Source organism: Schistocerca nitens, chromosome 3 (genome assembly GCF_023898315.1).
Source record: "Schistocerca nitens isolate TAMUIC-IGC-003100 chromosome 3, iqSchNite1.1, whole genome shotgun sequence".
NCBI classification, from domain to species: Eukaryota; Metazoa; Arthropoda; class Insecta; order Orthoptera; family Acrididae; genus Schistocerca; species Schistocerca nitens.
Window position 1 is genome coordinate 194,145,533 of NC_064616.1, and position 1,153,433 is coordinate 195,298,965.

At 43.4% G+C, this 1,153,433-nt stretch overlaps 4 protein-coding genes, 1 non-coding gene and 2 pseudogenes across 9 annotated transcripts; 3 read left to right on the forward strand and 4 right to left on the reverse strand.

Moving 5' to 3' along the window:
* Positions 1 to 7,270: 7,270 nt before the first annotated feature.
* Positions 7,271 to 146,282, forward strand: LOC126248141 (RNA-binding protein Ro60-like). 5 transcript variants are annotated; one of them, XM_049948839.1, is made up of 12 exons: positions 7,271 to 7,419; positions 7,794 to 7,896; positions 14,440 to 14,503; positions 41,330 to 41,518; positions 57,461 to 57,647; positions 69,625 to 69,777; positions 78,457 to 78,668; positions 84,109 to 84,314; positions 101,730 to 101,829; positions 114,590 to 114,829; positions 118,523 to 118,695; positions 145,283 to 146,282. In XM_049948839.1, the coding sequence occupies exons 3-12, from the start codon at positions 14,480 to 14,482 to the stop codon at positions 145,413 to 145,415; spliced, it is 1,617 nt and encodes a 538-aa protein (XP_049804796.1). In that variant the 5' UTR covers positions 7,271 to 7,419; positions 7,794 to 7,896; positions 14,440 to 14,479; the 3' UTR covers positions 145,416 to 146,282. The 5 variants fall into 5 exon arrangements, with proteins under 5 accessions (XP_049804796.1, XP_049804797.1, XP_049804794.1 ...); XM_049948837.1 differs by lacking the exon at positions 7,271 to 7,419 and adding an exon at positions 7,447 to 7,635; XM_049948840.1 differs by lacking the exon at positions 7,794 to 7,896 and having other exon boundaries at positions 7,275 to 7,419.
* A 16,289-nt stretch (positions 146,283 to 162,571) lies between these two features.
* Positions 162,572 to 211,845, reverse strand: LOC126248142 (high affinity copper uptake protein 1-like). Its single transcript, XM_049948842.1, has 6 exons — positions 211,781 to 211,845; positions 186,943 to 187,197; positions 174,311 to 174,447; positions 174,135 to 174,233; positions 171,869 to 171,898; positions 162,572 to 164,080 (listed from the first exon to the last, which is right to left on the reverse strand). Exons 1-6 carry the CDS (start codon positions 211,793 to 211,795, stop codon positions 163,879 to 163,881), a joined length of 738 nt encoding a protein of 245 aa, XP_049804799.1. The 5' UTR covers positions 211,796 to 211,845; the 3' UTR covers positions 162,572 to 163,878.
* A 166,534-nt stretch (positions 211,846 to 378,379) lies between these two features.
* On the forward strand, positions 378,380 to 380,541 carry LOC126249548 (peroxisomal biogenesis factor 3). The gene is made up of 2 exons (XM_049951213.1): positions 378,380 to 378,514; positions 378,629 to 380,541. Exon 2 carries the CDS (start codon positions 378,747 to 378,749, stop codon positions 379,800 to 379,802), a length of 1,056 nt encoding a protein of 351 aa, XP_049807170.1. The 5' UTR covers positions 378,380 to 378,514; positions 378,629 to 378,746; the 3' UTR covers positions 379,803 to 380,541.
* Positions 380,542 to 412,455: 31,914 nt separating this feature from the next.
* LOC126249144 (calcium/calmodulin-dependent protein kinase type 1-like) lies at positions 412,456 to 893,917 on the reverse strand. Its single transcript, XM_049950797.1, has 8 exons — positions 893,679 to 893,917; positions 492,021 to 492,095; positions 480,337 to 480,475; positions 473,450 to 473,573; positions 466,747 to 466,887; positions 446,929 to 447,055; positions 443,650 to 443,737; positions 412,456 to 417,124 (listed from the first exon to the last, which is right to left on the reverse strand). The coding sequence occupies exons 1-8, from the start codon at positions 893,915 to 893,917 to the stop codon at positions 416,990 to 416,992; spliced, it is 1,068 nt and encodes a 355-aa protein (XP_049806754.1). The 3' UTR covers positions 412,456 to 416,989.
* Positions 893,918 to 936,545: 42,628 nt separating this feature from the next.
* Positions 936,546 to 936,663, forward strand: LOC126250174 (5S ribosomal RNA; annotated as a pseudogene).
* A 105,271-nt stretch (positions 936,664 to 1,041,934) lies between these two features.
* Positions 1,041,935 to 1,042,008, reverse strand: Trnar-ucu (transfer RNA arginine (anticodon UCU)). The gene has a single exon. It is a non-coding gene; the product is annotated as a tRNA-Arg (tRNA).
* Positions 1,042,009 to 1,051,511: 9,503 nt separating this feature from the next.
* On the reverse strand, positions 1,051,512 to 1,051,629 carry LOC126250452 (5S ribosomal RNA; annotated as a pseudogene).
* Between the last annotated feature and the right edge of the window lie 101,804 nt (positions 1,051,630 to 1,153,433).

The window sequence follows — 1,153,433 nt, forward strand, 5'->3', positions numbered from 1 at the left end:
AAGACTGGAGACTTGTTCTTAAGGTTTTGGAACACACACTATAATCAAACAGTAGGATACAGTTCCACACATTAGAATTCACTTACCTCCAGCATAGTGCAATGTGCTGATGACAAAGTGCAACAATACAACTCCCCTCTACACATGATTAGGGAGCTTGCAGTTATGAGAATTCGACAATCAGTGTGTTAGATGTTTTGGTCAGTTACGAGCCACATGTGTATAGTGCATCTGGAATGTGGCCTATATTGCAGTAAACATATCACTATACGAACATGACTAGATCTGCGTGTTGGTCCGCCAATCAGCTTACATTTTGGTTCTTTACTATAGGAGGTGGAGTGCCTTGCAAATGGCCAAATTGTGGAAAAATAGTAGACTGCGTTGGGGCGGCCATGACATCTGTGTACATGTTTTGCATACCATGTTACGCAGATGACACATGAAGACGTGCTGAGTAGCAGTGTTGACCAGCATCGTGGAGAGGCCACCTTGTGTTGCTTTAAAAGCAGTCCTGTTTATCTTAGTCTCACAGGACTGGGTTATTTAGTAATTATTGGAACTTATTGCAACATTTCTCTCTCGTTAGGAGTTTTAACTGCTGCCAGTTACAGCTCTGTCAGAAATATCCATGGACTATGTCTGTTGGTAGGTCAGGGTGGGTTGCACTGTTCTTCAGTAATATACATAGTATACATAACTTTGACATCTGTATTACTTATTAAAATGCTTGCTTATCATATTATAAGCAAGGTCTCTACAAAAATTCAAGCAAAATAAAACTGCATAACACATAACATTATTCACTCATTGCAAACACAATGAGGCTTCGAATTAAATATTGCTGCATCTAAATTGTCTGTATAGATTATTAAAATACACACAGTCTGCAACCTTACCGAAATATGTGAGACCTCCATGAAAATTCGAGCAACAATAAAGTTGTATTATATGTAATTCTGACTTCTGAAAATTTGTTTAAGGACTGGCTCACCAGTCGTATTGATAAATTTCATTTGCAGGTACATATCATCCACCATGGGATATTGGAACGAGTAGATAGCATATTCTTCTATAAATAATTAAAAACCAATATTTACTTGTGAAATATGTATTAGAAATTAAGAATATGTAGTTGTCTAAACTGAGTTTTACTTTAAATACTATTCCACAAACTCAGAAAAACGCGAAATTACGTCGTCTGCTGTCATCACGTTTGTTCCTGTCACCGACAGATGGGTGAATGGTAGAAAACGACCCTAATTCGATCATTTTAACACGACTTTCTTACTGTCAGAAACAGATGGCTGCACTCTAGAAAATGAGCATTGCACTAATAAAAAAGATAATAGTTTGTTCTATGTACAACGCTCAGTTTAAGATGCAACAGAAATTTAAATTAATCATTTTACACATCGATGATGCTTCTCGAATCCCTTGTATTCATTTTTGCCTGCTTGTTTTACTGCATTTTTATATTTTCCCCTTTAATCAATTAAATTCAATATTTCCTCTGTTACCCGAGGATTTTTACTAGCCCTCGTCGTTTCACCTACTTGATCCTCTGCTGCCTTCACTATTTCATCTCTCAAAGCTGCCCATTCTTCTTATACTGTATTTCTTTCCCCCATTCTTGTCGATCGTTCCCTAATGCCCACTCTGAAACTCTCTACAACCTCTGGTTCTTTCAGTTTATCCAGGTCCCATCTCCTTAAATTCCCACCTTTTTGCAGTTTCTTCAGTTTTAACCTACGGTTCATAAGTAGTAGATTGTGGTCAGAGTCCACATCTACCCCTGGATATGTCTTACAATTTAAAACTTGGTTCCTAAATCTCTGTCTTACGATTATATAATCTATTTGAAACCTTCCAGTGTCTCCAGGCCTCTCCCCATGTGTACAACCTTCTTTCATGATTCTTAAACCAAGCGTTAGCTATGATTAAGTTATGCTCTGTGCAAAATTCTACCAGTCGACTTCCTCTTTCATTCCTTACCCCCATTCCATATTCACCTACTACTTTTCCATCTCGTCCTTTTCCTACTATCGAATTCCAGTCACCTATGACTATTAAATTTTCATCTCCCTTCACTATCTGAATAATTTTTTGTCTCATCATACATTTCATCAATCTCTTCATCATCTGAGGAGCTAGTTGGCATATAAACTTGTACTACTCTGGTAGGTGTGGCCTTTGTTTCTATCTTGGCTACAATAATGTGTTCACTATGCTGTTCAGAGTAACTTACCCGCACTCCTATTTTTTATATTCGTTCTTAAACCTACTCCTGCATTACCCCAATTTGCCACCGAACTTCACTGATTCCCATTATATATAACTTTAACCTGTCCATTTCCCTTTTTAAATTTTATAAACTACCTGCCCGATAAAGGGATCTGACATTCCACGTTATGATAGAACGCCACTTTTCTTTCTCTTGATAACGACATCCTCCTGAGTATCCTGGAAATCCGAATGGGGGACGATTTTACCTCAGGAATATTTTACCCAAGAGGACGCCATCATCATATAACCATACAGTAAAGCTGCATGCCCTCGGGAAAAGTTACAGCTGCCTTGCCTTCAGCCATTCACAGTACCAGCACAGCAAGGCCGTTTTGGTTAATGTTACAAGGCCAGATCAGTCAATTACCCAGACTGTTGCCCCTACAACTATTGAAAAGGATGCTGCCCCTCTTCAGGAACAACACATTTGTCTGGCCTCTCAACAGGTACTCCTCCGTTGTGGTTGCACCTACGGTATGGCTATGTGTATTGCTGAGGCACGCAAGCCTCCGCACCATCGGCAAGGTTCATAAAAAGAATAATAGATGTTAACATCTATCCCACTGTCCACTTTAGAGAGGGAACATTTCCAGATGTCTTAAACTGACAATTGTCTTGCCCATATACGAAAAAGGATAAAGAAATTCTCTCCAAAAATCACTGTTCCATAGCAATAGTACTAACAATTTCGAAAGTTATTGAAGCATTAACGAACGATCAGTTAAATTATTTTTTTGAATGTAACAACCTACTCAACAAAGCTCAGTATGGGTTCTGAAGTGGACTATCAACAATTAAGGCAGTACAAGAAGTTGTATTATCAGTACTGCATGGATTTGAAAACAGGCATCACAGCTATGCCACTCTAGTAGATCTCACATAGCGTTTTGATTAAGAAACTTGAAACCTATGGAATGACTAAAATGGGTCTAGCATTACTGAAATCATGTTTGGCAATTAGAAACCAGATGTTTGTTGTAACTTCAAATAATAAATCTGACCTTCTGAAAGTAAAATATGGGGTCCGACAAGGATTTGTGCAGGGATCTTGCACATTTATTGTCTATGTGAATGACCTCTGTAACTTACTACCCTATAAATCTTTAGTTTATGCTGATGGTACAAATTTATCATATCATGTAATGATGTGATTGCTGTCAAACAAATGAACAATGCTATGACAGAAAAGGCAAGTAAGTGGTTCCAGAAAAACATGATGACATGCAATAATTGTAAAACTGAATGTATCCTCTTTTCTCTTAGAAATATTATTAATGGTCATAACTTATTCAGTACAGTTGTTAGGCTTCTGCCTTGATAGGAAATTGTACTGGAACACCCACACAGAAAAGCTCTCCAGTAAACTGGCAGAAGCATTAAAGCTCTCAAGGAAACTGAAGGATTGTGTGGTTCAAATGGCTCTGAGCACTATGGGACTTAAAATCTGTTGTCATCAGTCCCCTAGAACTTAGAACTACTTAAACCTAACTAACCTAAGGACATCACACACATCCATGCCCGAGGCAGGATTCGAACCTGTGACTGTAGCGGTCACGCGGTTCCAGATTGAAGCGCCTAGAACCGCAGAGCCACACCGGCCGGCAAGGATTGTGTGAATAAAGAGCTCATGCTTATGGCATACTATGCCTTTTTTAATATGCAATTACATTATGAGATACTTCTTTGGGGAAACTATGTTGGGGAAAAAGAGGTCTTTATCTGGCACAAGACTAGCGCAATTGAATTACATGTAAATAAATTTAAAATGGTGGTAGAGACATGGCCGAAAGAAAAAGCACTTTATAACACAAATTAATTTGTATGTACTGAAAAGATGATGAACTTTTATTAAAGTGATTGTGAATACAGTCTTATACAGGGTGTTACAAAAAGGTGCGGCCAAACTTTCAGGAAACATTCCTCACACACAAAGAAAGAAAATATGTTATGTGGACATGTGTCCGGAAACGCTTACTTTCCATGTTAGAGCTCATTTTATTACTTCTCTTCAAATCACATTAATCATGGAATGGAAACACACAGCAACAGAACGTACCAGTGTGACTTAAAACACTTTGTTACAGGAAATGTTCAAAATGTCCTTCGTTAGCGAGGATACATGCATCCACCCTCCGTCGCATGGAATCCCTGATGCGCTGATGCAGCCCTGGAGAATGACGTATTGTATCACAGCCGTCCACAATAGGAGCACGAAGAGTCTACATTTGGTACCGGGGTTGCGTAGACAAGAGCTTTCAAATGCCCCCATAAATGAAAGTCAAGAGGGTTGAGGTCAGGAGAGCGTGGAGGCCATGGAATTGGTCCGCCTCTACCATTCCATCGGTCACCGAATCTGTTGTTGAGAAGCGTACGAACACTTCGACTGAAATGTGCAGGAGCTCAATCGTGCATGAACCACATGTTGTATTGTACTTGTAAAGGCACATGTTCTAGCAGCACAGGTAGAGTATCCCGTATGAAATCATGATAACGTGCTCCATTGAGCGTAGGTGGAAGAACATAGGGCCCAATCAACACATCACCAACAATGCCTGCCCAAACGTTCACAGAAAATCTGTGTTGATGACGTGATTGCACAATTGCGTGCGGATTCTCGTCAGCCCACACACGTTGATTGTGAAAATTTACAATTTGATCACGTTGGAATGAAGCCTCATCCGTAAAGAGAACACTTGCGCTGAAATGAGGATTGACACATTGTTGGATGAACCATTCGCAGAAGTGTACCCGTGGAGGCCAATCAGCTGCTGATAGTGCCTGCACACGCTGTACACGGTACGGAAACAACTGGTTTTCCCGTAGCACTCTCCATACAGTGACATGGTCAACGTTACCTTGTACAGCAGCAACTTCTCTGACGCTGACATTAGGGTTATCGTCAACTGCACGAAGAATTGCCTCGTCCATTGCAGGTGTCCTCGTCTTTCTAGGCCTTCCCCAGTCGCGAGTCATAGGCTGGAATGTTCCGTGCTCCCTAAGACGCCGATCAATTGCTTCGAACGTCTTCCTGTCGGGACACCTTCGTTCTGGAAATCTGTCTCGATACGAACGTACCGCGCCACGGCTATTGCCCCGTGCTAATCCATACATCAAATGGGCGTCTGCCAACTCCGCATTTTTAAACATTGCACTGACTGCAAAACCACGTTCGTGATGAACACTAACCTGTTGATGCTACGTACTGATGTGCTTGATGCTAGTACTGTAGAGCAATGAGTCGCATGTCAACACAAGCACCGAAGTCAACATTACTTTCCTTCAATTGGGCCAACTGGCGGTGAATCGAGGAAGTACAGTACATACTGACGAAACTAAAATGAGCTCTAACATGGAAATGAAGCGTTTCCGGACACATGTCCACATAACATTTTTTCTTTATTTGTGTGTGAGGAATGTTTCCTGAAAGTTTGGCCGTACCTTTTTGTAACACCCTGTATGTAGCCTACATAATGTATGTAACAAGACATGTGATAATCTAAATCTAATTATGTGGTAAGCAACATCTATGAAATATTATTTAAAAATTTTAGCCTTTGTATAATTATGTGGTACTGGCGATGCCTTATACAATGTCACAGTTGTCCTGAGTCAAATCAATTTCGATTTCAGTTTCAACCGAGTCTGCTCTTACTGCTTCTCTATTGCAAACGCAGTACTCTCCTGCTCCGTTTGTGCCAGTGGGTCCGCTTCTCGTGACACCTAGTGGTCATTTCCGCATTGTATAGGGGTGTCCGGATACTTACGGAACTTGTGCTTTCCATAATGAGATTTTCACTCTGCAGCGGAGTGTGCGCTGATATGAAACTTCCTGGCAGATTAAAACTGTGTGCCCGACCGAGACTCGAACTCGGGACCTTTGCCTTTCGCGGGCAAGTGCTCTACCATCTGTCCTTCTGTAAAGTTTGGAAGCTAGGAGGCGAGATACTGGCAGAAGTAAAGCTGTGAGTACCGGGCGTGAGTCGTGCTTCGGTAGGTCAGATGGTAGAGCACTTGCCCACGAAAGGCAAAGGTCCCGAGTTCGAGTCTCGGTCGGGCACACAGTTTTAATCTGCCAGGAAGTTTCTTGTGCTTTCCATGTTTGGACCTTGTCGAAGTTCATGAGCAATATGGCATCAGATGCAGTCACAGAGCTACGAATTCTGCATTCCAGCTGGCACGGCTGCGGAATAACGCGAAAAACTGGAGAAATGAGGACTACCTAGGTTCAGTTCTAAGCTGTTAAAAGTTGACTCTACCAGCCACTGTAAGAGTGGTTTCCCACATCCATATAATCACATATTGGCCCTGGGCTGCACTTCTCCCAACCGACTCAAAAAATAGCTCTCCAAACTACAGTTTGTTCTGCTTTGCCAGTCGACTTAAGAAATCTAGTGTAATTCCACATTATTGAGGCAAAAATGTTGTATTCATATTAACGAAACAAAAGATGTTTTTTGCATGCGGGTATACTATTGAAATATATTTATCGTTTAGATACCCAAGAAATCTGCTATAAAACAAAAAGCAGGTAATTATCAATGTTTGGAGGTACCAGTAAAATACGTTTTGTGTATTTCATGTCAAATTTTGTTCTTGGCGCACGACTCGTTAAACTCACCGAATCATTTGTATAAAAATTGGCTATTTTCAATCTTGCGCTCTTGGAAACATTTTTGTTGACACCTGTGACTGCAGGTACAAAAGGTGAATGGAATTTCTATCACATTAACACGATAAAGGATATCGAATGCAGAGAAAATCGGAACAACTGATGAGATAACTGTACGCCAAAATGTGTACGTTGTTCACATTTTGGACTGTATAATAATACAGTTGCTGGAAGAAAAGCTCTCAATATTTTATGAGATACAGGCACCGAATTTTCTGGAGGAAGCTTCCAATAATAAACGCCAGCATCTTCTGATATGTATTACTAGGAAATCGAAAGACACTAAATTGCAGTGCATTCTTGTTTGTGTACAGGAGGCCGCGGTGCATTCGTCTTGCGTCCGAACAATACGCGAATACCAAAGCGGCACTAAATGCCGTTAGCATGACACACCGGTATACAGTTAACGACGACTCGGCGATCCAGAAGTAAATATCTGTTCTCGTGGACTAATCTTTGAAGAAGTAAGGGTACATAACTTTTCAGATATTTCGTGTTTTATTTCGTCGGTTTCTTCGGGTAGTGTTTAAATGCTCAAGTAACTGTTGAAAGGCAGAGTAACGAAAGAATATCGCTGTTTCTCGTTTCGTGCGTGCTGGAGGTTCTTGCTGTTGAAGGTTTATTGGTTTAAGGCAGTGTGTGTGAGTGTGCGTGTGCATGTAGCGTGTTTGAATCATATGGTAAATAAACAAAAATTATCTTCCGCAAATAGTGTTGTTACTAAGCTCTTTGTTATGATGTTCATATGGATTTTTTTTCTTTTTGCTGTAATTACTAAAAACTTTTTTTTATCGAGTGTATCCGAATAATACAGTGCGACAATTTTGTATATTTTAAGTGACAGTTCGAAGCATTGCTGTCAGTAAAAATTAGAATGAAGCTGCTGTTGAGGAGGCATAGAAACCAGGCATTACGTGTATCACAAACCTTATACTAAGCGGGTGAGTAATCGGGAGTATTTAAATCTGTTTTATCCACGAACCGGCAACACCATTATTTGGTGGATTAACTATACGTGTTTGTTTCTAATTAACACAATAAAAGTTACCCATCTTAACTCAATAATGCGTTTTGAAAACTCTGATGATTTCATATTTGACGTTGATAGACGGCAGAAGCATTGCTTGCGGCATTAGTGAGGGCACAGTTCCTTATAGCCTATAGAGTCCTGAGCGGTTTCCTGGACAACACTGTAAACAGTATATTTAATGAGTTATAAGATTTTTAGCAGTAGCTTAGTTATAGAATAGATATGTAACGACCACAGTGTCACCGATCACAACGTCTGTACAATCATCCTCCTTCACCCGTTCTCATGACGTCAGCGGAGCAGTATATTCGCAACCCCCCCCTTCCCCCTCCCCCTCCCCCCCCCCCCCCACACACACGCCGCCACCACCACCACAGGCCAAGTCAAATTTGGGGAAGATGAAGGGGGGGGGGGGGGAGGAGAAAGATATAGAGACAAAGTTCAATTTACAAATAACAATCGTAAATTACTAGTAACAAAAGCAACCCAATTTTAATTTAGACATAATTGCATATTTAATTTACAAGGCTGCTTTTTACAGTTTAAAAATTCATATACTGAGTAGAAACTCTGTTTCCTCAGAAATGCCGTAAAGTTATATTTAACCATATTTTTATGCCGTTGCAGGTTTAATTCACTAGGTAGACTACTGAATAATTTAACCGTTATCTGTGAAACACTTCCCTTATACAGAACTGTTTTTACGCCCTTGTGAGATGTGGGTATTACTGATGTCTCTTGTGTTGTGGCTATGGATATGCATATTTTGCCATAGATGACCTGGAATGTTTAAGAAATACTTATTTGCAAATGGGATACACTCGTGTGTGAAGCTTTGACAGGCTTATTTTCAGCTGTATGGAATGTGGTCTACATGTTTTCAGTTTCTTTAGGTTACAAATAACCCTGATTGCACTTTCTGCATCCTAAAGACTTTTATTCTGGTGACTAAGTTTTTCCAGAAGATTAGCCCATACCAGAGTAATGAATGGAAGTATGCATAATATGCCTGAATGACTGCTGATCTGCTTGTACGTTGGCATAACACATGAAGAACATAAGAATTTGAAAGTATTTTTTTCTGAGCTCTTTCACATGACAGTTCCAATTTAAATTGTCTTGCAACCACATACCTGACACTTTAGTTTCAGTAAATGCTTTCAATAATGTGTTGTCAAGATATGGTACTGTATGAAACTCTTGTTCAAGTGGAGAAGAGTGGAAATTCATAAGACAGTTTTTTTCTTTATTTGTTATTACCTTTGTTGTTGTTGTGGTCTTCAGTCCTGAGACTGGTTTGATGCAGCTCTCCATGCTACTCTATCCTGTGCAAGCTTCTTCATCTCCCAGTACCTACTGCAACCTACATCCTTCTGAATCTGCTTAGTGTATTCATCTCTTGGTCTCCCTCTACGATTTTTACCCTCCACGCTGCCCTCCAATGCTAAATTTGTGATCCCTTGATGCCTCAAAACATGTCCTACCAACCGATCCCTCCTTCTAGTCAAGTTGTGCCACAAACTTCTCTTCTCCCCAATCCTATTCAACACCTCCTCATTAGTTACGTGATCTACCCACCTTATCTTCAGCATTCTTCTGTAGCACCACATTTCGAAAGCTTCTATTCTCTTCTTGTCCAAGCTGGTTATTGTCCATGTTTCACTTCCATACATGGCTACACTCCATACAAATACTTTCAGAAACGACTTCCTGACACTTAAATCTATATTTGATGTTAACAAATTTCTCTTCTTCAGAAACGATTTCCTTGCCATTGCCAGTCTACATTTTATATCCTCTCTACTTCGACCATCATCAGTTATTTTACTCCCTAAATAGCAAAACTCCTTTACTACTTTAAGTGTCTCATTTCCTAATCTAATCCCCTCAGCATCACCCGATTTAATTTGACTACATTCTATTATCCTCGTTTTGCTTTTGTTGATGTTCATCTTATATCCTCCTTTCAAGACACTGTCCATTCCGTTCAACTGCTCTTCCAAGTCCTTTGCTGTCTCTGACAGAATTACAATGTCATTGGCGAACCTCAAAGTTTTTAATTCTTCTCCATGAATTTTAATACCTACTCCGAATTTTTCTTTTGTTTCCTTTACTGCTTGCTCAATATACAGATTGAATAACATCGGGGAGAGGCTACAACCCTGTCTCACTCCTTTCCCAACCACTGCTTCCCTTTCATGCCCCTCGACTCTTATAACTGCCATCTGGTTTCTGTACAAATTGTAAATAGCCTTTCGCTCCCTGTATTTTACCCCTGCCACCTTTAGAATTTGAAAGAGAGTATTCCAGTTAACGTTGTCAAAAGCTTTCTCTAAGTCTACAAATGCTAGAAACGTAGGTTTGCCTTTTCTTAATCTTTCTTCTAAGATAAGTCGTAAGGTTAGTATTGCCTCACGTGTTCCAACATTTCTACGGAATCCAAACAGATCTTCCCCGAGGTCCGCTTCTACCAGTTTTTCCATTCGTCTGTAAAGAATTCGTGTTAGTATTTTACAGCTGTGGCTTATTAAACTGATAGTTCGGTAATTTTCACATCTGTCAACACCTGCTTTCTTTGGTATTGGAATTATTATATTCTTCTTGAAGTCTGTGGGTATTTCGCCTGTCTCATACATCTTGCTCACCAGATGGTAGAGTTTTGTCATGTCTGGCTCTCCCAAGGCCATCAGTAGTTCTAGTGGAATGTTGTCTACTCCCGGGGCCTTGTTTCGACTCAGGTCTTTAAGTGCTCTGTCAAACTCTTCACGCAGTATCTTATCTCCCATTTCATCTTCATCTACATCCTCTTCCATTTCCATAATACTGTCCTCAAGTACATCGTCCTTGTATAAACCCTCTATATACTCCTTCCACCTTTCTGCCTTCCCTTCTTTGCTTAGAACTGGTTTTCCATCTGAGCTCTCGATATTCATCGAAGTGGTTCTCTTCTCTCCAAAGGTCTCTTTAATTTTCCTGTAGGCAGTATCTATCTTACCCCTAGTGAGACAAGCCTCTACATCCTTAAATTTGTCCTCTAGCCATCGCTGCTTAGCCATTTTGCACTTTCTGTCGATCTCATTTTTGAGACGTTTGTATTCCCTTTGGCCTGCTTCATTTACTGCATTTTTATATTTTCTCCTTTCATCAATTAAATTCAATATTTCTTCTGTTACCCAAGGATTTCTATTAGCCCTCGTCTTTTTACCTACTTGATCCTCTGCTGCCTTCACTACTTCATCCCTCAGAGCTACCCATTTTTCTTCTACTGTATTTCTTTCCCCCATTGCTGTCAATTGTTCTCTTATGCTCTCCCTGAAACTCTCTACAACCTCTGGTTCTTTCAGTTTATCCAGGTCCCATCTCCTTAAATTCCCACCTTTTTGCAGTTTCTTCAGTTTCAATCTGCAGTTCATAACCAGTAGATTGTGGTCAGAATCCACATCTGCCCCTGGAAATGTCTTACAATTTAAAACCTGGTTCCTAAATCTCTGTCTTACCATTATATAATCTATCTGAAACCTGTCAGTATCTCCTGGCTTCTTCCATGTATACAGCCTCCTTTCATGATTCTTGAACCAAGTGTTAGCTATGATTAAGTTATGCTCTGTGCAAAATTCTACAAGGCGGCTTCCTCTTTCATTTCTTCCCCCCAATCCATATTCACCTACTATGTTTCCTTCTCTCCCTTTTCCTACTGACGAATTCCAGTCACCCATGACTATTAAATTTTCGTCTCCCTTCACTACCTGAATAATTTCTTTTATCTCGTCATACATTTCATCAATTTCTTCATCATCTGCAGAGCTAGTTGGCATATAAACTTGTACTACTGTAGTAGGCATGGGCTTTGTGTCTATCTTGGCCACAATAATGCGTTCACTATGCTGTTTGTAGTAGCTAACCCGCACTCCTATCTTTTTATTCATTATTAAACCTACTCCTGCATTACCCCTATTTGATTTTGTATTTATAACCCTGTAATCACCTGACCAAAAATCTTGTTCCTCCTGCCACCGAACTTCACTAATTCCCACTATATCTAACTTTAACCTATCCATTTCCCTTTTTAAATTTTCTAACCTACCTGCCCGATTAAGGGATCTGACATTCCACGCTCCGATCCGTAGAACGCCAGTTTTCTTTCTCCTGATAACGACGTCTTCTTGAGTAGTCCCCGCCCGGAGATCCGAATGGGGGACTATTTTACCTCCGGAATATTTTACCCAAGAGGACGCCATCATCATGTAATCATACAGTAAAGCTGCATGTCCTCGGGAAAAATTACGGCTGTAGTTTCCCCTTGCTTTCAGCCGTTCGCAGTACCAGCACAGCAAGGCCGTTTTGGTTAATGTTACAAGGCCAGATCAGTCAATCATCCCGACTGTTGCCCCTGCAACTACTGAAAAGGCTGCTGCCCCTCTTCAGGAACCACATGTTTGTCTGGCCTCTCAACAGATACCCCTACGTTGTGGTTGCACCTACGGTACGGCCATCTGTATCGCTGAGGCACGCAAGCCTCCCCACCAACGGCAAGGTCCATGGTTCATGGGGGAAGTGTTATTACCTTATTTTGTTATTACCTTATTTTGTTGAAACCAGCTAGTAACAAGGGACACTGAAGAATCTATTTCTACCTGCATAAAGACTTTGTCAGCATTATTGAAATGCAGTGTCATCATCAAATATGATTTGTTTTTTCACTGTAGTAGTCATGTAAATCATCAGTGTAAAGGAGGAACAGTAGAAGTCCTAGGACAAAGCATCATGGCACACCATACTCTGTTGGTGATTTATTGGATAGATGTGTTGTTGTAATGACATTTTCCATGCCTTTAAGTCACCATTTGCTGCCTGTCTTCTAGGTAAGATTTTAGCCGCTGATATTATTCGTGCTCCGACTGATCTGTAGTGTAGCAGAAGGCCTCTGTTAGGTTGTTGGAAGATGATGATTTGGTGGAGAGTTGACAAAAAGTTAGTTCAGAAAACTTATGTTAGGTAACAGGTAAGTTTCAGAAGAGTATTTCTCTGTATATTAAGTGCATATATAGCACATAAAATATGAAAAATGAAAGGGGTAATTAACTTTTCATGTACATCTTCTTAAAGAGTCCTTGACTTTACTAAATTTAATGATTTTTCTTCCATATTGGAAAAGTTAACTGCTTTTTACTTTCCAGATACAAACTTTTTGGTGTCTGAATCAAATCTCAGTTGTCCAGAATATTGTAATAGGATTTTTTATTGCTATCTAGTTGAACTGTAAACAGAGTACTAAAGTTATTATTTCTATAATGCTTTGGGCCTCCAGTAGTGGGACAAATCTGTGGAGCAGTTGGATAATCTTTATTTTCTTCTATATGACGTGCCTCTCCCCAGCAGTTTCTACGTGAATGTATGACGAACGGATTAGTTTATCTGTTAACAAGCTTGCATAAAATTTTTGAGTTACTACATAATGTGGGTTTGACAGCTGGATTAAAATTTTGTGAATGAATGTAGGAATTATTATTCCTAAACAACCATTCAAGTGATTCCTTTAGCTGAAGTGTAGCATATCAGGATATTATAGAACCACACAACCAGCCAGTTGATTTCAATTGGAGTGGAAGAAAAATACTGCTCAGATAGCACCATGAGCTTGAAAATCAATGAAGTGCTCTGTGGGCTTGAAGAATGGGAAACAATTTTTTTGAAAATCCATATAACAAGTGTCCTATAACTTATTCTAAGGTTTGTGATATAGGTTATGAGATCTTACACATGATGATAATGACTGATAATATTCAGTCCTGAAGGATGTATCATCTGTCTAGAAGTCACACACAAATATTCTGAAAATATAAAATTAGTTTTTGTAAAAATTGGAAATGCTATGAAGTATATTCATCAATAATAGTAGTAGTAGAAGTAGAATTTTATTATTGAAGGAATGATAGTGAATTAGTTTTGTTGCACTCTCATAAGTAAAGAAAGAGAATTCCTGCATGTTCAGTAAATCTTTGTAATTTGAATGAAGTGTAATGGAATGGGCTGTCAAACAAGAGAAGACAGACGAAATCTCATCAGTCAGTTTCTTTGATTTCCACATTCATTGACCACACTTCTTTTATTGGTAATTCAAATAGTGATCTCACTCAGCATAAGAGTTGCGACACATTGTTTAATGAGGAACGATTGAAACTAATTTGTAAGTTGATCATCTGCCTTAATCACGAGTGTTGTGTTGTTTGTTGTTGTACAAATGGTGCTGATATCTTAGATAACTGTAGAAAACTCGTGCAATATAATAGAAATATGTACCCCTTCTTGCTGCACCTCATGTGCACATATCATGTCAGTAAGTTTATGCAGTTTATTCTTCTTGAGTGATGTTTCTTTCTGTCATTATTTTCCCCATGATCAAAATCACTATGATAAAAATCTTACTTTCTATAATAATTCATCTCTGTTGCAGATGGTCCTTGATGGATGTACACTTATTAGCACTTTGATGGATGAAAGTAACTAATCTCACAGAGGTGAGTGGAATCTCTCATGTGTGTGTGTGTGTGTGTGTGTGTGTGTGTGTGTGTGTGTGTGTGTGTGAGTGTGTGAGAGAGAGAGAGAGAGCACTGTGCACATCAGTATTAGCGACTTCATGCCCTGTTCCTGAGTTTATGCCTTAATCTCTCATACCTTCTTCTCACTGATCCTAAGTGCAGTTCACGATAGAGACAGCAGAATTATGGGACAGTCTTCCTCTAACATCTGTTCTCAGAATTTACCGAATTGCTATTCTTCCAAAGCTTCCTATTTGTGTTTCCTGGCCATCTATACAACACATTCATATTATTTTGCTCTGCTAGCAGTGCATCACTGAATTATACAGTGCTTGCTGGAATACCTACTTGATGAGGTTACCACATGCTCTGTAATTGAGTTGTTTGAGGGAGAAAATGGTAAAAGCCGAAATAGGATTTGGAGATACAGAGGTTTAAAGTTTGCAATTAATCCACAAATCTGAATAATTTTAATCTAACATCCATTTTGTGCTAGATAGGCTTTTGACATCTATAGTCTTCTATACAGACATAAAAAGAACAAGAAGCAGATAACACAAGAAATACACACATTGCTGTAGTGGAGATACCATTGTGTTACCCAAATCACATACATTGACAACAAAACACAATGACAGATAATCATATGAGAACATTTACACAGAGTTTCCAGAAGAATTAACTGTACAGCTTGTTGCTTGAAAGTACTTATCACTCTCATCACATGTGTGCCCATTGTCCAAATATTTTGGGTTTAGTGACAAGAAAAATCCATGATAAAAAGGAGGGATGTAATCTGAGAGGGACTGAATGGCAGCAGCTGGATGCAGCATATTTTAATCAAGAAGTGAGAACTAGGTTTTGCCTTCCATGTTTTCTGAAACTTAATTTGCTCCAGATTTCATGACAATGTCTCACTGATGAATAAAGAGGGTGGGTATATAGAAGTCAGCTGCATGCTTTCATTTGGGTGACAGCCACATCAATTCTGGACATCAGAGTCACCAATTTAACAGAATGTTTTGAATGTTTGCCTCACATTGCTTTCACCTGTTTTCTCAAATGATTTAAGGGGACAGTGGCAATTAGGTCCTACATCATTTTTATTAATAATTTTTCCACAATGAGATACTTATTCTTCATCTGTATTACACATCTTCTGCTTAAACTTCCATGTGCGGTGCATCTCAGCATTTTTCTAGAAGATCTCTTAGTCTGTTCTGTCCCTTCATGACAGGCAACTGAGACAGTGACGGACTGGTCGATATTAAAGCCAATTTGAAATCTTTTGCAGATTGTCATAATACCAACAAAGATTATTACTATTAATGTTATTATTATTATTATTATTATTACCTGTAAAAATATAAATGAACTATGCATATACACACATGATGAAACCTTCAACAACAGCCATTCAATAATAACCTCATATTTCATGCATTTCTGAAACATTATGGTATGTGCATGCACTTACCATTATCATCATGAAACATACTAAGTACAACAGATTTGCAAATTTACATACCTCTTGAGTCATCTCAGTGCCATTGGGATTGTACTCAGGATCCTGGTAAGAGACATGAGGACTGCTAAGAACATAATCCCTTTTTTTTTTTTTTTTTTTTTTTTTTTTTTTTTTTTTTTTTTTTGTGGTAACTCATCAAATGTGGCCATAATCTTGGAAAACATATGTGGGTCCCTCCTAGCACCAGCCATTTTGCCTGTAGGTTGCCATTGTGATTCTGCGGCAGGCAGCCATTGGCATTTAACATGAACCAACACCCAAACATCTATAGAGTGAAATTAGAACTTTCTCCTCATGTATTATACTCTTTTCTTCTTAGGTCGTGATGATTGCCCTATAACTCAAAAAACACAGCAATAGTGCTTAGCAGTTTTTGTAATGGCTGTCATGCTCTTTCCCGTAATCCCCAGCACCCCTTCCCCCCCCCCCCCTCCCAAATAAAAATATATGTTCTGTATTTGCATTCCCTACATCTACATCATCACTCTGCAATTCACAGTTAAGTACCTGGCAGACGGTTCATCAAACCACCTTCAGGCCTTCGTACCTTTCTGCTCTTGAACACCATGCAGGGAAAAAAGGAAAACACTTAAGTCTTTCCTTGCGAACTCTGATTTTTCTTATTTCATTATGATGATCATTTCTCCATATGTAAGTGTGCACCAACAAAATATTTTTACACTCTGAAGAGAAAGTTGGTCAGCAGCAAAAAATGCATTTGTTTTAATGATTGCCACCCCAATTCGCATATAATATCCAGACCACTCTCAACGCTATTTTGTCATAATACAAAATTACCTGCCCTTCTTTGAACGTTTTCGATGTCCTCCATCAGTCCTATCTGATGTGGATCCCACATCCCACAACAATACTCCAGAAGGACGGGCAAGTGTTGTGTAGGCAGTCTCTTTAGTAGACCTGTTGCATTTTCAAAATGTTCTGCCAATAAATCACAGCCTTTCATTTGCTTTCCCCAAAACGTTATTTGTATAATTATTCCAATTTAAATGTTTCATAATCGTAATCCGTAAGTATTTAGTTGAGCTTACAGCCTACAGATTTGTGTGATTTATCATGTAACTGAAACTTAGTGGATTCCTTTTTGTACTCATGTGGATGATTTCACACTTTTTGTTACTACAGATTTCACATCACCACCTAGTGCTACTCTTAGATAATTAAATAATCTGACAAGCTTTCATAATTTACCATTAATATTTAATCATATATTAGTGGTTTCCCTGTCTTGTTTATGTGCACAATCCTACAGTCATCCACATTTAGAAAGGGCTGTCATTTAATGCACCAACTGGAAATACTGCCAGTCGTTTTGTATTCTATTAGTATCATCCAGCAATGACACTTTTTTTTTTTTTTTTGCAGTGAGCAGAATTATCAGTGAACAGTTGCTATCTTAATCTTATCCAGTTATTTATTTTATTGTACCAGTACTTGTACTGATAATGTAAGCAGTTGTGTTATGCTACCAGGCCCCCCAACCCCCACCCCCCCCTCCCACCCCCAAACCACCCCCGCCTATCCATTCCATGGGTACACTGTTTTTATTTCTTTGATTGCTGCTAGTTTCAGGGTCACAGCCTCATTCTTAAGTACTGATTCACGTTCATATCAGCCAACCTGCTCATGTTAGTCTGTGTGTGTAACATCTGTCTGCAGACTTATTTTAAATGTGGGCAGTACTGTTGCCTGATTGCATTGTGATGGCTTGGCTCATTTGAATGAGATTGAACATGTGAATGGGGCTGTGACACCAAAATTAGGAGTTGATAAAGAAATAAAATGAAAGTGTAGTTGTGGAACAGTTATTTTCAGGAGAAAATCACCAATGGACCCCCACACTAGAAATTCTTATAACATACTGATCTATATTAGTAAATGGCTAATTCAGTTCATGGCATGTGATCTCAGTTGTTTGTTGCTATCTAATGGCTTCCAGGGGTAACAAGAAATTTAAATTTCGATATTTCATATTATAACCAAGTGAATTAAAATCAAAATTGCTCTCATAACCTATAATCTTATGCTAAAGATTTAATGCAGTGACAGATATTGTGGTTACAAACTGTGTGTGTGTGTGTGTGTGTGTGTGTGTGTGTGTGTGTGTCACATACTACTACTACTACTACTACTACTGTGACTACCATTGACAGACAGAGCAAGGAGGACATCAAAAGCAGACTAGCACTGGCAAAAAGGGTATTCCTGGCTAAGAGAAGTCTACTAGTATCAAACATAGGTCTTAATGTGAGGAAGAAATTTCTGAAAATGTACATTTGGAGCACAGCGTTGTACGGTAGTGAAACACGGACTGTGGAAAAACCAGAACAGAAGAGAATTGAAGCATTTGCAATGTGGTGCTACAGACGAATGTTGAATATTAGGTGGACTGATAAGGAAAGGAATGAGGAAGTTCTGCACTGAATCAGAGAGGAAAGGAATATGTGTAAAACACTGACAAGGAGAAGGGACAGGATGATAGGACAGCTCCTAAGACATCAGGGAATGACTTCCATGGTACTAGAAGGGAGCTATAGAGGGCAAAAACTGTAGAAGAAGACAGAGACTGGAATACATCCAGCAAATAAATTGAGGATGTAGGTTGCTACTCTGAGATGAGGAGGTTGGCACAGGAGAGGAATTCATGGCAGGCTGCATCAAACCAGTCGGAAGACTGATGACTGAACAAAATCCACACATACCAATGAATGTTCCTGCAAAATTACATCGTTGCAAGGCTTAGAGTTCAGGAGATACTATGTCATAAAGATCAAGATGTATGAAAAACTAACTTTTGCCTAAAATGGAGCTTAAATTACCCAGCCTTTATTCATCCAGTGTTTTGTAATGAGGGCACTTAGGTACTACCAGCAAACTTTTCCTCACTTACATGCTTAACATAAAATATTTTAACATATTCTTCCATTTGACTGACAAAGTCTTCCATTTGTAGGGTGTGCGGCCATCCAACCTTGGCATATAGTAATTCCCTGGATCGCTAAAAACTTTGATGTTTTTCGAGTCATCCTCATCAGGGAATTGTTGCAAAATTTACACAAAAGACAAGTTAGGAAAGCTAATACATAATAATTACAAGCCCAGTGTAACATCAGGAACAGAAGTACATGCTCAGTACAAGTACTTACAATATGCTTAGAAAAAAATGGAAATGAACATTTGGCGTCATGACCAGGAGGCCCCTTGTGGGGCTGGTCTGGCTGCCTTGGTGCAGGTCTTATTACATTCGACACCATATTGGGTGACCTGCGCGCCATATGGGGATGAAATGATGATGAAGACAACACAACACTCAGTCCCTGAGCAGAGAAAGTCTCCGACCCAGCCAGGAATCGAACCCGGGCCCGTAGGACGGCAATCCGTCATGCTGTTTAATTACTTGGAGGAGGGAGGGGGGAGAGGTGTGCAGGAAACGAGGCAGGGATTGGGTAGGTATGGAGAACCAAGGAATTTGAAGAAAGGGCAGCATGGAGGGATGGAGGGAAACAAAGAAGGAAGGGGGGGGGGGAGCAAATGTTGCTCCAATTGTACATTTTCAGCATTTTCACTAACTTTGTATAACAAACATAATGACATTAAAATTACATTATAACAGAAATGATGACAGTCTCTCTCTCTCTCCCTCCCTCCCTCCCTCCCTCCCTCCCTCCCTCCCTCCCTCCCTCCCTCCCTCCCTCCCCCCTCCCTCTCCCCCCTCTCCCCCCTCCCCCCCTCCCCCCTCCCCCCCTCCTCCTCTCCCCCACCCAGTACATTATCATGTTTCGAAGTAGACCATAATGCTGAAACCTCTTGAATGTGTTTACAAGTATAAAAGTATCATTAAAGCACATTACTGGTGGGGAAGGGTGAAGACCTGTAAGGGGGAATGGAAAGTGGAATATGCAAATACATAACATTTTTCAAATACAATTTGGCACTAAATAACATTACTCAAATATATATTATTTAAAGAGGAAACATTTTATGCATGACCCAGATATGAGAGGAAAGAAATGTATACAACGTTCCTCTTCAAATAGTGTGTGTATGAATAATGTTGTGTAGTTGCTTGTTGTATTTTAATATTGTCATGTATTTGCATATTGCTCAATTAACTTTTCATTTCACCATCCTTCTCTTCCCCACATCCCTCTCCCACCTCCTTCCTAGTAATATGCTCTGACAATCCTATACTTGTAAACATATTCATGAGGTTTTGACATAATTGTCCACTTTAGAACAGAGTGTTGTAATGTAAAAAAAAGTCATTATGTGCTAATATAATTTGAAATATCATTATGTGTATTATACCAAAAGAATGCGAATAGATACTACTAGAGTAACATTTCCCCTCCCCTCTTTGTTCCCTTCCGTACCTTCATGCCACCCTTCCCTCTGCCCCCAACTCATTCAACATCTGTCCCCTTCCATGCCCTCACCTTGTAATATGCTTTAATGACACTGTTATACTTGTGGACATATTGAAGAGGTTTCAGCATAATGATCTACTTTGAAAGATAATAATGTACTGGTGGTGGGGGGGGGGTGGGGGGGGAGAGAGAGAGAGAGAGAGAGAGAGAGAACTGTCGTCACTTCTGTTACAATGTAATTTTAATGTCATTATGTTTGTTATATGAAGCTAGTGAAAATGTACCATTGGAGCAACATTTCCTACTCCCTCCCCCCTTTCCTTCCTTGTTCTCCCCCCTATCCCTTCATGCTGCCCTTCCTTCCAGTTCCTTAGTTTTCCGCCCCTCCACAACCCCTGCCCGTTTCCCTTTACACCTCCCTCCCCCCCCCCCCTTCAAGTAATTCAACATGACTCATGAATCCACCTGCCCCCTAGCCTGCCCTTGCCCTCCTCCTCACCCTGACAGCCACTCCCCCTTGTTCCTATCCATCCCCTGTCCACTCTTGACACAGTAGAAAAATTACTGTTTTGTGATAGCTTTTTGTTTTTGATATGACCAATCTGTGGCCTCAGTAGATTGAAGCTCGCTTGCTTTGTTTGGAAAACTGTAACTAAAAACTTGTAATGTCTTTCTTTATAATCGTTGCAATGCTTTCTCGCTGGAGGGAATATTTGAACATTGTGCCTAGCTGCGCAATGTGCTGTATGATCTTTATATATGTCCCACGACTGGTTTTGACTCACAACATATTCTGTGTTTTATTTTTTCATTGACAATATGATACTTGACTAGAAGAAGGGATCGGTTGGTAGGACATGTTCTGAGGCATCAAGGGATCACTAATTTAGTATTGGAGGGCAGCGTGGAGGATAAAAATAGTAGAGGGAGACCAAGAGATGAATACACTAAGCAGATTCAGAAGGATGTAGGCTGCAGTACGTACTGGGAGATGAAACAGCTTGCACAGGATAGAGTATCAAGGAGAGCTGCATCAAACCAGTCTCAGGACTGAAGACCACAACAACAACAACAACATGATACTTATTGTAAACAAAAAATCCAGATGTAATGTTGTAGGGATGTTTACATTGTTTTGTGTGTTATAAAAGCTTTGTCTTGGTTTGTCTTGATCTTTGACATCACCACCATCTGCCACCAAGCTGATATAATACACTCCTAGAGTCTGTTGTCTTCAGTCTGGCATTCAAAGTTTCCAAATAACATTTTTTGCAACTACACATAATGGCAGTTAAAGATGGAATTGTACATTTTCCTTTTATTGCTACTGGGAGCTCCAATGTTAGGCGGGTGATGGAGCCCCTTAGGGATATGGCAGCTAAGGACGGGAAGAAAGCCAATGTGCACTCCGAGTGCATACTGGGGAGAGTCATCCAAGATGTGGAAAGGGTCCTTCCAGATGCCATGAAGGGTACAGGGTGCAGCTAACTGCAGGTGGTGGTGGCTCATGTCTGCACTAATGACGTGTGTCGCTATGGATCGGAAGAGATTCTCTCTGGTTTCCGGCGGCTATCTGAGTTGGTGAAGACTGCCAGTCTTGCTAGCAAAGGCAGAGCTCGCCATCTTCAACATTGTCGACAGGACCGATTGTGGACCTTTGGTACGGAGCCGAGTGGAGGGTCTGAATCGGGGCTCAGACGGTTCTGCGACCGTGTAGGCTGCAGATTCCTTGGCTTGCACCATAGGGTGGTGGTGTTTCGGGTTCTGCTAAATAGGTCAGGTGTCTACTACTCACAGTAGGCGGCTACACGGATAGCAGTGGCTGTGTGGCGTGGACTGGGTGATTTTTTTAGCTTAGACAGTCTCGGGAAAGATCAAAAAGGGCTCCAGTCTCAAAGGGTATAGGACAAAGAAACGACGAGAATCGACCAAGCAGTAGTCGGTATTGTAGTTGTAAATTGTTGTAGCTGTGTTGGAAAAGTACCAGAGCTTCAAGCGCTGATAAAAATCACTGGCACTGAAATCGTTTTAGGAGTAGAAAGCTGGCTAAAGCCAGAGATAAATTCTGCCGAAATTTTACAGAGGCGCAAACTGTGTTCCGAAAGGATAGATTAAATAAAGTAGGTGGTGGTGTGTTTGTGTCTATTGGTAGTAGTTTATCTTGTAGTGAAGTTGAAATAGGTAGTTCCTGCGAATTACTATGGGTAGAGGTTATACTTAACAGCTGTACCAAAATAATAATTGGCTCCTTCTACCGACCCCCTGACTCAGATGATATAATAGCTGAACGGTTCAAAGAAAACTTGAATCTCATTACAAATAAGTACCCCACTCATAGAGTTATAATCGGTGGAGACTTCAATCTATCCTCAATTTGTTGGCGAAAATACATGTTCAAAGCCAGTGGTAGACAGAAAACATCTTCCGAAATTGTACTAAATGCTTTCTCTGAGAATTACTTTGAGCAGTTAGTTCTTGAGCCCACACAAATTGTAAATGGTTGCGAAAACACACTTGACCTCTTAGCCGCAAATAATCTTGATCTAATAGAGATTGTCATGACGGATACAGGGATTAGTGAACACAAGGTCATTGTAGTGAGGCTCAAAACCGTATCAACCAAAACCACTAAAAATAAATGCAGAATATATCTATTTAAAACAGCAGATAAAAATTTGCTTGATGCCTTCCTAAGAGAGTGTCTCAATTCCTTCCAACTAATTATGTAAGTGTAGACCAGATATGGCTCAAATTCAAAGATGCAGTATCAACAGCAATAGATTCATTCATACCACGTAAGTTAATGAGAGACGGGACTGATCCACCATGGTACACAAAACATGTCAGAAGCAACGAAAAAAGCATGCCAAATTCAGAAGAATGCAAAATCCCCAAGACTGCCTTAGTTTCACGGAAGCTCAAAATTTAGTGCGGACATCAATTCGAGATGCTTTTAAGTTTCCACAATGAAACATTGTCTCAAAATATGGTAGAAAACCCAAAGAAATTCTGGTTGTATGTAAAGTACACTAGTGGCAAAAAAACAGTCAATACCATCATTGCGCAATTGCGATGGAAATGTTACCGATGATGGTGCCACTAAAGTGGAGTTACTAAATACAGTTTTCCGCAATTCCTTCACAAAAGAAGATGAAGTAAATGTTCCAGAATTCAAAATCAGAACAGCTGTTAGCATGAGTGACATAACATCTTAGGTGTTGCAAAACAACTCAAATCACTTAATAAAGGCAAGTCTTCCGGTACAGATGGTATATCAAACAGGCTCCTTTCAGAGTATGCAGACACAATAGCGCCTTTCTTAGCAATCATGTACAACCGCTCACTTGACAAAAGGTCTGTTCCTAAAGACTGGAAAGTAGCACAGGTCACATCAATATTCAAGAAAGGAAATAGGAGTAACCCATTGAATTACAGACCCATATCACACCTCAACTTGCAGTAGGATTTTGGAGCATATACTGTACTCGAACATTATGAATCACCGTGAAGAAAATGACGTATTGATGCATAACCAACACAGATTCAGAAAATATTGTTCTTGTGCAACACAGCTAGTTCTTTATTCCTATGAAGTAATGAGTGCTGTCGACAAGGGATCTCAGATCGATTCCATATTCCTAGATTTCCAGAAGTTTTTTGATACCGTTCCTCACAAGCGACTGTTAATCAAATTGTGTGCATGTGGTGTATTGTCTCAGTTGTGTGACTGGATTCATGATTTCCTCTCAGAGAGGTTACAGTTCGTAGTGATAGACGGTAAATCATCGAGTAGAACAGAAGTGATATCTAGCGTTGCACAAGGTAGTGTCATAGGTCCTCTGCTGTTCCTGATTTACATAAATGAACTAGGTGATAATCTGAGCAGCCCCCTTAGATTGTTTGCAGATGACGCTGTAATTTACCATCTAGTAAAATCATCAGATGGTAAATTCCAATTACAAAATGATCTAGAGCGAATTTCTGTATTGTGCGAAAAGTGGCAATTAGCACTAAACAAAGAAAAGTGTGAGGTCATCCACATGGGTACAAAAAGAAATCCAATAAATGTTGGGTATACAATAATTCGCACAAATCTAAGGCCTGTCAATTTGACTAAATACTTAGGAATTACAATTACGAGCAACTTAAATTGGAAAGACCACATAGATAATATTGTAGGGAAGACAAAACAAAGACTGGGCTTTGTTGGCAGGACACTTAAAAGATGCGACAAACCCACTAAAGAGACACTTGTCCGTCCTCTGCTGGAATATTGCTGCATTGTGTGGGATCCTTACCAGGTAGGATTGACGGAGGACATCGAAAAAGTGCAAAGAAGGGCAGCTCGTTTCATGTTATTGCACAATAGGGGTGAGAGTGTCACTGATATGATACGCGAGTTGAGGTGGCAGTCACTGAAACAAAGGCGGTTTCCTTTGCGGCGAGATCTATTTACGAAATTTCAATCACCAACTTTCTCTTCCGAATGCAAAAATATTTTGTTGACACCCACCTACGTAGGGAGAAATGATCATAAGAGAAATCAGAGCTCTAACGGAAAGGTTTAGGTGTTCCTTTTTCCCACACGCCATTCGAGAGTGGGATGGCAGAGAAGTGGTATTACCTTTTCTAATTTGTGTTTTGTGTAAACTATGCCACATTTGTCATATGATGATGATGATGATGATGATGAGGATGATGACTCAAAACAGATCACAAATAAAGTTCTTAGTGATCAAGCATTTCCATGGAATTGCTACATGCCATTTAACATATTAACTCGTTGGTAAAATAATCAGACGTTCGAGCTGTTGTATACATGGGAGTTCAATTCTTTAAAGAAACAGGTTTTACTGATCATGATCTATTATTGAACCAGTCACATATGGATGAAGATCCTCTGTATGATTGTATTTCGGTTATTAGGCAAATGCCTTTCTGGAATCTAGGAAGACAGAATCTACCGTTTGCAATATATCGCATATGGAAAAAGAAAGCATTCTTTCACACAAGTTGTTTTTCTAGAAACTGCGTATTCTTTCAAAGATGCTCCTTTGATTGAGGATTGTCGTTATGTTAGAGATTTTATGCCGTGGGATTCTGCAATAGACAGATGATGATGATTTTGTTGTCTGTAATAGCACACTTCAATTCTTTGACACTTTGTCTACAGAAGGGAACTTCTGCCTGTACACTAGTAAATTCATATGGTGACATGTACTATTGGGAGTTTGTTGGATTATATCCACTAAAATGCTCTGTAGATGGCTATTTATAGCTGAAATCTATATATGCAAGAAGAATAAAAGAACCAATGTGATTGCAACTGATTTATGTATTCATATCCTTCCTTATTTATGGAGGGTGCTAATTCTGCAGCATAATCAAAAGAAATCTACAAGCCTTATTAGCTTTTTGTAGTCTGAATATTTTTTTTAGTTACATGAATGCTTGTTTCTATATCTCTCACTTTTGAGTTTATGGTCCAGTAAAACACTGTTTTTGTAATAGTATCCTGTTGTGTGAATGAATTTTTAATGTAAAATTTAATATTTTACTTTCTGTCTGTTGTCATTAGTCTTTCTTCCCAGGCGCTAGATTTATTTCTGTTGTTGTGCCTCTCACATATGCTAGTGCAGTACATTTATTGAGCAATTCTAAATTTCATTATGATTTGGATTTCACATTCAATTGTAGCCAGTGCAAAGATCAGAGAAATGCATGTGCTTACCTTTCTGACAGTCTTTTTTTCTAGAGTAGTCCTATGATATGCCAGCCAATCATTGGTTTAATGACACGTTTTCTTCAGTGTGGTATTGGTTTGTTTTAAACAGTGTCAAGAGGCTAGTCAGTCATCTCCAGTATGAGCTTCATAATGATTTGTAAGTTGACATCTTTATCACAGTTAGATACGAAGTATAATACAGAGTTTGGGGAAAACTCTACTAACATATTGTGCATTCTGTAGCTACAGGGGGGAAAAAAGATTAGGGAGGTATATGATGCAGATACACTAAGCACCAGCCTAGAAGATGAAGAGACAGCTGCACAGGAGGGAAGAGTGGAGCTGGAAGTAGACAATGAAACCAATGAGGCAAGAAAACCAACACTACAAGAGGTCTCCCAGGCTGTGCACAAGTCAAAAAACAATCGAGCCCCTGGGGAAGACAGCATAATTGCTGAATTAATAAAAACTGGTGGTGAGGCTGTAATAAAGGAACTGCACAAATTAATATCAGATATATGGGAAACAGAAACTATGCTAGATAATTGGAAAATTGGAATAATAGTCCCCATTTATAAGAAAGGGGACAGAACAGCATGTGAAAACTATAGAGGTGTAACACTCCTAAGTACAGCTTATAAGATCTTCACAAGTATATTAAACGAAAGGATACGGAAGTGTGCAGAAGGCATACTAGGGGAATATCAGTGTGGCTTTCGACCGGGCAGAGGAACAACTGATCAAATATTTGTGATAAGGCAAATGATGGAAAAGTTCTATGAATATGATATAGATCTGCATTTCTTATTCATCGATTTCAAACAAGCCTTTGACAGCATAAATCGGCAAGAACTATACAGAGTACTGAAAGAAGTTGGTATATGTGCTAAATTAATAAGACTAATCAGAATGACAATGACAGAGACAAGAGCAAAAGTAAAGGTCCTTAGCAGAACAAGTGAAAGCTTTGACTTTAATAAAGGTGTGAAGCAAGGGGATAGTCTCTCCACTGTCCTATTCAACATTGCCCTGCATAGTGCAGTAAATAAAATCAACAAAAGAGGCACCATATTTATGAAAACTAGCCACCAGATATGTGCATACGCTGATGACATTGCTATAGTAGGAAGAAATACTAATACACTCCTAGAAACATACCGGGCAATGGAAACAGAAGCCTTAAAAATTGGCCTCATAGTAAATGTAAACAAAACAAAATATATGGTAATGTCACAATCTGAGGCCAGAAGAACCCCTAAAAACCTAAACATCAATGGGAAATGCTTCAATGGAGTGTCCTGTTTTAACTACTTGGGAGCCCTAATAACAAATGATAACAGTATTGGAAAGGCTATAAGGGAAAGAATACAAGCAGGAAACAGAGCTTACTTTGCAAATATGCAGCTTTTCAAAAGTAGCCTTGTTACAAGAAAAACTAAATTGCTAATATATAATTCCCTAGTCTGCCCAGTTATCACATATGGCTCAGAGGTATGGACGTTGACACAACACGATAAAAATGCTCTAAGAAGCATTGAGCGGAAAATACTACGCAAAATCTATGGGCCAATAAGGGAGGAAGAAGGCTGGAGAATACGCTGTTGTTGTTGTTGTGGTCTTCAGTCCTGAGACTGGTTTGATGCAGCTCTCCATGCTACTCTATCCTGTGCAAGCTTCTTCATCTCCCAGTACCTACTGCAACCTACATCCTTCTGAATCTGCTTAGTGTATTCATCTCTTGGTCTCCCTCTACGATTTTTACCCTCCACGCTGCCCTCCAATGCTAAATTTGTGATCCCTTGATGCCTCAAAACATGTCCTACCAACCGATCCCTTCTTCTAGTCAAGTTGTGCCACAAACTCCTCTTCTCCCCAATCCTATTCAATACCTCCTCATTAGTTACGTGATCTACCCACCTTATCTTCAGCATTCTTCTGTAGCACCACATTTCGAAAGCTTCTATTCTCTTCTTGTCCAAACTAGTTATCGTCCATGTCTCACTTCCATACATGGCTACACTCCATACAAATACTTTCAGAAACGACTTCCTGACACCTAAATCTATACTCGATGTTAACAAATTTCTCTTCTTGAGAAACGCTTTCCTTGCCATTGCCAGTCTACATTTTATATCCTCTCTACTTCGACCATCATTGGTTATTTTACTCCCTAAATAGCAAAACTCCTTTACTACTTTAAGTGTCTCATTTCCTAATCTAATTCCCTCAGCATCACCCGACTTAATTTGACTACATTCCATTATCCTCGTTTTGCTTTTGTTGATGTTCATCTTATATCCTCCTTTCAAGACACTGTCCATTCCGTTCAACTGCTCTTCCAAGTCCTTTGCTGTCTCTGACAGAATTACAATGTCATCGGCGAACCTCAAAGTTTTTACTTCTTCTCCATGAATTTTAATACCTACTCCAAATTTTTCTTTTGTTTCCGTTACTGCTTGCTCAATATACAGATTGAATAACATCGGGGAGAGGCTACAACCCTGTCTCACTCCTTTCCCAACCACTGCTTCCCTTTCATGCCCCTCGACTCTTATAACTGCCATCTGGTTTCTGTACAAATTGTAAATAGCCTTTCGCTCCCTGTATTTTACCCCTGCCACCTTCAGAATTTGAAAGAGAGTATTCCAGTCAACATTGTCAAAAGCTTTCTCTAAGTCTACAAATGCTAGAAACGTAGGTTTGCCTTTTCTTAATCTTTCTTCCAAGATAAGTCGTAAGGTCAGTATTGCCTCACGTGTTCCAACATTTCTACGGAATCCAAACTGATCTTCCCCGAGGTCGGCTTCTACCAGTTTTTCCATTCGTCTGTAAAGAATTCGCGTTAGTATTTTGCAGCTGTGACTTATTAAACTGATAGTTCGGTAATTTTCACATCTGTCAACACCTGCTTTCTTTGGGATTGGAATTATTATATTCTTCTTGAAGTCTGAGGGTATTTCGCCTGTCTCATACATCGTGCTCACCAGATGGTAGAGTTTTGTCATGACTGGTTCTCCCGAGGCCATCAGTAGTTCTAGTGGAATGTTGTCTACTCCCGGGGCCTTGTTTCGACTCAGGTCTTTCAGTGCTCTGTCAAACTCTCCACGCAGTATCTTATCTCCCATTTCGTCTTCATCTACATCCTCTTCCATTTCCATAATATTGTCCTCAAGTACATCTCCCTTGTATAAACCCTCTATATACTCCTTCCACCTTTCTGCCTTCCCTTCTTTGCTTAGAACTGGGTTTCCATCTGAGCTCTTGATACTCATACAAGTGGTTCTCTTCTCTGCAAAGGTCTCTTTAATTTTCCTGTAGGCAGTATCTATCTTACCCCTAGTGAGACAAGCCTCTACATCGTTACATTTGTCCTCTAGCCACCCCTGCTTAGCCATTTTGCACTTCCTGTCGATTTCATTTTTGAGACGTTTGTATTCATTTTTGCCTGCTTCATTTACTGCATTTTTATATTTTCTCCTTTCATCAATTAAATTCAATATTTCTTCTGTTACCCAAGGATTTCTATTAGCCCTCGTCTTTTTACCTACTTGATCGTCTGCTGCCTTCACCACTTCATCCCTCAGAGCTACCCATTCTTCTTCTACTGTATTTCTTTCCCTCATTCCTGTCAATTGTTCCCTTATGCTCTCCCTGAAACTCTCTACAACCTCTGGTTCTTTCAGTTTATCCAGGTCCCATCTCCTTAAATTCCCACCTTTTTGCAGTTTCTTCAGTTTCAATCTGCAGTTCATAACCAGTAGATTGTGGTCAGAATCCACATCTGCCCCTGGAAATGTCTTACAATTTAAAACCTGGTTCCTAAATCTCTGTCTTACCATTATATAATCTATCTGAAACCTGTCAGTATCTCCTGGCTTCTTCCATGTATACAGCCTCCTTTCATGATTCTTGAACCAAGTGTTAGCTATGATTAAGTTATGCTCTGTGCAAAATTCTACAAGGCGGCTTCCTCTTTCATTCCTTCCCCCCAATCCATATTCACCTACTATGTTTCCTTCTCTCCCTTTTCCTACTGACGAATTCCAGTCACCCATGACTATTAAATTTTCGTCTCCCTTCACTACCTGAATAATTTCTTTTATCTCGTCATACATTTCATCTATTTCTTCATCACCTGCAGAGCTAGTTGGCATATAAACTTGTACTACTGTAGTAGGCATGGGCTTTGTGTCTATCTTGGCCACAATAATGCGTTCACTATGCTGTTTGTAGTAGCTAACCCGCACTCCTATTTTTTTATTCATTATTAAACCTACTCCTGCATTACCCCTATTTGATTTTGTACTTATAACCCTGTAATCACCTGACCAAAAGTCTTGTTCCTCCTGCCACCGAACTTCGCTAATTCCCACTATATCTAACTTTAACCTATCCATTTCCCTTTTCAAATTTTCTAACCTACCTGCCCGATTAAGTGATCTGACATTCCACGCTCCGATCCGTAGAACGCCAGTTTTCTTTCTCCTGATAATGACGTCCTCTTGAGGAGTCCCCGCCCGGAGATCCGAATGGGGGACTATTTTACCTCCGGAATATTTTACCCAAGAGGACGCCATCATCATTTAATCATACAGTAGAGCTGCATGTCCTCGGGAAAAATTACGGCTGTAGTTTCCCCTTGCTTTCAGCCGTTCGCAGTACCAGCACAGCAAGGCCGTTTTGGTTAATGTTACAAGGCCAGATCAGTCAATCATCCCGACTGTTGCCCCTGCAACTACTGAAAAGGCTGCTGCCCCTCTTCAGGAACCACATGTTTGTCTGGCCTCTCAACAGAGACTCCTCCGTTGTGGTTGCACCTACGGTACGGCCACCTGTATCGCTGAGGCACGCAAGCCTCCCCACCAACGGCAAGGTCCATGGTTCATGGGGGGGGGGGGGGGGAGAATACGCTACAATGCTGAATTACAGGAGTTAATACAAGGCAGGGACATAGTAAAATTTGTTAAATCACAGCGAATACGATGGCTAGGACACTTGGAGAGAATGGCAGAGGATAGAATTCCAAAGAAAATGATGAAAGGTATGATCCATTCAGTTAGGCGAAAAGGGAGACCTAGAAGAAGATGGATCGATGAGGTAATAATGGATATCAGCAATATGGGAGTCCGGGGGTGGAAAAAAGCAGCAAATAACCGAGAAGTGTGGAGGAAGATTGTTGAAGAAGCCAAGGCTCACCAAGGGCTGTAGAGCTACTGAAGAAGAAGGTATATGATGCACAGTCAAAGGAACCACACTCCTAATTATTGAAAAACTTACAACTATTGACAGACCTCGCACCACCCCAGAATGTGGTGATGAAAAGCTACAATAAATTAAAAGGCAAGAGAATTTTAAACATGAAACCAAGTTCATTGAAAATAAAACACTACACAACACCTTGCTTCATAGTTAGTTATTTGTATATTCCAGGGATCATAATTGCAACCCATTACTATGATATGGAAAGAGTTCATTTTACATATTCTCAGTGGAAAATATGACAAAATGCTGACAGTTTGCACGATTTGTGAAGGTTTTGTAATTTTTTAATAATTTTTTTTTTTGCATGCATACAGTGCCGTATCTGTATTAAATGATCTTAAAAAGCATGTGCACACGCTCTCTCTCTCTCTCTCTCTCTCTCTCTCTCTAACACTGATGTTAAAGTACTGGTGCTTCTCGTTTGCTGTAGTTTTATGCCAAAGAAGCTCTAATCAAGCTCAGTAAAGTTGTTCTGTCTGAAGATTGGCCTTGTACACCACAGAACTTTATTAGGCTCGGTGTTATTGGATGTGGTATACTCTTACTTCCTTCCAACTTTTGAACTGACCTACCCAGCCAGTTATGTAGGGTCTCTGTCCTAAAAGTTGGTAGGTGCATTTCCTCTGGTGTTTCAGTAGGTATTTGTGATGTAATTTGGGCAATGTGTAGCTGGAGTCAGTTCAAACAAATACTGCTCATCACATTTTTCATGCAACGCAAAGCGTCGGTTCATTTACTGTTCCAAAGAAAATTATTTTCAAAGCAAAATTTTACATGCTTACTCAATAGGAAAGTCTTAAATTAGTCCAGTGCTATTTTCGTGTTAGCGATGTGTATGAACAGCGACAGTAACCTTAAGTAAGAATAACCAGTTCTTCAGCAGTGACTGAGCAGTGCTGCTGCATGGTGAGAAGTCAGGGCAGTGCTGTTGCTGCTGGGGTGCTGATTATTCTGTGTTTTACTGTCACTGTACATACATATTGATGAATATCACACTAGACTAATTTGAGGCTGCTCTGTTGAATAGGCATCTAAAATTCCACTTTAAAAATAGTTTTGTTCATAACTGGAAACAAATTGACACTGAGTCGACACTGCACATCTCATGAGAGATGTGGTGAGCAATATTTGTTTTGGCTAACTCCAGCTACACACTGCTAAAACACCAGAGAAAATGAGCCTGACAATTCTTAGGAGAGAGACCCTGTATACCTGGTCGAGATAATCACCTTCTTTCATATTCCATATCACAATATAAAGTATATAGTTTTCTTTTCTGGTGTTGCTCATGACTTGGTGCAAGCCTTTCAGGTGACACCACGCACTTGTCTTGTCAGCTGTCTTAACTTTAACTGTACCCTGCATGTAATTTACGTAAGCTACAAAGATGAAGGCATTAAATTTTAGATGATATTACAAAGTTGGAACCAAATTTGAGTCCAAATCTGAAGGCAGGGTCACAGTGAAGTTCAACACTTAGAACCAGAAGTATGTATATTATTGACAAATATACAGCTGGAACAGAACTGATCTTGTATGCAAAGAATGCAGCTATTTATACAAGCACTAAATGGATGATAGTATTTATACAACCATCGAATATTGGTGATATACAAACATTACAAATGTTAGAGATTTCAAGAATCCTCCAGAAATAATAAATACGAAATAGTGACTAATTGCTGGTGATCAGGTTTGAACTGACATACAACACACCAGTCAACGATGCTAACCATTGCACCCCACTGCCTGCACGAGAGCTCACTGCATTGCTCCCTCTACTGGAGAAACAGCGACCCGCTGTTTCAGAAGTTCTCTTTGGAGCCAACTACATCATCCTGAATTTAGATAGTCAGTGGTCCTCTGTTTGGTAACACTGGTGGATCCCTGTATTCTGGTTTTGTGGTTATATCATCTTAAATATGATGAACGTCAAAAGTAGCCTCTCCTGGCAAAGCTTCACATCTGTCAAGTGGGTATTCAGTTTACTTGAACCTCCCATTGTTGATATGTGCCTCTGGGCTGTAGCAGGGTCATGGACATTAGCTAGACCCAGGGTGCTCCATGCTGCCTTCTGTGACATCACTGGTGCCCACTTCAATGGCATTTATGGTAATTCTTTTGTTGCACACCCACCGCACCTGCTTCAACCTCCTGATGACCAGACCCCAAGCCGTGCTTAGCTGTAGGCCATCACCATTGTTGAGGGTGTTGTCACAAATTTTTATCTTGAGCACTTGTTTGATTATGCAGTGCCAGAAACTACTAGTCCGTGTGATAATTGATATCTCTTCAAATGCAATAAGACGTCTGATTTCTAGAGCATGGTCCGCTACCACTGATTTTTCAGGGTACTGAAGGTGAAAGCTTCTCATGTTCTACACAGTGCTGTTCTATAATATGCGCAGTCTGTCCAACATAAAACTGTTGGCACCCATATGGTATTTTTATACTCCTGATATTCTGAGGCCTACATTCTCTTTCACAGGCCTCATAAGTTGTTGAATTTTTGTTGTAGTCCTGAATACAGAATTGATTTTATGCATCTTTAAGAGCCGGCTAATCTTTCCTGTTACTGAGCCATAGAACAGCAAAAACACAAGCGTCTGAGTCCTTCTTGGGGTCCTTCTGCTTCTGTGTTTTCAGAGAGATGGCTTATGAAATCTGGTGGTTACCGTAGCCATTTTCCTGGAATACTTTCCGTAAGTGGCTTAGTTCTGTCAGCAGGTTTTCAGCATCTGAGATGGGTTCTGCTTGATGTACCAAGGTCCTTAGAACAGAAACTTTCCGCGACTGATGGTGATAGCTGTTAACGTGCGGATATCACTTTGTGTGGGTGGGTATCTGGTGAACACTGTGACTGAGATGCCCATTTGCTTTACATCAGATGAGGTGGTCAAGGAAAGGAAAGGCACCACCAGTCTCTACCTCCATTATAAATTTAATGTTGTTATGGATATTGTTGATGGCATCCAAGAATTCTCCCAGTTTTTCACATCCATGAGACCAGACGATGTGCATGTCATCGACATAACAATAAAAGTAGGCTTTGCAGGAGCCATGACCAGGGCGATATCCTCAAAGTGCTCCATAAACAGGTTGGCCATAACTGGAGCTATTGGGCTCCCAATTAAGACACCATCTGTCTGATTCATCGTTCATTGTCTGGCATCATGGACACGAAAAACTGGGAGAATTCTTGGGTCACATCAACAATATACATAACAACATTAAGTTCACCATGGAAGTAGAGACCGATGGTGCCTTGCTTTTCCTTAATGTCCTTATATGCCATAAAGCAAATGGGTTTCTGAGCCACAGTGTTAACCAGAAACCACCTGCACAAACCAATATCTACATGCTAACAGCTATCACCATCCATCACAGAAAGGTTCTGTTCTGAGGACCTTGGTGCATTGAATAGAAGCCGTCTCAGATGCTGAAAACCTGTCAAAGGAATTGAGTCACTTAGGGAAAGTATTCAAGAAAAATGGCTACAACAGCTGCCAGATTTTGCAAGCCATCTTTCTGAAAGCATGGAAGCAGAAGGACCCAGAGGAGGACTCAAATGAGCTTATGTTTTTGCCTTTCTATGGCTCGGTAACAAAAAAGATTAGTTAGCTCCTAAAGAGGAATAAAATAAATTCTGTCTTCAGGGCTCCAACAAAAATTCGACAACTCATGAGGCCTGTGAAAACGATGTATCCCTCAGAGTATGTATGAAATTCACATGGGTGTTGCAGTTTTATGTTGGACAGACCGTGCATATTATTAAACAGCACTGTGTAGAACACTAGATGCTTTCACCTTCAGTACCCTGAGAAATCAACGGTAACGGAGTATGCTCTAGAAAATGGACATCTTGTTGTATCTGAAGAGATATCAGTTATTACGTGGACTAGTTGTTTCTGGGACTGCGTAATTAAACAAGTGCTTGACATAAAAATTTATGACAACACCCTCAATAATAACTATGGCCTACAGCTAAGTGCAGCTTGGGACCTGGCCATCGGAAAGTTGAAGCAGGTGTGGTGGGCGCGCAACAAAAACATTACCCTATATGGCATTGGAGCGGGCACCAGTGACATCATAGAAGGCAGTGTGGCTACATAAGGACAGTAGCAGCAACCAAAAAACAGTATCCACTTGACAATGGCTGAGGAGTACTCAGGCAGAAACTCATGCATTTTAAACTTCTTGATGTGGCTGGAAGCTTGAGAGACTTTTATCAGCACATCTTCCGCAAAACTGTGCATTCAACAATTATTTTTATTTCATATTTATCATTTCTGGAAGGTTCTTGAAATGCCTTACATTTGTATATCTGGAATATTCAGTGGTTGTATGTTGTATGAATACAAGCACTACGTCATTCCTAAGGTCTATATAGTCAGGAAACAGATGGATTCCAGAAGAGGAGTAAGTGAGCTGCATATCAGGCATCAAAGAGTATTTTCCAGGATCCAACAAAATGTCTGAAAGGATTCGACGCAGTTGCCAAGTACAGCAGTTGGGATGAGACGATGTGTTTGGCAGTGTATACTTTCACTTGGAGAGCACAGACCAGTATTGCTTAGAGAATAACAAAGAGCAGCTCAGGCAAATTCAAGGCCAATTTGGAGAAAACATTTACTGGCAATCAACAGCAAGTCCACTTAGCACAAGAGCAAGTGAAGAACACAGCCCAATGTCATGGTAAAATTTCATAGTTATACATACAGAATGTTTTGGATCTTTACAACATTGTGAATCCGAATATTACAGAAGCTATCAGAACCTCACATTTAATTAAGAGTTGTAGAAGACATGTAAAGGGTGTCATTATAACAGAAGAGTTCATTAAGTGGTGCGGACGCATTGAGAAAATGAACCACAAATGAGTCAGATGAAGGAGTTATAATTGACTCCCAAAAGTGGTACCTACGGCAGTTGTGGCCACAATTATCAATTATAGCTTGACACCTTAGCCCTCTCTCCAGTAAATCATCCCTGTTTCAAACCTCTAAATATCGTTTGACCCACTTCGCAATGAATGTCTTTGAATTTCTAAGAACTTTAGCAGCAGCTCCATATGAAAGCTTTGATCCCTTTGGATGATTTACAAGAAACACTGCCTCGTGATGCTTCAGATATTTTGCACTCATTTTAAACTGCAATCGACAAAACAAAATATTCAACTCTGACACTGTTTATCTATACACTGTGCAAAATCGCATTGATTACAGACCCGAGACCACTACCAGAGGTATTGACACTTCCTTGTGGAGCTGACTGTATGTGGCCAACTCAGACTTACACCACTACTGTCAAACAACCACCCATAATCCATCCAATGTACGTACAAGGAGCTTTTCCATGGAGTAAAATCCCCTGCAGAAGAGCAGACTTTGAAGTATAAAGTACAACAACATGCTAGTTTATTTTCACTGTGGATGCCTTGGACTCATTGTGTGCTGTTACAGAGAAAGATGGCTATTATGCTGCAATATGTCAACTATCACAATAGTCCTGTTCACTCCAGTGAATTGTAGATGATTATAATAGACCTGTGGGATGGAGCTGATCGCAGTACCCTGGAGGTGGTCACTCCCCAAGACTGTTGTCATTCCCCATCACCATGCAGAGGTACCAGCAGCATGTCTAGCCACCGAATTCAGGAAGCAATTCTAAGTGAAGCAACCAGCAATGGAGGTTAGGCCACCACAAGTGAAAATCCTCCATAAACAACAGTTACCGAGGTGACAGGGAATTTCATCAATGGCCAACCACTCCTGGTGCTAATTGACCCACAGGCTTCATTTTGTGTAATATCAAATATTTATCATCACCAGCTAAAGAAGACTGTGTTTCAGAATACAAAAGCAATTATGTTGAAGGTAGCGAATGGCAAATACGTTCAGCCAACGGGAACATATATTGCAAAAATAACTGTCAGTGACAGAAGAAAGCCCTTCAGATTTGTCATTTTAACAGAATGTAGTCATGATATCATTATCTCATGCAACTTCTTGCAGGAATCTCAAGCAAAACATGGACTGTGGAAGGTCAGAGTTCCAGATTTACAAAGTTATTTCAACAAACCAACGTAATAAAGATTTTACTGGGTGATTGTTTGCCGTTGAAGATGTTGTTATCCCGCCGTCATTAACAAGACAAGTTTCAGTCATCAGTCATGATGCACAGTTAAACTGTGAAGCTTTCATCAATTTCAAAAAGCTACTCTGGCTCACAAAAGAAATCTATATTCCAGTGACAGTCGTAGGCATTGTTGGTGGTTGGGTTTGAGCTGGCGACCTGCAGCACACCAGCCAGCGACACTAACTGCTACACCACATTGTGTACACCAGAGGTCATAGCAATATAACATTTGGCTCCTTACAGTGAAATTAAGGCCACAGTGTCATAGATCCAATAATTCGCCCTTGCCATAGATTGATGTGTTGTACTTGGATATTATAGCAGTTACTGTTTGTTCTATAGAACTAAATGGACTTGGCAAACATAATGAAAAAGTAGTTTAGATTGTTCTCTTCTGAATCCTGAAAGTCCATTTTGATTGTAATGAATGGAAGAACTTTTAAGTTTCCACCTTTTGTAATTACAATTACACATAAAGCAAAAGTTGCTGAGCCAAACAATTTGGACAATTGAGTAATCTAAAAGCAGCTGCTGTAAAGAGCTTAGTGTTGGATCCCTGCAAAAGAATGTATTTTACATGTTGTTATGCCCAATTAAAGTGCTTTCATGATTTGAATGCAATACTCACAGTCATAAAAGTATTTATCGATTTAATTTGTTACAGAGGTCTAAGTCTAGAGGGAAATATGGAGAACAGTACAGCAGAAAGGATTTGGAAGAAGCTGTATGAATGGTGTTAAAGGATGGCTGGTCAGTTTACAGACACAGTAAAGATTTTGGCATACTTAACAACACCATAAAGGATAGACTAAGAGTTTGTGCTGATCCTGCATACTGCGCTGTCTTGAAAAAGGGCACTCCTTCTTTTTAACAAAGGAAGAGGAAACTAAATTGGTGAAGAATGCAATTGAAATGCAAGAACTGGGCTTCGGATTGTCGGCGAGTGATATGTGTTATTACGCTCACAAATTAGCATCAAAGAGACCTCAAGGGAACCTATTTGGGGAAGAAAGACACAAGGCAGGATGGAACTGATGGAGTTCATTTGAGAAACTGTATGGCTTATGTTTACATCAGCCAGAAAATCTATCATATCAGAGGGCCACAGCTTCGAATCATTCTAATTTGAACAATTTTTATGATGTGCTAAGTTCTGTGTATGGGAAAACAGGGCTGTGGACGAAGCCAAAGCTAATTTGGAATCTAGATGAAATGGGATTTCCTATGGTGAATAAGCTGAGCTAAATTGTTTCACCAAAAGGAGCAGAACATTTCCACCAGCAGACGACTACTGAAAAGGGGGAGACCACAACGGTTGTGATTGCTGCCAATGCTATAGAACAAACAGTGCCGCTTATGTTTATTTCCAAGGGGATTCGTGTCACTTGGAGCTTGAAGGAAAATGCTCCTCCACTGAGCCAGGCAGCAGTGTCAAAAAATGGCTGGATAAATTTGGAAATTTTCTTGGAGTTCTTGAAGCACTTCATTAACCACATTCCTCCCACTCATTTCTAGCCATGTCTCTCCAGAAGCTCTAAAATTCAGACAAGAAATTGGCATTATTTTTGTTACCTTTCCATGACATACTTCTCAGATTTTACAGCCATGCGATGTGCCCATGTTTGGTCCTCTAAAAAAGGCTTGAAAAAGGAATGTGAGAGACTTTATGAAAACTTCTTGTTACAGGCCTACAAGGACAGACTTTTACCATCTGTTCAAGAAGTCCATGGACAAAACTATAGCTCCAGCCACCATCAAGAGTGATTTTCCCAAAATTGGAATTTTTCCCATGAATAGAGATGCCATTCCGGATGTTGCTTTGAAGGTTTCCCAAGTTCAAGAGACCATTAATGATGTGCAAGTAGAGCTACCTGAAAGAACAGTAGATGGATGCATATCAGCAGAGGAAGAAGGAGGTGTTAATAATGTGCCCTGTGAGATAGAAAGGTCAACAGATCAAACTGAAAATATCCAGGAGGAAATTAACAGGCCTCTTCCAAAATCCGTAAAATCATGGAAAAAGAGAAAACGTGCAGCTGCTTCAACCAGAGTTATTGCTGATAAAGGCATGTTGGTTGCAACAGGCCTAAAGACTCCAGAAAAAAGGGAATCAGATTGAGAAAAGTCCAAATAAAAGGGGAATTTTTCAGCAGAGAAGCAACAAGGAAAAGTGAGCACCTCAAAAACTAGAATGGGAAAACAGCAAGCATGTGCACAAGTAGTGTCTTCAACAAGATGATGTATGCCTGTACGGAGAAGATTAATAAGAAATGTAGGAAAGGATGGCAATATTTGTTCGTCACGTAGTTGAAATTACGAAGATGATAATGATGGCCAAGAGTGGATTTGTTGTTGAAGTGCGAGTGCTGATTTCATCAGTCTTACCAAAGACTGAAAGAGTACAGTTCACAATACCGTTCATGCACTGAGGCTGATTCTGATTAACTAGAATCACATTTCAGATTTTAAGAACTAACTTCAATTACATTTCCGATTTTAAGGTTTTGTATGGCTGCAGTAATTAATTTTGTTAATTTTATTATTCACTTTTATGTTAAATTATGTAATTAATTAACAACATTACCTTTGATTACATCACTTATAATACTTTGGTGATAGTGAATACAGTACATGTGAAGTATATGAAGTTTTTGTTTACATTAAATGATGTTCTAAAGATACAAAAGTTTTTTTTAGAATTATAACTGCTACTGTGAAATTACTCAAGTGGTCTTGCAAAATTGCCTGAGTTCTTATTAATACAGTAAATTAGCACTATTTTCATAAAGCTTTTTTTGTATCTGAAATTCAGCTTTCAATACTTAACATTTATACCAACGAATTATACTACTTTAACTTATCATTTGATACAAAAATTCCATTTTTAATATATTTCTTTTAAATACTAGAGACAAAAAACCTTAATACTGTGAAATTAGCCGAGTTTGCCCTAATCTAAATATGGTATAGCTGAAAGTGAAATGATACTACAATGGACACTGTAAAACAGTGCTACAAAGATTGAACTGAAGGAGAAATCAACTCTGACAGGGCACAAATTGTGGAACAAAACATTCCTCTCTCTGCAAGGAATCTGTACTATTATGTGATGTTGAGCCATCATATGGTAAACATATAGAATGAAATTGGAATTGTAGCCAGTCACAGTTCAATCACTTCAACAAAGTTAGATCTGTTGCATGAATCCTGGCACAAGGTCAACAATAAGGCAAATGATGAAGTTAAAACACAGTGTTATGCAGTAAACTACTTCCTGTCATGTGGTATATCCATGTCTCGTGCCCAGAATCAATCTGCTTCATCTGGAGGAGGAGGAGGAGGAGGAGGAGGAGGAGGAGGGGGTGGGGGTGTGTGGGGTGGTGTGTGTGTGTGGGGGTGGGGGGGGGGTTGGATCGACTAAAAATCTGCAATGCATCATCAGTTAGATTTGTGCAGGATACAACTAATAGAGAGCATGCTATCTTTTCATGCAAAAATTGTTTATCTATATCTTGCCAGGCAAATGCTGTGATGATTCATTCAACAAGGCTGTACTGAATTCCCCCCCCCCCACCCCCCCATTCTTGTCTATCTCAGTAGTACAGCCTATCTAATTACAGCACACAATTGAAGTATTATGTTCTACTCTCTTCTACCCACATGAAGAATTTTCTTTAACTTTCAAGTTCATCGATATTCAAGTTTTTTCCATAAATTTAAGTCCATTGTTTGGCTGTTAGACTAAAAAAAAACTCTCTGTGTTCAAGGAAATGGCGGTATCAGCGGAAACACGACTGAAAAGGTTCTTACACTATGGATCTGAACTTCCATGTTATGAAGCTGGTGCATGGAAAATAAATATTGCCTCCCCAAACTATGAAGCAGTGGAACTGACATCAGTTGATTCTCTAATTTCTGAAGGGAAAGGAAATGATGTAGTAAAACACATAATTGAGGTAAGAAGAATAATTTGTGGAAGTTGAAATTAATTTGTATTAATGTTTACATCATGTTAGTGGTTCCTGTGCTAAAATATCTATGGAAATAAGGTGAAGGAATGAATATGTAAGGAGGAATAATGAAGGATTAAGAAAAAATATTGATATTTTAGATGACTGATCAGAGCAGGGTATGTTGGTTAGCATGTTCATAGCTGTTGTTTCATTCTGTTCTTTTTCAGTCTTGTCTTCATATCTCCTTCCTTTTTATCCAACTTTTTTCCAACTTGTTTCACATTTTATTCAGCATCATTATTGCATGGGCAGAAATAATTAAGTCTTGTAAACAATGCCAAAGACACAGACACACTTCACTCATCTTGTTAGAGATGTGACTATTCACGTGAGCTCGGTTTCACTTCTCCTAATTTGACTATCTAGTTTTCAAGAATATGGAGGCAATTGTTAGTTGACTTCACTCACAGTCAACTCAGGTGCTAATATAAGATGTGTTAAGTCAGTTCCAGAGAACTATGGAAGGAAATGAAACTTCCTGGTGGGTTAAAACTATGTGTCAGACGAAGACTCAAACTCAGGACCTTTGCCTTTCGGGGGCATTTGCTCTACCAATTGAGCTACCCAAGCATGACTCGATTATCCATCCTCACGATGTTACTTCCACCAGTGCTTGGGAGGACAGGGTGTGAGTTGTGCTTGGATAGCTCTGTTGTTAGAGCACTTGCCCATGAAAGGCAAAAGTTCTAAGTTCGTCTCAGTCTAGCACACAATTTTAATCTGCCAGGAAGTTTCATATCAGCACGCACTCCGCTGCAGAGTGAAAATCTCTTTCTGGAACTATGGAAGGTTTTGTGACCCAAATAAAGCAGCAGCCAAGAGAAGCATACCGGAGAAGTCCAAAAAGATTATATGCCAGTATGGCATGAGGAGACAAGCAGACTTGCTGCTGAATTTGATTGAACAAACTCCTATGAAACAGTACCAAAGCTTCAGAAATCACCGAATCATGCCAGGAAAGCTAAATAGGTGAAAACTGATGTGAGTATAAATTTCAGCCATTCCAGCAGGACAACTGGGCTCCTGGTCAACACGACTGAGGAAGTGACCATTCAAATACTATTGAGTTTCCAGAAAATCTGTCTTGCTTTCTTTTTCAACTGCATTATCATAATCACATCGACTGTTGCAAGTCTAAAATTATTACATATCTGAAACAGCGGAAAGACTCTGACCTTTCACAAGCTTCAAACTAATCATATTGCTCGTCCTCACCCACTCATGAAAGGTTGATTGTACACAGAATAATGGCTGAAATGTTAAACCCAGTATATCAAGCTGGATCACACCAGTGTTGTTGCTGCACTGATCAGGTCCACCCTTTAACCAATTATGAGGAAACTGGATTTGACAAGAAACAAACAGTCATGGTTTTTCTAGACTGGCTGCTGTGTGTGACAGTCTGGGGAAGAGTACTTTTAATGAAACGGTCCCATACACAGACTAATTCCCTTACTGGATAGTATGCTGAATGACAGCCTGTCAGAAACTTCCTGGCAGATTGAAACTGTGTGGCCGACTGAGACTCGAACTCGGGACCTTTGCCTTTCACGGGCAAGGTAGGAGACGAGATACTGGCAGAAGTAAAGCTCTGAGGACCGGGTGTGAGTCGTGCTTCGGTAGCTCAGATGGTAGAGCACTTGCCTGCGAAAGGCAAAGTTCCCGAGTTCGAGTCTCAGTTGGCCACACAGTTTTAATCTGCCAGGAAGTTTCATATCAAAACACACTCCGCTGCAGAGTGAAAATATCATTCTGGAAGCCTGTCAGAAGTTCACTCCTACCACAGGCAGAGTACATTCCACAAATAGAACGACGGTCTGGCTTTGAGTTTAGCACTGCGCCCCCCCCCCCCCCCCCCCCCAAACCACCCAACCATCAGGGACACCAGTCCTCACTTCTGAGCCGGAGAAGTGTAAGTCTTCTTTGGCTCCTCTCGCCAGGAAGGGATCCCTGGGGTCACTCCCTTCCCAGGTTTCTGCTAGTGGGAACGATAATGCCCGCCAGTGGCTGAAGTGCCCAAAAGCTTCATGATCCTCCTCAGTCCCAGAGACTGATTCAGTGAAGCCCTCCCAGCAAGAGAAACCCAAGGAGCAGAAAGCAGAGAGTCAAGTCCAAAAAGAAGACCCCTAAGACCAAGGAAATTGCCGTGGCACCCATACCACCGCTACCTACAAGCTCTGCATCTGGAGATGAGGTGGAGATTCTGGTGTCCGCTGATGACCTAGATCTCGCCGGCCGGACCCGCAGACACAATGGATATAGACTGCTCAGGCAATAAGTCGGTGGCAGGAGGTGACCCTGAGGCGTCAACTGCCTCATTGAATGTTCCATGCCGTCCCAGTCTCACGATGTCATCCTCCAGTGGAATTGCGGTGGTGTTTTCCACCACCTGTCTGAGCTATGCCAACTGTTAAGCTTTACACCTGCTTTCTGCATTGCCCCCCCCTCCCCCCCCCCTCCTCGCCCGCAGGAAACCTGGTTCCCTGCAATGCGGACCCCTGCCCTCCGTGGCTGTAAGGGATATTACAGGAACTGTAGCAACTATAATCGAGTGTCAGGTGGAGTTCGCGTTTATGTCCTAAACTCAGTCTGTAGTGCAACTGTGCCCCCTTCAAACCCCTCTTGAAGCCATGGCTGTCGGAATAAGGACGACATGGGAAATAACTGTCTGCAATGTATATCTTGCTCCAGATGGTGCAGTACCCCTAAATGCACAGATTGATCAACTCCCTAATCCTTTCCTACTTTGGGGAGATTTTAACGCCCATAACCCCTTGTGGAGTGGCACCATGGTTACTGGCTGCGGCAGAGATGTTGAAACTTTACTGTCTCAGTTCGACCTCTGCCTCTTAAGTACTTGGGCCGCCACACATTTCAGTGTGGCTCCTGGTAGCTACTTGGCCATTGATTTATCTGTTTGCAGCCCAGGGCATCTATCCACTGGAGAGCACATGATAACCTGTATGATAGTGACCACTTCCCCATCTTCCTGTCACCGCCCTGGCATCAGGTCCATGGACGCTTGACCAGATGGGCTTTAAACAAGGTAGACTGGGAAACTTTCACCTCTACAGTCACCATTTACTCTCCCCCACATGGTGACATTGATGTGATGGTTGAGCAAGGTGACTACAGCAATCATTAATCCGGCGGAAAACACGATCCCTCACTCTTTAGAGTGCCCCCGGCAAAAGGCAGTCCCTCGGTGGTCGCCGGAAGTTGCTGAGGCAATTCAGCATCAGCCTGCTCTACAGTGGCATAAGTGGCACCCTTCTCTGGAGCACATCATAGCCTTTAAGTACCTCCACACCTGCATCCGGCATCTTATCAAAAGATGGAAGCAGGAGTGTTGGGAGAGATACGTCTCGACCATTGGATGCCATACGTCACCTTCTCGAGGCTGGACGAAGATCAGATGTCTTCTTGGCTACCAGACTCCAACAGGTGTCCCTGGCATTAACATCAATGGCGTGTTGTCTACCGACGCAAACGCGATTGCTGAGCACTATGCTTGAGCTTCTGCGTCTGAGAACTACACCCCAGACTTTCGCACCCTCAAACGGCAGGCAGATGGAAAGGAAAGTCCTCTTGTTCGCTATACACCATTGTGTACCCTATAACACCCCATTTACAGTGTGGAAGCTCCTCAGTGCCCTTGCATATTGTCCCAACACAGCTCCTGGGCTAGATCAGATCCACGGTCAGATGACTAAACATCTCTCATCTGACTACAAGCGACATCTCCTTGTCATCTTCAACTGGATCTGGTGCAATGGCATCTTTCCATCGCAGTGGCAGGACAGCACCATCGTTCCGGTGCTTAAACCTGGTAAAAACCCACTTGATGTGGATAGCTATCAGCCCATCAGCCTCACCCAAGTTCTTTGTAAGCTGCTGGAACGTATGATGTGTCGGCGGTTGGGTTGGGTCCAGGAGTCATTTGGCCTACTGGCTCCATGTCAGGGCGGCTTCTGCCAGGGTCACTCTACCACTGATAATCTTGTGTCCCTCGAGTCTGCCATCCGAACAGCCTTTTCGAGACGCCGACATCTGGTTGCCATCTTTTTTGATTTATGAAAAGTGTATGACACCACCTGGCAACATCATATCTGTGCCACATTATACGAGTGGGGTCTCAGAGGCCCGCACCTGATTTTTATGCAAAATTTTCTGTCGCTTCGTACTTTCCATCTCCAAGATGGTGCCTCCCATAGTTTGCCCCATATCCAGGAGAATGGGGTCCCGTAGGGCTCCGTATTGTGTGTATCTCTATTTTTAGTGGCCATTAATGGACAAGCAGCAGCTGTAGGGCCGTCCACTCGCCGTCTCTGTACGCAGATGACTTCTACATTTCGTACTGCACCACCAGTACTGGTGTTGCTGAGTGGTGCCTACAGGGAGCCATTCACAAGGTGCAGTCATGGGCTCTTGCCCACAGTTTCCAGTTTTCGGCCGCTAAGTCGCGTGTCATGCACTTGTGTCGGCATCGTACTGTTCATCTAGAACCAGAACTTTACCTTCATGACGATCCACTCATTGTAGTAGAGACATATTGATTGTTAGTAATGGTTTTTGATGCTCGATTGACTTGACTTCCTCACCTCTGTCAGCTTAAGCAGAAGCGCTGGCAGCACCTCAGTGCCCTCTGCTGCCTGAGCAACACAAACTGGGGTGCAGATTGCTCTACGCTGCTGCAGCTCTACAGAGACCTTGTTCAATCCCGCCTTGACTATGGGAGTCTGGTTTATGATTCGGCGGCATCCTCAGCGCTGCGTTTGCTCAGGCCAGTGCACCACTGCGGTGTTCGCATAGCGACAGGAGCTTTTAGGATAAGTCTGGTGACCAGCGTCCTGTTGGAGGCTGGAGTCCCTCCATTGCAGGTTTGGCATGCGCAATTGTTCTCCACGTTACACATGTTCGTAGTTCTCCTGCACATTCGAATTACCATCTCCTTTTCCTGCCCATGGCGGTTCATCTCCCACATTGGCGACCCAGGTCAGGGCTTACAATTGCAGTTCATGTGCGACCCCTTCTCTCCGAACTGGAGTCCTTGCCTTTAACACCTATACTTGAGGTTCATTCACGAACACCTCCTTGGTGTGCATCTAGTCCGTTGCTTCGTCTGGACCTTTCACATGGCCCTAAGGACTCAGTTAACCCTGCGACTCTCCGCTGTCACTTCCTCTCGATTCTCAACATGTACCAGGGCTGTAAAGTGGTTTACACCTATGGCTCAATGGCTGATGGTCATGTTGGCTTTGCCTATGTTCATGGAGGACATACAGAACAGCACTTCTTGCCAGGTGGCTGAAGATTTTTCACTGTCAGAGTTGAGTGGAGAGGAACTTCTTGTAGGTGTAGGAAACATGCATCAGTCCTCAGCAGTTAGGAGACCTAAGTCAGTTACAAAGTGTAACAGAAAGAAGAAGGTTCTGTTGCTAGGTAGTTCACACGGTAGAGGTGTGGGCCAGCAGTTGCAGGAAGTGTTGGGGAGTGAGTACCAGGTCGCCAGGATTGTGAAGCGTAGTGCAGGATTGGCTCAGGTGACTGACAGCATAGGGGAGTTATGTAGGAATTTTACAAACAAGGATCAGGTAGTGATGGTGGGTGGAGCAGGGAATACTCTTGATAGGGACGGGGAATATGATGTAGGTGGTGACCTTGTAAACATAGCTACTCAGACTGGTGGCACTGACGTGCATTTCGTGCAACTGTTTCGGCGTCATGATCGGCATCATCTTAATTCGGCTGTTGGGCACGTTAACATGGGGCTGGAGAAGGCACTGATGGCAGAGGGCATGGGTCACATTGCGGTGGTGCCAGTTCAGTCTATCAGTAGATCAGGTTTCACTAGGCAGGTGTGCACCTTAAGTGATAAGGGAAGGGTAGGCTGGCAAAGCTTATAGGTGACAGTGTAGTGGATGGCGGTGGGATCACTCATGGAAAAATTCCTGTAGTAGTTGGTGTTAGAGCTGCACCTCTTTTTGATTGAAGTCAGCTGATAGGTATACCTGCTTAAAGGAAGTTCCTCTAACTAAGGAATCACCTTCAGAGGACATCATGTTTCCAAGTAGAGAAGGAATTAGCATATTTCATCAAAATATAAGAGGTATTAGAGATAAAGTTAGTGAACTGCTTATAGATGTTGACTCCGAAATTGTTGGTATATCGAAGCACCACTTAAATTATTTGACAATTCAGAGACTTCCTTTACTGGAATACAGATTAGCTGGCTGTTTTTCAAGGAGTTCCTTATGAAGTGGGGGAGTGGCCATGTACGTAAAAAAAAAAAAAAAAAAAAAAAAACAAACAGTATTCCATTTGAGTCTATAGACATATCACAGCACTGCACTGAACAGATATTTGAATTTTGTGCAGGAGCAGTTGAATTTAGTGAAACTAAACTTCTAATTGTTGTTGTTTATAGGTCCCCTAACTCTGGCATCAGAGCATTTCTGCTCAAGCTAGAGAAGGTTCTTGATTCACTTTATAGGAAATACCAAAAATTAGTTATATGTGGTGACTACAATATTAATTTTGTGTATGATTGTACAAGAAAAAGGACGTTGGTAGATCTCCTAAATTCATATGATCTGACATAGACTGTGTTTCTTCCAACTAGGGTGCAGGGGAACAGTAGCACAGCCATAGACAATATTTTTATGCATTCTTCATTACTAGATGGGCATTCTTTTAGTAAAAGGGTGAATGGCCTTTCAGACCATGATGCACAAATTTTAACTCTAAAAGGCTTTTGTACTCAAACAAATGTCACATACAGACTATGTAGGAAAGTTAATCCAATGGAAATAGAGTGTTCTTTAAAACACGCCAAGGAACAAGAGTGGCAGGATGTTTATAGTGCCAGTAACATAGGTGACAAATATAATGCTTTCCTGAACACATTTCTTTTGCTCTTTGAGAGTTGCTTTCCATTATAACATTCTAAATGGGGTACTAGCAGTAAAAAGGCAGCCTGGGTGGCTGACTAGTGGAATAAGGACGTCATGTAGAACAAAGTGGGAATTATATCAGAATGTTAGAAGTAGTCACAATCAAACTACAGTAACCCATTACAAACAGTACTGTAAGGTGCATAAAACTGTTATTAGGAAGGCAAAGAGTATGTGGTATGCAAATAGAATAGCTATTTTACAGGATAAAATTAAAACCATATGGTCAGTTGTAAAGGAAATGTCTGGTTAGCAGCACAAGGTCGACGATATAAAATCAGTTCGTAGTAAAAATATTTCTGTTACAGATAAATCAGATATATGTATAGTATTTAACAATCATTTTCTGAGCATTGCTGGTGAATTAAATAAAAATTTAGTTTCTACAGGGAATCATATAACACTCTTGGCAAATGCCTTTCTGAGATTGCTGTCTGAAATACTCCTCTGTGATACAGACAAGGGGGAGATTGAATCAATGATTAAATCACTGAAGACTCTCGTGGATATAATGGAGTGCCTAGCAGAATATTAAAGTACTATGCTGCACATGTTAGCACCGTACATAGCCATATTTGTAACTTTTCTTTTACGAATGGTCAGTTATCTGAATGATAAAAGTACTCAATAGTAAAGCCGCTTTATAAAAAGGGAGAAAGGGACAATGAAGACAATTTTAGACCTCTTTCTATGCCATCATTGTTTGCTAAAGTTATTGAAAAGGCTGTGTATGTAAGGATAATTGATCATTTTAAATCACACAATTTGATCAAATGTACAGTTCGGCTTTAGAAGTCAGTTTAACAACTGAAAATGCTATATTCTCTCTTCTCTGTGAGGTACTGGATGGGCTAAACAAAAGGTTTCGAACATTAGGAATATTTTTTGATTTAACTAAGGTGTTTTATTGTGTTGCTCCAAAAATATTGCTCCAGAAGTTGGACAATATGGAATACGGGGAGTAGCTCACAATTGGTTCACCTCTTACTTCAACAACAGACAACAAAAGGTCATTATTCAGTGTTGAGAATGGCTGTTATGTGGAGTCTGAGGGGGGAGGGGGGGTATGGTCAAATTGGGGGGGTGCCCCAGGATCAGTGTTGGGGCCACTCCTGTTCCTTATTTATATAAATGATATGCCTTTAAGTATTATGGGTAACTCTAAAATATTTCTGTTTGCTGATGACACTAGCAAGGTAGTAAAGGTTGTTGTGTGCAATATTGGCTCAGTTTCAAATAGTGCAGTTCATGACATAAGTTCATGGCTTGTAGAAAATAAACTAACGCTAAATCACAGTAAGACTCAGTTTTTACAGTTTCTAACACACAATTCAACAAAACCTGTTATTTTAATTTCACCGCATGGGCATATGATTAGTGAAACTGAGCAGTTCAAATTTCTAGGTGTTATGTTGTGGAAAGACCACATTCAGGATCTTGTTCAAAGACTTAATGCTGCCATTTTTACTATTCAAACGGTATCTGGAGCAAGTAATCATTCGACACAAAAATTAGTCTACTTTGCTTATTTTCATTCGCTTATGTTATATGGTATTATATTTTGGGGTAACTCTTCCTATTCTGAAAGGATATTTTTGGCTCAGAAATGGGCGGTTTGGGCAATAAGTGGTGTAAGTTTGCAAAGCTCTTGTTGACCCCTGTTCGCTAGTCTGGGTATTTTGACTGTCGTTTCTTGTTAACAATATCAGTTTATTCCCAAGAAGAAGCAACTTTCACTCAGTTAATACTTGGCAGAAATCCAACCTGCATTTGGATCGGACTTCCTTAACTCTTAGGCAGAAAGGTGTGCAGTATACTGCTGCATCCATTTTCAATAAGCTACCGCCAGAATTAAAAAATCTCAGCAGTAATCCATGTGCTTTCAAATCGAAACTGAAGAGTCTCCTCATGGGTCACTGCTTCTATTCTGTTGAGGAGTTCCTTGAAAAATTAAGCTGATTCTTATGTTAGATTGTTGATTGCATTTACTTCATCTTATGGCTTTTTGGGTTCATAAACATTTTATTTTTATTGGTTATTAGTTTTGTGTTGTAATTTCATGTACTGACACGTTCCATGACCTTGGTGATTTGCTCCTCAAGTTGGTCCTATGGAACTTGACGTGTAAATAAATAAGAGTGCTGGTACTTCAATAGTGGCAACTATTTATTTACAGCTTGTACAAAATAGATACGTGTTTCAAAGTTTTACTGACCTTCAGAGTAGTTACCAGCATTGTGTATAACCCGTTGCCAGCGATGTGGAAGTCGTAGGATACTCTTAGCAGTGCCAGTTGTGTTGACAGTTCGAGCAGCGCGGTCCATTGCCTGACAAATTTGTAGCAGTTCTGAAGCAAATGCCGTGAACTGTTTCCTTCAGTTTAGAAATACAGTTGAACTCACGAGGGCTTAAGTCAGGGGAGTGCAGTAGGTGGTATAGCACTTAGCAGACCCATCAAACAAACAAATCAGTAACAGTTTGCACTGTACGTGCTTGAGAATTGTTCTGCAAAATGATGGTCATGTCCTGCGGAAAGTGTCTTCACTTCCGTCTCTAAGCTGGTTGTAGGTTGTGTTCCGAAAATGAACAGCATAGAGACAGAAATGTTGACACTTTCTGCAGTTGGGCAATAGACTGCGCCGCTTGAACTGTCAACACAACTGGCACTGCTAAGAGTATTCTACGACTTCCACATCGCTGGCAACGGATTATACACAATGCTGGTGACTACTTTGAAGGTCAGTAAAACTTTGAAACCTGTATTTATTTTCTACGAACTGTAAATAAATAGTTGCCACTGTTAAAGTTCCAACCCTCATAAATAAAAAATAAATAAATAAATAAATAAATGGAGACAAGGGTCTTGAGCGAGACTGTGTGAAAGTCTGAGAGGTTGCAGTATGAACATGGACCTGCTGGGAGCCATAGCCGGCAGTGGTTGTGGTCTTGGATGGATACTTGGATCTTGGATGGATACTTGGATCCTGGAAAGATCATATTTGGAGTGTAGTGTAATTTAGTTGTCACAGCTGTAGCTGTTTTTGATGTTGCATGAAGCGCCCTTGTCTGGCTGCTGCTTCAAATGACTGGCTACTCCCATGACAATTAACAACCCCTTGCGTCCACCCTGGTGTATCCTCGTCTACATACGTAGTCTGCAGGCCACCATATTTTGTATGGCTGAGGGTACCATGTACCACCACTAGTTATTTCCTTTCTTATTCCACTTGCAAATGGAGCAAGGGAAAAATGACTGTATATGTGCTTCTGTATTAACCATAATTTCTCTTATCTTGCCTTTGTGGTCCTTACGCGAAATGTTTATTAGCAGCGGTAAAATCATTCTGCAGTCAGGTGCAATGGCCTTGAGTGGGTGGGTATGGTAATGCAAATGTTGTGTAACGACTGAGCTCCCTTCATCCGATACAGCGGAACAAAAAGGGTATGATGTCTGTGCCCATGCAGCAACTCAGCTGCTTTAGACTTTCACACAGCATAAAAAAGACAAGTGGTATGTCATTCCTTTGGCGAAAGGTAGAGTTTCACACAGCATAAAAAAGACCAGTGGTATGTCATTCCTTTGGCGAAAGGAATAGAGCTCGCCTAATGTGAACATCAGGGCAATATCAAGTATGATGATTTGTATTTGCTTTGGCAATGATCATCACTAGTGCCCAGATTGTAGCTGCTGATGACATCTGTACAAGGTATAGCAAGTTGGAGAACACTCATAACAAGCAACCACATAGCCATCTCCAATGGGCCTGCATAGTCAATCTGCAGGCAGCCCCGTGGCTGATTGGTAGTGGGCTATGAAGACAAATGTCATGACAGATCCATCTGGTTTCATGTGCATGTCTGGTAGGTTTGCTGCTGTCCAGAAAGCAGAATTAGTGACATGTGGTCCAGGACCAGATTGAATTTTTTCTCTATATAATACAATAATGATTATTTTGCTACAGTAAATAATAGCCAGTGCCTCATTTTGTGTTTAGCTGTAACGCCTCTGTGTCACTGTTACAATTTTTGATGTGTGTGCATTCGGTTGTTCTATTTATTTGGGGAAATTATGGTAAAACAGTGCTTCTTGTAAATTGTGAAGCATCTGTCAGCAGGAGTGAATATTTTCCTAGCGTAAATGTGGCCAGACAAAGAGTAGGCATTAAACACTTTCTCATTTTCAAGAAAGTCTGCCCAACATGTGATAAACCACTAAAATTTTACTCCGTATTTTCATGCTAATTGAGGGCGTTATAATATTTGTGTGGCTTTTGGTATAAAATTGCCACAATAATTGCCCAAGAACAACTGGAACTCCTTCGGATCTTTGGGATAGGGAGACTAACAGTTGTTCAGTTTCAACTGAGATGAGCCTGAAACCATCTTTGCTGTCTTTGTAGCCAAGATATTGCAAAGTTGATTGGAAAAAATACACTTACTTAATTTACATTTGAATCCACTAACTAAATAGCTCATTTAGTATTGCTGAGCTGTTGCTCTTGGGTAGATCAAGTACCTATTATGTCATTTACATATTTCACAGCTTGTGGTACCTCCTGTGTAGGCTGGTCTGCTGTGGGTGTACTTGCAACACCAAAAGGTAATCATTTCCTCTGATGAACTGATTAAGGTAAAATGCTTTCATTCTACATCTGAGGGTAATTGCAGAGAAGTGTCAGTTAAAGTTATCTTAGATTAGAACCACTCCCCTGATAACTTAGCTAGTAGCTCTTCTGAATGCGAGATTGTATAAACATCTATATTAGAGTGAGCATTGATAGATGCTTTAAAATTGTCACAAATCTGAATTGTGCCATTTGACTTTTTAATTACTGCCATGGGCCTCTCCCATTGCTTAGGAGCAGTTATCATCACAACATCTGATGTCACTAAATGACTGAGTTCCATATTGACTATTTCCTTTGCAATAAAAGCCAGCATTATCTTAGACAGCAACACTCAATCACACAGAGTTCCAAGTCAGTGCCGGTCTGGAAAGCAAAATAACAATTGTATCAGAAAATCAATATACAGAGGCTTCAGTAACAAGATACGAAGTTCCAATCCACCTGCCGGGCTGCGTGTTCATTTACTGTGCGGGGCAATGGCCGTTCCCATGTGACATGTTTGCCACGACCCCTGAAGACACAGCAGTGGAGAGCAAAACTATGTGTCACACATATAATGTCGCTGTTACTCTTAAAGTCTTTCTATATGTCTGGAGTACTGGGCTACTAGAGTTCCTTCCTTCTTCCAGTTTCAGCATTGCTAGATCTTCTGTTGTTCAAATCTTTTTTTATTTTATTCTTTGCTGAGATTTACTTTAGTAATAAGTGTCCCCATAATTAAAAGTCCAGTGTACATTTTGTATTACTCTGTATCTTTGATGGTGGTGTGATTCGTGCTGACACAGAAGTAAGCTGTGCAAATCTTATGGGTAGAAACCTCCTACATACAGCTTGAAGAAAAGAAGTGATTTATATTTGCTGAATGCAAGTTTTGTAATTACAAGCTTAAAATTTGGGACCTATTCAATATTCCTCAGAGTTAGGTCATTCGACACTGTTAATTGTGATGAGGAATGCTAAGCTTCGAAGCCTCCTTACTGTTCTTAGAAAATTGCAGGTTGTAATTCAGCACAAGGTTAACGTCCTTCCCCTTAGAAAGTTATTTGTGAGGAGGAAGAGGAGGAGGAGGAGAAGAAGAATTAGTAAAGTTTATTCATGTTTAGATCACTTTTACAATGATACTGGACATGTCATGGTGTTACAGTTTATGCACAAGGAAAAAATATTAATATATTCAAGCATTTACATACTTGCAGCTCTAGTCTTGCTAGGATGGGACAGGTAGTTAGCCATCCACATTGTACAGTTATGTGACACATCAGATCAGATAAAGGCAGTAGCCAATCACCTCCATAATTAGTCCACTTTAAAAGTAGTGTTCGATCAACCTCAATCACTGCTTTCTTGGACTTGGCTTTATAACTTTCACATTAATTTTTGTTGCAGATCCTAAAACATTTAATTCTTGTGACTATATGACAGTATGCCTTTATAGCCAGAGTGATTCAGTAAACTACTTCATCATGTATGAAATTTTCACTTTGCAGCGGATTGTGCACTGATATGAAACTTCGTGGCTCATTAAAAATTGTGTGCCAGACTGAGACTCAAACTCGGGACCTTTGCCTGTCAGGGGCAAGTGCTCTACCAGGCTGTGGCTAATTATGTCTCCACAGTATGCTTTCTTCCAGGAGTACTAGTCTTGCAAGTTCGCAGGAGAGCTTATGTGAAGTTTGGATGATAGGAAATGAGGTACTGGTGGAAGTAAAGCTGTGAGGATGGCTCGTGAGCCATGCTTGGGTAACACAGTCAGTAGAGCACTTGCCTGTGAATGGCAAAGGTCCAGAGTTCGAGTCTTGGTCCAGCACAAAGTTTTAATCTACCAGGAAGTTTTACGTCGTCATGATACAATGTATAAAATGACTAGGACATGTCATTGCAGCTGCATCTGTGCTATTAGATTCTTGTCTCTCCACTAGTTACATGATAGGGACTTCTTGACATTCCTTGTGTTGATTAAGTGATAGAATTAAACAGGCAGGAGATAAAGTACTTCATTGCTGGAAGTATTTGATTTTAATTTTATCTCTGGTAGTCCCTTTTATATATTAGTCTACACTACTTGATGTTGTTATGTCAGGGATATTCTCAAGATATAGAAATTCACAGTTAATATTTTTGTCAAGCCAACATTTGGCTTGCATGAACTAAACTCGTGTGTCACATTTTTTAAACTCTTCCTCCCCCCCCCCCCCACCTCCCCCCACATAAATAATTAAAATTAAGAAATGCATCACATAGATGCAAAATGTAGATTTTTTTATCTGATTGTGATTTGTGAGAATTTGTGCCAATTTACTGTAAATCTACTGAAGTCCCTTCATTGCTTCTTTTATGGGAGCTTGAACCTTGGAGCATTTTCATTGAATTTTAATTTTACACGAGTAAAGTTTTTTTGTTTGTCAGCTTGTTCACATTTCTGTTTCAGCTGTTCTGCTTGCATCATTTTTCACTTAAAGATGGTTTACTGGTTTATTTTACTGTTATTTTAAAGATTGCTTGACTATCTTTGCTGTTAGCAGTGTATTTGAGTCACGCTATGTTTTTCTACTTCAGCTTTCCCCCCCATACTGATTATTCTTTATGAAGAAATAATAAGCAGCCAATCAGTTTCAATACAGAGGTTTATTTAAACCCCTTGACCATGGTTTCAACATTTATAAAAAACATCTTCAGAAGGAAATTTGTGACAACCTAAACAAGTTAAAAGTGAATAAATGTTCAGTTGTATATCCACAGGAACAATAGTAACTCATTACGGATACAAAAATTATTTGTACATACTGGGTGACATGTTGTAGCAGAGTTGCATATAAAAATAGCCAAAAGGTGTCATTAAAATATAAAGTTTCATCTCTATAATATTAAAAATATGCTCAACGTGGTGGTTGTCTTTGAGTAGTACCTCACCAATGTACAACTTATGCACTAGCACTGCGTGCATAACACTTGGGCTAAGGAAAGCTTCTGATGAGAGAAGGGCACTAGTAGTATGCACAAGGAGGGTTCTCATTAGTGATTGTACATTAATGTGCTAAACTTGCTTAAAAATTATGACGTTAAAAACTAGATTGTGTTTAGCTATGTACATATGGAAAATTAACAAAGTGGCAATAAATAATAAGTTACCATCAAGAAAAGGTTATTGTAGTAAATCAAATTGCATAAAACGTGAGATAATGTAAATAATATACAGTACAATTAGACCAGGTGGGAGGGGGAAGATAATGCAAATGTGTATAACTAAAAAATACAGCATATCTGAGAAATTGTGACCATAAAAATCTCAAGAAATACATTAATGTCATAATAAAGAAGAAGCAGAGCATCACCACCATGAACAGATGAGAAAAATGACATATCCAACAGTCATATGGAAGATTGGGTCACTTCTCTTTTACATTAACAAAAATGGGGGTCTGAAAATATCTAGAAAATTTCTATTTTTGAGTTGCACCTGTTCATTTAAAATGGATCCATATTTGTGAGCAAACTGTTTAAAAATTTCTAATACTTCTAAGATGTCAAATCTGTATCTTTACTTTCCCTATACAATGTATTTCTTGAGGTTTTTATGTTCACAATTTATCAGATATGCTGTATTTTTTAGTTGTACACATTTGTACCATTTCCCTCCCTCTAGCCCCCATTTTCTTCCCCTCCTCCCCTTTCCCCTCCCTCACTGGTCTTATTGTATTGGATATTATTTACATTATCTCACAGTTTCTGTAATTTGTTTGAACTACAGTAATCGTTTCTTGATGGTAGGTTATTATTTATTGCCATTTTGTTAATTTCACATACCTACATAACTACGTATGATCTGATTTTAAATGTCATAATTTTAATTTTAACAATTTAAGCAAGTTTAGCATAATCATGTTCATTCACTAATGTGCATTCTCCTGGTGGATATTACTAGTGCCCCTTCTTAAATAAGCTTTCCATTTTACAACTAATTTCCTGCTTATTATTTCTTCATGAAGATTTCACACTACAGTTGTCACTCCAACTACGTACACAATTTTAAAATTTGTTATATAACTCTTTACTCTCTGTGAAATTTTCAGATTCGCGTAAGTTGTCTTTATTTCTAGTATATAGTTTTTTAATACTACATCCTTTTTTTTAAATGCCTGGATATATCAGTGTGTTGGTAGCATATGCTATTCTAAGACATGTTATTAGTATCGCATATGAACTGTGAAAAAATGCCTAAGGTTTCCTGAAGTAACTGTGTGGTATGCAAGTGTTTTTGCCTCATACTTTTTCAACAAAAGGCTATTTGTCTTGTTATATTTCAGGCTTACAATGGTGGTTACTCCGCTGAACCAGAAGCCATCTTGTTTGCATTGGTGTTATGCATGAAGCAGAGTCAGTCATTAGAAGTCCGCCGAGCAGCCTATGCTGCTATTGAAACAGTGTATAAGACACCAAAGTCATTTTTTGCTTTTGTGAAGTACATAACTGATTTGTCGAAACCAACAACAGGTAAATACAACTATTGCCATCTATGAATTGGGTATATTTTAAGAGTTGGCATCCCAGGAAAGAAAACTGAAGAATTAGAAAGAAGGCAATATTGAAATTTCTGTTTGCTGGACTGGGCTCGATTTCAGATCCTTGTCTTTCACTAGAAATATTCATAATGCTTAAGGTATCCACGCACAACTCATGGCTTACCTTATCAGCTTCAGTTCTGCCTGTACTTGCACATACTTTCATAAGTTTTTAGAAGCTCTGCTGTGTACATAGCAGGGCTAGCAGAATTGAAACTGTGATGGCAGGTTGTATGTCATGCCTAAATAACTCAGACGGCAAGAGGGCATTCCTGGCCAACAGAAGTATCAAATATCAGCCTTAAACTGTGGAAGAAATTTCGGAGAATACACCTTTGGAGCAGAGCATTGTATAGTCGTGAATAATGGACTGTGGGAAAAATAGAAAAGAAGAGCCTTGAGACTTGTTTGAGATGTGGTGCTATAGAAAGATGATTAAAAATTTGATGGACTGATAAGATAAGAAATGAGGCGGTTCTTCGCAGAATTTGGGGGACTTTGCCAAACACTGACAGTAAGAAAAGAGAGAATGATAGGACATGGGTTAAGTCTTCAGGGAATAACTTCCATGGTACCAGACAGAGCTTTAGAGAGTAAAAACTGTAGGGGAGGACAGAGATTTGAATACATCCAACAAATAATTGAGGACGTAGCATGCAAGTGCTACTTTATGATGAAGTGGCTGGCATGAGAGGAATACATAGTGGGCCACATCGAACCAATCACAAGACTGATTACTCAAAAAGGAGCAGCAGCTCCCTCAGCTGCAGAGTGAAAGAATCATTTGAGAAGGCTGTATCATTTATTACCATGTGAATATGCGTAAAGGCATTATTTCTTCTGTTGTTTGTTGTCATGGTCTCTGGATATGTTATATGTTAATTTCTATTCAGCATAAGACAGTGTGGGAAGGAAAATACACTCTTAAGACAAAAGAACAAGACACAACCAAGGAATTTTCTGAATGGGACAGACCTCAGTAGATGTGATGTACTTGTACAGACAAACAAACGATTTCAGAAAAAATGGACGATTTATTCAAGAGAAAGAGCGTCACAAATCGAGCAAGTCAATAATGCGTTGGTCCACCTCTGGCCATTATGCAAACAGTTGATTGATGAGTTGTTGGATACCCTCCTGAGGGATATCGTGCCAAATTTTGTCCAATTGGCACGTTATATCATCAAAATCCTGAGCTGGTTGGAGGACCCCGCTGATAATGTTCCAAATGTTCTTCGTGATGGATACATCTGGTGGACTTGCTGGCCAGTGTATGGTTTGGCAAGGATGAAAACAAGCACTAGAAACTCTCAGCATGTGCAGGCAAGCTCTATTGTGCTTAACCCTTTCGCAAGTGCATTTTTTGTAGCAACTGAGCGAAGATAATTTTTTTGCTGTCCTGCTGGAATTTTGATCAACTGACTATATTTATTTTTTGGTGGTACATATATCACCACGGTACCTTTGTGAGGTATTAAAACTATGGTAGTAAATGGATTTCCCCCTTCCCTATTGTGAGCTGTTGTGTGCAGCCATTACACGTAAAAAAAAAAAAATAATGAACAGTGTTATCTGTTTTTATTTTATGCTTTATTTTACTTTATTTAAAAAAGTACTTGTTACTGATACTAAAGTTTACTTAGCACAGTCTGAAAACAATCCTTGAAATTTTATCATGCAATAAAGGTATGAGCTGACATAGGTCACAGTATTGTATATTGCAGAAGGGAAGCAATGTGTTCTGACAACAGTAGTGATCCCATGATAAACAGAAACTGATTGTTGTAACAGTTTCCATACACCTGGTGCAGTGTACTACCACAAGATGTCAGGCATAGGCAGAGGTGGTAAGATGTATTCCCAAGAGCTTTGGGATACCCCTAAGTTGTATGCTTTGCAAGAATCACAAATGACAGATTAATTTTGTGGTAAGTATACTTCCCAAGCCCCTTCCATAAACTACTTTGGTGGTAACCCTACTTCCCAGTAACCATTAAATCACCATCTGATGGGATATAAACTTCCTACAGTCCTGAAGGCTATATTGCACAATAAACAGCTCTACACCTGGTGCAGCGGACTGCCACTAGATACCAGGAGCATACAGAAGTGGTAACACATATTCCCTTAAATGCTATAAAGAAATACATTTAGTATATCCTCCACAGCCCACAAAAGGGTTAAATGTATGTCCAGTATGGCTAGCCGTGAAGAGCTACAAAATGAGGCATAGAAAATCATCAACAAACCATGATGCTGTAAGGACGCCAGAGGATGATAACCAAATGGGTCCTGCTATGAAATGAAATGACACCTCGTACCATCACACCTGGTTGTCAGGCCATATGGAGGGCAACAGTCAGGATGATATCCCACTGCTGTCTGGGGCATCCCCAGACACGTCTTTAGCCTAGAATATCATTGACTGGAGTAGAATTGCCTTTAGTGATGATTCCCACTTCGAATTGCGCTCCCATCATCAGCAAAGATTCTATTGACCAGTGTCAAGCTGAGTAACTGCTTGCATAAGGGGCAGAGATGGACCAACACGTTATTGACTTGCCCAATTTGTGAAGCTCTTTCGCTTGAATAAATCATCCAATTTTTCTAAAATTGTAATCATTTGTTTGTCTGCACATATTTATCATCCCCCATGTGGCTCGCCACTCTTTGGCAGGTTTGCTCTTGGCTACCATGGCACATCCTTTGCAGCATCTTTTCCCTTCCATGCTGCAAGTGGATCCTCTTGCTATTCTTTTTCCCCTCCCTTGGGGAACATGTCTGGGATCTTATTGGAAATGTGTTGTGTATTTTTAGTTGCCAATATCAGAACAGTTTCTTCAGTTTTTAGTTTCTTCGTTCCCCTTCTCCTATCCTTCCTCCACTTCAGTGTTGGAGTTCCTCTTTTTCTTCTTCCTCCCTGTGTGCTTCTGAAGGCTGGCCCACACGTCTGACACTTAATTGGTGACCCAGCTATGGGTTGACAGGTAGGGATTGCACGTACCCCCTGGTACAGGCCAGGCCCAGGGAGGGGTGATAGCATGAGCTGCTACCGTCCCAAATTGGCAGTTGGTCCCTCTGTCAGGTGTTCGTGAGGTGTGACCTGAGGTGTGAACAATCGCCTAAGGCAGGTGCACCCCCTCTGAGGGTGGGCCCCCAGTTGGAAGGAGCAAGCCATCAGAGATGTTGGCAGTAATGGGCATTTTCTTGCAATGAGCCAATCATCATCTTCACAGTTAACGTGTACTAAATGTAAACGCAGTCCTTTGCTATGGTAAATCCATTTATTATTCAGAAAGGTGTTTATGCAGTTGCTGGCCCTGTGAAATCCTGCTCTCATTCATGCAATGGCACTCTGCTTTTGGAAACAACTTGTGATTCTCAAGCACAACAACTGCTTGCAGTTTTGCTCCTCCACAGCTATCATGTTTGTGTCAAGTCCCATTGAACACTGAATTCTTCCCGTGATGTTATTTACACTAGGCTGCTCGATGATCTGACCGAGGTGGAAATCCAAATGTATCTCTCTGATCAGGGTGTCATTGCAATCCATCAGGTGTTGAAAAAGGTAGATGCATCCTTAGTGCCCACATTCACTCTTTTTCTGACTTTAGATAGAGTCATGCTTCCGTCAAAGATCAAATTAGGCTACGAAGTTATCACAGTCCAACTGTACATTGTGAACCTGATGCGCTACAGTGTCATTGTTACAACCACACTTGAATGTCCTGTCGACACCTGGCCAAATCTGTAACCTGTGGTAGGGATGCTCATGCGGGTGATTGTCCACCTCCTTCTCCTCACTGTACCAATTGCAATGGCAAACATGCTGCCTCCTCCCGAGATTGTCCCATATATCTCGATGAGTGGGCCATCCAGGAGATCCGGGTGAAGCAAATAGTACTTTACCTGGTCGCTTACAAGTTGTTCGCTAGTCAGAAACCCTGCGTTCTACCATCTGGCACTTACAGTACTGTTCTTGCTACATCTTGCTCCATGAAGGACATGGCCACACAGACATACTTCATCAAATTCAGCACCGTGGTTGTAAAATCGCCAGTGTCACAGTAGCATCCCCGTCTCCTCTTCCAGCTATGCAGCAAGCCACCAGACTTTCACCTCATGGGCCGAAGTCACGTGCTTCACAACCGGCAGGCCAGAAAAAACAGAAGGAATACTCCCACGAAGACTTCTTATGTCCCTCCAGGCAACAAACATCTGAGTCTTCCTCTGCCAACCAGAGAGGCTCCACAAAATTGAACAAAGGCAAATGGTCTTCTGATTTGCCAACTTGGAGAGCCACTTCGATGGTGTCGCCATGTAATACCCTCGCCCAGCTGACCAGTGTGCCCCGCTAACTGTTCTTCTGACCTGGACTCCACACACTCACAGAAGGAGAATGCCAACACCTCTGTAGATCTCATCGAGCAGGATCCTCCAGCCTCCGTGCCCTTTAGCGGTGAGTCTTTGAAGGGTGGCACTTGGCAGCTGCCAAGGTGATACCTCTTCATTTTTTCCCTCCTCCCCTTTCCTCATCATGACTCTTCTCCAATGAAAAGTTCATGGTCTTTGATCCCACAAAGAGGGCTTACGGCTGCTCCAGGAATCACAGCGTACACTTGTTCTCTGGCTCCAGGAAACAAAATTGCATCCTCACAACTGCTTTGAGCTCTCGCCTTTCTTCCTGGTTCACCTTGACCTTCCCCTGAGGATGGCATTCCATCTTCTGCAGGAGTAATGCTGCTCATCCGGGATGACATTCATAGTCAAACCATCTCACTGAACACCTGGCTGCAAGCTGCCGCAGTCCACATTTTCCTACCTTACTTGACCTTTTCCTGTTGTACTATTTACATCCCTCCATCATTTGGTGTCACCAGGGCAGACTTCATCAAGCTTACTGGGCATCTCCTTTGCTCCTTTCTGCTGCTTGACAACTTTAATGCACACCATCCCCTTTGAGGTTCTCCAAAAAACTGTCTGAGAGGGACCCTCCTGGCTGACCTTCTCGATCAACTTAACCTCATCTGCCTTAACACGGGAGCACCCATATTCTTTTCAGAATCCACACACACACACACACACACACACACACACACACACCTACTCCCATTAGGACCTCTCCTTCTGCACTATCCAGCTTGCCCATTGTCTCGAGTGGCCCTTTCTCTCTGACACATACTCAAGCAACCATTTCCGTGTGCTATCAGTTTGCTGACTCCTACCCCCACCTAAGTGCACACCGAAATGGCAGCTTTCTAAGGCTGACTAGAGGCTTTACTCCCCCCTGGCGACCTTCGATGAACAGTTGTGATGACCAGGTGTAATATCTTATAAACATTATTGTTACTGCTGCAGAACGTTCCATTCCTTACACTTCCTCTTTACCACTCCATGTCCCGTTCCCTTGGTGGACTGAGGCGTGCCGCGATGCAATTTGCACGGAGACACGCTCTCCGCATTTTTAACCATCATCCTATGATGGCAAACTGTATTTATTATAAACAGTTGCTTGCACAGTGCTGTTACATTCTTTGGAATAGCAAAAAAGCTAGCTGGATTTCCTTTGCTAGTTCTTTTAACAGTTCCGCTTCCACTTCCTCTTCCATCATGTGGGCCAACCTCCGATGGCTCTATGGGACTAAGGTCCATTCCCCAATTTCTGGCCTGACCATAGTAGGTGATGTTATAGTTTACCCTATTGCTACTTCCAACACCTTGGACTGCTTTTTTGCGGAGATTTCGAGCTCCACCCACTATCACGCTGCCTCCCTCCTTCGGAAACAAGTGGAGGCAGCTCGGACAATACCCTACTCTTCTCGGAATCATGAGGGCTACAATGCCAACTTTTTTTATGAGGGAGATAGATCATGCTCTCACTTCATCCCAATCCTCGGCACCAGGGCCAGACGACATTCACATTCAGATGTTTCAGAACCTTTCTCTTGTGGGCAAGCACTTTCTCCTCCATAAGTACAATCGCATCTGGGCAGAGGACACGCTTCCCAGACTCTGGCATGAAGCCCATGTCATACCCATACCTAAGCCTGATAAGGACAAACACCTTCCTTCTAATTATTGCTCCATTTTCTCAAGCCTGCTAAGGACAAACACCTTCCTTCTAATTATTGCTCCATTTTCTCAACACTGTGTTTGCAAGGTGATGGAACATATGATTCATGCCTGGCTGGGGATGGTGGTTTGAGTCTCACAATTTGCTGACCACCGCACAGTGTGGATTTCAAGTGCACCATTCTGCAGTTGGCCATCTTGTAACTTTGTCAACCTGTATCACGAATGATTTTCTTTGGAAATACCAGACTGTGGCTGTGTTTTTCTATTAGGAGAAAGCCCAAGACACCTGCTGGAGGACTGGTATTCTCAGTACTCTCTACATGTGGGAGTTCTGTGGCCGTATGCTCCATTTCCTTCAGGAACTTTTAAAAGACTGATTTTTCAAGGTAAATGTGGATTCTGCCTAGTCAAACACCTTTATCCAGGAAAATGGTGTCCCTCAGGGTTCCGTCCTGAGTGTCATCCTCTTTGCTTTCGCCATTAACCTTATTACGGCCTGTTTCTTGCCAGGCATCTCTGGCTACCTTTTCATTGACAATTTTGCAATCTATTGCAGTTCTCCACAGACTTGTCTCCTTGAGCGGCATCTTCAGCAATGTCTCGAGCGTCTTTACTCGTGGAGCATCAACAATGGCTTTTGCTTTTCTGATGAGACCATTTGTATGAATTTCTGGCAGCACAATTGGTTTCTTCCACTATCTTTACATCTAGGGCCTTTTGCTATTCTCTTTGTTGAAATTACGAAATTCCTGGGGCTCATGCTCGATTAGTCCTCCCACATCTTACTTGGCCGCCTGCTGTACGCGGTACCTCAATGTCCTACGTGTCCTCATCGGTACTTCCTGGGGAGCGGATCGCACAACTGTCCTCTATTTTTACCAGTGTGTTACCTGTTGAAACTAGACTATGAGTGTTTGGTTTATGCATGTGCACGTCCATCCCTCTTACACTATCCACCATTGTGTCATCAGTTTGGCCACTGGCACCTTTTACACTAGCCTGTTTAAGAGTCTGTATGTAGAATCTGCTGAACTGCCTCTGTCATACTGCCATGACTTTTTTCTCAGCAGATATGCATGCTGTTTGTCTGCCATGCCTGGCCACCCGTCCTATGCCTTCTTCTTCGATGACTCTTTTGATCAGCAGTATGGGGCGCGTCCCTCTTCTCTCTTACCTCCTGGAGTTCGCTTTCAGCTCTTGCTCCATCAGCTTAACTTCATGCTACCTGCCGCTTTCCTGTTGGGTGTGAACCCTTCATCACCTTGGTTTCGTGCGGCGGCCTGTTTTCACATTGGCCTTCATTTGCTTCCTAAGGACACTACTCCAGCCTCACTGTATCGCTCCAAGTTTCATGACCTTCACATGGAACTTCCCAATAGTATCTTTGCATACACTGATGCTCTCGGAGTGATTGTGGTGTCGGGTGTGCCATCGTCATTGGCACCGACTATTTTTGGTATCGGCTTCCAGAACACTACTCAGTATTTACAGCAGATCTCTTTGTCCTGTATCAGGCCACACAGTACATCCAGAGACACAAGCTTTTCAATTGCGTCATCTGCTCTGACTCTGTCTGTGCTCTTCAGAGCCTCTGTGTGCTGTACTCCATCCATCCCATAGTGCAACGCATCCAGGAAAGCTGTCACTTGCTCACTCTTGCTGGAGCTACTGTGAAGTTCATGTGGGTTCCTGGTCACATCAGTCGATTGGAAATGAGGCCGCTGATGTTGCTGCCAAGGCTGCAGTCCTCGTACCTCAGCCAGCTAGTTCTTCCATTCCTTCCGATGATCTCTGTGTTGCCATGTGTCAGCAAGTGGTGTCACTTTGGCATCACCACTGGTCCTTCCTTCATGGGAACAAGTTTGTGTGAATTAAGCTCTTCCCAGCAGCTTGTACGACCTCATCTCGGCCATCATTTTAGCTAAGTTGCATATTGGGCACTGTCTTTTTTAACCATTGCCATTTGTTAGGTGGTGCTACCCCACCACTTTGTGCTCATTGTCCTGAAACTTTGATGGTCACCATTTCCTGCGAGAATGCCATTTTTTTAACCACTTACATTCTCATTTATGTTTGCTGTCTGAGTTATCAGCTGTTTTAGTGAACGACACATGGACTGTCGACCGCATTCTACTTTTTATCTGTCATAGCAATATGGTGAAGGACATTTAACCTTTAGTTCAGGAGCTCCATTTGTCTATGGCATAGTTCATGGACCTTTCTCAAGTCCCTGTTTTTAGCTGTCTTTCCTTCTGTCGATTGGGCTTAAAGTGTAGTCACTTTTAACTCCTGTTTCTTTATGTTCTACTGTTTTAACATGGGTGCATATGACTGTAGTTGTTTTTGCATCCTAAAACAGACCGAAACAAAACATTTACATCACATCAACACATTTCCATCCCATTCGTATAATTCCTTTGTGGTGCCTTATATTTTTGTTTTGCAGCGTATTTATTTTACTTTTTGTTAAATGGCAATAGAAACTCTTGAACGGAATAAAATGTAAAATAAAGCAAACACAACCACTTACGTATAGCTGACTAATGTGTGTGGCATTGAAACAGTCAGCAAAAAACTATTTATACTACAGGGTGTATACGACCCGGGACAACCGGGAGATCCGGGAAAAACCCGGGAATTTTTTCATCCGGGAGAATACCGGGAAAAACCTGGGAATTTTTTAGAATTCCGGGATTTTGTTTTAGTTTTCAGTTAAATTTTTGTTATTTTGACTGGTAAGAAATAATATTCAAACAAAGGATATTACTGTATCCCGCTACTGCAGAATAACACTGCAGCAATAAAACGTGAACGAGAGAAAAAAACTAAAATAAAACATAAGTTGCAAAGGAAATGCGCCATTTACAACAAAACACAGTCTTCACACAAGCAGCAAAATGTGTCAAAGGCTTTAGGAAGACTATGCAATCCTTAATAAGAGCAAATTGCCTCCAATGAGCGACGCCACAACTGTTTACATTGGATTCGTGTGAGCAGTTGCGTATGGGCCCATGCACATGCACAGTTGAGTCGCGTACCTGTAGTACCTTCTCCCACTTCTGGCTACAAAAGTGTGGCTGTTAGCTGTATAAGCAGTAGCAAGATGCTACTCGGAAAAATTTTACTGTCGCGCGCAAGCTGCCATATTCGCTGGGAGCGAACCGGGGTATCTGCCCCGGGCGGCAATTTCAGTCAAGCATTAATCACCTTGCAGAATAATGAAGTTATTTTTGTCGGTTTGCTAAAGAAATGTGGTTTTTATTAATCTTTTCCGCTGAGGCAGTCAATTTATTTGTAACGAAATGTTTAATTCCACACTATTGCCTAGTTTCAACTGTTCTCTGCATTTCAAAAGACCATTTTTTCTTCTTCTTGCAAGTATGGCATTATGCCATAATAAAGAACCGAAAATGAAATGATACAGTACTGGTACTCCAAGAAAATTTACAACCGAATCTGGATGTACGGATGTGCACTTTACACTGAATTATGCACGTTATTATGGTTCACGTAATTCCGATGCTCTTCAAATATCCTCTGATGTCTTGTTTCTTTTATGACATGACGTAAGATCTTTTAATGTTTTACACATACGAACATACGGGCCTCTTGTGTCATCGTAGCTGTGCAAACGCTGTGACACCCGTTATCTGGCGCTCTCTGGCAACTGCTGAATCGAACCTCTTTCTCACAGGTCGTGGGAAAATGTTGCGAATGACTCATTGAAAAGCGTTTCTTTCAAAGTAAATTTCCTTTCACCCAAGATGAACTATGTGCGATGAATTTTTTTAATCACAGAGCATTTGACTCTCATTTAAAAATCAACTCTTTGAGGATGACCATTTAGAAAATTTTCGAGCCCAGAAGATCGGACATTTATGTCGTTATTACAAATTTTACTGGCACATTTGTGTGATGTATCTTAAAGTGTAACACGCGCAAAGAAGATCAACATTATACGTGAAAGTTTACCTTCTCTTGCAGCTTATTAATCGTTGATACCAATATTGTATGTGAAAACTTTGCTTTTCTTGTAGCAACACTATGTATATTAATGTAAATCATTAACTTTTCCTATTTGTGTGTACGCGCTACTTAACAGTGATAATGCTATTGGCTGACGACATGACGTGTCCTATGCTTTGAATATCCGCTGTATCGGTTGGCGAGATCACGTGACGTGAGCTACGATTGGCTTACAGAAGCGCGTTGCAATCTCGATAAATTGATAAGTTTTACAGTTCCAAGGAAAAGTATACTGTCACTTAACATGGAAAGTGTATTTTCACCCGGGAGAAAGCGAATTTTTAACCGGGAAATCCGGGAATATTTTTTCCTTGTCCACGTATATACCCTGTACTAGTTTTCGAGCTTTTGTTCTTTCTCTAGTGGAAGTAAACACACAATCACACAAATACACATGCCTGTGGGTACAGTGAGACTGACATGAATATTAATAGAAGTTGCTTGGGCAGAGTGAGATGGGGAGGGGCTAGAGGAGGACGCACAAAGCAACAAAGCAAGGAGGGGGTAGTGGGGTAGAGTCAGGCAGGTCTTTACACACATGACTCAGCATCTGCATAAGAAGAAGAAGAAGAAGAAGAAAGTAGTTCAAGGGGTAGAGCATATAAGAGGTTGGGAGGGGAAAGGGTGGGGAGGAAAGGATAGCAAGATGGTGATGAGGAGGGTGGGGGTGGAATTGAGTGAGTGAGAGAGAGAGAGAGAGAGAGAGAGAGAGAGAGAGAAAATTTAGGAGGAGGAGGAGAGTGTTTGGAGAAGTCAGTACACGATCTGGATCGAGAATGAGTGGTGTGAACAGAAGAGAGAAGGGAGAAGGTAAGGTGTGGCAGAGGGAAACTGTCAACTGAGGTTTGCGCCGATGGGGATTGCTTTTTGTTAATACAAGTAAATTATTTGTCATGGACTAAACTGAGAAAGTAATGTGTGTCTACGTATGCATAGCATGATTTAGGTTAGTAATCAATCAGCATTCCATGTAGACTGATAATTTCATAAGTTGTGTGTCAATGACATTGGTTGTACTACTCAGCAAAAAGTGGTGAACAAGGACTGATGCACTGAGTAACTAACATCTCTTTTTGTTACTAGTTCTCTGTGGCAAAAACTATAGCCAATATACAGCTTTTGAGTGGTTTTTGGTAGTACTCAGCATCAGAATATATTTGCCCCTTTGAAATTATGGAAGAAGTAACGGTAATCACTCTCCCTCCCTTCCTCCCTTGAGGAATGTGGAGGAGCATAAGAGCATATCTGTGAAAGTACCTGAGGTGTTCTTGTTAGTTTCTCTCCAGTACACTGTGTTATGAAAATGCAACTTTGGTTTCTCTTATTTCATTTCTAATGTGGAAATTATTACCACTTTTATGGTTGTGCTATTATTGATATTGTGGTATGGGAGTTTCATTGGCCAATTTGACCTAGCAAGAAGAATGCATGGCCTATATGATATACATGATACTTCATAAAAATCCAGAGAAAATAGAAATGGAAACAGTTACAGTGAGAGAGACCTGTGAGTTATGTGTGGAGTCTAAGTGTGTTTTTACACAGTTCTGGGTTTGGCATTTAGAGTTGTTCAGTATTATGCCACAGAACTTCCTATCTTCACTGACACAAGCAGTCATTTGTTTTTAACATGTTCCAAAGAAAGAATTTTTGCATTGTCCGTATAACTGTATGTTCTTAGATGGTATAAATTGTTTATTATATTTAAAAATCTAGCACCTCGTATGTGCTTGTTGTCATACACAGATCTTTTTTGACTGTCTGAAAGGCGCTTGCATTCTTAGGCTTATTTTCCACTTTCTTTTAAGGCTGGGGAAGAGGGCTACGCCGTGCAGTTAATAACTGGTATTTACATCAAGAACCACAGAAAATGGCTGAAAATGTTACTCGTTTTGTAGGAATGCATAGCTGGACACACAAGGATATTCTAAAATTGGCTCATACATGTTCTAAAAATCCAGGTAAGTTACACTTTCTGTGATGAGTGTAGATAGATAACTTTTTTGAAACAATGCCTGTTTTGTAGACTCTGCTGTTTTTTTATATATGAAAGTCACTTAAATTAAGGTAAACAGGTTCAAAGCACCTGATTTTGAGAACCAGCATGTTGCTATGTGGAAATGCTAATAAAGCCACACTGAAAAGTAAGATAGCTGAAGGTTGAAAAAGACTTGAACTAAGGTAACTTTTGCCATCATTGTCATCAGAGTACAGAGGACACTACAGAAGTGTTGCAGGACAGCCATATTTATTTTCCATCACATCATCTCACATTTTGAAATTGCTCATCATAATGTGTCTGCACAAGTGCCTCAGTAGAATAAAATGGCTATTCTTTTGTGAAGTTGTTGCAGGTAGAAACCAGTTAAATGGGACAAGATTAGCACTCTAAGGAGAGTATTGCAGAAGCCTCTTATAACCAAATAGGATTTGGACACTCATTCAGTAGTATTTGCCACCATATGCTTGTGCAACCATCCTGATATAGGTTTTGCTGTGGTTTCCCAAAATCAATTGAGACAAATTTCAGGACGATTCCTTTGAAAAGGGCACTCGGATTACGTAAACATGTAGTAGGATAAGCTTCATCTGTCAATTGCCAATGAAGGGCATTAAACAAGAATAAGAAGCATCTGAATATAACATCCGGTTGTCAAATGTCGTATCAGATTCCTGAAGGACATTTCATACACTGAAACAGGCCCAGCATCATGTACACAGCACAGAGTCACACTTACAACATGTGAATGTAGAGCAGAAAATGATCAGCTAAGTAGATCCACCCAGTACAAGAACAGATCTGACTCTAGTCAGAGCATAAAATGACTATAGTCAGTTCTGTTCCTGTGCTGGGCAGACCTGCTTAGCAGATCATTTACTGTTCTACATCCTCATGCTTTAGTGCTTGTAAGGTCCTTCATATATTTGATAAGATATTTGATGACCAGATATTATATCCAGACATACCTTATTCTTGTTTAATACTCTTCAGCAGCAGTTGGCAGATGAATCTTATCCTACTACGTTTTTATATAATCTGATGATGCTTTGAGCAAAATGCATCATTGTTATTAATAAAAACAAATTTGCAACTGAGGCTGTTTTTATTGAAAAATATTCGTAACTTTTTTGCTGCATCAGACAGCCAAAATGAAGTAGAACCAATATTAACATCGCCAAAGTCTCCCTTCCAGTGGGGAAAAAATTCACCATTTTCTGCCTGACACACTTGTAATTACTGCCTGCGAGAGATGCCACCTCATGTTGAAACCATAACATTTTTGTTGCTGCTTGGTTAGAATGTTCCGTTAATGAATCCAGGTTTAACATGTATAACAGTGCCATTCTTGAAATGTTCGATTTTTAAATCTTTTGAGTGTGCCTTTGCACCACAAGGAACATTACGCTGTTCATTCCTCTGTCAAGAAGGGTTATATCCTTAAGGGGGGGAAAAACAGTATTGTCTTGCAGAATGATGTGCAAATATACCTAAGGATTACCTTATCTGATGAGAGGACATACACTGATCTTTCTCTTCAAATCCCCACAATCAGCAGCAGTACTCTTGTATGCTCAATGAAGGTTCACCTGAGCTGGGTGAGGCTAATGCTACCGCTCTGAATAGCTCATTTATAGCAGAAAAAATATGTATAATCTTCTCACAACACTATAGAAATTTTCTTAGATCACTGTTAGCCATTGAGAGAGAATCTGTACCAAAACTGCTTATCAGGTTTGTTCTTTCGCTAGATCTTTTGATGAATGAATGACTGTCAAAACTGATAAGAGCAGCTCAATCTCTTGGCTGCAATTTGTCTATGAACAGCTCCAAGATGTAAAGAAGGAAGAATTAAAATGTCTAACTGGAGAACTTCAGAAGACTTTCCTATTACCCCTGGTACAGTATGTTTGTTGTAAATATAACTGCCTTATTAGGAATACAACAGAGATTACTGAAGAGTTAATTTTAAATTAAATAAACAGTAACAGTTACTGCATGTATAATAAACAGTGTGATTCGTTTGCACATATAACTGCATTACAAAAATTAGCATAAGCATTTTTCTTCAGTAACTGTGTAAGTAAGAAGTTAATATTAGGAAGACCTAGAGAATTGTGCCAAGAAGCCATACCTGATCTAAATTATCCTTAAATGTATTAACATAGTGTTCTATTTAAGGTGGAAAAATATTATGCTCAAGTCAGCAGCTTTTGGTGTACAGGCAGTTAGAAAGTTATTTCCAGTTTTGTAAAATTTTAAATATTGTGTACCAGTAGCTGCAGAGCATATTTGATAGCTTCGTGCAGTTGGCAAAATGGAAATTCTGTGTGGCTCCCCATCGGGTAGATTGTTCGCCTGGTGCAAGTCTTTTGGGTTGACGCTACTTCGGTGGCTTCCATGCCAATGGGGATGAAATGATAATGATAAGGACAACACAATACCCAGTCCCTGAATGGAGAAAATCTCCGACCCAGCCGGGAATCAAACTCAGGCCGATGGTATGACATTCCATCGCGCTGACCACTCAGCTACCAGCGGCAGACATGCAGTTGGTAATAGTATACTTTGAAAATTGTCACACTTAAGATTATTTTGTTTCCTCTGTCAGAATGAATGACTTAAGTAGCTCACCTGTAATGCTCAATTGGTGAGAAGTTGACTTCTCATTTCAACGCACTCTCTAGTCAACCATGCAGTTAAGTGTTACCTAACAAACAACATTATCATCTTCCTCACAGATGAGGAATGAGGAATGAGTTGTTAAGAAACCTAACAACACTGGGATGACAGTGAAGTAACCTGGTTGCTGCCTCAGCACACTCTTTTTGGCCTCTTCTCAAACATTTTTTATCAGTTTGATCCAGAAGACTTGCATAGTATTTTCTAGCTATTATTTTCACATCATAAAACTAACAATAAATCAGTATACAGAGTTTGTTGAATTTTGTTCAAAACCATCCAAATGTCTATCTCGAGGCCTTAGTCTCGCTTCAACGCGGGGTCGGCCATGTTACTATTGATTTGGCAGTGTTAGTTGCAGACGGTGATCAGATACCCTTCCTGCCACCACCCCGAATGCCCCGGGACGGAATTAGTGAACCCCAACTGTCTGCATCTAGTGTAAGCCATGTAATAGTGCAAACATTTTCAAACGTCTGCGAGCCATGTAACTGAGGTGGAACTTAGGGACCATCTCGGTATTCATCAAGCAGGATGTGGAAAACTGCCTAAAAACCACATCCAGGATGGCCAGCATACCGGCTCTCGTCATTAATCCGCCAGGCGGATTCGATCCGGGGCCGGCGCGCCTACCTGAGACCAGGAAGCAGCGCATTAGCGCTCTTGACTACCCAGGCGGGTTTTAAAACCACCCAAATATTGCCGAGAAACTTGTTTTCATATTGGTTTTTGTTAGAATTAAACAAATGTCTGTCCTTTAGCCATCTAAATTTGGTTTTGTTACCAGTTTGTTAAGCAAGCAACTCTCCTTAATCGTCAAAGAGCAGTAAAACTGTTGGAGTTGTGAAAAAATAAAGCTTTTTGGCCAAGATGGGTCTCCCTTGACTTGGAGTACAGGGTGGCTTGTAGGAGAGGCAACATTGCACAAAGACTACAAATCTACATCTACATGATTACTCTGCAATTCACATTTAAGTGCTTGGCAGTAGAAATATTGATGAACTAAAACGCACATAAAAACCTCACCCATAAATTCTACTGTGACATAAATATTAATTTTTTAATAGCCTACTCTCCAAAGAAAAACTGCTAAACATTTATTAAATACAGGATTGAGCATTTTGTCAGTGCTTTAACTTTAGATTTCCACAGAAAACTGTAAGTAGTAAAGGGACGGCTTGTTACACTAACTAGATCACAACAAGGATAAGTAGTTCCCATAAAGTATGTGATGCGCACAATATGTAAATAGGCCATTACATCAAAAGATCTACAGGTTTACCACGAAAACATACTATTGTATTAAATAATTTTGTCACATTATAACAACATTCAAGTTCAAATCCAAAAGCTAGGTTGTCAATGAATTACAACATTTAGCTCTGGAAAACATGTTTATTATGAACACCAATGCGAGAACCTGATCTCCTGGGATGAGAGTGTTGCTATTTATAGAAACATTGAATATTCCAGAATATACAAACATAAGACATTTCGAGAACCTTCCAGAAATGCAAAACAATAAATAAAAGAATAATTACTGGTGGTCGGATTTGAACTGGTGACCCAATGCACACCAGCCAGCAATTCTAACCACTATGCCACACTGCATGCACCACAGCTCACAGCAATGCTTTTGTTCATGGAGAAACAGTATTCCATTATTTCAGAAGTTCTCATTGGAGCTGATTACAGCACCCTGTATGTAAATCCTGTCAGTGTTCCTCTTTATGGCGACACTGACACAGCCTCACATTCTGGTTGTGTTGTCACATCCTCTTCACTATCATGAGCAATGGAGGTAACCTCTCCCATTAAAGCTTTATGATTGTCAAGTGAGTCTTCAGTTTCCTTGAATGAGAAGCCGCCTCATTGATCTGCGCCTCAGGACTGTAGTAGGGCTTCGTATGGAGGACACGGATGATGTCTCTGTGCTTTTGTCTTGATGCAGTGTCATAATCCTTGACTTTGTATGTTGTATGTTACGTTTAACAAATGATGAAGGATATGATACAGCTCAAAATAATGCTTTAGTAACTGTTCTGATAGTCCCACTTTCCCCAAACTGTAAAAAATCCATACAAAGGTCCTGGGCTGTATCTCACTGGCTGGTGCTTTGTGTTATACGAGGGCTATCCACAAAGTACATTACATTTGGAATTAAAAATAAATAAAGTATTGGAATTTTTTTTATTATATACAGATGAAAGCCACACTTAAATACTACTGTTCTACATAGTTGCCATTTAAATTAAGGCACTTATCGTAGCGCTGGACGAGCTTGGAAATTCCTTCGTCGTAAAATTCGCCCGCCTGCGCCTTCAACCACGTGGTTACCTCTTCTTGGAGCTGTGTGTCGTCATCAAAACGCTGCATAGCCAACCACTTCTTCATTGCTGGGAATAAGTGGAAGTCGCTCGGTGCCAGATCAGGACTGTACGGCGGATGAGGAAACAACTCCCACTTAAAAGATTCTAGAACTTCACGAGTGGCATTTGCCGTGTGGGCCCGGGCGTTGTCGTGAATCAGCAAGATCTTTGAGCCCAACATTCCCCTGCACTTGTTTTGTATTGCTCTTCTGAGGTTGTGCAGAGTTTGGCAATACCTTTGAGAGTTTATTGTAGTGCCTCTTTCCAGGAAATCCACAAAAATCACACCTTTTCTGTCCCAAAAGACAGTCGCCATCACCTTCCTTGCCGACATTGTCTGCATGCATTTTTTGGGTTTTTGGGGGGAATTTGTGTGCCCCCACTGCATTGACTGCAATTTTGTCTCGCAGTTCACATGCTTAACCCATGTTTCGTCACCAGTAATGATGCAATCGAGTAATGAGTCGCCATCTTTCTCGTAAACATCCAAAAACGTTAACGCTGCAGCCATTCGCTGATTTTTGTGAATCTCTGTCAAGATTTTTGGTATCCATCTTGCACAAAACTTGTGGTAACCAAGCTTTTCGGTAATGATTTTGTGCAACAAACTTCGTGAAATTTGTGGAAAACTCATAGAGAGTTCCGTTATTGTGAAATTACGGTTTTCACTCTTCGTCGTGAACGTTAGTTCGGCCATTTTTAAATTTTATGACCCATTGATGCACTCCACCTTCAGTGGTTATGTTGTCCCCATACACTTCACAAAGCTACCGATAGATTTCTATCGGTGTACAGTTTTTTGCAGTCAGAAACCTTATTACAGCACGCACTTCACACTTCGCGGCATTTTCAATTAACGCTGACATTTCAAACTGTCACAGTAACTCAACGGAGTACATCACGAACCTCTCACTAGCACGGCAGGATGCCGACTGAGCGGCGGAATGCCATGACACCAAGATGGCCACGCTAGCCCCACCCCTAACGGACACATACGAAAACGTAATGTACTTTGTGGATAGCCCTCGTAGCACTCTTGGTCTGATGGCCTGAAGCACGCCAGCTAGCAACCCAAACTGCTTTGTCACATTGCATGCACCACAGCTCACAATCATATTATAAGACTTGATAAAAGAAAGCAAAACAGTGATTTCATACATCGTTTTTACTTTGTCAGATGAGCTATTTGTTAGCTTATAAAAAAGCAAAACTGTTGATATAACAAATATTTTATAACTACTTTTCTGCCATTGAGAAAACTACCTAAGAATATAATTTTAAAGTGAAATGTGTTCGTAGGCAATATGGAACAAAATCGTGTCCCAGATCAATGTTTAAACTAACACTGCCATCAGAGGTGATCTTTCATGTACTATGTGAACTGAAAAACAATTCATTCATCATGGTTCGTTGATTGGTTGATTTGGGGGAACGAGACCAAACTGCGAGGTCATAGGTCTCATCAGATTAGGGAGGGATGGGGAAGGAAGTCGGCCATGCCCTTTCAAAGGAACCATCCTGGTATTTGCCTGAAGCAGTTTAAGGAAATCACAGAAAACCTAAATCAGGATGGCCTGATGTGGGATTGAACCGTCATCCTCCCAAATGCGAGCCCAGTGTGCTAACCACTGCACCACTTCGCTTGGTCATTCAGCATGTGTTGATGACATTGATGTGGTAATTTTGAAGAATTGTGCTTAGAATAGAATGTAACAAAATATTACTGCAATTGTAAAACTCTTCACTGCAAGCAGATCTTCTCTTGAGCCATTGAAAATGTCTAAAATCATTCATATTTACAGGTGGACACTGTTAATTACTATCATCTATTTGGTACTGCAGTATTACGTTTAATGTTGTAGAGAATATTAAATTGTTGTTGTTGTTGTTGTTGTTGTTGTTGTGGTGTTGGTGGTCTTCAGTCCTGAGACTGGTTTGATGCAGCTCTCCATGCTACTCTATCCTGTGCCAGCTTCTTCGTCTCCCAGTACCTACTGCAACCTACATCCTTCTGAATCTGCTTAGTGTATTCATCTCTTGGTCTCCCTCTACGATTTTTACCCTCCACGCTGCCCTCCAATACTAAATTGGTGATCCCTTGATGCCTCAAAACATGTCCTACCAACCGATCCTTTCTTATGGTCAAGTTGTGCCACAAACTTCTCTTCTCCCCAATCCTATGCAATACTTCCTCATTAGTTATGTGATCTACCCATCTAATCTTCAGCATTCTTCTGTAGTACCACATTTCGAAAGTGCCAGTCTACATTTTATATCCTCTCTACTTCGACCATCATCAGATATTTTGCTCCCCAAATAACAAAACTCCTTTACTACTTTAAGTGTCTCATTTCCTAATCTAATTCCCTCAGCATCACCCGACTAATTCGACTACATTCCATTATCCTTGTTTTGCTTTTGTTGATGTTCATCTTATATCCTCCTTTCAAGATGCTATCCATTCCATTCAACTGCTCTTCCAAGTCCTTTGCTGTCTCTGACAGAATTACAATGTCATCGGCGAACCTCAAAGTTTTTATTTCTTCTCCATGGAAACTGATTTCGTTTATGCATAAGAGTGATATACTATCTGGATCAGCATGTATTCAGAAGTGCAGGATCATGAGACAGTATCTACAAATGCCTCAACAGTACGTTAAATCGGACTGACAAAAATTAACAAAAGGAATTTTTTCCAAAAGGCTTTTTATGTGGTTTATTACAAAAGTTATGTCCCTAAAAGAGAACATAATTGTATGTAGAGCCTCACTAAAAGTGAATCAGTTTATTTCTTAGCAATAAAATACACTTGGCATCAGTTATGTTCCTTTAAGTGTAAACATTTTTAGTTAGCCTTTTTTACCGTGACTGTTATTGATATTGAATGAAACAAGTTTACTGTTACCAGTTTATTTATTTCCATGTGTGTTTCGGAGGCTAACTGATCAGATTACAAAGCAGTAACTGAATTACTGTAAAGAGGAATATGCAGTCGAGTATGGGGTGCTCTGTATATGCGAGTGTGAATGTGGGATGCATGAAAGACAATCTTCTTCATTGAGCATACAAAAGCTTTCAATAGTGGAGAGTCATAGCAATCTGTAAATTTTCACAAATCAACTAAATAGTTGGGCACACCATAATCTGCCAATTATAAATAACAGAAGTAATGTGAGTGTAAATTTTCATATGCATCAGAATAAGAATCCACATAAACCTGTTGTTTTAATGAATGATGTGTCAGTGTAAAGCAACTCGAAAATTTAATTATTACGTTTGTGGTTGCAATATGACCTGCAGTGGATTAAACTGGAAGAGTATATTAACTCTGAAACCATGTACCAGTGTGGAAGCAGTTACGTGTTTATATGCTAGCATTGAGCCCAAAACATCTTTTGCCTAGCTGTTCGTATTGGTATATTTTACAAAAATGGAATAAATTTTGCAATCTTAAAATTATTTGTTCCAGATTGTGTTGTCTGTCATGTGAAAGTATTTGTTTAAAACAGTTAGTGACATTTATTTATACATTAGGATTAATTTTGGTTTGGTAACATATGTCATTTATGTCACCTTGTTTCTTTGTTTAGCCCAAAATGCTGTCATCAGTTATGTGATAAATGGTATTGAGACAGCTCAGAAATTATTTAATGATAAGCCAGAGGCACAAGCAATAATTGAGTACCTGAAAAATGTTGAGAATCTTAAACATAGCACAAATTCCACTACAGCGTCATTACTTATATCAGCACATTCATTTTCATTTGAATGTGTGCCATCAGGCCTCTATAGATCGAAAGAAGTGAGTATTTGATGATACGTCAGTATGTTTAAATTAAATAATGAACAAGTAAGTTTAATTATGGGACTGAAGTTCTTTAACGTGGCATCATATTTGTTAAGATTTGCATGATTTCATTATATGAAAGCAATTTTTCTGCTGGTAGCATTATCTTTTATTGAAACAAGTGAGGTTGATAACACTGTTCTTGCTTCATATGCTTGTAATTAAAGTTGCTTTGGTGAAATTTTGGAACCAGGCCAGCATTTTTTGTGATAAGTATGAATAGTAGTAGTAGTACTAGTAGTAGTTGTTGTAGCAGTAGCAATAGCAGCCTGTTTGATGGAAAGTATTGCAGTCTGTAGCCAAAGACCTTTGTGATCCCATTCCTAAAGCTAAGGAAGACTTCTGTCTCTTAAAGTTCATTACTTTAATAAAATGCATGGGGAAGACTTGGAGATGAATGAACTCTCATCTAATATGGATTCTGCAAACTAAAGGACTGATCATCTACTTCCACAGTGCATTCTGGAGTTAATGTTCAACACTTGATTACCCATCCCAGTAGTAGTTATAGCATAAATGTTTGCAGTTGCAGTAAATATCATGACAACAACAATAAAGTTTTGTTCCATGTATGGTGAACTGTGTGACTTTACTGTAATGTACACCGATGAGATCTAAATGGGGGTCAGTGCTAGATGTTCAGTCATATTTTCTAGACATAACATTTGTATTTGCATTCCTTTCAAATGTACACTAAAATGCAGAAATGTATGCAGTCTATACAAATTTACATTGAAGTGCAGAGGTTTGTGTATTTTGGGACATTGGGGCAGATGAAGGTTCACCTAAATAATAAGTATCGCATCTGTTCTGATTTTTTGAATTCCCTGCAGGGTGTCATACAAATATACCTGGCAGAGGAAGTTGTACTATACAGTTAGATCACTGTTACACATTTATAATGACTAGAAAACTAATACTCATTCTGCTGGATAACAGGTATGTGGTGGTCAAAGGGAAGGATTTAGTTCACTCACTGGTCAAAGAGGCATATGAGTGCATTATTTTAGCAATATATACCATCCCGCTGAATCAATCTCCATGCTTTGGTGAGGGAGGTTCATTTTGTCAGTGGGAACTGGAGTGGCTGAATGTACACACAAAATTGTCATATACTCAACTGTCGGGTTCTTCAGAACCTCCTACCAACCTCAGGTGGAAAGAAGCCACCCTAACAAGACTGAGAATAGGGCATTACCCACAAAAAAAGCATTACTGCATTCTACAACAAGACTGACTAGCTTTTGATGCTTGTAGTGCAGTAGTTTTTTATGCCATTTTTTTAGTAACTACAGTCTACATATTGGCAAGATGCTATTGCCTGTTTTAATACAGGATGTGCCCTCTATATGGGTGGAGAAGTGGTTGTGGTGCAGATTATAAGGTCCTGTGTAGCAACAGAAGGGTAGATTTTTTTATGTATTGCAGCAGGGTTGCTGACTAGTCCATGCAACCAGTCAGTTAGCCCCCCCCCTTTTTTTTAAGCAGTTATATTTCATCTTCCTCCTCCTCCTCCTCCTCCTCCTCCGGAATGAATTTGGATATGGTGTTGTAATTCCTTTTTCGTGCATGATGTGTGTTGTATTTCTTTTTTCATGCATGTTGTCTGTTTATATTTTAAATATCTTGTAGACCTGACCATTTTAGCAAGAACACTGATAAACTTTGATTTTGTCCATAATGGATACAAGGCCATAGTTGTTACAATCAATGTTAAACTGTCGGCAGTTGGTTGATCCAACATTGTAACATTGACACTGATAAAATTGTTGAGCATCCAGAAACAATAAGCCAACCAATACCACTTGAGCTGGCACAGATGTGTTTTGTTAATATAATCTAATTCAGTGTTGTTATTCTGGATTTTTATCTGGTTTACCTATTTTACCTAAGTTTTGTTGTGTCTTCTCATGCTACTTAACTTAATATGAGGATCACTTGTCAGTCTCTGCTCTTCCGTCAAAAATAAACGACTGAATCACAGATAAGCAGTTTTGACAACAAAATTGTACAAAACAGAATTGTTATCTGTATCATAAAAATTTGATATTGTGTATAGTAGTAAAATGTTAAAGAAACTTGACCAATTCTTGAGCAAGTGTATTGTTAGAAAATAAATTTTGAATAAGTATAAAATAACTCTTATTTAAGTCAGAACTTATGCAATCCACATGCACAGTTCTTCTGATGACAATTATAAAATTGTTTGTAGCTTCAAACAGTTCTTTTTGCAAAGGTGAGTTTGTAAAAAAGGGATGGTTACACTTTCTCACAGACATTGGGGCCATTAGAGACTGAACACAAACATCACTTGGACGAGGAGGGAAAACCACTGACTAATGTCTTTTTTAAAGACTTGTCTTGGATTTAAGGAAACCACAGGAAACATAAACTCTTTTTCTCAACCTTATTTCAGAAACTTGTACATCTTTTAGACAATTAATGACTGTGAGAATGTCACTCTTTTGTTGTTTGCCCCACAACTATGTTACTGAGCATTCTTAAGCTGCTTTCACACTTGCCGTTTAGTCACATAATTGATTTGCTGAAATGTGTGACTACCATGTGATTGGACTGCTAGGCATGCAATCAATCTGCATTACTGAATCTCTATGGCAAGAGCTATGTACTTGCACAAGACAGATGCAGAATGAATTCTGATGAGAAACTGTTGCTTTTTGCAGTTTTACTGAAAATAAAATAGAAAAATGTACAGTGCAATGAAGGTATTGGAATCATTCATTCATAATAACCTGTGAAAAACATGGGAATGCTTTTACTGACTGGTATCCAGGAGTGGCTCAAGTCTCACCCTTGCAGCTTTACTTCGTCTGGTGCCTTTTTCATACTTTCTGAACTTTACAGAAGCCATTTGTCCAAATGTACTGTATTTACCTGATTGTAAGACAAAGTTTTTTCCCAAATTCATCATTCAAAAAATACAGGGTCGCCTTATACCGTATTCGCAGATTAAATTATTACTGCTGAGGTCAGCATTTGTGCATTTTAGTAGTGTGCATAGGAGTAGTCTTACATTTATTGTGGTCGCCATACATTTAGAGAAGAAGCTTTGGCTATTGAGGTCATGTGCAGATTTATTTTGAAGATCTCTGAAGGACAGGGCTCAGCAAACGATACTCACGTTCCAATAGGCTCAATATTTCCCAGCACACTGAAGCATTTGATACAATATGGACGTTACGTGACACTGACTTGCGCAGCATTAGTGCAAGAGATACACAAGAAAGTATGGACTTGCCACCACAACAGTCTATAGCTCTGTTTCAAATTTGGAATTTTTGTGAAACGTAGGAGGAAATAGCATTAAATTCTACCACCTTACAAACTTTTGTTGTGTTTGAACAGATTCGCAATAAACATTCTCATACATGTATGGATACTGTATATAAACAATAATGCCACTTTTTAAATAAAGGTAACATTCAAAAACAGAAATGTTGTACTTAAAAAAGTGATTCAGAACCCATACCAATATTTTATTTGGATATGAGCTTTAGAACATGATGGTGACATCCAATTGAAACAAGAAGGAAAATTAATCCAGACTGAAATATCTAACAATGGAAATAAATCATATTAACTGACTGTAATTGTTATTGGGAGAATAAATTACAGTGGCAAAACCTGTGGTGGAGATAGTACAAACAGACATCACTAAATCACTGGACGAGTAAAAGCTTGAGAATGGAACTGATTTGTAATTGTGATCTTTTATTTATGTGGTAGTTGGTATTGTTGCATATTACCTGCACATTAGAAGGTATTGCAGTCTGTTTTTCACAGTTGCTCAAGCTCAATGCTATGAAAGGTTTGGATGGGGAACAGTGACAACAGCTCAGGTGAAAGCTATGGTGATTGAGGTGAGGGGAGCACTGAGTGAACAGCAACTTTTGTCATGTTGCCAACCATAGGAATCTATACCACGTATTTTGGCTTCTTATTAACATCTGCCAGATTTAAACTGCAATTTGCCTGAATCCATTTGTTGTTAAAACTGAATTGACTTTGAAGTTGGGAAAATACTCAACAATAGTATTCTTTTCTGCAGGAGATGGTAAAAGTCTAAATACGGGCCAGTGGCATGCTTATGTGTTTCTTGCTGCAATGTTGTCAACTCTGTGACGAATGTCAAAAATGAAAGGGAGGTGTGTCAGCTGGTTCTACACAGCCAATGAGAGAGCAGCCGGCAGGTGATACATTTGGATGTAAGATACATTGAACCAGTCCCATGTCAGTATAGAAGAGAAATCCGATATTTATTCTCAGGCCCCACCATAACGACAGCCTCAGAAATAGCAATATTCTGAAGAAACACACAAATATTTGTGACAATGAAGGCATAAATTTCACAGCTGTGCTATTGGGAGGATGATGATGATGATGATGATTGATGATGATGATAACTAAAAATAGTGATACCACAAACTACAGGGTTAATAAACAAAAAGGTAGGATAGGAAATGGTCTGAAAATTAATGTAAACCAACTTTTTTATTTATTTTATTTCTCCTAGTTTTATCAACATGTAGACAATAAATGACATAAGTTTAGAATAGGAATAATGTTGACTTTTTGGCAGATACTTTGTAAATAGAACTATAATTTTGATTAGTCATAATATGTTAAAAATAAATTTTTCTCAAGGAGCCTATTAAAAAAAGGGGGGGGAAGTCTTTTATATTCAGGTCATCTTATACTGAGGTTAATACAGTTTTTCCTTAAAGATTGCTAATCCAGCAAGGTATGTGGCAGAACTTCTGTGAAGTGGGGAAATTGGGAAAGAAGTACTGGCAGAAATAAACCAGTGAGGGTGATCATGAGTCATGCCCAGATAGCTCAGTTGACAGGAGCATTGTCCGTGAAAGACAAGGTTCTGGGGTCAAGTCCCAGTCTGGTGCAAGTTTTAATCTGCTAGGAAATTTCATAACCAACCAGTTCTCAGCCTGTTCATATCAGATGCTGAAATGTGGCTTTCTGATGACAGGTTATTCTTGTGGTAACCTTCACAAAGTCATGACCTATAGTCACCAAACAGACAAATTGTGTTCTTATAGCCACAGAAAACAATGATGTTGCCTGCAAAGCAGTTATTGCACCATTAAAAGAGTAGCTGAAACAGAAGATGCTGACTACATGTTGTATTCTGAACAATTCCTTGAATGCAGTTCTAGTATGGTGTTTGAACATTTTAAAATTGTACATTGAGCATCTGAATTGACCTGTGATGGGTATGTTATGAAGGCATGTCTGTATTGTGTAAATTGATAAATTGACTTTGTTAACTAATGTGAGCATCATCAGTATTTTACAACTGAATTTGCCATTTAAACTTGATCACACAGTTTGATCTACAGGTCTTGTTGAACATTTACAGATTTGGCATGTGTTAATACCAAAGATGTCTGTGGTGACCATATTGAAGGTTCTGCGACGTTTGTCAAGATATCGGTTACTTCGACGAAAGTCAGTGATTGTTCCACTTATTGTGGATCGTTTAAAGGAGGAAGAGGCCATTATAGAGGAGAAAGTACAGCCTGTGGAAATCTTGCTCTACTTAAAAAAGTATGAGTCGTCATCTAGGTAAGTCAGTAGTGTTAATTTTTTACTTATCATATATATTAATAAATTTAGAAGCAAAACTGAAAGCACCAAGAACATAGAGGGATCCATATTCTTAATCATCATATAGTGGGTACCTAGCGTATAGTAACATAGATAATGAGAAATAAGCGCTTAACTCCAACACAAAAATCACTTATGTGATAAATTGTGAATAACTGGAATGTTTCATGCATAGTGTGATTGTTTCATGCTTCTGTTTATCCAAGTAACATTTAATAAAATGTGAAGATTTAAAACTGATGTCCATATAATAATCAATTTGTTTCTTTCCATTTCAATGGAAATCAAAAGGGTTTTGCAAGAATGAGATTGAAAAAATCTCTAAGAAATAATGTTCTGGACAACCATGAACCATGACAGAGGCAATCTTTAATGAAGGACACCAAAAGTTGAGAGACTATCATTTGTGAACTTTGTAGAGATAGTGGAGGTTCCTGGTCAAATACTTTATAACTTTGTGTCAAATGTTTCATTGGATAATTGTAATTAAAAGTTGAACACACACTTGATATCACATTTGCTCCTATTAATTTTAAGAGTGACTTGAAAATTCAGTTGTTGTTTGAGCATCTTAAGTGAAATTAAAATGGTTTTGCTTGTTATTGTTGATGAGATATGGATAAATCAGAAAAGAAAACATTTTAGTGCAGTAGACTGGGAAGTATGAACAAACATCGGAGAACATAAAAGCAGCAAAGTTGATGGCCCTTTATTGTTTAATTTCCATTTTATCAATATGAATTTCTTATATTGATTTTAAAACAGATGAGTGGTGTACCATATTTTCAAAACATTTGTGGTTTTCTGTAAAATTCAGATAAATTCACAGAAAATTAATGTTATAGTGTACTTGATTCCAAAATTGAAAAGAAAAAAAACTTCAAAAAATCTAGATGGTATTATAATTTTTGTAGACCATGAAGCAAATAAGTTGACAGCTAAACCTAGAATTGTGAGAGTATAGCTCACTAGTCACCACAACCAATAAAACATGTTTTTGTATCAGTTTAAATTCATGTAAGGTGGAAGGATCTTCTGAAACTTATTATAGTAACACACACAACTGAGAAAGTAAGTAACAATAACAACACTTTAATGTAGAAACCAAAGAGATATTCTATACACCATCCTTGAACATTGCTAGGTCAGTACCAGATAGATAAACAGTGATCCACGAGCGGAGAGAAGCTAATGCATGCAACATTACAGAATGAGACAGATGCCACTCCACTCCAGAGTTAAATACAAAAGCATTAGATGATGGTGTGTAGTGGCATTGGATGGCAGACACACTCACCACTCTTGATGCACACCTGCCAGTGCTGTCTAAAAGTGCCACCGCTTGGTGTCCACGCTTTGCCGCCATGCGCCAGTGCAGGCAGATTAAATAACATGTTACGGGCCGGCACCATGTGTCTTGATGAGCTTTGACAGAGGGTGAGGTGCCAGTATGATTCACGTGATAACCACGGGTTACGGCAGTCCTCGCCTGTTGTCAGGGCACGTGTGAGCCAGTACCATCCCAGCATCCCTTCCCTGTTGTGGGGGATGGCGCTCTGTGCTCGGAAGTGCTTCTGTAGTGCCACCGGAGGGTGCCGTCTGTGCCACAAAGAGCTCTCTGTCAGCTTCCATTGGAGAATAGATCCGGAAGTGACCCAGACATGATGGCGTCACTGTGGGCAGGTGCTCGTGGGAGATACGCCGACTGCTGGGGGCACGGATGCTGGTACTGGAATATGTGCAGGTATGTTGGGGATGGGGCGGGGGCGGCTCCTGATGAAGGGTCCATGTCTCCAGCGGCTGCTGTGTGTGCCCATCCGTGTCCTGATTCTAATGAGCTGGTGGAGGGTGAGCACTGCGTAGTAGCATACAGGAGCAAAAACAGTGGAAGGGGCACAGAAAGAAGGCGGAGACAACGAAGGAGGCCCAGGTGCAGGAAGAGCAGATGAACTTGGAGGTGTGCATGGAGGCAGAAAAGGCAGGTTCCCCACTTGGTGATAGAGTTGACTGTGGTGTCATGTCACCAATCTGTCAGTCACCTGCAGCATCACGATATGCCAACGTCACTGGCTGCTGATGACTGCCGGGACCAGCACTCCCAGCGACCAAACACACATCCCGGACCGGAGTCCCAGGCATGTAACATGCTGTCAGAGGCCCCTTGTGCTGCCTCAGAGTAGAGGACAGGAGATTCAGCACTGTACATAGCTGACAGCCGTGTAGGAGCTCCTCCAGGCTCTTCTTGCTCATAAGCGTGGACCTGTAGGAACTCTGAAAATCATGTGAGGGCTTCATCCACAGAGGCATCATTACTTCTTCAGTTGCCTTTTAAAAGTGCAGATGAAGCAGTCTGCCTCCATGTTCAATGTTGTATACTGTGGTAAGCACAAAAATTGTGAAAAGTCTGAGAGAGGAGTTGAGGACTGTTATCAGATACCAGGGTGTGGACCAGGTCTTCAGTGGAGGTCAGAGTAAAGTCCACACCATTGCATCCCCTGTAGTGGTGCAGCTGTTGACTGTATACGGGAAGCGGGAGTAGGCATTAATGGCGACCAACCAATAAGCATTTAAGAAGGGCCTGGAGAATGGACACATTCCCACAGCTGTGGTGACTCAAGTCACGGCAAGTAACATTGACAGGTAGAGGCCTGATGGTCGGCACGTGTAGAGCAAGCAGTTATTAAATGTTCAATCTCATTATCATGTCCAGGCCAGTAGACATGGTGATGAATCAGCATCTTCCTGCAGGAGACGCCCATGGATCCTGATGCAGAAGGTGAAGAATGTCACAACTGAGAGCTGCCGGAATGAGGAACAGCATTTTTTTGTGAACAACAAAAGGACACTGTCGAAGAGCATGAGTCTGTATTGTACCAAAAATTAATTGCAGATAAGATTGTATATACTGGGGTGGGGGGGAGAAAGTCACTTAGGCCACCATTGCTGAACGTTTCGTCGCAATTGATGAGGAACAGGGTTAGAAGTGTCAGCGTGAGCGATGCAAGAACTGGTAGCAGGGAATCCATCCACAGTACTGCCAGCTTTCTTGTCGAGGTAAAAACAAAGTACTCTCTCTTGATTAAAACCAGGGTCAGGTCCCACTGACAGACCCAGGAGAGCACCTGTGTTTTAATGCTGTGTCATAGAATGGAAATGAATCTTGTAATTTTAACTACTAAGGAGCAGGGCCCACTGTTGCTGTCTGTGAGCTACCTTATATGCCAGGTGTGGCACAGGTCTAAAGCAGGCATGTGATCAGTCACCAAGTGATAACACCATAGAGAAACACATGAAACTTCTTCATAGCATAAATGATAGCAAGAGACTTCTCTTCTGTTTGAGAATAATTATTCTATGCATCTTCATCACTAAAGCAATAGGCTTTTCTTAAACATCAGTATGATATTGAGACAAAATGGCTCCCATGCCATACTACAGTGTGTCTGTTGCAACTAAAAGCTGGAGTCCCGTCTGATAGGTGGCCAAGCACAGGGCAGAATGGGAACCAGCAGGGGTCCACTCAAATGCTGCACCTTTCTTAAGCAGCTGATTTAGAGGCTAGGAAACTGAAGTTGCCTGCAGAAGGAACTTGTGGTAATAACATGACTTATCCTAAGAATGCTTGAAGTTCTTCACATTCAAAGTGTGTGGGAAGGTCGCAGTAGCCATGATGTGACTGTCAGTCAGCTGAATCCCCCGATGAGAAATAATATGTGCCAACTATTCTATAGAGAATTGGAAGAAATGTGATTTTCCAAATTGCACTTAAGACAAATGTCACAAGATCTGAAACAAAAGGCAAAGGTTGCAAAAATGATCCCCGGTAGAGGAACCTGTAATACCTATGTCACTGAGATATCTGATACAACAAGGAATGTGTTGAGTAGGCAGTCCTAACAAGGGAACCTCCCCATCGTACCCCCCTCAGATTTAGTTATAAGTTGGCACAGTGGAGAGGCCTTGAAAAACTGAACACAGATCAGTCGAGAAAACAGGAAGAAGTTCTGTCGAACTATGAAAAAAATAAGCAAAATATACAAACTGAGTAGTCCATGCGCAAGATAGGCAACATCAAGGAGAGTGTGAGCTCAGGAGTGCCGTGGACCCGTGGTTAGCGTGAGCAGCTGCGGAGCGAGAGGTCCTTGGTTCAAGTCTTCCCTTGAGTGAAAGTTTACTTCTTTTTATTTTCGCAGAGTTACAATCTGTTCGTTCGTTCATTGACGTCTCTGTTCACTGTAATAAGTTTAGTGTCTGTGTTTTGTGACCGCACTGCAAAACCGTGTGATTAGTAGACGAAAGGACGTGCCTCTCCAATGGGAGCAGAAAACATTTGATCACAAGGTCATAGGTCAACCGATTCCTCCACAGGAAAACACGTCTGATATATTCTATACGACACTGGTGACAACATGTGCGTCACATGACAGGAATATATTGTCGACCCACCTAACTTGTATGCTTGGCGAATGGGTAAAAAGATTCTTCTACCTTGCCCGATTTAGGTTTTCTTGTGGATGTGATAATCACTCCCAAAAAAGTGATGAAAACATAAGAGTTTGTCATATAATAATTGTCTGAAAATAAAAGATTAAACTTTTCACTCGAGGGAAGACTTGAACCAAGGACTTCTCGTTCCGCAGCTGTTCACGCTAACCACGGGACCACGGCGCTCCTGAGCCCACACTATCCTTGATGTTGCCTATCTTGCCATGGACTACTCAGTTTGTATATTTTGCTTATATTTTTCGTAGTTCCACACAACTTCTTCCTGTTTTCTCGATTGATCTGTGTTCAGTTTTTCAGGGCCTATCCACTGGGCCAACTTACAACTAAATCTGAGGGGGCTGCGATGGGGACGTTCCCTTGTAAGTAATGTTGAAAAATGGCAGGTGCATTTTAAACACCAAAAACCAATCGGTTGTAGCTGTAGATGGCGTACTGAGTATTTGTAACAAGGAGGTGACGTGTTTTCTCATCAAGTGTCATCGATAAATACGCTTCCAACAAATCTGGTTTGGAAAAATGTTGTCTACCCACAAGCTTCATCAGAAGTTCATCCGGGTGGAGGATGGAGTATGTATCAACCATGGACTGGAAGTTAAGTCACCATAAAGTCACCACAAAGACGCAGTTTGTGCATCTGCTTCTTGATAATGACATATGGTGTAGTCCACTGAGTGGGCAAAATTGGTTCCATGACACCTTAAGCTGTCAATCCGTGTAATTCTTCCATCACTTGAGCATGAAGTGCAAATGGTACGGGCCAGACACAGAAAAAATGGGGATGGGTAACAGATTTGAATGTAATGTGCTCTATGTAGTCAGAAGGTTACCAAGTCTGAGTGAAAAAAGGGCAGAATATTCTTTGCATAAATAATCCAACTCTTGATATGGTACAAGATGTGGCCCTAAATGAATGGAATCTGAGACCAAAAACCAAAATCCAGGGAAATTTCCAAACCGAACAAATTTTCTGTAAATGCTGTGTTCACTACCAGAAATGTTACTGGCCGAGCCACCACTTTGTATATTTCCACAGTAAACTGACCAAGAAGATGAATCAGCTTTCTATTGTACAGTTACAATAGACAGCATGAAGTAGCTGACTGTGGAGTTCCCTAAGGAGTAGATAAGTGGTAGAATTCAGGAGCGGGGCTGCTGCGCCAATATCCACCTGAAGACGTAAGAGTGTCTCATCGATATGTGCATCAGTGGACAGTTTGTTTGAAACAGTTGTAATATCTTGACACACATGACTAACAGTGTAGATATACATAGGTTGAGATGTGTGAAGCACTGTGGAAGGAGACTGAGTATTGCACACAGTTGCAATGTAATATTTCTTATAACATATATACAGCATGACATGCAACACTGTGCACAAGCTGGCCACTCACATTGAACAAAACAAGGAGGACAGGAGCTTGTGGAAAATTTTCCACCATGGTAGTGTTTGTGCAGAACATAGCAGCAAAGCATGCTGCACTGCCGCAACCACCTCTTCTGAGGGCATGCAAGAACATGTATGGCTGTTGCTGTTAGAGTTGACTGTGGCTGTGTCGGCCCAAGAATCTAATTGATGGCCAGTGGGATGAGAAACTCCAAATGTTTGTGCTATCTTGAGTACTACTTCTAAAGAGGGATCCTCAAATTGCAATGCCCTTTGTGGAACCTCTTTATCTGGGACTGCCCACATGACAGCACCTAAAACCATACTATCTGTGTAAGATTCCTGAGATTTACCAGTAACAGACCTACACCTGTGACTTAACCCCTGCAGTTGCACAGTCCAAATGTGATAGGATTGATGAGATTGCTTTGTGCACTGATAAAACTCCACTCTTACAGAAAGAATGTGAGTATACTTGCGATTTAAGAATGCAGCAACCAACACATTTTGTCGGATGATAGAGATTCCAGAACCTGAAGGGGGCCTAACTTCCCTAAGAAGTGATGCATGTGCAGGGAGAACCCAGACACAAAAAGAGCTTTAATGGAGTCAGTGTCATTACCTTGAGGGCCATGAAGGATTGCCATAGATGTTTTTCATGTGATTGCCAGTATTCGGCAATAGCAGGGTAGGCAGGGAACCGAGGTGGGTAGGCTGGTAAAGTCTGAGGTCTCGTTATCAGCCCCATCAAAACCCTGTCCAGCATGATCGTGTGTTCCTCTTGCTGCATTTCTATGTGACATTGATTTTCCATTTACTGTTGCTGTAACTTTTGTAGAATGACCTCCAAACATGCACATGCATACATTGCCATTATTTTGCACAAAACACATGAAAAATGAGCCTAACTCATCACTATTTTTGTGCTAACACTTAAAGGGTAGGAACCAAAACCATGCTCAATACATCGTTTTGGTACATTGCCAGGTCAGTACCAGACAGACAAACAGTGATCTGTGAGCAGAGAGAGATAAGCTAGCTCACAAAACATTACAGAATGAGACGTAAGCACTCCACTTTGCAGTTAAATAGAAAAGCATTAGATGTTTCTGCATGGTGGCGTAAGACAGTGGATGCACACACTGCTCTTGATGCATGCGTGTCAAATTGAACACTGCTATGCACATGCAGTCAGCTGGTAGGTGTGTGGCCACAACAGTCTCTTTGGAGTGTTAAAAGGGCAAATAGTATGTTTTGAGAAACTCTGATTTACACCAACATTAAGCTACTTCTGGAGCTTATCAGATTTGTAACCAGTTTCCCCAAGATAAAAATTAACTTCTGTTTGAGATGACCTGAGAAATTAAAGAATTATTTTATTATTTTGTTTATTTTAAAGTAACTTTAAGGATGAAGGCCACATGCTTCCAGTTGAGAAGTTAATAGTTGTAGGATTTTTCTCCTCTGGTATTCTCTGATGTCATCATCAACCATCAAAAATAGAGTTCATAGATTTACTTACTTGGAATGTGCTTCACTCACTCACTCACTTGATTTTTTTTCCTGAATGCATATGCACTGGTTTCTGTATCTTCCACAAAATAATTTCTACTTTCTTTAACTCTCTCCATCCATGACAACAAAGCCACAATTCTGAGCACTGAGTTGCTATCAAAACACCAGAAAAGGAAAACTCCTACCTGTTGGTACACCTAGAAATTCAGTTATTGTTGATGAAAATAAATGTTAGTGACTACTTGCTGATCCACATATGCACAGGAACATATCATTTTTGCATTTTTTCATGCAGGTACTACTCTCAAATGTGTAGTGGGCTGCCTGTGATGTAATAGTTAAAGAGCATACAGTGCACTATCCAGTTCATTTATATGTATAACATATAACATATGTATAACATTAGTATGTGGCACCTTTTTTGGCCTGATGACAGTAGCATTGCATCAGGCGATGGCTCCTAGAAGTACCTAAAGTGCGATGGAGCAGTCCTGATTCATGATCTCTAAGCTGCCACTTACAACTCCCAGAGATAGGTTGTATGTGGCTCCAAGGTGTCCCAATGTGCCCAATAGGGCTTAGGTCAAGTGACCTGAGGATACCACTCAAGGCGCGTCATGTGTTTGAAGTGTATATAAAACTATTATGACAGAATTTCAGAGTGATAGAGTTGTACATTATCTTGCAGAAGGTAAAATTCACCTTGGAATGCTGTATCAGAGAAATGGGCACACATTACTGGACAATATGTTCCTGTATCAATTGCTGGTGATAGACAATGTCAGCTGTGTCAAGGCCCCCCATTTCATTCCTTGTAAATGTCCGTCACACAAGAATACTGGCACTACGTAAACAGTGTTTGGCCATCAAGCCAAATAGAAAAAATGTGCTCTGTTGTTCACAAGTGAATCATTGTGTTGTGTGGAATTTGGCATACCTGTACCTGTCACTGTCACTGGCATGAACCTATACATACTGCAGCTCATCATATAGTTGACGTTTTACATGGGTAAGAGTAAGTTTTGTACTCCATAGTGAAGAGGGGGTTCTGGATGGTATCACTATTCACTGTTTGTGTTGTTGCTATAGTTTAGCACTGAATAGGTGAACAATCTGCTGAACTCTGGACTGGCAATCTGCTATAGCAGTCCACAATAACCGAAGGCAGGCTCTGTCATTAAAACATAATTGCTCAGAGCAGTTGACTGGAAGTGGTGTTCTTCCCTGTACTAGGATTTTAAAATATAATAATAATAATAATAATAATAATAATAATACCAATATTGACCTACTCATTTGGAGTAGTGAAATGGAGTAACACAGACCTTGAAGCACTCAATACACTTACACGATCACAATGCCACAAATATAGAATACATCACATACATTCAGCAACAGAAAGATTCACATTAAGCAGAAAGGAAGGAGGAAGGGGATTCATCAACATAAAAAAACCTACATTATGGACAGGTAGACAATTTAAGAAAATTCTTTCTAGAATGAGCAGAAACCAGCAAAGTACACAAAGCAATCACTCATATAAATACATCGGCTACACTACCGCAATTTCATAATCACTTCTACAACCCTTTAGATCACATAACATTAACAGATACGAAGAAAGTAAATTGGAAAAAGAAAACACTGCATGGCAAGCACCCGTATCATCTAACACAGCCACACATCGATCAAGACGCATCCAACACATGGCTAAGAAAAGGCAATATATACAGTGAGACGGAAGGCTTCATGATTGCAATACAGGATCAAACAATAAACACCAGATATTACAGCAAGCATATTATTAAAGATCCCAATACCACAACAGATAAATGCAGACTTTGCAAACAACAAATAGAAACAGTAGATCACATCACAAGTGGATGTAAAATACTAGCAAATACAGAATACCCCAGAAGACATGACAATGTAGCAAAAATAATACATAAACAGCTTGCCTTACAACATAAACTTATAAAACAACACGTTCCCACATACAAGTATGCACCACAAAATGTACTGGAGAATGATGAATACAAATTATACTGGAACAGAACCATTATAACAGATAAAACAACACCACATAACAAACCCGACATCATACTCACGAATAAAAAGAAGAAATTAACACAACTAATCGAAATATACATACCCAATACAACAAATATACAAAAGAAAACAGGAGAAAAAATTGAAAAATACATCCAACTGGCTGAGGAAGTCAAGGACATGTGGCATCAGGATAAAGTTGACATTATACCAATTATACTATCAACTACAGGAGTCATACCACACAATATCCACCAGTACATCAATGCAATACAGCTACATCCAAACTTATATATACAATTACAGAAATCCGTAATTATTGATACATGTTCAATTACCCGAAAGTTCCTAAATGCAATATAACATATACCGTACAGTTAAAAGGAAGTGACGCTTGATCAAGGTCCGTGCCACTTTCCATTTTTAACCAGACTTAACGTCTGAGAAAGTAAAGAAATAATAATAATAATAATAGACAGTTGGGCATAGAAAGTGGTGGTGATATCGGCCTCCCATGCCCATTTGCATAATACAGGATGATCAATTCTTAACCCATCCATCTGGTGGGGAATTTTTTCTCCCACTGGTTGCCAGCCAGGAGCGGCACTGATGAGGAGTACATTTTCCCTCCACTGCGAGGTCATTGTTTGTGTAGAAATCTTGGGCAGGTAGCACGTGTTCATTATACAACACAATACAGTGTGTTGTGTGTAAATGTTTCAAGTAAAAGGGGAGAAATGTAAGTATTCTATTCACCAAAGAATATTCATGTGTGATAATTTATGTGACAACCGTACTATATTTACTATCCGCACCACAGGCACGGCAGCCAGACTTGCCAGCAGGCCACGTGCCGTGAAACCAGTTGCGTTAGCAATTGATTGCTGCTGCAACAAAAGCTGTTTCATGGTGCATTCATAGACACAATCCTCCGATAATGTGCATTATTGAGATTCCTTCACAAGACTGTAGAAGGATTATAATTTATATGTGCTGTATCATAGATAGTTTCAGACAATATATTGCCTAAATTAAATATGCCTCACAGAGAATCAAAAAGCAATCACAGTAATTACTAGCCACAGACACCATCTGCAGCTATTCTATGGTAACCAGCATCTGGAATAGCAGAGCAATATGGCAACAGTGAATAGAACAGATGGAATGATTAAGCTCATTCTCTGAGTGGTTGTTGTTATATAACTGTCCTGTAAACAACAAACTGTCAATTACTTTATTCTTCTGGTTCCAGTATTTTATTTTCTCATTACGTACACACATAAACCACCGAAATTCACTGTTAATTTTTAATATGTTTTGCCAAATTCATTGTAAATTTTTTACAGCATTTGCTATTAATTTCTTTAGCAAATTCACCATTAACTTTTTACCAAATTCACTGTTGGTTTTTTGCCAGTTTTGGTGCTATTTTCATCGTGGAATCAAAATTTATGTGGGAAAGGCACTGTCATTCCAAGATTATATACGAATTCAACCTTCAGGAGATTTGAAGTTGGAATGCAGTTTCAACAGTCAATAAGTATTCATTACGAATGTTAGTAAATTGCCATCCGCAGATGTATAACATTTTGATACTGCAAAATTACAAATTTCTCGAAATCTCATAAAAATTACCAATTTCACATTATTTTGCTAAAAACAGATAATTTCATGTTATCGTTTTCATGAAATTTGCGTGGCTATAGTAATCACATTATGTTACAAAAGAATGCTTTATCATCATTTAAAAATTCTTCAACTGAATAACAATTTTTTTTCATTTAAAACCTACTGTGGAATTGTTTCTCTTTTGGCATATTATAAATTTTCATGGCCATGTCCTGTTGGCTCTGGCCATCTAGTTTTAATCTATGAGAGGGAAACCTGAAATCATCTTTGTTTCTATTGTCATACACATTGTGGGAGTTCCCTGTAAATAATTCTAAATTGTTATATATGAAAATAAATTACTCATTAATGTAAATAAACACAATATTCGAAATACTTACAACCCTAAATAGTGGACACGTGAATCCTTAAGGTTACTGTTAAATGTATTACTAATAATAATTCTATGCTGTAATAATATTGTATTTATCTACTTACATTTCCCCAAAAGATAATGTCATATTTTACAACAGACTCGATGTATCTGTGGTAAACTATTTTTATTGCACAAGACAGTATCATTATTGTTGTTGGTGTTGTGGTGGTGGTGGTGGTGGTGGTGGTGGTGGTGGTGGTGGTTTGATGCAGCTCTCCCTGCTACTCTATGCTGTGCAAGCTTCTTCGTTTCCAAGTAACTGCTACACCCTACATCCTTCTGAATCTGCCTCACAACATGTCCTTCCCACCTATCCCTTCTTCTAGACAATTGGTGCCACAAATTCCTCTTCTCCCCAGTTGTGTTCAGTACCTCCTCATTAGTTATGTGATCTACCCATCTAATCTTCAGGATTCTTCTGAAGCACCACATTTTGAAAGCTTCTGTTCTTTTCTTGTCTAAACTATTTATCATCCATGTTTCACTTCCATACATGGCCACACTCCATAAAAATACTTTCAGAAACAACTTCCTGACACTTAAATCTATACTCGATGGTAACAAATTTATCTTCTTCAGAAATGCTTTTCTTGTGATTGCCAGTCTACATTTTATATCCTCCCTACTTCGATCGTCATCAGTTATTTTGCTCCCCAAATAGCAAAACTAATCTACTACTTTAAGAGACTCATTTCCTAATCTAATTCCCTCAGCATCACCAGATTTAATTAGATTACATTCCATTGTCCTCCTTTTTCTTTTGTTGATGTTCATCTTATATCCTCCTTTCAACGCACTGTCCATTCTGTTCAACTGCTCTTCCAGGTCCTTTGCTGTGTCTGACAGAATTACTGTGTCATCAGCAAACCTCAAAGTTTTTATTTCTTCTCCATGGATTTTAATTCCTACACCAAATTTTTCCTTTGTTTCCTTTACTGCTTGCTCAATATACAGATTGAATAACAATGGGGATAGGCTACAAACCTGTCTCACTCCCTTCTCAACCACTGCTTCCATTTCATGCCCCTCAACTTATAACTGCACAATTTGTAAATAGCATTTCACTCCCTGTATTTGAACCCTGCCACCTTCAGAATTTGAAAGAGAGTATTCTAGTCAATGTTGTCAAAAGCTTTCTCTGAGTCTACAAATGCTAGAAATGTAGGTTTGCTTTTCCTTAATCTACCTTCTAAGATAATTCGTTGAGTCTGTATTGACTCATGTGTTCCAACATTTCTACGGAATCCAAACTGATCTTCCCCAAGGACAGCTTCTACCAATTTTTCCATTCATCTGTAAAGAATTTGTGTCAGTATTTTGCAGCCGTGTCAACACTTCTTTGGGATTGGAATTATTATTTTCTTCTTGAAGTCTGAGGGTATTTCGCCTGTCTCATACATCTTGCTCACCAAATGGTAGAGTTTTGTCAGGGCTGGCTCTCCCAAGGCTATCAGTAGTTCTAATGGAATGTTGTCTACTCTCGAGGCCTTGTTTCGACTTAGGTCTTTCAGTGCTCTGTCAAATTCTTATGCAGTATCATATCTCCCATGTCATCTTCACCTACATCCTCTTCCATTTCCATAATATTGCCCTCAAGTACATTGCCCTTGTATAGACCCTCTACATACTCCTTCCACCTTTCTGCTTTCCCTTTTTTGCTTAGAACTGGTTTTCCATCTGAGCTCTCGATATTCATCCAAGTGGTTCTCTTCTCTCCAAAGGTCACTTTAATTTTCCTGTAGACAATATCTATCATACCCTCTAGTGATATATGCCTCTACATCCTTACATTTGTCCTCTAGCCATCCCTGCTTAGCCATTTTGCACTTCCCTTTGATCTCATTTTTGAGACATTTGTATTCCTCTTTGCCTGTTTCATTTACTGTGTTTTTATATTTCTCTTTTCATCAATTAAATTAAATATTTCTTCTGTTACCCAAGGATTTCGGCTAGCCCTTGTCTTTTTCCCTACTTCATTCTCTGCTGCCTTCACTATTTCATCTCTCAAAGCTACCCATTCTCCTTCTACTGTATTTCATTCCCCTGTTCTTGTCAATCGTTCCCTAATTCCCACTCTGAAACTCTCTACAACCTTTGGCTCTTTCAGTTTATCCAGTCCCATCTCCTTAAATTCCCGCCTTTTTGCAGTTTCTTCAGTTTTAATCTATAGTTAATAACCAATATATTGTGGTCAGAATCCACATCTACCCCTGGAAGTGTCTTACAATTTAAAACCTGGTTCCTAAATCTCTTTCTTACCTTCATACAATCTATCTGAAACCTGCCAGTGTCACCAGGCCTCATCCATGTGTACAACATTCTTTCATGATTATTAAACCAAGTGTTAGCTATGATTAAATTATGCTCTGTGCAAAATTCTACCAGGCGGCTTCCTCTTTCATTCCTTAACCCCATTCCATATTCACCTACTACTTTTCCTTCTCTTTGTTTTCCTACTATCGAATTACAGCCCCCCATGACTATTAAATTTTCATCACCTTTCACTATCTGAATGATTTCTTTTATCTCATTATACATTTCCTCAATCTCTTCTTCATCTGCGGAGCTAGTTGGCACATAAACTTGTACTACTGTGGTAGGCATGGGCTTTGTGTCGATCTTTGCTACAATAATGTGTTCACTATGCTGTTGGTAGCAGCTTACCCATGTTCCTATTTTTTTTTTTTATTCATTATTAAACCTACTCCTGCATTACCCCTATTTGATTATGTATTTATAACACTGTATTCACCTGACCAGAAGTCTTGATCCTCCTGCCATCAAAATTCACTAATTCCCATTATATCTGACTTTAACCTATCCATTTCCCTTTTTAAATTTTCTAACCAACCTGTCTGATTAAGGGACCTGACATTCCACACTCCGATCCATAGAACACCAGTTTCATTTCTCCTGATAACAACGTCCTGCTGAGTAGTCCCCGCCTGGAGATCCAAATGGGAGACTATTTTACCTCCGGAATATTTTACCCAAGAGGAAACCATCATCGTATAATCGTATAGTAAAGCCGTATGCCCTCGGTAAAAATTATAGCTGTAGTTTCCCCATTCTTTCAGCCATTTGCAGTACCAGTACAATAAGGCCAATTTGGTTAATGTTACAAGGCCAGATCAGTCAATCATCCAGACTGTTGCTCCTGCAACTACTGAAAAGGCTGCTGCCCCTCTTCAGGAACCACATGTTTGTCTGGCCACTCAACAGATACCCCTACATTGTGGTTGCACGTATGGTACAGCTATCTGTATCGCTGAGGCACACAAGCCTCCCCACTAACGGCAAGGTCCATGGTTCATGGGGGATTGAAAATGCAAAAATGTTTAACTAGATTGCCAAGTAGTTTATGTGAAGATTACAATAATTTTTTTCCTTAAATGTGTTCCCAGGAATTTGGTGGAATCTGCTTCCTTATGTTCTGATTTTTATGGGTAATTTGCGAGTTACTTTGACGGTTTGGTTTGAAATTACGTTAGTTTAGTCTTTGACTTGTTTAACTTTAATCCATTTAGATCAAACCAATGTTTTAATCTGTTTAGGGTTTTTGTTCCATAGTTTCACTTTCAGTGAATACAGATGTACCATCTGAAAATAAAACTGAGTGTGAAGTTATATTTAAGGGCAGATAAACTATGTACATTAGAACAGGATTGTAACTGAAATGGAACTGCTTGTGAAATAACTTTCCAGTGTGAAATATAATTCCTTTGCATGGTGTGACAGCTGCCCTTTGCTTTGAGTGTGTTAAATATGATTTAAACCATTTCAAAGCACAGTCATAGATGACAAATCTATGTAATTTATGGAGCTGTAGGCAGTGATTCACAGAGCCATATCCCTTTGTAAGGTCACAGAAACTTTCTGTGATCTTTTGAGACTTGTCCAAAGATAATCAGTATAATCACATTGTTTGTATAAATTTCTTGATGACACACATTGTAGCCTTGCCTTTCTATAAATCAAACTGATTTAGTGTGGTGATAAATTTTTGTATGAAATTTTGGATCTGGGTTGCAGCAGTGTTTTCAAACACTTTGTTAAAGTTGTTTGTTTGATAATAATGGTTACTCTTTCTTTTGGTATAATTGGTTTATTATTTGTGCTGTTGCTGGGGGTAGATGTTTCTCTTGATTAATTTTTCCTATTCCTCATATAATTGCTTTAACATACTGATTGAGAGAAGATTTACTGTTTGTTTCCTACATCTCACTCTTAGCCTCTCTTGAAGAGCAGCTGTACTGCTGCATACTTTAGTGCATCTGATTCCTGATGATATACTAGAAACACCTTTAATTACTGTAGCAGGTATTTCATCACATACAGATGAATTTTAAACATCGTGCTTAGTTGCTGTCTATTTCATGATATAAACATATAAAATTTAAATTTTTTAAAATATACTTTTCTACTACTTTAGGTGTCATTATTTCAAATTTAGATAGTGCCCTACTGTTATCTTGATCTAAACCAAAGGGATGTGCATTGCCTAGGTACCCACTTACATCAGCATGTGATTTTTATTCATTTATTTTTTTAAAAACATCATTGATATTCTTATATTTTTGGGGGATTTATAATGGTGGTGTTACTGAACTTAGTTTTGGAGATGTATGGATTCCCAACTATGATACTAAGTTCAAATTTTATAACTGACCATAATGCTTTTGATTTTTTGATGCGTGGTTCAGAATGAATCTTTTGTGTGTAATTTCTTTTGCCAACTTTACCACCCTTCTCATTTGAACTTTATAGTTATATTTATAACTTTGTAGGTACAATTTATAAAGTTTGCATTTGTATTGCTTTTTCGTTCATTGTGTGATTGCCTTTTTCAAGAACTTGACACTTGTATGCCAGTGCCAGTTTGCTTGCCATTTTTATGGCAGATTATAGGGAGAAATATTTTGCAAAAGTCTTTCAGGAGGTTCATATATTCTTTGTTGAAGTGTCATTTGATGCACATTTTCGTAATGCCTCAGCCACCACTAATACAATATTGTCAGAGATCCATAAATTAAAGCAGAACTTTCTTGTATAATCAAATGTATAATTTGTCAGAATGATATCTGTACATGTTGCAGTTCACACTTTCTCTATTGTGAATTATGTGAAGTTTAACTTGAAATCGTATAATTGAATCATATCACTAAATTCTTTGTATTCACTGAATGCATTTATTAAGTTTATGTTAAAATTGGCACCTATCATAATCCTTCTGTTTTATCTTTTGTGAGTTTACATAAGACACTCCTGGGTTTAAAAAGAGATAGCTTAGTTATTTCTTTGTCTGGGATTCTATGTATTGAAATCATTAGAATATTGTGACCAGCAAATTCTACACAGTAATTTTCAAATGTGCTTTCATCATTTAGAAAATTAAAATTCTCTGTTACCTTATTTATTAAAGAATGTTTATTGGGAATTCATGAGCTCTGGAGTGTTCTCTCAGCAAACTAGGAGCTACCTTTAACTCAACTGCCAAGTTGTGTTGTGCAGTGGTTAAGACACTGGACTTACATTGTAAAAGAGTGGTGTTTGAATTCGCTTGCAACCATATAAGTATAGGTTTATTGTGGCTCTGCAAAATCTGTTCAGGTGAGTGTTGAGATGGATTCTAGAAAAAGGACACAACCAATTTTCTTCCCTTGTCCTTGCCCTATCTGGGCTTGAGCAGATCTGTCTGACAGGATGTTCAAACCTAGTCGTCATTTCTTTTAATTCATTTCCATTCTAAGTAATTAATGCTGTATGATCATAGTTGCTCTCTATAAAAAGTCAATAATTGATGATACTTTGCTGTGTTTATTCTTAATGAAGCATTGATTGTTCTGTCATGATGATGTACATTATTTTTCTTTAGGTTGAGATTTATTGACAGATCAAGACCAGTTAAGCCCCCACCACCAGTCAACCCTGCTGTTGTAGATGCGGCTAATGCACTTTTGAATACATCAGTCAGTGTGAGTAACCTGTGTAACTTTAAGAGATTCAAAACTAATTCAGAAATTAATATTCCTCCATTTATGGTCATAATATGTTGAAGATAGGTAAAATAACTCAACATGCCAGAGCAACATGTGGCTGTAAAGCACAGTATCCATACACATGTTATTTTGGTTGAGACAGCAACTTTCTTTTTTGTCTATCATAGCTGCCTAATACAATACCAGCCATGCCATTTATTTTTAACCTGTGGCAGAGTTGTCACTTGCAATTTCAGAAATCTAAAAACCAATTTTATTGTCCTGTGTTTGAACAGTTGTATTGGCAACTTTTCTTTATGACTTAACTGAGCAGTATAAAGCAAAAATTTAATATGCTTTACATTTTTATTTTAATTTATGTGTAAAACATATGTAAAACCAGTTGTGTGAATTGTACCTCATGTCAGAAATTATTGAATACATGATATTGCTTGGTTGTTGTATCACATGACAGAAAATCATGACATCTCTGTGCTCATAATATTTCTAATTACTGTCTATAGAGCCCGTTTTATGCTACAATAAACTAATGGTGCATGACATCTTTTAAAGGTGAACAGAGGATAAATGTACCCTCCTCACCACCATATACCAACCTGCTCAATCTACTCCCCCTCTGACTGCCAACATTCCAAATTCATTGCCAATGTGCATTAACAGCGGTACTAGCCTCAATGTGGGTTTGATAGCTTCTCTTTTGTTATGATTTTAGAGGTATCCATGTCCTGCTAGCATTTGAGTAAATATTATTTTGTTGTCAAGAACAACCATAGGTTGTTATGAAGAAATGTATTGCTGTGAGGGCTATATTTATGCACAGGCTACCGAGGCTGCAGCGTAGGGGCTTACACCACAAGGAGGCCTGCACTACAGAAATTTAAAATAAAAATTTTGTTTTAATACTGTAGTGCAGACCCTCTTATAATTAAAAAAGACATAGACATAACTGTTTTGTATGGGCTTATTCAGCTAAATTACTCAGTGGACAGAGATATGAATTAAGTTAACATTCACTTATGATATCACATTTCCTCTCACCTAATTCCCACTGGTACACTGTCAAATGTGTGGCACTCCAATTTGAAAAGTCTCTAACACTTTGGAAAAAAAAAGTGGTTACCCGAATTTTGGCAGTTTTATGTGAGGTTGGTTCTGTAAAAAATCAATTTCTTCCGTACTGTTCTACACCCAAACATGGACTCCTTTTCTCTCTCTCTCTCTCTCTCTCTCTCTCTCTCTCTCTCTCTCTCTCTCTCTCAAAACAAAAAAAAAAAAAAAAAACAAAAAAAAAAAAAAACTTTAAGGTAACTTCATTCATTAACAAGTTATCATTAGAAATGTAAAAGATACTTTAAAATTCATAGTATCTGACAGTACCTTACTGACTCATGACACCGTAGCAGGGACATGCAGCCACCGTGAACAATTCAAACCAAATGTGTTTTTAAAAAGAGTTAAGATGGTATTTTTATAAGAAACATTTTTGTCATAATAATTATATTACTACTAGTTTACTCTAGTTAAAATATGTTACTTTAAAACTGTTACACTAATGTTTGCCAGGACATGAATCTCACTTCTTGTTTTCCTTTTAAAAAATATAGTTGTTCATAACTATGTTAATAAATAGTGTTGAATACTATACTTACTTCAGTTCCTTTCATTTCTAATCTCAGAAATTAACTAAATTATACAATTTCACAGTAAAGTTTCATAAATAATAAACCTTGAAGATTGTGTAATAGGCTTTTAATTTGAAAATTTCTCTGAAATGCTATGTTTTGCATGTTATGTATCGTAAACATTGCCCTGGTTCGGCACACATCATGTATTCAGCCTAGTGTTCTTCAGATCCTAAATGTGGTCCTTATTGCAGTACTAATTTTATAATTGATGTGCTGTTGTTAAGTGTGTTAACTAAAAGGCAAAAAATTGTTCAGAAAGCCACTATTTGCGGCATTGTCAAGGTCCATTATGTGATGTAGAATCCACTCTTCACACCATTAGTAATGAATTTATCCTTTAAGAGCCTTTTCGCTTTTACATGTGTTTGATTGGAGAGTGTGGGGCGTGTCAGCAAGATAAGAACATTGCTGTAAGTATCTGTACAGAGCTGGAAGACTTCAAAGTAATTCTCTGCCCTCAAATGCCTTGAGTCGTTACCTGGTTGCACATTAGAAACATTGTAACATCAGATTTATGATGAAAGTAAAGGTTGATGGAGTGATCCCAATTCTGGGTATCCAGGTTGGAAGAATAGATGGCACGTTGGGCCACAGAATTTAGCAAAAGGAGACACACACACGGAATTATATCTGCATGCAGATACGTGCCACCATCTGGTGCAGAGGGATGAAGTGCTCAAGACACTGGTACTAATAGCTCATACCCCATCACAAAGCCTCCCATGAGAAACAGATAATCAGAAAATGGTGTTCCAGAAAGACGTCTGCCCTGAGTTGCGGATTTAACTAGCCTTACACTCCACAACAACTGCATAATCTACAGACAAGAAGAAGAATTAGGAAAAGAAGTTTCTGTAGCCTTTCTTCCGTATATTGGCACTTTATCAGAGAAAATTGGACAGATTCTCAGACAACACAAAGTTACAACAGTCTTTTGTCTCCTAAGTAAGAAAGACCGATGACCTCACAGTTTGGTCTCCTCCCCCAATCTCCTAAGTAAAACTAGACCACTGCTAGAGAGTGTAAAGCATGATCTCATGCTCTTTAAGGCAAGGATGTACCAAACCCTTGCCAATGTGGGAAGCAATACAGTAGTGTCAATTATTTGAACGTCGGTCAACCAAACGATCGCTTAACAGAACTGTTACTTTCTCACATGTGCCGCCCTCCCTCCGCTACAGTCAGCTCTCCCCACCCCCTACACTGCAGAAATGCTGAGTGACCAACAATAGTAATCATTGGCACTCTGTTACAATCGCTTGTATCAACTTTGCCGGGTAAAGTGAACTTGTGATATAAATACAAGGAGAACAACTGTCTGCTGATTCATCAGCAGCAGAGTCCACCCTAATAGCTGAGTGGTCAGCACTACAGGGTGCCGTGCAAAGGGGCCGGGTGGAAAATAACAAACAGACTGATATGTCTGCTGGCTGGAGTGGCCTTGCGGTTCTAGGTGCTACAATCTAGAGCTGAGCGACCACTACGGTCGCAGGTTCAAATCCTGCCTCGGTCATGGATGTGTGTGATGTCCTTAGGTTAGTTAGGTTTAATTAGTTCTAATTTCTAGGCGACTGATGACCTCAGAAGTTAAGTCGCATAGTGCTCAGAGCCATTTGAACCATTTTTGATATGTCTGAAGTGCTCAATATGCTGAAAGAACTCAGTTGTCTTGAATGTAATGAAGAAGACAGTAAAGAATTGATGAGTGTCAACAGTGTAGAGCCAAGGAACCAAATCATGCAAGATAGCAAAATTGTAAACTTGATCACTGATAAAGCTACTGTGGCCACCATCTCAACAACTGGTGGTCCTGTAGATGAAGAATACAATATACTGGCTGCTTGTGAAGCATTTACATTTTTAGCTGCTGCCGTAGATGGTTTGAAGTTCAAGATGAAAGTGACCAGCATCAGATACCTGTCCTGAAGAAAGTGATGTTACTTAACTGCTCATAAGTGGGGATGCTTGCTTAGACAGACCAAACTTAAGGACTTTTTTAAGATTTAATTTTATGCATATGTAATGTACATGCAAAATGCATTTATAGCACATATTTTCTGTTTATTAGGCTGTAGTATTGTTCTCATAATAAGAGATTATGTTATAAATATATGTTGTTTTTATTGGTAATTTGGTAAACAAAAGTATAGAGTCAGATTATGGGAATAAACTAGTTTTCCGAACACCCATGTCCCCTCCCCCCTCCCCCCCTCCCCCCCAATTAGTTTGGGTAATTGACACTGTATTGTATATAGGTCAAATGATCAACACAGTTGAAGGCTGCTGCTGTGAACATCAGTGGCATACCTGTTTACTACAGCCTAACAAATTGGCAGTTGCAGAGCACTGTTTATCTGAAATATACACTATGGAATCTGGAGATTTTGGCATGAAGAACCAAATATTGAGACTCACCATAAAGCGGAGATGCTGAGTTGCAGATAGGCACAACAAAAAGATTCTCACAATTATAGCTTTCAGCCATTAAGGTCTTTGTCAACAATAGACACATGCACTCACACTGCGTGCACGTGTGTGTGTGTGTGTGTGTGTGTGTGTGTGTGTGTTGTTGATAAAGACCTTAATGGCCGAAAGCTATAATTGTGAGAATCTTCACACTTGAAGCTTTTGGCCAATGGCCTTTGTCAACAATAGACACACACACACACACACACACACACACACACACACACACACACACGCAACTCATAGGACGTGTGTGAGTTGCGTTTGCATGAGTGTGTGTGTGTGTGTGTGTTGTTGACAAAGGCCATTGGCCAAAAGCTTTAAATGTGAAAATCTTTTTGTTGTGCCTATCTGCGACACAGCATCTCCACTATATGATGTGTAGCAACTTTCCTTCTCTAATATTGTTACATTCCCTCCTGGATTTTCTATTGTTTGAAATATTGGGACAGTTCATAAAATAAGCCACCAAAATAAATGACAAGAACAAACTGGTAAAATTGTGACTGCAGCTACTTTCTCAGTAAGGCCTGGGAACCCACTCTCATTATGATTAGAGAGAACAAGAAGTTTTTCAGAAGACACAATGAGATGACTTGAGAGGTGGGTGGAGTACAAACAGCCACGCCGCTGATACCATCTCCACAGCTGCTGCCACAGGCATGCAACTTTGGGCACGGATGATGTATGGAACGCTACTCCAGAGACCCAGGGGCAGTGGATATAACTCAGCTGCATGTCCTCATGAGGTCACTTCGTCGGTGCACCTGATGATAGCGACAGGGTTGCTCGTGGAAATATTGTGCCCATTTTATAGTGAGAAGTGGCAGTACATCCATGGACTGTTCTGTCAACATGTGATTGATTCACTTTTAGCTCATATAGCTGCTGTGTCTTGCAAATGGCTACTACTCTGGATGAAACCAAGTAGTCATAATAATGTGACTATAATGTAAATGTACAATAATAGAATTATGGAAACTTCAAAATCAGATCTCTTAATGTCATTAACAATTATTTGTTAAAGAATTATGTTAATTAATAACTAATTGAAGAATCAACTGCTCTAAAAAGCAGCTATATTTGCTAAAATAGATCACTGCATCTGTATCAAAATAAAATAACTTTGTTTCTCCATTAGCTACAGTAAATTGGTTGCTGCCATGTTTTCAACCACCTCTCATTTTAGGCTGATTAAAATTAAATGTTGGTTTTCATTGGTTTGTCACTGCTTGAGTGCAAAGGCTGCTGTGGAAGGGAGCGGGTCAGTTCAGTGGCGTAGATGTGATTTTTTTTTTTTATAGGTAAATCTAGTTTTATTCCCTTGATCACAAGTATTAAAGATACTTGTGGTCTTTAATAGGCTGTGAACAGGGATGAACATTCTGTCTGTGTATCTACCAGTTGCCATGTGGCTACAAAATCCAGAATTTTTATTCTACAAACCACACTAGAATATCCTCATATCATATACTTTAATGGAATAGACAAAAAGTCATACATTGTTTAATTTGGGTGTAACATTCAATCATTGTCTGTTATATTGTAACATTTAAGATGTCACGGTAATGAAATGTCATACTTGATAAGGAAATGTCAGATGTTAATAATGTGACTAAAGAGAAGTCTAACCAAAATGCAGTACACGTCACTCATAAATCAATGAAAATTGAAGTGAGGAGTTTATTTTGGCCTAAACAAACAAAAAGTCATTTTGGAAAACAGCTTAATTGGTGAACTGTCTCACTACAAAAAATGCTATAAACACACTAGAAAGAAAATTCCATTTTGTAAACTTTATTTCTGTTGACCAACGCAGGCCACTAAACTCGTAATTTATGGTGTATTTTATCCAGCAGCGATCACTTTTTCACAGCAGTCAGTGTTGTAATAATGTTCAAGAGCAGTATTAGTATGAGTACCATAATATTACCGTTTTTCACAAATGAAGCATTCATTTCAATATCAGTGTCTTAACCACCTTTCATCTCATATCACTAACAGCTTCACAACTGGAAGTGTCTGGTGATATGCTGTCACTAAATGGTCTTGTGAGACATGACGGTGTTGCAGGTATTACGAAAGTGAGAAGCACTGAACACTCACTTTAATTTCTTGGCAAGGATAATACTGCCTTAGTGCATGCAGATTGGCATGGTTTTGGTAAACACTTTCACTTTCAAGTGCCATGGTGACATAAGATGTTTTTAATAATGACTTTGTCATCCATTCACGTACTATATGGAATTCAAATATTCAGTTGAAGCTGGTGCACTTGACAATAGTCAGAGATACATGAACTTAATTATGTTTGTATTGAGCAGCATAGAAATCTATCATATTCCTTACACATAAAAATATAACCACGTGTAAACATTTGTACCAGACAATTTGTGTTGGTCATTTGGAAGAATATCCATTTTTCTTTCCTAAAGCATCAATATATATAATGCAAACAATCATGTGACTATGTTTCCCTCCATATTCACAGGCAGACGTTAGATGTACTAAGAGATAGGGACTTCGGTGGCCACTGAACTGGACAGCTGTGATCAGTACATCTAGTGGAGTGGAGGTACTGACTCATGGCAGAATGTGCAGTGGCTCTGTCAAGTTAAGAGACCATAATTAATATTGTAGACAAATTAGAATCTTTCCAACAGTGATAGAAGTTGTTATCTTCTTTTCAGGAAGTTTACCTACACTACATGATCAAAAGTATCCGGACACCTGGCTGAAAATGACTTAAAAGTTCATGGCTCCCTCCATCGGTAATGCTGAAATTCAATATGGTGTTGGCCCACCCTTAGCCATGTTGACAGCTTCCACTCTCGCAGGCATATATCCATTCAGGTGCTGGAAGGTTTCTTGGGGAATGGCAAGCCCATTCTTCATGGAGTGCTGCCCTGAGTAGAGGTATCGACATTGGTAGGTGAGCCTTGGCACGAAGTCGGCGTTCCAAAACATCCCATAAGTGTTCTATAGGGTTCAGGTCAGGACACTGTGCAGGCCAGTCCATTACAGGGATGTTATTGTCGTGTAACCACTCCACCACAGGCCGTGCATTATGAACAGGTGCTCGATTGTGTTGAAAGATGCAATCACCAGCCCCGAATTGCTCTTCAACAGTGGGAAGCAAGAAGGTGCTTAAAACTTCAATGTAGGCCTGTGCTGTGATAGTGCCATGCATAACAAGGGGTGCAAGACCCCTCCATGAAGAACACCACTGCCTCAGAATTTTACTGTTGGCACTACACACGCTGGCAGATGACGTTCACCGGGCGTTCGCCATACCAACACCCTGCCATCGGGTCGCCACATTGTGTACTGTGATCTGTCACTCCACACAAGGTTTTTCCACTGTTCAATCGACCAATGTTTACTCCCCTTACACCAAGCGAGGCGTCATTTGGCATTTACCGACATGATGTGTGGCTTATGAGCATCCGCTCGACCATGAAATCCAAGTTTTCTCGCGTCCCGCCTAACTGTCATAGTACTTGCAATGGATCCTGTGTGATGGTCTGGATAGATGTCTGCCTATTACACATTATGACCCTCTTTAACTGTTGGCGGTCTCTGTCAGTCAACAGAAAAGGTCGGCCTGTACACTTTTGTGCTGTATGTGTCCCTTCATTTTTTCTGCTTTACTATCACATCGGAAACAGTGGACCTGGGGATATTTAGGAGTGTGGAAATCTTGCGTACAGAAATATGATACAAGTGACACCCAATCACCTGACCACGTTCGAAGTCCGTGAGTTCCGCGGAGCGCTCCATTCTGCTCTCTCATGATGCCTAATGACTACTGAGGTGGCTGATATGGAGTATCTGGCAGTAGGAGGCAGCATAATGCACCTAATATGAACAATGTATGTTTTTGGGGATGTTCGGCTACTTTTGATCACATAGTGTATATTATTCTCCTAATTAGTTTCTAAGACACCAGTCATTTATAGAAAAGTGATTCCGTAAGTATTTTTTAACTATGCCATATGAAATTTTGATGTACATGCTTTGAGAGTAAAGGAGACCACTAACTGAAAAGCAGAAGCATTGAGTCGCTGGAAGGGACACACGCAACAAGAAAAGAAAACTTGATAGTTCTCGGAATAAATGTGAGTACAAGTACGCACCCCCCCCCCCCCTCTACACACACACACACACACACACACACACACACACACACACACACACAGAGAGAGAGAGAGAGAGAGAGAGAGAGAGAGAGAGAGAGAGAGAGAGAGAGAGTCATGTGTCCAGCCGGTACTATATACGGTGTCCCATTTATCTTGACCACCCTAAATAACTGTTTGTCTAGATGCAAATTATAAAATGTTTCAAGCAAATGTTCTTTAGCCATCAGGCAGACATCAATCAACATGATTGCCTTCGTTGTTGCTTTGTTTTTTACAAAGATATGAACAGCGGTATGACTTGTTTAAGTGGTTCCCTGTATATTTTATTCAGTAATTAATTTCCTCTCCTAAAGACCTATTGAAAAATGTATCACAGTGTAACATTCACTGAAACACAACGTTATTAATTACATAACACAACATTGACTTTAACCCCGGGATCACAAACTCGTCCACTTTCTGGAGTTGTCAGAAAACAAATGAAAACCAAGTACAAACATAACACAAAATTGACTTTGACTCTCCTGTACCATTGCGCAGGAGTAGAACATTGAAAGGTGCTTAAAGTGGTGACCCTGGATACCGATACACTGGTGCACTAGTTGAATGAAAGAATTATTTACTGCTTCCAGTGTTACCTGCTGAAGAGAATTAAAAGCAAGCACGATACGTTCCTGGATGTCCTCTGGAGTTGTTGGAATATCACGATGGACAACGTCTTTAATGCATCCCCAAAGAAAAAAGTCCAGAGGATTTAAATCAGGAGACCTAGCAGGCCAAGTAACTGTTCCTCCTCAACCAATCCCTCTTGCAGGATACCTTCGGTTCAGAACACGACGTGCATGCAAGACAATATGTGCTGGACATCCATCGTGTTGATACCACATAAGCATTCTGGTTCTTAGGGGCACTTCATCCAGAAGAAGAGGAAGAATTCGCCTGAGGAAGTTGGCATACACTGTGCCGTTTATACTACTATTGATGAAATAAGGGCCAATAATTGTAGTACCAAGCATCCCACACCAGATGTTAACTCTCCATTGACGCTGATGTTCCACCTGTCTAAGCCATCGGGGGCTGTCGCTGGACCAATAATGTAGGTTTCTTGTATTTAGCTGTCCTTTGTTTGAGAAGGAACATTCATTAGTAAATAGAACATTGGAGAAGTAGTTCGGGTTGGCAAGGATTTGCTGCTGTGCCCACTGGCAGAACTGTACACGATTCTGGAAATCATTCCCATGCAATTCTTGTTGTAGGTGTACATGGTAAGGATGGAACTGGTGACGTGTAAGAATATGATATACACTGGTTTTAGGAAAGCCAATCTCGTGTTCAAGCTGTCATGTGCTCACGTGTGGATTCATAGCAACGGAAGCGAGAACAGTAACTCCAGCAGCTTCTTCTGTGCGAGTGCTATGACGATTGCATTGTCGTGGGTTGAAACTTCCCGTTTCCTGAAGCATCGCAACAAGATGAGAAAACATCCGTCGGGAAGGTGGGTTCTTGTCACGATATCGCTCTCTGTAGAGTTCCGCTGCCTGTGTAGCATTTTGCCTACCTTCAACAACAAACAATAAAAGAAACATTATGTTGATGCAGTTTGTAGGAAGGACAGCCTTTACTGTATGCCTACTCTACACAACAGACTTTAAAAGGACTAAACTACTGTACTAAATAGAAGAAAACAGTATTGCAGTTACTGTTCTGCTAACTTACATTCCCCATAGATGAGTAGCATTTCTACCTTCTATTCATTGGTGTACATTCTACTCACACAACTCTTCAACTGACAATGGTTGACGGAATGACGGGTGTGCATTCTACTTATGTTTACATTTGTCCTCTATCAACGCCAGCTCGTGGATGTGTTCCATTACCCCAAGTACCTGCACTAAGGGCTGGTAGCGTCAATGTCAGTGTTCTGTAATTTAATTAATAATGTTGTGTTTCAGTGACTGGTACACTGTGATACATTTTTGAATAGGTCTTTAGGAGAGGAAATGAATTACTGAATAAAAAATACAGGGTGCCATTTAAAAAAGTCATACCGCTGTTCATGTCTTTGTAAAAAACAAAGCTACAACGAAGGCAATCGTGCTGATTGATGTCCCCCTGATGGCTAAAGAGCATTAGTTTGAAACATTTTGTAATTTGCATCTGGACAAACAGTTATTTAAGGTGGTCAAGATAAATGGGACTCTCTCTCTCACTCTCTCTCTCTCTCTCATGCACATGTGTGTGTACTTGTATTTCTGCTTGTAGTCTATAATGCTTCTGCTTTTCGGTGAGTGGTCTCCTTTGCTCCTGAAGTAGTTACATTCTGCCAGAACTTTCCTAGTACAAGAATTTTGATGTACTATTGATGTGATGTAGTATTGTCGCTTAACTAGCTTTATCGAGGGACTGTGTTAGTGGAATTAATCAACAGTTGGCGTCAACAGCACTCTCTCTCTCTCTCTCTCTCTCTCTCTCTCTCTCTCTCATATTAACTTTTTAGTCAAACTACCCATACCACCACCTCTTCAGATACACAGTGTTGCACGTGAAACAACATATACAGGGTGTTTAAAAAATGACCGGTATATTTGAAACGGCAATAAAAACTAAACGAGCAGCGATAGAAATACACAGTTTGTTGCAATATGCTTGGGACAACAGTACATTTTCAGGCGGACAAACTTTCGAAATTACAGTAGTTACAATTTTCAACAACAGATGGCGCTGCAAGTGATGTGAAAGATACAGAAGACAACGCAGTCTGTGGGTGCGCCATTCTGTACGTCGTCTTTCTGCTGTAAGCGTGTGCTGTTCACAACGTGCAAGTGTGCTGTAGACAACATGGTGTATTCCTTAGAATATAGGATTTTTCTGGTGTTGGAATTCCACCGCCTAGAACACAGTGTTGTTGCAACAAGACGACGTTTTCAACGGAGGTTTAATGTAACCAAAGGACCGAAAAGCGATACAATAAAGGATCTGTTTGAAAAATTTCAATGGACTGGGAACGTGACGGATGAACGTGCTGGAAAGGTAGGGCGACCACGTACGGCAACCACAGAGGGCAACGCGCAGCTAGTGCAGCAGGTGATCCAACAGCGGCCGCGGGTTTCCGTTCGCCGTGTTGCAGCTGCGGTCCAAATGACGCCAACGTCCACGTATCGTCTCATGCGCCAGAGTTTACACCTCTATCCATACAAAATTCAAACGCGGCAACCCCTCAGCACCGCTACCATTGCTGCACGAGAGACATTCGCTAACGATATAGTGCACAGGATTGATGACGGCGATATGCATGTGGGCAGCATTTGGTTTACTGACGAAGCTTATTTTTACCTGGACGGCTTCGTCAATAAACAGAACTGGCGCATATGGGGAACCGAAAAGCCCCATGTTGCAGTCCCATCGTCCCTGCATCCTCAAAAAGTACTGGTCTGGGCCGCCATTTCTTCCAAAGGAATCATTGGCCCATTTTTCAGATCCGAAACGATTACTGCATCACACTATCTGGACATTCGTCGTGAATTTGTGGCGGTACAAACTGCCTTAGACGACACTGCGAACACCTCGTGGTTTATGCAAGATGGTGCCCGGCTACATCGCACGGCCGACGTCTTTAATTTCCTGAATGAATATTTCGATGATCGTGTGATTGCTTTGGGCTATCCGAAACATACAGGAGGCGGCGTGGATTGGCCTCCCTATTCGCCAGACATGAACCCCTGTGACTTCTTTCTGTGAGGACACTTGAAAGACCAGGTGTACCGCCAGAATCCAGAAACAATTGAACAGCTGAAGCAGTACATCTCATCTGCATGTGAAGCCATTCCGCCAGACACATTGTCAAAGGTTTCGGGTAATTTCATTCAGAGACTACGCCATATTATTGCTACGCATGGTGGATATGTGGAAAATATCGTACTATAGAGTTTCCCAGACCGCAGCGCCATCTGTTGTTGAAAATTGTAACTACTGTAATTTCGAAAGTTTGTCTGCCTGAAAATGTACTGGTGTCCCAAGCATATTGCAACAAACGGTGTATTTCTATCGCTGCTCGTTTAGTTTTTATTGCCGTTTCAAATATACCGGTCATTTTTGAAACACCCTGTACCTTTTCTAATACAATCTGTATAAAATTGAAAGAGCACGGGGATATTGGCATGTTGCTTGATTTGTTGCTTACTGTACCTATATGACTTTATTTGATGAAAGAAACATCATTTCATTGTAAATAATATATTTGTTACTTGTTACGGTGGTAAGTGCACTTCATAGACAGTTTTCCTAAAAGTATTTTCTCCATTAACTAACTTGTATTACTTTTATGTTTACCAGGATCTAATTTACTTCTGTTTGTATCTAAACTAAAATTTAATTATATTTTGCAACCTTTAAAAGAATACAAAAAGATGTGTACTTTTTGTGATTATTTTTTGAAAAATGTTTCAGCTTCTTAAACCAACTGGCTTGAAGTATATAATAGCAGTCAACAATGGATTTGATATGATACTGACAAAGTGTTGGCAGTGTCGTGAATTGACATGTTGTATGGCTGCACTCCTGATAACATATTGTATTTACAAAACGGAGACAGATGCTACTGTTCTTATATATTCAGCATCAGATATGGAGGAAGTGCCATTGGATAAATCACTGTCTTTCAATGAAACAATTTCAACAATGAGAGCGGTAAGATTGAATTGACTGAACGTGATACCAAGGATCAAAAAGTAGTGTATACGCTTTAGGAAGTTTAATATCTTAAGAATGAGTTTAGACTTTATATTGAATACTAGTGTGTTGATTTCATAACTGCACGTTCAGATAAAGGCTAAAGACTTATATTCATCTCAGACGCAATAAATAATGTGTTCAGAAAAGTTAAAAGTATAAAAGTTCTCAGAAAGGCATGATGTTGTCTTGTCTTAAATGTTATTTAATGTCAAACGATGGAAAATCACAATAGGATAACAACAGTATTATGAAAAGGATAGATTGTTACTCACCATATAGAAGAGATGCTATTTGGTGATATATACATGGTCATGTGATTTATGCTGAAAGTATTCTGATTCAAAGTTATTGATCATCTGTCCATGCAGGTGTAGCTACTTTCACTGCCAATTGAATGTAATTGATTTTTGAAGCTGATAGAAATATCGTACTGTAAACCATTGTCTTACAGTGCACCAGACCATTAAGTAGTAGGTAGTCACATATTTAAATATGTCTGCTTGTGTCTGTATATGTGTGGATGGATATGTGTGTGTGCGCACGAGTGTATACCCGTCCTTTTTTCCCCCTAAGGTAAGTCTTTCCGCTCCCGGGATTGGAATGACTCCTTACCCTCTCCCTTAAAACCCACATCCTTTCGTCTTTCCCTCTCCTTCCCTCTTTCCTGATGAGGCAACAGTTTGTTGCGAAAGCTTGAATTTTGTGTGTATGTTTGTGTTTGTTTGTGTGTCTGTCGACCTGCCAGCACTTTCATTTGGTAAGTCACATCATCTTTGTGGGTGTGTACCTAATGCTTAACAATTCCTATTCTGGACACATTGCTGTGCAGACTTGATTTGTGTAAGAATTAAAAGTATGTGGAACAAGTATGGGGTCAACTCTGTATATGATGGTGATGGCGATGGTGATGGTTGGTTGGTTGGTTGGCTGATTTGGGGGAGGAGACCAAACAGTGAGGTCATTGGTACCAACAAGTTAGGGGAGGATGGGAAAGGAAGTGGGCTTTGCATTTTCACAGGTACCATTTGCCTGAAGCGATTTAGGGAAATCACAGAAAACCTAAATCAGTATGGCCAGATGCAGGTTTGAACTGTCAACTTGAATTCGAGTCCAGTGCGCTAACCAGTGTGCCACTTTACTCGGCTGTGATGAATCTAGTGAATCAGCAGTTGTAAAAGGAACTCTTCCAAGAACCATTAAGTAGTGTCAGTGTAGAAATGTAATACAGACATTGTACTGCTTATGAATATTGCAGGTAGGGCAGAGACATGTCAAAGAAAAGTCTGAGCAGAGAAATTAGTTTTATAGTAATACAGAAAAATGTTGGAAAGCAAATAAGACTGCTATAAGAATTGTCTGAGAAGTAAAGGTTCAGTGGTTTCTGTTCATGGGAAAATAGTTTTATTTGATAAAATTTTCATAACAGTTTTCTGCCGTTGTCCAGATACATGTATAGCCTGAGCTCTGGCTTTTATATACCAGTGTTCCCACCTGTCACCAAAATAACATTTTACTCAATGTTTTATCTCGTTATTATCATGAAAAATGTTGCTCTATAAAATATGAATTCTGTAAATTACCTTGATGAAGTGGAATGCAGTTACTGGTATAGTACTTCAAAAAATTCGGATGTGCTGATGGGTCTGTGGAGATAAAATGAAAAATAGCATTCATATTAAACTACTATGAGAATAATGTGACAGTTAATAAAATTACATTTTCCTTTACAAATGTCTTTTATTTCAGTTGAAAGCTAAGTTTTCTGAAGCAAGATATTGCCAAGAATTTTGATGCAACTACATTATGAACATATCTATGTGAAGAATATAGTCTTCTAATATCATCGATATGATTCTGACATTTGTCTTCCTACCTGGCCATACTGTGGCAGCTGAGCATAATGCAGTTGACTTGACCATTTACATTTTGTAGATTTAGTTTTGTGCAGAATATCACCAGGGGAAAAATGTTCTTGACGTCTGTCATGCTCTATAAGTTCCACTTGTCATCTTTGTTTTACCTTATGAACATTAACCATGAATGAGAGCATTTCAAACTCCAAGACATTAGATAGAGGCAGATTAATGTCATCATATTCTGAAACTGTAAGGTGTGCTGCACAGTAATTCTTTACAGCAAATATTTTGCAAAAATATCAGGGATATAGAAATAAATACTGTAGATAAGGAAGAAAGATGGTACTCCAGTCTGCCAGTGTATTAAGACTTTGGTAATCAGCTTTAAATTTGTGATCTTGTGTTCTAAAGACTTTGACTGCCAGAAATCCCAAGTCGGGTATGCCTTGTGTATTCACCAGACAGCAGCTTCTCAAGACCTGGAGTTGTAGCCACAAGAGAACTGCTTTACAGCATCAACATTGTGCTCAGGAAGGGCAGTCCCTGGTTACAAGCTTCAGGTTTGCTGTTGTCTTGTCAGTCAGAGGCAGGTGGTAACCATTCATACAATCACCCTTCCACAGGCGTCTTCTCTTGAACTGTCCAATGGAAATTCTGTATGATGTCAGGTATCACGTGACAACTGAAATAGGATGGAATATAGGGAAGGCCATCCTCAGAAACCGGCACAGCTATCCAGAGTTAGGTTTTCCAGGGTTTCACTGCCTCACTTAAATAGAATGAGGATGTGTGCTTTCTACTTAGCCAAATTCTAACTGCCTGATGCTTCTTCCAATGTGCACATTTCATGCTGCATCGTGCAGTCATCTCATAGGTTTGCCTTTCCTCTGTGTACTATCATATTTCTCTCCCTCATAACACGTCTTTTTCTAAAGTGTGGCTCACTCTACAATGATTCATTATGTGTACTAAAATGTGAGTTACAGTTGTTGTTGTGGTAGAAATGTGTCAATGTAGTCATTATTAGTGAAGTTATGGCACCACTACATGTGTTAACTTTGATCCTCTTCATATTTATGAAGACAAGCAATTTTTTTTATGGTTATTACATATTGTGTATTACACTGTTTTGTTTTGTTGTATGGGGAGAAAAATAACTTACAGCAAAAGTAAATAGGATATAGAATATAAATTGCAGTAGTAAGAAAATATTATCTGGAAAAGAGAAATACATTATCATTGAATATAAACTGAAGTGTTACAAAATCTTTCTGAAAGTATTTGTCTTGGAGCCTTACAAGGAAGTGAAATGTGGTAAGATAACAGAAACTCTTTCAGCTGTGGTTGTACAAAAGAATGCTGAAGAAAGGACTTATTTTCGGGGGGGGGGGGGGGGGTGTCGGGGGTCGACAGCGAGAGAGAGAGAGAGAGAGAGAGAGAGAGAGAGAGAGAGAGAGAGAGAGAGTGGGGGAGAGGAGGGGGGGTTAGTTGTAGAGGGATATGCTAAAGATACAGTATATACATAATAGACTACCATCGAGAGCTCCATCAAACCAGTCATCTGATTGAAGACAATGTGATCAATGGTAATTTAACGTGCGGAACCCATGTTCTTTGTGTTTGGAAATAAATAAAAAGTTTTTAATTGTTCAGTAATTTTTACATTAAATACTGAAATAATTCTTACTGATATATGCTTTTACTGATGCATTGTCTAATCACATTTTCATTTTTATGTAACATTAAGAAAGCTTTATGAAGTATTCCAATTGTGCAATATTTTTGTTTCTAGCGTTGTTCTGCTGCTAAAGTGAATATGGCACAACCTGTAATGTGGGCACAGAAAAACAAAAAGGCGGTTGATGTGTTTGTTGTTATAACAAATAACAACAATGAAACAAGTTCTGCTTCTTTACCAACATGCTTAAATCAGTATAGAACTGAAATGAATCTTCCTCAAACAAAGTAAGTCCAAATAAACTGAAACATCTATTTACATTACATTCCTCTTTTTTGATAACATATCTGTGTTAAGTTGATGGCCAAATTCTGTGAACTTGTCTGGAGTTAGTTACACTATGTCACCAAAAGTATCTAGATACTTATTGCTCTCCATCAAGAGGTGTGAGACCTCCTTTTGCTGTTCAGTTCAATCTTTAATCCTGGAGCAGAACTTCACACTAAAATCTAGTTTGCTGAAGCATGTTTGAATAGGGGTTGCACATTTTGGGCAAATTTATCCACCCCACAACATGTACTGTAGTCCAGCAAGATGTTACGTAGGGCTCAAGCCATGCCTGTTAGCAGCCCGCATGATTTTTCCCACACAATGAGGAAAGGATCATTGCTTTGCAGATAGAAGAATTGTCATTCTGAAAAAGTCCCTCTGTCATTACTAGTGCTTAAAATGTTTAGAAAAAAACTGTGTTCCTTTTTCCATCAACCAAATTGATAGTCCCAACTCACACCAGGTAAAACAGCCCTAGGCCATCACGCCAGGTTTACTAAATTTCACTGTTCACTCAAACATCCACTAGGTGCACATATGCTTGTGTGACTGCCACGTTTATACTGCAGATACATAAAACCTTGTTCTCGTTATTTGATGAATAAATGGTAGCTTTAAGCAATGTTGTATATCTTTCTATTGTGATCAGTGACTTCTGGACAACAGTGTGACCATCTGATGAGTCCTTTTGTCCTTTGAGGGCTCATTCTGTTACCTTTGTACCAGATCTACAAGGGTTGTCTTCTGCAACAAATGACATACCTGAAAATTTTAAATGAAATTAGCTTTTGTCTAGCTCATATATTAGGATACTCTGTGCTTTTATGTGCACATCTTCACTATAGATGTTGAGTCTGGTTCATACCAGAACTGGTAGGAGTCCAGTACATTGGCAGCTTTTCGTTGTCATGAATTGAGTATTACCATGTAGTAAGTGTTGAGAGTGGCCTTTTAAACTTTCTTTAATGAGATTCCCATTTGCAGGAATGCCACTTCTCAAAACAGAACTACATGTAATGGCCACTTCTCAGATGTCATTATAGCTGCTTCACCAGCTGGTAAATGACATCAGTCAGCTATTCTCTGAGCCCATCTTCTTAAATAGAACTGCCACAGTGTGTTATGTTAATTATTGCTCCACAAAATGTTTTTCTCTCTCCTAGTTGATTGGCATCACTGCATATACAATAAGAGACAACACCCAACATTTACCAGTGTTATTTGGTGTGTTTATGAATACTTAGTCACAAGTTCCCATACATCACATTGAATATTCATGGCACCTGGAGAATATCCTAACATTATGCAGTTCCTCAGTGAGAACTGCAGTGGATGATTGAAAGTTTGCCTACTCGTTGCAATCGTGGACAGGTCACACAAATAATTGACCTGGATATAATTAGGTGAATTAAAATTGTGGCCTTGATTCATTATGCCTGTTTCAGGAATTCATCTGCTCGTCTTGGAAATTCATGAACTCTGTGGAATGAATTATCTGTTCTGGTCTGTCATATCATCTTAACAGACTGCTAATGCATCTTGATGGTACACATGGTGGATAATGTCACTATATCTAGCATACTTTTTGCGTGTTGTCAGAGTCCCTTTAATAAAGTAGTAATCTACTGCAACATTTTTACTTGAGATGGACTATATTTGATGAAATCTTTGTCATCAGACATCATCGTCATCATCTCACTTCTGCTAACTTTTCAGGAAAGATGAAAAACATGTTACATGAAATCTTTGTGCTTTATATTACTGATACTTTTGTCACATGATCTGTGTTGTCAGCTGTGTAATTTCACATCCAGTAGACAAGACAAACACATTGTGTGCAGAATAAAGGAACTTATATTTTGGAAATGTTTGGATTTACTATTGAATCTGATACTATTCCAGTGGTTACTTGATAGACTGGTTATATTTCATCATGTTGAAGCTGAATCCAAAATGTATTCATTTAAACAAAGAATATTACATAGGTTGCATATTTTTTATGAAACCACTAAAATGGAATCCAGACAATTCTTGAACATTTATGAAAAACAAGTTACAATCTTTCTCAACAGAATGAGTATTGTTCCTGCAATAACCAGCCCTCAAATACATAACACTTAGCATTCATCCATTGGGTTGTAGAGACCCTCTTCTTCTATCTCACTGTAATCACATTCTTCTGTTGACTCGGTGATCTGATGAGAAAGCTCAGATCATTACAGTCTTTTTGGTCACCACCATAATGTTTGTTTGTGTGTGTGTGTGGGGGGGGGGGGGGGGGGTACTAGTCTGAACCAACATCAGATTTATGGAAAAGTTTGCCTCTTATCTTCACAGTTTCTCTTGAATGAGTGAAAATTATTCATTTAATTCTTTAAATTTGTAGTTTAAAGATTGTCCCAGTGTTCGTTATGTACAAAATGAGTACATTTGTCATGTGGGCAACACACAGTGGTTCATTGGTAGTTTATGTGCAGATCCCATATGACAACATCCTTTTGCATAGGTAAACAGGACTGGTGAAGCACACCTGCCTTGTGGTAGTAAAGTCTGTGAGGTTTGGCTGCGCATTCACTCTTTAAAACTTGTAGTGCCACTGTCCTGGATGTTTCATGTGCTTACCCTGACTTTTCCAAGAATGCTAAGAAAAGCATCCCTGTAAACTGTGACAGTTATTTTGGTTACCTTACTGAGACTGTGAATAGCTTTAGACTTACAACTTTCTGGAGGCAGAATTTCAAAATAAAATAATTGTTTGATTTTATCCTTATTGTTGTAAAACAAATACTGAAACGGCTTCGTATCGTGCATCATCAATAAATGCCACTAGAAAGAAGTATGTGTCTTATCATAGTGCCTGCATTTGGGGAACTGCAGAAATGAAGTGGTACAGTACCTATAAATAATGAATGTGAAATGCTATCAGTATAAAAATACCAGCAGTAAAAGTAAACAGACCTAACAGACTTAGTAACTTAACAAATGTGACAGAAACTATCCATCTTAATTTTAACTCGACTCTTTTTGTGGCAGCAACATTTCTCTCTCTTACTTCTCCTTTTTGGAGTATATGGAATTACTGTAATAGCCATAGATCCTTTTCTACATAAAACTACAGACGTAAGGCAGCAGATCACCTCGAGACTCAAATCAAAGTACGAGAGCAGAAGCTGGCAAAAGGAAATGTGATGTCTATTTGATAGAGCTTATTAAAAGGAAATGATTTTCTGACATTCACAGACCATTGGAATTGTCAGGGTTTGCATTTAACCTATGATTTTCATACAGCAAAATAACAAATAATTGTAGATGTGTGAACGTTATTCATACATTTACTGATAGATTGTACTACAGGGACAACAAAATGGCATAAAAATAGTTTTTGTAAAAATTGGAAATGTTGGGATTTCAGAATAAAATCTTCTCGGTTTTGAAGACACATCAATTCGAATAAATTGACACAGCATGAAATACGATAAGACTTTATTCAGATATGCCACTTCGAAAGACTCCATTGGCATTTCAAGTTGAACACCTCAGATATAGAATGTTTTATTGTAGAAACTGTGTGGTATGGCATTTCAGCATGTGAAATATGTCCGCCCCCGGTAACTGAGTGGTCAGCGCGACAGACTGTCAATCCAAAGGGCCCGGGTTCGATTCCCGGCTGGGTCGGAGATTTTCTCCGCCCAGGGACTGGGTGTTGTGTTGTCCTAATCATCATCATTTCATCCCCATCGACGCGCAAGTCGCCGAAGTGGCGTCAAATCGAAAGACTTGCACCAGGCGAAAGGTCTACCCGACGGGAGGAGCATGTGAAATATGGATATTGTGTGACTGTAATTAACACTCCAGTAAAGTCAATTTCAACTAATGGATGTCAAGTATCAATTATTCACAAGCGAGAAAAGTACTGTGGTCAGCTTCATTGCAAAGCTGAAATTAATTCTTTCAACTTCTGATGCCCAATCCTCTATTAGTCCCTCTCCTTTTCCACCCCCCTCTCCGTCCATCTCCTTTTCCAACCCCTCTCCGTCCATCTCCTTTTCCAACCCCTCTCTGTCCATCTCCTTTTCCAACCCCTCTCTGTCCATCTCCTTTTCCAACCCCTCTCTGTCCATCTCCTTTTCCAACCCCTCTCTGTCCATCTCCTTTTCCAACCCCTCTCTGTCCATCTCCTTTTCCAACCCCTCTCTGTCCATCTCCTTTTCCAACCCCTCTCTGTCCATCTCCTTTTCCAACCCCTCTCCGTCCATCTCCTTTTCCAACCCCTCTCCGTCCATCTCCTTTTCCAACCCCTCTCCGTCCATCTCCTTTTCCAACCCCTCTCAGTCCATCTCCTTTTCCACCCCCTCTCCTCTGCCCCTCTCCTTTTTCACCCCCTCTCCTTTTCCACCCCCTCTCCTTTTCCACCCCCTCTCCTTTTCCACCCCCTCTCCTTTTCCACCCCCTCTCCTTTTCCACCCCCTCTCCTTTTCCACCCCCTCTCCTTTTCCACCCCCTCTCCTTTTCCACCCCCTCTCCTTTTCCACCCCCTCTCCTTTTCCACCCCCCTCTCCTTTTCCACCCCCTCTCCTTTTCCACCCCCTCTCCTTTTCCACCCCCTCTCCTTTTCCACCCCCTCTCATTTTCCACCCCCTCTCATTTTCCACCCCCTCTCCTTTTCCACCCCCTCTCCTTTTCCACCCCCTCTCATTTTCCACCCCCTCTCCTTTTCCACCCCCTCTCCTTTTCCACCCCCTCTCCTTTTCCACCCCCTCTCCTTTTCCACCCCCTCTCCTTTTCCACCCCCTCTCCTCCGCCCCTCTCCTTTTCCACCCCCTCTCCTCCGCCCCTCTCCTTTTCCACCCCCTCTCCTCCGCCCCTCTCCTTTTCCACCCCCTCTCCTCCGCCCATCTCCTTATCCACGCCCTCTCCTCCGCCCCTCTCCTTTTCCACCCCCTCTCCTCCGCCCCTCTCCTTTTCCACCCCCTCTCCTCGGCCCCTCTCCTCTTCCACACCCTCTCCTCTTCCACTCCCTCTCCTCTTCCACTCCCTCTCCTCGGCTCCTCTCCTCTTCCACGCCCTCTCCTCGGCCCCTCTCCTTTTGCAGCCCCTCTCCTCGGCCCCTCTCCTTTTCTCCCCCCTCTCCTCGGCCCCTCTCCTTTTCTCCCCCCTCTCCTCGGCCCCTCTCCTTTTCCACCCCCTCTCCTCGGCCCCTCTCCTTTTCTCCCCCCTCTCCTCGGCCCCTCTCCTTTTCCACCCCCTCTCCTTTTCCACGCCCTCTCCTCCGCCCCTCTCCTTTTGCACCCCCTCTCCTCCGCCCCTCTCCTTTTGCACCCCCTCCTCTGCCCCTCTCCTCTGCCCACAATGTTTAGCAAATTTGGTTGAAAATGTTCCAGGGGTTTAGGATAAGGTTTACACCCATGGCTTTGCCTGTGCGTATTAGTGTCACGTATATTTCAAATACATTTAGTAAATTTCACACATAGTTGTTTGCATATATTCACCTACTTACCTAGTGAGTTGCACAATGCAGTTTAATTTTGTGCGTCTCATAGTTTCATCTGTCATGAACACTCGTCATACTATGATATAATTTTACCAATACATTCAGTGGTATGTTTGAATACTGTTGTACCAGATGAAAATACACTCACCGGACAATGGTGGGTTCTTTGTTTTTCTCCAGGCGGAGACTGAGTGGATACTACGTCTCATAAAATATTAGTTCACTTTATTCCAGTATTGATAAGAAAATTTACTTAACTTTTCACAGGGGGTGTCAAGGGGATTTACAACTTTTTCTGAAGATAGACATATTGTATGATACAGACAAATTACAAGTCTCTCACCCAGAGTACATTTTACAATAAAGTTCACATTGAGTTCTGCCTAACACATTGAACACACAGCTGGCCTACTAGAAGACAATGCTGTTGCCTTAGTCGATGATCTCGGACTGTGGCAAGAACTGTCCTGTACTCGGCCATAAGTAGAAATGCAGATGTGGCAGTGTAGCAAAATGTTTGTGGACATGACTATATGCTGGTGCTGCTCATTTGTCAGAGGGGCTTGCAGCGAATATTGTTTCTTGTGGTCGCATTGCGAGATATCAGCTTTGCTTTGACACCTCATTCTTCAGATGACACCACAAATACTGCCTGAAAAATGTGTGGCGAATACAGTTAGTAGCAAAGAAGGAAAAAATTGAAATGTTGTGCTTTGCGTAGCAGTTTCACTGCATGAACAGCAAAAATTTAGTAAGTGATAAACTTTCTCCTTTTGTCGTTTTGCGTGTTGTCAGCGAGTAGTAGTTTAGTAAAGGTTTGAAATTATATGTCTAGTTAATTGCAAGGTTCTAAGTGCTCTCATTCTCAAGTACTGGGAGAATAAAGTATGGGTATTTGTGCATCATATGTTACATACCCCCCCCCCCCCCCCCCACCTGCAAATCCCTTTGGTATGTAAATAGTTCTTACCCCACAGCAATTCTTTCCAGTCAGTCAATGATGTGTGTACAAAGTTTGGTTGAAGCAGTTCCAGTGGTTTACAGGGACATGTGGTATGCACGTATATACATATATAAATACACATGTACATCCATTTTTGTTATATGTTTGGATTAGTGAAGTGAATGTTTGTATGCAAGGAATCCATAGGTGATTGTTGAGATGGAGAGAACAGGAAGAGTGAACGTAGTACCAGATAGCTACAAAACCCCCTAATTGGAAACTTGAGAAAATATATCCCATTGCTAGCTCATTTTAATTGTTTTTAATTGGATTTAAAAGTACATAACTTTCATGTGGTGTGTTGAGAAATTGTGAAGAAGCAACTGATGGATGATAAATTTTTTTTATTCCCCACTTACTTTACATGAATCATATCCATGTTTCCTGTGGACAGAGGTCTCTAGAGTATTATGTGAAATACAATTTTCTTTATTTATTGTGTTTTTATAAATCCAGGTAGCGAGTGAAATGCAACAATGTGGAATGTGTCCAATTGTACTATGCTGAATTATAACTTACATGACAATAATGATACAATGGAAATAAACTGTAAGTTCCAGAATATATACTGAATAAATGGAAAATTGTGTATCATTATGGGATGATGAGTAACATATACAGGGTGCAAAGTTATGCTATATTTTATAATAAATAGTTACATGAATACAAAAACCAAATTTTCACTTGGCTAAGTGTGGTAAGAGTTAGAACCTGACATATACTTTAGAAGATACTAAAGATGAAACATACACTATGTGATCAAAGTATCCGGACACCCCCAAAAGCAAACGTTATTGCTATTAGGTGCACTGTGCTGCCACCTACTGCCAGATACTCCATATCAGCAACGTCATTAGTCATTAGACATCGTGAGAGAGCAGAATGGGTGCCTCACGGACTTCGAACGTGATCAGGTGAGTGGGTGTCACTTGTGTCATATGTCTGTATGTGGGATTTCCAAACTCCTAATCATCGATAGGTCCACTGTTTCCAATTTGATAGTAAAGTGGTAATGTGAAGGGACATGTGCAGCACAAAAGCGTACAAGCCGACCTCGTCTGTTGACTGACAGAGACCACCGACATTTGAAGAGGGTCGTAATGTGTATTAGGCAGACATCAATTCAGACCATCACACAGGACTTCCAAACAGCATCAGGGTCCACTGCAAGTGCTATGGCATTTAGTCTGGAGGTGAGAAAACTTCGGTTTCACAGTCAAGCAGCTGCTCACAAGCCACACATAATGCCGGTAAATGTCAAATGACGCCTCTCTCGGTGTAAAGAGCGTAAATATTGGACGATTGAACAGTGAAAAAAATGTTGTGTGGAGTGATGATTCATGGTACTCGATGTGGCGATCTGATGGCAGAGTGTTGGTATGGCGAATGCCTGGTGAACATCATCTGCCAGAGTGTGTAGTGCCAACAGTAAAATTCTGAGCGGTGGTGTTATGGTGTGGTCATGTTTTTCATGGATGGGGCTTGTACCCCTTGATGTTTTGCATGGCACTATCACAACACAGGCCTACATTGATGTTTTAAGCACCTTCTTGCTTACATCTATTGAAGAGCAATTCGGAGATGGCAGTTGCATCTTTCAACACGATCGAGCACCTGTTCATAATGCACGGCCTGTGACAGAGTGGTTATGCAACAATAACATCCCTGTAATGGACTGGCCTGCACGGTGTCTTGACCTGAATCCCATAGAACACCTTTTGGATGCTTTGGAATGCCGACTTTGTGCCAGGCCTCACCGACCAACATCGATACCTCTCCTTAGTGCAGCTCTCCATGAAAAATGGGCTGCCATTCCCCAAGAAATCTTGCAGCACATGATTGAAGATATGCCTATGAGAGTGGAAGCTGTCATCAATACTAAGGGTCGGCCAACACAATATTGAATTCCAACACTACCGATGGAATGAGCCACGAACTTGTAAGTTGGGTTGGGTTGATTTGGGGGAAGGGACCAAACAGTGATGTCAGCCATGCCCTGTCAAAGGAATCATCCCGGTATTTGCCTGAAGCAATTTAGAGAAATCACGGGAAACCTAAATCACGATGGCCGGATGCGGGATTGAACGATCATACTCCCGAATGAGAGTCCAGTGTGCTAACCACTGCGCTACCTCGCACGGTAACTTGTAAGTCATTTACAGCCAGGTGTCAGGACACTTTTGATCACATAGTGTATGATAAGGACTTTCGCATCCCGTGTGGAAGGCGGCGTGTGGGTAGGAGCAGGAAAAGGTAATACACGTCAGTACTGCAAGAAAGTAAAAGTGGTTTACTGGTGCATGAATATTTACAGAGGTGTACATAACTTAGTATGTAGGTGCGAATCTGAAGCGAAGTGTCCCGGCCGTCTGCTCTTGATGAAATGGGGCAGAATCTGTAGCGGAGCTCGTAGACCTTCACAGCACCGGCTAGAGGGCGCTGTCGTCAGTGTCTGTCATAGTGCCAACCTAATAACTTGCACCTAAGCTGTGGCATCATTGCTATCGATACTACATCCCTCCCCCCTGAAGTGACGCACGGTCGTTGAGTATGGCTTCCGACGGCAAGTGGAGGGACACAGGGGCGGCGCATTTTAGGGGGTGGACAGCGGAACTGCCAGGGCACACTGTCCACCTGCGACCCCAAATTGCTCGCAAGGGGACGAGGAAAACAACCGGTGGATAACCTGCCCAGGCCGCACACCACCACTGGGTATGCTCGGATGAAGAGGCGGAGCAACGACCTCCATTGGCGGCGGCGGCATGACAGCAGCCTCAGCATCCATCGGTTCTGGCACCGCAGAGGAACGCAGCGGCGCCAGGGAGAGGCACCCGTCCAGTGCAGGTGAACGGACCGGCAGTGGCAATGACGGCAGGTGCGCCTGTGGAGGCGCGAGCGGCAGAGGTGCCGTCGGTGGAGTCGCGGGCTGAGGCGGCTGGAGCCGGGAAGCCTCCAATTCTGCCGGAAAACAACCAGCGGCAGAAAACCGAGGGTAGCACAAACTAATCTGGTTCCGGTGTCGCTTGACAGTGCCGGAGGGACCAGAAATGAGAAATAAGGCATGGCCAAGCTGGCAAAGAATGCGCCCCTGCTCTCAGCATAGCCTGCAAGAGAAAACGTGATAGAACACCAAATCATGCAGCGCCATGCCAGAACGAGGCGAAGCAGTTGGAGTGCACGACAGCAGGTGCAATAGCTGCGGGAGTGACCGATGGGCATGGCCATGTAGCAATTCCACTGGGGAATGGGTGCCATGCGGCTTAGAGTGGTAGGAAGCAAGGAAAGTCCAGAGCGTGCGCTCGCGAGAGTGCGTGGCGCACAACTTGCTCATCTGCGACTTAAACGCACCCACAAAGCGTTCAGCCTCGCCGTTCAACTGGGGGTGGAACGGGGCTGAGGTCAGATGGCGAATGCCGTTAGCAACACAGAATGCTTCAGACTCTGAGGACATGAATTGGGGGCCATCGTCTGGGACAATAAATTCAGGAAGGCCCTCAATGCAGAAAATAGACATCAAAGCTCGAACGGTACTCGCAGATGTAGAAGGAGACATAGGGACAACAAAAGGGAAGTTGCTGTACGTATCAATAACTATCAACCAGCGGGTGTCCCAGAATGGACCCAGTAAATAAATATGAATGTGCTGCCAAGGCGCAGTAGGAGTCAGTCTCGCAAAGAAGCACTGGCAGGGAGCAGATTGATGCTCCACAGAAGAGCGACAATCGGCAAGCAAATTCTCAATTTGTGTATCAATGCCGACCCAAGAGCAGTGACGACGCGCTAATTGCTTCATCCGCATTATACCCCAATGACCAGCGTGCAGTAAGCGGAGGATTTCCGACTGCAACAAATGAGGTACAACCACACTAGACTGAGCATTGTCAGATCGTAACAAGATAACACTGTGGCGTATAGACAAGTTGTGACGGTGCGCAAAGTAATGCTATACAAGGGGATCTCGCATTTGCGTAGCAGATTGAGGCCATTGAGTACGAATATACTGCAAAAGAATCTGCAAAGAAGCATCAGCAGCTGTCACAGAAGCAATGCGACGAAAATCTACCGGAAAACCATCAATTAATTCCTTATCTTGCGAATCAATAAACATGCAGGACAGTTTGGAAGAATCAAACACTTCGTCAGGACCAATAGGCAGACGAGACAAAGCATCAGCATTGCCATGCTGGGCCGTAGGCCGAAACAAGATTTCATAATTGTAGTTAGAGAAAAACAGGCCAGAACTGGCTTTGACGCGTGAAACAACGATGTCAAAGGCGTATGGTCGGTGACCAAATAGAACTTTCGACCGTACAAAAAAATCATGAAACTTTGTCACTCCATAGACAATAGCTAAAGCTTCTTTCTCAATTAGAGAATAGTTTTGCTGGGCAGAATTGAGCAACTTAGATGCAAAAGCGATTGGGCGATCGACAGAATTAATTCGGTGTGAGAGAACTGCGCCAATGCCGTGAGAAGACGCATCGACAGCCAAAACAACTGGTTTGGAGGGTTCGAACAGAATCAAACAGTGACCACTCAGCAAAGCAGATTTGAGCTTATGGAAAGGCACTGCAATCTGCCCTGCATTTGGTATAAACCGGATGTACTAAGTGATTTTGCCCAACACAGACTGACGTTCTTTCAAGTTGCTGGGTGCTGGCAAGTCTCTAATCGCACTGAGATGTGACTGCAAGGGGTGGATACCCTGTCCATTAATCATATGTCCTAAATACTGAATCTCAGTTTGAAAAAATTTGCACTTGTCTTGTTACACTTTAGTCCTGCCAGCAAAAGTACAGTAAATAAGGCACGCAAATTCTGCAAATGTTTGTCAGGGGTGCGACCTGATACGACTATATCGTCCAAATAATTGGAACAACCAGGGACAGTGGCACACAACTGCTGCAAATAAGACTGAAAAATAGTAGTAGCCAAAGCACAACCAAACGGAAGACAGCGAAACTTGAACAATCCAAGGTGGGTGTTGCTCACAAAATAGTGCTGCGACTGTTCGTCAAGCGGAATCTGAAAGTATGTGTCCCGCAAGTCAATCGTGGAAAAGAATTTTCCCGCACCAAGCTTACCAAAGATGTCTTCAGGACGCGGTAAGGGAAATGTAGCTACCACTGTCTGGGGATTTACTGTAGACTTAAAGTCAGCACAAATACGGAGACGACCGTTTGGTTTTTTCACACACACTATAGGTGAAGCCCATGGCGAAGCATAAATAGGTTCAATGACACCAATGTCTTGCAAATGCGTAAGTTCAGCAGCTACGGCGTCACGCAGTGTGTGTGGTACCGGGCGTGCGTGCCGGAAAATAGGCATGGCATTGTCTTTAACTACAACATGCACTGTGAAGTCTGTGGCACAACCAAGGCCATCAGAAAAGAGTTCAGCAAAATCATTGCATAGGGCGGCAACACTGTCTGCATGGTCACTAGCATTGATGCAAAGTACAGTCCTGAATCGCGAGGCCAGAAAGTTCAATTGCGTCCATGCCAAAAATGTTCGTAGCATCACTAGAGCGGAGCACATGAAAGACACTGTACAGGTCATTGCACCATACGTGGCTGTCAAACTACACATGCCGAGCACTGGGATTTCCTGTCCAGTAAATGCAGTCAGCGTGGAATGTGAATGACGTAGTGGGGGCGAACCAAGCAAGTTATATGTCGATTTGTTCAGTAAAGAAACTGACACACCAGTGTCCAGCTGCAAGCGAACAGAACGTCCACAAATGTGCAAAGTCACAAAAAGTTTCCTCGCATCACGCTGAGTGTGAGAGGAAGTGTCTGGCAAAACTTGATTCACATGACGAGCTGTTGAAGCATAGGAAGCAGAAGGCTTTGAATAAATGGCATTAAAGTCCATAGGCTGATGTCAATCACGATCTTGGCGGTTGCCGTAGTGGTGACGCCTGTGCGAGTCACGTGAATGGGAGACAAGTTGTGAATTAGTGTTTCTCTTACTACACACAGCTTGCACATGTCCTGTCTTACTACAAAAGTAACACTGTCCTTAATGGGATGGCCAACCATCCCGTGGGTGGGCACAAAAGCAGTTCGGACATGATTTCAGTTTCTGAGTAGGTGCCTGGCTTGAAACGTGTTTACATGTGCGCAAGCGGTGCGACGTGGCTGGCCATGAGGGAGGGCGCGTGTTTTGCCGCGCTAACAGTACACGCACCCAGGGTCACGTCGAACACGGAAGTAGCCATGTCTAATGTATCCTGTCTGTTTAGCAAGTCCACTACTTCCTGCAAAGACAGGTTTTTAAATTTGAGGATTTGTTCGCGGATGCGGTTGATCCGCCACATTCTGCGCAATAGTGTCTCTAATCATTATATCTGCATATCAGCATCCACATGAGCAATTAAAGTCACAATCAGAATTTAGTCCCTGGAGGTCCGCTAACCAAGATTTATTCGACTGAGTAGGGCCACGCCAGAGACGAAAGAATTTGTAACGTGCAGCTACAACATTTAAACTGTCACGGGAGTGGGAGTTCAAAGCATCAATCACTTCGTCGTACGTTTTAGTTTCTGGGCGGGTGGTGGGAAACAATTTCACAAGCACAAGGTATAGCACAACACCAACGTTGTCAATCAAAAAAGCAAGGCGCTCTGTTCCTGGTATGTTGTAAGCTGCGAAGTGTGCCTCGAACTGGGCAATGTATTCTGGCCAGCGTTCAACGTCAGAATTGAAGGCACGAAATGGCGTCGGCGACGGCATTGGCACGGGCGGTGGTGTCGGAGGCGCTGAAGTAGCTGCAGTTTGTAGTGTGACCAGTCCAAAAAAAAAAAAAAAAAACTAAAGCAGTACCGAGCAAAAAAGGAAATGATAGGAAATGAAAGGAAAAAAAAAATTAATCCCGATTGTCGCCACCTTTTGTATCCCACCTGGAAGGCGGTGCTTGGGCAGGAGCAGGAAAAGATAAAACACGTAGGCACTGCAAGAAAGTAAAAGTGGTTTACTGGTGCATGAATATTTACAGAGGCATACATAACTTAGTACATAGGTGCGAAGCTGAAGCGAAATGTCCCGGCCGTCAGCTCTTGATGAAATGGGGCAGAATCTGTAGCGGAGCTCGTAGACCTCCACAGCACCGGCTAGAGGGCGCTGTCGTCAGTGTCTGTCGTAGTGCCAACTTAATAACTTGCACCTAAGCCGTGGCATCATTGCTATCGATACCACAAGGACATTGTAAGTTGCACTGTCCTTGAGAGGGGCAACATGTTGCTCTATGACACAAAATTAATGAATACTAGTTCCAAAACAATTGTAATATTAGCAATGACGAGAAAGGTGATAAACATGTCACAGACTGCTGTATGCTGTTGCTAGTGCATGTGAGTGTTATCGGCATGGGTCAACCACTAGAGACCTCCTGTAGGAAGTGTGCTTGTGGCATGGTCTCTGCTGCCCTGCCTACTGGTGACTTGTGCCTATATATGCACAGGGCAGCAGTGACTCCATCTCGCTATGTTCTCTTAGTTTGTATCATGCATATCAGTTGCTCTGTATATTACTTACGTTGCACCTTCTGCATGATTCTTTTGTCTTGTTCCGCTATTGTTCAGAGGTTTATGAGTAAAGCCATATTTGTATTACTTGGATCAGTTTCACGTATTACTTCATTACTACACGATTCAGGGCGAGTTTGGAATGGTTTTTCTGTGTGCAGTCTTTAAGTGCAATTTCCTGATGTCCGGTCATTATGGGCGCCATCCTACTGGCCGTGATTGGCCAGCTTACTTCTTCTGTATTACTAGTATGCTGATGAGGTGTAAGCAGCCTGTGGAGGCTAGCAGTACACTCAATAAATTTACCCTTTTCGAAGATTATACCTCAATTCTCATTGACGAATTGCCAGAAAATAGTCCCAAACAACGTTTTCACTGGAATATTAAACTGGTTTTCATCAAACAATCTCTCATTTAATTGTGAGCCTCCATGGGCTGCTTACACCACATCGGCCTATTAGCAATAAGGCAGAAGTACAAACATTACACAGGGTTTTAAGTTTTACCTGGTCAGTTTTATACAGTTGGTGTCTACCAGATCTTATAAGATATCGTAAATGGTGCTAACAGACCTGGCTCATTCAGCAGTCGTACTGTGTACATTTTACATGCATTTTTGGGTGTACTCAATTTTGTTGTAACAATCCACCATTGTGGTTTGACTTTTAATGTAGATAACATGCCAAAAGCTAGAACTTCGTATTGTCCATCTATATTGTGGAAATATAGTACTATAATCCTGGAGGCGCATCTATACTGATGTGAAACCAGTAATTGTGAATAAAGCACCCTCGTACAGCTGTGCGGCTTTTGGAAACACTTCATCATTCTTGACTTTTTAATTGTTGTAATTTTTATGATAATTTGACAATTGAGTGTCGAGTGTCATTATTGTCATTCGTAATATGGACTGACCAACTACATTTGCTGTCTATACAAGAACCTAAGGATGTTGTATCCTCCACTTTGTGTATGGATTGATCTCTACACTTTGTCACTTTCTTCATGTAATGGGTTTTATCTGCATTGAGTGAGAGACAGTTTTAAGAAAATCAGTTTAATATTTTAATGAAAACTGTGTTCAGGACTATTTTCTGGCAATTCATCAATGAGAATCGTCATATCTGCAAAAAAAGGGTAGATTTGTGCTTCTTATTGGAACAAAGTGGAGCTCATTAATGAAAATAAGAAATAACAGTGGACCTAAAATAGTCTTGTGATCCATCACAACTTAAGGTGTCCCTCTCAGATGATGCTGTTCTCCAGATTAGCCCTTCAGTACTGCAGTCTGCTTTCAACATCAGACTTTCAAGAGATCGCACAAAAATACCTACTGGTGGACATTTTTTTTGTTAATAGCTTCCAAAACTTGATTTTAAAAGAGAATATTGCTTGTTTGGTAGAAAGACTAGCACAAACCCTCAGCTGACTTGGCGAGGATGTTGTCGATATTTAGATGATTGACATCATTCTGTGCGTGAGTTTTTCAACTATTTTTGAAAATACAATTAAAAGGAAAGCTGGGCGATAGATTGTGACATTACTTTTATCACCATTTTTAAATAATGGTATCACTACAGTCAGTTTTAGTCTCAGACAATTCCTTCTTGCAGAGGTGTATTGGATGTTTTACAGAATACTGGATTTACATATTTAGAACAGTATTTAAATATTTTGCTAGCAATATTATCCACACCAACAGATTTTTTATTTTTTGTTGACTTAATTACTCTTTCTGTCTCATATACTGTAACATAAGGGAGAGATATCTGCAGTGTTCTGTTCCTAATAGCTTGCTGTAGCACCACCATTGCTTCATCCACAGATCCTTTACAGCCAGCCTTCTGTGCTGCTGTCAAAAAATGTTTGCTTAATATTTCTGCAACCACTTCAGGTTTGTTTACAATGTTGTCACCTTTTTTTTAAAAAAAATTTCTGAGAGTGTCATGTTCCCAGTTTTTCTGCCAGTTTCCTGCTTTATCACATTCCAAATGGTTTTTATGTTGTTTCCTGATTTCTCAGCTTCAGATTTTGTGCACATACTTTTAGACTTGTTAACTACCTTTTTTAAGGCAACACAGTAAAGTTTGTTGTTCTGCTGTATTTTTGGGTCATTGCAAGTTCTGAGACAATTGTATAGCATCTCTTCTTTCTGCAGGATGTTTTATTCCTGCAGTGAGCCATGTTTTCTTGTCAGTCTTTATACAGCTGTTTCTGATTTCTTTTATACTATACTTTTTATTTACATCTGTTTCATTGAAAACTGGACTTCAGTCTACCTCTTTCTGGTTGTAATTGAAATTTTTAAGGGTCTCATCATTTATTCCAAGAATGTACAGAACTGTTGCACAGATTGATGTCTGTTACTATAAGCAATTGACTGTCGTGGTCAGAAAGGGCATTAACAAGTGAATGTACACTGACACTGTTGATCTTGACCTGTCTATAAATACACTGATGGAAAAAAAATATCACAACACCGAGTAGGAATTGTGACACAAACAAAAGTTGGTAGGCATGTTTCTACATTTGAAAGATGATGTCTATTCAAATTTCACACCAATTGCATATGAGTGATGCTAGTAGTGCCACTATGAGGATACAAATCAGGTTTGCATTAAATACATGCTGTAACGGTCGTGAGTATTATCTACCTTTGAGATTGGACACGGTGAGCTGATGTTAGTCAAAAATATCTTTGGCGTTATAAAGACGCCATTATCAACACCTCACTGAGTTTGAATGAGGTCGTGTAATAATGCTAAGAGAAGCTTGATGTTCCATATGTGCAACACTACAGAAAAAGACTTGGCAGTGGTGGTCACGAGAATGTACGGTTGCAAGAAGGCCAGGCTCTGGATGGCCGCATTGCACTACTGAAAGGGAAGACCACCATGTTTGGTGTATGGCTTTGGCATGTCATACTGCATCTGCAGCACCAATCTGAACAGCACTGGCACCACAATGACACAACAAACTGTTACAAATTGGTTACTTCGAGGGCAGACGCGAGCCAGATACCCTGTAGCATGTGTTTCACTGACCCCAAACCACCGTAACTTGCGGCTTCATTAGTGTCAAGCGAGAGCTCATTGGAGGGCGGGGTGGAGATCAGTTATGTTTCCTGATGAAAGCTGGTTCTGCCTCAGTGCCATGGTGGCACTGTTGAGGGCCTGCAACCAACTGGTCTGTGTGCTACACACACCAGACCTACACCTGGACTTGGGGTTTGGAGGTGTGACTTTGTGTGACAGTAGGACAACTCTCGTCGTAATCCCACACATCCTGACTGCAAATTTGTATGTCAGTCTGTGATTTGAGCCATTGTGGTGCCTTTCATGAACAGCATTCCTAGGAGTGTTTTCCAACAGATAGGAGTGTTTTCCAACAGGATCACACGCACACACATCCCACTGTTGTAACCCAACATGCTCTGCAGTGTGTCAACATGTTGCATGCTCAGTCACCATATCTGTCTCCAATCGAGCACATATCGGACCTCACGGGTTGGCAACTCCAGCGCTATCCACACACAGTATTAACCGTCCCTGTATTGACCGATGAGGTGCAATGGACTTGGAACTCCATTCCACAAACTGACATCTGTAGAACACAATGCGTGCAGATCTACATACTTGCATTCAACACTCTGGTGGTTCCACCAGTTATTAATGTACCAGTATTTCACATTTGCAATGGCGTATCTTGCACTTACATTAACCTCTGATCTTCCAACTTAATCACTTAAGTATATTCCCTAGAAAAATGTATTCCCAACGTTTCATTACTGCTATTAATTACTTTTTGGTATTGTGATTTTTCCCCCCATCAGCATATAGTATGTCAGATTGTGACAGAATCAATTACCCCTGTTGTAAAATCTACTACTGTCCTGAAAAGTCTCGTGGTTGTAGTCGAGAGCAATTGGATCCTCCTCCTTACTGCTGGTATCTTTGTTGCACAGTTCACTTCAGAGGGAACCTAGCTTGGCCTCTCCTTTTCTGTTTAAGTGCAGTGTGTGGCTTGTGTGGTTATCACAGTTCATAGTAGTTAGGTCTAGCAGATTTACATAGTTAAACTTATTGCACAGTTTTTTAGCTCAGAGTTGTAGTATTGAATTTCTTTATTCACACACCACCACTGTGAAAGATCAAGTCGCACTGAATCATTTGTGATGACAATGTTCATCACTGCACTGAAAGCCGCACCAGGTTTTATGCAAGATCATAGTTTTAGCAACATTTTGAATTTTCTCTTGTGACAGACATACAAGGTGACACAATGGTAAAATACTTGAGTCATTTTAATGAGGAATGATGAGGAATGATGTGAAAACCATATAAATCATGTCAGGTAGATCCTGAGATGGTTTTTTGCTGCTAGGATGACATAAAGCTCTAATCTGCCTCTTTCCTCTGTCATAACTCCATCTGAAGAATGGTAAGCTTACCATATGCCCTCACACAGACTCAGAATCAGAGTTCAGTGGATATTTTGGCAAAAAAAAGTTCTTGCAATTCATAACTATTATATACAATAGAACGCTGGTCAGTGACTTTGATACATTTACTATCTCAATTGTCGAAATGATAAATTAATGATGCCTAAAGCGAAAAAGCTTTTGAGAAAACTTCTCCCAAACTAAGGCTTTCTTTTCTAAGGAAACAAGGAACAGTTTCAAAATATGAGTATAGTTTTTTTTCCAGAATGAGATTTTCACTCTGCAGCGGAGTGTGCGCTGATATGAAACTTCCTGGCAGATTAAAACTGTGTGCCCGACCGAGACTCGAACTCGGGACCTTTGCCTTTCGCGGGCAAGTGCTCTACCAACTGAGCTACCGAAGCACGACTCACGCCCGGCCTCACAGCTTTACTTCTGCCAGTATCTCGTCTCCTACCTTCCAAACTTTACAGAAGCTCTCCTGCGAACCTTGCAGAACTAGCACTCCTGAAAGAAAGGATATTGCGGAGACATGGCTTAGCCACAGCCTGGGGGATGTTTCCAGAATGAGATTTTCACTCTGCAGCGGAGTGTGCGCTGATATGAAACTTCCTGGCAGATTAAAACTGTGTGCCCGACCGAGACTCGAACTCGGGACCTTTGCCTTTCGCGGGCAAGTGCTCTACCAACTGAGCTACCGAAGCACGACTCACGCCCGGCCTCACAGCTTTACTTCTGCCAGTATCTCGTCTCCTACCTTCCAAACTTTACAGAAGCTCTCCTGCGAACCTTGCAGAACTAGCACTCCTGAAAGAAAGGATATTGCGGAGACATGGCTTAGCCACAGCCTGGGGGATGTTTCCAGAATGAGATTTTCACTCTGCAGCGGAGTGTGCGCTGATATGAAACTTCCTGGCAGATTAAAACTGTGTGCCCGACCGAGACTCGAACTCGGGACCTTTGCCTTTCGCGGGCAAGTGCTCTACCAACTGAGCTACCGAAGCACGACTCACGCCCGGCCTCACAGCTTTACTTCTGCCAGTATCTCGTCTCCTACCTTCCAAACTTTACAGAAGCTCTCCTGCGAACCTTGCAGAACTAGCACTCCTGAAAGAAAGGATATTGCGGAGACATGGCTTAGCCACAGCCTGGGGGATGTTTCCAGAATGAGATTTTCACTCTGCAGCGGAGTGTGCGCTGATATGAAACTTCCTGGCAGATTAAAACTGTGTGCCCGACCGAGACTCGAACTCGGGACCTTTGCCTTTCGCGGGCAAGTGCTCTACCAACTGAGCTACCGAAGCACGACTCACGCCCGGCCTCACAGCTTTACTTCTGCCAGTATCTCGTCTCCTACCTTCCAAACTTTACAGAAGCTCTCCTGCGAACCTTGCAGAACTAGCACTCCTGAAAGAAAGGATATTGCGGAGACATGGCTTAGCCACAGCCTGGGGGATGTTTCCAGAATGAGATTTTCACTCTGCAGCGGAGTGTGCGCTGATATGAAACTTCCTGGCAGATTAAAACTGTGTGCCCGACCGAGACTCGAACTCGGGACCTTTGCCTTTCGCGGGCAAGTGCTCTACCAACTGAGCTACCGAAGCACGACTCACGCCCGGCCTCACAGCTTTACTTCTGCCAGTATCTCGTCTCCTACCTTCCAAACTTTACAGAAGCTCTCCTGCGAACCTTGCAGAACTAGCACTCCTGAAAGAAAGGATATTGCGGAGACATGGCTTAGCCACAGCCTGGGGGATGTTTCCAGAATGAGATTTTCACTCTGCAGCGGAGTGTGCGCTGATATGAAACTTCCTGGCAGATTAAAACTGTGTGCCCGACCGAGACTCGAACTCGGGACCTTTGCCTTTCGCGGGCAAGTGCTCTACCAACTGAGCTACCGAAGCACGACTCACGCCCGGCCTCACAGCTTTACTTCTGCCAGTATCTCGTCTCCTACCTTCCAAACTTTACAGAAGCTCTCCTGCGAACCTTGCAGAACTAGCACTCCTGAAAGAAAGGATATTGCGGAGACATGGCTTAGCCACAGCCTGGGGGATGTTTCCAGAATGAGATTTTCACTCTGCAGCGGAGTGTGCGCTGATATGAAACTTCCTGGCAGATTAAAACTGTGTGCCCGACCGAGACTCGAACTCGGGACCTTTGCCTTTCGCGGGCAAGTGCTCTACCAACTGAGCTACCGAAGCACGACTCACGCCCGGCCTCACAGCTTTACTTCTGCCAGTATCTCGTCTCCTACCTTCCAAACTTTACAGAAGCTCTCCTGCGAACCTTGCAGAACTAGCACTCCTGAAAGAAAGGATATTGCGGAGACATGGCTTAGCCACAGCCTGGGGGATGTTTCCAGAATGAGATTTTCACTCTGCAGCGGAGTGTGCGCTGATATGAAACTTCCTGGCAGATTAAAACTGTGTGCCCGACCGAGACTCGAACTCGGGACCTTTGCCTTTCGCGGGCAAGTGCTCTACCAACTGAGCTACCGAAGCACGACTCACGCCCGGCCTCACAGCTTTACTTCTGCCAGTATCGGGCGTGAGTCGTGCTTCGGTAGCTCAGTTGGTAGAGCACTTGCCCGCGAAAGGCAAAGGTCCCGAGTTCGAGTCTCGGTCGGGCACACAGTTTTAATCTGCCAGGAAGTTTCATATCAGCGCACACTCCGCTGCAGAGTGAAAATCTCATTCTGGAAACATCCCCCAGGCTGTGGCTAAGCCATGTCTCCGCAATATCCTTTCTTTCAGGAGTGCTAGTTCTGCAAGGTTCGCAGGAGAGCTTCTGTAAAGTTTGGAAGGTAGGAGACGAGATACTGGCAGAAGTAAAGCTGTGAGGCCGGGCGTGAGTCGTGCTTCGGTAGCTCAGTTGGTAGAGCACTTGCCCGCGAAAGGCAAAGGTCCCGAGTTCGAGTCTCGGTCGGGCACACAGTTTTAATCTGCCAGGAAGTTTCATATCAGCGCACACTCCGCTGCAGAGTGAAAATCTCATTCTGGAAACATCCCCCAGGCTGTGGCTAAGCCATGTCTCCGCAATATCCTTTCTTTCAGGAGTGCTAGTTCTGCAAGGTTCGCAGGAGAGCTTCTGTAAAGTTTGGAAGGTAGGAGACAAGATACTGGCAGAAGTAAAGCTGTGAGGCCGGGCGTGAGTCGTGCTTCGGTAGCTCAGTTGGTAGAGCACTTGCCCGCGAAAGGCAAAGGTCCCGAGTTCGAGTCTCGGTCGGGCACACAGTTTTAATCTGCCAGGAAGTTTCATATCAGCGCACACTCCGCTGCAGAGTGAAAATCTCATTCTGGAAACATCCCCCAGGCTGTGGCTAAGCCATGTCTCCGCAATATCCTTTCTTTCAGGAGTGCTAGTTCTGCAAGGTTCGCAGGAGAGCTTCTGTAAAGTTTGGAAGGTAGGAGACGAGATACTGGCAGAAGTAAAGCTGTGAGGCCGGGCGTGAGTCGTGCTTCGGTAGCTCAGTTGGTAGAGCACTTGCCCGCGAAAGGCAAAGGTCCCGAGTTCGAGTCTCGGTCGGGCACACAGTTTTAATCTGCCAGGAAGTTTCATATCAGCGCACACTCCACTGCAGAGTGAAAATCTCATTCTGGAAACATCCCCCAGGCTGTGGCTAAGCCATGTCTCCGCAATATCCTTTCTTTCAGGAGTGCTAGTTCTGCAAGGTTCGCAGGAGAGCTTCTGTAAAGTTTGGAAGGTAGGAGACGAGATACTGGCAGAAGTAAAGCTGTGAGGCCGGGCGTGAGTCGTGCTTCGGTAGCTCAGTTGGTAGAGCACTTGCCCGCGAAAGGCAAAGGTCCCGAGTTCGAGTCTCGGTCGGGCACACAGTTTTAATCTGCCAGGAAGTTTCATATCAGCGCACACTCCGCTGCAGAGTGAAAATCTCATTCTGGAAACATCCCCCAGGCTGTGGCTAAGCCATGTCTCCGCAATATCCTTTCTTTCAGGAGTGCTAGTTCTGCAAGGTTCGCAGGAGAGCTTCTGTAAAGTTTGGAAGGTAGGAGACGAGATACTGGCAGAAGTAAAGCTGTGAGGCCGGGCGTGAGTCGTGCTTCGGTAGCTCAGTTGGTAGAGCACTTGCCCGCGAAAGGCAAAGGTCCCGAGTTCGAGTCTCGGTCGGGCACACAGTTTTAATCTGCCAGGAAGTTTCATATCAGCGCACACTCCGCTGCAGAGTGAAAATCTCATTCTGGAAACATCCCCCAGGCTGTGGCTAAGCCATGTCTCCGCAATATCCTTTCTTTCAGGAGTGCTAGTTCTGCAAGGTTCGCAGGAGAGCTTCTGTAAAGTTTGGAAGGTAGGAGACGAGATACTGGCAGAAGTAAAGCTGTGAGGCCGGGCGTGAGTCGTGCTTCGGTAGCTCAGTTGGTAGAGCACTTGCCCGCGAAAGGCAAAGGTCCCGAGTTCGAGTCTCGGTCGGGCACACAGTTTTAATCTGCCAGGAAGTTTCATATCAGCGCACACTCCGCTGCAGAGTGAAAATCTCATTCTGGAAACATCCCCCAGGCTGTGGCTAAGCCATGTCTCCGCAATATCCTTTCTTTCAGGAGTGCTAGTTCTGCAAGGTTCGCAGGAGAGCTTCTGTAAAGTTTGGAAGGTAGGAGACGAGATACTGGCAGAAGTAAAGCTGTGAGGCCGGGCGTGAGTCGTGCTTCGGTAGCTCAGTTGGTAGAGCACTTGCCCGCGAAAGGCAAAGGTCCCGAGTTCGAGTCTCGGTCGGGCACACAGTTTTAATCTGCCAGGAAGTTTCATATCAGCGCACACTCCGCTGCAGAGTGAAAATCTCATTCTGGAAACATCCCCCAGGCTGTGGCTAAGCCATGTCTCCGCAATATCCTTTCTTTCAGGAGTGCTAGTTCTGCAAGGTTCGCAGGAGAGCTTCTGTAAAGTTTGGAAGGTAGGAGACGAGATACTGGCAGAAGTAAAGCTGTGAGGCCGGGCGTGAGTCGTGCTTCGGTAGCTCAGTTGGTAGAGCACTTGCCCGCGAAAGGCAAAGGTCCCGAGTTCGAGTCTCGGTCGGGCACACAGTTTTAATCTGCCAGGAAGTTTCATATCAGCGCACACTCCGCTGCAGAGTGAAAATCTCATTCTGGAAACATCCCCCAGGCTGTGGCTAAGCCATGTCTCCGCAATATCCTTTCTTTCAGGAGTGCTAGTTCTGCAAGGTTCGCAGGAGAGCTTCTGTAAAGTTTGGAAGGTAGGAGACGAGATACTGGCAGAAGTAAAGCTGTGAGGCCGGGCGTGAGTCGTGCTTCGGTAGCTCAGTTGGTAGAGCACTTGCCCGCGAAAGGCAAAGGTCCCGAGTTCGAGTCTCGGTCGGGCACACAGTTTTAATCTGCCAGGAAGTTTCATATCAGCGCACACTCCGCTGCAGAGTGAAAATCTCATTCTGGAAACATCCCCCAGGCTGTGGCTAAGCCATGTCTCCGCAATATCCTTTCTTTCAGGAGTGCTAGTTCTGCAAGGTTCGCAGGAGAGCTTCTGTAAAGTTTGGAAGGTAGGAGACGAGATACTGGCAGAAGTAAAGCTGTGAGGCCGGGCGTGAGTCGTGCTTCGGTAGCTCAGTTGGTAGAGCACTTGCCCGCGAAAGGCAAAGGTCCCGAGTTCGAGTCTCGGTCGGGCACACAGTTGTAATCTGCCAGGAAGTTTCATATCAGCGCACACTCCGCTGCAGAGTGAAAATCTCATTCTGGAAACATCCCCCAGGCTGTGGCTAAGCCATGTCTCCGCAATATCCTTTCTTTCAGGAGTGCTAGTTCTGCAAGGTTCGCAGGAGAGCTTCTGTAAAGTTTGGAAGGTAGGAGACGAGATACTGGCAGAAGTAAAGCTGTGAGGCCGGGCGTGAGTCGTGCTTCGGTAGCTCAGTTGGTAGAGCACTTGCCCGCGAAAGGCAAAGGTCCCGAGTTCGAGTCTCGGTCGGGCACACAGTTTTAATCTGCCAGGAAGTTTCATATCAGCGCACACTCCGCTGCAGAGTGAAAATCTCATTCTGGAAACATCCCCCAGGCTGTGGCTAAGCCATGTCTCCGCAATATCCTTTCTTTCAGGAGTGCTAGTTCTGCAAGGTTCGCAGGAGAGCTTCTGTAAAGTTTGGAAGGTAGGAGACGAGATACTGGCAGAAGTAAAGCTGTGAGGCCGGGCGTGAGTCGTGCTTCGGTAGCTCAGTTGGTAGAGCACTTGCCCGCGAAAGGCAAAGGTCCCGAGTTCGAGTCTCGGTCGGGCACACAGTTTTGATCTGCCAGGAAGTTTCATATCAGCGCACACTCCGCTGCAGAGTGAAAATCTCATTCTGGAAACATCCCCCAGGCTGTGGCTAAGCCATGTCTCCGCAATATCCTTTCTTTCAGGAGTGCTAGTTCTGCAAGGTTCGCAGGAGAGCTTCTGTAAAGTTTGGAAGGTAGGAGACGAGATACTGGCAGAAGTAAAGCTGTGAGGCCGGGCGTGAGTCGTGCTTCGGTAGCTCAGTTGGTAGAGCACTTGCCCGCGAAAGGCAAAGGTCCCGAGTTCGAGTCTCGGTCGGGCACACAGTTTTAATCTGCCAGGAAGTTTCATATCAGCGCACACTCCGCTGCAGAGTGAAAATCTCATTCTGGAAACATCCCCCAGGCTGTGGCTAAGCCATGTCTCCGCAATATCCTTTCTTTCAGGAGTGCTAGTTCTGCAAGGTTCGCAGGAGAGCTTCTGTAAAGTTTGGAAGGTAGGAGACGAGATACTGGCAGAAGTAAAGCTGTGAGGCCGGGCGTGAGTCGTGCTTCGGTAGCTCAGTTGGTAGAGCACTTGCCCGCGAAAGGCAAAGGTCCCGAGTTCGAGTCTCGGTCGGGCACACAGTTTTAATCTGCCAGGAAGTTTCATAGTTTTTTTTCCCCACTTATTGATGTGTGCATCACAATCCTTGGAATTTGGTATCCTGAATGAGAGCACTGCCTAGCCGATCTGTCTCCTTGTAATTAGATCAGTTAGTGAAATGATTTAACTTTAAGTCAAGAACTGCACTGGTTTTAGTAGCAGATTAAATACAGAAATATCTAGGGTAGGAAAAAATCGTTTTACTTCATGGTTAAACTCAGTGCTATTTTTTTTGTGATGTTTGGTGCTATTTATTTGGCACATTCTTTTTGTCAGTTTCTTCATTCTTTTACCAATTGTTTCTTTTATAATGATACATTTTTCCAATTTCAGTGTGATTTTTTTTCCCCCTAATTTCGATGTTGTCGTTTTGCCAATTTCGGTGTTTTCGTTTTGCCAATTTCAGTGTTGTCGTTTTGCTAATTTCAGTGCTATTTTTCCCTAGTGTTCCCCCCCTCCCACCAAATCCAGTGTTTTTGTCAGCTTCGGGGTTATTTGTTTGCTAATTTTGATGTTATGTTATGTTTTTCACATTTCTGTGCTTATGTTTTTACAATTTTTGGTGCTAGTTTTGTCAATTTTCATCTTACTTTCTCCCAGACTCTATGTTATTTTTTGTCATATTTGATGTTAGTTTTTTGACTGCCAGATTCAGTGTCACCTGTTTGACAGATTCAGTCTTACTATTTTTGCCAGATTTGGTGTATCTTTTGCTAAATTATATATATTTTTTGTGATATTCAGTTTTTTGCCAATTGTATTGTTCTATTTTGCCAATTTCGGTGCGCGTATTGCCAACTTCGGTGTTTTTGCCAATTCTGATGTTGTTATTGGCAATTTCGGTGGTATTTTTGACATCACAACTTAGTTCGTTAAGTGGGAAATGAACTGTCATTTTAGGATTAGCCTATGCCTTGAGGTAAAAAGAAGGCAAAATTCAGTTTAAAGATTCAGTAACTATAAGTTGTGAATATTGGCAAACTCCTCAGATTTGTAACTTTTTTTATGTGGAAAAGGACAAATTTAATGATATTTTGTGAAAATTGCCAATTTCGCATTAGCTTTTTTCACAAAATATGAGAAATTAAAAAAATTAGAAATAACCAATAACTAAAAAGTTCACTAAAGAATGTCTGTGATAATGTTCTATTAAGATTGTTAAGGAGAATTATAATTTTAGTTATAAATTTGAAAAAGGAATGTATTGTACATCAGTTATTGTGTTACAGGTATATTGCGGTTGGACTAGATATGTGTGGATTGAATTGTATTGACCCAGGAGATCCTGGTATGTTGGAGATCAAAGGATTTGATGAAAAGGTGCCCACTATAATTGAAGCATTTTCAAGAGGAGCATTTTAGTTTTGTTTATTGCGAGTGAAATCTGACACAAGATTAGAGTGACAGTTTGTGATACAAATAAAGTTTAACTTCTGCTCTCTCTCTCTCTCTCTCTCTCTCTCTCTCTCTTTCTTTCTCAGAAGAAATGTGTATTTTGATTGGATTCACTTATGAGCAATGTTATTCTTCACTTGAATTGTTTTCTATTTTGATAACAGCTTTTGGCATGGCTTGTTATTTTATTTATTACATTAATTGTTGATGTTTAATATTTTTTCTAATTGCTGCACGTTATGTATTTAGTTTAATCGTGTAACACAAATCCAGGTTTATGAAGTAGTGTTTGAGAGATTTTAAGCAAACACCATTATCATAAACATATTGCTCGCTAAATTCATATGTCTATACTGCTTTCTAGATTTAAGAAAGAGACAAGTTAGTGATCAACAGCAACAGTAAGAATGATTTTTGTCATTCTTATTCAGCTGAACTTTTTTTACTTTGTTTTCTATGTGTGGTTAAATTAACCAAATGATTTACACTAGACTGGGAAGTTGAAGAAATGCTAGAGAATTAATTTGATTTCAGAAAAGTTAGAATTACTGAAGAAGTAATAGCAGCTGTGAAATGTAATTCTGAAGAATGAACTGAGAAAAAACTCGTACATTTAGCAATTGTAGGTCAGGACGTAGCTACTGACAGTATAAAATTGAACAGAATATTTTCTGACTTATAAAGCTAAGACAACTTGTAAATAAAAGTTGGGAAGCTGCAGAAACCCAACATTTTTGTTGAGATGTGAAAAATTGTCACCTTTGTTTCAACTTCAAAACTGTAAACAAATTGAAGGAAAAGGCCAAAATAAATCTGAAATTTCATAATATAGAACAAATATACTACATTTTCAGACAACATTAAAATCATTCATCTCTCTCTATGACGTTTGAACATGTCTATTGTGAAAGTCAGAGACAGTCCTGAAAAAATTTAAATGTGGAGTTGTAGAAGGAATGTTTCAAAATAAATTTATAAGATGTGGAATGAAGAGACAATAAGAAGGGCATGTATGAGGAGAATCATCAGTAAACATTTTACAAGAAAACAAGAAAGAGAGAGTGCTAGAAGTGTAAACAATTGGTTTAAGAAGAGAAGAGGTAAAAACATCTCGGAATATCAAACTGCAGAGTTTTTTAATGTAAAACTTTGTATAGTCAGTGTACAGGCTGACATTACATTAACTTCAGGCATCCTTGCATTGGAAGATAGTTAAAAAAACAGCAGTCGTATTGGAAGAGTTCTCACACAGTGGAAGGGAAAGAGGGATTAGAACTTGGTGTGTGTAACACAGGCAAGGAAAGACTATTGTGTGATGTTCTTTACTGATGAACATTTATGTAGGGCAAACTAAAACTATAATGACACAGTTCTCATAATAATCATATTAATACAGCGTATAGCATAAATAATGCATTCCCACTTTTCCGATATGACGAAACTGGATGAATAGGCAATAAAATGCTGGACTTAAAATTAGTGGGCCATTTAGGTACACGTTTTATGTAGTTTGTTTAAATAATTCCAGGAAATTGAACCGTTTCTTCCTCACCTTGATGAAGCCTCTCCTCTGTCTAAGGAGGAGGTATTGGTTGAAAAAAGTTTTCCCCTAAATGATTTAATGAGATGATTCCACAGGTATTTTGTTTCTTTCAGATGTCTTCAGTGTGTGCATAAGCATATGTATGTGTGGGGGGGGGGGGAGGGCGGGGGGGGGGGTGTATGTGTTTGTTTTTCATCATTAGTATCACCAGTCCACTGAGGTAACATCTCATATCTTTCCAACAGAGGATTCAGTGTGAGTTTAATCTTATAGCTTTACTAGCACTGTTAAAAATACGAAACAGACATATAGAGTGTGTGTGTGTGTGTGTGTGTGTGTGTGTGTGTGTGCGCGCGCGCAGAAAAAAAAATTGGATTAGATAGAGAGATTAAGAAAGTGGAAGCACTTAAAATAATTGTGAAAGGAATGAAGGAAAAATAAATCTCTTAAAATCAGTAGCAGGTGCAGTGCAAAAAAAGCAAAATACTCAATTGATAAGGATATAGCTCAAATATAAATGGTCTTAAGTGATACTGATGTAATGTAATCTGTGGAATTTTTAGTAGCAAGTCAGTACTAAAATTTTGTTGGCAACTTAATGTAGATGCAAATGATAGCTTGCTACATTAGGAAACATTCTGCAAGGTAGTGCACATTATCTGATTCTTTTCATCTGATAACAATCCCACCAAATTTTTCAATTTTAAGGCATCTCCCTTTCCCTTCCAGTCGTTGTTCATCTTTCAGTTTTAATATGTAATGTGTCGTACTTAAAAGTTGATGTAATGCAGAAGTCTAGAGAAAATGTGGGGATGTTGGTGTGAAAGTCAGCTAGTTGAATGAAGTAGTTAATAGCTTTTAATTCATAGCAGGGCTCTCAAAATGTTATGCCTTACCGTCTCTTAAGCACTGATGACATCCAAAAATTGATTATACTTAGTGCTTGAAATAACCGTATAGTATCCAAAAGAAGCAGCATCTTTAGCTCATGATAGTACTGAACTGATGCCTGGTTTAAAGTAAACAGCTTTACACACACACACACACACACACACACACACACACACACACAAATGTGTTTGAATATCCCAGAGGACAGATTGTTGTGTAATGCATGTGTGCACCGCCAGTCGGGGTGTCCGAGCAGTTCTAGGCGCTACAGTCTGGAACCGAGCGACCACTACGGTTGCAAGTTCTAATCCTGCCTCGGGCAGGGATATGTGTGATGTCCTTAGGTTAGTTAGGTGTAATTAGTTCTAAGTTCTAGGGGACTGATGACCTCAGAAGTTAAGTCCCATAGTGCTCAGAGCCATTTAAACCATTTTGCATGCGTGCACCCCCCCCCCCCCCCCACTCCCACCCCCGTACACACACACACACACACACACACACACACACACACTATTCAGTGAAATTGAAATTGTACCATGGTATATATCTTTTGTAAAAATGTCACTGTAAGTCATTTACTGAAGTATAATAAGCATATTGAAATTGGTGGCATAACGTATTTAATCTATTTGCTTCTAAGCCGAATGTATCTACCTCATTGTACATTAAGTGTCAGTGGTATAATCAGTAAAATGTATTTTGTAATATTTTTAACATTGGATGTAGTTTGCAACCAGAATAATGTTGGATGTGTAAAACTGCAACATTATATCGTATGATTTGCATACACGTTACAGGGTGCTAGAGGTCAAAATAATTTACTTTAGTTTCTTGCTTTTCTGTTGGTATTTTTGCCACTAAAATATTTTCTTTTCTGCAGTTGTGTGTTACACCCCTGTCTCCATAGCTATTTGTAGCCCAAACATTTCTGCGAATGCAATGGTTTAATTGTGGAAATTTTTTTAAAATTTTAGATCTTTATTTCATAATCAATTAAGATAGAAAGTGATTTTAAAATCTATTCAGAAGTTTCATTCATTTAGTCAAGAAACCCACATGCACATATTTGAGTCTCGGTGGACAGGTTCACTCTCTACAATGGTTTGTAACTGGTCATAAAAATAAATGGTCTTTATAATTCCTATGTATCGTCAGATCTCAGAACTGAGGGAAAAACATTTTGGATCATAAATTCCAAGCATTTTCTGTATAATTGTCAAACCCAAATAAGTAATGTCTATAATATCATTTACAATAATTTCAGTTAACATACAAATCGATGCAAAATTCTTTTATCTAATGTTATAAAATCCCTGTATGTAATCTAATAATATAAATGAGTCTAAACAGAAGACTTGCAAAGTGGTTTAACATTTTCTCTCTGTCTCTTCCATCTACTGAGGGTTTAGAAAATCTTTAGTGATGAATGTCAGCAGTTGTATCAAAAAGTCACTGTCAGTAAGTATTGAACTCCAAGCCAAGAAAATATAAGAAAACATCACGCAATATAATTTTATAATTGCTTTGCAAAGCTGTTACACTGATTCGCTTAGGTATTCCACTAGTTGCTAAAAACTCAATGTACAGGTACTTTCTTCTTCTTCTTCTTCTTCTTCTTCTTCTATTTCAGTGCAGTTGGCTTACATAGCTGCAAATTTCTGAAACAAGTTAGTTGTCAAGACTAAGACTATATTGTATATAATTGGTAGAGATAAAAAGTGGGGATGGAGGAATGAGATTATGCAGCAAGATGGAAGAGAGAGATGGTGTTTTAGCCACTGTAGTAGGGCAGCTTATTTGCATATGCAACTGTAATTCATCCTAACATTAGTGTTATCTAAAAAATACAAGTCTTATCAAAGTGTTCTGCAGGTTCTTTAACTGTGTTGAAACAAGATGCATATTCTGAAACACCTTCCACTGAAAAGTAGTACCATAAAATTTGGAACTTCTATAAACATCCAATGATGATTTCCAATAAAAGATGAATAATGTGTTGTCATTTTGACACTTAATATTATTCTATTATGATTCTACCTCTTTTTTAAAAAAATTTGGTGTTAGTTTGATTGCATTCTTGCACAAGTTTGCTGTCATTATCTCATTTTATCGATTTTTGTATCCTAAAAACAAAGTCATCCTGTCAAAACAAAAGTAACATAATTTTAAGATTTTGCTCAAATCTCATAAGCTGTTATCAGGTGACATGTTGACAGATTCACTAAAACTGTCCAGATGTATTATTGGTATTTTGTAAATAAATAGAGAAAACTATAAAATTCCTTTAGTTACTTTTCAGCATGGAAGGCACTTAACCATTTATTCAAGCACTGATGAGGCTGCTAAATACTCCCAATGTTCACTCATCTCCTTACAGCAACATCATTAGTGTTCTCATTTACAATCTCATATTTCAGAATTACTAAAATTGCATGGGAACCTTGCATTATTACTGTTTAATTCAGTACTGTAAGAATCAGCAGACTACTCTCCAAAAAGGAATTTTATATGAGTACATTTTGAATCCTTTCCCACTTAAAATAATAGCATTGATCTTCCTTGTTTATTATTGCCTTTTTATTGAACATCACAATGTAAATACATGGTAAGTGTTTAATTTTTCCCATCTGTACAGCTGGTGATAAGCTTACCAGCATAGTACAACAGTTTCTGATTTATCTGTACCAACTTTGCTGCATCCTGCAGTATTGTTTTCTTGGAGTTGAAATCACTGCTGCAAAATAATTTTAAAAATCCATTATGATTTGAAATACACTTTGATTTCCACACAGATTTTATTAGAACAATGCTTAAGTCACTCAGTGGTAGTTAGAACTTGAAATTTTTTCCACATTTTCTTTGATCTCAGACATGTTTTGGTTCCACATGCTTTGAATTCAGTAAATCAGTACAATCTAATCAACATTGTTTTAATTTTTCAAAAATTTTCTAATAAGTTTGCAGGATGTTCCCCACAGTCTGTTTTTCTCTAAAGCTTAAGCCCATAAATTTGTATTCTAATAAGAGGAACATGTTGTGAACCTGTGTGTCATTAATTGTATGCCTCTCTTGTTCTCAACAACACTGATAAAATATCAGCAGACTGCATTGCTGAAAAGCATATATGAAATGTAAACAAGGGAATAAGTGAGAATTACCTGAATACATTTATAATTTCTAATACACTACCTATATCTTAATAACCTTTTTAGTTCAAAACAAAGTGTTTTTGAACACCTGCCATTCTTTTCTCTGTATTTTCTTTTTCTCTATTAAAGCACTGTGTTGTAGTCATTCAAAATTTATCTGTTATAGGAAGCTGACATAAAAAAAAAAAACAATGTGACTCTGACTGTCCCTTAAAATTCTGTTCAGAAAGCTTACATTCTGAAAATAGTTTTTACTTACTTAAGTAATGACCAAAGTGCTGTTGTATTATACATCGAAAGTATTGAGTAGCACAACTTTGATCACAAAACTCCATTTGAAGACAGCTGATCAATGAAGTGTGTGCTCCTAATATAGACTGCATTGTAAAACCTTCCTAGAGTTTTTTTACTCATATTATTGTAATGAGAACTATAACAACTACAGTTGATATTGTTGAATGTTTTATTTTGATGAAGTGTATGGTTGAACATAATTAATAGTTTGTCTCTTCATTTTGCATTTTGACTAATAAAATATCTCTGACTAGATTACTTTTTTAGTGGTGTTTTAAAGGAGCAAGAAATATTGATGAAACAAATGTCATGTCAACAAAGAGAGTGATCATAATGAGAGTTAATTGCTTTCTTATAATAACGTTTTAAGTGTGAATACTGATGCACATAGCTAAGGAAATCACGTGGGGTAAGCAAGTTACATATTTGCTCCTAATTTGTTAAGTTATATGGAATTTAGACACAGTGTGTTAAGGTATCTATAGGTCCTTAAGGTATAGATGTTTCTGTTTTCCTTTCTATGTTGTGGGTCCTACACTAAGTATGCTGGGCTTGTAACGTAACTACTTTACACATTACTCATTTTTGGTTTAAAAAACTTTTGTGATGAAACTTACTTTGAACAGAATTTTGTAAACTACTTTTTATTCAGTACAAAAATTACTGTCGGTAAAATTTATTTTGATGAAGTTGTTGTATTTGATTTACTGTATTATGAAATTGTATTTTAATTACCAAACTATTCAAAGCTTCCTTACAAATGAGCTTTAGTTTTAGTAAAATGGTTGAAATTTGTCAGTGCCGTCCATATTATGACACTTTTCTGTGGTCATATATTTCTAGAGATATTAGTGGTTAACTAATTAGATAACATTTAAAAAAAATTGTAATAAGGATGTGTAAATAGTGGTGTTCCCACTATATTGTGACTCATTCACATTTTCTTGCAATGTTACATGGCACAAGAAATTGATTAGACTGCTATATAGTGGCATGAATTTGGATCATAATATTATGTAATACAGTTTGTATGTTTTATTTGCTTCACCACTTTGGTTCCTCATATTATGTGTTACTTGCCAGTTATGAATTATGAATGCAATCTGATTAGCTATAATCAATACTGGCATTCTGAAAATATTAATGTGTGTAGTTAGGTCATATTATTGATATAATTTCAATAAGAACTACTTATTTTTTTATGTATATATTTGTATACTTCTAAATTTAATATGTAGTGGTTTTGAAGATTTTTGGACATTACATATTTCGGAATAGAGAATTTTGCAGACAGTGACATAGTATCTGTTTCATTGCAGTGTAACTGTGTAAAAGAGGTAGGATTTTAAACATCCGTTTGTATACATAAAACTGTTTTGCCATCTGTTGGAAATGATCTTCACTGTGTGAGTCTAGTTACAAAGCCTGATGGACGATATAACATCCGAATGCATTTGGCAGTCAGGCAGTACTTATTAAAAATAGTGGAAAATCTTTTTTATATAAGTAGTATTTATTAATTTTAATATATAACTTCGTGCAATTTTTTTTGAGTGAGTGGGAGAAAGCAAAGTGGAACACTGTTATTAATGCTATGCCTATTGGAACAGTGTGATGTTAGAATGTCTTCATGACTTCTTTTTCTACTATAGTGGAGGTGAAAGAAATATTATTTCTTATTGTATTAATGCAAGAAACTGATGTCTGCCTACTACAAAAGAAGATAATTACCTTGTACCAGGCTGTAAGCAATGAAGTTCTCAAGTAGAGAATACCATTTGTGTTCTTGTTTGAATTTGCCAACATATATTTTGATGAACATGGATATTGGTGTTTCTAGAGAATTTGTGTGTGTGCTTATCATATTGTTTGAACAAAATTTGCCTGCTTTTTATTAAAAGATATTGTTTACAAGTGTATTGACTCTTAATGTAAAGCAATAAACTGTTTCAATTTGTTTAAAACAAGACCCCATATTCAAAACAGCAGGACCCTTTAGAAATGGTCTTTTCACAAACTAGTCATCTGTGATGTTAAACTAGAGTTGTCTTCAACCAATAGGTTGATTTGGGCATCCTAGTGCTTCTCTAGGCATGGTCCAGTTGGTGACAGTATACTCTTGTTTTTCTGTACCCTTTGAACTGGCTACCCCTGACAGTTATAGAAGGACCTACTGTAAAGTGGATTCTGAGCTGCAGTGCAACTTGGGGTATTTTGCATTTATAAATCCTTGCCATTGGTAAAAGGCTGTTAAATTTTTGGTGCACCTTTTAAATATCAAAAAAGTGAATTTCTTGTTTTGGTTCATGTCACATATTTTGTATTGATGATATATTTTATTAGAAACTGAGGTGCCCTTAATGTATTTGCTGCTGCATAGCTCTTTAATACAACAGTAAACAGGTAGGTGGTTTTGCTGAAATTTACTCACATGTTACTGTGAAAGTTCCTGTAACATTCTTCTAGTCAATTAGGTGAATTGTCAAAATAGAATTGACAACTCTGTAAGAATTCTGAAAACATAAGATAAATTTAAGGTGCCAAAGAAACCTTTGCAATTTTATTGTCGGGCTGCCCTTATTTTGCAGCAGCTCAGATAATGTGTTGGTTGACATTCTTGTTTTGTGGTTCGCTATTTTATGGCTTTTTTTGCCGTGCTGGAAAGAGCATTGTGCTATCAGAAACACTACAAAGGAATAAGAACAAATTGAAACATCTGATTCCTAACTAGTATTTGTCACAAAAACACAATTTGTAATTTTCATTCTATTTTATATGGTAATATGCATGTAGAAATAAAAGGAAAATTAATCAAAAAATGTTTAGCTGGTTGGCAAAGAGACAATATTACAAAATAATCCATGAAGAAGGAGAGTACTGCACTGCACTGCACTGCACTGCACTACACTCCTTGCCATAAATGAGTATGAGAGTTTCCCATCCCATTGACCACAAGCTCATAAGGGATTGGGCAAGCTTTTCAGCTGTTATTTTCAGAGGAACCATGCCACATTTACCATAAAGGATTTAGACACACCATCATAAACCAAAATCTGGGTGATTGGACAGTGATTTAACCACCACCGTCCTGAAATTTTCTTCAGTGTCCTTACCATGGACATTATTTTGTGTACTATTCAGTCACTTAAAGCAATGGTTGCAACATGTCCAATGTAACCAAACAAACAAGTGATCATTTCCTTGGAAGTGCTTAGTGAACAAACCACTTTTTTTTTTATTTCAGTTCATCTTGGAACATCCAAAACAATTGATAGCTGCTGCTTTTCCTGCTAAAACAAATGTATCCAAAATTTTTCTCCAGATATGTTGCTCAACACACGCCTCCCCCCCATCCCCCCACCCCCCCACCTCTCTCTCTCTCTCTCTCTCTCTCTCTCTCTCTCTCTCTCTCTCACACACACACACACACACACACACACACACACACACACAGTAATTCCTGAGTCAATTTTTTTGTGTATTTACTTATAATTGACATGATCCTGTTTTTGGGCTTCATCCAAATTGTGGAGACTGTCAGGAATAGTTCTTCATGCAGAACTGAGTAAACTGCAATCTTTTTGTAAGCCAAATAATAATCTCTTGTCTCACAGTAAGTCACATACCAATCCTCATCAATTTTTTTGCCAACAGCATCAGTATGTTTTGCATCGACAGTGAAAGACTGTAAACCAATTGCAGTCTTTCCGAAGGTGATTGATTACCAATAGTTGAATTAAAAATTTGAGGTATGGTTGCTATAATGGTTGATAGTCTATGAACATTTGTCATTACCCCTGTCTGATTATTTAGTGGACATTGATGACTCTCTCAACCTTAAAGGCTGCAAGATTATCTTCAGTTGATTGCCACTTAAACTGTTGCCATGCTACTTGGCTTTTATGACAGAATGGCAGTTTTTTTTTTCTCCAACTATGTTCAAGCTGTTTCCTCTGGGAACCAGTACTTTTTTGAGGTGAGGGAATGCTGGATAAATCAGTGATATGATCGACCCAGTCTGGGTTGCTGTCTTGATGCTGGAAAATAGACAATTGGATGTACAGCACCAAGTTTGCTCTGTTGGTCACCTTTCATGGTGGCTTCCATTCCAGGACTGCTCTGTGTAGTAGATGGGCCCAGAGTGTTAACTGGTCACGGGAATGACTGAGTTACTTCCCAGTGAACAGAATTTACAAGGCTGGAGATCAGCTTTAAAGGTGTATGGCAGCAGATTCTGAACTGCAAGAGGCTGCTATTGTTTATTATATACAGCTCATCAGACGTGAAGTCCTATACAACATGACTCCTTAGGCAAGTAGGTAATGAGCTTCATAGGATGTTGAAAGTGTGAACTGCAGAGTAGAAGGGGTGTCATAACATAAAAGCTTTTTGCAACTGTACGGTAAATAGTATTGTGAACTTTCGTAGTGTGTGAACTAGAGCAGCAACTACTTAGAAGTCTAACCAGAAGCAACAGCTGAAGATTTATATTTATCACAAACAATAACTTCATTTTTAGCCTTCTTCCCAGTAAAGTGATGTCTCCTGCAGAAAAGTTAAAGTTTTAAAGTCCAGTCAATAACGAGGACATTATAGATTGAGCAAAAGATTGGATACAGCAGGGAAGGAAATTACCTGTACTTTTTTCATGGAAACTGTCCCTGCATTTGCCTCACCCAATTTTTGGAAAATTGGGATTTGAAATTCGCTCCTCCTGAATGCAAACACTACACCACTTCACTCAGTCCTGCCTGTGAAGGGTATTACCTCTTTGTACAGGTGTGCTAGCACATTTACATTGTGTTTCCTGCAAACTCAAACACAATATTCTTCCTTGCACCAGGAGTTTCATTTCCTTTAAATGGCTTTTGAACCAATTAAAATTTCATGGGAGCTGTTTTAGTTTTGTGTGTGTGTGTGTGTGTGTGTGTGTGTGTGTGTGTGTGTGTGTGTGTGTGTGTGTGTCAGGAATACAATAGAAGATTAATGGTGAGCTTTGAGAGATGAAATAGTAAAGGCAGCAGAGTATCAAATAGAAGAGACACAGTTGAAATCCTTTGGTAACCCATCAGATACTGAATTTGACAAAAAGAGGAAAACATAAAAATGCAGATGAAGAGAATAAAGTCACATGAAAAAATGATACTGACAAAGTGCAAAATGGCTAGAGAGGAAGAAACACACACACACACACACACACACACACACACACACACACACCTGTAGAAGCACCAAGCACACGTGACTATGAGAAAGACTGATACTGCATATAGGAAAATTAAAGGAACAATTTGGGAAAGAGAAGCAACTGCATGAATATCAAGAGCTCAGATGGCAAGCCAGAATTAAGCAAATCAGGAAAAGGTGAAATGAATATATAGAAGGGTTACACAAAGAGAAGAAACAACATTGATGAAGTAAATGAACATGAGATGGGAGATAAGACACAGCAAGCAAACTTTGATACAGCACTGAAAGACCCAAGTCAAAATAAGACACTTGAAGTAGAACACATTCTCTCAGAATTACTGAGATCCTTGGGAGAATGTATCTTGAGCAAACTATTCCACCTGCCATGCAAGATTTGAGACAGATGAAATACTCTGACCTCAGGAGAATGTAATAATTCCAGTTTCAAAAAAGGCAATTGTTAACACAAATGAATCGTTAGTTAACAAGTCATTGTTGAAAAATAGTGATACATATTATTCACAGGACTAGTAGAAACTGGCTTTGAGGTAGATCAGCCTGATTTCTAGAGAAATGTAGGAAAACATCTGGCAGTACTGACTGTATGAATTATCCTCGAAGAATGGCAAACCTACATTTATAGCATTAGCAGATTTAGAGAAAGCTTTTGACAATGTTTGCTGGAATACACACTTTGAAATTCTGAAGGCAGCAGAGATAAAATACAATGAGTGAAAGGTTATCTACAACTTGTACAGAAACCAGACTGCAGTTATAAGACTAGGGGCATGAAAGGGAAGCAGTAGTTGAGATGGGAGCAAGACATAATTGTAGCCTATCCCTGATATTATTCAAACAGTACATTTGGGAAGCAGTAAAGGTAACTAGGGAGAATATTTGGAAATGGAATTAAAGTTTAGGGAGAGGAAATAAAAACTTCAAGATTTGTCAATGACATTGTAATTCCGTCAATCAAGAAGGGAATTAGATCATTTAAACAGAACAGGTATCTTGGAAAGAGGTATGAGATGAGAATTTGGCATCAACAAAAATAAAATAAGGATAATGAAGTGTAGTCAAATTAAATCGGATTATGCGTAAGGAATTGGATTAGGAATAAGTGTTAACAATTGTTTTCTGAATGTATTTGAAGTGTATTCCTGCGAAAGTGAAACATGGATGATAAACAGTTCAGACAATAAGAGGAGGCTGTGGCACTACAGAAGACTGGTCAAGATAGGCAGTAGGTCAGATGAAGAGGTAAATTGGAGAGAAAAGTGTTATGATAAAACTTGACTAAAAGAAGTGCTCAATTGATTGGACACAGCCTAAGGCATCAAGGAATTGTCAGTTTGTTAGTGAAGAGAAGAGGGGTGGTGGAAGGTGTAAGACAAAAGTTTGATTGCAGTAAGCAGGTTCAAATGGATGTAGGCTGCAGTAGCTATGCAGAAATGAAGGGGGCTGCATAGGATAGATTAGCATGGAAAGCTGCATCAAACCTGTCTTTAAACTGAAGACCACAACAACAACAACAAAGCATCTGTAGCCAGCTCATCTGACTTATCGGATTAAAATTATGGTTGGTTGGCCAAATGGCTTTCTATCCACACCTCACATTTAGCTCTTGGTGACATTGAGGGTTAACCATCACAGACACACTAATCAATTTGTTGTCACCTGCTGGATAGGTACACTGGACCTGCTGTACACTAATGATATGGGGTAGCTTTGTTGGCTGTTCAGTGAAGACTATGTAATCTATGGCAGGTGCATTACTAAATGAAGGTATTAATATTTGAATCACTCTTCTGTGTGTCTGTTGAGATGCTAACTTGGTGTGTCATATTCTTCACTATACCCATGAATGACTTTGGAAAGTTGTGCTGCTGACTACTTAAAATTTCTGGATCTCCTCCTCCTCCTCCTCCTCCTCCTCCTCCTCCAAGGAAAATGGAAAATCCTAACTCCATACAGTATGGCTTCCACCAGAATTAATGTGATGTGGAACTGGACTTGAGCCAATTTTAGTAACAGTTTCGACAATTTCTTGACCCTGTTTGATAGCCAAGTGTGTGCAAAATACTGTCACTCAAAACCACTAAATGGGCATTGTAGATGTGGCTGTTCTTTTAATCTTCTTAATGCATTTGGAAGGACATGTGTATCAAAAATTAGGGCAGATACTGCCATCTTCTGCTAACTATTAATCTTTTTCATAATTTTTCACATAATTTGTGACACACTCAGTGTCAATACTTCCTGTGTTTCATGGATGACTACATCCCTAGATGTCTACTCATTTCCTATTTCTTAAACATTCTGCAACAGTGTAACCTAATGTAATATGCCTGTTTCCAATAGTATAGACCCATTTCTCAGCTATTTTAGTGACTACAGAGTACCTACTATTCTGCACAATATAGGTAAGAACTTTTCTGACATACCACCTTTCCTTACCCACAAGCCGACACTTTGTTCTGTTACTGTTACCGTGTATTATTTTTGCTTGCATGTGTTTAGGGGCCGGCCGGTGTGGCCGTGCAGTTCTAGGTGCTTCAGTCTGGAACCGCGTGATCGCTGCGGTCGCAGGTTCGAATCCTGCCTCAGGCATGGATGTGTGTGATGTCCTTAGGTTAGTTAGGTTTAAGTAGTTCTAAGTTCTAGGGGACTGATGACCTAAGATGTTAAGTCCCATAGTGCTCAGAGCCATTTGAACCATTTTTGTGTTTAGGGGGGCTGAACTGCTGTCTTGTGTTATAGGGCTTGTGTGTTAGTGCTACCACCTGAACCCTTGAGACAAAGTTTATACAGGTTTGTACCATTCTGGGCAGTGAAGTCAAGATCCCATTCCCTGTGACACATTTTCTCATCACACAATGGTTACTGAAGCATATGCAGAGTCTAAGGTAATGAGGACTGGCAGCACTGGTCACCGTTTTGCACAGATGTCATGTCACATGTAAGTTGTCAAATGCTATGGACAAGGCATGAGTAACCACATTTAATGTAGTAAACTGCTTTCTCTTAGAATTAGCAATAAAATTCCTGTTGAAGTAATAAGCTCAGACTGACAGAAAATGAATTACATAATTTACAACCATGCCACCACACATTTCCAAATATCCTGAAATATAATAGTGGCCATCTGTTTGGATAATATGGTGATATGACAGTTACATTTTATGTAGAAGTATGATAAAAGTTGCAGAAACAATTGAAATTCATGGTATTATATTCAGCAGATAATATGGGCAAAGGGTAACATAACTACAATACTCAATTAGACCAATTCTGAGTGTGTTAAAACAATGTGCATGTTAGTTGTGCTTTCAGGAAGACTGCCATACTGAGGCAATTCAAAATTTTGATACATTTTAGGCACACTGATTCATTAAAACTAGGAATATTTCCTTAAATATTATGCCTAGAATAAAATGTGCATTAAATGCGAATAATAAAAAGTTACATGAATGGAAGACAGATTTGGATAGTAGACCAATATTTTTATCATACTCACAGAAAGAGGAGAGCTACCACAACTGAGCAACCAATCCGGAAACAGACCACAGTAATTAAGTGAACATTTCCTCATTTAGTCAGTTACTGAATTTTGTGTTTTTATGAAGAAAAAAAAATACAATAGGGTGTTTTGTCATCAGAAGCTAAGGATAAGACCTGTGCGCAGTAATCAACAGTGTTTGTTAATATTTATTAGTAACATAACAATGAGGATGCTTATCACTTTTGATAGTCACACACTGCTGCAAGTTACACAAAACTGTGTGATGCTGTTATGTGTATTTATTGGAAATGCCACAGTGGACTACAAGCTAAATATTATCATTATTTTCAGCATGATACTCGTATTTCCATGCAGTAGCATCTGAAATGTATGGGAGGATGTCAATGTAACTTCATACATGTCATTTGCATATCTGTTAATGGAATATACTATAATTGCAATTCTCTGTTACAGGTCGAACTAGCACCGATGTGCATTAGCGGTGTTCGTGTTTAGTGTTGTTGCTGGCCTGCTAGGGTATGTAAGAATTGAACGATACAGATTCCGCATACTCATGTGAAACGTTATCAGGAGCCTCACTGTGGGTCTCCATTAGGGCAGCTGGTGGAATCCTGCAATATCTTTATTAGTGGAGCATTCAGATGAGACAGTGGTCCAATGTCGGACTGTGTGGGAATGTGAGTGCAAGCACAATTGTCCTCAAGGTTTCAGCTGATTATGTCCAACCGTGACAAGGGAGAATCACTGTATTTTGCACCCTTTCATATCTGCACCTCCCATCCAAAAACAACAGTCTCACTACAACATTCTGTCATCCTGCACCATCGGTCATAGACTACCAGCAGCCAAACTAGGGAAATTGTCCCAAGTGTAGGCCGCTGTTAACACCACAACACACATGTAGCATTTGCAGTGGCTGGGAAGCATGGACTGCTGATGAATGGCATGCATTGTTGTTGCGGTTCCGCACTATCCTGGATGATCGTCTTCGGTGAGTACAGTGACGACCGTGGAAGAAGTCCCAGTGTTGTTACGCCTGCATCATGGTGTGCGGAGCCATCAGGTATGACTTCAGGTCATGGCTGGATACTTATTTTTTCAGGCTGTGTGATATGTTTTCAATCTTGTACTTTTATAGAAGATATATTTGTATTGTAGCAGTTACACCATTGTGCACTTCTGTCACACTTTGTAAATCTATTTAAACTTTAGTTATGAAGGTGTTTTCATTGTTTGTGGGGAAAAATGATGTTCACATTGCTCTGTCTGCAGCACTATACCAGTGCTCACCATGTCTGCACACGCATTTAGTGTCCATTGGAGAACACCCTCTTCTTTCCCATCTGAAAGCCACATGAAAAATGTCGAGACTTACTTCCTGCTTAGTCATGATAGTCATTCCCTTTTATGAACCGGTAAGTATGCACTATCTCCCAGACATTAAAAAAAAAAAAAAAAAAAAAAAAAAAAACAGTACTGTTTCAGATGTTTACACAAGTGATAAATATGTTGCATCAATTTTTACTTTCTATGTGACAGGGACTGTTGAAATTCCTATTTCCGTCGCAATTGAAAAAATTAAAAACAGGCATTTATGGAAAGTAGAGAAAACATTCCAATTGCTTCAAAGAAGCTTGTGTCCAGGTCTTTCTCAAATTAATTGATCAAATTAATTGATGGTATTACTACTTCCAAAAGGGATAGGAGGCAAGATGTTTACAAGAATATGGAAGACAAATCTGATGGCAATAATGTTAATGACCTAATTTGTGAACATTTACTTCTGGTAAAACTAATCCAGACAGTTATCATCCCTATATGTGAACCTACTATGCTCTCTCACATAACATGACAAGGTGATAAGATGGCTTTGGCCAGAACTTACCTTCACGAAGTGAAATGCCTCATATACTTATAGAAACACTGAAAGTAAAAACAAGTAATCTTAGTGTTTTGAACTTATATGTTCTTTCTTTATGGAGGTCAGAGGGATTGGTTGGTGAATGTTAGAAACCAGAGGATGCAAGTCACTTGGATTCACATTTGAGGAGGACTTACATGTGAGAGTGAGGGAGGACAAAAATGAAGAAGAGGTCATGGAGAGAGTAGAGCGTCGAAAATTTACACTGGTAAGCCCTGTGCCAGTTTCAATTCAGAGATAATAGAAGGGACAAAGTAAGCAGTAAAAGTGGATTAAAAAGACTAATGAAAAATGGAATAAATAATGCAATTAAGTAATACCAGAGAAGGCAAAAAAGAGAAAATGTAAACCATTTTAAAAACGAGACAGCTGGAAGATTAAAAATATAAGTAAATAATTTAGTAAATAACTAAATTATCAACTGTTGAGGTCGAGGAGGGCTTGTTAGTGGTGGTTAAGTTCATCTTTTGATCCCAGCATGCTACTACAAGAGTCAAGATCCATTAATGCACCACCCTTTCACCAGAGGAAAAAATTTCATTACTTAATTACAAAAACAATACCTTATTTGGTATAAGAACACAATTTATTGTCAAAAGAAATTTAAAAATATTTTTAAAAATCTTCGTGTTCTTTATTACTGGTCTCAAACAGTTATGTTTCACAGTGTAATGTACACTATTGTCAGATCTTTTATACATGTATGAATACATTAACAAGTCATATTGGTAACAACTGGCTTTTTTTCAGTTTCATATTCTCTCCATATTATGGAGATGGTTCAAGTGCCAGTATCTGATGTGGCACAAACATTATGCAAATCAAAAACAAGCAAACAAATATTTAGGATGGAATGTCATTTCAACGTGATTCTGTGTTGTAAAAAATGAAATTTTCATGTCATTCCAGCTCTCACGATTTAATTAAAAAAAAAAAACTGAATGTCTACTCACACTGAATACATAACGATTAACAACAGGAAATGTTACATGGAAGCCATTGTGTACATTATTATCAATTTTATTTGAGTTTTTCAATGTAAGGCACATTATTTAATATTTCTACCATAACTGACAGATAATTTTGCAGAAGAGTACCACAGAAAATTATTATTACCCAGCAACATTTTTCATGCTTCGATGTATAAGTCAGAAGTAGCTTTGGTTAAATATTGTAACATCAATGTTAGGCTCAGAGAGTGCCTGCACATATTTACTCCCCATAGAACTATACAGTGAAAACACTAATATATTTTCCGGATTTTGTAAGGTGTCTAGTCACTACAGAAAATTGATGCTTTTCTTTTATGCAAACTGAAAGTAACTATAACATCATCACAAAACAGCTGACAGATCTGAATAAAACATAACAAAATGAGAGAGAGCGAATAACTTGCCATATTTGTATGTATAGTTTTCATCATTTGATCACTTATTTAAGAAAACTGATAAACTTATTTCAATTTTGAAGCCAAAATAAAAACTTCCTTTCATACTATTAAGAAATACAAACTAAATTGCCAACAAAATTATTCTCGGAATGTACTACTTCATTACTACAAAATTCCAGTCCACAAACAATTGCTCTAAATAAATGTTCATTGTTTCCCTGATTTTAATACAGTACATTATTAAAATATGCTGTAAAATAATCACTGACCGTGTCAATGTGACGCAATAAAAATATTAGCAGCTCTTACTAACTGTTAAAATTTTACCAAAGAATTGTACACTTAAATCTGCGACTTTAGAGTCATGAAGGCATCAAAAATATAAAAAATATATATTGGACTAAGGTAATGCTACATGCAGTCCATCTCAAGCTTTAACATAATTCCTGAACAAGACAACACTCAACAACAATTAAGCTGAAATATATCCATCATAGTCATAATTTACACTTAAGCAAATAAATATCTGTCAATGACAGTGTTCAGTTACATCGACAATTGCTGATTTCTTCCAACCAAACAAAAAATATCCTAGTGCAGCACCAATAACAACAGCCATGCATAGCCATACATTGTAGGTCATGAATATCAGCATCAGGAAGTAACTCAGGATGATTTGCACTACATGGAGAAAGGTCTGGAAGAAGTGCATTGAACTGAACATGTTGCGTCTGTAACAGAAGCATATCAACAGATGTAGTATCAACTCTCTAGTACACAATTTTTGTTCAGAAATAACATTAACAATTATCCTAAGATAATGGACACAAGGCAAATGCTTAGTGGTTTATCTCCTCCCATTACGATAAGTACTTACAGCAATTCACCAGCAAAGAGTTATGAACAATATGTATGGTGTCTCTCCTAAGAGTCATTAGGTGATTCCTCTAGCATTTTGGCACATATTTACAATTTCATTTTTGCAATGTATAGCTGGAGTCAGCCCAAACAAATATCTGTGAGCTTCCCTGGCCAATGGTGAGTGCTACCACCATTCAACAGCAGCACTATTTTTCCTGTTTTACCATCCCTGTAAATAAACACTGATAAAACAAATATCACACTAGACTAATTTGGGACTGTTCTATTGAATGTGTGTGTGAAATTCAGCTCCAAAAATCATTTTTGTTTGTAATGGGAAACAAACTGATGTTTTCCATTGCCACTGGGCATTGCATGAAAGATGTGATGAGCCGTATTTGCTTGTGCTGACTCCAGCTACTCACTGCCAAAATAAAATTGCAAATAGCTGCAAAAAAAAAAAAATATAGAAAATGCACCTGATGACTCTTTGAAGGAACACCCTGTGTGAGCGTGTCACTTAAAAGAACTAAAAGAAAAATCAGCAGTTCAATGTATTTCTTTATAAAATGAGAATATTCACATCATGCTTGCAAGATGACATCAGCATGAGGTGGGTTTTGAGAGTTTTTAGCAGTGGATCTTGTGAGTCATGTGTCATTCTGGTGCATCGTACAGCACTGATAATAGGAACATAAGTTTGCAAAAATGGTCTGCAAATAAAGTTCAAATTAAAATTGTAGGTGTTTGGTGAATCCTCTTCCCCTACAAAATACAATATCCATTACATGGATGTTAAAATGCAGGGCAAAGATGATGTGACTTACCAAATGACAGTGCTGACAGGTCGACAGACACACAAACGTACACACAAAATTCAAGCTTTCGCAACAAACTGTTGCCTCATCAGGAAAGAGGGGATTGGATTGGAATGACTCCTTACCCTCTCCCTTAAAACCCACATCCTTTCGTCTTTCCCTCTCCTTCCCTCTTTCCTGATGAGGCAACAGTTTGTTGCGAAAGCTTGAATTTTGTGTGTATGTTTATGTGTCTGTCGACCTGCCAGCACTGTCATTTGGTAAGTCACATCATCTATATATATATATATATATATATATATATATATATATATATAAACTGCCCTGCATTTTAACATCCATGTAATAGATATTGTATTTTGTAGGGGAAGAGGATTCACCAAACACCTACAATTTTAATTTGAACTTTATTTGCAGACCATTTTTGCAAACTTATGTTCCTATTATCAGTGCTGTACGATGCACCAGAATGACACATGACTCACAAGATCCACTGCTAAAAACTCTCAAAACCCACCTCATGCTGATGTCATCTTGCAAGCATGATGTGAATGCAGTGACACATATCACCAGCATGACGCTATGTGAAAGCATTCACCACATGGAAATGGCTCATGAAGAATGCTATTGTCCATGGATCGACATGTAAGTAAATAAAATAAGTAACACCTGAATGGCTTACAAATAGTTCACAGATCTTTACAAAAACTAAGCATCAATACTAAATCAGAAAAGCCATTGAAGTCTGCATTTCCTACAACGATGCAGTACTCAGTCCCTGCTTCCCAGCTTTATTGTTAAAGCTTTAAGGAAAGTGAAACACAGTACTACTAACTGTTAAAAAATTATTGAGCATTTCACCCACAGAAAGGAGGGGGAGGAGGTTATACAAAAAAAATTACAGAACAAAACTAATCACAATATAGTTAAGTGATTTTTCTATTAAGGAAGAGAACTTTCAAGACATTATTAATGCAAAAACAAAATGTTCTTCAACAAAATGCATCTCTAAGATTAAGGACTAAATTTATTAAAGAATCTTAAGCAGATAAGCAACAATGAAGCATCAGCAGTGGGGAAAATTAGGGAAAATTCGAAAGCATTTGAAATCTGGTGCTATAAACAGACATTAATTATACAGGCAAATTACTTTGCGAAGGTATTTTTACATAAAACAGACCCCAATATGAGATGGTAAAGGTGATTATTACACTACTTCCCATTAAAATTGCTACACCACGAAGATGACATGCCACAGACATGAAATTTAACTGACAGGAAGAAGATGCTGTGATATGCAAATGATTAGCTTTTCAGAGCATTCACACAAGGTTGGCACCGGTGGCGACACCTACAACGTGCTGACATGAGGAAAGTTTCCAACCGATTTCTCATACACAAACAGCTGTTGACCAGCGTTGCGTGGTAAAACGTCGTCGTGATGCCTCGTGTAAGGAGGAGAAATGTGTACCATCACGTTTCCGACTTTGATAAAGGTCGGATTGTAGCCTATTGCAGTTGCGGTTTATCGTACTGCGACATTACTGCTCGCGTTCGTCGATATCCAATGACTGTTAGCAGAGTATGGACTTGGTGGGTTCAGGAGGGTAATACGGAACACCGTGCTGGACCCCAACGGCCTTGTATCACTAGCAGTCGAGATGACAGGCACCTTATCCGCATGGATGTAACGTATCGTGCAGCCATGTCTCGATCCCTGAGTCAACAGATGGGGATGTTTGCAAGACGACAACCATCTGCACGAACAATTCGATGACTTTTGCAGCAGCATGGACTATCAGTTCAGAGACCATGGCTGCGGTTACCCTTGCTGTTGCACATACTGAGAAATTTATACAGGTTAACAAGATGTCCTCCATTTCTCATAAAATGCACACACAATTTCAGAAGATTTAGATAATGCTTAATTTTTTTAATAGTGGAATTACAACTGATCATATGCATTAATTATGAATTAGGCTCATGCTTTCACTGTGAACTAAGAAAATTAACTAAGATGACATGATCCACAACTTTAACTATACCTGAAATGCAGATACATTGTTTCCTGCTACAATTTACACTACAGTATTACGGAAGTTACAGAAATTTATTTTCATGGACTCAATCATCGGTAGTTATACAGGGACTCGCATTCGGGAGGACGACGGTTCAATCCCGTGTCCGGCCATCCTGATTTAGGTTTTCCGTGATTTCCCTAAATCGCTTCAGGCAAATGCCGGGATGGTTCCTTTGAAAGGGCACGGCCGATTTCCTTCCCCATCCTTCCCTCACCCGAGCTTGCGCTCCGTCTCGAATGACCTCGTTGTCGACGGGACGTTAAACACTAATATCCTCCCTCTAGTTATACAGAAATTTCAACTTGCCTAAACTTAAGAAACCATTCATGATATGAAAAAATATTATCTCAATGAAAGTGGTTCTGCGCAAGTCCAGAGCGTTATTTAAGGTGACTAGTATAATCAATTAATAATATGCACACTAATGGCAGATCCAAACCACTGGCAGCAGTGATGCTAAAGAATCTTCAAAACCAATATAATGAGCAGCACAGGAAAAGGAGAACACTGCCTTTTCCCTTAAAAATGAGCTTTGGTTTCAAGGAAACTAAATATCTCCACTTTCTGTTTTCAAGTTCCACACTGAGCATCCTCTAGACAACCTTCACTTGAGATACTCTCTATAATAGCAGAGTTAAGTTTTGTGCCTGCCTTCCTTCATGTACTGCTAATTTTATTTCTATGGTCCTCTTTGAGCAATAAATAACCAACCAACCACATTCACATGTCGTTATGTACCAATGGTTTAATTATACCACTCAAATTTACTTATAATTTTTCAATGGTATTTCAAGTGTAAATGTGACTAAGTAAGTAAGTATGAAAAACTTCAATATTCAACCATCTGTTGGTCCAATAATTTTTTCTATCATTCACTGCCTCTTTCACCTATGGCAATGGCTCATGAGAATAAGAAATACTAAGTTGTGCCATAGTTTGGTGTCCATGCTAAATTGTGGATCCCATTATAATTAGCTGAACAAATCAGTTCAATGGTTGGAGAAAGCCAAGGACCTACCAAATACGGCTATGCCTAACAATGAATGTCCACCCAATCGTCAAGTTTAAGGTCAGTTTAACCACTGGAGATATGAAGAGTGTAATTTGAGTTTAATACTTAATACCTGAAAAATCTTGTTCATTTTTAATCACTAGACCATCTGTCATCTGCACAGGCAAGTGGTGAATACTAAAGGGTTTCCAATTTAAAATTATGGGTGTGGAAAACCATGTAAAAAGCATACCTGGGGTGACTGCAGTGCCAACCAAGTGCCACAGACTTCACTGTGCCAAAACGGGGGAGCAGCTACATTAAATTAAATCTGAATCATATATCCTGGTAGTAAATATGTCCAGTCCAGTAGTACAGGAAAAAAGAAAGCAAATCAGCCAAAAGTAATTTTATCTTATGCATAAGTAAATATTGGTAGTTTAGAACTACATAAAATTATACCAACAAATGGGAGTTTCAGTAAGATATGACCTGTGATCCAGAAAAAAAAAGAGTAACAAACTCAGTAACTTAATAGGCTACCAACCAGTTCGCACAGAGTATATTACACCAAAATGTGGTAACTTCCACAGAACAATAGCGTATCAGACCACTATTACCAATGTAAATACACAAACATGGCGTATGCTTATACCAGTCTGTCATAAGTTTTTATTAGCTACACAATGAAAGGGTTTTTATGAAATATGACTATTTAATTTCATTTTTAAGATGCCAAAACTTCTACATGGATGTGAACAATCCTTCAACAAACATTTTAAAGAAAAAAGTACAAGTTCAAAAAAGCGATTTACATGGTACCTTATACTACATGAATATCCCTAATATTTCATAAACTACCCAAGCTATTAAGCAAGCCTTTCTGAAAAGTGGTTATACACAACTAAAGTTTTTTTTAATTTTTTGTATATTTAATGCTTGTGATTTTATCTACAGAGTTACTGAAGCAAAAATAGCATTTTGAAAACTGTTATGTAATAGTTTTTGAAAGTCCTCTAAAAGAAGAGTGTAGTAATAGGATGTTTTTATGAAGTAATGGGACAAAACCTGCACTATGCCAGGAGTCTTTGACTACACATTTATCAAATTTCTCACCTATTTAGTGAACGTTTCACGGCAAATTTTGATGCACTATATCATTAGTTGTTTAGCTCAGGGTCACTTTAAGTGACAAACAAAATACAAAGATCCACCAAAAAGAAGGAAAAACATAGTTAACCCAGTGTCTCAGTACATAAAAAATTACACAATCACACAGCAAAATGCCAACCCACCGCCGGCTGGAGTGACCGGGCGGTTCTAGGTGCTACAGTCTGGAACCGCGCGACCGCTGCGGTCGCAGGTTCGAATGCTGCCTCGGGCATGGATGTGTGTGATGTCCTTAGGTTAGTTAGGTTTAAGTAGTTCTAGGGGACTGATGACCACAGAAGTTAAGTCCCATAGTGCTCAGAGCCATTTGAACCATTTTTGAGCCAACCCACCTGTGTACTATCACCTGCTGAACACTGTTTTTATAACAAATTGATTACAAAGAATTGGAATGGTCCACATTCCTAAGGCATCCTACTGCTGGCGGTCCTGAAGTATAAATTTTGTAAGGTGATTCCCTATGCAAACAGGCTACAAAAATTACATGAACTATATAGTAGTAGCCACCCTTGGCACTCTAGAAATCTGCCATGCAGCCCAAGCTAAATAATTTTACGATACCCAATGACAGTCAGAGGATCAAAACTGGTCAATAATTCAGATATATTTCATCAACAGCTCTTAGCGGTTCTGAAATATAACTTTTTCAATCATCATAATGTGCTTGATTGCATACATATACAGCTATGAAAGCAACAGTGGCTTAACACACAGTTTTGCATCACTACGTTTTTGGTTTTCTGCAGCTATTACCTGATACTCAAATAATAGTCGACTATGATTGTTTGTGCCTAGATGACAGCACTTGATCAGGTAATTGACTATCAATGCTTGTTCCTATTAAAACCAATAAATGACAGCACCTGATCAGGTGGAGGGGGGAGGGGGAGTGGAACAATAATCTGTGTACAATGGTCAGTATCTACGTCAACTGGAATATTGTGAACCAAAATTCTGAAATGACACCATAGAAGATAATCAGGTGGCTTGAACAGGTGGCTTTGTGTCTGATGAATGTCGGGACCACGCACTTGGTCTACTTCTGCCTATCTAGTAGTACTCAGCAAATGTGGTGGTAGGGTGTTGGTGAGCTGCCACACTGAGGTGTGCACAAGTAACAGTCATACTGCTGTCATACTGTTGCATATGAAAATCCATTTTTCTAACTGGGCAGTATGTTCTGAAAGTTAGCAATAAAGCAGTCAAGTGGGGTGTCAAGAAGTACACTGCAATAAGGCTGCCCTTGACAGTGTTGGGCCATATTGTTAGAGATACCCACCCCCCCTCCCCCCCTTTCCCAATCCATCCACTCCTCCAAGCACAGTAGAATGCTTTCAATGAAATCCATTGCCGGCCGCTGTGACTGAGGGGTTCTAGATGCTTCAGTCCGGAACCGCGCTGCTGCTATGGTCACAGGTTCAAATCCTGCCTCGGGCATGGATGTGTGTGATGTCTTTAGGTTAGTTATGTTTAAGTAGTTCTAATTGTAAGTCTAGGGGACAGACGACCTCAGATGTTAAGTCCCATAGTGTTTAGAGCCATTTGAGCCTTTTGAAATCCATTATCGAGTTAAGACAGTTCTCTAGGTAGATTTTGATTTTCTTCACATAGCTTTGAAATGTAATTTCAAAATATGACTCAATTTATTTGATCAGAGCGGAATCCAAGGGAAGGAAATCTGCAATATCTTTTACAGAATATGCCTGTTCACCTCAAACAGTTCACACACATATTCTAGGGTCTTGTCTGTGGTATCAGAACAAGACCAGCCCATGTGAAAAGAAAAGAAACGAAAAGAAAGAAGGAAGGAAGATTTAAGTTTAATGTCCCATCAACAAAAAGGTCATTAGAGACTGAGCAAAAACTTAGATTGGGGACAAGACAGGAAGGAAAGCAGTCATGTCTTTTTCAACAAACCATCTGGCATTTGTCTCAAGATATTTACGGAAACTGGAAAATCGAAAACTGGATGGCTGGGTAGGAATTGAACTGCTGTCCTCCTGAATTCAAGTCCATTGTGCTAACACTGTGCCACCTCGCTTGGTGAGAGTTGAGGGAACACCAATCTCTAGTGCCAGTAATTTCATCATTAAATGTGGTTTTAACCATCAGCTAATTTTACCTGAATACATGTACTGACACTCATTGCAGTTCTACAATTTGTAATGACTATACGCAGTATATATGCCTTTCTTTATTTTAAAGACAATTACACTCACTGTCAAAATGTACATTCGCATTTTGCACATTAGTATTTCCTCATAATTTTGATTGTATAATTTCATATTATGAGTTTCCCAAGTCATCAAGAGAGTAAGAGTGCAAATTAATATGGCTTCACACATGAAGACAACTACAATAATTATTAGTTCACTTCCTGAGTAAAATACACTCAGAAAATGACAAACTCTGCAACTTAAGAAGTGTTAATAAAATCACTGTCACAGAGAAACAATGCAGTTTTAAAGAGTCCTAAGTTATAACTGAACAGATTATATACTCAACAAGTGTAAGCGAGAAATGGTGAGCAAAATAAGGAAGAAACAAAAACAACAACTACAAAGAAAATAGTGTGCAAATAAAGTTAACCAAACTTACGGTTGCTTATGTATAACTTCTCCTACGACGCTGCAGCCATGAAAGAGAGTAAAATAAAAGAAAGTTAGTTTACTGAAAAAACATTAATTTCATGATTTTAGAGTAAGTTTATGATTACTACTAACCAATATTTTACTACTACTAATACTTAAAAATATTTATACTAAAAAAATAAAAACACAATTACTTGGTGAATTGAAGACTGTCACATGGTTAACAGCACTGCAAACACATCAGTTGGCATATGTTTGTCAAATTCACATTTTTTATACAAGAAAAAACCACAAAACTAAAACATAAAAAGAGAAAGCTAAGTCCCACAGAACCAAGAGAGAAATTACAGAAAAATACTTTAGTTATAAAGGGTTCAAGTGAGTGATAGTGATTTTTGTGTGTGTGTGTGTGTGTGTGTGTGTGTGTGTGTGTGTGGTGCACTGCTAGCAGAAATAAATATTATTTCATTTAACAATGTAGGAAAAGACATATTGCTACTTACCCTAAAAAAGACATGTCACATAAAGCTTTTGGCCACAGCCTTCACCAGTAAAACATACACAAACACACCCATGTACGCATGCACGCACACACACACACACACACACACACACACACACACACAAGCAAGCACACCTTATGCACACAAGATTAACAACTCCAGCATCTTGGGCCAGAATGCAACATCAAGTGGGATGCAAGCAGCAATCTGGAGGGAGTGGGGAAGGGGAAGGAATAGTAGTATATGGGTGGGAAGATAAGACGAATGCTGTCTGGTAGCGTGTGCAGTACCTAGACTGCCAACAGTGCAGCATCAGGAGGGTTGTGGGGCAGGGAGGTGGGGAAAAAGGAGTGGCGCAAGGAAAGACAGGTGGATGTGTTGGCAGAGGGCTGTAAATAAACAGGGTGGGAGATGAGAATGGGGAGGAGATGATAGGACAGAGGGTGGTGGGAACTGTTGGGTGGAGGGTATGGGGACAGTACGTTACCATAGATTGAGGCTGGGATAATTAAGGATCCAGATGGCTTGGGTATGGAAGCAGCCATGGAAATCAAGAGTGTTATGTTCAGCTGTAAACTGTGCCACAGTGTGGTCTACTTTGTTCTGGGCCACAGTTTGGCGATGGCCATTCATCCTGGTGGACAGCTGGTTGGCACTCATACCAACATAAAAAGCTGTGCAATGATTGCAACAGCTGGTAAATGACTTGACTGCCTTCACAGGTGGTCTGGCCCCTCATGGGAAAGGATAAACCTGTGACAGGACTGGAAGAAGAAGAGCTGAGTGGGTGGATTGGGCAGGTTTTGCACCTGGGTCTTCCACAGAAATATGATCCTTGTGACAAGGGGCTGGGATTGGGAGTGGCATAGGGATGGACTACGATGTTGTGGAGGTTCGTTGGGCAATGGAACACCAATTTAGGAGAGGTTGGAAGTATCTCTGGTAGGATGTCCCTCATGTCAGGGCACAATGATAGGTAATCAAGGCCCTGACGAAGGACGTGGTTCAGTTGTTCCAATCTGTGGTGATACTGGGTGATGAAGGAGAGACTCCTTTGTGGCTGGTTCTTGGGGGTGATGGGATGATTCAGGGCGTGAGGGGAAATGGCACGTGAGATCTGTCTGCCAACTAAGTCTGGGTGATAGTACCTGTCTGTGTAGGCTTTGGTGAGACCCCTCAGCAAACTGAGCAAGGGTGTGTTTGTCAATGCAAATATGCCATTCCTGGGTAGCCAGGCTAAATGGGAAGGATTTTTTGGTGTGAAAGGGATGACAGCTGTCAAAATGCAGGTACTGTTGGTGGTTGGTGGGTTATATGAGGACAGAGGTGTGAATTGAGCCATCAGAGAGGCATGTCAACATCTAGGAAGGTTGAGGAGGACCACATGAAGTGGATGGGAGAGAAGGTGTTGTTGTGGAGGAACGAAGATATGGTATCTTGGTCCTGAGTCCAGATCATGAAGATATTAATGAACCTGATCCAGACTAGGGATTTGGTGTTTTGGGAGGCTAGGAATGTCTCCTCTAGATGGCCATAAAAAGGTTGGCATAGGAGGGTACCATGTGGGTACCCATGGCTTTGCTGCAGATTTGTTTATACCTTCCCTCTGTGGCCAAAATGTTTATGTGAGTGTCTTAATTGTGCCTGTCTGCAACTTGACATGTCTCCTTTATGTCCTTTTCCTAAATTGTTGATATTCCTACCTGGAGTTTCCATTGTTTGGTTATTATTTCATTTATAATTTTAATTATACATATATATAGTACTTACTCAACTACTTGATTGTCTTCTGAAACCACATTTTTTTCTGCTGGAACGGAAACAGATCTATATTGCAAACCCGTGTAAGTCTTCCAAAACAGGTATTCTCTAAAAGAAGAAGGCAGTATCAGTATCTATGTTATAATATCTTATGTCAACCAATTTATGGTAGTTGGAGGGAGTACCTGTAATACTTCAGTCCTTCATATAGTGCAGCCATACAGAGAATTCCTATCATAGAACCTATAAGGCCATTCACAGAACTTACTTTCCAGCTATCAAAAAGAACAGTTTCACAGTAGCCTGTGTGGAAGGTCATTGCCTGTAAGAAAATTTTTTGCCTTACTTCATACTGTAGTTAAAGAACACATTGACCTAAATTATGACAATACTAAGATTATGGAAATATTACTGAAATTATTAAATTATAACAAAAAATGTGAGGTCCTTGAAAAAATCCCTGAAAAATGGGAGTTTCTTTACATACACTTCTGGCCCTTTTTGTTCAAATAATATATCTTTAAGTACAGAACAGGAAAGACTTACTTCTTTTTTTTTTATTATTATTTAATTTTTGCTGTACTTGTATGGAAGACAATTTAGACAATGATTTATTATGATCCAAAATGTGTCAATGTTATAAAGCCAATATCTCAGAAAAAAGTTCTTTATGACTGAAGGAACTGCCAGATAGACATTGCAACTCATATTCAAAATGAATTTTGTCCTCTTAATCCCGTGAAGGGAGTAAGTAAATGGTCCAAGTTTTTTATGGGTGTACGAGATCCATTCAAAAAATACCGGAACTTTGTCCACAAAATTTTTCTACTCATACCTGTTACTTATTATGCATGGTCTCCTTTGAAATACTCACCTCCACAACTGATATGCCACTCCCAAAACCATTTCTCAGTCTTGGTATGCCTCTTGCTGGATACTATCTGCGAATTTTCTTTTATCTCGTCTATCATTGCAAATCTTTATCCTTTGAAAGGGGGTTTTCAACTTTGGAAATAAAAAAAAAATTCTGCAGAGTCCAGGTCTGGAGAGTACGGAGGATGAGGCAGCATGGTGATTTCATTTTTTATGCAATTGTCTCACCACATTCCAGGCCATTTCCTTTTCACATTTTCTTGCATGCTTCGCAACACATCCCAATAGTATCATCAGTTAATAGATTGTCCCTGTGGCATGAATTCATGATGAACTAATCCTAAAGAAAACTATCAGCATGGCTTTGACATTGGACCTGACCTGACAAGCATTTTTGGCCTTGGAGAGTTTTTCCGAACCCATTGTGAAGATTGGGCCTTGATCTCAATATTGTAACCATAAACTCACCACATCTCATCACCAGGTACAATTCTCTTATGGAACATCCTCATTTGCATGATAGAAGAGCTCTTCACAGATTGTGAGGCAAAAGTCTTTCTGGTCTCGACTCAAGACCTGTGGGATGAACTTGGCGGCAACACAATGAATTCCAAGATGCTGTGTCATGATTTCACGACACGATCCAATTGAAATGTTACATTCTTCTACAATCTTTCTGACAATCAGTCTTCAATTAGCATGCACGTTCCTGACATGAGCGTCGTTGGTAGACATCAAAGAGCATCCAAAACAAGTGTCACCTTATCTTCTGTCTGGCCATTTTTAAACTATGTGAACCATTTGTAACACTGACAAGGGAACCTCCCCATCGCACCCCCCTCAGATTTAGTTATAAGTTGGCACAGTGGATAGGCCTTGAAAAACTGAACACAGATCAATCGAGAAAACAGGAAGAAGTTTTGTGGAACTATGAAAAAAATAAGCAAAATATACAAAGTGAGTAGACCATGCGTAAGATAGGCAACATCAAGGATAGCGTGAGCTCCGGAGTGCCGTGGTCCCGTGGTTAGCGTGAGCAGCTCTGAAACATGAGGTCCTTGGTTCAAGTCTTCCCTCGGGTGAAAGTTTTACTTTCTTTGTTTTCGCAAATTTATGATCTGTCCGCTCGTTCATTGACGTCTCTGTTCACTGTAATAAGTTTAGCGTCTGAGTTTTGCGACCACACCGCAAAACTGTGCGATTAGTAGACGAAAGGACGTGCCTCTCCAATGGGAAATGAAAACATTTGATCGCGAGGTCATAGGTCAACCGATTCCTCCACAGGAAAACACATCTGATAAATTCTATACGACACTGGTGACCGCATGTGCGTCACATGACAGGAATATGTTGTCCACCCACCTAACTTGTACACTTGGCGAATGGGTAAAAAGATTCTTCTACCTTGCCCGATTTAGGTTTCCTTGTGGATGTGATAATCACTCCCAAAAAAGTGATGAAAACATAAGAGTTTGTCACATACACTGAAAATAAAAAATTAAAATTTTCACGCGATGTAAATCTTGAACCAAGGACCTCTTGTTCCGCAGCTGCTCATGCTAACCATGGGACCACGGCGCTGCTGAACTCCCACTATCTCTGATGTTGCCTATCTTTCGAATGGATTACTCAGTTTGTATATTTTGCTTATTTTTTCATAGTTCCACACAACTTCTTCCTGTTTTCTTGATAGATCTGTGTTCAGTATTTCAAGGCCTATCCACTGTGCCAACTTATAACTAAATCTGAGGGAAGTGTGATGGGGAGGTTCCCTTGTGAGTATGGCTTAAGTACTCATCACTGTGGGCTTCCTGCATCAGGTGCTGGTGTTACATGAAAGCACTGTGAACCACTGATTCCAGATCTATCAAATGTTCTTTGGTGGATTGCAGTGCCTGAAAGACACTTTGAAACCATGGTAAATGTCCTCTAGCTTCCAGATAGGAAGTCATTGGTTGACATTCTTTCAAATAATTTACACTACCTGATTGTTAGGGAGACAAGTCAATAATTAGTAAAGATTTGTGGGTCTTTTCCCAGTTTCAGGATAGGAATAGTAATTCTCCTCCACTATTGGGGTAGGGGGAATCCCTCTTTTGAACAAATAATATTTAAAAACATGAGGAGGTGTTTTATGCTGTTTCGCTAAGTTGTTTAAGTATTTAACTGTGGATTTTATCATGTCCTGAGGCTGCATCTTGATACTCTGCTAATGCACTAGTGAAACTCGCCTTCACTATATAGAACACTGTATGATTCAAGACCTTCTGCATGGAAGAATAATTAGTTTTGCTCCACCAGATTTTTCTATGTCACAAAATTTGGATGGTAGTTACTGCATGCAGACACTTCAGCAAAGTGTACTGCAATGACTGTGGAATCAATACACATGTCATCATTGAGGAATATGGGAGGAACTACAGTGAATGGTTAATGGCTGCAAATGCAGTGGAGTTTAGTCCATACTTGAGATGATGAGGTGGAGACCCTCAGATGATACATAACATTCCTAACACTCCTGCTTTCTCATTTTTATTAAAAACCATGCCTTTGCTCAAAGTCTCTTGAATGCTATTAAATGGTCCATAGAATGATGGTGATTGTGTCATTGAAGGACACTTCTATGCTCTCTGATAGCTGTAGCTATTCTTCAGACCACTATGGCACAAGTTTCTGTCATTGGGGGCCTGAAGACTAGGGTATCGTTGCTTCCACAGCATGTATGATCTTGTCAATAGCATCTTGTACAACTCCTTTGATATTCTCTTCTTGACTGGCTTTGAAAGAAGCTTTGGAGGTGAAAGCTTGCCAGTTGGTTTTCTGAAGGATGGAAGGAAGAAAGATTAGAGTCTGTTGACAAAGCAGACGAGACATCTCCAGCTGCGTGATGTCCCTTTCCCCAACTGAAATACAGGCACTGACATGTGACTAGGGCAAGGAGTTTGTGTTTGCAACTTTCTCATTGCACTAGGTGTGGATTTTGTGATAGTGTTTACAAAGTTTAATGTAATGTTGACTTGGTGGAGTCATCCAGACTTTTTCTTAGCATCTTGATATGACAGACAGTCAGGTGTTTTATATTCCTGGATTTTCTTTTCCCTTCTTGAAAACTGAACATAATGACAAACAAGGGTGGTGGAAGGTGGGGAGTGGGGCTGTTCTTGGCAGTTTACACATGTAGGGAGTTGTTCACAGGATCTGCCCACATGCACTGTCCTTCTGAACATCCCACAAGTAGCATCTTCAGTAAGGAGGGAGGACGTGGGTCCAAACCTCTGGCATCTAAAACATCTCATAGGATGAGGAATATAGGGTTTGACATCACATCTCCAAAACATGACCCCAATTTTCTCAGGTAAAATATTTCCATTGAGGTCTAGGATGAAAGCTTCATGTCCACCCTATTATCTTAAGGTCCTCTCTGAATGTGATAAACAAAATTCACTCCACACCACTCTAGGTTAGTGTGCAATTCATCTGTTTGTGATATTAGGTGGAATATGAGACCTCAAATTCATACAGTTTGTTACGATGAGAGGTGTAACTGGTGTATCACCAAGATTGTGACAAGCCTGAAGTGTCTATGGTTGGTTAGCATTCAAAGTTTTTATCAACAGAGACCCTTTCCTCATTTTCTGTTTTGCAGCAACTTCTCTGAACATATCCTCAACATTTCCAATGAAAAACTATGGCTTCACTGTTGCAAAAGATTCACCACCAGTTCTAGAGCATACCAAGAATTTGGCGAACATTCTGCCTCCATTTCTCCTTACCTGATGCTCATCCCCAAGCATGGCCAAAGGTGGAAACACTATGGAATTGTGTCTCCACCAAAATCTTGTTTTCTTTCTGTGGAGATGACCATGTCATCACAGAGTAGTGTAGAGTCTTACCTGTTTTACTGCAGATTGTCTGGCTGTATGCCACTCGCTCTGATTGGAGGCTCTCCGCACGGATTGCACCCTAACATGGCAAAGGCTATCTGGCTTAGCAGCCTTTGCCCAGAATCCCAGTGCCCTGAATTGGTTAGGTAATTACTTAATTACTACTAGGCACACATAGGAAAGCAGCAATTTTTGCATCAGCAGTGTGGTTGGTGTGTGGGGGGGGGGGGGGGGGTTACAACTGTGAGCTCCCCTCACAATGTAGAGACTACTGCATTGGATTTTGAAAGCGAACATAAATGCACACTAATTGTAGGTGCAGAGGATCACAGCACATGGTGGATAGATTATGCACCACGTAAGGTGGCTCTTTGGTAAAGAGTCAGACCACAAATTCAATGGCATTGGGTTCAATCCCCTGTCAATTGTAGGATTTCTATCTGTCACTTATCAACATCTACATCTACATGACTACTCTGTAGTTCAAAATTACATGCCTGGAAGAGGGTTCATCAAACACCTTGAAGCTATTTCTCAACTGTTTCACTCTCTAACAGCATGTGGGAAAAACAAATTCTTAAATCTTTCTGTAGGAGTTCGGATTTCTCTTATTTTATTGTAATTATCATTTCTACCTATGGAGGTGGGCACCAATGAAGTATTTTCACATTCGAAGGAGAATGTTGGTGATTGAAATTTTACAATAAGATCACGCTGCAAAGAAAAACGCCTTTACTTACTCATTGCCACTTTAACTCACTTATCGTACCTGTGGCACTCTCTCCCATATTGCAAAATACAAAATGATTTGCCCTTCTTTGAATTTTTTGAATGCTGTTCCTCAATCCTATCAGATGCAAATCCCACACCGCACAGCAATGTGCCAGAAGAGGACTGACATGTGTAGTGTAGGCAGTTCTTTAGTAGACCTGTTGCATCTTCTCTAAGCATTCTGTCAATAAATCACAGTCTTTGGTTCACTTTCCCCACAGCATTATCTATGTGACTGTTCCAGTTGAAGTTATTTGTAACCGAAATCCCTACGTATTTAGTTGAATTCACAGCCCTCAGATTTGTGTGATTTATCATGTAATTGAAATTTAGCAGTTCCTTTTAGGACTCACATGTTTATCACTTCTTTCACCTCTGGCAATGTCTGTTCATGAGAAAAATGCTGAGTTACACCATGATTGAGAACCCACGTTATACTGTAGGTCCTCCTATAACTGGCTAGGTAAGTCAGTTCAAAGGTCAAAGGAAGGCAACAGCATACCACCTCCAACAGGACCATGCCTAGTAAAGTGCAGTCATGTTTGAAACAAGCTTCAGATTGATGACTGCTTTACTTTTATGGCATCCTTCCCCAACGGCCCACACTTTATGTGAAATTTAGAAGAGTGAAGGCCAGATCTTAAAAGTTGACCATAAGAAATTAACCCTAGCAATACTAATGCATATTCAATAATGCAGACGGTCAATTGGGGAGGGGGGGGATTGGGAAGGGGTGAGGAGAGTCACTTTATGACATCACAAAAAAGTTTAGAGAATAAAAATTTTGTTAGCTGTTTTATACTTTTATTAACAACATACTTTTTAGAGAGATACTGATGTGTAAGTGGGGTCCAGAATCTGAAAATATTGACTATGACATTTGTTGTGAAAGTCGCATCTACTAGCACTACCACTAAAACTTTTGTATTAAATTTAACTGAAAAAAATTTAAAATTGTTACAGAATTTCGTAGAAGAATTAATTAGAAACAATAAATAAACAAAGGTCATCTACCCATAATGCTGGTGTGATCATATGTCCCACCATTTCTAGTAAGCCATTTATTGCAATCAGAAAAGGTGTGGCACTTAAAACCAATCCCTGTTGACTCCATTTTTCTGTACATATTGTTTAGTAAGTACTGTGCCCACTCTGACTCTAAATGGTCTAAGTGATTAAAAACATTTGTATAAAACAAGATCAACTTTCCTCATCAACACCACTCATGCAGAGTTGATAAAATGTGACGCTGTCACATTATGTCGTATGTGTTGTGTAAATCAAAAAATATTATGATTAAATATCAGTGGTGCACAAAGGTATCTCTAAATGTAAATACCCCAATCATATGAAATGTTCAGTGGTAGTTTGAGATCAGAATCCATGCTGGACTGGGAAAGGAGATTTCTAGATTCCAAACAACAACAATAAAGCCATGGATGAACCATCCTTTCTGATAGTTTATCCTAGTTATTTGTTAGGTTGATCAACCTGTAAGTATTTCTATTTTTTGGGCCTCAACCTGGTTTTGGTATAGGTATTGTGATACTCACTTTCCACAGGGAGAGAAATTTTCCCTCTTGCCATATCTTGTTTAAAAATTTTAGAACAGAGTTTTTACTATTTTCACCACAATACTGAAGATTTTCACTATGGATATCATCTGATCCTGGAGCTGTAGCTCTACATTGTTTTAAAGGATTATTTAGTTCCCAGGCATTAAAGTGTGCATTGTTGGTTTCCAGGTCTGTTGAGACAAAATGTATGGTATTACGTTCTGTTAAAAGGTGATGTTGAGTGAAATTTGATGGTAATTCTCAGATGACAACATTTATACATAATACCTTGCTAAAAGTTCAGCAATGTCAGAGGAACTGGTGTTAATTTCTCCTATGTTGAGAATTTCCTGAAGTCTATTAGTATACCGAAGTCCACTAATCTGCTGCAAGTGGACCACGCTTGTGAAGTTTGGGTATGCAATCCCACGGAAGAAACACATTGTTCCCAACATTATACCTTGCACCTGATATTTTGAATAAAATTAAATTTTTAGTAGAGAGATGGCATCTATGTTATCGTAGAGCCCTTTGTTGCTCTGTGATGGCATCTGGGATCTCTTTGCACCACCATGGAACAGGTTTCCAAACAGGACAAACTGAAAATAGTGATATTACTGTGTCTGTAACTTGAATGACCATTTCTGTTGTGTCTTCCACTACTTTAACGAATCTCTTCTCTATATTTATTGTGATCTACACTTTAGCAGTGAAGGTATTCCAACTGGCTCTTCACATGACCAACATGGTAAGCAGTTGTTGTGTTGTAGATTTGGTACCACTAAAACATCACAAAGGTCATCATGAACATTCCATTGGATCATAGGTGGGAAGATAGAACTGCAGACTGTCAAGCCTGTTTGCAGAGTAGGAGCCATATTCGGTGCCAAAATTTGTTGGGGCTCCCAAATTTATTAGACAGAGATCATCAAGTTTTGATGATAATCTCTCTAGTAGTTACCCTATACTAGTCATTATCTCAGCGCCCCATATGTGTTCATGGGAATTAAAATTTCCCAGTAAATGAAAGGTGGGGTAACCCACTCAAACAGGTCTTCCATCTTCCTGTAAGTAATGTCTCAGTCAGGGGGACTTTAGATATTACAGATAGTAATCATTATGCTCACTTGTATTCTAATGGCTACTGCTTTGAGTGTACCATTTATAGATATTTGTTCATTCAAGGTGTTTGATTTAATTTGTGAGCAAACACCTCCGAATGCTCATTCCGTGTTTATTCTATTTTTGGCCATGTACATGATATCCTCCTCTAAGTGCAGGAAGATGGTCTTCTAAAAATCACGATTCCTGTACTCCTATACATACTGTGGGAAAGTTAGTGGTTAACTGTCTACTTTCTTCCAGGGGGTGATAGTAGCTAGTGAAATTCTATTGTAAAATCACTGAAAAGGCCTCAGAGTAGTAAGTGAAGATGAAAGTAATGATATAAGTTGATCTGCACAGTTTAACAATCCTTCCTGTGAGGTTGTCCATACATTCTTCTACTGGCAAGGAGATTTCCAGTTTGATAAGTACCAATGAATTAGTTCTTTCTTTTGTTCTTTTCTTGTCTTGTGTTTTCCCTTCTTCTTCCATTTTAGGTGAGAAGATGATTAGACAGTTATTCAGTCCAACATATTTGCCTCTTTTAACCACTGACAAGTATTTGACTTTTTATCTGTTATATTTTGGGAAGGAAGAAGATTTTGTGGAGTGGGTCTTCCTCTCTCATGCTGTCAGAGGGATATGAAGTGTCTCCTGTTGTGTCTACTGGGATGCTACTATTGGCTCTGTAAGATTTCAAATCAAGAAGGGTGGAGATCTATTTCAGATATTTTTTCATTCTGGTTGGATGTTCTTGGTTTACAGTAGGTGGCAGATTTGGTTTTGAAAAAACCTGAGGCATACGAGGTTAAAACTGTCACTTCTGCATTGTTTGTCATCAAATCGGTGAACGGGGACGATGGTGTTTCATACAATATACACAGAAGCAGTTGTTTGCAAGGATTGTCTCTGTGAAGTGATCTTTCACAGTTTCTGCATTTTGAGTCTGCCATGCAGCAAGATGACATGTCCAAAAGATAAGCAATGGGCAGTGGGATGCAATGTTTCAAGTCACACCTATACACTATACCCAACTTTTCTGGGATGACATTTCCTTCAAAAGCTAATATGAAGGCACCTGTATCTATTTTGTTCTCTCTTGGACCTTTTCGTAGATGTCAGACAAAATGTATGCCTTGTCATTCTAGGTTAGCTTGTATCACAGCATCTGCCCAGTGTGTAAGGCCTGTATGAAAGATAACTCCTTGTGCCAAATTCTAAGTTTTACATGGAGTAACAGTCTTTCACCTGTGTGAAGTGCTCATGATTATGCAGCACAGGAGGGTTTAATCACTAGTGACCCATTTTGCATTTTTTCCAGTGTGTCTACTTCTTCAAATTTATATTCTGCTGGTGCCACAAAAAATAATGGTTTTGTCACTGTAGCAGTATTTCTATCTGTTCTAGTACACACAAGGTATTGAATAAACTGTTCTGCTCCCAGTCTTCTGGCTTGTCCCTTTTCCCATGGGAGTAGCCAGGGTAGGGAAAGCAGTTTAATTTTAGCAATCCACATCAAAATATCTATAATTATCTGTTGACACAGCCAGATCAGTACAGTCATTATGCCGGTTTAGTCTGATGCATTTTGTGTGCAATATTTCCACCCTGATGCTACCTGCTCAAATCAAAGGTTCACCCCACAGCCCCACCCAGCCACAGCAATGGTCATCTGGCATGATGGTCATTGCTGGGAGTCATGGTCCATCAAGATGACAGACACCTATTACTTGGAATGTGTGGCAAGCTAGCAGCTCAGGCATCAGAAGTGAGGTGCCTGTGTTTTCAGGAGGCTGCACCAAGAAGATACACAATGACCCTACCACGTCAGGTTGGCTACCACATTGCCTTTTAAGCATATCTATGAGATTACGTAGTTTTTGTGTGCATTTGGCACTATTTAAGATATCCTTCCTCAATTGGTCCACATGGCAGAGAAAATTTAGAAAAATGGAGGTCAAACATGAAAGGGGATCAAAAATTACTTCAGCCAAAAAATTTGATGCAAAGTAAATGGCTTAAGATGTAAATGGAACACAGTAGAACCTAGAGAAATAGGTAGATTAACATCAAAGATTGCCACCATGGATTAGAGAGTAAGAGAAGTAAGGACATTATGAGATGGAAGATAGCAGCACAAGAAAGGAAGCAGGTGTTGCAACAGCTTGGGGACCCATCCTCACCAAGACAGCACTCAGGTGCATGTCTAGATACAAGGAAAATCAGGTATCTGTTATGCTCAAGGTAGCTTCAAAATGTACAATGTGACCATCCACTGTTACTCTTCACATACAAACTACTGTCACCATCTCCTGAAGGAAATTTAGTTGCATTTGGTAAGAGATGTTCATACTGAAACTATCTTTTTTATAGTAAGTAAGTAACTGATCAGCTTCAACTTTTTTCCTAATGTTGTTATGGTCTGTGTCTACTAATATACACTGATGAGCCAAAACATTATGACCATTGCCCATCGTGAGGTTGTATGCTGCCTGGTGGCACTGAGGTGACATAGTATGAGTGGTATATTAGCAGAGCAGAGACAAATGGGGAATGATTCCAGCGATGATTAGTGGTGCAAATGCAGAAATCCACCAACTTAAGTGACTCTGACAAAAGCCAGTTTGTTGTGGCCCAGTGCCTGGGAACGAGCATCTAGGAAAAGGCGAAGCTGGTTGGCTGTTCACGTCCTACTGTTGTGAGCATCTGTGGATATTGTTTGAAGAATGCTGAAAATATGAGTAGGCGACGAGAAGTTGGACGTCCATACCTCATAACAAAACATAGGGATCAGAGGCTTACCCACTCTCTAAAGCAGGACAGGCGGTGATATGTGGCAGATCTGACAACAGAGGACAGTGCTGGAACAGACACAAGTGTTCCGGAGCACACCATTCAGTGCACAGTGCTGACATGGTGTTCCACAGCACAGGACTTCTACATGTTCCCATGCTGACCCAACATCATCAGTTTTGATTACAATGGGTATGGGATCACTGAGATTGGACCACGGATCAATGGAATTATGTCGACTGGTCAGATGAATTCCATTTATTGTTAAACCAGGTCAATGGTTGTGTACATCATCCAGGCGAACGGCTGCTCAAAACATGCAGTATGCCACAGATGCAGGCTGGTGGGAGCAATATAATGTTATGGAGGACATTAACCTTGGCTTCCATGGGACCTGTGGTAGTAACTGAAGGCACCATGACAGCTGTAGACTACATGAACATTATTAGGGATGCTTGATTTCCCCAACAGTGGTGGCATCTTCCAGCAGGATAAATTTCCATGTCACAAGGCCAGAATGGTGCTGCAGTGGTTTGAGGAACATGATAGTGAACTCAAGTTGATGTCTTGGCCATCAAATTTGGCTTATCTAAATCTGATGAAACCCAACTGGGATGCTATCAGGCACCAGCTCCATGTCCACAAATCAACTGTCCATAAATTACGGGAAGTGTGTGACCTGTGCATAGGCATCTTGTGCCACAAAACTCTGGAAACCTATCAAGTAGTTGTCAGATCCATGGCGCACACAAAATCACTGCTGAATTGAATTCCAGAGGTGGCCAACACACTTTTAAGTAGATTGTCATAATGTTTTGGTTCATTTGTTTATTTCACCAGTATTCATAACCAATTCCACAAAACAGTAAATATTAACCTGCACATCATACAGATATTGTGCAGTTGAGGTACAAGAATATGGGGTTTATGAGATTCTCTGCTTGTAAGAAGTTTTCTAATGGTGCAACAAGAGAAACTCACCCCAAGAGTGAGAGAATGGAAAAGAATTAGAACAATACACAAAACTGTCTTCAAAAATCATTCAAATAATGTTTGTCTGGTTCAGGGTGCGATTTGTGCTTTTACCAGTGGGGGGGATGTCTTAGGGAGTTATTAGAATTATATATGTTACTAGCTTGGACCGTGGCATTACGCATGGTTAAACAGCTACTTATAAATAGATGTTAATGCCGAAACTCACTATTCACGCGTATGCACTATCAGAAAAGCCATCCCTTGTTATATCTTTAAAAGTACATTATAGGTAAAGCTTATTTACAAAATCATCTATATACAGGTATACGAGGGGAATTCAAAAAGTAGAGGCACATTTGTGAAAAGCTGTACTTATTCTGATGATAGAAAACTGAAACATATTAATAATATTATTAGTAACACTTATTAAAAACTTTCAGTGTTCGGCTCCACAAATTTAAATTATATGTAAAGTTTTACTCCAGTGCGTGGGAAATAAACATCCCAGGTTGGGAAGCATAAACTAAAACCAGAGGAGGGGATGGTCTGATGCAGAGGGGGGGAAATCCCCCCCATCCCCCACCTGCAAATTGCACACTGGTCTGGTTGGACAAGTGGATGGATTGTTTTGATGAACCCATATGAATATGCCATAAAGGATTGTTCACAACATTCAATAAAATCCTTAACAAAAATAAAGTGTATTTTCAACCTTTTTTTAATAACTAAAAAACACACACAAAAGCAAATATAATTTATGTGAATGATACTGCCACTGGAAAGTGATAAACTGGAGATCTGGCTAATGAAATAAATCTAATAAATTTGCATTTGAAAATTTAAACAATATTATTTACTCACCATCATGGAATGCCCATGCATGTTGCCACATGCATCATGACCAGCATGGTCTGGGAGATCATGGCTGGCATGTATATGGCTTGTATCAACATTGTGATCATGTACCATCACATCCATCTGGGTAGGAACTACTGGAGAATCATGTCCAACATGCCCTGCATGACTTCCCATGCTGTGATTCATCATAGGGTGAGCACTGTGATTCATCATATGGTGTGCACTGTGATCCATCATATCGTGTCCACTGTGGTCCATCTGAAAGATTAATAGTATTTATTTTTTATGTATGTACACACCAGAATTGTAATTTCAAATATGAGGAATTACACAATCTACCAGCAGTTTAAGATACACATTGCCAAGTATTTGGCTGCACCTAGTAAGTAGCCATATTGCACTCACTGCATTCACTTTGGGTTCATTCATAATGACACTGAAATGGGAGATGACAGAATAATGACATACTGAATTCAGTTTTCTGGAGATGTTTCACAGCATGAGATCATAATATGGTTTCTCTTTTCAACCACTTCATGAGTGCTGAAATGGTGGATATTGAGACTAATGACCACAGAATATAAAGGTAAATGTTTAAGATTCTATACATATCAAGTGAAAGAAATTGATCCTCACTAGGTAAGAGTATCGTAGGGTGATATTGCAACAATGTATTCCAAGCAGTTGGAAAAAGTAGCAGAGCATTCCCTTTTTCATGAAAATAGATCAGACAGATACAATTAACTATAGGCCTATATCACTGGCATCAATATGTTGCAGATTTATGGTACACTTTTTGTGCTTGTTAACTATAACTTTTTAGAGACCAAAAATACCTGTAGGACCAACATGGCTTCTGCAATTTGTAGTCTTGTCAAACTCAGCTGGCTCTGTTCAATGAGATTTAGAAGGAAGTAGATAATGATGCCAAAGCAGTTGCTTTGTGATTGGATTTAGTGCTTCCTTGCAGTTATAACACAACATGGCAAACTTAGCAGAGAGCAATCAGTGGATGTGAAAGTGACTGTGCACATTGTAAGGAAGTGTTATAGGATAACAACTAGTCACTATATAAATATATGTTATTTGGTGGATAATGTCAGAGGCTTCAAGAGGCTATTCATGGATGATGCTGTTGTGGACTATATAGGAAAGCTGCAATGCCAGAAAAGTATAGTGAACTGCAGGTACACAAATAATTAGTCTAAAATGCATGAACAGATGGAAAGACCCATGCCAGTTTTATTCAGCAATCAATCACTGATTGAGGAACTCTTTTTGACCATTTCTTGAGTACTGCTCATTAGTCTGAGATGCTTATCAGATAGGATTGACACAGGAAACACAGAACATATGAAGAATGGCAGCATCACAGAGGTCCTTACAAAACTCCAGAGGCAGATGACACAAGCAGCTTTGGCAGTTCTGTCAGTGGATCAGTAACACCTTGACATAATTTTTCAAGCAAGTGGGAGTCATCTTTAGTTGAAAAAGGCATGATTATAATTATACTCACTCAAAAAATTCAGTTCAGCAATGGATAGTATGCTGCATGGTGACAAACAGTTCTACCTTTTGCTCAACCTGGAGAAATGTAAAATTTGATGAAACAGTCTTCATTCGCTGGTGGACATAATATAATTTTTAGTAGGGATGTTTATAGTTTTATCTATAACACCAGCAGAAAGATAATTTTATGCAGAGACTAATACTGATTTTTCCATGAGTAAAACAGCAGCTTTTAACTTATATCCTCACAGTTTATTAAATTTTTCATGCTGAATGGATAATGCTCATGATACTGTATGGACCACTTATTCACAAAAATAATACTTTTATCAGTGAAAATACAGTGCAGAAGTGTTACAGAGTGGGGTCAGAACACTTAATAACATGAAACAACCCAGAAGTGTACTAACACATGGGTAAGATGAAATATCATTTCAGCTAATGGAAATCAACTATCATACATTAGTGCTGTGCAATGTCATCAGTAAAATGTGTCTTCTCAGATGTAATCATTTTTTTGACCAGTTAAAATGCTTAATAACAAAACAAATTTGTAAAACAGGTACCAGTAGTTTAGGTCTATAAAAATTCTGGGTATGAAAGAGCAGACACGCACACTTGTACATCCACATTCATATTCTGCAAACAGCTGAAGTATGAGGCAGAGGATACTACCCATTGTACCAGTTATTAGGCCTTCTTCCCATTCAATTCACATATGAAGCACAGGATATCAAATGGAATGATCATATAGGCTCAGTCATATGCAAAGCAAATGACAAACTTTGGTTTATTGGTAGAATATTAGGGAAATGCAGTCTGTCTACAAAGGAGATTGTTTGCAAATCACTTGTGTGACCCATCCTAGAATATTAGTCAAGTGTGTGGGATCTGCACCAAATAATGCCTCTGTCAGTGCTTAATTAACCTAATCTTATCCTCACGATCCCTTTGAGAGCAATACATAGGGGGGGGGGGGGGGGGGGGGGGGTTGTAGTATATTCCTAGAGTCATCTGGTTTTCAAAACTCTGTAAAAAGGCTTTCCTCGGATAATTTGTGTCTATCATCAAGTGCATGCCAGTTTGGTTTCTTCTGCATCTCTCTGACAGGTCGAAAAAACCTCTGACCCTGTACATTGTCCTTTTCTGTTTACTATCCCGTGTTAGTCCTATTTGGTATGGGTCCCAGACACTTGAACAATATTCTAGGATGGCTCACCCAAGTGATTTGTAAGCAATTTCCTTTGCAGACTGACTGCATTTCCTTAATATTCTACCAATAAACTGAACTTTGGCACCTGCTTTGCCTATGGTTGAGCTTATATGATCATTCAATTTCAGTTCATACAAAGTGTTTACAGCCAGGTATTCGTATGAGATGATCAATTACAACTGTGGCTCATTGACACTGCAGTCATAGGATACAACATTTTTTTTCATTTTGTTGAGTGCACAATTTACCTTTTCAAACATTTAAAGCAAGTTGTTGATCTTCGCACAGCTTTGAAATCTTATCAAGATCTGACTGAATATTTAGGTACATTTTGCAGACAGTGCTTCATTGTGGATAAATGGATCATCTATGACAAGTCTGAAGTTAGTATTAATATTATCTGGAAAGTAATTAATGCACAACAAACAGCAACGGTCCCAACACAGTTCCCTTGGGCACACCTGAAGTTACTTCTGTATCTGTCGATGACTCTCCAGACAAGATAAAATGCTGCAACCTCCCCACCAGAAGATTCTCAATTCAGAAACAAATTTTGTTGATGTTACACATGATCACACTTTTGATAATAACGATAGATGTGGTACCTAGTCAAATGCCTTTTTGAAATCAAGAAATACTGCATCTACCTGACTGCCTTGATCCACGACTGTCAGGACGCCATATGAGAAAAGTGCAGGTCGGGTTGGGTTTCATGTGTAAATGTCAAGGATACTGGACAGTAGCTTTGTGGATCACTTCTGCTACCCTTCTTGTGGATGGGTGTGCTTGTTCTTTCTTCCATCTACTGAGCACAGTTTTTATATATATATATATATATATAGGGAAACATTCCACGTGGGAAAAATATATCTAAAAACAAAGATGATGTGACTTACCAAACGAAAGCGCTGGCACGTCGATAGACACACAAACAAACACAAACATACACACATCCTTTCATCTTTCCCTCTCCTTCCCCTCTTTCCTGATGAGGAAACAGTTTGTTGTGAAAGCTTGAATTTTGTGTGTGTGTGTGTGTGTTTGTGTTTGTTTGTGTGTCTATCAACTTGCCACCGCTTTCGTTCGGTAAGTCACATCATCTTTGTTTTTAGATATATTTTTCCCACGTGGAATGTTTCCCTTGTTGATAAGAGATGGACTAGGTCAGCCACAAATTCAGTATAAAATACAATACAGATTCCAACAGGCCCAAAAGTTTTATTCAGTTTTAATGATTTCAGTTGTTTCTCAATGCTACTGACACTAATATCTATTTCAGTCATCTCTGCAGTCATGTCAGAATGAAATTGGGGTAATAACCGTGGATTTTCATTGGTAAAAAAACATTAGGAAACAGAGTTCAGTGTTTCTGATTTTGCTTCGCTACCTTCAGTTTCAGTTCCTGTCTGACCTATGAGTGCCTGAACATTAACTCTGGGACTATTAACTGCTTTTACATGTGATAAGAATTTCTTTGGGTTTTGTGTGTTGTAATATTCTGTCACAGTAGCTGTCCTTTTTCAGTAGTTGCAGGGGCAGCAGTATGGATGAATGACTGATCTGACCTTGTAACATCAACCAAAACAGCCTCACTGTGCTGGTACTGCGAACAGCTGAAAGTAAGGGGAAACTACAGCCGTAATTTGTCCTGAGTGCATGCAGCTCTACTGTATGATTAAATGATTATGGCATCCTCTTGGGTTAAACATTCCAGAGGTAAAATAGTCCCCCATTTGGATATCCGTGTGGGGACTACTCACCAGGATGTCGTTATCAGCAGAAACAAAACTGGTGTTCTACGGATCAGAGTGAGAAATGTCAGACTCCTTGACCAGACAGGTAGGTTAGAACATTTTAAAAGGGGAATGGATGGGTTAAAATTAGGTATAGTGGGGGTTAGTGAAGTTCTGTGGCAGGAGGAATAGGAGTTCTGGTTAGATGAATACAGGGTTATAAATAAAAAAATCAAATAGGGGTAATGCAGGAGTAAGTTTAATAAGAAAATAGGAACATGGATAAGCTACTATGAACAGCACAGTGAATGCATTATTGTAGCCAAGATAGACACCATGACCACACCCACCACAGTATTCCAAGTTTACATACCACCTAATTCTGCAGATGATGAAGAGATTGAAGATACGTATGATGAGATAAAAGAAATTATACAGATAGTTAAAGGATATGAAAATTTAATACTCATGGGGGACTGGAATTTGACTGTAGGAAAAGGGAGAGAAAGAAAAATAGTATATGCATATGGACTGGAGGAAAGGAATGAAAGAGGGAGCTGCCTAGTAGAACATTGCACAAAGCAGAATTTAATCATCACTAACACTTGGGATGAAGTGAAATAACTAGAGGTTGTTGAGAGTTTCATAGAGGCCATTACGGAATGATTGAAAAGAACAGAGAAAAGAAATACAGTAGAAGAATAATGGGTAGCTTTGAGAGATGAAACAGTGAAGGTGATACAGGATCATGTAGATAAAAAGATGAGGGATAGTACAAATCCTTGGGTAACAAAATATATATTGACTTTAACTGATAAAGGAGAAAATATAAAAATGCACTAAATGAAGCAGGTGAAATGGAATACAAACGTCTAAAAATGGAGATTGACAGTAAGTGCAAAATGGCTAAGCAGGAATGGCTAGGGGACAAATGTAAGGATTTGGAAGCATATACCACTAGAGGAAAGATAGACACTACCTACACAAAAATTAGAGAGACCTTTGGAGATAAGAGAGCCACCTGTATGAATATCAAGAGCTCAGAAGGAGAACCAGTCCTAAAAGAGGGGAAAGCAGAAAGGTAGAAGGAGTATATAGAGGGTCTATACAAGGGAGATGTACTTGATGGCAATATTATAGAAACAGAAGAGGATGTAGATGAAAATGACACTGGAGATATGATACTGCGTGAAGAGTTTGACAGAGCACTAAAAGACAGAAGTCGAAAAAGACTCCGAGAGCAGACAACATTCTGTTAGAACTACTGATGGCCTTGGGACAGACAGCCATGACAAAACTATTCCATCTGGCGAGCAAGATGTATGATATATGTGAAATACCCTTAGACTTCAAGAAGAATATAAAAATTCCAATTCCAAAGAAATCAGGTGCTGACACATGTCAATATTACCAAACTATCAGTTAAATAAGCCATGGTTGCAAAATAATAACAAGAATGTTTTACAGAAGAATGGAAGAACTAGTACAAACTTACATCATAGAAGATCACTTTTGGATTCTGGAGAACTTTAGGAACACGAGAGGCAATAGTGACCCTACAACTTCTCATAGAAGATAGGTTAAGTAATGGCAAACCAACATTAATAGCATTTATACATTTAGAGAAAGCTTTGGACAATGTTGACTGGAATTCTGAAGGTAGCATGGGTAAAATACAGGGAGCGAAGACTATTTACAACTTGTACAGAAACCAGATGGCAGTTATAAGACTCGGGGGGCATGAAAGGAAAGCAGTGGTTGAGATGGGAGTGAACAGGGTTGTAGCCTATCCCCAATGTTATTCAATCTGTACACTGAGCAGGCAGTAAAGGAAACAACAACAAAATTTAGAGTAGGTATTAAAGTTCAGGGAGTGGAAATAAAAACTTTGTGGTTTGTTGATGACACTGTAATTCTGTCACAGACAGCAAATGACTTGGAAGAGTAGCTGAAGGGAATGGGCAGTAACTTGAAAGGAGGATATAAGATGAACATCAACAAAAGCAAAATGATGATACTGGAATGTGGTTGAATTAGATCAGGTGATGCTGAGAGAATTAGATTAGGAAATGAAACACCTAAAGCAGTAGATGAGTTTTGCTATTTGGGCTGCAAAATAACTGATGATGGCCAAAGTACAGAGGATATAAAATGTAGACTGGCAATGGCAAGAAAAGCATTTTTGAAGAAGAAACATTTGTTAACATCAAGCATAGATTTAAGTGTCAGTATGTCTTTTCTGAAAGTATTTGTATGAAATGTAGCCATGTATGGAAGTGAAACATGGATGATAAACAGTTTATACAAGAAGAGAATAGAAGCTTCTCAAATGTGGTGTTACAGAAGAATGCTGAAGATTAGATGGGTAGATCATGTCACTAATGAGGAGGTACTGGATAGAATTAGGAAGCAAAGAAATCTATGGTGCAACCTGACTAGAAGAAGGGATTGGGTGATAGGACACATTCTGAGACATCAAGGGATCACCAGTTTAGTTCTGGATGGAAGTGTTGGGAGTAAAAATCGTAGAGGGAGACCAAGAGATGAATACGGTAAACAGATTCAGTAGGATGTAGGTTGCAGTAGTTACTCAGCGAAGAAGGGGCTTCCACAGGATAGAGTAGCATGGAGAACTGCATCAAACCAGTCTTTGGATTGAAGATCACAACAACAACAACAGTTGTCAGAGGGTTTACATATTGGCATCTTGACAGCCAAACACATTTCATTCAGCACCTCCCCATGCTTTGTTTTACATCTTCTGTGCACTAGTCTGTTTCTTTTGGTTTCTTTTTCTTTACAGTGATCGTATACTATGGATGGTCCCTCCAACCATAAACTATTCTGCCAGGTACATACCTATCAAGTGCATGGTCAACTATTCTTCTAAACTTAAGCAACAGTTTTTATACATGCTCTTCTCCAGATCTATATGATTTAAGTTCTTTATTAAGATACAACACTACTGTCTCTTATCTAGTTTCAGCACATATGCTGCACACGAGCTGTTATGCTGTCAGTCTCTCAAATCTGTTTCCAGAAATGATTAACATAAAATGTAAATTATATATTTTGTGTGTGGGGTACTTGCAGTATCAAATAAGTTGAGGACATTAGGTGCCTTCTGTGACTGAACATTAGAATTTTATATTGTGAACTACACTATACTCTGCTAAGCTGGAATACAAATTGTACAAACAAAACAGGAAGCAGAAAGTTGGTTTCAAGTACCAAAAGACTTGGTTGGTGTAAAGTGGTGGTGCCAGTGAGTTCTGTGTTTCTTTATATACACCAACCATCTGACAAAAAACATGACACGTGATTTAAAAAAATCTTTATCTCTGTTGATAACGTAGGTGACATTGTGAAATAGTTTTAATGTAATGCAGCTTGTTGGAATTACCACATTCTAATTAGTACTGCTGTCATCATCACAACTGCCACTGTTAGTGTTAATGACACTGAAAAACAAATGCTTGCTTACTTGCCTAATTTTTCCTCTATGTCTTATGATTTCTCGTTCACTCACAAAGGATATCTTTAGTCTAGAAAAGGGCCATTTGAACTTTATGTGGAGTTCTGTTCAAACATATCTGAATTCTAATGCTGTCATCTCAACATATATTACATCCTGAGATTCATGGTAATTAATACTGACTTTAAAAATGATCTGCAGAACTCGCTTTGTGATATATTACACAAAACAGCAATTTGCACTTGCATAGAAAGTTATGCAGTGTAATGAATCAAATAAGACCAAATTAAATATTTTGGTGGATGCACATAAATTACAACTAATCTAGCATTTCTGTATGTGTGTGTGAGTGTTTTTAAAAAAGTCAGAATTCTTTGAAATATATGTTGATAATATTTACACTTGAAATCTCCTGCCTGGCTTGTAAATGCGATTATTACATACTTCTTGAAGTCTGAAGGTATTTTGTATGTCACATCTAGTATAATTGGGGGGGGGGGGGGGCAGTTTTGTCATGGCTAGCTCTCCCAGGGATATCAATAATTATGAGGAAATTTTGATTTAGGTCTTTCTGTGCTCTGTCAAATTCTTCTCGCAATATCATAATATCATATCTCCCATCTCATTTTAAATTAATTCCTCCTCCATTTCCATAATTTTGTCTTCAAGTTCGTTTCTTTTATGTAGCCCTTCTATACAGGATGAGTCAAACAGGACTTTACAGCTTTGGAATGATATAAAAATTTATTGAGACAACCTACAGAATCAGTAGACATAGTATACATAGTATACATCAGTAGACATAGTATAGCAAACAGCCTCAAGTTTCACATAAAAAGGTCAGGTGTTATTTTTCTTTGATGTGACTATCATTTGTGATGTGGCAAATATCCCACCGCTAATCAATTTCTTCTTCCCGCACTTGTTTCAGCAAATCGGAAATAACTTGTGCATTGGCAACGTGGTTTCGATTTTTCAGGTTGGCTAAATAGTTTGGTAGGGGAGGAACATACACACAGTCTTTAATGAAACCCAAGGGAAAGAAATCCAGTGGTGTCAAGTCTCAGGAGCAAAGTGGCCACGTGACTGGCCCTTCACATCCAATCCACCAACCCTGGAAGGGATTATTAAGGGAACCTTTAACTTCCATGAGGAAATGAGGTAGTGCACTGTTTTTCTGGTGGTAACCAGCCCATCTTGGTCTTCTTCATCAATCTGTGGAATTAAAAACTTTTCAAGCATACTCAGATACACAATACCAGTGACAGTTATGTCACAGTTAACAACCTGTCAAAGTTCTTGTGCCAAGAGAAAATTGTAGGCCTGCTTGGAGGTTCTTTAGCATATTTGGTACAAAATTTATGGCTAATAGTTGTTGCAGAGATCGTTTCATGAAACCAAAACACAAAGTGAGCATCCTCTGCACCAGTGAAAGTAGCCATTTTAACTCTGGAAAACACTGGAGCTCCTGGTGGCAGGATGAGGTACTGATGCACTATGTGAATGAAACTTGAGGTTGTTTTCTACAAAATGACACATCTACCGATTCTAAAGATATCTCAATAAATTTCTACATCATTCCAAATTTGTAAAGTCCTTTTTGATTCATGCTGTATATTCCTTCCACCTTCCAAGCCTTCACTTACTTACTTTGTACTGTACAGCCATAGGAGCTTTGATATTCCTACACCTTTTTTTACTCCAAAAGTTTCTTTAATTCTGCTATAGGCAACATTTACCTTTCCCATCATCATGCATGCTTTTACAACTTTGCATCTCTTCTTTTGTCATTCCTACTTTGCCATTTTGAACTTTCTGTCTATCTCATTTTTAGACATCTGGATTCCCTTTTGCCTACTTTATGGGGTGCGTTTTTGTATTTTCTCCTTTCATCAATCAAATACCATGTCTTGTGCATTATCTAAGGTGGTCCAAATCCACACTAGTTTCTGAAAATTACTTGGAGAAATGCATAAAACACACGTTGCTGTCTTACAATATATTTATTCACTACCAGTTTTGATCATTGTTCATCTTCACACATGAAAAATATCTACTGTGACAACCTCACGTCATACCTGCTATTTAACCAGAAAAGTATACACCACTGCTAACTTGAAAATGTTAAAATGATACTTGACGGCATAGTACCAGCTTACACAATATTGATGCTGTTGACAGTTACCTGAAAAAAAAATTCTGAAAATTATTTGAAATTTAAAGTCTGTTTTCTAATTATGTGGCTTACATTTATATAATTAATATTAAATCTTCTAGGGTCTCCTGATCGTTTCCAGGTACATAATGTCCTTTTATTATTCTTATATCAGATTTTAGCAATGACTGCTCTATGCAAAATTCTACCAGTCAGCTACCCCCCTGATCCCTTTCCTCCACTGTACGTGCTTGGGCATTGTCCTGCAAAATGATGGTGAGGTCCTGCAGAAAGTGGCAACACTTCTGTCTCTAAGCTGGTTGTAAGTTGTGTTCCAAAAATGAACAACATTGAGAAAGAAGTGGTGACACTTTCTGCAGGATCTGAACATCATTTTACAGGACAGTGTGTGGATGCAAGCTGTTACTGATTGGTTTGACTGATGGGGCTGCTAAGTGCTATACCACCTACTGTACTCCCCTGCCTTTAGCTCTCGTGAGTTCAACTCAATTTCTAAACCAAAGGAAACACTTCATGGCATTCACTTCAGAGCTGCTACAAATTCGTTGGGCAATAGACCGCACTGCTCAGACTGTCAACACAACTGGCACTGTTCAGAGTATCCTACAACTTCCACATCACTGGCAGCGGGTTATACACAATGCTGGTGACTACTCTGAAGGTCAGTAAAATTTTGAAACACTTATCTATTTTGTACGAGCTGTAAATAAATAGTTGCCACTATTATAGTTCCAACCCTCGTGTGTATTTTGTGTGTGTGTGTGTGTGTGTGTGTGTGTGTGTGTGTGTGTGTGTGAGAGAGAGAGAGAGAGAGAGAGAGAGAGAGAGAGAGAAATATATGTAATATGTGTACTTCACTCCGAGTCCCAGGCTTTGAGATATGTATCCGGCACTAGGAGTATTCTCACAGTGGAAGCATCCAAAGGGGCTTTCTTGCTTCACACTTGACCCTGTGGCTATAGTCTTAACTCATTGACACATGCTTCAGTAATACATGCTACCAGCATTCTGTATGGCCCATACACTGGTTCAACAGTTACATGTACATAAATTATTCTCACTTTGCTGTGACACTTCTCTCATAACTCCAAAAATGTTGTTCATAGTAAAAATAACTAACATGTCTTAACATTATTTGGTCTTAAGTGAAAAGTATTTTGGCTCTGTTTCCAACAAATGCTTAGTTACCATGCACCCCACATAGGGACCACATGTTAGCTAAACTTTGTATCCACACGCAAATCAATGTTTCCACAAATAACTTACGAAGCTACGTAACAGCTGCGCCGTCAGCAGGAAAAGCCTCAATCGAGAAAGTCTTATACCTTTATTTTCATATTTCCAAAAGGAAACTGATGAAAACTGTAAGAACAGAAAATGAAGTCAGAACAAAAATATCTGAACGTGGTAGTTGCTTGCTTTAGTAAGGTTTAGGTTAAATCATTATGTCATCAGCAACACTGCTACATTGCTTGAAATATCGATCAGATTCAATAAAGAGTAACTCTTAGCAGACATAGATGAGAGAGTGAGCTACCGTAATGATACACACAGCTGAAAGTCTCCAGCTACCACACTGTACTCACATCAGAGGTTTGTTTTCTGGCAAAATGAGTCAACAAAGAGACTGCAGGACCACAAGTTTAAGCCTACCATCAAACATTTCAGTGCAGTTATACCCCTCTATGTCCAGTTTAAAGAGGTTAGTTTTTAGGAGGAAGTGTCACGGAAGTATAACACACAGACAATGCTTTGGAAACCTAATAAACTAACTGGCAGGGACCACTGAACACTGAACTGTATTGTACAAACCCATTATCAGACATCCTTATCATCAATTACAGAGGAATATTATTGGCACTTAGGAGTGGAAATAGTGGCAGTTCAATCTGCTGAATGGGAATAAGATTTGTTTTCATTACAATGCTGCTGCCCAACAGCCACTGACTACAACAAAGTCATTTAGAGATATGCACACATTCTTTTTGTTGTTCTGGGAGACTGTTTTATGCATGAGTTAAGGTATATGATGTGGCACTATGGAACTGAAATGGGCATGTGTCATCCTGGTATCTGCCTGGCAAATGTTATTTATGTATATGTATTGTGGCAGTGCTATTTGTTGGAGCTATTCTGTCTCTCCTTTCCGTGGTCTGGGTTTAGACAGTAACTACTATATATTCAAAATGAACAAGTGTCTGTGGGTATCTTTTAAATGCTTTGAGTGCTACCCATATTATGGAAACCATCTGAAATATGTTCTTCCCTACATCATGACACAGTTTCAGCCATGGAGGACTGCATCACAGCTCAAATAACTATGGGACAATTTTATGGACATGTTCTCTCAAAGTTCTGACCTGACCATCTTTGGGATGAACTGGTGTAGTAGTTGTGTGCCAACTATGTTAGCCAACAATAAATATTCATCTTCCTTCAGATATAATTAAATGTACTAGAATCTCATGAAGACCCTTCCACAAAGATTAAAATCATCAGTAACAGCAAATAGACATTTGTTACATTTGTCGTTTATTCAGAATTTCAGATGGTAGACATCTGATGCATTCTGGCCACGTAGTATATGGGGAAAGTACTTTAAAAATGCATTCATGAAATAAATAAAAGCTGGTAAGTTATTTATTGCATTATTTGTCAAGTGAAAATTTTTAAAGCAATAAATGTTCCAATTTTGATAAAAAACACTACTAAACAGGAGTAGAATAACCAGTTTAGTAGAAGTGTAAAGCCTCAATGAATGAATGAATGATGATGATGGTCACCCAACAGTATGGTCATCAGTGCCTTGATGAAGTGTCAGCTGGCCATTCACCTTGAGAGATTAAAGCTGTCCCCATATGCAGAGTTGCTTATAATGCATGGAAGTCCATCTAGCAGTTATGAAAAACTGTTGTCATATTGCACTAAACTATTACACTGAAAACTGATTAATAAAAATGCTGAACTGCCTGTGCAAGCTATCCATCCAAAGCATGCTGACCTCCCCTCCCCAATACTTTAGCGATGAGACCCAACAGTTCACAAAATTTCAAAACTCGTGTTACACTGTGTGAGTGTCTATGAGGATTGAGGGCAGATCTCCAACCAAACTGAGAGTTGTCCTATCATCAGTAAATAAAACACTCATAGCCAAATCAGGCTGAACTAAAAGTGGCACACGAAAACTTCGCAGACTCGTGGATTCTCCTGTCAAAGGAGGAAACCATACGTCAGTGAACAATGGCCTTTGTGCAGTCAGGTGAGCAGCACTTCCTTCCATCAGTGTGCTTGACATGATGTCAACCATGCCTGCACGGTTGATTTGAGCAACTGCAGTTTGTTGTTCACCACTTTCAACCATTCGATTTCCCACTGACCCATGATTCTTCTGTCAGGTAATGAGTTCATGGTGTGAAGGGGATGGCACATCAACACACAACACCATCCCTGCACACTTCTTTGGCTGCACTGTCAACTGTGGCATTTCCCTGTATCCCAATGTGGCCAGGTACCCAGCAGAAGACTACCTCTTTGCCTCAGTGTTGGATCTGTTTTGAGGTGTCATGGACAATCTGAATCAAATGGTCCACTGGATAAATTCAGCGGACAGCTTGTAGTGTACTGAGTGAGTCAGAGTAGATGAGGAGCTTCATACCATGATGCCTTTGAATCTACTCCATTGCCATCATAATGCCATATAACTCCACAACATAATTTGTGAAGTGTTCTGGAAGATGTACTTGGAAAGCTCTATCAGGGAAAACAGCTGAAGAACCAAGTGCATTCCCTTGCTGGAAGCCAAAATGATAAAATCATGGTATGAACATAAAATGGGGAAAAAAAACAGATTGTAAAAATATCGTCTGGAGTACAAACTTTCTTGTACTGTGTACTGTGGGCCTCTGAAGACACAAAGGCAGGAATTGGTTCCATTCCTGGCTGCGTATTCCGAGGCCTCATATATCTAGATCTGTGAGACAGTTTGTAGCATGTATCCAAAAATGAGATGGTCACATGGGACCAATTCCTGAACTACCGCTCAATGTTGGGATGTGCCACCACACTAAGTGCTAATGACTGAGGTAATGCTAATATTTTCAAGGCTTTTTGAGCCAGAAGGAGTTGGTGTCAAATCAAGAGGTGTGGTTCACTAGCCTCTGCACACAGACTCTGAACTGAGCTGGTCTAATAGGCTCCAGTCGATATCTGAATGCCTCATGGAGGCCAGCATCTAACATCTTGAGATAGGAAGTAGGTGCTGATCCACCCAGTCTTCCATAATCTAATCTTGATCTGACAAACACCCTATAAAACCACACGAGGAGAGACATGTCAGCTCCCCACACCTTCCTTTGGAGAGATTTCAAAATATTCAATGATATAATGTTCTTTGTTTGCATGTCTTTCAAGTGTGGGAGCAAGGTGAATTTTGTGTCAAACAGTAGGCCTAAAATGGCACATTGTCCTTAAAATATAAAATACTGTTCCCACTGGGATCTCTGATTGTTTAAGACTTAGACAAGCATGGTTAAAATTGACACAAAGTCTTCTCTGACGAGAACCTAAAACCAGTTTTACTGGCCCGAGTTTCTAGCCTCCTGATGGTCAGCTTTAGTTGCCTCATTGTCATTTTAAGATCAGAGAAGGAGTAGAAGATATCAAAGTTACTCACATACAAATAAAATTTAAGAGGGCTCCTGAGTGCAGAGGAAATGCCACTGATAGCGATTGCAAACAATGCCTTGGGGCTCCACATTCTCCTGAATAAAAAGGTCAGACAAGGCATCAACAACTTGACATTGAAAGCACCCGTCCTCGAGAAAGGATTGGATAAGAAGTGGCAGATGTCCAGTTAGTCCCCATTCATGAAGTTTGTGAAGAATGTTGTAGTCTAAGTGGTGTTCAGGTAAAAAAATAAAAAAATAAAATAAAATAAAAAATAGCCAAATAGTTTTGGTGTAAGAAGGACTCTTCTATCACTGTCTCCAGTAGAATTTAAGCTGTCAAGGGTGGAACAGTAGTGCCTGAAACCACACTGGGAGTGGCACGGATTGTAATAAAGCAGGATTTGCTCACACCATCCTACTTTATGTACATTCATAATTAATAAGTTAAAACATGTACAAAACTTTTTTTGCTAATATTTTTATTCAAATATCAATGGTAATGTTACAATAGTAAGAACATATTAAACAAAATTAATATTTTGTGTGCCTGTAATATACTTCAGAACTGCTTAGATGGTTGTTAATGAACTGCCATTATTAGTAAAGATTTCTAAGAGTCACTTGTGTAAAGACCAGCAGAAAACATGACATTTAATGTTCTTTTGCTTGATTTGTAATTTTACTTTTCCCTTACCTGTTAGAAACATTTAAACTGTGTGAGACCTGGTCATCATCTATAGGAAATCAGTGAGATTAAAATAGGTAGAATTTTACATGTGAAACAACAATGTAACTGTTTGACTTTTCATTTAGTTGGATGTAGAATCCTGTCACACAAGTTTTCCGGTGGTGAACCAGTGTGTATACAGCTATGAGTGCATATACTTTTACAGATAGGTGCCAAAATGTGACAGGCTGCCCTCGGGATTGAGGAGCCAGATGGTGGCAGTTGACCATGATCTCTGAAGTCTTACCCACACAACTGGTAAGGTATACAATCTGGTAAATATCAGATTTGGTACAATCCTTGCCCAATTTCCATAACTGAATCAATATTAGGACGTTTCAAGTGGTGGGGTACTGTTCACCAAACTAGATCTAACTGAAACAAAATAGGAGCTTGTCTTTGGCTCCAGGGCACAGATGATGCAACATGGCATAATGAACCTGATCTGGTTCCAGAGCAGTGTCTCTGGCTGCAAACAGAGTTGATCCCAATTCCCACTTGGAGAATGGAAGATTGTATGCCTCCTCATTACACAAGGAGAAGTGGGGACTCATCCACTCCAAAGTCCTATAGAACTCAGGACTTCGTCCGGACAGTGCAGTGGCGGTAAAAAAGTGTTCAGCTGAAACTAGAGACATATCTTTAGGTGTGTCCACCAAGATGCCATATATTAACAAGGCTGTTAGGGTACATGTACTGTCCTTGCCTGAAATCCACATTACTGATTCCCAAAGTCTTGCAGTTGAATGGACAGATTATTGAAAATTACAAATGCCTACCAGGAGTTCCTCTTCCATGCCCTTGCAGACCTAAAGACATGAGGACTTTGTGTAGCTGGATGGTGTTTGAATGTCCACAAGCTGCATGCCTGGCTCTGAACCTGAGTGACATTCTTCATTCCATTAAGGAACAGGCCAGCATCTGAGGTAGTTGCTAGTTTAGGAAATGCAGCAGCTTGGTGGGTTACCATCTCCTGGGCAAATTCCTGTTGTTCAAAGATAGCCTACAGATAGTATCACAACCAATTTGCCCTTTGAAGCATCAATATTTATGTTCTCCTATTGACCACTGTCTAAGTCAGCAGTTGGATCCAAACCAGAAAGTGATTGTTGGAATGCATGTGGCCACTTCCCAATGAACTGACTCATCAATAGCTAGGGAGGAAAAACAAAGGTCAGTGGCTGAAGATGACCCTGTAGGAGGAGAAAAGGGCAAGGGAGTGCCTGGAAGAGCTCAATCAGTGGATCTATATCAAATGGATCATGTGGTGGAAGATATCAAGAACACACTGTGATCCTAGGTGTTGTGAGATCTTCCACTAGAACTGCTTGTATGGCCATGGTAAGAGGGACAGCAGAGGAGTGGCATCTGTCATTGATGAAACCAGCCACCCCACTTTTAGCCCTGTCTCCAGTAAGATCATCCTTCACTAGGGGTGGCTGTGTTGGTGACTTTAAAATGAGTTTCTTCTAAGCAGATGCAAAACAGTCTCTCCTGAGTCATGAGCTGCAATTCTTCCAAGTGTGATCAGTACCCATTTTTAAGTTACACTGCAATACAGAAGTCACTGTAGGAGCCTTTGATTAGCACAGGTTGTCCTTGTCCGCTTCCTTCAGCAGCAGTGACTTACCCAAGAGATCAGGGGGAACATTAGATGGTGCCCAGCTCTCTGGTTCCTCCATATGGATATCAGTATTCTCGACTGTAAAATCACCATTGCAAAGAGAGAGTGCTTGCCAAACCAATGGTTTCGCTGCCACTTTCTTTGATTTTGAATGACTTTTTCCTTACTTATGGGAGGAGAGGGTTGACTGGGTAGAGGAGATGGCTTAGTGGGCCTCTGATAGTGTGCAAATGGCATGCGGCTGAGATTCCAAGTCCATCATTGATGACTTCCAAATGGTTTCAAGGTCAAGTATAGCTAGACAGATACATTGACAAAAGCATGGCTTTGTACTTGAAGCTGTGGTCTGGGTTTATATTGAGGCATCTTACTTGGTGACTGCTCCTTAAGGGCTGGAGCATAAGTAGCAGTAGTAAACGCCAAAGGTTGTATAGTATTGACAGCTTTTTTTAGTGTCACAATAAGGTATGCGTCTCACTACTAATAAACTACTGAATTTCTCATTTTCTTGTTATAAAGACTGCACTTCCTGCACCATACTGAGTGATCCCTGAAGCAGTTTATACAATTTTTAGGAAGCATACAAGACTCGCCTGACTCATGAGCTGAGCCTCTACAATTTCCACACTTAGTCTTACTATTACATGCCATAGTGGTATGACCAAATCTTTGTTATTTACAGCATCACACTGGGTTGTATTGGCTTGGGAGCAAACAATCAAAGCTTAAGATGGATAGAGTCTGCAAGAATATGTTCGTTTAGTTTGAAAGGGTTGAAGGTTAGAATAAATGGTTCAGATTTTTCGAATGTGCCATTTACTCTTCTTAGTTCTGCAATTCCATGACAGCAAAGTTTTTCCATTCTTCACATAATTCCTCAGGGCCCATCTCCATTGTACTGGAAGCAGATAACCATGCCTTTACAGAAGCCAAGGGTGTTATGCAATTCAATCACAACAGGGCAGTCACCTAAGAAGTTTAGGTACTTGATGTGACATGTCAATTGCAACTAGAATTGTGCCATTAAAAAGTCTTGCACTTTTTAAGGACCCAGAAATACCCTCCAACCCCTTGAGAATATAGGAAGGGGGAGATCTTCTCAGAAGTTCCTTCCGATCTCTGGATTATGAAGAAAGTGTTATGGCAGACTAGTGCTTGATTACTACAATTCTGAGACTACTTCTCATGCAGACTGACCATCCGAGCTCTCTCTGTTGGGTGGTTGTAGGTACTACCTGGTGTAACACCAACCTCCTAAGGAGCAGACCTGAACTGAGGTCACTCCATACATATCCCACATGCTTCTATGGAGACAAATGTCAACCCACACAAAACTCTGCATGCCTGAGTAACCATTATGCAACTGGAGAGCAACAGGTGCCCCAAAGGTTGCCTGCTTGTGACTGTTTTACCTCAACAGCCATTCACCCTATCAGCATATCAGCATGTAGCACACCTTGAGGTTGAAATCTTTTTATAGTAGCTGGTGAAGCCAAGGCAACACACAATGTTCCACCGCCATGTGTAAGGATGGTCTCTGAAGCATGCCCAGAGTTTATGGCGAAGAAATCCAGCAGTGCCAGTCAGTCACCAGCTCAGGAAACCCAGGCTCACTATGCTTGTACCCAACCGCTGCCGGCAGAGCTTCCTGTGATAGGAACCAGTCCTCCCTCCCCTAAGTTGTAAGACACTCTTCGTCAGGCTCCTCCATGAGGTCTGTCCAACTGGATTATCTCTCCTAGTAGCTATGCTAATGCTGTCATAGCCCTCAGCGTCACTGTGGCGCACAAACTTCCTGCTCGGTACTGAAGGTACCTATGATAAAGCTGTGTCCCCAAGGAGGGGCCTTCCTTTGCTGACAAAAGTTACTTTGATGATGCAATATACGTATTATCTGAAAAGCTCTTTTTTCATGTTTCGGTTTCAGTATAGAGCCAATAGCTTTGTGTTCCTGTCTCTTTCTGAGTTTACCATCTATTGAACCAGTCCAAACAAGTACTTAAAAACACAAAATGGATTTGCTAATAACCTCTCTGTATACTTGTGTGTGCATTTATGAGTGGAACTGTGTCCATTTCTGTGTAGAACTTCACTGATAGGAAAGAATAACTATCTACACCCACTTTAACATGTACATAATCAAATATTTACAATCCATTTTGCCACCATATATCTAAAAGACAGATTAATTTGCAAATGGAAACTATAAAGATCTATTTCTGTTTCTTGTACACTAAATAGAAGGCAATTGGCATATTTGTAGGACAATAGTGGACCTAATAAACTTTGGAGAACCCTTTACATCTGATACCTTAAAACTGTATTTTGCCTCCAATAATTTAGTTCCCAAGCAAAACAATCTGTAAATTTATTTTGTTAAAATGACACAAACCTATCATTCACAAAATCATTAACTTCACATAATATGAAAATTTTGGTATTTGCTTACTTAGATGCCTTTTATGCAGCAAAAATACCACAATTATTCAATTTGTTACTTGTTACTTACATACTTTACAGAAAATGGTTTTAAGAATGGCTTATTTTACACTATGGAAGAATGATATAAACTACTAATGTTTTGTTTATTCCAGTTGAATTTTACTTATGACAAAACAATTGGAATGTATTCTGTGGTAAATAACTACACCATGAGTGCTTTTCACTGTTGATTGACATACTCTTAAGTGATTTAATCCACAGCTAATATGCTCAAACCCCATTATTATTGATAAAATAATAACCCTAAGGTTGGTTTGATGCAGTTCTCCATTCCTGATGTTTGCCAGCTATCCCCTGCATTTCATTATAACTGGTGCATCCCACATAATTTATGTGACATAAATAACAGGCTACATTATATGCTGATATCTAGGCCTGCCCCTCCTGTGAGTCTTTCCTTTCACCATCTCCCCAGCTACAGTTCTCAGCAACCACTCATGTCATAAGTGCCCAAACATTATACCTATGGATTTCATTATGTTCCTGACTAGATATTCTCTCCCTTGATTCATTGGAGGCCATCTTATTTCATTTAATCAATCAAACTGATCTTCATTAATTCCCTGTAACACCACATTTCAATGGCTTTTCATCATTTCATTTCTGTCTTCCCATTGTCCACATTTTGTGCACACACCGAGCTAGCTTGTCATGAACCATTTTAGTTCTTTAGGTTTGTATTTTTGGATGTTAGCAAGTTTTTATTTTTATAGAAAGCCCTTTTGTCTGATGCAATCCTTGCTACTGTCTTTTCTACATCCTCCTCCTTGATGTATTCTACTACGCAGACAGCAAAATGCATCCATGTCTTCAAGTGTCTTTACATTTAGACATGCAACACTTCCACCTGCTTTGCATACTAATAATTTAGTTTCCTTCTTGTCTATGTGCATGTCATAGCTATCAGAAAACCCTCAAACCAATCCACTAAATGCTCAATTCCTGTTCACTATCAGTGCTTGTTGGACTCTCATCGGCAAACTGTTATGTTAGTTTTTCTGTTCCTGACCATTTCAGACATCTGAATCGGTCCTTTTCTTCCCTTGCTGTCTCTTCAGTTCACAAACTGAATATCAGAGGGTGACAATGATCAACTCTGCATTACAACTCTCCTGATTTTAGCCTCGTGTACCAATCAAAAAGTACTGACCACTTCAGTCTGACTCACATAAAGAGAATGCATTATCGCATCACTGTAGTTTGATGCTATAGGGCCTAAGAATAAAAATTTATCTCCATTTTCAATCATCAAAATCTACATATACAATGCAAGTCTTCTGTTTTTCCCTAAATCTGTCCTTTGTTATTAACCACAACGCAAAAACAGATTCTCGAGTGCACTTTTTTCACTAAAACTGAACTGGTCCTCTCCTAATTTAATTTCAGTTTTCCCTTCCATTTTCTGATGAAGTACTCACACAATTATTTTTATGTATGTTGTACTGGAACAACTGTGTGATTATTTTTACATTTATTACTTCTGCTTCCTTTGAAAGCATAATAATTATAATCTTCAGCATCTGCTGGAAATTTCCCAATTAATTTCATACAACTCTGGATAGTACCTGCTCTGCCCTTCTGCCTGATGCCGATTAAAGTTCTGCTAATATATCATCAATGCGTGGACATCTGTTCCTTCCAAGTTTGTGAATGGCTGTCTGCAATTAAAAAAGAAGTATTGAACCTCCCCTATCTTCTTCTTGCACTATGTCCTCTAAAGTTTCTCTAAGTAGTTTTTTATCTTCTTGCCTTTTTTCTTCCATTACACAATCACATTTCCTCCTCTAATCATTATGACTTGTTCATTGCTCCCTAAAGTGATTTATTATTAGTCTGTGCACAGCATTCAGGTTACCCTGTTTCAATCTGATATCTATCTCATGGCATGTTTCCCCCAACCACTCTCCTTTAGGTTTCAGGTTTTCTACATTTCCAGATGATTTCATTTTTAAATGATATACTGTTGCAGTTCACTAACAATATTTTTAACAATATTATCAGAAGGAAAGTTTCTACTCACCATATAGCTGAGATACTGAGTCACAGATAGGGACAACAAAAAGATTTTCACACTTAAAGCTTTCAGCCAATGGCCTTTGTCAACAATAGACACACATACACACAAACATACTCACGCAAACACACCTCATAGGACGTGTGTGAGAGTTGCATTTGCATGAGTGTGTGTGTGTGTGTGTGTGTGTGTGTGTGTGTGTGTGTGTGTCTATTGTTGACAAATGCCATTGGCCAAAAGCTTTAAGTGTGAAAATCTTTTTGTTGTGCCTATCTGCGACTCGGAATCTCTGCTATATGGTGAGTAGCAACTTTCCTTCTGATAATATTGTTAAATTCCGTCCTGGATTTTCCATTTTTTGATTCTAACAATATTTTTACATTTTCTTAATTTCTTTATTAATACTAATATCCCATCTGTTCCAAGTGGTTGCTGGTTTTCTGCTTTTTCAACTGCAATACTACTTATGCGGCATTTGCAACACCACTTTCAAGGCCATTCCATCACACTAGTAACTCCTTGAAGTGGTACTAACGATTTTAACACATATTCTTCCAAAGTAATTCGAGTTTTAGTTCCCGCAATTTGTCTGCACCCCAACATTTCAGCTTCTCTCTAACTTCTTGCATTTCATTAGTATTAGGTTACAGTCCCTATCAATGTCAGCACCTGGATAACTCTTGCAGTCCTTAGGTTGATTTCTGAGACTTTTCTGTCAAAATATAGTAAAACCTGGTGGAATCTTTGATCTGTGGCACCTTCCACACATATGTCCTCCTCAAAGTCTTCCTGGTAAGTATGTTCACAGCAACTAACTGGTCCCAAGCACAGAATTCAATTTAACTTTTGCCCTTCTCATTCCACCCACTAAGCCTAAACTCTAATTATTTGCTGATCCCTACTTTCATCGACAAATGCATTTCAGTTCCCATCATAAATAAATTCTCATCTTTGATAATATTAATCAACTTGTTAAGTATGACAAATACTTAAATTTCTAAGTCATTCATATAAATGGCTGGCATTTATATTTGTGTATGATTACCATGACTATTGGATGTCCCGAAATTTCCTGAAAACAAGATATGCAGGTGAGTTTTTCTTAAGTTTAGGAAGTAGGAGGCAGGTGCTGGCAGAAATGATGCTGTAAGTGTGGGTCATGAGTCTTGTGCAGTCAGTATCTGACCCAACATAAATAATTATATGATCCATATGGCAAAAATCTGCCTCTCCTGTCCATCCCATCTCACAAATTACTAAAAAAATTGATCTGTATCCTTTTCAAAACAACAAATCCCCAAGGATAGATGGTATTTCCAGAGAAATGCTAACTGATGGGTGAGGAAGGCATGCGTGCTTTACATTTAATATGTAATATGCTGTGAATTGGCAGGAGCCAATTCACGGGGTTTGGAGGAAGCCGAAAGGCACGTGTTTAAGCTCACGCAGGCTGGCGTGAGGTCTGGAACAGGTAAAGTAATTATACTATCAAGAAAAGTACGTAGCTGCTGGAATACTTAACTTTAATCCATAATTGGTGAACATCGGTCTGACTGTACATGCATCCCAAGATAAATAACAAATGATAATGGCGCCTTGCTAGGTCGTAGCAAATGACGTAGCTGAAGGCTATGCTAACTATCGTCTCGGCAAATGAGAGCGTAATTTGTCAGTGAACCATTGCTAGCAAAGTCTGGCTGTACAACTGGGGCGAGTGCTAGGAAGGCTCTCTAGACCTGCCGTGTGGCGGCGCTCAGTCTGCAATCACTGATAGTGGCGACACGCGGGTCCGACGTATACTAACGGACCGCGGCCGATTTAAAGGCTACCACCTACCAAGTGTGGTGTCTGGCAGTGACACCACATAATACAGTGTGAAAAATTGGAGAATGGCCTAAGGACTGTTCTAACTCTCCTTCGCCAAAAGGGCTCAGTTAGGGACTGCTCCAATTACACAACTATAGCATTAATATCACATGCTAGCAAAGTCCTCCCGCACATAATGAACTAATGATATAGACACACACATTTAGGGAAATGAGTGTAGTATCATCTGCAAAGTTTAGACTGTTGATTTTCGTGCTGTCAACTGAAATTCTACCATCCCGGCCACCAGTGCTCTCTTGATGACATACTCTGCATAGATGTTATAGAGAAGAACATTACACTTAGAAGGAATCCATCATGATATTTTAGCAGAGAACTGCATGTACGAGGCAAAGATATTTTAGAGATTTCCCGTTGCTTTCCATGTTGCAGTATTGCAGCTGTTAATGGCTCCTGATCAAGCCTGCAAGTAGAATCACAATTTCTATCTCCTAGATTTCTGCCAAATATACTGGAGGAACTGCAGAATTTGCCCATGTTGAAATATTAGTACTTCTAGCCACACCAGGTAGACTAAGGATTTCACAGTGTTGTTACTACCCTTTACTGATCCTTTAGCCTGGGTTTCATCCCATGTGAGAGGTCATGTTGGCAGGTTTATATGATCTTTATTTGTTGTATTATGTAAATAACCTTTTATTATCAATGCACCAATTTCTCTACTGATAAATAGTTTTTAATTTTGTTTCCAGTTTGTTTATTCAAATACTTTTAAATGACTGCACAAATTAATTAAAACTACATCACATTTCAAATTTGCATCTGGAGCTTTATAAACTTCAATCCAATCTGTCATTTTTTCTAAAACATATGTCTGGTATTGTTAATTAGTCTCACTGAGTTTCAAGATGTTTCTATGAACATTTATCTTCTTATTTTGAGTTTTATGAGTATCTACATAAACTTTATTAATGTAAGTTTTACTGTTTTACTCTCTGAATGTTGAAAAATTTACTAAGAAGTTAAAATTATAAGATGCAAGTACTGTCTTTAAAATTAAGAGTAGAGTTAATGTCACACTGATGGTGAGGTCATTAGAGAATGGTTAACAGCTTGTATAAGAAGGGGATGAGTAAGGAAATCTGCCATACCCTTTTCAAAGAGTGTCCCAAATGTAAAACCAAAATCTTGACAACTGTGTCATATTGCTCAGTAATATTGTTTGTATTACTACTTCTATCTGATATTTTAGTTAATCTAAACTATTGTCGATTAATAATGTCCTATCATATAACAAATGATCAAGATCTCCAATAAACCACTCAAAATTTCCTTTGAGGAATCTGTATAAAATTGAAATTATGCATAACTTACTTTTTTCAGTAGCATCTCAATAACAATAATGCTATCTGTGTACGGGTCTGTCACTTGCTGTGTCTGTGAATCAGAATAGCATGAAATCTGAGTTGTGTAACTGCGGTTTATTCATCTCGTGACGTACATTTCCAATCCATTTGGTTTGCGTAAAGGAGACATGTCAAAAATTTATAATACAGGTACAATGATTTTTACACAAATAAATAATAGCACTAAAATAATGACATTGTAATGATATTTCTTGGAATATATAACACATTGTATTCAGCTTAAATTTCCAGCACATCCTGCATGAATTCATCCACTGAATAATAACATTTCTGTGTCAGTGCCCCATATACCTTTTCTTTTAAGTGGACCAAATTTCCTCTGCATTAACTTGTTCTCTTTAAATTTATTACAAATTTTCATTCCCCTGTATTGAGGTCCCTGGGCATACAGTTTGAGGAGGTGGGTGGGGAGCATAAAATTTTCTTTATTTCTAGTATCATGTGAATGAACAAAATGGTTTCCCTCAAATAATTCATGTCTGGTATACAAAAAGATAATAACCTCATATATATATATATATATATATATATATATATATATATATATATATATATATATATATATATAGGGAAACATTTCACGTGGGGAAAATGTATCTAAAAACAAGGATGATGTGACTTACCGAACGAAAGCGCTGGCAGGACGATAGACACACAAACAAACACAAACACACACACAAAATTCAAGCTTTTGCAACAAAGTGTTGCCTCATCAGGAAAGAGGGGAAGGAGAGGGAAAGACGAAAGGATGTGGGTTTTAAGGGAGAGGGTAAGGAGTCATTCCAATCCCGGGTAGCGGAAAGACTTACCTTAGGGGGAAAAAAGGACAGGTATACACTCGCACACACGCACATATCCATCCACACATATAAGACACAAGCATGTGTGGATGGATATGTGTGTGTGTGTGTGCGAGTGTATACCTGTCCTTTTTTCCCCCTAAGGTAAGTCTTTCCGCTCCCGGGATTGGAATGACTCCTTACCCTCTCCCTTAAAACCCACATCCTTTCGTCTTTCCCTCTCCTTCCCCTCTTTCCTGATGAGGCAACACTTTGTTGCGAAAGCTTGAATTTGGGTGTGTGTTTGTGTTTGTTTGTGTGTCTATCGACCTGCCAGCGCTTTCGTTCAGTAAGTCACATCATCTTTGTTTTTATATATATATATATATATATATATATATATATATATATATATATATATATAGGGCTGGCAGAATTAATATTTTAAGTTTTCTATATAATGGATGTCATGGTCCTTTAGGATTTGCAAAGCACATATTTCGAATAATTTTTTTATGCATTTTTAGTATCCGTACTACATTCGTCGACTTACCCCCAAAAATAATACCTTACCTAATAATGGTTTCAAAGTAGCTCATATATGCTACTTTTCCTGTGTCCATGTCAGTTGCAGTTAATAGTATTTGCATCGCAAATGCAAAGCTGCTCAGTTTGTTTAATAAGTATTCAACGTGTGCCTGCCAGCTCATTTTTTATCTACATTTAAACCTAAGAATTTGAATGAGTCAGCTTGTTCTATATCTTTGTTGTTGTGAACAAACTTAATCTGCTCATATTTTGAGTATTTGTTTTTTAATTGCACCACATGAGTATTAGATACGTTTAGATTCAACCCATTTAGTTGAAACCAAGTTTCTAAGATACTGAGGGTACTAATCACAGGTTTGGGATTTTTTTCCAATTCCTGATTTTCAACTAAGGCAGAAGTATCATCTGCAAACAACACTGATGGGGAGCTGATATTTAATGGTAAGTCGTTAACATAGAAGAGAAATAGGACTGGGCCTAATATAGAGCCTTGTGAAACACTCTGGAATCTTAAATCGCAACAGACAACTTATTAGCAAAGAATGAAACTGTGGCTAAAGTCATTATTCTTAGTTGTGAATATAAAAAACATACATTATGGGCTGTGTAAATATTGAACATGTTGACAATGTATTCATGATGGAAATATAATGGTCTTTTAAACAACATACCTGACCTTGCTTGCTTAAGTGTTTATGGAGACAAAATATGGTCATCAGTGTCTCCTAGGGTTATGCCACTAAATCAACTGGCACAAGAGGTGACATGCATAACTATTTCTTTTTAATTTGGTTTAGCTTTTTGAAGGGTTTTGTACCGTGTTAAACAAAATAAATACAACTAAAATGCTTCAAAAACCGCATAGTCAGTAATGGCTATGTGATCACCAGCATACTTCAGCCACCTTGGCTCTGTTATTTTTGAGTTGCTGGGTTGTACTTGAAATTTAAGTGCAGATAAAATTTAATACTATGTTTCTGGTGACAGAGATTAACATCTGATGAAACCTGGTACTTCCATAAACAAGTGATGAAGTTCTGTGAACTGCGAAGTGCTTAGAAAGTAAACATTGTTCAGAGGAGGACATGGCCCAAGACAGTTTCTGGAACATATACCAACTGTGTCAAGTATTTGTCTCTTTCTGAAGCTAGAAGCTATTGTGCACCACAATTCAAATTTCCACCTGTGGGCAAATCAAGTAACTGTTTTTAGAGGTTCTGGACACACTATTAGGTAAATACTGGCCTAGTCACAAAGTTTTGCCTCTTTTATTCTTTTCACATATAAACTGACTGACTTATGACTGTAAACATTCCACTGCAGAAGAACGTAGGGTACTGGCCAGCAAGAAGCTGTAAAGCAAACTTCTTGTCTCAATAAGTTATTGAAGTTAGGGATGCTACAGTTTCAAGCCCATCTCATACTCATCAATGTGGGTTGAAGACAATGAGGCAATCTCTCATTGCATACTTGAGAAAGGTCCTTATGAAGGTGGTATTATGTTGCTTTTCTCAACCCTGTAATGAAAAACAAAACTGTTTTCACATTGTGTGACTGTTCTTGCACAGCATATTGTTTAGTTTGTTGTGTTACAGTTGTGTATGTGATGAAAGGGAGGAAGATCATAAACTCTGTACTGGCACATAGTCATAATTGGCAATTCCATGTGATGGACAAATCTCTTCCACTTGTCTGTACGTTCCATTACCACTGCAGAGAGCTTTGTAATTTAGCTGTGAATTTTGGCACACATTTCAATGATCACAAATTGTATGCTGCCACCTCTCCTCCCCTTGCAGGTTACATACTAATGGCACTTAATTAACTACCAAGATAAGAAGTGGTTACATGCAGATTTAGAGGCAGGACACTAGCGTTATGCGATAACATCTGCTACACAGATGGATTGTTCTGCTGTCAAGTGCACACAAACTATTAAATTATGGGTGGTCAGAACCAGGAGCTAAGGACTGTCACTTCAATCAAGAAGTACTTTGAGCTATCTGACATTCAACATCTAACAGTGTTGTCTTCAAGACATCTAGAGTTCATAGTGTGGCTCTATACATGAAAGATCTTTAAGAAATTACCAGCAGATATAGGAAAAGATATTGGAAATCTCTGGACACCGAAAAGAACATTAAAATGTATATCTTACTAGCCACTTATTCGACAGCTCACCTGATTACTTAGGTTCAGAAAATGTCTGTTATCAGGCAGATAGCTGATGCTTGGTAAAATTTTTGATGACACTACTATTACCTTACTCTTCACAAGCACTAATAGTAAGAAAAACAAGGCGAAAAATTCTCAACCTGGCATCAAAGAAAGATGTTTATTAGATCAAAACTGTACTCATTTTTTGAAGAGGTTCCCTATTAGGACGAGGCAGGGTATCTCAAATGTTCATAAATTTTGGATAAAGTACTCTACTTTGGTTTCTCCATCTGAAAAAAATGCGCACAACAAGACTACTTTAAAAAGCAGTGAAGCTTGAACTTTCTGCGGGTAAAGCTGACTTACATTACTGTGCAACAAGAATAACCAAAACAAAAACAAAAATTCATCTATTTAAATGCAACCTCTAAGCTAGGCTTAACATTAATCACCTCATTCTTGTAATAGCAGTTTGGTGATACTTGTCAACATAATGTACAAAATTAGCTTCTCTTTGTTCCGTACATCTACAAACATACTCCGCAAGCCACCATACGGTGTAAGGCGGATTGTATCTTGTGACATTTTTAGCCAATCCCTTTTCTGTTCCACTTGCAAATGGAGAGAGGGAGAAACGACTTTCGATATACTTCCGTACGAATCTTACGCTAAATGTACTACTTTGGCAGCAGCAGTCAGCCGCAAATGCCGGTTCTCTAAATTTTCTCAATACTGTTCCGTGAAAAGATCATCCGGCGATTCCCATTAAAGTTCACAGAGCATTTCCGTAATCGCGTTGATCGGACCTATGGGTGAGAAATCTAGCAGCACGCCTCTGAGTTGCTTCCATGACTTCCTTTAATCTGATCCAGTGGGGATCCACAACATTCGAGTAGTACTGAAGAAAGGGTCTCACAAGTGTTCTGAACGTGGTCTGCTTTATAGATGGGTACACTTTCCTCGAATTCTTCCACTAAAGCGGAGTGGAGCATTCGCCTACCCTACTATCGACCTTACGTGCTCGTTCCCTTTCATATTGCTTTGCAAACTCTTTATATTTAATTGACACGACTGTCAAACAGCACACCACTAAAGCTGTCTTTGAATACGGTATTACTGAAATGTTTGTTTTACTCATTCGCATTAGCTTACTTTCACCCACATTAAAAGCAATTCATCACAACTAATACAAATTCCTTAACGACATCCTCACTCGGTCTATAGTCACTCAAGTGATAATAGCATTATCAGGAAACAGATCAGATCACTGCCTACTTGATCCAATAGTTCTTTTATGTTCATGCTGAACAGGAATGGTCGTACATACTTCCTTGGGGTACTCGTAACGCCACAGTTGTCTCCGATGAACACGAACAGTCCACGATAATGTACTAGGTGCTATTACTCACGAGGTCTTCGAGCCAGTTAAACATTAGTGAACCTATTCTGTATGCTCGGGCTTTTCTTAACATTTACTGTGTTGTACAACGTCGAACGCCATAAGAAAACCTAAGAATATTGACTGTGTTGTCATGTATGCACCTTACGTGCCCATCCTATTTCATGTTGCTTTGCAACATTATGCCTAGATATTTCAAAGAGACGACTGTGTCAAACACTGCACCACTAATGCTGTAGTCAGACACTATGGGATTGTTTTTACTACTCGTCTGCATTAACTTACATTTTCACACACTTAGAACAAGCTGCCATTCGTCACAACAAATAGAAATTATATCCAAGTCATCTCGTACTCTCCTGCAGTCACTCAAAGAAGTAACTTTCCCGTACACTGTAGCGACATCAGCAACCATCACCGAGTGAGTTTGCGCAGTTGTTAGCACAATGGACTCCCATTCACGAGGACGACGTTTCAACTCCACGTCCGGACATCCACATTTAGGTTTTCCGTGATTTCCCCCAAGATGCTCCAGGCAAATGCCGGGATGGTTCCTTTGAAAGAGCACGGCCGATTTCCTTCCCCATTCTTGAGACAATCCGAGCTTGTGCTCCGTCTCTAACGCGATGTCAACGGGACATACAAACCCAATCTCCCTTTCTTTTCCATCAACAAGTCGAAGATTGCTGCTCGTCCGTCAGATAGCTTATGTATAAGGAGAGAAAAGTGGTCCCATCACAATTTCCTGCGGCACTACTGGAGATATCTTTTTGCCTGATGAACACTCGCCGTCCAGGACAATGTACTGGGTTCTATTACTTATAAAGTCTTATCCACTCACATATATGAGCATTCCGTGTGCTCGGACCTTTGTTAACAGTCTGCAGTGAGGCACTGTGTCAAACGCTTTCCGGAAATATTGGAATGCCTGTTGCCCATCATCCGTAGTCTGCAGGATATGTGAGGAAAAGGCAAGCTGAGTTTCACACAAGCGATGCTTTCTAACTCTATGTTAATCTGTGGGTATAATCTTTTCTCCCTCCAGGGAATTTATTCGAACTCAGAATACGCTCAAGAATTCTGCAGCAAACACACGTTACGGATATTGGTCTGTAATTCTGCGGTCCGTTATTTTATCCTTCTTATATACGAGAGTCATCTGCGTCTTTTCCCAGTCGCTTGGGACTTCTCGCTGCAAGAAATTCACGATAAATGCAGTATACGTAAGGCGACAATGCAAAAGAGTACTCGCTGTAAATCCGAATTGTGATTCCATCTGGGCATGTTTTCAACTCTTCCAGTAGCTTCACTGCCAGGAATGTCTACTTCTACGTCCTCCATACGGGAGTTCGTGCGGCGATCGAACGACCGTATGTCTGTACAATCCTCCTGCGTGAATGACGCAAGATGCTGAACTTCAGTATTCCTTTTGCTGTCTTACGCTGCCACGCCATCCTGGTCTACAAGTGACATAATAGAAGCCTCCGACCTGCTAAATGATTTTACGAAGGACCAAAATTTTCTACGATTCTCGGCAACATCTTTTGCTATCGTAAGACGAGGGTGTTGTACGCTTTGCGTATCGACTTTTTTTTAGAAGCACGAATTTCTACTGTCTTATTTGGGCATTCTTTTTTGAACTGGAAGTGCAACACTCTGTTTCTTACTCAGCATATACTTATCGAGAGCGCGATTTACAATCGGTTTAAATTTTGCCCATAATTTCTTGGAACCCTGAACATCTCTGAATATTCCCTTCGGAACACAATTAATTAATTAATAAACTAATTAATTAAAGATACTAAAACCTGATATCAACACTAAGCCGCCCTTCCCATGTGTAGTTTGTCACATCATAGTCATGAAATTAAGACGTGGATGTATCTCTGTGTGCACGGAGTTTACACAGGTCCTCCCGTTTCCCAAGATATATTTCATTACTATTACCTTTATCAGCACGAATCTGCTGTTTGCCACTAGTACCACTTCACGTTCTAGATGTCACTGGTAGCCGGTCCTTTGCGGCCGCCCTATTATAAACTTGGTATCGGTACTTCTGCCGCCAATCTCCTTTGCAGCAGGTGACAGGCTCCTAACGGCTATTAGGAGTAAAATATGCAATCGGCTTATCTGAAGGATGAAAGGTGTGCAGTAGAGTGCCGTGCGACCGATGCTCCACTTTCATGTCGGCCGTGTCAAGGTTGCGAACATAGCGTGCAATAAGCACTGTTTTGTTTTGCATTCATTCTTCTCTAGCTCGGTGGTATGATCAAGGATGCGAACATAGTGTACATTAAGAAGTGTCTTTTTTTTGGCTTCGTTCTTCTCTTGCTCCGTGATACGATCATTTTCGCAAACCTATATGAATAACATCAGAAACTACAACTTTCATATCTCCAGTTTTCTGTCAATTTATTTCAACTGAACACTGGAAGGAGTGCCCACGACTATTACTCGGCACAACAGTTACCGCGTACACTCTGACCTTCCCATTTAAGTACAATGATCAGCCAAAACATTACGGTGTTCGTCCACTTCTGGAAGGCAATTCAGCAGTGATTCTGCGTACCATGGTTAGCAAAAGAAATTAACACAGGAGTGAAACTGACCTAGTGTGCTTTCCTTAGGTTTCATCACATCAGTGTGTATAACCAGTTTTATTTTATGGCAGTGAGGCGTGGACCTTTCCAAAACTGAGGATTTTTCTCAGCGGGCAACGGGGGTGCCTGACGGAAATCAGTGGAAGAGACAGGTTAACAAAAGATAGAGCAGGGAATAATCTGAAGTTGATGATGCAATTACAACTGTGATGAAAATGAAATGAGCAGGCGGGACATGGAGCCACGCAAATCGATGATAGATGGACCAGGGAAGTGCTGCTCGATTCCAAGAGAGGAGACTGACCGAGGTGACGACCTGATAAAAGGTGGCCAAAAAACATTACAAATCACGTAAGAGTAACATGGATAGGCATAGCGTAAGAATTGGTGGTGGTGGTGATTAGATAAGTCAGCTTAACAAGAGGAGGAAACATAACTAATTCATTAGTACAAACGTAATTATAGACAGGTCTAGTTTTATTTTGTTCACAATACATACAGACTGATGAGCCAAAACATTATGACCACTGCCCACTGCGAGGTTGTACGCTGCCTGGTGGCGCTGCGTGCACATGGCGTGGTAAGGGAAGTACACTACTGGCCATTAAAATTGCTACACCAAGAAGAAATTCAGATGATAAACGGGTATTCATTGGACAAATATATTATACTAGAACTGACATGTGATTACATTTTCACGCAATTTGGGTGCATAGATCCTGAGAAATCAGTACCCAGAACAACCACCTCCGGCCGTAATAATGGCCTTGATACGCCTGGGCATTGAGTCAAACAGAGCTTCGATGGCGTGTATCGTTACAGCTACCCATGCAGCTTCAACACGATACCACAGTTCATCAAGAGTAGTGACTGGCGTATTGTACCGAGACAGTTGCTCGGCCACCATTGACCAGACGTATTCAATTGGCGAGAGATCTGGAGAATGAGCTGGCCAGGACAGCAGTCGAACATTTTCTGTATCCAGAAAGGTCCGTACAGGACCTGCAACATGTGGTCGTGCATTATCCTGCTGAAATGTAGGGTTTCGCAGGGATCGAATGAAGGGTAGAGCCACGGGTCGTAACACATCTGAAATGTAACGTCCACTGTTCAAAGTGCCGTCAATGCGAACAAGAGGTGACCGAGACGTGTAACCAATGGCACCCCATACCATCACGCCGGGTGATACGCCAGTATGGCGATGACGAATACACGCTTCCAACGTGCGTTCACCGCGATGTCGCCAAACACGAATGCGACCATCATGATGCTGTAAATAGAATCTGGATTCATCCGAAAAAATGACGTTTTGCCTTTCGTGACCCAGGTTCGTCGTTGAGTACACCATCGCAGGCGCTCCTGTCTGTGATGCAGCGTCAAGGGTAACCGCAGCCATGGTCACCGAGCTGATAGTCCATGCTGCTGCAAACGTCGTCGAACTGTTCGTGCAGATGGTTGTTGTCTTGCAAACGTCCCCATCTGTTGACTCAGGGATCGAGACGTGGCTGCACGATCCGTTACAGCCATGCAGATAAGATGCCTGTCATCTCGACTGCTAGTGATACGAGGCCGTTGGGATCCAGCACTGCGTTCCGTATTACCCTCCTGAACCCACCAATTCCATATTCTGCTAACAGTCCTTGGATCTCGATCAACGCGAGCAGCAATGTCGCGATACAGTAAAGTGCAATCGCGATAGGCTACAATCCGACCTTTATCAAAGTCGGAAACGTGATGGTACGCATTTCTCCTCCTTACACGAGGCATCACAACAACGTTTCACCAGGCAACGCCGGTCAACTGCTGTTTTGTGTATGAGAAATCGGTTGGAAACTTTCATCATGTCAGCACGTTGTAGGTGTCGCCACCGGCGCCAACCGTGTGTGAATGCTCTGAAAAGCTAATCATTTGCATATCACAGCATCTTCTTCATGTCTGTTAAATTTCGCGTCTGTAGGACGTCATCTTCGTGGTGTAGCAATTTTCATGGCCAGTAGTGTATATGAACGGAGCAGAGACGGGTGGGAATCACTCTAGCGACGATAGGTGGTGCAAATGCGGAAATCCGCCGACTTAAGCGACTTTGACGAAAGCCAGATTGTTGTGGCCCAGTGCCTGGGAGAGAGGATGTCGGAAACGGCCAAGCTGGTCCGCTGTTCACGTGCTACTGTCGTGAGCATCTATGGAAAGTGGTTGAAGAATGCTGAAACCACGAGTAGGTGACAAGAAGTTGGACGTCCGTACCTCATCACAGACAGTCCCGGATCTAAGGAGAGGGGGAGACCGTGGTATCTGCCGCGGGCGGCAATTACAGGGGGGCGCCAAATTCATATTCTTGAGGAAAAAAACCTTGCTTCACTAAGCGCCTTGCATCCAGCGCACGTTGGTCTTTCGATTATTCATATGAGTTTGAAACGCATCCCTGTTGGTTTTTGAACACATTCTAAGTTGATTTCTGAACGAATCATAAGTCGATTTTTGAATTCATGCATGATGTACGTAATGTCTCTGCCATGGGAATCCCCGTCGCATCTAGAAGTAAAAAAAACTTTCCCGCAGACGAAAGGGGATGGGGCTATACGAGCTGAGCCGAATAAACCCGAACTCACGAATGCCAATCGCTGTTTGTGTATGTGGTTGATAGTGTGTGCGAATGATCAGCGTTGTTATTATTAGCGAAATCCATAGCTTCAGACTACAAGACTGGAAATAAACGGCTAACTGGAATAACAGGTAAGAAAGATTACATATTATCTGCTAGGTGTATCCAAGGAAATGAAATTTTGACAGAAAATTTTTGCCAGATCGCTACACCACTAAGGGCCAGTTGGAATCGCTCTACAATGCCGCAAACTCTTCCATTTTCGACACGTTCTTATGTCTTCCACATTTCTTGTCAATAAGAAACACCGCCTCTGTCTTTTATTTCAGTCGTACTGTGTGTTGTGAGAGCAACAGTAGCATAATTTATGCATGTGATGTCCAGCTTTCAATCAGAGCCAATGGATTGAGACGTGTTAATGTCAGTTTAGCACCTGATACGGACCTCGAAGTCATGGTAGAAAAACAAAATGTATGACTGTGTAGACAGCTGGAGTCATACACTGCTCCGATATGTTACAGCATAAACACAAATGTATCAAACAACAGCAAAAACAACAACAACACAGGGACCCTCTCTTGCACTTATAGTCTGTGGGATATGGTTCTCCTACAGTACAAGCGAAACAAAGACTGCGTTTTGTTGGCAGAACACTTAGAAGATGCGACAAACCCACTAAAGAGACAGCCTACATTACACTTGTCCGTCCTCTGCTGGAATATTGCTGCACGGTATGGGATCCTTACCAGGTAGGATTGACGGAGGACATCGAAAAAGTGCAAAGAAGGGCAGCTCGTTTCGTGTTATCGCGCAATAGGGGTGAGAGTGTCACCGATATGATACGCGAGTTGGGGTGGCAGTCACTGAAGCAAAGGCGGTTTCCTTTGCGGCGAGATCTATTTACGAAATTTCAATCACCAACTTTCTCTTCCGAATGCGAAAATATTTGTTGACACTCACCTACGTAGGGAGAAATGATCATCATGATAAAATAACAGAAATCAGAGCTCGAACGGAAAGGTTTAGGTATCCCTTTTTCCCACGCGCCATTCGAGAGTGGAATAGTAGAGTAGTAGTATGAAAATGGTTCGATGAACCCTGTGCCAGGCACTTAAGTGTGAATTGCAGAGTAACCATGTAGATGTAGAAACTTTACATTTGTCTGTGGTAGCGACTTCGATCACTGAGAGGACCAATACATGCAAATTTAATAGGATCGCCACATAATGGTCAATGCCAGCACGCAGACGGTATTTGTTGGGAGAGATGCGGTAATATCTTATCGTGTTCTCTATTAGATGACGTTAGCAAAGTTTTTATAGTTTGTACTTTTTCTCTGTTGGATGGTACAAAATGACGATGATAGAGAGAATGTTTGGGTGACAGACATTAATGCATCCTGAGGCATGCAGATCTCCTTCCGACTGCAGTACCTGTAAGTAGTTTGGAAACGCACTGCATGCAGTAGCAAAATCCTCATCCTTCTCCACATCATATGGGGATGATGTGGAGTCTTCTTAATTTTACCGACAAGAAACACCACAATAACTGCTCGTACTGTCTTTTCTACTACCTCGTGTTGCAGGAGAAAGTTTCGTTTGGCGCTGGCCTTACACATCGTACACGGTTGGCGGAGTTACGACGACATATTCCCGGCCGAGCGGTTCTAGGCGCTACAGTCAAGAACCGCGCGACCGCTACGGTCTCAGGTTCGAATCCTGCCTCGTGCATAGATGTGTGTGATATCCTTGGGTTAGTTAGGTTTAAGTAGTTCTAAGTTCTAGGGGACTGATGACCTCAGAAGTTAAGTCCCATAGCGCTCAGAGCCATTTGAACCATTTGAACATTTTCCCATTTTCACTATTTCCACGGTCCTATCGCATTGATTCAGCTCATCCTGTTTCTCCACATGACGCAGAAGGTCTTAGATATAGCGCTCTCCGACTTCCGTTCAGTGCCGACTTAAACTGGAACGATCACATGGTCAAAGTTGTAGGGGGAGGGGGGGGGGAGAGGAGAGGCTGCCGAACAGTTACCTGATGCAAATGGACTGCCTAAAATACCACACCGGAGTTTTGCTGTATGGGATCCTGAGAAGATAGGTTCGAAGAAGATGACTCGTTTCGAGATATGTGAGTGGCACAGATGTGATTTACCAGTGGCCGTATAATCGGTAAAAGATATCTCCATAGGACCGAACACAAGTATGTGGTTGAGTGGATAGACTTGATTCCAAATCGCAGATAGCATTTCTAGCAGAAAGCGTAACACTATAAGGGGCTCCTGTGTGTGCCTGTAGAACTAAGACAGCATTTTATGCAGCCTGACGGTAACCTAGTCGTTGTGATCGTGTTTATAGTAGCATGGTCCTTATGCGAAAAGTAAAGGGTGTTTCAAAAATGACCGGTATATTTGAAACGGCAATAAAAACTAAACGAGCAGCGATAGAAATACACCGTTTGTTGCAATATGCTTGGGACAACAGTACATTTTCAGGCGGACAAACTTTCGAAATTACAGTAGTTACAATTTTCAACAACAGATGGCGCTGCAAGTGATGTGAAAGATATAGACGACAACGCAGTCTGTGGGTGCGCCATTCTGTACGTCGTCTTTCTGCTGTAAGCGTGTGCTGTTCACAACGTGCAAGTGTGCTGTAGACAACATGGTTTATTCCTTAGAACAGAGGATTTTTCTGGTGTTGGAATTCCACCGCCTAGAACACAGTGTTGTTGCAACAAGACGAAGTTTTCAACGGAGGTTTAATGTAACCAAAGGACCGAAAAGCGATACAATAAAGGATCTGTTTGAAAAATTTCAACGGACTGGGAACGTGACGGATGAACGTGCTGGAAAGGTAGGGCGACCGCGTACGGCAACCACAGAGGGCACCGCGCAGCTAGTGCAGCAGGTGATCCAACAGCGGCCTCGGGTTTCCGTTCGCCGTGTTGCAGCTGCGGTCCAAATGACGCCAACGTCCACGTATCGTCTCATGCGCCAGAGTTTACACCTCTATCCATACAAAATTCAAACGCGGCAACTCCTCAGCGCCGCTACCATTGCTGCACGAGAGACATTCGCTAACGATATAGTGCACAGGATTGATGACGGCGATATGCATGTGGGCAGCATTTGGTTTACTGACGAAGCTTATTTTTACCTGGACGGCTTCGTCAATAAACAGAACTGGCGCATATGGGGAACCGAAAGGCCCCATGTTGCAGTCCCATCGTCCCTGCATCCTCAAAAAGTACTGGTCTGGGCCGCCATGTCTTCCAAAGGAATCATTGGCCCATTTTTCAGATCCGAAACGATTACTGCATCACGCTATCTGGACATTCTTCGTGAATTTGTGGCGGTACAAACTGCCTTAGACGACACTGCGAACACCTCGTGGTTTATGCAAGATGGTGCCCGGCCACATCGCACGGCCGACGTCTTTAATTTCCTGAATGAATATTTCGATGATCGTGTGATTGCTTTGGGCTATCCGAAACATACAGGAGACGGCGTGGATTGGCCTCCGTATTCGCCAGACATGAACCCCTGTGACTTCTTTTTGTGGGGACACTTGAAAGACCAGGTGTACCGCCAGAATCCAGAAACAATTGAACAGCTGAAGCAGTACATCTCATCTGCATGTGAAGTCATTCCGCCAGACACGTTGTCAAAGGTTTCGGGTAATTTCATTCAGAGACTACGCCATATTATTGCTACGCATGGTGGATATGTGGAAAATATCGTACTATAGAGTTTCCCAGACCGCAGCGCCATCTGTTGTTGAAAATTATAACTACTGTAATTTCGAAAGTTTGTCTGCCTGAAAATGTACTGTTGTCCCAAGCATATTGCAACAAACGGTGTATTTCTATCGCTGCTCGTTTAGTTTTTATTGCCGTTTCAAATATACCGGTCATTTTTGAAACACCCTGTATGTAGACGTCGGTGGAATCCTTCTGCAGTCAACTTCAAATGTCGGTTCTCAATAGTGTTCCTCAAAATGTCTTCCCTCCAGGGATTCCCATTTGAGCTACCAAGAGAGTGTAATCTAACTGGCGAAAAAGAAAAATTATTCGCCATGCAAAATGACTCTTATGATCAACTTAATTAATTAGATTACAAATTTGATACCAATTACTTTCTGCCTGGCGGGTAGAAGTGATGGCTAGGGTACTACGGATATGATTCTCGAGTTGGAGCAGTAATCAGGCGTTTTTTTCGCTGCGGCAATGTCTTAACGAAATTTCAATCTCTCACCTACACAGGGGTAGATGACCATCGTAATACACTACTGGCCATTAAAATTGCTACACCAAGAAGAAATTCAGATGATAAACGCGTATTCATTGGACAAATATGTTATACTAGAACTGACATGGGATTACATTTTCACGCAATTTGGGTGCATAGATCCTGAGAAATCAGTACCCAGAACAACCAGCTCTGGCCGTAATAACGGCCTTGATACGCCTGGGCATTGAGTCAAACAGAGCTTGGATGGCGTGTACCGGTACAGCTGCCCATGCAACTTCAACACGATACCACAGTTCTTCAAGAGTAGTGACTGGCGTATTGTCACGAGCCAGTTGCTCAGCCACCATTGACCAGACGTATTCAATTGGTGAGAGATCTGGAGAATGTGCTGGACAGGGCAGCAGTCGAACATTTTCTGTATCCAGAAAGGCCCGTACAGGACCTGCAACATGTGGTCGTGCATTATCCTGCTGAAATGTAGGGTTTCGCAGGGATCGAATCAAGGGTAGAGCCACGGGTCGTAACACATCTGAAATGTAACGTCCACTGTTCGAAGTGCCGTCAATGCGAACAAGAGGTGACCGAGACGTGTAACCAATGTCAGCCCATACCATCACGCCGGGTGATACGCCAGTATGGCGATGACGAATATACGCTTCCAATGTGCGTTCACCGCGATGTCGCCAAACACGAATGCGACCATCATGATGCTGTAAACAGAACCTGGATTCATACGAAAAAATGACGTTTTGCCATTCGTGTACCCAGGTTCGTCGTTCAGTACACCATCGCAGGCGCTCCTGTCTGTGATGCAGCGTCAAGGGTAACCGCAGCCATGGTCTCCGAGCTGATAGTCCATGCTGCTGCAAACGTCGTCGAACTGTTCGTGCAGATGGTTGTCTTGCAAACGTCCCCATCTGTTGACTCAGGGGTCGAGACGTGGCTGCACGATCCGTTACAGCCATGCAGATAAGATGCCTGTCATCTCGACTGCTAGTGATACGAGGCCCTTGGGATCCAGCACGGCGTTCCCTATTACCCTCCTGAACCCACCGATTCCACATTCTGCTAACAGTCATTGGATCTGGACCAACGAGAGCAGCAATGTCGCGATACGATAAACCGCAATCGCGATAGGCTACAATCCGACCTTTATCAAAGTCGGAAACGTGATGGTACGCATTTCTCCTCCTTACACGAGGCATCACAACAACGTTTCACCAGGCAACGCCGGTCAACCGCTGTTTGTGTATGAGAAATCGGTTGGAAACTTTCATCATGTCAGCACGTTGTAGGTGTCGCCACCGACGCCAACCTCGTGTGAATGCTCTGAAAAGCTAATCATTTGCATATCACAGCATCTTCTTCCTGTCGGTTAAATTTCGCGTTTGTAGCATGTGTTCTTCGTGGTGTAGCAATTTTATTGGCCAGTATTGTAAAATCAGATGTACTACAGAATTTGTAAAGTGATATGTAATATAAACCAGATATTTACAACTCCTCTGTGGTGTTACCTTAAGAGACTTCGTATGTGGCGGGTATTTGGTTACTTTAAGAGAGAGTTCGAAAGTGAGGTGTCCGCTTGCAGCATGCTCTTAGCACTCCGTCATGAGCCAAAAATTAGTTTAATGTTCTAGCCCTGTGATGCACGACGTAACAGATAAGAAAAGTTTTTTTTTTTTTTGCCTGATGATAGAATACATGGAGGAAATATAGCCTATGCCATACTGTTTAGGATTTTCACAACAAGTAACAATACTTCAGCAGTGTGAAAAAGTGTCTATGCCCAATTTCTTCTGTCTTTGAAAATAAGTTGTATAGAAGGGAGAAATCCATATTTCGCGTGAGAAATTCGAGGTGTATGGTCAACATCACTGTCTCGGATTGGGTAAAGTGGATTTTTTTAAACGGGGGTGGGGGGGGGGGTCAGTGTCGGGATGGAACTGGTTAGAACTACTGTATACATCCAAGCCGCAAGTGTTCGTTTCGCAGTGCGTCATGGCTGGCTGCAGGGGTGATCGTGAAGGGTCGGCAATCAGACGTAACAGATTAGATCAGCCAGTGAAGGCCGGTTAGGTACAAAGAATGTGCCGACCTGTCTGCTTTTGCCTGCTGTAGCGTGGGGGCTAGCGAAGTGACCAGTGTGCTGGTAAGTGAGGACAGAAACGGACGTGTGTGTTGCATGCGAGAATATTCAAATGACTTGTGTTTGTGCTGGACGTATTGATAACATCTGAATTCCTACCACTCCAATTATCCCCGGATGCCTTCCGGGGGTGGTGCGCTCCGTCTGCGGTTGCGGCTGTGGCGGTAGTTTTCACCGATTTCTGAGCGCTGGCGCCGGCAGTGTATGAGGGGATTAGCGCACTGCGTGTGAGTGCGTGGGATGTGCGAGTGTTTAAACAATCTCCGACATGTAGCAATGACAACTACAGCTACGGGCTGGATCATGGTTTAAGTGTATCGTGTTTAGTGCTTCTCAAAGCATCGCAGTGGGCTCTGTCTTGCATTGGTATTTGCTCTTGTCTGTATCGTAACACGCAGTAGGTCCTTCCTCCTTCTGACTGAATGGAGAGAACCAATTTAGGAATTCTATAGTGCTTTAAAAACCCAATCACGACATCAAATTCCCGACTGATAGCCGTCTCTGACGTCTAGCCATGATAACTTATTACTAAGGATTGGATTGCGGTTTATGTGTGTCATGTTTAGTGCTTCTCAATACAAAAAAATGGCTCTGAGCACTATGGGACTCAACTTCTGCGGTCATAAGTCCCCTAGAACTTAGAACTACTTAAACCTAACTAACCTAAGGACATCACACACATCCATGACCGAGGCAGGATTCGAACCTGCGACCGTAGCGGTCTCGCGGTTACAGACTGCAGCGCCTAGAATCGCTCGGCCACCCCGGCCGGCCTTCTCAATACATCGCAGTGGTATTTGTTTTTGTTACTATCCTATCACACGATAGACCCTTTCCTCCCTCCTCCTTCGTCCTGGTGTAACTTCGAAAACCAGTCAACTTAGAAATTCTATAGTACTTTTAAAAAAGAAAATACACTTAGCAGACCTATAGTGGTTGGAAACTCCCTAACTGTGACGGTCTAAATTCACATCGAAATTAGAAATTCCAACTACCATTTCCTACATCACTGCTTCCAATCCTGATGTCAAATAATAACAAAAAAAAAAAAGGTTCAAATGGCTCTGAGCACTATGGGACTTAACATCTGAGGTCATCAGTCCTCTAGAACTTACAACTACTTAAACCTAACTAACCTAAGAACATCTCACACATCCATGCCCGAGGCAGGATTCGAACCTGCGACCGTAGCAGTCTCGTGGTTCCGGACTGAAGAGCCTAGAACCGCTTGGCCACTGCAGCCGCAAGCGTTAATAAATTCATCAAGTTCATTAATTAGTCAATAAAATTGATATCAAAAGTGTGCTTATATTGGTGAGGTGCGTTCCCAGGGGGTGGGTTAGGAGGAGGAAGACGAGAAGGGGGATGGGGGGGGGGGGGCTGACATAGAACACCACTTAACTGAACATTAGGTTAAGGAAGGATTACCCCAGGGGGTCAAAATACCCTTAGTAGAAAAATAGGTTAAGGACCTGTCAATCAAAAGAGAACAATAGGTTTGCCCCTGATGTAGGCAACCTGCACTATCAAATCGCCCTTGCAGCCCCCTTATTCCACTACTCTCGGTGACTACTGCAATGACATATGCATTTGGGTAAAAATTCTTCTTCTTTAAATAATTTAAAGGCGCTGCAGTCTGGAACCGCAAGACCGCTACGGTCGCAGGTTCGAATCCTGCCTCGGGCATGGATGTTTGTGATGTCCTTAGGTTAGTTAGGTTTAACTAGTTCTAAGTTCTAGGGGACTAATAACCTCAGCAGTTGAGTCCCATAGTGCTCAGAGTCATTTTTTTTTAATAATTTAAATTATATTATCAATAAATTGCTAATCGGTTTTACTGCGAATGATTTCACTCTCAATTTTTAAAAAAGACAACTCATTCAGTTCTGCACATCTAGGAGTACTACACCAATGATAAGTATAACAAATGGTGAGTAAATAATACAAGTAAATAGTGTGGTAACTTCAAAATTCTTAAAGTTCAAAAATGGCTCTGAGCACTATGGGAATTAACATCTGAGGTAATCAGTCCCTTAGAACTTAGAACTACTTAAACCTAACTAACCTAAGGACATCACACACATCCATGCCCGAGGCAGGATTCGAACCTGCGACTGTAGTGGTCGCGCGGTTCCAGACTGTAGCGCCGAGAACCGCTCGACCACTTCGGCCGGCAAAATTCTTAAAGTGTCAATACTGATGAGAATTGAAACTGGAAAAAGCACATTTTGGGCCTCCTAAAATAGCTTAGTTCAGCCACATTTGCATTTAAAATCATCAGAATCATTGCCAATCTTGGGGAGAAACAAATTAGTAAGCTAAAATATTTCGCATATTTTTATTCAATAATGTTATATCGATAATTTTCTGGGATAACTAGTCTTGAAGAAAGTCTTCATCGCTCAGAAACGTTCTGTAAGAACAATTTGTGGTGCTCACCCACGAACATTTTGTAGACATCTGTTTAAGGCGTTGAGCATTCTGACTACTGCTTCACAGTATATTTATTCCCACATGGAGTTTGTTGTAAATACTCCAGCGCAGTTCAAAAGGAACAATGATGTACGTATTTACAATAACAGAAGAAAAAAATGATATTTATTACGCCACATTAAGGGTGTGGTGGTGGTGGTGGTGGTGGTTAGTGTTTAACGTCCCGTCGACAACAAGGTCATTAGAGACGGAGCGCAAGCTCGGGTTAGGGAAGGATTGGGAAGGAAATCGGCCGTGCCCTTTCAAAGGAACCATCCCGGCATTTGCCTGAAACGATTTAGGGAAATCACGGAAAACCTAAATCAGGATGGCTGGAGACGGGATTGGACCGTCGTCCTCCCGAATGCGAGTCCAGTGTGCTAACCACTGCGCCACCTCGCTCGGTACATTAAGGTTGTCTTTAGCACAAAATGGGGTGCACAATGCTGCAATCCCAATTTCCATCACGTAACAAGTGATATAAAATGTCTAACAGACAACGAAGTAATATCTGAAAATAAACTGAAGAAGTTCCTCGTTGACAAATATTCTGTAGAAGAATTTCTATTAATGTAATGAATAAAAGTCCGTGGAAGAGTATTATTAAATCACATCTGTATATTTTTAAAAAAATTATAAATGTTCAGCACGTACCCATATTTACAAATTAATTTGTGACGTGAATGTAAAATTATTCGTTCGACAGCATTACGATTTATCGTGCAAATGATCCATGGAACACGAAACTAACTTACATACACTGAAGAGTCAATGAAACAGCTGCACCCACCTAATAACGTGTAGGGCCCCCAAGAGTACGCAGAAGTGCCCCAACACGACGTGGCATGGACTAGACTAATGTCTCAAGTAGTGCTGGAGGGAACTGACACCACGAATCCTGCAGGGCTGTCCAGAAATCCATAAGAGTACGACGGGGTGGAGATCTCTTCTGAACAGCACATTGCAAGGAATACCAGATATGCTCAATAATGTTCATGTATGGGGAGTTTGGGGGCCAGCGGAAGTGTTTAAACTCGGAAGAGTGTTCCTGGAGACACTCTGTAGCAATTCTGGACGTGTAGGGTATCGCATTGTCCTGCTGGAATTGCCCAAGTCCGTCAGAATGCACACTGGACATTAATGGATGTAGGTGATCAGACAGGATGCTTACGTTCGTGTCACCTGTGAAGTCGTGTCTAGACGTATCAAGGTCCCATATCACTCCAACTGCACACGCCCCACATAATTACACAGCCTCCACCAGCTTGAACAGTCCCGTGCTGACATGCAGGGTCCGTGGATTCATGAGGTTGTCTCCATACCCGTACACGTCCATCCGCTCGATACAATTTGAAACGAGACTCGTCCGACTAGACAACATGTTTCCAGTCATCAACAGTCCAATGTCGGTGCTGACGGGCACAGCTTTGTGTCATGCAGCCATCAAGGGTACACGAGTGGGCCTTCGGCTCCGAAAGCCCATATCGATGATGTTTCGTTGAATGGTTCGCATGCCGATAATTGTTGATGGCCCAGCATTGAAATCTGCAGCAATTTGCGGAAGGGTTGCACTTCTGTCACGCCGAACGATTCTCTTCATTCGTCGTTGGCCCCGTTCTTGCAGGATCTTTTTCCGGCCGCAGCGATGTCGGAGGTTTGATGTTTTACTTTATTCATGTTATTCACAGGATACTAGTGAAATGGTCGTACGCGAAAATCCCCACTTCATCGCTACCTCGGAGATGCTGTGTCCCAGCGTTCGTGCGCCAACTATAACACCACGTTCAAACTCACTTAAATCTTGATAACCTGCCATTGTCGCAACAGTAACCGATCTAACAACTCCGCCAGACATTTTTTCGTCTTATATAGGCGTTGTCGACCGCACCGCCGGAGTCTGCCTGTTCACATATCTCTGTATTTGAATACGCATGCCTTTACCAGTTTCCTTGGCGTTTCAATGCATATTTTCCACAATATTTCCACTTTGAAAGTAAGACCTTTAAATTTGCTTTCTCACATTACATGGCACGTTTCGGATTCGAAAACCTACTTTAGCTTCACAGTTCATCATTAAATAATATTAATCATTAGCCTGTCAGCTGACAGTGTTATTTTGCTCGCCCTGAAAGAGTAAGCTCCGTTGGATTTCCACTCATCCACCAAGCGACATTCACAGCAGGTGATCCATAAAACATCAAGGGCACTAGATGCACTTAATTTAAGTCACTTCAAGTCTCATTCTGACATCACATGAAAAGTCAAATACGAAAATAATCAACTAAAGACAACATACCTCCTTCCACAGTACACTTTAATAATGCAGCCATCTGAGATGCGTGACGTTGCTTGTAAGCACGAATTCCCACAGCGACTGACTTGGTCTCATTTATCACATTATAACTCGTATACGACCCCAGTGCTGTGCTGGTAGGTTCCAAACAACGCTGGCGGGCGCGACAGGATGCGGCCGTCCCCATTGTAGAGCTCATCCGGCTAGAGGCTAAGGCCTCTAAGGTAATGTAAAAATCTATCTTATCTTTCCCAGCTGGGACTCAAACAGTCGTCAGTTTTTGTCATGGCAGAGGATAGTACTCCAGTGAAGCTGGGATGAAGTTTAAGCCTCTACTTTAATAATTACACATACTGGAATTTCTCTAAAAGTAGGTGGTTGTAATTTATCGTCTCAAAACTAGTCTATAGAAACGCACCGTACCTTAGAGCATTATAGATGCAAAGGTGAAAATTTTTACAGCTCCATTAACTTAGTGGTTGAACGTAGTGCCGAAATTTCTGAGTTGTAAGTTAATTTAAAGCGATAATTAATCTGCAACGGTTTTTATTTTACTGCTAATTTTTTCTCTTAATAGGTTCGAAAATAACAAAGATGTCTTGAAATAGCTTTCAGAGTAACGTTTTGAGAATTATACCTACTATTCAAATTTTAAGTTTGTTGATTTTGTTTGTAGCGCACCTCAAAATTACGAAAAGGGTTGAATTATTCGGAATTTACTATACCGACTGGCCAAATTTAAACAGACGCAAAATATCCAAGATTGGCGATCTTTTATAGAAGCTCGAAATTTAGCACGGACTTCAATGCGACATGCTTAAAATATTTTCCACAATAAAACTGTCTCGAAACCTGGCAGAAAATCCAAAGAGATTCTGGTCGTATGCGAAGTATGCTAGCAGCAAGATACAATCAATGCCTTCTCTGCGCGATAGCAATGGAGATACTATCGAAGACAGTGCTTCCAAAGCAGAGTTACTAAACACAGCCTTCCGAAATGCCTTGATAAAAGAAGATGAAGTAAATATTCCAGAATTCGAATCAAGAACAGCTACCAACATAAGTAACGTAGAAGTACGTAAATATCCTTTGAGTAGTGAAGCAACTTAAATCACTTAATAAAAGCAAGTCTTCTGGTCCAGATTGTGTACTAATTAGGTTCCTTTCAGAGGAAGGTGATGCAATATCCCCATACTTATCAATCATATAGAACTGTAGCTCGACGAGAGATCCGTACCCAAAGACTGGAAAGTTGCACAGGTCACACCAATATGCAAGAAGGGTAGTCGGAGTAATCCACTGAATTACAGGCCCATATCATTAACGTCGATATGTAGCAGGATTTTAGAACATATATTGTGTTCGAACATTATGAATTACCTCGAAGAAAACGGTCTATTGACACACAGTCAATTTGGATTTAGAAAACATCGTTCTCGTGAAACACAGCTAGCTCTTTACTCGCATGAAGTGTTGAGTGCTATTGACAAGAGATTTCAGATTGATTCCGTATTTCTGGATTTCCGGAAGGCTTTTGACACTATACCACATAAGCGGCTTGTAGTGAAATTGCGTGCTTATGGAATATCGTCTCAGTTATGTGACTGGGTTCGTGATTTCCTGTCAGAGAGGTCACAGTTCGTCGTAATTGACGGAAAGTCATCGAGTAAAATAGAAGTGATTTCTGACGTTCCCCAAGGTAGTGTTACAGGCCCTTTGCTGTTCCTTGTCTACATAAACGATTTGGGAGGCAATCTGAACAGCCGTCTTAGGTTGTTTGCAGATGACGCTGTCATTTATCGACTAGTAAAGTCATCAGAAGATCAAAACAAAGCCGCGCGGAGGCGCCATGTCACGGATTGAGGAGGTTCGAGTCCTCCCTCAGTCATGGGTGTGGTGTGTGGTTCTTAGCATAAGTTAGTTTAAGAAGTGTGTAAGTCTAGGGACTAATGACCCCAACAGTTAGGTCCCTTAGGAATTCACACATCAAAACAAATTGCAAAACAATTTAGAAAAGATATCTGTATGGTGCGAAAATTGCCAATTGACCCTCCGTAACGAAAAGTTTGAGGTCACCCACATGAGTGCTAAAAGGAATCCGTTAAACTTCGGTTAGACGATAAATCAGTCAAATCTAAAGGCCGTAAATTCAACTAAACACCTAAGAATTACAATTACGAACAACTTCAACTGGAAGGAACACACATAAAATGTTGTGGAGAAGGCTAACCAAAGACTGCGTTTTATTGGCAAGACACTTAAAAATGTAACAGACCTAGACTGCCTACACTACGCTTGTCCGTCCTCTTTTAGAATACTGCTGCGCGGTGTGGGATCCCTCCCGGATAGGATTGACGAAGAACATCGAAAAAGTTCAAAGAAGGGCAGCACGTTTTGCATTATCGCGAAATAGGGGAGAGAGTGTCACTGAAATGATACAGGATTTGGGGTGGATACGATTTAGACAAAGGCGTCTTTCGTTGCGGCGGAATCTTCTAAAGAAATTCCAATCAGCAACTTTCTCCTCCGAATGCGAAAATATTTTGTTAACTCCGATCTACATAGGGAGTAACGATCACAATGAAAAAATACGGGAAATCAGAGCTCGTACGGAAAGATGTAAGTGTTCGTTCTTTGGGCGCGCTATATGAGACTGGAATAATAGGGAATTGCGAAGGTGGTTTGATGAACCCTCTGCCAGGCATTTAAATGTGATTTGCAGAGTACCCATGTAGATGTATCTGTAGATGTAGAAATCTCACTATTCTTTAGTTCTGCATCAGTCTGAACAGAATGAGTGCCCTTGTCATACCTTGCACAGGCAGCCGCCTGCAGTGTGGGGAAGCCCGCTCTCTCGGCGCTCAAGGTTAAATTTCATCTTGGCAGTGAGCAGGAAGTGGCACTTGCTTCCCCCGCACGCTGTTTCGTCTCTGGCATAGAGCAGTGGACACAGGACTCATCCACAGTAACGAAACGCCGCACAAAATCAGTTAATTCCTTGTCAAACGCTCCAGACATAGCTGAAAAATTATTCTCTGCATTCCCTCTTGAACAGCACTTAAACATGTGGAATCTATCTTATACAATGTTACCTCACAGTCAGTTATTTGCACGATATGTACAATTACAGCCAGTTTTCGGCCAGTTTCAATACACTGAACAGATTCGGATGAGTTTAAACAGTCCAAAACACAAAAATTAAAGACAGCAAGGTGTTCCATGTTATTCATCAGAATAAAACACACGAATGTTTTAAAAATCCATTTAAGAAAAAACTGTTCTACAGATCACGTTGGCACTACTGCGAGAAATGTTCTGACATAACAAAAACAAAACTTCATTAACAACACCATATCTGTCTATGAGAAATTTTCAACTTGCCCTCGGATTTGTCAATAGTGCATAATTGTAAAAGCCCTGTGTACATCAACAGTTAACGGTTGACCTGTGATACCAGAAAAACAGAGATATGACGTAGAAATTGCTGGGAAGTCATCTCTAGAACCCGCCTTCCATCTATTTCCACGTGTCAAGAAACTTGTGGGTGTAAAAAGTTTAGAGTTTACGGCAGCTATACGTCAGTATTTTACCGACATCCAGAATCGAACTTTGGGGGTGAAAATTGCGTACTGGAAAAGTGTTGGACCAAGTGCATTAACGCAAAAGGGAACTAAGTCGAAAGTGAGCGCGTTTTTGAACTGAATACCAGTTTTTCACCGACAGACTGATAGCTCTTCACCTACGCTCTAACATGTCTTCTAACTCTTCGCAGGTCTTCCTGTTTCACAACTGTCGTTGCTGTTTCCGATACGGTTACTCCAAATATGTCAGTAGTTTCCAATGCCGGATGCCCTTCCGGATACCAACGATAGCACTGATATCCATGAGACAGGAGTGGGGAGTAGTACGGGCTACTAGCCGTCTGTAAGCTGTATTTTGCTAAGTTTCATACTTTTAACTGTTCCCTTTTGTGTCTGGTGTAGTTAAACTTTAGTATGTATTCCACTAGCTTATGATATCTTAAATATTTTAAATAATGAAGATTAGAGTTTAACTTCCTGTTGGCGAAGAGGTTACTACAAATGAAGCATAAACTCTCACTAGCGAAGGAAAGCGACCTTGCCTTTTCAAAGGAATCATCCCAGCATTTGCCTTAAGCGATTTGGAGAAAATCGCTGGAAACATAAATCTGGATGAGCTCCTTATTACGAGTTCACTGCGCCATCTCGTTCGGTACTACCTTTAGTATGTTTCGACTGCTTTCGCTTCTTGCGATGGCTGCTAACGGGCATCTGAATCTGGTAAACGAACACAGCAAGTAACACACAATTTATGCTTGCGGAATCCAGGTCAATTCCTACACAGAAGTCGTTGTGTCGCCAAGAAACTTATCGTAAACGGCCACAAAATGTGTGGAATTTTTTTTTTTTTCGTTTTCTTCTCACGTTGGCTCAGAGATCTACGATAAACTGTTGTTTCAAGAGGGAGAAAATTCTTATACATATTCGACATAGAATCTAAGGCATACCTCACTCGGTGAAGTGGCCTTTCATTTATCAAGTAACGTCTTCTCAATTACAAACTCATTTTAGTTTGTGTCAATTTTGTTTCTGTGCGATTATTTGAAATAATAACCATGTTGTGGTCTTTCACAATGGCTCAATTTTTTAAGACAGAGTCGAGTATTTCAGCTTCAACCTTCATTTTCAATTTTGGTGCGTCGTGATCCACGAACATCTGGACAGACTTTTTCCTTCTTTTTTTAGGGTGGAGGGGGGCGGAGAGGGCGGGGCATGTCAGCAGGCGCGATCTATCTTTCGAATTCACTGACCGATTCTCACAGCTGACTTTAGACTTATATTGCCTTGTTTTCCCTTTCTATGTGGAGTGTTTCCAAATGCAGAAAGCCCACTAAGATATCCACCGAAGTTCGTACTGTAGAACGGCTGAGCGATTTACGTAAGAACGTTTCTTACCGAGCATTACGAGACCACCAACGAGATCACAGTCCCAGCAAACAGTTCTGTGAAAGTTCCACTCAGGGCCGTTTGAGAAAGTATCACGGAACTAACGCGAGCAAGTTAACGACACGGGAAAGCGGGTGCCGTTCACACCGGCGGAAAGACAAAGCCATGCTCGCGCTTATACTGTCCTTCGGACAGTAACTCTTGGTGCCCGACACAGACCACACTAACTCCGTCAGCCGACTAATCAGTTTAACTTACTACCCCAGAAACATACGAAGCAGATAATCCAAATTTCATTCTTTCGAACCTTGATAAGCTGGTGAGATCTTGAACAATACTGAAGAGTGCTTTGCGCATATTCTGCAAGTGAAAAATACACAATGGATGCGAGTCCACGTTATTCTTTATGGTGGTAGTGAAGCTCAGTGGGACACTGTCACAAGACGGGAATTGATAACGACAAATTACGTAAAGGGAATGATCACTAGTCCGCAGCTCGTGGTCGTGCGGTAGCGTTCTCGCTTCCCGCGCCCGGGTTCCCGGGTTCGATTCCCGGCGGGGTCAGGGATTTTCTCTGCCTCGTGATGACTGGGTGTTGTGTGCTGTCCTTAGGTTGGTTAGGTTTAAGTAGTTCTAAGTTCTAGGGGACTGATGACCATAGATGTTAAGTCCCATAGTGCTCAGAGCCATTTGAACCATTTGTCTACAGTCAATATTTGAAGGTTAACAAATTCATTATACAAAGCAAGAATATCGTATTCCTATTTAAACAACCAGTTATAAAAGGGGATTTTGAGCGGCGAGGACGAACTGACGGAGAGGGGCCCTGAAGAGCTAACGAACAATTTCTAGAGAACTAGTATGCATTCTATGGAGGAGTGAACTGTAGTGGACAAGACGCTGTCGTTCCGTGCGTGGTGGCCATATTGTTCGTCAAGACAACAGCAGTACAGTTCTCCTTAGGCGTTGTTTGTTTCTTATCACAACAGGTATCGTCGTCCTTCCACGACGTCGCGGTGGTGCATATCGTTTTGTAATGCTGATGCTCCGCTGGGTTATGCCCTTCCTGCTTTACTCAGAGCTTAGTGGGCTTGAAGAAGGATGACTTGAGTAACTGTAACGTCTATTATTGGGTGTTATTCTGTAACGTGGCGAAAGGATCATTTTAGACTTCCTGTGGGAAACTAGTGGACTATTATTCAAGTACAGCTACATTTTTCGGGGTATGAAGTTTCAGTGTCGTTTGCATACGAAGCAATTTCTCCTCCAACCTGTTTGGTACTTCGTGTAAACCGTATAACACATACGTTTTTCATAATGCTGTTGGACGAAATTTGTGTTGATTCGTAAAAAGATATTAATTTCTGCTGACTGACAGAACAGATCGTGGATTGTTCTAAACGATCTCTTGCATTTGCATCGACAATTAACTTGCCAGCGTCCTAGACTCTGCGGAAATCTTAGTTCCGAAGCCAGCGTGCGATGTCTGTGGCCGCAGACCACACTTTTGAGCCATATGACCTTGTGGCAGGCTAGTTGTATACACTTACTTGTTTTTGTCCTTTTAAAACAGGAGACAGTAGAAATAACTGTTTGCAACCTTTGGTTGGAGTGCTTAATCCAAGTAAGACGTTTGTTAATTTCTAGTCCCAAGTAAGTTATCGAGTCACAAAGTAAACCCCTTCCGCCAGTGGAGAGAATTGGCGGGCAGAGTAATTTGATATTATTTGGAAAACAGATGGCTGGAAATTTGTTCTACCTAATTTTTGTCATCCAACTGGTGGACTATTATTCAAGTACAGCTCGATTTTTCGGCGTATGAAGTTTCAGTGTCGTTTGCATACGAAGCAATTTCACCTCCAACCTGTTTGGTACTTCGTGTAGACCGTATACCACACGATCTAACACTGAACCTTGTGGTAAACTTGTCATAAATGGTCGTTTCTGACTGGACTGCAATGCGTTTCTGATAAAGATCTTCCATTCTGAAAGGATGGAACGTATAATCAGATATGACATACCGAAGGCAACAAAATTTACTTATAATAGAGTCGACGAAAGATGATACCTGGCAGCTGTCAGCGCAGTTGTCAGCTTTCAACTGCGAAACGCAAACAGCTATAGACGTAAACAACAGTCGACTATAGATCTGCGACCACATCGAGGCATTGCCATAGAGACATACAGGTTGTTTATCAATTCATGTTACACACTTCTAGAAGTTGTAGAGGGGACTTAGTAGATCAAGTTTTTCATAGGAAGCCATGTCTGGAAACGTCATCCAACGATGCTATAGAGTGTCAAAGTTATAGGCGCCGGCGTCTACACAGGGCGATTCCGTGATGATGTTACAAACTTTCTAGGATTATGGAAAAGGACAAATGTATAGATCTGAGGTAAGGGATCCTTGTACCGGAAACGAACGAGTCGAACGTTATGAGCAAAAACCGTTCTGATACCTCAGACAGTAGAATACGTGTACTGGTACAGTTGTTGTTGAAATTGTAGGGTAGGCAACTATCAGTGGAGGTAGTACGGACCGAAACAAGGAAAAAATTTACACTAAACATGGGCTCTAAAATGCATACCTTGAGAGATATGAGCACTTGTTCAACAGAGGAGATGTGTTCACAATAGCAAAGATGAACAACTGCTTATAGGTATTCAGGTATGTATTTTAGAGGCCATGTTTACTCGACATTTTTTCCTTGACTTGGTCTATACTACCACCTCTGAAAGTTGCCTACCCTACAACCTTAGCAATAACAGTATCAGTACATACATTTCACACTCAAGAGGTATTACAACGGTTTTCGCTTATAACTTTTGAAAAATGGTTCAAATGGCTCTGAGCACTATGGGACTTAACTTCTAAGTTATCAGCCCCCTAGAAATTAGAACTACTTAAACCTAACTAACCTAAATACATCACACACATCCACGCCCGAAGCAGGATTCGAACCTGCGACCGAAGCGGTCGCGCGGTTTCAGACTGTAGCGCCTAGAACCGCTCGGCCACCCCGTCCGGCAATATAACTTTCGAGTCGTTCGTTTCCGGTACAAGGATCCTTACCCGAAACTGATACATTTATCCTTCTCCATCTCCTCAGAAACATCATAATGGAATCGCCCTGTATGTGCAGGGTGGGACAAATAAAAAGTGGCCCAGACTACTGGATAAGACTGGACGTGAATGTATGTATACAACCGCATCCCAGCAGGTTGGAGCTACCCATACAACCGACCGAACCTTGGGAAACATTTACACAATCTTCAAGCCTGACAGAGCTGTTAGCAGGGGTCGCGGCTCAAGCTGGCCACCCAGGTCACCTGACCAGTCAATGTGAGATTACTTTATGTGGCGAGCCCTCAAGTCTATGTTGTATCGCAACAACCTCATAGTCTTCAAGAACTGTAGCACAGCAATTCCAGCACTCCAGCTTCATCCGCTTTCAGCAACTTGCTGACCAGGGCCCAAAAGTGCCAATAGATGAATGGTGGTCACTTTCAACATCTGCTATAGTCATTTTAGCACTGTATTTCCTTTCCTCTGTTGTGTTTCTTTGTACCCTGGAACTCTGTCCTTCGGCCACTTTCATTAGCACAACCCTGTACATACATCTACAGGTGCCGGCGCCTATAACTTAGACGTTCGGTAGTGTCGCTGGATGACGTTTCCGGACATGAATTCCTATGTAAACTTGATCTACTAACAAGGATTGGTCTTGAGTGGTGCGATCGACTTTTTGAAACTATCCACACGGTAATGTAGGTTAAGATCCCCGGTGTCACGCACTGCAGCCATTCACCCTGGCGTGCCCTCGTTTGCGAGTAAATGGCGAAAACAAGAATTGGGAATTTTGTGTGACTGTAAATAGCGTCAAAAGTTGAATTATATACGCTGATCGCAGAGTATAATGGATAGGATAACAGCTTCGCATGTAGGAGGGTGTGTGTTCGAATCTCGTCGTGTAAAGTAATTAATTTTTGTGTTTTTAAATCTTCATCGAAATTACTTTGATCTTCATTTTTATTCAGTTACTTGATTTAAATGTAATTTTTAGTTCCATTCCTTTGTCACATAATTTTAATAATAATATCAGCTTCTTCATTTGCTCTCGTTTTTCTTCCTATTATTCATTGTCCACTTTAAAACTTTGTTCGATTTTCGCTACTGCCCTTATCCCGGTTCAAAATGGCTCTGAGCACTATGGGACTCAACTGCTGTGGTTATCAGTCCCCTAGAACTTAGAACTACTTAAACCTAACTAACCTAAGGACATCACACACATCCATGCCCGAGGCAGGATTCGAACCTGCGACCGTAGCAGTCTCACGGTTCCGGACTGCGCGCCTAGAACCGCGAGACCACCGCGGCCGGCCCCTTATCCCGCATTGTGCGCATGGTCGGCAGGGTTAAGTACGGATATGGCATGGTTAAATTGAAGGGGTGGCCGGATGCCCTTCCTGCCGCCACCCCATACCCCCCGGGACGGAATTAGTGTACCCCAGCTGTCTGCGTTGAGTGTAAATCGTGAAAGAGTGCGAATGTGTTTCAAACGCCGGCCGAAGTGGCCGTGCGGTTAAAGGCGCTGCAGTCTGGAACCGCAAGACCGCTACGGTCGCAGGTTCGAATCCTGCCTCGGGCATGGATGTTTGTGATATCCTTAGGTTAGTTAGGTTTAACTAGTTCTAAGTTCTAGGGGACTAATGACCTCAGCAGTTGAGTCCCATAGTGCTCAGAGCCATTTGAACCATTTTTTTGTGTTTCAAATGTCTGCCAGTCATGTAACTGAGGCGGGACGTGGGGACCAGTCCGGTATTCACCTAGTAAGATGTGGAAAACCGACTAAAAACCACATCCAGGCTGGCCGGCACACCGGCAGTCGTCGTTAATCCTCCGGGCGGATTCGATCCGGGGCCAGCGCGCCCACCCGAGTCCATGAAGCAGCGCGTTAGCGCTCTCGGCTACCCTGGCGGGTACTTTAACCCTTTGTTCATGTGTTTGAAAATAATTTTATGTATTAATTTCTTTTGTTTTATCACCCCGTTTTTTCGTCGACACTATTGCTTTCATTATATATAATTTTCATTTTGCTTGAATTTCATTTTACTTATAAACCTGTTTTTCATTTAAATTTTCATCTGCGTTGTTTTGTCCATAGTGCAGTAGGTATTTAGGTTATGTTTTAAATGTCTGTACGACGATTACTGTGGAAAAAAAATTGCACCTCTGGTAACAAAAATACGTTTTTCACACCACTGCACAAATATAAATACATTATTACGTCTTTTGTATTGTAACCGATTGATCGGAATTTTCAAATAATTGTATATTATAATAGATAAATATAATTAAATTCATATTCACAAATATTGCGATTGGAAAAGGAATGATATAAAGAAGAAATGAAACAAATAAAAATGTTCATACAGTGATTAAAATGATGTGACAAAGAAATATACACAAAAATTACATTTAAACCAATTAATTGAACAAAAATATGCAGCGAAGTAATTTCTATAAAGATTTAAAAAAAATTAGCGCATTATATAAAATTCGAACCCACAACCTCGTATATGCGAAGCTGTTGTCTTATCCATTATACCACGCAACCTGCCTGCATAACGCAACTTTTTTAACTCTGTTGAGTAGTACACCAAATTCTGAATTCTTTTTTCGTCACTTACTCACAAACAAGGGACCGCCAGGGTGAATAGGCTGCAGTGTGTGATACCAGGGACTTAACGTACATCACCGTACAGTTAGTTTCAAAAAGTCAATCGCACCGCAGGGACCTCTCCTTGTCCCCTCTACAACCTCTGGAAATGTTTACCATGAACTGTTAAACAATCTCTATACAAACTCGCGTTACGTGACCGGTTGAGGACGACGCACAAAGCAGCTGCGTCAAGCCCCAATGCAACTGTCAGGGATGTTCTTTTGGCGATGCTACTACAGCTAGAATATGAGCCCACACTGGCTGGAACGTTCACACGCTAACTGCTTGGTTGGTTGGTGGTTACAGAACCAAACAGCGAGGTTATCAGTCTCTCGGTCAACAGGTAGTTAGTGACGATCGCCAAAAATTTGATCAGATTATGAAAGTATACTATAGGGTAAAATCAAGGCATTTAAAGCAACATTGAGGCCAGAGCTGAGAAATGATTTACGCCAGAGTAAAGGTAAATGAGTTCAGACGATTTCTCTGTATGCTTGTTCTTTTTGGACTATTCTTGCAGATACGGTCTGCTCAAGATGGGGATTATTGGATTGTTTGAATTCTCGGCGCGGAACTACACTGCCTAGGTATCTTAACAATGGAATTCAGGGTAATAGAATTTAAGGAGGTTTTTGTTCAAACCTGTTAAAATGGCAACCGGATAGTAGCCTTCTGAGAAGAGTAGATTTTTTTGAAATGGTCTGTCCAGGGGAAATGGGGTTTTCTTCAGTTAAGTACCGAAAATACATGTTAGAAAGGCCATTACTGACAGGAGGAAGTGTTTGCTGAGGAGGTCAAGATGGGAGAGGGGCTTGGTCTACGCCTGGCTGTTTGTGGTAACCCTAGCACTTGATTACACAGCACTGCCAACGGGCCTAAATGTGTTTGGTCGGGCTTCTCGCACTCACTCGTCCGATTACTATTATCTACTATCACTGATTATGGTAATTTACATTAAATCTGTTTTTCATGCTTTGCATATACCAAAACATTTCTCACCGCGGAATGGTTTGTTCTGTCTGGAGGAGTCTTTTTGCTGCTCGGTTCTGGTCGGATTTTTGCCTCACTTCTCCGTACTATCTGGCAGACAGGTTGCCCAAATGTTGGCACAGACGGCACGTCCTGCGTTTGGTGTCCATCTCATCCGAGGAGACAGGGGGCTGTTCCCAAGCTCCAAGTTTATGGCTAAGACTGACCACAGGTGTGAAGTGTCGTCGCCTGATAAACAAAGTAAGAGCCCACGGAATATCAGACCAGCTGTGTGGCTGGATTGAAGAGTTTTTAGCAAACAGAACACAGCATGTTGTTATCAATGGAGAGACGTCTACAGACGTTAAGGTAACCTCTGGCGTGCCACAGGGGAGTGTTATGGGACCATTGCTTTTCACAATATATATAAATGACCTAGTAGATAGTGTCGGAAGTTGCATGCGGCTTTTCGCGGATGATGCTGTAGTATACAGAGAAGTTGCAGCATTAGAAAATTGTAGCGAAATGCAGGAAGATCTGCAGCGGATAGGCACTTGGTGCAGGGAGTGGCAACTGTCCCTTAACATAGACAAATGTAATGTATTGCGAATACATAGAAAGAAGGATCCTTTATTGTATGATTATATGATAGCGGAACAAACACTGGTAGCAGTTACTTCTGTAAAATATCTGGGAGTATGCGTGCGGAACGATTTGAAGTGGAATGATCATATAAAATTAATTGTTGGTAAGGCGGGTACCAGGTTGAGATTCATTGGGAGAGTGCTTAGAAAATGTAGTCCATCAACAAAGGAGATGGCTTACAAAACACTCGTTCGACCTATACTTGAGTATTGCTCATCAGTGTGGGATCCGTACCAGATCGGGTTGACGGAGGAGATAGAGAAGATCCAAAGAAGAGCGGCGCGTTTCGTCACAGGGTTATTTGGTAACCGTGATAGCGTTACGGAGATGTTTAATAAACTCAAGTGGCAGACTCTGCAAGAAAGGCGCTCTGCATCGCGGTGTAGCTTGCTGTCCAGGTTTCGAGAGGGTGCGTTTCTGGATGAGGTATCTAATATATTGCTTCCCCCTACTTATACCTCCCGAGGAGATCACGAATGTAAAATTAGAGAGATTAGAGCGCGCACGGAGGCTTTCAGACAGTCGTTCTTCCCGCGAACCATACGCGACTGGAACAGGAAAGGGAGGTAATGACAGTGGCACGTAAAGTGCCCTCCGCCAAACACCGTTGGGTGGCTTGCGGAGTATAAATGTAGATGTAGATGTAAAATATTCGACTGTCAAAGCGACTCCTTCCGTTACCAACTGCTGAATTTTCTTCTTGTGACTTCCCACCACGATATGGTATCTACGCCGGTTGGTGACTGCTGTGCATTTCCCAAACTTTTGACTGCATGTAGGATAATAACTTGACGTTTTCAAGAATGGTCTTGACTTTTATGGCTTATTTTAGAGAGGCTGTCGTAAAGCTCCAACTTTGGTCACGGTGTCATTTTGGAAATGCTGCACGTAGTGGAGCAGCCGCAAATTGGCAGACTTTCTGCAGTATCGAGTATGACATTCGGGGGTTGCGTGCTAGCCGCATATTGAGCTCGAGGTTGTTGAAGTGAGTCGTGATTGCATTCAGTTACTGGGACAACTGGCTGGAAGACAAGTCACACTGACTGAAGAAACGACAATGTGGAGTCACCTGGAAAACAATCTATGAAAGATGCAGCAAATACAAGATGTTTCAGAAGTGGTCAGTATTCAGGGATACGACAGGAATGATAGTTCGAAATAAATAAGTCAAGGCAGCATGAGCTCTAAAGCGCATACCTTAAGAGCTATGAGCAATTCTTGATTTTCGATACTGTGAAACAAATGTCTTCTTCTGCATGCTCTTTGCTTTCCATATTTTTGGAAGTGGTAGTATGGAGCAAAACAAGAAAAAAGTGTCCACTAAACATGTGCTCTAAAATGCATACCTTAAGGGCTACGAGAACTTTTTCATCTTCGTTACTTTGAATCACAGCTCTTATAATGAACAAGTGCTCATAATTTTTAAGGTATGCATTTTAGAGCACATGTTTACCGGACATTTCTTCTTGTTTTGGCCCTACTACCACTTCCCAAAATCTGGAAAGCAAAGAGCTTGCAGTAGAAGAGATTTGTTTCACAGTGTCGAAGATCAAGAATTGACCATAGCTATTGAAGTACGCGTTTTAGAGTCCATGATTACCTGACTTTTTTTGTTTCCTATGATTATTTCTGTCATATCCATGAATTTTAATCATCAATTCTGAAACGCCCGGTATAGCGGAAAAAAAGTCTTCAAAATTTCACGATTCAACTTTCAGGGGGAACTACAGCAATTCTTCAGCGCCCCTCCTATTGCTTTCATAGGAAAATTCGAGACAGAATTAATGACAGCCCAAAAATGTACATACACGTAATCATTCTCCCACGCTCCAACTATGGATGGAGTGGGAGAAACGTTAGTAACTGGTACAGTAGAAAGTATCTTTTGCCACATACTTTCTGGTACATTTACATTATAGCTGGTTAACTCGCGATCAGTCGGAGTAGGGTGCTCTCTCCAGGTACCTCTGGTACTGCTCGCAGGAGGCGCCAAGCCAGTCACAGCAAATAGAGCAGAGCTGGCCCGCGAATACAGAGGGCGCCCCGAATCAATAAACAAGAGAAAAAATGGCCACGTTCATTTGATAAAAATCAGCGATGGAATTACACATTTAATGCTGAGATACACTTTACGTGTCACAAAGAATAGCATTTTCACAGAGAATACTATGCATTTGTAATTACGAAATATACACTACTGGCCATTAAAATTGCTACACCCAGAAGAAACGCAGATGATAAACGGGTATTCATTGGACAAATATAGTGTACTAGAACTGACATGTGATTACATTTACACGCAATTTGGATGCATAGATCCTGAGAAATCAGTACCCTAAACAACCACCTCTGGCCGTAATAACGACCTTGATACGCCTGGGCGTTGAGTCAAACACAGCTTGGATGGCGTGTACAGGTATAGCTGCCCATGCAGCTTCAACACAATACCATAGTTCATCAAGAGTAGTGACTGGCGTATTGTGACGAGCCAGTTGCTCGGCCACCATTTACCAGACGTATTCAATTGGTGAGAGATCTGGAGAATGTGCTGGCCAGGCCAGCCAGCAGTCGAACATTTTCTGTATCCAGAAAGGTCTGTACAGGACCTGCAACATGCGGCCGTGCATTATCCTGCTGAAATGTAGGGTTACGCAGGGATCGAATGAAGGGTAGAGCCACGGGTCGTAACATATCTGAAATGTAACGTCCACTGTTCAAAGTGCCGTCAATGCGAACAAGAGGTGACCGAGAAGTGTAACCAATGGCACCCCATACCATCACGACGGGTTATACGCCAGTATGGCGATGACGAATACACGCTTCCAATGTGCGTTCACCGCGATTTCGCCGATCACGGATGCGACCATCATGATGCTGTAAACAGAACCTGGATTCATCCGAAAAAATAACGTTTTGCCATTCGTGCACCCAGGTTCGTCGTTGAGTACACCATCGCAGGCGCTCCTGTCCGTGGTGCAGCATCAAGGGTAACCGCAGCCATGGTCTACGAGCTGATAGTCCATGCTGCTGCAAACGTCGTCGAACTGTTCGTGTAGATGGTTGTTGTCTAGCAAACGTCCCCATCCCTCAGGGATCGAGACGTGGCTGCACGATCCGTTACAGCCGTGCGGATAAGATACCTGTCATCTCGACTGCTAGTGATACGAGGCCATTGGGATTCAGCACGGCGTTCCGTATTACCCTCCTGAACCCATCGATTCCATATTCTGCTAACAGTCATTGGATATCGATCAACGCGAGCAGCAATGTCGCGATACGATAAACCGCAATCGCGATAGGCTACAATACGACCTTTATCAAAGCCGGAAACGTGATGGTACGCATTTCTCCTCCTTACACGAGGCATCACAACGTTTCACCAGGCAACGCCGGTCAACTGCTGTTCGTGTATGAGAAGTCGGTTGGAAACTTTCCTCATGTCAGCACGTTGTAGGTGTCGCCACCGGCTCCAGCCTTGTGTGAATGCTCTGAAAAGCTAATCATTTGCATATCACAGCATCTTCTTCCTGTCGCTTAAATTTCGCGTCTGTAGCACGTCATCCCCGTGGTGTAGCAATTTTAATGGACAGTAGTGTATTATGTTTATGTATGGGTAAGCAGTGTGATTGAATTCAAATCGTTATCACCTGATTTATTAATTAGAAAAAACTAAGTTGCACCGTGCTATAGAGTCCACGTTAGAAAGGATAACTCCGTCAGTTCTAAGTAGAGTTGCCACCCGTCCCGGACTGTAAGGGATTTCCCGCATTTGAGGGTTAAAAAAATTATCCCCTAGTATATACTTCCAGCAAATGTATCCTATTCGTGTAACTCATTTGTCGAAATTACAGAGATGTTAGGTCTGTAAGTCGTTGATCAATATACTGTAGTACGCATTTAGCACATATGCCAAAATCATGGTACATTACATTACATATTTATTATTAGACAATGCACTGAACTCTGAATATGCCTTTTTTAAACTGTGAGTTATAAACTTAACGAAACAGTTTATGTATTACTAAACAATTACAAATTTGAAAAAAATGATAAATTAATGAACGTTTCTATATTTAAACGAGCCAAAACTAACTGATCTTCGAACCAACAGAATTAGACGTAGACAACAGGTGTTAATCGTCGACACTCGACAGTAGTTGTTTGTTGCACGAAACCGGTTAAGCAGTAATGTCCAATTCACCTTCTAAGCAAGTAACACGGCTGTGCGTTTATTTAGAAAGATGGAAAAATAAATACCTTCGGCGTGTGTGGATAACAGTTCTTCCAAGGCGAAATGTGTAAGTTCTAACGTATAGTTACAGTTGTCAGGAATTTTTTGAAATTGCTAAGAATGGCAAGAAACTTAGCTAAAGGAAAAGAAAAAGGTAAATACGATTTTGGCATGTTAATCTCTTGGTGGAATGATATATGTAATGTTGAACGTCTTGTAAGTGTTTAAACAAGCTCTGTCAATATATTGTGCTGCATTTTGTTCCCTTACTAAAATAACTGCTAATCGGTGTAAAACATTGGAGTCATCATTGGCGTCCCTCATTGGAATGGTATCTAAGTTGGTAACGTTGGTTATAAGTGCGGTAGATGGCGAGTTGTCTACTACAGCACTATGGTGTTCAAGCCAATCTTCAGGATGAGGAAATCTTTACGTTTTTATATCAAAATGGAGAACAGATGTGTAGCTGTTGGATTAAAAAGCGAAGACTGAAAGAAGTCTTTTTCCCCTGTGTCGATTATTTATGAGTCACTGCAAGATAAATATCAGTAAAATGTTGTCTTCTGATATAAATGATGAAAATGTTTTTGTTGTTACATAGATGAGCATGACTTCTTTGTTCTTTAGTTTTTCTTGTTTTCCCCGTCAAAACTAACAATATTACAAGCACTTTAAATTCAATCGCGTTCTACAAGCCTTATCATACACTTATACCCGTTTCGTCCTCTTCGAAAACAAAACCTGCTCATATCCTACCTAAAACGAATTCAGTTTTTTACATTATTCACTGTTTATGAATTTGGACCTTTCACTCTGATTCACCCAAAAGAGAACAGTAAATCTTGAACAATTTTCATCTTCTCTGTACTTCTAATCCTTCTGAAGCACACCCAAGTCTGTAAAAGCATCGGAAACTTCTAATGAAAACCAAAGATGGTCCGTTTTTAAGTTGCCTGCTCATTTGCTTGGTTCATTGTTTTCTGTTGTGTTGATTAGGCATCTGACTATTCCTAGACAGTATTACTGGACAAAACTTACTCCTGAGGTACACGAATCACTGCAATATACTTCCATAACCGTGTGCCTATGTGACATATGCCCTCTCAATCTGCTACTGCCACTCTTTCAGTATACTCTCCATAAACCTATCTAGATGAAAAATGATCTTGAAATTAAACATTTTTCAAATACAGCTGTATTTATTATATACCTTAGGTTCTTGAAAAGTGTCCCTATATCGATCTATAGTTCAGTCCGACTACACCATTCACAATGCCACTGACATCCATTGTCCTTTAGGATTCCGTTTAGGTCGCCGGAGAGAAAAAATAATCATATTGCGCCATATTAATCGAAAAATGAATACGTCGTACCACTGTACTGGGGCTGAGGCTCTACTCTTAACTTCTTCGCTTCGTGAGCCGATCTCGCCGACTACCTACGCGTCTTTTCTGCAGGGCAGATGCCACTCCCAAGCCGATGGGGCCATCCCCGCGTCACTTGAGATCTTGGGTCTATCAGGGATGGCTTACGGTAAGATTCAGTACCTCGTACTAGAATCGATATCTGTACCCTTACAAGCTCCATCTACCTACCTGAACTTCTCGCGCTTCCTGTGCAATAGGAGGAAGTATGAGTCTTAGACTGAAATGGCGTAACACCTTCGGCTCCGGAAAATCCGCACTAATTCAGATTTGACTAACATTGCTAACGTGTTCCGCAGCAAGGTTAAACGGCAGATGTTGGGAAATTACACCGGACGAGACCACGGCACATTTAGCACAAAGAGGATTCTACACGCTGCCGAGGATGCCACTTGCAAAACAGAACCAACAATGGTTAAGTGTAACGATATACTACACTACTGGCCATTAAAATTGCTACACCAAGAAGAAATGCAGATGATAAACGGGTATTCATTGGACAAATATTTTATACTAGACCTCACATGTGATTACATTTTCACGCAGTTTGGGTGCATAGATCCTGAGAAATCAGTACCCAGAACAACCACCTCTGGCCGTAATAACGGCCTTGATACGCCTGGGCATTGAGTCAACTCGATACTACAGTTCATCAAGAGTAGTGACTGGCGTATTGTGACGAGCCAGTTGCTCGGCCACCATTGACCAGACGTTTTCAATTGGTGAGAGATCTGGAGAATGTGCTGGCTAGGGCAGCAGTCTAACATTTTCTGTATCCAGAAAGGCCCGTACAGGACCTGCAACATGCGGTCGTGCATTATCCTGCTGAAATGCAGCGTTTCGCAGGGATCCAATGATGGATAGAGCCACGGGTCGTAACACATCTGAAATGTAACGTCCACTGTTCAAAGTGCCGTCAATGCGAACAAGAGGTGACCGAGAAGTGTAACCAATGGCACCCCATTCCATCACGCCGGTTGATACGCCAGTATGGAGATGACGAATACACGCTTCCAACGTGCGTTCACCGCGATGTCGCCAAACACGGATGCGACCATTACAGAACCTGGATTCATTCGAAAAAATGACGCTTTGCCATTCGTGCATCCAGGTTCGTCGTTCAGTACACCATCGCAGGCGCTCCTGTCTGTGATGCAGCGTCAAGGGTAACCGCAGCCATGGTTTCCGAGCTGATAGTCCATGCTGCTGCAAAAGGCGTCGAACTGTTCGTGCAGATGGTTGTTGTCTAGCAAATGTCCCCATCTGTTGACTCAGGGATCGAGACGTGGCTGTACGATCAGTTACAGCGATGCGGATAAGATGCCCGTCATCCCGACTGCTAGTGATACGAGGCCGTTGGGATCCAGCACGGCGTTCCGTATTACCCTCCTGAACCCACCGATTCCATATTCTGCTAACAGTCATTGGATCTCGACCAACGCGAGCAGCAATGTCGCGATACGATAAACCGCAATTGCGATAGGCTACAATCCGACCTTTATCAAAGTCGGAAACGTGATGGTACGCATTTCTCCTCTTTACACGAGGCATCACAACAACGTTTCACCAGGCAACGCCGGTCAACTGCGGTTTGTGTATGAGAAATCGGTTGGAAACTTTCCTCATGTCAGCACGTTGTAGGTGTCACCACCGGCGCCAACCTTGCGTGAATGCCCTGAAAAGCTAATAATTTGCATACCACAGCATCTTCTTCCTGTCGGTTAAATTTCGCGTCTGTAGCACGTCATCTTCGTGGTGTAGTAATTTTAATGGCCAGCAATGTACGAGGGTCAGTCAAAAAGTAATGCCTCCTATTTTTTTTGTACGTTTAATTGTCAGGAAATTTAAATGCTATTACATAGGTTGAAAACCACAACATTGAGGATCATTTTGTCATTTTTCAATGTAATCTCCGCCCATCTCTACAGTTTTGGTCCATCTTTGAACAAGGGCATGTATCCCAGCACGGTAAAAATCACAGCTCTGCTTCCTAAGCCATTGACGCACGGATGTTTTGACGGCCTCCTCATCTTCAAAATGAATCCCACGATGAGCTTCTTTTAGTGGCCCGAACAGATGGAAGTCTGATGGTGCCAGGTCAGGGCTGTATGGGGGATGAGGCAAAACTTCCCATCCAATTTTGACAATCTCGTCAGAGGTGTGACGACTGCTGTGTGGTCTTGCATTGTCATGCAAAAGAAGAACATCTGCCATTGATTTTGTTGGGCGAACTCGCTGAAGACGTGCTTTAAGTTTTTTGAGGGTTGTGACGTATTGAACAGAATTTATTGTGCATCCCTGCTCCAAAAAATCAACCAGAATCACACCCTCTGTATCCCAGAAAACTGTTGCCATAACTTTCCCTGCCGATCGCACAGTTTTGAATTTTTTCTTCCTCGGCGAGCTTGTGTGACGCCACTCCATTGACTGCCTCTTTGATTCGGGTTCAAAAAAAATGCACCCATGTTTCGTCCCCGGTCACAATTTTTTTCAGAAACTCATCTCCCTCCAAACGGAAGCGCTGCAAGTGTTGGGAGGCTATTGTTTTCCTTGCCTCTTTATTCTGATCGGTTAACATACTTGGAACCCACCGTGCACAAACTTTTGAGTACCCCAATTGTTTAATAATCGTGATCACACTGCCTTTACTAAGAGAAATAATGCGACACACTTCATCTGCAGTCACCCGACGGTCACCACGAATGATGTCATCAACTTGCTGAATGTTGTGTGGAGTCACTGCACTCACCGGCCTGCCGCTCCGCTTTTCGTCAGTCAACGGTGTTTGCCCTTCAGCTTCCTTACAACGACGAACCCATCGTCTAACAGTGCTGACATCCACTGTCACAACACCATACACCTTCTTCAGTCTTTCATGAATGCGTATGGGCGTTTCACCTTCTGCATTCAAGAATTCAATCACACAACGCTGTCTCAAACGAACATCGATGTCGGCCATCTTACAAACTTCTGCTGTGCTGCCACCTGTTGACACAGAAAGTTACTACTGCAGTGGATTGCAGAAGAAGGTTTGAGGAATGGCGCCAAATTCAAATTTTTCACTTAACTTAATTTCTTTAAGTAGAAAAAAAATGGGAGGCATTACTTTTTGACCGACCCTCGTATATGACTCTTTTAACACTGGAATGTAACTAGTGTAGAGTCCAACAAGTTTCAGACGACTAGCTTCTCCGGAATAGGATTTTAATGAGGCAATTGAAGTGATTTACGTCAGCCAAGTTTGTGTGTACTGCGCCTGTTTCAGAATTTGGACAGAAAATATGATAACGTTTTTGATATTTTACTGATTCTGGTTGGGCAAATAGGGTAAACAATCCAGTGTAGTTTCAAGTATGCTATACGATGAATAGATTTACTCATTACAGCGGTTGGACAAAAATATGGAAAAACAGCGAGAAATGGGTACTGGAACATAAATGCAGATGCTAGCCATTAGCCAAGCCTGCGGGTTGAGCTGTTGTGTTGGACCACGAAAGGCACCCGTGTACTGTCCTCAATAGACTGCAACTGTCAGTCGTGGTCATAATGGTGTTCTGTGTAGTTATGCGTGCATTATGTCGGAATTAAGTGAATTCGAACGTGCGCATATTGTTGGTGCTCGTATGGTGGACGGTGGGCGCTTCCGTAGTGTGGTGTTTCAAGAGGCACCGTATCGAAGAGTTACACCGCATACAAGGAAAGCAGACAATAACCGCTACGTCACAACGCGGACAAAACTGTGTGTGTGTGTGGGGGGGGGGGGGGGGGTTGGTTTTTTTTTTGTTATGGTTTTAGGGCGCAAAACTTCTACGGTCATTAGCGCCCAGTCTGTGACTTAGGAAAAGGCAGAAATGGGAACAAAACTCAAAAAATTGGAGAAACTAAAAACCGAAGGAAAGCTGAAAAAACCACTATAGAAGGGGGTTGGTTGTCCCCAAAAATAGCTTCAAATGACTGTCGTCATCCCACTGGCACTAATAAACTCGAAAACGCGATCGGCTGAGCGCGTGTCATCTGCTAAAATGGAAGATATATCAGGCGACAGCTGTAGACGGACGCGTAACGGAGTAAAAGAGGGGCACTCAAGTAAAAGGTGTCTTACCGTCCACAGCTGAGAGCAGTGGGGACAGAGTGGGGGAGGATCACCACTTAAAAGATGTCGATGGCTAAAATGACAGTGCCCTATCCGGAGTCTAGTTAAAATTACCTCCTCCCGACGACGCGATCGGGAGGAAGAGGTCCAAGCACAGGGAAGAGCTTTCACGTCCCGCAATTTATTATTGGCAAGCGTCGATCAATGTGCGTGTCATAAGAGAGTAACACGACGACAAAAAAACATTCCGTAGATCGGCGAAGGAAATCGTGCGAATAGCTGGCCGAAGAAGAGAGACTGCAGCCTTGGCCGCTATATCGGCCGTCCCATTTCCACAGATACCAACGTGTCCTGGGATCCAGAGGAACGCCACAGAGACGCCCTCCAAGTGGAGCAAGTGGAGGCAGTCCTGAATCCGGTGGAACAGAGGGTGGACAGGATACAGAGCTTGGAGACTGAGGAGAGAGCTGAGAGAATCTGAACAGATAACATACTGTATCCGCTGATGGCGACGGATGTATTGGACAGCCTGGAGAACAGCGTAAAGCTCCGCAGTATAAACCGAACACTGGTCGGGAAGTCGAAATCGATTTGGGGTGTCGCCAACAATATAGGCACTCCGTACACCTAACGATGTTTTCGAGCCATCAGTGTAAATAAATGTGGCTTCCTTCATTTGTGCACATAGAGCAGCAAATGCCCGACGATAAACAAGTGAAAGGGTACCATCCTTGGGAAACTGACAAAGGTTACGGAGCAGGCAGGTCCGGGGACGGAGCCAAGGCGATGCTGTACCCCAAGTTGTCAAGAAGGTTTTAGGAAAGCGGAAGGAAAGAGAATGGAGCAGTTGACGGAAGCGGACTCCCGGTGGTAGTAGGGAGGAAGGGCGGCCAGCATAACCTAAATCCAAGGAGGCGTCGAAAAAAATGTTATTGGCCGGATTAGCAGGCATGGAAGACAAATGGCTAGCATAACGACTAAGAAGGACTGCTCGCCGATTGGACAGCGGAGGTTCAGCAGTCTCAGCATAAAGGCTTTCCACAGGGCTGGTGTAAAAAGCTCCAGACACTCAACGTGATCCACGGTGGTGGATAGAGTCGAGACGCCGAAGAATAGACGGCCGAGCAGAGGAGTAAACAATGCTTCCATAGTCCAATTTCGAGCGCACTAAGGCGCGATAGAGGCGGAGAAGGACCACTCGGTCCGCTCCCCAGGAGGTACCATTCAGGACACGGAGGATGTTCAGGGATCGCAGACAGCGAGCCGAAAGATAGGAAACGTGGGAGGACCAGCACAGTTTTCTGTCAAACATAAGACCCAAGAATTTAGCGACGTCCGAAAACGGAAGGTTGACAGGTCCTAGATGTAAGGAAAGTGGAAGAAACTCCGTACGACGCCAAAAATTAACACAAACGGTCTTACTGGGAGAAAAGCGGAAACCGGTTTCGATGCTCCAAGAGTGGAGGCGATCGAGACATCCTTGTAGACGTCGTTCAAGAAGGCTGGTCCGTTGAGAGCTGTAGTAGATCGCAAAATCGTCCACAAAGAGGGAGCCCGAGGCATCAGGAAGGAGACAATCCAGAATTGGATTTATGGCAATGGCAAACAGTACAACACTTAGCACGGAGCCCTGGGGTACCCCGTTTTCTAGGTAGAAAGTACGGGAGACAGTAGTGTTCACCCGCACTCTAAATGTGCGCTCTGCCATAAATTCGCGAAGAAAAAGGGGCAGCCGACCTTGAAAGCCCCAAGAGAACAGTGTGCGGAGGATGCCTGTCCTCCAACAGGTATCGTATGCTCTCTCCAGATCAAAATATATTGCTACTGTTTGGCGTTTCCGGAGAAAATTGTTCATGATATAAGTGGAGAGAGCAACAAGATGGTCAACTGCAGAACGATGCATTCGGAAACGGCATTGGCCAGGTGTTAAAAGACTGCGGGACTCCAGCCACCATGCTAAACGGCAATTCACCATACGCTCCAAAACCTTACATACACTACTCGTGAGAGAAATGGGGCGATAGCTGGAGGGGAGATGTTTGTCCTTTCCAGGTTTCGGAACAGGAACGACGATAGCTTCCCGCCATCGTCTGGGAAAAGTACTGTCGGTCCAAATTCGATTATAAAGGCGAAGGAGGTAACGCAGACTATGGGTTGATAAATGCAACATTTGGATGTGGATACCATCCGGTCCTGGGGCGGAGGAGCGAGAAGAAGAGAGTGCATGTTGAAGTTCCCGCATGGAGAAAACAGTATTATAGCTTTCGCGATTTTGAGAGGAGAAAGCACGAGGCTGCACTTCCGCTGCACGTTTCTTCGGGAGAAACGCTGGCGGGTAATTTGAAGAGCTCGAAATCCCAGCTAGTGTTGACCCAATGAGTTCGAAATTGCGACGGGGTCCACTAATGTATCATGCGCGACAGTGAGCCCAGAGAATGGGGAGAAACTAGGCGCGCCTGATAACCGTCGAATCCGACTCCAAACTTCCGAGGAGGGAGTGAAGGTGTTAAATGAGCTAATAAAGAATTTCCAGCTTGCCTTCTTGCTATCGCGGATGACGCGACGGCATCGCGCACGGAACTGCTTATAGCGGATACAGTTGGCCAAAGTAGGATGGTGGCGGAAAACACGAAGAGCACGTCGTCGCTCACGTATTGCGTCACGGCATGCCTCGTTCCACCAAGGAACTGGGGGGGGCGCCGGGGCAATTCGGAGGTGCGTGGTATTGAACGTTCCGCAGCTGTAAGAATAACGTCTGTAATATGTGTGACCTCATCATCGACGCTAGGAAAGTGACGGTCATCGAATGTCGCTAGAGACGTAAAAAGTGTCCAATCGGCTTGGGCAAACTTCCAGCGTCGCGGGCGCATATACGGCAGTTGAGGCTGCAGTCTAAGGACACATGGAAAGTGGTCACTCGAGTGTGTATCATCAAGGGCGAACCATTCAAAGCGCGGAGCTAGCGGAACAGTACCGACCGAAAGGTCCAAATGAGAGAAATTTGTCATGGAGGCAGACAAAAATGTAGGGATCCCAGTGTTGAGGCAAACTAGATCCGCTTGGTGGAAGACTTCTATCAATAGTGAGCCACGCGGACAAGCATGTGGAGATCCCCAAAGTGGGTGGTGGGCATTGAAGTCCCCAACCAGCAAATAGGGGAGTGGAAGCTGACCAAGAAGATGGAGGAGATCAGCTCGTGCCATTGGTGTGGACGATGGAATGTATACAATACTAAGAGAGAAGGTGTATCCAGAAAGGGAAAGACGGACAGCGACAGCTTGGAAGGAAGTGTTTAAGGGGATTGGGTGATAATGGAGAGTATCATGGAGAAGAATCATAAGTCCTCCATGTGCTGGAGTGCCTTCAACAATGGGGAGATCAAATCAGACGGACTGAAAATGGGGGAGAACAAAGCGGTCATGGGGACGCAGCTTTGTTTCCTGAAGACAGAAGATGACCGGCGAGTAGGATCGTAAGAGGATCGACAATTCATCCCGATTGGCTCGAATGCCGCGGATATTCCAGTGGATAATGGACATAGGGTGAACAGAAAATGGAGGAATGTGACCAAGGTTGCCGTCAACTCAACGACTGCTCAGAGCTTGCGACCGACAGCATGGAACGGCATTCAGCCGAAGGCAGAAGATCCTGATCCATAGGTTGTTCAGGAGCAGCTCCTACCACCAGCGATCGGCCGGTTGATCGGCCGCCAGCAGTGCGCCTCGGCGACACAGAAGACGGCCGAGGGCGGTTACCGCCAGGTGGTGCTGTGGATGAGACATGCTTTGGCGGAGAAGGAGAGGAACTGGGTTTCTTATTAGCCTTCTTGGAAACATGATGTTTAGATGAAGGAGGAACCGATGGTTGTGAAGTTGGGGTACGTAAAAAATCTTCGCGAGTATGCTCTTTTTTCGAAGTCTTGGTGTCTGACTTTTGGGCTCGAGATTTAGCAGAACCCGATGAAGGGTGAGCCGTAGAGTGAGCAGGCGAAAGTAGTGAGGTTGAACGGGCGATCTTTGTGCTGGCCGATCTGACGTCCGTGGCACTAAAGGTAAGATCACAAGTCTGCGTGGCCGCCTCCTTTGTTGGCCGAGGAGAGGCAAGGACAGTGCTGTATTTTCCTGTCTGAGGCTTTCGATTGGCGAATAATTTTCGAGCCTCAAAGGTCGACACCTTTTCCGTCACTCTGATTTCCTGAATGAGCTTTTCGTCTTTAAAAATGGGGCAATCTCGAGAGGAAGCAGTGTGGTCACCCATACAGTTGATGCAACGAGGGGATGGAGGTGGACAAGCACCCTCATGGGCATCCTTGCCACACGTAACACATTTGGCCGGATTGGAACAGGACTGGCTGGTGTGATTGAACCGCTGACACCGATAGCAATGCGTAGGGTTTGGGATGTAAGGGCGAACGGAAATTATCTCATAGCCCGCTTTTAATTTGTTGGGAGTTGAACTTTGCCAAATGTCAAAAAGACAGTTCGGGTTCGAATGATGTTCGTGTCAACCCTTTTCATGACTCTAAGAACAGCCGTTACGCCCTGGTCAGACAGGTAGTGTTGAATTTGCTCGTCGGACAATCCGTCGAGGGAGCGTGTATAAACGACCCCACGTAAGCAATTTAAAGTGCGGTGCGCTTCCACCCGGACAGGGAAGGCGTGTAGCAGTGAAGTACGCAGCAATTTTTGTGCCTGGAGGGCACTGACTGTTTCTAACAACAAGGTGCCATTTCGTAATCGGGAACAAGACTTTACAGGACCTGCAATTGCGTCGACACCTTTCTGAATAATGAAGGGGTTGACTGTGGAGAAGTCGTGACCTTCGTCAGACCGAGAAACAACAAGGAACTGAGGCAACGATGGAAGGATTATCTGTGGCTGAGATTCATTGAACTTACGCTTGTGAGCAGACATAGTAGAAGGTGATGAAACCATTGCGAAAGTATCCCCCATGATTACCGGCGGCTCCGATGGCGCACTCCTTCCTTGTGGGGGCCCTCTCTGAGGGCACTCCCACCTTAAGTGATTGTTCAAACCTCAGGTCACACCTCCCAAGAAACGGAAGGAGGGACCAATCGGCACTTTCGGAAGGTATCAGCTCGGGTAATCACCCCTCCCTGGGCCTGGCCGTTACCAGGGGGTACGGACGTGTCCTACCTGTCTACCCGGGGTGGGGAATTACGTGTTACCCCCTCACCGGCTACGCATGGAAATGCGTGGGTCGGCCTTCAGACACGCACAGGGAGGAAGAAAGAGAAAGGGAAAAAATAAGGGAAAAGAAAGAAGAGAGGTCTCAAACGCCACAGCGGAGAAAAGGGTAAAGAGAAGAGGTAAGGAAAAGAGAAGGACAAAGGAAGGACGAAGACTTGCAAGTAGAGAAAGCAAAGAATGTGTTACATTTTCGAGTGTCCGTCTCCGGACGTAGGCACAAAACATACTCCCAGAGGGGGAGAAAGGGAAGGAAAGAGGCGGAGGTGAGGGGGGGGGGCGAAGATGGGGGATGGGGAAGGATGTGGAAAGGGAAGGTATGCAGCCCGGAAAGGAAGGTAGGCCACATTAGCTCAGGGTCCCTTGCTCGCTACGCACGTATCCACAAGAGAGTTGTGGACCCCCTGGGGGGTGGTGGTGGTGGGGGGGGGGGGGGGGGGGGAGCGGGTGTTGAGTAACCGTGATGGACGGTCATTGAAGCGGACTGTGACAAAAGAGGTCCATAGCTGCAAAAGGCACTACAGTTCGGAATGTCGCACTCACGAACCCGTCAGCACCAAAACACGAAGAGAGTCCCATAAGCTGGAAACTGCACTGCAAGCTGAAATTCCAAAAAACTCATAAGTGACGCAAATGCCCGTGAAAAAGAAAAAAAACCACGGTGCCAAAGCCATAAAACCTACACAATGGCCGAGCGGTTCTAGGCGCTACAGTCTGGAACCGCGCGACCGCTACGGTCGCAGGTTCGAATCCTGCATCGGACGTGGATGTGTGTGTTGTCCTTAGGTTAATTGGGTTTAAGTAGTTCTAAGTTCTGGGGGAGTGATGACCTCAGAAGTTAAGTCCCATAGTGCTCAGAGCCATTTGAACCTACACTATCGAGCAACAGAAGAAAATCATTGGGACGGGTAAGTCTTGTTTCAATACTGTTTCCAACTTTTGGTCGAGTTTATGTCTAATGAGTGAAACATGGCGCGGGTTCGGCGATGATTTGGGCAGCGTTATCGTGGTATTACATGGGTCCTCATGGTTACTTTGCAAGGTCCCCTATTTTTTATTACATATTCGAGTAGTACGTAAAGAAATACGAATGTTTTCGCTGGACCACTTTTTTCGCTTTCTGATAGATAGCGCTGTAATAGTCACAAACGTATAAGTACGTAATATCACGTAACTTCCCGCCAGTGCGGACGGTATATGCTTCGTGATACATTACCCGTGTTAAAAGAGCCGGCCGCGGTGGTCTCGCGGTTCTAGGCGCGCAGTCCGGAACCGTGCGACTGCTACGGTCGCAGGTTCGAATCCTGCCTCGGGCATGGATGTTTGTGATGTCCTTAGGTTAGTTAGGTTTAAGTAGTTCTAAGTTCTAGGGGACTAATGACCACAGCAGTTGAGTCCCATAGTGCTCAGAGCCATTTTTGAACCGTGTTAAAATGGACCGTTTACCAATTGCAGAAAAGGTCGATATCGTGTTGATGTATGGCTATTGTGATCAAAATGCCCAACGGGCGTGTGCTATGTATGCTGCTCAGTATCCTGGACGACATCATCCAGGTGTCGGACCGTTCGCCCGATAGTTACGTTATTTAAGGAAACAGGAAGTGTTCAGCCACATGTGAAACGTCAACCACGACCTTCAACAAATGATGATGCCCAAGTAGCTGTTTTAGCTGCTGTCGGCTAATCCGCACATCAGTAGCAGACATATAGCGCGAGAATTGGCAATCTCAAAAACGTCGGCGTTGAAAATGCTACATCAACATCGATTGCACCCGTACCATATTTCTATCCACCAGGAATTGCATGGCGACGACTTTGAACTCGTGTACAGTCCTGCCATTGGGCACAAGAGAAATTACGGGACGATGACAGATTTTTTGCATGCGTTCTATTTAGCGACGAAGCGTCATTCACCAACAGGGCAACGTAAATCGGCATAATATGCATTATTGGGCAACGGAAAATCCACGATGGCTGCGACAAGTGGAACACCAGCGACCTTGAGGGGTTAATTTATGGTGCGGCATTATGGGAGGAAGGATAATTGGCCCCCATTTTATCGATGGCAATCTCAATGGTGCAATGTATGCTGATTTCCTACGTAATGTTCTACCGATGTTATTACAAGATGTTTCACAGCATGACAGAATGGCGATGTACTTCCAACATGATGGATGTCCGGCACATAGATCGCGTGCGGTTGAAGCGGTATTGAATAGCATATTTCATGACACGTGGTTGGTTGGTTGGTTGGTTTGGGGAAGGAGACCAGGCAGCGTGGTCATCGGTCTCATCGGATTAGGGAAGGATTGGGAAGGAAGTCGGCCGTGCCCTTTCAGAGGAACCATCCCGGCATTTGCCTGGAGTGATTTAGGGAAATCACGGAAAACCTAAATCAGGATGGCCGGACGTGGGATTGAACCGTCGTCCTCCCGAATGCGAGTCCAGTGTCTAACCACTGCGCCACCCCGCTCGGTCATGACACGTGGATTGGTCGTCGAAGCACCATACCATGGCCCGCACGTTCACCGGATCTGACGTCCCCGGATTTCTTTCTGTGGGGAAAGTTGAAGGATATTTGCTATCGTGATCCACCGACAACGCCTGACAGCATGCGTCAGGCATTGTCAATGCATGTGCGAACATTACGGAAGGCGATCTACTCGCTGTTGAGAGGAATGTCGTTACACGTATTGCCAAATGCATTGAGGTTGACGGACATCATTTTGAGCATTTATTGCATTAATGTGGTATTTACAGATAATCACGCTGTAACAGCATGCGTTCTCAGAAATGATAAGTTCACAAAGGTACATGTATCACATTGGAACAACCAAAAGAAAATGTTCAAACGTACCTACGTTCTGTATTTTAATTTAAAAAACCTACCTGTTACCAACTGTTCGTCTAAAATTGTGAGCCATATGTTTGTGACTATTACAGCTCCATCTGTCACAAAGCGAAAAAAGTGGTCCAACTAAAACATTCATATTTCTTTACGTACTACACGAATATGTAATAAAAAATAGGGGTTCCTATTTTAAAAACGCACTTGATATCCGTTTGATCTATGGCAGCGCCATCTAGCGGGCCAACCATAGCGCCACCTGGTTTTCCCCTTCAAGCTAGACAAGTTTCGTTCTTTGTAGTTTTTTCGATTGACGCTTATTTCGTGAGATATTTGGCCCGATCACGATCAATGGACCACCCTGTATATCAACGGGTTTCCTACAACGTACTAGGCACGGTAATTTGTTGTGTTTTGGCGTTCCCATATTTTTGTCCAACTCATCTATCTTATCAAACAACAGTGATAGCCGAAAACTCACTGTAACGCGCGTTGCAGCACAGCGGAAAGACGAATTTCGCGAGTAGGGGTCCCCCCTGCCTTCCGCTTGCAACAGAGCGGGCACACGGTGAGTGGCCACGTCAGGGACTGCAGACATGCACATTCATCCGACAATACGTTCAGCTAACCCATTTCCACAATCTAAAAACGGTGGTCAGAAAACGAAATATGTGTTTCTAGATCTACGCGCCACGACTCACAACTGCGTCTCGATTGTCTCATATGTTTCTATCTATCCGACACGTTGCTGCAGAATTACCCCCGCCATCGCACCATTTAGGAACAGAGTACGAGAAGAAAGAGCGGAAAACGTAATTGCGTATCATGTACCAAAGAGTTTAGCGCACAGCCGTAGTCAGAGGGCACAATCCTCCAACTACATAAATCATCATTGTGAAAAATGTGAGGGCAGACAACACGATCGGATTGCAGAGTCAGCGTGTATTAGGTTAAGTGTTACTGATTGCGCCAAGGCGCAGTTTGTTTGGTGTTGGAACTTTGGACACTCATCTGAGCGAGATTGGTGGACTATCGGTCGAGTCTTTCGCGTTGTGTAAATAAAAGTCCTGTTAGGCGGCTTAACGGCAGTCTGAGAGAACTATTTACAAAATACCAATGAACGCGACGTGACAGATAATGTAGAGCGCGGCTCTTGAAGGATTAAAAATTCCTGAGAATCAAAGCTAACGGGAAAGAAGACAATCTCTGGTGAAGAGCGGTGTGCTCACAAAACCTGCTACAGATCTGATTACGTTCTGTAATACCTAAAACTATTTATTTTCTCGTTACGTAGGCAATAGTAATCTCAACTAAACAGTTTTGCAAGAAGAATTAGCGATTCTCGACAAATTTCATCGTACCTGCTTATTTATATGCCACACAAAAGTATACTGGAACACACCGTGTCAATATCCGTTCATAGTCTTTGCCAAACAACCGTGTCACGTTTGCCCATTGCCTGCTATATCAGACCCAGAGCACTTATCGGAGCGGGACTGCTACGGTCGCAGGTTCGAATCCTGCCTCGGGCATGGGTGTGTGTGATGTCCTTAGGTTAGTTAGGTTTAAGTAGTTCTAAGTTCTAGGGGACTTATGACCTAAGATGTTGAGTCCCATAGTGCTCAGAGCCATTTGAACCATTTTGAACTTATCGGAAACTGCAGTTTCTGAGTCAGTTAGCTGCCCCTGATACCGCTTCAAGCCCGTAGCGAGTCAAAAAGAAAAAACGTACTCGCCTTCGATTCTTGAATTCTCGCCGCTGTATTACCGAACACAGAGTGGGGCAGAGCAGTTTGCTTATTCGAATTTGGAGCCCTGAAGCGACGGTTCCTCCGAAGAGATTGGGGGTAGGTACAGTCGTCAGGGTGGGGCATAAAGTACTAACTCCGCTTGGTGGCGGTGGACTAAACTGTGACTTTCCGACAACAGTGATTTCTATGAATGCTACTTTTCGGTAACTGCGATTCTTGGCTGCTATTTTCGGTGTTTAGAATCGCATTTAACGAAGTCACAACTTGTATCCCTCCGCTCTCTACCAATGCTATTTCTGCAACTTACGCGATTTCTACGATTTATCACCGCAGGGCGCGTACATACTAAGGCAACGAACGACCGCGTTTCTTAGTGTGTGCGGACGGAAAAGTGCAGTACTTGAAAATGCACACAAAAGTTTAGCGTATCTGTTTACTGCAGCGTTGAAAAAAAATATGTCTTGTAAATACACTGTTATTAAACATTTGGCGAAAACATTTTATATCAATCTGCGCTACACAAACAATACGCAGAAAGATTTGACAACTACGTCAACGATGTGATATGGAATTCGCTTGAAAATGGCAATGCAGCCGAAATATGCTTATCGCCTAACTTACGACTCCTGAATAAAGCTTCATAAAATAGCAACATCCTGGTATAATAGTGTATATATAAAATGTTTATACAAGATATTTACTACGCTGCAGGCTCTGAGGAATATATCTGGCAGAAGTTACATAGTGGACTCCTGACTGCATTTTTAGCAGTTTATGTGCGGTGTATGTGGGCACTAATGAGCCAAAATATTACGACCAACCGCTTAATAGCTTGTTTGTCCGTCTTTGGAACAAAATACATCACTGGTTCTGCGTATCAGGGATCCGACAGTTTGTTGGCAGGTGTAAGCCGGCCGGAGTGGCCGAGCGGTTCTAGGCGCTACAGTCTGGAACCGCGCGACTGCTACGGTCGCAGGTTCGAATCCTGCCTCGGGCATGGATGTGAGTGATGTCCTTGGGTTAGTTAGGTTTAAGTAGTTCTAAGTTCTAGGGGACTGATGACCTCAGATATTAAGTCCCATAGTGCTCAGAGCCATTGAACCATTAAATGTCTATGCATAGTTCTTGTAAATTCGCGTAAATAACGGGCCGCTGATCTGTGTACGCAGTGATGGCGCCCGATAGCGACCTAGTTGGGTTGCATAGGATTTGGTCGCCGAGACATCAATGTGATTTCACTATAATGCACCTCAAACCACTGTAGCAAGGTTCTGTCTCCCACATACGGACAATTATACTGCTGAAAGATGAGATCAAGCATGAAGGGATGCAGGTGGTTCACAGCTGTCAGCGGGTCTTTGGTTACTAACACCAGTCCCATGAAGCGCAGGAGAGTGTCTCCCATAGCATAATACTGCTCCCACCAGCCTGAGTTCGTGGCGCGCTGCATGTTTCGAATCTCCGTTCATATCGATTACGGCGTTTGTGGAGATGATCATCGATCTAGTGTAGCAAAAATGTGACTCATCCGATGAGCCGACACGTTTCCATCGATCGACGGTCGAATTCCCATGGTCCCGTGCCCACTGCAATCGTAATTGACGATGTTGTTGGGTCAACATGTGAACACGTAGGCGGTCTGCTACGGAGCTCCATGTTCAACAATGTACGATGAACGGTGTGCTCCGAAACACTCGTACGTGCACCAGCATTGTGCTCTTTCGGCAGAGGTGCCACAGATCGCCAGATTCTACTTTACAGAGCAGACAAGCCTCCGAACCCCACGTTCTCTGAAGAGTTGTGGACGTCTAACCATTTAGCGCTTAGTGGTAGTTTCAGTGTCCTTCTGCTTCTTTCCGTTGATGATCACGACAGTAGCACGAGAACATTTGACCAGCTTCGCCGCCGGCCGTTGTGGCCGAGCAACTCTAGGCGCTTCAGTCTGGAACCGCGCGACCGCTACGGTCGCAGGTTCGAATCCTGCCTCGGGCATGGATGTGTGTGATGTCTTTCGGTTAGTTAGGTTTTAGTAGTTCTAAGTTCCAGGGGACTGATGACCTCAGATGTGGGCAGTGGTCATAATGTTTTGGATTAGTAGTGTATAATACGCAACAAAATATCATCGGAGCCTTGTCCATTACGTAATATATGCTGTCTGAAATTATCTTGCCGTTTTAGTTTTTGTGATGATATGTGTTTAAGCGTGGCACAAATGTAAACTTTAGACTACGATCTGATTCTATATATTAACACAACCTTTATTTGGCTTTGACATTCGTTGGCCTCACCAATTTACAAACGAATTATTACCTTTCAACCTAACCTTGACCTCGGGCTTTGATACGAACGGAGGGGGAGATGGTGTCCAATATCACACTCTAGCCAAACGTATCAGTGCTGCTGCCAGATAGGACAACAGATATAAATTTTTTCTCAGAACAAATTAGCTTCCTGGTTCATTTCTTCGAACATAAGTAGGTTATACATTCATAGCGGAAGACTTGTTCTTAGATAGAAGTACGAACTTCGGCCAACAGATGACACACGGCGTAGAATATGAACTGCCCTATTAGTTGCTGTTTGCGACTATTAGTTGCGACTTGTCACTGAAATTGCAGCCAGGCTCGATAGCAAGATGCAAGGTTCAAAAAAAGCAGTACGAACTTCGGCCAACAGATGACACCCGGCTTTGAATGTTAAATGCTACTTGCGACTTCTAGTTGTGACTGAAATCGCAGCCAGATTCTGTAAAGATGTTACTGTGATACGTGGACTTCTCACTCACAGCGATTTGTAACAGATAAGCGACTTTTTGCCCATTCCTGCGCTTGGTTTAGTTAGCATTATGGAGTGGAAGAATGTTGGGCGCTCGTTCGCTGTCGAGGCATAATTTCCTAACAGTCGCGCAATCATCGCCACGCAAAGTGGATTCCGTATCCATTTAGGCCGGCCGTTGTGGCCGCGCGGTTCTAGGCGCTTCAGTCCGGAACCGCGCTGCTGCTACGGCCGCAGGTTCGAAACCTGCCCCGGACATGGATGTGTGTGATGTCCTTAGGTTAGTTAGGTTTAAGTAGTTCTAAGTCTAGGGGACTGATGACCTCAGATGTTAAGTCCCCTAGTGCTTAGAGACATTTGAACCATTTTGTATCCGTTTATATATTGCGCACTGTCGTCGCGTTTCTGGCCGGCAGTCGATCGTTTCGCGGGTAAACAACTTCATGGAAACTCGTGATAAGAGGGGAAAAAATTGGTCTTCCACGAATTGCAATGTCACCACAAAACACTGACATGGTAAGGCTTTCTGTTTTGCGATCCCCTCAGCGCTCTGACAGCGAACATAGAGCTGCTGTTTAATTGTCTGCTCGTTCTTTGAAGCGAATCTTTCATGAAGAACTAATGCTTCATCCCTACAAATTGGCTGTGGTGCAGAAAATTAATCCACGCGATTTCGCTGCTCGAGAAAATGCATGTGAGTCGCTCCTTGGAATGCCTCAGAACACACTTGTTTTCTTCGCTGATGAGGCTTATTTCCATCCTTGGAGTCTGTAAATAAGCATAACACGCGCTGTTTGAGCCCTTAAGCCCTCAGACAACTTCATCGGCGTCCCCTACGTTCACAACATTTAACTCTTTGGTGTGCACTATCTGGAGTTGGAATAATTGGTCCATAGGTTTTTGAAGAAAACGAACGGGCAGTTTCGGTGACTTCTGACCGTCATGTTCACATGATTCAAGAGTTTCTCCTGCCAACAATCAACAAGATAGATGTGGGAGATGCATGGTACCAGCGGGACGTTGTCATGGCACACACAGCGCGTGTGTCGATGATTCCTTTTGTGGCAACACTTCCGAGGACGCATCATCTCCTTGAGGAGCGATCTGCGCCGGCAACCACGGTCACCTGATTTGACCCACTGCGACAATTTTTTATGGGGCTATCTAAAATCACCTGAAGATCAACATTCGTTGAGCTGACGCAGATATACTTGTCGATATGCTGGAAAAATCTGAATGAAACTTTCGCGTTCGATTAACACAGTGTATTGAGAATAATGGACGCCATCTGACGATATGATCTCAAAAACCGTATAAACATAAAATTTAAATATTGCACTTAATGTTGTTCAAAGAGTTAAATATATATCTGGATTACCTCTTTTTAAATTGAACTTCTATATAAACATGTCGCTCTGGCCCAACCTGCACTTGCACTTTGCACGAGCACTATAGGAAAAATAGTGGCAGCAACACACTATGCTCTATATATAATATTATGAGGAATGCAGCCAAATCTCATTTTCACCCTCTGAAAAAAAGGTGCAGTTAGCGCAGCAGTCACTGCCATACACAAACATGGTGAGGGCATTTGATTACGACCACCTACACAATGCCCCCAGTGAGGATACTACGCACTTTGGATCTATTGCCTCATGGGGTCGTCCCTAATCACAGGAACGCCCTTCCAGGAACTGAAGCAAAAACTGTGACTCATCAGACCAGCAATCACACTGGCATGATCCTTGCGTTTCCTGAGTCTTTGTAGCTGATGAATTCTCTAGATTCGTGAGTGAGTCAGCATCCGCTTGCGCGAATAGTCCACACGTTCCAGTTTCGATGATTGGATCTCGAGAAAGCATTTTGGACGGGCCACAGTTGTAACGGATCACCAGCTACAAGTGGTAGTCCAAGTTTTAATTATCGCCTAAAAGATAATGTTACGATTTTTTGTTTCATGTTTTGTTAGGTACATATATATACAGCCTTGGTATAGGGATGGCGGTTATCGCTGAAACAACTGGTTTTCTGTTATATCGATGTTTTTCAATGCTAGTTTAACCTGGCTGTTAAAACCGCTAAAAATAACCAGTTTCTGAAATAATCGAATTTCGGTTCTTTATCGCTATTATTTCCTGTAATAAACGCAGAAATCGAACACAGACTGAAAAATTTTGGCTCTCAGTTTGAAGATATATACAGAATCAAAATATTACATTAATAAAAGAAAACTTGGTTCGTTCACCGATAGCTGCTTTTCTTTAAAAGTGATACAAGATTGACTACTACAAAAACCACCAGTATTCTCCCAAATTATTCTTGAAATTCTGCTCAAAAATCATGTTGTAATCGGAGATCATATCACCGTTTGGGTATTACGAACGATCAGTGTTAAAAGGTGAAAAATGAGGCAGAAGAGAGGTCATCAGTCCGTAGACTTACACATTACTTAAACTAACTTATGTTAAGAACAACACACACACCCATGCCTGAGCGAGGACTCGAACCTATGTCGGGAGGGCACATTGTATTTACATGGTAACAGGTACATTACTGTCTCAGCGATAGTGTACCAATTCTTATGCCTCATGTTTGTTGCTCGTTGCTGTCTGCATTGTTATTCAAATAGCACTAATCCTTTTTCCGCGTTTATAAAACAAAATATTTCAAGGTAATGGAAATCTTATAAATAAAAATTCCTTGTTTTAAAAAAGTCTCATTTAAAAACCAACGGTACCGACCGCCCGCCGTGTCGTCCTCAGACCATAGGCGTCACTGGATGCGGATATGGTACCGTTGGGCCTTGATGGCCTGTTCCGGAGGGTTTAATTTTAGTTTTTCATTTAAAAACCAAAAATTTTAGCACTTCTGCTATGGCTAATTGATATTTCGCTTTTTTAATCCAGTTATTAGTATAATATAAAAAACATTATTACAACCGAGACCAAACAAATACCGAAAAACACCGGTTGATCAAAACCAGTGCCAGTATCGGTTTTAACTGGTCAGTTTTTTTTCATTTCTACCCTGGTGCACACTGAAATCTCCGCCCACAGTACCGTAGCACGCCGCTAGATAAAAACAAACCTCGAGGAATACCGAAGAACACTGGTTATACACAACTAAAATACCAGTAGAGGTTTTACTCGGTCGATTTTTCTCATCCCTACCCTAGTGCAAACTGAAATGTCCGCTCCACAATACCATATCACACCGCTAGAGCAAAAAGAAATAACGAAAAATGCCTGTTATTCAGACCTAAAACACCGGTATCGGTTTAAACCGTTCGGTTTTTCCCATCCCTACGCTGATGCACATTGATATATCTGCGCCACAGTAGCGTAGCACGCCGCTAAAACAAAAAGAAATACCGAAAAACACAGATTATGCAGAACTATTCTTGTATGTACACCACATATAACAATTTCCCTGCCATTCGGACAGTTCCTTCGTGGTCCGTCATCTTTTTTCCTTAGAATGCAGTAAAAAGAAAGAACTAACAATAGAGGGAATGGAAAGGGTAGAAAGAAGAAAGAAAAAATACTTCATTGCAACAAAAATATGTAGATGTAGATATGAATAAGGCGACAAGTTCAGTCTTCAAGTATGCAGTCACTTTTTCTAGATAAAAAAAATGAAATGAGCGTGTGGCATTGTTGGCCGAGAGGGCCCCATGCGGGGACGTTCGGCCGCGGAGTGCAAGTCTTATTTCAGTCGACGCCACATTGGGCGACTTGCGTTCCGGTGATGAGGATGAAATGATGATGAGGACAACCCAACACTCAGTCCACGAGCGGACAAAATCTCCAACCCAGCAGGGAATCTAACCCGGGCGCGCTGCATGGGAGGCAAGCACGTTATCACTTTTTTCCCCATTTTGTTCGTTGTTGATCGTTGTGTTTCGTCGTTGTGGACGTCACATGACATCCGTTAAAGTTCGTTTGTTGATCATTCCACTCAGTTTCTTATTACAGAGGCTAACCGGCTCTCTGACCGAACACGCTGAGCTACCGTGCCGGCACCCAGCTAAGCAGGCGGACACTTTTTCACGATGGTGACCGTACAGTACTGTTCCGTCTAGCCCTTTCCAATCGCCGTACCGTCAGACTTTTCGACAATTAATCATTCCACCAAATAAAGCATGAACAGCCGCTATGCTCAAAAATAGTAAGCAAAACATACGAAACAAATAAGAGGCAGTAATGGAGTAGGCGACAAATTACTTCACAAATTTGATAGCAATGAACTCGTGGTAATAATGGGAATGGAATACAGGAATCACAAAACTTGAGTGACAATACCCGAAAGGAATAAGATTAGGGTTTAACGGCCATCGACAAAGAGGTCGTTATAGATAAAACACAAGCTAGGATTGGGGAAGAATAGGGAACGGCATCGGCCGTGTCATTTTCAAAGGAATCATTCAACCATTTACCTTCAGCGAGTTACAGAAACCACGGAGAAGGAAGACCTTGTTCACAGTGTACAAGATTTAACCACATCGTTTCTTCTGTGGTCAGTTAAGTCTGCAGTTGCTATGTAGAAAACAAAAAAGGGCGTATCTCTTGTTGGGAGTATTACAGGAGAGAGGAGAGTATATTCTTTACGATCGCCACTCTCCTGCCGGCCGGAGTGGCCGAGCGGTTCTAGGCGCTACAGTCTGGAACTGCGTGATCGCTACGGTCGCAGGGTCGAATCCTGCCTCAGGCATGGATGTGTGTGATGTCCTTAGGTTAGTTTAGTTTAACTAGTTCTAAGTTCTAGGGGACTTATGACGTAAGAAGTTAAGTCCCATAGTGCTCAGAGCGCGGCACATGCAAGGGGCGATAAGAAAGTTTCCCTTCGCAGGCCATACGGTCCAGTATCGGTATGCCAATCAAGCAAAATCGCCCTGAGCATTGAAGCAATCATCCTACCGACGCATCAGGTCGCTCGTTTGGTAAAACAGTGTCCTGCTGCGTGAAGAAGATCGTAACTGCCACCTGCACACACTCGTCCGATAGGAATTGCGGGCCTTTCAAGGCCCTTTTTTAAGAGACCGAAGGCGTGATAACCGTATGGGGAGAGATAAACTACAGAGTAGGTGTTCAAGTGTCTCCTATCTGAGTTGGCGTAAATTTTGCGTTACGACATTTTCAATATGGGAAAGTGCATCATCAAGAAGGAGCAGCACCCTTTCTCCACAACGGTGGTTTTCGGCAGACAAGCTGCTCCACACACATTCTTCATTCTCCGAAGGATTTCTGCCAGTGTTTGGTCTTCGGCTGCCAAGATAAGAATAACAGGACCTTAGTCCTATTTAGTAACAACGTCACCATAGTGCACGTTTCTGCGGTGGTTACATACACATATCGGAGTCGCGATACGTTGCATATACGCTGCAGCAATGCCCTAAAACGGAAACTTTTCGTCTACATCTGTACTCTGCGAACCACTGGAGACATGGCAGAGGGCACGTCCCACTGTACCAGTTATATGGCCGGCTGCAGTGGCCAAGCGGTTCTAGGCGCTTCAGTCTGGAACCGCGCGACCGCTACGGTCGCAGGTTCGAATCCTGCCTCGGCCATGGATGTGTGTGATGTCCTTAGGTTAGTTAGGTTTAAGTAGTTCTAAGTTATAGGGGACTGATGACCTCAGATGTTAAGTCCCATGGTGCTCAGAGCCATTTGAACCATTTTGAACCAGTTATATGGGATCTTTTCCGTTCCATTCACGTATGGAACGCGACATTGTTTAAATGCCTCTGCGTGTGCTGTAATTATCTAATCTTATCCTCACGGTACCTACAGGAGTGATACGTAGAAGATGGTTGTACATTCCTAGAGTCGTAACTTAAGGTAAGGGGACCGTATTTCGAATAGTTTCCCAATTTCTGATAGGGGGACTTTTCATATAATAAGGTGCTGCTCTCTACTCTAAGTCATTTCAATTAGTTTCTAGTAGCGGGCAGTTATTCATTTGTACTTTGTGATCCAGTGGAGCTTGAAGCGTCAAGCGTGTTTTGTTCACTTCCGAGTTTTTACACGTAAGGTAAGGTTTTATGATATTTTATTTGATATGTCCAAGCAATGGATTACTGTAATATGAATGTGTATAAGTGAAATTACGATCACATAACCTACAACTTCGAATTGGTTGCATTAAATGCAAGGTTGTAACATTCCTAATTTCTGATACTGGCGTTGCTTATTTTCGGATATACGAAATTAGGAACTATTGTCTGTGGTATTTAAAGCATTGAGTTTTTACCATAAAAAGTAATTACTACTACGGGACGTATGCTTTAAATGAGAACTAACGTATAAGTCTCTGAAATTAAAGGGCGTCGAAAATTTTTATATTAAGGAGATTTGCAAATTTTTTTATTAGAATCCTGTTTAATGTACACATGTTTATAACGTATTTAGCTTATGATATTCTCCACTGATTGATTTTGCCTGATTTTCTTGTCCTTGAGGTGTCATATTGTAGATAGCACCTGAATTTAGGAAACGTTGGTCAGAAGAATCTATGGGCAAAGCTGTTGAAACAGTAAAGAGTAAGCAAATGGGCTTCCAAAAAGCATCCAAATATTTTAACGTCCTACGGTCTACACTAGAAAATTGCGTGAACTGTAAGAGCAAAGACATTCAGTATTTATTAATGACAAAGATTGGCAGGAAGTGTGCTCCAAGAGAAGTTAAAAGACGAACTAGTTTTCTACTGCAAAATTATGGATAAGCGTTGCTATGGACGTCGAATGAAGAAGTTGAGACAGCTAGCTTCTCAGTTGGTGGTTGCTAATGACCTCGATAGTCTTTTTCATCCTGAAAAGGGCCTTGCCGGCAAAAAATGGCTCCGGAACATCATGGGAAGACACCCAGAATTACCTTACCTAACTCCGCAGTCGGTCTCCTGAGCAAGGGCGAAACATTTCACGAAAGAAAACGATTATTTGTTTTTCAATATTCTAAAACCGGAGCTTGAAAAAGTGAAGTTCGATCCGTTGAAAGTGTATAGCGTAGATGAGACAGGGCTGGCTATAGTCTAGGGGTCACGCTCTAGTCATCAGCATTAAAAGGAAAAACAAATCGCAAAGTTGTCTTCTGCAGGAAGAAGTAAACTGATTACCCCTGGTACGTGTATGAATGCTGGCGGAAACTTTCTCCCACCTTTAATAGTCTTTCCCAGAAAGAATATGAAGGCCCAGTTATTAGAGGTGCTCCACCAGGCACGATCGTAGCTTGCCATCCGACCGGTTGGATACAGCTTCCAATATCCACAGAATGGCTGCGGCATTTCATTGAGAGCGTTCGGCGATCAATAGAGGACACAGCTATTTTGATACTCGATGGTCATCATTCTCACACCCGGAATACGGAAGTGATATATCTTGCTACACAGCATAGTGTGATATAGTGTCAAATGGTTCAAATGGCTCTGAGCACTATGGGACTTAACATCGGAGGTCATCAGTCCCCTAGAACTTAGAACTACTTAAACCTAACTAACCTAAGGACATCACACACATCCATGCCCGAGGTAGGATTCGAACCTGCGACCGTAGTGGTCGCGCGGTTCCAGACTGGAGCGCCTAGAAACGTTCGGCCACTTCGGCCGGCCTGATATAGTGTCTCTTCCTCCACACGCGACATATTGAAATGAGATTGAAACTTGGTTAGCTGCACGTCCTTTCAGGCGCTTGACTATGTAACAAGTGAGTGAGCTTACGGGGAGAGCTTATAAAAAATGGTTCAAATGGCTCAGAGCACTATGGGACTTAACAACTATGGTCATCAGTCCCCTAGAACTTAGAACTACTTAAACCTAACTAACCTAAGGACATCACACACATCCATGCCCAAGGCAGGATTCGAACCTGCGACCGTAGCAGTCGCGCGGTTCCGGACTGGGCGCCTAGAACCGCGAGACCACCGCGGCCGGCTGGAGAGCTTATATCAGAGTCCCAACAACGGAAGTCGCTTTGAATGGGTCCAGAAAAAGTGGCATATCACCTTTCAACTCTAAAATATTTGGACCCAGCGACTTCCTCTATTACGCAACTTTCTTCAACAACCTGTGCAGCTGAAATCCCTGCACCTTCTGTCAAACCACAGATTCACGTGCCAGAACTACAAGCTCCATCATCCTTTGCTAACCCTTCACCAAATGGAAACTACAGATTTGTTTCTCCTCTCGAAATCAGTCTCCCACCTGCTCTGTCCAGAAGTTCAAATTCTAGCAGAGGAGGTAAAATTGCTGTGTTTACAAACTGCAGCTACAAACTTTATTGGAGAAGTCTAAAGAAAGAAGAATGAAGTTAAACGTTTCCTTTACACGTTCCAAAGAAAGAACTTAAAAAAAGACATACGACAGTGAAACTGTCTTCCCAATCGTCCGGAAAGAAGGATAAGATGAAATGTGATACCGACCCCGATGACTCTTCCTCCAAATTAGTCTTGGTTACTAAAGATGACGAAGATAGAACAGATTAGAAATGCCTCTACTGCTCTCAGCCCTACAAAAATTATCAGCACGGCGAGAAGTGGATTAGACGCATAAAATGTCTCCTGTGGGCTCACGAATTGTGTGCCGGAAGGAAAAAAGATGTATGTGATAGATGTTGCTCTAAATAACGTAAGGTGCCAGTTAATGCTTTTTAAATAAAGTTGTTTCTTTTTATATTGCAAAAACCCATGTATTTTTATTAATATTTACCATCCCAAATTTGGGAGCACTACCATCCGAAAACGGAAACCCTTTCTCCGATGTTGTAAAAGAAAAACTTTTTAAATTCCATTAAATTAGTTAATAATGTTTAAAAAATACAAGAATTTTAAACACAGAGCCTCGAAGGACATGTAACAGAGAGTTCAAAAACGAATTCTCATTTTCTGTAAAATATTGTTGCCAAATTTCATAAAATTGTAATATGGCTTCCTTACCTTAAATCTGGTTTTTGAAACTTTGTTAACAGACTTCCTCAGGATAGTTTCCGCCTGTCTTGAAGAGTGTACCAGTTCATATCTTTCGACATCTCAGTGATATTCTCTCGCACCATTCGTGCTGCCTCTCTGTATACGCTCAATATGCCCTGCTGGCCCTATTTGATACGGAACCCACTCACTTGAGCAATATTCTATGATGGGTTCCACCAGTGATTTGTAAGCACTGTCTTTTGTAGACTGATTGCATTTCCCTAATATTCTACCAATAAACCGAAGTTTGTTATCTACTTTAACCAAGAATCAACCTGTGCGATCGCCGCGCGGGATTAGCCGAGCGGTCTAGGGCGCTGCAGTCATGGACTGTGCGGCTGGTCCCGGCGGAGGTTCGAGTCCTCCCTCGGGCATGGGTGTGTGTGTTTGTCCTTAGGATAATTTAGGTTAAGTAGCGTGTAAGCTTAGGGACTGATGACCTTAGCAGTTAAGTCCCATAAGATTTCACACACATTTTTTGAACCTGTGCGATCATTCCAAAAAAAAATGGTTCAAATGGTTCTGAGCACTATGGGACTCAACTGCTGAGGTCATTAGTCCCCTAGAACTTAGAACTAGTTAAACCTAACTAACCTAAGGACATCACAAACATCCATGCCCGAGGCAGGATTCGAACCTGGGACCGTAGCGGTCTTGCGGTTCCACACTGCAGCGCCTTTAACCGCACGGCCACTTCGGCCGGCTGCGATCATTCCACTTCATGTCCCTACTAAGCGTTACACCCAACTATTTATATGAGTGTATAGACTCCAACTGTGATTCAATGCTATTATATTCATAGGATATGTTTCTTTCGTTTAGTGAAGTGCACAATTTTACATTTTTGAACATTTAAAGAAAGTTGCCAAACACTGCACTATTTTGAAATCTTATCAGGATCTGACAGAATATTTGAGCAGCTTAGTTCGGACTGTACTTCATTGTAGATAACTGCATCATCTGCGAAATGTCTCAGGTTACTATTAATATTGCCCACAAGATTATTAACATACAATATAAACAGCAGCGGACCCAACAATTCCCTGGGGTACACCCGACGTTATTTCTACATCTGTCGAATACTCTCCATGCAAGACAACATGCTGCTAATCCTCAATCAAGTCACAAATTTCTTCTGACATCCCATATGACCGTACTTTTGATAATAAGCGTAGGTGTGGAACTGAGCAAATGATTTTCGGAAATCGAAAAACACTCCATCTACCTGACTGCCTTGGTCCGTGGTTCTCAGAATGTCATTTGAGAAAAGTGCGAGTTGGGCTTCACATGATCTATTTTCGAAATCCATTCTGGTTGGCATGGAAGAGATCGCTGTGTTCGAGATACCTCATTATGTGTGAGCTCATATTATGTTATCAGATTCTCAACAAATGGATGTCAAGAATATTGAACGGTAGTTTTGTGGATCCCTTCTGGTGCCTTTCTTGTACACAGGTAAGACCTGGGCTTCATTCCAGCTACTGGGCATGGTTTTTTGTTGGAAGGATCTACGATATACTGTACTTAACAGAGGGCTAACTCAGCCGCGAGATGAGTATAGAATCTGATAGGGATTCCATCGGGCCCTGGGGCTATGTTCGAATTCGTTTCGCTAAAAAAAATTACGGAAATCTTTGAGATCTAAATATTCTTAATATGTGCCCCCACAGCAAATCCGTTCGTTTTATACATCAGACACAAACATACCAAATTATTAACGGTTTTTCTTGGTTCATGTTTAACGTAACTCTTCTGCACTAAGTCAACGAAAAAGCCAAACGGTCCAAAATATCATGCCGCTTATTTCCAAGATTAGATGAAAACTGAAGCAGCAGAATTACATTGTAAAACTCTGTTGTGCTTTTCGAAGTCTATTTCCTTCGTCGTAACTGTTCTACATAAATGAACTCGCAGAAAGTGCTCTTAGTCCACGTATCAGCGAAAACTAAGTATATTTTTACGGCACGTTTATCGCCCTGTTCCCAAATCTGTTGTGTAGTCCCAAGCTGCAGTCCACAACGCACAGTTTTCATTTGACGCTAGCAGTTTTCTCCCGATACGGGACTATCAGTTGAGTGCTCAGAAGATGGGGGTAACAGCACAGCTCTTTCCGGCCTACGGCAGCAGCTTCTACACCAAACGCAGATAAACGGGCATGAGGTTACGCAAGCAGCAACACAAGCTGAAGGGTCGCTAGTATTATCTGTTAAAACTGCTTAAAACAGCAAAGCAGGACGACCTTCAATTACGAACTCACGAAACACATTCCAACGCGTATCAATTGACGTTTGATGGTTATAGATTATGCACTAGAAATTTCATTAATCGTTTCGGCCCGGGTGGCAGAGCGGTTCTAGGCGCTACAGTCTGGAACCGCGCGACCGCTACGCCGCAGGTTCGAATTCTGCCTCGGGCATGGATGTGTGTCATGCCCTTAGGTTAGTTGGGTTTAAGTAGTTCTAAGTTCTAGGGGACTGATGACCTCAGAAGTTAAGTCCGATAGTGCTCAGAGCCATTTGAACTATTTGTTTCGGCCAGAATAGATAGGGAAAATCTATGTAGTTTCCATCGTAGATATGCTACAGTTTCCCCAACGTCTACTTATAATCTTACAATCTTGTCAACGTAGCAGAGGGTAGTCTCCTCTGCGTCAACATTACATGGCGTGTTTTTATCTCTAGCGACTTGGGACTGGACTCGCAGTCGGGAGGACGTCGGTTCAAATCCCCGTCTTGCTCTCCACATTTATGTTAACCGCGGTTTCTCTAAGTCGCATAAGGGTATTTCCCCTGAAAAGGACACGCCTGATTTCCTTCCTTCCGAACATGTGCTCTGCCTGTAATGATCTTGTCGTTGATAGGACGTCGAATGTAACTCTTTCTCCTGTCAGATTCCCTACAACTTTCAAGAACTGTATTAACTAATCCTATCCATACTCTCACCGTGTGAGTAGTTTTCATATACGTCAGATACTCAAAGTAAAAACTTTGTGCGTATATTCTGAATGTGATGATCATCAGTCTATTTAACAGATATCAAACTGTGCAAAGAAACGAGGCGATTGTATCCTGCGGACTGAAGTGCAAAGCGCGTACGGTTTTCTACAGGCAAAGAACGTTATCCCAATCCATCGCAGAATAATTGTTCTTTACGCCGAAAGTTTTCCAGCTGATAACGTTTTACCGCATTGGCTATCAATGGAAGACGTTCAGCTTTCCTTTATTTTGTTTCCATTACTGTACATTTTAGACCGTGAAGTTATTTTCGAGCATACGCGTTAGGCACAACCCATCAGAATGGACGTCCGTTGGTCAGAGTTACACACAGTGGTGCAGTCGTAGACTGTTCACAATAACTGACTTTACTGTCAAAAGCATGGTAACAAATACACATATTACAGTAATTGTGCAGCGCACCACTTAGAACTGTATGGACGTACTAGACAACGTATAGCGACATATCGACATGATCTGTTCATGAATTTTCCATCATCAATCGAGCCACCTAAGGTAATGGACTCATTAGCAAGGGACCAGGTTCATGTAGCTATCTGGCCCTCCTGATTCACGTCTCCCGTGGTTCACGCCAAACTAATGCCGAGATTGTTCTTTCAACAAGGCCATGGCTAACTTTCCTCCTCACCTTTGTGCAACTGCGCTAGCGCTCCATCTCTAACCACATCGACGAGGAAAAAGGAAGATTGGAATTTAAGCTCTCGGCGACGTCGAGGTCAGCAGAGGAGGGGGAAACTACCGACAGTGACCTTCGCAACGGAATACCTGTTTACGTAATATTTACGGAAACTACTGAAAATTAAAATCAGGTGGGGCGGCCGGAAATTTAAACCCCGCTGCTCGAGTCTAGTATCTTAACCACCGCGCCATCTGACGACGACAAGACCTTATACCTTACTCCTTTCTGGTTTCCTTGCTTCCGTCATCATGTTTCCCGAGCCCACATCTGACGTCTTCGGAGTTCCACCTCTTTACGAAGATGAGGGATTCGGCTGTTAAACCATCACGGGATTATAAGGGCCTCTTGATGTTCTCAAAGGCTGAGCGAATCACCAAGCGGTTGCATGATATGTGAAAGGACTTCATAACCTGGCGTAAAGATACAATAATTGTATCGAAACATATAAGAAGTGGTCTTGTGTAGCATTGTTCGTAAATTGAGTGACAAACTTTTTTTGTATCCGAAATATTTTGAAAGTTAGCTTTTGATATCTTCTACGTTACATTTTAAAATGAAAGTTTGCCTTCTGTAATTGATTTCTCGGGCGTTCTGATTCCTGTAGCTAAGTGCAACATATGTGTTGTTCTCTATTTAATGCCCGTTCATTAATTTTTCCATGCTAATGGCGGGCCGGCCGCGGTGGTCTAGCGGTTCTAGGCGCTCAGTCCGGAACCGCGCGACTGCTACGGTCGCAGGTTCGAATCCTGCCTCGGGCATGGATGTGTGCGATGCCTTTAGGTTAGTTAGGTTTAAGTAGTTCTAAGTTCTAGGGGACTGATGACCACAGATGTTAAGTCCCATAGTGCTCAGAGCCATTTTGCTAATGGCGGCTGAGCTTTTTTTCTGTGGACTGAATTACAGCTTTATTCCTTCTAAGACTCGTTCCGGGATTTAGCTCATCTTCAGTTGGCGCGATACATTTATGTGCTAGTCAGTGTAACTTCTTTAGAGATTGTAGCAGCCCTGTGCAGAATAATTCATTCAGCTGCCACGTTTTGCGAGTTGTAATTTCAGCTAACAGGTTGACTTGCTTTTGTTCTACAATATGTGGCTCCTTTTTCGTTTTTATATCCGCAGCACAAACACTTAGGTCACTGAGGTAGCGCAGCATTTATCTTGAGGCACACAAATACTTTTGTTTGTATCTGAAGTTACATCAAAAGTCAAGTTACAACTTTCTTACACATTCCAAAATTACTTCTTCAATCAGTTTTGTTTTAGACTCAATAATGCTGACCTTGATGCATACTTCTGGATGATGAAAAATGGTTAATATTCTACGTATATTCAGTAAGTCTTCCCCCATGAACCATGGACCTTGCCGTTGGTGGGGAGGCTTGCGTGCCTCAGCGATACAGATGGCCGTACCGTAGGTGCAACCACAACGGAGGGGTATCTGTTGAGAGGCCAGACAAACATGTGGTTCCTGAAGAGGGGCAGCAGCCTTTTCAGTAGTTGCAGGGGCAACAGTCTGGATAATTGACTGATCTGGCCTTGTAACATTAACCAAAACGGCCTTGCTGTGCTGGTACTGCGAACGGCTGAAAGCAAGGGGAAACTACAGCCGAAATTTTTCCCGAGGACATGCAGCTTTTCTGTATGATTAAATGATGATGACGTCCTCTTGGGTAAAATATTCCGGAGGTAAAATAGTCCCCCATTCGGATCTCCGGGCGGGGACTACTCAAGAGGACGTCGTTATCAGGAGAAAGAAAACTGGCATTCTACGGATCGGAGCGTGGAATGTCAGATCCCGTAATCGGGCAGGTAGGTTAGAAAATTTAAAAAGGGAAATGGATAGGTTAAAGTTAGATATAGTGGGAATTAGTGAAGTTCGGTGGCAGGAGGAACAAGACTTTTGGTCAGGTGATTACAGGGTTATAAATACAAAATCAAATAGGGGTAATGCAGGAGTAGGTTTAATAATGAATAAAAAAATAGGAGTGCGGGTTAGCTACTACAAACAGCATAGTGAACGCATTATTGTGGCCAAGATAGACACAAAGCCCATGCCTACTACAGTACTACAAGTTTATATGCCAACTAGCTCTGCAGATGATGAAGAAATTGATGAAATGTATGACGAGATAAAAGAAATTATTCAGGTAGTGAAGGGAGACGAAAATTTAATAGTCATGGGTGACTGGAATTCGTCAGTAGGAAAAGGGAGAGAAGGAAACGTAGTAGGTGAATATGGACTGGGGGGAAGAAATGAAAGAGGAAGCCGCCTTGTAGAATTTTGCACAGAGCATAACTTAATCATAGCTAATACTTGGTTCAAGAATCATAAAAGAAGGTTGTATACCTGGAAGAATCCTGGAGATACTAATAGGTATCAGATAGATTATATAATGGTAAGACAGAGATTTAGGAACCAGGTTTTAAATTGTAAGACATTTCCAGGGGCAGATGTGGATTCTGACCACAATCTATTGGTTATGAACTGCAGATTGAAACTGAAGAAACTGCAAAAAGGTGGGAATTTAAGGAGATGGGACCTGGATAAACTGAAAGAACCAGAGGTTGTAGAGAGTTTCAGGGAGAGCATAAGGGAACAATTGACAGGAATGGGGGAAAGAAATACAGTAGAAGAAGAATGGGTAGCTCTGAGGGATGAAGTAGTGAAGGCAGCAGAGGATCAAGTAGGTAAAAAGACGAGGGCTAATAGAAATCCTTGGGTAACAGAAGAAATATTGAATGTAATTGATGAAAGGAGAAAATATAAAAATGCAGTAAATGAAGCAGGCAAAAGGGAATACAAACGTCTCAAAAATGAGATCGACAGAAAGTGCAAAATGGCTAAGCAGGGATGGCTAGAGGACAAATGTAAGGATGTAGAGGCTTGTCTCACTAGGGGTAAGATAGATACTGCCTACAGGAAAATTAAAGAGACCTTTGGAGAGAAGAGAACCACTTGTATGAATATCAAGAGCTCAGATGGCAACCCAGTTCTAAGCAAAGAAGGGAAGGCAGAAAGGTGGAAGGAGTATATAGAGGGTTTATACAAGGGCGATGTACTTGAGGACAATATTATGGAAATGGAAGAGGATGTAGATGAAATGGGAGATAAGATACTGCGTGAAGAGTTTGACAGAGCACTGAAAGACCTGAGTCGAAACAAGGCCCCGGGAGTAGACAACATTCCATTAGAACTACTGATGGCCTTGGGAGAGCCATTCCTGACAAAACTCTACCATCTGGTGAGCAAGATGTATGAGACAGGCGAAATACCCACAGACTTCAAGAAGAATATAATAATTCCAATACCAAAGAAAGCAGGTGTTGACAGATGTGAAAATTACCGAACTATCAGTTTAATAAGTCACAGCTGCAAAATACTAACGAGAATTCTTTACAGACGAATGGAAAAACTGGTAGAAGCGGACCTCGGGGAAGATCAGTTTGGATTCCGTAGAAATGTTGGAACACGTGAGGCAATACTAACCTTACGACTTATCTTAGAAGAAAGATTAAGAAAAGGGAAACCTACGTTTCTAGCATTTGTAGACTTAGAGAAAGCTTTTGACAACGTTAACTGGAATACTCTCTTTCAAATTCTGAAGGTGGCAGGGGTAAAATACAGGGAGCGAAAGGCTATTTACAATTTGTACAGAAACCAGATGGCAGTTACAAGAGTCGAGGGGCATGAAATGGAAGCAGTGGTTGGGAAAGGAGTGAGACAGGGTTGTAGCCTCTCCCCGATGTTATTCAATCTGTATATTGAGCAAGCAGTAAAGGAAACAAAAGAAAAATTCGGAGTAGGTATTAATATTCATGGAGAAGAAGTAAAAACTTTGAGGTTCGCCGATGACATTGTAATTCTGTCAGAGACAGCAAAGGACTTTGAAGAGCAGTTGAACGGAATGGATGGTGTCTTGAAGGGAGGATATAAGATGAACATCAACAAAAGCAAAACGAGGATAATGGAATGTAGTCAAATTAAATCGGGTGATGCTGAGGGGATTAGATTAGGAAATGAGACACTTAAAGTAGTAAAGGAGTTTTGCTATTTAGGGAGTAAAATAACTGATGATGGTCGAAGTAGAGAGGATATAAAATGTAGACTGGCAATGGCAAGGAAATCGTTTCTGAAGAAGAGAAATTTGTTAACATCGAGTATAGATTTAAGTGTCAGGAAGTCGTTTCTAAAAATATTTGTATGGAGTGTAGCCATGTATGGAAGTGAAACATGGATGATAACCAGTTTGGACAAGAAGAGAATAGAAGCTTTCGAAATGTGGTGCTACAGAAGAATGCTGAAGATAAGGTGGGTAGATCACGTAACTAATGAGGACGTATTGAATAGGACTGGGGAGAAGAGAAGTTTGTGGCACAACTTGACTAGAAGAAGGGATCGGTTGGTAGGACATGTTTTGAGGCATCAAGGGATCACAAATTTAGCATTGGAGGGCAGCGTGGAGGGTAAAGATCGTAGAGGGAGACCAAGAGATCAATACACTAAGCAGATTCAGAAGGATGTAAGTTGCAGTAGGTACTGGGAGATGAAGAAGCTTGCACAGGATAGAGTAGCATGGAGAGCTGCATCAAACCAGTCTCAGGACTGAAGACCACAACAACAACAACATTCAGTAAGTAGTCGCACTACGTAATTTTACGGTTAGCTTTATTAAAAAAAAAAAAAAAGACTATATTACCAACTGACATCAATGGTTACCTACCTAGTGGAGTATTGACAGACCAGCATTGACAGAATGATAAATTATATTAATTGTTACTATATTGATACGTATTTCACATACAAGTAGTGATGTCACATATTTACACACATTTAATAGATGACTACCATTTTAGAACGACTAAAAGCAGTAAGTAAACGACATGGTCTTTAGAGTTACTAATTGTCTTGTTGGGAAGATCTGAAAATTATGATCTTTTATTTAGTGTTACTATTATGCTTTTTCCAGGCCTGTAATTTATGTGCAGGTTTTACAACAAATTTATTGAAAATGTTAGAAATATTTTGATGGATAACTCTGTCCAATAATTTAAGGTGTCATTTGGTGATGTGCACTTTTGAGAATAATCTATTTCATTGAGTGGGCATACGTCGACTGCTCTACGTGCACAAAAATATTTAAAAAAATACGTTGGCGAAGACGAATACAATGTGACATAGCACATATCCAACAAAGGCAAGAAAATAAACCTACTCGAAGAAATAGAACTTCGTTTCCACAAGTCCACATCCCCCAATGTCAGCGTAAATGATCAAAAAGTGCTTCCCAAAAAAATGTTTCTAAGAAATTTCCATGAATTACTTACAGAACCTAGGCAAGTACAGTCCTGAAGAAACGGAACAGTATTAAGAAACAAAAACGCATAATTTTCTGTTCTGCTTCCCATTGTGACAATTTAGTAACTGAATACTGTAAATGTATTACTTATCGCTCTATTCATTTTAAAATGTCAGCACAATGTGACGAACTACTAACTGTGTGCCTGTCACTTCAGTAACATTCAATAAAGTTATTCTGTCAAATGTAATCGGTCACTAATCCAATAGGTGGGTAACCATTCATATTAACTGCTATTAGCAATTTTACATTATTAAAAGAAACAAGAAAAAACCAACTACCAGTAAAATAACAGTGCGACTTACCACAGAACGTAAACTGTATAGTTCGCAGTTTATTTTTTTATCATAGAGAGACACGTATCAAGTTTTAAGGCCAACAATATTAGTCTATAAACACGATACACTTCAGAAGCAATTCTGGAATGTGTAAGAGAACTGGCTGGCCAGTGTGGCCGAGCGGTTCTCGGTGCTTCAGTCCGGAACCGCGCGACTGCTACGGTCGCAGGTTCGAATCCTGCCTCGGGCATGGATGTGTGTGATGTCCATAGGTTGGTTAGGTTTAAGTAGTTCTAAGTTCTAGGGGACTGATGACCTCAGAAGTTAAGTCCCATAGTGCTCAGAGCCATTTGAACCTGTCGTCCGATATAAACAAACATATTACTCGGCCACATGACGAATGCTGTGCTGCATCAGGGAAACCGAATATTTTTGTGTTATGCGTATGAAGGCGGAAAACGAGCTACAAATCATACAACAAAGGTAAGTGCACCTAACCATTAATTTGAATTATGAGGGCGTGTTGAAAAGTAATTCCTCCTAATTTTTAAGTAAAAACTTAGGGCTTTTTAAATAAAACAAGCGTTATAATACATATTTGTTTTTCATGTACACATATTTATTTGTCAACATAGACATACTGGCGACGAACACATTTCTCTCAACGAGATACCAGTTTATTAATACCGTCATTGTAGAATGTTCGAATTTTCGACGGAGCCACAACCTCACCTCTGCTTGCAGCGCTTCATCACTATCAAAGTGAAGTCATCGGAGGTGCTCTTGAAGAAACACATGAAAATCGGATGCGGCCAAGTCAGGGCAGTGGGGAAGACTAGTGAACCCAAGGCCTTCGGGCTGTTGATGTCGCAGCGCTCGTCTGTGTTCCAGTACTGTCATGCTGAAGGAGAGAGAGCTCCATGTGTCGGCGAACTCTTCAAATTCGAAGCTCGATTACAGCACGCTGCTTTTCACACAGCCGGCCGGTGTAGCCGAGCGGTTCTAGGCGCTCCAGTCTGGAACCGCGCGACCGCTACAGTCGCAGGTTGGAATCCTGCCTCGGGCATGGTTGTGTGTGATGTCCTTAGGTTGGTTCGGTTTAAGTAGTTCTAAGTTCTAGGGGACTGATGATCTCAGAAGTTAAGTCCCATAGTGTTCAGAGCCATTTTCACACACAGGAACATACACTACTGGCCACAAAAAATTGCTACACCACGAAGATGACGTGCTACAGACGCGAAATTTAACCGACAGGAAGAAGATGCTGTGATATGCAAATGATTAGTTTTTCAGAGCATTCACACGAGGTTGGCGTCCGTGGCGACACCTACAACGTGCTGACATGAGGAAAGTTTCCAACCGATTTCTCATACACAAACAGCAGTTGACGGCGTTCCCTAGTGAAACGTTGTAGTGATGCCTCGTATAAGGAGGAGAAATGCGTACCATCACGTTTCCGACTTTGATAAAGATCGGATTGTAGCCTATCGCGATTGCAGTTTATCGTATCGGGACAATGCTGATCGCGTTGATCGAGATCCAATGACTGTTAGCACAATATGGAATCCGTGGGTTCAGAAGGGTAATACGGAACGCCGTGCTGGATCCCAACGGCCTCGTATCACTAGCACTCTAGATGACAGGCATCTTATCCGCATGACTGTAAGTGATCGTGCAGCCACGTCTCGATCCCTGAGTCAACAGAAGGGGACGTTTGCTAGACAACAACCATCTGCACGAACAGTTTGCAGCAGCATGGACTATCAGCTCGGAGACCATGGCTGCGGTTACCCTTGACGCTGCATCACAGACAGGAGCGCCTGCGATTGTGTACTCAACGACGAACATGGGTGCACGAATGGCAAAACGTCATTTTTTCGGATGAATCGAGGTTCTGTTTACAGCAACATGATGGTCGCATCCGTGTTTGGCGACATCGTGGTTAACGCACATTGGAAACGTGTATTCGTCATCGCCATACTGGCGTGTCACCTGGCGTGATGGTGTGGGGTGCCATTGGTTACACGTCTCGGTCACCTCTTGTTCGCATTCACGGCACCTTGAACAGTGGACGTTACATTTCAGATGTGTTACGACCCGTGGCTCTACCCTTCATTCGAACCCTGCGAAACCCTACACTTCAGCACGATAATGCACGACCGCATGTTGCAGGTCCTGCACAGACCTTTCTGGATACAGAAAATGTTCGAATGCTGTCCTGGCCAGCACATTCTCCAGATCGCTCACCAATTGAAAACGTCTGGTCAATGGTGCCCGAGCAACTGGCTCGTCACAATACGCCAGCCACTACTCTTGGTGAACTGTGGTATCGTGCTGAAGCTGCATGGGCAGCAGTACCTGTACACGCCATCCAAGCTCTGTTTAACTCAATGCCCAGGCGGATCAAGGCCGTTATTACGGCCAGAGGTGGTTGTTCTGGGTACTGATTTCTCAGGATGTATGCACCGAAATTGCCTTAAAATGTAATGGTTCAAATGGCTCTCAGCACTATGGGACTCAACTGCTGTGGTCATAAGTCCCCTAGAACTTAGAACTACTTAAACCTAACTAACCTAAGGACATCACACACATCCATGCCCGAGGCAGGATTCGAACCTGCGACCGTAGCAGTCGCACGGTTCCGGACTGCGCGCCTAGAACCGCGAGACCTTAAAATGTAACCACATGTCAGTTCTAGTATAATATATTTGTCCAATAAATATCCGTTTATCATCTGCATTTCTTCTTGGTGTAGCAATTACGTCACACACCGCCATGTTAGACACTAGAAACCGGGGCCCTCTTGAGACAGTGGACTGCACATATGTAGACACGAAGAATAAAGACACAGAAAGTTAATAACGTTTGTTTTATTTAAGTAGCTGCGCGTTTGCAAATAAAAAAAAATTCGGAAGAATTACTTTTTCAGCACGCCCTGATAAATGTAGCACTTTGAAAACGTGGCAGTTACGAATTATTCTGCACAGGGCTGCTGTAGCGCTCCAAATGCAATTACACTAACGTATAAATGTGTTATGCCGGCTGAAAGAGCGATGAAAACCCGAAACGCGTTTTAGCAGAATTAATGCTACACAAAAAGTGGCTGGTCGTCGTATTTCTTCAGTTAGTGCCCATTCGATAGACATCCATAATCTTAACGTAAAGAGCAGGCACATGAGTTTCATTTAAAGCGGGCCTCGTAAAACAGCGCTACGGCCGCACCTGTCTAATATTAACGCTCCCAGTTCTGCTGCGAATGGTTCTGACGGGCGAGGAGGAAGTGGACAATGATGGCTGCAAGAGGACGCCGTTAGAGCTGGACCAAAGACCTTGTAAAAAATAACTAGACTCGCTTATGACGCTGCAGTCGCGGGATAATTTGAACCTTCGGCTGGACGCCATTGTAGTGGTTGTAGTCTGATGTGTTGTGTAGTATTGTTGTTTATGAAGACCCTGATCCAACGTTGTATATTTGTTGGGGAGTACATACAGTATTTGTTACTCGTAATTCTACTGTCTGTACGTTCCAATCAAAAGAAGTACAATGGTGAAGAGTTGTGCAGCGATTAATTGTACAAATAAATTCGAGAAAGGAACGAATATTACATTTCACAGGTATGTGGATATTTTAAGTTGTTTTGTATGTCAGTGCACTTGCTTAATAAATGTTTTTGTAACACGGTATTAGCATAATGTCTGTGCGTCTATTTGCAGGTTTCCTTTCTCAAAACCACAGCTGTTACAAAAATGGTTACACGCTGTCAGGAGGCAAGATTTCCGACCGACAGAATAACTTCTTATATGTTCTGATCATTTTGAAGAAAGTTGGCTGATCGGTAGTGTTTTCATGGTCTAGGTTAGGTTGAAACTTGATAATTTGGCCGTGAGTTGCCAAAGCACTATGCCATATATAACGCACTTCTCGTCATAAAATCTAAAGCAAGGTAGAGTCAGAAAATATATATTAACACAGTGGGCAAATCTTCGAGTATTTTGATGCCTTTTTCGTACATCTATCGTAAATGAACTACGAAAAATGCTAGGGGTCCAGTATATAACTTTTAGCAACGGCAGATTTCATGTAGTACGTAAGATAAATTCATAAACAGTGACTAGTTGCTGTTTCTTCATAAATTAAAAAGTATATTGTAGTAACGTATTTAAATGAGGCATTATGTTTGTGACCTAACTCAAGGGAAGCCATTTTATAACCAAAAGCGACGAATAAACATTCGAACTCCGCGCGTCAGTTTACCACTCTAATGGCCGCCGCCCAGCTATTCAATTTGTCCGCTCCTCACAGTCGACCACTCGTGCGGTTGTGGGGGCCTGAGCTGGACTTGCATTATCAGACTCCAAGCATTTTGCTGACAGTACCACTTGGACTAACGCTCTGCATTACGAGTACTGTGGCGTCTACGCACTTTCCCAAAAAAGAAAAAGTGGAGAAGCCAGTTATTCAATGCTGAATGGGAACAGTCTTACTTTTCGTATCGTTCAAAGGTTAAGCAAAGGTCTTAATATACCATTGCGCTTATCAGTGAAAAACGTTTATTGGAACTTCATTACAACACCAGCCACAACCACACCATATACTCGTTTTTTGACGAACGACGGTGAATGCTTACTGAACTGTAGGTGGCCATTGGGGAAAAAAACTGAGTTAACCGTAAGAAGAGTGGTGACGAAATCTTTTATTGTTGACACCACAAATTCTTTGAATTCTTTAAGTGTCTTAATGTAAGAGAAGAATCATTTGGTAACAGAAGTGGCGGACAAGAATGATGCTACGAAACTAAAATTAATCCTATGGAAAAATCAGCTTCGAGTTCATGACATGAAACATTTACCATAACTCAAGGCAGTCAAAAAAATGGCTCTGAGCACTATGGGACTTAACTCCTAAGGTCATTAGTCTCCTAGAACTTAGAACTACTTAAACCTAACTAACGTAGGGACATCACACACATCCATGCCCAAGGCAGGATTCGAACCTACGTCCGTAGCGGTCGCGCGGTTCCAGACTGTAGCGCTCGGCCACCTCGGCCGGCTCAAGGCAGTCAGTTATGGACCAGACATGACCGAATACGTTTCAGTAATTGAAACATTTCATTACGAGTTAAAAAAAATGGAAGACACTGCACGACCATAGATGGACTTCGATTTATTTGTCAGACCATTTTCGTTTTTCGCTGCTAATGTACCTAGCTCAACTAACTGCTTATCTAATCCAGGAACTTACAAGACTTATATAAGATGTTGGCAACGGCCTTGCCGCAGTGGATACACCGGTTCCCGTGAGATCACCCAAGTTAAGCGCTGTTGGGCGTGGCCGGCACTTGGATGGGTGACCATCCTGCCGCCATGCGCTGTTGCCATTTTTCGGGGTGCTCTCAGCCTCGTGATGCCAATTGAGGAGCTACTCGATCGAATAGTAGCGGGTTCGGTCAAGAATACCATCATAACGACCGGGAGAGCGGTGTGCTGACCCCTCGCTCCTCATATCCGCATCCTCAACTGAGGATGACACGGCGGTCGGATGGCAACGAGTGGCCGGAAGACGGAGTGCTTTATATAAGATGTTACCCCAAAAGCAATATCGTCGACTGCACAGACAAGCCGATAAAGTTATTTCAATTTTTGGTTCAACATGTGTGTGAACATTCTTTCTTCTCTTATGAAATTGGCTACGTCCCACCAATGCTTGGGTTTAACATATTATAACCTGCAAAAGCCCATGCGTGTGACTATACCACGAACCATAGTTCCAGAATTTTTTACATCTTCTAAAATCGAAATGTGTATAAGTTCATAAACATCACATTTTACTGTTAAATGCCTGTACGTAATGCTTTTTGTAGCTCTGCACAGAGTAATAGCAGTATCTGATGTATTTATTCAATAGAGTAATAAAAGTAACTGCCCTGACAGAAAAAATAAAAAGTTAAAAGTAGACATATGTGATAAATGCCTGCTGATAGAAGTATACTGCGTATTCGTCTTTTATAAGTAGGTCCACTGTGTTGCAAACACGTATTCATAAGATTCCACGTTTGCACCCTGCAGCTTATAGCCGTCTCACTCACACCTGGTCGCGACCACGAAAACCGATTGCGCTCGTGGAGCTCGAGCGCGCTCGATAAGCGCAGATATTGGCCAGGCCTGAGTTAGTTAGAGTCTTTAGCAGTAGTAGCACATGCTAGTCAGCTCCAACGTATTATTGCTTTAACGCAGAATCACAACTTCCGAATTATTTTATTGTTACACTGTGTAATCATTCCTTTAGTTTTGCTCGTTATTAGGATATTTAGAATAGTTAATAAAGCGATTTCATGTTGTTACCCAAACTTAAAATTGTGTGAATTATAGAAGAATGCTTTTTATTTAACATTTGTGTTCAAGTGTGCAGTATTGGACTGTAGTCCCACATTTTACACCACTCTTACCAACTTTTGTTATGTACAAGCGATTAATTCTAAATTATTAGGGATGGTATTGCATACATTACATTTCACTGCAAACGAATATACGCTTGTGACAACGTAAAGAGCGGCGAAAACTTAAAAAAGCGAAGGAAGCTCAAAGCTTTGTATTCTTCACTACATATATACAGATTTTAAATGCTAGTGCCTTGTAGATACAACTACTCTCTTGTATCACCGGCTGTTCGTTTCAATTGCATGTGATTGTCACACCCTATCCTCTTCTCGATGTCTCCCAAATAATTCTTCCTAGGCCATCCTCTTTCTTTCTTTCCCAGAACTTCCCCTTCAAGAACGTTACTGATGGAAGCATTGTCCCTGATGACATGTTCAGTAATTATTACTTTTCTCTTTTCCATTTCCTGTCCTCGTCGACTTCCCTTAAGACTTGCAAGTTGGTTTCCTTTCCATCCATCTCGTTCTTGTCATTTTACGCTACAACCACATACCGTTCACGTCGATTTCTTTCCAATTTTCCCAGAGTCCAGATTTCACTTCCATAGAGCAGTGTACCCCACGGAAATGATTTTGCGAGGAATCATTTGACATGTATATTCATATGTTTGCTGTTTAAAATGTTGTTCTTAGTCATCAACCCCTGTTTTGCCAATGCAATCCTCTTTACTTCCATTAAGCATCTACTGTCGTCTGATTATACTATCGAGAAGAAATTGTTTCACCTGATCAATTTTTATATTGGTTTTAATTTCTTCCATATTCTTAATACTGCTATTACTTTCGTTTTCCGTTTGTTCACTTTTAATTTCCATACTTATCAGGACTTGCAGCGTTCTGCTCATTCCTTTTCGGAGTCTGCAACTATTACGATAACATCAGCAAATCTGATACAATTTATGCTCTCACAACGCCCGTTTGTTCTCTCTGTCTTCTCCTTCAAGATCTGAGTATCTTCATCTATGAACGCATTAAATAAATGCGGAGATAGTGGACATAATTGTCTAACTCGTTTTCTAACCCTGGCCTCTTCCTCTATCACCATTAAAAATCTTTAGGGTATCCGAAGTAGAACGCAACCATGGTAGTTGACATAAATGAGGTATTCTTCACTAGAAGACAATAAAAAGGCTTTGCAATAAGGCGGACTGCCATTTACGAACTTTTAAGTAGGTCTTAGCAAGGCATTCCCATAAAAAGCGCAGAGGGAAATGTGCCTGATAATGAAATTTACGCCTCCTGTGGTAAAAACGGAATTTTTTAAATTATTCCTTGTATTCACAATGATATTGGCCTCTCAGTTTCACGGAGTGTCTTGTGTAATTAAATCAACTTTATTTATAGTCTGCCAAATGTTTTGAAGCGCCTGTGTAAATAAATCCAGCAATGGTGTTGCCCATCTCGACTATGAGTAACCCCAGTATCCAACGACATCACAAATTTTCTATCTGCCATGGCGCACTTAAGTACATCAGTGGGTTGATATAGAAGTGTAGAGGGCTTAGTATCAGATTTACGTGAAAATTTGAAACTGTTATAATGACGGCGTAAGCAAAAGGGGGAAAGCCAAGGATATAAAATTCTCAACATACAATGTTAATCCGTGTGTTGAATGTTAAGAGAAACAGTTCTTCGCTTTATCAGTTAACTGGGCAGAGGGTATTTGCAGCCAAATGAAGTTAATGCATTACATAAAGGTAAGGAATACTGACCCACGTGCCGCCCTTGGCCACACCACATCATTTCGGCTCCGAACGTCTGCTAAAATTAAAACATTATCAGTCACGGTAATGGACTCTTAGATACTATGGAAACTACAACAGTAACATCAGATCTCAAGTTGATCAAAACCCGGCAACCACCTACCTTCTTTACAGATAACAGGGAAATCATTTACCTACCTTCTGAAAGCCTGTAATAATGAAAATCGCTGTGCCGATGTTACTATCAAGCAATTAAAAAAAATGAGAATTAGGGAACAAAAATGACATGTGACTGTTTCACAGACGTAACCCTTATTTATTATTATTATTATTATTATTATTATGAAGAAGTCATTATGTGCTTTCACTGCAGAACGAATACTGAAACACTGTCCTACCCTCGTAAAAGATTTTGCTAGTCTCTCTTCGTTTTCCCAGATCACTCTGAATATTGTCAAGGTATCTTCTAGGTAGACATCCAAAAGATCGTCTTCCAGTAGAAAGCTCTTCGGTCAGCCTCTGGACGGTCCTTTTTGGTTGTGCTCTAATGACGTGTCCTATCCATTGCAATCTTTTTGCTTTAATTTTGGGCACTGTATCTGGTTCGAGGTATAAATTACAATCATCATGCAGTAGTCTCAAACTGTTATTACTGGTGTCTCTTCAATCCAAATAATTTTCTTAAGATTTTGCGTTCAAATATTCTTAATTAGCTTTATCTAGTTCCGGGTTCAGTACCATAGGCTAAAAAGGGTACTTTCGTAGAAAGTAATTGGATTTGAAAAATCGTCTATTTTTAGAGTACTGCTGGAAAGGAAGGACGAATATTGGGGTTTAACGTACTACTAACGCCACATTACAAATAGAGCTCAAGTCAGATAGGAGGAAGGTTCCTCTTCAATGGAACCATTCCAGCATTCGCCTTAAACGGATAAGGGAATTCGTGTAGAAATTATATCTGCATGGCCGGACCGAGATTTCAACTCCGCCCCTCCAGAATGCGAGTCCATATTCTTAATCATTTCACCACCTCGATCGATGCTACAGAAAAAGTGGATTTCCATTATCGTTTGACAATATTAATAATCCACTACTTTAAATATCTGCATGGCCGGTCCGAGATTTCAACTCCGCCCCTCCAGAATGCGAGTCCATATTCTTAATCATTTCACCACCTCGATCGATGCTACAGAAAAAGTGGATTTCCATTATCGTTTGACAATATTAATAATCCACTACTTTAAATATAATACTTTTACGGAAAATGTTTAACCGTAAAAAACTGTCAATGCCTATATTAGATACGGAACGCTAGCTCAGTGGGAGAGACTTGGCAGCACGTATCAACATTCGCTTGAAGTGACTTAGACAAACCAGTAGTCTTGATGGCCTGATGGAAATGGTCGCAAGGAAATTTACAGTCCTCTCTTCCTGAACACGAGTTCAGTAAGTTAAACACTGCTGCAACTCTTTCCGAAAGAAGACTAGATCTAGTGTCCACAGCCGAAGAGAAGAATGTGGACTCTAACAAACACTATTGTTCATTTGTAAGAGTGTGACGAAAGCTCTCAGATTTGATCACTTATGATTTCTGTCTGTTACCAGATCAAAGGAAATTTCTCGCTGGGAAAGGTTTTGAGTCCAATAAAGACCTTATGGCAGCTGTAGGTGATACGCCGCGAACCTTCCAGAATAGCTCTCCTGGGAAGCAATACACCCTCTATGTAAGCCGTTGGACAAAATTTATTTTTTATTTTATCATCTTGCGGAGGCTGGAAGCTCATTTTGTTGGTTTGCCATATTTGCGAATTAAAGTTGAGTGTTTTTAACTCGTCTGCTGCGAAACACCTTTTTTCTTTCTTCGTTCTACAGCCTAACATGTTTCGACAGCAACGTTATCATGTTCAGTGTGTCGTTTTATTTGAGTAAAATATACAAAACATACGGATGATTTTCTATTTTGCGCCTAAACAACTGTGCATTTTCATTTTGTTATGATTGCTCACATGAGACAGCATTAATTTTAATGGCAGAATTGTAGAGGCAGGCTTCCTTTTATACGTTTTACGGCTTGACAATTTATGATCTGCAAAGTATTCTGAAGAATATGTTTCTTTATTGAGAAATACATAGTACGACTGTGAACTCATGTACAGAACGTCCATTTTTTTTCTCTCTAGAAAGGTATACGCAAATAATTACCCTTTGAGCAAAGAAACATTGTTTCGACTACTTGGCAGATAATATGCTATCAAGCCATAAAACCTATAAAATCTGGCCTACCTGTACAGCTCCATCTTTAAAATCAACGCTAACATGAGCAGTAATAAACTTAATAAAAATGTACATTGTATAGTTTTCACGCGTGAAACAGAACACCAACCAAAAGTTTTGTATAATAAAATGGTTCAAATGGCTCTGAGCACTATGGGACTTAACATCTGAGGTCATCAGTCCCATAGGACTTAGAACTACTTAAACCTAACTAACCTAAGGACATCACACACATCCATGCCCGAGGCAGGATTCGAACCTGCGACCGTAGCGGTCTCGCGGTTCCAAACCGACGCGCCTAGAACCGCTTGGCCACACCGGCCGGCTTTTGTATAATACTTAAAAGAATTAAAACGAGACCCGCCGAAGATGACAGGTGTCGAAACAAGTTTGGATAATAAAGAATAGAAAGGAAAAACGTGATTTGCAGGAAGCAAAGTTTAAAGATCGAAATTTATATTTTTTACCTAAAGCTACAATCTTTGGCCTACAGAACGATTTCACTTTGTCATTGGACCAAAAAGAAGGGGGGGGGGGGGGGGAGCGGCGGTTTGGAAAACAAACGGGTTGGAATAGCTGTCCTAGGTTTCTGACCCACCGGTTCTCTGGACCAATCAAGAGTTCGTCATTTTCACCGCTACACCACATTGCCGGAGAAGCATATGGAGGAAGTTGCTAAATGTGCTACTTGGTAAAAGATGAATACGTGAAGAACAGCTATTTGGCCGTTATCAGTGTGCTTGCGCACGGTAAAGTATGTGGGCCGAGGCGGTAGGCCGTCAGCAGCAGGCGAGCCACGGCACGTCCGCAATAATCCGGGGGCAGCGCGCACTCCATCGCTATGCAAAGCCTCTCCGGCACGCAGCTGTCGCCGGCCCTGCTACGCAATACAGAGTTGCCTTCTTCCGGACTACCTGCTACAAAATCGCAAAAAGCTTTCAGCTGCACTGTATCAGCAAGCAGGTCTCCAGCTCTGTAATTTCTAAAGCTTAAGTTTCACTTGTTTCTCGCCAGACCTTCGCTCATTTCCACTGTTGCAGTACTTACGAAACTACAGGCTGATCAAAAAGTCGGTATAAATTTGAAAACTGAATAAATCACGGAATAATGTAGATAGAGAGGTACAAACTGACACACATGCTTGGAATGACATGAGATTTTATTAGAACCAAAAAAATACAAAAGTTCAAAAAATGTCAGACAGATGGCGCTTCGTCTGATCAGAATAGCAATAATTAGCATAACAAAGACAAAGTAAAGATGATGTTCTTTACAGGAAATGCTCAATATGTCCACCATCATTCCTCAACAATAGCTATAGTCGAGGAATAATGTGAACAGCACTGTAAAGCATCTCCGGAGTTATGGTGAGGCACTGGTGTCGGATGTTGTCTTTCAGCATCCCTAGAGATGTCGGTCGATCACGATACACTTGCGACTTCAGGTAACCCCAAAGCCAATAATCGCACGGACTGAGTTCTGGGCACCTGGGAGGCCAAGCATGACGAAAGTGGCGGCTGAGCACACGATCATCACCAAACGACGCGCGCAAGAGATCTTTCACGCGTCTAGCAATATGGAGTGGAGCGCCATCCTGCATAAACATCGTACGTTCCAGCAGGTGTTTATCAGCCAGGCTGGGGATGATACGATTCTGTAACATATCGGCGTACCTCTCACCCGTCACGGTAGCAGTTACCAGCTGTCCAGCGCCATCTGTCGGACAGTTTGTGAACTTTTTTTTCCTAATTAAACCCCATGTAATTCCAAGCATGTGTGTCAATTTTTACCTCTCTGTCTACATTATTCCGTGGTTTATTGTTGTTGTCAAATTTATACTGACTTTTTGATCACCCGGTATTTTGGAAAAGTATTCTTATTAACATACAGGAGAAAAGTGACCCCACTATTGCTCAAATAGTCAATGGCAATCGCATCCGTTCCGCAGTACAAAATTGCAAAAACGCAACTAATCGGAGCTCCGTTACTTTTCATCAACTGGGATGATTACTCTCAAGTTTATCAATGGGGATACAAGCAGAAGCTGAAACATATGTACGCCTACACAGGGCGCTGCTGAAATACCACATTCTATTGTATTGTATGTTAACCGGGGACCTAGACACGACGGAGAGGCTCCGTCCCCGCCGCAGCCGCAGTGGTCCACAACCCCACGACGACTACCGCAGTCCACTTCAACCCTCCGCCGCCCCACACCGAACCCAGGATTATTGTGAGGTTCGGCCCCCGGTGGACCCCCCAGGGAACGTCTCACACCAGACGAGTGTAACCCCTTTGTTTGCGTGATAGAGTAATGGTGGTGTACGCGTACGTGGAGAACTTGTTAGCGCAGCAATCGCCGACATAGTGTAACTGAGGCGGAATAAGGGGAACCAGACCGCATTAGCCGAGGCAGATGGAAAACCGCCTACAAACCATCCACAGACTGGCCGGGTCACCGGACCTCGACACAAATCCGTCGGACGGATTCGTGCCGGGGACCAAGCGCTCCTTCCCGCCCGGAAAGCCGTGCGTTAGACCGCACAGCCAACCGGGCGGGACATACCACACAGGCACTTTTTCTCGGACACAGTTTGTTCGATCTCCAATCTTTTTCGAGTAAAGTGTGTTTACGGGTGAAGAGAATGATTAACGTTACATTCCCAGGAAGCTGTTGTAAAATGGAGAAACTAGCTCAGCTCCAGAATTTCAAATGAAAATATTGGATAGAATTAGGACCGTTGAAAGAGCTCTCAAAACTGAATGTTTTTAAGATAATTCTCATATATTTTTCCGTCTCAACTGCACATTTTTAATTAGCTACCTGTTACGATCACACGGGATCATCTTTAGATCTAAGTAGTTGCGTCAGCAACCCGTCGTGTCTACTCAGAAACACATAGCAAATGATCCAGTGCGATCGAAACATATAATCTAATTAAAAATGTGCAACTGAGACGGAACTATAAATGACAATTATCTTAATTATCTGCACGGTTGCTAACTCAAAACGATTATGTCGGGTATTATGAAACAACGTTTCTGCTTAATAACTTCTGTATTTTGCAAAGTTTCAGCGACATACTAAATAAGACTCTTCCTGGAATTGACAAGTTGAACAATACTTAAAAGAGGAAAATTTTTGATTGTTAAGAGATTTTTTTTCCAGCGAGGGAACAATTTTACACTTTTTATTTTGGATAACTTTTATGTAAGATTTAACACTCGTGACAAATTGATAGAAAATATCAGACATTACTTAATGGAATTTAGCCGAATAAAACGAAGTGAAAACTACGACGGCGCGCTGAGAAGTAATACCTCCGAGTTTTTTATGTGAAAACTCCCAACTTTTTAAACAAAACAAACGTTATTAATATTCTAAATATTTATTCTTCGTGTCTACCACTACAGGGCCCCGAACTGCAGCGTGTAACATGGCGGTGTGTAATGTAACTACACTATATGATCAAAAGTATCCGGACACCTGGCTGAAAATTGCTTACAAGTTCGTGGCACAATCCATCGGTAATGGTGGAATTCAATGTGGTGTTGTCCCACCCTTAGCCTTGATGACAGCTTCCATCCTCACAGGCGTACCTTCAATCATGTGCTGGAAGGTGTCTTGGGGAATGGCAGCTCATTCTTCGCGGAGTGCTGAACTGAGGAGAGGTAGCGATGTCGGTCGGTGAGGCCTGGCACCAAGTCGGCGTTCCAAAACATCCCAAAGGTGTTCTATAGGATTCAGGCCAGGACTCTGTGCAGGCCAGTCCATTAAAGGGATGTTATTGTCGTGTAACCACTCCGCCACGGGCCGTGTATTATGAACAGGTTCTAGATCGTGTTGAAAGATGCAATCGCCATCCCCGAACTGCTCTTCAACAGTGGGAACCAAGAAGGTTCTTAAAACATCAGTGTAGGCCTGTGCTGTGATAGTGCCCCGAAAAATAACAAGGGGTGCAAGACCGCTCCATGAAAAACACGACCGCACCATAACGCCACCGCCTCCGAAATTTACTTTTAGCACTACACACGTTGGCAGATGACGTTCACCGGGCTTTCGCCACACTCACACCCTGCCATCGGATCGCCACGTTGTGTACCGTGATTCGTCACTCCACACAACATTGTTCTACTGTTCAATCGCCCATTGTTTACGCTCCTTACATCAAGCGAGGCGTCGTTTGGCATTTACCGGCGTGATGTGTGGCTAATGAGCAGTCGCTCGACCATGAAATCCAAGTTTTCTCACCTCCCGCGTAAGTTTGAAATTCCTGTGCGATGGCCTGGATAGATGTCTGCCTATTACGCATTACGACCCTATTCAGCTGTCGGCGGTCTCTGTCAGTTTACAGACGAGGTCGGCCTGTTCGCTTTTGTGCTGTACGTGTCCTTCACGTTTCCACTTCACTATCACATCGGAAACAGTGGACCTAGGGATGTTTAGGAGTGTGGAAATCTCGCGTACAGACGTATGACGCAAGTGACACCCAATCACCTGATCACGTTCGAAGTCCGTGAGTTCCGCGGAGCGCCCCATTTTGCTTTCTCGCGATGTCTAATGACTACTGAGGTCGCTGATACGGAGTACCTGGGAGTAGGTGGCAGCACAATGCACCTAATACGAAAAACGTATGTTTCTGGGGGTGTCCGGATACCTTTGATCACATAGGGTATGTCGGTGTGTGAGATACAGCGTGTTGTAATCGAGTTTCTAACCGCAGAAGAGTTCATAGACCCTGTCCTTCAGAATGACAATGCCAGACCACACTCGAGCGCTGCGAGACACCTGTAACAATCCGACGCCTTGTCTTCACTGTCATCGATCATCCTCCATACAGTTCCCACTTTTCCCCATTCGATTTTCATCTGTTTCCAGAACTTAACGAACATCTAAGAGGGTTCACTTTGACAGTGATGAAGCGGTGCAAGCAGAGGTGAGTTTGTGGCTCCGTCAATAAAAGTCACACATTCTACAGAGACGGTATTAACAAACTGGTCTCTCGTTGGGAGAAATGTGTTCGTCGCCAGGGTGACTATGGTTCAAATGGTTCTGAGCACTATGGGACTTAACATCTGTGGTCATCGGTCCCCTAGAACTTAGAACTACTTAAACCTAACTAACCTAAGGACACCACGCACATCCATGCCCGAGGCAGGATTCGAACCAGGGTGACTATGTTGAGATAAAAAATCGTAGGCATGAAGAATAAAGACGTAGAATGTTAATGGCGTTTATTAAGAGTTATCACATAAAAAAACTGAATGCATTACTTTTCGGAACGTCCTCGTAGATTAGGAAACTAGACACGAAGTACAGTGCTCTGCAAAACCTAACGACGGGATAGATAAAGTAACATAACAGTAACATACTAACTACTCGGTTGAAATTATTGAAAGGGTGGGAGCATGCTGCCAGAGATCTCTCAGTCGAGCACAGAAAGTTGGACACATGGCAGTGTGACTAAATCACCAAATAAGACTAGCCCAGTAACACGAGGCAGTTGGGAAGGGAAAATGGTGTGCGTTAATCAGCATGCAGTTACAGTGCACTGTGGTAGCGATCTTCATTACAACAAGATCTGGAGACATTTGTATGACTTCACACGGGGAAGAATCATCAGGAAACTAGAAGATGGACGAAGTGTGACGAGTGTATCCCAGAGTTTAATATTGCTCACAGCAGTGGTTCAATTACATGGAGAATGTTCCTAACCACAGGCACTGCTGTCCGAAGAAGAGGAGGTGGTCGGCCACGATCAACTACAGCAGCAGATGACCGCTACATTGTGCAACAGCTGAGAAGGGACGAACGTCAAAACGCAGGTGCAGCTGCAACTACACTACTGGCCATTAAAATTGCTACACCACGAAGATGACGTGCTACAGACGCGAAATTTAACCGACAGGAAGAAGATGCTGTGATACGCAAATGATTAGCTTTTCAGAGCATTCACACAAAGTTGGCGCCGGTGGCGACACGTACAACGTGCTGACTTGAGGGAAGTTTCCAACCGATTTCTCATACACAAATAGCTGTTGACCGGCGTTGCCCGTTGAAACGTTGTTGTGATGCCTCGTGTAAGGAGGAGAAATGCGTACCATCACGTTTTCGACTTTGATATAGGTCGGATTGTAGCCTATCGCGATTGCGGTTTATCGTATCGCGACATTGCTGATCGCGTTCGTCGAGATCCAATGACTGTTAGCAGAATATGGAATCGGTGGGTTCAGGAGGGTAATACGGAACGTCGTGCTGGATCCCAACGACCTCGTATCACTAACAGTCGAGATGACAGGCATCTTATCCGCATGGCTGTAACGGATCGTGCAGCCACGTCTCGATCCCTGAGTCAACAGATGGGGACGTTTGCAACACAACAACCATCTGCAAGAACAGTTCGACAACGTTTGCACTAGCATGGACTATCAGCTCGGAGACCATGGCTGCGGTCACCCTTGACGCTGCATCACAGACAGGAGCGCCTGTGATAGTGTACTCATAACGACGAACCTGGGTGCACGAATGGCAAAACGTCATTTTTTCGGATGAATCCAGGTTCTGTTTACATATCATGATGGTCGCATCCGTGTTTGGCTACATCGCGGTAAACGCAAATTGGAAGCGTGTATTCGTCATCGCCATGCTGGCGTATAACCCGGCGTGATGGTATGGGATGCCATTGGTTACACGTCTCGGTCACCTCTTGTTCGCATTGACGGCACTTTGAATAGTGGACGTTACATTTCAGATGTGTTACGACCCGTGTCTCTACCCTTCATTCGATCCCTGCGGAACCCTACATTTCAGCAGGATAATGCAGGACCGCATGTTGCAGGTCCTGTACGGGCCTTTCTGGATACAGAAAATGTTCGACTGCTGCCCTGGCCAGCACATTCTCCAGATCTCTCACCAACTGAAAAAGTCTGGTCAATGGTGGCCGAGCAACTGTCTCGTCACAATACGCCAGTCACTACTCGTGATGAACTGTGGTATCGTGTTGAAGCTGCATGGGCAGCTGTTCCTGTACACGCCATCCAAGCTCTGTTTGACTCAATGCCCAGGCGTATCAAGGCCGTTATCACGGCCACAGGTGGTTGTTCTGGGTACTGTTTTCTCAGGATCTATGCACCCAAATTGCGTGAAAATGTAATCACATGTCAGTTCTAGTATACTATATTTGTCCAATGAATACCCTTTTATCATCTGCATTTCTTCTGGGTGTAGCAATTTTAATGGCCAGTAGTGTACATTTACGAGGAGTAAAAAAATGGTTCAAATGGCTCTGAGCACTATGGGACTTAACTGCTGAGGTCATCAGTCCCCTAGAACTTAGAACTACTTAAACCTAACTAACCTAAGGACATCACACACATCCATGCCCGAGGCAGGATTCGAACCTGCGACCGTAGCGGTCGCGCGGTTCCAGACTGAAGCGCCTAGAACCGTCCGGCCACCCCGGCCGGCTTACCAGCACTGCACGGCACGCAATGTCACGTTCCACAGCGGCACTGCGAATGCATGGGGATAGCCTTTCCGCCCGACGACCAGTATATTGTCTTCCGTTGACACCCGCACATCAGCGAATGAGAGCCGATTCAGTTTGAGTAATGATTCTGGGCATACCCTTATATGTCGAGAGGTGGAAGCACGTAATGCACCCAGGAATATCGTCCAACATGATCGTTCTGGTTATCCAGGTGTTATGGTGTGGGAGTCATAATGATGCATAGGTATATTGACATCCAAATCTTTAAACACGGTACACTGGCCGGCCAATATTGTTGTGGTACTGTACTCCTTCCCAAAGTGCGCGTTTTCAGGGTTGCATTCGGCCCTGACTTCATTTTTGTGGATGACAGTGCGCGACCACATCGTACAGCGCAGGTGGAGGAGCCCTTGGAGCGAGAGGATATTCGCTGAATGGACTGGCCTGCCCGCTTCCCCCACTTAAATCCCATTAAGCACGAGTGGGATGCGCTGGGGAGACGTATTGCACCACGTCCACATGCACCGGCGACCATCCGGCAGTTGTAGGAGTGGAACGCCCTACCACAAGGACTTACCAACATTCTGGAAAACAGAACACAGCATGTTGTTCTCAATGGAGAGACGTCTACAGACGTTAAAGTAACCTCTGGCGTGCCACGGGGGAGTGTTATGGGACCATTGCTTTTCACAATATATATAAATGACCTAGTAGGTAGTGTCGGAAGTTCCATGCGGCTTTTCGCGGATGATGCTGTAGTATACAGAGAAGTTGCAGCATTAGAAAATTGCACCGAAATGCAGGAAGATATGTAGCGGATAGGCACTTGGTGCAGGGAGTGGCAACTGACCCTTAACATAGACAAATGTAATGTATTCCGAATACATAGAAAGAAGGATCCTTTATTGTATGATTATATGATAGCGGAACAAACACTGGTAGTAGTTACTTCTGCAAAATATCTGGGAGTATGCGTACGGAATGATTTGAAGTGGAATGATCATGTAAAATTAATTGTTGGTAAGGCGGGTGGCAGATTGAGATTCATTGGGAGAGTCCTTAGAAAATGTAGTCCAATAAAGGAGGTGGCTTACAAAACACTCGTTCGACCTATACTTGAGTTTTGCTCATCAGTGTGGGATCCGTACCAGATCGGGTTGACAGAGGAGATAGAGAAGATCCAAAGAAGAGTGGCACGTTTCGTCACAGGGTTATTTGGTAAGCGTGATAGCGTTACGGAGATGTTTAGCAAACTCAAGTGGCAGACTCTGCAAGAGAAGCGCTCTGCATCGCGGTGTAGCTTGCTGTCCACGTTTCGGGAGGGTGCGTTTCTGGATGAGGTATCGAATATATTGCTTCACCTTACTTATACCTCCCGAGGAGATCACGAATGTAAAATTAGGAAGACTCGAGCACGCACGGAGGCTTTCCGGCAGTCGTTCTTCCCGCGAACCATACGCGACTGGAACAGGAAAGAGAGGTAATGACAGTGGCACGTAAAGTGCCCTCCGGCACACACCGTTGGGTGGCTTGCGGAGTATAAATGTAGATTGTAGAATGTGGCCAGCATGGGAGCACATCGCACAGCATGCATTGTCATCCTCGGTGGTTACAGGGCCTAGTAAGAACCATATCCCACCTTTTGTAATGTCCAGAGAACCATCATGAATCGCGGTGACTTCCCTGTAATTAGTATCTTTGAATAAAATTGTCATTTCTGCCCGTCTCATTTATATTTTTCAGTTACCTTCTGTACTATACTGTAAAAGTTCTTTCTATATTTGGTCCAAGTTCCATTGGGCTATGTTACTTGGCAGTGACATATGGTGCGAAACTTACTTTCATCCTTACGTTTTGCACAGAAAATAGGACGAGGAAATCCACCTTATGCAAAACATCTTTTCAGTTTCGTTTTACCCAGACAGGTTTCAGCAATTTTTGCACTATCTTCAGTGGTTTTTTATTATTTTCTTACTGTAAAATTGTTACATATTAACATTTAGAGAAACATTTGGAACAAAATAGTTACAACTGTGAATGAATAACTGTAAAATATTATACATAATTTGTTTACAGTTCGCAGCTAAGATATGTATTAACGACCTGATGTACTGTATGTTGTTTATTACATTATGTCTAAAGTTCTAGCTATAGTTTAATTGGCAAAAGAGTGGATGTATGTGTTAATTTACATACCTTACATTAAGCTATTGAGTATTTATGTTGGTAGCTAGTCTGCTACACAAACTAAAACTTGTCATCTGCAAACAGCAAAACGTAATTTTTATTTTTCTGTTTATTATGCATTTACGAACGGAAATGAGTATATATCACCTTTTTTGTGTGTAACTTAAAGCTTTGACGTTTTAGTGTTTTCTCTTATGTCAACGCGTGAGTTACACACAAAAAAACTTGATATATACTCATTTCCGTTCGTTAATGCGTAATAAACAGAAACATAAAAATTATGTTTTGCTGTTTGCAGATGACGGCTTTGACGTTGTAGCGTTTTCTCATATTTCAACGCCTAAGTTACAACAAACGTGATATATACTCATTTCCGTTCGTAAATGCATAATAAACAGAAAAATAAAAATTATGTTTTGCTGTTTACAGATGGCAATTTGTAGATTGTGTAGCAGACTCGCTACAAACATAAAGACCCAATAGCTTCCTGTTAGGTATGTAAATGAACGCATACATCCAGTCTTTTGGCAAATAAGCTATAACTATAACTTTAGACATAATGTAATAAACAATATACACTGCATCAGGTCGTCAAAAAAAAATGGTTCAAATGGCTCTGAGCACTATGGGACTCAACTGCTGTGGTCATTAGTCCCCTAGAACTTAGAACTACTTAAACCTAACTAACCTAAGGACATCACACACATCCATGCCCGAGGCAGGATTCGAACCTGCGACCGCAGCAGTCGCACGGTTCCGGACTGCACGCCTAGAACCGCGAGACCACCGCGGCCGGCATCAGGTCGTCAATACATATTTAAACTGTGAACTGTAAACAAATGATGTATGATTTTTACAACAATTATTCATTCACAATTGTAAATATTTTGTGCCAAATGTTTCTCTAAATGTTAATATGTAACAACAATTTTACAGTAAGAAAATAAAAAACAACTGAAGATAGCAGAAATAGTGCTGAAACATGTCTGGGTAAAACGAAACTGAATACGTTTCTTGCATAAGGCGGATTTCCTCGTCCTATTTTCATAGCAAGCACGGATATAAGAATAACTGCAACACTACAAGACGATTATTTTGCACAGAATTGTAGTCTATGAGTTTGGTTATTTGGGCAGCACAGTAACTGATGGCCGATGTGGAGAGGACATTAAATGCAGGCTGGTAACGGCAAAAAAAGCATTAGTAAGAAAGAGATATCTGTTAACGCTGAATGTACAATTAAGTGTCTGGAAATCTTTTCTGAAGGTATTTGTCTTGAGTGTAACCTTGTAGGGATGTGAAACATGGACGGTGAACAGTTCAGACAAGAAGAGAACAGAAGCTTGTGAAATTTCATGCTACAGAAAAATGATAGATAAATCGAGTAATCAAAGAGGATGTTCTGATGTGAATTGTGGAATAAAGAAGTGTATGTCACAATTCGACACATACTGAGACATCAACGAACAGTCAGTTCGCTACTGGAGGGAGAGGCAGGGTATAAAAATTGAAGAGGGGGATCTGAGTATGAATGCAAGAGAGTAGCTTCAAACGCATGTGGTTTACAGTAGTTACACAGAGAGAAATAGGACTGCACATGACAGTAGCGTGGATAGCCGAATCAAACCAGTCTTCCGACTGAAGACTCCAAGAAAAAAAAAAAATGGTTCAAATGGCTCTGAGCACTATGGGACTTAACATCTATGGTCATCAGTCCCCTAGAACTTAGAAATACTTAAACCTAACTAACCTAAGGACATCACACAACACCCAGTCGTCACGAGGCAGAGAAAATCCCTGACCCCGCCGGGAATCGAACCCGGGAACCCGGGCGCGGGAAGCGAGAACGCTACCGCACGACCACGAGCTGCGGACGACTCCAAGAACAACGCATCATATTTTGCAGTTTCGATTTACGCTAATACGTGTTCACGTTTTCCGCGTTGTTCCAAGAACGACAGAGCCCACCTTTGTGCATCCGCGAGCAATCGGCGTATCTGCTGGTTACTATGTTTAATATCTCTCGTTATAGCATGCTGCCGATACAAAATGTCTTTGATGTAAGGTTCACCATTCTACTTGCCGTTATAGGATTTCCTAAAACACATTTTATACGGAAAAGCTGGGACGCACCGTCTCCGCGAAAAAGCGCTTGTACAGTAGGTTTGAAGTACCCAGTATACCGCATTCAATCACAAAATGTTATCTATGTTAAGCACTATGCCATTTCAAATTCTGTGGATACAAGTATCTTCATGTATTTCTTTTCTCACAGCGTCTACGTGTATCTTTTGATACTATTTCTTGTATCAGTTCAGCAACGAAACATAGCTCCTGAAACAGAGAAAATTGTATAAACTTATTTTGCGGATGGAGGTTGTGTTTAAACATACGTTTTGATTGTTCATCGTGTAAAAACCATTTCATCCCACTTTGCGTGGTTGTACAGCAACCTTACTATTCCTAATATTTAAAGATACACGCTACGTCGTATCATCCCTGTTTGTACAAGATGAGCTACTTTAGAACTATGATGCATCGTGTATCACTGAAATTCCACTTAGCCCAGAATCTATTACAGAGGAACTGGAAAACTTTAAATATGTCGCTTTTTGTAATAGCTATAGCCTCTCCATCATTGACAAGTTATACACACAAAAAACATCGCCATGCGACCGAGAAACAACTCTCAGCCCCGCACCTCAAAATTACAGGTTTGCTACGCTTCCATTTTTAGGTATTGTGTCCTGTGCTATAGCTAAACTCTTTCGTAATTAAAATATAAGAATAGTGTATACCACTCATAATAAAATACAATATCAATACATCCACAATGAGCGTCCCCAGAAAGGTAAATATGTTGCCTCTGACATATATATATGCTCGAGTGCTGCGAATGTCAAGCAGCTTACATTGGCCACACGGGATGGGCTTTTGAAATCGATTTCAAGGAGCATTTACTCACTCAAAAGAGGCAGGTTAAGTACAATTCCGTCTTCGCGGAGCACCTTAAATACGGTGGCCACCTACACACGGGAACTTCAAGGTTTTACACCATGCTCCCGAAGGAAAGAGACCCAATCTGCTTGAAGAGATCGAAATTGTTAAACATTCACACGCTAAGGAGGATATTTTACCCGATGAGTTATCCGGCGAAAATCAGGTTTTCTATGATTACATGTTTCCCATTTTTGAACAATATACTAGTTTTTAGCTTTTCGTTATCAGGGCCATGATCGCTAGTCAAGTGTATGCCATTGTATTTTTTCTTCTTAGCGTTTTTATCTTTTAGCCTTATATTTGTAGTGCAACTTTCATTTTGTTGCTCTACATATTTTACTACATTATTATTTTACACTTCTTTCAGAATAAGGGTTTTCTATGTCTCTGTACATAGTTTTCGGTCTAGAACGTCCTGCGTTGTGTATATTCCCATATGCTCTATTATGTTTTTATACCTCAATTTGTCCTTTACTAGTTGAATTTTATGCCGTTATGACACTGTACACCCGACGGCAGCGCCGCATGGCGCCTGTCATTACTACTAGCCCAATATTTTGGTTCAGCTCGTATCAGTCCTAAGTATGTACACTGTAGTGTACGCCTTTGTTTACATTTTGAGGGGTGAGGTGTTGCTCTGCGCTGCCATCGCCTACATGAGGTAATAAACATTTTTCGGTTCGTCCGTCATTCTCTACTCACGTTTGATCCCGGTGCTCTTAGTTATTAATTTTTAATATTTTTCTGTATAGGCTGCCTTTTAGTAAGTTTTATTCGGTATCATACCTTTTTTGACAATGCTTTTTGGCAGAAAATTGATTTTTTAACATAAGTTACGTTACGTTTCTCTATGTAATTTTATTCGGTCGGTGTTTGAAACTTATTTTATTTTATAGTAGTCCAGAACAGGGTCATGCCGGATTAATTGTAATGTCGTACTCCCATATTTTCAGACAATCTGACGATGCCCTATCCAAGCGAGACACGTCGTTCTTAGTTCATAAAGAACACTGTGCAACCTAGGACTGCTTTTTAAATAGTATTCGACCTGTGATTATGGATACTGAAAATAGTGCGCGCGGAAGAAACTCCGTTAATATCCACACTGCCTAATCATTATATTGAACCTGAACATTGTGACCTAACCTACTTCATGGGTGTTCGCAAGACACAAAATATTGAGGCAGGCCCTTTTCTCTATTCAGTGTAGTGTAAGTTGTCTATATCGCATGTATGACTGATGAGTGGTTGTCAAGTGCAGTGTTTTCTATGGCTTTTACAAGCGTTAGAAATGGAAGAAAACAAGTGGATAACACTCCACCACAACAGTCCTCTACACTCAAATGTCTCCAAGGAGATCGCCGACCTTTCACACTCTCATCATGTGCACAGACGATCATAACCACAATCACATCCTTTTTCTGCAACGAACATTGCGCAGTGATTTCCTATTTACTAACAAGTTTTCAGAGACAGATGGCAGTTTATTTTTAACTTGCTTAAAGTGATACTGCAATACGTTTCGAGATATAACATCAGCTAAAAATGGCAATACGAAAACAGATTTTAAAGTAGTTGTATTCTGTCTTGGCACTGCTGTGGAATGCTCTGATGAACAGAGGAGCTACCTTTAAGCTCTGTGTACTTAGGATGAATGTGTTTGTACTGACATTTTTCATTTTGACGATATAAATCGACTTGTTGCAGTATTAAAAAATTTAAGCAAGCCAACAAAAACTGACTGATATCAATCCATTAAAAACCTTTGCAAATTTTAACCAACAGTCTGGTGGGACAACAGCCAGAATGGCTTTCAATTTATCTAAGACTTCATCCCGAGTGGCGTGAGGTCGGGAAATTAGGGCCTGTACACAGCACGGCTTCTTCCAAAGTGGCACAGAAAACTGTTGTCAGACGCCATCGGCCGAATCACCCGATAACATTGGTAGACATGGTCATAGTGCATCCGATTTCACTCAGTTTTTAGCGGGATCGAGGAGGTTAAACTACTCCAACCTATACCTGTCTCGTAAAGAACGTGCAAGTATTGTACGCTGTTTCCTCAGTTAGAGGAATACGTAGACAAGTTTTACGTATATGAGACGAGGGAAATGTTCTATTACACAATCAATGATTTGTAGAGGCACTGAAAATGACTATCATTCAGCATACGTATGATACAATAAGATACCCGGAACATCTAAAGCACTGAACAGCGGAAAAACACACAAAAAATATTGGCAAAAGACCTTATAACAAAGCCACAACGCTACTGGCATAAAAGCATCAGTAAGCGGTAATAATAATTCGCAGACAGTTAATGCCCACCTAGCACAACCCAAAAAGAACCACTACAGTAACTTTAAGCATAAGATACGTCTCTCACTTGCACATATTTTTTGAGGTTATAATTTACGCCTTAAATTTCCGATAAAGATTTCAGTCCATAGATTTCGAACTATATCCCGGTTATATTTTTCATCCTCAGGATGCCACAAACTGCTCCTCTGACTAAACTTGACAATGTCTCAGTCCATATTTCGTGTCGTGTCGGCCGATATGACCGAAGAAAACAAACTGATTTAAATTTCACAGATTGTTGTCCTAAGTCTGTAAGTTCGGGTGATGAGATCGGCTACACTGTGACCACGCACATAGTGATGAAATGTTTGAAAAGATCAGCCGTCTTCGACCGACGACGGTCATTGGCTGAATCCGTCGATGTCGGTACAACTTTGGCCGCAGCCTTTCCGTTGGCGGCCACACACCAGATGTGAAAATTATTTACAACACCCAGGATCCGAACCAGCTATGTAAGAGATGAGCGCCGCCGCTCTAGTGTTTATCATCAACGCTGGCTGCACACACCGCATGTTACAGTATGAGAAATTTAAGGCGGATAACGGAAGTTATAACAACCTAGTTTAACACTAAATTACATTATTACTACTTCCTCGTCTGATACTGCAATTTTATTTTCCTTTTTATCATGTTAACAGATTTGCACACATTTTATCCATGTCACTGCCTTTTTACCTTCACCTACAAATATTTCGTTCCCATTTATATTTATTACACATGCGTTTCTTCATCGCCTCATTCCCGGCGAAAAGTGTTCTGTTTTCTTGTTTGTTCGTACCCTGTACGATGCCTCTGAATAACCTTTTTCCACTGTATACCCAATAGTCTAGTTTATCTATTATGAGGCAGAACTGCTAGCTTCTACGCACACAATTTGTTGACAAGTCATTTTCTTTCCAAATATATTGCAGATTACCCCTTGGGCCTCACCTAGATGAAAAAAAGCATCTGCCGTTTCCTTCCTATCACTGGTTTGTCTGATAGGTTTGGTAAGCAAGTTACGAAACAGTACATTCAATAACAGGCGCTGTAATCACCTAGCCAAGGTTAACCTTGGCACGAACACTTGTCTACACGTAAACCAGACGCGGTCGCAAATTTTACTGCACGCGCTCTTCCTCATAATACACTTGAGCCAAGAACTGTGACACCGAAACGGCGAGTGCAAAATTACGTTGTGAAGCTACGAAGAAGGGAGGGCTCAACGAAAGTTGATATGGAATTGACGACGTAAACCTTTGAGCTAACAATTTAAGAATTATGTTGTTTTCTCACTAACAGTAAATAATTATTGTCTGCTAATAACAGATGTCTTGATGAAAGTGACAAGAACTGTCGGAGAGTAAGTGTGAAGGGAGGGGGAGGAAGTTGGCCTACAAGCAGAAGCTATCAGTTTTCACAAAATCAGGGAAAAGCAGCAGTCATTACAAATACCACACACGGCATAACTTTTTCAAAAGTGTTAAGGTGTATGAGAGAGCCAAAACTGTACTCAATTCGAAGATTTGTTTGAACAACGCGGTACTTAACTGAGCATGTTCTTATTGGAAGTGGTATGCCTTTGGCTTCCTCTTACCTTTCGATCTGACTGATCCATCGAGTTATACTGAGATCTACAGCTTAGTGTAGACTCAGAGACCACGGTGCAGCTTGGCTTTTTAGCATGTAAAAATCAGTCAGGGGCGAAAGAAGAGTTAAGCGACATAAGTTCTAGGATTGACTGAGGATAAAACAGACCTCTGGATTTGTGACATGACACTTACCCACTGAACCACAAAAGCACGGAATCGCATAACATGTTTCTATGTAACATATTTGGGTGGGGCACTGAAAGGGCAGTAACAACAATAATTAAAAGCTCCATACTGTGAACGATGTAGGTCCACGCAGTAAGCATGAAAACAGAGCCCATAACAATATTTTTCTTGCTGAAAGAGTGATAAATTGTTTCCAGTATGGTACTGCGTTAAAAACATTTTAGGCACACCAAAACATCGTATGATGGAAAAGAAAAGCAATGACCTAGAATTCAGGTAAGTCGGATTGTTCGCCCGAGAAAGGTTGGATGGTCGTACTGAATGATTGCTGGCCCGTTGGTCGTGAGTTATTTGCTATCTACGCATGTTGGTAGCGGCGGTATCCACGGATGGTTACATGGAATGAGCATCAAGAAGCATGTTTTATCCTGTAATCGAGGGTACTGCTCTCTTCGCTTCTTCTCACAAGTCGCCATTGTTAAAGACGCTTGCGAAGGTGACGCTAAAGATGAGTGGATATATAAAACAAGAGTTTAGTTACGACGGTAGATTCTGCTTTGGATTTATGATGGTGGTTTTCAAGTGGGCATTCGGCCACGAGAGCGGCAATTATGAGACTATCAGGTATCGACGTGCAGGACCAAATCTGGGCAACTGGTCTGGGTAGCAATAGCCTACAATCACCGTACACCACTAGTTGTTTGTCAGAGGAACAACCAACACTGCAAAATGCATCCGTAACAAAAAAATGGTTCAAATGGCTCTGAGCACTATGCGACTTAACTTCTGAGGTCATCAGTCGCCTAGAACTTAGAACTAATTAAACCTAACTAACCTAAGGACATCACACACATCCATGCCCGAGGCAGGATTCGAACCTGCGACCGTAGCAGTCTCGCGGTTCCGGACGGAAGCGCCTAGAACCGCACGGCCACCGCGGCCGGCGCATCCATAACATTTTCAACACTGTTCTGTTGTCTTTCAAATCACATGAGAAAAATGTGAGACCCGAGTCCGGCCATCCTCGTTTAGGTTTCCCGTGATTTCCCTATATCAATTCAGGCAAATGCCGGCATGGGTCCTTTGAAAGGGCACAGCCGACTTCCTTCCCCATCCTTCCCTAATCCGATGGCACCGATGACCTCGCTATTTGGTCCCATCCCCCAAATCAACCAACCAAAAATGTGCGTTTCCAGCAGCACAGCACCCACTTCTCGCGTTACCCCGGGCGCTCTTTAAGATATTAAAGACTGGTCCCGTACTGAGCACGTGAGCGCGTAACTACACGGCGTCTGCTCCTGTATGCATTACTGGCAACGCCCCTTGACCATTTGCTACAGACAGTGTAAATAAGGCGCAACACGATCTACCTAACTTATCTGACACACACTATGAAAAATGCAGAACATCTCGGGCAAACATGCTTAGAAAAATCCAGGGGCCCCATATATCGATCCTGTGGAAATAGTGACGATAAAATTAGAATAGTAACTGCTCGCGCACAGTTATACAAATCATTCTTCTCACGTTTTACCAGTGAATGGGAGAGAGAAACCTTAATACAATGACGTAAAAAATAGCAACACCAAAACATTATTAATGTACAGTAGTGAAATTTCGGGAATGCATTTGTCTACGTAAGATTTAGGTGATAAACACAAGATCACAGGTTAATGTAATGTAAGTGCGAGATAAGCCATTGCAAATGTGAAATGCTGATAAATTAACAAATGGCGTAGCCACCATGTTGTTAAATGCAAGCATGCAAACGTGAATGCATTGCGTTGTACAGGTGGCGGCCGTCAGTTTGTGGGATGGAGTTCCATGCCTGCTGCGCTTGGTCGGTCAACACAGGGATGATTAATGCGGATAGTGGATGACGCTGGGGTTGTCATCCGATGTCCCATATGTGCTCCATTGGAGACGGATCTGCTGATCGAGCAGGCGAAGGCAACTTAACACCAGAGCACGTTCGGTTCCAGCAGCTGTATGTGGGCGAGCGTTATCCTGTTGGAACGCACAATGACAGCACGACAGGTCGAATCACCAGATTAACTTAGTTTTGCAGTCAATACGAAATCGCATCCCAGACCACAGCTCCAGGTGTAGGTCCAGTGAGTCTAGCAGACAGACTGGTTGCAAGGTCTCAACTGACCTCCTAGCCAACAAACGGCCATCACTGGCACCGAGGCAGAACCAGCTTTCATCAGAAAACACGACAGACCTCCCTCCTGCCCTCCAATGAGCTCCCACTTGAGACCAGTGGTCTGGCGCTGGCGCTGGTTTGGAGTCGGTGGGATGCACGCTACATGGCGTCTGGCTCGGAGCTGTTCGTGAAGTAACAGATTCGTAACAATTCGTTGTATTACTGTGGTGCCAACTGGTGCTGCAGATGCTCTATGATGCGCCAGACCCATTCGCCGAACACGATGGGCTTCTCTCTCGATAGTGCCAATTGACCGTCCGGAGCCCAGTCTTCTTGCGACTGTACATTCTCGTGACCACAGCCGCCAGCAATTATGTACAGTTCCTGCAAAGTCTCTCTGTAATATCACTGAAGGAACAACTAGCTTCGTGTAGCCCTACTACACGACCTTATTCGAACCAAGTGAGGAGTTGAGAATGGCGTCTTCTTGACTAACATCAACTCGCTGCGTCCACTCTCAAAGGTATCTAACATTCACAACGGTTACTGCGTGTATTCAAAACCTGATTTGTGCCCTCACAGTGCTGTTGCGAGCTCCAGTCTTATGCGACTGGTGCGAAATTTGAATAGACGTCATCTTTCAGATGTAGAAACACGCCCACCAATTTTCGTTTATTTTGCACAACTCCTTCTTGGTGTCGTGATTTTTTTCCAGCAGTCTATTTAGTACTATTCCACAACTCTTAAGTGATCCTAAGAGTGTAGATTTTAATTGCAGGACTACATTGTAGCCAGACGAAGTTATACAATATACTGAAATTACTGTATAAGACAATTGTCCATGTGTATAGCCCACTGTTTGTAACGACACAGTTTACAAATTTTACAGCATGTGAGAAATTTGTCACAGTAGCTCCAAGATGTTCATTGTCCTATTTATACTGATGTACGATAACTGCAACGGCGATAAACAGTTTCTCGTTAAATAAGCAACATAAACGCTTTTTCGTTGAGTCTCGCGTCTACATAGTAAACAGCGTTCACGGAATAAACTTTATGTCTAGCTCTACAGCCTTCTCTCTTCGTGCATTCCTGCTCGCCTAGCTGAGGTCGATAACGCATGCTTGAACGGTGGCGCTCAACTTAAGAGGTAGCCGGTTCGAATTATGGTTGTGGAAGAAATTACCATCAGTATTTGGCCGTCAACAGGGAGACGAATGGCAGCATAATATTCCTGATCGCCAAACTTTGCACCAATGTCCCGGTTAAATTGCAAATTTCTCCGCGGTGTCTCAAAGAGTGGTGGTATGTACCGCTGCATGTTGTGCATAGAACCAAGCATGTTCCGAAACTATCCCTGACGAATGGCATTTCTTAATCTTACAGGGTTAAAAATTTATCGACAACTGGACAAGAGTAACGACACCCTAAAAATGTTAAGGTGACTTACAGTATGTCGCGTCTGAGTGAGCAGAAGCGGTATCTGCCTTTGAGAAGTAGTGGTGAATATTTTGTGCAGTATGTGGACAGGCATTGCCCTGTCGTATATCTCCTGGAAGGCTCAGAAGGAAGTGTGACGCTTCATGCTCTAACGTGGCTGTCGCAGCAGTTGCTGACCAGACTATTAAATACAAACCATGACCATAATGTCTCGCGATCTTAGAGTCCGACGCTGGAGAGAATACATTCAGTCAAAAGCATAATCAAGACTGAAGTGAAACTCACTAAGAAAGACTGTTGCAAATCCGCGGGTCCTTGTTTATACTGAGACCGTTGTGCTGGAGTTGACTTTGGGCCGGCCGTGGTGGCTGAGCGGTTCTAGGCGCTACAGTCTGGAAACGCGCGACCGCTACGGTCGCAGGTTCGAATCCTGCCTCGGGCATGGCTGTATGTGATGTCCTTAGGTTAGTTAGGTTTAAGTAGTTCTAAGCTCTAGGGGACTGATGACTTCAGATGTTAAGTCCCATAGTGCTCAGAGCCATTTGGACCATTTTTCGACTTTGGATAGCGGAGTGTAACAAGCACCGGTGAACTAAGGGGGAAGATGACATCTGTAACAGCCCCCCTCATTGTGCCTACAAATTGAAGCTCCACTGTATTTAGTGCCTTCCAGCAAGGTACGTCATAGTGTACTAGACTAAAGTGTGTGTGTTCCACAGCTGTATTTATGGCTTCAAGATATATCACTGTTGGAGCGTTGAGGCGCTTGCTGATATACGTTTTACGATTTGAGTGGCTACATTCACGATGGTAGTCTATACGTCCTGTTCAGATTCCGTAGCTTACGGCCAAACACACACAGCGAGCGCGCCTGTTATCGAGAGGCGCTCATTGCGAGTCGGCTACAGTGCGGTAAACATGGGTAGTGGGCAGATAGAAAGCTAGGAATATTTGTGTTTGGTCAAACTGATAGTCCCTACCAACTTATTCAAATTGTCAGAACATTTGTTCAGACGTGGCAAACGCAGAATAGTTGTGGCTGAAGCTGAAAGATCCGGGTAAGCACGTTCCAATTAATGTTACAGACGGCAAAGACCGACCGTGGTTTAATGGTGCTAATCTGAGAATGTTGCGGAAACAGACTGTTACACGCTTACAACAAAAGAGAATGCAGGCAAACTGACAAAAGTTAATAGCAATTAGGGCACCTGTAAGAAGGGCAATGCGTGAAGCCTATATTAATTTACACTGCCAGACCCTGGAGGAAGGTGTCAGAAACTGCTAAGATGATCTGGTCATACATAAAACGACAGGATCTAAACCTTTCAACCAGTATCTTAAGCATCGGTCTGGTGTTTAAACTCAAAACAGCAGACAAAAGCTGAAACTTTGATCCCTGCGGACCTGGAACACAGTGATTCTGATGAATAAGGGATTCCTGTAAACCTTTAGAAAACTCAAATAGGGCCGGCCGAAGTGGCCGTGCGGTTAAAGGCGCTGCAGTCTGGAACCGCAAGACCGCTACGGTCGCAGGTTCGAATCCTGCCTCGGGCATGGATGTTTGTGATGTCCTTAGGTTACTTAGGTTTAACTAGTTCTAAGTTCTAGGGGACTAATGACCTCAGCAGTTGAGTCCCATAGTGCTCAGAGCCATTTGAACCATTTTGAACCAAAACTCAAATATTAAATTCCACATTTAAAAATGCTTTCAGGCTTGAGGATACAGTACCAATGTTCCGCAGCTGCATAGACTCAGCTATGAGATATCGCCGGTACTGGAAAACGAAATTACTTAAAGCTAACAAATCACCAGACCTCGATGGAAATCAGTTGAGGTTTACAATGAATACGGCGTTGCACTAGTAGGTTTCCTAGCCCACATCTAACGCATTGGATTTGCATCCTGTGTGCGTTGGGTTGTAATCACTGTTCGACCATTCAGATTTTGAGTTCCTGTGGTTTATACACGACTGATTAACGATTCAGAAAGTACAAGTGTTTACATAAAGGTGTTACAACTATTAAAATATAAAACTGATTGACAGACCAATAATCCGCCACAGATGTATTTAAGTCGATTAGAAACCCACATAACCGTTTTCGCAACTTTTAAGTTCCATCTTCTGGTGTGTGTGTGTGTGTGTGTGTGTGTGTGTGTGTGTGTGTGTGTGTATGGTATACGGATTAGTTACAGAATGCCGCGTAGTAACAGCTGGCGTGGCTAGACAGTTCTCAGCGCTCCTCAATTGATGAAAACCATCAATGATGAATGTCATGTGTGTGTTAAAATCACGAACTGATACTGCTTCACCGATTAAAATATGTTCTTGTCGGACTATTTCAAGCAACAGACAATGCCCCTCATAAATGTTATCGAGAAAAGTATTTGATCCGAACTGATGAAACTAAACACAGAAATGGTTTCTTCGTAAAGGAGACGACCTATTTTCTCCTCGATTCTTGACCACTTTGAGTTTGTCAGATATCTAACAACCACATCGTTGACGGCATGTTAGTCCCTATATTTCTTCCTTGACCATGTGGCGTGCTTTTACTTCAATAAGCCATAGGCTCTTACACACAATGTTAACCGCTAGCAGACAACTACAAAGGGTCACCGCGACTCCACTGAAAAAATTTAATAAGTTGTTCAGGTATAATTTCAGATTTTTGTATAACTTATCCATCATCTCAGATGGTTCGTCTCAGAGTAAAGTTTGTGATTTACTCAGTTTGCTCCTCGGTTAACTATACTGATGACCCAAAACATTATGACCACTGCCCACCGCGACGTTCGATGCCGTCTCTGGCGGTGCTGCAGGCATGTGACGCTGTTACAAAAGCACGTAAACGGAGCAGACGTGGACGATGCCGCCCTAGCGAAGATACTGGCTGCATATGATCGAATGTTCACGTGCTACTGTCGTGATCATCTACGAACTGTGGAACTGCCACTAAGCGCTAAAAGGTTGGACGTCCACGACTCTTCACAGAACGTGGGGTACTGTGGCTTGTCTGCTCTGTAAAGTAGGATAGATGGTGATCTGTAGCATCTCTGTCGAAATAGCACAATGCTGATGCACACATACGTGTTTCGGAGCACATGGTTCATCGTACATTGTTGAACACTGAGCACCGCAACACAACACAACACAACACAACACACCTACGTGTTTATATGTTGACCCGAAGACATCGCCAATTACGATTGCAGTAGGCACGGGACTATCGATCATGAAAACATGTCGGCTCTTCTGGTGAGTAATATTTTTGCTGCACTGGGTAGACGGTCGTCTCCACAGTCAGTCATCGAGGTGAACGGAGGTTCGAAACGTGCAACGAGTTACGGACGCAGACTGTTGGGAGCAATATTCTGCCATGGGAGACACTCCTGCGCTTGCATGGGACGTATGGTAGTAATCTAAGGCACGCTGACAGCTGCGAACCAACGGCATCCCTTCATGCTTGATGTCTTCCCTTAGGGCGACGTCACATTTTTCAGTTGTATAACTGTCTCGGAGCCAGAACCACGCTACAGTGGTTTGAGGAGCATTATAGCGAATTCACGGCGATGTCTCGGCGACCAAATTCGCCTGATGTAAATCCTATGGAAGCCATCTGGATCGCTATCATCGCGTAAGCGGATCAGCGGCCCGTTATTTTCGAATTACATGACCTGTGCAGAGACATCTAATGCCACATACCTCCACAAACCTCCCAACGAACTGTCTGACCCCTGTTACTCAGAATCAGTGACATATTTCGTTCCATTGACGGACGAACTGGCTGTTAAGCAGGGGCATAATGTTTTGGCTCATCAGTGTATGTTTCTGTGAAAATAACACCGAAAAAGCAGGGCCATTATCTTCCATGCTAACACAGAAGGATCAGGTTTCCCCGTAGGCACCTACATTGATGAGCCAAACCATTATGTCCACCAGCCACCTCAAGAGTGAATAACACCTGGTGACGTCGTGGGCACATGATGTGGTAAGGAAAGTATCCAGGTGGATCAGAAACGAATGGGGTATTATCATGGCGACGATAATGGCTGCAAATGCGGAATCCAATGAGCTAAGAGACTTTGACAAAGGTCAAACTGTTACGGTGCGGCGAGTGGGAAACAGCATCTCGCGGCATATATGGTCAGCTGTTAGTGCTACTGGCGTAAGCACATACGGAAGATTGAGATTTTCACTCTGCAACGGAGTGTGCGCTGATACGAACTTCCTGGCACATTAAAACTGTGTGCAGGAGCGAGACTCGAACTCGGGACCTTTGCCTTTAGCGGGCAAGCGCTCTACCATCTGAGCTACCCGAACACGACTCACGCCCCGTCCTCAGTTTGGAAAGTAGGAGACGCGGTACTGGCGGAAGTAAAGCTGCGAGGACGGGGCGTGAGTCGTGCTTGGGTAGCTCAGATAGTAGAGCATTTGCCCGCGAAAGGCAACTGTCCCGAGTTCGAGTCTCGGTCCGGCGCACAGTTTTAATCTGCCAGGAAGTTTCGCCTACGGAAGATGGCTGTAAGATAAAAGAACGGACGCGCAAAATTACAGAGCAATATCCCTAACATCGGTTTCATGCAGAATCTTTGAACATATTCTCAGTTCGAATATCACATTTCTTGTGGGTCAAGAAGATTATGTCCATGAATCTGCACGGTTTTAGAAAGCATCGCTCGTGCGAAAGTCAGCTTTCCCTTTTCTCACATGATATGCTGCGAACTATGGATGAAGGACAACAGGTGGATTGCATATTTCTAGATTTCCGGAAAGCAAATGACACTGTGCCCCACTGCAGACAGTTAACGAAGGTACGAGTATATGGAATAGGGTCCAGATATGTGAGTGGCTCGAAGACTTAAGTCACTGAACCCAGTGTGTTGTCGTCGACGCCGGGGGTTCATAAGACATAAGGGCATCGTCAGGACTGTCCCACGGAAGTAGGGACCGACCGCTGAGGTTTTCTATATACATAATTGACCTGGCAGACAGGATTGTCGACAACCTGTGGTTGTTTACTCGTGCTGTGGTGTACGGGAAGGTGTCGAAATTGAGTAGGAAGATAAGACGACTTAGACAAAATTTCTAGTTGGTGTGATGAATGGAAGCTTGCACTAAATGTAGGAAAATGTAAGTTAACGCAGATGAGTAGGAAAAACAAATCCAGTGTTAGATTGCAGCATTAGTAGTGTGCTGCTTGACACAGTCACGTCTAATAAATATCTAGGTGTGACATTGGAAAGAAGTATGAAATGGAATGAACATATAAGGATTGTAGTAGGGAAGGTGAATAATAGTTGTCGGTTTAATGGGGCAATTTTAGGTAAGTGTGGTTCATCTGCAAAAGACACCGCATACCTGACACTTGTGCGACCTACTGTTGAGAGCTGTTGGTGTTTTGGATCCACACCAGGTCCGATTAAAGGAAGATATCGAAGCAATTAATAGGTGGGCTGCTAGATTAGTTACCGATGGTTGGAGAAATACGGAAATAGTTCGAACATGCTTCATGAACTCAAATGGCAATCCCTGGAGGGAAGGCGACATTCTTTTCGAGGAGCACTATTGAGAAAATTAAGAGAACCGACATTTGAGGCAGACTGCAGAACGATTCTACTGCCATCTACGTACACCATGTGATCAAAAATATCCGGACACCCCCAAAAACATGTATTTCACATTATGTGCACTGTGATGCTACCTACTCCTAGATACTCCCTATCAGCGACCTCAGTCATTAGACATCGTCAGAGAGTAGAATAGAATGCTCCGCGGAACTCGCGAACTTCGAACGTGGTTAGGTGATTGGGTGTCGCTTGCGTCATACGTCTGTACGCGACATTTCCACACTCCTAAACATCCCTAGGTCCACTGTTTCCGATGTGATAGTGAAATGGAAACGTGAAGGGACACGAACAGCACAAAAGCGTACAGGCCGACCTCGTCTGTAGACAGAGACCGCCGACAGTTGAAGAGGGTCGTAATGCGTAATAGGCAGACATCTACCCAGACGACCACACAGGAATTCCAAACTGCAACAGGATCCATAGCAAGTATTATGACAGTTAGGCGGGAGGTGAGAAAACTTGGATTTCATGGTCGATCGGCTGATCATAAGGCACACATCACGCCGGTAAATGCCAAACGACGCCTCGCTTGGTGTAAGGAGCGTAAACATTGGACGATTGAACAATGGAAAAAGTGTGGAGTGACGAGTCACGGTACACAATGTGGCGATCCGATGGCAGGGTGTGGGTATGGGGAATGCCCGGTGAACGTCATCTGCCAGCGTGTGTAGTGCCAATAGTAAAATTCGGAGGCGCTGGTGTTATGGTGTGGTCGTGTTTTTCATGGCGGGAGCTTGCACCCCTTGTTTTGCGTGGAAATATCACAGCACAGGCCTACACTGATGTTTCAAGCACCTTCTTGCTTCCCACTGTTGAAGAGCAATTCGGGGATGGTGATTGCATCTTTCAACACGATCGAGCACCTGTGACGGAGTGGTTACAAGACAATAACATCCCTGTAATGGACTGGCCTGTACAGAGTCCTGACCTGAATCCTATAGAACACGTTTGGGATGTTTTGGAACGCCGACTTCGTGTCAGGCCTCACCGACAGACATCAGTACCTCTCCTCAGTGCAGCACTCCGTGAAGATTGGACTTCATTCCCCAAGAAACCTTCCAGCACATGATTGAACGTACGCCTGTGAGGATGGAAGCTGTCATCAAGGCTAAGGGTGGGCCAACACCATATTGAATTCCAGCATTACCGATGGATTGTGCCACGAACGTGTAAGTCATTTTCAGCCAGGTGGCCGGATACTTTTGATCACATAGTGTACTTTTGTGTAAGGACTACGAAGATAAGATTACAGAGATTAAATCTCGTACAGAGGCATATACAGTCGTTTTCGCTCGCTCTAGTTCAGAGTGCAGCAGGAACTGAAGTGACTAGTAGTGGTACAGGATACTCTCCGCCACGTACCATAAGGTGGCTTGCGAAGTATGTATGAAGATGTAGAAAAGAGTACAGGACAATGTGTTGGACGTCTACGACTTACCACAGAACGTGAAGGTCGAAGACTTATCCGATCTGTGAAGCAGGTAGGTGGCTATCTGACGTCGTCTACAATGCTGGTGCAGGAACAAGTGTTTCGAATCACATCATTCAGTGCATAATGTTGAACATGGGGCTCTGCAGCAGGCGGCCCTTATGTGTGCCTACGATGACCGAATGGCATCGCCAGTTAGTGTAGCACTGGGAACGGGATAATAGAGATTGGACTGTCAATCATCTTGTCGGCTGTATCCCGTTTCTTTTTACACAATATAGCTGGCCGCCACCCAGGCAAACGGCTACTCGAAACGTGCACCGCGTCACGGAAGCTGGCTAATTGGGGCAGTATTATGCTATGGGGCAGTCATCTGGGCTTCCCTGGGGCCTGTGGGTAGTAATCGAAGGCACTATGACAGCTGTGGACTACGTGAACATCGTTTTGGACCACCTTCGCCCCTTCATGCTCGAGGTCTTGAACGGGCGGTGGCATCTTCCAGGACAACTGCCCGTGCCACAAGGCCATACTCGTGCGACATTGGTTTGAGGAGCATGATACTGAACTCGCGTTGACGGCTTGGCCATCAAATTCGCCTGATATGACCCCCTCGGTACACATCTAGGACGTCATTGTGAGCTGGCTCTGCATCCACAAACTACAGACTCGTGTTTTTCGGGAATTGTGTGTACATACCTGGTGGCACCTACCTGCGGAAACCTACAAAGCACTTGGCGAATAAATGCCACGCAGGATAGTTGCTGTATTTCGTTCTGCAGATCGTCAGCACGGTATCGAGGAGGTGGTCGTAACGCTTTTACTGCTCGTATGTAGAGGAGCAAAATTACTGTGATGCAGTTACCATCGCTGTGAGAAGAGGTCACCGTAGCGTCGTTGTGCTGCTCCTCCACTGCGTTTAATGAACACACAAAAGAGGCACACCGGCCAACATTACATTAGGAAACCTATTCATAATGCTGTGCATCACTGTTAGCATACAACTAGCACTGCCGGAAAAACAAACCGTGAACGGAATCGAGCAGCAGTCAATGCAAACTTTATGGCGAAGAGTAAAGCGAGGATTATTGTTGACCGGAAGAACCGTGAATGAAAGGAAGAAGTCTGTTTCCAAACAAGACAAGAACATACTAGACAAAGAATAACGTAGATATTTCCACTTTCGTGCACTATTTTCAATGGAATACAGATCCAAAGATCAGTGAGGGTAAGATTCCTTATACCGAAAGAATCAGAAAATTTCCACGCCAACCTTTAAAGTTTTGTCGGAGGCGTTCGGGTTCATCCTGTTAATAAATATCAGAGATATCAGTTTTGTCAGCAGTTCCACCTAGCTATGAGCATGCCAGTCTCTTAACAGCCCTATCGGTGACATGAAGACGCCTTGTCTATATCTGTATTGGGTGGGCACGGTTATCAGATTAAACGCTGAAGTGTGATACGAGTGTCAAATGAAACTATATGGTTCCAGAGACCTTCCAAGGATCAAACATCTGTGATGCATATTTATGCAGACTGAAGAGACGAATGAAAGTTTTTACCGAGGCTAGGATTCGAACCTGGGTCTCCTGCTCCCTATTCAGATGCGCTAACCATTACGCTGCCGTGGCACAGTGGCTTTTCACAACTGCGCTGACTACCCCCCTCAATCCAAATTACCATTTACGCCTCCTCTCACTTATTCCCCCTAAACTAAAAATATATATATATATATGGTTCTGAGCACTATGGGACTTAACATGTCATCAGTCCCCTAGAACTTAGAACTACTTAAACCTAACTAACCTAAGGACATCACACACATCCATACCCGAGGCAGGATTCGAACCTGCGACCGTAGCAGTCGCGCGGTTCCGGACTGCGCCCCTAGAACCGCTAGACCACCGCGGCCGGCCCCCTAAACTCTAACAGCATTTTAGTCTCTCCAGTTGTATTGCAATAGCACCTGTGCAACGAACGGAATGGGGGATCCTACCTGAAACCCGGACATAGGTGCTTTAATCAAACTAAACTCTTTCCAGGTCCCGGCCTTTGTACAAATTTTCATTCGTCTCTTCGGTATGCTTATATACACTACTGGCCATTAAAATTGCTACACCAAGAAGAAACGCAGATGATAAACGGGTATTGATTGGACAAATATATTATACTAGAACTGACATGTGATTACATTTCCACGCAATTTGCGTGCATAGATCCTGAGAAATCAGTACCCTAAACAACCACCTCTGGCCGTAATAACGACCTTGATACGCCTGGGCGTTGAGTCAAACACAGCTTGGATGGCGTGTACAGGTATAGCTGCCCATGCAGCTTCAACACGATACCACAGTTCAAGAGTAGTGACTGGCGTATTGTACCGAGACAGTTGCTCGGTCACCATTGACCAGATGTTTTCAATTGGTGAGAGATCTGGAGAATGTGCTGGCCAGGGCAGCAGTCTAACATTTTCTGTATCCAGAAAGGTCTGTACAGGACCTGCAACATGCGGCCGTGCATTATCCTGCTGAAATATAGGGTTACGCAGGGATCGAATGAAGGGTAGAGCCACGGGTCGTAACATATCTGAAATGTAACGTCCACTGTTCAAAGTGCCGTCAATGCGAACAAGAGGTGACCGAGAAGTGTAACCAATGGCACCCCATACCATCACGCCGGGTTATACGCCAGTATGGCGATGACGAATACACGCTTCCAATGTGCGTTCACTGCGATGTCGCCAAACACGGATGCCACCATCATGATGCTGTAAACAGAATCTGGATTCATCCGAAAAAATTTCGTTTTGCCATTCGTGCTCCCAGGTTCGTCGTTGAGTACACCATCGCAGGCGCTCCTGTCTGTGATGCAGCGTCAAGAGTAACCGCAGCCATGGTCTCAGAGCTGATAGTCCATGCTACTGCAAACGTCGTCGAACTGTTCGTGCAGATGGTTGTTGCCTTGCAAACGTCCCCATCTGTTGACTCCTGGATCGAGAAGTGGCTGCACGATCTGTCACAGCCATGCGGATAAGATGCCTGTCATCTCGACTGCTAGTGGTACGAGGCCCTTGGGATCCAGCACGGCGTTCCGTATTACCCTCCTGAACCCGCCCATTCCATATTCTGCTAACAGTCATTGGATCTCGACCAACGCGAGCAGCAGTGTCGCGATACGATAAACCGCAATCGTGATAGGCTACAGTCCGTCCTTTATCAAAGTCGGAAACGTGATGGTACGCATTTCTTCTCCTTACACGAGGCATCACAACAACGTTTCACCAGGCAACGCCGGTCAACTACTGTTTGTGTATGAGAAATCGGTTGGAAACATTCCTGGTCTCAGCACGTTGTAGGTGTCGCCACCGGCGCCAACTTTGTGTGAATGCTCTGAAAAGCTAATCATTTGCGTATCACAGCATCTTCTTCCTGTAGGTTAAATTTCGCGTCTGTAGCACGTCATCTTCGTGGTGTAGCAATTTTAATGGCCAGTAGTGTACATCAGATGTTTGAGACTTGTTAACATCTCTGGAACCATACAGTTTAATTTGATTAAAGCACGGTGGGCTGAGGTGTGAATGGGAATTTGGATTCAGGAGGGAGACTTGCTCGGTTAGTTTCATTCGTCGCTTCAGTCTTCATACATACATACGATTCAGATTTGACCTGATAAAAAGAATAGAAGCAGATTCTGAGGTTAGCGTGTTTGACGTTATACTGGAAAGTTGTGTATTTTCTTTGATGACCAAATGGAACATTGCCGCGATTGTTGCCTAATGTATGTATTCGGCATATAGCGCCGACTGTTAGTATCAATCTCTCGAAGCGTCTTCTGCAGTGCGGTGGCCACTGAAAACGCTGGCTAATACAGCTTGACTGGCAATGTAGCAGCGCGCCACACGGAGAATTTTTTCCGCCCTCGCACATGGCGTCCCTTTAGAAAGAGCGATTTCAATCCTTTAGGGAGCGAAAGGCTATTTACAATTTGTACACAAACCAGATGGCTGTTATAAGAGTCGAGGGGCATGAAAGGGAAGCAGTGGTTGGGAAGGGAGTGAGACAGGGCTGTAGCCCATCCTCGATGTTATTCAATTGCTATATTGAGCAAGCAGTAAAGGAAACAAAAGAAAAATTCGGAGTAGGTATTAATGTCCATGGAGGAGAAATAAAAACTTTGAGGTTCGCCGATGACATTGTAATTCAGTCAGACAGCAAAGGACTTGGAAGAGCAGTTGAACGGAATGGACAGTGTCTTGAAAGGAGGGTATAAGATGAACATCAACAATAGCAAAAAGTCGGGTGATGCTGAGGGAATTAGATTAGGAAATGAGACACTTAAAGTAGTAAAGTAGTTTTGCTATTTGGGGAGCAAAATAACTGATGATGGTCGAAGTAGAGAGGATATAAAATGTAGACTGGCAATGGCATGGAAAGAGTTTCTGAAGAAGAGAAATTTGTTAACATCGAGTATTGTTTTAAGTGTCAGGAAGTCGTTTCTGAAAGTATTTGTATGGAGTGTAGCCATGTGTGGAAGTGAAACATGGACGATAAATAGTTTGGACAAGAAGAGAATATAAGATTTCGAAATGTGGTGCTACAGTAGAATGCTGAAGATTATATGGGTAGATGACATAACTATGGAGGAGGTATTGAATAGAATTGGGGAGAAGAGGAGTTTGTGGCACAACTTCACAAGAAGAAGGGACCGGTTGGTAGGACATGTTCTGAGGCATCAAGGGATCACAAATTTAGCATTGGAGGGCAGCGTGGAGGGTAAAAATCGTAGAGGGAGACCAAGAGATGAATACACTAAGCAGATTCAGAAGGATCTAGGTTGCAGTAAGTACTGGGAGATGAAGAAGCTTGCACAAGATAGAGTAGCATGGAGAGCTGCATCAAACCAGTCTCAGGACTGAAGACCACAACAAGAACAACAGTCGCTAAAAGCTTCTCACATTTTTCGTTTGTTTTCCTATACTTATGTGATCTTCAGATTTGTCTACATCTATACTCTAAAAATCAATAAAGTGTTTTGTGTAGGTCACTTTTCTTGTACCATATGTTATGGTTTCCTCTAGTTCAGTTTACAGAGGAAATGTCGGAAGAAAAACACTGTATGGCTATGTGAGTGCTCAAGAGTCAAAATTCATAAACTTCACGAGGCCTGAAGAAATGGTCAGGAGGCTGCTTCATAATATTTTCAGATTACATCCAGATACCAGATTAACTACGTTACTAAATTGGTTTTCACAAAATAATAAGCATATTTGAGTATCCAAAAACACTGATAATAAAACATTGTTTTGGCAATGCACAAGTCACTCAAACATTTGACCATACAGGCTGCCCTTCTTTGCATAATGTCATCGAGCAGTGTTAGCTCCTATCAATCGTAGGCACTCCAGCAATATTCTTGTATAGGTCGTACTACATATTCACATTCACACTCTTTCGAAGACACGTTACAGTTTATCATCCAATAAATGAAACAGCCTGCCTTTTACTTCTTGTACGATCCCTACCAACAATCATTTCATTTCATAATCCCTAACATTCCAAGTTCCACGTTGGTACACAGGGTGAATACAACATTTACTGGATATATAGAAATAAATGTTTAAAATTTCAAAATTCTTGTCTTCACAGATACTGACAAAAATGTACACAATTTTCAGGAAATGCAATTTTTTCTCTTATGACATCTCTTCAGAAGGCCCCAGATTTGTACTCAGGAGTACTCTTTTCCTCCAAGGCTTCCCTTCTGGTTTTGTTTTTTCTGCCTTCTTTCCTTTAACAGGTCTTAGATGACTTTCCAGCTGCAGAGAGGCGTTGTAAATCTTTTTCTTAAGACGTCTTGATTTAAATTTCCTATCATAAAGTCCATTCTCTCTAATACCTTCATCCTATACTCCCGTTATTAATACAAGAACTGCATCGACCAGAATTTTCTCGGGTTCTCGACAGCAAATTTCGCTGTGGAATGACTGTGGAAGTTGTATGCTTCGCGCATTGGTCTTCTTTCGAACGCACGGATTTCTACTAACTTTTGCCTATCAACATTTGTGCGCTCTTTTTTTTTAACCGAGGATGCCACAGTCTGTTTCCTCGGCATTTTTCGGCGCACACACACACACACACACACACACACACACACACACACACACACACACACACACCCCTTGTGAGACTGTACAATCTGCTTCGATAAGTGGCCCTGTCTGCAGTTGCATGCACCTCACACAGAGACACCATATATCTTGGTAAATGTGGTGCCTTGTCACAGTGACTGGATTCAGGAACACCAGTATCCAATTCATGGACAGATCGCTATTTACAGTGTCGTGTGATCCTCGTCCTCCGTCCAGCTAGCGTGCCCCATGCATAAATTACAGCTTGGGCAATACTGAAGAAAAGACACTCGTAAAGTACAATATACACTCGAAGACGAAATAACGAACCACTAAGGAATAATTCGAATGGAATGGAATATGTAAATGTGATGTACTTCTATAGACAAACAAATGTAAATTTTTCAAATGACTTATTCAAGTGTACATGCTTCGCAAATTGAGCAAGTCAGTAACAAGTTGGTCCACCTCTAGCCCTTATCCAAGCAATTATTCGGCTTGGCATGACTGATAGTTGTCGGATGTCCTCCTGAGGGATAAAGTGCAAATTCTGTCCAACTGGCGCGTTAGAAGGTCAAAATCCCGACATGGTTGGAGGGCCCGGCGATAATGCACCAAACGTTCTCAGCTATGGAGATATACAGCGACCTTGCTGGCCAAGCTAGTGTTTGACAAGCACCAAGACAAGCAGCAGAAACACTCACTGTGTGCGGGCGGGCATTATCTTGCTGAAATGTAGGCTCAGGATGGCCTGCCATGAAGGACAAGAAGACGGTCCTGCTATGAAAAGAAATGGCACCCCAGACCTTTACTCCTGGTGGTATGGTGGGCGAGAGTCAGATTGGTATCCCACCGCTTCCCAGGGCGTCTCCAGCCTGGAGTAGAACTGTCTCAGTGATGAGCCCTGGTGACGCTCCGGGCAGCGGTGGGGTATCAACCACACTGTCGCCTGTCACGAGTGACGGTCTAGAGTGCGAGTCCATTTCATAGCACGATCCCTTTGGTAGTCATCCACGGTATCCTTACAGCGCAGCGGTATGTCGACGATATTCTGTCCCCCGTTTTGTTGCTCTTCATGGCAAGCCACCCTGGGCTTACACTGCAGAAATATAATGCCCGACCGCACACGGTGAGAGTTTCTGCTGCTTGACTTTGCGCTTGTCGAACCCTACCTTAGCCAGTAAGATCACCTGATCTCTCCCCAACTGAGGATGGTTGGAACATTATGGGCAGGGCACTCCAACCAGCTCGGAATTTGCACAATCTACCGCGTCAGTTCGACAGAATTTGGCTTGATATCCCTCAGGAGGACATCCAACGATTCTACCAATCAGTGCCAAGTTGAATAACTGCTCGCATAAGAAGCAGAGGTGGACCAAAGCGTTATTGACCCGATCAGCTTATGAAGCTCTTTCTCTTGAATAAATCACCCTATTTATCTGAAATTGCAATAATTTGTCTGTACATGTACATCACTCCTACAGATTTCCATCCCATTAGGGTAATTCCTTCGTGTTAGTCAATTTTTTTTTGTCTTAATGTAAAATTACATATACCGGGTGATCAAAAAGTCAGTATAAATTTGAAAACTTAATAAACCACGGAATAATGTAGATAGAGAGGTAAAAATTGACACAAATGCTTGGAATGACATGGGGTTTTATTAGAACAAAAAAAAAGTTCACAAAATGTCCGACAGATGGCGCTGGACAGCTGGTAACTGCTACTGTGACGGGTGAGAAGTACGCCGATATGTTACAGAATCGCATCATCCCCAGCCTGGCTGATAAACACCTGCCGGAACGTACGATGTTCATGCAGGATGGCGCTCCACTCCATATTGCTAGACGCGTGACAGATCTCTTGCGCGCGTCGTTTGGTGATTATCGTGTGCTCAGCCGCCACTTTCGTCATGCTTGGCCTCCCAGGTCCCCAGACCTCAGTCCGTGCGATTATTGGCTTTGGGGTTACCTGAAGTCGCAAGTGTATCGTGATCGATCGACATCTCTAAGGATGCTGAAAGACAACATCCGATGCCAATGCCTCACCATAACTCCGGACATGCGTTACAGTGCTGTTCACAACATTATTCCTCGACTACAGCTATTGTTGAGGAATGATGGTGGACATATTGAGCATTTACTGTAAAGAACATCATCTTTGCTTTGTCTTACTTCGTTATGCTAATTATTGGTATTCTGATCAGATGAAGCGCCATGTGTAGGACATTTTTTGAACGTCTGTATTTTTTTGGTTCTAATAAAACCCCATGTCATTCCAAGGATGTGTGTCAATTTGTACCCCTCTATCTACATTATTCCGTGATTTATTCAGTTTTCAAATTTATACTGATTTTTTGATCACCTGGTACACTTCAATTTAAGAATATGTATATGTGATAACTGTATATTGTGCGTTGCTCATCGGACTGCTTTCAGAAAAAACCCAAAGTTTCGCGTTGAATTTTACAGCCTACGCAGTGGTTGGAAATCTGCTATTTTCCATATCTTTCCCAGATGAAAAGGAAGATTACTTTTTGATAAATTCCTACTTAAAATCATACCTGCTCGCTCCTCACTTCAGGCCTTAAAAATAATTATGAAATGCCCAGTAGATCTATGCACACATCCTCAAGCTGCCACTAATTTTGTGAGCATTCACAGACAGATTGGAGGAAGGCTGATAAGCACCGTTCACCGCTACAGACTCAGTGACATGTCGGCGCGTTCTCCCCCCCCCCCCCCCCCCGCCCTCAGTATTTGATTAGTGTCATCCTATCGCTCATCGAATTTTTGGTCAACAGACTGATCTGTCACGTAGCCTGAAATTTTCGCTCCCCTAATATGCAACGCATTCATTAAAAGTACAAGGTAAACTCAGAAAAACTGTATTACACAACAGACAAATCTTCGACAAATGTTTTGATGCGTTTTGTGTACGTACTGGGTGTCCCAGGAGGAATGGTCAGTATTCAAGGATATGATAGGAACGATCGATCACCCCTGATGCAAAAGTGTCAAGTAAACATGGGCTCTAAACAGCATACCTTAAGAGCTGTGAGCACTTCTTCGATACTGTGAAATAGATCTCTTCTAATGCAAGCTCTTTCTTTCCATATTTTGAGAGTAGGTAGTATGGGCAAAAACAAGAAAAAATTGTCAAGTAAACTTTGGCCCCAAAATACACACCTTAAAGGTAAAACTTCAACAGAACAGATGTTTCACAGTGGCGAAGATGACAAAGTGCTCATAGCTATTAAGATATGTACTTTACGGCCCATGTTTACTGGACTTTCGTTCAAGTGTTGGTCCATACTACCACCTTTAAAAATATGTAAAGCAAAGAGCATCGTTCACAGTATCAAAGGATAGTGCTCATATTTCTTAAGGGATATCTTTTACAGCCCATGTTTAGAAGACTTTTTTTTGCTTCCTATGATTGTTCCTGTCATATCTCTGAATATTGGTCATTCCTCCTAGGGCACCCTGTATACTGGTATTGTTCATAAACTATGAAGATATGCAGGATTGGGAGGGGGGGGGGGAATTAAGAGGGAGAGTTAATGGAGAGTATAATCTGATACAACTCTTAAATTATGAAAGGCACAGCTGTGACTGTCTAATTGCATATCACATTTTGTGAAATTATTAAAATGTTGTACCATGTGCCACTTCATACATTAACAACTCACTTTTTGCGAAACACATACAAATCAACTGGTTTTCCCAGCCTTCGACAATAAGGAATGTACTTGTACAGTGAAGACTGTAACTTTCGAGAGGGGCAAGAAGCTGATGGTCCACACAGTAATATAGTAAGAGAATAAGAAGTTCCTCATATAAAGACAATTACAGAATGTCACATTTCTCAGTGCCTAGACTCTAAATAAAGCAAAATATACTATTCACATGCAATGAGAATAAAATTCCTCTAATAATGCTTGTATTATAATAACGCAAATTTTTCTTCACATGAAACCACAGAAGGAACTGAAATATGAGTAATGCTATTGACGGTGATATTGGCGAAGTCCAGTTGACACAATGTAGCACTTATTTATAACAGAGGAGAACGAAAATTTGTGAACATATGCTCATAGTTTACTGTACAAACTGTCGATATTTTCTTCTACCCACTCACGCAAAACATATGCTAACTGTACGTCTTTTTACATAAACCTGTGTGAACTAGTAATTAAGATATCACCCAAGTTCTACTCCCAATTATGACTAAATCTGGATCAAAAACTGCAGTAGTAAATCTAGGTTTCAACACATGAGAACCATACATTGGAAATATCAACAATAACTTAGCTGCACAACAATAAAATTACGCACCTAGGCATCTCGTTTTCCTATTCTTATCACAAAAAGACACGCGCGGAAAGTAATAACATCACTGAAAGATACGTGGATCGTCCGTTTGGTTTTTATAAATTGTCAGTGAATAACGATTCACAAAACTCCCATATTTACACTAAATGCATTTCTGTAATTAAGAACGAACCGATGAGGTACTGTTGTCGGCAACATAAAAATCTGTGGCATCGTCTCATCAGGTTATGAACAGTGGATCAAACATTAAGTAAAAATTACAATGAACTCGCCTTTAAATGCAATGAATTCAGCACGTCCTGGCTAACTCTGGCAGCCACACGAGGCAACGATGCATGTAAGGCACTTGTCACAAACTAAACTACGCTCACTCCTCTTCACATTATTTCCCCCACCTGGTAACCATCGCTCACCACAGATCACAATACACTTATCGATATCTATGACTGATAGGGTCGACTGAATGGAATATCGATTAAGGAAGATAATCACTGGTTTAAAGTCGATTCAAACCGCACGGTAACGGATCCGAATACAACGGTGGACAACGCAGAGCCAAATAGAGGTAGCTCGAGCGACACTTTAAGGTGCTAAGCGCAACGGAACGTTACGTCAAAACATTCCACAACGCGTGTCCAATGGCAGCATTCACACAAGCCACCAGCGGCACGGAGCGGGACATTATTGTCAACGTGCCTCGGGAAGAAACTTTTTTGACTTTGGCGTTGCTGCGGCGGAAAGGTGTCGTATGGAAACATCGGAAGTTACCCTATTTTCACTGCCCTTTCATTCATTTTTTTAAAAGTGTTTTTGTGCTTTTGCGTCTTCCTAGTCTCTATTTCATTCTTTTGCTTTGTTTTTGTGACAAATTGCAAATATTCCATGATGACTTGATAATTTTACCGCAGAGTGTTCTTGTGCAATACTGGCCAGATATTTGAAAGTGAAAAATGATATAGGTTGTACAATAACTGAGCAGAGCTGATGCCTAGACTGTGTATAAATAACAGCAATAAAAGCAATTTCCATCACATAACCTTTTTTGTGAAAAATCAGCTCTATTGAACGAGAAAATAGTTTCTTCTGACATCTGTTACACAGGGAAAAAACCGCAATGGATAAGGTAAACAGGCTTTGTATATTACCTTATAAATATGATTTGATGTGTTTGTATGTATATATTTTCGCTAGCAAATAAAAGTCGATGTTTTGAAATATTAATCCACTTATCAGCAACTTACCATACGAACATGAACATCCATAATGAAGTTTGTTTTGACCATTAACATTTTTATCGGTTGTTGTTCATTAATTTCAATACTATAACTTACTGGTTTTTCGTATAACTGATGGCATAGCTCTTAAATAACATATACCATGCATACATCTATCTCTGGTGGTTAGGTCTGAAATCAACTTCACCTCACAGAGAAGGAAGCAGTTTCTTTCATTATGTGCTATATGAAGTGGTACCGACAGTTCCAGTTTTTTGCATTTATGGTTCACACTGTGCACTGATTCTAACATATTTATGAACTGTTGTTTTACTGTTACAAATGCAGTAGTACAGTTAACCTAATATCTCCGAAATTCCTAATATTAATGCAATGATTGTCGGTTCTATATGTGGATAAGTGAAACATATTGGCAGTTCTTATTACAAGCAACAGAATTACAGTTCTTCAGCGAATACCTGTTTTTGGTGCATTCCGAGTCTCTTACTTCACCAATTTTACATGAGTAGAAGACAAAATATCAGTTGGCAGGCAGCTTTCGTTTTCTGACGATTCCTCAATAATATATGTGAGATGTTTTAATATGCTTTGAGAAAAGCATATTCGTGCCATCAGCTGTACAACTGTATGTTTGTTCTCTACCAGTTAGGATTATTACAATCTTTTCTTGGGAGAAAACGGTAAGGTACCAAAAAAGAAGAATATAGAATGTGCACAAGCCTAATAGAAAATGAATTAAAAGACGTCATTTTTAAAACCATAGGACTTAAATCTACATCAGTGGATCAAACATACATTTTCGTCATACAAGAACCAACCAAGGTAGAACATACACACTGATGAGCAAAACATTATGACTATATGCTTAATAGCTTATTTCTCCGTCTTTTGAACCAAATGCATCACTGGTTCTGCGTATTAGGGATCCGAAAGGTTGTTGATAATGTAATTCGCCTGTGATGACGCCTGATAGCGACTCAGATGGCTATCATAGGACTTACATTAGGCAAATTTGGTCACTGAGACATTGTGAGTTCACTAATGCTCCTCAAACCACTGTAGTACGGTTCTGGCTCTGAGAGAGACAGACAATTATACTGCTGAAAGATGATATCACCATCAGGGAAGACACCTAGCATGAATGGACACAGGTGGTTCACAGGTGTCAGTGTGTCTTCGATTACTACCACAGGTCCCATGCAACGCAGGAGAATTCTCCCATAGCATAATGCTGCTCCAGCCTGCGTCAGAGGCGTTCTGCGCGTTTCGAGTCGCTGTTCGCCTCGATGACGGTGTTTATGGAGACAACCATCGACCTGCAATCGTAATTTAAAATTTCGTGAGTCAACATGTGAACACGTAGGTGCAGTCTGCTGTACAGCTCCATGTTCAACAATGTATGATGAACGGTGTGCTCCAAAACAGTTGTGTGTGCACCCCAGCATTGTGCTCTTTTGGCAGACATGCCACAGGTCAATCTATCTCACTTCACAGAGCAGACAAGAATCTCAGCCCCATGTTCTGTGAAGTCATGAACGTCCAAGTATGTAGCACCTAGTGACAGTTTCACTATCCTACCTCTTTCTGTAGATGCTCATGTCAGTAGTACATTGACATTCGACCAACTTCGCCATTTTCGAGATACTCGTTCACAGGATCTGTGTGACTTTTGTCAAAGTCATGCTCTCAATGAATTTCCCCATTTGCGGCTCATGTCTTCTGTAGGATGATCCTCCCTTACATAGTTTTGTTATCACATCATGTGCCTCCAATGTAATGCCGCAAGGTGGCATCCAATGTCGTAGTGGGCAGTAGTTGTAAGTTTGAGCTGATCAGTGTATAACTGTCATAATACTGTCTTAATGCAGTTCACATAAAAGTGCTGTGCCTTGGCACAGTTACAGTAGTGAACAGTTCGTGATAATTCCACTGATACAAATACTATGTGACTGTCAAAGAGATCAACTTGAAATGCATACAAAGTATGAATACCAAGGGAGTGTCTTACACCAGTAAAAGGCCTGGTGCGCTGACGTTTTGGACTGGAAATTAACACCATGTGACCATACCATCTCAGCTTAAGAGAACACTTGGCTGCCCATGTTCTAGCATTCTGAAAGTAGCTGCTAAGACGTGTGATACACTTGCCAAGTCCCATACCACTTGCTTAAACTAATTTTAATTGCTTTCCTTATTTTCTGTTGTTGCTACAATTTACTTCTTTTCATATAATTCATGCAATTAAAGAGGTGAATATAATAAGCAAATTCAAAATAATGTGGGTTGCAGTAGTTATTTGTAAATGGAAAAGATTTGATTATGTGCTATACTTCTGATAAATTTTCTTCTTTGTATTTAACTCTGTGGAAACTATACCGTACACTGACAGCATTTCTGTGGGGAAATAAAAATGAGAACTACTAAAGGAATACTTGACTGAATTATGCAGCCTCCCTTCTCAGTGTTTTACAATATTTATTCTATCACCATTGTACGATAAGTAAATGCCTTATTCCAAAAGTTGGATGAGTATCACAAAGACAGAAGGGCACAGACATGACCCTATAATGGTTGTAATATAGATTTCATTTTAGACTGCACAAATCTTAGTCGTTCTAACTTCATCGGGATGAAGGTGTTAATGAACTACCCTTACCAGTGATAGACACACAGAAAATACGAGAGTTCTGTGGCATGCACCAAGTGCTAACAGAAAAGTGTGTATGAAATTTGAAGGTTTTTACTTGGTTTAGACAGTCATAGAACATTAATTTATGCGTGTTAAAATATCTGTGTGAATGTATTTAATGCAACTGTCAATGTACCAGTAACAGAAGGTACATTAATTTTGCGAGAAAATCTTCATTACTCAATAAATTTCTCAATATTCAATGCACAATGACAATTAACTTGGTCACGTACTTTACAACATATGGTGACTACTGCTTAAGCTTGAGTCTACTTCTGCAATGAGGTGAAACACGTATTACGAAAATAGCAACTGCGCCCTCTCATTGTCAGGCGAAAGTTCTTAAGCACAACTGAGACGTAATTAGCACCATATTTTTCCATTTAATAGGAGTCAGCCATTTTAGTACACAGTGCTTCATATTTTGTTGAGTGCATATGGATAACTGACGGATCAAAATTAGGAAAAATTCGCCTTTATAGCCACGAACACAAAATCATATTCCACTCGAGCATAGAGTTCCATGTCAGCTGTACCTTTCGTCTTGGAACAGGTGCCCCTTATGAGGGGTCCTCAATAGTTTTTCATCCAGGATTACACCTACATATTTCACTATCCCCTTCACTGGTAGTGTTTCATCGAGAAGCTTGAGATTCCAATGTGTGTGTTGGGTCTGCTTCCTCGTAAATGGTACTAAAACAGCCTTTTTAGAACTGGCCCTTAGATCCTGTTCCCTGCACCAATTTTGTATAATGTTCAATGCTCCTCTTGCCACAGCTCTGATTGTACTTGAAAATTTGCCAAGTATTACTATGACAAGATTGGTTGCGTATCCCTGGCAAAATTACTGTGTAGAGCTTAATTCTACAATGAGTTCATTTAGCACGAGGTTCCTCAGTAGAGGGGACAAGACACCTCCTTGTGGACACCCTCTGGTGGTGTTTATTACCATTTTGTCTTGCATCACGGGGGCTCCTAACTTTCTATCACTAAGTATGTCTCTAATCCACCTGCAAATGGTGGTCTCCAAGCCATGCATCTCTGCTGCCTTAACCATGCATTCGAAGGTCTTGTTGCTAAAAGCCCCTCCGATGTCCAAGAAGATGCAGACGGCTATTTCCTGAAGGTATAGCGCTTTCTCCACCTTCCCAACAAGTTGCTGGAATGCAGCTTCACAAGATTTTTTTGGTTGGTATGCATGTTGGTTTATGTGTAGAGGGACCCTAGTTAACCTCTCCCTAACATGCACGTTGACCAGTTTTTCTAATGTTTCAAGAAGAAAGGACAGACTGATTGGTCTCGTGTCCTTGGCCTTGGTACTATCAGTTCTCCCTGGCTTTGGAATGAAGACATCCTTCATTGCCCTCCAGATGTTAGGAATGATTCCTGCTACTAGGTTAACCCTAAATAACCTGCATAGGAACCTTAAGTTTTCTCCTGCTTGTTTGCAGCCAGGTGACTTGAACTGTTGGAATGTTCCCACTGCATTTTACTATGGTCAGTACATTCACTGGCAGATTTCCAGTTCTCCCTTCGAATTCATGAAAACAGATATCTCACAGGGATCTCATCCTGGTCTATATTGACTGGCAGAGTTCATTGAGGAAAATGAGTCTTGAGTAGTTCCAATGTTTCATGTGCTGTCCTTGTGTACTCCCCATTCTCTTTCCTTAAAGTTTCTCCTGGATTAGTTGGTGTCCTAGTGAGGATTTTGTGACATCTGGCCTAAACAGCCATACCCTCTACCTCCTCACAGCATAGCTTCCAGGACGCCTGCTTTGCTTGCTTCATTGCAAGATTGTATTTGACAACGGCCTCCTGATATTCTGCCCATTGTCCTTTCCTTCTTGCAAGCTTAAACAGTCTTCGTATCTGTTTCCCCTGTCATTCCAGGTTCTTGTTCCACCAAGATACATTCCTATTCATGCACTTCTTGGTGATTGAGCAGTTATCATGGTATGAGGTCATGATGGCAGAGGTCACTATCTCTGCTACCTCCTCAAATTCTACCGGATTTCTTATCGAAATACTGACTTCCGATTTGCTTGTGTCAAGGTCATTCCAATATGCCTCCCAGTCCGTTTTCCTGGGATTCCTGTAGGACATGATCTGTCTAATGCCCATTTCAACCTCATACTTAATATACATGTGGTCTGACGAGGAAGACTATAAAGCCACATGCCACTGTTTCACATAACTACTCATTAAAGTATAACCAAAGTTTGTCAATTACCTCTTTCCTTCTCATATTCATAAATGTAGGTTCCTTGCCCTTATTGAGAATCTCTACGTTATTAGCTAGAAGAAATTCTAAAAGGTTCTCACCTCTACTGTTGGTGTTGGTGATGCCCCATACTAAGTTGTGGGCATTAGCATTGCATTGAACCAATAGTTTCCCTGTTGTGTACAGTCTTCCGTCAGTCTCCTCACGTCCTGAGAAGGAGCAGCACTGTCCTCATGAGGAAGGTATACAGGGGCCATTACAAACTCCATCGTGATAGCTTCCTCAGGTTGCTGCATCCTGATGGTCACTAAGTCCCTAGAACAAAAGTCCACCATCACCATGAAGGGGATTCCATTTTTTACATAAATGCACATTCTGGAGTTTCTTATATTTCTAGCATAAACCAGCTTACCTCCAGTGTCGCTGAGGCCTGATGCACACCCTTTACATAAGTAGGGTTCCTGAATCAGGGCCACGCCCACTTTTTGTCTTCCCAGAAGACGACTCATTGCAGCAGTGGCCCCTTTACTGTGTTGCAGATTTATCTGCAGCACATTCAGTCTATATTTTGCAGCCATTGTCGCTTCTGATGTCTTTGATTGCCCTGACAGCAACCTGCGAGAACCTCAAGAATAGTCTCAGGTCCTGTGCCTGCATTGTCTTCAGGGACTTCTCTCTGACTTCCACCACAAGCGTTTGGCCGGTTGATTATCTTCCAATCCTCTGTCGAGACTTTTGGGTTTTGAGACCCTATTTTCTTAGTCTCTGGAGATGTATTCTTAAGGAGTTTTGGCACCCAGATTAATATCTTTGCGGTGTTAGAGCTCAGCCGCTGTCTTTACCAGCAGCTTCATATCCTCCCACGGTGATATTAGGGGCACCTCTTCCTTAAGCCAGTCCACTGTACCAACCTCCTCACAGACAAAGATAAGAGCACTGTGATCCAGATACTCTCCTGAATTTGGGTCCTGGACCAGCATCACCCCCAATCTTCTCAGAGAGCCATCTGCATGAGCTGCTCCTGCTGTGAGGTGATCTTGACCAGTGGATAGCCTTGCTGGATAACTGCCATCCTAAAAACCGAGACTGCAGTGCTATAGGTGTGTTTCCCTATTTCTTGCCTCGGATTTTTCTGGATACGCTTGTCCTGAGAAGTGGGAGTCTGATTCCTCGCTTGTTATCTTACTGCCTGCAACGATGTAGAAGAGGTTTGTACACACCCTTCACCCTGGAACAGTCTTTTCTTGGGGGACTTGGGCTCAAGTCCTTTTAGTTTCCTCCACTTTTATTTAGGAAGCCACTCTTTTCATTCCTTTATCTTCATTTTCTAAGAAGTTTTCTCCTCTGAGCACAATACAAGTCTTTTGATCTTAATCTGGCCCAACTTCTTAGTAACCATTACCACTTCTCGAACATGTCTGTCCTCTTCAGCTGAGGGGAGGTTTTCCATCAGTTCCAGCCCTGATGTTTGGGCGTTTGAGGTATCAACTTGCCTCTCAGTATTGCCATTTTCTTTAGTGTCCATTTTGGTCCCACGGGATTTGGGATCTCATCAGTCCATACCACAGAAACCCCACACAGTGCAAGGCTAATTACTCAGGGAGGTCGTCCAGTACCCCTGAGGCTCTGTTCATGACACATCTTCGCATTTGCCACACACCCCTTGGCATGGATCACATCACATCTTGAGTTGGATATAGAGGGGTTGGGAAAGGACAAGGACAAGGAATGGATGTGGGAGGACAGGTCGTTGTGGGACACACTTAGTCTGGTCCATCAGCCAAGACCTTACCGACCACAGGTTCCCACAGCTAACATAGCCCTCAGTTTCATGAGAACACAAAGCCTCCCCACCCATACTGACAATGATACTTCAAGGTGGTGTCCCTCAAAGAGGATGATTACATCAGCCATTACAATGCATTTATAAAAGATTTTAAAATCATTGCTAGATACAGAACACCTTATAGAAATAACTAACAGGAAGAAATAAACGAATGTGCACTCAGGTAACAAAAGTCATGGGATATGCGATATGAATATCTATATATGGGGGTAGTATCGTATACACAAGGTGTAAAAGAGCAGTTCATTGGCAGAACTCTCATTTGTACTCAGGTGATTCATGTGAAAAGTTTTCAAATGTGATCATGGGCACATGACAGGAATTAACAGACTTTGAATGTGGAATAGGAGTTGGAGCTGGAGACATGGGACATTCCATTTCAGAAATGTTAGAGAATTCAATATTCCTAAATTCACGGTGTCAAGAGTGTGCTGCAAATACCAAATTTCAGTCATTGCTTATCTCCATGTACAGTGAAGTGACCAGTATTGGTAGAGTTGTTAGTGTTAACAGACAAGCAACACTGCATGAAATAACCAGAGAAATCAATGTGGGATGCACAATGAATTTATCCATTAAGACAGTGTAGCGAAATATGGCGTTAATAGGCTATAGCAGCAGATGACCAACACGAGTGTCTTTGCTAGCCGCACATCACCTGCAGCACCTGGGCTGGGCTCGTGACCATGTTGGTTGGACCCTAGTTGACTGGAAAACCGTGATCCAGTCAGAGAGTCAGTTGGTACAATATGATGGTAGGATTTGAGCATGGCAAAGACCGCACAAAGGTACAGACCCAAGTTGTCAACCAGGAAATGTGCAAGCTGGTGGTGGCTTCATAAGGCTGTGGACTGTGTTTATGTAGAATGGACTGGGTCCTCAGGTCCAACTGAGGCAATCATTGGCTGGAAATGGTTGTTTGGCTACTTTTACACCATTTGTAGCCATTCATGATGGACTTCATGATCTCAAGCAATGATGGAATTTTTAGCGATGGCAATGCGCCATGTCACCAGGCTATTGTTTGTGACTGGTTTGAAGAACATTCTGGACAATTTGAGTGAATGATATGGCCACCCAGACTGTCCAACAAGTATCCCATCGAACATTTATGGGACATAATCGAGAGATCAGTTGATGCACAAAATCCTGCACCAGCAACACTTTTGCAATCGTGAACAGCTATAGAGGCAGCATGGCTCAGTATTTCTGCAAGTGACTTCAAACGACTTGAGTCTATACCACGTCCAGTTGCTGCACGATGCCAGGCAAAAGGTGGTCTGGCACGATTTTAGGAGTTATCCCATGACTTTTTGTCACCTCAGTGTATAAGAATATCAATAGCATCATAATGCATGTGGGAGTGCAACCAGTAGCTATGTCTATTATCTGTTTGTTAAAATACACTAACGTGGTTAAAGAAGGTATAGATCAGATAAAGGGACAGAGAGAGACCATAAGCAGCCAGTGCATTTACAGGTAAGGTAAGTTCACATGAGCAGTTAATTTAATAAAATTCCAGTGAAATTCTCAGACCAATTTTTATTCCACAAATCGTTTGGTCAGTCAAGATTTCCTCCAGATGTAATTTAAAATGACTAAAAATCTCAATTTGCTACAGTAAGCCCATGTAGTACCTTTCATCTAACAATTACAAATACCCTTTCCTGTGTCCTATTGTGTGTTCAGAAGACTTCAGAGGAATACCTAAAACTGAATTACTAGCTTGTGGATATGCTCTTGAAACCTAGTCTTAACCTGTCCTCTCTTTGACCTACAGAGAATTTATTACATTGCTCACAACTGTGTTTATCAATGGATTGTTAACCACTTCAGTTTACATACAGTGGATCTTGCATAGAATTGTCCGCATTTTCCCATTTCAAATTTAGGTTCTTCTGGAGGTACAAAGTGCAATAATAGATCTATTAGTCCCTGACTTTTTCCTAGAACTCACCATATGTGATTAGTTTTATAGAAACAGATAAAAAAATATGCTCCATTGGTTGCTACTGGGTGTGGGATATAACATCATGCAATCTTATTTCACACGCATACAAATTTTTCACCTACTCCATAAAGGTTTTCATTGTGTAAATTTACAAATGTTTTCCTTCTAAAGGTATATATCAGTAACAGTTACCAGTAACTGCTCTCTTTTAAATTTACTACTCATGTACATGTGGTGTAAGATTACATAGCATGTGATACATATATCCTTTAGGCATTTAATTGCCTTTGGTGACAATGTCACTAAGATGAGAAAACAGTTCCAATTATTGATTACCATCTTTTGAAGGTAAGTTTTAAAATGGTTCCCATCTGTTAATTTTAGAAATGATATTGAGTTATTGTTTCAGTATAATATTCACATTGACTGGTATATTTATTTTAGGTGTAGTTTACAATACTCATCAGTTATCAAAAAATAGTGTCATATGATTTTTGTCACTGAGATACCCTCAGTGTTTCCTTTCCTTATAATATATTTACTGTTGTTGCATATAAGAATTATCTATACACCATTGATGATGGACTTATAACTGTACTTTTGTAACCAATGAAGAGATCTTAGGTGACTTGATGAGTCACTTGTTTACCTAGCAGTGTGGCTTACCCTATAGTACTTAAGAATTGGAGTCTCAGTATGAGGTAGTTTAGGTACAAGTTTTTATCTTTGGTTGTATGAACCTCAGCTTAATGTAATACCACTAGTTTTACACAAAATTTGTCATATGATTGTTTCATGTGTGTTGTCGACAGTTATGTCCTCTCAAAAGAATTGTAGTAAAAATAGAAATGCATGTTACCTCACTACCAAGGTACTGCAATTATTGACTGGTCAATAAAGGTCTATGCTTTTAGCAGTATATATTTAAGGTACAGGTCATTTGTTACTTAAGGGTTATGTCACCTCTCACCAGAGGTCTTAGTTTTACATACACGATGCTATGATTTGCTCATCCTGAAATTGAGATATTACGCAGCTTTGAGGTCCAAGTACTATGTAAACAGGTATTAACCAATTAAATTCTAGACACATGATTTAAGGTGTAGATCATAGTGTACTTGGGATTGCACCATCCATTACTCAAGGTCTAGGTTCTGTGCCATCTGTCAGCTGAAGTCTGTTTGACAAGTGTATGTCATCTGATATTGAGATTTCAGAACGTACCACTTCAGGTTGTTCATTAGAAGTTACATGGCAGGGTCTAAGACTTAAATTCCTTGGGATTACATTTATTTGTGCTTTTTTAATGGAACATGCTATTAAACAATAAATGAATTGTGTATGCTACCTTCTCTGCCTCATGTGTAAACTAATACCCATGAAATATAGACAGATATGTTCAGGGGTGTGACCACTGAGATCATTATGTAGAGCTTTTCCTATCAGCTAAACGTACTCGCAAGGTCCTAATAGTACTTTAATAAGATTTGGTAGTCACTTAACACAACTGTAAAGTTTGATAGATTGAATGTTGCACCACTTCTCATACTTTTATTCCCTCTGTCCAGCTACATACATAGTAACTTCATCTGCAGTTATCATATACTATAATAGTCCTTTAATTTGACATCCTTCACAGTGTTTAGTTCAGATGAATGCCCTCTTTTTTATTTTTGTAACACCAAAGTCAATATAATGCACTGTAACAGGTTGTTGTTGTTGTAGTTGTTCAGAGAATGGGTGACATGTTATATAATTATGACTGTAATCTTTGACCAGACCAAAGAATATTTGTAACCTCTTAGGTATTCATGGGCTGTCTCATGCCAGTGAAACACCTGGCTGTGCTGATGTTCTGGACTAGAAACCAGCATCATGTGGCCAGCTGTTGTACGACCCTGGTTGCAGTGGCAGATGAACAGCTGACACAGAACTCTATGCTCAAGTGGAATATGATTTTGTATTCGTGGCTATAAAGGAGTATTTTCCTCATTTTGTTCCTTCTGTTATCCATATGCACTTGTGGCGACTATCTACGAGTGAGATACCTTCGCCATAGCAGGCTCTCTGACCCATGTGGACTTATTGTGCGTCGCCATAGCCGGCCGCGGTGGTCTAGCGGTTCTAGGCGCTCAGTCTGGAACCGCGCGACTGCTACGGTCGCAGGTTCGAATCCTGCCTAGGGCATGGATGTGTGTGGTGTCCTTAGGTTAGTTAGGTTTAAGTAGTTCTAAGTTCTAGGGGACTGATGACCACAGATGTTAAGTCCCATAGTGCTCAGAGCCATTTGAACCATTTTTTTGCGCCGCCATATTGCTTCCCATTCTGTTGTGTGCTGCCGACTGTATAAAACGTTGTAAATATTCTTGCATAATAAAGTTGTATTAATGCATGTCGGTGTGTTATTCAATGATCGCCGCCGCTCCGCACATCAGGAATAACCACGTTGGTGACCCCGCTCTGTTTTAGTTCAATTCGCGAGTGCTATTAACAGTGATTTGTATTGTGCTACGAACAATGTTTCAACAACCGTTCAGTCCCTGTGATGTGACTTCTCAGACGCAGTTTTTCAAAGCGGAAAATGAATCCATTCCGGAAATCACGCTGCAGTTTGTGCCAAAGTGAACTCCGCTGTGAACCGGATTTTTACCTAAGGGGCCCCGAGGTAAACTCAACGGTTCCCGTTTGGCCGCCGCAGCACGTTCCCGCGCCTACGGCTGCCTCACGACCGTCGGACTGCATTCTGCTTATCGACGCCCCAGCACCTGCCGTTCCTGCTCATCTGCTGCAGCCACACATGACGCCTGCTCCACAGCCACAGACTACGCAACTTTCCACGGACATCTTACAACCGCTCAGGTATGATGCAGCCGCGTCTCCCGCGCCGCGCGCCATCCCGGCTCCTGTTCGTCTTCCGCACGTTTTCCCGACGGTTTCGTCCGTCTCTGCCGCGTCGGTTTCAACCGCGCCCGCTACCCTCCCGAACCCGTTGTTAACAGCTCCGGCATGCGTACCGCCCGCGCCCGCCGCGGCACCGGCCGCCCCATCCGCGCCGGTCCACAACGTTTTATCGACTTCCGCGTCGGGTTCTTTCGCTTGGCAAACACCGGTCGCGTGCTCACCAGTCCGAACTGCACCTGTTCCCACGGTACTGGAGAGTCTTCCGCACCCAACCGTGCCCCCACCAGCCGGGGCCCCAGCAAGTGTACCGGCCAACACTATACAACCGAACTCACATGTCAAGACTGAACTCTCTTCTTGCACTCCTGCTGCTTGTAAATCGTTTGGTTTTGTCCCTAATAACCAGATTAGTACAGCTACTGTGTGCCAGTCTCCTGGTGCCTACAATCCCGATTTGGCACCACTCTACACTGCTACACCGTCTGCACCTCTCAGCTTAGCAGTCCTGAGGTCACCTTCTTAGGTCACACAGTCACGGCCGATGGTGTCTGCCCTACCTCCTCTCGGGTTGAACTCATACTTAGCCTCCCTTCCCCAGAGGACTTCGCTGAACTTCGCCGTTTTCTAGGCATGGTGAACTTCTACAGGCGCCACCTGCCCCATGCTGCGTCTATCCAGATCCCTCTGACCGACGCTCTGGCGGGTAAGGATACTAAAGGCAAACGCAAACTCGTTTGGACACTGGAGATGGCAGATTCATTCAAAAATCTCAAAACCGCCCTTTCTAAAGCTGTCACACTCGCTCACCCCGCTCCCGACGCACCAATATCTATTACAGCTGATGCGAGCGACACTGCAATTGGTGCGGTCCTTCAGCAACATATATTGGATACCCCCCAACCCCTCCATTTCTTCTCCAAGAAATTAACCAAATCCCAGTCCAAATGGTCCGCTTTCGACCGTGAACTCCTCGCCCTGTAGGAGGCGGTCAAATATTTCAGAGCCGATGTCGAGGGTCGCCCGTTCACGATTTATACAGATCACAGACCCTTGGCAGATGCAATCCGTAACCCCTCACGCGATCTCCCCCCACGATGCTTCCACCATATGGATTTCATATCCCAATATTCTACTGATGCACAATATATCCGAGGCGCTGACAATGTAGTCGCTGACTACCTGTCTCGCGTCAACATCATCACTACCCCACTTGACCTTACTGACCTGGCCAGCCGGCAAACCGAAGACCCCGATATTCGTGCCTTGTAACAAGCCACAACCTCTTCCCTCAAACTGGAACAACGTGCATTCCCCGGCACCACAGAACTAGTCTGGTGCGATGTTTCCACTGGTAGCCCCCCCGCCCTCTCGTAGCCACAGCTCTCCGCCACTCTGTTTTTGATGCACTCCACAACCTAGCTCACCCAGGCATCAAAGCGTCCACCAGATTGGTCACGGAAAGGTACGTCTGGCCCGGTGTTAAACATGATTGTAGGATGTGGGCTCGTGCCTGCATACCATGTCAGAGCTAGTGGGCCGCCATGCACTTCCTCCACCAGGCACTTTCGACATACCTAAAGGACGTCTGCGACATGCCCATATTGATATTGTAGGTCCCCTCCCTCCCTCCAAGGGCTTTCGATATATCATGTCCATTATTGATAGGGTCACTAGATGGGTCGAGGCAGTCCCTTTGGAAGATATTTCGGCTGAGTCTGTGGCTCGGGCCTTCATTGCCACTTGGATTTCCCGATTCGGAAGCCCTACCTCACTGACCACCAACCAAGGTAGGCAGTTTGAATCACAGCTGTTCGCCTCCCTCTGTTCGTACTGTGGTGTCGCAAAGTTTCACACAACCGCTTATCACCCCCAGGCCAATGGACTTGTGGAGCGCTGGCACTGCACGCTTAAAGCCGCACTTATGTGCCACGGTGGCCAGTGGTCTGAATCTCTCCCCTGGGTATTGCTAGGCCTCCGCACCGCTTACAAAGAGGACTTGCAAGCCTTCCCCGCTGAGATCCTTTACGGGGAGCCTCTGGTTTTACAAGCCGAGTTCGTCGAGGATACGCCGCTACCAAGCTTTTCCGATCTTCCACCACTCGTCGAGAGCGTCCGAGGGCACATCGCGCTCATCAAACCTCCCTTGCCATCTGCCCACTGTAAGCCTCGTGTGTTCGTGCATAAGGAACTGGCCACATGTGAATTTATCATGTTACGTGATGACACAGTACGGACAACCCTACAGCCTCCCTACACTGGTCCGTTTAAAGTTCTGTCCCGAGGCCCTTCCACATTGTCGATACTTAACAACGGCAAACCAATAACTGTTTCACTCCACCGGGTGAAACCTCCCCCCCTTTCTTCCCCTGTGCAGCCTACATCACGGGCCGGATGACCCTTCGTTCCACCCCGTTGGCACAGGGATTATGTCCTAGCTTCAGTCGAGCTTGCTACCCCCAAGTGTTGTGCGTGTGATTTCACCATGGACAAGTGCTTTTGTGACCATCAAGTGTCCCACCCCCACCGGGCTGGCACAGGACTTGGCGCACCACCGTGCTCCGCACTGCAAGGGGGGGGGGGGCTCTGTGGAGACTATCGACACTACGAGTGAGATATCTTCGCCATAGCAGGCTCTCTGACCCATTTGGACTTATTGTGCACCGCCATATTGCTTCCAATTCTGTTGTGTGCTGCCGACTGTATAAGATGTTGTAAATATTCTCGCATAATAAAGTTGTATTAATGCATGTTGGTGTGTTATTCAATGATTGCCGCCGCTCCGCACATCAGGAATAACCACACACTCAACAAAATAGGAAGCACTGTGTACTAAAATGGCTGACTCCTATTAAATGGAAAAATATGGTGCTAATTACATTTCAGTTGTGCTTAAGAACTTTCGCCTGACAGAATGAAAGTGTACAGTTGCTATTTTTGTAATCTGTCACCTCATTGCAGAAGTAGACTCAAGCTTAAGCAGTAGTCATACATTATAACAGGTTATTTACGTTGTTCAGAGGAGGACACAATCATAAACTTACAAAAAACATCTAGACCGCTAAGGGGTGCTAGTGTAGTGTTCGCATATTGAACAGGAAGGGAGCAGACACTTGCAAGGCAACAGTGAGTAAACTTGGTTCAATCGTGTGCAGCTTTAAATTGCAATAACAAGAATGGAAGGAAAAACTAAAATGTGAAAGAATGTTACATTACACAGGTTAGTCATTCCAGGTAGTTTCTTTCTAATACTACTTCTGCAAAACTTTTCTGAAAACTAATAATTATACTTTACACAGCTGATACGATATAAATGCTTATTTCTTTAGGTTCCCTCATTCTGATTATTGTCTCAATCAGAAATGGATAGTTGCGTCTTGCGGAGAGATTTTTGACCCACAGCAAATCATTCACTGTTTTCTGATCATTTTGAAGAGAGTCGCTATATTGCAAATCATGTGAATAGAAGACAACTAAATGACGATACTATAAGAATAAGTTAAAGACAGTGACTAACATGTCCTAAAGACAGACGCTGAAAGTTGTCAGTTGGCAAATATTTTGGAACAACTGAAAGTGAAAAAGTTTGTTAACGATAAAATGATATAATTAACGCCATTAATAGTGACATGTTGTTGGAAATACTAGATTGTAGCAAAATCTGAGCACAACAGTATCCTGAAAAGTTAAAACCATTTACTATAACTTTAAACTTTTAAACTCCAGCTACCTACTTGTATGTTCACAGTACATTTATTATTGCCAGATGAATGCACATTACGTAGATGATACAACTCTATTAAACATTTGCTGGGATTTACAGCAGAAAGCTTCGAAATTATAAAAGCACATCCCCAGATGTATTTTGTGCGTTAATGTTTGATGAAATGTCAATGGAGTGTACTGAGTGAGATGGCACTGAATTTGTGGGCTGTGTTAATTTTGGGTGTGTTCCAACAGCATTAGCAATAGAGGAAGCTGAATGTAAAGAGGGTTTTGTTGTTGTGCCAGTCGGTGTCATTGACCATTGGACAACCCCTATACGGTACTTCTTGACGGTGTTTCTGCCTGGGAGAAGACCATTATTGAAATGGTCATTACAGTGTTACCTGACGAAAATGTGGCTGTATAACTGTCACTTGCGATGGCCTTTCAACAAATATTGCAATGGCCAAGGAGCTAGATGTAACTATTGCAGCTCATCCTGTTTCAGGTAATAATGTACATATTATTTTTGATCCATGGCGTATGTTAAAGTTAGAGATTTGTTTGCTACATTTAAGAATTAGGTTGATGGGAGTGGAAGAAAAGTATGCTGAGAATACAATGAAAAGCTTCATTCCATACAAGAAAATGAGGGGCTTCATCTTGCAAATAAACTCAAATTGTTACATCTTAATTTTGGCCAGCAAAAGATGAAAATAAATCTAGCTGTTCAAGTTTTCATTGCTTCAGTTAGCAGGTTCGTTACTCGTTTACTACCAAACGTCAGTTCTGGTAGTGTTTTTGTAATGGACAATGCGCCATACCATTTTGAATAATTAAGGCACCAATGGCTACTGCAAGGAGAGATGAAATAGTCAGCTCGTTGAAAAATAATGAAATAGGCTTTGAACAGAATATGCAGAAAGTGGAACATCTGGAATTAGTGAAATGATACAAGCCACAGAAGACGCATTATGTGATCGATACATTAGCAGAGAACTACAGCCACAAAGTTACACGTCTTCCACCATACCACTGCCATTACAAAGCAAATGAACTCATTTGGTCTCAAATGAAAGCAGATGTTGCGGAGCGAAACAAAACCTTTACGTTGCAAGACACAGAGAGGCTGGTAAATGAGGCTGTCACACGAATAACTACAGAAAATTGGAAGGACGTCGTGGACCACGTGTGGAAAGAGATTACAAGGTGAAACATAGAGGAAGGTGTAAGAGAAGTATCTGTTCATAATATTGTAATTTATTTATTAGGTGATGAGGACAGCAACAGTGAAGATACTGAAGACTATGTGGTCGTGACGAGAGAGAGCCAATCAGATGACAGTGATATTGGGGGTTTCCATTCTCCTGCACGAAAAATAGAGGTAACGTTCTTACTCGATATTTTACACACAACATTTGTGCAGTTTGCTTTACCTTGTTAATTTTGAAAATCTGATTGTGTGTAATTTTTATTTTGGCTGGGACCATAGTCATGGTAACTTTTTTAATGATGTTACTGCATTTGACAGTAATAATTTTTATTTTATTGTTATATGATCCTGAGTTTGGCCATAGGCCATTTTCAAGTACAGTAACATTTTTATATGTCAAAATATATCAAACTGGTATAAAATACTGAACCATATAGCAATAAAATAAAAATTGTTGCAGTCAAATGGCTGCAACATCATTAAAGAAAATATTTGTATGTGTGTTTATATAAGGTGACACACTGGTAGCGCATGTGAAAAAATATCGATCAGCAGAATGCTGCCCCTACATGAATGCTGCAATCTGACACAGCATTTTGTTACGTTCTGAAGGAGCTGAGTGCTGCCGCGGGACCGAAGAGTGGGACGGGAGGTCTGTCGTGCAGCCTTGGACCTAACAAAAGCTTTTGATGTTATCGATCATTCTGTTCCTGAGAAACCTTGAATTGTGAGGGGTGAGATGTGCGCCAAATCAGTGGATTAAATCATATTTGGAATACCGCTCTCAGGTAACTATAATTAAGTACATGGAAGGAAATGAGCTCTAGGTACGTCTTTCAGAACCATGTGGATTAAGTCATGGTGTTCCACAGAGCTCTGTTTTCGGTCCCTTTCTTTTTTGTGTACTTTAATCATTTCCCATTACACAATAGAGATTCTGAATTTCCACACAGAGGAAAATAAAAATGCAGCACAACCAGTAATATGTATAGATAACCAAAACATTAGTGCTGTCACCAAAACTAAATTTCTGGGGATTCATATCCAGGAAAATCTTAGCTGGAGCTGTCATATCACACCCCTAAATTCAAAACTAGCAAAAATGAGCTATGTAGTAAGAATTCTTTGCAACAATACTAGTGCAGAAACAGTTTTGGGTCTATGCTTTGCTCGTGTACATTCAATACTGAAAATCAGGAAGATTTTCTGGGGAATTGTACAAGAGGCCATAAAGTTTTCAGAAAACAAAAGATAATTACAAGAATAATGAAACAAGTGAACAGCAGGAAACGATGCAAACATTTCTTTAAAGATCTAAAGATTTTACCCCTCCCCTGCTTTTATATACTGGAAGCAGTCATCCATGTCAAGAAACGTATACTGAGAAAAGAAAGCATTTTTTCTCACAACAAAAGTTTCCATGATAATAGTACCAGGTTAGACAGTGACATACATGTTAGTCATTGTAACACCATATTATACCCGAAAGGTGTATACCATGCAGGAACAAAACTATACAACAGATTGCCAAGACACACAAAATCTCTTCCTGAACTACAGAACTTAGTCTGTGGCAGCCTACCTTCTGCAAAACTGCTACTACTCAATTTCACAGTATTTTACACGAGACAAAATGTAATTTATAACTTTAATTGTACAAATAAGTCACAAATATAAGTATCTAACAAAATTTGTAATTATTAATTCTGTAGATACAATATTGTATAAAATTTTAAATGATGTATGTTTGATGTTTGTAAAATCAATAGCTGAAAAGGGTTTCTGTGTTATATTCTATGACAGATACATGTACTAAAAAAGGGATTATATGGACAAATAAACAAACTAGTAATTTCACTGTGTTCATGATGGCATTTGATCTAGGTATAATTCGAAAACCACCTATCTTACTTGTTATCCAATGCAAAGTAATATTATAAATGAAAGTTATAAATGTGCAACTAGTTGTGCATGTGTTCGAACTTTAAATTGCATTATGAACTATTTTGTTCTTGATATGGACTGAAAACCAATACTAACTAAACAAAATATTCATGCTTGATTGAAACTCAACCACACTACAATTTTAGTCATTATCAGTTCGCAAATCTGAACTTGAAATTACATGACAAATATTTCTGTACTGGACTGAGACTCCCATCCAGCAACCTTTCTCTGTTAACCATCAACGAAAAATGTTAAATATGGTTTCATTCCCCAGTAATAAACTTTAAATGGCATAATGTATGCGTTGGACGTCGTTTCGCTGGCCGGTGTGGTCGAGCGGTTCTAGGCGCTTCAGTCTGGAACTGCGAGACCGCTACGGTCGCAGGTTCGAATCCTGCCTTGGGCATAGATGTGTGTGATGTCCTTAGGTTAGTTAGGTTTAAGTAGTTCTAAGATCTAGGGGACTGATGACCTCAGATGTTAATTCCCATAGTGCTCACAGCCATTTTGACGTCGTTTCGACCTAAGCACCTAATCTGTTTGTTATGTAAGCACAATCAAATGCCAGATCTGAATTTTCTCGGCTGTTGACACACGTTTGAAATCGCAACGACGTGACAAATGAATAATTTCTACTTTTAGGATTCGAACCTTTCGCTGGTGTCTTCTAGCCACGAATTAAATATAGGCATTAAATATAGATTTCTTTCACCAATGGTGAGACGTTTATGTCTGAACTAGAAATGACGTGACGAAGAGTGCAGTGCTGACTGGGAATTGAACCCTGCACATGTCGTCATTGAATACACACAGACACGTTAACTATCGAATTGTTTTTCGCCAGTAGCTATGAGTGGCGTGTGTGAACTTGAAATAATGTGAGAAAAAGGTCTATCTCTCCGGGTGTCGAAACTCACATACTGTTATCGAACACGACTAAGGTGAGATCAAAAAATCAAAGTAATTTTCCAACAACAATTAGGTGTGCTCATGCTAAAGCCTAAAAGGAAATTATAAAAATTTTGTGTCGAGCTGGGATTCATAGCCTGACACACGCTGTATATGGAGACCTTGAGGAGTTTGGAATCTTGAGCAAACAGTGAACTGATGGCACTCTAACACAAAGGGATCAAATCCTGCGAAAGGGAAGATCTAAGTTCTAATCCCAATCTGGAGCCAATATATTCACCATCTGAAGCTGAAAGAAAAGATAGAATAAGTGGCCTGTGACCTTACATTGAGTTTGATTTTTTAACTAAAATAAAAATACTAGTTTAAGAAAGGTTACTGGTGACAGTTTCTACATGCTACCACTTACGCCTCTGTCATGGTGTAATATAACCTCTAGTCAGTAGGGAAGGGACATCACGTTTAATGTGAATTTGGTACTGTGGTGAAATTATATGTTCTTCATATGGTATAGGTAGGGGTAAATAGGATCTACTAGTGCTTATTAAAAACGATCGCTCTAAGTGGCAATTGAACCAAGACCCTATGTATATGAACCTCGTGTCAAGCCCCAAGACCACTGAACTCTATATAAGATTGGATCATAATTTTGTTGTAGCACAAGTGCACCACCTTAATATTGCGTTTAACAATGGCGTGACTGTTTAGTTTCCACATTAGCTGGACAATGTTCAATGTTTTTCTATTTTTCTTCTGAAGGTGGAAAATTTTTCTCGAATGATTTTACTTTGTGATGAAAGTTGTATGAACTGTAGACATTTTTGAGTGTGTAGAACAGTTTAAAAACGGAGGAGCCTCAGTAACTGATTAGCAACGTTCTCGCTGGCCATCTAAAGTGTCAACTCCTTCGCTTGAAACTGGCAATGACGACATCATTCATGAATACTGACACATTACAATAGAACATACGGCAAAAGCAGTTCCAGTAGATGCCAGCATAGTTCATACCGTTATCAGTAGCAAGCTCAAGTACATCACCACAAGTGCAAGGTGGGTTCTGAAACAGTTAATGCAACAACACAAGGAACCAAGATTCAAAGTGTGAAGACTTGAAATAACGCTATGAATGAGATTTTAATGTATGATGAAACTTTTCAACATTTTGAACCAGAATCCAAAAGACGAAGTATGTAACAAGAATTTGTGGGGAATATTGCTCAAAAAACAAGATACTTTGCATCAGGTATTAAAAAATTAGTTCATGATTGGGACAAACTTGTTAATATTGGTGGAGATTATGTTGAGAATTCGTAAGTCTCATCTTGTAAAAATACACTTTTTCTGTATCAGTCTGTCCTTTTAATAACTGAATGTTTCTCATATTAAACGATCTACATGGTTTTAAAAGAAAAAGCATAGGTTCATGCCATGTGATTTCAATGTTATAATTGAGCACCAATGTTAAGAATGAAATCATATTGCACAATACCGCGTATCAAATCTTCTTACATGACGTTCTAATGGTGCATAATGCCCAAAACTCATAAAAATATAAATTTTTGGCAAATGGAATAGTTGTTGTTGTTGTTAGCGACTGAATAATTTACATGGTGGATGGCTGTGCACAAGTTTGTTGGTTTGCCCTTAGATATAGCTGGAGATCATCAGTGTATAAGTGATATTTACAGTCGGAGAGAACAGTTGAGATGTCCTTAACATATGAGCCTAGCAGCAAGCTCAATACTGAGGGATTCCTCCATTGTGACCTTTTTGTTCCAATCATTGCACTTTGCTGGCGAATTGTAAGGTACGAGTGGAACCATTCTACAGCATTTGAAGAAAAGTTTGGGTTTTTGAGTTTAGGAAGTAAAATGTCAAAGTCCACGGTGTTGAATGCTTTGCTGAAATCTAAAAAGCACAATAATCGCCTCCTGTTTGTCCATGGCTTGTTTTAAATCAGTCACTTTTATAACCGCAGTCGACATGCTGCGATTTTGCCGGAGACCAGACTGGCATTTATCTAAAAGGTTATGTGACGTTAAATAATTAGTGGGCTGTCCGTGAACTATATATTCTGAATCCTTGAATAGGGCTGATAGAATGGAAATGGGCCTGTAGTAGAAGACAGATGCCTTCTTTGGTAATGATTTTATAAGTCCTTGCTTACATTCTGCAAGGTGCAAGAGGTTTGAAGTATTGTTAAAAATTTCCGTTATTCTGGGCAGCAATGGACCAAAAATGGTTTAAATGGCTCTAATCACTGTAACACCTGAGGTCATCAGTCCCCTAGCCTTAGTACTACTTAAACCTAACTAACCTAATGACATCACACACATCCATGCCCGAGGCAGGATTCGAACCTGCGACTGTAACAGCAGCGCGGTTCTTTACTGAAGTGCCTAGAACCGCTCGGCCACCGCAGTAATGGAACGACTAGAAAATTGATCATTTGCACTGTAATATTATCGTGTGCTGCAACTGCAGAACGAATTCACGCAATTGACTTCCTGCCCACATTAGGGCTTAGTCTGAAGAGAGAATTTCTTGAATCACTGATGCATTACGGGAATCGATAGTTTGTGCCCTTGCATTTTGGTCAACTATTTAGGTCTTCAATAGCAAGTAGAGGTTTAGTGGCAAATTTTGGTTTGCCTGTTCCTGGGCCTTGTAGATTTTTCCACAGTACAGCAAGTCTGTCAAAGTCCTATGTTAGCGAGTGGGCATACCTGAGTTTTGCATTCCTGGCAGATTGACTTACACGCTTTCATAACTGCTTGTATGTGATGTGATTATCAGATGCTGGGTGTCGCTTGTATTTCCTGTGCACTGCGTCTCTGACACTCATGATGTGTTTCAGATGAACTGTGAGTCAGGGCGCAAGTTTTCTCATTACTCTTACTGTTTCTATGGCAGCATCTTTAGTGGATAAGTTACTGAGTCTCTCAGTGAAATTAGAGACTTTGTTATTTATGTCGACGTTATTTCCTGCTTTTGTCTGGCAACAAATGTGTGTCCACTGTAAGCTCAGACAATTTGATGCGCATAATATTTCTAAAGGTCGACGTTTGCGGTTTATTCTATGGGCACTGTAGTGAGTAATTCAAAAATATTAGGTCATGAGCAGATAGGCCTGGTGCAGAAATCTGATCACTGCATATTACTGTTTGGTGATCTGCTTGTGAATATCGATGAACTATGAGTATTAGTTGCATTGTGAGTAGGTCCAAGTGGAATGAGCTGTGAGGTTTGAGCCGGCCGAAGTGGCCGCGCGGTTAAAGGCGCTGCAGTCTGGAACCGCAAGACCGCTACGGTCGCAGGTTCGAATCCTGCCTCGGGCATGGATGTTTGTGATGTCCTTAGGTTAGTTAGGTTTAACTAGTTCTAAGTTCTAGGGGACTAATGACCTCAGCAGTTGAGTCCCATAGTACTCAGAGCCATTTGAACCATTTGTGAGGTTTGAGCAGAAAAGTATGTGAGTGAATTTTGGTAGAGAAGGACTATTGTTCAGAAAATTTATGTTGATATCTCTGTCTAGAATTACGTGTTCGTATGAAGGTTCAAGATTTGACAGTGCAGACTGAAAATTGGAGAGCTGTCCAACTTTAGGTGGATTGTGTATATTACACAGGTGAGACACTTTCTATTCAAAGGTTTAATTTCAAAGAACATGTATTCAGGCTGTTTGTTCTTGTAATTAGACAAGAGTATGAGCTATGGGTACAAATTTGCCTGAACATATGCTACCACACCGACACATCTCTTGCATCTGCATTGTTTCATAGAAACGTACCCATCTAGACTTAAAGAACTGGAGGGGATGCTAGGCTGCAGATACGCCTCTGACAGGAATATGATGTGAAATCTGAGGTTCTGAAATGTCCAGCAGAACTGTCAGATAGGCTTGAAAGGAAGCACTGCACATTTGTGTGGGCCATCTGTAGCGTAGAGGTGGAAGTGGTGGTTGTCCTAGAGAAAGACATGGGCAAGGGCCTTGCAGAATGCTGGGAGGAGTGGGAAGAGGGGAGTGTGGAGCTGGGCACAGGTGTGTATGGCCACAGAGACAGAGCGGGAGATTCAAGGTCGGGCAGACTTGTTGACACCAAGCGTGACATAGAGGATGGCACAGCAAGACCACAAAACAAGCAGAGTACTAGGGTATTTCTGTCAGTAAGAAACACTGCCTCTGTCTTTCATTTCAACCATCCTGTGGGAGAAGCTTAACTTCCACCATGTCCATGTTTCTGTGAGAGCTGACATTTTAATTTTGTCTTACTGCCTGACACAGACCTCAGTCATGGTGGAAAAACAAAATGTATGGATGTGTACACAACTGTAGTCATACATTGCTTGGATGTGTTACAGCAGAAAAACAATGTATCAAACTGCTTATGAAACAATAACACAGTAACCCCAGTTTGTAATTTTACTGCATTGGATGTTATAAAAATGATAGATATGTAATGTCTCTTGCAGCGGTCTCTCCGCGATATTTACAGAAATTTTATAAATCATATAACTCAGTACATATCTCGAAATATCTCTTCTTATCTTACCGATTATCAAGGCAAAGTAGTTTCATGCCCAATTATTCCTTGGAGCGTCCATTTACTCCATGGAATAGCTTCTCTGCTATCTATGTTTTCTCTTAGGAAAAAGAATAGGGGACTTCTTGCCGATTAGTCGTAAAAGAAGGATGTATATGTATGCATTGTTGAGCTAGTCGCCATCTTGATGAGATTCTGTATGAGAAGGAATTTAATACATGAACTAAACTAAAGTAAGTGTGTTCGCGTATTATTTAACGGATTATTATTATTGACAGTGTCTGCTTACTACGCTGTGTTGCACGGAATCAGTGGGGAACGTCTGATTTACACTGGACGAACCTGCCGTTTTGTATGCTCAAGATATCCAGTTACTTCAAATAAATAGGCTAACACGGTCTTACCAGTAGATCTCCGGAAAGTTAATAATTATTACAAATGTTTCCAGGAGATCGACTGACAATTTTCGTCGCACCGAGACTTCGAAATTGCTTCACTGCCTTATGGAATTTAAGTTAAGCTTAATTTAATCAGGATAGAACAGTATTGAACTGTGTGAATGTGATAAGCCTGCTTTGTCAATGAAAATTCCCTTAATATACGCATGTTTTTACTATCCTGATCAGTGAAGCTAAATCAGGCCGGTGTGAGAGAGGTTTTTAAATTTTAGATCCCATACAAAATATATTAAATTTGGCTTCACTGTGACAGGACTCATTTTTGAGCATTACTTAAATATTGTGTGAATTTTATGTTGCATGTGCATGAGACAAAAGAAGAAGAGGCCTGTTCCAGAAGTCACAATTTCGCCACAACCTACGAGAATGTCGTTCAGGCCAGACAATATACAATTAAATTTTTGTAGATAGAAATTTATAATAACTATTTAAATGTCTTTCGGTTTGAATCAGATTGATTGGGTTGAGCTTTAGATACGAAGTGTTTATTAGAAGTGAGTATTATGCAAAGTTTAGGTCAGTGACATTAACTCAGATGCGAGTGACTTTATATGTTTGTTGTTTTGTGTATTAATGGTTCTTACTAGGGCGGCTTATAAAATGGCAATGCAACAGCAGAGCGAATCACAACAGCCCTCAGCTGTTTCTGAGGTTAGTGAAACATTAGATGCTAGCTTAACTGAAGTAGTGCCTAGCGGCAGCATTAGTCAGGCCCCACAACAAAGCTTAAGTGTTTCGATGTCATCTGAGCAGGACGAAATTGATTGTAATCATGCAGCAGTTAACACTGTTAGCCAAAAATGTAACAGACTTAACTAAAGCCCAAATAGAGACTAAAAGGGAATTAACTAAAGCGCAAATAGAGACTAAAAGGGGAATAAATGAACAATTAGCAGCCAATAAAGTGGAATTAAATATTAAATTAGTAGAGAGTTTCCAGAAACTTGATGATAAATTAAATAAAACTGCGGAAGACTTGAAAATTCAGAATGAAAAGACAGAATTAAAATTAGCTGCTCAAATTGAGCAAGTCACTCAGCAGTGTAATGAAAATGCGAAGAAGTTACGCCTAGAGCTAACTGAGTATGTTGCTACTAAGCTTGATACTATTAAAGAGCAGGTCGAGTCAATCCCACAGATAGTTCAGGCACAAGAACAGATGCAATGTTCTATCGCGGTAATTCCGGTATTAGTTGAAGTTCAAGATGAGTTAAAGCAACAAGTAAACGAGATGTCAGCAGATATGCAGGATTTGAGACAATCACAAGACAAGATCCCAAAAGACATCCAAAATTTGGATAAATCCATAAATAACATAAAGGAGAGACAAGACGAGGTTGATCATAAGGTAAACATTCTCGCGGGAAAATTCTCACAGTTAAGTTTAGAAAGGAAAAGCATTTCTTCAGACAATATTGAACATACGGTCAGAGCAGCTATACAATCTATGACCGAGAGTTCTGAAGAAAATTTATTTAATAAAAGTTTTCGAGAAGCCAAAGACCAACTAGGCGAAGAACTTAAACAATGGAAAGAAAACATTGAGAGATCCTTAAATCTATCTCGAAGATTTGTGTTCCACGCGAGGAAATGAACCCATGACAAGATCTATCAATGAAGCTACATTATTTACCCGATCAAGTACAGGCAGGGACATTAATGCACACGTTCGTTTTTGCAATCAACATCAATCACAACACTATGAGGGTAGTCATAATGCCTGTAATTGTAAAAGCAATACTGAGGAGAAAATGCTGAAACAACGCCAATTCCAGATCTACAACCCAGATAAGAAAAATGTTCATCCCGTAGTGTTTATAAGAAGTTTTAGGGGAGTATTGCCAAAAATTTGGAGTGAGTGGCAAAAGGTTAGATTCGTGACCGGTTATATTCAGTGGTCAGGAGCTATATGGGCATCTGATATGATATCAACTTGGGACACACATGAAGATTTTGAACGAGCATTTTTATCCAAATACTGGTCCGAAGGAGTACAAGAACGTTTAAGGCAGGAGGTATTATACCCGGAACCTTTTTCTTTTTCACATGGGTCTTCAAAGAAATACTTTGAAAAATATATAAACAAATCGCGGTATTGGGATAAGCCTATGCCTCTACAAGACGTGATTGGCATATTAAAATCTCGACTTCCGGCCTGCATGAGAAATAGAATGCTGTATATTAATGAGCATGACCTTGACTCTTTCATGACTACGCTTGACACTATAGATATGATCGAGGAAGATGAACATCGGCCAAGACAACCGGTTATGCAGAGGAGAGCGATTGAGGCGCCAAATGCAAACCGGAATGGAAACGGATTTAATAATTATTATACTAGGAATAGTCAGAGATTCAACGGAAACAATTGCAACGGAAATGGAAATTTCAATAACTGTGCTGCGAGAGGCAGATTCAGAGACAATCGAACAGGTCGCAGATACAACCCAATGTTTGGAAATGCAAGAGATTATCAGAACCAGCAGTTTTTAAATAATAATAATGCATACAGAAATTCTGACACTTGATTTGAAGCAAATAACACAACCAGTCATCAACAACAACCAGTCATAACAGAAGTAGTAGATGGTTCAAGAGGAAATAATAATCGACATTTAAACTGAAGAGGGCCGCTTTATGCTCCGTAAAGTCGGCCGGGGCATACAAAAGGGGCAAACCTGTTTTAAACGAAATTAATTCCGTGGCAATGTTGAGATATAATGAAGGCGAATTAATGACAGATGAATTGACAATAGACTTAGAGGCCTGTGTAGTCGAAGATAAAAAGGTTCCTGTGTCTGAGATCATCACAGAAGTGGGAGGAATTTTAACCAATGTTGTATTGGACACAGCTTCATCTACAGACGTAGTATCCGGAACTTTGTTTTGCAGAATTAGAAAAATTAAGAAAATCCCTGTCCTACCAGTACAAAATTGCCGAGTTATAGGTGCAGTGGGAGCAAAATCCAGGAACATCAAGATACAAACGCTTATAGAGATAAAATTGGGAAATGTAGCTAAACAATGCACATTCCTTGTAGTGGAAAAGTTGTTAGTAGATTGTATTCTTGGCATTGGAACTTTGCAAGCCTGCAATTGCAAGTTGGACTTGGTAGAAGGAAAGGTGCATTTTAAAATCGAAGATCAATTTGTTACACTGATCTTACTGAGAAAGGAGGCAGTGTATGAGCGATATTTCCGTGGTGCTGCTGTGCAGTTGATTTGTGCTGAAAATAATAATATGTGCCGACGACCGATCAAGTCAATTCAAGAAGAGGATTTCAGACAAACAGTCGAACAGAAGATTGCTGAGTCAGATTGCCTAACGGATAGTCAGAGGGAACAATTATTCAATATATTAACAGAATATGAGTCAGTTTTGGATGAAAAGCCCGGAATTATTAGAGGATATGTTTGTACATTACAGATTAAGCCCCATAAGACATTTTGCCGCACACACTATCCCATTCCCTGGCGATTAAAACAACCAGTTCAGGAAGAGATACAAAAAATGTTAAACTGGAATCTTATTGAACCGTTGAACAGCCCATATTGTTCTTCGTTGCTTGTTGTACCAAAGCCAGAAGGAAAAGTTCGATTGGTATTAGATGCAAGGGAAATTAACAAAATTATAGTACCTGTGTGCACTAATACAGAAATTTCAAGATGTATCCTATTTAACCAGTATTGATTTGAGAAATTCGTTCTGGCAAGTCCAGTTAGACAAGGACTCAAGAAAATATACTGCTTTTATATATGGAGGGAGAAGCTATCAGTTCAAGGTCGTTTCGTTTGGTCTCAATATCAGCTCTGGAGTTTTTATTTCTGCGTTGGACTATGCCCTAGGACCAGAACTATGTAGTCGAATAACAATTTTTGTGGACGATCTATTAAAATTTTTGTGGACGATCTATTAATTGCCTCTAAAACTGGGGAGGAACATGTACAACTTATTAGGAGGATTTTTGCTGTGTTCAAACAAACTGATATAACTGCAAATCTAAAAAATCCCAATTTTCTCTACAGAGAATTAAATTCTTAGGACATATGATTAATGCAAAAGGAATTCTTCCAACAGAAGCGAAGATTAGTGCGATAAAAAATTTTCCAATTCCAAGAAACAGAAGACAACTGAAAGGCTTTATAGGCTTGGCTTCATTTTTTCGTCGATTTATTAAAACTCAAGCAATGAACTCTGAAGCACTAAACCAGCTCCTGAGGAAAGATGTACCATGGCAATGGTCTAATAATTGTGAAAAGGCTTTTCGTGAAATTAAGGATCAACTGATAAATGCTCCGTTATTATACCACCCTGATATGAATATTGGATTCTGTGATGTGTTTACAAAATATGTTAAACTATATCCTATAAAATCAGCAACTGCAAGAGCTGCCGCAGTAAAGTTTGTAAATGACTACATTCCTCATGCAGGGATTCCAAAATCTATAATCTCCGACAATGCGAAGATATTTACTGGATATTTATAGAGAAAATTAGTATCACAACTAGGAATAAAACAGATATTTACATCTTGCTATCATCCACAAGGGAATTTAATTGAACGGGTTTTTTCGAGAACCAAACAGATTCATGAGAACATACTGTCATGATAAACAAACTACCTGTATAAACTATTTGACCGAGTTTGAGCAGATTTATAATAATTTACCTCATAGTTCTACAAACTTTACCCCAAATGAACTGATGTTCAGAGATAACGAAAGAAACTTTTGGGTAGATAACTTGCCTAAACTCGAGGATACAAAAATGTCATGGGAAGAAAAAATTCGCAATGCTCTCATTAATATTACAGAGAAAGCAAGACAGCGAAAGGAAATTCATGACAGAAACATCAAACGGATTCAGACTTTCAATATCGGACAAAAAATTCTTTTAAGAAGACACATCAAGTCATCAAGGTTGAAGAAGACCATCAGAAAATGGAATCTAATTTATACAGGTCCATATATAATAGTTGATATACCAAATCCTGGTGCGTATTTATTAGCCTATCCGGATTCTGGAAGAATAAAAGGATTATTTCCCCATGTAGACCTAAAGAGGTACTTTTAAGAAAAGTGTTACAAATTAAATGAAAAGTCTGTATGAAGTATTTGGGTGTTAAAAATGAAGTGCGAAGGACAGTATGCCTCAGCTACTGTGATAGGTTAAATGACAGCATGCCAAGCATCTGTGATAGTTCAATGAACAGTAAGCGATTGCTTCTGTGATAGTATAGAAATATTTAGAAAAGTAAGTGGAACTGTAGCTATTGTTGCTGTGAAGACTTACGGTTTATCCGTCTACACGTTGATCACCAAAGAAGCTTGTGCGTGTGAAATAATATACATTCAGGGTGTGTTAATCTCCAGAGAGAATAAGTTTACTGAAACTATATGGTCGAATACGGCGCTTGCGTGTGAAGTTAGTGTTTGTAAACTGACAGTTCACAGGAGAACAAATGAACCGCGTTAGGAAATTAGAATCGATTGCTACTGTCCACAGATATAAAGACTCACTGTTTTTTTTTTTTTTTTTTTTTTTGTCGCGAGCTAAATTCTATTCAAGAGAATTTAATTAACCAGCTTAGTGTGTGTTTATAAAATTAGAGTTAATAAGAAAGTTCTTCATTGAATTTATAATAATGTGTCCTTTTCCAGTTGGATTTGTTTATTGTTATATTGCATTCATATATTTTCATGAGAAAATGCGGCATTTGGAGTATAAAAGAGAAAAATTAATTTCAGCTGGAGAGGTCATGCAGTAAGACTTAATCAAACGTTTTCTTTCAGCAAAATTTCATTTTAATCATGTATCAGTAAGATATAATTTTTTTTGGAAATTGTCTCCAATAATAAAGTTTTTAACATTCTGACATGCTATCCACATCCGTACTTGAAAGCAAATTAGGAAAGATTCAGATCTACTTCCGCCTGGAAAAGCCAACGAAAAATAAATAAATAAATAAATAATTAAAACCAGGATTAGAACCTTTTGGCTTACTCAAGAAGATGGATGAAATTATCCATGTTTTCAAAATTGTTTTCCGATCTGGAGTTGTGATATTGTGCAACTACAGTATCGATTAAGACACCTAAGTGTGGAAAGTATAAGACGAATGGATTTTCCCATTCCTCAGATGGAAGATTGGATGGATCAGGTCCATATTTGAGTTCAAAATGAATCTGGAGAAATTCAAATAACCATTCTCTTCCAGGAATCTTTAATAGTTGACCATTCCTTAGACGAATTTCGATTGTTTCATGCCACAATCCTGAGTACCTGTTCCTGAGGTTCCTTCTGGTTTCTCAAATCAGTTACGTCTCCTGTCCGGTACGCCAATGCGACGCCTGTCCTCCGTGCTGTGTCCCATGTTCCTGTTTGATCAGTTTCACCGCTGTTCAGCAAGACATCGATGAAGAAAATTTTTCAGAAGATTGTAAAAAAAATTTGCATGTGTAAAGTTTTTTTTGGCTATGAGGCAGATTTTATCTTTCCTATGAATTCTAGATAACTCTCAAATTTCTACATTATTCTGTCTTTCCTATCATCTGTGATACCTAGTTGGGGTCTAAGCCTCCAGGTTTTCCAGGGTTTCCCTGTCAAGGCCAGTTCCTGAATAGGTAGACCTGATTAACAACTATATAAGTCCATCTTCCCTGGTTGTGTACGTGAGATGTGGGTATGCCCCAGTACACGTCAAAGTAACAACTAGGTATCTAGTAACGAAGATTCAAAATCTCTTTCAATTCTTGTAATCAAAAAATTCTTACTAACTTCTTAAAATTTATAGGAACGTATGTTCCACAAATTCTAACGAGTTAGCTAAGCCAATAGTTAGCTCGCAAAGTGGATACATATCAACTTTACTCGCTGCGAGGGGTGATGTAATGTCTCTTGCAGCGGTCTCCTCGCGATATTTACAGAAATTTTATAAATCATATAACTCAGTACATATCTCGAAATATCTCTTCTTATCTTACCGATTATCAAGGCAAAGTAGTTTCATGCCCAATTATTCCGTGGAGCGTCCATTTACTCCATGGAATAGCTTCTCTGCTATCTATGTTTTCTCTTAGGAAAAAGAATAGGGGACTTCTTGCCGATTAGTCGTAAAAGAAGGATGTATATGTATGTATTGTTGAGCTAGTCGCCATCTTGATGAGATTCTGTATGAGAAGGAATTTAATACATGAACTAAACTAAAGTAAGTGTGTTCGTGTATTATTTAACGGATTATTATTATTGACAGTGTCTGCTTACTACGCTGTGTTGCACGGAATCAGTGGGGAACGTCTGATTTACACTGGACGAACCTGCCGTTTTGTATGCTCAAGATATCCAGTTACTTCAAATAAATAGGCTAACACGGTCTTACCAGTAGATCTCCGGAAAGTTAATAATTATTACAAATGTTTCCAGGAGATCGACTGACAATTTTCGTCGCACCGAGACTTCGAAATTGCTTCACTGCCTTATGGAATTTAAGTTAAGCTTAATTTAATCAGGATAGAACAGTATTGAACTGTGTGAATGTGATAAGCCTGCTTTGTCAATGAAAATTCCCTTAATATACGCATGTTTTTACTATCCTGATCAGTGAAGCTAAATCAGGCCGGTGTGAGAGAGGTTTTTAAATTTTAGATCCCATACAAAATATATTAAAGATAGATAGATAGATAGTGCTGTCAACGAAGTCTCTGATACCACTACACTGTTGTATCTCTAGCATAGTAATTATAGGAATAAGATAAAGGAGATCAGAAGTTGTGCAGTGTGATATTTATAGGCCGTCATTCAATATTGATGAACTGTAGGTATTATGCTTCTGAATTTCTTTGTGAAGTCAGCCTTTACTCTGCATGCTTGTGAATTTCCTCTTGTACTTTAGTGTGCTATTTTTCTCATTGTGGTAGCTGTCTACCTAGTCAATAACGGTTGGAGGACTAGATAGCATTCTAGGTAATGGAACAAAGCTGTCAGAACGTGATGGAATTTAGAGAGAATAAATGGGCCTCATTCTTCTGTGAGGTTTGTGCGCCTATAAATTGGAGTGACATCTTACTAGGTATACTAAATTTACATTTACTTCCATATGCTTACTTTGCAAGATATCATACGGTGTGTTGCAGAGGGTTCATTGTATCACTGCAAGTCATTCCCTTCCATATTCCACTCGCGAATAGAGCGAGGGAAAAAGGACTGCCTACATGCCTCCTTATGAACATTAATTTCTCGTATATTCATGAACCGTACACTACGTGATCAAAAGTATCCTGCCACCTCGCTGAAAATGACTTAAAAGTGGCGCCCTCCATCGGTAATGCCGGAATTCAATATGGTGTTTGCTCACCCTCACCTTGACGACAGCTTCCACTCTCGCAGACATACGTTCAATCAGGTGCTATAAGGTTTCCTGGGAATGGCAGCCGTTCTTCACGGATTGCTGCACAGAGGAGAGGTATCCATGTCGGTCGGAGAAGCCTGGCACCAAGTCGGCATTCCAAAACAGCCCAAAGGTGTTCTATAGGCTTCAGATCAGGACTCTTGGCAGGCCAGTCCATTACAGGGATGTTATTGTCGTGTAACGATTCCACCACAGGCCGTGCATTATGAACAGATGCTCGATCGTGTTGAAAGATGCAATCGCCATCCCCAAATCGCTCTTAAACAGTGGGAAACAAGAAGATGCTTAAAAATCAATGTAGGTCTGGGCTGTGATAGTGCCACGCAAAACAAGAGGTGCAAGTCCTCTATCAAAAACACGACCACACCATAACACCACCGCCTCCGAATTTTACTGTTGATACTACACACTCTGGCAGATGACGTTCACCAGGCATTCGCCATATCCACGCCCTGCTATAGGATCGCCACATTATGTACCGTGATTCTGCATTCCACACAGCGTTTTCCACTGTTTAATCGTCCAATGTTACGCCCTTTACACCAAGCGAGGCGTCATTTGGCATTTACCGACATGATGTGTGGCTTATGTGCAGCCGCTCGACCATAAAATAAAAGTTTTCTCACCTCCCACCTAACTGCCATAGTACTTGCAGTAGATCCTGATGTCGTTTGGAACTCCTATGTGATGGTCTTGATAGATGTCTGCCTGTTACACACGACCCTCTTAACTGTCGACAGTCTGTCAGTCAACAGACGAGGTCGGCCTGTACCCTTTTGTGCTGTACGTGGTACGGGTCCCTTGATGTTTCCACTTCACTATCACATCGGAAACAGTGGACCTAGGAGTGTTTAAGAGTGTGGAAATCTCGCGTACAGACGTATGACAGAATTGACACCAAATCACCTGAACACGTTCGAAGTTCGTGAGCTCTGCGGAAGGTCCCCATTCTGCTCTCTCGCGATGTATAATGACTACTGAGGTCGCTGATATGGAGTAACTGGCAGTAGGTGGCAGCATAATGCACCGAGTATGAAAAACGTATGTTTTTGGCGGTTTCCGGATACTTTTGAGCACACAGTGTATGTTGGTGGCGGTAGAGTCTTTATGCGGTCAGCTTCAGAAGTTGGTTCTCATTAGTGTTCCTCGAAAAGAACGTCTTCCGTCCAGGGATTCCCATTCGAGATACCTGGCGAGCGTAAGCCGATAGCTGGAACAAAATTACTCATTACGCAAAGTGATTCATGATTAGTTTCATTAATAAATGACGTTCTGTCAGCAGGTGGAAGCGAGGGCTAGAGTACCACGGATATGATTCGGGAGTTGGAGCGGTAATCAGACGGTTTTTCTTTGTGGAGAAATCTTTTAATCAATCAATTTCAATCTCCGATCTTCACAGTGAGAGTTGACCATCGTAATAAAATCAGCTATACTACCGAATTTAGAATGTGATACGTAGTATAAACCTGATATTTACAATTTATCTGTGCTGCTACCTTAAGAGACTTCGTATGTGACAAAGAATTTCGTTACTTCAAGAGGTTTCAAAAGTGAGGCAGCAGTCTGTGACAGAGTGCGCAGTAGAGCGAAAAATAAGTTTAATATTCTAGTCCTGTGAAGCAGGAAGTAACAGACGTTAAGCTGATTAGAACATATTTCTTTTACCTGATGAGAGAATACTTAGAGAAAATATAGCCTATGCCATATTATTACAGGATTTTCACAAGATGTAACAATACTTCAGTGATGCGAAAACACGTGTATACCCTGATTTCTTCTGTCTTGGAAATAAGTCATATAAAAGTGAGAAATTAAAGTTTATGTTCAAAAACATGTCTGTTTCAGAATGGGTAAAGCGGGTTTTTTAACCTGAAATGGGGGGAGGGGTGTGTTTGTCGAAGTTGAATTGTTTAGAACTACTGAACACATCCAAGCTGTACCTGCTTCTCTCGGAATGTCTGCAGCCAGGGACCGACCAGAAGTGGCAGCTTAACCTGGTGCGACCGATGGGTACAAAGAAAGTATTCAGGCTACCGGCTAGTGCGACTCTTGTTCGCGGCCACAGGATCTAATGAAGTAACCAGTATACCAGGCGAGCGGCGACAGATATTGGAAATGACGTGTGCTGCTTGAGAAGATTCAATATAATGGGTGTTTGCACTGGACGATTATTACTCCCATGTAAATCGATAGGTTGATCTCCGACCTCTGTCAGTTTGGATGCCGGGAAAGGGCGTGCAGCTGCCAATGTGCGTGCGGGTTCCTCCTGATTGGCGCCCGAGCGACTACAGTGTCCCAGCCGGCGGCGTAGCTGCAGCTCTTAGCAATCTGTGCATAGTGTGATCTTAGTATTCACAAGTGTGTGTGTGTGTGTGTGTGTGTGTGTGTGTGTGTTAGTACGATTTTTTCACCAGATATGTTTAGTGGAAACGTTTAGGTGGAGGATGTTTATGTTGTCAAAGGTCAGTGCATAGACGACCTCAGATATATTTGGCACTATAATCTATTTGTGATGGAAATTTGATTACTTGATTTTTAAAACGTTTGTGTGTGATCTGCACACGTTGAAAATATGTTATTATTACAAAGAAGTATCATTGTAAGGCGTTGGTGAGTGTTAAGTGATCCATTTGATTTCTGTGAATTGATAAACAATTAATTTGATGGGTTAGCGCAAATGGACTATTTCCCTCTATTTTTGAACGAAATTGCGTCGGCTCTTGCTTTGTTCCCAGCATTAGCCAATTGGAAAACTGTATTCTGAGGAGTGATTTGGGGGGGGGGGGGAGAGAGAGAGAGAGAGAGAGAGAGAGAGAGAGTATGTATCTGGAATATCTAGATCAACAGAATGCCACCACTTGATGCTATGTTTGGGGTCACAAAATCAGAGGCGGCTGACATCTGATCTGGTCCATGGTCAGTGACTAGTAACATAATGTGTAATTAAAACTTTGTTCGGTTTTAGACCTCCGTGGCGGCGACTGGACGACACACACACACACACACACACACACACACACACACACACACACACACCGGTTTTAGACCTCCGTGGCGGCGACTGGACGACACACACACACACACACACACACACACACACACACAAAGTGCAGTGTCGGCTTTGTCTTCTATATCTTGTCTTGGAGGCCTTCCTGAGGTTATTGTCTCAGACAATGGACCACAATTCACATCATCAGATTCCCAACAATTTTGTGCTGCCAATGGCATACAACATGTGACGAATATCTTTTCAATCTCACTCTAACAGTGAAGCTGAATGATTTGTTTGAATATTCGAAAGTCACATGGAGAAATGTTCGTCCCACACATGGGAGCAGGCATTGAAAATTTTTGTCCTCTTTACGACTCCTTACCATGTGACAGGAAGTCACTGGTAAAATTGTGACATGGTCATAGACACTGTGCCCTGTTGCATCTCCTGAGCGTGTGGCAGAAAAAATTCGTTCCTTCAGGTCAAAGTTTCAACCACAAGATGAAGTCTTCTGCAAAGTTTACGAAAATAACAGCGCTGGGAGCACGGAGTCATTACTGAAGCTATCGAACATTCTTACATCATCCAAGGTTCTGCTGAACTGCAGTGCCCCCACCAAAACCTGGTGCAGCATCCTTCTGAGTAGGTAATGATTTTGGTGCAGAACGATTGTCCACAGAACCAGCATGTTGCTGAGGCTCGCACCAGCTGTCGCTTCTGTCTCTCTGCCAATTGTTGCTGGCACCATCCACTGTGGTACCTACGGAGGTCGACACTCTGCCGATGTTATTGCTGTTGATGTCATTGACATCGTATCTGTTCCACAGTGAGAGCTGATGTCCATGAAAACACTGTCCCAGAAGGTCATCAAACCATCCTAGATCACTTTGCCGTTTAACCGACAACAGATCCTGCATCTCTGGATCATGGCATGCACCATATGGCAGGTTTTACGGCCTGTGTTCCCTGTCACTTGCGAGGTGGATCCTGGGATGTGGGTAGAGAGCTACTGTTAGCTACAGTTACACTCCTTGTTTCCTCATCTGCATTCACATCCACATTCAGTCCTCCCCCCTGCCATTGTCATATGCATCCTCCATACATATAGATGGCGAGGAGGTTGGTGGGAGGGGTGGGGGGAAGAATGTTGTCCTAAGAGTGGGGTGCCAAAGGATGTTTGGCACCTCGCAAAGAAACCACAGAAAAGTATAGTCACTGCATGGTGCACTGATGAATGAGACACCCCAGTGTGGCCACGCCTGCTGCAACTTTGTTACATTGCTGCAATTTACGGTCTACGTACAGGTGAGCAGAACAACACTCAGCCTATTTCTGTCAATGATTAAGAGGACAGCACTGCCTTAGATAGGCCACCAGTGTAATAAATGTCTTAGGTAGCATTTATGTTATCATGGTCGATTATTCTTCATGTAAAGGGCCTTGTAAATCTGTCTGTGTCAAGTGATTCTTTAATATTCAGAGGCAGTTGCAAATAATCAGACAGGCCACACACAATGAGCTCATAGCAGCAATTAGGTCACTGAAGAGACCTTCATGTGATTTTGATGATATTCTGGACTGTTATGAGCCAAATGGGATATTATATTGTAGAACCACTGAAGCAGATTATTAATCACGCTTTTTCCACTGGTATATTTCCAAATCTCCTTAAGGTTGTGAAGGCAACCACCCTTCTACAAAAAAAGAGCCACAGACAATTACAGGCATGTAGCTCTTGTTAGCGGCTTATCAGAGATCTTTGAGAAGCTCTTTTACAAGGGATTGCTAGAGTTTATTAACAAAAACTTTCTGCTGTAAAATCATCAGCATGGTTTCAGGCAATCAAAATTCACAACCACAGCAGTCTGTGAATTCCTGCATGCTCTCCTAAACGCTATAATGAAAAGCAAATGCTGCTTGACTCTTCTTGGATCTGTCCAAAAAAAGGGAATTAGAGGTATTTCAAAAGAGTGGGTTATGTCAGATCTTACTGACAACAAGAAGTTTTCTTAAACAGGATAAAATCACTGGAAACATAAGAACATCGTCATATGCATCAGAAAAAGCTTTCGTTCATAGATGACCTGAATGAAACTGTACATGCCAAACGAAAAACTGTATTTCCTGACGCCACCAGTATTTTCATTACAGGATTAAACCAAAAACACCTTCAGAAATCTACACACACATCATTTCTGGGTCTAACAAAAAGGTCTGAAAGAAATAAACTTACCACAAACACAAAAAACCGGGAGCCATGAACTTTCATTTATCGCACCATAAGCAACAAAATGGTCACTCACTGAAAATAAATAACAAAAGTTTCAAATGTTTTGGATGAAACAAGCTTTATTCTGTAGAGAGCGACCTAAAATGGAACACACACATTCAAGTTCTTACAGCTAAACTGTCATTAATGTTATATGCTATAGATAATTAACACATGCTGTAATAGAGAAACAGCAATACAGGTACATCATGCACATTTCCAGTCAGCAATCAAATATGGAATAATGTTCTGGGGGAATGCATCTTGTTTTCAATCCATATTCAAAGCCCAAAAACGAGCTATCAGAATCACATGCAACATAAAGAAACAAGACCTGTATCGCCCTCTTTTCGAAACATTAAAGATACTGAACATTCCATGCCTATACATGTTTGAAAGGACAGTCTTTACAATAGAATATTTAGGAACCACCAAAGCATCTCAGTAAAACAGCTCTGTGCAAAATCATGGAACAAGAAATGGCAATAACATCTATGTCTCCTATCCCACTTCAACCTATCAGAAAAGTGTTCTTCAAAGAGGTATGCAATTATATAATCACCTTAGTAATATCATCAAATTATTAAAGGAAGAAAGCATGTCCTAAAAAAGCTTAAATCATTTCTGATGGATCACAGAATCTACCCGGTAAATGAATTCCTCACCAATTGAAGTGAAATCTTATAATGTAAAATTATCTAATGTAATGCAGCAATCACAAGGTGTAACAAATCATGCTTATTGTATGTATGATGTTGTATTAACATAGTCATTTGCATTTACATCAGACTTGCCCAAAGCAGTCACTTGTGATAAATTCTGTTACTTGTATGCATGTGTGTGATAAATCAAAATAAAAAGTTAAGAAAATCTTCATACATATGTTGTAATAAATTGAACTAATATTGTAAGTGTTCTAATTCCACTCAGTCTCCTCCTGGAGATTAAGGCCTAGTAAAACTGCCAAAAACTAAATCATACAAAAGATGTAATTCATCATACCTGTCACCCAGCAACTAAGTTCTCAGTCACAAAAATATCTTATGATCATATGCTCCTGATGTTTCAGAAGTGTTATAAAGTATGATGCAAGCCTTTGTTAGGCTTTTCCTTCTTCACAAAATTATTGGAATATCTTATGGGATGTGGTATGACACTGGTCAACAGTTATTTTGTTGCCAATTAATTGATAGTGAATTTAGGATAACTTTATGGCCCTGAATTCGAATTTTCACTCGTTTTGCTAGATTGGTTCTATTTATTGTGGTAATGTACAATATGTAGATAAACAAACAATTAAAAATTCAAAATATTAACTGAGATACATATGTACATAGCCAAATGAAAATGAGAGAAGCATATGAAAAGGATCACAGAAATGCAGTTTCATTGTTGATTCAGCATGTAATAGAAGAAGAAAGGAAAAAACACTCTTTTAAAAACATTACAATTAGCATATGCAAAAATTCTGCTTGTGTGATTTTCTCTTGTATTGATTGTCAGAACAGTTGTGCTGAATATTCCAGTGGTAGTCTGCCCTCATGTGCTTGTCCCATCTACCTTGATATCATTCTTCCATCACTTGAAAATCTTGATGGAATCTTTCACCTGGCTCCTCACCGTAGTCACCAAGATTGTCCAGAAATCTATAAAGATGGATGTGGAGATAGTTGATCTTAATGCTCATATTAGACCCCAAGCTTTTGAAGTTTCTGAGCATGTTTTGCACCAGTTCCACATAATTACGTGCTTTGTGGTTACCCAAGAAATTCTTGACAAGAGAAAAAACTGCTAAAGGCAGATGCTTCAATGCAATTAATAACTTTAATGAATTCCTAAACATGTATAAGCTTCCGAATTTAGGGACCATCAAATATATCAGCTTTTAATTTTTCGTTACTGACTCTAGGGGATGATTTGCATATATAATTGAAACAGTTAATATTTTTGTCCAATGCTTTCACATATTGCTTCATTAGACCAAACTTGATGTGAAGTGGTACAAGAATAATTTTCTCTGTCAACTAATGCAACTAATAGTTCTCTTAGGATATTAGCTGCTCCTACAGTAAAGCTATCTCTTGATGGCCATGAGACTTTTCCCAGTGATCGTGCTTTGCTGTCCAAGCAAAAAGTTAACCATTTTTAAATCAACACAGATATTGGTGGAACTATAACGAAGTTTCTGGAGAATCCTCTGGGTATTTTCATACACCTCATGAAGTTTTGTCGAGTGCTCAATTGGAATGGATGCATAGCAGCTACCATTATGCAGCAACACACATTTTAGGTGTCTGGTAGAGCAATCGATAAAAAGCCCCCAGTCTTGATGTTGATATTTTGGTAGTCCCACTTTTAGTAGTAAACCAGTGTTGTCACTGCAGTAAAAAAGTGCATCATCTTGACTGTAGAATGGAAGTAGATCTTCTCCTCTTGTCCAGTAAGGTGTGATTTTAGTTCCTGGTTGTAGACAATTCTTCTCATTTAGTCTAGATGCCAAGAGCTGAGAATAGTTTTTAGAAGACATTGGAAAAATAACAAACATTATGGTGGTTTTTTGTCTGTTGCCACACCATTGTCACTCCATATGTTGAAACATCTTTGTTTGCCATTAGTCCACAGTCGTAAAGACTCGTCACAGCTTTTTCAAACTTTGAGGAGCCCAGTGTTTATCTTGGTCTCCCAGAATGTGTTCTCCACAAATATAGCAGATCACATCAACAGAGTTCAAACAACCTCTATGCGAAGAACTCGTGTTCATCTATGAAAAAAACGAAATAAAATAATTATATTTTCAAAAATATATTATTACAAATATGATCAGGTGGAACAATATGTATCACAATACGATTTATAACTTCCATGTAACTAACAATGTAATAACTAATCGTGAGATACCTTTTTCTTGATACAATGAACGAGAAATTCTCTTCACTAACAAAAACCTTTTTTTTTGGGGGGGGGGGGGGGGGGGTGATCCGACGTCAAACGGGCTGACTTTTTGGAGCAGAACAGGCACCATAGGACATTTTAATTTCCACTGTATATACTTGAACAAATAAATTCATAGAACTTTGTCAGCATGACCAGGAAGGACTCATGATTCACACTCACAGCAGTGGAAGTTCAAAAACATAACAATATTTTTTACATGTGAAATTTTTTTCACTTACTATTGGCTGCATTTGTTGCTATAGGTACACTTTTATTCATAAGTAAGAGAGATTCTTCGATTAATTTCGCACAGGATACATACAGGTGTATGAAACTCTAGAATTTTTCAAATCTATTACAAACTGTGGTAAAAATTGTGATAATCAACTATAAAATTTGAGTTTTTTCTAAACATGAAGTTTAAAATGCAACAGCTCATTCATTTTTTCATAAATTAAATAAAGTCTAGAGTGCTAATGGCAGTGTGAGGTCACTTCATTATACTGAAGATTCAATGAACGTATCCAAGCCCCTTCATAGTATGGCGTGGTACCTCAGGGAGCGCTGATTAAGTATGTCGTCTGCATAACTCATATTTAACATTTTACTTAATGTGGTGACTTAATTTTATGCAACCATCTTACGTATTATATGCAAACAAATTTCAGAAATGGAGGAGAAACGGGAATGGATGAATCAGGATACAGAACATTTTATTGAAGCCGTGGAGAGCTACCGCGAAATACGGAACGTGCATAACCGAGACTTTAAGGATAGAGTGAAGAAGATGAGCGCATTAAATGAAATCTCGTCGATATTCGACACATCTATAAAAGAAGTACACAGAAAGTAGCATAACTTGAAGACACAACCCCTTTTCCACCTGCATCCACTAGCTTGTCGTTTTAGGAGTCTAGAAAGAGACGATGTGTAATTATTAAATGTTCTATTTACTTAGCTTGTCACTTTTCATCTTATGAGCATTAGAAAAAAAGGCATTTTTATAAGCATATCATTCTGTAAAATGCAGTTTATTTCAATAAAAATTTAATTTCATTGTTGTGTTTCACATACCTTCAAATTTTCCCTTTTCAAGACGTTAAAAAAGGCTCTACATACATTGGGTACGATCAGAGAAATCGTGCTGACGAGAATATGAAACAGTATATTAGGGACTTGTATGAGTCTCCTACAAAGAAAATATTTCAAAATTCAAACTTTTTTTGGTTGTATGTTCCACATAAATAAATGAAATGCCTATTTTATTCGTAGCTCACCGGTAGCTATAAAACATAGAGTGACTAGCAAACGTTCCTTTGCTGAAATAGCAGTACCGAAGTTAGTGTCTCGTTTATATATGACGGGCGCTATTAACATCAACAAATACTCAGATCATTTGAGGACATTCTGCAAAAGTTTTCAAAAGTATCCAGGCTCTCGATACTAAGTTCTTGCAAAAGGCTATTATAGGCACCATCTTGCGATCTTCTCATTATCTACTCTCTAACCCAAATACTTCTTTTTCTTTTTACGTTTTGCGTTACAATTACAAGAGCTGTAGCATATCTCACACGCCTACTTGTCATTTTACATTTCGGCTGACACTCGTAGTGGTACTGAAAGCATATGTAAACAGTATCAGCAAGTTGTTGATGCAAGTTCCCTACCAACGAACTTGCGGAAGAATCTTGCTTAATTCTTGCGCTGCTGTGTAAACACAGCTGCAAGCGGCTAGCAATAACTTCTGCAAGAGACTTGCTAGTGTTAACCCAGCTTAACGCATGACACCCTCTGTGAATCTCTTTCTCTTTGGATTGGTATTATCCTTCCCGAAACAGAGTGGTGTATCTCCGTGAGTGAAACTGTCTGAACAGGTTGTTGTTTGAATTTCGTAAAGTGTGTAGTCATATCTGCGAAGGCAGTGTGTTGCATGTGTGTTGTGTTTATAGAAACGTTTTTGAGAAGTGACATACTTCGTGGTAATTCTTGTTTGTGTATCTAGTTTATAGAACGGATGAAATCAATGTGTAGCATTGTGTACGTGCGATATTTATCCACGTCTACGTGTATTTTGATTGCTCGTGTTGTTTCAGGTGTTTCGACACGGCCTGCTTCCCGGACGAAGTCGTACCGAAAATGTTCACTGTTTTCTTCGTCTGCAAAGAGTAAATTACATGGAATAATTATTACCACTTCTGGGAAACTGCCATTATGTCATCTGTGCTGTCCTTCTTGTGGCGCCACAAACGAAAATTTCTGATTGGAGGTGCCGTAATTGGTAGTGCAGTATTAGCAACCCGTTATTGTGTACGTAGTATTCTTAATTTGCAGGAGGCCAAAGCAAGAGAGTTAATAGAACAGTCAAAAAAGCGTCAGCACTTTGAAAATACTGAGCGCACCTGCACTGAGACAATCAGTTCCTTAATTTCATCATTTCATGATTCTGTCGATCGCATTCTGGACAGTCAAGGAATTGTCAACAAGCTTAAAACTTCCCCAGCCAATAAAATTGAGTTGTGGGAAGAACTTAAAATTTTTGTCTTTGCTCGAGTATGTCTTATTGTATATGGCGCCGTAATATTAAATATTATTTTACGCGTGCAAATAAATGTGATTGGGGGATATTTGTACCGAAGTGCAACGAACAAACTTGAGTTTCCTTTGTCGGGGAGCCTGCAAGAAGAGTATTTGTCATTGTGCCGAAATTTCTTAAACAATGGAATGGAAGAACTTGGTAACTTGATAGTACAGAAAGTGAAGGATGTAGTCGGCCCAGTAACTTTGGATAAAAAAGTTGACGTTGAACAGATACGGCGATGGCTGTGGACTATCCAGTCGGCTATTGAGATTGAGCGCAGTGATCCAGTATTATGTCACCTTGGTTCATCTTTAAAGACAACTCAGGAGGCAGAGGTTTTCCAAGAAATGTTAAACGATACAATTGATATCATATCAAGTAGTGATGTGCATACACTGTCATCAAATCTAGTATGGGAAGGATTTCAATATAGTATTGAAAGAATCAGAGAAAGCTTTGAACCAGTGACTCAGACGCCTTTCGGTAACAAAGGTTTTCAACAATTATTTGTCACTAAGCCAAGGATTGGGTTTTTTAAACCAATGGCTAATGCGCTCGCAAGTATCAACAGTGTAACTCTAGCCCCAAGTTCCTCAGATGCATCTAACAGCTTCATGCATTTTCTCATGAGTGATGAGGGTCTGAAGATTTTTGGAGCAAATGTGTACGAAGCATTCTGTGAGCCATAAATCTATTTGCATCTAAAGATTAGAGTGAGGTTTACAAACTTAAGAAAAAAAGTGTTGTAGATGCTGGACTACATAGAATCAGAGAAAACATTGACTGAGACATTTTTCGGTGACAAGGAGTATCCAACACTCGTTACTTGCTAAAGCAAGTGTTGCTGCATTTCAAAACCTATGGCTAAAGTGCTGGCAAGTGTGAATGGAGTAACTGTTATGTCAAGTTCATCAAATGTGGATGAAGCATTCTGTGAGCCCCACACACATTTTTCATCTAGTCTTATGTGAGAATATAAACTAGTGTGAGGTTTATAGACTTCAGAAGAAAGTGTTATAGATGGGGAAGTACATAAAAGGTTAGCGAAGATTTAAAAAAAAAATCAAATATGTACTTGCTTTAAACATATGAATAAGATAGCTATTAAGTGTCTTGTGACAAAACATGAAGTTCCTTGGGAATGTAACAGCTCTATGTATGTGTCGTGAGGGTTGTGCATGTGAGTTGCTGTATATGGGATATTTTAGGTCCTCTCTTATGAGGTAGCTGTGATAAATGAAGACAATTTTTTTGTTCTGTGTGTGGATTGATGTTATCCTGGTCAATAGCTACAATGAGCACAGTGAGCCTATTTTTATTAAGGGAAGAATTTGTTTGTGAGTGGAGAAATTTGGAAGACATGTAGGCTAGTGTACTTGTTTTTATCTAAATGTTATTTACTTTGTATGGAAAGTAAAGATGGTCAAAAGAAAATATGCTATTTATTTCTGCACTTCTATGTACTGTGTGAGATAGTCATTTGTCAGGAGTGGGCAGATAAGTGATGGAAACTAATTTTGTCTTATTTATTGTATAAGTTAGATGTATTTGTGACAAAATGCTGTGTAAGTTTTGCACCTATAGCAAAGAAGAGTGATGGCTGCTCACATCCAATTTGAAGAATTACATTCTCATTTGGCTATGGTGATAATACTGCCATTCTACCGTTTTCCTGTCGAGTTAAGAGACTGTAGATAAATTACATGGTTGTTCATAGGCCGGTAGTTTGGCTGCCAACATAGGTGCCGAATAGTGAAAATAGCCAGAGTTGTGTTGTGGAAGCCATTTTCATTTTTTGAAAACACTCTTAAGTGCTACACCATAAAACTGTTATGAGTACTTGTTAAGATCAAAACCTCCAATTCCAGGCATTAAATACAGACAGATTAGAACACGTGAAAGAAGGAATTGTTTGGGAGGAATAAATATTTGTAGAAGTGCAGCTGGTGTGATCAGATAGTTGTGGTGGTTTATCGTAGAAGTTATTTTGGTTTGTTGTAAATAGAAGCAAAATTGTTTTCTTGGCTGTCTAAGTTGAAAAGGTATAGGAAGACAGAATTTAAATCCCCTCTGTAGGGTGAGTCCACCCGATCTGGATCTGCATTTGGGATTTTGTACACTTATTTTACATTTGCTAGATAAAGGTGTAGGTTAGGTTGGAAGGTGACAATTTGGTTGCGAGTTGGCGAGGCCAGTGAATGTGCAAGCAGAAAATATGGTTGTGGTAACAAATTGACTGGTAACAAAACTCAATGTTTACATCTGTGCCATTGTGAAAAATGAAAGGCAGGGTCCAATACATATCTTTTACCCTTAATATTAAAAGTTTTATAAGTAACAGAGGAACAATTTTGTGTTCGTTGTTCTCACTGTTAAATTACTAGTAAATTGGTCATTCAGCGTCAAGCGGCCTCAATTTAAGTGAAGTCCCCATTCCACCCTCTCCAGTTTTGATGAAATTTTTTTAGGATGTACGTATGCATCCTAAATCACACCATACCGAATTACATAAAGATTAGTATGGTGGGGCACTAGCTATGATTTTGTGAAGGCCAGTTTTTCTGTATCGAGACAGATATATATAAATTACCAAGTTTGTTTTACTGTTGCTCTTGATGAGAAGGGACTCGCATGCCAAAGCTTGCTGATTCTGCACAACTTTTTAGGTATAACCGCCTAGTTGCTGAATGTGTGCCTGTGTACAGCAGATTTGTTATGGTTTGCTCATAAATCGTGTGACAAATTGGGATCATATTTTGGCAGCTTGTATCATATGGAAAAAAATGACTTTTTGTCAGTAAATGCAATTTACTGATGGTTTTGACAATTGCAACTTTTCTTTCAGTTCTTTAATCAGCATCCTATGATCTAAGCATTCAGAGCATGTCTTACTTATGCTGGGTGTTTGAAAATGTTTTGGGTCAAAGCTCCCAGCGCAGTAGTGTTATGTGGAATTGCTTCTTGAGTTTCACTTTTCTTTGATTTTGCATAACCACTGGCACCCCTCTCTGAGAGCCTTTGGAAATTGAGGACACATCCCAGTAGCAGTTAGGCTTGCGTTGATGAATTCTGATGAATGTACTTTCTCTGCTTAATCTTCTGATAGGAATGAATCTGACTCATGGTTTCTTTATTTTCTGCAATGAATTGGGCATATTTTCTGACTAGTTAGGTTTAACATTGCTCTGTGTGATAGCTTTCACGTGATAAGCTGCTACCAAAGTAACGTCCCATAAGCCCATTTTCACAGAATGATTCTATACCCCTGACAGATTGCAACAGAATTTCTGTAAATTCGACTGTTGTCAGCTGAAATGCAAAACAAATTCTACACTGCATCTCAATATTTAGTTGAATATCCATCAAGCTACTGTTTGATTCTCACTTCCACTTGACTCTTGTTTTTAAATGTTAAATGTAAAATTGCTGGATATTTTCACCTTTAGTTGCATGTACATAGATGGTGAAAAGTGTTGTGGTGAATTCGAAACTAGTACAGAAACAACCTAGATGAATAGATACATGTTTCTAAAAGTCAAAGGCTACGTAAATTAATTATTTCGAGAAAAATTAAGACAACTGATAATCGATTACACATCATTTTAAAATGTGCATATTTCAAAAGTTCGCTCATTCTTCGCTCGTAATAGCAGTCAAAGTGTGTTTTTTGACTTCTTTATTATTGTTGAACTGGTTTGTCCCAAAAATGAAATAAGTATCTGCCTAAATGACATATCAGTGATGACCTATAATTTTTCAGTTTGAACATTTTGTTACCTATCAACTTGCACTTGAGAATGGTCATAAAGTCAAAATCATGATTGTATAAAATAAGTGAATAGTAATTTTCAATTAAATGGCAGAAATTTATTTTAAAAAGCTATTCATGACTGCGGTCTCCCTCAAAGAAAATGTCAGTTGAGTATTAATGTCATTGAGCACTGGTCCATATAGTATGACGTGTTTACCAAGAGAAGGCAATATATCAACTACACTCTTTTTAATACGTCTACTACAACATATATCTACAAATCTGGACAACTGTCAGGAAAAGAACTCTCGTATTATGAAAGTGGGTTAAAATGGTGAAGTGAAAAGACAAGAAATTGTCAGTAGGAAACTGGAAGTCCAAATGCTAGATTTAGATATTACAAAGGCAAATACAGGCGTGTTGTCCCACTAAATTGCCTTGTCAGTGCAAAAATGACTTACATAAATAGCATTATTAGAGGTGTTAAAAAAAACTGAAATCATTTAAACTGAATGAGATGGTAGACCCAGTGCAGTACCTGTGAGGTCATAAATAGAATCTGGAAAATAATTATTACAATCCATCACCATAATTTACACCAAACCCATTCATGAGTAAAAGGGGTGGGGGAGCTGTGTAATGATCTCCACATTGATGGAACATCAAACTGTAATCTTACGTCCTTATAAACCAAATTTTGCAAAACCAAACTTGCTCTTTACACATGATACTATAGAAACCTTGAATGAAGAAATGGGCGCACGTAGATTTGTGATGAAATGAGAAGATTTAGTGCATGTCTAATGTTGTGTATTATCTGTGAACCAACTTGACAATTTAGGAAAATTTACCTTTCAGTGCATTGTTGACAGACTGATCACTTTGAGTAGCTGAAGAAACATGATAGTAGAACAGTAAAGGTAAGGTGTGTCGCATTTTGTGAATTCTTTTTCTTTTTGGCAGTCATGTTTTACTTCTTCAGTAAAGATGTGGAGGCAGCTTACTGCAACATTTTATCTTCCTCTTTCAAGTTCCTAAAAGACATAATGTTAAAGTGATGTGCAATTTTTGTGCACTTTATATAAAAAGAATTGTTATAAATATACCACATCAAAACACCGAAGACCAGTTTTATTTGTGGGACAACTTGGTCAGTATTTGATAGATACTACTCGACCACAATATAATTGCTCTTGGCCAATATCGGAAACACATAGTGATGTCACAGAAAAAAAAGTACAGTGGCTACTAAGGGAAACACATCATGCTGTCAATGCTTCAAAGTCAGTTCTGCATATACTATCAACTTTGATTAAGTGCTGGCTCACAATAAGCTAAGTGCCCTGAGGTCGAGGTGCATTAATATTGTGCTCAACTAATACAGCCTTCATGGACAAGAGTTTCTGATCTGCAAACTGGTCACTGTCTGTCCTTAAGACATACTTTATTGTTAGAAGTACTATAGTAATGTGAACGAAAAAGATGGATGGTTATGCAATGTACGGTGGCAAGGAGCAATGTGCCAAGTAACACTGCAGCCAAAAGCATCTTTCATCATCTGGCTGTAGCATGCATTTCATGGGATGTTGAACATTTAGCATTGATTCTCTAGTTTAGGTATGATAAAGCTATTTAACCACTGTAGTATTCATTGTGGGTGGCATAAAGCAAATATGACACATATTATGTTAAGAAGTGAAGGGTATAGTTTTCTGAGCATACGCATTGGTGTAGGGACAGTCAGAAGTAGAAACAGTGTCCCAATGCGGAGCTTACCCCAGCATTGCCACTTACTATGGTAGGCAATGCCCGGAGCTTGTGATGTGGGACAGAGACAAAGAACACATTGTGGACGTGTCTTTTGACCTGTACGTGACTATAAGAAGGGGCATGTCTCTGTAACCTGTAGTTACCTTAAAGGTAACTAAGTAATGACACCATTTGCGTTGGTTGTATGTCTCTAGTGTTGAATCCTGATTGTGCTATATATCATCATGCACAGCAATCTCTCATTGGAACATCTAGCCACTGATGAACTGCTGCCCCAGTGCACTAAAGGAAATTGTAAAAAATAGTCTTCTCAAAGAACACACCATCAAAAGAAAATGGACCACAGTGTAATATCAACTATCAAGGGGAATTTTACTTCTTTTTAAAAAAAGAGAGTATAGGTTTGTCTCAAGTCTCTGAAACTCGTTGAAAATGTGAAAATTCTGACATATAGTTTTCTTAAACTATTTACCAGGTGTTAGAAAAAGAGGTCCATTGTGTAATATAATGCGGAACAACTGTTAACAGCATGTATCCTTAATAAGGATATACAGGAGATGAGCTAAAGAATGTGTAGAGAAGGAGTAAGGCTGGTACACATTTTGTGTGAAGGGTGCACAGTGAACTTAAGAAAACACCTGTCTTTGTGTCAACACTGAACACAGCAATATGTTGATTTAGGATTATTTTACTTTAGAGTGTTACACCAGACATGTAAGGAAATGAAAATGATTTATATCCTATAACTCATCAGTATTTGATGTGTATGTGTAAATAATGTGTGATGTGTATGATAATGGGATAATCTAAAAGAAGAGGTATAGAGAATAAGTGGCAGGATAATGAAGATCAGAAAACTGTGAAATGTGTGTGTGTGTGTGTGTGTGTGTGTGTGTGTGTGTGTGTGTGTGTGTGTGTGTAAATGTTCTGAATATGAGAATACATCAGTTACGCCATTTTTGAGAGACGAAGCCAAAAGGCTTATGGTGGTCAGTATATTATTAATTGGATGCAGTAAAGGAATGTGAAGTGTGCATTTTATATAAATGTCAACTAATAGGAATGACTCAATCTGTGAGTTGTGGTGCAAGAGTGTTTTATCCAACTTGGTTTCTTAGGAACTGCAAAAAGTGGCAGCTGACCGGGCTCTGGTGTAGCTGGGACAGACCTAGGTAACCAACAGTGGATCAATAACCAGCTTTCAGCACAGGAACTAGTCTCGGGAAGGATGGATATAAAAGACAATGACCCAGCAAGACAAACAGACTACATATTGGAACTTGGAACATTGGAATGCTGACAGAAAAGGTAGAGGAGATAGTGGATATGATGGAAAGGAGAAAGCTACATATCTGAGGCATGGGAGAGGCAAGATAAAAACTGGATGGCAGTACAGAACTGAGGGAAGGTTACAAATTGTATTGTGGTTTGGATGGAGGAGGGGGAGGACAAGAGTGAGTGGGAATTGTTGTGAGGGATAATCTAAAAGAAGAGAGAATAAGTGGCAGGATATTGAAGATCAGAAAAATGTCAAAGGGAAGAGGTATGGAGGTGATTCAGATGTATGCACCTCAAGTGGACTGCACATCTCAACAAGAGGACTTTGAGGAAGAAGCACAAAAGCAGTTGAATGAACAAAGGATAATAGTCATGGGAGACATGAATGCACATGTACGAAGTGAAAGACAAGGGTATGAAAATGTGGTGAAAGCAGAAGGATGGGGTATTAGAAATGAAGAGAGATTGCTGGAATTCTGAAAGAAGAATGGTTTAGTGATAGGTAACTCTCGGTTTCAGAAGGGTGAAAGTCACAAAGTAATATGATGCAGCAGGAATCTAACTCATAAATTGTTGGTGGACTGCATGCGTATGATTGGGAAATGAAGAGGAGTGCAACAGATATATAGGTACCATCATCTGAGGCATTGGATGGAGACTGTCAGCTACTGATGATGAGCATAAGAACCATGAAGTATGGAAACTGAAGGAAAAGGAAGTCAAGGAAAAATACCTGGAGATTATAAGTGAATGGTTACCAAAGGATGAATCAAACAGGAGAAGAGGAGTGGGGACAATTTAAAAGTGGTATGGTAAAAGCTGCAGCAGTTTTATGCGGAAGGACAGGTGGCAGAAAATGGAGGACGCACCATGGTGGAATGAAAAGAGCCACAGAGGTAGTGGGAAAGAAGAATGAGGCCTTCAAACTATGGTCCTGAGAAAGAACCAAATTAGCAATAGAGGAGTATAAGGAAAAGGAGGCAAATAAGACAGTTGCTGAGGAGAGAATAAAATGGATGAAAGAAAGGACAACATGATGGAGGAAGATAGCAGAGGAAGTGAGAAAGTACCACATGGAATGGTCAAAAGTAAGAGGAAAGGTTTGAGAAAGGATGTAACAATGATGGATAGGAATGGGAAAGAGGTTAATAACAAAGAGATACTGAAGATAGTGTGGAAGAACAACAATCCTGAATTTGATGTAGGGCGGCAGTGAGGTGGGTGGACTGCTGTGGCCTGTTGTGGGGTTGTGCACCACTGAGGGCTGCAGCGGGATGAAGCCTCTCCGTTGTTTCTAGGTTCCCAGTAGTTTAATACACAAGCTGTGCTTCTTGCATAGGCTGTTGATTATTCTATTTTGGCTTCATTCTCGGCCAGTTTTGACCTGTTGGCCATTATCAAGTGAGCTTGAAACACATTGAATCTTTATAGACTGAAATAAAGATCAACACAAAAACAGAGTAACATTTATATTAATTGTGGTATTTTGTATTGATCTTGAACCAACAGCTTATGCAATCTGTTACAAGAGACTTTGCATTTAATAATTCCCAAACTTAGCAAAAGTATCCTCCTGGCCATCATCTTTTTTCAGTACCAGCGTTGTTAACTTCAGCTCTCTAATGAGCATGGTGAGATATGCTTGTGCACCATATGTAAAAGATGATAATGTATAACTTACTGGAAATGACCAGCAGATTATACATGAGAGGTGTCGGTTGAATGATGCTACTTGAATGTCTGAATCTAATCAGATGCAGACCTGTCGTCAGCAGCACATTTTATTAGAATGATATTTACAGGAAAATCACAGTTTGCCTATGATGGGATATTTCCAGTACTAGCAACTGGGGGCAGATGACGACCCACACAGACCTGGAAGCCATAAGCAGATTTCCCCATCATTGTGTAGAGGGGAGTAGTTAGTACTGTTTATGATGAATATCTTTATCACAGCCTTGAATTATTTATTGTATGTGGATTTGCAATGGATATTTGTTTTTACTTCTTAGGATGTGGAATCAGTAGACAGAATTCAGTTAGCATTCAGACAAAGCATTAATTGCAAACAGGATGGCTTTTCACCAAAATATTTTGTCATTTCACTTCCTTTATTTCCACAAAGAGTGTAAGCTTCATATTAAATTTGTTTTTGAAGAGACAGCTGTTCAGTATAGATAGTAGTTTGAATGTGTTGAAGTACCATCATGGAATGACTATTGGGTATTTCTCCTAAGTTGTCAAGTGAATTTTCTCTGACATTTAGGCAGCTTGAAATCCTCCACTCTATAGAGTGGTCAGCCCAAACTGATAGTGCTTATCATGTTTCATGTGGTACCCAGTCCTGACCTACTGCATGTAATTTTAGAATTGAAAAGTCACCTATGTCACATTCTTTGATTGTATGAGGTGTGTTGTGTGATAATAAAGATTTGATTTGAAAGGACCCACCTATTTGCGGAGTATAAATGTAGATGTAGAGAGATTCCAGCGCACACAGAGGCTTTCCGGCAGTCGCTCTTCCTGCGAACCATATGCGACTGGAATAGGAAAGGGAGGTAATGATAGTGGCACGTAAAGTGCCCTCCGCCACACACCGTTGGGTGGCTTGCGGAGTATAAATGTGGATGTAGATGTATTGTGAGGAGAAGGGAGCATCAGGGAGAACAGAAGGTTAAAGACCGTACTAATGTAAGCAACATGTCTGCTTCAGTCCAGAGGTCATAGAAAGAGGAAGAGAATTAAGAACTGGGAGGAAAAGGAGATCTGGAAAAAGAAAGAAAAGACTGAGACATGAAGACAGAAAAAGCTATTGAGTAAATAAATTCAGAAAGATGCCCACAGGCAAAGAAAAGAATGGAGATTAAATTGAAGAGGGAGGTACTATCCGAATACATGTTGAAGCATAAGTTCCCATCTCTGAATTTCAGGGAAACTAGAGCTCGTCAAGAAGCTCCAAAAGGCCTGTATAGTGAACAGGCACTCAAGTCTTTTGAGTCGTACTGTAGAGCATACTCAGAAACTCAGTACTGGATTTCCACAAGGTGGACAGTTCTGTGGTCATTCCTATATAAAGAGACATACACCGAACCTCGTGCAAGGTTTCGTGTGTTCATATCAGATTTATCGGTGGTAGGACTGGAGTACATGGTAATGGGTGGGTGCAAAGGATCAGATTTAGAAAGTGAGTGACTGCAGGGGTAAGAATCTTGGGGAAGGAGTAATGACCAGGGAATGTCATATGGTATTGCAAGGGCATTAGTATTCAGGAGGGCAACAGTGGATACTGTGGGAAGGATGTCATTACGAGATGATCTGATTTCAGGGTTTGACTTGATTAAGTCATGGACTTGGAGGAGTAATTTTTTGAGCCCTGGGTGGTACTGACAAGGAAACCTCCCCATCGCACCCCCCCCCCCCCCCCTCAGATTTAGTTATAAGTTGTCACAGTGGATAGGCCTTGAAAAACTGAACACAGATCAATCAAGAAAACAGGAAGAAGTTGTGTGGAACTAGGAAAAAAATAAGCAAAATATACAAACTGAGTAGGCCATGCTGAAGATAGGCAACACAAGGACAGTGTGCGATCAGGAGCGCCGTGGTCCCGTGGTTAGTGTAAGCAGCTGTGGAACGAGAGGTCCTTGGTTCAAGTCTTCCGTTGAGTGAAAAGTTTAATTTCTTTATTTTCGCAGTTACGATCTGTCCATTCGTTCATTGACGTCTCTGTTCACTGTAATAAGATTAGTGTCTGTGTTTTGCGACCGCACCACAAAACCGTGCGATTAGTAGACGAAAGGACGTGCCTCTCCAATGGGAGCAGAAAACATTTGATCACAAGGTCATAGGTCAACCGATTCCTCCACAGGAAAAATGTCTGGTATATTCTATACGACACTGGTGACGACATGTGCATCACATGACAGGAATATGTTGTCGACCCACCTAACTTGTACACTTGGCGAATGGGTAAAAAGATTCTTCTACCTTGTCCGATTTAAGTTTTCTTGTGCTGAACCAGCACAGAAAATAGGCAAAATTAGCCCTCTGCCCCCAAGTGTCTTAAAAAGTAAAACACAACAAACCATTCAGAGGAAGCCCTTGACACCAAAATTTAATTATTGCTATTGAAAGAAAAGGATGTACTTTTAATGATGATGACTCACTCATCTGTCTCTAGAGACTTGAAGGTTGCATTTCAGCAAGGCTTCGCAGAAGTTAAGACACGGCATCAACCTGGTGGCAGCTGGTTTACACACAATTGGAGCTTTAATAATACATTGTGATTCCCACAAAAGAGTTGTCTGTTTCCAAGCAATCATCATAAATGAGCACAAAACATGTTCTGTAATTCTAAAACAAATTGGATTCAGTTAGATCTATAGGTGACAAAAGCTGCCCTTTGCCCTTGAATTGTACAGTTCCTGTAAGGAAGCCTTCGCCTTGGATGTTCAGCAGAACAAACTAACGGAATTATGTACAACCAACTAGCAGTCTAGGATTGGATGAAAAGTGTCACTCACCATACCACTAATTCAATGTCTAAATATTCTCGGGTTGACTTAAAAGTCTGCCTGTTACAAGCCAAAATTAGTGTCACTGTGCAATTGGAGTCAGACATACAACTCATTGGTTTAAATGTCAAACATCTGCACAGAACCTCACAGCCATTCAGAGTAAGGATATGAAGAACAATTTTTGTCAGCAAGAAGAGGTCATGAGAAGTTTTTTGCAGTCAATTGATTGTTCCACCATCTTTACAAAGATATGGAAAGACATTAGGAAGATTTCTGGCAAATATGCCTGGTAGGTAAAAGCTGCATTACTGCAGCAGGGTAGTCTCCAAACAGCATCTGGAGACATCACTTAGATTAAGGTGCAATAATTCATTTCAGTATCTCCAACAAAATACTTGGATCCAATTTGATCTCTTTCACACATTAATTCTGAGAGATGGTTAGAACATCAATTTTTCAAAAGAACTGAAGAATACAGTTCCCATGTCTCAATCTAGATTGTTTTGTATGTTGCCTAATGACTGCCTTTAGGACTGACAGAATTTGACAGATTATTATTAGTCGCAGTATCATCCTGGCTGATTTTAATCAACAGAGTGTGACTGGAGTCTTTTCAGATGTGTGGAGGGAGGCATTCTTGAAAACAAGGAAGGATTTTCCCTTGTTATGCAGTTATCATAATGCCACTCTTACAAAAATGTCGTCAGTATGGACAAAAGTAAAGGTGAGGTAGTCACTTATGTAAATTACACATATCAGTCTAATCCAGTCACAGGAGGAGATGGCATAGTGGTGAAGATAATGGGCCTGAATTTGTGAGAAGCAGAGTTTCAACCCTTGCCTGGCCACACAGAAAAGTTGTTCTCTGGTTTCTCGAAACTGGTTAAGGTGAATATAGGGATTGTCCTTTAAAAAGTGGCATGTCTTGGTATCTGTAACAAATCATTTCTTGGCATTGCCCATCGGCTAGTGCCGGTTTCTATTGTGAATGACATTTGCTTTTCCAGTTTCTGCAGAAATGGGGAGGGGGGGGGGGGGTGAGCGGCAGGTGGGTGGGCTATTCCCCAGCATAGAGATAGAGCCAGAGCCAGTTTTCACTCAATTCAGCTAAATGGTGGTGGTCTAGCATGACCTAGCTGTTTTCAGAGGTGCATTGTGTTCAAAGAATGGTTGGCATTTCCTACTACCTTTTGGGAACAAACTTCTAAATGTGTGGGTGGGCAGCAGCACCTTACAGAATGGCTAATCGTAGTGCTACCTTCTGCTCTAGAGGCCGATTGGCCACAAGGCCTGTATGTTAAAACAACTTCACAGAGCAGTTTGGAGCTAGGAAAATCAAGGAGTTAGACAGCAGCCTTTGTGGGGCATTCAAAGCTAGTTTTCTGCCCTCTGGTGTGGAGGTGATATTGCAGTGTGTATTACAGAAGTCAGTAGCCTGTGACCAATACAGTTCTTCTCACTGTGCAGGAAGTTTCAAAGGTGTGTTCCCATGTGCAGGCTTAGTCAATTGCTTCTTTCGTTTTTTTTTTTTTTTTTTTTTTTCTCAAACTGAGTGTTACTTTCATGAAGAGGCCATCTAGCAGATCATGAAGCAACTAGCTTACTGGAGGCGATGTATGATAACAATGAAGCATACTTGGTGAGGGTTATTAGAGGATTAAGTTGAGCTCCATCAGAAATTTAAAGTGTGGACCTCCTACGTGTATCTTGATCCTTTTTAGCTTTAGATTGATATCCCGTGTTGTTTGTAGAGGAGATGCTAGAAACTGGTTAGAGATGGTGCAGTGGCTATTTTTGATGCTTGTTTTCCAATTCCTTGGTCATATCTGTGAGTTTTATTGAAAGTAATTGAACTGCCACAGACCACTGGTTAGTAGTACTGTTTTATGGTTCAGAGTGAGGCTGACGATCATTAGTGAGCATGATGGTTTATATGTAGCTGTGCACAGTAGTCGTCTCCAGCCACCAGCAAATGTTTCAGAGGAAGTCTACAGAGTAATATATTGCGTGATTTCTCTTGTGCACAGCATGCTGCTAAGAGTGTATGGTATCTGGCAGCGACCATGAGTGAGTGAGACTTAACAAGGTGCTACCAAAGCTACAAGATGACAGATGAGAAGGAATGTTTCATACCGTCCTCGCACTTGTCCTACCTGGGCACTCTAACCTCAGCTACAGCAGAATCCAAGTAACTACTTAGTGGCTTCCAGTGTGTGTGTGTGTGTGTGTGTGTGTGTGTGTGTGTGTGTAGCATTCAACCATCAATACTTTCACTCTGCTGAAGTTGCCATTACAATAAGGTTTTCAATGTAGACAACTACTTGTAGGTACTTCTTTTATATAAATAAGTTCTGTGTTATTTCTTGGAGGAATAATGTCATAAGACAAATTATTTGCTGGGTATTGTATTAGTGACACTGTGTCATATACATGGTGATGCTCCATGACATGTCTTAAGCATAAATGTGTTTGCTGTAGCAATTATTGGTGTATTTTCCATGTCTCGATCACTTATACAATGCTTGGTGTTTGTGAGCAAATTTTTTATGTTCTGCAATTCTTCCACTCTTACAGTGATGACTTTTAATTATTGCTGTGTCCTTTTTATTGTATTTGTAATCCAAATGAGTGACTGTCCTTGTAACGTCCTATATTTGTCACACACAGCAGGTATGAAGTACTAAAGACACTGACTATGTTGAAGTGCTCCAGACACAGGTTATGGTGAGGTGACCAAATGACACTACCCCAGTCGTACAAGGTTTTTGGCCATCCAGGCTTTTATATGGATGGATGATTTGAGGCTGATGTTGACATTTATGTCCTACGATCTTCAGTAATGCTCACCATGAGATGATTAAGCTTGTCACAGGAACATACAAGGCAAGCATCATTTATGGACTGCGTGGTGAAGCTAATTAAGTGCTAATTGCCACCCATTAACATCTCATGGTGATGGATGAACACAGCCTATTATTAACCCAACAGCCAGTGGCATTCCATATCATTGTTCACAGACCGGTGTAATAAAACTACACCACAAGCAACCTGGCCTTTTAAGATTCAAATAACTAGGAAGCAGCAGAGTGCACAGTAGATCAGCTATGTTAATCAGAGAGGAGCACTCTAGTCCTCGTAGATAGGAGAGAGAGAAAATGTTAATATGGCATCATTTAATTGTGGGCGTGTCCATGGTAAGATCCCAGAACTGGTCTTGCTTATTAAAGGCACCACTAGGAACAGCAAACTGGCTGAAATTGGAAATGAATAGCACAGAAATATACACTGAAGAGCCAAATAAACTGCAACACCTGCCTAATATCGTGTATGGTCCCCGTGAGCACGCAGAAGTGCCACGACATGACATGGACTCGACTAATATATGAAGTAGTGCTGGAGGGAACTGACACCATGAATCCTCCAGGGCTGTCCATAAATCCGCAAGAGTACGAGGGGGTGGAGATCTCTTCTGAGCAGCACATTGCACGGCATCCCAGATAGGCTCAATAATGTTAATGTCTGGGGAGTTTGGTGGCTAGCGGAAGTGTTTGAACTCAGTGTTTCTGGAGCCACTCTGTACCAATTCTGGATGTGAGGGGTATCACATTGTCCTGCTGGAATTGCCCAAGTTTGTCGGAAGGCAGAATGGACATGAATGGATGCAGGTAATCAGACAGGATGTTTACATACGTGTCACCTGTGAGAGTCTTATCTAGACGTATCAGTGGTCCCCCGTCACTCCAATGGCACATGCCCCACACCATTACAGAGGCTCCACCAGCTTGAACAGTCCCCTGCTGACATGCAGGGTCCATGGATTCATCAGGTTGTGTCCATACCAGTACACATCCATCCATTTGATACAATTTGAAATGAGACTCATCTGACCAGGCACCAAGTTTCGAGCCGTCAACAGCCCAATGTCTGTGTTGATGGGCCCAGGTGAGGCGTAAAGCTCTGTGTTGTGCAGTCATCAAGGGTACACAAGTGGGCCTTCGGCCCCGAAAGCCCATACTGATGATGTTTTGTTGAATGGTTCACACTGACACTTGTTGATGGCCCAGCATTGAAATCTGTAGTCATTGGTCTACTCTTGCAGGATTTTTTTTGGCTACAGCAATGTTGGAGGTTTGATGTTTTACTGTATTCCTGATATTCACGGTACACTTGTGTAATGGTCCTATGCAAAAATCCCCACTTCATTGCTACCTCTGAGATGCTGTGTTCCATTGCTTGTGCACCGAATGTAACACCTCATTCAAACTCACTCAAATCTTGATAACTGGCCATTGTAGCAACAGTAACTGATCTGACTTCTGTGCCACACACTTTTTGTCTTATATAGGCATTGTCTACTGCAGTGCCATATTCTGCCTGTTTACATATCTTTGTATTTGAATACACATGCCTGTACCAGTTTCCTTGGTGCTTCAGTGTATATTGCAAGAGAAGTTAGATGATGAGGATGATAGCATATTTATTGCCATAAAGAACTCAGTAGTATGTAATAAGGTTATAATAGATTCCAAATGTGAAATAATGTGGGTGTAGATAAACTTCAAAGGTGAGTCAAATGTGGCAAAGGTATGCTCCACCTCTCTCAGAAGCTGTAGTGGCCAATTACTTCACTTGGAATATCTTGTTAGTTTCCTGTTCATGCTATTGTAATAGGAAGAGTCTTCAGTTCACCTCCTGTAGAATGAGAAAAGTCATGCAATTAAAACTGGTGCCAGGGACAGAGTGTTGTGGAATTCCTTTCTGACAATTACTTTGAGCAGCCAGCTAGATAATCCTTTGAAACAGTTAACGTAGCTAAAATAAGGCTGATACAATGTTGTAACCAAGTAATGCATGAAACTGATCCAAGCATCACAAATATCGATTTACTTACAGACATCTGAACAATAAGAAAAATAAACATGTTGCGAATGCACACATAACAAGACCCAGAACAAATGATGTGAGCGACACAACTGGCAGAACACAGAGAGGGAGTCAGTCAGCACTGCTCACGCATATAAATGCGTGAGCCACCAGCAAAGACTGCGCTGCATGCACGCCTTCCACAGGCAGCCTCCAGTGGCCAACCCACAAATTTACTACAAAAATTAAGAGCTTCATCACATATATAAGCTGCATGAAGTCCCAATGAGAATAAAGAGAGCAATGTGAAATTCATTAACTGAATTTGAAAGAAAATTTTTTACAGACGAGCTGACGAAAAATCTTAACTAGTTTTGGTCTTTCTTACAATTAGTAAATAGATCAAAACCACAAATTCAGTCAGTCATATGACCATACTGACACCAGAACAGTAGATGAAGGGTAGGATGTCAAAATACTGAGTTAAGTCTTCTGAAATTTCTTTCTTATTAAAGATTTCAATATAGTTTCTTCTTTAAACCATGACACAAATGTTGAAATGGCAGATTTTGAGATAAGTGGTCACAGAATAGAAAAGCAACTAAAACCACTTAACAGAGGAATGACATCTGGACCTGATTTTTAAGATAGCTGTATGATTCTTTCTGGAGTATTGAATAATTCCAGGCTATTCAAGAAAAATGCAGGTAATTTCTGTTTTCAGTAATGGTTTTGGGACAGATGCACATGAGGCACTGAGAACCATAAGTGCCTAAAGCACACCGTAATCAGTCCCACATTTAAGGAAATCTCAAAGAAACAGAGTCAGATAGTGCAGTGGTTAGCACAGTGGACTCACATTCGGGAGTACAAAGATTCAAATCTGCATCCAGCCATCCTGATTTAGGTTTTCTGTGATTTCCCTAAATTGCTTAAGGCAAGTGCCCTTCCCTTCTCCATCTTTCTCTAATCTGAGCTTGTGCGCCTTCTCCAATGATCTCATTCCCGACGGGATGTTAAATACTAATCTTTTCCAATATCAACGAAACTGACAAGACAGCTTTTTGTGAATGTTCATGTATACAATGTGAGCCTATAACACAGATAATCTCGACTCACCATAAGACCAGAAATTGTCAGGCACATGAATAAATGCTCCAGTCTCACCAGTGACGATGATGTGCTTTAGTCCCTTATGGTTCTCAGCACCCCATATAATTATAGGTCCATTTTTATGACATAATTCTGTTGGATAATTAAGAAACATGTTGTTGCTCATGTATTATGTCTTTGCTGGAGAGAATGAAAATCTCCATATAAATCAAAAGGAATTTTGCATACAGAGATTTCATGAAATTCCACACGCACTTGTTGTCACAGCTGCACCCAGATTAATGCTGTGTTACTTGGATTCTGGAAGGCATTTGAAACAGTTTTGCACTGCTGCCTAGTGAACAGAATATAAGCTTATTGATTGTCGGTCCAGACTTACAATTGGATTCAGAGCTGCCTAGCAGGTAGAACTCATCATTCATAATGGGATGAAATTGAGATGACACCCAGTGTACTATTATATGGCAGTTGCTGTTTAGTGTATACAGAAATGTGTATAAATGATCTAGTGGATGATGTCCTCATCTCTGTGGGGGGTGTTTGTAGACAATGCTGTTGTCTATAAGAAAGTTGTGATGCCAGAAAACTGTAGAAACCGCAGGGTATAGGTGATTGGGGCAAGGACTGGCAGTTGGCCCTCAATGTAAATAAATGTAACATATTGCACATAAATTGACAGAGCCATTATTGTTTGATTACGCTATTTGTGATAAATCACTGGAGGAAATAAAACTGTAAAATACCTAGGACAAACCACCTAAGGTGATCCAAAGCTGAATTACCACATAAAAGTAACTGTGAGGAAGGCAGATGCCAGGCAGAAATTAATTGGAAGAATAGTCAGGAAATGTAATTCACTCACTAGTGAAGTGGCTTAAAAAAAACTTATCTGACCAAATATTGGGTATTACTTATCAGTCTGGGATTCTTACCAGATAGGATTAATAGATAATAGAAAAGAGAGAGAGAATATCTAAAGATGAGTGGTGCATTTTGACATATTACATTTTAGTAAAAGAGGTTTGTGTCAAATTCCAGTGGCAAATGCTACATGAGAGATGTGCACCAGGGAGAAGTTTGCTGTTAAATACTGAGGACGCATCTTCTAAGGAGAATTAGAGAACACATTATTTCCTCCGACATACATTTCACAAAATAAATACAATGAGAAATTAAATTTCGTACAGAGGCTTACCAATTATTGTTGTAATAGGAATACCCTCTGCCAGAGTATAAATGTAAATAAAGGGGCAATAGGTGCAAATCATGTTATTATTCTTAACTGAAGATGGAGTTTTTCAGCAGACTGATTGACAACAAGGCCAAAAACTATTTTAAAGACTCTGGGTACATGAAAAAGAGAAGAGAGGGATATAATCTTTCAAGTCCATACCTTTTTAACATTATAGCTGAACTCCACACTTGTGGATTATTTTGATGGCTCTACACTTTGGGAATCCCACATCTTTTCTCTGTTATAGTTTCAATGTGTTCTCATGGTTGACTTGCATAATGAATTCAACGTATCTGATACAGAATTGTATGTGATCTTGAAACCAATTGTGAAGATTACATTTGATTGGGCTGTGAAATTCCTCATATACTTCAACTCCATGAGTGCTTTTCCAGGCACCCATCACATTTATCCAGGAGATAAGCAACCAAAAATAATGCATGGTATTTTTCTCTTCTGTCAGTGATAAAGGAAGAGTATACCAATGTACTAGGTACAAGAACAAACAGGAATTTAGTGAAAAGGGGCTGCAGGTTAAGCTGTTGGAAAAATACCTGCATGGGAATCTCTGCAGCACTGTGTGTCATTTCCAAATGCTGTCACTTTGCTATTGAGGCATGGGATCATGATTCAGTGGGAGGAAGCATGGATTAGGTAAATGGACAAAAGGTTGCAGTTCCTGAGGTCAAAGTGCCTCCCTCACTGTGCCTTCTCATGGCCACTGAGATGAGATAAAGTAAATTTATTGCACCTATGGATATAAAACTGACTTAAGACAAATTTGTTCTGTCTCCATTAAGGGGACCCATCAGCTAGTGACACTTCGGGTGTACAGAGGTCTATATGCTACATTTTAACTGATCATGTTTAAGATTGTGACAAGAGGGCAGAAACTAGGTTATGGTCTGACGTGCCCTACACTTTATCTAATGAGAGACAAATGCGGTATGATTTTTAAGATTCTATGTTACATCTGAAATACTCCTAAATTGTAACACTTATGTGTTTCCAGAGAAATATTTACATGAGCTTTATCAGTTTTGCTGTGACCCTTAACGATGTGTAGTCCACTGTAAGAAACCTCACCTGTTTCTCCTTATTTGTGGATCTTTCTTTCTTGTTTCTGCAGCACGCAGCACTTACAGAGTAATTTCAACTGATGGTTGAGAGATGAGTCAGAATTTTAATTCACAAAAATCCCATTTTTTTCTTATTCATTTAGTTTGTCTTATACAGACACACATCACATCACACCACTCCCAGTTTTATTCATTTGTGAAAGAAATTTAAGTCGCTGAGAGATAAAATTTTATATTGATGTATCATCACTTGTGATGTGTGTGATTTCAGTGTGTGCGAGTCCATACAGTTCACAGGCCCACTGAAGGCCACATGGGTTGGCCCCCTGGTGTGCCACCAAAGAGATCACAAACAAGTGCTCAGCCTATTGTTTATGTAATATTACTATTGTTCAGAGCTATGCACAACCTATAGCTTACATGTTGCTCTATAAAGTAGTATGTTCCATACATTGTATTTGTTCCTGCTATAACAAACTTGGTGGTGAGTGAGGGTTACAGTTTCTCTGTGAGTTAGTGTCAGTGCTAAATCACCCGACAAACATATTGATGGAAGAAATACTCTAATGTCTCATTGTCCAGCAGCAAACTTTTGTGGAAAAACAGCAGGCTGTCGCCACTGCTCTCGATCAAATGGCATCATGTGTTCACGACAGGTTACTGTCCTGTCAGTGCGACCATCACCTTTTCTGGCATATGATGATTCAGCTGAAGATTGGGACACCTACGAGACAAGGTTATTGCCAACATTTCCAGGCTTTTTGTGTGGGCAATGCAAACCTGTGGCCGAGCAGTTCTACACACTTCAATCCAGAACTGTGCTGCTGCTATGGTCGCACGTTCGAATCCTGCTTCGGGCATGGATGTGTGTGATGTCCTTAGGTTAGTCAGGTTTAATTAGTTCTAAGTCTAGGGGATTGATGACCTCAGATGTTAAGTCCCATAGTGCTTAGAGCCATTTGAACCATTTTTTTGAGCAAATCTGTGTCAGGCTTTCTTTCTTTCTTGGTTTTTGATGCACATGTACTAGTTGTCATGCCAACTTGGGCATTTGCAAGAACCGGCCAGCTTATCATTTGATGAAATGTGCAAGCATCTCTCAATGTATTACCGTGACAGAATACGTGTTACTGAAATGCTTGTAGAATTTTACCATTGTCAGAAACACCCAAACCATTCTTAAAAAGCCTGGGCAGCAGAATTACATGGGTTGAGCTGTCGTCATAAATTTGTCAATAGTACCCATCACAAATTGTATGCTGATCACATGGTGTGTGCTGTTATTAGTCTGGCCCCAGATAGGGAAGTCTGGAAAAAAAGCATATATGTGAGAATCTGACGCTTACAGTTGTGCTCAATGTAGCACAGTCATTTGAAGTGTCATGGGTTGCAGGCCATCAGATTGCTGTGTGCAGGGAGGTATTGGGAGTTGTTCAGTTAACCTATGTTAGTCTCACTGCAAGTGTTCAGGATGACAGGGAACCCATTGCAGCAGTGCAACCTTCAACTTGGTGTCACATGGAGCAGTGTCAGTTACGGCAACAGCAGCAACAGGCCATGTGATAGCAGTGTTCATGTGCCCCCTTTCTGTCTTACTTGAACTGCTTCATCCAATACAAGCAAGCTGTGTACAGTAAGCATTGCATGCTTTGCAACAAGTGTCAAAAGAAAGGACATGTTGCATCAGTGTGTAACTCTTCTTCAAACATGGTGGACACAGTAATACTGATGGACATAAACAGTATCTATATGACTGTTTCTCTGAACAAATTTTTTATTGACTTTTATGTGTTTAATAAATCACTAAAAATGCAAGTGTAGACAGGAGCTACAATGACTTTAGTAAATGTGCAGATGTACACAGACTTAGGCTCCCCTCCCCACACACAGATTTCATGGAAGTTGGTTAGCTACAATGAACAGCAGATTCCGATCCTCGGTCAGTTCTCCACTTGTGTATCTTACAAATCTGTTGTTCATTCTCTCATCTTCCTTGTTGTGGATCATTCCCATACCACAGACCTGTTCAGGTTAGATGCACTTAACGCTTTTGGTTTCTCCATCGTTGATGAGGTAAATTTAATGTCAGATCAAGTTCCGTATCAGCAACTGAAGTCCCTCTGCTGTGAGTTTTTGTATCTGTTTCCCCTAAGCTAGCTTGTGCTACCAGTTTTCAGGCCCACATTACTATGAAAGTGTCTGCTCGTCCTTATTTATTTCAGGCACAATGGGTGCCTGTCACGTTGCATGACCATTTGATGTCGCTCTGTGTTGTTCAGCCTATTTCGTGCTGTGAATGGGCTGTACCACTGGTTATCGTTAAGAAGCCAATGATAAGCTTCGTCTCTATGGAAACTTCAGTGTCACGATTAATGCAGTGTCTGTGATAGATACATACCCTTTGCCCCACTCTGACAAGTTGCTCACAAAATTTTCAGGTGCCACTACTTTTCCAAGATTGATTTGGATCTCCAGCTCCTATTGGATGAGGCCACTGGATGCCTTCTCAATGTCAATGCACCTTTTGGCCTATACGAGTATCAACACTTGCCTTTTGGCATTGCAGGTGCACCTGTTGTTGTTCAGCATTTTGTAGAACAGCTGACAGCCTCTGTACTCAGCTGCATCAATTATATCAAAGATACAATTGTTTTGCGTTCTTACACTGAAGACCACCTTAGCAGTCTCTGATCGTTGTTTTCTGTTTTGCAGTCTGCGGGTGTCAAGTGCAGTCCTGCCAAATCTCACTTTTTTCAGCCATCAGTTGAGTACCTAGGTTTTGAGGATTCTCCCACAGGGGTCAGTTGTGGCATCACCATGTTCTGCTTTGCCGTGGCCAACCTCTCTTAAAGAACTGCAGGCGTTTCTAGGCAAAGTTGTTTTCTACCATAAGTTTGTACTGGATGCATCCATTGTTGCTCAGCCACTGCATGTGCTTTTCTGTAAAAGTGTGCTGTTTCTTTTGGTCCCCAGTTTGTGACAGAGTGTTCACTTTGCTTAAATTTAAGCATCAACATCTCGTGTTGGCTACAGATGCCTCTCAGCATGGCCTCAGTGCAGTGTTGGTGTACAAATATGTGAATGGGTCTGAATGACCCATTGCTTACACTTCTAAGACTAACTTCCACCCAGCAGTGGTATTCTCAGACTGAAAAAGAGGCTTTAGTGATTGTGTTTGCCCTCAAGAAATTTCATGTCTTCTTGTATGGTTCAAAGTTCCATTTAATCATAGATCACAAGCTGTTGGATGCTCTTTTTAGCCCTTTGGCTTCCGTGCCAGTCAGGGAAGCGCATTGTTTGCAGTGGTGGGCTCTCTTCCTCCCCCATTATCATTATCAAATCCATTACTGGCCAATGGCGTAACACGTGAAGCAGATGCCTTATCTCGCCTTTCGGTCAGGCTGGGCCCAGTATTTTATCAGGATGAGTTGCTTTGTTTCTAATTAGATACGAAGAACCAGTATGCGGTCGATGGTTTTCCCATCACTAGTGCCATGATAGCATTGGTCGTTGCTGTGCATTCTGTACTTAGTCGCTTCCTCACTTTTGTGCAGCACGGTTGGCCAGAAACACTCCTCCTCCATGCCTTGGATCCCTTGCATAATTATTTCTGCCTCCAGCAGCCCCTTCCTGTGTCTGATGGAGAGGAAACTGCTTCCCCGGTTGAGAGTCCTGCTTCATCAAGCCATAGTGTACTGCAGCTTCTGCATGTATGTCGTTGGGAACCTCTTGCACCAAAGCTTTGGACCGCCAGCATGTGTATTGGCTAGTCATAGATGGGGACTTACATGGCTTATTGCTGCCTGCACTCACTGTTCTCGGCAACAGGTGGTATTGCAGTACTCTCTTTCCCCCTGGCCATCACTGCAGCACCCATGGAAGCATCTTCATGTTGATTTTGCTGGGCCCTTCATAAATCAGTATTGGCTCACTGTAGTTGATGCTTGTTCCAAGTTACCCTATGTGGCCAGTTGTCTGTCTCTGTACATGTCCACAGCAGCCACTATTTCAGCCCTGTCTAAGATTGAGGGACTTCTGTATACCATGGTTACCGATAACTGCCCCCAGTTTGTTTCTCAAGAATTTGCATCTTCTTGTCAGGCTAGTGGTGTTCAACACCTCACAGCTCCCCCATTTTATCCTCAATCTAATGGTTCAAACATTTAAAACTGAGATGCGGAAGTATGTATCTGGCACATTCGCTGAAGCTGCTTCAGACTGTACATTTGAGTTCATACCATTCCACTCCAGTGTGGAACAAGAGCCCAGCGGAGCTGCTACAGGGATACCAACCACGGACACTCCTTCACCTGCTGCATCCAATGCCGCATCTGCTGGTTCCATGACAGTTCTGGTTGGGCACGCCTGTTTGGCCTCACTGTTTCGGCCACTGGCCGAACTGGGTTCCTACCATCATCAAGCATCACCAGGGTTGGCACCTGTGCATCATTTGCACTCCTGATGGGCAGATGTCCCATCACTTTGACCAGCTACAACCGCGCACAGTGGGGCCTGTACTGGAGGGCCCACTGCCTCCCCCACCACCACCTATGCCTCTTACAGTGTCGCAAATTGTCCAGTCCATGCCATAGTGCGGCACCTGATACCACTGCTGCTGCCTCCATTGCTGGGTGTTGTGAGGCCATTGTCTCCAATGCCTTTGCTGACGCCGACCGCTGACCTTGACGAGTACATTTCTATGGAGATGCCATCCCCAGTTCTGCCTATTTCCTCTCACGAGTGGGGGGACAGAACACCAACTCACCCCCTCATCACTGCTGCCCCTACTCGCTGATGCCTGAGTGCCACATGCTGCAGCAGCTGCCGTCATTGGGCAATAGAAGGGATGTCAGTGCCTTCATTGGTGTTTTGTGCGACTCATAATATGTGCCTTGCGAGATCAGTGTTGTTTGGAAAAACATAAAAAGCAGCAAGAGCAACAAAAGATGTGTGATGAACAATTAAAGAAGACATAAAACCTTTTTCAACTCGGATTTAGTCACTAGTCAATGGAAAATCAAACTTGTACATCTCCAAGAACATCTGCCACCCATCCAATGGCTGTGGACGCATAGAAATTCCTTGCAAGTGTTATGAACAACTGGCCAGGATCAAGAAACAGCTACTTTTGAGGGTGCAGAGGAAAGAGAGACCGAGACCAAAGTCCTATTACTACATCAAAACATAGTCCATCTAGCAGTACAATACCAGGATGACATTGGCTTGTGGAAAAAATATCACCAATAAAACAAGAGATTTCTGGTGTACTAGAGATACTAACGAATGTCAACACTTTGAGTGCGATTCTTGTGTTTCAAGCTGACAACATGAGAATAGGAAACGATTTTTTGTTCCTCAGTTTGTTTTTTTCTGAAACACTTTAGTAATGGTAAAATTAAATGAGACTGGTTCATGTATTCTCGCTCTAAAAGAAAAGTATACTGTTTTCCGTGTGCTCTTTTTGGTGAAGCTCAAAGCCAACCACACTTTCAAACTGGCTTTTTTGATTGGAAAAGTGCATCGCATAGAGTTCAGTCGTATGAGAATAATGCAACATGCCAATTATGTGTACAGACACTGCTTGGTAGATGACATATTCATGGAAAAATTGACACCTCATTGGAAATTACATTTGACAAAGAAAGAGAATATTGGATGAAGGTCTTACTAAGAGATGATAAAATTTTTATCATCCCGTGGATTAGCATTTCGTGGTGATAATGAAAGTCTTGGTTCTTATCATAATGGCAACTGTCTGGGAATTTTAGAGTTAATTGTGGAGTATGATTCAGTCCTTATTTTAAATTTAGCCAAATATGGTAATGCAGGCAACAGAAAACAATCATATTTGTCTCCAGTGATTGCTAGGAATTTATTGATATATTGGGAAATTAAAATTCATCACTAATTAAATTATTGAAGCCAAATATTTCTCAATCTGTGTCAACTCGACACCAAAAATATATATCAAACTGATCAGTTGACTGTAGTGCTGAAGCATGTTACATCAAACAGAACAGTAGCAGAATGTTTTCCTACATTTATTCCTATAGAAAGTCAAAAAGGGGAAGAACTAGCCACCACAATTGTAAAATTTTTGAACTGATATAACATTAATAAAAAAAAAAATTTGAGAGGTCGGTCTTACAATAATGCGTCAAATCTGTCTGGTTGTTACAATGGTCTACAGGCACATGTTAAAAAAATAAATCACCTTGCACACTGTTCCTTGTGCAGCACACTCACTGAATTTGATTGGAGTGTGTGTGTGCTGTGGAGAACTGTGCTGGAGCAATCTCATTCTTCAGATTTGTACAGGCACTACACAACTTTTTTCATTGTCAACACATCACTGGGCAATTATGCTCAAACTTCTTGAAAACAGTGATGAACATAAGCAATACTCATCATTAGTTCTGAACAGTGTGTCCAACACATGGTGGCATGCAAGGGGCAATGTGACTGAGGCTTTGGCAAATGGTTACAACCATTTCCAGAAAGCTTTTCAGTCCATTGCTGACAATGAGACTTGGAAATCACAAGTGGTTCATGAAGCCAGATATCTATTACAGGATTTGGGGAGGGGAGGGGAGGGGGGGAAGGAGAGGAGAGAAAATGCTATAAAGGCAGTATTTGGGGCTGCCATACTAGATGAAATAACTGGTGTCAGATATCTATACAAAAAACAACTATTGAACTTCAAATGGCAGTCACTTGTTTAAAATCACTTTTCAAATTTTTACTTTCACAGCAAGAATTATTTGACAATTATGAGATGAAGGCAAATGAGAAAACTGATACCCTACAGAGTGATGAAAATGAGTGTGTACGAAGAAGGAAAAGGCATCATGATGATGGATCTGCAGAAGATGCTGTACACAGAGGAAAAGAGAAGTCAAAAATTGAAACATATTTGCCTGTACTAGATATGCTATGTACAGAATTTTTGTGGTGACTAGAAGCTTACGGGGAAGTTGGTTCTCTGTTTGGATTTGTAACAAATTTCTCAACAAAGTTGAATTAGTGAAGCTTATACAAAGTTTAGGAAACATTACTCTGAGAACATTGAGTGTGAGTTTATAGACAAGATGATGCAGTAAGTACTTCATCTTACAATTGGAGGATGCTGGAGTAGATAAAACTGTGTCACAAAGGAATCGTATAAGCTGATTTTTGGTAATATGGCACAATAAACTTTTCCAAATGTAATGACAGCATTGCAAATACAATTATAGAAGTCTGATGATTACAAATGTCAAGGCTGAATGTAACATTTTAAAATTAAAACTGATCAGAAACTGTCTTTGTTCATCAATGTCTCAGTACAATTTAAATTCACTGGTGATAATGATGAGTGAAAATGATGTACTGGAAAAGGTCAACTTTCAAGATGTTTTAAACGATTTTGTATCAAAAAAACTTAGAAGAGTTAATATTTAAACATATTGTACTTTGTGTATTTTTTTATTAAATCATTTCACATTTTCCTTTCATTTGTCTCAAATTATTTTATTGAATAAGGTGATGTCATATGTTCATAATGTTGTGTGTGTAAAAAAAAAAAATTATGGCTAAAGTTGCACTGTGGTAGAAAAAATTTATTTTAGAAAGTTAGAAAAGGGTAAAGGGGCCCTGAGACATGAAATGTCCAGATATGGTTAGTATGTATCTGACTCTGACATTTACTATTTGCACCCTATGAACTAATTCTGTGCCAAATTTTAATCTGAAGCTGTCAACCTCTTGACCTCTCATGGTGCCATATCACGGTGTGGTGTGATCAGTATTTATACAATTTCCGTAATGTTTTCCTCCCGTTCTATGGAATTTACCTGAAATGTAATGAAAACAATGATCACTCAGGGATTCGAATTAAATTATTAGGGGAATTGTATGTGACAGGTCTTAAAGTTCTGAGACAGGGCTTGTTCTTTAAAAGGATTCACTTTGTTTTAGATATGAGAACTCCTGTCTGCTACAGCCCTGGAGGGGAGGGGGGTGAGGAACTATTCAATCTGGAATTAATTGTGACTGCACTTTATGGATCTTCACATCAGAGTTAATTAGTGGTCTTAACCATCATCCACTGTAAAGAAAGCAGGATGACTACACATGCATATTTAATCAGACCTAAACTTATTTACTGTACTGAGGATGTGAGCTACTTTTGCAACTAAGCAATGAGTTTCCTTACTCCTTCCCATATTACAATCATTGTACCGTGCTAACATAGGGTATCTGATATTTGGTTATATCTTAAGTCTTTCAGAATCTGAGAAACTGTGTGGCAAATATTGGTCTTTAACGGTGGTTGAAACATGAACATCATGTCCTCTCAGAGGGATTGATTTTAGGCAGGATTCAAATATACAAGGAAAGGTGGCAGTTTTCAGCACGTGCTGCTATGGGATTTTCATGCCCAACAGAAAAGTAGTAGATGGGCTCAAGAAATAAGATTCTGCGTTTGACTAAGGTAATAACTGGAATTACGATGAAATCCAGACCATTAGCTGCTTATAGGCGTTGATAAATATCAACGGGGACAGTTGAAAATGTGTGCCCTGACTGAGACTCGAACCCTGCTTACATGGCAAATGCTCTATCCGACTGAGCCATTGAGGACACAGAGGATAGTGCAACTGCAGGGACTTCTCTCTGGCATGCTCACCGTGAGACCAACATTTCCAACTTACTGTCCACACTCTACATTTGTAGTGCCCCTGGCTGCTATACTCAATACTCACGGCAGTCAATCTACCGATTCCTGTAAGAGTTTGAGCAATGTGAGTGTATATGCACTGAAGAAGATCATTTGCTGGTAAGGCTTATCTACATGAAGATGGTATCTGTGCTTTCGGACATGAAAGAACAGATACCATCTTCATATATTCATAAAGTTAATAACAACCTCATTTCAACCTTGATGACATGGTATTTGACATACCCTTATATAGGCCTGTACCAATTATTGAATTTGGTATAATAATTCTCTTTTATTGTAATTACATTTCATGTTACTGTGCACATTTAAACACTAATCATTTTACGTAAATCTACACCACCATCACCACAAGTTTCTGGAGGGAAGAGAGTAAGAATACTGTCATTGTCATTCGTTTACCCACATGATTTCAGTTTCTTGAATGCCCACTCTTATGGCTTGTTGATACTAAATTATGACATTAACTTGAAAATGGATATTAAAGAATGTTGCCAACTGCTCAGATAATTTTTGTTTCATTCACATTTGAAAGCATTCTTCTGTAAATTTTCATAATGCAGGTTATGTGCAACTACAGGCATAAACTGTTCATATAATTACCAGATACTATATCAACATATGAACATGTTTCTTTTGGATTTGTTTAAATATATATACCAGAAATGTCATAGGCAGCTCTTTCATTTTCTCTATTCAGTTACAATATACAACCTACAATGTAAAATTGATAAGGTGATAAAAATTTAAAAAGTCATCTAGCTTTGTAATTAAAGATAGCTCTCAGTTTGTTGACCTGCATATGAGATTTTGTATTTTATTCTTACTCTGTGTTGGTGTAAAGCAGACAAAAAGTGTTTACTTATCAAAGTGTATGATATGAATATTATTTAAAATTAATAACAAAAACATTTAGATGCATTTTCATGGAACTTGGCATTGTTACATTCACATTGCAGAATGTTTACTCTGTAGCAGTACTTTACTAATAATGATAAATTAAATAATTTCTACATAGACTGTCTTTTGGCATTCAGCTGTATGACAAATTTTTGTGCTAAATTTTTTAGCAAATAGCCTTCATGTGTGAAATAGGAAGTTGACCAGTTTTGGAAAAACAAAAATAAATTAAAAAAATACTTTTTGCACCACTCCTGTGGTGTAAATGATCTGAGTGTTCGTGTTATGGTGTAGTTTATTTTATTTTAGTTTCTGTTGTTTGGAATATAGCTCACAGTTTATGCAAGTAGTATTGTTACATGTAAGCAAATGTGAATACCATAGTGATGCCCAAACATATCCTATAAGTAGGTTATTACTGATGATGGTTGGCTGTTCACGTTCCACATAGAAGCAGTTTATGTAAATTCTCTTGGAGCTGCTAGACTCACAACACCATTGGAGACCCTCTACAGCTTTTTGTAAGAAAGAGGAGAAACCTATGCAAAGCTTTGATTTGGTTCACGAGGCATGCTCATAAGGCAAAAGTGATCATGAAAGGTAGGATAAAGTTCAGCAAACTGTTAAATTTGTCACATGCAATAAGTGTAAATTAACTGATTTTTCAATGCTAATATATTCCTTTGCGCACACCACAAGATGGAAGATTTCACTTTATCAAACCTATTGGGTGTCTGGGTGGGTCTAAAGCTAGTATGAGTCCTGTTTTCTGTTGTGTGTTTCTATGTTCCATGCATTGATCTGCTATAGGTGAATGGTTGCCTTTCCTTAATGTTACATATTTCTCAATCCAGGAATTTCCATTATTGTCATCTAATGTGTGGCTAAATGAATGAGCAGTGAGCAGTTTTAGATTAGTTATTGATGTCTGTATGTCATTATTTGTATAATTTAGTAGTTGTTGCACTGAGTACTTTTCTAGGTTATAAAATTTAGAAATTAATCTTGCATGTCAAAACATTCTTGATTACTGACAATCTTTCTTCTTGCATACCATCCACATTTTGAATAGGAAAGGGAAGGGGGTATGGATCTGTTACTTTGAACCTCACACCATATGGTGGTTTGTGGTGTGCAGATTGGCCACAAGATAAACACCAGAAAGAAGCCATGCCTTCAAGGTGATCGCCGCATCACCCGGTGGGATCCTGTGGCTGCTCTGCCTGATAAGAGTGAGTGCTCCACTGAGAATGGCAGTTCTCGCTGGTGCTCTGTATGATCTGAATAACAAGCCGGCTACCTTGTGATGACAACTACCACTTTGAAGCTGGATTACTCTTGGACTGTGTGATACTGTATTTCTTGTTCACCATTTTCTTTCACAATTAAATATGGAACAAAAAGTGTTAGTAAGTGTATACTTCAATACTAGGGAGAACAGGCTTTGTCTTCTTGTCCAGTGAAGTTGAAACACACACATTTTTTCTTTCTATTGCAGCAAACAGCACATTTGCAATATTAGGTCTACAATACCTCACATCCACAAAGAAAACAAGATTTAATTTTGTTTCTGTGTGATCATTTGGCCTACATGAATGGGAAATATTTGTATAGATTAGTGGTGCCTCCATACGCTAAAAGTTAGCGTTGTTGGTTGCTGATGTGAAGGTTAAAAGTTTGATTTCGGGTGCTTGTCTTACATTTTTCTACCTTAGGAAAAGTTGAAAGTGTTCACCCTTCCTCATAAAAACAAATGCTATGGTACTCAAGAAAGTAAGTGATGAAATTGTTTTGCTAGTTATTGACAATATATTAAATCGAAAGGCTTGCACCTGGCAGTAAGCCTTGCAACATTTATTGGCTTTACCGAGTGCAGTACTTTTACTGCATATTAATGGCTACCAAGAGGAAAGCTTTGAGTTTAGAATATATCCCAGAAAATAAACTGCAATATTATAGAGAAAAATCTGTTATTCACTTAGCAAAAAATCTTTAGGTAGTACTGTTGGCATATTTGTTTCATTAAGAGCTGTTTCTGTACATTAACTATGTACTGTTCACCTGTTGACTGTTACATACAGGAGTTTTAGAATAAAGGGAAGATACAACTGGGGGCAATCAAAGCAAGAGCAACACATTACTTTGTTGAATAAAAACAGTTCATTTGAGTGTGTTTTTTGATGATAATCTAAACTTCTATTAGTTCTGTCATTACATTTTTCTAAATTAGTTTTATTCATATTAATATTACATTGAAGAAAAAGTGTTTTGTGTGGGTTATAGTATACAAATGGAAATTATGGTTGTACAAAACAATCCAATAGATGTTCTACCAGGAGAGCATTTATAACACTAACATTATGTTGTCAAACAATGGAACTGCAGCTAGGAATATCAACAATGCAGGAAAAGATAGATTGCTACTTACTGTAAAGCAGACATGTTAAGTTGCAGACAGGCACAAATAGACACTGACTCAAAACTTTTGGCCACACCCTTCATCAGCAAAAGAGACACACACACCATTCATACACATAAGTACACACACACCAGACGACCACCAACTCTGGCAGTTTGGCCAGAATGTAACTGTCGTGTGGAGCAGAAGTGTGAAGGGGAAGGGATAGTAGTGTATGGGTTGGGGGACAAAGGATGTGTGTGTGCTGGGACTAGTATGCCAACAGGTGCAGCGTCACGATGTTGTGGGGCAAGGAGGTGGGGGGGGGGGGGGGGGGGAAGTAATGAAAAAGGAGAGGAATGGGGAAAGATGGGCAGGTCTGTTTGCAGAGGGTGGCAAACAAAGAGGATGGGAGACAAGAATGAGGAGATGATAGGACAGATGGGGTGGAAACTGTTGAGGGGAGAGTGTGAGTGCAGTATGTTACCGTAGTTTGAGACCAGGATAAATATGGGAGTGGAGAACAGTTTGTAAGGGTAACTCCCATCTCCATGGTTCAGAAAAGCTGGTGGTGGAGAGGAGACTACATATGGCTTGGCTACTGAAGCAGCCACTGAAATTAAGCGTGTTTTGTTCAGCTGCGTGCTGTGCCACAGGGTGGTCTACTTTGCTCTTGGCCACAATTGAGCAATGGTTGTTCATCCTGGTGGGCAGCTGGTTGGTTGTCATACTAATATACAAAGCTGTGCAATGATTGCAGCAGAACTTATCCCTACAATACATTCTCCACTCCCGTAAGTATCCCGGCCTCACCTATGGTAACATACTGTCCCCACACTTTTCACCCAACAGTTCCAGCCCTGTCCTATCATCTACTCCCCATTCTTCTCTCCAACCTCTTTGTCTGCTGCCTTCTGTCAATGCACCTGCCCATCTTTCCCCAATCATCTTCCTTTTCAATTCTTTTTTCCCATCTCCCTGCCCCACAACCTCCCGACACTGTGCCTGTTGGCATTCTAGTCCTTGCTAAGTCCACCAGATAGTGTTCCTCTCTTGCCCACCCACACACTACCATCCCTTCTCCTCCCCTTTCCCTGCCCCCTCCAGATTGCTGTTTCCATCCCACAGGATAGTTGCATTCTGGCCCGAGTTGCTGGACGTGTACGTGAGGTGTGCTTGCCTGTGTGTATGGATGGTGTGTGTGTTCTTTTGCTGATGAAGGCTGTGGCTGAAAGATTTGTCTAAGTGTCTTTTAATTGAGCCGGTCTGCAACTTAACATGTCTTCTTTCTGGTAAGCATCAATCTATCTTTTCCTACATTGTTAATGTTGTATTTTGATTTACACATGTGCTCAAGATAGTACACCATTACTTTTTCCTTGAGGTGCTTTAAGGGATTCAATAATATTCTGCAATATTTCTTTAGAAGCAGCCAAGAGGAATTCTCATCCATCTTTTCATATCTGTATGTGTGAAAAATGTCAGTTTGAATTGTGATTTAGAATCTAAATTAAGCAGAAGACTTTCATGTTAGTGGGTGGAAGAGCCAGTTGTCTGGTCAAAGAAAATGATGTGCATATCACCTCTGACATGACTGCACCATGTTTTGTGCATCCAAAATACATACATTAATGAAATATCTCTGAGTTATTATGTAATTCTTCCTTGAGGTGTGTAAAACTGTATTTCATTAGGTATCAAAATAGTTTAAAGATAATGCTGGTTTTATGGAAACTTTATAAGCAATTTAATACACACAAATTATCACATGGGTAGTTTACATACAATGTAGTAGTACATCAACTTCAGTTAAAATACATGAAACATACTCATTAGTCCTGATCATTATTGTTTTAAATATATACATACATCTCAAGTCAGTAATGAACTAGAGGAATAGCACAGCCCCCTTGGAATTCCATGCTTTGATTTAAAGAATCAGTTTGATATTTTTTTTTGTTTCCTTTTTTTAAAGTTTATTATTGTTGGGGGTAGCTACAATACAAGATTCCTGTGACATAAGCATCATGTTCGATATGTGGATAACAATTAATTTCTAATAAATCTGGCATATTGAAGTAATGTCTAACACTAGTTTCAGTTGAAACAATGAGAACTTTAATACTGAATTTGAAGATATCAAAAACAGAGTGAAATCAGATGAGACGATTAAATTTATTTATTTAAATCTCAAATTGTATCAGTAAACATATTTTGTTCCTCACAAATTTCACCTTTTTGATGCAGATTGTCATTTTCCATGCTCCTACTTCTTTTTTCTTACCCTTCATCATTTTGTCTTTATTCTTTTATGTTAAATTATCTTTATTGAAGATATAGCCTTCAGCACATTCTTTAACTAGCATAAAAATATATGTTTATTCCGTCTTTGACTGAAATCAGGATAACAGTACAATTCAAGTCCACCTAAAAGAATGTTGTAGTATGCTAAAGCACTGATGTATGATTAAGTTTGTGTCATGACACGACTTACAATTTGCGCAGTAGAGTCACAGAAATCTTCAGATCAAACTAAACTCAGTGCTGCAAACTGCATATAAAATAAATTCCACAGTATTTTCTCTGTGGTTTGTTTCATCAGATATATATTCTTATTATAAGGTACACACAGACAAAAATGGAACATATTCATAATCTTGGTGGATAACATGTATTTTTATGTTGTTGTATGGTTATGGTAAGTATTAAATAGCCTAACCAAGAAAAAATTGTAACTTTATGCCCTTAAAAGTAAACAAAAGTAAGGATAAATATGAATGATAACATTAAAAGTGCACATATCTTTCTCTACCAGCAGCTTTGTAAATGAATTAGTGGACTGAATGTCTGAGTGCTTTGCATAGTCATGTTCTGTCTCTTATTCTGTAACTGTAATAATCAAAACCTCTACATACAGGGTAAGGCCATTAATAATATATACATTGGGTAATAAAATATGCAGACAATATAACATCATAAAATGGATATATACTACATTTTTAAATGCTTAAACCTTGTTGTAATGTCACTAAAGACAAGTACATGGTCTAGAGATATGAAGAGTTAGATTTTTTTTTTTTTTTTTTTCAAATTTGAAATTCTCAAGAAGCAGCTCTAGATTTATCTGCTTCTACTAATACCAACATCCTTGTACTGCAACCTTTTCAGTTGCAATGGAAATAAAAATGAGTGTGTGAACACACATTTCAAAAATAGGTAAAGTCTTTTACTCTGTTTAGAAGTGGTAGTTGTATATTACTTTATTCTGAATCTTCAGCTAATAGTTACCTATATGCGGGTACAGATTATCTGATGTACATTATTAATTTGAGTAACTCAGACACACCTCTGAATGGAGTTGCATATTATATGCAAGAATAGAACTACATTTGAGATTGAAACAATGCTTTAGACCATGAGGTTTCCCACACTCTTGACAGTCAGAGAGAGGATAATTACCTGTCTAACACACACTTTTGGCTCTTGTTCTTAAGTTTGAAGCAAGATAACTTTTTTGTAAATGTGGAACATACAGTGCTTAGAAGCACAATTGTTTGTGCAATGTTTAAAAAAATGTTGTTTCATACATGAAGATACCCCAAAAAAATGGAAACTGATGACTTCCTAACATCACCCAATTAGCAGTGAATTTATAGTAAAAGGTGTATGTCTTCTTCTCTTTATTGATTTACTAACACAGATATCATTAATGGTAGAGCACAGCCAGATAAAATCTCATTGCAAATGTGCTCACCTCAAACCACTTATTTTAAGTTAGAGCACATGAACTCTGGAAATACAGAATAAAGAAACGTTCAAAGTGGACATTGTAAGTGATTTTACAGTCAGATTGATTGTGCAACTAATAAAATGTTACTGAACTCAAATGAATTCAAGCAGCCAACAACGTAAAGTGGAAGAAAATATAATAGATAATCCTCCACACATGCTCACATGCTATGAGAATGTTTAATAGTAGAGAGAGAGAGAGAGAGAGAGAGAGAGAGAGAGAGAGAGAGAGAGAGAGAGAGCAAGCAATTTACAGCAGCCTGTGAATCAAGGCAAACATATCTTACACCAAACACCTTAAATTTTAATTAATAATGATACTAGATGTTCTCACTTTATGAACAACTTGCCTTTGAAAGTTTCTCTATTTCACAAATAATGAAGTTTGCTACAGTAAACATTTGTTCCTACTATTCCCAGCACGTTACTCTTTTTATGTTATTTTATAATTACTATAATTCTCCAACTCAATTATAACATGAGGCATTTTCAAAAGAAAGAGCTGCCACCACCTGTCAAGCTCACATGGTCAAGATTTCCATTAACCTGTTTCATATTAAAAGACAAGTAAATTCAGAAACTGTTATACAATCCTTAATTACCACTAATAACTACTTATACCACTAGAGCTACTGCTACTACTAGGCCAATGACAATACAGTTAGTTCCCTAAATGAAGTAAAAAATAATTTTTGGTTAGTTGTAATATGCCTGCAGCAGTGTACTGTATAGTATGTTTCCTTTACACTGTGTATATCCACTGGAGCATTTGTTCCTGGAATAATCCATTCCCTCTCTCTTAATAGTGAAAGCAGCGATACCCTTCTGTGCTACCTATGCCAATAGCTGCTGGAGAGTTCAGCTGGAAATGTTGGCTGTCCTTTGAAGGTTAGGGCACTATTTAATGTATACACAAAAATAAGTAGAATATGTCGAAATTCAATGTAAACGTTATGCACAGATATAAATATTTTGATTTTTGTAACTGGCATGCAAGGAGGTGTGGGTGGCTCCAGGCCATTACAGTTGCTTGTAACATAACAGTGTACATAAATGGAAGTTTTATTGTATATCAATCATTTTACATTGTATTTAAGAAGTAAATAAGTTGCTAGCTTGTTAATGATTTGTCACTATTGTCATTAAAGTAAATGAGGATTGTTTATACCAGTAATGAGAAAAAGATATTCAAGTTTTATTCAGTTGAGGTAGTCTTCAGCAGTATTATGCAGCACTGACATTACAATTAAGAGTATGACACAACAGTTAAGTAATCTACTAACTCAGTTTTTGGTGAATCTGATTGTTTCAAATGTAAACAGGCTTACCATACTTAAATTTTGTGTTCATGAGAAAGTAGCAGTTACTTTATCATACTTTCAGTGAGGGACTGACTATTCAAGCCATATCCACCATCTCCACTTCTTTTACAGCTATTCAGTAGACAACACACAACATTCAGACAAATTAATATTGTCTGTGTCAACCCTAAAGTCAGAAAGAATCTACATAAGTTCCAATACCAACACGTCATAAAGTTTGCCTTTTCATTTCAATACGCCACAAATAGGTTGACTGACTGACTGACTGGGAGAGCAAGCAGTGCTGCTGATTAACATATGTGGCATGCCAACCTTAAAAAGCCATAATGACTGTGATTGTAAGTGCAAAAATTTTGGAGAACACAATGTTATCAGCCTTTCCCAGTCGCACAAACCATTCCATCCTTATATTTGACCAATTCTTTCAGAATTTATACCAATATACACAATTTTCTTTAATATTTCATTGTTTCTAAAGGAAAAATGATCAGCTGAAAGTTCTGTTCATGCATTTTTGACATTTGGATATGACGACAGTTTATGTTCAAATTTATCAGAAGAAGTTATGTTAAACTTATGCACTATTTTGAAAGAAACTCTTCTTGTGACCCAAATTTACCACATCTACATCACTATGATACATATCAGCCACTGTCAAGAAATATACCACATAGGAGCACATTTATTTCATCAGTACATTGCGACTGAAAAGAAACTTTGAGTAATTTAATTTTACACTTCTTTCATAAAGAGTTCCATCACAGCAAGCTAGCAATTTGCTTTTAAGTAAAGCATTATTTTGTGCTTTTTCTTTCAAGGTATATGAGCCAGCAGCCACATGAGTGACATGATAAGGAAAATATATATATATATATAAATAAAAACAGGACAGAAATTTTAATTTTTTTCAGATGTGCACTAAAATCAAGTAAATACTAATATCATACTGATTTGTTATGAGATTTGTTAATGTAATTGCCACAGATCAGAATTTCAGATCTTTGTCGCACAAATTCAGAAATTTGAATTGCCCACTTAAGAGACTATTCAGAAAGAAAAGCACCAATATACATTTGGAGTGTAAACTAGAACAGTTCAAGGCCTTGAAACAGATATTCCAATGTTGTACAACAAAGACAGGACATGCTAGTCATTTCGAGGAGAGCCATTAAGGCTTTCACTGAGGCAGGTTCGAGCTGGCACAGGGCTGCGTCCAGAGCTACTTCCACTCAGAGCCATCCGCTGCATTTGACGGATCACCGTGGCTGCGTGATATGCTTGCTGAAACACAAATTTCTCCATTCAGTACATGTAAATGTTATAATTTCCTCTCGTATGCAGTGCGTAAATGGAGAAACATATTTTCAACTGAGAAACTAAAATATCTCGAGTGGGGAAAAATAACTGGACTTCTGCTTCACATGAGAAATCTTTTGGAATTAATGACTGCACATTGTGTAGCTCATGTATGCCACATCAACACTGAAGGTAACATGCTTACCATGTCTCTACTGAATAGATGGACCTATAGCATAAAACAAAAAACTGGCAGGAAAAATTGGGCTGTACTTCATCTAAATTAAAATTCTGCTGCTTCCTATATTTGGAGGTATGGAATTTCTGTTGTGTTAATGTTGATTTGACTGTATAAAAATAAAAAAATTAATCTCTGCCACTGTAGTTTAATTTATTTACTTGACAACTATTTTTGGATGGCTACCTTCCATGATCAGATGTCTATCCAACAAGAAGAAACATAGAAAATATTTGGTGTTACATTAGATCAAATTAATACATCATAATTGTGTTTTATATTAGTCATATTTAATGATAATGTCAATAGTTACAAAATTCCTTTCTGTTTGCTAGGCACCTGATGATGGAGGCTAGTTTTCAGAAACTGGTTGTGAAGTGAATAAATAGAAGTCCAGTGATAGAGGTTGATCAAATATTTTTTCTTACTCAGTAGCTGCCAAGAATCATGAATAAACACATTCAATGACAGTACAGGAGGAAACTGTTGTCCTTTCTAAAATATTGGTGGATGGGACACAAATGAACAGAAAATAATTTAAACTTTCCACTTTTTATGAAAGGCACTGGAGAAGACTACAAATTTCTAACAAGTTTGCAGGTACAGGTATGATAACTCTACTCTTTGCAAGTTGACTTACTTTCCATTTCCCAGTACTAGTACAAAGAAATAAAATTTAATGTCTTACCAGTATGTAATTACTTTTATATCTTGATAAAAATTCATTGGTTAAGTTAAAACTGTTGAAAAACTTATACTGATATCACATAAAAAATGATTTTCTCATGTATAAAATTATTTCTGAAAAAATCGAGAACCATTTTTTCAAACAAGGAAAACTCCAGGATGGAATAATGACAAATATTTTACTAGTGTTTTTCATTTGTCTCTGTCTGCAACTCAATGCCTCATCAGTTTTTTGTTTGAAATATAAAACAAAGAAGGAAGGAAAGTGAGGATTTAATGACCTGGTGATGATAAGATCATCCAAGATAGCTGACAGACTCTGATTGGACAAGGATGGGACAGAGTATTGCTCATGACCTTTTCAAAGTAACCATGTGAGCATTCCCTGTATTTTCTAAAGAATGTAAAGACGATCTTGAGGAAAATTGGAAAATATCATGCTCTTATGGAAGAAATGAGTGTTAGTTCCACAAGGTATGCAAGGGAAGTTCTTTGAAGTTAGGGAGGTAGAAGATTAGGTACTGGTGGAAGTAGGGCTATGAATGTGGGTCATGATTGTGCTTCAATAGCTCAGACAGTAATGCAAAGGTCCCAGATTTGAGTCTAAGTCTAGCACAAAGTTTTAATCTGCCAGGAAGTTTCACTTTTTGTGCTGTCACTTTTTGTGGTGACGGTTAAATAGGCTGCTGGCAATACTCAATTATGGATTATACCTCCCTACTTGAAAACTGCAAATGAAAGGATTTTTAATGTGGTGCACTAGCAATTGTTGACACCTGATTTGTGGCACTGGAAGCTCCAATTGAAGAAAGAAAGATTATTGTTTACTGTCTCATTGGTGGTGTCATCAGAGACAGAGCACAAGCATAGATTTTGGAAGGATGGGGAAGAAAACTGATCATGACCTTCTGAAGGAATTTTAGTGTTTGACAGTGATTCACATTACCTGCCTAGCTTGGGTATTCATAGGGTGAACATGTCAGAGATACTCAGGCTCCAGCGACAACCACGGCTTGCACCCGCGTGAGGCATAGCCACCTCGGAGAGCACTTGAGGTGGCACAACCCTCTGATGAGTACTGCTAAATACTGCATCCCAGCTTTGCTGCCCAGTCTCTCACTAATCACTGAAGCCTTTACTCATATGCCATTTGATAGTAGAGTCATGACCTTGCCTGATTTACTTTAGTGATTTGACGATTTGGATTGCTCTCTGGATTGATGTGTATGCTTACGATGACTTTGCTATACATTGGACTTGGTTTGGTTATCTGTTCATTTCATGATGTCTGTTGTCATTTACCTCTGGAACCAGCTGTTACATTCTGCCAGTCTCTATGTTACCACCAATGTGGATTATCTTAAACTGCGTTTTACCTACACAGAGTAGGATAGAAGAATGTCTACAAGGACTTTCTCACTGAGCAGCTATTCCAGCGTGGCATGGACCCCAAGTTTCTGAAGCTGCTAAAAATTAAATGGCCTTGACCATATTGCTTCGGCGGATAAAAAGTAAAACACGGTATACAGCCCATGCATCGTTTGCTAAAACAGCTGATAAATCAGATGGCAAACCCAAGATGGAACGCAAATTAATAAAAAAAAAAAAAAGGGCATTCCAGCAGGTAGCGGCGGACTGTTAAAATTTGGGCACAATGCGTAAAAAGTGGTGGGGCAGTGCCACTGAGCAAATGACAATAGCTAAAAAGGCAGTGCCCAATACGCAGCCAAGTTATAATAATCTCCTCTTGGTGGGAGGGCCGAGAGGAGGTCATCCGAGGCAGTGGGAGAGGCATAATATGCTGAAGCTTATTCCCGTGAAGGGATGACCATTGGCGATGCCAAAGGTGTCCACCTCCTGACAGAATGCAATGCAGAGATCATCGGAGGGAATAGAGGTACTCGCGGGTTGAGGTAAGAGGACTGCAGCCTTGGCAGCAGCGTCAGCAGCCTCGTTTCCTGGCAGACCGCCATGACCAGGGACTCACAGAAACATGACATTGGATCCACCAAGTGTGAGCAAGTGACAGTTTTCCTGTACCCACTGCACTAAGTGGTGAGCAGTGTACAGTGCACAGAGACTTTGGAGGGCACTGAGTGAGTCTGAGCAGAGAACACAATTGGAAAGGCTGTGTCATCAGATGTACTCTGCAGCCTGATACAAGGTGAAAAGCTTGATTGTAAATACTGAGGAGTGCGCTGGAAGCTGATATCAAAAGACACGGGTGCCAAAGGCTGGAGTAGTGTCCTTAGGAAGTGAATGAAGGCCAAGGTTTACATTGGCCACTCACAAAGCCAAGGCAGTGAAGGGTTCACACCCACGGGGAAAGTTGCAGGCAGTGTGAAGTTAAGCCACTGTAGCAAGTGGCGAAAGCAGACTCCAGGAGGTAACAGAGAAGAGGGACGAGCCCCATACTGATGATTGAAGGAATCATCAAAGAAGGAGGCATAGGAAAGGGGGGCCACACATAGCAGACAAATGGCATGCATTCCTGCTAAGGAGAAAGTCACGGCGGTAGGACAGTGGTAGTTCAGCAGCTTCGGCATACAGACTCTCAACCGAGCTGGTGTAAAAGTCGCCCGTAACCAAATGGATACCACGATTATGGATAGTGTTGATACGGAGCGAAAGGAACGGGCGTGCAGATGCATAACCAAAGCATCCATAGTCAAGTTTCGAATGGACAAGGGACCGGTACAAACGGAGGAGGGTGGTGTGATCAGCACCCCAAGAAGTACCATTGAGGACATGTAGGACGTTGAGGGACTGTGAACAGTGGGCTGCCAGGCAAGAGACATGGGAGGACCAAGAGAGTTTCCAATCAAGCATGAGCCCCAGGAATTTCATAGTGTCAATTAATGGAAGGGCAACAGGCCCAAGATCTAGAGATGGTGGGAGAAACCATTTGTGTTGCCAGAAATTCATACAGATGGTTTTGTCATAGGAAAAGTGAAAGCCATTGGCAATGCTCCAGGAGTGAGGGTGATCAAGACAGCACTGAAGACGCTGCTCAGTGAGGCAGGTCCATGGAGAACTGCTCAGTGAGGCAGGTCCATGGAGAACTGCAATAGATGTCAAAATCATAAAAAAAGGGAACTGGAGATGCCTGGTGGGAGACAGCTCATGATAGGGTTAATAGCAATAGCAAAGAGGATGATGCTCAGGACGGAACCCTAAGGCACACCATTTTCCTGAATAAAGGTGTCTGACAAAGCAGAACCTACACGCACCTTGAAAACTTGGTCTTGTAAAAATGCCTGAAGAAAACAGGGCAGACGCCCATAGAAGCCCCACCTGTAAAGAGTACGGAGGATACCAGTTCTCCAGCAGGTGTCGTAGGCCTTCTCCAAATTGAAAAACGTGGCCACAGTCTGGGATTTCTGCAGAAAACCATTCATGACATGGGTGGTCAAACTAACAAGATGGTCAACTGCAGAACACTGCTCTTGAAATCCACACTGTGCATTCGTGAGTAAATGGTGAGATTCAAATCACCACAGCTGGGCATTAATCATACATTCCATCACCTTGCAAACAAAGGTCGTAAGAGAGATGGGGCACTAGTTAGAAGGAAGGTTTTTGTCCTTACCGGGCTTAGGTATGGGTATGATTATGGCTTCACGCCAGTGTCCAGGAAATGTGCCCTCAGCCCAGATGCAATTGTATGTGTTAAGCAGAAAGTGCTTTCCTGCAAGACAGAGGTGCTGCAACATCTGAATGTGGGTAGTATCTGGCCCTGGGGTGGAGGACTGGGATGAACTGAGAGCATGATCTAGGTCCCTCATAGTGAAGATGGCATTGTAGCACTCACGATTTGGAGAAGAGAAGGGTATCACCCGAGTCTCCTTCACTCGTTTCCTATTTATAAAGGCAGGGTGATAGTGGGAAGAGCTCAAAACTTCCACAAAATGGCAGCCCAAAGTGTTGGAGGTAGCAACAGGATCCACGATGACAGCACCACCTACTGTCAGGCCGGAAATGGATATTGGTTCCAGAGAGCTGGCCCACACAACAGAGGAAGGTGTGGAACTGTTAAAAGAACTAGTGAACGATATCCATCTAGCTCTTTTGCTATCCCCAAAGAACTCGACGACACTTTGCATGCATCTGTTTACAATGAATGCTGTTTTCCAGCAGAGGGTGGTGGTTAAAAATGAGGAGAGCACGTCTCCATGCACAAATTGTATCGCAGCACACCTCAGTCTACCAAGGGACTGGGACATGATGTGGTAAAGAGGAAGTGCGAGGAATGGAATGTTCTGAAGCAGTAAGGATAACGTCTGTGAGATAGTCTACCTGGTCATCACAACTGAGTAAATCTTGTTCTGCGAAGGTCACCAGGGAGGAGTATCAGCCTTAGTAAACTGCCATTTGGGCATACATGTGGATGGGGTAGGAGTCAGCAGATGGAGAGCACACGGGAAATGGTCGCTCTAGTAGGGATCAGAAAGAACGGACCACTCAAGATGATGGGCAAGCTGGGCAGTGCAAAAGGACAGGTCCAAATGGGAATAAGGAGTCAGAAAGGAAAGTGGGTGCACCAGTGTTAAGGCAGAAGAGGTTGAGTTGGTTAAGAATGTCAGCCAAGAGGGCACCTCTCTGGCAGGTCCTGGGAGAACCCCAAAGGGGATGATGCACATTAAAGTCACCGAGTAGCAAAAATGGTGGAGGTAGCCGCCCAATAAGCTGAAGGAAGATAAATGGCACAAAGGGAAAAAGTCAGGTGGGGAAGAAAGAGGCAAACAGCAACAGCTTGAAGACAGGTAGTCAGGGATACGGGTTGACTATGAAGGTCATCCCACCTAAGCAGCATGATGCCCCCATGAGATAGGATGCCAACCTCAGGTGGAAGGCCAAAACGAATCAGTTCAGCTCACATTCAAAACTTCCCTATAAAACAGTGCAGTGGTTGCAAGTGTGAGCACTGGTCATAAGTAACTATGAGATCAATTATTGGCCCACCATGCAGCACTCCATACTGAAGCACTTTCTCAATTTCCATGCAGCCAAGATGGCGAGTTTGGTAGGCACAAGCCACTGTTTTCTGCATTAGATGCAAATCAGCAATACACTCTTAATGAATTTCCAATTACAGTGTATGAAGTAGCAACAGAAACAGCCTGTGATCTGCTCCTCTGCAAGATTTTGTGTGCTGTGTGGTGGGGTTGGCTGAAGCACTTGCCTAAGGACACCAGCCTGGAATGGCACACCCATCTTTCCTTACAGTAAAGGCTTAACAGCACTGAGGGGGTCAGTTTGTTGGCTAGGGACTATGCCGAATGCCAAGTGGTAGTACCTTCCATGCTCTGCCCCCACGTAATGAAGCTGCTCCACACTGCAAAATAGGGAATGTGCAGAACGTAGGCAATAGAATGGCATCATGAGCATAGGCCTCGGGTTGATACCACAATTGAACCTGCCATGCCCGCACCGACAACTAGTTGGCCATAGCACAGCGTTTCAACCCTTGGTTATATCCTGACCACCACTGGCAAGAGTGCATGTTAATTTCACCAATCCCTTCCGGGGTTGTTGGAAGCTGAGTAGATGGTCAGGACATTCAAGATGCATATGTGAAAGCTACTGATGACAGTTTCACCAAGGATGTACTCACCAGCTTCCTCACCACCTACTGGTCCATCCCTGTGAATGGATGTAGCCCAGATGAAATTGCACACGGATGCAGGCCCTTCACCCCATTTGAGTATCTGGCTCAGTGGGACCACTGCCCACATGTGCAGTCATATTACCACGTGGACTCCCACGTCTGGGCTTTTAGTTTCAACAAGAATCCTGGGTGGACCCAATCACTGGCAGTAAGGGGAGGCAGATGTTTGAGGTTGAGGCCAGGCAGGAGCAGCTGGTTTGGCACTGGAATCACCTCTGACTGCCATATGATGTACTGCCACCCCTTTCCCCTCCACTGCCACCAGGTGTGTTATCTGCAAGCACTCCAGAGAGAAGCCAGCCCATGAGCCTTCCTCTTACCACTACACCCTCTGCCCTCAGGTGTCAAAAGGAGGTAGACAATGACCAGCAATGGAAGCTGATGGATGTCAAACCCCTACACTGCTCCCGACTCCAACCCCCACCACCATTGCCCACCTTCCTTACCATCAACTGAGGTTGAACATTATTGGCCAACAGTGCCCATGGGGACTGAACCATTGGTTCCATCTCCACCACATCCACTCTCCTGCAGGCTGGCCCAAGCTGCACCACGGACTCCATTAATCAGCCTGGACTCCCACAAATGCCACCACCTTCCATCCCAGGCAGTCACAATGGGGCCTACTGCAGGAACCTTTGGTGGGAATTCCTGCATATCTCTCTCTTCCCCCCTCCTTCCTTGGTGATGTCAGCACAGGCCAGGCTACCCGAGTGTCTACAGGGAGAACCCATCAGATATATTCGGGCTCCAGGTGACAGCACAGCTTGTGCCTGCATGAAGTGCAGCTGCCATGGCAACACATGAGATGGCACCACTCTCTGATGAGGGTTTACCACTAAATACTGCAGTCCGATTATTGCTGCCCAGTCCCTCACCAGTCACTTAAGCCTTTAGTTACATACCATAGAGTAGTAGATTTTCGACCTTGCCTGATTTATGCTTGTGATTTGGATAGCTCTCTGGATTCTTGTACATGCTTAAGATGACTTTGCTGTGCTCTGGACTTGTTTTGGTTATTCATTCACTTCATGATCTTCACTGTCATTTAGCCCCAGAACCACTTTTTTCGTGCCATCAGTCTATACATTACCACCAGTGAAAACTATAACTGTGTTCTACCTATGCACAGCAAGACAGAAGAAGCATTCTGACATTCATGTTGGCCAATCTAGGGAAACTGGAAAACCTAAATCGAGATGGTTCGACACAGATCTCAGGCCCTGTCCTCAGTCTAACCTCATTTGGTCACCTTTGATTGGGGGCACTAGGTTGCAAGATCTGAATTGTCAACAAACAAGCAATTTCAATTGATTGGAGTATAGCAGTGATGATGAATGATACAGACATTAGATGCTTATTAAATGGACAGCACTGGAAATTTATATGACAGAGATAAATTGATAAAAAATTACTGGGTAAAATTAAGTGGAAAACGATCTGAGAAATCATTAAGCCCTTATTTGATGGAGAAATACATCCATGGTAGAGGCAGGCAACCATTCAGATTTGGCAAAACTTTGAAATATACACTCCTGGAAATTGAAATAAGAACACCGTGAATTCATTGTCCCAGGAAGGGGAAACTTTATTGACACATTCCTGGGGTCAGATACATCACATGATCACACTGACAGAACCACAGGCACATAGACACAGGCAACAGAGCATGCACAATGTCGGCACTAGTACAGTGTATATCCACCTTTCGCAGCAATGCAGGCTGCTATTCTCCCATGGAGACGATCGTAGAGATGCTGGATGTAGTCCTGTGGAACGGCTTGCCATGCCATTTCCACCTGGCGCCTCAGTTGGACCAGCGTTCGTGCCGGACGTGCAGACCGCGTGAGACGACGCTTCATCCAGTCCCAAACATGCTCAATGGGGGACAGATCCGGAGATCTTGCTGGCCAGGGTAGTTGACTTACACCTTCTAGAGCACGTTGGGTGGCACGGGATACATGCGGACGTGCATTGTCCTGTTGGAACAGCAAGTTCCCTTGCCGGTCTAGGAATGGTAGAACGATGGGTTCGATGACGGTTTGGATGTACCGTGCACTATTCAGTGTCCCCTCGACGATCACCAGTGGTGTACGGCCAGTGTAGGAAATCGCTCCCCACACCATGATGCCGGGTGTTGGCCCTGTGTGCCTCGGTCGTATGCAGTCCTGATTGTGGCGCCCACCTGCACGGCGCCAAACACGCATACGACCATCATTGGCACCAAGGCAGAAGCGACTCTCATCGCTGAAGACGACACGTCTCCATTCGTCCCTCCATTCACGCCTGTCGCGACACCACTGGAGGCGGGCTGCACGATGTTGGGGCGTGAGCGGAAGACGGCCTAACGGTGTGCGGGACCATAGCCCAGCTTCATGGAGACGGTTGCGAATGGTCCTCGCCGATACCCCAGGAGCAACAGTGTCCCTAATTTGCTGGGAAGTGGCGGTGCGGTCCCCTACGGCACTGCATAGGATCCTACGGTCTTGGCGTGCATCCGTGCGTCGCTGCGGTCCGGTCCCAGGTCGACGGGCACGTGCACCTTCCGCCGACCACTGGCGACAACATCGATGTACTGTGGAGACCTCACGCCCCACATGTTGAGCAATTCGGCGGTACGTCCACCCGGCCTCCCGCATGCCCACTATACGCCCTCGCTCAAAGTCTGTCAACTGCACATACGGTTCACGTCCACGCTGTCGCGGCATGCTACCAGTGTTAAAGACTGCGATGGAGCTCCGTATGCCACGGCAAACTGGCTGACACTGACGGCGGCGGTGCACAAACGCTGCGCAGCTAGTGCCATTCGACGGCCAACACCGCGGTTCCTGGTGTGTCCGCTGTGCCGTGTGTGTGATTATTGCTTGTACAGCCCTCTCGCAGTGTCCGGAGCAAGTATGGTGGGTCTGACACACCGGTGTCAATGTGTTCTTTTTTCCATTTCCAGGAGTGTAGAAAGGTCTTGATTCTTTATTGAGTGTTACATGCTTCAAAATTTCATCATCAGGCTGAAGATTAAAATCAGACTTTATACAAAGCTCATGAAAGTAAGCACATAGACCAAATACAATACAGATCTCATCTTATGTAGGCATATTTGACAGTGCCATTGTTTATTTGAATAGAATCAGTGCCAACTTACTTTAATGAGCTTTGTATTAAATTTGATTTTAATCTTCAGTCTGCTGATGAAATTTTGAAATGCATAATGCTTAATGAAGAGTTGTTTGATCAAGACCTTTCTGTATTTCAAAGTTGTGCAAAAATAAGAAAAGTCAGATGGTGCAGTGAAGGGATGGATTATTATATTACAGGAACATGAAATGATGAAACTGACATAATAAGTTATTACTATTATTAAAGAAAGGAAACTGTTAGTAGTACTAGTACTACTCCATCATTGCAGCTACTGAAGTGCCTTAGCCTCTCCAATTTATTGCCTTCTCTTCTGTTTTGAGAAAGGCAGCCAACACATAGTTGATTCATCTTGCACTTATTTTAACTTATTTCTGATGGATCACTGTCTCTTCTTCAATATTCTCTTAGGCATCGCGATACCTACCACTCTCTTCATACATCGCAAACAATTTATTTCTACAATTTAATAAATTAACTACATCTTTACCTTGAAAAGAAGATAAACTGGAGGAAATGAAGTTATATGACTATAATATTGCCTTGAGATGATGCTACAGATCATGGAAAAAAAATTTTAAAGCAATGTTTTAATTTTATTTTAAGTGAAACAGGAAGTGTGAGTGAAACAGAAAGTGTGAGTAGTAATTACTTGTATGGTTGGTATATAAATAAAAAGCATTAAGGAAGATAGAGTTGAAATTCTGAACTTGAAAAAGTCATTCAACTGTGTGCCATTGTTCAGATTGTTTGTAAAATTGAAAACGTCTGTGTCACTCCATAATAACTAAAATAACAGCTCCACTTAAATTCATAAATTTAATGCACATTTTCCCACATTTGCAGTACATTTTGATGCTATGTGAACACATTAGTCATATGGTATGGTAAGTAAAACTGAATTTCATAATCATACAATGTGAATAAATTGTTTATAGACACACACTTATCTCCTGCACAAAAGAGAATTATTTTTACCTCTGCAAATTACAATAAAGTGAGACAAATATTTCTTTCACTATTAGTTCATGGTACATCTCTTGTTAAGGCTTGACACATATCAGCTCTTACAGCCACAGATAGCATATTTTGTTTTGTGGTAGTACTCTTTCCAGTGGAAATGGTACACACCGACTGACAACTACAACTGGGCTAGGAAAATCTCTAAAATATTCATGCATATTATTTTATTTTAATGAGCATGCAGCTTTGGCTTGACAGGCTATTATACTATGCTTCAAAAAGCTTGATATTTCATTAATGAGTCTAAGTAGATTTGGCACCAAGCTTAAAATTATTCACTGTTATTTATACCAAATATTTAGGAACTAAGAATTGTCCTGTTAGAATTTTCCAAAGGTAATACATTTTTATTATTGTATTCTGATATTTGCAGGGGTTTCATTTTACTACTTGTTTGGCTGCTTTTTAGAAAATGTTTTGAAAGAAGCTTTTTGTATTTAGGAGATACAGTAATTCCTTTACGTTCTACAAATCTAGACCTAAGATCCTCCATACAACAAGTTTACTATTATTGCTGGTAGCATTAGCAAGGTACTGCAGAAAACAGTGAACTCCAGTATTTATTTCAACAGTGATGTCATGCAAGATAGATGAAAAATGATTATGCTATATTCTTCATAAAACATTATAAAATACCAGAAGCTGAATAGCCTTCTATAGGATCTTCCCTGTTCTCCTTCATATGATTAGTGGGATCCTTAAATCAAATTTTAAATATTTATGTGGAAAGTAATCATATTTCCACTATTTTCTCCAGACTGTGAGGATATGCTGGAAGTCAAGTCACATTTTGTAAGGAATCTCTACTACAGCCCTCTCTAGGTATGGCCTCACAATTCCTTTTATTTCATTGAGATGAAGGACGTGAGAGAAGAGAGATTTCAAATTTTGTGTTACTGATAAACATTATGCAGAATTCCTGGTTTGATTTATTTGTCTTGATTAAAAAGATGGTATTTCCAATTGTTATTTATACTGATACCATAACTTCTTATTCATATTCAGATAAGAGAGTAGCAAAATAAGGCATTGTACCTTCTGTTCTGCTTAGGGATATTGAAGTAAAATTAAATTTCAGTGACTTGCATGATGTAGCGAATTGGCTCTAGTACAGAGATGCACTGATGTACGAGGAAGTATATCTACCATAGAAATGCATATGCGTAACAGTTTAATGATTGATGGCATGAAGTACACTATGTGATCAGTAGTATCCAGACACCTGGGTGAAAATGACTTACAAGTTCGTGGCGCCCTCCATTGGTAATGCTGGAATTCAATATGTTGTTGGCCTACCTTTAGCCTTGATGACAGCTTCCACTCTCGCAGGCATACGTTCAATCAGGTGCGGAAAGGTTTCTTGGGGAATGGCAGCCAATTCTTCCCAGAGTGCTGCACTGAGGAGAGGTATCAATGTCGGTCGGTGAGGCCTGACACGAAATCGGCATTCCAAAACATCCCAAAGATGTTCTACAGGATTCAGGCCAGGACTCTGCACAGGCCAGTCCATTATAGGGATGTTATTGTCATGCAACCACTCTGCCACAGGCCATGCATTATAAAAAGGTGTTCGATCGTGTTTAAAGATGCAAACACCATACCCGAATTGCTCTTCAACAGTGGGAAGCGAGGAGGTGCTTAAAACATCAATGTAGGTCTGTGCTGTGATACTGCCACACACAACAAGGGGTGCAAGCACCCTCCATGAAAAACATGACCACATCATAACACCACCACCTCCAAATTTTACTGTGAGCACTACACACACTGGCAGATGTTCACTGGGCATTCGCCATACTCACATACTGAAATCGGATTGCCATATTGTGTACTGTGATTTGTCGCTTCACATAACATTTTTACACTGTTCAATCATCCAATGTTTACATTCCTTACACCAAGCGAGGCATCATTTGGTATTTACCAGCTTATGAGCAGCCGCTTGACCATGAAATCCTCGTTTTCTCACCTCCTGCCTAACTGTCATAGTACTTACAGTGGATCCTGATGCAATTTGGAATTCCTGTGTGATGGTCTGGATATATGTATGCCTATTACACATTACGGCCCTCTTCAACTGTTGGCATTACTGTCAGTCAACAGACAGTACGCTTTTGTGCTGTTCATGTCGCTTCACGTTTCCACTTCACTATCAAATCAGAAACAGTAGACGTAGGGATGTTTAGCAGTGTGGAAATCTCATGTACAGACATATGACACAAGCAACACCCAGTCACCTGCCCATGTTCGAAGCCCTGAGTTGTGTGGAGTGCCCCATTCTGCTCTCTCACGATGTCTAAAGACTACTGAGGTCACTGATATGGAGTACCTGGCAGCAGGTGGCAGCACAATGCACCTAATATGAAAAATTTACGTTTTTGAGGGTGTCTGGATACTTTTGATCACATACTGTATGTGAGAAATCAGAAATAGTAACTAAAACAAATGTCATACAGTTGACAGTCCAAAATCCTCCATGAGAAAGCCATCACGGAGGAGGAGACATATTTTGTCAACATGGGGACGCACATAAAAGTACTTTTAATGTATATCAATATCTGTGTAAATGTAGTTTAGCAGTCTATACTGCACAAAATCCACAGCCACTCATAAAAATCATCGAGCATAGACAACCTGATTTAGCTAACCTGTCCACCTCAAATATTCCCAGGACTGCTTAAGATATCATAATTCTTTTTCATTGAGGTGAATTTTAAGAAAAATCCTCACTAAATAAAAAATAGACTTGTCACAGTTATATTAATTACAGAGATATTAATATCAACTTAACTTTCTCAAATGGAACTATTACAATTTCTGCTGCTGCTATTTTAGATCTCATACAGGTGGATTCAATTGTTTTTTACTCTCCAACAGCCAACAATCTGAAGAGTCAAATTACAAATTAGGAACAGATGGGAAATGTTTAATTTAGTACTGATTATAGTTGCAGGTAGTTGGACACAACAGTTATTGGAAGGCAAAGGACATGGCCAGTTAACTATGGTAACAGTTCTGCTCATATCTGCCATAACACTGAAAACAAAGTGAATGTCATTGCTGTACACTGAGGTGAAAAAAGCCATGTGACAGCAATATGAATGTATACAGGTATCACATACACGAGGTATAAAAGGGCAGTGCATAGGCAGAGCTGTTACTTGTACTCAAATGATTCATGTGGAAAGGTTTCTGATGTGATTATGGTTGCCCAACAGGAATTAACAGACTTTGAACACAGAATGGTATGTGGGGCTAGAAACATGGGACATTCCATTTTGGATATCATTAGGGAATTCAATATTCTAGGATGCAAGGTGTCAAGACTGTCCTGAGAATACCAAATTTCAGGCATGACCTCTCACCATGTACATGATGGTTGGTTGGTTTGTGTGGGTTGAAGGGACCAGACTACAAAGGCCATCTGTTCCTTTTTCCATGACCATGAAACACCCACAAGAAGAAAAACAAGCAACGGAGATGACAAGGGATGACACAGAACAAGGAAGACACAGAGTCATAGACAAACACCAGAAAAAGAGGAATTAAAAACACACATAGTGTTACAGTGGTTGGCCAACCATGGAAACAAAAAAAGGAAAAGCCAACCACCAAGAGACACACTAAAAAAACCCCAATCTAAAACCGTGGGCCAAAGGCCAAACTTAACACACACAAGAAACAAACCTACAGATTGAGAAAAAAAAGGCCCCCTTCATGAATAAAACTCAAAACTAAGCCCACAATTGCAGTGTCATCTATTAAAAGTGCCAGGAAGCATATCAGGCAGTGCAAACGTCTGCCTGAGCGCAGTTAAAAGTGGACAGTCCAACAAAATGTGGAACACTGTCAACGCCGAACCACAGCGACAGAGAGGTGGGTCCTTGCGTGTGGCCAATGTGTAGCCGGCAGAGTACAACGGAGTCCTTGCGAGAGGCCCACAAGGAGGAGCGCCACACACAGGTAGTCTCCTTGACGACCCGAAGTTTGTTTGGTGGACGCAGGGTACCAAGGACCTTCTGCCGCAAAACTGACTGGAGATCACACTCTGAAAAGCCAATCTCCAGGGCTGGTGCACAGACAGCCTGTTTGGCCAGCCTGTCAACCCATTCATTACCTGGATGCCGACATGACTTGGGGTCCACACAAAAACCACGGAGTTGCCGCAACAGGGAAGAGTATGGAGGGACTCCTGGACAGTCATCACCAGACGAGAGTGAGGAAAACACAGGCCGATAGCTCGGTAACTGCTCAGGGAGTCACTACAGATGACGAAGGACTCACCTGGGCAGGAGCGGACATACTCAAGGGCGCGAGAGATGGCTACCAGCTCCACAGTGAAAACATGGCAGCCATTCAGCAGTGAGTATTGTTCAGAGTGATCCCCGAGAGTGAAAGTATAACCAACTCGACCAGCAACCATCGAACCGTCAGTCTAGACTATGGTGGATCCAGAAAATGCAGCAAGGATGAAAGAAATCAGCAGCGGAGGGCCTCAGGAGGGACTGAGTCTTTCAAACCTTGCGCAGCTGAAGGCATGGACGGGGCACAAACCATGGGGAATACAGACATGGGCCCGGAAAAGAGGTGGCAGAGGGAAAAGCTCAAGCCCAGAGAGAAGAGACTGGATGCTAACCGCAATCGAACACCCTGACTGGGGCCGCAGTTTGGGAAGATGGACGACTGAGTTGGGCAACAGGAGACGGTAATTTGGATGCCCGGGCAAGCTACAAACATGTGCAGCATAGGTGGCCAGTAGTCTTTGGCACTGGATCCACAACAGAGGGACACCAGCCTCCACAAGTATGCTGTAAAGGGCTTGTGCAGAAAGCTCCAGTTGCAAGTCGGATCCTGCAGTGAAGCAGGGGGTCAAGCAACCGCAACATGGAAGATGATGCCAAACTGTAAGCCAGGCTCCCATGATCGAGACGGGACTGAATCAATGCCCGATACAGTTGTAAAAGGGTAGGCCGATCAGGACCCCAGCTGGTGTGACTGAAGCAACGAAGAGTGTTAAGATGGTGCCAGCATGTTCGTTTAAGCTGCCAAATATAAGGGAGCCAAGTCAACCAGGTATCAAAAAGCAAGCCTGAAAACTGATTCATCTCCAGCACAGCAAGAGGTTCCCCGTCAAGATAAAGCCGTGGCTCAGGGTGAACAGTGCGATGCCGGCAGAAATGCATGATGTAAGTCTTGGTGGCGGAAAACTGGAAGCCGTACATTACGGCCCAAGCCTGTACCTTGTGGATAGTGCCCCGCAGCTGCCGTTCAGCAACTGCAATGCCAGTGGAGCTGTACTACAGGCAAAAGTCATCAGCATACAAAGAAGCTGATACGGATGTTCCCACAGCTGCAGCTAGCCCATTGATAGCGACTAAAAAGAAGCAGACTCTCAGGACAGAGCCTTGCTGGATGGAGGAACTATGGGTGGGATCAACTTGCACGTGGAAGGAATGAAGCAAAAGAAAATTTTGAATAAAAATTGAGTGGGCCCGTAAGACCCCACCCATGAAGTGTGGTGAGGATTTGATGTCGCCATGCCGTGTCGTATGCCTTCTGCATGTCAAAAAGATGGCAACCAGGTGCTGGCAGCAGGCAAAGGTCATACAGATGGCAGACCAGATTATCGGTGCCAGAGCAGCCCTTATGGAACCCACCCTGAGACAGAGCCAGAAGGCCCCAAGACTCAAGTATCCAACTCAACCTTCGGCTCACCATGCATTTGAGCAACTTGCACAGAACATTGGTGAGGCTAATGAGGCAGTAGCTGTCCACCTCCAGTGTGTTCTTGCCAGGTTTCAACACTGGTATGATGATGCTTTCCTGCCATTGTGATGGGAACTCACCCTCAACCCAGATATGGTTGAAAAGGTTGAGTGTTGCTGGCAGTCCACCAAGAGGTGTTTGAGCGTATGACAGTGGAAGCGATCCGGCCCAGGAGCTATATCAGGGCAAGTGGCTAGGGCACTTTGGAATTCCCACTCACTGAATGAAAGGCTCCAACGTTCCGACCGATCTTTCAGAGAGTGGAAGGCCAATGGGTAATTCATAGAAGTGGAACTCTGAGCATAATGCTCTGCTAAGAGTTCTGCAATTGTGTCTGATTCAGTAGAGACTGCTCCATTCAGGGAAAGCCCAGGTACATTGACGGGGAACTGATATCCATAGAGTCACCTAATCTTAGTCCAAACCTGCGATGGAGAGGTGCGGATGCCAATGGTGAAGACATACCTTTCCCAGCACTCCTACGTCCATTGGTGAATAAGGAGTCAGGCTCGGGCATAGAGCCGCTTAAAGGTAAGGAGGTGTTCCAGTGATGGGTGCCACTTATGATGGTGGAGGGCCCGCCTGCAATCTCTAATCGCCTCAGCGATCTCCGGGGCCACCAAGGTACAGTCCTCCACTGAGGGGACCCGGAAGAACAGGGAATTGCATATTCCGCTGCAGAAACGATGCCGGTGGTTATCGTGTGAACCACCACATCAATGGCATCAGGAGAAAGAGGCTCAATAGTTGCAATGGATGCGAATGATTCCTAGTCAGCCTTACTCAAAGCCCATCTGGGGAGGCGCCCAGAAGAGTGACACTGTGGTAGTGACAGAAAGATCAGAAAGTGGTCACTACCACACAAGTCATCATGCACACTCCATTGGACAAACAGTAGAAGGCCAGGGCTGCAGACCGAAAGGTCGATGGCTTAGTACGTGCCATGTGCCACACTGAAATGTGTGGACGCACCGGACAAAATGGACACCTCGTCGCTTTAAGTTGGCACGCAGCTTGTCATCAGACTGTAAAAGAAGGCAGCTTGTCATCAGACTGTAAAAGAAGATCCCTGTGGAAGATAATACCCTGGACCATATTTGAGCTCTTATGTGGCGTGATAGTAACAGAGACATCCCCCAGCTTTTCACAAGCGAGTAATGCTCGTGACTGGGCAGAGCATGCTGTTTTTATCAAAACTGACCCAGAGCGCATTTTGGACAAGCCTTCCACATCCCCAAACTTGTCTTCTAAATGCTTTACAAAGAACTGAGGCTTCATGGATACAAAGGATTCCCCATCAGCTTGCGTACATACTAGGTACCAGTGAGAATAAGATTCGCCACCATCCTTAGCCTTCCACTCATTCCATGGTGTGGCCAAGGAGGGGAACGGTTTGGGGTCATACTTCTGTGTGTTGAATTGAGCCCTGGAATTCTTAGAGACTGCTGGTGGCTGGCCACCAGCAAGAGATGATGTACCATGCTTCATTGTATGTCATCCGCCCTGATGCCACCCACTCCAACCAAGGGTCCTCCCCATGGGTGCCACCCAGCCTCAGCAAGGGCCACCTAGCAGGATGGCCATTGCTGGGAGTCCCGATGCCCCAGGGTGATGGGCATCCTACTCCTTGGCATACATGGAGAGTTAACAGCGCAGGCATCAGCAGAGCGATCCCTGTGTTGTCAGGGGGCTACAACCAACAGGGTACATGGTGGCTCCACCACAACGGACTGGCTACCGTGCTGGATATGAAGTGCAAAGAAGTCCATGGACACCATCGGCACAGAAAGTGACATTGCATAGTGCATGGTGGAAACCACACCCAGGAATGTATCCTCGCCCAAGAGATGCAGAATGAGTGGGACTGCAATGTGACGACAAGAAAGGGGGCTAAAGATCTCAATGCACTATGGACACAATGTGCCATGTAAGGTGACCTTTCCCAATTGGCTCACTCTTCAGGAAAATTTGGAAATATGGAGGTCAAACCCAACAGGGGCCATTACATAAAGGCCGAAAGGTGTGAGACTCCTTTTAGTTGCCTCTTACGACAGGCAGGAATAGCGCGGGCCTATTCTAACCCCCGGACCCACGGGGGGGGGGGGGGGTCACCATGTACAATGCAGTGGCTGATGGACTTCACTTAATGACTGAGGGCAGCAGCGTTTCCATAGTGTTGTCAGCGCTAACAGACAAGGAACACTGCATGAAATAACCATAGAAATCAATGTGGAATGTATGACAAACATATCCGAAAGGACAGTGCAGTGAAATTTGGCATTAATGGGCTATGGCAGCCAATGGCCGATATGAGTGCCTTTGCTAACAGCACGACATCACCTGCAGTGCCGCTCCTGGGCTCATGACCATATTGGTTGGACCACTGATGACTGGAAAACTGTGGCCTGGTCTGTTCTGATTTCAGTTGGTGAGACTTGGTAGGATTAAAGCATGGCACAGACCCTGCAAAGCCAAAGTTGTCAACAAGGCACTGTGCAAGCTGGTGATGGCTTCATAATGATGTGGGCTGTGTTTACATGGGATGGACAGGATCCTGGTTCCTAGTCTCATCTATTGCCCAGTCTCCACCTCGTTCCTGCTGTGCTCTATACTCCTGCAGCTGTGGCCAGTACCTTTCTCGAGGGTGGCCCTGCCTGGTTCCAAGCTGACAATGAGGCTACTGTCTGTCCGTGCCACACCTCATTTCGTCCGACACCCATTTGTTACCCAGCTCCTGCAGTGCCCGATATTGCTCTGCATGTCAGCCACCATTGGCCCTTCTCCCGAAGTTAGCATCACCTGTACATCTGTTTGTGATGAAGTTTGATTCCACACACTGCAGTTTCAGGTATTGTCTGCCACTGTTATCTTGCCCAGCCACCATGCCCCCTCCCTTCAGCCATGCCCAATGCAGCCCTGCCACTCTGCGCCTTCACCAGGAGGATGCAGCTGTGGCCAGCTTTCCTCACAAGTGTGACACAGCCCAAGACACATAATCCATCTCCTCTTAGACCTATTCATTCTTGCTACACATGACCTTATGTGCCACCTGTTTGCAAACCCATCAGCATGAGCCTGACATTGCTCCTGTCATCCTACACCTATGCCATGAGGACACACCCATGGCTGGCTTCCCTCTTGAGGGTGCTACACCATGTCTTCCAGCACCCAGGTCCCCTCTTCAGTTACCTCCCACCACACCCAACACTGCACTGCACCCACAACGCCACAGCCGTGGCTCCGATGCTGCTTGGTTTTTGCATCTTTGCAGCCAAGACTGCCTCCTTTTCCAGGGTGGTTGTATACTTCACCGTTGATGAGTGTGCAGTCTGCAGTCCCAGTGTCATCCTCTGGCTACAGTTGAACCCGATATCCCCCTCCCATGGTAGAGCCCGACACTGCCCACTAGTACACACCACAGCTACTAGCTGATGCAGCCGTGGTTGACTTCTTTCGCTTGAGGACAGTGTAGCACTATATGACTCTTCTTCTGGGTAAAACACGTTGTCCTCTGTGGCATATATTCTTTCTATACTCCTGTGCACACCACAGCAGTGGTCTCCTCGCTGCCGTGGGCCACCTTTTGGCTCCCATTTTTCCTTTGTGTTCTCATGCCTGTTGTAGCAATGACCTTCGTCATCCTTAGCATCTCTCCAGCCAGCATCTTTCACTGACAACTTTTATGCTGCTCTGGTCTTTCCTCTGTTTTTACATTTTTCGGGGCATCTCTCCACCCACTGGGCTCCATCCCACATTAATGTGCACCACCGTGCTCAGCACACCTCGAGATCTCCTCCTGGGCTCCATATGTGTCTTATTGTGCTTACAGCATCCATCGCTCCCCTACACTCTCACAGCTGGTGACCACTATCCACAGGTTCGTCAGTTCCCGCTGACTCCACATCTGTTGTCAGCACCACTCCACTCTTGGAATTGCATTTGTCTCTTCCAGTGCTTCTGGCACATCCACTCGTGTTACCCCATGACTGCCAGCAACTTCACACCTCATGTGAGGGCGCCATCTGGTCACCAGGCTCGCTTCCATGGACCACAGGATGGCTCACACCTAGTTGAATTCTGTGCTGCTGTTAACTCTCCTGCATTTTCTCTTCACAGCACTGCCCCTGTTGGTCACACCCTGGACAGCAACTGCTTCACAACATCCAGTCCTGGGTTCCTGGGCTGGGGTTGCAGGTTATCTGAACTCTCCATCCCAGTGTACCTCCCACGTCACCCGAGGGAAGCTCTGATGCAGGATCTGCAGCTTTCATTGAGTTGGCTTCACCATCCCCTTGCTAACGGGCAAGTGATGGTGTATACAGGCTGCAGGCTGTCTATATTATGCTTCCAGCACCGTGTCTTCACCTTGAGGTTTGCCTACCCTTGGCCTACAGGCATCTCTCCTCTGGAGATGTGATACCATATAGAAATAGACTGTTGATACACCGACTGATACAGACACAACCATGGGGCATCAGCCATACTTCTGAGCAGTGTGTGCATCAGGAAAATGGTGGCGCTGAGATTGAGGAACCAAGTTCTGTCCGCATGTCATGTCGTTACAGAGATCCTTTCACCTGCTGGATATTTGAGGTGGAATGCAACCTCCAGCACCATTATTAAAGTGTTCACTCAATTTCAGACCAGGACCCAGCTTCACCTTGTAGCCCATCAGTGGAAACTTGGTGAGGCCAGCCTGAAAGCTCTCAACTACTACACACCATCTCCATGCTTTTCCACAGTAAGTTGCACATCGCTCCAAATGCCAGTGGGGATAAGAATCCCCATTGGAATTATTATGCCAGTGGACTTTGTATGTTACTCTTAAGTGATCATTAATAATCTATCAGTTGTTAGCCCAAACCTAACTTTATTGTGAACTTGTGCTGTGTATAAATGTATTCTTTAAGTTCAACATGGGAATTATCACTCACTTAAGTGACCCACAACCAGTTTCAACAGTCATGATTTGAATGGATTTGTTAAACAGGAAACTGAGACACAAAGAATGGTGAGTAATAACGTCAACTTCGTATGAACATGAAAACTAACGTGAGTTTATTTTAAAGATACATATACTTTTTAAAATTTCAACATCAGTAATCATAACTATAAGGAAATCACAAAAGAAAACATTTTAATAAAATTTAATTTATGTCATCAAGTTTTCAAAACATCCACTGTCTACTGCAATATATGTCTGCCATTCCTGCAGGAATCCAGTGTTTTAAATCCTCTCAGTTTATTGGAACTTGTGCATGGATTTCATCTTTGAGTGTATGCCACAGAAAAGAATTCCAGCAGTGTCTAATCAGCTGAATATGTAGGCAAACTGATAATGCCTTATCCAACAACTAGAAAAGAGTTGGATGAGCACTTTCCTTGGCATAAGATAGTAGTGATCCAGGTACCCATCATACTGGTATCTATGTAATTTAAAGAGAATTCCTTCAGGAAAGCTGTTAACATGTCAGTAAGAAATTGTACATATCTGTTATCTGCAGAGGTTTCTTCAATGAAGTGAGGCCCAATTGCATAATCACCTACAACCCATCACCAAATTTTCACACTCCACTGAAACTAATGTACTGTCCCAGTCAGTGCAGATTCTCTGTAGCCTCAAAATACATACTGTTTTTCTAACATTCAGCTTTCCAAGATTTGTAAACATCACTTCATGAGTAAAGAGGATACTCTGAAGACAGAATCAACTATTCTAATGTTGTCTCAAAGCTGAGTGACATAATTCCACATGTCTTCTGAAACTTGCTGTTTAATCACATGTTGAAGTTACACAGGTTACAGATGGATGCTATTTGCATGCAAAATGCAATAAATGCTGGAGAAACATATTCTGGAAGCACTAGTAATCTCTCTGGAACTAACATACTGATTATGAGGAACAGCTTCCAGGACATCTGCTTCATTTGCTTTGCTTGTTGCAGGCTTGCTCCTTACCCTCTGCATAGCATTAAAGTGCCCTTACAACAAAATCATCTTGCACATTTACTTAATTATCATTCTTGTTGGACACTATCTGCCAGGATACCTTATGACTAAAATGTTCTCTTTCTGTTCCTTCTGCACTCTCTGTAAAGAACTACAATATTTAATTGCCCTTGACTTGAGAAAATCAAATTAACCAGCACTCAATACATGTGAACTATGTAGAATAAAATGCTAAATATCCTGTGTGATTCTTTTAATATGAAAACTGTGGTAGTGCAACACAATTTCCTCCTTATCCCATGTGACATATTTCCCTCTTTAGGTACAAAATTGTAAACACTCACATATAACAACAATTGGTTTGGTGTTCACAACAGAAAAAATCCTAAACCTTAAATTTTGTAATTTATCTGAAACTACTTATGGGATTTCAGAGTAGAAGGTGGCTGAATTTGGCTATTTGAGACAGATACTGCAATCAGCAGAAATTACTGTACAGTCATTTGAAAAAGCAAAGTGGTTATCAATATGGCTATGATGAGAGACTATACATTGTTTGGAGAGAATTTTGTTACAGTTCAGGTGGGTGAAAACAGAAGTACAATCTCTTTGATGGTTACAGAAGTATCTGAGGTGAACAACTTAGCTAGATCACCTTGTTTACTGGTGACATGCTGTGCCCTATTCCTAAGAATTCTCAGTAACAAAATACTATGGGATTCACCACTGAGGCCATTTTAATTCTTTCTTTCAGCACCAACACTTGAAAACTTGGCTCAGGGGAGACCACTCTACTATGGTAACTTTCACTTTCCACTCCAAGGCCTTAACTTCAAACTCTCTTCTGTTTGTTTTCATGGTTTAATTTGGTCTTAAGTTTTTCATTATAGGAGCCATATCTAATTTTGCACATATTCCCCTCTTCTAATTGTATGTACTGTTAGATCTTTTTTCCCAAGCAAAATATTACTATTTTTTTTAGAAACTAATATCTCACTTTTTGAAATCTTCTGTTGGGCTTATGTTCTGATACTCAGCTAGGAGTAATAGTTTTAGAGGGCAGTGGTGCAGAGTAAGTTCCACTGCTGAAGTCATCATTTTATAAGCAACTACCAATCATATCTATTGTCTTTCCTATCCATATGTTGTTACTGTTTGTATTTTTACTTGGAAACATTCTCACTTAGATCAGATATGCAGACCATTATCTCCTCTACAGTAGTTTTTTTATATATCATGTTTTGCACACTGTTGTCACTTCTCTTCACATTTGACAATAGCTTCTGTGTGTGCCCAGTGTCCTGAATGGCTTTCCAATCTGGTTTTATTTTTACAAGTCCACACACCTTTTCTTTTCTCCTCATTTCTCTCTGATAAAGAAGGAAATAAAGTTTATGGTTTCGGAAGTTTGATGATCAACCTTACTTTATAAATGAGCAGATAATTTTTAACTCTTATTTGTAGAAAGAGAGATGTATTTATTTTATGTCTGAGTGATAAATAAAGTGTCTGAAACCAGAGTTATATTAACAGTCACCAAATTTGTATTCATTTTGGTTTTAGTATAAAATTCATTGGTTCAAACTAAATTTTAAAAAAATCTATGTCTCCCACACACTAAGCAACAGACTGCACACCAAATACGTCAGAGTAGCATTATTTAGTGTCTGAAATCGTAGACCATGCTGAAACTAATAGACTAATGTATGACTTCATGTGATAGTTCTCTAATATATGACTGAGAGAACATGTAATCATATTCACATATGATTTGTATTAAGGACAACCACAGTTTATATTATTTGGGCTCAATTTGTCAAGCATACATGTTTAACTGGACCTCAATTTGACACATTTTCTTGCTTTGTAAAAACAATGGCATTGTTAATGTCTGACAATTTAGGAATATCAGTAAATGACTACATATTAAATAACAAAAGAAAGTTTGATCTAGATACATTAAAAAGCTGTATTGCAAATTGGTATGTGACACTTTGTAGTAGTGCATACCTATTGTGTACTTGTGAGGAGTTATTAACATATTAATGAAGAATGAACTATAAACAAAAGAGAGGTCAGAAGGTGAGAGAAGAGGAGAGAGAGAGAGAGAGAGAGAGAGAGAGAGAGAGAGAGAGAGAGACTGGGGTACAGAGGGCACACATTGTGAAATTTATGAGGAGTGTGTCTGAGACACTGAACACTAAATTTTCAAACTCTAAGTATGTGAAATTTTTCTGCATTATAGAATCCAACTAATTTGTACACACTTATGTCAATCACATAAATTCAGAATAGCACACTAAGGTTTCTTCTGTTTCTTAAAGTAAGATCCATGAGCATTGAGCAGAAGACAATGCTTTTTATCTCACTTTTACATCACATTAACTATGGAAACAGTTGCCTACAAACTACAAATCATATAGGAGCCCATAATGTCAAAAGAAAAGTCCTTGCAGGATCAAACATAAAACACACTAGGTTTCAAAAACAAAAACAAATGCGCACACGCCCACACACGCCCACACACACACACACACACACACACACACACACACAAAGAAAATAAATGCCATGCCAGAGAAAAATATGCAAACACCACAAAATCCATGCGCTGGCATGTGATGTGTTATAGGTTTCATAAATATTTCACCCAAATGAAAAAATGCACCAACTAAATTATTCTATCCTTAAAAATTCCAGGTAAATGTTATTCTCATTGGACAACTGAGGAAGGGTTTTTTAAAGAACTAGACACACTGCTAATATTCATACTAAAGTATTTCTTTGGTTAAAAGAATTGAAGAGTGACAATTAAATGTTCCATTTATGTGAAATACAGCTAATAAAATCTTTATAATGCAGGGGAAGTATGCAGTTACAGGCAATGAAGCCAAAATATGTAATGGATACATAAAAGTAGCATTCAGGTTTATGCATTCCATTAAATGCCAACACTGACAACAGAAAACAATAATATTATCCATGTCAACAGCCATAAAATTAAATTAGAAAGCTTGAAACATCCAATGAATTGGCTCATACACGGAGTACCTTCCTCTTCCCCCTCGACTTCCTCCTCAATAGTGGGACATTTGTGTGCTTCATCAACTTCCATGCTACTAGAATTATTAAGAGCTAATCTCTGCATCTTGTGGACCATAGCAATAGCGTTCATCAATTGCTGTGAAAGAAACATACATAAACTCTCAACTAATTACACATGTACAATAGGTTTAGTGTCTTCTGTGATTGTGACCTTCTATTTTACAGTGAGCAGCTGCTGTAAGGGTACTGTTAAGCTATCCACAGAAACTACAAACTCCCTGAAATTTTTTGCACAAGTAATTAGTAAAAGAATAAAAATAAAAATACTATGGAATACATTTCTACTTTTACTATATGATTAAATGTAAACCAAAACTGTAGTTTACCTATCATAAGAAATATTTTTGAAATTAATTATTCATGGAACAAGAGAAAGCGTATTACTATTTTTGTATGGTTTGAGATTAATTACTCACAGACAACAGTACTGTTTGAATTATTAAGAAGTTTGTAATTAAAAGAGGAGGGTCACAATAAAATATATATATTTTGTGACCAGGTTACTATTACTTCACTAATTGTTACATCTTCTCTTGAAAACAAAGTGCTTTTGCTTTATTACAGTAAATTTTTAAGTATAGTGATTCCATAGTCACTTTTTCACAAATGTTGTTGTACTAATAATTTTTTTTTTAAAAAAGAGGCATACATAGAATATAAGAATCATTCCACAACTGTATTGTATAATGACTGTTATTACTAACTGCATCTCATTACTATATCAGGCTCTTAAGTTTACAATTTCTGTAAATATACCACTTTAACACAAACACTGGCACAATTACTATAGCTACATCCATAACATATACACATAGAATTGGATATATAGATTTGTAATAGTATAAAATGATTAATTTAAGAACAACTGTGTTTAACAGATGTCTAAATAGTTTACTGACAAGACTTAAACATTGCATTAGACATACTATTTGTACTCACCTTCCATCGTGATTTAGCAAAATTCTTCTTCAGCTGCTCTGATACAGTTCCATGAATGTTCTTGTTGCTTGCAGCATTGCCAGATATCCTAAAAATTTTACAGTTTTAATGAAAATTATCAACATTTGATTACAATTGATGAAACTACGATTTTTAAACTAACCAAAAGAAAGACAACATATCAGACAAATGTAACTTATGGTATCAGTTGTGACTAAATGTTGCCACTCATGCTTTCAGAATTAGAAGTTCCTTCAGGAGCTAGAGTGAAAGAGAGATGACAGAATATCATGTAGAGTGGCAGCATAAGACAACATAGGCCATAGGATTCAGCATTTATTCCATAAAAAATCAACCATCATATCAAGATCTCCACATTCTCTGCCTGACACAGCCCTTTTATGCTGTTATTTTGTACTGTACACTAATGTTCATTTTGTCTGAAGGTCATTCCACTGTCAGAGAGATAAGTAAGCACCTGAAAGTATATTAACTCAAGAATGATGGTACATTTGTATGCAGTCTTGTCATTTATTTAAAACCACCTAACTAACCAGCTTCTGTCATTTGTTAAATAATGATAAGCCTGCACAAAAAATATTTTATATGAAAAGTACTTTGTTGTCACAACCTTGAGTAAAATATACTATGTGATCTAAAGTATTGACTCATTTTTGAGGTAATACTAATTGTAATTATTTTATTAGCAGCAGGCCATTACAGCAGTGGACAATATCGCACATAGCACAATACAACTGATGATTTAAAAAACAATACACTACTTATTAACATTGCAGTATTATATTACATTTGATAAATTGCTTTATATTATAGAATGGGTCTGCAAATAACCAGTTATGCAGTGTTTGTTTGAACATATGTTCTGCTAAATCTTTTATGTGTTGTGAAAGCTTGTTTAATAATTTGTACTCCAGCAGTTTGTAACTGTTAATTGATCTTTAGAGTGTGTGGTATGGAGTATAAATGAATCTATTGCTTCTTGTGTTCTAACAATGTACATTTTCTCTGCATCTTACTTCTGTTAAATTCTTCTTTATACAATTTAAAACATAGTTTGTATACATAAGTTTATTACTGGTGTGAGTTTTTCTTCACAAAACAGTGTGCCTTATATGAAGAACCAATGAGTGCCAAAATTGCTTTCTTCTGCAGTATTAAGATGTTTTTCACGCAACTAGAGTTTCTCCATAAAATAATACCATATGATAATGTACTATGGAAAAATGAAAAATAGGACGTTCTAGCACATATTTCAGGTACATAATACATAAACTGCCTTAACAAATAAATACTCTAGACAACTTACAACTAGTATATTTTATATGTTGACATCGAGATAATTTATCATCTACATATACCTCCAAGAACTTAACAAAACCTGGTTTGTCTGATGGAAACTTGTCTTTTAGACTAAAAACTATCTACTGAGTCTTATTTTTGTTCAGTGAGAATCCATTTTCTTTATTAAAAAAAGGAAAGAAGATTAGTGTTTAAAGGCCCTTCAACATTGGGGTCATTAAAGACTGAGCACAAGTTCATGTTGAAAAAGGACAAGGAGGATTGTTTATACCAAAAAATATCTGAACAACTGTCTTTGCAACAAGAGTTTTAAGGCTTTTGAAATCATCGCTACTGTGAAGAAAAGTTTTATCATTTACATATAGTTCTCTACTGGATTTAATAAATGATGGCAGGTCATTAATTATTAGGAACAAGGAAGGCTCCAGTACTATGGAAATTAATGCACAACTTGTTTCCCTTTTTGTATATTGGAACTACCACAGGCAGTTTAAGCTCATCAGGAAAATATCCTTAAGATATAGACTTGTTTATAGAATATGTTAAGGGATACAAAAGCATGGGTGTCCCCACAAACAGCAACACAATCACCACCACTTCTAGGAATCTGAATATTTTCCTGTGAAAATTGTAGAAAAAAAAATTTATTGATTGCTGAAGTCACAATATTTCCCATTAGGCTCATCAGTATTAAAGCTACTGTTCAGCAGTCACTGATAATCGTTGCTAGAAATGTGTGATAACTCTGTAATGAATAAAAAGCCTGTATACAGATTCCAGAAGTCAACAAGTGCCCCCTCGTCATCCCTTCCCCTTTCAGACACTTAAGTATGCAATACAATCTATTGCTTTCTGCAGTAGGTGGCAACATCAGTTGCATATATATCTACATATGGTGAGGACATCTGAAATTTACTTCCAGTTGCCCAAGTAATACACTGAAATTGTGTAAGTCATCTAAAAGTCAACTGAATAGATAACCTCAGATGCTAACAAACAAGTAAGTCATTTGCAGTATACAGAACGGCCTACTCCATCCCATGTATCTTGTAATGATTAACTTATTCAAGGAAAATAACAAGTTTCTACATAAGAGCATGAAATATGAGATGTAAATATTGATATGATCTGTTCCATTGTCAACAACATATTAACTGTGATGAAACACAAGAATTTGAGGAAAATTATTACAATGTAAATTTGTTCTTCTAAAGTTCATAATATTGGTGCACCACAAGATTTGGATCTATCATTATCCATCTGAATCCCAGTAGCAAAACACTTTAAAAAAAAAAAAAAAAAAAAAAAACACACACACACACACATATGTGTGTGTGTGCGCGCGAGTGTATACCTGTCCTTTTTTCCCCCAAGGTAAGTCTTTCCGCTCCCGGGATTGGAATGACTCCTTACCCTCTCCCTTAAAAACCCACATCCTTTCGTCTTTCCCTCTCCTTCCGTCTTTCCTGATGAAGCAACAGTTTGTTGTGAAAGCTTGAATTTCGTGTGTGTGTTTGCGTTTGTTTGTGTGTCTATCGACCTGCCAGCACTTTTGTTCGGTAAGTCACATCATCTTTGTTTTTAGATATATTTTTCCCACGTGGAATGTTTCCCTCTATTATATTCGTATCGTAAATACATGATGTGGTTTACAAATTGTAGAAGTAGCTTTGTTGCAGGTCAGAGCTTTCATGAATTCCTGTGTACAAAAGCTTTAAACGTCAAGCCAATCAAGCAAGACACCTTTGCCTCACAATCAAATAGCTCAAATATCACACTGTCAGTTTCATTTTTGTATGTTACATTCAAAGGGCTTTTTCAAAAGACACAAAGAAGTAAAACATGTGTTAACATAAGTTACTTTACAAGGCAAACACCTCTCTGCTGGCAACATGAAGTGATTAAGAATTTTGATGAAATATAATTGCATCATACAAAAGGTTTTAAATTTACACTTACCATGGGTGTTTGAGAGCTTGCCGACATGTATATCGTTTTTCAACATCCACGCACATTAACTGCCTGATGAAATCTTTTGCTGAATCACTTATGTCATCCCAGTATGGAGAATCAAACTCAAATTCACCTGTAAAGAATAGTATTTCCTGTAAGCAATGTCATTAAAGATTCCTGTTATGTTACTGATCATCATTTTGTTATTCTGTTGGTATTAAACTGTGGTCTTGATTAAGGAACCAGCCAGTTTTCACTACAAGTGACAACAGGGAAACTGAAAATATAAATGAGAATTGCTAGTTGGCAGTTTTTAACATCTTATATAATAATAATGGCTGTTAATATAATCACATATTTATGCAGAACCTGAATTGAAACACTATTGTCAACCTCCAGTGTGAGAAATAGCATATAAAGGTCAAGTTCTGCCACAATATTTTCAAGAAGTTCACATCAATCACATCTCTGGCAGTCACATGGTGAGTGCTACAACAAACACATGTGGCACAACTGCTCAGACCAAGACACTGAGTACTCTTCCTGTAACTAGAATAGGCAACTGAAGAACAGGCAGGGCCCAGCATCATGGGGAAACAATACAGCCATACATAAAAAAAATGTTTTGGCCCTATGCCACACTATAAATTCAAATATGACAGACGCCAACAAAATCTGACGGTTGACTTGTCACAGAAGACATGTACCACGCTCTTCCAGTGAAAGATTTCACATTGGCAGAAGAATTAATCAAGTGGTGCCAGAAAATCAAGGAAATGCAGAAGAAGAGAGTTGGATGAAAGAGGTAAGACCAATTGCTGAATGCAGAAAGACCACCATGAGCTCATCTCTCTCATATGGCAGATGGTAAGAGACAAGAATGAGTAATGTACAGCAGCCAGAAATGCCAGCCCAAGTACACGAGAGACATCAGCCATGAATGGCATCCCCATACATCAAAAGATAACAGAAAATGTTGAAGAAGAGGTGTATTGATCTTTGACATCAATCTACATATACATCTACATCTACAACATGTGAAAAAAGTATGCGGACACCTGGCTGAAAATGACTTACAAGTGCGTGGCACCCTCCATCGGTAATGCTGGAATTCAATATGGTGTTGGCCCACCCTTGGCCTTGACAACATCTTCCACTCTTGCAGGCATATATTCAATCACGTGCTGGAAGGTTTCTTGGGGAATAGAAGCCCATTCTTCATGGAGTGCTGCACTGAGGAGAGGTATCGATGTTGGTCGGTGAGGCCTGGCACGAAGTCAGCGCTCCAAAAACATCCCAAAGGTGTTCTATAGGATTCAGATCAAGACTCTGTCCAGGCTAGTCCATTACAGGGATGTTATTGTCATGTAACCATTCTGCCACAGGCCGTGCATTATGAAGAGGTGCTCGATGGTGTTCAAAGATGCTGTCACCATCTCCGGATTGCTCTTCAACAGTGGGAAGCAAGAAGGTGCTTAAAACATCAATGTAGGCCTGTGCTGTGATGTTGCCACACAAAACAAGGGGTGAAAGCCCCCTCCATGAAAAACATGACCACACCATAACACCACAGCCTCTGAATTTTACTGTTGGCACTACACACAGTGGCACATGATGTTTACCAGGCATTCACCTTACCCACACCCTGCCATCGGATTGCCACATTGTGTACCATGATTTGTCACTCCACACAACGTTTTTCCACTGTTCAGTCATCCAATGTTTATGCTCCTTACACCAAGCGAGGTGTCATTTGGCATTTACCAGTGTGATGTGTGGCTTATGAGCAGCTGCTCGACCGTGATATCCAAGTTTTCTCACCTTCTGCCTAACTGTCATAGTACTTGCAGTGGATCCTGATGCAGTTTGGAATTCATGGTGATGGTCTGGATAGATGTATGCCTATTACACATTGCGACCCTCTTCAACTGTCTGCGGTCTCTGTCAGCCAGCAGACGATGTTGGCCTGAACACTTTTGTGCTGTACATGTCCCTTCGCGTTTTCATTTCACTATCACATCAGAAACAGTGGACCTAAGGGTGTTTAGGAGTGTGGAAACCTCGCATACAAGTGTATAACATAAGTGACACACAATTACCTGACCACGTTCGAAGACTGTTGAATTCCTTGGAGTGCCCCATTCTGTTCTCACAGAATGTCTAATGAGTACTGAAGTTGCTGTTATGGAGTACCTGGCAGTAGGTGGCAGCACAATGCACCTAATATGAAAAACATATGTTATTGGGGGTGTCCGGATACTTTTGATCACATAGTGTATGTACATACTCCACAAGCCACTGTATGGTGTGTGGTGGAGGCTACTCCATACCACTACTAGTCATTTCCTTTCCTGTTCCACTTGCAAATAGAGCGAGTGAAAAATTACTATCTACATGCCTCCATAAGAGCCCTAGTTTCTCTTTTCTTTTCTTCATGGCCCTTCATGACATGTACAATGGTGGCCGAAGGATCACTCTGCAGTCAGCTTCAAATAACATTTCTCCAAAATTTTCTCAATAGTGTTTCCTCAAAAAGAGCATTGCTTTCCCTCTAGGGATTCCCATTTGAACTGCTGAAGCATCTCTGTATCACTTGTGTGTTGTTTGAATCATCATTGATGGCCAACCTACCTGGGCGCTAGTCAAATCAGGAACTTTGTAATATTGGATGCTTAATATTGTCAGATAAAGAAGATTATGTTTTGTGATACTAAAGCAATTGTGCTGAAGGTCCAAAATGGAAAATATGTCCAGCTGACAGGTGCATGTATTGCACAAATAACTCTCAGCCTTTTAAATTTGTTGTTTTAGGGGAACATAGTCATGATGTTATTCTTGGATGGAATTGCAGGCATCATAAGCAGTCATAGACTGTGGAAGATAAAGAGCTAGATATTGATGAAGCTATTCCAACAAGCACACACACAATGAAGATTGCTCTGGATGGTTGTTTATCACTGGAAACTGTGTTATTTTGCAGTCGTAAATAACACTGGCTTCTGTCATCCTTTGAGATACTCAGTTAAACTGCAAAGCTTTTGTCAATTGCAAAAGGCTGTTCAGGCTCACAAAAGGAATATGCATGGCAGTGACTTTCAGAAGCATTGAAGGTAGTCACTGGGAAATCTGAATCACTGTCATGAGCAGTCAAAATTTAGCCCTAAAGGAACGTGCGTAGAGACTACGGAACTAGTCCAGGAAGGGTATTTTGGTGTCACTGACAAAGAATCATGCTCCACAACAACAATATAGGGGAAGAAGCTACTACTCAGCTGCCAATAGGATTTGGCCTGGCCAAGGAACCATATCAGTGAGTGGTAGCCATTCTGTGTCAATTTTTCATATGCTTTCATATCGACAGTGGATATTGGAGAAAAGACAGACCAAGAGTCCCATGATAGAACACCGTATCAACACTGGGGATCATCCACCAATTTGCCAGCACTCATAGGGTGCCACCAACTGAACAACAGATGATCCGGGAGGAAGTGGAGAAAATGCTGCAAGATAACATCTTTGAACCTCCAGAGCATCTTTCTGCGATCTTTGTGAAGAAGAAGAATGGCACATGGCATTTCTGCATTGACTACCAATGACTGAATAAAATCAAGAAGAAAGATGCCCATCCACTGGCATGCTCTGGCTGCAACCTAGGATGCTTGAAAGGTGCAAAGTATTACTCCACCAAGGACATGGAGACAGGTTACTGGCAAATTGAGATGGTACGCCTTACTGGGTAAAGACTGCCTTCAGAACTCCTGAAGGCCTCTATGAGTTTAAACATGATGCTGTTTGGACTATGTAATGGTCCAGCCACCTTTGAATGCATGATGGAAAGTGGCTTTGATACCTTTAATGGGTGGAGTGTTTTGCTGTTTGGAATACAGTATTTTTTAAGACATTTGAAAAACGCCTAAGCCGTCTGATAACTGTGTTGAAGTGTCTTCAGACTGCTGGTCTCTGCCTGATTCTGTAAAAGTGCCTCTTCATTGACCAACAGACAAAAATCTTGGGGTACCTACTGAATGGTGGAGGAGCCCATCCTGATCCAGAGAAAGAAAATAAGAACATTCACAAATTTTCTGACTCGGCACATTCATGACATGAGAAGTTTTCTTGGAATGTGCTCATACTACCATCAATTAATAATGGACTTCTGTACCAAGTCATGTCTATTACAAGAAGTATTCCATGAGGGGGGGCGGGGGTTAAGAATTTTCCTGTAATGAGAAGTAAGAAAGATCTTTTCTGGTGCTTAAGGAGGTGCTAACATCATCTCCAGTCCTAGGATTATGTGTTGAGAATGTCAAGACAGAACATCACATGGATGGTAATGGTTTTGAAATGGGGGCAGTTCTAATGCAAATTCAGGAAGGTGCTGAAGATGAAATGTTACCAGAGATTAACTGTTCTACAATTGAGAAAGAGTGCCTTGCAGTGTTTGGCCCATCAACAATTTCTGGCCACATTTATTTGACAAACTATACATCACTGTGACACACCACCATCCTCTCCTGGCTGACTAGCCTGAAGGGTCCATTGGTTAACTGGCAAGATGGGCACTTTGGTTCTGGAGTATTACATGTCTGTGGTATACAAAAGTGGACACAAACACAAGGACACCAACTGCCTTTCATGGAATCCTTTGGTGGAACACAGCAATGTGGATGAAATCTCAGCCATCGCTACATTAAATCACACTGCTGCTGAACAGATTACACAAGGAGAATTCCAATTAATAAACAGGGGACCTGTGATACAACGGGGCATAAATGGTCTCCAACCTCTAGGCACCTGTTATTCATTAAGACTCTAAGCAGAATCAGATTTGAGTATCATCTCTAGCAATGTGTTAGACATTATGTAAGCCACTGTAGGATATGCAAATGATGGAAGCACATGCCACAGTTACATCCAGAGCACCTGGTACCAGTATCACCTGCAGCAGCACCATTCTACCAAACTGGTATTGACCTCCCAGGGAGATTCACAAAGTCAGCAAATGGGAACTGGTAGATAATAGTCTGCACTGACTACTTCAAACTGCTATGCTGTTACTAAAGCTGTTCTGACTGCTGTAGCTATGGAAATTGCAAAGTTACATGTAGAAGACATCATTTTGAAGTGTGGAATGCCTTGTGTGATACCAATTGTAGAAAAGTTTTCCATTCAAAACTAGTATCAGAGTTAATTTCATGTTTAGACATTACTCACAGGATGACAGCTGGCTACCACACACAGACGAATGGCCTCAAAGAAAACATTAATAAGACACTGACTGATACACTCTTGATGTATGTTGACAATGACCAGAGAAATCAGTATACAATACTGCCCACTCAGACATTTGCAAAGCAAAGTACTACAGGCTTCACACCATTCTTTCTGGTCCATGGTGATGAGACTGAAACGACAATGGATGCACTTTCCCACTTCAACTGAGGATGACTAAATGACACACCTCATCACTAGCTCCAAAGACGCAAGACAACTAGCTCACATATGGGCCCTGGACATCCAGGAGAGTGACAAGGAGTAGTACAATACCAAGCAATGACCAGTGAGATACAGCCATGAAGGCCTGTTTTGGATTTTTATGCCTGTGCAGAAAGTATGACTATCAGAAAAGTTACTAAGGTGCTACTTTGGACCGTACCATATCCTTTGTCACTCGTCAGACATGACATAAGAAGTCGAGGATTATCACCAGTCATCAAGAAGACAAAATTTAAGAGACACCATCAATGTACTTGATATGAAACCCTACTACTACAGACTAGAGGCACAGGCTGGCTACGGGAAAGTGAAAGAAACTGAAGGCCCACTCAACTATTGCAAAGCTTTGATGAGAGGGGCTCCTTTAAATGCTCAACACAATTAAGAGGTTATAACAACATGACCAAAATGTGAAGATCCACCAGTGCCACCATGGAGAGGACCACTGAGAAGATGTAGGTCCAGCATGCTGTTGACAGCTTCAATAAGATTTTCTGAAACAGCAGTTTACTGTTTACTGTTTCTCCACAAGAGGGAGCAATGCTGTGAGATATGTTGCACAAAGTGTGGCATACTGGTTAGCATCATGCTATTTGGTTGCCATGCTGTGGTCACTAGTTCAAACCTCATCACCAGCAATTATTCATTATTTAGGCTTTACTGTTTTTGGAATGATCATGAAATATCCTATGTTTGTATGTTATGGAATATTCAATGTTTGTATAAACAAGTGCATTCTTTGTTCAGGAGAGCAGTTCTGTTCTGGATGTATGTTGGAGGCAGTAATAAATACACTTTTAGTACTAAGTGTTGTACTTCACTGATGACCCTGCATTTGGATTTGGACTTGATTGTGGTTTTCATGTGTAAGTGTTATTAGAACACTCCACTCATCCACATTTCTTCTAGACACCTTTCGTTCTATGCACTTTGAGAGACACAGTTAAATCTAACAGAGATTTACTCCAAGAAATAGGTGTCATTACACCTATCTCAGCAAGCAGTGTGTGAAAACACTAATGGTATCTTTTAATGGATATCTTGTAAACACCATGAGCTGCATCTGAAATCTTTAATAGCCAAACTAGTATTAGGGTGTAAAACCCGTCATCAGTGGCATTTCACAGTACACAGGTTTTAGTGTATATTACCACTGTCAGATCTTAAATGGTAACATTTCTTGATCTCATTGCACACAAATTTGTGCTTTCAACATTGCAGCGCAGTCAGTAATCGCGATAATCTAATACATAAGAAACTATCAGCATCGATTGCAGTAATGAAACCAACCTTTACCTAGGTTTCAGCCCAAATAATTGAGCCTTCTTCAGAAGATATACCTGAATCTATAATTTGTCTAAGAGGGCATGGTCTAGAAATAAAACTAAAACAGCCTGAATAGGCATAGTCACAATTTAAAAATGCGGTACGTAAGTACTACGTCAACACCAAGACATAACTTAAGCTCTGGCGTGTGCCTTGTCTCCTTGGACGCTGTGCGATGGACCTCAGGAGTTCATGTGAAACTAAGTAGGACTAGATAACACGCTGCAAATCAACATGGCGGGGAACATTGCGCATGTCTGACTGAGACCATGGTGATGAAGTGGCATTATTCATTCACTCACTCATTATTTTTAGTAATAATATAAAAAATCACTCTTGATAATATTCTTCATTCATTGTGTGTCAGCAATAAGAAGTATACCTACATCAACTGATAAAAAACACCTACTCGACCATCTGTGTACAGGTTAACCGAGATTATTTCATTATGGCATTTACATACTACAGTTTGGCTGCTTTATGTCCTATGTCATCTTTCATTATAATGATGGGTGCATTATGCAGCATTCATTGTGAAAGGGCCAATATATTCTAATAGTGTAAGTCGGGGTAGTGGGTTCGAACTAATATAAATCCATGCATAGTTTGTTACATTTTAGTCATAACCTGGTGCAGAGGCTTTATGCTTAAGATTTTCAACATTTCTATAAGTTATTTGTTTTACGATATAACTGCATTGGTCTTTTATTTTTGACAGTCATGGTCTCAGTTAGACATGCACAATGTTCCCCATCATGTTGATTTTCAGCACATTATCTAGTCCTAGTTAATTTCACATGAACTCCTGAGGCCCACTGCACAGCGTCCATGGAGATGAGGCGCACGCCAGAGCCTAAGTCAAGTCTTGGTGTTGTCGTAGTACTTATGTACCGCATTTTTAAAATGTGACTACACCTATTCAAGCTGTTTTAGTTTTATTTCTAGACCATGCCCTCTTAGACAAATTATAGATTCAGGTATATCTTCTGAAGAAGGCTCAATTATCTGGGCTGAAACCTAGGTAAAGTTTGGTTTCATTATCCCAATCGAGGCTGATAGTTTCTTATATAGCACACAAATTTTATATAATTTAAACATGGAACAGACAGTTCCACATTTGCATGACATGACAGTTGCATCCAAAGTGACCATGAAATGTCACTGAGGTCTGACAACAGTAATGTACACAACAACCTGCATACTGTGAGATGCCCCCGATAATGGGTTCTACATTTACATACATCCTCTGCAAGCCACTATATGGTGCATGGTGGAGGTTACCTTATACTGTTACTAGTCATTTCCTTTTCTGTTCCACTAGCAATCTGAATGAAGGAAAAAAACGACCATCTGTATGCTTCCGTATGACACAGAAATTAAGATAAGAGAAATCAGGGTGATTTCTCTTATCTTAATTTCTTGGTCCTTACATGAAATTTACGTTGCCAGCAGTATAATTGTGCTGCTGTCAGAATCAAATGTCAGTTCTACAAATTTTCTCAACAGTGTTTTGCAGAAAGAATATTGTATTCCCTGCAGGCATTGCCATTTGAATTCACAAAGCATCTCCATAATACTTACTTGTTGACTGAACCTACTGGTAACAAATCTAGCAGCACACCTCTGAATTGCTTCAATGTCCTCTTGACCTAGTGAGGATTCCAAACACACTAGCAGTGCTCAAGAATGGATCATACTTGTGTTCTATATGTGGTCTTCTTTATAGTTGAGCTACACTTTCCCAAAATAATTCCAATAAACCAAAGTTGACCATCAGCCTTCCCTACTACTGCTCTAACATGCTCATTCCATTTCATATTGTCTTGCAGTATTATGCCTGGATATTTCATCAATGTGACTGCGTCAAGCAGCCCACTACTAATAATGTATTTGAGGGTCAAAGACTTGTTTTTCCTACTCATCTGCATTAACTTACATTTTTCTACATTTAAAGAAAGCTGCCATTTTTCACACCAACTAGAAATTTTGTCTTTCTCCTACAGTCACTCAACAACGATACCTTCCCACAGACCACAGCAAAGTATCTCAGACTGCTGCTCACCCTCTCTGTTAGATCAGTTATGTATATAGAGAATAACAACATCCTATCACACTTTCTTGGGACACTCCTGGTGATTCCCTTGTCACTGTGAACTATTGCTATTCAGGAAAATGTACTGGATTCTACTTCTTAAAAAGTCTTGGAATCACACCCATATCTGGGAATCTATTCCATGTGCTTGAACCTTCGTTAACAGCATGCAATGGGGCAATGTGCCAAGTGCTTTCCAGAAACCCAGGAATATTGCATCTGCCTGTTGCTTTTCATCCATGGTTCACAGGATATATGTGAGAAGATGGAAAGCTGAGTTTTGTACAAATGATTCTTTCTAAATGTGTGGTGATTTCTGGGCAGCTATACTGCCTCAAGGAAAGTCATTACATTCAGACTCAGAATATGTTAAAGAAACCTGCAGCAAACCAATGTTAAGGACACTGGCCTGCAACTTTCTGGGTCTGTTCTTTTGCCCTTCTCATATACCGGTGTCACCTATACTTTTCTCCAGTTACATTGGACTTTGCACTGGGTGAGAGGTTCTCAATAAATGCACGCTACGTAAGCGAACAATGCTTAAGAGTACTCTCTGGAAAACCATACTGGGAATCCATTTGGACCTGGCAACTTATTTGTTTTCAGCTCTTTCAGTTGTTTCTCTAAGCCAGGTATGCCTATTACTATGTCCTATGTGCACCAATCAAACAACACTATGTCTGTATGATCCTCCTGTGTGAATTATTTCCTATGTGCAAAATTTAAAACTTTAATTTTCCTTTTGACTTCTTCTGTTGCCACATCAGTCTAATCAATAAGTGAATTTGGCCTATTTAGCTATTTTATGTAAGACCAGAATTTTCTTGGGTTCTAGGAAAATCATTCTTTTTAGGTGTGGTGACAGAAGTAGTTGTATGATTCACACAGCAGTCTTTTTACAGATCCATGAGTTTCTACTAACTTTTGCCTGTTGCCATTTGTGCATTCTTTTTTGAACCAATAGTACAACAGTCTCTGCTTCTTCACCATTTTCCTAGTTTTGTTATTAAACCATGGTGAGTCTTTTTCATCCTTAATCCACTTACTCATTATATGCTTCTCCAGAGCATGCTCTACAATAAGTTTAAACTTTGTCAATAATTCCTCTATGTCCATCATATTCGAACTAAATGACATCCATTGTCTAAGTTGGATGCTAACAACTACTTATCTGCTCGTTCTAGCAAAAATACCCTCCTGCCCTTCTTGATAGGTTTATTAACTCTAGTAACCATCATCACTGTGATGTCTTCATGATCACTAATCCCTGTCTCCCTGCTTACACTGTTTATAAGGGTGGGCCTGTTTATAGCTACAAGGTCTAAAATATTTCCTTTGCATGTAGGCAGTTGAACTAGCTTCTCAAGAATGAAAAGCAAAAATGTCTTCAAAACTACTTTACGAGACTGTTTGTCCATACCACCTTCAATGGATCCGTAGAAGTCTCTGTCTATACTCAGAAGGTTAAAGTCACCTCCAACTAATATTGTACGATCTGGGTATTTCCTTGCTAAGGAGCATAGACATTCTGTGAATGATTTTAAAACTGTCACAGCAGAATCAGGTGGCACATAAAAACATTTTACCATTTACTTGAGTTCACCTAGGTCTGTACTCATGTCCATAAAAATTCACAGTTTTGATCTTGATAGGCACATATGTTTGTCGAGTGCAATGAATACTCCTCCTCATAGGACACCTAATCTGTCCTTTCAATATATGTTCCATGACTTCCTAAGTATTTCAGAGTTTTCTACACCCTAATACCAATTTGGCCATTAAAACATTCATGGTATACAGATTGTTGTGTATATGACTGGTGTCAGATCTTAAACAGTGACTCTTCTCTGTCACATAGGACACAACTGTCATACAATGTGAACATAGAACTGTCTGTTCCATATTTATATTACACACTAAGATGACAAAAGTCATGGGGTAACGAAATGCAATTATACAGATGACGGTAGTATTGCGTACACAAGGTATAAATGGGCAGTGCATTGGTGGAGCTGTACTCAGGTGACTCATGTGAAAAGGTTTCCAATATGATTATGGCCACACGACGGGAATTAACAAAATTTGAATGTGGAATGGTAGTTGGAACTAGGTGCCTCAGACATTCCATTTTGGAAATTATCAGGGAATTCAATTTTCTGCAAGCCACAGCATCATGAGTGTGACGAGAATACCAAATTTTAGCCATTACCTCTCATCACAGACAACACAGTGGCCAACAGCCTCCATTTAATGACTAAAAGTAGCAGCATTTGATAGAGTAGCCAAGCAACACTGCATGAAATAACCACAGAAATCAGTGTGGGACATAAGACAAATGTATCCATTAGGACAGTGTGGCAAAATTTGATGTTAATGGGCTTTGGCAGCAAACAACAAATGTGAGTGCCTTTGCTAACAACATGGAATTGCCTGTAGTGCCTCTCCTGGGCTCATGACCATATCGGTAGACCCCAGATGACTGGAAAACTGTGGTCTGGTCAGATGAGTCCTGATTTCATTTGGTAAGAGCTGATGATAGAGTTTGTCTGTGGCACAGACCCTATAAAGCCATGGATCCACGTCAACGAGGCACTGTGTAAGCTTCTGGTGGTTTCATAATGGTGTGGACTGTGTTTACATGAAATGGACTGGATCCTCTGGTCCCACTGAACTGATTGTTGACTGGAAATTTTTATGTTCGGTCACTTTGAGACCATTTGCAGCCATTCATGACCTTCATCTCCCCAAATAACGTTCCAAATTTTATGGATGGCAATGTGACATGTCATCAGGCCACAATTTTCACAATTAGTTTAAAGGACATTCTGGACAATTTGAGTGAATGGTTTGGCCACCAAGATTGCCCTACATGAATCCCATCAAACATTTATGGAACATAATCAAGAGGTCAATTCATGCATAAAATCTTGCACCTGCAACACTTTTGCAATTATGGACAGCTATAGAGGCAACATGGCTCAGTATTTCTGCAGGGGACTTCCAACGACATTGAGTTGAAGAGGAAATTAAAAGAGCTGAAGAGGAAATTAAAACACACAAAAGTAAAAAGAACAAGATCTTAATGGCTCAGAGAGGGAACAAAATAGATGTAAAGTAGGCCCACTTACTATCCTGCAAGTCAACATTTGGAGCATTAGGAACAAGCTGTTAGAGCTGGAACATTTTTGTAAAATAAAAGAATGTGATGTACTGTGTATCTCAGAATGTTGGCTTACAAAATATGAAGTAGATTTGTTCATACCTAACGAGTACATTCTGGCAGGTATAATGTGTAGAAACGAGGGAAAAAATGGAGGGGCCATAATATTTATCAGACAATGTATACAATTCTCTAAAATAGGATAGGCCAAAATATTGTAATTGTTAGTTTGTATAGATCTCCAAATGGTGATGTTAACTTATTTTTCGAGAAATTTGAATAGATGATGAGAAAAATCTTAAAACTCAAAACAAATGTAGCGATATGTGGTGGTTTCAACATTGACTTGCTAGACACAGAGGAACTCAACACAAAAACATTCTTAAACCTACTCAAATTATTGAGTCTATATTATACTAACAATAGCCCGACAGATGGAAATGCCTGTTTGGACAATAAGTTAATTTTTCAAGAGACCTATAAAGTGTAAGCATTGCAGAGGAACGTTTTGCAGATCATGGTCCACTGTTCCTAACCTAACAGTAATACACAGTCAGATAACAATTATAAAGTTGCAGATAAGAAGCCAAGCATGACATGGGTTAGAAGTCAGAAAGAAGAATATGTTAAGTTATTCACAGACTTTCTCAGAAAGGTAAACTGGGACTTTGTTTATGAATATGGCACAGACCAATCAACTGTTGAAACTCTATTTAATAATTTGCTTAAGACATATACAGACTTATGATACCCTTGCTCACCAATGAAAAGAAACAGTACTAAACCAAACAGAACAGGTAAAAAGCTTAAATGGTACACTGATGACCTTGCTAGTATCTAGGAAGAGATGCTTTCACTGTACAAAACACATATAAACAATGGCAAATGTGGGACAGAACAAAATGATACTTATTATAAAGACTACCTGAAATGTAAGAAAACATTACGAAGCCAAACAAGCTGCCTATGAAAATTACATAGAAGGAGCCCCAAACAAATGCAAGGCTGCTTGGGATATTGTAAAATAAGAACATAGTTCTACCCAAACACAAGATGTTCTACTTGAGCCAGAAGAGCTCAATAAATATTTTACAACTGCAGTAAATGAATGAAAATCAAAAATTAAACAGCCAGACATATCACCAATTGATATACTTGCTGATCAGCCACCTAAAAGGGCATGAATTTCACTGGGACCCCGTCACACCCACAGATATAATAAATATTGTTAGAAAATTTTCGAACTTGAAAAGCATGGACTACAACTGGCTATCTAGCTACATAAGAAAAAGGACACTACACCTCATTTGCAATCCATTTGGTTTTATTATGAATAAATGATTAGAAATTCATGTTTTCCCTGAACAGGTCAAAATTTCCAAAGTTATACCCATATACAAAAAGGGGGAAAAACAACTTCCTGAAAACTATAGACCAGTGTCTATTGTACCAATCTTCTCCAAAACATTTGAGGCAATGTCCCACAAACAGTTAAGCAACTATTTTGAAAAGTATGACCTTCTCTATAATAGACAGCACTGTTTTCGACAAGGGAAAAATACCACCTCTGCAGTCCTTGAAATAGTTAATCAGCCAGTAACTGCATTTGAAAATAAACAAACAGTCTCACTTTGTGATCTGTGATCCCCTTTGACATCCTACTAGCCAAACTAAAGTATTATGGTATAAATAATACAGAGTTAGAAATAATCAAGTCTTATCTAAATAACAGGAGACAATTTGTGTCAATTCAAAATAGACACTCTTCTATGAATAGTGTCGCATCTGGTGTACCTCAGGGCTCTGTCCTTGGTCCTTTCTTATTCACTGTTGCAATTAATGATTTGCGATCTCATTTTGGGCCTGAGTCAGTTATCTGCTATGCGGATGACACAATGTTAATCAGCACAGATTGAGATTTATCAAAGCTACACCAGAAGTCACAGGACACTTTCACCTTAACACTAAACTGGTTCTCGGCTAACAAACTTCTACGTAATCCAGAGAAAACTCAGCATCAGTAATTGTGACAGGCTAAAGAGGTAGAAGCAAAATCCATAAAACTGCTTTGAATACACATTGATTCCAAACTTAACTGGCAACCCACATCAACCAGGTCTGCAAAAGTTATCAAGGGTGTCCTATCTCACCTGGAAACTTTCTGATCTAGTGAGTAACAATTATCTCAGAACAGCTTATTTTGGACTTTTTCAGTCTCATATATCTTACGGGCTGTTACTATGGGGCCACTCATGTCATGTCAGTGATGTACTACTGATGCAGAAAAAGGTGCTACGAATAATGTGCAAGGGAACACTGCTGTCCCTTATTCATCACGATGAAAATAATGACAGTGATAAATCTTTATATTTATGCATCAATGATATATGCCAAACAGCAAAGAACAGAATTGAACACCAGAGAGAAACAAAGAGAATATTGACATTCCTAGACATGGGCTGACAAAAACAGACAACTCTCACAAAGTGGACTGTTTGAAATTATTTAACAAATTACCACATACTGCACTCAATACACCTTTCAATAATTTTAAAAGTAAACTGCACAAATGGTAAATAGACAATCCATACTAAAGTCTTAGAGAATTCTTGGATACTTGCAACATAGAAATTGAGTTTTAAGTCTACGATTACAATACTGTACAACTGTTTAATGTAACATAAATAATTTGTACTTTTAATGTAAATGCTAACAAACATAGTAACTTCTTATGTATCTTGACATCATTATAAAGCCTATTTCACTACATGTCATCAACGGCAATTAAAGAATCTGACTACACCAGGCAAAAAGGAGGGCCGACATGATATTAGGAGTTTTGAATGACTTTTATCACCTCAGGTACAGAAGTTGGGTCCAGTGTGACCAATGTGTCTGTTTGACAGCAGTAATTTACAAAACCAATGAACTGTGAATGCCACTGATGATGGATTCTACACCCAAACACTGATTTGGCTATTCAACTTTTTAAAATTTTTTTCATAGATGTCCTTTAACAAACATTTACAAGCTACAGAGAACCAAGTATTCGAGGTCTTTACTAATGGCAGCACATGAATCTGAAGTGATTTGAAGGCAACTATCAATGCACAATCATAAATTCATCTGAAATCAATCCAGTTTCCTGAAGCAGTACTGGCGAGACTGGCTTGGAGCCAGTACTTTTCCAAAATAGACCTTGTGTAACCATACTTGCAGTTGCTACTAGATGCACAGATGTAACACTTATTAGTGGTGAACATACCCTTTGCTATATATCAGTATAATCACTTACCTTTTGGCACACACTGTGCACTGGCCATATTCCAGTATTATACTGAGCACTTGATACAGCTTATGCCTAAAATTGCACTAATTACGTACACAATATTTTTGGAACAGCTGTAACATGGAAACAGCACATGCAAAACTTTCAGATGCTGTTCACCTGTTTTTCTTTTTTTATATGGTTTATGTTGTTGGCTCAACAAGCATAGCAATGGTAGTCTCAAGTCTATGTCAGACCATCTGGAAGCAATCATCAAATTACCAATGTCCAAAAGCCTCAAGTAATTGCTATCTTTTAAGGAAAAAGTCAACTACTGTGGCAAATTTATACCCAAGGCAGATCAAATTGCATATCTGCTAAAAATACGTCAGATGTGTGTGAAGTTTGAGTGGTTTGATGCATGTCAGCAGTTGCTGTCTCAAATTAAAAAAAATTAAATTAGCTTTGAATCTGCTCCCTGTCTGGCAATTTTCAACCAAGGCACATGCCTCATGCTAGGGACCAATGTGGCATAATACAGTACTGGTGCTGTGCTGCATATTTGCTGATCTCCTCTTCACAATCATCACCTTCTCATATGGGCTCATTGTTGATATGATGCTGGACCCCTTTGGCAGAGCTGGACCATTTCCCAGTTGGTCACAGTATCACCCAGGTCACTACAATCCTATGTAGCATATAAAGGGCGAGATCTTTACTACAACTGCATATCAGCACTGACAGCAGGTCAGAGACAAACATGCTGTTAAGCATAAGTAATACAATATCGTCTTTTGAGACACACTATTAAACAGCAAACATAATCCTAGATATTAACTCACTGCACTTTATAAATTTCATGACCACATGGCAATACGTAACTTACTGTTATTGTATTAAGCCAATCACTATTCCATACACAGTGCAATGATCTTGTTTTACTATGGATTTGATTTGTATTACTACTCTGACCTGTGTATCAATGTCTTTAGCAGACTTGGCCTGCTATTTAGTTTTTGCTTTCGAACTGGGCTTAACATCCCACAGTTTTGATGTTTGCAGTATCCTCACAGTTTAAAGCAAGTGCCTGAATGCAGTTCCTTCTTAATGTAAATCAATTTTTTTAGTGTTTTACTTACGTGGTATGAAGGTTTTTGACCTTGCATTTGCAAATGCTGTTATAGATCTAGAAGCAGAGTAACATGTAAGTAAAATACAAAAGCCACAAATACCAAAATGTACTAATAATAACATTTTTAGAACAAAATCTGAAATGCACTTACATAACTCTGAATGCTCCAGCACAGCTGAAGCTGCTGAAATGTGGAAAATGCAAGAAATAGAAGTTAAGAAGCTACATGGAGTCTTTCAAAAAGTTTGGGAAACAGAATCAGTACCAGAAGATTGGAAAACAGCATAAATTCATACAACCCACAAAAACGAAATAAAACTGACCCCAACAACAATAAAGGAATCATAGAATGCATGTTTTCACAGCCAGTATTTTCAATACTACTGAATTTGTTTTATGGGCATTACACCACTGTCCAAGGCAGAGAATTATGTCTTGGACCACAGCGCAGTCCCCATAAAACGAATATCAACCATAATTATAGAGGAAATTCCTTCCTTCTACGGACTTACAAAATTCTTTCATGAGCATTACAAAACAGACTGGAAAGCCAGCTGGGTTGACAGTTAGGAGAGTCCTTAGGAGGGTTTAGAAAAGGACAATCCTGTGCAGAAAAAATTTTAAATCTGGAATTTATAATGAGGTATAGAAGAACGAGAGGGAAAAAGCATTTATACAACATCTGCAGACTTCAAAAACGCATATGATTTGACTGAAAGGCTATTAAACACCTTAAAATAGTTTAGGGGTGACATCAACTTAGACAATCATAAAAGACAGACAAACAAATACAAAATGCGAAATTAAATTTTTAGATGAAACCTCACAGGCTTTCAAGACCAAAATTGGTGTAAGTCAAGGAGATGGATTGTCCCCACTGCTGTTCAGTTGTGCACTAGAATAGGTAATCAGGGAATGGAGGGAAAGAACAGAAAAAGAAGGAATTTAAAAAATAAAAATTGGGAGAAAAGGGGATAATCTGAGAATTGATTGATTGGCTTTTGCATATTATCTTACAGTCTTAGCTGCATCTATAGAAGTTGCAACAAGACAGCTTCGAAGCAAGCCATTGTGTATCTTTTGATAAATCAGATCACGAGCATGTGTTGAAAAGTAATGCCTCCACATTTTTTACGTGAAAACTCAGTTTTTTTTAAAACAAAACAAATGTTATTAACATTCTATGTCTTTATTCTTTATGTCTACATATTTGCAGCCCTCTTAAACTAGAGGGCTCCGAATAGTAGCATGTGACATGGAGGTGCTAAATGTAACAATGTCAGAGCATGAGAAACAGCTCACTGTAACTGAGTTTAGAATTCAAAGAGTTCATCCACACTTGAAGCATCCTCTCCTTCAGCATGACAATAGCAGACTACACATGAGCAGTGTGACATCAGCAGCAAGCCGACACCTTCGGTTCACTGTCACTGCTCATCCTCAGTATAGTCCTGACTTGACCCCAACTGATTTTCATCTGTTTCCAGAACTTAAAGAACCCCCTAAAGGACTTCATTTTGATAGTGATGAAGTTGTGCAAGCAGGCGTTAGGTTCTAGTTCCATCAACAAATTCAAACATTCTACAGTGACAGTATCAACAAACTGTTTCTCATTGGGAGAAATGTGTGTGCTGCCTGGGTGACTATGTTGAGAAATAAATATGTAGACATGAAAATAAAGACATAGAATTTTGATAACATTTGTCTTATTTAAAAAGCTTTAAGAGTTTCCACATAAAAAATTCAGAGGCATTACTTTTCAACATGCCCTTGTATATGAGAGCTGCAAAGGAATCTCCAAAACTACATGGAAACCGATTATAGAAGAACAACAAAGCTTACAAAATTTAAATTTCTAGGTGAAATAACACAACCAAATGCTTTGGTCAAAGAAGCTAACTTATCAAGGGCAAAGAAAATGGATGTGGCTTTTCAATTAACAAAAAGTCCATGTAACAAGAGATATATTTCAATAAATGCAGAACTCTGGCACTACAACACTGTCAATAGACCAGGATGCTTTTATGCTTCAGACTGTCTTTCATTAAATACAGCCAAATAATTAGGTGAAATAGAAAAGAAGGAAAGGAAAATAATTAGGAAAAGTGTAGGACTAAAATATGACAATGGGACACAGAAATTAAGAAGCAATAAAGAAGTTTATGAAATTATAGAACCAGTATTAGACACAATGAGGATAAGAAGAGTTGTACTCTATGGAAAACTAAAAAGGCTCCATGAAAAAAGAATTATCTTTTTTCACAGACACCCAAAAATTTAAATCACATGGATCAAAGAACTTAAAGCAGACCTGAGGGAAATGCAAATAATGGAGGCAGAAATTGGAGAAAAGTAAACAATTTCAAAGGCTTCTGCAAGGAAACAAAGAAAAAGACATGTAAAAAATGGACAAAACCAAGAAGAGAAAAACACAGGGAAAGAATGAAAACCTACTGAAAAGAAAAAGGAAGAAAAGAAAGAAAGAAGAAATAAGTTATTTCATGTGGTCCTCAGTAGTCCAAACCAATATAAAACAACAACAACAACAACAACAACAATAATAATAATTATTATTATTATTGTTATTTAGGAATAAGAGATACCATCAAATGACATAGAGACTGAAATTAACTACATCGATGTTCAACATTCTGTGTAATTCTACATACAAGAGGTAAACAATGGAATGTTTTTAAAGCATAAATGAGGATACTTTTAGGTTTACAGCTTATGCTGGCCTGGAAAATATCCCAACTCCTCATTTTCCTGCTTACATACCGAAGTTACTCAATTCATTTTTTCTCTTCCTACTCCAGTCCCTTCTTTTCACAATGTCCCTTCCAAGTAACCTTCCTGTCATTATTCCCTCTTCAGTCCATTGATTACTGCTTTTGCATAGTGTTTCTCCACTTACTCTGTTGGTTGGTACTCATCTTTCCAGTAACTGTAGACACACCCAAGTAAAAGATTTTCATTACTACTACACTTTCACTTACAATTTGACACACAACATTTTCCTTCCTGTACATTTCTCCAATTGCATCTGTTTCTGTCCCCCTTTGCATTCGGACTTTAAATGTGAATAAAATTATGGAAAATACAAGATTGGCCATGAATAAATCACCAATCGCCTAACAGAAGACACACTGAAATTAAATGCACAAACACACACACACACACACACACACACACAAACATAAAATGTGATTCATCCATATAAACATAGTAAGAACATATGATTTGTACCACAATACAAAGTGAAGTAACTTTTATAATCTGACACACACTTATCCATCAGACAGAAAAAAATAAGAATTCCCATGTGACTCTTCTCAATTCAGGAGTATTACCTTTGAGAATCTGTGCAAATAAATTTGCATCATTTTCATCATAAAATGGTGGATAGCCACAGAGTAGAATGTATGAAATTACACCTATACTCCACACATCTACAGCTTTCCCGTAGGGTTTCTGAGCCAGAACTTCAGGAGCTGAAACAAGAACAACAATTATTACAATCTACTTATAATATGATAAATCATATCTTTATACAAGTCCTGCTTAGAAATCAGGTTGAACTTTTTTTGTAATGTAGATGGGCTTTGTGGTGTGCACATACCAGCACCTATCACCACCACTAAAACTGCCACTGTTGGTACACATAGTAGTTATAATACAGTAGCACTAAGGTGGCCTTACTAAGATGTAAACAGGTTTTACATTCTATTTTTGACACTCTCATTTATGAAGTAAAGCAATGGAAACTCCAGGTAGGAATATCAGTAATGTAGGGAAAGATAGATTGCTGGCCTGAGCTGCTGGAAGTGGTGGTCATGTGTGCGTGAGGTGTGCTAGGTGCTATGTATGAATGGTGAGTGTTTCTCTTTTGCTTCTGAAGGCTGTGGCTGAAAGCTTTGTGTAAGTGTCTTTTATTTAATCCGTCTCCAACTTAATATGCCTTCTTTACGGTAACTGTCATTTATAACTTAGACATAAGGATACACAAATTTTCATGTTCCTGAAACTGCAATATGTACATCCAGAAACTGATTTAACAACCTGCTGTCTTTTAGATTAACAGATTAAACCTTCAATTCTCCACATAACTTCTCATTCACCTGGTAATCATCTTTCCTATCAAGAATATGTCTCAATTTAGAACAAAGTGTCCCTAACTATTTCAGTTCAGAATAATTATTATAAAATCCTTAAGAAATTACTTTAGTGGATCAGTGCTTTCTCTTTCTGGCGTTGTTCTCCTTTAATAGGTAATAAATTAAGAAAACTAGTTAATATGTCAAAATGTCAGCATATTCATTAGACATTAAAGAATGGCACTGTTAAACTTGAAGAAAGGTGACAGGGCAGATGCCAGTAATTAAAAAACTGAAACTTCCTGGCAGAGTAAAACTATGTGCCAGACCACGACTCAAACTCAGGACCTTTGCCTTTTACAGGAATGTGCTCTACCAACTGAGCTACCCAAGCATGAATCATGACCAGTCCTCACAGCTTTCCTTATGCCAGTACATCACCTCCTACCTTCTAAACTTTGTAGAAGTCCTCCTGTGAAACAGAGTCATGGCTTAGCTAAAATATGGGAGTGGGGGGGGGGGGTTGTTTCCAGAATGAAGCTTTAACTCTACAGCAGAGTGTGTGCTGATATGAAATTTCCTGGCAAGTTAAAGAGCACTTGCCCATGAAACGCATATTTCCTGAGTTCAATTCTCAGCCTGGCACATAGTTTTAATTTGCCAGAAAGTTTCATATCACTGCACACTCTGCTTCAGACTGAAGGTTTCATTCTCAATTACAAAATTGATTTTCTGTCCCATGGGACAACAAAAAGGTTATCCCAACCCAGGATACTCACCTGCCACCCGCAACTCATGGTGATTGGTTAAGACTGAGTCCAAAGCATGTTCTCAATATGACTGAAGTTGGGGGGAGGGGCTCACAAACACCCTCATATCTGCGCATTATTCATTATACTCTCCTAACAACACAATTGGGGAGTAATGTGGTGGTGCAGGTGAACAAACAGATGTACATATTATCTATCTGCACAATTTGCTACTGAGAGAAAATAACAGACATATCAAAGGCTCCATCTGACTCTTATAAACATGCCCCATGTAAGTTGGATGCACTGCCTGAAGTGATTTTCTATTTACTTTTATCCTGCCATCAACACCTACCAACATGTGCCAGAACTAATGCGCCCCAGGGGTGATATTTTTCCATGCCCCTAGTACCAACTGGAGGTGTCCCTATGTTAATCTCCGTGTTCTGTATTCACTGAAGTCAGAGACAAGCTGTTATTATGTTTCTATATTACTTAAAGCAAATACCAGAATTGTCCCTCTGAAATAAACATAGCCATTTTCCTTCCATGTCCTTCCTCAACCTGAGATTTGGCTCTGTCTCTGGTAGCTTTGTCTTCAACAGGAAGTTAAACTCTAAACAATTTTTTAATAAATATATTAATGGTGCAAATTTACATGATGGTGTGTAAAAAGCACAGAGCCTCCATAATCTCTGAGATGGTGTGTCACATGCACCAGGCACCTAGGGTGTGGCTGCAATCAAGTGAACTGGTACTGCATTCTTATTGCATCATGCACTTAACTTTTGTTTATGGACAGTACAAGGTCTGATACCATCACATCCTTGAGACACACCAAACTGTTCCTTTGCCATTATGTTCTCTCTCTATCTCTCTCTAACATAGCAGCTATCTGTAATTCAACTATTGAAGAATTCATCCTTTCTCTTACCAAATACTGCAATAATAAAAAAGAAACTATCACTAGCTGCTGAATTCTGTGACATGCGGAAAGGAAACAACTGTATAAATCATAATACACTACCTGATGAAAAATGTGAAGCACCCAGAAGAGAGTAGGAAATAAAATGAAACTTCATGAGTTGGGAGGTTATGTGATGTTATTTCAGTGATTACAAAATCAAGTCAAATTTAGAAAGAACTTGGGAATATGAGTATACTTATCAGTATGACATTGCACCTCCTCTGATCTGGATACAGGTACGAATTCTGGGAAGAGTGTTATAGAGTAATTGTATCCTGTCCAGAGGCAAGCGGGGACTTTTGTAACTGGTTCTTAACATCCCTGATGCTGTCACTACAATGGAGTTGATGCCCGAGCTAGTCTGTTCTATTGGGGACAGATCTAGGGATCTTGCTGGCCACAGAAGTAACTCAACATGATGCAGACAGTTCATAGACACACATGTCGTGTGGACAACCATTGTCCTGTTGAAAAATGACACCATGATACTGGTGCATGAGATTTAACATGAGGAAGTAGGATGTCCTTGATGTAATGTTGTGTCACCACAGTTCCCCCAATCACTACCAGCTGTGACCTGAAGTCATAACCAATGGTGCCCCACACCATGACACTAGGAGTAACACCACTGTGCCTCTCCAACACATGTGAAGAATGTCACCACCATTTTTTATGGCAACAGCCATCTTTGGTACTGAAGAACTGTGATTCATCACTGAACACAATGTGACACCATTCCCCAACAGTCCATGCTTCTGGGATGGCTGATACAGGTGTGAAGGGGTTACAGTGTGCTTGGTGAACAATACAGTGATCTTTCCTTGTGACGCTCAGATGTAGTTGACCAGAAACTTGACAATAAGTACACCTGTCCCCACATTCCAATGCAGACCAACACTGGGCCACTGTCACATTAAAATGCCCCACAAATCTTGACATTGCACAATTCAACCATCTGGCAAAATGGAGACCCACAATGAAGCCAATTTCAAACTATCAGATGCTGATATTGCTGCCATGAGTACATGGCATCTACACATCCTTCACAGTGATCATTCAAATATGACGCTGCTCATGCACCTTATACAACTACTAGGTCTGGTAACACCAAACATGAACAACACTAATGCACTCAAGTGGCCGTTCTATCAGTCACAGAGAACTGCAACTCTAATCATATACATGGTATGTACATGTGTGAAGTTTCACTGCCATCTGACCACAACTTTTGGGTACTTAGCTTTTGTTTGCTAGGCAGTGTATTTTGGTAGTAAAATCAAAATTTTATGGAATTCATGTTGTACCAAGCAACTGGTTAATATTATACTTAGCAAAGAAACTGCAGAATTTGTCTGAATTTGAAGGTAGTGTGAGGTGGAGATGTTGGGGTGAAGATCATTGTGAAATTGTGCACCATTTATTTTTGAGTCCACCACTTTTTTCTTGTACAACAGAAGCATCTATACTTGTATATATATTAATCATTGGTGGCTGTTTATGCAGATGAAACTTGTGCTATAGTTTAGAAAGATGTGAGTAAATAATATTTTTAAAATAATTATTGACTACAGTCATGGGAACGGTCCAGTCATTAATTTAGAACAGGACAGTGTACACATTTCTGTACAACAGTGATGACACATATGCAGTACATGGTGAAGTGTTAGTAGGACTTGTCAATATGGTTTGAAATGCAGCACACTGCCTAGCAAGGCACCAATGTGACCGACACACAGGTTGCATCTGCATGCCGGATTAACAACTGTTGATGCTGCACACAGCCTGAGTGTGGTTTTTAGTCAGTTTTACACACCTGCTGACAAGTTTCTCATGTCTGCATTACAGGAAAATTAAAAAAAAATGATAAAACAGGAATCTAAGTTCATTCTGCTGCCCTTGCGTAGTGGATGGGGAAAGATACTTCATACAAACATTAGCAGTTTTCCGATGTATTGCATTCACATAATGAGCAAGGGTGAAGGGTTTATCCATATGCCTCCAAAGGACTCTAATATCTCTTGTATTATTCTCATGATCATTACACGATGTATACAATAGTAGCAGCAGAGTTGTCACACCATCTTCCTTCAACATACACTTTCTAAATTTATCCAACAAAATCTTGTGAGAACAGTGTTTTCTTTCTTCCGAAGATCCCCATTCAGATTCTCTGAGCAACTTTGTTAAACATCTGTATGTGGTTTACCTCTGAATTAATTTAATGTCTAGTTTCATGCTTACTTAACAGGGACTCAAGATACTGGAGCAGTACTCCTAGAATTGCTCACACAAGCTTTTTTACGGCATTTCTCTTATAGATGCAGCACAGTTTTGTCAGCATCCTTCAGCCATAAGAACTTCTTCTGCAAATTCACACACACACACACACACACACACACACACACACACACAGAGAGAGAGAGAGAGAGAGAGAGAGAGAGAGAGAGAGAGAGAGAGAGAGTCACAGTCTGCCCCGGGCCCCAGTCTATTTAAGGCTAGCCAAGCTATGTCCAACCTCAGTTCTCTATGTGTATGGCTACAGCTCTTTGTGTACGTAATTGGTTCTTGCTGAATGTTACTTAAATACTGTGTTTAAGTTGTTCATGGTTCTGTGGAATAAAGCTGTATTCAGTCTACTGGTCATGTTGCACTTGTAAGTAACAACAGGATACTAGAAGGTTATTTCTTTTGTTATTGGCATTATATTTTATTTATCTACATTTAAAGGAAACTTTCATCCTTCATATCAAGTGTAAATTCTGTCCAAGTCTTTCTGCATTCCCTTACAATCATCCAACAATAATATTTTCCTGCAGACAATAGTATCGTAAGTGAAGAATCTGAAAGTGATGCTGAATCTATCTGATAAATTGTTAATGTCTAGTGAAAATATTAGTCAACCAATATAACATACTGGGTTGTACTGATAAAAATAATCATCAAGCTAATGGTACATCTGTCTGATTGTAACTTGGTTATTAGTTGACAACTTGGTGATCTTCATCTGTGTGTCTGTTTGTAAGATATGCTCTGGGAATAAGGCAAACTCTGTTTCACATGAACTCTTTTAATCCATGCACATTCTTTGAGTAAAGCTTTTTTCCATACTGGAACATCATACTTTTTGAGCTTAAAATATTCTCTATGATCCATCTGGATGTTGGAACTATTGACCTGAAATTCTGTGTATTAATTCTCTTAGCTTATTTTTTAAACAAGAGCAATGTGCACACCTTTATAGTCAAACAGAAATATATGTTATGTGAGAGATTCCTTATAAATTCTGATTCCTTATAAATTCTGCTCAGACCCAGCCCCTCGTTTGCTTTGAGTTGTCTTAACTGTTTTTCTATACCAGGTTACTTATTTCAGTATATCTCAATTTAGAATGGATGCAGCATCCAAACACTGGTATGGTTATTTTCTCCTTAGTGGAGGCTATTTCTCTTTCTGTCTTGTTTCACTCAATTTTCTGTGGTATGCCACTTGCACCAGTGGACTCATAACCAATGTCAGAGTAGTTGTTGACAGAACAATATTGTCAACTTGTGCCAAATGTAGCTTGTGATTGTATACAATCTTTTTGGTAGAATTTTAGACTTTTTAATTTTCATGCTACTGTATTCCTTATTCCCTGAAGTTAGCAGAGCAATGTAGAACCAGATTACCTCCATGACACACCTCACTCCCATCCTTGGATCTGCATATGCACATGTCTTAGGGCTTTTTGTTTTCTTCACTTCTCTCCCCTTGCAATACATATTTCTCATTCTTTTTTCCTTCATAATATTCTCATATATTGTAGTCTATCTGTGTAAGCTGCATTCTGGCTTCTGTTTCTACCAGGTTGCTTGTATCTGCTTTGTAATTAGCTTACATGGAAAATGCCCTTTAAATAATGTTTTCCTTTTGGAGTGAAACCACAGCTCTAAACAATAAACACTGTTCCTAGGTTTATCAAACTATTCTCTTTTATGTTTGTTTCATTAATTCTTTCTCTGAGTTATAAGTTTGTTTCAAATACACAATGTTGTCCTTCAATTTTCTTTTTTATGCAGTCCTATATCTATAATTGGTTTCAGGTTAAAAAGCATCTTATGTAATAATAATTAACTGGTGCCTGTGAACATGAAGCATCAAAAGAGTTTAAGATCATAATGCTTAAGACTAAGTGATGTGGTAAACCAAAGGCTCTAAGTGCTGGGTCAGCAGTCAACATTTAACAATATCAGTGCATACTTACCAACATATCCAGGTGTGCCACATGCAGTAGCCATAATTCCAGAATCCTCCATCTTTGATAGTCCAAAGTCACTTATCATAATTTTGCTGTCTTCATCTGGACTGTAGTATAGCAAATTTTCAGGCTGCAACATAACAAACTTTTTATTCTGGATAAGAGATTCTACCATAATGGAATTGTAAAGTGGATTTGAGATAATTACTTTGATATTATAGCAAACATAATACCAATTTTTTAAAGTTATTGTAAGTTACGATGATTTGTATGATTAATGGTAGTACAGTGTCTGAAACTACATCCAGAAAAGCTAAATGACTTTTTTCTGTCTTTACATCATCATCAGTTATTGTTTGCATCCTAAATAAAGGGTGGTAGAAAGGGCAATATTTAGTATGTCGTCAATATTGATATCACAGATGGAGCGTGAGCTCAAGCGGACAGTTGGGGAAGGGACTGGACCACAGGAAGGCTCTAAAATTGCCACTATTATAGTATAAAACATAGTTGGTGCACTAGAAGATGTACCCCAAGAACTGAATTTCACAGGAGGCACAGGGGATTGGTAGTTAGGGTACCTACAAGGTAATCATGAGTACATCTGTTTATAATATTAAAATACTTATAAATGTGAAACATTTTTGAACTTTATAATCCAAAGGTAATCATCATATGATTATACTTAGCCTGAATCTAGCTAAATGATCAACAACCTATGAAATTAAAATTCTATCAAACATTTGGCATTTCTATACACACAAAACTACCCATGTTCAGGAGTTGCTTCATGTTGACCTACCAGTAAGATGAACATTTGCTCTGGAATTTCTTGCATGCATGAAAGTGGACAATAAACAGTCATGAACATTCTGTGGACATATGAAGCCAGCCTCCATCTCCAAGGCCATGTCAATACACAGAACTGCAGACCACCACCAATGGAAAATCCACTTACACATCTATCAGTACCATTTCATTCTGTAAAGGTAGCTGTGGTGTGGGTTGACAGCATCGTTTGTAGTAGGGCCATTTTTTTTTTAATTTTATTTATTTATTTATTTATTTATTTTTTTTGAGGATGTGGTTCCTGTGAGTCCTGTTTTCCATACAGTCACTGGTAAATGCTATGAGAATCTTTATCAAACAATGGAAAATCCAGAATGCAATAATGAAAATATTGTGAAAAGACTGCATTTCACCATATAGTGGACAACTGAGTTGCAGACTGGCATGACAAGAATACTGCTAAACACGTAAGCTTCAGCCAAAAGGCCTTTTTCTGTATTAAAGAACACATACCGACATTCATGCAAACACACCTCACATACACACATGACCACTGTCTCTGGCATCTGAAGCCAGAGTCCTGCATATGTTGTTAATGTTATGTAGACATCACCTATCATCAGTTAAGATGGCAAATAGCACAGCAAATAACAACAGAGAGACCACTGTACAAGCATTCTGAGGATTCTTTAAATGTTTGTGTAGTTGAAGACATGGACCACAGATAGACAGCAATGAGAATAGTATTTCATACAAAATTTGAGATGAAGTGTTTAAAGCCATTTGAGCAACAAAAATGGGAAGGCAGTAGGTTCAGTAGAAATAATGGTAGTTCAATAGAAATTACTAAAGCTGGAGGAAAATTTAGTCAGAAGAAATGCTGCAAAAGTGGAACAATACTTCATGCCTTACATCTTTGTCTGGAATTAATAGATACTGAGGATGTTTTTGTTCTGTTTCTCAAGGGAAGTCAGTACAGACATTGAAACAAAGGTAATGACTCACTCTACATTAATACACTGAAGAACATGCACATCAAGTCTACAGCTTCCATCAAACTTCATCATGATAGTGAGAAATTCAGAACTGTAAGAGGAGTCAGGCAGGATGACCCCATATCAAGAAAAGTATTATCAGCAGTCCTAGAGGAAATTTTCAGATTATTCAGCTGGGAACGTGGAGGAGAAATGTGTTAATGGAACAAAACTGAACCATCTTTGTTTTGCTGATGACATTGTGTAAGAAAATAGTACAAAGTAACAATGAAGTCACAGAAATAGATGTGTTTTTACATTTAAGGCAGTTATAGACAGTTACTGGATGGACAAGAAAATATATAAACAGAGAAAGGAAAAGCAGCCTGGAGGGCCTTTTGGAAAACTAAATCAATTTTCAAAACTAACCTTCTGGTGTCTCTAAAAGGTTACTTTGAAATCATTGTGTATTACCTGTTTTAACCTGTGCCATTGGGACATGAACATTTAATACAAAAACCATCCAAAACCTAATGTTTACTCTGTGAGCAATGGTGAGATGCATCTCAATAATTGCTAGGACAGGAAAAAAAAAAAAAAAAAAAAAAAAAAAAACTGGAGCAGGGAACTGAGTGGAATGTATGTATGTATGTATGTATGTATGTATATATGTATGTAAGTATGGATGTATGATGTAATTATGACCACAATGAACATGAAGTGGAGATGCACAGGACATGTAATCAGGTGAACAAGATAGTTGATGGGCCAACAAAGTAATCTGCTGGATTCCATGATAAAAAAATTGAAGACAATGACCTTATGGAAGTTTGGTAGATGATATTAGAAAATATCCAAAAGCAAAATATAGAGGAGACAGGAGCAGTAGATGACAAGAGGTGGTGGTGGTTTCGTCATATTCAACATACGATTTCAAGCTAATAACACAGAGTAACTTCATTCTCATTTTCATTTAGGGAAATTAATCAAGAAGAATGACGGTACAAAACCAAGAAAATTCTGTTATTCACTCACGAATTATTGTGAATTATGAACATCATATTGCAATCTATGTGACTCATATTTCTTGCATGTAAAATGACTTGTCACATCTGCCTAAATACGTCCAGTGCCTGCCTTAATGCAAATGCCAGCTGATTATTTACAAACACATTTTCACACATCCGAATGAGATGATGTCAGTTGCAGCACAGCTTACACTGGCTCTATGCATAGTATCATCCAAACTGAGATAGTAACAATGCTGACTACATAAAGCTGCTGGCTCCCGTATTACAACCAGAATGGCCACTCCTATACACACTATACACAGGACCTTGGTATACAAAAACATGCTCAACTCATATATGATAAAGCACTGCTGCAGCACATTCCCATGGAGAAGATCATAGAACACTGTGTCTACCAGAATTGTGATATGTTCTGTCTCAAAAATGCCTTTATATCAACTGATATTTTGGGCCTTAGGTATAAGTGAACAATAAAAACTAGCACAGATGGTTGGTTGATTGATTGGGGGTTAAGGTACTAAACAGCAAGGTCATCAGTCCCTCGATCCAAGAGTGGGGCATCCAGAAGTAGAGACATTCACTGAGAATGTCATCTGATCTGTTCAGAAGAGTCATAAGAAATGTCAATAACAAAAGCAAGATGAAGGAGATAGGGAAGTCAGCTGGTGGGTGGCTGCATGTTATAGGAAACATTCCACCCGCGACTGTCCCACCCCTGATCCATTGGAGTTAAGAGTAAAGTGTGACAGAATGGAAAACTGGGTGCAGCAGAAAGGAGGCAAACCACATCTAAAAGCGATTAAAACAGAATAAAAGAGTGATGACAGCTTAGCCTTGTCAAGGAGGCAGGATCAGGGATCTCTCAGACCCAGTTTACAGTGGGAGATTCACCATGCTGAACCACTCTCCCCCTTATCTGGAGGTAGATTAAAACCTTATAACTGAGAATAAAAACGACTTTCACAGACAAAACTGAGAAGCAGTTCAACCATCCGTGAACTGGGTACCAGTATTAGAGGCAATGAATCTGGAAGTACATACTTAGCATGCAGGGCCAAAAGGAAGGAGCATTCCGCCAAGATATGAAAAGGCTCCACAACCACAATGTGATGATGGTTCGTTACACAAAAGAAAAGTCAGAAGACTATAGGTTAGCTTGATATGACCGATGTGGAGATGACATGGGACTATGAATTCCTTCTGGGGGAAGTGCAAGGAAGAGCACCAAGCTGCAGGAGTATCCTTGACTGTGCCAAGTTTATTAGATGGCGCAGTAGCCCACCACACATCTTTTCCATTTCCAAGCAAGCCGTTATCTCATGTGCACCTGCAAACCCGAACCTGAAGTCAGTAAAGCAAATGAAGAGTGAATAAGTGCTCCTCTACCCAAATGGTTGGGCAGTTCATTCCCTGGGATATGCACATGGCTTAAGACCCAGAAAAAGACAACCGAGTAGTCAGCATGATGACAGTCAGTGAGAAGATCACGAATAGCAGAGACCAAAGTGTGGCAAGAATGCCAGTGGTCAACAGCCAGGAGACTGCTCATTGAGTCAGTACACATTAAAACACAGTCAAGGGAGACCCATTTAATAAAATGGAGGGCTCTCCTAATGACTGTCAGCTCTGCTGTGAAAACACAACGTGTTTCTGACAATGAATTTTGTTCCACACTGGCAGGAGATGTAAAATCATGTCCCACCTGATCCACAGTTTTAGAACCATTGATGTAGAAGCTGGCAGAACCTGGGAACTCCTGAAGAACTGGACATAACAGATGTCAAAATATCATGGTACGACCAAGACTTTAGGATCTTGGAAGAGATCAGTCTTAATCCATGGCCTGGGCACCATCCATGATGGGTGTGTAAGAAGACGTGGGGAGCACAGTGCACAGAGGGGGACAGATATCTTGGCAGAGGGAAGCGAGGCGCATTCCAACCAGTAATCTCCCTGAAGACAGGAATCAGGACTATGACACCCCTTGTCTGTAAAGAAAATGGGATACATGGAATGACCAGAGAATTATTGCATGATGACTGCATATTGGAGACTAAGAACTGGTACCATCAAATCTGAAGAACAACGATCCCCACTTCAGAAAGAATACTGTCTATCGAACTAGTTCCAAAGGCACCAGTGACCAGACAAATGCCACAATAGTGGACAGGGTCTAACCGTTTCAAAGCTGAAGGAGCTGCTGAGCAACCATAGTCCAGTTGGGATGAAACCAGGGCCTTGCCAATATGGATAACAGTGGCACAATCTGCACCACATGATGTGTGGGCAAGGAAGCAGAGAACATTAAGTTTCCACAAGCAGTTCAGGTTATGAATATGGGGCAGCCAAGTTGGCTTTATAACAGAAAGGAGTCTCAAGAAACGGGACTGTGTTACATTGTCCAGGTGCTGGGTAGCTAAGTAGAGCTCTGGGTGTAGATGAATTGAGGTACGACGGCAGAAATGCATTACCCTCGTTTTCGTAGGAGGGAATTGGAAACTGTGGGAAAGAGCTCACACAGAGGCCCACTGGATGGCACCTCTGAGCTGGTGTTCAGCAGAGGCTACCGAGTGGGAGCTGCACCAGCCGCAAAAATCGTCGACATACAATGCAGTCGTGCCCAGCGACCCAACAGATGCCACAGCCTATTGATGACGATAAGGAAGAGAGTGACACTCAACACAGAGCCCTGTGGGACGCCGTTTTCTTGGTCCTGTAGCGAGATGAGTGAAATGCCTAGCGGGATACGAACTGACGAATAAAAATTGATAGGGGGTCTTCAAAGCCCCATTCATGGAGGGTGAATAAAATGTTATGATATCAAGTAGTGTCGTCCACCTTATGCAGGTCAAAAAAGGCTGCAATATGTTGGCATTTAGTAAAACCTGTCGGATAGCTGTTTACAACTTATGCAGATGGTCGGTTGTGGATTCCGCTTCCAGAAACCACACTGATAGGGGGACGAAAAGCCTCAGGATTCGAGAACCCAGCATAATTTGTGGGCCACCATACTTTCAAGCAACTTACACAATACATGGGTCAGGCTAATCGGTCAGTAACTACCCAGAAACGTTGGGTTCTTGTCTGGCTCAATGATTGGGACAACTATGCCATCTCACCAATGTGGGCGGTAGGCGCCTTGAAGCCAAAGAAGGTTGAAGCCCCTGAAGAGATGTTGCCTTTGGACAACATTCAAGTGTTGGATCATCTGGCTGTGAACTGAATTATGGCCAGGGGTGTGTGTCATGGGATGAGACACAGGGCCTGAAGTAGTTCCTTGTCAGTGAAGGGTTCATTGTAGGATTCAGCTTGACAGAGAGTGAAACATAAGGGGATGTCTCCAATTTGTAGCTTCTGCAGTAGAAAGATAGCTGGATAGAAAGAGGTTGCCGAAGCGGTCGCGAAGTGGGTCGCAAGCTGTTCTGCAAGACGCGATGAATCGGTACTAAGACCATCTTGCACGACGAGATCCGGAAGAGCTGTTCAACGCTGGTGGCCCATACGACCACAGAGTTTGGTCCACACCTCAAATCAAGAGGCATATATCCCCAGAAAAGAGACGTAGCGCTCCAAGCAGTCCTTTTTTTTTTCTTTGTTTGATTAGACAGTAAGAAGTCGCCTGAAAGTGGTCTGTGAAGACTGTCGTGTGAATCGTTGTTGGCGTCAGAAAATGCTCAAAAACACACATTTTTTTCACGTAAATAGACATTGAAATTTGGAAAAGATCATTTTTTTAACTAATATACTACTGCCAAAAGTTTCTAAAAAAGCGCAAATTATGTTTCCAGTTGACGATATAATACGAAATTTTCTAGATGTGTTCTGCATCACTCCAACAATCTAATGATTTTGAGCTTCCCATTCATCCTGCGAAAGGTTGGTGTTTCCGACTGCAATCGCGCATCCATACTACTCCTTGACTCTCAATTCCTGTAGCTAGCGGTCTGCAGAGAAATGTCTTGCAACACGGTAACAATTTCTGATTTTAACTTTTACTCAACCTGTCCAATTATTATACTTACCCAAACCTTATTGTATACAGCAACTAAAATGGATTGCAATACAATCAAATTTCAACCTTGAAAAAATATATAAATACCTTCAAATCTCTATGTACTACGCCCTGTTCATGCATGTAGTCAACAGCTTCCAAAACTTGTCGTATAAGATCCGACGCATCTTTCTCCGTGTAAGATCCTTTCTCCACTATACGATCAAATAGCTCCCCACCAGTAACGCTGAAAGAGAGAGAGAGAAAAAATAAGTTTATTAGTTGCGAAAGTGCGTGAGTCGTATGAGAGACTACATCAGAATTTTCAAGCATCATCTTTCGCAAGCATTAAAACAAAGTATTAAATGTCAATGACAGTACTACAAAAGTGATTTATCCTATCTAACTACTACTATACTGAAGAAATGCATCTTGTTCCATCCGCAAAATCTAAAATTATTAGCCTATCGTACAATGGTGCAAATGTAACAATTATCCTCATTGCAATTTTCCGTAAGCTCATAAACACAACGAAAACACAGTTATTTGGAAATACACAGGGTGGTCCATTGATCGTCACCGGGCCGAATATCTCACGAAATAAGCGTCAATCGAAAAAACTACAAAGAACAAAACTTGTCTAGCTTGAAGGGGGAAACCAGATGGCGCTATGGTTGGCCCGCTAGATGGCGCTGCCATAGGTCAAACGGATATCAACTGCGTTTTTTTAAATAGGAACCCCTACTTTTTATTACATATTCGTGTAGTACGTAAAGAAATATGAATGTTTTAGCTGGACCACTTTTTTCGCTTTGTGACAGATGGCGCTGTAATAGTCACAAACATATGACTCAAAATTTTAGACGAACAGTTGGTAACAGGTAGGTCTTTTAAATTAAAATACAGAACGTAGGTACGTTTGAACATTTTCTTTCGGTTGTTCCAATGTGATACATGTACCTTTGTGAACTTATCATTTCTGAGAACGCATGCTCTTACAGCGTGATTACCTGTAAATACCACATTAATGCAATAAATGCTCAAAATGATGTCCGTCAACCTCAATGCATTTGGCAATACGTGTAACGACATTCCTCTCAACAGCGAGTAGTTCGCCTTCCGTAATGTTCGCACATGCATTGATAATGCGCTGACGCATGTTGTCAGGCGTTGTCGGTGGATCACGATAGCAAATATCCTTCAACTTTCCCCACAGAAAGAAATCCGGGGACGTCAGATCCGGTGAACGTGCGGGTCATGGTATGGTGCTTCGACGACCAATCCACCTGTCATGAAATTCAATACCGCTTCAACAGCACGCGAGCTATGTGCCGGACATCCATCATGTTGGAAGTACATCGCCATTCTGTCATGCGGTGAAACATCTTGTAGTAACATCGGTAGAACATTACGTAGGAAATCAGCATACATTGCACCATTTTGATTGACATCGATAAAATGGGGGCCAATTATCCTTCCTCCCATAATGCCGCACCAAACATTAACCCGCCAAGGTCGCTGATGTTCCACTTGTCGCAGCCATCGTGGATTTTCCGTTACCCAATAGTCCATATTATGCCGGTTTACGTTACCGCTGTTAGCGAAAGACGCTTCGTCGCTAAATAGAATGCGTGCAAACAATCTGTCATCGTCCCGTGATTTCTCTTGTGCCCAGTGGCAGAACTGTACACGACGTTCAAAGTCGTCACCATGCGATTCCTGGTGCATAGAAATATGGTACGGGTGCAATCGATGTTGATGTAGCATTCTCAACACCGACGTTTTTGAGATTCCCGATTCTCGCGCAATTTGTCTGCTACTGATGTGCGGCTTAGCCGCGACAGCAGCTAAAACACCTACTTGGGCATCATCATTTGTTGCAGGTCGTGGTTGACGTTTCACATGTGGTTGCACACTTCCTGTTTCCTTAGATAACGTAACTACCCGGCGAACGGTCCGGACACTTGGCTGATGTCGTCCAAGATACCGAGCAGCATACATAGCACACGCCCGTTGGGCATTTTGACCACAATAGCCACACATCAACACGATATCGACCTTTTGCGCAATTGGTAAACGGCCCACTTTAACACGGGTAATGTATCACTAAGCAAATACCGTCAGCACTGGCGGAATGTTACGTGATATCACGTACTTATACATTTGTGACTGTTACAGCGCCATCTATCACAAAGCGAAAAAAGTGGTCCAACTAAAACATTCATATTTCCTTACGTACTACACGAATATGTAATAATAAAATGGGGGTTCCTATTTAAAAAAATTCAGTTGATATCCGTTTGACCTATGGCAGCGCCATCTAGCGGGCCAACCATAGCCCCATCTGGTTTCCCCCTTCAAGCTAGACAAGTTTCGTTGTTTGTAATTTTTTCGTTTGACGCTTATTTCGTGAGATATTTGGCCCGGTCACGATCAATGGACCACCCTGTATATTGTCGCACACATGGCAGTCATTGAACTTCACTGAATGGAAAGTGTCGCAACATGAACATCTCACTAAATCTTACCATACTGTTACTCCAGTGTTTCATTGTCCGTGGGATAATATTTTATCCCGCCGGGAGACGATCTATCATTCCCTGTTTTGAAGAACTTGGTCGGCCGCTGACGAGACCACAACCGCATTCACTCTTGCATTCCCTCGTCTGACTGAAACCGACGTCTACGCATGTCTTTCTTCAGGTCGCCAAAGATGTGACAATCACACGCTGAAATATCCAGGCTCTACAGAGAATGTTGCAGTGTTTCCCAACCACATCGCTGAAGTCTAGCCTTCATCCGATTGGCAGTGTGCGGGCGTGCGTCATCATACAACAGGATGTTTCCGTCGGACAGCACTCCTGAACGTTTTGACTTTATGGCGCCTCGCAGTTTCTGCAAAGTGTCCTCATAGCGCTATGCATTGACTGTGGTTCCAAGCTCGACGAACCCGACGAGCAGAGGGTCCTTGCAGTCGAAGGAGGTCATCATGACCCTACAAAACCTTGAGTGAATAGCTTTGGACTTCTTTGGCGGTGGAGATGAGGGATGTTTCCACTGTCGGCTATGCCGTTTGCTGTCGGAATCCTGTCTCTTGACGATAACGTCCGCCCTTTCACTGCCAATCGGGCAAATGCTACCCTTCAACGATTTTGTTGAGAAACATTGCAACATCCTCCGACCAGCCCGGATCTCTCACTGTGTGATTTTCACACGTTTGGCGGCCTGAAGAAAGACATGAATGGACTTCAGCTTCAGTACAAGAGTGTAGCGGTTGTGGATCCGTCATCGGCCAACCGAATTCTACGAAACAGGAATTGATCGTCTCGTCCTGCAATAGGATAAATAAATGTCTTACGTGTGTGGTGATTACTTTTGAATGGAACCATTTCCTGATTCTGTGGTGGCGGGTGTGCGGTTTTCATTTGACTGCCTCCCGGACAATGATTGCAAAACGAGTGGAGAAGAGTTGGACTCAGCACGGCAGTATGGAAAGAACAGTAGCCACCAGTCCTTCCAGAGAGACTACACCAAGAAAATATACACTACTGGCCATTAAAATTGCTACACCACGAATAAATGCAGATGATAAACGGGTATTCGCTGGACAAATATATTGTACTGGAACTGACATGTGATTACATTTTCACGCAATTTGGGTGCGTAGATCCTGAGAAATCAGTATCCAGAACAACCACCTCTGGCCGTAATAACGGGCTTGATACGCCTGGGCATTGAGTCAAACAGAGCTTGGATGGCGTGTACAGGTACAGCTGCCCATGCAGCTTCAACACGATACCACAGTTCATCAAGAGTAGTGACTGGAGTATTGTGACGAGCCAGTTGCTCGGCGGCCATGGACCACACGTTTTCAATTGGTGAGAGTTCTGGAGAATGTGCTGGCCAGGGCAGCAGTCGAACATTTTCTGTATCCAGAAAGGCCCGTACAGGACCTGCAACATGCGGTCATGCATTATCCTGCTGAAATGTAGGGATTCGCAGGGATCGAATGAAGGGTAGAGCCACGGGTCGTAACACATCGGAAATGTAACATCCACTGTTCAAAGTGCCGTCAATGCGAACAAGAGGTGACCGAGACGTGTAGCCAATGGCACCCCATACCATCGCGCCGGGTGATACGCCAGTATGGCGATGACGAATACACGCTTGCAATGTGCGTTCACCGCGATGTCGCCAAACACGGATGCGACCATCACGATGCAGTAAACAGAACCTGTATTGATCCGAAAAAATGACGTTTTGCCATTCGTGCACCCAGGTTCATCGTTGAGTACACCATCGCAGGCGCTCCTGTCTGTGATGCAGCGTCAAGAGTAACCGCAGCCATGGTCTCCTACCTGATAGTCCATGCTGCTGCAAACGTCGTCGAACTGTTAGTGCAGATCGTTGTTGTCTTGCAAACGTCCCCATCTGTTGACTCAGGGATCGAGACGTGGCTGCACGATCCGTTACAGCCATGCGGATAAGATGCCTGTCATCTCGACTGCTAATGATACGAGGCCGTTGGGATCCAGCCTGGCGTTCCGTATTACCCTCCTGAAACCACCGATTCCATGTTCTGCTAACAGTCATTAGATCTCGACCAACGCTAGCAGCAATATCGCGATACGATAAACCGCAATCGCGATAGGCTACAATCCGACCTTTATCCAAGTCGGAAACGTGATGGTACGCATTTCTCCTCCTTACACGAGGCATCACAACAACGTTTCACCAGGCAACGCCGGTCAACTGCTGTTTGTGTATGAGATATCGGTTGGAAACTTTCCTCATGTCAGCACGTTGTAGGTGTCGCCACCGGCGCCAACCTTGTGTGAATGCTCTGAAAAGCTAATAATTTTCATATCACAGCATCTTCTTCCTGTCGGTTAAATTTCGCGTCTGTAGCATTTCATCTTCGTGGAGTAGGAATTTTAATGGCCAGTAGTGTACAATTGTTCGACCGGCTGTGACTGACTGATTGATGGATGGATGACACGTGGAATCCGGGAAGAGGTTACAGACAGTGCGTCACCACGAAATTGCGGGAACATATTGCAGGAAACTGGGTTGAGACCTCGACCTATCAGTCATCGTTTACCCCTGACTCTGTACTTCATACAACAGAGACTTGCGTGGTGTAGATCAGTGTCCAATTTTTTAGCTTACCTGGGTCACAATGGAAGAAGACGAGTATTTTTGGGTCACAAATAGTACACTTAACACTAACTTAACCAGCCGGCCGAAGTGGCCGTGCGGTTAAAGGCGCTGCAGTCTGGAACCGCAAGACCGCTACGGTCGCAGGTTCGAATCCTGCCTCGGGCATGGATGTTTGTGATGTCCTTAGGTTAGTTAGGTTTAACTAGTTCTAAGTTCTAGGGGACTAATGACCTCAGCAGTTGAGTCCCATAGTGCTCAGAGCCATTTGAGCCACTAACTTAACCGCTGAGGGGAAAAACAGGTTTGACGAATGAGAGAATAGTATCATAACTTTATATCATTTTGTTTTTTAACTGATCGTGTGAGAGATGTTCACTTCCTGTGCCACAGTGACAATGATTCTCTAGACGCATACCTCTCGACAACTGGAATCATGGCATGGGGAGTTATTGCGTATAACATTTGATGAGGAGAGGGTGAACACCTGCCTGCATGCGCCAAGAATGGTAAGCCCTCTTGTCATACCCTTCGGGACCAGGCCATCAAATGGCATACTACAGCAGAAGAATACAAACCCCACACTGCAGTTCACCCCACAATTGCCTTGAGGAATGTGTGGATCCTTGACTGACCTGTCCGGTACCGTGATTCACCGCCCATAGAACATGTCTGGGATCGATGGAAGGATGTAACTTTTATAATAGCCTCCAGCCAGCAGTCTTCAAGAACTGACACAAAATTTGTTTCTGGCATGGAAACAAATTCCTAGTGATGACATTCGGACGCTGTTTGATTCAGTGCACAATGAACACGAGTGTGTTCTTTCCTGATAATACTGAAAATTTTTTCAACACGATGAGTATACTGAGAAACGCTTCCACAGAATGTTCTGAGTGAACACGTGTAGAACTGCCACTTTATGGTAGTCAAACGCCCGCCCGTTTGGCCGTGCGGTCTAACGCTCGGCTTTCCGGGCGGGAAGGAGCGCCTGGTCCCCGGCACGAATCCGCCCGGCGGATTTGTGTCGAGGTCCGGTGAACCGGCCAGTCTGTGGATGGTTTTTAGGCGGTTTTCCAGCTGCCTCGGCGAATGCGGGCTGGTTCCCCTTATTCTGCCTCAGTTACACTATGTCGACGATTGCTGCGCAAACAAGTTTTCCACGTACGCGTACACCACCATTACTCTACCATAAAAACATAGGGGTTACACTCGTCTAGTGTGAGACGTTCCCTGGGGGGTCCACCGGGGGCCGAACTGCGGTAGTCGTCGTGGGGTTGTGGACCACTGCGGCTGCGGCGGGGACGGAGCCTCTCCGTCGTTTCTAGGTCCCCGGTTAACATACAATGGTAGTCAACACGAGCGTCAGAAGTGTTTACATACGGTGGAAAAGCGGAGGTAGTACGTGTAAGACACACTTCCTTTGTCGTAGAAAATATTCGCATATAACTCAAATTAAAAATTTTAAAACTCCCGATACAAAAAACCTTTGAAAAGTAAAAAACAAGTATGTATTGCCCCTTTAAGTTTAATATAAGTAGTAATATTTTTTGATCCAAGCCTCATCACGTCAGGGGGTCCCAAGTAAATTAAAAACGGTAAGTTAACAGCAGCTATCCTTTCTAGAATAGCATACTTTCATTGTTGATTGGTATAAGCCTCTTCTGTTTGGTGTCATCTATTCCAGTCCTGCGTGTCCCGCATCCATAGCTAGTGAAGTTCTAATTACGTATTATGTAACATATGAAAACCAATCTGTCTTTAATTAGGCTAACATCGTTAAATAATAGAGTTACCTGTTTATTTCAAATCATATTTTTACATAATTACGCACGAACTTAGTTTCATGCACTAATCTATCTTAGGAGACCTCTGTCCTACAGTGGTTTAATGATGGCGTACTAACCCACGCTTCATTAAACCGACCGAGCGAGTTGGCGCAGTGGTTAGCACACTGGGCTCGCATTTGGGAGGACGACGGTTCAAACCCGCGTCCGGCTACCATGGTTTAGGTTTTCCGTGATTTTCCTAAATCGCTCCAGGTAAATGCTGGGATAGTTCCTTTCAAAGGGCACGGCCGATTTCCTTCCCCCATCCTTGACAATCCAAGCTTGTGCCCCGTCTCTAATGACCTCGATGTCAAATGGTTCAAATGGCTCTTAGCACTATGGGACTTAACATCTGAGGTCATCAGTCCCATAGAACTTAGAACTACTTAAACCTAACTAACCTAAGGACATCACACACATCCATGCCCGAGGCAGGATTCGAGCCTGCGACCGTAGCAGTCGCGCGGTTCCAGACTGTAGCGCCTAGAACCGCTCGGCCACTTCGGTCGGCTTGTTCAGAGTGGTATCAGAAACACCTCGTAGAAGTTACGTGAAGAAATTCTGTGTTTCCGAAGTGAAACACGTAAGAATCACGTTTCAGCTTCCTTGATGTAGTTCTGGTACTCTGTTGCGTAAGTTATACACAGAATACACGAGCAACAGCCTTTAATTCTTGATAGCATTTTGAAAGGCTCGCTTGCAATGTACCATACTGCATCCACATGTTTTACAAATGCGACGTGTGCTGCGATCTGTTGACTTCACTTGTAAGTTGTAACCATTGTTTATGTACGAAAGGACGCGCATATAACGTTCCCGAAGAGTGCGTGCGTTCTCTTTAGGGTTGGTTGGTTGGTTTGGGGGAGGGGACCAAACAGGGAGGTCACCGCTCCCATCCTCTTTAGGGTTGGTTGGTTGGTTGCTTTGGGGTAGGGGACCAAACAGGGAGGTCACCGCTCCCATCGGATTAGGGAATGGTGGGGAAGGAAGTTGGCCAATTGGAATGAGGATGTCCGGACGCGAGTTCAAACAGTCGTCCCCCGAATGCGAATCCAGTGTGCTAACCACTACGCCATCCCGCTTAGTCTCTCTTCGGGGCACAACTGCAAATTTATACCTCTTGAATGCGTTGTGGAGTCCGAATGATAGGTTTTGTTTCTGAATGACTTCAAATTAAGTACGAAAATCGGACAGGAAGCTCATCTAAACTTGAGAGCTGCTCAACGAGCCAGAAAACGAATATAAAATAGAAAAAGCAAAAACAAAGGTTACCGCTGCTCTTGGTACGAAGGAGTCTGATTTAAAAGGAAAACACTGAAAGCTAGGATTAGAGATCATAGGTTTTTGCGTTTACAGAGGACTGAATGCAGTGCACTAAGTGTGGGAGATGGTGACACGAACGGCACTCTTCATTTGAGAGTGATATTGCGTTCGTTTGTGACATTTGCAAAGTGCGTACTCTTAAACGCAGGTATTTTTGAAAAGTTCAATAAAACCATTACCTTTCTCCGGCAGTAGTTTTCTGAACACGTAGATTTCGTGTTACTAAATATAAACCTAAAATGATTTCGTTTTCCTACTAACAACCCAGATATTTATGGCTATGCCGGCCAGAGTGGCCGAGCGGTTCTAGGCACTACGATCTGGAACCACGCGACTGCTACGGTCGCAGGCTCGAACCCTGCCTCGGTCATGGATGTGTGTGATGACCTTAGGTTAGTTAGGTTTAAGTAGTAATAAGTTCTAGGGGACTGATGACCTCAGAAGTTATGTCCCATAGTGCTTAGAGCCATTTGAACCATTTTTTTATGGCTATTCCATAACTGCGCACTCTTGGGTATGGTTCTCCTAATCTGTTTTTATTTTAAAATTAAAGGTGTAATAATACCATTTTTTACTTTTTAGAGGTTTTTGTTTTTTTCTAAATTTTTAATTGAAGTTTTATTTCATGCTTTCTAAAGTTTACATTTTATTACTGGACACGGAAGGATCGACACTCTCTCTACATTCATACAAATACTTTCCGGGTCGAAACACGAAATTATGGGCTGTGTTTTCATAAATATTATTACGGCTGCAGGATTTTGGTAATGCAATATCGCACGTGTGGTTTCCAGTTTCAACCTGAATCTATTATTCTGACTTTTTTCTTTTCTTTGATATTTTGTCACTTACGCAGTATTTCTTTTTTTTTTTTTAATTCACCCATACATTCACAGACTATGTTCCAGTATATACTCAGCTAATTTAGATAACAAAAGCAATAAGCAGGGCTGATAATTTTAAATCAAGTCTGAAGAAAGTGGCTGCCATTCCGCTCTCTTCCAATAGGCTGCCTGAACTATAAGGGCAAAATTATTTCATTTATTACTGAATTGTAGATATAAAAGAGCACTACTAAAAACTCTGCGAAAGCATATGTTTATTTTTTACAGTTGAGTCACAATCACCTTTTTCCTGCTTTGTAGACGCTGAAACGGGGAACTTCAAAACACGAAATCGTCTTTGCTGGTCAACCGTAAAAGATAAACATATGTCCTCGCGAACTCTTATCTAGATCTTTTTGAGCTCTAAAGTCTGGTACTACGTACATTGATGTAGCTCTTATGTATTACTTAGCGTATATCAAGAGAGCGCGCTGGCGAGAAACATTTTTACTTAGTTTAGCTGACTAAGTTTGAACAGTTGAACAGATTTTCATTGAACATTGAACCATTCCGATTAAACCAGCTTAAAAAACTGCATTAAAACTGGATCTTTCGTTTGAGAGCAGAGATGCCACCAACAGACACACTCTGAACTACTAGTAACGGCTCTGATAATAATTGTCCTTCTTCATGGAGGAGCTTTAGTTAACGCATTTTATAATATATCTGTTCTACATTGTATACCTGGGTTGTGTTCTCATTGCACCTCAACTACCACTTGATATAAAACAATGTCTATACGAGAAGTATATTTGTACCTTGTGTTTGTGTAAATCTCAGTTCAGTTGCAACTGATTTTTAATGTGAACCCCATAAACCATTAAGAAATAGATACATTGGAAAGAGAAAGTAAGAATTCAAAGACCTCTTAAAAACTGTTTAACCACATGTACAGTTATCTACTTTATACAATCTTCTTACTGTTCGCTTCTAATGATTAAACCCTTTTATTTACTTTAGGTGTCTACCCCCATAAGATATTTCCATATAACAACAGGGAAGAAAATATGCAAACGAAGCCAAAACTCTTCTTTTCAGGTAAACACAATCAGAGACGCTTCTACAGGTAAAACACGGTGAACTGAGTTTCCTGATTTTTTTGTCTATGTGTAGACTATTACAACATGTTATACAAAAGGAAAACAAGGAGTTTCACACACTGTTTTTCATTTAGTATATGACCATTAATGTCTACTTCTGGTGCTAGCAGGTCATGCTTGTTTGAAACCGCGTAAGGTGAGTCTTTTTGAGATTAAGACATAAAACTGTTGGTTGTCAATAACGTCTAGATCTGTTCAACTAAGGTTGAGTTTGGATACTTGATTAGTAAGCTTGCGTCATCGACAAGTTTTAGATCTTTTGGATCTCTCCTTACATTCAGTGGATCATCATTTATGCAGTTTAAGAACAAGAGTGTTAACAGTACTGATCCTTGTGGAACTCGACTTATATTCTCGCATTCTGAGATTAGTTTCACGCCTGTGACACAGTCAATGAATGAGACTTTTTGCTTTCTGGAGTGATGGTAAGATTCCATCCATGAAAGAGGGTTGCCACAACACTTCAATTTACCAAGTATAATTTCGTGATACAATCTTAGCATGACGCTGCCCCTGACCAGAACAAGGGTGCCGCCATTTTAGTCACTTTCCACAATACTAGAGTATATGTGACGTGCGTCGTGGGCGCATCAGATGAACAGACGATGAAAATCACTCTCCAGACTAAACTGCTATTGATATGGCAAAATGACATCGTTCTAGGTTCGCTCGCTGTGGACGAGACACTCACTGTAGAGTCAAGCGATGCCTTTGTGTGCCACAAATCGACGAGCATACAGAGCGACCTATCATAGGTGACAATTCACGGTCTTATGAGAGATGCGTACATCAGAGCCTGCCGAGGGGTTCCAGTAATGGCAGGTGCTTTGTGGGTTGGATGTCTTCAGGAATTTTAGGCAAGGTAACGATCTTGGTGCAGGATTGTAGTTCGTGGTCGACCTTCCCCTTACTGTCGTTGGATGTTCCCTCCTTCCTGGAATTTTCTCCATAACTGTGAAAGCAACTGTACGAACGATCTCTCCACGTGCTGGTTTACCCTGTACGCCCCATGTTTCCATGTTAGCTGCTACAGTTCAGTGCAAATAACGGCGTCATGATGCAACGTTTCCCGGTGGATCTCAGACTGCTTGTCTTGTGGGTAGAAATGCAGTGTGTTTCACCAAATTCTTCAGAATCAAGTGTGGAAAGTTTGTTGGTACATCAGACTGGCTCGTCTCTCGTGCTAGGAGTCTGGCTGTAATATCGAATGTAATGGTGAGAATGGATTCATTGTAGTGTGCAGCGTGGTTCAGAACTCTGTAAAAATCATCCATACGTTCAAGAGTTCAGAGAAGAGAGATTACCATTTATGGACCTACTTTACGAGAAGAGGGAACTGAAATAATAAACATAATACTTTCGACTGAGCAGAAACACTGTGGGTTGAAAAAAAAATCTTTCAGTCTAGATGTTATTTGTGCTAGCTACTGAATTTAGCAAGGATCCCTTACGTTTACCAAGCGCTTCCACTGGTGTAAATATTCTGTTTCTTTACTTACAGCTCCATGATAAGGTACACCTTATGCTTGTCTTCAAATGTTTCCAGCAGCTGGACGATGTTTGGATGCTTCAACCTGGAACAGAGAACCGTACGTTAAAACCATTTGCTATACATAAGCTTCGTAGAAAAACAGCAGATAGGGAATACTCGGTTCATAAGTAAGTTATTTCGTCATTTACAAACCAAAACTTTTGCAGGTTTCAAGAAGATAGAAGGTGTATATCAATGAGAGCTTAGGGAAACTCATTTTATGTAACACATTAAATACTGAAACAATTTATGATCACATTACATACAGTAGCCGCCGAAAGATACTTCCAGGTACAGTGTAGGAGACGTCGTGCAAATTAAAATCCAAATTTATGTGGAAGGTGGGTGTAGACCATGGTACCTTTCAATTAGGAGCAGTTCTGCTCAGCAAATATGCCGTACCAAGTCGGTGAACATCAGAAGTAACAGAACAAGAAGGAGAACCAGTTAGATTCAAACTCCTTACTTCTTCTTATTTTCTTTCATGAATTTATGGAGGCAATTTGAAATAAGAGGAGACGAAATACGAGAAATTTGATTTTGACCTAAAGCCCCATTTTTCATCAACACCCTTTACCTAAAACGAGCTACAGTGAGCAGGTTTCCAACAGAAATGGAAAATAGTGAGCAATCTACGTCGGATTGTCACATCCATGGTAGAACGCAAAATTGGTGCCCATTTCTTTTAATCTGTACAGTAGTACCGTAACGGTTTAGAGTTTCAAAATCGGTTCAAATGGCTCTAAGCACTGTGGGACTTAACATCTGAGGTCATCAGTCCCCTAGGAGTTAAAACTACTTAAACCTAACTAACCTAAGGACATCACACACAGCCGAAAGGTGTGCCGTGCGGTTTTAGGCGCTTCAGTCTGGAACCGTGTGACCGCTACGGTCGGAGGTTCGAATTCTGCCTCGGGCATGGATGTGTGTGATGTCCTTAGGTTAGGTAGGTTTAAGTAGTTCTAAGTTCTAGGGGACTGATGACCACAGATGTTAAGTCCCATAGTGCTCAGAGCCATTTTGACATCACACACATCCATGCCCGAGGCAGGATTCGAACCTGCGACCGTAGCAGCAGCGCGCTTCCAGACTAAAGGGCCTAGAACTGCTCGGCCACAGCGGCCGGCTTAGAGTTTCACTGTAATCTTATACCCAAGTGTGTACTTCATATAATGAAAAAAAATTGCTTTTCTTGTTACATACATTCATGTCCGAAGGAGCTTTACATCAATATTCTTAACAAGTCTTGTAATATTGTATTTATCCGCCGAAACCAGGCAGCGCCTTTCATTAAAATTTCCTCCCATGTATGGGAATAACGTAACGCGTGTACGAGTACAGGCTGCGACACAGGAGCGACGATATATGGAAGTATTTTAAAATTTTAAACCAATTTCTCCCCATCCATAGCTACGCCGCATGTTGCACATGAAAAGAAAGGAAACTTAGAGTTAAATATTCTGGAAACGTCAAGGTCATTCGAGGCCTTAGCATTAGGGTCTGCCGGCCGGGGTGGCCGAGCGGTTCTAGGCGCTACAGTCTGGAACCGCGCGACCGCTACGGTCGCAGGTTCGAATCCTGCCTTGGCCACGGATGTGTGTGATGACCTTAAGTTAATTAGGTTTAAGTAGTTCTAAGTTCTGATGACCTCTGTTGTTAAGTCCCATAGTGCTCAGAGCCATTTGAACCAACCATTAGGGTCTTCGGTCGCATAGTAGAGTGCAGGCTAAAAGAGACCTCGTACATGGCGAACTATACTCTTAGAGAAATTAAGCGTCTGAACATTTCTACTGGGAGTATCCAGTGAAAATGGAATGTGAAGTGGGGTCATAGAAACTGTTCAGCAACGGTGTCGTGGAGGTAATAACAGGCGTGATACTATCGAATCAAAACAGCAACTCTCTAAGTCGTCCGATACCTGAGGTCTCGTAGGATAGTGGGAGTCCTTAAGGGATGAATGGCACGCTAAATAGTCTCATCAGATGTTCGTCCAATAGTGATAATGACTTGCTCTACGAAGGAAAATATGAATTGATCATGAGGTTTTGTTAGGATTGCAGTATCCAGTTAAAACTGTTGGAAGACTTTTATGCCTTTAATTAGAATCAGGTTCATGCATTCCGTAATCCTGATACTGTGTAGCATCGCAATTTATTTCTTTGCTTTTGTTATTTTATGCGATATTTTTTCAGGTTTTATGAGGACTTCACGTTTATTTGCATTAGTGAAAGTTATGAAACATTATATTTCTCCAGGAAATAATTCAAATGAGAAGAGCTTTGTTTCATTCATTTGAGAAAGTGGTGTTATTCTTCGAATTTAAGATATTTAAACCTCGAGCGGGTGCGCCAATCGTTTTGCTAGAGTAGGCGCGTGAGGTATTCAGTACCCCACTTTCTGTGACAACTTATAATTTCCTTAAAGCACTCCGTCTTCAGGCCACGAGTGGCCTACCGGGACCATCCTACCGCCGTGTCATCCTCAGGAGAGGATGCGGATAGGAGGGGCGTGGGGTCAGCACACCGCTCTCCCGGTCGTAAGATGGTATTCTTGACCGAAGACGCTACTATTCGGTCGAGTAGCTCCTCAATTGGCATCACGAGGCTGAGTGCACCCCGAAAAACGGCAACAGCGCATGGCGGCCCGGATGGTCACCCATCCAAGTGCCGACCACGCCCGACACCGCCTAACTTCGGTGATCTCACGGGAACCGGTGTATCCACTGCGGCAAGGACGTTGACTTATAATTTCCTTATGAATCGGTTAAACATTTATATGTTGCAGTAATACTATTATATATTTGTTTCAAAAGATTTAATCAGCACCCAGAATTAATGATACAAATACATAGCACAGGGAAGAAAAATTACTGACCTATATTTCGATCCTTGTAATAAATAGCGTCGTGATAAGGTTGCTTTTGCAGTTCAGTCCTTTGCTTAGATAAAGTGAAAATTGCACACACGTTGAAAATTGTCAGAAAGGAATAAGCGAGAGCGTAGGGTACGGCGTGGCCCACTACCGTTTTCACTTACGAAACAACCCAATACTGAGGGCTTCTGAGTAGCTGCCACACCGCAGGGCTCCGCTTTACGCTACAGCACTACGGAATTCCTCGATGGGGTACTCAATACTCCAGTGCGTCCGCTCGAAGGTTAAGTTTGAAGTTCGTTATAAGCTCGCACAGGTGCGAAATTCACATTGCCACAGGTTAGCAGATGGTGTTAACTTCGCAAACCCACTTTTAAAATTTTATCCAAATGGCAACGTAATAAAACTATTTTCACTTGAGCTCCTCAATAAGCTATTTTCTTTGTAATGACGATCTTTCACGTCACGTTAATTAAGAAACTTAAAAGTGACCACACCCTTAACTACGAAACTACCGTACAAACTAAATTACGATATACAGCAACCTGAAACAACGTGAAGCACTTATGAACTGAAAGTTTGACTTCGATTCACTATAGATGGTCGTGCCGGATGCATTATGCTCTTGCCTCTCTATAGCTTGAGAACCAGATCACTCTGCCAGTTATCAGGGGTCCATAGTTCAATGTCCAATACCAAGTACGGTGCAACTTTATCTTATTTTATATACATAGCGCTCCCAAAGATATTAATAACGTTCTGCTACGACCAGCCTGTAATGGAACTCAGAACTTTTGGAATTGTCACCATGCACGTATTCGTCTAGCTACACTACTGGCCATTAAAATTGCTACACCAAGAAGAAATGGAGGTGATATTCATTGGAGAAATATATTATACTACAACTGACATGTGATTACATTTTCACGCAATTTGGCTGCATAGATTCTGAGAAATCAGTACCCAGAACAACCACCTCTGACCATAATAATGGCCTTCATACGCCTGGGCATTGTGTCAAACAGAGCTTGGATGGCGTGTACAGGTACAGCTGCCCATTCAGCTTCAACACGATACCACAGTTCATCAAGAGTAGTGACTGGCGTATTGTGACGACCCAGTTGCTCTGCCACTATTCACCAGACGTTTGCAATTAGTGAGAGATCTGGAGAATGTGCTGGCCAGGGCAGCAGTCGAACATTTTCTGTATCCAGAAAGGTCCGTACAGGTCCTGCAACACGCGGTCATGCATTATCCTGAGGAAATGTAGGGTTTCGCAGGGATAGAATGAAGGGTAGAGCCACGGGTCGTAACACATCTGAAATGTAACGTCCACTGTTCAAAGTGACGTCAATGCGAACAAGAGGTGACCAAAACGTGTAACCAATGGCACCCCATACCAACACACCGGGTGATACGCCAGTATGACGATGACGAATAAACGCTTCCAATGTGCGTTCACCGCGATGTCGGCAAACGCGGATGCGACCATCATGATGCTGTAAACAGAACCTGGATTTATCCGAAAAAATGACGTTTTGCCATTCGTGCACCCAGGTTCGTCGTTGAATACACCATCGCAGGCGCTCCTGTCTGTGATGCAGCGTCAAGGGTAACCGCAGCCATGGTCTCCGAGCTGATAGTCCATGCTGCTGCTAACGTCGTCGAACTGTTCGTGCAGATGGTTGTTGTCTGGCAAACGTCCCCGTCTGTTGACTCAGGGATCGAGACGTGGCTGCACGATCCGTTACAGCCATGCGGAAAAGATGTCTATCATCTCGGCTGCTAGTGAAACGAGGCCGTTGGGATCCAGCACGGCGTTCCGTATTACCTTCCTGAAACCACGGATTCAATATCCTGCTAAGAGTCATTGGATCTCGACCAACGCGAGCAGCAATGTCACGATACTGTAAACCGCAATCGCGATAGGCTACAATCCGACCTTTAGCAAAGTCGGCATCATGATAGTACGCATTTCTCCTCCTTACACGAGGCATCACAACAACGTTTCACCAGGCAACGCCGGTCAACTGCTGTTCGTGTATGAGAAATCGGTTGGAAACTTTCCGCATGTCAGCACGTTATACGTGTCGCCACCGGCGCCAACTTTGTGTGAATGCTGTGAACAGCTAATCATTTGCATATCACAGCATCTTCTTCCTGTCGGTTAAATTTCTCGTCTGTAGCACGTCATCTTCGTGGTGTAGCAATTTTAATGGCCAGTAGAGTATATATGAGAAAAAGGGTATGTATACTTCACATTGGTTACGCGTGCGAAATGTTCTCCCAAAATAATGCTTTCTGGAATCCTAATCATGAAGGTTTTTTTTTTTTCCCTTCAACAGTCGTGGGTTTCTGCAAGTCACCACTGGCGAAATAAGCGTATTTGACTATCGTGAATCTAAAAGCTGATAAGAATTTTGGCTGAAGCAAAAGTCACTTCGAAGCTGGCATGTCCATGTGAGTACTGGTGAGGCTGGTTTAGGCGGCTGGTGGTGGTGTGCTGACGTGGGCTGCCGGCGTACCTGAGGCGGCGTTCAATGAGCTCACTCCAGCCGAATGTGGCACAAGGACGGCGCTCCAGCGGAAGGTGACTGGCCCCGTAATGGGCAGGTGCTCGCGTCATGCCGAGCCTACGGACTGGGAGCGCCCGTTTCCTCTGCCACACGCCACCTGAGGCCATTCGGCGAATTATTTCTGTTGCTGTGCTTCTGATTAATTATTCAGAGCCCTGGCAACGGAAAGCTACCTTTCACACGCACCAGCTGATGGCTAACGCGTCTGACAATCACCTTACGAGACTTTATGATCAGTCTTCCATTTCATTCTACAGTGGTCAGACAGAACCGCCTACTTACACTTTTAGCCGTTAAAGTTGAAACACCTGGAAGTACAGCAAATAACGAAATTTTACATCTGCATCTTCACTCTGAAAACCACTGAAGTGCAGAGGGAACGTCTCAATGTAGCAGTTATTAGGGTTTCCCGTTCCGTTCACATATGGATCGCATGAAAAATGATTGTTTAAATGCCTCTGTGCATACTGTAATTAATCTAATCCTGTCCTCACGATCCCTACGGTAGCGATATGTTGAGGATTGCAGTATATTCTTAGACTCATCATTTAAAGCTGGGTTTTGAAACTTTGTAAGTAAGCTTTCTCGGGATAGTTTGCGTCTATCTTCAAGAGTCTGCTAGTTCAGTTTCTTCAGCCTGTCTGTGATACTCTGCCGCAAGTCAAACAAACCTCTGACCATTCGCTTAGCCCTCGCCGGCCGGGGTGGCCGAGCGGTTCTAGGCACTTCAGTCCGGAACCGCGCGACTCCTACGGTCGCAGGTTCGAGTCCCGCCTCGGGCATGGATGTGTGTAATGTCCTTAGGTTAGTTAGGTTTAACTAGTTCTAAGTTCTAGGGGACTGATGACCTCAGATGTTAAGTCCCATAGTGCTCAGAGCCATTTGAACCATTTTGAGCTTAGTCCTCTTTTACACGTTCAATAACCCCTGCTAGTCCTATTTGGAACGAGTCCCACACATTTTAGCAATTTTCAAGAACGGGTCGCACGGGTGATTTGTAAGCAAGCTCCTTTGTAGACTGCATTTCCCCAGCATTCTACCAATAAACCGTAGTCTGCTACCTGCTTTACTCGCGGCTGAACCTAAGTGATCGTTCCATTTAATGTCCCTACAAACTGTTACACCTAGATATTTGTTCGAGTTTAACAACTCGAACTGTAACTCGTCCATCCTGTGGATAGGGTACTAAGATTTTTCATTTTGTGAAGTGTACAATTTTATATTTTTGAACATTTAAATCAAGTTGCCAATCTTTTTACCATTTTGAAATCTTACCAACGTTTTACTGAATATTTGTGCAGCTTCTTTCAGACTGTACTTCATTGTAGATAGCTCCATCATCTGAGAAAAGTCTGAGATTCATATACAAGATGGGCTGGCCGCTGTGGCCGAGCGGTTCTAGGCGCTTCAGTCTGGAACCGCGCGACCGCTACGGTCGCAGGTTCGAATCCTGCCTCGGGCTTGGATGTGTGTGATGTCCTTAGGTTAGTTGGATTTAAGTAGTTCTAAGTTCTAGGGGACTGATGACCTCAGAATTTAAGTCCCATAGTGCTCAGAGCCATTTGAACCATTTTTTTATACGACATGAACAGCAAGGGACCCAACACACTTCCCCGGGGTGCACTCCAAGTTACAGCTACACGTATCGACGACACGCTATCCAAGGTAACTTGCTGCGTCCTCCCTTAAAAAAAGTTCTCAATCCGGTCACAAATTTCGCTTCATACACCATACGATAGCACTTCTTGACAATAAGCGTAGATGTGGTACCTAGTAAAATGCTTTTTGGAAATCGAGAAATACTGCATCTATCTGACTTCCTTGATCCATGACTTTCAGTACGTCATCTGGGGAAAGTGCGCCATCCGTCCAGAGCAATGGCCACCTGGTTTGGTAGCCAGTTCCAGAAGCACCGCCGGCCGAAGTGGCCGTGCGGTTAAAGGCGCTGCAGTCTGGAACCGCAAGACCGCTACGGTCGCAGGTTCGAATCCTGCCTCGGGCATGGATGTTTGTGATGTCCTTAGGTTAGTTAGGTTTAACTAGTTCTAAGTTCTAGGGGACTAATGACCTCAGCAGTTGAGTCCCATAGTGCTCAGAGCCATTTGAACCATTTGAACCAGAAGCACCAATGCCCCCAAAAGGACAGGTAAGTATCCTCGCGCGCGCGTGGAGAGAACAGCTCAGGTGTCAATAGTGTAGCGGATACATAACGGATGCCCGTCCACCTGCAAAGTCTTGCAAGGCATGAACCGTTGTCTTGTTCCTGTTGTTACGGTCCTTAGGTGTTTCATCACATGCTGTCGCTAAAACTTCGCAATATTTCGAGCCAGCATCTGCTATTACTCAAATGGTTCAAATGGCTCTGAGCAGTATGGGACTTAACATCTGAGGTCATCAGTCCCCTATCACTTAGAGCTACTTAAACCTAACTAACCTAAGGACATCACAAACATCCATGCCCGAGGCAGGATTCGAACCTGCGACCGTAGCGGTCACGTGGTTCCAAACTGAAGCGCCTAGAACCGCACGGCCACACCGGCCGGCTGCTATTACTATTCATAGTCGATGCCTATAGAAAGCTCAGTAGGATGCTAAATTTCATTGCGAAATGGAGTGCTCAGATACCGAACAACGTTCTCCCGCACTGGCATATGGACACACTGGGCTCCCATGTGCAAATCCACAAAGTCGTGTTCTACAACCGACAAGATTTTATCGCGTCAGGTGTCAGATACCCCGTCTTCCTGAGAGTATATCGAAAGTTTCTTTTAAATAAATGATCAGCTGCCCAGATGTGGACATCCTATTTGGTAACCATGTCCGAGAAAGACAAAACAATAACGAGGATCCAGGTGTAGTGTCAGTCTATTCCGTGCCCGGTAAAACCTTTTTCTTGAGCTTCTTAATTAGTAGTAGCCTGAAGTTTTGTGGAGATAGTGTTTTGCACCCCTCTCAACGTCCAAACAATACTACACTAATGGCCATTAAAAGTGCTACACCAAGAAGAAATGCAGATGATGAAAGGGTATTCATTGGACAAATATATTATACTAGAACTGACATGTGATTACATTTTCACGCAGTTTGGGTGCATAGATCCAGAGAAATCAGTACCCAGAACAACCACCTCTGGCCGTAATAATGGCCTTGATACGCCTGGGAATTGAGTGAAACAGAGATTGGATGGCGTGTACAGGTACAGCTGCCCATGCAGCTTCAACACGATACCACAGTTCATCAAGAGTAGTGACTGGCGTATTGTGACGAGCCAGTTGCTCGGCCACCATTGACCAGACGTTTTCAATTGGTGAGAGATCTAAAGAATGTGCTGGCCAGGGCAGCAGTCGAACATTTTCTGTATCCAGAAAGGCCCGTACAGGACCTGCAACATGCGGTCGTGCATTATCCTGCTGAAATGTAGGGTTTCGCAGGGATCGAATGAAGGGTAGAGCCACGGGTCGCAACACATCTGAAATGTAACGTCCACTGTTCAAAGTGCCGTCAATGCGAACAAGAGGTGACCGAGACGTGTAATCAATGGATCCCCATACCATCACGCCGGGTGATACGCCAGTATGGCGATGACGAATACACGCTTGCAATGTGCGGTCACCGCGATATCGCCAAACACGGATGCGACCATCATGATGTTGTAAACAGAACCTGGATTTATCCGAAGAAATGACGTTTTGCCATTCGTGCACCCAGGTTCATCGTTGAGTACACCATCGCAGGCGCTCCTGTCTGTGATGCAGCGTCAAGAGTAACCGCAGCCATGGTCTCCGAGCTGATAGTCCATGCTGCTGCTAACGTCGTCGAACTGTTCGCGCAAATGGTTGTTGTCTTGCAAACGTCCCAATCTGTTGACTCGAGACGTGGTTGCACGATCCGTTACAGCCATGCGGATAAGATGTCTGTCATCTCGACTGCTAGAGATACGAGGCCGTTGGGATCCAGCACGGTGTTCCGTATTACCCTCCTGAAACCACGGATTCCATATTCTGCTAACAGTCATTGGATCTCGACCAACGCGAGCAGCAATGTCGCGATACGATAAACCGAAATCGCGATAGGCTACAATCCGACCTTTATCAAAGTCGGAAACGTGATTGTACGCATTTCTCCTCCTTACACGAGGCATCACAACAACGTTTCACCATGCAACGCCGGTCAACTGCTGTTTGTGTATGAGAAATCGGTTGGAAACTTTCCTCATGTCAGTACGTTGCAGGTGTCGCCACCGGCGCCAACCTTGTGTGAATGCTCTGAAAAGCTAATCATTTGCATATCACAGCATCTTCTTCCTGTCGGTTAAATTTCGCGTCTGTAGCACGTCATCTTCGTGGTGTAGCAATTTTAATGGCCAGTAGTGTAGGTCTAGGAGCAATGTAGTAACTATTACTGACTGTTGTGGTGCCCGATTCTTTTTTGTGAAATGAGTGAACCATCAGTTTTTGGTAGATTTCTGGCGCTACCTACGACTCGTCGGGGAAGGATGTTTACCAGCCACAGTGGGACAAGAATAACATTCACAGGTGCTCGATGGAGCATAAACTACAGGAATGGTAGCTACACTATCTGGGAAAGGCGGCACGTGTTCCACATAAGGTGTAAAAAAGAAAATTAGGTTTCACTTCCCGTCGACGAATAGGTCATTAGAAAGGAAACACAAACAGGTAGGGGGTGGGGGAGGGAAACCGTCCTGCAGTTTGCAAAGGAACCATCTCGGTATATGTCTTAAGCGATTTAGGGAAGACGACGAAAAGCCTAAATCTAGATGAGCGGACATTGATCTAAATCGCCGTCCTCCTGAATGCGAGTCCAGTGTCTTACCACTGCGCCACGTCCCTCGATCATACCGCGGCAATGTGCTCAGTGCAGTTGGATAATACCACCCCTCTCTGCAACCTCAAGGTGACAAGTTTTCGCTCTGTCAGTGAAAACTGGTGTCTGTGTCGAAAGAAGTGCAATTTAACGTAGTCTCCTTTTACATCAATGAACTTTTCCCAACATATGTCTAGTGAATAGTTGCCATTTCCGAAGCTACAGATCTTGAAGGCCTACAAAGAACCCATGTGCAGATGTCATAACCTGTTCACTGCATTTAAAACAATCTGTTCAAAAATGGCTCTGAGCACTATGGGACTCAACTGCTGTGGTTATCAGTTCCCTAGTACTCAGAACTACTTAAACCTAACTAACCTAAGGACATCACACACATCCATGCCCGAGGCAGGATTCGAACCTGCGACCGTAGCAGTCGCACGGTTCCGGACTGCGCGCCTAGAACCGCGAGACCACCGCGGCCGGCCTAAAACAATTTGTGTCTACAAATTTCTTTAGGTGTGGTGGTAGTTGAAAGTCAGAGGACACTACTGACTGGTCGTTTCAACAATTCGTACTTTAAATTCTATGTCGAAGAACCTCCAGAATAGATTGAACTGATGGGATCTTTTTGTTCTTTTTTTAATCGAAAACTATTCTTATTTTTTCCATGGAGGTCCAAAAGGCTCGTATGGTACTCTCAAAGTTTTGTTTTAGCATTTGTTGTATCATCAGTAAGAAGTCGGTTTTCTATCCCCGATGGAAGACGATACAGACAGGAAAGGTACAGATTGTATTTAAGCACAGACTTAATGCTTCTGTGTCCAAGCTGCTTGCTGGGATAGCTCCAAACGAGTCAGTCGCTCAGAGCCAGAGGTTCACCTGGCCGATTAAATATAACTGCGCAGCCAGAGGCAGGCCGTTCAATTACTTAACGTGAAGCTGTCTGTCATGCACTATATTGATCTGCTACTTTCGACTTGCTGTTTTCTTTGGATTTACTGTGATTGCGTTCTGGCTGGATTACTGAGCGCACGATAGGTTTGGCTCGTGACTTCTGATGTAATTAGGCTCGCAACTTAGCTGTCACATTGCTTGCCCCTTCTATCCGGTACCGTCCGGGACCTCCTACTGATGACAGCTTCGCTAACCCAAATATGACTTCCGTTCTTCGACTTTATGGGCGCTCAACGGCGAGGGTGACTCGTTACGAACGATATACTCTGTTGTATCTAGAGAGAGATAGTAAACGCTTTCAAGCATCCCAAGAAACAACAGCCAAAACATTTGCAGCAGACGAAATGGACGGCGCATTCGCTGGTAAAGGGCACCAGTTACCATCCATCGCTTCGACTGCCGTTTCGTTTCTGGCCTGAAATGGTGAGCCCATTTCTCATCAGCAGAAGCAAATGCGTGTACTAAACTACTGCGTGCTTTTGAAACCGTGCGTATTTGACAGACTAATTTGTTTTACAATTTCTTTCCATCAGCATTCAACATATGCGGCACGTAGCTTACACAACGCTTTCTCAAGGAGAATTCTTTGTGTAAAATTTACCGTACTCTTTCTTATAATATGCATGTGTTTCAGCTATCTCGTGCATCTCCAACTGCCTTGGGCGTTCGATCAGTTAATTGTGAGCAGGAAGTGTTAAGCAGTAGACGTGCGACCGTAGCGTGTCAACGTTTTGTGTCACAAATAGCCATTCCAAATCAAGTATTCAAAAGATCTCCAGGTCCAATGTGTGCAAAATTTGTCTCGCACACCTTGACTCCTGTAGGAAAAAAAGACGCGTGGATGCCTGCCACAGCTTGATTTAAATGAAAAAAATTGAGAAAAAAGTCAAATGGTTTCTGAAATGATTTGTCTAAAAGTAAGAAATAAAACAGATTCGACACAGATTTGACGAGCCTCTAAATGATGGTCTACATCATTTACAGCAACTAGCCTCTAGCACTCTTTCATATTCTAAGATTCAAAGTCAAACAATGAACTTTAAATTGTCAGTCGGCACCACGTTTGATGCAGAGGATGTCGAGCGTTATTCAAAGGCAGTTCAAATGTTTCTGTAATCCATTTTATTTTTTAGTTTTAGACAAATTATTCACATAACATTTGACTTTTTTTCAATTTTCTTTATTTTTTCGTTTTGTACAGAAACCATGAAATAAAATATCTTATTTTTGACATCTCATTTGCTTCCCTAGCTGATGCTGCTCTCGCACCCCTCTAAATTTAGTACTTAATTTTAAGGAAACCATTTAGACAGTTAAATATAATAAATATAGTAACTACGTAAGTTTTTATGCGCTGAACTGCTAGGCCCTGAAGAGATCAACTTTTTGACACTTCATTTACATTGCTAAGTATTTCAATTTTGCCTCAAGTCACTAATGAAGTTTTTATTAATTTCACCGATTAATTTCAAGTAATTAGATCATTCTTTGCACAAATTGACCTCCCGTGGCTCAATTTGATCCCCCATTTGTCCATTTTCCAATCTTCCTTTGGCTGTGAAAATTTGGACAAAAATACATTGTGTAATTTCTAGGGAGCCTCGTTTTTGCTCCGCTCAAACATTAGACCAAAAACATTGGCAGTTCTTTTCTGGAAGAAAAAAAAAAAAACATCACGGGTGATGAGACTTCGTGTTATTGTTACCAACCTACCACAAAACGATGAAGTGCAGACTGTGTCCCTGAGGGCTCACCAAGACCTATGTAGGTGCAAGTGTGACGCGTGAGTTGAACAACATCCCAAAGCAGGACTTTTCGAACAGTTCCACATGGTTGCACGAACATGTGCGTTGTGCTCGAATGGGGAAAACACTGTAGAGCACTCGGCGCATTTTAACCATCATCTTAACTTTTCTCCTTTTTTTTGTTAACCCAGCCTTCTAATATTCTGGATCCTCCTCTTCCACGTGGTCCCATTATTGTCCTCGGCAATGCTATTGTAAGTAGTCTGCACTCTGACATTCTTGCTATCTTATCAGCGCAGTTCAAGCTTATTTTCTTTAGCATTTCGGCAATCTTACGGCATTCCTAGAAATTCCCCGATCACAGATCCAAAAATTTTTCCTGATTTATTCTTTCGATTATTAATAGTTTTTCTTCAACTTTATTTCTGTGCATTAAAGCTTCACGCTTATATAATATCACTGATAAGATCATTCACTTATAAAGGCGAATTTTGAAGTTAATACTAAATGATCTTTCCGTTAGGATAGCGATACAGCTGCAAAGTGTTTCTTTAGTTGATGCTAGATGAGTATGTACCTCTATTTCCGTTCTGTTGTCATTACTAAAAACAATCTCTAGTTATTTGAAGCGGTCAACTGTCTTGAAAGTGAACTCATTTACACTACTGGCCATTCAAATTGCTACACCACGAAGATGACGTGCTACAGACGCGAAATTTAACCGACAGGAAGAAGATGCTGTGATATGCAAATGATTAGCTTTCCAGAGCATTCACACAAGGTTGGCACCGGTGGCGACGCCTACAACGTGCTGACATGAAGAAAGTTTACAACCGATTTCTCATATACAAACAGCAGTTGACCAGCGTTGCCTGGTGAAACGTTGTTTTGATGCCTCGTGTAAGGAGGAGAAATGCGTACCATCACGTTTCCGACTCTGATAAAGGTCGGATTGTAGCCTATCGCGATTTCGGTTTATCGTATCGCGACATTGCTGCTTGCGTTGGTCGAGATCCAATGACTGTTAGCAGAATATGGAATCGGTAGGTTCAGGAGGGTAATACGGAACGCCGTGCTGCATCCCAATGGCCTCGTATCACTAGCAGTCGAGATGACAGGCAGATTATCCGCATGGATGTAACGGATAGTGCAGCCACGTCTCGAGCCCTGAATCAACAGATGGGGATGTTTGCAAGACAACAACCATCCGCACGAACAGTTAGACGACGTTTGCAGCAGCATGGACTATCAGCTCGGACACCATGGCTGCGGTTACCCTTGATGCTGCATCACAGACACGAGCGCCTGCGATGGTGTACTAGACGACGAACCTGGGTGCACGAATGGCAAAACGTCATTTTTTCGGATGAATCCAGGTTCTGTTTACAGCATCACGATGTTAGCATCCGTGTTTGGCGACATCGCGGTGAACGCACATTGGAGGCGTGTATTCGTCATCGCCATACTGGGGTATCACCCAGCGTGATGGTATGGGGTGCCATTGGTTACACGTCTCGGTCACCTCTTGTTCGCACTGACGGCACTTTGAACAGTGGACGTTACATTTCAGATGTGTTACGATCCGTGGCTCTACCCTTCATACGATCCCTGTGAAACCCTACATTTCAGCAGGATAATGCACGAACGCATGTTGCAGGTCCTGTACGGGCCTTTCTGGATACAGAAAATGTTCGACTGCTGTCCTGGCCAGCACATTCTCCAGATCTCTCACCAACTGAAAACGTCTGGTCAATGGTGGCCGAGCAACTGGCTCGTCACTTGATGAACTGTGGTATCGTGTTGAAGCTACATGGGCAGCTGTACCTGTACACGCCATCCAAGCTCTGTTTGACTCACTTCCCACGGGTATCAAGGCCATTATTACGGCCAGAGGTGGTTGTTCTGGGTACTGATTTCTCAGGATCTATGCACCCAAACTGCGTGAAAATGTAATCACATGTCAGTTCTAGTATAATATATTTGTCCAATGAATACCCGTTTATCATCTGCATTTCTTCTTGGTGTAACAATTTTAATGGCCAGTAGTGTACATTCAATGGTGCATTTTCTTACTTGTGACCAGATATTGTTTTTTTTTTCTTCAATAACACATAATTCTGTTTTCTCGGCCTTTTTATGGTAGTTTTGCATGTTAGGTGGGAAGGGCCCGGGAATCCAAATTTTGACTCACTCAGAATCTTATATTGGTAGACATCCTCAACAATGGTTAAGAACGATGGCCGGTGTGGCCGTGCGGTCCTAGGCGCCTCAGTCTGGAACCGCGTTACCGCTACGGTCGCAGGTTCGAATCCTGCCTCGGGCTTGGATGTCTGTGATGTGCTTAGGTTAGTTAGGTTTAAGTAGTTCTAAGTTCTAGGGGACTGATGACCACAGATGTTAAGTACCATAGTGCTCAGAGCCATTTGAACCATTTTTTTTTAGAACGCCTCTGTCAACAGCTCGTAAAAAACGTGGAGTGTCTGCGCGTCAACTTCGACCAGAAGTTAGCGGTAATCGACCTTCTCCGTCCTGAATTACAAGAGTTTTTCGTTTTAATGTACCTTTACATAATGAAGACAGTAAACCCATGCGCCACAGTGCGTGCTGTCAGACTGGGAAAAATTTATGGATAATGAAAGTCGAAGGCCAGCAATAGTTCACTTTGAATACGTACTTCCGGTGTGTTACACAGTTTTAGAAAAAATATTAATAGTTTAAGATGGGTAGGCAATGTTGAAGAAGACTAGTACTAAACCCAACTCTTGCATCTATCGCGAATCTCTCGCCCAACACAAAGTCCCAAGCGACTGAGATAAAGCGCTTTTGACTTCAGTATGTAAGAATGGTAAAAGATCGGACCCTCAAAATAAAAGGCCAATATTCCTAACTTCTGTTTGCTGCAGAATACTTGAACACATCTTCAGATCAAATATAATAAACTTTCTTGAGACTGAGATGCTTATGTCCACAAATTAGCACGGTTTTAGGAAGCATCGCTCGTTCGAAGCTCAGCTTGCTCTTTTCTCACATGATACACTGCGAACTATGGATGAAGCGCATCTGGCAGATTCCATATTTCTAGATTTCCGGAAAGCATTTGACCGGTATCCCATTGTAGGCTGTTAACGAGGGTACGAGCATATGGAATAAGTTCACATATATGAGAGTGACTGAAGTACTTCTTAAATGATAGAGCCGGCCGGAGTGGCCGAGCGGTTAAAGGCGCTACAGTCTGGAACCGCACGACCGCTACGGTCGCAGGTTCGAATCCTGCCTCGGGCATGGATGTGTGTGATGTCCTTAGGTTAGTTAGGTTTAAGTAGTTCTAAGTTCTAGGGGACTTATGACCACAGCAGTTGAGTCCCATAGTGCTCAGAGCCATTTGAACCATTTTTTTTTAAATGATAGAACCCAGTATATTGTCCTCGACAGCGAGGGTTCATCAGATACAAGGGTATCGTCAGGAGAGCCTCAAGGAAGTGTGGTAGGACCGCGATTGTTCTCTACATACACTCTGTGATCAAAAGTATCCGGACACCCCTAAAAACATACGTTTTTCATATTAGGTGCATTGTGCTGCCACCTACTGCCATGTACTCCATATCAGCGACCTCAGTAGTTAGTAGACATTGTGGGAGAGCAGAATGGGGCGCTCCGCGGAACTCACGGACTTCGAACGTGGTCAGGTGATTGTGTAATACGTCTGTACGCGAGATTTCCACTCTCAGAAACATCCCTAGGTCCACTGTTTCCGATGTGATAGTGAAGTGGAAACGTGAAGGGACACATACAGCACAAAAGCGTACAAGCCGACCTCGTCTGTTGACTGACACCCCGACAGTAGAAATGGTTCAAATGGCTCTGAGCACTATTGCACTTAACTTCTGAGGTCATCAGTCCCCTAGGACTTAGAACTACTTAAACCTAACTAACCTAAGGACATCACACACATCCATGCCCGAGGCAGGATTCGAACCTGCAACCGTAGTGGTCGCGCGGTTCCAGACTGTAGCGCCTAGAACCGCTCGGCCACCCAGGCCGGCCGACAGTTGAAGAGGGTCGTAATGTGTAATAGGCAGACATCTATCCAGACCATCACACAGGGATTCCTATTACAGTTAGGCGGGTAGTGAGAAAACTAGGATTTGAAGGTCGAGCGGCTGCTCATAAGCCACACATCACGCCGATAAACGCCAAACGACGCCTCGCTTGGTGTAAGAAGCGTTAACATTGGACGACTGAACACTGGAACAACGTTGTGTGGAGTGACGAATCTGGGTATACAATGTGCCGATCCGATGGCAGGGTGTGGGTATGGCGAATGCCCGGTGAACGTCTTCTGCAAGCGTGTGTAGTCTCAACAGTAAAATTCGGAGGCGGTGGTGTTATGGTGTGGTCGTGTTTTTCGTGGAGGGGTCTTGCACCCTTTGTTGTTTTGCGTGGCACTATCACAGCACAGGACTACATTGATGTTTTAAGCACCTTCTTGCTTCGCACTGTTGAAGAGCAATTTGGGGATGGCGATTGCATCTTTCAACACGATCGAGCACCTGTTCATAATGCACGGCCTGTGGTGGTCACACGACAATAACATGCCTGTAATGGACTGGCCTGCACAGAGTCCTGACCTCAATCCTATAGAACACCTTTGGGATGTTTTGGAACGCCGACTTCGTGCCAGACCTCACCGACCGACATCGATACCTCTCCTCAGTGCAGCACTCCGTGAAGAATGGGCTGCCATTCCCCAAGAAACCTTCCAGCACCTGTTTGAACGTATGCCTGCGAGAGTGGAAGCTGTCTTCAAGGCTAAGGGTGGGCCAACACCATATTGAATTCCAGCATTACCGATGGAGGGCCCCACGAAATTGCAAGTCATTTTCAGCCAAGTGTCCGGATAATTTTGATCATATAGTGTACATAAATGATTTGGGGTGGGCAGCAATCTGCGGTTGTTTGCTGATGATGCCGTTGTGTACGGTAAGGTGTCAAAGTTGAGTGACTGTAGGAAATACAAGACGACTTAGACAAAATTTCCATTTTGTATGATGAATGGCAGCTAGCCCTAAATGTGGAAAAATGTAAATGAGTAGGAAAATCAAATCTGTAATATTCGGATACAGTATTACGAGTGACCTACTTGACACAGTCTGGGCGTAACGTTGCAAATGGTAGGCGGTGGAAAGGGCAGGTGTGAACTGTGGTAAGGAAGGCGAATGATATACTTCGGTTTATTGGGAGAATTTTAGGAAAGAGTTAGTGGTTCACGCGTAAAGGAGACCGCATATAGGACGGAGGTGCAACCCATTCTTGAGTACTGCTTGTTTGGGATACGTACCAGGTCGGATTGAAGGAAGACATCGAAACGATTCAGAGGCGGGCTGCTATCTTTGTTACGATACGTTCGAACAACATTGAAATGTTGCGGAGGTTCTTCGGGAACTCAAATGGGAATCCCTGGAGGGAAGACGACGTTCTTCTCGAGAAACAATATTGAGAAAATTTAGAGAACCGGCATTTGCAGCTGCCTGGCGAACGATTCTACTGCCGTCAACATACATTGCGTGTAAGCACCACGAAGATAAGACACTAGAAATTTAGGATCATATGGCGGCACACAGACAGTCGTTTTCCCCTCGCTCTATTTGCGAGTGGAACAGAAAAGGAAATGACAAGTAGTGGTACAGGGTACCCTTCGCCACGCACCGTACGTTGGCTTGCGCAGTAGCTATATAGATGTAGAACTTGCTGTGATAAACCTTCGTGAATCGTTAGAGACGGAGCTCAAACATGGGTTGAGAGAAAATAAGGAACGAAATCAGCTGTGGCCTTTACATTTGCCTTAGGCGTTTTATAGGACCTACAGGAAATATAGTCCGCCCCCGGTAGCTGAGTGGTCAGCGCGACGGAATGTCATACCTAACGGCCCGGGTTCGATTCCCGGCTGGCTCAAAACTGGCTCTGAGCACTATGTGACTTAACTTCTGAGGTCATCAGTCGCCTAGAACTTAGAACTGAGTAAACCAAACTAACCTAAGGACTTCACACACAACCATGCCAGAGGCAGGATTCGAATCTGCGACCGTAGCGGTCGCTCGGCTCTAGACTGTAGCGCCTAGAACCGCACGGCCACTCCAGCCGGCGATTCCCAGCTGGGTTGGAGATTTTCTCCACTCAGGGACTGGGTGTTGTGTTGCCCTTATCATCATCATTTCATCCCCATCGACACGCAAGTCGCCGAAGTGGCGTCAACTCGAAAGACTTACACCAGGCGAACGGTCTACCCGACGGGAGGCCCTAGCCACACGGCATTTTCATTTCCATTTACAGGAAATATAAATGGAGAGGGCACTACAGAGAAATGAGAAATGAAGCCCGCCCGGTTGGCTGTGCGGTCTAACGCACGGCTTTCCGGGCGGGAGGGAGCGCCTGGTCCCCGGCACTAATCCGCCCGGCGGATTTGTGTCGAGGTCCGGTGAACCGGCCAGTCTGTGGATGGTTTTTAGGCGGTTTTCCATCTGCCTCGGCGAATGCGGGCTGGTTCCCTTAATTCCGCCTCAGTTACACTATGTCGGCGATTGCTGCGCAAACAAGTTTTCCACGTACGCGTACACCACCATTACTCTACCATAAAAACATAGGGGTTACACTCGTCTGGTGTGAGACGTTCGCTGGGGGGGGGGGGGGGGTGAAGTGGACTGCGGTAGTCGTCGTGGGGTTGTGGACCACTGCAGCTGCGGCGGGGACGGAGCCTCTCTGTTGTTTCTAGGTCCCCGGTTAACATACAGTACAACGCAGTACAGTACAGAGAAATGAAACCAGCTCCTCCCTAAAATGAGCACAGTGAGTCAACACTCTCTCGGTGCTTGAATGGAGCAGCTTGCCATCAGTTTCTGCTTACCGCACCTGCGTAACTGCTGGCCGCATTACGAAAAGCTGTGCACACCAACTTCTAGCGTAGACGAGATGCTACCCAAGCTCACTTCTGTGCTGATGTGCGAGCAGCGATGTCCACTTTGAGGACGTTGGGTAAGTCGAGCAAGAATTCTTGAGGGTAAAATGTTCGCCTGACTTAACGACCTTTAATTTTTCTTTTCTTTGGAAAGGGGGGGGGGGGGTCAGAAGTGTGGCAGTGCCCAGTGATGTGTTTCACGATAAGAAGCATAACCTTGTCTTGCTCAACTGATTTGAACAAACATTATTGCAAAGGTAATGAGGCCCAAGGCAGACTTGCCTGAACAAATGTTTTGGACATATTCAAACACGCCTTTAATGACACTTTTTTGTTAACTCATTCTCAAAACTGAAGGTTCATGTGCACAGTTCATAAACGTCGCGTTAAAAGGTATTTGTTCTGTGACTTTTTGTCAACAAGTACCATTCAGAGTTCTGTTAAATGCTGTGTTGCGTCCTTAATAACGTCGGAAAACGTTTCACATGAACCACCTGAGTATAAATAACAGCTCCACCAATGCACTGCCCTTCTATATCTTATGTAGGCGTTACTAAAATGGCTCTGAGCCCTATGGGACTCAACTGCTGAGGTCATTAGTCCCCTAGAACTTAGAACTAGTTAAACCTAATTAACCTAAGGACAACACACACATCCATGCCCGAGGCAGAATTCGAACCTGCGACCGTAGCGGTCTCGCGGTTCCAGACTGCAGCGCCTAGGCATTACTACCACCATCTGTACATGGGCATGTCGCTACCCCACTGACTTTGACACCTGAATGTTTTTCTCTTCTCCTTGTTCTTCCAATCGAAGAAGACGAGCAGGAAGAATTTTTGTCACTGACCCTCTCTAAAACACCGCGTTTCTCTAATTCTGCCACGACGATCACAACAAGAGTTGTCTGCGTTGGAGGAAGTAATGTATTTATTAACTCATACTGAAATGTGGAAAATGTTATCTCAATCTTGATAGCTAAGCTGTCCATCACGCAAAAAGCTAGAAGTCTCTCTCACTGTAATTTGTTAGGCTTTCCCGAAAGGCTTTCGAAACCGGTGGCTGTTCTATGGATTTGATCCCCTCTCCCAATCCCCGCCCCACCTTTCTCTCTCTCTCTCTCTCTCTCTCTCTCTCTCTCTCTCTCTCTCTCTCTCTCTCTCTGGGTCGACAGTTGTAAGAGTTTGTAGAGAAATACTGAAGACCTGGTCGAAATAGGGTTTTCCAGGTTACCTCCTCCGCGGAAGAACGGCTCTTCCTTAGGATGCATGTCGCATAGTTATACAGTGAGTGCCAAGAGGAATGGTCAGTATTCAGTGATATGACAGGAACGAGCATACGAAGCAAGAAAGTCTAGTGAAAATGGACTCTGAAGTGCATATCTGAAGAGCTATGGGCATTCGCTACTTTGACACACATCCCTTCTACTGAAGAAGTGCTCATAACTCTTAAGATACGCATTTTCACGTCCATGTTTACTGCAGGTTTTTGCTTCGAATGATCGTCCCTTTCATATCCCTAAATGTTGATCATTACTCATGGAACACACTGTATTTGTGAGGCGTTCCAAATTAAACTGCCTTAGTCAGGTACTCGTGCATAAGTGACTACTGTGTCCAATCCCCGATCGTGCAGTCGACGATATAGGGTCTTTTCATCTATCACAGAGTTTCAAGTTGATGGTCAAATGCCAATCTTTATATCAAAAACTTATCAACAAGTGTCTTGCTGCTTTACGTAACAATTTTCTAACGATGCGGCCCCTTTGTATACACGTTACTGCCTCTGGATCACGGGGTGCCGGGTTCGATTCCCGGGGGCATCGGGGATTTTTCTCGGCCCGGGGTGTTGTCCTCATCATCTCATCATCATTTCGGACAGTGGGGAGCCTGGAGACGGAAAGATTGGGAAGTTATACGGGCACTGATGACCACGATGTTTAGCGCCCCACAAACCAATGTCGTCATCGTCGTCGTCGTTTACAGCTACATCGTCCGCGCACTTATATGTACATATACTTTGACTATCATAAAACATTTTATCATTTTTTTGATGTCCCGCAGCGCTATTCCTACGTCCATAGTAAGCTGTGTGCAATTCGACTAGCTGTTAATGGAAATACCGGCGTGGGACGATGTCTTTTGCATGGTGTAGCGAGTAAATCTAGCCGTGAATTCGAATTTGATAAGCTAACATGTCGTTCACATTTTTCTATTTACAGCACCTTGTCCTTCGTTATCATCTGAATGAAACGTGGTAACTAGGGCGCGTTATTCTCCAGAGTAAAATGCAGGAGCGCCGTGAAGGATGCAGGGACGTTGGAAGGGGCAGCGTACGTGAGCTGCATACACAATCTCGAGGTCGGCTGCGTTTATTGATTCGTCCAAGTGAAGAGTAATCGCCGCAGATGCGATGTTGTTCTCAGTCTCCGAGGGAGAGCCTGACACGTTAAGTAGGTGGTCGGCGCGAGTGGCATGCAATCCAGGTTACAAGTACGAGCAAGGACCAGACTCTCGAAAGTTGAGTGAGCGTTGTTGACAATTATCTGCATTTAAACAGTCCGCAGCCCGTGGTCTTCCGGTAGCGTTCTCGTTTCCTGCGCACGGGGTCCCGGGTTCGATTCCCGGCGGGATCAGGGATTTTCTGTGGCTCGTGATGACTGGGTGTTGTGTGTATTTCATCATCGTTGACTCTCAAGTCGCTGAAGTGGCGTCAACTAAAAAGGACTTGCAATACGGCGGCCGAACTTCCCCGCATGGGGCTTCCTGGCCAACAATTCCATACGATTTTCTTTTTTTAATTTAAATAAAGCAGTCATCAACCAGAAGAATGATTTGAACGCCACAAAGCATTGGAAAACGCACTATTGGAAGTTATATGCTGTACCCTTAACTTCATCGAATTTGTCAATCGGCTCGTCGAGATTGTGAGGACACAATGGGAGTACTGTGGATTCGAACCGCGACCTAATGATACATTTTCCATAGATTTATTTTTCCTGGCAAAATTAGAACCGTAACACTGAGACGGATCCTTTACCTCAATCTAATTTACGTTTGTGCTGTTGTATGTCATTCCACCACTCGCTTCGTGTCTGCAAAGACACAAGGAAGGGAGTCGTTTTATTATCGATATTTATAGTGAAATAAGTGCACCTGTGTCCTTCGTGTATCCCTTTAGTATTATTTAATCCTGTATGTGTAATTGAGATGGGTGAATGTGAGCTCAATAACGGTGACTGGCGTCTGATGTCTGCTACAGCAATTTTTTCAGTAGTAGTAGTACTAGTAGTAGTAGTAGTAGCTTAGGTGGAAAAGCAGAGAGGTTTAACTTGACAATCAGGATAGGTGTCTGAGCAGGTATTCACGGTTAAGAGGGCAAGGGGGTCTCGTGGTCATCTCTGTTCCCCCAGTACGGGTAATAGCGAAAGGAGTTACCGTTCGGCGACCGGAGTGGCCGTGCGGTTCTAGGCGCTACAGTCTGGAACCGAGCGACCTCTACGGTCGCTGTTTCGAATCCTGCCTCGGGCATGAATGTATCTGATGTCCTTAGGTTAGTTAGGTTTAATTAGTTCTAAGTTCTAGGCGACTGATGACCTCTGAAGTTAAGTCACATAGTGCTCAGAGCCATTTGAACCATTTTGAAGTTACCGTTCGTCGAGGACGAACGCTGAGACTGGGTAAGAACAAACGTATCTTGGGACAGTCTGTGTATAAGGTATTTGAATGTACTTAGCGTTTGATTATTCCAGCACTTTGTGTTTTAGGAGGAAATCATGATAGCTATGATAAGAGAAATTTTGGGTGCGGATATACCGTTATCCTTGCGCTTTTGCGAGGAAGTACTTTGCCTACGAGTGAGTTGCCTATCACGTGGTGTACAGTGCAAAAAAAACTTTATTTTCCGGTACAGATAGTAAGATGGAATTGCTTTCCATGTCTTAAGTTAATTAGAGCAGCATAAATGTGTAGCCCGCATCTCGTGGTCGTGCGGTAGTGTTCTCGCTTCCCACGCCCGGGTTCCCGGGTTCGATTCCCGGCGGGGTCAGGGATTTTCTCTGCCTCGTGATGGCTGGGTGTTGTGTGCTGTCCTTAGGTTAGTTAGGTTTAAGTAGTTCTAAGTTCTAGGGGACTTATGACCACAGCAGTTGAGTCACATAGTGCTCAGAGCCATTTGAATAAATGTGTAAAATGCGGGACCGAATTTCATATTTCTCTTGGATTTTGGAAACTTGAAAGATGCTGGTTTTGTTCAGTTAGGACACCACACCACCAGTGGTAGAAATCAAGTTCATTCTTCCATGGATCATTAATAAATGCTTACAACTTCAGTGGTTATATATACGTGCAGATTTCCAAATCTAATTTCGCTCGCGGAAGAGACGCAGTTTCTTTGTATACACAACCGTGTGTTCAGCTATGTGTTATTCGTAGTGCACTGAAACGTAGTTTTTACTGATCAATGAACAGACTCAAATTCGTAGAATAGAACGAATACCTTCATGTGTGGATCATTTTTCTTCATTTTTGTGCTGAGAAATGCACAATTTTTCGCGGCTTAGCACATGTTCAAGGTTGTGTCAAGACTTGTCTGTGGAGTACGCTCTGGGCACCATAATGATTATCGATAGTGGAGATTTAATCAAATGGTTCAAATGGCTCTGAGCACTATGGGACTTAACATCTATGGTCATCAGTCCCCTAGAACTTAGAACTACTTAAACCTAACTAACCTAAGGACAGCACACAACACCCAGCCATCACGAGGCAGAGAAAATCCCTGACCCCGCCGGGAATCGAACCCGGGAACCCGGGCGTGGGAAGCGAGAACGCTACCGCACGACCACGAGATGCGGGCAGTGGAGATTTACTTTCGTCTCTGTTTCTTTGATGAAAGGATGAACGTAAAAGTGCGAGATTTCTGTCTGAAACGAGGCGTTCTTTCGTGAACCGATCCCATCCTTTTCCCAAACACTATTCAGTGTTGATATAATGCTGAATTTAATTTTCTTGAAAGTGGGGACCATGCGTATGTATTATGTTCGTGAGTGTAGTTTCATTGTGTATATTCAAAATGTATTAACCCTATTTGATAAATAAATCATTCGTGTGGAATGTTAAAAAAAACAAAGATTCATATATTTCAGTCCCATCATATCCTCAATGTATTCACGAAATAATAAGATCAACTCGTCATGAGTTAAGTTAGATGTGATACTCTGACCGTTCTGTTCAATGATACAAGCGAAATTAAGTTTTTTTTTTTTTTTTAAATCCTATGGGACTTAACTGCTAAGGTCATCAGTCCCTAAGCTTACATACTATTTAACCTAAATTATCCTAAGGACAAACACACACACCCATGCACGAGGGAGGACTTGAACCTCCGCGCGGGACCAGCCGCACAGTCCATGACTTCAGCGGCCTGACCGCTCGGCTAATCCCGCGCGGCGAAATTAAGTTATCCGTTACATTTTTATTGTAGGGGGGGTGGGGGTGGGTGGGTGGGGGGTGCATAACGTGATTTGAATCACGATATGTGTGCCATAAAGGCGAATAAGGAATAAAAATAATTAATGGAAATACATTAACAATTTGTTTTATGGTAGTCCGCCTCCGCAGGTGAGTGGATAGTGCAGCTCACAGCCGTGTGGAGGATACGGGTTCGATTCCCGCTACTACCAGAGATTTTTCTTTCGTGGGACGACAGGCATTGGGATGCACTCAGCCTGTGATGCCAGCTGAGGCGCTACTTGACCGAATAGCAGCGACTCCAGGTCACGAGAACTGACTATAGCCGGTAAAGAGTGTTGGTGACCCATGCCACTCCATATCGTATCCAATTACGCTACTGGAAGAGGATGACACGGCGGTCCGTCGGTACCGATGGGCCCGACAGCGTATGTGGACGGACGGTTGTTTTGCTGCAAGGCAGATACGTTTGATATCGCAACACTTGCCTAAATTACTCTAATACAGGTACCCTGTACGTGCCTCCCCGTGCCAGCATTAATCGTTCAGAGAAGCAACCATTTCACACCCACTGTTATTCCTAACCTGACACTCCACACATCCTAGCGGTACATTAATTGTTGTACATATAGCGTAATGGATTTTATGTTTTGTGAGGAATCTCACGGCATAGTTAAACGTACCCGGACGTAAGCTTTGACCAACGAAATAATAATGTGGCGCTTGACGTCATCCGTCCGCAAACACAGATAGGACAGAACGCTGATTATATTTACTTTGCTTCTGTATATTTTTTTCAACGTGGCGAATTCGTACAGTTTAAAGTGCAGCGCACTATCTTGCGACACAGGGAGTTGAGCTACGCCAGAGTCGAATTCGCACTGTGGGACTAACGACTGTCGGCCTAGAACGCCGGCCAGCTTGACTGTGATTTGTTGCGGTTTTCTGCCCTCGCTGAGGCAATGATAGGATCATCCTAAATCTCCGACTCAGGAAATACGATACACACACTTAAAGTACTTGTACGATAACATACGGAACGAACTTTACAAAAAAATGGTTCAAATGGCTCTGAGCACTATGGGACTTAACTTATGTGGTCATCAGTCCCCTAGAACTTAGAACTACTTAAACCTAACTAACCTAAGGACATCACACACACCCATGCCCGAAGCAGGATTCGAATCTGCGACCGTAGCGGTCGCGCGATTCCACACTGTAGCGCCTAGAACCGCTCGGCCACCCCGGCCGGCGAAGTTTACACGATTAATTCATATGGCGCACACTTTTCTCCCTTATGTTAACGGCAAATAGGGCAATAGGAAGGGCATACAGCTACAAAGTTGAAACAAAATAATTCTGCCGAACAACGAAAAAAGCGAACCCCGTACGACGGGATAAACGCTACGAAAGAGAGATTATTTATTTGGAGTAGACTGACTGGTCTGTCTATGTAAGATTGGGAGGGGATGGTTTGGTTTTAATTGGTGAAACCAATGAATATGATGTCAGGATAATAAATACAGGCCGGCCGTAGTGGCCGAGAGGTTCTAGGCGCTACATTTTGGAACCGCGCGACCGCTACGGTCACAGGTTCGAATCCTGCCTCGGGCATGGATGTGTGTGATGTCCTTAGATTAGTAGGTTTAAGTAGTTCTACGTTCTAGGGGACTGATGACCTCAGGAGTTAAGTCCCATAGTGTTCAGAGCCATTTGAACCATTTAATAACTACAACTGCTTTTATGGTCGGGGTTTTATGCGTACCGAACTTCAACGAGTAGTTTATGTCCGGCCTTTTTATGACTTCACGGGTCAAAGCAGATGGGCAGCATCAGACGCTTCCATGTTCCCGCAGCAATGGCTGTACACCTCTGGTGTTTTGGTGAGACAGCACCAATCAGTGCAGGATATACCCAGTACATTCTGTTGCCGTTTCTACTGAGGTAAACCAGACGATTCCCTTGCACGCAAGCCTGCCGTAGTGGCCGAGCGGTTCCATGCGCTTCAGTTTGGAACCGCGCGTCCGCTGCGGTCGCAGGTTCGAATCCTGCCTCGGGCATGGATGTGTGTGATGTCCTTAGGTTAGTTAGGTTTAAGTAGTTCTAAGTTCTAGGGGATTGATGACCTCAGAAGTTAAGTCCCATAGTGCTCAGAGCCATTTGAACCATTTTGAACCTTGCACGCACTTGTCTTCTTACCAAATGCAATCCTCGTTTTGATCGTCAACTTTCCCGTCACCTGTCGAGTGTGTGTGGGTCGTGGTGGACAGCCGCACGTCCACCATATGTAACCAGCAATATTCCCCGGCCACTCGTAAGATCAGGTGGATCACTTGCCCCAAAGTGACATTTAACACCTTTGTCATATAACTGAGAAAGGGCTCGCAGCAACAAGTCACTATTTAGGCTCCACGTTTATATCTTCACCTTTTAGCGTTTTTCGTATTTTCACAACCGTCTACTGTAGGTGCACACTTAGCCTGTCACATAAAACGAATAAGAGTCCCGTGTAGAGGAGGCCGCTAATGTGGATGCGCTCGACTCTGCAGTAGCCGGTTCGTATCCTAGTGGTGGAACGAATTTTCTTCGCCAGCGTGTGGCTGGGAAGGGTAAAAGAAGTGTTTGCATATATTTATTGATCGTTAGACTTTGTGTCAATGTCCTGCACTGCATTTCAAATCTATACGTAATACCTCGTGGAGAGCGCACACGGAGGTGACAATTGTCGTGTGACAGCTATCTGCAGAAATTCAGATGGCGGTAGTATCGCCTACACAAAGTTTAAAAACGCACTGCATTGGCGGAGCTGTCATTTGTACTCATGTGATTCATGTGAAACAGTTTCCGACGTGATTATGTCCGCACCACATTGCCTGCAGCTCCTGTCCTGGGCTCGTGACCATATCAGTTGGGCCCTCGACGACTGGAAAACCGTAGCCTGGTCACATGAGCTCCGATTTCAGTTGGTAAGAGCTGACGGTAGGGTTCGTCGGAGACTTTTTTGGAGGCTACCCGGTCAGGCTGAACGCCTTACACACACTGTCCAGCGAGTGCAGCAAGGTGGAGGTTCCCTGCTGTTTTGGGATGGCATTACGGGGCGCCGACGTACGCCGCTGGTGGTCATGGAAGGCGCGGTAATGGCTGTACGATACGTGAATGCCATCCTCCGACCGATAGTGCAACCATATCGGCAGCATATTGGCGAGGCATTTGTCTTCATGGACGACAATTCGCGCACCCATCGTGCACGTCTTGTGAATGACTTCCTTCAGGATAACGACAACGCTCGACTTGAGTGTCCAGCCAGCATGTTCTCCAGACGTGAACCCTATCGAACATGCCTGGTATAATTACTTTTGAATACATTATGGGAGTGGCAGTGAACAATGTGTTACAAATATTTACTATTAAAAACAGTCTTGATCACGATTTGTTTATCAAGGTGACCAGTTTCGACCACTACTGTCGTCATCTTCAGACCATTGAGTAGGAACCTCTTTGTGTTGGAGAATTCTCCAACAGATAGAGGTTCCTACTCAATGGTCTGAAGATGACCACAGTAGTGGTCGAAACTGGTCACCTTGATAAATAAATCGTGATCAAGACTGTTTTTAATAGTAAATATGCCTGGTATAGATTGAAATGGGCTGTTTATGGACGACGTGAGCTACCAACCACTCTGAGGGATCTACAACGAATCGTCGTTGAGGAGTGGGACAATTTGGATCAACAGTAACTTGATGAACTTGGGGATAGTATGCCATGACGAATACAGGCATGCATCAATGCAAGAGGACGTGCTACTGGGTATTAGAGGTACAGGTGTGTACAACAATCTGGACCACCTCCTCTGAAGGTCTCGCCTCACTGTATGGTGGTACAATATGTAATGTATGGTTTCCTTGAACAATAAAAAGGGCGAAAATGATGTTTATGTTGATCTCGATTCCAATTTTCTGTACAGGTTCCGGAACTGTTGGAACCGAGGTGATTATATATATATATATATATATATATATATATATATATATATATATATATATATATATGACAGAGAGAGGGGGGGAAGAGAGATAAGGATCAGCTAAATCGATAAATATGTTAAACTTTGTTAAGTAGTCAACAGATTTCCTATGAATGCAATAGGAAGTTAATATGGATAAACTTAAGTGCAGTGCTCTAATGTGATTTTGCAATTAAGGTAGTTTTACAACATTTTTTTTGACTTTGGTGTGGAAACTCCTAATGTAATATTTGTTTAAAACTTTTTGAAACATTTTACCTTGTTTCTATTGGAAAATCAGCGGCTATGACAAATGTTACATTTTTATTATAAAACAGTCCCAACCGCATATAGATGTTTATTTATTTACTGGAGACCGATTTCGACCACTGTTCTGGTAATCATTAGCAGTGGTTATGTGCCTCCTAGAATGGCGCCCGCTCCTCGCTAGCTTCACCAGGTTCCCATGGAGTAAGCGGTCTATTGATGACCACAACAGTGGACGAAACCGATCACCAGTAAATAAGCAAACCTCTTTATGCGGTTGGGACTGTTTTATTATAAAAAAGTTTAGTAATATTTGTTGTTGCTTCTTACTGTAAAGGTTGTTCACATGACGGTAAACGATGTCAGTAATGGTATCAGTAGGAAGAGGGTAAAAACTGGCAGAAATGGTTCAAATGGCTCTGAGCGCTATGGGACTTAACATCTAAGGTCATCAGTCCCCTAGAACTTAGAACTACTTAAACCTAACTAACCTAAGGACATCACACACATCCATGCCCGAGGCAGGATTCGAACCTGCGACCGTAGCGGTCGCGCGGTTCCAGACTGAAGCGCCTAGAACCGATCGGCCACTCCGGCCGGCCGGCAGAAATGGCTTTGACAGGAGTGGCACTCTTTCCAGCGCTTTAACCACTTATCCACAAAACGCCATTGGTAGACATTTGGATATGATAATGGGTTTGGCAAGGTCGTGAGCCCCACATGCGAGGAGCCAAGCCGCCTAGTACAAGTCTTCTTGATTGGCGCCACTTCGGCGACTTGCGTGTCGATGAAGATGATACGATGGTGAAAACAACACAACACCCAGTCCCCGAGCGGAGAAATTCTCCAGCCGGCCTGGAAGCGAACCCGGGCCACTCGCATGGCATTCCGGAGGCGGACCACGTTTGGATGAATATACGTTGTTCAAAATGGAGTGTATAAGAATAACACAAACAAAAGAATGTTCAAATGTGTGTGAAATCTTATGGGACTTAACTGCTAAGGTCATCAGTCAAAAAATGGTTCAAATGGCTCTGAGCACTATGGGACTTAACATCTGTGGTCATCAGTCCCCTAGAACTTAGAACTACTTAAACCTAACTAACCTAAGGACATCACACACATCCATGCCCGAGGCAGGATTCGAACCTGCGACCGTAGCAGTCCCGCGGTTCCGGACTGAGCGCCTAGAACCGCGAGACCACCGCGGCCGGCGCGGTCATCAGTCCCTAAGCTTACACACTACTTAACCTAGCGGAGCCTCCGCCGGGACCAGCCGCACAGTCCATGACTGCAGCGCTTCAGACCGCTCGGCTAATCCCGCGTGGCAAGAATAACACATGAAGAATATGAATGTTGCTGGTACAGTGCATCTTATTAAGCATCAACATGGCGCCAAACCAGAAGCTATGTAGTATATTTTGACGTGCGTTTAAGTGGTAAGCTCCAAAATGAGTAAATAACATGATCTTTGGTCGGAAACAGAGAAACATACGTAACGTCATTTTGTTTTGTCAAAATTTTCTGTACTTCTAACTGTATTGTGTATCATTCTACAAAGCAAAAATAGAATTTTATTTTCATGTTCGTAATACAGGGTGGGGCAAATAAAAGTGGTCCGGATGAGTGGATAGGACAGGACGTGAATGTATGCATATAACTACGCCCCGTCAAGCGCGCACCACTTGTACGCCCGCAACTTGATGCACACCGGCTCAGAGCGTAGAGCGGGCTGTGTTAGTGTGAGTGGAGCAGTGCAAAGAAGACGCCGGTACTCACAATGGAGCAGCGGATGTTCGTTGTGGAAAGTTACGTGACAACAAAGTCGTGGAAACAGTGTGGTTAGTTGTTTGCTGAGAAGCTTAAGTGACAGAGAAGAGTGCCTTGCAACGCTTAGTCCAAAATTGGCGTCAGGCAGGATCCGTTTTGAACAAGTCAAAAAACATTCCGAAACGTGCTCGCAGACCGAAAATGTGACTGCATTTCACCAGAAAATGCTTCAGAGTCCTAACAAACCAACCTGACACCTGTCGCAAAAGACCAGCTTATCACATCGATCGTGTGGATAAATTCTCCACCTGGATCTGAAGTCTGGTCGCGGCCACAGCTGGACACCCAAATCACCTGACAGTGTACGATTATGTGTACATTAAGCCAAAACGCTGCTTTGTGTAGCAGTTGTTATTACTGTGAAGCCGGCCGCGTAGGCCGAGTAGTTCTAGGAGCTGCAGTCCGGAACCGCGCCACTGCTACGGTCGCAGGTTCGAATCCTGACTCGGGCATGGATGTGTGTGATGTCCTTAGATTAGTTATGTTTAAGTAGTTATAAGTTCTAGGGGACTGATGATCTCAGATGTTAAGTCCCTTAGTGCTCAGAGCCATTATTGTGAATTTATTTTCATTGGCTATAGGCCTATTTCGGCTCAAAGGCCATTTTCAAGCGCTCTGCAACATATAGTACGGTGTTTATATCATATATCTGTGAGTTTAAGTAATAAATAAAGACACAAATTAACTAAGGAAATACGAAACTACCAGTGCATTCGAGCGGTCAAAGGCGCTGCAGTTATAGACTGTGCTGCTGGTCCCGGCGGAGGTTCGAGTCCTCTCTCGGGTATGGGTGTGTGTGTGTATTTGTCCTTAGGATAATTTAGGTTAAGTAGTTTGTAAGCTTAGGGACTGATGACCTTAGCAGTTAAGTGCCATAACATTTCACATACATTTTTACCAGTGCATTCATACCTTGACGTATACAAAATTAATTGTAATGACTGCGGAAAATTCTATATAGGCCAAACAGGCAGAAATTTCCAAATTAGATACCGAGAACATATCAGAAACAGTTACACAAACACATCTACATTATTTAACCATGTAAAAACTGAAACTCACAACATAGACCAGATTGAAAATTAGATGCATATTCTCCACATAACACCAAAAGGCTCAATATTAAACTTTCTGGAAGAGATAGAAATCTATATACACACCCGCAAATGTCCAGAAATAATTGTAAACGAACGAATCGATTTAAAACATAAAAACTATTTTGATAATTTTATTGAAAGTATTGACCACGAATAATTTCATAAAACGAACACCAATACACAGCTGCAAAGATTTTACTATCACACAACTCCGCAGATTCATAAAAAAAATCTGTAACCATGTAGCGTCGCTGACATAACTCGAAGCTGTCAAACTTACAAAATTTTATCAAGATTTTAAGGATACTGGCCAACAAAGAAAAATTACACTGCTGAGACATTACTCAGCGAGTAATTTATAATTTCGCCTGTGCTTTGCTTAAAAATGCACAAAGTAAGATATCTGACAGCAAGAGCGTCAACGACGTAATATGGAAGTAAGTCTTACACCAAACGTACAAAGTAATTATTTATTACGTAAACTCACAGCTACATGATCTAAATACCGTACCATATGTTGCAGAGTGCTTAAAAATGGCCAATAGCCAATTAAAATAAATTCTCAATAATAAGAACTGCTACACAAAGTAGCGTTTTAGCTTAATGTACACATAATGTTCTTACAAGACATATACACTCCTGGAAATGGAAAAAAGAACACATTGACACCGGTGTGTCAGACCCACCATACTTGCTCCGGACACTGCGAGAGGGCTGTACAAGCAATGATCACACGCACGGCACAGCGGACACACCAGGAACCGCGGTGTTGGCCGTCGAATGGCGCTAGCTGCGCAGCATTTGTGCACCGCCGCCGTCAGTGTCAGCCAGTTTGCCGTGGCATACGGAGCTTCATCGCAGTCTTTAACACTGGTAGCATGCCGCGACAGCGTGGACGTGAACCGTATGTGCAGTTGACGGACTTTGAGCGAGGGCGTATAGTGGGCATGCGGGAGGCCGGGTGGACGTACCGCCGAATTGCTCAACACGTGGGGCGTGAGGTCTCCACAGTACATCGATGTTGTCGCCAGTGGTTGGCGGAAGGTGCACGTGCCCGTCGACCTGGGACCGGACCGCAGCGACGCACGGATGCACGCCAAGACCGTAGGATCCTACGCAGTGCCGTAGGGGACCGCACCGCCACTTCCCAGCAAATTAGGGACACTGTTGCTCCTGGGGTATCGGCGAGGACCATTCGCAACCGTCTCCATGAAGCTGGACTACGGTCCCGCACACCGTTAGGCCGTCTTCCGCTCACGCCTCAACATCGTGCAGCCCGCCTCCAGTGGCGTCGCGACAGGCGTGAATGGAGGGACGAATGGAGACGTGTCGTCTTCAGCGATGAGAGTCGCTTCTGCCTTGGTGCCAATGATGGTCGTATGCGTGTTTGGCGCCGTGCAGGTGAGCGCCACAATCAGGACTGCATACGACCGAGGCACACCGGGCCAACACCCGGCATCATGGTGTGGGGAGCGATCTCCTACACTGGCCGTACACCACTGGTGATCGTCGAGGGGACACTGAATAGTGCACGGTACATCCAACCGTCATCGAACCCATCGTTCTACCATTCCTAGACCGGCAAGGGAACTTGCTGTTCCAACAGGACAATGCACGTCCGCATGTATCCCGTGCCACCCAACGTGCTCTAGAAGGTGTAAGTCAACTACCCTGGCCAGCAAGATCTCCGGATCTGTCCCCCATTGAGCATGTTTGGGACTGGATGAAGCGTCGTCTCACGCGGTCTGCACGTCCAGCACGAACGCTGATCCAACTGAGGCGCCAGGTGGAAATGGCATGGCAAGCCGTTCCACAGGACTACATCCAGCATCTCTACGATCGTCTCCATGGGAGAATAGCAGCCTGCATTGCTGCGAAAGGAGGATATACACTGTACTAGTGCCGACATTGTGCATGCTCTGTTGCCTGTGTCTATGTGCCTGTGGTTCTGTCAGTGTGATCATGTGATGTATCTGACCCCAGGAATGTGTCAATAAAGTTTCCCCTTCCTGGGACAATGAATTCACGGTGTTCTTATTTCAATTTCCAGGAGTGTATAACGCTGCAGGCCCAGGGGAATTTAAAATAGTGTGCGATTACTTTGTGTGGGGAGCCCTAATGTCTAAGGTGTATCGCAACTAACCTCAGTCTTCAAGAACTGCAGCAGAACATTTCAGATGAGGTAGCAGCAATTGCAGCAGTCCAGCTCCGATCCGCCTTCAGCAACTTGCTGACCGGGGCCCAGAAGTGCCAAGAGATGAATGGTGGTCACTTTAAACATCTGCTATAGTCAGGTTACTATTGTATTTCCTTTCCTCTGTTGTGTTTCTTTGTACTCTGGAACTCTGTTCATCTCCAGGCGACTTTTATTTGCCCCACCCTATGTTTCCATTTGACGCCTGACACTAATTTAAGATTTGGTAAAATTCTGGCTGATGGAGAACAATGGGTGGCACAGCCGCAATGTGAGAACTGAAACGCGTAGATCTCCAATAATTAACAAGGCAGCTTTTGACAAACTTTTCACGTTGTGGAGTTGATATTTCAGTTGGACACATGGTTTCGCAGTCATAAATTGTATGACGGAAGACTTCTTTATGAACACAAATTGGACTCGCATTCGGAAGACTTGACTTGACATCCTCGCCAAACCGTGCCGCTTTAGGTTTTCCGTTTGTTGTTGTTGTTGTTGTTGTTGTGGTCTTCAGTTCTGAGACTGGTTTGATACAGGTCTCCATGCTAATTTATCCTGTGCAAGCTTCTTCATCTCCCCGTACCTACTGCAGCCTACATCCTTCTGAATCTGCTTAGTGTATTCATGTCTTGGTCTCCCTCTACGATTTTTACCCTCTACGCTGCCCTCCAATACTAAATTGGTGATCCCTCGATGCCTCAGAACATGTCCTACCAACCGATCCCTTCTTCTAGTCAAGTTGTGCCACAAACTCCTCTTCTCCCCAATTCTGTTCAGTACTTCCTCATTAGTTATGTGATCTACCCATCTAATCTTCAGCATTCTTCAGTAGCACCCCACATTTCGAAAGCTTCTATTCTCTTCTTGTCCAAACTATTTATCGTCCATGTTTCACTTCCACACATGGCTACACTCCACACAAATACGAGGCCTGTTCAGAAAGTAAGCTCCGATTGATTGCCAAATTGAAACCACAGTGAACATCAGAAATGTTTTACTTGTAACAATTAGCTACACCTTTCAGCTACTTCTCTACGTAGTCGCCGTTCTGACTTAGACTTTTGTCATAGCGTTGTACCAACTTTTCAATAGCCTCATCGTAGAAGGCAGCCGCCAGTGCTTTCCGCCAATTCTCCACGCTGGCCTACACCTCGTTGTCTGTGTCAAAATGTTGTCTTCAAAGACAGCGGTTCATGTGACCAGAGATGAAACTCAGGGGGAGACAATTGCGGACTGTATTGTGGGTAATCTCACATTTCCATTTGAAAACGATGCAGGAGCATCTTCGTTGCCCCTGCAGAATGCGGCTGAGAATTGTCTTGAAGAAGAAACAGCACGACAGTTATGTAATGTTAGCTGCATAGCTTCAGGCGAAATTTCTCACCAGGCCCTCGTACTTGGCGGCAGACACTATTTTCTAGACATCTTTACGCACTCACTGCGAGCTCAGAAATGAGAAGAGCGACGTGATGCTAACTGGGGTTATACTAGAGACACTACCCAACACACATCTGTGCAAAGCTTTATCGGATTTTCATAGTCGTTTCCATTTCGCGACCGATCGGAGCTTACTTTCTGAACGCCCCTCGTACTTTCAGAAACGACTTCCTGACACTTAAATCTACACTCGATGTTTTCCGTAGTATTCGCAAACTATCGGGACGTTTCCTTGGGCCGGCCGCGGTGGCCGTGCGGTTCTGGCGCTGCAGTCCGGAACCGCGGGACTGCTACGGTCGCAGGTTCGAATCCTGCCTCGGTCATGGGTGTGTGTGATGTCCTTAGGTTAGTTAGGTTTAAGTAGTTCTAAGTTCTAGGGGACTTATGACCTAAGATGTTGAGTCCCATAGTGCTCAGAGCCATTTAGCTATTTCGTCTCCTTGGACAAATCCACGCAAAATTCTCCTCCCCCTCAGGAACACCCATCTTTGTCCATCTAAGCTAGTGCTCCGTCTCTAATTAACTCATTGTCGACGGAATATTAACTCACCTACCTTTCCTCCTCCCATTTTGACAGAGGAACGCACCCAGCACGCTTAATTTCCTGCGTTACTGTTTCGTCTGAAGTGTGAGACTGTCGCCCTTTTCTTTCTGTTATCGCGGTAAATTACTCTACAAGAATTTAATAACTTTCCTTTATTGGCGCTTTATGAAACTTTCCACGAGAATGCCATTTTCTCTCTGGAAATTCTATTCTCTGTGATAATGCGAGGTGAGAAAAGACAAATTTCATTTATCCCAATTAAAAGCTTTTTCGGAGTGGCTTTTCTTTTCCTAACACAAAGCAGTCTACAGAAGCGTTGGACCACAATAATGGCAATCAAGGTCATGACCTATATTACTTCAATCAAAGAAACAAGTTCGAACAATTACACTCCTGGAAATTGAAATAAGAACACCGTGAATTCATTGTCCCAGGAAGGGAAAACTTTATTGACACATTCCTGGGGTCAGATACATCACATGATCACACTGACAGAACCACAGGCACATAGACACAGGCAACAGAGCATGCACAATGTCGGCACTAGTACAGTGTATATCCACCTTTCGCAGCAATGCAGGCTGCTATTCTCCCATGGAGACGATCGTAGAGATGCTGGATGTAGTCCTGTGGAACGGCTTGCCATGCCATTTCCACCTGGCGCCTCAGTTGGACCAGCGTTCGTGCTGGACGTGCAGACCGCGTGAGACGACGCTTCATCCAGTCCCAAACATGCTCAATGGGGGACAGATCCGGAGATCTTGCTGGCCAGGGTAGTTGACTTACACCTTCTAGAGCACGTTGGGTGGCACGGGATACATGCGGACGTGCATTGTCCTGTTGGAACAGCAAGTTCCCTTGCCGGTCTAGGAATGGTAGAACGATGGGTTCGATGACGGTTTGGATGTACCGTGCACTATTCAGTGTCCCCTCGACGATCACCAGTGGTGTACGGCCAGTGTAGGAGATCGCTCCCCACACCATGATGCCGGGTGTTGGCCCTGTGTGCCTCGGTCGTATGCAGTCCTGATTGTGGCGCTCACCTGCACGGCGCCAAACACGCATACGACCATCATTGGCACCAAGGCAGAAGCTACTCTCATCGCTGAAGACGACACGTCTCCATTCGTCCCTCCATTCACGTCTGTCGCGACACCACTGGAGGCGGGCTGCACGATGTTGGGGCGTGAGCGGAAGACGGCCTAACGGTGTGCGGGACCGTAGCCCAGCTTCATGGAGACGGTTGCGAATGGTCCTCGCCGATACCCCAGGAGCAACAGTGTCCCTAATTTGCTGGGAAGTGGCGGTGCGGTCCCCTACGGCACTGCGTAGGATCCTACGGTCTTGGCGTGCATCCGTGCGTCGCTGCGGTCCGGTCCCAGGTCGACGGGCACGTGCACCTTCCGCCGACCACTGGCGACAACATCGATGTACTGTGGAGACCTCACGCCCCACGTGTTGAGCAATTCGGCGGTACGTCCACCCGGCCTCCCGCATGCCCACTATACGCCCTCGCTCAAAGTCCGTCAACTGCACATACGGTTCACGTCCACGCTGTCGCGGCATGCTGCCAGTGTTAAAGACTGCGATGGAGCTCCGTATGCCACGGCAAACTGGCTGACACTGACGGCGGCGGTGCACAAATGCTGCGCAGCTAGCGCCATTCGACGGCCAACACCGCGGTTCCTGGTGTGTCCGCTGTGCCGTGCGTGTGATCATTGCTTGTACAGCCCTCTCGCAGTGTCTGGAGCAAGCATAGTGGGTCTGACACACCGGTGTCAATGTGTTCTTTTTTCCATTTCCAGGAGTGTATATGGGCAAAAAATGTAACAAACACCTCCTCTAGCAGGAAAATATTTTAGCAGATGATTTTCCACTGTAACAGAAGGGAGTTTTTGAATCTTGCTACAGAAACACTAAATTATCTGACCGATATGAGAAAATGATTTCTTGTGGGCAGCCCGGATTGTGTATCAGAATACATTTTGTAGTGGGACAGTGAATACGAGTACTAAAATAAATCGAACATATATTAAATTGGCGACAGCGTTCCTTGGTGTGTCGGTCAAACTGCAGAACCCGATCAGTGTCAGCAAGTAGTTGAAATATTGAGTGCCTACCGAAAAATAATCGACATTCTCGTTAGAAACTTTTGAATTTCCGTCAATCATTTACAAAGTTTGCTGGTTTCGCTGCTTCGCGAAATAAATGCAACGGTAGTCACAAATGATATCTATCGTAGTTATAGCAATCTCAACCAGAGTCACTCCTCTGTCTCTACGTAATGTAGAACGACTTTGGCAGAGCCGGTAAAGGACTTGCAAGAGCAGTTGAACAGAACGGGGGTATTGAAAAGAGGTTATGCACGGTCCGGTCACATTAACGTAACCACCGCTTATGTTCGACGTCAACGTGCCCACGGCAGGTGGCAGTACTAACAAAGGAGGGTATATACACTACTGGCCATTAAAATTGGTACACCAAGAAGAAATGTAGACAATAAACGGGTATTCATTGGACGAATATACTATACTAGAACTGACATGTGATTACATTCTCACGCAATTTGGGTGCATAGATCCTGAGAAATCAGTACACAGAACAACAAACTCTCGCCGTAATAACTGCCTTGATACGGCTGGGCATTGAGTCAAACAGAGCTTGGATGGCGTGTACAGGTACAGCTACCCATGCAGCTGCAACACGATACCACAGTTCATCAACAGTAGTGACTGGCGTATTGCGACAAGCCAGTTGCTCGGCCACCATTGACCAGACGTTTTCAATTGGTGAGAGCTCTGGAGAATGTGCTGGCCAGGGCAGAAGTTGAACATTTTCTGTATCCAGAAACATGCGGACGTGCATTATCGTGCTGAAATGTAGGGTTTCGCAGGGATCGAATGAAGGGTATAGCCACGGGTCGTAACACATCTGAAATGTAACATCCACTGTTCAAACAGCAGTCAATGCGAACAAGAGGTGACCGACACGTGTAACCAATGGCATACCATACTATCGCGCAGGGTAATACGCCAGTATGGCAATGACGAATACACGCTTCCAATATGCGTTCACCGCGATGTCGCCAAACACGGATGCGACCATCATGATGCTGTAAACAGTTTTGCCATTCGTGCACCCAGGTCGGTCGTTGAGTACACCATCGCAGGCGCTCCTGTCTTTGATGCAGCGTCAAGGGTAATCGCAGCCATGGTCTCCGACCTGATAGTCCATGCTGCTGCAAACGTCGTCGAACTGTTCGTGCAGATGGTTGTTGTCTTGCGAACGTCCCCATCTGTTGAATCAGGGATCGAGACGTGGCTGCACGATCCGTTACAGCCATGCGGATAAGATGCCTGTCTTCTCGACTGCTAGTGATACGAGGCCGTTAGGATCCAGCACGGCGATCCGTATTACCCTCCTGAACCCACCGATTCCATATTCTGCTAACAGTCATTGGATCTCGACCAACGCGAGCAGCAATGTCGCGATACGATAAACCGAAATCGCGATAGGCTACAATCCGACCTTTATCAAAGTCGGAAACGTGATGGTACGCATTTCTCCTCCTTACACGAGGCGTCACAACAATGTTTCACCAGGCAACGCCGGTCAACTGCTATTTGTGTATGAGAAATCGGTTGGAAACTTTCGTCATGTCAGCACGTTGTAGGTGTCGCCACTGGCGCCAACCTTGTGAGAATTCTCTGAAAAGCTAAACATTTGCATATCACAGCATCTTCTTCCTGTCGGTTAAATTTCGCGTCTGTAGCACGTCATCTTCGTGGTGTAGCAATTTTAATGGCCAGTAGTGTATGTTCCGATACCTACTGCTCTCTGGGTCTCGTGGACGGACAGAGCAAACTAGTTTTCATTTTCACACGTTCACTGTTTCGGAAATCTATGTTGATTCCTGCAGGAGACTTTCGGTTTCGAGAAATATCATGATGTTTATAAAACATTTTCCATCATCAATGGCGCAATAAATCACTTGATAAGATATGATACCGAAGTCGGGTTCATGATGCTGGGCATCCGTGACAGTCTGGTAACTAAGAACTATACACCATCGTTACGATCTCATTTCTGGTTAAATAATGACGATGAAGATTTATTCCTGACTGGCTACCTCCAGGACCAGCGTCATCGCACTGGCTTGCTTTGGTGAGTGCAGAGTCCTGCAACCGCGAGGCAATCCGCGTGGCCCGCACTCGCCTTTGGTGCGCGATTGAAAGCGCAAGTAAGATTCGCGAACGTTGGCGGAAGTTGCCGAAGATTATCGACGGTGATGACAGTCATGTGAGCGCATGCACACGCGGTTGGCGCAGCCGCGTGAGCCACGCGTATTTCACGCGTGCACTCACTTTCACACATGCTGCGAATTTACAGTGTGCACATACACGATGGGCTTCGCTTAGCACCAGACTTGTGCGAAATTTATGCGAATGACGAATAATGAATACAGATAGAAATTGCTATTCGTTATTCGTGAATAACAAATACTATCCGAAACATTATTCACAAACACAAATAAAAACGCTTTATTCGTCTTCTGTGAATAAAAAGAATTAAGGGTAGTAAATGAATTTGAAATCCAATTCCATTTGTAGCTCCAATTCTTTGTCATTCATTAAATGAATGTACTTTTCGTTTGTTTTAAATTAGTTTTCAGAAAAACTTTTTTTTTTAAAAAAACGTCTCATCAGAAACTTTATTCAATTTACAGAGCTTTACCGTTACCACACTAAAGAAGATACGTTCTACATATGCAGTACACTCCTGAATTCGTGTTTAATGATGACTACATGACTTTCAGCTCATACTCTTCTTCAGCAAAAATTGAGAAATCATTAAATCTGCTATAGTTTTTGGCAAATAATTCGTTGTTATTCGACTTTAACATCAATTCTCAAATCGCATTCCTAAGAAAATCTTCTTTTTACGTCGTAATATCATTCGAGATTCGTGACCCGATTTCCATGACATTTGGCTATTATACCGGGTGATCAAAAAGTCAGTATAAATTTGAAAACTTAATAAACCACGGAATAATGTAGATAGAGAGGTAAAAATTGACACACATGCTTTGAATGACATGGGGTTTTATTAGAAAAAAAAAACCATATTGCTAGACGCGTGAAAGATCTCTTGCGCGCGTCGTTTGGTGATGATCGTGTGCTCAGCCGCCACTTCCGTCATGCTTGGCCTCCCAGGTCCCCAGACCTCAGTCCGTGCGATTATTGGCTTTGGGGTTACCTGAAGTCGCGGTGTATCGTGATCGACCGACATCTCTAGGGATGCTGATAGACAACATTCGACGCCAATGCCTCACCATAACTCCGGACATGCTTTACAGTGCTGTTCACAACATTATTCCTCTACTACAGCTATTGTTGAGGAATGATGGTGGACATACGGAGCATTTCCTGTAAAGAACATCATCTTTGCTTTATCTTACTTTTTTATGCTAATTATTGCTATTCTGATCAGATGAAGCGCCATCTGTCGGACATTTTTTGAACGTTTGTATTTTTTTGGTCCTAATAAAACTCTACGTCATTCCAAGCATGTGTGTCAATTTGTACCTCTCTATCTACATTATTCCGTGATTTATTCAGTTTTCAAATTTGTACTGACTTTTTGATCACCCGGTATGTCTGAAGTCTGTTGTACACCTCCTTTGGTCATAGACGGCAATAAAGGTGGACTACTTGTTTTAAATCGCGGGTAAGACTTTACTGTAATTATTGCAGTTTGAATAGGAAGGCGAAAAAGTGTTACAATCGTCTCTTGACACTATCACGATACACAAGTTGCAGGTGTGTTGCAATATTATGAACTCTTTTACATGCTCGAATCCAGTTTTGAATCTCAAAGCTCTATGTAACTGCATAAACAGATATCGGATCGAAAGACTATTTGATATTCTGATGACAAGCTCACTCAGAGTTAATCCTGAAACACTTTAGATGCCTCTGGACGTCCAGCAGCATTCCATAAACGTTTTAAGAGATTTTAATTTTAAGTCTGGTGACGTTAAACGTTAGCAACAACTGAGTTCTTGCTTGGTTCACTCATTTTGTAACACTGCAACGTGCATATCCGATAGTGTTAGCTATCCAAGAAAGGTTTTGAAGATCTAGAGATTTTGTCGGCTGCATTATCATCGTTAGCTGCTTCCTTAGAGTTCTTGCGCCATTTAGCAGTGGTATGGGGAGGCGTATTGGTAGGTGCAGAGACGGATGAAAGGGGCCGAGTCCTTAGTGAAGTAAAGCTGCAACGCACTAGACAGACCTTCTGCGGCAGCCAATAATAATAAAAAAATAAGTCGCGCATTGTAGCCCGCCTACTGGGCCGCTGCTACTGCCAGCTGGCTCCGCGTTGCCGGTCGTGAGCAGGTTGTCTCGTGGGGAACTTATATGGCTGCCTTCAGTGTCCGTGCACCTGTCGAACCCGGCAGACCTTCCTTCCATCCTGAGATAAATTTCATGGGAATTTTCGACAGCTTGTATGACTTCGGAGAATTTCCAGTTTTGGAGGGATGTACAATATGTCTTCAAATGTACAGTCACCTCTTTATGGCACATTATTTTGTAAAACACGGCATGCATTTATTACGGGAATTGTAAATTCCTCTCGAACATCCATTGGGCGATGAAAAATTCTCCGTTCTCCATTTATTTGCAAGAGTGTATTCTACGAGGGTCACTCCAAAAGAAATGCACACTATTTTTGTAAAAATACAGTTTACATTCTGCATGTGTGAAAGTTTTACAGTGTGTAGATACATCCTTCTCAATTTTCAAATTTAGTTCAACCTGTTCCCGTGAGTGGCGCCGTCACAACATATCTTCAAGATGGCTGCTACACTTGACGTTCGTCAGAAGCAACGTGCTGTCATAGAATTCCTGTGCTGTGAAAATGAGACAGTGGGAAACATCCACAAGAGGTTGAACAATGTGTATGGAGCTGCTGCTGTCGATCGCAGTACAGTTAGTCGATGGGCAAGCAGGTTACGTGATGAAAGCGGGCACGGCAATATTGAAGAGTGTCCTCGCAGCGGCAGGCCTCGTACTGCACACACTCCAGACAATGTGCACAGAGTTAACGAATTGGTGACTGATGACAGACGCATCACAGTGAACGAATTGTCACGCTACGTTGGGATAGGGGAAGGAAGTGTTTGCGGAATACTGAAAGTGTTGGCGTTAAAAAAGGTATGTGCCAGGTGGGTTCCCAGGATGTTGACAGTGGCTCACAAAGAAACAAGAAAAACGGTATGCAGCGAACTTTGGGAACAGTACGAGAATGGTGGAGATGAATTTCATTGAAGAATTGTGACAGGTGATAAAACATGGCTCCATCATTTTTCACCAGAGACGAAGAGGCAATCAGTGGAGTGGCATCATGCAAATTCACCCAAGAAAGAAAAAAAAATTCAAAACCACGCCTTCTGCTGGAAAAGTTATGGCTACAGTGTTTTTAGATTCCGAAGGACTTTTGCTTATGGACATCATGCTGAGTGGAACCACCATAAATTCTGATGCATATGTGACGACACTGAAGAAACTTCAAGCTCGACTGAGTCGTGTTCGACCACATCGCCAAAAGCAGGATGTTTTGCTGTTGCACGACAATGCAAGGCCACATGTCAGTCAAAAAACCATGGAAAGGATCACAAAACTCGGATGGACAACACTGAAACACCCGCCTTACAGTCCTGACTTGACTCCATGTGACTATCATCTCTTTGGGAAACTGAAAGGCTCTCTTCGTGGAATACGGTATGAAGATGATGACTCCCTTGTGCACGCAACAGGTTGGTCCAGAATTTTACCATGCGGGTATACAGTCGCTGGTTCCAAGATGGCGTAAGGCATCTACATCTACATCCATACTCCGCAAGGCACCTGACGGTGTGTGAGGAGGGTACCCTGACTACCTCTATCGGTTCTTCCTTCTATTCCAGTCTCGTATTGTTCGTGGAAAGAAGGATTGTCTGTATGCTTCTGTGTGGGCTCAAATCTCTCTGATTTTATCCTTATGGTCTCTTAGCGAGATATACGTAGGAGGGAGCAATATACTGCTGGACTCTTCAGTGAAGGTATGTTCTCGAAACTTTAACAAAAGCCCGTACCGAGCTACTGAGCGTCTCTCCTGCCGAGTCTTCCACTGGAGTTTATCTATCATCCCCGTAACGCTTTCGCGATTACTAAATGATCCTGTAACGAAGCGCGCTGCTCTCCGTTGGATCTTCTCTATCTCTTCCATCAACCCTATCTGGTACGGATCCCACACCGCTGAGCAGTATTCAAGCAGTGGGCCAACAAGCGTACTGTAACCTACTTCCTTTGTTTTCGGATTGCATTTCCTTAGGATTCTTCCAATGAATCCCAGTCTGGCATCTGCTTTACCGACGATCAACTTTATATGATCATTCCATTTTAAATCACTCCTAATGCGTACTCCCAGATAATTTATGGAATTAACTGCTTCCAGTTGCTGACCTGCTATTTTGTGGCTAAATGATAAAGGATCTATCTTTCTATGTATTCGCAGCACATTACACTTGTCTACATTGAGATTCAGTTACCATTCCCTGCACCATGCGTCAATTCGCTGCAGATCCTCCTGCATTTCTGTACAATTTTCCATTGTTACAACCTCTCGATACACCACAGCATCATCCGCAAAAAGCCTCAGTGAACTTCCGATGTCATCCACCAGGTCATTTATGTATATTGTGAACAGCAACGGTCCCATGACACTCCCCTGTGGCACACCTGAAATCACTCTTACTTCGGAAGACTTCTCTCCATTGAGAATGACATGCTGCGTTCTGTTATCTAGGAACTCTTCAATCCAATCACACAATTGGTCTGATAGTCCATATGCTCTTACTTTGTTCATTAAACGACTGTGGGGAACTGTATCGAATGCCTTGCGGAAGTCAAGAAACACGGCATCTACCTGTGAACCCGTGTCTATGGCCCTCTGAGTCTCGTGGACGAACAGCGCGAACTGGGTTTCACACGACCGTCTTTTTCGAAACCCATGCTGATTCCTACAGAGTAGATTTCTAGTCTCCAGGAAAGTCATTATACTCGAACATAATACGTGTTCCAAAATTCTACAACTGATCGACGTTAGAGATATAGGTCTACAGTTCTGCACATCTGTTCGACGTCCCTTCTTGAAAACGGGGATGACCTGTGCCCTTTTCCAATCCTTTGAGAGGGATGGAAATTATGTGGAGAAATGAAAATATTGTTACTAAAAAATGTATCTACACACTGTAAAACTTTCAAACATGTAGAATAAAAGATGGATTAAAAAAATAGCGTTCATATCTTTGGGAGTGACCCTCGTATAAATCGCCTAGTCCGGGACAGACGGATTTGAAAGTTTCTTTCAGTGTCTACTAAACTCCTGCTTCCATAATAACATAAGGAAGAATTCAATATTCGGATATAACAAATGCCTCGACTCCGACAATGACGCATGGCATCCGCACTCCCTTCTTTCATATGGGATTTTTCTCTGACATTTGTAAATTTTTACTAACGAGGTTTTCATGCAAAACTGATTACATAAAAACAGGTGAGTCACTATACTTACCGTATACTCCAACACCTACACTACTGGCCATTAAAATTGCTACACCACGAAGATGACGTGCTACAGACGCGAAATTTAACCGATAGGAAGAAGATGCTGTGATATGCAAATGATTAGCTTTTCAGAGCATTCACACAAGGTTGGCGACGGTGGCGACACCTACAACGTGCTGACATCAGGAAAGTTTCCAACCGATTTCTCATACACAAACAGCAGTTGACCGGCATTCCCTGGTGAAACGTTGTTGTGATGCCTCGCGTAAGGAGGAGCAATGCGTACCGTCACGTCTCCGAATTTGTAAAGGTCGGATTGTAGCCTATCGCGATTTCGGTTTCTCGTATCGCGACATTGCTGCTCGCGTTGGTCGAGATCCAATGACTATTAGCAGAATATGGAATCTGTGGGTTCAAGAGGGTAATACGGAACGGCGTGCTGGATCCCAACGGCCTCGTATCACTAGCAGTCGAGATGACAGGCATCTTATCCGCACGGCTGTAACGGATCGTGCAGCCGCGTCTCGAGCCCTGAGTCAACAAATCGGGACGTTTACAAGACAACAACCATCTGCACGAACAGTTCGACGACGTTTGCAGCAGCTAGGAGACCATGGCTGCGGTTACCCTTGACGCTGCATCACAGACAGGAGCGCCTGCGATGGTGTACTCAACGACGAACTTGGGTGCACGAATGGCAAAATGTCATTTTTTCGGATGAATCCAGGTTCTGTTTACAGCATCATGATGGTCGCATCCGTGTTTGGCGACATCGCGGGGAACGCACATTGGAAGCGTGTATTCGTCATCGCCATACTGGCGTATCATCCGGCGTGATTGATGGTATGGGGTGCCATTGGTTACACGTCTCGGTCACCTCTTGTTCGCATTGACAGCACTTTGAATAGTGGACGTTACAATTCAGATGGGTTACGACCCGTGGCTCTACCCTTGATTCATCCCTGCGAAATCCTACATTTCTGCAGAATAATGCACGACCGCATGTTGCTGGTCCTGTACGGGCCTTTTTGGATACAGAAAATGTTCGACTGCTGCCCTGGCCAGCACATTCTCCAGATCTCTCACCAACTGAAAACGTCTGGTCAATGGAGGATGAGCAACTGGCCCGTCACAATACACCAGTCACTACTCTTGATGAACTGTGGTATCGTGTTGAAGCAGCATGGGCAGCTGTACCTGTACACGCCATCCAAGCTCTGTTTGACTCAATGCCCTGGCGTATCAAGGCCGTTATTACGCCCAGAGGCGGTTGTTCTGAGTACTGATTTCCCAGGATCTATGCACCCAAATTGCGTGACAATGTAATCACATGTCAGTTCTAGTATAATATATTTGTCCAATGGATACCCGTTTATCATCTGCATTTCTTCTTGGTGTAGCAATTTTAATGGCCAGTAGTGTATGTAAGTGAACTTATAATTCGTAGCGCATAAAGCAAGTAAAACGACTGACAAATATTTTCTATAATTATACCAAAGTACGTTCATATTGAGGAAAAACTGCAGAACATATTCGATGTCCATCTCGACTGACCGTCAGCTGGCTGATTAAATTGGCTGCTTAACATTGTGATTGCCTACTGCGTTATAGCCGAACTGCTGAGGCCATCCGCCTATATGCACTTTTATGTTTCATTTGTTACGCTGTGAATCAATATTACAACATTATTGACTTACGTTCTTGGTATTAGTTCCCACAGTGAACACCAGACACAGGGTGCCCATGTAGCACTTGAAGTGGTTGCCATGGCTCCACACACATTTTTAGACGAATAAATGGCTGACATTCGTTTCATGTACAACTGTACTAATGGCAATGCACAGGGGCAGCACGATTGCATCGCAGAGCATATTCTCGGAGAAGACAGCCAGTCAGCCGTGTTCACTAGGTCCCATCAGCATCTGCACGAGACCAGTTTGCTTACACCCACCATGCCTCATTAAGGTAGAGCAACAACAGTCACGAAACCACGAATGAAGAAGCCTGTATTACAAGTGAACGCAATGCCAGGAGCGATAGTACGAGGATTGTTGCAGCGGAAGGCGTTTCGGCCTCCACAATGTGACGGATATTACATGAAGGGCAGTTGTATCCATACCTCGTACCAAGTGTTCAAGCTCTGGTCGCACCTGACTTTCCAGGGCGGGTTGCCTTCTGCCGAAGGATTCTTACACAAAGTGGGAATTATCCACATTTCCTCGTGAATGTGTTATTTACTAACAAAGCATGCTTTACACAAAACAGTATTATGAACAGTCACAACACACATATTTCAGCTTATGAGAATCCACATGCTACCGCTGAGACTCCACAACCGCGGAGATTTGTTTTTCCATTTAAGCTAGGGCAGATGTCGTTGTGACCGATTAATAGGGCCTCATTTCCCACCTAGTCAACTTACTGGTCGTGTTTATCTTCATTTCCTGCAACACAAGCTAATTGAATATCTGGATGATGTCCCTTATGCGCAAAGGATGCTTATGTGGTACATGCATGATGATGCCCTGGAACACTTTAATGTGACTTATTTGATTACTAATCTTCGAAAACAAGTGTATCGGTCGTGGCTCGCCAATACTATAGCCAAAAAAATGGCTCTGAGCACTATGGGACTTAACTTCTGAGGTCATCAGTCCCCTAGAACTTAGAACTACTTAAACCTAACTAACCTAAGGACATCACACACATCCATGCCCGAGGCAGGATTCGAACCTGCGACCGTAGCGGTCGCGCGAGTCCAGACTGTAGCGCCTAGAACCGCTCGGCCACCCCGGCCGGCTACTATAGCCACCCAGATCTCCTGACTTGAACCTGTTGAATTTTATTGTAAGGGGATATTTAAAAGCTTTGATGTACTGCAGCACTGTTGATTGTGTCGATGAACTCGAGGAACACATTGTGGATGGTTGTCAAAGCATTTGAAATTTGCCTGGGAGTTTTGAACAAGTACAGGCATTGATGGTGAGACATGCTGAAGCCTGCCTTTATATGAATGATGGCCTCTTCAAGTGCATATCTGCTGTTTGGATCCTCAGGGAAGTTGTTATAAATGACGTATAAGTACTGCCAGTCTTTCACGATGATTCCGTACTTATACTCCGTATCATACGTTTTTAATCATAATTCTCTGACCATGTTATAGACCATTCTTTGATTTAAATTCTGAGGAAGACACTCCTAGCAGTGTTGAAACCCGATTAATCCATTAAAAATAGTGACCGAGGGCTGTTTTCTTTCAATTGTTTCAATTGTGTTGTTATAAGATGTTTATGTACTTAGTCGTAATACATCACATCCAGGAAACTACTGGTTTCCGTACCTATGTTGGTTACCATTATTTATTTGTGATAATGGTAGAAGCCGAAGAAATGAATTAAAATTTGTGCCACAGCAAGGACTTAAACCGAGATCTCCTGTGTAGTTTTTTTTTTTCCTCTCTCTCTTTCCATTTAGTTCGGTATTGTTCGTTGCGTTTGGTCTGGGCGGACGGCACAAAACAGCCGTTCAAGCTGATCGTTGATCCCTTAACTCACTTCTTTTTTTTTATTAAAGAGGCCGAGCAGCCCTCTGACCGAACACGCTGAGCTAACGTGCCGGCTTGTATACTATAGCACAGTCTAACATAACAGTCGCGACACTTCGCCTAGATTTTGTTGCCTTCAGCGCCAGCAGCGCCCCAAGCGGGCGGTAGGTTGGACTGTGAGTTCGGCGCGATCGTGAAATCGAATAGTGACTGTTTATTTTGATTTACACAATGGTTTCTACCATCGGGAGCGTTTGTAGCGCAATAAATCGCAGCAGCAATAGGAAGAAGACACCACAGCTGTCTTTTTCAGGTTTCCTGAGGATCCTGAGAGGTATATACCATCATGTTACTAAAGTGTATCGTCAGGATTCACTTGCAAACTATATGTGTATAAATGATGAATGTTTCGTTTTAGGAGCAAAAAATGGCTAGTTAATAGCAGACGAGAAGACCTTATGAAGAAAGACCCGGTTTACCTGTGTAATAATATTAGGTTTTGTTCGCTACATTTCGAACAAAACCAGTTCATGAACGCAGACAATAACAAACTCGTGTGGAATGCAGTACTCACACTATTTGACATTCCAAATAAGGCACCTCAACTGACGATGAAGAGGAAACTGCCACAAAGGTTCGACAGTCAATCTAAAGCTGTAAAACAGTCCTATGACACAGAAGCAGCCAGTTCAACTCTCCATGTATTAGTGCCAGATTCGTGAGAATCATCAACACAGACCTGCTTTGACGATGAAGTGGTTAGATTAAGTGCAGCTGTTCGTGTCTTACAAAAGCGTGTGTAGTGTCAGAATGTGCAGATCGCTAGACTTCGAGCGAAACTATTATGGGACAAGGAAAGTGCCTACAGACAGACTGTTTGAAAATTATTCAAATATTTGGTTTTGCGTGAAATGTAATATAATCAGCTCATTATAATGTTTTCAGCATATCTCTCCCACTCTTTGTTAGTTGCTTGTCCCACTTAGAATAATATAAAGATGAAGGTCGTACTTGTGGCAACAGGCGACAATGACAAACACAGTAGGCCTACAGAACGATAAACGAGCTGTCCATCGCTTTTGCATGTAGAGGTACATGTCTGTGCTTCTTACATGTGATTCTGTGTGTTTATATTCTTTTGATATCGACGTGGTAAGCTGCAATTCTGTCCAATGTCACAAGTGTTTCTTCACGAATGTGTTGTAGCGTGCCACTATATTCATGGTTTTTGTCCATACTTGCGCTTATTTTAGAATCATTTTTAGAAACATATATGCCTTCTGATACTACACAAACTCTTGGAGGCAAGAAACTAACTCGAATAATTCGGAAATAACGTAGGAAATGGATGCAAACAAACATTATGCTTACGACGCATCTGACGTTCACCTTACCTGCCGCTTGGAGCGCTAGTGTCGCTCCACCTGTCAAACGGCAACAACTTTTACAGCAGTGAGTGTCGCGACTGTTATATTAGACTGTGACTATAGTCTGGGAGACGAGTCTTTGGTATCGACAGCTCGGTAGCGTCTTTCCGTTGCCTAGCGACCGCAGGCAGGCAGCCAATGACGGCCTGACTTTGAGCGGGTAGCAAGGGCCACGTTGCCGCTATGAAACCCGGTCGCGCGCGCTTATGAAACTTACCAGTGTCTCGCGTGCAGGCGGTCCGGTCGTTCATCGTTTGTCTGAAGTTGAATTCGCAGTTTATTTCGTTTTTGTTGTTTTTAGTGTTTCTTTGTTTATGTTTCGTTGTAAACAATGTCAAGTGCGGCGGGTAGTACCATCCCAACACAAGAAGTGAAACGAAGGAAGAAAAGTGTGCTACACACCCAGGCCCGTGAATTCGTGTGCTCTGTGAGGGATTACTTTGAGAAAGAAAAGGAAAAAGGTGGGCCCTTAATTCCTGTTGTTCAGGTTGTGAAGAGAACTGCAGCAGCATTGAAAATAAGTAAGAACACTGTTGTAAAGATAGGAAAAGAACAGTATAGTGTAGATTGTGACGAGAATGGCACAACAAAGCTGCACACACCAGGAAAGAAGCGACCGAGAAATAAGCAGGTGACAGCTTTGGACGATTTTCAGAAAGACGCTATTCGTCGTCATATATACAGCTATTATAAGAGAAGGGAACATCCCACTCTACCTAAATTACAGGTGTCGCTTCAGAAAGACGATCTTTTTAAAGGGAGCAAATTTTCATTGCGTACAGTGTTGAAAGACATAGGCTTCAGCTATTCACTGTTTAACGGACGCAAAATATTAATGGAAAGGACAGATGTAGTTGCATGGCGGTGCAGATTTCTGCGCAGGATCATGGGCGTGGAATTCGAAAGTATAGTGTGGTTAGATGAAACTTGGGTCAATGCCAGCCATTCTTTACGTAGAGGCTGGAATGATGGAACGCCCGAGGGGACAATGGCAGTGCCTGTTGGCAAAGGAGGGCGTATTATTGTCTTACATGCAGGAACATCGAAAGGTTTAGTGCCAAACTGCTTGAAAATGTTTCGGTCAAAAAAGACGGGAGATTACCATGAAGAAGTGAACAGTGTAGTATTTCAAGAATGGTTCGAGACATCGCTTATGACGAATCTGACAAGTCCATCAGTGATTGTTATGGACAATGCGCCTTATCATTCCGTTGTTCACGATAAGGCACCAACCTTGGCAACAAAAAAAGACGATATCATTCAGTGGTTGAAACGGCGAAAAGTAGATTTCAGAGAAGATTTAGGGAAGTCGGAACTGCTCGAAATTGTGGCACAAAAGAAACCCCAATTTCCAACATATGTAATTGACGAGATTGCTAAAAGGGACGGGCATGAAATCGTTCGGCTTCCTCCATAACACTGTCACTTCAATGCAATTGAAGGAGTGTGGGCGCAGATAAAAAATTACATTGCTGCAAACAATAAAAAATTCACGATCTCTGAAGTGGAAACTCTCCTTCCAGCAGCTATCAATAAAGTGATAAGCGAGACGTGGGCTAAAATTGTAAACAGCACTGCAAGTGCCATCAGAGAGGCGGCCAAAACCGAAGGGGTTGTGTAAGAATGCATCGAAAATTGAATTATACATCTGGGAGAGAGCAGTGATAGTTCGAGTAGTGCTGAGGGAGACAAATCAGATTCTAACAGTGATGTGAGTGGTGTTTTTCCATTACAGTAACTAAAACGTATTCAGGAATGTAAGGAGGGAGTTTGCTATCGATCTACAACCAGATCATCATATTGTGCGTACTTTCTTCAGATTATAACTCTTAATACACTGACCAATTATTCTGTAGCTTGTAGTAGAACAAATTAATAATGCTAATACTTAACAATGGAAGCCAAAACTGCTAATGTTCAACAACTTGCGAAAATAGTTTTCATTTCAGTTGTGAAGTTTAACAAATAACTTTATTATGTTTCAGCATCTTAGATACTTGTACTAAATAGCTCTTATCAGTTTTCGAGTTAATATATTTCAAGCATCAACTTTAAATAAATTCACGCGTACCAATACGACTTGTATTTTGTCTCGGTTTTATTTCTGCTGCTAGAGAATTCGTGTAGCAGACAGGGCGCCGCGTGCTGTGAGCCACGTTCGGCAACAGCGCCGTCTGCCCGCCGGAACTGTCAGTACCAATCACTCGTCTCACGGACTATTGGCAGATGTGCTAGCCAGTACATCACCATAGCAGTACAGTTTGCATACCTGCACCGACTATTCTAGTCCAATGCAAGGTTCAAGTCTTGGCCATGGCACAAATTTTAATTCACTTTTTCAGCTTCTGTCGTTATTGTAGATCAAGTTGAGACTCATATGTCAAGAAAAATTTAAATGTATTAGATTATTTGCTTGTTACATTTACCTCTACTCTACCTTTTTGTTTGTACCTATAATAGCCAAACATTCTGTTTCACATAAGAGAAACATATAGTTTACAGTCATTTATGACGGGTACAACAATAAATGGAAGTTACGAGAAGATATATTTAAACCGTGAGAGCTAGCAGCAATGGACATGAGAGGAAGGGTGGTAGAGGAACGTGATAAAACACAAGTAATGAAGATGGAGGCAAAAAAGTGACATGACTCGTTGAGAAACAACTCTAGTTAATTTCTGTAAAGTCGGTACTGCCATTAGACAACAGTCTAATGGCGGTACTGACTTTAAAGAATTATATTATGACTGTGGTCCCGCATTATGAAAAAATTATTAAACTCTAGTTAATTCGAAGCGTAATATCACAAGATAATTTAATGTCTCTTGGCGTAATTAATACAATCATCATCTTCTTCTTCTTCTTCTTCTTCTTCTTCTATTTCATGGTGGGCGTCGGCTCGTTCAGAAACCAAAGGAATTTAACAAAACTATTTCTCCATCTCTTCATTGGTTGTCTTCTACGAGGATGGTTTGAAAAGTATCCCGTCTTCCACAGTGGTCAAATGTAACGCTTGCCATGGCAGTTACTTAGGTGGCATCCTTTTGATGTGGTCACACCATTTTTTTTGTAGTCTAATTTTTTTTATCACTGCTGTTTTTACGTCCAATTTGTCTTATGTCTTCACTTTGCACTCTGTGCCTTCACATTAGTGCAAGAAGTGACCTCAGAAACTTTATCTCAGCTTCTTCAGTTTTTTTCCCGTCCTTTCCTTAGAACCCAGTTTTTAACTACTACACATAAGAGAAGGCCTAGCCACCAAGTTGTGTAGTCTTAGTGGTACCTCTTTCCTTGTAATTCTGTCAAGATACCTCTTTACACAAACATTTATAACCTTATATTTCCGTATACCTTGAACCATATATGAATTAGTTTTGTGTATTGATATCTCTGGCCCGAGATATTTAAACGAATTTACGTGTTCTATTATCTTGTTATCTATGGCTATTTTTGCTCTTCTCACGTGTTTCCTTTCTATTGCCAACAATTTTGTTTTATTTACAGATATAACCATTCGATAATTTAGTAAAACGTTATTCAATTCAAAAAGACTTTCTGGTAAGGCGATTTCACTGTCCGCTAGGAGAACATGGTTGTCCGCAAATAAAATACAGTGTTAATAAATTTGCTTCTTCGTGGGTTCATCTTTTCGTTTTTTTTTTTTTTAATTCCATTTTTCTAATACTCTTTTATATATATATATATATATATATATATATATATATATATATATATATATATATATATATATATATACGAGTATATAGTCAGGGTGAGAGACCACACCCTTGTTTTATTAGTCCCTGGTTTACAGTTAATGAATTTAGGGGTACACTGTAGTCAGGAATTATTTCCCATAATTTCATCCTTCCTTCTTTATTGGAGAATTTCTCGCAGTCGAGAAGAGCAGAAATAATGGCTTGTTGAACTCTCTTTTCTAGCATTTGTTTTAAAACAAATTGTACAGCCGCAAAGGAGCTGCCTTTACGAAAGCGTTTTTACTCCTATCATAAAAACGTATCTGTAATTGGATGGAGTTTCCCTTTAATGATAGATGAACAGATTTTTCAGACAGCAATCGTCCACAGAGACACACTGCGGATGCATTTCAGTCTGACATTGTTTACTGACGCTCTGCTCTTTGATACGTGGATGACGACAATCGAAAACAGATAAGACGTTACTAAAAGTAATGTAAACACGTGTTATTTGGCCGTGGGGCAACGGTCGTCACTACCAACGTCTTTCCGCGTAGGGTAACATTTTTGCGTATACTGATTGGCGTCATGGTGCGCATGGCTGCGCGCCTTCAGTTACGATACTCAGCCTGATGACGTAATCACACGTCTTGACGTGCCAAGACGGTTCTGCAGAGTTTGCCAGTTTTGTGAATAAGAGGTGGTCTGTTGTCGACACTGGTTGGAAACTGTTATCGTCGAATCAGAATATGTATGAATTTAAGCCGAACCGACTGGGGAACGCAATGCACGTTGTGGGTGTTCTAGTGACCGATCGAGGGTTCAAGAGGAACATCCACATGTTCTTCGTGTGTGATTTTACAGGCTAGGTACTGTTTGCATCAAATGGCCGGATCATTATTAAAAAGAGAAATTAAAAATACACTACACGAACAGTCGCTTTTGGTGAATATTTCGGCTATTTTTATGTATTTCTGGCACTGTCAGTCGCTTTTGGTGAATATTTCGGCTATTTTTTATGTATTTCCGACACTGTCAGTCTTGGGGCGATCTGCGATGTATGGTAACTGAAGAAAACGTCAGAACCCAAGATAACTGAAAAAGCATTTTACTGGACGATCGGTTTCGACAAAGCCATGCTGTCATCATCGGAACTTACGTTTTTGAATCCGATGATGACAGCATGGCTCTGTCGAAACCGGTCAGCCATTAAAATGCATTTTTAGTGATCTTGGCTTGTAAGTTTTCTTCAGTTACCATTTCGATTAGCTTGATATGACCCGACTATGAGCCCAAGAGAAATAAATTAGCGTTATCATTAATAACCACTACATGCGTGGCCTGCTGAATACGCATCCAAAGTCGTACCGGCGTAGAATCGGTTTCCAATTGATAAAAGTGCATAGTTCCGTCATTCCGAAAAGCACTACTCCAAAGACGGTTGAAACGTCTGTTTTGTTATACAGTATAATTGTTTTAGTGTTACACAATATCGCGGTCTAACACCGATAAATGTGTTGCCTTACATCTACATCTATACATCCCGAGAAACTACGAGACTGGACAAGGAGACAGCATGTAGAATATTGGGATAAAGTCCAAAAGCAAAAACATGACAAGTATTGGAGCCGAAGCCATGTTCTAAGAGAAGTCTCTCAATCCTGGGCTTGAACAGGAGAGATATGAAACTCATGGTTGGACTATTGACAGGCAATGGGAATTTCGAAAAACACCTACATACGATGGGGATAATAGAAGTAGACCCCCAATGTAGGCTGTGTGGTGTGCGCGAGGAAACCGCATCACATTTCATCTTCGAATGCGAGGCACTGGAGATTAAAATACATAGAATATTCGGATCAACCAGACCTGAAGTTACTGTGTTTAGCAAAGAACTGGTAAAGGATCTCCTTGCACTGTTCAAGTGCAATGGTTGTCTCCACGAGAGACACAGGGAACGATACCGCACAATAAACCCTGTTTCGGTGAAGACAGCAGCGGGCTCGACCAACGTTGTTTTTGCTTCCCTGATAAAATCAAATCAATACATCCTGAGCCATTGGACAGTGGATGGTGGTGGGTACATCATACTAGTATTACTAGTTTTCTTTCCCACTCCATTCGCGACGTGAGCAACGGAAAACTGACGCTCTATATGCCTCTATTCGTGCCATAAACTGTCTCATATTATTCTCATGATTCCTACGCAAAACAGGCGATGGTGGCACCATAATTGTCGCTCAGTCTTCTTCGATTACAAATTCTCCAAAGTTGTCCAACAGCTTATCGCGAGGACTACGTCGTCTTTTTCCCAGAACTAGGGACTGGACAAAAACGCAACACAGTACCTTGCCTAATACGGTGTACCAAACCCGTCGGCGCTCAAAACAGCTTCACTCGTATCGGAACTGATTGCAAAATGGTGGCACGATCAGGTAACTTTGATGGAAGTGGATAGCAATCCCGCATCCTTCTCTTCCAAGTGCACTACTGGCCATTAAAATTGATACACCAAGAAGAAATGCAGATGATAAACGGGTATTCATTGGACAAATATATTATACTAGAACTGACATATGACTACATTTTCACGCAATTTGTGTGCTTAGATCCTGAGAAATCAGTATCCAGAACAACCACCTCTGGCCGTTATAACGGCCTTGACACGTCTGGGCATTGAATCAAACAGAGCTTGGATAGCGTGTACAGGTACAGCTGCCCATGCAGCTTCAACACGACACCACAGTTCATCAAGAGTAGTGACTGGCGTATTGTGACGAGTCAGTTGCTCGGCCACCATTGACCAGACTTTTCAGTTGGTGAGAGAGCTGGAGAATGTGCTGGCCAGAGCAGTAGTCAAACATTTTCTGTATCCAGAAAGGCCCGTACAGGACCTGCAACATGCGGTCGTGCATTATCCTGCTGAATTGTAGGGTTTCGCAGGGATCGAATGAAGGATAGAGCCACGGGTCGTATCACATCTGAAATGTAACGTCCACTGTTCAAAGAGCCGTCAATGCGAACAAGAGGTGACCGAGACGTGTAACCAATGGCACCCCATACCATCACGTCAGGTGATACGCCAGTATGACGATCACGAATACACGCTTCCAATGTGCGTTCACTGCGATGTCGCCAAACACGGATGCGACCATCATGATGCTGTAAACAGAACCTGGGTTCATCCGAAAAAATGAAGTTTTGCCATTCGTGCACCCAGGTTCGTCGTTGAGTACACCATCGCAGGCGCTCCTGTCGGTGATACAGCGTCAAGGGTAACCGCAGCTGTGGTCTCCGAGCTGATAGTCCATGCTGCTGCAAACGTCGTCGAACTGTTCGTACAGATGTTTGTCGTCTTGCAAACGTCCCCATCTGTTGACTCAGGGATCGAGACGTGGCTGCAAGATCCGTTACAGCCATTTGGATAAGATGCCTGTCATCTCGACTGCTAGTGATACGAGGCCGTTGGGATACAGTACGGCGTTCCGTATTACCCTCCTGAACCCACCGATTCCATATTGTGCTAACAGTCATTGAATCTCGACCAACGCGAGAAGCAATGTCGCGAAACGAGAAACCGAAATCGCGACAGGCTACAATCCGACCTTTATCAAAGTCGGAAACGTGATGGTACGCATTTCTCCTTCTTACACGAGGCATCAAAACAACTGCTGTTTGTATATGAGAAATCGGTTGGAAACTTTCTTCGTGTCAGCACATTGTAGGTGTCGGCACCGGCGCCAACCTTGTGTGAATACTCTGAAAAGCTAATCATTTGCATATCACAGCATCTTCTTCATGTCGGTTAAATTTCGCGTCTGTAGCACGTCATCTTCGTTGTGTAGCTATTTTTGTGGCCAGTAGTGTAGATCGCAAAGGCTCATTAATGTTCAGGTGCGTTGTGACCGTGATGGTCAGGGGAGATGCGACAATTCATCCCCGCGCTCACCAAATCTGTCCTGGGTGATGAGAGCAGTGTCATCAAGAGCTCCGTTGTCTTGCAACACAGCAGCAGCATTGTGGAACAACTGGACCTAGTCATCCAAAATGGTCAGATAGTCCTTGGAATTAACACGATCTTGCAGAATACCCATGGAACCCATGGAATACCACGGTATGGATGCCGAAATCACCATCAAACCACCCATCCGTGTTTCACCCTTGGGATGTCAACTCGGCGAGAAGTTGGCGACAGTATGAAACAAGACTCATCCGACCAAATGACTTTCTTCCATTGCTCCACAGTCGATGTTTTACTGATTCGGCACCCCCTGTACTGTTACGGGCATTTGCCAGCTCGTCTGCAATTCCCTGCTTATGGAGCTCCCTTCGTGTTGTTTAATTGCTGACTGGGTCGACGGATGTGACAGTCAGTTCTTCAGAGACTTTTGCAGCTATCGTCCTCTATGTTTCGTCACAATATTCTTGAAGGAGCATCCATCTCGGTCACTCAACATACTCTTTCGTCCACGTTGTAAGCTAGTGAATGTTTTTTTTTTTCTCGCTTTCCTGTGTGCTTTATAGATCTTCGACACGGTGCCTCCTGAAACATCGAACATTTCGGTTCCCTTTGTTAAGAAATCACCCCCATACGAGCACCAACAATTTGCCGACGTGCGAATTAAATTAGCTCTAACATAATGCACTCACAAGAACAAAGAACGCTGTTCTCATCACAACTGACAAAAAAAAAAAAAGGTTCAAATGGCTCTGAGCACTATGGGACTTAACATCTGAGGTTATCAGTCCCCTAGAACTTAGAACTACTTAAACGTAACTAACCTAAGGACATCACACACATCCATGCCCGAGGCAGGATTCGAACCTGCGACCGTAGCAGTCGCGCGGTTCCGGAATGAAGCGCCTAGAACCGCTTGGCCACAGCGGCCGGCCCCAAGGACATCACACACATCCATGCCCGAGACAGGATTCGAACCTGCGACCGTAGCGGTCGCGCGGTTCCAGACTGTAGCGCCTAGAACCTCTCGGCCACACGGCCGGCAACAACTGACACATGCAAAATATTGAGAAAACTGAACGGGTGACATTCGTGGCCACATAAATCAGCGCAAACTGCAGGCCTAGTTAGCGTCTGCATTTATGTTCAAGGTTGTATTTCCCACGGTGTTGCCACATTTGTATCTAACCCGTGTATCTGTTAACAGGCTGTTACGGTCTCACCAGCGCGACTCTGCTTCCTTCGATGTGTCTAGTCACGCCTGCTTCATAAGGAAACGAAACACAGGAATGATACTCGTAGAATTGCCCGCAATAGCGTCTTCTAAGCAATTTCCTTTACAGATGCACAGAATTTTCCCAGAACGCTTCCAAAACATCTAACTCGTCCATCCGCTTTCCGTAAAACTGATTTTACGCGATCGTCCTATTTCATGTCACTTCTTAGTATTATTCCTAAATACTTCTACGATGTGACGTGCTTAACATGTTCGCCACTGATTCTGTAAACAGATACTATTGAGTTCCTTCCCTTTGATGCAGGCATTATCTTACATTTATACACATCTGAAGAGCGCTGTCATTCATTACACTCAGTGGAATTTTTCCCGAAGTCCAAATCTCACAATCGTGCAATAGAGTTACTTTCGCCGGCCGCGGTGGTCTAGCGGTTCTGGCGCTGCAGTCCGGACCCGCGGGACTGCTACGGTCGCAGGTTCGAATCCCGCCTCGGGCATGGGTGTGTGTGATGTCCTTAGGTTAGTTAGGTTTAAGTAGTTCTAAGTTCTAGGGGACTTATGACCTAAGATGTTGAGTCCCATAGTGCTCAGAGCCATTTTTTGAGAGTTACTTTCCTGTATACACCACCATCATCGGCGAAGAATCTGATAGTGCTGCTGATCATATCCGCTTAGTAGTTTATAAATATCTAGAACATTAGAGGTCCTACTACGTTCTCTTGGGGTACCCCGAGGTTACATAGTTTCTATGTAACATTCGGCGTCCAGTAAAACGTAGTGGAACTGTTAGTCAAATATTTCTGAACCAAGTACACATATGCGAAGATACTTTGCATAATCGTACCTTGATTAATGGTCAAACACTACACAGTTGGCTTCGACAAATCACTTTAGATACACTGTATGATAGATACACTATTTGATCAAAAGTATACGGACACCTGGCTGAAAATGATTTACAAGTTCGTGGCGCCCTCCATCGGTAATGCCGGATTTCAATATGTTGTTGGCCCACCCTTAGCCTTGATGACAGCTTCACTTCTCAGAGGCATACGTACAATCAGGTGCTGCAAGGTTTCTTGGGAATGGCTTCTTCACGGAGTGCTGCACTGAGGAGAGGTATCGACGTCGCTCGGTGAGGCTTGGCACGAAGTCAGCGTTCCAAAACATCCCAAAGATGTTCTATACGATTCAGGTCAGGATTCTGTGCTGGCTAGTCCATTACACGGATGTTATTGGTTCCGAGCACTATGGGACTCAACTGCTGAGGTCATTAGTCCCCTAGAACTTAGAACTAGTTAAACCTAACTAACCTAAGGACATCACACACATCCATGCCCGAGGCAGGATTCGAACCTGCGACCGTAGCGGTCTCGCGGTTCCAGACTGCAGCGCCAGAACCGCGCGGCCACTTCGGCCGGCGGATGTTATTGTCGTGTAACCACTCCGCCACAGGCCGTGCATTATGAACACGTGCTCGATCGTGCTGAAAGATGCAATCGCCATCCCCAAATTGCTCTTCAACAGTGGGAAGCAAGAAGGTACTTAAAACATCGATGTAGGCCTGTGCTGTGACACTGCCACGCAAAACAAGGGGTGCAAGCCCCCTCCATGAAAAACGGGACCACACCATAACACCACCTTCTCCGAACTTAACGGCCGGCGGGTGTGGCCGTGCGGTTCTAGGCGCTACAGTCTGGAACCGAGCGACCGCTACGGTCGCAGGTTCGAATCCTGCCTCGGGCATGGATGTGTGTGATGTCCTTAGGTTAGTTAGGTTTAATTAGTTCTACGTTCTAGGCGACTGATGACCTCAGAAGTTAAGTTCCATAGTGCTCAGAGCCATTTGAACCGAATTTTACTGTTAGCACTACACACGCTGGCAGGTGACGTTCACCGTGCATTCGCCATACCCACGTCCTGCAATTGCATCGCCTCATTGTGTACCGTAATTCCTCACAACGTTTGTCCACTGTTCATTCGTCCAAAGTTTACGCTCCTTACACCAAGCGAGGCGTCGTTTGGCATTTACTGGCGTGATGTGTGGCTTACGAGGAGCCGCTCGACAACGAAATCCAAGTTTTTCTCACTTTCTGCCTAACTGTCATAGTACTTGCAGTGGATCCTGATGCAGTTTGGTATTCCCGTGTGATGGGCTGGATAGATGCCTATTACACATTACGATCCTCTTCAACTGTCGACGGTCACTCTCATTCAACAGACGAGGTCGGGCTGTACGCTTTTGTGCTGTACGTGTCCCTTCACTTTCTTACTTCACTATCACATCGGAAACAGTGGACCTAAGGATGTTTAGGAGTGTGGAAATCTCGCGTACTGACATATGACACAAGTGACACCCAATCACCTGACTACGTTCGAAGTACGTGAGTTCCGCGGGGTGCATCATTCTGCTCTCTCACGATGTCTACTGACTACTGAGGTCGCTGATATGAGTACCTGGCAGTAGGTGGCAGCAAAATGCACCTAATATGAAAAACGTGTGTGTGTGTGTGTGTGTGTGTGTGTGTGTGTGTGTGTGTGTGTGTGTGTGTGTGAAAGCTTATGGGACTTATCTGCTAAGGTCATCAGTCCATAAGCTTACACACTACTTAGGACTACTAAGGACAAACACACACACCCATGCCCGAGGGAGGACTCGAACCTCCGCCGGGACCAGCCGCACAGTCCATGAGTGCAGCGACTTAGACCGCTCGGCTAATCCGGAAAAACGTATGTTTTTAGGGGTGTCTGGGTACTTTTGATCACATAGTGTACCAATAATCACACTACTAGCAAGATTATACAGTCAGCAAGAAACCACAAAGATGGGGTAGAGATTAAGTTTTTAAGAGCAACTTACGTTACGTTAAAATTAAAGGTATAAAAATGTGTAGATATCCTGAATTCACACTCGATGGGGACGAGACAAATTAGTATTTATGGAAACTGCAGTATCAAGAATGATGCATGTGACTGAAATAAGCATTATATCACAGATTAAGTATATATCGGTGACACCTGTTTAGTATTACAGATTTGTACGTAATTTCGGACTCTGAGAACACAATGTGGTACAAAGCGCTCTGTCGCTCTACCTTCAGAATTTGGGCCTTCTAAATTTAGTGACAAGGAAACAAACAGGGCCTGAATGTGTTACTGGGGAATCATCCTCCACGTAGTTTGTTTGAGAGTCCATAGTGCTTGCTGCAGTACAGTGCGGAATAATTTTCCGGCTAACCATATCTCAGATATTTTCGATGGGCAAAACAGAGGCGAAAGGTTTTGCGAAGGAAGCGGAGGTAATTACCATCTTCCAAAGGCTTAAAAATCCGACCCCACACGGGGCGAGCCAGTGTGTTGTTGAAATATGGAATGTAGAGCTGCCTTCACAAAGAAAGAGAACTCAAAGGTATTCTTATCACCAGTGCAGCTCTCTACAGACAGCGGTGTATGTCGAGAGAAGCAGATACGCTTTCGCTGCAGCGATCGAGCTGCGAGTAACGTCTGCAAACGTTTCGTTACGTTCATCCGGTCACGATGACTATCATGCAGTGCTGTGGCCACACTGCGTCATCCACCTAATATCTCGTCGCTTCGATAAGCTGAATGACACCTATACGAAATACAAAGTTCCGCTTTCGGCACCGCGAATCCAGAGGTTGTGTTGTTGTTGTGGTCTTCAGTCCTGAGACTGGTTTGATGCAGCTCTCCATGTTACTCTATCCTATCGGCCGGCCGCGGTGGTCTCGCGGTTCTAGGCGCGCAGTCCGGAACCGTGCGACTGCTACGGTCGCAGGTTCGAATCCTGCCTCGGGCATGGATGTGTGTGATGTCCTTAGGTTAGTTAGGTTTAAGTAGTTCTAGGTTCTAGGGGACTGATAACCACAGCAGTTGAGTCCCATAGTGCTCAGAGCCATTTGAACGATTTGAACTCTATCCTATCCAGAGGTCTTAGCAAATAATTCACATGGTAATGACTTTTGGCCGTCCGTAGTAAATAATTAATCGGCCTAGTATTTTCATATTTGTCACTGAAGCCTTCGTTACGTCAGTTCAGTACAACTGTTACATCGCTCTCTAGATCTGTACTTAGGACTCTGTTTAATTCTTTGTCGTGTATGACCATCCCAGCTTTGTTTGCCGGTACTGGTTAGGGATCAAGTTACTGCAGTCATAACGTTCGCTCTCTATTGCGTTTTCGGCCATCGACTTTGCGTCCATTTCGTTTTCCACACATTACATGGTTCGTGGCATTCTTCTTCAACGTTACAACTTTCACAAACTTTGATGAGGAACAACTACGGAAATGAAATTAAATGATGGCATGACATTATTAGCCAGAAGACCCCGTCTGGGGTAGTTCGGCAGCCTGGTTTCTACGACTTTGACACCACACAAGCGACTTGCGCGTCTATGATGATCAGATGATGATGATAATGCGAAACCCAGTCCACGAATGAAAAAAAACCCGTAGGATCTAGAGACAGCTAAGCTAACCACTTTTTTTTCGTCCTATCAATCTGTTCCTTCCTCAATTTTCGTCTGCAGCTTTGAGTGGATATCACGTGGCAACTCGAACTCCATCGATTAGAGCATGAACTGTGAAAGCAGCTACGGAATTCACAACGGAGTAACGCATCGTTTTAAGACTGAAGTTTAAAACAGACTGGTAAATATTTGGTAGTTTGATGAAGCAAGAGCCCAAAGCTTTAAAAATATTTCGAACATTATAGATACAACTATACCTGTCAATATATTAATTAAAGAATGACATGATGGACATCATGGAACCACCAAAACATGCTGTAATATATATTTATTCATGGGCAACCTGTTCCGTCAAACGAACATATTCAAGTCGCCTATGAGGATGTACTGATTTGGTGCGATTGAAATGCTGACGGTTCGTCATTTTCAGGTAAACATATCGTATTCCATGGCGTTAATTAGCAGTATTACAAGCAAGCACAACTGGCCGAATCCCATTTCATGGCTGCAGGAACGACTGTTACAGACGAAAGGAAATGACATCCGAACGCTGCCAGTTGTGTTTCTACCGTGAAATCTGATCCAATATTGCTAGCGTACGCTTTGTCATTCACTATGCACGCTTGAAACCTGGAAACCGATGAAACTGCAGTTACTACTAGGGTAACACTAAGTGGTCCTGATTATATTCAAAAATACTAAATATTTACTTGCGGTGTCCTGTTTGTTGTAATATTCATCGAAAATCACCTGCACAAGATTGACTCACACTGCCAACGTAACTGTACGTTTTCGGAAGACGACGTGATCTTATTACACTCCTGGAAATGGAAAAAAGAACACATTGACACCGGTGTGTCAGACCCACCATACTTGCTCCGGACACTGCGAGAGGGCTGTGCAAGCAATGATCACACGCACGGCACAGCGGACACACCAGGACCGGCGGTGTTGGCCGTCGAATGGCGCTAGCTGCGCAGCATTTGTGCACCGCCGCCGTCAGTGTCAACCAGTTTGCCGTGGCATACGGAGCCCCATCGCAGTCTTTAACACTGGTAGCATGCCGCGACAGCGTGGACGTGAACCGTATGTGCAGTTGACGGACTTTGAGCGAGGGTGTATAGTGGGCATGCGGGAGGCCGGGTGGACGTACCGCCGAATTGCTCAACACGTGGGGCGTGAGGTCTCTACAGTACATCGATGTTGTCGCCAGTGGTCGGCGGAAGGTGCACGTGCCCGTCGACCTGGGACCGGACCGCAGCGACGCACGGATGCACGCCAAGACCGTAGGATCCTACGCAGTGCCGTAGGGGACCGCACCGCCACTTCCCAGCAAATTAGGGACACTGTTGCTCCTGGGGTATCGGCGAGGACCATTCGCAACCGTCTCCATGAAGCTGGGCTACGGTCCCGCACAGCGTTAGGCCGTCTTCCGCTCACGCCCCAACATCGTGCAGCCCGCCTCCAGTGGTGTCGCGACAGGCGTGAATGGAGGGACGAATGGAGACGTGTCGTCTTCAGCGATGAGAGTCGCTTCTGCCTTGGTGCCAATGATGGTCGTATGCGTGTTTGGCGCCGTGCAGGTGAGCGCCACAATCAGGACTGCACACGACCGAGGCACACAGGGCCAACACCCGGCATCATGGTGTGGGGAGCGATCTCCTACACTGGCCGTACACCACTGGTGATCGTCGAGGGGACACTGAATAGTGCACGGTACATCCAAACCGTCATCGAACCCATCGTTCTACCATTCCTAGACCGGCAAGGGAACTTGCTGTTCCAACAGGACAATGCACGTCCGCATGTATCCCGTGCCACCCAACGTGCTCTAGAAGGTGTAAGTCAACTACCCTGGCCAGCAAGATCTCCGCATCTGTCCCCCATTGAGCATGTTTGGGACTGGATGAAGCGTCGTCTCACGCGGTCTGCACGTCCAGCACGAACGCTGGTCCAACTGAGGCGCCAGGTGGAAATGGCATGGCAAGCCGTTCCACAGGACTACATCCAGCAACTCTACGATCGTCTCCATGGGAGAATAGCAGCCTGCATTGCTGCGAAAGGTGGATATACACTGTACTAGTGCCGACATTGTGCAAGCTCTGTTGCCTGTGTCTATGTGCCTGTGGTTCTGTCAGTGTGATCATGTGATGTATCTGACCCCAGGAATGTGTCAATAAAGTTTCCCCTTCCTGGGACAATGAATTCACGGTGTTCTTATTTCCATTTCCAGGAGTGTATAAACGCCAGGGAGCTTCCTCACATTTATGGACAGCAACATCATGCACTGGTGCAAACGCGACGTGTTTTCATGCTGCCAGCGGTGTACGCTGGTGTCATTATAATCAGTCTCGTTCACAACACGAATGCTTCTCTCGTTATATCGTTTAGCAAGAAATCAGAGACCTATGTACATCTTTTACTTTAGTATTCTTTTTATGACCCTTAAATGTCAAATCTTTCCAGTTCATATCTTCTTATGATACACTGAAGAGCCAAAGAAACTGGTACACCTACCTAATATCATGTAGGGCCCCCGCGAACACGCAAAAGTGCCGTAACACGACGTAGCATGGACTCGACTAATGTCTGAAGTAGTGCTGGAGGGAACTGACACCATTAACCCTGCAGGGCTGCCCATAAATCTGTAAGACTACGAGGGGGTGGAGATCTCTTCTGAACAGCAAGTTGCAAGGCATCCCAGACATGCTCAATAACGTTCATGTTTGGGGAGTCTAGCGGCCAGTGGAAGTGTTTAAACTCAGAAGTGTGTTCCTGGAACCACTCTGTAGCAGTTCAGGACGTGTGTGGTGTCGCATTGTCCTGCTGGAATTGTTCAAGTCCCTCGGAATGCTCAATGGATGCAGGTGATCAGACAGGATGCTTACGTACGAGTCACCTGTCACAGTCGTATCTAGACATATCAGAGGTCCCGTATCATTCCAACTGCACACGCACCACACCATTACAGAGCCTCTACCAGCTTGAACAGTCCCCTGCTGACTTGCAGCGTCCGTGGATTCATGAGGTTGTCTCCATTCTCCATACACATACATCCGCTCGATACAATTTGGAACGAGACTCGTACGTCCAGACAAGATGTTTCCAGTCGTCAACAGTCCAATGTCGGTGTTGATAGGCCCAAGCGAGGTGTACAGCTGTGTTGTGTACAGTCATGAAGAGTATACGAGTGTTCCTTCCTCTCCGAAAGCCCATATCGATGAGGTTTCGTTGAACGGTTCACACGGTGACATTTGTTGTTGGTCCAGCATTTAAAATCTGCTGCAATTTGCGGAAGGATTGCACTTCTGTCATGTTGAACGATTATCTTCAGTCGTCGTTGGTCCCGTCCTTGCAGGATCTTTCTCCGGCCGAAGCGTTGTCGGAGATTTGATGTTTTACCGGATTCCTGATATTCACGACAGACTCGTGAAATGGTGGTATGGGTAAATCCCCACTTCATCGCTACCTCGGAGATGCTGTGTCCGCTCGTGCGTCGACTAAAACACAACGTTCAAACTCAAATATTGATAACCTGCTATTGTAACAGCAGTAACCGATCGAACAACTGCGCCAGACACTTGTTGTTTAATACAGGCGTTGCCGACCGCAGCGCCGTATTCTGCCTCTTTACATATCTCTGTATTTGAATACGCATGCCTATACCAGTTTCTTTGGCGCTTCTGTGTATATTTCATCGGAAGGTCACAGAAGTTTCGGCGTATTACCAAGTTATTATAAAATTATTTGATTACGTTATCCTGACGACTTGTTAATAAGTTGAAACCGTTAATGGTACATATTGTGTGACCTGAAATTGAAATATACAATTAAAATAAATAATTATAAGGAAATCACTGTGTTTTTCTAATGCTGCATTCTTAGTCTGTGGAAGTCCAAAATTTGGCGTATTCTACTTTTATACACATGTATACTGTGTCAAAAGAGGAAAATCCACTGTGCTGGGAGGAGACAGAAGTTATCATTTGAAGCAAAGAAGCCGGCCGAAGTGACCGCGCGGTTCTGGCGCTGCAGTCTGGAACCGCGAGACCGCTACGGTCGCAGGTTCGAATCCTGCCTCGGGCATGGATGTATGTGATGTCCTTAGGTTAGTTAGGTTTAACTAGTTCTAAGTTCTAGGGGACTAATAACCTCAGCAGTTCAGTCCCATAGTGCTCAGAGCCATTTGAACCATTTTTGAAGCAAAGAAAATCCTGTCGATATGCAATCTAGTTGGAATGTTTACCCAAATAAACACTTCTAAATGATTATCAGTAGTATGAAATTGATTTATTTCATTATCTTCCTGTGTGTCAGCTATTATTAGTTATTTCTCAGGTAACTTATTTATAACAGTACATAATACATTTGTGGCAGTCCTTAATATTCTTACAACAATTCACAACCAATTTTAAACGTTTCACAATAAATATTTCAAGACAAACAACACATACTTTAGTGCAGTTCTATATTTTTGCCGGCCTTGGTGGCCAAGCGGTTCTAGGCGCTTCAGTCCGGAACCGCGCGACTGCTACGGTCGCAGGTTCGAATCCTGCCTCGGGAATGGATGTGTGTGATGTCCTTAGGTTAGTTAGGTTTAAGTAGTTCTAAGTTCTAGGGGACTGATGACCTCAGATGTTAAGTCCCATAGTGCTCAGAGCCATTTGAAACATTCTGTATTTTTAGGAGAGCATGTTGCACTGTGTATCTTAATGCTTCTCTTTTAGTTCCTTAACGAGAGCAGCATTGAGCATAATGCGTCCTACCATTTCATAACGAGTGCCCTGCTGTTTTCTGAAGCCACTTGTCTCTGTCTAACTTAACAAGCAAAAATCTAACAATATTAGGCCTGTAAATGCTAGTGGCTAGTTAACTGTATTATGACTACCAAGCCATTGATTACTGAAAGTGCAGCTGAAATCTCGCTTCACATGATACAGAATATGGATGGGTTCCACCCAGCTAGAAGTACATTACATGCAATGTTTCCATTGGCACACCATCCAGTAGTTCAAATAACGCAATTTCCAAAAAAATGGAAGTACTTTTGTCCCGTTATACATCCCTCCAAAACAACAGGATCTATGAATGGATCATTGATAATGGTCCGCAGCACATTCACACAGAAGCGTACTGCCTGGTTCCCATTGTACCACGTGGTCTGTGCTACAACCATCGATAATTTGTGCGTGTTATTAATATAGTTCCTTATAAATCTGATTGCACCAGTAAATAGTAATAACGAATGCTGATTACGTTTTGTATTTAATCAGAGACACAATTTAAGTCGCGCAACACTGTTACAATATGAAGACAGTGAACACGCTATAGGTGAAAGGGATACCAGATTTACGCGTGCAGTCTCCCCCGTACACGTGCTCACAGTACATCCAAACGTGCAGAAAGTCGTCCTTTTTTATTTGTAGGATTTCAATGAACGACTTTAATAATGTGTCGTTATTCCTGCACATTCTCTTTAACTCCTTTTTCGAATGAAATACACGCACGGAGCAACCGATCGCTTTCAAAATTCTTCTTCTTCTTCTCATCGTTATTTATAATAATAATATTATTATTGTTATTATTCCTCATGGGCAACGGCCTTGCCGCAGTGGATATACCGGTTCCCGTGAGATCACAGAAGTTAAGAGCTGTCGGGCGTGGTCGGCACCTGGATGGGTGACCATCCGAGCCGCCATGCACTGTTGCCATTTTTCGGGGTGCACTCAGCCTTGTGATGCCAATTGAGGAGCTACTCGACCGAATAGTAGCGGCTTCGGTCAAGAATACCATCATAACGACCGGGAGAGCGGTGTGCTGATCATACACCCCTCTTATCCGCATCCTCCACTGCGGATGACACGGCGGTCGGTTGGTCCCTGTAGGCCACTCGTGGCCTAAAGACGGAGTGCTTTATTATTCCTCCTCCCCAGTGTATACCCCGCAATGTAGTGTGTTCCGCCCTTCTATCTCTCTCTTTCTCTCTGTTTCCATTTAGAGGGATGTTGCGCTCGATTGGGGTGGAGACACGCTGTCTTGAAGTCTATATTGAGGGTGCCTAGCAAACGCGTCTCCCAGTAGATCGTTTACCACTGACTTTCAACGAAAATCTGCGTTTAACTATTGTTTCTCGATCTGCTCGATGTATGTGTCCATACCACAGTAAACAAGTTTCCCCTCATTTTCTCAACGTTAGGTGCCATTCGGTACCGCCTACGACTCTCGTCATTGGTCACACTATCATCAATTGTTGGGAGATGTCCACCGAAGCATTTTGGTATCCTCAATAGCAAGTCGTTGCTCTGCTGCATTTGTTGTCGGCAACCGTTTTGCACGGCGAAGAGCGATTGGGTGGATTGCAGAGCAGTGTGTTGTCAACTTGCATTAAATGTATTAGAAATTTAGAATATTAACAACCATCAGCTGTAGGATCGAATGACGACAGTGAAAATTTGTGCCGAACCGGGACTCGAACCCGGATTTCCCGCTTATCGCGAGCGATCGCCTTACTACGAGGGTCACTCCAAAAGAAATGCACACTATTTTTTTTTGAAATCCATCTTTTATTCTATAAATGGTTCAAATGGCTCTGAGTACTATGGGACTTAACATCTGAGGTCATCAGTCCCCTAGATTGGTTGGTTTGTGAGACTGAAAGGACCAGACTGCAATTGTCATCGGTCTCAGTCCCAAAGAACTTACAACTACTTAAACCTAACTAACCTAAGAACATCACACACATCCATGCGCGAGGCAGGATTCGAACCTGCGATCGTAGCGGTCGTGCGGATAGAACCGCTCGGCCACTCCGGCCGGCTTTATTCTACATGTTTGAAAGGTTTACAGTGTGTAGATACATCCTTTAGGGACAGAATTTTTATTTCTCCACATAATTTCCATCCCTCTCAACTGCCTTACTCCATCTTGGAACCAGCGCCTGTATACTCGCACGGTAAAATTCTGGAACAACCTGTTGGAGGCTTTGTTTGGCAGCGTGCACAAGGGAGTCATCATCTTCAAACCTTGTTCCACGAAGAGAGTCTTTCAGTTTCCCAAAGAGATGATAGTCACATGGAGCCAAGTCAGGACTGTGAGGCGGGTGTTTCAGTGTTGTCCATCCGAGTTTTGTGATCCCTTCCATGGTTTTTTGACTGACATGTGGCCGTGCATGGTTGTGCAACAGCAAAACATCCTTTTGCCGATGTGGTCGAACACGACTCAGTCGAGCTTGAAGTTTCTTCAGTGTCGTCACATATGCATCAGAATTTATGGTGGTTCCACTTCGCATGAAGTCCACGAGCAAGAGTCCTTCGGAATCGAAAAACACCGTAGCCATAACTTTTCCAGCAGAAGGTGTGGTTTTGAATTTTTTTTTTCCTTGGGTGAATTTGCATGATGCCACTCCACTGATTGCCTCTTCGTCTCTGGTGAAAAATGATGGAGCCATGTTTCATCACCTGCCACAATTCTTCCAAGAAATTCATCTCCACCATTCTCGTACTGTTCCAAAAGTTCGCTGCATACCGTTTTTCTTGTTTCTTTGTGAGTCACTGTCAACATCCTGGGAACCCACCTGGCACAAACCTTTTTTAACGCCAACACTTTCAGTATTCTGCAAACACTTCCTTCCCCTATCCCAACGTAGCGTGACAATTCGTTCACTGTGATGCGTCTGTCATCAGTCACCGATTCGTTAACTCTGTGCACATTGTCTGGAATGTGTGCAGTACGAGGCCTGCTGCTGCGAGGACAATCCTCTATATCGCAGTGCCCGCTTTCATCAAGCAACCTGCTTGCCCACCGACTAACTGTACTGCGATCGACAGCAGCATCTCCATACACCTTTTTCAACTTCTTGAGGATGTTTCCCACTGTCTCGTTTTCACAGCACAGGAATTCTATGACAGCACGTTGCTTCTGACGAACGTCAAGTGTAGCAGCCATCTTGAAGACATGTTGTGGCGGCGCCACTCACGGGCACAGGTTGAACTAAATTTGAAAAACAAGCTGGAAGGTTGTATCTACACACTGTAAAACTTAGAAACATGCAGGTTGAAAACTGTATTTTTACAAAAATAGTGTGCATTCCCTTTTGGAGTGACCCTCGTATTTGGCTATCCTCGAACGACTCACGACCAAACCCAAACTTCCACATGCTGTCAGCCATGCGTCTACAATCTGTACTCGTTCATCCACTACGTATATTCCTGTACAGGAGAGACATTTTACTTGGCAGTCGTCTGCCCAGTGCAGGCGGATAAATACGATATTACAGTACCTGTGTTATTTCGATTTACGATGCAAAGTACCTTTGGACATGGACGCACGTCCAAAGGACCTTTACATCGTAAATTGAATTAACACAGGCACTGAAACATCTTATAGTCAACTCACGTCGGCCCGGTATTTTCTTATCTCGAAGCATACCAGTCGCTCTCCGCCATCTAAGATGTGGCGGTTTGTGATTCGGGAACGAGTGAGCCATCTTCAGCGCTTTTGGAGCCAAGGTACTTCGATATATTCATCTTTGGCAGATTTATACCCTCGATCTTGATGGTGTCCGTATTATCTGCACCTGCTGACTAGTATTCAGTCTTCTTTATGTTCAGACCTATTCCGGACTGTTCAGGCTTTGACTTGTCGTTCTCGTCTTTTGCATCCAGCAGAACATCATTAGCACACAGCAATTTCCAACGTGCAAATTTCTGAAGATTTCTGGTGATCGTGTCCATTATGATGATGAAGTGAAAGGTAGGAACAGCATTTTATATTGTTATTATTATGGTATTTTATGGTTTTGTAGGCAAGATTAGCATGTATTCTTGGTTTTCAAATGGTGTATTGAAATGTTCATTGAAGCTAAATTCGCCTTTGTGTGTGTGTGTGTGTGTGTGTGTGTGTGTGTGTGTCTGTGTGTGTTTTGTCGTGTGGTAATATGTTGGTAACGAGCTGTGGCAGATTTCTTGTTGCGTGCTCTGGAGTCCGTTGAAAGTCGCCGTGTTTATTTTAAGGTTCGTTAGCCTATCTCTCCAGCGTCTCCCCAACTCCACGTCGACGTAGTGTAGCTGAAACTTTCTATGGTAATTAGAATGACTAGAAAGATTGATATTTACGTTCTAGTCTCACCTAGTTAATTATCAGAGATCAGCAGTCGTTTAGTTCTTCCTTGTATACAACTTTTATCTTACTATCGAGTTGTAATACGTAATATTCACAATTATACGTTCCCTTCCTCTTTATCAGAGCAGAACGAAATCGGAGTCGTTAACCTTACATTCAACATCAGAGATAATAAAAATCAGAGATAATAAAAATCAGAGAGAATGCAATGATAATGGTCGCTTTTCTCCTGACCTGAGTAATGTCTTTAGTTCCTACACACAGCACAGTATGTGACACAGATATTTCCGTAATAAAATGTGATATAACAATATTTCTCTAAAAGAATGCGACGATCCAGAATTCGACATGTCGAAAAACGGCGACATAGAGATCAGCAGCAGGAGCTGTGCCACTGTAGAAACCGTGAACATTTATCTTATCGGCTTGTTCCGTATTAATAAAAACGCGAAGCATTTTTAGCGACCATTCGCCCAAGGCTACAGATACCCGATACTCATTTGGGTTCACTCGTAATAGCTCGCTTTCGCAGAGTAACGATAAAAAGTCAAACGTGAACTCTGTATCGCGTTTTTACGAAGCTAAGAGGAGAGGTACGGCTTAAAGTCGCGTGTCACAAACGGAGACGGAGGATGTACACGAAATGTGCTATATCTCGGAAACCTGTATGAACGTTTCTGCTTCAGTGACAATTTCTGACTCAATTCAGAATATTTACCGTCCATCCTGAAACGACTTCAATCCTTCGCAGATCAATGTACAGAACACGGCAGAGATTGTCCGCATACATTATTAGCCCCTTCGTCTCCTGTTCTATTCGAATATAAAAAAGATTAAGTGTAGTCGTGGCACCCTCATCTCTTTCGCATTGTCCGTATGACCCATACGAGAATTAAATGATGCGACAAAAACTAAGCAGCATATATGCAACATGCGTGCTTACTCGAGGGCAAGGAGACATCTAGAGAAACGCCACGTAGCGCAAAATATACTGAGCTGCAGATTCGCCCGGCACGCCCAGTCGAACGTAGCGATTACGAAGCTGGAGCAACACATAAACACCAAGTTTTTCACTAACTGTAAATAACGGTGACGCACGCAATGTTGCGAGGAGTGTGAGGAAAACAAGCTGCTAGTAGGTAACGTGTTTAAGACTGGTTTGAACACTTTCAGATTGGAAAGGAAACAATTTTTCCCCTTTTATTCGGCCTTCCGCAGCTAACAGATGTAATGCTACTTCCTCGGACGAGAAATGAAAATCAAAAATTAGCTCCAAAATTCCCAAAGATTTCCCCAAAACAAGTTCCAAATTCCATGAAAAATGAACAAGCAAACAAATTTCCAGTTAACACTATTATTTGGCCGGCCGAAGTGGCCGTGCGGTTAAAGGCGCTGCAGTCTGGAACCGCAAGACCGCTACGGTCGCAGGTTCGAATCCTGCCTCGGGCATGGATGTTTGTGATGTCCTTAGGTTAGTTAGGTTTAACTAGTTCTAAGTTCTAGGGGACTAATGACCTCAGCAGTTGAGTCCCATAGTGCTCAGAGCCATTTTTGAACTATTATTTGGATATTAACCAGTACTTGAATCAGGAATCTAATACTTAGTAATTTATTAACATACGAAAAAAAGATAGGATTCCAGTAAAATCAAACTCAAAATTCAAAATCATAGTAAATCGCAAAATCATTAGAATTAAAATTCGCAAAGTAGAACCAACGTTCCCAAAGAATACTCCGTGTGAGTGCTCTTTGAGATTCGTGAGTAATGGCTAAGGATAATTCAATCCATTGTCACTACGTTACGAGAGTTAGCCAAAGCAGGTCATACTTTTGAATGCTCGTACATGTAGGCGCAATAAGATTGTTTTTTCAGAATTGATTATAGCGATCTGCTATGACGCAGTGAAACGATACTTTGACTTCAAATATTACGTTATTTAGAATTCAGATAGAGGACTTGCATATATTAGACAGAAGTGACTTTTAATTAGATAACCTGAAGTTAAAACTATTTAGGAAGTGAACACAGATAGACAATTTCATTCGTAATAACTAATGAACTATGGAACTTGGCGATAATTACGAAGCATATAATTTATAATTCCCCCCAACACCTGGGAAAGCTTCTTCCTCACGGCTCTGTTAGGAAGTGACTAATATTGTGTAATAAACCAGCATATCGTGTCAATTCACGCATTTATCATTCAAGTTTTACAATATTATTTATAGATATTATTTGACTGAAGCGCTCTGCGCGTATATAGAAACTCCTTGACGTTAGGAATTAATAACACTGTTACGACTGATTATAGATTTGAGATTACAACCAGTCTATAGGGAATTTGGTGTCGCTGGAACTAATTTGAACCTATCATTAATATTTAAATAGCAACTGATAAATCATCGATTATAAACGATTTAATTACGACATTTGGTGAAGCAAATATCTCTCACAAGTCGCGAGTTCAGTTCATCAATGTTCTTTTTGTAACGTCGATACCGATACATAAGAAATAACAATCTCATTGCTCTACCTCTGAGCGTTAGCCAAGACCGAATATCCGAGTAGGACGTTACACAGACATTTAGCTAGCTGAAAAGTAAATAGCTGACTTAAAGTGCAAGAGTCCGCAGCTCGTGGTCTTGCGGTAGCGTTCTCGCTTCCCGCGCGTAGGGTCCCGGGTTCGATTCCTGTCTCGAGATGACTGAGTATTGTTGTGTTGTCATCATCATCATTCATCCCCATTACGGTCGGAAAAAGGCAATGGCAAACCACATCCGCTACGACCTTGTCTAGTCGGCGGTGCGGGTCTCCCGCATCGTTCCCTACGCTCCTCGGGATATGGTACATCATCATGATCATCATAGTGCAAGACGTAAATTGATGACTTAATAAGACAGCATACAGATGCAGGTTTAACAAAGAGCTTTAGAAGCATGCTGTTCATTGACGTGAATGCGAGAACTGCTGATGATGCTTTCCATCCAAGTCGACAATCAATAAAACATAACGACAGACAGAATCGAGAAATTGCAACAGATGATCATGCAAAATCACCGACTATCTTTGAGGATGACATCGCCGGAACCGAGGATTACCACGGACAAATGTACAACCAGATAGAGGTTAGCGGAGGATATAGTAGTAGTATAGTAGTAGTAGTAGTTTTCTTAATCTGTTGATCAGGTTTACAAGGATAATGGACATGTACTGGTATCACAGATATACACTGCAGGACAAAAAAGTGAAGGGGAGAGGACACGAAAATTCACGAATTGGGAGGGCATGGCATGTTACTGTAGTGACTGCAAAATCGGGTCAAGTTTACAAAGAACTTGAAAGTCGACCCAACTCAGCAGTATAACGTTGCAACCCCTCAAGCAGGGATGCATGCACTGTTTCGGCAGTGAAGGGTTTCGAAGCTGCTGTATCCTCTCATAAGAAAATCTGGCCCATAACTGTTTTAACAGGTCCGTGGTATCCTGGATACTGGTGCTGGGATGGAGTTTACGTCCGAGGTGCTGGCGGCTCCTTTTTGACTTTCCTCACTGTGAGGAAGTTCGAGTGGGCCTGTTGGCCTTTACTCCCCTAAAAAATCTTGAGAAACTTGTTTCTGGACTGTTTGGTTATATCTGGAACCGGCAAGGAGTGCCGAAAATCTATTTCTTGTTCTTGTTGATGTGACGCTTTTTCTTTTTGTTCTTACTGGTGACTGAGGACTGTTCCTCGGTGTTGGCTTGATACGTAGTGTATTCTGCCTTCAATTGTTCTCCATAGATCAGAGAACAGATTAGACCTCGCATCTGCAAGGTAGTGAAGACGGGGTAGGAATTGATGAGCTCATATTACTCCTTGGAAAGACCAGTAAGACCTTCTGGATAGGTAAGTCCATGATCTGGACGTGGCGGTTTTGGATGATTTGTTGGGACAAAAGGATAAGGATTTTCGTGGTGAGGATATGTACCGTCGCGAAGCGAATTAGCAATCTTCGTCAGTACAGCACTTGCGCTGTACATGTCGGGAAGCGGGAGGAATTGTACTTCTTCCCACTCTTCTTCCTCTTGTGCAGCTGCTTGGGTGTCCTTTTGCTGTGTCGCCTCCCCTTCGGGAGGCTCGTCGGTTTGCGTGGCCACCGTAGCAAACTCCTTCTCTCGTGCAGGAGTCGTCTGGGTGGCGGTGTCTTCTCTTGTGGCGGAGTCTTCTTTGGCTGAGCGAAGTTCCTGCGTCAGCACAGCAATCTGACGCCGAGCCTCGCCCAGTTCCGCCAACATGGCCGCCCTCTCTTCCACCATGGTGGATTTGAAGGCGGACATGGCTTCTTGTACGGCGTCCTATAGACGCCTGGAGACGACGTCTTCTGTACAAGAGACCACCTCTTCATGTGTGGTGGTCATTTGTTTCTGCGTTTTCTTCTTGTCAGGTCCGCGCCAATTCCTCTTGTAGGCGCAGGAACGGGCGTTCGCCGCGTGTGCGCCGCCACAGTTGACGCAGGTACAAGGGGTGTCCTTCTCCTTGCAGTCGCGTGTGCCATGTGCTTGCGCACACTTCAAGCACGCAACTGCGCCGCTGCAGTGCTTGGCAACGTGGCCAAGCTTCTGGCAGCGAAAGCACCGCGCTAGTCTTCTTCTTCTTGTTGCCGGACGTTCCTGCTAGCGTGAGCAGCAACTCCGCTGGGGCTGCAGCTTTGGGTCCCATTCCGCGTCCCGACGTCTCGAGCAGCAACAGTGACAGCAGCAATGCGTACCTCTCCGCAGTCTGAGCGGGAATCTACGTCCGAGGTGGTCCCACACATGATCTATTGGAGACAGATCTTGCGACGTTTCTGGTCACAGGACTGTCTCAGCATCACGCAAACAGTTGACAGAAACACGTGCCGTGTGTGGTAGAGCATTGTCTGCTGAAAAATGGCACCACGACTCTGTCGCATGAGAGAGAACACGTGAAGACGCAGGACGACCGTAACTTACAGCTGTGCTGTCACAGCTCCCTCAGGCACTACCAGCCGTGACATTAAGTCCTATCCGAAGGCTCCCAATACCGCTATGCCTCTCCAATACATTGGAACTTCTATTCAGGTCGCCACCATACCCAACGACGATGGTCATCCGCGTTAGTACAGAACCGCGATTCACTGCTGAATACAATGCAACGCCATTTATCATCAGTCCATACTTCGCCGGCCGAAGTGGCCGTGCGGTTAAAGGCGCTGCAGTCTGGAACCGCAAGACCGCTACGGTCGCAGGTTCGAATCCTGCCTCGGGCATGGATGTTTGTGATGTCCTTAGGTTAGTTAGGTTTAACTAGTTCTAAGTTCTAGGGGACTAATGACCTCAGCAGTTGAGTCCCATAGTGCTCAGAGCCATTTGAACCATTTTAGTCCATACTTCCTAGTCACGATATCACGTCGCGGTGTTCACGGCAGCCTACACATGCGACGGTAATTCCCTAGTCCATCTGCAGCTGGTCACCGACCAATGGTGCGGGATGATAGAAGAGCGTTGTAGCGAGTCCAATTAGTTGTTCGTATCTGGAATGAGCAAATTTGAAGGGGCCATGAAGTGCTTGGCGAATAGTACGACTATTCACCTTTGCCGTGATCAGACGTGATCGACTGGAATCTCGATTAGTATGCCTGCCCTCGTGTTCCCATACGGTCCAACTTCTGGCCATTGTCACATCCAAATGCTCTTGCAAATCTGGATATTGTACTACTGGATCAGCCGGCCCGTATTTGGACCCACAATGATGCCCCTTTTAAACTCTTTCAGATGCTGATAACGCTGTCTCACACAGGTACGCAGTATCTCCCTGTCCTTCACAGTGATCCTTCAGTATTTGATGGTGTTCACTCCCCTTGCATACCCTGGCATGCCTGGTAAAAACACTAAAAACAAACAACACTAATGCACCCTCTGGTGGCCGTTCTACCTTCCTCACAGAATTGCAACTATAATCATTTACACACCCGCCAATTGTTTTTAATTGTACGAAGTTACATGGACACCCGTTCATGTCTTCTGGGTTCTTCACCTTTTTTCTCAGTCACTGTATGCGGCCATTTGCATACTTACAGGTCTAGTTTGACAGTCATCTGCGTTCGATATTGCGCAACAAGATTAAGGAAATTTTATCTTTTGCATACGACAGCATCAGTAGTATTATAGTAGAGTCAACACTATATTTGTTCCCAAAATTTACGTGAAAGCTTAATATTTCTCCCAAAGATTCGATTTTAATTTTTCTGAGTCAGACGTTGTTGTACTGGATAAATCGGCCTGCCACAACCAAAATGCCTTGCCAATCAAACACCCAATTGTAGCACATTGAGACCACCTCAGCTGATACGGTATACATTATCAGACTTCTCCAAGAAAATACAGGTCATCTAGACCAGTTTTACTCCTGGATTTATATCGGTATGCCATGAGTAGGGAGGCTCACCTACTGCACTCGACTACTGCAATTCTTTCTAGGCGCTTTAGTCGGGAACCGTGCGACCACTACGGTCGCAGGTTCGAATCCTGCCTCGGGCATGGATGTATGTGATGTCCTTAGGTTAGTTACGTTTAAGTAGTTTTAAGTCTAGGGGACTGATGACCTCAGATGTTAAGTCCCATAGTGCTTAGAGCCATTTGAACCATTTTTGCAATTTTTTCATTCTTCTTACACGTGTTTCACGCATACATTCGTGTACGAGGTGATACAGTAGTCTTCAGGCGTACAGCCGTGGAATCTACAATATTCTTTCACTTAAATTTCGTCCGCAGCTCGTGGTCTAGTGGCTAGCGTTGCTGCCTCTGGATCACTGGGTCCTGGGTTCAATTCCCGGACGGGATGGGGATTTTCTCTGCCTGGGGACTGGATGTTTGTGCTGCCCTCATCATTTAATCATCATCATCACCATCATCATCATAGTTGGCAACAGTGGTTAGATTGGATTGTGTAAAATTTTGGACTGTATACAAATTGGGACTTTGTACGGGCGCTGATGACTGCGCAGTTGAGCGCCCCCACAAACCAAACATCATCATCATCATCACTTCAATTTCGAAGTACTTCAGTTTCCTACGGCTACACGCCAGACTTCAAACGAATCTGTCAACACGTGTGGGAAAACATATAGATGCACACACGTGAATTATTGCTCGAAGAGTAAGTAAAAAATGACAATAATAATTTGAATATCGCAAATATTTCACGAATGGTTCAACACAATGGATAAGGTTTTCGGTAAGTGAAAATATTCGACATGGCGAGAATCCAATTGGATAGTCAAGATTCATTGATCATATTGACGCCACTGTAGTATTTTTAAATGGAACGATGTACTCTTTTAACGGCATTAAGTAGTTTCTGGAAACAGAGATATAGTTCCACGTCTACTACTGATGAAACATTTCATTAAAATAACTGAGAAATGTGCAAAATTCTTTTGACACGGTGCAGTTTCGTCCCCGTTATCCGACGTTTACCTGGAATTGGAGATACATATTAATTAAAGAGACCTTTGGAGAGAAGAGAACCACTTGTATGAATATCAAGAGCTCAGATGGCAACCCAGTTCTAAGCAAAGAAGGGAAGGCTGGAAGGAGTATATAGAGGGTTTATACAAGGGCGATGTACTTGAGGACAATATTATGGAAATGGAAGAGGATGTAGATGAAGTTGAAATGGGAGATAAGATACTGCGTGAAGAGTTTGACAGAGCACTGAAAGGCCTGAGTCGGAACAAGGCCCCGGGAGTAGACAACATTCCATGAGAACTACTGATGGCCTTGGGAGAGCCAGTCATGACAAAACTCTACCATCTGGTGAGCAAGATGTATGAGACAGGCGAAATACCCACAGACTTCAAGAAGAATATAATAATTCCAATCCCAAAGAAAGCAGGTGTTGACAGATGTGAAAATTACCGAACTATCAGTTTAATAAGTCACAGCTGAAAAATACTAACGCGAATTCTTTACAGACGAATGGAAAAACTAGTAGAAGCCGACCTCGGGGAAGATCAGTTTCGATTCCGTAGAAATGTTGGAACACGTGAGGCAATACTAACCTTACGACTTATCTTAGACGAAAGATTAAGGAAAGGCAAACCTACGTTTCTAGCATTTGTAGACTTGGAGAAAGCTTTTGACAACGTTAACTGGAATACTCTCTTTCAAATTCTGAAGGTGGCAGAGGTAAAATACAGGGAGCGAAAGGCTATTTACAATTTGTACAGAAACCAGATGGCAGTTATAAGAGTCGAGGGGCATGAAAGGGAAGCAGTGGTTGGGAAAGGAGTGAGACAGGGTTGTAGCCTCTCCCCGATGTTATTCAATCTGTATATTGAGCAAGCAGTAAAGGAAACAAAAGAAAAATTCGGAGTAGGTATTAAAATTCATGGAGAAGAATTGTAATTCTGTCAGAAACAGCAAAGGACTTGGAAGAGCAGTTGATCGGAATGGACAATGTCTTGAAAGGAGGGTATAAGATGAACATCAACAAAAGCAAAACGAGGATAATTGAATGTAGTCAAATTAAATCGGGTGATGCTGAGGGGATTAGATTAGGAAATGAGACACTTAAAGTAATAAAGGAGTTTTGCTATTTAGGGAGTAAAATAACTGATGATGGTCGAAGTAGAGGATATAAAATGTAGACTGGCAATGGCAAGGAAATCGTCTCAGAAGAAGAGAAATTTGTTAACACCGAGTATATATTTAAGTGTCAGGAAGTCGTTTCTGAAAGTATTTGTATGGAGTGTAACCATGTATGGAAGTGAAACCTGGACGATAACTAGTTTGGACAAGAAGAGAATAGAAGCTTTCGAAATGTGGTGCTACAGAAGAATGCTGAAGATAAGGTGGGTAGATCACGTAACTAATGAGGAGGTATTGAATAGGATTGGGGAGAAGAGAAGTTTGTGGCACAACTTGACTAGAAGAAGGGATCGGTTGGTAGGACATGTTTTGAGGCATCCAGGGATCACAAATTTAGCGGTGGAGGGCAGCGTGGAGGGTAAAAATCGTAGAGGGAGACCAAGAGATGAATACACTAAGCAGATTCAGAAGGATGTAGGTTGCAGTAGGTACTGGGAGATGAAGAAGCTTGCACAGGATAGAGTAGCATGGAGAGCTGCATCAAACCAGTCTCAGGACTGAAGACCACAACAACAACAAATTAACTGAACCAGTAGATTTGATTCTGAAGTTTAGTAAATCACATATTTGCTAACTGTTTCACTATAATCACTGACAAACATTATGTCACCGTACACTTCTTTTCGAGAGCCATCAAATTCAGTTAAATAATACATCATTCCCATATCAGAATAAAGCAAAGCCTTGAAGTCTCCGTATGTTATCTGTACTGCTCGTAAGTAAAAATTATTTCAGTAAATTATTTTACACACAGAAGTAGGCCTACATCAGGTTGAAATTTGACAGTGTAGACTACAGAGAAATGGAATCTTTACTCAAAGGTCGTTGTTTTGATTCCTTATGAAAATGCATGATTTTCTTTTTCTTCCAATTTTTAATGTTCCTTTCAGGACAGTTCATTTTTATTGCTAAGTGCTGAGTATATGATAATGCACGACAATTGAAGGCTGTCGTAAGCCTAGCATTGGGCGCGTCAGGCTGTAGATTGAGTCAGAGATTTCACAGAAATGACCATTCCTTCGCTTCCATCATGGCACCGTACGAGGGAAGAGATGTCACTATTTTCCTACTAGGAATTTATAATTAAAGCCATATTTTCACTGTTTCCCCTGAGATATTATCAGTCGATTTAAGAGAGATTTCTCTGCCATGCTGTTGAATAACTAAATTAGACGTAGTTTACCAATTTGGAGACGTAACGCTTCTTTTGCCTAGACGAACGGCGACGTAACGAGTAGCACATGGCTGATCTCACTAGACAGCGTCGGATTTTTTAGAAACGGAGTAACCTATCTGTAGGAGTCAACATTGTTTCTGTAAGCAGCGGTCAAGTGACAATAGCTCTGCCTATTCGTTCACGGGATCCAGAAGGATACAAAAACTGGTTGATGCCAAATATTTTGACTTTTGGAACGCCTTCGGTACAATATCGCAACGACGCCCGGCAAACAATGTAAGTATTTAAGTAAATCCCAAACAGGTTCGCGACTTCCTATCAAAGGGAAGTCGGCACGTAGTTTTAATAGGGAGGCATTGTTGCTCATGCAAAACATTTTTTCATTCTGGAAAAAAAGTTTTTTATGAAGTTTGACTTTTCTCATTTTGCGTGTAGAAACTTATTATCTATGAGTATTACAGATCATAAAATGATTATCTCAAATTTTCCAAAGCGTTTGCTTAACTCCTAACTCGTTATTGGTTCCACCTGAAAAACTCTTTCTCGTTTCTACTAATTCTGAACTTGACCATGGTCATTCTCAGTGCAATTCTGTCACGAAAGTAAGGAATGAGCGTTTCACAACGCACTGCATCTGCTACTAGGCGACGTAAGCGATGACCGCTCGTTAACCTCTATCGTACGCTTCACCGCTGGGAGTCGTAAGCCGAGTTAATGCGGCCCTCGGAGTAATCGCTAGATTGTAGTGGTCTGACGGTTGTATCGAACTGCCCTTGGACAACTCATTTTGCATGCAAACATACGTTTTTGCTATATCGACCAGGCACTTCGTGTGATGGAATGGGTGCTTCACGGTAGCGATAACGAGTACGACAGCAAAATACAATCTTGTGCTGCCCTGGTTCCAGAAACAAAGTACTCATTTCTTTTTCCTGCTGTTTTCCAGAGTGCCTAACCAGTGTCGTTTGCAGTCTGAAAAGCATCTATGGTAACGTGTGTAAACCTGTATAATTATATTGGTTCAAATGGCTCTGAGCACTATGGGACTCAACTGCTGAGGTCATTAGTCCCCTAGAACTTAGAACTAGTTAAACCTAACTAACCTAAGGACACACAAACATCCATGCCCGAGGCAGGATTCGAACCTGCGACCGTAGCGGTCTTGCGGTTTCAGACTGCAGCGCCTTTAACCGCACGGCCACTTCGGCCGGCTATAATTATATTATTTACTCAATGGATCTAGAAGCTATTGACTCCAGCACTGAAGTAAGAACACATTCAGTGCAGTTCAGACAATTTGTGACTCGAAAACCGGAATGACTAGGAAAATTAACTAGTACGAGACACTTGCTGCATTCAAACTGCGATCAACGAATTTAAGATAAATATCTGACTGTATGAGGTGACTTGAAGACTGCGATGGCCTGAAGCACAGTTTGATATATACAGGGTGTTACAAAAAGGTACGGCCAAACTTTCAGGAAACATTCCTCACACACACAAAGAAAGAAAATATGTTATGTGGACATGTGTCCGGAAACGCTTACTTTCCAGGTTAGAGCTCATTTTATTACTTCTCTTCAAATCACATTAATCATGGAATGGAAACACACAGCAACAGAACGTCCCAGCGTGACTCCAAACACTTTGTTACAGGAAATGTTCAAAATGTCCTCCGTTAGCGAGGATACATGCATCCACCCTCCGTCGCATGGAATCCCTGATGCGCTGATGCGGCCCTGGAGAATGGCGTATTGTATCACAGCCGTCCACAATACGAGCTCGAAGAGTCTCTACATTTGGTACCGGGGTTGCGTAGACAAGAGCTTTCAAATGCCCCCATAAATGAAAGTCAAGAGGGTTGAGGTCAGGAGAGCGTGGAGGCCATGGAATTGGTCCGCCTCTACCAATCCATCGGTCACCGAATCTGTTGTTGAGAAGCGTACGAACACTTCGACTGAAATGTGCAGGAGCTCCATCGTGCATGAACCACATGTTGTGTCGTACTTGTAAAGGCACATGTTCTAGCAGCACAGGTAGAGTATCCCGTATGAAATCATGATAACGTGCTCCATTGAGCGTACATACTGATGAAACTAAAATGAGCTCTAACATGGAAACTAAGCGTTTCCGGACACATCTCCATATAACATCTTTTCTTTATTTGTATGTGAGGAATGTTGCCTGAAAGTTTGGCCGTACCTTTTTGTAACACCCTGTATAAACGGAGAAAGAAAGTGATAGCTTGCTACGCTACATTACCTGATTTAATCCATATTCCCGTTTCACAATCACCATTCTCATGGATAAAATATTATTGTACGTAGATATTTCACGGAAGGGTCAAATTCCATAGTGTTACCATTCGTACAGTAATCTGACACAATGGACGTTTCGTCTCCTTTCGAGACACACAATACCCTATTTTACTCACATTTAAAACGAGCTACCGTTCACTGAAACAAGTTATGTCTATTGAGGCATCCTATAGATACGTACACAAAACCAGCGATAATAGGTAACTGCAATCAATAGAACCATCGACGAACAATCTGGTGTGCTGCTTTATACCCGTTTTAACTCGTTGCACACTCAAATAACAACTGAATTAATGGTAGCTGCTGTGTCGGCGACAGCGTCCATGTCATTCCGTAGTGTATAAGCCAGCACATCCTTAATTAATGTAATTGATGATAGCATAATATAAGCGGCAGTCAAATGAAAACGAGATAGAGGGGGAAAAAGGAAGTACACTCTTTGTTATTTCTAAAGTAATCACCGTAACTGTTAACATTGTTGTTCCACTGTGAGGCAAGGCAATTAATGCCTTCCCAGAAAAGTGTTTGCGGTTGCATACAGAGCCAGACCCAGGCGTTCTTCAGACTTAGAGTTGCATCCATGGGTACAATCGATGTTCCGAAGGCAACCGCTAACATTTTTCTATTGTATCACAGCGGGATAACTATATTAACAGTTATAACGATTACTTTTGAAATAACGGAGTTTACTTACTTACTTTCCATCCATGGAAGAGAAGCATGAGAATTCTAAGTATCTAGGAAGCAGTCACATAATCGACGGATATAGCAAATTTGCTATGGAACGACATAGCTACACCACACTGAAAGAATTTAAAGATTAAGCCCATGGCGAAAAAGCAAAAAATTACAAAGATCGACAGGCGGGACTCATTGTTCTGAAGCACTTTCTGCTAAATTCACAGGCAGAGAACGTTATGAAATTGGTGGTATGAATAGCAAATTACCTCGTCGCAAGCATTCTTCCACTGTCTGTTACAATAGTTTTCGATGGAACTGAATGAAGCGTATGGAGACTTTATATTTCCTGCAGAGTACGTTGTTTAAGTCAAAAGGAATGCCTGGAATCATTTTTCAGTTTCAAACCGGCTATTTTTGAATTTATGAAGGGAAAAGTAAAGCAGGAACGAAAGTTATATTATCCGGAATGGATTGCAGACCTCGCATTTTGAGTAAACTTGACTGTACATTGCCCACAGTCAGACATTCCAAGATGAGAAACAAATGATTTCTGATATGATGGGGGGAGCAATTGAAAAGAAAATCGCATTGTCGAAGAGGAAGAAAAACACCCTCCATTTCTCTACCCTCACCGGCGTTAAAGAAAACGCTAGTACTGAAGAATTCATTGCGGTATTGATAGGAAAGTTGTCTGAGCTTTTTAAGGACACTGCCAATTGAGCATCCGTTTTCGAGCTGTTTTCGAGACCGGTCGCCGATTCAGTTGAAAGGGCCCCTGTGCTTGTACAACCGATTCATCTGCAGTGTAAAACCCCTTTTAAAGAATTTTTTTACGTTAAAAATGTCAAGGAAGTTTACGTCGTTTTCCTCGGGAAGAGTCTCCACATCTCCATAATGATGTTGCAAACGTGATAAAATATTTAGATCAACTTACGGGCTTTTTTAGATTTTGAAACTAAATAATTCACAATTACATGGCAACCTGAGTGTGAAAGTCTGTGAAATTATCTACATCTGTCCGTATGCCGACTGTTCGTACAAGATAAAAATTGAATTACGGCTTCAGCTCCCCAAAAATAAATAATACTGAAAATTTAATTTGTTGTTGACCTATTTTGTTGAGAAATGTAAAATATAAAACAAAATCGTTTGCAGTGCGACTGCATTGCCATCTCAACGCGGCGCGTTCGTGGTTTCCCCTCTCCCGCTCAAGAGTGGTGCGGCGATGGGGAAGTGTGCAGCCAGGCGAGAGAGCTATGCACACGTGCAAGAGCACAACTCGTGTGCCGAATTCTTGAGCATTCCTGTTCTACATGCATACTTCTCTTATTAAATATCCCTGCTCATCTCTCCCAAATTAAATACTTCGACATATCCCACACGATCCGAAAATTTTACAATTGGCAGCTTACGGCCCCTGTCTTAATTTCTAAGCCGGTCGATGTGGCCGAGCGGTTCTAGGCGCTACAGTCTAGGCGACCGCTACGGTCGCAGGTTCGAATCCTGCCTCCGGCATGGATGTGTGTGATGTCCTTAGGTTAGTTAGGTTTAAGTAGTTCTAACAAGGGAACCTCCCCATCGCACCCCCCTCAGATTTAGTTATAAATTGACACAATGGATAGGTCTTGAAAAACTGAACACAGATCAATCGAGAAAACAGGAAGAAGTTGTGTGGAACTATGAAAAAATAAGCAAAATATACAAACTGAGTTGTCCATGTGCAAGATAGGCAACATAAAGGACAATGATAGCTGATGAGCGCCGTGGTCTCGTGGCTAGAGTGAGCAACTGCGGAACGAAAGGTCCTTGGTTTCGAGTCCTCTCTCGAGTGAAAATTTTACTTTCTTTATTTTCGCAAAGTTACGATCTGTCTGTTCATTCATTGACGTCTCTGTTCACTGTAATAAGTTTAATGTCTGTGTTTTGCGACCGCACCGCAAAACCGTGCGATTAGTAGACGAAAGGACGTGCCTCTCCAACAGGAACAGAAAACATTTGATCGCATGGTCATAGGTCAACCGATTCCTCCACAGGAAAACACGTCTGATATATTCTTTACGACACTGGTGACGGCATGTGCGTCACATGACAGGAATATGTTGTCGACCCACCTAACTTGCACACTTGGCGAATGGGTAAAAAGATTCTTCTACCTTGCCCGATTTAGGTTTTCTTGTGGATGTGATAATCACTCCAAAAAAAGTGATGAAAACATAAGAGTTTGTCACATAAACTGCATCAAATGAATGCAACAGTTTCAGAGTCGCACAGTTTTCCCTGTGCTCTGTCAAAACATACGTTTTTTACGTTTTCAAATGTTTCCGTGCGTAGACCGTCAAATTCTGTATATGTCCAAGCAAATCTGAACATGTCCTGGAATTTTGGAGAGCGAAGTTGATTATGTGCGAGAGCCTGAACTTTGAAAATTATCTGAAAATAAAAAATTAAAATTTTCATCCGAGAGAAGATTTGAACCAACGACCTGTCGTTCCACAGCTGCTCACGCTAACCACGGGACCACGGCGCTTGTAAGCTAACACCCTCATCGATGTTGCCTACCTTGCGCATGGACTACTCAGTTTGTATATTTTGGTTATTTTTTTCATAGTTCCACACAACTTCTTCCTGTTTTCTCGATTGATCTGTGTTCAGTTTTTCAAGGCCTATCCCTGTGCCAACTTATAACTAAATCTGAGGGGGGTGCGATGGGGAGGTTCCCTTGTAAGTGACTGGTGACCTCAGATGTTAAGTCAGATAGTGCTCAGAGCCATTTGAACCATTTATTTTCTAATTTCCAGATGCTGTCACGCCTAACTCAGAACATCTCTCCAACCTCACACCTAATCACTGTACAGATTCCCTCCAAACGAAACTGTCCCTCTATCTGTTGATGAAGGAAAAGAAGGGAGCCAGATTAGGGTTTAGAGGCGCCATGTCGCTGATAGCGCGGCCCCTCCCGTCGGAGGTTCGAGTCCTCCCTCGGGCATGGGTTGGGTGTTGTTCTTAGCATTAGTTAGTTTAAGTAGTGTGTAAGTCCAGGAACCGATAACATCAGCAGTTTGGTCTCTTAGAAATTCACACACATTTGAACATTTGATTAGGGTTTAGCGTCCTGTCGACACCAAGGTCATTAGAGATGGAGGACAACATCAGATATTTTCAAATATGGGGAAAGAAGCTGGCTGTGCCCTTTAGAAGGAAACATCTCGGGCTTTGCCTACCTGAGGACAAAATCCGCCGAAAGATTTGCCCAGCACTAAATTAGTGATTTTTAAATAATTCTTTGTTTCCCTCTAAGAATCAAGGTTCATCTCTTCCTCGAATCTCTCTATCTCTTTCAAGCAGTTTGATGTCCGCCCCAAAACAAACATGTACACAAAATTCACACTTTCATCACATAACAAAGCCGCACCTTCACCGCACTAGTCCTTCAAAAATCTACTCATCCGTTTCCTTCCATACGACAATTTTCATCAAATTCACTACGCCCAGCAATAACAATTGTGAAATAAGTAGGCCTACAAATCAACTGTTTTGAGTTTTTTTTAGCTATTAGGAAGCCAAAGTATTAACAAAATATGGTTCAAATGGCTCTGAGCGCTATGGGACTTAACTTCTAAGGTCATCAGTCCCCTAGAACTTAGAGCTACTTAAACCTAACTAACCTAAGGACATCACACACATCCATGCCCGAGGCAGGATTCGAACCTGCGACCGTAGCGGTCGCGCGGTTCCAGACTGTAGCGCCTTTAACCGCTTGGCCACCCCGGCCGGCAAAGCATTAACAAGCCATCGGTTCTAAGATCTCTTAAATGCATGTATCTTAACACTTTTTCAAATTTTACCACTGCCTTTGTTTCATTGTTGAGGAGTTTCCATATTCCAACTGCATTTTTTTGTTGAATAACCACTGCTATCACCATCCTCAATAATCCAAAGGCACTCAGCTATTTATAATGCTTAGATACGCTGTCCACAGATCGCGTTTTTAAATTATTGTTTGAACCTTTCTTGGAATGCGTTTCTTGACAACACGGCACTGGAGACGACACGGCTCCATGCTGCTCCTTCCAGAACCTCATTCACCCTCTCCCTGGAAGTCTAAATGGTTCAAATGGCTCTGAGCACTATGGGACTTAACATCTAAGGTCATCAGTCCCCTAGAACTTACAACTACTTAAACCTAACAAACCTAAGGACATCACACACATTCATGCCCGAGGCACGATTCGAACCTGTGACCGCAGCAGTCGCGTGGTTCCGGACTGAAGCGCCTAGAACCGCTCGGCCACCATGGCCGGCCCTGAAAGTCTCACAGCGGTCCACACTGCAAAAGGTAACCTTCAAGTTTTTGACAAGTGGTCACATTAATGTAATTAGACTGTATGGTTGACAGCGAGTAACGAGATTGTACTTATTGTGGATATACAGTCTAACAGGATGAATACTGGGTGATCAAAAAGTCTGTATAAATTTGAAAACTGAATAAATCACGGAATAATGTAGATAGGTAGGTACAAATTGACACACATGCTTGGAATGACATGGGGTTTTATTAGAACTAAAAAAAACACAAAAGTTCAAAAAATGTCCGATAGATGGCGCTTCGCCTGATCAGAATAGCAATAATTAGCATAACAAAGTGGGATAAAGCAAAGATGATGTTCTTTACAGGAAATGCTCAATATGTCCACCATCATTCCTCAACAATAGCTGTAGTCGAGGAATAATGTTGTGAACAGCACTGTAAAGCATGTCCGGAGTTATGGCGAAAGCATTGGCGTCGGATGTTGTCTTTCGGCATCCCTATAGATGTCGGTCGATCACGATACACTTGCGACTTCAGGTAACCCCAAAGCCAATAATCGCACGGACTGAGGTCTGGGGACTTGGGAGGCCAAGCATGACGTAAGTGGCGGCTGATCAAATGATCATCACCAAACGACGCGCGCAAGAGATCTTTCACGCGCTAGCAATATGGGGTGCATAAACATCGTACGTTCCAGCAGGTGTTTATCAGCCAGGCTGTGGATGATGTGATTCTGTAACATATCGGCGTACCTCTCACCCGTCACGGTAGCAGTTTTGCTGTCCAGCGCCATCTGTCGGACATTTTGTGAACTTTGTTTTTTTTTCGGTTCTAATAAAACCCCATGTCATTCCAAGCATATGTGTCAATTTTTAGCTCTCTATCTACATTATTCCGTGGTTTATTAAGTTTTCAAATTTATACTGACTTTTTGATCACCCGGTATATGGGTAACTTTGTATGAGGTTGCGGGACACAGTGTGTGAAACTTAGCATACAATGTGTTGCTACCTCTTGCAGCAACAATGGCTCTATCCCTGCTAGACATGGTGTGGACCTGAACCAAGGACGTAGCCAAAGGGGGGGGGGGGGGCTAGAGATCTGGAACCACCCCCTCCCAACCACCCACATGAAATTACACACGAACTAGTTCCCGTGTAATGAAACTGAAAGATACATGGGGGAGATCAAAAAGTTTCTGTTCGAGGGCGTTCCTGCAAGGTATATGCACCATAGCGCGACTTCGATGTGGGTATATAAGCACCGACATGGGGGCAAGGGATTAGTGTGGCATTTGTGTCTTTCCGAGGTGCATGTGGAAATTCATTTCCTTAAAATGTTTGTTCAGAATTCCATTACGAAGGCCTCCTGCAAGCAAATTCTGTACAGAAAATTAATAAAGAAATATATACACATCAAAAAAAGTTTTGCATCACCTCGGTACCGAGAGTTACGGAACCTGTACAGAAAATTGAAATAGGGATCAATGCAAACATAGTTTCCGCCCTTTTTATTGCTCATGAAAACCTCACATTGCATGTTGTACCACCACACAGCGAGACCTTCAGAGGTGGTGGTCCAGATTGTGGTAAACACCGGTACCTCTAATACTCAGTAGCACGTCCTCTTTCACAGATGCATGCCTGTATTCGTCGTGGCATACTATCCACAAGTTCATCAAGGCACTGTAGGTCCAGATTGTCCCACTCCTCAACGGCGATTCAGTGTAGATCCCTCAGACTGGTTGTTGGGTCACATCGTCCATAAACAGCCCTTTTGAACTTATCCCAGGCATGTTCGAAAAGGTTCACGTCTACAGAACATGCGGGACACTCTAGACGAGCGACGTCGTTATCCTGGAGGAAATCATTCACAAGATGTGCACAATGGGGGCGCGAATTGTCGTCCATGAAGACGAATGCCTCGCCAATATGCTGCCGATATGGTTGTACTATCGGTCGGATGATGGCATTCACGTATCGCACAGCCGTTACGGCGCCTTTCACGACCACCAGCGGCGTACGTTGGCCCCACAGAAAGCCACCCCAAAACAGCAGGGAACCTCCACCTTGCTGCACTCGCTGGACAGTGTGTCTAAGGCGTTCAGCCTGATCAGGTTGCCTCCAAACACGTCTCCGATGACTGTCTGGTTGAAGGCGACACTCATCGGTGAAGAGAACGTGATGCCAATCCTGAGCGGTTCAATCGGCATGCTGTTGGGTCGATCTGTACCGCACTTTATGATGTCGTGGTTGCAAAGATGGACCTCGCCATGGAAGTCGGGACTGAAGTTGGCCATCATGCAGCCTATTGCGCATAGTTTGAGTCGTAACACGACGTCCTGTGGCTGGACGAAAAGCATTGTTCAACATGGTGGCGTTGCTGTTAGGATTTCTCCGAACCATAATCCGTAGGTAGTGGTCATCCACTGCAATATTAGCCCTTGGGCAGCCCGAGCGAGGCAAGACATCGACAGTTCCTGTCTCTCTGTATCTCCTCCATGTCCGAACAACGTCGCTTTGGTTCACTCCGAGACGCCTGGACGCTTCCCTTGTTGTGAGCCCTTACTGGTACAAAGCAACAATGCGGACGCGATCGAACCGCGGCATTGACCGTCTAGGCATGGCTGAACTACAGACAACACGAGCCGTGTACCTCCTTCCTGATGGAATGACTGGAACTGATCGGCTGTCGGACCCCCTCCGTCTAATAGGCGCTGCTCATGCGTGGTTGTTTACATCTTTGGGCGGGTTTAGTGACATCTCTGAACAGTCAAAGAGACTGTGTCTGTGATACAATATCCACAGTCAAAGTCCGTCTTCAGGAGTTCTGGGAATCGGGGTGAAGCAAAACTTTTTTTTGATGTGTGTATATATTTTCAGCATAAAATGAAAAACATGATCTTTTTTAGGGTCCTCTTTAACAAGATCCTCCCCCCCCCCCCAATTGACAAAATTCTGGCTACGTCATTACCTGAACCTATACGATTGATGAGGACAGAGCATTCCATGCTGCTCCAACTCTGTTCCAGGTTGTATGAGTCGTAGTGATGACGTGCCAGTCTTTCGGCAACCCATGACTAGATGGTTTCAACGGGTGAGGGATCTGAAATACCTGCTAGCCAGGCAACAGTCGAACACCGTTTGTATCGAGGTAAAGCCACTGGCCTTAATGCGTCAGAAATATAACAGCTGCTGCCCAGATTAGGGAAATGCGAATTACAGGTGATCATATTGTGCACCCTGCTGTATCCCGTGCCATGATGACAGACTCTGGGCCCATACGACGACGAAAAATGAGATCTGGCAACCTTTGTTGTATTCAGGGTTCCCAGACACAGATACGTTCTTCTTGATGTTCTGTGTAGAACCGGGAGCCGTCTGAAAAAATGACGTGGATCCTCTTCAGTGTCCAGCGTTGTCGTTGGCGCAACAATGCCAGCGCACCTTGTTCTGCTCCCGAATCAATGATGCCACAACAATGGTTGGCGCGCTGACAGTCCGTAGCGCCCGAGAAATAACGGAAAGTCCGTGTGGATCCTTGTATTACTGCAAACAACCTTTTTCCCTCGCTTAGGGTACGTGACGTAGATAAAAAAAAAATATATGTGTGTGAAATCTTATGGGACTTAACTGCTAAGGTCATTAGTCCCTAAGCTTACACACTACTTAACCTAAATTATCCTAAGGACAAACACACACACACACCCATGCCCGAGGGAGGACTCGAACCTCCGCCGGGACCAGCCGCACAGTCCATGACTGCAGCGCCCTAGACCGCTCGGCTAACTACGCGCGGCGTAACGTAGCTGTAGAATCCTGCAAGTCCGAGCTCTGTCCTGTCAGGCGGTAGTCGAGTGTGGTCATTGTGATTCCGCCAAGCAGGATCTCTGACCGATAAACCGCAACAATAAAATGCGATTTCTGAATGAGAAATTCAGTGGTCAATCTTTGCTTATATACAGAACATAGATAGTGTTATTCCTATCTACCTACAGGGGGTGGACAAAAATGGGCAATCACCGTGAGAAATGCGTGCTTGAACATAAATGCAGAAAAGCCAAGCCTGCAGGTTGCGCTGTTTTATTTGACCACTAACGGCTCCTGTGCATACGTTGCATATGTCAGTCGTGGTCATAAAAGTGTTCTGTGTAGTTATGAGTGCATTATGTCGGAACTAAGGGAATTCGAACGTGACAAATCGTTAGTACTCGTGTTGTGGGTACTTCTGTAACCAAGGCAGCAGAAGCATTTGGTGCTTTACGAGGCGCCGTATCGAAAATTTCTATCGGACACAGGGAAGGCGGAAAAACACCACTAAGTCACAACGCGGACGAAAGCGTGTGTTGAGTGATTGTGACAGACGGCCATTGAAGAGGGCTTCGACGAAAAATTAGAGAGCGACAGTTCATCAAAACAATATGAAGGCAGCTCCATAAGCTGCGAATTGCACTGCGAGCTGGAGTTTAAAAACTACTTATCAGTGATGCAAATGCCCGTAAAAGGAATCATGGTGTCTTAAAGCTTGGATAATGGAGCAATGGAAGGAAGCCATCTGGTCGGATGAGTTTTGTTGCACACTGCTTCCAACAGCTGGACGATTTTACGTCCCAAGAGTGAAACACGGCGGATGTTGGACGATGATTTCGGCACCCATATCGTGGTATTCCTTGGGCCCCACTGTCACCCTGCGAGATCGCATTACTGTCAAGGATTATATGCCAATTTTGGCTGATGAGGTCCATCCTATGATACAATGTTTGTTCCCCAGTGGTGATGCTGTTTTCCAAGCTGACAGGGCCCCCGTTCACACAGCTAGCAAAGTCCAGGACTTGTTTTGTGAGCACGAGGATTAATTGTCGTATCCTCCCTGGCCACCATAGACACCGTATCCCAATATTATTGAGCCTTTGTTGTTTACTTTGGAGAGAAGAGTGAATTATCGCTTGAACGTCCGACTATTTTGCAGTAAGAATGGCGTAAGAGTCCCTTGAAAACCGTACAGCACCTGTTTTTATCCATTCCGAGACGATTGGAAGCTATCCTGAATAACTCTGTTTTTCCAATACCGTATTAGACATGATAATATATTGCGTTTTTGGTGTTTCCATATTTCTAATTACCCCCTGTATCATTGTTCTGAAATTCTAATCGTATGCATATCAAAACATGTAGTACACACCATGCCAATATGACGTTTGTAACATGTCAGTTACAAAGTGTTGGAACTGTAATGGCTAGCAGTGTAATTTTAATCTTTTTCAGTAAGAATTTACTAGCGAATTTATCAGCTTCAAGAAAAAATGCAACACGAGGTTATTTGTTTTTATATAAAATAGTGGAATTCCAAATAGATAGTTTCGCAGCAGCTAGCGTAATGTTATGCTACCACTTAAATGCTGCCACTAAAGCGTCGCTGCGAGTGTTCCCAATTCCTCATTCGATGCTCCTGTCCAGTAGCAATTTCCGTAGATACTCGTCGACAAATGGCGTTGCGCAGAATTCCAGGAGGTCTGCAGGCAATAACCGTCAATATCCTATTTCATTACATTCTTCACGTGCAGTTTCATCGTGCTCTAGTGACAGGGCATCCATCCATACAGCCGAAACTTGAATTAACGCTCGGGGGCTAAATTGTAATTCTCTGTATGTCGCCTTTGTACGGTTTCTCTCTCTTCGAGATCACTTTGTTATTAATACGGATTCAATACTTCAAAACAAGAATATTAACAAACATACAAACAAACACGGCACACACACACACACACACACACACACACACACACACACACACACCCCAAGGTCGTCATGGGGGGAGGGAATGATAAACTATTTCATCCGACAACGATCTCGTAGTTTTCAACAAGCGGGGGTGCCGAAATATAATCTCCTTACTTAAGAGTACTGTATTTCAACAAACCACAAAGTAGCAGTCATGCACCAGTCGCTCTCCAAGGTCATTTTACACTGTTCTCAGTCTGGATCTGAGTTGCGGAAGTAATCACTAATTTTTTTGGGGCACCGTGGTTATTAGACAGGGCTCTTGGAATGGAGAGTTCTCTGTTCGACAGAGAAGCTAGAACAATTTTTGGCAAGGAAAATGCAAAGGTTTCGGAATTATTCAGCCTTACAGTTTCCGAAAATCTGCTCATTTAAGTACGCATCTCTCACTTCTTTCACTGTAAGAAAAATCATTTTCTGCATTACAGAATGTGCCGGCAGACAAATGCATGAACCTAAGTGAGGAGAATTTAGATTAGTACTTATTTATCTTATGGCATTTAGTGCCGGGAGTCTCCAAAGAGATGCTCGACACGCCTTCGATGCAGCTCTTTTTATTTAAGCAGAGGGAATTGGAATCTTTCAGAAAAAAGAGGTATTCGGAAGGCATTGGCTGTGGCCTATAGCAAGGGACCAACCACGGCATTTGCCTAAATGCAAAATGGGAAACCACAGAAAACGATTTTCAAGGTTGCTGGCGGATGGATTCATACTACCTCGCCTCCCGAATTCAGGGATTGGCCCAAAATGCAGAGCTACCCAGGTCGGTGGAGAAGTTGGAAAAAAACTATTTGTCGTACATTGTTTTAAAATAAAATATTATGCATCATAACAAAGATTGAATTCTGACATTGCATGTTTTACCTTTAATTGTGCATGTTTAGTCATTTGATACTGCACGAATATATGCATATTTTAAGACTGAATTGTGTATGAGTTTGCTGACTTCAGTTATTACAGTATTACAAGAGTGTAAATACACTCCTGGAAATGGAAAAAAGAACACACTGACACCGGTGTGTCAGACCCACCATACTTGCTCCGGACACTGCGAGAGGGCTGTACAAGCAATGATCAAACGCACGGCACAGCGGACACACCAGGAACCGCGGTGTTGGCCGTCGAATGGCGCTAGCTGCGCAGCATTTGTGCACCGCCGCCGTCAGTGTCAGCCAGTTTGCCGTGGCATAAGGAGCTCCATCGCAGTCTTTAACACTGGTAGCATGCCGCGACAGCGTGGACGTGAACCGTATGTGCAGTTGACGGACTTTGAGCGAGGGCGTATAGTGGGCATGCGGGAGGCCGGGTGGACGTACCGCCGAATTGCTCAACACGTGGGGCGTGAGGTCTCCACAGTACATCGATGTTGTTGCCAGTGGTCGGCGGAAGGTGCACGTGCCCGTCGACCTGGGACCGGACCGCAGCGACGCACGGATGCACGCCAAGACCGTAGGATCCTACGCAGTGCCGTAGGGGACCGCACCGCCACTTCCCAGCAAATTAGGGACACTGTTGCTCCTGGGGTATCGGCGAGGACCATTCGCAACCGTCTCCATGAAGCTGGGCTACGGTCCCGCACACCGTTAGGCCGTCTTCCGCTCACGCCCCAACATCGTGCAGCCCGCCTCCAGTGGTGTCGCGACAGGCGTGAATGGAGGGACGAATGGAGACGTGTCGTCTTCAGCGATGAGAGTCGCTTCTGCCTTGGTGCCAATGATGGTCGTATGCGTGTTTGGCGCCGTGCAGGTGAGCGCCACAATCAGGACTGCATACGACCGAGGCACACAGGGCCAACACCCGGCATCATGGTGTGGGGAGCGATCTCCTACACTGGCCGTACACCACTGGTGATCGTCGAGGGGACACTGAATAGTGCACGGTACATCCAAACCGTCATCGAACCCATCGTTCTACCATTCCTAGACCGGCAAGGGAACTTGCTGTTCCAACAGGACAATGCACGTCCGCATGTATCCCGTGCCACCCAACGTGCTCTAGAAGGTGTAAGTCAACTACCCTGGCCAGCAAGATCTCCGGATCTGTCCCCCATTGAGCATGTTTGGGACTGGATGAAGCGTCGTCTCACGCGGTCTGCACGTCCAGCACGAACGCTGGTCCAACTGAGGCGCCAGGTGGAAATGGCATGGCAAGCCGTTCCACAGGACGACATCCAGCATCTCTACGATCGTCTCCATGGGAGAATAGCAGCCTGCATTGCTGCGAAAGGTGGATATACACTGTACTAGTGCCGACATTGTGCATGCTCTGTTGCCTGTGTCTATGTGCCTGTGGTTCTGTCAGTGTGATCATGTGATGTATCTGACCCCAGGAATGTGTCAATAAAGTTTCCCCTTCCTGGGACAATGAATTCACGGTGTTCTTATTTCAGTTTCCAGGAGTGTAGATTTTGGACCAAAGGAGGAGGGAAGGACGCAGAGCGCAATCGGCTCGGGCGAATTTGAGCAACCCGATTTCAGAAACGGACGACCATGATGATGTTTGGTTTGTGGGGCACTCAACTGCGCGGTCATCAGCGCCCGTAAAAAGTCCCAATTTTTTTCACAGTCCAATTTTTTTTCACCGTCCAATCTAGCCACAGTCAGAAATAATGAGGATATTGATGAAATGATGAGGACAACACAAACACCCAGTCCCCGGCAGAGAAAATCATCAACCCGACCGGGAATCGAACCCGGGGCCCCATGATCCACAGGTAGCAACGCTAGCCACTATACCACGAGCTGCGGACAGAAACGGACGAACTCCACAATGTGCTGTCATCCCGTACCCCTTCCGCTCTCCACAAGAGCCTCCCCATCGTTTCGTATCGGAACTGGTTTTCATGATTGAGTACAGCCCAGGTGACCAAATTGGACGGTATTTTGCCGTTTGGGCTATTAACGATAGAATACTGAGAAATTTTTTTTAAAGAAATACCGTTAGAATTTTTTTTGAAGAAATACCGTTTGGGCGATACTTTTTGTTGATCAACGCGATTTTTGGGCGACACAGACGAATCTAAGTGTATTTTTATGCAATGGTTTTGACTTTAATTGTATTTCTAACGATAATTACGACTCCGTTGTCTTGTGAAACACTGAAATATTGCAACCCCCAAGTTCTATCAGCCTCCAAATAAAACGATTCCAATGCTAGCATCAGACAGCTATAGATAGGTAATTAGGCTATTATAGCAGCAAGTACATATTTTTAACATGCCATAACACCAGAGGATGAATCAAATTGGAATTTCCTCCTCTTTATTGTTCAAATGTGTGTGAAATCTTATGGGACTTAACTGCTAAGGTCATCAGTCCCTAAGCTTACACACTACTTAACCTGAATTATCCTAAGGACGAACTCACACACCCATGCCCGAGGGATGACTCGAACCTCCGCTGGGACCAGCCGCACAGTCCATGACTGCAGCGCCTCAAAAGAAGGGTTCAAATGGCTCTGAGCACTATGGGACTTAACATATGTGGTCCTCAGTCCCCTAGAACTTAGAACTACTTAAACCTAACTAACCTAAGGACATTACACACATCCATGCCCGATGCAGGATTCGAACCTGCGACCGGAGCGGTCACACGGTCCCAGACTGAAGCGCCAGAACCGCACGGCCACACTGGCCGGCGCAGCGCCTCAGACCTCTCGGGTAATCCCGCGCGGCTCTTCTTTCTTGTTACAAACTTATCCATAATTAGTAACTATCACAACAGCATATTGCACAGCTCACTGTGTTAGCACTATCTAATGTACTTATTTAATCAAAAATGGTTCAAATGGCTCTGAGCACTATGGGACTTAACATATGTGGTCATCAGTCCCCTAGAACTTAGAACTACTTAAACCTAACTAACCTAAGGACATCACACACATCCATGCCCGAGGCAGGATTCGAAACTGCGACCGTAGCAGTCGCGCGGTTCCGGTCTGATGCGCCTAGAACCGCTCGGCCACCACGGCCGGTACTTATTTAATCAATTAATAGAAGTTATTGCTTTGACGTAAAAATAAAAAAAGGTAGAAAATAAATACACGAGATAAAAGCCTGGTTATAAAAGTTTGTTTCTTTATTGTGGTCTTCCGACATCATCCACTCAGCCATAACTTACAAAAATTTGCTGCAGTATTCGCCTCTAACAGCCAGTCACACTGTGTTGCAAACACGTCTTGCAAAGTTTCCGGTGTGCGCAGCCTTTGGTATATAGCAGTGTTACTCACCTGCTCGCAGCAGCGCAGTGGTGGGGAAAGCCGAAGCGCTCCGAAGACTCGGTGCGAGGGCACTCCGGGAGCACAAATCTGATTAGTAGTTCGGGACACATTACGGTGTTTGAAACTGAGGATTTGCCCGTTTTCAACATGAAACCGATTGCTGTCTTAAGCCGCAGTTTGTGATTTCATACCCACACAAGGAAAAACGTCACGCCGGATAAAGAGGAGAGAGATGCAGCTCTGCGATACCAGTATAACAGGGGCACAGACGTAATGTAGCTTCATTTCCATCTGCAGAGTTCACGTGTGCTGTGTGCTGTCTAGTTTAAAAAAAAAGTGAATAGAGAAACCAGATCGCAATCCACATGTTAGCTCCAGGGAAATTGCGAAGGCCTCTGGAATAAATCAGACCCGAGTTGTTAGCATTTTGGACGCAGTCAGCTTCCATCCGTATTACGTGTCTCTTCACAAGCAGATTACCCGCGGGATTGCAGAAGACGCATGGACTTCGGTCATTCGGTTCTTATATCAGGACGATACGTGCTTTTTTAAAAGTATTCTTTTTACCGATGAAACTAGCTCTACAAATCATGGAAAGCTCTGCTACGGTCGCAGGTTCGAATCCTGCCTCGGGCATGGATGTGTGTGATGTCCTTAGGTTAGTTAGGTTTAAGTAGATTTAAGTTCTAGGGGACTGATGACCTAAGATGTTAAGTCCCATAGTGCTCAGAGCCATGGAAAGCTGAATGTCGGAAATATGCACTGTTCGGACACTGACAATACGGAGTGGCTGAGGCAGGTAAAATATTTACAACTGTTTCAAATTACAAATTAATATCCTGGCCAGGTATGTAGTCGACTGACCCCTCCGTCACCACCAGGAATTCTGTTGGATCGCCAGGGAAAGTTCTTAGAGGACATTTTTATATTACACGGCAAACAATCTGCTTTTCAGAGCCACAGTCACAACTCGCAGAAGTTATTTTCTTCCACTTGTACAGACAGTCGGTACACCTTCCAGTGTTGGTCGTTACTGCACTAAGGACCGACGAGATTTTGCGTGGCAGGTGGCTTGGTCGATATGAACGGCATTTCTAGTTATTTCGTCGTAGCATTAATGTGTCACGTGTGTCTCTTGCGGTTGTTAATGTTAAAGCCGTTGTCAACGAACATCCTCAGAGATAGAGGTGATATGTGACTAAATATGGGTAGCCAGAAAGTAGGCATAGGTCTGACTGTACCAGCTGCAAGACGCATGGTACTGTTGAGTTTTGTGTCAACAAGGCTTGGGTGAGCAGTATTCATCGGAGCTAGGGAGCAATATTTCGCAACACAGTTAACCAATCCCAGAGCTGAAGGCTGGGATGGCGATGCAGAAAATCGCCATATCTTACTTGATAGCCTTCCTTCTAAGTACACTATGAGCTCTTTGTTAGCCAACTCGTTATTTTGGTGAAAAGCTGAGATTTCTTTCTTAGCGACGTTCGACTGAAAGCTCAATTTGCGGAAATGTTCACCAATAGCTGATCAATCATTAGTCAATATACACTCGGTAGCTCCATGACCTCACTGTGAGTGCCCAGTTGTCAGCATACCAAAACTTTGATTGCGTTTCAGGAATATCTGCTATTTACTGACTGAAGAGTAGAGGGGCCAGAATAGTTCCTTGTTCAGACCACTGTTTAGCTTCATCTGTAAATTCATGTTGCTGTCCACTAGTAGCTGGAAACATCAGTTTCACTGATGAGATTGCCAATTATTAGGTTCAAAAATGGTTCAAATGGCTCTGAGCACTATGGGACTTAACATCTATGGTCATCAGTCCCCTAGAACTTAGAACTACTTAAACCTAACTAACCTAAGGACAGCACACAACACCCAGCCATCACGAGGCAGAGAAAATCCCTGACCCCGCCGGGAATCGAACCCGGGAACCCGGGCGTGGGAAGCGAGAACGCTACCGCACGACCACGAGATGCGGGCTTAATTATTAGGCTTGGGATGACTTGTACTAGCTTCAGTATGACACCGTGTCTCCAGACAGTATTATATGGAGACGTCAGATCAATGAATACGATCACTGACTTCTCTCGATTCTGGAAACGAAGGCTATAAGCTGATAACATTCTGGCTTGTCACTTGGATTACCAGGTTTCAGTACGGGTACGACTTTTCTTCGTTTCATTTCATATGGTACACTATGTGATCAAAAGTATCCGGACACCCGGCTGAAAATGACTTACAAGTTCGTGGCGCCCTCCTCCTTCGGTAATGCTGGAATTCAGTATGGTGTTGGCCTTGATGACAGCTTCCACTCTCGCAGGCATGCGTTCAGTCAGGTGCTGGACGGTTTCTTGGGGAACGGCAGCCCATTATTCACGGAGTGTTGCACTGCGGAGAGTTATCGATGTCGGTCGGTGAGGCGTGGCACGAAGTCGGCGTTCCAAAATATTCCAAAAGTGTTCCATAGGATTCAGGTCAGGACTCTGCGCATACCAGTCCATTGCAGGGATGTTATTGTCGTTAACCACTCCGCCACAGACCGTGCATTATGAACAGGTGCTCGATCCTCTTGAAAGATGCAATCGCCATCCTCGAATTGCTCTTCAACAGTGGGAAGCAAGAACGTGCTTAAAACATCAATGTAGGCCTGTGCTGTGATAGTGCCACGCAAAACAACAGGGGGTGCAAGCCCCTCGATGAAAAACACGACAACACCATAACACCACAGCCTCCGAATTTTACTGTTGGCATTACACACGCTGGCAGATGAAGTTTGCCGGGCATTCGCTATACCCACACCCTGCCATCGGATCGCCACATCGTGCACCCTTACTGTCATTCCACACAACGTTTTTCCACTGTTCAGTCGTCCAATGTTTACGCTCCTTACACCAAGCGAGGCGTCGTTTGGCATTACCGGCGTGATGTGTGGCTTATGACCAGCCGCTCCACCTTGAAATCCAAGTTTTCTCATCTCCCGCCTAACTGTCATAGTACTTGCAGTGGATCCTGAAGCAGTTTGGAATTACTGTGTGATGGTCTGGATAGATGTCTGCCTATTACACATTACGACCGTCTTCAGCTGTTGGCGGTCTCTGTGAGTCAACAGACGAGGTCGGCCTGTACGCTTTTGTGCTGTACGTGTCCCTTCAAGTTTCCACTTCACTATTGTGGTGTCACCGCCAGACACCACACTTGCTAGGTGTTAGCCTTTAAATCGGCCGCGGTCCATTAGTATACGTCGGACCCGCGTGTCGCCACTGTCAGTGATCGCAGACCGAGCGCCGCCACACGGCAGGTCTAGAGAGACGTCCTTGCACTCGCCCCCAGTTGTACAGCCGACGTTCATAGGAATGGTTCACTGACAATCACGCTCTCATTTGCCGAGACGATAGTTAGCATAGCCTTCAGCTACGTCATTTGCTACGACCTAGCAAGGCGCCGTATTCAATTAATATTGAAATTATACAACATGTACCGTCAAGAGCGCTGTACACCAAATATGGATTAAAGTTAAGTATTACATCATCTACGTACTTTATTTGCAATTCTCAAGACATTGTCCTGTTCCAGACCTCACGCCAGTCTGCGTGTAATTAAACGCGTGCATTTCGGCCTCCTCTAGCAACACGGCATTGGCACTTCTGCCAACACTTCAACTATCACATTGGAAACAGTGGATCTAGGGATGTTTAGGAGTGTAGAAATCTCTCGTACAGACGAATGACAGAACTGACACCCAATCACCTGACCAAGTTCAAAGTCCGTGAGTTCCGCGGAGCGCCCCATTCTGCTCTCTCACGGTGTCTAATGACTACTGAGTCCGCTGATATGGAGTACCTGGCAGTAGATGACACCACAATGCACCTAATATGAAAAACGTATGTTTTTGGGGGTGTAAGGATATTTTTTATCACATAGTGTATGTTGCCTGTTTGCAGATCGTCTGTGAAGAACTCAGCCTACCACTTTTTCACATACTTGCCACAGTGAAAAAGGAATTCCCCGAGAATGTCTAGTTGGTAAAACTAGGTAACAAGTGGGTAGGTTCAAATGGTTCAAATGGCTCTGAGCACTATGGGACTTAACATCCATGGTCATCAGTCCCCTAGAACTTAGAACTACTTAAACCTAACTAACCTAAGGACAGCACACAACACCCAGCCATCACGAGGCAGAGAAAATCCCTGACCCCGCCGGGAATCGAACCCGGGAACCCGGGCGTGGGAAGCGAGAACGCTACCGCACGACCACGAGATGCGGGCAACAAGTGGGTAGGCTATGTGCTATGTGTGAATACTGACTTGCGTTATTTTCAACACAGGGGACTGGACCAATGAGAACAGCTGTGACAGAAGAAAAACGCCAATGACTCTTCAGCCACAATGCTAAAAAGTCGCAAATGATCGGAAGCCTCACAGGTTCGCTCTGAACGCATAAAATGAGGGAGTCGGTCGCGAATCGTTCAGCAGAGCTAGCAGAGGCCGTCAGTTTCGTAGAGGACATATTGTTTCATTGAAATTTCGTCTCTACATATTGTCACCGTGTTGTATGTGATGGTTATGTAACTAGCGGAACTGTACCATAGAGTGAAATGAAAATCTCCATACAGTCAAAAACTGGATCGCAACTGCTATGACTGGTATAAATAGTAGACGAATGGATCCAAAATTTACGTCTTTACAGGAGCCGCATTTTTTGATGACCAAATAGGGTTGGGATAATCCTCCTTGTTACCTACAGAAACGTCGGGATTAATCGTGGGATTTTTGCCATTCATCATGCTATTCTTTATATCGTCAACTTACAAGTCGACGAGGTCCTAATATGCACTGACTCGACGAGTGCGCTACAGCCTCTTGCAAGTGTTCGATCCCTAAGCTTACGCACTACTTAATCTAACTTAAATTAACTTACGCTAAGGACGAAACACACACCCATGCCCGAGGGAAGACTCGAGCCTCCGACAGGGGGGAGCCGCGGGGACCGTGACAAGACGCCTTAAACCACGCGGCTACCCCGCGCGGCGCTTCTTGGATGAAGAGCTTTTAGTCTCTAGCGTAGTTACATTTTGTAAATTTAAAAAAGAAAGATGTAATTATATTTACAAGAAATCATTGTGAGACGACTGCTAGAAGAATTAAAAACGTCAAAGGTATGGATTTTATCCTAATCTGGGGTGAAACTTAATCGAGAACTTAGGTTCCCTGTACAATTACGCGTGTATTAAGAACTCGGAGTGCATAGACCGCGGGACGGATGTACTCTGAAGAAGAGATAAGCAAATTGTTACAGCTTCACACATACCTCCATGAGAAGGCGATAAGTTTTTGTATTTGCATTCATAATTTGGCATTGCTGCTTTTGCACTGGCCATGTTTGCAGATATGTCCACTAAATTATGTATTTATTTTCAGTCTGGATGATAATGCAGCTTTACGAAAATTGTCAATAATTTTTAATGGCTTTCTACGACTGACTGTAAATGAACAAAGATATTTTGTACTGCTGTCTGTCAACACGTCGGGTGAGAGCGTAGTAGTATTCAGCAACTTCACAGAGTGGCATGTGATTAAATTACGTAATTTGAACAACGGCGAATAGTCGTGATCGATCTTCGTAACTGTGACGAATATGAGCTGAAGAGAACAAGGAGGACCATACAGGCAGCAGTGGATATCTAACGCGTTGTCCGCGTGATAGGGTAGGAAAATTACGTTTAACTTCTAATGCTGGACCGAGCGAGGTGGCGCAGTGGTTAGCACACTGGACTCGCATTCGGGAGGACGACGGTTCAATCCCGTCTCCGGCCATCCTGATTTAGGTTTTCCGTGATTTCCCTAAATCGCTTCAGGCAAACGCCGGGATGGTTCCTTTGAAAGGGCACGGCCGATTTCCTTCCCCATCCTTCCCTCACCGGAGCTTGCGCTCCGTCTCTAATGACCTCGTTGTCGACGGGACGTTAAACACTAATATCCCCCTCCTTCTAATGCTGGCATAGTGTTATGATACTTTGTTCCCAGTTCGACAGTCCTTGCTGCGCTTTTGATTGTATATACTTTTAATTATCCCAGGTTAATCCTAACTGTAGACCGAAGAGGAAATATTATACTGTAGTTTCTGGAAGTTTGTGCACTATTCGGTATTTAAATCATCCTTTGATATGCGAGACACCAATTAAGTTTAATCTTCATAATTTATAACGTTTAGTTATCCTGTACAGAACTTCCATTCGGGGATATGATTAGTCAGCTTCGACGTGATTTGTTACTGATGTCTGTCTCATTAGAAGGAACTAGCATTAAAGTTTTGCACGTTCTTCGATGTTGCATGCCAAGAACGGAAATTACGTCGCGAATATATTATAGAGTATGTAATTGCGATAGGACAAGGCACGCCACAGATATTACGACGTCGTCATTGTTTATTTCAACGAATTTTTTTTGGAGACGCTGGGTACCAGCTGCATAATATCGCGAATGTATCGAATTGCATTATTTAAGTGGATATGAAAATAGAACTCACTGATCTTGTGTGACGACAGCGTAGGTTCGAGAGGGTCTTGCAGTATTAATACCAAGAGGTCTTTTTTTCTACTGGAAGTGGCAACATACGAGGAACGCATGCAATGTTCACGGTCTCGCACAGGAAGCACAAGAGTTGAGAAGTAATGTTTGTACATTCATCAATATAGTAATCTGCTAAAGCAATACGTTTAATCCCATAATTTTCCATAATTTTGGCATTCCAATAACGTAACATTTTATAAGGGTAAGCAAAATGAAAACTACACAGATGGTAAAAAGGAAAGCAAACTGTTCATGGTTTTAAAAATAATCGGCAAAGCTGTTAATACATTTATCGCACTGTGAGATAAGACGGTCAGTGCCTTCAAGGAGAAATGTTTGCTTCTGCCTAAGGAACTATGATTGTACTAAGGAGTGCACCTCTTCGTCCAAAGCAAAAGGACGGTCACGAATGTCTGTCTTCACGGCTCCAAAAATACACATTGTCATTGGGAGAGATCGGGACTATATGGAAGATGTGTAAGGGCTTCCCAGGGAAACTTCTGCAGCATAGTCGAAATAAACTGACTACAAAATTCCTGTCTAGATGTTGCTTGTTTACACTATCACTACTAAGGCAACTAAACGTAAGTATCTAAAATTTCGCAGCGCACCATCTACTGAGCTGTAATTTCTGAAATTCGTGATATTTTGACCACTCTTTTTACCACCTCCGTGTTAGTGCGAGAACTCTCAATATGTCCGTCTCATACACTGAAGCGCCGAAGAAACTGGTATAGGTAAGCGTATTCAAATACAGAGATATGTAAACAGGCAGAATACGGCGCTGCGGTCGGCAATGCCTGTATAAGACAAGTATCTGGCGCAGTTGTTAGACCGGTTACTGCTGCTACAATGGCAGGTTATCAGGATTTAAGTGAGTTTGAACGTGGTATTATAGTCGGCGCACAAACGATGGGATACAGCGTCTCCGAGGTAGCGATGAAGCGGAGATTTTCGCGTACGATCATTTCACGAGTGTGACGTGAATATCAGGAATCCGGTAAAACATCAAATCTCCGACATCGCTGCGGCCGGAAAAGGATCCTGCAAGAACGGGACCAACGACGAGTGAAGAGAATCGTTCAACGTGACAGAAGTGCAAGCCTTCCGCGAATTGCTACAGATTTTAAATGCTGGGCCATCAAAAAGAGTCAACGTGCTAACCATTCAACGAAACATCATCGATATGGGCTTTCGGAGCCGAAGGCTCACTCGTGTCCCCTTGCTGATTGCACGACGCAAAGCTTTACGCCTCGCCTGGACCCGTCAACGCAGACATTGGACTGTTGATGAATGGAAACACGTTGCCTGGTCGGACGAGTCTCATTTCATATGAGCGGATGGACGTGTACGAATACGGACACAACCTCATGAATCCATGGGCTCTGCGTGTCGTCAGGGGACTGTTCAAGCTGGTGGAGGCTCTGTAAAGGTCTGGTGCGTGTGCAATTGGAGGGATGTGGGACCTCTGACAGGTGATACGTACGTAGGCATCCTGTCTGATCACCTGCATCCATTTAGGTCCATTGTGCATTGCGACGGACTTTGGTAATTCCAGCATGACAATGCGAAACCCCACACGTCCAGAGCTGCTACAGAGTGTCTCCACAAACATTCTACTGAGTTTAAACACTTTCGCTGGCTACCAAACTCCCCAGACATGGTCATTATTGAGCATATCTGGGATGCCTTGTAACTTGCTGTTCAGAAGAGATCTCCACCCCCTCGTACTCTTACAGATTTATGGACAGCCCTGCAGGATTCATGGTTTCAGTTCCCTCCAGCACTATTTCAGACATTAGTGGTGGCCATTCCATATCGTGGTTCAAATGGTTCTAACAAGGGAACCTCCCCATCGTACCCCCCTCAGATTTAGTTATAAGTTGGCACAGTGGATAGGCCTTGAAAAACTGAACACAGATCAATCGAGAAAACAGGAAGAAGTTGTGTGGAACTATGAAAAAAATAAGCAAAATATACAAACTGAATAGTCCATGCATAAGATAGGCAACATCAAGGACAGTGTGGGCTCCGGAGCGCCGTGGTCCCGTGGTTAGCGTGAGCAGCTGTGGAACAGGAGATCCTTGGTTCAAGTCTTCTCTCGAGCGAAAATTTAATTTTTTGTTCTGAGACAATTATTATCTGTCCGTCCGTCCGATGCGAGGTAACTGCGCCGTAGTATGGGGACGATACACCTAAACAAACATTGAAACACACGTCAGTCGACTACAGCGCACGGAAGAGAGAGTATTCCTGTTATCGAGGCTCCCTGGTTGGCAGTTGACTGTTCGCTACTTTGGACGAGAGTGCATTAAATACGTGAGATGTATTCCGTGGGCAATATGAATCCAGCAAATATAGCTCGCGACTTCAATAACAAGGTCAATGAATATTTTTCGAACCCATACTACGGCGCAGTTACCTCGCATCGGACGGATGGACGGACAGATAATAATTTTAAGAAAATAAAAAATTAAATTTTTCACTCGAGGGAAGACTTGAACCAAGGACCTCTCGTTCCGCAGCTGCTCACGCTAACCACGGGACCACGGCACCCCTAAACTCATGTTGTCCTTGATGTTACCTATCTTGCGCATGGACTACTCAGTTTGTATATTTTCTTTATTTTTTTCATCGTTCCACACAACTTCTTCCTGTTTTTTCGATTGATCTCTGTTCAGTTTTTGAAGTCCTATCCACTGTGCCAACATATAACTAAATCTGAGGGGGGTGCGATGGGGAGGTTCCCTTGTAAGCATTATGGAACTTGACATCTGTGGTCATCCGTCTCCTAGACTTAGAACTACTTAAACCTAACTAACCTAAGGACATCACACAACGCAAGGAAATTATGGGTGCGACAGAATTTACAAATGTACAGAGAAGAAAAGCCGCTTCACCTTAGCCATGGGATAATGCGGCGGAATGCGACCTCATTCAGTGGGTGAACAACACGATTCAGGAATGAATGCTGCCGACTGTACTCATCTCCTGATCTCTTCTTCTAGGGATAGAGATCACCTCTTCTGAAGTGACGAATAGTGTTGACTACTGTCTTCCAGGACAACTGCAGGTGCAATCTGTCTCGTAACAATTAGAACACATTGCAGGAGATGCTAGAACATACAGTGACTTGGCTCACACGAGTCCTGGTATCTATGATGTTTTTCCCGCAGTTAAGTAACAGCTTAGTACAGGTGGTTCGCCGGCCGAAGTGGCCGTGCGGTTAAAGGCGCTGCAGTCTGGAACCGCAAGACCGCTACGGTCGCAGGTTCGAATCCTGCCTCGGGCATGGATGTTTGTGTTGTCCTTAGGTTAGTTAGGTTTAACTAGTTCTAAGTTCTAGGGGACTAATGACCACGGCAGTTGAGTCCCATAGTGCTCAGAGCCATTTGAACCATTTGAACAGGTGGTTCCTTAGCGTGCCCTAATCAAACAGTACGCGTGTAAGGAAAGGTACGTGTTTGTAAGCTGCTTGTGCTTCGCAGTCTGGAAAAAATAAATAAATAAATAAAAATGGTCCGAAAAATATTTCAAGCGCCGTAAGCTAGGCAACTCAACTTACTTAATCCGCCCCGTCTGGTACGGCTTAAGGAAAAGAACCTTGGTGTCTCTACGGTTTAGTTTATCACTGTTTACAGTTCATGACTGGTTGTGGAATATGGACCGTTACTCGTTACAAGAACTTTCAGACATGCATGTAATGTATCGTTCATTTGTGTACAATCGATGTTGGAAGGTTAAACAATTCATAGACCAGAGAAGTCAAGTCGCTGATGAAACGGTATTGTTTAACAGATATGACCAGCAGTTCATATGGAATCACAAATGAACTATTATTTCGCCGAAAGCTAAACATTTGTTTGAAACAAGTCCGCAGCTCGTGGTCGTGCGGTAGCGTTCTCGCTTCCCGCGTCCGGGTTCCCGGGTTCGATTCCCGGCGGGGTCAGGGATTTTCTCTGCCTCGTGAAGACTGGGTGTTGTGTGATGTCCTTAGGTTAGTTAGGTTTAATTAGTTCTAAGTTCTAGGGGACTGATGACCATAGATGTTAAGTCCCATAGTGCTCAGTGCCATTTTTTTTGTTTGAAACAACAACTAATATGTTAAGACATGCAGTACTTATAGAGCCATATTTCCCAAAATACAAGTTCTTGCATTTCGTACTTTTCCCCTATTCGTCATACGAAGTGTAAATGTGCAGTTTCAATGAAGTGAATAACACATGGCGGGATAGAACATCGCGTGGCCAAGTTCTGGATTATGTGACCGCTGCGGCTTTTGATACTGCAGTACGTATACATCGAAAACCATGTAATACTAGCTTAGAAACCTGTCTTTGCCGGGTCTTTATTTATAGCTGTGCCTGTGACTTCCTACGGGTGGAATTTATTTTTGACTTATGAAGATTCCTTGCATACTACGTTTGAAGTAGTATGATTCGGGACGTGAATGAAGAGCTTCTTTACTTCGCTAACACGGATACAGCCATGTAGAGCTGCTGAAACGAAGGTGCACGCCCGCGACATGCATAGTCTGGCCTTCTGCTTTGTTTAAGGTTGTGGCATAACATAAACTCACCGGGATTTGTACGCGTTTAAAGCGAAATGGTAAAGTGTTGTAAGTAAGCGGGATTCGGGGTGTAAAAACCCGCTCGCCTGTGCTACATCCCAACCAAATTTCCGTTTCTGTTATGTTACGTTGGAGAGAAGTAGCTTTAAGCCTCTGTCAGTCAGGAGTTCTGTGGAGCGAGATAATGCATGATGCTTTCGATCAGGAGTTACGTCACGCCTCGCTTTCACTAGGAGTTTCCAAAGCGCGAGTTAAAGCTTGATGTTCCCGAGTTCCAGAGCAATTCTTGTCATACGGTCTTCACTGGATTGTTGAGACCACATGGTTCTAAGCCCTTTAGCCGTTCTAGTGAAATCATAAAGACTCTAAGATTTCATATGCATTTTTATTCATAAACAAAACGAAGTAACGTAAGGAGTACGTGCCGAAATCACAAAGCAAACTTAATAAATTCGTCGTTTCTAGCACAGAATATACATAAAACGTATCGAAAGAAGCAAACTAGTGTCTTTTCGTTTTTGCCGGCCGGTGTGGCCGAGCGGTTCTAGGCGCTTCAGTCTGGAATCGCGCGACCGCTACGATCGCAGGTTCGAATCCTGCCTCGGGCATGGCTGTATGTGATGTCCTTAGGTTAGTTAGGTTTAAGTAGTTCTAAGTTCTAGGGGACTTACGACCTCACATGTTAAGTCCCATAGTGCTCAGAGCCATTTGAACCATTTTTTTTTCGTTTTTAATACACAAAGCAAAATTAGTAAATACGTAAATCCTAGCGCCAAGTAAATTCGATGTATGCATTCGTAAATATAAGACTGCGGTGCTTAATTCTCTCATTGACGTAAAACTTACGAAAATACATTTTTCAATGAGTTAAAGAAAATGAACTGTGCCATCTATTGGTTCTTTGGTGTACTATATCGTGATGGTTAAACATCGGAACTACTAAGCTGAATAGACTATTTTTGATAAAACTTTTTATTCTATATCTTTTTTTCCATGTTCCGATTTTGATGAAACAAAACCTACGCTCAAGTCGCCTGTGAAAACGCCATGAAAATTCGTCTACTAGTGTCGGAAATTAACGTCTTCAAAAAACAACAGTCCGACATGACGGTTTTGCAGTTTTATCAGAAGTACAAATATAGACGCCCACAAGTTGATCTTACTAAGTGTGCATACTGTTCAATACCGTTGTGTCGTTATCAGTTCACTCAAACTTTACATTTGCACTTCGATAACTAATAAAAGAAGTAAGTTTGACAGCACAGTATCTTCTATTTTGGAAAATATAACTTAGTAAGTGCTACATGTATTAACATACACTACTGAAAACAAATTGTTAGCTTTTAACCAGAAACACTTTTATGACTCTTATGAATCTGTCGTTCGTAAATGTTACGGTCGTAGTTTCTTCACTGGCTTATATTTGTGTTGTCTTTGGGGTTAACTTTCGAACATTGATGTATAGAGAGTTTTACAGATACATTACCTCTATGGGCAGCAGAACAAACACCCCTCCGTCTTTTAAAATCATTTTTATTAAGTTTTAGCCGTTCGAGCTGGGACACGTACCTTGTTAGTTGCGGATCCTGTACCATCTGTACACTTTTGATCCTAAATAAAATAATTGCGATACACCGCATGCTGAGCGAATTTATTTTTGGTTTCATTCGAGGATTTGCAGCAAAAAGAGGATAATTATATTAATTTTTAGCTTAATGACAGAATAGGACGAGAATGTCGATGTAGAAGAAATAACTGGTTCAGTATTGGGGTCAGAATTTCACACATATAGAGTGATTTGATCTGGCGCAAAACTGCAGGAGTTCACGAGACGCTTCCGGAATTACTAAATCAGGAAGTAGAAGATTATTTGATGTGCTGGGAAAAATCTGCGGACAGAGGTCTCGCCATCTAGTTTAGAAAAGGACAGTCAAGGAAAATCTGAATATTTCTGTGGCCTTTGGGATGCTGCAGAAATGTTTCGACAAGATAATCTACGAATAATCTATTCGACATTTCGAGAAAATTAGGTATAAAGAGAGACTTGGTCAACACTGTAGCTGCAAAATCAGGGTGGCGGTAATGAAAGTGCGAAATATGGAGATAAGACCTCGTCACAAAGGGTGTAAAGCAAGCTTACTCCACTAATTTTTAGCTTGCACGACAAAGCGCAAAAAAATAAATGAAATAGAAATATGAAATTAGAAATAAAAGTGGAAGAGGAACCAATAGCAATTCTAAGGCTCGATGAAGGACTTAGATCTCCTTGACGAAAATAATGTATATTTAGAAAGAAATGTTGAAACCGATGGACATGGCATTAATCATAGAATTTGGGTTAAGTTTATATTTAACTAAGTCGAATGTAGCGAGGAGTTACAGAAAGCCGGATGTCGACTTGTTGAACATCAAAACTGGGGAAGTCTACGAAGAAGTTGTGAAAGAAAACTGGACGAAGTAAGAAAGACGTATGAAACAGATTAGTCCTTTCTTCAGCACAAGAGTTTTACTGGTATCGAACATGAATACATAATCCAAGGATGGGGTTTTCAGAAACGTACTTATGGAGCGGGATACTGTATTTATTTTGAACTAGGTCTGATCTCGAAACCAGTCGACAGAAAAGAAATCAATATTTGCGCTATAATCTGAAACGGAAATTTTGAGGTCAATTGAAAATTTTGTGTTTTACGAGGTGATTACTGATGCGAGAGGACACGGACTGCGCTGGGGATGAAGGCAACCAGGTGAGGATGTAAAGTGTTCGCTGATAAACACTATGACGTTCAGTGGCCACTGCCGCTACAATTAAGGAGGAAATTGTTGATACTGTTATCGTATACTATCAGAATAGCTCACTTCCATCAACTGCCAGAGATAACCGCTTGAAGAGATATGAGCTCTCATATCCAAGATAGAAAAAAGGCGTGGCATGAGACGATTCAACAGCGACCATATGAGTAAAGCTTAGAGTACAAGATGTAAGTCTCAAAACGTTTTGTGCAACTTGTTACTGCGTGCTGTTTTAGAGAATCTGAGAGCTCGAAGATGTTCAAATGTGTAAGCCATCGAATGGTGATAGTGTGTTAGCCTTAAATTTGTCCTGTTCTCATCAGCACTGAAAATTCATAGTGTGACTCTATCTATGCCATGTTTGAAGCAAATTGAATTCCCGTTAGTCATTTTTTTCTGTAGTGAAGGACGTCGTCTCCTTTGGTACGCCTCTTGACATTATCTTTAACTAACGTCTAATAGCACATGCTAGATTTATTTTTCCTGACAAAACAGTAAACATCGGTGATTTCTGTGTACGCTGGCAGCAGGAAGTAAAATTTTAATCGAAATATGAATAAACGTTTCGATGCAAGAAAACTGCAAGATGTCGCAAAATATGTTCGTGTGCTCACGATAACTTCTCTTTACTCACAAACTGAACGTAAATCAATGCAGCTTCAGTAAGTACCACCTAAATATTATGTAGTAAACTCCGAAACGCGTTATGGTTAGCTAATAGAAACGATGACTTGCGCAGAAGTTCTGAACTTTTGTTTGTATTTTAAGCATACAGTCACAGGCTCAAAAACCACTACACTATGGACGAGAATACTTTTAAAACATATGTTGCCAGTGACTAACACGTTTAGGTATGTTGTTGTTGTGGTCTTCAGTCCTGAGACTGGTTTGATGCAGCTCTCCATGCTACTCTATCCTGTGCAAGCTTCTTCATCTCCCAGTACCTACTGCAACCTATATCCTTCTGAATCTGCTTGGTGTATTCATCTCTTGGCCTCCCTCTACGATTTTTACCCTCCACGCTGCCCTCCAATGCTAAATTTGTGATCCCTTGATGCCTCAAAACATGTCCTACCAACCGATCCCTTCTTCTAGTCAAGTTGTGCCACACACTTCTCTTCTCCCCAATCCTATTCAATACCTCCTCATTAGTTGCGTGATCTACCCACCTTATCTTCAGCATTCTTCTGTAGCACCACATTTCGCAAGTTTCTATTCTCTTCTTGTCCAAACTAGTTATCGCCCATGTTTCACTTCCATACATGGCTACACTCCATACAAATACTTTCAGAAACGACTTCCTGACACTTAAATCTATACTCGATGTTAAACAAATTTCTCTTCTTCAGAGACGATTTCCTTGCCATTGCCAGTCTACATTTTATATCCTCTCTACTTCGACCGTCATCAGTTATTTTACTCCCTAAATAGCAAAACTCCTTTACTACTTTAAGTGTCTCATTTCCTAATCTAATTCCCTCAGCATCACCCGATTTAATTTGACTACATTCCATTATCTTCGTTTTGCTTTTGTTGATGTTCATCTTATATCCTCCTTTCAAGACACTGTCCATTCCGTTCAACTGCTCTTCCAAGTCCTTTGCTGTCTCTGACAGAATTACAATGTCATCGGCGAACCTCAAAGTTTTTATCTCTTCTCCATGGATTTTAATACCTACTCCGAATTTTTCTTTTGTTTCCTTTACTGCTTGCTCAATATACAGATTGAATAACATCGGGGAGAGGCTACAACCCTGTCTCACTCCTTTCCCAACCACTGCTTCCCTTTCATGCCCCTCGACTCTTATAACTGCCATCTGGTTTCTGTACAAATTGTAAATAGCTCGTTTAGGTAAATAGTAATAATAATGTCTTAAAAGACAAAAACATCATTTCTTGCCATTTCATTTTTGCATTGTTTTACTGGCATTTCATTTCTACAGTGTTTGGACTGACATTCTATTTTTGCGATGTTCTCACTGACCTTTAAATAAAATACGCTCGATACATGCAACTTCATACCCGTCTGCACAAAAGATTTGTATATACATAAATGATTTATTCTCCACATAAAATAATGCTCGAGGTGCAGATTTATGTTTAATGTGATGCACTTCTTCTCCAAATTCAATTGCTGTAAAAAGATGGTCACTGTTTATAAAAAAGGAACTTCTCAGTAATTGTAGTGAAGCGTTCTTGGGTGAGACTATGCCATAAACTTTCGTAAGTAGCTATATGCCTTGGCAGAATATAAATGTAGGGTCAGAGCCAATTTCCTTATTTGCTGAAAACATTGTGATACTTTACCACTAGCCTGAAGTTCCAAAAGCTTTTTAAGAAGATCCGTTACGTTTTCACTGTTTAAAATATCAGAAACTGAATTACGTCTTTTTTTTTTTTCAAACCAGCAACTCAAGTTTCTAACCGCACTATTGTTCTTTTTTGTGTTGCACACTAAGTTGCTTTATATGCTTCTTCAATAGCACATTCTCTACTTGTGCTGTGTCATATTGTACTTTAAGCTTTTTTTGGACTCCGAGAACTGTAACTGTGATCGTCATAAACATGTGTATAAGGCAACAACAGAATGAAATTCTACCGTAAGATTACAATAATAGTTTTCCTTCATAAATAATTGAAATTATGAGGATCAATCGGTATCTATAGACTTTATCCGAACTGGGAATTGACGAGCCTGGTTTTTGCTCGTTGGGCTCCTCTTTACGTTCTGACCACCGCGGAAATGGCTGCCGAGTCAACGCTGGTTGCCGCAAGGAGCGCTATAACAATTGTGTTTAGCCACTCTATGACTGAATCAGAGCTAATGTTTAATTACTGCGAAGTCGTCAGGACGCTAAACACTAGCTGTAGCTTTTTTATTAGAATACGTCGTGCATAGCAACTGGAATAGCAACGATCCTCTTGGACTTGTGAAGAATCCAATAGCGCAAAGTCACGTCATAATCTGAAAGAGCTGTATGACGGTTAATTTTTGACGGCTCCTCAACACTGCTGTCAGCAGAGATGGAACAATAAACAGCTCAGGCGGGCAAGAAAGCGAAAAAAATTGGTAGTGACGTATACGAAGCAACCGTTCTTTTGAAGTGATTTAGAGAAACCATAGAAAACCAAAACCTGTATAGTCAGAAATGGATTTAAACCTCGTTTTTTCCAATTACGCCTCCAGTGCTCGAACCGCTGCGCCACACTCAGGAAACACAGCTGTTAGGGCGCACGGCAAAACGAATGGCAAGACCATGTCTGACCAAGAGAGCTATAAATATTGAGTTGCAAGTAGATAGACTTACATATTACTAGACTGTATTTATTTCATTTTAATATAGTTCTTATGTCAACAAGTTTTCTCTTGCTGTAAATAACATTAAGGCTGATAATTTTACAATTTGATTTCAGACTCTTCATATGAGAGTAATAAATCAATCAATAAATAAATTGATAAATAGATAATCCTAAGAAATAAATCTCTATGGTGATAGAGTTACCACCACACGACTTAGGCAAATGTTGATTGCTTAAATTGAAAAACCAGGCCATTTGCAAACATGGAGGGACAGTATTTTTACGGCTGTTATTTAAGACTCCTAAAATTAGTATCTTCTTCTTCTTCGACATCACACACACACACACACACACACACACACACACACACACACGTCTCAAAAAATATATACAAAATTTTAAATTTTTGAAATCCGTAGTTTATCAGGCGAACGTCTGAACTAGGACTAGAAATCGCCACTCATTTGTACGGGTTAAACTGGACTATTGCTCAACCATGCGGTGTCCACGCCAGGTTAGATTACCAGAGGGCACTGAGCATATATATATATATATATATATATATATATATATATATATATATATATGTGTGTGTGTGTGTGTGTGTGTGAATGGCTACAGGTTGGTTTAAATCGTTTGAAAGTAAGAGAAATGGTGCAAAATGTAAACTCTTACACACTTACAGAACGATATACACAATCTAGTGAAAGTTCACTTAAAAATTCCATGAAACGTCATCAGCTCTGATCCTGTCGGGGAGATAAAGATACGCGAGTATATAAAAAGTGCACTCTACTACTCAGTTTAGAGGAATTTTCAGAGTATATGTGTAGGCATACCCCTCCAATATGAGAGCGACCGTATTTATTTATTTATTTTATTTATTTCATTAACAGCACAAAGTAGCCCACCGCCATGAAATGTAAGGTGGATTGGATTCTTCTAAATCTAACAGCAAAGACTTCTTATTATAACAATCTTATTGGTGTACAGTTGTTAATGCTTTTTTAAATAATATAAAGAACAAATATAAAAATTTCTCCAAGGTTACAGAGGATTGAATGTTTAACAATTGTTACAGTGGTTCTATATAATTTGTTTCTGCCTTGTTGCGGAGAATATAATTTACGTAATGCTATTGTCAAAAAAAGGTAATACAGTAAGTGTGGTGAAAATAAGTTGCAATATGTAGAGGTAAGTGATATACCATATTTGGATGTGTAATATAGTCTAAGTAGCTCGTTGGTTGGTAACAGCCTATTTCTACCTATTTTGGGTGAGAAGGTCTCGGTAGAATCTCAAGCTATTCTCATCTGAAATGGTTTCTGTTTATATTTGTTTGCCGGCCGGTGTGGCCGAGCGGTTCTAGGCGCTTCAGTCTGGAACCGCGCGACCGCTACGGTCGCAGGTTTGAATCCTGCGTCGGGCATGGATGTGTGTGATGTCCTTAGGTTAGTTAGGTTTAATTAGTTCGAAGTTCTAGGGGACTGATGACCTCAGATGTTAAGTCCCATAGTGCTCAGAGCCATTTTTTTAATATTTGTTTATTGTGTTTGTGTCTATTGATATATTACTTTGAATGTTGCATGTCAGGATACTACACGACATTCCGTAGTTGTTTGTTTGTCTTATTGTTGGTACTGTGGTGTATTCTGTGTGATACCTGGTATTACGCAGATTAAATCCAATTCAACTGGAAGAAACAGGTTAGTGATTAAAATTTGATTTTTTATTGCACTTTGGTATAAAAGAATCACGCGAAGCGATGGCCACTCGTAATTTGCGTCGCTAGCGAGCCGGAGGAATTTTAGAGGACGGCGGGTGTGATAAGTGGGTAGTCCTTGGGCAGACGGGAACGCGGTGTTATCGCCGGCCGAACACGTGCTGTGCGACAGCCACTCTGGGGCTTCAGGTATTGGCGACGTCACGGGCGGCAAAGCCGACGTCTCCACACATCGCGCCTCTTCACTGCCTGTGTCACCACTCACTACTGCGGTGGGCACATTAATGGGCTCTGATTACCGCGAATTATTACCGACTGGTTGTTAAAATTATTCTCTGCCTCTCACCGAGAGGGAACGGTGTGAGGGACTACGTTCTCGCATCCCTTTCTTTTTTTAATGGAAGCTCACCACCCACCAACCACTTAATTTCAATAATTCACGTACCTGCATGTCCCTCACTGGAGGCCCGACTACACGAGGAGCGTTATAAATTATAGAGCGTATGAAGGTGCGCGAAACTTGTGAAGCAACAAACCACATCCACGCTGTAACTCAACCACTACGACAGATAAAAGGCCGAATTAAGCACAGACAAGTGTCAAAACATAAAGCACAATCGGAAAGAGAGCTGCTAGCACAATAGATGGGAATTCACTGTAAATGACCGTGAATGTTACCCCCGCAAAGTGGAATCGCATACGAAAAAATTTCCTGCTCGGAATAGGCACGTGATTAAAAAATAAACAAAACCGTTGTATTCGACCCACAGTGACTCAGATGTGCACGAATCTTTTTTTCAACAGTCTATCGCCGTTCGCTGCAGCAACGAAGCGTTCAAACCGACTGGCGAAAGGCACAAAAATGGTTCAAATGGCTGTAAGTACTATGGGACTTAACATCTGAGGTCATCAGTCCCCTAGACTTACAAGGGAACCTCCCCATCGCACCCCCCTCAGATTTAATTATAAGTTGGCACAGTGGATAGGCCTTGAAAAACTGAACATAGATCAATCGAGAAAACAGGAAGAAGTTGTGTGGAACTATGAAAAAATTAGTAAAATATATAACCTGAGTAGTCCATGCGAAGATAGGCAACATCAAGGACACTGGGAGTCAAGGAGCGTCGTGGTCCCATGGTTAGTGAGAGCAGCTACGGAACGAGGGGTCCTAGGTTGAAGTCTTAGTGAAAAGTTTAATTTTTTATTTTCAGTTTGTGTGACAAACTCTTATGTTTTCATCACTTTTTTGGGAGTGATTATCACATCCACAAGAAAACCTAAATCGGGCAAGGTAGAAGAATCATTTTACCCATTCGCTAAGTGTAGACACTGGACTCGCATTCGGGAGGACGACGGTTCAATCCCGCGTCCGGCCATCCTGATTTAGGTTTTCCGTGATTTCCCTAAATCGCTCCAGGCAAATGCCGGGATGGTTCCTTTCAAAGGGCACGGCCGACTTCCTTCCCCATCCTTCCCTAATCCGGTGAGACCGATGACCTCGCTGTCTGGTCTCCTTCCCCAAACCAACCAACCAACCGCTAAGTGTACAAGTTAGGTGGGTCGACAACATATTCCTGTCATGTGACGCACATGCCGTCACCAGTGTCGTGTAGAATATATCAGATGGGTTTTCTTGTGGAGGAATCGGTTGACCTATGACCTTGCGATCAAATGTTTTCGGTTCCCATTGGAGAGGCACGTCCTTTCGTCTACTAATCGTACGGTTTTGCGGTGCGGTCGCAAAACACAGACACTAAACTTATTGCAGTGAACAGAGACGTCAATGAACGAACGGACAGATCATAACTTCGCAAAAATAAAGAAAGTAAAATTTTCAGTCGAGTTCCGATTTGAACCAAGGACGTCTCGTTCTGCTGCTACTCACGCTAACCACGGGACCACGGCGCTCCTGAGTTCATATACTCCTTGTTGTTGCATATCTTGCACATGGACTACTCAGTTGTATATTTTACTAATTTTTTTCATAGTTCCAGACAACTTCTTCTTCTTTTCTCGACTGATCTGTGTTCAGTTTTTCAAGGCCTATCCACTGTGCCAACTTATAACTAAATCTGAGGGGGGTGCGATGGGGAGGTTCCCTTGTTAGAACTACTGAAACCTAACTAACCTAAGGTCCTCACACACATCCATGTCCGAGGCAGGATTCGAACCTCCAACCGTAGCAGCAGCGCGGTTCCGGACTGAAGCGGCTAGAACCGCTCGGCCACAGTGGCCGGCTAAAATGCATATATTTAAATACATTTGTGAAAATATTCTGAATTAGTGGCGGATTGCGTGTTCTAGCAAGGAATGTATTCATTATGAAAAACACGTGTTCGAGTAGAAGTATCTTAATCGCAGACACTTCAGTTTAGAAGCTTACTGAACACGCTTTAGCACAAGCTACTGATATCCATCAGTGTAAAAAAGTAGACGGTTAAGCAGAAACATAACAAGATAGCGCTCGACAGTGAGAGTGTATTCGGCTTCTAACAGGCATTATCTACTGAATTGCAGTTCCCTACCATCAGTGTACGGTTTCGTTAGATATAAGCTGGTCACTTGTGTAAATGTTGAATGCACTTTAGGCCTACCTTGTGCTAAGCCGTTATTAGTTTTTATTCCAACATCTACTTAGAAACTGCCAATTAAGTGTAATTTTCTGTTCGAACAGCCGTCGGATGCATAACCGTATAGCGAATACTTAGCATACGTCATTATTATGAAGCAGGGAAACAATTACCGTATGTAAGAAACTATTAAATTTTATTCAGTTACATACCGAGTGGGACAAGCGTTCTTCTTTGTACGTACCTGCAAAGAGAGAAAATATTTGTGATATACATTTTAGTAAGAGCATACAATAATCATTCACTGAGGCAATGAAAATTTAGATAAAAAAAGATTCAACTGAAATCATGCTTCTAGGCTGCGACACCATCTGAAAAAATGTGCATCTGGCATAAACCGAGTGAATACGAAGCAGCTTCGAAGATTGGCATTACTCGCAGGAAATTATGACCGTACAGGCACTTCAAGTGAACTACAATACCGCTCATTAATTTCGATACACCCAGGTATTTCAGATTTACAACACAAATCAAACGTTATTTCTCACAAAATATAATGATATTAACTTCGAATCCTGCCTCGGGCATGGATGTTTGTGATGTCCTTAGGTTAGTTAGGTTTAACTAGTTCTAAGTTCTAGGGGACTAATGACCTCAGCAGTTGAGTCCCATAGTGCTCAGAGCCATTTGAACCATTTGATATTAACTTCCACATATATATAATACAATCACTATATTTTACTTTCATCAAAGTATCCTCCTTTGGATTTAATGAGTGCTTCACAAACTCGATGCATGCGGTCAATCAGTTTCTGTAGGTATCGTAAATCTATATGATTCCACACATCCTTAACAATATTCCAGAGATGTTGCTTGCTGGATATATTTACTTCCCTGATACGTCTGTCCACTTCATCCCAGACCATTTCAATGGGATTAAAATCGGGGCTTTGGGACGGCCATACCACTTCGTTCAGTACTTTCTATTTTTCTTTTGATGCAATGCAGTTCGTACAGTATGCCGACTGATGTTTTGCGTCATTATCCTGCTGTAAGGTGAACCCTTTCTCTCTTAAGCGCAATCCACTTCGTATTGCATGATGCTAAAGTATGCGGTTGTGCTGCTTCTGATCCATACATCCTTCTGTTTTCACAATGTCGCCGACTCTATCTCCGGCAAAACATCCCCAAACCATAATAGAACCTCCACCGTGTTTAACTGTAGGTAGATCACACTGCTGAGATACCCTTTCCCCAACAAATCGGCGAACAAATATTCTACTTCTGGTTCCAAAAATCTCGAAAAAAATGGCTCTGAGCACTATGGGACTTAACTTCTGTGGTCATCAGTCCCCTAGAACTTAGAACTACTTAAACCTAACTAACCAAAGGGCATTACACACATCCTTCCCCGAGGCAGGTTTCGAACCTGCGACCGTAGCGGTCGCGCTGCTCCAGACTGTAGCGCCTAGAACTGCTCGGCCCCCTCGGCCGGCCAAAAATCTTGAACTACGATTCATCGGTGAGTAACACCTTCATTCACTCTTCCAATGTCCAATTACGATGTTTTATAACCCATTCAAATCTCTTCTGTTTATTTATGGGCCTTAGAAATGGTTTGCTTGCTGTGGCACATCATTTCAAGCCAGCCTCAGTCAGTCTCCTTTATAATGCTGCAACAGATATCGTTGTCGTGTTCATTTCTACCAATTCTGCACGAATTTTGGGCGCTGTTTTGAATATTATTCTCTTCTCGTAATTCTGATATATTTATCATCACTTTTAATTGTTTTACAAGGTCGTCCTGGTCGTGGTATGTTCTTACTGCTACCTGTTGTCTTCTGGCGGTGAAGGGTATATTGCACTCCCCCTATAGAGACACTACACTGTTTCGCAATTTAGCGAATAGATAAACCTGCTTGGCTAAGTGTCATAATTGCAGCACGTTTTTCTACGGATATCTCCACTCGTGGAACCACACTAGCGCTGTGCACACTTCAATGTTACGAAGGAACTGACGTGCAGGAATCACATGTTATGTTTCGTAGCAGTGCTTGCCGTTCGCTACGGACATCACATCACTACAGGGAACAACATAGGTGCACCAAATTTGGCGTCCGTCGGCAAATAGGTAAACAAACATATCAGATAGGTACATGACGTTTATGTACACAACATTGTTAGATACTATTGTACCTCGATGACCACAAAACCGTTGTATTCGACCCGCAGTGACTCAGATGTGCAGAACCTTTATTTCAACAGTCTATCGCCGTTCGCTGCAGCAACGAAGCGTTCAAACCGACTGGCTAAAGGCACAAAAATGGTTCAAATGGCTTTAAGGACTATGGGACTTAACATCTGAGGTCATCAGTCCCCTAGACTTAGAACTACTGAAGCCTAACTAACCTAAGGTCCTCACACACATCCCATGTCCGAGGCAGGATTCGAAGCTCCAAACGTAGCAGCAACGCGGTGCCGGACTGAAGCGCATTGAACCGCTTGGCCATAGCGGCCGGCAAAGGCACAAATCATTCTCGTTTTCTGCTGTCTCTGGATCACGCGGTTCCGGGTTCGATTCCTGGCCGGGTTGGAGATTTTCTATACCCAGGGACTGGGTGTATGTGTTGTCGTCCTCATTTCATCATCATCATCATCAGTGGCTTGGGTGAACTGTGAAAAGACTTGACTGTGTAACAATTGGGACTTTGTGCGGGTGCTGATGGCCGCGCTGTTGAACCCCCCCCCCCCCCCCCCTCTAAAAAAACATGCTCGTTTTCAAGAAGGATCGTACGACAGCTACACTGAAGTGTAGTTCTACATTGCTCATATCGCTCTGGTTTACAGTTAAAACGCATTTCATGACCAGATATTAGGAGATGGGATTTGGTTAAAGAGGAAGAGGCAGAGGCTGTTGAGAGTTTCAAAGGGAGCCGTAGACAACAGTTGACTAAAACAGGGGAAAGGCACACAACGGAAGAGAAACGGGTAGCTTTAAGAGATGAAATAGCGAAGGGAGCAGAGGATTACATAGCTAAAAAGAAGTCCTTGCATAAGAGATGAGACATGGGATTTCACTCATGAAACGAGAAAATATAAAAATGTAGCAAATAAGGTAGAGATTTCTACAAAACTTTTAGAAAACAGCTAACCAAATACCAATCCCCAAATTTATGTTTTAAAGATGAAGAGAACAAGCTAGGTTTGACAAACAAGACTAATTGTGAAATATTAGCAAAATATTTCGAGAATCTACTAAATTGTGAACCCCCCAAAGATAAAATGAGTTTTGAAAACCACCGAAATACTAATACCGAGTCAAAACCTCCAGACACTGAAGAAATAAAACACATAATACACAGTCTAAAAAACAATAAAGCCCCAGGTGAAGACTCCATAGTACCAGAAATCCTAAAAATAATGGATACCAACCTCCCACAAGTTTTGGAACATATATTTAAGAAGATCTGGGATGAAGAAAGAATTCCTGAAGACTGGCAGTGTGCCCTGATACACCCACTACACAAAAAGGGGGATAAGATGAATGTTAATAATTATAGAGGGATCTCGCTACTACCAGTAGGATACAAAATTTTGTCAAGGAAATTACTTCAAATCGTGGAGCCAGTTCTGGATAAAAAAATAGGTGAATATCAAGCAGGTTTTAGACAAGGTAGATCCTGTGTTGAACAAATATTTAACCTGAAAACACTAATTCGTTACAGAATCTCAAGAGGCCAGAGATTTGCAATAGTATTTGTAGATTTCAAAAAAGCATACGACTCGGTAGATAGAGAAACACTACTGAAAGTATTGGAAGAATTTGGGGTCGATAAGAAAACAATTCAAATTATCAAACAGACGCTAACAAACAGTAAGGCCAAAGTTAAATTTATGGGTGAAATTTCAAGGAAGTTCGAAATTAAAACAGGTGTTAGACAAGGTGATGGTTTATCCCCAATCCTCTTCAACTGCGTACTGGAAAAGATATTGAGAATATGGAAAGAAGAACTCAAAGGCACCAAGAATGACATCAGAATTGGAACAAAAAAAGAAAAAATAGAAGTGGACTGTTTAGCTTTTGCAGACGATCTGGCAATAATTACAGAAAACGAAGAAATAGCTCAGAATTACTTGGAGAAACTACAAGAAGTTTCGGCCAGAGCTGGACTGCAGATTTCATTTGAAAAAACCGTGTATATGTCTAATCATAGAAATAACAAGAAAAATCTTATTACTAAATACGGCAATATTAAGAGAGTAGAAAAATTTAAGTATTTAGGTGAAATAATCCAAGTGAATGGTTTAGACAAGAGTGCAAACCAGGCGAGAGCAAGGAAAATGGAATTTGCTTTTCAAAAAACCAAAGACATATATAACAAAAAAAAAAACATTTCGATTCAAGCTAAATTAAGACATTATAAAACTGTCATTAGACCAGAATGCCTGTATGCATCGGAGTGCCTAACTCTTAACAAAAAGGGGGAAATAGAAAACATGGAAAGGAAAGAAAGGAAAATTTTGAGAAAAATATTAGGACCGAGAAAGACTGGAGAAGAGTACAAGCTAAAGAGTAATAAGGAAATATACAAAACTATTGAGAAAGTGAGTGATGCAATGCGTAAACGCAGACTAACGTTTTATGGTCACCTGTCGAGGATGGATGGAAACAGACTAACAAGAAAAGTGTTTGAACATAGTAACAGGAACGAAAAAACCAACAATAAATGGATACAGATGGTGAAAAAGGATTTGGCCTATTTTAATGTCACCCGTGAGTCAATCAGGGACAGGAAAAAGTTTAGACAAATAGTGAACGAAATTAAGTGTTTTCCAGAAGAAACGAAACTAAAGAATAATAACAGGAAATGGTCGGAAGAGCGGAGGAGGAACCATTCGAAAATGATGAGGAAATATTGGGAAGAGAGAAAAAAGATCAAAAAGCCGGGCAAGTGAATTGTTGAACGTGGTCCAAAGATGGCCGAAATCGAAAGAAGAAGAAGAAGAAGAAGGTAGGAGAAAGGAATTGCAGACCTCTAAAACAACGAGTGATAGGGATGCAAAAGGGCGAAGCAGGAATGGCTAGATGAGAAACGCAAGGCTGCGAAAGCAAGAATACCTGTGACAATGAGGGATAATTGGACAAAAGAGTCCCGTCCCGGTAGCCGCGCTGGCCCCGGATCGAAGTCGCCCGGCGGATTAACGACGAGCGCCGGTGTGCCGAGCAGCCTGGATGTTGTTTTTAGGCGGTTTCACCAGATCCGATTAGGTGCGTAATCGTCTGCTACCCAATTCCCGCCTGAGTTCCACGATTCGCAAATACTTCGAAAAACATTCTGACATTTTTAATGGCCACCGGTCCCATCGGATTAGGGAAGGAAGTCGACCATGCCCTTTCACGGAAACCATCCCGGAATTTACCCGAAGCGATTTAGGGAAATCACGGAAAACCTATATCAGGATGGCCGGACGCGGGTTTGAACCGTCGTCCTGCCGAATGCGAGTCCAGTGTGCTAACCACTGCGCCACCTCGCTCGGTTTTTACATGGGATAACACGAGACTCAGACAAATGCAGTACACAAATTCTGTTCCGGGGAAAGGGGTAGGGTGGGGGGAAGGGGTGGTGATAGGAAGGGCGTCCAATCATACTCTAGCACTAAAACTGCCAAATCCAGATTAAGATGCTAGCCTTGTGAAGATACAGGATAAGGCCAGGAGGAGGAGGAGGAGGAGGGGGAGGAAAAAGAAGCAGTTGCATGAATGTCAGATGGCATAACAGTTCTAAGCAAAAAGGGTAAAGCTGAAAGGAATGTGCAGGATAAGTCAGTTGCCCTACCACTGAGTTTTATGCAACTCCCAACGCCTTCAAAAACCACGTGCAGGATTTTTCATATTCTCTCGCTCGCTTCATGCACACTGATAGTCTTACAGAAAAAAATGAACAGGAGCTGTCTATATGAAATTTAATGTAGTTAAATTTTGTACTGGGATATGTTTTCGCTAAATTATTCAAGAAAAATTTACAAAAGTGACCTTCAAACGCGTTTTTCTCGAACAACTCGAAAACTGTAGCCTCCATCGAAAACGTATCCCAGTGCACAATTTAACTACCTTAAATTTCCTAGAGGAAAAAATGGTTCAAATGGCTGTGAGTTCTATGTGACTTAACATCAGAGGTCATCAGTCCCCTAGAACTTAGAACTACTTAAACCTAACCAACCTAAGGACTTCACACACATCCATGCCCGAGGCAGGATTCGAACCTGCGACCGTAGCAATCGCGCGGTTTCGGACTGAAGCGCCTAGAACCGCTCGGCCACCGCGGCCGGCTCCTACAGAAAGGTTCTGTTGATTTTTTTCTGTTGATTTTTTTGCACATAGCGAGCGAGAGCATATGAAAAACTCGTGCGTGGTTTTCGAAGGCGTTGTGGGTTACATAAAATCCATAGGTGGGCGTAGCTGAATCAGGCTGTAAAGAGGGGCCATACAAGAATAATGAACGCGAAGGCAATATTATATAATGGGAACCGGATGAAGATAAATATGAGGCGTGAGATGTGATAATGCGAGAAGAAGGAATTCCCTCAGAACTATGGAGATTCTTGGGAGAGCCAGACGTGAGAAAACTATTCTACCTGATGTGCAAGATATGGGAGACAGGCGAAATACCCTCAGATTTTAAGAAGAATGTAATAAGTTCCAAAGGAAGCAGGTGCTGACCGGTGTGAATATTACCGAACTATCAGCTTAATAAGTCGTGGTTGCAAAATACTAACGTGAATTATTCACAGAAGAATGGAAAAATCTCGTAGAATACGACCTTGGGGAAGATCATTTTGAGTTCTGGAGAAGTGCAGGAACACAAGACGCATTTCTGAGCCTACGATTTCTCTTAGAAGATGGAGTGAAAAACGTAAACTTACGTTTACAGCATTAGTAGATTTAGAGAATTAGAGAAAGATTTTGACAATGCTGACTGGAACACACGGTTTGAAAATGTGAAGGTTACAGTGGTAAAACACAGGGTGCAAAAGGTTATCTACAACTTTTGCGACATCCAAACTGTAATTATTAAAGACACGAAAAGGAAGCAGTGGCTGAGAAGGGAGTGAGACAGTACTGTAGCTGGTCCCCGGCGTTATTCAGTTCGTACATTGAGCGAGCTGTAAAGGAAACAGAAAAATTTTAGAAGTGTCTTTGGTGGATTTTGTTTAGTAGGCATTAGGCTGTGGTCCAAGGCTTATTTCTGTGCCTATCGTTTAGTCTCAAGCTGGAAACATCATCAGAGGCTATCAAGATTCAGCTAGTAGCTCCACTGCTTCATATTAGGTATACTACTTGGCTTGCGCCGTTTTCTCTTGAAGTTCGGGGCTTTATTGTGAAAAAACTTACGATTCCCAGTACTGGCCGTCGCTGGCCACTACTTTCTCCCATCTTTTGAGCAGCATAAAAATCCAGAGGTGGAAGAACTGGACGTCTTTTGAGGAGACCGACGAATCGATCCAATTTTGCACTTCTTCATACGACCGGAAGTGCTGGTCAGTCAGGCCGTGTGCCAGTGATACAATAAGAAGGTAATCGGAGAGAGCAATGTCTTGATAATACTGAGGGTGGGTTAGCACTTCCCAATACAACCTTTCCTAGGTGTTTTTACAGGTCTTGCGTCATGGGGTCGAGCACTGCATTCTGGAAAATCAACTTTTCATATCTATAACTGTTTTGTGGACATTTGTCTTTCAATGTTCGGCTCAAACGCATCAATTGCTTTCGATTACGATCTGCTGTGATTGCTTCCGTCGGTTTCAGCAGCTTCGTTAATCTTCTCTTTCCCACTGCCATGCCGTTTTTCCACGCCGAGGAAACTGCTCTTGAAGCGTTGAAACCACTCTCTGTATGTCCTTTCACTAACAGGTGCTTCACCCTAAGTCTTCCCAAGCATTGTATGAGCCTCATCCACAGATCTCTTCACTTAAAGCAGAAAATTAAAACTTCCCGCAAATGACGAAAACTGGGCTCGCACGTTAACATATTCAGTCGAGAAAAACTTTATGAAGCAATCAAAAATCGATTAATATTTTGACGGCGTTATGCTTACAAATGCCTAAGCTTATCGTACGACTGTTACAACCTACCACCTGCACCACTACTTCCCACACATGCCGTCTATTGCAATACGGCGAAAGCGAAGTTGGAGGCCTAATACTTAGACGATCTCGGCAGTTCGGCCGACGATTTCTCCAGCATTAGGAGACGAAAAGTTAGCCATAGATACGCCTTGGACAACGGTATTGTTTGTAAAACAAAATTCACCGAGGAAATTAAAGTCCTTGGGTTCAAATGGTTCAAATGGCTCTGAGCACTATGGGACTTAACTCCTGAGGTCATCAGTTCCCTAAAACTTAGAACTACTTAAACCTAACCAACCTAAGGACATCACACACACCCATGCCCGAGGCAGGATTCGAACCTGCGACCGTAGCGGTCGCAAAGTCCTTGGGTAAAAAATTAAAAATTGCGCTTTGCTGAAGACATTTTAATTGTGTCAGAACGGCAAAGGACACGGAAGATCAGATGAACGGAATGGGCAAGGTCCTGAAATGAAGTTTAAGATGAATATCAACAAAAGTAAAACAATTTCTACGGAATGTAGATGAATTATATCATGCTATGCTGTGGTGCTAAGGTTATAGAAAGAGTAAATGAGTTTTATTATCTAGTAGTAAAATACGTGATGATGGCCGAAGTAGTGAATGTATAAAATGCAGATTGATAATGGTAGGAAAGCCATTCGTGGAAAAGATATATGTGTTAAGACTGAATATAAATATAAATGTTAGGAAGTCTTTTCTGACGATATCTGTCTTGAGTGTAGCCTTGTAGGAAACTGGAACGTGGACGAAGAACAGTTCAGACAAGAAGGGAATTCAATCTCTTGAAATGAGCCACTACAGGAGGATTCTGACGATTAGAAGGATACATCGGACAACTAATCAAGAGGTACTGAATCAAATTAGAGGAGAAAAAATGGTGTAACTTGATTAAAAGAAGATATCAGTTGACAGGTTATATTCTGAAGCATCAAGGAATCACCAGTTTGATAATTTAGGTAAGTGTAGGGTGGTAAAAATTTTAGAGTAAGGTCAAGGCTTTCCGGAATGCAGCTTCAAATCGATATACGTTGAAGTATTTACGCGGAGATGATGAGCCCTCTACAAGATGAACTGGCATGGAGAATTGCAAGCCGTCCTTAGGACTGAAAACAACAACAACAACAACATTAGGCCTACGATCTTTTGGCGAGTACAACTCGCTGCAGGAGTCACCAGGATTTTGCAAGCAGTGGCCTATGAAATAAAGTTAACTTAGGGCATCAGATACAGAAGGCCACAGATAATGACGTTAAAACTGATGCAGTGTTCCTTGACTTCCAAAAATAGTTTGAGACAGTTCGCCGAATGGGGTAGCCTCACGGCCCGTGCGGCTCCCCCCGTCGGAGGCTGGAGTCCTCCCTCGGTCATGGTGTGTGTGTGTGTGTGTGTGTGTGTGTGTTGTTCATAGCGTAAGTTAGTTTAATATAAATTAAGTAGTGAGGCTTAGGGACCCATGAGCTCAATAGTTGGTCCCATAAGACCTTACCACAAATTTCCAATTTGAGACAGTTCCGCGCTGTCGAATGATGAAAAAAATGCGAAGACACGAACTTACGGAAAATCGGTCCACTTTTGCGATTGTATTCAGGACTTCCTACGAGACAGAATCCAATCTTTCACTGTTATGCGGACAAAATAAATGTGGAAGTAACTTCGAATACTTTTCGATACATACGGAAACATCGTCTGTAGAAAGTACAGATACGAGGCGTGTTTTTTAAGTAAGAACCGTTTTGAAATTAAAAAAGACGTGCTAAGATATCTCAATAATTTTATTTTTACATGAAAGCCTGTACCTTAATCTACTTTTCTACATAGTTTCCGTCAATATTGAGGCACTTGTCATAACGTTGTACCAGTTTTTGAATACCCTCCTCAGAGAAGTCTGCCGCCTGATTTGTTAACCACTGCATCACCACTGTTTTGACTTCGTCATCGTCTTGAAGACGCAGACCGCCCAGGTGTTTCTTCAAGATGAAACATGGGTGGCCTACGGCACACCAGAATCAAAGCAAGTCCATGGAATGGCGGCATTCAGATTCACCCAGAAAAGTGAACTTTAAGCAAACAATTTCTGCCCGGAAAATCATGTGCACAGTTCTTTGGGACAGAAAAGGAGTATTGCTTGTGGAATTTCTGCCTCGTAATGAGACAATCAATGCAGCAGCCTACTGTAAGACATCCCACAATCTGCGCCGTTCAATTCAGAACAAAAGACGTGGAAAGTTGAGCAAGGGTATCGCTCTGCTGCAAGACAATACCCGTCCGCATGTGGCGAATCAGATCAAAGATTTAATCACATATTTTCGATGGGAAACTAGATCATCCTCCGTACAGACCCGATCTTGCGCCAAGTTCAAATGGCTCTGAGCACTATGCGACTTAACGTCTGAGGTCATCAGTCGCCTAGAACTTAGAACTAATTAAACCTAACTAACCTAAGGACATCACACACATCCATGCCCGAGGCAGGATTCGAACCTGCGACCGTAGCGGTCGCTCGGCTCCAGACTGTAGCGCCTAGAACCGCACGGCCACTACGGCCGGCTTGCGCCGAGTGACACTGCACTTGAAGAAACACGTGGACGGTCAGCGTCTTCATGACGAAGTCAAAACAGTGATGATGCAGTGGTTAAAAAGGCAGGCGGCAGATTTCTGTGAGGAGGGTATTAAAAACTGGTACAACGTTATGACAAGTGCCTCAATATTGACGGAAATTATGTAGAAAAGGAGATTAAGGTACAGGCTTTGATGTAAAGATAAAATTATTGAGATATCTTAGCACGTCTTTTTTTTAAGATGTAGCCGCGCGCGTTTATGTTGACAATACGCGGCGAATACGTGCATGGAAAAGTACGCCACATTCGCTCCACGACTTTTGCGAAGTATCGCTCCCTGCCAAGCCTGTAGGAAGGTGGTGTTTCTCCTCTCTCCCTAGGTTCACTACTGAAGCGTTTCGTCCACCTTGTGACTAATACGCTCCGGTTAGAAGCAGTATGACCCTGAAAGCTTTATAATGTGATCATTGTACATATGAAGTACTTCACATATGTCACTGGACGGCCGTTTTCCGCAGTAGTTGTTATAGGCGAGCGTCACTCCAAAAGAAACACGTAATATATATATATATATATATATATATATATATATATATATATATATATACAACTTTTGTTCTACATCTTTGTCATTCACGGATATCATAGAAACATTCTTCCCGCTTGTATTCAAATTTAATTCAACCTGTTTTCGTGCAGTCTTCGTCAAGGCACTGCTGCGCTTGATGTACCTTTGAAAGAGTTCCAGTCATGTGAGTACGAGACAGTGACAAACGCTGAAAAGAGACTGAAGAAGGTGTATGTAGATAACACTGTTGGTCGCCCTAGAGTCAGTGGTTGGGAAAGCAGAATGACAAACGCCTGAGAACGAATTGTCAATCCAAGTGGGAGTAAGAGAAGTGAGTGTGTGCACAATATTGAGACAGTCGAAGTCGAAAAGGTTTGCGCCAGCTGTGTTCCGAGAACGGTGACAGATGCCCACAAAGAAACACCGAAGACAGCGTGCGCGAACTTTTCAAACAGTATGGGAATCCTGAGGATGACTTCCTTGCAAGAACTGTGGCGGGAGATGAAACCTTGGTGCATCACTTTGAACCGGAGTTGTAAGGACGATCGATGGAAGGGCATCGTGCAAACTCGCCGAAGAAGAAGAAAGTATAACCTGCGGCTTCAGCAGAAAAAGATTCAAAATGATAGTTGCTTGTGGGCATAATGCCACACGGAGCCACTATCATTACTGACGCATATGTGACTACTCTCGAATGTGTCGCCGTGGACAACATCGACAAAAACGCGGTGCATAACGTCCGGCCACAGGTCAATAAGAAAACCACTACATAGATCACAAGCCTTGGGTGGACAACAATGAAGCACTCACCCTACAGTCCTCATCTGGTATCCTGTCATTCCCACCTCCTCGGCAAACTGATAGAATACCGTCGCGGAACGAGATATGAAGATGATGACTGCCTCATGAAGGCTGCGAAACAGAGGCTCAAATGTGCTGGTCCTGCCTTCTATCGTGCATGTAAACAAAATGTCGTTTCTATTTACAGTCTCCGTCTCGAAACTTCCTGGCAGATTAAAACTGTGTGCCGGGCCGAGACTCGAACTCGCGGCCTTTGCCTTTCGCGGGCAAGTGCTCTACGAACTTTTTTTTTTTTTTGGTTTGGTTTGGTTGATCCTTCCGCTCAGTATTTCTTTATTACAGACGCCAACCAGCTCTCTGACCGAACACGCTGAGCTACCGTGCCGGCATCCAACTGAGCTACCCAAGAACGACTCACGGCCCGTCCTCACAGCTTTACTTCCGCCAGTACCTCGTCTCCTACCTTCCAAACTTTACAGAAGCTCTCCTGCGAACCTTGCAGGACTAGCAATCCTAAAAGAAAGGATATTGCGGAGACATGGCTTAGCCACAGCCTGGGGGATGTTTCCAGAATGAGACTTTCACTCTGCAGCTGAGTGTGCACTGATATCGTAGAGCACTTGCCCGCGAAAGGCAGAGGTCCCGAGTTCGAGTCTCGGCCTGGCACACAGTTTTAATCTGCCAGGAAGTTTCATATCAGCACACACTCCGCTGCAGAGTGAAACTCTCGTTCTGGAGTCTCCGTCTCTTTCAACTGACGCCGCCTCGGCGCTGTACTCAAGCTTTGATAAATTTGCAGCCAGATGTCCCACCTGTCGCCGCAGTGGTCAGTTACCTAAGGGAAGGAAGCCGTGTGCGCTATCTGTTGAAAGTACGTTGCGATCCTTGCTGTTCATGTTACATATCAACGACCCGAAACACAATAATAATAGTAACAACAGACTTTTTGTAGGTGATTTACAAGGGGGCGTTCAATAAGTAATGAAATACACTTTTTTCTCGGCCAGTTTCGGCGAAAAAAAAATGCGAAATTTGTTGTGAGACATAGTAGAAAATTCCCGGTACAGCCGCTATAGTTTGATGTAATTCCGATATGTGGCGGCACTATACGTAGCCTTGAAAATGGCGACAGTAACGGAGATGTGTTCCAAGCAGAGAGCTGTCATTGAGTTTCTTTTGGTGGAAGACCAAAGCATCGCAGATATTCATAGGCGCTTGCAGAGTGTCTACGGACACGTGGCAGTGAACGAAAGCAGGGTGAGTCGTTGGGCGAGGCATCTTCCATTATCACAACAGGGTCGTGCAAACCTGTCCGATCTCACACGTGTTGGCTGGCTGCACGCAGCTGTGACTCTGCGTAGTGCCGGGGCTAGCAGTGTATTTAACAGTAAATTCTTCTAGAATCTTCATACGGAAATGATGCTCTAAGCCCCCCTTTTGTAACTCCGACTTTTGCTGTTGCACATGGATTAAGAAGAAACGCGAACTGACTCTAATCGACCCTGCAAGTGGAGTAGAAAAGAGTTTGGCACCTGCAATAATTTAATTTGATAGAAATTAATTTGATAAATAAGTTTTATTAACGTGGTGAGAAATGAAAGGGTTGCTCTACCGATCTACAGAATGAAAGTTCTGTCCAAAATAACAATTTGATTTATTACGACTAAACTCAAAATAATAAACACAACACATGAAACATTTACAATACGTCAAATCGGATGCTCAAATAAATGCTGTGAAGGTGAAGTTGTCCGTAAACTAGCTTGTGACGTTTATGACCAAGTGGTGTGTGGAGCCAATTCCTTGCAACTCAAATCTTAAGAGAAACACCTAGCCAACCCAACGTTAATTGCTGTTACTGTAGTGAGAACTCAGACAATGAGCATCGAAGACAGAACCGTGTAAGAGAAGACGGGAACAGGCGCGCTCTACTGAGCTCTGATTATCAAAGAGCAAAATTCCCTAATCTCCCGGTGCTGCGGACATACATTACCGAGCTGTCTTCTTAACTGCAAGAACACGATCTGGCGTACCGGAAGCGATAGCTGGTTGCTTCGACGTCCCGTCATGGTGATGATAATGTCGCGAGTATAGCCCGAAACAAATTATCCTGGTCTGGTTGTTCCAGACAAAAGACTTCCTAGCAATACAAATGCGCCTGTGAGGGAGACGAAGGAGGCTCGCCACACAATCACTGACTGTACAGTGATTGATTTTAACAAGCGAAGTCACACAGTAACTCCGATACAGTGAACTTAAGCCAAAACTGCTCAAGACGGACAACATAGGCCGCTTGTACGCAGAACGCGCAATTGCCAACTGTGCTCGGAAAGTTACGTTGACGTCGAAACTTCAGCAACTTCGTCAAACAGTTACATGTAAATGAAAGTATATTAGACAGCCAACGGAAGGCAGGCTGTCCAGAGCAGCGAGAGCTCAGTCTTGTAAGCTACTCCGACCGAAAGGCGAGAGCCGACCCTCTCAAGAGCACCCGTACAAGCCGAACACAGAACATTCCCGCCCCACGACAGTGGCCGTTGTTAAAGGGTCCAATCAGCAACTCGAAAACCGGCGGAAAATTCCCCTCTATTGCCGACACAGTACTATTCCACCAATGGGGATACTTGGCGCCAATTTCTGCGCCGATTTTGCTACGTCACGGAGCTATCCCCTGGGCAAGCCAATCACAGTTATGATTTTGCAGAAAACGCGGGAATTTACCCACAAAGACTGCCTGGGAACACAAGTCATTCCCACGCCTCGCTGGTAGCCCGCCAGACGTGTTTTCACTAAGTTTCTGCGAAGTAACAGAATCTCTAGCCCAGCCTCTCCGTCAGACCCCTGTGGGCGTGTCGCCCCCGCTCTTATGACAATGTCGGCGTCTGGAAAGCATCCACTCGACTGCCTCACACCTGGCGGCTTAACTCTTTCAAGATCAGCAGTACCCGCCTGTCACCAGACCACCCGGGTGACCAGAGACGCTGCGTGGGAAGTCCGCGTGTGAAGGAATAGCAATTTTTCACCGCAAGTAATTAGAGAGGAAAATCGAATTACTCAGAGTGAGATAGAAATATGAGAGGGGGCTCATGCCAGCTTTCAACTCCTACAGTGTGGTTCAAATGGCTCTTAGCACTATGGGACTTAACATCTGAGGTCATCAGTTCCCTGGACTGGGAACTACTTAAACCTAACTAACCTAACGATATCACACACATCCAAGCCCGAGGCAGGATTCGAATCTGCGACCGTCGCAGCAGCGCAGTTCCGGAATGAAGCGCCTAAGAACCACTCGGCCACAACGTCCGGCCCTACAGTGTTGGAACGTGCGGATACTTGAAGGGATCGCTGCTCAATTGGGGTACTCAAAGGTGTGTACCCGCTAGGTTCCTCACCGCATAACAGAAGATCTTCATTTGTTTGGCCCAATCAAGGATGCACTCCGCGGGAAGCAGTTCGTGGATGATGCAGCCAGACGTCAGCTCCGACATCGACCAGAAGGGTGGTGCCATGCAAGCATACAGGTCTATCCAGTAAGGTGGCATAAGGCCATCGCATTGAACGAAGATTGTGTGAAAAATACGGTTTTGTAGCCAAAAGAGTGGGCAATAATATCGTGTATTGGAATCCTGAGCCGGCCGGAGTGGCCGAGCGGTTCTAGGCGCTACAGTCTGGACCCGCGCGACTGCTACAGTCGCAGGTTCGAATCCTGCCTCGGGCATGGATGTGTGTGATGTCCTTAGGTTAGTTAGGCTTAAGTAGTTCTTAGTTCTAGGGGACTGATGACCTCAGAAGTTAAGTCCCATAGTGCTCAGAGCCATTTGAACCATTTGGAATTCTGAATAAAACCAACCTGCTTTCAGAAAAACAATGTGTTGCATTACTTATTGAAGGCCCCCTCGTATCAAAGTGGTGCAGGGACTGGAAACTTCCTTTAAATGTTTAGAAATGTAAAATTGTGCACTTTACAAAACGCAAAAATTTAGTATCTTGTAACTACAATATCAGTAGGGCACAAGTCGAATCAGCAAATTCATACAAATACCTGGAAATAACAATTTGTTGGCGTATGAAACTGAATGATCACATAGGTTCAGGCGAAAATATAGCAGGTGGCAGACTTCGGTTCACTGATAATGGGAAAATTCAGTCAGTCCATAAAGGAGATTACTTGCGAAATATTCCTGCAGCCTATCCTAGAATATTAATCAAGTGTGTGGGGCCAAATACGACTAACAGGGGATATTGTACCTGTCCAAAGGAGATCAGTTTCTAATAGTTATACCAGGCGAGGTGGTGCAGGGGTTGTCACACTGGACTTGCATTCGGAAGGACAACTGTTCAGATTCCCGTCCGGCCATCCAGATTTAGGTTTTCCGTGATTTCCCTAAATAGCTGAACGCAGATTCCAGAATGGTTCCTTTGAAAAGGGCACTGCCGATTTCCTTACCTATCCTTTCGTAAGCCGAGCATGCGCTCCGTCCCTAATAACCACGCTGTCGACGGGACGTTAAACGCTAATCTTCCTTCCTTTCACGAATAGTTACGTGTTTGCTCGCGGAATCGTATGACGAAAATTCTAAGAAACCTGATGCGACATACATTTCAAGGAAGACGTCAGCTATCCTGGTTTCAAGAAGCAGTATTAAGTGCAGAGTGTAGGAATAAGATGCAGCCTCTTCGCATCGCTTCTGTAGGTCCGTGAATACGGTGTTTGACTAATTATAAAGTGCAAAGAGGCATTTATGTAGCCATTCTTCCCGGCCCCACACGTGAATGGAACGGAAAAAAGCCGTGCCTACGCAATGCTATCAGAAGTACTCTCTGCTCTGTACTTAACAGTAGTTTGCGGCGTATGGATGTGGATCTAGAACAGTGTGAGAGAAAATCCATCGAACCGCGTCATGTTTCTGTTTACTGGCACTCTATATTTTGTGTTCCTAAAAATACTTTAGGGGAGGTTTACTATCTTTTGGTTCAAAAAACCTATTTTTTTTAAATTGCATTTTTGGATTCATAAAAGTGTTTAGAATCCACCCCTGAAACGGTTTTTCCGAGTACGGAACGGAAATGTTTGTTATTCGCGGTTGAACAAAAAAATGCATCTGCCTGAAATTGGCCTTTTTCACGCACCCGTTTTTTTTCTTTCCGAGGACGAGTTATTGTACCGGTGCTTCGGAGGAAACACACAAAATTCAAATGAAAGTTTGAACGCGTGTGTTTGGAAGTTAACCCCCAAACATTTGCATTCGGGTGCGAAGACTGTAGAGATTGCGACTTTCCTGGTAGTCAGCAGCTTCAACGAAGGGTATTCAGCAATTCTGAAGACCATGACAACAATGGACGTTACCCTGGGACTCTATTCGACGCAGTTCGCCAAGCATTCGGACGACCACCGGAATCAAGCGACCGAAAACCGCTTGTCACCGGCCGTACGAGCGGCTCTGGAGCAGCGCAGGATGGCCCAGACCGAGCAGAGCGCCCTCTCTGAGGAAGAGGAAGGACTAGTTTATGGACCCGGAATAGCATATTGAACGTAAGTTGCATAATATTGCATTTATATGTAGTCAAAACTTCAAACGCTTTTTTCTCGAAATGACTTTTTTTTCGTGCGGTATGGTAACTTCAAATCTACTGCACCGATTGCTATGATTCTTTGTTTCCGACGAAGCTAACTAAATTGTCTAAGAGTTGTACCACTTTTATCCGATCCATCAACTATGAATATTTTTACTTGGCCGACGAAGTCGCAAAATCGATGAAAAAAAACTATTTTTTCCAAATGGCCGCCATTTTGTTTCCTATGGCCTAAATAACTTAAGCGAGGTACAACTCCTAAAGAAACTTATATACTTCGTTATCGTCAACTCAATTTTGATTTCAGACGAGCCGGCTGGCCTGTGACATACTGCTCGTGGAGGTCTACATAGAAATTTTGTTTCGTTCCGACGGCACTTTCGCCTTTGCTCTTCGACATTTCCGGTCGAAAAAATTGGCTCTGAGCACTATGCGACTTAACTTCTGAGGTCATCAGTCGCCTAGAACTTAGAACTAATTAAACCTAACTAACCTAAGGACATCACACACAACCATGCCCGAGGCAGGATTCGAAAAAATTTCAGTTTGTAGAGGGAATATCAATAAACATTTTGACCAAATTTGACATTGATGTCTATAACACATCCCGAGAAAACAATTCTCAAAGAACATGCCTTTTTCGGGCCTTAAGACTAGATTTACATTCATATGGTTTACAGAAGCAGATTTCCCAAGAGCAGCTCTACTATCTTTAATTTATCTGTTATGCTCTCTAGCAGGATGTCATGTAAATGTTGCTCTCATGGCAGTGAAGTCCTTTACGGATGTTGCATTCCTCTTCATAGTCTTTATCTCTCTATCAACACTTTTTCTGATTGACGTTGGAGGACAAAGTTTTTCCTCGAAAAATTTCGCCTGCTCTCCAATTCCCAGTAAGAGAGTAGTTGTCAGATCGGAGCGTACCTGAGTAAACAGAAAACAGTATTCCGGCAATTAAAGCCTAGCCGGCCGAAGTGGCCGTGCGGTTAAAGGCGCTGCAGTCTGGAACCGCAAGACCGCTACGGTCGCAGGTTCGAATCCTGCCTCGGGCATGGATGTTTGTGATGTTCTTAGGTTAGTTAGGTTTAACTAGTTCTAAGTTCTAGGGGACTAATGACCTCAGCAGTTGAGTCCCATAGTGCTCAGAGCCATTTGAACCAATTAAAGCCTAGTGTAGGATAGGCGCCGTTTCCAGAGAAATGATACGCCTGTTTTGCAGTGTTAGTCCGGCGCAAGATACGAGCCGAAATGATGTCATGTCACATTTCGAACTGCACGACAGTGGTAATTAGTCTTTGGCAGTTACCGCAGCGACCGACGGCGGTGGAACTGGCAGTTCTGGGAAAGCCATCCAGTGCGCCCGATCGTGTCATAACAACGCTGCAGACATCGGAACATCGCAGCTTCATTGGCTCCTTCAGTTTTTGTTTCACTAGCAGATGGCAAAGTCGAACAAAACTGCAAAATTTACGTGTGTTTTCGGCCAGTACGGTCGTCATTTGCATGTTAATAATCTTAAGAACTTCGGTGTCGTAACTTGCGCTTCTGAATAGTGCGACAAGTGCGTTTCGCTTTTTATTTCTAAAAATCATAATTGGGCTAAAATTACATCACATTTATAATCATATGTTTGGCTCGCAAATTTTGTCGAAGTAGAACTTGTGTTAACGGTGGTGTTATTTGAAACAAGTCCGCAGCTCATGGTCTAGTGGCTAGCGGGATCCAGGTTCGATTCCCGCCCGTGTTGGGGATTTTCTCTGCGCGGGGACTGGGGGTTGTCCTTATTTTATCATCATCATTCGTGACAGTGGGTACATTGGACACTGTAAAAATTGGACCATATAAACATTGGGACATACGGGAGCTGATGACCGCGCAGTTGAGCACCCAACAAACTAAACATCAACATCATCATCATCATCATCATCCTCATCATCTTTGATATAATGCTATATTTCTTGTGATTCACCAATTGGATGGGTGACCATCCGGGCCGTCATGCGCTGTTGCGATTTTTCGGGGTGCACTCAGCCTCGTGATGCCAATTGAGGAGCTACTCGACCGAATAGTAGCGTCTCCGGTCAAAGAAACCCATCATAACGACTGGGAGAGCAGTGTGCTGACCACACGCCCCTCCTATCCTCATCCTCACTGAGGATGACACGGCGGTCGGATGATCCCGATGGGCCACTTGTGGCCTGAAGACGGAGTGCTTTTTTTCAGTTAAAAAAAAACACATTCTCTTAGAGAAGTACTTCTCCTTCCAAGACGCTTCAAAGCACACGCCACAGAAAGGATCTTGGAAAACAAAAGAACTCTGCTTAAGCTAAATGTTTATGTATAGCATCATTGCCTGATGACGGGTTTAAACCTAAGAAAAGTTAGCAGATAAAAATTTATGCAACGCGTCAGCAAACTTTGATTTGTAGCACTGTCTTGTATAGCGTACATTTTAATTTCAGGAAAATCCTTGTCTAAAAACAGTCAGTATTTCTTAAGATTATTATTATTATTATTTTACTTTATTGTATGATATATTGAAACGAAATGGCTCTGAGCACTATGGGACTTAACATCTGAGGTCATCAGTCCCATAGAACTTAGAACTACTTAAACCTAACTAACCTAAGGACATCACACACATCCATGCCCGAGGCAGGATTCGAACCTGCGACCGTAGCGGTCGCGCGTTTCCAGACTGTAGCGCCTAGAACCGCTCTGCTACTCCGACCGGCGCTATTGAGAAGTACTTTCATATCACGATTCGTACTTGAGTCCCGTATTCGCTATTCTTTTTCCTTTTTCCTGGAAGTGCCATGAACTGTTCTGTTTTCTTTGTTGCCTGTTACATTATATTCGGAATGGAGGACGTCTCACGGAGTCTAGAAAGCATAATACTTCAGAAATGGTTTGATGCAGGCAAACACGATTTCTGGCAAGAAATACGCGGTAGGCCAAGGGTTATGCCGTTCGCTGAACTTTCTTAACTTAATATCCGTCGAGATATTGTGCCGTGCATGGCAAGATGATTTATGTTAGCACTAACCGATCTGGGTTGGCCGGACTGCCCTGCCTTGTATGTGGAACTCCTCTTAGGAGGAAAGGGGTTTATCTGGAACAGGCAGGCTTTGAAAGGAGGCAGCTCAGTGGTTGTGGAGGGAGAAGATGAACGCAAGGAGGTAGAAGGAAGCTGGCTGTGTGAGGCAAACGTGTGCGCCGCTGTTTACTTGATGGGAGCTACGCTGGCAAGAGCGGGCAGCTTCCTGCACGGAGGAAGTGAGAGGCACGATGATTGAAAGCAGACAGCGGTGCATGTAACGTGTCTCAAGCGGCCAGATAAGTACAGTTTTAATGCAGCCGCTAGGTTAACAGAAAGTTTACAAAACGAACTATTATTCGCCGATGTTAGAGGCTCATTGTTGTGTACATAGTTCCACGTAGTCAGCGCGTACACAACTTTCCCACTAGAGCGCGCCCCGCTAAGCACAACAGCGCAGGCGCAGCGCTCGTCCGTCTCCGCACTACGAGATGGCGCTGCCAGACAGACGGACCAAATTCTGCTTCCGCCGATCTGCGTATTAATATGGAATGTAGCCACTGACAAGGGAACCTCCCCATCGTACCCCCCTCAGATTTAGTTATAAGTTGGCACAGTGGATAGGCCTTGAAAAACTGAACACATATCAATCGAGAAAATAGGAAGAAGTCAATCGAGAAAATAGGAAGAAGTTGTGTGGGACCGTGAAAAAAATTAGTAAAATATACAAACTGAGTAGTCCATAGGCAAGATAGGCAACATCAAGGCAAATGTGAGCTCAGGAGCGCAGTGGTCCCGTGGTTAGCGTGAGTAGCTACAGAACGAGAGGTCCTTGCTTCAAGTCTTCCCTCAACTGAAAATTTTACTTTCTTTATTTTCGCAAAGTTATGATCTGTCCGTTCGTTCACTGACGTCTCTGTTCACTGCAATAAGTTTAGTGTCTGTGTTTTGCGACCGCACCGCAAAACCGTGCGAATAGTAAACGAAAGGACGTGCCTCTCCAATGGGAACCGAAAACGTTTGATCGCAAGGTCATATGTCAACCGATTCCTCCACGGGAAAACACGTCTGATATTTTCTATACGACACTGGTGACGGCATGTGCGTCACATGACAGGAATATGTTGTCGACCCACCTAACTTGTACACTTGGTGAATGGGTAAAAAGATTCTTCTACCTTGCCCGATTTAGGTTTTCTTGTGGATGTGATAATCACTCCCAAACAAGTGCTGAAAACATAAGAGTTTTGTCACATAAACTGAAAATAAGAAATTAAAGTTTTCACTTGAGGGAAGACTTGAACCAAGGACCTCTCGTTCCACAGCTGCTCACGCTAACCACGGGACCACTGCGCTCCTGAGCTCACATTTTCCTTGATGTTGCCTATCTTGCACATCGACTACTCAGTTTGTATATTTTGCTTATTTTTTCATAGTTCCACACAACTTCTTCCTGTTTGCTCGATTGATCTGTGTTCAGTTTTTCAAGGCCTATCCACTGTGCCAACGTATAACTAAATCTGAGGGGGGTGCGATGGGGAGGTTCCCTTGTGAGATTGCTGCTAACGTAGAACCTTTTCTCCTCGCAGATCACACTCCCGCAGTGATACCTGAACGCGCAAGGTATTATAACGAGTGTACAGACCTCCGATTGGTCAGTCTGCATTTGTCTGCACCTGTCTGTACCAGTCTATAGTCAAGTTTCAGTCTGCGCCTAATAAGATTATCATATTCCTGTACATAGCCATGAAGAGAAATGTATAGACACTTTGTCAAGTATCAGAGATATGTGAGAATAATATTAACATACCAAGACCAAAGTAACTTCAGATTGTCAATTGTAAATAGCATCCAGAACCAAGTTAAGTTATTTTTATGCTTGTTATTATTTTAATAAATGTGTGTGAAAATTAATGAAGTTCTGTTTAAAGCTGGTCACCGTGAATCTGCTACTCTGGGCGTGCAAGTGGCATTTCTATCGTCTGACCTAACGGCAGAAGATAAACACGCCACGATAAGACCACGAGACATATTGCTGACACTCGCCTACTTCGTTAGGGCGACAAGTCAAATAATCTGATGGTGTGTGTACCGAAGGTCTTGCAGTACGCACACCACACTCATCATCTTCGTCGAGCATTAATTTATGGTGCGTCGGTATCATATTGCTCATCCTTGTGGTTTAAGCCTTGCCTTCTGTGGATTGTGCTGCCTTTGTCTTAGAGACTAAGTGGTTGCTTGAGTATGTTGTGTTAAGAGATTCACGAAGTAGCGGTTGTCACGAATTACGGAATTAGCTGACCCTCACTTGTGTCTGGTGGTGTATTAATCACCAGCGCGCGGCCACTCTGGTGTTATGTGACTGCAGTTCAAAATACACTACTGGCCATTAAAATTGCTACACCAAGAATAAATGCAGATGATAAACGCGTATTCATTGGACAAATATATTGTACTAGAATTTTCATGTGATTACATTATCACACAATTTGGGTGCATAGATCATGAGAAATCAGTACCCAGAACAACCACCTCCGGCCTTAATAACGGCCTTGATACGCCTGGGCATTGAGTCAAACAGAGCTTGGATGGCGTGTACAGGTACAGCTGCCCATGCAGCTTAAACACGATACCAGATTTCATCAATAGTAGTGACTGGCGAATTGTGACAAGCCAATTGCTCGGCCACCATTGACCAGACGTTTTCAATTGGTGAGAGATCTGGAAAATGTGCTGGCCAGGGCAGCAGTCGAACATTTTCTGTATCCAGAAAGGACCTGCAACATGCGGTCGTGCATTAGCCTGCTGAAATGTAGGGTTTCGCAGGGATCGAATGAAGGGTAGAGCCACGGGTCGTAACACATCTGAAATGTAGCGTCCACTGTTCAAAGTGCCGTCACTGCGAACAAGAGCTGACCGAGACGTGTAACCAATGGCACGCCATACCATCACGCCGGGTGATACGCCAGTATGGCGATGACGAATACACGCTTCCAATGTGCGTTCACTGCGATGCGACCATCATGATGCTGTAAACAGAACCTGGATTCATCCGAAAAAAATGACGTTTTGCCATTCGTGCTCCCATGTTCGTTGTTGAGTACACCATCGCAGGCGCTCCTGTTTGTGATGCAATGACAAGGGTAACCGTAGCCATGGTGTCCGAGCTGATAGTCCATGCTGCTGCAAACGTCGTCGAACTGTTCGTGCAGGTGGTTGTCGTCTTTCAAACGTCCCCATCTGTTTACTCGGGGATAAAGACGTGGCTGCACGATCCGTTACAGCCATGCGGATAAGATGCCTGTCATCTCGACTGCTAGTGATACGAGGTCGTTGGGATGCAGCACGGCGTTCCGCATTACCCTCCTGAACCCACCGATTCCATATTCTACTAACAGTCATTGGATCTCGACCAACGCGAGCAGCAATGTCGCGATACGATAAACCGCAATCGCGAGAGGCTACAATCCGACCTTTATCAAAGTCGTAAACGTGATGTTTCGCATTTCTTCTCCTTACACGAGGCATCACAACGACGTTTCACCAGGCAGCGCCGGTCAGCTGCTGTTTGTGTATGAGAAATCGGTTGGAAACTTTCCTCATGTCAGCACGTTGTAGGTGTCGCCACCGGTGCCAACCTTGTGTGAATGCTCTGAACAGCTAATCATTTGCATATCACAACATCTTCTTTCTGTTGGTTAAATTTCGCGTCTGTAGCACGTCATCTTCGTGGTGTAGCAATTTTAATGGTCACTAGTGTATTTGCCTTCTAAAATGGTTGTTATTTCTGGTCCGATGCTGTTACAGGTTTAAGAGTTGATATTGTCTTGTATTTTATGTGGACTGAGGTAGACGGACGGAACATATCGTTTGGCATGCTGTGTGATGGAGCAACAGTCGTGACACATGCAGACGTTACTGAAAGGGAAGCAATGTTCCATCTCTAATTGTCTCAAAATGAATGTTAGTGAGCATTAAGATCATCTGGTTGCCACTGAGTCTTTTGTAAGTCCTGACAAAATTTGCATATTGACTTGTATATTCTCGTTAGTTTACAGATTTGATATTTGATTTGGTTATGCTTATTGTGCTTCGTGAGAAAGTACCGAAAGGAGGCAGCTGACTAAGTAAGATTAAGGTAAATGAAATCTAAAAGGAAGAGCAATAACTGAAATACTTGCGTAAAAGATTCAAATTTTAGGATGCTAAACTGTAAATTTTATTGGTGCGAGTGTAATTTCTTTCAAATATTGGTTTCGTTAAGGAAATATCTTTATGGGAAGTGTTTACATTGTACACTGATAAATTTATTGAGTAGTGTTGTTGGATTAACAGTGACTAAGTTGTTGTGACTTCGTAATTTTAAAATAAATGTTCAAAGTGTTAATGCTGTCCCCACGCAATCAATCGCTTCCACTCCTTTTCATAGTGGTCCAGTTACCTGGACAGTATCGAAATAACACTCCTGTTGGTAAACATTCCGGCGTATAAGGACGTGGTGCACAAAATATTTATTCCTGACGTTTCGTCCAGAATTGCGCTGGACATCTTCAGATTCGGCAAGACTCGACGGAGGAGCAACGCCACCAAAGACGTCCAGAGCAGTTGTGGGCGTAACTTTAGGAACAGAAGAGTTTCGTGGACCACAACCTTGTACCCCGAAAGGTTTACCAGGTAGTACCATCCGGCAGTGAAAGCCTTTATTCTGTCATAGAAGTAACAGTTACTTTTGCACAAATGGAACGATTCACACGTTTTAACGGTTTTCGAAGTCTCTTGATAAGAAGAACACAGTGATAAGAGGGTTGTTAAGGGTTACTGTTAAACGATTGTCAAAAACGGTGCAGTGAACTCTCATTCGAAACCAGCGTGATTGAAATCCGCACTGGCTTGTTAGAACCATTTCCAGTTCTTGCTTCTGATCTCTCAGTACCCACGGAACGTTGAAATATATCTTATGTACCTACCTTCCTTTCTCTTTTTGCCAGTCCGGCTTCAGATGCACATAACGTAGTGTAGATGTTTATAATGCTGTCTTACGAGACATCAGTCTTGCTGCTGCTACCACAAAAGAAATTTCAGACACCAGACTAAGTAATATAATGCCAAGGCAATTAATAACAAGATGTGAACACTGCGGGAGGTTGACAGATGGGCGAGAAATGCAATGGCAGCAACGAAGTTAAAGAGCGAAACCTCACATGTAAGACGAGTTAAAGAAGCACAACGAAATAAGAGGTTTAAAAGCGAGGTACTTAACGTATCTCTTGAAATCATTATCGTCCCTTTTTTATATCTTTACGTGTTACAATTTCTGGAGTGAAATTAAGTCGTACAATTCTGAGAGCGATCTTAATGTAGTTGCAGAATACTGTGCTTAGAACAGCTTTCGTGACTCGCTGAGAACATACAGCAGGCTGAATACGTTTTGTGGACGCGGAAGGTCTTTCCGTGAAAAGCGCCGCCACTTCCCTTCGACTACGCCATTCGTAGCCTCCGTCTTTCCATTAACTCGTTAATCCATTATACAGCTAAAATGTGCCATTAAGCGGAGTAGCAGCGTCTGTTACACAGAAGATGACGGTGCTCTCCAGTGCCTGTATCTAAGGCACTCGGCTCTCATGTGGAGAAAGCGGAATTCAAATTCGGTTCTTGAGATCTTGAGTAAGTTTTCCACGGTTTCCCTAAAGTAATTCGGGCGAATATCTGGATGATTTCTTGAACTGAGCCCCGACAGTTGTCCTCCTCCTCATTTTGCAACTCAGTTCTCCCTCGTGAAGTCTTCGGTATCGATGGAACATTAAGTTCTTTCATTTTCTCTCTTCTTTCCTTGGGTATAAGCCAACAGAGGAAACTGGCTAACACAGTGTAGACTAATTATACTTCGAAAGAGCTTCTGCGAACTAATTGTGAGAAAAGCGTGTAAATATCAATTTGATAGCATAGCTGCTACTATCGTTGCTTTTAAAGTTCTACCAAGCAGACTAAATAATGGAAATTCTGCCTATTACACAAACAACCAATATCTTTTCTGTTTCATCACCTTTGGCCCATCATTAATTTTTTATTCAGATGCTCCCCGTTTCTAATCGTATTTCTGAAATACATGATCTTGCAGATGAGCACAGGAACTATGAAAATAACTACGACAAGCTGTGTGATAACGTAATGCAGGTCCTACAGAAGCCAACATTCTAATGAATTAGACCCGAATAAACGTACTCAAAGATGACAGCACAAAAATCCCGAAACTTGTTTGAACAATAAAAAGATGAGTTGTCTTTGTAACAGGAGAGGCTGAATTCTCATTATTAAAACAGTGTTTCAGTACCTCTGCTAAAGCGGCCACCGTTGTCGTCGCTATGGTCCCTTTAAATTTCGAATGAATTAGTTCTTGTAATGAGGCAGCAGAATTTTTGTGGTAAAAATACTATGCTTTTCAACTTCATTATTATTTTATAATGATGACTGTAAATACTATTACGCTTTTCTACTTCATTATTAATTTAATTCTGAAGTATCATTTTACATATCAAAACAAGGAGGATATTTCTCTCCTTGGCAGAAAGTTGGCATTCATAATGATTTTTTTTCCTATGTTGGTTAACGCTGCGCAATAAATAAAGTGAAGTTTGTTGTCTATTTGAAGATAACGTGTTGCGTGTGTATAGTTCAAATGGGTAAACAAGAATATCATGCCGATATAGAATTCTTTACAGGAAATATAATCGCAGTTATCAGCATGAAGCACCTTCGGCTGAATATTCGAATGACGACAATGAAAATTTGTGTCGGACCAGGACTCGAACCCGGATATCCCGCTATACGTGAGCCAGTGCTTTAACGACTTCGGACATCCGAGCACGAATCACGGTCAGACCCGAACTTTCATATGTCATCTTCCTTATGTCACAGCCTACATTCGTACGTTACGTATATTCCCGTCCAGGGATGACATATTGTTTGAGAGTCGAGGGCCTGGTATCGGCGAAAAAATATGCAAAATAGCAGTGCCTGTATTATTAAGAAGTACACTATGCGATCAAAAGTATACAGATGCCCCCAAAAAACATAAGTTTTTCATATTAGGTGCATTCGTTTGCCACCTACTGACATGTACTCCGTATCAGCGACAGTAGTCATTAGACATCGTGAGAGAGCAGAATGGGGCGCTCCGCTGAACTCGTGAACCTCGAATGTGGTCAGGTGATTGGGTGTCACTTGTGTCATTCGTCTGCAACCGAGATTTCCACACTACCCAACATCTCTAGGTCCACTATTTCCGATGTGGTAGTGAAGTGGAGACGTGAAGGGACACGTACAGCACAAAAGCGTATAGGCCGACCTCGTCCGTTGACTGACAAGACACCGAAAACAGTGGAAGAGCGTTGTAACGTGTAATAGGCAGACATCTATACATCTATTCCAAATTGCATCAGGATCCACTGCAAGTACTATGGCAGTTAGGCTGGAGGTGAGGAAGCCTGGATTTCATGGTCGAGAGGCTGCTCTGGATTTCATGGTCGAGCGGCTGCTCATAAGCCGCAAATCACGCCCGTAAATCCCAAACGACGCCTCGCTTGGTGTAAGGAGGGTAAAATGGTTCAAATGGCTCTGAGCACTATGCGACTCAACTTCTGAGGTCATCAGTTGCCTAGAACTTAGAACTAATTAAACCTAACTAACCTAAGGACATCACACACATTCATGCACGAGGCAGGATTCGAACCTGGACCGTAGCAGCAGCGCGGTTCCTGACTGAAGCGCCTAGAACCGCTCGTCCACAGCGGCGGCAGCGATGATGTGGCGCAGACGAATAGCGAAATTCTGCATGACCCACTGAAGTGTCGGAACATCGATGCCGCCGATGACCTGAATGGCTGTATCCAGCTCAGCAATAGCTTTGAGGTTATTGATGTACACCCTGTATTTAATATAGCGCTACAAAAAGGAGTGGCATGTGTTCAGATCCGGAGAATATGTTGGCCAATCGAGGCCCATCCCAGTGGCCTCTGGGTGCCCCAGAGGCAGAATCCGTACCCCAAAGTGCTCCTACAGGACATCAAACGATGTCCTGCTTCGATGGGGTCGAGCTCCGTCTTGCATGAACCGCATCTTGTCGAAATCATACCGTTCGGTAGTCACCGTGCCATCAAGGAATATCGCACCGATTATTCCGTGCCGGCCGGTGTGGCCGAGCTGTTCTAGGCGCTTCAGTCTGGCACCGCGCGACCGCTACGGTCGCAGGTTCGAATCCTGCCTCGGGCATGGATGTGTGTGATGTCCTTAGGTTAGTTAGGTTTAAGTAGTTCTAAGTTCTAGGCGACTGATGACCTCAGCTGTTAAGTCCCATAGTGCTCAGAGCCATTTGAACCATTTTTGATTAGTCCGTGACTGGACATTTCACACCACACAGTCACCCGTTGAGGGTGAAGAACCAACTCGATCGCGAAATGCGGATTCTCTGTCACCCAGATGCGCATATTTTGCTTATTGACGAACCCATCCAAATGTAAGTGGGCTTCGTCGCTAAGCTACACACACCAAACATATTAATTCCCACCATGCCCCGCGGCCAACCGTGCAGTTTCAGCGTCCTAACGCAAACCGTTCAGAAGTTACGACGATTTTATTTCGTATAGTTCAAGAATTGTCACCTTGTATATATCCCACATCGCCGCTCAGTGAACATAACACCAAGCACTGTAATAAGAAGAAATTCGTATTAACCACTCCCATAGGAAGGTACATGTACGAGGGGCACTCAATGAGTAATGAAACACAATCTTTTTCTAGGCCATTTTCTACTGAAAAAGTGTACAATTTGTTGCGGGGCAACGTGAAATATTCCCGCTTCAGCCCCTATAGCTATAAGTAGCCTTCAAAATGGCACCTGTAACTGAGGAGCGTTCCAAACAGAGAACTGTCACTGAGTTTCTTTTTGAGGAAAACAAGAGCATCATTGATACCCAAAGGCACTTGCAGAATGTCTACGGAGACCTGGCCGTGAACAAAAGCGCGGTGAGTGGTTGGACGAGGGGTCTGTCATCATCGCAACAGGGTCGCGCAAACTTGTAATATCTCCCGCGTGCCGCCGGCCATACACAGCTCTGACTGCCGCGATGTTGGAACGTGCGGACACTCTCATTCGAGGTGATCGACAGATAACAAACACCTCGCTGCTCAGCTGGACGTCTCAGTTGGACTCTGAATTGGCTACTCTGGTTGATGTCCTCCCTCACGGTGCGAAGATCAATTCTGAAGTGTATTGTGCTTCCTCAGGAAACTGAAGAAACAACTTCGTTCGTCGCCACAAAAATGCAAACGAACTTCTGCTTCTCCATGACAATGCAAGCCCTCATACAAGCCTGTGCACCCCAGAAGAGCTCACAAAACTCCATTGGACTGTTCTCCCTCATCCATCCTATAGGCCCGATCTTTCATTTTCCAACTTCCATGTGTTTTGCCCAATGAAGGATGCACTCCACGCGAAGTAGTACGTGAATGTTGAAGAGCTTACTGACGCAGCAAGACTTCTGCTCCGACGTCGATCAGTAGAGTAGTACCCACAGGCCGTACAAGTAAGGTAGCGGAAGCCCGTTTCATTGAACGGCGATTATGTTGAAAAATAGAGGTTAGTAGCCAAGACAGTGAGGAACAACCTGGTGTATTTGATTTGTGAATAAAACCAAACTGCTTTCAGAAAAAAATGTGTCACATTACTTAGTCAACGCCCCTCGTACGTCTAAACTCAGATGAGGCGGTGCCAACAGGCCAGCTTTATGGTAGGCACTTCAAGTATTCTAGTGTGTGAGGGGGAGTGTAAAAGGGACGCAATGTGGTCTCTGTCCCGTCCCAGCGGTGGATGACACAGAAGCCTTCTGCCGGATCATGTGAATCCATTTGTTCGTCTGCAGCACCGTGCACGTGACTGTGCCTTCAAAACACCAGTGCACTGTTCTATCACTCTGGAACTGTAACAAATGGTTTTAATAACGGTCCACTGTCATAAATAGTCATGTGACCTCATTCGTATTACTCACATCTGGGACGGCACCGAATGACGTGGGCACACCTTAGAACGGCTCCTACTAATCTCCGAAGCATTTGGATGCCAATTAAGCTGTTACTGACCATGATGCCTGCCCCCTCTCCCCTTTCCACTGAAATCCAGATCAGGAAGTTCGATTCCGTACTATTGTGAAAATGTGTGTGTGTGTGTGTGTGTGTGTGTGTGTGTGTGTGTGTGTGCGCGTGGAGGCCGGCCGGAGTGGCCGAGAGGTTCTAGGCGCTACGGTCTGGAACCGCGCGACCGCTACGGTCGCAGGTTCGAATCCACCCTCGGGCATGGATGTGTGTGATGTCCTTAGGTTAGTTAGGTTTAAGTAGTTCTAAGTTCTAGGGGACTGATGACCTCAGAAGTTAAGTCCCATAGTGCTCAGAGCCAGTTGAACCATTTTTTTGTGCGTGGAGGGGGCGGGAGGGAGTGCTATAAATTAAGAAGGTGTATCTTATGCAGTTGCTCATAAGCGTATTTACGTCTAACACGGACTTTCGGAGACGCTATTCAGCTCATGCACTCACCATTGCTGTGAAATTTTAGTTTTTAATTTGCTTTGTGACATTTTGTACTTGTAATGGCCTACTTCCTGTTCCTAATCTGACTGTGCTGAGCGACTGGTGTATCTCGTTTGATATGGAATGTAAATAGCAGGAATAAGTTGTCATGAAACAATGACGGAAATATTACGCTGCTGAAAATGAGAGAGCGTTTAGTGTGCTGAAAACACAAGCGGTCGATCACAAGCAACGGATGTTGTTTGAGTAGAAGCATTCTTCTTGTACCATGTACATACTGCATCGAAGTTCCGAACTGCTCCGCCGTACACACACACACTTCTAAGTTACTGCAGAGATAATGTTATCGGCTGGAAGGCCGCTAAGGGGGACTCACCTCCAGAAGGGGAAGTCCCTCGTTCCACACTGGCACACGTCTTACCTTATGCCTCTCAAAGAGCCTCAGGACGTTGCTCGCTTCAATGCGAGAGACTCACAACACACAGTCCTGACAGCGGCCTCTAACTGAAATGCACCAAGATCATTTGGAGGGAAGATTAGGCGTACAGAAGCCAGTCGGCATCTTGGTCGTCACAGACGAAGCTCTACTCTAGCTCATTTGGAGAAGGATGGCGACCGAAATCGGTGGTTTCACCCCTTGAAGAAACTGCAAACATCAAAAACAGTCTTGCATAATCTCGGTTCCGAGAGTTCCGGAACCTGTACATAAAAATTGAATATAAACCAACATAAACCTTTTGCAAGGTAATCAACAAAAAGAAATACATATGCGTTCCACAAGATTCTCGTCATTACCTTACCTGGAAATGAAATCGGTCTCGCCGTTTACACTTCCCGTGTGCAGTGACGCGGTTAACCCGCATACACGTCGGCAACAAACCAGTACACAAATTGTTTCTTTAAGAAGATCCACACGTTTCTGATAAATTCTTTTTCTGTTTTCTTTTAATTACCCCTGGAGCGATGCGGTGCCTACCTTGCACGAAGTTTTGTCGTAGTTTGGGTTTCATACAAAATGTACGCCATTCTTTACTTTTGCTATGCCCGTACCGTAGCATGTTTCATACATCCTTGGTCGCTGATCGTCTAATAACATACTGTACACTCTTTAAATGTTTTCATCTGTAGATGCAGTTTGAGGACGTCCTTCACGTGAATATCTTCAAGAACACTGCAGCCATCTTTGACTTTACCCGCCCGTTTCTTAACTCCTAAGCGGGAGCAGAAGCCCCGTAAACGCTCTATCAGCTATGGATGGATTCGTGTCCTCGATACACCATCCGATAAAAAAAATTATATACGGAATAGCAGTGCCTCTGTTATTGAAAAGAGCGATGCAGTGTTCCTTTGGATATGTTTGCATGTCCGATGGAAAGCTGCGTCATACACTATGTGATCAAAAGAATCCGGACACCTGGCTGAAAACGCCTTACAAGTTCGTAGCGTCCTCCATCGGTAATGCTGGAACTCAAACTGGTGCTGGCCCACCATTAGCCTTGACGACAGCTTCCACTCTCGCAGGCATACGTTCAATCAGGTTCTGGAAGGTTTCCTGGGGAATGGCAGCCCATTCTTCACGGAGTGCTGCACTGAGGAGAAGTATCGATGTCGGACCGAGCGAGGTGGCGCAGCGGTTAGCACACTGGACTCTCATTCGGGAGGACGACGGTTCAATCCCGTCTCCAACCATCCTGATTTAGGTTTTCCGTGATTTCCCTAAATCGTTTCAGGCAAATGCCGGGATGGTTCCTTTGAAAGGGCACGGTCGATTTCCTTCCCTAACCTGAGCTTGCGCTCCGTCTCTAATGACCTCGTTGTCGACGGGACGTTGAACACTAACCACCTACCCACCCATCGATGTCGGTGAGGCCTGGCACGAAGTCGGCGTTCCAAAACATCCCAAAGGTGTTCTATAGGATTCAGCTCAGTACTCCGTGCAGGTCAGTCCATTACAGGGACGTTATTATCGTGTAACCACTCCGCCACAGGCCGTGCGTTATGAACGGGTGCTCGATCGTGTTAAAAGATGCAATCGCCATCCCCGAATTGCTCTTCAACAGTAGGAAGCAAGAATATGTTTAAAACATCAATGTGGGCCTGTGCTGTGATAGTGCCACGCAGAACAAAAAGGGGCGCAAGCCCCTTCCATGAAAAACACGACCACATCATACCACCACCACCTCCGAATTTTACTGTTGGCACTACACACGCTGGCGGATGACATTCACCGGGCATTCGCCATACCCACACGCTGCCATCGAATCGCCACATTGTGTACGGTGATTCGTGACTCCACACAACGTTTTTTCAGTGTTTAGTCGTCCAATGTTTACGCTCCTTGCCGGCCGGAGTGGCCGTGCGGTTCTAGGCGCTGCAGTCCGGAACCGAGCGACCGCTACGGTCGCAGGTTCGAATCCTGCCTCGGGCATGGATGTGTGTGATGTCCTTAGGTTAGTTAGGTTTAATTAGTTCTAAGTTCTAGGCAACTGATGACCTCAGAAGTTGAGTCGCATAGTGCTCAGAGCCAAGTCTAGGGGACTGATGACCTCAGATATTAAGTACCGTAGCGCTTAGAGCCATTTGAACGACATCATCGCCAATGATGGCAGGCATATCGAACGTGTGATAATCTAAATCCGAATATCTGTAGTGACGTTTAAATGTTGAATAGTGTCTGCACGCCGTGGTTTGTAACTAATTTACGTTTTTTTTCATATAGTTCAATAATTGTCACCCTGTGTGAGAGTTTTAGTTCCCGGCTCGTTGAAGCTCTCACAAACATCTCTCTTGTTTCTGCCTGTTTCTTTCATCCACCATGTGCCCTGAATGCGAGCGTAGGTCTTTATGTTAATACTGATTTTTCCTTTTTTGATTATTTCTAGATGTATGCAGGTTTCTGTTTTTCATAAGGAGGAAATATTCTTTTCTAAATTGACACTGAGCATATACTGTTTTCCGTGCGCTATGTTAACTCGCGAGACAGAACAAAGGCAATATTGCTGGACATAAAACAGTATATGATATACAGTATACAGCATATATAGTATAACAGATAATATACGCGAGAGTATGCGTACGACGTAATGATTTTAGTCTGTTTCGCGAATCAACGAGGTGCATAATAAGCTCCATGTACGCACTGGACAAAGAACACTTTTTCTTCCTGAGAAACATGTCAGATTTCATTAATAAATTTATGCTGCTGTCTGAATATAGGCTTATGACCGAAAATAGTTACGAGTGAGTTACTAGTCATGAGACGAAGCTATGGTGGGTTGTAAATGATGTCTGTGATCAATAACACAGCATGGAGTCGGAGTTTCTGGTTCAGTTACAGTGTGCAGAGATTTAAAAAAATTCTTCCATCTGTTAAAGTCATCAGTATTGCAGTTTAACACATGTTAAGAACGACACACTGGATCAAATTTGGGTGTTATGTCGAAAATATGATTCCTCCAGTCACTCCTTGTATGTGCAACCGATACATTGGCGGAAGAGTGTGTTAAAACGCTTTGAAAGAAGCAAAACAGTGAGATCTGAAACACTGGTGCTTTACTCGGGTTGGCTATATTTTACGCGTTAACATCACCGGCAGCTGATGTGTGCACTCCCTCAAATTGTTGAGAAACTTACGTAGTGGCCTGAGAGTATGGGTGTATACGTCGAACGACATTTTTCTCGGCTAGAAAGATTTGCTTCATTCACTCCTATTGGGTATTTACCATTTTGAATTGTTAGTGTTGTGTCGCATGTGTAGCATATTTGTGTAGGTAACTGTGATGAATGCTTGAACGTGTAGTGTTGCATGTAACAGGTTCAACGTGATGAAGCATAGATACACCTACAGCTCCGAAAGCGGCTTTCAAACTACATTTACGCTCTTCTTACGAAATTCTACGCCATTTATCCGTTTCAGACATTTCATTCAAATGATAACAATATATGGCTCTGGTTCAAATGGCTCTGAGCGCTATGGGACTCAACTGCTGAGGTCATTAGTCCCCTAGAACTTAGAACTAGTTAAACCTAACTAACCTAAGAACATCACAAACATCCATGCCCGAGGCAGGATTCGAACCTGCGACCGTAGCGGTCTCGCGGTTCCAGACTGCAGCGCCTTTAACCGCACGGCCACTTCGGCCGGCCGATAACAATATATAGCAGAACTTAAATTAGCTTCGTTTTTGACAGAGTCCTGCAATGAACAGAGGAGCAAACATTCCATTTCCTTTAAAAAATAAATAAAAACCAGCACACCGGAGACACAGTTACATCCAGTTCTAGCAAAGGCGAATAATAGTTTCCATTGAACCGTTTACGAATTCAGGTTTAATTCCCCAGTCCTCAATCATGACTGGATGAAAATGTTCACTAATTTATATAAAATAGAAGATACTGTGCAGATTATGATCCCGTCGTACCCTAAAAAATAATTGTTACCATTTTCAGTGTAGTTACGAAAAACTAAAATCTTCACTCTTTTTAGAGAAATACCTAAAACTATTACTAGCTGCTGCAGCCTTCATCAATTTTTTATACAGGTATACTTACAATCTCAAATTCTGCTGTTCACTCCAAGCCTTATCCGTCGTCAGTGTTCTGACGTAGCTGAAACTTTAGCGAAACTAGCGCTACTTGGCGGCTCCTTCTCTTAACCTTTAAACACGGCCATAGCAGGGACTAATAAAAAATTTATGGACGCAGTCTTTCCGTCTCTCGTGAACGTACCATCGTTCCACATACGACTTTTCGTTCTTCTCCATACTTTATTGCGCTACTGACATGACCGTTGTTCGTCGACGTAAAACAGCCTGCGGTGCGAAATTCAATACTATCGTGCTTTATGGACATTTTACGAGCTGCAGTAACATTTCCTTGAAGGTCATGCGTAGTGGAGTCAACAGAGTAAATATTCTGTACCGGAAAGATCTTATTACGCCCTTCATAAGTCCAGACGTAAAGCAGATTGACAGATCACGAATTTTACTGTATTTATTTTGTTACATTTCACGTTGACAAAGATATTACAGATCAAGGAAATGCGATAGATTAAATGTGTGGCAAGAAATACACTTCAGCTTCACGAAATGACTGAGCGAGATAGCGCACTGGTTAGCACACTGGACTCGCATTCGGGAAGACGACGGTTCAAATCCCTGTTCGGTCATCCTAATTTATATTTTGTGTGATTTCCCTGAATCTCTTAAATGAAATGCCAGGATGGTTGCTTTGAAAGGCACGGACGATTTCCTTCCCAGTCCTTCCTTAATCCGAACTTGTGCTCCGTGTCTAATGACTTCGATGTCGACTGGATGTTAAACACTAATCTTTCTTCTTTCTTCTTCTACACGAAACGAATAGAATGAATGTTGGAGTGAAACGTCCTGTCGACGACATGGTTATTGGAGACTGAAGTCCTTATAGGAAACAACACAGATTCCACGGTGGTCTAGCGGTTCTGGCGCTGCAGTCCGGAACCGCGGGACTGCTACGGTCGCAGGTTCGAATCCTGCCTCGGGCATGGGTGTGTGTGATGTCCTTAGGTTAGTTAGGTTTAAGTAGTTCTAAGTTCTAGGGGACTTATGACCTAAGATGTTGAGTCCCATAGTGCTCAGAGCCATTTTTTGACAGATTCCACGCCGGCCGTTGTGGCCGAGTGGTTATAGGCGCTTCAGTCTGGAAACGCACTGCTGCTACGGTCGCAGGTTCGAATCCTGCCTCGGGCATGGATGCGTGTGCTGTCCTTAAGTTAGTTAGGTTTAAGTAGTTCTAAGTCCAGGGGACTGATGACCTCAGATGTTAAATCCCATAGTGCTTAGAGCCATTTGAACCATTTGAACAGATTCCACGAACAGAGATCTTTTGAAACTCTGATCGACGTGAGATCCAGTTAGCTACAGACAACGGCGAACAGGCTGACCCCATGTTCTTGACTTCCGGACTGCCTTCAGTACAGTTTTGCACTGTCAGTTAGTGAACTTCAGAAAATCGGACCAGTTTTGTGACAGGACTTACGACTTCTTGGGAGTGGGAACTCGACACATTACTCTGGACGGGACGGAGTCATCAGATACAAAATATCAGGGCCATCCGAAGTAAGCCCCCATGAAGCTGTTCGCAGATGTTGTTGTAAGTAGGGAAGTTATAACCCCAGAAATCTTCATCAAAATGCAAGAAAACCTGCAGATGATTGAAGACAGCTGTTGGTCGTACACTGACCCTCAACGTAAGTAAATGTAGCATGTTGCGCACAAAAAGTCGGAAGGGTACGTTAGAGTTCGATTACACAAGTAATGACTAAAATAACTAAAAGCCTTTAAATGCCCAAGGATATACGTCTGGAACAAAATAAAGCGGAAGACATCGTACAAGGTGCGATCAAAAAATAAGAGGAATTTTTTTTAATTTTGCAGGCTTTATACTCCAGATTTTCAATTTTTTAATCTTATTGCTACACATATTCCTAATGTATATTTGCATTTTCAGCTGTTTTGAATATTTGGTTTATTGTTGACAGTCGAAAAGCCTATACGTGTTTTCGGGTGCTCGACGAATTTTTTTACTTCCGAAAAGGAGGGTTCAAAGAGTTTAAATTATACTTTGTTTGAAAAATGGAATAAAGTGCAGCACCGTATACAGAATTTTGACTGAGGCTTTTGATGAATCTGATACGAGTGAGACAAGAGTTCATGCGTGATATAAACGTTTCCAAGAGCGTCGAGAAGACGTTGAAGACAACGAACGCCCTGGACACTCTACCATATCAATTACTGACGACAATGTGGAAAAAGCAAAGAAAACGGTTCTGTAAAATTGCCCAGTCACAGTCAGTGAGATTGCTGATGATGTTAGCATATCCTTTGGCTCTTGCCAAGCAATTTTTTCGGACGTTTTTGGGCACGAAAAGGGTATTAGCGAAGTTTTTTCAGAAATTGTTGAATTTCGACCAAAAACAAGGTAGCGAAGACATCGCTCAGGGACTACTGAATGAAGTCGACGACGTTCCAGAACTTCTAAAGGACTTTACAAGAAGTGACGACACGTGGGTATACGATTGTGATGTCGAAACCAAAGGCCAATCGTCCCAATTGAAACTGCCTGAAGAGCCAATGCAGAAGAAGAAAAAAATCGACAAGCTCGATTGCATGTGACGCTGCTTCTCAATATTTTCTTCGATTACAATGAGATAGTGCATTATAAGCTCCTGCCTTAGGGTCGTACGATCAATAAGTAATACTACCTAGAAATTACGCGCCGTTTGCGTGACGCAGTTCGAAGAAAACGACCAGAATTGTGGCAAAACCTCTTGCGGAAATTGCGTGACGAAAATTCTCCCGCTCACACCTAAATGCTTGTTCGTGATTTTTTGGTTAGAAACAAACTGCTATACTGCCTCAGCTACCGTATTCGCTGGATATGGCCCCTGCGACTTCTTATTCCCGATGTTGTAGAGAACGAGCCGGCCGCTGTGACCGAGCGATTCTAGGCGCTTCAGTCTGGAACCGCGCGACCGCTACGGTCGCAGGTTCGAATCCTGCCTCGGGCATGGATGTGCGTGATGTCCTTAGGTTACTTAGGTTTAAGTAGTTCTAAGTTCTAGGGGACTGATGACCTCCGATGTTATGTCCCATAGCGCTCAGAGCCATTTGAACCATTTTACTCCGGCCATCATCAGTTATTTTGCTGCCCAAATAGCAAAACTCCTCTACTGTTTTTAAGTGTCTCGTTTCCTAATCTAATTCCCTTAGCATCACGTGCTTTAATTCGAGTACATCCCATTATACTCGTTTTGCTTTTGTCGATATTCATCTCATATCATCCTTTCACGACAATGTCCATTCCGTTCAACTGCTCTTCCATGTCCTTCGCGGTCTCCGACAGAATTACGATGTCATCGGCGAAAACCTCAAAATTTTTATCTCTTTGCCCAGAACTTTCATTCCTATTCCAGATTTTCCTTTGGTTTCCTTTATTGCTTCTTCAGTGTGCAGATTGAGTAACAATGGCGATAGGCTACAATCCTATCTCACTCCCTTCTGAACCACTGCTTCCCTTTCATTCCACTAGACTCTTCTAACTGACGTCTGGTTTCTGTACAAGTTTTACATAGCCTTTTGCTTTCTGCATTTTACCAGTGCTCCCTTGAGAATTTCACAGAGACTATTCCAGTCAACATTTTCAAAAGCTTTCTCTAACGTTACAAATGCTATAAACGTAGGTTTGCCTTTCCGTAACCTATCTTCTGTGAGAAGTCCTATGGTCAGTATTGCCTCGTGCGTTCCTATGTTTCTCCGGAATCCAAATTGATCTTCCCCGAGGTAGCCTTCTACCAGTTTTTCGATTCTTCTCTAAAGAATTTGTGTTAGAATCTGCAACCATGATTCATTAAACTGATGGTTCGGTAATATTAATTCCTGTTAGCAACTGTTTACTCTAGAGTTGTAATTATTACCTTCTTCTTTAAGTCTGAAGGTATTTCACATGTCTCATACATCTTGCTCACCAGATGGAACAGTTTTGTCATGGCTGGCTCTCCCAAGGCTATCGGTAATTCTGACGGAACACCGTCTACTCCTGGGGCCTTGTTTCGACTTACATCTTTCAGAACTCTGTTAAATTCTTCCCGTATTATCATATCTCCCATATCCTCTTACTATACGTCCACTTCCATTTCTACAATATTGCCCTCAGGTACACCTCCCTTGTATAGACCCTCTGCATACTCTTTCCACATTTCAGCTTTCCCTTCTTTGCTTAGGACTAGTTTCTCATCTGGGTTTTTGATATTCATACAGATGCTTCTCTTTTCCCCAAAGGCCTCTAATTTTCCTGTAGGCAGTATCCACCTTTCCCCTAATGAAATATGCTTCTAAATCCTTAAGTCTGTCCTCTAGTTGTTCCTACTTAGCCATTTTGCACTTCCTGTCAATATGAACGTTTGTATTCCCTTTTGCCTGCTTCATTTACTGCATTTTTACATTTCTCCTTTCATCAGTTAAATTCAATACCTGTTGTGTTATCTAAGGATTTCTACTACGCCTTGTTTTTTTACCTATTTCATCCTCTGCTGCCTTCACCATTCAATCTTCTGAAGCTACCCATTCGTCTTCTGCTGCATTCCTTTCCCCTTTTCTAGTCACCCGTTGCCTAATGCTCACTCTGAAACTCTCAGCAACCTCTGGTTCTTTCAACTTATCGAGGTCCCATCTCCTTAATGTACAAGCAGTAAAACAAAGTACCCGCAAATGAATCGATGCTCAGCTCTGGAGCAAAACCCTGACGTTTATTTGTGAGGACATACGTCACATTTTCTTTCCCAGCAGAACATACATTTCATTATTCAGAGCGGAAAGCTCGTGCAGATGCATATCTCACGCTAGCGATACGACAGAAGCATGACAGTGCATTACGCCAGAGAATTCTCTTTATCCACAGAAACGTTAGGAGCTTAAATCACCCCTCTGCGTTTTTATTTTCCCTCTTCGTTAGTAACGTGCGTTCTGTTCGTCGCGGAATTGATGTTCGCGAAGAGCCCGGCAGCCCAGCGTGTGGCGGCTGGAGGGGGGAAGGGGGGGGGGGGGAGAGCTTGCGAAGCAGTCAGAGCTTTCCATTATTTCGGCAGCACGAGATATCCATCACCGCGCTTTTTGCTCGAGGGAAGAGATTTGGCTCGCTTTGAGTGGGCGTTCTTTTTACGACTTTACGTTCCACATTAGGCGAGATGATTTAGGAAAGTCTCAGGTGACCGAAATGTGAGAAACCCTACCAGGAACGGAGTTATGTTCCTGAATATGTGGCCAGATTACTGACATTCATCATTTGTCATTTGTTCCAGATTTGTGCTTTTGGTGAACTGGTGTGTTGTTGTGAATGTACAACAAATGATAAAACTGACTCACCAGATCTAGGATAAGGATAATACGAGCGCTTGCTGAGAAGTAATGCCTCCAAATTTTTTATTCTGTTGTCAATATCGGTGGAGATATATTACATGTATTGCATTTTATTCGGTTGACTTTGCCGCCTCGCTGGCGCAAGTCGCAACTCTCTGTCGCTATAAGGTTCCGAACTGTAGTGTCTAACATGGCGGTGTGTAACTTAACTATGTCGGCGTGGTGAGGAACAGCGAGTTGTAATCGAGTTTCTAACTGCAGAAAATGTGGCTTCAACTGTCGTCCACAGAGGAAACTGTGTACGGTGATAATTGTGTCGACATTGGTGATATGGGAGTGTGGTGAGCGTACTGTAAGACCTTGAGTACACACACCATCAGATTATTTGACTTGTTGCTCTAACGAAGTAGGAGAGTGTCAGCAATATGTCTCGTCGTCTTATCGTGGCGTGTTTATCTTCTGCCGTTAGGTCAGACGATAGAAATGCCACTTGCACGCTTAGAGTAGCAGATTGACGGTGACCAACTTTAAACAGAACTTGATTAATTTTCACACACATTTATTAAAATAATAACAAGCATAAAAATTACTTAACTTGCTTCTGTATGCTATTTACAATTGACAACCTGAAGTTCCTTTGGTATTGGTGCGTTAATCTTATTCTCACATATATCTCCGATACTTGACAAAAGTGTCTATACATTTATCTTCATGGCTATGTACAGGAATATGGTAATCTTATTAGGCACAGACTGAAACTTGACTATAGACTGGTGCAGACAAATGCAGACTGGTACAGACTGGTACAGACTGGTGCAGACAAATGCAGACTGACTAACCGGAGGTCTGTACACTCGTTATAATACCTCGCACGTTCACGTATCACTGCGCGAGTTTGATCCGCGAGGAGAAAATGTTCTATGTAAGCAGCAATCTCATTGGCTGCGTTACATATTAATACGCGGATCGGCGGAAGCAGAATTTGGTCCGTCTCTAAGACAGCGCCATCTCGTAGTGCGGAGACGGACGAGCGCTGCGCCTGCGCTGTTGTGCTTAGCGGGGCGCGCTCTAGTGGGAAAGGTGTGTACGCGCTGACTACGCGGAACTATATACACAACAGGGAGTTTTGGTTGTTCGTGATCGTAATGAAGGAAACGGTAGTGCTAAAATCAACGCGTGAGAGAGAACTTGGTGTGGACAACCGAATACGGCAACCAACGAGACTCACTGGAATCAGACTGATGAAGTCAAGTCGGGTATCACAGAAACAGCTCTCACATTAAGTGTAGCATATCTAGAGAGCGTGTACAGGCCATCATTGCAGAACTGCGGTACAGAAAACTGCGTGCCCTTTTCTCGCATTATATTCTGAGAACCATGGATGAAGGGTAACGGTCATGTACCATATTCCCAGGTTCCGGGAAGCATTTGACCCCACTGCAGACTGTAAACGAATGTACGAGCATACGGAATAGGTTCCCCGATATCTGACAAGGGAACCTCCCCATCGCACCCCCCTCAGATTTATTTATAAGTTGGCACAGTGGAAAGGCCTTGAAAAACTGAACACAGATCAATCGAGAAAACAGGAAGAAGTTGTGTGGAACTATGGAAAAAAATAAGCAAAATATACAAACTGAGTAGTCTATGCGCAAGATAACCAACAACATGGACAAATTAAGCTCAGGAGCGCCGTGGTTCCGTGGTTAGCGTGGGCACCTGCGGAAGGAGAGGTCCTTGGTTCAAGTCTTCCCTTGAGTAAAAAAATTTAATTATTTATTTTCAAACAATTATTACCTGTCTGTCCGTCCGTCCGATGCGAGATAACTGCGCCGTAGTATGGGGACACTATACCTAAATAAACATCGAAACACACGACGTCAGTCGACTACAGCGCACGGAGGAGAGAGTATTCCTGCTAACGAGGCTCCCTGGCTTCGAGTTGACTGTTCGCTACTTTGGACGAGAGTGCATTAAATACGTGAGATGTATTTCGTGGGCAGTATGTTTTCGGTTCCCATTGGAGAGGCACGTCCTTTCGTCTACTAATCACCTTAACTTTGCGAAAATAAAGAAAGTAAACTTTTCACTCGAGGGAAGACTTGAACCAAGGACCTCTTGCTCCGCAGCTGCTCACGCTAACCACGGGACCACGGCGCTCCTGACCTCATCTTATACTTGATGTTACATAACTTGTGCATGGACTACTCAGTTTGTATATTTTGCTTATTTTTTTTCATAGTTCCACACAACATCTTCCGCTTTTCTCGATTGATCTGTGTTCAGTTTTTCAAGGCCTTTCCACTGTGCCAACTTATAACTAAATCTGAGGGGGGTGCGATGGGGAGGTTCCCTTGTGAGTGGCCGGAAGATTGCATAAGGAACGGGACCGAATATGTTGCTCTGGACGGCGAGTGTTCATCAGAGAGAATGGTATCGTCAGGAGTGTCCCAGAGAAGTGTGATAGGACTTCTCGTGTTCTCTACATAAATAAATGATCTCACGAACAGGATGAGCAGCAATCTGCGACTGTTTGCTGATGACGCTGTAGAGTACAGGGAAGTGTTGTCACTGAATAACTGTAGTAAGACACTGAATGACAAAGTGAATTTCTATTTGGTGTGATTAATGGAAACTTGCTCTACATATAGAAAATTGGAAGTAAATGCGTCTTAGTGGGACAAAAGATCCTGTAATGTTCGAATACAGCGTTAGTGGTGTGCTACTTGACAATCACGTCGATTAAATATCTAAGCGTAACGTTGCGAAGCGATACGAGATAGAACGAGAATATAAAGGGTCGGTAGCAGGGAAGGCGAAGGATCGACTTCGCTTAAGTGGGAGAATTTTAGAAAAGCGTAGCTTATCTATAAAGCAGACCGCGTACTGAACGCTAGTACGACCAATTCTTGAGTACTTCACTAGTTGGGACCCCAACCAGGTCGGAATAAAGGAAGACATCGAAGCATTTCAGAGGCTTGCCGCCAGTTTTGTTACCGGCAGGTTCGATCAGCGCACGAGGGTTACGAAAGTGTTCCGTAAACTCAACTGGGAATCCGTGGAAGGAAGACTACGTTCTTTCTGCGAAACACTGCTGAGAGAATTTTGATAAATAGCATTTGCCTCTGATTGCGGAACAATTCTACTACCGCCAACGTAATAGGTTCATTAAAATGAAACCTGGTCGCGTCTACCTTTGCCTTACACGTAAGGTGGCTCCATGTAACTGCGGGTATGGTGGCGCCATCTATTGGTAGAGAGACTGACGCGTGCGCACCGTTTGATGTTTCATTGCGCTAGTGTTGTTTCACGCCGAAGAGAAGGTCGTCACACACGTTACCGTCCACTGCCGAACATGCAGGCGAGTAAGCAGGAACAACGAGGAGTGATCCGATTTTTGGCGGCGGAGGGAGTTGGAGGCCGTGAAATGTATCGACGGATGAAGGCTGTGTGCGGTGAGTACAGTCTGAGTCGTTCAAGAGTGTGCGGAAATGATCCCTTGGGGGGCGCGAGTCACTGGAAGACGATGCTCATCCTGGGCAGGCTGATCGTGTCATCACACCGGAAATAGTAGCGGAAGTGAATGCTTTAGTCTTGGACAACCGCAAAATCACCGTGGTCGAGATCCATCGGTTTCTGGGTATTAGCGTGGGCACCACCCACGCCATAATGCACCAACACTTGAACTTTCGAAAAATCTGTGCGCAGTGGGTTCCCCACCAGCTGACCGCCGAACGCCGGCCGGAGTGGCCAAGCGGTTCTAGGCGCTACAGTCTCGAACCGCGCGACCGCTACGGTCCCAGTTTCGAATCCTGCCTCGGGCATGGATGTGTGTGATGTCCTTAGGTTAGTTAGGTGTAAGTAGTTCTAAGTTCTAGGGGACTGATGACCTCAGAAGTTAAGTCCCATAGTGCTCAGAGCCATTTTTGACCGCCGAACAGCGCAATACTCGAATGGCACTGTCTTTGAGTCATCTGCAACGTTATGACGGAGGAATACGGCTTTCTCTCGCGTATTGTCGCAGGTGATGAAACATGGTGTCACCATTTTGAACCGGAAAGCAAGCGTCAGAGCAAGCAGTGGAAAAATGCGATTTCACCACCTCCAAAGAAATCAAAGGCCGTGCACAACAGTTCTGGTAAGGTCATGATGTCCTTTTCTGACCAAAAGGGCCCACTGCTTGTCGAGTTCCTGGAACGGGGAACCACCATCAATGACCTGCGTTATCAAGCCACTTGACAGCACCTTCGGCGAGCCATCAAGTCGAAACGCCGAGGCGTGTCGTCCAATTTCGTTATCCTCCTGCATGATAATGCCCGCTCACACACGACCAATGCGGTGAAGACGACATTGCAGCAGTTTCGGTGGAACATCCACCTTCCATCCCCATCTTTCACCGTGTGACTCATGTGTTTAGAGCTCTAAAACAAGCTATTCGCGGACATCGATTCGAAACAGACGACAAAGTGTGTGACTGGATCCTGGCCGGCCGAAGTGGCCGTGCGGTTAAAGGCGCTGCAGTCTGGAACCGCAAGACCGCTACGGTCGCAGGTTCGAATCCCGCCTCGGGCATGGATGTTTGTGATGTCCTTAGGTTAGTTAGGTTTAACTAGTTCTAAGTTCTAGGGGACTAATGACCTCAGCAGTTGAGTCCCATAGTGCTCAGAGCCATTTGAACTATTTTTGAACTGGATCCTGGCTTGGATCCGACAGCAGCCTACTAGCTTCTTCAAGGATGGAATCGACCGGCTAGTGTCACAATGGGATAAATGTGCCAACTGTTTTGGCGACTATTTTTGAGTATGTGTACTATGTATAACTACATTTTTCAGTTTAAAAAAATTGGTAATGAGTTTCATTTGAATGGCCCTTACACATTCCGCGTGAGAATCATGATAATGTACGAGAAATTAAGCTTCAAACAGATAATGTTTTATTCCCTCGCATAATTTGCTAGTGGAGAGAGAAGGTACTGACTGTGACCAGTAACAGTAGTAGTAGTAGTAGTAGTAGTAGTAGTAGTACAAGATGCCCTCCGACATGCGCGGTATGGTAGCGCCGTATGGTTGTTTCCGGAGTATGGTTTTAGATGTAGACAATACAGGGCTGTGGACTTACAGAATGAATTGGAATTATCGGAACGAGCTCCGGATCACGATTGCTTTGAAGATAAACAATGACTACGTTTCTTACACGAGTGCTAGTCGAGAAAGCAACTGACGATATCAAAACACCAACGCCTACAGCAAAAACTACGATAACTGGAATCGGTCATTTCCCTTGACCTGTATAAGGTCAACCATAACTATTGATACGAAAAAACCACCACCAAAAACTACGAAAAAAAACACCTCAAAAAATTAAAAGTCAAACATCCCTACGTAAATTAAAGCACATTCAATACACAAAACATTACAACTCGAGAAAAATGGACCCAAACAACAATTACTTACCACTAACAAATTTCGGCGCTGCAAAGTAGGTCGGCCATCCCAAACACACACACACACACACACACACACACACACACACACACACACACACACCGAGGGCGCCATCAGACACAACAAGACAACATCTACAAACACAACCAACTCATTAACTCCGGGACGTAATGACGTCACACACAACACCCTTACGTCATGGCTCAAAGCAGACGGTTGGAATCGGACGCTTCCTTTGACCCCAGGAGTCTTTTTATTATGAATGAACTCGTAAATAAATAGCTCCAGAAATACAGAAAATGATACATGTAATAAAGAGTCCGCCAGAAAAGTGTATGTACACTTTAAGGAACTAAAGGTATTACTTATGTGTTTATTTTACATTTAATAATTGATCACACATGTTGTACAACCTTCAGTTTAGCACATGGTTACATTAAATGTTCAAAATGATCAGCGTTGGTGGCTATACATATAACACAACGACGAGCGGTCGCCGCAAATACGTCAGTGTTACAGTGGAGATCCCTGCACATGTCGCTGTAATCTCCTGGCGAAGTTCCTCCAGCGTGCGTGCCTTACGTCGATAGACGTTATCTTTCACAGCTCCCCACAAATAAACTCCATAAATGTTAGATCTGGCGACCGTGAAGGGAACTCAATGGGCCCTCTTCGTCCAATCCAATGCCGCGGAAAATTGTCACCGAGGAGAGCTCGTACGGCTTAGTGGTAGTGTGGTGGCGCCCCGTCCTGTTGGTAGAAGACCTCTTCATCAGGTCCATAAAGCGCACGTATACCCGGCAAAATTGATGTGCGTAGCATTTCCAAGTACGCTTCTCCAGTGGCAGTAGCATCGAAGAAAAAGGGTCCTACTAATCCCTAGATGATGGTCCACACCACACATGAACCCCTGGTAGATTCACCGCTTTATCCACATAAACGCCGGCCGTTGTGGACGAGCGGTTCTAGGCGCTTCAGTCCGGAAACCGCGCGACTGCTACGGTCGCAGGTTCGAATCCTGACTCGGGCATGGATGTGTGTGATGTCCTTAGGTTAGTTAGGTTTAAGTAGTTCTCAGTTCTAGGGGACTGATGACCTCAGATGTTAAGTCCCATAGTGGTCAGAGCCATTTCATTTCAACCACATAAACGTGAGGATTTTCCGGTGCCCAGTACACACTGTGATGACGATTCACGGTTCCATTTAGTTTAAATTGTGCCTCGTCACTCCACACTAGCTTCATCAGAAATTGTTCGTCATCAGTTACCATATGCTGATACCATTTGCAAAATTGCATTCGGCGATCAGGATCGCCATCATTAATCGCAAGCAGTAATAGTGAAATGTAAACTTTCCACTTTCCAGCTTTCAGAATTCTTCGTACACTTGTACTACTACCCCACACTTCACATGCACATTGCGTAGCACACGTCTGTAGAAAATTAACAACCGTTTCCAACACGAGAGCCGACAAACCAGGACTTGCAGTTGTACGTTGTCTTCCTGATCTTCCTTCGTCAATATCACAAATCGTTCCATGAAATTAAAACTTGTCAATGATGCGTTTAATTGTTAGGCGGGTTGGCGGTTCTGTTTCAATCTCCCGCTGCCGCTGACGTTGAACTTCAACGGCATTATCAAACTTGAAAAACCACTTCACAATGCATTTTCGTTGCTCGAATATCAAGCGTGCTCCAGCTATCTTGTTTTCTCAATACCGAGATGAAAGTATTAACGTTTGTTGAGCCACAGACCATACTACAACACACTCTTAACTCAAAAGAAACGACGATATTGATACCTCGATAGAGCGTGACAAAGAAAGGAAATTCAATCCGAAAACAAAGGAAGTAGGTTACAGCACGCTTGTTCGCCCACTGCTTGAATACTGCTCAGCAGTGTGGGATCCGTACCAGATACGGTTGATAGAAGAGATAGAGAAGATCCAACGGAGAGCAGCGCGCTTCGTTACAGGATCATTTAGTAATCGCGAAAGCGTTAAAGAGATGATAGATAACTCCAGTGGAAGACTCTGCAGGAGAGACGCTCAGTAGCTCGGTACGGGCTTTTGTTGAAGTTTCGAGAACATACCTTCACCGAGGAGTCAAGCAGTATATTGCTCCCTCCAACGTATATCTCGCGAAGAGGCCATGGGGATAAAATCAGAGAGATTGGAGCCCGCACGGAGGCATACCGACAATCCTTCTTTCCACGAACAATACGAGACTGGAATAGAAAGGAGAACCGATAGAGGTGCTCAAGGTACCCTCCGTCACACACCGTCAGGTGGCTTACGGAGTGTGGATGTAGATGTAGAAAGAGAGAATACATTTTTCTGGCGGACTCTGTGTGTTAACACCACGATACTTATTAACAATATACAATACACTGCGCAGGAAAAATGTCACTTTTTATAAATCCCGTAGGTATAACCCATTACGACGCAGAGGTTTTAAATTTGGCTCAAACGCGCGTACAACTTTCCTCTGTAACCGTGCCAAAGCGTGGCGCCCTACGACGTCACCCTCGGGATTGGCGACGCTTTTTCAGCTTTTCTGGTTTCATCGACACCCATACGAAAACCGCGTGATTTCATTGCTGTGTGTCGGGGTTCTGACCACCATCGAGAGAAGGGGTGACATTGGGGTAAGAGGGTGTGTGATGACTTTCACATCGTGACACGTCCACGATAGGACGAGGTGGAATTGTTGTGAAATTTTGTTCCAATGTGGCATCATTAACTCGCCTCATACTTCACACGAACTTCTGAGCAGTGGCCTTTCTTTCGAATGTGACGACACCCTCCTGTTTGAAGCAACTCGCCTGTTAATCACATCCCAGGGCGCCTCACTTTTGCACCAAAGTAGAAGTAGTTTCTAGGCACCTTTCTGGCCAAATGTTTCAAACTTATGCGTCGCAATGGGAGACAATTACGGGATTTAGAAAATATGATACTTTTCTTTTACGCAGTGTATAAACGTTTAGTTGACGCTGCTGATGTATAAAGACAGGCTTGGTAATCTATTTTTATCTTAGTTTATGTTCTGACATTGATTTTCTTATCATTAAAAATGCACGTTTTTCTGTTCGAAAACAAGTACCTGAAATGGTTTCAGCAGGCTCCGAAATGGCATAGGGCATGATTTAAACAGACTGTGTAACTAAAGGAGGCATTTGTGCTTTTTCTTTTTGTTTATCATCAGTCCTCTGAATAGTTTGATGCGGCCCACCAACAATTCCTCTCCCGTACTAACAAAAATGGTTCAAATGGCTCTGAGCACTATGGGACTCAACTGCTGAGGTCATTAGTCCCCTAGAACTTAGAACTACTTAAACCTAACTAACCTAAGGACATCACAAACATCCATGCCCGAGGCAGGATTCGAACCTGCGACCGTAGCGGTCTTGCGGTTCCAGACTGCAGCGCCTTTAACCGCACGGCCACTTCGGCCGGCTCCCGTACTAACACCTTCACCTCAGAGTAGCATTCGCGCTCAACGCCCATATTTATTTGTTGGATATATTTCAGTCTATGTTTCACTCTACAGTTTGTACCCTCTACAACTCCCTTTAGTACCATGAAAGTTATTCCTTGATGTAGTAAAACATGTCCTATCATCCTCTCCCTTCTTCTTGTCAATGTTTTTCAAATGTTCCTCTGCTCGTCGATTCTGCAGGCAATCTCCTTTCTTATGATTCCACGTAATTTTTTAGTGTCCTTGTAGAGCACCACATCTCTTCTATTCCACTTTCCCCACTTCCCGCCGGCCGATGTGGCCGTGCGGTTCTAGGCGCTTCAGCCTGGAACCGCGAGACCGCTACGGTCGCATGTTCGAATCCTGCCTCCGGCATGGATGTGTGTGATGTCCTTAGGTTAGTTAGGTTTAAGTAGTTCTAAGTTCTAGGGGACTGATGACGTCAGAAGTTAAGTCCCATAGTGCTCAGAGCCATTTGAACCATTTTTGAACTACTGCCTGTGTTTCCCTTCCATGTTATACTCTATTCCAGACGTACATTCTCTTAAATTTCTTCGTCAAATTAAGGCCCATATTTGATACTGGTAGACTTCGTTTGGCCAGGAATTCCATCTTTGCCTGTGCTACTCTGCTTCTTATGCCCTCCTTGTCTCGTCCGTCATGCCTTATTTTGCTTCCTAGGCAGCAGAATTCCTTCACTTCATCTAATCCTGGTAACCAATATTGATACGTAGTTTATCGATAATCTGTTTTCTGATACTCTTCCATACTTCCATTTTTCTTCGCTTTACTGTCAGTGCATAGCCTTAGCTCGTTGGACTGTTCATTCCATTCAACATCTCCTACAATCCACCCTTACTTTCAATGAGGATAGCAGTGATATCAGCAAATCTTATCAATGATATCTTTTCACTTTGAACTTAATGCAATTTTTGAACCTTTCTTTTATTTCCGTCCTTGCTTCTTCTACGTATAGATTGAAAAATATGCAAGAAACACTGCATCCTTGTTTTGCAGCCTTTTTAATCTGAGCACCATGTTCGTTATCCACTCCTGGTGTTCCTTCTTGGTTCTTGTACATATTGCAAACTATCCGCCTATCCCTACAGCTTACAGCCATTTTCCTTAGAATTTCAAACATCTTACACCATTTTTCATTGTTGATATCTTTTTCTGGTTCGCCAAATCCTACAAACATGTCTCTTTTTTGTGTTGCTTCCCTTATCTAACTACAAAACGGCCACTCCTAAACTTCTACCTTTTCTTCATTATTACCAAACTGTGATCTGAACCTATATCTTCTGGGTACGCCTTACAATCCACTATCTGATTCTGATTTATGGATACATTCGTGTAAATTAATAGTACTCGTTTAAGGGATGAGCATGTAGACATATTTCCATATCGTAATACGGTATCATGCTCCTGATCGAAATAACATAAAAAATAATTTATATGTGATGTCATTCCTTTCGGACTTTCAGAGAGAACAGGCACCATTTTGATCCAGCAACCCCTATGAATTAAGTCACTAAGGAATTACAGACGTTGGCTGCATTCGGGCATTAACTTAAATCAACGAGGAAAGCTGAAAACTTGTGCCGGACCGGGACTCGAACCCAGGTCTCCTGACCTCTAGTCACATACTCCGACCGCTTTTTTCCTCTCATTTTATTCGTTAGTGCTCGTTGCGTTTGTTCGGGGCGTTCAAGTTCATAGTTGATCCGTTCACTCAGTTTTTTATTACAAAGGGCAGTTAACCCTCTGACCGAACACGCTGAGCTACCGTGCCGACACCACTAAGCCATCCGGACAGTTGTCATCATGTCTCCACGGCCAATCCTAGGACGCCTCCCGTCACACCCAAAATCTCAACTCATCCCCACACTACGAATGTGGTGCCCCTTACCCAATATTCTCATTACTCCCGCCATTTCGCCGCTGATTTCAGTAGCCGGCACGGTAGCTCAGCGTGTTCGGTCCGAGGGTTAGCAGCCCTCTGTAATAACAAAAACTGAGTTAATGGGTCAACGACGAACTGAAACGGGTGTCTTGCGACTTCCGCCCCGAGCAGATACAACAAACGAAAACGAACAAAATGAGATTTTTAAAAAAAAGTAAAAGTTCGAGCCCGGTATGCATCCTGTAGCGACCCTTTTTTCTATCCCGACTTCCGTATCTTGCATGAAAGTAGGAATGTTAATTTATCTACACAATGACTGGTATTGAGAGGTTTTGATTTATCCCGGCTAGTTCTTAAATTAACCCCCAGTAAGTGATGGTTAGTGTTTAACGTCCCGTCGACAACGAGGTCATTAGAGACGGAGCGCAAGCTCGGGTTAGGGAAGGAGTGGGAAGGAAATCGGCCGTGCCGTTTCAAAGGAACCATCCCGGCATTTGCCTGAAACGATTTAGGGAAATCACGGAAAACCTAAATCAGGATGGCCACGTCGCCCGGTCCCCAGTAAGTCACTACACGTATTGTCTTCCCAGTTTTGAAGGAAAACAACCATAAGTAAATTAATACTAGTGCTTTCAATAGATTCTCGTTCACTTGTTTCAGTTACTAGTCTGCAGTTTATTCTTGGTGAAAATCACGTAACCTAATTATTTATGAACCTAAATCGAAGTAAAGTTCAAGACGAATAGTCAGTTTCAAATTAACACGTTATTTTATTTAACAATAATTATTAATAAATCAGTTCATTCACACGATCGCATTCAAAGGGGTTCTTTGAATAAGTATCTAATCTGGAATCCCGTCAATATCAGAGATACTAAACAATGTTCTGTCACTTTCGATAAAAATATTGTTCCCGTTTAATATCTATAAACTGTCACGAACTATGATTACTAGTTGCGTGAAGTAAAGCTTTTCCACTATCACAATACAAAGTCCGAATCTGTCGAAAAATCGTTAATTCCGTAAAATATTTAAATCTTCAAACGAAGTGACGTTAAAGTCAGAGAGATTATTGATCACCTCCCCGTTCGTCTAATATGACAAAAGTTCTAATTCTGATCTGAAATTAATGCTTCCAAAAAAACAATCTCGTCGCGATTTATTCTTGCGCCCTGATTTAATAAAGCTCCTGTTGTTGCTTCCTAAAGCTGTACGTCCTAATTGACTTCGAACAGACTAGAGGACAGAGACTGGAGTATCATAATTGCATTGTATGTCTATTTATACTTTAGTAAACGCTATCTTTGGTTTTCAAGACCTACGTTCTGTGACTATAATATTGATTTTCTATCGTTTTTCCCCCCTCCCATTCTTCCAAATAAAATTCTTTTCTTTTTCTATTATTTTTCTACTATACATTTCCCTCTATTTGTCTCTTATTTGCCGGCCGAAGTGGCCGCGCTGTTCTGGCGCTGCAGTCTGGAACCGCGAGACCGCTACGGTCGCAGGTTCGAATCCTGCCTCGGGCATGGATGTGTGTGATGTCCTTAGGTTAGTTAGGTTTAACTAGTTCTAAGTTCTAGGGGACTAATGACCTCAGCAGTTGAGTCCCATAGTGCTCAGAGATATTTGAACCATTTTTTTTGTCTCTTATTTCTATTTCGTAAATTACTACTTGTGGAGGGGCTTGGGACATTTTCTGAATTTATATTTCGAGGGCATGGGAGCTAATTTGGGAGCTATTTTGGTTTATTAACAGCGAGAGGCGTTGTAGGTGTTACAATCCGTACTGAAGAGATCATCGGCCATTCTCGCCTTAATGTGTCCAATCTTTCGGACATGCATCCCAGGCTCGAACCCTTACGAGAAATGGCGGAATGCGGCGAGTAATGAGAATAATGGGCTAGGGGCACTACCTTACAAGGGAACCTCCCCATCGCACCACCCTTAGATTTAGGTATAAGTTGGCACAGTGGATAGGCCTTGAAAAACTGAACTCAGATCAATCGAGAAAACAGGAAGAAGTTGAGTGGAACTATGAAAAAAATAAGCAAAATATACAAACTGAGTAGTGCATGCCCAACATAGGCAACATCTAGGGGAATCCGAAACCCAGAGCGTCGTGGTCTCGTGGTTAGCGTGAGGAGCTGTTGAACGAGAGGTCCTAGGTTCAAGTCTCCCCTCGGGTGGAAAGTTTAATTTTTTATTTTCAGACAATTATTATCTGTTCGTCCGATGCGAGGTAACTGCGCCGTAGTATGGGGACGTTGTATGAAAAACATATGTTTTGACAGAGCACAGGGAAAACTGTGCGACTGTGAAATTGTTGCATTCATTTGTTGCAGTTTATGTGACACACTCTTACGTTTTCATCACTTTTTTGGGAGTGATTATTACATCCACAAGAAAATCTAAATCGGGCAAGGTAGAAGAATTGTTTTACCCATTCGCCAAGTGTACAAGTTAGGTGGGTCAACAACATATTCCTGTCATGTGACGCACATGCCATCACCAGTGTCGTATAGAATATATCAGACGTGTTTTCCTGTGGAGGATTCGGTTGACCTGTGACCTTGCGATCAGATGTTTTCGGTTGCCATTGGAGAGGCACGTCCTTTTGTTTACTAATAGCACGGTCGCAAAGCACAGGCACTAAACTTATTACAGTGAACAGAGACGTCAATGAACGAACGGACAGATCATAACTTTGCGAAAATAAAAGAAGTAAATTTCTTACTCGAGGGAAGACTTGATCCCGGGACCTCTCGTTCCGCAGCTCCTCACGCTAACCACGGGACTACAGCGCTCGTGAGGTCGTAATGTCCTTGACGTTACATATCTTGCTTGTGGACTACTCAGCTTGTATATTTTGCTTATTTTTTTATAGTTCCACACAACTTCTTCCTGTTTTCTCGATTGATCTGTGTACAGTTTTTCAAGGCCTATCCACTGGGCCAACTTATAACTAAATCTGAGGGGGGTGCGATGGGGAGGTTCCCTTGTTAGTAGTGTGTGGATAAGTTGAGAATTGCGTCAGACGGGAGGCGTGCTAGGGTAGTTTCTTCAGTTGCGACGACCACCGTGTCCGAATGGCTTAGAGGCCGCAGGCATGGTAACTCAGCGTGTTTGGTCAGAGAGCTGGTTGGCCTCTGTAATAAAAAAACTGAGTGAAAGGATCAACAACGAACTTGATCGGATGTTATGTGACGTCCGCAACGACCAAACAAAAAAAAAAAGGGGGGGGGGCGGTCAGAGCATCTACCTAGAGACCAGGACACCCGGGTTCGAATCCCGGTCCATCACAAATTTTCAGCTTTCCTCATTGATTTAATTCAATGCCCGCTCGCAGCTAACGTCTGTAATTCCTTTGTGTCGGAAACTAATTATCTGTATAACGAACTGAAGTTACATTCACCTAGTTACGAATCGTATGTAGCATAATTTTAGTTAACATACCACGGCAATAGACATGTCATGACAGGCGCAGGCGCAGGCCTGCACGTTACAGACAGATAGCGATATCGAATATTCGCAGCACTTCCTTTAGGTGTGTGTGTGTGTGTGTGTGTGTGTGTGTGTGTGTGTGTGTGTAGCACTTGGGGCATCGTTGTTGGGAACTGTGTCGCTCAATACACTAGCAACTCGTCTCGCATCGGAGTTTCCAACAACAAAGTCTCTGCCGCAGCGGGCCGTGTGGGTTTTGCGTCAAACTAGGCTGCTCGAGCATCGAAAATGACTGGCCAGCCGTCTGCCCAGAAAGGCGCACGCTGCAAAGCCTCTTTGTCACGTCGCATAACGTGTCCGTTCTTTTGCTTCGAGAGAGAGACTTGCTGTCCGCGACAACGATGCTGCAGTTTCACGCCTTTCCCGTCCCCCGTGCACTTTGTTCGGAGTATTATCTATGCACTTGCCATTTTTCAGCTTTTGATGATCTGTATTTTGGACAGTCGTTGGGAGAGGTAGGAGCAATTATTTACAATATTTACTGCAGTCCGTAGTAATAACGCAGTCTCAAATCAAAGCCAGAAAATGTGAATTCGACAGAATAACAGTATATACTGCGAAATGCCATTTGTCAGGTTTATAGCAAGCCAGAACCTTAACGAGGTAAGCCAGCCGTGTTGGCCGAGCGGTTCTAGGCGCTTCAGTCTTGAACTGCGCGGCTGCTACCGTCCCAGGTTCGAATCCTGCCTCGGGCATGGATGTGTGTGATGTCCTTAGGTTAGTTAGGTTTAAGTAGTTCTAAGTTCTAGGGGACTTATGACCACAGCAGTTGAGTCCCATAGTGCTCAGAGCCATTTGAACAAATGATGAGCAACAATCTGCGGCTGTTCGCTGATGATTCTGTGGTGTACAAGAAGATGTCGGCGTTGAGTGACAGTAGGACGACACCAGATGACTGAACAAAATTTCTAGTTTGTGTCATGAATGGCAGCTAGCTCTAAACGTAGAAAAATATAAGTTAATGCAGATGAATAGGAAAAACAAACCCGTACTGTTCGAATACAGCATTAGTAGTGTGCAGCTTAACACAGTCGCGCCGATTAAATATCTATGCGTAGAGCTGCAAAGCGGTATGAAATGGAATGAGCGTGTAAGGACTGTAGTAGGGAAGGCGAATGGTCGACTTCGGTTTACTGGGAGAATTCGAGGTGAGCGTGGTTCATCAGTGAATGAGACCGCAAATATGAGGGTAGTGCGAGCCACTGTTGAGTGGTTTTCAAGTGTTCGGGATCCGCACCAGCTCAGAAGAAAAGAAGACATCGAAGCAATTCAGATGGGGGGGGGGGGGGGGGGGCTGCTGTATTTGTTACCGGTAGGTTCGAACAACACGCAGGTGTTACTGAGATGCTCCGGTATGTCAAATGGGACTCACAGGGGTTTAGGCGACGTTCTTTTGGAGGAGCACTATTCATATCATTACAGAGCCGGCATTTGAAATGGAGACGTAGGTGTAGGAATGGCACTGTAAACAGCGTGGGTTCACAGTCGTCTGCCGAGGGAAAAGCTTTTTCTCGTAGACGAAAGAGAAGAAACCGAGGAGTTTGGGAACTCACGTAGCTCTCCCGGTTAATTCTTAACCAGTCTTTTTCCTCTTTCTTTTCCGTCAACATTTGCGCGCCTTTTAAGCCCGCGTCCTTTGCTGGGGTCTATCTCACCACCGCCGCAGTGCGTCCTGCAACAAATTACAACGTACGCCGTTGGCTCGCTGAAAGTGCTGATATCAAACTGACAATGTTTTAAATCGTACTTCGAAATGTCAGCTGCTGGGTTCTCAGGAATTTACGAACTGTCTAGCGGGTTCACCGAAAGTAGTGACATCTGACAGCAAAGGCGTATATTGGACACTGAAACGTCAATTATTGGCTTTACGGGGCCAACGAGATGCACGGGCACCGTGCCGTGCGTCACAGCACATGACACTACAGGTCTTAAGATTACCAGCCACCGTCTGCGGTGGGGACCGAGTTACTATTTCAGAAGCTTAATAGTTCTGAATTGTGCGTATAAATACATGCAAGCTCTCGAAAATACTTGATAAAGTTAAGACCTTTGGTGGGTACGTTTTCATAGACGTATTTATTTCCCCATAGGCCCCAGTCGGAGCAGAGCGTTTGCAATGTATGTCTGACAAGGCAACTAGTGTGACGTCGCAAGGTCATTATGGGGGCCGTATTCCTGACGGTCGCCGTTTGGTTTGGAGCTAAAGACAAAGTGTGGTGAGTGTCCGAGAGAAGTTACGATCGTATTCTACCGTAGACAAGGGATAAACAAGCATATGTCTTTAAACTTCTACATTAGTTCAAAATGGTTCAAATGGCTCTGAGCACTATGGGACTTAACTTCTGAGGTCATCAGTCCCGTAGAACTCAGAACTACACACATCCATGCCCGAGGCAGGATTCGAACCTGCGACCGTAGAGATCGCGCGGTTCCATACCGTAGCGCCTAGAACCGCTCGGCCACTCCGGCCGGCTTCTACATTAGTGAACAGCACCATGGCATCTTTGAACTGGAACTGCTACAGCTTTCAACCGCACTCAGAGCATGGCGTACTTTGACTGCTGAGGCAATCAACCACACTCAGGGGATTAAAAAATCTTTAAAAATAGGGGAGCTTCATGGCGCGTGGGCAGGTCTTTCTCCTACCTAGTTACTAGAAAGCTATGTATAACGCAACCAGTGTCAAGTTGTTATGCATCACAAAAAGTGATTACCTCTTTACAGGTCACGGAATTTTTAGTGGCTCACTTATAATGTCTTCTTTTGGGAGAATATTTACAAGGAAGAACAACCTTCCCTTTCCAGAAGACTCACACAAACGTTTAGAGCTACAGTACTGGGTTCTCAGTTCCAACACACACATTAGTGGACTCGTCTCTGCAGATTAAGTAGCATTAATAAGTAGTTCCATAACAGAAGTAATCGTAATAGTGAAATATTATTATAAAATTTCTGAGAAATCGGACTAGAAGGAGAAGGTAGACTACCTGGTGATTATGAAGAAAAGTCTAATTGATTCACCTGTTGCTGTAGGTTAATTAATCTCTAAGAAAGTTGATCGCTTCAGATACTTAGTCTCTCTTCAGTAACAACAACAGAACAGATACGGAAATCAATGCATATCTAGCAGCTGCTATGATAAAGTTTTACATTTATGCTGAAAATTTAAGAAAAACAATGCTCAGCACAGACTTCAAAATTCGTTCGGGTTTATACCCTACAATGCCGGGGGTGTTATATGGATCTGAAGCTCCATTGTTTAGGAATAAAACAAAGGAAATTATTAGCACCCGAAAGAAAACTGTTAAGAAAATTTTTGGACCTGTAATCGATGATGAATTCAGAGAACACGGGATACACAAAAAAAAATGAACTGCACAAGCAGTACGAATATCGCAACGTCGTCACAATACTGAAGAAAAGAAGGTTGATCTGGGATTGTTGTAAAGCACCTATGTCGGAGGATAGACTACCTAATAAGGAAATTTTGTAGAGACCTAGATGGAAAGCGTGGAAGAGAAATTCCCTAAGTACACAGTTGGACAATAGCTGGGACAAAGAAGCAGTGATTGATATGAACACCAAAGAACGAAAGAGAAAGAAGTGGAAGAGGCTTACGGAGTAAGCGTAAGTTTGATAAGGCCTATGTCAAATACAAGACTAGTATTAACAAGAAAGAGAATCGTCGTCCTGAAACGAATGGCTATCTTTGGACAAGAGCACGAACCTGGATAGTATTTTCAAGCTGTTTGAACAAGCTTCTACCGAATTACAGTCTGTTGTATATACTAAAGCGGAGTATGTCTACTACGAGAGGATTCAGTAAGTAACGCAACCCATTTTTTTCTGAAAACAGGTTGGTTTTATTTAGGATTCCAATTCACCATATCATTCTCCACTATTTTGGCTGCAAAACTCCATTTTTCAATATAATCTCCGTTCAATGCGACGACCTTACGCCGCCTTTCTGGGAGAGCCTGTATGCCTGGATGTTATCAATCTACTGATGGAGGTCGGAGCCAACGTCTTGCTGCATCAATAACCTCCCATAATCCACGTACTGCTACCCTCGGAGTGCATTCTTCATTGGGCGAAACTCGTGGTGGCCGAGTGTATCAACACTACCAACAGAGAAGTCCAATTGAGCAGCGAAGTGTTGTGATCCATCGGTCACCTCGACTGAGAGTGTCCGCACGTTCCAAAATCACAGGGAACACTGCTGCGTGTGGCTGGGCGGCACGCGGGAAATCGGACAGATTTGAGCGACCCTGTTGCTATGATAACATACCACTCGCCCAACCACTCACCGCGCTTTTGTTCACTGCCAGGTCTCCGTAGACATTCTGCAAGTGCCTATGAATATCTGTGATGCTCTCGTTTTCCTCCAAAAGAAACTCAGTGACAGCTCTCTGTTTGCAACGCTCCTCCGTTGCAGACACCATTTGAAGGCTAGGTATTGCGCCACCATCTATCGGAACTTAATGAAACTACATGGGCTGATTTGTGATTATTCCACTGTGTCCCCCAACACATTCCGCATTTTTCCAACCGAAATTTGCGAAGAAAAAAATTTGTTGCATTTGTTATTGACCGCCCCTCGTATTTAGCAGAATACGCACTGCGATGAACACTCGTGACAAGTTAACATCGGGATAACTACTAATTGGACTAACTGTACTTTGCGAGCTCGCCGCGCGCATTCTACAGGATAATTCCGTTTTGTGTTACAAAGCTTGAAGGATGGTGAAGACGGGTAACTGTATCTGTTTTGATGTAGGTGATCCTAGACAGGAAACTAGCGAGTCGAAAGTTATAATCGAAAATCGTCATTTCTTTTTCCGACACAGTAATTTTCCTTTCTTTTATGTCCGCAGCTCGTGGTCTAGTGGCTAGCGTTGCTGCCTCTGGATCCACGGGATCCCGGGTTCCGTTCCCGACCGTGTTGGGGATTTTTCTCTGCCCGGGGACTGGGTATTTGTGTTGTCATCATTTCATCATCATAATTCGTGACAGTGGCAAGACTGGACTGTGAAAAAAAATTGGTCCCCTCTTTTAGTCATTTCATTCCTAAGTTAACCACTCATTTACAGAGGGCGAACCAGAACTCCACCAACAAACTTTCAGAATTGGTAGTAAGGAACAAAACAAAAAAGTAACCAGCAAACGTGGCTCTAAAGTGCATACCTTATGAGCCGTCAGCACTTGTTAATCTTCGCTACTGTGAAACATATCTCTTCTACCGAACATGTGCCTATAGCTCTTGAAGTATGCATTTTAAAACCCATATTCACTAGAGAATATTTTCTTGTTTTGATCGGTACTATTTCCTCTCGAAAGATGGAAAACAAGAGCTTCAGTAGAAGAGATATGAGAATGATTTTCGCTTATAACTTTCTATATGGTAATTTCCGGCCCAGGGTACCTTACCACAAATGGATACATTTACCATTCTCCAAAATCTCTGAAAGTCTTTAACATCGTCAAGGAATCACCCCGTATATCTTCCTAACAGTACAGACGCTGAGGTTAAGTGAAACTCACCACTTTCCTTACCCCCGAGCGTGCTAGCCCAACAGCAAGGTGGTGCGCCTGCAAAGTAGAGAGAGGAACTACCGGCAAATCCAAAATTTCAGTCGGTTCGTAATCAACGCCTTAGTAGCACAACTGGCATGCAGGTATCTGCGTTCGAGTTGCCGGTGCGTCGTACAGCTTTAGATGCTGTTCTTTTTAATTGTTCCTTCTGTCATATATAGGACGGTCAGAAATGTCCTGAAAAGCTTGTACGAGCGGTGCAGGGTAGAGTGTGCTGAGAAATAACTGTTAAGAAAAAATTCGAAGTGTTGCCCCGTTTCCGAGTTAATTAGCATTGATATTAGCCACTCCGGCCGTTATGCGAGCAAATTCAAGCGCCCCGCCAGAGACGGTGTCGCCAAGGGTTTCTTCGTTTGGTTTCCTAATACTGAACCAGAGAGCGATACATAAATTGGACATGGGATAGAAGTAAAGATCGAACCTGAGCAAAAGGCAGAGCAGTCTCGTGCGCTGTCGTCTTCTCTATAAGAACAACTGACAGTAATTGTATCTGGCCGGCCGCTTGAATTGGTGAGCGTAACAGCCTGATTTGGCTAACTTCAATACTTGGAAAGGGCGCAACATACTGAACTTTTTCTTAACAATTATTTCTCAGCACAACCTACGCTGCAACACCCTTACAACCTTTTAAGACTGTTTTTGATCACACTGTACTTAAGGATTGCGCAGCACGGTATAAAAGAAATCACTGTTCTGGTAAAAGAGTCTGATGCCTGAGCATACATGTGTGTACATCTAGACTTGCCCTATACGCAACAGCCGATATGCAACGACAGGACGTTGACTGAAAATACGACAATCACATTAAGATTCATATATCATGTTCGGGTCGCGAGGAGCCTCGCACCCCATTAAAACATGTACATATGTTGTTATTGTCATTGTTGTCGTCTTCAGTCTCTGATGTAGCTCTCCATGCTAGTCTATCGTGTGTAAGTCTCTTCATCTCTGCGTAACTTCTACAACGTACATTCATTTGAATCTGCTTTCAAATCCTGGTCTCGCTATGCAATTTTATCCCCCCCACCCCCCCGCGCTTCTTTCCGTTCCCAAACTGTCACTCCCATGATGATTCAGGATTTATCCTATCAACCGATCCCTTCTTTCAGTCGGTTTGTGTGATAAATTCCTTTCTTTGCCCAATTCTATTCACTACCTATTCATTACTTACCCAACCCTCGCATCCACTCTTGAGCATTATTCTGTAGAACCATATACGAAAAGCATTTCTCTTCTTAGAAAGGTTGGCAGGAGAGCTTCTGTGAAGTTTGGAAGGTAGGAGACGAGGTACAGGCGCAATTAAAGCTGTGAGGACGGGGCGTGAGTCGTGCTTGGGTAGCTCAGTTGGTAGAGCACTTGACCGCGAAAGGCAAATGTCCCGAGTTCGAGTCTCGGTCCGGCACACAGTTTTGATCTGCCAGGAAGTTTCATATCAGCGCACACTCCGCTGTAGAGTGAAAATTTCATTCTAGAAACATCCCCCAGGCTGTGGCCTAGCCTTGTCTCTGCAATATCCTTTCTTCTAGGAGTGCTAGTTCTGCAAGGTTCGCAGGAGAGCTTCTGTGAAGTTTGGAAGGTAGGAGACGAGGTACTGGCGAAAGTAAAGCTGTGAGGACGGGACGTGTCGTGCTTGGGTAGCTCAGTCGGTAGAGCACTTGCCCGCGAAAGGCCAAGGACCCGAGTTCGAGTCTAGGTCCGGCACACAATTTTAATCTGCCAGGAAGTTTCATTTCTCTTCTTGTTTGTACTGTTTACTGCCCACTTTTTCTTTCTGTACAAGGCTACTGTCCAGACAAATACCTCCACATAAGATTTTCCATCACTTAGAATTCTGTTGACATTCAATTTAAATGTCTTTTGCAGAAACGATTTTATTGTTACTGCCAGTCTGCATTTCATGTCATCTCTAGTTCGGTCATTTTCAGCTATTTTGCTGCGAATAGAGCAAAATTCTCCTTCTTTTGGTGTCTCACTTGTTAATTTTATATCTCAGAATCGCCTGATTTAAATCCAACACACTCCATTACCCTTGTTTTCCTTTTGTTGATGTTCATCTTACAATCCCTTTTCAGGACACTATCCATTCCATTCAATTTTTCTTTCCAAACCTTTGCCGTCCTGACAGAATGAATATGTCGTCGCCACACTTCAGACTTATTTCTCTTCTCCCTGTACATAAATTCCCTTCCCAAATTTTTTCTCGGTTTCCTTAACTCGTTGCTCAATGTACGTTCTGAATAACATCGGGAATGGGCTATAACCTTGACTCAATCCCTTCTCAACTAATGCTTCCCTTTCGTGCCCCTCGAGTCTTACAATTGCCGTCTGGTTTCTGTACAAGTTATACACAGGCTGATTCAGCTGTCCATTTTCTGAACAACCACAATGCTATACCTGGCCTCCAGAAACAACGCGTGAGGTTTCCAAAATCTCTCGTTCGCTACGCGCAAGCTGTTAGACGAACAGAAAAAAAATCAACAAGACCATTTGTAGGAAAATTAATTTAAAATATTGTACTGGGATACTTTTTATCTGGAGGCCACAGTTTTCGAGTTATTCAAGGAATAAAGTACAAAAGTGACCTGCAAATGCATCTCCACCCCAATGACACACCTCACCAATCAAGACTTCTAGTACGTTGTTCGTGGCACTTCTTCCTACTACTGGAGAAAAAATTTCAGTGTTCATGGACTATTCCCGATAGTCGACATTTTTTGGTGTCTATCGATTGGGCAATTACGCCACCATCATAGCCAACTGTTTCGTGAACATCATTAATTTAAATGTGTCCACGAGGATATAAAATTGTGGCTTTTGAATCATCCTGAATAACCTTTCGCTCCCTGTATTCTACGCCCGCTACCTTCAGAATTTCAAAGAGTGTATTCCGGTGAACATTGTCAGACGCTTTCTCTAAATCTGTAACCTAGGGTTGCCTTTCATGAACCTATCTTCTAAGATAAATTGTAGGATCAGTATTGCCTGGCGAATTCCTAGATATGACAAGATATACGTTGTTAATCAGACATAAATATCGCTTTGAGTATAACGCTAGAATAGTATTACAAACTTTAACACATTTAATACGTTACTAGTAACAATACGAACGTCTCATTGTTAGCCTTTGCACAAACGAATCACGACTGTAGCTAATATACAAATGGGGTTGAAGATTTGCGGCCGGCCAGAGTGGCCGAGCGGTTCTAGGCGCTACAGTCTGGAACCGCGCGACCGCTACGGTCGCAGGTTCGAATCCTGACTCGAGAATGGATGTGTGTAATGTCCTTAGGTTAGTTAGGTTTAAGTAGTTCTAAGTTCTAGGGAACTGATGACCTCAGATGTTAAGTCCCATGGTGCTCAGAGCCATTCGAAGATTTGCGGTCAGAACGAGTTTCAGCACAGTTACTAATTGCGCACGTGACGTATCACGCCGCCTATAATCTGTACCGCGTCTGCACTGAAAGTAAGATCGAATCATGCGTAGAAGGCATGCTGTGTTAGGTAAGCACTCCTTGATGACTAACACGCGGCCGTCCCACTATGCTACCTACTTTTCATGTCAGTTATCAGTATTTTGTTTTATTAAATTGATATTTTCCTGTATCAGTCGGTAGTGTCTCGATCTTCAGCTTCTATTTCTCTGTTGTACACCTTAATTGTGGTTTTCTGATTTGCTGGGGAGAGTATCTGCTGCATGTTCCACGCTAGCCACTCCTGGAAGCAGCGTTAGATGTGTCCGCCGCTCGCTAGTCCCCATCGGCGCCAATATTCTGGTCCCCTGGGGGCCACTTCCGACTATATCCGCTGTGGCTTTGACCGGTAAGCGCCTCCCGCCCTGCCCAGCGCTCAGAGAGCCCAGTGCGTAGCGACCAAGTTCCTAGCATAATTAATTAATTTAATATATACGCGGGAGAACTGTACCATTACAACTGTCATAGGAAGAAGAGAATATAAACGTCTCGTCAATGCTGAATCACTAAATACAGGGTGTTACAAAAAGGTACGGCCAAACTTTAAGGAAACATTCCTCACACACAAAGAAAGAAAAAACGTTATGTGGACATGTGTACGGAAACGCTTACTTTCCATGTTAGAGCTCATTTTATTACTTCTCTTCAAATCACATTAATCATGGAATGGAAACACACAGCAACAGAACGTACCAGCGTCACTTCAAACACTTTGTTACAGGAAATGCTCAAAATGTCCTCCGTTAGCGAGGATACATGCATCCACCCTCTCTCGCATGGAATCCCTGATGCGCTGATGCAGCCCTGGAGAATGGCGTATTGTATCACAGCCGTCCACAATACGAGCACGAAGAGTCTCTACATTTGGTACCGGGATTGCGTAGACAAGAGCTTTCAAATGCCCCCATAAATGAAAGTCAAGAGGGTTGAGGTCAGGAGAGCGTGCAGGCCATGGAATTGGTCCGCCTCTACCAATCCATCGGTCACCGAATCTGTTGTTGAGAATCGTACGAACACTTCGACTGAAATGTGCAGGAGTTCCATCGTGCATGAACCACATGTTGTGTCGTACTTGTAAAGGCACATGTTCTAGCAGCACAGGTAGAGTATCCCGTATCAAATCATGATAACGTGCTCCATTGAGCGTAGGTGGAAGAACATGGGGCCCAATCAAGACATCACCAACAATGCCTGCCCAAACGTTCACAGAAAATCTGTGTTGATGACGTGATTGCACAATTGCGTGCGGATTCTCGTCAGCCCACACATGTTGACTGAAAATTTACAATTTGATCACGTTGGAATGAAGCCTCATCCGTAAAGAGAACATTTGCACTGAAATGAAGATTGACACATTGTTGGATGAACCATTCTCAGAAGTGTACCCGTGGAGGCCAATCAGCTGCTGATAGTGCCTGCACACGCTGTACATGGTGCGGAAACAACTGGTTCTCCCGTAGCACTCTCCATACAGTGACGTGGTCAACGTTACCTTGTACAGCAGCAACTTCTCTGACGCCGACATTAGGGTTATCGTCAACTGCACGAAGAATTGCCTCGTCCATTGCAGGTGTCCTCGTCGTTCTAGGTCTTCCCCAGTCGCGAGTCATAGGCTGGAATGTTCCGTGCTCCCTAAGACGCCGATCAATTGCTTCGAACGTCTTCCTGTCGGGACACCTTCGTTCTGGAAATCTGTCTCGATACAAAAGTAGCGCGCCACGGCTATTGCCCCGTGCTAATCCATACATCAAATGGGCATCTGCCAACTCCGCATTTGTAAACATTGCACTGACTGCAAAACCACGTTAGTGATGAACACTAACCTGTTGATGCTACGTACTGATGTGCTTGATGCTAGTACTGTAGAGCAATGAGTCGCATGTCAACACAAGCACCCAAGTCAACATTACCATCCTTCAATTGGGCCAACTGGCGGTGAATCGAGGAAGTACAGTACATACTGACGACACTAAAATGAGCTCTAACATGGAAATTAAGCGTTTCCGGGCACATGTCCACATAACATCTTTCCTTTATTTGTGTGAGGAATGTTTCCTGAAAGTTTGGCGGTACCTTTTTGTAACACCCTGTATAAATGGTTCAAATAGCTCTGAGTACTATGGGACTTACCATCTGAGGTCATCAGTTCCCTAAAACTTAGAACTATTTAAACCTAAGTAACCTGGGGGACAACACATACATCCATGCCCGAGGCAGGATTCGAACATGCGACCGTAGCGGTCGCGCGGTGCCAGACTGCAGCGCCTAGAACCGCTTGGCCATTCCGGCCGGCAAGTCAGTATAAATCTGAAAACTGAATAAATCACGGAATAATGTAGATAGAGAGGTACAAATTGACACACATGCTTGGAATGACATGGGGTATTATTAGAACCAAAAAATACAAAAATTCAAAAATGTCCGACAGATGGCGCTTCGTGTAATCACAATAGAAATAATTAGCATAACAAAGTAAGACAAAGCAAACATGATGTTCTTTACAGGAAATGCTCAGTATGTCCACCATCATTCCTCAACAATAGCTGTAGTCGAAGAATAATGTTGTGAACAGCACTGTAAAGCATGTCCGGAGTTATGGTGAGGCATTGGCGTCGGATGTTGCCTTTCAGCATCAACTAGAGGTGTCGGTCGATCACGATACACTTGTGACTTCAGGTAACCCCAAAGACAATAATCGCACGGACTGAGGTCTGGAGACGTGGGAGGCCCAGCATGACGAAAGTGGCGGCTGAGCACACGATCATCACCAAACGACGCGCGCAAATCTTTCACGCATTTAGCAATATGGGGTGTTTTTTTTGGTTCTAATAAAAACCCATGTCATTCCAAGCATGTGTGTGAATTTTTACCTCTGTATCTACATTATTCCGTGGTTTACTAAGTTTTCAAATTTATACTGACTTTTTGATCACCCGGTATTTTGGAGCTAACGGTAACATTCAAGCTTGGTAGAAATCAGACTTCAGTAAGTGCTACCTGCCCAGATCAACGTTTGGCAGTGAGCAATTTTATTCTGGATGAATACTTGTCTTTCTTTGGTAGTGTTATCAGTTTTTAGTACAGAATCAGGGTCGACACTACTTATGTGTGTCTTTGTACTCTTATCAAGTTACTCACAAAAATGTACGTGTTAGCGCGAGACGATTCAAACAAAGAGTTGAAACGAGAATAAAAACTGCACGCGTTTGCCGTTCTGAAAAGCGCAGAGGGCTTATCTGCCCAAATATGCACTCTAGGAAGGGATAAAAAAAATGTTCAAATGTGTGTGAAATCTTATGAGACTTAACTGCTAAGGTCATCAGTCCATAAGTTAAACAATACTTAACCTAAATTATCCTAAGGACAAACACACACACCCATGCCCGAGGGAGGACTCGAACCTCCACCGGGACCAGCCGCACAGTCCATGACTGCAGCGCCTGAGGCCGCTCGGCTAATCCCACGCGGCGAAGGGATAACAAGACGCACCAGAAGGGATTATCCGAACTGGGCGGAAATCGGCAGATGTGATGTACGTGTACAGACAAACAAATATTTACATTTTCAGAAAAACTGTATGCTTTATTCAAGACAAAGAGCGAGTCAATAACGCGTTGGTCCACCTCTGACCCTTACGCAAGCAACTGTTTGGCTTTTCACTGATTGACAGAGTTTCTGGATGTCCTCCTTAGGGGTATCGGGCCAAATTCTGGCATGTTATATCGTCAAAATCCCGAGCTGATTGGTGGACTCTGTCCATAATGCTCCAAACGTTCGCAACTGGGGAGACATCCGGAGACTTTGCTGGCCGACGTAAGGTTTGCCAAGCACTATGATAAGCAGTAGGAACTCAAGCCGTGTGGGGAAGGGCATTATCTTGCTGAAATGTAAGCTCAGGGTGGCTCGCCAAGAAGGGCAACAAAACGGGGCGTAGAATATCGTGGACAATTAAAGGGGTCCTGCTATGAAAGCAGGCCGTCATCTCCTGGTTGTCGGGCCATGGTGGGCGACAGGCAGGTTGGTATACCACCACTGTCCAGGTCGTCTCCCAACACGTCTTCGGTGGTCATCGGCAGTCAGCTCGAAGCGGGAGTCCTGACTGAAGAAAATTTTATTCTAGTTAATGAGATTCCAGGCCGAAGCCATCCTGGACTCCCATTTCAGCAAGATAATGCCCGCCCGCACACGGAAGGTATTTTTTCGGCTTGTATTCGCGCCTGCCAAACCCTGTCTTGGCCAGTAAGGTCGCCGGATCTCTCCCTAACTGAGAACGGTTGGAGCATTATGGGCAGGGCCATCCAACCAGCTGACTCGCCAAGATATCCCTCAAGAGGACATTCAGAAACTCTATCGATCAATGCCAACCTGAATAACTGCTTGCATGAAGGCCAGAGATGGATCAACGCGTTATTGACTTGCTAAATTTGCGAAGCTCTTTCTTTCGAATTAATCGTCCAGTTTTTCTGAATATGTAATCCTTTATTTGTCTGCACATGTACATCATTTCTACTGGTTTGCATTGCATTCGGATAATTCCTTTTTTGTCTTAGAGTGTATTGCGTACCAGGCCTGGTAACGACACTAAACACTCTGGCGGGCGTTCTACCTATCACAGAAGACTGCTACTCTAATCACTTACGTAACCGCTGATGCTCTTCATGTGTACTAATTTACATTAACATGTGCCCATGGCCGGCCGAGGTGGCCGAGCGGTTCTAGGCGCTACACTCTGGAACCGCGTGACCGCTACGGTCGCAGGTTCGAATCCTGCCTCGGGCATGGATATATGAGATGTCCTTAGGTTAGTTAGGTTTACGTAGTTCTAAGTCTAGGGGACTGATGACCTCAGAAGTTAAGTCCCATAGTGCTCAGAGCCATGTGCCCATGTCTTCTGGGTGCTTCACCTTTTTTGTCATGCGGTTTGTTTCCTGTTCCATTGCGCCCATACAGTATTAACTGTACGGAGTGTAACAGAACAGTAGCTACAAACATCCAGGAGTTGTAGAAGGCGTCTTGAGAAACATAATGAGGACAGGAATACATGTTTTGGAACGCCATCGCCGGCCGCGGTGGCCGTGCGGTTCTAGGCGCTCCAGTCCGGAGCCGCACTGCTGCTACGGTCGCAGGTTCGAATCCTGCCTCGGGCATGGGTGTGTGTGATGTCCTTAGGTTAGTTAGGTTTAAGTAGTTCTAAGTTCTAGGGGACTGATGACCACAGCAGTTAAGTCCCATAGTGCTCAGAGCCATTTGAACCATTTTTTTGGAACGCCATGCAACAACACTACAGTGTGTCGAAAACGTAAGGATTAACGCCTGATGCTAGGCTACTCCCAACACGTGCTGGAACGCTGACGCACTTTTGTTGACGCGCTGGACGCTGACTAATGTCCGACCATAGCGAGAAGTTCCCCCTTTCGGTCTGTCAGCATACATACTCAAGTTTGTTGTCGAAGAGATGGCTTACTATCAGATGTTGGTATTTACAGCTTCGGCGCTTTGTATAGTCTGATAGCCTGGCTGCAGACTGAAGAATGAGCAAGCGAGTCTCCCCCTCCGCCCCCCCCCCCCCTCTCTCTATCTGCTCAACTATGTCACCTCCAGCCTTTTTCACGAAATCTTACCGACCCTTCTGCAGGACTGCTTTTGAATCAGTGGCGACGCAGTGCGCAGAGCCTTAATTTTCCACTAAATGCGTTAACACCACAAGAAGTAAGATTAATAACTAATACAATTAATGGAAGAGACGAACCGTGACAGAATAACGTAAATCGTCATGCGCTGCGCTGATAGAGGACAAACTGAGTCTTTCACGGCGACCGCGCCGACTCATCACAGACTTCGTTCAAATTTATGGTATGCCCAGGGCTTGGACAGAAATGAAAGTGGCCGAAGTGGAAGCTTCAGATGGCCAAGATTTTAAAAAATAGTATCTTGATGCCGGCCGAGCGTGGCATCAGCCATTAATGTTTGCATAGTTTCCAGGCAGCGGTTGGCGCTGCGGGAAGAGTACACAACGGTAATTCGAAGGTCCTGGGTTCGAGTCCCTAGCGGAAATTTATGTACAATTTTTAGGTTACTTACACCACAAATAAATCGAAATCACGCTAAATAAATAGTTTTTGATAGAATGAAACCCTGTGTGCAGTAGAACAAATTTCTTTCGTCGGTTGACTTGTGAGGAACACAACGAACCCACAGCTATACGACGAGATTTTTCAAATTGAAGGATTGCCATGGTGCAGTGTTGAAGTGGTTCTTTCACCCCCTCCCCCCAAATGTACTCCGCTAGTTCCTGTTAATTATCCTTTACGGCATTTGTGGCTTGCTTCCAGTAAAGGCCACTTCCGCTGCCAAGACCGCTTCTCGCTCTTCATCTTTCAGACAAACATTTATAGAGATGGTGGATGACATTTCCGGACATGATTTCCTATCTGCAACGTGTCCCTCAAGACAGCCTCTGCACACCCCTCGAAGTTTGTCGGTACCGTTTTGTTAGACCCTATAGGTACTGTTGCGCAATACTTAAGGACGAAAGTAACTTCTACACGATGTGTCACCGAGCGAAGTGGTGCAGTGGCTAGCACACTGGACTCGCATTTGGGAGGGCGACGGTTCAATACCGCATCCCGCCATCCTGATTTAGGTTTTCCGTGATTTACCTAAATCGCTTCAGGCAAATGCCGGGATGGTTCCTTTGAAAGGGCACGACGGACTTCCTTCCCCGTCCTTCCCTAATCCGATGAGACCGATGACCTCGCTGTCTGGTCTCCTCCCAACCCATGATGTGTCACCATCAATTAACATAGCTCTATTAAACGTGGACCATATATACGAAAGATTGCTACAGTGTTGTACAGTTGAAAGAAATAAGCAGTAAAACGAACAGAAATGGCACCTTCACTCAAAGACAATAATTACACTGAAGCCATCGCGATTTATCAAGCTCTCCTGGACATACAGAAGGTAGCAGATGGTTCTTAATAGGGTATGTAACGATCATGAATGGCAATGTACGCTCTGCATCGTGCTCCCTTGCTGGTTACAAGCCTGGGTACGAGCCCTTGTGAGAGGACGCCCCATTCCCCCAGCAGGGCGGCTGGTAACTGTAGACAGTCGTTGGTGCACGTGGACGCCCAGTAATACGTCTTCCTAACGCATCCCACACTTGCTCGATGAGATTTAAGTCGGGGTAACGGGCAGGCCAGTCTTGTTTCAAGAGTTCTTCCGCCTGCACTGCTCGATACGGTCGCTCAGTGTCTTCCATAAAAATGAAGTCAGGGCCGAATGCACTCCTGAAAAGACGTACATGGGGAAGGATCCCAGTGCCACAATAACATCGACCGGTGAATGTACCGTCTAACGATTTGGAGGAGGTCAGAACGCCCATACAACATTATGGCTCCCCATACTTTAACACCAACACCGCCAACACGATCATGTTCGACAATGTTCCCGGGTGCAATAGGTGTTCCCACCATTCGACATATGGGCGTACGTCCAGAATCATTACTTAGACTGAATATACCGGGTGATCAAAAAGTCAGAATAAATTTGAAAACTTAATAAACCACGGAATAATATAGATAGAGGGGTAAAAATTGACACACATGCTTGGAATGACATGGGGTTTTATTAGAACAAAAAAAAAAACAAAGTTCACAAAATGTCCGACAGATGGCGCTGGACAACAAAACGTCAGTGACTGCGCATGACACTCGTGTATAAAAGGAGCTGTAATGAGAGAGAGAATCAGATGCGCCAGCAGTCGCAGCATGTTGACATTACCTGAAAAGGCGCTTTTAGTGAAGCTGTATTATCAAAATGGGGAATGTGCCAGTTCAAAGTTACGATCCTATCGCCATAGGAAGGGGATTCCAACGGGCAAAGGTCCGTTGACAAATGCAGCTGTGGCGAGAATGATTTCGAAGCTTGAAGCCACGGGTTGTTTAGACGATAGACCCCGTAGTGGCCGACCGAGCAAAAGGCGTAATGCTGCTGAGACAGTTCAGGAAGAAATGGAGACTGTAGCGGGTTCGTCTATGCACGGGGAAGTCAGCGCTCGTGCGGTCGCACGTCGCACCGGCATTCCATACACTACTGTTTGGTTGGCACTGAGGCGTACCCTCCGATGCTATCCGTACAAAATCCATCGGCATCATGAACTGTTACCTGGCGATTTAGTGAAGCGGAGGGCATTTGCGTTGTGGGCGTTTCAAAAGATGGCAGAAGATGACGACTGGTTGAGTAGCGTGTTGTGGACCGACGAAGCTCATTTCACGCTCCGAGGATCTGTCAACGCCCACAACTGCGCAATTTGGGCTACCGAAAATCCTAGAACTGTTGTGGAAACGCCATTGCACGATGAGAAAGTCACGGTATGGCATGGATTTACCACATCTACCGTTATCGGGCCTTTTTTCTTCGAGGAAATGCGTGATTCTCGTTTTGTAACTGCAACCGTGACGGGTGAGAGGTACGCCGATATGTTACAGAATCACATCATCCCCAGCCTGGCTGATAAACGCCTGCTGGAACGTACGATGTTTATGCAGGATGGCGCTCCACCCATATTGCTAGACGCGTGAAAGATCTCTTGCGCGCGTCGTTTGGTGATGATCGTGTGCTCAGCCGCCACTTTCGTCATGCTTGGCCTCCCAGGTCCCCAGACCTCAGTCCGTGCGATTATTGGCTTTGGGGTTACCTGAAGTCGCAAGTGTATCGTGATCGACCGACATCTCTAGGGATGCTGAAAGACAACATCCGACGCCAATGCCTCACCATAACTCCGGACATACTTAACAGTGCTGTTCACAACATTATTCCTCGACTACAGCTATTGTTGAGGAACGATGGTGGACATATTGAGCATTTCCTGTAAAGAACATCTTTGCTTTGTCTTACTTTGTTATGCTAATTATTGCTATTCTGATCAGATGAAGCGCCATCTGTCGGACATTTTGTGAACTTTTGTATATTTTTGGTTCTAATAAAACCCCATGTCATTCCAAGCATGTGTGTCAATTTGTACCTCTCTATTTGCATTATTCCGTGATTTATTCAGTTTTCAAATTTATACTGTGTTTTTGATCACCCGGTACTATCAAACGAGCAAATCGTAAACTACCACTCCTCGTTGGTCCAGTCCCTATTGTCTTGGCACCTTCACAAACGGTGCCGTCGATTTGTGGGCGGTAACGAAACACAACGTACTGGTTGCTGTGCAAGCAAACGACACCCCAGTGCAGTCGCCGTGCCACTGTGTACATTGTGTTCAAATGATTCAATTGGCTCTAAGCACTATGGGACTTAACATCTGAAGTCATCAGTCCCTTAAACCTAACCTAAGGACATCACACACATCCATGCCCGAGGCAGGATTCGAACCTGTGACGGTAGCAGCATCGCAGTTCCGGACTGAGGCGCCTAGAACCGCTAGGCAACAGCGCCCGGCGCAGATTGTGTGCCTTGCAATTTTGTTAGATGTGCTTACTGTTGCCCCTGCTTTTTGACGTATGTCAAATGGCTGGCTCTGAGCACTATGGGACTCAACTGCTGCGGTCATAAGTCCCCTAGAACTTAGAACTACTTAAACCTAACTAACCTAAGGACAGCACACAACACCCAGCCATCACGAGGCAGAGAAAATCCCTGACCCCGCCGGGAATCGAACCCGGGAACCCGGGCGTGGGAAGCGAGAACGCTACCGCACGACCACGAGATGCGGGCTGACGTATGTCCTTTTTTGCCTGCTGCACAATGTAGTGGTCATCTGCTACTGTAGTTGACCTCGGTTGACCACCTCTTCGCCTTCGCCTTCCGATAGGAGGCGGGGCTATACGTAACGTGTAACGGAAGTGCGTTGCTTCAGATGGCTCTCACTGAGTGAAAACCACAGCATCGCAGATCTTCATAGGCACTTGTAGAATGTCTACAGAGACCTGGCAGTGAACAAAAGCACGGTGAGTGGTAAGGCGAGGCGTCTGTCATCTACATCTACATCTACATTTATACTCCGCAAGCCACCCAACGGTGTGTGGCGGAGGGCACTTTACGTGCCACCGTCATTACCTCCCTTTCCTGTTCCAGTCGCATATGGTTCGCGGGAAGAACGACTGCCGGAAAGCCTCCGTGCGCGCTCGAATCTCTCTAATTTTACATTCGTGATCTCCTCGGGAGGTATAAGTAGCGGGAAGCAATATATTCCATACCTCATCCAGAAACGCACCCCCTCGAAACCTGGACAGCAAGCTACACCGCGATGCAGAGTGCCTCTCTTGCAGAGTCTGCCACTGAGTTTGCTAAACATCTCCGTAACGCTATCACGCTTACCAAATAACCCTGTGACGAAACGCGCCGCTCTTCTTTGGATCTTCTCTATCTCCTCCGTCAACCCGACCTGATACGGATCCCACACTGATGAGCAATACTCAAGTAGAGGTCGAACGAGTGTTTTGTACGCCACCTCCTTTGTTGATGGACTACATTTTCTAAGGACTCTCCCAACGAATCTCAACCTAGTACCCGCCTTACCAACAATTAATTTTGTATGATCATTCCACTTCAAATCGTTCCGCACGCATACTCCCAGATATTTCACAGAAGTAACTGCTACCAGTGTTTGTTCCGCTATCATATAATCATACAGTAAAGGATCCTTCTTTGCGCAAACTTGTCCGATCTCCCGCGTGCCTGCCAGCTGCACATAGCTGTGCGTCCTGTGATGTTGGAACGTGCGGACAGACTCATTGGAGATGACTGACGGATCACAGTCAAACACCTCGCTGCTCAACTGGACGTCTCTGTTGGTTGTGCTGATACATTCGTCCACACTCAGAGGTTCGTGGCCGCTGGGTTCCTCGCCGCCTAACAGTAGACCATAACGAGCAACGAAGAGCCATCTGTCTAACTGCTTGCGCTTTATAAGGCTGATCGTGACGACGATGTCTGGATTGCAGGGCGCTCATCTGCGTGGTCATCAGCACCGGCACAAAGTCCCAATTTTCACACAGTCCAATTTTTTCACATTCCAGTCTAACCACTGTCACGAATGATGATGATGATGATGACAACACAAACACCCAGTCCCCTGGCAGATAAATCCCCAACCCCACCGGGAATCGAACTCGGGACCCCGTGATCCAGAGGCAGCAACGCTAGCCACTAGATCACGAGCTGCGCACAAGGCTGATCGTGACAATTTTTTGTCGAACATAGTCACAGGCAGTGGAACATGGGTTCATCACTTCGAACAGGAAAAAAAAACGGCATTCCACGGATTGGCGCCACGCCACGGCTCCTCCGAAGGGAAAGTTCAAATCCTCATTCTTAGCCGGTAAATTAATGACGACGTCTTTTGGAACTCTGAAGGGGTTCTTCTGTTTGATGTCCTCCATTATGGTGCAACGATCAACTATTTAGTGTATTGTGCTACCACCAGGAAATTGAAGAAACGACTTCAGTGTGTTCATCGCCACAAAAAATGCAAAAGAACTCCTTCTCCATGACCACTCAAGGCCTCACAAAAGTCTGCACACTCGAGAGAAGCTCGCAAATCTGCCTCAGGTAGTGCTTCCTCGTCCACCCAACAGCCCGGATCTCGCATCTTTCGAGTTCGGTCTGTTTAGTCCAATGACGGATGCACTCAGCGAGAAGTACTACGTGGATGTGGGGATCTTACTGGTGCAGCGAGACGTTGACTTCAACGTCCAGTCGAGTGGTACCATGCGGACATAAAGGCCCTGCCAGCAAGGTGGCCTAAGACCGTCGCACTGAACGGAGATTACGACGTGGTATGTGAAAAACAGGTTTTGTAGAGGGGAATAATATGGTGTTTTGGAATCCTGAATAAAATGGTTCAAATGGCTCTGAGCACTATGGGACTTAACATCTGAGGTCATCAGTCCCTTAGACTTAGAACTACTTAAACCTAACTAACCTAAAGCCTGCCCGGTTGGTCGTGCGGTCTAACGCACGGCTGTCCGGGCGGGAAGGAGCGCCTGGTCCCCGGCACGAATCCGCCTTGCGGATTAGTGTCGAGGTCCAGTGAGCCGGCCAGTCTGTGGATGGTTTTTAGGCGGTTTTCCATCTGCCTCGGCGAAGGCGGGCTGGTTCACCTTATTCCGCCTCAGATACACTATGTCGGCGATTGCTGCGCTAACAAGTTCTCCACGTACGCGTACACCACCATTACTCTACCACGCAAACATAGGGGTTACACTCGTCTGGTGTGAGACGTTCCCTGGGGGAGTCCAGCAGGGGCCGAACCGCACAATAACCCTGGGTTCGGTGTGGGGCGGCGGAGGGGTGAAGTGGACTGCGGTAGTCGTCGTGGGGTTGTGGACCACTGCGGCTGCGGTGGGGACGGAGCCTCTACGTCGTTTCTAGGTCCCCGGTTAACATACAATACAATACAATACAACTAACCTAAGCACATCACACACATCCATGCCCGAGACAGGATTCGAACCTGCGACCGCAGCAGCAGCGCGGCTCCGGACTGAAGCGCCTAGAACCGCTCGGCCCTGAATAAAACAAACCTGCTTTTAGGAAAAAAAATCTTTTGCATTACGTACTGAACACCTTTCGACATATTAAGAACATCAGATGGCTTACCGATTAATTGCAAGAATGCTATAAGAACAATTTGTACGTACAGGGCGCAGCTTAAGAAAGGACGTTCGACCGATTCGGGAGCATTTCTCGGAACCAGTATTTATGGCAGCATTGATAAAGAAGATGCTCATCCGATAGCAGTTATGTACACTGGAAGAAAGGTGTTGTACATCGTGAGAAGGTTTACAGTTAACATTTCGAGAGTGTATGCTCCAAGCACTTATTAGTTCCAATACACTGACGGGGGAACACGAGAGATTCGAGCCCAGAGGGAGGGGGGGGGGGGGCTTACCAACAGTTATTCTTTCCGCGCACTATTCACCACACACCCTGAGATGACTTTCTGAGTGTATGCTTAGTGCAGAAGGAAGATTAGGGTTTCGCGTGACGTTGCTGAAGAGATGCAATTAAGGTTCAGTTTGGACACTGACGATCACGAAAACGGCCGTGGCCTTTTCGAAGGCTGGCTCTGAGAACTATGGGACTTAGCTTCTGTGGTAATCAGTCCCCTAGAACTTAAAACTACTTAAACCTAGCTAACCTAAGGACATAACACACATCCATGCCCGAGGCAGGATTCGAACCTGCGACCGTAGCGGTCACGCGGTTCCAGACTGTAGCGCCTAGAACCGCACGGCCACTCCGGCCGGCCCCTTTTCGAAGGAATCAGTCCAGCATTCACCGGAAAATATTTACCAAAAATCGAGGAATCCCGAAAGTTCCTTCTCACTTGGGTCTCGCGTATGAAGGAAGGGAAAGACATTAGATTTCTACGTCCCACGGTATATGTTCAAATGTGTGTGAAATCTTATGGGGCTTAACTGCTGAGGTTATCAGTCCCTAAACTTACACACTACTTAACCGAAATTATCCTAATGACAAACACACACACGCATGCCCGAGGGAGGACTTGAACCTCCGCCGGGAGCAGCCGCATCCCACGGTATAAGAGGTCATTACACACAGAGCCTGGCGTATGCTCTGTCGTTCTGTGTCTGATTCGCGTCGTCTCTGCTCTTCGTCTGATCTTATAAAGTATTATGTCTGTGTGTATGCTGAAGCGCACTCGCAGACGTTCTACGATTATCTGTTGTTGCTTAGACTTCGCTTCAGGATGGAAACAGGAGCTGAAGCACGGTGCATGTCCGCCGTTGAGTTATTCACGAACGCAGCGGCACATCTGACAGTCGTGCATACTGCATGTTTGAACAGCTTACGCGGTGCGTCTGAACTTGAGCCCTCAGTTCGCTGGATTTTCCGGAGCCTTGCTAACTGGCCCGACATTGCGAGAGGAGAGGAGGAATAGATGTCTGTCGTGCTGCCGCTTCAAAAACAAGCGGCGCAGAGGCGCGCTGAAAGGAGAATGCGTTAAGCCCGGCCGCCGACCGAAAAGCACCCCGGCGATAGCGGCCGCACAAGCTTTCTGACGGACGCTGCGCTATTCGGGTCATCGAGATTGCAGCCGCAGTCGCGGCACTGTGTATCACGTTGCCTGAATGGAAGAGCGAGCTAAAAGAGTAAAACAAAAAACAAAAAAGCGTAGATAGAAAGTACCTCCAATTGGCTATCATTCTTGTCCATCACAACCTTCCAATTTGTCAAGTTATCTAAACTTTCGGGGTCAAATATTACACTACTGGCCATTAAAATTGCTACACCGTGAAGATGACGTGCTACAGAAGCGAAATTTAACCGACAGGAAGAAGATGCTGTGATATGCAAATGATTAGCTTTTCACAGCATTCACACAAGGTTGGCGCCGGTGTACACAAACAGCAGTTGACCGGCGTTGCCTGGTGAAACGTTGTTGTCATGCCTCGTGTAGGGAGGAGAAATGCCTACCATCACGTTTCCGACTTTGATAAAGGTCGGATTGTAGGCTATCGCGATTGCGGTTTGTCGTATCGCGACATTGCTGCTCGCGTTGGTCGAGATCCAGTGACTGTTAGCAGAATACGGAATCAGTGGGTTCAGAAGGGTAATACGGAATGCCGTGCTGGATCCCTACGGCCTCGTATCACTAGCAGTCAAGATGACAGGCATCATATCCCCGTGGCTGTAACGGATCCTGCACCCACGTCTCGATTCCTGAGTCAACAGGTGGGGACGTTTGCAAGACAACAACCATCTGCACGATCAGTTCGACGACGTTTGCAGCAGCGTGGACTGTCAGCTCGGAGACCATGGCTGCGGTTACCCTCGACGCTGCATCATAGACAGGAGCGCCTGCGATGGTGTACTCAACGACGAACCTGGGTGCACGAATGGCAAAAACGTCACTTTTTTCGGATGAATCCAGGTTCTGTTTACAGCATCATGACGGTCGCATCCGTGTTCGGCGACATCGCGGTGAACGCACATTGCAAGCGTGTATTCGTTACCGCGTGATGGTATGGGCTGCCATTGGTTACACGTCTCGGTCACCTCTTGTTCGCATTGACGGCACTTTGAACAGTGGACGTTATACTTCAGATGTGTTACGACCCGTGGCTCTACCCTTCATTCGATCCCTGCGAAACCCTACATTTCAGCAGGATAATGCACGACAGTATGTTGCAGGTCCTGTACGGGCCTTTCTGGATACAGAAAATGTTCGACTGCTGCCCTGGCGAGCACGTTCTCCAGATCTCTCACCAATTGAGAACGTCTGGTCAATGGTGGCCGAGTAACTGGCTCGTCACAATACGCCAGTCACTACTCTTGACACCGAGCGAGGTGGCGCAGTGGTTAGCACACTGGACTCGCATTCGGGAGGACGACGGTTCAATCCCGTCTCCAGCCATCCTGATTTAGGTTTTCCGTGATTTCCCTAAATCGTTTCAGGCAAATGCCGGGATGGTTCCTTTGAAAGGGCACGGCCGATTTCCTTCCCAATCCTTCCCTAAACCAAGCTTGCACTCCGTCTCTAATGACCTCGTTGTCGACGGGACGTTAAACACTAACCACCACCACCACTACTCTTGACGAACTGTGGTATCGGCAGCTGTATCTGCACACGCCAGCCAAGCTCTGACTCAATGCCCAGGCGTATGAAGGCCGTTATTACGGCCAGAGGTGGTTGTTCTGGGTACTGATTTCTCAGGATCTATGCATCCAAATTACGTGAAAATGTAATCTCATGCCAGTTCTAGTATATATTTGTCCAATGAATACCAGTTTATCATCTGCATTTCTTCTTGGTGTAGCAATTTTAATGGCCAGTAGTGTACATTTCGGATTCCTCTGTGAAGAATACATTCCTTCATTCACTCACAGTCCAATCTCGATGCTGCCGACCATTCAACACAAATTTCGATGTACTGTTTTTCGGGAAATTGCAGCTCCTGAGGTGGCCGTAGGCTTGTCAAATTGTACTGAAGGTATAATCTCATTACGCTCTGCTGTTATATTCATATGGTGGTCCTGTTGGGGGTTTACTCATGGTCGACCTAGTACTGGACTACAGAAAACATTTCCTATCTATTGGTACCGTCGTCAAACACCCGAAAAACGACACTGTAGCAACTGCGGTCCTTGCTTGACATAGTTAAACTTTTCCGAAGGCTGCATCATGTCAATACTCGGAGCCGGACGCATTGTTTTCCTGTACAAGAGGCACAGTTCCGTAACTTGGTAGACTGAAACTGTTTGGTAGGTCTGGAACCTTTTATATCGCGGGTAATGTTCTCACGAACTTAGCTATGGAGGCACGAGTACGACCTATCTCCACAGCTTCAAACCTATCGGGGTCTCTCCGCTACTTTCCAAACTCACTCTCCTGCTTGCCAGAAACACTCCTGAAATCCACGCTTGAATAGTTCTCTTGGAAGAATCGATAATCAGCGAGCGGATACGGCAGAGAATGGCTTCGCCCGTCTGGGGCTTGTTTCCAGAGTGAATGTTTCACTCCGCAGCGGACTGTCAGCTATTTCGATTCTGACCGTGGTATGCTGTGAGTATTAGCTAGGAAACCCAACGATTCGGGTTAGCGCCCCGATCCAGCACACAGTTTTAATCAAATCGGTAAGGTTTATCACGGTGTCTGCACCGAAACGGAGTGACGATGTATTGCAGGCCACTGTTGTGGATGTTTTTTTTTTCAGATTTTACTTAACATTTGTAAGATAATATAAATTATTGTGAATGGTCATTTTACATGAATTTTGGGCCTGGTCTCAATCTGAGCCTCAAATCCTTAAAAAGAAAAATATGAAGAACAATAATTACGCAGAACGCAGTCCAATGTTTTTCAAGGATTATATGTATAGTGACATAGTCACAACGTTATGAGCCGATTTAAACATAGATTTTAAGCAAGTACAGTTATCGTAAAATAAGTTTGTACAAACAATATACTGTGTACCGACCTACATCCCCGCAAGTCCCTGTCCGTTTCGAAAAATTGTTACCACTATTTTAAAATTTACAGAAAGTTTTAGCATCCGAATACCAAACAGACTGCACAAACATTTGCGGCTACACCTTGGGAATTTAAGAGTTCCTCGGTGACATTTCGCTGGGCTCTATCTTGTGGCGAACATGTGATGGATTCGGTGTTAAAAGAAATAGCATTCATTAAATAATTACCAATACGGTCGCGACAACTTACTTTTTACCTGTACGTACATTCACAAAGCGACTGTAAAAATATTTGACGTTAACCTTGGCAATCAAGATATTGACAAAACTATGGCTTTTACGGACGTAAATGTGCACCCTTTTATGTCTCATTCAACGGAGTGATACAACATTTATGAAAACGGATGTGAACCTTTTTCTAAACTTCGTTGGATTTCTACTAGAACTGAAGTACCTTCACTAACTCATAACTCTCGCATTACGGGGTTGACAAAGTCGAGCATAACGCTCTCATAATGCCCGAATTTCATTCGAGTGTGTAGCATCTTTACCAAATCACAATGGTAGAACCGAGTCAGGTGGACCATAACTAGCTGCACGATTGTCGACGAATTTCTGTAGATAGGAAGGAGATTGATACGTCTGAGCAACTGACTGATGAGAGATGCCGCAAAAAAAAAAAAAAAAAGACTTCCGATAGCTCGTAAAAAACTACTCAGGTTTGGCGAAACTCCTCTCAGCGATAAATTTAAGAAAACGTTTATTATCTTATTTAAATACCGTACGCCGATTAACGCGATAAAATGCGGAAATTATTCTACATACGTTAGCGTACAAATAATTTAAATCCGTAAATGGAACACGACGTATGAGGAGTTATCCAGTTTGTATGTATCTATTACTATAAACCTTGTGTTTAGTTTCAAGGTATACGACAGCACTCAGTTTCAGTCTCTTTGACAGATCAATCACTGCATTGAAGCATTACTGTTGTATATAAAAGTAATTTCATAGATTTCTTGGCGACACGATGGACTCTGTTCTGTGTTTTTTGATATGTTAATTTGCCTGCGGCGCTTTGAGCCAATGCCGTGTTTTCTTAGTACCTGATACCCGAATAAAAGATAGTATGATACTTGTCTTAGTACCGAATAAATGTATATTTTGTAACGATTTGCGTCAGTGATACTTATGATAGGTTACATGTGTTGGCATGTGAAGCTGTTTGGTACACATGTTCCTTTATACACTCCTGGAAATGGAAAAAAGAACACATTGACACCGGTGTGTCAGACCCACCATACTTGCTCCGGACACTGCGAGAGGGCTGTACAAGCAATGATCACACGCACGGCACAGCGGACACACCAGGAACCGCGGTGTTGGCCGTCGAATGGCGCTAGCTGCGCAGCATTTGTGCACCGCCGCCGTCAGTGTCAGCCAGTTTGCCGTGGCATACGGAGCTCCATCGCAGTCTTTAACACTGGTAGCATGCCGCGACAGCGTGGACGTGAACCGTATGTGCAGTTGACGGACTTTGAGCGAGGGCGTATAGTGGGCATGCGGGAGGCCGGGTGGACGTACCGCCGAATTGCTCAACACGTGGGGCGCGAGGTCTTCACAGTACATCGATGTTGTCGCCAGTGGTCGGCGGAAGGTGCACGTGCCCGTCGACCTGGGACCGGACCGCAGCGACGCACGGATGCACGCCAAGACCGTAGGATCCTACGCAGTGCCGTAGGGGACCGCACCGCCACTTCCCAACAAATTAGGGACACTGTTGCTCCTGGGGTATCGGCGAGGACCATTCGCAACCGTCTCCATGAAGCTGGGCTACGGTCCCGCACACCGTTAGGCCGTCTTCCGCTCACGCCCCAACATCGTGCAGCCCGCCTCCAGTGGTGTCGCGACAGGCGTGAATGGAGGGACGAATGGAGACGTGTCGTCTTCAGCGATGAGAGTCGCTTCTGCCTTGGTGCCAATGATGGTCGTATGCGTGTTTGGCGCCGTGCAGATGAGCGCCACAATCAGGACTGCATACGACGGAGGCACACAAGGCCAACACCCGGCCTCATGGTGTGGGGAGCGATCTCCTACACTGGCCGTACACCACTGGTGATCGTCGAGGGGACACTGAATAGTGCACGGTACATCCAAACCGTCATCGAACCCATCGTTCTACCATTCCTAGACCGGCAAGGGAACTTGCTGTTCCAACAGGACAATGCACGTCCGCATGTATCCCGTGCCACCCAACGTGCTCTAGAAGGTGTAAGTCAACTACCCTGGCCAGCAAGATCTCCGGATCTGTCCCCCATTGAGCATGTTTGGGACTGGATGAAGCGTCGTCTCACGCGGTCTGCACGTCCAGCACGAACGCTGGTCCAACTGAGGCGCCAGGTGGAAATGGCATGGCAAGCCGTTCCACAGGACTACATCCAGCATCTCTACGATCGTCTCCATGGGAGAATAGCAGCCTGCATTGCTGCGAAAGGTGGATATACACTGTACTAGTGCCGACATTGTGCATGCTCTGTTGCCTGTGTCTATGTGCCTGTGGTTCTGTCAGTGTGATCATGTGATGTATCTGACCCCAGGAATGTGTCAATAAAGTTTCCCCTTCCTGGGACAATGAATTCACGGTGTTCTTATATCAATTTCCAGGAGTGTATTATGATTTCTGGTGTTATTCTGAAGATGGTGCACACCGAAAAATGTCAAGAGATGGAAAAAGAAACTAAAATAATATTCACTTAATCCTTCTGTCGCATCAAAATAGAAAGTACTGAAATAATCCGCATTGGCCATGTTGCAGCGGTCCTCCACAAATCGTAGAGTGTTTTAGTTTGGGACGCGTTTCTAAGAATGTAGTAACACGATCGACGTCAATACCCCAAGATTTTTTTACACTAAAATACTACTGATCAGTTGTAGACTGGATTGGAAGGAGGGGATATGCGGGGTATGTTCGTGCATTAAAAACCTTGCTGGAAATTGGTGTATCACAGCGAAGCGGCAAAAGCTTCTGGGCGTAGTAAAACCTAGTTAGTAGTCGTGGAAATACGGTGCCAGTTTCTCGTGTGTGGTTTGTTAAGACGAACGCGATAATATCCGGTGAGACCTCTACGCAGCGACCGTTCGCCCCCCGTCGTATATTTTAGTACACTACTCACCATTAAAACTGCACAGCAAGAAGGATAGCAAATAACGAAATTTTCCTTACTGTGCGCATACGTTATGGTATGTAGAATGCGTTATAGTTATCTGCCCTTTGTCAAAGTCGATTATCTCAATAGGTTTCCGCATTGGAAAGCCCATATCTTCACAAGGGTGAGCCCCCGTCCGTGTCTGCTCCGGTTACGTACGAGGTGTGGCTAGAAAAAAACCGGACTAGTGCTGGTGAAACAATAAAACGAATGCAATAAGGCTGAAAGTCGCGTGGCCTGTCACGTGACTCTCGCTCCGCCTACTGCTCGAGTTTCATCTGCCTCCTGCACTCAGTCTGCCCGTGGCGTCTGTTTTAAGTAGTTGACGTTTTGTCTGTGCGTCGGAAAATGTTGAGTGTACAGAAAGAACAGCGTGTTAACATCAAATTTTGTTTCAAACTAGGAAAATCTGCAAGTGAAACGTTTGTAATGTTACAACAAGTGTACGGCGATGATTGTTTATCGCGAACACAAGTGTTTGAGTGGTTTAAACGATTTAAAGATGGCCGCGAAGACACCAGTGATGACACTCGCACTGGCAGACCATTGTCAGCAAAAACTGATGCAAACATTGAAAAAATCGGTAAACTTGTTCGACACTTTCCTTGTCAACTCCTGTTAACTCAGACACTGCTCTGATTGTTAAACGGCGATCTTGTCGAACAAGTTTACCGATTTTTTCAATGTTTGCATCAGTTTTTGCTGACAATGGTCTGCCAGTGCGAGTGTCATCACTGGTGTCTTCGCGGCCATCTTTAAATCGTTTAAACCACTCAAACACTTGTGTTCGCGATAAACAATCATCGCCGTACACTTGTTGTAACATTACAAACGTTTCACTTGCAGATTTTCCTAGTTCGAAACAAAATTTGATGTTAACACGCTGTTCTTTCTGTACACTCAACATTTTCCGACGCACAGACAAAACGTCAACTACTTAAAACAGACGCCACGGGCAGACTGAGTGCAGGAGGCAGATGAAACTCGAGCAGTAGGCGGAGCGAGAGTCACGTGACAGGGCACGCGACTTTCAGCCTTATTGCATTCGTTTTATTGTTTCACCAGTACTAGTCCGGTTTTTTTCTAGCCACACCTCGTACTTTTGCTACCGCAACCCATGTCAGTGACGCCAACAGGCGACATCCAGCGTCGAGGTGGGCACTGGCCATAATGTTTCCGCGGATCAGTGTACATACACACTCACATCGATTTTTATAATATGTATAGATTGCGGTGACTTGAGTGGGGAAGGGGGGAGGTCACTACTCAAACTTCCTAGCACTCAGATTTTGATACGCAGAACATCAGTAAACACGCTGTGAGGGTAAGATCAGAGAATTTGGTCGTATAGGAACGGGAAACGGCATTATTCTTATCGTGCATCATCCACAACTGGCGTAGTGTGGTGGATAGGATGGTCATGGTGCAGAATGTACTCTGCGGCACATGAAGAATGGTGGGCAGCGGACTGCGAAAATAAATGTGAGCTATAGCAACGATGGCACAGAAGGTACGAAAAGGCTCATCTAAAAGAGAAAACTGTACGCAGAACTGCTGAATGAAGGTAGTATAGAACGGAAGAGTTGCTGCGAGGATTATTTTGGCAGGAAGAGCTAACCAGAGTTCCTCATGTAGTGTTGGAAATGAGGGGTTAAGGTAAGCGAATTATCGTTTAGTCCGAATTACTGCCCAGTTATTGTGAGACCTGAGTTTCTCCTGGCGTATACAACTTTCAAATAACTTCCGGGAATTCAGCCAGGTAACACTTTCAGCGACCGCCGATATTTCGGCGGGAGAACACCTCGCCATTTTCAAGGCAAACTGCAACGGACAGGCGGCGTGCATGCAAATTTAATACCTCGGTTCTGCGACAGAAGCAGGAAAGATAACACACACACTGAACACTAGTGCCACCAAAGATGACCAAAGTCAGAGCTATCGATAGTGAGACTATGAATTCACAGATGAGGCAGCATTGACTCTGTTCCTCTGTTTTTTGACAAGGGAGAGAGCCGGATTCCAAACAGAGTTTAAACAGAAACCTCCATCCCTGTTAACGAGGTTGCTCGCTAGTTTAATCTCAACTGCCTCCTTAATGACACTGTCCCAATAGCTGGACGTGCATGCCAATATCTCGGTGTTATTATATAACATGGGGTGACCAGTATCCAAGCAATGTTCGGCAATAGCAGATCTATTTGGCTGCTGTAATCGTGTGTGCCGTTTATGCTCAGTACATCTGTCCTCCACGGTCCTGATAGTTTGACCAATATATGCCATACCGCAGCTACAGGGAATACGATACACACCTGCCTTACGCAATCCAAGATCATCCTTAACGGAACTCAAAAGTGCTCTAATTTTAGATGGAGGTCGGAAAACACATTTCACATCGTATTTCCGTAAAATACGACCGATCTTATTGGACGTGTTTCCTACGTAAGGCAAAAAGGCAGTAGACTTAGGTGTTGACTCAGAATTATCATCAATCACCCGATGCACAGTTGGTCGATAGCGCAACGCACGTTCAATCTGTCTATCACTATAACCATTTTGACGAAATGTAACTTCAAGATGGGACAGCTCAGCTGGCAAAGTCTCAGCGTCAGAAACGACATGTGCCCTGTGTACCAAGGTACGAAGTACCCCTTCACGCTGAGCCGAATGGTGACAACTATTAGCTTGTAAGTACAAATCGGTGTGAGTACGTTTCCTGTAGACTGCATGTCCCAATGATCCATCATCCTTCCTCCTAACCAACACGTCGAGAAAGGGAAGGCAACCATCCTCTTCCACCTCCATCGTAAAACGAATGTTCGGGTGGATCGAGTTCAGATGTTCTAGAAAGACATTCAAATTTTCCCTACCGTGAGGCCAAACAACGAAGGTATCGTCAACGTATCTAAAGAAACAGGCGGGTTTTAAAGGCGCCGACTCCAATGCACGTTCCTCGAAGTCTTCCATTAAGGAGGCAGTTGAGATTAAACTAGCGAGCAACCTCGTTAACAGGGATGGAGGTTTCTGTTTAAACTCTGTTTGGAATCCGGCTCTCTCCCTTGTCAAAAAACAGAGGAACAGAGTCAATGCTGCCTCACCTGTGAATTCATAGTCTCACTATCGATAGCTCTGACTTTGGTCATCTTTGGTGGCACTAGTGTTCAGTGTGTGTGTTATCTTTCCTGCTTCTGTCGCAGAACCGAGGTATTAAATTTGCATGCACGCCGCCTGTCCGTTGCAGTTTGCCTTGAAAATGGCGAGGTGTTCTCCCGCCGAAATATCGGCGGTCGCTGAAAGTGTTACCTGGCTGAATTCCCGGAAGTTATTTGAATGCCCAGTTATTGTTTCTGCTGGAGGTGAGTCCTACGCGAGCATACACCGCAGAGAGGGCGCAAATGTAACGAAAGTGCGACGGTTATTCGCGGAATGTAGAACGACGATTCGATATTGCATGCTTGTGAATCAGCCGTACCGGTTGCGGTTTAGAGGCGGGGAGTGTAATCCGCTGTGAATGTCCAATAAAACGCAGCGCGTCACCGCGACATTAGCATCTGTCAGCGCGCCTCGCTGCGAGTTCCTGGACGGCCACAACACTCCGCACTTTATTTCCAAATATGCGGCTCGCATCCCGACCCCTACGCGAAAAGCAGCGGCTCGGGTCATCTCCCGCCTCTCCTAATTAGCGGTCTGGTACGTTGCGTCGATCACATCGCACAAATGCGAGTGATGTTAAACACTAGAAACGAAGGCTCACATTGGTAGATAAAACTACAGTTTAAAGCCACAATTTGGTTGTGTGTTCCGTGAAACGCGCCAATTTATAAGCTGTTACGTTATTTTGTGGTTAACTATGGCTGCACGATGATAGATGAGTTCAGGTCATTACAAAAAACTAGTTTAAGAGAGGTACACTAAATAAAGGTTACTACTTTCTACACTGAAGAGCCAAAGAAACTGCTACATCTGCCTAATATCGTGTAGGACCCCCGAGAGCACGCGGAAGTTCAAAATGGCTCTCTGCGCTATGGGACTTAACATCTGAGGTCATCATTCCCCTAAGAACTACTTAAACCTAACTAACCCAAGGACATCACACACATCCATGCCCGAGGCAGGACTCGAACCTGCGACCGTAGCAGCAGCGCGGTTCCGGACTGAATCGCCTAGAAGAGCTCGGCCACAGCGGCCGGCCACGCAAAAGTGACGCAACACGACGTGGCATGGACTCGACCAATGTCTGCAGTGGTGCTGGATGGAATCGACACCGTGAATCCTGCAGGGCTGTCAATAAATCCGTAATAGTACGAGAGGGTGGAGATCTCTTCTGTACAGCACGTTATAAGGTATCCCAGATATGCTCAATAATTATCATGTCTGGGGAGTTTGGTGGCCAGCGGAAGTGTGTAAACTCAGAAGATTGTTCCTGGAGCCACTCTGTAACAATTCTGGACGTGTGGGGTGTCCTATTGTCCTGCTGGAACTGCCCAAGTCCGTCGGAATGCACAATGTGTAGTATCATTGCCACAGATACTACTACAACGCCGCGCCAACACAAGGTTGGCAGCCCGTCGTCTGCCGAGCACAGCGCACTCTAGCGGGCTGTGCAGCTCGACGGAACTGAAGTGTGCCTCGTTCACTTCTTACAAGGGAACCTCCCCATCGCACCCCCCTCAGATTTAGTTATAAGTTGGCACAGTGGATAGTCCTTGAAAAACTGAACACATATCAATCGAGAAAACAAGAAGAAGTTGTGGGGAACTATGAAAAAATAAGCAAAATATACAAACTGAGTAGTCCATGTGCAAGATAGGCAACATGAAGGAGAGCATAATCGCAGGAGCGTCGTGGTCCCGTTGTTAGCGTGAGCAGGTGCGAAATTAAAGGTCCTTGGTTCAAGTCCTCCCTCGAGTGAAAAATTTAACTTTTTATTTTCAGTTTATGTGACAAACTCTTATGTTTTCATCACTTTTTTGGGAGTGATTATCACATCCACAAGAAAACCTAAATCGTGCAAGGTAGAAGAATCTTTTTACCCATTCGCCAAGTGTACAACATAGGTGGGTCGACAACATATTCCTGTCATGTGACGCACATGCCGTCACCAGTGTCGTATAGAATATATCAGGCGTGTTTTCCTGTGGAGGAATCGGTTGACCTATGACCTTTCGATCAAATGTTTTCGGTTCCCATTGGAGAGGCATGTCCTTTTGTTTACTAATAGCACGGTCGCAAAGCACAGACACTAAACTTATTACAGTGAACAGAGACGTCAATGAACGAACGGACAGATCATAACTTTGCAAAAATAAAGAAAGTAAAATGTTCACTAGAGGGAGGACTTGAACCAAGGACCTCTCGCTCCGCAGCTGCTCACGCTAACCACGGCACCACGGCCCTCCTGAACTCACATTATCCTTTATGTTGCCTAACTTGCACATGGACTACTCCGTTTGTATATTTCGCTTATTTTTTTCATAGTTCCATACAACTTCTTCCTGTTTTCTCGATTGATCTGTGATCAGTTTTTCAAGAACTGTCCACTGTGCCAACTTATAACTAAATCTGAGGGGGGTGCGATGGGGAGGTTCCCTTGTTAGATAGATTTCAACCTAGGCAGACGCACTTTCATAATCGACCCTCAGCCAGTTCTGTAATGTTTGCATTGATTCTTTGAGGAGGGCCCCTCAGGCTTACTCCCTGAGAATATGTTGTATTAGTTCATGGTATTCCAGGTTACGAGACTGACAGTTCATAGCCGCAGCTGCAGTCCTACAAACTACTGAAGATAAGTAATTTCATTGTACTATGTGTTTCTTGAATAATAATCCTTATCTCTAACACTGTGCCGTACCGCATATTATTGCAACCTGGACTCCTTCAGCTCCTATAAACTCGGCCTCCTGCTTATGTACATTTAGTGGTGGTGGTGGTGGTTAGTGTTTAACGTCCCGTCGACAACGAGGTCATTAGAGACGGAGCGCAAGCACGGGTTAGGGAAGGGTTGGGAAGGAAATCGGCCGTGCCCTTTCAAAGGAACCATCCCGGCATTTGCCTGAAACGATTTAGGGAAATCACGGAAAACCTAAATCAGGATGGCTGGAGACGGGATTGAACCGTCGTCCTCCCGAATGCGAGTCCAGTGTGCTAACCACTGCGCCACCTCGCTCGGTCTATTTACATTTAGTAACGAGCTGAAAACACCCACGCGTTTCGTGCCTCTAAACAGTGAAACACAATACAATGGACATGAATGGATGCAGGAGATCAGACAGCATGATTACGTACGTGTCACCTGTCAGGGTCTTATCTTGACGTATCAGGAGTCCCATATCACTCCAACTGCACACGCCCCACACCATTACAGAGCCTCCACCACTTTGAGCAGTCTGCTGCTGACATGCAGGATCCATGGATTCATGAGGTTGTCTCCATACCCGTACACGTCCATCCGCTCGATACAATTTGAAACGAGACTCGTCTGACCAGACAGCATGTTTCCAGTCATCAACAGTCCAATGTCAGTGTTGCCAGGCGCAGGCGAGACGTAAAGCTTTGTGTCGTGCAGTCATCAAGGGTACGCGAGTCGGCCTTCGGCTCCGAAAGCCCATATCAATGATGTTTCGTTTAATGGTTCGCACGCTGACACTTGTTGATGGCCCAGCTTTGAAATCCGCAGCAGATATAAGCTGGTCATTTGTGCAAATGTTGAATGCACTATAGGCCTACCTTGTGGTAAGCCGCTATTAGTTTTTATTCCACCATCTACTTAGTACCCCCTAAAAATTCACGTAGAAACTGCCACTGAAGTGAAATTTCCTGTTCGGACAGCCGTCGGATGCTTAACCATATAGTGAATACTTAGCATACGTCATTATTATGATGCAGGGAAACAATTACCGTAAATAAGAAACTCTATTAAATTTTATTCAGTTACATACCGAGTGGGACAAGCGTTCTTCTTTGTACGTACCTGCAAAGAGAGAAAATATTTGTGATATACATTTTAATAAGAGCATACAATAATCATTCATTGACACAATGAGAATTTAGATAAAAAAAAGATTCAACTGAAATCTTGCTTCTAGGCTGCGACACCATCTGAAAAAATGTGCATCTGGCATAAACCGAGTGAACACGAAGCAGCTTCGACTTCTTCCCATGATGCTCCTTCAGGCGACTGGCGTGATACGCTGAAAAGACGAAAAGCATAAGACTGGCAGCACTCAAAGAAAATTATGACTGTGCAAACATTTCAAGTGAACTATCAACTCAAGTGAGCTACAATACCGCTCATTAATTTAGATACATCCAGGTATTTCAGATTTACAACTTAAATCAAACGTTATTTCTCAAAAAATATAATGATATTAACTTACACATATATAATACAATCACAATCATTATATTTTACTTTCATCAAAGTATCCTCCTTTGCATTTAATGACTGCTTCACAAACTCGAGGCATGCAGTCAATCAGTTTCTGTAGGTTGTGAATCTATATGATTCCACACATCCTTAACAATATTCCACAGATGTTCCTTGCTGGATATATTAAGTTCCCTGATACGTCTGTCCACTTCATCCCAGACCATTTCAATGGGATTACAATCGGGGCTTTGGGACGGCCATACCATTTCGTTCAGTACTTTCTGGTTTTCCTTTGATGCAATGTAGTTCGTACACTATGCCGACCGATGTTTTGGGTCATTATCATGTTGTAAGGTGAACCCTTTCCCTATTAAGAGCAATCCACTTCGTATTGCATGATACTGAAGTATGCGGTTGTGCTGCTTCTGATCCATACATCCTTCTATTTTCACACTGTCGCCAACTCTCTCTCCGGCAAAACATCCCCAAACCATAATAGACCGTCCACCGTGGTTAACTGTAGGTAGAACACACTGCTGGGCTATCCTTTCCCCACCAAATCGGCGAACAAATATTCTCCTTCTGGTTCCAACAATTCGAACATCGATTCATCCACTCTTCCGATGTCCAATTACGATGTTTTTTTTTCAAGCCCATTCAAGTCTCTTCTGTTTATTTATGGGCCTTAGAAATGGTTTTCTTGCTGCGGCACATCATTTCAAGCCGGCTTCAGTCAGTCTCCTTTTTACTGTTGTCGTGTTTATTTCTACCAATTCTGCACGAATTTGGGGCGCTGTTTTGAATATTATTCTCTTACTGGTAATTCTGATATATTTATCATCACTTTTAATTGTTTTACAAGGTCGTCCTGGTCGTGGTATGTTCTTATTGCTACCTGTTGTCTTCTGGCGGTGAATGGTATATTGCACTCCCCCTATAGAGACACTACACTGTTTCGCAATTTGGCGAACAGATAAACCTGCTTGGCTAAGTGCCATAATTGCAGCACGTTTTTCTACGGATATTTCCGCTCGTGGAGCCATACTAGCGCTGTGCACACTTCAGTGTCACGAAGGAACTGACATGCAGGAATCACATGTTACGTATCGTAGCAATGCTTGCCGTTCGCTACGGACATCACATCACTACAGGGAACAACACAGGTGCACCAAACGCGGCGTCCGTCGGCAAATAGGTAAACAAACATATCAGATAGGTACATGACGTTTATGTACACAACATTGTTGGATACTATTGTACCTCGATGACCACAAACAAAAAACATGACATGCGTACAACTGTTGTACTATTCCTTTACTTCCTCAACCGTACCCATGGTATTAGATCGTATCTACAGAAAACTAGATGTCACTTATTGGGTGTATTGAAATTAATGAGCGGTAGTGTATATGTATTATTGTTTTTACACAAACGCTTGCTCATCATGTCAGAGATAGCAGGCAGTAAAACTTTTCGAATTTCTCTTCTCAGCTATCTAAAAACTAGTTCTACATATACATAGTCGTTTAAGGAAGAAGTTCATTCCTTATCTGTCCTTGAAATGATGTTCTGTGATCGAAATCAGCGTAAAACGGTTGAGTAAGTACGAGCATCTACAAGTGCAGCTGTAAACAGTGCGGCTTTAGGTCGGGAAGCTCCTTTTGTTATTCGTGAAGCCTTTGTTCGCTCCCATTTCATCAGGTGATTAAAGACATACCAGCACTCTAAAATATTGCACTTTTAAGCACTGTCGATTCACAAACGTCTATGATCCACACTGAAATCAGAAGTTAATTTTTTACACGCTTAACTTCATTCCGACAGCACTAACTTCGTTGCTGAAAGCCAATGACTTGGTTGCCATGTACTTCGGAGTACAAACGCACTCCACATTAGGAAGTGTATTGCAGATTTTATGTTGATTTCATTTGCCCTGCAGAATGAGCACGTATTCCTTAACGACGCCGTTGTCTCATTATATCGTTGTTTCATTAACTAAATTGATTTATAAAATATTCTGCTTCTATATTTTTTCCAGCGCCCTGTTGAAGATAGCAAGTGCTTCCGAAGCACAGTTGCGCTACTTTAAAAAGTAGAATACCGTAGAAACTTTACCACCGTTTTGGAATCATTACGGGAAGAAAATAACTGACTATTGTGGAACGTGTGAATAATTTATTTACCGTTCCGTAGCAAGTTTCTGTGCATAATACACAAACATAAAAATTAGTCTGTGACTGACTCGGTTTTATCCACATCGAATATAATAACAGTGGGAAAATAGTATGGTTCAAATGGCTCTTACCACTAGGGACTTAACATCTGAGATCATCAGTCCCCTAGAACTTAGAACTACTTAAACCTAACTAACCTAAGGACATCACACACATCCATGCCCGAGGCAGGATTCGAACCTGCGACCGTAGCAGTCAAGCGGTTCCGGACTGAAGCGCCTAGAACCGCTCGGTCACCGCAGCCGGCGAAAAATGGTATTTATTACTTTTGTGAACGTAATTAAATTTGAATTTACATGTACCTTGTAATATTATTCTCAAAGAAACATCCTACATTTAGCATAAAATATAGGTAAATATGTGAAGAAAATAAAACTAAGACGTGACGAACAAGCTCTGAAGGCAGTAGTTCTTGTTAAAGTAAATGCAACAGTGTAAGGCGCGAAAGACGGAGGCATGCTGCAGCTACAGCTCAGAAAGATTGTCCACACATGCCACTGGGCTTGCTAATTAGCAATTTGTGATGCGGGCTTACGTTTGGTCAGGGCTGGAAGCGCAAGCCACGGGTTGGCTTTCTGCAATCATTTCTACCTTTACATCTACAAAGATACTCCGAAAGCCACCGTCCAGTGCATGGCGGAGGATACCCTGTGCCACTATTGGTCACTTCCTTTCCTGTTCTATTCGCAGATAGACCGAAGGCAAAACGACTGTTTGTATGCCTCAGTATGAGCCCTAATTTATCGTATCTGATCTTCGTGGCCCTTACGCGAAATGTACTCTACAGGACATTAAAATTGCTACACCACGAAGGTGACGTGTTACAGACGCCAAATTTAACCGACAGGAAGAAGATGCTATGATATGCAAATGATTAGCTTTTCAGAGCATTCAAACAAGGTTGGAGCCAGTGGCGCCACCTACAACGTGCTTACATGAGGAAAGTTTCCAACCGATTTCTCATGCACAAACAGCAGTTGACCGCCGTTGCCTGGTGAAACGTTTTTGTGATGCCTCATGTAAGGAGGAGACATCCGTACCATCACATTTCCTACTTTGATAAAGGTCTGATTGCAGCCTATCGCGATTGCGGTTTATCGTATCGCGACATTGATGCTCGCGTTGGTCGAGGTCCAATGACTGTTAGCAGAATATGGAATCGGTGGGTTCAGAAGGGTAATACGGAATGCCGTGCTGGATCCCTACGGCCTCGTATCACTAGCAGTCGGGATGACAGGCATCTTATCCGCATGGCTGTAACGGATCGTGCAGCCACGTCTCGATCCCCGAGTAAACAGATGGGGACGTTTCCAAGACGACAACCACCTGCACGAACAGTTCGACGACGTTTGCAGCAGCATGGACTATCTATCAGCTCGGAGACCATGGCTGCGGTTACCCTTGACGCTGCATCACAGACACGAGCGCCTGCGACGGTGTACTCGACGACGAACCTGGGTGCACGAATGGCAAAACTTCATTTTTTCGGATGAATCCAGATTCTGTTAACAGCATCATGATGGTCGCATCCGTGTTTGGCGACATCGCGGTGAACGCACATTGGAAGCGTGTATTCGTCATCGACATACTGGCGTATCACCCGGCGTGATGGTATGGGGTGCCATTGGTTACACGTCTCGGTCACCTCTTGTTCGCATTGACGGCACTTTGAACAGTGGACGCTACACTTCAGATGTGTTACGACCCGTGGCTCTACTCTTCATTCTATCCCTGCGAAACCCTACATTTTAGCAGGATAATGCACGACTGCATGTTGCATGTCCTGTACGGGCCTTTCTGGATACAGAAAATGTTCGACTGCTGCCCTGGCCAGCACATTTTCCAGATCTCTCACCAATTGAAAACGTCTGGTCAATGGTGGCCGAGCAACTGGCTTGTCACAATTCGCCAGTCACTACTCTTGATGAACTGTGGTATCGTGTTGAAGCTGCAAGGGCAGCTGTACCTGTAGACGCCATCCAAGCTCTGTTTGACTCAATGCCCAGGCGTATCAAGGCCGTTATTACGGTCAGACGTGGTTGTTCTGGGTACTGATTTCTCAGGATCTATGCACCCAAATTGTGTGAAAATGTAATCACATGTCAGTTCTAGTATAATTTATTTGTCCAATGCATACCCGTTTATTATATTAATTTATTCTTGGTGTAGCAATTTTAATGGCCAGTAGTGTATGTTAACAGTCAGCTTCAAATGCCGGTTCTCTAAATTTTCTCAATAGTGCCTCTTGTAGAGAACGTCGCCTACCATCCAGCAATTCCCACCTGAGTTACCGAATTAGCTTCGTAACACGTATGTGTTGTTCGAACCTGCTGGTAACAAACCTAGCAGCCCGCCTCTGAATTTCTTCGATGTCTTCCTTTAATTCGACCTGGTACGGATCCCAAACACTCTAGCAGTAATCAAGAATAGGTCACACTAGCGTCTACTCTTTCCTAAAAATCCTCGCAATAAACGGAAGTCGACCGTTCGTCTTCCCTGCCACAGTTTTCACACGCTCGTTCTACTTCATACCACTAAGATATTTGAACGACTTAACTGAGGAAAGCAAGACACTATTAATACTGTATCCGCACATTATAAGACATTGAACTAGAAGCTCCATTTGAGGCTGTGCAGGAAAATGGGCTGGTTTGTCGCGACAAAGCGACTTCAGTGATCTTGACGGGGATGGATGTTGATAGAGCATCGTTTCAGCTGCCGCTGATGATCAGAAATGTTTAGACTTATAAATTATTGAGACATACTCAATTTTATTATGATGTTATGTACTGTCCTTTCAAAACTATCGCTGGAAGATAGAAGGAACTCTTTAAGAGTTAGCTACCTACTGCAGACAACATCTGCTCATGCGAAATCCCTGTAAAACTAGCGTATGCCTTCCACCTTAGAAACAAATACGCCCATAGAGACAGCTGAAAGTTATGTGACAGGGTCGGGAGTTGAACCACGGTGACCCTACTTGACAGGACTCTCTCGGAAGCACTGACAAAACGTTAAGGTAAAGTACGCGCCAGGAATATCATCCGAAAACTCACCAGCACTAGATGGAGAGCTCATCCTCAAGTAGTGAGTACGTTAGTTCTCTCACTACGTTTCTCTGGAGCAGAGAATGCTGCAACTGTTGGTACAACTCTTCACACATCAAATATGTCACTGAGACAGTGTGTTTAGTGTCTGGTTGCATGAAACGAATACCAGCTCACTGAACTTACCCCATTGTCGGCATAGCTCCACCCACAACCAGAAGGCAAGTTGCAGCTGAGTCCAGAAAGAGGAGTTTGATGATCACGGACACCCGTTACACGGCTACCAAATACAGCACAGCCGATTGATATTCCGGCAAAGTTTTATGCGAATGACCAACCCTTTAGACAGCCGCCTGAAATTGGCGACAACATTTATGGCAAAACTATATTTAATCAGGCGCTAATAACACCTAAAGAACAACGGGCTATTGGAAATCACCTACTGTTTCCAACACAGAGGGCGCTGAATAGCTAAAGAAATGGTGGCAAACGTTGCAATACCAACCTGAGAAAATAAAGAGAGGGACTCTTGCGATAGTGGTGCTGTACAAGATCACTACCATTAAAGGATACGCTCAAAAATAGGAAACTTATGATAGCATATTGTTGTGTACATAGTTCCGCATAGTCAGCGCGTACACAACTTTCCCACTAGAGCGCGCCCCGCTAAGCACAACAGCGCAGGCGCAGCGCTCGTCCGTCTCCGCACTACGAGATGGCGCTGTCTTAGAGACGGACCAAATTCTGCTTCCACCGATCCGCGTATTAATATGTAACGCAGCCAATGAGATTGCTGCTACCATAGAACCCTTTCCCCTCGCGGATCACACTCGCGCAGTGATACATGAACGCGCGAGGTATTATAACGAGTGTACAGACCTCCGATTAGTCAGTCTGCATTTGTCTGCACCAGTCTATAGTCAAGTTTCAGTCTGCACCTAATAAGATTACCATATTCCTGTACATAGCCATGAAGATAAATGAATAGACACTTTGTCAAGTATCAGAGATATGTAATATCTATGTTTTTTTATTATTTTAATAAATGTGTGTGAAAATTAATCAAGTTCTGTTTAAAGTTGGTCACTGTCAATCTGCTACTCTAAGTGTACAAATAGCATTTCTATCGTCTGACCTAAAGGCAGAAGATAAACACGCCACGATAAGACCACGAGACATATTGCTGACACTCGCCTACTTCGTTAGAGCGACAAGTCAAATAATCTGATGGTGTGTGTACCGAAGGTTTTACAGTACGCACACCACACATATTTCAAAGGCATCCATGTGACTGATTGGTATAAATATGCAATGTAGTTGGTGAGTCGGACACTTAAAGTGAAACTACAACTGAATGAATATTCGTGTATCATTTTCCGCTGTCACTGGCCCGTTTAGTTGCTGACTATTAAAGTTATTCGTGACTGTAATGACCATATAAAGTCTATAGGCATGTGCTGATAGAGTGACCAGTCAATTTTAAAGTCTTGTGTAAATGTAAATGACTTAGTTGGCTGAAAAACACAATGCACTTATTAATGGTGATTGTTACTGACTAAGTTGCACCTCTTGATAGATGTTGCTTCCAACACAGCAAGTGTTATCATTAATTATGATTATGGTAATATTCTTTGATTCAATGTAGAAGTGTGCCGAACAAACCAGATATACAAATGCGTGTGTGAAAGACTATCTTTATTTTATCATTCTTGCCTGTGACTAATCTGCGTCGTTTCCTTGTGCATTGCCTTAATTTATGTGGCGATTATTTCATATAATATCGTAGTAGGAAATTCATTGGTATATCAGTCTATACTACGTGACCAAAAGTACCTGGGTACCCCCTAAAACATACTAGGTGCATTGTGTTGCTACCTACTGTCAGGTACTCCATATCAGCAACCTCAGTAGTCATTAGACATCGTGAGAGCAGAATGGGATGCTCCGTGGAACTCACGGATTTCGAACGTCGTCAGGTGATCCGTTGTCACTTGTGTCATGCGTCTGTACGCGAGATTTCCACACTGCTAAACATCCCTAGGTACACTGTTTTCGATGTGATAGTGAAAGAGAAACGTGAAGGGATACGTACAGCACAAAAGCGTATAGACCGACCTCGTCTGTTGACTGGCAGCGACCGCCGACAGTTGAAGATGTTCGTAATGTGTAATAGGCAGACATCTATCCAGACCATCACACGGGAATGCCAGACTGCATCAGGATCCACTGCAAGTGCTATGACAGGTTGGAGGTGAGAAAACTTTGATTTCATGGTCATATGCCACACATTAGGCCGGTAAATGCCAAATGACACCTCGCTTGGTGTAAGGAGCGTAAATATTGGACGACTGAACACTGGAACAACGTTGTGTGGAGTGACGAATCACGGTACACAATGTAGCGATCCGATGGCAAGGTGTGGGTATGGCGAATGCCCGGTGAACGTCATCTGCCAGCGTGTGTAGTGCAACAGTAAAATTCGGAGTCGGTGATGTTATGGTGTGGTCGTGTTTTTCATGGAGGGGGCTTGCAAACGTTGTTTTGTGTGGCATTATCACAGCACAGGAATACACTAATGTTTTACTTCTTGCTTCCCACTGTTGAAGAGCAATTCTGGGATGGCGATTGTATCAAATGGCTCTGAGCACTATGGGACTTAACATCTATGGTCATCAGTCCCCTAGAACTTAGAACTACTTAAACCTAACTAACCTAAGGACAGCACACAACACCCAGTCATCACGAGGCAGAGAAAATCCCTGACCCCGCCGGTAATCGAACCCGGGAACCCGGGCGCGGGAAGCGAGAACGCTACCACACGACCAAGAGCTGCGGACGGCGATTGTATCTTTTAACACGATTGAGCACCTGTTCATAATGCACGGCCTGTGGCGGACTGGTTACACGACGCCGTGCGGGATTAGCCGAGCGGTCTCCGGCGCTGCAGTCATGGACTGTGCGGTTGGTCCCGGCGGAGGTTCGAGTCCTCCCTCGGGCATGTGTGTGTGTGTGTGTTTGTGTGTGTGTGTGTGTGTGTGAGTGTGTTTGTCCTTAGGATACTTTAGGTGAAGTAGTGTGTAAGCTTAGGGACTGATAACCTTAGCAGTTAAGTCTCATAAGATTTCACACACATTTGAACATTTTTTTGGTTACACGACAATAACATCCCTGTAATGGACCTGGCCTGCACAGAGTCCTGACATGAATCCTACACAACACGTCTGGGATGTTTTGGAACGCCGACCGACATCGAAAACTCTCCTCAGTGCAGCACTCCGTGAAGAATGGGCTGCCATTTCCCAAGAAACCTTCCAGCACCTGATTGAACGTATGGCTGCGAGAGTGGAACCTGTCATCAACGCTAAGGGTGGGCTAACACCACATTGAATTCCAGCATTACCGATGAATGGCGCCACTTACTTTTAGGTCATTTTCAGCGAGGAGTCCGGATACTTTTGAACACACAGTGTAAGTCAATGTAACAGATGTGATATGAACTGTTGTGATGGACTGTCTGAAAACCTTATTAGGTTGCTAGATGCTTATGGTATTACAAGTGTTGGTCACCGATAAATTACTTGTGAAGTTATTTAAATATTTACAATGCGATTGCTACAAGTTCAGCGTCCGAAAACATTTTTATTAACATCATCCGTAACATTCAGATTGTGTGGAAATTAACCCACTAGGTCTACAGCTACATTGAGCTCAAATTTTTTGTGTATCAGTGTAATTTAATAATTTCAAATGTGACACCGAGGTGATTCGCTGCAAGCCACGGGAATTACATGAACAGAAAGGTCGCGCCAGCACACGTACTCAGTTGAGTACTGATCCCAATTATCTAATTTATGTAGCTCGTTTTGCTGCGGACGAGCGTACAGACACAAGGGAAAATAGCCTGTAGTATTCTATTACATAAATGGCGAAAAATCCATGAACTTCGTTATTTAAATTATGTGTTTTTACAATGCGATATGAAGTCGAATAAATATTTAAAATATGTTATAGAGACGCTGAACGGAAAACTTTAATTACTACTGGTAAAAGAGCCCTGGACCCTCATGACGATAGTCTAAGGGAAAGACAAAAGATAGAAGAATTTAATGCACCGTTGACGTAATTTCCGTCAGAGCACAAATTTAGACTATACAAGGATAAGAAACGAAATCGAATCTGGCTATTTTAAAGGAAACCATCCGAAATTCGCCAGATGTGACTTAACGAAACCGCGAAAAACCTAATTTGGATGCACTGATAGCCATTTTACTCCTGCTCCATCCAAATAAATATCAGCGTCTTAACCAGAGCGCCACATACCTAGGAAACAAATCGCTTGCTGGCCATATCATGTAATTCTTTAAAGACTCCGAACGGGTTGTGCTGATGCAGAATTATTGAAACCAAATGTTGTGGCGTAACAAGGTAGTTACGCCACACTGAGAAGGAAAGCCGAAAGGCACGCGCTAAGCTACAGCAGGATGGCTTGAAGTCTGGAACAGGATACGTATTGAATACTATAAAGAAGATACGTAGCTTTGGAATATACTTAACTTTTAATCAATCCTTGTGATACATCTCTCTTGGCTATACAAATGAGACTCGTAAGATACATACACTGTGACAATTGGCGCCTTGCTAAGTCGTAGCCATTAACTTAGCTGAAGGCTATTCTAACTGTCTCTCGGCAAATGAGAGCAAAGGCTTCGTCAGTATAGTCGCTAGCAACGTCGTCGTACAACTGGGGCGAGTTCTCGTACGTCTCTCGAGACCTGCCGTGTGGTGGCGCTCGGTCTGCGATCACACAGTGGCGACACGCGGGTCCGACATGTACTAATGGACCGCGGCCGATTTAAGCTACCACCTAGCAAGTGTGGTGTCTGGCGGTGACACCACACCAAACACAGCTGTGTTTCTAGCGGCCAATGTAATACATGCGTACGTATCAGGAAGAACCGAAGAGAACTTAAAAAGGGTCACTGAAACGAGAGATTTGTTGGCATCTTGATCGGTGTTTCGTATGTTTAGAAAACCAATTCCAGGTAGGCTATGAAGGACTGTAGCTAGCACAACTCTGTGTTTCGCGCAAGGACAGTAAGGATGGAGTAACAAGTTCAGTGGAAGTTATTACAAAGAACCTGATGGTGTTCAGAAATGATAGATGAAATACAGTTGGTGGTGGCGTGTTTGTTAGTATTTTTAGGGACCACGAGGTAATTTTAAGGAGACTGAATACCGTAACACACAAACGCACTAAAAAAAAAAGTTCAAATGTGTGTGAAATCTTATGGGACTTAACTTCTAGAGTCATCAGTCCCTAAGCTTACACACTTTTTAACCTAAATTATCCTAAGGACAAACACACACACACACCCATGCCCGAGGGAGGACTCGAACCTCCGCCTGGACCAGTCTCACAATCCATGACTGCAGCGCCTTAGACCGCTCGACTGATCCCGCGCGGCGCACGAAACACAAATGCAAAATATATCCATTTAAACAAGCAGGTAAAAATTTACTTGCTGCGGTCGCAGGTTCGAACCCTGCCCTGGGCATGGATGTGTCTGATGTCCTTAGGTTAGTTAGGTTTAAGTAGTTCTAAGCTCTAGGGGACTGATGACCTCAGAAGTTAAGTCCCGTAGTGCTCTGAGCCATTTAAAAAATTCACTTGTCGCCTTCCAAAGAGACAGCCTCCATTCTCTCCGAACTAAGATGTGACTTAAATTCAAAGAAACAGTCTCGACTGCAATGGAGAGAGTGATACCAAATAAATTAATAATAGACCGAACTGACCCGCCCTCCAATGTTCACGAAACAGACCAGGGAACTATTCCAGAAGAAATCCCCAAGATTGGTGAAGTTTTACAAAATGGTTCAAATGGCTCTGAGCACTATGGGACTCAACTGCTGAGGTCATTAGTCCCCTAGAACTTAGAACTAGTTAAACCTAACTAACCTAAGGACATCACAAACATCCATGCCCGAGGCAGGATTCGAACCTGCGACCGTAGCGGTCTTGCGGTTCCAGACTGCAGCGCCCTTAACCGCACGGCCACTTCGGCCGGCGAAGTTTTACAGAAGTTCGAAATTTAGTGCGAGCTTCGATGAGAGATCTTTTAATGGCTTACACAACGAAATCCTGTCTCGAAATCTGGGAGAAAATCCACAGAGATTCTGGTCGTATGTAAAGCACACTAGCGTCAAGACACAGTCAATACCTTCACTGCGTGATAGAAAAGGTGATGTTACCATTGATAGCGCTACTAAAGCGGAGTTACTAAATACATTTTTCCGAAATTCCTTCACCAATGAAGACTAAGTAAGTATTCCAGAATTCGCATCAAGAAATGCTGCCGGCATGAGTAACATGGAAGTAGACGTCGCAGACGCGGAAGGAGAAAAAAACGTGTACCTGGCGTGTTTATACCAACTTCGTTGTTATTTACGAATTCTGACACATACACATACGTTTTCCGCCTTCTCCGATTACATTCCGTTACAATTTGACGTCATTCTGACCAGTGGTATAATTCCTACAGCGCTTTGAAAGTTTAACTTCAACTATAATCACCCTGTGTTATCCTAAAATCACTGCCTCGTAAATTCTACCTTATTACAGTGTGCCTTGTCACTCTGACAGAATCAGTCATCGTCTCCGGACCGTTCCTCTACTGCACGCAGAGCACGATGTTGTATAATGTGTTCTTATCCTTCCCCATTTAGCGTTTTCTTAAGCGCAGTAATGTGCCTCACCCCTCAAGCAACACAAACACCCCCATCGTACCGTAACACCATGTCGTCTGAACTTCACTGTAGGCACTACACATGATGGCACGTAACGTTTTCCAGGCTTTCGATAAACCCAAACCACTCTACAAGGTTGTCACAGGGTGAGTGAGTCATCACTCCAAATCATTCGTTTCCAGTCATCCACTATCCAGTGCAATTACTTTATACACCACCTCAAGCATAGCTTAGCATTAATTACAAAAATGTGTGTCGTATGAGGAGCTGCTCTTTTAACTCTCTGCGTTACCTGGACTACCAGTAGCACTTTGGAACTCACGAATGATTCCTTCTACTTTTTACAATAACCTTCCAGAATGCTCGACAGTCCTTGTTCATCAGTACATGAAGGTTGCCCGGTCTCGGTTCTGCTGTGCTTTTTCCTTCGCGTTGCCACTTCAAAATCACGTCACCAACAACCCTCTTGGGAAGTATAAGGACTGTAACGTCCCAGAGGGATCTGACACTCAGGTGACATCCAGTAAATAGTGTCCGCGTTGACGTCACTGACCGCTCATGACCAACCCATTGCACTGTTACTGCTTCCTACTGGAAACACAGTACTCGATTTCTTTTACACTGGCCCATTCGCCTTGTAAGTGGGCTGCTTCTGTGTTGGCATCGCTGTGTAGCGCTTTACATTGGATCTCTGACTGCGCTTTCTTTGTAAGAGACTCTGTGGTTGGCTGGACTCGTTGTTGGAAGTTAGTCGCCAGCAGTGATGGAAGTACTGTTGGGCAGTTGGAGGTGAACAGCCAGCAGTGATGGATGTTAGATGTGAGAAGTTAGTATTAATGGAGGGTAGAGGTCTGATGTGTTAGCGTAGGCTAACGATCTGTACATGTTCGACTTGGAGACCGAATATTATTCATGTTTATATACAGGGCTATTACAAATGATTGAAGCGATTTCATAAATTCACTGTAGCTCCATTCATTGACATATGGTCACGACACACTACTGATACGTAGAAAAACTAATAAAGTTTTGTTCAGCTGAAGCCGCACTTCAGGTTTCTGCTACCAGAGCGCTCGAGAGCGCAGTGAGACAAAATGGTGACAGGAGCCGAGAAAGCGTATGTCGTGCTTGAAATTCACTCACATCAGTCAGTCATAACAGTGCAACGACACTTCAGGACGAAGTTCAACAAAGATCCACCAACTGCTAACTCAATTCGGCGATGGTAAGCGCAGTTTAAAGCTTCTGGATGCCTCTGTAAGGGGAAATCAACGGGTCGGCCTGCAGTGAGCGAAGAAACGGTTGAACGCGTGCGGGCAAGTTTCACTCGTAGCCCGCGGAAGTCGACGAATAAAGCAAGCAGAGAGCTAAACGTACCACAGCCGACGGTTTGGAAAATCTTACGGAAAAGGCTAAAGCAGACGCCTTACCGTTTACAATTGCTACAAGCCCTGACACACGATGACAAAGTCAAACGCTTTGAATTGTCGGCGCGGTTGCAACAGCTCATGGAAGAGGATGCGTTCAGTGCGAAACTTGTTTTCAGTGATGAAGCAACATTTTTTCTTAATGGTGAAGTGAACAGACACAATGTGCGAATCTGGGCGGTAGAAAATCCTCACGCATTCGTGCAGCAAATTCGCAATTCACCAAAAGTTAACGTGTTTTGTGCAATCTCGCGGTTTAGAGTTTACGGCCCCTTTTTCTTCTGCGAAAAAAACGTTACAGGACACGTGTATCTGGACATGCTGGAAAATTGGCTCATGCCACAACTGGAGACCGACAGCGCCGACTTCATCTTTCAACAGGATGGTGCTCCACCACGCTTCCATCATGATGTTCGGCATTTCTTAAACAGGAGATTGGAAAACCGATGGATCGGTCGTGGTGGAGATCATGATCAGCAATTCATGTCACGGCCTCCACGCTCTCCCGACTTAACCCCATGCGATTTCTTTCTGTGGGGTTATGTGAAAGATTCAGTGTTTAAACCTCCTCTACCAAGAAACGTGCCAGAACTGCGAGCTCGCATCAACGATGCTTTCGAACTCATTGATGGGGACATGCTGCGCCGAGTGTGGGAGGAACTTTATTATCGGCTTGATGTCTGCCGAATCACTAAAGGGGCACATATCGAACATTTGTGAATGCCTAAAAAAACTTTTTGAGTTTTTGTATGTGTGTGCAAAGCATTGTGAAAATATCTCAAATAATAAAGTTATTGTAGAGCTGTGAAATCGCTTCAATCATTTGTAATAACCCTGTACCTTTGTACTAGATGTCAATGACGATTTATAAAGGTGTCTGAACTGGATGTCACATTATTAAGGTAAAAAATACATTATTTGGTTTGCAACAAAATCTTTCCTTTTCTAACCACATGCCTATTAGTAGTTAGTAGCTTTAATAGTTAGAATCTTTTATTTAGCTGGCAGTATTGACGCTCGCTGTATTTCAGTAGTTCGCGTAATGAAGATTTTTGTGAAGTAAGTGCTTAATGAAATGTATAGGCTATTGTTAGGATTTCTTTTTAGTCAGGGCCATTCTTTTGAATTAATTATTTGAAGTCGGGTTATCTTTTTTTTTTGAGCAGTCAGATTGCGTTGCGCTAGAATATTGTGGGTCAGTGTTGACATGATAAGAAAACGTAAAGAGAAAGTAGGCTCAGTACGTTCAGTTTTACTCAGCTGTTTCAGAATTAAATAACGTAGAAGCTTCAACTTCCCATTTCATTCAGCGATAGAAGCAGAAATTAATTTTGATAATGAAGTTTCAGCCTCTCATGACATCTAGTGGTCAATTCCACATTACGTAGGGGTGTCCGGATACTTTGGTCACATAGTGTGAAAGTCCGGTGGAAGTGGAGGGATACAAACCTGACGCTGAGCGAGTGGGAGCAATATATACCTGTATGTCTAGCAACTCGTATAGACTTAACAGTCTTTCACACATAACGAAGGGCTCAAAGACGCACTAGGCCTTCATATTTGTCTAGGACGTCTTGACCTAGAAATAAATTGAAAGCAGCTCCAGTCACCCGGTTCCCACCAAGGTTATTCACTAACAAAAAATAATAATAATAAAACAAAGGTCACACTGCGGGTCTGGTAACCAGTAACCGTTTTCTGTGGTTATCCTGGTGTGGTGTTTGCAGAATCAGCGTCGGGGGGTATTACGATTCATAGCTGAACAAACTGAAAATTGCATTTCTGGCTGAAATTCAGTATACTGCGAAGGAGAAATATGTTTTCCATCATAATAAAGCGTAATAAGATATGCGTCATATTTTTGTTGCAAAATTGCAGGACATTCGCCTACAAGTCCCCTCATATTTACTGTAATCGGCAAATTTAGCTCACGGAGACTGTTCTTGTCCTGAAGCCCAAAGCCGCGTGTTTTGCACAGTTGCAGGGCTCTCATTATACACAGGGTATTAAAAAGATCTGAATCTGGTGGACTAAATGTATTAGTTCACAAGGCGACTAGTAAAAATCTGTATCAGATCTTGTCTTTTCTTGTCCGAAACCGAACGAGGTGGCGCAGTGGTTAGCACACTGGACTCTCATTTGGGAAGACGATGGTTCAATCCCGCGTCCGGCCATCATGGTTTAGGTTTTCCGTGATTTCCCTACAACGCTCCACGCAAATGCCGGGATGGTTCCTTTGAGAGGGCACGGCCGACTTCCTTTCCCGTCCTTCCCTAATACAATGAGACCGATGACCTGGCTGTTTGGTCTCTTTCCCCCAAAAACAACCCCAACCCTCTTGTCGGAATGAGTCCTGTTTAAGCACGAATATTCCTCCAAAACGCGAAGAAATACGGAGTATGCCATACGATGTACGTAAAGTGACAGTAGAATTTAAAACGTTTGCTAGTTTCTTGGCTGTCTTGGCCACTCTCTTTTTAGAGTTGTCGCTTCGCCAGCTTTCCTTTCCCTGTACGACCCGAGGATGACTGCTCCTGCAACCTGGTACACGCTGGCATCGTCTGGAATGCAGACTCGTAGCGTGCATAAAAAACGTTGAAGCAAAAACGGGCTGTTGTCTGCTAACTCAGGCAGCACGGCTCTTACTGAGCAGATGGCAAAAGGGGAACGAGGCATCAAGGCCAATTGTGAAACGCCGTGTGTCACTAGCGACCACGCTGCTTAGCAGACCGAGACCTCCACGATTTCAATTAAATCACGGCTATCATCTAAAAGCCTTGCCGGAAAGAAATCCTTCGTTGCCATGCACTGACTGATATCGCAACATCAAATCTGACATGTTGCACTCCCATGTTCACGAAATTTGTAATGGTTCCAGGAGTTTAGATTAATACACTCAACAGTGAGAAAACTATTCACATGAATTCTGCCGGCATTGTCATTTTTCTCCTGAAATGGAAGAACATGGATGCGCATATAGACTTTGAAGTTCAGACGGTTGACAGCAACAAGCCTCCACGATAACCACTGGGAAACATGAAACAGCTGCTCCTGGCAATCGTACGAAGCACGAAGTGCAGTACCAGATTAGGACGTGATGTGCGTTTAAAAACGTATATTTTGCTTTATAATTTCTGTTTATCCGGTTAGAGTATGGCTAGTGAGTGTGGGGCAAGACTACCATTCAGTCGTGCGTTCGTATCACTCTTGGTATTTAAATCTCTTGAGTATTATTAAAAAACCTACTACAGTAAATCACAGGAAGCAGAATTAAAAATAAACAAATAAAAGTATAAATTAATGTGCAGATCTCGTTTCGGAGCGGCTAATAAATAAATACCTTACATAACTAGCAACTTGTGAAACAAGTGAATCAGCACTATTTCTTATAATCTGTGCTAATCTGATGGTAGCATGCGTTCTCGCTTGCTGTTTGTTAACTAATGCCGGCCGGTGTGGCCGTGCGGTTCTAGGCGCTTCAGTCTGGAACCGCGTGACCGCTACGGTCGCAGGTTCGAATCCTGCCTCGGGCATGGATGTGTGTGATATCCTTAGGTTTAGGTAGTTCTAAGGTCTAGGGGATTGATGACCACAGATGTTAAGTCCCATTGTGCTCAGAGCCGTTTGAACCATTTGTTAACTAATTTGACTTACGGATGTCAGAATACATCCACTGCGATAACTTTAAGAATGGAAAGTGTGTCATCTGGCTATATCTAGGATAATATTCGTTCTGTATGGTCCGCGTGCGTTTATTTTTCGGAGTATGCTTGAGCTGTAAAAGCGTGAAATGCTCAGCGTTCGCCAACCTGAACGCCGTGTTTCATGACGTCGTTTACGTTTTACATTATAGCCGATGCGGAACTGGAACACACACCAGTCTATTGTAAGGAAGATAAGATTTTCATGTCCTATTGTCGGCCGTGTCTTTATTTAAGAAACTATCCCACTACTTCCCTGTAGTGCTAACCGTCATTAATTAGGACTCCGCTCTTTCCAGCTTCGTGGCTTCGGTGTACAGAGCTCACCAAAGATTTTTTACGGCTATTTTTATCTGTAGTGACGCTGAGAGCTTAAAAAATGAGTAGCATCCTACGAAACACAACAACGTTTGAGTGGAAGGGCGAAAACTATTGAACAGAGAAACCGGATGCTTAAGACTGTACAGACGAGAGTTGCACAAATAAGAGGAAAGATTTTCACCGACTAAGGTGTTGGAATGGCTGTGAGACGCATAATCTGAATGAACTACTTTAAAACCTCGTGCAGGCATACTGGTCTTGGTTACCCGCTGTTTCCCTAAATTAGCTAAAACAAATGCGTATCAATTGTGCCTCCATCCTTCTCAAAACGAGCTTATACTCCACCTCTAATCTTGTCGACTTCGACAGAACGTCACTCTCCATCCCGAACGTGTTGCTCCTACTTCTCGAGGATCACGCTATAAACATTGTGATTTAAAGGAAACAGGAACATTAACCTCTCCAAAAGAAACACCAAAATTTATAGAAGTTCGGTAAAATACGAGGTGTGGCTAGAAAAAAACCGGACTAGTACTGGTGAAACAATAAAACGAATGCAATAAGGCTGAAAGTCGCGTGCCCTGTCACGTGACTCTCGCTCCGCCTACTGCTCGAGTTTCATCTGCCTCCTGCACTCAGTCTGCCCGTGGCGTCTGTTTTAAGTAGTTGACGTTTTGTCTGTGCGTCGGAAAATGTTGAGTGTACAGAAAGAACAGCGTGTTAACATCAAATTTTGTTTCAAACTAGGAAAATCTGCAAGTGAAACGTTTGTAATGTTACAACAAGTGTACGGCGATGATTGTTTATCGCGAACACAAGTGTTTGAGTGGTTTAAACGATTTAAAGATGGCCGCGAAGACACCAGTGATGACACTCGCACTGGCAGACCATTGTCAGCAAAAACTGATGCAAACATTGAAAAAATCGGTAAACTTGTTCGACACTTTCCTTGTCAACTCCTGTTAACTCAGACACTGCTCTGATTGTTAAACGGCGATCTTGTCGAACAAGTTTACCGATTTTTTCAATGTTTGCATCAGTTTTTGCTGACAATGGTCTGCCAGTGCGAGTGTCATCACTGGTGTCTTCGCGGCCATCTTTAAATCGTTTAAACCACTCAAACACTTGTGTTCGCGATAAACAATCATCGCCGTACACTTGTAACATTACAAACGTTTCACTTGCAGATTTTCCTAGTTTGAAACAAAATTTGATGTTAACACGCTGTTCTTTCTGTACACTCAACATTTTCCGACGCACAGACAAAACGTCAACTACTTAAAACAGACGCCACGGGCAGACTGAGTGCAGGAGGCAGATGAAACTCGAGAAGTAGGCGGAGCGAGAGTCACGTGACAGGCCACGCGACTTTCAGCCTTATTGCATTCGTTTTATTGTTTCACCAGTACTAGTCCGTTTTTTTTCTAGCCACACCTCGTAAAACCGAGCTGGATAATATTTCATACACGTTAACACAGGCAACCCTATTTACAGTATCCGCCCCGTATTTCAGCGCAATTTAAAAGGATCCCAAGATTCCAAGTAAACTTGCCACGAAAAATTTTAAACAAAGTTTGAATATAAATAATAGAACAAGCTTGCAGTGCAAGACGCTAACCTGGTATCTCAACAAACCCACTGACAATTACTAGAAGAAGTAGTATGCAGGGTGAATAAATACGCACTCTGACATCGCAGCGCGATTCCTCACATATTGGCAATACAAAATGTCTCATAAAATTTCGTCCGAAGCATATTTCAAGCAGTAAATGCAATCTGTTAACACTGTAATCACGTGTACAGTAACTACCTTTATTAGAATAGGACAGTAGTGCTGTGCGGGTGGTACAATGGATAGCGTTTTGGGTTAGCACACGCACAAGGTTGAGTTTTTGAGTCTACGTCGAAGCTTATTTTTTTTTTATTTGCTAAATGTAGTCTGCGTGTTACGGTATCTGGCGTCTTAATCGTGACACAGCGATTACAGTGGATCTTCTATAAAACATTTGCAGTTACGTACTACGAACACACAAATGGAAATACAATCATTTCCATTGGTCAGCTTTTAAAGAAACCTTTTGCAAGTTGTCGACGCGAATTGTTTCGCACCACTGAATCTACTAGATTCCAAACTTTTTCCTGTGTACCCTCCCCCGATGGTCCCATCGAAATTATTTGCTAGCCTTACTTGTGACTTAAGGCCCTAACGAAATGTAGTGGATCTGAACGTGGCAGGAATGATACTTGGCATTATTCGATAGGAGCATCGGGTGATGGTACACACAAAAAAAAGTTTGGAATCTAGTAGACGCAGTGATGCGAAACAATTCGCGTCCACGACGTGCGAAAGGTTTCTTTAAAATCTGACCAATGAAAACGATTACACTTCCATTTCAGCGTTCATAGTACGTAACTGCAAATGTTTTGTAGAAGACCCACTGTAATCGTTGTGTCACGATTAAGACGCAGATACCGTACCACCCAGACTACTTTTAGCAAATAAAAACAAATATGACTCGACCTAGAATCGAACCCTCGAGCTCCTGCAAGCTAAACCAAAACCTTATCCATTGCACCAATTGCACATCACTAGAAATTTATTCTGATACAGGTATGTAACGAGCACGTGAATACAGTGTTGCCAGATTGCAAGTCTTTGACGTCCATTTTTGCCCAAAATATGCGCAGGACGAAATTTTATGAGACATATTTTTGTATTGCTAGTATGTGAGGAATTGCGCTGCGAAGTTCGTGTACGCGAATTTTTCTTCACCCTGTGTACGCTGGAATCAAAGTAAGCGACTACCTCAAGAATGAAGCCGTTAATGGAAATTGTGGATTGAGTGGATGTGGTCCGAAAAGAAGAATGAGGGAAGATTAGGTTTAGTGTCCCGCCGACATCGTCCTCACTAGAGAGGGAGCACAAGCTCGGATTGTGTCAAGGTTGGGGAAGGAAGTCGGTCGTGCCCCTTCAAAGGAACCGTCCTGGCGTCTGCCAGCTGCGATTTAGGAAAATCACGTAAAACCTAAACCTGGATGGCCGGACGCTGGTTTGAACCTCCGTCCTCCCGAATGCGACCGAAAAGAAATTTATAGCTGAGTCTCAAAATGGTAATGCAAAGACATCGTGAATGAATATTGAGGGGAGAAGTAGCAACGTAGGGAGGTGGAGCATCATAGCGAGATATAGAACGGCGCTCAATGCGTCATAGAACAGAGTAAAATAAGTGAGCTGCCCTGATGGACTGTACTAGAAATTAGTAAGGGATTCCCAACCAGAGAGACGCTTGAGTTTTAGGCTTGGTAAAAATGAGCTATTCTCACTTTAAACGTATTTGCCGTATATGGTGGGACAGGATTCAAATCTTATACTGTCATGAAGGGACAGAAACCACGAAACTCTGGAAGACGTCCAATGCTTCAGTTACACGCATAAACGTTTTCCGAATTGAGAGGTGAAGTTTCTTTTAGAACCGTGAGAACGTGTCATTGTAGGGAAATTGGTTCCACCAGTTGTGGAAAGCGCACACTATCGCAAGCACAGTAGATCCTTTTGACAAATTCTTTTGTTACACATATCGGAGCCTCTTTAACAATTACTTGGAAAAAATACGGAACAGGCCACTTTTTTAAAACTTTATGTACACCAACACGCTTTCCGGGATTTCATCCACATTTAACTAGCATAATGTTACATCTTCATCGTTATTGTGTTTATGCTAACTGTATTTTGAATGTTGCAGTTATCCTAAGTGAAATAATTTTCTTAGATATCATGTGTTTCCGAGTCGTATAATCACGTATTATTCACAGCTAGGTAAAATTATCTTCATTCTGAATCGTGTGTCTTCTTAGTATGTTGTGTACACACCATAAGTATTTTCTCGTCGCTGGTGTACGACTGTAACGCACAATTCGCTGTATGACCGGCTAACGCGTTGAAGCCGGAAGTTACACGTAAATAAAATTCCAATTTTCGTGCATGTTCGGGAAATTATCTCTGAAGTGAGAAGAGTTATTGGCCTTAATATTGACGGTTTTAAAATTTTACAGAAGTCTATTTACGAAAGGAAAAAAAATGTTGCTCCATATAGTGTCATTAACTGCGCAACACACTGTATGTTTACTGTAATGTCTGGGGCTATCGTATGTTACCCGCAGACTTCTGCTTATTCGGATTAGTGGAGCAATGATATTTGAGTTAAAAATGAAAAAAAAGAGTGATCAATTGGTTTGAACATAAAAGAAGCAACACGACATACTTTACATACAGCTACTAGAGCGTTACAACGGAAATAACAGAAAATACGGATAACACCAACAGTGCCTCGAAAAATCAAGGTAGCGAAGAAGATTATTAATTCGTACTGGGTCGCTGCAGCATTCAAAATACCGTCGACATTAACATAATAATGATGAATATATAACTGTATTACGCCAAATGAGAGTGTGTTCAAACCATTTTCGCTCAAACAATTTTGAAAGAAAGTTGCCTGGTTGCTGTAATTTGCTAAGCAATTTAATACACAGGTCATCTACCAAAGTCGACTGAAACAGTCAAGCGGGCATCTCCCCAAGTGCAGAATGGCTCATAAAATCGATCAAAGTCTAACAAAGCGCATCTGTGTTCGGTTCACTCATACAGGTTGGCCTCTCCGAAGATCAATAGCAGTGCTGCATCCTGTACCAAAGAAGGTCTTGGGTCCAAATGGCTACTCTGCGACTGAAATCCTATAACATGAAACTTCCTGGCAGATTAAAACTGTGTGCCGGACCGAGACTCGAACTCGGGACCTTTGCCTTTCGCGGGCAAGTGCTCTACCAACGGAGCTACCCAAGCACGACTCAAGCCCCGTCCTCACAGCTTTACTTCTGCCGGTACTGTTGGAAGAGCACTTGCCAGGAAGTTTCAGATCAGCGCACACTCCGCTGCAGAGTGAAAATCTCATTCTGGATCCTGTAACATTTCAGCCGCTTCCATCTTGTGTTAAGTATGTGTGACGAACACATAGCAATAAATAAATTTTGTCATCGTGATACGCCGAGTGGCTTACAGGACATTTAGTCCCGCTCGGCGCTGATGCGGCGCGCGAGCTGGATGTCCTTGGCATGGCGGTGACGCTTACGGAATGGATGGCGCATAGATTGGCGTCTTCGGAAAGGCCGACGAGGTAGGCCTCGCTGGCTTCCTGAAACGCCATGACGGCAGAGTTCTGGAAGCGCAGGTGGTCTAGTAGTCCCGGGCTATCTTATGCACTACGCTCTGGACGGCTAACTTAACGGGTGAGCAGCTCGGTGCTGGTTTGTTAGCGGCGGATATCTAGCAAAGATTCCCGGCCTGTAGCGGTGGAACTTCTTGACGCCGCCGGTGGCGGACGCGTTCTTCCTCGCCGTCTCGATGGCGAGTTGTTTGCGCGGCGTCTTTCCGTTGGTCGACCTGCGGGCCGTTTGCTTTGTGCGGGCCGTGTCAGGGAAACAGTAGTAGCGCGACCTACTTTCGTTCACATTACACTGTTCATTGTTTGTGATAGAGCTTTCCACTATTTTCTGTTACAACACAAGCACGATTTGTTTTCATTCTTCCTGAAGTACCTGGTGATCAATAAGTCAGTATAAATTTGAAAACTTAATAAACCACGGAATAATGTATATAGAGAGGTAAAAATTGACACTCATGCTTGGAATGACATGGGGTTTTATTAGAACTAAGCCATATTGCTAGACGTGCGAAAGATCTCTTGCGCGCGACGTTTGGTGATGATCGTGTGCCGGCCGGTGTGACCGAGCGGTTCTACGCTCTTCAGTATGGAACCGCGCGACCGCTACGGTCGCAGGTTCGAATCCTGCCTCGGGCATGGATGTGTGTGATGTCCTTAGGTTAGTTATGTTTAAGTAGTTTTGAGTTGTAGGGGACTGATGACCTAACATGTTAAGTCCCATAGTGCTCAGAGCCATTTGAACCATTTTTGATGATCGTGTGCTCAGCCGCCACTTTCGTCTTGCTTGGCCTCCCAGGTCCCCAGACCTCAGTCCGTTTAATTATTGGCTTTGGCGTTACCTGAAGTCGCAAGTGTATCGTGATCGACCGACATCTCTAGGGATGCTGAAAGACAACATCCGACGCCAATGCCTCACCATAACTCCGGACATGCTTTACAGTGCTGTTCACAACATTATTCCTCGACTACAGCTATTGTTGAGGAATGATGGTGGACATATTGAGCATTTCCTGTAAAGAACATCATCTTTGCTCTGTCTTACTTTGTTATGCTAATTATTGCTATTCTGATCAGACGAAGCGCCATCTGTCGGACATTTTTTGAACTTAGATCACGTAACTAATGAGGAGGTATTAAATAGGATTGGGGAGAAGAGAAGTTTGTGGCACAACTTGGCTAGAAGAAGGGATCGGTTGGTAGGACATGTTCGGAGGCATCAAGGGATCACCAGTTTAGTATTGCAGGGCAGCGTGGAGGGTAAAAATCGTAGAGGGAGACCAAGAGATCAATACACTAAGCAGATTCAGAAGGATGTAGGTTGCAGTAGGTACTGGGAGATGAAGAAGCTTGCACAGGATAGAGTAGCATGGAGAGCTGCATCAAACCAGTCTCAGGACTGAAGACCACAACAACAACAACAACAACATGTATTTTTTTGGTTCTAATAAAACCCCATGTCATTCCAAGCATATGTGTCAATTTGTACCTCTCTATCTACATTATTCCGTGATTTATTCAGTTTTCAAATTTATACTGACTTTTTGATCACCCGGAGTAGGGAGCAGCTACGAGCGTGCTTTTGGACGATTTTAACTGGCATGCAACCGATGCTGTAATTCATCCGGAAGTCATTACGAGAGGATCAAGTTGGAGCTTTGATCATTCCAGCCAAGCCAATCCATCAGATTTGCCCTTCAACCAGTAAATGGTCCTTGCTTTCTATGCACAACTAAACTATGCTGATTCAGAAAAAGATCAGCTTCAGCAGTGTTTGAAGAAAGTTGTTGCATGCAGTATTTTCATGAACACCAGCGTTCATTCTTCCATCGACTGTACCATGAATAACAAATGTTACTATCACCGTATCTCTCTCACATACATAGCGTTCGATATGCATCAGTGAGATGGATACACACCACATTCGATATCACCCGGTATGCTGTGATCCATGACACTCAAACGTGGTCTTCATTCCAACGACTCTAGAGTTGATGCCTCTGGAGAGAGCTAAGACGATAGTAACATTTGTTAGTCATGGTACAGTCGATTGAAACATGAATGGGGTCCAGGGTATCGATTCCCGACCGGGTTGAGGATTTTCTCTGCTTGCGGACAGGATGTTAGTGTCATCATCATCATCATCATCATCATCATCATCCGTGGCAGTGGCTACACTGGACTTTGTAAAAATTAGCTGTGTAAATAGTGGGACTACATACGGGCGCTAACGACCGCGCACTTGAGCGCCCTATACACCAATCATCATCAACTCCAACGATGACCTTGTTTGCACCACTCTAAGCTGCGTCGCAGATTCGTTCTTGCAATCAACTGCGTATGGGTAGCGGCACACCCAAGAGAGAAAAGTGCTGTCGCCTCTCAAACGCTATATCAGTTAGTGACCTCTGTAGATTTGCTGCAATATTGCTCACTGCAGTATTTGATAGAGATATCTTGACGATATCCGCCTGCTTAGCTGAGTGGTTACGTGTTTGCCTCCCATGCAGCGGGCCAGGGTTCGATTCCCGGCCGGGTTGGTAATTTTCTCCGCTCGTGTACTGGGTGTTGAGTTGTTCTCGTCGTCATTTCACCCTCGTCACTGGCACGCGAGTCGTCACACACGTTCAATCGGGGACATAATGGGAAAGTTGCTGACCATGGGACTACCCCAGTATCAAGCAGACAGTTCACTGTATGACGACGACTGTCATAAGACTCGCACTCGGCGGCCGAACTTCCCCTGATGGAGCCTCCCGGTCGGCAGTGCCATACGATCATTTAATTTCATCTCGACGAACGTTTCGTGCGGTGAGTTCTTGAGTTCGGCCATCCATACCAGTTAATTTCTTAGCCTTACGTGACTTATAATTAGCTTTAGTGATTACTTAACGTTTCCACCTCACAATATAGCACTAGCAGTGGATCGTGGCACACGTAAAACAGGCAAAATTTGTGCCGGATATCGAAATTTGTGTTCCGCAACAAGTACAAATGGTTCAAATGGCTCTGAGCACTATAGGACTTAACTTCTGAGGTCATCAGTCCCCTAGAACTTAGAACTACTTAAACCTAACTAACCTAAAGACATCACACACATCCATGCCCGAGGCAGGATTCGAACCTGCAACCGTAGCGGTCGCGCTGTTCCAGACTGTAGCGTCTAGAACCGCTCGGCCGCTCCAGTCGGCAACTAGTACAGACCACTTGTACTCTTATTTCCCTAGATTCATTTCTGCATGTACAGCTGTTCTGCACACGGTATGTGGAGCAAATAGTGCACCACCCTTATTTTCTCTGCTCGCTGTTCCATTCGCAGAAGGTCTACGGAAAGTAAGATTTTTCTTTACTTTTAACGTCGTGGTCTTTCCGCGAGTTACACAGTACGAGACAAAAGAACTGACCCACCTGGAAGGGGCGGAGAAAACGAAATGAGCCCACTTGTCAGTATGACGTTGCAGCCCCTTTGCCTGGATGCATGCTGCTGGCCCACAACTGCTGTAACTGGACGTCGATGTCCTGGACACTGGAACGGAGTTTATGTCTGAGGTGGTCCCACACACGTTCACTCGGGGACAAATCTGGGAAACGTGCTGGCCATGGCAGTACATCAGTATCAACCAGACAGTTCACAGAAACACGCTTCGTGTGTGGGCGAGGACTGTTCTGTTGAAAAATTGCACCACGACACTGTCGCATAAGACGTAGCACATGAGGAATCACGATGTCCGTGTCGCACCATTATGCCGTCAGCGTTCCCACAATCAACACCAGCCGTGACCTGAAGTCATATCCAATAGCTCCCCACACCAACTCCGCTGTGCGTCTCCAAAATATTGGAAAATGGGATCCCTCTCCAGATCGGCGACAATGGTCATCCTAGGTAGTGCAGAAGCGCGATTCATCCCTCAACACAATCTACATCTACATCTACAGCTACATCCATACTCCGCAAGCCACCTGACGGCGTGTGGCGGAGGGTACTTTGAGTACCTCTATCGGTTTTCCCTTCTATTCCAGTCTCGTATTGTTCGTGCAAAGGAAGATTGTCGGTATGCCTCTGTGTGGGCTCTAATCTCTCTGATTTTATCCTCAAGGTCTCTTCGCGAGATATACGTAGGAGGGAGCAATATACTGCTTGACTTCTTGGTGATTAGCCGAGCGGTCTAAGGCGCTGCAGTCATGGGCTGTGCGGCTGGTCCCGGCGGAGGTTCGAGTCCTCCCTTGGGCATGGGTGTGTGTGTGTGTTTGTCCTTAGGCTAATTTAGGTTAAGTAGTGTGTAAGCTTAGGGACTGATGACCATAGCAGTTAAGTCCCGTAAGATTTCACACACATTTGAACAATTTGACTACTCGGTGAAGGTATGTTCTCGAAACTTCAACGAAAGTCCGTACCGAGCTACTGAGCGTCTCTACTGCAGAGTCTTTCACTGGAGTTTATCTATCATCTCCGCAACGGTTTCGAGATTACTAAATGATCCTGTAACGAAGCGCGCTGCTCTCTGTTGGATCTTCTCTATCTCTTCTATCAACCCTATCTGGTACGGATCCCACACTGGTGAGCAATATTCAAGCAGTGAGCGAACAAGCGTACTGTAACCTACTTCCTTTGTTTTCGGATTGCATTTCCTTAGGATTCTCCCAATGAATCTCAGTCTGGCATCTGCTTTACCGACGATCAACTTTATATGATCATTCCATCTTAAATCACTCCTAATGCGTACTCCCAGATAATTTATGGAATTAAGTGCTTCCAGTTGCTGACCTGCTATATTGTAGCTAAATGACAAAGGATCTTTCTTTCTGTGTATTTGCAGCACATTACACTTGTCTACATTGAGATTCAATTACCATTCCCTGCACCATGCGTCAATTCGTTGCAGATCCTCCTGCATTTCAGTGCAATTTTCCATTGTTACAACCTGTCGATATACTACAGCATAATCTGCAAAAAGTCTCAGTGAACTTCCGATGTTATCCACAAGGTCATTTATGTATATTGTGAATAGCACCGGTCCTACGACACTCCCCTGCGGCACACCTGAAATCACTCTTACCTCGGAAGACTTCTCTCCAATGAGAATGACATGCTGCGTTCTGTTATCTAGGAACTCTTCAGTCCAATCACACAATTGGTCTGATAGTCCATATGCTCTTACTTTGTCCATGTATCTGTCACAAAGGATTCGACGCCATCATCAACAATCCATGCTTCTCAGTCACGGCACCAGTCCAAATGCAGCCATTTGTGTTGTGGTGCGAGCGGTAATTCGCTAGTCCGGCTGTTGCTAATCTCCAACCGCCGATGCAGAATGAGACACAATACTGCAAGTAGTCCATTACTTGTTGCTGCGTGGCGTGCGAAGTTGTGAAGGGTCTATGATGTATCTGATGCACAACACAGCGCGCAAGTGATAGATAGGAACCTGAACGAGGAGTATGCCTGCCCTCACTTTCGCATGAAGCCCAACATCGGGTCACTGTCACATTCGAACCGGCTAAATGGAGTCTCGCAATGAGGCCCTTTTCAAACTCTGTCAGGTGCTGATAACGCTGCCTCAAAGGAGAACGGGGCATCTGAGCGTCCTTCACAGTTCTCACAACATCTGGCGCTATTCTCGCTCCTCATATACCTAACCCGGTCTGGTAGCGACAATGAACAACGTTAATGCACACTGCAGGCCATTGCATCTGTCACAAAGAATTGAGGGTGTAGTCGTTTACAAAAAAAAATGGTTCAAATGGCTCTGAGGATTTATTGACTAATCTGTTGTCTTGTATTTGCCATAAATGTCCAAACAACACCATTTCCATTTTTCTCATTGCATTTAACGTGTTTTCTGAATTACAATAAATTTCAGGGTTACTTCATAATTTCCAACCGTTAATAGTGCTAAATATTCGAAGAAGAGCTGCACGTTTTGTCGTGGGTTTGTTGATTAAGAGTGAGTGTGTCACATACTTGGTCAAGCAGCTGCAGCGAGAAACGTCACAAGGAAGTTGGTTCAAATGGCTCTGAGCACTATGGGACTTAACTGCAGTGGTCATCAGTCCCCTAGAACTTAGAACTACTTAAACCTAACTAACCTAAGGACATCACACACATCCATGCCCGAGGCAGGCTTCGAACCTGCGACCGTAGCGGTCGCGCGGTTCCAGACTGTAGCGCCTTTAACCGCTTGGCCACCACGGCCGGCTAGTCGTTTCCATTCCAGACGATGCTGTGCACGTCTACGAAATTACACTGTCATCTGACCAATTCTTCTGGGTCCTTCACGTATGTTTTGTCAGGCAGTGTTTATTGGAGAAAGTAATGTGTTTTTGGCCTAAATCTGGAACGTAGGCCCTTGGAATTTTGCGAGTACCGTTATCCACAACGTGCAATCACTTCCTTGTAGCCGGCCGTAGTGTCCGTGCGGTTCTAGGCGCTACAGTCTGGAGACGCGCGACCGCTCCGGTCGTAGGTTCGAATCCTGCCTCGGGCATGGATGTGTGTGATGTCCTTAGGTTAGTTAGGTTTCGGTAGTTCTAGGGGACTGATGACCTCAGAAGTTAAGTCCCATAGTGCTCAGAGCCATTTGAACCAACTTCCTTGTGACGTTTCTCGCTGCAGCTGCTTGACCAAGTATGTGACACACTCACTCTTAATCAACAAACCCACGACAAATCGTGCAGCTCTTCTTCGAATATTTAGCACTATTAACGGTTGGAAATTATGAAGTAACCCTGAAATTTATTGTAATTCAGAAAACATGTTAAATGCAATGAGAAAAATGGAAATGGTATTGTTTGGACATTTATGTCAAATACAAGACAACAGATTAGTCAATAAATCCTCAGATATTTGTGGGATGAAAGGACAACGTAAGTTGGATCGATGACGTAAATAAAGATTTTAAAAAAATCATAAAACCCGAAGAAACAGCTGAACAGAATTGAATATGGAACGATTCCAAAGTAGGAGAGTGGTAAAAAAAAGAAAGCTGGTCTGAAGACGGGTGAAAAAACAGTGAACAGACGAAAGAGCGCTGGTAGAAACGAAAAGAACGTCGAGTAAGGAACTCAAAAATGTTCACATGTGTGTGAAATATTATGGGACTTAACTGCTACGGTCATCAGTCCCTAAGCTTACACACTACTTAACCTAAAATATCCTAAGGACAAACACACACACCCATGCCTGAGGGAGGACTCGAACCTCCGCCGGGACCAGCCGAGTAAGGAACTGATTCTGAGAAGAAAAAATATACAAGTGCCGACAAAGAAAGTAATCGAAACATTTAATTAGGAATTGCAGGCCAGTAAGTTTTAACGACCCCTGCAGACGAAGATACAACATTCGGAGTAATGACCAGGTCAAGATCAAGACGTGGGCTTTCCAACGATGTGAATAGTCAAGACTCTGCGGGAGATCATTCACAAAAGAGCAACTTATAGAAGGCACTACGTAGTTTTGTAAACAGTGACAGCGAATCTTTAAAAAAGTACAGTTTTCGTAGTGAAGAGAATTGGAAAACTAGAAAAAAATGACAAACCGTGAAAGAATAACAAGTGTACTGCAAAACATAAAAAACCACAGTATGTGGTAAAAAGAAAGTAAATATAAAAGAAAACAGTGATGATGATGTAGCTTCAGTGAAATATGTCTGGGTAAAAGAAGAAATGGTTCAAATGGCTCTGAGCACTATGGGACTTAACTTCTGAGGTCATCAGTCCCCTAGAACATAGAACTACTTAAACCTAACTAACCTAAGGACATCACACACATCCATGCCCGAGGCAGGATTCGAACCTGCGACCGGAGCGGTCGCGCGGTTCCAGACTGTAGCGCCTAGAACCGCTCGGCCACGCCGGACGGCGTAAAAGAAGAAAACATTGTGTTTGCTCAAGGCGGATCCCATCAAAAAACAAATATACTGTGCGTCATACTAATTAGTTTAAAGGAGAGAAATCTTCCGAAGGTGATTTCAGTTGTGCCGCAGGGTAGTGTCGTAGGACCGTTGCTATTCACAATATACATAAATGACCTTGTGAATGACATCGGAAGTTCACTGAGGCTTTTTGCGGATGATGCTGTGGTATATCGAGAGGTTGTAACAATGGAAAAGTGTACTGAAAAGCAGGAGGATCTGCAGCGAACTGACGCATGGTGCAGGGAGTGGCAATTGAATCTCAATGTAGACAAGTGTAATGTGCTGCGAATACATAGAAAGAAAGATCCTTTATCATTTAGCTACAGGTCAGCAACTGGAAGCGGTTAATTCCATAAATTATCTGGGAGTAGGCATTAGGAGTGATTTAAAATGGAATGATCATATAAAGTTGATGGTCGGTAAAGCAGATGCCAGACTGAGATTCATTGGAAGAATCTTAAGGAAATACAATCCGAAAACAAAGGAAGTAGGTTACAGTACACTTGTTCGCCCACTGCTTGAATACTGCTCACCAGTGTGGGATCCGTACCAAATACAGTTGATAGAACAGATAGAGAAGATCCAACGGAGAGCAGCGCGCTTCGTTACAGGATCATTTAGTAATCGCGAAAGCGTTACGGAGATGATAGATAAACTCCAGTGGAAGACTCTGCAGGAGTCGCTCAGTAGCTCGGTACGGGCTTTTGTTGAGGAGTCGAGCAGTATTTTACTCCCTCCTACGTATATCTCGCGAAGAGGATAAAATCAGAGAGATTAGAGCCCACACAGAGGCATACCGACAATCCTTCTTTCCACGAACAATACGAGACTGGAATAGAAGGGAGAACCGATAGAGGTACTCAAGGTACCCTCCGCCACACACCGTCAGGTGGCTTGCGGAGTATGGATGTAGATGTAGTTAGGTGAAAATTGCTTTTAACAGCTTTTTATGGTTGTAGAAAATATATTCAACACTTAATAATGATTTTATGAATGCATTGTTTTAATATTTGTCCCAAGAGCAGTTTTTATTATAAAGCGTGCATTAGATACCAAGACTGCAGAATTTGATTGTAGCAGCAATTTTTAAAGGAATGTGCATTTAATTACATACCCTCGGATGCAAAGCGTGACGTCATTCAGAGCGTATTCAGTGTGGTCTCAGGAAACTTTGGCCTTTCGGTGAATATAGGCTACGCTACAGACCACACAGCTAAATAACAGTAACTCGGCGCGGCGCGGTCGGAGCAGTTGTGGCGACAAGGGGTGGGCCATCACGTGGCGGAGTGCAAACTTTTCGCGGCCTTAACTTCGTGCCGCTAGCTCCCACATTGACTCAGCCATCTTCCGGAACGACTACGTGACCTGTGAAAGCAAAAGGCCGCGAGGAGCGCTGCCGTGATCGCGTTATCATCAGAAGCAGGGGACGGAAGGGAGGCTGCAGTTTAACGTCTCGTCGTCCCAGAGGCGAAGCGCGAGAGCGTCCGCTGGGAAAGCTCTGGGAAGGGAATTAGCAGTGGCTTTATTGAATGAACCGTCTCGATGTCGCTCGAAATGAGTTGATTTTGAGCAACTACGGATAACCTAACTGAAGTTCGCTGGACTTCATTTCAACCACACTCCTCTTAAATTTTATTCCAGTGTTTTTTTTACTTCGTTAATTCAGTGTTTTATCGATTATTTGCTCCGTTTTGCTGCAGTGATGTAGAAGAAGTCGAGCAATTACTGCTGAGACAACGCAAACGCTGTTAATGCCTCTCTGAATAAGAAACACGGAAGATACGCCTCACGGAAAGGTTCAAATGGCTCTGAGCACTATGGGACTCAACTGCTGAGGTCATTAGTCCCCTAGAACTTAGAACTAGTTAAACCTAACTAACCTAAGGACATCACAAACATCCATGCCCGAGGCAGGATTCGAACCTGCGACCGTAGCGGTCTTGCGGTTCCAGACTGCAGCGCCTTTAACCGCACGGCCACTTCGGCCGGCCTCACGGAAAGGATGTCACGTTTTGTAAAGGTATCGTGTGCCTTTGTACACTCATTTTGTTAACGTTCGACTGGTACGCAATGTCTACAAAATTTCGTTTCACAGTTTCAACGAAGACTGAGCACATTCCTAACAGCAAACTGAAGACAGTGCTCTCTGCGGCCGTGTCTTCCAACACGCAACCGCCCAGCCAAACATTATGAATACAGAATATTTTATTTACCATGGACTTCAAATAGTTTTAACTTTAAGTCAGCCGTGCGGGGTAGCCGTGCTGTTTGAGGCGCCTTGTCGCAGTTCGTGCGGTGGCGTTCTCGCTTCCCGCGCCCGGGATCCCGGGTTCGATTCCCGGCGGGGTCAGGGATTTTCTCTGCCTCGTGATGACTGGGTGTTGTGTGCTGTCCTTAGGTTAGTTAGGTTTAAGTAGTTCTAAGTTCTAGGGGACTGATGACCATAGATGTTAAGTCCCATAGTGCTCAGAGCCACTGTCGCAGTTCGCGCGGCTTGATTTCCGAGAAGTATTTGACTCACTATCGCACCAGCACTTACTAACGAGAGTCGATGAGATGGAGTAACACAGGTAATTCATTAATGGATTAAGAAATTTTTGGTTGGGAGGACGTAGTCTGTTATATTATGGATGGAGAGTCGCAATTGGAATCGGCCATCACATGCAAATATATAATTGTAACGATCCGTAGGCATATGAAACGGAGTGATCACATAGGGTCAGTAGTAGGTAAAGAAGCTCGTGACGGGAGATAATGGTTCATTAGTAGGATACTGAAAAAATGTAATGAGTCTGCACAGACGATTACTTACAAAATACTCGTGCGATCAATTCCAGAACACTGCACGAGTGTCTGGAATTCATACCAAGTAGAACTAACAGGGGACATTGAATGGTACAAAGAAGGGCAGCACGGAAGTTCACAGGTTTGTCTGATCCTCGGGTGAGCGTCATTGAGCTGTTGAAAAACCTGAACTTTAAGATGCTTGAAGACAGATGTCAACTGTAACTCGCGAAAGACTACTTACAAAGTATCAAGTGACAAATCTAGAAATACACATGTCGCTTACGTAAGGACTGAGAAGAGAAAATTAGACTAATTGTAGCGCACACAGATGCATTTGAGGCATCATTCTTCCAGCGCTCCACGCGCGAGTCTAATGGAAAGAAATAAAAACCTTAATAAAGCATACAACGGTAAGTTCCCCCCGTCATGGACTTCACATCTGTTCGTGGAATATGTATGTAAATGTAGAATCAAATAGAGACTAGCCGTGCGGTTCTAGGCGCTACAGTCTGGAGCCGAGCGACCACTACGGTCGCAGGTTCGAATCCTGCCTCGGGCATGGATGTGTGTGATGTCCTTAGGTTAGTTAGGTTTCATTAGTTCTAAGTTCTAGGCGACTGATGACCTCAGAAGTTGTCGCATAGTGCTCAGAGCCATTTGAACCATTTGAAACCTTATTACTTACCAATATTCAGTATTTAATGAATAAGATATCCATCTCATGACACTTTATAAAATAGATTAAGTGTGTATCCGTGATGCACTGCGTAGATGAGCCTGATGAGACCATCTCCAACTGAAACCGTAGGAATGTAGAATGGGCAATATTTCATGTGAACGAGGAGGAAAGTGGAGAAGCTCTCAGTATCTTGCGTAGAAGCAAGCTCTAACATTCCTTGAAGTATGTAAACGATGGCTACCTCATTGGAAGACAGAAGGAAAATTAAATCCTGATGTCTTGTCGACCACGAGATCGTTAGATACTAAGAACATGCTTGTATTGGACAAGGATGGGAAAAGAATTCGGTCGTGTGCTTTTTTGAGAACCCATTCAGGTATTCATTTGAACGACTTAGAGAAACCACGGCAAACCTAAATCAGGATAATTGGACGGCGATCTGAACCGCCGCCTACTCCAACGCGAGTCCATTATACTAAAAGTGAGCCATATCGCTCGGTTATTGTATTGGACTTCGGATTCAGCAAATCTACATCAGGTTCTAAAAATTCCCTATGTAAGGGTCACTCTTGGAACATACGGAGTTGCCTGGATCGTCCACGATATATACTGACATCTGGACCATAATGGTTCGTCTGGTACGACGCTGGCTAATGAATTGAGGGTGCTAGCGTTCATTTCTACAGAGTCTCGTTCGTACACGATCCATCTTTGCAGTGAGAAATGACATTTGTTGATAGTCGGTAATCCAATTTCTGAGTAAGGATGACCGGACGGGTCGTGAGTCGTGCTTGTGTAGCTCAGATGGTACAGCACTTGCCCGCGAAAGGCAACGATCCCGAGTTCGAGTCTCGGTCCGACACACAGTTTTAATCTGCCAGGAAGTTTCAGATCACAGTATGTTGTCCTGGACGGCAGGTGTTCATCGGACACAAGAGTATATTCAGGAGTGCCTCAGGGAAGCGTGACAAGACCGCTATTATTTTCTATCTACATAAATGATATAGCGGACAGAGCGGGCAGAAATCTGCGGTTGTTTGTTGAGATGCTGTATTGTACGAGACGGTGCCGAAGTTGAGTGAGTACAGGAGGATACCGGATGATTTCTAGTTTGTGTAATGAATGACAGCTAGCTTTAAACACAGAAAAATTTAAATTAATGCAGGAAAGTAGGAAAAACAAACCCATTATGTTCGCATATAGCATTATTACGCCCTGCTTGACACCGTTACAGCGTTTAAATATTTGGGTGTAGCCATACGAAACGGAATGAGCCTGCGATGATTGTTTTAGAGAAGGCGAATGGTCGACTTCGGTTTGCTAGGAGAATTTTGTGAAAGAGTGGTTTATTTGTAAAGGAGATAGACTACAGGACGCTACAGAGACCTGTTTTTGAGTACTCCTCGAGTGTGTGTGTTCCATACAAGGACAGATTAAAGGAAGACATCGAAGGAATTCACACGCGGTCTGCTAGATTTGCTACCGGTGGGTTCGAATAACGCCCAAATATTACAGCGATATTTCGGGAACTGAAACGGAGATCACGGGAGTGAAGGTGACGTTCGTTTCGAAGAACACTACTGAGAAAATTTAGGGAACCGGCATTTGAAGCTGACTGCAGAACAATTCTACTGCCGCTATCATACACTACTAGCCATTAAGATTGCTACACCATGAAGATGATGTGCTACACACGCGAAATTTAACCGACAGGAAGAAGATGCTGTGATATGCAAATGATTAGCGTTTCAGAGCATGCACACAAGTTTGGCGCCGGTGGCGGTACCTACAACGTGCTGGCATGAGGAACGTTTCCAACCGATTTCTCATACACAAACAGCAGTTGACCAGCGTTGCCTGGTGAAATGTTGTTGTGATGCCTCGTGTAAGGAGGAGAAATGCGTACCATCACGTTTCCGACTTTGATAAAGGTCGGATTGTAGCCTATCGCGATTGCGATTTATTGTATCGCGACATTGCTGCTCGCGTTGGTCGAGATCCAATGACTGTTAGCAGAATATGGAATCGGCGGGTTCAGGAGGGTAATACGGAATGCCGTGCTGGATCCCAACGGCCTCGTATCACTAGCAGTCGAGATGACAGGCATCTTATCCGCATGGCTGTAAGTGATCGTGCAGCCACGTCTCGATTCCTGCGTCAACAGATGGGGACGTTTGCAAGACAACAACCATCTGCACGAACAGTTCGACGACTTTTGCAGCAGCATGGACTCTCAACTCTGAGACCGTGGCTGCGGTTACCCTTGACGTTGCATCACAGACAGGAGCGCCTGCGATGGTGTACTCAACGATGAACCTGGGTGCACGAATGGCAAAACGTCACTTTTTCGGATGAATCCTGGTTCTGTTTACAGCTTCATGATAGTCGCATCCGTGTTCTGCGACATCGCGGTGAACGCACATTGGAGGCGTGTATTCGTCATCGCCATACTGGGGTATCACCCGGCGTGATGGTATGGGGTGCCATTGGTTACACGTCTCGGTCACCTCTTGTTTCCATTGACGGCACTTTGAACAGTGGACGTTACATTTCAGATGTGTTACGACCTGTGGCTCTACCCTTCATTCGATCCCTGCGAAACCCTACATTTCATCAGGATAATGCACGACCGCAAGTTGGAGGTCCTGTACGGGCCTTTCTGGATACAGAAAATGTTCGACTGCTGGCCTGGCCAGCACATTCTCCAGATCTCTCACCAACTGAAAACGTCTGGTCAATGGTGACCGAGCAACTGGGTCGTCACAATACGCCAGTCACTACTCTTGATGAACTGTGGTATCGTGTTAAAGCTGCATGGGCAGCTGTACCTGTACACGCCATCCAAGCTCTGCTTGACTCTATGCGCACGCGTATCAAGGTGATTGTTCTGGATACTGATTTATCAGGATCTATGCACCCAAATTGCGTGAAAATGTAATCACATGTGAGTTCTAGTATATTTGTCCAATGAATACCCGTTTATCATCTGCATTTGTTCTTGGTGTAGCAATTTTAATGGCCAGTAGTGTAGTAGTATAGGGTACCTTTCAACACGTACTGTACGGTAGCTTGCGGAGTGCAGATGTAGAGGTAGATGTAATGACCCTTCTCGCTGCTATTACAACTCTCGGTATTCGACGGTGATCCCTATTGTCATTGGTTCCTTCCTACGCTAGCTGACTGTGGCGTCGGTGACGGCAGTTTGCCGCGAATCGAGGAATTCACAATAAATCTTTGACACTGGCGGAAGAAAAGTTCTGTGCTTGCATTCCCTGAGGGGGCGTGGCTCATACATCGCGCACTACTGATATGGCCGCAATTAAAGGCCCAGCCTCCGCTCACTGTCACGCCGGCAGCCAGTACAAGGTCAGATGATAATATAGTCACCTGACATGCCGAATTATTACATTGGCCGTAGCGAAAGGACCTCTATTTCTCTTCTCCAACACTGTAGCTACTTAAAATTCAAATGTTCACCACCGAAGAGTGAATAATATGCCGAATAAACATCAAAATCACCAATAGAAAAGAGAGCTTATTTTTTTTGTAGTTGTTTTTTGTAGTTGTTGTACCAAGTTCCCATTACGAAAACTGGAAGATAAAACAGGCATTTATTTAATGAACGTTCACATGATCTCACGCGAGGGAGCTCCACTTATCTCGCGAATCTTTAATGGTGAAGGAGCGGCCTTTGGTGTAGCCGCCAGCTGCGAAAGAGACTCATTAGCATTCATGAGGCAGCCTGCTGGCCGCCAAAGCAATTTATGACATGCTGTCTCTCATAACTAACTAAGCAGGCACATAACCAGACATATTTCTAGTAGTTCATGCGATAAGCTGACGCTCGCAATCAGCTTTGAGCAATGTTAAAAGAAAGCTTCCGAGGTGGCCAAGGTTACTAATCTCAGAAATGTATAATTATATTGTTGGTGTTTATAGTAGTGTCAAAAACTGAATATAAACGCGAAAGAGGAATAGTGGAAGAGAGAAAAAGTGAGAAATCGCGGTAATGGTCTTTCCATATATCGAGCATGCGCTGATAGGTGTAAGAAAGGTGTCATCACTGTTTCTAAAAAGAGGCGAGGCGTGATTGAAAGATAACGAAAAGCAGCACTCAGTGTCTCAATTGTGTTTGTACTTCGATTGTGACCAGAGTGTAGTGCCACGATGAAGCTAAAAAAATGTAATAATTTCATTGTGTCATCTTTCTGACGACTAGTGTCAAAGGAAAGTATCTTAACTTTTGTTAAATGTAAGCCATTGTGGTATATATACGAGGTGTAGTCATCAAGTTTCGAAAAAAAGGTAACGTGATTAAATATTATAGTTTGCTACAGGTAGATGTCTGCAGTCCTGGAAAATTTTATCAATAAGCTGCGCTATTTTATTTTGGATCCTGTAGCAGAGTCTTACAGTCAACGAGTTGATATTTCGCTGAGTGGCTATAGGTCCGCTATGTTTAAAGCAAACTGAATACCCGTCCGCAATTTTATACGGTGAAGGGCGTCGTCTTCTATGTCACACCCCTCCCTCTCTGAAAGTGACTTTGGCTAACTCCAAATAGCTCATGCTAGCTTTATTTTTTTCTCAAGAACAGTAAACAGCGGTGATTTTTGTGTACACTGGCAGCAAATATGGACAAAATTTTCGACGTAGGTAAAACTGAAAGACGACTGAAAACATTTTCGTCTCCCACGGTAACTTCTTGTTGCTCGCATAGTGAACGTAAATCAATACAAATTGAGCAAGATACCACCGGAGGATTATGTAGTGAACTTCGAGATGCGTTGCGGTTAGCTAATAAATGGTTCAGATGGCTCTAAGCACTATGGGACTGAACATCTGAGGTCATCAGTCCCCTAGAACTTAGAACTTCTTAAACCTAACTAACCTATGGACATCACACACATCCATGCGCGAGGCAGGATTCGAACCTGTGACGTAGCGCACTCGCGGTTCCAGACTGAAGCACCTAGAACCGCCACTCTGGCCGGCTGGTTAGCTAATAGAAACGGTATTTTTGTTTGTATGAAAATATGTAGAAGCAGTATAATTATTAAATTACAGACTTACTATGTGCAACTGACTCATTAAGAGTATTATTGACTACATATTGAAAGTTCGCTTTCTGGGCCCTTGTTGTGCAATTTTTTTCTTTTTTGCGGATGTTGTGGAAAATTAAAGTTGGGATTGCCTTGGACAAAGGGCGCCTCCGCTCATTTGTGTCGTACAGATATTTCTCTACAAAATTTGAGCAGATGTGGCTCGTTTTAGTTCGAAACAATTTGTCCCGTTTCATATTTGCTGCGCATCACTACGTTAGCTCCTGACACTTCGATTCGTGTAATTGAATGCTAAACACACTTTAGGCATGTTTAATTTATATTTCGCTCAAACAGGAGCCAAATAAAAATTAAACTATTCACGAAATAAAGCAGTTCTCTTACCACACAGACAAACGACAGACTGGCTGTTCCCAGTGTTTTGAACACCGTCAATGTGGCGGCCGAGTTGGTAACTCATGTGTTAGCCACGTATGAAATTTAAACTCGTTGGCTACAGTACTGTGGCATGGGGATTGCAGCGTTCTCCAGGACTATAAACATGTTTCGCAAACGAAAAAAAATTTAATCACGGAACTTTATTCTGTCAATGTTTTAATTAAAACTTTGTGACCCTCGTAATCTGCAACTTGCCAGCATTTAGCCACACACACACACACACACACACACACACACACACACACACACACAAAACAACAAGAAAATCACATATTAAGTCATCAGCGAAAAGAGACGGCTTGAATTAACAGTGATTCATCAAACCTACCAAGTAAGTGGGTATGAATAAAGAGTTTGTTAGAGACACAGTCTTGCACTCCACCCACAGACACAAGAGATGAAGGGGTCTTTTTGGAAGTCGATCATCAATATCTGAACGTATTTGTTAAGTATGCATACACTAACGAGCCAAAACATCACCACAACTGCTCACGACGAGATCATGCCACCTGGTGACGTGACGCGGGAAGGAAAGTAAACAAGGGGAGCAGAGACGAATGAGAGTTCATTCTAACCATGATACGGACTTCAAATTGGGAAATCGACTGACATAATGGGCTTTCCCTCCCCATGAACCATGGTTCTTGCTGTTGGTGGGGAGGCTTGCGTGCCACAACGATACAGATAGCCGTACCGTAGGTGCAACCACAACGGAGGGGTATCTGTTGAGAGGCCAGACAAACGTGTGGTTCCTGAAGAGGGGCAGCAGCCTTTTCAGTAGTTGCAGGGGCAACAGTCTGGATGATTGACTGATCTGGCCTTGTAACACTAACCAAAATGGCCTTGCTGTGCTGGTACTGCGAACGGCTGAAAGCAAGGGGAAACTACAGCCGTAATTTTTCCGGAGGACATGCAGCTTTACTGTATGATTAAATGATGATGGCGTCCTCTTGGGTAAAATATTCCGGAGGTAAAATAGTCCCCCATTCGGATCTCCGGGCAGGGACTACTCAAGAGGACGTCATTATCAGGAGAAGGAGAACTGGCATTCTACGGATCGGAGCGTGGAATGTCAGATCCCTTAATCGGGCAGGTAGGTTAGAAAATTTAAAAAGTGAAATGGATAGGTTAAAGTTAGATATAGTGGGAATTAGTGAAGTTCGGTGGCAAGAGGAACAAGACTTTTGGTCAAGTGAATACAGGGTTATAAATACAAAATCAAATAGGGGTAATGCAGGTGTAGGTTTAATAATGAATAAAAAAATAGGAGTACGGGTAAGCTACTACAAACGGCATAGTGAACGCATTATTGTGGCCAAGATAGATACGAAGCCCACGCCTACCACAGTACTACAAGTTTATATGCCAACTAGCTCTGCAGATGATGAAGAAATTGATGAAATGTATGATGAGATAAAAGAAATTATTAAGGGAGTGAAGGGAGACGAAAATTTAATAGTCATGGGTGACTGGAATTCGTCAGTAGTAAAAGGGAGAGAAGGAAACATAGCAGGTGAATATGGATTGGGGGTAAGAAATGAAAGAGGAAGCCGCCTGGTAGAATTTTGCGCAGAGCATAACATAATTATAGCCAACACTTGGTTCAAGAATCATGAAAGAAGGTTGTATACATGGAAGAACCCTGGAGATACTAAAAGGTATCAGATAGATTATATAATGGTAAGACAGAGATTTAGGAACCAGGTTTTAAATTGTAAGACATTTCCAGGGGCAGATGTGGACTCTGACCACAATCTATTGGTTATGAACAGTAGATTAAAACTGAAGAAACTGCAAAAAGGTGGGAATTTAAGGAGATGGGACCTGGATAAACTGAAAGAACCAGAGGTTGTACAGAGTTTCAGGGAGAACCTAAGGGAACAATTGACAGGACTGGGGGAAAGAAATACAGTAGAAGAAGAATGGGTAGCTTTGAGGGATGAAGTAGTAAAGGCAGCAGAGGATCAAATAGGTAAAAAGACGAGGGCTAGTAGAAACCCTTGGGTAACAGAAGAAATATTGAATTTAATTGATGAAAGGAGAAAATATAAAAATGCAGTAAATGAAGCAGGCAAAAAGGAATACAAACGCCTCAAAAATGAGATCGACAGGAAGTGCAAAATGGCTAAGCAGGGATGGCTAGAGGACAAATGTAAGGATATAGAGGGTTATCTCACTAGGGGTAAGATAGATACTGCCTACAGGAAAATTAAAGAGACCTTTGGAGAGAAGAGAACCACTTGTATGAATATCAAGAGCTCAGATGGCAACCCAGTTCTAAGCAAAGAAGGGAAGGCAGAAAGGTGGAAGGAGTATATAGAGGGTTTATACAAGGGCGATGTATTTGACGACAATATTATGGAAATGGAAGAGGAGGTAGATGAAGATGAAATGGGAGATATGATACTGCGTACAGAGTTTGACAGAGCACTGGAAGACCTGAGTCGAAACAAGGCCCCGGGAATAGACAACATTCCATTAGAACCACTGATGGCCTGGGGAGAGCCAGTCATGACAAAACTCTACCATCTGGTGAGCAAGATGTATGAGACAGGCGAAATACCCTCAGACTTCAAGAAGAATATAATAATTCCAATCCCAAAGAAAGCAGGTGTTGACAGATGTGAAAATTACCGAACTATCAGTTTAATAAGTCACAGCTGCAAAATACTAACACGAATTCTTTACAGACGAATGGAAAAACTGATAGAAGCCGACCTCGGGGAAGATCAGTTTGGATTCCGCAGAAATGTTGGAACACGTGAGGCAATACTGACCCTACGACTTATCTTAGAAGAAAGATTAAGGAAAGGCAAACCTACGTTTCTAGCATTTGTAAACTTAGAGAAAGCTTTTGACAACGTTAACTGGAATACTCTCTTTCAAATTCTGAAGGTGGCAGGGTCAAAATACAGGGAGCGAAAGGCTATTTACAATTTGTACAGAAAGCAGATGGCAGTTATAAGAGTCGAGGGGCATGAAATGGAAGCAGTGGTTGGGAAGGGAGTGAGACAGGGTTGTAGCCTATCCCCGATCTTATTCAATCTGTATATTGAGCAAGCAATAAAGGAAACAAAAGAAAAGTTCGGAGTAGGTTTTAAAATCCATGGAGAAGAAATAAAAACTTTGAGGTTCGCCGATGACATTGTAATTCTGCCAGAGACAGCAAAGGACTTGGAAGAACAGTTGAACGGAATGGACAGTGTCTTGAAAGGAGGATATAAAATGGACATCAACAAAAGCAAAACGAGGATATGGAATGTAGTCGAATTAAGTCGGGTAATGCTGAGGGTATTAGATTAGGAAATGAGACACTTAAAGTAGTAAAGGAGTTTTGCTATTTGGGGATCAAAATAACTGATGGTAGAAGTAGAGAGGATATAAAATGTAGACTGGCAATGGCAAGGAAAGCGTTTCTGAAGAAGAAAAATTTGTTAACATCGAGTATAGATTTAGATGTCAGGAAGTCGATTCAGAAAGTATTTGTATGGAGCGTAGCCATGTATGGAAGTGAAACACGGACGATAAATAGTTTGGACAAGAAGAGAATAGAAGCTTTCGAAATGTGGTGCTACAGAAGAATGCTGAAGATTAGGTGGGTAGATCACATAACTAATGAGGAGGTATTGAATAGAATTGGGGAGAAGAGGAGCTTGTGGCACAACTTGACTAGAAGAAGGGATCGGTTGGTTGGACATGTTCTGAGACATCGAGGGATCACCAATTTAGTATTGGAGGGCAGCGTGGAGGGTAAAAATCGTAGAGGGAGACCAAGAGATGAATACACTCAGCAGATTCAGAAGGATGTAGGCTGCAGTAGATACTGGGAGATGAAGAAGCTTGCACAGGATAGAGTAGCACGGAGAGCTGCATCAAACCAGTCTCAGGACTGAAGACCCCAACAACAACAATGGGCTTTCACAAGAACAGGTTGTTACGGCCCGGCTCCTGGAGCGAGCATATAGGAAACGGGGAAGCTGGTCTGCTGTTAGCGTGAATCTAGGGAAAGTAGGTGAATCTAGTAAATTAGTAGCCAACATGGTCATTGTCGACCACGCCTCATCAGAGAACGTGGAGGATAAGTGACGAACTGTAGCAGATCCTCGGGCAGAAGATTCATTTCTGGTCGAGACAGAAGTGTTTCGGACCACAGCGTCCAGATCTATTTGTGTTGTAACGTTATGAATTACCTCGAAGAGAACGGTCTATTAACACACAGTCAACACCGATTTAGAAAAAATCGTTCGTGCAAACGCAACTGGCTCTTTACTCACACGAAGTGTTGAGTGCTAGCGACGAGGGTTTTCAAATTCTTTCCGTATTTCTAGATTTCCAGAACGCTTTTGACACCATATCTCACAAGTGGCCGGTAATCAAATAGGGCGCTTATGGAATATCGTCTCAGTTATGACCGCGCGGGATAAGCCGACCGGTCTGAGGCGCTGCAGTCATGGACTGTGCAGCTGGTCCCGGCGGAGGTTCGAGTCCTCCCTCGGGCATGGGTGTGTGTGTTCGTCCTTAGGATAATTTAGGTTAAGTAGCGTGTAAGCTTAGGGACTTATGACCTTAGCAGTTAAGTCCCATAAGATTTCACACACATTTGAACATTTTTTTTTTCCTCAGTTATGCGACTGGATGCGTGATTTCCTGTCAGGGGAGTCACAGTTCGTAGTATTTGACGGAAAGTCATCGAGTAAAACAAAAGTGATTTCTGGCGTTCCCCTAGGCCCTCTGCTGCTTCTTATCTGCAGAAACGATTTAGGAGACATTCTGAGCAGCCCTCTTAGGTTGTTTGCAGATGATGCTGTCGTTTATCGTCTAGTTAAGTCATCATAAGATCGTAAGTAACTGCAAAATGATTTAGATAAGATATCTGTACGGTGCGAAAATTGGGAATTGACCCCAAATAATGAAAAGTGATGGGTCATACACATGAGTGCTTAAAGGAATCCTTTAAATTTTGATTAAACCAAAAATCAGTCAAATTTTAAGGCTTTGAACTCAACTAAATACCTAGGGATAACAATTGTGATCAACTTAAATTGGAAAGAACACATAGGGAAGGTTGTGGGGAAGATGAACCAAAGACTGCGTTTTATTTGCAGAACGATTTGAAAAATGGTTCAAATGGCTCTCGGCACTATGGGACTCAACATCTGAGGTCATCAGTCCCCTAGAACTTCGAACTACTTAAACCTAACTAACCAAAGGACATCACGCACATCCTTGCGCGAGGCAGGATTCTAACCTGCCACCGTAGCGGTAGCTCGGCTCCAGACTGTAGCGCCTAGAACCGCACGACCTAAGATGTTAAGTCCCATAGTGCTCAGAGCCATTTGTGTGTGTGTGTGTGTGTGTGTGTGTGTGTATGTATGTGTGTGTGTGTGTGTGTGTGTGTGTGTGTGTGTGTATTTCAGAGTCAAAATCATTAAGATGCGACCGCAAATGAACGGAGGAACTAACTTTTCGCAGTTGAATTCCGCTTCGATTTGGAGAATGAGTCACTTAACCCACTGATCTCTACGGAAAATTGTAGTTTCAGGGACATCGTGCAGGGAAGTACAGTATTGCAGTGTTAGGATTTTTTTTCAGGGAGGCATTCTCTTTGATCGGCGTATGGAGCCTCACATCTTCGAGGGTGGTGGTGGGAATACTGTCAATATAACGAGGCACTGCAACATTATGTGGTATTTTCATTAGTGCAGTTGATCCAGATTTCCTAATCATGTTGGAAAGTCCTATCATTATCGAGCCTCACTGCTGGATGAATTTCTCATATATGAAGATATTCACTTCATGAATCAACCAGCGAGGTGTCCAGATCTGAATCCTACAGAGAAGGTCTGGGATGTGTCGGGAAGACGAACTAAAGCGCGTTGAACGCGTTAAAGCACTCTTCGAGGGCTCCATAAAGCTATTTCCTCAGAGTAGCATTGAATCATGTCATAGAAAGCAGGAGTCGTCGTCGTCGTCGTCGTCGTCGTCGTCGTCGTCGTCGTCAAGCATATGTGGCCAGAAACTGTACCTAATATTGGTGGTAGAAGAGTGATGCCGGTAAAATGAACAGTATCGCATTCCTAAAATCAGTATTTGATGATAACATCGTGTGCTGTGGTTGGTAACCATGAAACTTTAAAAGGTTGTTTGGTCCGACGCAGTTGCTATATTTGGCAAAACCTAGGCACAGAAATAGACAAATTATTAAGGTCAGTTTTCTTGTTTAGTTTATGAAAGTCTGTCTTCGTCACATTTTTTTATTAAAATCGATTACTACTTTCAGCTTTACAGCTATGATCAGATCTAAAAACGAGCTATAATCAGATCTAAAAACGGGAGCAATACACCGAAATCAGTAATCAGTTTTAATAAAAACATGTGACCACGACACAGACTTTTATAGTCGAATCCGTTACAAAGGTCGCCTGTCTCCTCAGCTGGTTCAAACGGCCTCATTTCGTCGGTTTACTGTCGTTTCAATGGATTACTTTATTCAGAAATTTACATTATAAAGCACAGATTTATTTTCAGGGCTCCAGTTGGCTATCCGGGGACGTTCATTGTGGCGTCAGCGCGACAGAAATGTGGATCTGTGAATCTGGCAATAAAAAGCGTTCCAGTAGAGTCGACATTACAATGAACGTCCTCCCGATAGCCAATAGAAGCACTGAAGACAAAGTTGTTCTTTGATGTGTCCATTGGCGAACAAGATACGCTATTGGAAAGTCAGTGTAAGGATTTTAGGTATTACGTTTTCCTGTCTTTAAAATGTTCCAGACGGATTTCATATTGCTTTCAAGCGATAACGTAGTTCAACTCTGTTTGCCACAGGGGATATGTTTAATATACGAGGTGTGGCTAGAAAAAACCGGGTGCCCGCATCTCGTGGTCGTGCGGTAGCGTTCTCGCTTCCCACGCCCGGGTTCCCGGGTTCGATTCCCGGCGGGGTCAGGGATTTTCTCTGCCTCGTGATGGCTGGGTGTTGTGTGATGTCCTTAGGTTAGTTGGGTTTAAGTAGTTCTAAGTTCTAGGGGACTGATGACCAAAGCTGTTAAGTCCCATAGTGCTCAGAGCCATTTAGAAAAAACCGGACTGATGCTGGAAAAAACATTTATTTACAATTATTTACAATTTCACGTTATCTCCTTCAATGTACTCTCCTCCTCGGTCTCTACACCGCTCCATACGAATTTTCCACTGTTCATAGCAATGCTGCAGATCATTTTCGGTAAGTCCATACATTACTTCCGTCGCTTTTTCTTTTACTGCTTCAACAGTCTCAAATCTAGTTCCTTTCAAAGCTGACTTGACTTTAGGGAAAAGAAAAAAGTCACAGGGGGCCAAATCAGGTGAGTAGGGTGGATGATCTAAGATGGGAATGTTGTGTTTTGCCAAAAACGTCTTCATTGACAACGCACTGTGAGCTGGGGCATTGTCTTGGTGAAGGATCCATGACTTTTTTCTCCACAAATCGTTCCGTTTTCTCCGTACTCGCTCACGTAGGGTAGCCAGGACGCTAATGTAGTAATGCTGATTCACTGTTTGTCCCTCTGGTACCCAATCAATGTGCACAATCCCTTTGATGTCAAAAAAAACAATCATCATTGCCTTGAATTTCGATTTTGACATTCGTGCTTTTTTTTTGTCGTGGAGAACCAAGAGTTTTCCAATGCATCGATTGGCGTTTAGTTTCGGGATCGTAAGTAAAAAACCACGATTCATCGCAAGTAATAACATTTTGTAAGAAGGTGGGATCACTTTCAATGTTTTCCAGGATGTCAGAACAAATCATTCTTCGGCGTTCCTTCTGTTCAATTGTGAGACACTTTGGAACCATTTTTGAACACACTTTGTTCATGTTGAAACTTTCATGAAGAATCTGCCTAACACTTTCCTTGTCAACTCCTGTTAACTCAGACACTGCTCTGATTGTTAAACGGCGATCGTGTCGAACAAGTTTACCGATTTTTTCAATGTTTGCATCAGTTTTTGCTGACAATGGTCTGCCAGTGCGAGTGTCATCACTGGTGTCTTCGCGGCCATCTTTAAATCGTTTAAACCACTCAAACACTTGTGTTCGCGATAAACAATCATCGCCGTACACTTGTTGTAACATTACAAACGTTTCACTTGCAGATTTTCCTAGTTTGAAACAAAATTTGATGTTAATACGCTGTTCTTTCTGTACACTCAACATTTTCCGACGCACAGACAAAACGTCAACTACCTAAAACAGACGCCACGGGCAGACTGAGTGCAGGAGGCAGATGAAACTCGAGCAGTAGGCGGAGCGAGAGTCACGTGACAGGCCACGCGACTTTCAGCCTTATTGCATTCGTTTTATTGTTTCACCAGTACTAGTCCGGTTTTTTTCTAGCCACACCTCGTATGTCATTCAATGTATATGGGCAAGCACTCGAAGAAACGATGTTTTTTGTGTCGCGAAGATATCAGGAACATTCCTTGTGAAATATGCCTATCAGTGTACCGCTTCAGTTTTGTACTAATTGTACTACTTCGCCCCGTTTTCTGAGTGTTCGGCGCGTCTGCCATGCAGTGGGCCCTGTTTCGATACCCGGCCAGGTCGGAGATTTTCTCCGCTCGAGGACAGGGTGTTATCATCATTGACAAACGCTTAAGTCGCCCAATGTGGCGTCACCTGAAAAGACTTGCAACTTGGTGGCCAAATATCCCCAGCTAGGGACTCCCGGCCATCAATGTCGTACGATCATTTCATTTCACTAACTTATCACCAATTTCTTTCGGCTAGTGATCACTGTTGAGCAGCGTACCCGTAGCTCTGAGTTGATATTGTCCACGACAATGGCACGTTAATTTAATCAATGCAGGCGCTCACGTGGTTCACACTCTCGTAAAGGTGTTCGCCTGTACCGGCGTCTGGTGCCTACTCGTCCACAACACTACCCAGGCTTCTGGGCGCCGTTCACCCAACATTCTTGTCATCTAGAAGCTTCTATCTGAGCACCATACGATCCTCTGTAGTTACTTCACAGCAAAAATTGTCTTTTCAGTGCAGTATGTTTCTGTTGTTTCTCTGTAAGATGCACAGGTAATGGACAGCTGACTCGTCGCGAAACACAAGTTAAACATCTTTGTTGTGATGTGTCATATTGCTAACAGGGTGTGCAGTGCTTTCATGTGGGCGGTCTTGGAAGACACTGGTTCATCAAAACGACCTTCTAGATGCCTTATGGTTTCTCGAGCTGTGGTCGTCCGCAGTAAGTCCTGAGTTAATACCCAAACCTCTTCGCACTATTTGTGGAGTGAGGACATGCAAGAGTAATGACGGTCATTTGTCAACTGGACAAGATCTTGGTGCTAATGAAGGCAAGGAGTCTGCGTGTCAGCATCATGTTTCACGCTGTACTTCACTTCCTGACACAAAAACCCGTAGCGACACAACCATTACACTAGTGTTCATCAAGTGACATAGTTACACGCATGAACAATAGTGAAATAAACTTCACGAGGACCATACTCACGACTGAAAAGCGGAAATTCTACATTGTGCCCAGCGCACACTGATGAATATACACTCCTGGAAATGGAAAAAAGAACACATTGACACCGGTGTGTCAGACCCACCATACTTGCTCCGGACACTGCGAGAGGGCTGTACAAGCAATGATCACACGCACGGCACAGCGGACACACCAGGAACCGCGGTGTTGGCCGTCGAATGGCGCTAGCTGCGCAGCATTTGTGCACCGCCGCCTTCAGTGTCAGCCAGTTTGCCGTGGCATACGGAGCTCCATCGCAGTCTTTAACACTGGTAGCATGCCGCGACAGCGTGGACGTGAACCGTATGTGCAGTTGACGGACTTTGAGCGAGGGCGTATAGTGGGCATGCGGGAGGCCGGGTGGACGTACCGCCGAATTGCTCAACACGTGGGGCGTGAGGTCTCCACAGTACATCGATGTTGTCGCCAGTGGTCGGCGGAAGGTGCACGTGCCCGTCGACCTGGGACCGGACCGCAGCGACGCACGGATGCACGCCAAGACCGTAGGATCCTACGCAGTGCCGTAGGGGACCGCACCGCCACTTCCCAGCGAATTAGGGACACTGTTGCTCCTGGGGTATCGGCGAGGACCATTCGCAACCGTCTCCATGAAGCTGGGCTACGGTCCCGCACACCGTTAGGCCGTCTTCCGCTCACGCCCCAACATCGTGCAGCCCGCCTCCAGTGGTGTCGCGACAGGCGTGAATGGAGGGACGAATGGAGACGTGTCGTCTTCAGCGATGAGAGTCGCTTCTGCCTTGGTGCTAATGATGGTCGTATTTGGCGCCGTGCAGGTGAGCGCCACAATCAGGACTGCATACGACCGAGGCACACAGGGCCAACACCCGGCATCATGGTGTGGGGAGTGATCTCCTACACTGGCCGTACACCACTGGTGATCGTCGAGGGGACACTGAATAGTGCACGGTACATCCAAACCGTCATCGAACCCATCGTTCTACCATTCCTAGACCGGCAAGGGAACTTGCTGTTCCAACAGGACAATGCACGTCCGCATGTATCCCGTGCCACCCAACGTGCTCTAGAAGGTGTAAGTCAACTACCCTGGCCAGCAAGATCTCCGGATCTGTCCCCCATTGAGCATGTTTGTGACTGGATGAAGCGTCGTCTCACGCGGTCTGCACGTCCAGCACGAACGCTGGTCCAACTGAGGCGCCAGGTGGAAATGGCATGGCAAGCCGTTCCACAGGACTACATCCAGCATCTCTACGATCGTCTCCATGGGAGAATAGCAGCCTGCATTGCTGCGAAAGGTGGATATACACTGTACTAGTGCCGACATTGTGCATGCTCTGTTGCCTGTGTCTATGTGCCTGTGGTTCTGTCAGTGTGATCATGTGATGTATCTGACCCCAGGAATGTGTCAATAAAGTTTCCCCTTCCTGGGACAATGAATTCACGGTGTTCTTATTTCAATTTCCAGGAGTGTAAAATTGTGAATTAATTGTGAATTCCAACATTTCACTCGCAGAAGGTCCAACACCCTTATTTAATTCTGTTGTTTCTCTATTTTTCCGTCTTACTTGTGTTCACATTTGAGTTAATGACGGTTGTGGTTGCAGTCAATACAACGAAGCATTTGTGAATGTGATTCTAGACTTTTTTAAACCAAATGCTTAATGTGAAAATCATTTTTATGAATGTTATTCTGATTTTAAAACTACTTTCACGAATTTTATAGCTATTTTGAAACGATTTTAGCAAGATTTTCGTAGTTCATTAAAAAATTAAATAGGTAGTGTGCAAAACATTATCTACTGTCATATTATATACAGATTGGAACTGTCGGAAGTCCAACGCGAAGTTTGTGACTCATTGGATATTAGGCAGTAGCATTACGGACACAGAATGTTCAAATATGAACAATTGAGAACAGCTAAAAACGAATACAGGGTGTTTCACAATTCCTGTTACAGGCTTCTAAGTGTTGGAGAGGAGACTTGGTAGATGAAGTTTTGATGAGGAACCCATGCCCGAAAATGTACCCTTCATGTACACTATGTGATCAAATGCATCCGGACACTTGGTTGAAAATGACTTACAAGTTCGTGGCGCCCTCCATCGGTAAAACTGGAATTCGATATGGTGTTGGCCCACAATTAGCCTTGATGACAGCTTCCACTCTCGCAGGCATACCTTCAATAAGATGCTAGAAGGTTTCTTGAAGAATGAAGCCCATTCTTCACGGAGTGCTGCACTCGGAAGAGGTATCGATGTCGGTCGGTGAGGCCGGGCAGGAGGTTGGCGTTCCAAAACATCCCAAACGTGTTCTACAGGATACAGGTCAAGACGCTGTGCACGCCAATCCATTACAGGAATGTTATTGTCTTGAAACCACTTCGCCAAATAAATGTTCAAATGTGTGTGAAATCTTATGGGACTTAACTGCTAAGGTCATCAGTCCCTAGGCTTACACACTACTTAATCTAAATTCTCCTAAGGACAAACACACACACCCATGCCCGAGGGAGGACTCGAACCTCCGCCGGGACCATCCGTACAGTCCATGACTGCAGCGCCTACGACCGCTCAGCTAATCCCGCGCGGCTCACTCCGCCACAGGCCGTGCATTATGAACAGGTGCTCGATCGTGTTGAAAGACGCAATCGCCATCCCCGAACTGCTCTTCAAAAGTTGGAAGCAAGAAGGCGCTTAAAACATATGTAGGCCTGTGCTGTGATAGCGCCAAGCAAAACAAGGGGTGCAAGACCCCTCCATGAAAAACACGACCACACCATAATACAACCGCCTCCGAATTTTACTGTTGGCACTACACACGCTGGCAGATAACATTCACCGGGCATTCGCCATGCCCACACCCTATCATCGGATCGCCACATTGTGTACCGTGATTCGTCACTCCACACAACGTTTTCCCACTGTTCAATCGTTCAACGTTTACGCTCCTTACACCAAACGAGGCGTTGTTTGGCATTTACCGGCGTGATGTGTGGCTTATGAGCAGCCGCTCGACCATGAAACTCAAGTTTTCTCACCTCCCGCCTAATTGTCATAGTACTTGCAGTCTATCCTGATGCAGTTTTGAATTCCCGTGTGATAGTCTGGATAGATGTCTGCCTATTACACCTTACGACCCACTTCAACAGTCGGCGGTCGCTGCCAGTCAACAGACGAGATCGGTCTGTACGCATTTATGCTGTACGTGTCCCTTCACGTTTCCATATTACTATCACATCGGAAACAGTGAACCTAGGGATGTTTAGGAGTGTGGAAATCTAGCGTATAAACGTGTGACACAAGTGACACCCACTCACTTCACAACGATCGAAGTCCGTGAGTTTCGCGGAGCGCTCAATTCTGCTCTCTCACGATGTATAATGACTACTGAGGCCGCTGATATGGAGTACCTGGCAGTAAGTGGCAGCACAGTGCATCTAATATGAAAAACGTATGTTTTTGGTAGTGTCCGGATATTTATGATCACATAGTGTATGTACAATAAGTATGAAGATCGGATCACTTTCTTATCTCCCACTTCACTGCACGAACACAGTGCAGGCGTCAGTAACTGTCGTAATTGTGACATCACATAGGATTTTCGTCCGACTACAAATGCTGCGAGAAACTGGTACGTTTGCAACTGGGAGAGTTTACTGTGGTGCTCCACGGAGGCGCCACCACACTCTCTATTCTAAAGAGGAAGTCAGTGGCGTAGAAGAGAATCCGAAGACGGGTACTCGAAACATTTCCCATGCCATGGGCTCCTATAAGTACACTAGTCATTGTCTCTGCTGTCTGCTTACCATGAAGCGGGAGTTTTGGAAGTGTTCCGAGCTTTAAACTTACTTTACGAGAGTCGTTTCCAAAGTAATGCCTTCTAATTTTTATTCATGGAAACTACAAGAGATACATAAATCACAACAGCACAGCTAAACTGAGCAATATTTCACCAACAGGCTGTCATTTTTCCACACAGTCACCACAATTCGTAATGCACTTTTGCCAACGATGAACCAGAGCCTGCATGCCGCGCTTGTAAAAATCGGAGCCAGCTGAGGCTAACCACTTCCTTACAGCTTTGACAACAGCATCCGAGTGTAAAAATGTGCGCCACGTAGCCCATCTTTCAGAGAGATGGATGTCTGCAGGCGGTATATTGGGATTGTACGATGGATGTGGTAAGACAGTCGAGCTGAATTTTGCAATGAGTTGCGTGGTCACAAAACTGGTGTGGCGCCAGGTGTTATCATGTTGCAGGTGAAAGTTGGTCGTCTTCTCTGACCTCACCCTGGAAATTCGGACTTTCAGCTTAGTCAGTGTCGTAGCGTGCTGAACTGACAGGTTCTCCAGGCTCCAGGACATCCAAAAGAACCACACCCTTCCTATCCCAGAAGACTCTGCACTTCACTTTGCCTGCAGACGGATGTGTCTTGAATTTCTTGTTTGACAGCGAATTCGCATGTCGCCATTTCACAGACTGTTTTGGATTCCGCCTCGTACTGATGATAACACATCTCATCTCCGGTGACGATGCTATTTAGAAAATTGTCACCTTCAGCTTCATATTGGTCCAGCAGGTCCCGATAAATTTCCATTCGTTGAGTTTTTTTGTTCTTCTGTAAGCATCCCAGGGACCCGCCTCGCACATAATTTGCGACAACCAAGATATTCCAACACTGTTTCCAAGGCATAACAACCGAAATTCAGTTTTGCACGCAATTCTCTGGTAGTTATCCGCCGATCAGCACGGATGAGTTGATCAGGGGCGACAGCTGTGCAGGGTCCACCGGGCCGTGGTTTGTCATACAACCCTTTTCACCACTTTGAAAATGCCGTACTCATCGCCTTACATTGCTCACGTCTATTGTATCGTCTCCTTACACATTTAGCAAAGCGTCGATGGATTTCAATCGGCGAAATTTCTTCAGCACCGGGGCATTAAATCACACATCACTGTTTTACACGCGCGTCCTTATCAGACTCCATTTTGGAACACCCGTCTGCGGTGCCAACTACCACAGAACAATGGAACCACCTACAAATGAAAGACGAAGGTCAATCATTAGCACTACACCAACAACATATGGCGCGGACATCACCACAAAAAAAAAAGAGGCATTACTTTCGGAACGACCCTTGCACGTCCAAACGGTACAGTTTCGCATATGGCTTCCTTATCAAAACTTTAATTATTAAGTCCCGTCTACAACCCCCAGAAGCCTGTAATATGTGTTGTGAAACTATATTAATGATTAATGAGAACCACCACAGCTGTGTTAACACCCATTTATTATGTCACGACCCATTTCGTTCGTGAGATAATCATCAGGTTGCCGAGTTACGCCAATACCGTGATTTAAGAGGAGTAGTTGTCTTATATAACGTTAGAGGCGCTTATAAATTTTGCCTCAATCGTTATGTAAGACAACTAGACCTCTTCAGTCATGATATTGACACAACTCGGCGACTGGTGATATTTTAACGAACAAATCCGGTCTGACACAATGGATATGTATCAATATAGTTATGGTAGTTCTTATTTATCATTAATATTGGTATCAATTAGCTACAGAGCTCAAAACAATCGAGACTATGGAAAATCCCTTTAAGTGTTACACTATGAAATTATTTCATTAATTACACGTGAACGAATCAGCTGTGTTATAGCCACTGTAATGAACCACTGTGATTTGACAAAACAGACCGCTAGAAAATTGTTTATGTGCTTTAATATTTCATTAATGATTACTATGTCTGTGCTAAGACAATGTCAATATCTTAACAAAACAATAACATACAGACATGCATGCATGTAAGCATGAAGGAACAGACACTGTCTCTAGATGATTACAGGTGTGGTAAACATAACGAAACAGTTCGCTTTATGCGACTATGCATTGACGTCAGCTGATTGCGACACATGTATTTTACATTTTGACTAACGATGTACTTTTACCGTGGTAATAACTTCAAAATGAACAAATACGTTCGAAAGCTGTCACTGTTAACCCAAATGTGGTTGGTTGGTTGGTTGGTTTGGGGAAGGAGACCAGACTGCGTGGTCATCGGTCTCATCGGATTAGGGAAGGATGGGGAAGGAAGTCGGCCGTGCCCTTTCAGAGGAACCATCCCGGCATTTGCCTGGACTGATTTAGGGAAATCACGGAAAACCTAAATCAGGATGGCCGGACGCGGGATTGAACCGTCGTCCTCCCGAATGCGAGTCCAGTGTCTAACCTAACCCAAATGTGAACGCAACTAAGACAGAAAAGTAAACACGGTTGTTGTTCAAATGGTTCAAATGGCTCTGAGCACTATGGGACTTAACATCTTAGGTCATCAGTCCCCTAGAACTTAGAACTACTTAAACCTAACTAACCTAATCACAACACACACACATTCATGCCCGAGGCAGGATTCGAACATGCGACCGTGGCGGTCGCGCGGTTCCAGACTGAAGCGCCTAGAACAGCTCGGCCACATCGGTCGGTTACGTAATAAAAGACAATCAACTTTTTGTGAATATTTGGTCTTAGGATTGGTTGTTTATTCCTCGTCTTTTTTTAATTGTGTAACAACGTCATAGGAACTGCAGAATTTCAGTATTAGCGAGAAATACTCTGCTATTCTGATCCCTTTCTGTACCCACACTATGTACAAATAACAGCTAGTACAGACCTGAGGAAGTGATATAAAATTCTGAGAGAAGACTTTCGACTGACTGCACGTATCCTATATAGACTACGCGTGTCATAACATACTAACAGAACTGTCGCTGGATGATGTATAAGGTTGCTACAGTTTTGTTTAACAATTAATGGTAGTGTGAGGCATACCTACTGCATTTTGTAAAAATTAGACATGTCGAATAAACATTGGATGTTTTGCAGCTTACGTATGGGCCACATTGTCTCGTCGCCCGTAGTCGGCAGAATTTGATCTGTCGCTTTTAAAATGAATGTCACATGTTATCAATGTTTCACAATGTTTCATGTACCTGGCTTAATCAAAGGTCTCAGTCTTCCATATGAAATCGTTATGAGTGGCTGTTGTTGACATCTTACGATAAAGTGGGGAAAAATAATGGAAAGAGACAAAAGGGAGAGATATTTATGGACGTTGTTAAATTAGTGCGCTTGTTTGGAGCGCACACCATCGCCGTATTTCGCACGACTGCTTGTAACATTTGATGTGGCACGTTTTGAGTGCATCCTAACACAGGACGTAAACTGCTGATGTTGTACTGCAAAACTGCCTTCCATTGATGTTACACGTTATAGTAAATACAGTATCCTATGGGGGTGGGCTTTAATGATGCTGGTGTGATTACGGTCCGTCGTAGGTATTGCTGATTTGAAAGTATCTTTAACATCGCATTTGTCAGAAGTGCTACGTTCAATCTTCAGTTATCAATTTGTGATTAAACCCTCTTGTAGACCAAATGAACAACGGGCTGTTAACTTTGTTTAAATACTCGATGTGTAACGTTCAGCTGAGAGAGAGAACTGTGGACTGGATGGGAGTGAATTGGAATTAGGAGCCCGAGATAACTGTCAATAGTGTCCGAGTTAGTTTTTCAAGCATCTCTGCTTAATATGCTGGAAAGTATTACCTCCGAATTTTTCATGTGAAAACTCTTGAAGCTCTTTAAGTAAAACAAGCATTATTAACATACTACATCTTTATTCCTAATATCTACATATTTATTCCTTAACATAACCACTCCGACTACGAACACATTTCTCCCAACGAGAGACCAGTTTGTTGATACTGTCACTCTTCAATGTTTGATGTGTTGAAGGAGCCACAACCTTACCTCTGTTGTGCTGCTTCAAGAGTATCAAAGCCAGGTCTACATCTACATCTACATCCATACTCCGCAAGCCACCTGACGGTGTGTGGCGGAGGGTACCATGAGTACCTCTATCGGTTCTCCCTTCTATTCCAGTCTCGTACTGTTCGTGGAAAGAAGGATTGTCGGTATGCCTCTGTGTGGGCTCTAATCTCTCTGATTTTATCCTCATGGTCTCTTCGCGAGATATACGTAGGAGGGAGTAATATACTGCTTGACTCCTCAGTGAAGGTATGTTCTCGAAACTTCAACAAAAGCCCGTACCGAGCTGCTGAGCGTCTCTCCCGCAGAGTCTTCCACTGGAGTTCATCTATCATCTCCGTAACGCTTTCGCGATTACTAAATGATCCTGTAACGAAGCGCGCTGCTCTCCGTTGGATCTTCTCTCTCTCTTTTATCAACCCTATCTGGTACGGATCCCACACTGCTGAGCAGTATTCAAGCAGTGGGCGAACAAGTGCACTGTAACCTACTTTCTTTGTTTTCGGATAGAATTTCCTTAAGATTCTTCCAATGAATCTCAGTCTGGCATCTGCTTTACCGACGATCAACTTTATATGATCATTCCATTTTAAATCACTCCTAATGCGCACTCCCAGATAATTTATTTAAATTAACTGCTTCCAGTTGCTGACCTGCTATACTGTAGCTAAAGGATAAGGGATCTTTCTTTCTATGTATTCGCAGCACATTACACTTGTCTACATTGAGATTCAATTGCCAATCCCTGCACCATGCGTCACAATTCGCTGCAGATCCTCCTGCATTTCAGTACAATTTTCCATTGTTACAACATCTACATCTACATCCATACTCCGCAAGCCACCTGACGGTGTGTGGCGGAGGGTACCTTGAGTACCTCTATCGGTTCTCCCTTCTATTCCAGTCTCGTATTGTTCGTGGAAAGAAGGATTGTCGGTATGCCTCTGTGTGGGCTCTAACCTCTCTGATTTTATCCTCATGGTCTCTTCGCGAGATATACGTAGGAGGGAGCAATATACTGCTTGACTTTTCGGTGAAGGTATGTTCTCGAAACTTTGACAAAAGCCCGTACCGAGCTACTGAGCGTCTCTCCTGCAGAGTCTTCCACTGGAGTTTATCATCTCCGTAACGCTTTCGCGATTACTAAATGATCCTGTAACGAAGCGCGCTGCTCTCGATATACCACAGCATCATCCGCAAAAAGCCTCAGTGAACTTCCGATGTCATCCACAAGGTCATTTATGTATATTGTGAATAGCAACGGTCCTACGACAGGTGTTCTTTTAGTTTTGGAAACATATGAAAATCCAATGGGCCCATAGCGGGACTGTATGGAGGATGATCGCCTACAGTAAAATCCAGGCGTCGGACTGTTGGAGATTTCGCAGCGCTCCCGTGTGGTCCGGCATTGTTATGCTGAAGGAGAGAGTGCTCCATGTGGGGACGAACTCTTAGAATTCGAAATTTGCACGCTGACGTTGCTTGTCACGCACCGACGTTATTACGTTACAGCCGCGCGGACTGACAGGTCCTGTCGCGGTTCCCGTTGGGGGTTCGAGTTCTCCCTCGGGCATGAGGGCGTGTGTGTGTGTGTGTGTGTGTGTGTGTGTGTGTGTGTGTGTGTGTGTGTGTGTGTGTGTGTGTGTGTGTAAGCTTAGGGACCGATGACCTCCGCAGTTTGCTCCCATAAGATCTTACCACAAATTTCCAAAAAATAACGTTACACACAGCCATGTTACACGCTGCAAATCGGAGTCTTAATCGGCAGAGGGGGGCAGATAAGATGAGATGAAGAATGAAGATGTAGAATGTTAATAACGGCCGGCCGCGGTGGCCGAGCGGTTCTAGGCGCTTCAGTCCGGAACCGCGCGACTGCTACGGTCGCAGGTTCGAATCCTGTCTCGGGCGTGGATGTGTGTGATATCCTTAGGTTAGTTAGGTTTAAGTAGTTCTAAGGGGACTGATGACCTCAGATGTTAAGTCCCGTAGTGCTCAGAGCCATTTGAACCATTTGTTAATAACGTCTGTTTTATTTAAAGTGGTTTAAGAGTTCTCACAGAAAAATTCGGAAGCATTACTTTCTATTACTATCTAGTATGCCATTGAACACAGACACTAGTATCTCCATACGGAGAGAATGCCGTTGATCCGCAACTGTATATTCAGTTAATGAAAGGCTGCTTTAGTTGCTGATACATGGATCTGAAACTGGAGCGGACTATCATTAATCTGTCCTACTATATAAAGACAAGTCGTCGTTTAACTTTGCCACCATAAATCTCGAAAAACACTTGACTGAATACTTCAAAATTTTACAAGAAACTAACGAAAATTCGGGCGGAAATGGGGTACATATGTTCAAATATTTATAGTGTATGAATGTAATACACCCATGAAAAATAGTTTTGCATCACCTCGGCTCCGAGACTTCCGGAATCTGTACAGAAAAGTGGAATAGAGACCAACATAAACATTTCCGTCCTTTTTATTGCTCATGAAAACCACACATTACATGTTGCACCACCATACAGCGAGACCTTCAGAGGTGGTGGTCCAGATTCCTGTACACACCGGTACCTCTAATACCCAGCAGCACGTCCTCTTGCATTGATGCATGCCTGTGCCGGCCTGTGTGGCCAAGCGGTTCTAGGCGCTTCAGTCTGGAACCGTGCGACCGCTACGGTCGCAGGTTCGAATCCTGCCACTGGCATGGATGTGTGTGATGTCCTTAGGTTAGTTAGGGTTACGTAGTTCTAAGTTCTAGGGGACTGATGACCATAGATGTTAAGTCCCATAGTGCTCAGAGCCATTTGATAACTTTAGGGTCAGTGAGGATAGCGCCCGTCTGGAACAGAGAACAGGACACAAAGTGTTCCGAATAGAGCCGACTTTCAGCGATCAGCACTTGGGGTCTGGCTACCATCTGACCGCGCCCGTACTGTAGTTACTTATTACGGTCTGTAATACAATAATTTTTGTCGGTTACCAATTAACAATACAGGGTGTCCGAAAAGTCTTTCCCTGATTACGTAAATTGATGACTCAGGCTAGAAGTAAGATACAAATATGAAACTGGTGTCTAATTGTTCACAAACTATCAAAGATTTTTTCACACATCAGTAAACTTCCACATGAGCACCCTTGGTAGCACGTAGCACATCTAGGCGATATTCAATTTCCGTCCACACATTAGCCAACATCACTGGAGGGATCGATTCAGCGACTGTGGTTATCCGTTGCCGCAGGGTTTCAAGATCTGGTACACGTGTTCGGTAGACCTCGTCCTTGACATAACCCCATAAAAAGATGTCTAATGGGGTCATGTCAGGAGAGCGTGGAGGCCAAACCGTTGGCCCATCACGACCAATCCGTCGCCCAGGAAAGGTCATATCGCGATAGGCACGGACGTCCAAATCCCAATGTGGCAGTGCACCGTCTTGCTGAAACAAGACATCGGGGTGATACTGAAGCAGCTGAGGAACAGCATACAGTTGCAACATGTCCAGATACACTGCAGATGTGATGGTAACCTCAGCGAAGAAGAATGGCCCGATAATTCTCTTGATCGCGCAATAGCGGGCACCAAACATTCACCTTTGGACATGCTACCAAGGGTGCTCATGTGGAAGTTTACTGATGTGTGAAAAAAACTTTGATAGTTCGTAAACAATTAGACATCAGTTTCATATTTGTATCTTACTTCTAGCCTGAGTTATAGATTTATGTAATCAGGGAAAGACTTTTCGGATACCCTGTAAGATTGCTGAATATGCCGCCTGAGATGACAACCCTCAGTGTCACTATTAGCTCCTGAGTAAAAAAGTTTGGCAACAACTGATTCAGAGATACCTTCGAAAACTTGCGGTAGTATCTTCCTAGTGGTCGTTACTGTGCCTTTCGGCATGGTGACCTAGCTCTAGTACCCGTCTGGTTTTCTTTATGCTTCGGTTGTTCTCATTTTTCAGTATGTGGATGTGTAAAAGATACAATAATCTTCAATCTTTCTACTGCGTTAAACCTCTAAAGGGATTTCTGTATACGCATGAACGCACTACTGAGAACGAGGATGAGAGATGAGGGAGGGAGAGACAAAGAGGAGTGTACACACACACACACACACACACACACACACACACACACACAGACAGAGAGAGAGAGAGAGAGAGAGAGAGAGAGAGAGATAGGAGAGGAGGGGAGTAATAGCCTTTGTGGCCCTACCTTTTATCGACCTCGACTTTCCTCTATCATCCGTCGCCGCTTGCTGATATTAAAATCTTCCGCTTGTTTAAGGCTTCCCAACCACAGAGGAGACGTATGGGAGCGAACGTCAGTCACCGGCGTGTGAGAGCGCAAACGAGTGCTGCGCCCACGTCGAGCCTGGCACACGGCAAATTGAGAGTTTATTATCCACGGAGCTCACACGCAGTGCCTAAGTAACGAGTTTACGCCCTGTGGCCATACGTACATCACCCGAATGAACAATACATTAATAGCAAATGATAATAGTGGGTAGAGGCGGAGTTCCTATCGTACCATCGAAATAAGCGGTATAGTAAACAAGTAATTATTTCGTGTCAGATAAAGTTTGTTGAGAACCACTTGAAATAATACTGTAATGGTCATTTTTTAAAGAAATTACTGAAAAGGCAATTCAACCAATTTTGCACGCTACATCACTGTAAGCCGTCGAGAGAAAAAGAATCAGTAAGTTATCATACTTTGCATATTGTCATTCAGTAATGTCATATGGAGGGACCAAAGACTTCATTGCACAAAAGAATGCGAGAAAATTAATAATTGGTGCTCACCCTCGACCGTCTCGTAGGCAACCGTTTTGAAAGCTGAGTGTTTTAGCAACAGCATCACAGTACATATTTTCTCTCGCGAAATTTGTTCTAAATAATTCAGTACAGTTCAGGAAGTGTAGTGATGCCCATGATTACAATCTTATAACAAAAACTGACCATTTCTGGGCATTAAAATTGATTTTAGTTCAGAAGGTGGGTGGGGGTGGGGGAGGGGGGCGAATATAACTGGTATCAAGACCTTTGTTCACTTACTCAATGATATCGAATTGTTGACAGAGAACTGCTACTATTCAGTACAAGAATTTTTATTTACTACAAAAGTATCGAAAATTTACTTCAGTTGTTGTCGTGGTCTTTAGTGCGACTACTGGTCTGACGCAGGTCTCCATGCTACTCTATCCTGCACGAGTCTCATCATCTGAAGAACTGCTGCAACTTACACCCTTCTGAATCTGCTTTCTGTATTCATTTCTTGGCCTCCCTATATGTTTCTTATCCCCCAAACTCCCCTCGAATACTAAGCTGGCGATGCTTTGATGTCTCAGAATGTTTCCTATCAACCGATCAGTTCTTCTAGTCACGTTATGGCACAAATTTCTTCTCTAAAAAGTGGTTCAAATGGCTCTGAGCACTATGGGACTTAACATCTTAGGTCATCAGTCCCCTAGAACTTAGAACTACATAAACCTAACTAACCTAAGCACATCACACACATCCATGCCCGAGGCAGGATTCGAACCTGCGACCGTAGCAGTCACGCGGTTCCGGACTGAGGGGCCTAGAACCGCACGGCCACCGCGGCCGGCGCTCTTCGAAGTCCTTTGCTGTTTGACAGAATTACAATGTCATCGGCAAATCTGAAAGTTTTCATTTCTTGTCCCTGAACTTTAACTCTTATGCCAAATTTTTCTTTTGTTTCTTTCTGCTTGCTCAGTGTACATATTGAATAACCAAAATATCCACGGGTGTGCTGCCGGTCTACAGTGTCCAACGGGCACAATATTTCGGCGATCATACATGTCGCCATCATCAGGTGAACTGACGGACTGAGCTCCTGTGAACGTGCCGGCACGGAGATCCGTACGCCATGGCTGCTCAGAGGCTATGGCTGCTCCCTCTGTGCAGCCATAGCGTACGGATCTCCGTGCCGGCACGTTCACAGGAGCTCAGTCCGTCAGTTCACTTGATGATGGCGACATGTATGATCGCCGAAATATTGTGCCCGTTGGACACTATAGACCGGCAGCACACTCGTGGATATTTTGATTATCAAATACGCCGGGAGAAACTCAAGAATCACATATTGAATAACATCTGGGATAGGCTACAAGCTACAACACTGTCCCACTCCCCTTCCATGCCCGTCGACTCTCATTACTGCAGTCTAGTTTCTGTACTAGTTGTAAATAGCCTTTCACTTCCTGTATTTTATCCCTGCTACCACCAGAATTCCAGAGGGTGGATTCCACTCAACACTGTCAAAAGCTCTCTTCCTTTTCTGTTATGAAACTAAATGTCTTTCTTCTCGATGTGAATTCATTAGTATGCCGACAGTTTTAATATAAATTTAGTTAATGCCCTTCAAATTACGAAATAAACACTGCAACTGATTCATGGGACATTTAACAAACAAATTATCTAATCAATTTTTTTTTTTTTTTTTTTTTTTTTTTTTTTTTTTTTTTTTTTTGGCAAAGCGGATTCCGAGCGGTCATCCATCTTCACTTGAGTTGATATAATTACGGATTTTATCGTCGTTTTCCCAGCTATATTTTGACTTCTGCTGATTTCTTAATGCGTCATTTCCAACACCTTTTTATTGAATTTTTAAACTCGTCAGATAACTCACTGTCAAAACTGTATTCAGTTACACTCCCGCGTTCGCCATATTCGACACAACACTGTCGATGCCCTACCTTTATCTATGATTTTATTCTGATTGAAGTGCAGAATGTAGTATTCTGTAATGCACTTTGAATTTGTTTACTTTGAAGCTGAGATAGTTACGATTCGCAGAGAAACCCTAAATACACTCCTTGGCGCAAGGAGCGTAAACATTGGACGAATGAACATTGGAAAAACGTTGTGTGGGGTAACGAATCTCGGTACACAATGTGGCGATCCGATGGCAAGGTGTGGGTATGGCGAACGCCCGGTGAACGTCATCTACCAGCGTGTGTAGTGCCAGCAGTACATTTCGGAGCCGTTGGTGTTATAGTATGGTCGTATTTTTCATGGAGGGGGGCTTGTAAACCTGACCTGAATCCTACAGAACACCTTCGGGATGTTTTGGAACGCCGACTTCGTGCCAGGCCTCACCGACCGATACCGATACCTCTCCTCAGTGCAGCACTCCGTGAAGAATGGGCTGCCATTCGCCAAGAAACCTTCCAGCACCTGATTGAACATATGCCTGCGAGAGTGGAAGTTGTCAGCAAGGCTAAGGGTGGGCGAACACCATATTGAATTCCAGCATTACCGATGGAGGGCGCCACGAACTTTTAAGTCATTTTCAGCCAAGTGTCCGGATACTTTTTATCACATAGTGTGCGTTACCGCTGGGTTAAGCGAACGGCTGCTCGAAACCTGCAACGCGCCACGGACGTAGACGGGTGAAGGCAGTATTATGGTATGGGGCATATTCTTCTGCGCTTTCAGGGGATGTGTGGAGACAGCAGAACAGCTATGAATGACGTGAACATTACAGCAGATTACCTGTATCCCTTCATACTTTAGGTCTTTCTCGATGGCGATGGAATACTCTATGACGATAAATGTTCGTGTCCTAAGCCCAGAATTCATCTGGGATGCTATCGGGCGCTACCTCCGCGTCTACGAACCCTCAGTCCGCATTTTACGAGAACTGCGCGATCTGTCTGTAGACATCTGGCACCACGTACCTCCCTAAATTTACCAAGGACCTGTCGACTCAATACCACGTAGAATCGCTGCAGTGCCGGCCGCTGTGGCCGAGAGGTTCTAGGCACTTCGATCTGGAACCGCGCGACCGCTACGGTCGCAGGTTCGAATCCTGTGTCGGACATGGATGTGTGTGATGCCCTTAGGTTAGTTAGGTTTAGGTAATTCTAAGTTCTGGAAGAAATGATCATCATAATAAAATAAGAGAAATCAGAGCTCGAACGGAAATATTTAGGTGTTCCTTTTTCCCACGCGCCATTCGAGAGTGGGATGGTAGATAAGTGGTATGAAAATGGTTAGATGAACCCTCTGCCAGGCACTTAAGTGTGACTTGCAGAGTAGCCATGTAGATGTAGATGTAGAAAAAGGAAAATGAGACGTACACTGGAAAACTAAGGGAATAAGGAAGTAGCAGAAATTTCTGATGTAACCTACGGCGGACATTTGACGCCATTCCCGCTGTTGGTTCTCACGGAGCACGTTGCAATCTTGCTCCTGGCTGAGAACACGACTGAAGTTGGTATTACACAATAGCAGTATCAGGAGTGGAGATCTGAGGCACAGCTGGTCAATGGTTGGTGACGTGTCGCCCAAGGCCTGGCTGCTGGAGAGCAGTCACGCTGGAACGAACACCGGCACCTGTGTAGCTGCTGCAGAACCGGTCCTACGGGCCGATGCTCGTAGCACTGCTGTGCCTTCGCACTCAGACGCTGCGTGCCACTAACACGGCCAAAATTCGTTAGCCGAAGACGGAAACTATGTTAGTAGCAGAGACTTTCAGCAGCTACAGGACGTGCGGGTAGAAGAATTACTAGGGGTGTGTAGAAAGCGATATCAGGTTTACGATTAATTGTTCATCACAGCTTACCTCACGAAGGCGGCATACAATGAACGTGAAAACAGCCTAAAGTGTACTACATGCTAAGGTACGAAAGTAGCATTTCAGCACAACCACAAAAAGCGGTTATGTCATCTACATTCTGTTTACTGCAGAAGGAAACATTACACAGTGAGTTTCTGATTCATACATCGCATTTGAATGTCATTTGTGATAGGAATGTATTATGCTTTGTACAGGGTGTCCCAGGACGAATACTCAGTATTCAGGAACGATCATTCAATGTAAAAAAAAAAAAGTCTAGTAAACATTGGCTCCCAAATACATATCTTAATAACTATGAGTCCGCAGCTCGTGGTCTCGCGGTAGCATTCTCGCTTCCCGAGCACGGGACCCCGGGTTCGATTCCCGGCGGGGTCGGGGATTTTTACCTGCCTCGAGATGACTGGGTGGTGTTGTGTCGTCTTCATCATCATCATTCATCCCCATTACGGTCGGAGGAAGGCAATGGCAAGCCACTTACGCTACGACGTTGCCTAGTACGGCGGTGCAGGTCTCCCGCATCGTTCCCCTATGCTCTGTCAAGGAGTATGGAACTACATCCTCCAATAACTATGAGCACTTGTACAGTAGAAGAGATGTTTTTCATAGTAGCCAAGATGAGCAAGTGCTCACAGCTCTTAAGGTACGGGTTTTTAGAGCCCATACCTCTGAATATTGACCATTCTTCCTGGGAAACACTGCATATGAAAGAGAAACATCTACCGGCACGAATCGGAATTCGATAGCGTCAGGATTACTGCCTATAGGGACTGCGGTTTATTGTTATAAAATATAACAGCTCGCGTTGGTTGTCATGTTCAAAAAATGGTACAAATGACTCTGAGCACTATGGGACTTAACATCTGAGGTCATCAGTCTCCTAGAACTGCTTAAACCTAACTAACCTAAGGACATCACACACATCCATTCCCGAGGCAGGATTCGAACCTGCGACCGTAACGGTCTCGCGGTTCCAGACTGAAGCGCCTAGAACCGCTCGGAAATTCCAGCCGGCGGTTGTCATCTGAATATAGATTCTTTGGCTTCAGGAGGGCCATACTCAGCGCGATGCTGCATCTCATCTGCCCCACAAGACTAGCACCCGAGAGGATAGACATTCTTTGCTCGGCAGTGCAGCATCGTGCAGCTACATCACGTACCTAGAATCAGGAAATGTGCTTTCTTGCAGTAAGGAAAGTGAAATTACAATTAAATCAATACAATGAAATGAATACCCTTAGTTGCACACAGGCGTTGATATACGTTAACGGGGACAGTTGAAAATGTGTGCCCCGGCCGGGACTCGAACCCGGGATCTCCTGCTTACATGGCAGACGCTCTATCCATCTCAACCACTGAGGACACAGAGGATAGTGCGACTGCATGGACTTATCTCTGGCATGCCTCCCGTGAGACCCACATTCCCAACTTATTGTCCCATACTACACTCCTGGAAATTGAAATAAGAACACCGTGAATTCATTGTCCCAGGAAGGGGAAATTTTATTGACACATTCCTGGGGTCAGATACATCACATGATCACACTGACAGAACCACAGGCACATAGACACAGGCAACAGAGCATGCACAATGTCGGCACTAGTACAGTGTATATCCACCTTTCGCAGCAATGCAGGCTGCTATTCTCCCATGGAGACGATCGTAGAGATGCTGGATGTAGTCCTGTGGAACGGCTTGCCATGCCATTTCCACCTGGCGCCTCAGTTGGACCAGCGTTCGTGCTGGACGTGCAGACCGCGTGAGACGACGCTTCATCCAGTCCCAAACATGCTCAATGCGGACAGATCCGGAGATCTTGCTGGCCAGGGTAGTTGACTTACACCTTCTAGAGCACGTTGGGTGGCACGGGATACATGCGGACGTGCATTGTCCTGTTGGAACAGCAAGTTCCCTTGCCGGTCTAGGAATGGTAGAACGATGGGTTCGATGACGGTTTGGATGTACCGTGCACTATTCAGTGTCCCCTCGACGATCACCAGTGGTGTACGGCCAGTGTAGGAGATCGCTCCCCACACCATGATGCCGGGTGTTGGCCCTGTGTGCCTCGGTCGTATGCAGTCCTGATTGTGGCGCTCACCTGCACGGCGCCAAACACGCATACGACCATCATTGGCACCAAGGCAGAAGCGACTCTCATCGCTGAAGACGACACGTCTCCATTCGTCCCTCCATTCACGCCTGTCGCGACACCACTGGAGGCGAGCTGCACGATGTTGGGGCGTGAGCGGAAGACGGCCTAACGGTGTGCGGGACCGTAGCCCAGCTTCATGGAGACGGTTGCGAATGGTCCTCGCCGATACCCCAGGAGCAACAGTGTCCCTAATTTGCTGGGAAGTGGCGGTGCGGTCCCCTACGGCACTGCGTAGGATCCTACGGTCTTGGCGTGCATCCGTGCGTCGCTGCGGTCCGGTCCCAGGTCGACGGGCACGTGCACCTTCCGCCGACCACTGGCGACAACATCGATGTACTGTGGAGACCTCACGCCCCACGTGTTGAGCAATTCGGCGGTACGTCCACCCGGCCTCCCGCATGCCCACTATACGCCCTCGCTCAAAGTCCGTCAACTGCACATACGGTTCACGTCCACGCTGTCGCGGCATGCTACCAGTGTTAAAGACTGCGATGGAGCTCCGTATGCCACGGCAAACTGGCTGACACTGACGGCGGCGGTGCACAAATGCTGCGCAGCTAGCGCCATTCGACGGCCAACACCGCGGTTCCTGGTGTGTCCGCTGTGCCGTGCGTGTGATCATTGCTTGTACAGCCCTCTCGCAGTGTCCGGAGCAAGTATGGTGGGTCTGACACACCGGTGTCAATGTGTTCTTTTTTCCATTTCCAGGAGTGTATATACGTAGTGCCCCTGCCCATTACACTCATTACTCGCGGCTTTACCGATTCCCGTAAGAGTTCGGGCACAGTTTGTGCATTCGCACAGAAGATGGTCAAAGGGTCGGTGAGCCTTAACGATATATATGAAGATGGTATCTGTTCTTTCGGACATGTCCGAAAGAACAGATACCATCTTCATATACAGGGTGTCCCAGCTATCTTGTCCACCCAAAATATCTCTGGAACAATAACAGCTATTGGAAAACGACTTTCACCGGTATCAATGTAGGGCTGGGGCCCATGAATGTACATATTTGGAAACATTCTAAAACGAAAGCATATGTGTTTTTTAACACGAACTTACGTTTTTTTTAAATGGACCTCCTGTATTTTTTCTTCAGCAATCCATAGCATGACAAAGCACATACACAATGGCGTTGATTGCATCGCAATATTCCCATTAAATCCCGAGATATTGAGACGCGAAGTTGACGCTTGAAACACCCGACATGCGCTGCTAGCGCACGTCCTGAGGCTCAGGCGTGAACCCCATGCTGCCCGTAATCGCGATGTGATTCACATGCGTAATCACACTTTCATACTTATCAAGAGGTCCGAAACGAATAATACGGTCTGCTGCCATCCTGCTGCGATTACGGGCAGCATGGGGTTCACGCCTGAGCCTCAGGACGTGCGCTAGCAGCGCATGTCGGGTGTTTCAAGCGTCAACTTCGCGTCTCAATATCTCGGGATGAAATGGGAATATTGCGATGCAATCAACGCCATTGTGTATGTGCTTTGTCATGCTATGGATTGCTGAAGAAAAAATATAGGAGGTCCATTTAAAAAAAAACATAAGTTTGTGTTAAAAAAACACATATGCTTTCGTTTTAGAATGTTTCCAAATATGTACATTCATGGGCCCCAGCCCCACATTGATACCGGTGAAAGTCGTTTTCCAATAGCTGTTATTGTTCCAGAGATATTTTGGGTGGACAAGATAGCTGGGACACCCTGTATATAGCAAGGAAAGTGTCAACACGGACTGCGCAGTGTCGTCTGCAGGAGTGTGGACTGTCAGCTGAGCGATCACCGAGGCTTCCCTTGACGCGGCAGTACAGAGAGTCCCGCCGACAGTATATCGCCCAACATTACCCAGGAACAGCACGACGCGGTCTTTTCAGACGAATCCCTTTTCTGCGTAGTGTGGAGGCTCCGAGGAGAACGAACGTTGCCCAACTGTATTCATCATCGTCATACTGACTCAACACCACGTCCACCTCTGGTTTGCGTAGCTGGTAACACGGACAAGTCTGGTGGCTGTTTCCAGAGTTCGAGGTCCTGGGAAGTTATCTTTCAACAAGATACTGCAGGAGCGTATGTTATTTGCGCTGTCCTGACCTACCACGATTGGAAGGGGTTCTACTGGTGCCCTGTCCAGCACTATCTTCAAATTTTTCACCCACTGAAAACATCCGCTAATGGGTTGCCGAGGGACTGGCACACCACTACTCGCTAGCGACTAAAATCGAAGAACTCTGACACACAGTGGAAGCAGCACGGAATCGTGTACCTGTATCTGCAGTGCAAGCTCAGTCTGACTTCTTGATGCGTCAGTTCAGGGTAATATCTCGACCTGTCGACAATTAATTCCATCGTCTTCGTCAGGAGCAACTGACTTACTGGCCAGTCAGAAGCAGTCTATGGGCTATATAAGGCCACCACGGTAGCAGTTTTGATAGTTTCTTCCAACGAAGACGATGGAGATAATCGTCTAAAGCTCGAGATTTTACACTGAACTGATGCAGCAAGAAGTCCCGGAATGTTTTATACAACAATGCCGCCGCGAAAGACTTTGTTCTCAAATGTGCAGTTCAATTAGACTCATTATTGCTATCGGAGGTGGTAACTCTATATACAAAATTACGCACCCTGTACACCCCGAAATAACACACAAATTTAATCATGCACTCTTCCTACAGCACTGTGTAAGCACAATTAGTAATGTTTCGTTATTTACTATCCTGGTGTGACAGTTTTAATAGCCAGCTGTGTATATTCCAACACCAATTGTGATGTTCCTCCTCCACCACTTTCCTAAGAACTGTATTGGCCGTTTGCCTATATTGTTGATCGCCGTATTCCAGTAACGTCTGTCCATAGCATCAAAAGACTATTGTGTAAAAGGGCCATATTCCCGGACGAATAATCGAAACTACTACAGCGGAACAGTTGCAGAGGTCTGATGTAATATTACAGGAGCGCGAAATCGCAGGAAACCTCTTACCGCCAATCCCGAATACTCCTGCCGCAGTTTCTTTGTTTAGTTAAAAAAAAAAAGATCAGGTGCGTGCAGTACACGCGTACTGAGGGTTCGGTACAGTTCATCCATTGCGGGAACAGATGATTTCGTCGAATTTACCCGGTTATTGACATTGTTGCTGGCATGAATCGTTCCCAAGGTTTCCAAGACTTTTGAGAATGTTCTAATTTCAAGTTAAAAGGTCTATAACAAACGACAAAAATAAAATGTTTCGTGTGATATAATTACATAATAACAATTTTCTATTTTTTTCCTTTGGTTGTAATGTGGGTCCTTTCTTTTTATCGTATTTTATGATTTTAGGACAATGGGAAGTGCTTGATAGTTTTTGATGAGTTTGCGAGTATCAAAATATGTGGCGTAAGTGTCCGTATCTTTTGACTGCATTGACTTAGAAGCTTCAGATTTTACACCGTCTAGGGACCGTTGGCCTTAGTGTGTGGCATAAATTTCAACTTGATACATCTACCCGTACCTGAGAAAAAGGGTTTTTTACTGTTAGAGAGACAGGCAGACGAAAAACTAAGTGATCCTATAACTGTTCAGTTTTTACCGACTGAAGAACGCGACCCTAAAAACGAATCAGAATTAGCCATAGCTCATCAAGAAATGAAACTAACCAGGAATATACTCGTTCTATACCAGAAAAACGTTACTATGAAGTTAGAAACCCTGTTTCATACCGCTAATACAGGATGTTGTGATCTTCTTCATTCGGAAAACTAAACTAAAAACTGGCCCCTTAATGAGGCCCGGAGCACAGGATGACGACGAACGACTGCTGTATGAAGCGGGATGTTGCTGACTTAACATTCTTCCGGTTGTTTATTCCATTCGTGGACACTTTTTTTTAATAACTCAAAGATAATTTTTTTGTTATCCTATTTATTAGAATTGTGATCATCTGACTATATGTATTTTTTGATAATTTTATTTTGTGATTTAGGACCAAAAACTGTGGTGGTACATATATCACCACGGCATATTTCTAAGGTACTAAAACTATGGTGGTAAATGGATTTCCACTTCCTTTTTGTGAGCTGTTGTGTGTTGCCACTAAAAAAAATGGTTCAAATGGCTCTGAGCACTATGGGACTCAACATCTTAGGTCATAAGTCCCCTATAACTTAGAACTACTTAAACGTAACTGACCTAAGGACATCACACACATCCATGCCCGAGGCAGGATTCGAACCTGCGACCGTAGCAGCCTCGCGGTTCCGGACTGCAGCGCCAGAACCGCACGGCCACCGCGGCCGGCTGTTGCCACTAAACGTGAAAAAATAATGAGCAGCGTTTTCTTTTTTATTTTGATTTTTACTTTATTTAAAAATATTTTTACCCATATTTATGTTTACTTACCACAATGTGAAAACAATCCTAGAAACTTTATCGCGCAATAAAGGTATGAGCTGATACAAAAATATGGTTCAAATGGCTCTGAGCACTATGGGACTTAACATCTGAGGTCATCAGTACCCTAGAACTTAGATCTACTTAAACCTAACTAACCTAAGGACATCACACACATCCATGCCCGAGGCAGGATTCGAACTTGCGAACTTAGCGGTCGCGCGGTTTCAGACTGAAGCGCCTAGACCCGCTCGGTCATGCCTGCTGGCATGAGCTGATACAGGTCACAATAATGTATTGTATTGCATGGAACTGGGGACCTAGAAACACTAGTGATCCCACGACAAACAAACTGAATGTTGCTACAGGTTTCATACACCTGGTAGAGCGTACTAGCAGAAGATGTCAAGCATAGACAGATGGTAAGACGTATTTCCAAAAGCTTTGGGATACCCCTAAGTTGGTGGTAAGTATGCTTCCCAAGGACCACACATGACAGATTAATTTTGTGGTAAGTACACTTTCAATCCCCTTCCAGAAATCACTTTGGTGGTAACCATACTTTCCAAGAACCATTAAAACACCGTTGTTTGGTGGGATATATACTCCCTACAATTCTGAAGGCTATATGTCACAATAAACAGAACCTACAGTTGGTGCAGCGGACTGCCACTAGATGCCAGGAGCGTTCAGAAGTGGTAACACATATTCTCTTAAGCGCTGTAAAGAAATACAGTTTGTGGGAAGTATATACACCACGGCCCACGACAGGGTTACGCTGGCTTTCGAAATAAAAAGAACCTCTACTTGTCCTTTAAGCAAGGAAAAATACTTAGCAGTTGGGGGAATCGAACCTGACACCTCCATGTATCAGAAGCACCATAAAGGAGTTTTTACTTCGTAGTTCAAAATACCTGTAACAGTTTCATGAGCCGGCCGAAGTGGCCGTGCGGTTAAAGGCGCTGCAGTCTGGAACCGCAAGACCGCTACGGTCGCAGGTTCGAATCCTGCCTCGGGCATGGATGTTTGTGATGTCCTTAGGTTAGTTAGGTTTAACTAGTTCTAAGTCCTAGGGGACTAATGACCTCCGAAGTTGAGTCCCATAGTGCTCAGAGCCATTTGAACCAATAGTTTCATGAACGAAAGTGCACGAAACACCTGGTGTTGGCGTACTGTTGCCGTGGAGTGTAACAGGCTGTCATTCTTCATAGACTTATCAGCTTAAACAATGAGTGCAACTGCTGCTTCATCATGCACGTTTTCTCCCTTCGAGCTGCATTTTACACACACCCAGCGAAAGATCAATTAACACTATTGAGTTCATGAAAGTGTTTTATTTACTGTTGAATAACGCTCGTTCTAGTTACTTTTCTTGGGTTTAATAGTCTACTCACAGATAGGATTCTTCAGTTGTCAGCGTTTCTAGTATTTTAACCCATTTGATACACTTACAGAATCAACAAAAAGATTAATAATACAACATATTCTCACAAACTGAGCTGACACACAAAATCGGCCATTTTAGCCGTTAAATCCGCATTCGACGTGCCTCAAACTGCGAAGAAATATTTTACAAAATTCGCAAACTGATGCCTGCTAGCTCGTTTCTTTATTAACTTTCGCATAAATATAAAGGCACTCTGCCTGCTGGAAGGAGAGTATCTTACACATTTGAGACGTAGAAAAGCTAATATTATGAGTTCACGACAGTTAAAAGAAAATGATTGTATCCCAAAAACAGACGTTTCACATTTTGCGATCTGTACCTTCTCAGCGGATCATCGATGGAAACAAGACACATAAATTCAGAAAGCAAGGTCTGGTTACCGTTATCTGGCCGTGAATCGGACTTCTCTTTGCCCTAGTTCCTTCCATGTGATTCCCAGGTCGATGGAGTCGTTTCCCAAGTGACTGCAGGAAGTTTTGTAACTTCTCTTCTGGGAAGTGTTAACTGCCCGCGGGGGCCGCGAGCCGATCTCAGCGTTCTTCCACCTTCACCGGAACCTCCATCTCTCCATTTTCCTTTATATCTCTGTCTCCGCCTGTCTCTGCAGGTTGTAGTTGGTTGTTATACGATTTCATAGCATGTAACACTATCGAAGATGTAATATTTCTTCTCCTTTCGTTGCCGGCCGGAGTGGTCGAGCGGTTCTAGGCGCTACAGTCTGGAACCGCGCGGCCGCTACGGTCGCGGGTTCGAATCCTGCCTCGGGCATGGATGTGTGTGATGTCCTTAGGTTAGTTAGGTTTAAGTAGTTCTAGGTTTTAGGGGACTGATGACCTCAGATGTTAAGTCCCATAGTGCTCAGAGCTATTTGAACCATTCTCTTTTCGTTGAATCAGGTGGGACTGGCTCGAAGTTTTACCGAGCCCTTACACCCGATGGAGCTGACTATGTAATATTAAATCAACTCCCAATCTCCACTGTTACACTAAGTTCGGAAACACATAGCAAGCTAATTAATTAACACATTATTGGAAAATTTGGAAATGTGTGGTAAGGTCTTATGGGACCAAACTGCTCAGGCCATCGGTCCCTAAGCCTACACACTACTTAATTTACCTTACGCTATGGACGACACACACACCCACGCCCAAGGGAGGACTCGAACCTCCAACGGGGGGAGCCGAACACATTATTAATTAAATATTACCACTGTCAAGACAATATATGTAATACATGTAACCATACACAGAAAAACAGAAAAGGTATCTAGGGAAGAACTGTCGCATCATATTTAAATCAAATTACCATCTCTTTGTTTCGTAAGATACACTTTCTAACTTTAATTTAAATTCATCCACGACCTCTTAGTATCTTATTTAAATCAAATTACCATCTATTTGTTTCGTAAGATACACTTTCTAACTTTAATTTAAATTCATACACGACCTCTTAGTATCTTATTTATTATCATTAGCTACACGTTTAAACGAAACTCTCTCTCTCTCTCTCTCTCTCTCTCTCTCTCTCTCTCTCTCTCTCTCTCCAAATGGCTCTAAGAACTATGGGACTTAACATCTGAGGCCATCAGTCACCTAGACTTAGAACTACTTAAACCTAACTACATCACATACATCCATGCCCGAGGCAGGATTCGAATCTACGACCGTAGTAGCAGCACGGTTCCGGACTGAAGCGCCTAGAACCGATCGGCCACGGAGCCCGTAGCTCTCTCTCTCTATTATATATATATATATATATATATATATATATATATATATATATATATATATATATTCTATTTTTTAATTTATCCTTTTGTAAAATTCACCAAAAAAGTACTAGTAATAAAACTGAATTTGTATGATTTGTAAAATCACAAAACGTGCGACCTGCTATATAACAACATGCAGTAGGTCTTTACTTGCGAAATAAATAAAATCTCTGCAGCCCACCACCTAAAACTAAGAAACTGTAATACCTATTCTCTGGGTGGTTTTGGCCACCTAAGCGGGTTTGGTTCAAATGGCTCTGAGCACTTTGCGACTTAACTTCTGAGGTCATCAGTCGCCTAGAACTTAGATCTAATTAAACCTAACTAACCTAAGGACATCAAACACATCCATGCCCGAGGCAGGATTCGAACCTGCGACCGCAGCGGTCGCTCGGTTCAGGACTGTAGCGCCTAGAACCGCACGGCCACTCCGGCCGGCTAAGCGGGTTTAAAAATTCATTAGGCTAATTTACTTCTCACTAGAATATAAGACATCTCTTTCTGCTGAAAAACGAAGTGAAGGACCGTGTCGTCTTTAAAAGGAATCCTCCCGTCATTTACCCGCAATTTTTAGAATACGTGCGGAAAATCTAGATCTGGACGGGCGGACGGCGATTTATATCCTGTACTTCCTGAATTAGTGTGCAGTGACTCAACTACTGCGCTACGTCACTTGGTGACATTTATGGTGACTATATACGAAAATATCGCACCACAATGCGGTCTATGTGCTAGGCGCCTCGTGCTCTGATGTTAAATATCCTCACATGAACTTCACATCAACTGTCGATGGCCTTGCGAAAGCTACATTTCCCACGGAGCAAGGTGTTTGTAGTCCTGCTTGGTACACTTCATTCACTGTGGTGCAATCTGTCACAGAAGAAGAAATAAGTTTGTCTAGTAGCTGGACAGACGTAGCAAAAGAAAAAAAATCTCGAAAATGCTCAAACAGAATGATGCGTCATAAATCTTTCACCAGAAATTCACCGTAACACCTTCCAAGATTCCAAACGAAGAAATCTTCGCCCTCGAAAATCCAACAGTGCCACCAACAGCACCCGGAAGGAGCATCGTCGTCACAATTGCAGCCTCCACTTTGGTCATGAATACACGCACGTCCAATTGGACTTCGACTGCTGTCAGATATGGTGTACCACCAGCGAAATTCCGACCTTATGACGGAGATTTTGTGGAAGATTGGCCACTTCTACGGAATTCAAACACACAGTATCTCACAACCCTGATAAACCAAGTTTATCCTCGTGCTCTCTAATTGCTACCGGAAATAATTTCTAATACAGTAGAGAGAGAATTTTTATTTTTAGTGAAATATTAACTAAGCTGAATGTTCGTACGAAGCTGATACTGTGTTGAGTGGGACTCTCAATCCGAGATTCGTAGTCTCCCTATTCAACAAGCGCGGGTCGCTTCGCTGTCTGTCTCGATCCGAGAGGCCTTCTCCAAGACATATCTTGCTTATTTCTACGTGGAATTCTTTCCATTAGCAGCGAAATAATGAAAGCGAAAATTTACTTCCTGTGTCAAGCCTAAACGCACTGCTACCGCGGAAATCAAGTTTAAGCTGAGCATATATTCCTCCTCGTCCGTGCTGAAACTGTGTCACCAAAGCTGCAATAGGACAGAAATGAGCAACGGCTGTGCAGGCTTGCTGGCAGAAAATTAGAGACGAGGTCAATGTGCTAGGCGCCTCGTGCTCTCATGTTAATACATTCCATCTGCAGGTGGTGTAATCACCAGCGGATTTGTCGCCCATTACGCTCCGCACTATCCCGCCACATTGCTGTCCAATTAAGTCCTTCCTTCACGTAAACACGTTCCACCGACCACCTCATTTGCATTACGTGCTGCTCGCGCTTGTTTCGTTGCTTTCTGTTCAACCTCCCAAGAACTCACCGAGTCACGAACTACACACCACGAACCCTAATCGACTAACAACAGAGTTGCAGGCTCCGTGATCTCACGGTAAAACAAAGGTCACAGGTTCGAATCCTGGTTCTGGTATGGACGCGAGTACGGTTTCAATCGATTAAAGAAAGTCATTTTTGATAATCACCGCGAGCTGCTCACAAACAAATATTCATTTGCTACCAGTTTCCACGTGTGTAATCATCATTAAAATGGCTCTGAGAACTATGGGACTTAACTTCTGAGGTCATCAGTTCCCTACAACTTAGAACTACTTAAACCTAACTAACCTAAGGACATCACACACATCCATGCCCGAGTCAGGATTCGAACCTGCGACCGTAGCGGTCGCGCGGTTCCAGACTGTAGCGCCTACAACCGCTCAGCCACCTGTAATCATTATTAGGCGACATGAAATTATTACTGCAGAATATATGGAATCATTAGCCTATGGCGTAAATAACAAAACCAAAATTTAGGAAGCCATTCTAAGTCACTGTCATCAAAAGGGTGATCTGCATTTATGCACTCTAGTAATCTTACTACAATTTACTGAAATGTCCATTGTCATATTCGCTGTTCTGTGGACTATGGCCGGCCGCGGTGGTCTCGCGGTTCTAGGCGCGCAGTCCGAAACCGTGCGACTGCTACGGTCGCAGGTTCGAATCCTGCCTCGGGCATGGATGTGTGTGATGTCCTTAGGTTAGTTAGGTTTAAGTAGTTCTAAGTTCTAGGGGACTGATGACCACAGCAGTTGAGTCCCATAGTGCTCAGAGCCATTTGAACCATTTTTTTTGTGGACTATGCTCGTGGGATTACGTAAAATGACTCTGAGCACTTCCGAGCTGTGGGCATCGCCTGCGCAAAATACTTTTGACTGACAGGGTCGTTACGGCTTACCTACCCTCACTAGCTGCAAAAACAAAGACAAAAACCGTCAGATACAGAGGAACTTTAGAAAGTAAGTTACATTTTTCGTCCCACGCTGACATCATTGCGGAAGCCGAGCGGCGCACAGTCAGAGAAAAGTACATGTTCTGGGTTTCCTGCAGACAAAGTTCTGCTGTGGTGAGTTAACCAGGTGCATCACATTGTGCGAGTGACATGCCGCACTAACTGGAAACGTAATTAAAAGCTGAAGTGGGCGGGAGAGTAAGATTCTTGTGGGCAAAACGTTTAAACTACACACAGACTCGCCATGAAATTCTGGCGGTATACGGAACAAACGCAATATCACGTCCATCCGCAGTGTGATGGTGTCAACAACTTGACCAAAGCCGCACAGACGTGAGTGATGTTGACTGGGAAATAAGGCCATCGACATCTGCCTCAGACAATGTCCAAGACATATTTGCGGTAAGCTGAAAAAACCTCTGGGAGAAAAATATTTTTTAGCGATGAGGACGCTCACAGGAAGTTCTCAAACAGCTCCTCGAGGAAGGCAGTGATCTCTGTCGCTGAATAATTGAACGATTGGTGGACTTTTCAACAGTAGTTTGCAGAGAATTGGTGTGTTGAAGATTAGTGTCATGTATCAGTGAAGAAACAGTCAGTCAGCCTCTGTTACAGGAAGTATTAATTATACAGGGTGTTACAAAAAGGTACGGCCAAAATTCAGGAAACATTCCTCACACACAAATAAAGAAAAGATGTTATGTCGACATGTGTCCGGAAACGCTTAATTTCCATGTTAGAACTCATTTTAGTTTCGTCAGAGTGCTACGGGAGAACCAGTTGTTTCCGTACCATATACAGCGTGTGCAGGCACTATCAGCAGCTGATTGGCCTCCACGGGTACACTTCTGCGAATGGTTCATCCAACAATGTGTCAATCCTCATTTCAGTGCAAATGTCCTCTTTACGGATGAGGCTTCATTCCAACGTGATCAAATTGTAAATTTTCACAATCAACATGTGTGGGCTGACGAGAATCCGCACGCAATTGTGCAATCACGTCATCAGTACAGATTTTCTGTGAACGTTTGGGCAGGCATTGTTGGTGATGTGTTGATTGTGCCCACGTTCTTCCACCTACGCTCAATGGAGCACGTTATGATTTCATATGGGATACTCTACCTGTGCTGCTAGAACATGTGCCTTTACAAGAAAGACACAACATGTGGTTCATGCACGATGGAGCTCCTGCACATTTAAGTCGAAGTGTTCGTACGCTTCTCAACAACAGATTCGGTGACCGGTGGATTGGTAGAGGCGGACCAATTCCATGGCCTCCACGCTCTCCTGACCTCAACCCTCTTTACTTTCATTTATGGGGGCATTTGAAAGCTCTTGTCTACGCAACCCCGGTACCAAATGTAGAGACTCTTCGTGCTCGTATTGTGGACGGCTGTGGTACAATACGCCATTCTCCAGGGCTGCATCAGCGCATCAGGGATTCCATGCTACGGAGGGTGTATGTGTGTATCCTCGCTAACGGAGGACATTTTGAACATTTCCTGTAACAAAGTGTTTGAAGTGACGCTGGTAAGTTCTGTTGCTGTGTGTTTCCATTCCATGATTAATGAGATTTGAAGAGAAGTAATAAAATGAGCTCTAACAGGGAAAGTAAGCGTTTCCGTACACATGTCCACGTAACATATTTTCTTTCTTTGTGTGTGAGGAATGTTTCCTGAAAGTTTGGCCGTATCTTTTTGTAACACCCTGTATATCTACCAAGGACGCTTTTCGCCTGATCTTCAGATTGACCTACACAAAAACATCAATTTCATTAGAAGTAGCATGACCCCGTTTAGCAAAATTCGAGTTACTAGCAAGTAACTGTAACACGGCTTAGTAAATATTAGATGGTGTTAGGTACATGGGATAACGAGCATACAGCAAATCACTGCCCTCGTCAAATATATGGAAACTCTGCGCTGTGTCCTATACATAAATACAATGGAATATAGCCGAAAAATTCACACCCGGAGAACGGCTTTGTCATTAAAATGTATACAGGATAATTTCTTCCACCATGTACAAACTCTAGAGATTGATCGATGAGAGGATACGGAACAAAAACAGTCTAACTTATATCCGGAAAGGCGTGGTTTCCATGCTAGAGACCATTTATTGAATCATACGTTGTTACAGACACTGCGCCGGGCGGAGTGGCCGCGCGGTTTGAGGCGCAATGTCACGGATTGCGCGGCCCCTCCCGCCGGAGATTCGAGTCCTCCCTCGGGCGCGCGTGTGTGTGTGTGTGTGTGTGTGTGTGTGTTTTCTTAGTATGTCAGTTTAAGTAATGTGTAAGTCTAGGGACCGATGATCACAATAGTTTGGTCCCTTGGGGATTCATACACATTTTTGAACACACACTGCGGTCTAATACACGCTGCACCATGCAGCCACAGTTACAGTATGTATGGTTTCCCCATAGAGGTTAGTACTGTTCCTCATAGGTCACGCCCTAGCGCCATCTCCTGCCATAGTAATTGGTAATGTTGTTTCCCATTCACTTCTCTGCCTGCCTCACCTTGTAGTGGATGTGACACAGCGTTGCACACAATAGCTCCGTATTCGAATCGAGAGGCTGCCGACGTGGTGTTTACTTATGGAAACGCAAATGGCAACGGGCGGCGGGCAGCAAGGTTGTATCAGGAGACCTATCCCCGCCGACAACAACCACAGCATTCAATGTTTGCAACACTGTTTCGCCGTTGTTCTGAGACAAGATTGCTTCAGGAAGCAGGAAATCATGAAGGACGTACCTGAAATGTTCAGACACCAGACTATTAACACTGTGGAAGGAGACGGGAGTGTCAGTACCAGGCAGTTGGTCCGCCAGTACAGGGTTAGCCAAACGACCGTGTGTAACATTCTCCATGACAATTGTTACTGCCTACTGCCCTTATGACTTACAGCGTGTGCAGGGCCTACTAGCAACCGACTTTCTACATCGGGAGCACTTTTGTCACTGGTTTCTTCACCAGGCAACCACGATTCCGGGATTTGTGTCATTCATCCTATTCACAGATGAAGCCACCTTTACGCAGAGTGGTATCTTCAACTTTCATAAGAGTTATCTGTGGGATAGTATGCAGACTCCCCGCGGTATGGTGACAGCGAACCTTCAGCATCGGTGCAGCCGGAATGTGTCGGCCGGGATAACTGGCGACCTTATGGGACCAGTATTCCTTCCACGTCGCCCAACAGGCCGAAACTATCGGCGTTTCTTGCGGGTGACTTTGCCTCTCCTTCTGGAAGAAGTGCCATTGGTAATTCGAAGGGTTATGTGGCTGCTACATGATGGTGCTCCAGCCCGTTTTGCCGTTAACGTTCGGACGCACCTCAATCGTGTCTTCCCTGGTCGATGTATCGGACGATCGGACGAGGGGGTCCAGTTGTACGGCCTGCTCGTTCACCGGATCTCAACCCTTGCGATTTCTGGTTATGGGGCCATCTCAAAAGTATCGTGTATGCAGAGCCCATTCCAGATGTGGAGACATCGGAGTAGTTTATTCGTGCTGCCTTTTGACACTGTTCGGATACAGCCTGGCCGATGTGAACGTGAGAGACAGAACATGCTAAGACGCGTACACGCATGCGTCGAGGCACATGGAATCTAGTTTCAACACATACTGTAACTGTGGCTGTATGGTACAGCGCGTATTAGACCGCAGTCTCTATAACAAAATATGATTGAATAAATGGTCTCTAGCGTGGAAACCATGCATTTCCGGACACGAATTCATCAGACCTTTTTTTCCGTATCCTCTCATCGATCAATCTCTAGAGTCTGTACACAGTGGAAAAAGATCATCCTGTACAGTTTTTTTAAACACAATGAAATTGGAGAAGGAAAAGAAATGAACACAGATTACCTTGTTGAGGCATGTGACGTAGTCCATTTAATGCAAAACAGGTTCGGGCCTACATAGATCTGTTATCACGCAAACACGTCGGAGGTGTGGTTGCTTACACGTGGGCTATGCACATAGTACTGAGCATGGGAACACAATGAGGTGGGCCCCAAGCGTCCGCATCTCACAGTACCTGTGTCATTTTGACGTGTAGTACCGTATCAAATAAAAGTTACTTGGCGGGTCATAATTGTGTATAACTTACTTTTTTATGTTCCCTCGTATGTGTACATGACGGTTGCGTAAATGTGTGATTCGTAAAAGAAAGGTATAGTTCCACGCTCCACAAAATGTTCCTACAGTAAATTCATAAAAGTTACAGTACGCAAGTTAGTCTGACCGAAGAACAGATTTTATTTAACGAGACAATAAAACCACAATGAAACTGTACGAAGAGCAATGATTAGGCCCAATTGTTTTGCAGTTATCGTAACGAAATGAAAAAGACCCCAAGTTCGTCATTAGATAATTTTCTACATCTACATACATACTCCACAGTCCACCATACGGTGCGTGGCGGACGGTACCTCGTACCACAACTAGCATCTTCTCTCCCTTTTCCACTCCTAATCAGAACGAGGGAAAAATGACTGCCTATATGGCTCTGTACGAGCCCTAATCTCTCTTATCTTTGTGGTCTTTCCGCGAAATATAAGATGGCGGCAGTAAAATTGTACTGCAGTTAGCCTCAAATGCTGGTTCTCTAAATTTCCTCAGTAGCGATTCACGAAAAGAACGCCTCCTTTCCTCTAGAGACTCCCACCCGAGTTCCTGAAGCATTTCCGTAACACTCGCGTGATGATCAAACCTACTAGTAACAAATCTAGCAGCCCCCCTCTGAATTGCTTCTATGTCCTCCCTCAATGCGACCTGATAGGGATCCCAAACGCTCGAGCAGTACTCAAGAATAGGTCGTATTAGTGTTTTATAAGCGGTCTCCTTTACAGATGAACCACACCTTCCCAAAATTCTACCAATGAACCGAAGACGACTATCCGCCTTCCCCACAGTTGCCATTACATGCTTGTCCCACTTCATATCGCTCTGCAATGTTACGCCCAAATATTTAATCGACGTGAATGTCAAGCGTTACACTACTAATGGAGTATTCAAACATTACAGGATTCTTTTTCCTATTCATCTGCATTAATTTACATTTATCTATATTTAGAGTTAGCTGCCATTCTTTACCACCAATCACAAATCCTGTCCAAGTCATCTTGTATCCTCCTACAGTCACTCAACGACGACACCTTCCCGTACACCAGAGCATCATCAGCAAACAGCAGCACATTGCTATCCACCCTATCCAAAACATCATTTATGTAGATAGAAAACAACAGCGGACCTACCACACTTCCCTGGGGCACTCCAGATGATACCCTCACCTCCGATGAACACTCACCATCGAGGACATCGTACTGGGTTCTATTATTTAAGAAGCATACCAGCTCCACAAGGAAAGTTCACAACATTAACCAAGAGCGTCCGCTAGAGCCTTTGTACAGTTCATGGATAATGGACAGTCTGAGTAAGCAAGAGCTGTGGTAAATGCAAACATGAACAAAGTCGCCAACAGGCGGGCGTTTTCCTTTAAAAAGCGTCACTTATCGAGAGGACAATGATGTTGGGAGGTGGGTTGCAGTGGTCCTGGCGCCGCTCACACACACACACACACACACACACACACACACACACACACACACAGAGAGAGAGAGAGAGAGAGAGAGAGAGAGAGAGAGAGCGCTTGTCTCAGGGGGACTGCTCAATATTAAGGGATTTGACGGAAACGATCATTCGACGCAAAAATTTCTAGTAAGCGAGGCCTCTAAAACGCATACCGTACGAGCTATGAGTACTTGTTGAATAGAAGAGATACTGCGGAACAAATTTGTTGTACTGCAAAGTCTTTACTTGACATATTTTGGAAGGAGATAGTATGACCAAAACAAGACAAAGTACTCTAGTAAATATGGGCGCTAAAATGTATGTCTTAAGGGCTACGAGCACGTGTTCATCTTCGCTACTTTGAAACACATCTATTCTATTAAACAAGTGCTCATAGCTCTTAATGTATGCATTATAGAGCCTACGTTTTCTAAACTTCTTTAATTCGAATGATCGTCCCTGTCATATCCTCGAATACTGACCATTCCTAATGGGACACCGAGTACATACCAAATTTTAATTTTTCTGGGTCAATGGGCCACAGTGCCAATCAAAGTTTTCGGCAGTTGTCCTTTGTATATCAGACGAGTGCCGTAACTAGGAATCCGTTCTCCTAAATATTCCCAATACTTCCTCTGCTTTACTCAGAGCCTACTGGAATACTTGGCTGAACAGAACGAAGTTTTATAACAGCGTGTCCTGATCTTACGAATACGAACTGAAAGACGTAGAAAACTTCAGAGAATTCGCCTCTTGGCGGACACGCCCCCACGCCGAGGCGCGGGCGTCGAAACTATAGCAGCGCTGGCGGTCTTACAGTTGCATCACCACGCACGCTTACGGATACACAAATATTTTTTACCAGCGATGAGAATGAATATTTTCCACCAACGCACAACGTTGATGTTATACTTAACGAAATAGCATAGTACACAGGCGGAAATGAGAAGTGTCACACAATGACGCACCACTAAGATATTTATCAAACATTGTGAAGATGTTCGTCACATAATGGGTTTCAAATTTCATTTCATTCAGGACTGATGTTCAGCATAAATATCGGTATCAGGGGGTGAACCGCACGGGCACGAATATACTCTTCTGTTCGTTGTCGTATGGAAGCAGACAGCTTCCGATCGTCATCTTTAATTTCTTGCCACGCCTGGAACACATGCTGTGTCAGTTCATGGAGGATGCTGAATGGAGACTGCCATGAAAGAATAGGTGTTGTCAGCGCTTCCAGACATGCTCTCTGGATGACAAATCAGGGACCGAGCACGCTAGACAAGGCGTTTGTGGTAGGGATGAGAAAAACCGACAGGTTAACACCGATGCAGATATTTTACTTCTGAATAACCTGTACAGCCGGTGTTTTTCTGAATACTTTTGGTCTCGGTTATAACAGCTTTTCTTTTTATTTTTTACTAATAACTGGGTAAAAAACTGGCATATCAATTTGCCGTAGCAGCAGTGACAAAATTTTGGTTTTCAAGTAAAACTTTTCCTAAAAACGAATAATTATTATTCATAAAATGTCCATTGCTTTGAAATACTGGATTCTTATGCAAGCTGGGAAAAGCGATCTGCCCTATTTTAATCCTAGGACGCCTAAGGGAAGGGGGGGGGGGGGGTTCGTTGAACCCACAATTTTTTTATGTCCCCTGCTTTTGCCCAAGTAATTTTCATACTACATATTCCCTTTGAGTTATTGTTTGTTGGCTATTTTATGAAACGTTAGTGTCAATATATTTTATAGAAAATTCCTGCTTTGGAAGAAAAAATAAATAAACTTATTATGGGTCCAACAAACACCCCCCCCCCCCCCTTAGGCTTCCATGCTACAGAAAATTTCCCTTATAGTAGGATTTCGTATTTCTCATCTCCACAACAATTGCAAGTTAGTTTCTTGTTGGTTGGTATTCTTGATATTCACAACAATCGGTTTACTTTCAGAGGAAGTGATTGTTGATGTCAGTCAGCTGTTATTTATCTTGTAAACTTGCAGTGAGTTAGTGCAGTTCCCAACACGTAGGCCTCCAGTAACTTTGATGTCCTATACAGCAAAAACGAAACCAAGTAAGAACTTACTGATGTTATCAACAATGCACCAAGATAAAGGCACTGTTGGAGGAGAGAAGAATAAAACCGAGATAAATACATAAGGTGGAATTGATACCATTGATCAAATGGCGCGTATGTACACCTACAAGAGGGGAACAAAGAGATGGCCTCTATCTGTATTTTACTCTCTCATCGACATTTGCGCTATCAATGCAAGCACCATATTCATCCAGCAACATCCAAGATGGAATGAAGAGAAACACAACAAACGGAAACTTTATCTTCTGCAAACTGGGATGGAACTTGTGAATTTGCAGGTAGAAGAAAGAAGTGCCAATGCAAGAGGGTTATCTAACCAAATTGTTCAATCAATGGAGACTATTCTACAAAAGAAAATCAAACAAGTGACAACAGAAGCACGTCAGTCTCCTGCAGGGAAAGGTCGGTGCCAGGTTTGTGTAAGAAAAGCTAAAACAAAGAAGCTGAAGTACAACAATCTAAGTAAGCCAAAACAGTATTGTGTACAGTGTCAAACATGTGTGTACACACATTCAGAAAAAATTGTGAAGTGTGTCTCTTGCCTTGAAGTTGAGGACACAGAGTAGTCTATTGTATATGAACACATCTGTATTTTGTATTTTAATATGTCAATTTTTTATTCACTCAATCCAATATTTATAACAATTAACAACATTTATAAACAGATGCCTTAGTTAAAATACATAACCATTTTGAAAGTTGTAATTTTTGGTCAGTAAACTTAATACCTGTGGGCTCGCCGAACCCCCCCCCCCAGGCATCCAAGTTAGAAAAAAAAAAAGGCTTGGGCGTCCTAGGGTTAATAACAACGCCTGTAGTTATAAAAAAGCAAACAAACAGATGACACAAGAACCGGTACATCGTTGCAGATGCAATACTGTACCTGTTGCCGTGTGGCCTATTACACCGTAGGCGTGTACGTGCAGTGTACAAGATTTGCACCCACTTGGTCTATACGGTAGTTTCTTGCTGTCGCCTTAGGACATCAGAATCATTACATAATGGTACCGTACCTCGTTTCTGGCAGTATTTTACGAAATGCGATAACAATGAAGTACAATCGTCCATTTGCTTTAAAAGATTTAAATCGGGACGAAGTACAACAAACTTGCTACATCACATAAGGAGGAAACATCCACAACGTTCCTTGGATAAGTGGGTATCTTTGACTGATACACGTATACTTTTATTGACGTGCTATAAACTTGGAATAATAACTAAACGCTTGACTTCACGGTTCCTTCAGGACGAAGAATTGAACCCATGATCGTTGAGAAGTAGGGAAGTTATCAACTCGTGACCTTCTGCTCTCGCTGTTATCACTCCCGTCTCCGCCACGTTCGCAATCTTTTCTGGAGACAACGAGACAGACTTCTGGTGCAGCCTCAACCCCATATCGATCGTGATCTACTCCTTCATCAAAAATTTTCAATCATTGTTCGAAGTCTACGTTTGTTGTAAATAGTCTTCACGGGTTGCCGGTGGCAAACCCATGAAGACTATTTACAACACATCCGCCGGGAAAGGTGAAGAGTTTATTACTGGAAATAACAGCAATAAAAACAACCAAAAATCGGTTATTTCAGAAACATGTTATTTTGAAATGACCGCTGTTTCAACGATAACCACCATCCCTATTTTGTGGTCCGAGCAGCAATGAGTCTTGTATAATTTTGTGTTAGCAGATGAGCCAACACCGTGTTACGAGTGGAGGCCGAAATGCACGCGTTTTAGCTCACGCAGGCTGGCGTGAGGAGGGAAGAACTATACTGATGTGAGGTCTGGAACATGACAAGGAATGAGAATTCAGAAAGCGGACGTAATTAGTTTGATACTTAACTTTAATCCATTAATGATGAACGTCGCTCTTGACGGTACATGAGTCACAATATCATCTGTTCAGAAGACATTTTTGAAGATAGTACTTATAGTAACTGAATATGGCGCCTTGCTAGGTCGTAGCAAATGACATGCTAAACTGCCGTCTCTGCAAATGAGAGCGTATGTAGACCGTGAACCATCGCCAGCAAAGTCGGCTGTACAACTGGGGCGAGTGCTAGGGAGTCTCTAGACTAGACCTGCCGTGTGGCGGCGCTCGGTCTGCAATCACTGATAGTGGCGACACGCGGGTCCGACGTATACTAACGGACCGCGGCCTATTTAAGGGCTACCACCTAGCAAGTGTGGTGTCTGGCGGTGACACCACATATAATCCCGCTGTAATGTGCCTTGGGTTTAGTGTTCTTGTGACACTTTAGCGAACAAGGAATTGGTGATAGTGAAGCTGTGTGGGCGGATCGTAAGACGTGCAAACCCTCCTATCTCCATACCCTTCCCTACAACCAATTCCCCCACATCCTCCTGCAAACTGCAGAAGAGAATTAACGACTTGAAACATTTTGTGTTATAATTAGTTCAATTACGTTCTGCTTTTGGTCTGTGCGATAGACCAGGCGAATCAATCAGCAATACGAGTCTTACACATATTCAATGATTTGGCTTACGAAGCTGTGTAATTGTTACTTTTCAATTTTAATAAAGGTTTCCTTTTATCCCGACAACCTCGAATCACATCGACAATGGCTCCCATCAACGCTTGTTGGAACCATCCTATGCGGAAGACGGATTTACTTTTCAACAACTTACACAGATGAACCAAAACATTATGACCACCTGCTTAGTAGCTTCTTTGTCCTTCTTCGGAACGAAATACACCACTGATTCTGCGCATAAGGGATCCGATTGTTTGTTAGTAGATTTGTGGAGGTATGTGGCATTAGATGTCTACGCGCAGGTTATGAAATTCGCGTACATAACCATGTACGATGACAGTTATGCTTCCGAACACTTGTGCGTGCATCAGCATTATGCTCTTTCGCAGAGATGCCACAGATCAACATCTATCCTATTTTACAGAGCAGACGAGCGTCCAAACCCCACGTTCTGTGCCGAGTCATGGACGTCCAACAATTTTAGTGTTTAGTGGTAGTTTCACTCTCCTACCTCTTTCCGTAGGTGCTCACGACAGTAGCACGTCAACAGTCGACCAGCTTCGACGTTTTGGAGATACTTGTTCACAGGCTCTGCGTAATAATTATCTGCCCTTAAAAATGGCTCTAAGTACTATGGGATTTAACATCTGAGGTCATCAGTCCGCTAGACGTAGACCTACTTAAATCTAACTAACCTAAGGACATCACACACATCCATGCCCGAGGCAGGATTCGGACCTGCGACCGTAGCAGCAGCGCGGTTCCGGAAATCTGTCCTTGTCAAAGTCGCTTATCTCAATGGATTGCTCCATCTGCAGCCCGTATCTTCGCTCAGATGATCCCGCGTCCGAGTTTGCTGCGCTTAAATATTTTTGTTACAGGGTCACGTGCCCGCAAAGCCATCAAGCGGCATCTAATGTCGCGGTGAGCAGTGATCATGTTTTGACTTATCAGTGTATATCGATTAACAATGAAACGTCAAGAATGGCAGAAGAAGTCGACGTTCATGAAGGCGGTTTCGGCGAGCAAACACACACACACACACACACACACACACACACACACACACACACACACACACACACACACACACGCCCGAGGGAGGACTCGAACCTCCGGCGGGAGGGGCCGCGCAATCCGTGACATGGCGCCTCGAACCGCGCGGCCACTGCGCGCGGTTTCGGCGAGCAGAAGATGGACAACAAGGGGAGGGTGGAGGCCCACATAATAACAATAAAATCAACAATAATAAAGAAGATAGTCTGTAGAGCACTTGGCCGCGAAAGGAAGGGGTCCTAACTTCGAGTCCCGTTCCGGCACACAGTTTTAATATATCGGAAGTTTCACTTCAGTAGAGTGACAGTTCTTTCTGGACTCAAAGAAAGTTATTTTATTTTTAATTTACTCGATATTTATTTACCTGCATAATATTCTGACACTTCTACCAAAGATGAATTCTTGCCACGAAAATAACTCCCTTACAGTGATAGAAACTGCATTCTGACTAAAAGATCTGCCTTGTTATTACGTGGTGGACACTCATTTTGTTTTTAATTTAAAGAAACTCTTTCCACGTTTCTGCCCAAATTGCTCTGTCCCTCGTGAAGTTTGACGTTACAGTTACAAACACGTTTCCGGCACTCGGTTGCACGTGGTCACGCAATGAGTTGGGGTATGGCAAAGCAACTTTAATGCAGGCTCATTCTGAAACTTGGCCACTTCGTTTGATTTATCGTGTTCGGAGAGAAAGTTGGGATAATGCGGAAGTCGACAACATAATTCACTGCCGCTCTTGGCAGTGCTAACAGTGGTAACCTGTCAGAACGTTACTGTTTTATAGTGGCCGCTACTGCAGGAGACGAAAGAAAGCGGAGGAGGAGAAAGATTCTGGAACGATAATCTAGGAATGATTAAAATGTTTCGTCAATCAGTACGAATTTCTCTAGTTCTGTTTCCACGTGCTTGTAAGATAATATGTAAACAATTAAAGACTAGGTTTTTCTAAATGATTAATAAGGAGATACGAGGATCATTTCAAAAGTTGTGCACACTGCGGTTGCACCACCGTTACGGTGGCGTGATCAATTTGAAAATGGTTCCATTGGCTCTGAGCACTATGGGACTTAACATCTGAGGTCATAAGTCCCCTAGAACTTAGAACTACTTAAACCTAACAACATCATACAAATCAATGCCCGAGGCAGGATTCGAACCTACGACCGTAGCAGCAGCGCGGTTCCGGACTGAAGCGCCTAGAACCGCTCGGCCACCTTGTAGGGAAGCAGCCTACTCACGCCGTAGTAAATTCACATCAGTCTTTCCATTGTGTGCCAGCCAGTCCGCTGTAACCAGCTCTGACGTCATAAATGTTGCGCAATACTTTTAAAATCAAGTAAATAACCTGAAACGGTTCTAGCATGTCAGGAGTAATACTAAATTAATATGTGTTGAATATCAGTTCGATAACTTTAACCATTTTCGAAATTTGGACGTTTTTATGTAAAAATCATTGGCGCAACTGAAAAGAGCTAGAGACTTAAAAATTTATATTTAGATTCCTTTTCCATAATAATTTAATAGAAACAGTACTTTGGATCTCACAAATTAAGATTTTAGTTGAAATTCATGATTTTCTGTTTTTTTTTTCTTAAAAATTAAGGAAGCAAGATAGATTAAGTAGGCTAATAAATAAGGCTAGGATGTTTATATTTAAGTAGAATGGAGATCCGCTATAACCATAAAGATGTGAGAAGTTTCATTTGAATAACTATAAAACTATAGCGATAGCGCATCTCCAAAGGGCAAGTTCAGAGCTCGTCTACTGCGTGCAGTGTAATTAAATTAATTCTCTCGCCCAAAATATTTAACTTAGCCACGTCAAACTTTTATTATGATTACTTACCCGGGTACTGAAGGCAAATTTAAATTGAGAGCTTCATCGGCCATCAGCAAAGGAAGCAATGATTTATTCAATAACTTAATGTGGTGCATTACTAGCCCAGCGGCTAGTCGGGAGAGCCGATTTGATCAGGCGTTCCCTTAGCCGTCCGCACCGCGGCTATATATATAAGAAAGCTGCGCGAGGAAGCAAGGCCCCAGTTCTCTCCAGATGCTGAATTGTACACCATTTGTGTCGGGAGTCGCGTCGCGTCGGTATCATTGCTATAAACAGCCTCGGATGCCCTATTAAGTTACTCGGGATACGCGTAACCATGAAATCATTTTCGAGTGAAGTGTTAATTCTGGGATGACTTTAATTATCTATCTTCAGTTTGCATATGTCGTATTTTCACGTGCCGTCGCGGGACAAACATTCTACCATTATTTAGCGTGGCGTTTGATGAACCTAATCAAATTATGGCAAGCATTCACTTAAACATTTAATTTGGACTGTTATAGTTGCATCAGCGCATTAGACTCTGAACTGCTCTGTTAGTCAGATTGTGTGGATTCTTTTTTTTCTTCATCTGTGACTTTCAGAAAAGAGAGAACGTTTTTTTTTGTCACGATCGTTTTTGATTATAAATCCCAGACAATCTCCTAATTTCTCAGAGCTATAAGCTGCAGCTATAAGTGTGTTTCTCAGATGAAGTGGGCACTAGGAATTCTAATTACAGGCTTCACGTTTTGCTAATCACTTTCCGGTTGCCAATATTGTAATTAGAGAGCCAGTGTTGAGAACGGCAAACAACAAAATAAATAATAGGAACATTTTATATAACCATTAATTCCACCCGCAGCCCCACATATGGTTAAACGGCAGGGAATTGCATAATTTCTACATTAAACCAAACATTAAATATCAACACTAAATTCCACTCGCCGCCCCACAACCTCGACCGGAAATCAGTTTGAGATTCACGTTAGTTGCGAGCGAGGCTTTGGGCGTGAAGGTCCAATAAGTGTTTGCTGGTTCGAGTTGGTGTGTCGTGAGTTACTCAGTTTTAAATTGAAGGGAAACCGAGTCATGTCGGGTTACACGTAGTAATCAGCGTTCATATATCATAATCGAATCTTCGCGTGGAAAGAATCGAAGGAAATTTACGACGTTTTGAGGGAATAAAGTTGTGGATCGTATCACAGTGTCACGGTGGTCTGAGTGTTTCCCTACAGGTCGGTTAAGCACTGGGGACAACCCAAGAAGTGAAAGCCCATCAACTACAACAGACTACATTTTTCAGGTTATTATTAATGACATTTTGGGAGAGGATCGACGAAAAACATGTGAGGAAATTTCGTATGATGCCAGAATGTCTGTCACTTCAGTTTACGGAATCATAACTGAAAAATTAAAGATGAGGAAAGTTGCTGCCAGATGCATTCCACATAATCTGACAAGGGAACCTCCCCATCGCACTCCCCTCAGATTTAGTTATAAGTTGGCACAGTGGATAGGCCTTGAAAAACTGAACACAGATCAATTGAGAAAACAGGAAGAAGTTGTGTGGAACTGTGAAAAAATAAGCAAAATATACAAACTGAGTAGTTCATGGCAAGATAGGCAACATCAAGGACTCTAAGAACACAGGAGCGCAGTGGTCTCGTGGTAACGTGAGCAGGTGCGGAACGAGAGGTCCTTGGTTCAAATCCTCCATCGAGTGAAAAGTTTAATTTTTTTATTTTCAGTTTATGTGACAAACTATTGTGTTTTCATCACTTTTTTGGGAGTGATTATCACATCCACAAGAAAACCTAAATCGGGCAAGGTAGAAGAATCTTTTTGCCCATTCTTCAAGTGTACAAGTTAGGTGGGTCGACAACATATTCCTGTCATGTGACGCACATGCCGTTACCAGTGTCGTATAGAATATATAGATGTGTTTTCCTGTGGAGGAATCGGTTGACCTATGACCTTGCGATCAAATGTTTTCGGTTCCCATTGGAGAGGCACGTCCTTTCGTCTACTAATCGCACGGTTTTGCAATGCGGTCGCAAGACACAGACACTAAACTTATTACAGTGAACAGAGACGTCAATGAACGAACGGACAGATAATAACGATGTAAAAATAAAGGAAGTAAAATTCTCACTGGAGGGAAGACTTGAACCAAGGACCTTTCGTTCTGCAGCTGCTCACGCTACCACGGGACCACGGCTCTCCTGAGCTCACATTGTCCATGATGTTGCCTATGTGGCTCATGGACTACTCAGTTTGTATATTTTGCTTATTTTTTCACAGTTCCACGCAACTTCTTCCTGTTTTCTCAATTGATATGTGTTCAGTTTATCAAGGCCTATCCACTGTGCCAACTTATAACTAAATCTGAGGGGGGTGCGATGGGGAGGTTCCCTTGTGAGTGAAGAGCAGAAAGCAGGTCGTAAAAGAATCTCAGAAGAATTGCTTCAGCGTTATCGAGCAGAAGGAGAACAGTTTCTGAAAAGGACTGTTGCAAAAAATGGTTCAAATGGCTCTGAGCACTATGGGACTCAACATCTTAGGTCATAAGTCCCCTAGAACTTAGAACTACTTAAACCTAACTAACCTAAGGACATCACAAACACCCATGCCCGAGGCAGGATTCGAACCTGCGACCGTAGCAGTCCCGCGGTTCCGGACTGCAGCGCCAGAACCGCTAGACCACCGCGGCCGGCGACTGTTGCACTTTATGAAACTTGGATACGAGATTATGAGCTAGCACTGAAGTCTCAGTCGTCATAAACGGAAAGTTCCGATTCTCCACGCCGGAGAAAAGTCCGCCGTCAACGATCAGAGGTGAAACTGACGATGACCTTTGCGTATGACGTGAATGTAGTCATAGCTACAGAGTGCCCCAGGGGATGTTTGCAACAGGCGCGTACTACTAGCTATTTCTGCAAAATGTATTACATCCGAAAAATCGTCAAAGACGGCCTGATATGCTTGCAACTGGTGTCCTAATTTTGCATGATGATGCGCGACCGCATGCTGCCCTACCATTGAGAGAAACGCTCACAAATATTGATGGGAAAGACTTCCGCATCCACCATACAATCCTGATATGAGTCCACCAGACGTTGATTTGTTTCCCAAATTGAATGAACAACTCTGTAGACAACGTTAGGATACAACTGACGAAGCTTCGAGTGATGAGACCCGAATAATCAGGAAGCTTAACAATGAAGGTGCCCCATCCGGAATAAAGAAGTCGCCAAAACCTTGGGATGCTGTCATAAGTAAGAATGGAAACTATATTGAAGACCTGTAAATGTATTTTGTAAAATAAACAATTTTCTTAAATCCTATCTTATAGTGTGCAGAACTTCTTATGTTTCATACCGTCTTCAGTGGGCAACTCTATCCATTTTGAAAACACACACACACACACACACACACACACACACACACACACACAAAAAAAGGCGCGAGAGCTTTTCAAGGGGTAGTGAAAGTTTCAATCATGGTCTCGAAAAAAAATAGAGTTACGTAATATATTTTATGTTTTTATATGAGGATGGTATCTGTTCTTTCGGACATGTCAGAAAGAACAGATACCATCGGTGACCACGCAGCTTGTTAGAATGAAATTACAATGAAATGAATACCCCAAGCTGTATACAGGCGTTGATATAAGTCAACGGGGATAGTTGAAAATGTATTCCCCCACCGGGACTCGAACCTGGGATCTCCTGCTTACATGGCAGACGCTCTAACCATCTGAACCACCGAGGACACAGAATAGTTCGACTGCAGGGACTTATCTCTGGCACGCCTCCCGTGAGACCCACATTGCCAACTTATTGACCCGCACTACATTCATGTCCGAAAGAACAGATACCTTTTTCATATATATATAAGGCTCACCGGCCATTTGACCATCTTCTTCTGTGAGGATGCACAAACAGTGCCCGAACTCTTACGGGAATCGGCAAAAAGCCGCGAGTAATGAGTATAAGGGGCAGGGGCACTATGAATATAATGCGGGACAATAAGTTGTGAATGTGGGTCTCACGGGGGGCGTGCCAGAGATAAGTCCCTGCAGTCGCACTGTCCTCTGTGTCCTCGGTGGCGCCGGCACGGTAGCTCAGCGTGTTCGGTCAGGAGCTGGTTGGCCTCTGTAATAAAAAAACTGAGTGGCAGAATCAACAAATGAACGTCAACGGATGTCATGTTACGTCCGCAACGACCAATCACAACGATCAACAACGAACAAAATGAAACAAAAGATGGATAGAGCGTCTGCCATGTAAGCAGGAGATCCCGGGTTCGAGTCCCGGTCGGGGCACACATTTACAATTGTCCCCGTTGACTTATATCAATGCCTGTATGCACCAGGGGTATTCATTTCATTGTTATTTTATGTTTGTTCACAGGTGTATGTCTGGAGTCCTGGAACAACACTGTAGCAATCAATGCTGATCTGATGAATGTATACGGCAACAGTGTACCATCATATGACCCAGTGGTCAGGTGGCGCAAACGTTTCCACTGTGGTAAACCATCTGAATGACGAAGAAGGAAGTAGCAGACTACCCCTTTGTGAAGAACGGGCAATCACAAGCGAACTGTAGGGACTGGAGCTCGAAGATCGGCGTATTACAATTGAGATGACAGTGGGAAATGTGAAAAATCACTCGTGAATCAGTTTTCAACCTCTTGCAGCACGACATTTTGAAGATGAAAAATGTCGCCTCCCGCTGGGTTTTGTGACTGCTAACACCCATTCTATACTGACCGGTCACGTTAATGTAACCACCTGTCAAAAGCCTGAAGAACCACCTTTTGCAGTGCGGACCGCTGCGAGACCAGCAGAAAGAGAGTCATTGAGGTTCCACAAGGCACCGACAAGGATGTGGAGCCATTCCGACTACAGAGCGTGGTCGGCTGCGCTACGTTTGCCGGTTGAAAAATGCACGACGGGTACAGCACGATCGAGGTGGTCCGACAGATTCTCGACTGTGTTAAAATCTAGGTGGCCAGGGGAGTACGGTAAACTTATCCCGGTGTTCTTCGAACCATAGACGTACACTGCGAATTGTGCGACACGTTACATTCTCTGCTGGTAGATGCCATCGTACCGAGGAAAGGAAAACTGCATGTAGGGGTGGGCATGGCCCCCAAGGGTAGATGCATACTCTTGTTGGTCCATTGTGCCTTCCTGAATGGCGAGATAACCAAGGGAATGCCTCCGGCCTGAACCCTTCTGACAACTGTTGCAGAGTGTTCGGCCGACCGGTGTGGCCGAGCGGTTCTAGGCGCTTCAGTCTGGATCCGCGCGACCGCTACGATCGCAGGTTCGAATCCTGCCTCGGGCATGGATGTATGTGATGTCCTTAGATAAGTTAGGTTTAAGTAGTTCTAAGTTCTAGGGGACTGACGACCTCTGAGGTTAAGTCCCATAGTGCTCAGAGCCATTTGAACCATTTTGCAAGGTGTTTGCTTTAAGACGATTCACGCTGTACACGCCAACGGCGATCTGTCTGATGGAGCATAAAACGTGATTCACCTAAACAAGCCACCTGTCAGCACTGAGTGGTCGTTCATTTGTACTGCTGGCGTGCAAATTGCAGCCTTCGTCGCCGATGAATAGCAGTCAGCATGTGTACATGGACCAGGCAATTGCTACATCTACATCTACATACATACTCCGCAATCCACCATACGATGCATGGCGGAGGGTACCTCGTACCATACTAGCATCTTCTCTCCCTGTTCCACTCCCAAACAGAACGAGGGAAAAATGACTGCCTATATGGCTCTGTACGAGCCCTAATCTCTCTTATCTTATCTTTGTGGTCTTTCCGCGAAATGTAAGTTGGCGGCAGTAAAATTGTACTGCAGTCAGCCTCAAATGCTGGTTCTCTAAATTTCCTCAGTAGCGATTCACGAAAAGAACGCCTCCTTTTCTCTAGAGACTCCCACCCGAGTTCCTGAAGCATTTCCGTAACATTCGCGTGATGATCAAACCTACCAGTAACAAATCTAGCAGGCCCCCTCTGAACTGCTTCTATGTCCTCCCTCAATCCGATCTGATAGGGATTCCAAACGCTCGAGCAGTACTCAAGAATAGGTCGTATTAGTGTTTTATAAGCGGTCTCCTTTACAGATGAACCACATCTTCCCAAAATTCTACCAATGAACCGAAAACGACTATTCGCCTTCCCCACAACTGCCATTACATGCTTGTCCCACTTCATATCGCTCTGCAATGTTACGCCCAAATATTTAATCGACGTCACTACACTACTACTGGAGTATTCAGATATTACAGGATTCTTTTTCCTATTCATCTGCATTAATTTACATTTATCTATATTTAGAGTTAGCTGCCATTCTTTACACCAATCACAAATCCTATCCAAGTAATCTTGTATCCTCCTACACTCACTCAAAGACGACACCTTCCCGTACACCACAGCATCATCAGCAAACAGCAGCACATTGCTATCCACCCTATCCAAAACATCATTTATGTAGATAGAAAACAACAGCGGACCTACCACACTTCCCTGGGGCACTCCAGATGATACTCTCACCTCCGATGAACACTCACCACCGAGGACAACGTACTGGGTTCTATTACTTAAGAAGTCTTCGAGCCACTCACATACTTGGGTACCAATCCCATATTCTCGCACCTTAGTTAGGAGTCTGCAGTGGGGCACCGAGTCAAACGCTTTCCGCAAGTCAAGGAATATGGCATCCGTATTATAGCCTTCATCCATGGTTCGCAAGATATCATGTGAACACGACGTATACACAACGGTAGTTGAGGAGACGCTGTTGGTAGCCTTTTGGTTCATTTGGGCGGTCAGTTACTCAACAGCTGCACGTCGGTTCGCCCGTACATATCTCCGCAGTCGTCATTCACCCCTGTCATCTATGGCCCGTGGTGCACTACGGTTGCCTCGTCGCCGGTTTTAGATACTGCCATTTTGCTGTGCACAGTAGACTTTAACCAAGGCGGCACGCGAGCAACTTACCTACCTAGCTGTCTCGCAAATGCTTCCACCCTCGGCCCGAAAGCGAATGATCATGCCCTTTTGGATACCAGATAAGTTGCTCCGTTTCCGCGTTAGAAGGGCTGCACTGATTTACGCCGACGACACACTTTGTAGACCCTCCATTGCTAGTTGTGCCACCTGCCGTTTGTGAGTGGTTATTACACGCTGACGTTAATATAGGCAGTGTCACATTAATGTGACTGGGCCGCGTAACAAGCATGCAGGAAGTGTTTGGGCGCGTTTTGGAGTTGGCGATTGGCAAAATGCCAGATTCAACGACTTCTCCTTCTTCTTCATTTACTGTTCTGCTTTTACCACAGAGTTGGGCAATTTTCGTTATCTGGCAATTTTTTATTTTTAAGGTTTATCTTGTAAATTATAGATTGCAGCAAATCAGTCATACTTTTTAAATTTTATTATGCAGATCTAGATTTCGGCTAGATTATGCACTCTCAATGCACTATTATTTTCGCTCAATGCATGTAAGTCCCTGTTGATTGGGCTTCGCCCACAGTGGGAACTGTGCCGATCAACATACGACGACGACGACTACTCAGGCTACGTACACGGACCCTTCTGGTACGACTCATGTTCAAATCCCCATTGATCGTACCGAACCGATATATCAGGACTTTTCACGAGTACCAAAGACTTCACAACTTCTTTGCAACAACGGGATATCTTAACCACAATCAACGATACTCTACAAAAAATCAAGGACACACCAAGCACTCTAATTAAACTCTTGGTCCTCCTCGGGGGAGTCATGTCTTTGCCCCCGTCATGGCCCGTAATGTTATCCGAACCAGAGACCTCTCACTATGCATTTTCAACGCAAATGCAATTTTTCGTCAGAAATTGGAACTAGAAGAATTTTTACATCGACATCAGATGGAAATTCTCCTGGTGACTGAAACACATCCCCGTCAGACTCAGACGTTTCAGCTAGAAATCATGGTGGACTACAGAACGGCGGGAGGGCCATTTTTATCAAAAGCTTGATCGGCCACGCGCACACCGCTCTCCCACCATTGGTGAATCTTGAGGCCACTACAATTACGGTTTTCACGACGACCTATGGGATTATTACCTTCATCGCAGCTTATTTGTTTTCCTAAGAGGTCCTTCGAAGAGAACGATTCACAGGTCATTTTCGATCGACCCAACTAAGTGTTGCAATAATGTCTCCGAATTTTTATGCGAAATCCCTTTAAACAAACGTTATTTCTCATCATGCCTTCGTATATTTACACGTTTGTGACAAGTTTTGATGTTATCTCTTAAATGAACATACGTTTCAATCTTGTTTACTTCTCCCACATCCATGAGGACCATTACATTTAAGTTCAGTCTAAGGAATATTAACATCTCCTTTATTTTGTAAATCTGTATATTGTATTCCTTTTTTTATTATTTTTTGACATGTTATACATCCTTGAGGACGTCGTCGATACAAATCTATCGAAGAAGAATACGTACATCTAATCTAATCTACACAACCGAGCTCGTGCTACGTTGCTCAGGACCTCGAAATCGGACAGACGTTAGACTTTAACCTACATTTATTCCTCTTATCTGTTAAGTCGTAAGAGAACGTCTACCTCCGTCCGCAGCTCGTGGTCGTGCGGTAGCGTTCTCGCTTCCCGCGCCCGGGTTCCCGGGTTCGATTCCCGGCGGGGTCAGGGATACTCTCTGCCTCGTGATGACTGGGTGTTGTGTGCTGTCCTTAGGTTAGTTAGGTTTAAGTAGTTGTAAGTTCTAGGGGACTGATGACCATAGATGTTAAGTCCCATAGTGCTCAGAGCCATTTGAACGTCTACCTACACAAATTTTGTTAGTCTGAAATTTATTTGCGTCACCAATAATGATGTGCAGCATAAATATGCGACTCTTACGAATCGTGCAATATGGGTTTAAGCTTTCGCCCGGCAGTGTCATACAATGATGGTTTTCAAAATTTGGCCCATGCACATATTAAATTCATAGATATCTAGAGTTGAAGGGACTAACATCAAATGTATCACAGAGATTTAGCGAAGATATCTTACGTAAAGGTGCGTATTACGAAAGTAGTTCGCAAAACGTAAAAATGAATTGCAGTTGCGGTCATATGTAGACATTAATGGGACGAGAATGCAAAGCGGGAGTTCGGCAGAATATTCATTACTTCCATAAAGTAATTAAGATAATTCAGACGTTAGTCCATTTATATTAATTGCATGACAAGAACAACAGAATGTAAGGCGGTTAGAATGCACGCAATGTTCACATTAGGAGGAGTGACGCGTTTTCCATGCGCAATTGCTCACGCCAGTTGACGCCAAAAGCGTGGGGCGCGCTCTCTTTATGCAGCGTTGGGCTTACGTCACTTTTATTTGCTTCTTGCGCCTCTCTTCGTACCGTGCTGAACAGGCATTCTAAAATTTCTCGGTCAACCGCGAGAACTTTTACGAAGCACTTCTGTTACAAGGTGCAAGTTCTTAGTAATAACTATCCGTGAGTTCTTTTGTTGCCACGACAGTATTTAACTTACTGTCGACATAGGATTAATATCGACTGAGTATTACTAATTTAAATTTACGGGAAGGTCAGACTGCATTGATTGTGCGACTTACTCAGAAACGTGTTTACATAAAAAAAACCCTACTTAACAAGGCTACAGAAATCACACACTGTCATAAAAGCCTGTACCATCTTCTCTATCTTAATTAACCATTCTAGTGAAGAATTTAGCGAAAGTAACATTGTTGATCGCCTAAATTTTATTTAGTTACAGCGTAACAATTTACATTGTAACTCCTAATAGAAATGCGAAAGTCGTAAGGCACCCTTCAAACTTAAATCTGCACTCCAAGGCTGCCACTATGTCATTTCACAACAGACGTGCTCTCATCCGTTATTGGTTTATTATAATTTAGTAAGTGTATCATACAGTTAACGCCTTGCCGTACTTTGACGAGTCCGTCTCGTGGACACAAATATGGGGCAAACAAACATCACGAGCCACACACCGTGGGAACTAAAGTTGGGACAAACTGTTTTTTTTTTTTTTTTTTTTTTTGTGTGTGTGTGTGTGTGTGTGTGTGTGTGTGTGTGTGCCCGCATCTCGTGGTCGTGCGGTAGCGTTCGCGCTTCCCACGCCCGGGTTCCCGGGTTCGATTCCCGGCGGGGTCAGGGATTTTCTCTGCCTCGTGATGGCTGGGTGTTGTGTGATGTCCTTAGGTTAGTTAGGTTTAAGTAGTTCTACGTTCTAGGGGACTGATGACCTCAGAAGTTAAGTCCCATAGTGCTCAGAGCCATTTAGAGTGTTAGGTATTTTTCTGTTAGAAATTCTTTCAAGGGGAGGATTTCTTCTTGCAATTACATTTTTTTGTCGACAAAATCTACGCTTCGACGTCGTGTTATCACATTCTTTCTGAAGAAGTCCCATCTGAAGACGCCCACGAAGATTAAAATTTCTATTGAAGTGTTGTTTATGTGTCAAAAGTTATATTTATATTTTGAAGTATTGTTTGAAATATTTTATTACAAAAATACACACTGAAATGACTTAAGTCATGGGATACCTCCTAACATTGTCGGACCTCCACTAGCCCGCATCTCGTGGTCGTGCGGTAGCGTTCTCGCTTCCCACTCCCGGGTTCCCGGGTTCGATTCCCGGCGGGGTCAGGGATTTTCTCTGCCTCGTGATGGCTGGGTGTTGTGTGCTGTCCTTAGGTTAGTTAGGTTTAAGTAGTTCTAAGTTCTAGGGGACTTATGACCACAGCAGTTGAGTCCCATAGTGCTCAGAGCCATTTGAACCATTTTTTTGGACCTCCCGGCGTGGTGCAAAAACTCGAGGTGGCGTGGACTCGAAAAGGCGTTGGAAGCCCCATGCAGAAATATTGGGCCATGCTGCCTCTATAGCCGTCCACAACTGCGAAAGTGTTGCTGCTGCAGGACTTTGTGCGCGAACTGACCTCTCGATTAGGTCCCATAAATGTTCGATGGACTTCATGTCGGACGATCTGGGTGATCAAATCATTGGGTCGAGCTGTCCAAAATGTTCTTCCAACCAATTGCGAAACATTTTGGCCCGGCGACACTTCTGGGAACGTGAAATCCACGAATGGCTGAAAATGATCTCCAAGTAGCCGAACATAATAATTTCCAGTCAATGATCGGTTCAGCTAGACCAGAGAACCTAGTCCATTCCATGTTAACACAGCCCACACCAATATGGAACCCTCACCAGCTTACCTGAGCCGGCCGGTTCTAGGCGCTACAGTCTGGAACCACGCGACCGCTACGATAGCAGGTTCGAATCCTGCCTCGGGAATGGATGTGTGTGATGTCCTTAGGTTAGTTAGGGTTAACTAGTTCTAAGTCATAGGGGACTGATGACCTCAGACGTTAAGTCCCATAGTGCTAAGAGCCATTTGAACCAGCTTACAAAGTGCCTTGTTGACAATTTGGGTCCATGGCTTCGTGGGGTCTGCGCCGAACCGTAGCATCAGCTCTTACCAGCTGAAACCGAGACTCACCTGACCAGGCCACAGTTCTCCAGTTGTTACACTCCAACCGATATGGTTAGGAGCTTAGGAGAGGCGCTGCAGACCATGTCGTGCTGTTAGCAAAGATACTCGACGTACGCCTCAAATTGATTTCTGCCGTTATTCCAAGCAGTGTTGCTTGTCTGTCATCACTGACAACTCTACGCAAACGCCGCTGCTATCGGTCGTTAAGTGAAGGCCGTCGGCCACTGCATCATCAGTTGTGAGAGGTAATGTCTGAAATGTGGTATGCTCTTCACGCTTTTGACACTATGGGTCTCGAAATATTGAATTCCCTAATTTCCGAAATGGAAAATCCCACGCGTCTAGCTCCAACTACCATTCTCCATTCAAAGTCTGTTAATTCCCACAAGCGGCTATAATCATATAGTAAACGTTTTTACATGAATCATCGGAGTACAAATGACAGGTCTGCCAATGCACTGCCCTTTTTACCTTGTGTACGCGATACTGCCGTCATCTGTATACAGTGATCAGCCGCAAATTTATGACCACTGCTCACGGCGACGCGGTAGCAGAAGTATGTAAGCGGAGCAGACACGGACGGCGGATCACCGTAGCGAAGATATGGGCTGCAAATGGGGAAATCCACTGAGGTACGCGACTGTGACAACAGGTAGATTATTACTACGCAGAGATTGTGAACGATTACCTCGAAAACGGCGAAGCTGATCGAATGTTCACGTGCTAACGTCGTGAATATCTACGGAAAAAGGAAGAAGGATGGTGAAACTAGGCGCTAAATGGCTGGACGTCCACGGCTCTTCGTGTTCGGAGGTTTGTCTGCTCTATAAACTAGGATAGATGGTGATCTGCGGCATCTCTGCCAAAAGAGCACAATGCTTGTGCATGCACAAGTGATCCGGAGTACACCGTTCGTCGTACATCGTTGAACATGGAGTTCCGCAGCAGACGAACCCTACGTGTTCACATGTTCAACCAAAGACATCGTCAATTACGACTGCAGTGGGTATGGGACCATCGGGATTCGACCGTCGATCAATGGTAACTTATCGGCTCTTCGGCGAATCACATTTTTGTTACACTATTCCGCTGGTCGTCTCCACAAATGCCGTCATCGAAATGAACGGCGGCTCAAAACGTGCTGCGCGGCACGGACGAGATGGTGAGAGCAGTATTATGCATTCTCCTGCGCTTGCATGCGACCCGTGGTAGCAATCAAAGACACTCTGACAGATGCGAACCACCTGCATCCCTTCTTCATGTCTTCCCCAACGGCGATGATATCGTTCGGCAGTATAATTGTCCGTGTCTCGGAGCCAGAATCGTGCTACAGTGGTTTGAGGAGCATTATAGTGAACTGACGTTGATGTCTCGGCGACCAAATTCGCTTGATGTAAATCCTACGGAACCCATCTTGGTCGCTATCAGGGCCATCACCGCGTACGCAAATCGGCTGCCCGTTATTTACACGAACTACATGACATGTGCGTAGACATCTATTGGCACAGACCTACCAACGAACTGCTGGCTCTGCGGTTCGCAGCATCAGTGACGGAGAAACAAGCTATTAATCAGGCGGTCATAATTTTTTGGTTCATTAGTGTATGTGCATATCGTTATCCTACGACTTTTGGTACCTCAGTGTGCACATCAAAAGGAATAAGAATTAAATTAGTGTTAACATCTACAAGAGCAGCATCATGTGAAAAAAAATAGACTTGTAGCTATGTAACAGGTATGCGCATGACGGCTTGTATTGCAACTGCCTCACGCATTACGCTGGCCGGTTTCACATGCGTCGTCTCCAATCGCTTGGACACGGATTCTGTTGAACTAAATGGTACGGCAAGGGTTTAATAGAGTTGCAGTATACACGAATCATCCAAAACATTATGACCACACGCTTAACAGAGCGTTGCTTCACCTTCGGAACGGAATACAGGAGCGTCTCTTCGTGGCACGGGCTCTTGAAATCCTTGGTAGATTTGGAACATTTCATTTCCTGACGGTACCTTTCTACTCTTCCTATGGTTCATGTCTACAACAGGGTCGGTTTCTGGGGGAAGAAGTCTTTCCTCAGCTTGGAGTTGTGGGCCTGTCTTGATAGTGGTCTGGGGATTGGTGGGCAGCTCAAGAGCGAGTAATTTGTCCAGGGAGGTCGATCATAAGAAATTTGCGAAAGGCCTCGCACGAGGGAGCACCTTACATATGCCCTGAAAGTGGGACCAGGAAATGGCCAATGAAAATGTCTGCGCGTTGCTCCTCATCATTACTGGCTGAAAGATCTACATGTGAAACCGCTTCGTGGAGCGGTTTGGAGCCCGCCAAATCGGGGATTCGGCGGCAGCCATGGCGGGGCGTTGAAGTCGTGTGCCCTCTGGGGCGGAAGTGTGTATTTCTGAAATCGGCAACAGGCGATCGTTATCAACTATGTTACTTAATGCATCATGGAAGACTCAGGGGATCCGAAGAGTATTCCCGAAAGCGGACGTGAAATTCTGCTCAGGAACTTCCCTGTTTTTCTCGGCGAGTTTTGCGAATTAGTGAGCATGGACAAGAGCACCCATACCCAGGGGCAAGGGGGGCGGGGAGGGCGAAGGCGAAGAGTGGGTCGGGACTCCCCCCCCCAGCTCTCAGAGAAAGGAAAAAAATATAATGTAGTAAGGTATTTTTCTTTCAGGAAAATGATTTAAATGTCAGTATTTCGTAGGTCTTTAACTGGGTCGTAACTGGAAGTTTTTATGGCTTCTTACAAGTCGCCATTCATCTTCCAGAATATTGAAAATAATCCATACCTCCCCCCTACAGACTATCATATGGGCGCCCTTGAGCGTGGACTTGGTCGGCAAAAAGAAGCCTGGAAGCCTGAGATCAGGGCGTACAGCTATTACCTAGCAGGAGGTAGTGCAGTATGAAAGTGAAGGACTTCGCTAGAATTAATTCTTGCCAAGGGCGACCATATGATAGTCTGTGGTGAGGGGGAGCTAGATCTGGATGTATGGAGTATTTTTAATATTTTGGAAGATGAATAGAGACTCGAGTATTCATAAAAAAAGTTCCAGTTACCATCCAGTTAGACCTTCGTAAATACCGACCTTTCTATCGTTTTCTTGAAAGATAAACACATGACCATACTTAATTTTTTCCTTTGCCTGAGACCTGTGGGGGACGGGGTTGAGATAGCCTTTTCTTGCCCCTGGGCATCGGCACCCCTGATTCATGCCAATAAATTTAATTTTTCGCTGCAGAATATTTGTTCAAAAAAATGGTTCAAATGGCTCTGAGCACTATGGGACTCAACTGCTGTGGTCATCAGTCCCCTAGAACGTAGAACTACTTAAACCTAACTAACCTAAGGACATCACACACATCCATGCCCGAGGCAGGATTCGAACCTGCGACCGTAGCAGTCGCGCGGCTCCGGACTGAGCGCCTAGAACCGCTAGACCACCGCGGGAGTTCTTAGGAGTCAGTCGGAGGCGCTGGATAAACTGTTAGCGGTGAGCCTATTCCAGTGCAGTGGTCAGATCTCGGAATCTCTCCTGAAAGTAGTTAGATACCTATAGGGCTTTCACTGACTTTGGAGTTGTGAAGTTTAACCCTGTCTCGCTGGTCAACGCACGGCTGCCGACCCTTATTCGGGGTGATATTTTAGTGTGGGAGGAAAGGGAATTATCCTGCGCCCGCCCATAATCGTTTCCACTCAAAAACTGATATAGTTTTGACCTCTGTACTTATTAATTTTACACTGCCTTACGCGCTTCGGCCTTACGCCATTCTCAAAGGCTCTACAAGAGAAATACACGAAAGGGTACCAGAAAAAAAAGTTTGTACAATTACATACAACGTAACTCTTAAAAACGGAAGAAGCAGGTACTCAGTGAAAAACAGTTGGAAAACAGATGAAATGCACATTGTAAAGAATGAGATAAAACATGGATACAGAGCATCTGGTCTACAGTACTTGATGACATTTGGATGAAAGTTGATTCACTGTACACGCCGAAGTGTTAGGTGAAGACGACTGCCAGATGGCAGTACTACATGCCGATTTTGAAAATTATGTTTTGAAATACAGAACTACTGATATAGTACCACCTATTCTTGAGTGGTACTTGAGTGTTTGGAATCCACAAAAGGTCGGATTGGTTCAAATGGCTCTGAGCACTATGGGACTCAACTGCTGTGGTCATCAGTCCCCTAGAACTTAGAACTACTTAAACCTAACTAACCTAAGGACATCACACACATCCATGCCCGAGGCAGGATTCGAACCTGCGACCGTAGCAGTCGCACGGTTCCGGACTGCGCGCCTAGAATCACGAGACCACCGCGGCCGGCAAAAGGTCGGATTAAAAGAAGACATCGACGTTCAGAGGCGGGCTGCTAGATTTGTTACCAGTAGGCTCGAACAGCATAGTGTTACGGAGATGCTTCGGAAACTCAAATGGGAATCCCTGGAGGGAAGGCGACGTTCTTTTCGAGTAAAACCATTGAGTATTGAGAACATTTAGAGAACCGACACTTGGAACTGAATACAAAACAACCCTACTGCTGCCAACATACATTTCGCGTAAGGACCACGAAGATAAGATACGAGGAGTTAGGGTTTATACTGAGACATATAGACAATCGTTTTTCCCTCGCTCTATGTGTGAGTGGAGCTATTAAAAGGAAGAAGAGCAAAAATGTTTGTCACTAGAGTATTAATAATGCGTTTTTAGAATTTCTAGTCTCTCTCTTTCGTAACCCGCCCCGTAGGGTGAGATGTTTTCGTGACTCGGTAAATTTATTACAGGAAGTGAACAGTGTGACCGGTACCCTTCTTGTCACAACTCACTTGAGTTAACGTAAGAGTGGGAAGTCTTGTTTGCGCCTGTTTGTGAAGCGTGTAAACTTTGTTCTGTGCGTTATTGCGTTTTTAACTGTTTGTGCCTCGTGTTTTCAGAAGTGTAGATTGGAGACCAACCCAGCACTTGCCTATACGAGCGTAGGAAACTGCATAGACGCCACACCAGACAATTCTTTCCGGCTTTGGTTCACCTAACAGTCTTGCAGACTAGCTCGCTGCGAGCTACGCCGACTAAGTATTGTAAAGCGCTACCAGAATATCACAAATTTTCTGTTCCTTTGCTCAAATGTTGCTCACCCCATCAGTTACAGGAAAAATGTTTCGATGTTATGATCATATTGGTACAACACGCAAAGGATAATTGCAGAAAAAATTCAGTTTCGAGGGCTTTGTGTGTGTGAAATCCTATGAGACTTAACTGCTAAGGTCATAAGTCCCTAAGCTTACACAATACTTAACCTAAATTATCCTAAGGACAAACACACACACCCATGCCCGAAGGAGGACTCGAACCTCCGCCGGGACCTTCGAGGGCTTTGTTGAACAGTACTGATTTAGTATTATCTTCCTATTTGTAATCATGAGGTTGAAATGATTGACTTTAGTTCTTTGCACATTCCAGAGAATGTGAAAAGCACTTTTATATGCATGCTTAATGATCTGCCTGAAACGCCTTTGTCAGAAATGGTACAGACGTATCATATTAGAGCGAAACTCTGGCACGGTACAGGCTGTTTCAGAAACTTGGAGTGAATTTTAATCTACACATAGGACTGCAGAGTATTTATTTTCAAAAGAACCATCCGATTTTGTAATGGTGTATCTTTCACATGCATTCACAAACTTGTACTCTTGTGGTACTTCTTACAATTACGTTTACGATCAACGTTTTCATCTACGTTTCATAAATGTTCCGGGCGCCCTCCACCGGACCCACTACAAAAATTCAGACGATAGTCAAACTCTTCCCATACATTAAAGAACGTATGTGGAATTACCGCATTCACTGTGTGAGAGATCAGGCGGTCTTAGAGGGTGGGGGCAATGGTACAATGCGAGGTCCATACTCCCCTTTGTTAAGAAATGTTCTTAAGTGCAGCGTCAAGCCCCGCCCTAACGAAAAACGAAATTTTCTGCATCTACATCTTAATACATTCTCCGCAAGCCACCTTATGGTGCATGGGAAATGATGATGATGATTACTGGTCTGTGGGGCGCACAACTGCGCGGTCATCAGCGCCCGCACAAAGTACCAAATTTTACGCAGTCCAATTTGTTCACAATCCAACCTAGCCACTGTCACGAATGATGATGATGATTATGATGACGATGATATGATATGATGAGGATAACACAAACATCCAGTCCCCGGGCAGAGAAAATCCCCAACCCAAACGGAAATCGAACCCAGGATCCCGTGACCCAGAGGCAGCAATGTTAACCACTAGACCACGAGCTGCGTGGGAAAGGGTACCCTGTACAACTACTAGTCACTTCCTTCCCTGTTCCACTCGCAAATAGAACGATGGAAAACGACTGATGGTGATGAAACCAACCTTTACCTAGGTTTCAGCCCAAATAATTGACACTTCTTCAGAAGATATGCCTGAATCTATAATTTGTCTAAGAGGGCATGGTCTAGAAATAAAACTAAAACAGCCTGAATAGACATAGTCACATTTTAAAATTGCGGTACGTAAGTACTAAGTCAACACCAAGACTTGACTTAAGCTCTGGCGTGCGCCTCGTCTCCATGGACTCCGTGCGGTGGGCCTCGGGAGCTCACGTGAAACGAAGTAGGACTAGATGACAGCTGCAAATCAACATGGCGGGGAACATTGCGCATGTCTGAGACCATGACTGTCAAAGATGAAAGACCAACGCAGTTATATCTTAAAACAAATAACTTATAGAGAGGTTGAAAATCTTAAACATAAAGCCTCTGCACCAGGTTATGACTAAAATGTAACAAACTATGCATGGATTTATATAATTTCGAACACACTACCCCGACTTACACTATTAGAATATATCGGCCCTTTCACAAAGAATGCTGCATAATGCACCCACCGTTATAATGAAAGATGACACAGGACATAAATCAGCCAAACTGTAGTATGTAAACGCCATAATGAAATAATCTCGGTTAACCTGTACACAGATGGTCGAGTAGGTGTTTTTATCAGTTGATGTAGATATACTTCTTATTGCTGACACGCACTGAATGAAGAATATTATCAAGATTAATTTTTTATCTTATTACTAAAAATAACGCGTGAGTAGACGAACAACGCCACTTCATCGCCATGTAATAGCAAATGACCAGCATAGATCAAATTATGTTTTACGTGTAAACAATATGGTAATTGCGTTAACGGACGTGCAACGCCCTTTCATCACCCTTATACTCTATCGACCGACAGAGGTCAATTTCACTACGCGCTACAAAACAGATTTATCACCTCTTATATTACAGGCTATTGTTAAATAGATATGATATGATAAACGTACTTGATCCGAAAAGACACATAGGAAAAATTTTATGGACACTTGACATGGGAAAACGGCATGTCCTTCACAGGGAAGAATTAAAAAGAAATAAAAGATAGCTAGTAATATGCCCAAGTGCAAGCCATAAATGGACAAGGGTGAAGTCGTCTCTGGATTGCGACTACAAAGAAATGTAAAGGGAATTAAATCCCGAAAGGTCGAGACGGACCAGCTAAACATCTTGTCACCTGAGGATCCATTTCACCGCTCGTGGGCTAGTAACCACTTACAAGAATATGACTATTGTCTATGGGATAGATGCTAGTATCTTAATTATTTAAAAACCATGTGTGCCACTTTATGTAAGCGCCGTATGTAGAAAGACCACCTGATGGGAATCATATACCACAATGTCACGTGCTCAAATGCACGCATGCTAACCACTACCTTAAGGGATGTCTTAAGGTAAGTCTTGTTGTTCACTTAGTAATTATGCACCGCATTTTTAAAATGTGACTACGCCTATTCAGGCTGTTTTAGTTTTATTTCTAGACCACGCCCTCTTAGACAATTATAGATTCAGGTATATCTTCTTAAGAAGGCTCAATTATTTGGCCTGAAACCTAGGTAAATGTTGGTTTCATTACCGCAATCGAGGCTGATAGTTTCTTATATATTAGATTATCACGATTGCTGACTGGGCTGCAATGTTGAAAGTACAAAAATTATCTTGATGGTCCTTACGCGAAATTTACGTTGGCGGCAGTAGAATAGTTCTGCAGTCAGCCTCAAATGCTGATTCTCTAAGTTTTCTCAATACTGGTCCTCGAAAAGAATGTCGCCTTTCCTCTAGGAATTCCCATTTGAGTTCCCGAAGCATGTCTGTAGCACTTGCGAGTTGTTCGAACCTATCTGTAACAAATCTAGCAGCCCATCTCTGAACTGCTTCGATGTCTTCCTATAAATCGACCTGGGGCGGATCCTAAACACCATCAGTATTCACGAATAGGTCGCACTAGCGTCTTATATGCGGTCTCCTTTACATATGAACCACATTTTCCTAAATTTCTTCCAATAAACCGAAGTTGACGATTCGTCCCCTCTATCCCAGTGCTCACGTGCTCGTTCCATTTAACATCGCTTTGCAACGGTACGACCAACGACGTGACTGTCACGCAGGACACTACTAATGCTGTACTCGAACATACTGTTTTTTTTCCCTACTCATCTGCATTAACTTGCATTTTTCTACATTTCGAACTAGCTGCCATTCATCACACCAACTAGAAATTTTGTCTATGTCATCTTGCATCCTTCTACATTCATTCAACGACGCTAACTTCTCACACAGCACAGTATCATCAACAAACAACCGCCGACTGCTGCTTACCCTGCCGGCTCTGAGCGCTATGGGACTTAACATCTATGGTCATCAGTCCCCTAGAACTTAGAACTACTTAAACCTAACTAACCTAAGGACATCACACAACACCCAGCCATCACGAGGCAGAGAAAATCCCTGACCCCGCCGGGAATCGAACCCGGGAACCCGGGCGTGGGAAGCGAGAACGCTACCGCACGACCACGAGATGCGGGCCCGGCGGATCATGTATGTATACAGGATGTTCGGAAATTCCCGTTACAAACTTCTAGCACTTTTAGAGGGGAATGAGTACATAATATTTTGAATAGGAACCCATGTCCGGAAACGAAGCATTTCCGTTCTACGACGGCTTCAATTCAGATGTTTAATTCATCCACTTCTGCTTGAGGAACTGAATAGGCGTGACGCACTGCAGTTAGTAGGTAGCAATTCGAAAAGAAACATAATGAAACATTCATTTATCACTTAAGCACATTTGTCTGTACTAACATTTAAACATTGTTTGTTTACATTATTCCAAAACAAAACGGAACTTAGCAGACTGTACGTATGGAACAGCGCTGATGCATTACAACAGCGGCTCGATGTGGCGACCACTAACGTTGTTACAAACATTGTACCTACGAAGCACGTTCTCGTACACACCCTTCATCCCACCTGGCGTCTCTTCAGTGTCTGGTCAACACCAACTCAAAGGAGGGCCTCGGCGCTTGTTGGTGACGTCACGTCGGCTAGGCACGGCGAACGCCAGGTCTGTAGCAGGCAGAAAGGCCTGGGCGTGCTTATCACTATAAATCTCTTATTTTTGGACAAACTGTTTGGTATTGTTTTGGATTCTGCAGTTTTATTTAGATGAAAAAAATGGTTCAAATGGCTCTGAGCACTATGGGACTCAACTGCTGAGGTCATTAGTCCCCTAGGACTTAGAACTACTTAAACCTAACTAACCTAAGGACATCACAAACATCCATGCCCGAGGCAGGATTCGAACCTGCGACCGTAGCGGTCTTGCGGTTCCAGACTGCAGCGCATTTAACCGCACGGCAACTTCGGCCGGCTTTAGATGAAAGATTTTCTTACTATCGTAAAGCTACAAATGAAGATCATAATTCTGTGTTACTGAATCGAACCGCGCGACTGCTACGGTCGCAGGTTCGAATCCTGCCTCGGGCATGGATGTGTGTGATGTCCTTAGGTAGTTAGGTTTAAGTAGTTCTAAGTTCTAGGGGACTGATGACCACAGATGTTAAGTCCCATAGTGCTCAGAGCCATTTTAACCATTTTGTTACTGAATCCTGTCGAAACAAACCTAGATCAATATGAGAAGGTGCTTTGCCCCATTGCAAGCTTCGGTAATTTTACATTCAAGGAACTATATTTACTTCATCCATTCTGTTACCGAAACTTACCCCAACCCCCTTACAAGGTTCAAATGGTTCAAATGGCTCTGAGCACTATGGGACTCAACTGCTGTGGTCATAAGTCCCCTAGAACTAAGAACTACTTAAACCTAACTAACCTAAGGACATCACACACATCCATGCCCGAGGCAGGATTCGAACCTGCGACCGTAGCGGTCGTGCGGTTCCAGACTGTAGCGCCTTTAACCGCTCGGCCACTCCGGCCGGCCCCCTTACAAGGAACTCGTTTGTTTATTTATTTATTTATTTTCGTTTGAGATCGTCACTGGAAATGTGAACTAATTTACATGTGTAAATGTCAAACTGCTGCCAGTCATTAGATTACAGTCGTTTTCAACGAAAGGAATTCTAAACAGGAAACAAAATAGCTTCATATATCGAAAATAATGCTGAGCTTAAACTTTTTTAAACATGCACATTAGAAAAGATAAATATTCCCCTCTTTCAACTGAAAGGAGAAACTTTATAAGATAAAAAATAATTATTTGTTAGAACAAGTATCTCTCTTTTGCGTCTTCTTCTGTCCCCCACCCATTCCCCCAACGTGTACAATCGCAAGATATTTTATTAACATTCAGTGCTCCTCACCCCATAGTCCACCAAGATACCTAAAGGAGAGCACCAATACGTTCACAGTTTCTTGTAAAAGCAACCCAGTACAAACGTAACTTCCTCAGATGTACAAATAAGGTAAATAAGTACGAATTCTGTTGCTGCTGGACCATGAAGTTGTTTTTGTATGTCAATCCTTAAAACAGGTGGAAAATTAAGTTCAGGAGTACACTATTTGTTAAGAAGTGTAATAAATTGCACAATTAATTGATTGCAGAAATCTCTCAGAGCAATGTGTGTTGGTCAACTACCGCCAATAGTTTCACATTTTCCTGTGTCAGAGAGGGAGACACCACCATTATGAGTATGCCTGCAACAGACCTGGCGTTCGCCGTGCCTAGCTGACGTGACGTCACGAACAAGCACCGAGGCCTTCCTTTGAGTCGGTGTTGGTCTGGTACAGCGGCCAGAACTCGTGCCAGCAGATCATCCTCTATCTCTACAGGAGTCTCGTAAATTAAACTATGCATACGACGCCACAAGAAGTAATCCATAGGAGTTAATTTGCCGAATTCCGGCGATCGCAGCGGCCTGTCCATCTTTCACCATATCGTCTGTTGAGATGTCTCCCAACCGTACGTGAGAAGTGTGGTGGTGCACCATCATTCTCAAACCACATTTCCTGGCGGACATTCCGTGGCATAACTTCCTGGAACGTGTCCAGTACGTTTTGTAGGAAGTTAGCTTGAGTGAAGACAGACTTGGACTGTTTACAGTGAGACACGAAACTGTCGTATAACGGAAACTGTAAGTTTCCGGACTTGAGTTCCTATTCAAAACATTATGTATTCACTCCCCTCTACATGTCCTAGAAGTTTGTAACGGAAATTTCCGAACATCCTACAAAGAAAATAGCTGAGGTCCTATCACATTTCGCCGGCCGAAGTGGCCGTGCGGTTAAAGGCGCTGCAGTCTGGAACCGCAAGACCGCTACGGTCGCAGGTTCGAATCCTGCCTCGGGCATGGATGTTTGTGATGTCCTTAGGTTAGTTAGGTTTAACTAGTTCTAAGTTCTAGGGGACTAATGACCTCAGCAGTTGAGTCCCATAGTGCTCAGAGCCATTTGAACCATTTGAACCTATCACATTTCCCTCGGATACTCCTAAAGATAACCCTTGTCTATCACGAACACTCGTCGTCGAGGACAACATACTGGATGCTGTTACTTAAGAAGCCTTCGAGCCACTCACATATCTGGTAACCTATTCCGTATGCTTGTACCTTGGTTAACAGTCGGCAGTGTGGCACCGTGTCAAATGATTTATGGACATCTAGAAATACGAAATCCGCCTGTTGCCCTTCATCCATAGTTCGCAGGACATCATATGAGAAAAAGGCAAGCTGAGTTTCGCACGAGTGAAACTCGGTATGTTCTTTCCGTTGTGGTAAAAACAAGATTGCCAATATAACCAGGTAATGATCGGCCTAGCTAGATGCACGTGAGAGACCCCTGCTGGCGACCTCTACATCTACATCTACATCTATACTCCGCAAGCCACCCAACGGTGCGTGGCGGAGGGCACTTTACGTGCCGCTGTCATTACCTCCCTTTCCTGTTCCAGTCGCGTATGGTTCGCGGGAAGAACGACTGCCGGAAAGCCTCCGTGCGCGCTCGAATCTCTCTAATTTTACATTCGTGATCCCCTCGGAAGGTATAAGCAAAATATTCGATACCTCATCCAGAAACGCATCCTCTCGAAACCTGGACAGCAAGCTACACCGCGATGCAGAGTGCCTCTCTTGCAGAGTCTGCCACTTGAGTTTGCTAAACATCTCCGTAACGCTATCACGCTTACCAAATAACCCTGTGACGAAACGCGCCGCTCTTCTTTGGATCTTCTCTATCTCCTCCGTCAACCCGACCTGATACGGATCCCACACTGATGAGCAATACTCAAGTATAGGTCGAACGAGTGTTTTGTAAGCCACCTCCGCCGGCCGAAGTGGCCGTGCGGTTAAAGGCGCTGCAGCCTGGAACCGCGAGACCGCTACGGTCGCAGGTTCGAATCCTGCCTCGGGCATGGATGTTTGTGATGTCATTAGGTTAGTTAGGTTTAACTAGTTCTAAGTTCTAGGGGACTAATGACCTCAGCAGTTGAGTCCCATAGTGCTCAGAACCATTTAAGCCACCTCCTTTGTTGATGGACTACATTTTCTAAGGACTCTCCCAATGAATCTCAACCTGGTACCCGCCTTACCAACAATTAATTTTATATGATCATTCCACTTCAAATCGTTCCGTACGCATACTCCCAGATATTTTACAGAAGTAACTGCTACCAGTGTTTGTTCCGCTATCATATAATCATACAATAAAGGATCCTTCTTTCTATGTATTCGCAATACATTACATTTGTCTATGTTAAAGGTCAGTTGCCACTCCCTGCACCAAGTGCCTATCCGCTGCAGATCTTCCTGCATTTCGCTGCAATTTTCTAATGCTGCAACTTCTCTGTATCATCCGCGAAAAGCCGCATGGAACTTCCGACACTATCTACTAGGTCATGAACAAGAAAATTGTTTTCAAGGTAAACTTGTAGTATCGATGTGCAAACTGAAATTGCCACCGAGTTTCTATTTGCGTTCATATACAAGACATAGTTTTGTGAAATGCAATGGGTAGTTTTGAAACTTGTGGTGTATCAGCATTTTATAATGAGCGGTAATGACCAAATTACAGTAGCTTGCGCTCATTTTAAATCAATTAGAGAGAGGAAAGGGACAGCCAAGTGAGAAGTTGGAGACGACCAGAGAAAGTGCTGTGTGTGAGGAGCAGTTTTTCTTTCGTGGAGTGAGGGCAGCCGTGCAGAGCAACAGCTTACGTGATGTCCGCGAGGCTCAAAGGCAGCAATCGATGCGCCACCCCTCCCCCGTCCACCTTGGCCGGCTCTTCATCTGCTGACAAGCTCTCCAGCCGCTTCACACCTCGTCCACAAATTGCGCGCCGCCTTCCCACGCACAAAAATATCCTATATTTCGCCCACTTCTCACAGCACTTCCAGAATGAGGATTTCTGTCCGGTGAAGGCCCTTGCGGAGACTTTTCCTTCAGACGTTCTTTAGAAGTATGGTGCAATGTTCCTTCGGACATACATGCGTGTCCCAAAAAACATTGCAGCGTGCCTCTTAACATCATAAGCACTGCGATTTCGTATTTATTCGCCAATACCGTGCGAGTCTCAATAAATATACCCTTTCTGGACGGGAATATACGTAACGTGCAAATGCAAGTTGTGACAAGTGGACGACGGCATATCAAGGTTCGGGTCTGGTGGTGATTCGTGCACGGATAGCCGAAGCAGTTATGGGACCGCTTGCGTGAAGCGAGAAATCTGGGTTCGAGTCCCAGTCAGGCACAAATTTTCACTGTCCTCATTCGTGGTTTATATTAGCAGTTGTGAATCCATTTCCTGTCTTCCTCTAAGATTGTGTCACATTGTAAACTGCGAGGGAACAGTTTCTGTCGGAATATTGAAAGACTGTCGCAGTTCGTAGTAATAGACGGCAAATCATCGAGTAAAACTGAAGTGATATCAGGTGTTCCCCAGGGAAGCGTCCTGGGACCTCTGCTGTTCCTGATCTATATAAATGACCTGGGTGACAATCTGAGCAGTTCTCTTAGGTTGTTCGCAGATGATGCTGTAATTTACAGTCTAGTAAGGTCATCCGAAGACCAGTATCAGTTGCAAAGCGATTTAGAAAAGATTGCTGTATCGTGTGGCAGGTGGCAGTTGACGCTAAATAACGACAAGTGTGAGGTGATCCACATGAGTTCCAAAAGAAATCCGTTGCAATTCGATTACTCGATAAATAGTACAATTCTCAAGGCTGTCAATTCAACTAAGTACCTGGGTGTTGAAATTACGAACAACTTCAGTTGGAAAGACCACATAGATAATATTGTGGGGAAGGCGAGCCAAAGGTTGCGTTTCATTGGCAGGACACTTAGAAGATGTAACAAGTCCACTAAAGAGACAGCTTACACTACACTCGTTCGTCCTCTGTTAGAATATTGCTGCGCGGCGTGGGATCCTTACCAGGTGGGATAGACGGAGGACATGGAAAGGGTGCAAAAAAGGGCAGCTCGTTTTGTATTATCACGTAATAGGGGAGAGAGTGTGGCACATATGATACGCGAGTTGGGATGGAAGTCATTAAAGCAAAGACGGTTTTCGTCGCGGCGAGATCTATTTACGAAATTTCAGTCACCAACTTTCTCTTCCGGATGCGAAAATATTTTGTTGAGCCCAACCTACATAGGCAGGAATGATCATAAAAAACAAAGAAAAATCAGAACTCGAACAGAAAGGTTTAGGTGTTCGTTTTTCCCGCGCGCTGTTTGGGAGTGGAATGGTAGAGAGATAGTATGATTGTGGTTCGATGAACCCTCTGCCAAGCACTTAAATGTGAATTGCAGAGTAATGATGCAGATGTAGATGTAGACTGAAATCTCGTTGGCACTGACGTTACTGGACGGAAGTACGCCTAGAATTTCACGTCTTGTTACGTCAAGGTCATCAGAGATGGAACACTATCTTAGCTGAAGGACGACTCGCGTTTGTGGGAAACAACGGAAAGGTACATCAGCATCACGTTTCCCCAGATGTATTCCCACGCTTCCAGCTGCCAGCATCCTTAATAGCGTGAAGGTTGTAATGGTTCTTTATTTAGGTGACCATTACGGCACTCCAACCGCAGTTCTCGATACCCGTAATATTGTACTATTTTTCTGCGAAGTAACAGACATATTTTTGTGACAATATTCACATTTGGTTTTATTAATGTATAGGTACTCCGATGTATCGATGTATTACAGTGGTATGGCTCCTATGTGTATTCAGTTCTGTGAGACTGTCATAATCTTTGACTTACTTGTAACCGTTTTGGCGCGAATGCGCACAGAGCAGTCTTTGTTTCACTTTGCAGAAGTTAAGTTGTTATTTCGCTTTGTAAAAGAACAGTAAAGTCTTGTGTTTGGTTAAAGTGGAAATTAAATATATGAAGACTGATGCAAAACTGTTTTCTTGACGATGTGACAATTACGAAGAAGTATATGTGAATTTACAAGTAGTTTAATAAAAATGTGGATCGTGAACACAAGTAAAAAATTATTTCTACCATACCATTGTTCTGATCTGGGATTGTTTCATCATTTAGAATTTCCTGAAAAACGCATTTGTTAGGTCTTCAAATATTGCTAAAATACAGATCTGGACCTTCTAGCAGTCAAAGTGGAATCACCCTAGAATCAACAACATGAGCCATAACAACTTCGACGAAATCTACGTGGGAATCCATTCAAGATAAGTGCCAAAATTAATGACTTTTTTACAGTGACTTCACTATTTCCATTCTGACGATATCATCCACAGTCAATAACTTAATTATTGCCCAATAAAGCGAACATATGCTGCGTAAGAAACATTATTAATCTGATTTCTAACCTACTTTGCAAGTGCTGGTACTCTTAGAAGATGTGTTACGTACACTGGTCCACAAGGACCGTACAAGAGTTTGATTCTTACTTGTTAAGTAGGCACATCTTGACTGTGACCGTCATCTGTGATTACCTTGTAAAGTATGTATGGCCATTTTGATATTTGTTATTAAGATCAGGGGTTTTCAGAGCAGCCTCAGTAAGTCAGGCCTGAGAATAAACTAGCTGGTTAGAAACTACTCGCCGGCCGGAGTGGCCGTGCGGTTCTAGGCGCTACAGTCTGGAGCCGAGCGACCGCTACGGTCGCAGTTTCGAATCCTGCCTCGGGCATGGATGTGTGAGATGTCCTTAGTTTAGTTAGGTTTCATTAGTTCTAAGTTCTAGGTGACTGATGACCTCAGAAGTCGCATAGTGCTCAGAGCCATTTCTGAAACTAGTCGCCAAACATAGGTACTGCATCTGCGACAGGCTTGTTAATAAAAGCTTCACGAAATAATAAAAAAGTTGTTGCTATACCAAAAAAAAAAAAATGTTGAAACTGAAAATAATAATGATGTGTGGTCTTAAGCTTTCCTGGTGAATCAAGTGTTTGTATCATCTCTGGTATCCTCCCGGGTGCAGACGTTTACGGAACACGGGATTTCGACAGGGTACGTGCCCTTGTCTTCAAGGTTACCTATAAAATGAGCACATTTGCTACATCGTGCCTCCTTTATACGGTCAGTCAAGCGCATAGCGAAGGGTACTACAGTGTACAGAAAAGCCACCCAAATACTGATCTATATCTCCACGCCTCTAGCTGCCTTCATCCATCACACCGTGAGAGTATGCTGCTTACATTGGTCGACAGGGACCGTGCAATATCGGACGAAGAACGCCTGTCAAGAGAGCCCAGCCATCTTAAGGACGTATTGAAGAAGAACGGATACGGCGGGGACAAATCCATCGTGCATTCAGGCAGAAGGTACAGACCCAGCAAACAGAACACGACGAGAAAGATAAGAAAATGGTATATCTGCCGTACACCGGCAAAGTATCGAAACAAAACATTAAATGCGTTTTTTGTCCACCTCTAACAAACGAGTGCGCTAGTGGGTACCGTGAAAAATGACTTGGGTGTCCGTAAACCGGATGTCTACTGTAAACAAAGATGTAGTTATCCGTTTTTCCCGACCGCTATTCGAAAATGGAATAACTAATTATTGTGAATGTGGTTCGACGAAACCTCTTCCAGGAACTACACTACTGGCTATTAAAATTGCTACAGAAAGAAGAAATGCAGATGATAAACGGGTATTCATTGGACAAATATATTGTACTAGAACTGACATATGATTACATTTTCACGCAGTTTGCGTGCATAGATCCTCAGAAATCAGTACCCATAACAACCACCTCTGGCCATAATAACGGCCTTCATACACCTGGGCATTGAGTCAATCAGAGCTTGGATGGCGTGTACAGGTACAGCTGCCCATGCAGCTTCAACACGATACCACAGTTCATCAAGAGTAGTGACTGGCGTATTGTGACGAGCCAGTTGCTCGGCCACCATTGACCAGAAGTTTTCAGTTGGTGAGAGATCTGGAGAATGTGCTGGCCAGGGCAGCAGTCGAACATTTTCTGTATCCAGAAAGACCCGTACAGGACCTGCAACATGCGGTCGTGCATTATCCTGCTGAAATGTAAGGTTTCGCAGGGATCGAATGAAGGGTAGAGCCACGGGTCCTAACACATGTGAAATGTAACGTCCACTGTTCAAATGTGAACAACAGGTGACCGAGACGTGTAACCAATGGCACCCCAAATCATCACACCGGGTGATACGCCAGTATGGCGATGACGAATACACGCTTCCAATATACCTTCACCGCGATGTCGCCCAACACAGATGCGACCATCATAGTGCTGTAAATAGAACCTGGATTCATCCGAAAAAATTACGTTATGCCTTTTGTGCACCCAGGTTCGTCGTTGAGTACACCATCGTAGGCGCTCATGTCTGTGATGCAGCGTCAAGGATAACCGCAGCCATGCTCCTCGAGTTGATAGTCAATGCTGCTGCAAACGTCGTCGAACTGTTTGTGCAGATGGTTGTTGTCTTGCAAACGTCCCCATCTTTTGACTCAGGGATCGAGATGTGGCTGCACGATCCGTCACATCCATGCTGATAAGATGCCTGTCATCCCGACTGCTAGTGATACGAGGCCGTTGGGATCCAGCACGGCGTTTCGTATTACCCTTCTGAACCCACCGATTCCGTATTCTGATAACAGTCATTGGATCTCGACCAACGCGATAGGCTGCAATCCGACCTTTATCGAAGTCGGAAACGTGATGGTACGCATTTCTCCTCGTTGCACGAGGCATCACAACAACGTTTCACCAGGCAACGCCGGTCAACTGCTTTTTGTGTATGAGAAATCGGTTGAAAACGTTCCTCATGTCAGCAAGTTGTAGGTGTCGCCACCGGTGCCAACCTTGTGTGAATGCTCTGAAAAGCTAATCATTTGCATATCACGGCATCTTCTTCCTGTCAGTTAAATGTCGCGTCTGTAGTACGTCATCTTCGGGGTGTAGCAATTTTAATGGCCAGCAGTGTATGTAGTTGAAGAAAATTGCAAACGCCGTAAGGCATTTATCGGGAATAATTTGCGGACAGTCGAAGAATTGTTGTAGGAGCACAGGAGAGACAACCATAGCGCCGGGGGGGGGGGGGGGGGACTTGATGAAATTTGAATAGACATTGTCCCAGTTTTGGGACTGTGTTATAAAGGAGGCTGTTGAAATAGGAGAGGCCGTTGGCCTGATCAACAGAGACAGTGACTTTCCTTTCAGTAAATCGTGGGACCTAGAGTTGAGTCACAACATCGACCGAGAGCTACTTCCGCACCCACAAGGGACGGCAGAAGCACTGGGGGACTGGAGTTCGCATCCAGCATTCGGCGATCGCGTCTCCCCACTACTCCACTCGACGGGTGTGCGGCTGGGTAGTAAGGGAAAGGGTGGGGAGCGATAAGAGTATGAAGGAGGCGCGATGTACCTCAGATGCTCACTCTACAGTAATCACCTGAAGATGGCAGCACGGTACACTGGCGAAACGACGTGTTTCGTAAACGACTGCACCCGGCTGGACACCCGAGAGCAATACAAGCAGCTGCAGCACCACAGAAAAAGGCAACGAAGCAGTTATGGATAAACCTCTGGGAATCTGAAAAAGACTATAATGAAACTGCTTGGTGGATAAAGGACTACGAAAATAAACTTTCTAAGAACAGAATGCAACCGCTGGAGATAATGGTTGAGAAGAGAGTAAAGGAAGTTATGAACTGGACATCCCGTGGCAGCGGTCAACTGCGCGGCTTCTTCGTCAGTTACCTGATCAATCCGTAGGTGAAAATGGCCGAACTGTTCTACACTATGCTGCAGACATGAAGCGTAAGTGAATAGCTAATAACTGGAAAAACGTATTTAATCAGAAGAGACCCAGTTAAAGGGGCAATACCCAGGAATTACAGGCCAATACCATCTTCTCCACCATGTTCAGTTACTGACAGGCATCACAACAGATATAATTTAGGACTTTCTGCAACAATACATCAGATCAATACAACAAGAAGGTACTTGAAGGCACCGAAATGCCAGACGGACAAGTCATCAAAGGTCATGAGCCACAAGCCTGCAAATACATAGGCATTTTGCAGCTGGAACGTATTTTAAAAAATGGCTCTGAGCACTATAAGACTTAACTTCTGAGGTCATCAGTCCCCTAGAACTTAGAACTACTTAAACCTAACTAACCTAAGGACACCACACACATCCATGCCCGAGGCAGGATTCGAACCTGCGGCCGTAGCGGTCGCGCGGTTCCAGACTGTAGCGCCTAGAACCGCTCGGCCACCCCGGCCGGCTGGAAAGTATTACGCAGGGGCACATAAAAGGTGTGGTCCTAAGGACACCACACACATCCATGCCCGAGGCAGGATTCGAACCTGCGGCCGTAGCGGTCGCGCGGTTCCAGACTGTAGCGCCTAGAAACGCTCGGCCACCTCGGCCGGCTGGAAAGTATTACGCAGGGGCACATAAAAGGTGTGGTCCGCAAAGAGCATGCCCAGGCGGTCAGAAAATTTTATAAAGCAAACTGAGTGGCGGCAATATCAACAAGGTAATCAGTACAAAATTGTTAAGGCTTTCGTGGCCACTTGTTGACAAGCTGCCTATTGGCTTCTGTCTCGGGTTCTTTGGCCGACGTTCATCTAATGATTTTTCTGACGTTTCGCCAGCACGAGTGGCTGGCATTGTCAAAGCTTCACCCTCCTTTGCCGGTGGTAAACTGGTTTACCACCGGCAATGGAGGGTGAAGCTTTGACAATGCCAGCCACTCGTGCTGGCGAAACGTCAGAAAAGTTTACCACCGGCAAAGGAGGGTGAAGCTTTGACAATGCCAGCCACTCGTGCTGGCGAAACGTCAGAAAAATCATTAGATGAACGTCGGCCAAAGAACCCGAGACAGAAGCCAATAGGCAGTTTGTCAAAGTAATCAGTATTTGGGCAATACCCGTCATCAGATACACTACAGGCATTGTGAAATGGGTACAACTAAAACTGGATAACCTTGACAGAAAAATAAGAAAAGTCATAACAATTCGTCTTTCTACCATTGTTCTGACGTCGAAAGGCTGTACTTGTCCAAAAAAGGAGGCGTTCGGGGACTCTTGTAAATGAGGCAGACAGTGGAAGAGGAGAAGCGTGCACTGACAGGCCATGTGACAGATAGCCAAGAATCGGCTTTGACTGACTTCAACAACAGAAAGCCTCTCTAAATACAGCAAACCAAGAACCAATACCGGAAAATTGAGCTCCACTGCCGGTCTGCAGCTCTCGCTACAATGCATTGCATGGGCAGCTTTTGGTGACGGTCGAAAGCAAAATATGTTAGTTTAAGACACGGTCTTAGCTGGCTAACGAAACCCTAAAGAACGGAACTGAAAGTGATATTTTTATGCGCAGGAGCAAGCCATCAAACTAACGCCACAGAGCCAGAATCAAAAAACCAGCAACAATTCCAAAGTGCGAACACTGCAAAGAAGCTGAGGAAACAACTGGACCGTTATTAGGAGACATCTCAGAGTAATTACAAACAGAGACACCATGGTGTGGCATATATTATCCACTGGAACTTATGCCACAATTACCATCTACCGACATCAAGGAATTGGTGGGACTACAAGACAGAAACTAACTTGCAGAATTACTGTGGAACTTTCGAGTTCAGAATTTCGAACGCTGGAACACTAAACACCAAACATCACAATTGTGAAAAAAAGAAAGTGTGGGTCATTAACATTGCTGCCCCAGGTGACAGCAGAATCGACGAGAAACAATTCGAAAGACCTGCTAAAGATAAGGACTTGAAAACCGCAGTATAGCGACTTTGGCGTCAACTGGTGAATGTGGTCTCATTCATTCTCAGCACACTGGAAGGAGTTGTCAGCTGCTGGAGTTAAAGGGACAAAACTGCGAGATCATCCGTCCCCTCATCCTACACTACTGGCCATTAAAATTGCTACACCACGAAGATGACGTACTACAGACGCGAAATTTAACCGACAGGAAGAAGATGCTGTGATAAGCAAATGATCAGCTTTTCAGAGCATTCACACAAGGTTGGCGCCGGTGGCGACACCTACAACGTGCTGACATGAGGAAAGTTGCCAACTGATTTCTCATACACAAACAGCAGTTGACCGGCATTGTCTGGTGAAACGTTGCTGTGATGACTCGTGTAACGAGGAGGAATGCGTACTATCACGTTTCCGTCTTTGATAAAGGTCGGATTGTAGCCTATCGCGAGTGCGGTTTATAGTATCGCGACATTTCTGCTCGCGTTGGTCGAGATCCAATGACTGTTAGCAGAATATGGAATCGGTGGATTCAGGAGGGTAATACGGAACGCCGTGCTGGATCCCAACGGCCTCGTATCACTAGCAGTCGAGATGACAGGCATCTTATCCGCATGGCTGTAACGGATCATGCAGCCACGTCTCTATCCCTGAGTCAACAGATGGGGACGTTTGCAAGACAACAACCATCTGCACGAACAGTTCGACGACGTTTGCAGAAGCATGGATTATCAGCTCGGAGACCATGGCTGCGGTTACCCTTGACGCTGCATCACAGACAGGAGCACCTGCGGTGGTGTACTCAACGACGAACCTGGGTGCACAAAAGGCATAACGTCATTTTTTCGGATGAATCCAGGTTCTATTTACAGCATCCTGATGGTCGCATCTGTGTTTGGCGACATCGCGGTGAATGCATATGGGAAGCGTGTATTCGTCATCGCCATACTGGCGTATCACCCGGTGTGATGAAAAAAAATGGCTCTGAGCACTATGGGACTCATATGCTGAGGTCATAAGTCCCCTAGAACTTAGAACTACTTAAACCTAACTAACCTAAGGACAACACACACATCCATGCCCGAGACAGGATTCGAACCTGCGACCGTAGCGGTCGCGGGGTTCCAGACTGTAGCGCCAGAACCGCTCGGCCACCAGCGGCCGGCCCGGTGTGATGATTTGGGGTGCCATTGGTTACACGTCTCGGTCACCTCTTGTTCACATTTGAACAGTGGACGTTACATTTCAGATGTGTTAGGACCCGTGGCTCTACTCCTCATTCGATCTCTGCGAAACCCTACATTTCAGCAGGATAATGCACGACCGCATGTTGCAGGCCCTGTACGGGCCTTTCTGGATACAGAAAATGTTCGACTGCTGCCCTGGCCAGCACATTCTCCAGATCTCTCACCAACTGAAAACTTCTGGTCAATGGTGGCCGAGCAACTGGCTCGTCACAATACGCCAGTCACTACTCTTGATGAACTGTGGTATCGTGTTGAAGCTGCATGGGCAGCTGTACCTGTACACGCCATCCAAGCTCTGTTTAATGCCCAGGCGTATCAAGGCCGTTGTTACGGCCAGGGGTGGTTGTTCTGGGTACTGATTCCTCAGGATCTATGCACCCAAATTGCGTGAAAATGTAATCACATGTCAGTTCTAGTATAATATATTTGTCCAATGAATACCCGTTTATCATCTGCATTTCTTCTTGGTGTAGCAATTTTAATTGCCAGTAGTGTATTTGTATCGAACTAAGTAGCATCCTCAGGAGGAAACAGCAAATCCTGGGAAATCCGCCTGTAAGCAAGATGCATAAGACAGAGAGAAGATCAAGGAAAAGTACGAGGAGAGTGAGAGGGGATTAGGTGGGCCAGCCGCTCTGTCCAGAACGCGGCCGAATGTCCCCAGAGCATGGTATGCACTGGAGGACTCACGTTAGGCGTCCCACCAGCACTACCTCACCGTCCATTACCCCAAGAAAACGAGCAGCACAGACAAGATGATAAAATTTGAGGAAAGATCAAATATTAAAAAGGGCAAACATAAAAGAAGGAGAATAAAATGATGGGAAGGGTAAGGGCCGGCCGGAGCGCCGGGCAAGGGCTGCCATGGGACCACTGAGCCAGAGCAGGCGAAGGATGCCACTCCAACCCATCAGGCAATCAACGAACGAGGCCGTAGTGTTCAACCTCACAGAGACTGGGAGCAGTGGCAAAAAATCTTAATGGGCATTTGAAGTCCATCGGCATTGACAAAATATCCACGAATCACCCGACGATTCATCACGCAGTCCTAGACGATAGTGATGAAATGCGAAATCATACGGAGTGAACTAATTTTCTGTCTATCATCATCATCATTATCATTATTATTATTTGTTGGTTTAGTCTACGGAGGACCACATGAAATAACATATGTCTTCTTTTTCTTTTTTCCTTGTTCCCCACTTCGATGTCTTCTTCCTTTCGTCTATACAGCGCCTGTCTTTTCTTTGCATTCTTCTGGAACCCTTGCAACTTTATACTTTTGCTGAGAAATATTCTCTCTTTCCTATTCCTTCCTCCTTAATTTCCATTTCTCTCACGTCGTCTTTAACTTCTTTGATACATATCATTGATGTTTTTGAGTCTCTGGCAAAAAAGTTAAGAATTCTTTAGTATTATATTTCCTCATCTGGCCTTTTTAGGTGTCCTCAGTATTTCTAATATTCGTTTTATTCTTTATTTCTGCTTAATATCCATTTCCCGCGGTCATATTTTGACCCAAAATTTTCCTCACTTCTTCCTTTCCTTCCTTTCTGTTTCAGCTATTTGTTTGTATTTAACGAAAGATTTTCTGAAGCATAAAGGCGTTCTCGAATAATGACGGTGTTATAGTGCAGAAATATTGCATTTCTGGATAAATATTTCTTATTATAAGTCAGCCAGTTTTCTCTTTTTCTTTCAATTGAAAATCCGCTTCCACCTTTCGTGTCCTTGGTAAGTTAGTTACTTTGTCCAAAGCATTCGGTTGTATTATTTCAAGATATTTAAATATTGTAGCCTTTCTTGTTCTTCCATTATCATTTTCCACGTACTTAAGTACATCCTTTGCGTCTAGCATATGTTTTATTTTTACGAAAGATATACTGAAGACTGCTTTTGAAGCTGCCTCTCGTAGTATATCTATCTGCTTGTTGCAGCTGCAAAAGCCAAACGATCAATTCTCAGATTATCCCCTTTTCTCCCAAATATGATTTTCTAAATTCCTTCTTCTGTTCTTTCCTCCATTTCCTGATTCTCTTTTCTAACACAAAGTGAACAGTAGTGGGGACAAAGCATCTCGTTCCCCTACACCGGTTTTGATGTCGGTTTGTCGCCGAAAAAATTTGTTGTACTTTTATATTTCTTAGTGTGTTTTTATGATTGCACCTGATCTGCTGTCAGCTCAAAACTGCTGAAAGCCTATTAATAACGAGTCTCTATCAAACGAATCGTATGTTCCTTTCAAATTTACAAATGTTGTATTAATACTTTTGAGTCGCGTGCCAGAAAAGTGCTACGTGGTTAATATAAGTTACATGTTTATCTGAGACCTTGACGTAACTACGTCCTTCAGTGGAAAGATGTACATCTTGTAACAGAATTTGGCATGTTGTGTAAAACGGTGGACATTAATATAAAATAGGGCGTTAGTATCCGAAATGAAACTTTTCACAAAAATATTCAGAATATGTGCTCAATGTGAGGCCGAAATTTCTCTCTCTATACAGTTTCACGTCTATTACCGTATCAGATTAGTATTTATGGGACGGGAAATGCTCTCTGCTGCACACTTTGTCCTAATATTTAGCTCATTTGTAATCAATGTCGTAGTTACAGATGAGCTATCGAATATTAAAGCAATACGATACATGACTTACAGTAACTTGCTTGCCGTTGAATATACCCGAATCGGAAATGCGGGACTGCAATAGATGCTTGCGACACTCACATAAAACATAGGAAGTTACGGAGCAAACGTTCCTGGAAAATCAATTGCCAAGTGTTCGTGCTGAAGTGCAGTGGGTGAGGAACGTACATAGAAACAAGGAGAATGGAACGCAGCCACTGCAAGACATTTGCTGTCTAGAGAAGCTCAGCTTAAATCGTTGTCAGACCTCCAGAATTTTGAAGAATGAATAACGTGTTTTTAACCTGATAAACAGAATAATCTTTATGATGTAACACATATTTCTTTTATAAATAACTACAATTACATACTGATTTTAATATTCGCAGTAGAATAAAGTACGTCCAAATGTTTAAAAAAAAGTCTGTCCCAAATTCAACGTTGTTGTTGTTGTTGTGGTCTTCATTCCAGAGACTGGTTTGATGCAGCTCTCCATGCTACTCTATCCTGTGCAAGCTTCTTCATCTCCCGGTATCTACTGCAACCTACATCCTTCTGAATCTGCTTAGTGTATTCATCTCTTGGTCTCCCTCTACGATTTTTGCCCTCCATGCTGCCCTCCAATACTAAATTGGTGATCCCTTGATGCCTCAACACATGTCCTACCAACCGATCCCTTCTTTTAGTCAAGTTGTGCCACAAACTTCTCTTCTCCCCAATCCTATTCAGTACTTCCTCATTAGTTATGTGAGCTACCCATCTAATCTTCAGCATTCTTCTGTAGCACCACATTTCAAAAGCTTCTATTCTCTTCTTGTCCAAACTGTTTATCGTCCATGTTTCACTTCCATACATGGCTACACTCCATACAAATACTTTCAGAAATGACTTCCTGACACTTAAATCTATACTCGATGTTAACAAATTTCTCTTCTTCAGAAACGCTTTCCTTGCCATTGCCAGTCTACATTTTATATCCTCTCGACTTCGACCATCATCAGTTATTTTGCTCCCCAAATAGCAAAATTATTTTACTACTTTAAGTGTTTCATTTCCTAATCTAATTTCCTCAGCATCACCCGATTTAATTCGACTACATTCCATTATCCTCGTTTTGCTTTTGTTGATGTTCATCTTATAGCCTCCTTTCAAGACACTATCCATTCCATTCAACTGCTCTTCCAAGTCCTTTGCTGTCTCTGACAGAATTACAATGTCATCGGCGAACCTCAAAGTTTTTATTTCTTCTCCATGGATTTTAATACCTACCCCGAATTTTTCTTTTATTTCCTTCACTGCTTGCTCAATATACAAATTGAATAACATCGGGGAGAGACTACAACCCTGTCTCACTCCCTTCCCAACCACTACTTCCCTTTCGTGTCCCTCGACTCTTATAACTGCCATAATTCAACGTTATTAGCAGTGAATTTCCGTCCACGGGCCGCTTACTCAGGTTTTGGAACAAAAAGGAACCAATGGGAGCCAAATACTGCGATGTCAGTATAAGTGGGAGCACATTCAAGTGAAGGTCATGCAATATTGCACCAACGATCCTTGACGTGAGTGACAACGCGTGAATATGATGACCGAGAACCTTCACTCTGAGTTACGGGATGGCAATAAGCACGTATACAGATGGCGGCAATACCGCGTACAGAAGGTATGGAAGGGCAATTCATTGGCGAAGCTGTCACTTGTACTCAGGTGATAAGACTTTGAAAGCGGTATGGTAGTTGCAGCTAGACGCATAGGACATTCCATTTCATAAATGCCGCGCGGGGTAGCCGTTCGGTCTAGGGCGCTTTGGGCTCACGCGGTTCCCCCCGTCAGAGGTTCGAGTCCTCCCTCGGGCATGGATGTGTGTGTTGTCCTTAGCGTACGTTAAAGTTAGATTAAGTAGTGTGTAAGCCTATGGACCGATGATCTCAGCAGTTTGATCTCATAGCCCTTACCACAAATTTCCAATTTCATAAATCGTTAAGGAATCCTGTATTTCGAGATCCACAGTGTCAAGTTGCCGAGAATACCAAATTTCAGGTATTACGTCTCACCATGGACAACGCAGTGAAATAACCGCAGATATCAATGTTAGGCGCACGACGAACGTATCGGTTAGGACAATGCGGCGAAATCAGGCATTAATGGGCTATGACAGCAGACGAGCGATGCGAGTGATTTGGCTAACAGCACGACATACCTGCAACGCCTCTTCTGGTCTTATGACCATATCGGTAGGATCCTAACGACTGGAAAACCGTGGCCTGCTCAGATGAGTCCCGATTTCAGTTAGTAAGAGCTGATTGTAGATTTCGAAGTCATTGACCCAAATTGTCAACAAGTAACTGTGCACGCTGGTGGTGGTTCCATAATGATGTCTGCTGTGTTTACATGGAAGGGACTGGGTCCTGCCGGCCGGGGTGGCCGAGCGGTTCTAGGCACTACAGTTTGGAACCGCGCGACCGCTACGGTCGCAGGTTCGAATCCTGCCTCGGGCATGGATGTGTGTGATGTCCTTAGCTTAGTTAGGTTTAAGTAGTTCTAGGGGACTGATTACCTTAGAAGTTAAGTCCCACAGTGCTTACAAGGGAACCTCCCCATCGCACCCCCCTCAGATTTAGTTATAAGTTGGCACAGTTCATAGGCCTAGAAAAACTGAACACAGATCAATCGAGAAAACAGGAAGAAGTTGTGTGGAACTATGAAAAAATAAGCAAAATATACGAACTGAGTAGTCCATGTGCAAGATAGGCAATATTAAGGATAATATGAGCTGAGGAGCACCGTGGTCCCGTGGTTAGCGTGAGCAGCTGTGGAATAAGAGGTCCTTGGTTCAAGCCTTCCCTCGCACGAAAATTTTAACTTTTTATTTTCAGTTTATGTGACAAACACTTATGTTTTCATCACTTTTTAGGAGTGATTATCACATCCACAAGAAAACGTAAATCGGGCAAGGTAGAAGAATCTTTTTACCCATTCGCCAAGTATACAAGTTAGGTGGGTCGACAACATATTCCTGTCATGTGACGCACATGCCGTCACCAGTGTCGTATAGAATATATCAGACGTGTTTTCCTGTGGAGGAATCGGTTGACCTATGACCTTGCGATCAAATGTTTTCGGTTCCCATTGGAGAAGCACGTCCTTTCGTCGACTAATCGCACGGTTTTGCAGTGCGATCGCAAAGCACAGACACTAAACTTATTGCAGTGAACAGAGACGTCAATGATCGAACGGACAGATCATAACTTTGTGAAAATAAAGAAAGTATACTTTTCACTCGAGGGAAGACTTGAACCAAGGACCTCTCATTCCACAGCTGCTCACGCTAACCACGGGACCACGGTGCTCCTGAGCTCACATTATCCTTGATGTTGCCTATCTTGCACATGGACTACTCAGTTCGTATATTTTGTTTATTTTTTTCATAGTTCCACACAGCTTCTTCCTGTTTTCTCGATTGATCTGTGCTTAGTTTTTCAAGGCCTATCCACTGTGCCAACTTATAACTAAATCTGAGGGGGGTGCGATGGGGAGGTTCCCTTGTTAGAGCCATTTGAACCATTTTTTGACTGGGTCCTCTGGTCCAACTGAACCGATTGTTGAATGAAAATGGTTATGCTCAATTACTTGCAGACCATTTTCAGCCAAAAAAGCAGAATTTTTATGGATGACAATGCACCATGCCACTGGACTACAACTGTTCGCGACTGGTCTGAAGAACATTCTGAGCAATTCGAGCGAATGATTTGGTGACCCATCGGAAAGTTATGGGACATAATCGAGGGGTCTGTTCGTGCTCAAAATCCTGAACTGGCAATACTTTCGCAATTACGGATGGCTGCAGGGGCAGCGTCGCTCAGTATTTGTGCAGGGGACTTCCAACGACTTGTTCGAGGCCACGCCACGTCGAGTTGCTGCAGTACACAGGGTAAAAGGAGGTCAGACACGATATTACGATGTATCCCATGACTTTTGTCACCGCATTGTATTTTATCAGTTCTGCTGGAAGCAGATTTAAAATGAAACCTGCTGAGTAGTGCACACCTTTCTATACAACGCTTAAGAACGTGTCATCGATGTGAACATTGTTTTCCCGTCTAGAGTCCACTGAATAAATGCTGCAATTTCTTCTGAATACGTCAACAACAAATCTCATGATAGAAAATATGTACAGGGTTTCAAAGTTTGAATTCAGACACACCTGAATAAGGGCCTACAGTAAGTTCGCGAACTGACAGTGCAGATCAGTCTGACAGCTCTTTCCTGGGCTAAGAATATTCTGGACGAGAGAACAGAGTTTCACCAAAATATAGCAGCATACGAGATAATACCGTCAGGAATACTTGGCTCTGAGCACTATGCGACTTAACTTCTGAGGTCATCAGTCGCCTAGAACTTAGAACTAATTAAACCTAACTAACCTAAGGACATCACACACATCCAAGCCCGAGGCAGGATTCGAACCTACGACCGTAGCGCAGGAATACTTATGTGAAATCCGAAACTCCAATGCGATCTCCTGGCGGGTTGTGGTGACACGATCCTCGAACTTGCAACAGGTGTGTAGAAGATCTTCACTGCAGCAGGCGTCCTGGCGGCGAGTGTAACAGTTAAGTGTATGTCACTTGTCGGGCTACGGCGGTGAAGCAGTGTGGCTTCAAGTTTAGTCCTCCATCGAATTCGAACCGAATACCAAGAGGCAGGTTCCTGATCGCCCCTCCACGGCAATGAGCAAGCCAACAAAGTAAAGACTGTGTGCAAGGTTACCATATGCAGTTCCAAAAAAGGACTACAGTGTCTGTTTAAAAACACTTTTAAAACGATTTCAGCTGTTTATTGATGCAGTGGGAGACACTTTTAAATAAATGCAGTGATTTTGTGAACATAATACATGACTTCATTTTTCACAGCCCGATTCCTATCGGAAATGGGACACACTTTGTGCAACGAAGGTGAACGGAGTAAATAAGTCTTCGTGTTTCAGTGTCATAGCCAGTCGAGATGACTCTTGTAGTGAAGATAGCAGTATTCGCGTTCTGCACATCTTAAACATTATACTTTGAAGGACGCCATCCATCCACCTTCAGTCTTACAAGGGGAAGCCACAACGCTGGGATCACAGATTTACTTTAAACTTCTTTTTAGTACGCCATCAAAACAACATAATGTGCACATAGTAGTGTGCACTGCTCTGGAAATTCCTAGAAAATCGCAAGAGAAGTTTCACGCATCTATTATGTGGCTTCTGTATTTGTGCGTAGGTGCTGTATGTCTGAGTTCATGGTGGTCAAGTGTTTAGCGTTCGACCTTCGTAAGACGAACCTGCACGGGGTGACGCTTCGACTCCCGTCCAAGCTTAATTATTAATCTATTTTTTCATCACTGATCATATTATTTAATTTATATGACATTTGAGAGATAATATAATGAAAAAACTATGTTTTCCAAGTCTGTGTGACAAATACCATCCCACAACGTATGAAGTCGAGAGCACACGCGACGAGCAATCGTACGTAACTCCTGTGGTCTGGCACATTGTGACTTACTATATTGCTGATTGTGAATAACGTCATTCGCGTCGTTATTTATCGGCGTATGACTTGGGCTTTCCAAGGCTGTCCCTCGTCCTTGAAAATTTAATTACAAATAGTAGATAGTCAAACAACATATGAAAGACACTAAAAGTTCATGAAAATGCACACGTTTTTTTTCATTATATTACCTAATGATGTGACCAGTGATCACGAACGTATAGATTAAAGAACGAGTGGAAATGGGATTCGAGACGTCGCCTCGTCCAAGATCCGTTTGCAACGCGCGAACGCTAACCACTTTTTTTTTATCTCATTTTGTTCATTATTGTTCGTTCTATTTGTTCGGGGTAGACGTTAAGTACATTCTTGATTCATTAACTCAGTTTTTTTTCTTTATTACAGAGGGCAGCTAACCCTCTGACCGAACACAGTGAGCAACCGTACCAGCTCCGCTTGAGCACAATGACTTCTGCCCACAGGGACCTTCGCATAGGTACATCAGCTACATAACAGACTTGTAAAACTTTTCTTGTGATTTTCTCGGATTTGCCAGAGTAGTGGACATTACTTATGTTGTTTTAATGGCTTACTAAAGGTGTACAAATCTTCTTGTAAATCCGTGATTCCAACGTTGTGGCCGCTACCTACGGATTACGGCTCGGAGGAACCCTGACAGTAACGCCACCATGTTGAATAATGCTTTTCGTGCAGCTACAGGACGTCGTGTTACGACTGTGCGCAATAGGCTGCATGATGCGCAACTTCACTCGCGACGTCCACGGTGAGGTCCGTCTTTGCAACCACGATACCATCCAGCGCGGTACAGATGGGTCCAAAAACATGCTGAAGGTACCGCTCAGGATTGGCATCACGTTCTCTTCACCGATGAGTGTCGCATATGCTTTCAACCAGACAATCGTCGGAGACGCGTTTGGAGGCAAGCCGGTCAGGCTCAACGCCTTAGACACACTGTCCAGCGAGTGCAGCAAGGTGGAGATTCCCTGCCGTTTTGGAGTGGCATTATGTGGCGCCGATGAACGCCGCTGGTGGTGATGGAAGGCGCCGTAACGGCTGTACGATACGTGAATGCCATCCTCCAACTTACAGTGCAACCATATCGGCAGCATATTGAAGAGGTATTCTTCTTCATGGACGACAGTTTGCGCTACCATCGTGCACATCTTGTGAATAACTTCCATCAGGGTAACGACATTGCTCGACTAGAGTGGCCAGCATGTTCTCCACACATGAACGCTATCCAACATGCCTGGGATAGAGAAAAGGGCTGTTTATGGACGGCGTGATCCACCAACCACTTTGCGGGATCTACGCCGAATCGCCTTTGAGGAGTGGGACAATATGGACCAACAGTGCCTTGATGAACTTGTGGATAGTACGCCACAACGAATACTGGCATGCATCGATGAAAGAGGAGGTACTACTGAGTATTAGAGTTACCGGCGAGTACAGCAATCTGGACCACCACCTCCGAAGCTTTCGCTGTATGGCGGTACGATATGCAACGTGTGGTTGTCATGAGCAATATAAAGGGTGGAAATGATGTTTATGTTGATCTCTATTCCAATTTTCTGTACAGGTTCCGTAACTCTCGGAACTGGGGTAATGCAAAACTTTTTTTTATGTCTGTAGAATTGAATTAAAAAAAAAATGGTTCAAATGGCTCTGAGCACTATGGGACTTAACATCTATGGTCATCAGTCCCCTAGAACTTAGAACTACTTAAACCTAACTAACGTAGGGACATCACACAACACCCAGTCATCACGAAGCAGAGAAAATCCCTGACCCCGCTGAGAATCGAACCCGGGAACCCGGGCGCGGGAAGTGAGACCGCTACCGCACGACCACGAGCTGCGGACAATTGAATTCAGACAACTCTAAACACTCCAGAATGGTTATTGTTTTTTGCAGTGGAGAGAGTGCTGTTTGTAAACTTCGTAGCACATTAAACCTCTGTGCTTGACTAGGAGTCTAATTCTGAGCGTTATGCTCAAGGGGTAGTGCAACTACAGACAAGAACCACGACCTGTTGTAACTCTGCCAGTACGTTTCTCACATTCCTCACAAAAGGCAACGTTCTTGGCTCGAGTCCAGGTCCAACACAGAGTTTTCATCTGTCAGGACGTACCATATCAGAGCACACTTAGTCGCTGACTGGAAATGTGATTCTGGAAACATCTTCCAGGCTGTGGCTAAGCCGTATCTCCGAAATACCCTCTCTTCCAGGAGTGGTAGTCGTGCAAGTTTCGCAGGGGAACGTATGTGTAGTTTGGAACATAGGATATGAAGTACTGGCAGAAGTACAGCTGTGAAGACGGGTCTTGAGTCGTGATGTGGTAATTCAGTCAGTAGAGCTCTTGCCTGCGAATGGCAAAGGTCTTGAGTTCGAGTTTCGGTCTGGCACAAAGTTTTAATCTGCCGGGAAGTTTCACATCAGCGAACACTCCGCTGTAGAATGAAAATTTTACTATTTAGGATGCACTTTATGAGAACCACTGCAGTTTCTGCGAACCCGCGCACTGTTAATGAGTGATCATCGAGTTTATTATTGTAAATTTTTGCCATTATCTCGTCGATCGGACTGGTTTGTGAATGTTCTGAGTGCTCATCATCTTCAATACGTGCATGGCAAAGCTTAAATTCAGCATTCCATTGGTTCAAATGGTTCAAATGGCTCTGAGCACTATGGGACTTAACTTCAGAGGTCATCAGTCCCTAGAACTTAGAACTACTTAAACCTAACTAACCTATGGACATCACACACATCCACGCCCGAGGCAGGATTCGAACCTGCGACCGTAGCGGTCGAGCATTCCATTTCTCAAGTGAAATACTCTTTCCATGTGGAATATAATTCAATTCCTATACTCGTTGGGGTTGAACATATCAAAAGAAAGTAATCTGTTACAGCTCACTGATCACTTTCATCCATTTTTATGCCAGTCGTGATATCTGACTGTTTACAGCGACTGCCACAGCCGAGTAACTGAACACACGTCTCTAAAATTAACAGCATGCCTTTTGAATAGACATATCCAAAGTTCACACTATGTTGGCGACAGTGGCTGGTTGGTTGATTTGGGGGAGGGGACCAAACAGCCAGGTCATCGGTCCCATCAGATTACGGAAGGATGGGGAAGGAAATCGGCCGTGCCCTGTCAAAGGAGCCATCCCGGCATGTGACTGAAGCGATTTAGGGAAATCACGAAAAACCTAAAACAGGATGGCTGGACGCGGGTTTGAACCACCGTCACCTCCAATGCGAGACCAGTGTGCTAACCGCTGCGACCTCACTCGGTTTAAACGATGTTCACGCCATCTATGCGTTAGACTACGAACTTCTGGAATACCGTTTGAAAGTTTTTCACGTTTTCTCTAAACATCTAAAGGAAAATACCGTAATGGCTCCCTTGAAACTTACGCAGCCCGTTTCCGCCACATACTTGTCAACTGCTAGTTTATGATGCGTCTATAATAAATTCCGTGTTCAAAAAAACGGTTCAAATGGCTCTGAGCACTATGGGACTTAACATCTGAGGTCATCAGTCCCCTAGAACGTAGAATTACTTAAACCTAACTAACCTAAGGACATCACACACATCCATGCCCAAGGCAGGATTCGAACCTGCGACCGTACTACCGGTCGCGCGATTCCAGACTGTAGCGCCTAGAACCGCTCGGCCACTCGGGCCGGAAATTCCATGTTCACAAGACGTTAACTCGCTTTTTACGAAAATCACATAGAATCAGTCAGACACATTTTCCAGCAGGGTCGTCTATTGCATCGTTATAAGCGAAAATGGAGGTATTTTGTTGAGCGCAGTGGTACGCAGCGATCCAGAACTGAGCAATACGTCCCTCGAAACTGCTTCTAAGATACAGTGCAGACTGTGAGCATCTGCACGGCGATATCAGCTTAGCGCAGCCGGACGCTGGAAATCGATGGAGGGGGAAGGGGGGGAGGGGCGCTGCGATTAATAATCTAACGTCTCGTTTCCACGATCCTCTGCGGCCGGACTTCCCCGCTTCGGCCACTGTGAGTCGCTGGAACATGCACGATTCATCGGCTTATACAACATACTTACTCTTCCGGTGTCCACTGCGTGCGATCGATGCGGTGGCATTACATCAAATATTAACGAGAGATTTAGTAATAGTAGGGCTAGGAGCAGTCGCTTCCGTACGTCTGCGGCGCTCGTCGTTCGAGGGCGTGCCGTGTTTACATGCGCTGTGACGGCCGGTCGAGACAGATACAGTACATCACACGGAAGTATAGCGGCTAAGTTGTTGGACGGCAGCAGCTGTAAGCAAGCGCCTGTGGAGCATATAGCAAACATTAAGAAATTCGGAAGAATATCATTAGATTTACACTACTGGACACAAAATTGCTACACTGCGAAGATGACGTGCTACAGACGAGAAATTTAACCGACAGGAAGAAGATGCTGTGATTTGCAAATCATTAGCTTTTCAGAACATTCACACTAGGTTGGCGCCGGTGGCGACACCTACAACGTGCTGACATGAGGAACGTTTCCAACCGATTTCTCATACACAAACAGCAGTTGACCGGCGTTGCCTGGTGAAACGTTGTTGTGATGCCTCGTGTAAGAAGGAGAAATTCGTACCATCACGTTTCCGACTTTGATAAAGGTCGGATTGTAGCCTATCGCGATTGCGATTTATCGTATCGCGACTTTGCTTCATGCGTTGGTCGAGATCCAATGACTGTTAGCAGAATATGGAATCGGTGGGTTCAGGAGGGTAATACGGAACGCCGTGCTAGATCCCAACGGCCTTGTATCACTAGCACTCTAGATGACAAGCATCTTAACCGCATGGCTGTAACGGATCGTGCAGCCACGTCTCGATCCCTGAGCCAAAAGATGGGGACGTTTCCAAGACAACAACCATCTGCACGAACAGTTCGACGACGTTTGCAGCAGCATGTACTATCAGCTTGGAGACCAAGGCTGCGATTACCCTTGACACTGCATCACAGACAGGAGCGCCTGCGATGGTGTACTCAACTACGAACCTGGGTGCACGAATGGCAAAACCTCATTTTTTCGGATGAATCCAAGTTCTGTTTACAGCATCATGATGGCCGCATCCGTATTTGGCGACATCGCGGTGAAGGCAAATTGGAAGCGTATCCGTCATCGCCATACTGACGTATCACCCGGCGTAATGGTATGCGGTGCCAATGGTTACACGTCTCGGTCACCTCTTGTTCGCATTGACGGCACTTTCAACAGTGGACGTTACATTTCAGATGTGTTACGACCCGTGGCTCTACCCTTCATTCGATCCCTGCGAAACCCTACATTTCAGCAGGATAATGCACGACCGCAGTTTGCAGGTTCTGCACGGGCCTTTCTGGACACAGAAAATGTTCGACTGCTGCCCTGGCCAGCAAATCCTCCAGATCTCTCAGCAACTGAAAACGTCTGGTCAATGGTGGCCGAGCAACTGGTTCGTCACAATACGCCAGTCACTACTCTTGATGAACTGTGGTATCGTGTTGAAGCTGCATGGGCAGCTGTACCTGTACACGCCATCCAAGCTCTGTTTAATGCCCAGGCGTATCAAGGCCGTTATTACGGCCAGAGGTGGTTGTTCTGGGTACTGATTTCTCAGGATCTATGCACCCAAATTGCGTGAAAATGTAATCACATGTCAGTTGTAGTATAATATATTTGTCCAATGAATACCCGTTTATCATCTGCATTTCTTCTTGGTGAAGCAGTTTTAATGGCCAGTACTGTAGCTTCCCAAACGTCTGCGCCTAACGGCGGTTAGCCGAGATGAGTGATCTCCCTTACCGTGCTTATTGTAACACTAGGTTTACCTTCAGAGAATAGACAGGGTAGTACACCTGCCCTTACCTATGGGTCTTATGCAACCCACAACGCCTTCACAAACAACGCGCGAAATTTTCGTATTATCTCGTACGCTACGGGCAAACTACACTGAAGCGCCAAAGAAACTGGTATAGGCAAGCAAATTCAAATACAGTGATATGTAAACAGGCAGAAGACAGTGCTACGGTCGGCAACGCCTAGTAAGACAAGTGGCTGACACAGTTGTTCGCTAGTTTACTGCTGCTACAATGGCAGGTCATCAAGATTTATGTGAGTTTGCACGTGGTGTTATAGCCGAGCGACGGGACACAGCATCTCCTAGATAGCGATGAAGTGGGGATTTTCCCGTACGACCGTTCCACGAGTGTACCGTGAATATCAGGAATCCGGTAAAACATCAAATCTCCGACATCGCTGCGGCCGGAAAAAGATCTTGCAAAAACGGAACCAACGACGACTGTAGAGAGTCGTTCAACGTGACAGAAGTGCAACACTTTCGCAAATTGCTTCAGATTTCAGTGCGAACCATTCAGCGAAACATAATCGATACAGGCTTTCGAAACCTAAGGCCCACTCGTGTACCCTTGATGACGGCACGACACAAAGCTTTACGCCTCACCTGGGCCCGTCAACATCGACATTGGACTGTTGATGACTGGAAACATGTCACCTGGTCGGAAGAGTCTCGTTTCAAATTGTATCGAGCGGATGGACGTGTACGGGTATGGAGACAACCTCAGGAATGGTTCAAATGGCTCTGAGCACTATGGGACTCAACTGCTGTGGTCATTAGTCCCCTAGAACTTAGAACTACTTAAACCTAACTAACCTAAGGACATCACACACATCCATGCCCGAGACAGGATTCGAACCTGCGACCGTAGCAGTCGCACGGTTCCGGACTGCGCGCCTAGAACCGCGAGACCACCGCGGCCGGCAACCTCAGGAATCTACGGACGCTGTTCAAGCTGGTGCAGGCTCTGTAATGCTGTGGGGCGTGTGCAGTTGGAGTGATATGGAATCCCTGATACGTCTAGATATGACTGACAGGTGACACGTACATAAGCATCCTGTCTGATCATCTGCATCCGTTCATGTCGATTGTGAATTCCGACGGATATGGGCATCTCTAGCAGGACAATGCGAAACCCCTCACATCCAGAATTGGTACGGAGTGCCTCCAGGAACACTTCTGAGTTTAAACACTCCCGCTGGCTGTCAAACTCCACGGACATGAACATTATTGATCATATCTGGGATGCCTGTAACGTGCTGTTCAGAAGAGACCTCCATCCCCTCGTACTCTTACGGATTTATGAACAGCCCTGCAGGATTCATGGTGTCAGTTCCTTCCAGCACTGATGCAGACATTATACAAGTCCATGCCACGTCGAGTTGCGGTACTTCTGCGTGCTCGCAGGGGCCCTACACGGTATTAGGCAGGTGTACCAGTTTCTTTCGCTCTTCAGTGTATTAGGCCTACAGCAAAAAATGAACTGAACCTTTTTGTAGGAAATTGAGTGTAGTTAAATTTTGTAGTGGTATACATTTTCACTGTAGGCCACGGCTTCCGAGTTATTCAAGGAAAACGCCTTTGAAGATCACTTTTGTATGTTTTTCCTGAATAATTCGAAAACTATGGCCTCTAGCGAGAACGAATCCCAATACAAAATTTAACTACATTAAATTTCCCACAATCATTTATTCTGAAGTAATAACAGTTTGGGAGCATTTTATACGATATATTTCGGCCTTTGAATTTCGCCTAAAAATAGTTTTTGGTCCTATTACATGGTTTTTCAAAAAGTTTCATCCGATTCCACGAGGTTGTATCTTCTACATGAATGAAGACAGAAACTTGGGGTGAATTTCAAATAACGCATCGAAACTAAGAGTGTACCTTGTCGGCAGTAATAAGTGCTGGTACTTGTCGTTCCCGCTAGTGGTCTCTGAAGCAACTAGCTCTCCAGCTCATCACCCAAAGTTCGTCGAGTCGAGATGGGCGTAACACAGCAACAAAAGGCGTTTTCCGTTCCCCGTTTCAGTAGCTGTAATGCAGTTGCAACAGTGCTGCCCGAATTCCTAAAATTGAGCTCCCTCGGCGATGGATCGGGCGTAACGGGTGCACGGATTTCCCATTGGCCCACTGACCATCAAGGTTGCCTCTTCTCACGGTATGTCTTTTCTCTTCTCCTACTTTAGGGTTCCGTACTTCAATCCATAAAAACGGAACCCCTATAGGATCGCTTTTTTTGCCCGTCTGTCTGATTATCCGACTGCTAGGAACCCTTTTTTTTCCAGGAACTGGTAGATGTACCAAGGTGAAATTTATGTCATACAAAGCTCTATGGTCCTTTCCTGGTGTAAAAAAAATTCTAGCTTGTAAGTCAATGCAATCAAAATATTGCAATTTTCAGAATAGGTGACATAAATGACCAATCTGATTCATCAAAACCTGTTGGGTACTTCCTGTTGACCGAGAATCATGAATTTTGGTAAGCAGCAGGGCTTCACAGTGCAGGTAAATAAAAAAGTTCGAAACTTGTTATTCTGTTATCATATCACAAGAAAAACATATATTTTGTCACTCGTTATCGACTGTCTGCCTGCCCATCTGTTAAGACCCCTTTTGTCAGGATTTACAATAGGAAATCCGAAATTACACAAAAAATTTAAACTTGTAACTTATAATTAAAACACTCTCGAAAGTCTTTGAATCCCTGGGACCGACATCTTGCTAGTATCGATACCGATAACAGGTAAAAACCGGCGAGAGTCTTGATTCTCGGTATGTATGAACTATCTATAAACATTATTAAGCTTTGCGGAACCTCCAGAGCGTGAGTGTAATTCACACTTGCCATTTTTTCTTCTTTTTTTGTGGTATGACTTCTGGGAGACTGTCTGTGTGTTTACTCTTCCAACAGTTTTGCGTGAACCGCGACGCCGAGTAGTAACGAGACATTCAAAGGTGTGGGGCGAGTTTGCCTGTGGTCTCTATGTTTGCTGTGTTTCCACTTAAGGTCATATTCAACATTTGTGAAAGGTAAATCAAAACTTCGTTCGTAGACGTAACTGTAAAAAGTACCATACAATTGTATATGCATGCTTACCTTGTAAAACTGCCCGCATCTCGTGGTCGTGCGGTAGCGTTCTCGCTTCCCACGCCCGGGTTCCCGGGTTCGATTCCCGGCGGGGTCAGGGATTTTCTCTGCCTCGTGATGGCTGGGTGTTGTGTGCTGTCCTTAGGTTAGTTAGGTTTAAGTAGTTCTAAGTTCTAAGGGACTGATGGCCATAGATGTTAAGTCCCATAGTTCTCAGAGCCATTTGAACCATTTTTGTAAAACTGGATGGTTCTCTTCGAAAAAATATTAATGTAGAATGAAAACCACCACAGCTGTATTGATACACGTTTATTATGATGTAACCGATTTCGTGTCTTAAAACTTCATCAGATTTCTGGGTTGTGTCAATATCGTGTCTTATGTGACGTTAGAGCAAAATCTGAAAATTGCAAATGTACTTCTTAAGTCGCGGTACTGCAACAACACGGAATCCTGATGATGTTTTAACGAACTAAACCGGCTGTGACACAATAAATGTGAGTTATCAATCATTAATATTGGAATCAATCAGTTGTGGAGCTCAAAACGATGAAGACTGCCTTTTGAAAATATCATTTAGCAAGAAGCTCCTTTCCATATCTTTAACCGATTGTGAAATTCATGGCAGAGGGTACTTTCAATAACACCTGCTACTAATGAAGGAAGGAGACCCCAACCTTTACTCACCTTTCGTAGGATTGCAGTACCTTCTTGGATGTAACAAATGCTGCTACAGTACGGCGCGCTTCTAAAGCATTTTCGAGAAATCAGATATGAAAGTTTTAAGAGCCTGGTGAATACCATACGAAACCACTGCTTTCGAGAAACTCCGTTACCGAAAACGGCGAAGGTCGTGGTTGCGGTTATGCTAACAACGCTTACAGACAGCTGGCGCTCGCGCAGGATATGAAAGGCCCATAAAATTTTGAACCTCGATATCTAGTAAATGCTTCAGGAGCGAATCGTACTAGAACAGCCTTTATTACATCTAAGCAGGTGTTATAATCGTGTGAAAGATGAGCAATGACGTTCACCGGGTGGGGGTGTGCTTTCCTTGTTTGTGATCTCGCTCAGTTTGTGGATGGAGCGTTGTTGGGGTGACAGCTTACATACAGTACGTATACTGCTTTGCAATTGCTAAGTGAGTAAGGGAATTATATACACTCCTGGAAATGGAAAAAAGAACACATTGACACCGGTGTGTCAGACCCACCATACTTGCTCCGGACACTGCGAGAGGGCTGTACAAGCAATGATCACACGCACGGCACAGCGGACACACCAGGAACCGCGGTGTTGGCCGTCGAATGGCGCTAGCTGCGCAGCATTTGTGCACCGCCGCCGTCAGTGTCAGCCAGTTTGCCGTGGCATACGGAGCTCCATCGCAGTCTTTAACACTGGTAGCATGCCGCGACAGCGTGGACGTGAACCGTATGTGCAGTTGACGGACTTTGAGCGAGGGCGTATAGTGGGCATGCGGGAGGCCGGGTGGACGTACCGCCGAATTGCTCAACACGTGGGGCGTGAGGTCTCCACAGTACATCGATGTTGTCGCCAGTGGTCGGCGGAAGGTGCACGTGCCCGTCGACCTGGGACCGGACCGCAGCGACGCACGGATGCACGCCAAGACCGTAGGATCCTACGCAGTGCCGTAGGGGACCGCACCGCCACTTCCCAGCAAATTAGGGACACTGTTGCTCCTGGGGTATCGGCGAGGACCATTCGCAACCGTCTCCATGAAGCTGGGCTACGGTCCCGCACACCGTTAGGCCGTCTTCCGCTCACGCCCCAACATCGTGCAGCCCGCCTCCAGTGGTGTCGCGACAGGCGTGAATGGAGGGACGAATGGAGACGTGTCGTCTTCAGCGATGAGAGTCGCTTCTGCCTTGGTGCCAATGATGGTCGTATGCGTGTTTGGCGCCGTGCAGGTGAGCGCTACAATCAGGACTGCATACGACCGAGGCACACAGGGCCAACACCCGGCATCATGGTGTGGGGAGCGATCTCCTACACTGGCCGTACACCACTGGTGATCGTCGAGGGGACACTGAATAGTGCACGGTACATCCAAACCGTCATCGGACCCATCGTTCTACCATTCCTAGACCGGCAAGGGAACTTGCTGTTCCAACAGGACAATGCACGTCCGCATGTATCCCGTGCCACCCAACGTGCTCTAGAAGGTGTAAGTCAACTACCCTGGCCAGCAAGATCTCCGGATCTGTCCCCCATTGAGCATGTTTGGGACTGGATGAAGCGTCGTCTCACGCGGTCTGCACGTCCAGCACGAACGCTGGTCCAACTGAGGCGCCTGGTGGAAATGGCATGGCAAGCCGTTCCACAGGACTACATCCAGCATCTCTACGATCGTCTCCATGGGAGAATAGCAGCCTGCATTGCTGCGAAAGGTGGATATACACTGTACTAGTGCCGACATTGTGCATGCTCTGTTGCCTGTGTCTATGTGCCTGTGGTTCTGTCAGTGTGATCATGTGATGTATCTGACCCCAGGAATGTGTCAATAAAGTTTCCCCTTCCTGGGACAATGAATTCACGGTGTTCTTATTTCAATTTCCAGGAGTGTATATGTCCTAATATCGTTCTCTCCCCCTTCCTCTGTCCATCAGTTCCCTCCCCCTCTCTTTCCATCTTCTACTCCCACTTCTTTGACCGTCTCTTCTTCTTGCCTCTCTCTGACCTTGAGCCTTGTTTATTGTTATTGGTTCAAATGGATCTGAGCACTATGGGACTTAACTGCTGAGGTCATCAGTCCCATAGAACTTAGAACTACTTAAACCTAACTAACCTAAGGACATCACTCACATCCATGCCCGAGGCAGGATTCGAACCTGCGACCGTAGCAGTCGCGCGGTTCCAGACTGTAGCGCCTAGAACCGCTCGGCCACTCCGGCCAGCGTAATAAAGGTGTTTTGGCCTCTATGCTCTCCTTCAAGTCTTTTTCACGAAGACGGCGTTGCACTGTTGAGACATACATCGCAGCAGCTCGCATACTTTTCGTTTCCCCGCAAATTTCAGGTGCAGTACTGGTCCTCTGATGTTTATTCTGTAAAGATGTGAACTGATCTTCACGCTGTGATGTTACTTACAGATCACGAAACACTTGCCTTGGCACCAGTTTGCTTGAACCACTGCAATGTAAACACCACTGTAGCCTGGGATACGACAACTTTTGACGCTAATGTCCTACCAGAGTAACCTTTATGACGCAGAGCTACAATTACAGCACTTTTTTTTTTACTCTACTCTCTTTCTTCTGTCCCGTTAGGAAGTAATACTGTATCAACCTGATGAGGTATGTACACGCACAGCTAGATGCTACTGTAAACTAATGCGTACTCGTTGCTACACAGATAGCTGATGAAATGAGGGCTACTCGAATGGAATAGTCTCGGGTAAACCCACTTCAATGCTCTTCAGGCTACTCATTAACGCCCTTCTGTACGAACAAACAGTGAAATGCAAAACAGGGGCACTTAGTCTTTAGATGTTTATTTTACTATCAGAATGACAGAGTATTCAAAACGAAATCCCTGTCTTAACCATAAATCGATAGTTGTGATAGGTGATCGATATCTTCTGGCTGGTAGTAACGCAGAGTAAGTAAAATCTCGTTATTTACTATCCTTTCTGGTGTTGCAGCTTTAATGAAGACCTAGAGAAAATATCTATGGTCCCGGCGGAGGTTCGAATCCTCCCTCGGGCATGGGTGTGTGTGTTTGTGTGTGTGTGTGTTTGTCCTTAGGATAATTTAGGTTAAGTAGTGTGTAAGCTTAGGGACTGATGACCTTAGCAGTTAAGTCCCATAAGATTTCACACAAATTTGAACATTTTAAAATATATATTTAGATGCATGATGTTCCTCGCGGATTGTAACAGCTATCTGCCAAACTGCCTTACAAGCAGCCTGACGCTTCACTTCGCTTTGGATGTCTTTCCTAGTTGCCACGCTGTGGTGAAAGCAGGCGTCACAGTGTTGCAATATGCAAGTGATTTAAGCAGCACCACAGAAATGTCGCTGTCACAGCTGATAAAGGGCTCTCTCGACACAGTCAACAGCACACGAACAAAGCAACTGAAATCTATGTGCCATTCTTCGGGAAAGTATGTCATCGTCTCGGATCGCACTACGGTAGCGCAGAAGGCTAAATGGCCAAGTCATAACATAACCTTTTAAAATGGCGGTGTCACCGCAAGTGTGACGACATTACACGAATGTTGCTTCTTACGAGGCTTCTAAAGATAATGCAGACGGCTACATTCGTTGGCATGCCACAGTCGTCATGAAACATCCTTCTATATATGGCAGTTTTTGAGTTTATGCTTATACATGAAATCGTTCCGGCTCCAAGGCTTATTTCGCGGCTTAGGGTCCACTCCTTCTTATAAAACCCGTAGCTTACACTAGTTCCGATTTCCATCACAAAAATGTTGCTTTGGGTCTACATCTACATATACGAGGTGCGGCTAGAAAAAAAACCGGACTGATGCTGGAAAAAACATTTATTTACAATTATTTACAATTTCATGTTATCTCCTTCAATGTACTCTCCTCCTCGGTCTCTACACCGCTCCATACGAATTTTCCACTGTTCATAGCAATGCTGCAGATCATTTTCGGTAAGTCCATACATTACTTCCGTCGCTTTTTCTTTTACTGCTTCAACAGTCTCAAATCTAGTTCCTTTCAAAGCTGACTTGACATTAGGGAAAAGAAAAAAGTCACAGGGGACCAAATCAGGTGAGTAGGGTGGATGATCTAAGATGGGAATGTTGTGTTTTGCCAAAAACGTCTTCACTGACAACGCACTGTGAGCTGGGGCATTGTCTTGGTGAAGGATCCATGACTTTTTTCTCCACAAATCGTTCCGTTTTCTCCGTACTCGCTCACGTAGGGTAGCCAGGACGCTAATGTAGTAATGCTGATTCACTGTTTGTCCCTCTGGTACCCAATCAATGTGCACAATCCCTTTGATGTCAAAAAAAACAATCATCATTGCCTTGAATTTCGATTTTGACATTCGTGCTTTTTTTGTCGTGGAGAACCAGGAGTTTTCCAATGCATCGATTGGCGTTTAGTTTCGGGATCGTAAGTAAAAAACCACGATTCATCGCAAGTAATAACATTTTGTAAGAAGGTGGGATCACTTTCAATGTTTTCCAGGATGTCAGGACAAATCATTCTTCGGCGTTCCTTCTGTTCAATTGTGAGACACTTTGCAACCATTTTTGAACACACTTTGTTCATGTTGAAACTTTCATGAAGAATCTGCCTAACACTTTCCTTGTCAACTCCTGTTAACTCAGACACTGCTCTGATTGTTAAACGGCGATCTTGCCGAACAAGTTTACCGATTTTTTCAATGTTTGCATCAGTTTTTGCTGACAATGGTCTGCCAGTGCGAGTGTCATCACTGGTGTCTTCGCGGCCATCTTTAAATCGTTTAAACCACTCAAACACTTGTGTTCGCGATAAACAATCATCGCCGTACACTTGTTGTAACATTACAAACGTTTCACTTGCAGATTTTCCTAGTTTGAAACAAAATTTGATGTTAACACGCTGTTCTTTCTGTACACTCAACATTTTCCGACGCACAGACAAAACGTCAACTACTTAAAACAGACGCCACGGGCAGACTGAGTGCAGGAGGCAGATGAAACTCGAGCAGTAGGCGGAGCGAGAGTCACGTGACAGGCCACGCGACTTTCAGCCTTATTGCATTCGTTTTATTGTTTCACCAGTACTAGTCCGGTTTTTTTCTAGCCACACCTCGTATAGTCCGCTGGCCACCAAGCACTGTGTGGCGGAGGGCACAATTCGCGCCAAAGTCATATCCCCCCCCCCCCCCCCCCCTCTGATCCACTCGCGGATCGCGCGAGGGAAAAACGACTGTCTGAACGCCTCAGTACAAGCTCTTATTTCCCTTATCTTTGAATGATGATCATTACGCGATTTGAAAGTTGGTGGTAATAATATATGCTCTACATCCTCGGTGAAGATTGGATTTCGGAATTTAGTGAGCAGTCCCTTCTGTTTAGCGCGTCGTCTATCTGCAAGTGTGTCACACTTCAAACTTCCTATGAGATTTGTAACGCTCTCGCGATGGCTAAATGTACCAGTCACGAAACTTGCCGCTCTTCTTTGGACCTTCTCAATGTCTTGAATCAGCCCCAACTGGTCAGGGTCCCATATAGACGAACAATACTCTAAGACTGGACGAACTAACGTATTGTAAGCTATTTCCTTTGTTGAAGGACTACATCGCTTCAGGATTCTACCAATAAAGCGCCTTACCCGTTACTTGTGTAATCTGATCATTCCATTTGAGATCGTTTCGAATAGTCACACCCAGATACTTGACTGATGTTACCGTTTGCAAAGACTGATCATTTATTTTGTACTCATACATTAATGGGGATTTTCGCCTTGTTTTACGCAGTAGGTTACACTTACTAATATTGAGAGTTAACTGCCAGTCATTACACCACGCATTTATTTTCTGCAAATCCTCATTGATTTGTTCACAACTTTCGTGTGATACTACTTTCCTGTAGACTACAGCGTCATCGGCAAACAGTCTAAGCCCGCTGTCAATACTATCAACCAGATCGTTTATGTAAATCGTAAAAAGCACAGGATCTATTACGCTGCCCTGGGGCACACCTGAAGTTACTCTTGTTTCTGTTGAAGTTAACCTGTTCAGGACGACATACTGCTCCCTGTCTGTTAGAAAACTTTTTATCCAACCGCATATGTCATTGGACAGATCGTAAGCACGCACTTTTTGTAGCAAGTGACTGTGCGGAACTGAGTCGACAAGGATGGATCGGTTAAAGGCGCTACAGTCTGGAACCGCAAGACCGCTACGGTCGCAGGTTCGAATCCTGCCTCGGGCATGGATGTGTGTGATGTCCTTAGGTTAGTTAGGTTTAAGTAGTTCTAAGTTCTAGGGGACTTATGACCACAGCAGTTGAGTCCCATAGTGCTCAGAGCCATTTGAACCATTTTGAAGGATGGATCACAGCGTGGCCCAGTCATAAAGATGTGACAGACATTTAAGAAAAAAAACATTAATTAATAGGTAAATTGACGACAAAATTTTGATTTGTGATATTTTGTTTCTGGATATATTATTGACTGTGTTAATTTGTGCTCTTATACAGCACGCTTTATATTACTGGGAATGATGGTGCCTGTAGTATTGTTTTCTGTGTTCTTTAAAATAATCTTTTTTGTTCCCTTTGTTAATGTTCATATGTAGGAAATTAATGATACACACAGAATGGTGCACACTAAAATAAATTAATCCTTGTGGACATGGATCAACAATATTTATTAACATAATGTCACTCGTACACCCAGCAAAAAAATGTTTCCCACTTCACAGGAAAGTGTGATTTAAATGTATATAAATAACCCGAAGACGGCAGCTTGCTACCGGAACGAGACGCCGCAATAAATATTGGAATGAAAACATGCCTGAAGCTGAATGGTTGTTACTTTACAAATTTCGTATTACAGTTGCATGCAACATACACAAATTTAAATGGTGTAAATGCTAATGATTCAGAATACCCACTTCCGTTCGTTGAAGTATACACGGAAAATAATGATCTGTGTTTGGGTAATGAATCGTAGTTCTGACGCTCAAAAGACGTCCACAGGAAACGTGCCGAACAATGCTGTATTTCAAAATTCTTAAGGCTTCCGTGGCCACTTGTTGACAAAGTGCCTGTTCGCTTCTAGCTCGGGTTCTTCAGCCGACGTTAGTTTAATGAGTTTTCTGACATTTCGCCAGCGCGAGTGGCTGGCATTGTCAAAGCTTCACTCTCCATTGTCGGTTGCGGACTGACATCGAGTTTTCGGCCGCAAATTGTGTGTATCTGGCGCGCCAACGTCCGAGAGCTTTTCCGTGGTCATTGCCGCTGCGGTTCTTACTTTGCTGCTTGGAAAGTTCGTTAGCTGCAGCACGGGAATTCAGGACCTGTTCATCTCATGGCTTTCTTCATTCTTGAAGCTACTGTCATGTTTGTGTATTTTTGTAGCTTCCCTGAACAAACGAAAGTGATAGCTTTTCTCTACAGCGAGAACTTCCTTGTCGGCAATTTTTACTATGTAGTAGGTCTCTCAGACACGGGCGAATTCTCCACCTGCCACAACCTACAATGCCACTTATATTCGGTGAGCCTGTATTTTTCTAAAAATTTTTGGTATTCTGCACGCCAACTTTTAATCCGTCAAGGCGGCTTAAGAAACTGCCCATTTATTCTGGGGAAATAAAGGATTGCTTACAAAGGTGAAAAAAGTGAGGAATAGCAAAATAAAAAAAATGGCTCTGAGCACTATGGGACTTAACTTCTTAGGTCATCAGTGCCCTAGAACTTAGAACTACTTAAACCTAACCAACGTAAGGACATCACGCACATCCATGCCCGAGGCAGGATTCGAACCTGCGACCGTAGCGGTCGCGCGGTTCCAGACTGCAGCGCCTAGAACCGCTCGGCCGCTCCGGTCGGCCGAAGAACAGCAGAAAGTTAACTTACGAATGCACATACATTGACGGGGAAAACATTGCAACATCAAGGAGGAGTTGCGCGACAAACCAAAGTTAGTAGGCGAGTTTCTACAGCCGAAAGAATATGTCTATTCAGATTTCGTGCCAGTCGTATAAGAGTGGCGGAAGTAGCGCCATTATGAGGATGCGAATCAGGTTTGTTTTAGATACACGCTGTAACTGTCTGCGATACTGCAGAAAGACTTTGCACCAATGTAGCCAATGTACATGTTTGCTGTCTAGGTGTCACCAGAATGTACGGTAGCAAGAACACCGGACTTAAGACAGCCACCTGGCATTACCGAGAAGGAAGACCATCGTCTTCGGGGTATTGCTCTGGCGCATCGTACTGCATCTGCAGCAGCAATCTGAACAGCAGTTGGCATCACAGTGTCGCAACATATTGTTACAAATCGGTTACTTCAAGGACAGCTTCGAGCCAAACGCCCTGTAACGTGCATTCCACCGAACCCAAACCACCGCCATTTGCAACTTGAGTGGTGTCATGTGAGAGCTCATTGGAGGGCTGGGTGGAGGTCTGTTGTGCTTTCTGATGATAGTTGATTTGGCTTCGGTGCCAGTGATGGTCGTGCGTTGGTTAGGAGGCCAGTTGAGGACCTGAAATCAACCTGTCTACGTGCTAGACTCACTGGACCTACACCTGGAGTCATGGTCTGGGGTGTGATTTCGTATGACAGCAGTGATCACTCTCGTGGCTATCCCACCCACCCTGACTGTTAATTTATGGGTCAATTCGGTGATTCGACCTCTTGTTCTGCCATTTATGAGCATAATTCCTGGGGGTGTTTTCCAACAGGATAACGCTTGCCCACATACTACTGCTGTAACCCAACGTGCTCTACAGATTGTCCGCATGTTGCCTTGGCCTGCTCTATCACCAGATTAGTCTCCAATCGAACACATCTCCAATCGAACACATATGGGACATCATCAGATGACACCTCCAGCATCATCCGCAAACAGATTTAACCTCCCCTGTATTGACCGACCAACTGCAACAAGAATGGAACTCCAGCCCACAAGCTGACATCCAGCACCTGTACAACACAATGCATGCACATTTGCAATGGATTACCTCGCGCTTATATTAACCTCTGATCTTGCAATGAAATGAAAAAAATGGAAATGAAGCCCCATGCTTCTTTACAGAGCGTAGGGGAACGATGCGGGAGACCCGCACCGCCTTACTAGGCAAGGTCCTAGTGGAGGTGGTTTGCCATTGCCTTCCTCCGACCGTAATGGGGATGGATGATGATGATGATGAAGACGACACAACACCCAGTCATCTCGAGGCAAGGAAAATCCCTGACCCCGTCAGGAATCGAACCCGGGACCCCGTGCTCGGGAAGGGAGAACGCTACCGCGAGACCAAGAGCAGCGGACTGATCTTGCAATATTAGTTAATTAAATATGTTACCTGAACAAATGTAATCCCGAAACTACATTACTCTGCAATTGTAATTTTTTGATGTTACGATTTTCTTCCGTCCGCGTACTTTAGTGCAGAAAAGTAACAGTAGAAACGCGTAAATCTGCAATAATTATTGAAAAGGGTATCCTTTACGCCAAGAGAGTGAAACCAACGATTTCGTGTTTATTTAAAAATTATGAAAATTTTATCGCAGAGCTACGAGCGTCCAGTACATACTGGAATACAGAGTAAGTGGCAAATGTAAGAGAGAGATTTAGAAGTATATGTATAGTTCCGTTCTGTGAAGTGAACTCCAGAATATTTCAGCTCGAGAGCACGTAGGACGTAGTTTTTTTTTAAAACTGCACATCACATACGCATTCGCTGAAGTGTTGTTTTGAGCTCTTACGATACGTATACTACACTCCTGGAAATTGAAATAAGAACACCGTGAATTCATTGTCCCAGGAAGGGGAAACTTTATTGACACATTTCTGGGGTCAGATACATCACATGATCACACTGACAGAACCACAGGCACATAGACACAGGCAACAGAGTATGCACAATGTCGGCACTAGTACAGTGTATATCCACCTTTCGCAGCAATGCAGGCTGCTATTCTCCCATGGAGACGATCGTAGAGATGCTGGATGTAGTCCTGTGGAACGGCTTGCCATGCCATTTCCACCTGGCGCCTCAGTTGGACCAGCGTTCGTGCTGGACGTGCAGACCGCGTGAGACGACGCTTCATCCAGTCCCAAACATGCTCAATGGGGGACAGATCCGGAGATCTTGCTGGCCAGGGTAGTTGACTTACACCTTCTAGAGCACGTTGGGTGGCACGGGATACATGCGGACGTGCATTGTCCTGTTGGAACAGCAAGTTCCCTTGCCGGTCTAGGAATGGTAGAACGATGGGTTCGATGACGGTTTGGATGTACCGTGCACTATTCAGTGTCCCCTCGACGATCACCAGTGGTGTACGGCCAGTGTAGGAGATCGCTCCCCACACCATGATGCCGGGTGTTGGCCCTGTGTGCCTCGGTCGTATGCAGTCCTGATTGTGGCGCTCACCTGCACGGCGCCAAACACGCATACGACCATCATTGGCACCAAGGCAGAAGCGACTCTCATCGCTGAAGACGACACGTCTCCATTCGTCCCTCCATTCACGCCTGTCGCGACACCACTGGAGGCGGGCTGCACGATGTTGGGGCGTGAGCGGAAGACGGCCTAACGGTGTGCGGGACCGTAGCCCAGCTTCATGGAGACGGTTGCGAATGGTCCTCGCCGATACCCCAGGAGCAACAGTGTCCCTAATTTGCTGGGAAGTGGCGGTGCGGTCCCCTACGGCACTGCGTAGGATCCTACGGTCTTGGCGTGCATCCGTGCGTCGCTGCGGTCCGGTCCCAGGTCGACGGGCACGTGCACCTTCCGCCGACCACTGGCGACAACATCGATGTACTGTGGAGACCTCACGCCCCACGTGTTGAGCAATTCGGCGGTACGTCCACCCGGCCTCCCGCATGCCCACTATACGCCCTCGCTCAAAGTCCGTCAACTGCACATACGGTTCACGTCCACGCTGTCGCGGCATGCTACCAGTGTTAAAGACTGCGATGGAGCTCCGTATGCCACGGCAAACTGGCTGACACTGACGGCGGCGGTGCACAAATGCTGCGCAGCTAGCGCCATTCGACGGTCAACACCGCGGTTCCTGGTGTGTCCGCTGTGCCGTGCGTGTGATCATTGCTTGTACAGCTCTCTCGCAGTGTCCGGAGCAAGTATGGTGGGTCTGACACACCGGTGTCAATGTGTTCTTTTTTCCATTTCCAGGAGTGTATATGTTGCATATGAGGAAATTGAGAACAAAAATAATGTTCCAGAACAGGAAATTGAAACGAGGATGTAGATATCGAAAAGAAATAGTGTGCAGGAAGTTGTTATTTGTGAGCAGACGGAAAACACAAATTAAAAACCCACGTGCATACTGTTTCTCAGCTGAACGGCGTTTCGTCTCTTCTGCTGAAAAAGTGAATACACTGGGCTCTACACAAAAATAATTAAATAGTCGTAAACTTCCCGTTGTACAAAATACACAACAGTTTTGGTATATCGCGTTTGTTTATTTTATCGGATAGCAGAAAGGCAAATATTCACGATTAAATTCTCCCACATCAAAATAATTAATGGAAAAATACAACGAAGAATCTAAATGAAATTTCGTAAATAATATTCACTGCTGGGTTGTACTTAATGTACCAGATTAGAATGTGCTTAGTCATCAACAGGTTTCATCACCATCTTGACAATTTGAAATAAAAAATAGTCGCTTCATCAATGAGATATATCCGATTCGTCCTAAAATGATGACAATCATTTGGTTGCCTTCAACAGACTGAGAATTATTTTTTGTCTACACTTCTTTCTTTGAAAATATTTACCGTAACAATAAAACTTTTACTGATTACACCATCAGTTCCAGTACTGAATGCTCACGTCTCATTTTCCTGACTTTGCTTTTAACAGTTTCCAGAAAGTTTTAACGCAGCCCATTTCGTTGTATGGGGGGGCGGTAAAAACGAGTTCGTAGCACTATGAGAACGCGATACTGCTGCTACAGTCGTTCTACAAAGGCTATCAATGAAACGAGAAGGCCATCAGTCTCATTTTTCTAGCTCGGTCATATAAAAGTTGTGTTTCTCTAACCGTACTTCAGCCACAGTGGCGCGGTGACATTCTGACTGATCGCCGTGAATGTCGTAAAAAGTGGTGCAGCATTAAAATGTCTTACGTACATTTTAGTAAACAAATCGTATGCACGAAGACCACTGAAACTTAAGTTTCTAGTTCCGAAAGTGTTAATACATCAAGTCATTCTTCTCGAAAATAAACTCAGTCGTCCTATAAACCGACACCTGACACATGATGTACAGCCAGCTTACAGGTAAAATACAGCTAGAAACAGACACGCGAATGCGACATGTTCACGGCTTATCCGTGCAGGGGTGGGGGTGGGGTGGGGGTGGGGGGTAACTGCCCATCATTAGGTTGATCACAAAGCAGCCTGGAATACATATTAATTTATTTTGGTGTGCATGGCGTGCCCACAGATACGCCTACCTCCCAACTCGTTGTTCTTGCTCTCTGACGAGATTATTTATGCATTTGTTTGCGTTACGCTGTTATTTTAATGTAAAACCGTTTCAGTTAATACTATGTTTCTGACAGACGACAGTGCCGTAGATGCTACACAATGTAATTAGCTTATGATTAAGATCATGGAGGATAGTATTGTTCGAATGACTTATCACTTTAAAAATGATGTTGAATTATTCGATCGTTCCCAACAGCAATGAGATTTTCACATGCTTTAAGTACTAGGAAATGGAAGGATAACCTAAGGGAAATAAATATTTACATGCCAAGAGACAGGAAGTATAACAGCGATTCGAGGCGTAACACGTTGTGGCATAAATTCGAATATATTTTAGTGTAGTGAAGCCTAGTCTGCAGCAGAAACACTAATTTTAACAAATAATAGCCAAAATGGTTACTGAATTTAATTGACAGAAGAAGAAAATATAAAATGCAGCAAATGAAACAGCAAAAGTGAATACGTACGTCTAAAAAAGGAGACTGGCAAACTGCAAAATGGCTATAGAAGCATGTATGACTATGAGCATGATACACAGCCCCTATAGCCAAATTAAGAAGGAATTTGGAGAAAAGTGAAGCACTTATGTGGATATTAAGAGCTCATATGGAAAGCCAGTACTAAGCAAATAAGGGATCTGTGGAAGAAATGCACGAACAGGAACACTACACCAAGGAAGCGATCTGTTAAACAATGTTATGGTAAGGGAAGAGGGAGCAGATGAAGATGGGATGGGATATACGATACGGCGAAGAGGAATTGACAGGGCACTGAAAAACCTAAGTGGAAGCAAGACACTGAGTAGACACCGTTTTTTTAGAATTATTGAGATCGTTGGAAAAGCCAACCACGACGAAACTACTCCACCTGCCATGCAACAGAAGAAAAATAGTGAGGTATGAGTTCGGTTATTTTTTGAATGTTAGGATCTTTGTGTCTGAGTACACGAGCGTCCATGTTGCGTTCCTTAGTTAAGGTAATATTCGCTGAATAATGATGATTAACACAATGACAGTTTCCACTTACGGATCTATAGTGTTACGATTTTATACGTGTTAAATGTTGCTGAAGTTTACAAGTACGTCCTATTTTGTGAATAAATGTCGAGTTGGAATCAACTTACTTCGTTAAACTTTTCCGCAATGTGCATGCAACCATGTCTTTCAATCTCCTGTGGTGATTAACCTCATTTATCGTGTGTGAGAAAGATACTAGGAAACATTATGTGAAGTTCAGTCCGCGATCGATAGATCTGAAGTCCAGTGGTTAAATTTCCCTTGTGCGGTTGCTTTGTAACAGAACATAGGGCCAAATTCAGTTAATGTTTATGTGACTTCAGATGGCTTGGCATAGTGGGAGTTCGAGAATGAGAAGCACGCTTTCGTTCAATAAGAAGCTCGCGTCTACGAAAAAGTCCATCTAATATGACGAAAGTACGTCCCGCCGAATATCCATTTCGCAATACTTACAAGGGGACCATCACGGATTTTGATGAGTCTTGGGTGCAATGTAGAGGAGTCGGCTCTGACTACCTGCCTAGAGGCTTTTCATGTGAAGGCACCGAATTTCCTAGAATATGGCTGTTGAAGTTTTATGTATACCGTCTACGCCCTTAACGTCAAACACGTTTCGATCAGCGGCTGAGTCTCACGGCTACTACCCGGCCAGTACGGGTTCAAATTTGGCCGAGCACTTTTTTCATGCAGAAGTATTAAATATTATCTGTCACGCAAAATTATTCCAAAACAGACATTTACGCCGTAGTAATTTCATAAATAAAAACTCCTTCCAGCTAACTTCCTTCAAATGTGTACATCGCGTGGTACACAATAGATTACTGAATCACCTTACTGTACTTTACGAGGTGTGGCTAGAAAAAAAACGGACTAGTACTGGTGAAACAATAAAACGAATGCAATAAGGCTGAAAGTCGCGTGGCCTGTCACGTGACTCTCGCTCCGCCTACTGCTCGAGTTTCATCTGCCTCCTGCACTCAGTCTGCCCGTGGCGTCTGTTTTAAGTAGTTGACGTTTTGTCTGTGCGTCGGAAAATGTTGAGTGTACAGAAAGAACAGCGTGTTAACATCAAATTTTGTTTCAAACTAGGAAAATCTGCAAGTGAAACGTTTGTAATGTTACAACAAGTGCACGGCGATGATTGTTTATCGCGAACACAAGTGTTTGAGTGGTTTAAACGATTTAAAGATGGCCGCGAAGACACCAGTGATGAAACTCGCACTGGCAGACCATTGTCAGCAAAAACTGATGCAAACATTGAAAAAATCGGTAAACTTGTTCGACAAGATTGCCGTTTAACAATCAGAGCAGTGTCTGAGTTAACAGGAGTTGACAAGGAAAGTGTTAGGCAGATTCTTCATGAAAGTTTCAACATGAACAAAGTGTGTTCAAAAATGGTTGCAAAGTGTCTCACAATTGAACAGAAGGAACGCCGAAGAATGATTTGTCCTGACATCCTGGAAAACATTGAAAGTGATCCCACCTTCTTACAAAATGTTATTACTTGCGATGAATCGTGGTTTTTTACTTACGATCCCGAAACTAAACGCCAATCGATGCATTGGAGAACTCCTGGTTCTCCACGACAAAAAAAAAGCACGAATGTCAAAATCGAAATCAAGGCAATGATGATTGTTTTTTTTTACATCAAAGGGATTGTGCACATTGATTGGGTACCAGAGGGACAAACAGTGAATCAGCATTACTACATTAGCGTCCTGGCTACCCTACGTGAGCGAGTACGGAGAAAACGGAACGATTTATGGAGAAAAAAGTCATGGATCCTTCACCAAGACAATGCCCCAGCTCACAGTGCGTTGTCAGTGAAGACGTTTTTGGCAAAACACAACATTCCCATCTTAGATCATCCACCCTACTCACCTGATTTGGCCCCCTGTGACTTTTTTCTTTTCCCTAAAGTCAAGTCAGCTTTGAAAGGAACTAGATTTGAGACTGTTGAAGCAGTAAAAGAAAAAGCGACGGAAGTAATGTATGGACTTACCGAAAATGATCTGCAGCATTGCTATGAACAGTGGAAAATTCGTATGGAGCGGTGTAGAGACCGAGGAGGAGAGTACATTGAAGGAGATAACATGAAATTGTAAATAATTGTAAATAAATGTTTTTTCCAGCATCTACATCTACATCTACATCTACATTCATACTCCGCAAGCCACCCAACGGTGTGTGGCGGAGGGCACTTTACGTGCCACTGTCATTACCTCCCTTTCCTGTTCCAGTCGCGTATGGTTCGCGGGAAGAACGACTGTCTGAAAGCCTCCGTGCGCGCTCTAATCTCTCTAATTTTACATTCGTGATCTCCTCGGGAGGTATAAGTAGGGGGAAGCAATATACTCGATACCTCATCCAGAAACGCACCCTCTCGAAACCTGGCGAGCAAGCTACACCGCGATGCAGAGCGCCTCTCTTGCAGAGTCTGCCACTTGAGTTTATTAAACATCTCCGTAACGCTATCACGGTTACCAAATAACCCTGTGACGAAACGCGCCGCTCTTCTTTGGATCTTCTCTATCTCCTCCGTCAACCCGATCTGGTACGGATCCCACACTGATGAGCAATACTCAAGTATAGGTCGAACGAGTGTTTTGTAAGCCACCTCCTTTGTTGATGGACTACATTTTCTAAGCACTCTCCCAATGAATCTCAACCTGGTACCCGCCTTACCAACAATTAATTTTATATGATCATTCCACTTCAAATCGTTCCGTACGCATACTCCCAGATATTTTACAGAAGTAACTGCTACCAGTGTTTGTTCCGCTATCATATAATCATACAATAAAGGATCCTTCTTTCTATGAATTCGCAATACATTACATTTGTCTATGTTAAGGGCCAGTTGCCACTCCCTGCACCAAGTGCCTATCCGCTGCAGATCTTCCTGCATTTCGCTACAATTTTCTAATGCTGCAACTTCTCTGTATACTATAGCATCATCCGCGAAAAGCCGCATGGAACTTCCGACACTATCTACTAGGTCATTTATATATATTGTGAAAAGCAATGGTCCCATAACACTTCCCTGTGGCACGCCAGAGGTTACCTTAACGTCTGTAGACGTCTCTCCATTGATAACAACATGCTGTGTTCTGTTTGCTAAAAAATCTTCAATCCAGCCACACAGCTGGTCTGATATTCCGTAGGCTCTTACTTTGTTTATCAGGCGACAGTGCGGAACTGTATCGAACGCCTTCCGGAAGTCAAGAGAAATAGCATCTACCTGGGAGCCTGTATCTAATATTTTCTGGGTCTCATGAACAAATAACGCGAGTTGGGTCTCACACGATCGCTGTTTCCGGAATCCATGTTGATTCCTACATAGTAGATTCTGGGTTTCCAAACACGACATGATACTCGAGCAAAAAACATGTTCTAAAATTCTACAACAGATCGACGTCAGAGATATAGGTCTATAGTTTCGCGCATCTGCTCGACGACCCTTCTTGAAGACTGGGACTACCTGTGCTCTTTTCCAATCATTTGGAACCCTCCGTTCCTCTAGAGACTTCCGGTTTTTTTCTAGCCGCACCTCGTATATCACTTGCATCGTTTGCGGTGTTAGAACAGAATTCCGGATGGTATTTGTCGTAGAAACCACCGAAACACAAATTCGCCTTCTGCCCAACAGATATCTGATTGTGCTGGATACTGCATCTCCATCTGCTATGGAATTAGCGGAAATTGTGCTCGGTGGTATATTTGCAACAAAGTTGAAATCGTGAAGCAATAATTCGGTGTATCAGACGGCGTCAGTGAGCACGTCCTTCGATTGCTCAGCACATCCCTCTATTTCTGATAAATCTTTTTTCTGGAGCCCTGCAGAAATGCTTGTCTCTTCCATTTCATTGTACTCCTTGACGCACAGAGCACTGACGACGAGTTGCGAAGAACTGATGCTGGCGACAAATGCCAGCCTGCGGTTTCCAGGGCCTGGGAATTCCGTAACTGTCCTTGAGGTAGAGACGACAACAAGAGGCGCGGTCACGTCTAGGAAACGCAGTAAGCAAAAGTTGATCAAATACACAGACGAGAAAAAAAATCGTAACCTTAAAAATAATTACTACTGAGTAATGATTTCGGGAATACATTTGTCTAGGTAACATATTTAACGCTGTGGTCGAGCGGTACTAGGCGCTTCGGTCCGGAACCACGCGGCTGATACGGTCGCATGTTCGAATCCTGCCTCGGGCATGTATGTGTGTTATGTCCTTAGGTTAGTTAGGTTTATTCACGATAAATGATGACAGCCAAAACAGTTGCAGAATAAAGATTTATTAACATTCTTGACCAAGGTTCCGGTATATATAAATACACCTTCATCAGAAGTAAAATACCCTGAACAAGAAGACACTTTCATTAGCAAAAACTTAGCGTCGGAAATGAGAAAGAAAAAAACACTATAGTTTGAGTAACCGTAAAATTACCAGAGTATTACAGGCACAAAACTTTTAGTCACTTACTAAAATTACATACTGCAATGGAGACTAATAAAACAATTATGCCAAAGGCGTCGTCAGTAGTTAAGACATCATCTCCATTTATACAACATTATTGTGGACACAGGGTCGATGCGAACACAGTTTAGCATCAGTACTACGCCTATGAACTATCGTGACGAGAGTGTGAAAGCCCTAGGGCAGACAGTTTCACCGAGAGAGGGCACTCTAGGGGACTGATGACCTCCGATGTTAAGACCCATAGCGCTTAGAACTATTCGAACATATTTAAGTTATTGACATTGCAAGACAAGATGTTACTATAACCGCGAGATAAGCCATTGCAAATGTGCAATGCTGGCACACTAATATCCAGTGTAACCGCCAAGAACTTGAAAGCAAGCATGCAAATGTGTATGCATTGTGGGGTGGAGTTCCATGCATGTTGCACTTGGCCGGCCGCGGTGGCCGAGCGGTTCTAGGCGCTACAGTCTGGAACCGCGATACCGCTACGATTGCAGGTTCGAATCCTGCCTCGGGCATGATGTCCTTAGGTTAGTTAGGTTTAAGTAGTTCTAAGTTCTAGGGGACTGATGACCTCAGAAGTTAAGTCCCATAGTACTCAGAGCCATTTGAACCATGTTACGCTTGGTCGGTCAATACAGTGTCGGTTAATGCTGGTTGTGGATGGAGTTGTCGCCCGATGATGTCCCATACGTACTCGAGCAGACCAAGGCAACATGTCGACAATCTGTAGAGCACGTTGGGTTACAACAGCTGTATGTGGACAAGCGTTATCCTGTTGGAAAACACCCCCTGGAATGCTGTTCATGAATGGCAGTACAACAGGTCAAACCACCAGATTGACGCACAAATTTACAGTCAGGGTGCGTGGGATATCACGACAGTGCTCCTGCTGTCATACGAAAACGCACCATGGACCTTAACTCCATGTGTGGGTCTAGTGTATCAAGCACGCAGACAGGTTGGTTGCAGTCGGTCAACTGGCCTCCTAACAAACACACGACCATCGCTGGCACCTTAGCGGAACCAACTATCATCCGAAAGCACAACAGACCTCCACCCTTCCCTCCAATGAGCTCTCGCTTGATACGACTGACATCGCAAATCACGGCGGTTTCGGGGGAGTCGAATGCACGCTATAGGGCGTTTGGGCTGGAGCTGTTGTTGGAGTGACAGATTCGTAACCGTTCGTTGCGACAATGTGGTGACAACAGCTGCTAAAATTGCTGCTGCACATGCAGTACGATGCGACAGAGCCACACCCCGAACACAATGGTCTTCCCTCTCTGTAGTGCCACGTGGCTGTCCAAAGCCCGGTCTTGCTGCGACCGTACGTTCTCGTGAGCGCCGCAGCCAGCAGTCAAGTACAGTGGCTACATTCCTGCCAAGTCTTCCCGCAATATCCTAGAAATAACATCCAGCTTCTCGTATCCCTATCACGCGACGTCGTTCGAACTCAATGAGGTGTTGATAACGGCGTCTTTACTAATATCAACTCACCACATTCAGTCTCAAAGGCATCTAACGCTCACTACTTTTGCTGCGTGTATTAAAAGCAAAACTGATTTGCATCCTCATAATGGTGCTACAAACGTCACTCTTATGTGAGTTGCGCGAAATCTACACTACTGGCCATTAAAATTGCTACACCAAGAAGAAATGCAGATGATAAATGGGTATTCATTGGACAAAGATATTATACTGGAACTGACATGTGATTACATTTTCACGCAATTTGGGTGCATAGATCCTGAGGAATCAGTACCCAGAACAACCACCTCTGGCCGTAATAACGGCCTTGATACGCCTGGGCATTGAGTCCAACAGAGCTTGGATGGCGTGCACAGGTACAGCTGCCCATGCAGCTTCAACACGATTCCACAGTTCATCAAGAGTAGTGACTGGCGTATTGTGACGAACCAGTTGCTCGGCCACCATTGACCAGACGTTTTCAATTGGTGAGAGATCTGGAGAATGTGCTGGCCAGGAGAGCAGTCGAACATTTTCTGTATCCAGAAAGGCCCGTACAGGACCTGCAACATTCGGTCGTGCATTATCCTGCTGAAATGTAGGGTTTCGTAGGGATCGAATGGAGGGTAGAGCCACGGGTCGTAACACATCTGAAATATAACGTCCAGTGTTCAAAGTACCGCCAATGTGAACAAGAGGTGACCGAGATGTGTAACCAATGGCACCCCATACCATCACGCAGGGTGACACGCCAGAATGCCGATGACGAATATACGCTTCCAATGTGCATTCACTGCGATGTCGAAAAATGACGTTTCGCCGTTCGTGCACCCAGGTTCGTCGTTGAGTACACCATCGCAGGCGCTCCTGTCTGTGATGCAGCGTCAAGGGTAACCGCAGCCATGGTCTCCGAGTTGATAGTCCATGCTGCTGCAAACGTCGTCGAACTGTTCGTGCAGGTGGTTGTTGTCTTGCAAACGTCTCCATCTGTTGACTCAGGGATCGAGACGTGGCTGCACGATCCGTTACAGCCATGCGGATAAGATGCCTGTCATCTCTACTGTAGGTGATACAAGGCCGTTGGGATCCAGCCCGGCGTTTCAAATTACCCTCCTGAACCCACCGATTCCATATTCTGCTAACAGTCATTGGATCTCGACCAACGCGAGCAGCAATGTCGCGATACGATAAACCGTAATCGCGATAGGCTATAATCCGACCTTTATCAAAGTCGGAAACGTGATGGTACGCATTTCTCCTCCTTACACGAGGCATCACAACAACGTTTCACCAGGCAACGCCGATCAACTGCTTTTTGTGTATGAGAAATCGGTTGGAAACTTTCCTCATGTCAGCACGTTGTAGGTGTCGCCACCGGCGCCAACCTAGTGTGAATGCTCTGGAAAGCATACCACAACATCTTCTTCCTGTCGGTTAAATTTCGCGTCTGTAGCACGTCATCTTCGTGGTGTAGCAATTTTAATGGCCAGTAATGTAAATAGACATCATCTTCCAGATGTAGCAACACGCCTACCAACTTTCGTTGGCGTTGCGATCCGTTTTACGTCAATGTACATTGGATTTTTACTACGAACTACAATCGGAATACATATTTAAAGCAAGTTTGTGGTAATAATTAATTTATTAATTAAATTACTTCGGCGAAATTGACTATTCTACAATACTTTTGCATGCCGTATACGAATTAATCATATCCTGTACACTGAAATTGAAAAACGAGAGAGTACACGGGAAAATTGGAATCCTTACTGTTAGCTTAGGTGGCGTAAACCGGAGCCTCTGTACCCAAGCTCTCTCGGCCGAAACGTCATTAACGTTACGGGTGTCGGTGGCGCGTATCAAACTACAATATCGATTTCCTAGGTGACTGGGGGCGTCGCATGTTCTGCCGCTAGCCAGAACTCAGGGGACGTCCCTCCTCAACGTACCTACAACTAATCAAAAACCTGCGTAACTACTACTATGGTCCTCTTGTTAGACATTTTAAATATTTTATACACATTAGGCGGCTTTTGCACTACTGGCCCGTAAAATTGCTACACCATGAAGATGACGTGCTACAGACGCGAAATTTAACCGATAGGTAGATGATGTTGTGATGTGCAAATGATTAGCTTGTCGGAGCATTCACACAAGACTGGCGCCGGTGGCGACACCTACAACGTGCTGACTTCAGGAAAGTTTCCAACCAATTTCTCATACACAAACAGCTGTTGTCCGGCGTTGCCTGGTGAAACGTTGTTGTGCTGCTCGCGTATGAAGGAGAAATGCGTATCGTCACGTTTCCGACTTTGATAAAGGTCGGATTGAAGCCTAACGTGATTGCGGTTTATTGTATCGCGACACTGCTGCTCGCGTTGGTCTAGATCCAATGACTGTTAGCAGAATATGGAATCGGTGGGTTCAGGACGGTAATACGGAACGCCGTACTGGATCCCAACGGCCTCGTATCACTAACAGTCGATATGACAGGCATCTTATCCGCATGGCTGTAACGGATAGTACAGCCACGTCTCGATCCCTGAGTCAACAAACAGGGACATTTGCAAGACAACAACCATCCGCACGAACAGTTCGACAACGTTTGCAGCAGCATGGACAATCAGCTCGGAGACCATGGCTGTGGTTACCCTTGACGCTGCATCACAGACAGGAGCGCCTGTGATGGTGTACTCAACGACGAACCTGGGTGCACGAATGGCAAAACGTCATTTTTTCGGATGAATCCAGGTTCTGTTTACAGCAATATGATGGTCGCATCCGTGTTTGGCGACATAGCGGTGAACGCACATTGGAAGCGTGTATTCGTCCTCGCCATACTGACGTATCACCCGGCGTGATGGTATGGGGTGCCATTAGTTACACGTCTCAGTCACCTCTTGTTCGCATTGACGGCACTTTGAACAGTGGACGTTACATTTCAGATGTGTTATGACCCGTGGCTCTACCCTTCATTCGATCCGTGCGAAACCCTACATTTCAGCAGGATAATGCACGACCGCATGTTGCAGGTCCTGTACGAGCCTTTCTGGATACAGAAAATCTTCGACTGCTGCCCTGGCCAGCACATTCTCCAGATCTCTCACCAATTGAAAACGTCTGGTCAATTGTGGCTGATCAACTGGCTCGTCGCAATACGCCAGTCACTACTCTTGATGAACTGTGGTATCGTGTTGAAGCTGCATGGGCAGCTGTACCTGGACACGCCATCCAAGCTCTGTTGGACTCATTGCCCAGGCGTATCAAGGCCGTTATTACGGCCAGAGGTGGTTGTTCTGGGTACTGATTTCTCAGGATCTAGCCACCCAAATTGCATGAAGATGTAATCACAAGTAAGTTCTAGTATATTTGTCCAATGAATATCCGATTATCATCTGCATTTCTTCTTGGTGTAGCAGTTTTAATGGCCAGTAATGTATAATTATAAGACTGCTGGAATAAGTGACATTTTCACACACACGCACACACACACACACACACACACACACACACACACACACACACACACAGGGTCATTCATCTGCCCCTACCGACGGATTTTATGCAACTCGCAATGTTTCCAAAAACCAAGTGCGAGGTTTTGATATTCCCTTGTTCGCTGCATGCATACTGTTAAGCCTACAGAAAAAATGAACAGAACTTAATGTAGGAAATTTAATTTAGTTAAATTTAGAACTGGAATACGTTTTCAAAAATGGTTCAAATGGCTCTGAGCACTATGCGACTTAACTTCTGAGGTCATCAGTCGCCTAGAACTTAGAACTAATTTAACCTAACTAACCTACGGATCTCACACACAACCATGCCCGAGGCAGGATTCGAACCTGCGAGCGCAGCGGTCGCTCGGTTCCAGACTGTAGCGCGCAGAACCGCACGGCCACTCCGGTCGGTGGAATACGTTTGCATTGCAGATCACAGTTTTCGAGTTATTGAAGGGAAACCGAGTGGAAGACCCCTTGTGTAGGTTTGTCTTGAATAACTCTAATACCACAGCCTCTAGCGAATACGTGTCCCAGTACAACATTTATCAACATTAAGTTTCCTACAAAAGAGTCTACCTGTGCTGAAATTCTGAGGAACTGCTAGAACATCTGCGGCAGACTGTGCATGACTGACTGGGATCTTGTATTGAATCAAGCAGTGGATATTATGCACACTATCTTTACAGAGAATTCTTCTTTTTTCCGAATCCAACGCCTTTGTTTGTTAATATTTCTTTTTAAGTTAATGCTGACACTTGAAGGAGACAATAAGCAGTATCTACAATTTTCAAATCGCGTTTCCTTGTGGGCATTTTCTACTACAATTGTGCCAAAAAATATTAATATTCAGATTTACTCTAGGTTTTAGTTACTGGTCATTGCTCCATTTACAAAAATGTGAGTATCGAAAATAATCATTCCAGTGATTATTAAACACTGTGTGTGGTTTGCAATTAAGGGCCTTGGGTTACCATGAATTTGTATCAAAACAGCACATAAATAACACACACACACACACACACACACACACACACACACACACACGATGAACCAGACATCCACCAACAAATTTTCGGAGTTGGTAGTATGGACCAACCTACGAAATAAGTGTCAGGTAATCATGGGCTCCAAAATACATAACCTAAGTGCTGTAAGCACTTCTGTAGAAGAAAGGCGTTTCACAGTAGCGGAGGTGAACAAGTGCTCATAGTTCTTAAGGTATGCATTTTAGAGAACCATGTTTACTAGACTTTTTTTGTTTTGGTCCAAATTACCAACTCTAAGTTTGTAGGTGGAGTTTATAATGAATCACCCTCCTTTTTTTTTATACAGATAACAGATACCAAGAGTACTACGTGGCAACATAAAAACCTAAACAGCCTACTTACAACCGTCTGCAAATCGCGTGCGATACTCTGTGTTCGTGGTCAACGAAATGGCGGCTGAAATTCAACGCAGCGAAGGGCCAGGCCACCCGAAGAATGCTGCCGCCAGATCTCTCGCCAGTCGAAATCCTGGGAGCACCTGTCGCTTAGAGCAAGACGGTGAAGTACCTAGCGGTCACCCTAGATCAAATACTCTTCCGGACGCTTCATATCGGAGACGTCAGAAGCAGAGTCACAGGGCGCCTAAGCTCTCTATACCCGCTACTCAGCGTACAATCGACGCTGCCGTCGCAATACGGCACAGGCTGTACGTAACACAGGTGCGACCAGTGTTACAGTATGCAGCTGTTGCTCTGGTAAAGGACGCAGATTCACTCATCGCAACGCTGCAAAGAATACAGAACCAGGCTCTGAAGACCGCTCTGTATCTTCCGAGGGAATATTCCACACGTCTGCTACACGAAGACACAAGCATCCCGTTCCTTCAGGACAGATACCGTATCATCGCGAGGTCCTTCTACGAGAAACGGGGCAATCCTGCAACCGGCTCGCCCGTTAACTGGTCACCAACCACATCCCACGCCAACCACACGTTGGTCTGACCTGCTGCGAGAATAATATCTTCGCAGACGACACAGGAAATCACGACCACCTCACCTAAGGCCAATTCCTGTAGGTAAGGTATTTCTTTCCTTCCCCACAGGAACAGCATTTTCATGCTTACAGTCCTAAACATGAGCAGCAAGCTCGCCAGTGAAGCGTCAGCGAGCTGTCATTTGTGCTCAGGCGAGATTATGGCCACATGATGGGAATTGACAGACTTTGAATGCGAAATGGTAGTTGGAGCAAGACGTATGGGACATTCCATTTCGGAAATCGTTAGGGAATTAAGAATTCTTATATTCACACTATCAAAAGGGTGCCGAGAATGCCACATTTCAAGCATTACCTCTCACAACGGACACCGCAGTGGTCTACGTCCTCGATTCAACGACCGAGAGCAGCGGTTTCTGTGTTGTCAGTACTAATAGACAAGCAACGAACATATCCGTTAGGACAATGCGGCGAAATTTTGCGTCAACGGGCTACGGTAGCAGACGGCCGACATGAGTGTCTTTGCTAACAGCACGATATCGCCTGCAGCTCCACTCCTGGGCCCGTGATGACATCGGTTGGGCCCTAGAGGACTGGAAAACTACGAGGGCAGTTCAATAAGTAATGCAACACATTTTTTTTCTGAAACAGGGGTTGTTTTATTCAGCATTGAAATACACCAGGTTATTCCCCAATGTTTTAGCTACACAACACTATTTTTCAACGTAATCTCCATTCAATGCTACGGCCTTACGCCACCTTGAAATGAGGGCCTGTATGCCTGCACGGTACCATTCCACTGGTCGATGTCGGAGCCAACGTCGTACGCATCAATAACTTCTTCATCATCCGCGTAGTGCCTCCCACGGATTGCGTCCTTCATTGGGCCAAACATATGGAAATCCGACGGTGCGAGATCGGGGCTGTAGGGTGCATGAGGAAGAACAGTCCACTGAAGTTTTGTGAGCTCCTCTCGGGTGCGAAGACTTGTGTGAGGTCTTGCGTTGTCATGAAGAAGGAGAAGTTCGTTTAGATTTTTGTGCCTACGAACACGCTGAAGTCGTTTCTTCAATTTCTGAAGAGTAGCACAATACACTTCAGAGTTGATCGTTTGACCATGGGGAAGGACATCGAACAGAATAACCCCTTCAGCGTCCCAGAAGACTGTAACTGTGACTTTACCGGCTGAGGGTATGGCTTTAAACTTTTTCTTGGTAGGGGAGTGGGTGTGGCGCCACTCCATTGATTGCCGTTTTGTTTCAGGTTCGAAGTGATGAACCCATGTTTCATCGCCTGTAACAATCTTTGACAAGAAATTGTCACCCTCAGCCACATGACGAGCAAGCAATTCCGCACAGATGGTTCTCCTTTGCTCTTTATGGTGTTCGGTTAGACAACGAGGGACCCAGCGGGAACAAACCTTTGAATATCCCAACTGGTGAACAATTGTGACAGCACTACCAACAGAGATGTCAAGTTGAGCACTGAGTTGTTTGGTTGGTTGGTTTTGGGGAAGGAGACCAGACAGCGTGGTCATCGGTCCTGAGTTGTTTGATGGTGATCCGTCGATCATCTCGAACGAGTGTGTTCGCACGCTCCGCCATTGCAGGAGTCACAGCTGTGCACGGCCGGCCAGCACGCGGGAGATCAGACAGTCTTGCTTGACCTTGCGGCGATGATGACACACGCTTTGCCCAACGACTCACCGTGCTTTTGTCCACTGCCAGATCACCGTAGACATTCTGCAAGCGCCTATGAATATCTGAGATGCCCGTTGTTTGCAACGCACATCCGTTACAGACGCCATTTTAACAGCTCCGTACAGCGCTGCCACCTGTCGGAAGTCAATGAAACTATACGAGACGAAGCGGGAATGTTTGAAAATATTCCACAAGAAATTTCAGGTTTTTTCAACCAAAATTGGCCGAGAAAAAAAATGTGTTGCATTACTTATTGAACTGCCCTCGTATTAAACCTAACTAACCTAAGGACATCACACACATCCATGCCCGAGGCAGGATTAGAACCTGCGACCGTAGCGGTCGCGCGGCTCCAGACTGTAGCGCCTAGAACCGCTCGGCCACTCCGGCCGGCTACATGTAATGGACTGCGTCCGCTGGTCCAACAGAACCGACCACTGGCAGGAAATGGTTATGTTAGGATACTGGGAGCCCATTTGCACCCAGTCATGGACTTCATCTTCCGAAACAACGATGGAATTTTTATGGATCACAATGTCCCGTGTCACTGGGCCACAATTGTTCGCGACTGGTTTGGAGAACATTGCGGAATACTCGAGCGAATGATTTGGCCACCCATCGAACATTTATGGGTTATAATCGAAAGGCGAGTTCGTGCAGAAAATCCTCCACCTGCTACACTTTCGGCATTGTGGACGGTTATAGAGGCAGCATGGTTCACTATTTCTGCAGATGACTTCCAACGACTTGTGAAGTCAGTGTCACGTCGTGCTGCTCTACGCCGGACTAAAGGAGGTCCGTTACGATATTAGCAGGTATCCCATGACTCTTCTCACCTCAGAATATATATTCCGGGGTGTCTTTCCTAAGAGTCGTCAGGCGCATTTTCTCCGATGTATCCGCATGTATTTACAGTTTCGTTCTTACAATGTGTAGCCGAAATCAGCAAAAACATAAATTACTCGTCACATCTTTCACGCAACGCCCATTTTCAACAGAAAGCGTCGATTTGGTTCCCATTAGAAACAAAATTGTTTTTAAATCGGGATTCTCCGTGCCCATACGATAGAGCGGTCCCAAATTAGTGCAGTGCGATATTTGGGTTAGAGATATGTATCGAAAGGACCAGTATAACACAGTAGAGCTTTTGTTCGCCAGACCTTCGTTGCCCGACTTACTCCGTCCCATGTGTCGTCCTGGCCCGCGCTGTCTGCTACCGTAAATCCAGCAGGGCTACTCAGTCTCGGAACTAATTTGGGACAACACTGTCGAATAGGCACTTAAAGTTGGGTTGGGTTGTTTGGGGAAGAGACCAAACTGCGAGGTCATTGGTCTCATCGGATTAGGAAAGGACGGGGAAGGAAGTCGGCCGTGCCCTTTCAAAGGAACGATCCCGGCATTTGCCTGGAGTGATTTAAGGAAATCACGGAAAACCTAAATCAGGATGGCAGGACGCGGGATTGAACCGTCGTCCTCCCGAATGCGAGTCCAGTATGCTAACCACTGCGCCACCTCGCTCGGTTAATACGCACTTAAGATCCTACTTTAAAAATGGTTTGTTTGTAATTGGAAGAAACCGCCGCTTTCCGCTGACACTGGGCGTCCCATGAAAAAAGGAGTGAGCAATGTTTCTTGTGCCGACTCCTCCTACACATTGTAAAAACGAAATTGAAAATATCTACCATGCCTAATGCGGTACAGTAATACCGTAGGCATTCGGAACAGTTTCCACTCATCTCGAATCGAGAAATACTGGTACTGTACGGTTTTCAAGGGGATCTTATAAAATGGTTCCTGCAAGGTCTGATAACGATGATGGAGGTTAACAGCAATCACACATCCTTCTTGACAAAGTAGACCAAAAAGGCTCAATAATATTAAGATACGGTGACTGTGGTGAACAGAGGATATGCGAAAATTGATCCTTGTGCTCAAAAAAACCAGTCCTACATGGATTAATAGAAGAGATAGACATGATCCAGCGAAAAGCAGCGCGATTCGTCATGGGGACATTTAGTCAGCGCGAGAGCGTTACGGAGATGCTGAACAAGCTCCAGTGGCGGACACTTCAAGAAAGGCGTTACGCAATACGGAGAGGTTTATTATCGAAATTACGAGAGAGCACATTCCGGGAAGAGATGGGCAACATATTACTACCGCCCACATATATCTCGCGTAATGATCACAACGAAAAGATCCGAGAAATTAGAGCAAATACGGAGACTTACAAGCAGTCGTTCTTCCCACGCACAATTCGTGAATGGAACAGGGAAGGGGGGATCAGATAGTAGTACAATAAGTACCCTCCGCCACACACCGTAAGGTGGCTCGCGGAGTATAGATGTAGATGTATAGATGTAGATGTGATCTGTGTGAAAATGGCCCCTGTTGTCTTCTAACATAGCATCACCACTGAAGAAACAATATTGTACCATGGGATGTATCTAATCATTTAAAAAGATCACATAATCATTGACAGAAATGCTATCTTCCAGAGTAACCATGCGGCACATTGAACCCCACGATATGGCTGCCGAAATCATCACGGAACCCCTACGTTGTTTCACTCTTGGAACGCAAACTCAACCGGAACTTGGGAATAGTGTGAAACAAGACTTAACCAAATTACTCTCTCATACTGCTCCGTAGTCCAGATTTTACGGCTTCGTCACCACATTTTCCTGTTACGGCCATTTGCATCACAGATGAGAGGTTCCGGGTTTCCAGATCGCCCTGCAGTCCCCAGCTTTTGGAGCTCCCTTCGTTTAAGGGGCTCCGGAACGCCCTATACTTGCAATGTTAAAATAACGCTTATAAATTACATCTTTCCTCACAAAGTATTTGAGGTAGGAAGTTGAACTGTTTACAGATTATTTATTGGAATATGGGCTACAACTTAACACAGGGATTTTACACAATTTTAGTTCAGTTATTAAAGATGATTTTTTTTCAATTGTAATGAAAATTCACAACATTTTTTTGCAATTTTTTATTTATATATTCAAAAATATACAGTTTTTTGGAAAAAGGCTGTGTTAAATTATGCAGAAGGTACTGTGTAACATTTACTGAAAGTTTGAAACAAATATGTTTGGAAGATCCTTAGAAAACATGTAATTAGTATGAGAAAATAAAAGTTTTGGGAATGGAGCGACAAAGATTTGATTAACTTTTTAGTGCATTCCAGGTCCATAGGATGGATTATCTTCATCCTCTGCAAACTCCTCCTCCAGCTTCCTCTGGTTCCTCCTCCTGTTTACTCTCGCTTGTATTTCTAGACTCTTTACAGCCCTGTCTGCAGCCCGAAGGCGTTCCTTGTCTAAAGCAAGCATCGCTCGTACCATGTTAGAACCTATCTTCATTCCCATATTTCTAAATACCTTTGGCTTTCCAACATTTCTCCTTTTCTTAAAAGCCTTCAGAGGATTTCTAATAACTTTACTTTTACTCATTATTATACTTCAACAAAACAGAGACTCAAGAAACAGAATTAATTACGAATATTTTCGAGATAACGACAGAGTAAATAAACATGAAACAATCGACAATCACACCAGCGATATATATTGAACCATCACAGGTTAGCCACAACACATACTTTATCTCACATCACTAAAATGTACCTGATGAACACGGACGTTAATAATAACACCATTTGACAGCAGTTTAACAGCGCCACAGTGGGTCACGCCCATGTAGAACACATTTCAAAAAAAAATTTAAAAATAGTTGTAGTCTTCGGAATTGAATAAATTATATATCTATTAAAAGGTAATAGTCTGCAGATTCAGAAAACGCAAAAAAGTAAAAATTGAACTTTTCATGATTTTGAGCCTTTCCGGAGCCCCTTAATGTTGGTGCTGACAAGGTTTGCGAGTGCGACATTCAGATCTGCATTGTCTTTTGCAGCTCTTGCCTTACTTTTCATCACAACGCTCTTCAACGACCGACCGCCACGATCACTCAATACACGCTTTCGTCCACGTTTTAAGTTAGCAAATGATGTTTTATCTGCTTTCCCTGTATGCTGAATAAACCTTCGGTACTGTCCTCTTGAGACATCGAGCACTTTTGCTCCCTTGGTTACGGAAGCACCCACATTACGAGCACCGACAATTTGCCCACGTTCGAATTTACTTAGCTCTGACATAATACACACAAAACTGCACAGATCAGTGTTCTGACCACGAATAACACTTGCAACTTATCGCACATATGTCGTTCGTGATCAAATACAACAGCGCAACCTGCAGGCCCGTAGCTTTGCTACCATCTGCATTTATGTTTAAACATGTATTTCTCGCGGAGTTGTCACATTTTTGTCCGTTTGTGTGTGTGTGTGTGTGTGTGTGTGTGTGTGTGTGTGTGTGTGTGTGTTTGAGAGAGAGAGAGAGAGAGGGAGAGAGAGAGAGAGTAGAAGAAGACGCTATGTCTGTCAGTAAGACAAAACAACGGAAGCGGAAAGATCGCGAGAGAGGATGTCCTGTCAACACAGCGGGCAACGCATTTAGCAGAGACGTGTGAAGAAGAGAGCTTTCGAGTCTCACAAACAACCTGTCCTGATGAAATAATACTATACAAGTTCACATATGTTGATTTCAAGGGAGAAGTAGACAATGAACTATGCTTACGGTACTGTTTGTACTATGGAAGATGTACGGTGGTTCAAATGGTTCAAATGGCTCTGAGCACTATGGGACTCAACAGCTTAGGTCATAAGTCCCCTAGAACGTAGAACTACTTAAACCTAACTAACCTAAGGACATCACACACACCCATGCCTGAGGCGGGATTCGAACCCGCGACCGTAGCAGTCCCGCGGCTCCGGACTGCAGCGCCAGAACCGCTAGACCACCGCGGCCGGCGATGTACGGTGGCTGAGAGAGCTTTTTCTCTGCCTCGCGATGACTGGGTGTTGTGTGCTGTCCTTAGGTTGGTTAGGTTTAAGTAGTTCTAAGTTCTAGGGGACTGATGACCACAGATGTTAAGTCCCATAGTGCTCAGAGCCATTTGAACCATTTGAGAGAACTTTTATTTGATTGCAGTCCTCTCAATACAATGTCCACCATTCAAGTAATCAACCAACAGACATGAATAACCAACATGGGACAATATATTTCGTGTTTTAGTTCGAGTACAGGACACTATAGAGTAGATACAGGTGCCTTAACGCTCATAAAATACACACAACAAGAAAAGTTTTGCATCACCCCGGTTCCCAGAACTCCTGGAGGTAGACGTTGTCTGTTGACATTATATCACAGACACAGTCTCTTTGACATATCACTAAATCCGCCCAAAGATGTAAACAACCATGCATGAGCAGCGCATATTACACGGACGGGTTCCGACAGCCGAACAGTTCCAGTCATTCCACCAGGAAGAAGGTACACGGCTGGTGTTGTCTGTAGTTCAACCATGCCTAGACGGTCAATACCGCGGTTCGATCGCGTCCGTATTGTTACTTTGTGCCAGGAAGGGCTCTCGACAAGGGAAGTGTCCAGGAGTCTCGGAGTGAACGAAAGCGATGTTGTTCGGATATGGAGGAGATACAGAGAGACAGGAACAGTCGATGACACGCCTCGCTCAGGCCGTCCAAGAGCTACTACTGCAGTGGGTGACCGCTACCTACGGATTACGACTCTGAGGAACCCTGACATCAACACCACCATGTTGAATAATGCTTTTCGTGCAGTCACAGGACGTCGCGTTACGACTCAAACTGTGTGAAATAGGCTGCATGATGCGCAACTTCACTACCGACGTCCATGGGGAGGTACACTTTTGCAACCGCAACACCATGCAGCAGAGTACAGATCGGCCCAACAACATGCCGAATGGACCGCTCAGGATTTACATCAAGTTCTCTTTACTGATGAGCATCGCATATGCCTTCAACCAGACAATCGTCGGAGACGTGTTTGGAGGCAACCCGGCCAGGCTGAACGCCTTAGACACACTGTCCAGCAAGTGCAGCAAGGTGGAGGTTCCCTGCTGTTTTGGGTGGCATTATGTGGGGCCGATGTACGCCGCTGGTGGTCATGGAAGGCGCCGTAACGGCTGTACGATACGTGAATGCCATCCTCCGAACGTAGTGCAACCAGATCGGCAGCATATTGGCGAGACATTCTTCTTCGTGGACAACAATTCGCACCCCCATCGTGCACAGCTTGCGAATGACTTCCTTCAGCACTCGACTAGAGTGGACCAACAGTGCCTTGATGAACTTGTAGATAGTATGCCACGACGAATGCAGGCATGCATCAATGCAAGAGGACGTGCTACTGGTTGTACAGCCATCTGGGCTACCACCTCTGAAGGTCTCGCTCTACGGTGGCACCACATGCAATGTGTGGATTTCATGAGCAATAGAAAGGGCGGAAATGATGTTTATGTTGATCTCTATTCCAGTTTTCTGTGCAGGTTCCGAAACTCTCGGAACCGAGGTGATACAAAACCTTTTTGATGTCTGTAGTACTGCTCAGTGATTTGTAAAACCATCCCAATTCAACTAGACTTACTACTATCATGTGTAAGTAAATGCTGAGCACTGACTACTATTTTGCTGATACACGGTGATGATGTTTATAGTCATCGTTACAAGAAATTGATATTTTTTTTTTCCACAGTAGAATATTGGGACTTTACACTAGTCTGTTGTTTAAACTCCTTCATTTGACCAAATTACACCTTTGGCTACCTTTCACTGTTAGTCACTTCTCCAATGGCATTGAGTGTAACGGAATTCTGTTTAGATTAACTTGTAAATAGTTGACACTTATTTATACACACGGTCCAGTCACATTAATGTGTTCACCATCTACGTTCTACGTCAACGTGCAATAACCACTCACAGACGGCAGGTGGCAGCACTAACAGTTGAGGGTATGTAACCAGTGTCCGGGGAACGCAGAAAATAGTGCAGCTGTTGTCTTACTGCGAAAACGGAGCGATTTATCTGCCGTCCAAATCGGCACGAAAAATGGCTCTGAGCACTATGGGACTTAACATCTGAGGTCATCAGTCGCCTAGAATCTTAGAACTACTTAAACCTAAGTAATCTAAGGACATCACACACACCCATGCCCGAGGCAGGATTCAAACCTGCGACCGTAGCGGTCGCGCGGTTCCAGACTGTAGCGCCTAGAACCGCTCGGCCATCCCGGCCGGCAAATCGGCACGAACATTGGTTTTCGGACCAAGGGTGGATACATTTCCCAAACGGCTACGCCTGTTCACTGTTCTCGTGCCGACGTGGCTAAACTGGCAAAATGGCGCTATCGAAAACCGTCGCCGAGGTAACCGTGGTGCACCACGGGCCATAGATTACAGGGATGAACGACGGCTACGGGGATGTGTACGGGCGAACTGTGCAACTGTCCAGCAGCTGACTGCCCAGGTGAACCAAGGGGCTACAAACTGTCTCCTGAACGGCCGTAGGCTTCTCATAAGCCTCCGCAGCAGGCGACTGGTGCATGCTGATTGCTGTTCACTGGCGACAAAGGCTGGAATTTGCACGCCAATAGTACAACTGTACGTCTGCTGAGTGGCGGCAAGTGGCCTTTGCAGATGAATAACGTTTCATGATTCATCGGCGTGAAACGCCTCAAAACTAACGATACAGCCTGCAACCAAGATGAAGCTTCACACTGTGGGGAATGGCCGGCCGTGGTGGTCGAGCGATTCTAGGCGCTTCAGTCTTGAACCGCGCGGCCGCTTCGGTCGCAGGTTCGAATCCTGCCTCGGCATGGATGTTTGTGATGTCCTTAGGTTAGTTAGGTTTAAGTAGTTCTAAGTCCTAGGGGACTGATGACCTCAGATGTTAAGTCCCATAGTGCTCAGAGCCATTTGAACTGTGGGGAATGTCTTCGTGGCATTCCCTGGGTGATCTCGCCAGTTGGAAGGCACAATGGGTCAACACAAGTATGCATCCTTCCTTGGGGACCATGTGCATGCCTACATGCAGTTTTTTTTTTTTTTTTTTTTTTTTTTTTTCCTCGGCATGACGCGATCTACCAACAGCGCAACGCAACAGTTCTATTAGCTCGCAGTGTACGTGAGTTGTTCGAAGGGCACCAGGATGAATTTGCCGTACTCCCCAGGCCACCAAACGTCCCCAATTTAAACCGAATGGAGAATCTGCGAGACCAACTCGGTCGGGCTGTTCGCGCCACGGATCATCAAACGAAAAACCTAGTGCAGTTGGCCAAGGCACTCGAGTTGGCATGGTTCTACATAGCTGTCTGTACGTTCCAGAACCTTACAGACACTCTTTTGGCACATCTCGCAGCGATCAGCAATCAATAATGTGGTTGTTTAGTGCTTCTAACAGGTGGTCACATTAATGAGACTGGACAGTGTACAACTACTCACTTGAAACAAAACTGGGTCCGTTCAAATGTAGGTATACCCTACTCATTCGAGAGAAAATGGTTTTCATTGCGTTTTTTTTTTCCTCTCTCAGACATGTTTTGCTTCCTTGTAGCATATACCAACAGTGGATTCTGTTTTCACTTACCGTCAAGTTCAGATATATACAGTAAGTGATCAAAAGTATCCGGACACCCAAAAAAACGTACGTTTTTCTTATTAGAAGCGTTGTGCTGCCACCTACTGCCAGGTACTCCATATCAGCGACCTAAGTAGTCATTAGACATCGTGAGAGTGTAGTGTCGGCAGACTTGCCAACACTACGCACACTAATTGAAAGAGGCGGCCAAGATGCACGCGCTAACTCACGAAGGATGGAGTGAGGTCTGAAACAGGAGACTTAATGAATGTGATAAAGAAAATACGTATCTTTGGAACATACTTAACTTTTAATACATCCTTGTATACACCGTTCTTGATGAGACATCTGGAGATTGTGGCGATACAAGTGACTCTTTATATACAAGCTATTTAAGGCTAATGGCGCCTTGCTAACTCGTAGCCATTAACTTAGCTGAAGGCTATTCTAACTGTCTCTCGGCAAATGAGAGCAAAGGCTTCGTCAGTATAGTCGCTAGCAACGTCGTCGTACAACTGGGGCGAGTTCTCGTACGTCTCTCGAGACCTACCGTGTGGTGGCGCTCGGTCTGCGATCACACAGTGGCGACACGCGGGTCCGACATGTACTAATGGACCGCGGCCGATTTAAGCTACCACCTAGCAAGTGTGGTGTCTGGCAGTGACACCACAGAGAGAGCAGAATGAGGCGCCCCGCGGAACTCACAGACTTCGAACATGGTCAGGCGATTGGGTGTCGCTTGTGTCGTTCGTCTGTACGCGAGATTTCCACACTCGCGAACATCCCTAGGTTCACTGCATCCGATGTGATGGTGAAGTAGAAATATGAAGGGACACGTACAGCACGAAAGCATACAGGTCGACCTCGTCTCTTGACTGACAGAGACCGCCGGCAGTTGAAGAGGCTCGTAACGTGTAATACGCAGACATCTACCCAAACCATCACACAGGAATTCCAAACTGCATCAGGACCCACTGCAGGTACAATGACAGTTAGGCGGAAGGTGAGAAAACTTGGATATCATGGTCGAGTGGTTGCTCATAAGCCACACTCATGCCGGTAAATGCCAAACGACGCCTCGCTTGGTGTAAGGAGCTTAAACATTGGAAGATTGAACAATGGTGCGCCCCATTTTGCCCTCTCACGATGTCTAATGACTACTGAGGTCGCTCATATGGGGTACCTGGCAGTAGGTGACAGCACAATGCACCTAATATGAAAAACCATGTTTTTGGGGGTGTCCGGATAATCTCTCTTGAACAAATCTTCCACTTTTTCTTAAATTGTAATGATTTATTGGTCTGTACATGTATGTCACATCTATCGATTTCCTTCCCATTCAGGTGATAATTGCCCGCATCTCGTGGTCGTGCGGTAGCGTTCTCGCTTCCCACGCCCGGGTTCCCGGGTTCGATTCCCGGCGGGGTCAGGGATTTTCTCTGCCTCGTGATGGCTGGGTGTTGTGTGCTGTCCTTAGGTTAGTTAGGTTTAAGTAGTTCCAAGTTCTAGGGGACTTATGACCACAGCAGTTGAGTCCCATAGTGCTCAGAGCCATTTGAACCATTTTTTTCAGGTGATAATTCCTCTTTTGTGTTAGAACATATTACATTCAGCTACGCCTCATGCTCTACGGACCAATTACTAGAAATGCTGCATCGTTATAAAAGTCGTAACCAATTGTTCCCGCCGCTAGAATTTGATGCCGTAATGCTGAACTGCTTGATGTGAGCTGTAGACTAAGAAACAGGCAAACAAACGAAACACGGCCATGTTAATAGCATTGTATGAGTGTTGCGCGATATGTCACATCTTCAGCGCTGAACCGACGGAAGGGCACATTATTTGAACAACAAATTACTTCTGTGGGTCTAGCACAAAAGGAAAAATGCAATGGAACTCACACGAGCTCCACATCTTTAAATGAATCATATCTTATTAGAGGCGTGTGCATGTGAACAAGGAGAGAAAATCTCCACACGACACTCTCACGTTGTTGATGTCAGTCAAACAGTGTTTTGTCATGTTTGTTAATATTGTCAAAAAGCGTATCCAGTCAAATGATAGGTTAGGGCTTAAGGCACCGTCTTCGATGAAGCCATCAAAGTGTGAACACAAGCCCGGATAATACAGGCTGGGGAAGGTGACGTCCTTTTCAGTGAAACCATCCCGTTACATAAAACGATTGAGGCTTTCACAGACGTTTCTTTACGTGCTACCTCTTGGTCCTTTAGTGGTTTTTCTCACGTTTCGCGAGCACGAGTGACTAGCATTATCGAAGATTCAACCTGCTTTGTTAGTGAGTGGCTCTTTGACAATGTGAGCCACTCCTGCAGGCGAAACTGCAGAAAATCACTTAACGACCGTCGGCCGAAGAACCCGAGACGAGTACTAACAGACATTATATCAACCATCCTGTTGTTCGCACGAAGTGATAAGGAAAACCTGCCACCTCGCACAGTAATAATATGAGTCAAATATCAACTATACAGGGTGTCACAGAAATGTTGCGACAAATTTCAAAAGGTTATAGAGGATGGCTTGAGGAACAAATCGAGGATAGGAAACCTTGTCCAGAAACGTCATCCAACGACGCTACTTAGCGTTGAAGTTATAGGCGCTGGCATCTGCCATTAGGTCCCCCCTTCGGCTGCAAACGTGATTTTGTACACTTGTTTAGTTCGCGATTAATTGCAACGATCACCAAGGGAGAAGATGAAGCTAACCCCTGTCTTGTCTGCTATGAATGCGATGCTCCGTTGCCTTTGTGGATGACGATTTAGGTCACGGGTCCCCGTCCAATCTATTTTTTCTCTTGGAAACCTCAAAAATCCCCAATTTTTTCGGTATACAGGAGAAAAACACACTGCAGACGGAAACCCGCGTCCGAAACAGTCATTCGTCAAGGCAACAGGCATTCATCGGAGACAAGATCTGTGCACAAAGTAGCTGGCTCCATCTTCTCCACAGGCGACCGTCGCAGTCAGTTACGATCTCTGAATAACAAACAACACTGCAAGACATTCCGCCTACGGTCCATCATTATACAAAATGCTGCTGCCGAAGGGCTAGCCTTGTGCAAGGCGCCGGCGCCTATAATTTCGACGCTCTGTAGCTTCGTTGGATGATGTATCTGGACACGGGTTCCTATCCTCGATTTGTTAATCAAGACATCCTCTACAACCCCTCTAAGCTTGTCCTAACATTTCTGGGACACCCTGTAGCTATATGCCAAGTAGTTTTATATGTAAAGTTTTTTTGAATGAATCATATTAAGTGTGTTACGTAGAAATGGATAAATTCAAATATACTGCTGTCACACTGCCTTTGTTGGGACGGCTTATCCTCAACAGAAGTTCATGTGTAGATTGTGAAGGTTTAAAGGGAATCACTTCCTTCAGTTTCAAGAGTTAAGAAATGGGCTAGTGATTAGTATGGCCGGCCGGGGTGGCCGAGCGGTTCTAGGCGCTACAGTCTGGAACCGCACGACCGCTACGGTCGCAGGTTCGAATCCTGCCACGGGCATGGATGTGTGTGATATCCTTAGGTTAGTTAAGTTTAAGTAGTTCTAAGTTCTAGGGGACTGATGACCTCAGAAGTTAAGTCCCATAGTGCTCAGAGCCATTTGATTAGTATGTTCTATAATTCTCGTGAAGGTGATTTGCATGAAGGATGTATAAAAACAGGCACTACAGATAAAAACATTGAGGAAATGTACAATAAATTACTGGAAAATCTGAAATGAAAGGTATATGAAATAGTTAACGCACCAGAAAAAAAATCTGGAAAGTGTAACATTTAACTATATGGAGGTTTTGTGCAATATGGGTGATCTATTTGTTGACTTCGGTCCAGATAAAAATGAGAGAAATAATTCAGAAAGACGTCAGAGCCATTTAAAAAATGATCTCACTGATTTCATGTTCCGTTTTGTTACTGCAGGTGAATCGTAGATCCACCATTTCGTGCCAGAAACGGAACACCAATCACATCTGTGTGGAGAAGTCGTTGGCCCTATACTATAAAACAGGTATTCTATTTCTTCTGCCAGAAAGGTTACGGCCAATATTTTCTGGGCTTTTTCTTTTTGATACTTGGAAATACTACGCACCTCTTCTGGTCCAGCTGGACGAGGACATACTCTAGATGCACCTAAGCTTTAGCGGTAGGAAAACAGAGATTTGAAGTTCAAAATGTTTCAAGGTCTGTCCTATTCATCACCTTTGATGTCACCAGATTTCTCCTTATTCTCAAGCCCCCATAAATTTGTAATTGCACATAGATTTATCGATTTACGTCCAACGAAAACGTTGTAACAGCTGAATTTGTGTACTACAGGTCTTCGAGAACTGTTCAGTAACGAATCTACAGAAAAAAATGGATGGAAGGAAATGTCTTGTAAAATGCCTATAACACTATCTTTCACAGACAAGCCAAATTATTTATCCTTAGTGTCGTAATTTAATGGCCACACATGGATTAAACAACGCATTAAGCGCAAATATTCCTAGATCGGGGTCGATGTTCATGGTCGTTTTCTTTGAGCCGATTAGTATTGAACTGTCTGCTGCAACATCAGTTCGAGGGAGTGGCGTCTAAGAGTGTACATTTCAAATACATTTGTACGAACTAGGGCAATATATTATGTTGAAACCAAAGACGGATCGTAACTAAAAATTCGAAATCATTCGGGAACGACTCGTTTAAGGGCCTATATTTACTGAACCGTTTTTTTTTTATTTTATCGTATGGTTCTACCCGCTTAAGTACTCGATATTGATTGTGATACGCAGTATATTCAGCCAGTTGAAAGTTTTAACATCACCATCATAAACACAAACACACAAAAACACAAACACACACAAAAACACAAACACACACAGAACACAAACACACACAAAAACACACACACACACAAAAACACAAACACAAACACACACACACACACACACACACCAGCTGTGTACAATAACTTTGAAAACTGTATTGTGCAAGTTGCTGTTATGATTTTTCTCCTCTGAAAACCTTAAGAATAGTGCACTTACCTTATATTAATGGAACACTATGTCGTTAACGAAGTAACTGGCATTAGTCACATTGATGTTCGTAAGTTACTAATAATACTGCTTAACCTTTTTTACAATTAGCTTAATGCATTTTAACACAGCCCAATAAATAATTTAGTCCATCATTAAAGAGCTGCAACATCAATACCCACAGCTGGCGGTCACGTAAATACGCAGACGTTTAACAACATTACTATAATTATAGTGGCGAAACAAGGTTGCTATAGTTTTTTTTTTCAAGGGTGTTCTGAAAACCGTATAATTAACGCACTAATGGTGGATAAAAGTATAGGTATTACAAATAGATGCAAACTATAGCACATCATTTTACTGCACACATACATTTAGCCCCGTTTTTGTTTTACACTACTTCATTTTACATCTATACGTACATCCACAGTTGGGAAGCCACGTAATGATGTCTGGTGGAGGATTCATAGCGAATCAGTATGATTTTAAGCTCTATACTTCATTCGGATAGTGCACAAGCAGAATTGTCGGTACGTTTCCATACAGACGGAATTTTACCCTCATTGGCATCATGCGAGACGTAAGTTGTTCATTGAATCGTCTCGGAACGTCCACATTTCGACTTTCTGGGAATAATTCCTTACGTGATAAAGAACGTCTGTCACCGCCCGAGATAGAGTGTGGTCCTACGCATTCAATGCCAGTGGCTGACCCGCCCTTAGAGTAGAAACATCTATGGGGGTGAGCATTCGGATGCGTAGAACGAGAATTCTGTCAGCAAGATCTCCTGCAGATCAAGTCACTTGAGTCTGGCAAAGCCCAATTTAGCCCGTATAATTCTTAGCATATTTCGAGCGTTATTAATTCGCTGGCAACATATGGATCAGCTTCAGAAGAACTGTGAAACTTTGTGATGGCTCTCGATCTTCTACCATAACCGAGTCAATCAACATGAGGTATCAAATATGAGGTAGCCAGGGAAGTGGAACGTGGGTTCTACTATGCCAAGACTGCTTGGTAGCTACAACAGGAAAACACAATTAATTAGCAGGAGTCAAAAATAGGAAAGTATTTATTACTTAACTTAGTTGTAGTCCATGATCTGTTGGTTGACAATTATAGAAGACGCGACTAGACGTCTGTAGAATGACATAATTTACAAGTCACAAATCTTGCAGTGACGAATTTATCTCTCGTAATCTTGAGTGTCGAATCCGGTGAATTTGAAGACTAACTTGGCTGTCGACATGACAGAACGTAGAATTGTTTAGAACTGCCAAGTTAGTACTGTTGACTTTACTGTAGTACTATTACGGCACTTTGCAACTGGGCTACAAAGACTTGATGGCAGCAATGACTGAGCTGCAGACGATGACTGACTGACATCGGCGCTGGCTGACCACTGAGCGCGGCTACCAACTGTAGACTGGCACTACTGCACTACTCTCCAGCTACATATGGAGTGGCATCGCGGCGAGCGTAAGTACTGCGACTGGCTGTGTACTCTTTGGCTAGCACAGCCGTTCTTCTGTTCCCTTTATCGAGAGAATCGCATCCTGCGGATCGATCTCTCAGGCCGCGATGTGGTCGTATGACTGACTACATCACACTTTTCATACGCGTTTTATGGAGAACTTTACAATTCGATACCATCAAATGGAGTTAAAGATGTGCGCAGCAATGGTATTGTACTTTTTCGCCACAGTATCGTAACTCAGAATCCACTTTATTTACGTTCTTTTTGTAACGGGATAAGAAGTGACATCCAAGAATATTTTTTTTTTCTACTGTCCTTATCCATATTGTTGAATCTCTTTTCTAATTAATTACGTTACAGTGACACTGTGTAGGAAATACACACAAGGGTTTGAGAATTTGCGTAAACTGGAGTAAATTAATGAGACTGTCACGTATAAATTTTATCTGCATATGAACACAGCACCAATATGTATCCACTGGCTGACGGTTTACTCGAACACACTCGCAGATTTATCTAGCACTTTTCTCGTAAACACGTGGTCAGAAAATTGCAGAAATTATGCCTAGAATACAAGACTTTATGATATCGTGTATCCATAATTTTCAAAATATGAAGTGCTCGTATCAATATGACATTTACAAGCATACGTTTGTTGTGCGTACGTATGAAAAGTAACTGGTTCACCTTTCACATACTTCTCTCTTGTAATGGTACTTTAATTACGTAACCATTACGGCACCTCACCTCAACCTCTCGATACCAGCAATATTCTACTGTGTTTCTGTAAAGTAGTTAACATATTTCTGTGACAACATTCAGATTTGATTTCATTAATGTACAGGTACTTCGATCCATTGATATGTATATATTGCAATGATATTATTCTTATGTGTATTCTTTCTTTTGTCACTATGATCTCTGACGTACTTTTAACTCTGATTTTCGGGCGCGTAAGCGGTTATTAGAGAGTCAAGCTTTGGTCGTCATGTTAAAAAGACGCAAATTGTAGTCAGTTTATGAAATGTGAACTTTAACAGTGAGGAAGATATTATCAAGTATGTTTTATATTGGGAAGTGATGTTTTGGAACGAGTTACGTGATACTGAAACAAAAGTAATAAAAAAGAAGTGTAACTTAAATTCGGAGTGCTGATTACTTTTTTACATCACCATTGTAGTAACTTGCAAAAGTTTAATCTCCAAGAATGGTTTATGAAACACATCTATAAAACTTTTGAATATCGCAGAATAACACCTAGGCGTCTTTACATCCGAGCTTGGAATCATCACTACCTAGATTTTCGACGATTGAGCCATGAGTTCACAACGAGACCAGCGTGGGAAACACGAAAAGATGAGTGCCCAGTTTATCCATTATTTCAAGAAATGACTTTATTAACTGTAATGACACCTGCCACATAATATAACTTTGTTGTTGCCCGAAAATGCAATATTTAGCAGCGTGAGCAACACTACAATCATAATTAATTTTTGACCTTTGTTGTGGTAGGGTTGTTAGACTCTGCATCCGCAACAATGACAATACTGCACCATAGCTGTTCCAAAAAAATTCGAACATGTAGAAAAGTTCATAATACAAGGCGCATACGTGTGATAGTTTCGCTGTTATCGCAAAATGCAGAGCCGCTGTGTCGTCCCAAAATCACGTGACTGGCCCGGTTTGATGTTGAGAACATGCCCAATGGGCTATGCTCATTCCATAGATATTTATACTCCACGGAGCCGCCGAACGAGATAACCTGAAAAATAAATACAGCAACCTCTGGATTCTATTCTTGGACCGACATTTCCCTCGGATACCGCATCACCCGCCTTCAGCTGGGGCTCCCAGAAACCGGCAATCTTGCCCTCTGTACTCTCTCAGCACTTCCGCGAAGGTCAGCCTCAGTCCAAACAGGCGAGGCGACTCGTGCTGGCTGTGACGTCTCTTCCGCAACAGACAACGCCTCGTACCTGTTGTTTAGGCGTACTGGGGCAGCCGCGCGGTTAGAACCAGACGCGTCGGATGGCGCAGCGCCGTCAGAGTGGCCAGGCGAAGGCGAAGGCAGCTGGGGGTTGCCGGGCGCCCCACCGCCGCCGGGAGCCGGGCCAGCATCCTGAAGCCTGTCGACAGTAGCCAACGCAGCTTCTAGCCGTTTGCCAACACTCACCACTTCCCCCGCACACACACACAACAAGCAGTCCCTAGCCATTTTTCAAAACTATGAATAAATAAGCACAAGAACACAAGAAAAGGAAAACAAATACACGGTCTCGTTGTAACACGAATTAACAAAACTTTCTAGTGTTTCCAGTGCCGTCACGTAGGGCGATTACCACGTCCTTTCGGCCGAGTGCTCCTCGTTTACTGTCAAGTGGTAACTAACTGCCGCGTCGACGATGGCCTCGTCCCGTAAACTGTTCAAAAAAGTTTCGCACATGTTTCGTGACCTGTTTAGTTAGTTACTTTACTGACGCAGAAACTGCTTTCTTATTAATGTTTTGACCACAAGAGGTCATTCCTTATAATTACCCGTGTAATGGAGCTAAAAGCAAACCTGCTTTTCTAGTATTCCACAGTGATAGTTTTCCAACATTCAACCGCTACCGTTTGACTTCAAACGCCAAAGATCTGGCTCATAGTCGTCACCCGTGGTCGCCACCACTAGGTGATTGCTACCAAAAAATTGTGACTCACGGTGTCTTGGGCATAATGGAAACGAACTACCTTACTGGAGGCGACTGGGACGGCTGTATCGACCTAAACAGTACGCAACCGTCTTAACTCGATCAATTTTATCTCTACGCGTCCATTATAGCTAACAGTAGAAACTGCCCAAGACTGTGGCGGTCGAAGATGGCGTGTAAGGGAACACCTGGAATCGAATTTGTATCAACGGCGATCGGTTATTTTCGCCGAAAAGTGTAGAGTTTGTCTGAAGCCTAAAGATCGCAGAAGAGTGTGGATTGTTCAGGTAACAATGATGTGCAGACTTGCAGCTTCACAGGTTCAGCAGGGTAGCGGATTGGTCATTTTCTGGGACGGTATCACGATGATGATGACGATGTTTGGTTTGTGGGGCACTCAACTGCGCGGTCATCAGCGCCTGTCCGAAGCCCCAATTTTTCACACATTCCAATTTTTCACACAGTCCAATTTTTGGTTCAAATGGTTCAAATGGCTCTGAGCACTATGGGACTCAACTGCTGAGGTCATTAGTCCCCTAGAACTTAGAACTAGTTAAACCTAACTAACCTAAGGACATCACAAACATCCATGCCCGAGGCAGGATTCGAACCTGCGACCGTAGCGGTCTTGCGGTTCCAGACTGCAGCGCCTTTATCCGCACGGCCACTTCGGCCGGCACAGTCCAATTTTTCACACAGTCCAATTTTTCACACAGTCCAATTTTTTCACACAGTCCAATTTTTTCACACAGTCCAATTTTTCACACAGTCCAATTTTTCACACAGTCCAATTTTTCACACAGTCCAATTTTTCACACAGTCCAGTTTTTTTACACAGTCCAATCGAGCCACTGTCACGAATGATGATGGTGAAATGATGAGGACAACACAAACACCCAGTCCCCAGGCAGAGAAAATCCCCAACCCAGCCAGAAATCGAACCGGGACAATATCCTCCAATTTACTGCCAACATTTCGGCGACAGTTTTCTCTTCAAGAAGATTTGCCTCACGTTGTCACAGGAAGCCGCCCCCCTCCCCCAGACTTTCACACATTGGACTGCCTCAGGAGTACCGCCTTTTACACTGTCTGATCATAACTCTGTGCACGCCTATTAGTGGATGTTAATATAGGATATGTCCAGCCTTCACCTTTATAGCACTCCGTCTTCAGGCCACGAGTGGCCTACCGGGACCATCCGACCGCCGTGTCATCCTCAGAGAGGATGCGGATAGGAGTGGCGTGGGGTCAGCACACCGCTCTCCCGGTCGTTATGATGGTATCCTCGACCGAAGCCGCTACTATTCGGTCGAGTAGCCCCTCAATTGGCATCACGAGGCTGAGTGCACCCCGAAAAATGGCAGCAGCGCATGGCGGCCTGGATGGTCACCCAACCAAGTGCCGACCACGCCCTACAGCGATTAACTTCGGTGATCTCACGGGATCCGGTGTATCCACTGCGTTACGGCCGTTGCCTTCACCTTTATAACAGCTTCAGCTTTTCTGGGGACCCTTTCAATGAGGTATCTGAATGTCTATGGGGGAATGGCAGCCCATTTTTCTTGAAGATCCGAAACCAGAGAAGGTAGTCACACTTTGGATGCTCGGCTCTGGAGCGGAATCGACCTTCTGACTCATCCCAAAGGTAAGTTATTGGGTTCAGGTCGGGACTCTGGGCAGGCCAGTCCATATCTGGAATGTTACTATCCACAAAAAATTGCCTCACAGATGCTGCTTTGTAACAGGATGCACTGTCATGCTGATACAAAAAAATCATTGTCTCCTAATTGTTCCTCTGCTGTACCTAATGCAAAATGCTGTAAAATGTGGTCGTATCCTTTCGCATGTAGCGTTTTCTTCAGCACAATAAGAGGACCACAACCTAACCACGTTAAACACCCCCCATATTCTAACACAACCTCCTCCGTATTTCACATTTGGCACTATGTGTGATGGCAGCAAACGTTCTCCAGGCTTTCGTAAAACCCAAATGCTTTCATCGGATTGCCGTAGGATACAGAGTGATTAATCACTTCAAGTCACTCGTTTGTACTCATCCACTGTCCAGTGACGTCGATCTTGACGTCACCCCAATCATCGTTTGGCATTGACTGCAGAAATGTGTTGATTATGAGGAGGTGCTCGGTCATTGTACCTCATTCTTTTTAATTCCTTAAGCACAGTCATTGTGCTGTTAATAGCTCGTTGGAAATCATGAGTGATTCCTTCAGCTGAGTTAGTGGTACTTTTTACGACCACCGCAATGCTCCACGGTCTCTGTGGGCAGGGCATGAGGTCTGTCTTGTCTTCGTTTCGGTGAACTTGTTCCTTCGCGTTGCCACTTCAAAATCACATTGCAAACAGTCGATTTTGGCAGCTTTAGAAGGGCTGAAATGTTGCTGATGTATTTGTTGCTCAGGTGACAGCCAATGAGTAGTCCACATTCGACGTCACTGAATTCTCCTCACCCACATATTCTGCTTTTATTGCTTCTGTACTGACAACACAATACTCCTCACCTCCTTTTATATTAGAGGGTGTGCCTCTCGTCACATTTAGTGATCAATTTCATATTACATAGGGGCGTTCGCACACATCTGATCAGATAGTGTAACAGTGGGACTGGATTGAACAGCTAAGTCTCAACCATACTGAGCATTGCATGTCAAGGAGAATCGGTGAATATTGCACTACACTGAGTGGCGAAAATTGAATACAATTGTGTACTTTCGAAAACACTGTCTTTATTTTGGTAACTGTTTTTATTCCACAGTAAAGCTACTGTCAATTTCACAGTGCTTAGTCTTCCATTCTCTGCTCTCTTTAATCCATGCCCACACACGTTTGCAGATGGTGAAAAACAGTGTTTCATTAGTTTACACAAAATTGTGTGGATATCTGACGGACAACTCTAGGCTGCTTATGAAGAGAAAGTATTAAATCAACCCTAAGGCTCCTAGCACAGATCTATGAAGTTGTGAGGCTTGTGAAGGATAATATAGGACTCAGAAGGCGCTGCGTATGTAAGACAACTTAGGAGTGCAGCCGCTATAACGTTGCAATGTAGAACAAAGCTGCTACAGTCTGGAACCGCGCGACCGCTACGGTCACAGGTTCGAATCCTGCCTCGGGCATGGATGTGTGTGATGTCCTTAGATAAGTTACGTTTAAGTAGTTCTAAGTTCTAGGGGACTGATGACCCCAGAAGTTAAGTCCCATAGTGCTCAGAGCCATTTTTAGAACAAAGCTGGCTAGAACACGAGGTGTGATTACGCCTGCACCTACGACCGCCCGGTTGGCCGTGCGGTCTAATGCACGGCTTTCCGGGCGGGAAGGAACGCCTGGTCCCCGGCACGAATCCGCACGTCAGATTTGTGTCGAGGTCCGGTGAACTGGCCAGTCTGTGGATGGTTCTTAGGCGGTTTTCCATCTGCCTCGGCGAATGCGGGCTGGTTCCCCTTATTTCGCTTCAGTTACACTATGCCGGCGATTGCTGCGCAAACAAGTTCTCCACGTACGCGTATACCACCATTATTCTACCACGCAAACATAGGGGTTACACTCGTCTGGTGTGAGACGTTCCCTGGGGGGTCCACCGGGGGCCGAACCGCACAATAACCCCGGGTTCAGTGTGGGGCGGCGGAGGTGTGAAGTGGACTGCGGTAGTCATCGTGGGGTTGTGAACCACTGCGGCTGCGGCGGGGACGGAGCCTCTCCGTCGTTTCTATGTCCCCGGTTAAAACACAACATACAACAAGCCTTGGCAGAACATGGTATAGAAAATGGACACCCAACTGCATCTGAAGACATCTCTGTTGTTATCCAGATGGTATCTGAGGTAGCCCAAACAAAAACCCCTGAAATTAAAATCGGAACGAAAAACTAGCTTTCAACTGAACAGGGCGCTGAGTCTGACCATCTCGAATGTAGATATGGCGTTATTTGGCATGGAGCGATTAGCACAGACTTCACTGCCTGCAGTGAAGGTACACAAAGACGAGGCCATCGACGACACTGCTGTCAAATACCATTTGGCAATGGCCGACGAGCTGTCTGGCGAAATCTCGTGGGAATTTTACGAATCGATGCAACTGGAGACTCGAGAAGATTTTGTTAAATACGAGAGACCTTAGCCTAATATACTCAAGAAGGATACAAGAACAAGAACTAATTTAAAAGAAGATTGTTACAGCTACCCTCGTAAGGAAACGGCAACTAAGTGGGGTGAAATGAACACACACACACAGACAGTTACAAGAAACTTAAATAAATAAGAAGAATTAAATTAATACACCCAAAAGAAATTAGGCACTGCTCACTTCAACATGTAAAAAAGCACCAAGCATAAAAACAAGCACTGTGTTGCAACTATGAAAGCTGGTAAAGCTGCTGTGATAGTCCTGGGCCACGAATTAAGGTGGAGGAGTATAAGGTGATCGGTGAGGAGCATTCAAACTTACCTCATCCCTTTTTTATCAAACTCCAGTTCATGATGCAGATCATTTTTGGACCAGCTGAAGTCTGTAAATCGCTAACAGTTTCCAGTAAGTCCAAGAATTACTTACCCTTCCTGAAAAAAAAGGGAAGCACCAAAAAGACGTTGTCGGATGTCAATTTAACTTGGTACACGTACACACCATTAGCGGATATGTAAACGATTATAACTGGAATTCTTTCTGATAGGCTGAACGGCCACCAGATTGCATTAATGTTGTTCATTTTCAGTGTTATTATCAGGCCTCGTACGGTTTATAGGGGGTGCGAACATAGATTTTGAGTGATCAGTGCGATGGACACGGAGACGCTGCACACTCGTCTGAGACAGCGTTATCAGCACCTGACAGACTTGGAAGGGTCCTCATTGTGTGTTTCCATTTGGTCGTCTGGTCGAATCGTGCAATATCCGGGTTTGTGGGGCATTCGGATGTGACGAGGGCCCGATGTTGCATTAGGTCGGAATGTGACAGCAAGCACACTAATCGTCGAGTTTCCGGTGGACCATGTCTGATCACAAGGGAGGCTCGCTTTAGTGTGCACCAAGAACATTGTAACCCCTCCAAATCTGCGCCTGTCATCCGAGTTCACTTACTGGACTCCCTGCAACAGCTTGTGTCTTGCTGCGCTGTTGGTCGGAGACTAGCAGCAGCCGGATAGGGAATTACAATCCTGTGCGTAGGCAGTAGTTCTCTACTATCCCAGATAATCTTCGGTCAGTATGGTGGCGAATGTAGGGAGAGGTCCCATTCTTACAATGTTTTGTAGAGGCACAGCGGCGTTACTCCTGAGATCGTGTTGTGGGGAGCCACCGCGTATGATTTCAGGGCACAACGCAAGTCGCGGATATCCAATGTCCCCCCCCCCCCCCCCCCCGCGCCCCATAGTGGTGCTATTTTTCAACAGGATAATGCGTGATTCTGAGGTACTCACGTGGTCATCGAGATGGCCAGACCTGTCCCCGCTAGAACAAGTGTGGCATAAGCTCGACTGTCAAGTCTGTCCCAGTACCAACATCCAGGATATCAAGTCAGTGTCAATAGTTGTGGGCCACTTTGTCTTAGGCGAGGATACGGCTTTGTGACTCCCTTCCCAGTCGAATCAGCGCATGTATCGAGGCCACAGGTGTTACAACATCTTCGCGATAAGCGGCTCACACTGCCAAGTCCTTGGTAAATTTTAGTCGATTTGGTAATCACTGAAACAACATATCATACCCCCTCAACCCGAGAAGCTGCGTTCCGTTTCCTCCTCACTTCTAGACGCTTCTTGTTTTGTCAGGCAGCTTGTTTCGATCTGCTGCCGCTTATAATTTTGTCGAGTGCCACTGTTCATCTTGACTGAAACATCAGTGTAACTTCAACGACGTGATATGGATTTGCGGTGACTACTACGTTTCTGTAGTTTTTTCTTTACAAAATACAGTAGAATCCTTTGAGGGAAAGTGACGATGAAAACGCGACGAAAGATATGCGATTATTGTTAGTCTCTGGGGATCTCTGACAGTTTTAGACTTTTATACGCATTTTATAAATTTATCACTGTTCAATCAGCGACCAGCAGGTACTAATAGGGTTTTATTAAAGTTGGGCTCAGGAAGAGTATAAGAGTATGCACATAAACGAATTACTTTCCGAATGAGTTGTCAATACTGCCTCAAAAAGACACGAAACAACAAAAATCAATGCATGCACCGAGAATGGCAACCAAGTAGTCGAAGTTCTTGTTCACTTGACTGCCTCCCCGATTAATGACGATGTAATATCATTAATCAACTGATGAGGCATACTATTATGACCACCCACATAAGAGCTGGTATGTCCACCTTTGGCAAGCATAACAGTTGCGACGAGTTGTGGCATGGAAGCAATGAGTCTTCGCAGGTCACTGGAGGTAGTTAGCACTGCATCTGCACGCACAAGTCATCTAATTACTGTAAATTGCAGGAGGGAGCGATGAGCTCTGACGCCACGTTAAATCTCATTCCAGATGAGTTCGATTGGGTTCAGATCTGCCGAGATGAGGGGGAGGGGAGCAGCACATCAATTGGAACTCGCCACTGTGTTCCTCTAACTATTCCATCAGACACCTGGCCTTGTGATATGGCGCATTATCTTGTTGAAAAATGTCACTGCCGTCGGAAAATATGTTCGTCATGAAGGGTGTACGTGGTCTGCAGACAGTTTATGATACTCATTGGCCGTTATGGTGCCTTGCACGAGCTCCACTGGACCCACAGCCAGTTTTAATCTGCCAGGAAGTTTCATATCAGCGCACACTCTGATGTAGAGTGAAATTTTCATTCTAGAAACATCCCCCAGGCTGTGGCTAAGCCATGTCTCCGCAATATCCTTTCTTTCAGGAGTGCTCGTTCTACAAGGTTCGCAGGAGAGCTTCTGTAAAGATTGGAAGGTAGGAGTCGTGCTTGTGTAGCTCAGTTGGTAGAGCACTTGCCCGCGAAAGGCAAAGGTCCCGAGTTCGAGTCTCGGTCCGGCACACAGTTTTAATCTGCCAGGAAGCTTCATATCAGCGCACACTCCGCTGTAGAGTGAAAATTTCATTCTACAAATGACTATTTCTTCGAATTCTCGGAAACTGGAATTAATCTAATTTCGAGTGTTCAGTCGTTTCAACGAAGTTCGAAATGAATCTTGCGTTATCACCTCCTAATTAAATTGTTTCGAAGACACATGTGTGTTGTCGTAATATTTTTATACGTGTGTCTGCACGTCCTTCTCCTCTCCCCTGCCCTCCATATCGACAGCATTATGTAGAAGCTCGTAGAAATCAGTTTGATTCGGCTTCTGACTTCCCCTTCTAAGATTTGAAACACACTTCCGTAACAATTGTAACTATTACAATTAATAATACAATTAAATTATGCAGAAGCACAAATGAGAGAATTTCGATAATTATAACTCATAGGAATACGCAGAATATAATGGTCAAGTGGATATACAAGGACAAGTAAAAAAATAAGTGAAAGAAATGTACACCTCTACCCTGCAAGCCACCTTAGTGTGTGTGGCTAGGGACTCGACTATCTTTTCCCCCTTTCCTGTTCGATTCACGAACGGAGCGTTTTAGGGCGGTATACGACGAGGTCACGAGCGCCCTTCCTTCGAAGCTATAAATTGGAATATCGTATCGGCATAAAGTTCTTTGTCTTGGGTGGATTATAGCCAATGGAAATTCATCGAATGTTGGTGACGAGTTTGCCTGCCTCAATTTCAGCATTTAACAAACTGGGCGACAGAATACAAACGTGTCGCACGTCACTGGAAGGGCGTCCCACAACTGCAATCCCGTCCATAACGTCAAAGGATGTCCTGATTGTGTATCAAATAGCTAATGAATGCTATATGTGTATCAAGTTCAAGTATACAGTAAAACGTATTAGGAGAAAACCTCGTGCAAGGTGGATAGCGCATTTGTTAAATCTAAACCAAAAGCAACCGCGGAAACTAATTTTGAGGCAATGTTTCGTTCGTTTCACGATGATTCCAACTAATTCGTTCGCTGATTTGTTGCTCTGGATGAGACGTAGGTGCAGTGATAGGAGTGGGTGGAACTCACTGGCTCCGTGCCAAAGAGAAGGCGAAATCGATATCACCTTCCGGGAAATTTATGGCCAATGCATTCTCGGAAACAAACTGATTTCTTTCTGATAGATTATTTTGCAAAGGATAAGCAGTAGCTGGTGACTGCTGCTGCAGTCTTCTGAACCAACTGTATAGAAAAAATTTCTCTGAGCACTATGGGATTCAACTTCTCAGGTCATCAGTCCCCTAGAACTTAGAACTACTTAAACCTAACTAGCCTAAGGACATCACACACATCCATGCCCGAGGCAGGATTCGACCCTGCGACCGTAGCGGTCTCGCGGTTCCAGACTGTAGCGCCTAAAACCGCGCGGCCACTCCGGCCGGCAACTGTATAGAAAAAAGTGAGTACAAACCTGGATTGAGAAAGAAAGAAATCACATTTCTTCAGGGCAATGCACCTTTCCACGGGGTACTTCGGCAACCGGGATAGAGAGTGTTTGGATGTATCAGTTTTTGAATATCCACTCTTTTCAGCATATTTGTTCCCCTCTGATTCCATCTATCCCACATATAAAAAATTTTTTGGTTAAAATCTATTGAGGACAATAGAAATATTAGATGGGAATTTCTAGTCCTCCCAGTATCTCATAGTCACAGATGGGATCTACATTCTGAAAAAACGTGGGACACAGTTCACTCGGCCTGAAGCGAGTCCTTCAGTCCGGAACCGCGCGACTGCTACGGTCGCTGGTTCGAATCCTGCCTGGGGCATGGATGTGTGTGATGTCCTTGGGTTAGTTAGGTTTAAGTAGTTCTAAGTTCTAGGGGACTGATGACCTCAGATGTTAAGTCACCTGTATTAACGTGCCACAGCAATGCCTCGGCGACGTGGATACCATCGTCGGTGGCGGCGCAGCGTACCTGTCTATCGTGCTTTGAAGGCGATAGATATTGATCTTTCTGGACAGTTCAATAAACAACAATTAATTGGAGGTCCAAACGTATTTCGTGGACTCCGCTTGAACTTCACATGTGATGTACAAGCCGTGTTTGGAGGTAGTACATGGCTTACACTTGCAGTTGTGTGGGGCAATCATTGTGATTATGGTGGCCTTGAAGCTTTCCCAGATGCAAATATTTTTACATGGAAGACATGGAGTATAGCAGAGACAACAGGACTCTTAGCAAAAGTTCCATATGGTACACTTGTTCCAAGTATGCCATTTGTGTGTGCTCAGAGCCATTTTTTTGAAGGGAGTCTTGTTACCAGAAATGCATTTTGATCTAATAAGCACAGTCTTTCACTGAAATGTGTAATACACAAGTAAAAAAAAAATCTTTCCATCACCTCAGTTCCGCGAGTTCCGGAACCTGTACAGAAAAGTGGAATAGAGATCAACATAATCATCATTTCCGCCATTTTTATTGCTCATGAAAACCACACATTGCATGCTGTACCACCACACAGCGAGACCTTCAGAGGTGGTGGTCCAGAATGCTGTACATACCGGTACCTCTAATACCCAGTAGCACGTCCTTTTGCATTGATGCATGCCTGTATTCGTCGTGACATACTATATACAAATTCATCAAGGCACTGTTGGCCCAGATTGTCCCACTCCTCAACGGCGATTCGACTTACATCCCTCAGAGTGGTGGTAAGTCACGTCGCCAAGAAGCAGCCATTTCAATCAATCCAAGGCATGTTCGATAAGGTTCATGTCTGGAGAACATGCTGGCCACTCCAGTCGAGTGATGTCGCTATCCTGAAGGAATTCATTCGCAAGATGTGCACAATGGGAGCGCGAACTGTCGTCCATGAAGACGAATGCCTCACCAATATGCTCCCGATATGGTTGCACTATTTTACAGCCGTTACGGCGCCTTACATGACCACCAGCGCCGCAGGTCGGCCCCACTTAATGCCCCCCAAAACATCGGGGAACCTCCACCTTGCTATACTCACTGGACAGTGTGTCTAAGGCGTTCAGCCTGACCGGGTTGCCTCCAAACACGTCTCCGACGATTGTCTGGTTGAAGGCATATGCGACGCTCATCGGTGAAGAGAACGTGATGCCAATTATGAGCGGTCCATTCGGCATGTTGTTGGGCACATCCGTACCGCGCTGCATGGTGTCGTGATTGCAAAGATCGACCTCGCCGTGGACATCGGGAGTGAAGTTGCGCATCATGCAGCCTATAGCGCACAGTCTGAGTCGTAACATGACGTCCTGTGGCTGCACGAAAAGCATTATTCAACATGGTGGCGTTGCTGTCAGTGTTCCTCCGAGCCATAATCCGTAGGTAGCGGTTATCCACTGCAGTAGTGGCCCTTGGGTGGGCTGAGCGAGGCATGTCATCGACAGTTCCGTGTCTGTCTGTCTCTCCTCCATGTCCGAACAACATCGCTTTCGTTCACTCCGAGACTCCTGCACACTTGTTGAGAGCCCTTCCTGGCACTGATTAACAATGCAGACGCGATCGAACCGCGGTATTGAGCGTCTGGGCATGGTTGAACTACAGACAACACGAGCGGTGTACCTCCTTCCTGGTGGAAAGACTGGAGCTGTTCGGCTGTCGAACACCTCCGTCTAATAGGCGCTGCCCATGCATGGTTGTTTAGATCTTTGGGCGGGTTTAGTGACATCTGCGAACAGTCAAAGGGACTGTGTCTGTGATACAGTATCCACAGTGAAGGTTTATATACAGCTGTTCTGGGAACCGGGGTGATGCAAAACTTTTTTTGATGTGTGTATTTCTTCTTGCCATTATAGGCTTCCATCAAATGGAACACTCGCATTTTGTATTCGGAAAATATACCATCTAGAGCTAAAGTGACGTTAGAGGGTAGAACTACTTCCGACAGCTATAAATACACTGTTCAATCACATTAATAAGACCACCTGTCAAAAACCCGAATAACCACGTTTCGCAGCGCGAACCGCTAAGAAACGTGCACGAAGGTAGTCAGAGAGATACTGGGAGGTACCGACAGGGATGTGTGGCCACGCCTATTCCAGTGCCTTGGCCAGCTACGTTAGGTTTCTCAGTCGAGGATCCACGGCGCGTACAGCCCGATCGAGGTGATTCTGCATCGGGTTTAAATCCGGTTAGTCTGGTGGACAGGTGAGTACGGTAGGCTCATCCTGGTGCTGTTCGAACCACACAAGTACACTGCGGCTGTGTGGCACAATGCATTGTCCTGCTAATACACTCCTGGAAATGGAAAAAAGAACACATTGACACCGGTGTGTCAGACCCACCATACTTGCTCCGGACACTGCGAGAGGGCTGTACAAGCAATGATCACACGCACGGTACAGCGGGCACACCAGGAACCGCGGTGTTGGCCGTCGAATGGCGCTAGCTGCGCAGCATTTGTGCACCGCCGCCGTCAGTGTCAGCCAGTTTGCCGTGGCATACGAAGCTCCATCGCAGTCTTTAACACTGGTAGCATGCCGCGACAGCGTGGACGTGAACCGTATGTGCAGTTGACGGACTTTGAGCGAGGGCGTATAGTGGGCATGCGGGAGGCCGGGTGGACGTACCGCCGAATTGCTCAACACGTGGGGCGTGAGGTCTCTACAGTACATCGATGTTGTCGCCAGTGGTCGGCGGAAGGTGCACGTGCCCGTCGACCTGGGACCGGACCGCAGCGACGCATGGATGCACGCCAAGACCGTAGGATCCTACGCAGTGCCGTAGGGGACCGCTCCGCCACTTCCCAGCAAATTAGGGACACTGTTGCTCCTGGGGTATCGGCGAGGACCATTCGCAACCGTCTCCATGAAGCTGGGCTACGGTCCCGCACACCGTTAGGCCGTCTTCCGCTTACGCCCCAACATCGTGCAGCCCGCCTCCAGTGGTGTCGCGACAGGCGTGAATGGAGGGACGAATGGAGACGTGTCGTCTTCAGCGATGAGAGTCGCTTCTGCCTTGGTGCCAATGATGGTCGTATGCGTGTTTGGCGCCGTGCAGGTGAGCGCCACAATCAGGACTGCATACGACCGAGGCACACAGGGCCAACACCCGGCATCATGGTGTGGGGAGCGATCTCCTACACTGGCCGTACACCACTGGTGATCGTCGAGGGGACACTGAATAGTGCACGGTACATCCAAACCGTCATCGAACCCATCGTTCTACCATTCCTAGACCGGCAAGGGAACTTGCTGTTCCAACAGGACAATGCACGTCCGCATGTATCCCGTGCCACTCAACGTGCTCTAGAAGGTGTAAGTCAACTACCCTGGCCAGCAAGATCTCCGGATCTGTCCCCCATTGAGCATGTTTGGGACTGGATGAAGCGTCGTCTCACGCGGTCTGCACGTCCAGCACGAACGCTGGTCCAACTGAGGCGCCAGGTGGAAATGGCATGGCAAGCCGTTCCACAGGACTACATCCAGCATCTCTACGATCGTCTCCATGGGAGAATAGCAGCCTGCATTGCTGCGAAAGGTGGATATACACTGTACTAGTGCCGACATTGTGCATGCTCTGTTGCCTGTGTCTATGTGCCTGTGGTTCTGTCAGTGTGATCATGTGATGTATCTGACCCCAGGAATGTGTCAATAAAGTTTCCCCTTCCTGGGACAATGAATTCACGGTGTTCTTATTTGAATTTCCAGGAGTGTATATGCCATCGTGTTGAAGAAGAACAAGCTGCACGTAGGGGTGGATAGATGCATAGATGCATACCAGTGTTGATCCACTGCACCTTCCAAAACGACCAGCTCACCGATGGAATGCCACGAAAGTATTACCCAGATTATAACGCTCCCTCCTTCAACCTCGACCGTTCCCACGTTGGCCGTACACGCCACAGCCAATGAAACATTAAACGTCATTCATCTGAAAAGGTCACCTGTCGCTACTCAGCGGACGTCCATCCATACGCAGCAGCGTTCACTGAACGGTTGTTGAGAAGAGACTGTTGGTAGCCCCTTGGTTTATTTAGGCGGTCAGTTGCTAAACAGTTGCACTTCCATTCTTCCGTACAGATCTTAGCAGCCGTCGTTCACCCCTGTCACCTATGGGCCTTAGTGCGCCACAGTTGCTCGGCGCCGGTTTTGGACGGTACCATTTTGCCATGCACGATATACATTAACAACGGCGGCACGAGAACAATTTACAAACTTATGCTATTCGAAGATGTCTCCACCCTTGGCTAGCTAGTGATCATGCCTTTTTGAAGTCAGATAAATTGGTTCGTTTCCGCATTACGACAAGGACTGCACTGTTTTCCGCTTCTCCTCAACATGCTTTATATACCCTCCACTGCTAGTGCTGCCACCTACCCTCTTTGAGTGGTTATTCACGTTGACGTCGAACATAGGCTGTGGCCACATTAACGTGACTGGACCGCGTAAATGTCAGGTCTACCACGGATTTGTACAAGCCTTTCCGTGTGACGCTACTTTAATAGCCTGCATCCCAGTGTTGTTACTTATTTGATCAAAAGATTTTTCGAAGGGTCACAGGAAGCTAAGACATCTTTTCTGCAAAGAAATATCTGTATTAGTCATTACAATTAAATTCGGTTCCTCCGTGTCGGTTGTCAGCAAATATTGCAACTGGACTTTATGCGGGGTTCCCATTCCGAAAGCCACGTCCAGAACCCTTACTCAGTCCCTAGCGCTAGGATCCGTCACGGTTTTTATTCGTAAGAGACCAAACTGCTGCGGTCATCGGTCCCTAGACTTACACACTAATTAAACTAACGTATGCGAGGACTATAGCGTGGATGTGTGTGATATCCTTAGGTTAATTAAGTTTAAGTAGTTCTAAGTCTAGGGGACTGATGATCTCAAATGTTGAGTCCCATAGTGCTCAGAGCCATTTGAACCATTTTTGGAGGACTCGAACCTCCAGCAGGAGGGGCCGCGCTATCAAAAAATGAAAAAAAAAAGAGGTTCAAATGGCTCTGAGCACTATGGGAGTTAACATCTGAGGTCATCAGTCCCCTAGAACTTAGAACTACGTAAACCTAACTAACCTAAGGACATCACGCATGCCGGCCAGAGTGGCCGAGCGGTTCTAGGCGCTACAGTCTGGAACCGCGCGACCGCTACGGTAGCAGGTTCGAATCCTGCCTCGGGCATGGATGTGTGTGCTGTCCTTAGGTTAGTTAGGTTTAAGTAGTTCTAAGTTCTAGGGGACTGATGACCACAACAGTTAAGTCCCATAGTGCTCAGAGCCATTTGAACCATTTTGAACATCACGCACGTCCATGCCCGTGGCAGGATTCGAACCTGCGACCGTAGCGGTCGCGCGGTTCCAGACTGAAGCGCCTAGAACCGCTCGGCCACTCCGGCCGGCGCCGCGCAATCCGTGACATAGCGCCTCTAACCGCGCCGCCACTTCGCGTGGCCCGTCGGTTTCAGTTCACCGGTAGAGTACTGCGAAACTGCGGGTTATCTAAAAGCATAACTACTTTCCGAAGGATTTTACTGCCTACAGTAGATCAGTGCGCGACGTAGTGAATCATGGCCGTATCACTGAAGATTATCAAATAGAGGACAGACATTGTGCTCTCCATTTTACTGATGAATCTGTCAGGAACTTTGAAAGAGTAAAATTATACGTATGGTTCTGGAGGCGAACTGGAAAGCGGGAAAGTTTCTTGAAAACATAGTACGCAACTAAATAAGGGTTACTTAGAGTACGTGGAGAGGAACGTTGGTCCTATTCTTTCGTGTGTTCTCCCATGAAGGTTATACTGAGGGAGCCAGATAGGTACTGGGCAGCGCTGTCCGTCTTTCGCCAGGGACCTCGTGTTAACTCTATAGTAAGCTTGTAAGTACAAATGGGCAACGAGGAATGTAAATCTGAGGTAGCTAACGCTGCTCGCGAGTTGACCGATGATGGTAATATTAACTGGGGAGTTGATTACGCAACTAAAATCAATATATGTAGACTGTTTATTTAGGGAACTCTAATATTCAGCCCTCATTCTTCTTAAGAATGCACAGAAGAGAATTTTACCTCTTTCTTACTTATATACAGAAGAAAAATACACAGTTGAAAACTGCTGGTAAGGGAACAAAGGAGATGCTCTCTTAAATTTACGCTGAGCGCAAGTATGTAGCGCCGCTTAACTATTTCTGAAAATACACTCCTGGAAATGGAAAAAAGAACACATTGACACCGGTGTGTCAGACCCACCATACTTGCTCCGGACACTGCGAGAGGGCTGTACAAGCAATGATCACACGCACGGCACAGCAGACACACCAGGAACCGCGGTGTTGGCCGTCGAATGGCGCTAGCTGCGCAGCATTTGTGCACCGCCGCCGTCAGTGTCAGCCAGTTTGCCGTGGCATACGGAGCTCCATCGCAGTCTTTAACACTGGTAGCATGCCGCGACAGCGTGGACGTGAACCGTATGTGCAGTTGACGGACTTTGAGCGAGGGCGTATAGTGGGCATGCGGGAGGCCGGGTGGACGTACCGCCGAATTGCTCAACACGTGGGGCGTGAGGTCTCCACAGTACATCGATGTTGTCGCCAGTGGTCGGCGGAAGGTGCACGTGCCCGTCGACCTGGGACCGGACCGCAGCGACGCACGGATGCACGCCAAGACCGTAGGATCCTACGCAGTGCCGTAGGGGACCGCACCGCCACTTCCCAGCAAATTAGGGACACTGTTGCTCCTGGGGTATTGGCGAGGACCATTCGCAACCGTCTCCATGAAGCTGGGCTACGGTCCCGCACACCGTTAGGCCGTCTTCCGCTCACGCCCCAACATCGTGCAGCCCGCCACCAGTGGTGTCGCGACAGGCGTGAATGGAGGGACGAATGGAGATGTGTCGTCTTCAGCGATGAGAGTCGCTTCTGCCTTGGTGCCAATGATGGTCGTATGCGTGTTTGGCGCCGTGCAGGTGAGCGCCACAATCAGGACTGCATACGACCGAGGCACACAGGGCCAACACCCGGCATCATGGTGTGGGGAGCGATCTCCTACACTGGCCGTACACCACTGGTGATCGTCGAGGGGACACTGAATAGTGCACGGTACATCCAAACCGTCATCGAACCCATCGTTCTACCATTCCTAGACCGGCAAGGGAACTTGCTGTTCCAACAGGACAATGCACGTCCGCATGTATCGCGTGCCACCCAATGTGCTCTAGAAGGTGTAAGTCAACTACCCTGGCCAGCAAGATCTCCGGATCTGTCCCCCATTGAGCATGTTTGGGACTGGATGAAGCGTCGTCTCACGCGGTCTGCACGTCCAGCACGAACGCTGGTCCAACTGAGGCGCCAGGTGGAAATGGCATGGCAAGCCGTTCCACTGGACTACATCCAGCATCTCTACGATCGTCTCCATGGGAGAATAGCAGCCTGCATTGCTGCGAAAGGTGGATATACACTGTACTAGTGCCGACATTGTGCATGCTCTGTTGCCTGTGTCTATGTGCCTGTGGTTCTGTCAGTGTGATCATGTGATGTATCTGACGCCAGGAATATGTCAATAAAGTTTCCCCTTCCTGGGACAATGAATTCACGGTGTTCTTATTTCAATTTCCAGGAGTGTAATAATAACGATATGAAACTTTTAGGACATTCCAAGGAAAAGTATAGTATCTAAGTGACTAAAATTACAGGGATACAGAAGATACTTAGGTGAGCAGTGCCCTATAAATGAGAATGCTAACTACATATGTAAAGGACAGTACAACAACACTGAACGTACTACATGGATCATCTACGTGCATATCAACATGTAGAATTAATATTAACAAACAATGGATATTTCTAAACATAAGTTTAAAGAGGATAAATAAGAGTTCCTCGACGGGCAAAAATAGGAGACATACATACCAAATTACACATATCATAATAAATGGAAAAATGAAAGATCATGCAAGAAAAATAATGAAAAAAATTGATGTAATTATACATACCAGACGACATACGGAAAATTCTTGAAGCGTGCTTCTCCAAAGATAAGGCAAAGCCATAGCCCGCAGAAGCGCAGATGAACCACTAGAGTTGGAAAACTCCCTTAACAGAAGATACACTAGTACACGAAAAGGTCGTGCTTAAGAGGCAACACATCGAGCTAAGCGTGCACCAAAAGAGAAAATAAAGAGTAAAGCGCAGGAAGAAAATTACTAAACAACTAGAATGAAAAATGGCTGAAGACGTTAACTCTTAGGTAAATGGGACGCACGAAACATTCTGGAACGTTGACAATCTACAGCAAGCATTGTAAGAGAGACTGCCACGCCTTGACCAAATCCTGTGACCAAGTTGCTATGTCTGGACGAAAACGAACGAGACGTACGTCAGTGTAGGTCGCCGTGCCGTGAAATCACAGCCTCGTCGAGTAACAAAAATAGATTTATTACAAATTTGGCCTGTGGAGATACACAGAAACGATTACACGAACTGAACAACAAATAATTATGAAATACCTAAAATAAGAAGTGTGGTGTCACCGCGTGACACCACACTTGCTAGGTGGTAGCCTTTAAATCGGCCGCGGTCCGTCAGTATACGTCGGACCCGCGTGTCGCCCTATCAGTGATTGCAGGCCGAGCGCCGCCACACGGCAGGTCTAGTCTAGAGAGACTCCCTAGCACTCGCCCCAGTTGTACAGCCGACTTTGCTAGCGATGGTTCACTGTCTACATACGCTCTCATTTGCAGAGACGACAGTTTAGCATAGCCCTCAGCTACGTCATTTGCTACGACCTAGCATGGCGCCATATTCTTCAAGAATGTATTCTGAACAGATAATATTGTGACTCATGTACCGTGAAGAGCGAAGTTCATCATTAATGGATTAAAGTTAAGTATCAAACTAATAACGTCCGCTTTCTGAATTATCATTCCTTGTCATGTTCCAGATCTCACGTCAGTATAGTCCTTCCCTCCTCACGCCAGCCTGCGTGAGCTAAAACGCGTGCCATTTCGGCCTCCTCTAGTAACACGGTGTTGGCTCTTCTGCCAACACAACAAGAAGTTGGTGCAGCTTTCAACGCTACGATATGAGCACCTGCACGTCGTGAGTCGAATAAAACAGGTTTTGAATGTGTCCTTGAGGAATGGAACTTCGAAAAGCTTCTAATCCAGTACAAATCTCAGTTTTGGCGAGTGAACCCTTAATACAAGTTCAATACGCGGCATCTTAGTTGGTTGGGCAGGCCAGAGATCTCTGACAAACACGTACAGATGAACATTGTCCTGATGTGCTACAGCACTTGGAAAAGGTAAACGCAACGGTATCTCTCCGGACTGCTGTAGCAACTACTGTTGAGAAAACCCGCGTCTCTTAAGACGAGGCCTTGACCGTGGTACAAAATGGTTTCCCACACAGTGACATTTTGCGGTCATCCGGGGTAATACACTGTGGGAGAAGAGGGTAACACGTAACGTCACACGTATACATGGTCGTCGTTGAAGTCCGGGTTGAAGAATATTCAGTGAAAATGGGGCAAACACTGCCCGATCTGGCAAGTCCATCGCAGCCGGAGGCGTATTTGCAGTCGGGGACAAGCGGTGTACAGGAATTAGCGAGCGCGGCAGGGGGTGTTTGTGCGCTGTGGCGGCATCCATTTGTGAAGCTGTTAAATGCTCGAACACCGATTATGCTCTGTGATCGACAACTGCTATGCAGATAACTGCTCTACAGGATTTACAGCTTGTTCAGCCCTTTTATACCTATTTTTTCACTGCATGGACATTTCCATTGGTATCACAAAACAAGCAACAATTTCACGATAACCACATTCGGCAAGGCCGGCCATTCGTGTTAGAACCGTTCTAATCAGTCATGTTGCGCTGTTTAGGCAAATATATCTGTCGCGCAGAGCAACGATAAATACTGTTCGTGTCTTTTGCAGTGACTTTTTTTATAGGCCTACGTTTGGCAAGTTCATTTAGAAGGCTTTAGTCGTTTCAATTATTACTTGTCATACCCTGCTTTGAACGGATTTGAGGTACGTATAAATTTTTTTGTAAGTTTTACCTAAGTATATTCACTTAACGGCCTTAAGAAGGCCGGTAAGGGAGCAATCCCTACATCCAATAGGGAAAAAAAGAAATTCGAGTATTGGAAAAACAAAAATTTCCATAAAGGAGTACTGACGGTGATTCCGTAAGACGATACGACTTGCATCAGTAGACATAGAAGGAATAAATAGTGTTTTGCATCTATTATGGTCAATTTTGATTGACTAATTCTCAATATCAATCAAGTTGATATTAAAACTTGCGCGTAAAAAGAATATTAAAATTTGATCAATTTAGAGAAACGAAGTGGCTACAATACCATCGTTGTAAGACCATGTCAGGATACGTGAGGATAACGTAGCCAACCTAATTTCACATTTTTTATCAAGGAAGATCGCCAAACAGCCGTACGTATTTCAGAAGTTATTTTATTTTATTTTGATTACCAGTCTCGCCCTTTCAGTATGCCACCGTCAGACCCCATATGCACTTCGTATATACATATTCAGATGTTTCGATAATGGCATACTGGAGCCCTCACTGTCTGGATGTCGTGAATTCGTCATTCGAACGCTTCCTAAAGTCTTTGAAGGAAGTACTCTAACTATTTCACGATATCCAGTCGCTGACGGATCCAGTAGGTCAATATCGATACAGCTGAATGTCTATATATTACGTTCGTATGGGGCCTGAAGATGGTATATTGAAATGCTGTATCTGAGAGTTAAAATAAAATTACTTCTCAAAAATATACAGCTGATTGCCGATCTTCCTTGATAAATGTTTGACCTGCCGCTCTCCCGGATCCACAATGGATCAACAAAGCTTTAATTTCACATTATTCTCCTTCTCCTCCTCTTCTTCCTCCTCCTCCTCCTCCTCCTCCTCCTCCTCCTTCCTCCCTGCCGTTCATGAAGTCGGCTACGATTCTTTAAGCTTTTAAAAATAATCAATATCTCTCTCTTAAAAGCCTTAGTTTTCGTGCAAGCATCCTGTAAATACTAAATAAAAGGCAAAGGAAGCAACTGATACCGACCCAGTACATTAGCATTTTCATATTTTATCAAATTTAAGCAGTAGGAAGAAAAGGCGGGACAGTAGACGCTGTAAGGTAATGAATATTTACGTTTTTACGATATTGCAGTGCTGGCGTTGTTAAGAAGCAATGTTCCTTCGGGACAGGCACTGCGGCGACTACAGCCGTTATGAAACACATGAAATGTATTCGAAGTTTCGAATACGAGCAACCATTAACTGTGCACGGGAATGACGATAGTGATTACTATTGCCGGATCAGGACTCAAAGCTGGATTTCCGGCCTTACGTCTTGGAGGACGGCGGTTCAATCCCGCGTCCAGCCATCTTGATTTAGGTTTTCCGTGATTTACCTCAAATCACTCCAGGCAAATGCCGGGATGGTTCCTTTGTAAGGGCACGGCCGACTTCCTTCCCCGTCATTCCCTAATCCTATGAGAGCGATGACCCCGATGTTTGGTCTCTTCCCCCAAAACAACCCAACCCCTTACGCCTTAACGCCTTTGGCTCTCCGTGCAGGACTCACGACCAGACCCAAATTTCCGTATGTCGTCACAACTTGAACTCTTACACAAAAAAATGGTTCAAATGGCTCTGAGCACTGTGGGATTTAACTTTTGAGGTCATCAGTCCCCTAGAACTTATTACTACTTAAACCTAACTAGCCTAAGGTCATCACACACATCCATGCTCGAGGCAGGATTCGAACCTGCGACCGTAGTGGTCGCGCGGTTCCAGACTGTAGCGCCTAGAACCGCTCGGCCACCTCGGCCGGCGAAATCGTACACACATTATGTAATTCTCGTACAGGGGACGATAGTGTAACTAAAAGTCTGTGCCTGGTATCGGCCGATAAATACGCCGCATGCATGACTGAAGGAACACTACATCGTCCTACTCAACAACATAGCCACTGCAGTGTCATATTTAGCCGCGCGGAGTGGCCGCGTGTTTTGAGGAGCCATACCACGGATTGCGCGGCCCTTCCGGCGGAGGTTCGAGTCCTCCCTCGGGCATGGGTGTGTGTGTGTGTGTGTGTGTGTGTGTGTGTGTGTGTGTGTGTGTGTGTGTGTGTGTTGTTCTTAGGATAAGTCAAAGTAGTGTGTAAGTCTAGGGGCCGATGACCTCAGCAGTTTGGTCCCTTAAGAATCCACACACATTTGAACAGTGCCATATTTATTCACGGAAACCAGGCTGCGATTTTCAATTAAAATTTTCTCCACTGTACAGGAATTACATGATGTGTGAATGAGCACAGGTTGTGACGTAGCAGCGACGACATATGGAAGTTTGCGTCTGGCTGTGGGTCGTCCACGGAGAGCCAAAGCGGTTACAACGACCACTCGCGAGAGCGGGATATCCGGGTTCGAGTCCCAGTCTGGTAAAAATTTTCATTCTCGACATCCATTATGCAACTGATGGTTGTTTGTATTCTCAAATGCAAATACATTCATGTAGACCTATGTTTTTACAGTGATGTAGCGTTCATCGATAAAATCCTTTCGAATTTTTTTTTTCGAAATACTTGACTCTACATACAATGTCTTAATTATTGCCTATGAATTAATTAATGATCGACATTAAAATCTATATAAATAGCTCACATACGACCTCGCAAAGGTTATTCAGGAAACTGATACAAGAGCGGCATGTCGCGGACACTACTTGTCCTGTTGTTTTATATCTCATGGCGCAAAACCACTTCCAGAAAACATTGCCACATTATCCTGTGGCTACCCAACAGCGATATTGGAGGAGGTACCACACCATAGCCGGCCGGAGTGGCCGAGCGGTTCTAGGCGCTACAGTCTGGACCCGCGCGATCGCTACGGTCGCAGGTTCGAATCCTGCCTCGGGCATGGATGTGTGTGATGTCCTTAGGTTAGATAGGTTCTAGGGGACTGATGACCTCAGAAGTTAAGTCCCACGGTGCTCAGAACCATTTGAACCACACCATAACACTACAGGACTAGCAATATGCCCGCACTATCTGCTCCTATGGCTATTGTGTATGTACGGTTTGATTATGTAAACATCTTAAGACGGATGAAATGATAATTAAATCAAGACCCTAAGCTGTCGACAGGCGTTGATATATATCAACGCGAACAGCTGAAAATGTGCGCCCCGACCGGGACAGACGCTCTATCCATCTGAGCCAGCGAGGGCACAGAGGATAGTGCGACTGCAGGGATTTATCCGTTGCACGTTCCCCGTGAGACCCATATTCCCAACTTATTGTCCCGCACTACATCAGTAGTGCCCCTGCCTATTACACTCACTACTCGCAGCAGGCAATCTTACCGAGCCCCGTAAGAGTTCGGCCGATGCGTGTGCATACAGCACAGAAGGAGGTCAATGGCCGGTTAGCCTTAACTATATGAAGATGGTACCTGTTCTTTTGGACATGTCCAAAAGAACAGATACCATCTTTATATATCTTAATACGCTCAGTTAACTTCACAACACAAGCAGTGATGTTTCAGTTCCACTATTATTTCAGTGTGTTTCCCGGCTGAGTGTACACATTAGTTATAAAAAATGGGCAGACAAACTATAAAACGATGGCGTTTCTGGTCATAATGGGTGAGGGGCGTGGACAGTCATAAACATAACCAGAGAATAAATAGGATTGCGCGAAACATTGTGATACGTTCTGGATTAGCAAGGATGAAGACTGAAGTATAAGAAGCGTTTCCACTGAAAAGGGAACCTCCCCATCGCACCCCCCTCAGATTTAGTTATAAGTTGGCACAGTGGATAGGCCTTGAAAAACTGAACACTCATCAATCGAGAAAACAGGAAGAAGTTGTGTGGAACTATGAAAAAATAAACAAAATATACAAACTGAGTAGTCCATGTGCAAGATAAGCAACATCAAGGGAGTGGAGGGGTCAGGAGCGCCGTGGTCCCGTGGTTAGCGTGAGCAGCTGCGGAACGAGAGGTCCTTGGTTCAAGACTTGTGAAAACTGTAATTTTTTATTTTCAGTCTGTGACAGCTCTTACGTTTTCATCGCTTTTTGGGAGTAATTACCACATCCACAAGAAAACCTAAATCGGGCAAGGTAGAAGAATCTTTTTACCCATTCGCCAAGTGTACAAGTTAGGTGGGTCGACAACATATTCCTGTCATGTGACGCACATGCTGTCACCAGTGTCGTATAGAATATATCAGACGTGTTTTCCTGTGGAGGAATCGGTTGACTTATGACCTAGCGATCAAATGTTTCCGGTTCCCATTGGAGAGGCACGTCCTTTCGCCTACTAATCGCACGGTTTTGTGGTGCGGTCGCAAAACACAGACACTAACATTATTGCAATGAACAGAGACGTCAATCAACGAACGGACAGACTTTGCGAAAATAAAGAAATTAAAATTTTCACACCAGGGAAGACTTGAACCAAGCACCTCTTGTTCCATAGCTGCTCACGCTAACCACGGGACCACGGCGCTGCTGAGCTCACGCTGTCCTTGATGTGGAATATCTTCCGCATGGACTACTCAGTTCGTATATTTTGCTTATTTTTTCATACTTCCACACAACTTCTTCCTGTTTTCTCGACTGATCTGTGTTCAGTTTTTCAAGGCCTATCCACTGTGCCAACTTATAACTAAATCTGAGGGGGGTGCGATGGGGAGGTTCCCTTGTGAGAAGACACACGCTTATGGCAGCCTGGCCTATTTAGTACTGTGTGTCGTTTGTGTAAACGGCGGAGACTGGTCAAGCACGCTTGTAATCTGGAGAATATACACTGCAGCGCCAAGGAAACTGGTATAGGCATGCGTATTCAGATACAGAGATACGTGAACAGGCAGAATACGGCGCTGTGGTCGGCAACGCCTATATGAGACAACAAGTGTCTGGCGCAGTTGTTAGATTACTGCTGCTACAATGGCAGGTTGTGAAGCTTTAAGTGAGTTTGAACGTCGTGTTGTATTTGGCGCACGAGCGATGGGACACAGTATCACCGAGGTAGCGATGAAGTGGGGATTTTCCCATGCGACCACTTGACGAATGTACCGTGAATATTAGGAGTCCGGTAACACTTCAAATCTCGGACATCGCTGCGACCGGAAAAAGATCCTGCAAGAACTGAACCAACGACGGCTGAAGAGAATCGTCTAATTTGACAGAAATGCAAGCCTTCTGGAAATTGCTGTCAAATTTGAATGCTGGGCCATCGACAAGTGTCAGCGTTCGAACCATTCAACGAAACATCATCGATATGGGCTTTCGGAGCCGAAGGCCCATTCGTGTACCTTTGTTGACTGGACGCCCGCATCTCGTAGTCGTGCGGTAGCGTTCTCGCTTCCCACGCCCGGGTTCCCGGGTTCGATTCCCGGCGGGGTCAGGGATTTTCTCTGCCTCGTGATGGCTGGGTGTTGTGTGCTGTCCTTAGGTTAGTTAGGTTTAAGTAGTTCTAAGTTCTAGGGGACTTATGACCACAGCAGTTGAGTCCCATAGTGCTCAGAGCCATTTGAACCATTTTTTGTTGACTGGACGACGCAAACCTTTAGGCCTCGTCTGGGCCCGTCAACTCCGACATTGGACTGTTGACGGATGGAAACACGTTGCCTGGTCGGACGAGTCTCGTTTCAAATTGTGTCGAGCGGATGGACGTGTACGGGTATGGAGACAACCTCATGACTCCATAGACCCCGCATGTCAGCAGGGGACTGTTCAATCTGGTGGAGGCTCTGTAATGGTGTGGGTTGTGTGCAGTTGGAGTGATATGAGATGGTTCAAATGGCTCTGAGCACTATGGGATTTAACATCTGCGGTCATCAGTCCCCTAGAACTTAAAACTATTTAAACCTAACCAACCTAAGGACATCACACACATCCATGCCCGAGGCAGGATTCGAACCTGCGACCGTAGCGGTCACGCGGTTCCAGACTGAAGCGCCTAGAACCGGGAGTGATATGAGAACCCTGATACGTCTAGATACGACTCTGACAGGTGACACATACGTAGGCATCGTGTCTGACCACCTGCATCCATTCATGTCCATTTTGCATTCCGACGGACTTGGGCAATTCCAGAAGGACAATACGACACCCCACACGTCCAGAATTGTTACCGAGTGACTCCAGGAACACTCTTCTGTGTTTAAACACTTCCGCTGGCCACCAGACTCCTCGGACATGAACATTATTGAACACATCTGCGATGCCTTGCAATGTTCTGTTGAGAAGAGATCTCCACCCATTCGTACTCTTAGGGAGTTACGGACAGCCGTGCGGATTCAAGGTGTTAATTCCTTCAGCACTTATTCCGACATTAGTGAAATCCACGCCACGTAGTGTTGCGGCACTTCTGCGCGCTCGCGGGGTGCTACACAACATTAGGCAGTTGTGGCAGTTTCCTTGGCTCTTCAGTGTAGTTCTAGCATTGATCCGGTCATCGAGATGCTAATGATGATGTAGAGTACTCCTGAACTCCCTAAATCAGGCGAAACTTTCTTGTTTAAGCTCAGATACGCTGGTTGACCCCTAAATTGTATCTCGATCTTAGCGCTTTTATTTTGAAGTTAGTGTACACGACTTTTAATGAAGCACTTCTATTTTTGCTTTACATAACAGTAGCGTGCCCAAATTGTGTAGTTGCAAATGTTATATACACTCCTGGAAATGGAAAAAAGAACACATTGACACCGGTGTGTCAGACCCACCATACTTGCTCCGGACACTGCGAGAGGGCTGTAAAAGCAATGATCACACGCACGGCACAGCGGACACACCAGGAACCGCGGTGTTGGCCGTCGAATGGCGCTAGCTGCGCAGCATTTGTGCACCGCCGCCGTCAGTGTCAGCCAGTTTGCCGTGGCATACGGAGCTCCATCGCAGTCTTTAACACTGGTAGCATGCCGCGACAGCGTGGACGTGAACCGTATGTGCAGTTGACGGCCTTTGAGCGAGGGCGTATAGTGGGCATGCGGGAGGCCGGGTGGACGTACCGCCGAATTGCTCAACACGTGGGGCGTGAGGTCTCCACAGTACATCGATGTTGTCGCCAGTGGTCGGCGGAAGGTGCACGTGCCCGTCGACCTGGGACCGGACCGCAGCGACGCACGGATGCACGCCAAGACCGTAGGATCCTACGCAGTGCCGTAGGGGACCGCACCGCCACTTCCCAGCAAATTAGGGACACTGTTGCTCCTGGGGTATGGGCGAGGACCATTCGCAACCGTCTCCATGAAGCTGGGCTACGGTCCCGCACACCGTTAGGCCGTCTTCCGCTCACGCCCCAACATCGTGCAGCCCGCCTCCAGTGGTGTCGCGACAGGCGTGAATGGAGGGACGAATGGAGACGTGTCGTCTTCAGCGATGAGAGTCGCTTCTGCCTTGGTGCCAATGATGGTCGTATGCGTGTTTGGCGCCGTGCAGGTGAGCGCCACAATCAGGACTGCATACGACCGAGGCACACAGGGCCAACACCCGGCATCATGGTGTGGGGAGCGATCTCCTACACTGGCCGTACACCACTGGTGATCGTCGAGGGGACACTGAATAGTGCACGGTACATCCAAACCGTCATCGAACCCATCGTTCTACCATTCCTAGACCGGCAATGGAACTTGCTGTTCCAACAGGACAATGCACGTCCGCATGTATCCCGTGCCACCCAACGTGCTCTAGAAGGTGTAAGTCAACTACCCTGGCCAGCATGATCTCCGGATCTGTCCCCCATTGAGCATGTTTGGGACTGGATGAAGCGTCGTCTCACGCGGTCTGCACGTCCAGCACGAACGCTGGTCCAACTGAGGCGCCAGGTGGAAATGGCATGGCAAGCCGTTCCACAGGACTACATCCAGCATCTCTACGATCGTCTCCATGGGAGAATAGCAGCCTGCATTGCTGCGAAAGGTGGATATACACTGTACTAGTGCCGACATTGTGCATGCTCTGTTGCCTGTGTCTATGTGCGTGTGGTTCTGTCAGTGTGATCATGTGATGTATCTGACCCCAGGAATGTGTCAATAAAGTTTCCCCTTCCTGGGACAATGAATTCACGGTGTTCTTATTTCAATTTCCAGGAGTGTAATTTAGTTTAAGAAAACTTAGCATTTTTAAATAATTTGTTCCAATTACTCAAAATAACGTTCGGCTGATTCACAACAATTTTAGATGAATTTTCAACATAAGTAATTTTACGACTATAAATCGGAGGATAAAATTTGTAATAGAAAGTATTAAAATGATGTAATTATTATATGATCTATACACACTGTGTTAGGACTGTAAGAAATGTAGTTCGCGAATAACTCTACTTTATCGCTGTAAGACTAAAATAAAATTAAGAAAGATACCGCAGAAAAGAATAAACGGTCAGCGGTTGGGTATAGTGAATGTCCGCTGTGTGCAAAAAGCGAGAAGGAAATCTATCTGTCCAGTATGATTTATGTTCTCGCGGACTTGCCAAGATACTTTTGGAAAGCAGCCACAACGTTCCTGCAAGAAATCGGGCCACGGAGTGGTAAGTGCAGGGGTGCCTGTTACGACTTAGTACGCTTTATTTTGATATCATGAGTTCCGCACCAAAACATAGCAATTTGCAAATCATGTCTTACTAGTATCCCGTGGTCCCTTCTAAACTTCGAGCAAGACGGCATAGTGCCAAGTTCTCCCACTGTTCGGCAGCAGTATGCAAATATGAAGCAGGTTAACTTTATTAAATATCCGTCATTAATTACCTCGTCCACAAAGATGTATGTATTTTTGAGGAAAGCAGAAGCTGGAAGCAATGAACAGCTGTAGTTTCGTGATCTTTCGGTTGTTTTTTTCTTCTTCTTACAGAGAACGGGCATGTAACGCCGCCCCCACACGGCGTTAATTTTGCGTTGATGACGAGCACTGACAAGTATGTCAACATACTGTTGGCTCTATGCCACTGATTGATATCTAATACAGGATAGTACTTAATCGGCGCTGCTGCTTCACCACGAATATTAAATTGGTATGAAGATGACTATGGAATCGTTCAAAAAAAATGGTTCAAATGGCTCTGAGCTATATGGGACTTAACAAAAATGGTTCAAATGGCTCTGAGCACTATGAGACTTAACAGCTATGGTCATCAGTCCCCTAGAACTTAAAACTACTTAAACCTAACTAACCTAAAGACATCACACAACACCCAGCCATCACGAGGCAGAGAAAATCCCTGACCCCGCCGGGAATCGAACCCGGGAACCCGGGCGTGGGAAGCGAGAACGCTACCGCACGACCACGAGCTGCGGACTATTGAATCGTAACTGGTTACCAAATATGAAGTAAATTAAATACATAAAACTTCAGGCAGAGAGATTTCATATTACCTAAACTATACTTGTCAGTCGTAGAGGAAGTTTCCTGATCCCTAAACGGTGAAAACGAAGTTTTGAATGTGATGTTCTGTTTGAATGTTAATAAAAACGGCCACAGCTGTTATTTCATTTGCTTTTGTTACGCTGAACCAGTTTCGTTCTAAATGAATATCTTCTGGTGGCAAAATGTGCCGATGCCATGACTAAAAAAAATACCTAATCGTGAGACAAAACACTACAAGGCACATGCTGGAACACGACGAACACAATGATCCACTTCGCCAAAAGAAACTCAATGACACCTCTCTGCTTGGAACGCACCTCTGTTACAGACGCCATTTTGAAGGCTACGCATAGTGTCCCCACCTAGCGGAACTTAATGGAACTATAGTAGCTGAATCGGAAATATTCCAGTATTTACCACAACAAATCCCGCATTTTTTCAACCGAAATTTAGTGAGAAAAAAAGTGTTGCATTACTCATTGAACGCTCCTCGTAACATGTAACTCTGTACTGTACTGGACTGGACTGGATGGTCGGATCATTCACTGGCTTAATAAACATACATGTAATAACAACAGTGATCGTTTTTATTCACGTTCACATTATTTAGCTGCTGAGGCACAAAAGATCCAGGTATGTTCTATTCATATCTGGTGTAGATAACATTCAAGAGGTGGAAAGAATTTAATGGAGTGAGTTCGAGAAACCAGCTACAAATCAGTATTCTAAAACCAATCCACGCAACTGAAAATAGTAGAAATAGGCGTGTAGCCTACTGACTCCGTTCATCTCTGTAGCTCAGGGGACGACCTAGGTTCGATTCCCAGTATTGCCAAGAACGTTTTCTTAGTGTGAGGAACAGAACGGGGTGCACCCAGTCTCGTGATGCGAACAGAGAATCTACTTGAGAGAAAAGTAGCGTATCCAACGTGTAGCCAGCCGACAACGGTCGGGAGAGCGTTCTGTTAATCCCACGACCAGCCAAATGGAATCCGATGACGCCATAGGCAAAGGATGACACAGCGATCGGTCAGGGCCAGAACGCGGAGCTTTGGTTTGCCTTAGAGTACCAATGGACGAGATTTTGTCTTTACAGCACCTGAAGGTACGACTGGATGGTTACAAAAATTAACTGAAAATGGAAGATATCCATTCGATGCTTATTACGTGTTCTGTAGTATGACAGTGAGACGTGGACTTTTAATGTGAGAACCTGTCATGGACCAGGGATTGATGAGAGAGCAATGGAGAGATGCATGAAGGGTATCACCAGGAGACGTAAACAAAGGGAAAACTCAGGGAGCAGGCTGGATGGGAGAGAACATTATGACTGAAATATGGTAACTAGAGGTCGGCAGAACACGTTTCCAGGAGAATGGGTCTAAGATGGATGAAGGCTGTTTTCTGCTGATTTCCCCAGAGATAAGGAAGGTTCAAGAGTACGACGTAATGGAAGTGGCTGGATGACAGAAACACATAGGTTCAACTTGGATGCTTAATACTGAAGAAATTCTATAGGTGGACTTTATCTAGCAGTTGATAACAAATGAATGCTGCTGCTGTCGATGTTGTCATTTTCCGCAACTTACTTTCAAACCACTGTTCATGACGAAGAAAACAGTTATTTTCCCGAGCAGTATGGGATAGGAAAGGGAAACTAATCTTGATCATGACTGCTTCGATGTATCATACACTTGCTTGTGGAGTATAAGTTTATAAGGAGATATACTTAAATGTAGGGAATGGAATCTGTGCAGTTTTACAAGAACACTTTCTTTCTAGATTGCTTTGCACAAACATGCTGCCGGCCGCGGTGGTCTAGCGGTTCTGGCGCTGCAGTCCGGAACCGCGGGACTGCTACGGTCGCAGGTTCGAATCCTGCCTCGGGCATGGGTGTGTGTGATGTCCTTAGGTTAGTTAGGTTTAAGTAGTTCTAAGTTCTAGGGGACTTATGACCTAAGATGTTGAGTCCCATAGTGCTCAGAGCCATTTGAACCAACAAACATGCTTCAGCAAATCCGTGACATCGTGAGTCCTTCATTAGGAATCGCATATCATTTATAAATATCTTCGAACAATAAGAGAATGATTAAAATCGAGGTCCCTACTTTTTGCTGTTACTACAGTGATTTTCAAATTTTTTTGACGTAAATATTACTTCGTTTGATTTAGGAACGTCTCATGCGTTTTGGCCGTGTAGTAACAGCATGGTTATTTAAGAGGAGTGATTAAAATAAATGAAAGCAGATTTCGAACTATATCTGCTGCGCGAAAATTCTCATAATTACTTACAGAATGTAATTAATCCATTCCATCCGACTCGTACAGCATGTTGTTCACGTTCCCACTGCCTGTGCGCCAGCAAACGATGTTCTACGGCTTCAGGATGATAGTAAAACGTGTCTGTCTCTCTCTCTCCCTCCCTCTCTCTCTCTCTCTCTCTCTCTCTCTCTCTCTCTCTCTCACACACACACACACTAGTTGGCATATTCCCTGTCCTCACCCCCCGTTTTGTCGTGTTTTCTTTTCTCCGTATTTCTTTTAATACGTCAAATTGTATTCCATCTCATAACGGTGTATATCGGTGTATACGCCTTTATTCAACAAAATTTCTGATACAAATGGACAGTAGAAGAGAAAAAGGATTATATATCACTATTCAATACATTAAAATAATTGTATAGGGGAAAAAAGCGAGAACACTTCGGGGGAGGGGGGGGGGGGGACGGAATTAAAAACAACAAACGTGCGTGCGTTAGCAAGAGGAAGGGGGACTACAAATAAAACAAGCTCACGTATAATGTGAAGGTAAATATTGTGTTTTATGAAGCTGGAGAAAATTACATTCAAGTACCATTGAAAATGACGTCTGCGATATTTTCGTTTGTCCTTTTTGATGCGAGGGCTCCATGCAAGGGCGGAAAACACCAGCAAAATGTCGCACACAGTTGGGAAAATTTTAGCACAGTGAAGGCAGTTTAAAGCCTATTTTCATTAAATTTCGCTGATTTTCCAAAACCATAATGTTGGCTATTCAATTAACATAACTAAAATTTTACATAATCAAATGAAATGCTTTGCAAAATAAAAGTTCACTCTACGGCGAAGTGTGCGCTGATTTTAAACTTTCTGGCAGATTAAAACGTTGCGCCGGAGTGAGCTGACTGTTTTTTAAAAAATAAAGATGCATATAATTTTTTTTCAGTAAGAAATTGATTTAACTGGTTCTTGCAGAAAATTTTCTCTCTTGGAACTCGTTTTAGATGTGAATTTGAGAAATTTTACTGCAGAACTGCAAAATTTGTCACGGAATATACAGATAAGTCATGCTAAAGTAATAACTTCACTTGTATTACAAGAACGTTAACATGTGATATTATTGTTAATCACGTCAGCAATTTGTTCAAATTTGTTGCAGATGGAAGCATTGTCCTAATTTTTGTTCCAGGCGCAACTCACGGTCCGCCCTCACAACTTTACTCCCATCAGTACCTTTCTCTACCTTCCAAACTTTACAGAAGTTCTCCGACAGACCGTACCGGACTAACGTTCCTGGACGCAAATCGTGGAGAAATGGTTTAGCCACAGCAGACAGAATTTTTGTCAGCAAAAAGATCAACTCTACAGCGTAGGTTTGAACATTCCTGGCAGATCAAAACTGTGTGCCGGAACAGGACTCATAACTTGGACCCTTTCCGAAGGTTCCAAAGTTCCATGTTCAAGTTTTAACGTCCCATTATGTTTAAAATAAAATACTATTTAAGGTAAAACAAAAATCTTACAGGAGTAGCAGCAGCAGTAAATATAGGCCCAATGTTCCAATGTACTGTTATTGTTCCAGTATACAGGGCGTTTTAGAATTCATGCTACACACTTCTAGATGTTGTAGAGGGGACTTAGTAGATCAAGTTTTAGGCAGGAACTCATGTCCGATAACTTCATCCAACAACACTACAGAGCGTCCAAGTCACAAGCACCGGCACCTGTGAACGTACACTATGTGATGTAAAGTATGCGGAAACCCCAAAAAACATACGTTTTTCATATTAGGTGCATTGTGCTGCCACCTACTGCCAGGTACTCCATTTCAGCGTCCTCAATAGTCATTAGACATCGTGAGAAAGCAGAATGGGGCGCTCCGCGGAACTCACGGACTTCGAACGTGGTTAGGTGATTAGGTGTCACTTCTGTCATACATCTGTATGCGAGATTTCCACACACCTAAACATCCCTAGGTCCACTGTTTCCGATGTGATAGTGAAGTGAAAACGTGAAGGGACACACACAGCAAAAAAGTGTACAGGCCGACCTCGTCTGTTGATTGACAGAGACCACCGACAGTTTAAGAGGCTCGTAACCTGTAATAGGCAGACATCTATCCAAACCATCACACAGGAAGTCCGGAACTTCATCTGGATCCACTGCAAGTACTATGACAGTTAGGCGGGAGGTGAGAAAACTTGGATTTCATGGTCAAGCGGCTGCTCATAAGCCACGCATCACACCGGTAAGTGCCAAACGACGTCTAGCTCGGTGTAAGGAGCCTAAACATTGGACGATTGAACAGTGGAAAAACATTGTGTGGAGTGGCGAATCACGGTACACAAGGTGGCGATCAGATGGAAGGGTGTGGGTATGGGGAATGCCCGGTGAACGTCTTCTGCCAGCGTATGTAGTGTAAATAGTAAAATTCTGAGGCGGTAGTGTTATGGTGTGGTCGTGTTTTTCATGGAGGGGGCTTGCACTACTTCTTGTGTTGCGTGGCACTATCACAGCACAGGCCTGCATTGATGTTTTAAGCACCTTCTTGCTTGCCACTGTTTAAGAGCAATTCGGGGATGGCTATTGCATCCTTCAACAAGATCGAGCACCTGTTCATAATGCACAGCTTGCGGCGGAGTGGTTACACGCCAACAACATTCCTGTAATGGACTGTCTTGCACAGAGTGCTGACCTGACTCCTATAGAACACCTCCGGGATGTTTTGGAACGTCGACTTCGTGCCAGGCCTCACCGACCGACATCGATACCTCTCCTCAGTGCAGCACTCCGTGAAGAATGGGCTGCCGTTCCCCCAAGAAACCTTCCAGCACATGATTGACCGTATGCCCGCGAAAGTGGAAGCTGTCATCAAGGCTAAGGGTGGGCCAACACCATATTGAATTCCAGCATTACCGATGGAGGTCGTCTCGAAATAGTGAGTCATATTCAGCCAGGTGTCCGGATAATTTTGATCACATAGTGTATGTACAGGGTGATTCCGTGACGATGTCGCGAACTTTCTAGGATGACGGAGAAAGATAAATGTGTCAATTTGAGGTACGGGTCCCTACACTGGAAACGAACGAGTCTAAAGTTATAGGGAAAAACCGTTCTGATACTTCTGACGCTGGAATACATGTACCAGAATTGTTGTTGCTAATACTGCAAAATAAGAAACTTTCAGAGGTAGCAGTATGGGCCAAAACGAGAAATCGTGTCTAATAAACATGGGCTCTATAACGCACACCCTGAGAGATATGAGCGCTAGTTCCATAGAGGAGATTAATTTCACACTAGGGAAGATGAAAAGGTGCTCAAAACTCCTCAGGTACGCAGTTTAGGGCCCATGTTTACTAGACACTTGTTCTTGTTTTCGTCCGTACTACCACCTCTGAATTAACAGTACCGGTACATGTATTACACTGTCAGAGGTATCAGAATAATGTCACCTTGAACCTTTCAACTTGTTCGTATCCAAACCAGGGACCTTTACCTCAAATTAATATATTTATCCGTCTTCACCATCCGTGAAAGTTTGTGTCATCATCACGCAATGACCCTGTATACACGGTGTTACAACAAGGTACGGCCAAACTTTCAGGAAACATTCCTCACACACAAAAAAAGAAAATATGTTATGTGGACATGTGTCCGGAAACGCTTACTTTCCATGTTAGAGCTCATTTTATTACTTCTCTTCAAATCACATTAATCATGGAATGGAAACACACAGCAACAGAACGTACCAGCGTCACTTCAAACACTTTGTTACAGGAAATGCTCAAAATGTCCTGCGTTAGCGAGGATACATGCATCCACCCTCCGTCGCATGGAATCCCTGATGCGCTGATGCAGCCCTGGAGAATGGCGTATTGTATCACAGCCGTCCACAATACGAGCACGAAGAGTCTCTACATTTGGTACCGGGGTTGCGTAGACAAGAGCTTTCAAATGCCCCCATAAATGAAAGTCAAGAGGGTTGAGGTCAGGAGAGCGTGGAGGCCATGGCATTGGTCCGCCTCTACCAATCCATCGGTCACCGAATCTGTTGTTGAGAAGCGTACGAACACTTCGACTGAAATGTGCAGGAGCTCCATCGTGCATGAACCACATGTTGTGTCGTACTTGTAAAGGCACATGTTCTAGCAGCACAGGTAGAGTATCCCGTATGAAATCATGCTCCATTGAGCGTAGGTGGAAGAACATGGGGCCCAATCAAGACATCACCAACAATGCCTGCCCAAACGTTCACAGAAAATCTGTGTTGATGACGTGATTGCACAATTGCGTGCGGATTCTCGTCAGCCCACACATGTTGATTGTGAAACTTTACAATTTGATCGCGTTGGAAAGAAGCCTCATCCGTAAAGAGAACATTTGCACTGAAATGAGGATTGACACATTGTTGGATGAACCATTCGCAGAAGTGTACCCGTGGATGCCAATCAGCTGCTGATAGTGCCTGCACACGCTGTACATGGTACGGAAACAACTGGTTCTCCCGTAGCACTCTCCATACAGAGACGTGGTCAACGTTACCTTGTACAGCAGCAACTTCTCTGACGCTGACATTAGGGTTATCGTGAAATGCACGAAGAATTGCCTCGTCCATTGCAGGTGTCCTCGTCGTTCTAGGTCTTCCCCAGTCGTGAGTCATAGGCTGGAATGTTCCGTGCTTCCTAAGACGCCGATCAATTGCTTCGAACGTCTTCCTGTCGGGACACCTTCGTTCTGGAAATCTGCCTCGATACAAACGTACCGCGCCACGGCTATTGCCCCGTGCTAATCCATACATCAAATAGGCATCTGCCAACTCCGCATTTGTAAACATTGCACTGACTGCAAAACCACGTTCTTGATGAACACTAACCTGTTGATGCTACGTACTGATGTGCTTGATGCTAGTACTGTAGAGCAATGAGACGCTTGTCAACACAATCACCGAAGTCAACATTACCTTCCTTCAATTGGGCCAACTGGCGGTGAATCGAGGAAGTACAGTACATACTGACGAAACTAAAATGAGCTCCAACATGGAAATTAAGCGTTTCCGGACACAAGTCCACATAACACCTTTTCTTTATTTGTGTGTGAGGAATGTTTCCTGAAAGTTGGGCCGTACCTTTTTGTAACACCATATATACATTCATTTACAAGCGCCGGTGCCTGTAGCTTTGACGCTCTGTGGCATCAGGACAAAACTTCATCTTCTAAGTCTTCTCTACAACCTCTGTAAGTGTGTAACACGAATTGTGAAACACCCTACATTTTTAAAATTTTCAGATATGTAATGAAGTAAGGAAATACTGATTGTGGCACTGATGTGCTGAAATAAGTATAGGTAAAAGAGGCGGAAAAAAACCCTGTTTCCATTCGTTTAACTATTTGTGTAAACACGCCTACTGGAGAACATCAAAAGCAGAAAGATGGCGATGGACATTTTTATCTAATAATTTACCTCAAAAAAATTGTGTATCTTCAGGTGCGGCGTCTGTGTCAGAAAATCTGGTTTCAGAGTACACAGCCGAGGTCACTTGTTTCTTTGACATGTTTCTGGATACTGAGGCGGGACCTGCTTCATCACCACCTATCCCTCGCCGCCTATAGGCAACAGAAAAGCTACCTTTGAAAGCGTCCTAGAATTTTCCGTGCGCGCAACTCTCGGAGCGCTACGTGCATTAGTTTGACATTCCTTTGTTTTGCCTCTGCGCTGCACGTCCAACGAGGGGGGCGAATTCTCGTCTGCGCATCGGCTTTTCGAACACTGCAGCTTTTCGCTTAATCCTCTACAGCACAGCTGCTTTCCGCGACCTCAGCGTCGAGCTGGTAAGGTCCCAGCGGAAGATGCTCACTGCGTAATGTCCGTTAATCCTGCACAATGCATCGCATCCCAATAGCGCTACGTATTTCCAGATATCTTAGCGACCACTGCTGCCGAGTTTCACTCAAATGCGACAAAAAGAGTCCCTTCCTACGTAGCAGCTTCTGCCTTGACTAAAGTATTCTACTGGCCATTAAAATTGCTACACCACGAAGACGATGTGCTACACACGCAAAATTTAACCGACAGGAAGAAGATGCGATGATATGCAAATGATTAGCTTTTCAGAGCATTCACACAAGGTTGGCGCCGGTGGCGACACCTACAACATGCTGACACGAGGAAAGTTTCCAACCCATTTCTCATACACAAACAGCAGTTAACCGGCGTTGCCTGCTGAAACGTTGTTGCGATGCCTCGTGTAAGGAGCAGAAATGCGTACCATCACGTTTACGACTTTGATAAATGTCGGATTGTAGCCTATCGCGATTGCGGATTATCGTATCGCGTCATTGCTGCTCGCGTTGGTCGAGATCCAATCACTGTTAGCAGAATATGGAAGCGGTGGGATCAGGAGGGTAATTCGGAACGCCGTGATGGATCCCAACGGCCTCGTATCACTAGCAGTCGAGATGACAGGCATCTTATCCGCATGGCCGTAACGGATCGTGCAGCCACGTCTCGATCCCTGAGTCCACAGATGGGGACGTTTGCAAGACAACAACCATCTGCACGAACAGTTCGACGACGGTTGCAGCATCACAGACAGGAGCGGTTGCGATGGTGTACCAACAAGAACCTGGGTGCACGAATGGCAAAACGTCATTTTTTCGGATGAATCCAGATTCTGTTTACAGCATCATGATGGTCGCATCCGTGTTTGGCGACATCGCGGTGAACGCACATTGGAAGCGTGTATTCGTCATCGCCATACTGGCGTATCACCTGGCGTGATGGTATGGGGTGCCATTGGTTACACGTCTCTGCCACCTCTTGTTCGCATTGACGGCACTTTGAACAGTGGACGTTACATTTCAGATGTGTTACGACCCGTGGCTCTACCCTTCATTCGATCCCTGCGAAACCCTACATTTCAGCAGGATAATGCACGACCGCATGTTGCAGGTCCTGTACGGGCCTTTCTGGATACAGAAAATGTTCGACTGCTGCCTTGGCCAGCACATTCTCCAGATCTCTCACCAATTGAAAACGTCTGGTCAATGGTGGCCGGGCAACTGGCTCGTTAAAATACGCCAGTCACTACTCTTGATGAACTGTGGTATCGTGTTGAAGCTGCATAGGCAGCTGTACCTGCACACGACATCCAAGCTCTGTTTGACTCAATGCCCAGGCGTATCAAGGCCGTTATTACGGCCAGAGGTGGTTGTTCTGGGTATTGATTTCTCAGGATCTATGCACCCAAACTGCGTGAAAATGTAATCACATGTCAGTTCTAGTATAATATATTTGTCCAATGAATACCCGTATATCATCTGCATTTCTTCTTGGTGTAGCAATTTTAATGGCCAGTAGTGTAAGTTTCCACTTACATTATGCGTAATTCGAAGAGCAAGTCCGGTAGCCTAATATACTGTTTATATTAGCGGAACATATTTCGGAAGCACGTCATATCGCACTATGTAATAGCTAACAACTGGGTATACTACCTCATGCACCTTTATTTTCTACCGATGAAGTACACAAGAACAATCGCGTATCCAACCATCAAGGGTGCTTTTCATCACAGTTCGAATGCTTCGGAGTCGTGATGCCCTGTGTAAGTGTTTGTTATGACATGTTTCCAACTAGAGATACTGCGTGGAAGATAAGGTGGCTACTCTGCCGTGCCAATTTCGATTCAACTGGAGCTTGCGATTGCTTCGGGAGTCTGTTCAAACGTGATCGTCACAGCATTGCACCCCTATTTTGATCAAAATAGCTGTGAAATTTCTCGGAATTGATGACTTGCTTTAATTTGTTCAGTTATACGACCATTTACCTACAGCGAATGCGCTGTCGTAAATTCATGTGCATCTCTTACGCCCTAGATTCTCTGGTTTCCTGCGATTACTCTGGAGCGTCGGGTCCCATTTTCTGCCAGCACGAAGCGCTTATCTACTTATTCTTTCACGTTTTGTGTCGGGCGTGGTGGTCTAGTGGTAAAGCGTGTACCTGGAAACCGAGAGGTCGTGTGATCGAGTACCGATCGGCCTACCGAAATTTTCAGCCTTCATTTAATCTAGCCTTCACTTGTGAGGAGTCGTCATGTTTAGATTTCACATTAAATTGTGGCTTCTCTTCCCCAGACTGGAAAATTACGATTGACTGGAGACACGCAATTCGTCTAAGTGGCGTTCAGTTACACAAAACCCGGCCATCGAGCCACACGAAATAGTAATAATTATCTTATGATGAATATTCACCTGGGTATTATGTGAGCTGTGCGAAGACATCTGGTGCCATGTACCTCCGGAAGCCTACCAAGAACTTGCCGAATCCATACCGCGCAGTATCACTACTTTATTACGTTCCAAATGTGTACCAAACGCAGATAAGCCAAGTGATCATAAGGATTTAGTTCACAAGTAATAGCACGTTACACATTTCGTAGGTCCTATGTACAGCAGACAAAGACTCTCAGAACGAAAGTTCAGTTTTCCACAAGGTGTTAGAAATGAGCATTATTAGAACATACTTCATTATCTTTTTCTTTTTTATTAGCTAGTGACGCACGCATTCTGTTATGTAATTTTGGAACAAGGAACACAGTTACTTTCAGTTTATGGAAAATATATTAGCTGGAACAACAAGACTACGAGGAGTGCAACGTACAAGGGGTGTTCAACACGTAATGAAACACTTTTTCTGAAAGCAGGTTGGTTTTAAAAATGGTTCAAATGGCTCTGAGCACTATGGGACATAACTTCTGAGGTCATCAGTCCCCTAGGACTTAGAACTACGTAAACCTAACTAACTTAAGGACATCACACACATCCATGCCCGAGGCAGGATTCGAACCTGCGACCGTAGCGGTCGCGCGGTTCCAGACTGTAGCGCCTAGAACCGCTAGGCCACCCTGGCCGGCGATTGGTTTCATTCAGGATTCAAATACACCATATTATTCCCCACTGCAAAACACTAGTTTTTAACATAATCTACGTTCAGTGGGACGGTCTTAAGCCAGCTTACTGGGAAGGCCTGTCTGCCCGCATAGTACCACTGCACTGGTCAACGTCGGGGCCAACGCCTTGTTGCATCAGTAGCATCCCCATCGGCCACGTACTGCTTCCCGCGAATGCATCCTTCACTGTGCCAAACAGATGGAAGTCGGAAGGCGCGAGGTTCGGGTTACAGGCTGGATGATGAAGAACATTCTAATGACGTTTTGCGAGCTGCTCTCGGATGCACAGACCTGTGCAGGCCCTTGCATTGTCATGGAGAAATTCGTTTGCATTTTTGTGACGACCAAGACGCTGAAGTCGTATCTTGAGTTTGCTGACGGTAGCACAATACACTTCAGAGTTTATCATTGCTCCATGAGGGAGGACATCAAACAAAACAACCCCTTGAGAATACCAGAAGACCGCCGATATCGCTTTACATGCTGAAGGTGCGGATTCGAACTTTTTCTTCGGAGGAAAGGTGGGGTGACGTCATTCTATGGGTTGATGGTTGGTTGGTTGATTTGGGGGGAGGGGACCAAACAGCGAAGTCAACCCTTCCTTCGGATTAGGAAAGGATGGGGAAGGAAGTCGGCCGTGACGTTACAGAGGAACCATGCCAGCATGAGCCTGAAGCGATTTTGACAAATCGCGGGAAACTTAAATCAGGTTGGCCAGACCCAGGTTTGAACAGTCAGTTCTTCCGAATACGAGTCCAGTGTGTCTATGGATTTCCGTTTTGTTTACGATTCGAACTGATGAACTTGTTTTTCACTGCCTGTGACGATGTTCAAAAAAACTTGTCACGATCAACGCCGTAAGGCGCAAGCAATTCTGCACATATGGTCATTCGTTGCTCTTTGTGGTCTTCTGTTACGGGGCGGGGAACCACCCAGCGGGCACAAACCGTTGAGTATCCAAAATGATGGACGCGAGTGTCAGATTGACCGATGGTTGGTTGGTTGATTTGGGGGAAGGGACCAAACAGTGAGGTCATCGGTCCCATCGGATTAGGGAAGGATGGGGTATGAAGTCGGCCGTGCCCTTTCAAAGGGCCAGACGCGGTGGCCGAGCGGTTCTAGGCGCTTCAGTCCGAAACCGCGTGACTACTACGGTCGCAGGTTCTAATCCTGCCTCGGGCTTGGATGTGTGTGATGTCCTTAGGTTAGTTAGGTTTAAGTAGTTCTAAGTTTCAGGAGGACCGCAGATGTTAAGCCCGATAGTGCTCAGAGCCATTTTTGAACCTTTCAAAGGAACCATCCCCACATTTGCCGGAAGTGATTTACGTAAATCACGGAAAGCCTAAATCACGATGGCCGGACGCGTGTTTCAGCCGTCGTCCTCCCGAATGCGAGTCCAGTGTGCTAACCACTGCGCCACCTCGCTCGGTAGCATTACCGAAAGTGACGACCAGTTCTGCAGCGTCGTGTTTGACTGTGATGTCCTGCGAATACATAGAAAGAAAGATCCTTTATCATTTAGCTATAATATAGCAGGTCAGCAACTGGAAGCAGTTAATTCCATAAATTATCTGGGAGTAGGCATTAGGAGACTTAAAATGGAATGATCACATAAAGTTGATCGTCGGTAAAGCAGATGCCAGACTGAGATTCATTGGAAGAATCCTAAGGAAATGCAATCCGAAAACAAAGGAAGTAGGTTACAGTACGCTTGTTCGCCCACTGCTTGAATACTGCTCAGCAGTGTGGGATCCGTACCAGATAGGGCTGATAGAAGAGATAGAGAAGATCCAACGGAGAGCAGCGCGCTTCGTTACAGCATCATTTAGTAATCGCGAAAGCGTTACGGAGATGAATGATAAACTCCAGTGGAAGACTATGGAAGAAAGACGCTCAGTAGCTCGGTACGGGCTTTTGTTGAAGTTCCGAGAACATACCTTCACCGAGGAGTCAAGCAGTATATTGCTCCCTCCTACGTATATCTCGCGAAGAGACCATGAGGATAATATCAGAGAGATTACAGCCCACACAGAGGCATACCGACAATCCTTCTTTCCACGAACAATACGAGACTGAAATAGAAGGGAGAACCGATAGAGGTACTCAAGGTACCCTCCGCCACACACCGTCAGGTGGCTTGCGGAGTATGGATGTAGATGAGTAGATGTAGATCCGTCGATCACCTCGAATGACAGTGTCCGCACGTTACAACATTACAAATGTGACAGATAATTGCTGCCGGCCGGCACGCGGGAGATCGGACATGTTTGCGCTACCTTGTTGCGATGATGACAGATGCCTCGCTCAACGACTCACCGTGCTTTTGTTCACTGCCATGTCTCCGTAGACATTCTACAGGCACCTGTGAATACCAGAGAAGTTCTGGTTTTTCGCCAAAATAAACTCGGTGACAGTTCTCTGCTTGGAATCCACCTCCGTTACAGATGCCATTTTGAACACTACGTACAACGCCGCCACCTACCGGAACTTCCTGAAACTATAGGGGCTCAAGCAGGTTTATTGCACGATGTCAGATAGTATATTCCACGTTTATCAGCCGAAACTGCCCGAGAAAAAATATTTGCTTTACTTATTGTGCCCCCGAAGGCAACGGCCTTGCCGCAGTGGATATACCGGTTCCCGTGAGATCACCGAAGTTAAGCGCTGTCGGGCGTGGTCGGCACTTGGATGGGTGACCATCCAGGCCGCCATGCGCTGTTGCCATTTTTCGGGGTGCACTCAGTCTCGTGATGCCAAGTGAGGAGCTACTCGACCGAATAGTAGCGGCTTCGGTCGAGAATACCATCATAACGACCAGGAGTGCGGTGTGCTGAGCCCACGCCCCTCCTATCCGCATCCTCCCTAAGGATGACACGGCGGTCGGATGGTCCCGGTAGGCCACTCTCGGCCTGAAGACGGAGTGCATTTACTTATTGTGCCCCCATCGTACTTCCACCATGATAAAACCACCCAACTCACAATCATAAATTTGAGGTTATACAGTGTCGATGGGGAAGTCATGGTAATGTCATAATATCCAGACCTAATATCGCTAGATCGTGGGTTACTGGGCGAACAAAGCTGTTCTCAAAGTAAAGATACACTGAGGAAAGTAACGCAGCATGTCCTTGCTGTACACTTTTAAGTTGACTGTCGATAGTGTAAAACATCGTCCAAAGGCACTGGCGGGCCCATTCGCACCGACCAACCGCCGCGTCATCCTCTGCCAATGGCACCACTGGTTGCGGTATGGAGGAATGCAGGATGTTCACAGCGCTTTCCCACACGTTCTCATCAGCTTTCCTTGACCTGGAGCTGCTCCTACTCGATCAGGTAGTCCCCTCAATTGGCAGCAAGAGGCTGAGTGCACCGGTTCCAGTCCCATCACCAAAGAAAAATCTCTAGCAGTACCGGACATCGAACCTGGGTCCTCCGCATAGTAATCGGCTGATAATGTACTTCTTGAAAATTTAGTCAACAATTTAAATTGACTGTGAACTACTCAAAATGTGTGATCTATGCCGTCCATTAGTAAGCTCAAAAAGGTAACAAAAAGCACAGTAATCAATAATAAAATAATACCATTTCATTATGGATTTTAATTTACAGGAGTCTGTGTAGGTAATCATATGAAATACAGCTCAGGTCTACATGACATTTTTTTGCTTCAGATGACCGATTTCTTTATCGCGAAGAATAGTAAGCTTTTCTCTTGAGACACCTACAAATTACCACATCCCAAGAGCCATTTTCACACGAGCTATACTCATGTGATTTATACACGGCTGCGAGTAGCCTATTAGCAGGTATGTACGCAACTTCAGCGACAAAATAAAAACGGCGACATGAGCGTGGACAGTCTCTGAAGCTTTAGTTAAGGCACGTTAAGTTCTTTAAGCCATATAAATATGGTAACACAACAGAAAATTTTAATCTAAAAAGGGGAGACATTTCCTAGAAGCGTTGATCCTCTAAAAGCTCCCTGAAAAAATAAAGCTTTACTGCAAAATAGCTCGCCTCTCTTCGTCCCGCTACTGCATCTGTAACCGGATACTGCAAAATAACAGCAGCGGTTATTTTTTGCGGGACTATAAGCTTTAGAGTAGAAGATTGTGGTTAAGTCCACTTTCTCTCCGACCCAGCAATGTTTTGCTAGTAACATTTACAGACCGTTGACTTTACGGTATTTTCCGTTTTGGACGTGGAATTATTCTACTGGATACTGACACAAGGGTAAATTGGCACGATATATTTCGAACGTATCGATATGGCTATATAGTGGTGACTGAATGTTGCAACCAAGAAACTACACTTAACTCTTTCCAAGAAAATGGGTAGCTCCGAGTGCGTAGTGGGCAGACTTCGCCACACGATCACTTTATCAGCATAAGCTTCCTGGTTTACTCTGCGCAACTCAACAATCGCATTGTTGCGAATATACAACTATCGCATAAACTCCAAATTGTACTCCTAAGGTTGTTTCATGTGAACAGAAAACTCATCAATAATTTTATTCAGAGCTTTCTTGGCGCAGAAAAATGGCTCAAATGGCTCTGAGCACTATGGGACTCAACTTCTGAGGTCATTAGTCCCCTAGAACTTAGAGCTAGTTAAACCTAACTAACCTAAGGACATCACACACGTCCATGCCCGAGGCAGGATTCGAACCTGCGACAGTAGCGGTCGCGCGGATCCAGACTGCAGCGCCTAGTGGTGGTGGTTAGTGTTTAACGTCCCGTCGACAACGAGGTCATTAGAGACGGAGCGTAAGCTCGGGTTAAGGAAGGATTGGGAAGGAAATCGGCCGTGCCCTTTCAAAGGAACCATCCCGGCATTTGCCTGAAACGATTTAGGGAAATCACGGAAAACCTAAATCAGGATGGCCGGAGACGGGATTGAACCGTCGTCCTCCCGAATGCGAGTCCAGCGCCTAGAACCGCACGGCCACTTCGGCCGGCTTCTTGGCGCAGAAGCTCATCTTCAGTACTGAAGTTTGATCACACAATAAACATCATTTCAGGAATCTAGTCAATTTATTTTCAGCTCTTAAATTAATTCTAAGGTATCTTCTGAACTACACTATAGTTTACGAAAATAGTCGCATCAGGAAGGGTACGTGAGATTCAAAAAGAATTTTATTCGTAAGCTACTCGCACGACAGTTATGAACGACTTCGAAAAGAGCACTGTTAATGATGTCAGACTTCGAGGGTACTGAACCATACGAATCCCCACCTTTACCGCACACAGGGCTTCTAAACTGCACAGCATTAAATGAGGACTCACGCTCCACGCTGTACACTGCTGGCCACCGTAAATGCAACACCCTGAAGGAAGCATCCGAATCAAGTGAAATTTACACCATGAGTTTGCAGCGATGAGATATGCAACTGATTAGAATTTCAGCGCAGACGCACATCACGCGCGCCTGTGGCGCCACCTCATAGCGCCATTTAAGGCTTGGCGATTTCGACGAGTGTACGTTCGGCACGTGTGTTTACCTTGTGGTTGTTTCACAAGACGATCAGTTATGCCTAGTAGACAACAGCGAACATCTTTTGATCAAGTACCCGAGTTCGACAGAGGAAGGATAGTGGCTTACCGAGATTGTGGATTATCATACAGAGAAATCGCTAGTCGTGTTGGACGAAACCAAACAACTGTAATGCGGATATGTGACCGTTGGATGCAGGAGGGTACGACGGACCGACGTGGTCGATCGCATTCACCTCGGTGCACCACAGCACGTGCTGATAGGCAAATTGTGCGCATGGCAGTGACGGATCGCTCAGTGACATCCCGAACCGTAGCACAGCACATTGCGTCTGTAACGCATCATCCAGTGTCTGCGCGTACCATTCGACGCCGTTTACAGCAGAGTGGTCTGTCCGCAAGACGTCCATTGCTTCGTCTACCATTGACGCAGAACCACAGACGCCTCCGTCGCCAATGGTGTGATGACAGACGGATATGGACGGCAGAATGGAATGACGTTGTCTTTACTGACGAGGCACGCTTCTGTCTGCAGCACCACGATGGTCGGATTCGAGTGTGGAGACACCGTGGAGAGAGGATGCTGGACAGCTGCATTATGCACCGCCACACTGGTCTTGCACCGGGTATTATGGTATGGGGCGGTATTGGATATTACTCCCGCACGCCTCTAGTACGCATTGCCGGTACATATCCGAGGTGCTGGAGCCAGTTGTCCTTCCTTACCTACAGGGCTCGGCCACAGCCATATTTCAACATGATAATGCGCGACCACACGTGGCACGCATTGTCCAAAGGTTCTTCGTCAAAAACCAGATTGAATTGCTTCCCTGGCCGGCTCGCTCTCCGGATCTTTCGCCGATAGAAAACATGTGGTCGATGGTTGCTCAACGAGTGACCCAGATTACATCCCCAGCTGCCACACCAGATGATCTTTGGCAACGTGTGGAAGCTGCTTGGGCTGCTGTACCCCAGGAACACATTCAACGTCTCTTTGACTCAATGCCGAGACGTGTGGCAGCGGTGATCTCCAACAATGGCGGCTACTCTGGCTACTGATTCTGGCAGGAACCACATGTCACAGACGTCTGTAAACGTAATCATTTGATACTTGGTCAACATGTTATCTACAAAATAAATTTTGTTGTGCTACCTCTTGTCTTTCTTGGTGTTGCATTTAAGGTGGCCAGCAGTGTATGAATGAGTCCACAATGTATCAAAAGTAATTTATGACTCACATGTTGCCAACCAGCTACATCCTAGACACAGAGGATGAGCGAGTGTCAGGCCATGGAAACAAAGGTACCCAACCGTTCTTTCAAGAATACATTCCCATTCCTCGCCACTTTTGATGGGGCGTTGTCCTCATGAAATATATCATGTGGAGTTGCCAGGAGAAGAAGCAGCAATTCCTCGGGCTCTCTAAGTTCCGTGATGTAACGGTTTCTGCCCAGATGATCGCATTTTGTACCCGATGACGTTCCAAACTATTATGCGTGGCGTTTATCCGCCATGCTGCCCAACAATGCAGGCTGCTCTACTGCAGCCATCACAGCGTGGTGTACCAAGTACGTATCCATTACCAGGACAGGGTGAGGCGGAACTCGTTCGGAAACACATTGTACATGTCAGTATGCCAGCGACGTAGTCCATGTTCCCCCTGCAACCTTATGCATTTGTGGTTTCTGAACAATAGGATCCACTACGATGGCAAGTGTGCCACGAGTTAATACTCTGTTGGCCACTTAATACTGTGTGAAACTTTTTTTTTAGCTCAACAACCTAGGTTTCTAATCGTGTTATAGCGAAACCATAGTCCGCCCCCGGCAGCTGAATGGTCAGCGTGATGGATTGTCAATCCTCTGGGCCCGGGTTCGATTCCCGGCTGTGTCAAGGAATTTTCTCCGCCCAGGGACTGAGTGTTGTGCTGTCATCATCATCATCCTATCATCGTCATCGACTGCTGGTCGCCGAAGTGGCGTCAAATTGAAAGACCGGCACCCGGCGAACGGTCTGCCCGACGGGGGGCCCTTGCCATACGACTAAATAAATAAGTGAAACCATCAATATTACAGGTATCTAATGACCTTTAGCTGCCAACTCCATTACACTGAACAGAATAGCATATTTTTTCATCCTGTCCTGGCCTTGAGATGGCCGGTGTAGCTCATGCTTTTTATATGCTTCGCTGTGTGTAAGTGGCTCAAATGGCTCTGAGCACTATGCGACTTAACTTCTTAGGTCATCAGTCGCCTAGAACTTAGAACTAATTAAACCTAACTAACCTGAGGACATCACACACATCCATGCCCGAGGCAGGATTCGAACCTGCGACGGAAGCGGTCGCTCGGCTCCAGACTGTAGCGCCCAGAACCGCACGGCCACTCTGGCCGGCTGTGTGTAAGTCATTTCTTGTTTGATGACTAAACGGTTCAGGGAACTGTAGTTTTTGTTAATGGTATGTGTTAAAGTGTCTTTAACATTACATACAGCGTGCAGTAGCTCATTATGACGCGTCAACTTTCGTATTGAAGAAGACAATTATATGTCGTTTTGGTACGCAACCACTGGCAAGCAAAGGTCCTCTCAGTAATAAAATAACGGTAGAAGCGTAGTTCTGACCTGACCAGCCGGTTGGTTGGTTGGCTGCATGATTAAAAATACCAAACTACTAGGTCATCATCCCCTTTTTCCTCAGACAGGTCTATAGGATTGTAGTTCAGAGAGAGCTTACCGCGCAAAACCCAGGTGAAGAAAACCCCAAGGTCTACGAAAGGTCAACAAGCGCGAGATAAGGGACAAGAAGAAGAAAGGGAGACACAGGATGAAAGGCAGGCAAGATGCCCCATCTTTGGAGCAGCCGGAACTCCCTGAAAGCAGAGTGCAATGAGGGGCATACATCCCTAGTCACTTACCAGAGGCACTTTACCGCGACATGGCCTTGGAAAGACTAGCAACACTTACAGGGCAAGAGACACACAGACAAACAAAAGATGAACACGTCTAACAGACCACGCGAGAGGTGGAAGAAGAGTAAGGGAGCAGGTACGATGAGGACCGGGGTGGACCACCAACCCCAGACAGCTGCAGCCTCATCTGGTCGGAGGAGGAAACCGAGTGTTCTGACAACCCCTCAATGCGCCGATAATGTTTAGCGGCCTTCCCTTAAGGGGGGTAGGACGTCAAACGGGCCGTCTTGGAGCAGGAGAGACACCACTGTCTATACTTTTACGAATACATTCATAAAAGTTTGTCAGCATGACCAGGAAGGATTCAGGATTCACAATCATAGCAGTGGAAGTTAAAAATAACAGTTTTTTTTTACGTGTGAAAGTTCATCATTTTTTCACTTCTATTGGCTGCGTTTGTTGCTATAGGTACATGTTTCTTCATAAGTAAGAGAGATTCTTCGATGAATTTTCCACAGCATACAAACCTTACTTACATGTGTATGAAACTTTAGAAATTATTTAATTTATGAAAAAATGAATGTGCTGTTACATTTTAAACTTCATGTTTAGAAAAAACTCAAATTTTATAGTTAATTATCTCAATTTTTACCACAGTTTTTAATAGATTTGGAAAATTCTAGAGTTTCATACACCTGTAAGTATGGTTTGTATGCTGTGCAAAATTCATCGAAGAATCTCCCTTACTTATGAAGAAAAGTGTAACTATAGCAACAAATGCAGCCAATGGTAAGTGAAAAAAATGGTTCAAATGGCTCTGAGCACTATGGGACTTAACTTCTGTGGTCATCAGTCCCCTAGAACTTAGAACTACTTAAACCTAACTAACCTAAAGACATCACACACATCCATGCCCGAGGCAGGATTCGAACCTGCGACCGTAGCGGTTCCAGACTGAAGCGCCTAGAACCGCACGGCCACACCGGCCGGCGGTAAGTAAAAAGAAGGTGAAATACAAATGTAAAAAAATAAATTATTTTGTTATATTTTTGAACTTCCACCACTATAAGTGTAAATCCTGAATCCTTTCTGGTCATTCTGACAAAGTTTTATGAATTTGTTTTTGAAAGTATAGACTGTGGAAATTAAAAATTACTGTCGTGTCTCTCCTGCTCCAAGTCGTCCCGTTTGACGTCCTACCCCCCTTAAAGAGAATAGTAAAAGCCCCCTTCACGATTAAAACGTACACCTATGTCAGCCGCTGGGGCATCGTCTCCGAACACCACGGGTAGCGAGCCATTGAGATTCAGAGTCCGCCTCATGGCGGCATGGTTGGGACAAAAATGGTTCAAATGGCTCTGAGCACTATGGGACTCAACTGCTGTGGTCATCAGTCCCCTAGAACTTAGAACTACTTAAACTTAACTAGCCTAAGGACATTACACACACCCATGCACGAGGCAGGATTCGAACCTGCGACCGTAGCAGCAGCGCGGCTCCGGACTGGAGCGCCTAGAACCGCACGGCCACCGCGGCCGGCCATGGTTGGGACAGTCCAGCAAAATGTGGACCACCGTCAAACAGGAACAACGGCTGGGGGGTCCTGGCGACGAAGGAGATGACTATGAATCAGCGCCGGCAGCGGGGGCCGTGCGGTTCTAGGCGCTTCAGTCCGGAACCGCGGGACTGCTATGGTCGCAGGTTCGAATCCTGCCTCGGGCATGGATATGTGTGACGTTCTTAGGTTAGTTAGGTTTTAGTAGTTCTAAGTTCTACGGGACTGATGACCTAAGATATTAAGTCCCACAGTGCTCAGAGCCATTTGAACCATATGAATCAGCCGTGTATGGCCGATGCGGAGCTGCCGAAGGACGGTAGGGTTCTTGCGAGAGGCCTGCATGGGGAACCTCCACAGATTCGTAGTCTCCTTTATCACCCGTAGTTTGCTTGGTGAAGTCAGAGTGAGCCATTCCGCATTCCAGATTCCTAAGACTTGACGGCGTAATACCGATCGGAAATCTGTTTCTGGAATAGCGATCTCGAGAATCGGTTTACTGGTAGCTAGTTTGACCAGGCTATCAGCGACTACATTCCCCGGAATCTCGACGTACCTGCCCGGTCACAGAATGCATCAGCTTTTTGGCAAATTGCCAAGCGATCAGAAATCAGTAACCTCAGACACTGACAAAGATAGCGAAATTTTGCCACAGCACGATGCGGCGTTTTCTTGATTCCAGCGAATGTGATGCAGAAAATAGATTGAGTGTGAAGCTAATTTTCATAGGAGTGGTGTTTTCTGAATATGTGCTAATTCTTTGAGAAAAGCTTCTTCAAACCATGAATTCAATGATTTCATCGTCGACGGACATTAAACCGTAAGCTTCATTTCTTCCCACAGGAACGTCAACTTGTACGCGCAGGAGAACGTACATATGCGTTACACTCCAAGTAGATGAGGTACTAGTGGATCCATCCACGTAAATATTGCTATTAGTTAAGAAAGTAGACTTAAAATTGTAGTGCAACGCCTTCATGATACAAACGAATTTACAACAAGGAAGAAATAAAATGGTAAAATTAATACCCAGTTCGAGAAACATTAGAACATTTGAAAAGCTTTAAATACTTAGGAAGCACGCTAGTACCCGACTGCAAGAGCAGCACAGAAATTAAGAGCAGGATAGCAATGACGAAAGAAGCATTCATCAATAAACACTTCCGGGCTAAGTTGCCGTGGTCGATCTGTAGAACTTCTTCTCCCTGACGTTTCGTTCTCAACTACGGAGAACATCTTCCGAGGTGAGTCAACGACTGGCTGCTAGGAGCTGGGGCCACCGCTTATATGGATATCGTAGAGAGCGCCACCACACGTCACGTGGCGTCAATGTGCAGCTATCTCTGGCTATCGTCTGTTCTCTCGATTGCAGGCAATCGATTGTCACGTGATTGATGCAACGTCGACCGCCATATCTTATCCAATTTTAATCCTTCTTCTTTACGATTAAAATTGTATTGATGTTTGTGGATTTCAATTGCCTCTCTATACATACGTGTATAATAATGCGACGTCCTCGCTAGCACGCTTGTTCCACCAAATTTTATTTCGTGATGTCCATCCTTAAAAACATGTTCCGCTACTGCCGATTTGTCGATATGTCCCAAGCGACAGTTTCTTTTGTGCTCCGTCAACCGTGTATTGATGCTTCTTTTTGTAGTTCCTATGTAAACCCTGCCACAACTGCACGGAATTTTATATACCCCTGGGGTGGCTAGGGGGTGATGAGCATCTTTTGTTGATCTTAGGCATTCACTAATTTTCTTAGTAGGTCTGAAAATGGTCTCTACGTGAAACTTGGCTAGTACTTTCACAATGCGATCCGTGATATTATGGATGAACGGAAGAAATACTTTTCCAGGTGATGGTTGTTGCTGTCTCCTATTTTTAGGCATTTTTCTATTTGGGTGAAGTGCTCGGTTAATCTCGTTTTTCGTATAACCATTTTTCGTAAAGGCCATTCGTAAATGATTTAGTTCTTCTTGTAAGTAGCCTGGTTCACAAATATTATTGGCCCTATCCACTAATGTTTTTATGACCCACCTCTTTTGCCTAGGGTGGTGGTTTGAGTTCTTATGGAGGTAGCGATCAGTATGTGTACCTTTCCTGTAGACCTTATGGCCTAAGGTCCCATCCGCCCGTTTGATAACTGATACATCCAAGAAGTTAAGTTGTCAGTTCTTCTCCTTCTCCATAGTAAATTTAATCTTTGGGTTGATGCTATTTAAGTGTACCAGGAAATCATTCAAGTCTTCTTCCTCATAATTCCATATTACAAAGGTATCATCCACATACCGATAAGAGACAGCAACAACCATCAGCTGGAAAAGTATTTCTTCCGTTCATCCATAATGTAAAGGATGAGCCAGACAATAAGGGATTTTACTTTATTATATGAGCCTCCAACCGGTAACTTCATTTTTCCACCGCGGCCAAGCCACGGGCAGTGTTAGCTGCCTGTAAATTCTTTCGTCCCACGGTCTAGTAACAGGAAGTCAGCACCGAGAAAGGGCACCTTGTTCACGCGCCTCTCTCGTGTGCTGACGAGGTAACGCCGCCCCAGGCGTCGCTTAGCAGGCAACGCTCTGGAAAGTTCCATGCCGCCCGCACGATTTGCTCGGTCCTGACCAATCAGGGTGGAGGAAGCCGCGTGGTGCGTCGAATATACCTGGCCGCCCGTCGCCGGGCCCGCTCTCTTGTATTCTTGCTCACCCGCGAGTCGGATGCGCGCCCTGTAGCATTGAACATCTCCCGCTTCTCCCGGTGCTGCGGCACTGTGGACCTAGTTTTGGCAGACAACAACTTTCGGTAGCTTTGCGAACAATGTTCGCCAAATTATAAGCTCTGGCACACCCTCACCTCCCTAGGCCTATGTAGCCCCTTTTCATCATGCTTTAGCCAATAAATGGCCTTTCTCTAAAAATTACCCTATTATTCCACAACGCCCACCGCCTGCCCATACCCGCCATCCTGTACAATAATATCACGGATCGCATTGGGAAAGTACTAGCCAAGTTTCACGTAGGGACCATTTTCAGACCTACTAAGAAAATTAGTGAATGCCTAAGATCAACAAAAGATGCTCGTCACCCCCTAGCCACCCCAGGGGTATATAAAATTCCGTGCAGTTGTGGCAGGGTTTACATAGGAACTACAAAAAGAAGCATCAATATACGGTTGACGGAGCACAAAAGAAACTGTCGCTTGGGACATATCGACAAATCGGCAGTAGCGGAACATGTTTTTAAGGATGGAGATCACGAAATAAAATTTGGTGGAACAAGCGTGCTAGCGAGGACGTCGCATTATTATACACGTATGTATAGAGAGGCAATTGAAATCCACAAACATCAATACAATTTTAATCGTAAAGAAGAAGGATTAAAATTGGATAAGATATGGCGGTCGACGTTGCATCAATCACGTGACAATCGATTGCCTGCAATCGAGAGAACAGACGATAGCCAGAGATAGCTGCACATTGACGCCACGTGACGTGCGGTGGCGCCCTCTACGATATCCATATAAGCGGCGGCCCCAGCTCCTAGCAGCCAGTCGTTGACTCACCTCGGAAGATGTTCTCCGTAGTTGAGAACGAAACGTCAGGGAGAAGAAGTTCTACAGATCGACCACGGCAACTTAGCCCGGTAGTGTTTATTGATGAAGACGCCGGCCGTGAAAGCCTACATGGAAAGAAGCATTGTTATGAAAAGATTTTCCTGCAGCAATATGGACACAGTTTTGACGAAGACACTAATAAAATGTTTTGTATGGGGTCTATTGTATGGTGCTAAAAAGTTGACACTAACGAAGAAAGATAGAGGAAGGCCAAGGCTTCTGAGGTGTGGACATGGAGGAGGATGGAAAGAATAAGCCGGATGGATAGAGTGAAAAATGACGAGGTTCTAAGACGAGTGGGAGAGGAAAGATACTTGATGAACGTAACAAAGAGGAAGGAAAAGAAACTGGATTGGCCACATACTGAGAAACAAGGAGGCTTATAAAAATCTTAGAGAAAGGGAAAGATGAAGCGAGGTACGAAAAGGTTTCCGATCCTGGATGATGTGTTGGACGGCGGCACATACAGCTACATTAAGAAGAACGTACCGCATCGCAGGAAATGGAGACACAAAGGGCTCGCTAATAATACAGAGTAAAACTGATGATCATGATGCTCTCCGTAAAACTGACAGTAAGCACAGAGACCATTAACGTAACAGATGCTCCAGTTTCCTGCAACAGACGTAAGTAAGGGCTACTAGTCTGACAAGGGGAGGCCGCCAATTGTGAAATTCAGATTCAATTCATACTGCGCATAATAAAAGCTCGTGGTCAGAGGTGTAATGTGGCAAAGCACCAAGATGCACTTCTCAGCCGTTGTCGAGAAAATCGACAGTTAAAATAAACCGTTGCTGTGAAATACTCTCTACGATTAACAATTTTCTACAACGTCGTGGCGCAGCGGTAAGCGCTCGGGTTCGTAATCCGAAGGTCGCCGGATCGAATCTCGCGCCATGAAACCTTTTTTTTTTTTTAGTATTTGTTTTTTGTAATTCAAATGTTTGCACACACACACACACACACACACACACACACAAATAAATAAATATATATATATATATATATATATATATATATATATATATATATAATTCACAGCAATCAGTTGCAACAATTATGCATATAATAAGCTGTTGAAAGTCGTTTGTCGTGGAAAAACTGGCGACTTCGAACATCATTATGTTTTCCGCAAACAAAGTTGTATTTCACAAATATTATTGTCTTCATAATGTTAACCACGTATAGTTAACGGAAGACGTAGAAACGATATTCCGAAACGAGAATACGTATAACGTAAGTCAAACGTTCGAATTAGAATAGAAACCCCACGAACACAAATTTGCTGTGGCAGGTATGAAATATAAACTCCGTTACTCGCTCGTTACACTTGAAGGACAGATGTTGAATGGGCCGAAACGAGCCGCCGCATAATAGCGTAGTTGCCTGCTAACTTCGGCCGGCCGAGGTGGCCGCGCGGTTCTGGCGCTGCAGTCTGGAACCGCGAGACCGCTACGGTCGCAGGTTCGAATCCTGCCTCGGGCATGGATGTGTGTGATGTCCTTAGGTTAGTTAGGTTTAACTAGTTCTAAGTTCTAGGGGACTAATGACCTCAGCAGTTGAGTCCCATAGTGCTCAGAGCCATTTGAACCATTTTTTTGCTAACTTCGAAAGAAGGTAGATGCGGTCCCTAGCGCAACTTATAACATTGTCGAAAATCAGTGCGGACGGGAGAGCTTTGGTACACCCTGTTAAAAAAACGGAAAAATGGAGGCGGTACAATTGGAGAGCGATCCGCCTTCACCAAGATGCATGTCGCCGGATCGAATCTCGCGCCATATATATATATATATATATATATATATATATATATATATATATATATATATAATTCAAATATATATATATTTGAATTACAAAAAGCTAATAATAAAAAAATTTTGCATGGCGCGAGATTCGATCCGGCGACCTTTTTTTTTTTTTTTTTTTTTTTTTTTTTTTTTTTTTTTTTTAATCCTGTTTTCCTTTTTTTTTGTTCTTTTTGTTTTGTTTTTGTTTAAAAATTTGTATTGAACAAACTAAAAGTACATATATATTCACCACGCAAGAGTTCTTCAAGGTACCATTTAAAAATATACAAATGACTGTTAGGTAAACAAAAAAATATATATATATATACATATAAATATATATATTAAAAAAGAAAAACATTAAATACAACAAAATATAACATATTCTGTCTTCTTCCTTTTTGAAAAAAAAAAAAAAAATTTTTGTTGGTGTTTGTTTTTGGTCGATGCATGAGAACGTGGATAAGGGTGTTGCATCATGTGACAGGTAGGCATGGTACACCCCAACTTTGAGGGGGGTCAAGGAAGACGCTGCGGAGATAACCGGCAAAAGTTTGTCGGTAAGATGGTTTTCGGGTGAGGGTGTTATGCGCGGTCACAACTTTGTACCAGAAGTCAAGGACTGTATGTGGACCACTCTGAAAGAGGTATTCTAAAGCTTGTCCTCGAAACCAGATTAGGGTATGGTGCTTAGCAAGAGGGTAGTGAAATGTCTGGGGCAACAGCAGGAAATCCGGGGTTACCGTCGTTGGCGGGGCACGGAGGTAAAAGCCCACGATTCGTTGGATGAGGAGCCATACGTTTTGTTTCAGGGGGCACGTAAGACGGTGCTCGTCGGTGTCTTCGAGCTGACAGTCAGGGCAGAGTGGGGAGGTGGCCAGTCCTATGCGATAAAGTCGACTATTAGTCGGGAATTTTCCATAGACTAAAACATACCAGAGTGCAGACACAGACGACGGTAAAAAGGGTGCATGCACACACCCCCAAACCGTGCGCCAGTTAATGTCAGGATGCTGTAGCACCATGGGGTCGCAAGGGTTGGACAGCATAAACAAACGATAATAATCTTTTGTACGGGGAGGACGGGTGACTGGAAGATCGGCCCGAACGTAGCTGAGTTCCATGAAACAATTGGCGACGTAGTACAATAATGGAGAAATAGGTGCCACATTGATCGGTGGATCGAGAGAAGCTGGTCGGAGGATATCTAAGAGACTGCGTGTTAAGGACGGGACCGGCCCCTGCCAGTGCCGCAACAGAGTGTGGACAAAGAGTGCAGAAGAGCGTGCCCGCACGTTGATGAGTCCGAGGCCACCTTTTGCAGGAGGCAGTGTTAGAGTGGTGTAGCGGACTTTGAAAAGTGCCCCTGCTGACACGAAATATCCAAAGGCTGATTGGATGCGGCGGCCAAGGAGTAACGGCATTGGGAGGATCTGGGCGACGTGTACCAGTTTAGGGGCGACATAGATGTTGACATAGGACACACGTTGGAGTTGGTTTAAGTTACGGTGCACTTGACCGCGGACATGGAGCCGAATCGACTGCAAAAGCCGCCGGTAAGCCAGGGCCACTGTGCGGTGTGTGGAGCTCGTAAATTCGATACCCAAGTAACGAAGGGTGGCACTGACTGGGAGTGGGGTCGGCACCATAGCCGGGAGGCCGCGCCCAATGGGCATCATAGTCGATTTACGGACATTAAGAATGCTACCAGAAAGACGTCCATACTGGTGGATCCATTGGATGGCGTCGTTGAGTTCCGTGGAGGAGCAGGTGAGAAAGAGGAGATCGTCCGCATAAGCCCTACAGTGAAAGGTGTGGTCACGCAAAGTGAGGCCCTGCAGTCTAGAGGTAAGTCCAGTGATGAGGGGCTCAAGTGCAATGGCATATAGTAAAGTAGACATAGGGCATCCTTGACGCACAGAGCGGCGTATAGGAATCGGTCCTACAAGCCTCCCATTGACTTGTACCATCGAGACCGCGGGAAGTAGTAACCGGCGAATGGCATCGACAAAAAGCAATGGGAACCCCATACGTGTCGCCACCATGAGGAGGAATGGGTGTCGAACGCGATCAAAGGCACTCGTGAAATCGACGGATACCAGTGCTGCACGAAGGCGACAAACCGACGCCAGTGCAATGAGGTCACGGCATTCTCCTAGGGCTGTTTGTAAGGTGGCCCCACAACCACGTGCAGTCTGCTCAGGTGAAAGGACCGTAGGTAAGACGGTGCGTATGCGCGCTGCTAAGAGGCGTGCATAGATTTTATAGTCTGCATTCAAGAGTGTAAGGGGGCGATAGGCAGAGACATGAGACCCTCCCTTCGGTTTAGGCACAGGTAGAAGAATGCCAGTGACGAATTCAGGTGGAATTGGGAAGGACGGAGTAAAGAGTTCCTGAATCATTTCCGTCCAGCGAGGAAGCATTAACGTGGTGAACGCCCGGTAAAACTCCACTGGGAGACCATCTGGTCCGGGTGATTTGTTCTTGGCCCCCTTGTTGATCGCATCTACCACCTCTTCTGCGGTGATTGCAGACATCATGGACGTTGACTCCGCTACGGTGAGGGTCCGATCAGGGGAAGGACGGAGATCATCAGGAATGGGCGTCGCCATCGGTTCATCATCATAAAATTGGCGATAATGTTCAGCAAAGGCAGACACGACTGCCGCCTGTGTTGTATGGTGAACACCATCGGAGGTCGTGATGTTGGGGACGAAAAGCCGACGTCGACGACTATGGTCGGATGCGGCATGGATTGTGGATGGGGTTTCGTCGTGGAGGAGGTCTTGTCGTCGGGAACGCACCACGACACCATGCAGTCGTGCACGTTGAAGAGAGAGGAGACGAGCTTTAGTACGTTGTCGTTCCCTGTGGGTGTCTGGTGATGGAGGGAGCGCATCGAGCTCACGGAGGACGGCGTAGTGAAAATTTGTGGTGTCTCGACGCCATGCTGCTGCTTCCTTGCCACATTGTATGAAGGCCTTTCTGATCGCAGGTTTGGCACATTTGAGCCACCAATGGAACGTGGATGTGTACTGCGGAAGGCGTCTTTCGCAAGACGCCCATGTAGTGGCAATACATTGTCGGCAGTGTGGATCATTAAGGAGGGAGGTATTAAGCTTCCAGTAACCTCTGCTGCGCCACACTGACTGAGGTGGCAGAGCCAGGGAGCAAATGACGGCGCAATGGTCCGAAAATGCAAGGGGCCATCGTTCAGCTTGGGCGACTTCATTGCCGAGGTGAGCAGAGACATAAAACCGGTCCAGTCTGCTCGCAGAATGTGCTGTATAATGGGTAAAACCGGGGGTATTGCCATGAATTTTCTCCCAAACGTCCACTAGATGAAAATCGTTGATTAAGGTGAGCAGCGCCGGGCATGGCGAATAACCAGGCACTTGGTCCTGCGGATGGAGGACACAGTTGAAATCGCCTCCCATGATAAGGCGATCATAGCGTCCAGAAAACAGGGGCGCCACGTCATGTCCGAAGAAAGTGGACCGCTGCCGACGGTTCGTGGAGCCAGACGGAGCGTAGATATTGATGACGCGCGTGTCGAAGATGGTAACAGCCATGCCTCTTCCACAGGGAAGGATTGTCGTGTCCGTGAGTGGGATTCCTTCGCGTATGTAGAAAGCCACTCCACGCCCTGATGGATCACATGTGGACGTGTATGAGTCGTAGCCGTAGACTTGTGGTAGTGTGGCAACGCGTACTTCCTGAAGAAGGGCGACGTCGACGTCAGAGGCCCGAAGCATGTCACATAGGAGTTGCAGCTTGGGTGCAGTGCCGATCATGTTAATGTTCAGTGTGGCAAACCGGTACGTTTGTTTCAGTGGTGGTGGACGCGCATCTACCATCACCAAGGGAAGTAAGAGGAGGGCACCGACAGGAAGTCCCGTCCCATCAGCTGCAATGCCTCGCTTTTGATGTTAACAGGCAGCCTCGTCCGGCGGAGGCAACTCATCCGGAGGAGGGGGCGTACCTTCCTCAATGTCGTCGGCCCATGCTCCTGTGCCGTGGGTCTGTCCAATGTCCATGGGAATTGCGTCGTGGTGAGAGAGATCTGGAGTTGTCGGCGGGGAGACAGGCGTCTCAACCGGCGCACCGATCGTTACATTGCGCGTGGCGACCTCCATAGTGGTCCCGTCCTGCGGAACGTCTTGTTCATCGTGAAAGTTGTCCGCTGACCTCTGCGTGGAAATGTCGGCTGCTTGGGTGTCGTCTTCGTCGTCGCGGGTGGCAACGCTCTGAGAGCCCGTGGGTGAACGGCGACGGCGTTTGCGCCTACGTGGCGAGCGTTGTTTGCGCACATGTTCCTCAGTGTCGGACGACGGCAAGGAGGAGCGTCGACCTGGTTCGAAGGCGTCGGTGGGTACAATGAAATTGTCAAACAGGTGTTGTGAAGATGTACTGGTCTCCTCAGCGTCCGGTGCGGGAGCCTGTTCGGCGGCAAGGTTGTCAGGTGGGACGTCTGCACCGTCCGTTGGTGACTGGGACGGTGGGACGTGCCGATCGGAAGGACCGGGCGACGGACTGGACGAAACTGTAGACGTGGCAAGAGCCGCTGCGTAAGTGACCGGTAGGGCGGTCATCGTGGGTGTGACGGACGCTTCCGACAACGGGAGCTGCGCGACACGTCGTTGAATGCATTCAGACCGTAGGTGACCTTCTTTCCCGCAACCGGAACAGGTCCGAGGTTGGCCGTCGTACATTATAATGGCACGGCAGCCTCCGATACGTAGATAGGAAGGCACGTGTTTCTGCAACTCGATGCGGACCTGTCTAACACCGTTTAAAACTGGATAGGTCTGAAATTGGACCCATCGTTCGGCAACATGTTCCAGAACGTTGCCATAGGGACGGAGCGCCTCGATGACGACGTCTGCAGGTAGTTCGAACGGCAGTTCGAAGATCCTTATCGTCCGTGTGCCGAGACCTGCGTGATCGACGGTAACGGGTCCGACGTTGCCGTCGGAATGACAGAAGCGCAGTCCACGTTTTGCCTCTTGAAGCACCTTGTCGCACGCCGCATCGTTGATCATTTTGACGTAGACGGTACTGCTAACTATGGACAAGTGGATACCAAGTAGATCCGTTGGTGGTATTTTAACTTCATCGCGTATAAATCGTTCTACCTCCAGGGCCTTGGGTCGGGCGAAGTCGGAACAAAAGTTGAAACGTAATGTCTTCTTCCGATAGTTGTGCGCCATGGTGGTCTAGAAGGGAAAACGGCACTTACAGCGGCCGAAGTAAACACAAACACACCGTGCGCGCCTCGCCCGCAGCGCTCTGGCGCGTGACCGCCTCGCAGCACTGCCGGCGGCAGACTGACCTTCGGATTACGAATCCGAGCGCTTACCGCTGCGCCACGACGCTGCAGAAAATTATTAATCGTAGGGGGTATTTCACCGCAACGGTTTCTTTTAACTGTCGATTTTCTCGACAACGGCTGAGAAGTGCATCTTGGTGCTTTGCCACATTACACCTCTGGCCATGAGCTTTTATTATGCGCAGTATGAATCGAATCCGAATTTCACAATTGGCGGCCTCCCCTTGTGAGATAATACCTTGGCAAATTCAAATCTTGCAAGCTCTTCTTTATCGCATTTTAACTCTAAAATGCTTGTATTGCAACAACAGTGGTATCCGATCGACGTGATGAAATAACTAAGGCGAAGTGTTTATGCGGCCAGAGCGAGTGACTAACCGTGGTCAGTGATCAAAGGTAGTGGCGCAGTACCCAGGAGAATGCTATGACGCAGACGATGCCCTCGGGGGCCGACGTCCATCAACACATGCTACAGGTCCGCTCTGCTCCTAGGAGCATACAACATTGGCATACAATAGCGCTCCGGTGTTGCCAGACAGTTGTGCAGTTACTACAACCGAAAGTACGTACTCTCGTATCTTTAACGCACAAAAAACTTGAAGATACTTCCCAAATCATAAAAAGTGAGTCTGAACTGGGTAGGCGGGGTCAGGGATTTTCTCTGCCTCGTGATGGCTGGGTGTTGTGTGATGTCCTTAGGTTAGTTAGGTTTAAGTAGTTCTAAGTTCTAGGGGACTTATGACCATAGCTGTTAAGTCCCATAGTGCTCAGAGCCATTTGAACCATTTGAACCTGAACTGGGTAGACACCGTCCAGCAACAGAACAGAAAACAAACTTCGCACGAAGGTACACAAGACAACTTACATACACGTTGCTCTCTAGCTTGGTGGTATAGTCAGTGATTCTTCCACGTAGGTATTTAATATGGAGGGAAACAAAATACGTATTAACACTTATTGTACCAGAAAATTCGAATTTCCAAAATTATCTTTAAGTTGGAACGAATATTCGCACCTCGTTTACCATAATTTATTTCGCAAATTCCATATAACATCAAAAATCTCACATTTTGTGATGCGTTTACCATTGGCTGGAGCTGACGAACCATTTTTGGCGCGAAATTTGCACTCTATGTAATCCGTGGCTCTGCAGCCATCAGTCAGCAGTTTACAATAGCTTTGCTGCGTGAGCTTCCAAGGAGCCGCTAGCAGCAGTCAAATGGGTAGATGCTACATCGCTACTTCATTATACTTGCCTCTATGACGCCCCACTGATCAAACTTTCTATAATTCTGATATTCTTGTTCTTATAGTGCTCATTTTCTGAATATAATATCTACAAGTCGACATCGATCATTAATAAAATATTACGAGGGGGTATATAAAAAAAAAACGGAATAATATTGCCGTAGGCGGTGCTTGTGTAGTACCAACACCGACTCAAAGGAAGGCCTCGGCGCTTGTTCGTGACGTCACGTCAACTAGGCACGGCGAACGCCAGGTCCGTTGCAGGCAGAAACGCCTGGGGGTGCTTATCACTATAAATCTCTTATTTTTGGACAAAATGTTTGGTATTGTTTTGGATTCTGCAGTTTTATTTAGATGAAAGATTTTCCTACTATCTTAAAGCTACAAATGAAGATCATAGTTCTGTGTTACTGAATCCTGTCGAAACAAACGTAGATCAATATGAGAAGATGCTTTGCCCCATTGCAAGCTTCGGAAATTTTATATTAAAGTAACTATATTTACTTGATCCATTTTGTGTCAGAGTGGGAGACACCACCATTATGAGTATGCCTGCAACAGACCTGGCGTTCGCCGTGCCTAGTTGACGTGACGTCACGAACAAGCGCCGAGGCCTTCCTTTGAGTCGGTGTTGGTAGTACGCATTTCTGCCGCTAGATGTATATAATGCAACTCATTACCAGTTCATTGCCGCCTGCGTTGTCGACCTCGCTTGTTCTGTTCATCTGCAATGATTCTTTTGCTAGCGCTCTTTTGTTCTTGTTTCATTTTTTTATGATGGCAAGTTTAAGAGAACAACGTGCAGCTGTGAAATTTTGTTTTCTACTCGGTAAAAATGCCGCTGAATCTATTTTAATGTTGCATACAGCTTACCAAGATGACGCTATCGGAAAAATTCAAATGTACAAGTGGTATGCTCGATTTAAAAATGGCGACATGTCGATTGAAGACAAACCTCGTTCTGGACTTCCATTAACTGCCAGAATCAACGAAAATATTGAAAAAATTTGAGAGCTCGGGCTCACAGACCATCGACAGACAATTGATCAATTTTAAGAATATTGCGCAATAGTGTTCGTCGAAAAGGACCCGACTTTTAGCAGACAGGAGACTGGTTCTTCCATCAAGACAACGCACCTGCACACACAGTCATCACTGTTAGACAGTTTTTGGCTAAAATTGCATGGTTCCCCTGTCCCACGCATCTCACTCACCTGACCTGGCTCAGTGTGACTTTTTCGTATTTCCACACATGAAAAGGGGCATAGAAGGACACCGATTTGACAACATCGAAGAAGTCAAGAAATGAAAACGAGGAAGGAGCTGTCAGCCATTTCTAAAGATGACTGCAAAAAATGTTTCGGCAGTGGAAGCACCAGTGGGACAAATGTATTAGTTGTAATGGAGAGTATTTTGAAGGAAATACCGCTGTTTCGCAAACAATTTGAAAATACATAGCTTTTAAAAAAATAATTGCGGTTTATATTGTGTACTCCCTGGTACAGCTGTCTAGCTGTTGTTTTAACCCAAATCACGAGAACCGCAATGAAGTGTCACACCATTGGGACAAGTCACGCGTTGACATCAGGTCCCCACTGATACAGTATTCCATTTAACTCCCAAGTGTTCCAGACAAATCCGAACGACGGACCCATCGGACACCTTTTATTGTGCCACTTACTAGTAGTTAACCACTTTGCTAACAATGATATCACCAAGCGCAAACGGGCATCGTTTTCCTCTCAGTTATCGCTCTAAGGGAGATGAGAAGGCTGCTAGCTTGTTGATATACAGAATACCTAATAATAAATCAATATTTAAATATACAGCTCTAAAACCGGCAGTATATTTACAGTGTGCAGCCGATATTTTTGTAGGACGGTACGTCTATATTTTTTCCGACGACACATCGATACTTTTTTCCGATATATCGAGGGTGACAACGACATTTTTTAAATATCAATATATTGGATACCCGATATTTTTAAGAGTATCAACAGTCCTAGTCTCGAACGAGAGAGGTTTGTTGACTCTGTTAAATTTAATTTTTGCAAAATTTCTCTGAGTGTATCATGCAGAAATCGTGACAACACAAGAATACTTAGCCTAATAAATTATTCTTACAATGGTCTGCTTTTGTGACGTATGCTGTGAACCGCCTGGGAGAAGCACAACCTATCCAGCAAAAAGTGGCTTCATTCACCAGTCTGTTGCAAAAGTAAGACTGTTTAAAAATGGCTCTGAGCACTATGGGACTCAACTGCTGTGGTTATAAGTCCCCTAGAACTTAGAACTACTTAAACCTAACTAACCTAAGGACATCACACACATCCATGCCCGAGGCAGGATTCGAACCTGCGACCGTAGCGGTCGTGCGGTTCCAGACTGTAGCGCCTTTAACCGCTCGGCCACTCCGGCCGGCTAAGACTGTTTAAAACGGCAGGTAACAACGAACTGACTTTTGGCAGTCTTCTTAGAACGTCTTTATCAATTTTAAGAAAGGTACTGTGGAAAAGCAGTCAATATATGTAGTTCTTTTCTTTTCTGCAAACGCCAGTGACCTAGCAATCGTTGCGTCAAAATTGCGTGATGAAGTTAAACGTTGCCGTGTTAGTCGCGCAGCGCCAACTACGTCAGAATTTCCACTCACGCGTTTCCGCCCAACGCTAAGACCAGTCTTGTCATTTAGATTTTTGTTCATCATTTTCGGCAACTGTTTTAGAAGACTGCCGACGTGAAGAAGTAGCACACTAGTTGCGTTGTTTTTTAACGTAACTGATGTTATTCACTTCACCCCCCCCCCCTCCCCTACCACCAGTACAATCCGACTACTACTCTGTACCACCTGTACTTGCTTCACACAGTCAAAGAAAGAAAGAGACTGGGCATCATGAAAGCCCAAAAAGTACTAAGACTACTTCACAGAGTGAAAGAAAAATTATGTTCTACTACAGTTTCAAAAGAGCAACTTCAAATATTTACCGATAACTGGGAAAAGTATAATATAAAATAAAAATATCGGCACCAGATATTGTCATTTCGCTGATGACATATCGATATATCGGCAAGTAAATTATTGTCGATATTTATCTGTATTTTTGGAAAAAATACCGATATATCAATATTTTATAAACAACAATATTTGATACCACCTTGGAACTGCAGCACTCTATGAAATTCACCACCCTGCGACCGAATACGATTATAAGCAGCATGACTCGGCTGCTACAGCGTCCCCATATCCAGGAGCAAGTCGGCATACGCAAACCCTTTTGTATCTCAGTCCACATGCATGAGCCCTGTCTCAGGCGACAGGGCGGGCTGGTGTTTCGTTTGAACCATCGACCGGGGAAGACGTCGTCCAGGCACCCCTACATCTTGAGGCTGACGTGGACAGAAGCACAATCATGCAACCGCCACGCAGTTCTTCGTAGCGGCAAATTGACTTTTTCCAGAAGGGAAGGCAGTGAGACTGCATGAAGAGAAAACACATCTCTCCTTAGATGGACAATCCCACGGGCAGTCGTTACAGGCCCCCACCGAGCAACGTAGCGCAGAGATAAGGCACTCCACTCGTATTATAGTGCACGGCGTTTCAAATGCTCGGCCCGGCCATTCAGATTTAGCTTTTACACGATTTCCCTAAACCGATTAAAGCGAATACTAGGACATAATGACCTCATTCAACAACGGGCTGTTAAACCCTGAACTTCTTTCTCCTCCGTCAACGATCTCACAAACTGACGCTGAAATGGTAACGATAGTTCCTGGTCAATAGTCCACACGGATGCCATATTGTAGGAAACGACAATATACCGTATACTGGAATATACTGTTGCGATAGCAGTTTGGTATGAACAAATTGTCGTGTAGTGTGGAAACTATGCATTTCCTGGCGTACGTTCATTTTATCTTTGTTCTTTATCCTCCGAGGGACGCTCTCGCGCAGTTTGTCCTCATTATTCAATATCACACTGTATGGGATATAAATCAGACAGAATGAATAGTGGTCTCAAAAATATTATCATTTGTCTTAAACCGAAATCCACCTCGAGGAATCAATATTTGAGGCCTTCCTTAGCGACAGCTACCACGCGTAGACCGCACAGTGCGTGTACGCTAACACTAGGGACACACTACACCTACAGCGAAAATGTAAGGCACTAACAAGCTAGCGTTTACCATTCTTGTAAGGGACGAAGCGCAGCTCTCAGCTCGAACTCTTACCTACATTGCCGGCTACTGTGGCCGAGCGGTTCTAGGCGCTTCAGTCCGGAACCGCGCTGCTGCTACGGTCGCAGGTTCGAATCCTGCCTCGGACATGGATGTGTGTGACGTCCTTAGGTTAGTTAGGTTTAAGTAGTTCTACGTCTAGGGGACTGATGACCTCAGATGGTAAGTCCCATAGTGCTTAGAGCCATTTGAACCATCTTACCTACATTACACTGACGAAAAAATTTCTTTCCGACTGAAGTCAGCATCTAAGAAGGGCGAAAAAAATCCCAGAAAATGGATTTTATACATCTGCATTAGCAATACTGTCTCACAGGAGTGTTGGAGCTACTTTTGAATAGAAAAAGGAGCAGTCTTTATTTCGATTTAATTTGTAGAGAAGACCCAACGTTTTACTTTGAGGTTGTTTCTGGGATCCGTTACGCGGTTAAAAGCTAACACGGTGCCATTAAAGGCTTTTGTTTCACATATGCAAAGAGTTCTCCAGTAGGTCTCATACGTCAGTGTCCTTCGACCAGAAAAGTACACAAAAATATGTAACTTGTTCGGAAGCTTCTTTCGTCAAAATCGATACGTGATGCGCATGACACTATGCATCAGTGTTACATGTAATAATGCACAGCGTTCTTGGGAAAGTAAAACGCGCAGAAAGTTTGTAACGCAATGAACAGCGAAAGTATACGCAAAGGAATATGTATTTGCATTTCAGTACGACGGATAATTCCTGTAGAAATTTGCATGAACTGCCATCTATTAACGCGAAAGTTGCGGCTGTTGTATTCGATTACTTCACAAAATTACAAACTAGGGTGTAGCTTAGAGTGTTCTAATATTAGCCTTCTTAAAGGTTTACACGTATCGCTTAGTTCCATTTCATCTGGATACAAAGCCCGAATAAATAAGCAATGGTCAACACTTCTACACATCGAGAAGCACAACAGCCACCGCCGATAAGGCCCAATTGCAACGTACGAATTAAGTCGATTTTAAAAGCCGAACGTGTTCTAATCACTTAAATGACAGGTACAATGTCATTTGGAATCAGCAAAGTATAAAGCTATTTTGAAATTAGACTGTCTTCGTCGTGAAACCAGCTGGCAATACAATGGACGTAACCGAATATTTTGTCACGTTAAACAAAGTAACAGTAAAGCTGTAAAATTTTCAGACAGGTGCTTCGCAATTCCGGGCACGTTTTACTGATAAAAGTGAGGCAAACAAAACCAGGTACAAAGGCTGAAAAAAAAAGTGAAACACCCCGAAGACACGATCGGATGCCCATGTAAGTAACTTCGTACACGTACGCATCATCGACGAGTAAAGAAGACTAAGAGTTGCCATTCTCGGTGACAGAATGGCCACCAGAGTGCATTAGTGTTGTTCGTGTTTAATGTCGTTACCAGGCCTGGTAAAAATGCAGACGACGCACCACGAATAAGTTATCCTAACGGGACGGAAATCCGTAGATGTGACGAACATGCACATACAAACAAATGATTACAATTTTAGAAAAAATGGATAATTTATTCAAGGGAAAGGGCTTCACAAACGGAGCAAGCCAGCAACGCGTTGATCCGCCTCTAGCCCATATGCAAGTCAGAAATGAACTGGCACCTAGTGATGGGAAGCTCGCGAATGAGTCGTTCAAATGAACGCTTCACTCCAGTGAAGTGTGAACTAACCACTCAATTTCAATGAACTGGTACTTCAAACTCTTCACAGCTAACACACTCCACACTTTTTTCTAGTTCACTCGCTCACTCTCTTCCCCTCTCCCTCATCCCATTACATCGGCGCTACGTCACTCATTCTCCCTTCACTTCAGTCCTCCCCCCCCCCCCCCCCCTCTCTACTGCCTGTCGCGAATCGCGCGGCGTTTGTGGGAAACAAGAGGTTTTGCGATGGGTTGTGATGGTGAGGGGCGAGGAGAAGGCAGCGTCAGCTGCTTCCTGCAGTGCTGACATCATTACCCGTGACTATATGTGCAGTTCAGTTATACTTCGCGTCTACCGGTAGCCTACCGTTGGCAGCGCTTGCGGACAAATGAATATTACAATTACAAACGAAGAGGCTGGCTGTGTGATAGAGATGGGCAAACTGAAACACGAAACTGTTTCGAAACAATTGAAACAGTACAATGTAATGTTTCGATACGCTGTTTCGAAACAGTGAAACAGTTTGTGTTTTGTAATCTAATAAACCTAGACATTTTATCATCTTGAATGTCTACTGTATAGGTATGTCCATATAAACACAAATGAGGTGCGAGAGCGCTAATCATATCGCAGAAAGTATGAAACTATCACTTAGGCGTCTTGGCAGTTTCGTATTTCATGCAGCAAATGCGCTGCTTTCGTGTCGTGTGACTTTCATACTTTTCAATTGGCTGAGGACAGCCATAGCTGAAGACAGAAGAACCACCACGAACGGAACTGGAGGTGGGAGCGAACTGCAGAAACAATGGATATGGTACTGGGATTCCCACATTCCGCTAGTATGGGAATATACCCATCCTGCTAATTCCCATGCACACAAAGGGAATCATTGTGGATAATAGGCACAGTGACTATAGACTCACAAATAACGCCAAATAATTCGAATAAATAACAAAATACAACAGAAAAAATTTTGCCTTTCAAGGGGTTTCGAACCGTTACTATAAATTCACCATGCTTCCCAGCCCTTCCCGTTCACCATTACACTATCAGTGATATGTCAAACAGATTGCTTGCAATTATACCTACATTAAATTTATGTATATGTATAATAACTGTCACTCTACGCCTTTTTTTATTCAAAATGTTCTAGGCTTACTTGCGTTTCTTAACATGATTACTGTACTTGAACAGAGAAACGTATGTTATAAAAAAAGTGTAATTTAACTGAATGATTTTCACATATTTATTATTTTGAATGTGAATAGTATGCGTTGTTTTATAGTTTGGTTAATGTTTATAAAGCAAATGTTACGCCATAGGACAGTCATCTAGAAACGAAGCTTTATTTTCGGATATCTTAAGGTTCATGCTATTGCTTGTCAAAACGATTTCGACACTCTTGAAAGTGTTTCACGAAGTGGTATGTTGTGTTTCAGTACCTGTGCCGAGCCCGAATCTCGTCCGACACAGAGCGGAATGAAACATCACTGTTTCGATACAATCAGTCCGTTCCAAGCACAGGTAGACTGAAACAGCCTTATTTTGAAACAACGATACAGTATCTGTGTCTGGCTCGAGATCGAATCTGGTCCGGATATCCGAGACAGGGGCGGAATGAAACACCACTGTTTCGAAACAGTGAACCACAGCCGTTCCGAAACACTGAAACAGTTCCACGTATCGATACACGGTATCGAAACATAGAAACAGTGGCCAAGTCTAGAAACAACGATACAAAATGGTTCAAATGGCTCTGAGCACTATGGGACTCAACATCTTAGGTCATAAGTTCAAAATGGTTCAAATGGCTCTGAGCACTATGGGACTCAACTGCTGTGGTTATCAGTCCCCTAGAACTTAGAACTACTTAAACCTAACTAACCTAAGGACATCACACACATCCATGCCCGAGGCAGGATTCGAACCTGCGACCGTAGCAGTCCCGCGGTTCCGGACTGCAGCGCCAGAACCGCTAGACCACCGCGGCCGGTAACAACGATACAGTTTCCGTGTCTGGCTCGAGATCGAATCTGGTCGGTATCCGAGACAGGGGCGGAATGAAACACCACTGTTTCGAAACAGTGAACCACAGCCGTTTCGAAACTCTGAAACAGTTCTACGTATCGATACACTGTATCGAAACAGAGAAACAGTGGCCAAGTCTACTGTGTGAGCACGCACAGCCAACATGAAAATAAAAGGTTTGTTAACACTGAAAGAGGGATTTTACCTGAAATCGTTCCGATGACTGCAGGTGACAGTTTACGTTTTGAATCTGGAGGGTTATTATTCTCAACAAAAATAAAATCTACAGGAAAACTTCTGAATAATTACTTAACCTAGATATATAGACTTTGTGACAGTGGTAAACATACTCATTCTATATTGGATTAAATTTTCAAAGGAATATAAAATTGGACTGCATTTCGTTGGTAGCCCTAGTTTTCTGTCCATGAATACAACAAATAATGTTTCACTTGGCAGATAAAGACTTTTTTGGGCGCTTCATGAGAAAATGTCGAGCAAGATTAAATGTAATACCTTCTTTATATGTGACAGGCTTCTCTGTTTATCTTTCCTTTGTCCCCTTCGACCACGCTCTATTTAAGTTAGCTCAGACGCTGTAAGAGCGTAAAACATTGCGTGCACGTTACTGCATAGTTCGGCCATCTGTTGGTAAAATTATGAAGTATTACGAAGCTTTATTGTACGAGCGAGGCGAAGCGAGCTTAGCCGCGGCTGAGCGGTGAACTGGGCAACTTCGCCAGGCTTCCGTACTTCATGAATGAACTACTTCATTTGAACGCTTCACGGCAAAGAGTGAAATGAATGAAGTAGTTCACGGGAATGAACGAGTTCGACCCACCTCTACTGGCACCCCATCCCATCACCCCTGGTTGTTGTGCCGTGGTCGTGCGGTAGCGTTCTCGCTTCCCACGCTCGGGTTCCCGGGTTCGATTCCCGGCGGGGTCAGGGATTTTCTCTGCCTCGTGATGGCTGGGTGTTGTGTGATGTCCTCAGGTTAGTTAGGTTTAAGTAGTTCTAAGTTCTAGGGGACTGATGACCATAGATGTTTAGTCCCATAGTGCTCAGAGCCATTTGAACCATTTGTTGTGCCGTATGGCGGGCGGCAGTCAAATTGGTATCCCACTGTTATCCGGGGCGTCTCCACAGAAGTCTTCGTTGTTCATCAGGGCTCATTTCGGAGCGGGACTTCTCACTAAAAACAATTCTACTCCAGTCAATGAGATTCCAGGCCGAAAATTCACGTCGCAGCGATGATAATGATGAATCCGGGACTCTGAGTGCCTCTCTGACCCAATTCCTGCGCATCGTAGAATAGTGGCATCGCTCCTATTCAGATGCTGAGCAATCGACATTGAAATAAGTGTCCAAGGAATAGAAAAGCAACTGAAATCACTCAAAAGAGGAAAGTCCACTGGACCTGACGGGATACCAATTCGATTCTACACAGAGTACGCCAAAGAACTTGCCCCCCCCCCCCCCCTTCTAACAGCTGTGTACCGCAAGTCTCTAGAGGAACGGAAGGTTACACAGGGAGTCCCAGTTTTCAAGAAGGGTCGTCGAGCAGATGCGCAAAACTATAGGCCAATATCTCTGACATCGCTCTGTTGTAGAAATTTAGAACATGTTTTTTGCTCGCGTATCATGTCATTTCTGGAAACCCAGAATCCACTCTGTAGGAATCAACATGGATTCCGAAAATAGCGATCGTGTGAGACCCAACTCGCTTTATTTGTTCATGAGGCCCAGAAAATATTAGATACAGACTCCCAGGTACATGCTATTTTCCTCGACTTCCGGAAGGCGTTCGATGCAGTTCCGCACTGTCGCCTGATAAACAAAGTAAGAGCCTACGGAATATCGGACCAGCTGTGTGGCTGGATTGAAGTGTTTTTAGCAAACAGAACACAGCATGTTGTTCTCAATGGAGAGACGTCTACAGACGTCAAAGTAACCTCTGGCGTGCCATAGGGGAGTGTTATGGGACCATTTCTTTTCAAAAATGGTTCAAATGGCTCTGAGCACTATGGGACTCAACTGCTGTGGTCATCAGTCCCCTAGAACTTAGAACTACTTAAACCTAACTAACCTAAGGACATCACACACATCCATGCCCGAGGCAGGATTCGAACCTGCGACCGTAGCAGTCGCACGGTTCCGGACTGCGCGCCTAGAACCGCGAGACCACCGCGGCCGGCATTGCTTTTCACAATATATATAAATGACCTAGTAGATAGCGTCGGAAGTTCCATGCGGCTTTTCGCGGATGATGCTGCTGTAGTATACAGACAAGTTGCATCATTAGAAAATTGCACCGAAATGCAGGAAGATCTGCAGCGGATAGGCACTTGTTGCAGGGAGTGGCAACTGGCCCTTAACATAGACAAATGTAATGTATTGCGAATACATAGAAAGAAGGATCCTTTATTGTATGATTATATGAGAGCGGAACAAACACTGGTAGCAGTTACTTCTGTAAAATATCTGGGAGGATGCGTGCGGAACGATTTGAAGTGGAATGATCATATAAAATTTATTGTTGGTGAGGCGGGTGCCAGGTTGCGATTCATTGGGAGAGTCCTTAGAAAATGTAGTCCATCAACAAAGGAGGTGTCTTACAAAACACTCGTTCGACCTATACTTGAGTATTGCTCATCAGTGTGGGATCCGTACCAGGTCGGGTTGACAGAGGAGATAGAGAAGATCCACAGAAGAGCGGCGCGTTTCGTCACAGGGCTATTTGGTAAGCGTGATAGCGTTACGGAGATGTTTAGCAAACTCAAGTGGCAGACTCTGCAAGAGAGGCGCTCTGCATCGCGGTGTAGCTTGCTGTCCAGGTTTCGAGAGGGTGCGTTTCTGGATGAGGTATCGAATATATTGCTTCCCGCTACTTATACCTCCCGAGGAGATCACGAATGTAAAATTAGAGAGATTCGAGCGCGCACGGAGGCTTTCCGGCAGTCGTTCTTCCCGCGAACCATACGCGACTGGAACAGGAAAGGGAGGTAATGACAGTGACACGTACAGTGCCCTCCGCCACACACCGTTGGGTGGCTTGCGGAGTATAAATGTAGATGTAGAATTCTCAGATTACTTCGACCATCTTCTTTGAGCCGAACTACACATCCTCTCTCAAATGCTGACAGTTGCTGATATTGTTCACAGGCCCGTCTGCGAGGCATAGTCACAGTCCAAATGAGTGTACGGAATGAAATTTGCCGACTTTATGCAATGGTATCGACATGTCCTCTGCTTACTGTCATTGCCAACCGTGCGGTGAAATTGTGCTGCAACGTCACACATTCATCGATCGACCGCCAAAAATAATTTCGCATTTTCCGTCAATACCTGTACGAATTTCAATTCGTAACCAGTTCGCATAAATCCTTCGTGGTCTCTTCTTCTTCTTCTTCTTCTTCTTCTTCTTCTTATTATTATTATTTCTTTACTTTCTCAGACGTTAAGTCTGGTTGAGAATGGAAAGTGACGCGGACCTTGATCAAGCGTCACTTCCTATTAACTGTACGGTATGTGTTATATTGCATTTAGGAACTTTCGGGTAATTGAACATGTATCAATAATTACGGATTTCTGTAGTTGTATATATGTGTTTGGATGTAGCTGTATTGCATTGATGTACTGGTGGATATTGTGTGGTATGACTCCTGTAGTTGATAGTATAATTGGTATGATGTCAACTTTATCCTGATGCCACATGTCTTTGCCTTCCTCAGCCAGTTGGATGTATTTTTCAATTTTTTCTCCTGTTTTCTTTTGTATATTTGTTGTATTGGGTATGGATATTTCGATTAGTTGTGTTAATTTCTTCTTTTTATTGGTGAGTATGATGTCAGGTTTGTTATGTGGCGTTGTTTTATCTGTTATAATGGTTCTGTTCCAGTATAATTTGTATTCATCATTCTCCAGTACATTTTGTGGTGCATACTTGTATGTAGGAACTTGTTGTTTTAAAAGTTTATGTTGTAAGGCAAGCTGTTGATGTATTATTTTTGCGACATTGTCATGTCTTCTGGGGTATTCTGTATTTGCTAGTATTGTACATCCGCTTGTGATGTGATCTACTGTTTCTATTTGTTGTTTACAAAGTCTGCATTTATCTGTTGTGGTATTGGGATCTTTAATAATATGCTTGCTGTAATACCTGGTGTTTATTGTTTGATCCTGTATTGCAATCATGAATCCTTCTGTCTCACTGTATATATTGCCTTTTCTTAGCCATGTGTTGGATGCGTCTTGATCGATGTGTGGCTGTGTTAGATGATACGGGTGCTTGCCATGAAGTGTTTTCTTTTTCCAATTTACTTTCTTCGTATCTGTTGATGTTATGTGGTCTAACGGGTTGTAGAGGTGGTTATGAAATTGTAGTGGTGTAGCCGATGTATTTATATGAGTGATTGCTTTGTGTATTTTGCTAGTTTCTGCTCGTTCTATAAAGAATTTTCTTAAATTGTCTACCTGCCCATAATGTAGGTTTTTTATATCGATAAATCCCCTTCCTCCTTCCTTTCTGCTTAATGTGAATCTTTCTGTTGCTGAATGTATGTGATGTATTCTATATTTATGGCATTGTGATCGTGTAAGTGTATTGAGTGCTTCTAGGTCTGTGTTACTCCATTTCACTACTCCAAATGAGTAGGTCAATATTGGTATGGCATAAGTATTTATAGCTTTGGTCTTGTTTCTTGCTGTCAATTCTGTTTTCAGTATTTTTGTTAGTCTTTGTCTATATTTTTCTTTTAGTTCTTCTTTAATATTTGTATTATCTATTCCTATTTTTTGTCTGTATCCTAGATATTTATAGGCATCCGTTTTTTCCATCGCTTCTATGCAGTCGCTGTGGTTATCCAATATGTAATCTTCTTGTTTAGTGTGTTTTCCCTTGACTATGCTGTTTTTCTTACATTTGTCTGTTCCAAACGCCATACTTATATCATTGCTGAATACTTCTGTTATCTTTAGTAATTGGTTGAGTTGTTGATTTGTTGCTGCCAGTAGTTTTAGATCATCCATGTATAGCAAATGTGTGATTTTGTGTGGGTATGTTCCAGTAATATTGTATCCATAATTTGTATTATTTAGCATGTTGGATAGTGGGTTCAGAGCAAGGCAGAACCAGAAAGGACTTAATGAGTCTCCTTGGTATATTCCACGCTTAATCTGTATTGGCTGTGATGTGATATTATCTGAATTTGTTTGGATATTAAGTGTGGTTTTCCAGTTTTTCATTACTATGTTTAGGAACTGTATCAATTTAGGATCTACTTTGTATATTTCCAATATTTGTAGTAACCATGAGTGGGGTACACTATCAAAAGCTTTTTGGTAATCAATGTATGCGTAGTGTAGAGACCTTTGTTTAGTCTTAGCTTGATATGTCACCTCTGCATCTATTATCAGTTGCTCTTTACATCCTCGCGCTCCTTTGCAGCAGCCTTTTTGTTCTTCATTTATAATTTTGTTCTGTGTTGTATGTGTCATTAATTTCTGTGTAATGACTGAAGTTAATATTTTGTAGATTGTTGGTAGGCATGTTATGGGGCGATATTTAGCTGGGTTTGCTGTGTCTGCTTGATCTTTAGGTTTCAGATAAGTTATTCCATGTGTAAGTGTATCAGGGAATATGTATGGGTCTGCAATGTAACTGTTAAATAATTTAGTTAGATGTGAATGTGTTGAGGTGAACTTCTTTAGCCAGAAATTTTCTATTTTATCGTTTCCAGGGGCTTTCCAATTGTGCGTAGAATTAATTGCTCGGGTGACTTCATGTTGCAAAATTATCACTTCAGGCATTTGTGGTATCATCTTGTATGTATCTGTTTCTGCTTGTATCCACCGTGCATGCCTGTTATGTTGTACCGGGTTTGACCATATGCTGCTCCAGAAGTGTTCCATGTCTCTTATGTTTGGTGGATTGTCTATTTTTAAGTGTGTGTTATCTATTGTTTGGAAAATTTATTATTATTATTATTATTATTATTATTATTATTATTATTATTATTTCTTTCCTTTCTCAGACGTTATGTCTGGTTAAAAATGGAAAGTGACGCGGACCTTGATCAAGCGTGACTTCCTTTTAACTGCACGGTTCAAATGGCTCTGAGCGCTATGGGACTTAACATCTTAGGTCATCAGTCCCCTAGAACTTAGAACTACTTAAACCTAACTAACCTAAGGACATCACACACATCCATGTCCGAGGCAGGATTCGAACCTGCGACCGTAGCAGTCCCGCGGTTCTGGACTGCAGCGCCTAGCCGGCCGCGGTGGTCTCGCGGTTCTAGGCGCGTAGTCCGGAACTGTGCGACTGCTACGGTCGCAGGTTCGAATCCTGCCTCGGGCATGGATGTGTGTGATGTCCTTAGGTTAGTTAGGTTTAAGTAGTTCTAAGTTCTAGGGGACTGATGACCACAGCAGTTGAGTCCCATAGTGCTCAGAGCCATTTGAACCATATTTTTGCAGCGCCTAGAGCCGCACGGCCACCGCGGCCGGCTTAACTGCACGGTATAAGTTACATTGCATTAAGGAACTTTCGGGTAATTGAATATGTATCAATATTTACAGATTTCTGTAGTTGTATATATACGTTTGGATGTAGCCGTATTGCGTTGATGTACTGGTGGATATTGTGTGGTATGACTCCTGTAGTTGATAGTATAATTGGTATGATGCCAACTTTATCCTGATGCCACATGTCTTTGACTTCCTCAGACAGTTGGATGTATTTTTCAATTTTTTCTCCTGTTTTCTTTTGTATATTTGTTGTATTGGGTATGGATATTTCGATTAGTTGTGTTAATTTCTTCTTTTTATTGGTGAGTATGATGTCAGGTTTGTTCTGTGGTGTTGTTTTACCTGTTATAATGGTTCTGTTCCTGTATAATTTGTATTCATCGTTCTCCAGCACATTTTGTGGTGCATACTTGTATGTGGGAACGAGTTGATTTATTAGTTTATGTTGTTTGGCAAGTTGTTGATGTATTATTTTTGCTATATTGTCATGTCTTCTGGTGTATTCTGTATTTGCTAGTATTGTACATCCGCTTGTGATGTGATCTACTGTTTCTATTTGTTGTTTGCAATGTCTGCATTTATCTGTTGCGGTATTGGGATCTTTAATAATATGCTTGCTGTAATATCTGGTGTTCATTGTTTGATCCTGTATTGCAATCATGAATCCTTCCGTCTCACTGTATATATTGCCTTTTCTTAGCCATGTGTTGGATGCGATTTGATCGATGTTTGGCTGTGTTAGATGATATGGGTGCTTGCCATATAGTGTTTTCTTTTTCCAATTTACTTTCTTCGTATCTGTTGATGTTATGTGATCTAAAGGGTTGTAGAAGTGGTTATGAAATTGCAGTGGTGTAGCCGATGTATTTATATGAGTGATTGCTTATTATTATTCTTTACTTTCTCAGACGTTTTTAAGTCTGGTTAAAAATGAAAAGTGACGCGGACCTTGATCAGGCGTCACTTCCTTTTAACTGTATGGTATGTGTTATATTGCATTTAGGAACTTTCGGGTAATTGAACATGTATCAATAATTACTGATTTCTGTAGTTGTATATATACGTTTGGATGTAGCTCTATTGCATTGATGTACTGGTGGATATTGTGTGGTATGACTCCTGTAGTCGATAGTATAATTGGTATGATGTCAACTTTATCTTGATGCCACATGTCTTTGACTTCCTCAGCCAGTTGGATGTATTTTTCAATTTTTTCTCCTGTTTTCTTTTGTATATTTGTTGTATTGGGTATGGATATTTCGATTAGTTGTGTTAATTTCTTCTTTTTATTGGTGAGTATGATGTCAGGTTTGTTATGTGGCGTTGTTTTATCTGTTATAATGGTTCTGTTCCAGTATAATTTGTATTCATCATTCTCCAGTACATTTTGTGGTGCATACTTGTATGTAGGAACTTGTTGTTTTAAAAGTTTATGTTGTAAGGCAAGCTGTTGATGTATTATTTTTGCGACATTGTCATGTCTTCTGGGGTATTCTGTATTTGCTAGTATTGTACATCCGCTTGTGATGTGATCTACTGTTTCTATTTGTTGTTTACAAAGTCTGCATTTATCTGTTGTGGTATTGGGATCTTTAATAATATGCTTGCTGTAATACCTGGTGTTTATTGTTTGATCCTGTATTGCAATCATGAATCCTTCTGTCTCACTGTATATATTGCCTTTTCTTAGCCATGTGTTGGATGCGTTTTGATCCATGTGTGGCTGTGTTAGATGATGCGGGCGCTTGCCATGAAGTGTTTTCTTTTTCCAATTTACTTTCTTCGTATCTGTTGATGTTATGTGGTCTAACGGGTTGTAGAGGTGGTTATGAAATTTTAGTGGTGTAGCCGATGTATTTATATGAGTGATTGCTTTGTGTATTTTGCTAGTTTCTGCTCGTTCTATAAAGAATTTTCTTAAATTGTCTACCTGTCCATAATGTAGGTTTTTTATATCGATAAATCCCCTTCCTCCTTCCTTTCTGCTTAATGTGAATCTTTCTGTTGCTGAATGTATGTGATGTATTCTATATTTATGGCATTGTGATCGTGTAAGTGTATTGAGTGCTTCTAGGTCTGTGTTACTCCATTTCACTACTCCAAATGAGTAGGTCAATATTGGTATGGCATAAGTATTTATAGCTTTGGTCTTGTTTCTTGCTGTCAATTCTGTTTTCAGTATTTTTGTTAGTCTTTGTCTATATTTTTCTTTTAGTTCTTCTTTAATATTTGTATTATCTATTCCTATTTTTTGTCTGTATCCTAGATATTTATAGGCATCCGTTTTTTCCATCGCTTCTATGCAGTCGCTGTGGTTATCCAATATGTAATCTTCTTGTTTAGTGTGTTTTCCCTTGACTATGCTATTTTTCTTACATTTGTCTGTTCCAAACGCCATACTTATATCATTGCTGAATACTTCTGTTATCTTTAGTAATTGGTTGAGTTGTTGATTTGTTGCTGCCAGTAGTTTTAGATCATCCATGTATAGCAAATGTGTGATTTTGTGTGGGTATGTTCCAGTAATATTGTATCCATAATTTGTATTATTTAGCATGTTGGATAGTGGGTTCAGAGCAAGGCAGAACCAGAAAGGACTTAATGAGTCTCCTTGGTATATTCCACACTTAATCTGTATTGGCTGTGATGTGATATTATCCGAATTTGTTTGGATATTAAGTGTGGTTTTCCAGTTTTTCATTACTATGTTTAGGAACTGTATCAATTTAGGATCTACTTTGTATATTTCCAATATTTGTAGTAACCATGAGTTGGGTACACTATCAAAAGCTTTTTGGTAATCAATGTATGCGTAGTGTAGAGACCTTTGTTTAGTTTTAGCTTGATATGTCACCTCTGCATCTATTATCAGTTGCTCTTTACATCCTCGCGCTCCTTTGCAGCAGCCTTTTTGTTCTTCATTTATAATTTTGTTCTGTGTTGTATGTGTCATTAATTTCTGTGTAATGACTGAAGTTAATATTTTGTAGATTGTTGGTAGGCATGTTATGGGGCGATATTTAGCTGGGTTTGCTGTGTCTGCTTGATCTTTAGGTTTCAGATAAGTTATTCCATGTGTAAGTGTATCAGGGAATATGTATGGGTCTGCAATGTAACTGTTAAATAATTTAGTTAGATGTGAATGTGTTGAGGTGAACTTCTTTAGCCAGAAATTTGCTATTTTATCATTTCCAGGGGCTTTCCAATTGTGCGTAGAATTAATTGCTCGGGTGACTTCATGTTGCAAAATTATCACTTCAGGCATTTGTGGTATCATCTTGTATGTATCTGTTTCTGCTTGTATCCACCGTGCATGCCTGTTATGTTGTACCGGGTTTGACCATATGCTGCTCCAGAAGTGTTCCATGTCTCTTATGTTTGGTGGATTGTCTATTTTTATGTGTGTGTTATCTATTGTTTGGTAAAATTTCTTTTGGTTTGTGTTGAATGTTTGGTTTTGTTTCCTTCTATTTTCACTTTTTTTGTATCTTCTAAGTCGTTTCGCCAAAGCTTGTAATTTTTGCTTCTTTTCATCTAATTGCTCTATTGCTTCTTGTTGTGAGATTTTACCTAACCTTTTTCGTTTTTTGTCTGATATTTCATTTCTTATAAATTGTGTTAACTGTCCGATGTCTTTTCTCAGTTTTTCTATTCTGATCTGTAGCCTGTGTTGCCATGCTGGTTTTGTGGGTTTCTTCTGTGTGTTGGTTGGTTCTGATATCTGCCTAGTGTGTATATTTAGTGTAGTGAGTGCTCCTATATAAACCAGTAGTTGTAACTCTTCCATAGTTGTGTTTTCATTTATTTTGTTGTGTATGATTGTGTTGATAGTTTTTATTGTTGTTTCGACTTGTGGGTTATTTGGTGGTCTATGCAAGAATGGTCTAATGTCTGTATTTGTGTCTTTGTATTCTATATATGTTAGCTGAAATTTTTCTTCTATATCTAGCATCTGTGTCACTTCGTGTTCTATTTGTGCTTGTTCTGGTGGCTGTCTTAAGATTTCGTTTTCCTCTGATTGTTTAATTGGTGCGTGTTGTTCTTTGTTTGTTTGCTCTGGGATGTTTGAGTCCATTACTGTATTTTCTTCTTCTTCTGATTGCACATTATTTTGTTCCAGTATTTGTTGTACTTCTTGTTTGATGTTTTCTAATTCTGACTGGGGTATCCTGTTATTTTTGATTATTACACGGATCTGATCAGCTAGTCGTTGTTCTGTTAAAAATTTTAATTCTGGGTATCTGGTAATAAATGTTGTGTATACTTGTGATCTGTATCCAGTTGTGTTGGTTCCTAGGTTTGTTGCTTGGTAATAACAGAACATGAGGTGTCGGTTAACTTCATCTGACCATCTCATCCTCTGTCTTTGTTTTCCTTCTAGGGTGGTTGCAGGAAGCATATCCTGCAAAACACCTCTATTTGGATTTAAATCATTTTCCAGTTGGCTAGCAGTGTCGTTACCATTGTGGGCGGGCATAGGGTTCAAGCGTCGTCCCCGACCATGACGGCGCTTGTCCGAGGCTTCTTATTATTATTATTATTATTATTAGAGTGTACATAAGCGAAGAGCAGGCACTGGTTCTGAGGAGGTTAGTTAGGTAAGTGAATAAGTTCAGAAAAATGAATGACAACTTCGCCGCTACAGCAGCCACATAGCACAGTTAGCGCGAGAGACAATCAACAAAATTTCGGTGGCCGAGCGGTTCTAGGCGCTTCAGTCCGGAACCGCGCGACTGCTACCGTCGCAGGTTCGAATCCGGCCTCGGGCATGGATGTGTGTGATGTCATTAGGTTGGTTAGGTTTAAGTAGCTCTCAGTTCTAGGGGACTGATGACCTCACATGTTAAGTCCCATAGTGCTCAGAGCCAGTTGAACCAAAATCTACAAAGTTTCATGTATTTCGCGACGTTTCACGGGACAACATTTATGGCCCGTTGTGTTTTGCAGAAAACTCGACTACAGAAACCACATACCTGGATACGCTAGCTATCCTTCTGCAACTGCCAAAATATGTCGAAAATTTCGTGTCTGAACAGGACAGGGCAGCATCCCTTTAACACCCGCACGTAAGAGCATTTCTAAACAATGTGCTGACCCAACGATGGATCAGCTGTAAGGGGCGTACTGAAATCCCAATGCACCACTGATCTCCAACGTCGGCTTATCTCGTGCTATGTGATTTTGTTTTCGAGAGGGTTTATGAAATAGTTCGTCGATGTGCCTCGCCTTTCAACAATGTTGTGTGACGCCGCATAACATCAGGAGTGACATACAGATACGCTTGCGAAGGAATGAGGTCTGTTTGAACGTTTTCTCGATGTTTGTTGTGCGTCCAGTAGAGGGTGCTCTGAACGTTTGTGAAAGATAAGTGGAAAATTCGACACTTTACGTAATTATGTAAAGTACCCCAAGATCGTACGCGCATGAATTGCATAATGCATAAAAAATGTAAAATTGAGCCGGCCAGGGTGGCCGAGCGATTCTAGGCGCTACAGTCTGGAACCGCGCGACCGCTACGGTCGCAGGTTCGAATCCTGCCTCGGGCATGCATGTGTGTGATGTTCTTAGGTTAGTTAGGTTTAAGTAGTTCTAAGTTCTAGGGGACTGATGACTTTAGAAGTTAAGTCCCACGGTGCTCAGAGCCATTTGAACCATTTGTAAAATTGGCTAGATATTTTAAAATAAAAACGTTATAGTCCTGTGCATAAGTTAAAATTTATGTTTTCATTGATGTAGAAGATATGTTATTGTGAAATGAGATGAATATTTTTGAAACACCCTGTGACGTGAACATGTCATCAAGAGAGCACACGTTTCAACAGCAACGCCGATGCTTCCATTTCCTACCACCTCACTTGTAGCGGACAGTTTTTTTTTTTTTTTTTTTTTTTTTTTTTCTGGCAGACATCCCGTTTACCAAGGCCTTCACATTTTGCTTTTAAAGCGGCCATGAAATGAGGCCTTTTGTACAGCGTAAGAATACCTTGTATTTATCCTAGCCAGTGAACAAATAAGCAAATGGAGCAGAAACCACGCTTCCGAGCAGCTCTGCAATAACAGTGGCTATAAAAGCAGGTCGAGTTATGACTCCAATAAAGTTTGTGGTGACATCATAAGAAAATGGTCGCCCGTAAAATAATGCGTCTTAGTATGCACATAAGGTTAAAACAGAAGCATAAAACTCTTGAGAGTAGCTCCTTTTATCTGATTACCTGTGGGACGATTGTGCCCAAGGTGGTGGGACTTCATTGACAAACGAACATTTTATCTTGCGTTACTGGACAGAACTTGTAAGTTTTATAGTTTTGTACGGGAGACAGGATTACAGGAGTCAAACTTCTTATCGACAACAAAGTTATTACGGATGGTATACGGCGAGGGAGAAAGGTGGAGGAGGCCTACCCGCTTCCATAGCCGAAGTGGCTAACGCACACCTGCGCGGTGAAGCTCGGTTTGGATCCTGAGCTTCTTCTTCTTCTTCTTGGTCTTCCGTGCTTTATTTCCCATGTCGCTTCGGTCAGCTCTCATAGTATTGTTAAGCCATTCTGACAGTGTTTACGTTATTTCAGGACCCAGTCCCATCGGTGCCAGGTCGTTCTTTATGGTCCAAATCCCGGTATTTGGTGGGCGTTCGGGGAATCTTTTCGGTTCTCTTGTATCCAGTACTGTTCTTGTCATATGATTAGATTCACGGAGCGTGACATTCCTGTACCAGCACAGACTATTTTTGCTACATTAAACGAACGTAAGCTATGGTCTGTCTTTTAGAGTACTACTCCAAACCAGCAAAGCGTCCTTGTCTCTGCAACCTGGCGCTTCCATTCGTCTGATTTGCACATCCTGGTGGTGATAGGAAGTTTCACCGCAGTATTTTTGGCCGGCAAGTGGAGGAGGCGTCAAAGTTTCTCATCACCACACTATGAGCCAATGTATTAGATTTAATTCCGTACCTCTCATGTAGTGTCGGTCTGTGACACTTGATGGTGATCCGTCCACCGGATGGAGGCATAAAGCTTGGAGGTCCCCTTGGTGCGATCAGAGAGAAGTAGGCTGTGTACCGGCACAGATTTCGCCTCCTCTCTTCTCTCATCACTGTACATTCAACCATTATTATCGTCTACAGCCTGCAGATGCACTTAAGTCAAAAGACTAATAGACAGCCTGGAAATAACCCACTCAGAGCGAACAAAGAAAAACCTTTCCGATAAGCTTGGTGAATAATACCTCTTGGTTTCCTAGGCAACAATGCCGTACGACTCTTTCTGGGCGGCCCTATTGAGCAAACCATCCTCAGATTGGCCTGAAGTAATTTACTGAAGCGACGGAGCACCATAACGGGGGTAGGCACGTATTCAGACCGTATTTCTGTTAAACGTGAGTCAAGTTCAAAAATGGTTCAAATGGCTCTGAGCACTATGTGACTTAACTTCTGAGGTCATCAGTCCCCTTGAACTTAGAACTACTTAAACCTAACTAACCTAAGGACATCACACACATCCATGCCCGAGGCAGCATTCGAACCTGCGACTGTAGCGGTCGCGCGGTTCCAGACTGTAGCGCCTAGAACCGCTCGGCCACACTGGCCGGTGAGTCAAGTGCCTTAAACGTTACACAACCTGTCTCGGACATTTTTTCCTTAAACCAGGGGTGTCCAACCTTTTAGCTTACCTGTGCCACATTGGCACAATTCGAGTATTTTTAGGCCGCGCAAAATATACTTAATACTAACAATAACTGCGAAGAAAAGGGGTGGTATATTGGTAACACATGTAAGTAATTTAGAATTTATTACTTGATGATTCTTTCTACTATAAAACCAAGACAAAATTGATGAGATTTCATTAATAATTTTATCCACGAGTAATTACAAATCATATAATTAATGTGGCATTTGACTTTTAATTTGGGAAACTAATTTATCAATATCCGGTTCGATCGAAGAGGTTACAATTCTCAGTGTTCTCAAGGTGTTTGTCTGAGATTTTATTCCTATTTCCACTCTTTGTGCCGGCCGATGTGGCCGAGCGGTTCTAGGCGCTTCAGTCCGGAACCGCGCTGCTGCTACTGTCGCAGGTTCGAATCCTGCCTCGGGCATGGTTGTGTCTAATGTCGTTAGGTTAGTTAGGTTTCAGTAGTTCTAAGTTCTAGGGGACTGATGACCTCAGATGTTAAGTCCCATAGTGCTCAGAGCCATTTGAATCACCACTTAAGGAATGACGATGGCTAAAAAGACAGCGCCCAATATGCAAAATGGTCCCGCGGCGAGAGGGCCGAGAGGTGGTCGACCGAGCCGCTGGGAGATGTTTAATTCTCTGAAGCTTGTTCCCATGAAGAACAGACCAGTGGTGGTGCCAAAGTGACACCACCTGCTGACAGACGGCAACACAGAGATCTTCTGAGCGAATGGAAGAACAAGCGGGCCGAGGTAGGAGGACTGCAGCCTTGGTAGCAGCGTCAGCGCCCTCGTTTCCTGTCAGAACGACGTGACCAGGGACCTAAATCGACATCACAGTGGCTCCATCAAGAGTGAACAAGTGAATTCCAGCACCCGTTACACTAAGGGATGAACGACACAGAGTCTGAAGGGCTCAGAGAGTCTGAAGGGCTCAGAGAGTCTGAAGGGCTCAGAGAGTCTGAGGGGCTCAGAGAGTCTGAAGGGCTCAGAGAGTCTGAAGGGCTCAGAGAGTCTGAAGGGCTCAGAGAGTCTGAAGGGCTCAGAGAGTCTGAAGGGCTCAGAGAGTCTGAAGGGCTCAGAGAGTCTGAAGGGCTCAGAGAGTCTGAACGGCTGAGAGAGTCTGAAGGGCTCAGAGAGTCTGAAGGGCTCAGAGAGTCGGAGCGAATGGCGCAATTAGAAAGTCTGTGTCGCTGGATGTACTGCATGGCCTGATACAGGGCGAAGAGCTCCGCTGTTAATACTGACAAGGGGACCTCCCCATCGCACCCCCCTCAGATTTAGTTATAAGTTGGCACAGTTGATAGGCCTTGAAAAACTGAACACAGATCAATTGAGAAAACTGGAAGAAGTTGTGTGGAACTATGTAAAAAATAAGCAAAATATACAAACTGAATAGTCCATGCGAAGATAGGCAACATCAAGGATAATATGAGCTCAGGAGCGCCGTGGTCCCGTGGTTAGCTTGAGCAACTGCGGAACGAGAGGTTCTTGGTTCAAGTCTTCCCTCGAGTGAGAAGTTTACTTTTTTTATTTTCGCAAAGTTATGATCTGTCCGTTCGTTCATTGACGTCTCTGTTTAGTGTCTGTGTTTTGCGACCGCACCGCAAAACCGTGCGAATTGTAGACGAAAAGACGTGCCTCTCCAATGGGAACCGAAAACTTTTGATCACAAGGTCAAAGGTCAACCGATTCCTCCACAGGAAAACACGTCTGATATATTCTATACGACACTGGTGACGGCATGTGCGTCACATGACAGGAATATGTTGTCGACCCACCTAACTTGTACACTTGGCGAATGGGTAAAAAGATTCTTCTACCTTGCCCGATTTAGGTTTTCTTGTGGATGTGATAATCACTCCCAAAAAAGTGATGAAAACATAAGAGTTTGTCGCATAAACTGCAACAAATGAATGCAACAGTTTCACAGTCGCACAGTTTTCCCTGTGCTCTGACAAAACATATGTTTTGTTTCGGTGTTTGTTTATGTGTAGCGTCCTCATACTACGGCGCAGCTACCTCACATCGACGGACGGACGCACAGACAATAATTGCCTGAAAATAAAAAATTAAACTTGTCACTCGAGGCAAGTCTTGAACCACGGACCTCTAGTTCCGCAGCTGCTCACGCTAACAACGGGACCACAGCGCTCCTGAGCTCACACTATCCTTGATGTTGCCTATCTTACACATGGACTAATCAGTTTGTATATTTTGCTTATTTTTTTCATAGTTCCACACAACTACTTCCTGTTTTCTCGACGGATATATGTTTAGTTTTTCAAGGCCTATCCACTGTGCCAACTTATAACTGAATCTGAGGGGGGTGCGATGGGGAGGTTCCCTTGTGAGCAGTGTTCCGGAAGCCGATACAGAAAATCGTTGGTGCCAAAGACGAAGGCACACCCGACACCACGGTCAGTCCGAGAGCCAACAGTGTACACAAAGGTACTATCGCGAAGTTTCGTGCGAAGGTCGAGAAACGCGAGGAAGACGTAAAAGCATTACTTAGAAAACTCGAAGGAGCTGCGATGTTGGGTTCGTGGACTGATTTAGTCACATTAACAGTTGCTAAATTATGCACTGAGGGATCCGCACAAGATTTCATTGACGCGGAGCACACTTAGGTGGCATCAGAAAATTACAATGAATTCAAAGTAGTGTTATAGGCCCTTTGCTGTTCCGTATCTATATAAACGATTTTGGAGACAACCTCAGCAGCTGTCTTCGGTTGTTTGCAGATGACGCTGTCGTTTATCGACTAATAAAGTCCTCAGAAGATCAAAACAAACTGCAAAACGATTTAGAAGAAATATCGGAATCGTGCGAAAAGTGGCAGTAGACCTTAAATAACGAAAAGTGTGAGGTCATCCACAAGAGTGCTAAAAGGAACGCGTTAAACTTCGGTTAGACTATAAATAAGTCTAATCTAAAAGCCGTAAATTCAACTAAATACCTAGGTATTACAATTACGAACAATTTAAATTGGAAGAAACACATAGAAAATGTTGTGGGGAAGGCTAACCAAAGACACTTATTGGCAGGACACTTAGAAAATGTAACAGACCTACTAAGGAGACTGCTTACACTACGCTTATCCGTCCTCTTTTAGAATACTGTTGCGCGGTGTGGTATCCTTACCAGATAGGACTGACGGAGTACATCGAAAAATTTCTAAGAAAGGCAGCACTTTTTGTATTACCGCGAAATATGGGAGAGTGTGTCACAGAAATGATACAGGTTTGGGATGGATATCATTAAAAGAAAGGCGTTTTTCGTAGCGACGGAATCTTCTCACGAAATTCCAATCACCAACTCTCTCTTCCGAATGCGAAAATATTTTGTTGACACTGACTTACATAGGGAGGAACGATCACCAAGATAAAATAAGGGAAATCAGAGGTCGTACGGAAAGATATAGGTGTTCATTCTTTCCGCGCGCTATACGAGATATAAATAATAGACAATTATGAAGGTGGTTCGATGAACCCTCTGCCAGGCACTTAAATGTGATTTGCTGAGTATCCATGTAGATGTAATTAGATGTAGTCAGTTGTTCAGAGATTCAAACGCAAGGATGCTATCAGATTCTATAGAGAACAACTTCATACACTCCTGGAAATTGAAATAAGAACACCGTGAATTCATTGTCCCAGGAAGGGGAAACTTTATTGACACATTCCTGGGGTCAGATACATCACATGATCACACTGACAGAACCACAGGCACATAGACACAGGCAACAGAGCATGCACAATGTCGGCACTAGTACAGTGTATATCCACCTTTCGCAGCAATGCAGGCTGCTATTCTCCCATGGAGACGATCGTAGAGATGCTGGATGTAGTCCTGTGGAACGGCTTGCCATGCCATTTCCACCTGGCGCCTCAGTTGGACCAGCGTTCGTGCTGGACGTGCAGACCGCGTGAGACGACGCTTCATCCAGTCCCAAACATGCTCAATGGGGGACAGATCCGGAGATCTTGCTGGCCAGGGTAGTTGACTTACACCTTCTAGAGCACGTTGGGTGGCACGGGATACATGCGGACGTGCATTGTCCTGTTGGAACAGCAAGTTCCCTTGCCGGTCTAGGAATGGTAGAACGATGGGTTCGATGACGGTTTGGATGTACCGTGCACTATTCAGTGTCCCCTCGACGATCACCAGTGGTGTACGGCCAGTGTAGCAGATCGCTCCCCACACCATGATGCCGCGTGTTGGCCCTGTGTGCCTCGGTCGTATGCAGTCCTGATTGTGGCGCTCACCTGCACGGCGCCAAACACGCATACGACCATCATTGGCACCAAGGCAGAAGCGACTCTCATCGCTGAAGACGACACGTCTCCATTCGTCCCTCCATTCACGCCTGTCGCGACACCACTGGAGGCGGGCTGCACGATGTTGGGGCGTGAGCGGAAGACGGCCTAACGGTGTGCGGGACCGTAGCCCAGCTTCATGGAGACGGTTGCGAATGGTCCTCGCCGATACCCAAGGAGCAACAGTGTCCCTAATTTGCTGGGAAGTGGCGGTGCGGTCCCCTACGGCACTGCGTAGGATCCTACGGTCTTGGCGTGCATCCGTGCGTCGCTGCGGTCCGGTCCCAGGTCGACGGGCACGTACACCTTCCGCCGACCACTGGCGACAACATCGATGTACTGTGGAGACCTCACGCCCCACGTGTTGAGCAATTCGGCGGTACGTCCACCCGGCCTCCCGCATGCCCACTATACGCCCTCGCTCAAAGTCCGTCAACTGCACATACGGTTCACGTCCACGCTGTCGCGGCATGCTACCAGTGTTAAAGACTGCGATGGAGCTCCGTATGCCACGGCAAACTGGCTGACACTGACGGCGGCGGTGCACAAATGCTGCGCAGCTAGCGCCATTCGACGGCCAACACTGTGCCGTGCGTGTGATCATTGCTTGTACAGCCCTCTCGCAGTGTCAGGAGCAAGTATGGTGGGTCTGACACACCGGTGTCAATGTGTTCTTTTTTCCATTTCCAGGAGTGTAGTTTGCGGATGCGACGAGACGAATCTATTAAGCAGTTTGCCGACAGAAAACGAAACATTAACGCTCAAACATACGAGCTGATAGGAGACGAGAAATAAGAATCGCATGCAGCCGTTCTAAGCCGATCAGAGAGCTTTAGACGCATTCATCCACGGTTTGTATTGCGGGGATGTACGCGAAGCAGTCCGGCTGGCCCGGTGTAAGACCTTCCAGGGAGTAGTAGAAGCAGCTTTTGGCTACGTGGAAGCATTAAGACGGTCGAATGATATACGAAAGAAGAGCGTCGCGTGTTCGACACAAAATCTTACAGATGTATGAAGGCTGGTCACAAGTGTAAAGATTTCAAGGAGAACCGAATCTACTACAGTTGTGTGATACAGGGTCCTAAATCGAGGAATTTCCGGAATGAAAGAAGAACTATCGCGGGCAACAGACAACTAGGCAGATCGTTAAACGAATATGGGGACGTACGTGCCACCATAATAGCGATTCCTGTTACCCGCACCAGCAATGGGATCTAAAATGACTTTGTGATAGGCCTGTATATCGTGGACGACAAATTAAGCTGCTTATTGACACAGGGGCAGAAACATCACTAGTGTGGTGTTACATTGACAAAAGGGAAAGGTAAGACCGCCTCAGGTAACAACGGAGAGGTTGACGTAGAATTATGTTTAGGCCAACCACAATCAAAGAAGCAGCAGTTCTGACGAAGTGGGGTTTCTCCACCCGCCCGATGGATCATTTCAAACCCTCCGCGTCGACTAGACAAATTGGTCAGCCTCAGAAAATTACCCATGGAAAAGGAATAACTATCTACATGGAAGTAAAGTCATCCCAGTGCAAGGAGGGAGCTCTGTTATTGGCCGAACGGTCAAATAAATGAGAGTTACTGGACAAAATGCATTGTTTTGTCGCCAGAAGTGTACTGTGGCTAGAATTTGTGAGGCAACGTGTAGCTCTGGGTTCGGCACGTGAGCCAGCCGCATGTGTGTCGTGCGGGGAGAATGCGCACGCAGCTCGCATTCTACTTACGTACGGGACCGAAAACAGCCGATAATACCCGATCGACATCTGACGCTCGAGTTTGTAGAAACGTTGCAAGTCTTCTTTGCATTGTCGTAATTAAACTACTGGCCATTAAAATTGCTACACCACGAAGATGTGCTACAGACGCGAAATTTAACGACACGGAGAAGAATTTGTGATATGCAAATGATTAGATCTTCAGAGCATTCACACAAGGTTGGCGCCGGTGGCGACACCTACAACGTGCTGACATGAGGAAAGTTTCCAACCGATTTCTCATACACAAACAACAGTTGACCGGCGTTGCCTGGTGAAACGTTGTTGTGATGCCTCGTGTAAGGAGGAGAAATGCGTACTATCACGTTTCCGATTTTGATAAAGGTCGGATTTTTGCCTATCGCGATTGCGGTTTATCGTATCGCGACATTGCTGCTCGCGTTGGTCGAGATCCAGTGACTGTTAGCAGAATATGAAATCGGTGGGTTCAGGAGGGTAATACGGAACGCCGTGCTGGATACCAACGGCCTCGTATCACTAGCAGTCTAGATGACAGGCATCTTATCCGCATGGCTGTAACGGATCGTGCAGCCACGTCTCGATCCCTGAGTCCACAGATGGGGACGTTTGCAAGACAACAACCATCTGCACGAACAGTTCGACGACGTTTGCAGCAGCATGGACTATCAGCTCGGAGACCATGGCATCTGTTACCCTTGACGCTGCATCACAGACAGGAGCGCCTGCGATGGTGTACTCAACGACGAACCTGGGTGCACGAATGGCAAAACATCATTTTTCGGATGAATCCAGGTTCTGTTTACAGCATCATAATGGTCGCATCCGTGATTGGCGACATCGCGGTGAACGCACAATGGAAGCGTGTATCCGTCATCGCCATACTGGCGTATCACCCGTCGTGATGGTATGGGGTGCCATTGGTTACACGTCTCTGTCACCTCTTGTTCGCATTGACGGCACTTTGAACAGTGGACGATACATTTCAGATGTGTTACGACCCGTGGCTCTACCCTTCATTCGATCCCTGCGAAACCCTACATTTCAGAAGGATAATGCACGACCGCACGTTGCAGGTCCTGTACGGGCCTTTCTGACACAGAAAATGTTCGACTGCTGCCCTGACCAGCACATTCTCCAGATCTCTCACCAATTGAAAACGTCTGGTCAATGGTGGCCGAGCAACTGGCTCGTCACAATACGCCAGTCGCTACTCTTGATGAACTGTGGTATCGTGTTGAAGCCGCATGGGTAGTTGTACCTGTACATGCCATCCAAGCTCTGTTTGCCTCAATGCCCAGGCGTATCAAGGCCATTATTATGGCCAGATGTGGTTGTTCTGTTTAATGATTTCTCAGGATCTATGCACCCAAATTGCGTGAAAATATGATCACATGTCAGCTCTAGTATAATATATTTGTCCAATGAATACCTGTTTATCATCTGCATTTTTTCTTGGTGTAGCAATTTTAATGGCCAGTAGTGTGTTACGGTACGACAACGCAGTACCTACGACGCGGGACCGATGACGTAGCAGTTTCGTCCCTCCCGCCCCCCCCCCCCCTCTCTTAAACCAACTAACCAACCAACCAACCAACCAACCTACGATGCACTATACAGTACCATGTGCATAGAATTTGAGGCAGTGTAGCTTTAAAAGACCAATCTCGTGTTGTACAAAAGTCGCATGGAATGAATGAAGTAATAAAAGGTACCTTATAACTATTATGTCTTGATGAAAAGCTAACGAACTTACTTTAGTGTGCAGAGAAAAGAGTGTATAAATATTTGCATAAGGCATTGGACTTCACAATGCACCCGCCAACTTTCAGCACCTGATGGATTATATTTTACGAGGGCCCACGCCGATACAAACTCTTGTATACCTCAGCAACGTAATAATTTTCAGTGACAATATGAAGCAGCATACTGAGAGATTTCCAGGAGGTTTTGAGCGTGTATGAAGGTAAAATTTTTCTTTAGCAATAGATAAATCTCATATTGCAGAAAGTCAAGTGAACTACCTTGGTCGCGTTATAACCAGTGAAGTTGTCTGCCCATAACCAAAATTAATTGAAGCTTTCAATAAATTACTGAACGTCCAAATTTGAAGGAACCGTAATAATTCTTGGGAATAACCGATTACTATAGATGTTACATTGCCGGTTATGGAAATATAGCACTTCCAGTGATAAGTACTGAAAAAGGGAACTACATTTAACTGGTCGATAGGCAATGGAAGAACTTAAAATCGCCCTAACCACAGCTGCTGTGTTTGCCCATCCGGATTACAGCAACTCCTTCACTCTTTGGACAGCTGCTTCAAATTTTGCAGCTGGTGCTATTTTGTCTCAAGGAATTTACAGCCATAAACACCCAATGTAATTTGCTTCCAGACAATTGAACAAAGCAGAATTGTAATTATACTACAACAGAAAAGGAGTTCTGTTCTTTGGTTTTTCGTATAACATATAACGGATGTTTCTTGGCAGGAAGAGAATTTACCATGATTATAGACCGTGCCGCACTTAAATTGGTATTGAGCTTAAAGGACCATAGTTCCAGAGTAATAAGGTGGGCTTTGAGACAGAGTTCCAGTTTGTTATTCACCAACCAGGTAATTCTGACGTGATGAGCCGAAAAGTTCGTGTTTGCATTACAAGAAGTTGCGAGGAAGAGTTAAAAGCAGCCCAGGAAGAGGATCCACAATACAAAATATGGAAAAAATTATTAAAGTTTTGTTGAAATAGATGGTTTTCTGAACAAAATCAGTAACAAAGGAAACTGCGTAGTTATTCTAGAAAGCATGAGAAAACAAATCATACTGGAACAAAACGATTCTTTATTATCTGGACACTGCAGTAATAAAGTAACAAACATTTAAATAGCTGATTTATATTAGTGGCCACGTCATAAAGTTTGCATTTTTGAGCTTTTTCACAATGTGTTACCTGTAACAGACGGAATAAGTTGGGAAGAACTAAAGCACCATTATAAGAGTTGCCACAGACAAGTGAACCATTCGAAAGAGTAGGACATGATCTTGTTGGATCGTTACCTACGTTTAAAGATGGGAATCAATACGTATTGACCACGTTAGATCATTTCTCTACGTATCTTCTCACAATACCAAAACCTGATCAGAGTGCCAAGACAGTGGATAAAATTTTTGTAATGAAGTTGATTCTAAAGTCTGGATCACCATTAAGTATAATCAGTGACGAAGGAACGAATTTCGTGAGTGAATTATTTAAACATACTTGCAGGCTGTGACGCAGCTAAAGACTACATCAGTAAGCACTGAAGGACATGGAACTTTCGAGCGAGTTCACAGAACAGTCATTCAGATGGTTAATCACTATGTATGTAGCAAGCATGATAACTGGGATGTGTGTCTACTATACGTCTTCAGTGATTACAACGCTAAAATCCACACGTCACCTGGCCTACGTCTGTATGAAACTGTATATGGAAAGAGGATGGAATCACCAATGGACTTTGCCTAATTGACTGCTATAATCGGTAACGAACGCTTAGGGAGTGAAATAGTGGGACCATCTATCTTTTCTGCAGCAAGTGAACCAACACGATCGCCAAGCAGTCGCGCTACAGTATCGAGTCGGAGATCTAGTCTACCTGAGGAACAACATGTTGAAGGAGAATCAGATCAAGAAGTTTAAGACCAGTCATCCTTAAGCTCCAACAGCTTTCCGTTAGATTGTCGTTCATTTTTATTTTCAGCCATAATGGCTATGTTTGTGAACCGTGACTGTGTGGGATAGTTATTTATTTCAAGTTTCTGCTACCAGTCACTTTTTATTTTATGCTTACTCTAACATAATGCAACGCGTTTCGAACATGTTCTGTTCATCAAAATGGTTCAAATGGCTCTGAGCACTATGCGACTTAACTTCTGAGGTCATCAGTCGTCTAGAACTTAGAACTAATTAAACCTAACTAATCTAAGGACATCACACACACCCATGCCCGAGACAGTATTCGAACCTGCGACCGTACCGGTCGTTCGGCTCCAGACTGTAGCGCCTAGAACCGGACAGCCACTCTGGCCGGCTCTGTTCATCTTCAAACGTTTGTGCATAGATACATACATACATACATAGAGAACTGTTACTTAAAAAATAAACAGTCTTAAATTAGATTAATTCAGCAGCTACAGTAGAAAAACAAAGTGTTCTAGATTAATCTAGTTTAAGACTGTTTATTTTTAAGTAACATTTCTCTATGTATGTATGTATGTATGTATGTATGTATGTACAAATGCTTGAAGATGAACAGAACATGTTTGAAACGCGTTGCATTATGTTAGATTAAGCATAAAATAAAAACTGACTGGTAGCAGAAACTTGAAATAAATAATTAAAGTCGTTCATTTTAACTGTGTAAAGCCATTTCTAATCAGACTTCCTGTGGTATCGCATGCCGCCGCCGCCGACTACGACGACGACTATGAGAAGGGCCGACTCTTAAAATGGTTCAAATGGCTCTGAGCACTATGGGACTTAACTTCTCAGATCAGTCCTCCAGAACTTAGAACTACTTACACCTAACTAACCTAAGTACATGACACACATCCATGCCCGAGGCAGGATTCGAACCTGCAACCGTAACGGTCGCGCGGTTCCAGATTGAAGCGCCTAGAGTCGCTCGGCCGACCGTTCACAGATGTTCCTGTACATGGTGTGGTCAAAATGAATTAATTCGTAGTGCTAAAGATATAATTATTAAACAATTGACATATGCAGGAGATAACTTCAGAATAGGTCTTTAAAATTACTGGAGTAATTGTGGCTTGCGAAATCTGTTTGTTCATTTAACATAGATTCCATTTTTGATTTTGTGGAGGTGTATCTCCAGTCGTTGTAACAGATTTAGGGTCTTACTATTGGCTTCATTATGTAGTACTACCAAACTGTTGCCGGCCGAAGTGGCCGTGCGGTTAAAGGCGCTGCAGTCTGGAACCGCAAGACCGCTACGGTCGCAGGTTCGAATCCTGCCTCGGGCATGGATGTTTGTGATGTCCTTAGGTTCGTTAGGTTTAACTAGTTCTAAGTTCTAGGGGACTAATGACCTCAGCCGTTGAGTCCCATAGTGCTCAGAGCCATTTGAACCATTTTTGAACCAAACTGTTGATGACATGTTTTTTTTTTCTTCAACATATGCTGCGCAATGACTGATCTTTCGAAATGGTTTTAAAAAAAGTAACAGTTGCATTCTTAACTAATAATAAGTTAGGAAACTTACTCGTCCATAACATAAAATATACAACAACAGCGGAGTGTACAAAGTATCATGCCCCAGTTGTTCTGCCTACAATGTTGGGAAAACAAGCAGAAACTTCAAAACCCGTTTCAAGAACACGTAAATGCTTTCAGGCTCAACCATTTCGAAATATCAGTCATTTTGCAACATATGTTGAAAAAAAAAATCACCAACAGTCTAGAAAATAATTTAGTAGTACTACATAATGAATCCCATGGTGAGACCGTAAATCTGTTACAACAACTGGAGATATACCTCCACAAAATCAAAGAACCAGAATCTATGTTAAATGAACAAACAGATTTCAGTAAGAATGAGATTTTCACTCTGCAGCGGAGTGTGCGCTGATATGAAACTTCCTGGCAGATTAAAACTGTGTGCCCGACCGAGACTCGAACTCGGGACCTCTGCCAGCGAAAGGCAAAGGTCCCGAGTTCGAGTCTCGGTCGGGCACACAGTTTTAATCTGCCAGGAAGTTTCATATCAGCGCACACTCCACTGCAGAGTGAAAATCTCATTCTGGAAACATCCCCCAGGCTGTGGCTAAGCCATGTCTCCGCAATATCCTTTCTTTCAGGAGTGCTAGTTCTGCAAGGTTCGGAGGAGAGCTTCTGTAAAGTTTGGAAGGTAGGAGACGAGATACTGGCAGAAGTAAAGCTGTGAGGACCGGGCGTGAGTCATGCTTTGGTAGCTCAGATGGTAGAGCACTTGCCCGCGAAAGTCAAAGGTCCCAAGTTCGAGTCTCGGTCGGGCAAACAGTTTTAATCTGCCAGGAAGTTTAAGATTTCAGCAATTTTAAAGACCTATTCTGAAGTTATCTCATGTATATATCAATTGTTTAATAATTATGTCTTTAGCACTACGAATACATTTACCTTTGACCACACCATGTACAAAAACATCTGTGAAGTGTTTACAAACATGTGTTTGCAAATGTGCCTCTTGAATGAAGTAACATGTACGAAAACGATCGAGGAAAGAATGTATGCTGATGATAAAACGTTAAGAACGCTGTTCTTGGATTGTATGATAAGTTTACACTGTTCATCTTTTCCACTATTTCGCACATATTTTCCGCTTTTGACTCACGAAATTCATAACGTAACTTCAAACCTTTTTGTGACAGGAATGTACTTTTCACCTCATTCAAAAGACAAAAATAAAGCATGTGTTAAGACAAATTACACCTGATGATGGACCCACAGGGTCCGAAATGCATCGTGTACTTAATAAAACACGAAATGTTGTGACTGAGGGCGTTTTCCTAGTTCATACCTCCAGTGTATTGAAAACAATCATGCTTGAAGCTGCGAAATATGGATACAATTCAATTCAATTTGAGATAAACTCAACAACAATTCAGTTCTGTTAAAAAAACAACAGTATTATCGTCAAAATGCAGGTAGAGTCCACATTTAGTGGCTCATTACGTTTGGTGGGTATGGGGTAAGGGTTACAGCCGTCTCCTGAGTTCACGACCACCAGCTGGTGCTATCTTGGAATGCTGACTACTAAGGTGTCGGTATACGCCGGCTGCAGAGCGTGGCCACACCTGCAGTAGTCCAGTCATGCCACTGACGGCCGGAACAGTAGAATTGTTTTCAACCTACGCGGTCGATGCTGAGTATATGTCCTTTTTGGCTCAAAATCGAATCTTGACAAATCCGTATTATCCGTGCTAGGACGTCAGCCAAAGAGATAACGGGTCAGAGTAGCGAGCAGGTTATTATACCTGTTCTGAAGGAAATAATTCGGTGAAGGTTAGTAACCCGGTGTTCGCGTACATCAGTACTTCACGGACCCAGTGCCTTCATAATCCTAACAAATAGCATGGGAGGTTCGCAGCCGAGGACACAAAGCCCATAACACTTATTAAAAAAAAAACTGCGCATCACGAAGGAGTTCTCCGAATGGGACGGATATCGGTAGATGCGATGTACATGGCCTTTACGCAAGCAGTTATTCGACTTTGCAATTATCTACAGAGTTTCTGGATGTCCTCCTGAGAGATCTCATGCCAAATTCTGTCCAACTGCTATCTACTGCTTGTCTTCGTGATTGCCAAAACCTACCATGGTCAACAATATGGCCGGATCTCTATTCAGTACAGAAGATTTGGAGCAGGGTCCTCCAACGAGCTAGTGATTTTGACGATATAACGCGCCAACTGGACAGAATTTGGCGCTATATTCTTAAGTCGGTCATCCAGCAACCCTATCCATCTATCCCGGGCCGAATAATTGCTTGCATTAGGGCTAAATGTGGATCAACGCGCTATTGGTTCAAATGGCTCTGAGCACTATGGGACTCAACTTCTGAGGTCATTAGTCCCCTAGAACTTAGAACTAGTTAAACCTAACTAACCTACGGACATCACACACATCCATGCCCGAGGCAGGATTCGAACCTGCGACCGTAGCGGTCTTGCGGTTCCAGACTGCAGCGCCTTTAACCGCACGGTCACTTCGGCCGGCAACGCGCTATTGACTTGCTCAATTTGTGAAGCTCTTTCTCGTGAATGAATAATCCAATTTTTTTGAAATTGTAATCATTTGTTTGTATGTTCATGCACCTCACATCTAACGATTCCCGTCCCATTTGGATAATTCCTTCGTAGCGCGTCGTTTGCAGCATAGCCTTTGACAAAATGTGTTCATTCACTGGTGTGCTGTGAATGGCAGTGTAAAAAACGTCAGAAACTGTTTTCAACAGTCTTTGATCGAGTAGGATGGAGGGCAGTACAGCATACCAATACATCTACAACTGATGAATGAAGTGGGTGGCGTTTTTCAAAAACTAACATTTTTTTGTAACAGAGCAGCAAATGAAGATTTATTAGATATGTTGTTTTCCTCTTTCTCCTCGGGCGTTTCACAGTACACGCCATGACAAGACCATGTATAAATCATCTTACACATAGTCTACGCGTGCTTTTAATGTGATGATTGCCAGATTATGATTATAGATCGACACATGTTCCAGAATTAAAATTTAAGCTGGGCATCAACAAACTGTGACTCACTCTTAAATTCAGTCTAAGTAGAGCTGAAGTAAGTGATGTTCCACTGTCAGATTGAAACCGTGCGCCAGACCGAGATTCGAACTCGGCAGGTTTGCCTTTCGCGGGCAAGTTCTTTACAGACTGAGCTACCCAAGCACGACACAGGACCCGTCCTCATAGTTTCAATTCTGCCAGTACCTCGACTCCTACCTTCCAAACTTCACAGAAGCTCCTCTGCGAACCTTGCAGAACTAGCACTCCTGGAAGAAAGGAAACATCCCGCAGGCTGTGACTAAGCCATGTCTCCACAATATGCTTTCTTCCAGGAGTGCTAGTTCTGCAAGGTTCGTAGACGAGCTTCTGTGAAGTTTGGAAAGTAGGAGACGATGTACCGACAGAATTGAAGCAGTGAGGAGGGGTTGTGAGTCGTGCTTGGGTAGCTCAGATGGTACAGCACTTGCCCGCGAATGGCCAAGGTCCCGAGTTCGAGTCTCGGTCCGGCACACAGTTTTAAGCTGCCAGGAAGTTGCGTATCAGCGCACACTCCCCTGCAGAGTGAAAATCTCATTCCAGGTAGCAGTGAGTTGGGAAGCGATGCAGGGAAAAACGGCCGCTAGGGCTCAGACATGTGATTCACCCCATCCAACCATGACTAATACATAATAGTTGACATTTCTATCATGTCAACGTCCTATCAGCTGGTTTTTCGAGTCGTGGCGAAGGTTGAAGAGAGGTACTAAATTGTAAAAAAAAATTTGAACAAAGAAAATTAATAGTACTGTGTTCTAATTATTATATAGTATAGTAGTACACTCCATAATTACCAACTGCTGATCTTTGTCATCTTATAACCGTTTATTTCACAGACACTTCTCCAGTGCATTTGAACTGTGTTGCGTGAAACCTGTGTTTCGTACAATGATAATGTGCGGCATGAAGTGAAAGTTATCAGTGTAGAGCAGCAGTCTTGTGGAAACTCTGCAAGCTATAGGAAACGCTAAAGCGCTATAGAAACGTTTAGCACTGTTCAGACGTTAGAGGTTAAGAATGTTGTAATATGAATAAACAAACCTCGAGAAATATTGTACTATCTTACATACCCAGCTGCGAGAGGGCGTTGTGCAGTACATACCTGGAAAGAAAGAATACATTTGTGATGAACAGACTAACATGAATGTACAAAAATTACTGCAAAGTTCAACGACAGTTAGAGAAAACACTTTCATACATGAAACAATTAATTTACTATTAAATTGTAAGTAGGCTGTTTAGGTTTTTTTATTGGTAAAGCCACGTAGCGCTCTGTATGAAAATCACTGGCTGTGCTGTGTGCAGTCTGGGGCTGGTTAGCATTGTTGTTTGCTATTGTAGTGCTGGACAGCTGGATGCGAACAGCGCGTAGCGTTGCGCAGTTGGAGGTGAGCCGCCAGCAGTGGTGGACGTGGGGAGAGAGATGGCGGAGTTTTGAGAGCGGATGATCTGGACGTGTGTCCATCAGAGACAGTGAATTTGTAAGACTGGATGTCATGAACTGATTATATATATATATATATATATATATATATATATATATATATATATAATGACTTCTGAACACTATTAAGGCAAATACACTGTTTGTTCTTTATCAAAGTCTTTCATTTGCTAACTATGCCTATCAGTAGTTAGTGCCTTCAGTAGTTAGAATCTTTTATTTAGCTGGCAGCATTGGCGCTCGCTGTATTGCAGTAGTTCGAGTAACGAAGATTTTTGTGAGGTAAGTGATTCATGAAAGGTATAGGTTATTGTTAGTCAGGGCCATTCTTTTGTAGGGATTTTTGAAAGTCAGATTGCGTTGCGCTAAAAATATTGTGTGTCAGTTTAGTGCTGATCAGAATAGGTAAAGAGCGAAATGTCTGAGTATGTTCAGTTCTGCTCAGCTGTTTGAAAATCAAATAATGTAAGAGGTTTATCAGCACAGTAATTCATTAATTTTCCTAAGGGGACGTTTCAAACTGTGCCAGCAAATACAACGGTTGGAAAAAATATGGGAACATCGCGAGAAATGCATGCTCGACTATAAATTCGGATGGTTGCTAAGCCTGCAGGTTGCGCTGCTTCGTATTTGACCACGAATGGCACCTGAGAAATGTCCTGAGTGGGTGACTTCGAACATCGGCAAATTATTGGTGCTCGTATGGTGGGTCTACCGTAAATAAGGCAGCCGAAGTGTTTGGCGTTTCAAGGTGCACAGTATCGAAGATTTATATGGCACTCAGGGATAAAAATAATCCGTTAAGGGGGGAAACCACGATAGGACATTAAAAAAATCCGATTTTGTCGTTGAATTGCCATCGTATTTAGCAGCGGGCTTATTCAGCGAAGGAAATTAATTCCTTCTGATGGTCATGAACGAGGCAGGAATTGTAGTATGCACGCGAAGCTTGAATTATGCCGAACAAATGGATAACCACGGCGTGAGCCGGCAGAATCGACGTAGTTCACTGGAATCGAAGGAAGGTCGGAAAGCACTGCTGCAAGCGCGAAACGAAGCCTACGTGGAAGAAGGATTATTATATGGTACTGGAATCGCAGATTAATCGGTAAGCATTTTACGTTATTGTTAACTTCCTTGAATTTCTAGTTTCCGCGAATTTATTTTTCAAATGCGTTTATCTCGAAATGACTTTTTTCACATTTGCGTGCAATGTAACTCAAAAAGTATAGAGCCGATCATTATGAAACTTGATAGTATGGTTCTTTATGAAACTACGAATTATATGAACCACCTTGTGAGATGATATCATGACTTTAAGGTTATTTATCTTTGCATAATTAGAGAAAATATCGTAAAAATCTAAGTAAATTGTTCCAACGCCTGCAAAATTTTTAATTTTCATTATTTTCACCTGCATTGAGGTTCACATTCTTAGAAAATAAGTTATTAATGTAAAATGAAAACCTTTTTGATTTCAGATGAAAATCGGAATGGCTACACTGCACGCAATTGGAGAACTATACTCACAACCTTCAGCGGACAACACAGCGTAACTTTGTTATTTTAGGCTGAAATTACTTAAAAAATCATAAAAACTGCACCAAATATGAATGAAATGTCAAAATTTGATTAAATTATAATTCTTCCTACCCAAAAAAATCCTAAAAGAAGTGTCAACAGCCTCCTAATGTGGTTTCGCCCCTTAGTCAAAACATCTACACATTTACATGATTACTCTGCTATTCACAATAAAGTGCCTGGCAGAGGGTTCAATGAACCACCTACATGCTGTCTCTCTACCGTTCCACTGTCGAACAGCACGCGGGAAAAACGAGCACTTAAATTTTTTCCGTGCGAGCCCTGATTTATCTTATTTTATCGCGATGATCATTTCTCCCAATGTAGGTGGGTGCCAAAAGAATGTTTTCGCAATCGGAGGAGAAAACTGATGATTGAAATTTCATGAGAAGATCCCGTCGCAACGAAAAACGCCTTTGTTCTAATGATTGCCACTTCAATTCACGTATCATGTCTGTGACACTATCTCCCCTATTTCGCGATAATACAGAACGAGCTGCCCTTCTTTGTACTTTTTCGATGTCATCCGTCAGTCCATTCGGACTAAAGTGCATGCTGAGTGATTATGACGGACGCTGATTGAAGAGGATTATGATGACAACCACGAGGACTAAAATTGCAATATGAATGTCGCACACGTGAACACTGTCAGCACCTCAACAACACGAAGGGAGCTCCTTATAATCTGGGAATTGGACAGCGAACTGGAATTTCAAAAGCACTCGTCAGTGAAGCAAATGCTCGTAAGTGGAAAATGTGGTGCTAAATCCACAAAACCTGGACTAGGACGAGTTGTTTCACACAGCTTACGGCGCAGAATGCATGCTACCAATAGCGAAACATGGCGGGAATTCGGTGATGATTTGGGCAACCACATCGTGGTATTCCAAGGGCCCCATGATTACTCAGCAAGCTCACATCACTGCCAAGGATTAAGTGACACTTTCGCTGATTAGATCCAACCAATACTACAGTATTTTTTCCCTAATGATGATGCTGTGTTGAAAGAAGATTACGGTTAATGTAGTAAAGATGCACGCAGTGGACACCAAATGAAAAAGCTACTCCTTATGTTTCTGATCTAGACTGCCATAAAAATGCGAAGGAACCGTTAATCAGAACTCCGGGAGAAGTTGTAGTCTAATTCACAATCGATTTATTGATGTTAAGCAAGACAAGACAACTAAATTATTAAAGAAACATCATACCAAAAAAAAATATTTATTTTACAAAATTGTTACTAAAATAGGATCTATGGCGGAGAAAGTGATCTACTGGGGATCGTCACACGACACTAACCACGCCACGTGAACTGGACGACGTAGAGCTGCTTCATGAAGCTAATAAAGGTTACAAACTAGACTTGCTCGAAGAATTAGAGATTTTCAAGCATCTGTCTCTAAAAGATGGTTTTGTTCTTAATGAACAGGTGCAGCTTCGAAACAAAAATTTTTTAGACAGTTTCAAACCCCTCATTGCCTTAATGTAATATAGTCTGGCTGACTAGTAGTTATTTTCTTGCTTGTTGATGCCGGTGAAATGCGCTTTTCCTGTCTTGTTGGGATTCTACGTATTTTGATGTTTGTTAGTTATGAATTTCAATGTGTATGTGTGGTTAAATGACTATGTTTTATTCATAATGACAGATGGTTTCGTTTTATTATAACATTTTGGTTGTTTCGCTAGTATGTATTTCACTGCCTACGTTACGCGAGACTCTCGCGCATTACACTAGTGCCCTCTCTCGTTAGATGTTCCAAGCGCAAGCTTTATCCGTTTGACACTAGGACACAGGTAAATTAGTTCTATATTTCTATTTTACATAAATGTCTTTAATTGGCCTGATACGTTTTATTTATTAAGACAGAGTTTGAATTAACACAACCTTTAATAATTTTTGATGCGCTTATGTATGTATTCATGGATTTTAATATGCGCGAGTCTAGCACATGCAAGTGCCCTCTCTCGGCGAAACCATCTGCCCTAGTGCTTTCACACTGTCTCAATAGTTAATAGGCGAAGTAATGGTGCTTAACTGTTCGCTTTGACCCTGTGCCCATTACACATGTTGTACAAATGGAGATGATGTCTTAGTTACTGACGACGCCTTTGGCATAATTGTTTTATTATTCTCCATTGCATGATGTAATTTTAGTAAGTACTAAAGATTTTGTGCCTGTATTACTTTGGTAATTTCACCGTTACTTAAGCTTCTGTTTCTCACTTTCGTTGATATGGCTTTTCTAATGAATGTGTCTTTCTGTTCAGGAAGTTTTACTTCTGATGAAGGTATATTTATATGTACCGAAACCTTGGTCAAGAATTTTAATAAAAAATTTTATCCTGCAACTGTTTTTGGCTGTCATCTTTTATTGTGAAGAATTTTAACAGTTGCTGTTGCAGCCATGTTTAAAATCTTGACTAACCAGAACACTACTCGCTCTATCTCACTTCATACACATAAATCCAGGTTATGGCATCAAACTACGCCACCACCAAGCACCTATATTCTACCATAGAAAAAAAAGGACAAATATGGTTCGAAAAAACAGGGTGCTGAGAAATAGATATTATAGCCCTATGTCGCAGCAGTAAATACTTTACAATCCTACTGGTCAAGGCGGCACACTACGATGCGTTCGGAGAGTGAAGTCATGGACGGCGGGAATCTGTTATTAAATGCACGTTCCCGAAAAATGCAAGTACGCGGTCTCGCGTTCGGTTAATTCAGAACGCACGTACTTCTCTGAGAGCCTCTGAATCCCTGACAGATTCCAGTGTGCAGTAGACCCGTTTTCTGGTCTGCCATACTAATCTGACTCCATGCCACGACTGTGCGTGTCGGAATACGTCAAATGTTTAGACGGCCGACTCAAGACAAATAAGTACACCCACACGTCACTCGTTGTGACGTGATGATATAAGTAGTACCTCTGGTGGTTCAGAAGCTGACTGGCACAGGCTCTAAGTCGCGCCCTAGCAAAGGACACAAGTCTTACCATTTAGGTAGAGACCTGCAGTTCTTTACTAGCGAAGCGCCAGTACAAGAGACTTGTACAAGAGTGGGTTGGGTTGGGTTGTTTGGGGGAAGAGGCCAAACAGCGAGGTCATCGGTCTCATCGGATTAGGGAAGGATGGGGAAGGAAATCGGCCGCGCCCTTTCAAAGGAACCATCCCAGCATTTGCCTGGAGCGATTTAGGGAAATCACGGAAAACCTAAATCAGGATGGCCGGACGCGGGATTGAACCGTCGTCCTCCCGAATGCGAGTCCAGTGTGTGTACAAGAGTGAGTGACGACCTCTCTGTCTCTGTGTTGCCTCCTCAGCTCGGTTCCAAAAGCACATCTCTCTTTTTTGACTTCCCCCAATTTTGCACAAGCCAGTCACGAACTGGAGCCCGGCATTCTAAGATCGGTGAATGATCTTTGCACTGCAAACTGATTTCACCAATCAGAGACTTAAAGTTAACTGGCAGAAAGCGGAAAAAAATTCAGCTTTGCAACATCTTTCCCACACGTTTGCTGTGTCTTTTGCTAACACAATACAGGGTGGAAGCACAGCACTCCATAAACAGCTTGTTATCTCCCCTACTGCATCCATTTCAAAGTTTGCAGGGAACGGCCATAAACTCGCATTGACGAAACATGTTTTGAAACAGAGTCTGCACGTCTGGGCGCCAGTTTTCCTGTCCCACGGACATTTGCAGAACGTTTACATTTCTTTTGGCAGCTTGCTCGCTAACAAGGCCTACAATGCGACGTCGGCGACTTTTCGGCACTAGGCCGTATACCTGGACGTCTGCCCCATCTGTGGCGCCAAGCTAATGTGTTTCTGCACAATACGACCGCGGCATGGGGCCGTCTGGAAATGTCTCTTCACCGTTCTCCAGAAAAAACGCGCTTTGTCGCCCCGCCAACGCCGTGCTTTTACTGCAGTCGTTTGAAGTCGGCACCCTGTTCCTTTGAACACTGGTAAAGCTTACCGTATTTCTTTCCCTAGAGCACGCAAACAAGACCATAAACTGCTGCCCACCATTTCATCACAATGTATGAAGTCAAATCGCTGTAGATCGTATTCCCTACACTGAATCAGAAGTGAGAGTGCCCTGCAATCTCTCAATGTTCCAAGAAGACAGGGCCCATGTTCACATGGCTCGCATCGTCCAGGACTGGATTTGTGAGGACGAGGATGAATTGTCACATCACCCCTGGCCACCACAGTCACTAGATCTCAGTGTCTTTGATCCTGTGTGGTACACTTTGGATTTGCGTGATCCCTATCCATTTCCATCATCATTACCTGAAGTTGTCACTATTGTGTGGGAAGAATGGTATAAGATTCCACTGAAAACCATAGAGGACCTGTATGCCTAGAAGCTGTATCGAATGGCAACGATTTCCCTACGCCGTATTTGGCATAGTAATATGTTGTGCTTTTGCTGTTTCCGTACTCTTGTCCACAACTGTGTATACATGGTACCTCAAGAGAAGGTTTTTTATCTGCAACATACAAATTAATAATAGAAATACGTATTTATTTACACAGGTAAACGTAAAATACTTTATTCTTTGTACGAAGTTATGAAAATGGTTTATTTAGTGACTTTTCATAGAGTTACAGCAAATAGCTATAATTTTAAAGTAGAATTCTACTTTCATATGAAGAAGTTGGCTTGCTTAAAGAGTTACACATCAATTTAAATCAAATTTCTGTCAACTTTAGATAAGGAGCTACACTATGTGATCAAAAGTATTCGGACATACGCAGAAACGTACGTTTTTCATATTAGGTGCATTGTGCTGCCACCTACTGCCAGGTACTCCATATCAGCGACCTCAATAGTCATTAGACATCGTGGGAGAGCAGAATGAGGCGCTCCACGGAATTCACCGACTTTGAACGTGGTCAGGTGATTGGGTGTCATCTCTGTCATACGTCTGTAAGCGAGATTTCCACACTCCTAAACACCGCTAGGGCGACTGTTTCCGATGTGATAGTGAAGTGGAAACGTGAAGGGACACGTACAGCACAAAAGCGTACAGGCATACCTCGTCTGTTGACTGACAGATGCCGCCAACAGTTGAAGAGGGTCGTAATGTATACAGGCAGACATCTACGCAAACCACCGCACAGGAATTCCAAACTGCATCAGGATCCACTGCAAGTACTATGACAGTTAGGCGGGAGGTGAGAAAACTAGGCGCGACCTCTACGGTCGCAGGTTCGAATCCTGCCTCGGGCATGGATGTGTGTGATGTGGTTAGGATAGTTAGGTTTAAGAAGTTCTAAGTTGTAGGGGACTGATGACGTCAGATGTTAAGTCCCATAGTGCTCAGAGCCATTAGAACCATTTGAGAAAACTAGTACTGCATGGTCGAGCGGCTGCTCATAAGCCACACATCACGCCGGTAAGTGCAAAACGACGCCTCGCTTGATGTAAGGAGCCTAAACAGTGGACGATTGAACAAAGGAAAAACTTTGTGTGGAGTGACGAATCACGGTACACAACGTGGCGATCCGGTGGCAGGGTGTGGGTATGGCGAATGCCCGGTGAACGGCGTCTGCCAGCATGTGTAGTGCTAAAAGTAAATTTCGGAGGCGGTGGTGTTTTGGTGTGGTCGTGTTTTTCATGGAGGGGGCTTGCACCCCTTGTTATTTTTCGGGGCACTATCACAGTACAGGCCTACAATGATGTTTTAATCACCTTATTGCATCCCACTGTTGAAGAGCAATTCGGAGATGGCGATTCCATCTTTCAACACGATCGAGTACCTGTTCATAATGCACGGCCTGTGGCGGAGTGGTTACACGACAATAACATCCCCGTAATGGACTGGCTTGCACAGAGTCCTGACCTGAATCAAAAATGGTTTAAATGGTTTAAACTGCTCTGAGGACTATTGGACTTAACATCGGAGGTCATCTGTCCCCCTAGAACTTAGAACTACTTAAACCTAACTAACCTAAGGACATCACACACATCCATGCACGAGGCAGGATTCGAACCTGCGACCGTAGCAGTCGCGCCGTTCCGGACTGAAGCACCTACAATCGCTCGGCCACCGCGGCCGGCCTGATCTGAATCTAATAGAACACCTTTGGGATGTTTTGGAACGCCATACTGAATTCCAGCATTACCGATGGAGGGCGCCACGAACTTTTAAGTCATTTCGAGGTGTCCGGATACTCTTGATCGCATAGTGTAGAAACATCGTAGTTTCAGGGGTGGATTCAACATGCTGCGCATTAAGTTGCTTATTTCACGGATCGACAAGCATTCTCGTTGCACTGTTCCAAGACATATTCGGTTAGATTGTAAAATGCATCCGTTCGCCGCTGTGTTCGATCTGCCACGGATATTGACCTGACGTAGAAAAAACATACTGTGAGTACGTTGACGTGTTGGTGACGCTTAACGCATGCCGACACGATGCGACGGAAGCAGCCACGGCTGCCGTCGCGAGATATCCCGGCCGAAGATACGCATCAGTTATTAGGTTTTTACGTGCAGTACAACGACTTAGTCAGCCAAGAAAATGAGCGACACTAATAGACCAAGACCATCGAGAAGTGAAGATACGGAAGTGTTTATTTTAGCTCCAATACATCACGACCTCACGTCAGCTTGCAAAAAGTTACTGCAGTCACTCGTGTCAACCTTATACAGGATGAGTCACCTAACGTTACCGCTGGATATATTTCGTAAACCACATCAAATACTGACGAACCGATTCCACAGACGGAACGTGAGGAGAAGGGCTAGTGGTTGGTTGGTTGGTTGGTTGGTTTGTGGGATTAAAGGGACCAGACTGCAACGGTCATCGGTCCCTTGTGCCTAAACTTAAAAACTACCACACAGGGTAAAAAAACGGATAATAGAGACAACAGACAACACAGGACAAGAAAAACTCAGACAAAGAACAGACATAACAAATTAAAATCACACGGAGTGTGGCGGTGGTTGGCCGACCATAGAATAAAAAAGGAAAAGCCAACCACCGAGAACACATTAAAAACTCAGTTTAAAACCGTAGGCCAAAGGCCAGAATCAACACAAAACAATAAAATAAAACATAAACAGTCAAATTAAATGATAAGAAGCCCCTGCCCGAATAAAACGTAAAACTAAGCCAGCCATAGCAGGGTCATCAGTTAAAAGGGCAGGGAGCGTATCAGGCAGCGCAAATGTCTGCCTGACCACGGCTAAAAGGGGGCAGGCCAACAAAATGTGGGTCAATGTCAAAGCCGCCCCGCAGCGACACAGAGGAGGGTCCTCCCGACGCAGTAAGTAACTGTGTGTCTGTCAAGAGTGGCCAATGCGGAGCCGACAAAGGACGACTGAGTCCCTGCGGTTGGCTCGCATGGATGACCGCCACACAGTCGTCGTCTCCTTAATGGCACGGAGTTTATTGGGCGTGATCCGATCGCGCCTTTCAGCTTCCCAAAGCGCAAAAACTTTTCGGCGGAGGACTGCTCGTAAATCAGTCTCTGGGAGGCCAATGTCCATAGATGGTTTACTGATGGCCTCTTTCGCCAGGCGGTCAACATATTCATTGCCCGGGATACCGACATGGCCGGGGGTCGACACAAAGACCACAGAGCGGCCGCAACGCGCAAGAGTATGCAGGGACTCCTGGATAGCCATCACCAGACGAGAACGAGGGAAACACTGGTCGAGAGCTCGTAAACCGCTCAGGGAATCGCTACAGATCACGAAGGACTCACCTGAGCAGGAGCGGATATACTCTAGGGCACGAAAGATGGCGACCAGCTCAGCAATGTAAACGCTACAGCCAGCCGGCAATTAACATTGTTCGGAATGGTCCCCTAGAGTAAGCGCATAACCGGCACGACCAGCAACCATCAAGCCGTCAGTGTACGCAATTCCAGGAGGGAAAGAAAGCGGTGGCGGAAGGCCTCCGGGGGGACTGAGTCCTTCGGGCCCTGTGCGAAACCCAGCTGAAGGCGAGGGCGAGGCACACACCATGGGGGTATACGCAGAGGTGCCCTGAAAGGAGGCGGAAGAAGTAAGGCCCGAAGCCCGGAGAGAAGCTCTCGGACGCGGACCGCGATCGTACTGCCAGCCCCGGGTCGACGTTCTGGAAGATGGACGTGCGACTCTGGGAATAGTAGCCGATAGTTAGGAAGCCCGGGCAAGCTGAAAACATGGGCAGCATAAGCGGCCAGCAAACGTTGGCGCCGTAACCGCAGTGGAGGGACACCTGCCTCCACTAGTATGCTGTCCACAGGTCTGGTACGGAAAGCACCAGTGGCAAGGCGTATCCCGCTGTGGAGGATTTGGTCCAGCACCTGCAACGCAGATTGGGATGCTAAGCCATAAGCCAGGCTCCCATAATCCAGACGGGACTGGATTAACGCCTGGTAGAGCCGTAACAGGGTAGATCGGTCGGCGCCCCAGCGGGTGTGGCTCAAGAATCTCAGAGCATTTAGATGCCGCCAACACGCCTGTTTAAGCTGCCGAATACGAGGCAGCCAAGTCAGCCGGGCATCAAAAACTACACCCAAAAACCTGTGGGTCTCCACCACAGCAAGGACTTCGTCGGCAAGATAAAGCCGCGGCTCAGGATGGACCGTTCGGCGCCGGCAGGAATGCATAACGCGGGTGTTGGCAGCCGAAAACTGAAAACCATGCGCTACAGCCCAAGACTGCGCCTTGCGGATAGCGCCCTGTAGCTGACATTCAACAGCTGCAATGCCAGTAGAGCTGTAGTAAAGGCAGAAGTCGTCAGCATACAGGGAAGCGGAGACAGAATTTCCCACCGCTGCAGCGAGCCCGTTTATTGCGATTAAAAACAGGCAGTCACTGAGGACAGATCCCTGTGGTACCCCGTTCTCCTGGACCCGGGAGGAACTATGAGAGGCCGCGACTTGCACGCGGAAGGTAGGATACGACAGAAAATTTCGGATAAAGAGCGGCAGAGGGCCCCGAAGACCCCATCCATGAAGCGTAGAAAGTATGTGATGACGCCATGTCGTATCGTACGCCTTCCGCATGTCGAAAAAGACAGCGACCAGGTGCTGACGGCGGGCAAAGGCAGTACGGATGGCCGACTCCAGACTCACCAGACTGTCGGTGGCGGAGCGGCCTTTACGGAACCCACCCTGAGACGGAGCCAGAAGGCCCCGAGACTCCAGTACCCAATTCAAGCGCCGGCTCACCATCCGTTCGAGAAGCTTGCAAAGAACGTTGGTGAGGCTAATTCGGCGGTAGCTGTCCACCTCCAAAGGGCTCTTGCCCGGTTTCAAAACGGGGGTGACAATGCTTTACCGCCATTGCGACGGAAACTCACCCGCGACCCAGAGACGGTTGTAAAGGCTGAGGAGGCGTCGCTTGCAGCCCACTGAAAGGTGTTTCAGCATCTGACAGTGAATGCGATCTGGCCCAGGAGCGGTATCAGGGCAAGCGGCAAGGGCGCTGTGAAATTCCCACTCACTGAATGGAGCATTATAGGATTCAGAATGGTGGGTGCGAAAAGAAAGGCTCCGACGTTCCATCCCCTCTTTAATGGAGCGGAAGGCCAGTGGGTAATTGGAAGAAGCGGAACTAACAAGGGAACATCCCCATCGCACCCCCCTCAGATTTAGTTATAAGTTGGCACAGGGATAGGCCGTGAAAAACTGAATACAGATCAATCGAGAAAACAGGAAGAAGTTGTATGGAACTATGAAAAAAATAAGCAAAATATACAAACTGAGTAGTCCATGTGCAAGGTAAGCAACATCAAGGAGGGAGTCGGCTTACGAGCGCCGTGGTCCCGTGGTTAGCGTGAGCAGCTGCGGATCGAGAGGTCCTTAGTTCAAATCTTCTCTCGAGTGAAAATTTTAATTTTTTATTTTCAGACAATTATCAAAGTTCAGGCACTCACACATAATCAACTTCGCTCTCCAAAATTCCAGGACATATGCAGGATTTGACGGTCTACACACGGAAACATTTTAAAACGTAAAAAACATGTTTTGACAGAGCATAGGGAAAACGGTGCGACTGTGAAACTGTTGCATTCATTTGTTGCGGTTTATGTGACAAACTCTTATGTTTTCGTCACTTTTTTGGGAGTGATTATCACATCCACAAGAAAACCTAAATCGGGCAAGGTAGAAGAATCTTTTTACCCATTCGCCAAGTGTGCAAGTTAGGTGGGTCGACAACATATTCCTGTAATGTGACGCCCATGCCGTCACCAGTGTCCTATAGAATATTTCAGACGTGTTTTCCTGTGGAGGAATCGGTTGACCTATGAATTTGCGATCAAATGTTTTCGGTTGCTATTGGAGAGGCACGTCCTTTCGTCTACTAATCGCACGGTTTTGCGGTGCGGTCGCAAAACACAGACACTAAACTTATTACAGTGAACAGAGACGTCAATGAATGAACAGTCAGATCGTAACTTTGCGAAAATAAAGTAAGTAAATTTTTTACTCGAGGGAGGACTCGAACCAAGGACCTCTCGTTCCGCAGTTGCTCACTCTAACCACGGGACCACGGTGCTCCTCAGCTTACATAGTCCTTGATGTTGCACATCTTACACTTGGACTGCTCAGTTTGTATATTTTGCTTATTTTTTCATAGTTCCATACAACTTCTTCCTGTTTTCTCGATTGATCTGTGTTCACTTTTTCAAGGCCTATCCACTGTGTCAATTTTTAACTTAATCTGAGGGGGGTGCTATGGGGAGGTTCCCTTGTAAGAGCAAAATGCTCTGCCAAGCTGTTGGCAATTTCGTCTGAGTCTGTACAAACTGCTCCATTCAGTGAGAGCGCAGGGACGCTGACAGGGGTCCGATAGCCATAGAGGCGTCGGATCTTGGCCCAGACCTGCGACGGAGAGACATGGAGGCCAATGGTGGACACATACCGCTCCCAGCACTCCTGCTTGCTTTGGCGGATAAGGCGGCGGGCCCGCGCACGCGGCCGTTTGAAGGTGATGAGGTGTTCAATGCAGGGATGTCGCTTGTGACGCTGTAGCGCTCGCCGGCGATCTTTAATCGCCTCAGCGATCTCAGGCGACCACCAAGGCACAGTCCGCCGCCGAGGGGACCCAGAAGAACTGGGAATGGCAGATTCTGCGACAGTAACGATGCTGGTGGTGACTGAGTGAACCACCGCATCAATGTCGTCACTAGAGATAGGCTCAATAGCGGCAATGGAGGAGAACAAGTCCCAGTCAGCCTTATTCATAGCCCATCTGCTGGGGCGCCCAGAAGAGTGACGCCGTGGCAGTGACAGAAAGATTGGAAAATGGTCACTACCACACAGGTCGTCATGCACACTCCATTGGACATACGGTAAGAGGCTAGGGCTACAGATCGATAGGTCAATGGCGGAGTATGTGCCATGCGCCACACTGAAGTGTGTGGAGGCACCATCATTTAAAATCGAGAGATCGAGCTGCGCCAATAAATGCTCAACGGTGGCGCCTCGACCTGTTGCCACTGAACCACCCCACAGAGGGTTATGGGCGTTAAAGTCGCCCAGTAACAAGAAAGGTGGCGGCAATTGGGCTATCAGCGCAGCCAGGACATGCTGCGCGACATCACCATCCGGTGGAAGGTAAAGACTGCAGACAGTAACAGCCTGTGGCGTCCACACCCGAACAGCGACAGCCTCTAAAGCTGTATGTAAAGGGACAGACTCGCTGTGAAGAGAGTTAAGGACATATATGCAGACGCCACCAGACACCCTTTCATAAGCTGCCCGGTTCTTATAACAACCCCGATAGCCACGGAGGGCGGGGGTTCGCATTGCTGGAAACCAAGTTTCCTGAAGTGCAGTGCAGAAGAAAGGGCGAAGGCTGATAAGTTGGCGGAGCTCAGCTAGATGGTAGAAGAAACCGCTGCAGTTCCACTGGAGGATGGTATTGTCCATGTCTGAGAAAGGCGTGACGGGACTGGGAAGGCAGATTACGCTGCTGGGTCACCTGCTGCCTCCGAATGAGCACCTGTGCTAGTGCTTTCCATGGCGTCTGAGGGACCGGCGAGGTCGAGGTCCTCAGCAGACGCCAGAATCTCCACCTCGTCCTCAGACGCAGTGCTTGTAGGAAGCGGTGGGATGGGTGCCACCGCAATGTCGTCAGCCTTGGGGACTTTCTTCTTCTTCTGTTTCTCTCGCTGTGCCTTCGGTGGTTCAGGCTTGGAGGGCTTCACTGGGTCAGTCTCAGGGACGGACGACGACCGTGAGGCACTACGACCAGGGACTGGTGGTTGTTTCAGCCACTTGCGGGTGTCCGCTTTTCCACTGGTCGGAACTTGCGAAGGTAGATCCCCAAGGGACCCCTTCCTGGCGAGAGTAGCCGAAGAAGTCTTACTCTTCTCCGGCTGGGAAGGGGGAACTGATGTCCCCGATGGTTGGGGGGGGGGGGGTGTTGCTCCTGAAGAAGGTGGAGCGGGAGCAATAGGGAGTGAAGTGCCCCCCACAACCAAGGGGGCCGGTGGATACTGACAGATCTTAGAGCCAACGATAAGTGACGATGGGAGAACCGTTGTTGCAGCAGCGGCGTAGGTCGACGTCATTGCCACAGGATGGAGCCGCTCATACTTCCGTTTAGCCTCGGTGTAGGTCAGGCGGTCCAGGGTCTTATATTCCATTATCTTTCGTTCCTTCTGGAATATCCTACAGTCCGGCGAGCAGGGGGAATGGTGTTCTCCGCAGTTAACACAGATGGGAGGCGGAGCACATGGAGTATTGGGATGCGAAGGACGTCCACAATCTCGACATGTGATGCCGGAAGTACAGCGAGATGACATGTGCCCGAACTTCCAGCATTTAAAACACCGCATTGGAGGAGGGATATATGGCTTCACATCACAGCGGTAAACCATCACCTTGACCTTTTCGGGTAAAACATCACCTTCGAAGGCCAAGATGAAGGCACCGGTGGCTACCTGATTATCCCTCGGACCCCGATGGACGCGCCGGACGAAGTGAACACCTCGTCGTTCTAGATTGGCGCGTAGTTCATAGTCGGACTGCAGAAGAAGATCCCTGTGGAATATAATACCCTGGACCATGTTTAAACTCTTATGGGGAGTGATGGTGACGGCAACATCCCCTAACCTGTCGCAAGTGAGCAACCTCCGTGACTGGGCAGAGGATGCTGTTTTGATGAGAACTGACCCAGAGCGCATTTTGGACAAGCCCTCCACCTTCCCGAACTTGTCCTCTAAATGCTCCACAAAAAACTGGGACTTGGTCGACATAAACGATTCCCCGCCGGCCGAAGTGGCCGTGCGGTTAAAGGCGCTGCAGTCTGGAACCGCAAGACCGCTACGGTCGCAGGTTCGAATCCTGCCTCGGGCATGGATGTTTGTGATGTCGTTAGGTTAGTTAGGTTTAACTAGTTCTAAGTTCTAGGGGACTAATGACCTCAGAAGTTGAGTCCCATAGTGCTCAGAGCCATTTGAACCATTTGATTCCCCATCTACTCGCGTACACACGAGGTACCGGGGTGAATAATCTCCACTGCCTTCTTTGGACAAACGTTCCTCCCATGGAGTGGCCAGGGAGGGAAATGATCTCTGATCAAATTTCTTTCCATTGAGGTTAGACTTCGATCGCTTAGAGACTGCTGGTGGAGGCCCACCAGCGAGAGATGATGTACCACGCTTAATTGCGGGTCATCCGCCCTGATGCCACCCACTCCGACCAGGGGCTCTCCCCACTGGCGCCACCCAGCCGCAGCAAAGACCACCTGGCAGGATGGCCTTTGCCGGGAGTCCCGATGCCCCAAAGGCATAGGCATCTACTCCTCGGCATACGTGGGGAGGTAGCAGCTCAGGCATCAGCAGTGCGATCCCTGTGTAGTCAGGGGGCTACCACCAAGTGGGTACATGACGACCCCACCACAACGGACTGGCTACCGTGCTGGATGTCGGGTGTCGAAATATCCATGTACATAACGAGGGCAAAGATGGAAGTGCACAATGGAGGGAAGGGATGCTATCCGGAACACACTGCAGCGGATGTGCCCGGAAGCTCGATGTAAGTCCGACTCCATGAAAATATCAGGTGTGCCAGATCTTAGGGCAAGATGGATTTAAGATGCACCACGTAAGGTGTCCTTCCCCAAATGGTACGCACTAACGGAAAAATTTGGAAATAGAGTGGTCAAACCCCTCAGGGGACCATCACATTTAAGGCCGAAACAGTTGAGACTCCTTTTAGTCGCCTCTTAGGACAGGCAGGAATACCGCGGGCGTATTCTTACCACCGAACCCGCAGGGGGGGGGGGGGGCTAGTGTAATTGTTTAATACAAACCATACAAAAATGCACGGAAGTATGTTTTTTAACACAAACCTACGTTTTTTTAACTGGAACCACGTTAGTTTTGTTAGCACACCTGAACATATAAACAAATACGTAATCAGTGCCGTTTGTTGCATTGTAAAATGTTAATTACACCCGGAGATATTGTAACCTAAAGTTGACGCTTGAAACCTCCGACGTTCAGTTGCGTGTTGTAACAAACACGGGCCACGGACGGCGAGCAGCATCTGCAGGGGCATGTTTACGATGACGACCGTGTTTACGAGTGTGGCTGTAGTGCACTGTTGTGGTTTGGTCTAGCTGTCGCAGTGTCCGCATGTAGCGCTTGCTGCTATTGTTATTCTGCATTCGTCTCCGCACGCAGACCAAATGTAGTACACCGTGTTACCAGACGTCTGTGATAGTGTAGTGTTGTAGGAACTGTGACCATGGTGTATTCGAACTCTGAAAATGCGGAGATGATACTCATCTATGGTGAGTGTCGACGAAATGCAGCTGAAGCCTGCAGGGTGTATGCAGAACGGTACCCGGACAGAGAGGATCCAACGTGCCGCACATTGCAAAACATCTACCGCCAACTGTATGCAACAGGTATGGTCGTAGCACGCAAACGGGTCCGTAACAGGCCAGTCACAGGAGAAGCGGGTGCAGTTGGTGTGTTAGCTGCTGTTGCCATGAACCCACACATGAGTACACGGGACATTGCGAGAGCCGGTGGACTGAGTCAAAGTAGTGTCATGCGCATACTGCATCGTCACCGCTTTCACCCGTTTCATGTGTCGCTACATCAGCAATTACATGGTGATGACTTTAATCATCGAGTGCAATTCTGTCAATGGGCATTAACAGAGAATGCGTTGCAGTTCTACCTGTTTACCGATGAAACGGGTTTTACAAACCACGGGGCAGTGAATCTACGGAACATGCATTACTGCTCCGTGGACAATCCTCGCTGGCTCAGACAGGTAGAGCGACAGCGACCGTTGACTGTAAATGTATGGTGCGGAATCATTGGCGACCACCTCATTGGTCCTCACTTCATTGCAGGGGCCCAAACAGCTGCAACATACATCGCGTTTCTACAGAATGATCTGCCAACGATGCTCGAAAATGTCCCACTGGAAACGCGTCGACGTATGTGGTATCAGCATGATGGTGCACCTGCACATTCCGCAATTAACACTAGGCTGACCCTTGCCAGGATGTTCGACGGGCGTTTCATAGGACGTGGAGGACGCATAAATTGGCCAGCCCGTTCTCCTGATCTTACACCTCTGGACTTCTTTCTGTGGGGTACGTTAAAGGAGAATGTGTACCGTGATGTGCCTACAACCCCAGAGGATATGAAACAACGTATTGTGGCAGTCTGCGGCGACATTACACCAGATGTACTGCGGCGTGTACGACATTCATTACGCCAGAGATTGGAATTGTGTGCAGCAAATGATGGCCACCATATTGAACATCTATTGGCCTGACGGGACACACTCTATTCCACTCCGTAATTGAAAACGGAAACCACGTGTATACGTGTACATTACCCCTCATGGTAATGTACATGTGCGTCAGTGAAAAAGACCAATAAAATGGTGTTAGCATGTGGACGTAATGTGCTGTTCCAGTCTCTTCTGTACCTAAGGTCCATCACCGTTCCCTTTGGATCCCTAAGTAATTCGGTGCTCTCCGATACACACGATCGAACAGCGGAGGAGTGGTACTCAAGCGTCAAATTTAGGTTACAATATCTCCGGATGTAATTAACATTTTACAATGCAACAAACGGCACTGATTACGTATTTGTTTATATGTTCAGATGTGCTAACAAAACTAACGGGATTCTATTTAAAAAAACGTAGGTTTGTGTTAAAAAACATACTTCCGTGCATTTTTGTATGGTTTGTATTAAACAATTACACTAGCCCCTCTCCTCACGTTCGGTCTGTGGAATCGATTCGTCAGTATTTGATGTGGTTTACGAAATATATCCAGCGGTAATGTTAGGTGACTCACCCTGTGTATATGTGGTGGATAGTACACGGTCTTAAGTTTCACGCAGGCTATCTGTCACTGAAGCAGGAGCTGCATGAGAAAGATGTCAATCGGTGAGTTACTTTCTGCGAACGGGCAGTGAATAATTTCACTGTGAACGTCTTAGCCGGCCAGTGTGGCCGAGCGGTTCTAGGCGCTACAGTCTGGAACCGCGCGACCGCTACGGTCGCAGGTTCGAATCCTGCCTCGGGCATGGATGTATGTGATGTCCTTAGGTTACTATATATAGGCCAATTATTTTTAAAAGAATCTATACGGGAGGTATTAGGGCATAACTTATTAAAAAATTAAACATTTTGCATATCTCTATACAACATTAGAGACAGTTAACTGAATGCTTGGCGTTATTACCTTTAGTTACCATACCTCTTAAATCAGTCTAGCGTCGAATGTGAAAACAAATAGAAATCACAAATGCTGAATGACGCACCTAAAAAAGGTTTTTACACATTAAGATTTTACAATACAAATGGTTGACCGTCGCACACATTCACGAATGATAGATACTGAAATACGCACCCCAGACGTTGGGAAACAACTACGACTACTTACAAGGAACAAGGCAACATACCATGACAGAATCCGTATCAGATTTTACGCTGAATATGCCGCGGGATTGGCTCGATCCGTAGCTCAGATAAATCGAAAATCTCTCGAGCGGAAAATAGTTCCGCGTGACGGTGAAAAGAGGGCAGTAGCTCCTCGCTAGAGAAAGCGCAGAAGAGATGCATAGAATTACAGGCCAATATCGCTACCGCCCGACTGTTGCAGGATCTTAGAGAGTTTCTTACGCTGGAACATTATGATCTTTCTGGAAAACACAAGCTCCTGCCAAAGAATCGGCACGGGTTTAGGAAAAACCTTAGGTGTGAGAAACAATTTGCTTTTCTCACTTAGAAGATTTCGCAAGCTGCAGACGCAGGTAAATTTACACCCATTTTTCTAGATTTCCGAAAGATGTTCGATACTGTACCCAACTATGGAATAACAATCAAGAGACAATTAAAAGTACGGGGTGATGTTGCTAAATAGGGACGAATAGCAGAAAACGATCCATGACATGATGAGGAGCAAAAGAAGTGCTATAGACATACGACCGAAAATGAGTTCAAGGGAGGTACACCCTCTTGAAGGTGGAGATAAAAGATCCTTGACAGTGTATGTTTCAATGCTTGAAAGCACACGTGAGAACACACCAGGGAAATAAGAATACAGCCGGTCGTGGTGGCCGAGCGGTTCTAGGTGCTTCAGTCCGGAGCCGCGCGACTGCTACGGTCGCAGGTTCGAATTCTGCCTCGGGCATGGATGTGTGTGATGTCCTTAGGTTAGTTAGGTTTAAGTAGTTCTAACTAACCTAAGGACATCACACACATCCATGCCCGAGGCAGGATTTGAACCTGCAACCGTAGCGGTCGCGCGGTTCCAGACTGTAGCGCCTAGAACCCCTCGGCCACTCCGGCGGGCATCTCAAGCTTCAAATGGCTCTAAGTACTATGGGACTTAACATCTGATGTCATCAGTCCCTTAGACTTAGAACTACTTAAACCTAGCTAACCTAAGGACATCACACACATCCACGCCCGAGGCAGGATTCGAACCTGCGACCGTAGCAGCAGCGCGGTTCCGGACTGAAGCGCCTAGAACCGCTCGGCCACAGCGTCCGGCTATATCAAGGAAGCGTATTAGGACAATTACTGGAAAACCTAATAAAAATCACACGTAGCGTCTTTATAGCATTTTTATTGTGGCAATGTCACAACTTTAGCCTCCAGGCTGGCTTTTGGCTTCACGTCATACAGATATGTACTGGCAGTGGGTGTAAATCTTAACACACTTCAATGGACAGCAGTTAATAAAATACGATGTCATTGTTATTTAACGTAGACGGATACAACTACGATAACACAGCCAAAGTGTTCGTAAAGCCGCAGGCAGCCCTGCCAAGCACGCCGTACATAACAAACTTCGTTTACTGTCGAATCGTCAGCAGCTTATTTGGCTACAGCAATACGACTGTTTACTACTGCCGCAGGATCATTAACAAACAACCGGCGTGCTTTGGCTACAGTGATCGGCAGCGCAAATACACACTGGTGTTCGGACTAGAAAGACATTTCACTAGCTTTTGTGTAATCTGGCAACTGGCTACAGCTATGAAAATATTCTCGAAGATGAACGAGATAATCTTAGTTGTTTCCGTGAGAGATGTGGTGCGTCTTCTCACATAAATCTTGAGAGATTGTGTTTTAATTATACTTTTGGTTGCCAACACATTTTCTTCACTGGGAACATATGCTGAAGAAAGTAGTGAAGAGAGTGATCAACCCAAATTATGGAACCTGCACACGCCTACATGAACTGCTGTGTGAAACTTAAGAACGAAAGTAACTTTCGAATGATATCTTACTGCCAAGAAACACAGCTCGATGAAACTCTGGCCATACATAAAATGAACTGCTACAATATAGTACACAATGTAACTGAAGGAAATACGCAGTGAGACGAACAAGATTAAGACTTCTGTTCAAAGGCAATAATTACACAGAAGTCAAAGTGATTCATGATGTTCCTCTGGGTATTAAAAAGAGACAGGACATAGATCTTAATCCGGTAGGGGTGTGATACACCCCTTGTGACGAATTTCTACGATTAATTGCTAGATGGCATGTCATACTGCTTTTTGCGTTTCCTGGTAGCTGCTACGGGATGTGAATAAGAATGGCAAAAATGTATTTTTTTAACTTTAGTTGAGAACAGGACGAGATGCTGTTGTAACAAGTTTGAGCCTGCTAGGGTTTGTGAAACCCTAACACACCACTCTCGTTCCATAGAACTAAAAGCTAAGATAATTGTTTCGTTACATTTTTGTGCGAACTTTGTATGATACATGATATCCGGATTGGGAAGGCGAGCCTGGTCGCCGGCACGAATCCGCCCGGCGGACTTGTGTCGAGGTCCGGTGAGCCGGCCAGTCTGTGGATGGTGTTTAGGCGGTTTTCCATCTGCCTCGGCGAATGTGGGCTGGTTCCCCTTATTCCGCCTCAGCTACACTATGTCGGCGATTGCTGTACAAACAAGTTCTCCACCTACGCGTACACCACCATTACTCTACCACGCAAACCTAGGGGTTACACTCGTCTGGTGTGAGACGTTCCCTGGGGGGTCCACCGGGGGCCGAACCGCACAATAACCTTGGAAGAGTGTTTCGGTGTGGGGCGGCGGACGGGTGAAGTGGACTGCGGTAGTCGTCGTGGGGTTGTGGACCACTGCGGCTGCGGCGGGGACGGAGCCTCTCCGTCATTTCTACGCCTCCGGTTAACATACAGTACAATACAATACAATGATATATGATATTCGATTGTGTAATTAATAGAAAAGATTGTTTTATATGGATTCTTATAGGCCAGGATGGGACAAAGTGCAGTCATTGGTTGATCACGTACTTGATGAGAGACCAACTGATTGCGATGATGGTCATGAAGAGGGTGGTGTTATTGTCAGTGCTCATGACACATGATCAGAGCGAGGAGGAGATGAAAACGATGAATTTGAGATCAGTGATAGTTTTTATCCCGTATAAGATGGAGGGAGTAAATGCAGAAAATTTCCACCAACCAGTGTGAGAACAAGGTCGAAAAATACTATTACCCATCTTCCCGGCGTTGTTGGTAATGCCAAACAATGTGCTATACCTTTTGAGTGTTTAAAGCTCTTTATATTTTCTGATATTACCGAACAAAATGATTTGTTTAGAAATAACCGCATAGAGAATCAGAAAGAGAAGTGTTCACAAGAAAACGTCCTAAAACCTATAACGAAGAACGAAATAAAGGCAGTGGTCTGCTGTGAACCTAAAAGGCAAGCAGAATCTATTTGGAAAGCTCTGGGCATCTTATGGACTTGGGGTAAAGGTTTTTTGGGCTACTATGACCCTCTCGAGTGACATTAATTTTGCACTGCCCTCGTTTTAATGACCAAGATACTCTAACAGCCAGGAAGGAAGTAGGAACACTGGCTACAATTAGAGAAGTTTTTGACCAGTCTGATTAACTGCAAGAAAATTTTCTCTGGCAGGGGTTCAAAATGGTTCAAATGGCTCTGAGCACTATGGGACTTAATATGTGTGGTCGTCAGTCCCCTAGAACTTGGAACTGCTTAAACATAACTAACCTAAGGACATCACACACATCCATGCCCGAGGCAGGATTCGAACCTGTGACCGTAGTGTCACGCGGTTCCAGACTGAAGCGCCTAGAACCGCACTGCCACACCGGCCGGCCTCTGGCAGTGAATTTGTTACATTGGATGAGAAATTACAAGCGTGTGACTCAATATTTGTAACTGCGATCAGACTAATAATTATTAAATAGTGTTCCATTTAATTATTGTCACTGTGTATTAATAAAAGACAACATTAATCCACAGTGATAATTTGATTACACCACTAATTTCAATTTTAAAATATTAAAAAAATGCAAAAAACTAGATGGGATGTACTACATGTCACACACCACTAACGTTGGAATCACAGAACGGCATTGCGTTCTCTGGAACGTGATTACACGGTTGCTAAGCATTTCTTGTGTTACGGCGGTCCATTCCTCCACCATCCCGGCTGATAACTGCTGAGTGGTTTTAGTGCTTACGGACACGCTGCAACACGTCCCCCAACGTGTTCCACACGTGCTCGATGGGATTTACACACACATGGCTCTGAGCACTATGGGACTCAACTGCTGTGGTCATAAGTCCCCTAGAACTTAGAACTACTTAAACCTAACTAACCTAAGGACAGCACACAACACCCAGCCATCACGAGGCAGAGAAAATCCCTGACCCCGCCGGGAATCGAACCCGGGAACCCGGGCGTGGGAAGCGAGAACGCTACCGCACGACCACGAGATGCGGGCGATGGGATTTAAGTATGGGGAACGGGTGGCCAGTCCATTCGCCGAATACCTTCTCGTACCAAGACCTTCTCCACCTGCGGTGTTCGATGCGGTCGCGCATTGTCATCAATAACAATGAAGTCGGGGCTGAATACACCCCTGAAAAGACGCACATGGGGAAGGAGTACAGTGTCACAATACAAGTATCTCTTGTAAGTAGGCTGTTTAGGTTTTTATGTTGGTTACGCCACGTAGCGCTCCGTATGAAAATCACCGACTGTGCTGTGTGCAGTCTGTGGGTCGTTGGACTCATTATTGGAATATTCACTTCTGTAGTGTTGGGCAGTTTGATGTGCACAGTGCGTAGCGTCGTGCAGTTGGAGGTGAGCCGCCAGCAGTGGTGGATGTGGAGAGAGAGATGCCAGAGTTTTGAGAGGAGTACAGCGGACGATCTGGACATGTGTCCACCAGAAAAGAAAATTTGTAAAGATGGATTTCATGAATTTATATACATATAATAATGACTTTTAAACATTATTGAGGTAAATACATTGTTTGTTCTGTATCAAAATCTTTCATTTGCTAACTATGCCTATCAGTAGTAAGTGCCTTCATTACTTAGAATGTTTTATTTAGCTGGCAGTATTGGCGCTCGCTGTATTGCAGCAGTTCGAGAAACGAAGATTGTTGTGAGGTAAGTGATTCATGAATGGTATAGGTTATTGTTAGTCAGGGCCATTCTTTTTCAGGGATTATTGAAAGTCAGATTGTGTTGTGCTAAAAAAATTGTGTGTCAGTTTAGTGATGATCAGAATAAGTAAAGAGAGAAATGTCTGAGTACGTTCAGTTTTACTCAGCTGTCTTTGTAACAAATAACGTAGAAGTTTACCAGCACAGTAATTCATAATTTTTCTAAGGGGACGTTTCATATGGCGACCCTACCAGGATATGTTTAATAGTTACCGCAGTACCACTGGTGCAGCTCTAACTTGAAGGTAGAGAATTTGTACTTGGCAGTTCGATTTCGACGCAGCATATGTAACTTTAATGCTGATAAGTGAATTACAGTTGGTTACAGTAATAACGGTTTCTTTCGTGGGAAGAACTACATAAACTTTTTGTCGGCTGTTTTCAAAATCGCGATAACAAAATGGTTCAGATGACTCTGAGCGCTATGGGACTTGACAAAAAAATGGTTCAAATGGCTCTGAGCACCATGGGACTTAACATCTGATGTCATCAGTCCCCTAGAACGTAGACCTACTTAAACCTAACTAACCAAAGGACTTCACACACATCAATGCCCGAGGCAGGTTTCGAACCTGCGACCGTAGCGGTCGCGCGGTTCCAGACTGAAGCACCTAGAACCGCTCGGTCAATGCAGCCGGCTCGCGATAACAGAGAGGATGCTTTTTTTTTTTATTTCCCAGAGATGGGCCGGCCGGTTCTAGGCGCTACAGTCTGGAACCGCGCCACCGCTACGGTCGTAGGTTCAAATCCTGCCTCGGGCATGGCTGTGTGTGAAGTCCTTAGGTTAGTTAGGTTTAAGTAGTTTTAAGTTCTAGGGGACTGATGACCTCAGAAGTTAAGTCCCATAGTGCTCACAGCCATTTGAACCATTTTCCCAGAGATGTTCCGGATCAATATTATCGATCAGTACCGTCCGTATGCCTCACTGCTTGTTGAGAACCTCTCTATCTGTCGCAATTTTAGCAGTCGTGTGTCCAAGGTGCATATATTAGTGTATAGTGTCGGTGCTTGTGATGGGTGGGTGTGTAACGTCACGTTTGTAGTTTTAATGGTTATGGGAGATGAAAGATATTATGGAACTTAGTGTCGTTTTTTGAATATGTTTAAAAGGGTACGTATCCCTTCCCTCCTCCCCTTGCCCGGCCATGTCCTGGTGAGAGGAAACTCTTACCACCCGGATTCGAAGGGGTTACGTCGGAGTCCAGCGGCAATGCACTAACGCTACGTAACAAGACCGGACTTTCTGTAGACTAGGTAAATGGAAACACGCTATACGGCAGGCTCAAGAAAGAACTAATAAACAACAGTAATGGCCGTTAGATAATATTTCAAGTATTGCTCATATCACGACCTGAGAAGACGTAAGTGGTGGGATGATGATGGTGGTGGTGGTTGTGGTGGTGGTGGTGGTGGTGGTTGTGGTGGTGGTGGTGAGGAGGAGGAGGAGGAGGAGGAGGAGGGAGGAAAGGCTAAATGGCTGGGATGAGGAGGACTGATAACGAAGGGTCGAACAGGAAAGACAAAAGCATGGATGAGGATCGAGAGAAGTGGCGGAAACGAACAGAGAGACGGGAGACGAAGACGAAGAAGAAGAACGTGAACATTTGGGTGACGTGATACTACGCACACATGCATTAGTGTAGGAAGATTGTAATAACGGTCCTAGGAATTACAGCCTCGAGTCTACTAGAACACCATTTCTATGATGTTATGCCTGTATACAGGGTGTTACAAAAAGGTACGGCCAAACTTTCAGGAAACATTCCTCACACACAAAGAAAGACAATATGTTATGTGGACATGTGTCCGGAAACGCTTACTTTCCATGTTAGAGCTCATTTTATTACTTCTCTTCAAATCACATTAATCATGGAATGGAAACACACAGCAACAGAACGTACCAGCGTCACTTCAAACACTTTGGTACAGGAAATGGTCAAAATGTCCTCCGTTAGCGAGGATACATGCATCCACCCTCCGTCGCATGGAATCCCTGATGCGCTGATGCAGCCCTGGAGAATGGCGTATTGTATCACAGCCGTCCACAATACGAGCACGAAGAGTCTCTACATTTGGTACCGGGGTTGCGTAGACAAGAGCTTTCAAATGCACCCATAAATGAAAGTCAAGAGGGTTGAGGTCAGGAGAGCGTGGAGGCCATGGAATTGGTCCGCCTCTACCAATCCATCGGTCACCGAATCTGTTGTTGAGAAGCGTACGAACACTTCGACTGAAATGTGCAGGAGCTCCATCGTGCATTAACCACATGTTGTGTCGTACTTGTAAAGGCACATGTTCTAGCAGCACAGGTAGAGTATCCCGTATGAAATCATGATAACGTGCTCCAATGAGCGTAGGTGGAAGAACATGGGGCCCAATCAAGTCATCAACAATGCCTGCCCAAACGTTCACAGAAAATCTGTGTTGATGATGTGATTGCACATTTGCGTGCGGATTCTCGTCAGCCCACACATGTTGACTGAAAATTTACAATTTGATCACGTTGGAATGAAGCCTCATCCGTAAAGAGAACATTTGCACTGAAATGAGGATTGACACATTGTTGGATGAACCATTCACAGAAGTGTACCCGTGGAGGCCAATCAGCTGCTGATAGTGCCTGCACACGCTGTACATGGTACGGAAACAACTGTTTCTCCCGTAGCACTCTCCATACACTGACGTGGTCAACGTTACCTTGTACATCAGCAACTTCTCTGACGCTGACATTAGGGTTATCGTCAACTGCACGAAGAATTGCCTCGTCCATTGCAGGTGTCCTCATCGTTGTAGGTCTTCCCCAGTCGCGAGTCAAAGGCTGGAATGTTCCGTGCTCCCTAAGAGGGCGATGAATTGCTTCGTACGTCTTCCTGTCGGGACACCTTCGTTCTGGAAATCTGTCTCGATACAAAAGTACCGCGCCACGGCTATTGCCCCGTGCTAATCCATACATCAAGTGGGCATCTGCAAACTCCGCATTTGTAAACATTGCACTGACTGCAAAACTTCGTTCGTGATGAACACTAACCTGTTGATGCTACGTACTGATGTGCTTGATGCTAGTACTGCACAGCAATGAGTCGCATGTCAACACAAGCACCGAAGTCAACATTACCTTCCTTCAATTGGACCAACCTGCAGTGAATCGAGGAAGTACAGTACATACGGACGAAACTAAAATGGGCTCTAACATGGAAATTAAGCGTTTCCGGACACATGTCCACATAACATCTTTTCTTTATTTGTGTGTGAGGAATGTTTCCTGAAAGTTTGGCCGTACCTTTTTGTAACACCCTGTATAGTCCAACGTTATACTAGTAGCTTCCTAAAAAGAACATCTCCCACCACAACCCCAGAAGACAACATATCCAGCCCACAACGGAACACACGTCTAAGGAAGATTTTCCGAAACTTCTCGGCGTTTCGAGAGAGATCGCTGGAGAGTACAGGGCTGCATAAAATAACGCCTGAGGATTCGATAAGTAAGTAATTTTATTGCTCTAAAAAATGAAATCGGAAGATATTAGACTGACCAGCAACGGTGATTAGGGTTTTCAATATGCTTGAAATGCCTACCACGCTGTAATCTCTGCGCACAGCGGCAGAGCTCCATCGATCCCCAAAAAGTGGTTCGGATGAACAACGTGCTCTCATTTGCGGGGAGTTCCACTGCAACCAAATTCAGGGGCCTTAGGGAAATAGGGAATCTAAATCGCAACGATAACGGGAATCAAAAAAGCGCTGTCCCTTCTTAAATGCTGTTTTATTCGCTAAATAGCATTTAAATGAACAGGGTAATTCACATTATAACGTCAGGCCGTAACTAACAAATAAGGATTTGCCTTTCAAATCATCGTTGAATCATAATTTTCCACTTACAGTTAAATCTCCCTATCACGTTCTCCGTTAATCTTGCCTTTATGCTCGCGCTGATTGGTATCATTTCCCACGATTAGAAACTGATAAAGATTGCCATAAAATGTAGCTCCATGAAAATTTATATAAGGGTACCTCATAGTGGCATGGAGTTTAGGGTCAAACTTGCAGTGAGACATTCAAGGAACCATCTTCACACACTGTAAAACCTCAGGAGACCACAGACGAAGAGTGGGACAGTTTTGAGTAGCACCGTCCCCGCCACCTTGTGCAGAGCATAACTAGGATTCAACCACGTTACAGCGCACTCCGTGAAACTATAGGACACTGAATGTTACCCAGTAGCAAATTTTTATTTCACAAACATACAAACATGAGCACTTTATAAGAAACTGCTTCTGGTTCTATTATTATTTTATTTATGTTTTTACAGATCATTTATTTGGTTTTATACTACTTATTCTCTATTCCCCTTAAATCTAAGTCCACACACATTGATAAAAATGCAGTTAGCGTAGAATTTTTGTTGCTGTTGTGCAGTTTATGCCAACTGAGCTGGAACTGCACTGAGCCGGAATCCTTTGATCACGAATTTCGAAAAATTCCGGAGTATGAAAAAAAAGTTCAATGAAAATATTAACGAGTGTTATGTCAACGAACTTGAACTCTTCAAGATCTCGGGACTGTTCTTAAAAAAGTGCACCATTCCACTAGATCCACATTACAGCTTCAGTATTGCGGAAGATCAAAAGATAGTTCTATTAGGAGTCAGAAAAGTCTAAGATCATTTACTTTCAATTACCTGTTGTTTGGTTTGGGGAATAAACCAACCAACAGGCGATTGAAAGTAAATGATATTCGAGAGCACTGTATCGATTGTTTTATCCATTTTTTTTTCTCTTGCCCTATTTCCTTCTATAAAAAGTTGTCTGATTTTTGAAACAATTTTATCATTAATGTTTAGCGCTTACATTCACATCACCATCGTTCACCGCAAGGAATTTGAGTGAATAAAAACTGTAATAACAGACTATGTTTGAGCGAAGCACTTCCTTAGCGTAGCCGTTTGCGATTGTTTTGTATTATCATTTATCCCATTTACTCCTCATCCCCGTGTTGTTTATTTACAATTTTAGAAGTAGGCTTGAAAGGTAATCGCGTCTCATGGGGAAATTAAATTTTCGCTCCTTCAAAGTAGCAGCCACAACCCCGAATATTTCGGACCGCCGAAAACAGAGCCGCATAAAATATTCCATAAATAATTAAAGAAGGAATGGCGTAATATGCTTCCGCTAATTACTAAATGGGATGTCGTATAGAGGGCTGACGTCACTGTTTATGGCCATGAAAGAACTAGCTACCACGTTCCGAAACTGCCGCCGGATTAATAAATCTCCATTAAGTTAAGACGTTTTGCAACTGTCGACGGAGGAAAAGGCATCAGATGTTCAGTCTCACTGGACGTTAATGAGAAGTTGTGTGAAATGTGGCGACTGCTACGGTCGCAGGTTCGAATCCTGCCTCGGGCATGGATGTGTGTGATGTCCTTAGGTTAGTTAGGTTTAAGTAGTTCTAAGTTCTAGGGGACTAATGACCACAGCAGTTGAGTCCCATAGTGCTCAGAGCCAATTGAACCATTTTTTGTGAAATGTGCATTGGTTTCATCCGGAAGTCAGTTGCTTAGGCACACGTTTTTGTGATGGATTACAATTCGGTACTGCCTCATCTTGATCTGAATCTACATACACAGTCTACAAACCATTGTGAAGTGCTTGACGGAGGGTGTATTGAACCAGGGACCTAGAAAAAACGGAGAGGCTTCGTCCCGCCGTAGCCCTCGGAGGTTCACAGCCCCACAACAGGCCTCAGCAGTCCACCCACCCCACCGCCGCCCCACACCGAACCCAGGGTTATTGTGCGGTTCGGCCCCCAGTGTACCCCTCCGGGAACGTCTCGTACCAGAGGAGTGTAACCAAAAATGTCTGCGTGGAGTCGACTTCACTACGGCTGATCTCTTCAGATACTATATGCTGGTAAAGGAAATGACGATCTGGCTTCACGTCCATAACCTCGTCGAACAATGATATGGCTATTTTGGAAGTGAAGTACAGTGAAAGTTATAGTTTGGCTACTCAACGTCGAAATGATGCAGAGAAAATTATAGTAATACTTACACCGAATGGGAAAGGAAATCGGCCGTCGCCTTATAGAAATAACTCTGGCAATAGACCCGAATGGTCTAAACCGAGATCAAAATGTATGCACAGGAAGTAAATTTAGCTCCACCTGAACGCAAGTCCAGTGTCCTAACCATTGCACAACATAGTTCGGATCGTCATGTGCTGCGAATAACCTACTTTAGTAATCACACGAAAGTTCGTATGCAGTGCAGCACTTGGTAATCAGACAAAATTGTTCAAATGGCTCTAAGCACTATGGGACTTAACATCTGTGGTCATCAGTCCCCTAGAACGTAGAACTACTTAAACCTAACTAATCTAACGACATCACACACATCCATGCCCTAGGCAGGATTCGAACCTGGGACCGTAGCTGTCACGCGGTTCCAGACTGAAGCGCCTAGAGCCGCACGGCCACACCGTGATCAGACAAACGTCGGCGTATTAAGTAACAATAGGGAGGCGAGCAAACCAGAAGGCTCCTCGTAGTTAAAGTGTAAACAATTTACATTTTAGAATGTTAGCCGTTGCCTGTTACGCTTCAGGCCCGCAGCTCGTGGTCGTGCGGTAGCGTTCTCGCTTCCCACGCCCGGGTTCCCGGGTTCGATTCCCGGCGGGGTCAGGGATTTTCTCTGCCTCGTGATGGCTGGGTGTTGTGTGATGTCCTTAGGTTAGTTAGGTTTAAGTAGTTCTAAGTTCTAGGGGACTGATGACCATAGATGTTAAGTCCCATAGTGCTCAGAGCGATTTGAACCATTTTTTGTTACGCTTGAGCTTTTGAAGCTACTATTCAAGATGGTTGCTTTTCAGTACTCTCTTGGCCGATAGAAGTACAAGGTTTTTAAAATTAAACTTTTGCTATTTCAGAGGATCCCCACGAGAAACTTTGTGCAAACATTTGCAAGGACTGGCGGAAGAGAAATTACGAATAAAGCATCGAAAGAAATATTTTAATTTCCGCATGAGAGGATACCACCTGTTAGTTGCGTATCATGTTTACGTTCCATACTACAAAACGTTTCCTCAGTGTGAGGACGGTCTTCATCCACAGGTTGCAACTGCAGTAGAGATACCATTTCACAATTGCTAGAAGCACTTTTCGAATGGTGGACCATGGAATATTCAGCTGTCGTGACGCAGCTCGCGCACTGCTTGAAGATCGCACATTGCGTCCGGCATTCACAGCCATGACGCTATTAGCCGTTGGCCTCTCCCAGGAGCAAATCGCCAGTGAATTCAAACTTCCAAATCATCATGTTCGTCAATCCCAGTGTAAAAGGAGCACCTCTCAGTATTCCTTTAACGTGTCGGTCCTCGTTAAGAGCAGCAGCCGGCCGGGGTGGCCGAGCGGTTCTAGGCGCTACAGTATGGAACCGTGCGACCGCTACGGTCTCAGGTTCGAATCCTGCCTCGGGCATGGATGTGTGTGAAGTCCTTAGGTTAGTTAGGTTTAAGTAGTGCTAAGTTCTAGGGGACTGATGACCTCACAAGTTAAGTCCCATAGTGCTCAGAGCCATTTGAACCATTTTAAGAGCAGCAGAACTACTGATGTTGATTTGATAACACAGAATTACGAGTAAAGCCTTGCTCGCCTGCAACTGTAATACAGACTGATGCTTGTATTTCAACCCCACGTCGCTGTACCAGTACCGGCGCTAACGACAAGTCATGACTAACACTACTAACAACGCAAATCCTGCAGTGTGCTGTCTGAACGTCATTCCTATAAATTTGGGTACAGATACGGTAAGTAGTTTTCTGTGTACACTGGCTCAAGCAGCGTAAGTTTTATTATAAGTACCCTACACTTACTACTAAAAGGCCCATGCAAGCCCATGTGATTGCTTTATAGTAATTAGTGGACTTCACTTTTTTCCACGAGCAGCTAGGGAAACAGAGACAGATCCTAACAGAGCTGCACTGATCTTGGTAGGCCTAATACAAGGGAGTCTCTTATGTTGCCCACTAGCGAATGTTTCGTCTTAAAATTCCACCCAATCGGTACGTAACACTCCTTTTCTTGATGTTAAGTTGTAAGGTACTCCGTCTTCAGGCCACAAGTGGCCTACCGCGACCATCCGACCGCCGTGTCATCCTCAGGTGAGGATGCGGATAGGAGGGGCGTGGCGTCAGCACACCGCTCTCCCGGTTGTTATGATGGTATTCTTGACCGAAGCCGCTACTATTCGGTCGAGTAGCTCCTCAGTTGGCATCACGAGGCTGAGTGCACCACGAAAAATGGCAACAGCGCATGGCGGCTGGATGGTCACCCATCCAAGTGCCGGCCAAGCCCGACGGCGCTTAACTTCGGTGATCTCACGGGAACCGGTGTATCCACTGCGGCAAGGCCGTTGCCCTCAAGTGTAATGGAGAAGGATAAATATATCCATTTGAGGTAAGGGTCCCTGTACCGGAAACGTGCGAGTCGAAAGTTACAAGCGAAAACCATTCTGATGCCTCTCACGGGGAAATACATGTACCGGAACTCTTGTTGCTAAGATTGTAATGTCGGTAACTTTCAGAGGTTGTAGTATGGACAAAGACAAGAAAAAATTTCTGGTAAACATGGGGTCAAAATCCATACATTCAGAGCTACGAGCACTTATTCAATAGAGGAGATGTTTCATACCAGTGAAGATGAACAAGTGCTCCTAGCTCCTCATGTATGGAGTTTAGGGCCCATGTTTACTTTTTCTTGTCTTGGTCCGTACTTCCACCTCTGAAACAACAGTACCGGTACATGTATTGCACTGTCAGAGGTATCTGAATGATTTCCGCTTGAAACCATAGTGTGTAAACCTCTATGGAGCGAGCGTAGCCAACTGTGCATGTGTGTGTTGCTATTCCGCAAAATACTGTTTTGTCGTTCTGGATGATTTGAAAATTTGCTCAGGTAACCCAAAACTAGTCTCCCACCCAAATAAAAAGTGAATCTTGAAACTTTGGCCGTTTATACATCGCAAGATTAAATTGTTATGACCTGACACCAGGGAACGAGCATCTCTCACACAGCGAAGACGACCGGCTGCTCGCCTGCTGCTGTCTTGAGCTTCTGCGGAACCTGGTTGAAAGAAGGCGAGACTACTAAAGGGGCCGACCGGAGTGGCCACGCGGTTCTAGGCGCTACAGTCTGGAACCGCACGACCACTACGGTCGCAGATTCGAATCCTGCCTCGGGCATGGATGTGTGTGATGTCCTTAGGTTAGTTAGGTTTAATTAGTTCTAAGTTCTAGGCGACTGATGACCTCAGAAGCTAAGTCGCATGGTGCTCAGAGCCATTTGAACCAGAGGAAATCACGACTCCAGTCACACAACTGAGACGATACTCCATATGCACACAATTTGATTAATAGTCGCTTGTGAGGAACGGTATCAAAACCCTTCTGGAAATCTAGGAATATGGAATCGATCTGATATCCCTTGCCGACAGCACTCATTACTTCATGGGAATAAAGAGCTAGCTGTGTTGCACAAGAACTATATTTTCTGAATCCGTGTTGGTTATGTGATTCATAATGTTCGAGTACAGTGTATGCTCCAAAATCCTACTGCAAAATCCTACTGCAAATTGAGGTCAGTGATATGGGTCTGTAATTTATTGGGTTACTCTTACTCCCTTTCTTGAATATTGGTGTGATCTGTTCTAGGCCGGCCGCGGTGGTCTCGCGGTTCTAGGCGCGCAGTCAGGAACCGTGCGACTGCCACGGTCGCAGGTTCGAATCCTGCCTCGGGCATGGATGTGTGTGATGTCCTTAGGTTAGTTAGGTTTAAGTTGTTCTAAGTTCTAGGGGACTGATGACCACAGCAGTTGAGTCCCATAGTGCTCAGAGGCATTTGAACCATTTTTGATCTGTTCTACTTTCCAGTCTTAGGAACAGACCTTTCGACAAGTGAGCGGTTGTATAAGATTCCTAAGAAAGGCGCTATTGTGTCTGCATACCCTGAAAGGAACCTGACTGGTATACCATCTGGACCGGAAGACTTGCCTTTATTAAGTGATTTGAGTTGTTTCGCAACACCTAAGATATCTACTTTTATGTCACTCAAGATAACTAACAGCTGTTCTGGTTTCGAATTCTGGAATATTTACTTCGTCCTCTTTCGTGAAGAGGTCCAAGTCTCATCGCGGAACATGGAGGTCGGTGGCTCCCCCGTCCTGAAAAGCAGGACAGGCGGCGGAATGCGATAGAGCTGACAACACACTACAATGTCAGTGCAGTTACAAGTGTTTCGGAGCACAGCGTTCAGCGCATGTTACTGAACCTGGAGCTCTGCAACAGACGACCGCTACGTGTTCCCATGCTGTCCTAACGACATCATCCATTACGGACGCGGTGGACACGGGATCGATGGTCGAGCCCGGTCACACTGTCATCGAGGCCAACGGCCGCTCGACGCATGCACCGCGTCACAGACACACGCGGGATTAGCCGAGCGGTCTCAGGCGCTGCAGTCACGGACTGTGCGGTTGGTCCCGGCGGGGTTTCGAGTCCTCACTCGGGCATGGGTGTGTGTGTTTGTCCTTTTTTTTCCTTTATTGTCATTTTGAAACCTGTATTACAGGCAGGCCTGCAGCAGCACACTACGCCGCTCTTGGGCCGCAGAGAAACACAAATAGACAAATGAAGACATTTCGAGAATAAACATGGTGGACATATAAACGGAGACAAACACTTTTTAAAATACAAGGTGCCGTTCACGGACGTAGAGTCCAAGATAAAATTGTTCATACACTTGGACACAGACAGAGACGAAAATTGTCACATATGAACGTAGGTGCACAAAACGAATAACACTTAAGCACAAAACGACGGCACTCACAGAACAGGAGGCGGTGATCTCCGGCGCGCTAATGTTCACTAACCGTGTAGGAGTCCGGGGACCTGCCAAGAGAGGAGGAGGGGGGGTGGGAGAGGGAGAGGGGAGAGCAGATGCCACGGGCAGGGGAGATAGGGGGAAGGGAGGAAGGTGGAGGGGAAGCCCGGGGGATGAGGGAAGGAGGGAGGGGATTGGGGAAAAGGAAAGAGAAAGGAGGGAGGGTGCCTAAAGGAAAGTACACAGGAAGAGGGGGGGAGGATCAAAGTTGATAGGAGGGGTAGATGGAGGGGAGAAGGACATCATCAGGGAGGGGGAGCTGCCGGAAGCCACCTTGGGAGAGGGTGTGGAGGGCGGAGAGATGGAGACCAGGTGGGACGTGGGAATACAGGCGTGGCAGCGGGCGGGGGTGGGAGAGGATGGGTGAGACAAGCGGATGAGGAGGATCGAGTTTGCGGGAGGTGTACAGGATCCGTATCCTTTCAAGGAAGAGGAGGAGGTGGGGGAAGGGGATGAGATCATACAGGATCCGCGTGGGGGAGGGGAGACGGATGCGACAGGCGAGGCGGAGAGCATGGCGTTCAAGGATTTGGAGGGATTTGTAAAAGGTAGGGGGGGGCGGAGATCCAGGCCAGATGGGCGTAACAAAGGATAGGGCGGATGAGGGATTTATAGGTGTGGAGGATGGTGGAGGGGTCCAGACCCCACGTACGGCCGGAAAGGAGTTTGAGGAGACGGAGGCGGGAGCGTGCCTTGGCTTGGATTGTCCGGAGATGGGGAGTCCAGGAGAGGCGACGGTCGAGGGTGACGCCAAGGTACTTAAGGGTGGGAGTGAGGGCGATAGGACGGCCATAGATGGTGAGATAGAAATCAAGGAGGCGGAAGGAAGGGGTGGTTTTGCCTACAATGATCGCCTGGGTTTTGGAGGGATTGTTTGTCCTTAGGATAATTTAGGTTAAGTTGTGTGTAAGCTTAAGCCGTCGGCACACGGACCGTGCATCCGAACGTTGAGCGTTGAGCGTGCCGAGTTTCTGACGTCATAGCGTGGAATAACACGTTCGGGAGTCTTTCCGAACGTGCAGAGCAATATCTGACATGTCAGATATTCTGAGCGTGCGTCTGAGCGTTGACCAATGAGTTGGCACAACACCACTTACGTCACACGCACGCCGTCTCCCTTCAGTACAGAGTTGTGAGACGCCATATTGGCATTCATTTCAAGCCTATATTTATATATGCCGTTTCTGAGCACCAGAAAATTGAGAATCACTGGAAAACCTGTTGTTAACTGTGGGATTAGTTCCAATAAAATAATAAGAAACATCATATTCGTGGCAAAAGAATTATTGTAACTTGCGTATTATGAGAGTAGGCTATTTGAAGGCAGCGACACACTGAAGATCCACCCGAAACGCAGTGTTCTTGGTACAATTTGATATAAATAAATTTCAATTTGTAACATATCTACGATTAAGGTATTCAGCAAACGATAAGATAACATGATCAATCGATATAGGTTTATAGTTGGTTTAGCATGTTGGCCTCTGTAATAAAAAAACTGAGTGAAAGGATCAACATAGAACTTGAACGGATGTCATGTAACGTCCGCAACGACCAAACACAACGATCAACAACGAAAAAAATTGCAAAAAAAAAAGCGTAATGAGTAGCGTCACTGTCCACGAGCGATCTGGTTCGCGTCTAGACACATCAAATTTTTTTTTCTAACATTCGCGTTTTTATTAGGTTCTGATACTTTATTATTAGTTTAATATAAGTATATACTATAATATTTGATGTTATGTAAATGAAAGTTCATCTTTTTTTGAGGGGTGACTTTGTTCGATTGGCTTAATCTACAGGACAGCTTGCGCTACTTGTATAAAGAAATTTTGCTCCTTTATCTTTTACCCTTCGTAATTCACATGTTGCAAAGATTCTGCTACTGGATAGGAACAGTGATCAAGTAAGACTAACCTTGGGGTTTTACTAAAATGTGGGAATGATGAAATAATGTTTATCTTATGCGGAGAAGTATTCCAAATTTGTACCACACTGTTTGTAATGGAACTTTTATAATCCTGTGTCCTTATTGATTGGACGCGGTATTTTCCTTTTCGTGAACGGTGGAGGAAAAGTGCGTTTTAATACAGCTAACGTGGGAATTTTACGCTCGCCCGTTTAGTAAACAATGTGATTTACGAACTAGGAACATCCCTCAGCTGCCGCTGGAGTGCGTTGCGATCGCGTATACCAAGGTTGGGGTCCACGTACCGTATGCACAAGTCGCATCGTTCTTGACAGTTCAGCAGCACGTTGAACTTAGCACGCTCAACGTTAACGTTCAACAGCACGGACCGTGTGCGGACGGCTTTAGGGCCTGGGCTTTAGGCTAATTGGCTCTGAGCACTATACGACTTAACTTCTGAGGTCATCAGTCGCCTAGAACTTAGAACTAATTAAACCTAACTAACCTAAGGACATCACACACATCCATGCCCGAGGCAGGATTCGAACCTGCGACCGTAGCGGTCACGCGGTTCCAGACTGAAGCGCCTTTAACCGCACGGCCACACCGGCCGGCCTGGGCTTTAGGGCCTGATGACCTCAGCTGTTAAGTCCCGTAAGATTTCACACACATTTGAACATTTTTTGGGACAGTGTTATGCTACTGGGAACCTTCACCTGCGCTTCCACGAGACCTGTGTAGTAGCCGAAGACGCTAAGACAGATGTGGACTACGTGAACGTGACTGCGGAATACATCTGCATCTACATACGTACTCCGCAAGCCATCATTCGGTGCTTGGCGGAGGGTACTTTGTACCACCACCAATCGTTCCGTTTCCTGTTCCACTCGCAGCTAAAGCAAGGGAAAAGCGACTGCCTGTGAACCACTGTACGAGCCCTAATTTCTCTCATCTTCTCTTCGTGATCCTTACGCGAAATTTACGTTGGCGGCAGTAGAATCGTTCTGCATTCAGCCTAAAATGCCGCTTCTCTACCTTTCCTCGCCGGCCGCTGTGGCCGAGTGGTTCTGGGCTCTCAGTCCGGAACCCCGTAACTGCTACGGTCGCAGGTTCGAATCCTGCCTCCGGCATGGACATGCGTGATTCCTTAGGTTAGTTAGGTTTAAGCAGTTCTAAGTCTAGGGGTCTGATGACCTCAGATGTTAAGTCCCATAGTCCTCAGAGTCATTTGAACCATTTGAATAATGTCTCGCAGAAAGAGCGACATCTTTCCTAGAACAATTCCCATTTGAGTTCACGAAGCATCTCCATACTGCTTGCGTGTTGTTGGAAATTACCGGTAAAAACTCAACCAACCCACCTCTAAATTGCTTCGATATCTTGCTTTAATCCGAAGTGTTGCGGAGCCCAAACATTACAGCGGTACTCACAAGGGAACCTCCCCATCGCACCCCCCTCAGATTTAGTTATAAGTTGGCACAGTGGACAGGACTTGAAAAACGGAACACAGATCAATCGGGAAAACAGGAAGAAGTTGTGTCGAACTATGAAAAAAATAAGCAAAATATACAAACTGAGTAGCCCATGCGTAATATATGCAACATTAAGAACAGTCTGAGCCCAGGAATGCCGTGGTCCCGTGGTTAGCGTGAGCAGCTGCGGAACAAGAGGTTCTTGGTTCAAGTCTTCCCTCGAGTGACAACTTTACTTTATTCATTTTCGCAAAGTTATGATCTGTCCGTTCGTTCATTGACGTCTCTGTTCACTGTAATAAGTTTAGTGTCTGTGTTTTGCGACCGCACCGCAAAGCCGTGCGATTAGTAGACGAAAGGTCGTGCCTCTCCAATGGGAAACGAAAACATTTGATCGCAACGTCATAGGTCAACCGATTCCTCCACAGAAAAACACGTCTGATATATTCTATACGACACTGGTGACAGCATGTGCGTCACATGAGAGGAATATGTTGTCGAATTGGTAGAAAGATTCTTCTACCTTCCCCGATTTAAGATTTCTTGTGGATGTGATAATCACTCCTAAAAAAGTGATGAAAACATAACGGACGGACAGGTAATAGTTGCCTGAAAATAAAAAATTAAAATTTTTCACTCGAGGGCAGACTTGAACCAAGGACCTCTGGTTCCACAGCTGCTCACACTAACTACGGGGCCACGGTTCTCCTAAGCTCGCATACTGCAAGATGTTGTTGCCTATCTTGCGCATGGACTACTCGGTTTGTATATTTTGCTTATTTTTTCATAGTTCCACACAATTTCTTCCTGTTTTCTCGATTGATCTCTGTTCAGTTTTTCAAGGCCTATCCACTGTGCAACTTATAACTAAATCTGAGGGGGCTGCGATGGGGAGGTTCCCTTGTAAGAGTAGGACGCACTGGTGTCCTATATGCGGTCTATTTTACATATGAACCGCACTTTCCTGAAATTTTCCCAATAAACCGAAGTGATTATTTCATTTCATGTCGCTTTGCAACACCACGCCAAGATATTTAATCGATGTGACTGTGTCATCAGCACCCTACTAATGCTATATTCGAACGTAACAGGATTGTTTTAATTGGCTTACTCATCTTGAGTGGTAAGAGGCGGTCTGTAGTGATTACTTAAGAGAAGGTATACTTCTTTGACAAGATCGCTTGTGAACAGCTTTTATCGTCGAGTACTGGTTTCGGTAAGCATCGTTACCATCTTCATATGTCGATAAAAGGTTATTACCTGTCTCCTGTACGACCTGCACAAATACAAACAATGCACCGGCAAGTCAAGGTTAAAACCGTAATATACACGGTAATTCGCCATAGTACACTACTGGCCATTAAAATTGCTACACCACGAAGATGATGTGCTACAGACGCGAAATTTAACCGACAGGAAGAAAATGCTGTGAAATGCAAACGATTAACTTTTCAGAGCATTCACACACGGTTGGCGCCGGTGTCGACACCTACAACGCGCTGACATGAGGAAAGTTTCTAACCGATTTCTCATACACAAACAGCAGTTAACCGGCGCTGCCTGGTGAAAAGTTGTTGTGAGGCCTCGTGTAAGGAGGAGAAATGCGTACCATCACGTTTCCGACTTTGATAAAGGTCGGATTGTAGCCTATCGCGATTGCGGTTTATCGTATCGCGACATTGCTGCTCGCGTTGGTCGAGATCCAATGACTGTTAGCAGAATATGGAATTGGTGGGTTCAGGAGTGTAATACAGAACGCCGTGCTGGATCCCAACGGCCTCGTATCACTAGCAGCCGAGATGACAGGCATCTTATCCGCATGGCTGTAACGGATCGTGCAGCCACGTCTCGATCCCTGAGTCAACAGATGGGGACGTTTGCAAGACAACAACCATCTGCATGAAAAGTTCGACGACGTTTGCAGCAGCATGGACTATCAGCTCGGAGACCGTGGCTGCGGTTACCCTTGACGCTGCATGGCAGACAGGAGCGGCTGCGATGGTATACTCAACGACGAACCTGGGTGCACGAATGGCAAAACGTCATTTTTTCGGATGAATCCAGGTTCTGTTTACAGCATTACGATGGTCGCATCCGTGTTTGGCGACATCGCGGTGAACGCACATTGGAAGCGTGTATTCGTCATCGCCATACTGGCGTATCACCCGGCGAGATGGTATGGGGTTCCATTGATTACACGTCTCGGTCACCTCTTGTTCGCATTGACGGCACTTTGAACAGTGGACGTTACATTTCAGATGTGTTACGAACCGTGGCTCCACCCTTCATTCGATCCCTGTGAAACCCTACATTTCAGAAGGATAATGGACGACCGCATGTTACAGGTCCTGTACGGGCCTTTCTGGATACAGAAAATGTTCGACTGCTGCCCTGGCCAGCACATTCTCCAGATCTCTCACCAATTGAAAACGTCTGGTCAATGGTGACCGAGTAACTGGCTCGTCACAATACGCCAGTCACTACTCTTGGTGAACTGTGGTATCGTGCTGAAGCTCCATGGACAGCTGTACCTGTACACGACATCCAAGCTCTGTTTGACTTAATGCCCAGGCGTATCAAGGCAGTTATTACGGCCAGAGGTGGTTGTTCTGGGTACTGATTTCTCAGGATCTATGCACCCAAATTGCATGAAAATGTAATCACATGTCAGTTCTAATATAATATACACTCCTGGAAATGGAAAAAAGAACACATTGACACCGGTGTGTCAGACCCACCATACTTGCTCCGGACACTGCGAGAGGGCTGTACAAGCAATGATCACACGCACGGCACAGCGGACACACCAGGAACCGCGGTGTTGGCCGTCGAATGGCGCTAGCTGCGCAGCATTTGTGCACCGCCGCCGTCAGTGTCAGCCAGTTTGCCGTGGCATACGGAGCTCCATCGCAGTCTTTAACACTGGTAGCATGCCGCGACAGCGTGGACGTGAACCGTATGTGCAGTTGACTGACTTTGAGCGAGGGCGTATAGTGGGCATGCGGGAGGCCGGGTGGACGTACCGCCGAATTGCTCAACACGTGGGGCGTGAGGTCTCCACAGTACATCGATGTTGTCGCCAGTGGTCGGCGGAAGGTGCACGTGCCCGTCGACCTGGGACCGGACCGCAGCGACGCACGGATGCACGCCAAGACCGTAGGATCCTACGCAGTGCCGTAGGGGACCGCACCGCCACTTCCCAGCAAATTAGGGACACTGTTGCTCCTGGGGTATCGGCGAGGACCATTCGCAACCGTCTCCATGAAGCTGGGCTACGGTCCCGCACACCGTTAGGCCGTCTTCCGCTCACGCCCCAACATCGTGCAGCCCGCCTCCAGTGGTGTCGCGACAGGCGTGAATGGAGGGACGAATGGAGACGTGTCGTCTTCAGCGATGAGAGTCGCTTCTGCCTTGGTGCCAATGATGGTCGTATGCGTGTTTGGCGCCGTGCAGATGAGCGCCACAATCAGGACTGCATACGACCGAGGCACACAGGGCCAACACCCGGCATCATGGTGTGGGGAGCGATCTCCTACACTGGCCGTACACCACTGGTGATCGTCGAGGGGACACTGAATAGTGCACGGTACATCCAAACCGTCATCGAACCCATCGTTCTACCATTCCTAGACCGGCAAGGGAACTTGCTGTTCCAACAGGACAATGCACGTCCGTATGTATCCCGTGCCACCCAACGTGCTCTAGAAGGTGTAAGTCAACTACCCTGGCCAGCAAGATCTCCGGATCTGTCCCCCATTGAGCATGTTTGGGACTGGATGAAGCGTCGTCTCACGCGGTCTGCACGTCCAGCACGAACGCTGGTCCAACTGAGGCGCCAGGTGGAAATGGCATGGCAAGCCGTTCCACAGGACTACATCCAGCATCTCTACGATCGTCTCCATGGGAGAATAGCAGCCTGCATTGCTGCGAAAGGTGGATATACACTGTACTAGTGCCGACATTGTGCATGCTCTGTTGCCTGTGTCTATGTGCCTGTGGTTCTGTCAGTGTGATCATGTGATGTATCTGACCCCAGGAATGTGTCAATAAAGTTTCCCCTTCCTGGGACAATGAATTCACGGTGTTCTTATTTCAATTTCCAGGAGTGTATTTGCCAATGAATACACGTTTATCATCTGCATTTCTTCTTGGAGTAGGAATTTTAATGGCCAGTAGTGTACATATTAGTATGTGGTGTGGGACACCAGCAATTGGTTAATTACTTTGTGCATTGTGGTTTTAATCTTGCCTTGCCGATGTATCGTTGATCTCGTCCCTGACATACCTGCCAATGGTTTAGAAAGAGTGCAGCTGGTATAGGAGACATGCAATGACCCTTAATCGAGATCTGAAGATAGAAACCGTGCTTACCGAAACCAGTAATCGACAATAAAGGTCGTTTACGAGCGATCTTTGGTAAGAAGGTCGCCATCTCTCAAGTAAAGATGGTTTTTCCTTCTCATCCGTATTAACATAATTTTTCTAAATTCAGAATAAGTTGACATACATCACATCAGCTAGAAAGTCTTTCAAAGTCATCCAGTATCATACAGTCTCTCAACGACGATATCTCCCAGTACACCACGCGTCATCAGCAAACAGCCCCAGACGGCTGTCCACCCTGTCCATCAGAAAGGCAAATGGCAACGGGCAGAAAGGTTGCATCAGGGACCTATATCTCCCGACAACAACCACAGCATTCAATGCTTGCAACAGTGTTCCACCGTTTGTCCGAGACAGGTTCGTTTCAGGAAGCAGGAAATCACGAAGAACGTACCCGAAGTGTTCGAACACCAGACTTTGAGGTTCAAATGGCTCTGAGCACTATGGGACTCAACTGCTGTGGTCATCAGTCCCCTAGAACTTAGAACTACTTAAACGTAACTAACCTAAGGACATCACACACATCCATGCCCGAGGCAGGATTCGAACCTGCGACCGTAGCGGTCTTGCGGTTCCAGACTGCAGCGCCTTTAACCGCACGGCCACTTCGGCCGGCCATAACAGTCAATTGTGGGATAGTATGCAGAACCCCCATGGTGTGGTGACAGTGAATCGTCAGCATCGGTTCAGCTGGAATGTGTGGCCCGGGATAATTGGCGACCGTATTTTGGGGCCAGTCTTCCTTCCACGTCGCCTAACAGGCCGGAGCTATCGGCGTTTATTGCGGGTGACTTTCCTCCCCTCCTGGCAGAAGCGCCATTGTTCGAAGAGTTATGTGGCTGCTCAAGCCCACTTCACCGTTAACGTCCGGACGCATCTCAAACGTGTCTTCTTCCCTGGTCGATGGATCGGACGAGGGGGCCCAGCTGCGTGGTCTGCTCGTTCAACGGATCTCAACCCGTCCGTTTTCTGGTTATGGGACCATCTCAAAAGTATCTTGTGTGCAGAGCCCATTCCAGATGTGAAGAAAGTGGAGCGGGGTATTCAATGCTGCCTTTGACACTGTTCGGATGCAGTCTGGCCGATGTAATCATGTGAGACAGAACATGATACAGCGCGTATACGCATGCCTTAAGGAACATGGAAACCATTTTGAACACAAGCTGTAACTGTGGCTCCGTGGTACAGCGCGAATTAGACCGCAGTCTCTGTAACAACGTAGGATTGAAACATTTCCGAACATAAGTTCATTAGACCTTTGAGTTCCTTATCCTCTCATCCATCAATCCCTAGAGTTTGCACACGTTTGGAAACATTCGTCCTGTAGAGAATGGGAGTGGCCAAATCACACTTCCCTGGGGCACTGCAGACGACACCACTGTCTCTGATGAACACTCGCCGTCGAGGATAACGCACTGTGCATTCTATTACTTAAAAAGTCTCTGAGCCATTCATGTATCTAGGAACCTATTCTGTATGCTCGGTCCCTCGTCAGCAGTCTGCGGTGTGGCACCATGACAAACGCTTCTCGAAAATCTTGTAATATGGACTGTCTGTTGCCCTCCATCCATGGTTTGTAGGGTATCATGTGAGAAAAGCGAAAGCTGAATTTCGCACGAACGGTGCTTTCCCTTCATGCTTGATGTTTTCCCGGGTGGCGATGGCAGCAGGACGCTGTGACCGAGCGGTTGTAGGCCCTTCAGTCCGGAACCGCGCTGCTGCTACGGTCGCGGGTTCGAATCCTGCCGCGGGCATGGAAGTGTGTGATGTCCTTAGGTTAGTTAGGTTTAAGAGGTTCTAAGTTCTACGGGACTGATGACCTCAGATGTTAAGTCCGATAGTGCTCAGAGCCATTTGAACCATTTTTTTTCTTCGTTCCTTCCTGTTGTACGCGATCGGGAAATATTTTATCAGTATCACCTACCACGTCATAGAAATATGCTGAGAAAGGAAGCGGTATTCCCGCTTCACCGTTTCATTACGTTCCAGCGCCACGCTTAACAATTGTTCACAATTTTTGGACTTTAAAGAGGTATTAGGCAGGGCGGCTCAACTCTATGTAGCTACTAGGTGGCAGCTAATAAAGTACATTTCATGATTTACGTTTTATCTGAGATCAGTTATGACGAAACTCTCACGCTGTCGTAGTTAGCATGCAGATTTTATATGCAGTCCACCGTCAAGAACGTACCTTATCTTATTTATTCTCTTCTGTAGTTAACTTTTCCTGATTTTTTAAAATTTTATTGATAAACATTATGATCGAACTGAATCATAAGCTGCACTTGCTCGTGTAACACCATTGCTTCCAAAAACAGCACCTAGCAGCAACCAAATTACTTGTGCAGCAAAGCTGTGTCCTATGCCGAGGAGACCGCTTCACTGGAAATTTGTGGTAAGGTCGTATGGGACCAAACTGCTGAGGTCATCGGTCCCTAAGCTTACACACTACTTAAACTAACTTATGCTAAGGACGACACACACACACACACACACACACACACACACACACACACACACACACGCCCTAGGGAGGACTCGAACTTCCGACGGGGAGGGGTGGGGGGGTGGGGGGGGTGGGGGGGGGGGAATCCGCGCGGACTGTGACAAGACGCCTTGACCGCGCGGCCCATTTAACTACCGGATCAGGTATGAATCCTGATCACGCAGAGTTCTAGTCGATTGTCTTAGCTACGGAGTCATTTCAATCAAATTAGTGGTCGCAATGTTGGAAAACAAGCTCATCTGACGAGGAGATTGCTAGCATTTCGTTTATAAGAGCTACGTCAAGTGCGTGGGATTCGAATTGTATTCGCTTAACGAGGAGTATCGAACGGAACAGATAGACAGCTCTGAAAATCACTGCCTTCTTACACTCACTGGAAAGAGATTCACGATTACTGGATAATCGGCACCGAGATCCGATGAAAAGGTGTTTATCGTCTTACGAGAACTTACTTGCAAAATTTAGTTGTACAATATTCTAATAGCATACTGTCTCCTGTTCGGATCTTGTTTGGTATAATAATTTTTCTCATGACAGTAATCTAAATCTAAATGAACAGTTCTGTTGATGAAAATGTGCACAGAATGCGGGGAGGAAGAAAATCATACTAAATTTACAGAATGTTAGTTCGCTGGTTTGCATTTTTTTCGCAAATAGTACACTTTTCGAAGGACATTACCGTGGTGGCGCTTCGCGCGTGCGTATTCCGGGAAACGAGAAACACTGCCAGCACTTGCTCGTGTAGCAGACGTGCTGCTAATGATAGGACTCAGCGAGAAGTAGCGAGATCCGCAGCGTGTATATAACGGGCGCAGAGCAATTAGAAAGTGAATCGCTACGGCGGGTGGAGTAATGGGCTATAAGGCAAAGCCTCGTTTCGCGCTCCACGGAGTGGAAAAAAGGAAAAATTAAATCGCTACGGCAGTAGCTGCGTAATCAACTCCCACCACAGCAGCGCACAGCACAGCAGACGTGCACCTGCTCGCAGTAATTGCGCGCCTCTGGACACCGGAGGAGCACCTGAGCCGGTAAGCAACGTCTTTCCAAACCGCTCTTCCAAAATTCCCCTGCATCGATGCTGGCTGGTCCGCGTTGTCTTCCTCATTTGCTTCATACACGGCCAGGTTCAACGATGCCATCTGTTTGCGGTATCTTCGCTTCTGGGCTCCCTAGATGTAGGAGTTTGCAGCGTTCGGTCAAACAGTGGGCAAAACTTAAGAACCAAAATAACGTTCGCATGATGTGTCATTGCCAAGTAACATATCTCGATAAAACTCTGACCATATATACACTGAAGCACCAAAGAAACTTGTATAGTACTATAGTACTGAAATACAGAGATATGTAAACAGACAGAATAGGGCGCTGCGGTCGGCAACGCAAGACAACAAGTGACCATTTCAGTTGTTGGATAGGTTACTGCTGCTACAATGGCAGGTTATTAAGATCCAGGTGAGTTTGAACGTTGTGTATTAGTCGGCGCACGAGCGGACACAGGATCTCCGAGGTAGCGATGAAGTGGGAGTTTTCCCGTTCAACCATTTCACGAGTGTACCGTGAATATCAGGAATCCGGTAAAACACCAAATCTCCGACATCGCTGCGGCCAGAAAAAGATCCTGCACTAACGGGACCAACGACAACTGAAGAGACTCGTTCAACGTGACAGATGTGCAACCTTTCCGCAAATTGCTGCAGATTTCAATGTTGGGCCATCAACAAGTGTCAGCGTGCCAACCATTCAACGGAACATCATCGATATGCAGAATGAAATTTTCACTCTGCAGCGGAGTGTGCGCTGATATGAAACTTCCTGGCGGATTAAAACTGTGTGCCGTGCCGAGACTCGAACTCGGGACCTTTGCTTTCGCAGGCAAGTTTTGCAAGGTATGCAATAGAGCCTTTGCGAAGTTTGGAAGGTAGGAGACGAGGTACTGGCGGAATTAAAGCTGAGAGGACGGGGCGTGAGTCGTGCTTGGGTAGCTCAGTTGCTAGAGCACTTATCCGCGAAAGGCAATGGTCCCGAGTTCGAGTCTCGGTCCGGCACACAGTTTTAATCCGCCAGGAAGTTTCATCATCGATATGGGCTTTCAGAGCCGAAGGCCCACTCGCGTATCCTTGATGACTGCACAACACAAAACTTTATGCCTCGTCTGAGCTTAACACCAACATTGGACTGTTGACTGAAAACATGTTGCCTGGTCGGACGAGTCTCGTTTCAAATTGTATCGAGCAGAGGGACGTGAACGAGTATGGAGACAACCTCGTGAGTCTATGGACGCTGAATGTCAGCAGGGACTGTTCAAGCTGGTGGAGGCTCTGTAATGGCGTGGGGCGTGTGCAGTTGGAGTCATATGGGAATCCTTATACGTCTAGATACGACTCTGAAAGGTGACACCTACGTAAGTACAGTGTCTGATCACCTTCATCCATTATTGTCCACTGTGCATTCCTACGGTCTTGGGAAATTCCAGCAGGACACCCCACACGTCCAGAATTGCTACATAGTGGCTCCAGGAACACTCTTCTGAGTGTTCCTGGCAATCAACCTACCCAGACATGAACATTATCGAGCATATCTGGGATGCCTTGCAATATGCTGTTCAGACGAGATCTCCAGTCCCTCGTAATCTTCCGGATTTATGGACAGCCCTGCAGGGTTTATGGTGTCAATTTCCTCGAGCACTACTTCAGACATTAGTCGAGTCCACGACACGTCATGTTGCGGCATTTCTGCGTGCTCGCAGGGGCCCTATATGATATTAGGGAGGTATACCAGTTTTTTGGCTCTTCAGTCCAGAAACAACTGCTACAGTGTAGTATAGAAAGTGACTGAAAAGCGTACGCAGACAATTTTATTCAAAGGCAATAATTATACTGAAGTCTCCGCGATTTAAGATGGTCTCCTGGAAATTACGAAAGGCGGGACATGGTTCCTAATAGTGTTTGAGATCACTACGGATGGCAGTGTATGCTCTGCAACATGCTCCCATGTTGACGTAAAGGTTGGTAAGGAGGTTGACAACAAGTCTGTGGTATGTCGTTTCATTCCTCAGACAGCGCGGTTGACAATTGCTGGATGGTCTTTCGTGCTTGTGGACATGCTTCAGGTTGTCTCACAGACGCATCCCATACGTGGTCCATGGGAGTTAAGTCGGGGGGGGGGGGGGGGGGGGGGGACGGACAGGCCATTTCGATGCGGTCACGAACTCTCTTCCATAAAAAGGAAGTCGGGGCCGAATGTGCCACTGAAGACCCGCACATGGAGAAGTAGTGCAGTGTCACAATAGCGTTGATAATTAATTGAAACCCTCAGCTGCCGACAAGTGTTGGTGATATACCTCGATGGGGACAGCTGAAAATGTGTGCCCCGAACGGGACTCGAACCCGCGACCTCCTGCTTAGATGGCAGACGCTCTAGCCATCTGAGCCACCGAGGACACAGATGAATAGCGCGACTGCAGGGGCTATCCCTTGCACGCTTCCCGTGGGACCCACAATCTACATACGTAGCGTACGTAATAGATATTTGCCCATCCACTCATTACTCGCGTACACTAAGGTGACGATTCCCGTCAGAGTTAGGGCAACCTGTGCGCATTCGCACAGTCGAAGGTCAATGGCCGGGTAGCCATTTAACTATATATGAAGACAGTAACTGTTCTCGAAAGAACAGATACCGTTGATGACCGTGCATATTCTCTAGAATAAACCTACATTACGTATGTAGATTGCGAACAGTTGGAAATGTGGGTCTCACGGGAAGCGTGCAAGGAATAAGTCCCTGCAGTCGCGCTATTCATCTGTGTCCTCGGTGGCTCAGATGGACAGTCGGCACAGTAGCTCAGCTGTTCGCCCTCTGTAACAAAAAAACTGAGTAATGGAATCAACGATCAACTTGAGCAAATGTCTTGTGACGTACGCTCAGACCAAACGCAACGAACTACACTCCTGGAAATGGAAAAAAGAACACATTGACACCAGTGTGTCAGACCCACCATACTTGCTCCGGACACTGCGAGAGGGCTGTACAAGCAATGATCACACGCACGGCACAGCGGACACACCAGGAACCGCGGTGTTGGCCGTCGAATGGCGCTAGCTGCGCAGCATTTGTGCACCGCCGCCGTCAGTGTCAGCCAGTTTGCCGTGGCATACGGAGCTCCATCGCAGTCTTTAACACTGGTAGCATGCCGCGACAGCGTGGACGTGAACCGTATGTGCAGTTGACGGACTTTGAGCGAGGGCGTATAGTGGGCATGCGGGAGGCCGGGTGGACGTACCGCCGAATTGCTCAACACGTGGGGCGTGAGGTCTCCACAGTACATCGATGTTGTCGCCAGTGGTCGGCGGAAGGTGCACGTGCCCGTCGACCTGGGACCGGACCGCAGCGACGCACGGATGCACGCCAAGACCGTAGGATCCTACGCAGTGCCGTAGGGGACCGCACCGCCACTTCCCAGCAAATTAGGGACACTGTTGCTCCTGGGGTATCGGCGAGGACCATTCACAACCGTCTCCATGAAGCTGGGCTACGGTCCCGCACACTGTTCGGCCGTCTTCCGCTCACGCCCCAACATCGTGCAGCCCGCCTCCAGTGGTGTCGCGACAGGCGTGAATGGAGGGACGAATGGAAACGTGTCGTCTTCAGCGATGAGAGTCGCTTCTGCCTTGGTGCCAATGATGGTCGTATGCGTGTTTGGCGCCGTGCAGGTGAGCGCCACAATCAGGACTGCATACGACCGAGGCACACAGGGCCAACACCCGGCATCATGGTGTGGGGAGCGATCTCCTACACTGACCGTACACCACTGGTGATCGTCGAGGGGACACTGAATAGTGCACGGTACATCCAAACCGTCATCGAACCCACCGTTCTACCATTCCTAGACCGGCAAGGGAACTTGCTGTTCCAACAGGACAATGCACGTCCGCATGTATCCCGTGCCACCCAAGGTGCTCTAGAAGGTGTAAGTCAACTACCCTGGCCAGCAAGATCTCCGGATCTGTCCCCCATTGAGCATGTTTGGGACTGGATGAAGCGTCGTCTCACGCGGTCTGCACGTCCAGCACGAACGCTGGTCCAACTGAGGCGCCAGGTGGAAATGGCATGGCAAGCCGTTCCACAGGACTACATCCAGCATCTCTACGATCGTCTCCATGGGAGAATAGCAGCCTGCATTGCTGCGAAAGGTGGATATACACTGTACTAGTGCCGACATTGTGCATGCTCTGTTGCCTGTGTCTATGTGCCTGTGGTTCTGTCAGTGTGATCATGTGATGTATCTGACCCCAGGAATGTGTCAATAAAGTTTCCCCTTCCTGGGACAATGAATTCACGGTGTTCTTATTTCAATTTCCAGGAGTGTATATCGAACAAAAACGAAAAAAAAAGAATGGATAGAGCGTCTGCCATGTAAGCAGGAGATCCCGGGTTCGAGTCCCGGTCGGGGCACACATTTTCAGCTGTCCCTATCGAGGTGTATCACCAACATCTGTCCGCAGCTGAGAGTTTCAATTATCATTTATTCTAGAGAAACTGCACGGTCATCAACGGTATCTGTTCTTTCGAGAACAGTTACTGTCTTCATACAATAAAATGGTTCAAATGGCTCTGAGCACTATGGGACTTAACAGCTGTGGTCATCAGTCCCCTAGAACTTAGAACTACTTAAACCTAACTAACCTAAGGACATCACACACACCCATGCCCGAGGCAGGATTCGAACCTGCGACCGTAGCGGTCACGCGGTTCCAGACTGAAGCGCCTAGAACCGCACGGCCACACCGGCCGGCTTCATACAATAGCGTTGACTGTTGGGTGAACCGTGTGCAAAGATTGGGAGGTCAGTACGCTCAGGCAACATTATGCCTCCACATTACAACACCTGGACAACCAAAACGATAAACTACGATGATGTTTCTGGTTGCATTCAACCTTTCCACATCTAGCCATTTCAGGGTACATCCAGCATTGTCGAACATGATCGTTTTGGTGTGGGGAGGCGTAATGTTGCATAGGCGTACTGACCTCTAAATCTTTGAACACTTGCACCAAACAATACTTCAAAAATTAGGATGGCGTGCTGAAAGGTAATGTTTCCGAATCTGTTATGTGAAAAGCCTTTAAAGCTTTTTAAATAAAACAGATGTTATTAACATTCTACATCTTTATTCTTCATGTCTACATATTTGAGCTATCTGCCGCTATAGAGATCGGAATCGTAGCGTGTAACATGGCGGTGTGTAACGTAACTGCACCGGTGCATGAGAAACTGCGTACTGTAATCGAGTTTCGAATTAGGAGAGATCGTCCACACATGGAGCCCCCTTCCTTTCAGCATGACATTGCCTGACCACAGACGAACGCTGTGACATTTGCCACAATCCGACGTCTCGGGTTCACTGCCATCGATCTTCCTCCACTCAGCCCTACTTGGCCCACCCGATTTTCATCTCTTCCAAGAAATTAACTCTCGAGGACTTCACTTTGATAGTGACGAAGCGGTGTGAGCAGAGGTAAGGTTGTAGACCCGTCAACAAAGTGAAAAACTCTATAGCCGCCGTGTCAGCGAACTGGTCTCTCGCTGGGAGGAATGTGTACGTCGCCAGGGTGATTACGTTCAGAAAAAAATACACACATCAAAAAAAGTTTTGCATCACCTGGGTTCCGAAAGTTTCGGAACCTGTACAGTAAATTGGAATAGAGATCAACATAAACATCATTTCTGGGACAGTTCATACGGTGTATAGTGACAATAGCTTTTTATGTTCGTGCAATCGTCCTTTTTTACGTTTTGTTAGTTTTGAATTGCTGTTAAAAACTGTACTTTGTTAACAGCTTTACTACCTTGCAGACAAAAGCAATAAGAATACTTCACACCATCGAGGACAACATTAAAGAAATTGGGGGATATAGAGTAGTACATCCTGCAGATGCACAAGCTGTGTAGAGATTAGGAAGGGAGGAAAATTATTTTGGGGCAACATGTACCCTCCGCCAAACACCGTAAAAGCGGCTTGCGGCGTACAGCCGTGAGATTGTAAACAAGTGTGTTGACCACACAAATATGTAGCAAATAAAGTTTAAAAAAAGCAACAACAGGATTGGACTATCACCACTGGAGTACTACGGTGAGACAACGTGTGCTAATTGTACCGGCAAGCCATTCTGAGCAACACAAGACTCATGTAAATTAGCCGCGCGGGCGAAGGCACCTTGACACGGTTCCTGCAGCTTCCCCCGTCGGAGGTTCGGGTCCTCCCTCGGGCATGGCTGTGTGTGTTGTCCTTAGCGTAAGTTAGTTTAAGTTAGATTAAGTAGCGTGTAAGCTGCATAGGGACTTTATACAGAGTCAACGGTGCCGAGTGCAAATGTGTGCCGGAGCGGTTTTTTTTATCTCATTTTGTTCATTATTGTTTGTTGCATTTGTTTTGGACGGACGTCCCATGACATCCGTTCAAGTTCATCATAGACCCATTCATTTGTTTTTTTTTTAATTTTTTTTATTACAGAAAGCAGCTAACCCTCTGACTGAACACGCTGAGCTACCGTGTCGGGTGCGGATTCGAATCCGGAATTTCCTATTTACTAGGTGTTACCCGAACACAGTGTTTATCGCAATAGCACGGACCGTCTCTGCCGATCAAAATTCTCACCAACAGCCACTTATTCCCAGTCCCCACCCATGTTCTCCATGATCGCTACTTTGAAATTCGCGCAGGAGCTCGAACGTACTTGTGCATCCGCACTGAAGGTGTTTGATCCCTTGCCCATAGAGGCGATTCCGTTACATAATACACTACTGGCCATTAAAATTGCTACACCAAGAAGAAATGCAGATGATAAACGGGTATTCATTGGACAAATATATTATACTAGAACTGCTTTGTGATTACGTTTTCACGCAATTTGGGTGCACAGATCATGAGAAATCAGTACCCAGAACAACCACGCCGGCCGAAGTGGCCGTGCGGTTAAAGGCGCTGCAGTCTGGAACCGCAAGACCGCTACGGTCGCAGGTTCGAATCCTGCCTCGGGCATGGATGTTTGTGATGTCCTTAGGTTAGTTAGGTTTAACTAGTTCTAAGTTCTAGGGGACTAATGACCTCAGCAGTTGAGTCCCATAGTGCTCAGAGCCATTTGAACCATTTTTTGAACAACCACCTCTGGCCGTAATAGCGGCCTTGATACGCCTGGGCATTGAGTCAAACAGAGCTTGGATGGCGTGTACAGGTACAGCTGTCCATGCAGCTTCAGCACGATACCACAGTTCACCAAGAGTAGTGACTGGCGTATTGTGACGAGCCACTTACTCGGTCACCATTGACCAGACGTTTTCAATTGGTGAGAGATCTGAAGAATGTGCTGGCTAGGGTAGCAGACGAACATGTTCTGTATCCAGAAAGGCCCGCACAGGACCTGCAAAATGCGGTCGTGCATTATCCTGCTGAAATGTAGGGTTTCGCAGGGATCGAATGAAGGGTAGGGCCACGGGTCGTAACACATCTGAAATATAACGTCCACTGTTCAAATTGCCATCAATGCGAACAAGAGGTGACCGAGAAGTGTAACCAATGGCACACCATACCATCACGCCTGATGATACGCCAGTATGGCGATGACGAATACACGCTTACAATGTGCGTTCACCGCGATGTCACCAATACGGATGCGACCATCATGATGCTGAAAACAGAACCTGGATTCATCCGAAAAAATGACGTTTTGCCATTCGTGCACCCAGGTTCATCGTTGAGTACACAATCGCAGGCACTCCTGTCTGTGATGCAGCGTCAAGGGTAACAGCAGCCATTGTCTCCGAGCTGATAGTCCGTGCTGCTGCAAACGTCGTCGAACTGTTGGTGCATATGGTTGTTGTCTTGCAAACGTCCCCATCTGTTGACTCAGGGATCGAGACGTGGCTGCACGATGCGTTACGGCCATGCGGATAAGATGCCTGTCATCTCGACTGCTAGTGATACGAGGCCGTTGGGATCCAGCACGGCGTTCCGTAGTACCCTCCTGAACCCACCAATTCCATATTCTGCTAACAGTCATTGGATCTCGACCAACGCGAGCAGCCATGTCGCGATACGATAAATCGCAATCGCGATAGGCTACAATCCGACCTTTATCAAAGTCGGAAACGTGATGGTACACATTTCTCCTCCTTACACGAGGCATCACAACAACGTTTCACCAGGCAACGCCGGTCAACTGCTGTTTGTGTATGAGAAATCGGTTGGAAACTTTCCTCATGTCAGCACGTTGTAGGTGTCGCCACCGGCGCCAACCTTGTGTGAATGCCCTGAAAAGCTAATCATTTGCATATCACAGCATCTTCTTCCTGTCGGTTAAATTTCGCGTCTGTAGCACGTCATCTTCGCGGTGTAGCAATTTTAATGGGCAGTAGTATACAAGAAATGCTGGATTATCATGTCTCGCATGTGCATATACTGCACTGTATTCCGTCGATTAATACATCGATGCACCAGACATTCTTTTCACTTTTTTGTCGTTTCATTACAATCACCCTGATAAACAAGATAATGAATTTTCTTCATTCCATTTGACCTCCTGTGTGAGTTCGTAGGGTGACCACGAACCAACGACAGAGCGTCTGAGCACACGAACTCTGAAAATGGTGCGTGGCTGTTCTGTTTTTGCGAACCGATCCCGCAGTGAAAAGAAAAATATTGGTCTGCTTCCGTGGCCGCAGCGCGCCATTGGCCAGATCCCGCTCTCGCTAACAAGCCCCCCCTGAAGTGTTCCGGTGACCGGTTTGCATACGCTCTCTCTCATCGATATGCGTCTCCGTGCGCGGTGTATTGTCAGATTCTCGTCCCTTTGCCTCCATCCTATACCCACCAGCATTCATTTCAGATGCACGACTCTACAACTAGTCTATTGTTATTGGCTTGTGGATCACAGCCCAAAAACCATTAAACCACTGCTTTCATCCATCGTTGAACACATTTCATAGCACATTGGGATCGTAACCCGTATATTTATAGATAAAGGACCAATGGTAGGAAATGAATCTCAAGTAAGAATCACGTGTGAGACGCATATACGTAAACCGCTTATGTTCCGTAAGATTCAAAAAATGGTTCAAATGGCTCTGAGCACTATGGGACTTAACATATATGGTCATCAGTCCCCTAGAACTTAGAACTACTTAAACCTAACTAACTTAAGGACATCACACAACACCCAGCCATCACGAGGCAGAGAAAATCCCTGACCCCGCCGGGAATCGAACCCGGGAACCCGGGCGTGGGAAGCGAGAACGCTACCGCACGACCACGAGATGCGGGCATGTTCCGTAAGACACAAGTACCTGTGACATACACATTGACAAAGCTACGTTAAAAGGTTACCTAATGAACACAGACGTCATGAAGATGTTTTTACCACTATTTACATATCAGCTTCACTCATTACAGGTTCTTGCAGCCATGCATCATGCATTTAACGTACGGTGCAGCTGCATATAGCACCCGAAAAACTGAACAAATGCCCAGAGAAAATTATTCATTTGTGTGTACATCACCTCAATAAAGCTACCACATACACAGAGCATTCGCTCGCGCGCACGCTCCCCCCCCCCCCCCCCCCATTACGTGCTCCATCAAGTCTCTCATTGTTTGGAAAAAAGTGTCGCATGTGGAGAATGACTGACAGCATCTACGTTTCATGGTCTCGGCTTGAAATTTTCGAGGTGGCAATTGAAACTTTGTAACCACGCCTCGTGTTTACAAATTATCTACAGGTAAACTCTATTTATTCTTCATACTTTATTTAATTTTCGCCCCTATCGGATACGGAAGCAAAGAATGTAACACTCATGTATCAATATTTACTATCAAAAACAGACTTGATCACAATTAATTTAATCCGGTGACCGGTTTTGACCACAACTGTGGTCATCTTCAAAAATGGTTCAAATGGCTCTGAGCACTATGGGACTTAAGAGCTATGGTCATTAGTCCACTAGAACTTAGAACTACTTAAACCTAACTAACCTAAGGACATCACACAACACCCAGTCATCACGAGGCAGAAGAAATCCCTGACCCCGCCGGGAATCGAACCCGGGAACCCGGGCGGGGGAAGCGAGAACGCTACCGCACGACCACGCGCTGCGGACGGTCATATTCAGACCATTGAGCAAGAACCTCCTTCTCGTGGTAAATCAGTAGTGATTTACCACGAGAAGGAGGTTCTTGCTCGTTGGTCTGAAGATGACCACAGTTGTGGTCGAAACCGGTCACCGGAATAAATTAATTGCGATCAAGACTGTTTTTGATAGTAAATATTGGTAATAACACTGATCACTGGTTGCTCCCACAATGTATTCAAAAGTGACTCATGTATCACTTACCTACGCCTGTCCCTCTTTCCCCGCGTCCATGGAGTATCAAATCACAGGCGTCCCTCTCCATGAGCCCTCTAACAAGCCCACTATCGCTATTTCCACCATCCTAGTCAAACTTAAGCAATGATTTTCTTCGAATAACGACGGCATCTACAACATTGTGAATCTTATCACAAGGAAAGTTCAATAAAGTGTAAAGAAAACTTTACTCCGATTACAGGCAAGCTATTTATGCCCTACTGCTCAGCCTTCTTCCTTCGGAAACTTAGGCAGGTCTCTCCTTTAATCAACACACTAAGAAGCCAAGTTATCAGATTACGAAAAATGCTCGATTACACAGAACTTTCCGGCTGCCTGTAGCATATACGTATATAGTACGCTCGTTTCGAATTTTTACGTGTTGCGTGTGTCATTCCTCAACCACCTAAATATATCTCACCGCGCATCTGGTATCTGATTACTACTCTACGAAATGAGGCTGTTCCTGAAAGTGAGATCAGTTTGGAACGAATATAAATATCGTGAAACAATCTAGGAGTATCCGAGCACATCATACAGTTCGCACATGTTATTTAAATGTCGATAAATGGTAGAGTGCTAGTTGATAGAGACCATCATCTATACTGCCAACCACTATACAGGATAAGCTTAGGCTCTACTGGATCCGAGCTAAAGTTACAAGTCAACTCAAATACTGACTAAACCTTTATTTTTTTGAGTTCTCGGTCTTCCGACTGGTTTGATGTGGCCTGCCACGAATACCTTTCCTGTGACAACCTCGTCGTTCAAATGGTTTAAATGGCTCTGAGCACAATGGGACTTAACTTCTGAGGTCATCAGTCCCCTAGAACTTAGAACTACTTGAACCCAACTAACCTTAAGACATCACACACATCCGTGCCCGAGGCAGTATTCGAACCCGCGACCGTAGCGATCGCGCGGTTCCAGACTGTAGCGCCTAGAACCGCTCGGCCACAACAGCCGGCCCCATCCTCTTAGTATCGGAGTAGCACTTGCAAATTAAGTCCTCAATTATTTGCTGGATGTATTCCAAACTCTGTCTTCTTCTGCAGTTTTTACCCTATACAGCTAATCTCTTGTACCATGAAAGTTATTTTCCAATGCTTTAACAGCTGTCCTATCATCCTGTCTCTTCTTGTTAGTGGTGTTTTCCATATAGACCTTTCCTAGCAGATTCTGCTGAAGACCTCATTCCTTACCTTATCACACAGTTTTAATCTGCCAGGAAGTTTCATATCAGCGCACACTCCGCTGCAGAATGAAAATCTCATTCTGGAAGCAGAGTTTCTAATGTAATATGCTTGTTATTACATACGTCTTAGAAGTACTCAATGTTTTTTAGCATTCCGTCTTCAGGCCACAAGTGGCCCATCGGGACCATCCGACCGCCGTGTCATCCTCATGGAGGATGCAGATAGGAGGGGCGTGTGGTGAGCACAGCGCTCTCCCGGTCGTTATGATGGTATTCTTGACCGAAGCCGCTACTATTCGGTCGAGTAGCTCGTCAACTGGCATCACGAGGCTGAGTGCACCCCGAAAAAGGGCAACAGCGCATGGCGCCTTGGATGGTCACCCATCCAAGTGCCGGCCACGCCCGACAGCGCTTCACTTCGGTGATCCCACGGGAACCGGTGTATCCACTACGGCAAGGCCGTTGCCAAGTGCTCAATATAGTGCCCATGAATAATAAGGCGTGCTTCTGTCTGACTTACTGTGTGTTTAGTTAATAGTTTTCGTCAGCCAAATGGCTGCGAGAATTGTATATATACGAATTTTCTTCTTAGCGATTCTCGTGTAACAAACTAATGCACTGACAAGGGGAGGCCGCCAATTGTGAAATTCAGATTCGATTCATCCTGCGCATAATAAAAGCTCATGGCCAGAGGTGTAATGTGGCAAAGCACCAAGATGCACTTCTCAGCCGTTGTCGAGAAAATCGACAGTTAAAAGAAACCGTTGCGGTGAAATACTCTCTACGATAATTAAATTTCTACAGCGTCGTGGCGCAGCGGTAAGCGCTCGGGTTCATAATCCGAAGGTCGCCGGATCGAATCTCGCGCCATGCAACCTTTTTTTTTAGTATTTTTTTTGTAATTAAAATATATATAATTCCCGGCAATCAGTTGCATATATAAACTATTAATGAATTGCTTATGCATGTTGGTGAAGACGGATCGCTCTCCAGTTGTACCGCCTCCATTTTTACGTTTTTTTAACAGGGTGTACCAAAGCTCTCCCGTCCGCACTGATTTTCGACAATGTTATAAGTTGCGCTAGGGACCGCATCTACCTTCTTTCGAAGTTAGCAGGGAACTACGCTGTTATGCGGCGGCTCGTTTCGGCCCATTCAACATCTGTCCTTAAAGTGTAACGAGCGAGTAACGGAGTTTATATTTCATACCTGCCACAGCGAATTTGTGTTCGTGGGGCCTCTATTCTAATTCGAACGTTTGACTTACGCTATACGTATTCGTTTCGGAATATCGTTTCTACGTCTTCCGTTAACTATACGTGGTTAAAATTATGAAGACAATTAATAACATTTGTGAAATACAACTTTGTTTGCGGAAAACATAATGATGTTCGAAGTCGCCAGTTTTTCCACGACAAACGACTTTCAACAACTTATTATATGCATAATTGTTGCAACTGATTGCCGGGAATTTTATATATATATATATATATATATATATATATATATATATATATATATATATATATATATGAATTACAAAAAACAAATACTAAAAAAAAAGGTTGCATGGCGCGAGATTCGATCCGGTGACCTTTGGATTACGAACCCGAGTGCTTACCGCTGCGCCACGACGCTGTAGAAAATTATTTATCGTAGAGAGTATTTTACCGCAACGGTTTCTTTTAACTGTCGATTTTCTCGACAATGGTTGAGAAATGCATCTTGGTGCTTTGCCACATTACACCTCTGGCCATGAGCTTTTATTATGCGCAGTATGAATCGAATCTGAATTTCACAATTGGCGGCCTCCCCTTGTGAGTGTCCATACTGGGCTTCAATCACTAAATGGCAGTATTAGTCAATGAACTCTTTAACGATACGAGAATGCCGGCCGCGGTGGCCATGCGGTTCTAGGCGCTGTAGTCCGGAACCGCGCGACTGCTACGGTCGCAGGTTCGAATCCTGCCTCGGGCATGGATGTGTGTGATGTCCTTAGGTTAGTTAGGTTTAAGTAGTTCTAAGTTCTAGGGGACTGATGACCTCAGATGTTAAGTCCCATAGTGCTCAGAGCCATTTGAACCGTTTTTGATACGAGAACTATTGTCCTGGGAGAGCTGCTGGCGGAAAGGTTTGATGTTACCTTTCTCCGACCTGTTAACGACTGTCGAGTGTGTGGCTATCTGACGAAGGCTTCTGCAGTCTATCATTTTGTATTTGTTATTACGAACGAATATTAATAAAAAGAAGGCTGCCCATACATAGCTTCTCGAATAGCATTACCCGGGCCGCCAAGTCGAGATTCTATAGGCAGCTCACCATCAACGGTGTCATATACTGACAACCCTTGAAATACAGCAGTGAGGTTTCGAATTCGACCCAGAGTAGTAACACGAAGTTTGATCAGAAAGTTTTTACGAACACATCTCCTCTTCCTGGATGCCAAATAACGTCGCCAAAAACTGATTCTGTGAGCCCAGGACTGGAATCAGCTTGCTCCCTGTTCCGCCTAAGGCACTTACGAGCGTTCGTGACTTCAGTTACACAGACGGGCATTCTATCACTATTCATTGCAAATCACTGGACGAACGTCTCTGCTTCAATAAATTTTTGCCACACCTTTAAACTAAGGGGTGAGGGTGAGGGATGGAATTACACTGGCTCTGAGACGACCACTAGTGAAACATATCCTGATCGGAGTCAAAAAACAACATTTATAGTTACTGGCTAGCTTTCATTTCATTGATGTTTGTTTCTTAATCATGAAGGCTAATTGACTGCTACTGATTGACAAATCAAGCTGCCGACTGATTTAAGATATAAAACTGTGTGACAGAAAATGGATTCATTTCCACAGTTTTAGCAGAAGTTATTAGGACTGAAAAGTATTTTTTTGCTGTTTTTCGTTTTACGTTTCTGTCTCCAGAGTGACATACGCAAACCCTCCATAGTAGTGTGAAATCGTTGATGTTGACGTCTCGCTAGACTGTCTCTATTGGCCATTAAGCCGTTTATTTTGGCGACACAGTAGCAACCGATACTTCCTGATTAGCGTCCCAACGAAGACGATTTGCTTGAGTTTCTCTTCATACTTTCAGTTTCAGTACAGAATTTAAAGTATACTCGACGGCGAGAAGAGCAGAAAAATATCGACAATGACATTTACAACCGTATTCCGTAATTAGGTCCAAAGTATCGTCGACAGAGACATCATTTGAGATGAAACAGTGCCACAGGTAGTCACGAAACGTCTGGAAACGTATCACGGCTTAGTTTAAGTATCGGTGTGGCGATTAATCATAGTTAATTACGAGAAACTGTCAGGATAGTTTGAGTAGTAACGGCAAAGGGTTCTTCATAAACTCCATTTTAGTGGCTTAGCAACTGCAGCACTTTGCTAAGCAGTACGTACAGTGCCAAGAATGCTTGTCATTATTACTGGCGCCATTGCAGTTACCGACAAAATTGTCAGACAGTAAGCAAGAACTGTGACATACACCACGAAACAGTCCTTAATCGCAGTTAAGTGTAGCAATAAACATCCTATGAGTGCCGAAATCGTTCGAGGCACAAAAGTCTCCTGAAATATTTTAAAGTAATGGTTGACGTAATAGGTCTGTGAGAAAATCTCCACGTGTGTCGAATGACATGGTAAAATGTAAATGTCGTTAGACGAGGGCCTCCCGTCGGGCAGACCATTCGCCGGGTGCAAGTCTTTCGATTGAAATGATGATTAGGACGAGACAACACCCAGTCCCTGAGCGGAGAAAATTGCCGACCCAGTCGGGATTCAAACCCGGGCCCATAGGACTGACATCCTGTCGCGCTGACCACATTTTTTTTCTTTTTTTAATTTTTTCCATTTTGTTCGGCATTGTTCGTTGCGTTTGGTCTGGACGGACGTCACGTGGCATTCGTTCAATTTGATCGTTCATTCCTATACTCAGTTCTTTTTATTACAGAGGGCCACCGGCTCTCTGGCCGAACATGCAGAGCTACCGTGCCCACTGAGTGAAAATGTGTATCCGACCGAGATTTTTTAAAATCTCCTTTTGCTCGTTATTGTTTGTTGCATTTGTTTTCGGCGACCACTCAGCTACCGGGGGCGGTCGAATGACATAGTGAAATCGCAAGCACAGAGTCCCCGGAAACACAGTGCTTCTCGAAAGTCTAACCTATCATAGAAAATGACCCCCCCCCCCCCTCACCTTCCGACACATTTTCAGAATTAGTAACGTTCCTAGGATAGGACTTAAAGATTTCAGTGTTTTGTTTCTTTTCTGCTTAAGTGTAGTAAGCGGTTTTGCGCATGACAGTGAACATCCTTAAAGCTGCTTCTTAGGAACTAACGTTATACAGGGTGGTCCATTGATAGTGACCGGGCCAAATATCTCACGAAATAAGCATCAAGCGAAAAAACTACGAAGAACGAAACTCGTCTATCTTGAAGGAGGAAACCAGACGGCGCTATGGTTGGCCGACTAGATGGCGCTGTCATAGGTCAAACGGATATCAACTGCGTTTTTTTAAAATAGGAACCCCCATTTTTATTACATATTCGCGTAGTACGTAAAGAAATATGAATATTTTAGTTGGACTCTTTTTTCGCTTTGTGATAGATGGCGTTGTAATAGTCACAAACGTACAAGTATGTGGTATCACGCAACATTCCGCCAGTGCGGACGATATTTGCTTCGTGATACATTACCCGTGTTAAAACGGACCGTTTACGAGTTGCGGATAAGGTCGATATCGTGTTGATGTATGACTATTGAGATCAAAATGCCCAACAGGCGTGTGCTATGTATGCTGCTCGGTATCCTGGACGACATCATCCAAGTGTCCGGACCGTTCGCTGGATAGTTACGTTATTTAAGGAAACAGGAAGTGTTCAGCCACATGTAAAACGTCAAATGGCTCTGAGCACTATAGGACTTAACATCTGAGGTCATCAGTCCCCTAGTCTTAGAAACTACTTAAACCTAACTGACCTAAGGGCATCACATACATCCACGCCCGAGGCAGGATTCGAACCTGCGACCGTAGCAGGCGCGCGGTTCCGGACTGAAGCTCCTAGAACCGCTCGGCCACCCCGGCCGGCATATTTCGGCTAATTACTAGACCAAATATTCTGGAGGCGCAGATGGCTGTGTGAGCAGAGTAAATAATTACAGTTTCGCCGGCCGATGTGGCCGAGCGGTTCGAGGCGCTTCAGTCTGGAACCGCGCGACCGCTACGGCCGCAGGTTCGAATCCTGCCTCGGGCATGGATATGTGTGATGTCCTTAGGTTAGTGAGGTTTAAGTAGTTCTAAGTTCTAGGGCACTGATGATCTAAGATGTTGAGTCCCATAGTGCTCAGAGCCATTTGAACCAATTACAGTTTCGTGGGGCCTGGTGCAATTCATTTAACCGGACGCCATTTCGGCAACTTTCGTGTCCCTGCCGTACCAATAAACCAATATGGGACAGGGGACCTAAGGTTTAATGGAATTCGATCTACGTGTCCTCACATCCTTGAGGTGAAGGCTAGATTAAAAACTGACTGCAAATTTCCGCGCTCCGACTGAGATCAAATCACGCGACCTCCGTATTTCCAGGTACGTGATTTAACACTAGAACTCTAGTCCCGACACAGTAAGTGATGTGCTGCAACAGAGGTAGATATCCCGCACACACGGTATGAAAAACACTTGCAAATGACTAAACTGCTGAAACTGAAAAATGCAAAGTAAAAAGATTTTCATCCAATGAACAAGAGTGTGGTCCCAGTTGCAACTAAAATCTGGAAGAGTATGAACACTTTTCGTGAACGATCTGTGCTATCATCGCTAAATTTCACCTACCTACAGCGATGCTGGTTGCCTGTTTTGGTTGTTCATCCTATGCACTCGTTTTTGCGCTCCATTAAAAATTTGATATCGATTACTCGTTATCGTGTTTTGTTGTATTGTGGTGCTGTCCAACGTAATAACTGTACGTTCATTTACAAACGAGGAACTTCATGTGTTTCTTCTTTATTTGTAGAATGCTCTGTAGATTAATCTGGGTCCGAAAACTTATGGCGTCATACGTTGTACAGACTTACGGCATGCAGAATAGGTTTGGTGTGTACTCTGAGGTAAATTTCAAACCTGGCATTCAATGAGCAAAGTATTCAGAGCGGCGCAGGTAGATCGATACACTAGCGTGGGTAACAATTTTGAACTGGTATTTAATTTACCCAAGAGTTGTTTAATTGGAAATCTGATACAGGCCAGCGAAAATATGCGTTACAGTAAGCTCTGTTAGGAATTCTTTGTGAAATATGTGTCGTCGCTTTAAATTTTACGAGTAAGTAACGAGTCGCCGCTTGTTACAAATCGACAAAAAATCGTACTCTGTCAAACCAGTATATTGGCGTTTGAATGAAGCCGCACTGTGGATATGAATTATACTGCTCGTGTCCTCTCGAAAAAGGGACATGGAGGGAAGATCGGAATTTAACGTCACATCTCCATGGGTGTTTGTCATAAACGTGTTTTTATCTAAAAGCAACGAAATAATAATTGATAGAAATATTTATTTAAACAGGTAAACATAATAATCGTTACTCTTTCTGCAGAGTTATGAACATAGTTTAGTTATTTTACAGAGAGTTACAGAAAGAGTTATAATTTTTTAAAAAGACAATTATTGCTTGTTATCGAGTAGCCGTTGTATTTAAACTAGACGTCTACAAATAATTTTAAAACAAATATATACGAATCTTACTTACGGAGCTAGAAATTTTCACAGTTTTAGGAGAGAGTGCAACGCGCTGTAGATAACTGGCCGTGTTCAGATAGGTGTTCTAGTTGTGGAATGATCATTTAACTGAACATATGGCCATTTTCCTCAACGCACAACTCAGTGCGCCTTCGAAACGATCTGTGGATGAGGTGTAGAACTTCTGCCTCACGGAGAGACCAAGAAATTTGATTGAAATCTATCTGTACAAAAATGACAAATACATCGACTACATGATAGGAAAAAAATGTTCTGCTTCAAAAGCTGTAACATGTACTGCATCTTTCTGGGGAAAATCCACACATATTGTCAAAGTGGATGTATGCATCACATCTCCTCCTAAATCCCTGAATCGATTTCTACCAAATTTGGTACACTTATCACTTGCTGTCTGGAAAGAACCACTGTGGTGTTAACAACCACCTACCTCTCCAAGGGCGGGGGAGAAAAAGAAGCTTAGCTGACGACGCGAAAAGAGCCAGACTGGGAAAGAACATATTTCAAAATGAGAGAACTTATTGACTTGCAACAAACTTTACACGTAATTTCAAACGTTTACTAGACTTTTTCTCCTTGATACCACCCCCGTTCCCAAAATGATGAAAGGAAAAAAAGTGGTTTGGCTGGTTCAAATGGCTCTCAGTACTATGGGACTTAACATCTATGGTCTTCAGTCCCTAGAACTTAGAACTACTTAAACCTAACTAACCTAAGGACATCACACAACACCCAGTCATCACGAGGCAGAGAAAATCCCTGACCCCGCCGGGAATCGAACCAGGGAACCCGCTACCGCACGACCACGAGCTGCGGACTGCAAAAGTGGTTTATCGCTTACTATGTTTTCGCTGTTTTTGCAGTAAAACTGCCACAAAAAGAATGGAATTCTAATTTACTACCGAGTCTATTCGCAATATATTTCTCACTCAGTATCCACATACACAACTGAACGTGCATGCACAAATACATCAATGTACGACATGGAGGTCACGAGATACTACGTCATAAACATTGAGTCGCGAGAAAGCGAAAGAGCAGGACGAAATTAGCCAGAGATATAGGTGAACCCCGTGTAAAAATATATGTGAAATGTATTAAAATATGTGAAATATATTGACAGGCAGGCAAAGGTGTGGGTAAATTGCTCATTCTCAACTTCTGGTCGATTTCAGCCGAATTGGTACACATATTACTTACTATCTGGAAAGAAATAATGTTGGGGTAAGAACCAGCAAAGCTCTTTAGAGAGAGAGAGAGAGAGAGAGAGAGAGAGAGAGAGAGAGAGAGATAGAGCACTTGCCCGCGGCGAAAGGCAAAGGTCCCGAGTTCGAGTCTCGGTCGGGCACACAGTTTTAATCTGCCAGGAAGTTTCATATCAGCGCACACTCCGCTGCAGAGTGAAAATCTCATTCTGGAAACGTCCCCCAGGCTGTGGCTAAGCCGTGTCTCCGCAGTATCCTTTTTTCAGGAGTGCTAGTTCCGCAAGGTTCGCAGGAGAGCTTCTGTAAAGTTTGGAAGGTAGGAGACGAGATACTGGCAGAAGTAAAGCTGTGAGTACCGGGTGTGAGTCGTGCTTCGGTAGCTCAGATGGTAGAGCACTTGCCCGCGAAAGACAAAGGTCCCGAGTTCGAGTCTCGGTCGGGCACACAGTTTTAATCTGCCAGGAAGTTTCATATCAGCGCACACTCCGCTGCAGAGTGAAAATCTCATTCTGTTCTTGAATTATTGATTCCCGAAATATAGTTTTTCATATTAGGTGCACTGTGCTGCCACATAATGCCAGGTACTCCATATCAGCGACCTCAATAGTCATTAGACATCGTGAGAGAGCAGAATGGGGCGCTCCGCGGAACCCACGGACTTCGAACGTAGTCAGATGATTGTCACTTGTGTCATATGTTTGTACGCGAGATTTCAACACTCCTAAACATCCCTAGGTCCACTGTTTCCGATGCGATAGTGAAATGTAAACGTGAAGGGACACGTACAGCACAAAAGCGTACAGGCCGACCTCGTCTGTTGACTGACAGAGATCGTTTACAGTTGAAGAGGGTCGTAATGTGTAATAGGCAGACATCTGCCCAGACCATCACACAGGGATTCCTATGACAGTTAGACGGGAGGTGAGAAAACTCAGATTTCATGGTCGAGTGGCTGCTCATAAGCCACACATCACGCCGGTAAATGCCAGACGACGCATCGCTTGGTGTACGGAGCGTAAACATTGGACGATTCAACACTGGAAAAACGGTACACAATGTGGCGATCCGATGGCAGGGTGTGGGTACAGCCAATGCCCGGTGAACGTCATCTGCCAGCGCGTGTAATGCCAACAGTACAATTCGGAGGCGGTGGTGTTATGGTGATTTTTCATGGAGAGTGCTTGCACCCCTTGTTGTTTTGCGTCACACTATCACAGCACAGGCCTACATTGATGTTTTAAGCGCCTTACCGCTTCCCACTGTTGAAGAGCAATTCGGGGATGGCGACTGCATCTTTCAACACGATCGAGCACCTGTTCATAATGCACGGCCTGTGGCGGAGTGGTTACACGACAATAACATCCCTGTAATGGACTGGCGTGCACAGAGTCCTGACCTGAATCCTACAGAAGACCTCTGGGATGGTTTGGAACGCCGACTTTGTGCCAGGCCTCACCGACCGACATCGATACCTCTCCTCAGTGCAGCACTCCGTGAAGAAAGGGCTGCCATTCCCCAAGAAACCTTCCAGCGCCTGATTGAAAGTATGCCTGCGAGAGTGGAAGCTGTCATCAAGGCTAAGGGTGAGCCAACACCATACTGAATTCCAGCATTTCCGATGGAGGCGCCACTATTTTGTAAGTCATTTTCAGCCAGGTGTCCTGATACTTTTGATCACACAGTGTAGGGATAAATACATACCCGGGCAACACCGGGTACTCGCCTAAAAAATAAATAAATAATGCACCAAGCTCTGCAGAACGATTAACGTTTGTTACGTTTATCTATCTTGGTAAATATGCCTTTCACCTGTTATTTGGTATGTTACAAAGGAAAACATCTTATCTAAAACGGCCGGCCGCTACAGTCTGGAACCGCGCGACCGCTACGGTCGCAGGTTCGAATCCTGCCTCGTACTTAAGTCCAGGGGACTGACGACCTCAGATGTTAAGTCCCATAGTGCTTAGAGCCATTTTTTCTTCATGCAAGATCGTGCGCACAGAAGAGATTCTAGTGAACAGTCCAAATACTGTGGTTTCTCAGCAATATCAGATATAAATGTCTAGGGTTCAAGGGAGTGGAGAAGATCAGGGTTTAATGTCATGTCGACGGAGAGGTTATTAATGACACAGAACAGGGAAAAATACGGAGGGAAATCAGTTATTTCCGGACAAAAATGTTCAAATGTGTATGAAATCTTATGGGACTTAACTGCTAAGGTCATCAGTTCCTAAGCTTACACACTACTTGACCTAAATTGTCCTAAGGACACACACACACACACACACACACACACACACACACATGCCCGAGACAGGACTCTAACATCCGCCGGGACCAGCCGCACAGCCCATGACTACAGCGCCCTAGGCAGCTCGGTATTTCCGGACATTTTCCTTTAATTGATTTTGCGAAATAACAGAAAACCTGAATCTGGAAGGCGGGACCAGAATAAGAACCGCCGACCAGAATACGAATTCAGTGTGCCACCTCAGTCGCTTTGACGAACCGTGTGTCAGATGTATTGTGAAGGCCTTTTTTTTCTAGAAACCGCGTACGTCGTACGTTACAATCTACAGGCGAATCCATCTGACGTGCAAGAGAAGTATAAAATTTATTGAGCTAATGTATATATCTGAGTACTTTTCTGTAAGGTACGTGATAATGTGGGAATTAACAATGAGTGACCATGCTCCGGGAGGCAACCGAACAGCGCACAGTTCACAGGACAAACACCAGATGTCAGTAACACATTCTACGGAAATGACCATCTGGCGCGCTCACCGTGTCTCGATTGTTAAGGGGGGTAGGACTCCAAACGGACCTACTTGGAGCAGGAGAGGCATCACAGGACATTTTAATTTCCAGTGTCTACACTTTTACAAATAAATTCATAAAACTTTGTCAGCATCACCAGGAAGGATTCAGGATTCACACTCATTGCAGTGGAAGTTCGAAAACATAACAAAATAAATTTTTTTTACGTGTGAAATTTCATCATTTTTTCACTTACTAATGGCTGCATTTGTTGCTATAGGTACACTTTTCTTCAGTAGGAGAGATTCTTCGATTAATTTTGCACATCATACATACCATACTCACAGGTGTATGAAACTCTGGAATTTATTTAATTTATGAAAAAACGAATGAACTGTTATATTTTAAACTTCATGTTTAGAAAAAACACAATTTTATAGTTAATTACCGCAATTTTTACCACAGTTTTTAATAGTTTTGGAAAATTCTAGAGTTTCATACACCTTTAAGTATGGTTTGTATTCTGTGCACAATTCATCGAAGAATCTCTCTTACTTATGAAGAAAAGTGTACCTATAGCAACAAATACTGCCATTATTAACTCAAAAAATGATGAAATTTCACATGTAAAATAAATTATTTCGTTATGTTTTCTAACTTCCATTGCTATGAGTGTGAATTCTGAATCCTTCCTGGTGATGCTGACAAAGTTTTATGAATTTTTTTGAAAAAGCATAGACAGTGGAAATTAAAATGTCCTGTGGTGCCTCTCCTGCTCCAAGTCGGTCCATTTGACGTCCTACCCCCCGTAAGTAAAATGATCGTATTTGTTACGCCACAACAACGCGCTCAGTGCGTCGTAAGGTATGCGAAATTTAGGAGTGTTTTAGAGATCTCGCGAGCTTTCAGACGTCCGTACAATGTTGGTATGGTGTGCGTACTGTAAGACCGTCGGTACACACACCATAAGATTATTTGACTTGTCGCTCTAGCGAAGTAGGCGAGTGTCAGCAACATGTCTGGTGGTCTTATCGTGGCGTGTTTGTCTTCAGCCGTTAGGTCAGACGATAGAAATGCCACTTGCACGCTTAGAGTAGCAGATTGATGGTGACCAACTTTAAACAGAACTTGATTAATTTTCACACACATTTATTAAAATAATAACAAGCATAAAAATAACTTAACTTGGTTCTGGATGCTATTTACAATTGACAATCTGAAGTTCCATGGGGTCTTCGTACGTTAATATTATTGTCACATCTCTGATACTTGACAAAGTGTCTATTCATTTATCTTCATGGCTATGTACAGGAATATGGTAATCGTATTAAGCGCAGACAAACTTGACTACAGGCAAATGCAGACTAATGCAGACTGATGCAGAGTAACTAATCGGAGGTCTGTACACTCGTTATAATACCTCGCGCGTTCAGGTATCACTGCGCGAGTGTGATCCGCGAGGAGAAAAGGTTCTACGTTAGCAGCAATCTCATTGGCTGCGTTACATATTAATACGCGGATCGGCGGAAGCAGAATTTGGTCCGTCTCTATGACAGCGCCATCTCGTAGTGCGGAGACGGACGAGCGCTGCGCCTGCACTGTTGTGCTTAGCGGGGCGCGCTCTAGTGGGAAAGTTGTGTACGCGCTGACTATGCGGAACTATGTACACAACAGTTGGTATGTCCCATCACATGGAGACATTAGTAACTGGTACGACGTGGTATTCGAAAATGGAATGCAGATGCCTCACACAGGCGGAAAGCAGCGTGGCAGAAACAAGGACGAAGATACTCGACAAGACATGACTCACAGTCCACAAACTGCACTCTGGCGCTTATCAGCAGAGCTTAATACACCATATACAACAAGTCACGAGAGTGCTACTGTAGCTTAACACGTATCCATGCCCTGTCCAGTGCACGCAAGCACTGACACAGCTGAAATATGGTGTTCGACTCCAGTTTGTTATGATGTGTGAGCGGCAAGAAGCGGACGATCGGTGGCTAAATCGGTGTAAGTTCACCGAAGAAGCTACATTCACGTGAGTGGCCGTGTACACACGCAGAACTGCAACATTTGGGGGAACCAAGAATCCAAATGCTTCGTACGAACTCCAAAGAGAGCCCTAATATGAACGAGTGATGCGAGGTGACACATGAGAAAGTTTCCTGTTCATTATTTTTTGAGGTGGAGACTGTTCATGCCGTCAATTACCTTGAAATACTCGAGCAGTATTTGGTCCCTCAACTCTGGCAAGACGGGATACTGCCGGCCGGAGTGGCCGAGCGGTTCTAGGCGCTTTAGTCCGGAACCGCGCGACCGCTACGATAGCAGGTTCGAATCCTGCCCCGGGCATGGTTGTGTGTGATGTCCTTAGGTTAGTTGGGTTTAAGTAGTTCTAAGTTCTAGGGGACTGATGACCACAGCAGTTGCCGGCCGAAGTGGCCGTGCGGTTAAAGGCGCTGCAGTCTGGAACCGCAAGACCGCTACGGTCGCAGGTTCGAATCCTGCCTCGGGCATGGATGTGTGTGATGTCCTTAGGTTAGTTAGGTTTAACTAGTTCTAAGTTCTAGGGGACTAATGACCTCAGAAGTTGAGTCCCATAGTGCTCAGAGCCATTTTTGAACCACAGCAGTTAAGTCCCATAGTGCTCAGAGCCATTTGAACCATTTTGAACGGAATACTGGCCATGGTTATCTACCAACAGAACAGCGCTCCACCGCATGGAGTCACCCAGTGCGGGAAAAATCAAACCAGATATCCAAGGATCGCTGGTGGACCTATCCCATGGCCTCCTAATGGCACCGACCTAATTCCAGATTTTTTTCTTCTTGGAGCTACATTAAGTCAACAGTGTATGCAAAAAGACAACAGAGTCAGATTATAGCATCCTTTCAGTGAATCAGTCCGAAATGCTTCGTACCACGTAGCGCAACATGGACGGGAGATATGACCCGCGCCGCAAAGACGGACATGTTGATTGCTTATATGGATATGGTATCTGTTCTTTCGGACAGAGCACATGTCCGAAAGGACAGACACCATATCCATGTAAGTATATAGTTCTGGCAACACCGGCCATGACCTCCTCCTTTTGTGCGGATGCACACATATTCCCCAAACTCTTACGGGACTTTGTAAGAATGTCTTCCACGAGTAATGAGTGTGTGGGGGGTGGGAACTACGGATGTACTGTGTGGACAAACAACGTGAGACTGTGGGTCTCGCGGGAGGCGTGCGCGAGATGGTCCCTGCAGTCGCGCTATCCTCTCTGCCCTCGGTGGCTCAGATCGTTCTTGGCTAGCTCAGAAGGTAGAGTACTTGTCCGTGAAAGGCAAAGGTCCAGAGTTCGGGACTAGGTCCGGCACACAGGTTTAATCTGCCAGGAAGGTTCATTTTAGGGGATCCTCGGTGGTCTAGTGTGGTCAGAGGGTCTGGAATTTTCAGATTTCTCTGCACTGGCCTCCACCTCCGCCCGGGCATGCGGAGCATGCCGGGAACCCCCGTGGTGTCCGTGCTTCGGATCCCACGTACGGGGGATCACCCTAGGGAAATATGGGCTGCAAATGGGGAAATCCATTGAGATAGCCGAGTCTGACGAAGGGTAGATTATTATTACGCAGAGCCTGTGAACAAATGTCTCGAAAACGACGAAACTGCTCGAAAGTTCACGTGACACTGTTGTGAGTAGCTACAGAAAGAGGTAGAAGGACAACGAAACTACCGCTACAAGCTAAATGGTTGGATGTCCACGACTCGTCACAGAATGTGAGGTTCGGAGGCTTGGCTGCTCTGCGGACTAGGATAGATGCTAATCTGTGGCATCTCTGCCGAAGAGCACAATGCTGATGCACGCGCAAGTGTTTCGGAGCACACCGTTCATCGTACATTGTTAACATGGAGCTCCGCAGCAGACCGCCCATACATGTTCACATGTTGAACCAACGACGTCGCCAATCACGATTGCATTGGGCACTGAACCATCGGAGTTCGACCGTCGATCAATGGAAACTTGTCGGCTCTTCGGGTGAATCACATTTTTGCTACACTACGTCGCTGGTCGTCTCCACAAACGCCATCATCGAGAAAAACGGGGGCTCGAAGCGAGCGGCACGCCACGGACGCACGCCGGTAGAAGCAGTATTGCCATGGGACCTGTGGTAGTAATGTAAGACACGCTGACAGCTGCGAACCTCAGACATCCCTTCGTGCTTGATGTTTTCCGGCCGCGCGGGATTAGCCGAGCGGTCTCAGGCGCTGCAGTCGTGGACTGTGCGGCTGGTCCCGGCGGAGGTTCGAGTCCTCCCCCGGGCTTGGGTGTGTGTGTTTGTACTTAGGATAATTTAGGTTAAGTAGTGTGTAAGCTTAGGGACTGATGATCTTAGCAGTTACGTCCCATAAGATTTCACACACATTTGAACATTTTTCTTTTTTATGTTTTCCCCGACGGCGATGTCATCTTTCAGCAGTATAATTGTCCGGGTTTCGGAGCCAGAACCGCGCTACAATGGTTTGAGGAGAATTATAGCGAACTCACGTTGACGCGTCGACGACCAAATTCGCCTGATGCAAACCCCATCAGGGTAGCTATCGGGTGCAATCATCGCGTAAGCGGATCAGCAGTCCGTTATTTACGTGAATTACACGACGTGTGGGTAGAAATTTAATGCCACAAACCTTCAAAAACCTACCAAAGTCCGCAGCTCGTGGTCGTGCGGTAGCGTTCTCGCTTCCCGCGCCCGGCTTCCCGGGTTCGATTCCCGGCGGGGTCAGGGATTTTCTCTGCCTCGTGATGACTGGGTGTTGTGTGATGTCCTTAGGTTAGTTAGGTTTAAGTAGTTCTAAGTGACTGATGACCATAGGACCATAGATGTTAAGTCCCATAGTGCTCAGAGCCATTTGAACCAAACCTACCAAAAAACTGTCGGGCCGCTTATACGCAGAATGAGTATGCATGTATACAGGGTGTTACAAAAAGGTACGGCCAAACTTTCAGGAAACATTCCTCACACACAAAGAAAGAAAATACGTTATGTGGACATGTGTCCGGAAACGCTTACTTTCCATGTTAGAGCTCATTTTATTACTTCTCTTCAAATCACATTAATCATGGAATGGAAACACACAGCAACAGAACGTACCAGCGTCACTTCAAACACTTTGTTACAGGAAATGCTCAAAATGTCCTCCGTTAGCGAGGATACATGCATCGACCCTCTCTCGCATGGAATCCCTGATGCGCTGATGCAGCCCTGGAGAATGGCCTATTGTATCACAGCCGTCCACAATACGAGCACGAAGAGTCTCTACATTTGGTACCGGGGTTGCGTAGACAAGAGCTTTCAAATGCCCCCATAAATGAAAGTCAAGAGGGTTGAGGTCAGGAGAGCGTGGAGGCCATGGAATTGGTCCGCCTCTACCAATACATCGGTCACCGAATCTGTTGTTGAGAAGCGTACGAACACTTCGACTGAAATGTGCAGGAGCTCCATCGTGCATGAACCACATGTTGTGTCGTACTTGTAAAGGCACATGTTCTAGCAGCACAGGTAGAGTATCCCGTATGAAATCATGATAACGTGCTCCATTGAGCGTAGGTGGTAGAACATGGGGCCCAATCAAGACATCACCAACAATGCCTGCCCAAACGCTCACAGAAAATCTGTATTGATGACGTGATTGCACAATTGCGTGCGGATTCTCGTCAGCCCACACATGTTGATTGTGAAACTTTACAATTTGATCACGTTGGAAAGAAGCCTCATCCGTAAAGAGAACATTTGCACTGAAATGAGGATTGACACATTGTTGGATGAACCATTCGCAGAAGTGTACCCGTGGAGGCCAATCAGCTGCTGATAGTGCCTGCACACGCTGTACATGGTACGGAAACAACTGGTTCTCCCGTAGCACTCTCCATACAGTGACGTGGTCAACACTACCTTGTACAGCAGCAACTTCTCTGACGCTGACATTAGGGTTATCGTCAACTGCACGAAGAATTGCCTCGTCCATTGCAGGTGTCCTCGTCGTTCTAGGTCTTCCCCAGTCGCGAGTCATAGGCTGGAATGTTCCGTGCTCCCTAAGACGCCGATCAATTGCTTCGAACGTCTTCCTGTTGGGACACCTTCTATCTGGAAATCTGTCTCGATACAAACGTACCGCGCCACGGCTATTGCCCCGTGCTAATCCATACATTAAATGGGCATCTGCCAAATTCCGCATTTGTAAACATTGCACTGACTGCAAAACCACGTTCGTGATGAACACTAACCTGTTGATGCTACGTACTGATGTGCTTGATGCTAGTACTGTAGTGCAATGAGTCGCATGTCAACACAAGCACCGAAGTCAACATTACCTTCCTTCAATTGGGCCAACTGGCGGTGAATCGAGGAAGTACAGTACATACTGACGGAACTAAAATCTGCTCTAACATGGAAATTAAGCGTTTCCGGACACATGTCCACATAACATCTTTTCTTTATTTGTGTGTGAGGAATGTTTCCTGAAAGTTGGGCCGTACCTTTTTGTAACACCCTGTATATTTCGTTTCAAAGACGGACAAAGCTATTAAGCAGGTGGTCATTATATTCTGGCTCATCAGTTTAAGTGATACGAGGGATACGAGAGAATTTCAGAAAGCAAGTTGCACTTTATTATGACAGGCTAATTAACTTTTATTGAAAGCTGCACTACACGTCAATGTGATGCTGACACATGACGCTGTTTTTCGACATCGTCTCCAAGTTTCTGTAAACAACGGTTGTAATGTTCTACCCATCATTTAGGTAAAAAAAATCGCTCTTTCGTTACGGAGCCATTAGAGAACCGCTCCGTGAACATCCTTATCGTCGGAAAATCTCTTACCTGTGGCTGCTGCAAAACAGTTCCTCGACTGCCCAGACATTATTATCTGTTGTCAATGTCGACGGCCTTCCTTCGAGATCAGCCTCATCCACGGCTGTGCGTCCTTGGTCAAATTGTTGGCTCCATTTCATTACGGCTCAACGTGACACTTCATCTGGTCCATATACTGGCAGAATTTCACGGCGAATCAGCTTCGCCCAGAAGACTCTTACAGTCCCGCCTACAAGTTTACAGTTCCCGCGCCATTTCCCTCCCCACACTTATGCACCTGTCGTCTGTACAGCAGTAGAACTGTGTCTGCAGGAAAAACAACATCTGCTCCCTTGTGTGACTGCGCCCCTCTTCTTGCGCACTGGTCTTAGCGTGGGACGACATGTGTAACTTACTTTTTTTGAAGGCCCTCGTAAAAGCGGACATTTTGGAGAGTGGCTGCTCTATGGAAATCATCAATGTTACTAACCAACGTTAGACTGTACTAATACTAATAAACGAATCAATAAAAGTATTTTACTTTTTCCATACCTAAGCGGAAGCATTCGTTGCGGTGTACGTACCTGTAAAGAAAGAAAATATTTGTAATAAACAGATCCACAAGGAAGTTCAATAATATTCAAATGGTTCAAATGACTCTGAGCACTATGGGACTTAACTTCTGAGGTCATCAGTCCCCTAGAACTTAGAACTACTTAAACCTAACTAACCTAAGGACATCATACACATCCATACCCGAAGCAGGATTCGAACCTGCGACCGTAGCGGTCGCGCGGTTCCAGACTGTAGCGCCTAGAACCGCTCGGCCACACCGGCCGGCTCAATAATATTCCGTTAATATATACACTAAAACTGAATGTTGGCCAGAATAATTCGCTTATACAGTATGTAGTTCACGCACTATACAGATCCTAGTGTGGACTCAGTGTCTGGTTAGATGTAAGAGAAATCCTGAAGGTTCTTGTCTTGCCAGGTGAAAATGCGAAGATAAGTAAATAATCCACACTGGTAAGTCACATCATTATGAGCACTGCCCACCGTGACGCTGGATGCCGCCTAGTAGCGATGTGGGCACGTGACGCACTATGAAACGTATGTAAGTGGACCAGACACGAACGGGGTATCACTATAGCGAAGATATGGGCTGCAAATGGGGAAATCCATTGAGATAAGCGACTTTCACGAATGGCTGATTATTATTACGCAGTGCCTGCGAAAGAGTATACCTAAAACGGCGAAGCTGGTCGAATGTTCACGTGCTAGAGTCGTGAGTATCTACGGAAAGACTGAAGAGGACAGTGAAACTACCACTGCACACTAAATGGCTGGACGTCCATAACTTTTCGCAGAAAGTGGGGTTTGGAGGCTTGTCTGTACTGTAAAGTAGGATAGATGGTGATATGTGATCCGCAGCTCGTGGTCTAGCGGCTAGCGTTCCTACCTCTGGATCACGGGGTCCCGGGTACGATTCCCGGCAGGGTAGGAAACTTTCTCCGCCCAGGGACTGTGTATGTGTGTTGTAAATCATTCGGGAAGTGGCGAGATTGGAACTGACAACATTGGGTACTTGTACGGGCGCTGATGACCTCTATGTTCGGCGCCCTCCAAACCATCATCAGTATCATCATCATTACCGTCATCATCATAATGGTGATCTGTGCCATCTCTGCCGAAAGAGGACAGTGCTGGTGCACGCACAAGTGTTTCGTAGCACACAGTTCGTCATACATTGTTGAACATGGAGATCTGCAGCAGACTTCCCCTACGTGTTCACATGTTCACCCCACATCTTCAGTTACTCTTACAATGGGCACAAGCCCACGGGAATTCGACCGTATATCAATGGAAATGTGTCGGCTCATCGGGTGAATCTCATTTTTGCCACACTAGGTCGATGGTCGTGTCCACAAACGCCGTCATCGAGGTGAATGCCGGTTCGAGACGTGCAGGCTGGTGGGAGCAGTATTACTCTCCTGCGCTCGCATGGGTCCTGTGGTAATAATCTAACAAGGGGAGGCCGCCAATTGTGAAATTCAGATTCGATTCATACTGCGCATAATAAAAGCTCATGGCAAGAGGTGTAATGTGGCAAAGCACCAAGATGCACTTCTCAGCCATTGTCGAGAAAATCGACAGTTAAAAGAAACCGCTGCGGTGAAATACTCTCTACGATTAATAATTTTCTACAGCGTCGTGGCGCAGCGGTAAGCGCTCGGATTCGTAATCCGAAGGTCGCCGGATCGAATCTCGGGCCATGCAAATTTTATTATTAGTTTTTTGTAATTCAAAATTATATATATAACTATTAATGAATTGCTTATGCATGTTGGTGAAGGCGGATCGCTCTCCAATTGTACCGCCTCCATTTTTCCGTTTGTTTAACAGGGTGTACCAAAGCTCTCACGTCCGCACCGATTTTCGACGAGGTTATAAGTTGCGCTAGGGACCGCATCTACCTTCTTTCGAAGTTAGCAGGGAACTACGCTGTTATGCGGCGGCTCGTTTCGGCCCATTCAACATCTGTCCTTGAAGTGTAACGAGCGAGTAACGGAGTTTATATTTCATACCTGCCACAGCAAATTTGTGTTCGTGGGGTTTCTATTCTAATTCGAACGTTTGACTTACGCTATACGTATTCTCGTTTCGGAATATCGTTTCTACGTCTTCCGTTAACCATACGTGGTTAACATTATGAAGACAATTAATAACATTTGCCGGCCGCGGTGGTCTCGCGGTTCTAGGCGCGCAGTCCGGAACCGTGCGACTGCTACGGTCGCAGGTTCGAATCCTGCCTCGGGCATGGCTGTGTGTGATGTCCTTAGGTTAGTTAGGTTTAAGTAGTTCTAAGTTCTAGGGGACTGATGACCACAGCAGTTGAGTCCCATAGTGCTCAGAGCCATTTAATAACATTTGTGAAATACAACTTTGTTTGCGGAAAACATAATGATGTTCGAAGTCGCCAGTTTTTCCACGACAAACGACTTTCAACAACTTATTATATCCATAATTGTTGCAACAGATTGCCGGGAATTATATATATATATATATATATATATATATATATATATATATATATATATATATATCTGTGTATGTGTGTGTGTGTATACACACATTTGAATTACAAAAAACAAATACTAAAAAAAAAGGTTGTATGGCGCGAGATTCGATCCGGCGACCTTCGGATTACGAACCCGAGCGCTTACCGCTGCGCCACGACGCTGTAGAAAATTGTTAATCGTAGAGAGTATTTCACCGCAGCGGTTTCTTTTAACTGTCGATTTTCTCGACAACGGCTGAGAAGTGCATCTTGGTGCTTTGCCACATTACACCTCTGGCCATGAGCTTTTATTATGCGCAGTATGAATCGAATCTGAATTTCACAATTGGCGGCCTCCCCTTGTAAGACACGCTGACAGCTGTGAACCGCCAGCTACCCTTCATGCTTGATACCTTCCGCGACGCCGACGTCACCTTTCAGCAGTACAATTGTCCGTATCTCGGAGCCAGATCCGTGTTGCAATGGTTTCAGGAGCATCATAGTGAACCCACGTTGATGTCTCAACGACCAAATTCGCCTGATGGAAATTCTGTGGAATCCATCTGGGTCGCTATCGAGCGCCATCACCGCTTACGCTGGTCAGCGGCCTGTCATTTATGCGAATTTCATGACCTGCGCATAGACAAATAATGCCACATACCTCCACAAACCTATCACCAAACTGTCAGATACTTGATACGCATAACCAGTGACTTATTTCGTTCCAAAGACGGAGAAACAACCTAGTAAAGAGCTGGTCATAATGTTTTGGCTAATCAGTGTGTACTCCTTTGAGAGTTTTTCATTTTGCATTCGAAATTGAACTCACAAGGGAACCTCCCCATCGCACCCCCCTCAGATTTAGTTATAAGTTGGCACAGTGGATAGGCCTTGAAAAACTGAACACAGATCAATCGAGAAAACAGGAAGAAGTTGTGTGGAACTATGAAAAAAATTAGTAAAATATACAAACTGAGTAGTTCATGCGCAGATATGCAACATCAAGGAAATCGTGAGCCCAGGAGCGCCGTGGTCCCGTGGTTATCGTGAGTAGCTGCGAAACGAGAGGTCCTTGGTTCAAGTCTTCCCTCGAGTGAAAATTTTACTTTCTTTATTTTCGCAAAGTTATGATCAGTCCGTTCGTTCACTGACGTCTCTGTTCACTGTAATAAGTTTAGTATCTGTGTTTTGCGACCGCACCGCAAAACCGTGCGATTAGTAGACGAAAGGACGTGCCTCTCCAATGGGAACCGAAAACATTTGATCGCAAGGTCATAGATCAACCGATTCCTCCACAGGAAAACACATCTGATATATTCTATACGACACTGGTGACGGCATGTGCGTCACATGACAGGAATATGTTGTCGACCCACCTAACTTGTACACTTGGCGAATGGGTAAAAAGATTCTTCTACCTTGCCCGATTTAGGTTTTCTTGTGGATGTGATAATCACTCCTAAAAAAGTGATGAAAACATAAGTGTGTCACATAAACTGAAAATAAAAAATTAAAATTTTCACTGGAGGGAAAACTTGAACCTAGGCCCTCCAATTTCGTAGCTGCTCTCGCTAACCACGGGACCACGGCGCTCCTTCGGTCCCAGTGTCCTTAATGTTGGCTATCTTCGCATGGACTACTCAGTTTGTATATTTTACTTATTTTTTTCGTAGTTCCACACAACTTCTTCCTGTTTTCTCGATTGATCTGTGTTCAGTTTTTCAAGGCCTATCCACTGTGCCAACTTATAACTAAATCTGAGGGGGGTGCGATGGGGAGGTTCCCTTGTCAGAAACAATACATAGGAAGCACTTGAAATGATTAGTCTTACATATCAATAGCTGAAGGTGTTCTGAGATATCAGTTTCTGAAATACCCTTACTAGTATGCGGTGTAGCCTCCACGGGCGGCAATACATTCACTAACCCTGACATTCAGCCGATTGTATAGGTGACACCTATCGTTTTCATGTACGTTATTTCACACCTGCTCGAGGAGCTCCGTAGAAGTTGTCTAAGGATCACTTGCCATCCAGTCGCGCTCGTCTGAAAATAAGTTTGGCAACAGAACTGGCCTCGGTGATTGCTGCAGGCCTTACTCTGTAAGGCGAGCTTTACAGGCAGTGTGTGGACGAGCATTACCATGTTGTACTAAGGAATCACTTTCCTCTTGTAATTACGACAGAAAATCTGATCGAGCGACGTTATACGCGTACCAATCGCTTGTCAACGTTCCCTACACAGACAACGAAGAGGAGACTTGTTTTTCACATGCTAAAACCATCCGCCTGGGGTGAGGCCAGTGTATCGTGAACGAACACAATCTTCGAGACAGAGCTCAAGGGGCCAATGTCGTAGTTACTCGCGTGCAGGTAGATTCTGCTTGTAAGACGTGTATATTTCTGTTGTCTATTGTCAAACCACAATTTATGAAAGATGTTTATATTTTATTAATAGTATTAAGTAGGAATAATTAATATTTGTCATGTTGGAAATAATTGTGGTAACAGGGAATGTCTGCACCAAAGTAATGTTGGCGGGAGAGACAGTACATTGATATAATTTTAAAAAGGGCGGGAGAGACCGCGTATGGATACATTTTAAGAAAAGAGTCGGAAAGACCGCGCATTGATACATTTTGTAATGGTAGCAGGGATTGTCTGCACCAGAAAGCATTGTTGGCGGGAGAGACCGCACTTTAGCGTTCGTAGGAAGTCAGTAGTACGTGAGATGTGAAGCGAGTCGGTAGCAGGTCTGAAGCGAGTCGGTAGCAGGTCTGAAGCGAGAGGTTGAGAGGAGCGGTGTGCCTGCCAGCCACCAGCTATGATTTACAAGAGATTATAAACGGATGTACAGAGACATCAGCTAACTGTTATCATAAGAGGAACTAATATTATTGAATTATTTTTTTGAGAAACTCAAGACTACTGAAGGTATGTTTGCGCAATGCTAGTTGTAAGATTATTGTAAAAATAAGTCCCATTTGAACGTTTGTAAAATCATTTCATTTCCAACAGTAAACATTTGAAGAACCGTTTTCAGAATATAATAAATTTTTGCCAGCAATATTGCATTACTCATTATAATCCATCCCAAAAACCATCAACGTAAAACTTGGCAAAATTTTACTTTTGTCAAGAAAATGTTCTATGAATTCCGTAACTTCAGTCAAATTAATTAAACAATAACGTCAGCATTGGTAATAAACACAGCCACTTATTATGACAGCCCAGCAGCAGCTAATAGAGTATAGGAAAACGGAGTAAGTATATTCATGTCGCAGTTCGATGTAGCAGTCAGATGGTGGTCCAGTAACAGTAATAAAGGTAAGGAACAGTTTTGGGTTATTGCAGAACGACTGAGGGCCACGACGACGACACATTCTATATTTCGTCGAAATAATCAGCAAATCACTTTTAATAAGCAGCATTTAAATCGGCTCGCAACATTTCGTGTAGACTATTATATCTGTTCTTATCTCTGCTGTGAAAGCTGCAGTGTGTGACAATATGCCGATCCTTGGGGTGATTTGTGCTTCATGGATGTCCACGACCTTGTCTTTCAGACTGAGACAGCTAATACGTTCAGTGTTGCCAACTTCGCTGCGTAACTAACTAAACACGTCTCTGAAAGAATCAACTCGTCCCTCGAAAGGCCAGATTTCGTCCCATTTTAAGCTCGCTCAGTTAGTTGCAGGAAACAATGTGTTCATCTTCTTGGTATGTCAACCACTCGCTCTATTGGCTCTGAGCACTATGGGACTCAACATCTTAGGTCATAAGTCCCCTAGAACTTAGAACTACTTAAACCTAACTAACCTAAGGACATCACACACACCCATGCCCGAGGCAGGATTCGAACCTGCGCGCCTAGAACCGCGAGACCACCGCGGCCGGCCTCGCTCTATTCCTGGACCCCACTGGGCCTCGCACGGGCCGCGGACGTTCTCTTTTATAGGTAAGACAGTGATGGCGCTCTGGCGGACAACACTGAAACATTTGGTCCTCTATGTCAAATAGACTGTCGCGGGATCAAAATCGACATCGTCTTTCAGGCAGCTCCAATTTTTTTCGAGCTGCATGTTACAAAGTTATCAGAAAAACAAGTCAACGTAGAAATTTCCGTCAGAACAGAGGTAACGCATTCCCTCTCCTAACACTCTTCCGTCCGGCGACACCACAGTGAGTATAGTATCGCTCAGTGGCCGGCGACAGCACTTTAGTATCTTTTGCATTCTGTTGGTGTTTTGTTTAGGTAACAATAAGTTACACACGTCAACAAGTTTCTTTGTTTGTTTTTATAAGTACTTGTGTCCTTTCATCATGGCAGACGAAAGAGACGATATGCTTATTTACGAAGAATGCGCGGAGCAAAACTTGTAGGTTGCCACTACATCGCGTACGTCTCATCATGATCCGGTTGACAGACTTTCCGGTCATATGAAGCAACACCAACTAATAGGCCTAGGTATTTCCGAAATGAATAAACGAAAACGAAGAGACTGTCATGTATGTTCCAGAAACAAAAAAAAGGACAACAAACTTTATGTGCAAGGCTTGTGGAGTTTCGTTACATCTTGTAGACTGTTTTGCTGCATATCATACGAAAGAGAAATGCTAAGTACCAAAGACAATGCAAATAAACAAATACATGAAACAAACAAATTTTGTATTTATTTATGTATGTATATCTTCGAAATATCATGAAAGAAGGGGAACATGATTGAGCACTTACGAGACCTAACTATGAGATTAGTAAAACGTAACAATTTATAATGTCCCGATAATGTCAAGAACGGCCGGCGACAAGCCAAGTACCCGAATTAACGCTGCCGGCAAGAAGGGAATAAATTTGTACGAGACGTGCGGACGGCAAAGTGTTAATACCATTGGAAGACAGTTGCAGTTATCAGTCACAAAAAGGAACAATAATGAGATGAACACTCATGTTCACATATCATAGCGATACATCGAAAAAATATATTTTGTAACCATACGGCGAAAGCAGATTCGCGTGTTCTGTGCGCCTGATATCACGAGCAAAGAAATTTCTGTATTACATCATCGCGCATTTAATGGCTCTGAGCACTATGAGACTTAACTTCTGTGGTCATCAGTCCCCTAGAACTTAGAACTACTTAAACCTAACTAACCTAAGGACATCACACACATCCATGCCCGAGGCAGGATTCGAACCTGCGACCGTAGCGGTCACGCGGTTCCAGACCGAAGCGCCTAGAACCGCACGGCCACAACGACCGGCCGCGCATTTAATGGAATATTTATTTTTGTATAAAATGAGTTACAAAATATTTTGTTCTATCATTTTTGTAAAAGTAGGAAACCTGTTGATGGAAGGTATTTTCATCGACAGATTTCGCGCCCTATCATCTCTCCTTTCTCTCCAGTCACACAATAACCTCTCTTAGTGACTTAGGTTATGTGACTGTAAGACAACGCTGACAGTGATCCGTCACACAAATGCTAACAGTCTTAGCGGAGCCAATCAAATATACCTTAATAATTACATGTACAGAATATTGTTATTAAAAATTTTCACGTCGATTTCTAACTACTGGGAAAGAAACAAACAGAAACTTACGTCGGTGGTAGCTTTTTTCCGAAATATATTTTAAACTGTCAGACGTTATTTCATTGTTTTTGAACCAACAATACATAAAATAATAGTAATTCACATGTCATTAATTATTTTACTTAAGCCTTAGCTCAATACCAACTGAAGCTATCTTTATTTCACACTTATTTAAACAAGACCTATTCCGAGTTAGACGCATGTTCTTTTTTTCTAAATTATCTATTCCTCTGCCACACAACAGTCCTCTAGTAACATTCTACATTTAGTCTTGTGAAAGGCTTGAGGGAAGTATACTGAGGTATTTACTTTTTGGGCCGTCTTACTTCGGTCGTAAGAATTCATCGTGGATGCGGCATTGTTATCCTGGCTTACAGTTCGACGGAATGGAAAGGTCATCACACGTCGCTTTCTTCTAGGAACAGGAGGAACGAGAACAACGTTCGCAGAAGTATTTTAATGTCTAAAAGGAGTAAGAGTATCTGCAGCAGATTTTTCTACGCCATTTTAGCTGCTGCAGGTGCACGCGAAAAATATGCGACGAGAATGGCAACAGGAAGGCGGCAATTAGTATGAACCGTTACAGCGTAATCCTTTTGCAAGAGACGTTGCGAAGGGAAATTGGCTGGCTGTTCCATTCTAACTAATTCCGTAAGATTCCCTATGAAACACTGAAAAAAAATCCTTCAGGAGATTGTTAACTTACATTTGTGTTGCTTAAATGTAGGAAACAAAATCAAACATGACAATGGCAAAGTGCTTCAGGGCGAATTTTACTGTGGGTCTTTACGTCAAGCAAAGGGAAGAGCTTGTTAGAATTCGACGATAGTTTCCGCCTCTGACGTCGTTACATCTGATAAGGAGATAACTGTCGTGCGCCAGATAGTTAATTCGAATCCCGGCTTTGAATGAAACTGAATCGTCGGAATTTGGCTCGCTAGGAGCATTGAATTTGCTGTGCATAAACTTCTCATAACCAGGTTGTACAGTAGTTTTTATGTTAGTCTAAACGTTAATCCTGTTTCTGATGCAATGGGGCAATAAGGCACTAACTGCGGTAATCGTATAATTACACGGGAAAAATACCTGTGAGGCACCCTCTTCCTTTTCACTGTGCTCACAGACATCGCAAGAACACTATATTCTAAATGTACTTTTCACAGTCAGAAGCGTTGAAATTTACACTTCATAAACAAGAACAGCCGTCTAAACAAAAGAGGAGGACTAATGCAAAATTTTACGAACCAGGAAATCGTTTCTTATGGACGACTGCAACTAATCGTTCTCGGCATGACATAAAAATAAGAGTTTCTTATGAGCCACAAGCCCTGACCTTAGGTACGCACTGAATATACGAATGAATTGTTATCTTTAGGATTTTTTTTTGAAATTTTAGAATATCTTATTGTGTATTTCTTTAAAAACTATCACACACCTCAAATGACCATTCAGAAGGAAGCTCGAAAATATTTTATACAACTCTGTTTTTGATTATAACGTAAGTAGAGATTAATGCAGTACTTTGAGCTGTGTGGTACACAATCTGTTTTTATCTCTTTCACCACTATCCTATTTACTGGCTCTGAGCACAATGGGACTTAACTGCTGAGGTCATCAGTCCCCTATAACTTAGAGCTACTTAAACCTAACTAACCTAAGGACGTCACACACATCCATGCCCGAGGCAGGATTCGAACCTGCGACCGTAGCGGTCGCGCGGTTCCAGACTGTAGCGCCTAGAAGCGCTCACCCACCCCGGCCGGCTCATTATATTAATTTGTTATTTGTGTCTATGCGTAGCAGTAAGTTACGTGTAAATAGTTACACTTGTATTCTATTTCCGTCATTGTATTCTGCATCCCTAGTCATCAGTGTTGAGCGACTACCCATAGAAACTCAACTATTTGCTATAAATCTCAATAATTGTACTTTAGTTGTGTGAAACAATCAGACACCCAGGCTCATCTTTTGACTGCAGATACGTATGTACATTTTTAAATTGCTTGACTCCTTTTGTTTCACACAACATAAGCAATAATTTTCAAGTACGTATAATTTTGTGCTACTAAGACCTGTTGTTAGAAAGAGCAGATTACTTACGAAACTATTTGAATGGAACTGAATATTTGAAATTTAAATGTACGGGTGGATATGATCTTGTTAATAGGTCGTAAGATGTACATCAACTTAGCGTTTTCACCATACAAAATCAATAAAAAACACTCAACGACGGCACACTGTGCGCAGTATTTAGTAATCACGATCGGTTTTTTGTTTTACAAAAAAAATGGCTCTGAGCACTATAGGACTCAACTGCTGAGGTCATTAGTCCCCTAGAACTTAGAACGAGTTAAACCTAACTAACCTAAGGACATCACAAACATCCATGTCCGAGACAGGATTCGAACCTGCGACCGTAGCGGTCTTGCGGTTCCAGACTGCAGCGCCTTTAACCGCACGGCCACTTCGGCCGGCCTTTTGTTTTACAGAGGTCAAACTTTCAGACAGACTGGCGTATGTTAAAATAAGTAACTAATAAACCAAGAGACTAAAAACTGACGGCTGTGGCTAACCAAGAGGACGTATGATAACACACGGACACAGATGAACCAGATGATACGGTACCCATGGAAGAAAAGCCGCATCAAAAGTAACCTGGGAGCAAGCTTCAGACAGCCGCGAGGCCCTCCCGAACGTCGTTTTCCGTGGGATCCATACATCACCCTAGACGAAAGTTAGGACGGTTCCTTCGAAGCGGCCATGGGCAATCCCTCCCTCTGTCCCAAGCTAATTACGCTAGTGCTTCGCTCCTGATGACTTCCAAGTCGAAGGGACGTTAAACGCCACCCCCTCCTCCGCCTTCTAGCTACCGTATCCCCGAAATCAATATGGCCCGATCGGGTCTTTAATCTGGCTTGTCCCGGTTACGGGTTGAGCATTATAGAGTTGCGCTGCTCCAGCCTCAGCCTCGAGATGCTCTTGACAAATGAGACCATTACACACGCAGTTAGGGTCTTAAATAAGAAGACGACATTATTTGCTTTTCGAAAAACTTGTTAGCAATATTATTAGCACTGATTTTTAGTGAGCAGTCGGGAAGCTATCAGCTGACGCGAAATAACGTACGATTTAGGAACCTCGACGGGGGCGTCAGAAAAGAGGAAATTACAACCAACCAATCATTATTTTTGCGGCTACTTTATGCGTCTAAATGCGATATACTAGCCACTGCGAGAACTGCGTGTATGCAGATATTAGCATTTTGAAGCACTAAATACGCAGGACTAACACTTCATTTGCAAAAAGAAACATGACTGAACAGTAAGAACCAACTATGAGTGGTAACAGTTACATGAATTTTACAGTAAACGCAGTGAACTGAACAGAAATTAGGTGATGTCTGAGTTATAAAAGAAAATCATTTCATCAATCCTTGAAGGTAATTCTGTTTCAATCTTTATTCTGTGGCTTTCTTTTACTGTATTATGAAAATATTCTTTTCTGTTTTATTCCATTCAAACGTGTATTAGACAGGAATGGATTTGAAATATACGTCAAGGCATCGTTACTTAGGTTTTCAGTGGTTTCCCTGCACTGATTAATCTGAACTGCGTGATAGATCGCCCGAGTTTGTGTTTCGTCTCTAATGGCATCATCGTTGACGGTACATCAAGCAATAACGTTTCTTCTTCCTTCCGTATTCCAATCATTATGGTTCGACAGTGACCACCCTCCATTTATTCCCACAGTCCAACGACTTTCCTTCTGCCGTTTATTGGATTATTATTTTCTCTCACAATGAAAACAATGTTTATCACTTCAAAATTCAAATTCCATATCAGTTTTTTCAGACAGTCTTGAATATTCGTTGACGACGGATCAGAGTAATCTCTCACACCTGTGTTTTTGGGAATTTGTTACTGAAGTTTGTAAAATTTGTAAATTTGAGATAAGTTCCTAAAGGACCAAACTGCTGAGGTTCAAAAATGGTTCAAATGGCTCTGGGCACTATGGGACTCAACTGCTGTGGTCATAAGTCCCCTAGAACTTAGAACTACTTAAACCTAACTAACCTAAGGACAGCACACAACACCCAGCCATCACGAGGCAGAGAAAATCCCTGACCCCGCCGGGAATCGAACCCGGGAACCCGGGCGTGGGAAGCGAGAACGCTACCGCACGACCACGAGATGCGGGCAACTGCTGAGGTCATCGGTCCTTACGCTTACGCACTACTTAATCTAACTTACGCTAAGGACAACAAACACACACCCATGCCCGAGGGAGGACTCTAACCTCCGACGGGGGGAGCCGCGCGAACCGTGGCAAGACGCCACGGACCTCACGGCTACCCCGCGCGGCGTTGCAGTTTGTGATATTACATGATGTGGCTATTGAGGTCAGAAATTATGAATGTTTGTTTGTAACACTGGTAATCATTACTGGATTACTTCCACTTAGCCGCGCGGGATAAGCCGAGCGGTCTCGGCGCTGCAGTCATGGACTGTGCGGCTGGTCCCGGCGGAGGTTCGAGTCCTCCCTCGGGCATGGGTGGGTGTGTTTGTCCTTAGGATAATTTAGGTTAAGTAGTGTGTATGCTTAGGGACTGATGACCTGAGCAGGTAAGTCCCATAAGATTTCACACACATTTGAACAATTCCACTTACTTTGATGGTTCCTTCACTGAGGTGAAGTTTTCCCACAGACGGATTGTTGTGAGATGGAATATATTCAAGTATAAAGAACGTTCTTAGCAGACAATTTATAGGGAAGCGATCACGAGTTACGTCTCACAACGCATTACCTCCAAAATAATACAGCTGTGAAAGGTAACAGATTGGTTACTTACATTCATATCTACACTGATGAGCGAGAACATTATGACTACCTACTTAAAAGCGTGGTCCTCTTCTGGAACGCAATTCAGCAGCGATTCTGCGTGCCATGGATACGACAAGTAGTGCATACGTTTCCAGAGGTTTGTGGCACCAGATGTCACACACTTCCCGTAATTTACGGGTGGTTTGTTTGTAGGCGGGGAGCTGGCGCCCGATAGCGTCCCAGTTGGGTTTCAGCGGATTCAGATATGCCGAATTTGATAGTAAAGACATCAACGTGTGTTCAGTATCATCTTCCTCGAACCACTGCTGCACGATTCTGGCCTTGCGATACGGACAGTTATCCTGCTGGAAGATGGCGTCACTGATGAGTATGACATCAAGCATAAGGGGCTTACAGGTGATCCCTAATAATGTTCATGTAGTCCACAGCTGTCACGGTGCCTTCAGTTACTACCGCAGGTCCCATGGAAGCCCTGGTTAAGGTAACCCATAACGTAATACAGGGTGATTCAAAAAGAATACCACAACTTTAGGAATTTAAAACTCTGCAACGACAAAAGGCAGAGCTAAGCACTATCTGTCGGCGAATTAAGGGAGCTATAAAGTTTCATTTAGTTGTACATTTGTTCGCTTGAGGCGCTGTTGACTAGGCGTCAGCGTCAGTTGATGCTAAGATGGCGACCGCTCAACAGAAAGCTTTTTGTGTTATTGAGTACGGCAGAAGTGAATCGACGACAGTTGTTCAGCGTGCATTTCGAACGAAGTATGGTGTTAAACCTCCTGATAGGTGGTGTATTAAACGTTGGTATAACCAGTTTACAGAGAATGGGTGTTTGTGCAAAGGGAAAAGTTCTGGACGGCCGAGAACGAGTGATGAAAATGTAGCACGCATCCAGCAAGCATTTGTTCGCAGCCCAGGAAAATCGACTCGCAGAGCTAGCAGAGAGCTGCAAATTCCACAATCGACTGTATGGAGAGTCCTACGAAAAAGGTTAGTTATGAAACCTTATCGTCTGAAATTGGTTCAAGCACTGTCTGCAGCTGATAAGATTAAAAGAATCGATTTCTGTGATTTTATCCTTGCTAAAATGGAAACAGATGAATCTTTCGTTTCAAAGATTGTGTTTAGTGATGAAGCAACTTTCCACACTAACGGGAAAGTCAACCGTCACAATGTCTGTATATGGGGCACTGAGAATCCGCGGGAAACAACTCAGTATGAACGTGACTCGCCTAAGGTGAACGTTTTCTGTGCCATTTCAGCCAATAAAGTTTTTGGTCCCTTTTTCTTCGAAGGTGGTACTGTAACTGGACTACAGTATCTGGAGATGTTAGAGAATTGGCTGTTCCCTCAGCTCGAACAAGAAGCACAACAATTCATATTTCAGCAGGATGGAGTGCCACCACATTGGCACTTATCTGTCCGTAACTAACTGAACGTCAACTACCCGAGGCGGTGGATCGGCCGCCAGGCAGCCCGTGACAGAGCACTTCATCACTGGCCTCCAAGAAGCCCTGATCTTATCCCCTGCGATTTTTTCTTATGGGGGTATGTTAAGGATATGGTGTTTCGGCTACCTCTCCCAGCCACCATTGATGATCTGAAACGAGAAATAACAGCAGCTATCCAAACTGTTACGCCTGATATGCTACAGAGAGTGTGGAACGAGTTGGAGTATCGGGTTGATATTGCTCGAGTGTCTGGAGGGGGCCATATTGAACATCTCTGAACTTGTTTTTGAGTGAAAAAAAAACCTTTTTAAATACTCTTTGTAATGATGTATAACAGAAGGTTATATTATGTTTCTTTCATTAAATACACATTTTTAAAGTTGTGGTATTCTTTTTGAATCACCCTGTATTGCTCCCACCAGCCTCAGTCCCTTGCAAGCTGCTTGTTTCGAACAGCCGTTTGCCTGGATGACTTTCACAACCACCGACCAGGTTCAACAATAAATTGGATTTATCTGACTAATCGACATGATTCCATTGATCCACGGTACAATCTAAATGATTCCATGCCCATTGCAATCGTAATTTATGGTGTTGTTGGGTCAACATGGGAGCGCGTAGGACTCCTTTGCTGTGGAACACCATGTTCCAACACTGGGTGCTGAACGGTGCTTCGCCTGTGGCAGCACTGTACTCTGTCGCCTATCCTGCTTTAGAGACTGGGCAAGCCTCCGATTCCTATGTTCTGTGATGAGCTATGGACGTCGCCTACTCACGGTTCCAGCATTCCTTAACCACTTTCCATAGATGCTCACGAAGTAGAACGCGAACACCCGACCAGCTTCGCTCTTTCCGATATGCTCTCTCCCAGGCACTCGACCACAGCAATCTGGCTTTCGTCAAAGTCGCTTCAGTCGGCGGATTTCCGCATTTGCGCCACTTATCGTCGCTAGAGTGATTCCCCATTCGTCTCTGCTCCGCTCATATACTTCTCTTAACGCGTTACAGCTTGCACTGTACGTGCCTGAGTATTGTCCTGCAAAATGATGGTCAGGTCCTGCACAAAGTGTCATCACTTCTGTCTCTATGCTCCTCGTTTTTTGGAACACGATCAGCTCAGAGGTAGAAGTGTTAACACATTCTGCAGGACCTGATCATCATTTTGCAGGACAGTGCTCAAGCACGTACAGTACAAGCTGTTACTGATTTGTTTGACTGATGGGGCTGCTAAGCGCTATACCACCTACTGCCCTCCCCTGACGTAAGCCCTCGTGAGTTCAACTCCATTTCTAAACTGAAGAGCCGGCCGAAGTGGCCGTGCGGTTAAAGGCGCTGCAGTCTGGAACCGCGTGACCGCTACGGTCGCAGGTTCGAATCCTGCCTCGGGCATGGATGTTTGTGATGACCTTAGGTTAGTTAGGTTTAACTAGTTCTAAGTTCTAGGGGACTAATAACCTCAGCAGTTGAGTCCCATAGTGCTCAGAGCCATTTGAACCATTTCTAAACTGAAGAAAACACTGCACGGCATTCGCTTCAGAACTGCTACGAATTCGTCGGACAATAGGCCGCGCCGCTCGAACTGTCAACACAACTGGCACTGCAAAGGGTATCTTACGACTTCCACATCGCTGGCAACTGGTTATACACTATGCTGGTGACTACTTTGAGAGTCAGTAAAACTTTGAAACACGTATCTGTTTTGTACGAGCTGTAAATAAATAATTGCCACTACTAAAGCTCCAACCCTCGTACAAAGGCTGCTGGAACACCTGGAGTACCAGTGTTCGGCTTGAATAAAAAAAAATGGTTCAAATGGCTCTGAGCACTATGGGACTCAACTGCTGAGGTCATTAGTCCCCTAGAACTTAGAACTAGTTAAACCTAACTAACCTAAGGACATCACAAACATCCATGCCCGAGGCAGGATTCGAACCTGCGACCGTAGCGGTCTTGCGGTTCCAGACTGCAGCGCCTTTAACCGCACGGCCACTTCGGCCGGCGGCTTGAATCAGTTGACGTCTTTGATAAGAAAATGTAAGACGACGCTCATAAATAGAAAAAAAGAGATCGTTGATGTCATATGATGGTAGTGTAAATATTTTATAAGATTCATGACGATGGTGTGTGACCGAAACTGTCTATACAGGGTGAAGAAAAATTGTGTCATGAAATTTTAACCTGGATAGTTGCTGCCGGTAGGAACCAAAATTACTAATGTTGTGTAGGTTGACAACGCACAATTTTTAAACTATTTTTCTCCGCCCTGTATAATAAAGAAATTTTTATTAGCAGCTCTTGGTGGTAAAAAATTATTGAAACCCCCAGAAGGCGAGGAGTAAATGAAGTGAAACTTCACGGATTGACAAGACATGCTATTTTATTTCAGTGGTCACAAAATCGATTAAAATTTACAGATAACTTGACAGGATGAGCCCAGTTATCAGTATGACGATGCACACGACCTCTGTCCTGGATGCATGCACTCATTCGGATGGGTAGGTGTCAAAAAGCTGTTGAATACTATCCTGAGTCAAGTTGTCCCACAACTGTTTTAACTGGTCCATGATATGCTGGATACTGACACTGGGACTGAGTTTACGTCAGACATGATCCCACACACATTTTACCGGGACAAATCTAGCCACAGAAATAACTCGACATCACGCCGACAGTTCATAGGCACACATTTCATTTGCAGAGAATCAGTGTCCTGTTGAAAAATGGCACTGTGACAGGTAACCCATTATGACGCAGGATGTCCGGGAAGTACTGTACTGTTGATCTATTAGGAGTTCCTCGGTCAGGCCGGCCGGGGTGGCCGAGCGGTTCTAGGCGCTACAGTCTGGAACCGCGCGACCACTACGGTCGCAGGTTCGAATCCTGCCTCGGGCATTGGTGTGTGTGATGTCCTTAGGTTAGTTAGGTTTAAGTAGTTCTAAGTTCTAGGGGACTGATGATCTCAGAAGTTAAGTCCCATAATGCTCAGAGCCATTTGAACCAACCAGTTCCTCGGTCAGTGCCAGCCGTGACAAATGGCCCCCATGCCTTGATGCCAGGAATACCACCGCTGTGACCCTCCAAAACACTGGAAGAATGGGACCTCTTCTCAGGTCGCCACCATGCTCACCAGGATAGTGGAGAACCGTGATTCATGGCTAAGCACAATGCGACGCCATTCGTAAGCAGTCCATTAATTGTTCTCGGATAGCAAGAGCAAAATGTGAAGTGGTTAACGTGCCTGGTGCACAATACGGTGATCCTCCTTTGTGGTGGTCAGACGAGTTCAACCAGAACCTTAACGACTAGTATGCTTGCCCTCGCATTCCAATGCCGTCCAACATCGGGCCATTGCCACATCATCATTCTCCAAAAATCTGGGTATCTGCACGATTCGACCAGTCGGCCAAATGGAGACTCACAATGGGGCCACTTTCAAACTGTCAGTTGCTGCTAATGCTGTCTGACAGTAGTAAGCGGCATCTTTGTGTACGCCACCGTAATCGCACAAAGTCTGGCAACACTCACGCCCCTTATATGAGGGGGTACAAAAAAAAAAATTCAGAATAATTTTTCAAATTGTTTACAAAACAACCTTATCTCCTTCAAAATACTCTCCATTACAACTAATACATTTGTCCCACTGGTGCTTCCACTGTTCGAAACACTTTTTGTATTCATCTTTAGAAATGACAGACAGCTCCTCCCTCGTTTTTTCCTTCACTTCTTCGATGTTTGTCAAATCATCTTTGGAAATAAGAAAAAGTTGCACGGAGCCAGGACAGGCGAGTAAGGTGCGTGGGGCAGCGGAACCATAACATCTTTAGCTAAAAATTGTCAACAGATGGCTGTGTGTGCAGGTGCATTGCCGTGGTGGGAGAACCAGTCTCCTGTCAGCCCAAATAGGGTCATTTTGAGGAACACTGTTGCGCAATCTTCTTAAAACTGATTTGACGGTCTGACCTGGGCAGCAAACTCTAAATGATTCGGGCAGTTGATGGACGCCCAGAACGAGGTGTGTCATCAATCGACCTGTCGCCATTTTTAATTCGAGCAAACTACTCGTACACTTGAGTTTTTTTCCCCATAGCGTCATCTTGGTAAGCAACATTAAAACAGCTTCAGCAGCATATTTACCAATTAAAAGAAAGTTTCTGAGCTGCACGTTGTTCACTTAAACATGCCAGCATAAAAAACGAAACAAGAAGAGAACAGTGCTAGTTCAAATGGCTCTGAGCACTATGGGACTTAACAGCTCAGGTCATCAGTTCCCTAGAACTTAGAACTACTTAAACCTAACTAACCTAAGGACATCACACACATCCATGCCCGAGGCACGATTCGAACCTGCTACCGTAGCGGTCGCGCGGTTCCAGACTGACGCGCCCAGAACCGCTCAGCCACACTGGTCGGCGAACAGTGCTAGTAAAAACAATCACTGCAGATGAAAAGAACAAGTTAGGTCTTCAACACAGGCAGCACTACACTGGCAATGAGTTGTGCTACACACGTCTAGCAGCAGAAATGCGTACTACACAAGCTCCGCCCACGGCAATGTTACTCCGGTTGTTTTGCGTACAACCTCGTATATGCTATCACGTCTGGCAATAATAAAAATGGCTCTTAGCCCTTTGGGAATTAAATTCTGAGATCATCAGTCCCCTAGAACTTAGAACTATTTAAACCTAACTAACCTAAGGACATCACACACATCCGTGCCCGAGGCAGGATTCGAACCTGCGACCGTAGCGGTCGCGCGGTTTTCAGACTGCAGCGCCTAGAACCGCTCGGCCGCCATAGCCGGTGGTAATAATACTAAATACCAGCAGCATTAATGCAATCTGGTGGCTGTTTTTCCTTTTACAGGGAATTGCAACTCTAATCGTCTATTTATCCGCCGATGGTGTGAACGGTTACGAAGTTACACTGAAATCCAATCATGTCTTCTGAGTACTTTACTTTTTTTGTCATGCAACGTATTTACGAACTATGGGGACACCACCTTCTTAAAATACAAAGGAACGTGATATTTTTTAATTACACATCATTAGTCGCAGGCCGTGCGGTTCTTGGCGCTACAGTCTGTAACCGAGCGACCGCAACGGTCGCAGGTTCGAATCCTGCCTCGGGCATGGATGTGTGTGATGTCCTTAGGTTGGTTAGGTTTAATTAGTTCTAAGTTCTAGGCGACTGATGACTTCAGAAGTTAAGTCGCATACTGCTGAGAGCCATTTGAACCATTAGTCGCAGGTAATCAACAACCATGGAGCGTCTAGAGCAATTTAACATGGACTGATCACACAAATGTTGTTTGGGAATAGATTCCAGACTGATTTGTTGGTTCAAAAAATGGTTCAAATGGCTCTGAGCACTATGGGACTCAACTGCTGAGGTCATTAGTCCCCTAGAACTTAGAACTAGTTAAACCTAACTAACCTAAGGACATCACAAACATCCATGCCCGAGGCAGGATTCGAACCTGCGACCGTAGCGGTCTTGCGGTTCCAGACTGCAGCGCCTTTAACCGCACGGCCACTTCGGCCGGCTGATTTGTTGGAATAATACCAAAGAAGTGTAGTACATACACGAAGAGGATTAGTTTAATCACATGCCTTCGAAGAGAGAGAGAGAGGGGGAGAGATTTTTTTTTTTGGGGGGGGGGGTTAAGGGCGCTCAACCACTGAGATCATTAGCGCCCAGTCACAATTGTTAGAGCACATAGAATCCAGTAAAACTCAAGGGGGGGGGGGGGGACACCAGAAGGTTCTTACAAAGATGCAGATAAAATAAGTGAAGGAGTTAGATGTCTTTGGACAAGCCAGTCAAAGTAATGAAACGAAGAACACGAGCAGCTGCTCGAGCGTCATGAGCTAAAATATCCTGTAAAGTAGATGGCAGAGACAGGACAACACGAGATTGACTAAAACGGGGACACGACAATAAAACATGGCGCACTGTTAATGCATGACCACAAGGGCACTGCGGGGCTGGGTCACCGGAGAGCAGGTAGCGGTGGCTAAACCGGCAATGCCCAATCCGCAACCAGGTCAGAAGGACCTCTTCTCGCCGAGATGGTCGGGAGGAGGTTGTCCAAGCAGTTGGGAACGGTTTTACTGCCCGGAGCTTGTTTCCTTGAAGTGATGACCAAGTATCCCACCACAAAGACACAAGCCTCTTACAAACAACCCCAGTAATGTCAGATGACGGGACACAATGGGAGGCTGGCCGAGGCAGGAGGACTGCAGCCTTGGCCGCAGCATCAGCAGCCTCATTCCCAGGCACTCCTACATGGCCGGGAACCCACAGAAAGCTGACAGGAGAGCCATCAGCAGCAGAAGAATGGAGGGACTGCTGGATCCGTTGCACCAAGGGATGGACCGGATATGGAGCTCCAAGGCTCTGAAGAGCACTGAGTGAATCAGAGCAGAGTACATACGATGAATGGCGGTGGCGGCGGGCATACTGAACGACCTGATGGAGAGCAAAAAGCTCGGCCGTAAAGATGGAACACTGGTCGAGGAGCCGGTATTTAAAGGTGCCGGCCCCGACGACAAAGGCACAGCCGACACCATAGTCAGTTTTGGAGCCATCAGTGTAAATAAAGGTGTGACTGGCAAGTCACGCACAAAGTTCGACAAACCGTGAGCAATACACTGCAGCCAGAGTACCCTCCTTCGGGAGCGATCTGAGGTCGAGATAAATATGAACCGGAGCCTGGAGACACGGTGGTGTCGGGCTCTCACCCTCTCTGAAGGTGATAGGGAGGGCAAAATCCAATTGTCGAAGCAGGCGACGAAAGCGGACCCCAGGGGGCAACAGGGCAGACACATACAACCCGTACTGACGGTCGAGAGAATCGGCGAAGAAGGACTGATGAGAGGGGTGGTCGGGCATTGACAACAGCCGGCAGGCATACCGACAAAGCAGTACGTCGCGCCGGTAGGTCAATGGTAATTCGGCAGCTTCAGCATAAAGACTCTCGACGGGACTAGTGTAGAATGCTCCGGTCGCAAGTCGTAACCCCCAATGGTGGATGGAGTTGAGACGGCGTAAGAGGGATGACCGAGCAGACGAGTAGACGAGGCTCCCATAATCCAGCTTTGATCGGACTATGGACCGATACAAGCGAAGCAGGGCAGTGCGATCCGCTCCCCAAGATGAACCACTAAGAACTCTGAGGACATTAAGGGAACGTGTACAATGGGCAGCCAAATAAGAGACGTGCGGAGACCAACAAAGTTTCCTGTCCAGTGTGAGCCCTAGAAACTTAGCTGTTTCCACGAATGGGAGAACAACGGGACCGAGATGTAAGGATGGCGGAAGGAACGCTTTATATCGCCAAAAGTTGATGCAAACCGTCTTCTCTTCAGAGAACCGGAAACCATTTGCCACACTCCATGAGTATAGGCTGTCTAGACAACGCTGAAGGCAGTGCTCCAGGATGCATGTTCGCTGGGCACTACAGTAGATCGCGAAGTCATCGACAAAAAGAGAGCCTGAGACATTAGGTGGAATGCAATCCATAATTGGATTGATCGCTATGGCAAAAAGGGCTACGCTCAAGACGGAGCCCTGAGGCACTCCGTTCTCATGGAGGAAGACGTCGGACAATGCAGAACCCACACGTACCCTAAACTTTCGATCTGTTAAAAAGGAATCAATAAAAAGGGGCAGGCGACCGCGTAGACCTCACCTGTGCATAGTGCGGAGGATACCTCCTCTCCAACAGGTATCATAAGCCTTCTCCAAATCGAAGAACACGGCTACCGTTTGGCGCTTTCGCAAAAAGTTGTTCATAATGAATGTCGACAAGCTCACAAGGTGGTCAACAGCGGAGCGGCGGCGACGAAAGCCGCATTGAACATTGGTAAGTAGCCGTCGAGATTCAAGAATCCAAACTAACCGAGCGTTAACCATGCGCTCCATCACCTTACAGACACAGCTTGTAAGAGAAATGGGGCGGTAACTAGAAGGAAGGTGTCTATCCTTCCCGGGTTTGGGTATAGGAACAACGACGGCGTCACGCCAAGGCATGGGGACCTGACCTTTGGTCCAGACGCGATTGTAGGTACGAAGAAGGAAGCTTTTGCCTGCCGGAGAAAGGTGGGCCAGCATCTGAACGTGAATGGCATCTGGCCCCGGAGCAGAGGACCGGGACAGTGCAAGTGCACGTTCGAGTTCCCGCATAGTAAAGGGGGCATTATAATTTTCCAGATTCAGCGAGTGGAAGGAAGGTCGCCGAGCCTCTTCTGCCTTTCCTGGGAAGGAAGGCAGGGTGATAATGGGCGGACCTTGAAACCTCCGCGAAAAAGCGGCCGAAGGCGTTGGAGACATCCACAGGATCAACAAGGACCTCATTACCTGAAGTCAGGCCAGGTACCGAGGAGTGGGCCTTAATGCCCGACAGCCGGCGCAGGCCATCCCAGACGACAGAAGAGGGAGTAAAACTGTTAAAGGAGCTGGTGAAAGAGGCCCAACAAGCTTTTTTGCTGTCTTTGATGACTCTACGGCATTGCGCTCGGAGTCGTTTGTATCCAATACAATTCGCCGGCGGCGAAAGGTACGTAAAGCACGTTGTCGAGCACGGATAACGTCTCTACAAGCCTCATTCCACCAGGGGACGGAAACGCGACGTGAAGAAGAGGTAGTATGAGGAATGGAACGTTCGGCAGCATTGATGATAACAGCCGTGAGGTATTCGACCTGACTGTCACAACTGAGAAAATCGTGGTCCGGAAAGGTCGCCAGGGAGGAGTAAAGTCCCCAGTCAGCTTTCCGTATGTTCCAGCTCGAAGGACGTGGGGATGGGTTGCGGTGCAGGAGACGAACGACACAGGGGAAGTGGTCGCTCGAATAGGTGTCAGAAAGGACATACCACTCGAACCGACGGGCAAGAGCGGCAGAACAGATCGAGAGGTCCAAGTGAGAGTAGGTATGAGTAGAGTCCGAGAGGAAAGTCGGGGCGCCAGTATTGAGGCAGACAAGATTGAGATGGTTGAAGACATCCGCCAAGAGGGAGCCTCTCTGACAGGATGCAGGAGAGCCCCAAAGGGGATGATGGGCACTGAAGTCGCCAAACAATAAAAACAGTGGAGGAAGCTGAACAATCAGGTGCATCATGTCAGCCCGACTAACTGCGGATGACGATGGAGTGTAGACGGTACAAACGGAAAAAGTAAAGGCAGAAAGAATAATACGGACAGCTACTGCTTGGAGTGGGGTGGTCAATGGGATGGGATGGTAATAGACATCGTCCCGAACGAGCAACATGACCCCACCATGAGCTGGAATACCGTCCACAGGGGTGAGGTCAAACCGCTCCGAGGTATAGTGGGTAAAAGCAATACGGTCAGTTGGGCGCAACTTGGTTTCCTGGAGACCAAGGACGAGCGGACAGTGCAGGCGGAGGAGCAGTTGCAATTCCTTCCAATTAGATCGAATATCTCTTATGGTCCAATGTAACAAAGCCATCGCTAGTCAGAAAAAAGGGGGAACGAAACGGGTGAAGAGCTGGTCACCTCGACGTCCGCGGAGGGCCAGGTTTCGAGGGAACAACGCTACAACCGGCGGGAGGCGGATCCTGTTCCATCGAGTCGTCGCCAGCTGCGGCCGCTTTCCCGGGTTGCGTAGGAGGGGCAGCATCATACGCCGACGAGAGGCCAGCTGAGCGCCTGGCAGCAGAGCGTCCCGGCGAAACTGAGGACGGCTGGGAGCAGCGACTCACGGATGGAGCGTCAGACGAAACGCGCCGGGCTGGAGAGGGGGATAAAGACTTCTTCTTGGAGGCCTTCTGGGAAGTCCGATGAGGCACGGGGATGGTGGGCTGGACCCGAAGAAGGTCCTCACGCGCGGGGTCCGTTTTGGAACGCCGGACCTCGGGAGCCGGGGTCCGGAACGTTTCCCCGATGGACGCCTGAGAAGTGGATCGCTTCTCAGGCGGCGGAGGGGGAGGAGGAGGAAGGGTGGCCCCTGGGGCAGAGGGGGCAGGGGCCGCGAGGGAGGGATTTGGGAGGCGGAGGCATAGACCCCAGATGGGGTGAGGAGGTGGAGGGGAGACAGGATAGGGGTGAGGATACTGTGGAAGGAGTGGACACCACTGAGGCAAACGAAGTTGTCAACGTCACGGGATGGAGGCGGTCATACTTCTTCCTGGCCTCAGAATAAGAGAGGCGATCCAAAGTTTTTAATTCTTGAATCTTCTTCTCCATCTGATACGCGGGGCAGTCTAAAGATCTAGGCGAGTGGATGCCAGGACAATTGACGCACCGAGGTGGTGGGGTGCATGTATGTTCCTCACGAAGAGGATGTCCACAATCGCCACAAAGGGGCTCAGCCTCACACCGTGACGACCATGACGACCCCACCACAACGGGCTGGCTACCGTGCTGGATTTCGGGTGCCATGGAAAGTCCATCATGATCGTAGGTGCAGATGGGGACGCACTATGGGCGTAACTTGTGCAACCCATCAGACATTTAGGCCCAATTTGAGGAATAGTGGGTGTGGTTACAACGCCGTTACAATGCTGAGTGCCAAGGTCTTAGTGCACTGAGGACCAGTGAGACACCACGTAAGGCGTCCTTCCCCAAAAGGCTCGTACATCTGTAGAATTTTGAAAAATGGAGGTCAAACCCCAAGGGGGACCATCACATGGAAGGCCGAAATAGTTGAAACTCCTTTTAGTCGCCTCTTACGACAGGCAGGAATACCTCGGGCCTGTTCTTACCCCGGACCCGCAGGGGGGGGGGGGGGGGGGAGAGAGAGAGAGAGAGAGAGAGAGAGGGAGAGGGAGAGGGAGAGAGAGAGAGACAGAGAGACAGAGAGAGAGAGAGAGAGAGAGAGAAGGCTGAAAGTTATAAATTGTTTCAAGAAGAACTACTGATATCACCCGTCATTTAATAGGTATGAAAGTGAAATTAGAGTAATTCAGGTTTATGCACATCAAGGACAAATGGAAATAATATTGTACTGGTTCAGGATGTGGCCTTCACCACATATCATAGGGTGGCTTCCAGTGTGCAAATATACACTCCTGGAAATTGAAATAAGAACACCGTGAATTCATTGTCCCAGGAAGGGGAAACTTTATTGACACATTCCTGGGGTCAGATACATCACATGATCACAATGACAGAACCACAGGCACATAGACACAGGCAACAGAGCATGCACAATGTCGGCACTAGTACAGTGTATATCCACCTTTCGCAGCAATGCAGGCTGCTATTCTCCCATGGAGACGATCGTAGAGATGCTGGATGTAGTCCTGTGGAACGGCTTGCCATGCCATTTCCACCTGGCGCCTCAGTTGGACCAGCGTTCGTGCTGGACGTGCAGACCGCGTGAGACGACGCTTCATCCAGTCCCAAACATGCTCAATGGGGGACAGATCCGGAGATCTTGCTGGCCAGGGTAGTTGACTTACACCTTCTAGAGCACGTTGGGTGGCACGGGATACATGCGGACGTGCATTGTCCTGTTGGAACAGCAAGTTCCCTTGCCGGTCTAGGAATGGTAGAACGATGGGTTCGATGACGGTTTGGATGTACCGTGCACTATTCAGTGTCCCCTCGACGATCACCAGTGGTGAACGGCCAGTGTAGGAGATCGCTCCCCACACCATGATGCCGGGTGTTGGCCCTGTGCACCAAGGCAGAAGCGACTCTCATCGCTGAAGACGACACGTCTCCATTCGTCCCTCCATTCACGCCTGTCGCGACACCACTGGAGGCGGGCTGCACGATGTTGGGGCGTGAGCGGAAGACGGCCTAACGGTGTGCGGGACCGTAGCCCAGCTTCATGGAGACGGTTGCGAATGGTCCTCGCCGATACCCCAGGAGCAACAGTGTCCCTAATTTGCTGGGAAGTGGCGGTGCGGTCCCCTACGGCACTGCGTAGGATCCTACGGTCTTGGCGTGCATCCGTGCGTCGCTGCGGTCCGGTCCCAGGTCGACGGGCACGTGCATCTTCCGCCGACCACTGGCGGCAACATCGATGTACTGTGGAGACCTCACGCCCCACGTGTTGAGCAATTCGGCGGTACGTCCACCCGGTCTCCCGCATGCCCACTATACGCCCTCGCTCAAAGTCCGTCAATTGCACATACGGTTCACGTCCACGCTGTCGCGGCATGCTACCAGTGTTAAAGACTGCGATGGAGCTCCGTATGCCACGGCAAACTGGCTGACACTGACGGCGGCGGTGCACAAATGCTGCGCAGCTAGCGCCATTCGACGGCCAACACCGCGGTTCCTGGTGTGTCCGCTGTGCCGTGCGTGTGATCATTGCTTGTACAGCCCTCTCGCAGTGTCCGGAGCAAGTATGGTGGGTCTGACACACCGGTGTCAATGTGTTCGTTTTTCCATTTCCAGGAGTGTAGATAAAGATACTTTTGCTGATCAAAATTCAGACTGGATTACTCGAAACAGAAATAAAAAACAATTCAACAAAATTAAGACTTGCAATCACAGGTGCGTATGGCAACAGTTTATGTAGCATTAGGCTCGTAAACCTTAAATGCACTTGCTAGAGAAAACTACATCCGCTATTAAGTAAAAACGAAGAGTTTCACGTCCGTCAGTCCCGGTTTCGCCAATCACTAACTCAGCTGAACAAGTATGGAAAAACAAATCAGCCATTGTCTGTTTGCAGGAACCATTAAGCCGTTTGCCAAAAGTGATTAAATGATAGCATTTCATCACAATGGCTACCGTTGAATGGATCAAAACTTTCATTTATTTCGTTTAGATTTCGGTACTGCACGGTTTCAAACATTTTAGAGCATATGCTGCATCACTAGTCTTCTAGACACATCATGTATTCAGTTCTGAAGTCTGATAATGTGGTCACCTAGCTACAGAAGGTGTCCCAGGAGGAATGCCCAATATTCGTGGATGTAACAGGAACGATCATTCGAAGCAAAAAATGCAGCTAACTTGGGATTTAAAATGCATATATTACGAGCTATGAACAATTTTTCGGCAGAACAGATGTGTTTCACAGTAGCGAAAATGAACAAGTGATCTTAGCTCTTAAGGTATGAATTTTAGAGCCCATGTCTACTACACACTTCGAACGATCGTCCTTGTCATATCCCGGTACATTAACCATTTCTCCCATGACACCCTATATTGAGTTTATAAAACTGTATGATATGACCAGTTCTTGGATACTGCCATAAGGTTGCCTATTTTGATGGATAATAGCACACATACAGTTCGAAACTCGCTTCACATACAAAACTGTACAGTGTTGTTGTTGTTGTGGTCTTCAATCCTGAGACTGGTTTGATGCAGCTCTCCACGCTACTCTATCCTGTGCAAGCTTCTTCATCTCCCAGTACTTACTGCAACCTACATCCTTCTGAATCTGCTTAGTGTATTCATCTCTTGGTCTCCCTCTACGATTTTTACCCTCCACGCTGCCCTCCAATGCTAAATTTGTGATCACTTGATGCCTCAGAACATGTCCTACCAACCGGTCCCGTCTTCTTATCAAGTTGTACCGCAAACTCCTCTTCTCCCCAATTCTATTCAATACCTCCTCATTAGTTAAGTGATCTACCCATCTAATCTTAAGCATTCTTCTGTAGCACCACATTTCGAAAGCTTCTATTCTCTTCTTGTCCAAACTATTTATCGTCCATGTTTCACTTCCATACATGGCTACACTCCATACAAATACTTTCAGAAACGACTTCCTGACACATCTATAACCGATGTTAACAAATTTCTCTCCTTCAGAAACGCTTTCCTTGCCATTGCCAGTCTACATTTTATATCCTCTCTACTTCGACCATCATCAGTTATTTTGCTCCCCAAATAGCAAAACTCCTTTACTACTTTAAGTGTCTCATTCCCTAATCTAATTCCCTCAGCATCACCCGACTTAATTCGACTACATTCCATTATCCTCGTTTTGCTTTTGTTGATGTTCATCTTATATCCTTATATTACTGTACAGTAATGGAAATAAAATAAAGGTAAACTTTAATACATCCAGTGGCAGGCAGCGTGCATTAAGACTATTTGTGGTGGCCGTAGACCCTGTTGAAAGGCAAATACTGAGAACTTCGGGAAAACGTTGATGTGGATTGCCAGATGTTTATTTTGTCCCCGAATCTGAAGGAAGTAAGATGAAGGTTTAACATCCCTTGGATAACGAGGTCATTAGAAACGGTCCAAATTTTAATCAGGTTTGTCAGTCACTGCTCATCGTTGATCGGCATATGGCTAGTGATAACAATAGCAGACAGCTGACATCTGAATTGAATGAATCGATTGCATACAGAATTTCTTTTAGTTGATAATGAACAATGTGTGTGAGTGGAGCACCTACACGTTCCTGCTCGAATCCTCAAGTGCCAAATGTGTCCGGTACGTTGAATACAGAAATTGAAAGTGTATAAAGCCGTAGTTATCAAGACTTGTCATGACACGCAACATAAATGTCGAGCTCAGTTGGAACGGGATTTCTGAATTACAATGTAAACAAGCTTATCACACTAGCCGTTTCCTGAACCGATTACAAGTAGAACCCACTGCGAAAGGAGATAAAATCCAACAGATAGTTAGCTAAAGATAAACTGTTCTGGGTAGGGTGGTGAGCTAAAATCTCCTCTTGGTCATTGTGATTAGGTTTTTCCGTGGTTTCTCGTGATACGAGGACTGCTCTTTAAACAAGACTGCGTCCGATTATCTTTCCAGCGCTAAGTTTCTAAAGATGTCGACGAGATGTTGAATTCGAGTCTTTCTTCCATCCTTACTCGAGCAAACTCTGTTCTTGACGAATGGATGTTTGAAAATTTGGTAACTGAACCACGAAGAAAATGTTTATTCCTCATTAGAAAGGAAAACTAATGCTTAATGTCTCGCTGAGGTGGAGGTAATGATAGACGAAACAGTTGGTCAGTTCTCGTTTTTAAGGCACTATCCCAACATTCACCTTCAATAGTGTACAGAATCCACTGAAAATATAAATCGATAGGGTATTTCCTTAAGAATGTGCAAAAATGTGAAAGGACAGAGAGAATGCTCCACTGAACAGTTTGAGGTAGGGACCTTGTGGTCGGAGAATCCAGTTTAATGAGATATGGAAGTAAACTTGTCGATCGTTTCGTCTAGCTGTACTGTTTTCCAGCTAAAAAGCGTATAAGTTTACATGTACAGTTCTGTATATTTGCATGTACTTTCTTTATTTCCTCCAAGTAAACCGGCCGGTGTGGCCGTGCGGTTCTAGGCGCTTCAGTCTGGAACCGCGGGACCGCTAGGGTCGCATGTTCTAATCCTGCCTCGGGATTGGATGTGTGTGATGTCCTTAGGTTAGTTAGGTTTAAGTAGTTCTAAGTTCTAGGGGACTGATGACCTCAGAAGTTAAGTCCCATAGTGCTCAGAGCCATTTGAACCAATTTTGAACCTCCAAGTAAACAAGGAGGTGGCGGACATGGTAGTGGTGGTAAGTTCCTATGGGACCAAACTGCTGAGGTCATCGGTCCCTAGGCTTACATAGTACTTAATATAGCTTAAATAAACTTACGCTAAGGACAACACAGACACCCACGCCCGATGGAGGACTGTAACCTCCGACGGGGAGGAGCCGTGCGAACCATGGCAAGGCGCTTGAGACCACGCGGCTACTGCGCGCGGCAAACAAGGAGGACGAGCCTGAGTACCGGGATGTTATGAGGGAGGTCTTGTTTGCTTTACTTGTCCATACGGTGGCTCCGTTGTATTTACATTTTTTCTTGATGGAACGTGCCATGATTCAACTACAAACCAATTAATTACTCACAAGGAGACGGCACGACCGTGGGGTCGGGGATTTGTCCGAAATTTTGTGTGGTGAAAGAGGACCCCTAACGCCTCACGTGGTTAAAATATTAGGACGCACTACTCGGAAAATCCCGAGAGAAACCGATCCAAAGTATCTTAGGTGCCTTATGAGTTTTACAGCGTTAGTCCTTTGCCGAGCCGCCGTCCGGAGTATATGATTATGGCTCGGACTCTTACGCCAGATGTCTTGGGTTAGATTCCTCCTCCGGCACTTCTTTTTCCTTCTGTTTCATTTTCTTTTGTTATTCCACCAATTATTCAAAAAGTTTCTCAAACCTACATTATTTTTAAAACATTATTTTAGCTGAAGAACGTAAAGTTTTTCATCACTGAAAAATATACGTGCTCGTTGTTCTATTTGGTTTTATGGGGTTTCAAGGTTTAAAGGGGCTTTGTAAGGGTCCCCTTGGGATTATAACGGCCATCTGCGCATAGGACTGTGCTCAAGCCGTGAGAAGTAAATGGCAGTTGGTTTTTCGATTTCGTCGTGAACAGACGTGCACGTTTCAAATTTCAACGTGTTATTCCGATCCGAGGTTAAACATGACGACTGAAGAAGTTGCTGGCTCGTCTGGAATGGGAGAAGAAATTCCTGAAGAATCCATTCATAGTGATCTATTAAAATTACGACTGAAGGACGAAGTGGTGTATTATGAAAAGCTGTTGATGGAATATAAGTTAACTGCATCGACATCTTCGGAAGAAATCTCTCGCGATGGTATGTTCTTGTTTATAATTATTATATGTATAAAAATTGAATGTTTCCCAATAGACTTTGTTATCCTGATTAAAAACCCAATGTTCCTCCTCATATACTTTACAATGAAAAATGGAAAACCCACCGCCATGAATTGTGTTGTTGGACAAAACGAAAATAATTTTTATTCAATAATGTAACAAATTTGATAAAGATAATGTAGGTTTGGTAAAAGTTATTAATAATTGGTGGAATAACAAAAGAAAATGAAACAGAAGTAAAAAAAAAAAAGTGCCAGAGGAGGAATAGAACCCGAGACCTCTGGCGTAAGAGTCCGAGTCTTAACCATCTACTCCGGACGGCAGCTCGGCAATAAACTAACATTATATACTCATAAGGCACCTAAGAAACTTTGGATCGACTTTTCCCGGGATTTTCCTGGTAGTGCGTCCTAATATTTTAAACATGTGAGGTGTTAGGGGTCCTCTTTCACCACACAAAATTTCGGAGAAATCCCCAACTCCACGGTCGCGCCGTCTGGTTGTCAGTGCTATTCAGAGATGTGCAGTACAGTACGAAGGAGTAGTACTAGTACAGCCGGCCGAAGTGGCCGTGCGGTTAAAGGCGCTGCAGTCTGGAACCGCAAGACCGCTACGGTCGCAGGTTCGAATCCTGCCTCAGGGCATGGATGTTTGTGATGTCCTTAGGTTAGTTAGGTTTAAGTAGTTCTAAGTTCTAGGGGACTAATGACCTCAGCAGTTGAGTCCCATAGTGCTCAGAGCCATTTGAACCAGTACTAGTACAGTTTCGCAGAACTCATTGATAAACACCTTATGTATGAGGAAGTACGTTGCAATGCCCTCGCCGCTGAAAAGCTGTACAGGGAAAGATTTCCTAACAGGCATCATCCGTCACGACGAGTGTTTATTTCTCTCGGTCGACGAACGCGCAGGAGACTGGTTCATTGGAAGGAAGAAAAAAGGGACCTGGCAACAAGCCTAAAAGGATTTCGTGGTCGACTGAATATTGCGCTCCAATCCTCTTTACTTTCAACTTCAGGACTGCTTTCTTCCTCAAAGGGCAAGTTTCAAATGAGGGTAATTGTTCGTGGCACAAGCCGCACCGTACTGCAGTAGATTGTCTGCCCCCAAATTGGCCACGTAATAGCACACCGTAAGTATCTGGAGTACCATGAGTTCCAAATCAGAAACTACATCAGTGTAATATGCGTGACCAGCGCGTTAATTTTTACTACCATCCCCCTCGGCTCATTTACCAGGAATTTGTAAAAGCCGTGCCACGACGATGTGAACTGTTCTTCATACCAAATGTGGGCCAAAAACGTTTATACTGGTCTTATACATGCGTGAATTTATAAACTCTTAATGAAAGATTGTGGTGCATGATCACGCTTTGTTATAGACAAATATTATATGAATTTATTAGACATGGTATATCTGTTTCTAAAAGAAAAAAAGGCAGTCTGGCCGTCGGATTTCATATCCTCAGCAGATCCCGTAGCCTCAATTCTAGAGACACTGCGAAAGGATCTGCTTGGGCGTAGGACACAGGTGGACAAACTAAGGATCAGGAATTATATGCTGCTACCACAGCTCTAAAATCCGACATGAACGTTTGTTCCACTGCTATGATTGTGACCGGCTGTCAATGAGGTCGACTGTCTCCAGGAATAAGAATTTAGCGATTTCATCCAGAGATGCTGATGCGTTTGTAGGAACGTACTGCGTAGACACTGATAGCCTTGTCTGGATAAATCTGCCACATACTCTGAAGAATGCCTTTAAGTGTGAATGGAAAGTGAAAACTGAGAATATCGATCCAAAATCTTAGGAACTAATAAACTTTATTTTCTTTATAGCTCTGGAAGAAATTTAAGTTATTTTGCCATTTAACTTCTTGGGAATGCCATTTATACGTTTTTTTAATATATCATTAACAAGAGCGCAAGACGAGAATTGGTATGAGCGAGTAAGACAGTCAGTCTCTGACAACTGCTTTTGTCGCTGTCTTATCGCTGCTCCTTAACTAGACTTTGCAGATATCTCTGGGGAGAACTGGGAAGATGGCAGACGTGGAACCGGAATGTAGTTGTTGGTTAACAGTGGCGTGGTAAGGTCGTTAGTCCTAGATATAGCCAGAGCTCTGCAAACGTTAAAATGTATTAAATGCAAATGGCAGCGGGAATTTCAATTAGCAACAATTCAGTCGCTAGTCAGATGCTGCCTTGCCTAAGGTTGCATGGTTATTTATGAAGTACATTCTCTGTGTAGTTTTCTTGTGCAGTGTTCTCATCATCGAGGAACTTTTGTTGCAGACGAGGCCGTTTGAACAGCATACAGACGCAAGAGAGATTAAGTTATTTTGTAGAACGTTTGAAAAGGTCTCCAATTACCTGGAAGCACTATAACCAGCCTGCGACTTCAGACGGATTATTGTGATCCTACACTATAGCTATTTTCGGTCAGGCTAGTACATTTTTACCACCACCTATAGTCAATGAATTATGTTAATTCTTATTCAGCATTGTAATGATGCCACGCAATCATGGAATATGTTCCTGTATTAATTAAATAATAATGCGGCGTACTGGTTACTGAGACTTTGTATCTGCCTGGGTAAGGACCTGTCTAAAATGATATGTTACATAAGCAACTAAATACGCTGTTAATTTAGAATCTTTACTCTCCTACTGATTATCTGCTTATAGCCCCGTGAGTCCTTACTTTGCGGTGATTTAACGAGTAATACAGTTCCTTTTTTATTTATCTTCTTAAGAGCAATCTCGGTCGATTACCTTATAAATCCGCAACGTAAGAAATCTACGGACCCGTTCGTAGCGATCGATCTACTTGCAAATGACAAGAAATGATTATAGAAGCTGTTCTATCAATCTTTAATTTTAAAGCCCTCTTTTTCTCCGCATTTCACTGACTCATCATTCTTTGATTTTATTCTGAGGGTTAGGTATCCTATTAGGATAGCTTACGAGGGTAGACTCTTTAGTAACATTTCTCGGGGAATTACAGTGGAGTTCTTCATGATTTTTACTAATAGGATATTGGTCGTTGTGTAATTTCTTATACATGTTCCATATCCTACTGCAGGATATGCAGGGTCATTTTTAGTCCATACTGTCTTTTATTCTGTTTTGTGAATTCTGCAGGCCGCTGTGACCGAGCGGTTCTAGGCGCTTCAGTCCGGAATCACGCTCCTGCTACGGTCGCAGGTTCGAATCCTGCCTCGGGCATGGATGTGTGTGATGTACTTAGGTTAGTTAGATTTAAGTAGTTCTAAGTCTAGGGGGCTGATGACCTCAGATGTTAAGTCTCATAGTGTGTAGAACTATTTTTCTGTGAATTCTAATGGAAACGAAATATCAAAATGTAAAATACTCTGGTGCCCAAAATTAAAGCAACAAACTGAGATTTTACAAGGTTGCGTTTATTTTGCCACAAAACAGAATAGTAAGGTGATAGTAAAGTAGAAACAATGTAAAGAATACAGAACGTAAACAAGTGCAATATGCAAAGCGGTAAACAAAAATGTTGTTCTTTCTTTTCAGCTTAACGGATTTACACATACATTCAGATTACTGGTTAATGCGCTGAGTATGGTGTGTGACCACCTCTGGTAACAGTACAGGTCTGACAAACGACTGGGCATGCTGTGAATGTTGTCATAAATCTCATGTTGAGGCAATAATACCCATTCTTCCTATTGCGCTGCTCGCAAATCTTTGAGAGTGGTTGGTGGATGCCGATGTGATGCAACCCGTGTCCCTACTGCATCCCAGACGTGCTCTATGGGGTTGAAATCGGGAGAGCGAGCAGGCCGTGCCATGCTTGCAACATCTTCCGTTTCAAAGAAAACATCGACTACGCGTGCTCTATGAGGTCGAGCATTATCTCCAGCGATACGAAGTCTTGGCCCACAGCACCTCGCAACAACTACACATGAGGTCCCAAGGTCTCGTAACGATACCTAACAGCAGTTAAACCTTGCCGATTTAACCGTACAGTTTCATGAAGAGGTGTTCGAGTAGTCAACATAATCTCTGCCCACACTATTAGGGATCATCCTCGATATCAGTCTCTTTCCAGAATGTTCGGGTCCCGAAACGTGTTCCACGTCCTCTCCAGACGCGAATCCGTCGAGAATCACTGTCCAGACCAAATCGGGATTCGTCTGTGAAAAGAACATCGGTCCAATGTTCGACCGTCAAGGTGGAAAGTTGACGACTCCACTCTAGACACTCCCTTCTCTGAAGACGCATCAGAGGTACACATACACAGCTCTCCGACAATAAAGGCCACTCTGCCGAAGCCTTCTGTACGCTGTCCAGCTGCAACACGTCTGCTGGATGCTTCGAGGTCAGTTGCCAGTTGCCGTGCAGTGCCAAAGCGCTACCGTCGTGCCCTTAGAGCCAAATAACGGTCCACTCTTCCTGATGGCACATGTAGTAGGCCCTGCCCTGGTCTTTGGGATACAGTTTCAGTCTCTATAAACTGTCGCCACATCTGGAAAAAACTGAACGATACACATTAAGCCATAGGGTGACATCAGTTTGCGACTGTCCTGTTTCCATTTTTCCCATGGCCCTCGACCGCAGAAAGCCAGGTAGGCGTCTTCTCTGTGCCATACTGCACCGTCTGTGACTGTGTACAAAGCGATTGTGGATGTGGGACTAAACAGCAAACACTATTCCGTTTGATAGGTGCCCCCATGTCATCGTTGGCGTGGTTGTCCGTTGACCAGATGCCATCTTCCGTGCAGGACACGATCATGCGGACATCTGTTGATGGTTTGTATGATTATATCGTGAATTAGACACAGCATGGGGAAACAGTGGTTTGTTGCTTTAATTATGGACACCAGTGTAGTTTTTATTTATTATCTCGGCTACCTGACTTTCGTGAGTTCCATGCAGGTCGGCTGAAAGTTATATTTTCTGTGTGCTAATGTATTTTTGATTTGCGTCTGGCCGGCCGCGGTGGTCTCGCGGTTCTAGGCGCGCAGTCCGGAACCGCGCGACTGCTACGGTCGCAGGTTCGAATCCTGCCTCGGGCATGGATGTGTGTGATGTCCATAGGTTAGTTAGGTTTAACTAGTTCTAAGTTCTAGGGGACTGATGACCTAAGATGTTAAGTCCCATAGTGCTCAGAGCCATTTGAACCATTTTTTGATTTGCGTCTTAATACCTTGTAGGCAAAGATGTGATAACTCAATAGCAATCCTGTCACAGTAAATCCATTCACTAATGAAACAACAATTAAAATATTATCGATTCCTCCTTTCGTCGGCCGGGGTGGCTCCGAGCGGTTCTAGGCGCTACAGTCTGGAACCGCGAGACCGCTACGGTCGCAGGTTCGAATCCTGCCTCTGGCATGGATGTGTGTCATGTCCTTAGGTTGGTTAGGTTTAAGTAGTTCTAAGTTCTAGGGGACTGATGACCTCAGCAATTAAGTCCCATAGTGCTCAGAGCCATTTGAACCATTTTTTTATTCCTCCTTTCCAGAGAATTCAGTTTATTTCCTGCTGTAAATTTCCCAACAAGAATGCAGCATATTGTCGTAGAAAGCCAATATTGACCTCTCCAAGTCTCACTATACTTACCAGCATCATAAAAATGAAGGTCGAGGTACTTTCAGTTAGGCCCGTTTCGTACTGGGACACTGGTGACGGTCGCCACTGATGGTAAACACTCGTGGATTACTGGTGTCCGACCGACACCCCCGGGATAACAAGGCCGTGTTAGTGACGTCACACTAAGCGGCCCATAGCCGACGCAGCAGTTCACGGACACCTCCGTACAGACGCGCCTGATGCTAGCGATCTTCTGTCCGTCATACAGAAAGGAGCGAACTATAATTCGAATCAAAGACCAAATTATATATATTCTTGTAAACAGCATAAAGGTTCATAACTAAATACCGGTTACATATACGGGCAGGAATAGGTTCTAGAACTCCTCTGAAAAGTGTTTATCTTCAGTACCAGAATGAACATCAAATTGTCAGGTTTTCTAAATAGAAAAGCACTTTGTTAGTAACAGACAGCAATAATGAGACTTGCAGTTGGTGATTTCTACGTGGAAAAGGAAATAAGCTGTAGAGAGATTGAAAGAGCCTCAGCCTTTTGCTCACATTCTTACATGTAATGCACTTGGTTGTTTTTCATTTCCTTACCTTTCATAACATTTTTAATATTGTTTCAAGAAGTGTATCTTCAATAGCAGAGTGAACTTCAAATTGCCAGGCTTTTCTTAAACGAAAGAGCAGTCCCTTAGTATCACAGTGCAAGACAGAATCTTGTGTTCAGTGATGTCTATGTTAAAAGAAGAATATTTGATATCTATCTTTTGTTTCCATTCTCTTTTACTGGGGATACACTTGTAAAAATTCTTGAAAAGAGCTGTCACCATGAACATATGAGTAAATTCACAATAGTGATGTGTTTTATGAGATAAGGCGAACTCTTGCTACCTTATTGTAAACGAAAGTTGTGAGGGTTTTGCTATGTATGACAGTGTTTAAGATAATTTACTTTCAGTGTAATAGCTTGAAAATGTTAAGTCCTGCTGTCAGTTGGCATTTGTCACCACCTGTATGCGAGTTTTAAAGCTAAATAGTGTTCTGACAATTATAAAATAGTGGCAAAGTTCCTCAATCGTAAACTTATTCCCGCCCGTATATGTAATCGGTATTTCGTTATGAACCTTTATGCTGTTTACAAGAATATATATAATTTGGTCTTTGGTTCGAATTATTGTTCGCTCCTTTCTGTATGACGGACAGAAGATCGTTAGCATCAGGCGCGTCTGTACGGAGGTGTCCGTAAACTGCTGCGTCGGCTATGGGCCGCTTAGTGTGACGTCACTAACACTGCTGGGCGGCCTTGTTATCCCGGGGGTGTCGGTCCGACACCGCATTTATTGCCAACTGATTAGTTAGTGAAATGGACTCATACGGGGGTAGAAACTAAATTTCGCTAGCCCTTCATGGTCCGAAAAATAAGGTATTCAATTTGGAAAAAGAACATACAACTTAACAATTTTGATTTTCTCATACATGCTCGTCTCAGTGAAGTAAGGCATAAAATTCGTTATAATTTCTTGACACGCATTCGTTTTCATCACTTTGTTGATATAGTAATCGCTTTTGACATCCCGAATAGCAGGACGACTTTCTACTTCACTTACAAAATCTTTCGTGTTAATCAAATCTAAACTGATGGCTACAATGTGTGCAGTATAATGTACAATGAAAGTTTCGCGTCACTGTCTCAGAAATGACTGCCTGTCGGGTGGCAAATCTGCAGCTCTGTGTCTGTGATCTGTGTTCCAGTGTGAACACTCCAATTCAAATTAATGCATGTCTGGCGTTGACTACTGTAAACACAGTGACGTTGTCCGTCACATGTGGCGAGGGTGAGTCACGGCGGCTCGGTGAGGGAGAGTAGTGTCCCGGCGTGACTGCTCCACTTCAAACGAATGTATCTCTGTCGGTGACAGTCACCAGTGTCCCAATGTGAAACGGGCATAGGTTCAGAAAGATTCTGAAGTTACAATCTGGGCAATCTATAACAATTTGCTTTTAGTAAATGCAAGCACAGTTGTAAAAGTTAAAAACGCCTGTTCACTACAGTATTTTGCACTATTTATTACTGAAAATAATATGATCTACTACTGTTCGCAAGGAATACCACCCGCCAGAGTAGCCGAGAGTGCTAACGCGCTGCTTCCTGGACTCGGGTAGGCGCACCGGCCCCGGTTCGAATCCGCCTGGCGGATTAACGAAGACGGCCGGCGTGCCGGCCAGCCTGGATGTGGTTTTTAGGCGGTTTTCCACATCCTACTTGGTGAATAGCGGGGTGATCCCCACGTCACGCCTCAGTTACACGACTCGCAGACATTTGAAACACATTCACACTATTTCACGATTTACACTAGACGCAGACAGCTGGGGTACACTACTGCCGTCCTGGGGGAAATGGGGTGGCGGCAGGAAGGGCATCTGGCCACCCCTTACAAGTAACCATGCCAATTCCGTACTTAACCCTGCCGACCCTACACACAGTGCGGGATAAAGGCAGTAGCAAAAGAAAGAAAGAGAAAGACTGTTCGCAAGGAATACCCTGAGGAGAAACTAACGCATATCCATGTTGAGGTAGTCTCACTATCTCTACTTGAAAAATGGTTTTCCCGGAAGTGTCACATACCGACGTCTTTTCCCTTACGATCTAATACATACGTTCAACGAAAGCCTGAACAAAGATTAATTCTATACACCACACTTCAGCAAAGAGAATTGTTAGGTGGATGCATGCTAAACATACCTACCTGTCCTATCCATCACGACAAAAAGCTAGTAATTTAATATGGCGGCAGCTCTAGACTCTACAATTACGTACTCTGGTAAATAAACGGAACCTACATTCCTTTCGCAGTGGTAATTACATGTAGGTCGTGACTGAACCCTACCTGCTGATAACGTGAATTCGCTCCCGCTCAAAGTGCACTACACACCAATCGTTATCGAAGCAACTTACAGCCACTCATGATAATCTCGCATCTCTTTCGGCCATGACGAATAAACAATACGAAGAGCTACACGTGTAAAGGGCTATCTTCGTCATGTCACCAATAATGTGATACGCCCTACCAAGTGTTTCTCGTTCCGACCACTATCAGCAAGGCAGTATCTCATCGGGCGACCGTGTTCAGATCGATTTATGCACTAGTACTCTTGTACCAAGCATATTTATATACAGGCCAGGAAAGACATGTGGCGCACACAGTTTCTTGAAAGCGTTAGAAACAGCTAGTCTTTACTTCGTAGGCATCATCTTGAAATATCGACGCACAAGTCGCCGAAGTGATGTCAAATCGAAAGACTTGCACCTGGCGAACGGTCTACCCGACGGGAGACCCTAGTCACACGAGATTTATTTTATTTATCTTGAAATAGAGAAATTATGCACCAGTTTTTGTAACAACTTTTGGGCAATGAAACAGAAGCGTTCCGATCATGTGCCAGATTACTGTGAAAGCAACATGCTCTGTCCGGGAAAAGTGATATGCCGTCACCAGAAATTAACATGTAAAGATAATATCCGATTTAACTGTTGATACTGGCCTAAGTATCCCGTAGTATCCAGTTTCGTGTTTTACCCACTGTCTTTCCACGTTTAACGTTCCCAAAAGAACATATTTTTAGGTTATTCAGTGATTGGTACCATTACTGTGTGTCAACAACTCCTAGACTGAGAAAGCGAGGCAGTTTTTAACCACTCGTCTCCATCAGATTCATATCTCGATGCTGCCATTCCAATTAACTTTTTCTACGACTTCCCATTATTACTACAAGCGAAAGCAGATATTGATGACAGGCAATGAAAGCCTCGTAACTCCATCTGTCTGCAAAAACCTTGTAATTTCAGTAAACAGTGACCCATTACCAAAGAGAGATTTGAAAGTGTATGGATTTCTCAAATCTGTCAAAAACTAGGCATCTCCTCTGTAGTTACACATGTATCAAATTCAGTTCAAATATAATAAAATTTCTTGGTACTGAGAAGATTATGCCCACGAATCAGCATGGTTTCAGAAAATATCGCTCGTTCGAAATTCAGACTGCACTTCTCTCGCTTGATATATTGCAAACTATGGATGAAGGACGACACGCAGATTCCAACTTTCTACTCTACTGGCCATTAAAATTGCTACACCAAGAAGAAATGCAGATGGTAAACGGGTAATCATTGGACAAATATATTATACTAGAACTCACAAGTGATTACATTTTCACGCAATTTGGGTGCATTTTTTAAGAAACCATCTTTACCTCTATTGTAAATTTAAGAAAATGGAGTCACGATTTTCCATTTCCTACCATCCATATACTCTATCTGTCGTAACGATTTCCAAACGAACTTCAATAATCTGTTTCTAAAAATGATGCTATTTGAAAGACGTTACAACAAATACAAGGGCAATAAAAAGTATTCTATTTATTATAATCCTCTTCTTGTATATACAGCAGCAGATCTTTTTTTTTAAAAAACGTATCAAATTGCATACTATTCTAGTTCATACAATAAAACTCAGCGCATAAGTGAAGTAAATATATATTATTATTTTTAAATTAAACGGATGAAATACGGGAAAAACAAAGTATACCCAGTTCTCGTTTATGAGGACATTTGAACAGGATGTTCCATTAATCTGATGACGACACGCGGGGCTGTGTTCACCTGCCATCGGGGCTGCGTAGGCGGGTCGAATGGGTTTCGCGTTTCTGTATGAATGCCGCATTACGCGCCTTTTCGCCCAGTGTCATTCGAACACTGAAACAAACACCACGATTGTAACAGTGAACTCTGCGAACGCAATAATGGCTACGCTGAATTATTCCATTCCACAACGAGGTTTACAGGTATTTTCAATTCGTATATGCGTACAGTGTCAGGTGATACTGTTCAGAGATTTTTCCAGATGTTCGCATTCAGAGTCACGATGCAATTCACAAATTAGTGAACAGATTACGTGAAACGAGAAATGTTCATGACATTTCGTGAAACGAGAAATGTTCGTGACAAGAAGCGTAAACAACGAGGTACATTGCAGAAGCTCACCTCGATGACACTGCATTCCGCCTGGAAAATTTCCCTAAAAGGTTTCTTAGACGTCTGTCATAGCAAAAGCAAATTTCTTGCACCTCTGTACGAAGAGCTACTAAGTTGCTTGGGCTAAGACTCCATAAAGGAACAATAGTTGAAGAACTTAAACCTGGTGAGCCCGCTCACAGAGTTAGGTTTTGCGAATGGGTTTTGAAACAAGGGTGTGACGTGAAATGGATCCTTAGCTCATTCTGTTTCCAGACAAGGCTTGACTCCATTTACACGGGTACGCCAATTCCCAAAACTATCGACACTAGAACGTTTTCGTTAATATGCGAATCATAAGGTATTTGCTTTGAGTTGTCCGGTAGAATAAATACGGAAATACCACACGGGCTGCCATTATGCAATTAACGGTGTTGCCATTACGTCACCGCTAGAGAATAGTTCGATGTAGTGTGCTCCAAAGTGTCACTACAGGAATTGCGCTTCTACATTCTTAATCAGCGATGCATTTAGATGTAGGTTTTATGGCGTTATCTGTCTATGAAGCAAAGAGAATTGTCTACATACACTGAACTCTCGATTATCCACTGGTGGATTATCTGCTTTGTGGATTACCCGCGGCCAATTTCTCCCTTTTTTTCTGCTATTGGAAATTTTTGTATAACCCGACAGTGGTCGCGAGTGAGCGAAATCTCACGTTTCAACACGAGTGTAGTAAACAATATGCTGCTCGAACACTACAAGCGCCGGATGGTAATTGTTGCGGAAGACAGTCATTGGTTTCAGTTAGTGCCGAACTATGTCTCAAAAGCGAAAACGTGCAGTGGTAACTATACAGTACAAACTGTAAATAATGAAGACACTCGAAAAAGTCGGTTCTGGTACGGGAAATCTGGCATTAATTTACGATATGGGTGAAACTACGATCTGTTTAGTCGGAGGAACGAAGACAAAATAACTGAATTTGGCAGCAGGTCTGATTTATCTAAAGGTTTGTCAAAGCGAAAGGCCATGGGAATGTGTACATACACAGAACTTCATAAAGCCAACTTGTAATGGTTTCAAGAGAAAAGGCCATACAAGTACCTGGCCATATATGCGCCAAACGGGTCCAGTTTTTCTTCAAAACCTTCGAAAGTAAAGGAGATTTTAATGCACCTTCCAGTTGATTAACAAGATAAAAACAGTGTCATGGTATTCGGGATATTGCCGTCCAAGGAGAAAAGTTAAGAGGGATAATAAGGAGTAGTTTACTGCACGAGAAAATTTAGAGCTAGAGCAAATATACAATGCTAACGAAACCAGGTTGTTTTGGAAATGTCTACCTACAAAGACTCCAACTTTCGAGACACAGCGTAGTGCGCCTAATTACGAAACATGCACATAACTGTGATATATTACGCTAATGGCTCCGAACACAAAGCTAAGCGTGGTGTCGAAGGGAAAGCTAACAAACCGGGCCGTTTAAAAGGAATAGAAAATTACAATTTAACTGTCCATTATTTTCATAAGAAAGGGACGTGGATAAACCGTACTATACTTTAAATGTGGTTCCATAGTTGCTTTCTGCCACAGACGTGAGAACATTTGCTATTGTTGGTCTACCAGCAAGCGCTGTATTGTTACTGGACAATATACCATCGCATCAGTACGAAAATGTTCTGAAATCGATGACGGGATGATGTCTGTAAAATATTTATCCCCTAATGTGACATCTTTAAACCAGAAATCGATCAGGGTATCAGTGCTGACATGAAAAAAAAAATGGAGGAAGTCTGCTACAAAATGTTATCAATGACGGCAGCAATCATCAAACATTTTGGAAACAACTGTGCTAGACGCAGTTTATAGTGCCGAAGGCGTGTAAGGTAAACAATCAACCTTAGCGTAGTCATGGAAAAACATTAATCCTAAACTTGATGAAATGAGTAATTTCGATGACAAAGAAGAGTGGTCATTAGCAACACTAGCTGCTGGTTTGAAAAGTACTCCACGGTGCGAAACCGTTGACAATGAAAATATTTCTGAATGGTTTGATTCGACAGTTAGCCAGGTCATGAGATATTGGTTGACAGTACTATTGTTCTGTAGGAGAATAACAGTGACGAAGATGACAACATCCCTCTAATTCCAGAAACAGTAATCACTAATCAGTCATGTATCAGCACTTCAATGGACCGAAGATCTACTGGGCTACCTGGAGCAGTAACGAAGATGCTCTCTTTCTTACAAACTGGTGATGCTACAATTCGTAATGTGATATGTAAAAGACAAACTACCTCACTGACACAGAAATCAATTAAAGATTATTTTGTTTCAGAGTAGTGAAATACAATGTGAAACTGGATTTTACTGTATTCTTTGTAAGTACTGTATTTTCACCCATATTATGATGATTAAAGTAGAATTTATTATAAACATTATTTAAGTGATTTAATTATAACGCTGTAATTAATTTTTGTTTTTGGTCCACCCTAATAAATTAATATGTACTTTAATCGCCGATAATCCGCGAAATTCGATTATCCGTGGTTTTCAGGTTCCCAATTGCCGCGGATAATATGGAGTTTACTGTAGTTCAATTATTAATTCTGGTGTATTCAGAATGAGATTTTCACTCTGCAGCGGAGTGTGCGCTGATATGAAACTTCCTGGCAGATTAAAACTGTGTGCCCGACCGAGACTCGAACTCGGGACCTTTGCCTTTCGCGGGCAAGTGCTCTACCGTCTGAGCTACCGAAGCACGACTCACGCCCGGTACTCACAGCTTTACTTCTGCCAGTATCTCGTCTCCTACCTTCCAAACTTTACAGAAGCTCTCCCGCGAGGAATTTTCATATCAGCGCACACTCCGCTGCAGAGTAAAAATCTCATTCTGGAAACATCCCCCAGGCTGTGGCTAAGCCATGTCTCCACAGTATCCTTTCTTTCAGGAGTGCTAGTTCTGCAAGGTTCGCAGGAGAGATTCTGTAAAGTTTGGAAGGTAGGAGACGAGATACTGGCAGAAGTAAAGCTGTGAGTACCGGGTGTGAGTCGTGCTTCGGTAGCTCAGATGGTAGAGCACTTGCCCGCGAAAGGCAAAGGTCCCGAGTTCGAGTCTCGGTCGGGCACACAGTTTTAATCTGCCAGGAAGTTTCAATTCTGGTGTAGTTCTTTTGAGTATTACGCACTGCCAACAAATAAGATTTAAAGTTCTTTCGTTTCTGTTACCTAAATTTCCTTCTTTCCTAATCACCAAGAAGAGCCTGGAATTTCGCTTTCACTTATTCAGGAGATGTCTTATTTTGCTTTGATGCCGGTCGTAGCTCCTCTCGCAGCCAGCGGAACTTACAAGAAGAAACAGTCTTGTTTATCCGTGTGCTCCTTTGAACTTTACTGCTTTCTCAAACTTAATTTCATATCGATTCAAGCACTCTGTAGTTATCTTATATGTAACTTCATTTCCTAGAAGGATTCAATTTCTAGTCTGCGTCTAGAAGCCACTAAATCAACAAATTACAAAGTTGCCAAAAGAAACCCTCTATTTCTCAGAAACGGAGTGCGTATTCTTTAATCTAAACTCCTTTATCGTACTAAACTGCACGCCCAGGATCCAATTTTGAGTGCATAATATCACTGCTCTGCACTTATGTTGTTATTTAATTGACTTCATTTACAGCTGTAACGATGTTTTGAAAATCAATGTGAAGTACACGAAAGAGTGTGCTTCACATCGAACCGGATTTTGTCCCATTCCATTCTCCGGCGGGCTATATGAACAGAAGCTATTCATAAAGATTTCTGTTATTAAATTAGTTTACCTACGTAATGCACGTTGAAGCAATATAGAGTATTTCGAAAATAGTGTACAATACTTATGGATCCAACTCCTTGTGTAAAATATGTATTAACATGGATCCATAAATACCTGTTTTCCGAGTTATGTGACAGCCAGTTGCAACTACTCTCACATTTGCTTCCGTGTTTGAAAATGTCCTTCAAAGTTAATGAAGTTCGCAGCACACTGTCTGGTTACTTAGATAACATGTCGCTAGCAGTCCACGTAATTCCGGACCGTGTAGACGAACTTCTCTACTCAATTTGACATGAGAAGTCCGATCGCTGACTTAAGCCGTTTGCTTTCGATCCATTCTGTGTAGGAAATTACAAAATATTGCTGCGTTACTCACCAAAAACAGGTTCTAAGTCGATTTCAGTGGGATAATCAGCTCCGTTGTTTGATTGGGGGGTAACATACGTAGTTTATTCGTAGAATATTCAGAAAGTGCAGTATTTCTTCGAAATTGGGAGGTTATAGAACACTTTTACTAACGGACGTGGAACATTGTTAAAGTTTGTGGAATAAATGTTTAGACGGTCTAGCATCGAATACTGAATATATGAAAAGAAGGGTAGGGATATTCATGAAACTGGTAAGTGGAGAGTGAAACATACGTTAACGTCAACAGAATGGCTAGAGATTAACATACATACACATTTTCTATGTCGTTGCAGCAAGAATAGTCTTAACAACACAGTTTGAGAGATCATGGCGGACACAAATATGGCACACGTATCATTCAAACATTCTGATTTTCCTGGATTATGTTCCATCCATGCAACTAAATAGCTAGTTAGTTTAATGCCATACGCGTTTCTCTCGTTTTATTTGTGAAACGTCTTCAGTGACCTGTAGTGCAGGTTTCTTCTTATACATGTAATAAATGTATTATGTGGTAGTTACAGAATGTTACTGTGTTACATTTTGCCATGTTTTTCTCTTCTTTTTCAGGTGGGAATTAACTTTTGTAGCACAAATTTCGTGGGTGTGTGCATTGATGAGACACTGAATTGGAAGAAACACATTGATGATCTGCTGAAACGGTTAGGTTCAGCTACTTATGTTTATCACTAAAATTTACAATAACCCCTATAAAATATCAGTAAATTAGCCTACTATGCCTATTTTCGTTCACTGCTTTCATATGGCATCATATTTTGCGATAATTCATCATTAAGCGAAAAATATTCGTTGCACAAAAGTGTGTCATCAAACTAATAGCTAAAGTCCACCCAAGATCACCTTGCGTACATTTATTTAAGGAACTCTGGATATTCACAGTACCTTCGCAATACATATATTCACTTACGAAATTATTATTAATAACAATAATAGCGGAGCGCATAGCTGTAACACTAGAAGAAAGGATGATCTTCACTATTCTGGGTAAAATCTTACTTTGGGATAGAAAGCGGTGAATTATGCTGCCAAAAAAATCTTTGGCCATTTGCCAAATAGCATTAAAAGTCTGACAGACAGCCAACCAACATTTAAAAACAAATTAAAAGAATGTCTGAATGACAACTCCTCCTACTCAATACATGAATTTTTAGATATGAAGTAGTAACTGGAAAAAAAAGTTGAGTTATAAAAACTTACGTTAAACTGACACTTTCCACATTATTACGAAATGTAGTATTCACGATCTATGGAACAAGTTGTGGTGTCACCGCCAGACACCACACTTGCTAGATGGTAGCTTTTAAATCGGCCGCGGTCCATTAGTATACGCCGGACCCGCGTGTCGCCACTGTCAGTAATTGCAGACCGAGCGCGCAATGTTCCCCACGCATTGCGTGATGAGGTCACACGAACATTACACGATTTAGAATCACAAGGTGTGATTGAACGTGTGCAGGCTTCTCTATGGGCATCACCCTTAGTAATTTTGCCAAAACCTTCCGGAAAATTGAGACTTTGCGTGGACTTCAAGGCCACAGTGAATCCACAACTAGTGATTGCAACTTTTCCTTTACCCCGCCCGGAAGCTCTTTTTTACAAACTGTGCCCGGGTAAATATTTTTCGAAGTTGGACCTAGCAGATGCGTACTTGCAAATACCGGTGGACGAAGACTCCCAGCGCGTCTTGGTGGTTAACACGCATCTTGGTTTGTACCGATTCAAGAGACTGCCATTCGGGTGCGCATCCGCCCTTGCATTGTTTCAGCAGTATCTACAAACTGTTTGTACGTCGCAGCAAACTATCTGGACGATATTGTGATCTCCGGAAAGAAGGAAGAAGACCATTTAGCCAATCTCAGACCATTATTTCAGGTCTTGCGACAAAATGGTCTTCGCTTGCGGAATGACAAATGTGTGTTTTTTGCTCGTGACTTACCATATTTGGGACATGTCATCAATGCCCAAGGCATACATCCGAGTCCAGAGCACCTCCGTGCCATACAAGACTTGCCTTCGCCGCAGAATTTGAAGCAGCTACAGAGTGTTCTGGGAAAAATATATTACTACCATCGCTATATACCTCATGCCTCTTCCATTTCAGCTCCGCTTCATCGCTTACGCCGTAAAGGTGTTCCGTTTGTCTGGACGACGGAATGCGAACGCGCCTTTCGCCAGTTGAAATCGGCGTTGCTTTCTAGTACTTGCCTTACGCCATTCGATCCCCAGAAACCCCTTTTGTTGATGGTAGATGCATCGGATTTCGGGATCGGTGCTGTGCTTGCGCACAAAGATGGTTCGCACGATCGCCCTATTGCCTTTGCGTCCAAATTGCTCTCGTCAGCGCAAAGCAATTATTCACAGATCGAGAAAGAAGCTTTGGCTCTCGTGTTTGGTGTTACAAAGTTTCATGATTTCTTGTATGGTCGTCACTTTACCATCATCACAGACCACAAACCTTTGACATCGCTTTTTCATCCGAACAAGCCTGTACCTCCACGTACAGCGCAGAAATTCATTCGCTGGTCTATTTTCCTCTCGCAGTACCGCTACGATATCTTGTATCGGTCCACTGCTAAGCACGGAAACGCCGATGCGTTGTCCCGTTTGCCTGTTGCTGAGGATAGAGCATTCGATTCTCCCGAACTTGCTTGCATGTTCATTGATTCGGAAACCGATGACGTGGTCGAATCGTTTCCGATTGATTTTCGTCGTGTAGCTACAGCCACAGCTGCTGACCCTGTCCTTGCTACCGTTTTGCGTTTTGTTGCTACGCAATGGCCATTGTCAAAGTCGCGGATTGAGGATCCGTTGGTTCGCCGATTTTTTGCTCACAAGGAGAGACTTTTTGTACGGCGTGGTGTTTTGCTGTTGCGTTCTGATAATGATCAGTCCCGGGTCGTGGTCCCCCGTTCGTTACAGTCCTCTGTCTTACGGCTTCTCCACCAAGGACATTGGGGTATAGTGCGCACGAAACAACTTGCTCGTCAGCACTGTACTTGGTTCGGAATCGATGCTGCGATTACGAATATGTGCTCTTCTTGCATGGCGTGTGCCGAACAACAATCCGCACCACCGCGGAAATTCTTTGCATGGCCGAAAGCCACTTCCCCTTGGCAACACTTGCACATAGATTTTGCTGGTCCATTCTGGAATGCTAGATGGTTGGTTGTGGTCGATTCCTTCAGTAATTTTCCTTTTGTTGTCCGGATGTCTTCCACGACGTCATCTGCCACCATCCAAGCGTTATCTGCTATTTTTTGCATTGAAGGTCTTCCACAGAATATTGTTTCCGACAATGGCCCACAATTCATGTCCGCAGAATTTCAGTCATTCTGCAAGGCCAATGGTATTCAACATCTGACATCCGCGCCGTTTTCGCCTCAGTCCAACGGTGCCGCTGAACGATTGGTCCGGACTTTCAAGTCGCAGATGTTGAAGTTGAAAGAGTCGCATTCTCGGGAGGACGCGTTATTGCTCTTTTTGTCCACGTATCGCTCTCAGCCCCGAGATGGTCGCTCGCCGGCTTAGTTGCTCCACGGTCGTCCTCATCGAACCTTGATGTCTTTGCTGCATCCGCCGCATCAGGTTCCTGTGCAGCGGCAGCCACCTGCTTTTGCTCCAGGCGACGTTGTATTCTATCGCACCTATCGAGGTTCACGGCGTTGGCTCGCAGGGCGCATTCTGCGCTGCCTTGGCCGCGCTATGTATCTGGTTTTGGGGGCCTCTGGTGAGGTGCGTCGGCGTCTCAATCAGCTGCGCCTCTGTCGTCGCACGGGTTCTGCCGCTCCCCGTCTGCTTTCAGCGACGGTGCCGTCCGGTCAGCGCCCTGGGGAACCATCTACTGGCTCGCCTCATCCCCAGGTGTTACCGACGCTGTCTTCCATTTTGCCCCATGGCGACGCGCCGCCGCCGCCTGTTCTCCCGCCGCCGCCGCCGCCTGTTCTCCCGCCGGCGACGCCCGCAGTGGACGCTTCGCTGCAACCGCCAGGCGCCTCCCTGGGTCACGCGCCGCCGATCGCTTCCCGTGACCAGCTATCCTCCGACATGGAACTCTTGCCCGCTCCGGACCAGATGTCGTCTTCGCCAGTCGGGTGCTCCGACGCAATGGAGGTCGACCCTTCGGCCCCTCCTGTCTCTTTACGGGCGCATACACCGCATGTTGGCGTCCACCCTGGACTAGGTTTTCAGGCGTTTCCTAGCTCCCCTCGGACCGAATGGCCGGGTGCGGGTGGCACAGCCTCGCCTGTTGTTAGGCTCCCCACCTCGTCGCATACGTCAACATGGGGTCCTCCCCACGGCGGGCGGAAGCCTTATAACACAACCGTACGCCGATTTGCGGGGGAGGAATGTGGTGTCACCGCCAGACACCACACTTGCTAGGTGGTAGCTTTTAAATCGGCCGCGGTCCATTAGTATACGCCGGACCCGCGTGTCGCCACTGTCAGTAATTGCAGACCGAGCGGCACCACACGGCAGGTCTAGAGAGACGTACTGGCACTCGCCCAGTTGTACAGCCGACGTTGCTAGGAAAGGTTCACTGAGAATTACGCTCTCATTAGCCGAGACGATAGTTAGTATAGCCTTCAGCTTAGTCAATTGCTACGACCTAGCAAGGCGCCATTTATTCTTTGCTATGTATCTAATGAAGCATGTACAGTAACAATACCAATGTTCACCAATTGTGAATTAAAGTTAAGTATTCCAGCAGCTACGTACTTTTCTTTATAGCATTCATTAAGTATACTGTTTCAGACCTCACGCCATCCTGCGTGAGTTTTAGCGTGCATTTCGGCTTCCTCAAACAACACGGTGTTGGCACTTCTGCCGACACATCACAAGTATTAATTTAATGTACTGCAATGATTTACAGCGCTATTAGCCCATGTGTATGGTGCTGGAGTTGTCATCTTTTGTTTGTGTGTGTGTGTGGTTTGATATTTTCTCATACGTTGTGTGTGTGTGTGTGTGTGAGAGAGAGAGAGAGAGAGAGAGAGAGAGAGAGAGAGAGATTCATTAATATTATTTATTCTGGTTATGTTTCAGATCACTGTTTATTATTGCCTTAGTATCTAACATTATCAGAGAGTTATTACTTATGTGGATTTGACCAAAAAGTACTTTCTTCCTCGTTGCAAGGTCTCTTTGTATGTGAAAGTTTTCTTGTAATTTCAGGAGCTTTTTGTTGCGATTATTCACTCTAATAACTCTCGTGTCTTGTTCCATGTTGGATGGTTCATGTCTATGTTGTATTAATCTACTAATATTGTTACTGGCATTTTGATGTTCTGTGTGGGCATTTTACAGACTGTGAGTGATCCATGCATCCTATCTGAGGTAATAATCAAGCCAATGAACTGAACTGTTCAAGAGGACTAACGCACTTGTGAATATAGCCGTCGTACGTGCACCTCAGGGCAGATTGAAATGATGGCGCAGCTGCAAAGGCAGAAAAAAACATACCTGTTCATCAGACCAGCTTCCGCTCGAGCTACCCTCGTTTTATGTACCCCACACAGCCGTCCGACAATTGAAAAGAAATTGCCTGAGGGAGATTTCCGCTGAGAAAGATTTTACGAGAAGGGTCATTCAAAATAACAGTAAGAGGAGTCACTGCCACAAGCATGACGCGAGCGTTTTGCTACAGCGAGAGTAATGCGCTGACGTGCAGAAATATGATTGCAGCCAGTCCTTATCGTCCTTCTCTAACGACAGTAAGCTTAACTGTCGAAAAGAGGATGATGAAAACATACAGCACCTGCACGTCGAGAACTAATTGCAGAAGCTGTTCTGCTACAAGTTGCTACAATTAATCATCTTTCATGACACTATTCAAGCATTGAGCATACTGTAGAAAAACATCAATACCTCGATCATGTCAAGGGGAAACGGTGTGTTGTCCTTTGCCTTTGGTGTGACAGGGCGCTAGTATGGAGACAGATGTGGTCACGACATCGCTTTCATTGTGGCGTTTATGCCACATCTGTGTCCACGTTGATTACATTTTTGTTACTATGTTTTAATGCACAGTATAAGAATATTTTGCCAGGGGAAGCTAGCGAGTAGGTAGGTTCACAAAGCAGACTCATCGAACGACGCGCCAGATGGTGACATAGCTTGAGAACGGCCGGGTGAGCAAGACCCGTATAGTATTGGAGCAGAGGGAGACAGTGGGGATTCACTCACCACGCTGGGCGCAAGAAGCGAATCTTTTATTAGTTATATTCATTGTTTAAATATTAATATACAGCTAATTGCACTGAGAACTTGTTAATATTAACTTCAATATCACTTAGTTCATGGCGAAATGATACGTATTTTCGTTCTGTCAGTGATTATTGAGGGAAAGGATGGACCAATCACAATCACCCCCTGAAGGGGCAGGCGCCAAACTGCTAAGATAGCACGCCGGCAGGAGTGGCCGAGCGGTTCTAGGCGCTACAGTCTGGAACCGCGCGACCGCTACGGTCGCAGTTTCGAATCCTGCCTCGGGCATGGATGTGTGTGATATCCTTAGGTTAGTTAGGTTTAAGTAGTTCTAAGAAACCTGAAGTGCGGCTTCAGCCGAACAAAACTTTATGAGTTTTTCTACGTATCTGTAGTGTGTCGTGACCATATGTCAATGAATGGAGCTACAGTGAATTTATGAAATCGCTTCAATCATTTGTAATAGCCCTGTACATCACTTATTCTGCGTATCAGGGATCCGACAGTTTGTTAGTAGGTTTGTGGAGGTACGTGGCATTAGATGTGTACGCACAGGTCATGTAGTTCACGTGAATACGCGGTTATGGCACCCGACAGTGACCTAGATGGGTTGCGTACTATCTGTATCAGGCGACTCTGGGCGCCAAGACATCAACATGAGTTCATTATAATGCTCCTCAAACCACTGTATCACAGACAATTATACAACTAAAAGATGAGATCGCCGTCGGGGAAGACATCAAGCACGAAGGGATGTAGGTGGTTCGCGTGTCTTTGATTACTACCACACGTCCCATGCAGACGTAGGAGAATGTCTCCCTCAGCATAATACTGCTCCCACCGGCCTCCGCCCGTGGCGCGCTGAACATTTCAAGCCGCCGTTCACCTCGATGATGGCGTTTGTGGAGACGAGCAGAGACGCAGTGTAGTAAAATTGTGATTCACTCTAACAGCCGACACGTTTCTATTGATCAACGGTCGAATTCTTACGGTCCCGAGCCCACTGTAGTCGTAATTTACAATTGGCTCAACATGTGAACACGCTGGGGTGGTCTGCTGCGGAGCTCCAAGTTCAACAATGTACGATGAACGGTGTACTCCGAAACACTTGTGCTCGCATCAGGATTGTGCTCTTTCTGGAGAGATGTCACAGATCACTAGCTATCCTACTTTACAGAGCAAACAAGCCTCCGAACCCCACGTTCTGTTGAGAGTCATGGACGTCCAACCATTTAGTGTATAGTGGTAGCTTCTGTCATACCTCTTTCCGTAGATGCTCACGACAGTAGCACGTGAACATTCGACCAGCTTCCCCGTTTTAGAGATACTCGTCCACAGGCCTTGCCTAATAATAATTTGTCCTTTGACAACGTCGCTTATCTCAGTAGATATCCCCACTACAGCCAGTATCTTCGCTAAGCTTCCGTCTTTGGTGCGCTTACGTACTTCTCATAGCGCGTTACATGCCCGCAACGTCACCAGGTGGCATCGAACGTCACGGTGGACGGTGGTCATAATGTTTTGGCTCTTCAGTATATGTCACGCTGCGTTGTACGCTGCACCGTTTCAATGCTATTATCACTATTCGTAAAATGGGGTACTTACAAGGGAACCTCCCCATCGCACCCCCCTCAGATTTAGTTGTAAGTTGGCACAGTGGATAGGCCTTGAAAAACTGAACACAGATCAATCTAGAAAACAGGAAGAAGTTGTGTGGAACTATGAAAAAAATAAGCAAAATATACAAATTGAGTAGTCCATGTGCAGGATAGGCAACATCAAGGACAACTCGTGGGCAGGAGCGCCATGGTCTCGTGGTTAGCGTGAGCACTTGCAGAACGAACGGTCCTTGGTTCAAATCCTCCCTCGAATGAGTATTTTAATTTTTGATTTTCAGACAATTATGTGACGCACATGCCGTCACCAGTGTCGTATAGAATATATCATACATGTTTTCCTGTGGAGGAATCGGTTGACTTATGACCTTGCGATCAAATGTTATCGGTTCCCATTGGAGAGGCACGTCCTTTCGTCTACTAATCGCACGGTTTTGCGGTGAGGTCGCAAAACACAGACACTAAACTTATTACAGTGAACAGAGACGTCAATGAACCAACGGACAGATCATAACTTTGCGAAAAAAAAGAAGTAAACTTTTCACTTGAGGGAAGACTTGAACCAAGGACCTCTCGTTCCGCAGCTGCTCACGCTAACCACAGGACCACGGCGCTCCTGAGTCTGCGCTCTACATGAAGTTGCTTATCTTGCACATGGACTACTCAGTTTGTATATTTTGCTTATTTTTTTCATAGTTCCACGCAACTTCTACCTGTTTTGTCGATTGATCTGTGTTCAGTTTTTCAAGGCCTATCCACTGTGCCAACTTATAACTAAATCTAAGGGGGGTGCGATGGGGAGGTTCCCTTGTTAGCACTTTTGTACACGTACAGTCGTGGACAAAACGAGCGAAAGCCCTCGCCTTTTCGTTATGCTGATCCGCACAGCTTTAAAGTCTTCTACACAGCATAACAGGCAAGGCGACGAAGTGCTACCAACATACCATGCAAGTTCGCTCAGCTGATGTGCTGAGATAGCTAGCTAGCACTGGAGAAACTCGCGCTTCGAAGACGCCACAGCATCATCTGCCATCACTTCGTGGAAAGTGAAATACCTCAAGTATAAGCCAATGTGTTTTATTCGCACATCTGTGACTATGACTTGGATCTAAACTGTGGTTATGGGTAGTAAGTATGCTCAGATTGCGAATCTAACATCATGAATAAAGACAAGGGGAAATGAATTAGGCGTTCTTCCTCTTCCGTAACAAATATATTTTAGTTATTCTTTCTTAAATGGACTGCTCAGAAAATCATTCACGAGAAGTGAATACCTTTTTAGCAACAACAGATGAAATTAACAGCATGCCGGCGCGGGTTAGCCGTGCGCTCAACGGCGCCATATCGCGGACCGCGCGGCTCCTTGCGCCGTCAGTTCCAATCCTTCCCCGGGCGTGGATGTGTGTTAGGTTAGGTAGGTTGAAGTAGGTTGGTTGGTTGGTTTGGGGAAGGAGACCAGACAGCGTGGTCATCGGTCTCATCAGATTAGGGAAGGATTGGGAAGGAAGTCGGCCGTGCCCTTTCAGAGGAACCATCCCGGCATTTGCCTGGAGTGATTTAGGGAAATCACGGAAAACCTAAATCAGGATGGCCGGACGCGGGATTGAACCGTCGTCAGGTTGAAGTAGTTCTAGATCTAGGAGACTAATGACCTAAGCAGTCTGGTGGCATAATTCTTAGAGCCATTTTTTGACCTTTCGCGTAAATTTTCTGTACGTAACGGCCGTATCTTTAGATTGCGTTGACACAGCTCACGTTTTTACGCCACCAAGGGACCGTATACCGCAGGAAGTGCGATACATTTCCGCTTATTATGTCCACCAGTACCCGAGGTAAACGGGTTTTAAGGGTTGGGTTGACAGATAGATGGTCAAGATAGTGAGACTAGTAGGGTTACATTTTTACCGATTTACTTGACGAAATCTTAACAACGAAAATAGCTACGACAGTTACTGAAGATGAGGGCCGCATAATAATTCCCCCCACTCTTTATTCGAAATGTTCCAGTTGCAGTCGATACATCAGCGTATTAGTCGTAGCTACGCTTCCGATCCAAATCACGTTTACACGAATGCAAATAAAATCCATTTGTCTATACAGGTGGTAATTCAGATCCCACTATTAATGCCACCGCGTTTTAGATGTGCGAGCATTCCCATTACTAGCTACCTTAAGGAACACTTCGGATAATGAGCGTTTTCTGACTGTGGCTCGTTTAATGGAGAATTCGAAACACTGTAGAATACGTTTGGCAGCTACGTCGCCGTTTATTTCCTGGGATGGTGCAGAATTATCCTACTAAATTTATTCGCTAATAACAGTTTTTTGTTATTTCGATAAAAATCCCGAATGATTGTCACATAAGCGGTGACATAAAGGTAAACAATTCATGTTTTTGAGTCCAGAAAGCTCTATGCAACAGATACTGCAGGTCATTTTGCCATTTTCATTGCGAAATTGCCAGCTTATTCATGTCTGGGGTAATAATAGAGGGCTGTTTGCCTGGGTTGTCTGCTAGTGTAGTGAAGGCAGGTCTGGTTTGTTTTTGGTTCTAATCTCGATGGAGGCAGATAGACTATCTGTAAAGGAATATTAAGAAATTCTCGCGCCCCCAATACGTTTTATTGCTACCTTTATTCTATACCGGCGCTCTGTGGATGTCGATATGAAACTGTTGTAGAATTTCATACTTGTTACTGCCTACTTTTTCCGCTTCTGTCAATAACTGAATTGACTTAAGTGTGGCACTGAATGATTTTTAACTGAATTTCGTTACGAATCTTCACGCATTGCTAAATTTGCACACTTTCATGCTAGGTCAGCAACGGTAATCCAGTATGACTGGTCTGAACGTTGACACAGAACATTTCGCGGTCGAACGCGCATAATATTTTGCTAATTCGTAACGATCTGGGGTACTTTGACTTACTAAAACACTTATGTTATCTCGATAAGCGGAAATTAATTTTTATTAGTACAGTTCATACCACTTAGCGTTTCTTCTTTAATTTATATCTTATATTTAGGTGTTGTGGTTAACACACTGATCATCGTTAATATAGTCTTACACATGATTGAAAACAGTGTGACAAATTTCGGACAGTTTTTCAATTTTACGCCTGTGCATAGTATGTTGGTAGCACTTCGCCGCCTTGCCTGTTATGCTGTGTAGCAGACTTTAAAGCTGTGCAGATCAGCTTAACGAAAAGGCGAGGGGTCTCGCTCGTTTTGTCCACGACTGTACGTTTGGAATGACACAGGTGCTTGTTACAAAAATTATTAGCTGTGACGAAAATGGTTTGTGTATTTAAGCACACATAGAATGAATACAACAGAGATATCAAGTCTTCCATTACTCTGGTGTTTAGTTACCTAGCGTCTAGATGTGAGGAAAGGTGCTGAGGCGTCTGCAAATTGAGATGCGGCTGACAAAGACACCCCGCGTGGAACTAACGTCTCTTGTCTGCTTATATACACTCCAGTTGAGCATAAAAGGCGCAGACATGGCCTTCGGCTGTAGCCGTAAAGGACCCCATGATTCGTAAGTCCTTGTACATTATTCACCTTTTATGCCCACCTCAGTCGCAACGAGCCGTTTGCCGTCGTAAGTAAAATTATGCTGACATAACTTCCCCGGCATTCTGATTGTACCGTTAAACTACGACTGTACAGCATTCAGCGCCTATATTTACGCGTTTCCCTGACGTAAGTACTTACCACTCAATGAACAAGACTCATAAAAGCGAGTCACTGGTGGAAGGATTACGCTCCTTTCGGCATAAACCAATCTCTTGCCACCTTTCAAAGAGGACGGAGAACGAGCTGTGTGGTTGTTTGCGCTGTGAGATAGGAACAGAATACGGACTCAAAAAAGATAGTTTACATCTTCGTGGCTGAAGTTTGTCAATTTTCTGTTGTAATACGTTATTAAGGTAAGGGGTTCTGACAGTTGTGAATATTACCGAACTATCAGGTTAATAAGTCATGGCTGCAAAATACTACGACGAATCCGTCACAGAAGAATGAAACAACTGGTAGAAGGTGGAAAATCCGTTTGGATTCTGCAGAAATGTAGGAACACGCGAGGGAATACTGACCAGACGACTTATCATAGAGGACAGGTCAGGGAAAGACAAATACACGTTTATAGCATTTGTAGACTTAGAGAATGCTTTTGACAGTGTTGAAATGGATACTTTCTTTGAAAGGCTATTTATAACTTTACAGTTTTAAGAGTGGAAGGAAACGAAGGGGAAGCAGTGTTTGAGAAGGGTTATTATTCAATCTGTAAACTGTGCAAAAAAAAAAAAAAAAAAAAAAAAAAAAAAAAAACTGAGTAAGAACTGAACTGCAGGGAGAAGAAATAGAAACCTTGAGATTTGCCGATGACATTTTTGATTCTATCGGAGACGGCAAACGATTTACCCGCCAGGGTAGCCTAGAGCGCTAACGCGCTGCTTCCTGGACTCTGGTAGGCGCTCCGGCCCCGAATCGAATCCATCCGGAGGATTAACGACTAGGACAGGTGTGCCAGGCAGCCTGGATGTGGTTTTAGGCGGTTTTCCACATCCCACTAGGTGAATGCCGGGCTGGTCCCCACGTTCCGCCTCAGTTACACGGCTTGCAGACATCTGAAGACATTCGCACTATTCCGTGGATTACATTCGACGCAGACAGTTGGGGTACCCTAATTCCTTCCCAGGGGTTAAGGGGTGGCGACAGGAAGGGCACCTGCCCCCCCCCCCTTAAAATTCACATGCCACATCCGATTAACCAGCAGACCCCACAAGTCGGGATTAAGGCTTGGAAGGAAAGAGAGAGAGAGAGAGAGAGAGAGAGAGAGAGAGAGAGAGAGAGAGAGAGAGCAAAGGATTTGGAAGAGCAGTTGAACGGAATGGACTGTATCTTTAAAGGAGGATGTAAGCTGAATGTCCGCAGCTCGTGGTCTCGCGGTAGCGTTCTCGCTTCCCGAGCACGGGGACCCGGCAGCTGCTCACGCTAACCACGGGACGACGGCGCGCCTGTGGTGACATCATCCTTGATGTTGCCTATGTTGCCCATGGACTACTCAGTTTGTATATTTTGCTTATTTTTTCGTAGTTCCACACAACCTCTTCCTGTTTTTTCGATTGATCTGTGTTCAGTTTTTCAAGGCCTATCCACTGTGCCAAATTATAACTAAATCTGAGGGGGGTGCGATGGGGAGGTTCCCTTGTTAGATAGATCGCGCGCATTGCCCGTTCTACAAATGGACAGCGGACTCAATCATACACTAAGCACCGTACGTGTGTCTGACTAGAAGTCATTCCTCACCAGTTACACCCCTTCATGACTATCATGTTTCCCTACGGCAGTGGTATTTTTGAACACGATAATGCGGGATGTCACGAGGCCAGGTGACGCCTGGACGGGTTTATATCGATAATAGGTTGATTGTCATAATGTTCTGGCTGATCAGTGTATTAAAAAACTTGACCACACAGTATTAATTTTCCACAATAATATCCAGATAGGGAAAGTGACCTCTGATTTAACGGCTCGATGTTCTGAAGCCAGGTCCTGATAGACAGCAGGTGTCTGTTTCGCCTTCAGTGCGGTCTAGTGCAGGTCAGGACGCGAATACAAAATTCACAGCGCTAGAGAGTGGGGTAATGTCCAGAGCAGAGGGCTGTCGCTCGCAGAGTCTTGAATAAATCACTGAGTCGCAAGGTCGGCGCAGCTGCAATGAAAGCACACCAAGGAGAACGGGTCACTCGGTCATCCTCTCTGCTCGTACCAAAGGGAGCTCATCTTTACCGCGGGGAATGCCGCGTTGTGAAACTGAATAATGACTGCACGTGGTTGAATGTGTCTTCGGAACCGAACGTCTGAGATGCCTGTCGCTCCGCCATCAAGCATGGCCGAGTGATGCAGTGTTGGAGCTAAGACACTGCACTCGCCGATCACCTTGATTTATGAAGTAACAGCTCCAGTTGCACACGACCGGTTTGTACTGTTATGTAATAATAGAAACCGGTCGTATTATTAAACGAACTGTACAACTAGAACTCTTACTTCATTCTCCTTTTACAGTTGCGAAACGCCATAAACTTACGAGACGAAACAAAGTTTCCCTTTACTTACCTAAATTATAGAAGTTAAAAATGGCTCTGAGCACTATGGGACTTAACATCTGATGTCATCAGTCCCCTAGAACTTAGACCAACTTAAACCTAAATAACCTAAGGACATCACACACATCCATGCCAGAGGCAGGATTCGAAACTGCGACCGTAGCGGTCGTGCGGTTCCAGACTAAAACGCCTAGAACCGCTCGGCCACACCGGCCGGCGCTATATAAGTTGAGTACAGAAATGATACTTTTACTCCATTTAAAAGTTATCCGAAGATAATGTAAAAATATTTCTTAAAAAGCCCAGTAAAAGGAGAAAATTGTGGATACGGTCCCTTCGACCAGATTAGATTAGATTAGATTAGGTTAATACTAGTTCCATGGATCATGAATACGATATTTCGTAATGATGTGGAACGAGTCGAATTTTCCAATACATGACATAATTAGGTTAATTTAACAACATACTTAAGTTAATATAACAACTTTATTTTTTGTGTTTTTTGTTTTTCTTTATTTTTTATTTTTATTTTTTTATTTTTTTAATATTTTTTTGTTTTTTTTTTCTTAATTTATATCTAAAAATTCCTCTATGGAGTAGAAGGAGTTGTCATTCAGAAATTCCTTTAATTTCTTCTTAAATACTTCTCGTTGTAACGAAGCTTAACATATACACTCCTGGAAATTGAAATAAGAACACCGTGAATTCATTGTCCCAGGAAGGGGAAACTTTATTGACACATTCCTGGGGTCAGATACATCACATGATCACACTGACAGAACCACAGGCACATAGACACAGGCAACAGAGCATGCACAATGTCGGCACTAGTACAGTGTATATCCACCTTTCGCAGCAATGCAGGCTGCTATTCTCCCATGGAGACGATCGTACAGATGCTGGATGTAGTCCTGTGGAACGGCTTGCCATGCCATTTCCACCTGGCGCCTCAGTTGGACCAGCGTTCGTGCTGGACGTGCAGACCGCGTGAGACGACGCTTCATCCAGTCCCAAACATGCTCAATGGGGGACAGATCCGGAGATCTTGCTGGCCAGGGTAGTTGACTTACACCTTCTAGAGCACGTTGGGTGGCACGGGATACATGCGGACGTGCATTGTCCTGTTGGAACAGCAAGTTCCCTTGCCGGTCTAGGAATGGTAGAACGATGGGTTCGATGACGGTTTGGATGTACCGTGCACTATTCAGTGTCCCCTCGACGATCACCAGTGGTGTACGGCCAGTGTAGGAGATCGCTCCCCACACCATGATGCCGGGTGTTGGCCCTGTGTGCCTCGGTCGTATGGAGTCCTGATTGTGGCGCTCACCTGCACGGCGCCAAACACGCATACGACCATCATTGGCACCAAGGCAGAAGCGACTCTCATCGCTGAAGACGACACGTCTCCATTCGTCCCTCCATTCACGCCTGTCGCGACACCACTGGAGGCGGGCTGCACGATGTTGGGGCGTGAGCGGAAGACGGCCTAACGGTGTGCGGGACCGTAGCCCAGCTTCATGGAGACGGTTGCGAATGGTCCTCGCCGATACCCCAGGAGCAACAGTGTCCCTAATTTGCTGGGAAGTGGCGGTGCGGTCCCCTACGGCACTGCGTAGGATCCTACGGTCTTGGCGTGCATCCGTGCGTCGTTGCGGTCCGGTCCCAGGTCGACGGGCACGTGCACCTTCCGCCGACCACTGGCGACAACATCGATGTACTGTGGAGACCTCACGCCCCACGTGTTGAGCAATTCGGCGGTACGTCCACCCGGCCTCCCGCATGCCCACTATACGCCCTCGCTCAAAGTCCGTCAACTGCACATACGGTTCACGTCCATGCTGTCGCGGCATGCTACCAGTGTTAAAGACTGCGATGGAGCTCCGTATGCCACGGCAAACTGGCTGATACTGACGGCGGCGGTGCACAAATGCTGCGCAGCTAGCGCCATTCGACGGCCAACACCGCGGTTCCTGGTGTGTCCGCTGTGCCGTGCGTGTGATCATTGCTTGTACAGCCCTCTCGCAGTGTCCGGAGCAAGTATGGTGGGTCTGACACACCGGTGTCAATGTGTTCTTTTTTCCATTTCCAGGAGTGTACATAAGGACAACAGTCATTTGATTTCTGGAAGAAAATCCAGCAAAAAGACATTTTTAAGAAACTTGCAGTGAAAGAATTATTAGTTTGAAGGACTTGTAAGTGTACTGTCCTCTCATCGTCAGATGGCATTAAAGTTTTAAAACAATGTTCAGATTTTAAATATCTGAGTCTTCAGGTAATCAGCATTTTGTAGTATTCATATTTCAAGCTCGACATGCCCCCCCCCCCCTCCATAAAAAAAGAATCTCGTTTATAGGCTGTGAAAAGTGTGTATTCAAAGTGGTTCTCTTACTAATGAACCGCTTTTCGCAATGGGCACACTTGGAAATTCATGTCGCAACAGGCTAAGACTTGCTTTAAAAGAGTTCTGAATACGTAAGCAGTCCCAAGTTCAAGCGTCATAAACACACGGATTCACTGGGTTTGACCAAATAATGTCATTAATTCAATAAAATATTAAAATGTACTCGCTTTTAACGAAAAGACTTTTCTTTTGTTTTGAATTTTCCGTTTACTGAACTAAGTAGTCACCATTGTTGTTTTCATACAAAGCAGGCCCAAGAAAACAACGGTTAGTCGTAGGCCTTCAATAAAACGACGTCAGAATTAATTTTCACGCTGCAGTGGAGTGTGCGCTGATATGAAACTTCCTGGAAGATTAAAACTGTGTGGCGCACCGAGATTCGAACTCGGTACCTTTGCCTTACGCGGGCAAGAGCTCTACCGACTGAGCTACCCAAGTACGAGTCACGACCCCTCCTCACAGCTTCAGTGCTGCCAGTACCTCATCTCTTACCTTCCAAACCTCACAGAACCTCTCCTGCCCACGCAAAAAGTTTAGAAGGTAGGAGATGAGCTACTGGCAGAACTGAAGCTGTTAGGAGAGGTCGAGACTGGGTAGCTCAGTCGGTACAGCACTTGCCCTAGAAAGGCAAAGGTTCCGAGTTCGAGTCTCGGTCCGGCACATAGTTGTAATCAGCCAGGAAGTTTGGTAGTAGCGTTGAGCGTTTTGTAATAGAAGTTCGCTGGCCTATAGGCAGGACAAAGAGATGCGCGGATTGTGTTATTGACTGCGTCATCCACACCTAATGTCTACGCACCAGCGCGGTCCATGCCAAGAGCGACGTGAAGATTCTTTTTAACGTGAGCTTGTACAGTATCTGACCCAACGTATTTGGATACTCCCACGTAATGCGGAATTGACTACTAGATATGTAGGTAGGCTGTTTAGATTTTTATGTTGGTAACGCCACATAGCGGTCTGTACGAAAATCACTGAATGTGCTGTGTACAGTCTGAGGCTGGTTGGCATTGTTGGAATATTTGCTATTGCAGTGGTGGGCAGTTGGATGTGAACAGCGCGTAGCGTTGTGCAGTTGGAGGTGAGCCGCCAGCAGTGGTGGATGTGGGGGGAGAGATGGCAGAATTTTGAGAGCGGACGATTTGGACGAGTGTCCATCAGAAAGAGTAAATTTGTAATACTGGATATCATAAACTGATTATATACAGGGTGTTACAAAAAGGTACGGCCAAACTTTCAGGAAACATTCCTCACACACAAAGAAAGAAAATATGTTATGTGGACATGTGTCCGGAAACGCTTACTTTCCATGTTAGAGCTCATTTTATTACTTCTCTTCAAATCACATTAATCATGGAATGGAAACACACAGCAACAGAACGTACCAGCGTGACTTCAAACACTTTGTTACAGGAAATGTTCAAAATGTCCTCCGTTAGTGAGGATACATGCATCCACCCTCTGTCGCATGGAATCCCTGATACGCTGATGCAGCCCTGGAGAATGGCGTATTGTATCACAGCCGTCCACAATACGAGCACGAAGAGTCTCTACATTTGGTACCGGGATTGCGTAGACAAGAGCTTTCAAATGCCCCCATAAATGAAAGTCAAGAGGGTTGAGGTCAGGAGAGCGTGGAGGCCATGGAATTGGTCCGCCTCTACCAATCCATCGGTCACCGAATCTGTTATTGAGAAGCGTACGAACACTTCGACTGAAATGTGCAGGAGCTCCATCGTGCATGAACCACATGTTGTGTCGTACTTGTAAAGGCACATGTTCTAGCAGCACAGGTAGACTATCCCGTATGAAATCATGATAACGTGCTCCATTGAGCGTAGGTGGTAGAACATGGGGCCCAATCAAGACATCACCAACAATGCCTGCCCAAACGTTCATAGAAAATCTGTGTTGATGACGTGATTGCACAATTGCGTGCGGATTCTCGTCAGCCCACAAATGTTGATTGTGAAAGTTTACAATCTGATCACGTTGGAATGAAGCCTCAACCGTGAAGAGAACATTTGCACTGAAATGAGGATTGACACATTGTTGGATGAACCATTCGCATAAGTGTACCCGTGGAGGCCAATCAGCTGCTGATAGTGCCTGCACACGCTGTACATGGTACGGAAACAACTGGTTCTCCCGTAGCACTCTCCATACAGTGACGTGGTCAACGCTACCTTGTACAGCAGCAACTTCTCTGACGCTGACATTAGGGTTATCGTCAACTGCACGAAGAATTGCCTCGTCCATTGCAGGTGTCCTCGTCGTTCTAGGTCTTCCCCAGTCGCGAGTCATAGGCTGGAATGTTCCGTGCTCCCTAAGACGCCGATCAATTGCTTCGAACGTCTTCCTGTTGGGACACCTTCGTTCTGGAAATCTGTCTCGATACAAACGTACCGCGCCACGGCTATTGCCCCGTGCTGATCCATACATCAAATGGGCATTTGCCAACTCCGCATTTGTAAACATTGCACTGACTGCAAACCCACGTTCGTGATGAACACTAACCTGTTGATGCTACGTACTGATGTGCTTGATGCTAGTACTGTAGAGCAATGAGTCTCATGTCAACACAAGCACCGAAGTCAACATTACCTTCCTTCAATTGGGCCAACCGGCGGTGAATCGAGGAAGTACAGTACATACTGACGAAACTAAAATGAGCTCTAACATGGAAATTAAGCGTTTCCGGACACATGTCCACATAACATCTTTTTCTTATTTGTGTGTGAGGAATGTTTCCTGAAAGTTTGGCCGTACCTTTTTGTAACACCATATATATATATATATATATATATATATATATATATATATATATATATATATATATATATATATATATATATATGATGACTTTTGAACATTATTAAAGTAAATACATTGTTTGTTCTCTATCAAAATCTTTCATTTGCTAACTATGCCTATCAGTAGTTAGTGCCTTCCGTAGTTTGAATCTTTTATTTAGCTGGCAGTATTGGCGCTCAGTGTATTGCAGCAGTTCGATTAAGGAAGATTTTTGTGAGGTAAGTGATTCATGAAAGGTATAGGTTATTGTTAGTCAGGGCCGTTCTTTTGTAGGGATTATTGAAAGTCAGACTGCGTTGCGCTAAAAATATTGTGTGTCAGTTTAGTGTTGTTAGAATAAGGAAAGAGAGAAATGTCCGAGTACGTTCAATTTTGCTCAGCTATTTTAAAATCAAATAACGTAAGAGGTTTACCAGCACAGTAATTCATAAATTTTTCAAAGGGGATGTTTCAGATATACCGAGAGGCTGACCCGCCAGTATAAATGGAGGCAGAGATTTCGAGTTGCCAGTACAGAAGCAGTAACAGAAGAATGGATCTGTCAGGCGAACTCAGTGATTTCGAACGTGGACTAGTCATTGGATGTCACCTGGGTAACGAATCCATCACGGCCGTTACTATCCTTGTAACACTGCCCAAGTCAACTGTTTGTGATGTGACTGCGATGTGGTTGGTTGGTTAATTTGGGGGAGGTGACCAAATAGTGAGGTCATCGTTCCATCGGATTAGGGAAGGAAGTCGGCCGTGCCCTTTCAAAGGAACCATCCTGGCATTTGCCTGAAGCGATTTAGGGAAATCGCAGGATACCTAAATCAGGATGGCCGGACGCGTTTTCGAACCGCTGTCCTCCCGAAAGCGAGTCTAGCGTGCTAACCACTGTTCCACCTCACTCAGTGCAACGTGGAAACGTGATAGAACAACCGCATCTAAACCAAGACCAGCCACACACCTTATAATGACAGACAGGGATCGTTGTGTATTGCGCAGGGTGTTTGTAAAAAATCGCATCACAATAACAGAAGGAATCACTCGCGAGTTGCAAATTTTAACCAGGAGTCAAGTTAACACAGTGACTTGCGCAAAGTGTTAAAAAGAATGGGGTACAATGATCGAGCCATTCACTGAAGCTCCAAAGAAACTGGTACAGGCATGCGCATTCAAATAAAGAGATCTTTAAACAGTCAGAATAAGGCGCTGCGGTCTGCAACGCCTATATGAGACAACAAATGTCTGGCGCAGTTATTAGATCGCTTACTGCTGCTACAGTGGCTAGTTATGAAGATTTGAGTGAGTTTGAACGTAGTGTTCTAGTCGGCGCAGGGACACAGTATCTCCGAGGTAGCCATGAAGTGGGGATTTTTCCGTACGACTATTTCACAAGTGTACCGTGAATATCAGGAATCCGGTAAAACATCAAAATCATCGCTGCGGCCGGAAAAAGATTCTTTAAGAACGGAACCAAAGACGACTGAAGGGAATCGTTCAGCGCAACAGAAGTGCAACCCTTCCGCAAATTGCTGCAGATTTCAATACTGAGCCATCAACAAGTGTCAGCCAGCGAACCATTCAAAGAAACATCATCGACATGGATTTCGGAGCCGAAGGCCCACTCCTGTACCCTTGATGACTGCACGACACAAAGCTTGATGCGTCACTGTGGGCCGTCAACACCGACATTGGACTGTGGATGACTGGAAACATGGTGCCTGCTCGGACGAGTCTCGTTTCAAATTGTATCGAGCGAATGGACGTGTACGGATATGGAGACAACCTCATGAATCCATGGATCCAGCTTGTCAGCAAGGGACTGTTCAGTGCAGGAGGATTGATATGAGACCGCTGATACGTCTAGATACGACTGACAGGTGACATGTACGTAAGCATCCAGTCTGATCACTTGCATCCATTCATGTCTACTGTGCATTCCGACAGACTCTGGCAATTACAGCAAGACAATGTGACGGCCCACACGTCCAGAAATGCTACAGAGTGGCTCCAGGAACACTCTTCTGTAATGAAATTTTCACTCTGCAGCGGAGTGTGCGCTGATATGAAACTTCCTGGCAGATTAAAACTGTGTGCCCGACCGAGACTCGAACTCGGGACATTTGCATTTCGCGGGCAAGTGCTCTACCAGTTGAGCTATCGAAGCACGACTCACGCCCGGTCTCACAGCTTTACTTCTGCCAGTGGTAGAGCACTTGCCCGCGAAAGGCAAAGGTCCCGAGTTCGAGTCTCGGTCGGGCACACAGTTTTAATCTGCCAGGAAGTTTCAACACTCTTCTGTGTTTAAACACTTCCACTGGCCACCAAACTCCCCAGACATGAACATTATTGAGAATATCTGCGATGCCTTGCAACATGCTGTTCAGACGAGATCTCCATCCCCTCGTACTCCTACGGGTTTATGAACAGCTCTGCAGGATGTATGGTGCCAAGTCCCTCCACCACTACTTCAGACCTTAGTCGTGGCCATGCCACGTCATGTTGCTACACTTCTAGGCGGCCCTACACGATATTACACAGATGTACCAGTTTCTGTGGCTCTTTACTGTATCTGTAGTCCATGCTAAACAACGCTTGAGGTGGTGCAAATAGAGGGGCCACTAGACTAGACAGTGGATGTCTGCTGCACACTATGCAGTGCGCCGCGCGGGATTAGCCGAGTGGTCTTAGGCGCTGCAGTCATTGACTGTGCTGAGCAGCAGCTCTTAGACAATGATTTGTGGAATATAACATTCCTCGTACGGACTGATCTTGGTAGAGCCTCGACCTGAATCCCACTGAATCTTTGGGATAAGGCAAAACGCCGACTTCGATCCAGATCCCAGCGTCAACTTAACGTCCTTAAGCTGGTTTCTGCTCTTGAGGATACTCACAGACATCCAGACACTCACTGGAAGTGTCCCTAGTAGCCGGCCGGTGTGGCCGTGCGGTTCTAGGCGCTTCAGTCTGGAACCGCGCGACCGCTACAGTCGCAGGTTCGAATCCTGCCTCGGGCATGAATGTGTGTGATGTCCTTAGGTTAGTTAGATTTAAGTAGTTCTAAGTTCTTGGGGACTGATGACCAGCCGGCCGAAGTGGCCGTGCGGTTAAAGGCGCTGCAGTCTGGAACCGCAAGACCGCTACGGTCGCAGGTTCGAATCCTGCCTCGGGCATGGATGTTTGTGATGTCCTTAGGTTAGTTAGGTTTAACTAGTTCTAAGTTCTAGGGGACTAATGACCTCAGCAGTTGAGTCCCATAGTGCTCAGAACCATTTTTGAACTGATGACCACAGCAGTTAAGTCCCATAGTGCTCAGAGCCATTTGAACCATTTGTCCCCAGTAGAGTTCAAGTTGTCATGAAGGCAACGGGTGGGCACACACCATATTCATGTCTAGTAACAGGTGTCCGAATATTTTTCATCAGATAGTACAGTCCGTTGTTTGCTTCTTGTGTTTACGACGAGTTTGGTGTAGAGGGCGGAAGTATACTCCCCTACAACTACTGGTTAAGATTCCCGTATTACACTTGAGTCTTCCATCTGTGTTTCTCACTGCTAGATTTGTATCAGCAGTCTATTTTAAATATCTCCGGACATATACTCTTATGTTCTCGTCAGTTTTAACATACTGTAGAATGTTAGTCAAACAATATCAGTACATGAAATACTACCGGAACCAGCCCCTTTTTATTAAAATTTGTTTACGCCAATACGCGTTTCGGCTTTTTACCGCTCTACAGTTGTCGTCATATATTTATATTTTTCATCAATATTACGTTTTTGTCGACTATATCTTGAACACTGCATCTGCCCTGTGGAAAATAATGATTCAAAAAATGGTTTAAATGGCTCTGAGCACTATGAGACTTAACTTATGAGGTCATCAGTCCCCTAGTACTTAGAACTACTTAAACCTAAGTAACCTAAGGACATCACACACATCCATGCCCGAGGCAGGATTCGACCCTGCGACCGTAGCGGTCTCGCGGGTCCAAACTGTAGCGCCTAGATCCGCATGGCCACCCCGGTCGGCAATAATGATTCCTTACCTGCCAAGTTTTCTGAGTAGAAAATTCAACTCATGAAACTTTGCAGCTAAAGGAATCTTCGTTTTAATCAGCAGCTTCAGCGTTCAAGATGCATTCGACAAAAATGTATTATTCATGAAGACACATAAATGAAAATGCGTGAAAATTCGAAACGCGTTTTATCATGTCTTCGAATAATTTAATCAACAGCCACTGAGCTTAATGACCACTATCATAGATAAATTAATGTAAAACGTATCGGCCCCTTTCATACATTTACGAACACTACATTTCATTACATTCCATCTATTTATACGACGTCTAAATCCATTTATGCTTGGCGCCATCTGCCAGTCCTTGCACCGAACGCTGGTATTCTGATAGTCTTCCTGAATTTTCGAATACGTTTCTGACAATCCCACTGAATACAACCGTGTAGTTTGCAAACTCCTTCGGATGGCTGCAAAAGTTGTCTGCCGGGTCGATCATATTACTTGACACAATCGCCCTTCTGGTGTCTGTAGCACGGTCAATCATGGGGTGTAGTAGCAGTCCTCATGCTAAAAGTGCTTAACAGCAAAATAATTGTCAGTGCACTTCTGAGTCACTGGCCATTCTTTGCATCTCGATGCTGCACCTATGGTTACAAATTGTTGCCGCAGTCTATGTAAGTACTGCAACAGTTATTTTTCTCGGCCAATTTCGGTCTAAAAACGCGGAATTTGTTGTGTGACATCGTAGAACAGTCTCGCTTCAGCCCCTATAGTTTTATGGAGTTCTGATAGGTGGCGGCGCTATACGCAGCTTTCAAAATTACGTCTGTGGCGGAGGTACATTGCAAACACAGAGCTGTTATGGAGTTACTTTTTGCCGGAAAACGAAAGCATCGCACATATTCAATGGAGTGAACAGGATGTCTACGGAGACCTGACATTGAACAAAAGCATGGCGAGCCGTCGGGCGAGCATCATCGCGTCCGCTCTCCCGCGTACCGGCGGGGCGCGCACAGCTGTGACTCCTGAAATGTCGAAACGTGTGGACACTCTCATTCGAGGTGATCAACGGATAACCATCAAACATCTCGCCGCACAGCTCCTGGTCTGTTGGTAGTGCTGACACACTCCACCAGTAGGGGTACTCAAAGGCGTGTGCCCACTGGGTTAAGCCGGCCGCTGGTGGCCGAGCGGTTCTGGCGCTACAGTCTGGAACCGCGCGACCGCTACGGTCGCAGGTTCGAATCCTGCCTCGGGCATGGATGTGTGTGATGTCCTTAGGTTAGTTAGGTTTAATTAGTTCTATGTTATAGAGGACTGATGACCTCAGAATTTAAGTCGCACAGTGCTCAGAGCCATTTGAACCAGCCCACTGGGTTACTCGCTCCCTAACAGGAGACCATGAAAAGCAACTAAGGACTACCTATGCGAAACTGCTTGCGCGTTACGAGGCTGATCGTGATAATTATTTTGGTAGAACAATGTCACAGGCAATGAAACATGGGTTCAGCACTTCGAACCGGAAACAACACGTAATCAATACAATGGCGCCACACCATCTCTACTCTGAATAAAAATTCAAAGCCGCACCCTGAGCCGGGGAAATGATGGGACTCTGAAGTGGGTATTCAATCTGATGTCTCCCATCATGGTGCAACGATCGACTTTGAAGTTTATTATGCTACCCTTAGGAAATTGAAGAGACTTCGGCGTGTTTGTCGTCATAAAAATGCAAATGAACTTCTCCTCCTCCGCGACAACGCAAGGACTCACATAAGCCTGCACACCCGAGACAGATCACAAAACTTCGTTGGGTAGTTCGTCCTCATCCAGCCTACAGCCCGAAACTCACACCTTACTACTACCATCTGTTTTGGACTGATGACCCCCGATGTTAAGTCCCATAGTACTTAGAGCCAATTGAACCATCTGTTTTGCTTCCGCTGGAAGCAATACATGGATAATGGCAAGATTATTGAAGCAGGTTGATGTTGGATCCGACGTCAACCAGTGGAGTAGTACCATGAGGATGAGGGGCCGCTCCCACCCCCGCCCCCTGCCCCCTCCCCCGTAAGGTAGCGTAAGGCCGTCGCAATGAAAGGAGATTATGGTAAGAAACAGGTTTTTGTAGCCAAAAGAATAGGGGATAAAATGCGGTATTGCAATCCTGAATAAAACACACCTGCTCTCAGAAAAAATTGTTGCATTACTTATTGTGTGGGATAATTTTTCCTTAATTTATAGCCGGCCGCGGTAACCGACGGGTTCTAGTCCGGAACCACGTGACTGCTACGGTCGCAGGTTCGAATCCTGCCTCGGGCATGGATGTGTGTGATGTCCTTAGGTTAGTGAGGTTTATGTACTTCTAAGTTCTAGGGGACTGATGACCTGAGCAGATACGTCCCATAGTGCTCAGAGCCATTTGAACCATTTTTGAACCTTAATTTATAGGATACCTCTGGGAGTCCTAAGCCTGGCATATCCTTCCACCACTTCAAACGCTTATGTCCCAGTCTTCATACACTACTGGCCATTAAAAAAACTACACCACGCAGTTGACGTGATACAGATGCGAAATTTAACCGACAGGAGGAAGATGCTGTGATATACAAATGATTAGCTTTTCAGAGCATTCACACACGGTTGGCGCCCGTGGTGACACCTAGAACGTGCTGACATGAGGAAAGTTTCCAAACCATTTCTCATATACAAACAGCAGTTGACCGGCGTTGCCTGGTGAAACGTTGTCGTGATGCCTCGTGTAAGGAGGAGAAATGCGTACCATCACGTTTCCGACTTTGATAAAGGTCGGATTGTAGCCTATCGCGATTGCGATTTATCGTATCGCGACATTGCTGCTCGCGTTGGTCGAGATCCAATGACTGTTAACAGAATATGGATTCGGTTGGTTCAGGAGGATAATACGGGACGCCGTGCTGGATCCGAACGGCCTCGTATCACTAGCAGTCGAGATGACAGGCATCTTATCCGCATGGCTGTAACGGATCGTGCAGTAACGTCTCGATCCCTGAGTCAACAGATGGGGACGTTTGTAAGACAACAACCATCTGCACAAACAGTTCGACGTCGTTTGCAGCAGCATGGACTATTAGCTCGGAGACCACGGCTGCGGTTACCCTTGACGCTGCATCACAGACACGAGCGCCTGCGATGGTGTACTCAACGACGAACCTGGGTGCACGAATGGCAAAACGTAATTTTTTCGGATGAATCCAGGTTGTGTTTACAGCATCATGATGGTCGCATCCGTGTTTGGCAACATCGCGGTGAACGCATATTGGAAGCGTGTATTCGTCATCGCCATACTGGCGTATCACCCGGCGTGATGGTATGGGGTGCCACTGGTTACACGTTTCGGTCATCTTTTGTTCGCATTCACGGCACTTTGAACAGTGGACGTTACATTTCAGATTTGTTACGACCCGTGGCTCTACCCTTCATTCCATCCCTGCGCAACCCTACATTTCCGCAGGATAATGCACGACCGAATGTTGCAGGTCCTGTACGGGCCTTTCTGGATACAGAAAACGTTCGACTGCTGCCCTGGCCAGCACATTCTCCAGATGTCTCACCAATTTAAAACGTCTGGCCGATGGTGGCCGAGCAACTGGCTCGTCACAATACGCCAGTTACTACTCTTGATGAACTGTGGTATCGTGTTGCAGCTGCATGGGCAGCTGTACCGGTACACGTCATCCCAGCTCTGTTTGACTCAATGCCCAGGCGTATCAAGGCCATTATTACGGCCAGAGGTGGTTGTTCTGGGTACTGATTCCTCAGGATCTATGCACCCAAATCGCATGAAAATGTAATCACATGTCAGTTCTAGTATAATATATTTGTCCAATGAATACCCGTTTATCATCTGCATTTCTTGTTGATGTAGCAATTTTATTTTCCAGTAGTGTAGCTTCGGCTTTAAGGTGATAGTTCCAGCAATTTCCAATAGGTGCAGCTGAAGTTTCAGGATCGTGTGTAGTATTCCCCCTTCTCAAATCTTTCTGTCCTTTTTTTTTTTTAGCGGTGACATACTGACGTTACTCAGTAGTCAGTATATTTTCGTCCGCTAACGTACTTCATTAGTGTTCAGGAGTTAAATGTAATGCCACACGTGAAGCTGTTTTCGTTGAAGAGAGAGACTTTACACCGTTTGACATAGCTGCTAACAAGAAGTCCCCCTGCCACCTGCAAGGAGACGACAAGACGGTACAGTGCCTGCGAGTGAAGGAGTATCTGTCTGCGGTGGCAGCTGCGAAGCTAATTGGGATAACGACTGTCATATACGAAGCTCAGCGCTGCTTGTAGCGAGCAGTGGATGTGGAGCGTACGCAAAGCTCTCATTATGCCGTGCCGGAAGGCACAGCCGCCGGCGGGTTCTCAGCTTACCACCCTTCCAGGTAGCGATCGTTGTGTGGGTTTGACGTGCATCTGCCAGCAGTCTCGTTTGCTCACCGCGCGCCTCCAAATGCAGATTAGTTTGTGGTTGTGCACCGACGCGGCCTCGGCCTTGCCACGAGCGGGTGCTTTACCATCAGGTGCAACCGGTAACAGACATTGTTAAGTACAGCAGGTCATTTACGTGCTACCGTCTTGCCATTACAAGACCCTCAACAGTATTGGAAGTCTCGGCATTAGCATGGAGTAAGTAACGCTACTAATTACTTGGGTACGTACACTTCTCTAGGCTACTTACTTGTAACCAACGAGCTGCCATCTTTTTGAATATGCAGTGTAATCCAGGCCACGGTATAGAAGTACCTAGAGTTATCGCGCTCAATTCTGCTGTCGTATACAGGGTCTCTTTAGAGTCGCCAAGTGCATTTTAACTTGTGTTTCAGCAGATATTTGCAATTTCGTTTCTGTGAAGTCACGTCTTGCATGGTACGCCCAGCGTCGACGGAAAGAATAGGTTTTTTTTCGTTACAGACAACGTTATTTTGAATCAAAATTTTACGTACCCCATCCACAGAGCGGTCCCAGATTAGTGTAGTGCGATATTTGTTTCATCTATCTGTACACAAATGGCCATTAAAATTCCTAAACCTAGAAGAAACGCGTATGCTAAACGGGTATTCATTGGACAAATATTTTATACTAGAATTGACATGTGATTACATTTTCACGCAATTTGGGTGCATAGATACTGAGAAATCAGTACCCAGAACAACCACCTCTGGCCGTATGAGTAGTGACTGGCGTATTGTGACGAGCCAGTTGCTCGGCCACCATTGACCAGACGTTCTCAGTTGGTGGGAGATCTGGAGAATGAGCTAACAGGGGCAGCAGTCGAATATTTTCTGTATCCAGAAAGGCCCGTACAGTACCTGCAACATGCGGTCGTGCATTATCCTGCTGAAATGTAGGGTTTCGCAGGGATCGAATGAAGGTTAGAGCCACGGGTCGTAACAAATCTGAAAACTAACGTCCACTGTTCTAAGTGCCGTCAGCGCGAAAAAGAGGTGGCCGAGACGTGTAGCCAATGGCACCCCATACCATCACGCCGGGAGGTACGCCAGTATGGCGATGACGAATACACGCTTCCAATGTGCGTTCACCGCGATGTCGCCAAACACGGATGCGACCATCATGATGCTGTAAACAGAACCTGGATTCATCCGAAAAAATGACGTTTCGCCATTCGTGCACCCAGGTTCGTCGTTGAGTAAACCATCGCAGGTGCCCCTGTCCAGGATGTAGCGTCAAGGGTAACCGCAGCCATGGTCTCCGAGCTGATAGTCCATGCTGCTGCAAACGACGTCGAACTGTTCGTGCAGATGGTTGTTGTCTTGCAAACGTCCCCATCTGTTGACTCAGGGATCGAGACGTGGCTGCACGATACGTTACAGCCATGCGGATAAGATGCCTGTCATCTCGACTGCTAGTGATACGAGGCCGTTGGGATCCAGCACGGCGTTCCGTATTACCCTGCTGAATCCACCGATTCCATATTCTGCTAAGTCACTGGATCTCGACCAACGCGAGCAGCAATGTCGCGATACGATTAACCGAAATCGCGATGGGCTACAATTCTACCTTTATCAAAGTCGGAAAGGTGATGGTATGCATTTCTCCTCCTTACTCGAGGCATCACAACAACGTTTCACCAGGGAATGCCGGTCAACTGCTGTTTGTGTATGAGAAAGCGGTTGGAAACTATCCTTATGTCAGCACGTTGTAGGTGTCGCCACCGGCGCCAACCTTGTGTGAATGCTCTGAAAAGCTAATGTTTTGCATATCACAGCATCTTCTTCCTGTCGGTTAAATTTCGCGCCTGTAGCACGTGATCTTCGTGGTGTATCAATTTTAATGGCCAGTAGTGTATATATGACTGCGATCTTTGCTAATAAACAACTTGAAAATATTTTCTCAGCGGTGTTGCTAATGTCCATATTAATTAAACTGTATAAAAAATAAAGCAGTATGAATTTAAGTTTGTTACAATATTTTCAACAACTTTTGATTCTAAGCAATGATACTACAAGGTTTTCAGTTTATATGCACAGACATGCATACAGCACGATCACTTTAGAGCAAAGTTGGTGTTAAATTTTTAACCAGATGACATAGCGCAGACAAACTCCACACTAGAAAATGTAGAAGTGACTGAACTGTGACTGTTTATCCTGATAGAAGTTTTCGTTTATTCTGTTACCGTAAAACAGCCACAGGAGACCTACCACCAGAACTTCACACAATCGCCTTGGCATAACAAAAATTTCCTGTCTGTTGTGCCAGGAGCATACACATTAGAACGTGCCGGTCAGAACGTCTTAGTGAAGTTTATTTTCGTCACAACTAATTTTTGTAGTTTCTCAGGCATACCTAGATGGGAAGAGCAATTTGAATGCCCTTCTCGTGCAATCTTCGTACTGCTTCATTGAAACGGAATAGCACTAAGCCGAAAAAGTCACCATACGATGAAGAATACGCTTCCTCAGGGAAACGCAATGAGTGTCTCTCGAAGGAGTATATTGGACGGAAAGTAGATGTCCGCCTAGTACGCAAAAGAAATGTCTTCTCACTTGTGACTTGTGTACCCAAGCGTTAACACGCAGAAATATAAAAATGTGTATTTTATGTGAATTGTCTTCATACGCCGGCGGCCACCACGATATGCTACTCACGACAGAATGGACGTGCCTAATTTCAGCATTGTCGTCAGAACGCAGATTTTTTGTCGCAAGTCGGATTCTCTGAGCTATTACTTTTATTTCATTCACTTGATACTATGTAAATAAAATACTTTTGCGAGACATTTAACTTCACGGGCTTTCAAATGGCTCTGAGCACTATGGGACTCAACTGCTGTGGTCATCAGTCAACTTCACGGGTACGTTCGTAAGTAAGCAGCAGTTTTACCAATCTTGACACGTAGGTCAACGAAGATTTCAGGTAAAACAGCACAGCTTGTGATAAATACTATTTCCAGAAGTAGATTGTGCTGTTAACTATTCCAAGCCGGCAGCTGTGGCCGAGCGGGTCTAGGCGCTTCAGTCCGGAACGGCGCTGCTGCTACGGTCGCAGGTTCGAATCCTGCCTCGGGCATGGATGTGTGTGATGTCCTTAGGTTAGTTAGGTTTAAGTAGTTTTAAGTATAGGAGACTGATGACCTCAGATGTCAAGTCCCACAGCGCTCAGAGCAATTTTGAACTACTCTATTGTAGGACACCTTTTTTAAAGCATATACGAAGACAAATGGAAACCGGAAATAGCGTTTCTATCAGCGAAATCTTGTTTCTGTTATAACAACCGAAGGACATGATAGCGAAACAATAGTTTAGAAGGGAGTGCGAATGGGTTGGTATCATATATGTTATTCAGTCTGAAAACTGAGAAAGCAGTAAAGCAAACAAAGGAGAAATTTTAAAAAGAAATTAAAGTTAAAGGGCGAGGAAATGAAAACTACCAGGTTTTGTCGATGAGAGTGTAATTTTTTCAGCGACAGGAAAGTACTTGGAAGGCCTGTTGAAAGGAAAGGACGTAATGAAAAGAGGTAGAAGTGAAATGAGACTCGAGGAGAGTAGTACGATAATATTTGGCGTTTCTGAGTGAAATGAGACAATGAAAGTAGTGGACGATTTTTCGTTATTTTGGCAACAAATTAACTGACGATGGTAGAAGCAGACAGTATATAAAATGTAGACAGGCAGAAAGAAGTTTGTTAACATAGAATAAAAATGTAAGAAATGAAGGAATTATATACAGTGGCATCAAACGGGCATTTAAGTCAACGGGGAAAATTAAAAATTTGTGGCAGACCGGGATACGAACCCAGGTCTCCTGCTTGCTATGCAGATGCTGGGACCACTTCTTTTTTATCTCATTTCCTTCGTTATGGTTCGTTGCATTTGCTCGGGGCGGACATCCCCCTGACACCCGTTTATGTTCACCTTTGATCCATTCACTCAGTTTTTTTGTTACAGAGGGCAGATAACCAACCACCAAGCCCTCCGGACACAGTGGTCATGGCAGTTGCACTGACTGCCATAGCACACCTCCAGTCAGACTCAAATTCTCAATTTAAAAAAATGTCGTGTGACTGGGGCCTCCCGTCGGGTAGACCGTTCGCCAGGTGCAAGTCTTTCAATTTGACGCCACTTCGGCGACTTGCGCGTCGATGGGGATGAAAGGATTATGATTAGGAGAACACAATACAGAGTTCCTGAGCGGAGAAAATCTCCGACCCAGCCGGGAATCTAACCTGGGCCCTTAGGAGTGACATTCTGTTGCGATGGCGGACAATTCTCAATTTGTCCACACACTTCTAGTGTAGTGCCTCTTGCCCATTATTCGAATACCTGTCCGGCACAAATTTTCAACTTTCTCCATTATTTAAATCAGTGTCCACTCGCAGCTGATGTCTCTAACTTCTTTGTTTCGTAACTTATAGTCTTAATTTACAGTGGCTGCTGGACCAAAATGGTACCTGTTCTTCCGGACACGTGCGAAAGTTCAGACAAAACATACATGAATATAAATGTGTTAGGAAAATTTTCCTGAGGGCATTTGTCTTGAATGTAGTTTCCTACTGAAGTGGAAAAATTGACGATAAAATGTTCAAACGAGAACAAAACACGTACTTTTGAAATGTGATGCTGCAGAAGAATTTTGAAAAGTAGACGACTAGATCAGATAACTTATACTTGCTTAACTGGCTAATCATCTTTTGGGGAAGGCTGTGAAATAAGCTGTTAAGTTTGTCGGAAAAACAGTGGACCTATGGATGTTCCGGAGTGTGGAAATCTCGCATACGGACGTATAACACAAGTGACACCCAGTCACCTGACCACGTTCGGAGTCCGTGAGTCCCGCGGAGCACCCCATTCTGCTCTCTCACGATATGTAATGACTAATGCGGTCGCTGATACGGAGTACCTGGCAGTAGGTGGCAGCACAATGCACCTAATACGAAAAACGTATGTTTTTGGGGGTGTTCAAATGGTTAAAATGGCTCTGAGCACTATGGCACTTAACTTCTGAGATCATCAGTCCCTAGAACTTAGAACTACTTAAACCTAACTAAGCTAAGGACATCACACACATCCATGCCCGAGGCAGAATTCGAACCTGCGACCGTAGCGGTCGCGCGTTCACAGACTGTAGCGCATAGAACCGCTCGGCCACCCCGGCCGACTTTTGGGGGTGTCCGGATACTTTCGATCACATAGTGTATGTTACCTTTTGATGCACATGACAATATATATTTCAAAAACTGTTATACAACCTACTTAACATATGTCATCGGTAATGTAATCAGCCAACTACTTTCAACTTAAGTTACCGCATGCGTTCTTTTATGTCAATTTAAGATTTTATATTGTAACACTTTGTAAATTCCACAGTTCCTGATGATGCTCTTGTTAAATTGAGCGAAACTGGCAAAAAAAAAAAAAACAAATTAACTCCTGTTTGCGACTGTCCCACAAACTTGATCTGAACATCTCCTCTTTCCCGTAGAGACAATGCCTGCCCTCCATAAAAATCATAGTGTCGACATCGAGAGGTTGGTATTGAAGAAATAACTAATTTATGCAGGCCAGGGTGGCCGAGCAGTTCTAGGCGCAACAGTCTGCAACCGCGCGAGCGCTACGGTCGCAGGTTCGAATCCTGCCTCGGGCATGGATGCGTGTGATGTCCTTAGGTTAGTTGGGTTTAAGTAGTTCTAAGTTCTAGGGGACTGATGACCTCAGAAGTTAAGTCCCATAGTGCTCAGAGCCAACTAATTTACCAGTTATTAGAGCCAGTCGTCGTATTGTTACGGATTGATACTAGCAGAAGCTGCGGAAAAAATACCATGGCGAAAATATTTACGAACGGTAGTCAAAGATTTAATTATCACTTCGAAAACATTGAGTTAAGTAATTAATTTTTTGTTAGTTTGCAGGTGCATGTCTGCAGTCGTGGTACGTATCGAAAACCCTGCGGCACATTTCCATAGGACCCCGTTAGGGGATCCAATATGTAGCGGCGCTGCACATTAAAAAGTGGAAATTACCTGTTCGATTTTGTTTGGTTCCCCCAGTGGTGTGCTCCGGCACTGTGCCGCGGGCTTTCATTACGTGCTAGAACTGCAAACAAATATAAAATAAATTGCGTACCTTCATAATTAAAACTTCAGTCGTCACTCGTAGACACAATAAAGCAAGGAGAAAGAGATTAATGTCCTGTTGACAATGGATACGGAGCATAAGCGCTAGTTTGGGAACGAGAGAGACAGAAATAGGTCATGACCTTTTCAAAGGAACTATTCCGAACTTTGGCTTAAGCGATTTATGAAAACTATAGAGAACCTAAATCTAGATCCCGAATAAATGTCCAGTTTCTTACCATTGCGCATTTTCTCACTCACTTCTATATTGAGGTGATATTTTCGATGTCCACATACGTTGTACTACACAGTTTGCTTTACATCACAGACTGAGAAGAGTAGCACTTTTGGACGCCAACGTTTAAATCACGTTGGTGATGTTCTTGAGCGTCCGTCATAGGTTCCGAATAAGGAGCGATCAAAAGGTTCCTGTTTTGTGGCTTTGCTGCAGCAGCCGTGCAACTTAAGGCGACTCCGATGCAGCTATATAAGCACCGACTGGCAGGCAAGTGATTAGTCAGTCATACATAGTGTTCGAACCCGCCAGGATAGCCGAGACCTTAACGCGCTGCTTCCTGGACTCAGGTAGGCGCGCCGGCCCCGGATCGAATCCGCCCGGCGGATTAACGACGAGGGCCGATGTGCCGGCCACCTGGATGTGGTTTTTAGGCGGTTTTCCACATCCCACTAGGTGAATACCGGGCTGGTCCCCATGTTCCGCCTTAGTTACACGGCTCGCAGTCATCTGAACACACTCGCACTATTCCATGGATTACACTCGACGCAGACAGTTGGGGTACACTAATTCCTTCCCGGTGGGTACGGGCTGGCGGCAGGAAGGACATCCGGCCACCCCTTAAACATTAACATGCTAAATCCGATTAACGATCGCTGAACCTGCGTAACTGCGGGACAAGGCTCAAGCGATAGATAGACAGTCGTAGTGCTCGAGTACACGATGCATAAGCGAGTGGATCGGAGCGAGGCAGCTGCATTAGCCACGCCAGGGTCGGCTGATCGCCGTCTGCCGGTGCTTGCGCCGCCAGTGCTCCGATCAGCCACCCCGTCTACGACGACCATGGCTATGGAGGAAGGAACTTCGACTACTACTACTACTACTACTACTACTACTACTGAGGCTACGGACACGGTAACTCCTGGAATGAAAGTCACACTGGGAACGCACACCCCACCACCTATCAACATTCCACCGACCGAAGGACATAGATGACAGCAAATAACAGACGACAATCGAAGATGACGAGACCAGCTGGCGCGAGATATGGCCGTTGGACGCGGCGAAATCACGCTGCTGCACAGTGACGATGACTCTTCTGATTCTGACCACGCACCGATGCCAGTCACCGAATCTGATTCGAAACTTCCCCATCCGTCGGGCAGCGACGGAGGTTTTCAATTAGTCCGAAACAAACGAACCGGATGTTCTGTGAGGTACTGGATGGGTTAAATAAAATGTTCGGAACGCTAGGCATATTTTTTGTTTTAACGAAGGCGTTTGATTGTGTTGATGATAAAATAATGCTTCATAAATTGGACCATTATGGAATACAGGGAGTAGCTCACAATTGGTTCACCTCTTACTTTAGCAACAGGCAGCAAAAGGCTATTATTCACAGTGTTGAGAATTGTGATGTGGGGTCTGAGTGGGGTACTATAAAGTGTGTGTGTGTGGGGGGGGGGGGGGGGGGGGTGCCCCAGAGATCAATGATAGGGCCACTCCTGTTCCTTCTTTATATAAATGATATGCCCTCTAGTATTACGAGTGACTCTAAAATATTGCTGGTGACACGAGCAAGATAGTAAATGATGATGTGTGCAACATTGGCTCGATTTCAAATAGTGCAGTTGATGGCATAAGTTCATGGCTTGCAGAAAATAAACTAACGCTATATTACAGTAAGACTCTGTTTTTACAGTTTCTAACACCGAAATCAACAAAGCATGACGTTTTAATTTCACAGAACGGGCATATGATTAGTGAAACTGAACAGTTCAAATGGTTCTAAGCACTATGGAACTTAACATCTTAGGTCATCAGCCCCCTTGACTTAGAACTACCTAAACCTAACTAACCTTAGGACATCACACACATCCATGCCCAAGGCAGGATTCGAACCTGCGACCGTAGCAGCATCGCCGTTCCAGACTGAAGTGCCTAGAACCGCTCGGCCACAACGTCCGGCAAACTGAGCAGTTCAAATTTCTGGGTGTTCAGATAGATAGTAAGCTGTCGTGGAAAGCCCACGTTCAGGATCTTGTTCAAAGACTTAATACTGCCATTTTTACTATTTGAACGGCATCTGAAGTGAGTGATCGTGCGACACGCAAGGTTTCAATTCCTAATCTAATTCCCCTTGCTACACCCTTCCCCAGTTAATCTGATTTATTTAGACTCCATTGTACGGTCCTTGTTTTACTTTTGTTGACGTAGATCTTGACGTCTATTTACGACACTCCATTCCGTTCAGTTGGTCTTTCAAATCGTTTACCGTTTTGACGGAATTATACTGAGTATTTCTCATATAGATCGTGAAGCGCATTTTCCTGTTTTTTCGGCAGATATTTGTAGTTTCTTCGTTGCAGTGTGTATCTGGAGTCAGCCCAAACAAATACTGTTCATTACATCTCTCAATGCCTGTTAGCAGAATGTGGAATCGGTGGGTTCAGGAGGGTAATACGGAACGCCGTGCTGGATCCCAACGGCATCGTGCCACTAGCAGTCGAGATGACAGGCATCTTGTCCACATGGCTGTAATGGATCGTGTAGCCACGTCTCGATCCTTGAGTCAACAGATGGAAACGTTTGCAAGACAACAACCATCTGCACGAACAGTTGGACGACGTTTGCAACAGCATGGACTATCATCTCGGAGACAATGGCTGCGGTTACCCTTGACGCTGCATCACAGACAGAAGCGCCTGCGATGGTGTACCCAACGACGTACCGTGTTTGGCGACATCGCGGTGAACGCACATTGGAAGCGTGTATTCGTCATCGCCATACTGGCGTATCACTCAGCGTGATGGTATGGGGTGCCATTGGCTACACGTCTCGGCCACCTCTTTTTCGCGCTGACGGCACTTAGAACAGTGGACGTTACATTTCGGATGTGTTACGACCCGTGCCTCCACCATTCATTCAATCCCTGCGAAACCCTACATTTCAGCACGATAATGCACGACCGCATGTTGCAGGTCTTGTACGGGCCTTTCTGGATACAGAAAATGTTCGACTGCTGCCCTGGCCAGCACATTCTCCAGATGTCTCACCAATTTAAAACGTCTGGCCGATGGTGGCCGAGCAACTGGCTCGTCACAATACGCCAGTTACTACTTTTGATGAACTGTGGTATCGTGTTGCAGCTGCATGGGCAGCTGTACCGGTACACGTCATCCAAGCTCTGTTTGACTCAATGCCCAGGCGTATCAAGGCCGATATTACGGCCAGAGGTGGTTGTTCTGGGTACTGATTCCTCAGGATCTATGCACCCAAATCGCATGAAAATGTAATCACATGTCAGTTCTAGTATAATATATTTGTCCAATGAATACCCGTTTATCATCTGCATTTCTTCTTGGAGTAGAAATTTTAATGGCCAGTAGTGTATTTATGGAGAGCAGAAAACCGCATCTAAAGTTACTAATTAAAAAAAGGGTGAAATGTGCTAGGTACAATCAAGTTCGGTACAGACTGCGAGAGTAAAGCTGAGACCAATTAAGGCTACTTACCAAGTCGATGAAATTGCTACAATGAATAAGAATCCAACCTATGGTAGTGCAGCTCGTGTGCTGAGGCGTAAATGGGAATTTGTATTGAGGAGGGAGGCATGCTATGATAGTCCGTGCAGTTAAGCACAACCACTGTACCAGCATAGTGTAGTGGGTAGCACATGTGCCTAGTGAGGACAACGCCCTGGTTCGAATCCCAGCCTTGGTACAAATTTTCATACGTCACTTCAGTGCGCATACATCCATCACAGGTGTTTGAGATCTGAAAAGGTCTCTGGAACCATGTAGCTTTATTTGATTTCTCTGGTGCATTTGTAGTAGCTGAAGGTAGAACGTTAGCGTTGCTACTTCAGCCAGGAGTGCCGCGTACTGCTCTACACATCTCCTGTAATCTGTGGCTTTTTTTTCTCGTGTCGGGGACCCTCTACTTTCAATTATCAGAACGGGAGGACCTCGCTTCTGACCCCCCCCATCTAACTTTTGGAATACCCTCTTCAGGAGGATGAAATGCGCAATTATACTATTTCTCGTGTGCGTCCGCAAATATAATATTCGCTTTTTCGGCGGAACATTTCTTACCAACCAACAGACTTTCTCGTTGGCTGCAGACCAGGCAGTTCCCGACGATTTTTCCCCAGATGAAGTCGACGCCCACTGGGTGGGAGCATTTAAATTGTGAAGCTCTTTTCCCAGGGCATACCGAATTGATGGACAGCATCATGGCGTCCATTAAGAGTGCCAGGTTTTCTCCTCTCTCACACCACAAGAAAAGAAATTGAGGTTTCTGCATGGTTTTTTTGTTTTTGTAGGGCGGGAAACCACAGCCAAACTTCGACATGTTTCAAAGAAAATTTCGCACTG

Coding starts and splice junctions, on each gene's coding strand:
- LOC126248141 (XM_049948839.1), top strand. CDS start 14,480: ATGAAAGTAACTAATCTCACAGAG. Junction 84,315..101,729: donor AAGTATGAGTCGTCATCTAG/GTAAGTCAGTAG, acceptor ATTTTTCTTTAG/GTTGAGATTTATTGACAGAT. Junction 101,830..114,589: donor TTTTGAATACATCAGTCAGT/GTGAGTAACCTG, acceptor AAAATGTTTCAG/CTTCTTAAACCAACTGGCTT.
- LOC126248142 (XM_049948842.1), bottom strand. Junction 171,899..174,134: donor GAAGACAATCAAGTAGTTGA/GTAAGTACTATA, acceptor TCATGGCTGCAG/CGTCGTAGGAGAAGTTATAC. Junction 164,081..171,868: donor GAAGTTATACATAAGCAACC/GTAAGTTTGGTT, acceptor CTTCTGTTACAG/ACGCAACATGTTCAGTTCAA.
- LOC126249548 (XM_049951213.1), top strand. CDS start 378,747: ATGTCATCTGTGCTGTCCTTCTTGTGGCGCCACAAACGAAAATTTCTG.
- LOC126249144 (XM_049950797.1), bottom strand. CDS start 893,917: ATGGCTAGGGACTGCTTGTTGTGTGTGTGTGCGGGGGAAGTGGTGAGT. Junction 480,476..492,020: donor GTGTACCTTATCATGGAGCT/GTAAGTAAAGAA, acceptor TCTCTCTTTCAG/CGTTACTGGTGGGGAGCTAT. Junction 417,125..443,649: donor TTGCTAAATCACGATGGAAG/GTGAGTACAAAT, acceptor TTTGTGTTTCAG/CAAGCATATCACGCAGCCAC.